Raw genomic sequence first — 1081703 nt, forward strand, 5'->3', positions numbered from 1 at the left:
TATTTTGGAGCTTTTGGAAGAAAAGTAAACCTAACTCCATTTTCTTAATGAATAGAAAAAGATGATATTTCGCAGTAGGCAGGTCAGTGTGAGCCATATAATGGGAATCTGTGGCTGTTTCAGCTCTGGAGTTAAAACTAGGATTATTGAAATAAAGTGATGAATGGTAAGAGATGGCTTACAGTATCTGCTCCAAACCATTTTGCTTGTAAGTAACTTTCATTGCAATGTGCTGGAAGAACAGCAGATCTGAATACTCTCAATTATAATTGTCAGCTTCAAGTAACTCAGGTGGGATCAACAATGCAATACTGGCTTCAAAACAGCCCACTTGAGAAGGAATCAGGCCCAGCAGTTAAAAAACAGCTATATTAGAAAAGAGTTAGCTGTTTCCATAGAAATGGAATGCGAATATAGATTCAATCCCTTCAAATCAGAGCTCTGAATGAAGGAGGAGAAACCAAACTGTTTGTAAATGTGTCATGTCAGACAAATTTCTGGTAAAAGTACAGACTTGCTTATAATGCTAATGTAGCACTTATAAGGTTATGCAAAATGCAGGCCCCAGTGTCCCTGGTCTGCCTTGCTCACTCTCGCTGTAGTGGGAAGGAGGAGGACTGGAAGGCAATTATGGAACATCGATTATCTTGGTAGCTCATTCCCTACCCTTGGGTAGCGCAGTTTAGCCTCTCCTGATAGTTTACGTGTACAGGTGTCAGCAAGGACACCCCCCATACATCTCCTGTCCCAGGGGTATCATTCCTCATGTAAACAGCAGGAGGACAAAGTGCCAGCAGGTGGCACTCCAGAATCCGCAGCATCCCCCTGTTCTTGCTGCTCTGCAGGCAATCAGAGTGCTGATGTCCAGGGGCAGAGGCAGGGATGGCTCAGGAGCCCAGGACCCCAGGAGAAGGTGATATGCATAGAACCAAATTATCAGAAATGCTCCCAAACGTTTTTTAGGATTTGGGCAATGGCATCCCCTTTACAAGCATAACGTGCTGCCAGTGATGCCTGCGGTTCAGAAAGTCCTCCCCGTGCACTGCAGCATTTGGTGCCAGCAGCACTGCTGAGTGCAGCCATGTGCCCTGGGCTGGGTTTCAAGACCGAAGGGAGAGCTCCTGGGTGTGCAAGCTGCCTGACTAGAAATGGAGAAGAGTTAAGAGAATAAGCTGCAAATATGTAAGTGCAGGAAACGGCAGAAGAGAAATTACTGCAAGGAAGAACAGAAACTGTTTCCCTGCATCTGGGGAATGGTAATAACACCCTGACAGCCTCAGCAGCAGCAGTGTTTTGCCTTTCATAGGGATCCACAGCTCTAACCCTTCCTATTCCATGTGCAATGAAAAGAAATAGCAGGCGCTTCTTTTGCATCTAATCCTGATCTCGGGTTTTTCATTAGCTTGGGAGCGGGTTGGTGACTCCCACATCGCCAAGAATTTCCGTTTGTTTTCAGAAACCCTGCTTGCAGCATTCCTCTGAGAGATGCCTCGCCATTTGCACAGAGTAAACAAGCACACGCATGTGCGGCATTTTCTGAAAACCCTTTGCAGCAGTGAAAAGCAGACACTCCTCCACATGCCCTTTTTTCTAAACATGAACTTTGACTTCTCTGCTTCTATCAGTAGATTTTAAAGGGTTTTCTTTTTTTTTCAGTAAAAATAATAAAGAGGATAACAGCAGAACAAGTAAAACATAGCTAAAACAATTCTTGTGAAAGACTGAAAAGAAAATATTCATTTCATTAAGCAATTTTACACTAGGATTTATTCTTAATTTCCAGTATATCATCTTATCCACTGTGGTTTCATACGGCCTTTTAATTATCTTCTTTTTTTTTTTTTCTTTTTTTTTTTTTTTTTCTTTTTCTTTTTCACAATGGCAGGGTCCAGATCTTTATTCCCCTTTTCCAGTATTTGTTCCTCTGTGTCAGCCTACAACAGAGCTGCAGACATTGGTACTCTTGGTCAGGAATTTACAATGTGCCTTTGTTCTTTGTTAGGAATGGCTGATTTGGCAAGTTTGAAACTACTGATGGTAACAACAACAAAAAGGGGAAAAGTCTGATGCATTGCAAATGTTAATTTCATTATTTTAACAATGAAAACCTGGTATTCCACAGGTGTTTTTTTTGTCGTTGTCGTTGTCGTTGTTGTTGTTGTTGTTTGTTTGTTTTTCAGATAAGAATTGTGTACAAGTTCCACGTTGATGTTTAGATCACTCTTAATGTTCATGTGTTTTCTTTTCAGCTCAGCCAGTCACTATAACAATGGCCTAAATTATTGTTAGATTTAGAGATGTAATTTTAATGAATCATAGAATCATTCAGGTTGGAAAAGACCTCTAAGATCATCTAGTCCGACCTTTAACATAGTACTAAAGTCCACCACTATACCCTGCTACTAAGTTCTAAATCTACACGTTTCTTGAAGACCTCCAGGGATGGTGACTCAACCACTTCCCTGGGCAGCCTGTTCCAATGTTTTGCAAGCCTTTCAGTGAAGAAATTTTTCCTAATACTCAACTTAAACCTCCCCTAGTGCAACTTAAGGCCATTTCCTCTTGTTTTATCATTTGGTGCTTTGGAGAAGAGATCAATTCCCACTTAACTACAGCCTCCTTTGAGGTAGTTGTAGAGCACGATAAGGTATCCCCCCAAGCCTCCTTTTCTCCAGACTAAACATCCTCGTCTTCCTCAGCTGCTCTGCATACGACTTGTTCTCTAGCCACATCACCAGCTTTGCTGCCCTTCTCTGGACACGCTCCAGCACCTCGATGTCCTTCTGGTAGTGAGGGGCCCAAAACTGAACACAGTACTCGAGGTACGGCCTCACCAGAGCTGAGTACAGGGGGACAATCACTTCCCTGGTCCTGCTGGCTGCACTATTCCTGATACAAGCCAGGATGCTGTTGGCCTTCTTGGCCACCTGAGCACACTGCTGGCTCATATGCAGCCAGCTATTGACCAATGCTCCCAGATCCCTTTCCTCCGGTCAGCTTCCCAGCCACTCTTCCCCCAGCCTGTAGCACTGCTTGGGGTTGTTGTGCCCCAGGTGCAGGACCCGGCACTTGGCCTTGTTGAACTTCATACAGTTGGCCTCAGCCTATCGGTGCAGCCTACCCAGATCCTCCTGCAGAGCCCTCCTACCCTCGAGCAGATCAACACTCCTGCCCAACTTGGTGTTGCCTGCAAACTTAATGAGGATGCACTCGAGCCCCTCAGCCAGATCCTTGTTAAAGATATTGAAGAGAACCGTCCCCAGTATTGGGCCCTGGCAGACACCACTTGTGAACAGCCTCCAGGTGGATTTAACTCAATTCACCAGAACTCTTTGGTCCTGGCCACGCAGCCAGTTTTTAACCCAGCGAAGTGTACACCTGTCCACTCCTTGAGAAGCCAGCTTCTTCAGGAGAATGCTGTGGGAAATGGTGTCAAAAGCCTTACTGAAGTTTAGGTAGACCATATCCACAGATCCTCATCCTCTGAGTGTGTCACCTCATCATAGAAGGAGATCAGATTCATCAAAGACCTGTCTCTGATAAACCCATGATGACTGGGCCTGATCACCTTGTTGTCCTATAAGTGCTGCATGATGGAACTCACAGTATTCTGCTCCATGAGCTTCATTGGCACCAAAGTCAGGCTGACAGGCCTGTCATTTCCCGTATCTTCCTTCCTGCTCTGATTGTATACGTGTGTAACATTTGCTAGCCACCAGTTGACTGCGACCTCCTCTTATAGCCAGGACTGCTGATAAATGATGGAAAATGGATTGGCCAGAACTTCCACCAGCTCCCCCAGTACCTTCGGGTGGATCCCATCAGGCGCCATAGACTTGCATATATCTAAGTGGAGTAGAAGGTCACAAACCATTTCCTTGTGGATTATGAGGGCTTCATTCTGTTCCCTCTTCCTATCTACCAGCTCAGGGGGCTGAGTACCCACAGAACCGGCATTCCTGCTAAAGATTGAGGGAAAGAAGGCATTAAGTCCTTCAGCCTCTTCCTCATCTCTTATCACTATGTTTCCTTCCACATCCAATAAAGGATGGAGATTCTCCTTAGTCCTTCTTTTCTTGTTTATGTATTTATACAAAATATTTTCTATTGTCTTTAACAGCAATAGCCAGATTGAGCTCAAATATCTTTGGCTCTTCTAATCTCATCCCTGCATAGCCTCATGAGTAGTCCTCCTGAGTGGTCTTCCCCTTCATCCAAAGATCATAAACTGTCTTTTTCCTCCTGAGCTCTAGCTGAAGCTCTCTGTTCAGCCAGGCCAGTCTTCTTCCATGCCAGTTCATCTTTTGGCATGTAGGGATGGTCTTTTTCTGGACCTTTAGGATTTCTTTCTGGAAGAGCGTCCAGCCTTCCTGGACCCCTTTGCCCATCAGGGCTGCTTCCTAAGGGACTCTGCCAACCAGTCTCCTTGACTGGCTGAAGTCTGACCTCTGGAAGTCCAGGGTGGCAGTTCTGCCACTCCCCCCCCTCCTTACTTTTCCAAGAATTGAAAACTATAAATTTGTGATCACTGTGCCTGAGACAGCCTCCAACCTTCACATCACCCCAAGTCCTTCTCTATTTATCAGCAAAAGATCCAGTGGAGCACTGTCCTTAGATGGCTCACTCATCAGCTGTGTCAGGAAGTTATCTCCCACACACTATAGAAACCTCTTAGACTGTTTCCTGTCTGCTGTGTTGTATTTCCAGCAGATATATGGTAAGTTGAAGTCCCCAGTGAGAACAAGGGTAGTGATCACGAGACTTCTTCCAGATGTTTGTAGAATATTTCATCTGCCTCTTTGGCCCGGCAGTCTGTTCACCAGGACATCTGCCTCATTAGCCTTCCTCCTAAATTTTGCCCATAAACATTCAACCCCGTCATTGCCATTATTAATCTCAAGACAATCCAAACACTCCCTAACATACAGGGCTGTCCCACCACCTCTCCTTACTAGCCTATCCCTTCTGAAGAGTTCGTAGCCATCCATTGCAGTGCTCCATTCATGGAAGCTGTCCCAACAAGTTTTGGTGATAGAAACTCTCATAGCCCTCCTGCTGCACAGTGGCTTCCAGCTCCTCCCATTTGTAGACCATCCTGCATGCATTGGTGTGGATGCACTTCAGCTGAGTTAGCAATCCTGCCACCTTTTTGGAAGGAGAAGCCTTAACTCCTGTATAACCATTACTGGGCACTTTGGTGACTTTGATGACTTTTACATGACTTTCATGTAAACATTTCTATATTAAGGTAAATAGGTGAATAGAGGTAGAGCTCTCAAAAAACTACTTGGATGAGCTCCATGCAGAGAGCTGTAGGAGGCCATGAAACAGCTAAACATTTTATGTCTACTTTTTCAACGCAGTGTTTCATAGTGCAAATATGTTGGTTACTGTGTCATAAATACCTTATGATTTCTACTGACTTTGACAGATAAAAAGCAAGGGAGCAAATCCTATTTCTGAATCATGAATTGATAAATATATGGCTATATCAACATTAAAAAAAAATATATTACTTGAAAAGCCCAGAGCATTTTTGAAACTAAGTGATTAATTCCTGAAAATTCTCACACATGTAGATACAGAGATACAAAAAAAATTAACCTGCCTGATTGTGTTTCCTTTAAGCAATTGTTCATAAAAATGATGTGTCCTCCTGCCATGAGCAAAAATGGACTATTAAAAAAAAAAAAAAAAGTATTCTGCTTCATTGCAAAGCAAGGTTGGAAAAAATGAATATAATTTTCCCTCCTCTCTCATATTCATCCATGCAGTTTTTGTTCAGTGAGTATTTTTTTTGAGTCCTATGGTTTTAGCCTTCCTCCAAGCTTCCTTTGAAGAGTGCCTTGATCCCTCTGTAGAAGGGTTAGTTTTGTGTATGTGACGTATAAAACTATCTGGAAAATATTTGAGGCTACCACCAAATTTGTTAGATCTCAACTGCTAGTCTAACTGTGAACAAGTTTAGGCAGGATATATTCATTCCTTCAGTCAGCTCTAATAGCAAAGCACATCTACCATTTGGTCCCCAAAATTAAAATAAATAAATAAAATATAAAAATGTCTGCCTCTTACCTTGCAGCTAATATTGTTTTTGTGATGCAGGAGTAACAAAAGAATCAAATCTTTTTTTGCTGTCCACAGAGCTTTGAAACTTTTTCCATGTTAATGCTTTAAACACAAGGCTATTGGAAGTTCAGTCCTTGAAACTGTTCCACTTTGCATAGCGTACAGAAATAGGCACTTGACAGAAACAAAGAGAGATGATGTATGATATGATACATGACATATAAATTACAAACATAAAGGTGATTAATTCCTGCTGAGAAGTTACATAAATTTTAATCTTTCCTTGCTCCAAGTACTACTTAATATAGGTAGTACAATACTGAATGGGTGCTCTTTATCTCAAGATCGTGCCCTAACGAGGGGGCAAACTGTCATGCCTCCTCGCCTTTGAATACAAAAATGTGTTCACTCTTTGTTAAAAAACAAAACAAAACCTGCATCATGAGAAACTGATAAATTTTTGTACAGTATCATCAGTCTGCAAAACAAATTGATCCCAGTTTTTCACTTATTGAAAACAAGACAAACAATGAGGCGTTGGGGAAAAAAAAAAAAAAAAAGATATAAAATGAGATAAATGTCCTTTCTAACAAATTTAACAGGACATGAGGCATAAGAATGTCATAACAATTTTCATAATCATTTTGAATACATTTGTAGATTTCTTTCATGGCCACCTAATTCTTTCTATACATCACACGGACATCTAATTATCAACATATAATTCATCTAATTTTTACATCTCCAAGCATGTAGCTTGTTTTTTGCAACACTATAATGCTGTAATAAGTGTAACATATATTTGAAAGATGTTTCTCCAGGACTAGTACCAATCATTCAATTCTCTTCTGCTGGAGTTTTTAGAAAACAAGCTGATTACTTACAATCCTAAGTGGGGACTTTGAACCCACCTGTTTAATCCTGTTTGAAAATTTTCACAACAGACATTTCATATGCTATCTGCAGGATCTGGATTCGCTATAATATTTTACAAAGTATCTGGAGTTTAATCTTTTTGTTTGTTTGTTGGTTTAGTTTTGTTTTTTCAATGAAGTTTTCATACTTCCATGAAAACCTGGTGCCCAAAATACTTTAAATGACATGTAGCTGATTTAGTTAGCTGCTCTACAGAAATGTAGCACTTGGAGTCTTGCCCAGAGTACAGCAGAGTGTTATAGGTATTAAAAAAAGCAGAATTTATATTTGTAAAGAAGTACGTATTTGTCTTTTGCAGCTACTAATGTCAATTTCTCTGAACATACCCTGTTAAACATACCATTAATTTTAAGATTCAGAGTTCACACGCAAAGAAGGAGACATACATATCCCTACTTCAACCACATATATATAAATATGCAGGGATATAGCACAATAAGAAAGGAATAGCATCTAGTAAGTGTACTTTTCAAAGCATTAACATCTCTTAAACCTATCCAGACTGCTGCTACTGGTAGGTAGGTTGCCAGTCCTGCATTTGCAAAGTAGGTATAGCATATGATTTTGGAGCTCCATTTTCTCACCAGTTTCCTCCAGGTGGATACAGGGACCCAGGAAGCCTGGGATGCTATGTCATGCTGAGTAGCCAGACCTAGCACTAAATCGTCTTTCCTACCTTAATGCAGCTTCTAAGCTAAAACAATGTCACTCATACACAAACATTAAATAAAAAAAATAATAAAAAAAAATATCCAAGGTACCCAATATGAATATTTTCATATTTATTACACTTTTGTGGCCTGCTTACTTGAAAAATAGTAAATAAAACATAATATGTACTAAAACATAGTACATACAACAAAAAATAGCCTCCTAGTCTTTTGAGCAAAACAACACAGACATCATCTCAAAGGTACCAGTGTTTAAGATCAAAGAACATGAAATACCTGCTGCATTTCATTACAGCAGGCCTGATCCTAAACTGATGCTCCCTGTGGTTGTAAGTATCCTGGAGGGTAAGAAGCAAGTATTTGAAAAAAACAGGGGTGAAAGGAAATACTTGCCCTGCAATAACCAAATTATTTTTTATAAGTCTGTGAGTGTCAAGAAAGGTTCCGTAGACACAATACACCTGTGAGTCTTCTGAAGACTCCCTGATTGAGCCCTGCCTCACCATCACTACTTCTGTATGGCTCCTCGGATAGCTCACAGTGCTGCGATTGTTCCCCAGGCAGACACCTTTTCCTACTGCAGGTGGGAAACCTCCTGGAAACGAGAGGGTTTCTGCCTCTCTGCTGATGCTCCTGAGACAGCTTTGGCTAAGCCATATGATTGAGGCTGCTGGTGGGACCCTCCTGATGAAATCTTCTGAGCAGAGGAACATCTCGCAACTCTGTCCTAACACCAGATCTTGAGAAAGGACTTAAAACCCCACAGCCAGGTTAACTCAAAACCCTCTTGTTTGTTGCCAGCTCTGTTATTAGAAATAACATAAACTTGCCAAATTGCTTGAGAGGAGTCTGAATAGGTTTGACTTTGCTGAGGGGACACATTTGTTTTAGTTGGGTAACCAAGAAAGCTTAAGACACCAAAATGAAATGTAACACCTATCCATTTGAGCAGGAAGAATGAGTGCTCAGACCCTTATAGAAATGCCCCTGAATCTTCTATGATCCAACACTTCGGAGAAGACAGGTGACACAGAAAGAAAAGCAGATCTATTTTCTAATGGTATTCTCAAGTATAAATCTGCATCTCTCTGTGTTCCATTAAAATCATTGCACCGTATGTCACAGTATGTATTTGATCATGTTTGCACGTATGCATTTCTTAACAGATCTAGGAATCATTAGGTATTATACTAACTTGTATTTAGACATAAAATTAACCACTATTTTAAAATAATAACTACATTGCTGTTTTCTCACTTTTGTGTATGTAGGTATTTGAATTGCTCCCCTTAAGAAATAGAATGATTTCTAATTCACTATCAGAAGCTTTTAGTATGACAGGTATATTAATATTTCTAACTTGGAAAAAAGTCAAACAAGACTGTCATTCAAAGACATTTTAAAAATAATTCTCTGCCCGGATCAGGGCCTGGGTAGATTTACATTCATTTCTTCCAAGAGGGGATTGTAAAGTGGCAGGAATCCTATGGCTGATGTATCTGATGAAATACACTATTTATAGGGAGAGAGGAAAAAAAAAAAAGAGAGAGAGAGAGAAATTAACAAATGGAAAAAAATAGGGAAAATTATCTTTTGTTTAACATTTCTCTCAGGTTTCTAACTAAATACTGCATACTGTAGAGAGCAGTGTGTTTTAACTTCTATCAACTGTTCCACAAATTACTTTTTTCTGTCCTTTTATCCTTTTATAAAATTACATCAAACAATCAAACAAGAATAAAATATTGCATTTTAAAGACAATAAATAAACAACATAATAGCGAATGGTATTCTGCAAAGGGCAGTACATGGGGACAGCATTCTGTCTAATTAATTCCTTCCCAAGAGCGTTGCTCACAGATTCAGAAATGTTTAAGTTTAAGCATTTGAGCATCAGACTTGAATTGCTATTCTAATAAAATGGAATAATAGACTTACAAGTCATTGAAGCAGTTGAAACTTCATTCGTATTTGTAAAAATTGTGAGGTTAGGTGAACATAACAATAACACTAGAGAATGTAAATACAGAATTATTTTAGAGCCTATCTGAAGAAAATGAGGGAGAACCTGAGAAGTGTTTGTGGACTCTGTAGATAAAGCATCTTTTAATTCATTTTGCACACCTCAAATAAAATCTCAAATTTTGTCCGATCTTGCTACTTAAAGGCCATAACAATTCCATCTTCTATGTCAAAGTAAGTATTTAGGGCACTGATCTTAGAAACACCTGTAGGAACTCATTTCATGAGTTATCCTTCTAAAAGATAGAAACTACTTATTTGTTGAAGCTTCATTGCCTATTAAAATATGTATGCATTCAGGATCTAAATCCATTTGTATTGTTTTTAAATTGCCCCAAACTACAGTTTTACAACAAGCTACAGCAATTATTAATACTTCTGGGAAAAAAAAATAAAATCCCCAAAACAAATGTTCAACAAGGAAACAGACTTGAAAGAATGCAGGCTATTATTTTCTTAATATTAACTATATTTTGATTTTAACTGAAGATTACCTTATTGATTAAATTAGAAAAGAAATTTAAGTTACAAGTTCATAGTTCATATTTTAACTAAAACGAGTTGATCAGATTAATCTACCAATGCAACAAAGCTGTGATGATAACCGTCTACATTCCTTTATTAATTTAGTCTGGTGTATTAGATAAACTAATCCCAAACCTTTATTTGTTGATCCAAATAAGAACACTTAAGGAGGTGTATTCCTATTACAAGAAAACTGAGCTGCTCACTCAGGGATGGAGCTGTAATGTGTTCCTATAGTTCCCTAAGTTTTAATGGTCAAGACAAGACTGCAGAGTGCAATATTTGCCCTTCAGTCTTACAAGCACAGATAATTGTTGTGCTGTCTGTGTTGTGATGTCTAGAAGCATGCAATATATAAAAAAAATCCAAGTCCTCCAAAGAGGTTTCAAATCTGGATCATAGCCAGACGTAACAGTGAGTGAAGTAAGCAGATGGAAGAATCAGGGCTAGGATAAGGAGCAAGTTTTTTCCTGGTAAGTAGTAGTCACAGTGTAACACCTGCCTACTAGCGTCCTCTGATCACAGCAAAAAACTAAACGTTAGTAGTAACAAACCCTGTCAAGCATCATGGTTTTGCAAAAAGGAGTAAGCTTATAGAAACTAAGCACTGCATGGATCACAATTTCTAGATTTTTTTTTAAGTCCCTGATTCATAATAATAATAAAGTATATTCTTTGTCAGATGAAAGTCAAAAATTTGTAAGTTGTCTTCTAGAACTTCAGCAATTATCCTAGAAAATCACCCACTTTTCAAACTAGTCTTGTAACTACTCAAGGATAAGACATAAATGTCAAAGTAAAGGTAAACTGAGGGGTGTACATCTACTCATAAAACAACAACTAAAAAATGAAGTTCAAAATAAATCATTAAGAATAGAAATTTAAACTTAATTTTTAACTGCTTTTCCTCCCAGATTACTATAAGTCCTTCATTATAAACATTGAATTTGTTTTGATGATTAATTTTAACAGGCAAGCTATACAAATCAGTTCAACAGAGTTAAATACTATCATATTTGCACCAAGAAGAGGCAATGGAAATGACTTTAGTAACTCTTTTGGGGCAGAATAGACTTGCTATTTCAAGTAACAACACTTACTGAATTCATTCTCCTGAAATGTATAAAAACCAAACTAACCCTGAAAAGGTGCAATTTTGACCCATTTCTTATCTGTTTGGTTACTGTTGTCAAAGAGACAAGGTGACTTCTTATTCTTTTGCAGTGACTGAAAATGTGTTCTTCAGAAAATCTTTCTGTAATAAAAACATGTTAAAAAATCTATTCCGATTCTTTGTTTGCTGTGTATTTTATTTTTTTGTTAATAAAGCGGCTAATTTCAGAAGATACTAGTTTTAAAATGAATGAGAATTTGCCAAAAGACAATCTAAAAGCAATGTCTTTCAGTATTATACACAAGAAGGATTAAAAAAAAAAAAAAAGAAAAAAAAGAAAAAAAAAAGACTTCTTTTGAAGACAATGCCAATACTGAGACGGATAAACTTAAGTAGGAGCCAAGCTACAACAGTGTTCAGACCTGCTTTAGAAAAATCAATGCATACAAAAAATGTGTAGGTGGAAACCTGCATATGAAGAGCACCCAGGGGTTACTGAATATCAAAACTGAAGGAGTGATATCAGGAAAACACTGAAGTACTTGAGAAAACAATATCGCTAAATGAGTATGTCAAACTTTTTCTCATACCAGTAGCGCAGGGAAACAGCTGCCAGTGCATTTTTTGAGAGCAAGATGAGAGGGCAGATTTTTTCATTGACATGTAAAAATGCATACATTTAAGTCAGACATTAAATGTGGGGCCCACTGAAAATTTGGTTTTACCTGAGACCTACCTCCTGCAAAGAAGTTTAAAAATAATTCATTATTAGTTTATCTGTGTAGGATGATGAAACAATTTAGCCTATTTCCTTCACTCCTTTCTGAAGTGTATCCCAAAAGAGAAAAAAATCCTGTTAGATGAATAATTTGCAATTTTCTCTCATCACTGGCAGAGATCAGTTCCAATCTGAGACAAGCTGAACTAATACCAGTTGCACCCATTTACTACCCTAGGACTGCCAATATATTAAACCAGTTAATAAATTATTAATTCATTCAAGGCTTCTATGTCTGGAAATTATGAGGAATATTAATCTAAGTTTGAAAGAAATGTCTTAATAGTGGCGATTAATTTTTAAATTGAAGTGTATATTAACAGCCTGATCTTCAGGTCAAGAGGTGCTCACAAGTCAATTTAACATGGAAGTCAATGGGACAATTGGCACGAAGAAGTGTTACTCAATCTAATGATTGCAGAACTGATCTCCATCCATAATAATATTGGCTTTGTACAACTTCATGGCAAAAATGATGTGATTCAATGAGCAGAGTTAGGCTGTAGGACCACAGAGACTTATGCCCTGCTGCCTCTGCTCACAAAGGATCACTGAGCTGGTGAGGCTGGACAAGACCTCTGGAGATTCCCTAGTCCACCCAACCCTGCTCAAATCAGGATGCTCAGGACTGATTTTGTAAAAACTAGCTAGGTTTTGAGCATCTTCAAAGATGAAAACTCTGAAACTTCCATAAACAACCTCTTCCAGTGTTCAATCACCCTCAAATTCTTACATGTGCTCAGAAAGTGATCTTGGAGCGATATGATCTTGTCAGCTTTTACCCATACTACCTGATATCTGTTTGGACTATAAAGTGCTCAGAGCATGAACCAAGTACACCATGCACTTGCACAGCAAGGGTCATGGGAACAAAGAAGTCCTATGAGAAATGCAAGCAACTATCTGTCTAGAAGATCATTCAAGTTGAAGGCTGAAGGGAAAACAAGACACATCCCAAATCAATACATAATATGGTGTTATAGAAAGTCATTTGATTATTTCAAAAGTTTTTTTTTCTAATGACAATAGTTTTTTTTTTTTTTTTTCCTTTTCCTCTCCACCTTATCCAAAAAAAAAAAATCATTTCAAAATCTCAATGCATCTTTATTTAGCATCTTTATTTATCTGGTGGTATGTTCATATTTATTTCATTACCTCTTTAATAACTTTGGGGTGAAAAACAATGGAGTAAGCAACATCAAGTCTCAGCAGGAGAGTTGTGAATCAGAGGCACTGATTTATAAAACACTAGCTGATAAGGACAAAAGAATAGGTGTTACTGTCTTCAGAGACAGCACCGGAGACCCTGGCTATGACAAGAAAGAAGACTTGCAAATAAAGAATATTTATGAGTACAATATATGATCATGGCATGAAGGTTATGAGATTTCAATCATTTAGGTAGAACAAAACCAAAATGCCTGTCCTCGAATGAAGTATCTCAGATTAATTAAATAATCTGCAGGAAATTTCCAGCATAAGTTAATTGCATATGCAATCTGTTTCTTTTTTATGTATGTTTATAGCTACACAATCAGTTAGTAAGAACCATTTTCCCTTTGAATAGTGATAAAAAATTCAACGCCTCTGCCAGTCTAGTGAACAGAGTATTTCTTTCATTTCCAACTATCACATAACAAGGCAATGATAAAATACAATATCTTTCCTCCCAGCACATGCAAATACATTTCCAAAGACAACATCAGACTCATTTGACTTTTGAAACTTTTTTGTCTGTTTTAATTCTCTATATGTTAACACAGATCTCTCAGCTGAGCAGTAGGAGCTAAATGGTGCCTGTCTTGTTTCTGGAGGGTGAGGCAGACTTCTTCAAAGTGAGTGCAACTGCTCATCTGAGTTTTCCCCAGGATAAACCGAGGTGCTGTGGTCTTGTCCCAAATACTCTTCAATACTGTGGACTTGACTTACAATTTACAAGACAAAAATCTCAACTGAATTTTCTATCTTCGAATTTGATTACATTAGATTTAGGTCGTTATATCAGCTGAAGACAGCCCTCTTTTTTCCTTTTTTTTTTTTTTCCTAAAAAGTCATCTGAGAATGGACCTTCAGCATCAGTGACCTGGCAACATAATGTAGTCCCATTCTGTGAGTTATTATTGATGAAAATACCTGTGAAGAAATGTTTTTATAGAGTTAAATGTACAATAGTAGCATGACTGAGCATGAAGCCATATTCTGAGAACAATGCCAAAACTGCACAATAACATAATTCAGCCTCCTTGAATGCACTTCTGTTTAACATATCCCAATTCCATAGCAGAGCCCATCACATGCTTTTAATCACACATGCACCAATTCTAAAACAATGTAGGCAAAACTGAATAAAATCTCAGTGATGGTTCCTTATGAGGATGTTTTGCAAAGGTATGGTGGTTTGAATGCTTTTTTGCCACATCAGCCAGAGAGCACTCTGGGTGTAGGGCAGACAGAAGGGTTATCAGCCTCTACATTAACCCTGGTATTCAATGTTTGGGGTATTTATATAGCACTCCAGAATGAACATCTGAATTTGTCACTCACCTCAGTGCGACAAGACTTCTACCTCAACATATATCCATGATTAGATAATCTTTCAACACAACCAGCTTCTAGAAGCAATCTGAATGGTTTTTGCAGCTGTGAAAAGCATCCAAAGCAGGGGGTATGGACTAGTGGGATCCTGATCCTCAGCACTCTCTAACTGCCCACTTGGCAGGGGACACCCTGTTCTTCCAGCTGGCATGGGGCAGCAAAATTCAGCAACTCTAATGAACTTAAAATCTTGGTAGCATGACAGAAATAAGACATAACCCTCACCCAACTAAGTTCTAAAAAGCATTAGACTTGCTAAGGTAAAAAAGTTGAGAATTTGGCCAGTTCAGTGCTTCGGTACTACTTGCATTGCTAAACTGAACAAAGTGTAAATCTTTTCTTTTCTACAAAGTTTTGTTTATCTCATCTGCTAAGCAGTGACAAGCACTGGGTGAGATTGTGCATGTATTATGTTAGAGTTATTTTCTCTAAAGTGCTTTAATTTTATGAAAATGTATCTACAAAACATGTAACCTTTTATAAATTTCCATAGTGATCTCTGTGTGAAAATATGATACTCCTAACTTCAGAAGTATTTATTAACTTTCATGACAAAAAGTCTTTGCAATCAAATTAAGCACATGAATTTTGACATGGAAAGGTGATTTCTGTAAGAGATGAGAGAGATGTGAAAACAAGGTTCTGAATGGACATGCTGTCACAGTTTTATGGGGAACATGAACAAAACATTCCTAGAATAATAAGCTTTCATTTTATCTTTTATAAGTTCATACAATATTCATCTTCTTTCCCAGCTACATTGTGAGATCAATCTCAGCAGCACTGTTAGTTCATATGAAATGTAAAATGAAACTGATTATAGACATGAAAGAGGAAAGTCTCATTTCAGTCTAATCCAAAGGAAATGAAAGTGCAAATAACAAGGAAAAAGAGAATTCATAGATTAGGTCTTTTGTAGTTTGTTAATCTAAGATATCATCTCAGACAGATCAGTAAATTTTTACAGATATTTTAATTGTAAGATAAATCACTTAATACTAAATATTATAAAGGAAAATGGAGATAGTGGAAATTCAAATTCAGTGCAAGATACAGGCTAATCAACATTATTCAATGCAGTAATGCTTAGTGCTTTCCAGCGAGGCTTACCAGTCGGTATGGGGTAATTTAAGGTAGCCGAGCACACAAACTAGTGCCACAGTGATGGAGAAGTACTCATTCCAAACACATGCAGTTATCAGGCCACTTAATTTGATGTTCTTCAGAATCCCTGCCACCCAGGTGCTGTGTGCTGTGAGGGTTTCAGCAGCAGTAATTCACAGTGTGAGCTGCACATTTCTCACATTCACAGTAACAGATATTTGTACTTTTGCTATCTTTCTAGTGCCAGGCCAAATTTAAGGGATTATTTTCTGATAGGGCATTCTGTGCAGTTTTGTTTCTGTCTTCTTCTGTCTCCTTTTGTGGGTGTTTACTGGTATGCAATTTACATTTGTATTTTTGTGGAAAGAGGCTATTGTTTACTTATTTTAATGGATCTTACCAAATTTATTTTGGTAGCTCCTCTCCCAGAACTTGGTACCTGGGGAATTTTTTGACCTCCAACAAGTTTTCCTTGTCAAAACTTAATCAACTCTCGAGCATCTAGCAAGACCTGCACAGGAAGTATATAGTATAAAGGTTTTTCAAGGAAAGAAAAAAAAAAAAGAAAGAAAAAAAAAAGATCATATTTAAATACCAATGCAAAGAAGATCAGGAGAGAAAAAAATGTCTCCTGCAATCTCCTAAACTCATTGTAAACTATACTATGCAGATGAAACCCTCTCTTTCATCTCTCCTTCCCTTCTGAAGGTTGCACTTATTTTTCAGTAGAATCATGGAGATGAGTTTCTTCACATCCAAAACTGATCAGATTTGACCTCTGCAAGTGCTATTGCCACAACAGAAATCCTCTGCTAGGTTGAGAATGCTGAGTATTTCCCATGACTTTCTATTCTAACCAGCTATGTGTTTTACAAAATTTTGAAGTCTACAATTAAACAAAAGTCTATTTTGAAGCACAAATGGCTAAAACTATGGATGGTTTTGGCCTAATTTGTTTTTAATTCTTCTTTGGTTTTGTAGCAAAACAAAATAGGTGTGTTTTTCACCAAACACTCAGAACTTCAAGGACTTGGGGAAAAAAAAAAACAACTTTCACACTGAGTCTGATGTTTTAGCCTTTCTGAAACAAATGTTCTCAGAATCTGAAGCCAGAATTTGGAAAGAATTGTATTAGTAATGACACTATTGCAAAACCAGGCTCATAAAAGACTTGAGTGGCAGTAGTTAATATCATAACAAACTTTTTGTGACTTTTTGTTGAAATTTGCAACTACAAAGGTTAGGAATTTTCATTTTTTTTATCCAAAGAAAGAAAGGACTGGGATCCTACGAAGAACATTTAAAACTCCCAGAAAAAGGTAGTTAAAGCAGCTAAAAAACTGGAAAAAAGCAGCTAAAGCAGCTGGAGCTCTAACAATGGCAACATTAGCTATTGCAACTTTTTTAGGCAACTAAGGGAATAGGCTTTTTTTTTTTCCTTTGAATTTGGACTTAAATTTCTGAATTCTACCCAGGACCTAGATTAACGTATGTCCTGTGGTGAAGCTTACTTTTAGTGTCTAGAAGCCTCATGTAAGAATAAGGCCGTTGGGCAGTTGACATACTAAACAGAAAACACTGAAAGGAAAGAGGTATTATCCTTATTTTAAAATTGAAAAAATAAGAGATGTTAGCATCCAGTCACACAAGAAGTATGTGCCAAAGAATTAAATTTTATATATTCTGAGTTCAAGTCCAACACTATAAACACAATTACAAGATAAGAGAACTCCACTGCTGCATAATCATAGGTAACGGATATATATATATATATATATTTCCCTTTGGCACATGTAATAAATCATTTTTCACCTGAAGAAATTCACTTATCTGAAAACGGGGCGTACTGAAAACACAGGTAGAATTCAGTTACTTTTTTTACTGACACCCTAGTGTTACTGTAAGAAAGATTGCTTTCCAGGTATGATATACATGTATTTACCAAAGTCCCACACTTCATCTTACTTATGGGTTCAACTTTACTCCCAGAAGTATAGTAACTTACAGGCTACTGTGTTTACAGGCTCAGATTTAAAAGAATAATAAAAGGCATTTGTGTTGTATTTGGTGAATGTGTTTCATTATATGCCATTGTTACTATTACCCATAGGAAATCCCTTGTATTTGACACTATTACATTCACACCTGGGACTGGCTCATGCCCTTCTGGGTTGAAACCCAATGGAAAGGACTAACAAAAAGATCTTGGAGAGTCACACAGCTATTTTCAGGCTCCTCAGGGGCCAACAAGAAAATCTGACAACTTGCCCACTCAGCCATTCGCTGGGACACTTGCTCTGACAGTGCAGCTACTGGTCTATCACTGTAAGACAAAACAAAGTTATTGAGTGTATCTGCTACAAAAGAACCATATGAGTTTTAATTTCATCACAATATATTTTAAAATCAAGACGAAAACAAACCATGCATTTCCATTAGTGTCTTTACTACCCTAAGCCCTGAGAACATGAACCAGTGAAGATATGATGGCAACACTTTATCCGTATATAATATGGTTTTACCAGTAAAAAAAAAAAAGAAAAAAAAAAAAGCATACAGCTATTACAAGTATCTTAGTAGTCCCAAACAGAGTTCATGCAGCTTGATTTGTCTACAACATATTTTAAGGAGATGCTCTGACTTGTAGGTCCTTTAAAACAGAATTTTGTGCCAACCAGTTATTTAGCACGGCATCTACCTAATACCTACTGTTAATGTCATTTGACTTGTACTGGTAATGAGCACTTAAAAAATTCTTACCAATTAATTATTGGAGACCCCTAAGAAATAGGAAAATAAACCCCCACAGGATCCCCTTCCCCCACCTCTCAGAAATACTGCATCTATCAATGACACACTTCCTGACATATTTTTTAAAAGCTGTATTTTTGGCAGATGTCCTAGTGTTGTACATATATTGTGATAAGCATGAAGTTTCTTAGAAATTTAATTTTAATGATCAGAAGCCGACAAGTGCAATACTATGCTAACATAATGGCTAGAAACTCTAAGTTATGAATTGGTGACCTCTTTAGTAGAGTAGGCTTTATTAGGTCAGAGGACTCGGCAAAGAAGAGACTAGGGAAACATTTAGGAAACTGAAAGATAAGATGTTATGTCTTGTTATTCCTATTTTTATCCATTTGCTTTCTTCCCCACTTTTGAACTAAATAGCAAGACAAAATGCAAAGGTAGGCCTACAGAAAGAAACAAGTCTACTTACTCTCTTGCTTTCTTTCCAAGTACCTTAGTCTCAGTCCCATCTCTTTTGACTTTTGTAAAACCAGACAGCCTGCTCCTAGCAGCAGCAGGGCTCTCTTCAGAGAAGAATTCAGAAGAGGATACCATTGCCATAATCTCTTTCCCACTGTGAAAACCTCTCAGTACCTTCCCATTCCAAGTGCCTTCAGTTTCCTTCTCATCTTCAGCTGTCTGTCCTAATGGATCTTATATTTCTATGTGTATGTTCTCCACTTCTTTTTTTTTTTCCCTTTAATCTCAGTTTTGTGAAGCCCCTGTCATATCGAGCTTTATGGCCAGGCCCACACAACAAAGCAGATGAAATGACTTGCAGGGTACAGACGTTTGTAATTTCTCATTTATCTCTCTCCCTCTTCATGTACCCCTTCCACTTGCACCTACCTCTGACTGGAGGACATTAAACAAGTAATTCTGGGAGAACATGAACCCAAGAATTCTGGTTTCCCACAGACTTATACTGAGATCGATAATGAGCTGTAATTGAAACTTTTGTCATTACTGAGACATTTATACAGTCTCTCATCCATGTGAATCACTGTTTAATAAAAGGTAAGTTTGTGTTGCAGCCTTTGGGACATTTACAGGATCTCTCAGCTCTACCCAGCTGACTATTTTCATGAAATAACTTAATTATATTCGAGATAGATTTGGTGGAAACTACCCAACAGTTTCAAAAGTTATTGGAGAAGTAAAGGAGACACAGCCAAGCGTGATCACATAAAGGACTGTTTCCATAGGAACCTAGAGTGAAAACAGACACAATTTGTGAAAAATTTCATTGCAGTCACTTTAATTGAAATTTTAAAAATATCTGATCAGCTTTAAATCACATGCTGCAACACATGACATTTCTCCTACCTTCCCCCATTCTGTACCCAGTCTGCAGACCCTTGCTTTCATACGTTCATCACTCCTATATCCTGCAGAAGCACAAACTACACTTCTCAAAGTCAGGAGGTTGCTCAGCCTGTATTTTGTCAATCTTCCCTTCAGATGGAAATTATTTTTTTTCGGCAGTGCAAACTTCTCAGTAATACATGCCAACTGCTACACTCCACTGCTTGCACACGTGTTAGGCATATGACAGAACAAATTAAACAGAGAGCGCACAGGAGCAGCGGGTTACAGTATCACCTGTCTCTGAGTGCTTAGGCAGAGCGAAGCACTTGGGATTGGAAATATCACTTTGGCAGCACAGGTTATTTAGGGTTTAAGGCCAAGCAGATGGCACCCTGAATGAAGGTGACCAGAATCTGTCAGGTGACAATAAGTAGATTTTATAGAAAACACACCACCGCCACCCCTCTCTTCATTACATCCTCTTCAGTATTCATTGCTCACCTCAGCTGTGATACTAGCTCCCGTCTCTTGTGACCACAGTAACCTGCATTAAAAAACATGCCCATGTACAATACTACTCAATAATCTGAAGTGCGAGACCTCAGAACTGGAAACCACTGAGCGCTCTGTGTACATTCCTACCATTGAGATCTTGGAAGTAAACGGCTGTCTGTTGTTTTTCTCTCCACTACTTGAAGCCTGTTACTGGATCCTTCCTTGTCACAAGCCAAGCTTCTGACCCATCCACCCGTTACACGCCATCCTTCTTCCTCAGGATCCCGGGCAGATATTACCCCATTTCACAAACCCCACCGGCCCATGGCAACTTCACGGTGCCCAGGCAGGCAGGGCTCCGATATCCTTGAACTCGGGCACTGCTGAGAGGAATGGGGGAACCTTAAGGGGTGGGCATCTCTCCACCGCCGTGCTGCCCCTCACGGCCCCTCGCAGGCCGGGGCCCTGCGGTTTAAGCCAAGCCGGGATGGGACCGTGTTTGAGGGCTGGAGGGAGGCGGTGAGGGGGCAACAGGAGACCCGAGCCCGGCTGAGGGGTGCGGCGCAGCTACTGCCGGGCGCGGCCCCCTCATCGCAGCCCCCGCCATTTTGTCCCCGGGCGCCCCCTCTCGGCCGGGGCCGGGCGGCGGGGGAGCGGGGCGGCTGCGGGGCTCTGCGGGCTGCCTGTCGGCTGCCCGCCCGCCCCTCGGCCCCGGCCGCTCTCCGCCTTCTGCCGGCCGTGCCAGGCAGCCTCTCTCTCGGCCTTCACTACCGGGTCAGGCGAGGAGGGAGCGCTGAGGCAGCGCCCGCCTCACTCCGGCACCGACACCCCTGCTCCTCCTCCTCCTCCTCCTCCTCCCCGCGGCCGTCCCCTCCTTCCCTCCCTCCCTCCCCGCTGCCAGTTTCTCTACAACTAGTACATCCACACGCAGGGTCCCGGCCGCCGCGGCTGCCATGGATATCAGCTAAAGCGCCGGCAGCGGGACGGACAGGGCAGAGAGGCGCTCCCCATCCCCGCTCCGTCGCCCCCCGGGGCCGCGGCGCCCTCCCTGCCGCCCTCCTGCCCTTCCTTCCCTGCCGCCCCGAGCCTGCCCCACAGGAGCCTGGCGCCCACGGGGGAGGGAGGGAAGAGAGAAAGAGCAAGCGGAGAGGGAGTCGGGCAGAGCATCCCCACGGCAATGTCCAAGGGCTTGAAGAAGAAAAGCCACTGGACGAGCCGAGTCCACGAGATCGTGATCGTGAGGAACCCGGAGGGGCAGCTGGGCTTCGAGCTGAAAGGGGGCGCCGAGAACGGGCAGTTCCCGTACCTGGGGGAGGTGAAGCCCGGCAAGGTGGCCTATGAGGGCGGCAGCAAGTTAGTGCCGGAGGAGCTGCTGCTGGAGGTGAACGAGACCCCCGTGGCCGGGCTCACCATCAGGGATGTGCTGGCCGTGATCAAGCACTGCAAGGACCCCATCCGGCTCAAGTGCGTCAAGCAAGGTAAAGCAGCGGCTCCCCCAGCCCCCCCTGGGGGGGGGGGGGGGGGGGGGGGGGGGTCTGGGGGGGAGCTTTTTTGCGGGAGGGGAGCTTTGGGAGAGGGGAGCAACTTTGTTGCTGCTGCAGTTTGACTTTCCCCTTCCCCACCGCCGGGAGGGGGAGACGGAGGGGGTGCGAGTGGCGCTCCGCCGTGCCCGCAGCCGGGCGAATTAAATGTGCGTCAGTGACAGCGCTTCGCCATGCCGCCCAGGGGCCGGGGGTGGCCGCTCCTCCGGCGGCTCCTGCAGCTGCCAGGGGCCGAGGGCACGGCTCCCGAGCCGGGTTTTGTCCCCCACACAGGGGGCAGGGGCTGGCTGCGGAGCGGTGGGGGTCCCGGGGGGCTTCAAGGGGGGGTTATGGCACCGTGCGTCCCGTCCCCGGTGGAAATGACCGCCTGTCGGTGGCCCAGCCGCGATGGAAGCGGTCCTGGGGAGCGGGGAGCTGGGGGAAAGTGGGGGGGAGAGGCAGGAGGAAACTTTCGGGGAGAGAGAGCTCTCCCGCCTCTCCGATTTTCTGTTATTTATTTCCGAAGTGCTTGGATAGATCCGTCCGTTTCCAGGAAAGTCCACGGGGAAGAGACGCCGCCGATGCTGTTTAAGTGTTTGTTTCTTGCCTCTTCAAACTAAGCCGAGTTGGGGTAACTGCAAGCCAGTGCTCCGAGTCAGCCTTCTGCTGCCACAGCAGCATCCCTGAGCTCCGCTGGGATCCGAGGCTCTATGTAGGTGCCCCTCAGGCAGGGATGGTGCAGCGGCTGCGAGTACGCCTTTCAGCCCTTCGCTGAGCTCAGCCTTCCAAAACTTGGGGATTTCTGTAGTGGGAAGGTTTTTGATGCCATTCATCAGAGGCGTGCGTGCTCCACAGCGATAGCTAGCAGTCCTTGCTTAGAGGACATGCAGGAGTGTTACCGTGGCATAATTTTGTAACTTAGCTTCCTCGCTTTAATTGACAGTATGTTGTTTAAAGTGACATTTGTGGTATTTCTGAATGCTTGAAAAATATGCCAATTATTAGTTTATCCAAAGAAGGCAGAATTGATAGAAGTCTTTGACTTTCAGGCCTTCAGAATGTACTTTGTGATATATTCAATTATCTGCATAAGGTCAAATCTCTAAAGATATGATCTATGATTTTTCTATCTGTCCTTTTAGGTAAGCAGTGCAATATGTTGTAGATCATAATCATGATAGTCAGAAGATGCAAGGAGACATAGTAGTTCATGTGATAAGTGGAGATTAGAGAGGAGTATAATGAATTCTGCCTTGCAGTACAGTGTCATCTTTGGGCACTCAAACTCCAGGAAACCTTATCTGTAGTTGCCTCCCTGTATCAATTTGAGCGTGAGTGGTCTTACTTTGACTGGATTAAAAGGCGGCAGCACTGAAAGTGTCAAGACAACAGTACATTGTCTGCCAAGTTATTCAAGTTCCTACTTTTTGCTCTGTAGAAATGCTATAGATACTTCTCTATACTAATGCCAATTTCAGGTAACCTTCATATAATAATCAGACAGCCTCTGTCCTACCTCTTCAGTATTTTTCAAGTATTTCATTTCAAGTGAAAGCAATCAGCAGTGATTCATTAATATGTGTATCCTTACTACAGATATCTGTCATACATGAATTAGGGACATTAGGCTTTTAGTCTGTGGATTACTGCGGTTTTCTTGAATGAGATGTGGAGGATGAATTCTAAATTCCACCTAGGTTATATATATTAGGAGTTTCACTTCAGTATGTTACCATACTGCACTTTTGATGTGAGTCCTCAAAGCACAGGCCAGATGACAGCGTGTTTGGAAATGACAATTCTGCATAGATTCTTGGAGTGAGAGAGACTTCCTGGTTTGAATGATCTTTCTTGTGCTCCAGCATCCTTTACTTTGCCAAAGGGAGAGGCCTTCTGGATCCAACTTCCTATGTTTAAAAAAAAAAGTCAATGTTTTGTGCATTTTATCACCTTACTCCTCCTTCAGTATAATTCAGTCGAATCTCTGTACCTCTTTGTTAAAAAACACAGACAGCAGACATCCACGTTACTCACTGTAATAAATTCCCCAACAGTACTTTGCAGCAGTGTGTTGGAGAGAAAAAGCTGGGCAGTAAAATCATTATATGTTTTTGTAGCGTTGTTCTGCTTTTAATTATAAAACACCTTTAGTGTGCCAGAACAAGGTTAATGACTCCATTATCGTTGTTTCCACATAATTTATCAATGATATCTCTGTAAATTAAAATAGTATGACCTTGAATGCACCATGTGACTGTAGATGCTTCTTCAGGGCTGCCTAGGAATGAAGTCACAGATTGAAATGTGGAGGTAGAGCACTACTATTTATACTGGGATGCTTAAGAGACTATGAGTGTGTCTCTTGTTTAAAAGTTTTGATAATTCAGCAGTGAAATTTCATGTGTAGATGAAATCAGGAACTGGCTAAATCAATATACAGGTATTAGGTTAGCTGTTTGGAATTACATAAAAGAAAGGTACTTTCTTGATTTTTCATTGTTTTGTGTTTGATTAAACACCACCATTTTTGAAATAATGAAATACTTTGTCTTATTGAATTATGAGGTGAAATACTTTTAAAACAAGTTCAGTAAGATGTTGCTGTTCTATGTGAGCTGAACGTCTTGAACTAAAATTGTTAGCTTAGAAAAAACAATCTTATAAAGTAAGAGTTGCTCTGTATCGTCAGGACGAGTAAGCATCTTGAAAAACTAATTAGCAGTTCCACAATATGATCTTACATAGGACTCCTGTAAGTATGATACCCAGTAAATAAGGATTTAATTCAGGAAATCATTGCCCGGCTTTGTGCGGGGAGAAAACTTTGTAGAAACCATTATTATTATTATTATTATCATTTAAGCCTAGTTGCAAGAGTTCATAGAGAAGCTTTCTTTGGCGACTATTCTCTGTTTGTTTGTTTATTAATTTATTTATTTGTTGCGAGCTACTGATTGTTCTACTGTTGGCAGAATCACAGAGATTCTCTTAAAACATATTGGGGGAAATCTTGGCTTAGCTGAAGTCAGTGGCAAATAAAGGAGACAGGATTTTCTCCGTAAAGTCCTTTTTTTTTTTTTTTTTTTTTTTTTTTTTTTTTTTTTTTTTTTTTTTTAATATTCCAGGGACAGAATTTTGTACTGCAGTTGATTGGTCAGGTATATTTGCAAGAGCTATGTATAATGAACTTCTACTAACTCTGGTGAAGAACAGATCCTTACAGTTTCTGGAAAAAATACTTCTTCATTTCAAATGTGGTTGTTTGTATATGTGGAACATTTTAGATTAAGTACTATCTTCCCACAGATGCACAGATGCTTAGTTGTAAAACTAGTAATGTGTTAAGGAAAGACATCCTAATTTGGATAAGTAATCACACTAAGTGTCATGTGAGGAGCAATGTTGTCTCCAGTTCCACTCCCTGTTCATCACTGCTGTCTCAGATCCACAGTATCTTTCTCCTGGAATTCCCATCAGTAGGCAGCACGGGTCTATGATGTGCACAGACTCCAGTACAGCTTGCATAAACCAGGTTCATTGTTCTTTGCGTAGAATTATAAATTGCTCAGCAGAATCCCAACGAATGGTCTGGAAACATGGATTTCAGAGCTCAGATTTTGTCCTGTAGCTGTTGCCTGACGCACCTCTTCCTGAAGGCGAACAGTTTGGACATACTGAATAGCCAGGTGTTCTGACTAACTGTAGAGTTTAATTTACTTTTTGAAGTAGCTAACTAGTTGTATAACCATATGGAGCTACATGTTGAATTCAGTAGCGCTTACACTTTATGTTGACACTCTCTACTGTCTCTGATTTGATTCTAAATCTCCAAACTTCAAGCATCAACCCACAATACTTTAGCTTCTTATGCAAAAAAATGATTTAGTGCACATAATACAGGGAATTAAAACCAGTTTTATTTTCTCAGTCTAATCATTTACTTAACGGTAAGCATATGCTAAAGTGTTTTGCCAACTGTAAATGGACTTAGGCATATTTGCAAGTGCTTTCCCAGTCAGGAGAAGATTTGGACCCTCGTTAGGGTTAGAATGGCTGTGCTTAGGCGGACCACAGGTCCACTTTCCCCCACAGCCTATTTCTGGTAGTGGTGGCATTGGTTTCCAGGGAAGAGCGTCCCAGCACCCAGTGGTTTATGGCTAAGGGATTTAGTGATTAGTGAAAAAGGCCTTGTATTCTTTAAAAAAATATATATTTATATTTAATTAGTTCATCCATGAATTTCACAATTAAAACCTAGCTTACAGTTAGCTTTCATTTTCTTTATAAGTCCCTGACATGCTTTACAACAGAGAAGTACAGTAATATTTTGCTGTTACAAAGTTTTGTTCTGCATGTGTAAATAGCATGTCAGCTAGTTAAAACGTTAGTAAGTTCCTACAGACCTTTTCATACATATTTTCATATGTATAGTTATATTTTTAAGAAACTTGTTTATTTAAGTTCACCAATAATTTTCTCCTACATTTATTAGAATACTCTGTGCATACAGATTGTCTTTTTGTGTGTTTTCTCTCCCTGGGTATCAATATATACCATCTTCTAAGATGTGAATGTTGTATAAAATTTTCCTCCCTAATATAAATAATATTTTACAATAGTGAGCTGCATGATTTTCCTGAACAAAAAGAATTCGTAAGTGTCTTGCAGAGAGAACAAACCTAAAGAACTATGAAAAACTGCATGGTTGCATTGCTGGTACAAAATGTGAAGATATTCTTTGAAAAAAAAAAAAAAGAAAAAGAAAATGGACCTACTTCAGACCTATTCTTCTTTTCCTAACTTGTGATCCTTAAGATTTAACTAGCTCTAGAAACTAAATTCAGAGTTCTCTTTTTACCATTACTTTATGTCATTCTTATGCTTGTCCATCTTAATTTAAAGACCATTCAAAGTGACTTCTGACTCATGTAGCTAGTGATTTATTCTTCAGCTCCTCCAGAGAGATGGTGATGTTTCATGTCAGGAACTCTGTGTGTACACTGGCAATAGAATTACATTCATCAGTCTTTTTCCTTCTTTAAGAATTGCAACTGTGCCATTAAAGGATGGGGCCATGACTTTATTAGTGCATCATTTCCTTGAAGAAATGAAATAATTAGAGTACTCTGCTTAGTTTTGTTGAGTCACATATACTTAAGTTCATCTCATACTCACACCTGTCCATCTGCTGATACTGTTGACATCAAACAAACATACTGGTATGAGTGGGTAGAACTGCGTCTGACTGCATGCTGTAACCCCACCTGCGTTAATTCAGCATTTCAAGAAAGGCACAGACTCTGAGCTTGTGCTTTCAGAGCTTATGATTTTCTCCTTGTTTCTAACAGATGAGGAGCTCCTTTCATGACAAGAGTTGATTAATTATTCAACTACATTTTTTGTATAAAAGAAGTGTATACATGGAAAAAGTGCTCCTTCAGAAGGGATTTATATGAGGAGGTGGTCATAACTGATTTAGAAGGGGTGATGGAAATGATAGTGCTTCTGGAAGCAGATGTTTCTTGTTCTTCTCTTCCTCATAGTGGTATAAACAAATAAAAGGGATTATTATTTATTTGTATTTGTATTTTTTTTCTGGAGAGTGCAAAGGCAAGGGTCTGAGGACAGAGTGCTATTCCTTAACTGCTAACATTGTGGAAAGAAGCTTTTTTCTTCCATATATATAATACATTTTTATAAATATATAAGTATTCATATACACCTCTATATTTTTTGGGAGCTGTAGGTAGGACTTTGTATCAGTAGCTTGAAAATGTATGAGGCTTTGTGCAGTATTACTTTTAGGAAGTAATTTTCTAATGATTATTATGGGCTTCAGTACTAACGTAGAGTATCCTTCATACATGTTTTGATGCATCTGTGTAAATACAGTGAACCCACTCACTCTGGTGTACAGTATGATACAATGTTCTGCAATAGTAAATAAAATCATCATAAACTTTGAAATGTGGTTGAATAGATAGCTGCCTACCTAAGCAGGTGCAGTCTATTGTGTGGAATTTGAAGGTATTGATTTTAGTAGCAACGTGGCTATCTCCAGTTTTCATTGCTGAATGTCATTGCAATGCTGTCCTTAACTGAATTTTCTGAAATTACAAGGGCTGTGAGCCCAAGTCATCTTCCCATTTCTGGAATGCACAAAATGGCTCTGTTGTTACAGGATCTCTTCAACACACCTAATTTGTTTCAAATCAGCATTCTTTCAGCCTCATGGAAATCTACCCAGTAAGAAGATGCAAGTCTTTCTTGCAGGCCATTTGCGTTGCTTTCTCAGTCTAAGCTGAAGCTACCACATTGGAAAGTGAAATGGCAGAGAAGCAAAATAAAGGAAGACAGTGAAGGGTTTTTAACAAAAAAGAACTTGATCTATACTTCCTAAACTGGAGAAAAAAATCTAATTAGTAACTGATAATCTCTAAAACAGATTTTTCTTATCGTTTTAATGTGCTTGTAATGTTAGCCTGAAGTCTTATTTATTCACACATCCTATCCACAATTTGGACTCTTTACTAGAAGTTTAGTTGACAGAAGGCTGTAGTTTGTATATATCTGCCATGTATTTAACCTTTTTACAACATGTAAATGAATCACAAATGCATTATTTCTGAACTTTCCATCAGTACATTCAGATTGCTTGGATCCAGACAGCTTCATCAAAAGTATGTTGTGCTCAACATGGCTCTGCCAGGTGTCTTCTCTTTCATATATATTTTATGATTATTAATATATGAGTAGTGCCATTTCATTCTGCTTATCAACTTAGATGTTTCTCCTGGAGATATTTGGTTAGTTCCACAATATGTGAACTCAGGAAGAAGGGAAATAAAACAAGGTACAAAATGGAGAATGTAAAAGGTGGGAGAGAAAATCCCAGGAAAAAAAATAATTCAAAGAGGTTATTAAACTAAAATATTACTGCTTTTGTCATATTTGAGACTATACAGCCCTGGGGAGATTCCAGCACTAAGAAGTGAGCACAGGGTATGTGCATTTCCTAGAGCTGCCTTAGTGCCTCAAAATACATTGAAATCTGAAGCTAGGCTAAAGCTAGCCCTCTAAGATCCCTACAATTGACTCATTCCAATGAATAATTACTGTCCCTTCTTCTTTAGCTGAAATCACGAGTTGTTCTTAATCCATCTATGTTCCTGTCTGAAGTTTTCACCAAAGTAGGGTGAAACAATGGTGCACCCTGAGAAATGGGAAAGAGAAACCCATAGCTGAAAGGAATACCCAAGATGACTTTCATATGTGTGTGTCAGTCAGAATCACAGAACAGTCCAGGTAGGAAGGGACCTCAAAAAATCATCAGATCCAGCCTTTCATGGGAAAAAGGAGTCTAGATGAGATTATCTAGCATCCGGTCCAATTGCATCTTGAAAACAGATCTACAAAATGGAGGTATACCAAGTAGTGTTTAGTGCCCATTATGGCAGAGCTGCATGCTGGGCTCCTTGCTGCTGAGGCAGCACCTTGTCCTCTCTGGCTCACCTTCTGCATCCCCACTTTGATACCAGCAAGCTCATGATGCCATTGGCCTTCAGAAGTAGTGCATGCCACCAGCACTAAGTTACTTCCGTGCCTTCCTTTTGAGACCTCTGACCTAGGGAAGCAAGCAAACAACTGGAAAATAACGGTAGGAAAGTGATGAGCAAAAATTTTGACACTGAATACTAGCAAGTAAATTCTGTAGTTGTATTAATGTAACATGGGTGTTTCAGAGTGGAAATCCTTCCTGGAAACAGACACAAGTCATCTTTTATTACTCACCTATTTAATCTTCACATCTTCGTATATCACATTTTCCTAGTGTTTGTCAAAATAAAATGCAGGCTATCATTTGTTCTATCTCATATTTTATGTTTTCGCTAAAAAACAACAACCTTCCAGCTTTGTTTTGTTCATGTCAATCATGAGTTAATCTACATATTTCCTTGCAACTGATAAAATATATACTTTTTATAAAGCCATACCTAACATGTGCTAAGATGTTGAAAGGGAACAAAATTAGGGCATCAGTTCCATTTCAGGACATGATTTTCACTTGTAAGCTCTTACAGCAAACACATTTTTTGTTGTTGTTATTGTTTTCTTGATTTTAAATTCAGATTGAAAACTAAGGAAAGGACCTATTCCTATCCTATATGAGTTACATCAAGTATTTTCTAATTTGTTACATTCATGTGGATAGTTCTTTAAGTAGTACTAAATGAAATGGCAGTATTAGTTTCTAATGTTTTCTTACTAAGTCCTTCTTTGTACTAAATCAGCATTAATAAATGCCATGTAAGCCTCTCATGCTTCCGAAATGCTACATTAGTATAAACGAGGATTAGACCTGATAGATTTTAATTCTCCGTTCTTCTATTTTTCTAAGAACAGCTTTTATTGTTTCAAAGTACTGCAGAGGCCTGTTGTAAACTTCACCTCCTAGAGCACCTGTACGCTCCCATCCTTTGAGTGCAGTCCTCGTGGAGTGGTAAAGGCAGCAGCTGTTTAACCCTTGTAGCAGCTTGGGGCAGGAGGTGAACACCTTTACAATTTAAACCGCCGCGGGCTTTGGTTAGGTAAAGTGTAATTACTTGCAGAGCCGCTACACTATTTTTCTGCAAAAACTCACCTTAAAACTCAGTTGCGCTAGGATGCCAACCATGCTACTTGACAGTATTAGGTGGTGTGCTGTGACTGCTGTTCGTTATGTTGACAATGTGTGTTTTACTGGTATTTCTGATTTCTCTTTCAGTGTGGGTTTGTTATATCTGACTGTTGTCTCTTGTGTAAAGTCTGAAACCTTTTCGTGAGTGGAACTTCCTTTTTGTTATAGCAACTAGCATGACAATTTCACATTGGGAGTCTCTAGTTTCTATGGCAATGTAAGTAAGTATTCACGTTAAATTCAGAGTTGGCCATAATGACTTTCTTAGCAATAGTTGTTGGACATATTCTGTATCATTATAACATAGGATCTGTACCTCTAATTGACGATATTTTGGTCTTAGTGATATAAGCTGTGAAGCAGATAGAAGTCAAGCAATAGGATTAAGAGAAAACACCCAGTTATAACTAACATGGAGCTTCTGCTACTGGCAGCACTGGTCTGTTGTCTCCTAGTCTTTCTGCTACAGCCATTGGTAGTGAAGGCTGTTCAAAAACCCTTAGCTGTGCTATATGCAGAGAATATATTTCCTGAACAATTTAGTTGTTCTTTTTATCTGCTCCGTTTACTTGTGCAAGAACATTTCCCTCCCCATAAACTTCTAGAAGAATTACTGGAATTTCTGATAAGCCAGTAAAAAGCGCCTTTTCAACACTCATTCTATTTGGTCATTTTCCAGTGAAAATACCATAAAAGACTTCAGGAAAAGCATGCAGTAGAGCATTGGAGGTTTTGTTGGGAAAAATAGAGTAAAATCAAGATACTGGGTTTTCTTAATTAAAATTAAAAGTCAGTAATTAAAATACCAATTAAAAGGTCTTCTGGATTTGTATTTATACTGAGTTTTTATGTTGTGCCTGGGGTACGTATGTACTGAAGTACTCTTCAGAACAGATGAACCCATAAAATTTAAGAATGTCTCCTTTAAATATGTGTGAAATATTGTAGAGTTTTGTGTACAGTTAATCTGACTTGCAGAAGTGTAACAGCTGCTTTGCCTTGATAGGGATTGATGTTTGTGTGTGTGTTTGAAGGGTAATAAAATTAATGTTTCTGAATATAAAAGTTGGAGAATTTCATTTTTATTTATTTATTTATTTTTCTCATGGGACATGTAGCAGAGCCAATTGGGTCCAGTAGGGTTCTGCTGGGTTAATATTAAGTATATTTCTACTAAGCAGTAAGCAACTTCCTCACCAGTTGCTGTAGGACCTGGTTTCAGTGAACGGCAGAATTCCTCCCTTTGTGTCTGCATGTTGTGAGCCAGGTATTGAGGAGAGTGCTACTGGGAAAGTGATTTGCAGCTGAGACATTAAAACAGAAGTCTTCACATATATCTCTCTAGACACTAATATTATCCTTGTTATTAAACTATATGAATAGCTTCCAGATTCTAAAACTCTTTTGCAAAAAGAGCTTATTCACATGTCCGCAACAGGGAGTTAGCCACCTTGTCCCAGCCACCTCAGTGAATTTCAGTGTAGGGAAAAAAGTGCATAACACTTTATGCTGGATAACAGGAAATTGATGATTTTCACAATAGTAGTGACTATATTTTCATCATGTGTGCTACATTTTCATGGGTTTTACCTTATTTAAAGTCTGTCTAGCTTTTCAGAAAGAAAGGATCTATCTGAATATGTGTAGTTTACCAGTAGAATTGTCACTATTTTTCCAGTGCAGTTGGAAATTTAAGGAATTTATCCTTAAACAAAACACAACAAAACAAAACTAATCACTCAGAACATTAATGTTATTATTAGTTTATCAAGAGAAAATAAATCAGATCTCACGGAGACAGGTACTGCAAGTTGGGAATGTGAAACAGTCACTGCCCCTATGAGTTTATAGAAGCTGATTGGACACAGCAGGCAGGTAGGAAGAGACAGAACCATACAGTGGTGAAATGACTTGCCAAAAATCTCAGATCAATCAAGAACAGAATGGAGAGCCCTGCAATGTAAGTAAAAAATCTGTGCAAGCAGTGCTGCATCCAGGTAAGGGCACGCAAGTCCAAACTTTGTGTAAGGCATAGAACTGCAAAAAAAACCCCTCGTATTCACTGAGGATTTCTACTGATTGCTTGAGTAAAAAATATTGTAGGTCTTTATTTTAAATTCCATGACAAATCCTCTGTAAACCAGAAGCTTTGTCAACAGCAAAGAAGCACAACCATGCAAAGGTTTGTACACTAGGGCAGGAATGTTGTCTCCTAACATAAAGTGCAGTTCAGAAATATATTGGAAGTGTTGAAGTTTAGGAGACGAAAATAATATAAATTTATGTATTTTAATGAGATATTTATGTTTGCATTGTTGGTGAGACACACAGGTACGTACAAATACATTCATTCAAATTCTTCTGGCCTGTTAAAGCCACTACCTGATGAGGGACAAATTAAAAATAGATTTGTGGCTGGTTTTTATTTTATTTTATTTTTAAAACCTCCTAATTTGTTTTGGAAATATGAGGAGTCTTAAAAATTGTTACCGCAGGCAAAGTTTGGTTTGCCAATTGACATGAACAAAATAGTCATAAAAAATCCAGTGAATACCTCTCATTTTTAACAATGCTGGGAAACATCAGATAACCCTAGATGGATAGTGGCTTCTTTAAATGCTCCAATGTTGCCATCTTTTAACCCAAATTGTATGGGATAATTGATAGAATCCCCAGTTTAGCCCAGCCTGCAGAAAATTAGGGTTAGGGTTTAGAGATGTCAGGTGACATCCCTGCCAATTACTGAAGAACTGCTGAGAAGTGAGACTGTCTTGATTTTATGAGGACATCTAGTCCTAGGCAGGGCTCCATTAAGGCAATCCCAGTTGCGGTTACACCAAAGGTTGTACCTTTGTGGCTCTGTTCTTCTGTCCCTCTGTGGAGAGCTTCCGGTCCCTCGTCGTGCTTTCACCCCCTTCGCTTTGGCATCGGTTTCTCCTTTCTCACAGGAAACATTTGTTCCTCCTGCTATTTGGGGAGAGAATGGAGTGAAGCAAAGGGTGGAGGGACTCCCCAACACTTCTCTGGTATGCGCTGGTGGAGTGCTTTTCACTGTTAAGTCTTCCCAAGTATGAGGAACCTCTAGAAGATCTCCATATCCTCCTCTTTCGGTGGTAGGGGCCTGTGCAGAGTTAAAGAGATGATCAGGGAGAGGTCTGAAAAGGATTTTACCTTGTACAAGAAACTAGACAGGTCTTGCTGAATCCACCTTACCTTTTCAGGAGAAAGGAGTTGCATAGCATTAACAATTGCATCAGCTGAGGTTCTGCAATCTTTATTTCCCTTTTATGCACCACAGTACTTCTAAGTCCTTGAAACAAAAGTGGCACAATCCAGTGCAGCATATTATGGACACCTGAACTGATGAACAGGCTCCTTTTGGCAACCACATAGTACTGCTCATTGTACAGCACCCTTCAGTGGGGAATACATTATGTAGCCAGTCTATAAAGACTTTGATCGTGGAGTTGGTCATAAGCACGCTATTGCCCTGCATTTGTATTATTAATTCATTGAGCCTCTTTACAGGTGCAGTCATTTGTAGGACTAAGTAACAAAGGAAACCTTGAGAAGCTGATGTCTCTGGCCTGAAAAATGGCAGCTGCTTTGCAGTGCATGGCAATAATACACAGCAATTTGGTACTGAAGATATTTAATGTTCTGTGCAGTCCATATCACTAGGGAATAGGTGAGATGAGATGGACTCTGGCCCAGGTACCAAAGTTAATAATTCATATTCCTACAAAGAAAAAAAGCATGGCATTATCTCAGGTCCAAACTGTACTTGAAAGAATAGCACTGAGATCCTTCTTCTCCAAAGACCATCATCAGCTGTTCACTGTCCTTAACTCACCCAGCACTTGGGCTGTGCATGCAATCCAAGTGTCCTTGTGACAGCAGGTGACAATACCTGTGTTTGAAGGGAGCTGGGGTCATCCTGCCCTGTGCTTTTCTTGTGCGTGTGTATGTGTGTGTCTGTCCACATGCCATCAGAAGGACAGGACAGACAAATGGGAATGCTCTTAATCTGGTTTGGAGACCATCGTGTGGAACAAGTCTGTGTAGTAATTTCCAGTGACCTTTGGTGCAGGACTACACCTGGGCAGGAGTTCCTCAACAAATATTTGAAAAATTTCCCTTTCTCCTCTTTTTTTTTTTTTTTCTTTTTTCCCTAACACAAAATGGAAGAACAAAACTTCAGAGCTCTTATTTTCTGACCAGTCTTTCTTAGTCTAGTTACATCTGTCTAACTTGAGAGCAAGTGCTCTCTGCCACATTGCTGGCCATGGGGAGCAAATACACAGAGGGAAGAGTGCTATCTACTCAATCACCAACTAGTGGCAGCTTTGAAGTTCCTGTTTGGAAGCCTTCCCAGCAAGAACTGACCACATCTCATCATGTTTATCTTCTAAGATCTGATGGATCACAGAACTAGTGTGGCATTGCTCTGAGTCAAAAGTTTATGCACAAGTTTATTCATGTTTTGCTTGAGAACAGTGTTGTGTGTCAATGCTGAGAGGCAATTTCTGATCAAATCCAGGAACAGCCTAGGCTGTTTCTCTATAGCCTTTTTCTTTCTTTCTTTTTTTTTTTTTTTTTTCCCTAGTCTGGCAGCTACAGATACTGCTGTCTCCTGAAAACAGCCTGCAGTTAAGGAGGGTGGACTTGCAAGGAATGATTTATACAAAAGTTTTTCAGAATGGCAACTGGATAGAGAAGGGGAAAAACACACACACACACACACCAAAAACAGTAGAAAACAAACAAACTACAAGATGTTTCACCCAAGTCAAGGATCCTTTTTTATATTTTAGACTGTTATTTTTATATTTATCTGTTATGAAGAGCATATCTGAAATCTGCAGTAATTAGTTTCTAAATCAAGTTGGTAAATTTTATTATAAGGTATAGATGCCTTTACAATTATCATATTTTCTTCTGACCCCTTCTTTTCCTCTGCTGCTCTAACCTGCAAAGGCTGTTTGACTGCCCTGAATGCTTTGCATTTTATGTGAAATATATCTTCAAAAGTAAAAGGGACCTGCAGCAGGGGGGCTCCATCTTTAATTTCAGTAAGGTATTTTACACATTTGGGACTTTGTATAAATCATATAGAGACTTTTACCCCTACATTTGGAAAATTAAATAGTCAATTTGCTTAACAATACTATAGATCATATAATTTCAGAATTTGGCTTTAAGGGGCAAGGAACTCTGCAGCTTTCCCGGAGTATAAATTGCAGGTGTTCTGTGGCTTTCAGGATGAGATGCACATGAAGTAATTCCTTAAAACGTATGAGCCAAATGGAGCTGCCCATGCTGAGCTGCACAGTGCCTGGCCCAGCTGGAAGTGGCTGTCAGCATCAGAAATGCTTCACACTCCTGCTGGAGGCTGCTCCTAGCCCCAGTAAGAGCAGCCTGTTTCCAGTGCCATCCGAACATAATGCAATAGCTTCTGACTGCTCCATCCCAGGGACGGTCATAACTACTTCCACCTGGGTTTTTTGTTAGTCAGCTTGAAGATCTTCCTTTCACTCATTTGCCTTTGAAAAAAAGTTCGTCTGTTAACAATCAGCTAGGTGTCATGTTTGCTTGCAAAGCACCTGCAACAACACATAATTTCTGCTTTGCTTATGTCAAACAAGACAGCCAAGAATTTCACGCCCATGCTGATTTATGCTATTCTGGTTGGAATTACATTGGAAGTGCATTAATTTCATGTGTTCTGCTGAAGTTTGCTTTATTTTCTTGTGCCAATATCAACTACTCGGGACAATTTTATATTAGCATTATCAAGTTCACAATATAGTGCTGAATATTTTGTGTTTCCTTTGTAGGAGAATTGCCAATGACCGTAGATCTTACATTTCCAAGTGTTAGAGCTGTGTTCTAAATGTTTACCGTGGGGTTTGGACTACTGTACACGTGCACTGCCTGTGATTTGTGTCTGTCTTAGAACTGTTTAAGAAACAAGGGAATTTAAGATTGTCTTGTTTTTCAGAAAGGTTGTGAAGTGTTTTTTTTTTTTTTTTTTTTTTTTTTGTAATTGATTATTATAATTATAAAGAAAAAGCTGTCTAGCGAAGGAATGTGAGGAAAGAGGCAAAAGGAGCTAGGAATAGAAGGCAATGCTGTGTATTTCCATCCAGTTGCCTAACAGGCTACAAAGCTTTGTTAGCCTGTAGTACTGGTGCTACTGCATGACAATTTCAGCTACTGTTACAGCTTTTGAGATTACATACCCTAGTATAGGACTCTTCGGTTGTTTTCAAAAAAGATGTGTAGCCTACAATGGGGGAGGTGGGAAGTTTCACTGAGAGCTGGAGATGTCCTGCCTTGGGGGCCCTGATGGATACATGGGGAGAGCTGTTACTGGCCCCAGCTCCAGCCTAGGAAATGGAAGTGGACTGGAGCTGGTCCCTTGCCCTGACTACAGGAGGGGAAGGCATGTTCCTTTCATCTTGCGGGAGAAAGAAGGGACATTGCTCTCCCCACGGAGACGATTCCAGCCTCTTGTGCCTGTGGAAACTGGGGGAGAAGGAGGGGAGTTATGCTCTTAGTCCTGGGACAGCTGCCTCCGCTCTTGCTGCACGGCCTCCAGAGAGGAACTTTACTTTCCTCACATCTCTTCTTTCCACTGACATCCCTTCCAGTCGGATTGGCACCTAAAGAGGGAGACTCTGCCAGGGGCTTCACACAGAGTATTGCAAAGAAGTGCTTCCCTGAGCTGGCTCTGTCACACATACCTCCTGCTGCTGGAGCCCAGTGCTGTCTGTGACTTAGCATTTAGTCAGCAGGCTTGCTGATCCAAAGGGCTTATGCGCTAATTAGTTCTTTGCTGTGCCTCTTCCTTCCCCTGCAAGGCTGCATGTCCCTCAGGCATTGCATGTGGGGCAGAGGCCAGTGCTCTTGGCAAGCTCCTCAGTGGTGCCTTGCAAGCCACAAATGACATGAAGATATTGGTTGAAAAGTCTCATCTTAACAGCTTGTTAAAGCTGTTTGTTATCTTTCCTCATGTAATACAGTTCAGCTCAGCAAAGAAAATAAATGTACTTGGCCTAATAAAATTTTATGTACCTCCCAATTTTTTGTGAATCTGTATAACAAAAAACTTTGGAGAAACTGTGCTTGATACATAATGTTACCTTAAAGTAACATTAAGAATTTCTAAATAAAAAAGAAAATCTCTCTTTTTATTAAATTTTATTAAGCATGTTATGGATATAAAATATCATCTTTTCATGGTTATTTTCTGATTTAGGGCATGCTTTCTTTCTTATATTAGTATAGACAGATAATTTTTTCTGTGCTATGTCAAAACAGACTCAAAGCAACTCCCCATTTCCATGGGTTGGGTCCTTACTGGTATGTTCTCTTTAATATCTTCCCAGTTCCCTTGAATATCTTTATCTCCAGATCTCTTGAATATCTTGGTTAGTGATCTGGACAAGGGGATCAAGTGCACCCTCAGTAAGTTTGCAGATGACACCAAGTTGGGCAGGAGTGTTGATCTGCTCGAGGGTAGGAGGGCTCTGCAGGAGGATCTGGGTAGGCTGCACCAATAGGCTGAGGCCAACTGTATGAAGTTCAACAAGGCCAAGGGCTGGGTCCTGCACTTGGGGCACAACAACCCCAAGCAGTGCTACAGGCTGGGGGAAGAGTGGCTGGGAAGCTGCCCGGAGGAAAGGGATCTGGGGGTATTGGTCAATAGCTGGCTGCATATGAGCCAGCAGTGTGCTCAGGTGGCCAAGAAGGCCAACAGCATCCTGGCTTGTATCAGGAATAGTGCAGCCAGCAGGACCAGGGCGGTGATTGTCACCCTGTACTCAGCTCTGGTGAGGCCGCACCTCAAGTACTGTGTTCAGTTTTGGGCCCCTCACTACCAGAAGGACATCGAGGTGCTGGAGCGTGTCCAGAGAAGGGCAACAAAGCAGGGTAATGAATCTAGAGAACAAGTCTTTGAGGAGCGGCTGAGGGAGCTGGGGTTGTTTAACCTGGAGAAAAGGAGTCCTGGGGGGAGCCCTCATCACACTCTACAACTACCTCAAAGGAGGCTGTAATGAGGTGGGGGTCAGTCTCTTCTCCCAAGCACCAAGTGATAAAACAAGAGGAAATGGCCTCAAGTTGCACCAGGGGAGGATTAGTTTGTATAGTAGGAAAAATTTCTTCACTGAAATGTTTGCAAACCATTGGAATGGGCTGCCCAAGGAAGTGGTTGCATCACTTTCCCTGGAGGTCTTCAAAAGATGTGTAGATGTGGTGCTGAGGGTCATGGTTCAGTGGTAGTCCTGGCAGTAGTAGGTTAAAAGTTGAATTAGATGATCTTAGAGGTCTTTTCCAACCTGAATGATTCTGTGATTCTATATTGCAATACAATCACCATCAATCAGGAAAACTCTCCTGTATCACAGCATTCAATCTTGTGATTTGAAAGAATTTACATGCATAATTTCACTGCATTTCAAAGACATTTCACTGCACTTAGCTGCTTTCAAGCTTCTACCCTGTATTTTAAATATCTGTTTTGTTCTATAGCTCAAATACCAGAACACCGAATATATCAAATATTATGTTGTTCCTGTACCTGACACTTAATGGACATAGAAAGAAAAAAAAACCCTTCCAGTTCTGAGGAGCCCAATATTGATAAAGATGCAGTCTTGTGGTGGGTTTAGTGCTGCAATGCAAAGGGAGAAAGGGTTGGAAGTATGCTGCATAAGCACTCCTTACCCTATTAAGACGGACAAGTACATTGTTTTTTGAAAGCTCATTTGTACAGTTATTTATATGCAGTTGTACATATAAAGGGGTCTGTATTTTAGTCATGACAATAGAACACAGGTTCATGATATGTCTTGTTTGATACAATACTGAGATATGCCAATGGTGATGTCAATGTCTTTAGTTGTCACCTGTTTTTAACAGAAAAGCCTACGGGTAGTTTCAGTATTTTCAGTTAGGTGTTTGAAATGTGCAGTGATGTAGATTTTAAGATATTTGACTAGATAAAGCAATGGGCAAGTATTCAGGAGATCTGGGGCCTATCTGGTTCTCTAGAAACCTTAAATAAATCTCAGTCCTTCTTCTGTAGTTCCCCACTGATAATAAAATTCCCAATGATAATAAAATCATACAGAGTATTAAACTAATAACATGCCTGTTCCTCAGAAACATGATCTGTGGGTAACTCCATTAATAATAGTGGTGCATTTGTCTTCAGTAGTGATAAGGGTCATATACTAATATGACTTAGAGACATATAATTGCTAATTATTCAATATTGGCCTGATCCTTGAAAGCTGAACTCTGACAGCTGGATCAGATCCTGTATAAATAAAAGAAATTTATTTTTTTTTTGACTTGAATAGTGTATTTGTCTTGTTCATTTTCTCTCTATATAACTGACTGGACAAAGGGAAAAAGTGTAGAAAGGAGGACCTGGGGAACTACAGACTGGTGAGCCTCACCTCTGTGCCTGGGAAGATCATGGAACAGATCTCCTGGAAGCAATGTCAAGGCACATGCAGGACAAGGAGGTGATCTGAGGTAGCCAACATGGCTTCACCAAGGGCAAACTGTGCCTGACCAATCTGGTGGCCTTCTGTGCTAGAGTGACTGTGTCCGTTGTCAAGGGAAGACTGACTGATGTCATCTACCTGGACATCTGTAAGGTCTTTGACACAGTCCCACACAATATTCTTGTCTCTAAATTGGAGAGATGATTTGAAAGGTGGGCTATTCAGTGGATAAGGAGCTAGCTGGATGGGCTGAGCCAGACAATTGCAGTCAATGGCTCCATGTCCAGGTGGAGGCTGGTGATGAGTGGTGTCCCTCAGGGGTCTGTCTTGGGACCGGTGCTGTTTAATATCTTTATCAATGACATAGACAGTGGGATCGAGTGCACCCTCAGCAAGTTTGCAGATGACACCCAGCTGAGTGGTGCAGTTTGTTGAAAAGTGTCTTCTCTGCCATTGTTAGCTTTCCAGAGGGGTAGTTTTTTTTGCTGTTTATGAGAGGTAAGGAAGGTTCTCACAGAATGCATCATCCTGGTCCTTTCAGTAGAGTGTTTGCTGAAGGTTTTATTTAAGCATTTATTTAATGCCTATGGTCAAATGTTTGGACTCCGGGGCAGTTCCAGACAATTTAATTCCTTACTTTCCAAGAGAACTGTAGTTGTAGTAGTTAATGTTGTTTGTGATTATCATCTTTGCACTAGATTTTTCTCCTGAGGGTATGTGAACATTTTGGAAGATATCTGGCCAAAAATACACTTCTGTGTTACTTCATTATTATTCTTCTACGTCTCCCATTCCGTGATTTTTTTCTATTTTATTTCTTTAGAAGGGATATGCTTTCTTCATTATAGTGGATAGTCTTGAAAAAAATATTTAGAAGGCCTTGATCTGTATTTTACATCTAGCAATAGAAAAGATCACCTGTCTGAACAAATATAAGACCTAAACAGGCTGAAATAGATTGTTTATGTTGGAGATTTCTGTATACAGTTTGGGGACAAAATCTGCTGTCAGTTAAGATAGTGTAAACTCTGACTGAATCTGTTGTGGATTGCTCTGCATTCATGGACAAAATTGAAAACATAACACACCTCACTTTTTTTTTTCTTTTTTTCTGTTGTTTGTTTCTTTTTGTATTTTAAGGTACTAGAGCATCTTGTTACTCCATTTGCAAAGGTAACATCTGAATTTACCAAAGATAGCTTTTTTTCTAAAATTGTATTTTTGTTTATTTATCTCTCAGAAGCTATGTGGAAAATAAGGTTTCAATACCTGGTTAGCACAGTGTTAGTTTCCTCAACTGATTTTACAATCTGGGGGATCCCGGAGAGAGCTGTGGGACTGCTGGGCATTGTTGATCAGTAGGGATTGAGGCCAAAGCTTGTAATGTATTGACAATAAATGCAACCTGACCTCGGTCATCATCACAACTGTCTTTTGTTCTCTAGGGTTCCAGTGTGTGCACTGAATCTGGTGGGATGATTAGTGATTCTGTTTTCTGCTGTCCTGTGATGCCTGGTTTAGTTCACTTAAAAGAGCCATTTGACTTTCTGACCGGTTCGTTGCATTCGGTACTGCCTAGTTCCACGCAGTTATACATGTACCTTCAAGGGGGAGGAAACATTGCATATTATTTCTTTGCTGTATACGCTTGTAAAATAACAGTATTTACATAAGGGGAAAAGGAGGTGGCTGTATATCTCAGAGATGCTAAAGGGTCATTTCTAATCTTTGCGGAAGAAACAAATAACAAGGATGATGTGGATAGGAAGTGAGGGCCTTATCTTTATATATATTTTTTTCTCTCTCTAGTAGGAGCACCATACATCCCTCATAAATAATTGAGTGTATTCAGGTCTTTTTACTTTTTCTAAACAAGTTGATTATCGCAGGGTTAATACTCCTGAGTAGTGCTGGGCTGGTGGGTACCTGTAATCCTCCATTCCCAGAGCACCAGGGTGAACTTCTTCATAGCACAGAGCAGCTCAGCTCTGGCCAGAAAGGTCACCTGGTGGCTTTTCTGGTGTGTATTTGGAATGAAATAGGAAAATATTGGTCATGGTGGTTGCTGCATAGCGGTAGATACATCAGATGTGAGAGACGTGCAGTGCTCTCTATATGTTATGCTATATAATGTTATTTTATTTTACTGCTCTGATCCAGTCGGTAATAGTCTTTCTTTTGTTTAGCCATAGATGACACCTTATAAGCTCTATTTGCATTAGTATTCACTTGAACAATGTAAAAGCAATGGAGAAGAGAAGTAAAATTACCCTGTTAACTGCAATAAATAAATGGTAAGATTTTAATGCATAAGAGTAAAATAGGGAAATACTGCCAAAGGCCTGTCAGAGTGTAATTTATTATTTCCATTCAGAAATCCAGGGTGGAATTCTGCACGAAATTCAAGTTTCATCTGCAGAACTGTTGCCCAGAAGAATTTTCATTAACTTTTACATTCTTAAGGCAAAAAAAAAAAAGTTAAAAATAAATCCAAATCAGTTTTGAAGGATACTTTCTAGAGATTACATTTCAAATGACTTTTAAGGATGAGAAAACAAAACCAAAGACTTTGTTTTGATGTTTTATGTCTTGGTTTTGATATTTTTTTCCACTGGATGGTAAAAGAATAAATTAATCTCCCTTCCTCTATACTCCTATCTGACCACTGAGGATAAAACTTACATCACTTACATGGTTTAGTGATTTGCATGTTGTGAAGATGTTCTGTACAGACGGACAGCAGATTTGATCTCTTATTTGTGATGTACATGTGACTTAATCACTTTGGGTAGTCACTGGAACAGATAATCCTTGTGGAGCTTAAGGAAGTGCTACAAAATCAGGGTATGATCTTGCAATCCTTGATTACTTGACTGAGGACCATGAGCTCTACTTTTAATGATTGGTGCTGAAAGGTATAAAGACAGCTAATGAGATTTTCAGGTGGACACTTAGGAAAACTTTACTTGGCAACTTCATCTTCATGCACTCACAGACTTTGCTGGATATTGCCCGGAATGTGTATTTTAATATGGGATTATGAATGCAAAGGCTTTATTTTATTCTAACCTAAATATGTTTGTGATTAAATGTAAGAGTGTGGATCAACTGGTTTTATTTCCTAAATGGCTTAAAGAAAAGTGGAGTGCAGCTCCTCCTTTAAAAGCAGACGAGGTGTCTTCTTCAGTGGTTTGAGTGAATGTCCTCTGCTTTTTTCAGCTTGTTTGCTGAGGAGGTATGGATTCAGGAAAGAGGAAAAACTGTTAACCTGCTGGCTTCCAGCAGTTTGGCGAGTGGGTTGGAACAGCACTAGCCCCTAATGATGATTGAAATGTGGTGTTTTTTTTTTTTGTTTGTTTGTTTGTTTTTTCCCTATCTGAGAATCCCTTACTAAAGGACGATGCCTATTTTCTATTTTGCAAAGTTATAGCATAGATTGTAATAGCTGTGCTGTTCGGGGGTTCACCAACCCCAGAAATCTGGCAGCCCTCCACAATTCCTCCTTCCAAAATCCTATGAACAGCAGGAAGGGGGACAGGGATGGACTAGCTGGTTTCTCTGCCTGCACACACGTTGGTCTGACTACCAGTTCCTCTCAGTTCTTTGGCTACCTACATGTTTTTCTGTCCTGTTCTTCCCAGTGCTGTGTCCCACCACCTTAGGAAGGAACGTATATTTTGTGCTGTTTTTGAGACCTATATTTATGTTGTAGATATTCTCTTACATTTGCAGAAATGGGGAAATTGGTGGAAGAGCATTCTGAAGCTCTGGGACAGGTTATAGAAAAGAGTTCTTACTAGGACTTCAGCTGAGACTGAAACATAGGCTACTGGCAAGTGGAGTTTCATGGATGTTGAGCCTCTATGAGGAAGTGACATTTATGGTGGCAGACAGATAGTGGTTTTTTTTTCTTTCTTGCTTTCTTGCCTTTTTTTTTTTTTTTTTTTCCTTTTCTGGCAGCTGCAGGTAAACTACATTTTAATCTTGTTTGTTTTCTTATCTTTTGTGGTAGCAGTATTCAGAACTGTTTGGAGATTCTTCCTAATCTAATTATTGCAGAAATCCAAGTATCTGAACGCAAGTAAAGCAAGCTATACAGAATTTTTCTTGTCTTAGACTACTTAACAGCTTATATTTGAGGAATGATTTCAGCATCTCAGGGCTAGAATGGAATATTAATAATCAGTTCAGACTGAAGAATAATGCTTTCACTGGTTTTCAGTGAATAGCATCAGCCCGAGAAAATCAAAGCATCTGTGCCCTCTTCCCCATAGGAGGAGCATGTGCAGCCACTGTGCAGTAGTTCACATGCTAAAATACATATTGCCCAAACTAGTTGAGCAATTTTTAAAGTTGCCTTCATACATATTTATAGAGTGAATGAATTATTAGAGTGTCTGGCTTCTCTTTACACTTCATTGTTGAAATTTATGCCTATATGATCAGGTATCCATTACACTCTGCCATTTCACTGCTCAGCCACTTTCCCAGAGGATAATTTATTTATTCGTTTTATCTGCTTGTTTATAAAACTAGTATGGAAAGGAATTTTACATAAGAGAAAATGAGGTTTTGGCTGCAGGGAGGAAATATGGAGCATAAGAGAACAGCTAGAAACCCTGCAGGCTAAGAGGATGCTGTGTTTCAATGGTGTTGTTACATCCTTCAGTGGTACATCAATACTATATTATGTCGGAAGCAACCCCTGCAGTTTCCCAGCCAGAGTGTCTTGTGAAGTCTCTGAGACAGCAGATAATGGGACAAATTTGGGATTTTCAAGGGTCCTTAAAAGAGACTTTATTCTTTTTTTTTTCTTTTTTTCTTTTTTTCTTTTTTTTTTCTTCTTTTAAAGTTACATTAAAAACCAGAGCTTCCTAATAACACTTTCTTGGCCTTTATACATTTAATTCCTTTTGTTCTTGTTCAAGTGCTATTTTCATTTGAATCTTGTCTGTTTAGGTTTTTATACCATCCTCATCACTTTTGTTTCTGAGTGCATTTGAGTAATATATAAAACGACATGACGAACATCTGTCACATGTTGCTCTTTCATCCTCTCCGCAGGGAAGAATCATGCCTGCAGCGCTATATATTTGTAAGACTTTTGTTGCTGGTTTTGTTTTTTTTTCGATCTGTATACATGTTGCTCTAAGTTTATGTTAGAGCAGGATGGCTCAAAAGAGAACCCTTTGTACTTGGGGTAGAAGGAGGTGAAGGTTTTGATTTATCATCTGAATGCCTCCCACGTAAATATGGAAATGAGTGGCAATACTCAGCCACTTGCTCTCAGCTTTCTAAACCTGCTGATATTTCTGTGGGTTTTGCAAGACATGCTAAGAGGTTATTGAGGGAAAGCTAAACCAAAGGAATTACTTTTGCCTTTGGCTCGGAATGTGGTGAAGTCGGCAGTCATCCTGCTTTGTGTTTGTGATCTGCTTCCAGCTCCTGCAAAACCTCGTCTCTGGGACAAACCTCGCTCACTGCAGTGCTTCCCCTCACAAGTGACAGGCAGGGGAAGTTTACAGATGTGATCAGACATCCTGAGCTCTGTGTCAAAGTACAAGCCTTCACTACAGCAGTGGCAAGTTTTACAGGAACATCCAGGCAAGGAAATGGAGCTAATCGTGGCCTTCTGTATATTGTACAGAGTGGCGTGTAGTAATATGACAGGCAGGAGATTGAAACAAATATTCTAACAATCAGAGTTGTCTGGACATTGCTGTTATAGTGATCAATTCAGCAGGAGCCTAAGGCTGCAAAGTGACCTTAACTGCCTGAGAGAGAGCACTGAAAGTGACTTCCCAGGCTCGTAAGGAAGCTGGCTGCAAAAACTGCTCATTCAGTTTTGGCCAACTGCTCTTGATTAAGACTTGGAAGGTCTGAAAATGGTTACTTGCATCTCGGGTAAAGAAGCTGCTGGAGTGGACAAATCTTTTTTCTCCCCCTTTAAAAATGTACAGAAAATCAGAAAATGTATAGTCCGCCTTTGTAAGAAGCAACTTTTTTTTTTTCTTTTCTGACCAGTTACATGACTTCAGAGCTGCATTTAATTTACTTTCTCATTTCCTTTGCATGTTACGAAATATATTGTAACAATGTTCATTTTTATGTCCAGAGTTCCAGAAACACTGATTCTGGAGGTTTGAATTTTTCAGTGAAAGTTCAGCTGAATCTGGCCTTTGTTAGATGACGCTTTGGGGTTTGTGGGACTATTATCATCATACAATTGACCCCACGTCATATTTACTGTGTAATTTTAATACATAGGTTTCTTTTTCATAAAGGCCATAAGTTTGTCTTTTTTTTATTTTCAGCTTGAGCTTGTGTTTTAGAAGTATGCTCCAGCTTGATTTTAAGTTGTTAAGGGACAAGAAATTCATGATAGGTGAAGTGTTCCAAAGTTAATTATTGAAACTCTTAAAAAAATAAAAACAAAACACCTTCTTCATTTGTAGTGTGTGTTTCTAGCTTCAGCTTCAGTTCAGCTGCTGTCAAACTTGGTTAGGCATTCAAAATTAAAGAAATCCCTAGTATCAAAAATCTCCTCATGCATATATTCTGAGCAGATGACTAAATTACTTCTTAACCTCTGTGCAAGCTACACACCTGAACTTTGTTCAGTGCTATTTGTTTTCCAGATCTCCAGATGTTTCCGTAGCTCCTTTTGAACACTCCCTAATTTATCAACATCTGCTTAAAGCATAGACTCCAAAACCGAGCTCGGTACTCGAGTAATGATCTTATCAAGTTGGAATGCAATGCTAATAACACTTCTGAGTGTTGCTTGAATATTCATCTTGTTATCCATGCAGCGATCATCTTCACACCAGATCACAGGAGGAAAATACCCTCAGTTTTTTATCCACCACTTAGTATAATAATTGTATAGCGAATTATTCTAAAGCACAGAGAATGATAGGATTTATGCCCAATTAGGCAGTAAATCTGCATGAGAAATGGAGCTGTGAACTCTTAAACTGGGGACCTCATCTCACTACTTAGTGCTCCAGAATGTGCATGTATCATGTAAAGTTACTTTTAAAATCATGTTGTAAGTATTGCATGTAAAAGTAACTATTCTGACAAGTGCTGTGGGAAAAAAGGCAGAGGTCAAATATCTGACATTTCTTTGCAGTGAAAATAAAATTCCGTATTAACAGGAGTCTGTCCTCATCCAAAAACTTTGAAAACAGAATTATGTCATGGTGAACAGTGCCCTTTATTAGTAACCCCATCATTAACAGTGACTTAAAAGTTTAAGGCAAAGGCAATTTTGTGAGCTGCAGTAGGAAAGGAGGACAAAGTGATGTTAGATTAAACAATTAATGAGACGACAATCTAAGGGGGATTCCTAATCAGTTTCCCTGTCACAATTTTGAGACAGTAGCGAAGCAGTTAGTTCCCATAGTCCGCTCAAACTCCACAATTAGTAGAGAAGGAAAAAAAAAGTCAAAGTCCATCCTCTTCCCAAAAGGACAGGGTTGGTCTGGTCACAACCACTCGAGTGAGGGGAATACAGCAGTCAGACCACTTAGGAAGTCTGTATTGTTGTTCTTGCATTCGGCTGGTCATCTCTGAGACTTCAGCCTGGACAGGGTAAGCTCGGCCATAGATGGAAGATAAAGGGTGCTTTGAGCTGCCCTTTTCTCTAGGAGAAGGCAACAGGTTGTGCCTGATTGTCTAGGACAGCTTTGCACAACGTACAAGCAAATGGCAGGGTTTTTAGGCATCAGCACCCGGGAGATGGTGTGTGATTTGATCTGATACCTCTTCTGGATGGCCAACTGAGTGGTCAACTATGCAGAAAGTGGGTCCAGACTACCTTCCAGTGGCCAAACACATCAAGATCAGATAATATAGAAGGGACGTGAGGGAAGACATAAGTTCAGGGGACAAGTAGGTGGGTCTGTCACTCACAGGGAGCAAGAGCGGGCAGCTGGGGGGCATAAAGGTATGACTGGAGGGATGCAGAAGACAAAATGAGGTGAAATGAGAGGACTACTGGGAAGAATATACAGGGGGAGACAGGTGGTAGCAGGGAGAGAGAAGATGTGAGGAACAATGGAGGTTTGCAGGGGCAAAGAGGATACATGGACAGAGAGGTGTCCCAGAAGGGTGGGAGGGGACTGGTCAGACACAGGGTGTGCTGGCAGGCGACAGGAGCGTGAACCTGTGTTGAAATCTCGAATGACCTGCTTGTTCGGCTGGTTTGCATGCCGCTGCCGTTGGCTTCATTTGCATGGTTTACATACCAAAAGGATGTAGTTTGCTGGGAAAAGTTATTTAATCTGCAGAAAGCAATTTTAGAAGAAGACTACCCTAGGTGCTTAGGGCTGAAGAATGATACAGCATACAGGAATAAAGTGACTTATAAATAAGAGGAGTTTAGCAATGTTATTTCCATTTGTAAAGTTTTTTCTAGAGATCACGTCAGTATTACAAGTAACAACAATTTTAATGCTGTCTTATCATGGTGGTACTCTGCACATTTATTCTACCGAGTGAAGAGTAAACACAAGCAATAAATAACAAGGGCTTCAGACAGTGTTCGTTTCCTCTGACTCTTGAGATAAAATGCAAAATTGTCTCAGCAGAGTCCTGCTAGAAAGTGGGCGTTTGTTTTTATTTCCCTACTTTCATCTGAAAGTGCAGTTTGGCACTATTCTGTCTTTTTGTCTTGGGTTTGCTGATCCTTAAAAATGAAGCTTACAGCCCTAAATTTACCTTCTGCATTGTGAGGGCAGAGAGTGAGGAACCTGAGTGCATGTGGTGCGGGGTGGGAGATGCTGCTGGCGTCCTCAGGACACCCTCGAGGTGCTGAAACCTGCCCGGCGACTGCGTGTTTGATGCAAGCGTACGGCCAAGAGGCAGAAGCCACTGCTATACATAGGTGTTTGGGATACAGGTGGTGTGCTGTCTTTTACAAGATACCCAAAGAAGGGTGCCATTTACATATAGAAGTGTGCGTATGCACTAACCTATGTTTGTATGTAGTAGTCCAGTGACTTGTAGTCAGCCAGGAATTGGGATGCGCGGGCTGTAAATTCTCTTCTCGCTGGTGAGATCTAATCAATACGTCATTTATTACCTTCTAGTTGATGCCCTCACCCTAGATGCCAGGGCTAGCTTACGCAGTGATAAAACACCCTGCACAGTACTTCTGAAATTATATCAAGAACTGAATACAGGCTGGTCAGCGTTTGCATGTTTTTTTTTTTTTTTTTTTTTTTTTTTTTTTCTCTTTATTTTTTCCTTTAAAGAGTGAAATCTTTGGAACTGAAATTGTCTTCCCTAGCTATTTATCACATACAGTGGGGATGTCATCCCAGCTGAGAACATTTATTTCTGAACTACTTTTTTGGGGGGGTAGTTTGTTCAACTTATCAAAAACCTAAAGTTAAATACTTGAGACCATCCAACCCACTATTATGTATATATAAATAAGCAGAAGAAGAGTGCTTTACTAAATTGTGCATGGTAGGTGGTTGCACTTCTGAGATTTTGGGATAGGTCAGAATGTGTTGAACCTAATTTGTCACGGATTATGTGGATAGAATTAACACCATTTATGGGAAAGCTAACATGGGGTTCTTGTATTGTTATTTTTCAGTATATCTCCAATGAAGTGTGTTAAAATATGTTTAAGAAAAAGATTTAAAGAAATGTTAGCAAGGGTTGCATGATTTTAATTCTGATTAATGAATATTTTTTTTGCTTTGCACGATTGAAGTTAAAAAAATCAACAAACATTTTTCCTTTGAGAAATGGCAGAACTACAGTTGGCTGCATTTCTCTCGTTTTGTGCCTTCCATGCGAACCGAGGTCATGCCACCATTCACTGTGGTGACTTGCTCCCTCCTTTTAAGATCAGATGGAGAGCTACGCAGAACCTTGCTTACTGGTGACCAAATGCATTCTTCTTATATGAAGAGTCATTACTAAATGAAGATAGGATGAATCATAAGTGGATATTTCATGTGGTCTGGCAGGAATGCTGGGGAGCTGGCTGGAGTGTTGAATTAGTTTTGGTCTGTGACTGATATTTCCTTCTGGATCCAGTAAATAATCAGTCTAGGGCCAGCACCTGACTCCTATTAGCATTCCATACCTGGATTAAGACTTTCAGGGGGCATGTTGAGCATGTTGTACATTTGCTGCTGCTGGGTTTTTATATAAACAAAGCTCTAGAAATGGCACAAAAGCCACTCTCCGTAGGGGACAGCCTCTGGCATGGCTACTTTGTGAGCTTTTGGGGTAGAGAGGTCACTGCCATATTTCAACACAGTTGCACAGTTTACCAGGCATGTCATGCCTGTGTAAATGATAAGCCTATAGCTAGTAATTAACTTCTTACTCCAAAACTGTAAGTACTTTTTAAGCAACACATTATTCCCATGCCACACACACACACACAAAAAAAAAAAAAAAAAAAGTATTTGAGTAAATAAATGAAAGAAATTTTCTTCATTTTCAGCAACTGTGAGTTCTTTTGTGAGTCTGCCCTGTACTGCTTAGTGACAAGGTGATGTCAAACTTTGGAATATAGTATCTTTCACTGCAGAAAATAAGCATAGAAGGAATTTTACACTTATAATTTCAGGAAAATTGTGGCTTACAGGAAAAAAGTAATGTTTTGCACTGCAAACAGAAAACTAGTACATCAGTAATTGACTGGACACCGTGATAAATAGCTTAAATGCTGTGCTACAGTGCAGACCAAATTTACACCATACTGATTACAGTCTGTCTGCTTAGACAGTAAGCTGCTTAAGATACAGACTTTTTCTTCATAGAGCACCTACCAGTATCAGGTCTTGATCTCAGGGGTTTTTGTGCAAGCAATGTGGTATATTCCATAATGATATGTGAATAGCAGGACTACTTAGTAAAACTCATTCCTTCCATGACACCATAAAATACTTTTTGCTGAATATCTTCTATATATAGAACAGTGAAGTGTTTAAAAATGAGCTCAGAAATTGCCCTGTGTGGGTGTGGAGTGCCTCCATTTATTTTCTTTTCAACTGGAATGTACCTGGTTGGGTTAGTTCTGTTTTTTTTTTTTTTTTTTTTTTTTTTTTTTTTGTTTTGTTTTCTACTCCTGTGACTGAATCTTTTTTTGTTTCATAGCACATACTCATTTTAGAAAGTTAATATAACCTTTCAAACTTCCAACTTGTAATTCAGTAGTTTATTCTTAACTATATATCAGAAGTTACATAAATGGTAACAGTGGTAGGATGCTAAAAGGAATGGGTAATTATCTACACTGTTTCTAAAATGCTTTTTTTTCTAAATGGCTAATTTATTAACAGCACTTCAAAGCATTCTTTTTGAAAGAAAAAATACATTTTCTCGTCAAGACTGTCTCTAGTCAAAAATGTCTATCAGATTTAAATCTGGACAGGTATATCACTGAATCCAAAAAGTACACTCCTGATCTGAACACCCAGAATTTTAGTAAAGTCATGGAGCTTAAGGGCATGTATAACAACTGAGAACTGGGCCTTAATTAAAAAAAATATATATATCCAAAATTTCTTTCTTACATAGACTGAATTTCTGTGAAAGTTAGCAGCTGTTGTTTAGTTTTTAACACGACAGTTTACTCAGACATTTATTTAAAATATTTATTTTACTCTAATATATTTAAAATAATTAAAATAATAATGACTGCATGGTTTATTTAAAATCTATTGATGTTGTTTTAGATGTAAAAGCAACGAGGCAGATGAAATTAATTTATTTATATTTAGGTACCCTTTGTGTTTTCTGCTTCAATGAATGAATCTTACATTGCATAATGTGTGTTTAAACAATCACAGCTGCATCATTTAGCAATTACAGGGAGTAAAAACTTCTCTTAATGTTCTGTCCTACAGTAGGTATCTCACCTCTGGATCTCTGGCCAGTGGCATCTAGTGCTGGGGCAACAGATGGGAAATCTGGTAGAGTTAAAACTGTGTTCTCACTCTCGTCATCTGTAGTGATCCTTTCAGCTCCTGTCCAAATGAAGAGCAGTTGCTTGGTTAACCGAGCAAAGCGTGCTTGGCTGTTTCTAGATATAGTTCCTAATAGTATTTTTTATTATTATTTTGGAGAGTTGCAAGCTAACTTTGGAAACAGTAATCACAAGAAAATATATTAAATACTTCTGAGAATTAATTAGGTCTTTCCACCTGATAGATTAAAAAAAAAAAAAAAAAAGAAATACACTTAGAAAAGAACAAAACACATTAAATAAAGAAAGACCTAATGAATAAGTTTGATATGTCAAGGAAGAGTTCAGGTTAAAGAAAAAATCACGGGCAGCCTCCATGCCATTATGCTGGTGCCTCTGAGAGGGAAGAGGCACAAATGGTGAAAGAGTTGGTGTATGCTTTTTGCAGTAGCAGAATTTTGTGATTAGCTGAAGTTACACTAACAGCAGGATTTTTTAGCCATGTTGTGGACAGACTAATTCTTCCTCAGGTTTGTTTTTTTTTGTTGTGTTTTGTTGTTGGTTTGTTTGTTTGTTTTCCTAGCATGGAAAGCCAGAATGTGAAGTCTTCCTGTATATTTCAATTTCTTCTTTTTTCTTCTTGGAAAATGAGAAAAGCCTGGTACTCAGTAAAAGGAAAGTAAGCCCGTTTGGGAAGAAAAATACCCATTGCCTGCCTCTTTCAGATTCACCTCCCAGAGGGTCCCAAGAGTTCTCCATTTCTCAGAGCTTTATAGGGCTTGACAGCTTTTAGTCCCCTATAGTGAAAGTCATTTCAGTATGAAGCCATCCAGCGAGGCATTGTTCTTGGGCTTCAAGAGACGGGGCTTTCAATTCTATGAAGTCTGTAAAATATGAAGAAAATATTTAGCAATTCAAGGTAATGAAGGAGCAGCCAATTAGTTACTGCGTAAGCTGACTACGTGAATGGTGTCTGGAGAGCATTCCCACTGCTCTCCCTGCACCTGCCTTGCAGTAGCACTTAGGCATATATTTCTTGATTGCTGTAAAAATCCTCTTTTGGGCTCTGCTGAAAGTAGGATTCCAGTTGACCCAGGCAGTTGATATAATTTGGTATGATAGGTATTTTACTCTTACATAAATATGAATAGTGGAAAAAAATACGAGAAAATGAATGATACAAACAAACAACAAGAAAAAAATGCTAAAAATACACGAACTAAATGTAGCATGTGACCAATAGAATCCAGTTAAGAAAGAGTCCAGCTGTACAAAACAGAAGTGTCCCTTGTGACGAGTGATGAGCAATGCGTATTGGGTGTGCTACTGATTCGGAGAACAATCATTCTATTTTGGGCCTGTTGTGACCAACTATCGCACATTACCTCTTAGGGAAGGCTATTACAGTACCACCCATTATTTCAGCTACACTTAACATTCTCCCAGCATTTGCGTGATAAATCTATTTCTAAAGGCTACAACGAGGCGGTAAATGTTCATTCAGCAACAAAGACAGCTGCAATTAACAATTTAAAAAATGTTAAAATAGAAGCAGAAGTTCACAAAAACAGTTTTGGATTCTGGCACTTCTGTACAGGAATTCAAAAAGTATATAAGTGCTGCAGGGATGGGACTGCCTCTGGTGTGGGTTCGATGGCTCTGTCTGCTCACTGTAGACAGAAAGCTGTGCAATGTGCCTTTGAGACCCAGAAAGTCAGATTATCCAAATTCTCTGAGCCATTAGAAATCCAAGCTGGGGTGCCATGAGTGATCTCTGAGGACCAGTCAGTACCCTCCAGCATGGCAGGCAGGCAGTTTGAATGACTGAATTTGCCTGGAAGAGTCTGATTTCTATAAGGCTGTACAGAAAGACTGGTGCCATCAGGCCCCCTGCACCCTTACTGGTCTTGCTGGTCTTCAAAACCTCATTTGGCACACGCAACCCAGTGTCAACTGGTTCCAGAGGACACCTGTGTCTCTTCTTCATAAAGGAACAGCACACGTGGTACTATAACTTTGCCAAAGCCTCACTTGTGTGATGAACTCACTGCCTGGTAGTATTCCAGCAGATTGGTCACTAATGCTATGTTAAGGCAGAAAAGCTCAATAAAGTTACAGCTGCCCTTGCTCATGGATGGAACTGCTTCTACTTTGAGTAAAAGGTTATATGGACTCTCATTGTTTTTTCCATTCGGTTCATGCTTATATGTCAGGCTGTCTGTTGGGTGAAGGACAACCCTTAGTTCTCTGGAAGATCTCACCGGAGAGGACAGAAGTGAAACATCTGGTTCAGGCCTTCTCTCACCTCTGGTAAATTTACAGTATGCTGCAAATTTGCTAGTCAAGATCGTGCTACCAGTGTGAGAGAGCAACCTCACTCCAAGACATTGTCAAATATTTCTTAGCATGGTCCTCATCCTGCAACAGGCACTGCTTCTGCCTGAAACACGCCAGCATGTATTCTTTGTGCTGGGACATCCAGTCCTCCTCTTCCTCCTTCTGCCAGCAGGCCCCAGTTCAAGACAGACGGGACTCAGCTACTCGTCTTCAGGCCATCACCATTTGAGATTTGACTATGAGCCCTCTGACTGAATTGTACACATCTGCCAACTGATGTGGAGGAGGGCATGTTCCAGGCACCCCACCCAGATCGCGTAGAAGAAAGCTCTTCCTTCCTCCTACTGGACAGCAAGCAGGATTTGGACATTGGTGAGTCTGTTTTGGGGTCTGTGTTTGGGAGAGGGAGGATATGTTGGGGTACCTCTGGATAATTTTAAAGGGAACACCTTTGAGGCTGTAGTCATGTAAAGGAAGGCAAGGACAAGGACAAGGACAAGCTCAGCTCAGACCACTGGGTCTTTTGCATGACTGGGACCTAGCACCTTTCAAGTTTCTTTGCTAAGATTAAGAGCAGGCTTTTCAGACTGTCTAGAAAAAAAAAATAAAAAAGTGTATGCTCAGCTATTGCTTGTGCAACAGTCTGACCCATCGCTGATCAGGACAGTCGTGGTAGGGTGACAGCCTTATCCTTGTCTTTCTTCACAGAGCCATCAGGCAAAATGGCTTGGAGTGGATGGATTTTCCTGTGTCCTACTGCCTCTCCAGCAGAAGTCCAGACTGCAGAGGGCATGCCAACTGTGTACAGATCTCCTGGCTCCAGCAGGCCTGTAGGAGTGCCACCAGGCCATAGCAAAGCCCACTAAGAAGGAGGATGAGCAGGAAGTGTAGCTGCAGGAGGACCGTGTACAGCAGAGGTTTGGTGCATCCGAGAGCCTCTGAAGTAGAAGAACCTCATGGTGCATGAGGAGTTCCTGGCACTTCTTACTCCAGACATGAAAGCTCCTCTGACATTTTCCTGGGGAACTCCATAACCTCCTATCATGTGGAGACAGCCAGTCATCACACACCACTTCTAAGCAGAGAAAGCGTTGACAGCATCTGATGTGATGGCTGGCTTTGTGAGCTTTTGTGTTTTCAAGCCTAGGAAGTCCACTCAAATGAGTGCATCAATGGGCGATACAGCTTTGGAGGAGGCACCTCCAAACCTATTGATACTGGTAGTGAGATGGTCATGGTCTTAGGTGGGACTGAAGGTCACAGTATTCTCTCTTTTGTTTATGTTTTTATTTTTGTTGTCCTTGACCTTGACATTTGCAGGAGAAGGTACCCTGTCACAGTCTGGTAATTCTAATTAAGCTTGAATACTTTCCAATGTAATGAGGAATTGGGCAGACTCATGGGCCATTATCAGAGGGCAGAGAAGACTAGCAATCTTCATATCTTGCTTACTGCATTTCAACAGATATATACTGATGCAACACATATACTCTTTAGCAGATTGCCCTTGAGAATGTGGAATATTTTTGTTCTCTTTCTCTCTGTAATGAGAAGAATAAAGCCCAAGGAGGGCCCTTTGGTTCATATAATTTGCCTGAACTTAGGGCCTCACTCACTAGGAGTGTCCAGTTTCCCAGTCTTTGTAGCAGAACTGTGCCTGATCTGATCTTGTCCCAGTAAACAAGGGTACCCTGTGTGAAAATTTATATGTGGGGCAATTCTGCTTGTGGATTTGGAGTGTCTGCTGGATTCAACAAGAACAGCTGTCCTGTATTTAAATGTCATCTCTTTTAGCTTGTTAGTGTCCCACTGTGGTAGGTAATCCATGGAGTTAGATGTTGGTTGGCTTTCAGGTCTGTGCCTTGCCAGCAACTTTTCTACATAAGGTTAATACAGTTGCCTTGCACTTGTCAAACCGGAAAACAAATGTGATAACAAATAAAGTATTTTTTGCTCTAGACAGTATGTGCCTGTTCTCTGTACTGCGTGTCCTTTGGGATGACTCTTAGCTTTATATCTGCCTCAGCCATCCTAAGGAGTTTAAATGCCACTTGTCCAAGGGTTGGGAGCCAATTTGGGGATGAACTGTTAGTTTCTTGTAGAAAGGATCTCTGGGAAGAGACAAATGGGGAATTTGGCATAGGCTAGGGGGACCTGACTGCATCAAATCTGCTGTACTGAAGAAAGGCAAATGTTGGCAAATGTGTGACTGCTATTTTCTGGGCAAACATGTGGACTTGGCAGGCATGTGGGACATTTGCTGCTGCTCCTTATGTTAAATGCTGAGCAATTCTGTAGTTCCCCACAACCCTTAGGGTGGAGCTCAAACAAGAATAAGTTATTTTCCTACATTTAAAATAAATAAATAAATAAAAAATCGGTCTCTCTGTGGAGACAGGGAACTTTAGGCATTGGATAACTCTTCTAACAAAGCTATTTGCTGTCCATTTTCATGGCAGTTTGAGTAAAAGCAGTCTGTTGCCTCCAGGTCTTGTTGAGATAGTGATAGTCTGTCTCTGGCTATATCCAGAAGACAAATGTGAAGAAACAGGAAGAAGTGTTTAAAAGAACAAAACCAGTTTGAAAGGATTGGAAAAAGAAGTGAGACTGAAGTTGCAAAACAAAGCTGCTGTGTAATGCTGGTATAGGGAGATCTTGGTAGCAGACAGACGACTTTGCAGATCACCCTTGCTTCCAGGTGCTGTGTTAGTGGGGCTGTGTCTGGGGCTGCTGCTGGGCAAGGAGTGCAGTACCTCTCCGCTCTTGTGTACTGGGAGTTGCTGTTCTGTGGCAGGAACAAGGTACCAGTGCACCTTAGGAACTATGTGCTGGAGCTCTGAACACATGTGAGAAGCACATGCTTTTACTTACAGCATCCATACAATCGGCATTACCATGCCGATTTCTGAAGCCTGAGAGTATGACGGGATTGTAAACCTTATCATCATGATCATAAATTTAATCCAATGAAGCCGAAGGGGAATATATATCACACTTGGACCCTTCCTCACTACCGTGTCTCCTGGCTTCTGCACAACTTCAGTGGGGACTGCAATCAGTACAGCAACAGTCTTGCAAGCCTGCTAGATTTGCTGACATTGCAAGAATTTAGAAATTCCTAAAAAAAACCCAGTACCTGTCTGCAGTTTTCCATTGGTCTGGCCCTCCTTGGAGCCTTTAGTTCCCTCTTGCTTCTTCTGAACCTTGCAAGTATTCCTCTGCATGCTAATGCAGCAAGCTCAGTGTGAAGGCAGGAGGGCACGGACAGACCGAGCCCTTCTTGGTGGATAATGTGACAGGTTGTGAAACAGGTGCTAAAAGAGCTATGTGGAAGATGCTGAATTGTGGAATGTCTGGGCAGAGGTGTCCCACCTTTGATGTGGTCCTGAGATGCAGGACATAAGATAAGTATGGGTCACAAATAGGCAGTTGCAACCTGCAGGGTTGCAACCTAAGGGCCTAGGGAGGTAGTACCTAACAGCACGGAGCAGGCCCAGGCAATTCGTCCCTGATTTCTTCTCGGACTCTTCAATACTTCAAGATTAGTAATGATGGTACAAATTTTAAAGAACTAGGTGGATAGTAGGTTTTGTTACCTTTTCTGTGGCAAATTCCTTAAGGCAAAGTGATTTAGGCAAGATTGCAGAGCACCGCCCCATCTGTGTTTTGAGAGCTGAGCAAAACATTCACCCCTCCTATTGAAGTTGTACATGGTTCATACGTCAAAGGGAAATAAATGAAACCCTGTGCTGCCCTAGGAGTGAGAAGGGAGCTTTAGGGATTCAGTATGTAGCTTATAGTCGTGAGTCTTTATGTTTTGAGAATAATCATGAGGTGCGTAGGGCCAAAATGCGGCCTAGAAGAGCTTCTGCTGGGAGAGGAGGGGAGGGGAATTTAACATTCTTAAAATGATCCGTTAGACCTAGCTCTTCCAGTTTCTGCTTGAATGCCTTAAACATTACTTTATGTTAAATATTTAGTACTTGCCTATATATTAAAGATGGGTAGCAGCCAAGTCTCCTCTTTCTCTGAATTAAAGCAGCTCTTGTCCTTTTAGCTGGACTGAACTTGGTACTTTTGGGGCCCAGCAGGCATCCTTAGAGCAAGCTAACAGACTAGATACCTATAGGGAGTCTACAGACGCCTACAGGGAGGCATATGAGTCTGAATTATTGCCGGCAGAGGCACTAACTAATTATGCTGATGTGGCATGGTGGCAACTTTAGATGTATGCAATCTAGAGACCTTAGAAATTGTTTTGGTTTCTTGGTGTAAACTAAGATGCCTGTGAGATCTCAGGAGGCTGTGCAATCAAATAGAGTTTCCGTGGCATGTTCACTTGGATTAATTAAATTGTCTGTCTGTGAAGAGTGGGATGTAGGACTCCTGTGCTTGACAAAGGGAGTTTTGAGGACAGACCATTAATAGCTGTAGAGATGTTTATGCAGAGCCTTCCTTATTAATATCTTCTTAAATGTAAGTGGCCAAATACTTACTTGCTTTTTTATAGATTATAATAAAAATGTACTTGCATATTGGTAGGGGGCCAACTCTGAGATCTTTGGGTGGTATGGCGGTAGTATCAGACTATTTTTTTTTTTTCAGAAGAGAAGGAAAAAATTCTGGCCAAGTTAATATAAGATAATTACCACAAAAATGGAAAAAAAAATCTTGGGCCTAAATATAGGGACAGTGATATTTTACAGAGCTAATGACTGTTCCTTACATCTAATTTTTCTAATCGAAATCCAGACTCAAAAGAGAAAAAGAAGGCACAAAAACCAGTCCCTGGACACTAGTGCATGAAAAGCAAAAGCTAATCTGTGGGCTAAAATCCCTACAGTCCCATTGTAGTCAGTGATACAATAGTCTGGATCTCCCGTATTTCTGTGGGTTTATAAGTACTTTGTAAGTACCCTTTGGAAGGTACCTAAGCATTTTTTTTTTCAGATAACTTACCTGATAATTTTCTGGATAAATACTCCATGTCTGGAAAATTCCATACATGTTATTGTAGCTGCAACCATGAGGCATTAGGGGCCAAGGAGTTTTTAGTAGTTTGTAAGTTTATAAACTACAATTTAGTTTACAGAATCATAATCAGACTCTATAAATCTGAATACTTAAAAGTGAAAAAGGTTTCCCCTTGTTTTAGATGCCCGAACTAAACTCACCCTAGGCACCCTCAAGGCACAGCATGCGATGGGAGCTGCCTCAGGTATTCAGTTATATTTATTTTTAAAACACATCCATAAAGAGCAGCATAGAAGATCCTTCATTTGTGCTAAAAATTAAAAGCTGTCCAAAGTCGAGGCTCTTAGGAAATTTTACCTAAGGTGCACTCAGAGACAAAACTTCTATTACTTTAACATCTCACTGCGCAATGACCCTGATCCTGTCAGGTGCTGAGTGCATTCACGTTCCTTTGCTGTCAGCATGAGAGGACTTACACATCTCAAGATCAGGCCTTAGTCTTTGGTGTTGGCACACTTGTTCTGTCACTGTGTGTGCAGTGGGATGGATTCTTGTATTAGTGCCAGAAAATGAAAGCTGCTGGTGTCCTGGAAATACTCTTGATAGAGGCAGAAGGAGCTTTTGCTTTGCTTACAGGGTACAAAAAGCTTTAGAGCTTCTCTGGTATTTCCTTTTGAGATATCATACTAAGAATTATGGCTTTCTGTGACTTTCTCCACTTACATTTTCTAGTTTTCAGCTGAGTCACTGGTGCTAGCAATGTTTTGAGAATGGACATTCCTCCTGGTCCTGTGCGCAGGGTCTCTGCAGGTGTCTGCCTGCCAGCATGGCTGGTGCTGGCCAGCAGAGCCTCTCCTCTCCTCCAGCAGGCACAGTTTTTGCAGGTTGCAGGCTATCAGTGCTCAAAAAGGGTTTAAAGGTCTTGGTCACTGTATTGAGTCAATGTTCTTCGTGCTCGCCCATTTCAGATTTTTGTTGTAATATATCTTCCGTTTTGAAAGGCTGCTTAGGAAGTATGGCAATTCCTATTACTAATTCAGTGACTTTAAACAAATACCAGGCAGCTACTGAGGGTTTTCTCCAGGGAGAACATACCAGAACACTGAAGAAGATAAATGGCATTTTTTTTGTCCTCATTGGTGCTTTCTTTTCTGAGTATTCCTGTGCATTTATATAATCACAGAGCTTGCATTAAATGTATTTTTGTAAAATTTTAAGTTTTGTTTTTGAACCCATGACAAATACTGTTACTGGTAACAAGCAGTGCATCTGGACTGTAACTAGTAGTGTTTTCATGTGCCTTGAACAAGAATGTTACTTGCATTAGTACATGTGTTTCGTGGCCTTTCAGAATTAAACAGAGAAAATAGCCTTTTGGAAAACCTTAATGCCATTCCATATGCAGTCCGTGCCTTGTTGTGCACATGAGGTTTGATTTCTTCTCAGCTATGAGACTTCTTAATTCCTGGTATGTGTTCCTTTCATCTTCTTCTTTTTGTAAGGAGTAGCATGAAGTTTATATAAAGGGCACAGTTCATTAACTCATATTTGTATAAAACTCCCTGCACAGAGTTTTTTTTTTTTTTTTTTTTTTTTAATCTGAGCAATGTACGATGTATTTATAAGTCTGGAGCTTCTCTTGTTCAGTGGGAGAAGTTATAAATGTAATTATTTGGTAATAGGAGAACTGATTGGTATATGAAATTGGAAAAATTTGCTGGAAGGCCTGTTTGTGTCCTTAGAATAATAATATAGAACACCTATAGATTGATATAGTCTAAGAATTACAGAATGTAAAACAGAGTAATACTATCAGAAATACTTTTTTTTTTTTTTTTTTTTTCCGTGCTGGGAATGATTATCATACCTTATCTGGTCTATAAATTAAATTACAAAATAATAAACATCACTGTAGTTGTCTGAACTATAAGGTTAAGGTGAAAACCTCACCTCAGGTTTACTTAATCTTAATTTGATTCGTATAACCCATTTTCTGTGTTAAGAGATTAGATTTCCTTAACCTTAAAGAATTGGCTGGAGTTCAGATGCTAGGATCCAAAGTAACATCCAGTGCACTAAAATCCGTGGAGGCTAAATCCCACCAACCCAGACAGCAATCCAGCAAATTTACTTTCCACAACTGCACAACACAGTAAGCATCTCCTTTCCTAGCCTGAAAGCTTCCTGGTTTTCTGTTATGAGGAGATAAGCACTTACATTCTGCCTGGACTGTATTTGCAATTGGATTTAGGCAGGGAATCATTTGTACCTCAGCTGGGTCCCCTGAGAAAGCCCAGGCAGTTAGGAATGTAAATGTCTGTTTCAGGCTGGATGACTGTCCATCCTTCCATGCTCTCTAAACAGCATCCAAACCACCCAGCTCCCGTGATTCATAAGGGTAAGGGCTGTACCAAGGGTGATGCCATGGTAGATAGACATTTCTTCTAGTACTTCCCTAAAGACAGCTCTTGGTGGAGTGATATTGGCCATGAAGGGAATCTCTCTCTCCCCATGCTGGGAGTCCTTCTCTCTCCATGCTGCTATTCACAGAGATTTCACCAGACATGAAATGAGCACAAACAGTGTTGCTAGAGTGAGGATGAACATTAAGGCACATGTATTTATCCTTTGGGTTTGTATTGTCCTGTTGAGAGGGGGGACAATGTGCAACAGAACCATTTATGCCTTTTTCCCCATTTTTCAGCAGTATCCCTAGAATCTGAGCACAAGTCAGAGCATGAGCAAACAGTACTGTAGCTCTCAAACCCTGGTTCACCACACGTCTTGCCTGTAGGAGTCATCGTGTGATAAAGCTTAAGAGGTACTCTATGCCAAGCATCTTTCCTTTTTTGATGTTTCCAGTATTGTTATTAATGATTAATGATTAATCTCTGTGTACAATATACCACAATACCTCATAATTCAGCTGAATTTTGTGTTTTGCTAGTACTTCATCTCCTACAGTATAAGTATTCAAGTATTGCCGTGATTGTAAGCGTTGAATCAGTTCCTAAAGTGAAGGAAATAAGCTACAGAGCCGCAGCACTTTGATACGAGGAGTTGTGCTTCATCCGTATGAATGTAAAAAAAAAATAATCCCATATATTAATTAGGAACGTAAAGCCCTTTAATTTATATTCAACATCAGATGTGTTATCAGATACCTCTCTTTCACAAGTCATAGAGAAGAAGGCCTTGTTTCTATCAGTCTGCTTGCAAATTTTCTTAATAAAAGTCGGTGACTCCAGCTCAGAGTCTGGTGGCACATGTATGTAGTGTTAACTAAAACAGTAGGGGTCTGGACCATTATTGCTGTTTCAGTAGAAAATTTGAACGATTTGATCCAGCTGAGCAATGTTCTTAAGAAGCTGAGCACCCTTAGCTTCCAGGAACTTTAATGAAATTGAAACAGTGAATTAACTAGATTGATCTGGCATATGTTAATCAAGATACCCCATAAGGCACTTAGCAGAGTAAAACAGCAATGTTTGAGTGGTCAGGCAACACTGTATAAGATGCTGCTTTAACTCTCAGCAGGAAAGTTATATATCTGGGGTAGTGCATGATGACTTTTTGCTTGATGGATGAGTAACTTGCAGAATGATGAAATAAGTGGTGAAAAAGGCTTTGATTTAAATCAGTTTTAGAAAACATATTTTTTTGATGAGCAACATGCATTATTTAGTTAATTGCTACTTTCGTCCTTTTTATAGATACTAATTATGGTTGTTTGAAAAGTGTATTGGAGAGAAGTATATATCTTGTTCATCATTGCCATGTGCACTTTCCCATGGGAAGATGGGGACGAATACTCCTTTTTAGGTCAGAAGCTACTGTGAGAATTCTGAAACAAGGTGATTTCTTTCCGAGAAAGCCATGATCTGTACCGAGTCAATGAGAGCTATGTCAGAGTTTTGACTCATGATTATGTAGCAAATAACTGCAGCACTTTAAGGTACTATCAACCCTGTAATAGAGATGTCAAAGGAAATACATATGCACACATCTTCAGTCATGCTAGTAAAAAACTGACATTGTAGCTCAAACCGACCTTTATCAATGCGAGGCAGGTACCTGGACAGAAGTGGTGTTGTAATTGAGTTGAATCAGCCCAGATGAGATACGAAGAGAGCTAGGACATCTGCAGTAGATTTTGGGTTTTGGAACTCCATCCCAGAAGAGGTTACAAAGCCTATCTAAATTTAGGAAAAAGACAAACGTTTTTTAACAGAATAATGCTCCCGTATGTGTTTGACAGTAATATACGTCCTAATGTACAATCCAAGGAATAGAAAAATGGGTTTATTTTCTAGTGGACATCATACTGCTTTATAATTTTGTTCATCATTTATGCACATGCTTCATCACTGAAAATGTGAGTTAGCATTTGGATCATACAAGCTTTTCAATTAGGCATGAACAGACATGGGTAGAAGTCTGTTCAGGCTCTGCGTTCCAGAGTATCTCAGACTTGGGACTGCTCCCCTCATATTTCTGAAACTTTCTGGTGATTTTGGGTTTAGGCAGCAGCTCCGGAAGCAATGTCCATGGCCAGGACTTCTTTCCAGCCGACCAACCTGCCAGGCAGGTACGGAACTTGTAAGCATGTGGCCAGATGTGCTTGGAGCATAACATCGCTAATGGCCCCAAGATGCCCCGGAGTTAACAGGCAGGAGCTGCTCTTCGTGACTGCTTGTTCACACCTGTATAGGCATAGTCAGGGACTTTAAGAGGAAATACTCAGTTTTTGGATTACTTCCCTGAATTTTCTATCGGCTCCTAAGGAGTTAGAGCTGTACGTGCAACTGGCAAAGCAATTTGTCTCATCAGAAGCTTTGCTAAACCAGACAGCAGAATAATCTCTGACATATTTTTGTTGAGTTATGGTTTTTATGGGCAAAGAGATTATAAATTCTTATTAAAAGAAGAATCATGTAAAAATGGAGATTACATTGGAGATAGTATGTCCAAAATTCTGCATGCTCAACAGTGATAAATTATACCATTTAGCATATCAGGAACTCAGTGAAACAGTATTTTCAGAGCATGCCTGGAACTAGAAAGTTCCATAAGTTAACAAAAACCTGTAGACACCGAATCCCTCAAAGCATAAAGAATTTAAAATGAATGTATTTTAAAGAAGAATGAGAGGATATAGAGTGTTCTATGTATTTAGTCCATGTTTTCCCCATGAGGCAAGTATTTCTGTGAGTGAACAAGAAAATTATCTGATTATGGTAACTTCCATAATCCATTTGATTTTATTCATCATATAATATGTCAAGAGGAGATGCATTGCACCCGTTGCTTCTAATGTTGGCAGGACTAGAAAGAGGACTGCATTTCACATGCTGAAGAATGCTACTTCTGAGACTAATATCGAGTTTAATGCCTTTTCACACACTAGAAAAGAGAGCAGAAACTACTAGTGGTGTTTCCCACACACTTTCTGGTTTCGTTGAGAGCCTCTGGTGAAAGTCATGCTAGCTATAAAAAAGTGGTGACGTGGACTTAGCTATTTGTATCACAAGCAGCAGAATTTCTTTACAGTTCTTGTCATCTGTGCTAGATGTGCCTTCACCAGGTATTAAAAAATTAAGCTAATCCTGCAGCTGAGTCTCCTGGGACTTCGTATGCGTCTTTGGGAGTTCCACAATGGCAAAGGAAAGAGAAAAAAAAAACAGTGGAAATCAACAAAACCAAAAAAGTAGCCTTGGCTGAGCAATCAGTTTCTCTTGGTGGAAGACGAGAAAACTTTTCCTTTTCATTACCAAGATTGGAAGCAAAGTCCTCGCAATAGCAGCTGGCAGCGAAGCCCACTGCTCTCAAGACTGCACTTTATCTTCATCAAAATTCTTGCAGGGAACACGAAGCTCCACAATTCTGCCATGCCCTCAAGACTCTGCAAGTTGGGGCTCCTTGCCTTTCACACTTTTCTCCATAACTCCTCAGTCTGGCAGGAACTCTTTGCTCATTTTCTGGTGTCTGGTCAGTATGATGATCATGAAGCTGACTTCTTGCCTCTGAAACTTTGTCTAAAGATAGAATTTTACTTTCGCCCCTATGTCATCATCAGTTCTCAGCATGCCTGATAAGACAAACCCATTATCACAAAACCAGAAGCTCCAAAAATTACAGTAGTTGCATGACTTTTCTTCTGACCAAATGTAGCTATTTTGTCATCCGCTGTTGTCACAGCACTCATTGTAGTAATCACAGTGTCACTGCAGCAGCAGTGCTGAACAAAAGGGTACCACACGGACACAGTTACTGTGGATCTTCTCAATGTAGTCATCTGTCATTGATGGCTTATCCCTAAAACAGCACCTGTGGTTATTTACCCTCATCTGCAGAAGTTGGCTGTCTTCTTATGTGCCTATCATCAGCCTATATCTAATTCTTCATTCATCAGCCCTCCTTCCTAGACTCAGCAGAGAGAGAGAGAAAACTGTACAAAAAAGAGAGGGCTTAATTGGGTTTTTCTTTCCTTAGGGGAAAATAATCTGGAAAATTCAAAAAGGAGACAGTGTAGCCTACAGTGAACAAACATATATAGTACACTCCATGACCTCACTCTTTATGAAATTCAGCTCTGCCTCTTCCCCACTTGTGAGGTCTAAAACTACAACACAAGTCTGAGATGAGAGTAGATGAGATAGACAGATGAGATAAAACTCATTACTAGTATGCAAACAAACGAAGCTGTCCCAGAACTTTGCTCTTTTCCCCATTTTCAACTTTCTTTCTAACATAGTACATACCCAAGGGAATAATGGGTACATACCCCAGGGAACCTGGGGCAGCATGAGCAGGCATAAAGAGTGACATTCTTCTTTGGACCTTAGCTTCAGCAGACCCTTTCTGTAAATGCTACAAGAAACTGAAGAAATAAAGAAAATAGTTAAGATAGAAAAAATGGTTAAATTATAAGTAAAATATGATAAAAAGGAATGGAATTAATTTGCTCACCTTTTTTTCCTCTACAACTACAGTTCTTTAAGCTCTGACACACACAAAAAAAAAGCTCTCCAGGTACCAGGGCATTCACTTCTTCTTATGAGGTGAATTTGAAAAGCAGGTAGCCTGCAGCAATTGTTTCCTGTGTTATATGGTCAAACAGTTCAAGCATAACAGCACTTGAGTTAGTTTACCAGTGCATACACTGCTCCTCTTGTCTTGGGCTTAGGAACTGACAGTGTGGAATTGGCTTTACAGCCTTCACACAACAGGTTTTGTTTCAGGGACTTGTCTTGTCATGTAATTTTATTTTTATTATTATTTTTAAGCCTGAGAAGCTTATTTTTAAACTTGAAGACTTGATGATCTTGAAGGTCTTTTACAACCTAAAAGATTCTATGATTCTATGAACTTTTAAATCTTATTTATTTAATTATTCAACAGAAAACCACCAACAATATCTAGTCACGTTTCAGTGTTGAGTTTTCAGAGTATGAAGGTACTAGGGAAGTTTTTGTTTACATATAAATAAATCACCTCAGTTTTATACACATATTCTAAAACATACTAATTTCAAATTAATTACATTATTTTCATAAAAGCTTATATATACATTTTTGTTTTCCCCATCTGTAGTGCAGTTTCACTCCTATCCTATTTCTTCTATTAGCTATTGCTTGAATCTCATCCACAGTTTATAAGAACAGAATGGTTAAGGGGCAGGTATTAAGCCAGATCTCGACTCAGGATGAAATACAGTCATCTTTTCTCTTGTAGAATCTTTATGCTCCCAGGTACATAGATCCTTGTTCTTCTTACCTTCCTTTAACAGTTGCTGAGTGGGGGAGACTGGCAACCCATTGCTCCCTTCCTTGGTCAGTGGCCATGGATAAGCGTTTTCGGAGGTTGAGCCCATTCAATATATGGAAACTTCTTTTGTCTTTTCACCTTCATTGTTCTTCTAAATACACATTTGATATGAGAGTTCACATTTATCTGAATAAGGGCAAGAAAAGCAAAACATGACAAACAAACAAAAAACCAACAAGAACAGTCTTTAAATGAGTGGGAGAATTCATAAAAACTGCTGTACCATGCAGTTTTCTCTTGTAATTCAATGACAACACATTTATTACTAAATTTTTAAATAAAACTACTTTCTTTTTCGTAGTCCAGATGTTTATAATGGCTTTCATCCATGTATTTTTTCCTTGTTGCCTAATTATGTAGTTGAGCAGACTTAAAAACGTGGCATTACTTTGGATTATGTTTTGTATCTTGTGACCAAACCTTTCAGAAATACAGTATCTCAGAGAAATTCCACCTCCTTTAAATTTCATTCAAATTAATCAATAGGCTGAAAAGTCTTGATGGATAGTTGGACAAGAAACATGCTTGCTTAGGCTTCATCTCATCAGTCAGGTGTATCACAGAAAGAAGAGTTCATTCCTCTAAAGGTCAGCTGAATCTACTCTAAATTAGGAAAACATTCAGTTTTCAGTTTTTAATGAAAATTTTGAACAAGTTGAGGTTTCCAGATCATTGCTGTGCTCCTTGAACACAAACACACCAGAAAGTGGAAGCTGATTAAGCCAGCTTTACAGTGGATTGGTAGAAACCACATCATCCTAATTCACCCCACCACTTAGTGGAACTTGGTAATAGTGAAAGGCTCAGGTCCATAGGCTTGTGCTTCTCCTGCCTTTGAGACTGCAGAAAGGAAGGGGAACTTCTGTGAGCTTCACTGTTTTTAATTAAAAATATATATATATTAAAAATAAATAATAATAAAAAAGCAGGGAAGAGCAGGAAGAAATTCTCTTACTAGAGCCATGGGTATATTCAAAGCCTGCAACTTTCTATGCTGTGTATCCCAAGTTCAGGGGCTTGCTTGGGGTTTTCCAAGGGAAATATTGAAGGAATCTTCCAAAGTGCATGTGGGCTCTAGTGCCAGAGGAAGAGAGTTAGGTTTGTCAATGCCCATGGTAGTTCAGTAATGCACACTGGTAGCAGATGAAATCTAACCAATCCAAGAAGACATGATATCTCTATGGTTGCTGAACTCAACCTGGCTGGCATACTGTATTAATCTAGGTAAAAAGAAGTACTCTGGGAATGTCCATCACAGAATCATTAAATCACAGAATCATAGAATATCCTGAATGGAAAGGGATTCACAGGGATCATCGAGTCCAACTCTTGGCTCCACACAGGACTACCGAAAAATCAGAGTGTCTGAGAGCGTTGTCCAAAAGCTTCTTGAAGCATTTGGTGCTGTGACCACTGCCCTGGGGAGCCTGTTTCCATGCCCGACCACCTCTTGGTGAAGAACCTTTTTCTAACACCCAGCCTGACCCTCCCCTGTCCCAGCTCCATGCCGTTCCCTCAGGTCCTGTCGCTGTCCCAGAGAACAGAGCTCAGCGCCTGCCCCTCCACTCTCCTCGTGAGGGAGCTGCAGGCCACCATGAGGCCTCCCCTCAGCCTGCTCTGCTCTGGGCTGAACAAACCAAGGGACCTCAGCCGCTCCTTATACATCCTCCCCTCTAGACCCTTCACCATCTTTGTAGCCTTCTTCTGGATGTTCTCTCATTATAAGAACTGATGGCTGCATTAACATAACCCATTTCATCCTAGAGCTCTTCACGAGACACAGAGAAGCATAGAAATGTAGGCATCACTAGGATAAAGAAAAGCTTATGGCCACATGACAACACTATGCACAGCAGTAGGAAGGATGCAGAATTCACTGGAAATTCTTACAATTCAAAACAAAATCGTATAGATAGGAGGTATGCTTTAATTTCCTTTTGCCATTTTATCTCCTGCTTTCAATTTGCTCCCATGCAAAACATCAAATTCCAAAAATACCATCTTCTAGATTTGCCCTCATTTACATGATACTGACTTTTTAAATTTAGCTTTAACAGTGACTTTTTTCAACAATCTAGAATTTACTGTTCTTGATTTTAAGTTACATGAGGTTGTGAGTTGCTAAACTGATGGTATGTGTTTACTTTAAATTAAATCTGGTCCTGTGTTCTTAAAATATTTGAAATTATTATAATAGTTGTTTGACCCTTTGATCTTTCAGTTTAAAAGCTCCATGAAAAGCCTGACTGCACTTCTGACACTTTCCTACTGTAACACTGAATAACTGCAAGAGTGTTCTGAATTTTAGGTGTTTTTACTGTTCATACTTTGCTAGTCATTCTTGATGTACTTAAGAAATGAAGTGGTAAACTTCTGCCTTGAGTTTTGGGGATTTGTGTAGAGACATACAAATTTGCTCTTAAATTTTACTGGTAGAGACTATTTGGAATACATAGAAAATAGAACACGGTGCAGAACGTAATTACATACAGCTGTGGGTGACTTCTGATATTTACCTTACATTATTGGATTTAACATGACCCGATGTAGTATGTTGTTATATACATGATATGACATATAAAATTAAAACCAGTTCCATTTTACATCTTGAACAACTGATAACAGTTTATGTAGAAAATAAAATTTAAAAGCAATGTAGCATGGCCTGTTTTGTGAGCATGATGTAAATTGTTTATGAATAAAAAACTTTACATTCTGTTTTCTTTCATCTTTTATTTTATAAAACTGAAGAATGAAGATAACTTTCTGTACTAGCAAGGATTTTTAAAGGTTGTTTCAATATGTGAAACATTTTCTAATTTGATGATAGATATCTTGAATTGTAATCTGAAAGAGCTTCATTGACCTAAAGAAATTTCAGATTGAATACTTTACGAAATCATCTGCATTATAAATTTTACACATCATTTAAATATATGTGAAGAAATACAGCGTCATCAGAATTTAGCAATGGAATCTGGCCAACTAGATTGTGTCTGTCTCATCTTGTGTTGTATTTCTCAACCTCTTCAGCTTAGAGACCTTTATTCAAAGCAAAGAATTTTTACACTCTTCTTTGATTTAGTATTAAAGTAAGAACAAAAAAGCTGAAATACTAATGGTAATAAACCTATATAATTTATTAGTGTGTCTGTGTTTTGAAAAGCTAATGCTTAATATTCAGCCTTGAAGGGTAAAAGCTTTTGGGAATAAGCTTTTCTATTCTTCATATTGGATTGAAATATCTAGCACCTTGCAGCCTCTCTTAATTACCTTCATGAACCCATAGGGACTCCAGAAAACCTCCAAAGTTCATGAATGCTCTAGCAACTGTCCAGTATTTGTACAAAACAATATACCACATAGAAGAAAACTATTAATTGATGAGAGCTACATCTTTGCAACAGAGTCTGCATAAAGGGATGCAGGAACTGCCAGAAAGCTAGGCTGGTATCCAAAAAGAAGTCAATAAATTGTTCGCAAGAATTGCATCTAAATAAGGATAACTCAGTGGAAAGCAAGACTCTCTGTTTTATGAAAACTTTTTTTTAAAAAAAACAAAACAAAACAAAACAGCAACCTATTTTAAAAATTAAAACTCAAAAAAAAAAAAAAAAAAAAAAAAGCAATCCAGCAGTTTACAGAATGACTGGGAGAAATGTGAAACACTAAATTTTACACAAATTTCACCATAATGCAAAAGGCCAGACTTAAGATTGGTTGGATTCTGAAAGCAGAATATGAGCTTCAGATCTGGTTTGGTCCTCCCAGAGTGATCACTACTTTCTGTGCTGAGTAGTATAACATACAGGCAATAAATCTGCAAAGAATAGTGACGTACAAAAGATAAATAATTAGTTGGGACAAAGCACTTTGAGCTGATATTACCAGAAAGTCTGCTGTTGAGAATTCAAATAAAATAATGAAGTTCTAGTGCAATATAGCCTTTGTATGATTAAATGTCAGTGGAGAGACAAGAAAGATGAGAAAGGGAGGAAATGGTGACCAAGCAAGAGAGAGGAAGGAGAGATTCTTGTCAATGAGTATTCTTCAACTTCTTCCTGCAAGACAGAACTGCTGTTTCTTCCGTAGATGGGAAAATTATTCAGGATCCAGAGGTGTTTCACCACATATTGCATACCACACCTGCTTCTGTCTAATGGTCAGCACTGGGCTGCAGTTTAGTTCCCCCGCTCATGCCATTTAAAACACAAGAGCTGGGGCTCCAAAACTGCAAAAGGATTTTCACAAATAACAGTTTGAAACTTGGTTTTGTTTCTAGGGGAATTTTAGGTAAGGAAAAATAATCAAGTCCATTCTTCCATCTTCTCTCACTTTCCTGTGACATTTATGTGGTCCCTCTAGGAAACAGAACTACAAAGACAACTGCCCTTTCTCTGTGCACTGGCACAGTACATGAAGAATGCTTTAAATACAGATGGAGGTTGCTCCTTCTTCCTTTTAAGCATGCTCCCATCATCCGCATAGATAGTGAAATACACAGGTCACTGATAAGCACACTGGTAAATTTCCATCACTAAAGATTCAAACTTTCATTCAACTATGAATAATCAGAACAGATAAATATTTCCTTACCTGGTTGCAGTGCAAGACACGGATAGCTAGCATTACCCAAAATGAGGACAAAGAGAAGGAACTTTGCAATTTTGTGTGTCTGCTCAAATTACTAAGATGCAAAAACTCTAAAGGAAAATTATTTTTTCTAGTTTAGGGTCAATAAATATACCGAAAGAGACACTTTTCAAGTGATAAATCTTTAGAACCCAGCATAAACCTCAAAAAAGGCAATTTATACTGTTGGATTCAACCATAATTTTATTTCTTTATGTGCAAATCAGTCTAAGTTAATACATAATTCATATATGTCAGTAAATTTATTTATTTTGATGGCATGGAAAGATATTGTCTAAACAGGAAAAGATGTGAAAGCACAGCTACTCTGCAAGATTGTAAGATAGGATTCATGATCTTCAAATGTATTCTGGATGTTGTCAATAGATGATTTAATATAATGCAGCTCCATTGCCAGTGTCACACAAACTGTAAAGGGCATTACCTAGCTAAACGGCAGAGATGGCCTTATTTAGATCTCTACTTATTATCTAACCTCTGAAATGAAGGGAGAAAAAGCCCACAGACTTTAAAGCCTTTTTGAAGGACACTGTTTAAAACCATTAATTTAACGGTGAGAAATTCTTCATTGGTCATGGGATTTTGTGATGATATATAAAGAGAACAACTTTGTAATTTAAATTCCTACCAACTGTTATTATGTTCCCAGCAACATTTTCAGCCTTCGTCATATAAATTCTCGTCTTCCTTGGTTCATAGTAGACTAATATCTGGGCCAGAAACATCAGCAAATCAAAGACAGATATCTAGATAGAAAAAGGTGATGTTATACATCCTAACCAAACACTTTAAAAAAACAACACCAAACAAACAAAAACAGCCCAAGTAACTGTTCAGTGGATGTCACAGTAAAACCAGAGGACATAAAAGATCAGTAATTCAGTCCTCATCCATTCCTAGGGCTGCAACCCCAGTAGTTATCCTGCAAACCTTAGACTTCCCAGCACACGCTGGGTGATGTGATAGAGAGAGATGTTCAGCAAAGCACCTTATGTTAGATAGACAGGAAATCCTGATTCTCAAAATGTTCCCAACATCTCCTAATTACCAAAGTAGTATACTGATAGTCCTGTCTACATAAGGGAGAAATTAACTGCTTAAGTTGTTTTGTAAAAGTATATACTGACGGTTCAAGTCAGTTGGCACAAGGCAGCAAACTCTTTGGATGCCAGCTGAGGAAGAGGAAGTTTGCAGAGCGTTGTTATTTACTGAAGCATGAGAAGGGTGTATATATAAAATATATTTATACATTTATATAAATAAATATATATAATATTATTATAAATGATATATATATATATATATATATATGAAGAGTTTCTAGGAAGAATCATAAATGCAGAAAAATGGTCAGGTCAGCCACATCTTATGATAACACTTGGCATTATTACATAAATTTTAATGCTCCCCTAAACTGGTGTTAACTTCTCAGATTTGTTTCATTGTTCTGTATGAAACATCTTGTATGATGTAAGGAACATTCATTTCCAACTAACAGATGATAAGATCATGGGCTTTTCATTTATAAGGTTATGATTTTTTGTTATGGTCTATGTTATAACTATGGTTACAACATAAAAATGGTCATAGTTTTGAGATAATTTAATGCAGAACTTGCAGAAGTTGCTGTGAGGTGCTTTTTTTTTTTTTTTTTTTTTTTTTTTATGGAAGAAATTGTTTGCCCACAAAACATGCAATATCCAGAAACAGGTCAATTTCTTGCAAAGTGACAACTCATTGTATCCAGAAGTTGGTATCTGAGCTGAAAATACAGAAGTCAACATTATTTAAGGCTGTTTTGATCTCCATGACATTGTTGGCTGTAACTTCTTATCCCAGTAGTATTGTCATTGAAGGTACGGGAATGACCTGCTGGAGAATTTCCAAATAGACTTGTACTTGTGATTCATTATTCATTAAAGGAGACAATCTATACAGCGTTTTTAGGGTAGCCTAGTAAGGTATGCTGCTTCATCCCTTGTTCTCTTTTCTGCTGAGTAGAGACAGGGACTGAATTTTCAGGGATAGAAGGGCAGTTTGTCTAAAAATGAGGGCTAGAATATGAATTAAAAAATGAAAGTCCCTGTTTTAGAAAGAAATCTTAGTGGTACACAGAATAAGATTAAGAAAGAGAACACAAACCAAATACCTGGAGTCCTGTCCCCAGCATGCAGATGCTTACTTATTCCTGCTCAGCCCACTTTGACATCCAGGCAATGGCCAGGCAGTAAATCACAGACCCACACTGTACTTAATAACAAAAAGCTCACAGTGTCATCCACCTACAGCAGCACCAAACGAGAACCATTGGAACTTACTGGACCTATTCCCCCATTAGCCCCTTTTTGAGAATGATTAAAATTAGAAACCACAAGCAATGAGGACTGTAGTGAGTTAGGTTGTAACTCTCTTTGGGTTGCAGTAGACAGAGGCCAAAAGGAGATACCAAAATAGCATTTCTCACTGCCCTTGGATGAAGGGCAGAGCCCAAAGGTTGTGTTGGCTTCCCCAGGGGAAGAAAACTAGGTGACTCAATTGGCAAGGACAGAAGGCATGTCTTTAGGACAAATCTGACAAAACAAGCTGGTTTATTCCCAATGATGATGATTATTGTGATGTGAAAGGAAAGGGCAGTGAAAAAAATATTAGTAAACAGGTTATTAAAGGCAACTGAAATAATAAAGTGAAGGAGATTGAGATGTATTTTCTACAGTTGTTCTGGTGTCTGTGTTTTGTGCTTAATTATTCCCATAATAGACATTTTAGAAGGCAGCTAAAGGACATTCCATCTCAAATACTAAGCTTCTCTCAGGCAAACAGATGCAATGGGGGATGGGAGTCAGCACTTTCTTCATTGTCCAAATTTTGAGATATTGAGATACTCAGTTTAATTTTGATGAATCATATACTCTAGTCCAGAGTGAAAAGTGCATAATTTTCATAGAAATATTTAAGTTTTATGTTGTATAAGTAGTGAATGATGGTGCTGAATGTTGAATTTTGAATAATACATATCTCTCTTTCTGAAATACAGGGCATCTGTGACTTTCAGCAATTTAGTTACGCATGTACGTAGTTTTATGTGTGTGGATACTCTTATTCATTTTAGCTTAAACTTTTAAGCTTTAAAGTTTTAATTTGTTTAATTACATTACTGAACTAGGACCAGAGTTTAAAAAAAAAATAATCATGAATTGGGTTCTCAGAGATGCTACAGTATTAAATTAAAATTTGTAAATCACTTATTATGGCATCAGTCAATACACATTGTTAATTTGTATTCTATTTACTGACAAGCCCAGAATAAAAGCCTTTGTGCCAGAAGTAGAACATACTTTGCTTTTGCAAAGTATTTGGTCTTTGATATTCTTGGGTTTTATTATTTATTTATTTATTTAGGCAAAAAAGCTCCCTTGATGTTGTTTTATCTGTAACTTTTAATAAACCACGTATAGGAGGGAAGTAACTCTAGGGTCAGGTCTATAACTAGTCAGAGCTTATTTAAGTCAAGGGAGTTACAAGAGAGATAGCTTTGGCACATAGTGTTTTAGTTATCCAGAAACATCTCTGATGGAAAACAAACAAACAAAGAAAGAAAAAACCAACCAACAAAAACAAACAAACAAACAAACAAACAAACACCAGAACAATCCACACTTGAACGATACTGTGCCCTTTGAGGGTCAGTGTAATCCTGTCAGTATTTAAAATGGATTTCAGTACTGGTAATGTGACTGCAGTTGGTTCTGCACCAGATTCCTGGTTCAGTGAACAAAAACTCAGAGTCTATGTCACTTTGAAGATAAAATAGTCTCTCTCAGGACGTACTGTCAAAAGTCTGATGAGATAAAGTGCTGAAGCTTTGACTGTTTCTTTAGCTATGCTTTGACTTCAGAGTCCTTTGGGTTATTCTTTATTAATCTAAAGAAATCACACCTTCTGGCTATTTCACACTATTTGAATTGCTAAACAAGCCTGACTGCTAGATTTCGAGTTCCAAGGGAGTCCTCTAGATCATATGAATGACCTCAGGCAGTATCTCTAATACCTGGAAGTGTTTACCAGATTTGGGTACAAGATGCGTAGTCAGTATTACACAGCTTTATTATGGGACTTTCTGTGGATGCGGGAAAGTCACAGTAGCACTACTTTACCTTTTCAGGCTCAGTCCTCAGTGCTGGGCTTATTCCTCAGTTCTCCATGCTCTTGATCTTAAATAGCTAGGTACTGAAAGTAATGACTCTTCCAAGTTCGCTATGGTCACTGGGTTTCTTGATTATGCAGACAGCATAGTCTGCTCCACCTTCTCACATGGATACTCGAAAACCTACAGGTATGCCACTTTGAAAAATCCTTCTTACAAAGAGCAAGAGAGTGTGACTTTTTTATTAGTTTCTTACTTTATGCCTAGCACAATGAGGCGTTGATCTCAGTTGCTATTTCAAAATGCCAACTGAATAATAATAGTAAATGCTAATGGTTTATGGAGTCTGGAGAACGTCCTGGAATTCTTAGGGGAGTTTTTTATTTACTTTATATTATTATCTTGACTAAAAGCTGCCAGAGCCAAGCATGAGGATGGTCTTCTTCCTACTGAGTAGCTGTTGGTCTCTTTCACTTGTATTATTCACTGCTTATTGAATGTTGAAGTTACTTAATGCTTTAGGAGGCAATGTATTTTGTCTAAATCTATTCATTCTGGGAGGCAGAAGTTTCAATTTCCTTCTTTTTACACTATTCAGTGCAGAGTAAAAGCAGACTGGGGGAGAATTCAAGAGACTGGCAGTACCTATTCTCTTGAGATTAATTGTTGTCTCAGGTTAGAGAAATTTGGCTCTGATTCCTTTACTTTAAAGTAATTTTCTGTTTTTGTTTTAACATTTAAATTATACTGAGTAATTCTGCTCTGATAATAGCTTCTCTGAAGATAGATGTTATTTGCTCCCCCTTTATTAGCAGTGATTCCTGATGTAAAACACTGTGGAGCATGAGAGATTTGTAACACAGTAGGCTATTCATTAACTGTTCCAGTAGAGGAACTTGGCAGAACCATTCCAATCTACTGATTATTTTATATTTTGAGTAAAATGAGCTTCATACTTCAGATAAATTCCTACCTGATCTGAGTATTTTTATTCTTTTGCAAAATAATTCCTAGGAACGTCTTATTTAAAGGCAATATTTATTTATAAGATGTGCAAAGAGCCTTCAATTCCCTCCATACATGTTCTGTAGCTTTGTTTCCATAAAGCCATTTTCTTAGTCTTAGGTCATCCTGGCCCTTGACTGCGCTATAGTGGATTCTCATCTGCTGCCTTGTCCTTTTGCTTCTTCTTCTGATCTGCAGAATCTCACATCTCAAATGTTTGTTGTTTTACTAGCACTCTTAGTCATCCCGTTGGTCCTTATGGCTCAAGTGCTCCTGATGAAGCATGCTAAGAATGAGAGTAGATTAGTCAGGAGGATGCAGAGAAATGGTACAATTTTTCAAGATGCTAGTATGTGCTCTTACAAATCTGGCGCAAGTCACTCAAGTCAAACTGCAAACCAAAATGTTACAGCATAGAGCCTGACATGTCCTACAGAAGACCTAATTTAGTATGGACAGAATGAGAAGGCATTTGTGGCAATACAGACCTTGATGCATGACATCAGGTTAAATGACAGATGCATGACATTCAGTGCAGACAGCCTGCACTGAATCACATTGCCCCACAGCTGTTCCTGGTGCCTAGGCTGACTTACAGTATACATGTGTACATCTTTGTGAGCAGGATAGTAGTATAGAGGTATCACGAGACTGGCAACAGTGTTGCATAGAAACCATCAGAAAATTGTGGGAAAAAGGCTGTTTAAGAGACAGCTCAGTTTTCTATGACAAGAACTAAACATTTTTCATTGAAAAAAATAAAGGAAATGAAACTTTTTATTTTGGAAAAAAAAAAATCCAATCTGCTGCCTGAATGTCATTAAAGTTACTTATTTGTTTTTCTTACGTCTGTCTCCACTCATTTGTCTCCCATCTCTCCTCATGCCATCTGTACCACTTATGACCCTTACCATTCATATTCTTTCTTTCAGTTTGTTTGCTCCTGTGACTGTACCAAATGCTTATCTCGTGTTTTTTTTTTTTTTTATATGCTATCTCCAGCCACAAAATAAATTCCCCTACCTGTGAAAGATTTACACTATCTCCTTTTTTCTTAGTTGTTTCTGAATAATCACTTTTTGCTTAAGATCTTCAGACTTACATCTGTGGTAATAAACACTGTTTATTCTTTCATTTATTAGATTCTTATTGTCCCCCAGGTAATCCTGCTCTTTACCTTTCTTTTGCATTGTAAATTCCTTTTGTATTGGTTCTCCAAGAATTTATAGTGCATCTGTTACTGTGACTCTGTGCCTGGCTTTCTGTTAATGATATTTGAGCTGATTTGTTTAAATCTATGGCAGTGAACAACCATATGACCTTCAAACGTGCTTTGAAATTGTGGAGCAAACGTTCAGGCTGATCAACAGCTTTCATGGGAATCATCAGAATGTTTTGATATTATGGGTCATGTAAGGGAGGAGGATCCTTGTGGTATTTATCCATGTATTTTGTACGTGAAGTCTTGATCAAAAATAAGTTAATGGGTTTTGTTCTGGAGAAGAAAGACTGCTTATGTAGATCATTTTTATATGAGCATGAAAGGCCACAAATATTTCCATAATACTAATGACATGTAACACTTTATTTATTATGTTGCATCATACACTGTGCTCTCATTTTTTCCCTTCTTCCATTCGCCACATTTTTTCCCAAAGCAATAGAAAATAAGATTAATAAATGTTAAAGCTCGGATGTTTTTCTTGTCGGAGTTGAACCAGAGCCAAGAAGGAAGGAAGCAATCTCCTTTCTGAATGATGTTCTGTAACCGAGGTGTTGGGAGTGATTATTTCAAATCACACTAAAACAAACAGAAACCCTCTAAATTTCTTTTATACTAGCAGTATTTCATGAAGCATAGGTAACGGTATTTCATGAAGCAGGCAAAAAAGGAACTACCACTGAGGAAGACATGTCTGTGGCTTATTTCATTTATGTCATGGCACTTTGGTACCTTTTTGAGAGCTCCATTTCTTTTCCACTATGGAAGATTTACTACTAGTCCACAAAGATGGCTTTTATATTAAAATCATATATTTTCATTTGTTAATACCAGAATTTTCTACCTTCCATTATTATTATATGCTCTTGATTTTTCAGAATTTGGTGTGAAAAAAAATAATCACCACATCTTAAAAAATGGTTATGATAATTTGTAAAGGAATATTGTGGTCCAAATACTCTATTGCCATTATTTTAATGGAATTATACCACAAGCAGAGAACTTTTCCTGTTATTACTCCTGCCATTTTGGATACTGCAGAAATGAATGCAGCAATTAAAGACATCCTACTTAAACAAGTGGTAGCCTTATTAATGCAGACTGGCTCTGTAGAATATATTGTCATGATCAATGACACTAAATTTTTGGACTTACAGACTCTTGCCAGCCCTCCTAATTTCTCCATCTTTACTCAGCATCATGAAATATACAGTTCCACGGCTCAGCCACAATCCAGATATGACAGAATTGGGGGCAACATGGTTTAGAGGGCAGAATGTGCAGTCCTAGGACCCTGCTGTTATTTTGCTTGTCAAAGTTTTCTTTAACTCAGGCAACAGTTTGGATCCAGAAATCCTACATTCACTTTATGGAAAACAGAAACAGGGCCTTGGTCATATAATGGAATGTATTTACTAACATTCCAGTGCAGCAGACAGTCTCTTATAGACAGAATAGTTGTTTCACAGTGAGTGGATGCAATACTGAAATTGCAGAAATATGCTTCTGATGCTAACACGTCTGATAACACCAATAACCATGTTTTATTATTATTCAGATTTTACAATTGGAACTTGAAAATTGAGGTCATTAAATAAAACTTACATCTTCATTTCTCTAGGGTTAGAAACAAGAGAAATGATCCATCTGCCTAACCATAAGGGCCTGATGTTATTAGACACATGCTGGGGTATGCACAACATTTGCTCAGTGCTGGCAGATATTATCTAAGACTTTCACAAGTCCTTTTAAGCTGCAAGCTGGAGATAGGAGGACTGTCCAGAATGATTACATGAGATATTTGTGTTTACGTTGGGGTGGGTTTCAGTCTGGAGGTTAAGACAGCTGACTGGATATCTGCATATGAACTTGTGCATAGCATCCCATTCTAGCACTTGGAGATCTGGTCAGAAAGGCTCAATTCAGATGTCTACATGTAAGTGCACAGTGCAGTTGGAGATGACAGAATATACTGCCTGGTTTCCAGTTGCTATCCAGGAGCATGCAGGTATCCCATGGCTCCACTGTAACACCTGCCAATCCGGCTGGATATACATAGAAAGTCTTTAATAGCAGTCAGATCTAATGCTTAAGCAACCAAGTTCCATCCAGTGAAGCCACCAGACTACTCAGCTATCAGGAAGAGTCCATCTAGATCTCCACTGACTAATTTGATTACATCACTATTGACTGTAAAAGGATTTTAAACACGTAGAACTTGATTCAGTTGACTACACATAGGTAGTTGGAGCTATTGAGTTGCCCTAAAATATCTGAGACATCTGGGGTACCTGTGTGGATTTACAGATACGCCCCATGCCTTCTAGAGTGGTAGCTGAAGGCCAGGTGGACTTACTGTAACACGTGACACCACGAACCTACATGTAAACCTTGGTCTTAGTTCATTTCAGGTGTCTTAATTGGTGAGATGAATTCAATCCTTACTGTGCATCTCACTGAACAGAACTTTTATCTTTTTAATATTTTTTTTCATTTTTCCTTAAAAAATGAATAACCTTGACTAATGCTAGTTGTGCTGATAGAAATATTTTCCCTCACAGTAAGCGCAAAGCTAAGAATATCTATGTCTTCTCTTCTTCATCCAGTATGAGTGTCTTCTGTTCTATGAATGAAAGGACAGAAAAGTACCAGCCTCTGGCTGTTATCATAGATGAGCAAGCCAGCATAAATTGCCTTGATTGCAAACAACAGCAGATTGAGAAGCTGAATGCCCCACAGCTACATAGCTACAACTTATTTTTTCCTCATATGGTGTGAGAAAAAACTTTAACAAGTATTTTCTCTGCATGTTATGCTGAAGACTTTTTTTTTTTTTTCCTAGAAGTGGACAGACTGTCCCTATATATTTTGCTAGTAAATACAAGGTTTTCATTTGACCTTTTGAACTGATCTGATTCAAATAGTATTTGAGATCACAAGAGTGCTATAAACCTTAACAGCTTTAGGATAGGATAGAATAGAATAGAATAGAATAGAATAGAATAGAATAGAACAGAACAGAACAGAACAGAACAGAACAGAATAGAATAGAATAGAATAGAACAGAACAGAATAGAACAGAATAGAACAGAAGAATAGAATAGAATGGTTTGTGTTGGAAGGGATCCTTAAAGATCACCTAGTTCCATACACACCCCTCTACCCCCCCACCCCCCCCGCCATGGGTGGGGACATCTTCCACTAGACCAGGTTGCCCAAAGCCCCATCCAGCCTAGTCTTCAGCACTGCCAGGGGTGGGGAATCTACAGCTTCTTTGGCCAACTGGTCCAGTGCCTCACCACCCTCAGAGTAAAAAATTTCTTCCTTATATCTAATCTAAATCTGCCTTCTTTTAATTTAAAGCCATTCTCCCATTCCTCTATCACTACACCCCTGACAAAGAGTCCCTTCCCAGCTTTCCTGTAGGCCCCCTTTAGGCACTGGAAGGCCACTATAAGGTCTCCCCAGAGCCTTCCCTTCTCTAGGCTGAACAACCCCAACTTCCCTGAGGAAGTTTTGATGTTGTATCAAGTGTTTGTATGAAACTGTAGATGCCAATACGAGAATGGAATCCTTGTCTTACATGTTTAAAATCTCTTTATGTGTAGCTTCATAACCACCACTGTGGTTCTTTAGAGGATAATAATACATTTCAGTGACAGTTTCATTTTGTATTTGTATGTTTGAGCTGCCATTGAAAACTTATGTCTACAAGGATTTCTTGACCTCATTACTGTCTCTAAAATACATATATATATAAAGAATGCTTTGTAATTCTTGTCTAGAAATGCCTGCTCACAAAGTCTTCTTTGGATCATTCTTCACAGTTACTCACTGTCACTTTTATTATATTTCTGTATTCATCTTCAACTGTTGCATAGCTTCCCTTCTTCCTCACACATCCCTTTTCTCCAGCCTTTCTCCCAAATTCTGATACGTAGGTGAATCCCCCTTCTCACTTGTTATCTTCACACCTTTACTTCTTTTGTCTTCCACTAAACTTCCCAAAACCTCAGTGAATTTTCACTATTTAAATAGTTTATTCCTATTTATTTCTTTTCCTATCATCTTCATAAGGGAAGAAAGTGAAGCAAAGCATTCATCTGGAGGTTGTGCTTCACCCCATGATCCTTGGAGAGGCAGCCTCTGGCCATACCACCAAGAGGGCTGGCTAAGCTAGGTGTTTAAATTTAACCTAGTTCTTGCTCTTCCTTTGATTCCCTGTGTGGCTGGAGAAAACCATTAAAACAATCCATATGGCTGAGTTTTCCAGCTCTGAAATGAATGGAGTAACGAGCTCCCTCAGAAAGGTATTGGAAGTATTAATTAGTCAGTGAAGTTCATGAACAGCTATTGCAGCTCTTATTGATTCCTCATAAACAGTAGAACAGGATTGTCCTCAGTGACTTACTAAGGATTTTGGATACACTTCAGCCAGAGGATTTTCTTAACTGTAAAAATTTAATAATTTGGAGTCCATTTAAACACCTTATGTAAAACTCTACCTTCAGCAGAGCCAGTTGGAGTTCTGCTCTGAGCATCCTTGATGCCAGGTTCTCATCAATTCCCCTGTGAGCCAGGTGCAAAGCTAATATCTGTCTGTATCAATCCGTTGAAGAGAACTGCAGAGAGACTGCAGTGGTGTTGATAACTCTGTGTTGGAGAGAGGAATGGTACTGAGCTATAAGAAAGAATCTGAAAAATACTTTAAAGAATCAAGGAGCACAGAAAGGTGTGAGTGAGGAACTCCTCCTTCGTTGACATCTACTGGAGACTTATCCAGCATGAATAAAGATTTGCATTCATTTTGGCAGATGCAACATGTCGTGATGGTACTCTTTTGACTCACAGTCAGCTGAAATAAAAATCTATGGCAGTTTTAATTGCTCAACACTACAATTGATAATTTAAATTCTGAGGTTTGTTGTAACAGTTTTAAAGTATGTGCTACTCTATGAGGACTTTGGATTTTAGCTGTGTACAGTGTAGACTAATTCTCTCATAAAGAAAAAAAAATCAAACTTCTTATGCTTTTAAATATTGGCAACTCTCCAGTAACTGTAATCATGATGTTCATTTATGCAACACCACAACCCTGATATGAGGTTTTAATCATTTTAATTAAAGGTATTATTTCATCCTAAACTCATAAATAAGGGTATAATTGGGAAGTACAGTGTTGTCTTTGACATAGATATTACTATTGGGTTTGCCTTCATATGCACCATTTATCATGCGGAAAATATTTGCTGTTGATGGAGTTCTCTTTGTCTATGTTGCTTTTAAAGCTAAGAAAGTTGCGATTTGACTCTGAAAGCTGTTCCCGGTAAGCGTGCTGGGTGGCAACAGGAGCAGTTTCTGTGTCTGCATGGCCAAACCGTTTTTAGTTAAGAGATGCTGTTTACCTGGACGCTGCAGTTTCTACAAGCATTGTTTTCATTTGCTGAGAGATTAGAACTTCATAGTGCCTTTTCATAGCTCTTCGGGTTTCTTTGCCTGAGTTCTGTCTGCCAGTTTTCACACAGGTACTAATTCTTTCCTGTTAGCCCTCACTTTAGCTATTGTACTATAATAAACTGATTGTGTGTGACCACAGTAAATACCCTACCCTAGGAATGAAATCTTAATCTCCCATTTCAGGTTGGTGGCCTAATAGCCCTTTGTGGTTTCTCCTCTTTTAGGGTGTGCCGCATTTTGCTTCTGCCCCAGTGCATCTTTCATTTGGTTGAGTGGACACCCACTGATCCATCTGTACTGTTATTACACATACTGCTGACTCTGCAGTGTCAGACCTACTGACTGCTTTAGCTTATCTACTTATTCCTCATCCTTTGACATGTTTGGCAGACTGCTAGTCCTCCTTAGGTTATTCACCATTCCCACTCCAGTACCATTCAACACCCAGAACACATTTTATGCCTGCCCCCCCATCAAATTTCAGACTGTTGACTTTGTCATTCACTCTACTTATTTGGTGGTTGGATATGAATGCATACCTCTTGCTGGATAAGGTCTCCTGCTTCACTTGTCACTCCCTGAGTACTGATGTGTTGTCTCGTCTCTGTGTGGACCTACAGCGGTGTCCATCTTAAGAGGCAGTTTTGGTTCTCCAGCTCATCCACCTTGGTGTTTATGGGATGACCAGTGTGGAAAGGATCAGATTATGCTTAAAAACATACAGACAATTTCACTAGAATATTTAAGGGGAGAAACATTGCCAAAATTAAAATGCCTTACATCTTAGGAAAAATGCTTAAGGTAGGTCATGAATGATATTTGTATTAACAGAGATAAGAAGGTTAGACCTGATGTGGACCATTATGTTGTGTGACCTGCTATACGTCACAAGCCAACTGTATTTTATCTATTTTACCTGTCTGAATCTTAGTTTAAAAAGTAGACTTCCAAATATTGTATGATTTCATATCTCTTTTTACTGCAATCTCTAGCTAGATTGATTTCCAGTAATAGACACTGGGAAGGATATAACCCCCCTTAGTATTTATCATAGTTCATCCTTGTACACCTCTCTGTTTTCTGGAGAACTGAGGGTAAACCAAGGTAAATCTTTCCAGTGCTGCTACACATGCTTCAGAATAAGATGCTGTGGAAGATTTTATCCAACTGTTTCATAGCCTGCTGTAGCTGTCTTTCTGTAAATAGATGTTGGTAATAACAAGAAGACTTTAAACTGCCCAACACTATGATTCACTAAATTATTTTAAATTTTCTGTCTTCACAGTGGCGCTGGGTATCTGGTAGCTGCCTAGCACTTGAAACCCAACTTAAAACTATCTTGCTGTTGTGCATGACTGCATCATTTGGTATCCTGAGATTTGGAGGGGTCTTTTAACAGAAATTCTTCCTGCATGTTTCATCAATTCCCAAACTGTATAAAATCTTCTGTTATGTCATATCTGATTTCTCTGATATTCAAGCCTGCAATTTTAATACTTTTATTTTCCTGCCCTGTCAAAACACTTTTATCATGAAATCTCATGATATCCTCAGTACCTGGTGACTACAGCATATTGCAAATAAATTTGCTGTATACCTATTGCTTATTTATGAAACATATGCCCAGTGTTTGTCCAATACTCTGGCACACTTCACAGAAGGCAACGTGCAGCACCTGCTTTAGTTAAAGAAAGTGCTGCTGATTCTATCAGAGACCCATTCAGGATCCCTTTGCTGCACCAAACTCCACTGCTGAAGGGAAGAAAATAAATAAATTGAATAATTTTTATTGACAGCACTGTTTCATTGATGAATGTCTGCCTAGCCACTATATTGTCCTCATTCAAATCCTTCCTCAGGATTTCCCAGCGTGTTACCATGCATTCACAGCAGAGCTGCTAGCAAGTATTAGCAGCTTATGAAGCTAATCAAAAACTTCTCCTGCTGCACTCTTTTCACAATTATTTGTGGTTTCCATTACTTCTTTCCTGTCACATATTTAATAAGATTGCAAAATCTGTGGGTTTAATCTTTTTCCTATGAGTCCACAGCTCTTAATGCATATAGGTACATCCATAATATAAGTAAATATTTTTAAATAATTTTCCATCTTGCTGCAAGAAAGAGATCTATCAGAGATATGCTAATTTCATCAGGAAATATTTACCTATCCATCTCTTTGGGAGAGCAGGCTCTGTGCAAACAGATTTAGAATTTTTCCTCTACCTTGAGATGACGCACAGATCATCATCCGTCTGACAAATTCCCATGGACCTGTGGAACTGGGACTCACTGTCTCCCCAGTTTTATTTAGGATCTTTTGCTAATTTTATGGCCTAATTATCTCTTCTGTATTGGTCAAAAATAAAACAATCTGGCCTTTGATTTTCAGATAGCAGTTTTTCTATTTATTTTTTTTAATGTGTATGATTTTCCTAAAATTTTAAAATGTAAAGTGTCCTTAATATTGGTGTTTTTACCGATGAACTGGTAGAGAAAGAGGGCATTATTTAGAAAGCAGAATATTTGCATGTAAAAAAAAGTGAAAAAACTGACAGTTAACTCCCTGTGGGACACTCATGGTACTACGTATGAGGAGCATACTGCATAGAGCACAATGAGACATAATGTACAAAAATGTTTATTATAAATTGGACTGAAACTTGTGTTCCTTTTTCTACTGGGTTAGCCAACATTTTTGGGAATGTGGTTAGAGATTTTTAGAGTGTCTTTTGCTATTACTGTGCGTTCTTTTTCACATTTTAAGTATTTTTTTAGCTTGTGATTTCTTTCTTACCTAAATCCTTTCCTAGCAGTATTGTCCTTACCACAAGGCTAAATAGCCTGCTGTTAGCCTGATGCCACAACACCCATTGTCTCCACCTGAATTTTCCATAAAGAACAATCCCAAGATAACTGTTAAATATTAAATCCACAATAATATTTTTTCATTATTGCTTTGAAGAGTGATTGAATTAGATGTAATGGCCAAAGCTGGGGAGGTATCAGGGAAAAAGCCATTTGAAAAGTCAAAGATTCTAATGTACAAATATGAAGGACAGAGAGTCTGCATTAATCAAACCTGCCAGGAAGAGATCCTAAGAATTAATGAGTAGCCAATTAGAGCAGTTTGTTCTAACATAAAGACTAAATGCTGTATTATACCATTGATCCACACCTTAAACACTCATTGATTTTTTTTACGAGGTGTTTCATCTTTGAAAGGGTGGTTAAAGATAAAGCTTTTAGTGAAAATTAATTTAAAGAGGATAAATGAAGGTATAACCATGCTATCTCAAAGCATTTAAGTTCTGCTTTTTGGGAACAAGTACATTACATTGGCATATGCCATGTTCAGAGCTGGGCTCCCCAGTACAAGAAGGACACAGATTTACTACAGCAAGTCCAGGGAAAAAAACACTGAATACGAGCTTGGAGCATCTCATTTGAGGAGAGTCTGAGAAAGATGGGGCTGGTCAGTGTGATAAAGAGAAGGCTCAGACTCTTTTCAGTGGTGCCCAGTGACACCACAAGGAGAAGAGGCAATGGACACAATTTGAAAAGCAAGAAATTACTTTTAAACATCATAAAGAACACTTCTACTCTACAGATGGATAGACATCAGGACAGGTTGACCAGACAGGTTGTGGAGTCCCCATCCTTCAAGACACGCAAAGCCCACCTGAACATGGCTTGAGCAACCTGCTCTGGTTAACTCTGCTCTGAGTACAGGGTTGGATTGGTGGTCTCCAGAAGTGCCCGCCAACCTCATCTGTGCTGTGGTCATTCACAGTGGGCAGGTTTCTCTCCAACTTCTTCAAGGAAAGATTAATTTTATTGATATTCAGATTTGCATATTGCTGGTAGCAGAAACACCTTTTCCATGGTTCAGATCCATAGATATTGCGCAAAGAAAAATGTTCTATGTTTTCCCCTAGACTAAGTAGTTCTGAATGACCATACAATATTAGCAAAGAAGAGAATACTGTTTAAAGGGAGGAAAACACCAAGAGTTTATTTAGAAAGGAGAGTTGTTCTTGAAAGGACATGTAACATTAGTTCAGGTTAAACATCTGCAGAGCGATAGCCTTCATTATTCTGTCTGGGATCTCAAAGTTTTGAGCAAATATATCCAAACATTTTGAAGAAAGTATTTTTTGTAATAACATTTTTAATATTTATTTTACAGTTGAGTAAATAGAGCCACAGAAAATGTAAGCAGGCAGTGCAGCAAAGCAGTGCCTTGCACAGAAATAGAAACCTATCTAGCAGGTCAGATTTCTAGACTCTGACATAAGGTTCCACTGCATCAATTGCATATTGCATTGTGTTATATGATAGTTTTTGTAATAAAGAAATTCTATTATAGTTAAAATTAATGCGTTGCAGATTAAGTGACTTTGTAAAGAACAGGTTTGCTGTTGTTCTGTAAAACAACTGTTTTGGAAAGACCTAAGAAGGTGATGCCACATCTACAATTGAAATTCATTAAGAGCCAAGATCCTGACTCTCACTAGTGCTTTTAAAAAGTGCACGTTCTATGTCTAACAACCCACATTTCTGCAGGTTCACAGAAGAGTAACTGGAAAATAGCATGAAGAAAATGTTTGTATAAATATGAAGTTAGGCACAGCTGTTCTAAGAAAGCATGAAGCTAAAATAGTATAGGAAAAGGAAGCAAGGAATTCTTTTATGTTTAAAACATAAGCCTACATGAGAAGAGATTAATGAGAAATAGTTGTGAAAATGAATTCATTTGAATATGAGCTATTTCCTTTTTTGGACCCAGTAGGTTATGGTTTCATGAATATTTGTCAAAGTTAATGTTGTGAAACTGAGCTGTTGCTTTTTCTTGGAGAATAAAACTTGTTGTCTTCCTTTGTATTACACATTCTCTTTTAAAAAATGAAAAGAGTGCAATGATTAATACATATTCTGCTAAATCCTCAAAAACTTGATTCAGCTGTGGAACAAGAACATTTTGCTTCTTGTGAAAAAGTAATGAACTGTATAAATATAGGTATCAAAGCTTAAAGCTGTCTGCAGATGATGAACGGCTCATCGCTTTGGAAACTTAATCTTTCTTCAGTTTCTTGACTTTCTGAGAAGAACCATCAGACTTTTCCTTACTTGCTCGTGCAATGTCACATTCATTATGGTGCTTATGTTGAGGGTGAAAGAAAAATATCTTGTCCAGTTATGAGGTGACATACTTGGAGATAACATAGCTGCTACTGCTGATTTCAAAAATAAATAAATACATAAAAATAACTCATGGTTTCCCACAGTGAAACAATGAAGCAAAGGCACTGTCATGCCTTTATCAAGGGCACTTTGCATATGTATAAAAAACAATTATGATGATAAGTTTCTAAGTTCTAATTACACAGATATATCCTTAATCTTGATTTGTAAGAAGACAGTATAATCATACATTAATTAAACTTGCAATTCTATTTTCATCTGAAATGTGTTTTATTCTCAGACAGATATTATTTTAAATTAACATCCTGCTTTTGGTCAAACTAATAGCAGATTTCCTGGAAAGGATAATTTGCCTTTCCATAAAGAGTTTCCAAACGTGAAAATCTGACCTCATGTACATATTGTTAAGATTGTCAACTTTTCTTGTCATTTATTAAAATCTAACACAAGGCGCTGAAAATACAATTCATAAAAAAAAAAAAAAAGTACAAAACTGAGAACTTGAGAGATGCACATGACTTCAGTCTTTTCATACGATGGTCATAACTTGTGACCATTTTGGCTGTATTTAATTTGTATGTTGTAAATAATTTTGACCAGAAATGAGATTGCAATGGCATTATTCATTAGGCAGAAATAAATGATTTCATAAAAGGATTTATAACCACATGGTTGAATTAACCAGAGCATTTTAGTAAAGAGGTTCTGTGTAAAGCGGTATGAACCTTAATGTGTACATCCTTGTGTTCTAGTTGAAATTGGTATGAATTGAATTGGTACACAATAAGCATAGCTCTGAATACTTGATATATACCCATGCTGTAGTTTGGTTAAATCATGCAAGTTGCAGGAACTGCATATCTTAAAATTGTATGTAGAGGCAAAAAAATGTTAATCTATGCTAGTTTAGTATTTGAAACAATACAATTTGAAACAATACATGGCTTTGTTTGATTTTGTTGATGTGTTAGCTGTTATAAAGACAAGAAAGAAAATGTTTTAGGTATCCATATATGGCAAAAGTGCCCATAACTGTTTCAGGCTAACTTCTGTGGGATTGGTGGAGTTATTTGGCTGTAGTAACTGAAGGTAGCACTGATCTAAAGCACAACAGTTTGCCTGAGCTTACTGCTGAATGTTCAAACACTTAAAATTGCAATTGTACATGCTAATGCCCTGCAACATTCAAACACAAAGAACTGCATTAAATTCAGAGTGTTAGGACTGCATAGTGATGTCTTCTGGGTAGTCTATAGCCATTTTTGTAGGACATATACTTTAGTTTGGCATAAAATCTTATAATGTGCGATTTAAAAAACTGAAAAAAAATCTGTAGCTGTTCAACTCAAAGGAAATTTTTCATTTGGAAATTTTAGTTATTAGATTATTATTATATTGATTAAGTATTTATTTACTTTAAAGAGTTAGGGCTTTTTTTTTCAGAAGGCAGAAAGTTTCCAGCCTATGGAGATGCAGTGAATAGTCTCATGTGGTGTATTGATTGTTCTTGGTATACACAAGTTCTTTTTAAGAGATCCTCTCATATCTTGTGAGATCTCAAAATATCTTTTTAATCCTCCTAGACTATCTTTTGAGGTCTTTTTCGTCCGTCGAGATATTCAAAAGCCATCTGGACATAATCCTGGGCGATGTGTTCTAGGCAGCCCTCCTTCAGCAGAGAATTTGGACCAGATGACCTCCAGAGGTCTCTTCCAACCTAAACCATTCTGTGATTCTGTGAGAGACATTTGTTTTTAAGCAAATAATGAGCTAACAGGGAGAATGCCAATTATTGGTGCTCATGAATTTATAGCTTTGTTCTCACATCATTAATTTTTTTTTTTTTTGGCTATTGAACATTACCAGGCTTCCAGTAAATTGTTTTTATTTATTTATTTTTGTGTGTGTATGTGTATGGATCTTTTAACAGTTGCATAATTAAAGTTCAGCACACATGTAATTATTTGCAGGTAGGAGCCTAATAAATGATGTCTTAAAAGGATGTAGATGAAACTGATAGTACACTAGGCCCTTTGCACAATCCCCTCAGACGCCTTTATGTTAGCATGAATTTTCCAAACCCAAATTATTTCCACTCTATTTGAATTCCCCTCTACAGAATGGCATTGCTCCTTGGCTGTGGAACTAGCCAAAATCAAAGAATTTTGAGCACATCAGGGAATTCTGAACATGAACTGCTGGCCTCAGCGCTTTGTCACTGCTAAATTAGGATAATAATATTTTCTGTTTTCTCAGGCTACAGGAACTGACCTCAGAACTGTATTGGACTTGACTCTGCTGAACAGATGTTGTAATGAGATGATAAAAAATCTAATTTGTTCCATAGAGGAAAGGAACAGAAAACTATTTTATTTACATGATGGGCAAACTACATTAAAGCAATTCAATGAAAACTACGTATCTGAGAAAGTTATTACTGAATAAGGTTAGGGCTAGGGCTTATAAAATACTTACCTACAAGCTGGTACATCCCTGGCTGCTATAGACATAATGACCCACACAAAACGCTGCACTGAGAACTTTGTGCCTGAGCTCCAGGAAACTGAATGGGGAAAACTGGAAGCTTAATGAAGCAACTTGAAAACCTAAGGCTGAGTGAGAAGTCAGCACAAAGGAGCTGCTAGAGAGCAGCACAGGAAGGGTATCAGAACACCTGCCCCATGGCAGGAGCTAATCTTTGTCCTTTGATCCAGCAGTAGGATGCCTCCATCCATGGAGAGAGCAAAGTTTGGAGTTCTCTCCCAGTACCAACCTCTTCCAGACTTTTATTTTGATTTTTCTGGAACAGCTGAACAGAACCTACTGTTGTCATTGCAAAGAAATAAGAGTAATATGATAGTACCTACTGTTTGTAGTGTACCATATACTAGAAAACACCTGCCAGGAGGTAAGAGAGCTGACTTCTGCAGTCATCACTCAGTTCCACGTCTCCCACGTGAGAACTTCAACCACCAAGTGCCAGGCTGGTGTGGGTGGGCAACCCCTCACATGTATCCTCTGCTTCAGACCAACAAACAGCACTGCAAGAATGGGACTGAACCACCTGGTGCCCAGCAGTGAGCTTCAGACATGGGGAAACTGTCCTGAGAATAGCCACTGCAGGTCAGGAACTACCTTTTCTAGGTGATTTCACTAATTACTCAAATAGACTCTGTTCCTTCATCTTTTATCTTCCTGTGTCTTCCTGTGTTTTATTTATTTATTATTTTGTAAGTTCTAGGCAGAAAAATGTACACTATTTTAGTTTAGCATGTGGCAAAAGCTGAATGTTTTATCTTAATAGATTCATGTACTTTTTACATTTTGTTTGTATTATTTTGTTGATCCTTAAATGCAAAAAAAAAAAAAAAAATCATTATAAATATTTTAGATGTTTTCTACTTGTATGTTCTTTTCCCACAGCTGGTGGTCTATTTTGCCAATTTGGGTTAAAAGAACATGATCATTTGGAAATCTAATCCATATTAAAAACAGAGTTAGAAGAATAAATTACTACACCTGCTAATAACCCTCCTGCCAGTTTTCCTATTTCTTTTTAAGATCTTTTTTCCCCTCTTCTCTCTCACTGTGCCAGGGTTTGATTGTTCACTCATTGCTGTGAAAGGCAGCATCGCCATTGACTTTGCTAGATACAGCCTTTAAAGCTGCACAGGGGTGGATGTAAGCATCAGCATCGCATGACAGACTGCCTGGGGCTGCTGTGGGGCCACCCCCTATGCATCTGCATTCATGTACCAGCACTGCAGAGACTGCTCTTGGTAGAGGTTTTGGTGTTATGTTTAAATCAGCTTGCTCAATCCCGCTGTGGCAGAGCAAATCTCAGGGCAGGCTGATTTGACACGCGTCTTGTGACCTTGGAGACCCTGGAAAGCGACTGAAGGAACTGACTGCATAGGGAAACTGAACAACTGTGCCCAAAGGGCCCAAATATGCACAAAGCCATAAATTAAGGGCAGAGGAGGAACAGAACTACATATAAACTGATAGCTTTTTGTATGTGCTTATAATAAATTTATTCTATAGCACACAGAGTGGTATAGAATCCTGGTGCAGACCCTGAGTGCATCATCTTCCACGAGATAACCTAGGACATTTGTGAAGTGAAAGCACAGCCAGCAGATGGAAGGCTGCTACGTTCAGTAGCTCCCTGTCAGTCTGTGACTCACCCACCCACCTGGGCCATGCTGCCTACAAGGTCAGACTTGACTTTGCTTTCTCTGCCTTGGAACGATTCCCTTCCTCATACGAGCCCATGGCATGCCCACTCCACCCAGACCTGCAGGACCACTGCAGCAACCTCTGGTCAGGTCTCTTCTCAGCTGGGTCTCTTCTAGGATGCCCAAAGGAAACGAGGCCATTGATAATAACAAACTAACCAGGCAATTGGGCATAATCTGGGTAGCTAATAAAATCAGCTGGTTGCTTTATCGTCAGTATAATGGTTTTCAGTTGGTTACGTATCAAAGTACCATCTCTTCAACCTCTCTTCTCTTTACTCATAAACTACCAGTACCCAGACCTCCCTCCTGCTGAGCATTTTGGTGGTGGGACAGTGGCTGAAACTGCCTGGTACTTAGTCAGAACCCCAAGATACACAGCCACAGTGCAACCACTCAACTGGTCATCTGGTTCAACATCTTGCAACAACGATTTCCAAGTGCTTCACCAAAATGTGTTCCTGTCCCTCATTATGCAAACTATACAACTACAAGCCTTAGAGGAGAAACTTCTTTTTAACTCCAGACGTCGTAGCATCTCACTTTTCCCTCAGACATCTTTTTCCTAGGCCAGAAGGATATTTTCGTTTGTCACAAGCGTACCTTTTCCTGTTTCATTAATATAAAGGTCTTGACAAAATGACTTTCATTTTTCTTCTGGATTGTCTCAGGCAGGAAATGTTTTGTATCTTCTGACAGTTAATCAGTAAAACCATGTTCTTGTGATGCATTTAAAAAAAAAAAAAGAAAAGTAATGATTAATTTATGCAATGTTTGAATGATTTTCATCAGTTAGTAGATATGATGATTTAATTTTCCTGTATAATGATTTCATCTTAGATATCTTACTTGCCAAAAGAGCTTGACTGATCTGATGTGAATACTGCTTTTTATTACAGTAAATCACTGTACAATTTTGTTACAACATTTTGTTACTTCCTTACTTCAATAGATGATTCAAAATAATTGCACTTTATTTTCATTTTGAAGTTTGGTTGTTTTAAATGAGTCATTGATGAAATTGTTAATTCCCTAAAGTAATTCAGAATCCAGGCTGCTAATTTTAATAGCCATCTGCTTCACTCTGAGCGTAAGTGCCCACTTCCATAGTGAGCAGCTCTGTCTGCCCACTGTAATTTTGTCTTTTCCCCTACGCATTCAACAGATGCACTTCTGAAGATCTACAGGATCCTGCCTGCCTCATTTAAACACCCATTCCTCTCCTTTGATTGCATTGTGTTTTTTTCAGCACCTTGAGAGACTTCTTCAATCAGATTAGGTGCAGGCCACCTTCAGAGAAAATACAGGAAGAGAGTAGCAAACGTTAGAGAAATGCATTTGGCATCCCATCTGCCCAGCCTTCTCAGAGGAGGGTAGAAGTGTGCCAGCAACCACCTTTTCCATGTTAATAAGGGTGCTGTTCAGAACGTAGGGAACTATGGAATTTGAAGGAACCCATGAAAAGGAACAAGGAAAAGAAAGCTAATTGTCAGTAATCTTAAAATCACTATGCAGGGCCCTGCGCTTATGTATGAATTAAAGTTCCAGTTTCTGTTCCCTGGAACTTTTCTGTGTTTTACATCATCGTTGTATAAAAACTCAAACTGATTCAAGAAGCAAAGACTGAAAGTCTAGATTTCCCCTTTTTCACCAATGCTATGTGCCCAAAGCAATAGGGTAAGCCAGACTTCTTCCTGTGTGCTTTCTCTTATGGCTTCATGATTTGTTTATAGCTGCTTGTGGTAGCTGCCGTGCTTCGGGATGTGCTCAGGATATCCCAGGAGTGGCTATTCAGGGAATATCTAGCAGCATAAAATGCTGTCACAAGTGACAAATATAGGAATGCCAGTATCATTAAATCATCATGTTCAGGTATACTCAGGTGACTAAATTTAAGCACACAAGGAATTTTTAGGCTATCTGGTGGAATATCTAATGAATTCAGATTTTTCTGGAAAACAAAGTAGATCATCATCTACACCTTCAAGGTGGCTTTATTGGCTCACCTCCCAACTCAGATAGAGTAGAATTATTCTTGATTTTCCCTTTAACAGAAATAGATTTTTGCAAGCAGCACAGGCTGTTTTAAGCTGACTTTCTGAACTTGGCATATAGGAAGGTCAGGGGATAGCTGAAAAGAAGCCTAGGGGGGTAATAATACATTGATAGAGTTTGCAACCTACCTGCCTTCATTAGCACCTTAATACTGGGGGTAAAGTAGACACCCTACCTGATGATTGGCCTTTCTGGGATCATCAGTCCTGGGCAGGAGGCTGGTTGGTATGCCAGCTGCCGTTCACAGGTAGTTTCCTCTCTCAATCATTATGTACAAAGGTGTAGAAAGCTAATTAATTACTCAAGTCTGAGTTAGTGGAGCTTTAGCACTGTCTGGTCCTTCTGACCTTCTGTCTCTCCAGTGCAGGTTGATGCTAGTAAAGAAGGTAAGGTGCTCTTGAAACTTGCTTGGGATGCTGTGAAGAGTATCAGTTAATGTAGATCGAGAGGAAGTGTCCCATTTTAGATGGAGGAAAATGTGTTTGTGGTTGTCTGTGGAAGAGCAAAGGCGGTTGTAGGGTGTGTTGTTGTGGGGATAGTAGTGCTGGAGTTAATTTCTGCATACTGGGGTTCTAGGAAGAACTTTTAGGGCTGGAGGGTGTGGAAGTTTTTTTGTATTTGGGAGGGGTGGAGGAACAGAGAAGATACAAAACTTGTGCTAGGAGGCACAATGTTATGGAACGGTGTCTAATTTCATGCAAATTGATTTATTATTATTATTTATTTATTTTTTATTATTGTAGTCTGCTGGCAGATGAGATTACTGGCACTTAGTACAGTGCAATTATATATGTGTTGCTCCTGGGGTAGGATCAAATGCTCAAGCAGTTAGCCATATATACTTGGTGAAATATATGCAAGAGTTTGCTAAGAGTTTCTAAGCATTGTTCTGTTTAGGGAAGCATTCATTGGAATGGGTAAGGTAATAAAAGTTGTCTTTGCAGAGTTAAGAATAGTATAACTACTGAAACAAAAAATCAGAAACAGCTTGAAGCTTAGCCAAAAAAAGAATATCCTCTTCTATGTTATTGTCTTCTATGGAAGAGAGAAGTTTTTTCTCTTTTCCATAGTAGTAAGGAGACTACTTGTTTTGGAGATGTATGCAATCTACATCAAGAACAAATTAAGTCTTGAATAGTTTATAGGTCATTTTTTTCCTAATTGGATTATTAACACATGTAAGTTTAACTATTTTAAAGAAATATTTGCAAGTAAGTTTTCAACAGTCTACAAAGTCAATACTGAGGTGTAAATGCTGTAATCATCACTTTTTTTTTCCTCTCCTAATATTGAAAGTTTTGATCTGTAGATGTATTAAGTGAAAGTTGAGCCCTGTGTGGAGAGGCAGTACATCAAATTCTTCACACAATATCTCATTCGGAAAATTATGTTTATAGAGACAATCCACAGAAGTAAGTGAAGGGTCCAATTGTAGTTGAAGGAACATAACTTTGATTTATATGTTACATAGGCTTTAATCCTTTTCAGGAATGGTACACCTTGGTAGGGGGAGTGTGGGTCTGCATTTTTCTACTTCTGTTTCTCTCATTCCTACTTGTTGCAGACTGCTTCTTAATTATTTACCTGAGATCATAATGCACACCCTATCAGCTGGGAAATGTTTAGACTTTCCTTCACCTGATAACTCTCCAAGAATGGCCATAATTCCACGCATGATTCCCCTGATGCTTCACAGCCCAGATATTTTTCTCTCTCTGTTAAGTTGCAGTAGCTGTCATAGGACATTCAAATCCTGCCACCCTTCCAATAAGTAAATTTGATCCTTGATCATTTAGACTGTGCTCATCTTGGAGGTCCTCTTGGTGTTGGAAGAACATTCAAAGAGGACTTTGATGTCTGTTCCGGTCTGTGATGGGAAAGTGGCAGAAGGTATAAATTCCTTTTGACACCTCACGTAGAGCCAGTACCATCAACTTAGGGGGAAACATGATTGTGAATTTCTAATATTTAAACCCTGTGCATAACTCATTGTCTGAGGAAGAGGTTATATAATTGTTAATAGTTTAAGATTTTATTTTTATTTTTTTTGTATGTCCACCATGTACTTCAGGAACTGGAAAGTAATTGAAAGCATTTCAAGGGACAAAGCATAATATCTACTTACACACTTTTTTTTTTTTTTCCTTTGAGATCGCTGGTTTTCATTTTTGGTTTGGTGTAAAGATCTGGTTGGTGAAAAGACTTTTTAAAGCCTGACCTGTGTGTGTGGAAGGATGGGTGAAAAAACTACAGCTAGTTATAACTCAGGTCACATTTGAACCACTAGAAGATTTGAAATATCTGTTTTATATAACTGATCAGGAAAAGCCTATGAATTCCTAAATATGGATTTTGATACTGCCTGTCAGATTGATTTACCCTATACAGACTCCTCTGCATGCATCTCTCTGTGCTAGAGATACAATTGGAAAGGGATTCATCTCACTGAAATCAGTGTCAGGGGGTTGAGCTCTGGGCATGATTTTGGGATGTAGTATTTCCATTTTGCTAAGAGCTAATGTTAGTTTCTATGATTTTTCTTCTTCTTCCTCCAAGGCATTGTATTCTTAACTATATGCATTTTTTGCTTACAGATGGAGAAGACGGTTCTGTTATTGTCTTACGTAGCTGAGATGTGGGGAAACCCATCTCCTTTTCATGTAATGTATGCCAAAACAAAGTTGGTGTGCTCAAAGAAAGGAGACTTCTTCCTTTTCTCTCTGTCTTTAAATGCTCTTTACCATCTTTATCTATTTGAGCTGAAGGTTCTTCAGAGCACTGAACATTTTTTACTTTGTATATCTATAGTAAAAGTCTCCTGATTTTTCTTAGGCCTACTGCCATTACTATGCAACAAATAAAAATAATAATACTACTAATAAAATCTTAATTGCATTGGTCCTCCTGCAAAACCTGTTCAGTAAAGTACCTGCTCACTCTTAAATCTGTTGTTGCATGACATCTCATAAAGAATGGAGTGTGTTCTTGGGTACATCCTATAAATTGTTGCTGTCCTTGTTGAATGTATAATACTCCTTGGCTGAGAAACTTGAAGTATGAAATATTGTTTAACTTCTTCCCAAAATACATCAATATTTGAAGAGTAGCATAAACTCCAACATCCCTAAATAACATTCTCTTGCTTCAGTACAGTTTACAAGGAACACAGTATGATTTAAAATAAATAAATAGAAATCTAATGTTTGCAACTTTATTTTTCCATAGTTGGTGATTGTAGTGTTTCTTAAGCCATAATTGTATCTAGTGCTACTGCTTTGCTGCTTCTATATTCACCAACTTTTGGTATGCAATGCTTGGTAAGGTCTTTGAATTGCAAATAGAGTTGCGAGTCAAAGTTATATACTACTTAAAAATATATACTACTTAAATATATATGTTGATTATGATTTTTCAGTATAAAGCACTACATACTTTTGGTAACTTAAGAATATAAACATGATACAACTCAACTACACTTAGAAAAGCCTGTTGAGAAAAAAAAAAAATTGCTAGGTTTTATTAATTTAATCTAATTAATTTAGTAAGTGTGTATATGAAAAGGTAGAACATGTTAAGTATTAATAAGGCAAGAATATTTCTGACTGAATCATACACAAATATCCTTTAAATGCATATTAAATAAATATTTTTTTTCAAAGCTTATAAGTGAGCTAGTAGCTAATTTGGAGTTTCTTGTGTTGACTTCAATGCTTCCTTCAGAGCCATTTTATGCTCTTTCAGAAACTTACTGGTGTTGCTTGCATATACTTGAGAAGATTGTCTATTGTGGGTAGTTCTTGTGTTGGAGCCCTTGATACAACTTCTGGAATGCCTGTCCAGTAGTGCAATCTTGAAGTTTTAAAGAGAATAATGTGAGTGGGGTTTTCTTTGTTTGTTTGTTTCCAGCACTAGTCGAAGTGAAGAACATGACTGGGGGCTGGAATTAAATTAAATTGCAGGATTCCTCAGTACTCACTAGTTTGAGCACCAACACCAGGCTGCGTCCATGAAGGCAGCCTGCAGTAGATCTTTGAGACTTTGAGTCTCAAAGTTTTGAGTAGGTGTTGAGACTTCGTTTTACATACATATGCATAACTGAAGGTACACATTTATGCTATTATCTGCAAATAGTTATAGATTTACATCATTGCACTTGGAAGGTAGAATATATTCAACTTACCCAGTATCTATCCACCAGAATTGGACTAAGACTCGGCACTTAGACTCCTCCATACATTTTTCTGGCACTGCTACCAGCATCCTGGAATCAATGTCCCAGTTACAAGGAGGCCAGTACTGATTATTTTAGCTATTCAGTCACCTTCTAATAGGTTGCATATACTTACCGTACACAAAGCACTTATAGGAAGCTATCATTTTCAGTAGATGGCAGGAATGTTCTGGAATTGAGCCACTGTGTGCCGTGCATCCCATAATATGGGCTCTGAGGAGACTTCATTTGAAACCTATGTTTATACTCAGACAACAGAAAGGTGAAAGAAGGAGGCAAAGCTCAACTAGTTCCCAGTCTTCTTCCCTTGAACCCATCTCCTTCCCATGCCGTGTCTGCAGTCCTTGAATCAAGTAAATTTGTGACTATAAATCTCCCTTCTAAGCCAAAACAGTGGGTTTAAGTCACTCTGAGGAGTTTCTGTAATATAACGTGAAGTAGAATATGCAGCTGACACAGAAATTGAATGTTTGTTCACTGAGCATTCAGCTGGGATATTTCTGTTTTTAATAGTTTATAAGCCAGAAAGCACCAATTTAAAATTTTCAAGGAAGTGAAAAATTTCCTTATGTCCCAGTGTTTGTGTGTATAACACTAGTCTAGTTGTTGACTCTGAAGTATTGATTTAAAATGAAGTTGTTCTACTCTAGAAACACATTTCCCCAGGAGACCCAAGTATTGTTCATTCTATGAACTGGAATAATCTCATGAACTTCATTGTATTGCAATTTTCAGGGATAACTAGAACATTCCTGTGTTTCTGAGAACTTTGGCAACCAGGTCAAAATGAATTTCTATTTATAATTTATTTTCACTTTTATATGAAACATGCTGTTAAAGGATTACATATTTTAATTAAATTTTTCTTATCTCACCGTCGTTCATCTTGTTGGTTGGTTTGCTTTTCTGTATTCCCTGAATGTATCATATATTATTATGATTATGAAAAGGTAAGTAATTGTGTTCCTTAGAAGCAATATAACATCTTACTATTCTGTTTTAAGTTGTGCCAAAGATGACAAATTAAACAACAGTTGTGCAGTGCTCATAACCATACAGCAAATAAAACTTTAAAGATAAATAAAAGGCTTCAGTGGAATATATCAAACTGAATTTATTCCAGTCCTTTGGGAATAACAAACTTGTTTGTGATCTTTTTAAATAAAGAACTAGAAAAGGGAAATATAAACAATACATTAAATAGGAATGCAATTCATGCTATAGAAGCAATTAGGTTATTTTGCTCTTGAATCAGTTCAAATGAATGCATTAAACTATTTTTCCCACAACAAAAATTTTATAAAAAATATTAAGAAAATATATTTAACATAATGCATGTATGCAACAGAAAATGGCTGCAAGAGACATTGTGATCTTTGTAGCTTTTTGTACTGAAGCAATGATCTAACAACTAGGAAAGATTTACTGAGTCTTCTGCGCAAACATTACTACATATCTAACAAATCATTCAACTTTTAGAAAAGGTCTTCTAAATGTATTTATCTTTTCCAGTACCATTAGCCTGGAACACATCTTATGTTGTTTATAAGGTACCATGTACATTTGCAGTGCTAAGAGACTTTTATTAGTAATTAGGTCAATAAAATTCCCATTTAAAATCCCTTTATGATCTATGTAAGTGACAAATTAACCCTCTGAAGAAACCACATAGACTCATCAGACCAGTAATGCACATTCAAAGGAAATCTCTAAAATTAATCAGTAATATACCCTAATAGATAACATAGAAAGCACGCACAGATTGCATTATCAAATAAATCTCAATAGTGTGTCTTTACTCAAAATAATCTAGACATCCACATTTATACTTGCCATGTGCTGTTCCTAGTTTTAAATTGTCAATTGTCTTGGTTGGACTTATTTTCACACATGGAGTTGCACTGTGCCACGTAAAACAGTTCAGTTGTTTTCCATACATAAGCTTTAATAATATAAATGATGCTTAGATATGTTAGATAATACTTTTTATTCATTATTGCCTAAAAAAAAAATTGTTCTTTTGGAGGGCTTTTTGATTATTTTTTTTTTCTGCAGTGGATTTCTTAAGAACCTGTTGTGAAGTCAGTTTGTTCTCTTGCATCACCTAGAACCGTTCTTTGTATCTAAAGAAACATCGTCTTTGTAGCTTGGCCAAGCATTGCCTTCCTCAGTGTTGTCATTGCAGCTCTCAGTGTTAATTCAGTGCTGTATCCTATGTGAGCATCTCTTCTTAATATTTCTCTTGCATCTTCTTCCAATTCTCATGCAGTCCTCACCATTGTGGAAAACGCTTACCTTGCCCGTGTTCAGGGAGTGAAAAAAGCAAAGAGTATTTTTTCTTATTATTTTCTTCTTTAAGCTAGCCATAGTCTTGCTTGTGATATCATGAGGGTCACAACATCGTGACAGTGCTCAAATAGTTGTTTTCCACAGTAAAAACTTCGGGCTGTGTTCCTTTGTCAGCAGTTTCGTAGTATAAGTTATGATACCACTCTCAGCGTTATTACGCTGTGTCCATTTAGAGGCAATGAGATTGTTGCTAGCTATGCTTCTTGTTTGCTGAGCTTAGTTTGTTTTGCTCGCTTTTATTTTCCTTGCTGTTCTCTGATGTAAAGTTTCTAAAATATGCATGCATAATCATGATTTTCCTCCTGAGGCTTTACTGTTCCTTTTAAAGGTCTTAATGCTTGGGTCTGACAAGTATTCCTTCCTCTGCCTAATTTCTGCTTTATCATCTTTGGCAACTGGTAGAGAGTGTTATCTGTGCTTGCCTTTATTATACCTCCGTACATAGTGGCATCATATCTTGATTTGCTTTCCTTGTTGCCTTTGTGTATATTATAGCAAGATCTGCTTTTATTAGAGGGGCCCCAAGAATGTGTCACCTGAATTTGAGTCACTTGTTTTACCTGGAGGGGGAAAAAAGAATAGTAAAATGGCATTTGTTTATTCTGTGAGAATGCTGACAGTCCCACAACTTTAACTTGGATATAAGTATTTCACAAATCTTTCTTTTTTTTTTTTTTTGTTAAGGTGATAAGCAATGCATACATATCTGTGCATAGGCTGGTGTAATAAACTATATTATTTCCATACACTTTCTGTGTGAATTTCAGGCCTCATGGGAGTTGTTGTTAATGTTGGTTTGTTTATATCTTTGTGGCTTTCTATCCACTGGATTTTTTTTCCCCTTCTCTTTAATTTAGCTTTATTCTCCATGCAGGAAGTCAAAATACTCTGAGACACTAACAAATTTGTATTTCATTTCATTCTGAAAACAATCCTCAGTTAACTGTAAACACACTCACATGCTACGATGAGGTGACTTACACCAGCTTACAATTAATGCGTTTGTTATAAACAGAATAAATGATTAAAAATGTTAATTTTTATCTAAATATGTGACTATTTTAGACTGAAAGGGAGTGGGGAGACACCTCTTCAAGGTGGAGAAGATACCTAGTTGAGGCTGTGCAGCTGGGTAGTTCGGTTGTGATAGAAGTACCTGGTTGAGCAGAGCGAAGACCTGTGCTTGGACAATCTGGGAGCAGACCTATGAGCACTGGCCATGGCTTTACAGTCAGTAAGAGTCTGTGGATCCTGAAGGCATTGTAGTTTGTGCTGTCACAAAGCTTCATTTGGAAGTGTGGGGTGTCCCACTCCTCTGCCCATTCCTTTTACTTGCTTTGGGTGTATTTTAATAAATGAACCCTTAGTGCTTTGAACCATCGCATGCATGCAATTCAAACTGCAGTAACGTGAGGGCCTGCACACAAAAGCACACATTTCTTTCCATCACAGCTGCTTTACATATGTGGCTTTATTCAGTGGACACAATTAATTTTGGAGTTTTTATTTGTTAACATGGTATTTAAATGAGGTTCTAACATGGTAAGAGCATATTATTAAGATGTTGTATGCATGCTATAACAGCTTGATTCCAGCTGCTGTATTTCATTGTCATGATCAGCTAAAATGTTAGGGGATTTTTCTCTTTTTAAGTGTTGCATGCTTTTGGTAATTAAATGGAAAGAGAAAGCGCTGATCATGAAATGGAAAAGGGAGGGTGAAGTGAAGTTCTTTATGACTGACAGTTTCAAATAACTTGTATGTCAGTCTCGCAGAGGAGAAAACAGCCGTGTTCGCTGAGAAGCCCACCTTTCTGTGAGTGTCTGGGGGAAGCATTCTTTATGTCTTCGAAAAGCAAAATAAAATGATTGCTGGAGGATTGAGAGTATAGAGTATATCCCTTGCCTTACTGCCTTACTCAACTGTACCTTGGGACGTGCTAAGTTTTATTTTGAAGTCGCTTATCTTTTATCCTTGCTTGTAATATTTGCAGAGAGACTGTTGTGTCACAGTTGTCATTCTTAGCCTCTGTCAAGTCAAAACACAGAGCCGACAATCTGCTCTACAACCTGTCAGCTGTCCAGGGTTTTCTCTGCTCATGCTGGCTGAACAGATTTTTTGAGCCGCTGTTTTATTTTTTGTTGTTGTTGTTCTTTTCATTTTGGTGTAGTATTCCCCTTGATTTCTGCTGTTGCTTTCACTTGATTTTTTTGTAACCCAGTGGTAATGTACAGATCTGGAGTTTGTGAGTCAGAATTCATGCTAGTCTCAATGTCTGGAAAGTCTGAGAGGATTTGCAGCCACTCTGCATTTCATGGATGATTGGGATGTATGTGGTTTTCATCTTACAAGTATCATGATACAAAGAGAATTTTCATGATCAAAAATGCTATTCTTTGGGGAAAAAAAGGGGAAAAAAACAGTTTCATCCAGGCAAATACTGCTAGTGCAGTTGGGCAGGATTCTCCTCAAAGTTGTCCTCAAAGATCAAGTCCTAAACTAAAATTGTAGTAAAGCTAGGACTGTTGATGAGGCTTTGAAAACCTTTATAATTATTATTAATAATTGCTCTATAGAAAATTAACAGAAAAAGATGGAAACATTAATTGAAATTATCGACCTCTTTTTATACAAGTGTTTGGTTTGCTTTGTTCTTTTGAAATTTATTTTCATAGCTGTTGCATGGACCTGCTGTTTAGTTTCCTGTCCTCTGGCATTAGTCAGTCATGATACAGACTTTCTCAAAGGCTGTGACAGACTGTGCACCCATGACTGTTAATTCCAAAGAAAATTGTGGTGGACAAACTCTTATTTTTGTATTTGTTGACTACTGAAAAGGTACTGAAAGCTGTGTGTTTTTAAAGTATACCATTAAACCTTGAATGCATGAAAACATAGGTTAGATCAGATTATTTCTTCTTCAAAATGGCGTGATATTTACATGTTGAGTTCGTGATGTAAGCTGCTGGTACCCTGACACAGAGAACTGGGTACAGAATGAGGCAGTAGAGTGAAGGGTGGGAAGTCCTCTGCTGAGTGCCAGTTTTCTTTGAGTATAGTTGGAGAACTGCACAACATCCCTGGCAGGCTTTCTTCCTGTGAAAGCTCTCTGCAGATGTAACACCATTAAAATATGTAAACTAAGTAAAAGAAAGAGGAATATATATATATTTTTCCCCTTGGTGTGTGTTGGTGGGGAACTAGGACCAGTAAAATTTCTGACTCTGTACCCAATACTTCTGATGTAAACTTGTAGCCTTGCGCTCACTACGTGTTTGATATCTGAGGTGGTGGGAAGTCCTGAGATACTTGTGATCTCAGTGTCTTCATGACCTCTTCCTAAACTTTATTATTTACCATGAATCTTGCAAGGCTGTACGTTGTCTGTTGGGATCTGATTCAGTGAGGAACAGTCTACTGTTGTCTTCAGTGGAACAGGCCTTTTTCTGAAGAAAATAATAAAGTTTTATAACTTTTTTGTTTTGCAGAAATATTGTGAAACAGTGCTAATTACAGTTTAGATTTAATACCTGGCTGTTTTTTATATAACCTCACTTTGCAATACCTGTTAATCTACAACAATATGCGCTTGGTTTTAAGCAGGAAATATTTTGTTGTTTCACAGTTTTATTTTTAGCAGTAGGAGATTGTATTTATATTGGAATGTAACATTTACAGAAATTAAACTACGAAGATCTCATTCCCTACCCTTTTTCCATTGCTTTTTCCATGTTGTTTCCATGCTATTTACATACAAGTATTTCCACTTTCCATTAGGACTGGTCATGGGAGTCCGGAGCAACTCATTGTCCAAATTCCATCTGTTCTGTATAAATACAGCCTTGTCATTGTCTGAGGCCCTTTATTCAATATAGGCTCTTGGAGATCTTCACTCAATTGGTTTCCAGTGAAGGGGATGTGGAAACTACTGCTTTGTTTTAAAACAGAGCTGAAGGAGTTGGTGATCCTTTTCTCCTTTTCACATAGTGATTCAGGGAGTACTTCTTCAGTACTCATATTGCTGGCAGAAGAGATTCAAATACCTGCTTGACTGTGAAGTAGAGAGTGGGTTAAGAAGGAGGAAAGTTGGAAAGACCCTCCTATATATTTTGTCTGATGGGCTTCATTTGCCATAGACTTGTGCAACAAATCAAAGTAAATTGGAAAGAGAGCAACAAAGATGTTGGTTATGTTGTTCACGTATGACTGGGAAGTTTTAGAGTCTAGTTATAATTCCAGTGACTACTTTCGAATTTAAGTTCAAAAGGAGACTGCAAACTTGACCTCATTTTCACCTGGGTGCTTTGCAGATGGCCACAGATCTGCTGCTTTTCTACCTGGCCCAGCAGTTCCCAAAGTATGCCCACTCTGGAGGAGCACTAGCAACTGAGGGAGCTAGACCAGAAGTCCTGGTCCAGACTTCTCTGTACTGCAGCACTTAAGGAATGCGTGTAAAAGAAGGGATTTGTGTCCTTCCAAGTGAGGAAATAATTACATTTGAAGTTAGCTGTGTTACTTGCATGGGTAACGCTCTGAGAAACTGCTGGCTAAAATTGGGCCAACTATCTATAATTTAAAAGTAAAATCATGGCCCCTGGACTTCCTTGAAAGAAAGCTTGCATGTCTTGTACAGCAGATGCTGATGTATAAAAGCTGAGTATAGAAAAGGTTGCCTAAAATTTGCTGAACAATATTAAAGTTGCGCCTATGTCCTCTTCGTGTTTGTATTAATTAAATTGCTCCCTGTTCAACCTGTTTTGTCTTTCTTTCATCCACTTCAGCCCCTGAACATGCTAATACAAGTAGTTAATATAGATCTCCTAGATTCTCTCTGTTGATGATTAGGTGAACTCAGAGTGACCAACCTTGGTTTAGATACCTGAATTTTAGCTTTCTAGAGTTGAAAAAGATGAGTCATCTTCTGATGCTAAAAGGAATTGTAAGAACGGAGCCAAATGCTTAAATGTGTTGCAGTAACCAAATGGCCATTTCTTTTTTACTTAGCAATATTATTAATGATATTTTTACCCTTCTCAAGGTCATGTGTGAGCCTTATGTTGTGCTAGTTTAAAAACACTTTAACTATTAACTTTTGCTTTTCCAGGGGCCACTTGGCCAGAATTACCAACTGCTATCTAACAGTACTGTTAGATCCCATAATTCTGAGTATACTTTTGTTGTTGTTGTTGTTGTTTTTTCTTAATCTAGCTTTTTACTATTACCTGATCTGACTAGTCATTATATATCTTACCTTAAGCAGCTTAACTAGATAGTAAGTAAGGGATAGCTAAGGATAAGAAATTGGCTGAACAGTTTCTTTCTGATAGATGACCCAATACAATATAGCTAATAGTGACAGGTGGGTTTCTTGAAAGGGTTTGATCAATAAAATTCCCCTGGATTTATGATCTTATCATCTTCATCTCCTTACAGATTAACAGTTGCTGTTCTTGTAGGCTTGACTGGCATTCAATTTATCAGATGAAACTTTCTGCTTTGCCCAATTGAGACTGTCATTATAATGCACTGAAAGTTTTAAGACACCAAATTGTAAGATAAGAGTCCTTTTGTTATTGGCAATGGGTGAGGTAAAGAAGTTTTTACACCGTGAGGTATCTTGTGGGGTAATTATCAAGCGTTCAGAGAAGGTGAGTTGCAGAAAGGAGCAGGATCTGCTTTATAGCATTGGGACAGACTAATTGTATTTAAAAAGAGAAGTTGCTTGCAGCAATGTGTCCATTTTTTTTTTTTTTTATGAGAAAATATAGCTGCTGCTGTAGTCTCCTCCTATGATAGCCCAGAATGTCACTGCAGAGGATGAAGTTGCAAACTGATAAGAGGCAAGCAAAGAATGAGGTGCTTCTATAGAAGAGGGAATTTGTCTGGAGCAGCTGCTTTGGGGGCCCAGTAGCCATCTCTGGTGACATAGGCGGGGTAGGTAGGCAGTCAAGGAAAGCTCCAGGAGAAAACTGTTCTCAGCGGAGGTGTTACAGTGCCTTACATGCTCCTTGAGACCACAAAGTAACCGAGGAAGAACCTCACTGTCAAATGCTTGCCTCACAAAATCACTGAATGGTTGGGGTTGGAGGGAACCTTTCATCTCATACTTTGCCCCTGTTTCCACTGTTGCAACAGAATGTTGGACGTTATTTTATGATTAATTTTACCATTGCCCCTGGGAACAACAAATCAGTAAAACAAATTCTGCAGACTTGATGTGCCTTCCACCTCTTTTGAGCTGTGCCCAGCCTCTGAAGAATCTCACGCTTCACCTTCTTGTTGCAAAACTTTGCTTGAGCACCAGTTGTCCTAAAAGCTGCACTTTTAAACACTAGGCTTAGTTTTGAAGGTATAACCTGTCTTCCTTTGGGAAGCAGTAAGTGACTAGGAAAATACATTCTGTCTTTGCAGTGACCTAGTCACTTGTTTATGCGTGTCTATCAGCTGACCACACGGCTGTCCTGGTTTCAGTTAGGACAGAGTTAATTTTCCTCCTAGTAGCTGGTAGGGTGCTATGTTTTGGATTAGGATGAGAAGAGTGCTGATAACATGCTGATGTTTTAATTGTTGCAGAGCAGTGCTTACGCCAAGCCAAGGACTTTTCAGCTTCTCGCTCTGTCCTGCCAGCGGGCAGGCTAGGGGTGCAGCAGGAGCTGGGAGGGGACAGACCCAGGACAGCTGACCCAAACTGGCCAAAGGGGTATTCCATACCATCTGACATCATGCTAAACGATATATAGGGGTGGCTAGCCGGGGTGGGGGGCCGGCTGCTCGGGGATAGGCTGGGCATCGGTCAGCAGGTGGTGAGCAATTGCATTGTGCATCACTTATTTCGTACACATTATTATTAGTAATACCATTATCATTATTATTATTTTTTTATTATTATTTTCCTGTCTTAATAAACTGTCTTTGTCTCAACTCACAGGCTTCACTTTCCCGTTTCTCTCCCCCATCCCAGAGAGGGTGGGGGGAGGGTGAGCGAACGGCTGTGTGGTGTTTAGCTGCCAGCCGGGTTAAACCACAACAACGGCACTTCATTCTGAATAAGATACACTCATTTTAACTTCAATACTAACTGGCATTTAATATATGCATACATACATATATATATATACATATATATATATATACATATATAACTTATTTCAGGTCATGCAAATGATTTACTTCAAAACTTAACTTGTGTAGGAGTGCTATCAGGGGAAATCTAGCATACCAAAGAAAACTGTTAAAAGGAGGAAAGCTCTCCTTGTGGACAGGTGAAGGTTAAGGTTCGCATATTTTCTTATCTAGCAGGATAGATCTGTAGGCTAAAATAACCACAGTTAACACCAGGAAATATACCTGCTCATCATGGTAATCTTTTAGTTCATGACCAAAAAATAATATGCAGAGTTCACTGTAAATGAAATTAACTGGTTGTTCTGCCAAACAGCTGTTGCTTCATATTTTTTCTAGTCCAATCTTATGCCTTTATAGAATATAGCCTAATTTCTCATAAATGCTAGTCATAAATACATTAACATGCAAACAATCCATGAAGAGTTATTCTATGAGAGTTGGAGAAGTTTAACATGTATTGATACAAGGTAATTGGAATGCAAATATTGTATCATCAAAGCTCAAGTGAACCTTTCCAGTGGTTTACTAACAATTACTCTCACTGGTTTCTTTCCTTAAATGGTATATATTTAACTTAATATTAATCTGCTGAGACCTGCACGCATCCTGATTATCTCCATAAATCTATTGTATCATTTTCCTGGAAATATTTTGAATTTCTATTGCTTTTACCTGGGCAGTACTGAAGATCAGATAAATATATTTCATAAATTTGAAATAAACTCTACTTTTCCTAAGAAAAAAAGAATTTGACCCAGAGGAGCCTTTGGAAATAAAGTAATGACTGAGATAGCATCTATACTATCAATAGCTGGGAATAAAAAAAGGCAGTAAATGGCTTTTGGGCTGGTCTAATAGTCATAGGAACTGCATATATGAGAAATAGTGTGATTTGGATCTTGTTTTTCCCTCCTTATAGGAAGGAGCAGCTTCAGTGAAAGTGTTATGTTCAGGAAGGATGCCTGTTGCTCATGAACTTACAGGCTTGCTTTCCATCTCTGCAAGCACTCTCCTAAGGAAAAAAAAAAAAAAAAAAAAAAAAAAAAAAAGATTGAAAGTAATAGGAAAATGCAATCATTTGGATTAGTTAATGAGGAAACATAAAAACCAGATAATCAGTCAATCTTATTTAATAATGTACCTATTTGACCTTTAGCATATTGTGTCTGCAGTGTTGCAACTTTTTGTGTTAATGTGTTTGATTTTGGTTTTTTGATCCAGGGATTGTGCTACACTGCACGTCTTACACTGGAGAGAGGGGTTTCATACAGGGAGGAGTCCTATATGGCAGACATTTATTTTATTAAGACTTTTCTGATTTGTTACTTGTTGATGTCTTGATTCTTTAAAGTGTCCCACCTCTCTTTTAGAGCCTATTTTTTTTCTAAATGATGACCTCCAGTTGGATTCATGAATACAGGGACAATGTACAGAAACATTAGCATGACAGTTGTACATGGGGTTATCCAGCCAAAGAAGGCACACAGCCTTTGGGGTCACTAATGTTGTCCGAGGGGGAGCTTGGAGGATTTGTGGAAAATCCATTTGTGCTTGCACTGTAGCGCCTGTGGCTGCTTTGAAGTCTGAAAGGCTGAAGTTATAACTCAGTGTGACTACATCAGCTGTTTCATCAAGTGTCTGTGACTCTTATTTCTTCCTGTTTAGCTTGTCTTAGGCACTGTATATTTTTGCAAATTTATTTGATGCCACAGTATCTCTGCCATACTGTGTCTGCACTGTGTCTTAAATTTCCTTTGTGTTCCTCTGAACTAACATTCTCCGTACAATCCACAGCACAGGTAACTTCAAACACATTTCTTCAATGTCTAGAAAGGCACTTTAAAACATTAAACTATTGTACTGTATCCTGAACACCTTGTTTTGATGCGATCACTTTCCCTCTTGAACTTTATTTGCTCTACAATTTTCATCCGGTTTCCAAATTTTAGCATTCACTATTGAGTAAGTGTCTTCTAGATGCATACCTTTTGGCCCACCAGAGCATCCTCATAAAATAGGATGAAGCCAAATGCTTACTTTTTGTTTCAGGTGTCATGAGTATTTGTTACTTAATTAGAGCCCCAGCTCTGTGGAACAACATTTACAAACAAAGCTCCTGGTTGAATGTAAAAGTGGTAAGACATAAGAATGTAAAAGGGGTAAGTCCCCCTGATGTTGGGAAGAAATTCGTAATGTGACAATGAAGTGCACCAAAAGGTGAAAAACAGAAGATAAAATCCCAAACCATTCTTAAAGCCAGGCATGCAATTTTCAGTGTACCAGATGGTGTGGTTGAGCTGATGAGGTTTGTGTTTGTGTTCATACCACAATGTGGTATGAAGCTAATTATCATTATTACACATGAAACGTATTGTAATCTTGAAAACATTCCCTGGTAAGCATCCTACTCCTATAGTTTTTCATAGCACTTGCACAGTAATAATTGGTTACTTTTGACAGGGTTCATGTTATGCCACGTTTAGGGAAAATATTTTACTGACGGAGAACCAAGTATATAATATGATTATTATAATATGATTATTATTATAATATGATTATTATAATATGATTGGCCAAGTATATAATATGATTAAAAAGCTTGATTAAAAAAAATCTGGAGCTTTAGGAGCACAATATCCAAAATGTATTTCTTTTTCTGTATAAACAATGCAACTTTTCAAATAACACCATCAAAATACTATGATATATTTATAAGAAATGATATAAAATTAAGATTTTAATAAAAAAAACACATTGTGTCACACTAAAATAAACCCATATTAATTTAACGTGACTCTCAATTAAAAATATATTGTAGTTTTTGTTTTGTTTTTGTTTTAATTCTAAAATCTTTTTTTTTTTTAAGCAAATAATACTCCCCTGGAGAATTTACAGAACTATACCATTTAGTTGATTAACACAGCTGAAGTCTAGAAAGGTGCAATGTGGCAATGTTTAAAGATACCCTGATCACATACTTTATTTTTTCCCTCCTTTTTTTAACACAGACATGAATTTCAAGGAAGCACTTCAAGGTCTTGCTTAATACTAAGTTTATGCTAAGGTTTTTGTTCTTTTTTTTCAGGTTGATGGCTGAGGATTGCAGAAGTTTCTTAATCGTTTTTATTTTTTATTAGTACTTGAAGTTATGTCAGTTTACTCTTTGGATGGAACTGGCAAACTTTCAGTGAACATCTCTGCAACGTTAGCTTGATTTGCTGACATTAAAAGACAGTACATTTTCTCTCTGAACATCTAGGTTTTCTGTGTAGTGGAGGGATTTGAAGTTTATAGCATGGATATGCTTTTTTACTGCGCCTGTTAAAATCCACCCACATTTGGCAAAGTTGTAAACATTTGAAAAATTGCATTTCACACATTCTTGGTCAAGTCTTATTAGATTTCTTTAGCTGCTACGTTTCCAAAAGATTATGTATGCATTGGATGTATGCCTCCCTCAGGCAGGATAGGACTTTCTTTGAAATTGCTGCTCTGAGTTGGACAGGTCAACCCAGTCCAACTAGGAGAACCAAGATCAATGAATTTACTTATTCTGTCTTCTGGTTAGCATCCTGTTGATCTGTTAGCATGTCAATATGAATTAAACATTAAGGATTAAACTTCAGAAGAGATAGGAAATGGGCAGATGGATGAGAGTGTTTGTTAGGTAAGTTAATATATAGCAAGACTAGGATGTTGGTGCAGTATCTGTTTGAGCTTGTGTGGATGACCAACCAGGAGTGGGAGCAGGACTGAGATAAGATAAGGATCACAGAAGGGAGTTCTAGCTGAAAAAAGACACCCCACCCCCCCCACACACCCCCAATAAATAAATAAATAAATAAATAAAATTGTGGATCTATTTTAGATACAGTTCAGTTTTATTTGAACATTGTTGCTTGGTGCTTTCATGGCCTGTAGTATCCTCTGTAAGACACAAATTACTTTCACATGAATTTAGCACTCCTTCCCTGGGCACCCAGCAAGGACAGGTAGTCATCTGTCTTTCTCCTCTCTCTCTAAATATATGGGTTATTCTTGTGATAGTCCCCCTCACCTCCCAGCACCCCAATAAAATGCTTTGTTCTGTTACCTTTCATCTTTATCTTAATATCTTCTCTCTCCCTGCATGTAAACATTTTGTTTTTCTCTAATTTAGAAGGATGTTCATATACCTTGCTAAGTTTGTAACATTTTCTCTATCTAACCCAGAAAGGAGGAGATAATTTGATGTCCCTTCCTTCCTCCCCTCATTCCAAATATTCTATGGTTTCTTCATAAAGAAGAAACAAATGGGAAAAGTAAATGGTGTGTCAGCAGAACCTGAACCTGCAGAAATAACTCTGCAGGCTGACCCACTGGTTTGAAGCTGATTGACACAGCCCAGCATGATTGTTTGAAGTCAAAACATAAGGAAGCAAAGCAAGCATTTAACAAATAGCTCCTTTGTTAGCTTAGGAAAAAAAAGCCATGTTGTGCCTTTAGGAAGTATGCGTTGTCCATTATGCATCAACATCATTGTACTTTTGGCTCATGCTCAGCTTAGTAGGTCACCAGCCACAGGTAGTTTCTCTAACTCAAGGCAAAAGTTACCTTCCTTTCATTGCTGTTCTGAACATAAGATGGATGGCATCTACCCTTTACACAGAAGTTCAAGGTCTGAAGCAAGAATGCCTAGTTTTTGACTCATTATCTGTCTTCCAAATGTCAGTAACGTTTTGGAAGGCAGAATAACCAAAGCATAGCGATTCCTGATTTCTGCACTAAACAATGACTTAGCTCTTGAAAGAAATATTTCTAAAGAAAAATTTGCAGAACTCCAGCAAAAACTTTGTTGAATTGTGTATTTTTCCCCATTTTCTAATATCATTCCTTTGTTTGTTTCAAAGAAAAGGGGAAAGAAAGAGACATAAATTGCTGAACTTGGGTACAAGTTTTGATTTACTTTTCTTGATTTACTTGTCTTGGCCAGGAAAAAGGTTTCAAACTATATTGCTTTCTATAGTTGCTTGTTATTTTTTCTGATTATGTGTTCTTTACTTTTCTTAAGAAAAGTGGTTTTTTATAACTGTACAGCTGAGTTCTTCTGAGATGAATAGACTGTAAAATCAGTAAATGCCCAACAGAAAAGAGACCCAAGACAAAATGACTAGGCTTTTCCTTGTTCAGTTCTCAGAGCATGGGATGGAAGTCTGACCTCATGTTTAAAAGGAGTAGTTTAGGCCCAATCTGAATTCCACTGAGTGGAAAGTGTCACTATACTTTTAATGCTAAAAGAATTGGGCCCTTTATTAGTAACTTTAATATACTACTGTCTCAAGTGGTTGCATTCTACTGCTTTTTGTGTTTGAATATGACTGCTTTGCTGCAAATGATCCGGTTATTGTGATTGCAGCAGCAGCAGGCAATTTCATAGAATCATAGAATATCTGAGTTGGAAGGGACCCACAAGGATCATCGAATCCAACTCCTATTCTCTCAAATTTCTTGGACAGATTACTATCATAAGGTACAGTGTGCAGGGAGGGAGGAAAGTTTATTGCCCACTTGAATTTCTTCAAGGATGAAGAGCTAGAAGCACAGAAGTTCAAAGAAGAACTGCATTCCTTAGTTCTAATGCATCCTGCTGTGTTCCAGAATAGAACGTTTTTCCATGAATGATGCATCTAAATGCTACAGCACTGAGGTAGTTGCTCCAAAACAGGAGACAACAATGGTGTCAGTGCTGGGCTGTGGCAGGCTGTGGTGATCTGTCTCAGCACTGGACTCGGTTTGTTTTGCAGTACATCTTATGCCACAGCCAGCAAGTTGTCTATAAACATGGTGGGTGGGTTGGTTGGTTGGTTTGTTTGTTTGTTTGTTTTTCTTCTCCTTTTTGTTCTGCCTCTTTCCTCCCATCTCCCTCAATCCCTCATTCCTTCCAGCAGGAAAGAAAGAGAAAATTGTTAGAGTGCGCCATCCTAGCTTTTCTCCTGATGTGTTGTTAGAATAAAGTGGGAACAGTTCCCAGTTCTATATCATAGAATCATTTAGGCTGGAAAAGACCTCTAAGATCATCTGGTCCTACCTTTAACCTAGTACTGCCAAGTCTACTACTAAGCCGTGCCCCATGCAGGGTCTAGCCCTTATCTAAGTTGCTTTTTCCTCTGAACTCTAGAGCTGGCTTGTTGGAGCCAGATTAATCGTATCTGGGCATATTGCACGTTATAGGTAATGCCTTTCAGGCTTACTTCTCTTTCTTTCATTGCCATGTACCTAGCAAGGGAAATACAGTACTGATTAGAAAATCAGAAAAAGACTGGTTGCTTTGTTTTACAAAAAGAAAAAATCTAACTTCTACTTAAAGTTTACTTTTTCTGCCACATATTTCAGAATATACAGATACAATATTGTGAAATACTAAAATGATACAAATTATAATATTGCATTTTTTTTTTCTGATTTCAATGCTGACATAGGAGAAGACATAGGACACCACAGATTTCTTAAAGTGTCACCTTCTAAACATTTAACAATACAGGTAATTTCACAAAGACATTAGCTTTAAATTCTGTCAATACAGTCTCATAAATGTACTTAAAAGTTGCTTTTCAAATGAAAATATAATAAACTGTCATTGTTTACAGAGTGTATCATTAACTAACCGTGAACAATTTCTAAAACATTAGTTTTGCTGCTGAGGTTTAAATCTCCTCCTAAGGCTAACTTGGAATATAAATTCTAAAAAGGTTCAGAATAAGAACTAGTAAGTCAGAATTGATTTTTGTTGCTCGGGATCAGAAAAGCTTTTTTATCTGTTGAAGGAAACAACCGTGGTCTGCCAATGCCCTAGGAAATTGTCCATGTGGTGGCAGTTCTGTGTGCCCAGAAGTGAGTGCTGTGAGGGCTTCAGGTCTGAGGCTTCTGTGCATATTTGGTTTCCTTTCCCTTCTGCAGCCTCTACAGGGTCACATAATAACTTGCTTAGTTGAATGCTATTTTATGTTGACAAATATAGATGTACATATAAAAACAAGGGAAAACTAGAATAAAAGAGTTTGTCACTATGGATGTGCTTTAATCTAGACAAATAAATTAATGAGATACTGATAAAAATGTTTTAACCAATTACTACTGCTACTACTACTAATAGAGAAATCTACTTTTCATCTTACTTGAAGCTTGTGTGTTTTCTTAGGGCATAAGAAATGTCTTCCCTGTTGGGAACCTGTGATAATATCACCATATGACATTACAGCCAGGTTTCTTGAAGAATGCAGTTTGTGCATACTGACTTTTCTTCAAAGGAGTCGACCCATCTTTCTTTACATAAAGCAAATTCCAATTTCTGAGACGAGGGTAGCTTGTAAATAAGGAGATGGTGGTGGGCTGTGTTATAACATGGTAGCTGCTTTCCTCTTGCAATCTTTAGGCAATGCTTGTGACTTAGTAGCTGTTTTTTGTTGTTGTTGCTGCTTTTTTTTTTTTTTTTTTCACTTTGACCATTCCCAACTCTATTGCTACTTTTCTGCTTTTAGCAAGACCTTATTGCTGTAGGAGCTTAGTCGTCTCTGTCTAAAGCCTAAGCTGGTACCACATGAGGTTCTTGTTTGATACCACAAAGAGCCTGGTGGTTAGGAATAGAAGGATAAGACATGCAGACTGCAAAATTGCTAATTTAGCGTCAGTCCAAACCAACAGAGGATCTGCCAGGGTGTTAGGCACAAGAGGAGACAGCTGCTGCCTTTTTTGTGTTGAGCATTTAGTGAGCATCCATTGGCAGGGTGAAAAAGAGCATTTCCTGGCCCCATCACCAAATGCTTTGTTTCTCTCATTTTCTTAGCAGTTTGCATGGGCTTAAATACTTACACATATATATATTTATGAATTAGTCACTTAAGGGTTGTTTAACTCCAAACTCTGTTTACTTCAGAGACGTGTAATTTCTGATTTCATTTGCTTGCTCTAATGGTGTGCATTCATTAAAAATACCCTGCAAGTTCCTTTATAGAGCAATGCCAATGAACCTCCTTATCAACCAACTATTCTAATGCTTCATTTCTGATCAATTTATTATTTCAAGCCAAAATGTATATTATGTTAGCTTCCAGATAATCATAGACCAGAGACTAAACTGAATTTATTCCTTTGTTTCACTTGCATGGGTTTGAATCTAATGTTTCCGGAGAGGAGAGCTAATGTTTGTACGCAGTGACTTTGCTGCAGCATACAGTATAAGAGGGACTATACTAGTTTAGAGTTGGTGTTTCCATTGACAACAAAATATGAAAACTCTCTGTAGGAATCAACATTAAGTTAGTACAATCGCATATCACCCTAATCAAAGTAAACAACATTATTATTATTAGTATATCTTTCATATATATTAGTAGTATATCTTATATACTATATACTATACTATATATATACTGGTATATATACTAGTATATCTAGTAGTATATCTTTCATATATATTATCAGCATATCTTTCATCATTCTATTAGCTTCAACTGTCCAGGCTGGCATTTGTTGTGGTAATGTATGCCAAACGTTTGTGTTTATTTGTCTAGCCCAGTAGCAATGCTGAGTGGCTTTGTAACAGTTTGGTCAGTTACCTTTAGTGCACCTCCTTTGACTGTCTTTTCTGGCCCAGTTCTGTGTTTCGCTCAGTGGTTTTCTTTTCTACTGCATACATGCATACAAAAAAAATCTCATTTTTCTTTCAATTAAAAATAACCCTTTTCCACCACTGAAATATTTCATTTGCAACTCTATTCTATGTAGCAGAAAAAATTGTCACTCTTTTAAATATTTTTTTCCTTGGGGACTAGATTTCAAAACAACACAAGGGAAAAAAAAATCTTTCCATCATATTGTTTCATTTACAGTAGTCTGAACTCAAAAAAAAAAAAAAAAAAAAAGGAAAAAAAAGAGGCATAAACAGAATAAATTCTCCAGCATACTTAATGTTGAGAAAATGTACTTAGTAAAGATAGAAATCTCTTCGGAGATGATATCCAAAAATTCATGTAAAGTGAGCAATTAGAACTCTTGCTTGGAAGAAAACTTTCTTTAAAGTCTTTTGCTATCAGAAGTATGATCAGAAGAAGAACTATCCTTAAGAAAAGTGGTAAATTAAATAGTTTTATACTAAAAAAAAATAATAAATATATTTTCATCCCTAATTGCTCAAAAATAGTAATTATTCTTTTACAGCTCTTTTTTTTTTTTTTTTAATTTTAGATTTGGATGATGGTTTTCATTTAAAAGAAATATTTGTGTAAATGAAAAATATAAATTGGTGAACAAGTGCTCTCTAGTACAGATTTAAGGTCTGGTATCTGTCACAACTCATGGCTATAAAGGCACCTGTATTAAATTTTGTAGACATTCCTGTAATCCTTTCCCATTATTACATTAGTATTAATATTTTTTTTCCAAATCAAGTGCCTTTTTGCCTTTAGGTTTCTACATAAGAGAGTGATCAATAGCATATTCTTAAATCCCATTGAACACTGAGAATAAAGCACGTCCTTCAGTATTTCCAGAATTGGGGCCAATAATAATAGGTTTTCAAATAGATAGGTAGCATACAAAATTCATGAATGACACTTGCATTGTTTATACTATCCATAGTCATCTGTTCAGGTGCTGATGGTGGGGACAAATAAACACTAATTAGGATAAGAGGAAGAAGGAAACAAGGAAAAATCTAAGGTTTGGGGATATATATACGTTTGTAACTGGATTTTCTGTCTATCCTTCCATCAAAAGATAAATTATAACTTTTGCTTAGTGATGTGCACAAGCACCTTGTTGATTTGGGATTTTCTCTTCCTATTTTTCATTTTGCCAATTGAAAAAAAATGTGATGGAGGCAGCCTTTATGGGATATCTGATAAAGGTTTTTGAAGAATCTTACAATATTGATCTTCAGCAAATTCATGTTCTAGAGTTTTTGTTTTAATATAGACCTTTCTCAAGTTTCAAAATAGACATACATAGATATATGCTATGTAAACTACTGGACAGATGCTTTCTTAAACTCTGTTTCAAATAGATTAAATTGAGGAAAGGGGCTCTAGTGATGTATTACTCAATCACTCACCTCTTTCTTGATTATTTTGAACTATGAATCTTAAATATGTACATAGGCATCTTTCCATCATTGCACCAGATGGGAGTAGCTTTGTCACTTAACAGAATCCAAATTGACTTGAGCATATATTTCTCATTTGTTTTAATGTGTTTCATTTCATGTCTCCAAGTGTTTTCATTTTTACCCCACTTTGTGGGTCAGTTCCAAAATTCACATACTATAACCCTTCCTCTCCCCACCTCTACCAGAATGAGCAATTGTGTTTTATTTCTTATTCTCTCAAAGGAGCTGCTTCTGCCAGACTTGTGTTTGTTTTGTTTGCCTGCCAAGCTCCAGCAAATGTCTTATGTGTTAAGGATGATGGGCCAGTCTCCACATGAATTCAGATGGTTCTTGTGTTGTTGTTTTTTTTAAGTTGTAGATTTTTCAGTCTGTATGACATAGAAGTTAAAATGGTCTTCAACTAAAGAGTGAATTTAGTTCTGTACATCCAGAATGGTAAATGTTGAAATTATCTTTAAAGCCGTCAGGAGATCTGAGTACAGCATGGCTAAGTCTTTTGCTAATTCACGAAACAAATATCATCTGTCCAGGAATTTGTTGTTTAAACATGGTATTTACAGCTAGTACACTTCAACAGCTCTTCACTGTGTTTACATAACCCTTTAAGGGCAAAACTGATGTTCACTCATATTCTTCTACGATCAGTTTAATCCTGGAACTTGCCATGAAAGTTTGATTTTGGTAGTTCATAGTTCACTGCTGACATTTTTATGAAACTCCTCTGGGATCTGGATGTTTATTTTACCACTGTGGATAATTGTCTGGAAAAATAAAATTAATTACATGCAAGGATGAAATGTTTTGGTGTCCCCCACCAAATATTTATCAGTTCTGTTCCATTCCACAAAATAATAATGATGTGGATGTTCAGTTTGTGATCTGAATATTACTATGTGTGGGGGATATTTTTCACATGATTGTGACCTCAATCAAAACTGGGTTTGGGAGCACAAGTAGTGTTCTCCTCTGTCCTCCCAGTTGGTGACTGGGATCCAAGAAGGAGATGAAGGGACCAAGTGAGTGATTGGCTGCGAGGATGGTGCCATGCTCAAGGTTTTAGATTCTACAATCTTGGACACACTTTTGAGAGACTGGGCACGATGACACCAGATGGGGCACACCTGACCATATGGGGAGAGAATGTTCTGGACAGCAAACTGGCTGGGCTTCTGTTGTGGTTTAGCCCGGCTGGCAGTCAAACACCACACAGCCGTTCGCTCACCCTCCCCCCTCCCTCTCCGGGATGGGGGAGAGAAACGGGAAAGTGAAGTCTGTGAGTTGAGATAAAGACAGTTTGTTAAGACAGGGAAAAGAATAACAACAACAATAATAATAATAATAATAATAATAATAGTAATAATGTGTACGAAATAAGTGATGCACAATGCAATTGCTCACCACCCGTTGACCGATGCCCAGCCTATCCCCGAGCAGCCGGCTCCGCCCTCCACCCCGGCTAGCCACCCCTATATATTTTTCAGCATGATGTCAGATGGTATGGAATACCCCTTTGGCCAGTTTGGGTCAGCTGTCCTGGGTCTGTCCCCTCCCAGCTCCTGCTGCATCCCTAGCCTGCTCGCTAGCAGGACAGAGAGAGGCTGAAAAGTCCTTGGCTTGGTGTAAGCACTGCTCTACAACAGTTAAAACATCAGCATGTTATCAGCGCTCTTCTCATTCTAATCCAAAACATAGCACCCTGCCAGCTACTAGGAGGAAAATTAACTCTGTCCTAACTGAAACCAGGACAGCTTCTTACCAGAACTTTAAACTGGATTCAGTGGCGGAAGGGGAGGTACTTCTGGGTGATGGAAATGAACCTGGGAACATTGTCACTTTAGGAGGCAACAGGGAAATACTTGTGAATGGCCTCCAGAGGTCCCTTCCAACCTTAAGCATTCTGTGATAACCTCCTAAGCAAGAATAATCAAAGAAGCATAGAGTCATTTAGGTTGGAAAAGACCTGTAAGGTTGTCTAATCCAACCTTTAACCTAGCACTGCCAAGGCTACCATTAAACCATGTCACTGAGCTCTACATCTGCACGTTTTTTGAACACTTCCAGGGAAGGTGACTTAACCACTTCCATGGACTGCCTGTTCCAATGCTTCACAAACCTTTCAGTAAAGAAATTTTTCCTAATATCTAACCTAAATCTCCCCTGGTGCAATTTAAGGCCATTTCCTTTTGTTTTATCACTTGGTGTTTGGGAGAAGAGACCGACACCCACCTCACTATAGCCTCCTTTAATGTAGTTGTAGAGCACAATCAGGTCTCACCTGAACCTACTTTTCTCCAGGCTAAACAACCCCAGCTCCCTCAGCTGCTTCTCATTAGACTTGTTCTCTAGACCCTTCACCAGCTTTGTGGCCCTTCTTTGGACCTCGATGTCTTTCTTGTAGTAATGTGGATGATCAGAAGCTAATATGGAAAACACCTGTGTTTAGACATGATGCAAGACTGAGGTGATGTAAAGATAAGATGAATATAAGATAAGGAGCAATTATAAAGTAATTAATGTGAAAGGATTTTTACTGGCAGTGTGAGGGAAGAGTGGAAGAAAGGAGGAAATAAAATAAATGTGGAAAAGTACAATTCCAGGTACAGAAAGCTGCAGGAGGCATGGGCAGAAATAATAATTGAAGAAAATAAGATAAAATGATGCAGAAGAAACAATTAAAGTGCATTTTTCTCTGGAAGTTCTTAGTAAAACAAAGGACAACAACAGAGAAAAGGTGTTGGGTATGACTATTGGTGGCTTGCATGCTGAGGGATTTGCTAACATGGTCAAAACTGGATGAGGCAAGCCAACAGAATTCTTTAAAAATCAACTCTTCCACGTTGCTGAACCCCTTTTCATGGGCAACCTTTACTGAATTCAGGGTTATCTTTCCAGTCCCAGTCCAAGCCAGTGACGTTATCATTAAAAGAAGTAGTTCGGTTTGTAGGTCTTTTAAATTCATTATTTCTCTTATACCTGGGCCAGTGTTAAGCTCAGTGATGAGAACATTGTTCATCTGAGAGTGGGATGGATAGGTGTGTTATAAGGGGTTTCCCACCTGTCTCCTGTCATAGTCCCAGGTTGGTCATACCCTTAGAGATGCTTGTGGGATCTGTGTGTGCCTGGATCAGTTACAAGGCTTGGGACATGGTGAATGTTGTGACAGACACTCTCTTAAGACTCTGCGTTCACTACTACTGTTTTAGGAATGGACTCTGTGTAGGTGCCGAAGGATAGCAGAACAATTCTAAGAACATGCACTGCTATCTGTATTGGTTTTCCTCATTAAAACTCTTGCTCAGTGGTTGATGGGCCAGCCAACAGGGTCTTAAGGAACTCAAAGCATGGAATATGTTAAAATCTGTGGCAGAAGTTCCTCTGGCAGAAGTGTCTGGGAAGGAACCTGGGGACGTGTCACGTCCACTGTTGAGCCCACTTAACAACTAATATACACTATATTCCATAATTTAGGTATTGCAGGCCAGCCCCTTCTTATACTACTCCCTTTTATCTTACACCTTGCATACTTTTTCAACAGTAAATTCAAGGAGAAAACCCTTGTTGTTAATCCTAGGCAATAAATAAACAAACAAATACATTAGTTTTTCTATTCCTGACCTGTAAAGTCTGATGTTACAATGCAATTTAACTTGCAAAAATGTCAGAGGAAGGGGAAAACATGAAAACACAAAAACATTTCCTACCTATCCAGTTTGCAGCCTCATAATAGTGAAGTGAAAGGAGGGGGTTGGCATTTCTGAATTACCTGTGGATTTAGTGCTTTCGGATCACCTTTATTTTGGAGCATTTGTCCTGATTTGTGTCTGCTCTGGTTCAAGTCAAAACAACTAAGAGAGAAAAACTTTGTGGATGACCTAAAAGGCCTTATAACCTATCCGTTTGTGAATCTTTTGATCCCAAAGTAAAATTGCTGCTTTTCTACCTTGAACATTGTGTGGTCATTTATAGCCATGAAATGAGACCAGGTAGATCATAATGGTATCATTTTACTCATGCTCCATAAATGTATAAATCATCCATTAAACAGTAAGCAGTGGTATATTTCACCCACTCTACTTCTCCAGAGAGTGATGATGATGTGCTAATTTAGGGCAAGGAGTATCTGAAACAGCTAGTTAGTGTATGGTAAGTACATGACTGGAAGTTTGCATGTGGTGCACTTCAAAGAATGAATTAAAAGCCCTCTGTTCTTTCCTGATTTTTTTTTTTTAATAGAATAAGGAACAATATAGTGATATAAAAGGGATGTGTAGCAATAATAAACAAAGAAGGGCAGTTACAATAGAAAGGGACAATGAGATTTTCCTTCTCAACAAAGCTTAGGTATCTTGAATTAGAGTTTTTTTGTCTAAGTATCCTATTTATTGTTTTGATATTGGTATTAGTATTAGATTCCCTGACAGACCTTTTGATCTCTCAGTTTTTGATTTTTGTATTTTTTTATTATTATTTTATTTGAAACAGTGTTTATTAATCATTGCCTCTGAGACTTCCTTTCCAAAGACTTAAGTTTTGGACTACAAGAGTCATTTTTGTTTATATAGGAGTAGAAGTGTGTAGAAACTGCCTTGTGGAGCTGTAATGCTCAATGGTGAGTATTTCTCAAGTACTTGCACCAGGGACAAAGCCAAAAAGCTGCAGATCTCCGACTTCTCTGGCACAAGCTGAGGCCAGCATTTTAAGGCTATCCAGAGTAACACTACAATAAAAATGGTGGCCTTCTCTTACTACTAGTAGACGATTCAAGTTGAAGAGAGGAAAATACAGAAGATAAACAATGAGGGTGAAAGAGAAATCATACATCTGCATGCAGTAACTTGAATTGGAGATGCTGTAAGGTCGTTGAGGAGAGGGCAAGTGATCAAGTTTGAAGCTGCAAGATGTCTTCACTGCCATTTTCTTCATGAGGTAGGTAACTGGGAGCTTGCAGGGGTTTTACTACCCTCCATTACCAAACAATAGATAAAAAAAAAATAAAGCCATGATTCTTCATAGCTCTTCTGGGCTTTGCTGTGTTCTGATTGCCTGTGGCAGTGTTTGCTCAAATCTAATGAGTTATTTGAAGAAATTTTAGAGTAAGGGCAACATCAGACCAAGAGGTTGAATAACATCTATCCTTTCCTAAGGCACGCTGGAGTGTAATGGAAATCTATGGATTTGGAGCACACTTAAAACAGATGAGGAGCAAGATTAATTTGAAGAGTACCTTTGAGTGGGACAAGGATTTCTGTGAACTACCAGAGAAACAGAAATAAGTCATCTGCAATTCCTTTTGGATGCATGATGCACAACAGAGATGCTACAAATAGTGTTATTTAGTAAACATGGTAATTAGGTGCAAAGATGATAACGAAGACTATTTTTAAGTGCATCCTCTGAGCATACTACACAAAATTTATGACTAGATAGTACTCCTTAGTGACCATAGGAGACTGTAAAATATTCTTGCAGAGTTTTGATCTCAAAGAAAAAATATTTTAGTAGTGAGGAAAGGGAAAGTGTGCTTCACATGTCCTCCTTTGGTATTTTATTCTAAGACAGTCTTTGCCAGGATGAAGAGATTACAACTTGGCCATAAAATAAATTTTGATCCAACCAGCAAATAAATCATTACCTGGGGAGAATGCATTTATTTATTTATTTATTTATTTATTCGAGAAAAAAAAAATCCAACTCACTTCCAAACTTGTAAAGAGATGACACCATATTCACACAGACAGGTTTCAGGACACAGGAAGAACTATCAGAAGTCACTGGACTGCATGTTTGAGGTAGACTTTTGCAGATGTGTCATATAGAGAAAGTCTTCATTTGACACGCATATGTGGCCACAAATATATGCACATATACATATAGATACAATTCTTAGTTTAAAGATGTCCCACTTGATGTTGCAATTACGGGGAACATTCAGAGGCATTAAATGCATAGGAGAAGAGAAGAGAAGAAATGGGAAAGCCAACAAACAAAACCAACTCTATAATAATGACTACTTTCTGGAGTAGTCCTGGTGTTGATCGATTTGATTTTCAAACTCTAATTCTTGAAAATGTAGCTTTGTTGGTTAGTATGTGTCTTCCTTTTCCAAAAGGGAAAGCAAATTCTTTTTTTTGTTGTTGTTGTTTTTCTCCCCTCAACTGGCTTACTGCCTTATATGTCATGGTAGAGGACATGAGAATCACCGTGACTTCTCTCCACTGATGGTGGGTGTAAGGTGCTTACCCTAATAACAATGGGGAAACATCATATTTCTAAGAAATTGTCCTTTCATTGCATCCTCATCTGTAAAGGCTGGATTTATTGTTTGGCCTATTTCTCTACTATTCTATAACTGGGTTGGAATTGTTGTCACTGAAGGTTTAATAAACTTGCATGTCAGACAAGCAGAAAGGAGAAGAGAGTGGCAAAAGCTTTTTAATACTTCATCAAAATTTTATTTCTTTGCTTTTAATAAAATCTAGTTAGGGAAATATATTTATAGGACTCCTGGTTGATTTGTGAATTCTGCAGTATAAGGGGGGGGGGAAAAAAACTTCTCCAAAAGTTCACTTTGTGCTTGTGAGCTGAGCTGCTGCTCCTTGTTTGGGGTTCATGTTGGCTTTGCAGGGAGGTTTCCCCTGATCCACACTATTTGAGTACATCGGGGTGATGGGATAGGATACCTGCTGGTCGGTTTGTTCGGGTCTGTCCCAGTTGAGCCACTTTGTCCTTCTGTCATCCTCTCTCTTTGCTGGCAAGGCCCCAGCAGTACGGGCTGTTGACTGAGGTCTCCATCTGATGTTTCCAGGTGACTCTGTTGGGCAAAGAGAGCCTTTGTTCTTCTGCTTTCCCTGCTTGTCTGATTGCTATCGCTGTCCCTAATCTGCTGACAACATGTACAGCTGCTCCCAGTAAAACACATACACAAAATGTATGTGCACACATAAAGGACTGAACACCCTGGTATCGTATTCGAGTTCGTAATTCCGCACAGCCGAGGCACTATCACAGCCCTGTGTGTCAAAGCCCTGCGGAGGGGGGAACGAGTGTGCTGCAGGAGCTGAGGCATTAACGTTCAGCAGGTCTTTTTCCTCCTCCCAGAGGTGTTGCTGATTAACTTGAAGTTGTAACTCTGCTGCTGAGCTGTTCTCTTTTGATGAGTTAAGACCTACCAATATATAACCCTAAGTTATTTTGAAGAACTTGGCATATAAATGTAGAATTAATTTCTTCTAATAACATTTTTTTACAGAAAATTCTAAAACAATATTCTAAGCAAGGGATTACTTTGTACTAGCCATACATAACAAGAAATGATGAAGAAAGAAACAATTTTGAGGAGATAACTGTAAACAGTTGTGATATTAGTTAATATTTTCTATTTGGCTAACTAAGAAAAGTATAAATAAAGAAGTTAAGTGTTCTTTTTTTTTTTCTACTTCCACTTATGTTAATGCTCTCATAAGTTAGCAAAATCATTCATTATTTGACTGCCCAGTGCTTCAGGAAATGGCTTTCTAAGTGTTTACTTTCATTTAAATTTTGATTGTGAATGATGTGCATTTGCTTATAATAAGTTTTAAAAGGTCCAAACTGCTTTCCAAAACCAAAATGTGCACGTGAGCTTTGTAATCGAATGGAAGCGTCAGTCTCAGAGCATTGCTCTGTTCTCCACAGTTCCGATCTTGCGTATTCCAGGGACGTTGGCTTGGCTGATGTTGCCTTTTACTAAGGCAGGCTGGAGGAGCAGGGCTGCTTCCAGAAAGAATGTGTGTGTGTGTTTTTTGTGTTTAAGTGCTTCGTAATGAAATATTCATGCTTAATTTTATTAGAATTGTCATTAGGTCACATGCTTCTGGAGGGGGAGACTGCCAGGCGTGACTGAGCTGTTGGATCTTCCTCAGTGTTGGTCCATTTTTCTTGTAAAGATTTAATTGATTCCAGATTCCCTTTGTGCACTGCATGCAAATGTATTGTTAGGTTGTAATCCTGGAGTCCAAATCAGACATGGCTCCCACTGACTTGATGGGAAATCATTCCCAGCTAAGAGTTTTGGGACCTAACCAGCTGAATTTGTGGTGCTTTAGGGAAGCAGCAGCAGTATTATCTGCTTTCATATCAGAACTACTTATAAAGCATTAACATTTTCAATCTCTCTGTTAAGCAATATCAGCTCTTCAAGTTTTGGCTCCAGTTTTACTTCCTTTATACTTGCACAAAAATCCCTATGGACGGGGGAGGAGTAAGGCTCTGTGCAAACTGACTTTGAGCCTTTTTACGTTTTGCTCCACATTTCCCAAATCGTACACATAGACACCCCTTATTTTCCTTTATCATTTTCTTTTGAATTGTCTCATTCCCAGGAAGCCAGGCTGGAGCCAGGGAAGTGTATCTGGCTTGCAAAACAATTTACACAGAAGTAGGCTGTCGTGAGCACTGGTCCTAAAAGCGCAGTGCATGGGAGTCAGCATGCTATGGGCTGGTTATGCGGAGGAAGATTTGTCTGCTGGAGGTAGTGGACACAAGGTAGTCAAAATTTATAATACTCTTGAATGCAAAGGATAAGCTTAGTCACAGCTGAGATACCTCATGTCTTGATCTGGAAATTAAGAAGTGGCTTAAATGCAAGCAGAAAGTTCATATCCTGGCTTATTATTTTCCAGAAGTCTGCAGAAATGCTAGAGATGAACGAAAAACTATTGAATTCAATGAGAAGTGCTGAGAATGATTGAATCAATTCCTTCATTGATGTCAAATACAAATATGGCTTCTCACTGGGTAGGTTTGCCAGAAATCTGGCAAAAATATGACAATACATTTAGAGTGCTTCAGGACTGCATTAACTATACTGTGAATACAAGAACACTAAAGCCTATTTAAAATGCTTATGTAAATCTTTTTAAGTGCTCATAGCTACTTGCTTAAGTAAGAGCACAAGCTTGTCATTTAGATGATCACTCAAAGAAATTTCATTTAAATGCTGTACACAGCAAGGGCCTGAAATGGATTACTGAGTCTGAGTAGCTTTGACTGAGGTACGCTCTTATCACCTGGCAAGTGAAGGTGTTGCAGTGGATAAAGTAATTTCAGAATATCTTTTTTTTTTTTTTTCTTTAACTATGGTAATAAATGGGATGCATAATGGATTTTGTTATTGTAATTTGTGTGCTTTAAGATTTAGTAATTTCCATGAAGAATTAATTCAATGTCAGGACTAATGCTACGTTTAGTGTGTTAAAAGAGGATGAGAAGAACCACTGCTGCTGTTGGTGCTGTCTCAGTTTCAGACAGTTCCTCTAGGTGATTTGTGTAAAGCAGACAAAGTTATGGCTTGCCTGCATGAATTCAGTAGTGGTTGAGAGCAGGAAAGAGTTAAGTGGTGTCAGAAGGTAACGGCAAAACGTTTGCCTAAAGGGCCAGGTCTAGAAGGAGATCTCAGATCTTAGAGGAGGAAGCTGGAGGCAAAAATGTCTTTTCTAGCTCCAGGGTAACTTGCTGCTGCAAATGTTAAAACCTGATGTTTGCATAAGAGCTGAGCTTACTGCCCAAACTTACTGCCATGTGTCATACTAAACTGATACAAGTATCTAGGTCCCCTGAGGTAAAAGGGAAATTAAAGGATTAACGGCTGATGAGATCCACCCAGCCCAATTGAATAAAATATTTTGACTGTGGAATGGAAGCCTGTCCCTATCTAAGCAATTCTGGTGATTGGCTGTTAATTGCACTTGGCTTAGACTGAAGAATTTAAGCAAATTTCTGTGAAATTAAATTTTAAAAAGTCTTCAAATTCCCCCGTAATTTTGGCACAGCTGTTACCTGCTTTGCCCCTTTTTGGAGGGGGACTGGAAAGGAGAGTAAAGAATAAAGATCTTAATGTTATCAAGTTTTATGGTATGGAAAATAAAGGGTGTAACTTTGTGTTGGGAAAAAAAAAAAAAAAAAAAAAGACTGCTTGAAGTCAGTGAGATGAGAGAGGAACAAACAAGGAATGTTGGGAAGAGACCAAGACCACAAAATCCACAGATATTCCACATCAGCAAATGCGTTTTTTGTTCTTGGGTGACATTCCTGATGATGTCCTAAATTATATATTGGGAGTAGAAAAGAAGGATTTTTCACATAAGTGCAGATGACAGCAGCATGTTAAAAAAAATGAATTTGTAAGTAAAGTGATGGTGTTCACTTCTGCAGAGAGATGGTGATAAGTACCTGGGATAGTACCAGGTGACCAAAGATAAATAGTTGAAATGTGTAAATAATTGCAGGATTTCACTTCTTAGGGTTATATTTTTGATGTACACAGCAGTAAGAAGATACTGATGTGCTCTCAAACATAACTGAGAGAGGTCATGATCCTTTAGGGCTCTTGTGCGTACACCTAACTTTAAACACATATTGTGATTTCTTAACGGGATTTTCACATGCTTAAACTTGTTAACACACTGCAATGTTAGAAATGAGATGCTCTATTTCCACTCATGCTTATGATTAGGTAGAGAGCACCAGGAAGAAACAGCAATGTGTGTACCGTCCCAAAATTCAGTCCAAGGACTAACATTTAGTAAACAGCAGCATCTCAGTTAGGAGACATAGTCTGTGCTATGTAGTTCTGTGAGTGAGTGCATGTGCACGTGTATAGGTTACTTGGCAAAGAATAGGAAAAACTATATTTTGATAAATATTAGATAGACCAGAGCTTTTTAGCTTGAACTCATATGTAAAACTAACTGAAAAAAAAAAAAAAGAGTTAATGAGAACTTTTGCTATTTTTTTTTAAAAAAGATGATTGTTGTTTTAACATCAAAAATAAAATCAATAAAATTCTATTTTACAATTTACTTAATTATAGCTCATGGCATAGTAGTAACCTTCTAAGAATACTAGTCATGACTCAAAATACTTTAACTAACAAAACATATTGTAGAAAATTTAATTTAAAAAGTTGATTGGATTTTGAGCTTTTTTTTTACCTTTCTTGGAGGGGGGAATGGTTAGGGGGCAAAAAGCAAATTTAGTGACTTTTGAATTGTTCAGTGACAGTATGGCGGAAGCTTCTGCCAAAATCATTTAGAAATGAGAAATACAATTCATTACATTTACTTAAGAATAGCATCAAATTGGTATTTTTGTACTTAAAATAATGAGAGGGTTGCCTGGGAACTTAAAAGTTCTTCTAGTTCCTCTCGTATGTCGGTGCAGGGTTAACTATACCTACATGCTTCCTGATAGATGCTTACCTGACTCTTTCTTAAAGATTTTCAGTAATGGACATTCCATAGTCTCTGTAGCCATTCTGGTGCCTCCCTTATAGCAGAAGTGTTTTTTCCTTCTCTCTAGCCTGAATCTGCATTACTGCAGTTCAAGGTCATTTTGTAGATGAGGAGAAGAAATTATTTTACTTGTAGCAGCAATTTCTGTGTATTTTAAAGACTTACTATGATCCACCAATGTCTTCTGTTGATCAAACACTTCATTCTTCCCTTGAACATTTAACCTAGGATTGTACTAAAATTGAGAAATTCTAGTGTAATGAATCTATCTACACTTACAGTGAAATTGGTGTATTGTACCTCTTAATTATAGGTCTTTTCCCAGCAGATACTTGTGATGCCACCAATGCTTGTCATGCTAGCATGGGAAGAATATAAAGTGTGTAGAATATTAAGAGATTTTAATCATATGAAGGTAATGGGTGTATGATACTGATGTGCTCTTATACTGCATAAATACAATACTGCATTGCTGCACTACTAGCAAGCTTCTATCAGAATTTTATTGCAAATTCTGTGTGATTTAATACTGGGATAAAGTAAAGATTCTAAGTTTCATTTTTTTATTAATTTGGGCAATTATGTTATTAAACCAGTGTGAGAGATGGAGATTATGTTTTGTTTACCTGCAGAATTGTAAGGAACATCTTTGTTTGGAGGTTGAAAGGGGGTTCAAATTTAAGATTTCAGCAAGCAGATTATAATTCATTTTACAATGCTTATGTATTAGGCAGACCTTTCCAGCTTTTACTGATTTTATTTTTACTTAATTTTTTTTTAAAATGCTGCAATTCTAAAAGCCTGAAAATTTCATCTTCTCTTTAATTCAGAGGAAGTTGCAGTTTGAAGTCAGATATCCTGAATTATACTGAATGCATGGAATTTGCATTCATGCCTGGCTTATTTATTACTTTGTTTTCTTTTCATTTTTGTCTGGGAGTAAGAGCAGAATGATCACAAAATTTATATTGTTGAAATGAGAGACTACAAATAGAGTATAAGATAGAAGCAGAAAGATTTCCAACGATGCATGAGGGGTTGAAAGAATGGAGACTTGATTAGCTTGAAACTCCAATTATATCAAAAACAAAAACAAGACAACAACAACAAATGAATCCAGCCTGTTCCAAATGGAAAATATAAAAACACCAACATGTTTGTTATCTGCCAAATGCAGGGCTAGGGGTAGCCATGAGCATGCCATGAAGTATGTGTGTGGTCTGTTCCTATTTTCCATCTACTCTGCAGATCACTGGCAACCAAAGCCACCCCCCTGCTCAGTTAACACCTGAAACACCAATCGATTACAGACTTTACATCGATACCTCTGATTATTCTTCAGATTCACTGCAAGTCACTCAGTGTTTAAAACAGTCTTTTTCTGGATGTAAGATAGTTTTCTGTTAATTTAGTTCTAAGAGCAGTACAGCTGCAAGCAACTTGAGTGTATTCTCCTGATTGTAAGGTCAGTGTGTTAGAGTGGGCAGAAACACGAGTTCAGTCATTTGTTACACGTGGTCCCCATGCTGTCTTCATTCTCACTGTTTTAAAATAAAACATTACAAGGTATTTATGCATGAATTTATTTATTTATTGGTACAACTTCTACTTACTTTCCCCAGAAGGCATAGGCCAGTAGTAAACAGAAAACACTTGCAGTGACTTCTGGTCTTTGCAAGCTTTGAAAACCTCTTAAGCTTCACCGCTGGTGCTTCAATTTATCTGTCATACTTAATTTTATGGTATTCTAGTGGCACTGACTATTCACAAATATGTTTTTCTCTTCTCTCTGGGGGTGTCACATTCTTCACATGGAGACCAGGACTTGGTCATTCTTGCACCAATAAAAACTTGGGGTCATCAGTTTGGGATGGGAATGGGGATGGATGTTAACTCTGTGTGTATATCGGAAGTTGTGGCTTGTAGAGAATGGAAAGTCATTGATCTGAGCTCTGTAAGTGCTTGCTGAATGCGTTCCTGAGATGCAGGAAGGCAATTGATCTCTGAACTCAATAGGTCAGCAACCCATGCAGAGTGTAGGTCATGAGTGATGGTCTTTCTTTTTAGATTAGTGATGCTTTAAGCTATGCACAGGATTGTTTTATCATAGTCAGTTATGAAATAATTACTCACAGATCAGGTCCTTTTAATTGTTTATGTTTGTGGACATTATCTTGGAGTCGCTTGCAATTTTTGCTGTAATAATGTATGAATGTAGTAACCCAAATTACAATTTTGACCCCAGTAAAATGAAAGCATTTCTAAAGCAATCATACATTTGCTAAATTAATCATACTTTTCTTGTCAGCAGTATGGAATTAAAGGTGGGATCCATGTGACCGAATGTAGTCAACTAAAATACATCCTAGAGTGTTTGCATATCCCCATAGAATATGAAAGGAACTTGTAGTGGTCAGGTAAATATACAATCATCCACTCACAAAGGAAATTTTAAAGTGATCTAAGGAAAATTTTGTTGTCATTTGAGAAATAAAGCAATTTATCTTATATCTGGCAACCAGAGCTGAATTCTTGGTGTAATTGTTTTCTTGTGTGTGTGATCATATATATTTTAAAAAATCTAATGCAACTATGTTCGTATAATTAAGCTTAGGACTGAATAGCACACACACACACCATACGCAAAATTATGAACCTGTAGGTGAGCATAAGGGGAATATAACGCACAGGCCTAAGCACCAGCAGAGGTGCTGCCATAGATGAGCAGGTTCTGTACTGTAAATATATATTCTGAGCTGAAACGGCTGTAAAACTTTTAAAATTAAGCTATGTGGTAAAAATCTGTTCCTTGAAAATAAGAATATTGCTAGCAGAAATCGTAGCTGTAAACTCATGCAATTTCAGTAAAGTATTAAAAATCCATGTTGCAGCTATTGAATTAATACTATTTCAGTAAAGTAATTAAAGCAGAAAATTACTGTTTTGGCATTATATCAAACTATAGTTTTAGGAAGTATCCCAAATACTTGACAATACTTAAATGAAGAACATCCTGATAATGTAAGTAACTTTCACAAGCACAATTTTGTCATGGTGATTTATTAAAGAAACACATAGAACATAGTCAGGAAAATATAACCCTGGATATGAAAAACAACAACAAAATCCTGTATTATCATGAATATAGAAATTGCTGGTGCCATCTACTGGAGGGAGAATAGAGAGAACAAAGATGCAAGCTTAGCAGTGCCAATGGGTACTAGAAAACAGAAGCTGCATAATTTCCTTCCTTAATATAAAACTGAAGAAAAACGTGATGGGAAGATCAGATTATTTTATCATGCTTCTGAGTGCTTACCAATGAAAAAGTCTTAAAGGATTGAGACAATATCTGGAACCTGTTAGGCTCTTATAATGCCTCAAGCTCTGTTTGTTAGAAAGGAAAGCAGGGCTGGATGTGTGTAATTCTGCTATTTTAAGACTGGAGTTTGTCTCAATAGCTTTATCCTGTTTTTCTTTACCTTTTAAGTCTTAATCCAATCAACTCTTCAGCTTGAATAAATAGGCATTGTTCAATTAATGTTAGGGTTGAAATCCCCAGACTAACACGTGGTTAAAGAATGCTCTTTTTTTCACTTTGCAGGAAGAAATTTTCTTCTTTGGCTTCTAAGAAAGCAGATAAATGTTAGAGTAGCTTGAACCAAGTCAACAACAATAACAAAGATCAAACAGGATGACAGCAATAGAAATCATAATTCAAGTTTTTAAGAAAAAAAATCACAATAAAGAACAAAATCTCTCGCCATAAGAAAGCACTGCTGCAATTTAGGAAATTGAACTACTTGGGTTGTTCAAGTGAGCTTGAAGCAGTGATGGAGGCAAGTACAAAATGTTTCTGTCTGCATGCAGAGAGCTCTCCCACTGAAGATCTCTCTTTCTCATTCATTTCTGGTTCTGGGGCTCTTTTTAAAAAATATTATTATTTTTATTATTTCTTTTTCACTTTTAAGGCTGTACCCTGGTTTCACCATTTCACTGAAATCAATAGCAAAAGTCTTGATTACTTCAGCCAAGGTAGGATTTCACCCACAGTTTACCCTGAAATATGAAACTTGCTCCCAGGCCCATCTCCTAGGCAGAACTGTGCTCCAGAACATAAGCTTTCATTCCCTTAACGACTGTAAGTTTGTAACTTCTTAGGTGATTTTTCTTAATATGACTAGGACTTAGTTTAAAGTTCAGGGTTGAGGAGGTTACCACTCTGTCAGCAGCCAGACTGAAATAAAAATTCAAAGGTCCATTTTGTTTCTTTATCCTTCTGGGAGCTTGCCTATGAAACATAATGGGAATTTAAACATCACTAGTAAAATAAATGTATCGTACAGAAATGCAGTAATGCATCATCAGGTTTATTTTATGAGGACTTTAAAGACTTCTCTTGATTTTGGGAAAAAAAAATCTTGGGCTCTTATCATTCATGCATGTTTTAAATTCAGGACATTTATGAGATGCCAAGTGTCCTTCAGTGTATAGAGCAGTTCTAAGATCTTTGATATAAGACCAAAGCTTCCCATAAAAAAAAAAAAAAGGAGTCAAACCAGCTGCAGGTTATCTTGTTAAGGTAAGGAGCGTCACTCTCCTCTTCCTCTTCCTTTTCCTGCTGCCTGTTGGAATTAGGCTGCTAATTCCAGTGTGCGAAGTCGGGGCATTCAAGTGGGGAAGGGAACGGCTGTCCTAAACTCCCTGGTCAGCTATTACCAACTCCTTGCCCCTGCTTTGGAGAAGGCAGTGAAGCCCCCTGCAGTGCTGCAGTCACCAGGCCACAGGCAGGCTTCCTCACGTTGTCTCCTAGGGGAGTGAATCTGGAATGTCCCAGCAGCACGGTGCTGGCAGCAACGCAGGTGCTGGGCTTGCCTGCCAGCAGAAGCCTAGCATAGACACTGGCACACTTGCAACAAAACCTTCACAATAATCTTCTTCTAAATCCCCTCCTTCTGCCTGATCTGAAATACCAGACAGATGGGCTTGCCCCCTTGTGTATTTGCTGTGACAACACTAGATGTGTCAGTGGACAGGATGGAGGGGATTTAGGCAGAAGGACTCCTGCATATCAGGAGAGAAAAACATTGGGGAAAGGAAAACAGCTACAGACAGAGAAAGATGAAACTGCTTGAAAAACTTTTTCTCTAAAGGAAAAAAAAAAAAAAAAAAGAAACCAACCAAACATGAAATTTAGGGTTCCTGTGTTTTGCTATGGATGATTTTTATTACCATGCTTCATTTATTGCAGAAACTGGAAGGTATTGAGTGAATCAAGCATGAAGGTAGGAAGAGGAAGTAGTGTCTTGTGCTTAAAGCAGTTCAAGTGTTATTCTAAACGACACGACAATAGCGATGTCTGTGCCGCTGAACTGCTGTATTGTGTTAATCAACTTGCTTAAATCTGACTTTTCACAGAAAGGAAAAGCTGAGGTCTCAGTAGCAGGCATGCTGAGCACTCAGAACTGACACACCTTCAGTGCTTTGGACATACAAAGCCCAAACAATGTGAAAATATCAGGTTCTTTTCCTTACTAACTAGGCTCCAAAATCACTAAATATGTGCTATTTTAAGCTCTTTCTGTCTTATATTTTTTCATCTCAAAAGTGAGGATAACGGCATTCCCTTCGTATAAGTTGCATTGTGGAAATAAACTAGTATTTATGGTGTTGTTAGATGCTATATCAAGGAACACTAGAAAATTTCCATAGAAAAATTAATCATATTGTCTACAGAGCATGTCTGAACGGAGTGCACTAAACTGAAGCATATGGTCACACACGCCGAACACTGAGGAGAAAGCCAATTTTTAAGTATCTTTCATTGAATGAGTGTTGCCATCCATCTTTTGCGTTAAAATGGGCAAAGGTCTTGCAGAAGAGTTTGTATATGGCCGTACAGTTAAGAACGACATCATAGTGCATACACACAGAAGGGTATCCACTTAATTATGGCATTCCATGAGTTTTTTTAGTACGTGTATTAAGATAAATAGCTGAAATTGCTGTCAACTACTGCTTTAAACATATTCTGCCTCTCACTTTTATAGCTTTATATACATTTAGCTTGTATATATTCCATGTTGCAGCTCCATTCTGCACACTGTTGTCTGTTATACTGATGATGCAAGAGTGAATAGGCATACATCAACGTATATAGACTGTGAAATTGTGCCTTAAAGACCTGAGGTAAACCTAGAAAAAAAAAAAAATCTTATTCTAAATATGTTTTCCTTATCCAGGTAATTGATGATCAGAGATTGATTGAGTCTGTGCCAGCAGTACAAATCACTGCATAGATGGCTCTCAACTGTGAAATTGGTCAGCCCATCCAAGGTCTATCCTGTTTAAAGTATTATTAAATATATTTTCGCTTGTGTGTAAAATCTGAATAACAGCATTGTGTAATCCTCCTGTTACTTTTCAAGGCTTTTCACAGACTGATTAACTTCCATTTAGGACTTTGATAATGAAGATAAAACTAATGGATTTATCCTTCTATTGTGTATGCTTTATTTTTTAGTATACATTGCAACAAAAGCTTTTCTGTGCTGTACTTTTTTTTGTTGTTGTTAGAATGCTGTTAGCATTAGCTATTGTTCAAGTTTTTTAGTATTTGATTAATTCACCAACACTGTTGTTATGTTGTGGTGGTGTAAAGGCACAGCACAAGTCTGTGTGAATGTGGAAGAAAGCTCCTAGGGAAGGACTTCTGCTTTGATTGCTTTTCTATTGTTTTTTATTTTATATTTTTTTACTTTTTTTTCTAGCTCACGCTTTAGGATTAGTTTATCTATTGTCTGTTGCAGACAGAATTTTGCAAAGTATTTGTATATAACTCTGAACACTAGTGATTTGTGCTAGTATCTTCCCTTCAAAGTGGATGGCTCCCAGCCTTGATAGAAGTGAAAAGCAATTTCTAACATATAACTCAATGATTTTATAGCACCTCTAAACCTGGATGGGGCAGGAGAAGGAGAAGTCTTTATGAAGGTTGAAACTTTGGCACAAATCCAGATCAAGTCTTCAGTGAGATGCTGTTAAATTAGCAGTACAATTGAAGATGCAACTCATCAGCTGCTAATCTAATAGCACTGCTTTGACTCAGTGAAGTTCAAGTTTACTCTTTTTATCTTTTTTTCTTTATATTTTGAAGGTTTTAGTGGTTTAGGATTTAACCACTCTATGTTGGTAAGGAAGAGCCTCAAACAAAGGTCTGTGCTTTGTTTTCATAATGAAGTATAATGTAGAATTGGAAACTTCGTCATTTTTACCCTAATTACATTGACGGTATTTTGCCAACAGGTACACTAACCAAGGATATTGCAGTAATGTAAATGAGTTTGCATTGTTTTTTACATTTAAAATATAACTTAATTATATTGTAACACTGGTAGAAAATCTATTCCAGATTCAGCCCATGCAAATGGCAATATTGTAAATTTACTTCCCTTCTCCTCCTGTTCTCAGAAAGTTTTTTAGCAGTCCCAGTAACTGTTCCTGGCTACAGTATCTCAATAGCAGGCATTTGTGTGAAGTGTGAGAAGTTCCTGGAGAAGGACAATTCTTTTAAATGTACCTCTCTCAGATTATTTCTATTCTAGTCTTATTTGGATGAAATAATTTAAAAATCAAATTGCCTAGGTTTGGTGTTTCATTTTAGAATATACAGTGTTTATTTTTAAGGCTCTGTGAATGAGTTTCATATTCCATCAGGGGATAAAACTCAATAACATTTCTGGATGTCTGATTATTGGAGTCTTTTGTGTAGTATAGTTGTTTGTTTCTTGTTAAGCAATTTTTCTTCCTCAGTCAGTAGAAATTATTTGTGCTTGGTAGGGTGGGGGAAGAGATCAGTCTAAGCTTTAAGGTCTTGTGGTGTTTTTAGTTTAGAGCAAAGTGATTTTAGATCTATATTGTACCCAAAGCCTTCCTGGATGAGCTGCTCACTGTGGTGACCACTTTCCTGTGACTTGGCTCCTAGTGTATTTTCTAACAGGTGACACTGCCACAAGAAGATTTGTCATGTTTGGTGATAATTAGCATCACTGGGAGAGGCTTAGCACAAAGCTTAAGATCAAAACGTTTTCTTGAGCTGATTTCTTTTTTCCTTTCTTAGGGTGGTGATGCCTGCAAATAGGGGCTGTGGCAACCCTGGGGTTGAATGGGGGATAGATTTTTGTGCTTTTCTAGATAATTAGAGGCCTTTAGTCTCCAGAGTTCCCATCCAGCAACTTTCATCAGCATTGATTTTCGTTGGAAGAAAATCTGAAGGGAGTGGGAAAGCAGAAAAGACTGCATTACACTTGAGCTGAAATCCCAAACACATAACAAAACGTGTTCAGTAGACCTGGTGTTTTATGTGTTTGTTTTCCTTCAAAGACCAGTCCACTGCCGGGTGGTTTTAGCAGCTTCCAGTAGCAGAGTTTTAGTGATGAAACAGCAATGGCCTTGCCAGCACAGGGATATTTCTTGGGCAGTGTTTGAGGGCTCCTGCATAGTGCTCAGGTTTGTTTCTCCTCCTTCGGAACTGCCAACCTGCATTTTTAAAAGGGAAGATGTAAATGAAGAAAGTAGATGAAAGATATCTCCTTTGGAGGCCTCATTTTAAATAAATAAATAAATAAATATATATATATATATATATATTACTTCGAATGCAGAAGCTGAAATTGAGTGTGTTAATCTTTTCTTAGACTGAAGGTTTTCTCCCTCTTCTCTGCCTGAATAGCAGGGGAACTGTTCCCACCATCATCATCTGCGCTGCGGGTAAGAGGAGGAGGTGACACTGTGAGTAATTGTGTAGGTCTGGAAAATATTTTATTCAAATTTAATTAAAATACCTTTAGGAGTAAAGAACTGGGTAACACTTGTTATTCTTTGATATTAACTACCTTCTTCATTTTAAAACATTCTTTTTGAGTATCTTTTCCTGGAGTCTTCTTGGTCTGGGCAGCTTCTGCCTTGCTGGTGAGTGATCCTTGTAGTCCATGTTGCAAGATACTTTTTATAAATTTTTTAAAGTATGGAGTGTGGATTAAAACTAATCAGTTACTGGAACTTTTTTTTTTTTTTTTTTGAGGAAGTATATTACTATATTTGAGCTTGTGTCTTGTCTGATATGTAGTCCCAATTAATTACTTGTGAGCTTGTGAGCTGCGAGTGGGTGTCAGGATCATACCCAGTGAGGGAAGTGGGGCTCAGACACAGCCAAGGGTATTGGGCACCTCCCTGGGGATGGGGATGGGACACTGGCGGCAGTGGGACTGCGGATAGCATCCTGTGGCCTTTCTGGGCAGGCGACAATGGCCCCATGGACTGGAGTAGGGTCGTGGGCAGGGTGGGGGAGTCCCGGGGGTGGGCAGGGACATCAGGGCCTGTGAGTGCACTCAGGCGCTGGTATTTCTAAAGGGACATTTTCATTATTGCCGGTGCTAACAGAAATGTAACACGATGGGCAATGGTAATGCTCAATTGTTAGAAAGGAGGCATTAAATATGATTGGAAGTCCATTTATTTAGAAGTAAAGCAGAACGCCTTGTTATTCACTGAGTGGTGGGATGAATGGAAGAGAGTGAATTGGTTTGTTTTTACTTGCAGAAAACATTTAAAATATACAGGGAAAAAAATAAAAATAATAAAAAAAAGCCATTAGCTGTCCTAACACTTAAAAACCATGCATCACCAAAGCTCTAGATAAGTTTTAGAAATGGAGACCTACTCTGTACTGTACTCTGTACAGTATCATTTTACCCATTATGGAAATTATTGACAGTAAACATGCCTGCTGGCTTATGAATAAGCTCAGTGTTGTGGCTGCAGGCTTTTTTATCTGAAGCAATTACAGACTCTCATAACGTAGTACAGTAACGTTTCAGAGAAGAGCAGGCTTTAGAAGATATCTAGATGAGCCATCTCATGTAGATATATGACTGGAGTCTCTTTGGTAGCACTGGCAACAACTGCATTGTATTTAACTGGAGGGGTTTTTGCTGATTGAGTAGCAGAGCGCACAGCTGGATTCCAGCCGTGCTGAATTTAAGGCCTTTCCCAGGCTCCAGCACAGAGGCTCATGGGGCAGAGGTGCGCAGCAAGCTCCAAAGCATCGCAGTCTCACAGATCGGGCCCTTAACTCAGAGAAGGAACCCTTAATGGAAGAATAAGTCTTGAGATCTCATCTCAGTAGGAATTCAGGCGGCAGCTTGGATTTGATAGATGTGCTCTTGCTGTCTCAGAAAAGTTAAGTGTAAGCCTATTTCCCTTCAATTTATCTTACAACTGGAAAAATTTGTTATGGTGCCTTTTCAGGTATGAATGTTTACTTGCAAAAGGTTTAATTGCAACCTTTTAATAATTTCTGCTTGCTCCTTATACTGCATATGTCTTAACAGTGTCATTTGAAGCTGCATGTAAGCCCTAGTTATTTTTTCTTCAATATTGTTTTGCTTAAGTAAAATAAAATATTGTTCAGTGTTTATTACACAGAACATGATATCAGACACACTCTACACTCCCTCCTGAGGATCAGGAAAACAAACTGTAGTAGTGTCTGAAATCCTAGCTTGGCTGCCATCATTGTACTGCAAGGTAAAAATTGGCTGGGGGAATTTGATCTGTGTGATCAAGTTCTGTGCTCTGAGGAGCAAAGGGATCCCAGGGCACTTAATGGAAGTCTGCTCTGTGTCTCTCAGGTTGTCTAACAAAAGAACCCCATTCATAAATTATATTATTGTGCAAAATGTAAAACCATAGTAGTGAAAATGAATTGAATGGATAAAGAATAGAAGTAATTTAATAATTCCAATAGAATAATATCAACTGCAGATTTTAAAAGATGTCAAAGCTGTCCTTGCCAGTTCTAAGTGTATTCCAGATATACTTTGTCACTAACTTGAGTTGCAAAGAGGATAACGTCGTTATTATTACTCTCTTACTGAAATCATTCTTATCACCAGAGGGGTCTTCAAGCTTATCACCTCTGCATCTTCATTCAGTGCTCTCCAGATTATTCTAGGTGTCACTCTATGATGTGTCCTTTTTCATCCACTTAGTCCTTTATCCCAACTCACTCCACTGCACTCTATTGTGGCCCTAACCTGTCTGGGCTATACTAAAAGCTGGCTGTTGATGCATTTCATTCCTTGTTGCCTCTTGCTGGCACACTGCACTGATGGGTATGATTTCCTTTTGAGGCCCACTGGGAGTGGAGTTTAGAAATCACATTGTTTGGCTAAAATATAATTGCAGAATGGTCAGTGATCTAAGACTTTGCTGTGTGCTGTCCTTTTGCATTGTTAGCTCTGATACAGGGCTGTCCTGCTGGCTGTGAATTCCTTTGGTCTTGCATTTCCCAGTATTTCATGAGCTCTAGCCCCATTTCTCCCTCACAGGGAAAATCAGCAGTCAAGGCTGAGTTTGTCTTGTGAAATTGCTTGAGCTCTGTGTTGTTTGCCTCCAAATGAAGACAGTGTCCTCTAGAGGCCTGTGTGCATGAATGGGCAGCCCTACACAGGACCCCAGCCTGCCCCTTGGGCTCATGGGCCCAGGGAGACAACATCAGTGGTGGCTGCCAGCTCACCTGCCCTCCTGGAGCAGCCGTGCTCTTGCTGCTCTCTGACAGCTGGACTCCCAAATAACCTCCTCTTGTTTTGACGCAAATGCCCCAAATGGCGTCAGCTTGCTCCTAAAGCTCTCAGAACTCACTCTGTTTGTCCTAGGAGATTTTATACCTCAACAGGAACCATATCAGATTATAAAACCTCGAAGAGAGTAGATGGCGGGTTGGACAGAAGGTCACTTCCATCTGCCTTCTCTGCCTAGTCCACTCCTTCTTCAAGGCCTTCTGGCCCCAACAGAATCCTTCAAGAGACCACAGGCAGTATTATTGCTTAGAGCAGACCTATCAAAAGCTACATATCATGGCCAGTGTGGGAGCTATAAGCAGTGTTTTTTTTTTTTTTTTTTTTTTCCAGAGGAATGCGTATCATGAGCAGGCTGACTGACTTATACCTCCAGCCTTTGGTACAGATAGTAGGGTGAGCATTTCCAGTGTGGCAGTGGAAGGATCTCGATTTGTGCACATAATTCTTTTCTGTTTGTTCATAACTGTAGCTTGTCAGTCTTCATCGTTGTAACACAAAGCAATTCTTGGGAAAGAGAGAAGTTATTTGTTACAAGTTTGGGTAAATTAATTTGTTATTATCTTGTTATTCTAATGTTCTTTTAATGAGTTGGCACATAATGTTGCATCATTCCCCTTACCTCTTTTTGTTTTGGAACTGGAAATGTGATATTCACAAGATACCTTTAAAAATTTAACATGTAGAAATAATTATGATAGATAGTAATGTGCTGTTCCTGTCTTTCATCTTACAAAGTTTAAACACTGAGGAGCACACTGACAAAGCATTGATTGTGCTCCAGAAAGCACTACTTTAATGCTGTGTGCATTGACTACTGCATCCACATCTTACCTGTCACAGACTTAAGTATACTTTTTTAAAGTATACTTTTTTAAGTATACTTTTTTAAAGGTTAAAAGGGATATGAGCTGTGGGTCAAGAATTCCCTCATCTGCAAACTGTTTTGAAGTCTAGAGTCTGCTAGACAAAAATAGTATTACACTTTTTTCACACCTTATTTCTATATTCTGTCTTGGACCCTGCTGGAGACGGGATCTTGGGCTAGGTGGATCTATGTAAGAGCACCTGTACTGAGCCAAAGCACTTTTATATTATGCTCTTCAGTATTCAGGGTAAGGGTATATGATAGGCAAAATGATGTTCCCAATTCTGAGTAAGTTAAAAGTTTTGTGTAAAATCATCTCACAGTGAAGCAAGCATTCTTTTCTACGATACTTGAATTCATTAAAGGTTAATAGTGTAGGATTTGTGGAAGCTTAGAGAGAGTTCAAATAGTATAAAAGTAGGGCACGTTTTGGCCTCAGAGGCAATTGAGAGGTAACTGTGGCAATTGAACCGCGGATGTTCCTTTAGCTGCAGCTTGATGCATATAGTGTATACTTTGCTTAATATTTGTATAAAATCTGTAATCTTAAGTAATGTGCTGTTCTTTGGTGCACTAAGATTTACAGTTTCTTTAAAAGAAACAATTCAGTGTCCTTCATGGTTAGATTGATGTAGTGTAAGCAGGGCCAGTAGAAAGGAAGATACAGCAGAACCATCAATCGCTGCCATTACAAAAATGTTAATAGACTCTCTTCATGCTTTATAAACACTCAATGGATCAGCTCCAAAAGCTTTTCACTTAACATTTTTGACTAATAATTTAGATTAGTCATCCAAGCCTGGCTCTTGCTTTTTGGTGATTTTTTTCCCCCCAACTTAATGATGATGTTACAGGTTTCAAATGGATTGGGGGAAGGTGGGGGGAACAGAGCAAAAAGCAAAGATGTGTCTACAATAAGTCATTCTTATTTCTGTGTCTGAGTAGCTTTTCATAGCCTGCAGGGTTGCTTTGGCCAGGAGAGGAACTAGACAATACTGGAGCTGTTGGTCCAGGTTTCTCTGCTTCCTTCCCCTAAAGGGATTATTGCCAGGTGGACAGAAAAGAGATGCCTGTGTCCTTACAGCTGCTTTTGTTATCATTTACTTGGTTGAGAAACTCAACTTTCTGCACTGAAGCTTGAGCATGAATTCCCAGAGTTCAGTTCTGCCTTCCTTCTCTACAACAGGCTTCTTGGGAGGTCTGTCTTGATATCCCTGCTTCAAAGGCAGCACTGATCAGAGGGTTTGGGTGTCAATTTTGAACTGTTTCCTGACCTACAGGTGCATCAAAGCAAATACAGAGGAAAAAGAAGTCCCATTTTTTGGAAAGCTGGAACATCTGTAGACATCAGGAAATGTCTGAGTTTGGTTTTGCTCATCTTTCCACAGGAGGATTATAGGGGCAGATTCCCCAAAGTATATAAAAGGGCATATGGTCTCTTGGCACTTAATTTTCTTACTTGTGCAGTTCAGCAGTGATGGATAATCTTTTGGCCTTTACTTCCCCTACTGCCCTCACAGTGAATTATGGGGAATAAAACAGAAGGAACAAGGCACACATCTAAGCTGATTCCTCAAGAAGTGTGTACTCAAAGATATATATTTTTTTCTTACTCAGGGAGAAAAGCCACCTATCCGAATTGGAAGATTAAGTGAGAACATTTGTATATAAATAGTTATTCCTGCAGGTGCAATTTCAAGTACTGTGAATGTATACTTAAGAGGGCTACAGCTATAGCTTCCCCAGACAAGCTAGAGCCACTTCTGTTTTTCATGTTGCTCGGGAAGCTGGAACTGAGGGAAAAAGGATTTCTTGCCACTTATGAAAAACTAAAACAGTATTGGCTACTTCCACAAAGTACCAGCACAACTGTGAGTTTTTGTGCCCTTATATCTGCACCAGTAGCACAGCTGATGCTGCAGAAGGCTACATTTTTTTATTCCTGCTCCTCTCTTTCCATGGCTAGAGGGAGAAGCCCTGATACAAGAAAATCAAGTGGCTTCTTAGCTTACAACATATTTTCTAGCCTAACCCTGTGCTCCATCTCCCACGTGCATACAGTCTTTTCTGTATTTTATGAGGGTACAAAATTTGTCAGTCCTAATTCAGGCTAGTGTCTGTACTCATGATATACATGACTGTCTGAAAAGGTTTCTTTCTTATTTTTTTTAAGTTGGAGGTGTCAGGTTGTTTTTGTTGTTTTTGTTGTTGTTTCTAACCCAAGAGGACTACATTAACCCTTCCCAGACTGTAAATCAAGGATGAAACTTCAGGTTCCATATCTATGAATTAAGGAAAAAAAAAAAAATCAAAACCAAACTGTTGGCATCTGCCTAACACCAATGAATGTGAAAGTCTGGAATGTCTTGCAATGTTGTACCCTTTTGATCTAACAAGTGATCTAACACTGGTGCTTAGTTTATGATTTCCACTCTTTAGAAACAAACAAAACCAAAACAAAAGAAAAACATAAAAAAAAACAAACAAACAAACAAACAAAAAAAAAAACAACAAAAAAAGTTTTTGCAGGAGTGAGATACAGTTGTGTATCTCACGTTATCATAGTTTTCCACCTCCCTTCTTCCATTGCAGAGGCATATCTTAAAAGAAATATTACAAACATTGAAATCAGATGCTCTGTCAAACCCCTGACCCTTATGCCAGAGCAGGAAATTTTGCAGAAATCTCGAGGCTAACCAGAATCAACTGCAGTGTTGGTGTTGTGTGAGCAATTTTTTTATTTTTTTTCTATCAGAATCCGTAGAAAGAGATATATGCTGAATGGCAAATCTGAAGCAGTTCCCAAAGCACGCCAAGAGACAGTATCACTTTGCAAGCGGTTTCTGGAATAGCACCAGACCTCAGAGCAAACCGCATGGCTCCTAACCCACCCTTCCTGGAGCTGGTCCTTGCAATTTGCCAGGAGCTTTCAGTCTGGGAACAGATAGCTAATTACAGCTGCAGACAAAAGGAGGGAAAACGGCATCATCTAAATGGGGAAAACCTGTGGAGATGTGCTAGAATCTTGCTAGCAAAGATGCCAGCAGAGTAGAAGCCATGCAATATCATAACAATATAGGATCATAACATTGTAGGATCTTATACTGCCTTTTGAAGAAAGCCATGAAAAACAAACCTGAATTCCACCTATAAACATCTCTAGAGGAGGTGCTGTTGTTAAATCACCACTCACCTTCCACATCTCCAGCAGCACACAGATGATTTTCTTAATTTAGGGCATCAGCTTTTCCTTGTCCAATATAAATAATTTTCATTTGATATGAAAAGCATTTCCAACTAGGCAAAGGTCTTTTCTTCTCTCATAAAAATATTAAAATTAGTGTTTAAAAAAAGAAGATGGAGATGTGTTCTGCTGATCATCATTCTCTCTACCCAGAGACAGAAAAAATAATTATATGCTCTTTTATGCAATATCATGATTTTTGATAGCGGCAGACCTAAGTATAATAACTGCTAAACTAGGAAGCCTTGGTGGGTGATATAGCCTATTTTAGTAGAAGCGGATCTTGGAAGGATGTTAAGTGAAGATAGTCATTAAAGATGTGTGTGTCAGAAACAAAACTATAGCTCCTAGGGAAAACCATCTGTGAATCATAATTTCATTTACAAATATGTATCAGTGAATTGGTGTTCACATTAATCCTCTCCAGTAGTTCCTCCATTCTGCATTGTATTACCCTACTGGCAGAAGTCAAGATCCTAAATCTCATCCATTTTTAAGGGATTCACCTCTTTAGTTGACAAATGATCCTTAGATAGGCAATATCAGGAATAGTGAAATGAAATAATTCAGGAACTGAGTATCTAACAGACAAGTTGCAATATCCACTGAATCTCAAAAGAAAAAAGCCACTGTTATCTATCACAAATACCTGTTTTGTTCCTGCTGTGGTAGCCATTGTGTCTGTTAGGGTTTGCACAAAGAAATCAGAAGGCATCCGAGAACCTACTGCAGCTGAAAAAAATCATCAAGTTTCTTGGACTAGGTAGCACTTCCAGGGAGAAAACTCACACCAAGGCTTACAGGACCAATAGCATAGAAAGAAACCTGGCCCCAAACATCCTTATTCACTGTAAGTCAACCTGATGTCCTTTTTTTTTTTTTTTTTTTTTTTTCTTAAGAAGGTGCCAGTTATGAAGCACGTTGTGGTCTCTTCAGGTTGCCAGACTCATCTGAACAGGTGATAAATGCCATCTCGCAGATTGGAAAGGTTGCTGCTATATATCTTCACATAGCCCTCCAGAGCCAGATAAAATACGGGAAGGAAGAAGCAGCAGTAATATTCATGTCTTTTTGCTGAGAAGGCTCTGGCTCTCCATGCTGATTAGTATGAGAGCAGGATTTTCAACATACTTGTTTCTTCATTGGGGAGATTTAAGTTATCAAATTTGGCTCTCAGTTCACAGTGACTCAAGATAGATACCTCTATGAAACAGTGGTTGCTTTCATGAACTTTATAGTGAAACTAACAAACCTGGCTTATTCTCCTGTTGGAGTGAAAGCAATAACGTGAATATGTTGTGTAGTATCTTTGTACTTTTATGCCTTGGTTCTGTTGCTTCATATTTTTCTTATGCATGAAATTCTTATGCATTTTTTCTTACATTCCTGAAAATGGTCACTTTAAATAGGCCTCCGTTTAACCTATTTAGAGAAGATAACCTGCTTGAAAGGTGAGTACAACCCATTGGAAACCCATTGGAAGCAGTGTTGCCCCCTTGGGTTTATAGCTGATGCATACTTCCTGTTTGGTGCTAAAGTAAATCATTGATTATTATAATCATTTGTTGAGTTGGAAGCCTTCTTGGATGAGACCCAGAATGATGCTTGTACCTTGGAAAAGTCCTAACAGCCACAGCCATGAATTTCCTTAATAAGTTTAATAAATATTTATTTTTCTTTTCAAGCATAAACATTAAGATCATTAGTGCTCTTGCAAAATAAAAGTGGGGAAATCACATCCTGTAAGGAGATCTGCTTGTTAGAATGCCATGGTGTTCAGAAAACATCAATGTGTGCCTTTGCCAAATTATTTGTAATGGTCACCTAGTGCCAAATCTGAGCAGGGGTCTTCTTCAATGGCCAGAGGTAAATAAGAACACATAATTCTTAATTTTGAGCTGTCCACATTTAAAGAATAACTATGTTTCACATACTGGAGATGATAATGCCATGAAAATCCACTTGTGATGATTGTCCTTATATCATTATAGTAGAGAATAAGAAAACCATACTTTCTTGCAATTAACTTTTTTATTTTTTACCTTTGATCTATTAAGATATATTTGTTTGGTCAAGCTAGAGAATATTTCCTGGTTTATAAATGTAAACTTTTTTTTTCTCAGAAGATGTCACTGTAATAAAGTGGAGACTTGGTTGTGCCTGTAATCTGTGATAAGAGACCCTAAGGAAAAAACACCAAGTAGGGATAACTCCTCTGTAATTTAGGAAAGCAGAATGGAGTTCTGGTTATAAAAATTGTATCAGCAAATTAAATTCCAGAGATGAATACTAGTAGAAGAATGTGATAATTGTGATGGAAAGCTGCCATCCATTTTAAGGGATCTATGCGCATTATTAAAGGGCATTGAAAAAAAAAAAAGTAAAATATCTGTAGTTTACGGTTGTGGTAGGGTAGGAGTCTTAGCCTGTTATTTTGTGAAGCTGCAATTGCTGACAAAGATTTCTAAGCATAAAGTGTGTAGTACTGTGGATTTGCCACTGTTATTTGCATGAGAAAAAACATGTTTTTCCCCCAGGGCTTCAGAGGTTTTCTGAAAATTCAGCACTTTTTGTGCTAAAATGTTAATGAGCATTAGTAGCTCATTTCCATTCATCTTCCCTGGGGAAATGAGAGTTTTGCAGTCACTCACTCTCTGAATGTGGGTAGTGAGATGCAGATGATAACTTCAAAATCAGTTGTCCAACTTCAGCCAGGTTTTGCAGAAAGATGAGTTCCAAATAACTGTGATACTTCAGGGTTTGGGAAAAGGGGGAGACCTATGCAAAGGTTTGGTTTGAGCAATAATATTAGGCACTGGAGAAGGAGCTGATGTAAATATCCCATGCTGGACTGGTTACCTTTACCAATGCTTTTCTTGTTCTGGTAGTGAATTCAGAGCAGAACACAAAACAATCCCCTTCAGCTTCTTCAGTTTTGTTTCTATGTCTCATCTGGTTGCAGAAAAGCTCACACTTGCACAGGGAGCTACTAATTGAGCTGCAAGGGGCATAATGAAAGGTGTTTGCTGTTTCTTTTGGAACAGATCTTTCTTTCCGGAGTTACTCCCACTGTCTGTAGATTTCTCTAGGAGAAATGTAAAATTTTATTTTTAAAAATATTTATTTGATTTATAGCTCAGGTGATAAATGCAAGCCAAAAAGACACTTTTTACCTTTAAACTGTCTTTCAAAGTTATTAAAAAGGCATGTTCACAGCATATTGAGAGTCTTGATACAGAGTGTGGATTCACAGTCTGAATCATAGTTTCATCCTGTAGATTCATTTGTAGGCTCATTCCACCTATGCACATCCATACACACAAGTCCCCACAGACCGGACTGCCTGCCCCATACTCCATGTTACTTTTTTTCCTTTCAACAAGAAAGAAATTCACAGGTACACCCCCCCAGCAAGAACATTTCTGGACTTCCCAGCTCTGACAGCCTATGAATGCTGTCTCATGAGCTGACCTTCATCATAAGAATGAAGATGATCTGTCTGCCAGTATTTGTCTTAGTTGAAATGTCTTTTGTAGTAGTTTATAAATGCATGAGCCATTTATTATTCTTTCAGCTACTACCATATTCACATCCGTACCTCCCTTAATTGCAATGGATGCAGAAATATCTCTAATAGAATGAGCACTGCATTTTTCAGTGTCACTGCATTCTCATCCATCAAGAACTTTATCCATGATCTAATTGTATTAACCTTGAGTGATTTTACTAGTTCAGCAAAACACAAAAGAAAAAAAGCCTTCACCAGTTCTGTCTCTGTTCTTTAAATATAGAAACAGCTCAAATATATAGGCAAATAAGCAGAAGCCAGGCATTCATATATTGCTACCTAGATTTATTTTATTGGATTTTGATACTGATTTCTATTTCATTAGACTGTGGTTTACAGTGGGAAAAAAAAAAAAAAGTATATTCTTCTGGGACTACCGTTGACCTCAACCTGCAATATATTTTCAGAATCCATCATTAAACTCTCGCTAACAATGTTAAAGATGTTAAACAAGGGAACTTTTGAGGCATACATTTCCCTGATAATATACAAGGCTGGAAGTCCATGTAGAATCATAAGATCATAGAATCATGCAATCATTAAGGTTGGAAAAAAAAAAAACAGTACAGTCTCCACCAGCTTCTGTTTCCCACTGAGTGCATTTCTCAGGATAGAATCAATGACACTTCCAGCTCCAGCATTATCTGTCTACTTCAAATCTGCAAGAAATTTAGAAAAAAAGGTCACGAAACCTGCTGGGCATGAGATGAGTCATTGACTCTTCCTTGCATAAAAGATAGAAATGCATTATCTAGGGCACAGATTTGGAGGAAAGGATCAAAATTTCATACATATTTTTGGATGTGGTGGTGGCATCTGTCTTATGATCCCAGAAGTATGTTGGGTCATACTTCTGACATACAGGTCAACTTAGTCTGCTTTTGAAATGAAACAATCATTTGAAAGCATTCAATTCTTTTGCAAAATTATGGTCTATATGCAGCTTTTGCTGAACACTTTGTGTGTATTTTTAAAGAGCTTTTTTATTAAAAAAAAAGTCATTAACAGGACTTTTAGAACTCTATAAGCTATATTTAAAAGTTTTATTTTTTAATTTTACGCATTTGTGATATATTTATGCCTGCAAAAGTGTGAACATATTAAGTCCCTACTTTCACTGAACATAAGCAATAGAGCTTTTCTTCCACTGTTCCCATCAAAACAAACTAATTCAGCCATGGCCTGCAAATCCATCAAGAACAGTACAAGAAGTGATTATCACACAGTATTGTAGTTTACAGAAAATAGTAAATGCTAAAATCTTTACTCATGTGCATACACATAGCAACACTCGTGTCACAACTCAGGACCACTTAACACCTGTGTTTTAACAGGAAAATCTTTTGCTATCTCTGTCATGCTATCAATGCTGCTGCTCATTAGACATAATTTGCAAACAGTAAAAATTCATGTCTGTTGTAAGTGCCCGGATTTTGTACAATACACTTTACATATTATGTAATAGTAGTTTTCTATATTTATAGAGACACTGTAAACACTTCTAGTGTTTTTCTTTGCAATTTTCCCCTTACATATATTCTACCTTTGGTTTGGCTGGAGAAGATAGGTTTTACTCAAAATGTTTTTCATTTATTATTTACAGCTAGTGTGAATAAAGTAATACCTGGTATTTGCCATTTAAATAAGGCATTGAACCAAATAAATAATTGAATTAAAAAAGGAGAGTTATCTAGGCATCCATTTTTTTTCAGTAATTTGTCTTCACAGTGCCACTGTATATGTATTTCTTTTCTGCATGACAGTTGGTTAATCTGTTCCGACAGCTGCTTAATTTTACAAGCTAAGATATAGGGCTGAGAATCTATTAGGAAGTATTTCTTGCGAGGCACTTGCCTGAGGCTAGTTTCTTATTTAAATGAAGAGCCCCCTAAAGCACAGCATCTACATTTGTGTACCTAGGTGTGTTTGAAATATTAGGCCTGTCTCTGCTACTAATCTGAGAATGGCATAGAAATGAGATTGAAAATTAGCATGTGTCAAAGTGCTAATATAAGATTCTTGTTTTCCTTTTTTCTCATATATATATATATATATATATATATTTAAAGAGGAATTTTCTAGTCTTTGTTCTTTCCTGCATTTATTATATCTTTTCTCCTTTTAGGATAATATTACTTTAGTGTATGAATTAAAACTATGTCAAGCGTTTGTAATATGCTATGATTTTGAAAGTTTGCCCTGCTTATGCTATTCTGTCTGAAGATAATCCTGGTTGAGCAATCCCAGCTGAGCATTTGAAAGGAAGAGGAGCCAGCAACCTCCCCTCTCATCATCCTTATCCTGAGTAGGGAAGTGAAATGAAGAGGTTAAAAAAATGTTCAACTGTGTAAATGTCACACGAGCAAAGGGTGCAGCAGCTGACAGATAGCACCGTGACACACTTGGTCCAGCTCCCAGCTGCCTCTTTCATCCAACCAGAGCACCCCCGGCTTTGTAGCTTTGTGCAGGTACAAACTCAAGACATTTGGATAGGAAGAGTTGATGCATGTGCCAGGGAGAGATGAAAATATTTGGTGTTCTGCAGATTTTGTTCTAACCTCCCTCGGTTGCAAGCATTTTTAGTATCTTTTTGGTGTTCAAAAGGAGCTAGAAATGTGTTCATCTCATTCTAAGGGAGAAAAAAGAACAACAACCAAACAAAAAAGCTTCCAAATAAGTGGGCTATGTGTTTGTTTGTTTGTTTGTTTACTTGTCATCTCTATTAAATCATCAGATAGCTGTGAAGTCTGCAAGACAACCAAAGCTCTGGTGGGCTAAGAGACAATGGTTGAGTGGGGTTGAAAAATGTGCGACACCTCCAAATGCTTCCTTTATGACTAATGAACAAAACGTTTAGAGAAAGAACCTACTTGTGAAAGATGATTTTTTCTATCAAAATATTTCCAATCAAGATAAAAATAAAATGTGGGGGAAAGATGGAAATGGGTGAAGGGAAATGTCTTCTGTTCATAACTTACCTACTAGGACTAAAAAGTCCTTTCTTAAAAAATATCCTTGGGAGATCACCTCTAAGCCTATTTTTAGACCCTATTTTTATTCATTTTTATTTTATGACAGATGACAGTTAAAAACCTATCTTATTTCCTAGTGAAACATTTTATTCCCTTCAAATTTGCTTTCTGGAATCTTAAAATGACACAGCTATTCCTAGTGCTGTCCTGGTGACATTTAAACAAAATTGAACAAAATCTGTGTATTATCTGAACAGAAGCTACAAGAAAGGACAGCCATAAGGAGAAGTGTGTTTGTATAAAGTTGTTTGAGCTATGATATTGCTTTGCATTTCATAGCAAAATGCAAATATTGCATTTAAAAGAAGCCGCAAAGACAGGAGAAAAAATGAAAAGAGAGCAGATGGGGAAAAACAGCAAAGAAACTAAAAGATGGATTGTGCTGGGGCAAATGTGACAAAAAGGATGAAAATATACAAAATGGAACAGTATGTGCAAAAGAAGACAAGAAAAGAGAAAAGTGAGTTAGAGATTAAAGGAACAATCAGGAAAAAAAATGGAGTAAATCAGCAACAGGAAGAAGAAGATAACAGCATAAGATCTGAAAGAAAATGAAACTGAGCTTTAAGATGCTAAATAGGGAACTAAAACAATAAGAAAATAAAATCTGGAGTTAGGGTTAACAGGTGTCTGACAGATGACTTTTGAGAAATGTTGAATCTTGTGTGTTTGCTTTCTCCAAGTGTTAATCTGGTGGCACTAACGTCACTTAAGCTTGCAAAAATTGTTGCTTTCAGGGAGTGCACCTCAAAATGTAACTTCCTGGACAACACCATCAGTTTTCAGGTTTAATTAATAAAGGCTAAAAGCAATTAGTGGAAATGCTCTGCTAAGTACTTACTGGTAAAAATTCCTGTTGAAATGCTTTTTCTAGGATTATGTCCACTGGAGTTTTTGAAATAGGCCCAGACTGGTAGTGTTCCCACAGCTTCCCTCAAGCAATTATTTCACAGTTTAAGAAAAGTGTACATCCATATGCTAATATTAAGCAACTCTTTCAGAGCTGCTCTTTGTCCCTTAAACAACCTTTTCCAAGTCTCTTCAGGAACCGTTGTTCAGCTGAATTGTGTATGTTCGTAAAACAATCTTTTCAGCTATTTCTTTCACTTCCCAGGTCACCTTGCAGTGCCCTCTCTTTTTTTCTGACCTGCCTGAAGTTTTTTCTTTCTTTCCGCTACACTGCAAAGTTGGGAGCTTGAATTTTATGTAGATGCTGTGGTGTGTTACTGCAGCACAACCAGTCACCGTTGTGTCGTTATCTGCATGCTCTCTACTGTCTGATCTTCAATGGGAACGCATAATTAAGCATAGTTTACTATGTGTGATCTAAGTCAATTGTTTGTTTATTTGATTGATTTCCTTTTTTTTTTTTTTTTTTTTTTTTGGTCTTTGGCACGATGGAGGCATTCCCCTCCTCAAGAAATGCAAGCTCAGACACTCCATTATGGTAGCGTTGCCAAAATGGAGGAGTTGGCCCACAGATTCCAGTGCTTGCAGCAATATGGCCGAGCTGGCGGGCCTTCATAGCGAGCCCTGTGCTGCTCCGGTGCCTCCTTTGCTAGCTAGATGTGAGTAATGGTCACGTTGCAGCCTGCCAGTGCATGCCCTAAACGCTGGCACACGGTGTATGCAGAGGCAGCGATGTCGGCAAGCCCTGGTGCTGGCGGTGCCTTACGGCCTGGCAGATGAAGGCTGCGGTGGCCTGATCCCCCAGGGGCTGGTAGCTCCTGAGCCCCATGCTTCCAGGCCAGAGCATCTGGTCAAAAAGGCACAGAAGGACAGACCAGGAGCCTAATTAGGTAAATGAGTCAGGTTTTTTATTTGTTTTTAACTGAAGCCCATATTGTTAAAGGGGTGAGGTCCCCTCTATGCCCAAAACTAGATGCAGCTTGCAATGCTGAACTGCCATTACCTAATGACAGTCATGTCCAGTATGTGTATCCTAGTCAGATACTACAATCCTCATCCAAGGAAGAGAAACTGGAAGGTAATTGAAGCAATCCACTGCAAGTAAACAGGGACTGCTGGAAAGCAAACTTCATTTGTTTATCTATCAAATATTCTACAGAGAGCAGTGCATTAACTAAACCTTATTGTAGCTTTGCAATCACTTTTGTTCAGTGGGATCTCTTTATCTTGTCAAGAGTCCTGCCCTGGACAGAAGCCTCTCGTAGTGGTTTTGGGTTTGGCGTGTATTTTCTTGCAAGCCTCCCCTAATTCCAGTTCCAGTTTTTCAAGTACTCCAGTTGCAGAAACACTCCTTTTCAGTTGGAGTTCAGCTTCATTCTTGCTGTAGTCTAAAAAGAGCCTAAATTACCACATCTATTGAATGAGGAATGCAAGTAGGTCATTCGTACCAGAATAACCTAATTCTGGCTGTACTAAGCCCAGACCTAAGATCCGTTCCTGTCCTCGACAGTGGCTACTGCAGGTGTTGAAGAAGATGTCTGAGGATAGGACAGTCAGGTAGTGATAATTCTCCAGAATACTTTGACAGGTTTCAGCACATCACAACTCATAAATTTCATAAATTACAGGAGATGGCATGAAATTCAATATTTGTCAATGGATTTTTCTTCCATAAATTTGTCTAGTCATTTTGCAAACCTAGGTGAAGATTGAGAGAGTCCTGTGGGAAGGAATAACAGAGCTGAACTGCAAGTTGTGTGCAGAAATATCTTCTGGTCAAATCTGTCATGCGATAGCATCTTTTGATACCCCTTGATCCTTGTATAGGAGGGCAGTGAACATGTTCCATACCATTCCAGATTTCTTAAATTTCTTTCCTGTCCGATTCTAGTTTTCTCTTCTCCAGCTTCAGGTGTCCTGCTGTATATAGTCTTATGTCATCTTTGTTCTCTTCTCTAGTATTTCCTATTTTGCTTTATTCCAGTTTGAGTTGCTCTACCCAGTGGACCCTGTATTTATTCCCCCAATACTTTTTAACATTTGTTGTGCTTTGTTGTTGTTTTGTTTTGTTTCCTGTTTTCTAACTTCAGGATTTCATTCCTCAGTGTTAACTATTTCAGAACCAACTATGGCATGCAGTTTTTTATCCTCGTAAGTATCACTTCACATTCATTTCTACTTTTTTTATCTGCTTTACCATGCAGTGTTTTGAAGTTCTACATTTCAAATTGGCCTTTGTTTATGCTCTAAAGGGTAGCTGATATTCTCCACAACCATTGCTACTTCACTGTTCATTCCCTCATCTGGACAGAACTTTTTTTTTTTCTTTTTTTTCTTTTTTCTTTTTTTCTTCTCTGCTGGTAGATATGCAGGAGAAAATAAAATCAAGACCTCTCTTCAGTCTTGAACAAGCTCCCTAAATCCTCATGCAAATTTTGCTCAAGCCTGTGGCTAAAACTTGACAGCTGTAGAGATAGAAGCTTTACCTTTCCCTATCAGTGACAGGCTGTTCCACCTGCTCTCCAATGAGAAATTATCTGGCTAAACAAGGCACAACAAAGACAAGAGGAGATACTGCAAAGGCAATTAGCTGGAGAAGTATTAAGATCAGAAAGTACAAAAGAGGCAGATACTGCAAACATTTGCTCTCTTTTTTTCTGCTTTCAGACTCCAGAAACAGTTCATCGAACACACCTGTGTTGATACAACCCTTAAATATTTTATCATTTGACATACATCTACCGTGTGTGAAATTATTGTTCATACCATACAGCGTTTGTTGTCTCTATTAGTGAAATAGCACAAATGTGCTTTTCAAAGAAATATTACAAGGAACTTTGCTGTTTACAGCACACTCACTAAATAGACATCATGTACTGGGAGGAATGGTTTCAAAAAAAAAGAAACTGTCCATTTCTTTGGAAACAGATTTTTTCACATGGCCATTTCCCATCCACAAAGAGCAACTGAATATTTTTAGCCCAGATCTTAATCACACAAAGGGGCAATACGTAGTAAACACAAATTGCAAAATTTGATATAAAATAAATTTCAGTAGAGAAGTTTTTTACATCTCTGCAAGAATAAATGATAGAATATCTAACAACAAACGTGATAACCTCTAGATGCATTATAAAAAAATCAGGTTACGCAAAAAATACTGTCTATTAGAAAGGTTAGTTAAGATTCTGATATAGCTATATTAAATATGCTAATATTTCTGCTAGTTAGGTAATTGGCAGCAAGCATAATACTTGCCTTCAAGTATTTGATTCGAAATGATATAGGAAGAGCCATGGGAGCCAACTGTAAATTCTGAATTTCATCCAGGCTTTGGCATTGTCCAGGTGCAGTTCTGCAGGAGGTGATGCTTCTGAACAGAACAGTTTCTACTGAGGAGGTCTGTGTATTGTGGGATATGGATGTGGATACAGATTGACATTTAGAGGCTCAACAACCTGTCTGTTTTCCTGGACCCTTGGAACAAGGCACCAGATTTAAGAAGTATGTAGACATTCAGAAATATTAACCAGCTAACAAAAGGGCTTTCAAAACATTTGTTCATCTCTCCCTATTGAAATAAAGAACCAGGCATTTCAGAAAATCTCAAATGGATCTTCAGTTGATTCAGGTAGGGTATGATATTTTTGGTAGAGATGTGTTTTACTAGTCTTGCTGGTTTCAACATCCAGTGTATTTCCTCATAATGTAACTAGCTTTGATATCAAAGCATTTGGAGTGTTGGGGGGAATCATTTGTTTAATTTAAAATATTCAGAAGTAGCAGTGCTCACTTCCCTAAAGGACTGATAGGAAGATTATTTATACTAAAGTAAAATAACCATTTAAAGCAATATTTTCTTTAACAGTTAACATAGAAATTAATTGTTGGAAATTTAACTGTTCACTTGCAGGGTCAGATGAAGTCCTGCTGCCTCCAAAAATATTCAGTAATATATAATCTGCTTTAGTGTATTGTGTAGTTTGTGCGTATTTGTACAGTTTTGATAACCTCCAATATATTTGGCCAAATAACAAAGTGGTTTATAAATCTGTAAAGATACCTATCTCCCTATCCCAAAGGAAGCCAAACAGTATGATAACTTCATATATACAAAGTGTAGTGGGTTGACTTATCTGACAAGTGAAGAACAGCCCATCATCAAGTATAGCAACTGTACTTTATGTATAATTTAAAGTATTGTTATAATGGGAAAACAATATAGAAAATATTACAGCTACACTGACAGTCTATTCTTTTCTGTAAGTTTCATTTTTGTTTGTTTGTTTTTGTTTTCCTTTTATTCCCCTAAGATACTCAGAGACAGTTTAATCTGTAAAAGAATTACTAGCAAGCTTAGGTAAAATAAAACTACCCGGGTCTCATTTTGATGAAGACTTCCCATACATTTATGTCACAAAACCTCAGGATCTAGCAGGTCAGGATCTCCTCTTGCTTAAACTATTCCAATAATCTTTTTCTGTCAAATCCAAGTTTTTCTGTTTAACATTGTTGCTCTCTTCTGTTAGAATCTGGACAGTCCTAATTCCTAAACTGCTCCAGTTACATTTTTACCATTAGCGACAATTTTAGGAATAAGAAACCCCAAAATACTGTGACAAGATGATTACACAGTTTAATAACCTAAGAAAACTTTAGCAATGCTTTTGAAATAAAATTTAACTAATCCTGTGTGCTTGAATAGACGTAACAGTATTTGAACTCCTTAACCAGAGCAGTAGTTTAGCTTCCACAGTGCAGAATTTAATAGCATTTGCTTGATGTTATTGTAGATTTTCCAGTATTTACTTATTCTTCAAAATGGAGAGTATCTATCTTATTCAGAGATGCCTTTTAAAATAATAAGTTCAACTGTATACTTACGATATCTTCAGTTTTTAAGGGCCCAAATCCTGCCCAGGTTACAGCTACACTTTTTAAAACCAGAAGAATACAAATACCAACTTGGCAGTGACCAAGTGTATTAACAGAATGTGCTCTTAAAACATAGGCTTTGCTCTGGGTGATGTGCAGCAAATGTACCCAATTCTACAGGTAGCTTTTAGCTCCCAGTAGCCAATTCCCAACTGCGCTGCTTCATGTGTCGACCATAAAATGAGTGTTGTCTTTCTGAAGCTTGAGTAAGCAGATTTCGATATTACAAAGGCTCCACTGTTTTAATTTGCATAGATTAGTCTTTCTCCTTTTTATTATGTTGACTAATCAGGAGAATTTCTTAACCCAGAGGTTTATAACCTTGTATGATCATATTTAGGTACACAAATAAAACATTCTCTCATTTGCCTGATTGTTGCATGAAAACAGTGCTCTTAGCTAAAACAAGCTAAAACAATTTAACAATCCCTCTTTGCCTATTTTGTCTTCCATTTTCTCTCAAAGAACCCACTTGTCCAAATCCCCACCTCCTTTTGACACTTCATTCTTTCAGTGAAATCTTTTGATGGGGTGGACAGAACAGACAAAGTTAAGGACATTACATCTAAAACAATCTGGCACCTTAGGTTTGTAAGATTTTCATAAAACTTAGTGGATAAACTTCCAACAGTGACTATTAACATCGAGAGATGAAGAAATGCCACTTGAAATTGCATGATTTATTTATCTTGTTTGGCGAATGGCATTTTTGTCCGAATGGGGTTTTGTGGTGATAGAAATCATCTGTGAGTTTAACTTGAGCTCAGCAAATAATTAAGACTTTGCAAAAGCATAAACCAGCATTGGCTGCATGCTCCCAGTGCTATCATACAATATTCACATGGTTTTCTCATAAGTCATCTAACCATCATTCCAAGCAGAGAGAACAGAGTGAGCTGTCTCCATAAATGGATGAATGTGCACTCTGATTTATTCTGTTGATTCTGCAAAACCAGCTGCTTGCATTAAACCAGGGACAATGATCTCCAGGCCAGGTGTCCATCAGAGAGCAAGGGAGAAGGGTTGATAATTTCAGAAAGGGACAGGTAGAGTTGTCCTTGTACTTATGCTGTCACAGAACCGACAGTCAACATGAAACTTTTATTTTTTTTTTTCTCTCACGTATGTTTTGAATATCACTATTATCTCACTACCTTCTATTAAAGAAGTAAACAAAAAGACAGTTTCTGTTTTTCATGTGGGCTTGCTACCGTTGTTTCTCTGCTTTATCAGCTGTCCTTATCTACCTGTTCCTAGCGCATTTGACACATTCATGCCTTCTGAATTAAACTATAGGATTATAGTACCCTGATTTGTTTCAAATCGTTGTGTATTTGGAATAACTAGAGTACACCATGGAAGAGTTTACAGCCAAATGATTACATCCTTTTTTTTTCTTTCTTTTTTTGGGAGGGTGGGGGGTGAGGGATGGGGGCTTGAGGAGTGGGTGGAAGGTTGATTTGGAGCAAAATGCACATTTTACCAGCCTACCATCTTTCACTTTGTACATCTATTACCAATCACACTGGGTTTTCAGTTCTAAGTAGGGCATCATGGAACTGCTGAAGTACAAATGCATCCATACATATTCTAGATGAGTGGTAAAGTGTCTTGCTGCACCATGCGAGGACACTCCTTAATGGCATTGTTAAGAACATTTTCCTGAAAATGTTTCCTAATAGCTATAGAGATCCGTTCTCTACCCTTAACTTCGCTTACATTCAAATTCTTTTTGCTATGGCTTGCATGGTATAGCGTCTGGTATTAATACTTATTCAAAATCTGTCATTATGAAAAGCCAAATGTATAATTTCCTATTCATAGCATATAACAAAAAACAGCCTGTTTTTCTGATCTTTCTTTCTCTTTCTGGTATTGTACAAATCATCTGAGTTTGTCTGGAAGATTAATTCTGTGCTACTTCTTGTCAAAATAGTAAGTTCAAATTTTAGCTTGGTATATATGAGCTGTAGTTTTCATTAATTCATGTTACTTCCTTTTTAGGGAAGTGATGTAGTGGTTTGTGCCTGGATTTGTTCTGCTTTTAATTTTTTAGCTTCCTTAGAGCGTTGTCAATTGTAGAGAACTGTGTAATGGTTAGGACACAATAGGATTTTCCCTTTTTTTAGTTGTATTTAAGTGGTAGAGATGGGTACAGCAGTGCAGGGTGGGCACTTAAAGCTGCATACAAATCAGACCAATATTACTAAGATAGTAATCATTTAGAAGTAAGTTTGTTGAAAATTAGTCACCTGACTTTTTTTTTGTGTGTGTGTGTGTGTATCATCATTTAGGTGGGTAAAGTCATTACCAAGAGAGCTTGCCTAGACTTGGAAGTTTCTTCACATACAGATTCTTGCAAGTCAGCCCATTTAAATCAGATGAACAAGAGCTGCAGAATCAAGCTCTCAGTTTTCTGTTTCCCTTTTTTTTGCTGTAAATTATAAGTTGTATTATTACATCGTGAGAGGCAAATCAGAAAATCTAAGCCAACACCTCTTGGGAATGTCTTATGCTGCTTATTTCAATTGTTTTGCATAAACCTAGTTTACTAATTCTTATTCACCATAAAGTACAGTTTAAATTCCCATAAGAAAATTTAGAGAGGACTATGGGAGGTATTTAACAGTTGTTGAATAGTGAATGTCTTCACCATTTACTGGATTTAAATGGAAGTAGTTTGAAATTTCGTTGTACTCCAGTCATTTAACCACTAGCAAAAACATGATAGCCATGGCTGCCAGAGACATAGCTATGCTCATTTTATAAAATATGCCATCAAGCACTCTCTATGATAGCTTTCTTTACGTTCACATTGAAAATTAATTTACAGTTGTCAAAAGAAATGATACAATCATCCAAACAAATGGCACAACTAGTAAATTAAGAGTTTGACTATGTTTTTTCAGTTAGTGATTTGAAAAAGTCATTTACTTATGATTCACTCATGCAATTACAGGATGGCCTGTCAAACCACCTGCCTTAGAAAATGGCTCATTAAAATGTGGAGTTATGTCAAATGTATCTCAGTGAAATACATTCCCAAATGTTTTCATTTCAGTCCGTCAGTTTCCACAGTGTGCAAGAGAGATGTTTGCTACCTTCTGCTAGAAGCAATGTCTGATGTGTCTGTTTTCGGCAGGAATACCTTTAATACTTTCAGACTGAACTTTCAGACCCTTCCCACTTTTGGCTGGCTTTACACAGAGACTGTTGTGAGTGAAGTCTTACAGATGGTTTTTGGGGTTCACTTTTTTCTTTTTTTTTTAAATCATAAACTTTAATCATTACTGTGAATAATTAAGAGCAGGATGTCAGACTAATTTTCCACTTAAAAGGTATGCCCAGTAATCATGCTGATCTCAGACGATAAAAAAGATTAATTACTGTACTCATCCCAGGCTGCTGTTGGATATTGCTAGAAGGAACTGCAAAAAATATGCAATAATTAATTGCTCTGTACATATTCCGCTGCTAGCTCTCTTCCTCCTTTTAATACTTTGGAGTGCTATTATCTTTTCTGGAGTCTTTATGAACTCTTGTGACTATTTAAGCACTTTTGAAAAATTACTTAACAAATATAATCTGTGTCACTTAAATCCATTATAGTCTTGTCTCCCCCCAGATTGTCTGCAACTAATAAATTACACAGGAAAGAGAAGGAAAAAAAAAAAAAAAAAAAAAAAGAAAAGTAAAGAAAAAAGGCAAAGGCTATCAGTCTCTTTCCTCCACAGAGGATGTGGTATTTTATATGTGGCTGTGGCTGGGTACAATTTTACTTGGAAATTTACATCCATACATAAACATTAATATTGAATACATCCGTAGTGCTTAGTATGCCATTTTATGGATAGTAAAACAGTCGCAAAACATACTCGTAATTTTACACAAGTCTAATTTTATTTGACTAGTTTTTCCTGTTTCACATTAAAAAACAAACAAAAAAAAGAAAAGAAACCACCACCATACAACACTCATTCTATATTCTAACACCTACAAATGATCAGCACATTTGAAAACAATATTTAGTAATTTTAAGTACATCTCTCAAGAAGGAATGTAACAGTTTCAGTTGAAACCACATAGAAATGGTGTAGGAAATGGAGAAAATGCTAAGAAATGGTGCAGGGAGGCAGAAAGTAATGATATTTCAAGGCTGTCTCATGCAGAAGTGCCCAGGTGAACGAAGAATGGCCACTGCTGCTCTGGCGGTGTTCATGGAGCTGTGGGGCTACATGGAGATGTGCTCCTTGTACTGTAGTCTCTCCTTCCTTACATGACAAAAACCCTGACTCTCAGCTGGCAACAATAGTGGCAAGAGATACAGACAGCACACTGACCTGACTGTGGTTCTTGGGATTTGTGTTAGGTAATTCTCCCTTGTCCTTGGGGCATTGCCCATGCTTCTTGCGATTCTTGGTATTGATGCGCCACACTTTTAACTTCATTTTGTTAATAATGCAGTGGACTCCTTTGGTTTTCATCCAAATATTTTTATTCATGAAAATATAGAGTACTATTATTTATTAATTATTATAGTGTGGCAGATAAGCCCTAACCAAAATTATGGCCCCATTATGCTAGGCAGTGATTCAGCACAAAAACAGAATGTTGTTCTGCCAAATAGTTTTATAGTTCTTGCTTTTCTGTTTTATAGAGGGGAGTTAAAGGCACAGTGTGAAAATACATCTTTTCCAATGTCACATAGGAAGACTGCGGCAGATTCTGGAATTTAAGACCTTATTAATCCTAGTCAGCTGCCTTAACCAGACCAGCATTTTCCTTCCTTGCAGTAGTTAATAATCTTTACTTAGTGTAGCTAAGCTTTCTCTCTCAGTTGGTAAGAAACTATTAAACTGTAGATTAATAATGCCATAAATCTAAAACAATTAACATATTCACCGGAGCAAAGACTTTGTGGTTTTAATATTTAGGGGATGGAAGGACTATTTATTTTTGATTTAAACCAAAAATAAGTGTGCATATTATGTGCAAATATTGTATTTGTTTGTGTTTTGCTCTTCCCCTAAAGGAATGAACCAATTCTCTCAAACAGAGCATAACATACTGGAAGAGTTATATATATTAAGGAAAAAAATATCCAAAGTTAAAATTTGTATTTATGGTAAAAACAAAACAAAAGCCCTCTGTGAATTAAAGAAATTTGAAATTAAAGTATGATATGTCAGGAAGAAAATTGCAATAGAAATTTTCTGTGCTATAAATGATGCTGAAGCAGGGGCTATATAGATCTTTTTACTCTGTTAGGTTTCATGCACTTTTGGGATTATGGGATTTCCTAAATCCAGGTGTGGACATACCCTCCTGTAGGTTTCTGAAAAACAATTCTGTGGCAGTGCAGGGTGAGAAGAAGAAATCTAAGCAAAATATTTTTATTTTTATTATTTTTTTAAATTATTATTATTATTATTATTATTATTAGAGGAGCAGGAATCATAGAATCATAGAATGGTTTGTGTTGTGTTCCAGCCCCCCTAGATCAAGTTGCCCAGGGCCTTGTTCAGCCTAGCTTTGAACACCTCCAGGGATGGGGCATCCACAACCTCTCTGGGGAACCTTTTCCAGTGCCTCACCTCCCTTCCTGTTATTCTTTGCAAGCTCAGTTCCAGCTGTGCTTTGGTTTTCCTGATCCCATCCCTTCACATCTGGACAACATCTCTGTACTCTTCCCAGGCCACATGGCCCTGCTTCCACTGTCTGTGCATTTCGTTCTTGTGCCGCAGTTAGACCAACAGGTCCTTGTTCAGCCATCTCATTTTTCTGCCCTCCCTGCCTGCTTTCTTACACAGAGAGATGGAGAGTTGTTGTGCTTTGAGGAAAACATCCTTAAAGAGTTGTCAGCTCTGTTCAGCTCCTTTGTCCCTAAGGACAGTGTTTCAGGGGATCTCATCCACTAGGTCTTTAAACAGCTTGAAGTTCGCTCTTTGGAAGTTCAGGGTCCTGACTTTGCTCTTTGTCAGGCCCGTATTCCTTGAGATCACAAAGTCAACAAGGGTGTGGTCACTGCAGCCCAGACTGCCTCCAATCTTGACCTCCTTAATGAGTTCATCTGCACTGGTGATGCATACAGTTCTCTCAGCCTGTCCTTACAGGAGAGGTGCTCCAACCCCTTGAACATCCTCATGGCCCTCCTCTGGACTTGATCTAATACATCCATGTCCTTCTTGTGCTGGGGGTCCCAGAGCTGAATGCAGGGCTTCAGGTGGGCTCTCACGAGTGCGGAGCAGAGGGGCACAATCATCTCTCTCGCCCTGCTGGCCACACTTCCGTTGATGCAGCCCAGGACGCTTTTGGCTTTCTGGGCTGCAAGTGCACATTGCCAACTCATGTTGAACTCATCAACCAACAACCCCAGGTCCTTCTCCTCAGAGCTGCTCTCAATTCAGTCTCTGTTCAGCCTGTATTTGTGCTTGGGATTGCCCCAGCCCAGGTGCAGGGCATTGCACTTGGCCTTGTTCAACTTCGTAAGGTTCGCACAGGCCCACCTCTCAAGTCTGTCCCGGTCCCTCTGGAAGCCTTTCAAGGTAGCTCTGGTATCCCACTGATGAGTTTTTGAATTAGTTGAGTGTGTCGGGGGGCCTGGTGGGCCAGGGGGGTTGGATGGTCAAGGGAGAATTAAGGGATAACTGTAGGGAAGTGGCTGACCTCCATGCAAGAAGCAAGATTGTTTTATAACTACAGCTAGCACCTTGTGATAGAATGAGGCAGAAGCTGGGCTTAACGAGTCATCCAAATGCTAGTGGAAGTGAAAATTTATCACAGGACAAGACAAATTTGTATAGTCTGAGAAAGTCTGTAATGAAGCTGTTTTACTATGTCTTTGTAAGATTGCTTTCTAGTTTGATCCTTTTATAAAATGCTTTCTGATTGTGTAGTACAGTTTTTCATTCTCTTTTTTGTATAACTCCTGTTTGTAGACTCTGTTGACAGAAAAAATAATATAATTAAGGTAATTAAGTTATATTATTGAAAAATACAACAGAGGAAGACAAGTCTAAATTAATCTTTCTTAATTTTGTTGGAAGGCATGAGTTCTTAGCAATCTGGAAAACTAAGTCACTCTTTGGACAGTCTGGATAACTAACTGTTCATATTAAGAACACCAGCATTTTGTTTCTTTTGGAAAATTCTGTTTTTCAGTGAAAGTGTTGAAATGGAAGGAGACCTGTACAGATTGCAGATTTCTTCCATGAAACTTGCCAAAATAAACATTTAAAGCACTTTTGAAATAGGTCACAACATGCCTAAGAAATATATTTTCTGGCAGAACTAAATCAGTTTACTTCTTGTAATTAGTCAATGAAAATAAGAATTTATTACAACGACTCTTTGGAATGAGACATCAAGACGTGTGGATATATATAGATAAACTTTACATGATTTTTTGACAGTGGTTTCTAGTAAAAATATTATCTTAGTGGAAGACCTCTACCCTCAGATGCACATACTATGATGTTTATGATTTTTTTTTTACTGTGAAACATAAAGGTTTGGTGTTGAATTTAAGAAATGCTTTCAATGCAAGCTTTAAGGACAGTTATAGAAAGGTAATCACAAACAAAACCAAGTTCTCTGTCTAACTTCCCAACAGTTTTTGTCATGTTATAAAGTTTGCCTCTCCCTTAAATTTTACTTCTAAAAATCCTGAAACGAAACTCACCTTTTTTTAGCTCCTCAATACTTATCACTTTCTTTGACTATATTATGAGGGGAAAAATGCAGAGAATGAGAAACAGAGCTTATACAATATAATTTATAACCAAATAATGATTTAGGATGTTCTGATGCTTTTTTTTTTTTTTTTTTTTTTTTTTAAATGAGGACGTTTGTAGTTCACTACAGTTTTTGATAAAATTATGTTAAAAAAAAATGGAGGTCCAAGTCTACCTCATCTATACTAGTATAAGATCAAACTTGAAGCTTGAATATTATTCGAAGACATTTTACAGCCAGTTAGTTACAAACTTGTTTGTTAGTTACTAGCTTGTCTGCAACTAACTGGCTGTAAAATGTCTTCGAAACTATTTCTTTACATTTTTTTTTATTTTATTTTTAATTTTTTTTGAAACTAAGCTTACTAAGGTCTATGCCTGGATGAGCTGCTCACGTGTGGGTTTCACATGGAAAAATGTTCTAATGAAGCAATGCAATGTCACTGAAAGTGCATTTATTTGAGGAAATATAAAACTTGGGTCTGGACTCTTACGAAAACAGAATATCCTGTACTTCAGTTTTTCAAATGAGGTTTGACTTCTGGTTTGGTCAGTAGATATACCTTCATGATGCAAAATAATCTGGGAAGCTTAACACAAATGTTTTAATCAAAATCCAGTAAATATTAGGTCACCTTTTATATAAATACCACTGCAGGTTAGTTTAATGATTATATACTTCTGTCAATTTCATCAGTGTCTGAAACATACACTGAAATTACTTTCATCAATAACCACTTTGTACAAGTAATACAGTTTTTGAGAGGAGACTGTGCCTCATAAATAAGAAGCCAGAACTTCAATATTCTTTTCATATTTAATAAGACAATTGGATAAATAAAACACTATGGGAAAAATAATGATAATAATAAAAAAAAATTGTCACTTCCCTACCAATGATCTGATAAATTCTACAGCAGGCAATGATAGATTTTGATATCTTCTACTCTGCTGGCTACCAGGGAAAGTTATAAGCTCTTTCTCCCCACCACCACCACCAGCAAATGGAGTTATTCTCCAAATCTGAAAAAAAATGAGGTGTAATAAATTTTAAGTGCTGGAGATAGAGAACAGCTAACCAGTTCAAATTGAATGTTGTAATTGAATTTCATTATTTTTAGCACCTATTTGAATTAATATAGCATAGATCAAATGGTTATGGTACTCACTGCTGTAAACACAGAGAAACAGGAGTTCTATTAATCAGCAAAGGATGCTTGTTTATGAAAATGGTGAATGCTTTTATGTACAGCCAAATCCTCTTGCTGATATACAATTTTAAAATGAAAAGTTTTGTTCCATTGTACCCAGACTTGCAGTCTTTGCTTAACTAAAACTACTAGCGAAAACAATCTCTGAAGTCAGCACAAGTTTTCACCTGGGTGTGGGCTGCAGGTTTCAGTTCATAATTATTAATATATTTCAAAATGACTGTCTTTATAGCTCCATTATAGAAAGACTGTACACCATGGCTTTGATTCTAGATTGAAGATAGGGTAAATTAGGCATGAGGTCAATGAAGTTGCAGGTATTTAAAATATCCTACTGTTTCTGAGCTGGGAAGAATCAACCTGGAAATGATCCTTCTCGTTACTCAGTTGTGGCAGTACGTTTTATGTAAAATGGAAGGAAAGCATTAATGATCAAGGCCGAATGTCACTTTGATCTTGATTCATTGTCCACTGTCAGGTCTGTAATTTACCTTTAGGCCACAAGCTGCAGAACTGTATTATTAGTGAATTAAATCCTTGGAGATGAGAGGAATGTGCACACAGCATGAAGATAATCTTTCCAACTATGTCTCTGCACTCTGAAAGTTAAAGAGAGAAATGTTTGAATTTCAAAGCTGCCTAGAGCATGTGGATGGAAAATTAATGGAAGAAATTCCATTAATTCCCTTGGCCACTTTGGAAACATCAGCCATTGTTTCTGCGAAAGCTGTTTTTCATTCAGGAGATCAGTGGGTGTAATGCAAGTAGTAAGTTTGTAAGTAAGTAGTAGTAAGTTTGAAATGAAGTTCATCAGCTGAAAACTGCAGAATTTCATTATTCTAAAGTTACATATAAGCTGATATACAGAGCAAAGAATAAATAAAATTGTTATTTTGAAAAGAAAACGTCCATGTAAAAACCTCTTATAATGCCTCTTGGATCCTGCTTTTTAAATAAACATGCCCTGCTTTGTTTCCTGAACATTAATAAGTACAAGAACCATGTATTTAATAAAATATGAAGCAGTGCTTTCATTTTGCCTCATTCTGTAGTCTTATTCAACCTCAAGTTAAAATATGCTCTGACTTGTACAGTCAAATATCTGACTACTTCATTAATAAGATGATCAAAACTTGTTCTGTGACAGCAGGTGGCAAATTAGTATTAAAAAAAACCTGTTTGCTGAAAAAAAAGTAATTAATTCCATGCCTTTTAAAAAGGTTTTGTTTTAGGCTGTTGATATTCATGCTGCCTTTGTTACTTTTCAAACTTAATACTCCTTTAGTTAGCTGTAATTCATGACTACCAGACTGCATGCTGCCACTTGTTTGGACAACTAGAACATAATATTTCTCCAGTAGATAGTCATTAAAAGGGATTTATCTATCCAAATTTTTTTCTTTATAGGACATAAGTAGACATTACAGTTGAATTAAAGGAGAATGCTTGTTATTTATGATATATGTTTTTAATTCTGTTATTCCTCAAAAGTATTTAATAATAACAACAACAACAACAACAACAATAATAATAATAATAGTAATAAAAATATCTGAACTTGTATAAATCAGAGTTCAAGTATGTATCCAGACCTTATCTGCAGAAGCAATCATGCCTGATGGAAATTCAGATGAAGAATATAGCTGTGCTAAATTTTAATCAAAAATTCTAATTTATCAAAACTATGGATAAATACATATATTTACTGAAAAAAATAATATTTATATTTTTATTTATATAAATTTATATTTCTCTGATCAAAGAACATTGCTTGCTAAAGTGAAGATAAAAGTCTGCAGGGCCAGAGTTACTTCCGATTTATTCCAGTCTAAACCCTCTTGAAATGAAATTCTTGAATACGTTATTAGGAATTTAATCATTGTATGACCAACATTCAAGAAATAACATGTTACAAGAGTTTAGCAGAGTACAATGAGCAAAATTATAAAGCTTTACTATGTGTATTGTAAGTTAGAAAATACTGATTGCTTCTAAGTACAAAAATACTTTTCATTAGGAAGAAATATTCAAATTTTTGCCTGGAAAATTTACACCAAATATCATTTAAGAATTTTTAATGGCTGTAAGTAAGTGTAGTTGACACTCTTGGTGTTAAGAAGAATTTTATGTTATGTTCTGCTGACCTCTATTGGCTTATTTCCACTATATACTGATATTTTGACACTGCTCTTTTCTTCCTCTGGAAATTATGCAAGCATGTTTGTTTTAATTTAGGCAGTTTTGTAGCAGGAAGACAGACTGGAGCATGTATGTAACTTGTCATGCACAAGTACACCCATTAAATGACTTTCCAGTCTTGGGTAGGTCAATGGAAAAACCATTAAGTTGAGGTAATGATTTGGTAGGAGCTTCTCATGTATATGAATTTACAAATAAGTGTAAATGGTTTCGCTGAAGTGGGGCCTTGCATATACTAAACTATAAAAATTAAAATAAATGCTGTATTTGCAGTCTTCCCCTGCCTCTGTTAGTCAGAAGCTATTTTTGTTTTAAAAAGAATAATTTGGCAAATCATCAGACTGTAACACAGCCTAATTGGTTTTGAAACTGCAACATAAAATTTAAATTAGAAAAGATATTTAACTGTGCAAAATATTCTATTGATTCCCTCTTAGAAGTCAATGGCATAAAGTTATGTTCAGAGTATTTGCTCTAATCAATTTTAAGTCCATTCTTAATATTTTACACAATCTTCCTGATGTATGCACAGAGGTGCATAATTTTATTTGCATTTGTAATAACACTGGTGTTGTGGAGCAATTCTTAGCCTAAAGGCACCTGCACTGGCAAATTCAGATATTGAGTCACAGTTCTAGGTCACACTGACCCCAAACGCAAGATTTTTAGTAAGAGCACTCTGCTAATGCCATTTGGTCTTCAGAAGAGAAGAACGTAATGTAGATTTATTTTCCAAGATTGCATTATCAGAGACAGAGCCTATGGTTAGCTCTGAAACTTATTATTAATATACCCTATGATATGGGTAAAGTGATGCTCAGTGTGCACTTTTTACATGAAGCCATTGTTTGGGGTTATTTTTAAGAGGAATAGTTGCTTTAAAAATGATTGTTTAAAAGCATCAGTAGGATTTTGCTGATTAAAGTACTGCACTGGAATTTCATATCTTAATGACTACATTGGCCTGAGAGAACAGTTCAAGGAAATAAATGTCTAAGAAGTAGGCTTTACGTCATGGCAGCCTACATACAGGTTATAGGAGCAGCCTGCAAGGTCGTAATGATTCTCCATGCGAACCTTCTAAAATCACGTGCACCAATATGAGTAGATATAAGAAGCAGGCTTTGATGGCTACCTTAGGCTCAAAATTTCAGAGTCAGGTCCAAAATACTTCATGATTTCCTTTAATTTTCTCCAGAGAAACATGGAATCTAAAATCTGAGAGGCTGAATAGTAAGGTTTAGAGAATGTTTGGGGAACTCTATATCCCCCTGGGTAAGTTATATAACAAACGCACAAAAACGAACACATTTTTCTTCTTCTGTCTTACCGCTTTCAGAGAATGACCAGGGATGTTCTAACCCATTGGGATTCCTTCAGATCTAATTCTGTCCCATTATCATGTAGTCCTAAAGCAAGTGGGGCCTTCTTTTCGAAAAGCAGAGAGGAAACTGCTGTTCTGGCTGTTCCCTACCAAAACTTCTGTTGGGGAAAGAACATTTCAAAGGGCAGTTCCTTCAAAGCCAGCTCTTCTTAGGCAAAGTGTGTTTCTAGAGAAATGTTTCATAGTTCTTTGCTCTCCTAGCAATCATAACTTTGCTAGTGCTTATTTCATTAGGTCGAAAATATCCCATTGCATCAAGCTGGAGTTAGCTGTGCCAAAAGTCTTTCAGACTGTGAGATTACTAGTGCTCTTGCTATACACTGAAGATTTTTCCAGCCTTACTCTTAATGAAACTGTAATGGTCAGGATACTTACAGTCAAACCTAAGTTTTAGGCTTTTGGCACATACCCAGCATAGTGAGGTAGCAGGGATCTTGCTGAAAATGAGGTTGGAAGGTGGTTAGAGGTAGAACTAAGGGCCAGGGGAGAATCACATCCATGCAGCAAGTAGAGCCAGGAAGGAAGAGCAGGGAAAGCTTTAAAGAAACAGAGAGAACAATGCTGAAAGACAGGCAGAACTTAGATCTAGATTGACAGGAGGCTTGGGAGTAAAAATTGAGTAATACTGGCTCTGTGCTGGGCTGGCTGCCTTTGCTTTGGAAAACCAAACCCACAGCGAAGTGAAGTTCCTGAATCTCCAGCAGTCACTGTAGGCACTTTGCAGTGTCTGCCTTTCTGGAGCTGTAATAAAATCAGTTTGGAAAAGGAAACAACAAAAGATCAGGTTAGGCTGTATTGTAACAGACTCACTGAGCACAACCGGGCATGGCTCCATTAGAGTTAATGGAGCAATGCCACTGGAGAGGTGAGTCTGGCCCTTCTTTAATGGACTGCATCCTTGACTAACTGGTATCTGATGGTTGAAATTTCCAGGTATTTCATGTGATCTGTTAAACTTTGCAATAAAGGCTAGTAAATCCCTATTTACCACACCACAATGGATGCAGCTAATCATTTTTTATCACTGCAGTAAGAATTGCCCTGTTTAATCTTACTTTATAATGCATTCCATGGCTGTGTCAAGCATATGCTAAACATCTAAATATCATCTTTTCTGATTTTTTTTTCAGAGGGAGCTGAATATTTTCACAATTATTATTTTCTAAGATAAAATATTTAATAAAAAATTTCAGGAGAAATTGAGTGTTTTCCCTTGGAAATATTATAAAGCAAGAAAAAAACATTCTATTTCCTTTCCTTGTTTGAGTAATCAGCCTAGAAAAGCTTGAAATTAATAGAAAATGAAAGCCTGAAAGATTGTATTTTCAACTCAGACTGGTTTATCTGATTCCCACAAGAATTTAACAAATTAGATTTCTCTGTGTGTCTGTGTGAGTGTACAGTTTCATAATGATGATATAAGTACTCCTATGTTGGTTTCAAAGTAAGATCAAAGTAAGATCAAACCCCATACTGAAGAGCACCTGATAGGCTGGTACAGCTAATGTTGCAAGTGAGGAGAAATCTTGTTTTAAAAGGCTCTAACCACTTTTTTTTTTTTTTTTTCTTTTTGTGGGAAGGCAATGAGCATCAGGCACTGTTGAGAAACAGTATGATGTTGATCATACTGTGATCATAGTTTACAGTTTTAGTAAGTTTTGTAGTTTTTCTTCAAGCTTACTATGTTCCCAAGTTCAGTGGTATCCCAGATGTTTAGAAAAAAAACAATTGTGGATGTTAAGTCTTTGGCAGGAGAGTTTCATATTTTAATATTGTATACAACAGTGAGTGAACTGTGTTAATCAGCATTATCTCTCTCCAGTCTCAGTAGTAGCACCCAGCAAGAACATTCCTTAAGAAAAATGTCTTTTATAATGAATCTTTTATATATCCAATGCGTATATTTATCCTTTAAAAATATTTATAATAGAGGGATTATGTAACTACTCTGAGATAGGCTTGTAAAAAGAGGGACCAGCCCTTTGGCGTGTGCAGCGAGTAACTGGCCCAGCGGTGCGAGGGGGCTGAAAGCTGTTTGTGCTCCCCTGTACAGCTGCCAGGAGCAATGCAGTTCAAAGTAAAGGCAGTTTAAGGAAAAGTCTGCTGAACTCTGCAGGATTCTGTCTTGTGCACAGGATTAAGTCTTAAGGTCACATACGCTAAAGATAGACTCACATGACATTAAGAATTTAGAAATTCTGTCAGTTCAGAAACCAAAGAAAAATCCAAGCGTCAAATAATATAACTCACTCTCCTAAGCAGATTGCCATCTTTCAGTATAGCACTAGACAATTCTGAAACCTGTATGGTAAGATAGATGTAGGTGCATGTTTTCTTCTTCAGATGGAGTTGTAATTGGGACTGTTTGCTGCCAGCATGCCCATTGCACCGAGGGTACACCGTACTGAAAGTGTCAGTGCTCTGTGTTTGTGCTCTGTGGCTGTTTTCCTGGTGCTATGATGAAGGCTACAACAGTCTAAAGTTTCTTGAAGAAGTACTATTGTTCCAGAAATAGATTTAATAGCCATTTGTTCTCACCACCTTCTGAGCTCATATGCCAGATGTTCAAGTGGTTCCTCCTCCTTTCTACTTCATCTGGTCATGGGTTATTAAGTAATGATGGGGGAACAGTGAGTGAAATGTATAGAAAGCAGTTATATGTCATTAAAAACGCTGTTGTCAGAAAAACATCCAGCTGTCTGGGTAAGAGCACGTCTGAATTACTTTGTACCCTGCATATTTGTTCTTTTATTTGTCAGTGCCACCAGACTGAATTTGTGCAAGTAAAATAGTTAATTGATAACACCTAGCCTGGTGGTCTGTTCTATATGAGCTTAACATTTCATGTGACGGAAACTTTTCTACATTAACAATATTGGGAACCTTAAAGGAGAGACCTTGGAGCCACATGCAATTTTCAAGCCATGTGAATCGGATGTCTTGAGAGCATCTGCTTATGTCCATTCGTCTTTCTAATATATATGGAATTAACCCATATGGATAGGATAAATTTCTACGTCCAAGAGATAAAAAAGGACCAAAGTATTTTTACCAGTTGTTGGCAAAATAGTCCCTTGATTGGGGATTCTATTTGGCATGCCAGATCAGGAAATGTAGCCAGCCCTATAGCCAACAATGAAGAAATGTCCATCCTTATATCCCTATTGAATGGGAGCAATACTGAGATGTTCTTCCTGTCTCATCCTATACTAAAAATAGAAAAAGATCTGAAAATGAAAAAAAAAAAAAAAAAAAAAAAAAAAAAGATAATTACCTATTTACTTGTGAATTCCTATTTTACAAACTTAGACTAGGTAGATGAATCTATTTAACTGTAATTTTTAAAATTGTCTGATTCACATTGTACATAAAATAATCCAAACCAATCACTATCTTGACTGTTGGTGATTAGAGTTGACAATTACTTGGAAAAGCGGGAAATCCAGAAAAATTTCTTGTGTGAAATTACATGCAAAATCTGTAACTGAACAAAAAGCCATTGGAAAATAGCATGTTCCCTGTCTAGCTGGAAACTACTGGCTGTGTTGAATTTTCTGCTTAAGTGTTTCTTCTAGTTTTGCTCGTCTTCCACATTGCCTTCTATTAAAAAATCCTTCAGCTTGAAGAGCATATTCTTTTGCAGACCTGGTTAAAAACAGAGTGAGTCTGCAGAAAGCTCTGCTTTGAAAAAAGCAGATAAAGATAACCCATGCTGCTGATCCTATGTAAAAGTGATGAACCTCTTGGATGAATTCTTCTGTAAAAGTCTTTGCTTGTTTTAACACATGCAAAGTTTTAGCTAGTTAATACTGTTTAAGAAGATGTGTTGAGGTGATAATGGTGGACAACTCTTCCAGCGAAAGCTTATAAAATGTTATAAGCAATTCTCTAGTGTTTTTATTATGCCACGATTTCATTTCTACTATTATTGTTATGGCTGGCCAGAAGCTCTGTTGGAGATATTCTGTACTGTAAAATTCTGTCATGAGAAAATGAAATATTTTGTATGAGTATATGTAATCTTTAAAGGGGAAAAGAAGAGATCATCCTTGTTTGTTAAGGTTGAAATATTTTGGGTTGGAGAAAAAAATAGTCTTTGATTAAAGTTGAAGAGTTTTGTCATGATAAAAATAATAATTGTATAATTTGGGCTATTTTATAATAAGGATTTATTTTGCATTGTAGAACTAAAAGAGCCTTTGAACCTTACTGAAAAATACCACTTCAGAAAGACCTTTTTTGTATTTTCAAATCAAATTTTCACTCCTGTGACAGTATTGGAACATTGTGGTAATGGAAAGTTACATTCCTTATCTCTCATATTCTCAGGGTTTTTAGGTCCTCTCTGAATCAGTGTGTGACCAAGTCTATTCCCTGATTTTTCCAAAAAAAGGATGATATTTTGGAGAGTTTTAGGATTTTATTGTGATAGTTGCTGCCTATTAAAACCTCTTAGATAAATAGGAAATTTGCTCTGTCGCAACAGCATGGGGAAGCTCGGTAGACCTTTTGCTGTATAGGCACTTCTCCTTAATTTATTCCTTAAAGATAAAAGAGCTTTGTGAGTCTTGGTGCTGTATTTCATTGTTGTTACATTGTAACTACAGTATAATCACAAAGAAATAAATCTTAAGAATTGCAAAGGCATAGCCAGCTCTTGATTGTTTGTCCCACTAGAGTTCTTCTATAGCAGCAGGCTGCAGTGCCTAGGTTTCAGGTGCTGCCCTGCTTAAGCTTCAAGTAATCAGAAAGGAACAGTAATGAAACTGTTTCTAGAAATATTGAAGATCTTCTTTTGCCTAATAAACATCTAGAAAATACTTATTTGAGAAATTCTTGTGTAGATGGCAGAGAGAAAAGATATTCAGTATATCTGGGGGTTCTGACTTGGAAAACTCTGGTAGTGCTGTAGGATATTTGTATTTGTATTGTGGAAGGGCTCCTATGCATTAAGTCAAAATTTACTGTTGGGAAAAGTGTTATTCTTGCCTACAGTGCAACTAGCTAAGGCTGTTTACACATTCTACAAAACCGAGCAACTATTCAGCTGAGGAAGAAGATAAGCTATGAATTAAATTGAAAAGAATCTACAAATAACAACAGTATTTTGCTTTTGAGAGCAGGGAAGTACTGCTTTTCTGCCTGAAAACTTTTGGGGTTCCTACCCCCAAATGCTGTAAAGAGTTACATGGTGTTGTTCTGTTGAATACACTGTGCATCACTAGAAATATTCTGCTATTGCTGTCTCACTTTAGCTGTGGAACGTGAAATTGCAGATCCAGAGGTAGCGTGGTCAAGGCTGCCAGAGATGATTGCACCCAAACTGGGAACAGAAACCAGATTGTGTGCTGTCCAGCATATAATATCAGTGCTGGCCATACAGAGGATTTAGTCTCACAAACTGTCCCACAGAAAGTTGCCATAGTGCTTCAGTGTCTACTTGGTTGGTATTTCTATATTTTAATAAATTATCGGTGATGTTGTTAAATATTCACTGATGCTTCCTGTGACTTAGTTCTTGCTGTGGTAGGTGTTTCTTATATGTATGGGAGGTTTTATTTTATTTTTTATCCTATCCAGGGACTGTGTGTGATTTAGGGAAAAAATGAAAATATGTTTTTATCACCATTTGATCACTTCAACAGTTATTTGCATACAGTTTGAGTTGTAGAAAAGTGGTTTTCACAAAGACCAGAACAGTTACACTGAAAGGCCGTCTATAAAGTGCTTATTCCTACCGGATTTCAGAATTTTATGTTAAGTTTTAAGATAAGAGTAGTTTTGCATATTTCCTTCAAGAGGCCTTTCATCTGAAATAATAATAATGCTTAGCACTTTCCAGCTTCAAAGTGCCTTACAAATGATAATTCCACTACACCCCAATGATACAGTGAGTATTTTATTTGCCCAAGGCAATGAAGGGAGTTGCTGTCAGCCCTAGGATTAAAGTAAAAAGGAGAAGGGTGTGTGTGGAGAAGAATATTTTCAGGAAAACTTTTCAACTGTCCTTTATTTCTTGCAAGTTCCTTTGCCTGTTCCAAAGTGCACATTTTAATACTTAATGCTGAGAGCATTAGAAAAAAAAAAGACTGAGAGAGAAGATCTCAGGTGTGGATTTGTTCATGGACTTTTGTTTTTACAGCTCATTACACCCAGAGATTTGATGCTCTTCTGCCTGAACTCAGTATTAGATCTTAGACAACCAGACTTAGGTAAATGCCTCTGTTGGGGAGGGGAAGGTGGGATCTAGTTCTTGAGATTATTTAATGTAGTAAAAACAATGTAATATTGCATGCCCTTTAATGAATAAATCAGGGCATAAAAGTCAGAAATTAAATGCAGTTAAATTGTCGGTGTCCTGATTTTTCCATTTTTGTTTGTATCTACAGAGGGCAGCAAAGAGCTTCAGTTTAAAACTTCCGCAGCAGGTAACCTGCAACGTCTACTTCGTCTTTGATAATAGCTTTAAAACAACAACATGAAAACATTTTCAGAGCACTCTTTAGTTTTTTGAGTCCAAGTATAATGACAGTTCTGTTTGGGATAGCTTTCAATTACGAAGTAGGATGGTCAGAATTAACAACCTGACCACAGGCAAAGGATGTTGCCAAATCAAGACAGAGTCTCATAATCACAAACTAAGCTCAGTTTATCAGTCTCAGTGCCTCCAGGTGATTTAGGATATTAGAAAAGGGATTTTTATTAAACTTTTGGAAACCTATTCATCATCAGATCCATTGCCCTGAAAGAGCAGGCTGGATATGTATCCCAGACAGACTTAGCAGACAAACTGAAATTCACTGCTTTCATTATTCTTTGAAAGGAAATCTTGCTCCCCCATACACAGATATTTCAGGAGACTGTAGATACTGGCAAGGGTGAGGAATCTTTTGCAAAGTTAAGGAAGGAAGATAGGCTATAGGATGCTTGGAGTGAATATCCATAAAACATCCTGACATTAAAGAAACAGGGGAAAGAATCACAGAACGGTTTGGGTTGGACAGGACCTTAAAAATCATCCAGTTCCAACCCTGTGCCATAAGATGTCCCTAGACCAGGTTGCCCAAAGCCCCATCCAACCTGTCTTTGAAAACTTTCAGGGGTGGGGCATCCACAGCTTCTCCGGGCAACCTGGTCCAGTGCCTCACCACCCTCAGAGTAAAGAATTTCTTCCTAATATCTGATCTAAGCCTACCCTCTTTCAGTTTAAAGCCATTCCCCCTTGTTCTATCACTGCACCCCTGAAAAAGAGTCCCTCCCCAGCTTTCCTGTAGGCCCCCTTTAGGTACTGGAACGCCTCTGTAAGGTCTCCCTGGAGCCTTCTCTTCTCCAGGCTGAACAACCCCAATTCCCTCAACCTGTCTTCACAGGAGAGGTGCTCCAGCCCTCTGAATTATCCTCGTGGCCCTCCTCTGGACTCATTCCAATACATCCATGGGACACCCAGAACTGAACGCAGGGCTCCAGGTGGGGTCTCACAAGAGCAGTGCAGAGGGGCACAATTGCCTCCCTCGCCCTGCTGGCCACGCTTCTGTTGATGCAGCCCAGAATCCAGTTGGCTTTCTGGGCTGCAAGCACACATTGCTGGCTCATGTTGAGATTCTTGTCAACCAACACCTCCAGGTCCTTCTCCTCAGGGTTGCTGAGGAGATCCATCCAGCCTGTATTTGTGCTTGAGATTGCCCCAGCCCAGATGCAGGACCTAGCACTTGGCCTTGTTGAACTTCATGAGGTTCACACAGGCCCACCTCTCAGGCCAGTCCAGGTCCCTCTGGATGGCGTTCCTCCCCTCCAGCATGTCGACTGCACCACACAGCTTGGTGTCATCAGCAAACTTGACGAGGGTGCACTTGATCCCACTGTCCGTCTGACCAAGATGTAAAATAGTGCAAGTCTCAATACCAGCCCCCAAGGAGCACCACTTGTCACTGATCTCCACCTGGACCATGGAGCCATTGGCCACAAGAAGACAGGTACCAGTCCACTTTCCAGTGGATTCATTGCAGCTGATTCCTTTTGTGAGAAACACTCCATAGCCAATAACTTAGGCTCAGGCGAGAATCTCAGTGAAGTAGTAATTTATTCGCGATTGCAATGGCGGGCGCCCCACAAGCAGGAGAGCGCGCCTACTAGTTCCAAAACACAGTTTATATACTTTTTGATGACAGGACTGTCCCCTGTTTCCTCACTGGAGTGGGTAATCCAGGTTCACAATCTATCTGATGCTTCACAGACAATGCCTGGCCTTCAGTTGCCGGCCTGTTTTTGAGGTGGTAATGTTTTCTCCCCTTATCTGGCTTGACTTAACATAGTGATTTTCACCTGATTGCTCTAAGGAGTCTGGTTGTCTGCATTTACGAGGTCACCTGCTGAGCTTTCTTATCACCGTAAGCATATCTCAATACCACATTCCTTCCTTCTAAACAATGTAACACTGCAAAAACAACATTTCTATTCCCACACTTTGGAGCAGAGATGTAAGAACATGACGATGTTACTGTGAAGTCCAGGCTCTTGGATCTGAACTTTCCCTCTTCACTATTCACAGTTGCCTGGCTTAAGTCCAAATTTTGGTCCCAGTGAAGTTAGTGGGTATTTTACCAGTAATTTCACTAAGAGGAGCATTTGAGATTAGCAGAAGCATCCTTAGTGAACTTCCTATGTTCTTTTGTGTTCATCTACAGTGTTGTTGCTATATAATGTTCATAACCACCGCTGATTACCTGCATATATATTTTGTGATGTGAAACTATACCTGCCAGCCTGAAGTGAACCATAAGGTTAAACCAGTTGTATTTTCCTAATATTCTGGGACCGAAAAAGTGCTTTATTTTTTACTGCAGTATGCCACTTATGTACTTTGATTCTTTGGAATAGATGGAACCGGCTAAGTGCTGGCCCTGACCTCATCCATTGACTAGAATTGATCTCCATAACATACCTCTTGAAAGTAGGAATTTATATGCTCCTCTTAGAGCTAGAAATCCACTGAGGAGGAATCAGGGGAACCATATCTGTGTATAAAAAGAGAAGCCAGATTCTGCTCAGTAACACGTAGTGACAGGACAAGAAGCATCAGGCATGAATTAAGATATAGGAAAATCCATTTATACATAAGAAATACTTGGGGGGGGGGGGGGACTTCAAGTGTTATTTAGAAGTCCTGACCACAAATAAAACGTGAACCATGGTAGAAGTGTGACAAAGATGTAAACAAAATGGGCATGCTTTTTTCTTGATTTCTTTGTTTTATAAATGTTGTGACATTTCCACCAAGAAACAGCTGATACCAAAATGTGAAAAATTAATGGTGGATAATCTTAGCTATACATTTCTGAAAGTCAATACATCAAGTTCTTACTTTGCCTTTCAAGCCTCAGTGGTGTTCTGTAAGAGCTTTTCTGATCACGAAAAAATATCGAAAATAATATTAATAATTTAAAAAGAAAAAAAAAAACACAACAAAAACAACGATGAAAATAAAACTTGCATCTGTGATGAATGTTCAGAGAGAGTCTGGGGGAGAGGACCAAAATGAATTCAAAAACAGCTACACTGTGCTGCTTGGCTCACGTCAGAGAAATTTTTCAAGTCAGTTTTTTGTAATCTCACCTTGTGTTAATCATTCTTAGATGTTTTTTCTATCATTTGTTAACAATCTGTAGAAAGCATTTCTTTCCTACTGTTGGCAGCAGTGTTTTGAGTACTTGAAGGCTGTTTGCTTGTACAATGTCCTTATTACTCATCTTATTTTTAGAGTAAACTATCCTGATTGTGGTTTGTTTGTTTGTGTTTGTTTTCCCCTATCCTTTTCTTTTGTCTTATTGCTGCTGTGTGGACTCCTCCCGTGGCTGACATCTTTCTTGATGGACATCCACTAGTCATGCTTTCTGCAAGCCAGCAGAGAGACTGCTACAAGAATATAGAGTTGCATTTTTGAAGTAGAGAGAAAATTTTAAAAAAAGAACTTTCCTAAGGGCAGCTCCCTATCTAAGCCTTTTTGACTTGGAAGCTTTTCAAGTCTCTGAGATGGAAGTCAGACCCCAACCCTTGAAGTGCATGTATTTATTTGGCAGGGAGGAAAAGCTATTCTTTCGAGTCCCTAAGGAGTTAATGTGCTGTGTCAGAATCTGACTGTAGTTGATCACAGCAGTCCAATTGTGATTATTTACCTGGGCTGAATGGACTGAAAAGAGGTATATCCGATGCTATTCTCCTTGTAGGATGTTTGCCATTTCTACAAAAGCCTGAAACCATTGACTTATATTCAGCTAGTGGATGGTGGATCCATAGCTTCTTTTGTATTATCAAATCAGTTGTTCCTCATCCTTGGGAGAATATCTAAAGTACACTGTTCTTCATTCCTGTTCATTTTCCTGCTTAGAGTCTTCTCTAAGTGATCATATTGTATAGCACATTTTCTCTCTCTCACTTTTCTCTCTTTTTTTTTTTTTAACTATATTTCCGATTTGTCAAGATTTAGTTTTGCTCATCAGGATACTGGTGGCTCCTCACAGCTTGGTGTCTTCTGAAACTTTACTCTTGGTTCAGTTACGCAGGTCCTTGCTGCTTCCAACAGTTGCTGTTTTTAGGTAAGAAGAGTAAAGTTGAATGAAGAGCAAACACCCATCTCTAACTTTCTGTGTATGGAAGTAGTACAGTGATGGAAAACATTTGCTATCCATGTAGTTTTCCTTTCTTCTTCAACCACATTTCTTTCCTAAATACCTATAAAACATCGCCATGGGCCTTTTGTTTACATTTAAATCTATCACTGGATGTGTAGATTTGTACTTTGAAAGGTGGCGAGTGGATTCACAGTCATATATTAATAATTTTTCACCTTTTGTCTTGATCTGTGCAGCCATGGTGTTGCTTGCTGGGAGAAGAGAAGGCAGGAGAGAACTGCCAGTGAAGAACCCTCTGTGGTGCCTGCAGTGGTGTGGCAGGTTTCTGCAGGGGAAGGGCATGAGAGAGGGGGATAATCTGCTGCCTCCCTGGGCAGCCAGGTCAGCTAGGTCTCATTAGCTCCTGTCCTGAGCGTAAAGAAATGAGTAGAGAGGGAGAAGTAGGTGAAGGATAAGGAGTCTTAAAAGGATATATTCTTTAAACACCAACCTGGGAGCAAAATTTAGGCTATGTGTTGTGTTGTTACTTTGAAAAAAAAAAAAAAAGTCAGGAAATGAGTGGGTTAGGTTTGCTAATATCAGTATTTTTGTTTGTGTTGAAAGTGATGTTGATATTTTAGCTGCTTACAGTTCCCCCTGTTTGCTTTAGTTTGTTTGAAAATAGCTTGGATTTAATGAATTAGAACACCTGAAATATGTTTATCATTACAGAGCGAAAATCTGTATTAAGAAAACCAGCCCAAACCTTCCTGTGTGCTCATTCTCACCATGTAGAAGAAAAATGAATTAAAGATACAGCATCCCAGAAGAAAGAGATGCAGAGGCCCTAGAGAAATATAACATCATATGCTCTGTATTTTGAATGTGATATTTTTCATGTGACCTTTAGACTCCCTTCAAAAATTGCTTTGAACCTTCTGATGAGAAGAAGGAAAGAGTACGGCCAAACAATGGCTAAGGAACCACAGGGGAACACACGTTAATGTAATAAACATTGCCTCAGTCTCGGATTCTTTTTTTTTTTCTTTTCAAACTGCCTTGTTTAATGCTGCATAAAGTACCATTAGCTCTCCCTCTAGCTTTTAGGAGTCCTACTTTGTAGGTGATGGAGCTCAGGCATTGGTAGGTCATCAGGGACTGGTGAAAATGTTGTAGGAAAGTTCAGAGGAGAGAATATGCCCTCAGGACACCATCAGAAAAAGCTAGTCCTTGGCTCTAAGTTTAGTACCAACAGATTTGGAAGTAACTGTGTTTCCTTGGTATTCAAACACATCTGTAGTACCACTAGTTTGCCAGCCCAGTGTTCTGGGTGGTTCTGCAGGTGGGTGCTTCCCATGATGTCTTGGCTACATATTTTCTCCCATGACAAGATTCCACAGATGTTGCAAGCCTACATTTTAAAGTGTAGTATTAAAAGGAAAGAAAGCAGTCACCATAGCTTTTTCAGTGACTAATACTGTGTAAATAGTGTCATAGTACTGTTGGATTTATTTTTAATTATTAGACCAGCCTAGGGAAGTGCTGTCAGAGAGCAGTGATGGCCTGTCCATTGCTCATTTAGGCATAACAAAGGGCTTGACTTGGAGTGAGTTGTAATGCAGATAAAGTATTGTCTGAGTTTTTTTCTACTTTACTTCTAGAAGAAATGTAATCTAGAGCTGCAACAGAATTTAATACTAGGGCAGATCCATGTGGAGTAGTAACTTCACTATACATTTCTCAGTTTAGCCGTAATCTTTTGCTTACCTCCTGCTTTTATTGTTTTGGTACGCTCTTGACCAATTAGGAAATTTTAACACTGCTCTGTCAGAGATGTTGCTGTCATTGGTCTATTCCCTCTTTTACTTTTTTTTTTTAATTAAACTTATTTTTCTTCTGAGAAGTGTCTCTCATTATATTCACATCAGCATTGAACCCAAGAAAATTTTAGGATTTTTTCCTGTATGGACTTGTTCACTTTTTGTTATTCTAGGTTTTCAGGAGGGTTACATGTATGGAAATACTCTGAAAACATAATTGGAATAAACCAAGGGGGAACAAGTAACTTACACAAAGCTTATCTTATTGTATTTACTTGCATACAGTATATCATCTTTTCTTACACTCTTTTACAGTAGTTCTGTTGTATTTTATAAGCTCACTGCTCAGTCTTCTTCAGTATTGCTGCTTTTCAGATGTGCAGTAAGATACTGGTTATTTTTGCTGTTGCAGAGTAGAGACAGGTCACTGCAACTATAAAACCAGATTATTCTATTTGTTTGAAGGGAAGGAAATGATGATGCAGGAGTAGTTTATATTGAGCCAGATTTGTATTTGGGGAAAGGTGTTAAAAGACAACATGAATAATTTTGCAAATTAGGAGGTCAGTAAATAGCCAGGACATGACATCTGGAGCAGGACTGCATTGCCTGAATATGGACACGTAGTGCCATTTTAGATGCCCTTGGGTACCTGAGATATCTGCAGAGAATATGTTGATATGGCACAGGAGGTAATGGACTGGAGACCCGTGCTGTTCTGGATGGGCAGCTTGGAGGCCAGGTGTCCAAGAATCATCTAAAGTAGCCCCAATGCTCTTATATATCTCAGATTGTTTCCTGTCTTGTGCCTGTATGTAATATATAATGTCTAGGTGGTAGAACCGTTTTGAGTGGACAGGAAAAGGTTACATAGGAGAGAGATATGCAGAAATCTTTTAACAGTACCTTCTGAATCGATATTAGCATCAATTTAGATGGTCCTGGGAATTCTGGATGGGAATACAACAAATTTTGGCACTCACTCCTTTCAGAGTGCCAGGATTTTCTCAAAGTGCAAAGGAGATCCCCATGCAGCTGTTAAAATATTAGAATTTAAAATGTTAATGTGTTTAATTGCAGGAAGTTCAAAGAAGGTTGGAAATGTCATGTACAACTTCTTTTTCATTATTCATATGCAGAGCCATCTAGCTTGTCACTGCAGCCATTTTAGTGCATGTCAGCTCTAACCCCCATGAGAGAAGGCAGTTCTCATTTTGTACAGGAAAGGAATGGCAGAAAGGCTAAAATATTATTGCTCAGAGATCAGGTGAGAAGAAGGATCTGTTATTGGAGACTCTGTATGCATATAGTAAGGGTACGTTCATAAAATTACAAGTGATCAAGATAGCTTCTGCCTCAACTGAGAACCCTGTGTCTTGGAAACACGTACCACACATACATTTCTTGTTATCTGGAAATAAGTAGCAAGACACATTAGCTAATCTGCTTTCATGGCTAAAGGAAGATAGAGTTTTCATGGCTAAAGGAAGATGTTAGTTTAAACCTTCATGAAACCTTCCATTCACAGCTGTTTATAAACATATGTGCAGTGGTAGGAGCTGACAGACAATAGCTCATTTAATCACAGCCACTAGACTGTGCACCTCCAGCCCTTGGAGAAAAACAAGGATGCTGCTCTGCTTGGGGAGCTGATGAAGCCTGAGCAAGAGTCTGAAGTGCAATCCCAGCTGAATTCCCCAACTACCAAAGATCTCCCATAGTCTTCAAGATCTAAGAAATCGCCAAAAGCTTTAGTAAAGGTTTAATTTTTCAGCATTAGCAATGCAAATGCCATGATGTGTTTTCAAGGTAGTCTAGAACGCAAAGATTTTTCACTAAGCTCAGAAAAATATAATGGAAATCAAAATACATTCTCTAAGAAAATGAATAATATGGTCTTACAGTCCATGTATATTATCCTTTAATTTCTTCCCTTTTAGTCTCAAATTTATTTTCCTAAACTACCTGATTCTGCTTTCTCGAGTACTGAGAACTGGGAAGTATACAAATAAATATTTTCATATCTGTGAGCAAGTAGATGAGGACATATGTACTGGAGTTTGTTCCTGTGATGCAGTTGTCTTTTCTGTGAAGACACTGTCACAGTCTTTCTTCTCAGAAGTTGTATAGGATTATCACAGATTTTTAAATACTTTTTCAAAGGACAATTTTGCAATAACAGGTCAGAAATAGAAAGACAGTCTCATGTGAAAAGCATGTGTGTGCCCTAATGCTGACAACTTTATCTTTTTTTTTCCCACTTAGATTTGCTTCATTCAGTACTTAAGTAAGTCAAACACTTTTTAAAAGTCCATCATTTCATGATTTCTATTTGGATGAGAAAGTACTATTACTCATTGGCAGTAGCTAGCATATTTTTTATTACTGACTGCGGTTGTAGTGGAAGAAACTTGGCATCTATCCACAGGTTTTTATCTACAGCTATCTACAAGTTCCCTTCAATTCATAAAAGTGCTGGGAAAAAATGCAAAGAAAATATTCACAGATATTTGCTCAAATGAAAGTAAAGCATGTACTTCGACCTCAGCCATGCTTTTATTGTGATAATGCCATATCAATATTCTAGCGCAAAAATTAAACACAGAGATGTGCCTTCACTCAAGTTCTGGTCTTTAAACTTATTAATTCTCAGAAAAAAAGGATCAGCCCTGCCTTCCCATTACTCATCCCATTACCTAATCTAATGCAGTAGGTGTGACCCTCTTTAGTTAACCTGCAGTGAGTTACATGCCAGGAGTTGCCTGTAATTCATCAACTTAGGAGCGTTTCCAACATGTAACTTAAACAGGGACCTCTACAGCTCTTCTTGTTTGCATTAAATTTTAGAGAACGTGAAAATCATAGATGTTGCTTGTATAGATGCAAAAAGATTTCAAATGAATAATGAAAATATTGTTTTCTTTAGCTCTTGCTGAAGGTTTTGCTGCTTTCTGAATGCTTAGCAATGTTCTTTAAGAATTTGAAAATATGTTAGTGGAGCTCATCAGACGTTGACATGGATAATGTGATATCTTCAAATATCAAATAAGTGAGCAGATATGTTTTGTAAATTTAAAACAAATCTTTGCTATTCCTCATGGAATAGCCAAATACTGGTGCTTCTAGCTGTGGACAAAGGGCTGCAGAAAAGTGAGCAAAATTCTTGCCTGCTTACCTTGAAATTAATTACAAATGAATTATATGCAAAATTAAGTACACAAAGTCTCGGTTTCTCCCTCCCTTTCTCTTTTCCTGTCATTATTTTTAACATTATATTGCACCTCCCTTTGCTCTGTAATCCCCTGAAACATTTCACAGTCCTGATTTTCACATTCCAGCTCTACAATTTTCCTGTGCCCAGTCAGCTCTGTGTTGTTTATAATCTTTCCTGCTTTCATGCACATCTTTATCTCTCTACATCCCCTTATCTGTTCCCTCCAAAATCTCCTTATCCTAGATCCAGAATATACCCTAACCTTACTCATGCTCCAATCTCCTTCCCCTTGCTTTGATGATGTGCATGTCTTTCAGTTGTCCATTCCAACTTGTAGGTCAGATGTTTATCCCTTCTGATTGCTTTTTCTATGCTGCAGCTGTTTCTGCACCACTTTGGTGCAGTATGGTCAGAAAAGCTCAAACAGTTAGTGAATATCTGTTAGTATAGATTAGGATGTGAAAATACCTTGTTTTGCCACTTTCTACTTATTCATCAAATTAATATGCTGTAAATCATTGCAGGAAGCTGAAGAAAACTTCAAACTTGACTCTATAAAACCTATGAAAAATTCTCATTATCTTTACAGTAGCAGATGGATCACATCCATTATTGTTGTTACCTCCATTAACTAGCTGTAGACTATGAAAGTTCATAAGGACTCTAAAAGAATATTCATCTTCTAAGCCTAATCCCTTTAAGGGGGACTATTTAATAGTCTGAAATCTCTGTGTCAGTACTAGCAGTAATATTCTTTGTTATGTAAAACACACTGTAGTTCCAGGTTTCTGTGAAATGCCCTCAGCAAGAGCTCCAACCCAGGACCTCCTGACTTGCTTCCATAGCTTGGAGATGTGACTTTACCTGGTACTGCAATAGTTGTTGCCTTTTACACTACATTAGTTCACAGGTATAAGTGACTATCTAACATGCATTGATGTGTGTCCTAGTCTTTTGGCTGTTTTCTTGCTTTATTGTACTAAGTATGAAGAATATTTTGGGAGAGAGTGCTAAAACTACATATCTTACCTGAAAGAAAGATGGTGTTGAGCTGAAACAGTCAATTGGTAGGGAGAGCACTCTGCCTTAGGTGAGGAAAGGTGTGCTGAGTTTATCAAATTTGAGTTTATCTTAAAATAAATTAACATAACAGAGTTGCAGATCTTTCATGTGAGACTGGATCCTGGGCCATGTCCTGGCAGTAAAGAGCAGTACAAAGGTGCATATGGAGTTGAAAGGTGCTGAGGCTTTACCTTTCAGCCTCACTCCTCCCACGCAGCCTTCTCAACAGAGAAGTGGCACTGCCTGAGTGATGCTTGGGAAAAATGTTTTTTTCAAGCTGAATAGTGGGAATCTGTTCTCTTGGAGATGAGCAGTTTAATGCATGCACACACACACAGCACTTCCGATAAAAATAATATTGTTTAGATACTGAGTAGGATGTCCAAAAAAATCAGAAACCTTACTGATGTAGACATACAAACATCTCATGTCCTGGAATGCCTTTGTAAGTGAATTTTACTTCTCTTTTCCATCCTGTTCTTAGCTGTTTATTTGTGTTATTCAACATCTATTGCACTTTATCACAGTGAATTTCAGCAACAGGGAGAATGATTGCATTCCATTTACATATCGGTTTTCAGTTCAGTTATGAATGGAGCAGGACTGAAATGTGAAAATACTGGAGGAATACTAAACAAACCAAAAAGCAACAACTGCACTACTCCTGTGTGTAACAATAAGTGAAATATGTTGGATCTGTGTTTCTTATTTTGACTGTTTTGATCAGAGGGGGTGATTACTATGAAAAATATTCTTATCAATCCTAATAAACAAAGAGTCAAAACTGCATTACATTTAGTCAGTTTTAGAAAGAAGAGGAAAATTTTGCATAGAATAGACCAGACATGACATGAAGATGTCACAAGTCAAGCTGATGCTTTAGACTCTTGTCAAAAACTGAAATTGAAGAGATTTTTTTAGATCACTGAGATTCAGTGAGTAATTCAGTGAAAGCTTTGCTCAACAGCTTCTGAAAAGATATCAACCGGAATATGATTGGATTTGGGTAAGCCAAAACTGAGTTTGTACTTTTTTTGCAAGTTAGAGCTTTATGGGACTTCCTTATGATTTCTTTAGAGAGGAAGTTTCCTTTTTTAACATTCAGGAGAACTGAAATTTTACATAAAGTCTTAGAGGTCCCAAAAGGATCAAATAGTCAATGGTCTAGTACAAGTCAGTTTTTTTTTCTTTAGTATAAAAAGGCTTATGACTCACAGCATGCATGAGGAAGAAAGTATACAGGGAAGAAGAGCAAAGGCTAAGCTTGTCTTCTGCAGATGGGACAGTATTTGGAATAGGTGGTGAAAAAGAACTTGCAAAATGTCTAAGGGCTCAGGGAAGGTATGGATGTTCTATTACACAAAATAAAAGAAAAAATCAAGTATGATAAGACAGTGAAGGGAACAAAGTTTTTTTTTTTTGCAGCCTCATTGATTTGGAAGGAGCAGGCTGTTATTCTGGAGCTGTTCTGCACGAAGCAAAGGATCCGCCTCAACTCAAGGTGGCAGTAGACAAGGTTGTAGAAGAATAACATAGGAGAGAACATACTTCCGTTGATAAAAGCAGTCAGAAAAAAGGGAGAGGAATAATGATTTTCGTATGATAGGGTGTTTCATTGACAGAGTTAAAGAAAAATGTTATTCAACCTGATTATGAATCATCTGGAAAATGATGGTAAAACTTGCTGATGATAGTAAATTATTTTGTATAGCAAAGACAAAGGCCAACTGGAAAAGCTGAAGAAGTCATTCACAACAGTGAATAATGGGGAAACCCAATGGCAGGGGACAGGATGTTCAGTATTGAAAAATGCAAAGTGTTGCAGATGAGAGAGAAAAGCATTCCCTACTTTTGGCTCAGCATTTAGCACTGGGATAGTGTCATTCTGGTTTCTATGCTTTATGAAACATCCGGGATGCTTGATGCCTTTTTTTTTTCTTTCTTCTTCTTTTTTTTTCCTTAATAATTTGGGATCTGAAGTTACCAGCTGGTGGTTTTCCCTAAAAATAGTTTTACTATGAGCATAGTATGTGTATTTCCTATCACTGATTTTGTAAAGGTACATTACTACTGGTACAAAATAGGAGTAATTTAGTCTTGGATACTAGAACTACACACACACAAAAAGATGAATGGGGTGTATACATACTATGTAGACAGCTTTCCTTTTGTTGCTTTGGGCAACCATATAGTTAAGTGATAATGTTCCTGGAGATTGAGTCTGTGAAGCAATAAATGGCTTTTATAGTTGATTAAATGCTGAAGTGCAGCTGGAGATACAAAAGCCATCTCAAGCAGTAAGTATGTTATTGCCATTATGGAAAGATAAAAGGAGAACATCATGGAATAGGAATCTTTAAATTTGGAGGCTGGGGGAAGAACAGAAGGATAATATTTTCATGAAAATATTTGCAGGGTAGATGTAAACCAATACTGTTAGTCTATAACCTTTGCATTTGCAAATAAATCAAGATCCATAATATGTAATTAAACACTGTTAACATAATCCATAAAATGTTAAAGACAAGGATGTGATGACACTTAAATCTGAGCTGGTTTGTATCTGAATTAGGCTCTGTATTTCTTGAAATAAGCATTAAGAATGAAGACTCGTAGATTTTGCAGCAAGAGTAGTTTTGCACAATTTTCTTAAATTTGTGCTAGTTCCAAATGACATTGGGTTTGGAAGCTAGCATGTTAATTTGTCTTTATAAGCTCTGGCCTCCTAAGACATCTCCTTCCTCCTGGCCAAATATATTTATATCTACCAGAGGTTTGGAAGAGAAGGAACTGTGTAAAGAAAAGAGTAGGAGTGGGCCAAGACTTGAGTTCTGACTTGAGTTAAGGAGACACAAGTCCTGCAGCAACTGAATGTATTAATTTCTGGTTCAAACCCACAGCAGAAATGAGGTTCCAGCTCTTTTTCCAAGAGGACATATACCAAGCCTGTTCACTGTAATGAACAGAGGCTTCTTGTGTTGGTGCTGTAGCTGGTACCCTAGTGACAGGGTGGTCGTTCCTGCTCTGCAGTCTTAGGCTTCAAGGAAAAAACAATAATGCATTACGCCAGCAGCTGAATGTCATGAAACAGTGTCCTTTACCTCAGATATCTGAAGTGATTCATTTCTCACCCTCTGATTCAGTGAAAGACGTAAGAAAAGTGGTACAACATCGTAAGTAGTGTTGAAAATGATCAAAAGTGCTCAAAGTGTCTGAAATAAATCCTCCTAAGTAATTACGTAAAAACTATCTTCACTTTTGAGCAAGCTCTTCAGGACTGTGCAAGCAAGTACATCAGCATATGAACTGAAGGGTGATCATGCTTCCTTTGTCCCAGACCAGTTCACTCATTGGAATTATTTTATCAAGAAATGGACTTGGGTGAACACTGGAGTACTAGGAATTTGAATTTTGAGCATGGAGTCGTAGCACTTGCAGGACTGATTTTATGTCAGATTTACTCAGCCATGGCCTGATCTCAGACTTCCTTTTGAAGGCCAAGCTTCCAACAATTACAATCCAGTGTATGTGTCCCTAAACTCAAGACCTAAAGGTTAGCCAATGAACGAACATTGTGCCAAGCAGAGCTGCTTGTTCTTGGCTTCTGCATTGCCTGACATGCAGGGAGGTCTCCAGGGCTACAGCTCCTGAATCATACATTTAGATTAACAGATGTGTCTCTTTTCCACTTATTTTAAGAGTCATGAAAAATAGTACAGTCATGAGGGCCCAGTCTGTTCCCATTAAGTCAACAAAAGTTTTTTCAGTGCTTAAATGGAAGCAGACATGAGTCCGATACAAAAACACCCTGACACCAGAAAAGCAAACTGAAAAAGCTCGATGTAACCAGGTTTGCCTTGGGTATTGTCCTTATGTTGGGACATCTATCTACAAGCAAATGTTTCCTGTAGACACCACAGATTTAGCTTTAACTACACAATGAATTTAGAATTTATTTATTTTGAATAACTTTGGAAAACAGTTATTTTAATTAGGCCCTGTATATAATATCTGTGATGCATACAGTGGAGATAGGAACATGGTTGTTCATGATAGCTATCTTTCTGTAATGTGATCCTGATGAATGAAAACTCCCAGGGACCAAAATGTCAGTCTTTACTCTGAACTACAGCTTGCTGTGTCTCTTTTTTTTCAGCCATTTGTCTAATTTCTTGCCTTGTTTCATTAAAGAATTTTGAATGTCACTGGGAGGAAAGAAGTCTTCATACTGCATTACCTTTTTATATATAAATGACAGTATTTATGCCCATGTTGTTTTATTTTCCTTTCCTTAAAGTCACAGAAGAAAAAATGTATCTGCACTTTCCTCATGTAAGTTGCCTTCAGTCAGCCCTTGAACTGGTTGCAGTTCTTAACTGGAACCTTTAACTGCATCAAATTATTATAGCAACACGGATTCAGTCAGGTGGGAAAGGTCTCAGGAGGACATCTGCTTAAAGCAGAAGTGACACTGAATTCCGAGCAGGTTGCTCAGGGATTTGTCCAAATGGGTCTTCGAAACCTCCAAGGACGGTGATTTAGGAGCCTCTCTGGGACACCTGTTCCAGTCCTTAATTATCTTCACAGCAATTTTATTTTTACTTATACTCACTAGGGTCCCCTGTTTGAAGTCATGCCTGTCATTTCTTTCTTCTGCACTTCAGTGGAGAGCCTGGGTCGTCTTGGTGACTCTTTTGTTAGGTATTGACAAGCTGCAGTAGTTACTCCTGCAGTAACTCTTCTAGGGTCTAAAAACCCCTGGTCCCTTAGGCTGACCTCATTGGCATGTGCTTATACGATTAGGTATATTATGTCACACCTACACAATCCTGAGCACATAATTAATTGATTTATTTTTTTTTCCCCTGAGGTCAGATAATTTCTAGTATTATTTATTACAAGTTTGAATTTCTTTTCAAAGTGGTAACTAAGAAATGGCTTGTAGCTATAAAACAGTCATGGAGAACGTCTATCTGAAATTACATGAGCCCATAATTATATTTTCAGTCAATAGAGTCCATTATAATTGTGTGCTTATCTCAAGAAATGCTGACGCATACCTTTATATTCCGTGTGCTTTAATTGTTAAATATCAAATCATATCTCTGTCTAGGGAACTGATATGTTACTTCAGGCTGCTTTCACACAGGTGTATTAATGTAGGGCACATAGAAACATACTTTATGGAACAAGGCAAGAGTGTTGCACATCTACCTTCTGGTACACACACCAAGATCTTCTCTTGCTTCAGTTATGTTATGCCAATCCTATGGCCAGCTTCAGAGGCAGAGCCACATGCAAAGGTAGCCCACACAAGAAATTTTGCTTTTATTACTAGATAATTACCTCTATCACCTAAATGAGGCACAAAAGGTCTTGTGTTTATTACTACATCATTTACAGAAATCTCAGGAGAAAGCCTTGTGGATTTTCATTTTCAATTAAATTGAGTGTGATGTCAAGTCAGTGTTCCAATGTGCATGAGTGAGATAGATCAGAGATTTCTCAACAGGCCTCATTCCTGTACCATTTTTATAAGCTGTTGGGAGCTGATGAAATAATCAAGCTCATTCTGGACCCTCTTTTGAGATTAAATTATATCCTTTTTTTCCTTTTTTTTTTTTTTTTCTAAGTTGCCAATGTGTGTAGGTGTATGACTTTGATAGCTATCCATGATATTTTTGTAATTGGTAAATGAAAGTGTGAACAAAGTCATTTACCTCTTTTCTTTTTTTATGGCTAGTGTCCTGGTTTCAGCTGGGATAGAGTTAATTTTCTTCCTATTAACTGGTATGGTGCTGTGTTTTGGATTTAGGATGAGAACAGTGGTGATAACACACCAAAGTTTTAGTGTTGCAGAGCAGGGCTCACACAGAGCCAAGGACTTTTCAGCTTCTCGTGCTGCCCTGCCAGTGAGGTACCTGGGGGTGCACAAGGAGCTGGGAGGGGACAAAGCAGGACAGGTGACCCAGACTGGCCAAATGGAGGCTCCATACCATGTGGTGGCATGCTGGACAATAAAACTGGTGAGGGGAGTTGTCCGGGGGAGGGCTGCCACTGCTCAGGGTCAGGCTGGGCATCAGTCAGCTGGTGGTGAGCAATTGCATTGTGCATCACTTGCTTTGTATATTCTATTATTATTCTATTATTATTATTATTAATTATCCTTTCATTTTCTGCCCTATTAAACTGTCTTTATCTCAACCCACTAGTTTTACCTTTCTTCTAATTCTCTCCCCCATCCCTCTGGGAGAGGGAGTGAGCGGATGGCTGTGTGGTGCTAAGCTGCCTGCTGGGTTAACCCACAACAGTTAGAATTTGAAGCAAGGTAGTGTTTTCACTTTTCAGCAAACAACATGAAATGTTCCTATCATAACCCATATTTCACTAGAGTTACTGTGGCTTGCAGGACTTCAGAAAACTCAAAGTTACAAAGTTTTTACATTTTATGGGGAGCTAAATTAAAACAAAGAAACAAAAAATAAAGACACACAAAAACAAAACAAAACAAAAACACACCACTGATGATCATGCTTTTTTCCACACAAAGCTGACATCTGATTCCTAGCAAAACAGAATTATCTGGTTTTGTGTTTCTGACATGGAAGCAACTGTTAAGTAGGAGAAGCTGCTAGAGATGAATGGAAAGTAGTGCAAGATAAATGTGATTTTAAAAGCTATCTGAAGGAGTGGGATCTTCCAGGTTCCTATCCATGGAAACTGAAGGTAATTGATGGGCATATGAATGAGATATCCATAGTTGCATGAAATAGATGTAGATGTATTACGTGTAGGACATGGGACTGAAGTGATTCAGGCTCTGTACGGTTCTAATATGAAGGTGCATGTTTCTGGATAGACATAATTTGCATTTATGTAAAGAAGGGAAAAGTCTATGAAGTGCAGATTTGTAGCACTTGGTGACTGTTAGTCATGCAAATAATTTTCCAACTTGATGCAAGCGTGAATCCTTGTTCTCCTCTATTTTTTCCAGTGGTACTATGGTAGGTGTTTTGTCATTAGCTGGCATATTGCTGTTTTGTAAACACAGATGTGTGCAGCAAGGAGTTTAGTGGCAGTGAGAAAGGAGCAATATCTCACCTGCTTTTGTCAATATTATTATTATTTATTATTTTTACAGCCCCCAAAAGTGTGCTAGGTACTTGGAGGAGCTGTTAGAGCAATTTAATGCTTCTTGTAATCCTCCAATAACCAGGGATTTTTTTATACACATATTTAGCTTTATGTAGATAATTTTACAAGATACTTTGTAAGCAATTAGCTAACAGCTCTGTCTCACCACTGTGTGTAGAGCCCTGCTGACTTTTCCTCCTTTCTTGTTCTTTTCATGTCACAAGGGAGTCTGTGACAATATTTTTTATTGTCATGGTGCTTTATACCTAAATGCAATAGTTGGTTTGTACTAATTGCAATGAAATTATAGACCCTGGTCATCTTTAGTCATGACTGTATGTATGAAACCCATAGACATACCTAGAGAGACCAGCAAATGTCCACAGATGTTCCTATGAGTCCATGATTGCCTACTTGAGCTGTACCTTGAGGAGAGTTTTTTTTTTTTTTTTTAAAGAGAACGAGGGTGCTTAGTTCATTTTGCTCAGAGTTGGCTCTTATTCTTTTATAGCCAAGTCTCTACATTTGGAACTATTGCCAGTTAATTGCAATGGTTTGTAACCTGAAAGATCTGTTGCATCATGGCTGAGCACCTCTGCTTCATTTGTATGGCTGCTCAATGCTTTAGCCATGGTCTAGGCAAGTATTTGCACTTGCTGCACGACTGTGTACATCCCTGTTAGCCTGAATGCAGAATATTTCTTGCCTACAACACAATTCAGAACTAGTTCGCACATACGGTACAATTCCATTGCTTTGGCTTTACCACCCAGTTAATTTGGTTTAGAATATGTAATATTATGTTATATGTAGCAAATAATTTTACTATCTTAATATGTTTTTATGCTTGGAACATTCTGTCTTTTTTCCTTATTCATAATTTTTGATAGAGCTCATCATTAAATCAAATGAGAACTTTTACGTATAATTGAATCGTGCATGGTTAAGTCTGAAGCCATCAAGAACATGCAAACAAATGGGCTGTGATCCTCACTTGTCATTCTTAAGCAGACCAGAACGACTTCATAATTATAGTTTAACTTTTTCTTTCATTTGCATTGACTATGAATGAACTGGAATGACAAATGCTACTAGTTTTATTAAGAATAGAAGTTATATTGAATATCCAAGTGGAGTGCTGGAAGGTGAGTTTGTTAGTCAGTTTGGGAGTATTATATCTGACATTGCAATAGCAAAACAGCATTAACTTAAGTGCTGTTTTGAATAGACATGTACTCTTCCATTTGTATAAGAGTTTTTAGAAGCAGTGTGTACTAGAGCAAATAAATTTAAACTCTAAAGAATGTGCTTCTGTATTTAAAGGGTAGACAGAATTCTTAAGCTATTGAAAGCAGCCTATTAATTGGAGACAGTTCCATTATCTAAAAAATAAAAATAAAAAATGGGGGGTGGGTGGCGGTTCAGTGCTGATTCCATTTATGTGCTGAAATAAAGTCACTTCGATAGAGATTTGTTCAGGCAGCAGCTAAAGGCAGATTGAAAGTTGTTCTAGAAAACAAGTGTGTGGTTTTGATTTTGTATTATTATTTTTTTAAATGAAGGTTTTTAATGTCAGGAGTATTATATTAGTATTTTTAATTTCAGTTAGAGAAAGACTGTGTGTGTTTGTGAGTGGATGCATCCTCTTGGCATTCATCAGTATTTCTCTGGAGCAGGAATTACAGCAGTTTGTTTAAAAGATATGTGAGATCTTTTAACACTGTATTTTGTGAATGTCCAGAGAGTACAAAGTTTCAGTATCTGTTTCTAATGATAAAGATATTTAGAGTATCCTTCATCCTGACACATCCCAGAGAGCCCTGCAGGTTGAAGCTCAGATCTGCATACCTACAGGTATTTCTTACAGCCACCTACTGACTTGCAGGTGAAATAGAAACTGCATATTATTACTTTGCAACAGCAGGAAGCTGCATCAGAGAGGAAGAGGGAAATCACTTTTTAAATTATCTGCCTGTCTTAAGGTTTGCTGAAGTATCCCTCTATTTTAATTTCTAAGTTCTCCTCAGGTCTATCAGACTTGCCTAAAAAATCTTGGGGATTGTTTAATACCTCTGTGTTCTACATGGTAGCACCTGTTTTTCCATTTTCCTGTTTATAGGAGATTGTGTTTTGACAAAATACACATAAATAAAAGCTCTTTCAGAGCCCTCAGCAGTGTATACTCCATCGGAGCTCAGTTCAAACAGAGCAGATAAGTGGGGTGATTGAAGTTAGAAAATGACCTGAGCATAACTGAATGAACATAGTAAATTCAGAAACTTATTCTGCCAGCAGATAATTAATTGATTTGTCCATAAAACCTTACTATGGAAATGGCAAGAGCTTTCACAGTGGTGTAAAGCAGCTGTGTAGCAGTGGCAAATGCCCAAGAGCTGCAGGCTGCAGGTGGACACTGAGCCCCAGCCTCACTCCAGCCATCTTCACGCCCCCACTCTGGGCAGGCAGGGTCTTGTTTCCACAAATTAGCAACAGCTGTGGGAATTTACTTCTGCCTTTGGAGGGCAAAGGTCTTGCCATAACACATCAGTAGCCTTCAGAGGAAATGTCTAGATTTTTGCCATTTTGTTTCTGTCAGAAATAGAGAAAATAATACTGTTGAAATCTATTAAATTGAATCCTTGAATTTAAAAGGTCTTGAGATTCATTTAGTTATTGAAGCTTGCAGAATATCCTTTTTTTCTTTTTTTTTTTTTTTTCCTCTATTTAAACTGCGTGGACTTAGGAATTGTTTGCACTTTCAAGTGTAAAGGTTGTCCTGGGTAATTTGAAACTTCAGGCATAAATTGCTACATATTTATTGCTATAATCTTCCAAACATGAATTGATGCAGCTCCGACTTCCTGAGGGTTCAGCACTTCTACTGTAGAAAACTTTCCCAATCAACAAAAGAAGGAAACTGCCAATACTTTGGCGAGATTTGTTATTGCTACCTGGAAGTCTGGAGGACGAAGCTGATGTGATCTGCGAGCATAAGTACATGAATGTTCCAGGGGAAAAAAACAGCATGTGGATAGTTGGTAGCTAGGAAATGCTTCTGAGCCTCAAATAATGCTTTAGTGGGAAAAATGTGCCTGACGTCTTGTTCAGTAACCTGGTCTCTGTATACATTCAGTAGACTGATTAGTTGGAATTCTTCAACTGAGATGTTATCTAGGCTCATACGTTTATTTGTTAACTTCATAACATAAAACAAAACAAACCAGACTGCTTAACTGAGGAAAAAAAAATAATAATAATACTATGAATCTACCATTCTAGTTACAGTTTTCCTTTGCCCTTGTTCCCTTGGTGATTCTTTGTAAACAGAGAGAGCAAAAAGGGTGGGAAGATAATGTAATTCATCTTCATAAACATAATTCCTGCCTTCCTGTTGGTCCAAGTCTCCAGGAGAGCATTCTGGATAAGCCAACTGTTACATGTAGCATATTTTTATATTTTTCTTGAAACAACAATGGCAATGCAGACTTAAAAAATATTAGGAATTTTAGGCACTATGTGTTCTGAATGAGCATAAGACTAAAGGAACAAAATCAGTACTAGTCAATACTGATAGTTCCTTTCACCTCTCCTTTTGGATCTGCAACACAGGGCATGCAAGGGCAAAGGTAGAGATAATGCATATGTTTTGGGGAAAAATTTAGGAAAAGAGGATCAAAGCATTAAGTAGCAATTTTGTGTTAAAAAGCAGACCCATTTTACAAATTTCTTTTCTTTTTTTAGTCAGAAAAATATAGCAGCATTAGTCTAGACTAAAACCCTTTAATGTTTTTTGTGGATGAATACATTATTTTGAATGAGAAAATCGATGCATTGTTGATGTGCTAGATAAGGATTTATGCATATAAAAATTGTTCTTGATGGATTAATTTTCAAGATAAAGGTGCCACTGTTTGCAATAGTATATGACATATTTTGTAATGATTTCAAATGACTGAAATCACTGCTTTTGGAAAAAAAAATATTTCCTGTGAGTACAAATGTACAATATGTTCTTTCCCTTTTTAGGAGTTAACCGTTACCTTCTATTACAGCATATTCATAGAACTGTGAGATGGCAGTCACATTTGTCACATGTGTGACAAACCTAAGTTATATTTCAGAAGGAGTTTCTTGGCTTCTTGAATCTAAATGCTTTGTGAGAAATACAAGGTGTATATCTTCCAAGCCTGTTTATGTGTTTTATGTCTATTCAGTGTCTCTGTTAATCCTGAAAAAAAAATATTTCTATTCTGGTAAGGATGTGATACACTGCTACTGAAGTGAATGGTGAGAGTCCATTAGATTTTAATGGACTTGGGGTCATGTTGGCAGTGAGAAAGTATATTCTGGAATTGATAGCCTTATTGCCTCTTGGTCATTTCAATTTAAACTTTGGAATTGGAAAAGATGAATCATGTAAACACATTTATAATCAGAGATTTTATTTCATTGCAGTTATTGAGCACAACAGAATACACGTCCTAATTTCATCTCTCCCATCAAGGTTTACAAGCTGTTCCAGTACTGAATAACTTACAGAAGTGAAAAAGCAACCAATTTCTTTTCTCTTCTTTTATGAGTTCTGTAATCCACTCTAATCCATTCTAAAAATGTGATTTTGGTGATGTGTGCTCAGCCGAGGTCCATGGGATCAGTCAACCTTCCTGTTGCTAGCAGATATCTCTTTATCTAATAAAATCAGGAAATTAACATTAATTATTTATATTTTTTGTTAGATCAGATAGTGTCATTGCTTCTAAATGACATAGTGTGATGTTGCTTTACCATATCTTTGTGTGTGTTGTGTGCATGTGCTGTGCAGAATCTTGACGAAAAAGCAACTCAGTGCAGTGTCAGAACAGTTTACTGTCAACATGAGGCTGAAGTAAAAGAGAAAGAACCAGATGATTTGATTTTACTGAGATTATATCTTTTTAATACTTGTACAGCTTTATCAAAATCTGTTACTACCCAGCTACAAGGATAAAGAAGCAAAAAGCTAGTATTAAAAAACCAACCAACCAAACAAACAAACAAAAAAAAACAGGACATTGACATACTAACTAACTTAAGAGTAAATTATTGTGTTTGTTTATTGTGATAATATCCTTATAACAAACTATAGGGCTAAAGCTGTAGAAGCCTTTTTGCTGTTAATCAACTTATTCGGTAAAGCTGCCTTCCTAATGACATTGAACCATGTTCTTCCCAATAGAAAAAGAAATAATTCTAATTAATTGATTGATTACAAGTTGAAGAAGTCCCATGAGATATTCACAGAGGAATCACAGAAACTCAAATACTATTTCGATTCTAGGTAATAACATGAAGTTAAGGCTATTCCCAGGCCCTTGGAGCAAGTGCAATAGTATGGCTCACATCTCTATTGCTGTTCTCTTTCCAGCCAGGCAGTGACAGTAGCTATACTGCTAAGAACTTGATTGTCCTATCCCTTACACTATATCCACTTAAAAATCTCTTCAGTTTTGAGACGTTTTTCATAAATTAACTCTGTACTTTTTAGTTTCTGAAGATTGTCAAGTCAGTCATAGAAAGCTTTGGAAGTATTATGTTTGCAGGCAGCTTTAAGAGTGGTTTATACAATTCCCTATGAAACTTTTCAGTTGAATTTCCATTCCAGTTTACTTTGTAATCTACTTTGTTCACAAGATGTTAGCTTGCGTTTAAATATCAGAGCTATGCATGTTTATCTGAATGTCACCATCAGCTGCATCTAATAATTTTTATGAATACTTTAAGTCATCACTGAGTACTTTATGAGTATGAGTCTCTGTACAAGACCCCCAAATAGTTAAACTAAATGAGCTTGATGTGGAAAGTACACTTGGGCATGCTCTGGTTTTTGTATGTATAAATCAATGGCAAAAGAAGGCAACACTTGGAACAAATATGTAAGGACTACAGCGGTCAGTGAGGTCTTCAAGGTGAGAATGACAAGCTTGAATTTCATATTATGCTAGAGAATGTAATGGGTTTTATGACTTTGGCTCCATTCCAGCAAAGTACTTAAAGCCAGAGCATTGTCCCATTATGTAAATCTATTTATGGGGATAGTTATATTCCCCCTTGAATAGATGTGTACTCATTAGCATTAATAGAATTTATGAGTTAGCAGTAAGGAACAAAGACAGATATTAGCTTGAACATCTATTATTTTATTTTTAAATCAAATCTGACCTTTATCCTCTGGGGGGAAAAAAAAAAAAACTATGTCAGACTTATTCTCAGGATATCTCTGAAATTAGATTGTTTTGTCATGCAGAACAGAACATGATATCACGTTCACAATTCAAGCTGGAGGTTTTTACATAGATCTAATATTAAAACCAAACAAAAGAAAACAGAATTATGAATTAAATAATTATCAAATAAAATTAATGAAATTTAGAACAGCAGCCACAAGTATGCCTGTTTTGCAAGAATGGAAACCCAGTGATATTTTCCCTTCCACAGTGTATTTTAAGAAAGTATTCTCAAAAATTGTAAGTCATTCATATGTAATTTATTTGCAATTATTGGTGAAAGTTCAGAAGACTAATGTCTAGAGATCCAAATAAGCTTGAGGAATGGAAATTGTGGAAGAATTTCTGCAAGAAGGGATAAAAGGAAAGGTTCTGCAGAGGTGCAAGAGAAAAGCAGGAGCCAAAACAGAATGAAGTGCTGAAGAAGTGAAATTGGAATAAGGTTGGAAGACTCTCAAACCTGCGGAAAGGATGCGGTGGGGAGGCAAGGAAAGGCCAGGGATGATGTGGCAAAATTGCATGCTGATGATACGACAGGCTTAGTGCCAGCCTTGAAACCTCAGTATGTTATTTCTGGCCACTACTACTTCAAAAAGAAAATATTCATCATCAGCACCAGCTCAATGCTTCTCAGTAGTTTGGGTGAAACTGAGTATTTTTGTCTTAAGGTAGAACAATAATAGTTTGCTCTGGCTGCTGTGGTGTGGGGCAACAGTAGAAGCACCTACTTTCTGCTTTCCTCTGCAGCTGTTGGTGGCAGTAATAGCAGCAAGGCCATCACCTCAAGACCATGCCATTAAGGAAAGTTGGCAGCATGGACACTAGGACATGTCCTTACTAGGACAGTCTGCCTCTGCGGACATCTACTTATTTTATCTCCGCCTGAAATTGGCCCTGTGTTCCTCTCAGGTGATAAATCCATATAGAATGATTGTACTCTCACTGCCAGTCACTACTCTTTGGCATGAGCAAACTATCTTAGTCTGGGTTATCAACCCCAAAAAGGTACCATAAGAATTTTTCTTTCTTTTTTAACTTTTGTTAAATTTAGAAAATTGCTTACAGTTTGCTATCTTGTTCTTTCTTCCTAAGTGCCCCTCAAGCCCTTTTTTTTTTTTTTTTTTTTTTTTGGCACAATATTCCTGTCTCAGAGCACAGGATAAGTGGTGATCACTGAACCAGTAACAACTCAATATTTCTTTTTAACATCAGCCATATGGTAAGTCTGTGATCATTGCCTAACTCGGTCAGGGGCTTAAAGATGTAAAGCTTCTTATGCTTTTCTTAGACCAGCTGTTTCTATTGGGAGGCTGAAGATCAAGCACCCACACTGCTGAATTTATCTGAAAAAACTTACTATGAAAATCTTAAAAAGGGGCATTTAAAAAATCTGGCCTCAAATATGTGTTCAGAATTCTTACCTAAATAAGCTATCCAAGGCCAGACAGAAAATGACATTCCTTCTTTTCCCATCCTTCTTGCTGGTTTTCTCAAGTTCCTTAATCAAAGTATCAACCATCCAATTATTTTAGTGTTTAACCAATTTCAGCAATATGTCAGAAGGGAAAACAAGAATATTTCATTTCCAGTTTTATTTTAAGCACAGTTCAAATGTTTCTGTAACAGCTGGTAGTAATGCAAGAAACATTTTCTGTCATACTTGTTTAAAACAAACTTTCCAGCACTATCACAAAAGCAGTAGCATTACAACTGAAACACTTAACTGTATGTGACACTACAATTACATGACAGATTTTTAGTAGTTCATGACTTTTCTGCAGGATTATAATCAGATATGCTTTAAAAGCACCTTATCAAATAACATTGTCTTGAAAGCTCTTCAGGACTTGAATAAACTTCCTAGTAAAATAGTTTCTGGGGGTGGGGAGGAAAAGGGTTGATACTCAGGAAAATATAATTTAAAAAAAAAAGTGTTTTTCCAATGCACAATGGTTTTGCACTGAGAATAGCACTGGCTTCTGCCACAAGAGCCATCCGTGTGTGCATGTTGTGCGTCCCCACCAGAGCTGACCAGAGCCAAGCCTTGCCTTTGGCTTGCCCCAAAGCCATCCTATTAGCCAAGGCACTGATATTGCTGATCTCATTCCCACAGGTGTGCCTCCTGCTATTGTATGTTGAAGCAATCAGATAGGCAGAAATTATGTTTCTTTCTAAGCCTTACACTTGAAAGGAGGAGAGGAATTGGCTGAGAGGCTCTGAAGACATCTTCTGGAAATAACATATCATCAAATGGGTGAAGCACTTCCCTGTCTGCAGGATGATGGTTGCTTCATCCTCTCCTTTCTGGCTGAGAGGCTGTGGTGGAAATAGAATAGCTTAATTGCAAATCAAAAAGTCCCATTCTCAAGTACAAAACCACAATTAGGAGTTCTCAAATAGGTTCTTCAAGACAAATGTTGCAGAAGCCATTCCTGCTGCAAAACCTGCACAGAAGGAAGGAGAGTTTTGTGCCTCCTGGAAAAAGAGAAGAAGTTGCAACTCAATAAATAGAGCCACGGCATCTGGATGAATGCAGCTACTCCTTATTCTGACTTTCCACAGTGTCTCACAACACATGCTTCGATAACTGCTTGGCAAGTATTGACTTTGGGCACTAATCTCACTGCCGACTTGTTCTGAGTACCAGTGAGTTGCTATTATAGTGTGTCAATGATTGTAGTTACTGCCCTTTTCCATTCTGCCTCTGGGTTAAGAGACAGTTTCCCATGCTTTGTAATTACCGGCCAAACACCAAAGAATTAACACTGTCCGTCTGACAGATTCTGTGATACTGTGTGATTGCTCCTGTGGAAGCAATAACCATTTGCTGACCTACAAGTTCTTGCAGGATGCTTCTATTATAGCTCTGTTCAAACACATTTAAGAAAACAAGAATTTGAGGAGATACTCCATGGGAAGATATAAGTAATGCTAAGATAGCATAGCTTGCACACTGACGTTTTCAGAGCTTTAATTTCACACAACAAGTGGCACAGTCATTGAGGCAATCAATTGAGAATGACAGAGAACATTTAGATAAACATTTAGTCTATTGCGTAAATCTGGGTACAAGGGGAAAAGAAAAGGTGAGTTCACTAATGAAAGGAAAGACTGCCTATAGAAGAAAACTGAAATAAAAACTGAGTAGTAATAAGAATCTTAGCAAATATCTGTTTGTAATGCATAGTCATTTCAGTTTAGCACCATGAAGACTGCAGGAGCTGGGCCTTTTCCATACTGAGGGCTTCAGGCCAGATCTAGTCTGCTGATTGTCAGCAAATGATGAAAATGCTGTCAATTAGCAAAAATCACTCTCTGTCCTCTCACACCAAAATGGTGATAATGTGCCCTTTCATTGCCTGGCAGAGCTAGCAGGGAGGGAGGGCAGTCCTACCAATCGGGAACACTGCTTCATAGGCACTGAGGTAAAATCTGATCTTGATTATATCACTATAGCCACCAACTTCACTAGTAAGCACAGCTGAGAGCAGAAATTGTTCTATAAAAGTCAATCATAACATTCAAAATAGAGGGAGGTATTAGGAGTTTGTTAAAGAGGAAAAAGATACAAACAGATTATGCAAGAAGCAAGTGCTTTATCCATATGTGCCTCTGCTCATCATGAAGCTGTGTCCCTGTAATAACAATAGACTTATGAAATGAAACTGTTTAAGTCCAAAGATAATCCAAAGGCTTGAAAATTCTGGTCACCTTTTGCTTTAAATTGTGGTAAACGGGAAGCAATTTTTCACAATCTTTTTCTCTTAAGTTTTTGGTTTGTTGAGCTCAACAATAAAAACTGACATCAGCAGCATAAAGTTTAAAGTAGTGAATTGATTTTTAAGCTTGGACAGCCAAAGGCGAAGTTCTCAGTGACATAAAACTGTTAAGCCACCAGGTTCTGAGTCTGAACACCACCATAGATCATTTCCACTTGTAGTGCAATATGTATAGGACAAATGCAGATCTTGGTAAATGCTTTGCCTTAAATCCCTGTAGCACAATTACATTAAAATCTTTCATAGGTACTTAGAGAAGCAGTATCTGAGAAAAGGGCCTGAATGGGAATTAATTCTCTGCATCTCTATAGGTCATTGTCAGTGAAAATGTCGTATGACTAGCAGGGAAAGCAATTGCTCTTGGACATTCAGTAGTGACCTATGTTATTGAACAATGTGAGAAAAGACCCAGCTGATTAAGTCATTCTGCTGCCTGCAAATGTCAGAAGCAGTACTGTCCTTTGGTCACATCTCTGGACCGGTGCTGCTTTTAATCCTAAGGTTCTGTGTGGCTCACTTAACCTTCTTTGCTGTCCTTCTTGCCATTTTCTGAAGGTTGTAAGCTTTTCAGAACTGAGTCTTTTTCTGACACAGGCATCTTACACCACATAGGATAATGCTACACTGATCTCACCACAGTTGCTGGTATTGCAGTAGTAGAGAATAATGCAGGTTGCACCTGCCTGTTTAGTGCATTGGAACCTAATAGAAATGTCCAAATATTTGTTATTTGGAAATTGGCAAGACAATACTTGTCCTTAATTTAATTTAACAGCAAAACCTGAAAGCACTGCTGATATTAGGAACTCTCTGAGACCTGTTGGGTGCACTTTGTGTCTGTGATTGCAGTGGTGATTTTAGGTTGCTGAGCAATATTTATTAAATTGTTCTTAATATTCCTGGCTGCCAATGTGTGTGTGTGATTAGAATTGCAATCCTTTGCATGTTTGTGGACATTTATATATATAAAATACTTCAGGGTAATAGACCTGGCCTTGAACAGCTGTTTTGTAGCATGCCTCTTATTGTGCATCTCCTTGCTTTAGCTCCAGGATGTGTTCTTCCTGCTGTCGCCAAAAATCTTGAGATGAGTTAGGGTTTTACTGAGGGTGTTGATGATGTTTGCACTTATTCTGCATTTGTACCAAATGGTGAACAATTTATCAGAGAATCATAAAATGTCTCAAGCTGGAAGGGAGCCACAGTTGGAAGGGATCATCAATCCCAGCTCCTGGCTCCACTCAGGACCACCCAAAACTCAGACCATGTGTCTGAGAGCATTGTCCAAATGCTCCTTGAACTCCAGCAGGCTTGGTGCCTTGAGTTTGGACTGCTCCATTTCAGAATGTGTGAACCCTCCCTGTTACCAATATTTCCAGTATATCAGTCAGTGCACAAGGGCAGCAGACTGTGGGAGTAGCAGTTTAAGAGGTTATTATTAGTTTGGATGTAATGTTTCTGTGAGGGTTGAAAAGTAAAACAGTAAAGGAGGTGGCTACAATTCTCTTGACATTTTGTTGACAAAAGTGGTAGAACGATTTCCTTTCTATAGCTGACATTTTTTGCATTTTCAATGGGTGGTTTGGGTTAGTGTTTCTTTCAGCAAATGGCATTCATGTAGATAGGAATTTTCATAAAATTGAACTTCTGCTTCTCGTTGGGATGAGACAAGTGAATGTACTCCTTGCAACTGTCCTTCAGAGGCTAACCTATTCTGGACTTCCTTTTAACCCTGCAGTTTGTCTCTCTCTGTTGGCAAACCTACAAGGCCTCTCTTGACATAATAAAGTGTGAGAAATCTAGTATAAAAATATAAATATTTCAAGTATAAAACAAGCTAAAGAATATTAAGTAGTTGGGAAAAAAAAAAAAGCACCCAAATTAAACCAGTTCTAGGAGAGGATCAGTGAAATTAATGACTTTCTGATTCATGCATTAATTTCCCATTGAATGTGCATAGAGTACAGGTATATATATAAAAGGAAATTGTTGCCAGATTAACCTTTTCTCCCAATTTCAATTCTTGCAATCTAACCACAGCCTCTGCATAGCAACACAGATAGTTCCATAGAACAGTTGTTCAGCTGGAAGAGACATTAATCTTTAAGTATAAGATTGTTCAGTTTGTATCCTGTTACGGATTATTTAGTGCTTTTCATGTACTATAGCTCAAAGTGTTTTACTAAGCAATGAGTTATAGTAGAGATGTGCCGTGAATGCAGAACTCACCGGAGCTACAGCTACAAATGCATTCAAGAGTTATTTTTTGATTCTGAATGTTGTCACTTGCACCTATACAGATGATGGATAGGGATCAGTCCTTTGCAAAATAGATGTTTGCTTTTATAGACTAACCAGAAAATATGAATCCAAGAGTAATATTTGCCAGCAGGAAAGCTGTCTTAGAGATAAAGGCTTTTTGCTATCCCATAAAACACAGCAGAATATGTATGAAAACTGCAACCAGGAAAAATTAGTAATATGAAGCAGTATTCTACTGGTTTATTAGTTTATTTATTTTTATTTCACCAGCAGTTGGAATCTCAAAAAGTAATCAGACACTGCATTTTCTCAGGAATTGCAGAAATCCGTGACCAAAGACAATTCTTCCCAGAAGAGCTTGCAATCTGGATAGATAAGACAGGAAAAGGTTGTTGGTGGTAACTGAAAGATGAGGATTTATGTTTGAAAGCCAATGAGTAGCAGTTGTATAAAAAATAAATAAATACTCAGCAGCTGAATGATGAATGTATTTTTAGCCTTTTCAGTGATGGGGTTATATTAGTTTGCTTCATCATCCTTCACTGGAAAGGCAGGAGAGTCCTTGCAGCCAGTGATACTTTCTTGGCTGCTCTGAGGTGACTTTATTCACCACTGTGACTTGACCTTGTTTGATCATTTGCCCACATCCTCAGTTTTTTACAGATTGGAGTAGTTTGCACAAGCTCTTTGATATTTGAATCTTGAAGTTTCTCGTTCCCTATGCAGTACCTTAAACCCTCCTACCTTTCATGCAAGTCCCTGTCTATTACTATATTTAATGAGGCTTAGAAGAAGATGAAGAGTCAGAGTGCAATTTGAAAAGATCAGAGAATGTTATATCTACTGTGCTTGGTTTTCAAGCGTGTTTGCTCTAGGTCTCATTCTTCTGTAGCACAACAGTATGAAAGCAGCAGTCTATAAGTGTGGGGAATGAAAAAGAAGGTGTCTTGAAAATGAAGGATGACAATACACTGAATATCTTCAATCACTTGTTATAGTATTATAACATTTGTTAATAGATCCCTTGGACAAAGTATCTTCACTACTTGCTACTTGTACTGGCTATCACAGAAAGAAAATGAATCTGAAAATTGGTTTTAAATAAGAGGAACTGAAGAATCTATTAGCTTTTGTTTCCTGTCTTTCTGTTCTTTTCATGTTATCTTTATTCAGTTGAGTTAGGAGGATCACCAAGATCAAGTTTTAATAATTTCAAGCACCAATATTTTCTTATTGTAGAGAGCAGAACCCACATTTTTTCTTTGTATCTCATGCTGATGTATATGCTATTGTAAAACAAGTACAATTTGATAATATAATAGTTAGTTTGATATGTCTACAGCAGAAAAGTATGAGGTCTTTCCCTTGTCCGAAGAGATGGATTTTGGCCTAGTTCACCTACTTCCCAAGTATCAGTCTTTAAAGTCCCACGACAGGATGGTCCAGTGCCTTGTCTTTTGGACTGCAATGCGCATATTATTGTTTAAAGATAGATCTTGTGTTTGTTTCGTCTAATTTTTACATCTATGCATAAAGGTCAAAGGATACATCTCCTTCACACACTGAGTAAAATTAGATTTTTCTGTCATTATTAGACTGTAGTTCAGTCTCCCTACCCATAACTCTTGAGTTTGAAGCCTCATTTAAACAGACATTAAACTCTTTTATTTAAGTTAGCTTTTGTATTTTAAGAAGTGGATAATCTAAAAGTTGTGCTTTGAAACACAGGAGTAAATACTTCCGATGGATGAAACAGACCAGACATATTTCTTCAAAATCTTTCCAGTGTTATTGTCTGCCACCAAGGGAAGTCAACTACAATGCCCTACATAATCTTCATGTAAAGTCATTTATTTATTTTTTTTTCCACTGTGGTTTTGTTTCTTTTCCTTTCTGGGTTTAGTAGCCTCCCTGTCTTTGTTGTGGATTGGTTTGTTCTTGCTACAAGCATAATGGTGCATTATTATTTAAAAACAACAAAAAAAATCAATGGCCCGTTAACATGATGTCCTTGCTCCAGTGTAGAGGACTATTTTTTTATGTGAGAAGATTGGCTATAAGTTAAAATAACAAGATCTGTGTTCTGCCCCTTGCTCATAACAGCTTCTTCACTGCCCCTGAGCGAGTCACTTAAACTCTTTTCTTCTCTGAAAATTGTGGATATAATTGAATTACTTCAGTATCTCACAGGGTGCTGGAAAACCAACTTCTGTTGGATATCCACAATGAGAAGGCAGTAGGGCAAAGCAAAGATACATTACATTACTATCATATTTTGAAAGCAAATGTTATACAAGTAGCATAAAAATTGCATCTGTTTCAGGAAGTGTAACCTTCCATTAGCTAATAACAAATACATCCATTATATGCTGTCAGGAGGGGAGAAGAAAAATGTAAAATAATATCACAGCTTTGTCATGAACTTTTGAGTTCTTGATACATATGGACAGTGCTCCAGCTCTCAGACTGTTTTGGTGTCCCTCACTGGACCTGCTCCAGTATGTGAATGTCTGGTTGCATACGGTGGAGCCCCAGCCAGGGCGTACACCCACAGTTCCAGCTGCAGCCTCAGAGTGCTGAAAAAGCTACTACCTCCATCCACTGATGCATAGTTTCTCTCTTTAAAACAGTGAAGAAGCCTTAAATAGTTTGGAGTGGAGCTATTTCAGTTTATCATTTTTATTTTTTTTTTTGCCCTAAAGATCCTACACTGTGGGCAGGAATCCTTAGAGTTTTCTGTGTAGAAAACTCAGGGTAGGCTTTGTTGCCATTAACTGTTATAGACCATACTCTCTGTGGAGCAATTTATTCATATTCTTGTGGTTGGTGTTCAGTGTGCTGATGTATTGGTTTGCCACAGTAATGAAAATGTCTGACTGTTCTCTGTTGCATAACTTTTATTATTGTCAAGAAGATTAGAGAACCAGCTAACACAGACAAGTCCATAGTCTGGCATGCAGGGGGGGATGGAGTGCTATCCAGCTCCACCTAGATCTTTATAGGAAAAGTACTTTGAGAGAAGTCACCTATAAAATAATTACATTGCTTGGCACTGATAAATACTATGGCAATTATGTAGAAGTGATAACAAATGGGAAACTGTAAAAGTTCATTTACTGAAATGCGTAAGTATTCTAACCAAAAAAGTGATTAAGACCCCGTGTGTCATTACTGTAACGCGTCTCAGTGGTACAAAGCAGCAGGGTGATATTCCAGCATTAGATGTGCCTACACACACATTGAGTACAGCCTAATAAAATAAAGTCTATTTCTTTGCAACTTGTCAAGCAGCTGCATAAAATGTGAAACTAATCTAACAAGTTATGTTTCTTTTTGATCAGCCAGCACAGATGATTTAAAAATCTTCACATTTGTACAGGTAAGGCTGTATTCACCTCAGCTGTATGGCTAAAATTCTTATTTCTCTGGTTATTTTGTAGTTTAGTATAAAAGCTGTTTTCATGGAAGGGGCAGCAATCTGTTCTTAAAATACGTAAGCAATCTCTTATACTTGACTAACATTTAAAGCTGTCTTATGGAATCTGTTTCTTGCCTTGCTCTTAGCCATTTGAACTTTCCTGTTGTCAGTAAAATCTATAAAAATGACAAGGAGATGCTGGTTTGTACACAAGTGAACTTTGAGCTCTTCTAAGACAGTGGTCACAAGCAAAACCTGAACATCTCTGAATTATTATTATTATTATTATTATTATTATTATTTCAGAAAGCAACAAAGTCTGACCATTAAGTGCACTTGATGTTTAGCTAATACTGTAAGATTCCTAAAATGAATAAGCATTCTTGCAATACTGCAAAATTGCCCTAGTCTGTTGTGGGAGACAGGGAGCTTCTTAAGTTTCATAATTTTTTACCCATCAGTATATTTGGAGAGCAGACTGTTCGAATAGATCAGTTGTAGCTGCTGTGCCTTACATATAAACATGTTCAATGCTTCATCCGTGGTAAGCACCCAAACTGTGGTTTCCAGATATAGAGACTGCTAAAACAGTCCTGAAGGTAAAAGCATGCTGAGTCCTGGCTTCACCTTTGAACCACAACAGAGTGTTTTTTGTTATACAATAGAATGCAGAAGTGTGAGTAAAATATTGTTTGTTTATCTGCATTTGTCTATAATGTGTTAACTGCATTTTATATCATTTACATTTAATGCACTTTTTTGGAGATGACCTAGAATGAATTTTTAAATTCTCACTGTGTTTATTTTATTAGATAGAATAACTAAGGCATCAGTCCAGGGAACAGGTTCTCTTTGAATGACTAAAGAGCATTGCATAGATGTTTTAGGTCAAATTAAAGACTTTATTATATATTTGTAAGAAATTGCTATCAAGCTGCATGACATGTCCTCCAATTCTCAATAGTTTAGGAGGTGATATCCAGTAGTAAATATATTCAGAGACCTCAGGAGCTAGATATATAGAGTCATAGAACGGTTTGTGTTGGAAGGGACCTTAAAGATCCTCTAGTTTCGCCCCCTTGCTGTGGGCAGGGATGTCTCTCACTAGATCAAACTACCTGACCTTGAACACTTTCACAGGGCAGGGCATCCACAACTTCTGTAGGCAATTTGTTCCAGTGACTCACCACCCTCATAGTGAAGAATTTCTTCCTTATGTCTAATCTAAATTTACTCTCTAGTAAAAACCATTACTCCTTGTCCTTACCCATTGTACAAGGGCACTCCATACCCTTGTAAAAATCTCTCTCCATCTTTATCATAAGCCCCCTTTAAGTATTTGAAAGTTGCAGTAAGATTTCCCAGAAACCTTTCAGCCTTCTCTTCTCCAGGCTGAACATCCCCAGCTCTCTCGGCCTTTCTTCATAGGAGAGGTGCTCCAGCTCTCTGATCATTTCTGTGACCAGAATAATACTGCCTTCCTGACTCCGTGGCATGCTTCATAGAAGCAGGTGTCAGGCTTCCTATTCTTTCAAGACTTCTTTTGGTATTTGGAATCCTTTTTATCTAAATGATCACACAACACAGTAGTTAGTAGATGGCTTCCTCTTTAGAAACTACATACTGTTTTTACAAATGCGCAATCATTTTTGTTAGGTAGGCTGTAGATGACTAAGGTAGTGTTTAAACAGATAAAAGTAAAACTAGTTTCTTAGGTATATTAAGTTTTATTTTTAATTTTTCAACATGTCTAAAGCAGCACTGTTATGTTTAGGACAATTTAATTTAAGACTGAAGTAATGCGTTCATATATATTCATCATATATCTTAAATGATTTTTTTCCCTTCAAATATAAATAAAGAAAATCTTGATGTAAAAATCTCATGTCTATTCAGCTGGTGTTAAAATCCCTGTTGAGTCTGGAGTGCCAGGATTTCACAATTAGCCTTACTGAGACTTCCTTTCTGGCAATGTCATCTGAGGATGCGGTTAGCCTGGTGTCACTTCGAGTGTCCCTGAGTGCTGCTAACAGGCACTGGCAGCATGCTTTCAGGATGTGGTGCCTTCTGCCTTTACACCTAGACAAATGCTGCTAGTGTTTTGTGTAAAATGTTGAGCATGTACTATGAAATAAAACCCTACAAATAATGGATCTTTCAAAGTCTTTCCCCTGTGTAATATTGTTTGTCCTTCAAAACATACTTACTTCATGTTAGTGCTTTTCTGAGTCTCGTGTTGCTCTTCTGTGCAGAGGGCTTCACAGGTGTAAAAGCTGATAGATATTTGAAAGTAGGTTGGTATTTTGAAACAGGAGAGATGCCAATAGCAGGAAGGATGCCTCAGTGAAATTTGGAAGATCCAACTGTATTTTATTAGAGGAAAAAAAAAAAAAAAGCAGCAAAAATTTTACTCTTTTATACCCTCGGTTGTCAGTTACCAGGCACTTATTAAAAGGCCAACAAGGACAAAAACAAGAACCTCCCATTCAAACAGATAAAGAAATTTCTCTTTTAATTTGTTTTATATTATTAAATATCCTTTTCATATTTGTGTTCATGATGAAGAAATAAAATGGGTGGAATATTGCCATTCATAGCTCCTATTTTTTTTCAAAATCAGAGATTTTAATTTTTTCATGTGTCACATTACTTGCTATGACACTTGCAGTCCTTGTAACCTTTATGTGTCTTTTTCATCTTCTATCTAAAAGACAGTTTCTTGTTTCAAAGCAAAATTAGGCAGTCAGTTCTGAAAAGCATAAGCAAACACCAAACTGAACAAAACTTTAACTCTTTCAAAGACCTTTGTTGGCACCCATGGAAAGCTGTGCAGCACAGATGACTAAGACAGTAAAGCTAGGAGAGAGATAATACAAAAAATATATCCAGAAGTTAAACCAGAAGTGATGTAGGATAATGAAAAAAAATATTTAAGACTAGTTTTTTTTTCCCTTCCTTTAATTCCTTTAAGGAAATTCCTTTAAGTGTTAATCCAGTGTAGAGCTGTAATCAAACTGCTTGTTTAGGTATTGCTCTACCTTATTAATTGTGTGTATATATATAATATATGTTGTATATATATATATATAAAATCAAGATAATTGATATTATTTCTACTGCATAAGTGTTGTATCTAGTTTAAAATATAATACTTTATCAAGACTGCCTCCCACCCGTAGTTTGGTGTGATGGCTAGGTCAGGCTGTGCAATCTCTTGTTCAGGTGTGAATATGTTATTGTATATGGGAAATTGTTAGTCCTGAGCAAGAAATGCAACAGGTTTGCTGCTTGCATACTAGCATTTTTGAATTTGGAAATGGATATATAATTCTGCCAGTCTTCATTTTAGTGCTGTTTGCCCAGTGCAACAGGAGCCTTTGGACAAAAGCAGCAAGAGCTGGTTAGATTGCTACACAACTGGAAAGCTTGTCAACCTGAATGGGTGGCAGGCTTTAACAGCGGTCAGCAAGGACCTGGCTTATAGATCCACTTTGTTTACAGATGTTATCTGATAACCCTTGTTATCAACAGCAGCTGAAGAGGATGTGCTGGTTGTTACTGACCAAATTGTCAAAGCCCTGAGAAAGGACGAAATACAATTATCCTGACAAAGCAGATTCAGTTCAGAACACCTCAGGCGGAAGCCAGTTTCTGTTATGGACAAATATTTCATCATCTGGTATGCAGGTAGTCTGTTGTACTGCGACCTCTGTATTGATTTTGTGGTATTCTTTAATATCGGGTATGTCAGCTTTGCTTTTGCACAGCTGTGTTTCTACACACAGTCATCACAAGCCCCAGTTTAAATATATGTGGACAGGATAAAATATCAAAATAATGGAACTGAACTGAACTACAAGAACAGACAAATTTCTCTGTTAAAAAACAAACAAACAAACAAACAAACAAAACAACCTATACATTGTGAATTTATTTCTATGTTCACATCATTAATAAAGCAGTTAAAATCCTCCAAACTGAGTTATTAAAAGTTTTTTATGGCCATGCTTAGACAATTTATACAAAACTTAACTGATGAAAAGATTTATTGAGCAAGACAGAACACTGAAACTATGATACACAATATTCATGTCCTTGCTAATTAAGAAATGTGGCTAGAAAATATTTCATTTATTTTTCTGTAGTAATGATAAAAACTTTTTTTTTTTTTTAAACAGAAGATATACATTTCAGGAATGTCAGCAATACAATCCTCTTTTTTTTACATCTCAGAAATAATTTTTATATTAAAAAAAAAACCTGTTTCTTTAAAACAAAACCAAATTGTTAAAATTATAATTATGGTTCCAAAATCACATTAAAAACATCTTTGGTATTTGTACATTTCTAATAAAACATTTATTGTGGCTCTCTAAAGGGGGAGGGGGGGGAAGAAAAGGTGTCAATAATAAATATTCATGAGAAATAATGCATTCATGCATTAGAAAAACTCAACCTAAAAGTAGTAAAAGTAGTACCAATTTCTTCTCTCTCTCACTCTCTCTCTTTTTTTTTTTTTCAAGCAAAGAATGAGTTACAGTATATTCTAGAAACTGATCTTTTACTAGGTCCACTTCTGAAATACTTAAGCTGTAAATTGGCTACATCTACCCCAAAATAACATTTTTCATAGGCAAATGAAGACCTTTGCATGACATGATAGCAAAACAAAAAAAAAAAAAAAAGGAAGACAATGGTAAATACTGCAAAGAAAATTAACTCAGTACTGTTCACCACCTCAATAAGAGTGTAACTGATCAAGAGGGGGTTCACAGAAAAGCAATATAAATGATCAGGGAGTTTCAGGAAAAAAATGTCATATGAATGAAAGATGAAAAATTCTGAGATTTAACTTTTTAGAATGCAATTAGTAATAAATGTATGTTGGGATTGAACATGTGAATAATGTGAATAATGTGAAAAAATATTTATTGATCTTCAGAATATTTAATCTTAATTAATTTCAACATTTTTCAAAGGCTGTGAAGTTGTACACCTCAAGGCTTATACTCATCTCTACTTTTAGAAATAGATATTGATCAAATGTAGAGAGTAGATTACCCCGTGTATGTATGATATGGTATTCTTGCACCTTTTTCTGAAGCATCTGCTACTGTTAGGAATACAACAGATCCAACCAGAAATCTGTGTAGACACAGTGTTGAATTTCCTTCTGTTTTTAATAAGCTCAGATAAATCACTGGCTCAATGCTGTGTCCAAACCAAAACTATCAATCTGTGAACAGCTTTCAGCATCTACACTTTTGCATCCCCTGCTCGTAAAAATAAATTTGTTCAGATAGATAATTTTAATTTCAGTCTTCCTGTTTCATCTCTAAGGAATTCATCTTGCTGTCTTGGAACCTTACAGTTCCAAAGGAACCCATTAGAAACTAGCTGTATATTTATTTATTTATTAACTTACTACCATCCACTAGAAATACAGCAGTGGTCATGAGTGTCTTGAAGACTTTATTACTCTTCATATTAAATTCCTCAGCAGTGAGATCAGTGTGTATTTTGATTTTAACTTGTGTTGTAAAATACCTCGCATGCTTTGTAGGAAATTATATTGATATATAGTTGTTCTTTTAAACAAGAAAAAAAAAAAAAAGGTAAAGAAACTCAAGTTTTCTCATTTTCAAGTTGACATTTTACATGACATGGTCACATGCTGGGGACTAGATTGGCAAAAGCAGGTGAACAGTTAAGGTCCATCTATCCCAGGGAAGGTCATGGAACTGATCATCTTGAGTGCCATCACGCAGCTCACAGAAGACAACCAGGTGATCAGGCCCAGTCTGCAAGGGCTGTTTCCTACAGACTTTTCCTGGAAAAAATGGCTGTTCATGACTTGGATGGGTGTACTGTTCTCTGGGTAAAGAACACCCCAAAAGTTGTGGTGAATGGAGTTATATCCAGTCGACAGCTGGTCACAAGTGGTGCCCCTCAGGGCTCAGTATCAATGCCACTTCTCTTTAGTATCTTTTATAAAGATATCTTAAAAAGAACTAGCCCCGGTACTGAGATCTGGGTGAGATGATTGAGTGCACTCAGTAAGTTTGCGGATGACACCAAGTTGGGCAGGAGTGTTGATCTGCTCAAGGGTAGGAGGGCTCCGCAGAGGGATCTAGATAGGCTACAGTGATGGGCCGAGGCCAACTGTGTGAGGTTCAACAAGGACGAGGGCCAAGTCCTGCACTTGGGGCACAACAACCCCACACAGTGCGACAGGCTGGGGGAAGAGCGGCTGGGAAGCTGCCCAACAGAAAGGGACCTGGGAGTATTTGTTGATAACCAGCTGAACATGAGCCAGCAGTGTGCTCAGCTGGCCAAGAAGGCCAACAGTATCCTGGCTCATATCAGTAGTGTGGCCAGCAGGACTAGGGCAGTGATGTCCCCCTGTACTCAGCTCAGAGGCTGCACCTCGAGTACTGTGTTCAGTTTGGAACCCCTCTCTACAAAAAGGACATTGAGGTGCTGGAGCATGTCCAGAGAACGGCAATGAAAAACCACGTGATGAGTCTAGAGAACAAGTGGCTGTGGAGTGGCTGAGGGATCTGGGGTTGTTTTGCCTGGAGAAAAGGCTCAGGGAAGACCTCGTTGTACTCTACAACTACCTTAAAGGAGGCTATAGTGAGCTGGGTGTCAGTCTCTTCTCTTAAGCAGCAAGCAATAGAACAAGAGGAAATAACCTCAAGTTGCACCAAGGGAGGTTTAGGTTGGATATTAGGAAAAAAAAATATTCACTGAAAGGGTTATGAAGTATTGGAACAGGCTGCCCAGGGAAGTGGTTGAGTCACCATCCCTGGCAGTATTCAAAAGTCATGTATATTTGGTGCTTAGAGACATGGTTTAGTGGTGGGCTTGGCAGTGCTAGGTTAACGGTTGGACTTGAGGATCTTAGAGGTCTTTTCCAACCTAAATGATTCTATGCTTCTACCAGACAGAAAATTGACTTTTCAGGCTTCCTACCCTTAGACACTTATGACTCATATGATCCCACTTACATACAGCATTTCTAAAGTGTTTTAGTTCCCCTCTGTGTCAGTGGAAACAGCGAAGGATAATTCCAGGTTGAAACTCAGATCTTACTGTTTTGCCTGCTGAACTTACCTCTTGCTTCTGTTGACTGTAGAGACAGTTTGCAATAATTAGTGTGATTCAGTTCACCTAATTTTAGATATATACAGGAATTTGTAAAGTGTGGTTCGTGTGACATACACTAAACAGCTGCTTTAGGATGAGATGAATCATGTCTTAAAGTGTTCATTTCTCCCCAGTTACTGTGAGGGAAGTCTGTATAACTACCTCATAAGTAAATGTCTCCATTTTCTACGTGGGAGAATAATTAGGCCATCAGCAATTCTGTGATGAGGGATTTATTCTAAATTCCTTTTGTAAGGGCTGCTCCACTTGGCCTGAACAATTAAGATCCACTAGCTAAAAAGAAAGTACATTAATGAATGTTAACGTCGAAAAGAAGAAGAATGTGGCTGTTGCAGTTAATTAGCTGTACAGCTGAGGAACACAAGTTGCATTTTTTTTTTTTCAGTAAATGCTGAAGAAAAGGTACAACAAGGACTGGAAGCCAGAACTACCATCACAGCTAAATGCCCTAAAACTAAATGTTGTACCGAATCTGTCTTCTACCCAGTAAATATTTATGCAAAATAGAAGATAGGAAGGATAGGAAGTTACATGCTGCTCCTTGTAGAATACCCTTCAGGCTTGTGTTGGTGTAGTTGGGCTGAGTATGCTTGGTGGAAAGACCTTACAATAATATAAAACTTTTCATTTCATATAATACAAATGTGCTCTGTATGGAAAAGATGAGTTCATTTGCCACCTGAGAACAAGCAGCTGATGAGCAGTGATTGATGCTACACAATACAGCAGGGAATAAGTAGGAATCCCCTAACCAAAAATAGAATTTGGCCAGACACTGGAAATAATTCCTTATTTATTACGTCTTGCTGGTTTGTGACCTTTAGTTAATCTGAATGGACTAATGAAGTTGCACATCAGCTTTAAATGTCGTCACTATTTATTTATGTATTTATTTTTCTTTAGCAATTGCCCCGGTTTTGGCTGGAATAGAGTTATTTTTCTTCCTAGTAGCTGGTGTGTTGCCATGTTTTGGATTTAGGATGAGAACAGTGCTGATAACACACCAATGTTTTTTAGCTGTTGCAGAGCAGTGCTTATACAGAGCCAAGGACTTTCAGTTTCTTGTGCTGCCCTGCCAGCGAGGAGGCTGGGGGTACACAAGGAGCTGGGAGGGGACAGAACCAGGACAAGTGACCCAGGTTGGCCAAGGGAGGTTCCACACCATGTGGTGTTAAGGTGGACAATAAAAATGAGGGAACTGGCCAGGGAGGGCTGCTGCTGCTGGAGGTCTGGCTAGGCATCAGTCAGATGGTGGCAAGCAATTACACTGTACATCACTTGTCTTGTGTATTCTTTGTTGTTGTTGTTGTTTTGTTCTTTCTTTGTTTTCCTTTTTTTTTTTTTTTTCTTATTAAACTGTCTTTATCCCAGCCCACATTTTTTTTTTTTTCTTCTCAGTTCTCTCCCCCATCCTACTGTGGGGGGGAGCGAGCAAGCAGCTGTGTGGTGCTGAGCTGTCTGCCAGGTTAAACAAACTACAACCAGTATGCTACATGAATGAGAGGGTATTCATAAGGAGACATTACTGCTGAATTTTAATGGGATTTTTTATTGTAATAAAAATGTTCATGCTATTGCCACACAGGTCTTAAAGTAGACCCTTTCATTCATGGGTGGAACAAACCAAACAACAATAAGGGAACCTAAGTGGGATCAAAGGTAGCACTGACGATGAAGCTAGAATTTTCAGATTCATTCATAACTGAAAATGCAAATTTAAAGAGATATATTTGTATTTTTATTGACAAGTTGGTTTTTGTTGTTGTTGTTGTTAAAAATGCAGAATTACACTAATAATCTAATTTATTTTCAAAAGTAATTTCAATTTATTATGCTTCAGAGTGTGAAGTATGGAATCAGTGTTTGGTAGGCAACCGTGCAATTTAGGCAGATATGCTCAAAGTCAGTTAGTCTTTATTGCACTTTTCTTTGGATCATCTAGATTAGCAACAGCCAAGTGTTCAATAGACTAAATGGACCCCAAGAACAACCCCATTTGATTATTTCTGAAAGGAATTCTTTATTTTTATTTTATTTTTTCTTAAATAAAAGCTGCGGTAGTATAAACACTATATGAAGAATATTGCTGTTTAGAGTGCCTTGGTAGAGCTTCTATTTAGATTCTATCTAGCTTATATAAAAATTATAAAAAAAAATAGATTCCATCTAGACATTTTTGTAATTACGTTCATTTTCTCTTTTTATCAGTAATCATTGTAATTATGTGCATTAAACAATAAACTAAAGCAATGGATGCAGAAGTGAGAGAGATGTTTGTATTTCTTATTTGGGATGCCTGTGTTAGATGTCCTATAACTTCTGAATGTAGAAACTGCTTTAATTCTTGTTAAATCACAGTCTAGAGATTATTATGCTTTGTCCCAAGAGTGCATCTTTGACATTGTCCTGTTCAAAAGCCAAGGCCTAAGTCAGACCCATAGGTAGCTCTCAGCAGATGAGCCAAATGTTGAGTTTTGAAGCTTGAAGCTGCTCACATGGGAATGCTGCATGCCCACGTCTGTGTGCACTGGTGGGACTGCAAGGGCTTTTCTGCCCTTAGCATGAGGCTCTCTGACCTGGACACACAACTGTCAGCACACAGCACATGCAGGTCTTTATTCTCCTGAAGCCCAAACATCTCACTTTGCATGATAGAACACGGAAAAACAGGTCTTCACTTGTTGGCACTAATTGCAGACTTCACAGCTCTTTGTAGCCATAATTTATATAGCTTACATATGATAACCATAGCCATCGCTGAGCCATCATATTGTGCTAGGGAGAGTTATGAAGTTGTAACCAAAAAAAAAAAAAGGTGGGGGGTGGGGACACTTTTCTATTGCTTAGGGACCTATTAGGGCAAACATTTTAGTATTCATAACACAAACCATATAACTTACTAAGCCATACTGAAAGACAACATTGACTGTCCAGTGGGTTTTAACTATGCTCAGTTTTACTGCCTTGTGAAAAAGAAAGTACTTTGTAAGATTCCTTCTTCTGCACTGCATAAAAATGATTCTTTATCACACTAAACATACTTTATTCCAATAAAAATTTAGAAAATATGAAGCCGATTTAACTTAATTCGAGTTAAGTACCTCTGAATAATAAAACTATACGTTATTTGGATTGACCTGAACATTTGATGTGTGCATCTAGTGGAGTAGTTTTGATTTCTTTCTTCTGTCTAAATGCAATGACAAAATGTTGGCCTGTGACTCAGATTAGAGGACACATGAGTCAACAATGTGCCACAAGAATATCCAGTTGTCAAATAAAATTTATCATTTGTGTTAGCAGACTTGTTAAAGTACAAATAATTGGCTCACATTGGACTTCAGAGAATTACATCAAAATTGTATTTACAAAACAGAGCAAAAATAAGCTGCCATTCTATCTTGTTATAACATTAGTTCCTCCAGTAGGGTAGTCTTATGTGAATTTCTATGTTGGTGAGAATCCTTGTACACACTACTGCTTTCTAAATGAGTCTGTGAGTAACAAAGAAAATACTGTACCTGTGTTCAAACATTTCAAAGTATGCTTTTTCCAGGAGAAATATAGCTCTCTAAAATGTCTCTTGGGGCTTCACAGTAGCTCAGATACATTCATTCAAGATTGTGCTGTTGTTCTGGTTCCTGACACCAAGCCAATAAATAACAATAAATAACAATAAATAATAATAATAATTAGAATAATTAGAATAATAACAACAAAAAAACACATTTAGGTAAAGAGATATTAAAATAGACCAAACCCACTATTTTGCACTGGAACACCTGCCATTTGTGGTCTGTGGAATAACTGTTGCTTCACCATTTAAAAGTGGTTGTTCCCAGCATAGATGCAGATATAAATCTAGTCTGCTTCTGGGAAGACAGCAAAGGGCTGTTCCTGTGGGTGAAACCTCTTCTTGGACAAATTTTCTGTCACAGGCACTGCGTCCTTGTGGAATTGCATGGCCCTTGGCGGTGGCTGGTGACGGAGGAAATGGGAGGGTCTTTGCAACATCTGAACTGATTTCAGTTTATTAGCTCTAATATTCAGTCTTCAGAATTGGCTCTTACTGTCACCCTTGAAGTCTTTTGACTCAGAGATGCAGATAAAACTGAAACTATCTCTTGAGAAAAGCTAAAAGACTTTAAAAGCTCCAGAACTGTGAATAAACTGCTTAGCCAATATCAGCTTTTTAAATTTTCTGAGCAGCTGCTTAGATCTACAGTAATTACATACCTCTACAAAAGACTGCTGCTTCAATATGTTGTAAGGGGGAGTCTAAATTCAGTTCATTTACCATCAATGGCTATTCCGCAGCTGAGATACTAAGCCATCCCTTGTCTTTGTGTCTCTGTTTAATGTTTAATTATGGCTTTGTAATTGGATTTTGGTACCACCTGGTTTTTAATTCTACATGCTCCCTCTAGGTACATTTTATTCATGAACAAGATGAATGAGGATTTTTATTCTAACATTTTTGCAAATAGGTCATTTTATTTGCTTTTAAGCTACAAAATTTGTTTTAAAGGATTAAAAATGCCAAGATCAATCATTAAAAATATCTGATTCAGAAGAAAACAATCACAAATTCCAACTTTCAGATGGCAGCCCATCTAGTGATTAAAAATCATGACTACAAATCTCAGCTTGAAAATTATCTCTTTCTACACAATTTACTGCCACCAAAAAAAAAAGAAAAAGAAAAAATTACATAAAGTTTCTTAAGTCTTATAAAAACAGGAGAGTCAATCCTGACTTGATTGCTTCTGAAAATATCAGGGAAGAAGTCCTTTTGAGGGCTTCATTCTGCTTTGCACAGGTACAGACCCGTAGGCAGTACCTGTGTTTGCAGATTCTTATCACCTGCATACGCAGCATCTGTGCAGTTCTGCTGAATTTAGTGGAATTATTTCTGATAAAGAGTGGACAAAATTGTTGTCCTGGATGCAAATGGCCTATTGTGTGAGTTTATGGATCTTTGTGCTAGAATTCAAATGAGCCCTTTCTGGGTCTGCACTAGCTTTTGAAGATAAAAAATTGTCAGCAGATGTCTGCTGACAGTGTCTCTGAGGAGTGAGGAATCCTCTTGAGTGGACCTTTCTTCCAGGATTAGTGATTGGTACAAATTTGAGCAAGCAGCAGGATTAGGAACCTTTCTGCTGTTATCAGTGATAAAATGGTGGTGAGGAAAGTCTGTTGCTTTTTTGTTGTGAAGCATTTAGTTGTGGAAATGGAGCACTGGAGTGCGAATAGCCTATTGTTGATGTGCTGGGGACAGGAGAAGGAAGGGGAGTAATTCATAAGCAGCTGGTTGAAGATGAAGGACTTACAGATGCAACATGGTAAGCAACTGAAAAATCTCAATGAGCCTGTCTTCCTTTTGCAAGAGCAAGCTTGATTAGACTTGTTTAGAATCAGATTCAATATAGGCTTTAAGTACTTGCAGGTTAAGAACAGTCTGACAATTCAGGCCTCTGTTTCCAAGAGGGGAATCTGAAGACCACTGTTGAGCAACCAAATTGTCTCTGTGGAAGGAGAGCTATTTCAAGCAGCCATTGTTTTAATCTCTGAAATGTGACAGATGAAGTAGTTCACTAGGTACACCTAAGCAAGGGATTTTTCATTCTCTACCTAATTTCTAGACCCAGATACCAAATACGGTTTGGTTAGGATCTCAGGCTCCTCCTGCTCAGCCATGGCCACATTGGGCATGAACCCAATGTGTACATCTGAGAAATTTTCTAAGCATAAAGCAAATGCTTCCAAGGTTTAGGGTGTTGCTTTGCTTTGGAAATCTCGGTTTTATTTTTTTTTGTACCTGAAGTGTACCACACTGAACCATATTTCAATGTTTTTTTATTGGACTGGGTTCAAAGCGTATAATATGTAGTTACCAAGGGAATAAGAATCAGTGCATAGTTCACTGAAGTTCTTCTGTAGTGTGAGATACAGTGTGAGTACAGCGTACTACTTACAAAAACGGATGACAGGAGAAAGGTCAAGTGATGTTAGCATGAATCAGTTAGACATGGATATGATGTCCATATATTTAGTTTCCTTCAGGAGTCTGTGTTTTATGCATTAATATGCTGTTTTACATTTTTCTGGCTGGCTGGCCCAGAAATTCCTGTTTTGGCAACTTAAGAAAGATCTTTTATTTGTCACTGTTTTGTTCTTTTGCTTCGGAAACAAAGATTTTTTTTTATAAGGCATTCAGTTTAAGACGTTTCACAAGGCAGGTATGCTGTGAAACAAAGGATTAAAATGTATCTAAACCACTGGACAATGTTATGCTGTGTGGCCATAAATGGTTCAAATCTGAGGATAGGGCTTTTGTAAGAGTTTGACTATTCATAAAGTAGAAAGCAACAAATCAGCCAACCATATTAGTAATCCTTCAACAAGTTATTTTCTTTGTTCTGATACGTACGGTAATCTTAATAGGTCTTCCTGGTGCAACAGACCATGAACTGAAGTTCATAATATTAACTTGTACTGTGTCATCTAAATCACCATACTCCTGCCAGAAGCACACTGCAAAAATAGTTTTGCAGTAAAAGACAAAGAACAATGGTTGAGTCATACATGGGTCACTACAGAAACATTTGAAAAAAAAAAAAAAAAAAGGTGTTTCCAACTAATGGTTGTTGTGCAGAACACCTCGATTTAAAGTCATTCTTTCTGTCAGCAACTTCTGCAGAAAATTAACAGGGTATAAGTTTTGCACAAATGTTAGAAGTTACAGAACTGGAAAGATGACTTACTAGAATTCATGAATATTTTATTTCTTTTTATAGCTCACTTTCTGCCCCTCCAAAACAGCTTCAAATAGATTCTCCAGTGACCCCTGAGTCTTTACTCTAAAGATGATTTTTTACATTGTTTTTGATAGGATAAAGTGCATCTGTGTGTCTGCTTTATTCAGTGTTCTTAATGCTCTCAGGAAAATGGCAATTCTGTTGACAGAATTATTTTTTTTTCCTAAAATTTCTTCGGATAAAACATTTGGAAGACTAATCCAGACAGATTTAGGATCAAATTCTGATTTCGGTCACTCTGCTACGTAATATAGCACAGACAGATTTAACATTTCAGTAGATACCTGAAAAGAATGACTGCAATGATCCCAGTTTCTGTGTCACTTCATCTCTGTTGTGTCCCAAGTTCTGAATCCTGTATGGAGTCAAACTGATATTCTCAGTACAACACAAGAAACAAACAAACAAACAAACAAAAACTTCAGAGCACAACAGCTTATTCATTTTCCATCTCTTATTCTAAAAACAAATTTAAAATGAATTTTTATGGATATTTTGGCAAATTTTGGTTGGTAGGTTGGTTAGGCAACTGTCCCATCATGAAATCTAATTAGGAATTATGCCTTTTTATTATTATTATTATTATTAAGAGTAAAAATCGATGTATTGGAAGGAGTAGTGAGGCTATTGGTAAAAAGTATTGAAGTAAGGAAAAATAAATTCACTGCTGTCAGTCTTTTGAGACACTTTGGTTTCTGAATACTTGTGCCACATTTTCCTTTGTTAGCCTCACAAAAAAAAAAAAAATCTTTATTTCTATTCTTTCTTACTTCTCTTTCAAATCCCACTTCCCTGTCTGGACTTTATCCTGTCCTAAGGCATGTCTACAGCCATGTAGTGCAAACTCACCCTGCAGAGCTGCAGCTGTTCTAGCTCAGGCAGCAGAAGTGATATCACTGTCACACCTTCTGCTGGGCACATCAGGCTGGCTGAAAAGCAGAACTTGCAACATGAACACAGCTTTGTGCTGTTGCAACTGCATCTAGCTCAGGTCTGTTTGTGCTCTACGGTGCACTACAGAGGTTCTGGGTGGACTTCTCTCATTTTAAGCAGGTAAAAATTAGACCTGTTAGTCTCAGCCCCTCTATTGGCATTGGAAAGAAACAGGCTGTCCAAGACAGTCATTCGCCCACCTCTGACATCTATTTTAGTACTGCGTGATTGTACCCATCTCACTGTGTTAATTGCAAAAGGAGACCAAATGAGTAGTTCAGGCTGGATGTCTGACTCTCAGCAGATAGCTGAAGATGAATCAGATTTGCTCTATATTACCATTTAATTTATCCCCAGTAAGTGAAGAATGGAAGACCAGTGGGGCTGCAGAAGTCATGAATCCCTCAGCTTCAGTAGTTTCAATTTTAATTCCCCTTTTTCAGTATCTGTAGCATTTATTCCCTGACAATTCAAAATGATATCAGGGAGTCCTTTAAGATAATAAAAACTAAAAGAAATTGAAAGGAAGTAGTGGTGTATGACAGTGGAAAAAGGAAGGGCAATAAGGACCAGGACCAATGGCACAGGTAGCCCAGAGAGACAGTGGATCTCCCTCCTAGATATTCAGAAGCTTCCTGGACGTGGTCCTGGGCAAGCAGCTCTACGTGGCCATGCATGAGCTGGGGTTGGACCACATGAACTCCAGAGGGCCCTGCCAGCCTCAGCCGTTCTGTGGTTCTGTGTTTTCCGTAAGAATTGTGAATAGACCAGGTGGTGCCCTGCCATACGGAGCACAGCCAAGAGTCAGCTCTCTGCTTCTGTGGCCTGCTTGGTGTTTGTAACTTCAGAAGATTAGGCATGGGTATCTTCTTTTGCGTTAAGAAATACATGCCTCCAGTTTCATAACTGTCCTAAAGGAATTTTGAAGGGAAATTGAAATGTATACTCTCAGAGATAACAGTGCTGGTGTTTTTTCACTGTTAATAGAGAAGTGAAAAATGAGAAGGAGCAGAAGTGGGGACAAAACCAAATGGCTAAGAAGTAGAATAAAAACAAATTGATTTAGTGACATAATGTATCTTCTCTGTAATTCTCATTCCCCTGTATTATATTCAGAATTAGGAAGATTGCGAGCTATAATGCTGTTTTACTTTGGAGAAGAGAGTATGGGGAGAACCAAACCAACTGACGGGAATTATGCTAACAACCTAACACCTCTACTTTTATACAGTTGAATATATGAGATTGTAAAATGATTGGCTTAGAGACAACCAGAGATTGTATGTCTACAGGTATCGTAAAACTCTTATTACAAAGAATACCCAAGACTTTTGTGAGACTCGTCAAAAGATTTTAAAAAGTCTTTCTGTAGCGGCACAACAATTTTCTTTTTGTTAAAGTATAGCATGCTGCGGCTGAAACTCAGTAATGTGAAACACCACAGAGATATTTTGCTGCAGATATTCATGTGCAAATCACAGTTTATGAAGCAGAGTAGCAGATTATCTGTGAAATGTGATTTTACTCATTTTCTGTAGGTATGTATAGAATTAGAATTTCCAAACAGAGTAAATTTAGCATTTGCATGGTCCAGAATGCAACTTCATAAACATGCTGTTTTTACAAATTGCTTTTAAATGGTGGTTTCAAATGCAGAGGCTGGTGAATGATCTACTCGGATAGCACCTCAGCAGGAACTTATTAGACAGCCCAGGAGGTGCATACTAAAACTGATTTCATCCTGTGGAGGGGAGGACAGCATTATTCTAATTGACCTTCAGCACATAAAATACAAATAATTTTTTTGACCATCTAACATAGCTCCAGAAACAAGGGAAAGAAAACAAGATTTTATTTTAAAAATGCAAAAATGTACTTTACTAGATACTTAGCTTTCTGGTGCTTCTAACATTTTCAAGGTAGCCTTAATATCAAAATAAAGAACTATATTGGTCTTTTTATAGGCTTTTATCACTTGTTAGATGTTCATTCTTGCAGAGAAAAGTCATTCATACTACTGAGAGATAAGGGAAGTTCCATTGATTTTCAGCACATCTCTTCAACTTCTAAGGCACTCTCCTGCAGTGGACACAGTGCTTGTAACCAGTTTGGCTCTGTCCCAGGAATCCTGGTTTGGATGACGGTTTTCAAAGACCAACATCAGCTACAGCACTGCAATATGCAGAGTCTTATTTTTAAGAAGCTTACTACACATTCCACTGATGCTGTGTGTCTCCTAAGGAAAGTAAGTTGGAAAGGAATGTTTTGTTTCAAGAAATGGATCTTCCAAATTTTTGTCTGAAGTAATATATGGTATTATAATAAATGGAAGACCATTACTGAATAATGATACCATTTACAATCCAAACTTAGATTCAAAAATGTGTCAATTCAGTTGACCAGCTTAGCAGTGTTTCAGATGTGGGGAGACACATTCTGTAATTTAGAGCATAGGCTAGGAAAAGCAGAGAAACGTTATTGTTAGTGTATGCTGAGAGAAATGGATTGAAAAATAAGTATTGTTATACTGGATAATAAAAGATCTCCTGTGAGCATTGACTGCTGTATCTTCCTTTTTAGAGAGACTTTTCAAAGGATCTGCAGAAAAACAGATATGAAAATTAAATTATGCTCTTATTTAGACAAATCCTATGTTAAGTAGAATGTCTAATATAATCTTGTTAACCAGAGTGGTCGTCTGTCTTCTGCAGTATGACAAAAGGAATTCGGAAATTTCAACAAGCATCTTGTGTTCATTAGAATAATTTTCTCATTGTTTTGTTCTACTAATCAGCAATACATATTTTCCTCTATAAGCATAGTAACTTTTGAGCTACCTACAGTTAGTGCTTTAGGGGAAAAAAAAATACTAACTGCAATAACATTTGCCTTAGCAAAAAGTGTCGTAAAAAGTATATCCCTAGAGTGTAAGAAAAATGTTAATGTTAGACAATTAAGCCTTCAGAACTGGTGAAATGCCAGTTAAGGTTGAATGAATAGCATTAACTCTGTCCCTTGTGCACATATACATTCTGATATTACTTAATGATGTGATTGCTTACAGTTTATCACTTAATATTTTATAAAGCTACATATTTGTCTTGTGCAGCTTTAGCTCTGTCTCTGTTATTAGGTATAGCTAATACTTGCAGAAATTTTAAAAATGAAAGGGAGCTGATTTGCTGTTGGATTTCCCATTATGTATCCAATTTAAGGTGGAAATTTAAGTGGAGTTTGTTTTGCATCAGATTTATAAAAAAACGTCACTATTTGGGGCTTTCAGTACCTATAAACTTTAGTCACATAGGTGAAAATTATAGAAGTATATAAGTAGGTTGAAATGAGATATTTTAGAGATTTTTTTGTGGCAAATCCAGTTTTCATATAGGAAATAATGCACTAGATGTAATTCTTACTTGATTTTTTTGTTGTTGTTAGTTTTATCATACCTTTTTTTTTTTTTTTGTCTTATGATACTGAATTTTCCTAGGCCCAGATCAGCAATAATATTTAGTCATCCACACCCTGTTTTTGTGCCTGACTTTGAAATCACAGTAAATACCACTGTCTTTTCATATATTTCCTTAGAGCATATTTTATAGCGGTCACCTGTGCCAATGAGCAGTGTAAATAATGGTGTTATAAATTATTTCCTACTTTGCTTTGTAATTGTTCAACATTTTCCTTTTGCTAAAGAGTCGTCTTGCATTTTGTCTTTTTCTGTGTTCTGTGACTGCCAGTTGGAAGAACATTACCATTGAAAGCCTTCTTGTTCTGATGCTGAAATGCTCTTAAATATACAGTATTCTATAGGCAGTGTAAAAAAACTAGGGGACTTTTCAGAAGAGTTGAGTGTTGATTTCAAATGGTCCCTGTAAACAGACATTAAACTCCCCCCAGTTTCATTTGTGGTGCAGTCACAGGTGTGCTTTGTTGGTGAGTGAGTGGGGAGACTGTGTGCAGCTTCACTTGGTTCTTTAGGTGTGATGTAGACAAATTAGGAATGAGCTGCAGGGAAAAGCTTCCAGGAGATAAAAACAGAAATTCTGTTCCTTGGGTTGTTCAGATTAACAATAACAGAAAAAAAAATAAAAAAATGGAAAAGAGAGGAGAGGAGAGGAGAGGAGAGGAGAGGAGAGGAGAGGAGAGGAGAGGAGAGGAGAGGAGAGGAGAGGAGAGGAGAGGAGAGGAGAGGAGAGGGCTTTTTTACTCTATCCAAAGGACTGGAAACTGAAGTCAGAGACATTCAAATTAAGATTAAGGTACAATGTTGTAAGAGTAAGGCCAAATGAACTGCCAAAGAAAGAGGGGGTTCTCCCTAGTTTCTCATCATCAAGCCTGTAGATCTTTATAGTAAGTGCTGTAGCAAACATAAATTAATAGGCTTAATGGGGTCACTGGCTGAAATAGTATGTCCTGCAGCATGTAGGAGTCCAGACTAAATGATCTAATATTTTTGTCTGACCTTGAACATCAAGTATTAATATATGTAATTTTAAAATATAACTGCATGCGTTTGGCCAGCTTTGAAGAGGTGTATGGTCTCTCCAAACCTGCAACCATCAAATTAAAAATCTAAGATCTCTGTGTGGTGCTTTTCAATTCCCCACGTTTGTAATCCAGAAATTCAGAAGATGCAATTTGCCTTAAAACATGAAATTAAAAATAAATAAATAAATAAATAAATAAATAAATAAGAGTAATACTAAATTTGTCTCGTGCTTGGTTCCATGTTTACAGACATACAAATTGCTCAGTGACATTTTTCTAACCCAATCATTGTTTAAGTAGCCCTTGGCAGCCTGGCTACTTTGAATCTGAAACTCTGAATAAATTATTTATTATATCTAGTATTTTTCAGTAATGTTTTTCTTTTTCATGGTGTAACAACTCGCTGCTATCCCTAAATACATCATTTTCCCCCCTGTGGTATTCTATTTTGGGCACAAATTAACACATGGATGAATAATAAAAATAAAAAACTGAAAGTAGTAGTAGTATTGATTATCTCTTCAGGTACTTGGTAGGGCAAAAGATAACCTTTATGTGTTGCCTATAGAAGAAAAGTGAAAAACAAGAGGTATAGCATACATTAGTATAGCATGAAAAGAAAGATTTGATAAAACAGGATAAACCTAGTTGCAATGACAAATGCGGTTTATATTATTATCAAAACAACTCTAATTTATTAATGGTAGTGATTTATTCCCAGCACAAATTAATCAAATTTTGTATAATCATTGTAAACTAAATTCCTCTGAACTGTTATTGAAAAAGTTGTAAATAAAATTGGAACTTGATTTAGTCACTGCTTTCATCAAAACACTCAGTGAAATGTCTATGTACATTATACATTGCATATCCACAGCTGTTGATGGGGAAATGATATCTGTAGTCATTGCAAAGTTTGTTCTTCACAGTTCAGAAAGCAAATGTGGGTGCATATGCAGTAGCATTCGTTCTGATCAAGAGTGTTCTTTTGAAGTAAATATCCAAATATCCCACTTGGTCACATTTTAATTCACTCTGTGGATCAGTCTCACAGGATCTGTACTTGGTTCATTCTGGATAAGGCTCGACAAGGAAGTGACCAACTGTGTGTGATCACTCTGTCCATGGGACTAGGCGAGTACAAGTACAAAATAACTCACCTAAAGTTTGGATGTTGGGTCCTCAATTACTTTGTTCTACCACTTTGCAGCCATCACACTGCACTATTTGCTAATGTAGGTAGATCCTTTCTTTAACCATTCACAAATCATGCAGTATTAATTGATACTTTTCAGAGGTACTAAGGCAGTATCCTCAGATGTTAGCTTTCCTCTTGGTTTTCCTTGACTTAGAGCATTCCCTTTATTGTTGAGATATCTGCAACCAAAAAAAAACACCAATAACTCTGACTGATACCTTTCTGAATTAGGGTATCTGCCAGCTCTTCCTCGACAACTGAGGAATTAGTATGTCTTCTATGTGTTCCTTAGGAACAGAGACAGATCCTTTTTTCCTGGTACGTTTGGTCTTTTGCTGATTAGGAAGATGACTGTAGACTGCAGTATAGTAGACACTACTCTACTCAATTTTATTTGAAATTTTCTCTCTTCCATTTGTTTTATTAAAATACTAAATATCAGAGGCCTTTGTGGAATACCTCTGAATTCACCTCATGAATAAGACCATAGCTACAGCTGAAGTCTGTCTTGAAACAACCATCTAGTCTTTCTGATGATTTGTTCTAAGCTTCAACCAGCATTATACATTTAGAAATTTCTTGATTTGCACTTCCCTCTCCTTCTCAGTTAAAACAGGAGAGTTCCTCAGCCCTAGGCACTCTCTGTCAGGAGCTCACTGTTTTGATGTAGACAGCTAGTACTGAGTCTGATTTAAATTACTCAGGCTAGCTTAATGAGATCATAAATACAAGTGTGAATGCATTTTTTTTTTCAGGATTCCTCATGTATCTATACGTCTAACATGTTTCAACTGAAGCTGAACTAACTCTTTACCAGACCTGCTAATATATAAAAGGTCAGTAGGTAGGACATGCCGTCTATAAATGTTGATCCCCAAACCACATCATCCTTTCAGATTCCCACACAGTTTCTGAGGACTTCAAATAGTGTAAGTCCAATACAGTCTTTCAATTCTTTTATCATACAAATTAACATACTTTTCTTGTGGTATCACTTGGCAGCTCAAGGAGCTTTCAGAAAGCAATCTTAACATTCAAATCAAAAGCTTAGCATGTTTTTCTATGCAGTCTGGAGGAATTCCTGAAACAAAAAACTCTTTCTTAAAGTACATCAAATGACATAGTTCATTTACTGCATTCACTATGTGTAGAAAACAATCGTTTCTCCCTGTGCTATGTTGATCCCTCCTTCTCTATACTCCTAAAGCAACAGAGAGATTTGCAGAGTCCTTTAATCTAACCCTCTGGGTTCATCTCCACTATATCTGCTCTGACACCTAATACTCCAAAAACTGAATGCAGACCCACTTTGGTATAAGCTTTATTAGAGCTTAATAGTATAGGATGAGTAAACAATCCAACTTGTACCCTAGAATTGTTCTGCGTACAAGATGCAAGTCCACTGTGTATCCCAGAAGGCCTCACAGTAGCATTTTACAATGTATAAAGATAAAACAATTTAAGCTGACTGCTGAAGTTCTTCTGGTTCCTATCAGTCTTTACATGTGTAGAAGAGAATCATGAGATGAACAGAAGTTTTTCTTCACCATTGCTACATAAGGATCCAAGAGTCTGGCACTTCACTGTTTTACACTCCTTTGTTGATTGCAATCTTATGGAAACAGAAAACGTTTAGTAACTTTTTGATTAAAAACAATAAATCTCTCAATTATCTCTGCATGCTGGTTTAATACTGTTGAGCTTTTTTTTTTTTTAAACAACAACAACAACAAATTGCTGTCATTTCTTATATGGTGTTTTATATGGTGTTGAGCTTATTTTTGGTTTATTGGGTCTGTAGCACTAAAAGAAGGACCTGATATTTTATGAAGTGTGAATCAAAATCTCAACAGAGATAGGTAGGTGAAATTATAGGCACATCCTCTTTGACAATATTCACATTTGAAGCACCTTTATGGCTTTGTACCATATGCACACTGATATTGACCTTAACATCCACAGATAAAGATGAAAATGTGTAGCTATTAATCCACACCTCAGTAGCTTGCCAAATTCTTTATTGTCCCATGATTTTAGCCCACTAGTTTTCTGTTTTAATTAAGTAACAACAACTGTGAAAATGTAATAAATTCTGTATAAACAGCTGAGCATACTTCTGAACTCTAGACTGTATTGATTTCAGTCTAGTAGATCATAGCCATGGGGACGATGTGCCTGAAGGGTAAAAAAAAGTAAACCTAGAACTCTGTCATCTCATTTTTATTCTCTGTTGTGACACCCTCCTGCTTCTGGGGATGCAGAGTGAGCAATTTTAGTCCAGCTGTAATCCTGTGTTCTGTGGCTCAGCATATTGGGGCATCACAGAAGTGCAGCAGCGGTCTCTTTCCCAGAGGTTGAGGGCATCGCTTCTCTGCGGGCAAAGTGCGTGATCTTGCTGCAGTACCCACCATCTGCCTGCCTGGAGCTCCTGGGAACAGGAGCATTTTATTTCTTTGTTGAAACGTATTATGTAAGCCCACATATTTTGCACAATGTAATTTTGCACAATGTGCAGTGTCTCTTTTGGTCATTTGTATTTCCCAGCAGTGCTAATTAGATCAGCACAAGGGGACTCAGCTAACCAACTGAGACTGTCCCAGAATAAGCAGCTCCTTCACACACTATGCAGCTGGTCCAGTGCTCAAAAACCAAGTGCTGTCTTTTATGCTAAAGTACTGTACACAAAAGTACCCTTGATTGCCTAAAGACATTTCTATATTTTCTGAGCTTAGCAACATACGGTAATTTGAAAGTGCTTATTGTCCTTGCAGAGGCTTTTTTCTTTTCTTTTTTTTTTCTTTTACTTATTTTTTATTTGAAAAATCAAACCTAGTTTTATAGCTGTTTGAGAACAAGGTAATTTGAAACTACTTTGTCTTTGTGCACTGGGATTCTGCTATTGTTGACTGATACAGAGACATTAGTTCATGCCGTCCATTGTCCCTGCATAGAAGTGAAGAATGGCATTGCTGTTTCATAGAAAACAGTGAGCAGTAAGTACAAAGAAATAATTTGCTTGGTCATCCATGAATCTCTCTGTTGTATCTTTGGTGTTTATTCTTTCTGTGTGTGTACGTGTGTGTTTTTTCGTTGTATTTAATCCTGCTAGATTTTTCTATATATATGAAAGCAGGAGGGACTGTAGGAATTGCATTCTAAGTGAATGATTCAGAGGCAGTTAGAGAGGATGTCCGCCCTGCCCTATTGCAGGAGCTAGAGCATCCAGGCTCTGATGTCAGGTGTTTTATTTCTTCCTTCATCTTGCCAAAATGTTTGCCAAAGACAGATCGCTAAGCATAAAAGCCCAGAGCTTGATGCAGAACAATATTTCCTCTGATCTGAAATGCCCTGATACTTGTAGCTGAGAGTTTGAGCAAGTCCAGAGGAGGCCACGAGGATGATCAGAGGGCTGGAGCACCTCTCCTGTGACGACAGGCTGAGAGAACTGGGGATGTTCAGCCTGGAGAAGAGAAGGCTCTGGGGAGAGCCTTCTTTTGCAGCCTTTCTGTACTTAAAGGGGCCTTATAAAAAAGATGGAAACAAATTTTTATTTGGGCAGATAGTTATAGGACAAAGGGAAATGGTTTTAAACTAAAAGGGGAAATTTAGATTAGATGTTAGGAGGAAATTCTTCACTGTAAGTGTGATGAGGCACTGGAAGAGGTTGCCCAGAGAAGCTGAGGATGCCCCATCCCTGGAAGTGTTCAAGGCCAGGCTGGATGGGGCTTTGGGCAACTTGGTCTGGTGGGAGGTGTCCATGCCCATGGCAGAGGGCTGGAAGTAGATGAGGTACCTTCCAACCCAAACCACTCTATGACTCTATGAATATTGCAGGATTTAATTAATTCGCAAGTAAGCAAAATATCAAAGAAAGTTGTAGTGGCATTCTGTAGCAAACCCAATGCACGGTGTTATTCAGGACTAGTAAGGGCTCAACAACTTCATTTAAATTTTTCATATTGCAGTGTGACTCAACATTTTACCAAAACTTATACTGCTTTGATTGTACATTTCCTGCACATCTTTGAAGCTTGACTAGGGTAATGGATTATGTCAGAAAATACTTTGAATGGGCTTTACATTAAGGTAACAGTATCTATCAAGATCTTGTGCTACAATAGCTAATAAGTTTGTCACAATAAAAAGATGCTTAACTGACAAATTAGTGCTTTTTGAACCTTCCTTCAAAACCACACAACCCCTTGGCTTATTTGGATCTTTTCTTTCTTTCTCAAACTCAGACTTATTCTTTATGCCATTCTTTTAATTACTAGTATTAATTGTTAATTAATCTTGAAAGATTATTAATTGCATTATAAGATTGCACAATGAATGGTGAGGCTTTAGATGTCTTCCAGAAAGAAAATAGGACTACCTGTGCCTTGTTCTCCAGACATTTTAAAAAGTGGATGCTTATTTTGTAATAGATTTTTATAGCTATATCTAGTGGTTTTTTTTTTTTGTTTGTTTGTTCTTTAACATTAGTTTTGTAGTGAAATTATACACTATTTTCAATTTATATACATATATATATGTGTATATATATATTTTTTTTTTTTTCCTGACAGTCCCCTATGTAATATTTAAGCATCCTGGATGCCTTAGAGGAATGGACATGCCAGTCAGGGAAAGAAAACTGCATTTTGGTTAAAAGCTCTAATTCACAAGCCAGTGTGAAATTAAAATCCTGAATAACATATAGCCTTAGAAATATGTACGCCGTACTTTCAATGGGATTAACAGTGCAGTTCTAAATACTATGTCCACTGTTCCACTGCTTGTCTAGTTATTTCAAGATGGTATCACTATGGATTTCAAGCTGAAAGGTGCATCACACAGAAATTAAACAGAGAGGACCATGTCAGTTAATTGTTCTGAGCACTTCCATGTGTATAAAGCAGGAGGACACCTTCTCAGCCTCATGATTATTGACATGTTTTATGTTGTCTTTATTTCTCATTACTGAAAAAATAGCTATAAAGCACCTCCCATTATAATCTTTTTAGTGTATTACTCTTGATATGAAGGCCATGAAACTTGATTCAGGAAACCAGATTTCAGGGTGAAAGATACACATCTGATAACATATATATATATATATATATACGTGTGCAATTCAGTTTCAGAGATTAGCAATAATTTTTTGAATCCTGCTTTCAAAGCTCAGTTTATCTATTGGAAATTGAGTTTGCACTTCATAAATATCACGAGTATAAAGTCTGCAAAATGGTGTTCTGCTATTTATGCAACAAGCTATTAGAAAACCAGAAAATAATGTATTATGATTGTGATTTTTCTCAGTACATTATGGGTTCAGACTGAGATGCTGTAAAGACTTTAAAAATCTGGGCACCCATGACTCAAATACTAACTTAAATCACACTTTTTAACTATTATTAGAACTCATACAATTGTAACCTCTGTGAGCTTGCTTTCCTCCTAAATTGTGTTACTGGGATTTACCCAGAGTAATCTGTCTCGTTTAAAAAATGTCAGCACACCATTCACAGCCTATTAATATGGCAATATTATTTCCAGAAATAAGGAAAATAAGTCTCTATCTCAAGCAATTAAAATTATATAGCTATGATTTAAGTAGAATATCTTTCATATAATTCAGGTCTGGTAAAACTACGCCACTATTCCAATCCAGTTTTTCATATTTTATTCAAATAATTGTCAAACCTCGAAGTTCTACCAAAGAACACAAAGAAGATAAAACTTAAAGAGTACTAGAGAAAAAGAACATTTGTGTTCCTAGTAGATGAACTGCCATCTTACTGCTGTATTCGTAGAAAAGAGGAGTATTAACCAGAACAGTAACTTTTCCATTAAAAGTGAAGAGCTGTCTACTTGTAGAAGGAGATGGTTTTACCTGTCACAAAGCAAGAACAGGAAAATATTTCTCCGTAGTAAGACAATTCTGGAACACATTCTTGTTCTACTTTCGCCTGAATAATGAAACCGGTAAAATATGATTCTATCTTCTTGATAAAGTAAGACCGATGATGTATCTGCGTAGCTCTCAGCACAGTTTTTTAGGAGGAAGCAGCCCAGAAAGGAGCCCTGAGAGGACTGTAGAGGGTCTGGATTTGTAGAGCAGATGTGGCTTTGGGTAGACATAAGTGTAGGTTGTTGGTTCCTGAGAACTGTCTGAACATGTTCTTCCTGCAGGTATTCTGAGCATTAGAGTTGCTTTTCCACCAGATGACACCAAGAGAGGCATCAGGGTTTCTCTGTTACCTTACTTCCCTTTACAGCACTGAGAATTAAGCTGACACAATAAGGCATAATTTGTACCCAGCCAGAATGAATGAGCACACATATCCCCATTATTATATATCAGAGATTAATGCTGCCTTTGAGCTTTTCTAGAGAAGTCAATTTGTAACTGTATTTTTCTAACAAGCATGTCAGTAAGCAGTACACAGAGAGAAGCATGTTTTTTTGTTGTTTTCCAAATATATGCATGTTTAAGTTAATATTCTGGTATTGTTTGATTAAAAAATAAAATTCTTACATCTTTATGACTTCTTGTTCCTTTGGTTAACTTGTCCATTGGGCATTTGTGGCTAATGTGGATTTTCCTAGAATTCAAAACAGCTTCCTAGCAATATATCCAGCCCAAATAACAATATAAATATTTTTTCTGAAGCTAAAAGAAACCTTATTAGGCCTATTCGAATGTTTTTTGTATGCTGTAGTCAATCTCTGGTTAAGTTTGTTCTGTGAGTTTTCAGCTTTATGTGCCATCAATTTTCAGAGAAGTTTTGTCTTTAGAAGAATATCTGTAAGATGCTTTATTTCCCTATTGCAACTTTTCTTGTTGCAGTCGGTTCAGAGCTTTCTATCACTTTCTTTGGGACCTGTATTTGGGAGTTAGGCTGCTTAACAAACAGTGGCTGTAACAAGATTCAAGCCCCATCGAGGTACCCTTTGTCCAAATAAAAATATATCTATGACTGAGAGCCTCTGACTACTGGGTAGAAAGTAGGGACTATTTGAAGAATTTTGTATATGTGTTCAAATTTCAAGACGAGAAGTGTATCCTGAGCTCTGACAAGCTGACAGTGTCATTTTTGACATTCTCACTTTGTAAGTAAATGCATAATCCCTTACAATGTAGTGTTTGTCAAAAACATCTGTAGAGGTAATTATTTCCTTTGTAGTAAGTCTTGTAGGAACAATTACAGCCTTTTAAATATCTCAGTAGCAATCATTAATGTTTATGTGTAAGTTATCAGTCAAATCAATGATATACTGGAGGCACCTACAAACAGCTCTCTTCCATAATTAGGAAGTGTTGCTTTAGTGAATTTCAAAAACAGAGTAAATAGCAGTTCATTTCTAGACAGCCTTTGTAGAGAAGCAGTAGCAGCGTTCTAATATTTTTTTTCTTTAGCTTTATTTATACACCTACTAACTAGAACATGGAAAAAAAAATCTTCTGAAAGTAAAATACCCAAACTGTCCTCTCAGTAGCATGAATTATAGCTTTTTTTTTTTTTTTTTTTTTTTTTTTTTTTTTTTTTTGCCAGCCAGTTGTATCATGGTATTTCCCAGATACTCCAGTCAAGAACTGCAAAGCACCTCTACATAGCAGAGCTACAAAATGATTTTACTATTTAAATGGCAGTTCTCTGAGGTTAAAGTCAATGTTGCATGTAGACTCTGGTTCCTGAAACTGTTTTTAAAAAACTGTTTGTTTTTAAACAATGGAAGCCTGTTTCTGTAGCCCTGACTGGAGATCTACTATTTTAATAAGAGCTGAAGCTCACTAATCTGAGACAAGGTACAAAATGCAGATGCTTTTGGCTCAGCTGACACAGTCTCCCACTGACAAAGTCTCCCAGTATTGTGCAGGCCATGTTTTTGCTTCTGGCATACTGCAAACTTAGAGTTCAAGTCTTATATTTCAAATATAGGCTTAAGGTTAGCCACAAAACAAAGAAAATAATTCCATACAAGATATACTTTCACATTATTCCAAGGGTCACTCTTTCCCTGGCGTCCACCTTTTGCTGCTGTGGGGTGTCCCATTGTTGCAGTCCTTACTCAGACTGCCCCAGTAGCACCTGCCTGAGGATGGGTGTCAGAGGGCATTGAACCAAACCCAGGTTGTCCTCAGGCAGTGACAATACTTCCATCCTCAGCAAGGCAGAAAGCTGAGTTAGGTCAGAGAGTATTAAAACCTCAGCTTGTCTCAGTCCAGGAAGAGCAGGAGGAGCACATCTCCTACAGACATTAGGGAATTGCTACTTGTATATAGACATACATCCATATCTAAGTGCTAAGGGACCTGTTGTGGAGAAATTTTTTTCATTTTTTGGCTAGATCTTGTTGTTTTATTAACACAGTCTACATTCTGTACCATCCTTATGCAATTTGTCCTACAAGGATATCAAATCCTTAAATTTGAAATGCTAGGAGGGGGCTATAAAAGGTGGAATCTAAGGATGGAAATGCCGGGGGGGGTGGGGGGGCACAAAATATGTGTAAGTGATATATAATACAAAAGATCAATAAGCAAAAAAAAAAAAAAAAAAAAAAAAAAAAAAAAAGAAAATAATATCAATACAATGAAGAGAAAAGGAAAGGCTACAAAATAATAGGCTATTAAAAGAGAAGGCCATTTCCCAATTAATAAACTAAATCTCAATGTCTTTCATCATATTTGATGCTTAGAGAGCCCCATGATCTATTATTTTCCAAAGTCTTTACTCTTGAAATTTATATAAATCTCCAGTAAAGGATCATGAAATTGAATTTATTGGTGTAGTTCCAAGTATGAAAGAAATTAATTTTCTTCCTGAGAAGTCTAATTTTCCTTTAAAATTCCCACTTGTTTCTCTGTCCCACTTTATCTTACTACATATTTCACAGTGATGATAGCTCACCCCTGATGTTTTGAGATTTGCCAGATAAGATGTCTGATGGCAGACTTGGCTGAAGGTAGTAGTGGAAGACAGACAGAAGTTCAAAGAAGACCCACAGAGTTTAATGTAGGGATAGAAAAGCTTTAAAGATTAAAATGTACAATCTTCAGCTAATGACTGGAATGTAATACATGCTTCTTGCAATTTACTAAAGTGTTGTTATACTGTTTTCAGAATACTGTTATAGAGATTATATACTTTACCTGGAAACCTGAAGTAACTAACAGGGTTGAATATACAATGATAAGTGAAGTGCCAAAATTCATATTTATATTCCCCTGAGTACTAAGTAGTTCTGTTGAGAATATTTTCCTTTAAATAACAGACTTAGCTGCAGGCTGCATTTTAATAACCAATCCTTAAAAAATCTAATCCAGAGTTTGTGTTATTACTTTGGAATATTCATAATGATTTTATTTTTTGTTACTGTTAAAAAAATAAAAAATAAAACAAATCATTTCATACTAGTTCTGAAATGTTATATGCATGTCATCTTTATTGATCATGTACTCAGTAGGACATTTGTTTAAGATGTTTGTAGTACAGACACTAGCAATTCATATGAACAGTGTTAATCATCAGGTCTCCTTTAATTGATACTTTTTATGGATTTTTTTTGAGGTTTATTGCAAGAAAATATTATTCAACTAATGAAAAAAATGTCTAGTGAGTATATTTTATCTCTTGTTCACAAACTTAGTTATGGGTTAGGTGGAGCTCTCAGGAGGGGAGAATATTACTCTTCTCCTGAGAGGGCCATCTGGGGAAAAAGCTTTGAGAGAAGAGGAGATGTGACAGTTGATGTTTTTGGTTGTTTGGTTTTTTGTTTTGTTTTGTTTTGTTTTTTTTGTTTTGTTTTAAGTTTAAAATCTTTTCAATTACTTTAGCAGTGAGAAGTCAGTCATGTTTTGGAGTCCTTTCTGACATGGACTTTCTCTCTGCTATGTACTGCCAGTCCCCCAACACTGCTCAAGTTTGCTTTGCTGCATTTAATTGCAAACAAAACAACTAATGTTTTACTGATTTATTTTTTTATTTTATTTTATTTATTTATTTATTTATTTATTTATTGCTTATACAAGCCTCAAGTGGTGGTGGTCAGAAAAGGACTGGAGGAAGAATTATAGGTCACTCCAGTTTAGGCCTTATATGCCAGAATGAAAACGTCATAGAAATTTTTGTAGGTATGTGGGCAAGATGTCACTGAATTGATGGAGATGACTGAAAGAAGTTGTACATGATAATTTCAGGTATTCTGAATTCTCACTGGACCATTTCCAAAAATATTCAGAAATGAGCAATTAAACCATATGCTCAGGTTTTTATTCATGATGGTCTTGATTTTCTTTATAGAGCTGTTACAGGGTCACAAAAAATACTTCTTGCAGCCACTGCCATGGACAAAAGACTTTTTAATCTCATCAGTAGGGAAAAGAACAAATAAACTAGATATTCCTGTTTAAACAAAGTCCTTTAGGCTAATGAATAAAGAAGTCATTTGGGCTAATAATAATTAGTCAGTAATTTGGGCCAATGATTGAAAGGTCAGTTGGATCATCTGTGAATGAAAGAGAAGTTATTCTGGCATGCACCAAACTATGTCTTTTACTGAAGACGTAAAGAAAAAAATTGTCAGATGCCCAGGGAGGCACATCACACTAGTAATCTAAAGTTCCAGATTACACCTGAATTTGGGGGTTATTCGAGTCAGTTAGTCCTGCTCAAACTGGTGAAAGCCTATTAAGCCTATTAAGCCAGAGCTTTTGACCTGGCCAAATACAGGTGTCCCATATTTACAGTCAGAATTGGGAGCTTGTTGAAAACAAGGGGAGACATGGATTCATGCAAGTAGGGCAATAGAAGAAGGGAGGCAGTTTATACTAAAAAAAATGTTTGTTCATTTTTGCAAGGTACATGCCCTAAGTTATTTCCTTTATTTTTCTCAGACACAGGTCATGTACTATCTAATCTAGATATGAGAGGTTTGCTTACTCATAGATTTTTCAAACCAGAACTATTTATAGAATCTAGGGAAGCTGAAATATTTTCAAGGCAAATTATTCTTGGTTGAGATGTAATGACTATACTGTTAAAAAACAAGCAAACAAACAAACAAACAACAATGGAGCACACCAGATTTTGGGAATTCACTTCACTAAAATGTTATGAGAAGAGATGAGAAGATGAGAAAACAGTAATAGGTGAATATTGTTGAGAAGTTATAACCATAAAAATTGTGTTAAGTATAAGAAGTAAAATATTTAGAGGTGACATAGTGGGAACAACAAGACGGATGTTCATGTTTTGCAAGTAGTCCATCACTGAAAAATAAAATACGGGAGTATACTCCATCTGAAACATCTGTGGTATACCGAATGGAAAGTTACAAACAAAACTAAACAAAACAAATTCCCTGCAATATTTAGAGCTAGAGAAAATTATAGCCCTCCTTACATTTATCTCTGTCATTTTCTCAGAAACGGCAATTACCTTCTTCAGTTTTGAATCTTTTAATGAGCTGCAAACTGTTCAATATGCTTTTGTATGCATGTTTTTTATTGTATTTCTTTTTTGATTGGGCTTTGCTGCTAAATTTTGAGAAGGGAAGGAAACTTGACATTAATATATTAAAACCATAAAAAGATATACTTTACTCATTAAATTCATGAGTAAAATATGCAAACAGAGCATTTTTTAGTTCAACCAAGTGGTATCTACTTTTATAATCTATGGAGTCAAATTCATTCTTGGTTATGAGTTTGCCGTCATGATTGGTATCTGCACCTAAAACATACATTATGAAAGAGATCATTACTGGAAGTATTTAATTCACATCCTATATTTCCCAGCTAGCAAAGCAATGGGATTCATTGGAGTGAATGAAACTGAAGCCTCAAGCCAGGAAAAAGAAAAAAAAACCAACACCCCTCATGGCTGCAAGCTGGTGAATGGTTGTTGTGCAGTTATCAGCCTCCTCCTGTGGCAGCAGTCAAAGAACATTTTTAATTATGGTCTCCGGACTGGGTTTTTAAAGCTTGTGCTGTGTAATACCACTTACATACAATGGCTTTTCCTTTCATTGTCACACACAGTGAGCAGGATGTAGCCTTCGTAAACTCCTTGTTTCTGAGCTCTTTCTTGTGAGCTGTTGTAGAGCTGCCTTAGGGCTGGTGGCACGACACTACGGGCACCGGCAGCCTCTGAGCATCTCTCTGAGGTGCTCCACTGTGGACCTCAGGGAATAACAGAAAACCACAGGCTTAGGTTCATGTCTGGATTTTTTCAACATCTCAGTGGTTTTAAATGTACTGTGAAAAGAGAAAATTGAAAAAAGAGAAAGCTGAATTTTCCAGAAATCATGTCAGTCCTGGGTACCTGACACTTGTCTAAATAGATTGCAAATGGCTTGCCCCACTAATTAGTGGCGTGGTGTTACTTTCTGTAAAAACAGTGACTGCTGTTTTCTGACTGCTTCTCTTTCTTCAAACTTATTGATAATGCCACTAAATTTCATTTTTCCCGTGAAAGTGAACTAACTAATATGATTTTCAATCTGTTGTTTCAACCTTTTGAAGGACATAGTCCTATTATTTTTCCTTCTCCTGTCATGTTATTTTTGATTTCTCTATTCTGTAACATGAGATCTAGATCAGTGCTGTTAAATCAAGGCTGTTTTACATTCTTGTGAATCACTATAGTTTCTTAGGGCCCCAAACTACAGGTGTTACATTTTCTTCTGCTTGTACTTTAAAAGGATCAGGCTGCTCAAAAGTTCCTGTCCAGCATTATAAATATCTGGAAAGCACATCTGGAGTCAAATCAGATATGCTTTTGACAAGCATCTGGTAAAGCAACAAAAGTTTTTAGGGAAGAAAAACATAAGAGTGACAACTGGGGGAATGAATTAAAAATATTGCATCTGCTGTTCAGGACTCTGGAGCTATTTTATTTTTCATACTTTCTAAGATTTAAAATTCATTGTTATACCAGATTCAACAAAAGGGTAGCTTATGCCCAAAGAACTGAAAAATGTCAATTAGGTGAGAATACAATGAGTTTTGAAGAAGGAAATTTGTCAATAGTACATGTACTGTCTGTAGTTCATCTGACTGCTCTTTAAAATAGACTTTGCTCCTGTTAGAGTATATACTCAGATAATGAGAATGATTGCATATGTTTCACTTCTGCTAAGAAGCTGGCAAGGTTTTTGTTTGTTTGTTTGTTTTTACCCTCCTGCATGATGTTCAAGTCTTACTTTTGTTACAAACTTTTGCATTTTAATGTGTGTGTAACCGATACAAGGCTGTAGACTCCTCCTCTTGTAAATATATTTTTTTATAATCCAGTGTGGAATAAGCATTTAGGCAAAAATATCAGGTGACTCTTTATGAAGTGCTTAGGAGGTTTTAGTGCATTTGTTAACACACGGTGAAGTAAATGGCTGTGTTTGAAACAAAATAAAAAAATCACTTAGAGGGTCAGAAATCTGTGTAGACTCCTAAACTTACTTATGTCATAAGTGGAATGATTCAGGTTTATGTCAGCGGGCAGGCTACAGCTGTTGTTCTTGAGCTGGCATTTTCTCAGGCTGCCAGAAAGCATCTGCATCACTGGGCATGTTCTGTATATTAGAGCAAGAAGAGCAAGAGCTGCAGGACCTTTATTCTCTGCAGCCGATCAGAAAGGACAGCAAAACCTGATCAGGAGCAGAATGTCTTTCTGCAGCCTCCTCTAGCCTTCACCTCCACTGAAATCTTGTTAAAAAAATAACAGGAGTAAGGATGGTCTGGTCTGCAAAGACAGCTCGTTGCGAGAAAAAGGGTTAGGGGTATCAAAGTAGTGGACTAAGTGGCTCAGCCTGGATCCTGGAACAACAGAGATCTGTATGGGGATTCTCAGCATCTGGGAACTGGACACACAGGTATTTCTTTGTGTCTGTTATGAGTGCGGGATTTTTTTTTGTATTTCTTTTTTTTTCTTCTTTTTTTTATTTTTTATTATGAAAGTCTGCTGGTTTTTGCCTTGAGCTAAGGATGATGGAAATTATTTATAAGCTTTTTATAAACCTGGCACAAAAGGTTTTGAAGTTATTGACAAAGAGCAACAATAATAAGATTATGGACTTGTAATTGAGAGATAAATAAGAATAGCTGCAAGGAGAAATATATTTTAATTTATAACCATTTGTGCTCTTCAGTGACTTTCAAATAATTTGGTGGGAATATTATTTGTTCCTTTTTACAGGAAAATCTTTAGAGAGTCCAAGTCAATAAGACATTTGGCAGGTGTTTCAATAGCAAATGCCATTTTAAAAAGTATTTTAAGGTTGAATTTATGAAGCAACAAGTTAGAGAGCTATCTGATTACAATTTCTCATCTTGGCAATACGTCTCAGAACTCAGTGTTGTAATGATTTCCCATACTTTTCTTATGTCAATATTTCAGAGAAGGAAGAAATGCAGTTATTTATAGAATTTTTCCCGTAATTATAAATATGATCCATACTCCAGGTTAAAAGAAATGGAGAGGAAATATATCAGGAAATATTTATTAATCATGTTAGATTATATAGATATATATATATACCTGTAATAGTGGACTGAGATACACCAGTCATTAGCTAAACAATACTTTTAGTTGTTTTCTTCTGAATTTATGGTTAAAATGGCAAATACTGGGTTTTAAACTCAATTCTTTTTTCCACATTTGTTTGCAGTGCTATCCTAAGATGTTATATTACTAATGACTCTTTTCGGTGGTAGAAATAAAATATGTACCCTTGTTTGTTATGGTGTCTTTTTCATATGTGAGCACTATTAGAAATAAATAACACAAAACATTTTATCATATTTGTATGGTCATTAATTACAGATAATAACTAGTTTAACTGTGTTTTATTCTGGTTAGACTTGTATTGAAAACACTGAACACTGCAGAGACATTTTAAACATTTTTTTGGTTCAATAAATAGGTAGAAAATTGGTCCATGGTCACAGGGAACATAATACCTAATAATGTGTTATACAGATATATATGCATGTCACTATGTAATAATAATGTTACCAGTCGTGCAGGAAAAACAAAAAAAAAAGACACCTCACTGTATTTTCTCAACTGTACAGATTTAGCCAATTATCATTAGCTGTTTTTAACCTTTACAGTAATCAGTACTAAATAATATTATACCAACTACATGCCTTAACTAGAGAACTTTGTGCTTCTGTCATCTGTCTTGACAGAAACATGAAGGAAAATGAGGCACCAAGACTTTACAAGTGATTCATTGGTTCTTTCAAAGCAATATACTTTTAAATCAACTTTTCATTTTTCTTTTCCTTGACAGGAGGCATCGTTGATAAGGACCTTCGTCACTACCTCAATTTACGGTTCCAGAAAGGTTCGGTGGACCATGAGCTCCAGCAGATCATAAGAGACAATCTCTACCTCCGCACGGTGCCATGTGAGTATGGTGGAGATGAACAAGTGTGTTTTCTTAGTGGCAACAGACTGTCCGAATTAATGCTGCTGAGACCATTTGCAAAGTGCTGAGAGGTGGACTGTAGATGAAGCAGTCTCCCTGTAAATAGATTAATGGCTTGGTTCGTGTCTTCCGTGCCATCGCTGTGGAACTGAACAGTCTAATTCTGAATTAATTTCTGAAACTGCATGGTGTTTTCAAAGTTGGAGCTCTCATAAACTGTGGCTGTAGAAGAATAATCTTTTTCTTCTGCAGTTTTAGAAAGCACAAATTTAAAGAAAAAAACACTTTTCTGGGCTGGTTAAGTTGATGTCCAACAGAGAGAGTTTGATCTGTATCGTATTTCACCATAATACTTTACTGAATAGTACTGTGGGGTTTAAAATGCAAAAAGGCAACAGAAGAAACATGCGAAGTAGGAAATGTTGTAGTTTAAGTGCAGCTGGCATGGCAATGAAAGTTCAGAATGTGCATATGTGTTAGTTCTATTGTTGTGAGTGAGTGGTATCTATAAAATGTTCTGAAACTTCTAGTATCATTTTATAGCTATTGAAAGTTTTCACCTATTTCTGCAGTAGACATGAAATTAAGCAGACTAATATAAGCCATGTCAGACCATCAGAGCCATGCCTTTCAGAACAGATCTTCTTGGTGGACAGATGATATATCATTTGTGTTGGAATGAAGTTCTGGTATTCTTCCCTCATAAAACAGTTGCTTGGTAGACAAAAAATAAAATAAAAATGGTGCTTCTGTTGAAAGCAGACCTTTTCTGGCAAAGAAAAGGAGCACCTTTGAATTATGTCACAACATACTTTTGAATGCTACATTCTTTCATTACATTAAAGAATGGAGCTTTAAAGTACCAAAAAAAGAGGCTTACGTCTGTTTTCTTTTGAAATCTGAAGACAGATAAATACAATGTCTTAATTTGAGGGGTTCCATTCATCCCTTATTAGAAAGGAATGTGGACAAAAAAAATAAAGAATGATTACCTGTAGATTACCTGTACACAGAAAATCAGAAACACTGTATCTCTGTGACATTTGTGGTGAATTAGGTTTGTCTGAAGGTGCTGAGAAACATCAGACCTGAAATGCAGAGGCAAGTACAAAGACGTTTTGAGATTAAATCCCTCTTCTTAAGGTGCCTGGGTGTTCATTAGCATAACAGTATACTTACTGTAGTCCCACCACACACTTCTTAATGCTGGAGATCCAGATTTAAACAAAGGAAAAACCAACAATATTACAAGTATTGCACATGTGTAACAGATACTGTGTATGGGCAGTAGGGCATGATAACTCCGTTTATTTGTTTGTTTGTTTATCTTAATCAAGGCAATAATAAAATGTTCTCATTGGTCAAGTGAAATACAGTACCAGCAGGAACAAATTTATCGTTCAAACAGGAGCACTGCAACCACAAAGACCACAATTTGAAACCTATGAACACTCAAGACTACCTCTCCTTTCTGCTGTGATTTATTCATCTTCTGTGTCATCATATGTGGTTAGATTCTTGAGTCATTATCATATTACATTTTGAGCAGTTTTAAGAAAGAACCAGATTTTCAAAAATTTTAGAGTGACATGGATGACAGCTTCTGAATCATGAGGTAAGCAGGTATGTTCTTGGATGGAGTGGAAGAATCTTTTCGATAGGAGTGAAAGAATAAATAGTGTCCAAGAACAAATGACATATTTTCTTTGAAATTTTCTTGAAAATCCTATAAAAATGGCTGTGTTCTGGGAAAAAGAAATTAACAAAAGAAGTCAGGATGATCTGTGGTTTGCTAAAGCAGCTTCCGTAATCAAGTGGGTGAAGAGGACACCCTCGCACAGATTGTAACCCAGATTTCCCTTCAATCATAATTGAGAAGAATCTTTTTTTAATGCAATTTTCTTCTGTCTCCAACATTCCTGTTTCGGAGGGAAAATGATCAAAACTCTGTTCCTTTTTTTTTTTTTTTTCCCATATAAATTAACTAATTTTTGAATTGTGAACTTACTTTCCAAGGGTGCTGATATTCAAAATTTTGTCCTTTAGGAAGTATTTGTTTTTTGGCAGTCCTTTGTTTTGGAAGCTCTCAATGTAGGCTGACAGTAATGGTTCTGAACACTGTACTTAACAACTGGTAGGGAGATTTCTCTAGTATGAAGCGGTAATATTTAAGTGACTATAACATTGCCCACAAGTTCACTGAATAATGAGGAGACTAACCACATGCTCATTACAAATCTTGCATCAAATGTTGACACAGCAAAAGCAGCATTCAGTTGGTCAAATTCTTGTGCAGAAAAATATATAGAGAGCCAACTGCAGATAACATAGCCTTTTTTTCCAATGACAAGGTTGTAACATAAACAGAACAAATCTGAAAAATAGGTGACAACCTTTTCCCTTTAAGAACACACCTACAAACTTTCCTCAGTTATTGAGGTACAGTTGCCAGTGAAACCAGATGAATGTTTGTAAGAGGGTCCTTGACCTTAAGTTTTTACTGTTCTTTGCTTTTTGTTAAGATTGACAGCACTGGCCCTAGCAATGCAGTGGGCATGACCACTGATTGCTCAGCCATAGGCTTTCCAGGTCAGACTAAGACATCTTTCACTTACATAAAATGAATAAGTGTTTTCTGTGAAACTAGGAAGCAGAGAACCAAATCCATACACGTTTTAAATCAAGATAAGCCAAATGTAGTTAGATCAGGTAAAATGGTATTTACTGGATAAGAATTTGAATTTTAAATTATATTTTACCCTGTGTGCATCAAAGGTGGATGGGCAAGGAATGCAAGGTATGAGAATAAGGGATCAGTTCTGCCCTCTGGAACTGGCCCCTATGGATAGGATGAACTGCTTGGTTTTGTGTTCCTTGCATTTCCCTATTTTTAGTACTGTGGTGCTGCTTTCTACAAAACTAGAAATGACCATGTAACCCTAAGAGTCAGATACTGCCTTCCATAAGTGGCTGCAGTTCACAGTGCCATATGAAATTGATTTTCACTGCATTGTCAACAGGAATTACACACATATATCCCAGGGCAGAACATGCGATTGTATTTGCAGCAGTTGAGATGCAGCTGTTAACTAGCTCTGTCCCCAGAGCTGTGTGACAGCAGTAATGAAACTGATACATAAACAAGAAAATGAAGAAAAAGTTCCATTAATTTGAAGCTGAGTTAGAAAAGCAATAAAGCTTTCAAGAGGCAAGGTCAAGAAACTGAAACTTTTTTAAAGATACAGTATGACAAATAATATACAAGGAAATATGTACTCTTTAGAAGACAGACACTGGTCTTCTGTCAAGGTACAGCACTTGTTTTAATTCAGGCAGGAGGACTGGACTTCCGGTGTTGAGAAACCAAAAATACAGATGAGAAGTATGCTGAGGATCTCAGAGGAAAGCAAAAGAAAATAAAAGGCAGTTCTAGGAGAAAGAAGAGTTCACAGCTCTCTATATCCAGAAAACCTGACTGAAGTTTGTCTCATGCATTTTCTTTTCCCCTTTCAGTTGTATGGGTTTTAAGCACAGGTTTCATACCCTAAATTTATTCATAAGTTTTTTAGGAGCACTGACCACTGAGCTGTACTACAATACAGAGAAATATTCATGGTAAGATGTGGTAGTTGTTAAATACAAGCAAGCAATATTTGAATTTCTGTCCACATTTCACTAAGAGAAAGGGCACAAAACACATCTAGTACTGTGAGTGTTACAGGCAGACAACAATTTAGTCATGCTGAACCTTGTGCTTGGTAGTACTGTAATTAAACTGCAGTTGTTATGTCAGCAAGCACCTTTCTAGTCTTACTGAAAGAAGAGGACTCAAATTTCATGTCATAACAAGAATGAAACTTTGAGGATAATATGTGACAGGAAAGCAGTTTTGGTAGTGACCATCATGGTCATTCCTGTCTCCTTTGATATATCCTTGCAAGAAATTGCAAATTTCGCTTTCTTAAGAGCTTGCAAAATAGCGGATCTGTGGTTGAAAATAGTCTGTATGCTTCCCTCCCAGACAGGGAATATGAAATGATAGTGGAAGTCATTCTGATTAAACAGCAGTGTAAAAAGTCAAACAATGACAAGCTGATTCGTAGAATTAAAAAATCGTCTATTAATTTGAAGAGATTACCACTGATATATCCTCTGGGATATAACATCAGAACAACAGTAGTAATTGGAGTTGCTCAAATGAAATACTCTATCCCACTGCACTGATTTACACCAGTGGCAGTTGCAGCCCAGAAGTTGGGCCACGTTTCAGAAGCGATAACGTGAAATAAAAAAAAGGAAAAAAAAAAAGGACGGGAGGGAGGGGGATGGGGATGAAGACATTTCCTTCCTAGTGCTTATGTTTAGAAAAACAATAGTGATGACAATTTGAGAGAACTTGGTGTGCGGTGCTGGCTTGTTGCACTGGATAACAGTATTACTATTAGCACAGCAGTCTTGTAGGGAGGATGGATTATTTTAAAAAATTGTCAGCTATGTAGGAAGAAAGGTTCAGTTTGTGACTCAGCCACGTTCTGTATGTGAGTGACCACGGGCAAGAAGTATAGTCATTATGTGCTGCAGTTCTCCACATATGAAATAGTGATAATAATTCTTTCCTTTGCTTAGTCTGCCTATTGGCATTATGATTGCTCTCTGTTAGGTGAATATGGGCAACTCACTGAACTGCAAATTTGGAATCTATGAACACTTAATAATATCCATCCTTTCTCCTGTGATTTCTTATTTTTATCTATCTTCTGTATATAATTAGATTCTTAGGTCATTATTATATTACATTGTGAATGACTTTAAATAAGAGCCACATTTTCAAACATGATTTTGTTCTATTCTATTCTAATGTAATCTAGTCTATGTATAAATACATTTAACCTACATGCTGAAGTATTGTCTGTGTACTGTTTAAATGTTATACATTACAAAGCTCTTCTGTTTATTGTCTAGTCCACTTCCTAGAAGATAAAGTGTATGCAGTGAAATGGCTGGACTTGCTTTTGTTTGTCATATATGCAAAAGGTAGTGCCATTAGTGTTTTTTGTTTGTTTGTTTGTTTGTTTTGTTTTGTTTTTTTGAGACATTGAAGCCAATAAAATTTGTTTCTACTTGGAACAGAAAGTGCTGCAGGGTGGTAAGGACACAGCCTCAGGGGAATTCACTCCACACTTTCAACCTTTGAGAAAGCTTCTTCTCCACAACAATCAGTGTTTTCCCCTCTGGCAGAGATGTTCATTGTATTAGGAGGCTGTAGTCATTCATAGCCTTTTTCATGGGTAGAAATCAGAAGAAGTAAGGAACCTCTGGGTTTGTATGTACTACAGTATGCTGAAGCTTTCCTCCCCTGCCCCTCTTCCCTGGCACTGGACCTCATAGGTGTTATCATAGAACATTAATTTGAATTACTTCTAATACTTTTTGATTTTATATGAGTTACTATAGAAAGGAGCTAACAATAACAGGTAAATATTGAAGGAAATCCCAATTAAATACCAGGGTTTTCATCTGAATTTTCTGATTTCAGAGCAGACAAAAGAGTGGCATAGGTGAAGTGGGCAACAAACACATATTGGGTGAAAGAACACACAACTCAGGAGCTGTGTTTGTAGTTCTGCTGCTCTAAATAAGGATGTGAGCTATATTTGACTAATCTATATTGATCTTTCAAATTTCATTTTTAAAATACTTTGTCTTCTAAAACGTATATAGCCAAGAACAAAGGGGAATGTTTGAAACAGACTTGCTGGTGTTTTTGTATGTTTCCTTATAAGTTACTTCAGTGTCAAAAGTATCTTTCAAGAGTGGAAATTCAGTGCACAGCTTTGTTCTAAAAATAAATAAATAAATAAAAAATTAGGAAGTCCAGATATCATCTGTTAAAAGATCTGCTACTTTGACGTCATGTGGATCTATTCTTAGGATAAAATAACCTGTGCTTAGCACACCAGACTGACAAGAAATGCCCACATGACTGGAAATAACAGTATCTAACTTTAATGACTGCTTTATTCTTTCAGACAAGTGTTAGCTATTGCTTAGTCTTGACTTTGATGGCTCAGAATAGAGCATTGCAGAGCTCTAGGGAAATGTTCTTATTGTTGTGTATCTACCGGAACACACTGCCAAGGTGTATTTAAAGCAGAATCATCAGCATATTCAGCCTTTTTTGTATCTCAAGCAAAATTAAACCAGATCAGGTAATTACATGAGACGAGGGCCTCACTGTGCTATATGAAGCACAGCCATGGGTACCAGATGATTGTGAAGAGGTCACTGCTTCAAATAACTGACAGCCTAAATAGAGGAGGCAAAGAACAGTAGACAGATACACCCACAGCACAGACAATGCCTGAATTGACTTCCACAAGATGGAGCATTGGTTAAACCCCATGGACCTTCCTTTCTTTTCCACTGCTACATGTAACATCTTTCCCAGTTACCACCTGGAAATGCACAAAGTACACTGACCTGTTTCTCTAAAGACACAGGCAATGTATGGTTATATGTGATTGACTTATGTCATGTTTTGACTTTTCTGTGTGAATTTATTGGTGGTGTTTTTGTCTGTTTCAGAACAGATGTTGTACTATAACAGCACTGCACTTACCTTGCGGCCAGCAGGCTGAAGCATTGCTCTGGTTTAGAGTGTGTTCAGGCTGTGGGCACTGCATTGTCATCAGTGGGAAGGATTGTTAGAAAAGAGCCCCTCCCCCCCCCAATATATATAGTGAATTATGATTTTATCTTAATTAAGATCTAGTGTAAATAGATGCCCAAACTTTATCTACAAATTGCATGGTTGATTGAAAACACTGAACTTTTTGTTAGTCATGAGAGATAAAACACACATCATTTTTGTCACCTTTGCTCAGGAATTTTGCAGTTCTACTTACTGAAGAAATCAACTCTCAGCTATTCAGTGACTCATTCATCTGTTTTAAATACTCGCCTTAAAACAAGAGGTATCCAAATATATATATCTAATATATATATATATGTATGAGGAGGAGATGGAATGTGTCAGATGTAAGTGTAGTATGAAGTGAAATAAGATATAATAAAATAAAGAGCAGTAATTGTGTACTGATTAAGATATACAGTTTGAATGTCCCATCAAAGTTTCTATGAAGACATTAGGATATTTGCATTGGCTGTAGAGTTACAACAGCTTATGTTTCTCGGAGTTATTTGCACCCACATCACATCTGTAGGAAAATGACTGCTAATTCTGCCCTTCACTCTCATTCTTTCCATCCTTTCATACCCTCATTTGTTCTTCCTTAAACAGCATACTTTTCTCTCCCATTTTAAAAATAAAACCATCCGAAATCAGTAACTTTTGTGTACCTCAGTGCCAATACAAATTATTTGTATAACAGGTAACCTGATGCGCTGTCAACTAAGGCATTGATAAAAATACGACAGAAGTCACTAGAAGATTTTGCAGTGATTTCAAAGAAAACAAGAAAACAAGTTCTGAAACTGCAAAACCTGACCATTTTAAAGCAGTTTTCCTACAAAAGAATACCATATATCTTCCTCAAGTGGTGTTAACCAGCATAGGATTTAAATACTAATGTTTCTGGCAAGAAGCTCAGGTTGCTAATCATATCTGCATGCAATTATTTATGTTATATAACAGATATAAAACGTTGAATACCAGATGAGAAGTTTAGTTACAGTATTTGTGCTGATTGCCCCAAAGAATCCATTTTTATTTTTGAAGAGCCTTTCTAGTGTTGCAAAATGAATTCTCCAATTCACATGATACAAAGGGATGAAGGATAGTGACAGTTTTAAAGGAATTTTGATGATGGCACTAATCTTATTGATTATTTGAGAACTAGAGGGAAACTAGAAAGGCTATAGCATAAATCTGATAAAGTACCTTGTCCCTACGGAACAAGAACAATAAATAATAGAAGAGTTCACAATTAACGTATTTTGTGAGTACAACTCATAGCTCTTGAATCGTGTAAAGCAGCTTGAAGTATGGGCAGTCTAGATAGAGACTATACCTACGACAGTAGGCTTTGCCAGCCTGAAGATGGCCTGAAGAACTATTAGTGACCATTTTCCTGAAATAACAAAACTGTTTGAAATTATGAGAATTCCTATTAGGATTTTTAAAAATCGTAGTATTATTGAACATTAGCTACCCCAGCATTTCTAACTTTTTTTTTCTTTTTTTTTTTTATCTACTTGATATTAAAAGATTTTAAAATATATCCTCTAGATACATCTGGTTTACATTTTCATGCCTCCGTCTGCAGTCAAAAAGGTCAAAATATTATTTTTATTTTCCAAGAGAAGTTGAAGTACTTTATATAAAGGCAGAAGCATGTACCAACTTTTACAAGTTTTGTGGTGAAGCAAGGGTAATGCTGCTCATTGGAGAACATTAGAAATTTTTGGATTGAAGTTGCCTTGAAGAGGTTCTTCAGTTTGGAACTCACATCTACATTGCAATAATTAGATTATATAAATGAGACTATTTTAAAGGTTTTTTGAATCTTTGAGATTTTTGTCATGCCTTTATAGAACAATGTATCACTCGTATTTTCTTGGTCTTATGAAAAAAGAAATAATTGCAAGCGTTCTGTGCACAGTAAGCTAAGGTCAATATACTAGTGTCTTTTGAGGAAGAAAGAAATAGTGAAGATTGAAGAGGTGCTTTTTAACATCTGAAGAGTAAATAAAGCTTTGGTTTCAACTGTGGGCATGAGATTAATTTGTAATTTACTAGTGGAAAATGGTTATGAGGAAAACTCTTCCCTGCAAGTGTTTTTCTTTTTATTTCACTTCACGCTGAGGGTACCACTGTCCTGTTTTTGTCCCATGCTGGTTTGAAACAACTTCATCTTTTTCATGTATCTCCATATTTTGATTCCATCCAATGTACTTTTCTTTTTCCAGTCTATTACTGTTATTAACACATCAACCTCTTGACTAGCTATCAATCTAATATGGATTATTCAAAGCATTCTGTCAAGTTTATTTCAGTGATACTGAATAGGGAAATGTTCTTACTGTGGAGATGGCAGAAATACATTTTGGTAAAAAAAAAAAATAATAATAAAAAAATCAGAGATTCCAGACTGTATTTCAAAAGTATCCCTGAAAGCAATGATATGGATTTAAATGAAAAACATTCTTATAATTTCAGCTTTAAAATTCTTGTCTTGAAATTTTAAAATGTTGGTATGAACATTTAAATATAAAAGGTTGTTGAAAGCAATGTGTTTTCCAGTTATAGAGATCTATATTATTAAATTTCATAACAATAAATTATGTGAATTTTTTTATGAATGTATTTCATTTGTATTTTGTGGAAAGTAATCATTAATACCAGCAACATATTTATAAGATATTTCCAAATTGTTCACAAAAATAGTAGATCACTTTATATGTAGGAAAGACTGAAATTTACTCTAGGTGGCTGATGGATTAATTTCTACTCGTGTTCTAGTGGCATTTTGCTAAGGACAAAATGCACTCCACCACTCATTTCAAGTCATCTGTATTTTCTGATTCCTATTTTTGGTTTTGATTGACTGACAGGCTTTCTTCTTCAACTCATCTTAGTACTTACTCGGCTGGATTCTTGACCTGTCTTTTGGCATTTTTTAATCATATAGAAACATAAAACATCATTTCTCTTCAAGCTTTAATTATAAAAAAAAACCTGTCCCTTTTGCAAAAATAGAATTCCTCTTTTTTCTTTTGTTTTTTATTCTATTTTATTTTTATTTTTTTTATCTGCAGAAGAAGTTGTAGAGAACTTTCTGGAAAACATGATCACAGGTGTGTCAGGAATCACACACAGAGCTCTGTCCTGTTATGGTTTACTACTTCATGGGCTACTAGCCCATCGGTTAATGACCTTCAGTTCTTTGAAAATTTTTAACCACAGTGGCATTCAATATGGCAATTTGGCAAAAAATTTTTTCAGAGGCTGTTTTTATGTAAGATCTCCTGTTAGCAGTAGCAGCATCTGTAAAAATCTCGTTACTTTAGAGTTGGCCTATTCTGCATTGGACTCATGACTTTGAGAGGTCCTTCCAACCTCAACCATTCTTTGAGTTGTATAATAGTCATCATTAAAAGCCTCTACATCAAATCCTCACTGATTCTGAGCCTGTGCAAGTTCTATTTGCTTCCATAACTGTGGAAAGTTATCAGCACTGCATCAGTGGATACTGGTGCAGCAGCTGTCTTCCCTTCACTTTTTTGGAAAACACATGCAGTGAAGCGTGAGGGCTCTGTCTTTTCTTTCTGTCCATGAAAATCCTCTGTAATTCTCTGTGTAGCTGTTCTGTTTTGTGTAGTGTTGTATAATAAAAAAAAACTTTTTTTCTTTTGCCCTGACAGAGAGGGAAAAAGAGGCTGTAAGGACACATCCCTATACAGTGTTGTTATAGAGTTCTTGACATTCTCAGTTAACAGTTGCAATATACACAAGTTAGCACAACTTGGTTCAAAGCCCCTCAATCTGCCATCATCATGCAGCTTCTCCTGGTTGTCCTGTGTTTTGCTCATTTCTAGCTAGTAAGACCCATCTGGCTGCATACATTTTTCCTGTCTGAATAGAAACAATCTATTTGCAAAAGATGGTAAAATCATTTCATGTATATGAATAGAAGAAATTGAAATTGTTATCAGCAGACTGGGGCTTCTCCAGTTATTTTGTAGCTTTTGGCAAAGAATTAATACTACACTAAAGCACTTTGTTATCCCAGGTCTGTGGAGTGTACATGTTTTATCATTCGTCATTAAACACATGTACTTATACATTGGCAACATCAGTATCTAATCATGTGTGAGTTAGCACATCAAATTCCTGTAGCAGCCATCACTACCAAACATACCACTGTGAAGAAACTAATATAGTTGTAGCTAAAACAACATCTTCACAGTATTTACAGCTTATGGAGCTATATGAGTTTTCATGGGTCTGAACAGGGTGAAATAGGATGTAGCAACTTAAATGTCTAAAACTGTCATTGGTGCCTAAGCCATTGTTCTTATTCATACTCCAGTTACTTTATATTTCATAGCAATAAAGGACCTCAAGGTTAGATCCACAGAGGGACATAGATAGGTTTAGGTAGATTTTTGGTACTTGTCTAGATTTGTGATCATTAAAATCCATGCTCTTTTGTCATCTAGCTTTATGGAGAGAGAAAATTCATAGCTGCTTACATTTTTGTTGATACAAGTTCTTGTGCACCTGAAACATTAGTCTGGGCAGTCACATCAATATCCTATCTCATGTCAGGATTTATTCTGTGAAGGCAAATGCTCAAGTCCACCAAGGGGTACATTTTATAGGTGTTCATGTAAAATGAACCAGACACTGTACAAAAGCACAGAAGTCATTGCTTTTGTTTGAAAACATACCTGGTGGAGAGAGGAGACAAACACCTCACCTTGTTGACTCTGTGTTACTAAACTCTGGCAGACTCTCTGCTCCCCAGGCTGGTGTTTTGGTGTTTGACTCCAAGCCTCCATCCACTGGGCAGAAAAAAGAAGGAAAAGAAACTTTTAACTTGTCTGTAAGTTTTACACAGGTTGGAGAAGTTGGCTTACACCAAAGCTAATGCTTAGGTGATAGAGCATTGTAGTTTTATTCTATATCATAGACATGGCTCCTCCCCAAATATATCTCAGATTATATGTCTTCTAGATAATCTGGTACAGCTACATTCTCAAGCATAGGATAAAAAAAAAAAAATAATAATAATAAAAAAAATTCTCCCTCTTTCTTTCCAAGTCCTGTGAGAACATGGTGAAATGTACAGCTGAGTGAGTCATTCTACTCTTCAGGTTTTCATTCAAGGAGTATTTGGGATAATATAGGGTTTCCTATTGTTTACCATGGTCTTTGGGACAGGATTTTTCCTCTGCCTTTTGTAGAATGAGGTTGGCTATAATTTTAATCTATAATGGCTATATTATTTTAGTCTTCATTTTTCTGTGTACTTCAAATATAATCATAATTTCCTACAATGCTTCAAAACTTGCCCTGGGATCATAAGTCACTTTTATCTACAAGACAAGTGCATCTGTACTTGTTTTGTGATTTGGGCACAAACTCACCACTATCTAAATACACATTTAAAATTGTACTGACTCAGAAACATCATAATTAGAGCCAGAAACAATTTAGTAATCTGGGTTTTAAAGCTGTCACAAAATAGTTATCATTCTGTTTTTGTACTTTATAATGCCATGTCCTGGAAGAGAGCGATGAATTTCGGAGAAAATTCTTGCTTTCATCATCTTTACAAAAAGAGAGCTTTTAATTACTCCTGTTCTTTCCTGTCATTATCCTCAATTTGCATCTCCCAATTCTGAAATGTCTGGTAGGATTTTGTAGAGATTATTACTTTTCAGACTTTTCAGATTCAGATATAAGTTTATTTCTGGCCTGAAACAGAGCTGCTCTGTCCAAACTGGAGAAAGAAAGGCTAGTATATCTGAGAGATTCAGCAGTGACCATACTTCCACTAGTCTCCATTTGTTCCAGAAGATATTTGAAGTCTACAAGGGACTGTGTTTCTAAGAGCCTTTCTTTCTTTTTTTTTTTTTTTTTGTCTACTATGTTGAGAAAATATCCAAGCTCTATTCTTTAAATAATTTATTTCTGTAAAGTAGTTCCTATTTTATCGAAATTCTTTTAAAAGTTCTGAAAAAGCAGTAAAGCCTAAAAGAAAAGAGAAGGCTTCTGCAAGATGCAATTATACTGTCTCTTTTTGTCCCTCTTTTATTAAGTGTGGAAGACTCAAGCAACAATAATAAACATAAGAAAATGTTAGTTCTTGTATAATCCTCCATTAGCATCATAAAAGAAAATTCTGAATAAAGATTAAAGGTTTGTTTTTTAAAAGACAAGGTTACAGATTTATGTTCTCTCTTCTACAAAAGAAGGAACCTCAAAAGAAGAGGAGTGTAAAGGAAAATAGAAAAGATAAAGTAGAAGGGTTTATTATAAAAACAAATTGTTTTACTTCTTGAGCCTCATGTTTTTTTGTCCATCAAACAATGGAATGACCTGAAAGGCAGACATGTCATGGGGGGAAATGAAGTGCAGCTTTGTCCTTTTTCCTTTAGCACAGTACAGACCTTGGAAGTGACATTGTAATTTTTCGGTAAGGGCTTCATGCAGTGAGCAGTGTGCACATAGACCAACTCTTCATAAACTACGGCAATGATATATCTTCTTTTGGTAACTTTAGGTCAAGTGAATATAATAATGACTTTATTTAAAGATTCTACCTGAAATTCTAGAAATAAGGTTACAATATTGTGTACAGAAGTAACAATCATTACAGTGCTGCCTTTCAAGGTCATGGATAAAGCTCTGTAAAAAAGGTGTTAAACATTCATGTATAGCTATCTCACTTTCATGTTTAAAAAGCAAACCTGCCCTTATAAATTCCTTACATCTCATTAGTCACTGAAACCTTCTAATGGTATTTTTCATTGAGCTTGAAAACATAGACAGGTTGGTGAGGGCATGCATTTAAATGCATTGCAGCCAAAGGCCAGATCCTGTTCTTGTAGAAAGGCAAAGTCTTCATGACTTGGGTGAGAACTACCTGAGGCTCACAGCATTGCTGTTGTCATTTAAGGCATGTTATGACATGGACTGTAATGTAAAGTACCATAACTGGTCTTTTATTCTGCTTTTGAAATGTTTGTGCTCATAAACAGTTACCAGAAACTAGACAAAAGCTGATTTTTAAGAGAGAATTTTTGAAGAGATAGTAGCTTTATACTTTTTTGAAGCTTTATGCAAAAGCTCTCTGTTATTCTCCCATTGAGCAAGCTGGGGTATAGCCATATAGCTGGTCTTTAGGTACACAGCACAGGCAGACCACAAGGCATCTGTCTGTGAAGCCATTTGGATGGTGGAGGGAATGTGTAGGTTTATCAGAAGATAAATTTGTACATGATTGTGTGTTTTATTGAAAATCTTCTACATTTTTTTAATACTCAATCTGAAAAATTGATAATTGTTTTAAACTGAGGATCACCAGGATATACTGTGCATGCATTTAAAAACAATAACAAACAAACAAACAAACAAAAAAAAACACTAAAAGGGCAGAATATTTTGTGGTCCACTTCATGAAGCTTTTGCTGAAACAATTACTGTTTTGTTTCCTTCCTTCCCCCATGAATGATCTTAAAAGGAGGGTGAAATGCTACCACCATAATCTGTTATAGGCATCATAAAAAAAAAAAAAAAAAAAAATTACTTGTGTGGAGATTTTAGCCTATCAGGTAAGAACATAAATGAAGTTACGTAGGAAATGTACAGAGGAACAGTCATAACTTGGAGTGGTTTTTACTGCTCAAGTAAAATGTTGTCATGAACTTTCATTGAGTTGAAGTGGGAATTAATTTAGTTCTCTGTGTCCCTGGTTGAATTTTATTAAATTACTAGAGGCCTTAACTTTCTCCGTCTTGTAAAATAACGCACCACTTCCACAGACAATATAGCAATGTTTATAGCAGCTTAATTTTCTTTCATTAAGAGATTCCATGTAGCACCTCTAAAGATATGATCTGCAGAACGCTAACAATCCTTCAAAGTTAAAGCTTAAACAGATCAATGTGGTGAGGTCCATTAAACTTAAAGCACAAAGCACTCCTTGCAGCTGGCCAGAAGAACTAATAAAGGTTTAACAGTTGTATAGAAATAAGAAAATCATGAGTAGTTATGAAAACCAAATTCTCAACCTGATTTTTCCAGAAATCAAATAAATGGTTTCCAGATTTTCTGAGGTACCTATCACCCCACTGTACACAAGGGCCCTAGCAGGTACCCTTAGCTCATGCAAGGGACCTGAGGAGCTGTACAGGATGATCTGCAGTGCTCTGGTGCTGCTGCATCATTCCACTCCACATTCTTCTGTTTTAGCATCATATCACAAGGTTGAAAATCTCTTTTTTTCTTTTCATTGTAAGTGTTAAATATATGCTTGTAGAAAGTGCTTCTAATTCAGTGCTGTAACAACAGAGAAGGAGGAGAGAAAGAGAATTTGCTAGGGAGAGAAAGGAATATTTAAAATGGGTTGCTTTAGATTTTGTTTCATACTATGTGTGTACAGCATTTTGCAGAGCTGCCCTGCTCCCTGTAAGTTGTGTACTGTCCCCTTTCAGACAGTATTGTGAAGAAATGCAGCTTGTGACAAGCAGAGAAATGTGTGTCTCCATACAATACTCTATGCACTGCTGTAGTCTCTCCCTTAACACCCTGAATGTCCTTTGGTACCCTAAAGGAATGCTGCAGAAGATGCTCATGTGGAGTTCCTGGAACCACTGACAGAACAATTTCCTTGGCCAGTACAGGCTGACCAGAAGCAATAGTGCACAGTCCTACCCCTTTCAAAGCAATGTCTGTGCCAGTGCTAGAAAAGACACCTAGGAATGAATAGACAGTAGTGACCCTGAAGACTGATGGCAAGGGATTTCTTTCCCTTCAACTTCACTTATAAAAACATACGAGATAGTTAAATGTTCCATTAGATTTGTTTCCACTGCTCTATGAATCTCTCAGAGAAGTGTACTTCCAAGCTTACTTTCCAATGACACGTGCTGCCAAGCTTGAGATAAGAAAACTGATTCTGTATGATATAGCCCCATTTTCATTTCTGGGAGCTGAAGAATATTGCATCAACTTGGCAAATATTATTCAACAGCTGTTATATTAAGACAACCATAGTACTTTTAAAATACATCTCTTAGCACATATATAGGTTATTTTATTTTGTTTCGGTCTGTGTAGGATTATTTAAAAGATTGGGAGTCAGTGTTTGGGTTATTTTCTCATTATCCTTGGTTAGATTCATGATTCTGGCCAGCTGCTGTGTTAAATTTGGGCTATATACTGCTCATCTCTCTGTGTCCATAACAAGCTTGAGAAGAGGACAACAGCTACAGTCCTATAACATGGGAGGCTCTAGCAGTGAAGAGTTCAGCCTCACCTTCCCTATCCAGCCCCACATATGAGTTCTGAAATAGAGAAGGGGCAAGAAGTGTAGAGCTTATCAGAGGATACTCTGATGGCCTCACTCATCAGAGCCATAAATAAATGTGCGTTCATTCTCTGCAAGCAGCAGGAGCATAAATATCATTTTGCTAAAAATTTGGTCTTGTTTTCCTTCCACAGAGGCTAGGATTTGCTTTTCTATATTTCATTCTATCCATGAATATAGTAGTGCCGCAGCATTGTTGTTTATTATATATAATGCTGCTATTGTGTATTGTTCATACAAAACGAATATTGGCCTAGGATTCTGCAAGATATTTCAGATGAACAATGCCATAAAACTAAAAATACTTATTGTTAGAGCTGTTTGGTGCTTTGAGGAATAAGCCTGTTTTACATAAATTCATAGAAAAGGAGTTGGCAAGTAAAGAAGCTACTTTTTAACTTAATTTTCTCTTCAGTTTCATCTATTTTTCTTTTTTTTTTCTCCTTTATTGTATTATGCAAATAAGAATTCAGTGCATGACAGTTAAAGCATAATGCACCACGCTATTTCTTTCAAAAAAAAAAAAGGCTAAACTTCTTATTTATCCACTGGTATTTAAATCTACATAAATGTCACATTAGGCATAATATACGTTGTTGCATGTTCATGCTGCCTGCAGTTATTGTATTCATACATGTAGAGAAAACACTATGCCCTCATGGAATGCTCATATGAAGGGATCCATCCTTGGTGATCCACACATACAGCCTGTGAGATGAGGGTCTAAAGTCTGGACTCACAAGGACTTTGGCAAAACAGGAAACCTGAGAGAGATCAAAAGCTGTAACATACTGATTTAGTTGCCAATTTAGATCTGCAGCTAGAACTATTTTCATCCTCTTTTTGAATCTGTACTCTGAATTTTAAGTTTGTACTATTAAATGTTTCCATTATTCTAAATATATACCAGCAACCTATTGTCAGCTGATGTCAATCAATATAATTTTGTTACTGTTGGAGAGCTGTGGAGATTAACACTGTCTCAAGCTTTAACCTTGTTCTTATAGCCAGGAAACATTGAGTTCCATTTCCAAATGAATACAGAATGCTAACAGCTCCCTTGATTTCACTGATATGGATTGGCACAAACAGCTTTAATCATTGCTGAGCTAAATATGTTCCTGAAATATCAAAATAATTAAATTGGTAGTTTTGCAGCATTTTTCTATAGAGAATTGTAAACTGCTTTGTTCTCCAGAACTACAAAAGAAATTAGGTAAAAATATAATTGTAGAGTTGTAAAAGGTTGCAAATGTGAAAAGCAGTAGCTTTATTGTTTTCTTTAAATAATATGCTGTTACCATCAATTCAACAGTGAAAAAAAGTCACAAAAAAAAACCAAACACTCAAGTTTAAATTAAGAGAATTGTATTTGTTTATTTATTTTTATGTTTTTGAAAAAATTACTTTTGCAGTTTAATTTTTCAACAGAAGCTTAGTGAAGTGCTGATTGTCATAATTACTGCCTGGGAACGTACTCATTTTCCAAGGTCATTTCTGTCACTTTCCCTATTTTTTTTTCTTAAATCATACCTGTGAAAATAAATGTCATGTTGTAGTTTAAACACTGTTATAAGCAATAACATGCCTGGTTGAAGCTTTAACAGAAGATCTACCTACTCTTCCCGTTACAAAACTGGCGCAAGAATATACTTCAGAGCTAAGTCCAGATGAACCAATCTCAATTAAAAACAGGGTGAAAAGCTGCAATTTTCTATCTTCTCATTTTCATGAATGTGATTTTGATTGGGACTATTTTATGCTGGATATGCATCTGTGAACAGAGACAGAGTAATAGGACCATGTCTAGGACTGTTCGCATAGGCATAAAGTGTTCATTACCTTGAGGGAAAGAAGAAAACAGTAGAAAAAGGAAAAAGAGAAAAGAAGGAAAGGAGAGAGTACATTTTTATGACAAGAGAAGGAAGATTGTATTGTAGCTTATGATTCTTCTGAAGAAATCAGTGTTAAACCAAGATGTTTTGAGGATCAAACTATTCAGTTCAACTCCTTTCACTGATGATTTTTAGACTAAGAACGACTTTGATGGAGAAGGAATTCAAGCTCTTCCAGAGATTTCACAACAGCACAAGCAGGGCTGAAAGAAACAGTTTTGAGTGAGCCAGGGCAACAGTTTGGTAAGGAAGAGCTAACTAGGGTCAGAGGCATGGTTAGAGTGAATGGAAAAAGATGGAAAAGTTTTCAGTGATGAATGATGAGATGATGGAAAGGATATCCACTACTGGGATTTGATCATCTTCTGAGAGCTGCATAAACATCCTTTTGATCAGTGGAAACACGGAATTATAATTTTAAGTATAAAAGGACAGGAGAGGTAGAAAATATATTACTGCATGGATGTTAGAGTCAGCACAATGAATGTGGCAGATCATGAAGTGCAGGAGAGAAAAGTGGGATGAGCAGTCCAAGGAGGATGGCTAATGGAATTGGCCTGCAGCTTGGCTGTGGATGACAGCAACAAGCAAACAGGGGGAGGAGGGAAGATGACACTGAATCATAGAATCATAGAACCATTAAGGTAGGAAAAGACCTGCAATATCATCTGGTCCAACCATCCTCTTACTACCAATGACACGTACTGAAGGATCGGAATGAGTAGGGCAGAGACAAGGACAAAGACTTCAAAATAGAAAGAGCAGAGAAGGCAGCTGCCCAAACATTTTTGGGTATGTGGCATCAGTTTCCTCTGGAATGTTTGGCTGGATGTAAACTAATGCAGTAGTCTGGGAGGTTGCAGCAGTAGTGTAGGACTCAGCCAGAGAAAGTTACCGTCTTCATGTGGCGTATGAGTATGGTGCCATATGAACTTCGATAAGCAGATTCTTGTTCAGACTACAGACAGGTTAGATTTGTGCACTCATTTATGTAGGTTTTCTGCATGGGAGCTGAGATTTAGAGGAAGGTGAGACCAAGCTGTGGGTGCTTGTGATCATGGATTCAGAGATGGCAGAAGAGTGAATGGAGGAGGTGAACATAAGGATCTGAATGATAAATGAGAAAAAGAGGTTTTAATTTTTACAAGACTGATTGAAGTGGCAATCCTGTGGGGAAAATACAGGACAGGATCATTAAAAATTGCATTGTAATAGAAATACAAGAGAAGATGAATTAAAACAACTGCTAAACTAAGACATTTTCTAATTAATAAAGTTCTTCTGTCATAACTTACAGAGTACTGATAATCATAAAAGATTTTTTTTTTTCTGGAAGAAACAACATTAAATATATATATATATATATCGCTTTCTTCCTGTTTATGGTGCTAGCAACACTAAACAATAACCTGGAAAAAAAATCAAACTCATTTTAATATAAAGTTTCTATGACACACAGGAAATGTGAACACTGAAACAATTTTGTAGTAGAAAACCCACTATCACCTAAAACATTAAAAACAAAATTTTTTAAAAAGTCCTATCAGGGAGGCTTTCTGCACATAGATTTACATTTTTTTTTCAAATACCTCATATTAATTTTTTTTATGCAAAATTCTGATGTTGCTAGAGGAAAGGACAATAATAAAATGTGTGTTGGCAACTACAGCCAATAGGCTGAAATGTTACAGAAAACAAAGGTAAAGAAAGATTCTGAAAAAAACAGAACCTAGTTTAGAGCATGTCTAGCTCAGTGGTCATAAAAGTGAGATTATGTTGTTTATTTATAGTATTTGTGTAAAGCTTATGTGAGTCATGAAATAATTAATAACATGTGAGACAATTAGTTTGTCATCTTTGTGCCAAACAGGCATTCATGTACCAGCTGGGTAAGCCAGTAACATTCTATAGAAAACCCCAGTGAAGATATGGTAAAGAAAAGAACAATCATTATTATTTTCTGCTGCCAATTAATGTGTAGATTGTGCTTGTGTCATCTCAAACATTTTTCTATGGTTTCTGGAAAATGAAGCATTTGAAATGCATTGTGGGTACTGGGAAAGTTCAAAAATACATTGCAATGATGTGCTTTTTAAAATGAGGAACATTTCTGTCTAAATGATAGAGGGAACTGTGCTTTCAAGGAGTTTTCTCCACACGGTAGCATTTCGCAGTGCTCTGTAACCCTAAAATTTCCATGGATCTCTGGAAATTTTGAGGTACAGACTAGACCTCTTTACAGTCTGAAGTGCTTAGACATGGCCTGGTTTAATATGCCTCATATGAGGAAACAGGAATATCTCCAAAATCCAGAGGAAGGAATAGAAAGAGAACTTCGGAGATGTTCCTTGGCAATATCCCAAACATACATGTCAACTGATGCCACTTTATGAGAATTGGCAATGATAAGGACAAATTCAGCAGAAAAGTTTTATAGCAGGATGGTAGAAGGGATTTAGCTGTCATTGATATTTAGATTCTTTATTTAAAAGAAGGTGGGGGGGAGGAACTGGAATTAAAATATTGAGTCTTAGAAGAAATATGAGATAATGTAAATGTCCACATCAATTTTTAGAATTGGGAAACAGATATTCAATACTGTGTCTTTTCAGTCATCAGAATGTTTTCGACGAAACACTTGCAGTAAGGGAGAAACTTATACACTTCTTTATAGAGGAAATAGGAAAAGTCTATATATCCTTACATATATATATACCCTTGTATTTAAATTAGAGAGACTTGGATTTGATGGGTGGACCACTTGGTAGGTAAAGATTTGGCTGGATGGTCGCACTCAAAGAGTTGTGGTCAATGGTCCAGGTGGAAATAAGTAACGAGCGGTGTTCCTCAAGGGACAGTATTGGGACCAGCACTGTTTAACATCTTTGTTGATGACATGGACAGTGGGATTGAGTGCACCCTCAGCAATGACACCAAGCTGTATGATGACACCAAGCTGTATGATGTGGTTGACACAGAGGAGGGAAGGGATGCCATCCAGAGGGACCTGGACAGGCTTGACAGGTGGGCCTGTGTGAACCTCATGAGGTTCAACAAGGCCAAGTGCAAGGTCCTGCATCTCGGTCAGGGCAATCCCAAGCACAAACACAGGCTGGGCAGAGAATGGATTGAAAGCAGCCTTGGTGAGAAGGACCTGGGTTGTTTGTCAAGAAGCTCAACATGAGCCAGCAATGTGTGCTTGCAGCCCAGAAAGACAACCGTATCCTGGGTTGCATCAAAAGCAGCATGGCCAGCAGGGCAAGGGAGGTGATTCTCCCTTTCTCCTCTGCTCTTGTGAGACCCCACCTGGAGTACTGCATTCAGCTCTGGGGTCCCCAGCACAAGAAGGGCATGGACCTATCAGAATGAGTCCAGAGGAAGTTCATGAGGATAATCTAGGGGCTGGAGCACCTCTCCTATGAAGACTGTCTTGAGAGAGTTGGGATTGTTCAGCCTGGAAAAGAGAAGACTCTGGGGAGACCTTAGAGCGACTTTGCAGTACCTAAAGGAGGCCTACAGGGAAGCCGGGGAGGGACTCTGTCATGGAGTGTAGAACAAGGGGTAATGGCTTTAAACTAAGAGAGTGTAGATTTAGATTAGAAGTACGGAAGAAATTCTTTACTTTGAGGGTGGCGAGGCACTGGCACAGGTTGCCCAGGGAAACTGTGGATGCCCCATCCCTGGACGTGTTCAAGGCCAGGTTGGATGGACCTTGGGGCAACATGGTCTGGTGGGAGGTGTCCCCGCCCATGGCAGGGGGGTTGGAACTAGATGATCTTTAAGGTCCCTTCCAGTCCAAAACATTCTATGATATTATTCTATATTTAGTTTCTTTTCCTGAGAGAGTAAAAGCTTTCTAGATTAGCCGAATATTCTCTGCATTCACAGTTGGTCTTATTATGTGACTATTTTTTTCTTTCTTCAATAGGTTAGCATTTGAGCAATATAAAAGAATATGCATTTGAGTAGCTTCTTGCTTAATTCTTGACATTTTCTCTTGCAACAAATTAAGACATTTTAATCACATGTTCACAGTTGATTAGCCATTAGTTGAAACAGTTTCCAGCTAGCAATATGTCAGAAGGCCCAATAGAAGAATACTTTTGAAATAGTATTTTTTATAGAATCATAGGATCATCTACGCTGGAAAAGACCTTCAAAATCATGTAGTCCAACCATCAATCTGACTTGCTGAGTCCCATCACTGAACTGTGTCCCTTAATGCCACATCCACACCTCTAGGAACGGCGATTCCACCTCTTCACTGGGCAGCCTGCTCCAATGCTTGACAACCTTCTACATTAATAAATTCTTCCTAATATCCAGTCTAGACCTCCCCTGAACTGTTCCCTGGCATCCTATCACTTGACACCTGAGAAAAGAGACTGACATCCTCCTTGCTGCAACCTCCTTTCAGGTATTTGTAGAGTGATGAGGTCTCTCTTCATCCTCCTCATCTCCAGACTAAACAATGCCAGTTCACTCATAAGTCTTGCTTTCCAGTCCTTTTACCAGCTTCACTGCTCTTCCCTAGTCCTGTTGGCCACACAATTTCTGATGCAGGCCAAGGTGCCACTGGCCTTCTTGGCCACTTGGGCACACTGCTGGCTCATGTTCAGATGTCTGCCAGCCAGCACACCCAGGACCTTTTCTGCCAGGCAACTTTCCAGCCACTCTTCCCCGGGCTTATACCATTGCATGGAATTGCTACGACCCAAACGCAGGACCTTGTGCCTTTTGGTCACAGAATAGCCCTTCCATACCGAAGATGCGCAAGTAAATGGGAATGAAACAATTCTTGTTTAAATATGCTTAAGTGATCACAAATCTGAAAATATGTGTTATTGACAAGATGCACACCTCAATTTGCTTTCAAGAAAGATAATTAAAACACAAGCAGAGTGAGATTTGCTGCTCTCAAGTGCCAAAAATTAAATATGAACTTGACCAAGCTGCACAGGACTTTGTGCTGGATCTGGCTCCATATGGTATAAGATATTAATGTCAACCTGTGGTTAGAGGTGAAGCTTATTTAGGGTGAAAAACACCTTTACTTTATTTTAGGATGTTTCTTGTTTCCCGTTTGATGTTAATGTCATTTAAATTTTGTTGTAAATTCATTTTATTCATATTTAAAAAATACAAAAACATCCTTTGTAATATTCCTGTGAAGGTGCATTAATAAAGATTCATAACATGTTTTCATGTCACCAAGTGAAATGTGAAATAAAAGAAGCTGTCAAGTCAGATATACTTAGTTAGTAATGTCAAAATCAGACCTTAAAATGTGACTCAGACCAGAAAAAAAAATATTAAAAAAAAAATCCTCAGGTAGATTTCAAATAATGACATAGTATTATATGCAGTCCTTTTACATTTTATTTTCATCCTATCCCTGTAAACATTCCTGTCTATGTGTTTTGGTCATGATACATACACTCTTGAATCCTTCAGTAGGGTGTTTTTGTTAAACCTTAAATGTTATAAGATTTCGTAACATTGTGGGAGGACAAGGATTTTCGTTCTTTTTGGTCTAAGAACATGTTTGTGGCTATGATTAATAAACAAATATTTTCATACTTTTAAGAGGGATAGTATTTCTTAAAACTGCTTAAGCAACCTCTTTAAATTTATAGTACCCTGTTGTGTTTTAACCTAGCATACAGACGTTGGTAGTCCTTAAGTATCCTTAAGTACCCTTACGCCAGGTAGACTTACTCTTGGAGAAGGTATTGCAACTTGTAACTGTACAAGTTAATTGACTTTGATTATTTCTTATGAAAGGATGAAGAAGAAAGATGAAAAAAAAAAATCATTCAAAAATTTTAGACTTTCTCTCTAAGTGTGGGACTTTAAATGCAGATCTAGGTCCATGAATAATTTATAGCTCAATATTAGTTTCAGGTAATAGAAATACAGTTAAATGTAGATTCTGCAGTATGTTTGATTGAGCTTTTGTAACTCAGAAGTCCATTTCTTGTCTTGACTAATCAATTCTCAGTTAAACATTTGCTATTAAATTTGCTAATCATGAATTTATTATAGGCCTTAAACAATTTCTACTACAGCCAAGAGTCTCCCTCTGATTATTATGCATTCGATTTCTTATTTATAACTTTAAGTATATAAGCAAATTGTTAAAAATGTATTATTATAGCCTACTGTGTTCATCAACCTAAAGAACTCCTTTGTTAAGTATCTAGCTATTGTCACTTGCACATTCAAGCACAACTTTAGTGAACAAGAAACAGTTCAGTCTCTTTTCAGTAATCCATGTTGAAAAGTAGTGCTTATTCTGTAGATAAAAGCATCTCCAGCTGGGCTATCGCACAGAAAGCATTATAACATAGTTAATGACTCAGATATAAAGATCCTCATGTTTACACAGTAGACATTTTTATTGGAGAAAGTAACTGCTAAGAAAAATGTGAAGTATTATTTCAATGGTGTGCCACATATATGTGCAGTAAGCTCCAAACATCTGTTGTCAGATGTCTCATAGCTTTTGACTCATTAAACACCAAGTAAGCTCTGAGTAACCACTAACTATTTTTATCAATAGGATAAGAAAAATGTCATTCACATCCACAAAGAAAGTTTGCCTTTCATTTTTTTCCAGTTTATCTTCTCCTTTGATAATAAAACATAAGTAGTATATGACTTAGTTAAACAGGAATAAAGCAAAGCCAGGTTGATGCTAGGATACTTTGAGAAATAAGCATATATAAATGTGCACATTTATATTGTTTACAGATTTTACAAAGATATTCATTCTGGAAAAGTAAGGAGGTATCCTAAGTCAGTTAATTTGGGAAGTTTCATGGCCAGGGGATTGGAGCTTCTGTAAAATGTAAATGTAAAACCATCCAGAATTCCCTTCCAGGTAAAAGGAAAAGAAAATCAGAGAAATATTAAATCTTCAACTATGATAAAAAAAATATTAGGAGTAGGTGAAGAATCTGCAAGATACAGAGAAGATATTTATCATCCAAGAAAGCCAGCTCTGTTCTAGATGTTGGAAGGTAAGGTTGAGAAAAATACAGATGAGGTAGACCTTTCACATTTTGGCCATATAAATATAGGGAATAAGGAAATAAGAAGTGTGTTTCATTAGTCAGGGAGAGGTAAGGGTTAGTTATATTTCAGATTAAAAGAGCTTTCAGTAAGGGTCATTCAAAAAACAGACATGAAGGCAGATTAGCTAATGAGAAAGTGTGCGAATCTGAAAAAGAAAAAAGTGAAAATTATTGTATCTGACGTAGAAGCCAAACTAAGAAGTTGTCTTGGGTTGTAGAGGAGGAGATTATCTCCATATTAATATACCTGAAGAATTGAAATATGAAATTGCCAGTTTGGTATCAAGGATGTTTTGTACTTTTATAACATCACAAGTGATACTTCAAATAGTAAATATAGCTCATCTAAGGAGAAAGACAAACTCTCAGGAAACAACAGATTTATTTGTCCATTCTAGAAAAAGTAAAACTAAAAAGTAATTTTGAAGTGGTGACAAAGCAAAGTTATAGATTTGAGTGGAAAAAGAGCTTAAATACAACTAGACTTTCCCAAGGGGTTAAAAATGTCACATCAATGTTATATTTCTTTGATGGCATAATTGATCTTATCAGCAGAGGAAATGCACTAAATCTAATCAATCTGTAATTCATTGCCATGTTTGGTATAGAGCAATGAAAAAGAGTAAAGCTGCTGTATAAGATACTGGTGGGACCTCATCTGAAATTCTTTATACTATTTTGTATGCTCATGTTCAAGAAAGATGGCGCAAATTGGACAAAGTGCTCAGAAAGTTTACGAAGCTGCTCAGCAGAGCAAAATGCATGTCTTACTGAAATAACTTAATTACGTTAGCAAAGTAAGGATCAATACATAAGATGGGTTATATTCACCCTCTGAAGACAGATTCAGGGAAAGAATACAAAAGTGTGGGAAAAAAAAAAAAAAAAAAAGAGGTTAAAGAAGTGGGTAAAAACTGAGTATGAATACATTAACACTGGAAATGAATGTAACTTTTGAAAATCTGATGTCTGGTAATTTTAACAGAGCAATATATATATATATATTTTAAATTTACAAAAGAGTCTATCTGTATTTTCCCAGTGACTTCAAGCTGCACTTGGTGATACAAGGAATTTCCTTCTAGCTATTTGTTTCTATAACATATGTGATTCAGCAATTCATCTTCAATTTTGTGTTTGCTTGCAACAGCCCCATTAACAGGATGAGGATTGTTCTTGATATGAGGTTTAGTCTTAGACTTATGTTTAGACTTAAGATTTAGCTTGAGTCTCAGTGTGAAGTGCTATTCAAGCAGTTATTTAAAGAAAGTTCTTGACTTAAAAGTACCTCAATTAAAATAAAAATATAACAAAACTAATGAATGTAGTGGAGGGCATGTTGCAGAATGAGGGACATATCATATGCACAAACACCCTTTTTTTGCCCACATCAACTGCTTCTAATGAAGAATGGCCTTTAGAGATTAAGATGAAAATTCACTGATCTAAAACTGAAGGGTCATCTGTTTAGCACAGTTTAGCAACAAGAAAAAAATGAGTGGGAACTCATCACAACTAAACTTTCCCTGGTACAAACTTTCCCTAGTACCAGAGAAGAAATATGGTTTATCCTATTCTCCTCATATTCACTCCAAGGGGAAAAAAAAAAAAAAAAAAAAAAGGTTAATTCAGAACATAACTGTACAAGTTAATTAAATGCTTGCTTTGTTGTTGTTCTTGTTGTTGATGTTTTATAAGAAATGAGCTCTACAAAGAAGATAAAACAGAATGCATCTACTGTTTAATGTAGTCTCATCAGTATAGAAGTGCAGATGGTCACCTACCCAAAGCACCAAGTCTTCTGGAGGAGAGAGGCATTTTGCAAAATAGATATACCTTCAAACAGATTCTGTTAAAACAAATCTTATACAGTAAAAAGTATCTGATTGCAATCATCAAATAAATTGCATAAGTATGCTCAGACCTCCCAAAGCATCATTTGCACAGATTGTCATTGCCAAAAAGGGAAATATCTCGATGCAATGATACAGAAGGAGATATGTGCATGGATAGTTAATAACATGAGGCTTTTGTTTAGAATAGCAACCTTTTTACACAGAACTCAAGAAAAAATAAAAATATTTAATTGGAAATCTGATGTTTCAGATGAAAAAAAAATTAAAAAAAAATAACAGAATTTAAAGTAATGCTTTTCTTCAGGAGTTACTGATAGGGTGATTTTTATTTTGCTTTATTTTATTTTACTTTATTTTATTTTATTTATTTTATTTTTAAGGACCTTTAGGTCATTAAGCAAGAGTCATCCATGCATTGTATACAATCAAACATAATTACTTCTTTTGACTTCAGGGAATGGCCACTAGTAAAACTTGTTCATTTTCATCTCTATAACTCTGTTTCTGGTTATTGAAAATTAAAAGCCTTGTTTATTATATTTGTAAAACAACCATTTCTATATTGGTTACAGTTTCAACCATATTTATTTAAGCTTCTTCTAACAAAAACACTAATTTGTGTCATTAGTACTTTGGGGATGACTATCTTGGCATAAAGTGGTTGCTAATCTCCTCTCTAAATAAATAATAATAATAATAATAAAGCAGACAGTAAGAAAGGGGCTTGATTACAGAATCTATTCACAAGAAATTTTACATTTTCTCTAATGAAGGTGTCAGCATTGCTTGTGATTTTCAACTGTGAATATTAAACTTTTCTTCTAAATTTCTCTATCTTCGAATGGTAAGTTTTCAAAGTATTGTTGCATCATGGATTTTACTAAGAAGACCAGTCTAGAAAATCAGCAATGCCATATCAGTTTATGCTATTGTCCTCATTTGAACTTACATATTGACTGACTTTTTTTGTGTTTGTCTGACTTGAGAATCGTTCAATAATTACAGGACATTCTCAATAATAAACAACGATGTCTTGATTTATGACAATCTTTCAAAGGAAGACATTCAAAAATACTTAAAATGATATCCAGGGAGTATTTTAATTGGCTTTAAACTGTGTGTGTCTTTTATATAGGCTCAGAAAGCTACTCAATGAGTTAGGCAGGGATTTTCAGACTAATTGGCTCAGTTACCACCCAGCAATGGCAGTGACAGCTGGTATCATTACAGATCTCCATTTATGCACAAAGAGAAGTATCATTTCCTTTCCATTTTCCAAGCCAGAACCCACATCCCATTATCTTCTTCCTTCCCTTATGTTCTTTTCCCTCTTCCTCATAGACCTCTCCTTATTCCTCATTCTGAGGTCAGTGTCAAAGGCCTGCCTGAAGTCCAGGTAGATAATATCCACTGCTCTACCCTTGTCAACCAGGCCAGTCATTTCATCATAAAAGTTTTTTTTTTTTTTTTTTTTTTTCAAGCTAATCCAGTGTTACATCCTCTTTGTGAATCCATGCTGACTACTCCTGTTGGTTTTCTTGTCATTCATATACCTGGAAATTTGCTCTTTCAAAGATTTACTGCTTCATCATCTTCCCAGGGGTTGAGATGAGTCTGACTGGCCTCCAGATCCCTGGATTCTCCTTCTTGCCCTTCTTAAAGATAAGACAATTGTTTTCCTCCAGTCTTCAGGCACTTCTCCCAGTCACTGTGATCAATCAAAGATTATTGAGAGTGGCCTTGCAATGACATTTGCCAGCTCCCTCAGCTCTTGTGGGTACATCCCATCAGAGCCTATGGACTTACATATGTTCAGTTTGTTCCAAGTATTCCCTGACCTGATCCTTTTCCACTAAGATTACATCTTTCCCCTTGGTCTCTGGGACCTGGGATTCTTGAAGGCCAGTCTTGCTGGTAAGGACTGAGGCAAAGAAGGTGTTCACTTTCTCAGCTTTCTCACTGTTCTGGGTAACCAGGTCTGCTATCTCACTCAGTAGTGTCTCACTGTCAGATGTCTCAGGCATGATGAGGCATTTTCCCTAGTCTTCCTTTTGTCATCTATGTACTTATAGAATCCCTTCTTGTTGTCTTCAACACCCCTTGCCAAGTTCAATTCCATCTGGGCTTTGACTTTCCTTACCTCATCCCTGCATGCTTGGATGATGTCTCTGTGTCCCTTCCACATCCATCCTTGCTTCCAACTTCTGTGTGCTTCCTTTTGGTTTTGGTTTTTGTTTGGCCAGGATCTCCTTGTTCATCCATACAGACCTCCTCCCATAGAGGTCTGACTTCCTATTTGTTGGGAAGGACTGCTCTTAAGCTTGGACGAGATGATCATTGAATGTAAACTAGCTTTCCTGGCACCCTCTTCCCTTCAGGGCCTTGTCCCACAGGACACTTCCAATCAGATCTTTGAAGATGCCAAAGTCAGCTCCCCTGAAGTGCAGTGTACATTTGCTTTTTGTCCTCCTCTATACTCTGAGGATCCTGAACTTCACCATCTCGTGGTCACTGCAGCCGAGGCTGCCCTTGACCTTCACATTCCCAACAAGTCCCATATTTGTTTTTTCTTCACTGACTACACACAGACTAAATGAGCATTGTAGGCACATGTCCAGGTAGACGGATTTGAAGAATCCCACCAATTGTCACTATTCTATTAATTCATCTCCATGCATTCATGGTACTAATTTCACTTTTGATAGGTAAAATGTTCATCTTTACCTTCAGCAAGTATTTTAAATTACTTGGCTGTCAAAAAGCCCTTTGACAAAGGCAGTTCTGCCAAACATTAAAATCTTTTATCTACCAAATTATCAAGAAAGCTTAATTTGCTTTGAAGTATATACGAGGGGAAAAAAAAAAAAAAAAGCATTACAATTGATTATTTTTCTGGACTTTTCTCTAAGGTGGGTTTTGACAGACAAAAGAATATTTGCAGAAATGGGATCCCAGCAGTGCCTTACTTGTAGTGACATTTGCATCCAACATTGTATAGAAAATCTTTTGTATATGTTATATAAATAATCTTCAACTGATTCTAAATTAAATCTGAAGGGGCTGAAGGAAAACCTTTAGAAAAGGAACAGAACTTATACATATATATTTATTTTTTAAAAAAAAAAGGCACTAAACTGCCTTCAGCTTTACCAAATGCAGCCAAAGAGCAGATGGAGATGGAGATATTTTGTGGCTGACTCCTCAGCAGGTGAAAAACTCACCACCACTCCCCCGCCCAACAAAGAGGTGTGAAAACTGGAATGTGCTGTCATCAGTAGTCCTTTTGCCCATTGACTCTTATTCCATGGAAAGTGAAACTCTACCTACAGTAGGAATTTATGGATTTTGTGAAATTCTGCGCTAACATCCATGAAAACTCAGTGGATCAGACTTATCTCAGCTTATTTTACATTTTTTTCATAGCTCCCAACACATGTAAAAATTACAAAACTATGTAATATGTAAAGTTACAAAACTATAAAACTCAAAGTAAACTTTTTTTGTTTTAAATCTGGCTTTTCTGATGTGTGCCCTTTGCAGACATCCATTCTGGAGTTCAAAACCATCTTATAGCTAAATAGGCATTGACAAAGTCTGTTCATCGCATGTGAGTAAAAAGCAGTTACCATCCTTGTACCATGAGGTAGAAATAAAGAGGGGGAAAAAGCTGGGGTAAATGAAGTGTTCTGTGGTATGAAAATGAAAGCTTGAGATTGCAAATATTTTTGTATCAGTTCTGATACTTTTTTGCCTTTCCTACTGAAGAGCTTAAGGATCTATCAAACTACATCCAGCCAGCTGAATCTTTTTTGTGTTCATGCAGTACGCGTAATAAGACTAGCACTTATTACCAATGTATGAATATTAACACTGTTTGCCCAAATATATAATGACTATAATTTAATTTAGATCATGTGCATTGGCTGACTTACTGCTGCCATTTGCTTTAAGTAAAATGAAAGAAGAACACTTGATATAATTTAAATAATCTAAAGTCATGTACAGCTTTTTTTTTTTTTTTTTTTTTTAAGTGTTTGCCAGCCTGAATAAAAACATGCTTTCTTTGGCATGTCATAATAATGCTGTGGTAGAATATATATGTTATGATTATATGAGTTAGTAACCAAGGAAACAAAATTGATATCATACCAGTGTCCTCCAGGACATGTATAATTAAGGGCCTGCCAGGTTTTCTGAAAAAGATCTCCAGTGTCTTGGGACTTAACAACATCCCTGTAAAATTTTCATGTACAGACTGAAACATAAGAGGTGAGAGAGCAGGTACTGCATCAAATATAATGTACTTGTCTTTGTCTACAACTTTGTCTTTGAGGATGTTCATCAGCAAACTATACATGCAATTTTTGATATTTATTGCTACCTTTTTTGATGTATTCTCAGTTGCTTAAAGGAAGTAAATGCCTCAGAAATAAAGCCTTCATTTCAAATCCAAGCCAACAATTGCACTGAAATCAGTAGCTATTGAAGATATTGGGCAACTTCCAGCTGGATAAAATGATAGGATTAGAGTTCTTTTAAATATTGTTGCTAACATTGATACCTTTGTTCATCTCACCTAATCTTACGTGGAAACCCAGACCAATTTCAGATGTACCTAAGTCATACGGTCACCTAGTCAAGATGTAATACAAAGGTACCTCATGTAGATCATAAAATCATAACATCATAGAAAGGTTTGGGTTGGTAAAGACCTTAAAGATCATCTAATTCACCCCCCCTGCCATGGGCAGGTGTGTCTTCCACTAGATCAGGTTGCCAAAAGCCCTATCCAACTTTCAAGACCTCTAGAGAATGATCCACTTGAGTACATGCGGCTAAACTAGACGGGAAGACCTTTAAAGACACCTACTTCTTTCAACTCACTACACATCTAATTAAGGTATTCAGGAAAACTGTTTCACAAAGTGTTCAAAATGAGGCAAAGCTGAGATGGCTAAAATAGTAAGAGGATCCTATGTATGTCTGCTGCAGGAAAAACCTGGTCAGTTCATGTAGTTCAAGTCAGGATTGAAGCAGTGTATTCATTTGTTAACAGCATGCAATTTTCTGGCAATCAGTGAAATATATACTCACAATCAGCCAATAAGAATCCCTTATGAGGTCCCAGACACACTCTGGTGTGTGTCTCCTTTTTCTTTGTGCCATACTGACACTGCCCTTGCTGGGTGCAGGTTCCCTGCTGTGTCCCACGGGGAGACAGGTTGGGATGCTTCAGGGCTTGGCGGTGACATACCCAATTTTGGCTTCTTCTGTTCACACCCTCAGGTCTGTCCGCAGCGTTACAAATTTCCATGCTTCTTTCAAAGCTGATGCCTCCTTTAATTTGAAAGTCTCTTTGTAACTTCCCATCACTGTTTAATCCAGCTAATGATTGCTTTCATTTCTAACATAGTATTTGACAAACACCTGCTCAGGTGCATTTAAAAGCTATGGTTACCTAGGCCATTTTGCCAAGGGTGGGCCATGCAAGCACCCTACAGATGCCATCTTATTCTCCTATATTAAATGGAGACAGGAGCTGTGGCAGGATGAGTCAGACATTAGATGGTCTGAATAAACTCAGAAACTGAGCCTTGGTGGACAACAGAACCTTTGTCAATTCAATATCTGGACTCTAATTTTGAAGAGGACTAGGGTTGATTTCTACTTAATTTTCTGACCCTCTGGGTTTGATATCTGTGGTTCATCTATTTGATTTGGATGCAAGCCAGGAATATAATATTGTGCAAATATAATTTGCACATTTTTCATAGGAAGTCTTCAAAGTTGTGTATGACACACCGGATGCTTCTATTTCTACAGCACATGCAGTTCTAAAGTTTTGCTGTCACAGTTTTGTGGACTCTTGCAGTCTGATTAATAGTTGTTGGTGGGTTTTGTTGTTGTTGTTGCTTAGTTTTTCTTTTCCCCTATAATAAAAAGAGTTCTATACTGACAGTGCAATTAAAATAATGACTTAACACTCCCCTCAAATCAAGCAGCCAATGATCTCTAGCACTTGACAGTTTCCTAGTATTTGTGATAATTTTAAAGAGAACGTACTGTAACTCAGAATTAGTTTCCTGGGAGCCACAAATAAAATATTGATGAAATATGCTCATAATAAAAAAATCTTAGAACATCATTTTTCCTTGACTGTCAAACATCGTGATATGGTGATGTCCCTTAATGTATGTCACTGGGTAGAGTCAGTTGTAAAATAAATAAACAAATAAATAAATAGATAAAAATAAAAAATCAAGTACAATGCGAAACTTTTCTGGACCAGGGAATAAATTACTTGACATCTCATCCATCCACCAAATATGAAGGTGCAGAATGCAGCTTCAAACCACTGAAAAAGAAAACAAAACAGTATCTAAAGGTGCTTCTTTGCTACAATAGAATCAAACCCTCCTTACTTTTCCTAATTGTTTCAATGATTGATAAGAACTGGAACATACAGATATTAAACATACAAAAGGCCAGAGATTAGGTCACTGAGTTATAGATAACTTTCTGATGTGTACAAAACACCCTTTCCTCTTCTGTGAGCATGAGGCAGGACTTTGTTGCAAATAAGTTTAAGTGAATTCTTCAAGAACATGTTAAAGATACGTTGTCATAGAGGCATGAGACAAATATATGAAACATTTTTCCTTTCATATGCATAAAACAAATACAATGATCAGATTTCTTCCGTGTTGCCACACATGAAAATTTTTGATACATTTCACAAGTAAGAAGTTGTATCATTTGGGGACTTTTTTTTTTTTTTTTTTCAAAATGCAGCTAAATACATCTTTGTATTCTATAAAATAACCCATTTGTTTTTAAGGGCATTTCTACGGGTCTGCTATGGACTTCTTCTTTCTGTTGGCTAAAAGGCTATGATGTGTTACGCATCAGAAATCAAAGACTATAGAGCAGAATCAAGGTCACTTCTAGCATACATCAGAGAACAACACAAAAACAAATGACTGTTATTGCCACACACTATACCATAAAGATGCAGGCACTTTATTATTTTTCCTACAGCACACTCTCCAGTTACATGAAGATAATATGGCACAGCACAAAAATCATTCTGAAAAAAAAAAAAAAAAAATCTTTCCTAAGCTGTTGTCATGGCAAACGAATCTATTGAGAATGCTTTTAATTCAATGATATTTTAGTGGACTTAAAAAAAATGTGAGTTAGAGCCAGCTAAAAAATGTTTGTGAGTGAATTACAACCTGGCTTTGTATTGTCTCTGTCTTATCTCTTGTTCTTACATATTTTAGATTGTTTTTCATAATAACCTAATTCTAGGAGTATGGAAGGGTCTGATCTTTCTGCTTTGTGTATTTGTCAGAGAGAATTGTTCGACAAGTTGTAGTGTAATAACAGTGAGGAAGGAATCACTCTGTTGTTACCCCCAGTCCTCATATAATGTTTGGAAAATGTCACCACACTGGGAAGCCTATTCTTTAGATCTCTGAACCAAAAAAGATGTAAAATTACCCTTGCTTGGAGTCTTTTATAGCGTAAGTAAAATGATCTCAAATTGCATCTGCTTATGAATTCAATTTAGGAGTAATTTTAAAATAATCTCTTTGGAAAAACTTAACAACATTCACTTTTCTCAGTAATTTTCACCGTTTCCAAGGAAGAAAATAAAAAGATGATTGGTCATTCATCTGTTCAATGTGGTGGCTGGCATCTGTGTGCCAGTGAGCACAGTTAAGGAATGCATTTGCTGTATGACTGCTCAGAATCAGTAATAACACTAATTAGTTTTCTCTTTTCCTGAAGAGAAATTTGAGTAACCCATCTTTGTTTTGTGGAAGAAAATAGTTCAAGATACAAAAACTGGAAATAGAAATTTGAAATATTTAGATTGGAAGTAAAATTCAATCTCCTAGCAATGAGGGCAGTTTGCCACTGGAAACTTGCTCTTAGAATAACTGTTCAGAGTTCAAAGTGATAAAAACAATGCTTTGTGATGTATCACAAGTGAAGGCTTGCAGTCAGAGAGTCATAGAATGGTTGAGGTTGGAAGGGACCTCTGGAGGTCATCTGTTCTAACCCTCATTAAGTTCAGAGCAGAACAATAATGATCAAATCATTAGCAATTGCTATGGTTTAAGTGGTGGTTAAGTATTAATTGTTTTATTGCTATAAGCAAAATATTTATAGAAAAAAAGGCATTAAATAATGTAAAGCAGGTAACATTTTTTTTTATTTGCATTAGAATCAGAGACTAAATAAATATTCCTATCATAGTCAACTCTTTTTATATATGTAATATAAATATATAATTTCAGTTTTCATTAATATTTATCCATTGGGAAAAAAATAAAAGATGTGCTGCTACTCTGTCATTTTCTTTTCAGGACACTGAAAGAATGAAAGGCAGAAAGCAACAGCTCTCATTTTAAAAGCAAAAGTTCATGACTTCCACCTAGTTTAGAAGTATTGGGTACTGTTTTCCTGATTTTTAATATTTAAGAACATGTAGCCCACCCCAAAGCAGGTGGATGTCAGATTTCACTGTTTTAATAAAAGCAGAAATGGTCAGAAATGTTTTACTTGTTAATTACTGGTGACCCCGTTATTGACCTCTAAAGTAATTGCAAAAAAAAAAAAAAAAAAAAAAAAGTATTCTACTTTCTGCTCTGAACCTTAGCTAAAGTAGAACAGAACTCTTGGCACAGAAAATTGGCAAAGTTGTGGGGCTTATTTGAATGAGGAGCTGGATTTTGAAAACAGCTATGGTTCTTCTGTGTCAGAGAAAAATGTCTATGATATTTGCAACAAAGATAATCACCACAGAAGTGAAAAATATGTATAAACTGAACAGGCAGCAGAACAGTTTGAAGTTGAGTGCATGTTCAGTAAAAACAGTGAGATGATTGGTAAATGCTAAAGGAAACAAACAAACAAACATGCAAAATTAACTTTATCTGATTGAGAGAAGACAATTTATAAATGTGATTCAGGCTTTATCTGAGATAACTGCATGTCAAACAGTTGTCCCAGTCCTTGTGGTAAAATGGTACATCTTCTCTTGGGTTTCCTTCAGTGTGTCAGCTAGACTTGAAATAAAGCAGTTGAGTTAAAATGGCCGGCAGTGGAAGATCATGATGAAATGAGCATTCCTGCAATGGCTGTAGGAAACAAACTGTGTGTGTGATATAAAATGAACATCAGGGACAGATTACATTGTAAAAGAGCAGTACTAAGCTGAGAGTCTCTTTATTGTAAAAAAAAAATAAAATTTCTTAGTAGAAATGCCTATGCAGCTGTGCCTATGTGTATAAAAATCCCAAGTTAGAAGGGTACATCCTTCCTAGTACCCCATCAGCATACTCACCAAAGGAAAGTTACCACATATGTAGTGTTGCAGACAAGCAAAGAGGTGAATGAGTTGAACCATGAGTAGTTTTGGTTGGCCATGTCAGAGCATTTCCAAGGTAAAAAAGCAATTCTGTCATGCCTTAGGTGACTTAGAAAGTCTGATTTCTAAATTAATATTAACTAAAAATACAGGCCTTGACCCACTACATAACAATAATTGAGTATGAGGAATAATATCATAAAAAAATTAGTTTCTCTTTCTATGAATCACAGGGAGTACTTCCTATCTGTCACCTCATTTTTAGAAATAGGAATGTCAAGGAGACAGGAAGAATTAAAATTTATGCTAAAAGAAGAACTCAACATGGACTTCAGTTAATCATTGTGATAGAATTGTCACAAGTGTAACAACACTTGTGCAAATGTTCAGGAAGGCAAGAACAGAAATGCAACATTGCAGAAAGGAAGACATTGTTTTGGGTAAGAGCACCATTCTCATTCCGTTAATTTCAGAGAACTTTAAAAAGCTTTAAGAATAGCTATACAGAATCATTTATCACTTTGAGTTGCTGCCCTTAGAAAAATGTTGAATAAATCACTTGAAAGTTTTAAGATGTCTCATTGTCTGTTGATACCATTTTTACTATTTCACTTCTGCAAAGTTGTAGCCTACTTGAACAAAAATTTGCAATGAAGCCTTTTGTTCGTACTTTCCCACATTTCCACTTTCAAGGCTTTCTGGTCTTTTTGTTCTCCTCAACTGGTATTACCAAAACATATACTAGTTAGAAAAGTAAATGTTCCTCTTCATCAAAAATAGCATGAAGCTGCAGTTAAGGGTTGCAGAAGCAGTGATTTTATCAGCAGAGAAGACAATCAGGAGCAATGGATATGGGCATTCTGTGGTGCGCTGGGCAAGACAGTATTTTTTCCAAAAATACACAGATCGACCCTTCAATCTGCTCTCAGTGTCACCTTTTAGATGCCTTTTCCACACAGAAAGACATGGTATCCCTCAGAGAATGCTTTGCCTTTTTTCGTTTTTTTTGTGTGCCTGTGACATTTCTAGAGAGCTTTTAACAGCTCAAATTCTCCTTTCAGCTCTCTCTAAGAAATAAAGCCCTATTCAGAAGTTCAATTACTGGTGCAGCACCTCTGTCTTTTCTTTTCCTTTTCCCAGTAATTCTTAAATAGCCCACATAATGAAACCTAAAAGCAATGCATAAAAACAACATTTGCTCCAACACTATTTTTGGGAAAAAATTGTATAAAGCCACTGGTTTTTGGAATTTTTCTGGCACATGGAGTTGTAGACTGTAATGCTTTTTATGTTTTTCTTTAAAAATGTCTCATAAATTAAAGTGTTTGAATTGCAAAAGTGTTCCTTTGATTACCCTGGTCAGACTTAGCTAGAGAGATGTGAGTTGAACAGTTTCTCCATAGTAAAAGTGAATTGCAGTGCCTTGCCCTTTTCTTGATGAAACATGTAAGAACTCTGATGCCAGCAGACAGTTTGCATTTCTCAGGCTTTTTGTATCCATAGAGTAAAGTAAATAAGTTATGCAGGTTGGTGCCTACCATCTTTAAGAAAACACTAGGAAAAAACAACAACAAAAAAAAACCACACTACTATGTGTAAAGTAATACAGGGAAAAAAAAAAAAAAAAAAAAAAAAAAAAAGCTCTGAGCTGAAGAATAAAATTTGTAAGCAATTAAAAAAAAAAAAAGTCTTTTACCAACCATATTTTTATTAAACCCAATTGAGTGACTAAAAGAATAACAGAGCATTTTGAAAAATCTTAGTGGAAAATCTTGATTCCTGAAGTGAACCATTCAATAATGTCACTTTTATTTGTTTTTAAACTGAATGTGTTTTTAATAGACTCCACTAGAAGAAGAAATGAACTGTTGCATTAAAAATGTTCTTCTATTAAATGTTTATTTTGGGGTTATACTACAATCTGTTAAAAAGAGCAACCCTTCCAAAACTGTCAGAGTAGATCATGTAGGAATTTGAAAGATGACGAATATTTACTTAAGAGAAAATGGTCTTAGGAATTATTGCTAATTTTATTTTTTTTTATTATTATTATTTTTCATGCTGAATTGTTCTGCTATATCTGGACAACCTTACAACTACTCATTTCCTGCAGAACACATTGCTTCATGACTACTGCAGTACCTTCTCATAATTCATTCACAAAGACAGCTTATCATTTGATCTTCCTTAATGCAAAAGAGTAAAGAACAATGTTATTTTTAGAACAGTTAAAAAAATCTATTTGGTCAAAAATATTTATGAATGATATTGTGTCTTCAGAGGATTTGTTACAATTATAATTTCTCTCCTTTTTCCTTTCTCTCCGTGTTGAATGAAATATTCTTAAAATTTAAGAATATTTTTTAGCATCATATCAGTGATGTCTATATGTTTTCATTTTCCTGTACAAAGTAATATTTTGGGCATTTGAGAGGCCAGCTGAGACTAATGAATCACAGAAATTTTGGTTGGAAGTGACCTGCATAACCCAAGCTGCAGCCAAAACCAACTTTTGCTACCTAACCCATGAAGTTTATGGAAGCTGTGAACTTGCTTAACTTGTCATCTAATAACCATTAATGGTCTAATCAAGGTAGCTAAGGCTGTCTGCTCTTCTTCATCTCTCCTCTTGAATCTGTTTTTGCACACTGGTGCTTTTTCAAAACTTGCTAAGATCTAAGAAACAGTTTAGTATTCCTGTAAAAAGCAGGGAAGAAAATCACAAAAATAATTAAAGACTGCTGAACTATATTTCAGTCAACTAATGATAACTTTAAACAAACAAACAAACAAACAAAAAACAAACTCAACCTCAGTTTTAGGGAGGCCTGAAAATGGCTGGTTAAAGACTCCAGTTTGTTTTTTGTTCTGAATGTTCTGCTTTCGCTGCTGTCCTAGTCATCTAAACTTTGTATACAGAATTTATTCTGATACTGGTGCTTTGAAAAAATGGGCCTAAAGATTAAAACAAATTGTTAAGAGAAATGAAACTTTATCCTATGTATTTATTTTAATATACGTTCTTCTGGTAATACTGAAGACAGATGACGTGTAATTACAGCTATAAAATAGCTGTATAACAGCTTTATATATGGGATTTGTTAAGTCTCAAGCAAAATGCTATTGTGTCAAGGAGACTATGCATGCATTTCCAGTGGATCTGGAAGACAGTTGTAAGCTGTTCTTTTAACCTGAGCTGATACACATAAATAATGGAGTATAGCACCATCCACAGCTCAATGCAGGGTTGGAAATAGCCCTTAAACTCTTTAATTGTTAGCTTTTAACCATGTATCTGTCTTGTGTCTGGATCTGAGCTAATATTCCTCCACAGCATTGTGATGCTGCCTGGGGACACACCAACACAGGTTAGTCAGTACACATGTACTTTGCCTTCAGGCGAAGATTATGTGGCTGCCCTAAGATTTATCTGAAAATATTAATTTTATTTATGAAGTATCACGAAACAAAAACAAAACCAACTTATATTAAATTAGTAACATGAATCGAAGTTGGGTTTTGTTTGTTCGTTTATTTGCTTCTGTATATAAGCATAGTCTGTACAGTAAAAATCCTAAATCTAAAAAGCTGTGAAACGAAATGTGCAAGATGATGAGAAGTCTCTGGGTAATTACCTGAGGCTTTGTCTTTTATTTATTTATTTATTTATTTTATTTTTCCCATTCCATTTCAATCGTAATAACAAGACTGCTTATTTTACAAGAAGCTTTTTAACAAGTTTCCCAGTCCATCTCACATAGCAGGTACCTAGTTTATCTCAACGGATTTCTAATTACCTTCACTGAATTGAAGGGAACTGACTCACTGAAACTACCACCTTTCTCGGTCCATGGAACCACTTTAACACAATAATGAGAAGGCATTTAGTAATAAAGATCCTTAAAAGAGCCTTAAGACTGAGCAGTTACAAGTGACTCTTCCTGCTGGAGGGGCACTGTTCCTGGAAGCTAGGAAGTCACTAATTATCTTGTTGTTCTTCACTGATGGTAGAGTTTATCGTCTTGGCAATCACCCGTTCTTTATTCCAAGTGAGATGTTATTTTCTTATAGTTTGGTATGAGCAGGCAGTGAAGATCACTTCAGAGAAATGAAGGGGGGCTTCTTATATAGGTCTTCGGATATAACACCTTTGAAATAATGTCTTCACTCAGATCTTTTCTCTTCCCTCATCTTCACAATCTTAAGTAGGAAAACTGAGTTTCTTTCCAAGCAATAATTTTATCTGTGTCTCTGGACTTTTCACTGGGTTATTTTTATTTAGTGAGAATGACTGTTTGATTGATAAGAGTTAGCAGCACACAATGGGAAGACTTTTCATCAAAACAATACCATGATTTTTTTTGATTTTTTTTTTGATAGAAATTGTGATTCCATGGATACATTTGTTGTGCGATGTTAGCTTTCACTGTGTCAGTGACAAAGACTAGCTTCTTCTTTTTCTGTGTTTATAGATATCTGCTTGAAAGACTTTTAAAAAGCTTATCTCCACTTGATTGAATAACTGGAACTGCAAGTGCCAGTCTTCCACAGAAGGTTTTGATTTGGGTAAAACAACTGCGGATTTTGGTAAACACAAACATGAGTCCAATCCAAATAAACAGAATAATCACAGATGTCAGCTACATCAAAGCTGATGTACCAGCATTCCACCTCAGGAAAAATTCATTCCTATGGTAACAATAACTCAAAAAAGTTCCCTTACAGGGAAGGATTTTGGTATTGAGTCTCACAGCCATCCCAAACCCTCCACCAAGGTTGCTATGAGCAAGGTTGTTTGTGATCAAACAGCTCAGCACCAAGAATGAGAGTTTGGATGTTGACGTTCAGAAAGTGCCTTTGTGGTTAGAGCCGCCTTTTCAGCAGCTTCTCTGCCTGTAAGAAAACTAAACACAGCAGGATACCTGGGAGGGGAGGGGGAGGGGGGGAGGCATTTTCATTTGGAGAAACAACAGTTTCAGTAATGAACATTTTTTATCCCGATGCAAATCTAGATGACATAAGTAATAACCAGATAACAGTGAAATACAACCTAATGTTTTAAAGGGGAAATAAATGAAGAACCAATACAAAGAGTAGATGGAGCTGTCCATTGGTAATTTGCTTCCATCCGTCCCATGGGTGATAGATTGCTTAAAAATGTGTTTATATATAGTGCTTGCACATTGCTTATGCCTTTGATGACTCCTTAACCCCTTGAAATATATTTTACAATTTCAATGAGTTGAAATGCCTGGAAGCAAATAGTTTAAAGATCCAGCTCTCTACCCACTTCCTCTCATCCAACTCTTTCCCCACTACTATCCTACCTAACACATGCTGTGCATCCAAGAACAATTTCAATCAGCATAACATGCAAAAATCATTAAAAATTAATAGGGCAATGTTGTCCACAGATCTTGTTTTTACTTAGAGCACTTGTTAGATATTTTCCTTAAGGATGAATCCTGATCCATTTTTGTATGGTAATATGAAATCATACAGTCAGTTATGAGGTTAATCCAAACAAGGCAGGTAAAACCCAGGGAATAACTCTTCCTCTCACTGCAGTGAAATTCCATGAGAAGGACAGTTTGGATAATACCTTTCCTTTGTGCCTTCTGGCTGTTACACACACATACACACAAACACAAGCATACATTGACACACTCATTTCAGGATCCTAGCCACCTCTGCAAAGAAGATGAAGAAGATTATTCCCATGGACCACTGATGATTTTGTCATTCCTAAATTTAGATAGGCACCTAGTCTTGTCAAAATCCTGCAACATGGTAAAGCCCAGGACAAAAACAAAAACACATGTCCCTACCCAAACTTTTTTTTTTTTTTTTTTTTTTTTTTTTTTTTTTTTTTTTTATGGGAAGGAGGCCCAAGAACTAAGAACTATACCAATCTCCAGTCTGGATCAATGAGACATGAGTGGCTCACCATGGTGTGCATCTGACCTTCAGCCTGTGAATAGGCAACTTGTGCTGCTTGGACTGTCCTTTCCTCCATGGAATGTTTTAGATAGAAAGCCTGCCTCCAGCATACCCTCACTTTTGTGAGGGCTTCTTTCATCTTGTCGTTCTTTGTAATGAGGGATTTGAAGTCTTTGAGTAAAACTGAAAGGTCAGCTGAAAAGTCCTTTTTATGACTGTAATTCTAGGTTGTACAGAATCTTAAATCAAGCATCACACTTGGCATAACAGCTCAGTGCCACTAAAATTAACATATGAGAAATGTATTCATGTTTCCAAAACAGTTAAGCATGAAGTTGTAATTTCTTTTCTCCTAGATCTAGGTCAAAAATGTCAGTGCCTATTAAAGAGGTGCAGCCTGTAAAAAACAAAAAAACAAACAAAACAACAAAACAAAACAAAACAAAAAACAAGCAAAAAAAAAACAAAAACAAGCAAACAAAAACAACAATACAGTGTGTTAACACTTTCCAGTGAGTCCATCACTGTCAGTCTTAAGCAGGAGACGCTCCCATCCATCACATACAGGCTATGAGCACATATCAGAGAAGAGTTTAAAAAAAATCAGTAGAAAGAAAATGCATGGTGAATGTTGCTATCCAAACAGACTTTGGATATAATTTAATATTTCACCTTTTTCTTTGTTTCTTTCTGGAGAGAAAATGGTTCAAGTTCTTGATTCCAGACAATAGAATAAAAACCGCTTTTAGCCTAAGGCAATTACTCATTATCATAATCTCCACAAGAACTTCCTCAGACGGACATGAGTGTACCTGGGGATCTTCAATCAGATTGAATGGACATTTTCTTCTTGTTAATTAAAGCTAGGAAGTTTGTTGTGAAACAAATTAGCAAAACCTGGTTGTTCTATGAAATGATAATACAGTTCTTTATTAACATTTCTCTATCTAATTGAAACCTGGTATCTCTCTCATTATAATGGTTCTCTAGAAATGCATACTGAAAAAGATTAGCTTTTTGAGGATTGTAAAGTATTTAATTTAGGAGATGGAAAGTCACACTGCTACTGCAGAAATCTCCACCTGTTTGAATGGATCTATAAAATATTTATGTTTCCTACAACACTAAAAATTTCATTTAAATATTTTTATTCTGTGTTGTTATATTCAACATAGATTTGCCAGGAGGGAGAGGAATTTCAAAGCCAATGTAATCCCTTCTCACATAGCCATTGGCATCAATGGCAAAGTGCATATGGGATGCCAAAATTTCAAGACTTGCTCCACTGCAGTTCAGGAGCAAGTGCAATGAAGTTAGATGTTTGTTGTTTAGAAACCAAAGCATCAAGATGAATTAAGCATAATTTATTTTTTTTAATGTTAAAATGAGTGTTTCCTTAGAGGACTGTGTGCATTTAAAGCCACCTGTAAGGATAATCATATCGAACAAAATTAATTCAACAGATAAGATTAACATTGATTAACATAAAAAGATTTGTATTTTGTCAGTGCAACTGTAAAACCTTTTATGCCCCTCATTCTGAACGCTTTGACATCAGGAACTTCCTGCCATTGTCTTTTATACTGCAAAGCATATAGGACCTTTATGTTTTTATTAATGCAAAACATACAGTTTACTGCTGTGCTGTTGGAGGCCCAGGTCAGCAGTTTTACAGAGAAGACAGTTGTTTGATACTGTCACCTGGCTGCTTTCTTTCCAATTTTTCTGCTTGTTTAGCTAAAAACTTGCATTTCTTACATTTACAATTGACAACAGCAGAAATCCAAGGGTACAGAATTATATTGTGCAAGAGTATATTGACCTCCTAATTAACAAAAATGTTCTGTTATGTTTTAAACCCATTTCAGGGACTTTTTAAAATACAAAGCTTAAGAGGGTTAAAGAAGGTTATTTCTTGCCTTTTATAATTTACAGAAAATCTCAATAACTTCCACTTTCTAGACAGAAAGAAAAGGTTTAGCTAATGTAAATAGGGTATTTACATGCATTTTCTTTACAAATCCACTGGATCATTTGGTGTCATCATCTCAATAGCAAGTGGTTTGTATGCAAAATGAGATGGGTTTGCTAAAGTGGGTCCTGGCCTGGTTTTATCTTTCCAACCTCATATTTTCTTGATACTTTATTCTCTGTTATCTCTATTTCACAATGTGTTTTAAACACACCAGCTACCTCAATGGTCTTTCAGCTCAGCTCGTGAAGGACTACATTCTCAGGCCAGTCAGCTTTATTTTAAGGTATGTAATGACACTGAATAATCTGTTTTAGCACCTATTTAAAAACAAATAATACATGAAACTGACTGATTACTTTTAAGTATAATTTAATTTTGTGCAAGTTTACTGAATTGACACCACCAAAATACATCAATCCTTAACAAACTAACTAGGGGTCTGATGTAGCAGAAGCTGTTGAATGGAGATTTAACAGCTGGGGAAGTTAGCTGACTGATTTAACAGTCCAAGGCAAAATCCAAATTTATGCAACTCTATTAATCTCTCCTTTCTTTATTAGGATAGTAGGAAACAGCCTTTGTGACTGTTTCCTAGCTGATAGGTAGTTTGTATGCAGCTCCTTCTCACCCCAGTTCCTCCTTATAGATTATTCACATCCTGTGAAGGATTTGAACATGAAAGTACCTAAGGACCTAAAATTAAGCAATGATATTCAAGCTTCCAGAGAACATGCAGTAGATCTCAACTAGTATAAAAAATAAAAGTTGAGCCTAGTTTAGACTTTGTTGCAGATTTTGGTGTTATATTATAAGTTATCATCATAATGATAATAAGAAAGGACCTTATGACTGGTTGTCATTTTACAATTTTCTGATGCTTAATATTCAAAGGAGGGTATTTCTTTTATAACTGTCGAATAAATGTATTTTTCCTGCTGGTGTGGCAGTAGCTACCATCTGACTTTGAAAATCGTCCGCTGAACATTAAGGTACCAGGTGAAATTTCAACAATTTTTGTAACTCATCCACCATCTTCAGGCATAATCAACTTTGATTCAGGAACAGCTGAATACTCCAAAGTTTGTGAATGGCATCTGGCTCACTCTTTATTTTGAGTTCCAAAAAAACGTTTGTCACAGTATGTTCTGAACCTGTCAAATTGCTACCAGAGACGAAAGAGATGAGTGATAACAGAGGATCTGAAATTTTAAACAGTAGCTGCAAAGTACCATGGCCAAGAAATTATTCTATTATGAGAATGCAATAAAGGTTTTGACTAAGACTAGTTAAACTTGTAGACTTGTTTTAGGAAGCTAGGTTTTGAAGCCTCTTTTACCTCAATGAATTTTTATGCAATGACTGAAAACAATATAGTTTTCTAAATCAGTGACTAAGCAATCTACTATGCAATCTGTATATCTTCAACTTTAAAGATGCTATTTCAATTTCAAAGCCTCAAATCTCCCTGAGTCTTTCAGGTTATGAAATCTTCCTAAGTTTCTATTGTGGAACAAGTATTTTCCTTATTTGCATATTCTTGTATGGAACACTGTATTGTTAGCAAAAGAAGCAATATGTTCTTTCTAGGGCAATTGACTGGGGAAGTCTGTTGCTTTATATATGTGGGTTGGTCTTCTGGTTCAATATGTCACCAAAAGAAGACTTTCATTTTCCAGTGTAAAAACTTCAAGTCCTTAAACAGAGTGAGTAAAAGTAAAGTAAAAGTTTACTTTGCAATGTGAACTCAGCAACAGCTTCAGTAACTCAGCCAGTAGAGGGAACTCGAATACAATACATTGAAGGTGACCTAGGATGGTAGAATAGAATAGCATCACAAATACAAGGACAATACAGAATGTAAAAATACATTAATGTCACATATCATGTGTAAAACAAAGTACTTACCTCATATGTCCTATTTATCTTTTTGTGAGTTTGTAGCTGTTGGCTTATTTCCTTTTCCTAGCTCCTTTTTATATCATGTGGTAAAAATTCTTATAAAATGTCTGCCTAATATAAGGGATGGTTTGCCAATAACAATATCACAGTTCTAATAGTCTGTGTATATTACTGATCATATACCATTTGGCCAATTATGTAAAATGTGGCCAGAGTAAAAAATTAGAATGTTGAATTTGTTGTGAGTTGTGTAAAATGCCAAAATAACAGATAGTACTCTCTCTTTGAATGACTGGCACACGTTCTTTGGAGGACAGAGGAACAGATTACAACCCTAGGACTTTCTGGTTACTGAAATAAAAGTGGTATAAGGCTACTTTTTTTTTTTTTTTTTTTTTTTTTGACCTTTAGTGACATGAATATACTTTTAGTTGAGGTGTCAGTGTTTCATTGTTTTTAAGGTTAGATGCAGTCACTCAGTCATCCTGTCATATACTTCTTTTTCTTTTTTTCTTTTGTCCTTAATAGACAAAATCTCTCCATGTAGGTTGATCACTAAACAGGTTTCTTAGAGAAAGTGTTTCTTGTCTCCTCTGAACTGATAGAAGTCAGCAAGTAGACGAAATATATGTAACATTTCTCCCTTGCAATTTTAACTCAAAATCCTCCTTGGGCCTCTCTTCGTCAAATAGCCTTAGTTCTATTCCTACATTGCACTGAGACATTTTTTTATGTCTACACATTGATGTGTTCTCTAAAAAAGGTTAAAAAATGCAAAACTTTCTGACATCACTGAAGATTTTTTTAAAACTCTTCCACATATGTGTGCATAGGTTGGAGCATTCAGTATGATCTCACATGAAATTGGATTGAACTATATGATTTAAAAGATTTGGTTTTCCTCATAAAGGACAAACTTCCTTACAGATATTCTGTATTAGTATTTCCATTGGCAGCATTTCAGAGCCCATGCACAGCTGTGAAACTGAACAAAAGTCTAACCCAGCATCTGTTGGAGACTTGGTAATTGCCTCGGCCATGATTACTGAAGCATTGTACAGTTGCCTCTTCTCTGTTTATATGCATTTCTAGAATTAAAATTGCAGAAGGATTGGCATATTAGCTAATCCTCCTTTCTCATGGAGTGCCATAAATTACTTTCTTTTTTAGATTGAACTCAACTCAGCTTTCCAACATAATTAGGTAGTAATTTTTTTTTTTTTTTTTTTTTAAGGAAATTGTTATGGGTCATTCAAAACTGGTTATTAATGAAGTAAGTTTCAGGGAATTAGGTCTATTTTGGTTACATATTTAGGTAAAGCTTGATCTTTAATGACATTAAATCTATGTGAAGCTATTCTTTGCTGTTTGAAGAACTAAGTAATGGAGTACAATTTCTGAAGAACATTTGAACCAAATGAAGTGTAGATGTGAAATGAAGTCTTTCTCTTCATTCATATTTTTAGTGAGTTTGCATGAAGTAGATCCTACTTCTCTAGGAAGTACTTTGAAACTAAGAGTACTTCTGATATCATTCTAAAATGTAACACAAAACCTAGCACAATAAGAAGTCGTGTGTTCCACAGGTCAATTCAGGATTTCCTGAAGATGGTGTAACTAAACCTGCCATCTTCACTACATGGGGACTCAAGCATATGTGTAGATTTCCAGATATAGGTGAGAGCTGCAGTTATGGTTAATAACAACTATGCTATTAATATCCTCTGCTAAGTACTCTGCTATGCTGAAATGCAGTCAGAAGGGCTGCATATCTGAGGCTCTAGGGTGTGTTCTAGTTCTTAAATTCCCTGTGTTTAGTGTTTGCAATTATCTGCCATAGAGTATCCTCATACTCAATGTATAGGAGCATTTAAATCCTTCTTTAAATATGCCTACACTCAAAGGGAAGAAATAGATGGCTGAGCAAGCCTGGAGTCCATCAGAGTTCTGTGGTGGTCTCAAACTCACTTAGGCTCCCAGCTTGATTACACTAATGCCAGATATTTAATTTAATGCATTACATATCAAAATTAGGCATAAAATGTACATGATATGACTCTTCTTCAGCAAGTTTATGCAATGATATATTTCTTTGAGCATGGGTTTTCCATCCTTTGGTCATTTGGGATGGCAAAGCAGCATGGATTGTTTTGTCTAGAAAAAGTGTCAAAAATAGAAACCTGTAACTGCCTATCTATGCACCTAAGTAATTTGAAAGCACCAGTCTTAACAGGTATGAAGATGCTGAAGTACAAATGCTAAATGATAATAGTTGTGTAGCCTTGACACCCTGTGTCTTGTGTGTATTTACTTTGGTTGCTTGTTTCCATATACTTTTTTTTTCTGTTTTCTACTCTGTCTGTGCAGACAATTAACAAGTGCCAAACATTTGCATTGTATCTTTTTGATCAAATAACCTTTATGTTGCAGCAGGCTTGTTTCACATGTAAAGGACTTCGACTAGTATTGAATTCAGTGCTTCCTCCAAGATGCTACGCACTATCTTTCTAATTGGTATTGACAGAGGTAAAAAGTACTATGTAGTGATCAGGAGTACAGGTGAAAAACAGAGCAGAAAAAGCATAAGGGCTTATTTTCATGAGTTTTTCATAAATGGAATATTCTTTGTAGGAAGAGTTCTGTAATGATGCAAGATTACTTGTGTGGCCGTTGAATATTTTGGAGAACATTTCCCTTTTGTTGCCATTTCCACCAACTGCATAGGAGGCTTTTACATTTTTTGTGGTAAACACTTTTCTGTATATACACTGCAAGGTGTGTCTGTGCAGATAGATTGACAGTCTTTGTACTAGTATTAGCTCCTGCTATTGCTGACATCTAAAATAGTTCTCATTTAGCATGTTAGCAATTGATTTGTATTGTTACTGTGTTACTCTAAGTGACAGAATGGATAATAATTTCATAAAGAAAATGCGGGGCACATCATACAATATTAAAGGAAATGTGTAGAGGACTACATGTACAAGACAGGAAGATAATTTGATCTCTGTTAAGTTATTTAGAGCACATTTCCATGTAAGTACGAAATAATGGTAAGCAACCAGGTGATGTTTTCTATATTTGATTTATGGATTTCTATTAATGATTTCACATAGCCCTTACACAAGTTAAGCCAGCAAGATGCACTAAAACTGCATGATAATTTTTTAGTGTTGATGATGCCTTGAGCATACCTGCTAGAGTGGAAAATCTGGAATGCGTATCTGCTTCTTACAAATCCTTAAAGAAACAAAATTGATAGAGCCACTACTGCCTCATAGATCTGTGGTCTAGGACTCTCACAACTATCACTAATGGGAAATGCATTAGCATGATGTCCCAGAAATTCTAGCTAATGTTAAGTGTATGTCTTTAACCTTTAATGTAAGCATTAAATATATACATATACGTTATAATATATATATTATTTTTATCATTATAAATTTATTATATATTATATAATATATTATATGATGTATAAATTTATTACTATTATATATTATAAATTATATAATATATATAATATATAATATATTTGTTTTGTGAAATGGGATTACTCTCTTTAATAACAGATAAGAAAAAAATAAGCAATCCCTAACCTCTGCTAATTGGTTCAACCCAGAAGCATAAAGAGATGTATAAACTTCCTATACATAAAATAGGAAGAAGAAAGTCGGTATTTGATCAATGAACCATAAAGATCAAAGGGATGATTGTAGAAATAACTATTATTCCATTTGCATTATCTCCTTACCAATCTGCTTGTTCCCAAATGTTTGCTTGGTGAAAGAAGATGATAAATATACTGGAAATTTTCTGGAAATGTATATAGGCAGCAGTCGTGTCTTTTCAGAAAACAAAAAAATATGAATATAAAGGATTTAAAATTTCATTTCTGAATTTAAATATTGATTTTATTAAGTTAAATTAACATAATGATATAGTACAGAGGATTTTTTCAATCAATTTTGAGGCCATTAAGCATGAGACCATATCCAGATTATACTGCATCTGACATGTTTCCTGGATATTTATATGATCTCATTTTAATGTTATCTGGCTACTTCACAAATTTTATTTTGCAAATTTACAGCACCTTTGCAAGCAAAAACATGTAGTTGACCCTATTATTCAATTAGGAACTTAGGCACACCATTAGGAAATGGCTAGGAAAATCATGGTTTGTGGGCTTAGCATGTTTCAAATTTTTTTTTTTTTTTTTTTAGTTTTCTAGTATGTTTTGAATCTACTTTTAAATTTTGCTTTCAAATTCAGATAAAATAGAAACTCTTTTATAGGCAGTGTATCTAGTCTAGCCAGATCTCTGACAAAGAACACGATTCCTCTCACATACCATTGTAAATTTATAATGATAATGCTACATTTGAACTAGTTGGTAGACTCCTGTTGTAGTTCTCAGAGAGGTGTGGAGGGCATGAGTCATCTTGTCCTATTAACTATGCAGGGAGTCTGGATAACTGGCTGAGATGTCTATAAAACAGGTTATTAGGGATAGTTAAGCTGAAACTCAAGTAATTGGATAACTTAGCCAAGACCACAAAAAGTAAAAATGGGAAGTTAAAGTAATATCTCCCCATTTCCAGGTCTGTGTCACTAAAGCAGCCTGTCTGTCCATGACTTCAATTACATTCTTATCTCCTGATCTTAATACCTGCCATAGTGAGGCCTTCAAGTAGAGTGAAATTCATCTCACTGAACTTCAAGAACTTATGACGTGGCCACCGACACAAGTGCTAGTAACTTTAAGATCCACTTACTATTTTAGATGTCTACATCCTCTAGAATGTGGGAAAATGAAGAGGTACTTATTCTATTGACTATCAGTGGAGATTAGAGGAGTATTTCAAAAGTGAATGTTGGTATGGTCCCATAATCAAATAGTGTGAGCTTTTGTAACCATGAGTTCATTTAAGACAGATCAAATGAAGGTAACTGGGAAACCAGATATTTGGGAATATATATATATGACTTTATATATCACCGAAATGCAGAAAATAATTAAACAGGAAACTCTTTCCATGAATATCTTTAATATTTATTGGAGAGGCTGCTGTTTATGATTTGATCACATTCTTTATTCCTGAGAACAGTGGTAGCTGTGAGGAAGCATTTATGTATGGATGTTACATTATGATATACTTCCAAACTGCACTTTTTTGTTATACATCTCTTGAATGTCACAGACTCGATTCTTTATCTGTAAATCAAATAAATAAATAAATAAATAAATAAAACCAACTGTGCTGAAGTAATTGACAACAGGACCTACATTCATGATGTAATTTTGAAAGAAGTAGTAGAACATTGTGACCTCTTGGCAAGATTATCTTAATTTATTTAGTAAGAGTGGGATCTGTAGCACACACCGTGTTTTCTACTTGGTGGAGTAGAAGTTTTTGTTTCATTTTGTGTTGTGATGTTTGAAAGCAGGAGCTATGTAACTCTGATTGGCAGGTAGATTTTATATTTTTCATGTTCCTGTCTAGTCAGAGAATCTGCTGAAGGTGATGCCAGCTTTTTTTTCTATATATGATATGTGAACTCTTGAGACAGGAGATTTTGTTGTATTTCATGAGGGCACTTAAGTCACCCAAAGTGATGAATCATGTGACCACGAATATCTGTAAGGAGCCTCTGGTTTGCCAAGATTTACAGCTTAGTCTGGGTAAGTCTTATACAGTGACTCAAAGAATATGTGAATCAACTAAGAGATTTGGATTTGAGTATCCTGTTAGTTCACCTGAGCCCTGTAAAGAGGAGAATTCTTTCTTTATGTCCTGTTTCTATCCCTGACTCTCAGTTCATTCTAAGGTCCGAGGCCTAGAGTTTTTGCAACGTGACCATGTTTTTAAATTTCAGACTATCCCTTTCCCACCCTCACCTCCCACCCCCATGTCCAGAGTCTAATAAAGACAACTTATCAGGATCTTTTATTTAAGAGTGAAAGGGTACAAGGCAGAAAATAATGATAAGTAGAGTGATTTTCTGCACCTGATGTTTGTGCTGAGTACTTATTAATCACAAGTACTCTTTGCCCTCTGAAGTCAGTGAAACCACTCAGCTGAGTAACAGTATAAACTTTCAAAAAAGCAGATCTCAACAGGACAGACAATATAATATATTCAGAATAAATTATAGTACCTATGAATAGAAATTAACAAGTATTGATCACAAGGGAAATATAAAAACTAAAGGGAGAATTATATTAAAAACAACAGAATACTTAGCGTGGAAAGCTTTGTGATCAGGAATTAAGGTACATTAGTGAATTTTGAGAATAAGTTTTGTGATTATTAACAAAATAGCTATTTTATGAAAACGAAATAAAAATGTGGAATTTGCAAACTACCCTTTAGCCTTCCATATTCAAATCCTTAAGGATCTCCCATGTTTCTTATACTTTTTCACAGGTCACTTGCTGATGAAAACACTGAGAATACATGTGTGTCTAATCAATGTAGCTATCAGATTACTGTGCAATTGTAAACTAGCTTTATGTCTATCTTTTGAATCAAGATGCATGCATGTTGAGTGCATGTGGGAAAGGGTAGGGCAAAATCCAGAGCCTTTGGTCACACATAGAAGCCCAGAGTTAAAGAATTGATAATGTAAATATATGAACACACAATAAATAAATAAATAAATATATAAATAAAAATAAAAATGAATAAAAATTGGTAGTTGCTAAATATGATAACTATTATGTACTTGAATTAAGAACTTCAGTCAGTCCTGTTGTCTTAGGAAATCATGTTAAACAAGTGCTGAATATTGAGGATTTGAAGGAGTTAGTTAGAGTACTCAGCTTGCTGTACTGCAACACTAGTGAAGTTGCAGCAAACAAAAATTAATATTTCATATGTAACGCATGGACAAAGGCAAAGAAAAAAAAAGACATCATGATGTAAAAATGATTGCTGTTTGTATTTAGATCACTTTGTATATAGTATGGTAGCCTGGTTGTTTTGATACTTCTTATATTGCATATACACTTTCTTGTGATGAATTTTGTCATTATTGAATAATTTTACCACATGGCCAAAGATGGCTTTTTTAAAAGGGTCTAGTTCTGAATAAAGTGTAATGATATTAAAACACCACTTGGAGTCAAAAGCTGCATTATAGTGATGGAGTAATAACAGTGTAATTATGAAATATGAAATTTTTGGCTTAAATCCTGGCAAACATTGGAACAACAAGATTGGTTTATGATTCAATAAATAAATAAATAAATAAATAAATAAATATTAAGAGAATTAAACTTGATCTGCAAGAGTACTGGTCTTGCGTTCCATCTATGGAGGGCATGGCATGGGATCCTTATGCTTTTACTAAGGGAGAAAAATGGGGCCTCATACTAGTGAAAACAGGAGCAGCTCCAGGTTTTTTGTTGTTTCTATGGAAACAAAATCCCACTTTGTTTATGAGGCAGAGGAAATGCCTTATAATGTGCGAATTAAGGGGACAAAGCCTTGCCTTGTGCAGAACAGGTGAGACAAAAAAAAAAAAAAATCATAGAAATCAAGACCTGCAAACACAGCCACTGCAAGACCAGGGCTCAACAGAAACTCATCTGATCACTTTGCTAGTTAAATGGTGGAGAAAAAGAAAACACCAGCTCCTTCTTTAGGGAGGATGGATTGCTGCTATTACGCGAACAAGTGTTTCAGGATTCCTAAATTGTCTTCTGTCTCACGCTCAAAACTGCCACATGTGAACACTGAAAACTATTGTTTCACTTCCAGCTAAATGTGCTTTAATGGTTTCTAGACAACCATAAAGCAGTGTAGCAGGCATAATTCTTCAAACAGGATATAACATCTAGTGTGTTTCTTGATTATCCAACTCAATCTGATTCTCTACAGATTTCCAGTGCCTCACACTTTTGTGTAAGATATATTTCTGATAGAATACGTTCATTTACCAGCTTGGATATCTTTATGCTACACTGTGAAGATTTATCAGTTCCCATCAGTCTGTATTTTATCAACCTGCCTTCTACATTTCTGTAAAAATAAATGATTTTACTTCACGATGGCCATTAACTTGGAGGTCACATTTTACTTTTTCAATATATATATATATTTTTTTCAAAACAGCAACTTCAGAAAGTTTGGCTGCAAGTCAGTAATTTAGTTAAAAGTGTTAAGCCCAAGTAATAAGGTAGATGATTAAAATTACGGCATGTATACTCTTTTTATAGAAAGTATTTTGTTTCTTAGAATTACTAGGGAAAAAAAAAAAAAGAAAAAAAAAAAAAAAGCATTCTAGCCTATGCATCCATCACAGGCAACACAGTCATGCTGTCTTCACTGATATTCCACTTATAAATGATTTTACCTCCAGTGGTCCCCAAAAATCTGTACTGATAAAGTCATTGTAGGTATTTGGTATTTTATTTTAGTAGCTACACCTTTGCAGTAAATTAATAGTCTCGGGTGATATCGGAATGAATGCTCTTAAATAGCGTCTTCCTCAAACACATTACACAAAAGCATTTGCACACATATGCTTCTATGTACTATTTGAGTTAGTAATTCTGAGACTACTGTGCAAACTACAGTCACTTTGACTGTCTGGTTGCTTGGCTTTCATTTGTATTGTGTATTTCTGCATCATAAGTGACTTGCTAAATCTCAGTGATTTGAGAGGCTTTTATGAATGAGGTCTGATGGGTTTATTTTCTGCAATAACTCAATAACTCCAAACAACACTTGATTGTAATGTTTGGAGAGGCTCGTGCATCTAACAACAAGTAGTAAAGACAGGAGATGGACAAGTAGCCAAAAGAATGAGGTTAGGATTAACACTTTTTTTTTTTTTTTTTTTTTTAATTCATTCAATCAAAGACATTTGTAAGAATCTCTCATGACAGTCCTTTTTCAAAGTTACCCACTAATCCCAGAGGCGATGGCATTTTTGTTAGGTTCATATACAGTTATATTGCTCTTCATTCAGGCTCTCTGACATTTTGGTAGTTAAATAGAAGAAACCTATAATTTTAGTCATCATTTTAGGGTCATGCAATTTTGAGAAAACAAGATTGGATAAAGAATTAGGTAGTACCTCTACACATTTTTGTTTCTCTCAGCCTTCTTCTTCAACTGACAGGTCTCCCTGATGCATAGTGAATACTCATTCAAAACCAAAATGAGGATTCATTTACTGTGGTGACAGAGAAATGTATTAATACTGACTGGGATACAAAAGGCAAAAGGTTTGACAACAAAAGATGAAAAAGGAGAAAATAAAATGGAAAAAGTGTACTATTTTCTGTTTGCTCTGATATTTCATTATACTGTTTGGTTCTGCATATTATTCAGTAGCAATTAAATCTTATGAATTTGTATTTTTTGTTGTTTGTTTTGTTTTTTTTGTTTGTTTTGTTCTGGGTGCTTTTTTGAACACCATGTAATGCTGTGAAAGCTGTTGAACATGGCAAGCTGGAAAATATATTGGCTATATTTTACTCTCATATGTTGCTACAAGACTATTAATTTGAAGGACTATTAGTTTGAAGCTGGGGTTCACAAGTGGAAGTAAAACCAGAATTTATCCCTTTTGTTACTTTGTTAAATTACACGCACAACTACCATTGGAGTTTTCCTTCCTGATGATGCTGTCTTCATTTTGAACTGCTGTTTTGACATTTGTAAAGTTTTAGCAAATGCTTCAGGAAAAGGTCAGTTTATAGTGACATTTTCCATTTTCAAAAACCTGTGGAGAGGACACTGAATACAGGTTTACATGATAAGCCATTGTGGATTTAAAAATGAGGCTTTTCTTACTGTTTTTTTAGAACACTTGTTTTTCACAACCTTGTTTTGTTTTTAAAGTGCTACTCTAACAACTTACTAGAAAGTTCTTTTCATGTCTTTTTTTTTTTTTTTGTATAGTGTTAGCTATAATAATATTTCTTGTTTATTTATTTACTTATTTATTTTTGATACAAGAATAAAGTGATGAGAAAACCATAGGACTGGGGTATAAATACCACTGACTTAAATCCAAATGCACTGAAATAGCTCCTGCAAAGCCTCCTCATGTATTCACCCCAGATTAGCTGTGGCTGTATGTGCAAACATTTTTCCCTATCCTACCACTGAGTCAGTTCCACCTGCCACTGTTCTCTAATGCTTTGAAATACACAAAAGCAATTAGAAATTGTCCAGTAACATGTATGAATACTTTCTAACACAGTCAGAACTTCTGTCATTGATAACATAGAGTAATTTTACTGTGTTGTCAGTAAAGGTGATTTATTAATGAGAATATGTCACCAACCTTTTTTTCATGTTTTTAAAATAAAATTCCAGTACATTCTCTCTGGCATATTTTGTAAGAAAATGATGGTTCTTTGAAGAAGTTCTCTAAATGCTAAAAAAGAAATATTGCCCTTTTTCAAAAGTATAGCTTTATAAAATGAAAAAATATACTGGGATATAAATTTTTGTCTGGATATCATGGCTCTGAGAATTATGTGCCTTCAGCTTTCCAGGACTTATGCTGGTGCCCCACTGAACATAAAACTTATTCTGTCAAAGTGAGGCCTATTGACTTTAAAAAATAAGTCTTTAGAGGAAAATTATAAGAAATTGTTTGATGTTTCCATGGATAAGGTGGTTCTTAGGAAAAAGATACCGTAGAAAAATGTGCCTAAATAGATATATTTTAACTGTGCAATCTGCAACACCACAAATGCTGTATGCTTAATGACTGAAGGAACTGGCCTTTAGTCATTATGTACTATCCACCTCTTCTACGTCAGTGTGACAGAATATGTAAACTGACCTTTTATTTGAATAAATTAAAATAGAAGTTCTGTTGAATTTTCAGGACAGTGTGTACGAAACTCATTAGAGCTGTCAAATTACCTGTATTCTCTGATCTGGTAGGATAATGTGATAGCAACACTTTATGGGGCCAGATGATAAAAGTCCCATGAGCAAAATGGCTCCATTGAATTTAGACAAAAAGACTACTCAGGACATCTCAATGACATATATTTAGGTAAACATTATATAGCCATTCTACCATCAGAAAGCAGAGAGATCTGATTAGACATACTTGGTGAATTTGATGGATGAGGGAGATGAAAATGCTTACAGAGATATTCTTCATTTCTTGAGAGCCAACAGACATTCATGTGAATGTTCAGTTTTTCTCAGCTTTCTAGTTTTGTACTTCTATTATTTTAGAGTGTTGTTGGTTTTTGTTTGTTTGTTCATTTGTTTTTCTTCAGCATCTTCTTAACATGTCCATATTGGTACAGTCATAGCAAATAGCTTTGGTTCCACTAAGAGCAAATATTTTACAAATTGTTTCTCTCTGTTTTGGTTGACCTACTTTCTATCCCAGGAGTGTCACCAAATGAAATCTATGTTCATGTATCGTTATTCAATGTGGTTATTAAACAGATGTGTTATAACTAGGCCGGAGAGAATAGACATACCCAACCTCTTCTGAGCTGCTGTACTATTCCTTTTGAAGACTTCACTTATGAAGAGATCATATTCATGGCAGAACACATCACCCTAAGGAGAAATAGTATAGGTATTTATTTCATTAACTGATGCTTTGACTTAAAGGGACTATATATTTAAAAGTCATTTATAACTTTGTGCCTGTTAGCTTTCAATAGCAAAGATGTGGATGGAAAATTGCAAGAAAAGAGAAATTCAATTGATTTGCAGCATAGTATTCAAGCATGAACAGTATTTCCAAGCTTGGACTTTGCATTTCTTCTTCTAACAAAAAATTTAGTCATCCAACCCACAAGAACTTAAAAGATCTTTTATTGAAATGTTAGCTACATTTACAAAAAACATGATTTATAAGATTTGTGCTATTTTGACCTAGCTTGATTTAATATTTTTTCATGAGTTTCTCTTAGTAACCTCTTCCACTATTATAATTTATTACCTTTCATGTTTTTGTGTTTGAGCCAAATGAACAGATTGCATTAATTATTTCTTTTCCATACTAACTAAATAATTCCATTAGATACATGAGAGTTTTTTTTTAAATTCTTCGGCTCGCGGTAGTGAAACTTCCTAAAATTTTCAGTTTAAGATCTATCAATGAAGATCGATCTTTTTCTTTCTTTCTTTCTTTCTTTCGTTCTTTCATTCTTCTTTCTTTCTTTCTTTCTTTCTTTCTTTCTTCTTTCTTTCTTTCTTTCTTTCTTTCTTTCTTTCTTTCTTTCTCTTCTCTCTTTCTTTTTTCTCTCTTTCTTCCTTTTTTTCTCTCTTTCTTTTTTCTCTCTTTCTCTCTTTCTCTATCTCTCACTTTCTCTTTTTTCTTTTTTCTTTTCTTTTCTTTTCTTTTCTTTTCTTTTCTTTTCTTTTCTTTTCTTTTCTTTTCTTTTCTTTTCTTTTCTTTTCTTTTCTTTTCTTTTCTTTTCTTTTCTTTCCTTTCCTTTCCTTTCCTTTCCTTTCCTTTCCTTTCCTTTCCTTTCCTTTCCTTTCCTTTCCTTTCCTTCCTTTCCTTTCCTTTCCTTTCCTTTCTTTTTTCTTTCTCTTCTCTTCTCTTCTCTTCTCTTCTCTTCTCTTCTCTTCTCTTCTCTTCTCTTCTCTTCTCTTCTCTTCTCTTCTCTTCTCTTCTCTTCTCTTCTCTTCTTTTATTCTGTGTTGTTTCTTTGTGAAAATTCAGTAGCAATGAGAAACCTGCCAGCAGACCAATCACCTGTCTGATCAGTTCACTCAATCTGAGCAACAGTCCATATTGTTTCTAATTGACTGGTGGTTATATGGAGAATTTAAGGCTCCTGTCTTTTATGGAAGAAGCTAACTGGATTTTTTTTTGCCTAAATTTCCAGTGCCAGATGGCTTTAGGGTAGACTCAACACTCCCAAACATATATGTAAGTAATGAAACACTAAATATTGAGAATGCAATTGAGTGTTGATTTAATTTTGCTATAGTGATTTAAAATGGTAACCCTACATAAGTTTGTGTACCTGCTGAGGTTAGTGCATGAGTGCATGAAATCATTTTACTCATGCATCAGACTGCTCTGATATCACTGAAAGTAACTATATGCATAAAGTTATCCATATATGTGTACTTTTGCCATCTCGTTTTGAGCCTTTAATTTGGAAAAACATTTTAATGAACTTTGTAAGATACTGAAACAAGATAGAGAGTTAATTGCACTTGTATTTTTAGGCCACTACTCTTTTTTTGAAACCTAAAGAGAGGTGTCAACTGGAGTTACTTGGAAAACATTTTGAGTTTTCAATAGTCTAAGAGAAAAGAAGTTCCAGGACAGAAGTAACAAATGTGCTTTGTTTAGTAAAACCTACATATTTAGAAGGTATGCAAAAATTAACAGTAAGACTGAATCAAGGTTTAGAAAACCTAACACAAAATCCAAATAATCTGAATGCATTTAGTATAACAAAGAGAATTGTAGAGCTGATATTGCAAGTAAGTATTAAGGGAAGATGTACTTACAAAAGTAGATTCTGATAGTAGAAACTTTTTACTTTAAGAGAAAAAGAAATAACAGAACTATAGCTGGGGACTGGACCTAGACAGACCCAAAGGCTAACTAGTGAGAGCAGATAGCTCACTCTGGCTAGCAGATTTTTCAGTTGGGTGGATTCTCTTTAGAATCTTTTACTGTGTTGAATAAATCTCTGTTTACTGTAATGAAAGTTAAGACACCTAGCACAGGTGTATTTAGGTTTCTTAATCTCAAACAGATTTTTGTTTTTCATGTTTTTCTAAGAAATATTCACTAGGTCAAGGAGACCTAGGATTGATACAGGATTTACTCTGTGAAATCCTGTATGGGCCATTCTATTAATTTATCATACAGCCCTATGAAAGGCATGTATTTTCTTACACTTTAGAGCTTTCGTTAATCAGTAGCTATGCCTAAAACTGTAGGAGAAATAGAAAAGGAGCTTCTAAAGACATTGTCCTATATATCACCTAAACTTTTGGATTCTTTTGTGTATGTCTGAGTGTGGTGTTGTTAATAAACACACATTTTTGAAGTTATGTTAAAGAAAGAAAAATCATACTTTATCATGTGGATAAGTACTGGGCCTTGCACTTCACTCAGAATGAGTGTGGAAACAGGTGCACTCATGCACTACACAGGACTGAGGATGCACAGGGTATCATTCAGGATTAGCTGGAGCTCCTGCATGTTGAATCATCAAGTGAGATGACATAACAGCCATATGCTGGTCAGATATGCCATTTACAGTCCTTAATGAATGGGACACAGTAACAGACTCTCTAAGGCAATTACAATTGTTCGAAGTTGCTTCCCTGTTAGATGTCAACATCTAGAATACTCTTGAATTAAGACAAAGAATTTGTAAGAGCCTTCAATGTAAAACCTGTATCCTTCTTTTAAAAGGTAAAGGAATAAATGAAGATAATAAAAGAAACTACTGTATTTATATATATTTTTGACTACAAAAATAGTAACATTTGGTGTGAGAAACTGCAGTGCATTGCTTGATTTCAATATGCCAAGTAGCCACTGAGTTACTTATCTAAACATTTCATAGTACTTTAGAAATAATGCTGCATGTTCCTGCACGTTAATACAGTGTCATGTCATTTTGGCTGTATCTGGATTAAACAAAATTTTATTTTCATTTAACTGATTTGAAGTAAATCTCAACATTTTTGCTCTTTTCTTCCTGTTTGGTCATCTTGGTGTGCACTTACATTCTTTACTGTATTAAAAAATTAATATGTCCTCCCTTTCTGTCACTGAAATAAAACTTTTAGTGTTCTGTATAAAGTATGGATTATTCTAAAAAGTGAAAATAGGGAAAAAAATGCATTAAATATGCTGTCTCCAAGGCTTTAAAATATCTCAGAGGTAAATGAGTGCCAGATTTTATGGTTTGTTAAGAAGTGAACTTCTCTTCTTAAATTTCCGAATCATCTCTGTCTCTGAGATTTGTGACCACTTCCAATGTGTCACTGAAGGTTGGTAGTCCACTGCAATGGTGGACAGTCCACCACAGGTGGACTGTTTGCTTGGTCATTTTGTCATCTGTCACTATGAAAAGTGCTTTGAGAAAACCTGGATATGAAAGGAACAACAACAAAAACAGAATAAAAGTTAAAAAAAAAAAAAATCAATTCTGATCTGTGTAATTCTGTGCACACATTTTGTAGGATGGAAAAATGTGTTGAAAGGATTATAGAGAAGGTCAGACTAGGTGATCACAATGGTTCCCTTGGGCCATAAAGAAATCTATGTCTAAATAACGAGCAGCAGTTTCTGTGAAGAAGTGAAAATATAAGGACAATTTTAGTACTGCAGAAGTATTACATGGGTTTTTTATTTCTAATAGTTAGAGAAATTGCCACTCTCTTTTCACTTATGGCATGTCATATGTATTAATCTCTTCAAATTTTGTTTATCCTGTTTTAGGAAAATAAGTGAATCATTTCATCAGTTTTGTTTTACTTCAATATTTTCCCTCTCATTTGTAAAGAAAATAGAACCATTGTAATGCACTTTAATCATTTACATAACATGTTTTTACAGCGGGAAGAAAAACATCCTCAAGCAATAACCTCTGTTGTTTACTGTGAAATAACTAGTATTTATTTAGGGTACAAAGTCCAGAAAAATAGTCAAAATTCTTATCACAAGTTATTATGAAGAATATCAGAGAAAGATGGAAATTTGAGTGGATTAAAAATTTAGAAGTGGCAGGCCTATTTCTTGGCTGAAAATATGTTGGGCTCTCAGATGAGCCATACACACTCAACTGCATAGGCCAGGAGTATGGCTTTGCAAGAAAGAAGATGGGTATATATATTTTTAAATGTTACTTCACAGTGTAGGCTTTGTTGAATTATTTTGTTGTCAGGAAGCTTCTAGTAGTGTTGCTTTAAAATAGACAATCTGATTAAAATCAAAGAATTCAACACTTTTTCTTCCCATTACAGCAATACTAAGTATGAGTATATTTTGAAAAGGGTTAAGGTGCATTAACTTTTTAAGCCATCCAAAATGCACAGAAAACCTGTCAATTCCATGTCATTCTTTGTGTTTTCTGCAAGGATAACACATGAAGCTGAACTGAAGCTAAGAGCTTGTAACAGTATTGTCAGTACTACTGTTGTCATTCTGAGGAAAGGTAACATAACCTGGACCTTGTAAATCCTTTGACTGCAATAAAACAACATAGTGGTGAGTCTAGACATTATCCTAATTCGCTGACGTTTCTTTAGTTTTAGTTTTATGAGAGCAAAGCCTCAGCAGTTCATTAATACAGGTTCTTGCAAGCCTAAGACAGGTAAATGTTCCTTCTCACAACTCTCAGTGCAGACATTATTCCTGACCCTCAGACTGAGTTTCTTCCTGATGAACTCACTGGAACTGGAAGTCCAGGGCAACAAGTGATCATCCTTGCTGTTTGCTACCTTTCGGTAGTTATCTGCCCAGTGAGGAAGAGACAGAGTTTTTGTTGTCGTTGTTGTTGTTGTTTTCCCCAAAGCTGACAGAACTACTGGGTAACCAGGAAGAATAACTAATAATATTAAATGCAGTAACTTCTATGACTTGTATGGCAGGAACATGTGGTGACACTCATGATGCCGTATGATTACAATATTGTATCTTTTAACCCACAGCACATCCAGGAGTCATTTCATGCTCTCCCCCAGCATAGCATACGGTGGTTTAATAGGGGATAATAATACTAAAAAGCCATTTTGAGCAGTCATAAAGACTACCACAATCCTGTGAAATTCTAAACATAATTTTGCTGTAGAGCAGAAACTTAGACAAAAGAACCAACACTTCATAATGACAAGAAATAAAAATAAAATAAAATAAAATAAAATAAAATAAAATAAAATAAATAAATAAATAAATAAAAATAAAAGAGGAAAGTCCTGGTCATTACAATAATTATTTAAGAATTTAATATATCAAGCAAAGTCAAACTGTTTTCTATCATTTCAATGTTTATCTGGCCACCTCGTCTGTATTTCCTGTTTGGGAGAGTCTTCCTCATAATGTGATGGGAACTAAAGAAAAAAAGATAACAGAACCATCTTGTCAGCTTTGCCCACAGTTAGAAAACCTGTCTTTTACTGGCAGAAAAAGTGAGATATGCCCCTTTAACTCAATGAAGATATGAATCAAAATTTTGAAGACTCATTTTTGGAGGTTTTGTGCATATGAAAAACTACATAGCCAACAAAAAAAGTTCTTTGTGCATGTAGATGGTCAATTGGTAAAAAATATGTTTGTGGTCTCTCACTCTAAAATGGCAAATGTCTGGAAAGAGGATCAGGCCTCAACATAATTTTTGAAAATATTTTAAACTAATTTTCAATGACCTAATGCCCAACTTTGCCAGTATTAAGGAGTGATGAGAAGACACATTCATATCTAGTGCATGTTTTAAAAGTCTTATTCCAGACATAATTTTGTTCAGGTACTGACAGTGCCTATCTAACAGTAATAAAAACACATCTCCAATGTATGTTTTTTCCTGTACTTCTGGTTGTTCCTCAGGGCAGTTTTGAAGACTCGTAAACCCATCGTCCTTTAGCCAAACAATAAGATAACTTGATTTGAAAACAACTGTCTTTCATGCTATTTACCTTTCTCATGCTCTGCACCCAGAGTAGTCTTGCAGGCTAGATTTTACACGAATAAAACCCAGTGGAAGGCATGATGGGGCACCATTAACCTTTAGAACATGAAAAGCTAAAACTCAAGGAATATATCTGAGCTGCCTTGTAGAGCTTTGAAACCACTGCCTTCATCCTTCACTTAAATTGCCTGAATTCATTTTTCAAGGCTGATAAACTGTCAAGTGAATTATGAGACATAGGCCTAGGATTAACTTATAGAAATGCTCCTTCACCAACACTGAGTAAATCCACTTTTCTTTGTTGAACATACTTACTTCAACTTCCAGAACTATCTTAATTTTCCCCATTTCAAGTTCTGAATTTCAAATTCTTTTTTCTGCATTCATTTAAAAAAAATAAAATAAAGATTTAGTAAACATTAATACGAGGGAAATTTTTCCATCATGTTTGCACTTTTCAAGATGCAGTAGTACCAATACAGTATGTAAAAAGATGGTCAAGTTTGCTTATTTTTTTTTTAATAAGGTTTAAAAGTCCGCCTTGCAATACTGTCAGCACTTCACCTGTCAAAGATGAGTTCAAAAGAATAATTCATCTTTTATCTTCCCTTATTCAATGGCTAGACAGATTGCAATTTATGCTTATCTGGCTAGCTGAGTTCAGAGGGAATTACAAGGAAATTCTGTATGAGTCAGTTACCTTTCACTGTTAAGTTCTGGCTGTTTATTTCCGTACAAATTTGGTATATGAAATACAGAACTGGAAATAACTTGACTTTTTTTTTTAATTAATTATTTTGTACTTTTTATAAACAAGAGGGAGACAATATCTCAAGCTGAGATATTTAGATTGTATTCCATGAAAACTGCTAACATGCATAAAAGCAATCAATCACTGCTACACTATGTTTACCTTTGAATAGATCTCAAATTGACATTACTTTCATATTTAATTATTTTTATGACTGGACATTCAAAGGTATGATGATAACTAGAGTATAAGTTGTCTTGCTGAGCAAAAATGTGTGAACATTACACTTCTTTGGAAAGATAGGAATGAGTAAAAAATATTATTTTTTATTTTGCATATATCACTGTATTCTCTTAGCACTTTAACTTGGGTAAAATCTACTTGCATTTCAATATTTACAGTATATGCATGATTAGTTCTCAAATCCTGTTTCAACAAGATCCTTTTCATGGTAATGTTTGTAAAGACCTTGTATATATAGCAATTATATACTAATGTGCCCCCAGAGTATGCTTCGATTTCTTAGTACTATGTAAGCATTTAAAAATCTAAAAATCCTTGAGGATGAACAGAGTTTACCAGGCCATCATGGACTGTAAAATGGACTGATAGAGAGTACTTCTTGTTCAGAGATGATGTACTATACCTATCACCACATAACTAATTTTTAGAGCCTGCATTTTGGTCACTTTACAAAGAAGTAAAGTTTGTTGTTGTTGTTGTTGTTGTTGTTTTTACTGGCCTGCATAATTAGAATGGTAATATGTTCATACTTCAGAAGTGTATTCTGAAACTTAATTCACTCAGTACCATAGACAATTAACACTGTGCTCAACATGATGTACCTAGGTCCTGATCTTTCAGAGAGAAACATGAGAAAAACTTGGAAAGAGCAAACTCACTGCATGCAGAGGAAGGGTGTGGAAGAAGATGGAGATGGTGAAAAGAGATTGTGGTTGCTTGGCACCACGTATATCCCTATTGTGGAAATGGCAGGACTCTTACACAGTTCCCATTCCCAGCCTTCTTTACACAGTGGTTGTTGGTAGTCCTGCATGTCTTTTCTTCCTAACTGTCAACAAAACCCCATTCTGTCCAAATTCAGATGCCTTCAGACCTTATTATTGGGCATTGATAGAAGTTCTCCACAGTCATAACACAAAGTTCATAGCAACTAAATTATCCAAGTAAGCCACACAGTTGAACAAATGTGCAGCAGATCCCTCCAGCACAAAGCATTCTTGCTTTGCATAGTCATGGTCACAGCTGCAGTGAAAGGACTGTTTCTTCTCTAGGACTTATGTTGCTCTCACTATATTGTACAAGCTTAAACAGAACGTAATAAGAAAAATGACCAAATTTAAGAGAACTAGGGCTAGTCAAACATCCTTGTTGTAACAATGCACTTCTTTTCTCCTAGTTACCAATGGAAGGTATATTGGAGTTACAAGGAATAAATTGATTGTTTTCTAATTAAGAAGAAAATGAGGAAAGAAGCTGGATATTTATTCCAGAATTATAGTTTACAGTATTTAAAATGCATGACAAGCTACAGTCTTGCTTCCTAATTACTTAGTCCCTGTCACTTCTCATTAACATGTAAATCATGTTATAAACATAGTAAGGATGGAGTAAAATATGTCCTGAAGGGAGGGGGCATGCTGGAAAATTGCTTTGGGCACTGTGGTGATGAGAGTGTTTCATTTGCAGCTCATCTGTATTCCACTCCCATGGGAAGCTGCATGTATGAGATTTAAAGCAATCATATTTTCTTTGTCCAAGGCTGGAGTGGTTGTTGCACCTAAACAGATCAAACTGCAGGTTTTAAATTATCTATAAGGAAATTAGCATAGAAAATCTAAGTTTATCAAAAAGAATTAAATACATTTATGGAGTAATTATATTCTTTAAAAAAAAAAAACACAACTCCTTATGATCTTAGGTGATTGTCCTGAAAATAAGAACGTTGTTGTTTAGATGACTTATTGATTCATAGCAATCCATTAGCAAAAGACTTTGACACCAAAACACATAAAAATAGATTATATGAAAATAAGACAACATTCAGAGCATACATTATTAAAAATGTTAATTAGTGAAGTTATTTGAAAACTGGAGGTAGGACTTCCATAAACTCACCTTTCAGTATTTAATTTCTACTATCTTGAAGAATAGTTATTTTAAATCTGATTCATTCAATAACATCAGCACTTTTTACTTCAAGGACTCGTGCTGAAACAGCATCAATGTCTATAATTTTATTGAGAAAATTAACTTACAGATATGACTTTGCTCATAATTTATTTACCTGCCACTGACTGATGAGTAGAGCAGAACTAGAAAATTTTGTTGAACACCACACTCACAGCTGAGGATAAATGTATATTTAAAAAATAATTGTGGTGCATTTTTATCTGTTGGCAACTATTTTTGAGTCATTTCTCTGAACAGTAAAACTGAATTTGAAAATGTCATGGTATTCTTATGGACAAATTTCATGATGCTTCATGAATACAAATATTTTGGACAAAATATTATATAGGAATGACTGACATATAATTCATTTAGCATTTAGCATAGTCAGTTATATTCTTTAGCTTTAAAAAAAAATAAAAGGGAAACAGAAAGAAAGTAGAGGTGAGCACGTGGCCTAATTCTATTATATAGCTATTACAATTAGCTTACAGCAGATAATCATATATATTATGCATATAAGATATTATTCTGTACTTTTTAGCACTTTTCATGAGTGTGACAGTGTATTTAAAAAAAGCTATATTGGCAAGTCATTAGTGGACAGCTGGGACTTTTGGCTTGAAGGATGTGTATTTCACACATCTAGAGGTTACTGAAGCATTTAACATTGAGGAAAGGATGAATTTTCTATCCCATCTTGAGAGAGGGGAAACATTTTTTATTTTTTTTTTATTCTGGGGTGAATGATTATATCATTCCCTAGCTTCTGATGATTTTGACAGCAGCGAGTTTTTCCTAGGTCATGCCCCATTATCTACCATTACATCTACTTACAAGAGAATATATGATCAGTTGTATTGTTCTGCTAAAATGATGAAACTGCTATAGTTACTAATAGTGAAAGTAAAATTATCAGTTTTCAGCTGTTTTCACTGAAATGAGTAGGACAGATTGCTTGCTTCTGAGCCATTTGGTTTCAAGAAATTGGTTCTTTTAGGAAGAAGTTGTGTTTACATGTTGAATGTTACCTTTGCAGTCAAAAAGTCTGGAGATACACATTTTAGCAAATTAAAGTTACAATTTTGGACGCCACTTGTGCAGCATATTTTTTATGTAGATGGCAATTACACTACACTAACCACTCCCTCAGCATGCCACATGGTTTACTGAACATAAGGGTCTAACAAACAAAATGCACCTAATGGTCACAGTGACCATTAAACAAACTTTAAGCTTACTTAGTAAGGACAGACTAAAGAGATTTGAACAGAGGAGAATTAGGAAAACTAGAGTGAGAGAGGACTTTCAGCAAATGGAGACAGGAAATGGATGTATGCAGGGGTGTGTACAGAAATCAAGTTAGTTTTCATCACATTTTTTGGTAGAATTCAGTGTTAAAAAAATAATTATTGCAATAATTAGTTAAGTTGAATGTTAGAAAGGTAATTTATCTTCAGATAAAAGCATTTGCATGCAGACTTGCCTCAGCATACCAGGACGTGTGAATTAATGCAGGGTCAGTCATTCTATTCCCAAAAGGGATTGAAACGTAGTCCACACCTGAATCAAGCTTTTGGCTGAAGGTTTGGAGTCTATAATTTAGCAGCAAACTGCTGATAATTTGGCATGGGCTTGTATTTGAAATGATAGGATTTAAAGACATTGGTAGGTGTGTGTGCTTGAGTCATGCAAGAGGAAAAGTCTTTGCTGGCAGTGATAAGCAGAGGGAGGAGATGGGAAATGACAAGTTCATTTTTCTCAATGGTTTTGTAAGGCAGCATCAAGGCAGGAGAGATAAGACTGCTGAGTGTCAGGATCCTGGCTGGCAGGCAGCTTGGTGGCACTTGCAGACCAGGTAGATCAGCAACCCCTACACACCCCCCAGCCCCCTCTGTGAGGCTGTTAGGGAAGGGTCAATTCCTCTTCCCATCTGCATGGGCAGTTGGGCAGCAAATGCTGAAAGAGCTGCACATCAGCACCTTTCTGAGCCTCGTGGGGGATCTGGGTGATAAGGGGCAATGCCACATATAGAAATATACACTTTTTAGCAAGTGTCTGCCTTAGACTTTTGGGGAAGGGGAGTCCTGGCTTGCTCCTGGCTTGTTGTCTGGTATTGACACCCATGAGTCCTTCAACTGCACTTCAGCCAACAGGTGGTTCCCAGGTAAGTCAAGCTGAGAAAACTAGGTGATCACCTATTTCTTTATCAAAGTATTTATCTACCTACCATCTTAACAGCATTTCTTCCTACCTTCTTTGTCGGGTCTTAAAAGAGCCTGGCTTCAGGAATAAGCACATCCTACTTCTCTCTGACTCTCCCCCACCAGGTTCTGTGAGAGCACTTTTTCTCCACAGAGCATTACTGAGCCCCTTACAGTGCTCATCCCCAAGCTTGTCTGAGCATTCACAATTACCTTGGGAAGCCTAAGTCATCAGGGTATCAAAAAGTATTTTCTCTGAGGACATACAGCCTAACCCCATAAGTCTGGATGCACCAACCTGAATCTGAAGTGTTTGTTCATTGGCATGTTCCTTGCAACTGTGCAGGCATACTCATTAAGAGTTTTGCACAGGGCACCATGCACCAGCAGGAGTCTGGAAGTTGCTGGGAAAATATCAGAAAGGCGTTGAAAAGGTGAAAGTTGCCTTCAAAATAGAAAGGAGGATTTGGAGGAGTTAACAGAGAGGTAAGAAATCTCTGACGTGTGTCATGCACCAAGCAGGAAAATGTAGAGGGGAGAAAAAGATTATCACCAAAAGCAACCTTCAGGAAACTGCAGTAAAGAAAGGGTGGGAAAAGACATGATCACAGGATGCGGGTGGGTGTTACAGTGAATACATCTTCAGTGGTGTTTACAAACACTAATTATTTCTGCCTCTTTGCTTGTCTTCTGTTGTCTGTGGGTTGTTATTTATTTATTTTTAGCGACAAAAAAAAAAAAAAAAAGGACCAAATTGTATAAGAAATGTCAACAAAGGCCCTTAGTTTCAGTTAATGAGAACAAGAAAGGAAGAGTTAAAGAAACAAAAAAAAAAATGGGCAGTCAAGAATATGTTCCTGTTAACTAAAGATTATGTGAAGCACAAAGTAAAAATTAAAATTGAAATAGAAGGTGGGGAAGAGTTAGGTACTTTGTTTAAAATTTGTATTTGAATTCTGACCTGTTAATAAAATTTTCTGAACCAGACAGAAAATTGAAGGCAGCCTGGGAACAGTGCTCAATGACAGTGACATTTCCTGACAGAGCGATTCTTTGCATATCAGTTGTACTAATTGTATTCAAACTGACAGCAACAGTTTAACCCATTCACCAGAGGAATCGTCTTTCTGCAAGACCAGTGATCTGTGTTTTCATTTAGATGTCAGTCTAGCCTTGTACTGTACATTTTAAAGGTACAATTGGGTTTAAATGTTTAATACTGGTATGATAAACATATCTCCACATGAAGTGTTTTACAGCAGAATCTTAAAAAAGAAACAAACAAACAACAACAAAAACCAGCTAGTTTTCTCCTGCAGAAAAACTTAGAAAACTAAGGGGTTTTGCCCTTTTCAAAACCAGGTTGAATGAAATCAGTTCTTGCCTAAGGCAGTATTCTTTATTTGACCATAAATGAAAATAATTCTGAGCATCAGAAAGCGTTTTGCCTCCACAAATACCCAGAGTGTATCGTACAGTTAGAACAACTGAAATCCAACTGCCAGTGCTATTTTCCTCCAGTCTGAGTGGGTTTATATTTTTTATATTAGAGGCAGGAGACCCTATCAGGCTGGAAGACAGGAACATCAGATGAAAATCAGTTAAATACATCCATTCATTGTAGAAATTATTCTGCCCATATAAAGCTTAATCATGGGTGGAAATGGAGAGAGAAGAAAATCCTGTATGACTGGCCAAGCTCAGAGGGTTGGAAGCTGCTTTAGATGCATATTCGGTTGTCCTTTGGAAACTGCCAAGCCTTATAAATGCTTTCCAGGCCTTTTTCTCTGCTTCTACAACACCACTAGCTGCTGCAGAAAATATCACCAGAATAAATCTGTAGAAATGACACCCTGCCATTGGACTGGGTTGTACTGAAGGTGATGGGTGCAGGAATAGACCTTTAATATACAGCTTAAGTAGTCACTTAATACAGCTGTTTTATGGAAAACTCTCAGGTACAGGATAGTTAGTTTACTGTTAAAAGATATGGGCTAAATTGCAAAAGGAGGTGAGAAGAAAAGGAGAGGAGGGGAAGGTGTTGGTAGCCTCCAGGGACCTGAAAGCATGTGGATTTCAACTTATGACTGTCTTCTCTCTGGTGCTATTGACCTGGATTGTGGATAGGACATACATTCTATTAAAAATTACGGGATTGAATTATTCTTAGAAAAGACTGGATAAAGAGAATGAGCAGAAAGGCTAAAGAGAATTCCAGGAAAAAAAAAAAAAAAAAAAAAAAGATTAAGTGATTAAGTGGAAGCCAAAGAAGAAAATTTATCTAGAGAAGTCATAGAAAAAAAGAAAAGATAGATGGAGAAAAATAATAAACAGAGTTTGGGTTTTACAGAAAATCAAAATATAAAAATATAAATGTTAGCTTAAAAAAATTAATTGTTCAGCACAATGCAGAAAACTATAGTACCTGACATTGTCTATGTATTCAGGTTTTATGACCACTCTTGCAAAGCCATGCTATGAAGCCAGTATTCACCTGGTAGTTCAGATACAATTACTATGCCATAGATTTTTCTTTAGAAGGGGTTTGATCTCTCTTCCCATGAGCCCTTGAGAAATAAAAGCTGTAGAGCACTCTCAAAGCTTTTAGTGGAGAGAAGTCAAAATTTTCCTTGCTGAGAGATGAGGGAAAACTTAAGCTAGGTGAATAACCACCATGACAGAATGAAAGTTTAACTGAAAGTAATGGACTTTGATCTAATGAAAATTTCTCTTAATGGACCTTGCTTGCAGGTTCAACACTAACTTAATCGATGTATTTAACTCAAGTAAGGAAACTATGCATTACTATTCAGAGTGCAATGAGGTGTCAACTGCTTAACTTCTGTCTAAAAATCCTCACAGATGTAAAAACAAATATGGTATTAAATGCATGTATTCCCAATCCAATCCTAAAATGAAAAGACAGATCATTTGGACAGGTTTAATTTTAGGTAACTTCAGTCCTCTTAAAGCAAGTTGTCTAATTTCATGCTAGTCACACAGGCTTCTTTTCCAGTAAATGGAATAAATAGGCATATCTGAAAGATAAATAATCTGGCCTACTTTAGGAGCTATTTTAGTATTATCGTTTGGAGGTGCTTGTTTCTCTTTGACAACAATGAAGAGAACCTACAGTGACTGGCTCAGAGTAATAGATTTAACTTTTAGACCCCTTCATTATGGCAAATCAATTCCATCCTTTGTTACATGAAGGAAGGTCAAAATGTAAAACACTGTTCTGCCAAAAAGTAGTTTTTTTTTTTTTGTTTTTGTTTTTGTTTGTTTGTTTGTTTGTTTTTTTCCAGAAAACATAAGTTATTGCCTGTTAGTAATTCAAACATGGAGTATTTAAGGAATCATTTACTTTGTTCTGTCTTCATGTTCTGTTCTTGTGGGTCTGTGCTTCAAAAGCTAATTAGCAGGAGTTTATGAAGGGTCTTAATATGATGTATTATTCTAAAAGTATGGAAATATTTTGTGGAGACTTTATATTTCTGTATTTTATATGCTCCGCTGAACAGCATAGTAAAGTTAAAAATATCTTCCAGTATGAATTTTTTAACTAACAAACAAACAAAAAGAAGTCTTTAGATGTTTTTGAAAATTATATAAAAATAGAACAAATAAATTCAAATGTAGAACAGCACATAGGAGTGTAGCTTACTTTGATAGATAACTACAGATTGCTTGTACTTTTCTTTTACCTGATGATTAGCTTTAAATGAGAATGTTCATCCCTAACTGGCAGTTTCCCATTAACTATCCTGAGGTTTTGTTTTTGTGTCTGAGTTGTGTCCTTCACAGAGTACCAAACTATAGATGATGTTGTGCTCATCTTCTAGACATTTTCCTAGTTTTATGTGGGAGAATTCTAGTATCTGGATAAAAATATGGTATTTTCATAAAAATATACACAATGATCTATTTTCCTTCGAATGCTTGGATCTCGCTGTTGTGAAATGCTTATTGTCATTGGCCCAGTTGTTTTAAGTAAATATTGGGGGTTCCAGATGAGCAGATCTCTTCAGTTGGAAATGACCTTTTTACAGACTGCCAATGCAGTGAACGGCATATACCGTTGTACTTTGAATACAACTGCATGTAATTCAGTGTGGACTTTGAAGACCTGTTTTTATCATTTTAATGATGATAATAATTTTGTATTAGGATATTTATCTCAGTTTGTACCATTTTGAAACTAGACATCCCTGCTAAACAGTCTGTTCAGTCTGTTTACTTTTTTTTTTTTCAGAGTTTTGTTTTACCGTTTACTGTATGGACTTTAAAAATAGGAGCCACTTTTAGCAGAGCTACTGTACAGAACTACTGTAGTGTATCACTGTGATGTTAAAGCTGTCATGGACACGAAATAGCATCATAACATTTTGACTGAGTACAAGTGACTGTGCTGTAGCTTTGAGATTAAGTGCAAGCCAAGTGTCAGTAGAGGCAACTCATTAGCTACATGGCTGTCAGTAAAAGACCATATAGTGAATTGCCAGTCACATAATGTTTAGCTTTATCCTCACAAGTGTTGTTTTCTGAAGAACATAGCTTTTCAGAAGGTTTGGTTTTAGGTAAGCAGCCATGTTTGGTTTGGGTCCCCAGACTCCAGTCTCTTTCTTATTAAGATAACAACAAAATAACACTCTTATCTTTTCCAAAGTAAGTTAAACTTTCTCAAAGTAGGCTACACCATGAGATGAACAACCTTCTTGGAGAAGTCTTCTCACTGTCTAAGTATCTCGGGATTTGGTGTTCTCTTGTACAAGAGCCAGTGTAAGCAGAGTACCAGATTTTAATGAGAAGTCTTCAAGGACCAGAGGGAAGGTAAAAATGTTACGCCATTTACACTGGGATCTCCAAAGGTAAATGGGGAATCATGAGTGGCTGGCATAGTAGTCAAGGATTTCCAGCATATGTACAACCTAAATGGCAGGCTGGTAAGGTGACAGTAATGAATAGGAAAGACCAAGAACCTGTTTTCAAAGGATGGCATATGCTTGTGAATATATCCAAGCCTGATTCCTCATTTCTGTTTTAGATGAGGTTAGGAGATGATGATCAGAGCAGTTCTCTGCTCTGACATTAAAATAAATAAATGAATAAATAAGTAAAATAACTGTTGATGAATTCTCTCTTACTGATCAGAGAACAATACTACAGTAATAATGGACTTTTAACTCTGAAAATGGTCATGATTTGTGTAGAACACCTGAAATTTTAGCTGTTTTGAACTTGTATTTAACTCTTGTTTCAGATGTGCTTTCAGATAGTATTTTCTTCTGAGGCTGAAATATTTAAACTAGATGTGTAAATGGAGCATCTCACATAAGAGATCTGTTAATAAAGAACACATGAAGAACTTCAGTTTTCTGCACTCATTTAGAGCACTGATTAAGCATGTATCTTCTCAGCCTCTAATTGGACTGTATGTCAGTCATCTGAGGAAAAGTCAATAGGGTCCAAAAAGGTGGCAGTCAGGAAGTTTCTTGAGAAATTCTGATGGCTAAAAAGTTAATCTTTTTCTGTAAATCAACATTAGTTTTATATAATATATCTCCTAGTTTTTATACTCAACTCTGAAAGCTACTGTGATTTCCTTCTTGCTACGTCTATATCAGATATTTTGGTGATAGTTCAACGAAGAGAAGCAGAAAGGTGATGCTGTTGCTCATGAAGTGAAAAGATCTTGTTTGAACCACCACACATCTCCTCTAGATTCAATGGGAGTTAGAATAATCTTAAAGACTTTTTTAAGTGATTGAGGAAAGGACTGTGAACCAAAACAATCTCCAATTCAGGGAAGAGTAATCTTGTGTGTATTGCATGATGTAGATGTGCAAATATTTCCAGAGCTATTTGAACAGGGAGAAGCTATCACAAGCTTTTCTCAGTCATACAGGAAGGAGGCTGAGGGGCTGAGGATTCTTTTTCTGAAATAAATCTGTCTTTTTAAGGAGATTCCAATAAGTCCATGAGAGCTTTACCCATATAGATCAGTTTAAATCAAATTAAAATTTGTCACAGCATACTAAATTTTGTGTGTTTTTTTTAAGTATTCTTAAGAAATAAATCATTGCTTAAAAAAACGAGATACCAAAAAAAAGTAATATTTTTCCTTATTTAGTCAGATTTATATTTTTCCTAAAAACATCCAGCAAAATAAAAGCATGTGATTTTAACTTACTTTGTGTAATGAAATGGTATTTTTGTTCTTGAACAGATACTATTTCAAATCAAATGTGGCTATGAAAGTCAGATATTACAGTAAGAAAACTATTACTCTTGAACACCATCAGCTATAGAGTCTTACAAAATCTTGGCATGATGTTACTTGTGATGTATGTCATGTGTCTGAAATCTTAGCACAAAACATGAAATGAGTGAAGGATTAAATATACCAAACATGAAAGGATGTGCGACTGTGAGTCATCCTTCATACTGGTCTGCTAAGGGTGTGAGATTATGGGACGAAGAACTCCTCCAATATTTTTTTTTCTCCATCACCACCACCAATAGCTTCGAACATGCATGTTAAAGAAATACTGCTTATTTGTGTGAGAGAACTTGTCATTCATAGTCAGAAAGATTCTAGTCATCTTCAAAGCACAGATTGTCAGTTCAGTTTAGTTGGTGTGGAGTTTGTGATTGACTGTAGTAAAGACATTTTGTCATTAAATACTATTGTGGTTTTACCCTGGCAGGCAGCTAAGTACTAATACATCCTTGTTAATCACCATCCTTCATGCCATTAATACACCACCTGTGTATATTCCCTTAGTCTGTGGACCATCCCTGTGAAATGTCCATAAAATGCCCACTGCCATGATGTGGATTCTAGCTGTTGTGGTGTTGCTCAGGACAGGAGAGGCGGTGTGTTGCCTGGAGTTACTGGACACCAAAGCCATCTCAGATCAGGTCACAGCTGTACTTGCACTGCTTCCTGTGAGCCTCGTCTTTTATTGGTTGGAGTGGTTCCTGCTATAGGACTTCCTATAACATGCAACTCAGATCATGGGTTACAACAGTTCTAAGGTACATCCATCACAATCACCACCCCTGGTCTCCACCAAGCTACAGGGCTTAACATTGCAATAAACGGCCTGGGTTGTGGCAAGAGGTTCCTGCTATAGTACTTTCTATAACATGCAACTCAAATCATGAGTTAGAATAGTTTAAATGCACATTCATTGCAATCTCCACCTCTTGTTCTTTTGGACCAGGCCCTAGGGTTTAACACTGCTCCTGCCCTGCTCCAACCTGGACTTGTCCATTGGCCACAGTCCCTTACAGGGGTACTTGTTCTGACATGGCCTTATCCATCTATGGCCAGAGACACTTTGGCCATATGAGCTCCCACGTGGACTCATTCATTAGTCAGAGTCCCTCTGACTCAAGTTCACTCTGGAGTTCCAGCCTTGCCAATTCCGTGTTCCAGCATGGGAACAGCAACGATGCCCTGGCCATCAGCCAGCCCTGGTGGATGGCTGTAGCTGTTATCAAAATGTTCCAGGCACAGCAGCCACTAACAAGCACAGGACTCTATTTAGCTGCCAATTAGCAGCTAAAAAGCTATAACATCTATAAATGTGGTCTAGCACCCTCCAGACTCAAATCAAATCTGTCATGATCTTGAACCCTTCTGCCTCATGTTGGGTGCCAGAAAACTGTTGTGTTTTAACCCCAGTGGGCAGCTCAGCACCATACAGCTGCACATTCTCCCCGGGTGGTATGGGGGAGAAAATCTGAAAGGTCAAGGTGCGAGAATTCATGAGTTGAGATAAAGACAGTTTACTAGGTAAGGTAAAAGCCACATGTACAAGCAAAGCAAAACAAGGAATTCATTCTCTGCTTCCCATTGGCAGGCAGGTGTTCAGTCACTTCCACGAAGGCAGGGCTCATCAAACATAATGGTTTCTTGGGAAGACAAATGTCATCACTCTGAACATCCCTCCCTTCCTCCTTCTTTACCCCAGTTTTTATTGCTGAGTATGATGTCATACAGTATGGACTATCTCTTGGGTCCTGGCTGTGTCCCTGCCCAGCATCTTGTGCATGTCCAGCCTCCACGCTGGCAGGGCAGCAGAAGTAAAAAAGTCGTTGGTTCTATGCAAACACTGCTCTGCAATAACTAAAAATATCAGTGTGTTGTTATCACCACTATTTTCATCAAAAATCCAAACCACAACATCACACAAGCCTCTAATAAGAAAATTAACTCTATCCCAACCAAAACCATGACAAATGGCCATAAAAGATTTATCTTGTCTATCAGTCAAAAATGATAAAATGTCTTTGCAGTGTTTTGATTAAGATACTTAATATTGCACCTAGTAATATCTGATATCTGGTTCTCAGATCTACTCTTGTACTGAGAAATTATTTTTGGATGTTTTGATGTATTTGTAGGACTGAATATAAGAAGAAGGATACCATTATAGAAAAAGGTGCAAAGCAGTAGAAAGATTAAGATGTTTGTAGTATATTGCTTTAAGCAGTATTTCTGAATACGAATTGAAAGGTAATGGAAATCGCACTTTCAGGAGACCAAACTGGCAAATATAAGTTTTGTATAGTGTCCTTTAATACTGGAATGTCAATGATAATATATTGTCAATATATTACAATACTTCATATAAGAAAAAAGGTGCAATGGTATGTCAGCAGTATATCAAAAGTAATCACAACTCCAGGAAACTGTGTTTTGACATATGAGGTGTTTTTTTTGAAGTTGTTGTTTGCCTTTTTTTTTTTTTTTTTTTTTTTTGGGTGTGTGCTATAAATATCTGCATTAGCTCTGTGGGAAAGAGAAAAAGAAAAAAAACTGTTTCCAAGGTGCTTTAAAGTACAATGTATCCAAGTCAAATTAAATGTTAATGGTCTAGATATCTACTGGTATAACACATTTGCACAAACATGCATCAAAGTGTTTCCTAAATTATGAAGGACCTATCCTTTGGATTGTAGAAACTGAGATTACATCTGAAAGAAAAGGCATTCTGAACTGATTCACAAAAAGATGAAATTCTCTGAAAATGCACTAATAGGAGAACTTTATGCAAGTAACTGTAAAATCAGCAAGGATGTAAAATAAATTCTGTATTTAAAATAATTCACAAAATTACTGTGTGAGATAATTAAAGAAGACTAGAGGGAATTTAATTGCTTGGGGCATTAAAAATTAGAGTGGATGTGACACTAGGGGGCCTATTCAAAAACCTTTGAAACCTTTTGAAGTCATCAGAAGTCTGTCCACTGAATTTTGGCAGTTTTTGAGTCAGCCATAGATTGTTGTACTAGAGGAATTATTCTACATTGTTTTAATATGCACATATATCTCTTGAAAGTGTTTTCCATCTTCTGATCAAAATATTTCTAAAGATGGGAGAGCATGAGGACAGCTTGCATTTTATATGTCCCGGATTAAAATTAGTTGCAATATGAATAGAAAAGAAAGCAGATTTCCTACTTTTATGGTACAATATTTCCATATTTCTTTATATTTCTTTGTTTTAATAAAAGATATGAACCTTGCTCTTTGCTAAATTTCAAGATCTTTCACTAGCCAATGTACAAAAAAAAAAAAAGTACATTTTCCAAGCTGAAAATTACAGCTAAAGAAAATTTAGTAACTGAATTTGTAGTCAATAAAAATCTAATTTCTCATTACCATTACTAATTAATCATGTTGTGAAGAAGTGATGACTCTAATATGGAACCTAACAGGAAGGAGCCATCCATTTTCCCCTAAGTTTTCCATTAGGTATTTTGACACTTCGGAATAAAATTTTTAAAACACCTTAAAATGGATGAGTACATTCCATCAAACTTGCATATTCATAACTCAGTTTTTCTTTCAGCAAAGATCAGAAAAGTGTATGTAAAGTATAACTTCTGTTCTCGTAATTCTTGCAAAACTGTGCATAGAATGTTTTGGGATAGAAGACAGAAGATAGAAGGGACCTTAAAGATCACCCAGTTCCAACCCCTCTGCCCTGGGCAGGGACACCTCCCACTAGACCAGGTTGCCCAAAGATCCATCCAGCCTGGCCTTGAACACTTCCAGGGATGGACCATCCATGGCTTCTCTGGGCAACTTGCTCCAGTGCCTCACCACCCTCAGAGTAAAAAATTTCTTCCTAATCTAAATCTACCCTCTTTCAGTCTAAACCATTACACCCTGTCCTATCACTACACCCCCTGATAACCCCTGTTGGGGAATAACCCCAACTCCCTCAGCCTGTCTTCACAGGAGAGGTGCTCCAGACATCCAAATTATCCTTGTGGCCCTCCTCTGGACTCTTTCTAATAGGTCCTCTAATGTCTTCTTGTTCTGGGGACCCCAGTGCTGAATGCAGCACTCCAGGTGGGGTCTCACAAGAGCAGAGTAGAGGGGGAGAATCACCTCCCTCAACTTGCTGGCCACGCTGCTTTTGATGCATCCCAGGATACGGTTGGCTTTCTGGGCTGCAAGTGCACTATGCCAGCTCTTCATGAGCTCCTCATCCACCAGTACCCCAGGTCCTTCTCCTTAATCCATTCTCCTTCCAGCCTGTGTTTTTGCTTGGGATTGCCCCAGCCCAGATGCAGGACCATGCACTTGGCCTTGTTGAGCTTCAGGAGGTTTGCACAGGCCCACCTCTCAAGCCTGTCCAGGTCCTTCTGGATGGCATCCCTTCCCTCAACCAACAGCTTGGTATCATCAGCAGGCTTGCTGAGGGTGCACTCAATCCCACTGTCCATGTCACCAACAAAGATGTTAAACAGAGACAGTCCCAATATCGACCCCTGAGGAACACCACTTGTTAATGATCTCTACGTGGACACTGAGCTTTTGACCACAACTCTTCAAGTGTAACCATCCAGCCAATTCCTTACCCACCGAGTGGTCCATCCATGAAATCCATGTCTCTCCAATTTAGAGACAAGGATATAATGGGGAACAGTGTCAAATGCTTTACACAAGTACAGGCAGATGACATCAATTTCTCTTCCCCTATCCACCAATGCTTTAACCCCATCGTAGAAGCCCTCAGATCTGTCAGGCACGATCTGCCCTTAGTGAAGCCATGTTGGCTGTCACCAATCACTCCCTTATTTTCCATGTGCCTTAAGATAGTTTCCAGGAGGGTCTGCTGAGAATCAGGGTGCTTGAAGTCCCGCACGAGAACCAGGGCTTGTGAATGTGACACTGTTTCTATCTTTCTATAGAGGGTCTCATCTGCGTGGTCTTTCTGATCAGGTGGCCTGTCGTAGACCACGCTATAATGTCACCTGTCCCTGCCCTCCCTTTAATCCTAACCCATCAGCTCTCTGTTAGCTTCTCATCCATACCAAGGCAGAGTTCCATGCCCTCCTCCAGCTGTTCATTGACACAGAGTGCAATAGACCCCTCCTCACCTCTCCTACCTGTCCTTCCTAAAGAGCCTGTATCCTTCCATTCCAACACTCCAGTCATGGGAGCCATCCCAACACATCTCCATAATGCCAATGAGGTCATACCCCTGCAGGTGTACATACATCTAGTACAGCTGGAGACTAGTTTATCTATTTTTAAGATAATTAAAGAGTTGACAGTTTGGGATGCCTTATGTGTAACTTAAAGATCAGAGCTAAATTTATAGCTTAGTTTCAGTCATAATTATCATTTTTTTACACTTAAAGCACAATGTAAATAGTTTTTGCCCAGGTTAAAATTCCATTGATTTAACACTATCTGTATCTTCTTTAACTAAAGTAACTATTCATGTTTAAGAGAAACACAGTGAACGAATATATATCAGTCACTTAGAAAATCATGTAAACTCACCAGTACACATAAAGAGACACTTGGTATAGGAGGCTCAACTTTTAAAGACAGCTTTCAGGTTAAAATGGCATTCTGAAAATGTATCTGTGAGAAGAAAAAAATGTACTTTAAAGTTGTCCAAGATCTGTATTATACAATCACACTTCCCCACAACACACACACCCAAAGTTATAAGGAAAAGGATTTTTTGGCTACTGAAGCTTGAGTGCATATTTAAAAATGCCTGCAAATTTTCACTTTTAAAAAAAGTTTAAGTTGGTCCATTGAAATTTACAATTTCTATTCACTCCTAAAGTGGTGCATTTACATTTCTAATACTTGAATGTTTCTAATACTTGAATGATCCATTCAGTGTCTTTCACTGAAGCAAAAACAGATAAACAAAGAAGTGGAGCTGAAAAGACAAGACAATGATGTTTTGAAAATACCTGCATGCATCATTAATTGTAACAGCAGAGTGCCTTCTGTTTGCATTTTATTATATCTGTATTTCTCAATGGGAACTAAACAATAGCTTTTTTTCAAAGATTAATGATGTTTTGCCCGATAGTTTGATCTGTTTAATTAGCATGTTCCACAGACAAGGTATGAAGACAGAAAATACCCCACAAAACCACTATATTGAGCCTCTCTTTCAATTTCATTATTCTATAATGTATTCCTTGACATAAGAGGCTGTTACAAATTAACAGGAAGCAATGTAAAAAGATGTGATATCACTTCAGAACTATAAACTTGAAGATAGACAGAAAAAAAAAAAGGCAACCATTTTCTGGCTTTCTATCATGACTAAATACAGGAAAAAAAAAAAAAAAAAAAAAAAAAGTACTACTACGTGTGTCATTTGAAATCAACTGATTCAAATAATATTTTGGTGATTCCGTATTAAAATATCTACTTATGTTTGTAGTACAGAGAATGAAATTAAAATGCTGATGCTGTTCATATTTCTTGCAAAGACAGCTTAAAAATAAATCTTTCAGAATGTTAACAATGTGAAAAAGTGGTAGTGAACCTAGCATAACTCCGTAAGGGAGGCCAGGCACACAGTCCTGACAAAACTGGTTGAAAGTCATTCTGATCTTTTGGCTATAAACAATCCCTAGTGAATAGAATTTGACATCAAATTTTGTCAGTCTTGGTTTCTGTAAGAAAACCGTTACAGGCTAGACAAAAATGACATTCTTTATTCAGGAAAAGCGTAGGGCTGGATTCATTAGAAAAAGATACTATAGATATTGAATAATTTCTCTGTGGATTGGTTACATGGAGGATGGCGTTCATATAATATGTGAATCTTGCAGAAAACCTTTAGACCAGCAGTCTGTGGATTGGCAGCATCTAGGTAGAGTTTAGACAAATGCATAACTGAGCACTGACATCAAAGAGGGCGTGGGAAATATCATCTTCTCTTTGACCATAATAGAAAAGATGACATGATGAACAAGCTGGGTTTGATAAAAGATTCATATGTCAAAACAAACTAGTCACCAACAATTTTTTCTAGAGTGAAAATCATCACTGCAATATTTTTGAGTATTGGAAAAGCTACGTCACAGAATATTACTTTATGCTTTTCCTGAATACTGTTAAATTAGTTTGTTCTTTTGCTATGTGTTCGTGAGAAGGTTTGAATGAATCTTCAGATAATATTCTGTGCATGTTGATGATAATTTCTGACACAACATTTTCTTCCAGTATGTTGCAGTTCTCTAAAAGCTACTGTTCTACTGGAGAAAAAAAAAAAAACTTTCAAAGAAAACAAAAAAATTGAAAAATAATAACTTGGTAGCTGTTCTCGATATTAGAAAGGGGTTTTTACTTTTACCCAAGAGCTTCTTCAGCTCTATAGATATGGCTTATATAATAATTTCTAAATTTATAGAACATTTTCTTCTCAAAATACTGTGAAGAGATGTAAATCAGGATGCCATTGTGGAGATGAGAACCTGATAAAGTCAAGTATGTTTCCTGAGGTCACACAGAAAGCTAGTGGAAGACTTAGGAATTGATCAGGCATCTTTGCTCATCTTTACCCAACAAAATTGATTTTAAATTAATTAAATGTAGGATTTTCTCCAATCATATTGTCAAAAAAGTGTTATAATCCTGTGAATACAGGAAAAAAAAATCATGCAATTTATGATTCTCATCTTATGAGATCTAAGCCTTTAATGATGTCCCAAAAATCCTCATTTCTCATAAAAAAATCATGGAACTTCTGAATCTCATAAGATCAAGGTTAAAATAGTTTTCATGTGCCTCTAACAGCTATTTAAAAGAACAAAAATATTAGACAAGGCTTTTTTGCTGTTCATGGAATGGCAAATTTAAGTTTTCATTTTTCATAGGGAAGTTAACGTCAGCAGAAGTATTAATGACTGGACATTTGAAGACTGATAGCTATTTCAAAATTATAGTAAGATTTAACAATCTATTTTGCTGTTTGCTGTCCAGGCATAGAAAATTCCTAACCTGAAAAGCTAACTTCTAAGAAGACATATAATAAAAAAAAGAGAAGAGACTTAGAATATGACATACAAGCAAATAAATGTAGAGATGAATTGTATATCAAATTTCCTCCAGGGCCCACGTCATTGAACATGAAAACCTGCTAATGTAATCTGAATGGTTAGGCTATGTAACTCCCTGGGTTATTTCAAAATTTATTTTCTATAAGGAGATACTATTTATATATAAAACAAGTTGGATAGCAAAATGCTTATGAACAGAGGCAGAAGCTTATTGACAATGTGAAATATATTTAATTATGTTTCTATTCATCATTCTAAAATCTCACTAACTGCAAATATAAACATTTGTTTATTGTAACAAAAGTTTAAAATCAATTTTCGCAAACAAGGTAAGCTTAAATTCCAATTTAACTCTACAGAAAAGTCTATATGATGTAGGGTAGCAGAGAAATGGAAAAGAGTGGCATATGCAATACATTTTTCAGTCTTCTAACATTACCTGATGATGCTACAAGTGGTTTTATAATTTGTTTTTCATATGAGATTTATGCATAGGTTAATAATAATTTCAAATTATATTAAGCATTTATTTTTGTAATCTTCATTTATGATGGTCCACTGCCATTCACACTTGAATATATAATTGCTTCAATGAAGGAACTTCTGTATTAACTGGGAGATAACGGAGAATTTTGTGAGGCTGCAAAAATCATTATTAGTTCCAGATGACATTTAAATAAACAGTCTTAATAAATAAGGTGAGTGAAATTTAGACAATTAACTCCATCAGAGAAGACTATCCTGGAGCACATGTAATTGGTCAGATGTTGCTAAAATTCTTTCTCAGCAATGTAATGTTATGTGCACAAAGATATTCCTCTAACATTAAACATTATCTCCCTGAAAATTAGTTGCTGATAAATTAGGTGCTGATGGGGAGCCAACAGAGTGCAGTCAACTGTGAGTGTGAAGATAGCACTATTTGCATTCCTTATTATTCGTAAAGAATTACAGGACGCCCACACATCTGACATGATTAGAACGCATGAACAGTAGATTAAAAATCATAGTGTGTTAAACATACAAAATGAAGTGGAAATGAAAATACATTTTCTCCAATATAAGAAAGTAATGTTTGTTCAGAATTTTCTAAGTGCTCTTTGAATTTCTGTGCCAGCTGTCTTTTCAAGCAAAAGAAAGCTTTACCTTTCTCATAGAATTTCTCTGCCTTTAGATTTCAATTGATGTCATTGCCTAGGAATTATATCAGATAGCATTTTGCAAACCTTAAGTCTCACTGGAGCTGACAACTCAGAGGTGCTATTTTTCCCTGGCTTGTTTTTCCTTATCTGGGATTGTAACTTTAACTAGTCTTAATGTGAATTTCTAATATTGAAAGGTGATGTTAACATATTAATCTTAAAGAGTGGTAGAATGGATATGAATACGTAGATTTTTGTGGATCAAATGTAAATATACTTGCCTTTAAATAACTGCTTTAAATAACTGTTTTTAATATTTGCTCAATGTTACAAAAATATAACAGAAGGAAAGAAATATAAGGTGCCTAGAAAAATACATGTCTGGAAGTTAGTGCAAGACTCACAGGAGTTAAAACGAGGTTGTTCATAACATCAGTGAACTTTGGATCAGACCTGTATTCCCAAAATCATGAAAGAAGTATACTACTGCATTCATTTAATTTTCAAATTTCATGACAGTCCTGAGTTTCTCCTTTCTTTCTTTCTTTCTCTCCTTTCTATCTTGGCTTTTAAGCTGAAAGAAGCTCATTGACGTTTTCTGACAGAAATTTGATCGACATATATTTTGTTTTTTCCTGTAATAATAAACTAACACTGTAGCAAGCTCTGCAACTGTTTGCTTACACTCTAGTGGCCTCTCACACCGATACTTTCATTGATATACCCGAAGTCAGGAATAATTCCACCAAAATCACACTGATTGCATTCTTGCATTTGGTTGTCTGTGCATGAGTAGATGCAATCAATCATCTGTTCACTCTGCCTGTGATCCTGACCACTGGTCAGCCTTGGTCCAGGTGGCAAGGAGTTATGTTAGAGTGCAGAGCCTGAGGCTGTATACCTTTGTCACAACCACACAGTTTCTGGATCACAAGGTTATAGAAACAGTGATTTTGTTTGATTTGACAATTCATTTGTTTGATTTGACAATGTCTGTCATAGTCTTTCAGCAGAATTTTTCGAAAAGTCTCCAGGAAGGGGAAGAGCAGGAGAGTAGAGAGCTTTGCAAATTATATCACAATAGTTAGGTGTTAGCTTCTTAGAGAAGAGAACTTAGCTTCTGAGAGACTTAATGAACCTTTATTACATAGTTAACATGCTAGCAGAAGAAATCTGAAATTGGCAAATCAAAAATAAAGAATATTAAAATATATACTTGGATTATCTATATACCTCACTGGACCTAAAGATATTGGAATTGTGCCTTTGTATACCAAGTGAGTTTTTTTCAGTGAGTTTTTTTAATAACTCTGCTCAATGGACAGCAGCTTTCAAATAGACAATGATGTTAAAGAGACCAAAAAACAAGTAGAAAATAATATGGATAGTATTCAGTATCATCCTATCAGTTTAAATATCATATACTAAATTTTAATCTTGTAATTTAAGGAAAGAAATAGAATTGGAAGAGAAAAATAAGTAGAAATGGAAGAGACATTGAAAGGCATGTAGAGAGCCTAAAAAGTCTGAAACTGCCTTGTATACCAGGCAGCTAAGATGTAATACATTAGAAGTACTGGTAATGTAATCATGACCCCTTCTGTATCCTTTATCTTTACACCAAACAAAGATAATAGTCACTAAAATTGAAAATAAGTCACTAATATTGAATGACAGAGTGTTTATTTTTTTCCTTTCCTTTGCATAATATTTAATTCAGTCATTGACTAAATCAAAACTCAAGAGTTTGAAAGTATTTTAAGAATAAATAAGAGATACATGTGAATATGAAGAACACCCACAGCCATATCAGTTAAAGCATGTTCTTTTAGAAGGGATAAAACCCAACAGATTTCTGAGTTTAGGTCAAACCATTAACTAATGTTTTTTTGCCTATGGGTTGATTGTTTTACAATTGTCAAATGAATTGTTCCTTTCACCTTCATTTGAAGTGTGGGGTGGTGGCCTCTGTCAAAGATGTGATACTGGATTAGACGGGTAATTGGTCTGATTCCTTATGACAACTCAAATAAATCTGTGTAAAATCAAAGTAAAGGGGAAGAAAATCAAGCTCATACAATTGCATACACTGGAGATGAAAGTAGTTGCTTAGCATGCCGTTCTTTTGGGTGTTAGGGGTTAATCTTTGCAAGTACTTCTGCTACACCTAAGTAAACCTGAAGTGAGGATTTCTGGAGATTGTGCCCACAAGCAATTCATTGTAGAAATGGCTGTGTAAATGCAAGTACTGGAAAAGGAATAAAGCTATATGAGCACGGCCTTTTGCCTGTACTAATGCGCTCTTCTGTGCTGCAGGCCTCATTCACCCAGGCAAAATGCACCAGTAGGTATAGTGATGCTCATTCTGATATTCGAGACAGCTTATATTTGACCAGTTAGACATACCATATTCTGCTGTACGTACTTATTCTTCTGGAACAAACATCCAGCACTGAGTTTGTCAGCTGCTTAGACATTTTAGGTTTTTTTGGTCCATTAGATTGGCAAAGGAGATAAAAATAGACATAGCTACCTTTCAACATCGACATGATTACCAGATCTGTATAATGAAGTCATCAGTTCATTAGAGAAATAGCAGGAGCAATTCTTTTTATTCTGAAGGGTGCTTGAAAGAAAGAAGAGTCCTTTCCTTCCTTCTTGGCTTGCTTTTGTCTTTCAAGGAGAGTATGCACAAACAGCCCTGGGTTATATTTAACGAATGCAACAATAAACTTTTCTTCTGTGAATCTCTACTGCTTAACAAGTACATCAGGACACAGAGTACATTCTGTTTTTCATCCATGTTCTGTTGCTTTTTTGTGTCTGTTTTTGCGCTGTTTTGGACAGCTGTGATCACTGGAAGGACAAAATGCTAATCACAAGATGAAGGGAAGCTTAGAGACAGAAAAAGAGACAATGCTTCTGAAATGAAAAGACCATATAGATAAAAAAAGGAAAATGTCAACATTCATTATTCTCAGAACAATGTGTCTCATATCTTTCTGTAATGACCAATATTGTGTGGATCCAGCAACACAGAATTCAGCACTCCTCTAGTGTTAGCTTTTGATAGGAGTAGATTACATACTTTAGCCCATTTCAAAAAGTCCCAGCAGAAATATGAGGCCAAACGGTCTTGACTACCCTCGATCTACAGCAGTAGCATTTAGAGCAGCAGGTAGCTCCTAATCTCCAAAGCCAGACAGGAGATCTTGAGCAAGTCATAAATTTCTGGTGTACTTTTCTTTAGATAGCTGTACACTGGCCCTTGCCAACAATATACTTCTGGGGGCCATGGGGACATATGGGGCATCTTTGCCCTATCTGCCATCTAAGCCATACAAGTCTTCCAGGATGTCAGACAGGGTTCACTGAATCAGGTATTCATCGCTCAGGTGACCAGTAACAGTCCTGGCTGACAAGTGAAAGCAAGAAACACATTAGATGAATTATGTTTTATTGAACAAATAGCTAGCTCTGATACTCAAGAGTAAATTTACCCTGGAGTAAATTTCATGCACTAGGCCTTCCATCATTTTTATATAATGTTTGCTATTTGTTTGTTATCCTAGCACTTTATTTAGCTGTTTGTTATGTTATCTTTAGATAGACAGCATACCTACAGAGTAGAAAATGGTAAAGAATCCTCCAAACAAGAAGACTGTGGTGTTCTGCTTCACCTGGCATAAGATGTAGCTTCCCTGGAATTATTTTCCCATATCCAAAATACCACCTATTCCCAGGAGAAATATATGTACTGATAGATATGGAATACACCAGTAGCTCCCTACACACAGGTATTTTGGAGAGGAAAGGGCCATGCTTTAGCCGGGAATCAAGATGATTTTTAGACGTATCATGGGATTGCTTAATGCATTCATGGGCCAATGCCTTTATTTGTAGTATTATCTGACACCAGAGGCCTAGTGATAGAAAAAAATCCTCCGGCTGACTCACCCATGTTCTTCCATGTGGTGCCTGGATTTTTCTGAGAATCTGTAACCAGGAATTGCAATGGTCCAGGAAGCTGCCAAGCTTGTACAGGTGAAAGTGGCATATTTAAATGTCAAACACTGAGTGAACAACTGATTTCCATAATATAGTCCTGTCTCTTGCATTCAGACATCATTCTTGAATCATCTGAAGCAAAAACAGCCTAAAATGTTTTGTTTGTTTGTTTGTTTGTTGTCTTGTTTCACAGGATTACAAGAGTTTTAACAAAGTTCTAATTTTAGAGCAAGAGAGAAAATTTGAATGGTAAAGATCATAGTTGAGGTTAATGGACTAAGGGTTGTTTTTTTATAGGTGGGCAAAGAAGAAATTGGGGAAAAATTAGGCTGGAAGTGGTAAAGAAGTAATGGGCAATGATAGATTGTGGGCTTACTCTTTACTGAGAAAAAACAAACAAACAAACAACGCACCACATACACAAAAAACAAACAAACAAAAAAAAAAAACGGTGCAGATAGGTGATTCTCAATGAGACAAAATGCATCCAGTGAGACTAAAAAAAATGGTGATGACAAGGTTGAGCAAGTGGTAAATTTATGAGCTTATCCATGACTGAAACTCAAGTCTGGGGGGTGGTGCTAACGAATCAAAGGGAATGCCATGGAAGCTGCACCAGCTACCTGATATGAAAACAAGAGGTTTTGAGTAGAGAAAGAGATCAGTCAGCATTAATTTTCCTTTATTTTCCTCAGCCTATGGAAACTTCGAAATTTTATATTTATCTTATCTGTATTAGAATTCTTTTAGGGCCCTGAACTTTGGCCATGTTCATAATGTAGTCAAGTGGAAGAATTTTTTGATTCATAACTCTTTTCCTTTCTTTGGGTATTCACATACCTTAATTTAGATTTATATATCTATATATGTATTTAAGAAGACTGAAGCCAGTAAGATAATTTGGTAAACTGCCTGCAAGTTTCTTTGCTTATATTAAACGTGGTTAAACTAAAAGCTAAAGCCATAATTAGCACACAACTGAGGTTGAGGCACCATCGTGGAACCCTAAGCTCAGGAGTTAATCTCTTCAAGGGTTTAGAGAAATTATATGAATAGTTCTTACCCTAGAAGACCATACCTTTCATATGTGGATGGATGGGATTTATTCATTGTAGGCAGCCTTCTTCCCGAATCATGAACATAGAGGCAAGTTTGATTTGTCTTCTGATCTCACGGAAAATGTCCCTGTGTGAAACATGGAGGAAGCTATGTTAACAAAGTTTGTCCTACCTTCATGTGTCATCTGGTCACAGAAAAAGAAAAACTGACTTGAAATGGTCTCTCTCGTGGGACTCTGTTTCACAGACCGTATTTGGAGGTGGCAGTAGAGGTGAATTGGCATCTTTTACAGAGTTTCCATAGTTCTTACTACTTTCCCCTAGTATTTTTTCATCTTTTATCTTTTTCTACATCCCTTGATTATAGAAGGAGGATATAATTTGAACAATTTTATTTCCAGTGGGCAATTATTATACCAGTATAATTGGTCCTGTGCTTTTTTCCAAGGCAGAGACAGAAAGGAGCACTTTACTTAATATTTCTTCATGAGCTCCACAGTTAGTATCCTAAAAATAGGCCTGAGGGGAAGAGCTTGGTCTTGCCAAAACCCCCTATTCTGAGACTGCTTCTGTCCCTACTCTCCAATGTTGCGCTGTGACTGACCTACACAAAGTCTCGTCACAAATTCATGCAAGCTTTAACTACTTTTAATTTTATAAGTAGGAAAAAGGAAGAGATTTAATGAAGCAAGTCACTAAAGGCAAAATTTTAAAATGCACAGCGGTTTATCCTGCAATGAATGCCAGTGCCTGACAAATAAAATTACAGCTGCAATAAAAGAGAAGTGTCCCAGTCTACGAAGCTAATGATATCTCTGATAATTAAGATACAAAACTAGTGTAAGTGCTGTCGTTTCTAATGTATAGAAGAGCTGGTGGAGCACTTTTGTCTATTCTATTTTCTTTCTGAGTGAACAGATAATAGGTTCATGGTTTAAGTTGAAAATAAACTGTATTACAACATTAAGTCCTTAATTATTTGACCATGTGAAGTACAATTAAATATCTCTAAAAAGTGGTTGTTAGTTTAGTTAGCATTCCCGAGTTTTAAATGAAAAACTGAATGATATTTTAAATGTAATTTACTTAAAGACTCAAAACAAATCTTGCCGTGAGCACTTACCAAAGTTAATCTCCACTTGTGCTTTTTATAAATCGGGAAAAACAGCTGGTTACAATCTCTCTTTTAAACCTGGATTTCTTCTAGAGGTAGTGAATAGATATCTTGTTGAATAGGTATTATCTTGAACTACAGTAATTTTTATTCAAAAGCATGCTTGCTGTCATATGATTAAAAAAAAAAAAAAAGTGTAAAAACCTTCCTAAAGCTTTGAGATCACAGAAGATATGTCAGTAATCTTATATTTAGATTCTATTTTCTGCAGATAGTTGTGCAGACTTTTCATTTGGAACTTTGAATGATCAACAGTCACTTTTGGTGAATTAACTCTCACATTTAAACAGTGAGGCCATCATTTTTCATCCAGTTTTTATTTATTCTGCATTGTCCATCTGGAGTCATAAAAGAAAGTAATAAAATGTTCTGAAATGTGTTCATGGGTATGTTTTGTGAATTTGTATATTTTTGGCATAATAACCCATTTAGTTGTTACCTGATTATGGAAGAGGTATTCATCAGCATCTATCTGTAATCTGATTTTTTGCTGATTCCATTTTCTAGAGGGTTATATTTCAAACTGTGTATGCAGCAAAGCTGTCTGGCAGCAAAGTCTGTGGAGCCAAGTAGGGATGTACTACCAGATAACTTGAACCTTTTACTTTCTGCAATTTTTAGAACTCTTCTTGTCCTACTCTGCTATCATTTACACCCCACAAGCCAGTATGAAAGTTATTAGTCATTTCATGAGTTAGTAAAAATAAAACTTGTCTGATGATTGCTTTCTTTAAATACTTATGAATGTTCTAATATGAAATGGTATAGAGAAATACATGTGCTTACAAGAACTTCAGCGTTTGAGGGGTTTACTGAAGGTATATAAATAAATAATTTATTTTTGAAGAGCATTGAACTGAATAACTACTGAAAGCTGAGGACTTTTTTTTATGTATAATGCGGACCAGTTTCCTATTTGATGGTTGAGTTTGTTTGAATTCAGAAGCAAGAGGATATGATAAGATTTTTTTTCATTTAGACTGAATTACCCTATCTGTAATATAACTCCACTAAAGATAACAGAAATATGCCAAGAATGAATTTGACCCTACTACGTCCAAAATTTAGCATTTAAATAGCTTCTGAGTTTGCATACAGAGACCTTAGTCAATTTAGTCCCATGGCAAATCTATATAGGATGAAAGAAAAAATATAAAGAATTTGAACCTGAAATTAGAATGCACAGGCAAAATAATTTAATGCAATGTTTATTAAAATCTCTCTTTCAGGCTGAAGAAATTGGTTAAAATTTTACCCCTCCCTCCTTGATAAATAAGATCCAAATAAGTTTGTCCTATCACTGAATCTTGAGTGGACAAGCATGAATAATGGAAAGCTTTCCCGAATTTGTCAAAGAAAACCCACAGCAGAAAGAGCAGAACATATTCTCAGTGTAAATGGCTCTAACAGTCACAAACAGGCACTCTAATGTGGTACCCACAGTTGTAGTCAACATCTACTGCAATCTGTTCCTCACAACCACCTCTCTATTTTCGATTATTTTACGGCTTGAGACACCATCAGGCAAGTTGCTTTCCTTCTCTGCAGGAGCTGCCGCAGTCTGTTTTGCCAGTGCTGTGAAGTGTAGTGTGGCTCAGAATCACTGTGAAATTGAGAGAGTGCTTTGCAAAGGGAAGAAAAATAAAAGCAGATAGTCAGGAGGGCAGAAGGGAAAATGGAAAAAAATCACATGCACGTCAGATAGTATTTTGGTTGTTCGCTGGTAAAAATCTAAAAACCTTGTGGCTGTGCTTGTCTAGATGTCCTAAGAATCAGAGCTCACTAGGAAAGGGCAGAGCTTCTAGACCACAACTGACTCACTGGCCTTTGCCAAAAGATTAGTGGATTGCTCCAGGAATCTTAAGTCCTTTTTATGAAGCCTCAAAACAAAAACAAACAAAAAAAAAAAAAAAAAAAGAGAGAGAGAGAGAGAGAAAATGGGAGATAAAGGGAGAGGGACTGGAATTTATTTTATTCATTCTTTAGCCTCATTTCTGATATCATTCTTTCAGTGCACGGATTTCTAATGTTTATTCTGGTTTGTTAGTGAAGAGCCTAACAGTCCTTGGATTTCATGGTCTGTTCTTAATGCTGACACTTGCCCAGAGGTTTGTTGCCTTCTCATGCCCTTTCTATCAAAATTCCATCTTGCCTATTAGTGTAACACTTTATGAGTTTGCTACAACTGAGATTGCAATTGAGATAGATCTATAGGCCCCAGTTATGACAATAAGATACAGACACAGTGGATACTGAGAAGCTTTCCCATACAGCTCAGTAGCCATCCATCACTTTCATATCAGTTACTCTCACACAATTCTACTTTGGGGATTTTTGTTGCCAGATATTACCTGTTATGTCTATTTGTAAAGGACACAGAATGATACCCCATGGATCACCGGTGATTGGTTTTAGTGCTCAGGCTAAGAAATGCTGAGAAAAGCTTTGTTCATTTAAGACCTGTGGGTGTAAGATTTGCCATTGTCTTAAATGAGCAGAGGAGCAGGCTGTGGGGTTATGATGCTGTGTACCTCAGAGATGGCTTTAATACCTGAAAATGTCCTATGCAGGGAAGCTGAGTGAGGACACTTTTCATGTACTCAGTTACCCATATGTTGCAATGAAGCCCTCTTTAAAGATACTCCCACAAGAGTGGTTCTTGGAAAGGATTTGGACACCCTTGTATCAGACACTTCTAAGGTCATTTGAACTTGACATCTGCTTTCTTTGGTTTATATGGTCAAGAACAGTATTTCTGCAGATGTAAGAGGACAGATAAGAAAGATGTCATTTAAACTGCCTTTACACTTGGAAGAGTCTTTGCTGACTTAGTGTGTGAAAAAAAAATATGTATTTTTCCCCAATGGGATATATATATACCCATGTGTTTACTTTTATTTGCCTTCTGGTGAATTTCGTCTTTTACTATTGGATAGGTTGACATAACTGCTACAGAAAGAGGTAAATAATGTCATTATTTGTAGGAGTCCCAGAAGAGACCACTTCTGCAGGTGGTCACATTTTTGCTTTTACATTTCCACGTGCATGCCCTGAAATATTCCTGGAGCTATATTCTTTTCTGTTATAAACTTTACCTGTAAAGTGCAAAGAGAGGTGAAAAGACCTGTTTAAGATGTGTTTACTGTATGTTCATTGTTTTTAATTGTGGTCGTCAGCATTAGGTTGAATGGCTCAAAGACTGCAGGCTTAGCAGAGCTTTTTCTTTGTAGCATTGTTTTTGTGGGAGGCAAGGATCACAGAACCCCACTTCCTGTGCATGCCTATGTCTTTGTGTTCCCTCTAAAAACTTTTGAACTTATTGGTATATTTGAAGTCAATATGACAGAAGTAGAGGACACTAATTAATTAAATAATTAGATTTCCACAGATTTATAAATGTTTCAGTTGGACATCAAGGTCAATCAGTCACAAGACACTTTTGTAGGAAGTCGTGTTTTATTAGTTCCAGTGATGTCAGAACTTACGGCTGACTTTCATAAATCATTCAATTACTTTGGTGTTAGAGAATACGTAAGCAGACAAAATAGACTTAGGTGTTTATGTAATACATGACTTGAACAGTCCAGATTTTCAAAAATCTTTAAAATAAATTCCAATGGTAGTTTAGCACCCAGTAAAATGTTCATATCTAACAGGTTTTTATGACTGAAACCTTGGGTGGTAAGTGGCTAAACATTTTTAGAAGTTCGTGTGTCTTTTTTGTATCTTTACAAGCACGTGTATGATTTTGAGCTGCCATAAGAACACTATTGTGCTTCTGTAAATGTGAGCATCTAATATGCCTTTTCAGTCTTAGTGACCTGCTCATTTTAAGAATACATGGAAGGTTGAGTACCAAATTCCTCTCTGATTCCCTGAATATACATTTGGACCCATAAAAATAAATTATTAAATAAATAATGCTTCAGGTTTATCCATCAAGTATCTGGAAATATTTTTCTTTCCTAAAGTGCATTAAAAGTGCTTCACAAATACGGTGCAATGATCAACTAAACCTATCAATCCGAGATAGTTGTCTGGCTTTCCTAATGTTCAGCAGAAAGAGATGGGTGCTTCCAGAGGGTAATTCATCTATCCTAAGATAAGTTTTAAAGGTAAGTGGAATACATTGCCCTATGGAGGTTCCTGTCTCTTTTCGTAAGGCAATCTGGATGATTAGCTTAGACTTGACATCTAGCATTTCTGTGGCTAAAATTAGATGAAGTGAATCGCTCATCTACTCCGCAAATTGACATATCAATTTCTCTTGGACTCCATGTGAAGTAAATTGTTTCTCCATGTAAAACAGGAAAGATCTAGCCTTTAATATTCTTTTAAATTGTCTGTTGCGGTTTTGTGTTTTTTCTTCCTTTTTTTTTTTTCTTTTCCAAAGTGAATTTCATCAATACAGTTTTGTCCTCCTATTTTAAACCTAAAAAAAATGAAGGTCACTATTCAAGATGAGTATTTAAGTATAGGTTCTGAATTCTTATCCTTTCAGTGCCTAAAGCAACTTCATATCTTCCTTAATCTGATTTGAAGCCCAAAGATTGATCTTGATCTTGCAAGCATTTTCCCTGCAGATTTCCCACTGCTTACACTAGAACTTTCATTAATTGAGAACTATTTGCCTTGACCAGTCTAATGTCATATTCATCGCAACTCAGAGTCTCTGAAGTATTTATCTTTATTGTTGATAGATAAGTGGTAGCAATTCTGTGTGAAAGTTGAGCTCAAAAGTCTTTGCAATGTGCTAGCTCAGGAATGTTAAAGGTTGAAAATTTTCTATGATGTCCTCTACAAATTTATTCTGAAATTCTGCTTGGCAGAATTTAGTCCTATATCTAATTAATCAGTTATATTTTTCCTGAGGAGTTTGCATTGTTCGCCTCTAACCAGTAATCACAAAGTAATGTGTCCTCTACTGTGTGGTTCATTGTCTCCATTCATCAGGTGCAGTCAGGCTTAAGAATTTGGAAGAAATTTGTTTAAAATAAAAGATATTAACTTTCCTTTTAAGACCTATCACTATAAAAGATCCCAGTACCAATAAGTCTGCAAGCCCCATATATGCTGCTTCTAAATAAAGCTCCTCTTCCAGACTTTTTTTCTCACCTTACACACAAAGGCGCACAAAGGACTAACTCTTGGCAGTTTCTGCTACATCATCTCTAAAATCAGAGAATAACCTGTTGTCTTCATTGTAGGCTTTTGATGTCCTATTACACCAATGACAATTCAGGCAAGGAGAGCTTCCAAGCTTGGCAAAGGCTACATACTTCCCTCTTTCTGCTTCATTCTCCAGAATTCTGTTAGAAGCATGAGGAAGGAGGGATGCAGCTCATCTACAAGTGTGACAAGTATTCACTGCTGCCACCATGCCACATGGCAGGAGACCTGCAGCACCACACTGGCTGGTTTCTAAAGGTCAGAGCTACCCTCTTAGATGTACCCTTTTCTTCCCTGTACCATTTATCTTCTGCTCAGTGTCAGGGAATTTCCAAGAGCTAACACAAACAGTTTCCTCCCAAGGCTGATATTTCTGGAAGGCAGGACAGGAAGGGCCAGCTTCAGATTCTGAAAGACAAGGTTTCTGCTAAACAGGAGATAGGGTTTCTTTGGTCTCAGAGGTATTGGTCTCAGCAGTATTTTGCAAACAATCAAAAGTAGAAATAGTTTCCATATGTGACTGGAAATCTAGCTTTCTGAAGAAATTTAAAGATAAACAGTTTTCACCCAATATTATTATTTCTTTTTTACTGATATGTGTAAGAACTGAAATAAGTATGTTCCATTCTTAAAGTGTAAATCTATTATGAAAGTATGTTTGTAACTATTACTAAATCACATTGGCTGAATTTCGTACAGAAAACAGTGTTCATTTTCAGCATTTTCTTTTCCTTTTCTAAAAACTCTTCCAAAACCTACAGAGACATTGCAGCTTTGAGAAAGTAAGTTGGATCCTGTCTCTTTTTTTTGTGAAACACCTAGATGACCTGATGCTTTGGTCAGTCCAGCAAAGAATTGGACACAAATAGGAAAGAATATGGGTACAGTCGTTGTCAACTGAGGTCAGTGGAAATTCTGAGCACATTTACTCTGAAAATCATGGAAAATCACTGTAGAGATTGATGCCCAAGGCAATACATTGGGCAGAGGGAAATGTACTGTGGTACACTGCTACCTGCAGAGTATAACTGCTACCTGCTGATGTATAACATTACTGCTTATCAATCCCCAACAATTTTCGTTCTAATAGCTTACATCACATTCTAAAATGTGCTTAAAGAGGACTACCAGTCTAGAAATATAACATGCAGCTATTTTATGACCAGTTAAACAAGTTGCATATACCAAAAGAGCTGCAATACTGTCTACCAACTCTGCATTCAGAGTAGCCATTTCATTCCTTTGTATGATGCAGTATTGTTGAGAAATCAGTTACAAATAAACATTACTTTTGAAAAGATGGAGAAGGAGAACATTATCACATTCATTTAAATTAAAAAAAAAAAAAGCACAACTGACAAGGTTATTTTTTTCTTCACTGCTTGATGTGGTGTAATAAATCATCCTTGATGTTTCCCCCATTTTGTTATCAGTATCTGTGAACAAGCTTGAAGTAAGTTGATTCTTTATGAGCTATGACATTCATCTCAAAAACAAAACTAAAAATTCAATCTCCAGATGAAAAAAATAAAATCATTAGGGAAATATGGAACAGAATGTCTAATCATATGATTATATTGGATGAAGGAAAACCATGATTTGGCAATGAGACATTTACTTTGTAGTTAGAGTTAACTTGGTAATTATAGAGAGTAATGAATTTTGCAATTATTATTTTATTTTATTTTAGAAATACATAGCTGTCCAGGGGAGTGGATTTAAAAACAACTGTGTTTTCAACGTAAGGAAAAAAAAGTGTTAGACTCTAAACTACTGGCATAGAATTAAAGTACGCATATATACACATACACATAAAACATAACTGTATCTCTGCAAGTCAGCTTAGTACTGAAAGCATAGCATATACTGGTGAAAGCTGAGACAGATGACCTGGGAGAAATATATAGACACTGTCCAAGCATGCAGAAACAGAGTTATAAAATCAAAGCCCACCTGGAGTTGAATCTCATAATGGACAGTAAGAAGGCTTCTACAGGTATATCAGCAGCAGAAGGGAAATGTGGACTTGCTGGTAAATGGTGCAAAGGACCTGGTGGGAATGGATACGGAAGAGGATGCTTTCTTTGCTTTGGTTTTTACTGGTAAAAGTAACTTTTGGTAAAACTGGCCTTTAGCAATTCCAGGTTCCTGAGACCAGCAGTAAACTCTGGGGAAAGGAAGACACCTTCAGTGGAGGAGGGTGAGGTCAGAGGACATTTAAACAAAACATTAAAAAGTCCATTGGGACTGATGGGATGAACCCACAAGCACTGAGAGAGCTGGCCAGTGTCACTGAGAGGCCACTCATATTGAAAGGTCATGTCTGAAAGGTCACAGCTATCAGCAAATGTTCTGGAGGACTGGAAGAATGCAAATGTCATTCCTGTCTTCCAAAAGGAAAAGGAGGTTCCAAAGAAACGCAGTCTGATCAGCCTCACCTCAGTCCTTGGGAAGGTAATAGAACAAATAATTCTGGAAGCTGTTACTAAACATATTAAGGACACAAGGGTGAAAAGGGAATAGTCACCATGGATTTATAAAGGGAAAATCATGCTTGGTCAACTTGGTAGCCTTTCTACAATGAAATGACTAGCTCAGTGAACTAGAAGAGAGCAGGACATGATGTTTATCTCAACTTTACAAGACTTTCAACACTGCCTCCCAGAATATCCTCATGGACTAACTTAACTGATGAAGTACAGGATAGAAAAATGGACAGTGGGATGGACTGAAAACTGGCTGAACTGCTAGTCTCAAAAGGTTGTGATGAACTGCACATAGTCCAGCCTTAGAGTTAAATCTTCAACGTGCAGGGTAATAATGAAGCAACAAATACATCTTGCTTAGCACACGTTTATAGACATGCTGTTGCAATACAGAATGGACATATTTTTCAGGTAAGTTAAGCACCTAAATTTAAGTTTAGGGTAGTCATATCTTAAGGAGTGTGTGATCCTTTGTTTTGGTGTGAGGAGTTCTGTGACTGAGCAGTGAGCGTGTTTAGAAAGCAGATCTGTCCCAGAATTATTCCTCTAAGTGTACCTTGTTCATCTTTGGGGCAGAGAAGCATCTTGAATTGTCATAATTAATGAAGGAAGAGAGAGAATGAAACCATAGCAAAAAGGCCATACATTGACATAAACTGCTGCATCTCTCTCAATGTGATACTGTAGATGTAAATCAAAGACCAAAATTTCAGGAACAAGCCAGGTATGTAGGCACAAGTATACAGCTGCAAATTAAAAGATTTTTTTTTTTTCCTGCTGCAAATATATCCTCAATTACCTTTCATTTATTTATAGAGTGATTACCTTTCACTGTAAAAATTACTTGACACCATAGAATAATGTTGAAAGGAATAGCAGTTTAGGCAAAGTTATACTTCTCACACGGAAACAGGACTGCTTGGAAATGTTCCCATTAGAATGAATTTATGCATATCTGTTGTCAGTTTTACTGAGATGTGAAATATTCTCTTTGAAGTAGAATAACTAGATCTATATGTTAGATCTAACTAGGTCTATTGGCCTTACCTTTAGCACTGCTTCCATTTTGTATGTGGTGTAAGAAGGACATAAAACTATTAGAGAGTGTCCAAAAGGTGGTGGGGAGGTGGTGGGGTGACGATGTATGTGAAGAATGGGCTGGACTGTGTGGAACTTCAAGTTGGTGATGGCAAAGTTGAGAGCCTCTGGGTAAGGATTAAGGGACGAACAAATAAAGGGGATGTCGTTGTGGGAGTCTGTTACAGACCACCTGGCCAGGACGACAACGCTGATGAATTATTCTTTGTAGAACTAAGAGATGCCTCGAGATCGACTCCCCTCGTCCTAATGGGGGATTTTAACTTGCCAGACGTCAACTGGGATCACCACACGGCTGACACGAGCAAGTCCAGGAGGTTCATAAAGCACCTAGATGATAACTTCTTGGTGCAGGTGCTAGGTGAGCCAACTAGGAAAGGTGCCCTCCTAGATCTGTTGCTGGAGAACAGAGAGGGTCTTGTGGGAGACGTGGCAATTGGCGGCCGTCTCGGTCATAGTGACCATGAAGTGGTTGAGTTTAGAATTTATGGTGACAGAAGGAAAACTGCCACCAAAACTTCAGCCCTGGATGTGGGGAAAGCAGACTTCAGGCTGCTCAGGGAACTAGTCAGCAAGGTCCCCTGGGAAACTGCTTTTGAAGGCATTGGCGTCCATCAGTGCTGGTCCATCTTTAAGCACTGCCTCCTAAAAGCTCAAGATCAGGCGATTCCAAAATATCGGAAGTCAGGCAAGCGGGGCAGAAGGCCCGCCTGGCTGACCAGGGATCTTCTACTGGAGCTAAGGCAAAAAAAGGAAGTGTACGGCTGCTGGAAGGAGGGTCAGGCGACGATGAAGGAATATAGGGATGCTGTTCGTGTTTGTAGGGAGAAAATTCGTGTGGCCAAAGCCCAACTAGAGTTGAAGCTGGCCATGTCTGTGGGAGACAATAAAAAAGGTTTTTTTAGATATGTGAACAGAAAAAGGAGAACCAAAGAAAACATAGGTCTGCTACTAGATGGGGAGGGTCTCCTCACAGACAATGACATACGCAAAGCAGAGATGTTTAATGCCTTCTTCACCTCTGTCTTCAACACTGATGATGGGCTTCGGGACCCAGGGTACCCTGAGCTGGAGGACCATGACGGTGGGAATGACAAACTCCCAACCGACCCTGAACGTGTGCGGGATTTGCTGCTCCACCTGGATCCATACAAGTCCATGGGTCTGGATGGGATTCATCCCCGGGGTGCTTAAAGAGCTGGCAGACGTCATCGCGGGACCTCTCTCAATTATTTTTCAACGATCTTGGGAATCTGGTGAGGTCCCATTGGACTGGAAGCTGGCAAATGTTGTGCCAATTTTCAAGAAGGGTAAGAAAGAAGACCCTAGCAATTACAGGCCTGTCAGTCTCATGTCAGTGCCTGGTAAAATTATGGAGAGGATGATCCTTGAAGTTATTGAAGTGCACCGGGGGGACAATGCAGTCATTGGTCCCAGGCAACATGGGTTCATGATGGGTAGGTCCTGCCTAACAAATTTGATTTCCTTTTATGATAAGATCACCTATCTAGTCGATCAAGGGAAAACAGCTGATGTGAACTTTTTGGACTTCAGCAAAGCTTTTGACACGGTTTCCCATAGGATCCTACTGGACAAAATGTCCAGCATACAGCTGAACAAAAACATAATGCAATGGGTGAGCAATTGGCTGACGGGCAGGGCTCAAAGGGTTGTGGTAAATGAGGCCACATCTGGCTGGCGGATGGTCACTAGTGGGGTCCCTCAAGGCTCCATTTTAGGGCCAGTCCTCTTCAATGTTTTTATAAATGATTTGGATGTAGGACTAGAAGGTGTTCTGAGCAAATTTGCCGACGACACTAAGCTTGGAGGAGTTGTGGACTCAGATGAGGGTGGAAAGGCCTTGCAGAGAGATCTGGACAGATTGGAGGGCTGGGCGATCACCAACCACATGAAGTTTAACAAAAGCAAGTGCCGGGTCCTGCACCTGGGACGGGGCAACCCTGGCTATACGTACAGACTGGGCAATGAGATGCTGGAGAGCAGCCCTGCAGAGAGGGATCTGGGAGTTGTGGTTGACAGCAAGTTGAGTATGAGCCAGCAGTGTGCCCTGGCAGCCAGGAGGGCCAACCGTATCCTGGGGTGCATCAAGCACGGCATTGCTAGTCGGTCGAGGGAAGTGATTGTCCCGCTCTACTCTGCGCTGGTGCAGCCTCAACTCGAGTACTGTGTGCAGTTTTGGGCACCACAGTACAAAAAGGACATTAAACTGTTGGAGAGTGTCCAGAGGAGGGCGACGAAGATGGTGAAGGGCCTAGAGGGTAAGACATATGAGGAGCTGCTGAGGTCACTGGGCCTGTTCAGCCTGGAGAAGAGGAGGCTGAGGGGGGACCTCATTGCAGTCTACAACTTCCTCGTGAGAGGGAGTGGAGAGGCAGATGACCTATTCTCTGTTATCACCAGTGACAGGACCCGTGGGAACATTGTGAAGCTGAGGCAGGGGAAGTTTATGCTGGACATCAGGAAGAGGTTCTTCACCGAGAGGGTGGTTGCACACTGGAACAGACTCCCCAGTGAAGTAGTCACTGCACCAAGCCTGTCTGAATTTAAGAAGAGATTGGACTGTGCACTTAGTCACATGGTCTAAACTTTTGGGCAGACCTGTGCGGTGCCAGGAGTTGGACTTGATGATCCTTATGGGTCCCTTCCAACGCAGGATGTTCTGTGATTCTATGATTCTATGAAAAGAGAGTAACAAAGACGGTGAAACATCTAGAGGAAGATATATAAGGAGGGTCTGAGGTCCCTTGGTTTGTTCAGCCCAGAGCAGAGCAGGCTGAGGGGAGGCCTCATGGCAGACTGCAGCTTCCTCACGAGGGGAGTGGAGGGGCAGGTGCTGAGCTCTGCTCTCTGGGGACAGCGACAGGACCCGAGGGAACGGCATGGAGCTGGGACAGGGGAGGGTCAGGCTGGGTGTTAGGGCAAGGTTCTGCACCCAGAGGGTGGTCAGGCACTGGGACAGGCTCCCCAGGGCAATGGGCATGGTACCAAGCTGCTGGAGTTCAAGAAGCATTTGGACAACACTCTCAGACATAGGGTCTGATTTTTGGGTGGTCCTGTGTGGAGCCAGGAGTTGGACTTGAGAATCCCCACATACATATGAAGGGACCTACAGGAAAGCTAGGGAGGGACTCTTTGTCAGGGAGTGTAGTGACAGGACAAGGGATAATGGCTTTAGGTTTAGATTAGATATAAGGAAGAAATTCTTTGCTCTGAGGGTGGTGAGGCACTGGACCAGGTTGCCCAGTGAAGCTGTGGATGCCCCATCCCTGGAGGTGTTCAAGGTGGGGTTGGATGGGGCTTGGGGCAACCTGGTCTAGTGGGAGGTGTCCCTGCCCAGGGCAGGAGGGTTGGAACTAAGTTATCTTTAAGGCCCCTTCCAACCCAAACCATTCTATGATCCTATGATCCTTGTGCATCCCTTCCCACTCAGGATATTCTATGATTCTATATTGTGTTACAAATGAGGTCAAAATATCTATGATTCTATATTGTGTTACAAATGAGGTCAAAATATATCATTATTGACTGTGTGGTTAATTAGAATGGTAGCTAGAAGGAAAACCTTTATTAATGTTCAGGTGAAGTTGTTTGGTTTTCTTTCATTGACCAAAGTAATAATTATATTAAGGGAAAATGCTTTGGAATGAATATCTGATGTATAAGAGTTAATAGTGCTATTCTGGGAGAACAAATCTATTTATTTCCTTATCTGTCTTGTACCAGAGAAAAGTAAGTCACATGGAATATGTTTTATAACCATAGCTAAGCCGTTCATTAGAACACTTTTCAGGAACAATGAAGTTTGTGAACAAAGTGAAACAAATCTTTGATGGAGGAGAGTGTTTTAGAGCAGTTAGGTATTACTTTTGCCTACAGTTTTTCAAAGTTTGTATTTTAGGATTTTCCATTATCAGATTTTTTAGAGAAATACACAAATCTTGAAGTATTTGAGTAAAACTGTAACAGCACAAAATCCATCTTTTTTTTCATTTAAATGTGTACCTGCTTTGGACAAGGCAGTGGTAAGGCAGTATTAGTGGGCTTAGCTATTGGTGACTTTCTTGTGAGGAATAGCACATTTCATGAAAAATGTGCTTAGGTGTCAAACTCCATGAGAACTTTAATTCAACCTCTTAAGTGAACCACGAAGAGGGAAGGGAAATATTTTCTTTCAACTTTTTTGAAGCTAAATATTGTAACTTTTTAATTTCAAATTGTGACATTTAGAAACTTTGTTATAAAAATGAGATTCTTAAGTCGTTAGGTATTTCAGAGAAAAATATTGTGCTTTAGAGGGGACCTCAGACATGATAGGAATGCTATGTAGATGAAAAGGAAATAGAATTGGCTTAATTATAACCACAAAAAAATAAATTAAAAAAAATCATGGTAATGCAGAAACAGTTTTCTAGCATTTATCTGCCTTTACTATTGTCATAGGGTAAATTCTGTAAGAAAGCTAACAATGGATTGTGGTCATTTGTACCTGAAATATTCCATTTTATGTAGCAGAATGTTATACACTCATTTATATTCTGTAAATTGGTCTCTGAGTCATATGGTTGGAATTAGTTCAATAGAGAATAGGTGCCTTTAAAAATTGAAGCCTACCATGAATAGAGTCATCATATTTTAATGTTTTATTATTACTGTAATGCTCTTTCTGTAGAGAATGTTAATATCTGTAAACATTGTCCAGTTATTTTTCTAGTGAGAAAAGTTGCTTAAAGGGGTAATTTCTACAGTTGTTAACAAAGATATTAGACCAAAAATAAATTTTATTTCCTTAGTCTCAGTTATTACTCTTAAAAAAAAATCGTTCAAAATAATTCACAGTCGTTGTTATCCATACTGATTGCTATTGTGAGGAGAGCATGAATTTCATGGAATTGGAATGGAAGCTGAGGTGCCTTTCTGCTTCATCAAGCAGTCATCTCCTACCAGAGAGGAATTTTGTGAGAAACCATGCAAACCTGTTGTGTTTTTTTCATTTTTGTAGTGGTATCTTACCATACTAATAGGTACATTTGCAAAACAGTTTACCAGTAATGCATGCTTCATTTCTTGGGACTTCAGTTGCAAAACAGTAAGTCTGTATTTTCAAACTGTACCAATCATCTCAAATTCCAGTAAGGTCAGTGAAAAGTATCATGGCTGAACACTTCAAAAAAAACAAAGAAAGAGACATTGATCAGCTAGTAGGTAAGAGAGCCTTATTAGTAGAATTTCTGATTAAAAAACAAACAAACAAACAAACAAACAAACAAAACTAATCCCAAAACCAAAACAGCTTCTTCCCTCCCCCAGCCAACCACAAATCCAAAGAATAAAACTAATAGGCATATACAGACGGAATTAAAATGTAAATTCTAATTATAAGAAAAATACAGAAAGGTTTTAAAACACTCTATAAGAAAATATTGCAAATTATATGCGAATACCTACAAAAATAATTCTTACACAAAAGAGTTGTTTAGTTGTGTAAAAATAAGGGAGCCATTAAAAAAAAATAATAATAGCCCTAATAAGCAGTTAAAAAATCAGTGGCTTAGTTATTTAACTAAGTGGGCACAGTGATGGCAGCTGGTAACAAGGTCAGAGAATATACCATTCTGGAAAATTTAAGAATAATTAGATTTCTGTATTTGAGTATATAATTATTTTAAACTACTTCATACTAGAAAGATAAGAATTCTCAAATGTCCATGTCACAGAACAGGAACTTATTGCAAATCTAAACATAAATAGGGCTTCTGGTTCTGATGGGTTTAACCCGTAATATTCAATATCTGTTACTGGTTGACTGCTTGCCATGAAAACTAGGGGATGCCAAAATATAAAAGAAAAAAAAGTTTTCTATTGTCAACAAGAAATATATTACAAATATTGAGACTAAATTCATACCATATTTTCTGATTACCACATATATGTATCTAATATCTCTCTTCTCTCTTTTGATAGAGTTTAGACAGAGAAATAAACTGCCTCTGGAGATATTTGAAAAGTAAGAAAATTAGGCATTTCTCTTTATTTAGTAATAACACTGTATTGCCTATTACAACAGTTCCAAAGCACCAAAACTTTCAGTGAATTGATGTCATTAAAGAAAAAGTGTTTATCCTTGATACACAGTTTTCACAGTATTATTGATGGCACTTTCAGATCAACAGTAATTAAAATAGATACTGGGTTTTCCTTTTTGTGTCCATCAGTGTGCTCAACAAATTATAACTATAGACTGTGTCAGTCTGAATGGAATTTGCCTTAAACTGAGTTGATCTCAAAATCTGTAAAATCACTTTATATGAGGGAGCTGCCTATGCAACAGCTTTGTGCTGTGTCCTAACCAGTGTTCTTGACCTAAGTGAGAATCAGCTTTTTTTTTTTTTTTTTTTTTTTTTGTTTCTGCCTCTTACTGTCCTGTAGACACAGTAAGACTGTGACTGCTTTTGCAGGAGGTGGAGGCAGGATGCATTTTGCATCCCAGATGGGCAGGTGATTTTGAATATCCTGTTCCAAAAGTTGATGGAATTGTCTTTTCCTTCTTTATGGACACTGTAAACCCTCTAATGGAATGTCTGAAAATGTGATACATTATGTTGCTTTCACAATCTTAATTTCTATCAGATAAACTCTTAAATGGAGGAATTTACTTTATGATAATTTTAATAATTCAGTCACCGAATTCTCATCAGTCAGTAATATTATACTGATATCACAGATGAACTAGTGATTCATCTTATCTCCAAAAGTATGAGCAGTTGGCCATTCTTATCACTACTTCCATTTGTTAACATACTCTGTATAACCTGTCCAGCTCTGTGTTTACAGAATGAAACATAATGATTTCTGCATCTCCTTTAGTCTCCTGTCTTGGAACAAAAATGAAATGCAGTATTCCTGTCCTCTTCCTGTCCTTTCTGACCTTTTCTCAGGTTTGGTGTGTTCACTTTTGCTGAAGTAGTTTTTTATGAATAAGCAAACTTTTTTTTTATTTTCCTAAAAAAGATTCCATCTTCCAATGTAAATGCTTTGTTTTGCTCTCCAGAAAGCTGATGCATTTGCATCAAGTTTTACAAGGTAGTGTGTCAGCACTTGAAATAAGAAATACTGTACAACAAATTGTTCATACCAAAGTAATGCAGTTACAGTGTAATTAATGCTTCTTTCAGGGCTCTCCTGCCTTCATTAGTGCATACGAATATTTTCCATTCATAATTCTCTCCATGACAACTCATAAAATGAACAGTTTGTGCTCATTTTGTGCTAGTACTCGTTTTGCTTCTCAGTCATCCAAGACCATCTGCACATTCTTTTTACTCTAAAGATATATATTTCCATTTCAAATCAGCTTGCAGTTTGCTGAATATAGTAACCCAAATACTGTGCTTGAAGACCTTTTTAGATAAACTCAAATACTTCAATTTCTTCCAAAGTTCCTGTGGACTAGGTACTTCTTCTAACAGTAGGCATATCTCTTGAGTATGAATAGACGTACCTATATTTGTTAAGGAAGCCCACAATGATTTGTAGTTCACTTAAGCTGAATGTGGTTTAAAGCCCTGGTAGTATGTTTCAATTTGCAGGACGTTATTCATTGTAAATAATCTTTCAAAAAAATCCAGCAGAAATCAAGGCAAAAATGAACTCAGAGCTGACTTTCTAAAAAACTAACTCTTGGCAAGTTATTGTGACAAAACCACTTTTCAAAATTGTCTGTCTTTTTCTTCAAAAAACTATCTCCTCCTGAGTTTGCTACATGTCTTTTCATCTGATAGCAGAAAGCAACAATAGCGAGAACGCATCTTTTCCTCTGTTCCCCCCAACATATTTTTCTGTAGTTTTTATCTCTTCTTTCAAGACTACAGTACTTCTGCACTGTCTTTAGGAAAAGCTTATAGGATGGAGCATTTTTAAATAACTTCCATAAAAATAAGAATGGTCTGTTATTTAAGTTCTATACATTTTGTTGATTTCTTTTAAAATTTGACCAGATTTCCTCATCCAACCTTTGTCTTTATTATGTCCAGTGAATTGTCATTACTACTATACACTACAATTAAAAAGGTAACTTCAATAACTTAGGGGTGGATTCAGAGGAAGAAGGTGTGAGTCATGTAAAATCCTCTAAAAATGGAGCAATACATTTCAATCATAAACACCAGGAGAAAAATAAAATAAAATAAAATAAAATAAAATAAAATAAAATAAAATAAAATAAAATAAAATAAAATAAAATAAAATAAAGGAATATGTACTGTGCTTCTCCATAACATCCAGGCCAGATTGCAATCTAACTAGAGTGAGTTCACCTCCTTCATTTTCAGGAAATGAGCACATTCTTTCACAAAGAAACAGCAACTAAGCACATGCCTTTGTCAGTCTGTCTCTCTCCTGATCACTAAGAAACCCCTGCAAAGAGCCTGAGGTTGGGAAACACTAGTGCTGTACTTAGACTTCCACAGGTAAAGATCCCTGAAACATCTGCCTTCTGTTGTTGTACTTAGAAGTAGTGTAACCCACACAGACTAAAGTTATTTAGATTTGAGAAAAACTATCAATAATCCATCTCAGTCTCTTATTAACTGCAGCATCCAATGATGGTAATGATGGTAATTGTCGTTAGCCTTACACCCTTACACTGTTGTAAAGTAGTCAGGAATGGGAAGAAATACTTCCTTTTGGCTAACAATAATTGACATCTCAGCTTTCAACTTTTGCTGTATCATAACCACCTAAATCAGCCTCAAGTCTTGTATAAAAATGTTTTTGCTCTTATATTTTGGCACCCAGAAAATTTATAGAGTCTTTAAAATAGTTGAAATCCATAACTTGGAAATCCACAAAATCCAACAAAAATGAAGTGAAAGTTAATGGAAAGTAGCCCAACAAATGAATTAAAATATATGCAAGTTACCTACAGATCTGTAGATTTCCCTCTATAGCCTATTTCACAAGATAGCCACTGGTGTTTTTACCTCTCAAACTCAAACTTTGGGAAATGAGGTAATACAAAATTAACGTTAGCTCTTCCCTTCCTTATCAGAGGCCTGCCATATATATTTGGCATTCTATTTTTGCAGACAATATAAAAGAATAATGGAAAAGCATTTCACTTACTCCAAAGAAACACAGTATTATTTTTTTGCCCTTTACTCACCATATCTTTTTACCACTCTGTCCTGTCATATGCTGCTTTTGGAGATGGGCTGTCATGGATATTCCCAGTGGCTTTTGCAAGCTTCAGAAGTAGAACTGAAGTGAGTTAGACTGAGTTGTAATACACTGTAATTCTTTATATTATGCCTTAAAGAAAGTTTAATTTTTCTGAATAAGTGCTCTCTAAGAGATGCTAGTCAGAGTCTTAAATGTGCATTAAAAATTTTTCTTGTTTGTCAGAAAATGTAATTTCTTAATGCAGGAAGGTATAAATTTATATCTGATTTCTGCCAGATAGAGATACTGTTTGTAATATAGAAAACCGAACTAAACCACAGAATCCACCAACCCCACCCTCATTAAATAAATAAATAAATACTTTAAAACTGAATTGGGATCGGTGAATCGAATGCACAATGCTTGCATGTGTACAAATGTTTATTATGTGACAAAGTCAAGAAGGGCTCTTTAAAGGATGCTTAGAGGATGCTCCTACCTCTTCAGTGTTAGCAGCTGCAGAGAATATATGTGTGTTTTGAAATATATAAAAAAAAATCATGTTAAATGGCAAAATAATTTGCTAAACTATTTTTTCCTGATGATAGTATAAATGTTATAATTACATCTATTGTTTGAAATAGAAACAAGGGGCCAATCATAGTTTGTGTCTGTGCCATATAGTGATAAGCAGTGTAGCCTGTAACAGTATGAACAGCAGACTTTTAGATTTTGGTACATGACCTTGACTATCTTCCAGAAAAAAATAAATAAATAAATAAATAAATAAATAAATAAATTGTCCTAAAGCTACAGATTATTACATTTGGGGTAGAGTTGGATTCTCAGCAAAATTAGAGTGTTGTCCCATTTTATGTTTCACATTTTCTAATGATGCCTAATTTACTATACAATGAGGGAAAAATGCCTTTTTCTTTACACCTGCAATCCTGCAGATTTCATGTCTTTTCTTATTATTCAAAGAACTGTTGATACAGATGTTATGCTCATAGAAACTCACATGCATATAATGTTTGCATAATTAAGCCCTGCAGCACAGTTAAATTGCACTCTTGTTTTATAAATGGGTAAACTGAGGCATTGGTGTCCTGACTTGCTCAAAGTCACACCAATTTAATGGCAAGTTTAGCAGAGGAAGCCAGAGGCTCTGACTGCCAACTGTTTGATGAGAACAGTAAGAATGTACAGCCTCCATTAACCCAGACTGACTTCAACTGCAGCCATTTCTTTACAACTTTGTATTACAAATGTTTCACTTACATTAAACTATAATGTTTGTTGACATTTATATTTCATCAGCTACCTCAGTTCCAAGCGGCTCTTTCAGAGGGTTCAACTTTCCTAAGCAACCTCATAAATCCCTTTTTATACTCTCACATTTTTCCCTTATTTTTTTCCATTAAGTTTCTAACCTGCTCTACAAAACCTCATCACTATGACCCTGCAGTGCACTAAGCACACTTTAAAATTCTTTCTCCTTTCCTGATGATTTGTTTCATTAGTGACATTCTTCAAATCACATGTACCTAATCCATGGTTCAGTCTACTAACAGGAAATCGGTTCAGTGAACAGGGATTTATATAACAAAAGAAGTGCTCACTTCGGGAGTACTTTTAATACTTTGTTCATTGAAAAAAATGCTAACCTCCAGATTTTTCTGACTTTAATGCTCTGGTGTTTCAGTTTAGACTTAACTGTAAATGAAAGCCTTCGAAAGCCATATAATCCATCGATCTCATACTTGCTGAAGCACAAGTTTCATGGTACATGAACATTTTTCATTTCTTTTTTTTTTTTCTTCTGTAATTATATCAGCTGTGCTACTTCCAGGCATGCTTAATTCTGTTGTCTGTTCTGCTGTGCAATTCTTAACAAAGGCCCTAATGTTTACTGTGTTTTATATTTATTTAATTTTGTGTTAGAGACTGTAATCCTTGCATCTGAATTTATTTTTTGTGGGAGAGTGCTATCAGTATTTCAGCTATTGAGGTGGTGAGGCTTAAGTGTTGTTCTATTGTGGTTACGTAGAGAAACCCTCTCCTTACTAGATAGATCTTGTTTTACTATACACAGATTTTTAACTGTTTCCTGAGACAAGAATTTCCTGTATATCTATGACAGGAATCAGTTTTTATTTCTCGGAGCTTTCCAGAGTGGGTATTGATACAAGAAACTACACTTGACTGCAGATAATTAGATTATCACATCACCTCTCAAATTAGTTTAACTAACTGAACAATTCAGTGTTCCAGGGAAAGACCAAAATCTACTGCCACCACCATGAGTGTTAGCCTGACTGGCTTTCAAAACTGTTAATCCGTTCTGTTAATCCAGAAAGCTGGACTTTAGGGTCAGGGAATGAAAACAAATAATATTATTATTGTTATTGTTTTTCTTCTTCTTCTTCTTCTTATTATTATTATTTAAATATTATTCCAAGAGAACTCTGTCTGGAAATTTTGACTGAGCCTCAGGAATGATTGTGCCAATTTTTCCCTCAGGAAAGAATGATTCCACAGTGTTGTTATAATATATAGATCCTTACTGAATAATGTCATGTTTCTTATATTCTTTCATTTTAAAATCTAGTAAAATAACCTCTGCCCCCAAATGTAAATGGCATTGTGCCATTCAGCTAAGGTTAAATTATTGATGTCAATACATTTTACAACAGAGGTCGTCACCCTTATAAACGGTGATCAGATTTGAATGAAAATAGGGTTCTAAAGAAAGGAAACACAAAGAACTCATCCAAACTGTGAACCAGAATTACATAGCATGATTTTATAATCTTAGCAGAGAGTTGAAAAACGTTTTCCTAATGATTTGTCCCACAGATTTTCCATTACAATTCACTGGGATATGAGTATTCTTTGAAAACTGTATCCACAGCATCATGAGACAGGTGTATGTCTTCTACACACAGATTCATCATTTTCAAAGAAGTGTCGTTACACTGCTTTCAGTCACTTCTCACAGCAATGATCTAGCTCATCACTCATCTCTGATGATTCTCTTCTTTCCCTCTGGGACACCTATCTCATGAAAAGAGCTGCATAGATGACAGTTTTAACCATGTCCTAAGTAAGAAAGAAGTTCCTACCAATGTGTCCTGCTTGACCTTCTGAAACAGAGGACAGAAACAACCCAGCCAATCATTATGAAGTATTAAATTCAAAATACATTTTATCCGTCTGTAGCCTGGTTTGAAAGCAATGAATTCTCCACATTTCAATCATCTGTTTTACCTGTTGTTATGAGAAGACAGTAGTGTCTGATACAAATGCTATCAGTACTCTACTACTGATTCTTGATACTGATGTTTGCATTGGTTGAGCACCTCTTTCCTATCTAAGAATATCTATAAAATAGAATGTTTTGCTAGGACATGAAAAAGTTGACTAGCGGAAAAGGAATTACAAAAATTCAACGTAGTACCTGCGGTATATCCTGGTACTGATTACTAACTACCTTATTACCAGTTTAAAAAAAAAAAGATATATATATATATATATATATATTCTATATATGAAAATTGCTGCCTGCACCATCTCTGGAATCAAATGAGACTCATTTGCAAGACAAGAATCCATCTCTTTTCCTGTAAATCCTTCAGAGAGCACAAGACCAACAGTCAAGATCTATAAAGCAACCAAAGTTTCAGTCCTTATTTAGGCGAAATCATCTAAAAGTTACTCTTGCCTTACTCTCTTGTTACAATGAATCCAGCCCTTCTGGATAATATTTTAGTGGAGTAGAAAGCCTGAATGTTTTGCCATAAAATATCTCATTTGTATTTTGTACTTATTAGGCTATAAGGATTTTCTTTGGCTACAATACTCAAAAGTTAGTGCTTAAAAGCGATTTTGGTCAAATTTCATATCAGAAGGTAAGATAACATTCAATACTGGAAAGGCTGAATGAATATGCACAGGATTTTGGTAGATGTAACCTTTATTCATGAGAATTTTGTCTTCTCAGTGGAGAATGGGTGCAGTGAGGTAAGCTGTGATATTAGAAATCCTGACATATATGTCAAAAGTGGGTTTCTCTTCATATGAGGAGGTGATCTACAGAATAAAGAAAAATGCAATAGAAGAAAAAGTAAGATTAGGCTCTTGGTGTTGAGGCTGACAACTGGATAAAGACCTGATTCTCTGGAAAATCAGCAGCTGCCACTACCTTCATTCTGAGGAGACCATAAACTGTGTGCTTTGGGTGTCAACTTATCACAAATCAGATAAAATTTTGACCAAAGGTATCATTAAAGATTCAGCTATTTGTATTTTTTCTGAGTATTACAAATAGAAACTGCAACTGTTTACCTGTATTTTAACATTTTCTAATGCTCCTATTGCATAGGATATAAAACTTAGAAAATATTAATCTTCTGTAGTTCTAGAGTTCGTATTCTTTATCAATACTAATTACTAATCATAACTTTTAGTTTTGGTAAGCAGAAAAGCAGATAAATAGTTACTTTTTGTAATATGAAAAAAATACATAGCATTTTTTACAGAAGATCTTAGTATCTTGCATTAGGTTCATTTGCAGATAAACATCATGTTTGAATTCACAGATTTCCTTTAAAATCTTTACTGGTCAAGTTCTTTCTGCAAAATGTGGTGTTCCTTCATTGTAGAATCCTTTTGGAAATGGAATCCACCATTTCTGGTGGAATATGGATAAGTTGTGATCCCCAAGACAGTAAAGACATTTGAGATGTTTATAGAGAAAACATTTTTATTTGTGCTTGGGAAAACAAGCAAAAAAATAAAAAAAAAAAAAAGAGAGAGAGACATTAGAGATCATATATTATTTATCGGTAGCATGCTGTAATAGATTTGGCTTTCATGAGATATTCACTCTCAGAGCCTATAGAGTGAGTGGCATTATTTGTTCTGCTTCAGAACTTTGAAGGTATGGAATCTCTGCAATAATAATGACATAATCAAAGCTACTGACCTAGTAATGGATGTGGCTTGCCTTCCTATTTCACTGTATATATAAATAGGACCTGTTGTTTTGAACCATTCTGAAATCTCTCCAAGACAGAGGTTCTTCTGCTGCTCAACTCAACATGCTTTGTAGAGTCTTATATCAACTTCTGTAATAAACTTTGTCAGCAGAGATTAGCTGGATCCAGACTGTTCTTCATCCACAGTTGCCATGCAATTTAGTGGCCTATACTTTAGTCCAAAGTGTGTTCTTCATTATCCAGATTAAGGTTATAATGCATTGCTGATGTTTGAATATGATTACATTTATATGTGACTTTGATGTCCTCCCTCTGGTCTATGGGATATGTATCTCTTTGAGACTTTATTTATTTGTTTATTTATTTAAGACTTACATGTCTTGATTTGAGACTACGTAGGCTTTATGCTTAGACCTCACATTTCATAATGCCTGATTTTCCTACTGTGTAAGTGCTATGACTGGAAGGGGATTTCTGGCAGAAGGTGCCTTGGAGCCAGTATAAGCAGCTCTTCACAACATTTCAACAGTTTGACTGTGTTTTCATTTGAGGCCAACTGGTTTTTTTGTGTCTGAATTTTCTGAAGTACACTACATGGATGTTTTGTTTGTTGTAAAGAAAGAGAGGCTACCTCTGACCCCTAGTCTGATGGGAGGCCATTGCCAAAGATGCGCTTCAAAATCCTTGCATTAGAGTGAATGTACAAAAGCCACAGTGTTAAAAGAGAGATGTGGAATACATTTTCAAAACTCTTCCATCTTTTAAAAAGAAAGAATGCTTCAATACTGCCAAATCCACAAAACTGGTCTCTTATGAATCTGGTGGTTGAGCTCAAGAATGAGCTCTTTATTCATCCTTTCCATATCTCCCTTACACATTTGTATCTTCTGTCAGTTGCATGATAAAAATTGTTTTAAATTGGCCTTTGTGTTCAGGCTTAGTAGAGGAGATCGAAGGGCACGCAGACATATGCATACATATGTGCATATCATACCAATACCCTCCTCTCCTCCCTTCTTCTTTCCCTTTCACAATGTCATCACAAAACCTAATTTTCCATAAGAAACCAGTCTAAAAATTACACTGAGTTACACCAATGAATCTCTACTGACTTTTGGGAATCATTCTTGATTTATATCAGTCTGAGAGTTAATTAAACTCTGAGCCTTAATGAAATAATTTAGGTACAGATCCTGCAAGGGCATAGCATGTGGCGTTGTACAGGTGAGCAGTTCCATTGAACAGACTGGGATTATTCACCTTGTGAGTGCAGAATTAGATATTTTGTTACAATTTTGAACTTAAACTGGTCTTTTGAGCTTTAAAGGGAATCTGTATCATTCAAATGAGTTTAATACGTGAAAGAAGATTAGTAACTGCAACTGTATTGTTATGACTGTACTGAAAATTTTATATGGTTGCAGTCACAATCATTTCAGATTCAGAGTTACTGCAAAGTAATTTTTGTAACAATGGACGGTGTACAAGAATGCAATATATCTGACTCAGGTATATATATTAAAACAACAAAGCTATAATTCATGAAGTAATACTTTTAGTGCATGTTCCATGGTGGTTTCACCCTTATGGGCAGCTGAACTCCACCACAACTGCTCTCTCACTCCCTCTCCTCAGAGGAAGAGGGAGAGAAAATACAATGAAAAAGGGTTCAAAGATTGACATGAGGACAGGGAAATCGCTCACCAGAAAGTGTCATGGGCAAAACAGACTCAGTGTAGGGAGATTAGTAAAATTTATTGCCTTTTACTAACAGACTAAAACTGTGAGAAACCAAAAGTAAACCAAAACACCTTTCCTCCATCCACCCTCTTCTACCTCCTCCACCTGAGTTGTGCAGGGGCATGGGGAATCAAGGTTGTAGTCAGTCTATAACACTTTGTCAGCTGCCACTTCTTCATGGTCACTCTCTTCCCCTGCTCCAGCGTGGGGTCCATCCCAAACTGCAGTCCTTCCCAAATTGGTCATGAGGGGGCTTCCCACAGACTGCAGTTCTTCAGGAATTGCTCCAATATGGGTCCATAGCATGGGGCCCGTCTTTCAGGAACTTTAGCGTGGGTCACCCATGGGTGGCAGCTCCCACCAGATCAGCTGCTTCTTTGTGTGCTGCTCTCCATGGGCTGCAGCTCCAGCCTGGATTCTGCTTCACCTTGGGCTCCTCCATGGGCTGCAGCGTGGAGATCTGCTCCATGTGGGACCCATGGGCTGCAGGGGGACAGCCTGCTCCACCAGGGGCCTCTCCACAGGCCGCACGGGAACTTCAGCTCTGGCACCTGGAGCACCTCCTGCCCTCCTTCTGCACTGACCTGGATGTCTGCAGGGCTGGTTCTCTCAAGTTTTCTCACTTCTCTCTCCCAGATTCTGTGGCACAGCAATTTTTCATTTTTTAAATTTCTCGGAGGCCCAACCAGTGTTTCTCACTGGCTCGGCTCTGGCCAGCAGTGGGTCCCTTTCAGAGACGGCTGGAGTTGGCTCTGATCTGACATGGGGCTCTGCTCACAGAGGCCACCCCTGCAGCCCTCTCTCCTCACTACCAAAACCTTGCCACATAAACCGATGCAATGTTGTCAATGTAAAATACAAGACAGCCTTAAATAAATAAATAAAAGTCTTGCAGTAAGTTTGAAGAAGGAAAGGGAGAACATTTTGTTTCTGACAAGTGGGAATGTTGCTGCAACAGTAAATGTCACTGTAAAAGAAAAAAGAAAAAAAGAAGGGATGAAGAAGGGAAAGATGGAGCAGCAATAAGAGACATACAGAAGAACAGAGGAAGATAATTCATGCAAACTGAAAGCACAAAGTGATTTTGTTCTCTGTAGTCTAAGGGCTGCTCATGGCTGAGGGGAGATGAGCGGCCCCAGGTGCTGTTGCTCTCCGAGGTCCTGAACAGAGATGAGGCGTGAGCCTGAATGGGGAGAGGAGAAAGCTGAGCAGGAGTCGTTTAAATTGGAGACTTGAAGTGAGACCAAAATTCCCAAAGAAATGTAAATATTAGATTAAATTGTTTATAGGAAGTTAAATCATACAATTATTTTATTTTACCTACTTACTTATTGAACTTGGGATTGTGTTTAGTACTTCTTGTGCAATTTCACTAAGGTTCTGTTGCGGTTTAACCCAGCAGGCCTTTAAGCACTGCACAGCTGTTTGCTCACTCCCTGCCAGTCTGATGGGGGAGAGAATAAAAACTAAATAAATAAAATAAAATAAAATAATAATAAAAAAAACTTATGAGTTGAGATAAAAACAGTTTAATAGGAAGAAAAGGAAGGAATAATAATAACAACAACAACAACAATAATAATGATAATAATAATATATACAAAGCAAGTGATGCGCACTGCAGTTGCAGATGATGCCCAGCCTGGATAGTCCCCAAGTAACAGCTACCCGCCCTTCCCCCAGGCCAACTCCCCCCAGTTTTATTATCCAGCCTGACACCACATAGTATGGAACATCTCTTTGGCGAGTCTTGGTCACCTTTCCAGGTTCTGTCCTCTCCCATCTTCTTGTGTACCCCCAGCCTCCTTGCTGGCAGAGCAGTAGAAGCTGAAAAGTCTTTGGCTTTGTGTGAGCACTGCTCTGCAACAACTAAAACATTATTTTACTCCTAAATTCAAAACACAGCAACCTACCAGCCACTATGAAGAAAATTAACGCTATCTCAGCTGAAACCAGGACAGGTTCTTATTGGGAATATGCTTCTGTGTGTTTTTGCATATGCATGCACAATATTTAGAAAAGACTTTGATGTGTTCTGCTAACACAAGCTTCCCATTGTTGCATTCCTTGTGCATTAGATCTAATCGGTGATGTGCTTCCATTCCGCTGTTCATACTGAGTTAATTCCCTCTTCCACTGGGCAAGCACGCTGCAGTGTTTCATTTACTTGTCATGGTGAGATCAAGAGATCTATTGTTAATTATTACAGTTTCAATTCCCAACTCAGCTGCCTGTGTCAGTTGTGCCATTGTATGTGTGTGTTTGACTATTAATGACTAGATGGAATATTACTATGTACTTTATGAATGTGAAGCTTCTTTTAAGCAAACTCTTCCAGAAAGAAACATTAAAACTGGTACCAAAAAAAAGTCTGACAGTTTCTAGCACAACTATCTAATAATTGATTGAAATACAAATTTGAAATTATCTTTTATGTGTTCATATAGGAAATAATGTATATAATTCTTCAGACTTAAAATTTACACAATAAACACATAAGTATTTTTTTAAAAAATATATGAATACAAAGATGGATTGAATAATATCGATAGTAACACTTGCATGTTTCTATTAACTGTAAAGTGTTACTACACAGCTAAAATTCTGAAAACAAATCAAGAAAAGTGAAGTAAAATAATTAAAATATCTCATATTTCAAGTATTTTTATCATACTTCATGCTTACAAATAGATACAATCTTCTTTATGTTTTTGAGTATTTTGAGTTATTGTGGCTTTTTGTTAGTAGGAGTTACTGACTTAAACAAAACAAAACAAATCAAATCAAAACAAAACAAAACAAAAATCGGAAGAATTTCAGCTTAAACTTCTAGCCTGCAGAACTCCAGGTAAGTCCCCATTGAGACTTTTGGTTTGGGGGTTTGTAGGAGCAATAGTAGGGAAAATATTTACATTTTCCTGTCCTATGACATGGAACAACAAAAAAGTAATAACTTCCAATACGAAGGTCTCTCCAGAACAATCCTGTTTTAAATTTAAAATCAGCCATTTCTCAGTAAAATTTTTCTTGGCTCCAGAAGAATAAGTGTTAGAATCCTTGATAATTAACTGTAGAATTTACAGTAGTAAATGTGGTACCATTCTGTATTTATTGTACCATGGAGTTCTTTTTTGTGCAAATACTATAGAACTTCCATTTTCTTTTGCAAATGTACTGTTGCATCCCCATATAAAGTAAATTCATTTTAAACAAGGTACTTTAAAAAGTATATGCAAATGGAATACCCAAACTAGTTTCGAACTCTTTCAAAAGTTATTTTATTTTCTTATGGCATTATTTATTATTATTGTTATTGTTATTGTTATTGTTACTATTATTATTATTTAAAAACACAATGAACAAAAGCTGTTATAAATTAATAGAGTTCATGCTTAGCAATTTTATTTTTTGTTGTTGTTGTTATTAGTATGCTCTAATCTGAATTTTGTAAATAAAAATTTGAGAAGTGTTTTAAATGAATTTTGTATCATTTAGAAACTAGTGAGTGCTGAGGAAATATTCAAACTGACAATGATAAAGTAACGGGGAAATCACAGTGCAGTAATACTGATGTTAGAAGACTCAGAAAAGAAACCTGTGTTTGATATTTTATAATATTACATATAATTACTGCAAATTTAAATTTTCTTCTTCCTTCTGATTCATTTCTATTAGTGGTAGGATCGGTTCTCTGGAAAGTATTAAAAGTGTTTGTTAAATTGTAATTTAGTACTTCTTAAATCAGAGTGAAATAATAATGGAACAAAAACACAGTCACATAATTGTTAATGTTGATACAACTGCAGTGATTTTTTTTTTTTTAAATTTACACCTTAGCTGTCATTTAGAGAGGCAGATCAGTAAATGATTTTTCTCCATAATTTTTTAGAAATCAAACACTAAGGAAAGAACAAATGTATTAAAAATATTATATTTTATTGAAAATGATATTGCATCAAAATATCTTTTATGTAAAATGAGACTTGGAAACTTCTTTGACCACTTTTAATCAATTTAAATAACTTGTTTTGCAATGTACTAAGTACTTTTAGGAAAAACATTTGATGTCTTTATGATGTCTTTATGATCTTAAATCAGATAAAAATGAACTAGAAAGCAGCCAGAAAAATGGGTTAAGTGATTTTATTTTATTTTTTATTGTTTCACGTACCTTAAATGGTGGAAATTGAGGGATATGCTTTCCCAACAATTCTGTCAATTTTCTCATATGAACAAATATATATATATATATCTCCTTGGACATAGAATAGTTTTGCTTAATTCATGAATTGACACCTTTTTTCCATTTATGGGGAAGGAGACAATCAACACATGGGCAAAGTAACAGCTGCAACAGGACATTCCAGGACGAGTTTTGAATAAAGTAGGTCACATGCTGTAAACTCAGAGCAGGTAGAACTTTAATTTTTGAAGACAGTGCCACAAGTGTTGTGTGATTATGCTGTTGTTTAATAAAGAGGCTGGCATCTTTGTACAGTACTTATTATCTGGGAAGGAGGGGAAGAGGTCCTGTAATAAAAGAAGTGTGCAGAATGAGTCAACCAAGGGCCACTGGAAGAAGAGGTCCACACTGTGAATATACCAGTAATTGACATCTTGTGGATACCCCCATTGTAATCCAATTAAACTTTATTAAATTCCAACACGGGAAAGCAGTAGGGGTACAAATCCTCACTACTGTGCTACCATAGGCCATCCTCCTTACAGGCACTGGAAACCAATTAAAAACTTACTTATCCCAAATAACACTTAATGAACTCACTGTCTAGAGAGGACTGTAATTACCTTCTTCTCATCATGGGCCTGTACATGCATTAGTACAGTCTTAAGGAGAGAGAAACAGTTGAACTATCCCAATAAATTTAAATTAATATCCTCCAAAAATAAACCAGACTTTTTAATGGTTTTCCATTACTACCCACCTGTTTCTGCCAAAGTTATTGAGATCACGGTGCTTAGCAGTTAGATGATGGTATTTGGTTAACTCTGAACCACGTTCATCGCAATCAGTTGGTGAAAAAACTGGTAAGAGTTTTTGCTAACTTTAGGCTGAACATAACGTTTTCTGCCTTCTAAGCCCTCTACAAACTGAAGGGGCCTATATGCAAACTTTGTATAATGCAAGTCTTTTGCCATTTCATGGATGGAATTTAATGCATATGTAAAGACTGACAGCAGCACTGCAGACAGCTTAGATGCATTAATTATTTAATGCTATTAAAATATATATATATATATATATGTATATTGTTTCACTCTAAAGGATATGTCCTATTTCCATTTTTAAGATGGAAGGGGTTTATCCAGACAAATGATCTTTGACATACATATATACACATGCATACAAATACATATATATCAAAGTCAGGAATAAAGCATTCTATCTTCAGTCTGCCTTCAACACTTGTATGAGCTCTAGATTCTAACCAGGATATTGGTATTGAATTCCTTCTTCACAAAAAGAGCTATGAAATTTTTCAGTGGTTACATGTAGTCCAAAACCTCATTTTTGTATTCTTAAGAGGTTTCCTGTTGCACTGTCTTCTGAAGCAACAAATAAAGTTCTGCTGTTGACATCAGTGTTGAAAGGTGTTTATCCATTTGATTTCCATTTTGCTCATGCAATTTCTTTAGAAGTGCCCAAGAGCTGGTGTGACTCCTCTATCACTCCCATAAGGAAAAAACGGTATGGACATTCTAGCAGGCTGGGTGGTAGTGTATTTCCTCCTCAACTTAATTATTTATTTATTTATTTTTAAATTTTATTTTATTTTATTTTATTTTAAATCTTTCATCTGGTCTTTGAAGAGCAGAAAGTTCGCATGATCTGTTCCTGTGCCTTCCCATAAATTGACAAGACCATGCTGGGAGATCCAAAGGCTATTTGTATTAACTTTGCTCATCATCTCTCACTTGTTTATGTCTGTTTTAAAGTCAAAGATAATGACTAATTCTACAGAGAGGCCCACATTAAATGTTATCTCTAGCATGGGTCACAGCCCACACATGTCAAATGGCTTATTTATGTCACTGGAATAGGACCACATCTGTACCTCAGCCTTCTTTCTTTCTCTTTCCTCTTGGCAATGTTTCTCCTCTGAGCACAAAGGACTGTAGGTACATCCCAAAACCAAATCTAATCTATTCCAAAATTGTTGACCTGTGTGATTAAAACTTTTAGTCTTTCTGAAGGTGCAAGTTACTTATAATACTGTCAGTGCTAATTTTGTAATGGTTTCCCTCAATTGTGTAAATTTTGTGTGTAACATATGTGCATTTGGATATTTTTACTCATCAGTAATATTGACATTAAGGACCAGAAGCTAATAGAGTTTTATCTGCTTTCACATTACTTTTGAAACATGGACTTGCAAATTCCAAATCTGAAGAGTAATGGAAAAAACAAAACATTCATGCTTGCTTACTGCACAAAATTCAAAAAGACTTCTTAAATATACTTATACAACACATCCTTTTTCCTACTGATTGGATATAGTTTTATTTTTAAGCATGAACCTTTTACTTGCATATAAATGAAATGAAAAACTGCAGCCTGGTTCTATGGCTTCTTTTAGGAATAAATCCAGCCTTAAGGCTGATAAGTATTACAAATAAAATAGAGGTTTTATTGCTTTTTTTTTTTTTTTAATGTTGATATATGCATATTTTTACTGTTTTGAAATTAACATTGCAAATACTGAATTTCTGTAACAAAGTAGACCATTAATTTATTTTTGTCATGCCTCAATAATTTGATTATGTATGTGCTGTTGTTCAAATTAAAGCTCTAATTTTTAAAAGAGTATAATTTAAAAACACTGATTTTGCCACGATATTTTCAAATTCCTCTCAAGGGACTACAGAAGATAGACTTAATGATTAAGAAAATAATGTATTTACTTCTTGAGGAGCAAAATATCAGTTTGTGCACTTATATTTTGATAAGTATTACTGCACACTATTTCCAAAACATAATTGTCTCCATGCTTGAGACAGATTTTCATCCATATTTATTATATGGTTTCAGTTAATTATTGATACATGTATACATATATACACGTATACATGTATACACATACATGTATACATATATCTATAAATCAATGTGTATATACATATACCCTTTAAGTGGAAGATAATCTTCCCACCTCTTCCACCGTATTAGGCCTGTACTTATTACTCCATCAATATAGAAATTCAGAATTTCTTGTTCCTATCAATTTGTACGGCAGCCTAGACTTTACAATAGGCTTTTTGAGAAGTCTAAAATCATTATCTTATTTCTTAGAAATTAAATGACAGTTTTTTGATAGTAATAAACTAAATTGCACATTAGTTGGGTGAACATAACAATTCATTTTTGAAAATCTGTAGTGTACTCCGCTTTGAACATTTTGGGTGCCCATCATATGCATACCTATGATGTGATCCTCTTGCTCATCAGGAAAGTCATCATGTTCAGTGAGGGTTCTGTGCACAGAGTGGCTCCACTGCATGCTAGTTGTTGTTCATTTTAGGCTGGGAATTTTGGCCGGCAGCCCAAATGATTTACGCAGTATTGTAACTACTGGATGGCAGGAAAGCAGTGTCTATTTGCCTTTCCAGCAGTAATGCTTCAAGCTTATTTATCTCCTCGAAATAAGTTTTATGTTGATGTTATAGCAATAAAAGACTGTTGCTAATTTCTAAGTTAGAAAACATCAATATGCGTGCAACTTTGTGTTATGAGTTCCAAAGAAATTTGAGTGAGAACACTTCGTACTAGCCTCTGCAGATGTCAACTGACTCTCTTCTATTTGACCCACTCTAGCCAATATAGAATCATAGAATGGCTTGGGTTGGAAAAGACCTCGTAGATCATCTAGGTCCAACCCCGCTGCCATAGGCAAGGATGCCACCTGCTAGATCAGGTTGCTCAGAGCGATCTAGCCTGGTCTTGAACACCTCCAGGGATGGGGCATCCACAGCCTCTCTAGGCAACCTGTTCCAGTGCCTCACCACCTTCTGAGTGAAGAATTTCCTCCTAAACTCTAATATAAATCTCCCCTCTTTCAGTTTAAAATCATTCCCCCTCATCCTTTCTTTCACTACTGCTACTTCAGGAGAGTGAAATGAAAAATCTATTAATAGAGTAAATTTGGAGGACTCTGTAGATTCCCAAAATACTGCAGAATTCCACTTACATCTAGAAACTTAGATGATAGATGTGGAATTGTCTGGTTCTTCTGGCTTCAAAGGGTTCTTATAGTCTTCATTTTTGGGGTCAGTAAAAAGGTGTTCAAGTGTTAAGTGACAAAGGCATTAAATGTTTTTTCTATAAGGACACGCCTACCTTAGCAGTACAAGAATCCCAGTTCTAAAAATTTTTCAACATACAGTCCAATGAAATCTAGCACAATCTAAATTCCAGAGCATTTTTTACACCCACTAGAAAGGCTGGTTTGGACGAACTTGAATTTTCACTTTTGATAGTGGTGTAGATAATCCATAATATCTTGTATAGCACTTTTTCCCCCCCCCCAAAAAAAAAAAAAAAAAAAAAAAGAGAGAGAGAGAGAGAAAATTACCTTATAAATTACCTTATATCATAAGAGTGATTGTATGGAAAATAAAAGTGGAAAATTGTCTTCTGTGTATAGTGCCATATGGACTGAAGTGTGTTATATACACAGATCAGTTAATATGAGATGGGTAAATGGTCCTTTATGATATTACTGGAAACACTGAACATAGGAAATGTCTGTGCTGGAAGATGGATGGATGGATGGATGGATGGATGGATGGATGGATGGATGGATGAGTAGGGTTTCTGGCTTTAACTTGAGGCTTTAAGAATATGGTCATAGGAGGGTGGGCTTAGATTTGTTCTAGAATAGGTGATATATAATTTCTATATTATTATATATTATATAATATAATAATATATTATATATATTATTATATAATTTCTACATATTTAAATTTTCTCAGAAAGACTGATTAAATATGAATACCTACTTTTACCCTTTGTTTTGCAAGTGTCTCCTGTTTCCTAACATTTTACAATGAATACAAAGGAGATATATTAGGTAAAATTCTAGTCTTATTAAACCTGATAGAAAACTATTAATGGTGACTAGGGTTAAAAAAAATCACTATTCTATCAAGATTTATAATCTTTGTTTCTTATAAGTTTTACTCAAAACATATTGTTTGCAAGTAACTTAAATTTTGCAAAAATCTTTGGGTATTTCTGAAAACTTGGCAGCAACTAGGACTCTCACAAAATCTGGGTCTACAGTTTTAGTTTTTCAAAATTTGGAGTCTAAGCTCAAAAGCCCTGCACAGTATGGTAGCTTTAATCGGGGTAATCCAAGGAATGGGACCATTGGATAAGCTACAATTCATAAAGACAGGTTTACACATAATGGGCCTTATGTCAAAGATATTTGGAATTACAATGCAATAATATGAATGGAGAGCTAATAATTGTTTTCTGTTGGGTATGGTCCATTTGCTGTTGAGATATTAAATATGGCTTCAGCATAAATATTTAAATATTGCATTGTGAGAAAAATACAATTGGGAAGAAGCTGTAAAGGGTCTTACAGAACCAGCATAGCATCTATTTTCCAATATGATAAATAATTATGGCTATTTAGAAATAACCCCTTACTTTTAAATATTTAGGAGTCTCATGGTATACAAATCATGTATGATTATTCCCACCAAAAAGTTTAATTACATATCATTCCACTGTGCCTGCTTTTGCGGGCTGCTGGAGGAGAACTGGAAAGCAAAAGCACGCTAAATGATCTCAGAGATCTGCATTTTTCTCCCTGCTTTGTAATGTAAACGGCTAGTTTGAAAACCACCGCGGCTCCATGCGCTCCATCCCCGAGCATTCCTCCTGGTTTTAGCGGCGAGATCACCTGACTGACCGCCACCTAAAGATGCCCCCTTCGCTGAGGACCATCGGGAAGCGGTGGGGAGGCCCGGGGTAAAGGGTGGCTGCCGGGGCTGGGGTCCTCGGTGGTGCTGAGCGCCCCGGTAGCCGCCGGGGGTGGGGACAGGAGCGGGAGCGCCGGGAGTGCCGCTGCCTCAGCCCTGGAGAGGAGGGAAAACAAAAGAGCTCAGCTGCAGTTTTGTGTTGCCGGCTCTGGCTTAAGCAGAAGATTCTAGACATTCGTGCCGAAAAAATCAAAGCACGGCTGAGACTCCAGCTACTGGGAAGATATTTTCTGCCCCCAGGATGGGCTGGATCGGTACAGGTGGTTTGCAGATCATGCGAAGACAGACGGGCTGAGAGCCATGGAAAGGTGGGATAAGACTCTGCCTCTCTTCCTTGCTTTTTCTTTTTTCCCCTCTCTCTCGGTTTGTAAAGCAGTGTATCTGGGACCTGAGATGGGGTCAGTTAAAGAGATTAGATGGGTTTTAATCCCAGAAAACAAAATCAAAATCAGAGGCACTACCATGTTCAGCCAGATGTTCAATCCAAACTTGGGCTGAGTCGGACTTGCTTTGCACAATTCTTGTGTTGCTTTTAATGTTGTCTTTGTGTGGAATAGTTCCTGTTCGAAACACCATGCTTTAAGACGAATTGTACGTTTCTTTTACAAATCGTCAGATGACTGTTTGGCTGCTGTTAGGTTTTTGCCAGGGAAACTGCAAATGCAGGCTTTGATTATGATGTTTATGGAAATAAAAAGAGCTGTTGACTTTGAATTTCCAGTGATGCTGGCATGGCTAGAAGTTGAGCTGTAACTGTTGTTGTACATTGTCTGAATTGTAACAATGGGTAGTTTAAGTTTGAATGGTGTTTCTTTAGCAATTCCAAATGCAGTTCACTCTCATGCTCATATGCTTTTCACTGAAAGCAGGGAATGTGATTTTTTTGTTTGTTTGTTTGAACAAAAAGCCAATAGAATTTTCAAAAAGGGTGAAAGACAGAAACAAATGAACATTCCCATGTCATTTATGTATTTGCAAGGTTGTTACACCAACATGCCTTAATATCTAAAAGAAATGCCCGCAATTTCTCCTTTCTCTTGCTGGGCAGATACATTTCTTTTGTTCTTGAACATTTTCCCTGCTTTTTTAGAACAAAAGGCATTTCCTTTTTTTCTTTCATCTTTAATATTATTATTAATGGCAGCAAGAGAGTTATATACAAATCGCAATTTGCACAGGTTAATGCTCTGCTTCATTCTGAAGTAAACTGCCTTAAGGTATTAGGAAGAAAAGGGGTGGGCAAGCAGGGGGGAGGCTTGACCGATGTCCAAGAAATATTGAATTCAGATGGATTTAAGTCGTATAGAGAAGCATACATTTATCTGTAGCTGGATTTCAGCTTTATGTCATGCAAAATCTGCAGACCATAGCAGGGAGACTCTTAGCAACCAATAAATCAGATTTGTAATGGGCCTTTAAAATTTGTCTGTGAGGGGTGACTGCCTGGGTCCCCTTTGGCCAAATTAAGATGCAATCTGACAGTACAGTAGCATCTGTGAGCTGACATTTTCTCATGAACCTAGTGAAAAATGGCTCCATATCTCTTCTTCAGTCCCCCAAAGACGGTTTCTGAATAGCCATGCATTTTTCCCCTGTATTGTTGTTTGTTCTAATCACCATTCTCACTGATAATGTCTGACTGGCTTGTTTTGCTTTGCTTGCTTTTAAATCTCTCTTTGAAGAGCTGAGGCACTGTCGCAGGCAGTGATTCTTTTACCTGAAATCAGAGCCTCATGCCAATACTACTGCTCACAAAGAAAAATAAAAATAATAATGATAAAAAATGTTTGTTGGAAATAAGTTGTATAAATACCGCTAATAAAGCAGCTTCTGCCTGTACTGCTGGAATTAGGTAAGTGGGTTGGAAAACGTGTCTTAGATAACGTGCCACCCACGATACAGGTAAAAAAAAAAAAAAAAAAATGTAGTGAAGGCAATTGACAGGTAAAACTGAAAATCCTAAAAAAAGGCATGAGAATAAATTCCTTAAAGGGCAGAAGTATACCTGTCAGTGCTAGTGTTTGTTTATCCAAGGGAGAAGTTCACATTCAGATACTACAAGACAGAGCGGGGGAGGCAGGCACCACTTTAATTGTACTACAAGTGTGCTTATTGGCAAGCACCTCATATCGAATAGCCACTCAGCCTGACAACCCAGCTCTGCCTCGACGTTCCTCAGGAGAAGTTCCAGCTCAGGAAACCAGGAGTGGGAGATGCCTCCATCTGTGCATGTGTGAGGTAAAGGCAGGGGAGCGAGGAAGGGGCCAGTGTTTCTCTACAGTGATCTGTGCCGTGTAGTTCACGGGGTGGCAGTGGAGGTAGTTCCAGAGAAAACCACTTCTTTAACCATTCACTGAGACAAGGTGGCTCCATAGTGCAGAAGCAGGGCAAGTATGAGAGAGAAGGATGGCTGTGAGAAGTTGCAAGTAGTATGGATCCTCTTCAGAAAATGTGGCCGGTGCTATTCTTGTGACTGCTTAATAATGCCTATGGATATTTTTGAAAAATCAGTGAATTTACTAAACTCCATACTTTCTCTCTGATTTAAGGTAATAGTTTCTCTTCTCTTTTCAGCAAGAGAAGAATATTTTTAAAAGCTTCCTTCCTAGAAAGCAAATAGTATAAATGTGCCATTTACCCATTGCAAGAATTATTACATTTTGGTTGGTACTTAGAGAGCATGTTGTGTGGAGTACTCATAAAAACCCCAAGTGTTGCTTGCCAAACTTGTTACAGTCTTTGTAGATTATTTTTCATAGACATAAATGCTTGGAGTTACAGTAGAAAATTCCACTACTGCTGGAGAGGAATGAAAATGGAACTTTAACACCACATGCAGATCCCATTATTGCTTTTGTAAAGGTAGATAATTTGACAGTAGTAAACAGTTTGCTTCGTGGAAAGTGACACAATTGCACTGTGGGAATGTGAAAAAGAAAACAAACATCTTGCCAACCATCAGACAAGAAAGAATGTCAATGAAATATATTCCAGATAAATAGAGTTGAAATAGTTTGAGTGACAGGAAGATTCCAGATGCCTAATTCACGTTGACCGTATTTATAACACAAGAGAATGCAGCTGCAGTTTTAGAAGCTAAAGCAAATCAGGCTGATTTCCAGATGTGTATGTACGTAATCAGAAACCATGGAAGTCTGATACTGAACAGCACCAGATTACATTTCAGAACTTACTGAGCACATTTCAAGAAACTGGTCTGAAGATTCACCAAAGGCAGAAAAGTTTCTAGGAGAAGGAAAATGAGCAAATGTAATCCAAATGAAACACACACATTCAACTAGTAGTATTGTCTATTGATTATATGATAATAACGTACAACATTATCTAAAGTGGGTTTTAACAGTGAAAATCTGATTTAAGAAATGAAGCAAGACTTTTAACATTTATTCTCATTACTAAATGGAAACTACTCAAGGACATTGCTTGCAAATCCTTTTTTTTTTTTTTTTTTTTTCTCTCAGAATGAAGCTCTGGCAATTTGAACCTCTGTAAAAGGGGGATGGGAAAAGAAAGGTAGAAATAAAATGATGGTGCTTTGGAAATTTCTCGCCATCATTTTCTATAAGCTGTGTAAAGATATGCTCTGGTTAAACATCAAGGACAGAGTTTTCTACTCGTGATGTAAATCAAAAATAACAAGAATGAAGTAGATTCATGTATACTAACATGAAAGCAGAATCAGACCCAGAGCACTGAAGTTGGAGAAAATTTTATTTACATTGAAGCAGTCCAAGTAGCGATTGTCAGTGTTCCAGCTGATAGACTCAGCAAACAGCCCACCTATTTTCCATTTCAGCAGCAAATGCCTGAATAGAAACCATCACATTCTCACTGCAAAATAAGCCTAAGAACATTAAAGGCCATATTCCCAGTTGCCTTCTTGCAACCAGTTTAAATCAAGTTTGTTATAAATGATATCACTACAACAGAACTGGTCATAGCCCATAGAGTCAAGAAAAGAGTATGGTAAGCAGAATTTACTATATCTGATTTTTTTTTTCTTTTTATAAGGATTTCTCAGCTACTCCTCTGTCATCGCTTCCACATGTATATAGCACATTCCATACCCATGTGTCTTCACCATTTCTGGCACTAGATAAATATTTCAGAAACAGATCCATCTTGTCACTGTTCTGGACTGATATATTTTTATTTTATTTTATTTTTTTCTCCTGACTATATTATACTGAAGGATAAAGAAGAAACTGATTCTTGTGGTTGCCTTTGGTGTTGATATACAGAACATGTCCAAGTATTAGGAAGTGTCCACTGTTTTGTAGAAAATTAAATACCAACAGTAGGGTTCACTCAAAACTATACTGGTCAGGCTTGTTCTTTGAGCACAGAAGGTTAGGTTGGCTTATTCAGCTGAAGACAGAAATCCACCCTCGCCTGGAAGGATGCAAGATATTTTTAACCCTACTTCTTCTTTTTCCTGTCACCATCCTGATATCTTTTTTTCCTCCTACTGTTTTCCTTACCACTCACAGTTATTTTTTTATGTAAATATTCTTTGATTTAACCCTGCCAACCATCCATAGCTTCCCCCTCCTGCCCTAGCCCCATGCTCTTGAGACACTGAGATACACTTTCTGCCGCTTGCCCTTTCTCTGGTCTGGATGAAGCCAGAGGAATTAGATACTGGGTATGTAGGTTGTCCAAAAAGGCGTATCCAGATGCCTATGAAACAAAATACTCTTGATCTCATCAGTCTCCCCATAACAAAAAGGAATGATTTTTCATCCCAGTACTAATCAAATCTGTGGTAAAGAACTTAGCTAATATTCCCATGGTTAAAAGTGCCAAAGAAAGCAGTGAGAGCTGGCGGCTTTCTCAGGACACTTTGATCATCTGAATATGTATATTGAATACATATATCATTACATGAATAGTTCTAAAGGAGAGTGTGATTGATAAGGTTTAGAGCTTTGTTCCAGTGCCATGTTTCACTCAGGAGTAGAGACCTTTAGTAAAGAAAAGAAAGCTGATCCTGCAGAGGGGCTCAGGTTAAATACATTTTAGAGCCTTCTAAACATAGAAAACAAGCAAACAGGATTGGCAGTGGGTGGTCATTGAACATGACCAAAAAAAATATTAAATAAAAAAGAAGAAAGTGCCTGGGAAATATTCTTTAATCTGAAGGTATTAGGAGTTAAGTCTTTACAGCCATGACAATTCCCATTGACAGAAATGCTCATAAACCAGAGGTGATGGAATACAAATGGGCATGGGTGTGGGAAGCATTACAATAGAGAGCACATCACAATAAAAGCTCTCTTTCTCGGTTATCCTTTCCTTTCCAGTCAAACAAATAAATTGCAGTGATGTACAGCGTGAAAAAATTATTGCAGCTAGAATGCTCCTCTGATAACTGAGATGACATAAGTTATAAAAGTCTGTCCTAGATAATAGAAAGCGAATATTGCTTGAAGTTAGTAAAGATTTAGGAACTGTTGGGGGCTGGATTGATTGGAGCATACTAATTGAATATGTATTGCTTCACTCTGGACTTGGCCATGCAGCTGGCCATCTGCTGAGAAACCTGCACCAACAGGAGCACATAGTTATGGCACTCCTGTGCTGTGCCTGCTCTCTTTCATGACTTTCAAGGTCCTGGTTTAAGTCTTCAGGAACATTTATGAGATCGGCCAAAGTTGTTGGGGTGACTGTACCCACCTATTCAGGTGTTGGCACCTGTGTTGGCAGAAGCCATGATCAATCCCGAAGATGACAATGGTCACAGTGAAGTATGGGCAGCAGACACATGACCTCCAGGACAGAGATCCTTTTCATACAAGGATTTTGACAGAAAATAAAAAGGATAACTTGGTATCACTCCATAAAATTTGGTACCAGCTTTCTGGAGTACTTGGAAAATCTAGAACATCTAAGGAGGTTTGTGGAAGGGTGAATAAAAAACTTTAGTCAGTTCATAATCATTCAGTGTCTGTAACTGGGATAACTGGAAGCATGTGTGCCTCCATCTTCAAAGCTTGCCTGCACCTCCTGAATGTCGAGAACATGTGTCTTGTTTTTTTCTTGTTTAGAAGATACAATAGAAAGAACTTCTAAGGAGCAAAAGTGAGGAGTTTGTGCAGGTCTGGGTGTTCTTGCATCATTTGTTTTCAAGTTCCTGCACCCAGAAACCCAGAAATCTTTATTAGCTGTCTGGTATTTATCCTTGCAGTAGAAAGACTACGATGCATGACAGGAAGCTTTCACACAAAGCTTTCCTAGCTTCCCCCCTGTATTGCAGTATTTTCAAACCTCGAATAACTGAGAGGAGAATAGGCCATTTCCATTGCCTCCCATTCTGTCATCACAGCTGTCAACTGGTGTCAATGCTGGTGTCAAGCCAGCTGCAGTGCCATCATCATCCCAAAACACCTGCATGTGTATTGGAAAGTCCTTCTGTAAAATGCAGGGAGTGCCAATAGGGTTCTCTGTTCTGGTTTTGTTTTTGTTGTTGTTGTTGTTGTTTGTTTGTTTGCTTGTTTTCCCCTTCCTTCTGCAGATTCAGCAGGTGATGGATATTATTCTTCAGCCATTGGGAATCAGGACACTGTAATTATGTTCCGTCTGTGGAAGTTATTGCCTATTACTGTGTGAAATACATGCTCTGATCAGGATTCAAAACTAAACTCAAGAGCACATTTTCTGCTGCTTTCAGACCAACAAAATAATGGTAGTGTTAAATTACAGTAGTAAATGCTCTTTGCCCCTTATATGGGGGAGCCTGAGTAAAACTACATTGTTGTTGGTACATAAAGGAGTCAGATTCTGAGATTCCACAATATATACATATATATACGTGTGTGTGTGTGTGTGTGTGTGTAGTTTCTTTTACTAAAAAGTCATAGAGATTTGCCATGGTTCATGGGTGTTTTACAAATTGTGAGGACGAGACAGAGAAAGTCCATGATCATTTTTTATAAAGAGGTGACTAAGTCCCTTCTATAGAGATAGTCAAGATCTCACAGTCCTTCCTAACAAGTTTTCTTAATTGCTCATTGCTCCTGAATTTATGTGCAGATTGGTCTTTAAGTACCTGGACCCAGTTCCCACAATGACTCAGGAGGAAACAAAAGATGCATTTTTCTACAGCTCCTGCTTTTGTGTCCTCCTCTACTTGAGCATTTCCTTCTGTGAGATTCACCACTTTCTGACTAGGAAAATGTAGTTTGCCTTTATCTCATCCTGTCCTTCCCTGAAGTTACTTGGAGGAAGTAAGATATGGTGGGTACCTTGTGCACTGTTCTGTTAGGATAAAGAATATATGCTGTCTCGTTGTGTTTAGAAGAATGCTCCAAAGAAAATTCTGTATAGCATAGTTGTGATAACACACAGGCAAGAAATAAATAAAAGGAGAGACAGCACCAGAAAATTTGCTGCTTTGGTATAGTCTGCTAGTTCAGCATAATTGATGCTAGTGTTCTTCCTTTGCCAAGACTCTTCACAATAGCTGCAGCAGTCTGCTGTCTCCCAGAGCTTCCCTAAAAGCCATGATAAATTCTTGTTGCTATGTATCTACAGAAGACATGTGCAGACCTCCTTGACAGGGGACTAGTACAAAGTGACCAACTCTTGAACAAGTTCTTCTCCCATTCATTTCATTTTCCCACTTCCATTTAAATGGAAAAGTCCCACATGCCCCCATGCTCTCTCACGGGACTGACCATGACTTTTAGGAAATACTGAGGTTCTTATTTTCTTATTGCCCTCATCAAGGGACTGTGGCTGCAAGGATAGCTAGAAGCATCAGTGCATCAGACCCACCGGCTCAGGCATGGTAGCTCATGAAGTTGGAAGGCAGTTTCTTGCTCTCCTACCACACAATATTTTTTACTGTACTGTGTGTTTGTAAATCAGTTCTGTGTATAAAACATTTGTGTATAAAGCACTACAGTAATATGTGATCACCCAGCCCAGTCTGAAACTGAACAACAGTTACAAGAATTGATGTCAAAATATCTTAAATGCTTGATAGGAAATTTGCTTCCTTAACAGGAGTAACAGAGCTTTTAAAAAACATCCTGCTAGTCACACTGGCCAGTAGAGGATGCTCTGGGGAAAGTAGAAGAGCCGGGACAGTATAGAGTAACATTTCCCTTTTTTATCTTCCAATTTGCAACATAGTTTGCCAAGATACTGTGGTGTTTTCCAAGTGATATGACATTCTTCATTTAAAGCATGATGTTTACATGGCAACATAACGCAGAAGAAATGTCATTTCCAACGTTGGTCCTATGGATACACGCTCATTGATGTGTATGTAACTAGACCTCTGCACCTCAGTACAGGGTGACCCGGTCACGGAGGAAAATTGGTTTGCTGCGCCTTCACCTGAACTTACTGCTGCCTTGGTGATGAGTGTCGCATCTTCGCATCAGGTTTGCCTGCCATTGTTACAAATACTTTAAAACTTTGAAAGTCAAAAGCTTTGAAAGCTTTGAGTTTTCACTACCTTAGCATATAAATCTGCAAATTTGCTTCATTTGTGATGAACACATTTTTCTGCATATGGGTCATGGCCAGTAAAGGCAAAATACTGAAATTCCCCTCCCCGCCTGCCCCACCCCACCCCACCCCCCCGGCCAAAAAAAGGAAAAAAAAAAAGGGGGGGGAAGAAAAAAAATCAAAAGAAACCCTTTAGGGGAAACTATTATATGTGTGTGTGTATATATATATATACATAAGCATACATAAGGTATTAAAATATTTGATGTAGAATACACTTCTACTTATAGTAGTGCTCCTTCAAGTCCTCTCTTCTCTGTTACAGGAACATTTATCCCTCATTTTTGTAGACATGCCTATCAAACACCTGTTCCTCTTACAAGTGTGCATATGAGTTGTCTATTTCTTCATCCTTAGAAGGGTTCTCCCATCTTCCTCCAATAGTGTGAGGAGTCATTGATACGAAATAGATAGATGTTGACAAACAAGTGCTTTTTTGTCTTTAGTATAGTACAGTTGTCTCTAAAAGACAGCTCTTGTTTTTCCTTAGAATAGCTGACCTTCTTTGAAATGGCTATCTTTGAGTCTTGGCTTGAACCCTCCATGATGAAAGAGAGAATTGGCCATTGTCTACACAGGGTTGTAACCAGTGACCACTGAACCAAAGAGGTCAATGTGGGAGTGAACATTAAACAAGCTGTGCAGGAATAGCAGAGAGGAAGAAGTACAGAGAGCCTGAAGTAAAGCTCCAAGAAGGAAAAGAAATCCAAGAGTTTATAGAGAAACAGGGAAGACAACAAAAACAAAATTAAGAGAACGAGAAAGAAAAATTAAAATGAATGAAAGGAGAAACAGGAATACTCTTGTGCATCCTCAGGCTGTCATGGTAAAGAATTACAGGTTTTCCTTCACTTCATCATGGAAATAAAACGATTACCATGAAACTGTTCTATTTTATTCCTCAGAGAAATGACAACAGCAGTTCCCCATCATGGGAAGTCTTGACATGGAGAACAGTCACTGTCTCTTACAAGCCCTTCTTTATGGTTACTGTTTCACTCAAATGCAAGAAAGCTGGCACCCAGGTGCCACCATGCTACCTTAACAGAAATGGATAGTTTTTGCCTTATAGGAGCTGAGGGGTAGGGGGACAAATGTCTTCAAAAGGAAACAAAGAAATAATAATAATTGTGAGCTGGATAGCGTGCTTTGATCAACACATAGAGCATTAAACCAGAGTTAGTCACCTTCCCCAGGCAGAAGAAGCTTTCCAGGCATGGGGTTCCTTCCCTTCAACCACAGGCACTGTTCTTTGCCTATTGTGCTCATGCTGTTCCCATGGCCAACCCCTGTGATTTCCCCTTTCCCACAGAGACCCTGGGTTTAGCAGGTTGTACTAGGTTCCTCTCCAGCAAGGTTGTTTTGGGAAGGTTCTATGCCAGAGCACTTGCTATGGCAGAAGGCTTTGTGCAGGTTTTCAGAATCCTCATGAACCATCAGCTGTTGAGGGAGGAGAGTTTGGGATCCATCTGCTAATTTTTGTGGAAGGTTGAAGGTAGGGAGACCCAACCTTTGTGGTCTCCACCTGGCATCCCTGCTTGTGAAAAGGGGCAGAGAAGAAAAGGTATGAGCAAATGGTGGAATGCTCTGAGCAAATGCTCCATTATCCCTGCTGTTTTGTGCCACATTACTATTTGAAAGTAAGAGGTAACAGTGTGTTTTTTAGTTGGAAGTCACTGTCTAACACTTTGTCATTCGTGTTCTTTGAAATTCAACCTGAATGCAACCTGCTTGAATAAAGCTTTAAAACTTTATCTTAAAGTCCCTGAAGAAGTGTCTGCACTCCTGAAACACAATGAAGCTTTATTACAAACCAGATTCTGATCTTATGCACAATGCTGTAAACCTGTTATTACCACTCGAAATAAGTGTTACTGTCCTCGCAGTGGAAGAGAGCAGGTTCACCCTTGGTTCCAAGTAGAGGGATGAATTTGTTCTACCTAGCTGGCATTATAAACTTCTCTGACATAGTGCTGGCATTTACTTTCATCTGGATGATTAGAATTAAGCACTGTCTTCCTTTTGCAATTATACTTAATTAAGTTAAATCATTTTGTTTTCAGCCTTCTGTTACACTGTAGAAAACTTACTTTAGATAAAACTCACCTTTTTATCTTACTTAAAAATTCTGTCCTTAGGATTGTCTCCCAAAACATTCAAATGCATATTTAAAACACGCAGAGCTAGTCAACTCTGTAATGGAGCTAGCAATTTTTCTTAGCTTTCACGGAATAACCTTCAGGATGGTGCAAGTTTTTCTATGAGTCCAGACTGAAATAACGAGTATATTGTTGGGTTTGCCAGAGGAGAGGTGCAGATGGTGGTCAGTGCAGAGTCACTGTTCGAGTTTATAGTGATGTGACTGTTTACGATAGCAACAAGCAAGACTTTAGGGTGAGAAGAGCCTGTGTGTCAGTAGCGCACAGCGTCAGTAGTCTGGTAGCGCAGCTCTGAGGAACAGTTTCAGCCACCATAAAGCAGAGGTGAAAACGCAGCTACATCTCACAGACACAGGCAGCTTTGCAAAAAGCAGGGTGAAGGTGCATGAGGGAGGTGAATAATTTTATTTGCTTAGACACGATCTGTCTGCATATGTGGTGGTGTCAAACTGAGAAGATATTCCAGGAATATCATAATTCACAGGAATTCACAAAAAGTTTGTTTCTATTAATCCTAATCCTTTTGTCACCCTCCTTTTTATTTATTTATTTATTTTTATAGTAATATCATCCACTATTTATAATGTAAGGTGCTCCCATTTTATTAGTCATTCACATATCATTCATTTTCTTCCTTCACTAATATGAGTATTAACTTATTATTTATTACCTAAAATACAATAGACCCTACAGGTCTTGATCAGTACCATTTGTACATGTATCTAAAGAGAACTTCAGTGTCTGCCTCAAAGGGATATAAACCTGCAGTTCCACATTTGTCTTGTTCTGTAGCTGGTTTCAACTGTTTCAGAAATTCAGGATTCTTAACATACAAGCAGATTTTTCAAGGATTATTTTTTAGAAGTATAAATCATGCAATATTAAAGCATGTAAAAGAACAAATCCACCCATAACAGAAAGAGAGACACTAAGAGGTTCATATACAAAATTATAGTTTCTGGCTTTTTTTTTTTTTTTTTTTTTTTTTTTGTAATAAGAACCAAACCTGAAGACTTGCTGTATACAAGTGACAAAAAATTCGATGATTTGATAAGTTCCCATTAATTAGAAACAAAATAGTTACCACACATTGAAATGATCAGACTCCTAACATTGTACTAAAGATCACATCTCTTCTTTTTAATTAAAATACCTGTACCATTTTACTGAAGTGTAGAAGTGGAGGAGACCTCTGGATCATTAAATTCAGTCCCCCTAAAATCATAGGCAAGTGTATCATATAATCTCTTGCATAAGCACATCAGTTTTGCTACACTAAATACATAGAACAGCAACTACATTCTCGTCTGTTATCAATTATTTCATTGATCTCAGTGCTGTGCTCTATTCACCAATTAACTAAGCATATCACCTTCACTGACCTGAATACAGACACTCTGCAGAATAATCTCTCATCCAGCAGTAAGATTTGCTGCTTTATACTCTTCCACCTGTCTGGCTGCATCGTGATCATTTTTCTCTGTACTGAATTCTTTTCCTTTTTATTTTTTTCTTTAGAGTCATAGTCATGATATATTGAGTAACAGGTAATTTTTTAGATGAGTCTGTCAATACAGGGGAGAATCCTTTCTAATTTAAGTTTAAAAAGTAAATTTAATTTAGTAATTATTTTCACAATACAAATGATTTAACTTTGGTTGTGCAAGTGCACACCCAGTTTGTGTCAAACAAATCTAATTTGGTAATGCAAACAATGTTGTCCTTGGTGCTTGAATGGAGGCATGTACCACAGAAGACAGTAGGTTATTATCCAGGTTATTATCCTGTTAAAAATGCTTGATAGTGAAACTGCTGTTACACCAAGTACTCTTTTGAACTCTTGATCTTGCTTGTGTCTGTGGTGCTGTTGGATCAGTAAAACAACCTTTATGTATAAACATGATTGCTGCATTTACTGCAATCTCTTTTCTGGATATATGACACTTCATTAAGTTTAGCCCCTTTAACTGTGATGTTTGCTGTGTTATTCGTCAAGTCTCACATGATTTTAACTTAAAAAGAGCTATGCCACAACCCTTTGATCACGTTACATTTTTTTCCATTTTTGTGCTTCCACATTTCAAGATTATCTTAGAATAATCTTCCTGTGACCTTTATTGATCCAGACTTTCAAGAAAGGATTTTCTAATAAAATTAATACAGGCCATTCCTTCTATGCTATTTTGTTGTAGGGATCTCAAAAATCAGTAGTCTACAACTGCACTGAATGTTTCATGAGACTATTAAAACAGTCTCTTGAATACTGGAAAGCAGGACTGCAGAAGGAATTTTTGTTTATAGAGCACCCAGTTTGTCTTATTAACAACCATTCTTTGAACTCCTCCTGAAATTTGTAAGATGGAGATCATACAGGTAGTTTTCACCCTCCTTTCCCTTTCTCCTTCTCTCTCTCCCTCCTCTCCTTTCATCCTTCCTTCCTTTCCTTCCTTTCATCCTGTCTTCTTTCCTTCCTTCCTGTTATAAATTAATATTTCCTGTCCTTAGAACTGCTTCTTGTGTCATAAATACCTGTGTAGCGTACATGGTGTAGCTTTTGTTTTTTGAATATTTGTTTCACCTGGTTCTTTAAAACAGAAATTTTGGCCACTAAGAGCTGCTGTGACTCTGGGCTGTTACATCTCTAGACCCGTCTGTCTAGGAGAATTCAAGCCACTTGTCAGTTTACAGACAGCATTGCCTGCAGAGAAATTAGAGACTGAACTCAGTAGTGAAGTGGTAACTTTTCACTATATTCACAAGTGTCTCTCAATTCTGAGATGTCACTTTAGAAAGAGCCACATTCCTAGTGCTTTGAGACGCTGTTTTTGAAGTGACAAGGGGAGAGTAACGGAAGGGAGAGCACACTAAAATCAGGTACAAAAGAAGCAAGAAATGGCCACATATGGAAGAATGGGTGCTCTAGCTTTTCATAAAAGAGGTGAGTGATTTAGAGTTTATATATAAAAGCTGCTGCCAAGCTTTTATGGACACAGCACTGAAGACAAAGTGAAAATCCATTTATTCCACATTTGGTTGGAAAAGATATTTAGTCTCCTGAAACACTTTTTTTTTTTTTTTTCTTACAAGATTCTGTTGTAAGACCTATGAAGTTTTGACTGAGAGATATAAAATGATCACACTGACCAGCAAATTCTTAATTAGAGATATGTTTTCACATAAAAATACTGAAAAGGGTGCAATAGGATAAGCTCTACAAAGATGTCATTTTGGAAAACAGATGGGAGATTTCTGTATCTGACCTTAGAAATGTAAAACAACAAAGTTTTAATACTGTTCACATATGTAATGGGAACAAAGAGGAGTGTATAGCATGCTTTTCATCCCATTTAGTTTAATGTTCATCAGACCAGCATTTTGACTCCTCCAAGAGACCTTTGCCCAAATGATGTAAAATTGGCTGTGCCCAGCCCTGCACAGGAGTTGTTCTCACACTATCAGGTTGTATCCTCCAGGTTCAGCTGAACACTTATACTAGGAAAGATCAATGTTAAGGGGTCTCTCAGTGTGTTAGTGTTCACAGCACTAATGTCCCAGTAATGAATTTGTTATTATTTTTGGTCCATACAAGTCACAGTAAAGGAATTTGATGAAATGACAAGAAACCAAAAGGCAACCATCCAAGGATTGTACAATTAGGTTTATGAGAGCTCATTCAAAATTAAGGGAAATGAAAGATGTAGCAAATCACACTAAGGAAAACATTAGGACCTGGGACACTTTTTATGGCAAATGGAGAAATAATGAAGAAAAATGTTGTGTGTTTATTTAGAAAACAAAGGGATTGACATAGTAGGAAGCTGTGTAATTGCTAAAGGAAGGATATTATTATATTTCCCATTAAACTGATGATGGTGTTAGCACAGAATCCACATCTGAAAAGAAAATGTTATTGTAAGAGCAGAATATGGAAAGGTCAATAAACAACTGGAGTAATGAGTAGAAACTGTTCCTGCTGTTGACAGGCATTTATAAACAAGATGAAATCACACACACACACAAAAAAAAAAATCCCTAAAGATTAACATAGTTATTTAGAAATTACAAGGGAGGAATGCAGTGGCTAGTGCTTTACACTATGCTAACTTTGTGTAATTGCCAAGCCTTTTATGGAGCAGTGTATTTGGGTTGCTCAGCTGTAAGAAGTTGTGAACTGAAACAAGGTTGAATCCAAAAATTAAAAGGGTGGGAAACAACAGAAGTCACTGGGATGGCTCAGCTCATTGCTATTGTTGTGTTACTTGGTAATTCTGCTCTCATTAAGATTCATGTTGCTAATGAAAAAGGCATACTTTGAGAAAGACACTTTTAACTGTAATCTACGTTAATGTAAAGCTTTCTGTGTTTATAATTTGAGAATGCTGACACAAGCTGAGCGCCATTCATAAAGCAAGTTTATTCTCCAAATACATCAAGTACAGAGTGCACAAAAGAGCTTACAGAAGGAGGAATTATTTCTCAGACAGACAAAACAAACAAACAAACAAAAAAAAAAACACATTATATTAGCCTAAAAAGATTTTGGGTTTCATCTAAATCTTTTTTATTTTTTCCTTTTTTTTGTTTTTTCTCTTCTTAAATATTTACCTAAACCTTGTGACAGAAATTGTATAACTCTAGAGATATCTCTTTTTTTAAAGATTCACTGGGAAACTTCCAATATTCCTGCTCAAACCTTTCATATAACCTTAGCTAGAGGTTTTACTTAAGGCTAAAGCCTCTCATGAAGTATTAAGGCTGCCACCGCTTTTCCCATTTCATTTCTTCAACCACACAGTTGAAGAAATGAAAGTACTAATCCTTCTCAGCATGGCTTTTAGTTCCAGGCAGAACAGGAGTTCACGGAGCAGTTGGGCTATCAGATTGTGTCATGCCTGGAAGCCGCATCCTGCGTTGCCATGGCAAAGACATACAACAGTTTTCCAAGCTGTACCACCCAGGTGGAGCAGCAGCTTCCAATAGGTGCTACACACAGGTCTAGCAGGGTATCTGAGTTTTGAGCTTTTATAACTATGTCTGGTAGAGATGGGTTGAGGAGTCTTTGCACAGGTGTCAAATCCATCAGTAGAATCTGAGGTAGTATGTATTTACTTAGGCTCTGTATAACAACAAAGCTCATTCACTTCCTGTGCAAATAAATTATACTATTCTAAGTATATCCACCTAAACCTTAGGGATATCATTCCCTATATATATAAGGGAATTATACTGATCTCAAGTATACCACAGAGATTAATGTTTGTTGTAATGTTAGTGGTTGTTTTGGGGTTGGTTTTTTTTTTTTTTTTTTTGAAGAAGCTCTTTGTACAGTCTCCCTCAGAGATGCCACTTGGCTGCGTGCTACTATGGGCTGAGCAAGCTGTGGCTTGGCTTTTTGGAGGCAAAGACAGCACTGGAGATTGGACTGAGAATGAGCTACATTCTGGGTTCATATGGGTTTCTTTCTGATAATGGTTTAGTGTGTAAGCATACCTAAATCGCTGATGCCTTTTGCCTATAAAATACAGAGGTTGATAACAATGCCAGTCCTCCTATGTAGCATGCTTAAAAATTAGGGGTGAAATACAATATGTGAATATCCTTTAATTTTTTTTTCAAAGTGACTAGTTTTTTATTAACAGTCATAAGAATTATACTTTCTTATAGATAAGATTTGTGGATTGTCTAACATAGATAATAATGATCTAATTTTTAGGGCTTGTTGATGGATATTCTAGTCACATCTTACTTTTGCATACAGTTTTCATGAGAATGCTGCCACTTCTATCAAGTGCCTAGCAAGTTCCATAAATAGCCATCTTTGGGAATACAAGGGCAGGGAGACAAGAGCTCACATATAATGAGATTCCACTCAGTTTTCACATATGTTAGTTCTTTTTTTTTTTTTTTTCTGTATTGGAAGTTATTGGAAAAGATGTATCTGAAACTGATTGCACTTCCCAAATATGCGCATCTTGCGAGATTTGCTCTCCATTCATTTTTACTCAAGGTCTCTTTGCTTCATGCTAATTTGATGACAGAAACCATTCCTCTATAGGGAAGAAAAACCTTAAGTGCTGCAACTCTAAACTTGATCAAAGGTTTCTTTAAACACTGTAAGAATAATCAGTTCAACTTACAATCATCTCTCTTGTTGAGATGATCACGGTGTTTTCAGTTTGGGAGAATAAATGGTGCTGTTGGGTCTACTACTTTATATAACTGCAGATTCCATGTATTTAAAAAGCAACACATCAAAGTGATTTAATGCATTAATTGGATAAAAGAAGAAACAAGTCAGTCTCTAAATTAAGGAAAGTTAATAAAGCTGGTAGATCTTGGAAATACAGAAGTATTCTCTTTGTATTTTACAAGATTCTTCTGAAACAGATTTTTTTTTCTTTGATTTAGCCTTGATTAAGTGTTTCAGGGGTAAAAATCCAATTATGACTAAACTCTATGTGTTGAAAATACCCAGAAGAGAACTTAAATCTAATTGATGTATCTGAATTCATATTCAAAGCAAGGAATTACCTAACATATGTTTGTAAAGCATTGCACCAGTGTTCATTTCCTTGCAGCATTTTGCTTCTTTCAAGATATTGACCTCAAAAATTTGAATCAAAATAACTAAATCCAATACCTCAAATGTACTGAAGGTTTTTCAAACTGTCTAATGTGTTCATACTGTGTGATGGATTAATGGATCAGAATTTTCTAGCACTCTTTCCTTAAGTTCAATTAACTTGTTTTGTGACCTTGGGGAAAGTCATTGCATGTCTTTATGTATACATCAGTAACTTTCTTGAAAATTATACTTGTTTAGAGGTAGTTGGATTTTTTATTTTTTTAATGCATTGATGTTTATACACGATATAGGAATACAGGGTACTAATGTTGTTAGCTGTACAATCTCTTTAAAACCAAAATCTCCAACTTAATGCTATTATTTATGTAGCATACTAATGTGTTGTTTTCTCTGCAATTATTAGGGTGCTGTTAATGCAGATGAGCCTAAAGAAGGACAAAGGTATCATTTTACTTTTCAGTCACCCAGCAGACAGACACCAACAGTAAGAAACCAGTGAGATAGTAACAGGTTTGTGACTTTTCACTTTAAGGGAAGGACACACTTTAGTCCTCTCATATGAAAAAAAGAATTATTTTTCCTTTTATTTTGTGAGTTGGAAGATGAACTTCTCTCGAAGCTGAGGAAGATTTAGGACTACACCAGATAAGCTGGCGTGTTTTATTGGCAGTACTCATTTGGTTTCTTCATGTTGTGCAAGCTGACACGATTAGGTTGTAAAAAGAGATGACAATACAATAAGAGATAGTTACAAAGAAAATTGGAGAAAATGTAGCCAGTTTATTTTCCTCTAAAATGTAATTTAGTTTTTCCAAACAGTGATAAAATACATGTCTTTAAGATGGTAACTGGAGGTATGTGTATGTCCCAGCTAGACATTTAACTGGACTGAGTGTCTACCAACTGCAGTGACATTGTAATTGTATTGATTTCTGTTGAAAAATTTCAGCAAAGATCAATTATGTCATGTGCTAAAATAGTTGGAAAGTGATACTTCCTGCAGTTTTTAAATTTGTACATATGGTCAAAGCTCAGGCAGGGCTGAATATTCTGTCCTATGGATTAACTGTGCAACAGTGAAGGCAACACTGAAATATTCTTTGTAGAGCCAAATTGTGCCTAGCAAGATTTACCTTAGTTACAGTGCAGCATGAACCCAGTTAACCTCTTTCCAGTGCTGAAGAAGTGGAGTTACTTCTGACCAGCGTATGGCTCAGCTGCTAACTTGGTGGATCCCCACCTTCCCCTGCACCACCTTGACACGACCAGGAATTTGGTGATTTCAGGGTGATGATATGCCTATGACTGGGTTCAGCATCACAGTGGGGTTCTGTAGGGCTTACTGCTCCTGGCTATGCACTGAAACCACCACGTGCTGATGCCCAGTTCCCAGCTAGGTCAGGCTCATTGCTGCACTGGGAAACTGCTGGTGCATTCACTTGCTTGAGCTTGTAAATGCAAGCAGTTGTGCAAAGCCAGTGTGGAGGGGTTTATAGCTCCCTACCAGCCTCAGGTACAACATATATTCACCAGACACAAATGTCATGTTACTCTGCAGTCTCGACTGATGCTACCAGTACACTATATATTTACAGGGGTCTTGTAAATATAGGTGGTTCGAAGGCAGTATACAAAGGATAGAGAAAAGGCTCTAGGCACTTTTCCTTTGACATTATGAGTTGTGGATGAAGCCTTCCCTGCTAAAATAATTTTTCTGGGAGGTCTGTTTCTGTTCTCAGTTTAGCACTGAAAAACTGAAAATATGCTATTTTTTGACTCGGTGTTGGTATCAGTTTTTAAACAAAGCTGTAAAGTGGAAAAGCTTAAGAATAACTTGAACAGTTATTTCTAACAAGCTTAATTAGAATTAGGTTAACTGAGGACAAATCCAGACTGTTAGACTTTGGAGTGACTGTTCCACTTAACCTCAGATCACTAGCCCATGATCCTTATTTCTATTAATGCAACTTCTTCTCTTGATCCTGGGGCCATACTGCTAGGATGTCAGATATGAAAGATGTACACTAGTGCTTACTCTGCTTATCTTTGGGTTTATCAATGCCCTAAAAACTGCATAAAAGAGAATACATGTGCATATGCAATGCATTAGCAACTCCTTATTTTTCTCATTGCTTCAAATTCTGAGGACTGCATCCTCAATATCTCAGACAAGGGTCAAATAAACAAGCACAAGCAGACCTAAATATGACATAATTGAGTATATTTTGAGGGATTAGTTTTGTTTGCACCACTATTAGCTTCAGTAATTCAGCTTTTATCCTGGAAATATTTAAGTGAACTTTTCAGATGTTAGAGAGCCTTTCATCAGCTTTACCAGTGACATGCATACATTTCTCAAAGGAAACACATTTTAGTTTGTGGCTTACTCAACACTTGAGAGAATAAAAGGGAAGTGTAGAAACTGTGAAATGTATTATATAGAGTGGCTGTTAATTCCTTATCTGATATAATTGGAATTTAGTCAATAGAAATGCTACATAGCTGAGAAAAGTCTTTGAAGTATGGCTGTGATGAAAAGTAACAAAAAAATGAGCAGTATAAGAATATCCATGAACCCCAATTCAATTATATATATTCTATTGGTTTCAGATGAGGTACTTATCTTCTTAGCACCTGATAACTTTATTGGCATCTTTTATCAATATTACAATGACAACAGATGGTTCATTTATAGAGCAGGTTATGTCTTCTTTTTACATAGTAGTTTGTCTGGATGCAAACATATTTCAGGAACTTTAAAACAGCACCACAGAAGTTAGAGCAACCCCCCTTGTGAAAGTCTTTTCCAACTTATTGTACGAGAGTGGACAGATGAACTGTTGACATACGCTTTCCCTTCAATTGTCTTAGACAAAAGTACTGTTTTGTACTTTAGAAAACAAATCGCAACAGAGAAAATATCTTTCTGTCCTCCTGGAAATCAGTGGTAAAACTCCAGCTGATTTCTGTAGTGTCAGGGCTCACATGCACCTGTGTATACCAAACAAGAAGCAGGACCAACAGAAGCTGGACCATCAGTTAATTTTAGCAATAGCCAGAAGAAATCATGCTTTGCATCTGAGAGATGTCACCCAGATGTCTCTGTAACCCAGAGAATTGCACTGGATTTACCCATCAGGTACCAGGCATGGCTTACCTTCTGTGAGACACTTAAGTAGTAGTATTCAGCTACCTGTGCGAGAATAAACCAAGGTGTACTAGTTCTACATACAGAAAATGACAAGCAAGCAGGTCAGGGACACAGCTGTACTACAGTCCCAGGTTTCTGCCCTCACAAGTAAACATAAACTCTTTTTTAAATTTTTGCACAAGTCAAGAACTACAACACATGCCAGCAAAAATGCTGTTTCCACTGATTTTCAAGCCAGCTGCTAATTGAGACATAACGGTACTGCTGTAATGCTGGTGTATGTGACAGTTCACACCCATTTACTGTCTATTAGTGTTATTCTTCTCCCTTTAGAAACTAAATCTGGCATCACATTTTACAGCTTAGGAAAAGATCCTATGAGGAACAAAACACTAGGATACAGTCAGAAGTGCCTGGTCATTAATACCAGCTACCATCTCAGTTCTCAAAATTGCCAATATTAGTGTTTGACAGAAGCCTATTTGTTAAGGGAAGGAAAAGGTCTGTTTTAACAGAGAATGTCTTGGTAGGATGCCTATTAAAATAACAATTACAGCCCATAGAAACAGCAGTTCTGGAGGAACCCTGGAAATATTTTGTTTGTCTTCTATCCATCCTGTGCAAAATCTTCTGTGGATAATGATGTCTCGAGTTTATTAAGGGGATTCTTTCAAGGCTGACAGACCAGAAATTTGAACTTTCCTAAAAACAAACAAGCCATCCCTACAATTTTTTCCCATATAAAAATATTACAGTGGTAGCCAGCACTTCAAAGACTAGGCATTTTAAGATTGCAGCAAGCAGGGAATAGCTTGAAGCATTGTTCATAAGCCAGAGCGTCCCTTCATATCTAGGGATGCTGCTTCAAGTTGGGTAGTAATTTAGAATACATCCATACTGCAGAGATAAGTCAACATATCACCTCAGAGCTGCCACTAGCTGAACATACACAATAATGCCTAGTCTTAGTGTGCTGACATGTGAAGCCTGGCCTCGCTGCCTCATCAGTAGAGCAATGCCAATATGCTGAGATCGACTTTTGCTGATCACTGTGTTGTGCTACTTGGGGCTGAAGAAGCTTTCCCTTCTCAATGCTCCCCCAAACTCCCAGGCTCACTTTGGGGTCTCTGATTGCTTATCCCTGGTTTCTGGTGGGTAAATTATCTTTAACTTTTATAAATGGCAAGGCCGGGGGAGAAGGCAATGGCCCGACTGAAGTGCATCTACACTAATGCACACAGCATGGGTAACAAACAAGAGGAGCTGGAAGCCATCGTGCAGCAGGAAGGCTATGACTTGGTTGCCATCACGGAAACGTGGTGGGACCACTCTCATGACTGGAGTGCTGCAATGCCTGGCTATAGGCTCTTCAGAAGGGACAGGCAGCACAGAAGGGGTGGTGGTGTGGCTCTCTATATTAGAGAGTGTTTTGATGTTGAGGAACTTGAGGCTGGGAATGATAAGGTTGAGTCTCTTTGGGTTAGGATCAGAGGGAAGGCCAACAAGGCAAGCATCCTGGTGGGGGTCTGTTATAGACCGCCGAACCAGGATGAGGAGACGGATGAGGAGTTCTACAGGCAGCTGGCAGAAGCCGCGAAATCGTCAGCGCTTGTTCTCGCGGGGGACTTCAACTTCCCAGACATATCCTGGAAGCACAACACAGCCCAGAGAAAGCAGTCTAAGAGGTTTCTGGAGAGCGTGGAAGATAGCTTCCTGACGCAGCTGGTTAGTGAGCCTACCAGGGGAGGTGCCCCGCTAGACCTTCTGTTCACAAACAGTGACGGACTGGTGGGAGATGTGGTGGTCGAGAGCTGTCTTGGGCAGAGTGACCACGAAATGGTTCAGTTCTCTATTCTTGGCGAAGTCAGGAAGGGGACCAGTAAAACCGCTGTCTTGGACTTCCGGAGAGCTGACTTTGAGCTGTTCAGGACACTGGTTGGCAGAGTCCCTTGGGAGGAGGTTCTGAAGGGCAGAGGAGTCCAGGAAGGCTGGGCACTCTTCAAGAAGGAAATCTTAATGGCTCAGGAGCGGTCTGTACCCACGTGCCCAAAGACGAGCCGGCGCGGAACTAGACCGGCCTGGCTGAACAGAGAGTTGTGGCTCGAGCTTAGGAGAAAAAGGAGGGTTTATAATCTTTGGAAAAGAGGGCGGGCTACTCAAGAGGACTATAAGGATGTTGCGAGGCTGTGCAGGGATAAAATTAGGAAGGCCAAAGCTCATCTGGAGCTCAATCTGGCTACTGCCGTTAAAGATAACAAGAAAAGTTTTTACAAATACATCAACACAAAAAGGAGGACTAAGGAGAATCTCCATCCTTTACTGGATGCGGGGGGAAACTTAGTTACAAAAGACGAGGAAAAGGCTGAGGTACTCAATGCCTTCTTTGCCTCAGTCTTTAGCGGCAAGACCAGTTGTTCTCTGGATACCTGGTACCCTGAGCTGGTGGAAGGGGATGGGGAGCAGGATGTGGCCCTCACTGTCCACGAGGAAATGGTTGGCGACCTGCTACAGCACTTGGATGTACGCAAGTCGATGGGGCCAGATGGGATCCACCCGAGGGTACTGAGAGAACTGGCGGAGGAGCTGGCCAAGCCGCTTTCCATCATTTATTGGCAGTCCTGGCTATCAGGAGAGGTCCCAGTCGACTGGCGGCTAGCAAATGTGACGCCCATCTACAAGAAGGGCCGGAGGGTAGACCCGGGGAACTATAGGCCTGTTAGTTTGACCTCAGTGCCAGGGAAGCTCATGGAGCAGATTATCTTGAATGTCGTCACGCGGCACTTGAAGGGCAACCAGGCGATCAGGCCCAGTCAGCATGGGTTTATGAAAGGTAGGTCCTGCTTGACGAACCTGATCTCCTTCTATGACCAAGTGACGCGCCTGGTGGATGAGGGGAAGGCTGTGGATGTGATCTACCTTGACTTCAGTAAGGCTTTTGACACTGTTTCCCATAACATTCTCCTCAAGAAACTGGCTGCTCGCGGCTTGGACTGGCGTACGCTTTGTTGGGTTAAAAACTGGCTGGATGGCCGGGCCCAAAGAGTTGTGGTGAATGGAGTCAAATCCAGTTGGAGGCCGGTCACTAGTGGAGTCCCCCAGGGCTCAGTACTGGGGCCGGTCCTCTTTAATATCTTTATCGATGACCTGGACGAGGGGATTGAGTGCACCCTCAGTAAGTTTGCAGATGACACCAAGTTAGGTGTGTGTGTCAATCTGCCCGAGGGAAGGAAGGCTCTGCAGGAGGATCTGGATAGGCTGGAGCGATGGGCTGAGCTCAACTGTATGAAGTTCAACAAGGCCAAGTGCCGGGTCCTGCACCTGGGGCGCAACAACCCCAAGTGGAGATACAGGCTGGGAGATGAGTGGTTGGAAAGCTGCCTGGCCGAGAAGGACCTGGGAGTACTGGTTGATAGTCGGCTGAATATGAGCCAGCAGTGTGCTCAGGTGGCCAAGAAGGCCAACTGCATCCTGGCTTGTATAAGAAGCAGTGTGGCCAGCAGGTCTAGGGAAGTGATTGTCCCCCTGTACTCGGCTCTGGTGAGGCCGCACCTCAAGTACTGTGTTCAGTTTTGGGCCCCTCGCTACAAGAAGGACATGGAGGTGCTCGAGAGAGTCCAGAGAAGGGCGACAAAGCTGGTGTGGGGTCTGGAGAACAAGTCTTATGAGGAGCGGCTGAGGGAACTGGGGTTGTTTAGCCTGGAGAAGAGGAGGCTCAGGGGCAACCTCATCGCTCTCTATAGGTACCTTAAAGGAGGCTGTAGAGAGGTGGGGGTTGGTCTATTCTCCCACGTGCCTGGTGACAGGACGAGGGGGAATGGGCTCAAGTTGCGCCAGGGGAGGTTTAGGTTGGATATTAGGAAGAACTTCTTTATGGAAAGGGTTGTTAGGCATTGGAATGGGCTGCCCGGGGAAGTGGTTGAGTCACCATCCCCGGAGGTCTTTAAGAGACTTTTAGATGTTGAACTTAGTGATATGGTTTAGTGGAGGTTTTGTTAGTGTTAGGACAGAGGTTGGACTAGATGATCTTGGAGGTCTCTTCCAATCTAGACAATTCTGTGATTCTGTGATTCTGTGAAATGGTCAATAGTTTTGGGCCCTGCTCTGTGCTTGTAACATTTATATACTACTTCTGTAAAACATTTCCATCCTGCAGCAGGCTGTCTGCAAGGCAGATCCAGCCCAGAGAACTAGGCTGGTCTCAGTGATTAAGATGCTTTTCTCCCCTCTGTATCCTCTGTGAAGTCAGATAGTCCCATGCGTGGGGAGCCACATGAGGCCCTGCCTCAGTTTGCTGTGATCTGGAATTAACGTTTAAGCCTGAGAGCATATTTGTGGAGCTGTGGTGTAGGATTAGGACTCTTCAGGCTCCAGAGCAAAACCAAAACTTCCTAGGTATTTTGTCTCCAAAACTATCTTGGGGAGGGGGGAGAGAGAAATTCTATATTTAACAATCAACTTTCGAAATTAGAAAATCCACAATCCCTAATGCAGCACTTCCCCTGGAATACATGTTTTCTATAGGAAGCTGAAATTTTGCCTGAAGCTCCTGTTCCCGACTCCGAGAAGACACACCTGGAACAGATGGTGGCACTCACCACCAATCCCACCTGAGGCACAGCTGTTGCTTACTGCATGCCCAGGAAGAGCTGTGCTCAACATTGCAAAAAGCTGCTCAGGGAGTAAGAAACTACAAAGATTAGGGAAAAAAAAAAAAAAGGTTAAAAAAAAAAAGTGAAGAGGAGAGGCACATTTCTTAAAGGCAGGATGGTCTAAGAGCATGGAAAGGTCAGTTCTGATTGTTTAGGGCCATCCTCTTTTTAAGCAGTGAAGGATGCTTCATGCTGGAGGGGAGGCTTTTCATGCAGTGTCGGTTTACATTCAGCCCTGGGAAGAAGGATTACCATCTCCTTTTCAGAAATGTGGAAAGTAGGCCACCATCCCACTCATCTGCAGGCATGTGGAAACAGTGGGGGAAATTAAACTAGCATGCAGTGATTTATTGTGGCTTACACTGCTTCATGTGTGCAAGTCAGAGAAGATAATATCCAAAGCAAGTGTTACCTCCAAAGTATTGGCTGCAGTGGCTCCAGCAGACTGCAGTGAGACTTAAATCAGCACTAAACGGTAGCGTTTTTACAGGTATTCAAACATTCAAAAGGGTCAAATGGCTGAAGAAATAGGTCTGTAGCCCTTGCAAAACCTTCCGGTAAATTTTTGAAAATCTTTGGGAGTTCAGCTGCTGCAGGCTGGCTAGATACTGGCCACGGCACACTTGGCCATCAGCACCCCTTCTTTGTATGCTTTCATTCTAGCCTTCCCTTCTCACACCAGCAGCTCCAAGCTCAGCACTGCCAGCCCTTGCTGCTTACTGGTACAATCTGTTCACGGGACCCATCCTTGGGCTTTGCACCATTTTCAGCCCATGTTCCAGTCTTCACCAGGAGCTTCACAGCCTTACACACAGAGCACTCCCACAGGTGATGTAGATATCTTATGGCTGCACAAAAGGCTTCACACTCCAGGTTGTCTATTGATCATCATTTGTGAGCCCTGCAGTTCCCACTATTGCTCTTCTGTGAATTGTTCCAAGCTACTCTGAGAAATTTGCTGCTTTTTCTACTCTCCCCACAAGTCACCGCCTCCTTCTCAGGAGCTGGCAGATGATTGAAACTGATATGAGGTTTTTAAAGCATTGAAATAATATTTAGCACTCTAGTTATGTTGTTGTAGGTGCTAGTAATAATAATATATTATTGATCCACCAGATTTCAGGCTGGAAAACTCAGCAAGTCAGCAAGATTGGGAAATGCAAAATGATCTTTAAAGGTGCCCTGTTCTCCTAACCTGTAATGAAATACCGATTTAAAAATTGTGATTGTGGAGCAATAGTGAATATTTCCTCACAATCTGCCCTAGAAGAGAACTTTAAATAGCAAAATATGGATTTATAATTTATATATGGCAGAATTATGCTAAAGCAGTGTACAAGTAAAAAAATAAAAATAAAAATGAAAGCAATCTATAGAGATTAAAAGGAGAGCTGAAAGCAGTCCCATCCCTTCTGATCTTATGAAGTGCATGTAGGATAGTGGGATGAACTCAGGGGTGAGCATGCAATATTGGAGAACAAATGTCTGAGGTCTGAATTGCTGCCTCCTTTGCTGTATTTCTTTCTCTGGAGCCTGAGCTAGTGTTTAAATTAATTTATTTTCCTGTGGCTGCTCCTGTGGAATACATTAGCTATTCATAGGCATTGAGATCTACCAGGCAGGAAGGGCACTGGGCAAGAGGAAATTTGCATTAGCCACTGTGGCTGAGGGTTGATGTAAGCTCCACATCTTAGAATATGACTTTAATTAGTGAGGAACAAATTACTGAGGTTGAAAAACAGTATTCTTGCCATCACAGGCACATCTCTTCCCTCTTTGAGAGAGTTCTGGTGCATGGAGATCTCAGGGAAGTCAACACAAGAGGAGTTTTGCAGATATAATGGATAGCTTAGCTTTGGGTTTCAGACATAATCAAGAGGAAGAAAAACTGGGAGACAAGATTCCCAAAAGGTCGCACAGAAGGAAAGGCCACTGCATCCATGTTGTAACAGCAGCATGGACATGAGGAAGAGGCACCAAATGTCTGGGGGTCTGTGAAGAGCAGCATGCAGGGCATGTTACGTGAGTGTTCCTCACCTGGGGCATCTCCGTGATTGCCACTGCTGGTCTCGTGGCCGAGCAGGTCTGGCTGCCTGCAGGTGAGTGCTCCCCAAGCTTGTGGGTTCACTGCTGTAATGCTCTTTAACGGGTAAATGCCAACACAATGCAGTAGATAAACGTGCTATCAGTACTATTGACACAGAAGATCAGGCATTCATACTTGAAGGATTACTTTTCTTGTTTGCTTACTTGCCTGACTACAGAAAGAAAAAAAAAAGAAACAAAAAAAAAAAAAGAAAAAAAAAAAAGAAAAAAGAAAAAAAAAGGAAAAGGTGCAAGAGGCAAAGTGTTCGTTTTGGAGGAATAACAGCAGTAATCAAAAATCAGCGAAGATATTGAACTGTTCAAATCTGTCAGAAACTAATAATTTCCTGTTGTTTTGGACGGCAATTTGGGGAGGCAATCTATTCCCTCTTCTGGTCTCTTGTTCTTGAGAAGACTTACCATTTTAGCAGAGAATTTGAGTGATTAAACTTTTATAGACTTCAAAAAGATCAGATGCAGATGCCAATAGCATCATAGGGGTGACATCCTGAAGCTGGAGTGGGCAGCATGTCTATTTAACAGAAAATCGCACAACCATCTGATGAGCTATAAAGTGTCGCCTCCAATTTCCTTTTCCTAGAACAGGGACCTCAGTACGTAAAATCAAAATGCTGTTTAGTGAGTTCATCAGGGACAAGCAGTCTGCAGAAAGAGCAAAAGGCTTGCAAGGCTGATTTTTAAACAGATTTAGGGTTTATTTGTCTGTTTTTTCAAGGTCTAGTTTCTTCGTGCCAGGGAGTACATACACACAAGCAGATTTCCTCCCTCGCTGCTCTGTGTGTTTTGTTACTGCAGGCAGAGAGCTAAGTGGGATATGCAAAAATTCTACTGTCGTGTTCTGTGAAGTGCTCACAAAGGTAGGATCCTTATACATTTCTCCTCACCACTATAATAGGAAAACAGAGAAGACAATATGGCTGGGAAAAGCATGATGTGTACATAAGCCCCAGTCCAAAACATAACTACTTGGTCAGATCTTTTGAGAGCAATGACTTCACCTTGGTATCTCTGATAACAACATCCATCTCTGCATACAGCTTTCCACCTGTAAAAGAGAATGTGTTTGGGTGAATAAACATTTCCCTCTTTTATACCAGGCACACAAGAACAAGTTTGAATTGAATAACTATAGAGCAAGCTCTGCAGCTCTGTAGGCTAGCATTAAATAGCATCACTTCAAAAATCCTACATCTTGTTGGTAAACATTTCAGAATTTAGCTTATCTTATTAGACAAAATGTTGCAAATGTCAGCCTGTGTGTGAGGCAACACCAACAAAAGTTTGGAGTACTTCATCTCTGAATTTTGTTTTGGGTTCATATTTAACTAAGAAACTTGCTGAAATTGTTGCCTGTTCAAAAGGGGAGGGGGACAGATGGCTTCTGCGAAGTTGGTTGTTCTCCAGAAGTTTTGTTTCTATGCTAACTTTACAAATGTAGATGGGATTTTATAAATAGGTATGGTATGAAATGCAACATGGCCTGTGAAATTTAAGCAGCTCTTGAGTTAACCTCTGAAAGACTGATTTGGTTTAGCTAAACCCTGCCAAGTCAAGAGTTGATTTAAAGTCAATTACCAAGCCATATGTTGTCCTCTTCTTAACAAAAACAGAAAGCTTTTTTTATAGCAGAGCTCCTACACTCTCACACGCTCCTTCCCAGGAACACAGCCCAGTCTCACACCTGTGGCTGCTTCCCCTTTGGCTGTGCCCACCTCTGCTGCAGACCCCAGCATACTGGCCTACCCTGCTGCTCTGCTCCCAAATCCATTTTGAGGCTTGGCAGGCACCACAGCCTCACGTGCCTTTGGCTCTGTGGGCAAGTTGCCACATGGGCCATTGCCCATATCCCAGGGAAAGGGGAGGTGGGAAGGTAGGATCAGCAAAACCAGCAACCACTATGTGTATCCATACGTCACAAGGTTGCAGGGTGCAGTTCAGGTGCTAAGTGTTAAAAAGTCATGGTGATAATTGTGGGGGAAGGCAAACGGGCACATAGTCTGTGAGCCAACAGTTGGCATTGATAATGCTCTGAGCTGAGCTCTAGGAACCACATATTGATAGCATCAGTTAACAAGAGAAATGTCATGATAGTTTTGTTGATACTTTGTGTAGGGAACTAAAACTCCAGTTTAAGTTCCCTACACAGTCTCAGGAACTAACAGGGAGAGTGTCTCATGCAAAGAATTCTTTCTTTTTTATTTTTAACAATAAACTATTTTGACCAGCTACCTGTAACCCAGGAATCTTGGACGGAGAATTACTTTTCAAAATGCTTTTGACAACTGTTTTCTCCGCAGTGCTAAAAAAAAAAAAAAAAAAAAAAAAAAAAAAAAAAAAAAAGGTGGCATATGTCATTTCTGCCTTTAGGGATTCATTACAAGTCTGCTAACTCTTTCTCCCACGGATCCCTTCAGTGGTAAGCCAGTTGCTGAGAAAGACAGTAGTGGGAAAGAACAGGGCTAACAGGAATTTGCAAACCTATAGGAAGCTATGAAGGAAGGAAAGAAGGAAGGAAAGATTGTTTTTCTGCCTGACAAGGAATGAATTTTTATCTCTAGCATTTCAGTTTTTAAATTGGGATGATGATACTGCTGAAACTCCTGCAAGTGCTTTGCAACCACGTTAAAGTGATAGGGAATGGGCCCAAATTTGGAGCATCTCTTATCAATTCCATTCCTATCCTCTCCAGTCCTATACTTTCCTATTCTATCTCATCTATTCCCAATTCACGCTAGTTGCAAGTCCGCCCTTCCATTTTAGATGGCTGAATATGCCAATGCTTAGGTCACTATCAGTAAACATTGCCTGGTCTTTTGCCAGTGCAGAAGGTACTGTTGGTTTAAACATAGAGAATAAGTTCTGTAGGAAGCCTGTGCCATGACTACCAAAATGGGATTTGCAGTGAAGGAGCTGTTCAGCTGTCCCAGCAGAGCCTGGGATGTAGCTTCAAGCTTTCTGAACACCTTCCTTGTAAATGTGCTTCTGGTAGCAAAGGGAGATGAGCTGGAGGCATATAACTCCCTTGAAGTGCCTCTTTTTTGCCCCTGCAAAACTAAATACACATTAAGTGAAATCTCATATTATAGGACATATAAGAATACACATTGTATATATTAACATGTAAATAACTTATAATGCCATCTAAATATTTAATTCTAGTTATTGTTCTACATAGCTATGGTGTATTTTTAAATTTCTTCTCTTCTTTGAGAACTTTAGACAATCTTCAATATCATTTGTCCTAGTAATTTCAAAATCATGTGCTTTCCGATACATTTATATTTTTCAAAAAACATAAATAGTTTCTGTTTAAAAAGGCTTTTCCAATGAATCTTAAGTTAGAAAAATGCATTGTCTAGTCTATATGCTCTAGATGAGAGATAGCTACATAGATATTTAAAGCTAGGAAGGACCATTCTGATCATGTAGTCCAATGTTATGCATATCTCTAAGCACAGAATTTCACCTGATAATCCCTAAAGCAGACGGAATTATTCTTCCTTACTATATTAGCAAACATTATTAGGCCTAAGAACCTCTGGTAGAATTTCTGCATATCTTTATGAAAGACTTTGCATCTCAATTTAAAGAAGATTTAAAGATGAGCCTTGCTTTCCTGGTGCCAGCTCATCACACTGCTTCAGGCAACCGGGCAGCAGTGCAGTGCACATGGTAGCATAATTAGCAGAAAACGCAACGGTCCTTTTTCTTACTCACCACATCTTTAAATGGAGGAACCTTTTCTGGAAACTCAGAACCAGACAGAAATATACCCTCTATTCTTTGTTTCTCTTGGCTGTTTTCCTTCTCTAAAACATTGATATGAAAAATGCAATTTTGCATTGTTGGCTGCATTTGAAACGCCCATTGTGCCATAACCCTCTTGCCACTCCCTGCAATGTCACTGTAAAAGCCCCTCCTCATTTCTTCTTTACTGCTTCCCACTGTCTCTGCACACCTCCACCAAGAGAGGAAATATATTCAGGTAGTGACAGGGTCCTCTGCCACTCTGCAGCCTTGCTGCTGTGCAGAGGACCGGACACAGGAACATTTTTCTGCACCACTGAGCGCTGCGTTCGGCCACAGCTGGAGTGCCAGAGGGACTGCGCAGCCCCCAGGGCCAGGCTGGGGGCACCTCATGTGCAGAGGTTTGCTTAGCGGCAGATGACGAGCCAACCAAGTTTCAGTCATGCTACATTAGACTTTGGGGCATTTAAAGGAGGCAAGGTGATGCATAGTCATTCTTAGGGGAGGGTAGGAAATAATCTTTAAGTGATTCCAGATTCACCAAATGGGTAAATTAGAAGTGGGACTGTAAAATGCCACTTTGTATGCTGCATGCAGGAAGCTGCCTCCTGCACTCCCATCCATTTTATAGTACAGTAATCCCATTGACTTTGCTGTAGTTTTTCCTGATTTACGCACATCTGAGATAAACACAAAGCCCAGTGTCTTTCCAAGCCATCCATCTTTGTTTGTGGGGAACTACTTTTGAAAGAAACAGCTCAGCCATGCGTAAGGGGAAGTCATAATTGAACTGTAAGATCTGCAGTGGCACATTGTGTTATTAGCTCCTGAGTAGTCTGTTTTATAGCACAAATGAAGTGAAACATACCATTTTTTTCCAGCTTTAGAGAAACCAGTTTTTAAAGCAGACCAAACTATGTCAATAATCTACGCTATTTGTTCTATTTTGCTCATATTTTCTCTGTGTATGAAAACTTGTGCTGTCCTGGTATATTTTCTGTAGTGTACTTGAGCTGTGCCTGTTAAAATTGGAAAATACATCCTAAACATGTGAAAGACTGTGTTTCCAGAGGCCTTGGTTTTATTCTCTTCCCAAGTTCCTGAGGTAGGTTATAGCCTTCATTGCAAGGTCTACTATATAAGTAGAGAGTCTTTTATACAGAAATCTGGTGTAAGACAATCACATTTTCTTCCTTGGTGTGTTTCTTTTGTTTTTGTCTGCAAACATAGGAGCAATATAAAATTATATATCCCATGTATATGCTACCCTAAACTCTCATAGGACACACTCAAGAATAATTATTTTCGAGCTTTACACAGCAAGTGTACAAAGCCACACAAAAAGGTTATAATTACAATCACTTAGTGTTCTTCTTTATTGTGCTAGTGTACTTTGGGTTGTGACGAAGTAACAAGCTGAAAAAGATGTTATATATTATTTGATTTTAATTCAAATGATGTTTCATACATTCACCCCTAGAAAAGATGATTCATTTAAAAAAAATATTTCAGCATCATCAAAGTGGTCTGTAAAAAGCTTGAGATTTTCTTTTTCTTTATTTCAAAACTTAATCTTAAAGGGGATGATCTGCATGCTGTACATCAAAATTTTACATTTATTTCAGGTTGCCCAGAGAAGCTGTGGGTGTCCCATCCCTGGAAGTGTTCAAGGCGAGGCTGGACGGGGCTTTGGGCAACCTGTTCTAGTGTGAGGTGTCCCTGCCCATGGCAGGGGGGTTGGAACTAGAGGTTCCTTAAGGCCCCTTCCAATACAAACCATCCTATGATTCTATGAGTCCGAGACTCTGAAAGTAATTATTTCATTCTATTGCATTAGAAATCTGTAGTAATAATAGTGGTATCCACCTTCTGACTAATTGATCTGTGTTATGGATTTAAAGATTGTAATGCTATATTATCAACTCAGTTTTCACAAAGTTATTTATTTCATCAAGAACCTTTAGAAATATCTATCACTTCTGGATTCTGCTTTGTATCTCTATTCTCTTTGAAAATATATACAAAGCTATACCCCAGAGAAACTCAGCAAAATAAAGCTCCAGATTGATACATGTGGCAGTGGGGTACAGCTCATGGTTCTGGATTACTGAAGATGTTCATTTGTATTGTATCCCATTTTTTTCCTTGGAAATTTCCTACCATTAAAAAAAAAAAAAATGGGAAGGGAAGGGAAGGGAAGGGAAGGGAAGGGAAGGGAAGGGAAGGGAAGGGAAGGGAAGGGAAGGGAAGGGAAGGGAAGGGAAGGGAAGGGAAGGGAAGGGAAGGGAAGGGAAGGGAAGGGAAGGGAAGGGAAGAAACAAGTCAAAGTTAGCGTAATATTCTACTTTACAAAGAGACTGAATAGATAAAATATCTATTAAAATTAAAATATCTAAATAATATCTATTATATATATATATCTAAAATATCTATTAAAATATCTATTAAAGTATCCATAAAATAAAAGATATTTCAAACTAAATATCAGTAGCCCTTGCTAAATAACCCCCTAATTTTTTTGAGTACTAAATTTCTTTAGATTCTGGAAAATGATCAGAATTTTTGACAATAAAGCAGCAGACTAAGATGGCTTCCTTTATGTGATTACTTTTCAAAAAATATGGCCATCAAATATAAATATTGGTCATAGATACAGTACAGAAAATATATCACTATCACTCCATTTTCTTTAGATCACTGGCTTTAGATCAGACCCTACATTTCTCTTCTTGTGCAGCCTGACAGTGAGTTGTAATGTAAGACTAATTATAATAATAGATGCAAGAGTGGGTTTTCAATGCTGGATGGATTTTTCAGAAACTTATTGAGGTCACTAATTCCTTTCATGCAGGCTATGAATAGAAGTGCTTTTCCAACACTAACCTAGAAGAAAAATAGTCTGTGATCTGTTATCAATTCATAAATCTTTGTCTCTTGGTTCTTGCAAAGTGAATGATAGTCTATTTAAAAAATAAAGAAGTGATGTACTACAAGCAGAATCAGTCAGAGAGATTATAGGTATACTTCATAACGGTACTTTCTGTACACTAAAAGCAATACTAATGATTTCCTTGTTATAATTTCCAGATACAGGAATTGTAAAGCTATATGTTTTATTTTAAACACATTATGCACACAAGGAGATGCCAATCAGAGAGCCTTTTAAAAATCAAAATCAGTGTGACTAGCAGAATATTGAAATTGATTCCCCTGACAACTTCTCTGATGATACAGTGTCAGTCTGTACTTTATTAGTATTTTGGTGCAGCTAGTGCTGACCATATCTATTTGAGTGAGGTGCTACCACTGCGAATGCTGGAGGACAGAAGTATGAATATGTGATTGTGGTATGTGTATAAAAGTCAGTTTGGGAAGCATTTGATTGCTTGAAGGGACCAGAAGCAGTCTGCCATGAGGATTGTCTGTAAGATCAAATGCCCGTACCTTGTGGCCAGTGGGACTGTTCCTGGAAGCAGAACAGCAAGACTTGGGAGAAGCAACTGGCAGGGTGCCAGTATGACTCCTGCGTCTTACCATGCATTGGCCAGATTTGATGCCGTCTGCAGTCTTCAAGGAGAAGATGCATGACAAGTATTTCGTGTGATTTGGTGGTGATGACTGACTGAGCAGGGCATTCCAAAACAGAGTTTTAGGGCTAAGAAAAATGTAATTCTTGTAAACCCATGCAATATCTTTTCATATCTCCTTGATTTCAGAGATTTCACTGGAAACTAGCTTAGACAGAGCAGAAGAAAGACTAGAAATAAAAACATTAGCAAACATATCTGTAATCTTTCTTCACATGATTCTGTATAGTATGTTAAAGGTATGCTTTCATGCATAGGAGAGGAGATTGTCTCTCCTGTGCTGTCTGGTAGCAAGTTCTTGAAAAGTTCTTGAAAGCCCAAATATTAAAGTCACAATATATATTCACTGTATGCCATTTTAAATTCTATTTTTAAAAGGTAATTCACAAATTTATATTACAAAGAAACCAACTGCAATTTACTCTTAATAGGAAGCAAATCTAAGATTCAGGAGTAACCTCAGAGACGCACATATTATTTTGTTGCTTGTGTTCTGAATGCAGTCAAACTTCTTTTTTAGTGAGACACTAAAAATAGTCACACCTGTAATGTATGTCATGAGTCAGAAATCAATAAGAATGTTCCGCAGGACAGTCTATTGATTTAATGCAATTAAAGTAAGACATCTATTTTGGACTTCTTGAGTGTGTGAGAAAGGTAGCACTTTTGGCAATTGATTGTGTTTTGGATGTAGGGTTTGTTCAGTGCTAGTGCTGGTTATGTTAAAGAAGGGTATTTTTCATTTTGCATGATTGCTTGACAAAAAAAAAAAAAATATCTGGTTAAGCACGAGAAGTTAAGCACAAAATACAAGTGTTTGCTCAATATATTTTATAAAGAGGATAACTATTACATTCTTAGTTTAAAGTGCAATTCTTTAAAGTGCAAGGCATCAGTGACAAAAGTAGTATCTGTGGCAGAGTTTACAGACTCAGCGTAGAACTGAAATCTGGTTTAACATAGATGAGTTTAACTGCATATGTACTAATCTAACTTCTTGTTTTGAAAAAAAAAAAAAAGTGAGAGGAGCCACTGACACCACGTGGAAAACTTGGAAAGTGGCTTGTATAAAAATCATTTCCTTTCCAACTTGATAGTTTGCTATATCTCTTACTTTCTGATTCATCCATTGTTAATGGAACAGGGTGAAGAGGGAATGGTACTCCATGAGAATGCAGTTTTAAAAAGTGGAAATGGGCCTTTACTAAGGCCACAAAAGACCATGGAGTAGGAATGGCTGGGTTGGATTAAAAGAACTCAAGTCAACAAATTCCTACCCTCTGGTCAGTGGACCTTAGAATCACGGGAAGCCATTAATAGCAGAATAGACTATGCTTTGAGGAAAAAAATGGGCAGAGATGTATTAAGTGTATCTGCATATATTATTGGTCTGATCATAGTACCTAACCTGTCTCTTTGTGAGCGTGGTCCCCAACTGTATGGCCAAAAGTCTGTAAATGGAGACAAAATATGTTCCTTATCTTCTGGAGAGTGGGAAAAAACAATGGTGTTATCTTCCTTTTTCTCAATATCTCTTTTTCTGTGTGAGGGATAAAGTTTCTGAGAATAAATCATCCTCCTCACCTAATTTGATGGCAATGTTTAGACCATCACAGTTATTTAGAACAGAATTTAGTTTTACCTCCAGAAAGATAATCTTATCAGATGGCAATTGAACTAAAAGTAAGCTACAGGAGAGAAGGACACTCCTCCAGAATTAAGCCTCTTTTCACTCAATATTCCTGGAGATAAAAATGTCCCCAGTAATATATAAGGTGAGGCAAGATACACAGATGCACAGAGAAAATTACTCAGAGACATTGTTGTCTCTAAATAAAATGGTTTTGAAAGCACAGTAGCACAGACAACTTTCTAATGGTGCAGTGTCTCAAGAAAAATGTTTACTATAGTTGTCATAATTAAACTTTTGTTCTTTCTCTTTCTGAAGGATACGTTTAACAGATTTATGTTATAGTATTCCTTTTCATGACAAAAACATTTCAGTGGATTTTTGAAAGATTTGTTGGGACATTCAAATCAGCCCCAAAAGTAATAATGGCATTAAGTCTGAATTATTTGGTACTTTTTATGCAATTTTTATTATATTCTGATGGTCTCTGATATTTATGTTAGATTAATTATTCTTATTTTCCTTGAACAAACTATGTAATTAATGAAATACTAAACTACTGTGAAGCAGCAAGGATGCCCACATACGTGTTTATTCATTCTCATCATTTCCAATTTAATTTTCAATAACTTTGGTTCTTAAAGGGAAATCTATTTTTTACAATACAGAGTTATTTAAAAGGAAATGCAACTTAATAAAAGAACCTGTTGATTTTTCTGAAGATTAAAAAAAAAAAAAAAAAAGTCATTTTGGTCAGTATTTCACAAGTAGGCCAGCAGAAGCTGGTGATAAGAAGTTGTACATTTAACATACAGAATCACACATTCAGTAGTGCCACGCTGATGATCAGTACCTTATGTGAGACGAGTGAACAGTCTCTGTGAAATCCTAAGGCCTAATCAATTCCAAATGATTTCAGTGCTTATTTCTATGCCACATATCTGCTGCTTATTTAATACAAGTTCTATCAGTCTGTTAGTACTCAGATGCCCATCACATCAAATCAGCTGTAGTAATCTCAATAAGCCTATGAATGAAAGAGCTGTGGTTTAAAATAGTATCTTGGTTTTGAGTGTTTTTTGTTTGTTTGTTTCTTTTGTGTGTGTGTGTGTAACACCAATGAAAGTTCTTATGAACTAATGTTACAGTATTGTGAAGCTCATGCTATTTTCAGTGTTCTTGTTTTGTTCCCATTTGGGCTCCAGCCCTCCAAATGGTGGGCATTTGTAAGGACACTTGCACCTCATCAGATCCCTATTTAAAGACTTGAAAACCCCTCAAAGATCCAGAGGTGTCCCCGTTTGTGGACAACTGCAGAACCAGAACCTTGTTGAACAAACCAATGACTTAAATGAATAAGGTCATTCCACTGAGTTCTTCTTTTATAAATATTTTATTAAGAAAATTCAACAATATTTGAATTTTAAAACTACAGAAATTTGAGAAAGAATTGAAGACACTGAGGAAGAGGTTAACATTGTTTTATTTCTTAAATAGTAGCTGAGGCTGAAATTTCTGATGCACACAATTATTCTTTATAGTTGTTTAGGTATGTCACTTATTCTACATTCTGTATTTTTGGCAAGCTGCTTTTTTTCTAGATTACTATCTTTTATTTATCTGACCTTCAAAATATGATCAACTTTTCATTTTTCCAGTAGGTTTTAATTTACATATTGTATTTAGAGCTCAGTTAAAACAAAGATTCAAGGTGAGCTGGAAAACTACTGCAGAAATTATTGAGTTCTTGTGGTATTAGAAGTATTTCCTCTGCAACCTTTCAGTTATAAACATTCTGAAGATCTATATAAACGTTACAGTAATGTTATCATTAAAGGGCTCAGACTGTTGGTTATTGTCCGGCCAAATTTCCCAGACAAGATCTACTTAGAAACTTAGTACTTGCTGCTCCCTTTTACTCTAACCAGTAAGGAGATACTTATCATTTTCCTTGGGATATTTAGGGAACCTGGAATTTTATTTTAGAAAGCAACTAAACAGGCATACTTAATCCTATGACTACAAAGATAATTCTATTCAGCATTATGAAAAAAATATAGGCTAGATTACTTCAGGTTCCTAATTCCTATATTGTAAACTAATATTTAAGGTACCCAGACTTATATATTCAAGAAAGTAATATAGCCTCACCTATTAAAAAGGAACAAAACAAACAACAACAACAACAAAACACGTCTTTTTCCTTTTACTAATTTAGTTGAAACACTGTGTTGTGACATACTAAGTGACTTAAAAAAGCCTTAGACAAACAGTATGGAGGAGGTTCCATTTAACAACAATATTATTTCTATCTAAAAAAAACTGATTAGATGATAGTTACATAGGGTTGGGAGGACACTGACACTATTTTTGTCAGTTGCATGGGTTAGAATTAAAGGAAGATTCATAAAAGTTTGCATAAAAGACTGTATTATACAAATCAAGACATGACATGAATGGAACGGAATGGAATGGAACAGAACGGAACGGAACGGAATGGAATGGAATGGAATGGAGTGGAATTAGAATGGAATTAGAATGGAATTTAGAATGGAATTTAGAATAGAGTGGAGTAGAGTAGAGTAGAGTAGAGTGGAGAGTAGAAATAGAATTTAGAATAGGATAGGATAGGATAGGATAGAATAGAACAGAATAGAACAGAATAGAATAGAATGGAATGGAATGGAATGGAATGGAATGGAATGGAATGGAATAGAATAAAGAGCTCAGTTGGAAGAACCATTCAAAGATCATCTGGTCCAACTTCAGGGCTAACCAAAAGTTAAAGCATATTACTGAGGGCATTATCCAAATATCCAAATGCCTCTTGAACACTGACATGCAACAGGCATCAACCATCTCTCCAGCAAGCCTGTTCCAGTGTTTGACCACCCTCGCAGTAAAAATTTTTTTCCTAATATCCAGGCTGATCCTGCCCTGGTGCAGTTTTATGCCATTCCCCAACATCCTGTCATTGGTTACCAGGGAGAAGAGACTGGCACCTCTCCCTCCACTTCCCCTCCTCAGGAAGTTGCAGAGAGCAATGAATTCACCTCTCAGCCTCTGTTCTCCAAAGTAGACAACCCAAGTGTCTTCAGCCAGTCCTCACATTATATGTCTCCCAGACTTTATGCTGGCTTTGTTGTCCTCCTCTGGACGCATTCAAGTATCTTTACATCCATTTTATATAGTGGAGCCAAAAACTGCACACAATAGTCAAGGTGAGGCCACTCCAATGGTAAATACAGTGGGAGAACTACCTCTTTTGACTGGCTGGCTATGCTGTGCTTAATGCACCTCAAAACGCAGTTTCCCCCTTGGCTGCCAGGGTGCACTGCTGTTTCATGCTGAACCAGCACCCACAAGATCCCTTTCTGCTGAACTGATCTTCAGTCACTCATTTCCTAGTCTGTACCTGTGTCTGGCATTGCTCCATTCTGGGTACAGAATCTGTCATTTTTCTTTGTTGAAATTCATGCTGTTGATGATTGTCCAATGCTACAATCCGCCTAGATCCCTCTGAAAAGCCTCTCATCATTCCAGACAGTGAATAGCACCTCCCAGTTGAGTACCATCAGCGAACTTGCTGAGGATGCATTCCCCTGCTGCATCCAGATCATTGATAAAAATGTTGAACAGAACTGGCCCTAGCACTGAGTCCTGGGGAACACCACTAATGGTGCCAGCCAAATGTAGCCACATTCACTACAACACTTTGAGCTCTACCATTGAGCTAAATCATCAACCAGCATAGCATGAGCCTGTTTATCTCACAGTTGGACAATTTGACCAAATTGTCATGAGGGACAGAATCAAAGGCCTTGCTAAAGTTCTCTTTCTCTGTGCCCAGTTTCTCTGTTTCTCAATGGCCTTCCACCTTTCCAGAAAAAAAAAAAAAAAAAAAAAAAAAAAAAAACAAACACACACACAAAAAAAAACTTCCCCACATTCTCATTGCGTACTCCAAGATCTGCTGTCCCCTTTTACAGGTGTCAGTAAAGTAACACTTTTGTGTTTTCTTCCTCATGTTAGCCACCTTCATTGGACTGAAAAGGAAGTTTAGCTCCTTTAATTCCTTTTAGCCCACAGTTGCTCTCATCAGGCACAATTTGACTCCATTTAGCTAGTCGTGCCTGTAGGAGATTTTCCCCCTTGATTTCTCTTTGGTTTGGGCACATGAATTTCCCAGACGTCTTCCCTGGCTTTAGATGATTGTGGGTTTTACACATTGTTGTGTATGTCAGCTCTGATAGACCCCTGAAATACCACTTTCAAAAATGAACAGATATTTACTGTAACCCATATAAGTTGTTGGAAACATTTGTGGAAAACATTGAGGAAGGAGATAGGTATTTATCGTGCTATTACAGAAGTTGGACATTGGTAATAAGTTTCTTTTCTTCTTTAAAAAGACATTTGCAAATAAAAGTAGGAAAATTACAGTAGAAAAATATGCTCAGAAGGTTTCTTTGCACATCTGCTTTTACTAGTGACTGATCCTAATAATTAGGAGCAAACATACAGATCTATCTTTGTGCCTTGAGATATCCATGTTTAACCAAGTATTTTTTAATTAAAAATGAATGTGATTATTCATATTGACTTTTGGCAATATGTTCCTTAATGCACTGGTATCAAATGACTAAAATCTGAATGGAATGGAAACTCTTAAGGCTTTTTTATTCTAATGAACTTAATTTTATTATTTTGAAACCACTAGTACTAAATATTGAAACATTGGAAAAACTGAGTTTAAACAACGATAAACCTCTGAAATCACAGCCCAGTTTAGTATTCCTACATACAGGCTGAGGTGTCTGAAATTGTAGGCTTATGTTTAAATACAGCCAAATCTGTTATAACCTGATAAAACTTGCAACTCCATTTTGCCAATCAGGCAGAATTAGTAGCAGCTTTTGAAAATAGTGATTTAAAGTAATAATAATAGGGAAGTACCTTTTCTTCATGGAATTATTTTAAGGCAGGCCATTGTATATGCAGTGAGACCTGAGCCCACTGGCACTTCTTCACATCAGTATCTCAGTGGAGCTCAGTGGGATTACTCAAGGGCATAGTTTAAGCTGATCCAACAGTGGTTGCAAGGAAGGGTTTTTTGCACCCTCCTGCCAGATTAGTGCATTCCCAGGTCATCTCGCAGCTGATGTTTGATCCATAGCAGATACACCACTACATTTCTACTCATCTAACAGCAAACACTGCCAAGACCATGTTGGTTTTAACACAAGTTAGAATTGCAGAAATATACCCGCACAGACAACACTTGGTCTAAGAAAAAACCCTTTCATTAAAATTTAATCCATCAAACACATTTTATCATATTTGAAATTACACTGTGAATTAATACAGGATCAGCACTTTGTGTCTTATGCTCATGGCATTTTTGATTTGGTACGGGGAGTCCTAGAGTCGGACTTTATCGTTGAACCTGTTTGGTAAGTCAGCAGTACCATAACCATGAGACTTTTCTACTTTGAAAGCCCGGCAAAGACACTGATATGTTTTGTTCATTTGTTTGTTTGCTTTTGTTGTTGTTTGATTTTTGTTGTTGTTGTTGGTGGTGGTGGTGGTTGGTTGGTTTGGTGTTTGTTTTCATTTCTTGTAACGTTACCGATGTTTTCTGGTAGCTGATGTAAACAAATTTACACAGTAAGTAAAGAAATCTATAGGCTGTATTTATCTTATATTAAAATGAACTCCTTTTTATCCAATAGACTAGAATCATTGTAAGTCATTCCAGTCCATTGGATAAGTACATAATTATATATTTAAGAAAGAGATAAACATATAGTAGAGGTGTCAGTGAGGAAGAACTTTGGTAGCTGCAAATTGTTACAGATTCCTTCAGAGTACATCTAAAGTAGCTCAAGTTTTAATCAGAATTATGCATGTATCTATGGTGTAGAGTGTTCTAATATTTACATTAAGTGAGCAATAATGCTATTAAGGTAAATACTAAATAGGAAATTATATTTAATTTCATAGTGTAAATATATAGTGTCTCTTTACTTGTACTTAATACTATTAATTTTAGTGAGAGTATATATGAATTCAGTTATTCTTTTCCTTAAATATTTGTCAGAACTGGGTTTGAGATGCAACCTAAGGAGAGTTTGCGTAGGAAGTATGAAAAACAATTTTTTTATCTCAAATTTTGTTGCAATTCTGACAATTTTGAATATCTACACTTGGGAATCAGCTGTCTGTCCTCCCAATGCATGTTTATTACATAAGATAATGAGATTCAACTAGTCATATTCATTCTCAATAAAGTTAATAGGACTTAGTCAAGCTACTAATTCTTGAATATGACACCCATGAAACATGAAATACAACAAAGTTAAAACAGACATTTCTGACCATACACGAGATATACCCATGAGCCATAAACTTGCAAATTCTTGTTCTCCTTCTGGATTCTTTCTCTGAGCTCTTAAAGCAGTTTGTGTTACCTACCATGACATGAAGTTGCTAGAATCTGAAATGAGATGAGTTAATGGAATTGCATTATTTCCTGATGACAAATTCATTAGCATATGTCACTGCTCTCACTTATAATTCAAGTCTCTGCTTGTTTGGAGCTCATTGCAAGGGAAAGTCTGCAAGGTTTTATATTTCCATTTCTTTACAAATGTTTTATATGGCTTTTATGCAGTTGAGCAATGCATTCAAATGAAGGACTAATTTGTGTGTTCTGGTGGCTACACAAAAATATGTTGTCTTAAATTATTTAAAATCTTTGTCAACTGGAATGACCTACAGTATATTATTTGTATTTATTATATTAATTATGAATTGCATGCTTTTTTATTATTCTACTGAAATAAAAAATGTAGATAACCTTTCTATACTCCCTTTTTGAACAATTCACTTTATAGTTCATTTCATTAATTAGGTATATGTAGTTAGGCTTTCACTGTGTTTTACTCTGGGTAAAAGATTTGCAAGTGCAGAAAGGAGTCTTAGTTGTCCCTAGTTTTGCCAGCACTCCCAGGACAGGAGCTGAGGCAAGTTAATAGCATTGTATTCCCCAAGATGAGATGAGTTGGATTCAGTTGGCCCTTCAGGGTGGTGTTATTTACAAAAATGGCTACTTAAACACAAGGTAGCACTGAGATGGGAAGTAACACAGCAGTTGACAGGCACCTTAACCTGTCTAAATGCTGGGTTTTAATTCTGTTCTTTACTCCATTAAGTCAATACAGTAGACATGTAAGACCTGTATTGAAAATTAGGAAAGAGAGATGTGTTTGACTTTGGAGAGGCAAGGCCTCAACAGAGAGGGAGGACAGGAAAGTTGCTCAATGCATAGTAGTTGGAAGAAAGCAAAAGGAAGATAAAGTGGAAGAGATGAAGACAGAAATAGATGGATAATTGTCCTGAATGGAGACAGTAATGTAACTCTGATCTTTTGAAACGAAGATCAGGAATTTGTAAACTATAGGCGGGAAATAAGTTATTACGGACATAGAGTCAGTTAAAGAGACATAACTGTCACAACTTGAGAACAGGGAATAATTGCCTTGTCAGAATATCAGTCAGTGAAAATGACTATATAAACTGAATTTAATTTATAAAATAAACAGGTTGAATAACAGACTTAACAAAAACCGTAAACGCAACAGTCTCTTCATAACAAGATGCATATATTTATCTTTTAACTTAATATGCTCTGGAGTTTGCAAATAAAATAATAGGACCTGCATTTACCCTATCAAGGTTTAAACATTTAGCTGATGCATTAGGTTAGATCCAATACTAAATTTAGGTCATTAATTGGCATTAATTGGCATGGATGTATTAGAACGAGCCCAGAGGATGAGGCCATGAGGATGATTAAAGGGCTGGAGCACTTCTCATATGAAGACAGGCTGAGAGAGTTTGGGTTGTTCATCTTGGAGAAGAAAAGGTTCTGGGAGAACTTACAGTGGCCTTCTAGTGCCTAAAGGGGGCCTACAGGAAAGCTGGGAAGCTTTTTTAAACTCCTTAAAAGTATTCAAAAAAAAAATAAAAGCCTTAGCAGGAAGAATTTGCCCTCCCAGCATGTGTACTTAATTTTTCCAAATGCATTGCATTTTTCATAGAATCATAGAATGGCTTGGGTTGGAAAGGGCCTTAAAGATCATCTAGTTTCAACCCCCCTGCCATAAGCAGGGATGCCACCCACTAGATTGGGTTACCCAGGGCCTCATCCAACCTGGTCTTGAACAGCTCCAGGGCTGGGGCACCCACAACTTCTCAGGGCAACCTGTTCCAGTGCCTCACCACCCTCCGAGCAAAGAATTTCCTCCTAACATCTACCTTATATTATTTCCATTACCTTAGTAAGATACAGCTGTTTTCCTGGAAAGCACATGCTCACTCAGCACCAAAACTTTTGGCACAAATAAGTTTCTAGTCATACAGACTAGAATTTCAGGATTTCACCATTAGTCATGTTAATTTTCCCTCTGTGGTTAATGGAGAAGAACAACAAGAGCCAGGTTTGAGTTATCTCCTGTAAGAGTCCCTCTGACAGCTGCTGTAGACAGAGCTGAAAATGACTAAAGTTAGGTGGGGTGAATTCAGGCCTAAATAGGAAATATACAACTTAAGCAAGTGAATTATTGTCTTCTTATTTCTTCATAAGTATTGTCATTGTATGAACTTGTGGTTTGTTATATGAATTTTTACAGTGTTTCCTATATTGTAAGATGTATTGCTAAAGCTATCTCCCCATCTATGTTAAATATAGTATCATAGAATCATAAAATCATTTATGTTGGAAAAGGCTCTTTAGATCATCAGTGCTAACCATCCACCTAACTACCAAGTCCACCACCAAGCCATGTCCCTAAGCACCATATCCACATCTCTTAAATACCTCCAGGGATGGTGACTTCAACACCTCTCTGGGCAGCCTGTTTCAGTGCCTAACCATGCTTTCCATGAATAAATTCTTCCTGATATCCAATCTAAACCTCCCTTGGTGCAACATGAGGCCATCTCCTTGTGTCATAGTACTTGACACCTAAGAAAAGAGACTTGACACAGTCCTTGCTGAAACCTCCTGTCAGACAGTTGTAGTAATTTATGTAGTCTCCTCTCAGTCTCCATTTCTCCAGACTAAACAGCCCCAGTTCTGTCTGCTGTTCCTCATATGTCTTATTTTCTAGTCCCTTCACTGGCTTCATTGCTCCTCTCTGAACACATTCCAGCAACTCAGTATCTTGTGAGGGGCTCAAAACTGAACACAGTACAAGAGGTGCAGTCTCACCAGTGCTGAACACAGAGAGACAATCACTTCCCCAGTCCCATTGTCCAAATTATTTCTGATTCAGGACAGGATACCATTGACCTTCTTGGCAACATGGGCACACTCCCAGCTCATGTTCAGCTGGCTGTTGACTGACACCCTGAGGGCCTTTTCTGACGGTCAATTTTCTAGCCATGGTTCCCAAACCCTGTAACCCTGCGTGGAGTTGTTATGACCCAAGTGCAGCACCCAGCATTTAACCTTGTTGAATGTCATGTGATTGGTCTCAGCCCATTGTTCCAGCCTACCCAGATCCCTCTGCTGAACCTTCCTACCCTCAAGCAGATCAACACTCCCACCCAAGTTTGTGTCATCTGCAAACTTACTGGGGGTGCATTTAATCCCCTCATCAAGATCATCAATAAAGATATTATACAAAACTGTCTGCACAACTGAGCTCTGGGGAACATCACTTGTGACCAATTCACCGATTAGATTTAACTCCATTCACAAAGGACCTTTTGGCCAGGCCATCCAGCAACTGTTTTCCCAGCAAACAGTACATCTGTCCAAGCCATGAGCAGACAGTTTCTCCAGGAGAGGGCTTTGGGAAACAGCATCAAATGCTTTGCTAAAGATCAAGTAAACAACTTCCACATCTTTTCCCTTGTCCACTAAGTGGGTTGCCTTGTCATAGAAGAAGATAAGTTTAGTCGAAAAGGACCTGCCTTTCATAAACCCATGATGACAGGGTTTGATCACCTGGTTGTCCTGTACGTGCCATGTGATGGTATTCAAGATGATCTGCTCCAGGACCTTCCCTGGCACTGAGGTCAGACTGACAGGCCTGTAGTTCCCCGGATCTTCCTTTCTGCCCATCTTGTAGATGGGAGTCACATTTGCTAACACCCAGCCAACTGGGACCTCCCCAGTTAGTGAGGACTGCTGGTAAATTAGTGAAAGTGGTTTGGTGAGCACCTCCACCAGCTCCTTCAAAACCCTGGGGTGGGTCCCATCCAGCCCCACAGATTTGTGTGTATTCAAGTGGTGTAGTAGGTTGCTAATCATTTCCCCTTGAATTATAAGGGCTTCATTTTGCTCTCTGTCTCTGTCATATCTACATGCATAGAAGATATTCGGCTAATTTGGCCATCATCAGCTGCCAAATTCCAATGTATAGAACTTTGAAATTTAGTACTTGCAATTCAAGTTCTTTCCCTCCCTAGTAATGGCCTTCAGGAGGACAGAATACAGCAGTGGTGACATGTCAGTCATTATTATTCACCCAGTGTTCCTTGCATTATTCTTTTATGCTTTTCTTTTTCCCTCTAGTTCTCTGTCTCTCATTTTACAATAGAAATTGATGAGTACTCTCCATTATAAGGAACTGTGCCAATTTTTTTCAGGGCTGACCATGCAGTTGTTCAAATTAATTGGCAATTGTTAATGATCTGCCTTTTCTCAGTTGGGTTAAAGCAATCTGCACTGTTCAGGGTTATTTTATAGGGCAAACACAGCATCATAATTACAAGAGAAAGTACAAGAAATGCAGAATGGCTTTAGATTGCAGACATAAAGAAGGGCAATTTTCTATGTAACCATTCTGATATCCCAAAGTGTTTAAAGCTCTCACTGTTTTATTTTGACCTTTGGACCATAGCTGTGGGGTGTTTGTTTGTTCTTTAACTTGTTCTTTGTAGGTTAACTTGCCATTAAATTTACTACTGTGATTTTCTTTTCGTAAGTTCAAGGTATAAGCTGTTTAGAAATTAACTTGTTATTTAATACTCCATAGGTAGCAAGTGAGTAGTTAGATCACCACAGAAGTGCATAAGGAAGAAAACCTTTACTGCCACCATTTTGTGTATGGAGAGTCCAAGGCAGAAATATGGGATGATTTCGCTGCTGACCCAGCAGGACTGTGTTTGGCCCAGCAAAAAAAAACACTGTATCTATGTTTTCAAGCTAGGTCCTCATCCAGAGGACCTAGATAACATTTAACTTTCTTATTTTTTTCAAGATTTTCTGAAGAAATCTGGCATTCTTTTAATTCCATGTAAAACAGGTTTATGTACCCTCAGCACTGCATGGTGCTGAGCTTACTCCTCATTCACTAACTTTTGTAGCTGAGTGTTCAGCATTTATTAGATGAAATCCTTTCTAATTGTAAATGGGGAATGAGTCAGCCTGTTCCAGTCATGATAAATGAACCTGATTAAACATTTTGTGTCAAATATAGCACAGTGGAAAGGAAAGTCAAGAGTAAGTGGATTGAGGGGCTGCATAATTACAACAAATGGTGCTCATTCACTTCAGGGAGGTAAAGCTGTGCAGCAACGTCAACGCACTGAGGTCAGGAGAATTACAAAAATGTTATGAGCTCTGTTCTCCACTGGAAATCTGTCAGGCAGTGTGTGTATTTAGCTTCCTAGCCTCCAGATACCCTTGGAGATTTGTGTGTTTTTGTTGTACATGCCTCAAACTTTAAAGGTGAACTGAATGACTCCCTGTGACCTGCCCAGACCTCAACTGGAGTTTTCTGCTGGAACTGTCAATGTGGTGCTAATGCTGACTTCTGAGCAAAAGTCAGCTCAGGCAGATAAATAAAAATGGAAATGTTTAATAACTGAAATAAATAGAATCTGTTCTCTATAACTCCTTATTTACACTAAGTTTTAATTTGATTCTGAAATCTTAAATGTCTGATTTTATCATTGAGAATTGTTATTAAAGCAAACTTTGTTTTGTTTTGTTTTGCTTTTAGCTGATGAAATCCTGCTTACATTTCTGTCTGTGAATGGCTGTTTTGCAACATTTCTCTTGATTAAGAAAACCACATTGTTTGCTTTTCAGCTTTCTGTTGTGTTTTGATATACACTGGCAAATAATGGGAAGAGGAAAAGAAAGAATAGAAGAGTATGTTTTATGGATTCTTAGATATTTAATAAGTATAAGACTTTTCTGTTGCATAGAATAAAATTTATGGGGCTGTTGGAAAATATTTGCTACACAAGACTGGAATTTTGATTCTTTGCTGAAAGACTTTCTGGAATAGCTACAATGCAAGTTTCAATATGCAACATATTTTTAGTATGGCCACCAGGGAAAAACTGCAAAGCTGGCAATTAGCATCTCCCATGTTTCAGATGAAATATCAATAGCCCAAAAATCTGCAGTCCCACAAGAGCTCATCTATGAGCTTGACTTTGCATACACCATTAAAGTATTGAGGCTAGGCAAGGGCTGTAGAATTAAGCATTTGTGTCAGGATTGTGCATGGGAGAATGCAATGAATATTTGACCACCTCAGCCATTTAGCTAACCTCTAAAATTTTCTTGACCTGACTACTTGAGAAACAACTATAAATTCATTTGCATGGTGGAGGAGAAAATGCAGTACATGTTGTGCTCTGTGACAGCATGATTTTCAGCAGGGCTTGTTCTAGAGAGCAGGTCCTGCTGCAGGGCAACCTCCACCAGCAGTGTCATCCTCCGGCCTTTTCTGCCTCTACAGCTTCACATCCCTTGTGCAGCTCATTGGCAGGTTGGTAGGATGCAGCAGGTGGGATCTCTTTGTAGAAGAGGGTCCACATAACTGCATGGCAAGTTTAGGAGGTGCCAAATTATGAGATGTGTCATAAATACTGCCTGTGTTTTGAAAGGACTGGAATATGAGTACAGCAATCATGTTTTTCTTCACTGATCAGTTCTCACCTTCCAGCATCTTGATGGCTCATCTGAATACATTTAACCATAGATGTTATCTATGGCCAGTAAAACATGCAGTCTTATTTCTAAGGTAGCCATGATGCTTGTGTCTTATATTCCATGGTCACTCCAGAAATCAGTGGCAAACTTCTATTCCAAAACACAGATGCATTTCTCAGAACAAATACAAACTTCCTGTCAACATTTTTTTTATGAAAACTAGGAAATGGTAAATCTCACTCTGGTTTGTAACAAAAAATGTCTATTTTATTTTTAGTTCCTTTGTTTTGCATGTGGAGCTCTTGTGTTCTGTAAAAATGTCTCTGGTGATTTATTAAAATCTCACAAACTCAGTAAACTTAGAACAAATAAGACTGAAGATATAAGTTTGTACTTCAGAGCTAATTCAGTCTAAAACTCTGTGAGGAACAATGTGACACAAAGACATGGAAACTGATTACTTTTTGAAGTATTTGATTTCTATCTCCTGGTCACATTTTAAGGACACTTTCTAACTCAAGTATTTCGGTTCCATTTGCTATGTTATCCTTTGCCTAGAACAATAAGAATTATCTTCTGTCTGTTGCAGTCTACTGTAATTCAAGACCCTGATCACTATTCTCATATGTTTCTCCCATGAATGTGGCTAGGCACTTCCGAGCTTTTCATCCCCCACCCCTCTTTGGTTTCATCTCAGGTTAATTCCTTGCTGGATTTAGCTTATACATTCTCCAAAATTCGTGTGCATTACTAACGGGTTTACTGGGCACCATCTTCAGAATTGCTTAGGCCATGCTGTTATATTATGGTGCCATCTGGGAGGGGAGGGGGGGAAGAAGTAAAAAGAAAAAGAGGACATGTTGTTATAAAAGTCAAGTAACTGTCATTCAAAGACAGATAAACCTTCCAGTTTCTTGACAGGGGTTATTAATAGAATCATTATTATAAAATTAACAATCTGTAACTCACTGAGTGAGTTACAGAGGACAGCGTTTATATGTGGCAGAGAATGCACCAAGGATTTAGATGAATAGTATAGAACACTATTCTGTAAACACGTATAAGAAAGATTATCCAAAATTAAAGAGTAAGTCCTTAAAGCAAAGGAAATACTTTAGCTTTGCTCCCATCTAGCCTTTCTTTTTTAGTTAATTGTCTCAGAAGACATCATGCTCCTTGAATTTACTGAACAGGAGTTGCTGCAGACACTTATGAAGAATAAAATTTAGTCCAAGAATTAGAAGGATTAGATAGATCGATGTAACTATCCATAGAATGAGGATCTGAAATTAACCTCCAATAGAAAGGTCGAGAATTCGCTAGTTTCCATCTGAAGGCTTGATCAGTTGATGATCAGGATTATTTGGCATGGTGAACCCCAGCAGAAGGGAACTGGATTCCTTGACCTAAACAATTCCTCCTAGTCTTCCTTCTCTTCTGGTGGGAGCTGGTCTGCCTGAAGGCCCCTTTCTCTTGAATAAACACTTTACTCCTTGCATCAGGGAAGATTCAGTAAAACAACATGTCTTTCTGCCTGTGGCTGCCTAAGAAAGCCTCCCTAGAGGTTATCACATTGGTGACATAAAGCTTCAAGCTATAGTCACATTTTGGTGTAAAAATCCTTCTTCCTTCCCATAATACCTCTATCACTAAATCAAGAAAAGTCCACATTCATGACTGTGGTTTATCGCTCACTCATATACCACAACAGATTTTGGAAACCTCAAAATCATTCCTGGGTCTTCATGATGCTCCTTTGGGATAAAAATTTCTCAGTGTCTTACAGTGGAGGAAATGAAGCAAAGAGATTTTTCTGTGTAATATAACGCACTGCCATTTGTCCTGGAAGCAAAGGATTTTTACACAGGAAAATATGCTCTGTATCTAAGAGCAGCAGACCAGCTCTGTGCTCTATGGTAGCTACTTCCACAGTAGCTCAATTCAGAGCTCAGGTGGCTTTGTAGTTCAATGTATTTTTTTTATTATTTTATTTTATTTTATTTTTTCTGATAGACATACCTGGCAAGTCCACCTGCCCACAAAAGGGAACATAGCTTCCACTAGCTCTTTTGAGTCCTCAAGCCACTGCCTCATTTCAGATTTATACCTATGCTTTGACTATATTGAGGCCATTTGGCAAACATATGCCCTGAAAGCAGTGGTGAAACTGCCAGGAATTACATGTCTTCCTTGATTAGTTAAAAAAAAATGGTGAAAAGTAACTGAGATTTCAATCAACTGTGATTGTCAACACCTCTCTCAGTGTTGGCAATCTACAAGCAGTGCTAAAACAGTCTGTAATCTGGCTCTGACTCAAGAAAATATCACTCTGAACTAGTAATCTTGCCAACAGCTATCCTGTTTCAAATCTTTTCTGCTTAAGTAATTGCCTTACGTTTACCCCCAGAACCTAAGAATCCTTTGAATATGTTTTAATTTCAGAGTGATGCGTGTTCATTGAACAGCTAAGGACAGATATGCACACTTTTAGATTTATCGGCAGAATTCAACCTAATATATCAAGAGGTGTTGTTTTTATGGTCTAAGGATTTAGAAAACAAAACTATTTTGAGCTGGATCTGTTTTCTCTTCTCAGACTGCAAATGTTGAGATGAGTAGTAGTTTCCTCTTACTAGGTATCCCAATTTCAGTGTCTGTTGACTCAATCATATTTTTTTGAAGTTTTCCTGATATTTTTATAAAAATTTTACTTCTCAAAAATTAAAACAAACAAATAAACAAACAAACAAAAAAGTTACTAGAGAAGAGAAAGATTTTATTTATTTATTTTTTTCCTTAAGTAGTTCTCACCTGCCACTTTGGAACTATGCTCGTTTAGCATTTTAGATATAAATATTCACATGAATATGTGTGTATATGTGTTTGTGTGTACTATGTGTGTGTCTAAAGGATATTCTTCTGTACCTCTGTATCCGATGATGCACATACATTCTGATAATTTTCCTCTTTCCTCCTTAGTTTTTACTCCCATCAACCTTCTTATCCTAACTAATCACAATTTATTCCAGCTCCCAACACTGGAATGGGCTTCCTAGCAAGGTGGTTGATGCCCCATGCCAGTCAGTGTTCAAGAGGCATTTGGAAAATGCCCTCAATAATATGCTTTAACTTCTGGTTAGCCCTGAAGTGGTCAGGCAGTTGGACTTGATCTTTGTATATCCCTTCCAACTATTCTGTCCTGTCTTGTCCTCTTCTCTCTTCTCTTCTCTTCTCTTCTCTTCTCTTCTCTTCTCTTCTCTTCTCTTCTCTTCTCTTCTCTTCTCTTCTCTTCTCTTCTCTTCTCTTCTCTTCTCTCTTCTCTTCTCTTCTCTTCTCTTCTCTTCTCTTCTCCTCTCCTCTCCTCTCGTCTCGTCTCTTCTCGTCTCTTCTCTTCTCTTCTCTTCTCTTCTCTTCTCTTCTCTTCTCTTCTCTTCTCTTCTCTTCTCTTCTCTTCTCTTCTCTTCTCTCTTCTCTTCTCTTCTCCTTTGCCTCCTCAAAAAAAAAAAAATAAAATCATAAAATCCAGTTCTGTCATCCTAATTAATACAACTCCTCACTCTCAATACTCCGAAATACTTTTCTCTTCACTGACTGAAATATGATTATTTCTGCCTACTCTATTCAAAAGCTGTAACTTTCCTTCCCTCCTGGAATCTCTCCTGTGGGAAAGCATGGGGAGGGATGGCTTCATCTACTTCCTCTGCTGCCATGCTCTGGTCTGCTGTTCTAATTCGAACATGAAGGCACCGTAAAGATCTCTAAGCATTCATGATCATAGACAATATAGGAACAATGAGATTTAAGCACATAGAAGGTGGATTTTCATCAGGAAACTTGCTATCTGCTAAGAAATGCTGAGGAAGTGAGGAGTCAGAGTTCTGACTTTTTCTTTTTTTTTTCGTTTAGCAAACATAAATAAAGATATTGCTATCTTTGTTTTCTGCCCACACCTTTGTTAAAGGTTATTGTTCCACCAGTAATGGAAGTAACAGCAATGTCAATGTGCTGGTTCCTCAGCCACTGCTATTCACAGTCTTTGTCCTAAAGCACCCTCAGCAGATATTTATGTTAATGCCACTCTGTGGCAGTACCAGAGAAACTGGTATATATTTTATTTCTGACATGCCTATTTTGGGACTGTTAACTTCCCTGAAAGCATGAAGTGGAGTGCAATATTGGTATCACTTTCACCCCATGTCTGCTGTATCCAAGATAGTATCTCACACTGTGCTCGTTAAAAGATAAAAATGGGGATAATGGGAAATTAGGAAGTCTTCAGTTTGGCTTGAATATTTTCATCCAGTTTGATTAGTCCTAGCAGGTGCTGAAAGACTGTATTGTCCTATAAAGGGGCTTTCAGCATGTGTGACCATGCTGCCTCCATATCATCAAAAAGATAGCATTACATCTTCATGATGCACAGTATAAATGTCTCCCAGATTTTTACTGTGACTTTCTTTGTTAGTATGACCACTAAGTGATTTTATATGTAGACTGAGTGATTTATATTTCATAGAGTCCTAGAATCATAGAATGGTTTGGGTTGGAAGGAACCTTAAAGATCACTCAGTTGCAGCTACCCTGCCATGGGCAGGGACACCTCCCACCAGACCAGAATGCTCAAAGCCCCATCCAGGCTGGCCTTGAACACTTACAGGGATGGGGCATCCACAGCTTCTCTGGCCAACCTGTTCCACTGCTTCACTGCCCTCAAAGTAATGAATTTCTTCCTAATGTCTATTTTAAATCTAATTTTTTTAGTTTCAAGCCATTCCCCCTTGTCTTACCTTTGTACTCCCTGACAAAGAGTTACTTTGTTTTGTTTTGTTTCATTCTTTTTCTTTTTCTTTGTTCACATCCAAATTGTACCAATTAATTTTACCAGCCTGGTGTGTCACTGGCAGTGCTCTCCTTCATTACCTTGCCTGGTAAAGTTGAATCACGTGCTGAAGGTCTGGTGCTTCTTTGTTGCATATGTGGGAACAGCTCTAAAGAAACACAAGTGCTGAAAGATTTCATGTAGCTCCTGTTTCCAGAGAAACCAATTTCCTGTTGTCTGGGCATGTTCGAAAAGGGTAGGTCAATTGTAAACTAAGCATAAACCTTACTGTGGCTTTGTGCTGAGTAAACAAATAAGAAAAAAAAACAAGTTATGATGGAAAAGCTAATTGTGATAACAAAGACTTAAAGCAAATTCTTTAACAATGATATTGGTGAATGGGTGAGATGGTTTCTCCAGGGATAAAGGCAGAAGCTTATGGGAACGTTCTCACTTTTCTGAGTTTTTCAGTTTCTCTGATTAATTTTCTCCTTTTTTTTTTTTTTTTTTTTTTTTCCTTCTCTTCTCCTCTACACAGCTATTTGAATCTTTTTGCTTGGTTAGTTGTTTTTTGCTTGGTTAGTTGTTTTTTTCCCTCCGCCTCTCTCTCTTTTGTTAGTAGTGGAGTTTTTGTTTGATTTTGAGATATGCCTTGGGAACTTGAATGTTCATACATTGCTCATTTTTCCTTTCAACTTGGGAAGCAAAACATCTGAAAAGACTTTACTAGTATGTGTATTTTCCTTGGGACTTATATTTATATTTATCAGCTTTATCTTGCTTTTATCTACTTATGAACAAATAATAATCAACTAAAATCATCTCACAAGGTAGATGCCCTTGGAAAGGAAAGACGGTAAAAGACTGCTGAGACTCCTCAGAAGAGAGACAGGCAGCAAAAGTTAAGCCAAATCTGTTAGCATTATTTTAGTTTTTTATTGTAGGCCTGTTGTGCATTCTGCACAACATACGGACTGTAAGTCATGTAACTCACGTCCGTCCTCTTTTGGCCGTGTTTTTCCACTTGCACATTCCCATAAGTATCCTGTTGGTTATCCTTTGTGATTCTCTTTTTTTTTCTTGATGGTTCGTCTTGTATCCTCATTCACTTCTTCAGATTTTGTTGTTTCTAGACATTGCACATTTTCATCTGGAAAAGTGGTTCCTTCATGTTCTGGACGTATTTGAGAACCTAATTTAAGATTCCTATGAATTTCACTGATGGCTTTAACTATGGAAGCTGCACAATTGATTTTGTTTTTTGGCTGGCACAATGGCTCTCTCATCTGCGGCTCCTGATGCTTAGGGAGCATCTGGACCACGCAGCCTTCACTTGTTTGAGCCTTCTGAACTGGCAGACCAGCTCCTTGGTGACGTGGCCTTCTTACAGCATCTTGGTGATTTTTGATGATCGCTTTTATGGCCTTGATTTTGGAAGCAGCACAAGGCATTGTGCTTTTTGGTTGGTGCAATGCTTCTTTCATCTGCACCCCTTGAAATGGCTGGTCTGGATAGCCTTTTTCACACTTGTTTTCTCAAACAGACAGTTTCTGTGCTTCTGGGAAACTGGTGAGAGAAAATACACACGTTCAGAGACCAAAAACAAGGAAAGAAGAGACTACCTTTAGCAGTATAGACAGAGATGCTGGCTGGTTAGGCTTAGTGCTGAATCAGAGTCATTCTGTTGCCAGATTCACACCCTGACTGATGGGAATTTCTCTGGCTTAGTTTACAGTAAGAGAAAGGTGCGTGCTTCCTGTGCCCTGAAGTTCTAGTGCAGAGACCTTTGTCGTTTGAGCACTGTACCAAGCCAGCATAATTCCTGTTTCCTGATAATAAGATGGTTGAGCTCCAACTTCTAGCTAGGATTTTCAGAGATGGTGAAAATATGCTTTGTGTCCTTTAGTATTTCTGTGCCTTCTCCCACTTTCCTTTTGGAAGACATCGAGGGGATGTGAGTTAGAAGCTACCGGTGGGAGACAGATAAGTTTTTAAGGGGGCAGAAAGGATATGAAGAGGCAGCAGATTGGAAGGGGGTGCTGTTCTGGCAGTAGGGTTCTCCAGAATGCTCTAGGGTAAATTTCTGTGGCACTGCAGGTGACGAATTGTGAATTCGTGTGCTGCTTAGCTGGTAGTTCAGCACACCACCGTGCTTGGCAGTATCTTGCACTTTCCATGTGCTGTGGTCTCCTTGCAAAACAAGGTTATTTGGCATAGTTGCACATGCTTTCCTCGTGTTTCCAAAAGTACTAGAACCGCAAGTGGGATATTGTGGGAATCATTTTCAACTGCAGAACCTTCCTGCACTCACCTTCCTGCCACCCAGGGTCTCAAAGTGGCTTCTCAGCTCCTTCACGGTGATGGAGAAGGGCTCAATCTGGCAAGCGCCACCCAGGGGCTCCTCCTTGACCACATCTGTCCTCCTGCCATCTGCTGGGTCTTTCTCCACGGTGCTGCCATGGCTGCTTTTCACCGGTGCTGGGGACCATCTGGCTGGTGGGCGTCGGAGCTCCAGGCTGGGTCTCAGAGCACTTGCAGACTCCCATCTCTCCTTGAAGAGCTTCACAGAGCCCTTTTGCGGGGTCGAGCCAGACATGTCCATCGTGCCCTGCCAATGCAGTAGGTACATGATGACATAGCTTGTAATTCTGCAGACTGAGCTTCCATCTGCATTGTTGGGTTGTTTGAACTTTTTGTTTGTTTGCTTGCTTTTTTGTTCTTTCAAAAGAATGGGGCCAAACTCTTCTTAGTGTTGACCAGTGATAGAACAAAGGGTAATGGGTATAAATTGAACCACGGGAGGTTTCATCGCCATATGAGGAAGAACTTCTTTACCGTTCAGGTGACAGAGCACTAGAACAGGCTGCCCAGAGAGGCTGTGGAGTCTCCTTCTTTGGAGACATTCAAAACCCGTCTGGATGCTATCCTGTGTAACATGCTCTGGGTGACCCTGCTTGAGCAAGGGTGTTGGACTAGATGATCTCCGGAGATCCTTTCCAACCACAACCGTTCTATGTGATTCTGTAAAATGTCTGCATTTATTAGAGAGAACACTGTAACACATTTTCTTCTTTTCAAGACAGGAGGGTTGCAGATCCCTGGTTCCTGTCATTTTACTATGAAATAGGTGGACATTTCATCCTGTATAATGATCCCATGATAGCTTATGTTAACAAAAGGGCAGTAGTGACCAAGACCACATTTGAGTTGTACACTAAAATAGGACTGCTCAACCTCAACCTTTTCCCACCACTTCAAATGTCTCATTTCATCATAATGCTTTAATGGGCCTGGTCTGTAGCAAAGGCCTTCTGGACTGTGTTGAAGGGAGAAGTATCTCTGAAATATAAGGATACAGAAAGGTAAAATTATTTGTTTGCGGATTTTTTCTGTCTTTGGAAGTCAAAACCGCTTTGGCTTGCGGGTCAAAAGCACTGCCTAGAACAGTGACTTAAGAAAGACTTGACAAAGATAATCGACACTGACTTGTGGATAGTAGAGGTACAGGTTTGTTTCCTTTCCCAGCAATGGGAAACCAATATGAGGCATTCCCTTTGCAGTGTTTCTGACATTATTTGGGCTTAGATGTGGAATCTGTCTGTAATTACAGGACAGCACTGACTGAAAGACCATGAGCAGTCATTGCAGAATCAAAGGGTGGATGAGGTTGGAAGGGACCTCTGGAGGTCATCTGGTCCACACCCCCTGCTCAGGCAGGGCCACCCAGTGCATGTCCATGTCCAGGCAGCTTCAGCTTCTCCGGGCAATCTGTGCCAGTGCTCCAACCTATTCTCGGCTTGGAGAAATGCATACATCTGACTGACCAGCCCAGCCCAAACCAGAAGTGTTTTCAGTCTGATTCTAGTCTCAGGTAACTGTAAATCTGCCACGGTCAAAAAAGTAACACATCATTTATATTGGTGTTAGTAAGATCAAAAATCTGCCTTGAAGCCCTTATTCTTACGCAGTTGCCTTGCAGGGAAAGACATTGTGTTCTTTAAACAGCCAAAATGTGGAACTGGGGAATTTTACCAGTGGCAGAGGGGGGAAGCTAGCAGGGGTAGGGGAAGTTATTATTATTCAGAATGCAGTACAACAGTAATGTACCACGGGAATGTTTCTACTGTTTTATATTAAGAGTATCTGAAAAAGCAAATATTTCCTTCCTGATATAAAAAAGTAGCATTAGCAACAGGTTTCAAATGCAGTATGACAGTATCCCTGAAAAAACAAATATTCCACTGAGAAGGACTACTCACTAAAGAAAAGATTTAAGTTACTTTACCTAAACAAGACCTTATAAACTGTTTTCAAGTCACCTTTTATTACTATTGATTTTATGGAGAAAAAAAAAAAAAAAAAAGATACAGACTGACCAAAGTAGCTTTATTATTTGAGCATTTTGTTGTTGTTGTTTTAGTTTTGTTTTAAAGTGAAAAATAGAATAGCTCTATTCAGGGAATTATATTTGCTAATCTGTTTTGATTGCTTGAATAGATGGCCTACCAATTATGAAATTGTTATTCTGGTAATCAGTTACTTACTAGTACAGGCCTTTCTTCTTAGAATAATCTGGTGTCCTTGGTGACATTTACAAAGTACAAGGGAATGCACTGAAGACAAGTGTAGCATTTATTACAAATATGAAGATTATTATATGCCAAATAGTACTGATTGGTTATTTTACTTCTTGCAAGTAGTATCTGAGTCCTTGATGTTTTAAACATTTAGTAAATTCTCATCACTTTTTGAATATGATTGTTCTGTATTCAACAGCTTTATCAACACTAACTTATACAAAGGTATATTGTATTAGGTGCGTGTGTGTGTGTGTTTTTAATAATAGAAATGTAATTTTCAGAGATATTTTAATAGATCATTCTAAGAATCTGTAATCAACTTGTAACACTTTTTAATCTGTGCTCCTAAAGCAGTACTTTCCCGATATTTTTGGCTTTCTGAAGTCTGTTTAAAGTAGATGTTATCCATCTTTTATAGGCATGGATCCTTTCCAGGTCCACACAGTTAATCAGTCCTGTGTCTGATGACAAATAACATTTGCAATTCACATTGCAATGTTGAATGATGCGAACACATAGATCCATTTTTCCCCTTAGTTTACACTGCATGAAACAATGCAAGACAGTGAATGTATTTGCTGCCTGAAAGCCCCCTAAAATAAACCTTAGCTGTCCCTAGAAATGTTCCTGAAAACCTGTCATTGCTTGCACTTCCTTATCATCCTTTATATTTAGATTCTGTACTTTACTTATTTAGATTCAATATTAAACCACTTCATGGCAAACTGGGTAACTGTACCCAAGCCTCTTTCTAGAAGCTGAAATAATAAATACAGTGATAGACACTGGTGCAGTCCACACAGGGTCTTACTGAAAGTGGGAAAAATGTGAACAGGAATCTTAGTCTCTGGTGATCCTTCTTACAGGACTGGGGACTAGAGTGATAAGTCTGTATGGGAGTGTTACCTCTTCCTAGAAAATTTGGAAGTGTTAGACTAAATGTTTTCTGACACATTATTTTTCAGGACTCCTCACTTCCTTGGAAGTTCCTGTTCATTTTTCTACATTGTGAATCAGTAAATTCTTGTAAAGTCTTGTGCTTTCCAAAGATAGGTTTTGGTTTTGAACTTTTTTTTTTCTTTTTTTTTTTTCCCCCCCCATTGTTCTAGAGTTATGGGCAGGAGAACAGGTCCTAGCGAGGTACAGTGTAGAGGGCACTAGGTCTCCTGTCAGATTGCCCTGACCATTTTTATCTTTCTGAAACTGAACTTCTTCCTGAATGGGCTGTTGTGAAGCATTTTGCAAAAAAGACATCCCGATTTCTGGCACACAGGTGCTGCAGTTCACCTCTACCCTTCCTTAGGAAGTTCTTCTTGATGCCCTGAAGACAGAACTGGAGGACATTAGAAACAATGGGACCTTCCTCAAGCTGCTGCTCGTGCTGCCTCACAGAAGACAGTCTTGACAAAGATAATGTTAAGGACTCTTCAAGATATCAGAGTTGAAATAGGATGTCATGATTATTTTGGGGAAGAATAACTGTTGTTGATAGACTGTTTAAACAGCTTGGTTGGGAGGCAAATGGACAGGCACCTTTACCTCCTCCATAAGCTCCTTTCTCTGAACAGAAAGATTCAATATATTTATTATTTTCTATACACTTTCAAGGTACAGAAGCACTACAACCGAGATCTAATGTTTGTTTTTCACTCTACTCAATATTAAGTCCAGTCCAGTTCAGGAAAGTCCTTATTTGTTAAGAAACAACTTCTAAAATATCTTTGAAGGACACCTGCAAAGAGTCAGGATAGATGCTTGTTGAAAACAAGGACGTCTGGAGTCATGTTGTCTGGATGGCTCCCTTTCACACTGACATACTGAGGAATGCATTGTGGGTCAGTGAGATTGCTGAAAATATAGGGTACAGAAGGCTTTCTGAGCATAATAAAAGTGGCTTATTTGCAGTAACTATTTTCTCAAAAATACATTCATTAAAATGAAGTGGCTGAGTAAGACTGTGATTCAAAACAGTAATTTAATATGCATGGTTATCACAGCCCACACTGTAAAACATTTAGTATAAGAATCTAGTGAAATGACACTTGACTATCAATAAAAATAAGATCAAAGTCTGTGTCACATGCTCACTCCTTCAGTCCAAATTAAGTTATCAGCACTTTCCTTAACAAACAGCAACCTTCACTGACTTTAGTGATCAATTAATAAGAAATCACTTATTTTGAGAAAAGAAAGAAAAAAGTCAAATTAAATGTGAAGCCTTTGTAGGCTTCTGATGCATGATACTTTGTAGTTGGAGTCTGTACCATTAATTACATGTTTATTTCTTTATAACATTCTTTTAAAAATATAATCATTTCAAATGTTTTCTGTTTCCTTCTATGTCCTTTTGGTTTTAGATGTCTAAGTATATCAGAATATTATTATATCCATAATAGTCACCCTGAAATGTCCATAAATTTTAAGAGGTAGTTCCTACCTTGTTTATAGTTCTGCAAGAAAATAGTTCTGCAAGAAATTAATAATTTTGAGACAAGAGGGTACAAAACGGTAATAAATTAATGACTGCTAAATAATAAATGAATTGATGACTCTAACAAGTACATACTTAATTTACCTTGCTATGATTTTTGTTAGCTCATTTACCTCTTATAGTGATATAACAATGCTATTTCACTGCAAGAAAATAGCATTTTACCATGGTGGGCTAAGACAAACATCAGTGGAAACTTTTTTTTTTTCTTTTGTTCCATCTGTTACATCTTTCCAATTCCTGGGAAAGAAGGTTGAAAACATTATAAGAACATGGAAATGAATGGAGGCCTCAGAATTTGTTACCTGTCCTGTTTTCGGCTATGATAATTTTTCTCCTATTATTAGCTGGTATGATGTTGTGTTTTGGATTTAGGATGAGAAGAATGTTGATAACACGCTGATGTTTTAAGTGTTGCAGAGCAGTGCTTACACAAAGCCAAGGACTTTTCAGCTTCTCATTTTGGGGGGGAGGGAGGGGTGTTAATGTATGGTGTTCAGCTGACAACCACGTTAAAACACAACATGCATGAAATAAGTTTGAAGAAAAAAAAATGTAATTTTCAAGACTGATTTTAGTATAGTATATGATAAATGGCATTAAGAGACAAAAAAAATATGAGAAGATGAGGGGATGTGTACAGATAGAAAGAAATTAGGAACAGTGAATGAGATCAGTAGGCATAAAAGGCCAAGGGTGTGCAATAGCATGGTATGTCAGAGAAATGTTAGAAAAAAAAGAGCAGAAGAGTAGAGGATATGATTCTGTACAAAACTATTGCTGGAAGTATGAGAAGAGGTCCTGTCTGGATTATATTATAGCTCTTCAGTAGGCTTTTCTGGTCAGACTGAGACATAGAAAAGAAAAACTATGTCAATGAGAAACATGAAAACTACTGAGAATTTGGTCACTATGGAACATTGCAGACTCCCATAATTGTCTGTCCTTGCTAATACCAGTAAGGTCCAGTTACTCCGCTTTTGTCACCCAGTAGTCAACAGAGCAACAAGACCTGATTGTCTTGAGCTTATTTCCAGCAATTTATTACGGAAGTTCATATGGAAAACAGACTGCATGTTCATGAGTTTATTCAGTTTAAATTAAATGGAAGGATAAACAAAAATAGGTCTTTAACTAAAGACTTCAATTTTGAAAAGGGAAGACTTTGAAAGATTAAGAAAACTAATTAGTGAAGTCAACTGAAATAAAGAGCTAGAGGATTTGAATATAGACAAGACTTGGAATGTAGAGGAGGCTGACCTCAAGTGCATACAAGACCTTTGAACAAATTTTGAAAGAAAGAATAATTAGGGACATGGTAGTTAAATGAGAAATGCACCATGGGTTCACTAAGGTTGATCATGCTAAGGTTGTCTCTTTCTTTATGAGATGAATAATTTTTGACAAAAAAAATAAAAAAATAAAAAAATAAAAAAATGAAATAAAGCAAATAGCTTTCTACAAACAAAGAAAATTTAATTTGTCAGGATTTCAGAAAAGCATTTAATATGGCATCACATAAGAAATTATTAAGTAAACCTTAGAAAAGGGGGATTAATAAAAGAAATGTGGGCTAGTGGACCATAAAAGACTCTAGCTAACAATAGCAGGCTTTGCTAAAAGGACACTATTGGCCTGAAAGGGATGTTTTTAATACAGTTAACATGTATCATTATTCAGACAAACTGTGTTCAATATTTTTTTTAATGATGTTAGTGTAAAATACAGAAGATAGATGAATTTTTAGTACAAATAGTGAAGAGAATATCATAAAAGTGTATGAGTGGAATGAGTATGGAACATAATGTTATCTAATAAAAAATATAACATTGCTTTTGACTAAATATTTCTGGTATAATTGAGAAGCTCATCAGCTTGAAACATTAGAGAACAGAAAACAGCATGGACTAATTAAATTGGTGAGACCATGTCTGGAATTTTATGCTCAGTGGTGGTCATGAATATTTAAGAAGGTAAATTTGAACTGTGTTAGGAACAGAGAAGGATATCCTCCTACCGGATGTGTTATGAAACTATTTTATGGGGGGGGGGGGGGGGGGGGGGGGGGGAAGAGAAAGAGAGAGAAACATCTTGAAACAAAGAAAAATTGAAGTGTTGATAAATGATCACTTTGTTTCAAGGTGCAAACTCAAAGGTGGTAAAAGAGATACTTTACTGAAAGAGCAATCTTGGCACAAGAGCAAATGGGAATAAATTGGCCATGAACAGATGTTGGCTGGAAATTGGAAGATGTGCCTTATTGCTCAAAGGTGCTAGACCAGTGTTTCAGAGGATATAGTAAGGTTAAAACCTGAATTTTATACAAAGCTGGTAGCCTTATGAAAGTGAATAGGATCTCAGTATCTACAGGAAGAGTGGATTGTATTCAATAACTCTTTCAGTCATTTCCCACATTACATATGCAAACAGAAATGCAGATAAACATTTTGCATCTTCATTGTATACCTAGCACTTTTTTTTTTTTAAACCTATATTCCTATAAACTTTACAAAGCAGAAACATTAAATTATTCCTACCAATATTTATGCATAGTAGCTATATAATGTTTAAGTGTTCAAAGTAGTCTGTTAGCATATTATATTATAACCTTGTGGCAAAATTAAACAAGAGGTCCACAAATCCTGGATCATAATTTTTCATTGAAAACCCTGAACAACTACTTTTTTTGTTTGTTTGTTTGTTTTTTGTTTTGTTTGAAAAGGGTTTGGGTGGTTAAGAAAAATATTGGCATTAACCGTGTTTTCCTAATTAGAGATTCTTTGAAACCGGATTATTTTACTTCTATTCATTTTGTATGTTCTGTGGCGACATTATCCAAACATTGTTCATTGTTATGCTGAGAAAGTAAGAGTACAGAGTTTATGGATAGGTAAGCAGCTAATGCTAATTCCAAATAGTAATAAAATTATAGGTATGTAAACCCAAGATAATCTCATTAAAGTCATAAACTTAGAAGGATATTGAAGACCAGATGGAAATCCAAATAGGAAAATCTATAATAGGACATAAGGATGCAAATTACCCAGAGCAGAGTTTTTCCACATTTAAATGTAGTTCCTTATGTCATAAAAAGATATATACATAAAATACAATCTGTTAAAGTACTTGTATTGAAATCACAATTTCTAAATAGATGTACTTTGAATGCTTCCAAATTAATGAATATGTATGGAATTGTTACCTTTCATGCAAAGTTTCAATGGAAAATGTCAGACATCGTATAATGTGTAGAATCAGAATTTCACTTTTCATATGCCTTTAGCTTTTCAGAGGCTTTGTACCTATGTCCATGCATGAACATAAAAGTATGTTCACTGAACAGTTCATCCAATACAAAATATTAAAAGAACTTACATGTAATTACAGATCAATAGGAGACTTCTTGTTTATGTCAGTAACCAGTATTGTCTTTCTATTATTCTCTCTTGAGAATAGTAGGTAGTAGAAACAAACTGGAAGGATTTGAATTTGATGTGGGAAGAATTTGGTCAATGAAGTACAGAAAGAACTTTCATCCTGGCTTTAGAGATCCATCTGTTCTCCTCTTAATTGCAGTATTAGTAAAAAAAAAAAAAAAACATCTACCCTAAAGTCCCTTTATCACTGTCATAAGTCTTACTTGAGTAGAGTAGAGTAGAGTAGAGTAGAGTGGGGTGGAGTGGAGTGGAATGGAACGGAATGGAATTTGAATAGAATAGAATAGAATAGAATAGAATAGAATAGAATAGAATAGAATAGAATAGAATAGAATAGAATAGAATAGCCCAGTTGGAAAGGATATTCAAAGATCACCTAGTCCAACTGCCTGAACTCTTCAGAGCTAACCACAAGTTAAATTATTAAGGATATTATCCCAATGCTTCTTGAACACTGATTGGCACTGGGCATCAGCCACCTCTCTAGCAAGCCTGTTCCAGCTTTTGACCACCTTCACAGTAAAGAAATTTTTCCTAATATCGAGTCTGATCCTGCCCTGGTGCAGTTTTGTGCCATTCTCCCCCATTCTGTCATCGATTACCAGGGAGAAGAAACCATCACTTCCATCTCTGCTTCCCCTTCTCAGGCAGTTGTGCAAAACCATGAGGTTGTCTCAGCTTTCTTTTCTCCAAACTAGACAAACGTAAGCCTCTCCTCATAAGAATTATATATCTTAGTATCTTAGTATCTTAGATTAGTATATCAAGATGTAATTAGTATCTTAGATTTCAGACTTGTGCCCTATAGCTTTGTTCACAGCTCCACTCCAACTGGCATAGTGTGTTTTTCATCTTTGCTGTGGAAAACATGCTTGGAGAAGGAACAGTGAAGACTGACAAAGCCTACTAGACTACAGAAGTGAATTAGGATGTCTGCTGTAGGAACAATTGTTTCCTCTGAATCAGTGTCTACGTCTACGTTCCCAATCAGAAAAGCTTGTTTGTATCATTTATAGACCATATGTAACAGTAAGGCACAGCCAGGTGTTTGAATTTAACCCTATGTATCATAAAAGAAACAATAAAAGAGCATATGCATTACCTCTCTTAAAGGCAGAGAACAAGGTGAAAGCAGAAATAAACACTACAATGTGTTATTCACACACTGAATAATATGTACAATGTTATTCTGTGGAGTACTCCAGGGGAGAAAACGAACACTGTTTCTATGTAGTTTTGTTTTATTTTGTTTTGTTTTCAAGAAAATATTGACATCCAGCAGTGCAGAGACAGTCTTTAGCAGCTATATTCAGATATCAGCATTACTGAAAAATTGAACATTTAACAGTGGCCCAAGTTACGGTACTATGGAAACACTTGCTCTGACTTCCTTTCTTAGGCACTCTGGCTAGCTCTGTCCTGGTGAGCAACAGCTCACCCTCAATAGCATTTTGCATATAGCATTGCAGCAAAAAGAATCTATGATTTAGGATAAAAATGTCGTGTAAATCTTTAGCCAGTTTTATGCTTCCTTTCCTTCTGCTGCATCTAAGTTACCTATTTTAAAGAAGACTCCTATGGCGGTCTGGCACAAGGCAAAAAAGAGCAGCTGGCAATCCCTAACCATCAGAACAATCCCCGTGGTCCTTCCAAATTAATTAATCCCAAGACATCCTTTAAACTACCCTGCTTTATGCTAAGGTCAGCTTGGTTTTCAATCAGTCTACAAATCATGATAGCAAATAGCTGTCTTGAAAGAGCTCGCCTTGTTGTCATCTGATCTTGTTCCAGTTTTAGGCAGGTAAAAGTGGAGAGCTGTTTCCAAGTGAAAAATAACTAGATTTCTCATAAAGTGAGTTTTAAAAATGAACAACAACAACAACAACAACAAAGAGTTTTTAAAAGAGAAATTTAAAAATTTCTCATAAAGTGAGTTCCAAAAAAGCTTGGAAACTTAATCAGAAACATATTTCTTAATTGTTTGGGGACTGGAGAGGGGAATGAAGGTTGCAGTGAATATTTGTGATTACTAGGCAAATTTTTAAAAACACTTTTAAGTCTCATTTCATATTTTAAGGTTGAAATTACAAACCACCTCTATCACAAAGCTGATAGACAGTAGACTGTGTATTTTGGACTAAACATGGCTATCCTTCTTACAGTAGGATTGCTTTTAAAAAACAGTCAGCATGGGACATGGAGAGCATTCAAAAATGTGCTGCCAGATTCTGACCTCACTCTGTTTTTTCTCCAGCACAAGCTCCAGTGGAGTTACCAGAAGTCAGCGGGGCTACTTGAAATTTACACCAGAGGATATTACTTTGGAAGCTGGCCAATGCCTGACTAGTATCTTCTGAAGCAATTTTTCTATTCTAGTTGCTTTCTGAAGCTGATTTTCTTGTGGTTGTGGGGATTAGAAGGCTACCCTAACTTTGCTTCAACTGAAGTTTGTTATCAAGCAAAAGTGGAATGCTAGGTAGTAATAATTCTTGGTCTATTTTGGGGTTTCATATCCTAGATTCTTTTGTTAAGTCCAAAGTGATTTTAGATCCTGTTCCAAGACCTAAACATAGAGAGGGCTATTTCCAAATCAAAGAATGATGTATGATCAACGGCAAAGCAGTTAAAAGCAGGTTGCACCCTGGTTCTTCTGAAAAGGTGGTCTGGACTAAACCAGTAATCTTTGCAAGTTGTTCATTCTAAGAGTTTTTTAATATTAACTTCATGAAATACAGTGAATAATTATAGATTTTACCCTGTTATTTCAACTGAATATTTCCATACTAAACCTATGCTCATATATATATTTCCTGCAAGTTTAAAGATAAAGAGAATGCCAAATAATATTTCTTTCACCTAAAATACTAGGTTCTGTGAGTCAAGGAAACATGAAATAATCCTATTGGTCATTAGTATCAATACTTACATACTGTTAGCAAAGGTCACTAATTTCTCTTGCAGAAAAAAATGAAGATTTTTCAAATTCTGAAATTGAACAGTCAAATAAAAGCATTGTGTTGTTTTGCTTTTTGTTTGTTTGTTTGTTACCATTTTCATAATTTGTGAACTCTATTTGTTAGTTATGATTGGTGGAGCCTGAGTATTGTTGTTATAGTGTGAGGTCCCCAGGTAAGCAAAGTTCTTTTCTTCTCTGTGAAAGTGCCTCACTGATTTGGGTGCTGGTTCTCAGGTAAAAGAGGAGTGGGCCTGAGAGTAAGCTGTGAAAGTTAGTCACTCAGCAGGACTCACGAGCACATCTTTAACGTTTATATAGCGGGCAGTTTTGCCTTTATAATTTTCTGAGTCTTTAAGTGTGGATTATATATGAGTGTGAATTCATATTTCCCATGAAGGATTTAAGGATGTAAGTGAATACTTTTGACCAAGTATCATGTATTTACAGAGTTTATCTTCTCTGAGAGCCACTGGTGAACAGTTCAGAATAGACAAGTAACCTCAGTGTGGTTTTAAAATTAGTTCTTAAATTCAGTTTCTTTAATCTTTATTTCTTTCTCTCTTTACCTTAAGATTCCGTTTATAGCACATGTAGACAAAATTATTATTTTTTCTTTTTAAAAAGAAAGAAATCTGGGATAATTTAAATATTTGCTCTAGTTACTTGTAACAGTACTTGTGTAATATTAGATTCATCTGAATATTTTATTAGGATTCATGTTTTTTACTGTGCTTACTTGCTTAGTCACATAGTATTTTTTAATAACTGGCTCCATGGAAAGACACATCTAAACAAAGTTGATATTGAAATACACAACTAATTTTACTCTTCTGTATCCAGTCTCCCAGTTTGATGTGGTTATTCTGACATCCAACATGACCTGCTCATTGAAGTCTATGTATAGAATAGATCTCTTTCCACTCCTCCTGGCAGTTTCTTCCCCAGCTGAAGTGAATAGTAACAAGATGAACTGAGCTTCTCAGACATCTGCCAGGACTTACATTCAAACTTTCTGTATGATGGGATGTAGCAGAGGTATAAGTTCCTCATTTCCCAAAAATTAAATGAAATCATCTTTTTCTGGAAACACATGTACATATTTTTCGGTATACAGGAGCTGCAGTGGTTCAGAATAGCCCCCTCTTCTTTTAATAAAGTTTTTGATATTTCTCCCTATACAAGCTCTCTTTTTACTGAGGTCAAACCAAGGAAGAACATAGGAACGATGATTCTAGAATGCATTCTTTTAGTTTTACTTTCTTAAATGGTACTATATCTGGATCAGTAATTCTGTCTTTCTCACTTCTCCAAATCACAGTGAGGTCTAATAAATGTGCAGATTTTAGACTATTAGAATGGCTGACCTTTAGCAGAGATTGTACTTTCTGTGGTAATTAAGAGAACTGGATATTAAACTTAGTTTAAACCATACTCAAGGAAATAAATGCATTAATATTTGAATTCAATCATGATGCAAGAGTGTAGTTGAGAATTCTGGTTGCATTACTAGGAAGAAATAGACGTTGCTCATCAATATTGAGCACAATGATGGCTTAAGCTAACCCATTTTCTTTGCTTTGCAACAGGCTCAGAACATAGATTTGTTCAGTTAGTGCATGCTTATGCAAGCCCTGCCAGGTTTCAGCTGCGAGCTGTTAATTTCTTAAGATGTGCTAACTCCCTGCTTGAAATCATGAAAGTGTAACCTGTGCTTTAAAATGCACACAGGTGTGTGTTTGTAACCCTGTTACACAAGAATAAGTGATTGTATTTCAGAAATAAGTAACAGAAGTGAGACTGCAACATCAACTCAGTTTTGAAAGTAAGTAGCACAGCCAGTGGATCTATCCTAAGGCTATTCCTTCACCTGGACAGAAATAGCAAAAATTCTTAATTTTGCCATGGAATAAGAAAAAGTCATGGGAAAACATTAAAAAAAAAGTGTTTTGGTTTGGTTTGTGTGTTTCTTGTTTGGTTTTAATGATTATTATTATTATTATTTAATAATCTGAAGTGTTCAACATATCTGATACCTAAGAAAATTAAGACAGGGAGTGGTGAGGCTTGTCAGACCTACTTGTTGGATCAGCTGCTGGATCTTTTTCTGTGATCAAGTTGTTTGCTCCAAATGACCATAGACCCACACATTCATGGATTACAGAATAGAGGTGGTCGTTTTTAAACATCTTCTGGGGCAAACCACATGACACAAACCCCAGACTTTCACTTTCAAATGGTTCTTGCTTGAACCTTATGCTTCTGGAAGAATTACACACTACGTTCAATGTTAAAGGCTTCATATGTGAGGAAACCTGCAATATAAAGTTCTCTCTCTCTACTCCGGATTCTTGATTGTTCCCTCTAAAAGTTCATTTAAACCTGTTGCATTTAAACCTTTTTGCCTGTTCAATTATAATAAATATACTAAGCAAATTCATCACTGAAATGCCATTAGGGAGTCAATGTAAAAGAGCCGTATTCCTTGCAGGAAAAAATGTTGAGAGCAGTGTTGAAAAGACAGAAATTAATTAGGTGAATTAGGTGAGGTCAGCTGACTCACTTCATGTAATACCAGACTATTTAAAGATTTTATTAAAGCATACTGAAATCAATATAAGGTGTTAAATGTTTGAAGGAAGTTGAGTTATTAGACTGAGTTATTAGATGCTGAAGCAAGTCCTCACAAAGTTGCCAATTATGAGGGACATTTACACTTGTTCCACAAAGGTTGGACTGGTCCTGCCTTGCAGCTGCCTTGTATGAGCATTTGGTTGAGCTTTCCCTCTCCCACAATACATCCTTAAGAGCATTGTCCTTGCCAAGAGCTGCCATCCCCAAGGCCACTTGGTAGCCAGGGAAGGGGACTGTTGGAATGACACTGCATCAGGTAGCAGTGGCACTCAAATGCATGAACTCTCAGAGAAAGCTATGGATAGACCCAACACAGAAAATGAAGTGAAACAGGGGACTGTAAGAAGAGAATAGATTCAGCAGAGGTTCTCTGAGTCCTCTGTGATTTTCCTTTTGCAAACAGTACATTGTGAGAGAAAGTTTTCAATCTGTGATTTTCATGGGTTGAAGGTTTTAGTCTATGATTCCTGTTTTATTCAGCTTCGATGAGTCAGGCTAAAATAGTACTATAGCTAAGATAGATAGCTCAGCTAAACCAATTAGTCTCAGTAATACTTGTTGAAGCTTTATGCGTTGGCATGTTGATTATGAATTATTCATACTTATGGCACAGATAAGAGCTGTGTAACTTTCAGTCAACTTGTATTTCTAACTTCTTTCAAATAGGACCCTATAAAACAAAAAAATGCTTTTTCAAGTAGGTGGTTAGAAACAAGTATAGTGAAAGGAAAAATGGATTTATTTATTTATTTTATGCAGACACACAAAGAAAGTGAAATAACCTTGAAAGGAAGAGAATGCTGTCCTTAGACCTTCTGTTAGCATAAACATAGAAACATGGAAAACCACATGAAGCTACAAAAGGTCTTTTTTTTTTTTTTGGGGGGGGGGGGGGGTTGCAGTTCTCACAGGCAAGTGTAGGTCTGTGAATAAAGGTAAAGTGAACTTTGGTAAAAATAGGTGGAAAGTATATTCTTAATTTTTTTTTTTTTTTTTTTCCCTTTCTTCCTTCTTTCCTGCCAACCTGACTTTCTTTCTTTCCTTCTGTCTTGCTCTTTTTTCCCTTTTTCCTTCTTTTCCTTTCATCACTTCTATTTCTTTTTTCTCTTTTTCTTTCTTTTTCACCTGCTTAGTTATGGACAGAAATATAAATTCTAATTCAAAATATAACTTTTTATGAAATCACAAGGAATAAATAAAAGGAAAAAAAGTGCTAAAATATTAACTGAAATATTGAGAGGATACTATTTCAAAGTTATATTTATATTTAGGAAAAAACAAACTATTTTAAGCAGGTATTAAACTAGCTAAGAAACAAACATAAACAGTCACATGCCTGGAAAACAAAAAAACATTTCACTTTGGGTGATATGAAGTGTTTTATCCACACAATGTAAACATTGATTTATACAATATGTGCATTTATATTTTTTTTTCCGCTTCATTCATAAGTCAGTTCTTTATACAGCTCTAATCAAAATTCTAGCTCTGTGCTTCTTGCTCTGTTTCCATCCTTTCTTTCCATCCTCACAGAGAAAATACTAAGAGTTTGCTATAGGTCCATTTATCTTTACATATTTTCATTGCTAGTTCACTGTACTCTGTTATATTTCTAAATGTAAAAAATTATTTTTAATCCAAAATCTGAAGGTCACTAATTAGCTCATTTGTGTTCCATAAGAGATGAAACAATGTTAACTTCCGTAGCAGTTAAACTGAATATAAATGCCTCATTAATCTTAGACATATTGAAGTAAGTACCCAATAATAGCTGACAATATAGAAAAATAGACCTGGAAAGGAAGGCACAGAAAAATTAGACGATGTTTATTATCATAAGGTGATGTTATGTGCTCTATAGACTAAGTGTTATATGAGCACAATGCCATATTTTGCTTAAAAAAAAACCACAAGGTTTTCAAGAGGCAAAGAAAATGTTTTACTGAGCAAATAATTACATGTAAACAGTGAGATTTATTACAGAAGCTATACCAAAAGTTCTCCCAGAACAATGCTCAGCACCTTATTAGTTTTTAAAGAAAGAGGTGGTATTATATTCAAACAGAATATATATTCAAACAGAAAATTTCCTTCTAGGACGTGGTGTTTCTGTGTCGTTGCCTTGTATTTTACTGCTGGCATCCCCAGGTTCTTCAGCAATGCACTGAAAATGCTCCAGGAAGCCTGAGCAGTTCTCGCAGTCAAGCTGGACTCTTAAGTAATGGCCTGACACAAAATTTGTGCAAACATCAAATGTGCAGAAAGCAGTCCCCTGTATGGTGGTAGGAATCTGCAGATGATTTAGTGTCCATTTCAGTGAACTTAACAAATCAATTGATCATGATTTTGCATAATTGCATATAAGTTGGAGATGAAAACTTATTCATTACAGTTGTTAGTGTTATCTAGTGCAAGATAAATGGAAGTTTTCACATGTAAACCTGAGGATTTTGATATTTTCATTTGTTATATTTGGAATGAGAAGTCAAAGTTTAAGTTTGTCTGAGTTTTATTTGGGAATATTTCAATAAATTAGGAAATGTTCAGTATTAAATAAATGAAATATATGAAAGTCAAAATGAATAATAAAGATGAAACAATAAAATCATAATGCTTCATTTCCACACATTTGTTGCAAATTTTAAAATTGACATGTTCTGACAATGCACTTACATTTTAATGAAGCTGTCTTTCCAGTTGAAGGATCTTCCTCTGTAGTAATTAAGATCCTCTTAGTTTTCCAGTTAAAGTACACTAGAGAGTTGCTTATTCTTTCAAAGTGTTTCTTTTGAAAGAAAGGAAACAAAAAAAAAAAAAATGGAAAAAAATCAGGTCTTTCAAAAAGCTTTGTCTTTGTTAAATCTAACTTGGGATAAAGAACTCTTGGATGAAATCATGACCACTTCTTAATGTCTCTTGGTCAAAAAGCCCAAACCCAACAAGCTATTCTTATCTTGAAATTGAGAATATATATAAAAAAAAAAAAATACTTTGGCCTCCTATGTAAACAATAGCCTCTGCCTATTACATCATCACATCGTGATTAGATTTATTACAGCTGCATGCTCTTGGTTTGAGTGAGCGAAATATGTGCTGTGGTTTTAATTGGCTTATGTGTCATGCTGAATTCATTAATGCATTAGAGCCCGCATTGTCCTGCTGCTGAAGGAAATGTTTCCTTTAAAAAGATCAGCCAGTCCAATGCAATCTTTCAGAAAAATTCCACTGCAACGAATGGCAACATTTTCTAAATTAGATTGGAGAGTTAAGCCATCAACAAAGTAACTATTACCTCCTGCTTTTCCCCTCCTTCTCATCATATCTGAGAAATCCCTGTTGAAGTATGTCCTTTCAGTTCTGGTGCAAAACCTGCTCATCAAGAAGCACAAATTCTCTTTTTATTTCTGCCACAGGCTTCAGACTATTTCTGGCTACTCAGATAATGAATAACACCAGGCAGCCCATTTCATCTGTCTGTGTCTTTATATAGCAATTCTGTGAATAGAAGGAATAGTTCTTAACCCATCTTCAAGATTTCTGAGGTATATACACGATGAGCATAATTTGCAATGAATGTTATGGATACTCAGAAATTACATATATAGCAATGTAAAAACATGTTTGTTCATAGTATAGATGTTCCTGCATGTCCCTCACACCCACCATATCAAGGTGGTTAGGGAATTTGAATTCACATCTGAATGACCTGATTTTTTTTGTCTTTTCCATCTACATAAAATGTGAGGTCTTTTCTAAAGTTATTGTGAAAACTGATCAAGTCTAAATAGGAATAAAACTCAAACAGTTAAAAACAGTTAAAAGTGCAAGATTTAATGGAGACTGAAATCAGCTGATAAATTGGATTGTCATTTTTGAGTTATTACAGCCAAGTGAGGGGAAAGACTGGCAGAGATGAGAGGTGTTATTATTAATACCAGATGTACTCTGCATGTCTGTAAAGAGCTTTACAAACTTCTCCTATTTGTATTACATTATCTGTGGAATTTTCCAAGTGGATAGTGAGAAGTAAATCATAAAAATAAAAGTGTACATTCATATATCTCATCTTTTTAAATTGTTAGTGGCAAACACATTTTTAGACAAACTCCTAGGAGAGAGAATTGATGAGAGTTCTCTAGTGGAAGCCCTGATTAATACAATATATGCATTTTATTGTCTTGTTATCTTAGGAGAAGGGGGTGACCATGTATTTCAATCATGTGACAGTAACTAGGAATAAATAAATAAATAATTTAATTAATAATTAATTAATTTATTTATCTCAGATATTTGTCTAAATATAGACTGATCCATGGTCTGACATCCTGTCTGGTCAGATGAGATAATCTGAATTGTCTTTGTCTGTCCTTTTGAGTTTGAGTTTCCCTTTGTTTGAAATCAGTAGACTTGCATGGATAGGAAAGTCCTGTCTGCACCCTCAGGACATCCATTATACGGGGAACTTTAAAACAAAGCAAAAGTTAAGTCTTTCTCTTTTTGTGTTACCTTCTGATTTCAGAACATCTCTGTTTTGTTTTTTTTTAGGAAGAGAGTTCAGTTTTGGTGTTGATATGTTCTAGACATAGCTTTGGCTGTGCTGCTGATTGCAGGATTCATAAAAATATATACTTGTGTGGAGCAGATAGCTTTAAGAATGTTCTTTTATTAAATGTCTTAAATAAACCCATGAAATAACATGGAGCGATATTTATTCTAATGGCTATGTATAATACGTCAGTAAAGTGAGCACTGAAATTAAATACAATAATGGTTATAACCTGTCTAAAACAATATAATACTTTGTGTAGAACTGTTTTTGGTATTTTTTTTTTTTCTGATTATTAGAGTTAAGATTAATTTTGAAATATACTTAAAATAAAAGTCTTGGTTCCTGATGGTTTCTAATTCCACTGTCTGTTTTGCGAGTAGCATAGAATGATATTGTTTTTTTCCAAAAATATAAAAATTATTAATAAAAATGTCCTACTGTTCGCTTTAGACAGAAACTCAATTATCATGTACAAAATTTGAATTGCTGTTACAGGGTTTTGGACAAAAGGTAAATTATGTCTTAAATTAAAGAGAAATTGCATGCATTAACAGGACACATTTGCATTGCTGAGCTCTCTAATGTCAAGGAAGTGTTAGAAATTGTGTATTAGAACCAAGTAGTATGATGCAATCTACAGCAGTAAATTTTGTTTTTGGTTATGTTGCTGAGTATTGCAAATGTCTTGATCCTGAACTGTGGAAGTTTCAGCAGCTTGATCACTGACTTCCATCTATATGATATAAATGAGAAAGAAACTGAAAACCAACTAGATTTAAAAAATAAAAATAAATTAAAAAAAAATGCAGGAACTAACAGGACAAGTTATGGATCTAACCATGTTCACCAGAGAAGCATAGAAACTATCTACTACCGTATAATAAAGACCATAAAGAGGAAAACAAATTATTCTCCTTGATTTATAAACACAAACTGGGAGTAATATGTTTAGTATTCCTTAGACAAGCTTAAATAGTAGAAATAAACTCTAGAGAGTACAATTAAGTAATGACATATTCTGCCAACAAAATGCAGAATTACTGCTACAAAGGTACTTAGAGCTCATAATACATATGCAGGAGAAACTTAATAGTGACCAGATATAGCCAGCTTTGAAAATTATGAGTAAGGGAATGCAAATCCAGCCATAGATAACAGCCATAAAAGAGTCCCACAGACTCTAGCGGCAGCTACACCAATGGTCACAGAGTCTGTAGTCCTGGCCTACAATGCAGTGTCATTGAGCTGCTTAATGATTTTCTCCTTTTGCCCAGGAGGAATAATAGTATTTTCCTCCTGCTTCCATTTAAGATTTTGCACCTAGGCACAGTAAGATGTCCTAAAAAGGTAGAAAAAGGAAGGAAGGAAGAAGGAAGGAAGGAAGGAAGGGAGGGAGGGAGGGAGGGGGGAGGGAGGGAGGAGGAGGAAAAAGAAGAAATGTAGACAAACAGGGAAGAAAAGTGTGCTTGTATGTGGGACGTGTTGAAAATTGCATTCTTTTTCTTAACTGCTGTAGTCTTAACTTTTCCTGCATGTATGCAAACACAAGCATCTCTGGTGTCTGGGACACAACTCTATATACTGTGGTCTGAGAGGTACAATTGTGAAACACTGGAAGGAGTCCTCCTGCCTGCTTTCTGTTTTGAATGCTCCCAAACTCAGCACACAGGAACTGATCCACAGTGAACAAAACAAAAATACATTTCTCATGAACCAAGCAGAGAACAGGAGTGTCTGATTAAGAAAATCACAGTGTTCCCAACATTTACTGTCGTCCTGTATATCAAACTGAAGCACTTTCTCTTTCAACAGCATTTTTAAGGATGTTTTCACTGACCTTCTTATCAACAAATTGCATAGACAAGTGCTTGTGGAAATTAATTTTCCAAACCTTTTGAGACCTCATGACCACTGAGTCCATACTGGGTCACTGAATTGGCTATGGCAAGAGATGTGCATGGAAGACGAGGAGAAGCCAGACCTTCTCTGGAGAATTTCTGCCTTTTTTTAACACCCAGCTTGCATCTTGTACATGGGTATATCTAGAGGTGTCCTCTCACCATTTTGCAATGATTTATACATAGAGTTTTCTGACAAGAACCCTTGAAAACTCCTTGAAACCCCCCTTGAGATAAAGCCTAAAGATGCACATGCACCTGCTTGGGAAGAAGCAGATTTGAAGGTTCCTGTTGTCTTCTTTCCCTGTGTGGTCTAGAAACACAGTCTATAATTAGCATAACCTAATCTTATCAGGTATTTTTGATCGTACATTTCAATCTGAAAAAATCAGGCCTGCCCTTGATCACAGTGAAAAGCAAAAGTTTTTGAAAACATGAGTAGTACCCACAGGAGGACTTGTTGCAATTGTTTGAAATATGAAATATAATTTATATTTTAAAAAAGCAGGATTCATGGACTAGATAGTTTTTATTGTTTTAAGCCCATTGAATTTGCATTAGGACTGGATTTGGACCTTTATATGTTATCATTTAGAAGTTGTCATAGCTCTTGGATTTTACTTAAAAACCAAGAAATCTAAACCAGTGTGAGTGATATTAATACCTTGTGGTGGTTCTGTCAAGGAAGAAGAAGCAATGGCAAAAATGATGTAGCTGAATATGTGCCTACCCATTTAATTTTGATTCAGTAAATTTTCTAAATATTTCTTTTTGTAGTATCATAGTAACCTTTACTAAGTGTGGTTATTCCACAATAATCTGTCAATGTTTTGCAGTTATTCATCCCCTGAAGACTGTGTATGAAATGTTTGTGTACAGCTATAATTACAGAATGGGTGTTTCGAAATGAGTGTGCTTTTCAGTACAAAGAACTGTGCTCATAGAGGTATGAAACAAAACGTTGTTGTTGACAGTCTTTCTTCCATGCTGTTTCCCCAGATGCTTCACAAATTAAAAATATAAAGCCATAAGAATTAAATAATAAAGAAAAGGACTTAGGGGGAATTGAATAGAAATGGGGTAAGTAGTGCTAAGGGTATTTTCAGCAGTGATTTCCAATGAAGTAGAGAGTTGATGAAGCAGAGATCTAACAGGAGCCTAATACAGATAATACAATCTGGAGGAATTTATTTACAGCAGTACTTAGAGAGGCATTTTCTATTTTGCCATTCCTTTAGTGAGTTTTGCATAAGTATATTACAACATAACATGAATATTTACAGGCATTATTGATAGATATCCAGTCTGTGGATATCTGCAGACTTCTCTCTTAAACATTACTTTATGCAAGCAAGTAGGCTGAAAGTAGTATCAGTCAGGCTTTTGCCAAAGTTGCACCTTTGGAGCAGTTTCCTAAGTAGAAGTCAGCCAATGATCTGAGTCATAATAGAGAATAATAACCCTGTAAATAAATGCAGCTAGTCTTGATATTATAATTTTTACTATGCCATCCTCATACTATCTGTAGCTTGAAAAGGCTCTGATTTTGGACTCGTCACATTGTGAGCAGAAGTAGAGAACATCAGTCTTAAATTTCTCATTTCCATGGGATAGAGAAGGTACATGAACATAGATATATGATCCCTTCAGAAGAAGGTTGTGTGTGTGTGTGTGTGTGTGTCACAGAAAAGAGGTGGAGCCTTAAAGGTGTTACATTAAATATTGAAACAATGACAGTAAATGTGACAGAATCGCTCTGCAGGAGAGAGGACTTTTTCCTCCTTACACCGTGCTCAAGAGCTCCATCCTCAGAAGTGTGAGTTATTCATGTCTCTGACCTGGACTACATAAAAAGGACTACATTCAAAACTCCTCTGTAGACAGGGAATCTGAAATCAGTCCTTCTTTTCATGAGTAGGTGGAATTATTTTCAGAAATTATTTTCTGAGCAGTCAAAGTCTTTTAAAGTCTCAGGAAATATTTCTACATGGCCAATGCAGAGCACTTAAATGGAATTACCTTCAGGGGCACTCACGTATGTTCCAGTTGATTCCATATTTAAAATCCAACCTGATGAAAGCAGACAATCATGTACACAGTAACAAAAGTTCAGGAAAGGACAGCAGGATGTGTTTTAAACCAAATTGAGAATAAAGAAAAAGTATTTTATGTTACATACATATTTTATAATAACCATATTTATTATATATTCATGTTTGTGTGCAGCTATATTGCAGACAAATAGTTTTGTCATGTAAAACTTAGCTATAATATGTAATTTACAAAAATAGCTCTTTCACCGGATCATGTGTGGTTCAGCCAGATGATTATGAATGAAAAATCCTGTATAGGTCCTTGGAAAGAGTGGTAAAAGTGGTAGCATTATTCCAATATTCACCTTAAATTATCCATGATGAATTAATATGCAACTGCAGAGATATCTGAGTGATAAAATGTATAATCCAAGTCCTGAGATTTACTAAAAATGGTGTGGTGCTTTGTTCTGGTTGGTCTGCAAAAATCTGCCTGACGAGTATTTTCACCCTTTCACCTCTTGGCATGTTATGTAGGGAATTGTTAGCCTCTCTGGTAGACCTTGCATTATCTTCAATATGCATCTTTTTCTCTGCTGTCAAATCTCATGGTTAAATGAGCTCATTTTCTCTCCATGCAGATATTCTTCATGAAAATAATCTGAAGCAAAATATGTTGAGCATTGTCAGCCCCAACTTATTTCCATAGTTAGACAGGTTCTCTAACTATGGTGTCTTGATCTATAGGTATCTTGATCCGTCACACATAGCATGAGCAGAGGGACTAAGAGTACTTAAAAAGATACATTTCTTAAATGTTGTGTGCAGGCTGGGCATCAAAGTATATGTAATTATATGTAAAATGCTTCTGGGGTTGAATGGTGTTTAAATGGTCTTGCTCATAATGAAGCCACAGCTCCTGTATTCAATCCCATTGTTTCTCTAACACTTCAGGATAACATTCAGACATCAAGAATGGTCTGCACTTTTCTATTATTAATTTTTTGCCTGAATCATTTTCCATCCATCCTAACACTTTCATTCTCAGAAAAAATAAGTGCTGAGTTAATGACTTTGTCATTGTTACTGACATAGTATAAAAATTAATAAAACCAGCATAGCGTAGCATAGCACAGCATAGCAGAGTCTTTCATAGGAGTTTTTAGATATGAGGGTGGTTATGTTTTTAAATTTAACTGAAAGACTAACTCATGTGTGTTTACGGACAATACGATGTTAATCGTGGCAAAATGCCAAGCAAAATACAAAGTATTTGAAGTTATGCTATATTGACAGATTAGCTCCTGAATCAGTGACTGTGGCATAGTGGCATAGAATAGTGACACAGTATAAATTATTTTCAAAATAAAACTTTTTCAATACAAATTTTAGAATTCCTGAGAATTTTATTTCAGACTTTTCTTGTTTCTCAGACACAGCTGAAATCTCCAATGTTGCCTGTAGGTGGCCCTGTCAGTGAAGCATCCTGAGACTGAGTGGAAATAAGGACTGAATTATGCTTTTACCCACTAGAGTGTCTCCAAATCAGGTTTGGCAAGAGAGAAAAAGGATGTCTCTGTTGCCATTTCCCATAATGTGCAAGTGGTATGAATAAACAGAAAACACCATTAGGGTCATCACATTTGTAACTGGTTTACTAATGTACCTTAGGACGTCATACAGGTTAGCAGCTTACGTTAATAAGTGAAATACTGAACATATACTGGACATGCACAGGAGAGCTCATTCTAGTATTTGTTGGATGGACACAGAACACTTTTGTAGAGACAAAGAAAAAAGTCAATGAGAAGAGACAATGAATTCTCTTCTTATGTGAACTGTTGGTCTTCTCAATATCATATGTAAACAGAAAACACAAGACAATTTTCTGCTACAACTTTAACTTCATTTTTCTACTATAGTTAAGAAAACACTGTATTTGAAACTTTCAGAACAGATTTATCCACAGGTATTAAATAAGAAGATAGAATTTTATAAAAACAGAATTAAAATAGACGATGATTTCACATCACTTGTGTTGTGTGTACACACACACTGCTTTCATTCCAGACCAAATTATTTGTGTCAAACTTCACTGTAGGTTGGCTTTTATGGCCACTTTTATGAACTCTTAACTGAAGACATTTGTGCTAACCCAATAGTTTTGTATTATACTAAAGTACTGTAAAAAATAACAAAATAACAAAATTTAATACATTACCTGAAGTGAAATTTGAGTTTTCATTGTTCTGTTAAAAACAAACAAAAAAACTGTATTAACAAGGTGTTTTTATTTTTATCACTTTTGGTACATTACTAACCAGTCTGAAATACTTCTGATGACATGACATATAGTATAATAGTACATTTTATTGCATGAATGTGAAATGATTTCCCTTCATGCTGTGAGCCAAATATAGAAGATCATATTGCAAATGGTATAGAAAATTTATACAACAAATAGCTTTATGTTTTCTGAAGGAATGTTTGTCAGGGGAAAAACTACTCTTAATAAGAAAAAGTCCAGCATATCAAGGAAGGGCAATGGGTAATCAATTGTACTTCTAAACTTCTAAACAGTAGAAGAAATGTTTGTACTTCAGGAATAAAGTGATGTTTTCCTGTTTACCTTCAAAAGCCAAAAAAAAAGCTTGTACTTTAACTAACATTCTATGAGTTCTAGAGTGTAGATGTTTTAGGCAACAAATTCAAAATAGTAACTTAATTCTTCCATCAAATTCTGTGTTGCTGAGAACACAGGTACATCAATTCTCTGTATTTATGTGAACTGCTGTCTGCACTGGGACTTCTGTTGCCAACTTTACATCTTTTTCTACTTTCTGCCTTTTTTTTAGTGTTTTGCTTGTAGTTTTATGCTGTTTAGTTTTCATTGTTTCTCTTATCTCTTTGATTTACACTTTTTTTCTGTTTTTCATTTAAAAAGAAAAATTACAAATGGGGTCGGTATGAATAATTTGGAATCATTTTTATCGTAAGTTTTGATCCTCAGCCTATTAGATAAGTAATTACTGTTTGTTTCTGCTGTTTGTTATGTTCATGTGGCAAAACAGTATGAAGTTAAATCACTGTACAGCACCATGAGGAATGCAGCTGAAAACTGTTCTAAGTGAAATGGAAAGAAGGGTGAAAGGACAAGATTTTTCTTTTTCCAAGGACTTAATTTCAAAGCAAAGGGAAATACTACTTTTTCCAGTAGCCAATATGTAGAAAATATTCCATAAATAAATATGATATGATATTAAGTTTTGCAGGATCAGCCAAGTTATTTTAGTTTACCTGAATATAAAATGTCAGCACAAATGTCTCCTCCCAAAATAGCAGTAGATAAGCATTTCATTAAAAAAAAAAAATAAAATAAAAAGTGAATTTGTGTCATTGAAAAGTATCACTTCATATACTGGAGAGGGTTTGCACCAAAACTGTTGCTCATTAGGAATTTGTTGCAATGGACATAATAGTGTATAGTTCATTCAAAACCTTTTAACAGAAATGCAGAATTTGCAATAACAATCTTTTACGTACCTTCTTAAGTTCATCATCAAAGTATCTTGTTAAATAAGCTGCAGAATCAAGATATCCATGGAGAATAAAAAGTTAATTTCAAACCTGTTAATTAAAGGAAAGTAAAAATTTGTTGCCACTGGGAAAATGTATGTCTCCTTCATATCTGTATCATCATGGCTTTACAACACAGCTTAAAGGAAATGGAGAAATAACATATCCTCTCTAGGGTTTTTCAAGCTTTTCATGTGCTGTAGAGTCATCTGAAGTAAATGTGAATCCAGTCATTAGTGTTCTTTGAGAGTATAATATATATATATACAAGAAAAAATATATAAGAATATATAAGAAAAAGAAATAATAACATTCCAATAAACCCATTTTTGCTAACTCTGTATTCCCCAATCAACAAAACTGAATCATTATATGAGTGAAAGGGAGCTGGTTTTACAGGATGAGACTTTTAGAGATTTGTCTATGTCCTATTCCTAACTATGAGTATTGTGTATCATGCCCCTGCATAGGAAAACATATCTATACTTCTATCTATACTTCTACGTACAACCTATTCCATTGTTTCATTTTCCTATTCCATACTGTTTCCTATTCCATACTGTTAATTCCTATTCCATACTGAATTCCTATTCCATACTGTTAATACCAATTAACAAGGATGAGTTCCTGCAGGGCTCCTTCAGGGCGTTAGAAGAGTGAAATACTAATCTTAGTCTTCTCTGTTAAAATAAATAAATAAATAAAATTACTGTAGTTGCTTCCGTGTAACATATTTCAGTTTTTACTACTGCACTATATTGTCACCAGAGGGCAAATAAACATTGTTTATCATAATATAACAGATAATTCTTTAATGTAGACTCATTTTGCCTCCTATTTTTCACTTTCAGTGATTGGCTTATTGTAAACTAATTATAAGATATTTCTTGGCTCCATTTTTTACATCAGGTAACATGTTGTTGAATGCCTTCATGTTTGCTAACCGTCTGGGGACAGGGAGTATGATAGACATAAATGAGCACTCAGGATGGTCTCAAATGCTCATGGTGTAGATAGTGAAAGGTCTGCTACACATCTTAGAGTTCTGTTAGACAATCTCAAGTGCCTAACTGGAAGGCTATAGGAATTCTCCTTTTAAAAGTTTTCATTCTGAATTCAAAAGCATAAAAAAAAAAAAAAATCTGAAGCAACGCCTGGTGCTGCTAATGCATTTAAACTTCACTTGCAGAAAGGTAGAACCTTACCAGGCACTTGATATTGACTAGCTGCATCTATTTCTTGCACTAATAAACTTTATTATCCCAGGGTCATCAGATAAGTAGTCTGGAAGGGACCTTTAAAGATCATCTGTTGCAACACCCTACTCACAGCAGCACCAACTTCAAAGTTATACCCAAATTCAGAGGTAGATCCTGTTGCTCAAGACTTTGTCAAGTTGACTTTGAGTATATACAAGGATATAATATTTTCTTGGCAACTGGTTCCAGTGTTTGATTACTCCTAATGTGATTTTTTTCCTCTTAATAAGTGTAATGTTTGTATTTGCTATTGTTTCATTCTGTATATTTGACGTTATTAGGAGAGAGCTTAGGCTGAGGAAATTAGTTCTGCAGTCATTCTTGGACAACTCTGGCAAAACCACTGTCTTAGCAGATCTAGTTTCAGAGAACCAGAGAATGCCAGAACCAGAATACCAGAGTACCGGAGAATGCCATTGATAGCAGTCTACTTACTCACAATATTAGGATTGGTCTCCACGTCTTGAGCAGTGGCAAAAGAAAGGTTTTTCTGGGTCCTGGCAAACTAGGATTGTTGCTTATACTCAAGATAGTCTTTCACTGGGCCAAGGAACTTGAAAGCATGAACAATAAGTACTCAAGATAGAGGTCATACATCTTCCATAGACTATAATTTATACCTTGGTGGATGGAGGTATCCATTCATATGGTTGGAAGCTGCTGCCTTTGTGTCAGTGTCATCTTTTTACATGACTGCTGAGAGCCAATTTGAGAATGAGTAAGGATGCACTAAATACAAATGAGAATGCTAATACTTCATAGCTAAATACATCACTAACTACGTGCTGAATTCATAGAGTTGGAAGTTCTACAGCCAGAGGGGATCATTATGTTCACCTTTTCTGACCTTCTGTGTTACATAAAAGATAGATTTCTTTAACCATTTTTAATAATTAAGGCCTATTCCTACAAAAATGACAACAACAACAACAAAATCCTCTAGATACAGAGAATCTACCTCATGGTAGTAATTCAGGTTATTGATTAGCCTCTATAAGAAAAACATACAACTTATTTTAGTCTCTAGTCCATAAAGGTTCAGCTTCTAGCTATTATATAGATCACTGTGCTAGACACTTTGAGGCACATAATCTCATTAAATTCAATGTTTACTTTAAAAATATTTTGAGACATCAGTCACTTTTCCATAATGTAAAATTTGAAATATTAATTAAATCCCTCCACTGTGTGATCCTAGAATATCCATGTCCTGCACCCACATCTGATTTCACTCCTATTTTTTATTTACTCTACTTCTTATCTCCTATCTATTTCTACTCTACTACTTTCTGTAGCAGATTTAACATATGATACGTTCAGTTACTTCATGTATGTTTAATATGTTCCTATAATAGCACAAAATCTTCAGGGACTCTGCTATCTTTTGGAGAAAGAGCATCCATAATTTTTGTATTTTTTCCTTTTTTTTTTTTTTTTCTGATGTCTAGTACATTTATTTCTAGTATATAACACTATGCATCAGGTTTTCTTATACCTAAGTTGTCATTACCTTAATGGAGAGAGCTAGTGGACATAAATAGTATTTGATTGATGTTACAACCTTTGTATATTTTGACTCAACTTTTTCAAGAAAGAGCAGAATAGCAGGACATTTATGGAAATTTTCCAGTTTCTTTGCAGGAAGGAAGTTCTAATTAGAATTTAAATTGCTAATGGCATAATGTGGGTGAGACTGTCATCAAAATCAACAGTCTACAAAATTAGTAACAGATTGGATTGGTCAGAGAACCAAAGAATCATAGAATTGTAGAAACATAGAATCATTAAGGTTGGAAAAGACCTCCAGATCATCTGGTCCAGCCATTGCCCTACTGCCAATGTCACCCACTAACCATGTCCCTAGTACCAGTCCAACCTTCCTTAAAGCCTCAGGGACAGTGACTCCACCACTTCCCTGGGCAACCGTTCCAATGCCTGACTGCTCTTTCTGAGAAGACGTCTCCTCATTTCCAACCTAAACCTCCACTGGCACAAACTTGAAGCTATTACCTCTAGTCTTAGCACTAGTTATCAGTGAGGAGAGACCAAACCCCAGATCCCCATAGCTTCCTTTCAGGTAGTTGTAGATAGCAATAATGTGTCCCTAGAGCCTCCTCTTCTCCAGACTAAATACCCCAGTTCCCTCAGCCACTCCTCATGGGACTTGTGTTTCAGGCCCTCACCAGCTTCTTAGACCTTCTCTGGATATGTTCTATGGCCTTGATGTCCTTCTTGTACTGAGGGGCCCAAACTGAACACAGAACTTAAGGTGCGGCCTCACCAGAGCAGAATACAAGGGGACTAATGAAGACACAAACACACTGCATAAAGCCAGGCCTTGTGGGATGGTGCCATGTGGGGTGATGTTCAATGTTGTTTTGAATATTTGTTCTTTATTTCTTGTTTCTTCCTACTAGGATACTTTTAAAAGAGTTTAGAGATCATTATATTGCACCTTTGATATTTTCTTTTAGCTTTATTCTATCTTTGGAGAAATGTGTTTCATTTCATTTAATAAAATGTATTTATGTTTTTGGTGGCTACAGTATAAAAACAATTCCTTGTGCAATATTAATTCCCGTATCTTCCCAACATTATTTCTGTTAAGCTTGATGCTTCTGCCAAACACTTGGATTTATCTATATTTTTGATAGAGGGCAATTTTATATATCTCATACTGTCCACAGATTTTTTTCTAAAATCAAACACAGCAAAACTTTACAAAGAATCCATGAAGCAGGTGATACAGTGTTGTTCTGTGATATTACTGAACTAATTCATTTACTGTGAATCCCTTGGTTTTATTGGATTATAATCTAGATAAAGTAGCAGTAAGATAGAGAGCACTATTTATTGCATACTTTTAGATTGAAATTAATACTAAAGTCTGAGGAAATTGTACCGTGTGATTTATGAGCTTTATTTCAGTAACCTGAAAAAAAATTAAAGCCCCAAATTAACTTCTTGGCTGGTGTGAATCAATAACATTATTTAGATTTATGCTCACTGTGGATATGATTGCATGTATTTAATTTCTTCATAAGTATATTCTTTCCTCTAGATATTTTAGAACAAAACCCCCCACAGCCACAATCTGGAATGTCAGGAATTATGGAACTGATTCCAGTGGGAGATTGCATCACATGAACCAATTTTACTTAGTCCTTTTTTGACTGGTAGCTGATCAAAAATCCAACAGGCTATATTGTGCCTTTACTTTCTGAAGTAGTGGCAGTCTGGGACACTTTTAAAGAGCTAGGAGATGGGTCTGCTTTAATTTTAAAAACAGAATAAATCACAGAAAAAAATGTGAAAATGATATACAATTCAGATCATTAATAGATCATTTCAAATAGGAATATATGATACTCCCTCTAGTGACGAAACGAAATAATTTCTAAATTTTTCATTTGAAATGCAGCATTAAGTCCATAAGATGACTTATTCAAAATGTTGTTGACTAGTAAAATTTGAAAGCAATCTTTTACATTCTGGTGCTATATGGTATTATTGCTTACATATTTTGAATACTATCTGAACAAGAAACTCAAATGTTTCTTTAGACGTACTTGAATGCAAGATTTCTGGACGTGTATCATTATCATTAGTTCCATTTTCTGTGAAGACTCTGTGAATCACAGAACTTATCAGTGATGAATTAATTTTCCCTACTCAGTTAAAATAAATTCATAAAAAAGAACAACTTTTAGTTCAATAATAAATAGGCCTAATTTGTACTCGTGTTGCTTTCATCCTTACTTTTTTCTAAAATGACATTAAGATTCAATGTTTCTTATAGAAAATAATACATAAGCAATATATATAGTGCAAAAATTAGATTCAGTGGTATGTAAGAGGTAGGCTTATGCAGTAATTATAAGATTACTTCATTTATAATTATTATCTTATTAGATGTAATTCAGTCAACCAGTATAATTTATATACTTGCAAGACTCTTCTGGTTTAATAAAAATAAGTTTGCTCCCCTTGACAGCTTCATTCCTTAGATGAACTCAGTGTATTGAAAGCTGTCCTCTGCAAGCTTTCTTCTTGTGGAGTTCAGCCAACACAAAGCTTTGTTGTTGCTGCTATTGTTTTATTTTACTTTCAGAAAAACATTTACTATAGCTAAGTCAGAAAACGCCTCATCATTTTTATTCTTCATGGTCAACTGATTCTGAGACTAATATTCTTGGCTAGGTTTTCAAGACCTAAAGAATTATTAGATTTAATGTTTCTTTTTTCTGGGATCTTTTTATACTGGAATTCGAATTGCATTATTTGAAGAAAATATATATATATATTAAACCATAAAAATAAGAAACATAGTTAATAAAACAATGGTCTTAGTGCTATATTGTGCAGATTAAAAATTAAAGTCACAGTTTGATATGTGGTCTAGTTATTTAGACACTGAAGTCTAAGCTATTTTCATCAAATGGATTAACAAAGACATTCCACCAGTGCTAGACCCATGTTGTCCATTGGTTGATAATTTTGTCTAGAGGATTTATTGAGCTCCTTGTCTATGGTAAACTAGTATTACAAAATGAGAGTTACAGTTGAAATCTGGTAACCTGGAATACAAGGTAGATTACTTGAATGGTATTCTGTATGAGCTGGTTCAACAGTTGTATAAAAGAAGTCCAGTTATGTGGGAAGTCTGAGGCTTTTGGTAACTGAGGAGAGCAGAGTAGGTCATGTCAGTTGTAAACTGAGTTTGTAATTCTGGTATGCCTGTCTATATATTCAGTGAAGTCCAATCTGCAGCTAACCTTCACCAGGGTTAGAAGGAAGCCAGCCCTCTTGGGCAAGCTTAATCTCCTGAACGCCATGAGGAAGGCGTAATGGTTAGCCACACTGAAACACAGCTTGGTGGACAGAAATCAAGCAGTGGTCAGGCAATGGGAAACAACTTATGAATGACCTCTCAAAATTTGTGTAAGAGTGTTTTTAGTACAGTTCAAAATGCAAACTCATTAACTTAGTCTTCAGAAATGATTTTAAAACACTTCATTTTTAATTTTTCTACTAAGAGAGTAAGTTCTTTTCCCATGGTCAGATGTACCTGATGTTCTCTTGGTCTTTTACACTTCTCAGATGCTAGTGCCAATTTAACAGCCACCCTGTAATATCTGACCATGTATTGATGTATAGTTCTTGAAGTAGCAATGGGCGATAAATAGAAAAAAGAATGCATACCTCCCAAGGGCAAACATGCAGTGTACGACTCTTCATGCGGGTTAACTCAAAACGATATGTCTTCTGAAGACATTTTGGTTTATTACATCAATTCTTATCCTAGTTAGAATTTACATTCAGATTTTAGAAGATAATTTACGTTCTGGTTGCTGGTTATTCTGTCTTTATATGCTCCAATTCAGATTCACATTCTGTTTATAGACAAAACTTTCAGAGAATGGTCTGCTTGTTGGATTGGACACTGGGTGGAAAATTGCCAGGTTTGTCAGTAGTACAGTAGTATGGTTTTCAATTGAGAGTGGGAGGCTTTCTCACCCTTTGCAACTCCAAAGATCATTTGGAACAATGAAAATTGATTGAAGTTGTCATTCCTAAACCAGTGAACTAGTTGCAGCAATGATGTATTTGAACCCATCTCATCCACAGCTAAACTACTCAAAAGTATGAACTGTCCCCTGTTAGTACCTGGGCCATATTTCAGATAATTTCTTTCCAGAAAAGTGATATTTGGATAATTTGAGAAATCTCTTGACAGGTTTATTGATTATCTTTTGGGAGAAAACACCAGCGACCTGTAAGGCCTTGACTGGATTTGTCTAGTTAAAGCACCTTAACAGGGACTTGGTGCAAAAGCACTTCAGCTGAGATTCATCTCATCTAACTTAGCACATATTGAAGGCTAATAGGTTAGGAAGCTAATGGCCCTAAATGCCTTTGGAAGTCAATGGGGAAGATAAAAGTGTCAATCTGACTACAATCACCCTCCACTGAATCCACAGAAAGCCTTGGTTGTTCGGTCCTATAGCCACAGCCCTGAACTGAATTGTGAAATGCTTGTGAAACTATCAGTGTATATTACCCATTCCTTTAACAAGCTTTAAATTAGAATAGAACAGCAGAAGATTATGTGTTGGTAAATAATGGCATAACAAATCTGCTGAAAATAACATTTTCTTTCTTTCTTTTTTTTCTCTCTTTTTTTTTTCCTCCTGAATTGGACAAAAAAAAAAATTAAAAAATATTATTTTTTTTTTTTTTAGGAGCTAGAAGAATAGCTGGAAAATCTGAAGGGCATGTAACAAGGAAAGTTTTCCTAATATTACTGTAAGCATTTTGATAAAAGCACACATAATGAAAGAAGCACACATAATGAAAGAAGCAGAAAAGCTTAAATGGAACTTAAGTGGAACTGCTATGGAAGCAGTTTACAATGATAATGGAATAAGCATTTCTCCCAGATTCTCCACTAGTCTCTTTGTGTTTCTAAATATGGATTTTCACTCTCATATGTGGAATCCATATGCAATTCTAAGATATTACCACTGAAAATTAGTTGAGTTTGCTGTTCTAGACAATTTTGAAAGGAAAATTGGGGTGTTTGGTCTAGAATCATTTGAATCATTCACATGACTTGGACCATACATACATATATATTTTAATTTAACAGAGTTTTTCCCAAACTGTAGATGACAACATTCCCTGAAAGCCCATGACAATATGTTAGAAAGTAACAGCACAGTTTTAATCATATCACCAGAGTTTCAACTATCTTGTGAGCAGGGATAAGCACATATGGTTTTGTTACTGTCAGAAACTTTATTTCACCAAAGGTGAATATAAACACCTACAACTAGTTATTATAACTGCTTCTTATTCCCCCACCCTGGGAAACTGAGTAGCTGTCAACAGTCTCAAGGGATCACAAGACAAGAGATGAGACTATAAGGCTCATACCTCAGAAATAGTGATTTAAGTCTGCTAGGGCTACTAGATATAATGGGAATAAGAATACACAGTAAAAAAACTGAAGATATTTTATTTTCGAGAGATGATTACTGTGAAAAAGCAATAGCTATACAGTACATAGATATACAGAGCTCATGAACAGGGCTTTGAAGTAGCAGAAATGCTAAGATGCTTAAAAGGAATGCCAAGGCATATATAAATTATAATAGAAGGAATATTCACATTCTCTGCTAGCTGGGGAGATGGAATCATTGACCCACCCTCTTCAGGGAATTCAGTTTTCTGATATGAATTATTAGAGCTACAAATTCTTTAATAGTAATTAATTGCATCTGCAAAAATAAAAGTAATATAATTAGAAATGTTTCAAGCCGGTATAAGTACTTTTAATTTCCTCTGTTATCCTCAGTAGCAACAGATGCTAGTTCTTGCTATCCGTTTGGAGTTAAAATAAGTGTAATTAAGTCATCTCTAGTGACTACTCAATTGAATGTTCCAAGGTTGATTGTTACAACTCATCATATCAGAAAATGAAACCTTACTGTACATGAAAGGCAGCAATTTTAATTAGCCAATTAGAGTTATACTCACCAACAACTTTTCTTTCAGAACTACCAAAACCAAGAAGAATATCAAGGTCAAATCTTTCCAGTTGTCCTAAGCCCATCTCTATTCAGACATAACCTTCCACTTAACACTTACATTCCACTGGAAGAGGGAAATTGTCCATTACTTGGAGCAAGTAGTCTTCATGCAATTATGTTCACCAAAGCTATAGTTATACCTCAGAATTAATTCCTGTAGGAGACAATAATAGCAGGGGCTTCTCCGCATTCAGAATTACATGTGGTATTTATTTCCTCGCTTTCACTGCATTTGACTCCTTTGAAGTTAAATCTAAGCTTAGTTTTTCTATCTTCAGAAGAATTTGCAGGGTCTTTAAAATTTATTTAAATACTTAAAGATAGTCGCTATGTCTAAATCTGCAACAGACACTTTTATGTTTGTGAATATGCAATAAAATAATGACTCTTGCATAAATATTTTATTTAACTTGTTGCTGAGGAATGTTTATTTATTTATTTATTTATTTATTAATATAAGTTTACCTGAGAATACTTTATTCCTAAAAACAGATAGGAAGATATCTGCTTCAAATAGTTTTTTATTGTTGCTGTCATCATCGTCTTTTTTTTTTTTTTAATGAGAAGACATTTTTATTTGGGGAGGGTGGATAATTTAATATAAAAACTAAGATGATTTAAAAAAAATACACCTCTTTTCTGAGTAACAGAGTGGAAGTATTCCATGACATTCATTTATCTGACAGAAGGAGAATAGTTTTTCTATACCACTGTTTTAAACTGGATTTTTGAGAACAACAACAAAAAAAATAATCAAACATTGTGTTTCCCTGCATAACTGCATAAATTCATAGTTCAGTCCAAACTTTATTGCCTTTGAGGAATAGTGGATGAAGAAGAACAACAGAAAAGTTTTTTAGCAAGGAATCCACAAATTATTGTGAATATCCTACTTTTGCTGTTTGTAGTGAAATGTAAGAGGAGGAAAGAGGCAACAAGATGCCGTCTATTGTTTTAGAAAGAGGCAAGAAAACATGTGCTTGTTATGTCAAGGTGCAGGAGAGGTACAGCATTTCATAGCCTGTAACTTTCATGTGAGAAACGTGCGTCTGCACGGACAGAGCAACACTGCTGTGGGAAGCAGCCTCACAACATGAATCCTTCTGCTCAAAGCATTCCTGCAGAATGTTGTGGCATTCTGCAATAAGACATCTTGTCTAGCGCTGATGGGATCCCTACTGCGGGAATACAATTGCCTGTGTCTCTGCTCAGCTTCTGCTCTGATGTCTGGATAGCAGTTGGCCACCAGGGATTTCAGCTGTGAGTCTGCCAGTGGTGTTGCGCACAGTATTGCAGAGCCAATCATTCATTTCTTTGAACTTTGTTCATTCAATGTGAGTGCAGCAGTATCTGCTATTACATATGGGGGGCTTTGTCACCAAACCAAGGCCTAGGCCAGCTGCCTGGTGAATGGTGCACAGATTAGGCTGCATATATCAACTCTGGGGCAAAAGCCAAGGACTAAAACTGTCAAAACAATCTATGGACTGGAAGACAGAGAAAACACAGTGAATGCAAGTCTCTTCTAACAGAGATCATCTATTGTAGTTTTCCACAGTACTTTTTTATTCAGCATAAGACACAAACTCTAAGTTGTCTTGTGCCCCCATGCCTTGTTGGATAGATATTGTCCAAAGATACAATAGGACACAGCTATGAAAACTATGAAGGGAGAATTTTAGACTTGTGTTGAAGACAGCTCCATTTTAAGTGCTGATATTTACTTATTTTTTCAGAATAAATTCCTTTCATCTTTCTGTGTCATCTGCCTTAATCCGTAAATAACTCTTAAAATACTGTTATTGTTTCATACTATTGATTCATTAATTAACCATTCTGTATTATTGACATAAACATCCAAAACAACTGAAGTGAGTTTGGGTTAGGAACATCTGTGGGTGGTTTCTAGGGAAGCCTTTTCCTCAGTCCTGATTTTAATGCCTCTAAAAGCAAGACTGTAGATCTCTAAAATCCATTTATAAATATTTTGAGAGATTTAGCTAAACACTTCACAAATCCTTTTATAAATATACTATTAAATAGACATTATACAGTATGACTAGCTCTGTAACGTTTGAATAAAATATTTAGAGTTAATATCAGCTTTTTTTTTTCAGTTCAGAAGTTATTATTGCTGGCTTTGAAGAACCTTTCAAGGGACACTATGGTCTGTGTATGATTTAAACAGGTTCTTCAGTTCTCTGTAGCAACATGTATGAGCTGCCTAAGAAAAGTCATCTACAACAGTTTATTCATAATGTTAATAAAATCAAGTGGTATAAAAGCAGGTTCTGATGCCGATAGTGGAAGTGTTGCCCCTTATTCCAGCTCTGGTACGTTTCCGGGATTTCTGAAAGTACAGCAGTATAATATGTGGTATGAACAGATGTTTTGCTGTCAAAGTTCAACAAACTAACCCAAATCTCACTTAATAATTTTTAAATTGGATGCTCCAGTCACTTGGATCTTTAGTAAGTATAATATAATTGCTAGCCCTGGGCAAAAAGTCATCTATAATAGATGACTGTTTAGCAGGCCCACTCATGTCTATAGTCTACTGTGCAGGTAATTCTTTAACTACATCATCCCTTCTTAAAGGGTTGTGAAGATATGACATTTCCCAGAAAAAAAGTTCTGTTCCTCCAAAGACCTCAAGAAACCATGTTCTAATTAAGCTTTCCTAGTTGTACAAAGTATTTTGCATGTAATTAAATGTATCTTTATTTTATTAGCAAGATCAAAAGTAAGATCTCATTATCCAAAGACTTATAAATCTGAAGGAATATATGGAAACACAGATATACATGCACACATGATTCTCTCATCAAAATGCCCTAATCCATGGCTTGATTTTTCAGATAGTTCTCTTTTGCACATATATTCACTTTCATGTAAAAACCAGTTATTTATAGTGGACTGAAGGTATATGTGGGTGTAAACAACTTTGTGCAACAGGAGTCAAAGCCTAAACTTCCAAAAGCTTGAAGCTTTTTTATCATGTTTTATTGCATAGCATTACCTGAAAGAGTGGAAATTCATGAAAGAGCAACAGTAAGTACGTAAAAAATATACAAAAATAATGTTCAACTTTATTATTTTCATGGTTGATAACTAATTCTTGCTTTAAAACAAACAAACAAGCAAAAGAGAACAACAACGTGCAATCAAATTTGAGGCAATAATGTGTAATTCGGAATATCTCAAACTGATTTTTCTTTTTTTCATCTTTTTCACTTTTTAAGCATCACATTCTTTCAGGAACCTATCTAACTTTTGTATTGTCCGTAATTTGCCTGTTTGATATTTTCAAGGAATTATGCAGAAAATATTTTAAGTGTTTATGAAATCTGCATTAAAACAACAGATTTTCTGATTGTTTTTACAAGCATCTTCTGTAACATTCCATGCTTAATTTTACAAGAATATGTTCTTGATACTGAAAAAGAGATCTTTTATTTGCTCAAAGGTACTTCTATGTAACTTGTATAGTTGGGCTTAATGCTGGGTCAGAGTAGTTCTTAAAAGAAAATACCCTGCAGACTTAATGAGGAATTCACTGACAGAAGGAAAGTGACCCAATTCAAATCATGATTACTAGGCAATGAGTTACGTGCCTTTATAGAGGGAATATACCTGGTATATACACTGTTATATCAGTGTCTGATACAGGTTGATAACATCATGAAAATGTAATGGTCAGATCCTCACACACTGTAATATGCAGCTCTGGATATGTCACTATTTATTTCAAATAAAAGTCTTCCTTTATCCGTCTAAGTCTATAGCTCTTCTGCTAAGGTTTCTCCTTCTCCATGTGTTTTACTGGTTCCAGACCCTCTCATAACTCTTTATTAGCTCTATAGATTCATAATTAACAAAATTAATAATTAACTTCCCTGCCACCAACAGCACTCTTGAGCAAGAACTACTGTCATTCACATGTCCTGTTTTTACTTGCTGGTCAACTCCAATATGACTTAAAAAATGATATTGGGGCTCTTTTTATGTGCATTTTACAGTGTCAGTCATATTGCACACAAAAACAAACAAACAAAAAAAAACCAACAACAAAAAAAAAATCAAAAGAATGTAAAAAACGATGTTAATCCCAAGGTATGCTAGAAGCTGTTAACAATTTGGGTTAGGTTTTTATTTTGTTTAAGAGGGTTTTGTTTTTGTTGTGTTTTTGTTGCTGTTGTTGTTGTTGTTCTTGTTCTTGTTCTTGTTTGTTTGTTTTTTGTTTTTATGATCCAAATCCATTGTCCATGCAGTAGAAATTCTCCAACTAACTTCAGTGGACAAGGGACTGAGGCATCTATTTCTTATATTATTTCCACTACTATCGTTGTGTATTGATGATCTACATGGAAAGGAAAACCTTTTTAAATCACATGAATCAAACACCTAGTAATGAAAGTATTCTGTCCATAAGTGCTTTTTCCCTTAAGCTTGGGTCAGAAAACCCTTGAGATGATAGTAAAAAAAAAAATAAAAAATTTCTTCCAAACAGTGTCTGATTTTTCTCTCCATGTACAGGTAGCATTGCAAATAACGCCGCAATCTCACAACTCAGCAAGAGCTAAATGCCTGGTCTTGCTTCACTGTAGAACATTTAGCCCCTTTACTAACATGTTTGAATTGATAAACCTGAAGATATTCTTCATAATAAAATGTGTCAATATCCTCTTTATTAATGCAATTTGAAACTATTACCCCTCAAAAATATTTTCAGGAATGTGAAATTCAGTTTCTGCAATTATTTTTCTAGAGATGCAAGAAAAATTGCTGGTATACCACACTTAGAAAGATGAAAACCTTTTCTCTTTATGACCTGTAGCAAGAAGGGGCTTACGGCACTGTGTTTTATGTTGTTAAGAGAAGTATCATAAACACTTGGAAACACTTTCTGCCTTCTAGTACCTCTAAAATCACTTTACTTGAAAATTATGTTTGTTATGCTCTTCAGCTGGGAATTCAGTAGATCAAGACAAATGTGGTGTTTTCTTTGCTTAATTCAGTTAGTAATTTGACAAGACAGGTATAATTTCCCATACATTTCAGTTCCTCACAACAATAGTGTCCCTGAGTATTTTGGCAAATGAACAAAAGGGCTAATTAAACATTGTTGAAATTTTCTAAGGCAAAGTGTATACAAGGTCATATCAAGGGCTCAGCTGAAGTTTATTAAAGATTAGCAGTCTGCTTCTGCAGGAGGGATCCCTCCAGCTATTGTAATGTATGACAGCCTGGCATAGTGATTTCTCTGGAAACAACAAGCTGTTGTACACACAACAGAACAGTATTTGTTTTACAGAATAAATTTTCAGTAGAATGTCTTAGAAAGGGCTTGATATATTAAAGATCTTCTTGTCTTTATATTTTGTTATATTTGTAGCAAATACGCACAATAACATTTTATTTTTCACTATACATTCGGAAAATGAATCTAGGAGTAGGTTATGCAAAAAGGGCTAGTTTACTACTCTGTAACTCATTTACACTGTAAAGCCTTGTGGCAAAGACATACCTCTGCTTTTTTACTTACCTCTTTCAATAGGAACTAATCTGCAACTCCTAATGCAAATACAGCAAAATAACAGTGAAGGTGTCTGGATAGGAAAGAAGTGTGCCATGTTTGCCCTTAACTTGCAATGAAAAAGGGTAATAGTATAAATATTTATAATGTACCTAGAAGCCCACAGCATTGAAAACTATGCATAAGGTTTGTGAGTAGGTAGACTAAGACCTTTATTTCTGCTCTCTTGCCCATCATATAGACCATAAATGAACGCTAGTGTGATATCATCCTTGTAATGGTGTCAATGACTATAAGATATGGATTATTTACTGTGCAAGGATGAAGTGTTCTTGAAAATATGTCTCTGGTACTGAGCACAGGACACCTTCTCATCTTTACTGTCATAGTTCTGGTGATTTTAACTAATATTTGTAATCCTATACTGACACATAAATAAATTTGGTTCTTTTCTTATTATACAGAAGTACATGGAGTTAACAATAAAAGAATATTGAGAGAGAACCTTTCCTGCTTTTGAAAGTAGCAGAATTGGACAGACACTGTGAAGACTCAATGATTTTAAAGAGCAGAAATATTTGGGGAAGTCAATCTGAATATCTTGTTCTTACATAAACACTAAGAAATATCATACACTTGTAATCATACATTTGGATACCAAGATTAAAAATAAAGAAAAGAGGCATATTTCTTAGTTGTTTTCCTGTCTGTGGAATCTGGTGTGGAGCTTTCTAACACTGGAGTCCTTCCAGGGTTAGTAATTCTAAAATACTTTTGCTAATAATGGAAATTTGGATTGAACACTACATGAATTGACCATTTTTCCAATCTGCATTAGCAATCAACATTAAAATTCCACGTTAAATGTTATTTATTGTTCCCCAAGCTCATATAAGCAAGATTTCAATTGCTATTAAATTAACACACTCCTTTTCTTATTCATTGTAAAGATTTCTTATCTGTCTAAATTTATACCCTCAGGTGCCTAACATTCAGTTAAAAGAAAAATGCACTTCCAAAAGTTATTCATGTAAATGGTTTCTTATTCCTCTCCAGAAAGACAGCACCATCATATAACACCGATAACATATAACACTGAGCTCAGAATGCCTGCACTGAAGTGTGATCATTCACAATATTTGTCCTGTATCACAGAAGAACAAACAAGATGCAAAGGCAAATGTTCTTTTTCTTTGAAAACATTTGCCACATAGATTAAATATCTCTAAACTGTACAAAGTAGCCATCTTGAAGTTATAATATATCCAGACAAAACAGTAGCTTGATGACTACTAACAGTCACTCATATGACCCCAACTTGTTTTTGAGAGCAAATCAGGGAACTATACAAGTACTGCTGATACATCCTGACTGCAGTCAAGATTAGCCTGTGTTTAAAAGTCATTAAATATTATAGCATAGTCCAGTACTTTTTGATTATGAGAATTAGAATTTGAGGGTGACATTATGAGTAATATTAAAAATTGTTCACCCTTTGCAGTTTTGCCTGCAGATTTCCCCACATTGTATACTATCTGATATCCATAACTCTACATATAACTTTGCTTGCAAAACTTTAGGCATTTGGATTTTCTGTACCATGCTGTGCCAGCTGATGTGGTTTCCTTTAGATCCTGGTTTACGATTCAAGTTAAGTCTTCTGAGCATAGGCAGATCTCTTGCCATTGCATAAAATTTGTCTGTCAAACTGTGAAAGTTTTTAAAAATTAGAAAGCTCAGAACTGATTTTTTTATTTTTTTATTTTTATAATGACTGAATTAATGAAATTATAACCTATCCTGGACTGGTTAGAGGTAGACAGCTTAAAAATTAAAATAAGAAAATTAAAGCTGCTTTTAATTGAACATTTTTATAGCCAAGGTCTCTCCTGGACTGTTCATCCTGATCTGACCCAGTCTTTTCTCACAGACTTTCTCTCAGTCTTAAGCGTGTACAAGTGAAATTTATGTTTGAACAGTTGTAGGAGGAGTCAGTGTCAGAAAGTTTCATAGTCTTTTCAGGCTTGCAGATTGACAAGCTCATAAAAGCTTGTCAAGGACAAGGATGAGTCAAGAACAGTCAGAATCATTACAGACAATGTAGTACAAGCTCCTGCAATTTCTAAGGTACCTCCACACCGTCAGGTAACTCATACCAGTCATGGTTACTTGCAAGTTATTCTTTGTGTGTCTTCTGTTCAACAGCAATGATAGATTGCATTTGTCATAAATATGCACGCTGCAAATATGCCTTGCTGGTTTTGATCCTGCAAGATCTAAAAGTATCATATTCTTTCATTATGGAATTCGAAGATTATTTTTTTTCCTATGTTACCATAGTAACAAAATGGTAACTGGGTTCCTATGTTCATTTTACATTAATAAAAAGCTAAACATTGTAAGCAGTAGGAACTGTGTCCTGTTAAGCCTTGATTCTGTATAGTAAGAGCTGGTGTGATTCTGTAAAAATATGAGGCTAGGAATTAATCTTGTTTTAATTCTTGAATTACTGTAGCTTTTAGGCCTGCTTATCTGTCTATATGACTGTAGTTAATGGCAAAATCTATTAAGAACAGAGACTCTAGTTTAAAAGCAAAGAAAAATAAAAATTGTCTATGATCTACAAGATTCTTATATATAGACTTCAATGTTCGGATCTTGATGGATATTTAAGATTCTCCAGTAACTGCCTCTAAATCTGTTAACGTGTACATTGCAAAACCTATGGGGTTTACAGAAAGGTGTAAAGAAGGCAGAAGTATTAATAGCAGCAACTCAGTTCCTCCAGGGTAAAGGAGTAAAAGAAGTGATAACTATTGATTACTCCATTAGCCAGGGAATTGCTTTAACCATTTGCAAGATCTCAGGTCCTCCAGGCTGAGGGAATGAGAACTGCTGCAGGAGGAAAATGGGACTCAGTAAGATTTTATCAAGAGCAATAAAATTCTGTTGGGAATGGAAAGTGCTGTACCTGGGGTAAGAGTCACCCTGAACACATGCAGCTAGTGATCATGGCTTGCTCTTGCCTCCATTTTTTGGAGGTGATTGATATCTTGTAGGATACAACTCAGTTTACAACACCATACAGAGCTCTCCTGAAGCAGACTCCCCAAGGATTATAAGAAAAGAGGGTGGAACATTCCATGTTACCATTTGAGTGAGAATATTGTCTCCTGGCATTGTAGAATATATATAGAAGGTACATGTAGAAATGGCAAGAATTTTTATAGAAAACCTTATTTTCCTTGAAAATGTCCATTGTGTAATTTGCCCATTTACATTCAACCTTAATGATGAAGGATCCCCATTTCTACGCTGGGATTCCTAGTGAAGCTATGGGGCACAAAAGAAATGTAGAAAGGAGAACATCAGAATCACCGCTAATTATTTAGCCACCTAGCAAAATCAGTGGGAAACTGGGTTTATGGAGACTGAATTAACAAGCTGCTGTCTATAGCACACTAAAATGAAGTTCTGTTTTTTTTTCTGTTTTACAACAAAAATCTATTAGTTTCATCTTGAAGTAGAATAGGAACTTTTTGAAATCTCAGAGTGTTATAGAACTAGATAAAGATTGCATCAGATGCTCTAAATAGAAGGTATCTTATGGCTACCTAACATGTGGGGATCAGTGGTGTGTAATTTGAATGGAGAACAGGGTAGAGTTAAGTTGTGTGTTAAGGATACAGAATTAGCCTGTAATTGGAATATGCATTTCAGCTGAAAGATAGCAGCTTAGACAGAATACTCAATTCATAGTGCAGGGCACATGCAAACATTCTCATATATGTACCATATCTGAAAGAATATGACAAGTCACATGAGGGCAGAAAGGTCCACTCTCTAGATCCTAATTGAAGAGAGAGTTTCAGAATCTAAAAGCTACTCCATTACACTGTTCTGGAATAAATGAGACATATTGATGACAATAAGAAAGTTAAGTCTACATGAGTTGGCCAAAGGTAGAGACCAAAGTAGAGAAATGCAGGGATAACTGCATCTGTTGCTGGACCTGCTATGAGACTTTGCAGTCATCCACGTGGAATAAGGTTGTTGAATATATAGGTATTTAAAAAATAAAAATTAAAAAATGCAGTGTATTAATACTTTCTATCATAGAATCACTGAGAATTTGCATTGACAGGGAGATCAGTAGGTCATAAGGAGGGTTGTGGAGTCTCCTTCTCTGGAGACATTCAAAACCCGCCTGGATGTGTTCCTGTGTGACCTGATTTAGGTGTTCCTGCTCTGGCAGGGGAATTGCACCAGATAATCTTTCAGGATCCCTTCCAATCTCTAACATTCTGTGACTCTGTGACACCTCCATATTTTATGTAATTTGTATTTTTGTCTGATTCTTCAATAATTGTTAAACTTTTGGTAATCCTAAGTAGGCCATAAAACTTATTCAAGAAACAATGAGAGGTATTTGTCTAATATGCCAGCTTCTTTCCAGTGCCACATCTAGGAACAAAACAGACTTCATTTGCTAAAGTTTGTATATCTCTTGTGTTCTATGACGAAGTTGCCATTCCTGTCAATAGACATTGGGAGTGAAATATTTCTCAGGAGACAGCATGCAGATCAAACATCTGATGCCTGGGCTGTTAGCAGAGCTCATGGGAGCTCAGGGGCTTTCCAGGATCCCTGAGCTTCTGCAAAGTTATCAGAAGAGACTGGAGATCTTTGAGGATGCTGCTGCATCCCCAGCGGTAAGATATTCCATATGGAGTAAATTCAGCATATATATGGACACTGTAAGAGTTTCAGTGCTATAATCATGCCCTTCCAGAAATTCTATAGTAATTATCCTATCTAACCCATTTCTACAAATATGAATTTGTAGAGATAACTGACAAATAAGAAGAGTTTTACTTCAAATGTTATAATGAAAAGGAAATCGAAATCAGACTAATGAAGGAATGAGGGAAAATGTCTTACAGATTTATAAAAACATATTCCTGATGTTGGCTACTGTGGTGGTTTTACTCGGGTGGGCGGCTGACCTCCACCACAACCGCTCTCTCACTCCCCCTCCTCAAAGAGGAACGGGGAGAAAATACGATGAAAAGGGCTCAAGGGTTGAGATAAGGACGAGGAGATCACACAGTAATTATCGTGACAGGCAAAACAGACTCAGTGTAGGGAGATAGTAAGATTTATTACCTATTACTAACAAGCTAGAGAAGTGAGAAACAAAGAAAAGAAACCAAGAGCACCTTCCCCCCCATCCACCCTCTTCCACCTCCTCCCCCCGAGCGGCGCAGGGGAACGGGGGAATGGGGGTTATGGTCAGTCTATAGCGCTTCTTCTCCACCACTTCTTCTCAGTCACTCTCGTCCCCTGTGCTGTGGGGTCCCTCCCATGGGATGTAGTCCTTGCTGAACTGATTCGGCATGGGCTGCCCACAGGCAGCAGCTCTTCAAGAACTTCTCCAGATATGGGTCTGTACCACAGGGTCCATCCCTCAGGAGCGAACTGCTCCAACCTGGATCCCCCATGGGCAGCAGCTCCTGCCAGGTCACCTGCTCCTGCGTGGGCTTCTCTCCACAGTCTACAGGTCCGGCCCAGAATCTGCTCCGGCAGGGGTCTTCCACAGGCCGCAGCCTCCGTCGGTGCAAGTCCGCCTGCTCCACCATGGTCTCCTCCACGGGCTGCAGGGTGGAACCCTGCTCTACCGTGGTACTCCATAGACTGCAGGGGGACAGCCTGCTTCACCATGGTCCTCACCACAGGCCACAGGGAACTTCTGCTCTGGCTCCTGGAGCACCTCTCCCCCTCCTTCTTCACTGACCTTGGTGCCTGCAAGGCTGTTCCTCACTCCTCTCACTCTCCCAGCTGCTGTGTGGCGCAGCGTGTTTTTTTTTTTTTTTCCCTGTCTTAAATATGCTCTCACAGAGGCGCAAAACAGCATCACTTATTGGCTCAGCTTTGGTCAGCTATGGGGCCCTTACCAAAAATGGGCCAGCTTCTAGATCCTTCTCACAGAAGCCACTCCTATGGCCCCCTGCTACCAAAACCTTGCCACATAAACCCACTACAGCTACTAAAATATTTTCTTCTCGGGTCTTTGTCATAGCCAGTCAGGCTGCTTTTGAGAAGCAGTGCCTACAATGAACAGTTCAGATAACATAACTAAAACACCATTATGTCTTTATGTCTTCACTGACAACAAGGAGTTTGGACAACTCTGCAGTGCTTCACGAAAGCCGAGCACCAGCCAGTAGGAATCACCAGGAGCACAGGAATCCTGTCATTGTCAGTGAGAAAAAAAGACACATTTAATGCTGTTCATCACACAGAAATATCCATTAGATCTAAATGAAGAGTGGAATTCAGTATGAGATTGAGACCTACGTCTTGGGGCTTAATTCAGTTGCTTAAACACAGGATCCTAGCAGTAAGTGAAGTGCCCTAGAGTATCCTCCTTGGTTCCCTGTTTCCGTTCCAGAAGGATGTGGGTCTGCCATATGTCTTTGTATTTCTACTGCCTTTATGTAGACATTTGAGATATCTCAGACACAAAAAGAGACCTGTGTATAGAAAAATGAATTGAGCTCATAGCAGGTAGGCAGATGAATAGCTCTCTTGCTTCTACCATTAACAAGATCTCTGTTGACTTCAATAGTTCATGCACATGAAACAACTGTAGACAACTACACTTAATTTTCTTACTCTTACAAATAACCCCCCCCCCCCAAAAAAAAAAAAAAAGTGACCCTTTGGGTTTAAATTCAGGTGTCTGAATAATATGCATCAAAAAGTAGATGAAATAGATTCTGACCTGAACAGATTCCTGAGTCACTGATGCATAATATGAGAGTCAGAATACAGTGTTTAATATTAAGTGGATTAATAACTAAGGAAAAGACACTGTCTTTTGCAAAACATTGTGATGTTATACTTTTGGCCAGGAAATGGAAGACTTAGTTCCTATCTGCTTCCTAGTGCCAACAATCTTGAAACCAAACCCTACAAGTATGATGCAATCACTACAGTATAGGAAAGAATTGATTAATATGTGTCAAACACTCTGAAGCTGAGGAGGACCTCAGATGGGAGGAACTCTCCCATCTCCAAATGGAGTTTTGAGTTGTATTTAGTGGTTTCAGTCAAAATAGGGATAGCCTAGTCACAAAATAAATAAATAAATAAATAAATAAATGGGCAGTTAGGAAATTAGATGAAATTCAGATTCTTTCTTGCTAACATCTCAACTTCTCCTAGCTAAGGCTGAGTCACTTCTCACCATGTATGAAATATTTTCTGTCGGCATTTTTAGAACTCTGTCATCCAGAGATGACAATAGAGGCAATAACTAAATTTAAGTACCTCTGTAGGTTGACAGCACAGTTAGCAGGTGATCTGAATCACTCAGTCTCTTAAGCCTATCCATTTATCAAGTCCACTTAAGGAACTGAAACAAGCAGTATGAACATAACCTTTATACATTTACTTCCAGATTTATTACTTTGTGTACTAAATAAATGTTTAAAAGAGCATGGAATGGATTATTTGTAGACAACACTTTGTTTGAAGCTACAGAAAATACACATTAAAAAGTCCTGTTACCTTTGAATTCCTGGTCTTTGTAGCAATGTAAAAGGAATAACAATATGATACATTTTCATTAGTGAGAATAAATGATCTGGGTTCAAAGAGTGTTTATCTCAGCCTTACACATACATCTCATATAACTCTGTAGGCTTCCACAGATGTAACTGTATGGTTTTGAAAGACATTCTGAAGAAAAGGATGTGCTACATATTGTGTTGTTTATAGAGTTTTCTTTATAAATTGTCCAAAACTTTCAAAAAGATCGTTCTACATTTAGGTCATGTATTTGACAGCGTACCTTTCTTATTGTTAATAGGCACCACAAGGCCACATAAGGAAGGGGAAGTCCCTGGTGTGGACTATATTTTCATCACTGTTGAAGATTTTATGGAACTGGAGAAAAGTGGTGCTCTCTTAGAAAGTGGAACATATGAAGGTAAGTACACTTTTACTGCTAAATCTGTCTCATCTTTCCATTATGCTTTTTTCTAATTTGATGGAATTGCATTGGGATATTCCATGTGATCTATGTAGAAATGTGTCATTTCTACTGATACCAGGCATTTGTGAAGAGCCATATGGCAATTATGAAAATATTTTCATATGTGAAATTTAAATGCAGATGGGTGCATTGTAATTTTAGTATATTATACGAGTTAAGAGAAACAAGATAATACATTGATTACAGTTATAGGAAAGAAATACTATTTCTTTATGGCAAATACCCAAGGATATTTCCACAAATTTTAAGTTATCAACTCCATTTCTAACATAGGACAAAGAAATTCTAAAACAGAAATCAGTTGTAAAGCTGACGATTCTTTGCATGTGTGATCTTGCAAATACCAATGTATATCAGAGGTTGAAACAGCACTATTTAAGTAAAACAGGAAGGATTTGCTGTCATCTCTTATGAGCTTTGTAAAGTTATTGGAAAGATAATTTTGATAATTTTGTAATATGACAGAGGGATAGGAGCTGTCCTAATGACTCCACGAAAAATATCTGCACTTGGGGCAAAGAACAAGAAACTTTGTGCAGAGAAGGATTCCCGGAAGAACTGTTGATTCATCTGATTCAAATCTTTCCCAAAACATAGCTATCCTGAAAGTGAAACTACCATGGCAGAGCCTTTTAATAAAACCAGAATTGTTACAGTATTTAGACCTCATGCTTCGTAGAAATGTACTAGTATTTAAGGTAACTGAATAGTGGATGGATCCTTTTAATGTAGTCTTCAATTCTGAAAGCAAAATGGCAGTGAACACCCTTTTTATGAAAAGTATGACCTATACATATGAGAATACCTATGTGAGTAGAAACACTTACAGGAAGCAGCCCCATATTTTTACCTTGCAGCAGAAAATGCAATGAAGACATTTTGTCCTGACTTTGTCCCTGTCAAGGAAAGCATCTGAAGATAAATAAGCTATTCACCCCAAATAAAATCATTAGCTGTGTTATAAATAGCAGGAAAGAAAATAATCCTTTCTCACCTAATCAGCACAAAGTACTCACTGGAAAGTAAATAAATTTTCATAAAGAGTTATATCAATACAGAAATTGTAACAAATATTTCCATTAACGAAGGTCAAATAAAGGAAAATATATCTTCTTTTCCTTTCCTACTTTTTTCCCACTGTCTGACACCAAATGGTAGAAGTTATAAATATTAATAGAAGTACAACACCACAATTTTATGTTTTTCTGACATTGAGTAACAAACCTTTCTGGAAGAACCTTTTTGTTACCTTAGGTGTTTGAAGCTGACTTTAAAGGAGCTTAAGCATAGTCTGTCTTTGCTTGACCATGTAATTTCATTAGTTTGTAGCAAGTCTGTAGAGATTGAACTGCTAGGTTAAATTAATTCACAGTGCTCTTCTGTCCCTTGAGGGATACTGAGAGGTGTCTTTTAATACTAGCTATCAGAGCTGAGTGGACAGCAAGGTGAAATACTGGTTGAGGAAGTCTGTATAGTTCCTTAGGCTGGCTGGGGACCTAGCTGAAGACAGGGCCAAAGTCATGGCTACACAGTCTATCATATCATTCTCTGATCACTGATGACAAGTTCACTGAAGTCAGAAAGTCAGAAACTGAAGGAAAACCAAAATAATCTCAACTGACCAATTTCTGCATAAATTCTTTCTTTGACTCTAATGTTTCACAGTCAGAATATGTGCATTATGCCAAATTATAGGTAATATATTAACTATGCATTACAGTAATATATATATATAATTTATTAGAAAATATTCATAGTTTACAGATGCAGTTTCTCCTGTTCCCATAGAGATGTCTGGCCAGGACCTTATTAAGTTACATCCCCCTATTTGCCTGATTAATTCCTCATGACTGTAGTACATTCCTCAGGGAAGGATTTTGCTGTTCGTTCGGTCACAAGTTTGCTGAGCACATTGTCTTCAGTGATTAAGTTTACTGTTGACAATCATAACAACCAGAGCAAAGAAAATTCCCCCCACCAAGAGAAGATGATTTTTGAGTCCTTCCATATATCAGCAACTTATGTGAATGTGCCTGTTCTTGGAGCCGAGTTTCTTCCCTTATCAACACTGAATATCAGGTTTCTGAAACCAATCAGTCTTCTTTTTAATGATCACCTCTGTTAATAGATTGGTTTGCAGATACTGATTTGCATTATATTTCTGGAAAAGATCATTCTGTATTTAACTAAGTTTTATAGTTTAGCTGAGTCACCTTGTGTTGACTATGCAACCATGACCGTTATGGATTAGTTTATCTCTAACAAGAAGGGATTTCTCATTAAACTGAGATAAAATAAATAAATAAATCAGATTCTGTGTATGTGTGTAGTTTTTCACCAGTTAGCAACTACTAGGGCTGATTCAGTTCATTTACCTTCAACTGTATGAATTCTAAAGAGAATCAGAAATAACCATGTAACCTAGATGAGAAAGCCAAGTGGTTTACCTGACACTGACTTTTTGTATTGTAACCTATGGTATTTAGCATTTTTAGGAGGCAGGATATTTTCTCATACTAATGAAAAGACCAGTTACCAATCGGATTTTTTTTTCTAGTGCATGCAAATAACAGTTGCAATTACGACCTGAACCTGGTATAATTCAAAGGCAAAACCAGTTTATATTCTCAGGGAAGAATATTTCTATACTTCTGTCTTCTCAAACACTTTAAAAAAATCTTCTATTTATTTATTTACTTGTTTGTTTTTATATAGATTTTAATTTATAGAAGTTTCAGATTTTAAAAATAGGATGCTCTATATCCTCTTCACTACATAGACTTTGAATATGCCTTTCTTTGTCTACCACTTTTGTGACAAATGTAAATGACTGCAGGATTCCAAAGTGTTGTAGAAAAGCAGCAGTAAGTTCATGATAAAGACTAAACAAAATTCAGTTTACCCATCTTGTAAATATTTTCATTTAATTTCAGTAGGGACAAATCCATGACTATTTCTGTCTTTTCTATTTATGGCTTTTTGAGCAACTGCTGGAAAGACCAAGCCATGTTTATAGACATGAATTCTTTCAAGCATACTTAAAGCAATAGACAGTTGCTGCATGTTTTGCAGCTTGCCTGTGGTAAAGTTCCATGGCAATCTGAGTGATATTATTCAATGCAGAATGAGATAAAAAATGAATTATACAAGGTTCTCTTCCATTCTCACTCAAATTAGCAGTCCAAGTCTCATTAACTTTAGTGAGATTGTCATTAAGTTCTAATTTTGTATTTAAATTTCAGTGAATTCCACCAATACCTTGCTGTTGGGAGCAGGGAGTGTTTGCCTGAAGTAAACCAAAATAAATTATTTGGAGTGTGTATATTGTGTTTTACCATTGTCTGTTACCACTTCTCCAGTAGAAAGGTTGTCTCAGTATACTGTCATCTCTCTGATGTGTCAAAACTTGTGTAGAGACTTATTTACTTCATGGATCACTGACTTCATAGGCTGTTCCCATTTCCTTATTGGATCAGCAAAATTTCTTAGCCAGTGCAGCATATCAGTAGACAGAAAATGTTCTTGAAATGTATACTGCGTAAGAATGGCAGTGTTCATAAACAGAAATGTAACAGCTTCAATATTACTCTGAAACCTAGATACGCTAAGGCACATGATTGAAGATTATTATGAGACATCATTACAAAGTATTAATAACGTAAGAGTTGAAGGGCAATGTGTACTAAGGGTAGAATCACCTTTTAAAACGAACATATAGAGTAGCAGTACCAGAAATAACAATAATTTTTTAGTGTATACACACTTTGAGAAAAAAGAAATTTGTTTGATAATCTGAATTTGGTGATAATCTGTAAGGACACATATGCGTTGCAAAAACACAAATGTAAGAGGGATTTTAGTCACGTGGAACCCTATAAGAAATGCATACCTAGAAAAGTTTGTTCATATCTGTCAAAGATATGGAAAAATTATGAAAATAAATGAATTTAACCAGCACTTCAATGAATAATGTACCAAGAAGAAGTCTTTTTTTCTAATGAATTTTTATTTACTTCAGAAAACCTCCATAACAGTTGTTTTAGCAAAGACATAATATTTACTCTTAATATAAGAGTAGTCCTTAATTTTATCCAATGAAAAGCAATCATTTTAGTTATTGTACCATTAATTTCATCCCAAATTCACTTTTAATCATTTCTTTGGTTGTTTGGAATTATCTCAAATTCTTTCACTGGTTAAAATTCAAAGCTTGTTGAAGCCATTTAACTACTTACATTATCATGGACTTCCCTTGGACCCATTGAAGTCTATGGTAATATTCCGACTGGCTTACATGAAGACAGAATTTTCCATATTTTTTGACTAATGGAGCATTATTTGGCAGAAGGCTAAACGTTACCTGCATTTTTCGTATTATCCCAGTTATCAGTTTTTAATAAGTTCTTAAACAAACAAATAAACAAAGGCTGATGTCCTGGTTTCAGTTAGGACAGAGTTAATTTTCCTCCTAGTAACTGGTAGAGTGCTATGTTTTGGATTAGGATGAGAAGAGTGCTGATAACATGCTGATGTTTTAATTGTTGCAGAGCAGTGCTTACACCAAGCCAAGGGCTTTTCAGCTTCTCGCTCTGTCCTGCCAGTGGCAGGCTAGGGGTGCAGCAGGAGCTGGGAGGGGACAAACCCAGGACAGCTGACCCAAACTGGCCAAAGGGGTATTCCATACCATCTGATGTCATGCTAGACAATATATAGGGGTGGCTAGCCGGGGTGGGGGGCCAGCTGCTCGGGGATAGGCTGGGCATCGGTCAACAGGTAGTGAGCAATTGCATTGTGCATCACTTGTTTCGTGCACATTATTAGTAGTAGTACTATTATCATTATTATTATTATTATTTTCCTGTCTTAATAAACTGTCTTTATCTCAACTCACAGGCTTCACTTTCCCGTTTCTCTCCTCCATCCCAGAGAGGGTGGGGGGAGGGTGAGCGAACGGCTGTGTGGTGTTTAGCTCCCGGCCGGGTTAAACCACAACAGCTGAGTACATCTTGTTGGTAAAAACTTAATATTCTGTATTTCTTGTTTATTTGAGGTTTAAAAACTTTCAGTTGTTTTAGAAACATTTTCAGAGGGTCAGCTTCCTATTTTTAATTGTGTCACCATTACTGTGCTGAAATGGAAATTGATTGTGGGTTGAAGTTGAGGTCTTCCCAGTGACTCTCTTCCCACAAACTGGCACTTAAGTGACACACCAAAGTGTTCTGATTCCTTCGTCTGACAGGTGGAGAGTCCTCATAAACAAGGAGACATGAAGTTCTGGACAGACTTTCATTCACTGATGTCTTCCAAGCCAAATTTAGCCTGTGCAGAGACAAAAGTCAGGTTTTAAACCTTCTGTTCAACAAATGCTTGTCAATAAACATCTGATTTATGATCTGCAAATTTAAAGTATGACTTAAGGACTGCTTCACATGAACATAGAGTTATTAATTACTGCATTGTGGTGACAATGGCTTTACCATTTGTATTTGGTTCCAGTGGTTTTAATTCCATCTTCCATGTAAGAAATTACAGAAAATTCAAAATCACACACATACACACACCCCGCCCCGCTGCATGCACCTCATGAGCAGCACATCCTGAGCACTCTACAGCAAAGGGATACAAAGGAAATTAATGAAAATTAGGATAATAAATTACTACCCTCCTAAGACCTTAATATGGTGGTTAATGAAATGTTCTGATTTAAAACAGTAAACAAAGGGATTGAGGGTAAAGATGTGTAAAGACAAAAATAGAAGCAGTTTTTCAAAAGACGTGTATTTACCAGCAGAAAGTATTTTCAAGGGCATAGAGGAATACAATGAGATACTTTAGAGTAAAGATCACATTCTTGCAACAGCAAGAGCCTCTTAGAGTGGTAGATCTGTTATCCATATGATGCCCTCTTCTCACTATCATATTCAGAGAACCTGTAAATGTGGTTATATGACCATTCACCATTCAGGTTAAAAGAGAGAGAGAGAAAAAAAATCATAAAATCAGAGAATCATAGAAAGGGACATTAAAGATCACCCAGTTACACACACGCACACACACCATGGGCAGGGTCACCTCCCAGGAGACCAGGTTGCTCAAAGCCCCATCCAGCCTGGCCTTGAACATTTCCAGGGATGGAGCATCCACAGCTGCTATGGACAACCTGCTCCAGTGCCTCACCACCCTCACAGTGAATAATTTCTTCTTTATATCTAAGCTAAATCTAACCTCTTCTAGTTTTAAAAATCTTAAATATAGTATGTAGCTTCATGATCTGATAGAATTCTTATACCTGTTTTATGTTAGTAAGATTTTATGCACCTTGTTGTTTTTCCCCCTTACACTTGAAGCAGCAGAGGGAGCTGAATCTCATTCTTATCATTAAATATAAAATGCAAAGCACTATTGACTCTATTTTCTTTAAAAAAAAAACAAAAAAAAAAAAACAAAAAAAAAAAAGTAGTTGGAAGCATAGCCCTCAAAAATATAAACTCTCAGAAGCCTTAAAATGTAATGCCAGTGAGTATATCAGCATTTATAGAGAATCCTTTCTAATTTTGTTAATGTATTTTAAGGCATCAGATTTACTTCCTTTAATCAAACAAACAAAACACAAGAAAAACACACACAAAAAAGTTTCATGTAAGTATTTTTCCATTTTCCCAAATGAAGTAGCAAAGAAGAAATAGAAATGGAATAAACATTTTTTTTATTAAAAAGAGACATTTTTAAAATTATTCTATTACAATATAAAGGTCAACTTGCATACTTTCTACAGTGGCTTTTTAAACTTTCTGAAATGTAGGATTAGTGTGACAGCATGCATACTTCCATTCTGTTCGAAAATGGAAGCTGAATAAATGCTCATTACTTTAATAATTGGTATTCCCAGTGTGTGGTCACTTCTATTTTAGGAAATAAGGCTTCTGTCTTAGCTAACATCCACAGACAGGAACACCAGTGGCATTAAAATACTAACTGTTAGCAAGCAATACTGCTTGCCTCCTGCTGCCCTGGCTGTCAGGTGAGGGCAGTGGTCCTGACATGGTATTCTCACTCCTGACACTTGGGTTCTTCTTCAGCAAGGCTTACAGTTAGAGGGTTCCTACCCCCATCTCTGTTCCACAGCAAGTCACCATCTCACCATAGCAGACTGGTGCACTGCAACTGAGCTGCTAGCTGGGGAAGACTTACAGATAGTCAAGACTGCAAGCCATATCAATAGGCAAATATTCTTCCAGAAGCGTGTGGTCAGTCTGGGCCTACCACACAAGAACACACGCAATCGGAAAAGATGACATCTAGATGTTCATCAAAATCTAACATGAAAAAGTGGCACCTGGGCAATATGTGTCAGTATAGGTCAAACACTCCCACAGGTATCTAGAAAACTGAAGTTTGACATGACTATTCTTACGCATGAAAATAGAAGAGTATCTTTCTGCTTGCATGCCCTGCCCACTGGATGGTTGTATCAAGGATGACCATGTACAGACTTGATCTGTGCTCATATTAAGTAGGTTGTGATAGGGATGCACATGACTGGGCTATGATGAAGTCAGTCACTAGACTGAATTCCCTGGGTAGCCTTCCAGACAGCTCTGCTACCTGATTCAGGGCTCTAGATTGCCAGAGCAGCATTTCTGACAATCCCAGGAAGCAGGCTGTTGCTCTACCTGAGTCAGTGTTCATCGCTGCTTTCAACGGTTGTATTAGGCACAAGGTCAGAGACTAGCCACTGTCACACACGGTTTGGTAGACCACATATTTCTGCTGGATAATTCTGCATAGCTCAGCAGAAGTGTGTGTGGATGTTCAATTAACCTAATTTATTTTCTGTTAAGATTCTATGTCCACCACAAAGAGCAACTTATTGTCAGCTCAGGGTCACTTTATATCACATCAGCTGGTAATGTCTTTAGGAAATCAGTTGTCTATAGGTTCCCCGGGCACATAACACTTTTCTTTGCTCATGCGTGTTTCCACGATGTAGGGCAGGACCGGGTGCCAAAGAGCAGATTTTGTATGGGTCAGTGAGCTTCAAAAAGCCTTTCTGCACAAACAAGCCCACTGAAACCACTAGCAATGTACTTTATTTTATATCAAAATTATATCAGCACCAAGGGGATCTCAGCATCAGAGAAATCAATAAATGACTTTAGCCTTCATCCTTTTTTTCTAATCTGGGTAGACCATAACTTAGCTCAGCCCAAGACATGCCCTATTTTTTAAAATTCTGTGCAGTCACTACCAGAAATGTGTTAACAAACTGAAGTGTCCAGGCAAAAGTAATACAAATTACCAGGAAGACTATAGGGAATAAATTTAGAGAACTCATCAGATAGAGCTTTGTTGGGTAATGATTGAGAAGCTCAGAGAATTTAAAATGTGTGAGCCCCGTGGATGTATAAATATAATTCAGTTGGTCAAATAAGTAACCAGCGCTAATGTAATGTATCTGGAAAAGATGAGCATTTCAATTTAATATTGGGAACAAATTTTCTCATAATGATGTGATTTAAAAGTTAGAGTAACCTTCAGAGGTGGAGATCCAAATTTCATCTCTTAGAAAAGTTAAAAGTAGCTAGTAGAAATATATTTGCATTAGTTAGAAGGATTAATTAAAGGCTGTACTGTAGTATTTTCTGCTTCGGTACAGTATTTATTAATGCTGTCTGTGTGACACATCAGGTTTCAATTTTTTTTTCTTATGAAACAGAGCACAGCCAGTTACTGTGTGCATTTCCTATACCTTTCTGAATGTATCTGAACACTGAACAACTGAACTTTGCAGTATGTGTTGTGCTGCAATAGTTTAAACATAGATAAGAAGATAAGATTGTAGTAGAAAAAAAAAAGAAAAAAAAGCACTGTCAAACTCTGTACAGTCTGAGCTATGAGACTATAACACATGCTCTCCCTCACTTGATCACCTACCACATTGGTCAGGACACCTACATTATTCCCAGCCTCCCTTTCACTGCTGCTGTACCTGTAGAAGCCTTTCCTGTTATCTTTGATGTCCTTCATCAATTACAGCTCTAGCCATTTATTGGCCTTCTTAATTCTGTCCTGTGTATTCAGGAAATTCTTCTCTATTTCTCCTTGGATGCCTGTCCATGTTTCTGCATTCCTGACACACATGTGGTAAGGAGTTCCCTGGGAACAAAAGTGACCGTTAGACTCCTCCCTTGTTTATACAACATTCTATAAATCCAACATAAGACTTCTGTATGCTAGCAAGGATTGTATTGTATCTTCTGTATTTCTGTACTTTAATGAGAAACTACTTTGCAGCAGAACATAAAAAATCCTGTTTATGACCCTGGGATGGGTAGTGTGTTTTTGAAATCTGTTTTTTATCACTCCATTTCAATAGCAAGATATTCTAGGACTTTGCAGTACTGCATGCAACCCTGTTCATGGTTGCTATGGTGGATTCACAGAATCACGGAATCATCTAGGTTTCCACATAGGTGAACAAAAGTGTGCATCTTGTTGCCTGCTAGGACAAAACAAAGGAATAGGCTGTTTCTTATCAAGATATAAGTGGCTGAGGAAGGCCAGAATTTGTATGGTTAATTGAAAAGGATTCAGCTACACAAAGTACAAACTGATACAACTTTTTCTGCAATACAGTTACATTACTTCCCAAGTGAGCTAATTAAAAAAAGATAAAAGGCCAACAAAAAGCAAGCACTGAAAGCAGTGTTTGTGTTTCAAAGTGAAGCAGTTTCTAATCAAAAACAGAAACATAAAAATAAATATATTAAAAACAAACAAACAAAACATTTCCTGTATAGGGAAATCCATACATTATGTTTACATTGTTTTCAAATATAATTATTCTGTTTTACCTTGTGTAAATAAAAGAATCAAGAGGTCTTTGCATGTATTTATTTATATGTTTATTTATTTATTTATTTTGGCCACTGGAAGACTCCCCTTGTCTCCTTGCATTTCCAGTAAAAGTAGTGGAGATAGGGTCAAAAATCAAGTACAGATATGCTGGTAGAGAATACAACATAGCAGTCCAGTTGATGGTTGACATCTAAAGTTATTTCACATCATGCAGATAGAAAAAGATAGTCTGAGTATAGAATAAGCTTTAAAAGATCCGACTGATGCAGAAAAGTCCTAGAATAACCTAAGGAAAATGCAATATACACTGAAAATAGTGCATAAGAAAAGGTACCTCAGTGTCTGAAAACTGATAGGCTTTTCAGAATTTAGATTTCTCTCTCCAGACTCTTTTAACTGTAAGTCTAATCTCCCTTAGTCATCATCAGGAAGAGATAGGGTGTGACTTAGCCATGACCACAACATGTTGGTGTCTGACGTAGTTTAGACCATTCTCAAGGCTGCTGAAGATCAGAGGAATGCAAAGACAAATATCTTGCTATGATCTCGGTTCACCCCCAAGTTACACTACATACTCTATCACTGAATTCTGGGCTCAAGGGAAAAATCTACAGTAACAAAAAGTCCTTATGAGTTGCATGTGCCTGATGAACTTTTACAATGGTGAAAGGGAATCAAATTCCCTCCCCCCCCCCCTTTTTTTTTTTTGTCCATGGATGAATATATATATGTAGGATTCTACACAAATATTGAGGGTGACTGTAGGCTAATGACACAGTTCTTCTTCTGTGTTCTGTGTAGTTTAATGTTCTCCCCTAAGAAACAGACGTTATAGGAGCTTTAAATGAAAGAATCAAACTGACCTTATTTCTTGTTGCTATTTGTATTTACGTGGTGTCAGGGAGCTCCAGGCATAAACCAGGAGCCATTGGCTAGGTGCTGTAAAAGCAGAGGGAAAAGGACAGCCTTTCCCTCAGGAATTTACGTTTGCAGTGTAAGATGAAGGACAATAGATGAAAGCAGTTGGTAGGGGAAGCACAAAAAGGAAAAACAAACAAACAAACAAACAAAAAACTGTAGCAGAATGTCAAGCAGTGGGTCTCCATGGACCAGCAATGTGATACATGTGATACAAGTATGAAATCATAAGATTGGTGATGTCATAGTGTGGATATAATTAGTTCTTCTTTAGGGCATGTCAGGAGCAGTGGGGAGGTACAAAGGGATTTTGTAACAGCTGGTGCTAGCAAAAACAAGGAAAAAGGAAGTGATAACTTGAGTGAGGAGACATGCAGATGGGATGGCAGAGCCAGTGTAGAAAATTAGTGTGGTAGGAAGGAGGGATGGATTTTGTGCTGAAAAAAAAAGGTGCTGGTAATCTTACCTGGGTTGGCCAATGGAAATGGGTGTTTAAAAGATAGAAAAACACAGAATATGAGTGCAGTGTCCCCTCATTCTAAGGAAGTGGAAAACACGTCACTGGGAAGATCTGGAAATGGTGTAGCTCATAGTTGCCTTCTTGCCCAGATTAACAGTGAATATATTATATTAGGTTACTGGTATACAAATGGAAAACTCAATGATTTTACAACAAGATTTACTAGGACAGTTAGTTCCCACCCAAAAAACTTTAAAACACAGCTTCTGGTATGGAACAATGATTGTCAGCATTTTTAACACACTCTGTTAAAGAGAATTATATTCAGTCTGGTTTATAAAAATCCCAAAAGAGTTATTCTAAAGCAAGCTAGTTGGCTATTTTATATTATAGTAGGCTATGTAGGCTGCTTACTATCACAAAATATCCTATTAATGGTTTTCTATGGTAAGACTGTGAAAGACTTTTATATAGAGGCAAGGTAGAAGGTGCAAGTATTTCCTCCTCCCTTGCCCAGTATGTGCAAGGCATATCAGAAACACCATGGCACAGGACACAGGCTGTGAAGCAGATCCTGCACCACCATCACATCAATAAAGAAAAGTTATCCACTTGTTCCAGATGGACAAGGAGTGTGCCAAGGAGCTGACAACGAACATCTTTCTCACCAAACTGATACTTGGGATATGTCAGAGAGAAGTTTGCTTTTATGATTTAGACCTAACCAAAAGCTGCTGGCTGATCATACCTTTATAACCAAGACTGTTTTGAGAAAAAATCTAACCTCTCCGCAAATTTTGATTGCAACTAGTTCTGTTGGTAGTCCTTAGCACACGTTTCATTGTCATATTTTCCCAGCCATATTGGGAAACTACTCTGTTTAGCACAGAAACTCCACTTCTAAAATAAATAAATAAATAAATAAAACCTCCTGTAGACTGCTGAAGTTGTTATTATGTTTGGAAAACCTCGATCCTGCCTGAGACAGAATGAAAATCTCTTGATCAATGAAAATTCAAATTAAAACTCTGACTGATTCTGCAGTAAAAATATGAAAGGGGACAGATGGTATGAAGACATGAGCATGATTATACACTCAGAGGTGAAATTTAGCTGGAAAGAGAAAAGACACAAATCAAAATTATGGAAATGAAGGAATTCCCCTTACAACGTTATTTAACGAATCCCCTTCATTAACCTCACCTGGCAATATTTGGGCTGAGGCAATCCCACACACAAATACAGGCTGGGCAGAGAATGGATTTTTGAGCAGCCCTGAGGAGAAGGACTTGGGGGTGTTGGTTAATGAGAAGTTCAGTATGAGCTGGCAATTTGTGCTTGTATTCCAGAAAGTCAACCATGTCCTGGGCTGCATCAAAAACAGTGTGGCAAGCAGGGCAAGAGAGGTGATTGTCCCCCACAGCTTGGCTCTCCTACCATGAGACCCCACCTGGAGCACTGCATTCAGCTCTGGGGCCCCCAGCACAAGAAGGACATGGATGATTAGAATGAGTCCAGAGGAGGGCAAAAAAGATGATCAAAGGTCTGGAGCATCTCTCTTATAAAGAATGGCTTGAGAGAGTTGGGGTTGTTCAGCCTGGAGAAGAGAAGGCTTCAGGGAGACCGTATAGCAGCTTTCCAGTACTTAAAGAAGGGCCCACATGAAAGCTGGGGAGGGACTCTTTGTCATGGAGTGCAGTGATAGGATAAGGAGTAATGAGTTTAAACTGAAAGAGGGTAGAATTATATTAGTTATAAGGAAGAGATTCTTTATTTTGAAGGTGGTGAGGCACTGGAAGAGGTTGCCTAGAGAAGCTGTGGATGCCCCATCCCTACAAGTGTTCAAGGCCTGGTTGGATGGGGCTTTGAGCAACCTGGACTAGTGGAATGTGTCCCTGCGCATGACAGAAAATTGGAACTAGATGATCTTTAAGGTCCCTTCCAAACCAGACCATTTTATGATTCTGTGATTAATATCCTTGCAGTAGTAGTGCCCATCCTTTGCTACTTCATGAATCCCTATTTGAGAGACTACTAGCAACATCAAAGAAGGTTTTTCTAGATAACACAAGACCCTAGAGATGAAGACAGTACAGTTGGCTGATTAGGAGAAAGCAAAGATATTGTTTTGCTATCCATAGGAGGGATAAGGTTGTTGACTTTTCCTTACTGGGACTGTTCTTAAGGGTAAGGCATGAACTTCTAATAGGAATAGAGTCAACAGGAGGTGCTTTGTGTCACGAGGAAGCTAAGCTGACTACTAACCTCAGTAACACTCTTTCCTTACTCTCTTGCACAAGCTCAGAGAAGCAAGGAGTGGGATTTTTTAGGGGTTGTGAGAAGAGAAGTTGATATTATCTTCTGAGTTGATGATTATGCTGAATCAGCTGGAGTAGAGCTTGCATCTGCAGTCTTCTGGGTTAGGCAGTCTGCTTAAATTCCATATGCTTTTTAGTTTGATTAATTATGAGTAATTTATTGCATCCTAAACTGATTTTGACTCTTGGCACTAGTGATTTTGCCTGTGAAAATCACATAGGGTAAAAGAGAAATCACTCCAGGCATAATAAAATTAAAGGGCAAAGTCTGAGGCAAATCTTTCAGGTTTTTGAATGTTTCATCAGCTCCTCATCTTATGTTTCTAGAGTGATTGCTTGGAGTATTTACCTTAATGTCACAGGGCTTGTACAAAGCCTGTTTTTAATGTAGTGTCTTCTAACAATGAAAGTGAATATAAGCTCAAGACATCATTTTATTGAAGTGTGGCACTCTGATTAGATGGGCAAGATTCAGAAAGAAACTGACATTACATAGACTACTATTTTTCAGGAAACAGGCTTTTGCACTCAGAAATATAGTGGTCTTACAGTATGATATATAAAAACTGGATTTTTTGTTGTTTTAATTACAAGTTACAGTTTCCACAGCCTTCAGTGCTGCCATAACTTGTCAGATTGTCAGTAAGATCTTTATTTGTAAAAAGAGTTTGGACAAAGTGTAGTGATATATTTTTATAGTGATCTTTGTACAGTTGAACTGCAATTTAAAGAATAATTACTTTCCTTCACAGCTTTATCTCGTTCTTGCCACCCTTCATATTGAGGGTGCTAAGTATTACATTGGTTTTTGAGATAGAGTATTTCAGAGGGATTTTGTAGGTCCCATTCCGCATAAGTCATCAAGGAAAAAGAAGGTAAAACAAACCAGCTACTTTTGATACTTTATTTGTATTCTTTGATTAAGGAATAAAAAACCTTTCTACAGCACATCTGCTCTGTCAACTGCAAAAGTTTGCATGATATGTGGCATGAAGACACAGCATTCAGATAAAAATAAGCATTGAATAGCTATTTATCACTGAATGTTTTCAAAGTGTGCATTTTCATTGTGTGAATGAGTCAGAAATTCACCAGGAAAAACATTGTGTGACTGGGAGGTTATCCACACTATATAACATTAAATGTATAACTTCTTGCTCTTAATCAACCCCTAGAGACATTCAGTTTTCTCTATTCTCTATACTGAGGACTTCAATTCTTAACTTTGGGTTCTGTAAATTACAGGGCATACGCTAAGGTGTTAAGTAGATGGGGTGATCCTCTTTTGCAGGTAAAGACATGTTTATTATCCCATAGGAGTTTTAGCAGAACAGGGAATATATTCCAGGGTTGATGCCTCTTCAAACAGAGGAAAGTGAAATGTAACATTTTAGCCTACAGAGTATGGATACAGAGACAAGCTAACATTTCCATCAGTGGCCCTAATGAGCATACATTTAAAGGAAGTCAGCTGTAAAATTTCCTAGGATTGCAAAAGAAGCCTGACAGGTATGGGTCAGGTTTCAGGTCTACTTATATCAGTAAACCTGATATTATTCAGTGACATCCACCTTGACATTGCTGTGGCTCTCTCTTATCTGACTGACAGACTGTCTTTCTACTCTTGTTCTGTCTGGCACAAACTGTGGAGCAATCATCCTCAGATCACTGACTCACAGAATCACAGAATCATTTAGGTTGGAAGGAGTTTCTTCAGGTCATCTAGTCCAACTACTCTGCTCAAGCAGTCAGCTAATGCAGGTTATTCAGGACCATGACCAGCTGGGTTTTGAATATCTACACAGATGGAGACCACACACCTAAGCAACCTGTTTCAGTGTTTGACCACCCTCGTATTAAAAGCAATTTTTACTGTGTTCATATGAAATTTACCAGTTTTTATTTTTAGTCCATTACCTCTTGTCCTTTCACTGGGCACCACTGAAAAAAGCCTTCCTCTGTCCCATAAGGTATTTCTTATATATATAGATTCCCCTGAGACTTCTCTTCTGCAGGCTGAACTGTCCAAGCTCTCTCATCCTCTCCTCACCAGAAAGATGTTCCTATCCCTTCACCACCTTCATGGCCCTTTGCTGGTCTTTCTCCGCTATGACCGTGTATCTCTTGTACTAGGGAATCTTGAAGTGGCCTTACCAGTGCTGAACACAGAGGAAGGATCACCTCTCTTGACCTGCTGGCAATGCTGTTCCTTACGCCGCCCAGGACACTGTTGATATTTTTGCCATGAAGATGTATTACTTATGGTCAGCTTATGGTCCACCAAATCCTTCTGTGAAGATCTGCTGTCCAGACAGTTAGCCCTGGCACATACTGGTGCCTAGGGTTATTCTTCTCCAGGTGCAGAATTTAGCATTTCCTCTGGTTGAAGTTCCTTAACTTCTTCTCAGTCTAAGTCTTCAGGTGGTCTGGGTCCACCTGAATGGCAGCACAACCATCTGGTATATCAGGCATTCCTCCCAGTTTTTCATCTGCAAACTTTCTGAGGGGGCACTCTGTCCTATTGTCCAGATCATTAAAATGGCCTTTCAAAGTATAAAAGGGGGTTGTAAGAAAGTTGGAGAAAGACCTTTAACCAGGGTCTGTAGTGACAGGACAACAGAAAATGGTTTTAAATGAAAGAGGGTAGATTTAGAGCGGATGTAAGGAAGACATTTATTATATTGAGTGCAGTGAGACACTGAATCAGCTTGTCCTGAAGAGAAGTTGTGGATGCCCCATCACAGGAAGTTTTCAGAGTCAAGTTGGACAGGTCTTTTTGCAACTTTATTTAGTAAGAAATGTCCCTGCCCATGGTACTGAGGTCTTTAAAATAGATGGTCTTTAAAAACCCTTTGAACCCATCCCATTCTATGATTCTAAAATTCTATGTTTGATGAATAGTATTAGCTTAAGTATCTACCCTGGGGTACACCACTGGTGGCCTCCAACTCCACTTTGTACCACTGATAAAAACCCTCTGGGTCTTGCTGTAAAGCCATTTTTCTATCCAACTCCCTATTTACTTATCTAGCCCATACTCAGAGACCTGGGTCTGTTCAGCCTGGAGAAAAGAAGAATGAGAGGGGATCTCATCAATGTGTATAAATACCTGAGGTGTGGGAGACAGAGGGATTTGGCCAACCTCTTTTCAGTGGTTTGTGGGGATAGGACAAGGGGTAATGGCCACAAGACAGAGCACAGGAGGTTCCACAGAAACATGCGAAAGAACTTCTTCACAGTGAGGGTGACGGAGCACTGGAACAGGCTGTCCAGGGAGGTTGTGGAGTCTCCTTCTCTGGAGATATTCAAGGCCCGTCTGGACGCCTATCTGGGCAGCCTGCTCTAAGGAACCTGCTTTGGCAGGGGGGTTGCACCCGATGATCTTTCGAGGTCCCATCCAACCCCTTCAATTCTGTGATTCTGTGATTCTGTTAGCTTGTCTATCCACAAAGCTAGAAACCTCACTGTAGAAGGCTATCAGGTTTGTCAAGCATGATTTCCACTTTGGAAATGGTTTCCAGGACTCATTGCTTGATCACCTTCCCAGGGAATGAGGTGAGGTTGTCAGGCCTGTAGATCCCCAGATGCCCTTCTTGAAAATGAGTGACATTTGTTCTCCAGTCTTCATAAACCTCTCCCAATCACTATGACCTTTCAAAGATAAGCAACAGTGGCCTCACAATTGCATCATCTACCTCCCTCAGCACTTGTGGGTGCAACCGATCAGGACCCATGGATTTATATATGTGCAGTTTGTTTAAATTCTCCCTATGGTGGTCCTCTTCCACCAACGGCAACTCTTTGCTCCAGACTTTCCATCTGGTCTCCTGGACAAGGGACTCCTGAGGGCTGGTATTACCAGTAAAGACTGAGGGGAAAAAAGAAAAAGGAAAAAAAGCATCAAGTACTTTGGCTTTTTTCATGTTCTTCATCGCCAAGTCCCATGCCCAGCAGAAGGACCACACTTTTCCTAGTCTTACTTTTGCTATTTATACACATGTAGATTCTTTTCTTATTGTCTTTCACACTCCTTTCCAGATACAACTCTAGATAGGCCTTGGCTTTCCTAACCTCAGCTGGCCCCTAACTTGTCCCCAGGCAGAGCTCCAGGCATTCCAGCTGCAATCTCACAAAAAGGTCACCAACCCCTCCTTGCCTTCCCAGCGTCCTTCCAAAAGAGCCTATATCTAACCGTAATAGCTCTCTAATTATGTAACTTATCTCACCACGTCTCGATGAGCCCAAAGAGACCATAGCCCTGTAACTGCACACAGACTTATAATTTTTCCTGTTGGTTCCCCGTGCAGAAGCCATTACTGTCAAGGTATTTCAGAGCACCCAGGTGTGCTCATTCATCAGAAAAAGTTCAAGAGGTTTCCCCATAAGGCTTTTCCACAGGCACTTCTTTCTTTCCATATCTATGCTTAAAATGATTCCACTTCAAGATTGCTTTGTTGAAGATGGTGCCTCTTCAGTTCCCATTTTCCCTGTCCTTTGACTTGCCTACTGCATCCACAACTTCCTCACTTGTTTGTTGAGGAATTTCTCCCCTCCCCGTAATTCCTAAAGCTCTCTGCACCAGGCTGCCCAGACTGTTGGCACAGTTCACACGTTTCTGGTTGCATGCTTTGGCTAAAAGGTCCTCCCTCATTCTGCATTTTTAGGGTGTTTCTAAGAAATGGATCACAGTCTTCTGCTCTTGGAAACTTATCAAGATCAACCTCACAACCGTAGTTGTCTTGCCCTTATTTCCTATGGAAATGGTGTTCTGGATCATTGCTCCTGTTCTACCTAGAAAATAGTCTCTGAATTCTGGCCTTTGTTCTTATAAGCCCATGCTATTAATTTTGTTTATTTGTTTGTTTGTTTTGTCAGTACTGTGTTTCCTTTACATGACTGTTTGCTTTAGGAGCAAATCAAGAGACTAAAACTAATGGTCTCTGCATTTTTGAGATATTTTTGGATATAAATGATATCCAACATAGTTCACATGTGGGAGTGGAAAATAGGACACATAGCCTATCAGATTTGCACTTTTCTGGAACAGCTACTGATGGCTACACAGGAGAGCCTATAATGTCTGAAATGGCATTAAACACAATGCTTAGATATCGATTCATTTTTCATTTCAACAATGAAATATTTCATTTCATTTACAACACCCCTTACAAACAAATGTAATGTCTATGTCTTCTATCCTTGTTCTGCTAAGCTAAATGAACTTATTTTAGTCTCTTCCTATACAAGGGTCCAAGTAAAACTTTCAAAATAAACAGAGTTCAGGTTACTGTGTCTCTTCTTCAAAGTGTTTTTTAAAGCCCTGCACAGTTTTGAGATCAGAATAATGGGTCAGTATGTTCTTGGATATTCAGATATTCCTCTCCCCACCCCCACACCCCTTCCTAAATATTGATGTTCTGATTGCTATTCTTCAGACATATAATTTGATAAATGTATTAAGTATCCTCACTACTGGTTGTGGAAGTCATCTGCTAGTTTTCTGCAATGGATATTACCAGTTATCCCTGTTTTGTGAACACTGAACTCTTATTTTATATTCTACTTTTTTGCCTCTACATCTGGTATTATACAATTATAGATATGCTAATTCTTTTTCTGTCATGGAAAACACCTGTAAAGTATAATAAAGAGGAGACTGAACTTCACAAACAGAAGTGGATGACACATTACTTATCAACTTGTTCTCAGTGTTCTCTCTCTCTCTCTCTTTTTTTTTTTTTTTTTAAACTCCCCCAAAATTTCATGTTAACACTTCTCCTTTCTCTGTTAAGCCTGCCATGTCTGGAATTGAAGGAAAACCAAATGATGTGTTCAGACCACTGAAATACATACTGAAAACCTCAGTAGAGCAAATTTATGATGTCTTGCTGTTAAGACATAAATGGTTTCTACCGGTATCTTCCCATCTGTTGCTACCATTTTTGTTTTGGCATTACTCAAGGAGTGACTGCAAAGTTAGATATTTCAAGCAGTAGGAGTCCAAGAATAAATGATCTAACCATAATAATTCCAGATGTAACTAAATCTTGTTTATGTATTTGATTACCACTGGATGTCTCACCTTCTGGCAAGGAAAATTCATCATACAGGTAGGGAAGGAGGCATGATGCTTTAAAACAACTTCCTAAATAACAACATAAAAGAGAGAATAGTTCACTTAATCATTAATTTTACCCATCAGATGTCTGAACATTTATGATAATTTACCTATTTTTCATTTGTAATCAGGCACTTGAGGAAATAAATACAAGTGCTTCACAGAATGCTATTTTTCTCATTTTCCTTAATATGAACAGATTAAAATTAAATGGAATGTTAGAAAGAAAAGCTGGTTAAGACTTGTCAGGTCACTGAGGTCGTCTGCCTGCCAATGAGGCTGTGTTGCCTGCAGTATATGCAGGTGCTTTGTTTCAGTCTAATTTTAAATGACTCATATAGTGAAGCTCCTTGCACCACCTCCCTTGGGAGACAGCTCTGTAATCTAACATCCTACCAGTGAGAAAATGCTTTCTGATACTTGGCTGAAGATTTCCTTTTGTACAGCATCAATCTACAGTTCTTATTTATATCCAATGAGTTCATATGAAATAATTTTTCTTCTATATCTGGGTTTGACCCTCCTAAAAGAGGTAGTAATCATATTCCTCACTGACATCTCCCACCCTGCATTCTCACTTTTAATTTATTCAAACTATTTCTAAAATATTCATAAATATTTTCTAAATATTCATAGAATCCGTGCATGGGTTCTTTCCCGATTTCCAAACTTATTTTATTGTCTTATTTTTGGCACTGAGGTGCTCAGATTTCTGGATCTCAGGTGTAAATTGTCACTTCATTGTAGTTGTTCCAGTCAGTACTCACTGTCTTTTCTTCACCAGTTTCACTGCTTTAACACTCTTGTCCATAGCATTTGGATGGGTTTGTCATACGTAACCTAGGACCTCACCATATAGCATCACAGGAAAGGAGAAGTGAAACCAAGATGAAAAAAAAAATAAATGGAAGGACTGAAAAAAAAAAAAAAAAATTGACAGGTGAAATTAAAGGGAGTAAGGAGGTATTGAAATGAAATATCTTTTGTGAGTGATGCAAAATTGCAGGATGCTTAGAAAGTAAAAATGTGAAGTACTGCAAATTTATGTAGGGTGGGCGGAAATTAAGTAGATAATAAGAGGAGGAAAAAAAATGAATCAGGACTGTTTTTGTTACAGCAGCAAAAGTGATTTTGGGGAGATCTTACTTTCTCAGAAAACAAACACACAGGAAGCTATCCCATCTGTGATTTAGTTTACATTGGAATTGATTTTGAAATGCCCAGTGGCCTGTGGCACACAAGGAAGATCAAGCTGATAGTGCCCAAGTTTCTGTTTCTCCACTTAGGCCAGCTGCTCAAAGAAATGGGTCTCTGCAGCAATAAAAACTGTGCAAACCGCTTGTCTTTCCATGTGAAAGAGCCAGGGAGGAGACTCCATGTCCACAAAGGCAGTCTAAGAGCTTCATGCTTCACACTAGGTCATCCTTGTACCTCCTGCAGGGCTTGAATACCAGCTATCATTGCTTATTAATGACTTTATGCCTGCATTTTTCCCCTGATATTGTATTTGCAAGTCAAATAAAGTAAGGAGCATTTTCTTTCTCTCTCTTGGCTAGAATTACTTCATTTTGTATTTTTCTGACACTATATCCTGCACACCTTCACTGACTTGTGGCTCCTTCTTTGAATGTTCTCGTTCTTGTTTTCATTGCAGCAAACATTCCTGGAGGAGCTCTCTTACCTGCTTCTTTTATTATTTTCTCAGGGGTGATGCTTGTTGGTACAAAGTACTCCTTTGTGACTTTCAAGCTTCACTAGCCTTCTTCCAAGTAATGGGTTTCAATGGTGTCTTATGAAGAACCATAGGGGTAGTCCCCAAAGAACTTTCTTCTCAAAAGTTAATGGTTTTGCTTTCATAGAAAACCTCTTTTAGTAAATGCAATCAATATTGTTTCACCAAACATCTAATTTTTAACAACTCCTTGATTATTTCATAGTCATTAATGAAAAATATATTTTGCTTTTGTTATTATTTGTACTTTCTAGGCTCTGAAATTTTGTCTTTCTGATGGTACTTGTATGATATATTTTGCTATGAAATCTTTTTCTCTAGGTAACTTATAAGCTTTTTTGAAGATCTGTTCAAGATATATTTTTACACAACAGATATATTTCTGAATGGTCCCACATGAACCATGAGTGACTAACCAAAAATAAGTATCTTTCACCTATAATTGGAGAGCAAGGATTACAATTGCAATGAATTTAGATAGCAATAAGTTTAGTAAAATAGACATCAACGAGTCTGCGACAATATTTCTTCTGAGACACTGTAATAAAGAAAGATTTCGAACATATGCTTGAAAAGGGAACTATATCTGAGAACTTTGTCTCCTGCTATCCAAAGCAATTCATTTAGGTTCCAGGCAAACCAAACTTTCCCTAGAAGGAAAACATACTTTTTCTCTTTTTCAAAATAACAACAACAAAACCATGGTTTTAAAATAACTACAGTGATAACAACAGAATGGAAGGGAAAACAAAGTAATAAAGAAAATAAAGACACAGAAGAGAGGATGTATAAACATAACTTGAAAGGTTCCAAAAGGTCTGGAGAGCATTAGCCCTTTAATATTAGAAAAACTCTTAGAAAAGAGGCAAGATCAAAAAAAACTTATCTGGAGGACACAAAACATTTAATTATGAGATACATATAATAGTTTTGAAAATGTAAGGAGTTTGATTCAAACTTCGGTTGAATATGAGACAATATTTTGCTATCATAAATAATTATTACTACATAAGTTTAATTTACAGTAAAGGCATTAAGGCCTGAATTGTATTAATTGTTTATTGATTTAAAGTCTTTTAATACTAAACCATATTTGCTAATCCATTAAAATTACCAAAACCTTCTTGAGGACATGTAGCTTATATTACCAAAATAGCTTTTTAAGGACTGGACTCCCACAAGGTCCTTGAATAAGACAGTGTTCCAACAAGACATCACCTTTGCTGACATAAATACATCCAGTCTGTGGATTTTCCCAGTGTAGCAGTGTTAGTCAAGGGAGCTGTGAGGTGGGCAAGTGCTAGTCAAGAGGGCTTTTTCACACTCCCAATCACAGCTACTCTGACAAAAATTCTGATTATTCCTCAGTAATTTCGCAATTAAGAAAAACACTAGGAAAGCTAGGTGATGTTCATTTGTCTTGTCTGAAGAGGGTATAGGCACATCTACTATGTTTGGGATAATTAGGAAGAATAGAATTGCATATTTTATGATCTAGAGTACAACATCTAAAGGTAAAACTAAAATCATTCAAATTTATTTGACGTTTAAAAAATTAATTGTAAAATCAATACAATTTTCACAGTGCCTTACACTTCAGATGCATATTCCAAGTAGGGATATATGGAATGCTTTGAAATAAGGTCATAAACTATATATTTGGTGAGTACATAATATCATTATAAATGTAAAGTTTGCAGCATATAAGATAAATTAGAGTTTTGAGAAATAAAGCTGAATGGAATCTTCATGAAATAATTTGAAAAATACATGACTAGAAGCTTCTTATTGCCACTAGGAAATAGCAATCATAAAACTAAGAGGGAAGTTAAACCTTAAAATTACTGATGAGATGGATTTAGGTGTTTGGGTTTGGGGTATTAAAGCTTTTATTTTCCCGTCTTATAGTCACTAACAAAATGACCATGCTGTCTAAATGGAAAGTTGTGATGTACTCATCCAGATCAGCTTGGAGAAGCCTGAATTTGAAAGTGCTGATTTCTGTTTTGTTATCGCTTAGAATTATGTTTTCACTGATAGTTATCAAAAATTATCTTAATGCATGCTGTTTAATATATGAGTTTGAAATAAATGCTGCTGAGAAATGAAAACACACTAAATTATATAATAATATATATTTCGGTGGTTATTACTTTGGGAATTGAAATATCCCTTCATTCTAGTATACTATGTGTTTGCACTCTCCTTTTATGGTTTATTCTGTATTCTGTGTATTTGGATCTCCTTAAATACAACAATCAACAAGAATATTTGTTGCAGCATTTCCATAAACACATTGTTTTGTGATTGTCCTCCACTTAGAATTTTGTCTATTACTACGCTTGTTATAATCCAGACTGTGTGACCTCTCTGTTCAAATCAAGTCACTAATCATAGCTTTGAATTTTAATAATCCTTGAAATGAACTCATCCACAAACTAGTTACCCACAAAAAGCGCCAAAGTGATAAGAATGAGCAAATTTAAGAAACTGGAAAATGAAAAGAAGACACATCTTTATAATAATGTATTTTTTTTTTACCTCACATTAGTATGCACTATTAGTATGTAGTATGCTTGGAAGGGAAAAAAAATAAAAATAAAAATAAAAGTTCCACAAGTATTTAAGAGAAAGTCTTCACTGTTTACAGCAGAAATTTTCTCATAGTTTTTCATACCCTCAGATTTATTTATTTTTATTACAGGAGAGTGACAAACTCAGGATCCTGTACTGAGAAGTCATGTATTTGCAGATTATTTCATTACTAAGTAAAGAAACAATATAATTTCTAAAAATGTATCCTAACTTTTGGATCCAGTTACTTTGGGTTAAAAATGACCAGCACTTACGAAAACTGAAAATTCTTGTGACAAAAATCTTAGTAGCGACCAAGATGAGTTGGAAGATTTTCTGTTGATTTCAACTTAAAGTTTGCATTCAAGTTAAGGTTTGCATTATTATTTAAGAAAAAAATCCTAAGAAAGAAATAAGCTGTCAGTACTGTGAATAAAGTAGATTGGGAATTTTACCTGATTACTCAGAATATTTATGTATTTATCCAATTTATTTCTTAATTGACTCTGGAGAGACCAGCATAATTAAAACATTAAATGACCTATATATCTGAAATGAAAAAGTGATAGCAAAACACAATCTCAAATATTCGAAATGTGTAAATTTCAGCAAGGAATAGAGGTTATTTAGTGTTGTGTGAAGTATAAGAAGAATAGCCAGATGAAATTTTAAAAGGAAGGATTTCATCCAGATCTCACTGTTAACTTCTGACAACAAAAGCCTTTGGAGTATAGGTTATTTTTTAAAGAAGCAGAAGAAAAAGTCTTATTTAGGAACATTGAAGGTAAACTAACACAGTGACTAAGAAATTCATTTGGGGAATTATAATCCTAATTCTCTCCAGAACTCAGCTTCAAGAACAAAATAAATATCTTTTATGACAAAAAAAAAAAAAAAAGAAAAAAGTTTATTTTACAAGTCTTATCTTAGTGTCACATGGCAAATAAATATTTCTTACTTTTTATACCATTTTGGAACAGTTTTCATTTATAGTTATGAATTAAAATTGACGTTTTAAACTAAAATAAAAAATCACAGCTCAAACTAACATCTGGCTACAAATTAAAAAAAAATAAATGTTTTTCATAGACACTAACCTACCTGTATGTGTCTTTTTTGTGTGTTAGCTGCAATTTGTTCTCTTTTTATTAAACATTTCAGGTGTACTTGATTTTCTTTAGGTTTTCTTTTGATATTTAACGTAGAGCTTCTGAAAGATTTTGGATATATAGCCAAGAATATCAAAGGGCTCTGTTTACCTACTGGATATACAAGTTTACCTGCAACATTTCAGCCGAAGCCAAAAAAGCAGAAAGAGTATAATTTCTAGTTTTCCTTGCTGAGGATGGTAACAGAAGTATTGTCTCTAAAAGATTTTGTGATGATGACACAAAAGAGAGAAGTCAGTTCAATGTCAAGACACTTGTGTCTAGGAGTTTGACATCCCACTGCTGTCAGTTAATTAGATACAATTAATTAGTCAGAGAAGCCTGTGAAGGGATTCAACTGATCAGCCACTAGATGTCAACTTTAGGCTGAACCAAATAATTCCCTTTGACTCCACTGATAGCGTCAGACCAGGTGATTTCAGATGCTTAATCAAAGAATTTTGTTTAGCATTTAGCAAAATATAAACTATCTTTGCACTAGCAGGTAGTATGGTAATATAGGAGCAGATCTGTAAAGAGAAAAGCATGTGTGCTGTGGTTCCAGAGCCTACAGTGCATACATTCTGTGTGTTATACTATATTCTAGTCCTGCAGATTGAATGCCCTTTGGTAGCTAAAGAATGTCTTCTGAGCTAGCTTCATCAGAAAATAATACAATTTGTGTGCTGTGAGATGGCTTTAAATGTACTATGACATATGGTAAAAGGGAGCAATAGGGTGTGCACCAAACGAGCACCTCTGATCCAAACTCAAATGCTAATGTGTATGCAGGCCTTGTGTATCTCACTAGACTTCCGGTTGCAGTTCCAGAAGGGCACATCTCCTGTTACAAAATCTGTTTCAAAAGCCTGTTTCAAATCTTCCAGTCCCTTGTGAATGTCCCAAGTATCTTAATGAGTCCAAAGCAGCACAAGGAACTTACACTTGGTAAACTGGATTGTAATCTTGATCCCCACTGAATATCTTGGGAGTTTAAACATTAAAGATAGACACCTAAGTTTAGTTTTGGTATTGATTGCCCAGTACCACACAGTGAAATGGACTGAAATTACAAAATACAGTGTCAACCTCTACTATTGCTAACTTTGAATTTTTTGTTGAAATGACTGAATCTTTTTTTTCCCCATTTCTGGCATTCCCAAATGTTTCTAGGTTCACTTTGTGCTCTAGTTTTGCATACTTCGTTTTTCATTCATATTCATGTTTGACTAATGTAATATTTATATGTTTGGTCTTGGCATCCTGTGAATGCTAATGATAGTTAGATGTTCTCTCAGTCCCAGAAGAACCAGCAAAGACTTTTGTTAATTACACATTGCTTATCACATAAAATCTCAGACAAGTATTTGGCTGTGTCTCAAATGCCTCTAACTTGCAATTGTAGAATTCAACTATGAAGGACTTGGGAGTGCTCTGTTTTCTACTTCATTGTAGACTGGTGTTTCCAGTTTCCATGTCTGGTAACCTTGTGGTCTGTGTTTTATCCAGAAACCAGTAGCCAGACTCTGGAGACAAATTTGATAGTTAGTCATGATTGGACTCTGAAATGGTTTCCTTTCTGCAAACCATAGTATTATTTTGTTCTTTAGATAGATATTTCTAAAAGCAATGATAAACAGGTTGGTGTAAAGGTAGCAGTGAAGAACATATCCACCATTAGCACGGTATGGTAGTATGGTAGATGTTCCCACAGTAATTTGAGGAAGAAATTGTCCTCATCACCTATTGTCATATCAAAGATGCATATAACTGTACAGGATGAGCCATTTTATAAAAGGTGACAAAAACCTGTAACAGTAAATGCTGAATAAATGCTGTGAGTGCTAAATGACAAAAAAAAAAAAAAAAAAAAAAAAAAAAAAAAAAAAAAAAAAAAAAAAAAAAAACTGATAACGCCCCATCCAAACTGCATGTTTTTGTCATTTTGTTTCCTTGATATTTTCGAAAACATTCTTAGCCATGGAAAAAATCCATCTGTAGAATGACTATTTTAGGATGAGCTGAAGTGTTGAAAGAAGCCCAAAATAGTCAAAACTGGTGCCTGGGTATCAGGTCTGGGGAGAATTCAACTGGGGGCCAACCAGACATAAACAGCCTTCTGAGCCTTCTTCAGAGCATGAGATCCAAATTGTCAATTCATTCTACAGTTGGTTAATTCACTGCTGCCTTTTTTCCATTTCTCAATGGCACTGAAGTTATAACCCATACTTCTGTTAAACTCCTATACATTATAGTTATGAGATCAAACTGCTGGTAAAAATGAAGCGTAAGAATGTTTTGCACACAGCCTGACACAATAAAGTATCTCCATAAATGACTCACTGAAAATAATATGAATAATTCCAAATGCTGGTGAATCTGAGTCATCTGATCCACTAGTTTATAAATAGCACAGATACCTTTGCTTGCTTTCATGCTGTCTCTAGCCATTACAGTTCATTAAGATCAGATGCATGTTGCCTTTCTCTGCTGTTTGGATTATTCAAGCTATTTAGAAGACACAGGAGTGAGAGAGAAAGTCATGAGAGCTTTTTTGTCGATATTGTTGCTAAGGAAACTGCTTCCTTTTTATTTCAGTGCATGGGACACTACTGTCACTTTGAGTCTGTCTTGCAGACAGACAACTTCAGAGGAAGCTATCAGGGATGAAAAACAGAATTAATGAAATCTTAGGCTTCCATTTTAGATAGAAGAAGGGTTATACAAGGTACTTGAAAAGCAGCTTGAATGACCTGTGAGACTAGAATTTTGAAGAGAATGTTGAAGACAACAAATATGAGGGACTTGTGGATATCTCCAGACATATCTTAAATAATCTCAGATGCTTTTTTGTGTACATGCATCATTGTGGTGCATCACCAGCTAAACTAAGCGTAATGGAGAATATCTGTCTGGAACAACAAAGAATATTTCATTCTTTCCATAACCATCCTCCAGAGTCCTCCTTTGCTCACACCTGTGCAATGTTACTTGTACCCACTCATGCCTAGAAAGGTTTCCTGACTTAGTTTAATCAGTCTTCAACCATTCTATCCTTCAAAGCCTTTTATAAACCACCATTTTTTTTTCTTAAGAAATCCATTTATATGTTTTAGCAAAGAGTAGTAAACTTTAATTTAGGAATTATAAACAGTAAAAATATAAAGCCAGTCTAAAACTATTAAATGTATATAAAACATGAGAGATTTCACCACTTGAGAACATGTGAAAGACAGTTTTTCATGAGCAAGTATCAGAATCAGTTTACAATCTGAGACATATTTACATGCTAGGGTTTTTTCAGACAATTTGTGAAAACTGTAGTTTTTCAGATACATTTATGAATGTGTCATTCACATGGTGAGTTCTCAGCAAAATATATTAAGGTACCTAAGGAGAAATCTCGTAAGGAGATTTCATACATAAGGAGAATCTCAAGGGGCCATAGCTTGTTCAGCCTGGAGAAGACATGGCTTCTAGTAGGCTTGACAGAAGCCCCCTGGTACCTATCAGGAAGGCGTCAAGAAGATACAGTGGTGAATGGTAGGAAGACAAGAGAGAACAAGCATAAATTAAAACAAGAGAGGATCAGACTAGATAGACAGTGAAATTTCCACCATAAGGTCATCAAGAGGTGGAGTAGACTGCCTAGGGGGACTGTGCAGTCTGTCCTTGGAGGTTTTCAAGACCTGAACAATCTAGTGTGACTCAGCAGCTCACCCTGCTTTGAGCAGTGGGTTGGACTTAGCAACTTCCTGAGGTCCATGTCCACCTGAATTACCCTGTGATTCTTTGATTCTAAGTATAGCTTTGTGCTCTACTAATTATGTTTAGGTTAAATAAATCACAGACGATAAATAGCTAATTATTTTGGCAGCCTAACTAGGAGCCAAAATATCTAGGGAGTTTCTGTAATGTGAATGTTGATAAGAATATAGCACTTGCTTGAACATGTGAAAAGAGGCTATTAAAGTGAATGTAAAGAATTATATTTACATCATTTAATGTTATATTAGTTGAAATTTGACTTTGCACTTGGTCAAGGTTATAGGATTTCAGTGGTCTGTGATGCATTCAATATATTATATATCATTTATTCTTCAGAAAAGTTACAAAACTGTAGAGGTAGCTAACACCACTCATGTATCATTTTTGCTCCAGTAGTTTGTCTTGCAGTTGCTGTCAGTAACGGGATGGAAATCATGCTCTTATTTATATTTGTATTTCTTTGTTTTCACAGGTTTTGACATAGGCCTTCCTGTTACATAAACTTTTGTACATCCAACCCTCTGAAGGTTTCCCAGTAGCAATGACATTACAAAACAAAATATGCAAAAATTATTTGTCTGTTTGTGTTAGCTTGTCACTGTTCAAATTAATTTGTTTTATTCTCACAGCTCCTTCTGTGCAACACAGCCCCACAGACATCTTTCTTATGCATCAATAGGTACAAAATAGTATCTAAAAACTGTTTTCCTGTAGAAGCTGATAGACAAAGGCCATAACTTTCACTGTGATTTTAACATGTGTTTAACTGAATCATATGCTACACTGTCTTAGAAACCAAAGTCCAAACATCTACAAACAGATGTTTTATTGAGCATAAGGATGGGTAGTGAGGGACAGATGACTGATTCAGAGACACCTGGGTTAGATTACCTAAGCAAATGATAACAGGCAGTAAACAGAAAGGGTTTTGTTTGTTTGTTTTAATGAAGGAACTTATAAAGGTGATCTTTTTTCTTTTTTCTTTTTTTTTTTTTTTCTCTCTCATAATTGGTGGTAGTTAAAAGATATAAAAGCATAACAAACCACTTTGACTGAAAGCGAGCTCCTGCTCTGGTGTCAGGACAAAGAGATATTGTGACTGTAGAGCAGAGGATTAAGCCAACAGGACCTGAAAAGTTAAATCACTTTTGTGTATGAAACTGCTTTAAGTTCTCCTGGCTGTCTCTGTCCAGTTATGTTGCATGCAGTTCAAGCAAGAAGATGACAAATCAAAGAAAAGTTCATGAGGAATATTAAAGAACTAGGAAACACAATTTATCTGGGATACTCAGACCTGAATCTGTCTAGTTTAGCAAACTGAGGCCAAAGAGGTGACTTTGTCATGCTTCGCAAGTACTTCTATGGTGCCTGCAGAAACAGATATTAGGTAATAGATAGTTCTTCAGTCTCACAGCCCAGGTATATCAAGATCCACTGTCTGTAACTTGAACCTATTCAGGTTAAACATAAATCACATGGTTTTAGCAATAGAGGCAATTAATGAGATACTCAGGGTTACCACGTTTTAATTTTTTATAACTAAGACTGGATTTCTTTTCTAAAAGACAAGCAGTAATTCAAATAGCAATTAATTCAAGGAAGTTCACAGGAGGATGTGCCCACAAAGGTACCATCTTATTCTACAGTCTGAGAACCTGGATATAATCCCCTTTTACCAACTGATATGATTCCTAAAGGGAAAAAGAGAGGCAACTAATTTCAGATGCAGCAACTTCTGCCAAATCCTGTGTTGAGGGTACTTCATTGGCTTGGACGAGGTCAGAGCTGGAGTCGACCCATAGTAGGAGTTATTTTTCTCTCCAAATGCAGGTCATAAGTTGTGACTTGCCTGGCACAGTGCTGTAGCACAGTCTCACGAGCGAAGCTATTTCTGGCATCCTCAGCATTCACAGCAGATGGGGCTATCTAATAGCTTTGGCATTCCCAACATGCTGCTGCCAAAGTGACATTACGGGTCGAGCAGTTTTGCGCATGAAGAGCTCCTCAGTGTTGGGGCACTGTTAATGAGCTACTCCCAGGAGGCAATGTGTGAGGCACTGGCATGTCCCACAGCACCGCAGCCAGCATCTGGGGGCACTGCTGTGTGCCAGGAGCCTGTGCGGGTGTGTTCACACCCAGTGCTGATGCAAGCGCTCTGCTTGGGTATTGTATAGCACGTGGGCCACATGCACATGGGATTTTGGCTGCTTAGCAATTCTATAACAGGGCTCTCCCAGGAGGACACACTGTCTATTTACTCTATAAATGTAAACTATCCATTTAAAATCTTCTTTCTGTGTCACAAAGAACATTGGATCACTGTCTACTTTTATAATGCCGAAAAGCATTATCAGTGCAGTACCTTCCCATCACAACAGCAAGTGCCAGAGGCTTCTGGTGTACTGTAGCTGTGCAGTGCATTGGCCTCCTCATTCATTAAAAATTTCCCTCTGATTTTCTTTTTGTTCTGCCCCAGTCCACTCTGCACAGAGCATCATTGGCCTGGAAATTGCTCCATTTTCAGTTAGCTTAAATAACTGTCAATTTTTTAAAAAATAAGAATTCATGTTGTGTATAGGAAAAAATTGTGAGTTGCTGTTATAGTTTAACCTGGCAGGAGGCAGCTAAGCACCACATAGCCATTCACTCACTCCTGCCACCCTACAGTGGGATGGGAGAGAGAACTGTAGGGGGGGGGGGGGGGGGAATAAAAAAAAATTGTGGGGTTGAGATAAAGACAGTTTAATAGGATGGAAAAGGAAGGGATAATTAGTAACAATAATTATGATAAAAGAATGCACACAGCAAGTGATGCACAATGAAATTGCTCACCACCTGCTGACCGATGCCCAGCCAGTCCCTGAGCAGCACCCCCCCAACTCCAGAGCTGTTTTCAAACTGAGTTGGTAAATGCTTGTGACAGAGTTTGAAAGGACTAGAAAATGCTATAGTAGATAGAAGAATAATGATTAGGTTTATGGGTACTAGTAGACTCAGAAGTTTTCTCCAATTTAATTGGAAATTTTTAATAATAAAACAGCTAAGAAGCTGTAATCTGAGTGAGTTAGAAAAAAAATATTGGGATGAGAACATATGGAATCTCAGGTGTAGTTTTAATAAACCTTAGGATCTCACTGTTTTTCTTTTCCCTGGGGAAAAAAAAATAAAAATAAAGATAAAAAGTTTTCAGCTCAACAAAATTTTAATTAAATTAAAATTTAATCATCTGAATGACAAATATGACAAATATCTGCTGGCTTTCCTCTTCAAAAATAGTTATGCATGTTAACTTTTTAGTTTCATCTAATGTGAGTTATGTCTGGAGAGGTAAGAAAAAAGGGAAGGAAGATAGCAAGTGGCTATTAGTACGTGTAACCTGCTGTTTGACGTTCTCCATTGGTAACTGACAACTACATAAGTAACGGATTAGATTTAGTTCAAAAGCTTCCATGAAGACATCTCTTCACCAAAATAATATAAATAGAATGAAAAATATTTTTTAAAGAAAATAGACATTTTAATTTTTTAAAAGATATACAACCAAATGATTAATCAGCATGGCAAGTTATAAAATATATCTCTTAGGTGAAAGAAGCAAAAGAGATTTAGAGATAAACTATGAAAGATTTAAATGTTAAGGCAATGCTAGAACCAAAATAATAATAATAATATTAATAATAATAATAATAATGGGTTAAAAGGCACTTGCATCTTTTATTTTGCAGTTTGAGTTGAATTAATTATGTCAGTATGATAGCTGGATTTCACTCCTTTGTTGGGCATTGACAACATGTGCATTGTCTGGCACATGTGTGACTGCACTCAGGGATCAGGCCCAGCCAGCATGGGTTCATGAAAAGCAAGTCCTGCCTGACCAATCTCATCTCTCTCTATAACTGGGTGACCTGCCTGGTGAATGAGCGAAAGGCTGTTCACATAGTCTGCCTAGACATAAGCAAAGCCTTTGACACGGTCTCCCACAGCATTCTCTTGGAAAAGCTGGCAGCCCATGGCTTGGACAGGTACACTCTTTGCTGGGTTAAGAACTGGCTGGATGGCCAGGCCCAGAGAGTGGTAGTGAACAGAGTGAAATCTAGCTGGCAACCGGTCACCAGTGGTGCTCCCCTGGGATTGGTGTTGGGGCCCATCCTCTTTAATATCTTTACTGATGACTTGGATGAGGGAATTGACTGCACCCTCAGTAAGTTTGCAGATGACACCAAGTTGGGGGGAAGTGTTGATCTGATGGAGGGTAGGAAGGCCCTTCAGAGAGACCTGGACAGGATGGGTCGATGAGCAGAGGCCAATGGGTTGAGGTTTAACATGGCTAAGTGGTGGGTCCTGCACTTTGGTCACAACAACCCCATGTGGTGCTACAGGCTTGGGGCAGAGTGGTTCAAAAGCTGTACAGAAGAAAAGGATCTGGGGGTGTTGGTCAATGCTCACCTGAACATGAGCTGGCAGAGTGCCCAGGTGGCCAAGAAGGCCAACGGCATCCTGGCTTGTATCAGGAAGAGTGTAGCCAGCAGGACCAGGGAAGTGATTATCCCCCTGTACTCTGCTCTGGTGAGACCGCACCTCAAGTTCTGTGTTCAGAACTAACTACAAGAAGGACATGGAGGCCCTGGAGCATATCAAGAGAAGGGCTACGAAGCTGGTGAAGGGCCTGCAACACAAGTCCTGTGAGGAGCAGCTGAGGGAACTGGGGTTGTTGTGTCTGGAGAAGAGGAGGCTTAGGGGAAACCTTATTGCTCTCTAAAACTCCCTGAAAGGAGGTTGTGGGGAGCTGGGGGTCAGCCTCTTCTTACAGTTAACTAGCAACGGGACAAGAGGGAATGGCCTCAAGTTTCACCAGGGGAGGTTTAGATTGGAAATTAGGAGACATTTCTTCTCAGAAAGATTGCTTAGGCATTGGAACTAGTTGCCCAGGGAGGTGGTGGAGTAACAGTCCTTGAGGTGTTTAAGGAAAGGTTGGATGTGGTACTTAGGGACATGGTTTAGTGGGTAATATTGTTGGTGGGGAGACGGTTGGACCAGATGACCTTGGACGTCTTTTCCAACCTTAGTGATTCTATGACTCTGTGACAGACATCCTCCCTGGCACCAGATGTGACCAGAAGAACCAGTCACCTTGGCAGCTCAGTTGCCTTCTCCCACTCCTCTCTTTCCCATAGTTTCCATTCATCTGCCAGCAGAGCAGTTTATATTTGACTTCCCTAAAGTCTGCTTCAGAGAAAAATCAGCTAGGAGCATCTGCATGAACTATCAATAAGAATGATGCTCCAGTAACGGGGCAATGATGAGGAATGGGAGTCAGGTACAACTTCCACTAGCCTCAGATTTTTTGTTCCAAACTTGCAACACTGCTGCAGTTCAAAAGCTATTTCTGGAACTTTACACAGAAATAGGTCTGGCTGACCCAGGTTAGAGAATGTAGTGTTAATGACATCTGTAAAAGCTGTAAATTTAGCTCTTCTGGACAGAAAATGTGCATAGAAATTCAGCATCTCCAAAGGAAATAAAAAAGCTTTGTAGTAGGGATCTACTACTGAAGTAGCTGCTAATATAGCACTTTAATGGCACATAGCAGAAACTTTTTGGATCATTCTGAATGTCACTTTTAATGTGGGACATGCAGCTTCAAAATCAGGATGGACAGTAGTAGCTCTGTAAGTTTTTCATTGCAGCTTGCTCAGTAACCATTTGATCTTGCTTTTCTTCTGAGGATCTCATTCTTGTGCATTCTCCATGCCCTTGTCACCTTCGATTTTCTGACACTGTGAACCACTTAAAGCAAGGCTTACACCATTGAGTTATTTTATAGTAGTAACTACATATTCCTTACCTTTACTATAAATATTGTCTAGAATGTACATAATGCCCTTGCAGGCATAATGTCTGCATCACCTTGTCATTGTGCTGTCCCTTGTAGTAGCTTCATCATGGCAAATCTGTAATTCAGTAGGCTTTGAAGTTTAGACATACTGGTTCAAGTTAAGCTGTAATAACTGGCCATAATACCATCACAGCTCTTTAGAACTGAGCAGAATTTGTCCCACTTCATACTAATGATTCATTTCTACAAATCAGGGCTACCGTTATTGTGTTTAGTACAAATAAGTCAGACCAAGTGTTAGCTGTCCATAAGTAAAAGCAAAGAATATATTTTGTCATAAATATGTAGCTTTGTTGTCATTTATAGGATTAAAAATATTGACTTCAGTAATTCTGTTCTGCGTCTATGTCAGGGTAACACAGAGTTGCTTTACTTTGCAATGTGTCTGCTAGTTTTTATTTTCTGTACGGGACTATACATCATGCTTTTGCACACGTAAATTGGCCACAAGCTTGTGGACAAGCTCTAGACTACAGAAGGACTTTGTTCCTATCAGCCAGTTGATGACTGACTCCCATGTTTAGTCCCAGTCATGTCTAGTCCTTCTTAGCCTTCACTCATTCTGGGACAGGAGTGTGACTCATAGGTCTCAGAACCTGCAGAAACATGGTGCTTCAAAACCTCTGGGATTATCAAGGTCAGTCTTTGCACCCTCCTGCTCTGGCAGGTGAAGTAACCGTGTAACTGCAGCCTCTTCACTGCCCTCTGTCATGAAACATAGTCTCTTTGCCTTTTACTAGAGAATCACTGGTACCATGTTAAAGATGGTACCTTTATAGACAACTCTTGTTATGCCTTGGTGGGTTCATCCCTTCTTGTCCCATCATTGCTTGTTTGACACCTTTATCATAGTGATGACTCAAGACCATCCTCTGGCACTAATAGCCGTAATTGCATATGCCCATTGCTTACAGATGCTCAGCACCTAAAGGGGCAGAGTCAAGAAATATTGCTAGGAACTGAATTGGTGAGAAGCCAAACTCCTCTGTAATAATGTATCTTGACTTTTGAGAGGGAAAAGTGGCAATGGCCTTTAGGCAATTTATAAGGCTTTTCTGGTCCAGGCAAGAATGCTGAGAAGAAAGGTTTTCTACCTTTTCAGTGCAGAAGTGTCTTCTCATTTTTTCTCATTCTGAAATCATTTTTTTTTTTTGGTTGTATCTCTCTGTTCCTGTGCTGATTTCTCCATGTTCAAATCAGAACCCCCTTGCTTTGAAGCTCAAGTCAGCACTAGGCAAGGCATCAAGGCATTGGGCATCACTGTTGCTAAGAGCAGCCTGTCCTCTCCCACTTGCATGCTTGTGCATAGACAGGGTCAGAGCATGATTGAAGGGTGAGAGATGTACAAAAGCAGAACAGGCTTGAAATTAAATACTCTTTGAAGCTTTTTCTTAACTAGTCTTACTCTGCCACAGACCCCTGCCTTAGGGGGATGATCCAGTAGAATAGCAATGACCTAAAGCTACTGCTCTGCCCATTCAAGCATGCAAGGAGGAAAATGTATCTCAGAAATGACTATATGAGTATATCTGGGCTGCAAATAAATGTTTGTAAAAGATGGACTTTAACATTAAAAGAATGAGGGAGGACTTTTTTTTTTTTTTTTTTTTTTTTTTTTCCTGAGTAAAACTGAGTTGTCTGTAATGGTGAATGCTACACAGAAACAAAAAAATGGAAAAATCCTGGTGGGTTAGACCTTTATCTCTTTCCTTGTTTATTACTAGTGCCAATGGAGTAGCTGTCCTAATTAAAAAGAACTTGCCCTTTCAAACAGAGGAGCCTGATTCTGATCCAAATGGTACTGTAGAAAAGAAATTGCTGAATGAAGTCATTACTCTAATTAACATTTATGCTCCTAATGTTAACAACATACTTTCAAAAGAAACCAGTAGCATAGATATTCCTCCTTAAATCATCTAATGGTCTGGTATGGGAAAGATTTTAATTGCCCTTTGGTTATCAATTTAGACAGATCTACTAGGGGTGATTGCATTGTAAATCAGATATCTCAAGAAAGTCATTAATGAGCTAATGAGTGATAGATGTTTGTGGTGATGAAAGCCACAGCTAATAATGCTTATTTAGCCAAGTGGTGCACTTAAGTGTTCTCTGTTGCATACGGAAAGTGACCATACACCAGTAACTAGATAATAACATATTAGCTATTACTCAGTCTGCTCCATGATTCTATCTTCCTCTGCCTAGCATTAGGCCAGTCCCTTGTGCTCTACATCCCTAAGCTGTTTCTGTGATTTGTAATTCACAGAACTGCAGTTTGGAGCCCTGCATCTGTTTGACTTTGTTTATATATTTCTTGTCTCCCTTAGCATAAATCATAAAGACAGCTTAATTGGTTTATACTTCTGAAGCAGTTTGAAATGTGAAGTGTTGTGTAAGTGTTCAAGGTTGTTATTACTTTGTGACTCTTCCCGAGCCATTTTCTTTCCAGAATGAAAATTAAAGAGAAATTATTTGCCATTTACAAGAGTAAATGTGGTGAATTCTGTCATAAGCAATCACTCAAGTATCACCAAAAACAAACTTTGTTTCATAGAACTGCAGTTCTTAAATGCTTGAACTTTGCATCTCTTTCATAACACTGTAAATCCAATAGCTTCACTGGAAATATTTGATTTTTGGTATTGTGGACAGAGAATCAGATCTTTGATATCTGTAGTTGTAAAGGAGTGGTTATGTGGAATAATAAAGTTCCTGGAAAATACAGGTCTTCTATATAGGTTTTGCTATAATTGAAACAATGATCCGTTTGATACACTTAAAATTTGAAATTATGATTTATTTATTTTTTTCACAGCAGGAATATCTAAAACTGTAGCAGAATTTAAACCATAGTATTGTTACAGAGTGAAAGATTTTTTCACTCGCAGATGCATATTTTAACTAAAGAATTTGCATATACTCAACTAACAGCAGTTTCCTCATAGTGCACTGGAGACTAACCCTTTGGCTTTTCCTCAGGACCTGATTAGGACTTAGCATTACCTGGGAATTTCTGTCAGGTGCAGTGTTCAAAAACTAAAAACACAGAGAGACAGATGTTCTTTGCATTTAATTTGCTTTGTTGCTTCACTGGCTCATAGGGCAGAGTCGAGAGGTATCCATGACAAAGTAGAAAGGTCTTTTACCCCAGAACGGGATTTTAGGATCAGAAATGCAACAAGCAAGCAAAACAAGGACAGCCAACAAAAAGTAGCCTAGGGCATTTCAGTGTGTCAATGAGAAAGAGACAGATAAGAAATACTTGGACAGTTGTGCATGTTGGCTTCAATCTGTAATGACTGTGCAAAACACACATCAAAAACATTTGGCAGTCCTTGACAGAGAACAAAAAAAAAAAAAAACTGACATAGGCCAGATTTTTCAGCCGTTGCTATTTTTTTTTTCTGTTGAAATTATTTAAACAGTCAACTTAGTGAATTCATTCTCTCTAGCTCTGTTTTTAACTATTTGTCTAACTGCCTTCAGGCAACTGTTAGGTGTTGTCTTAGAGAGACAAAGTGATTGATCTGGTACTGTTTTAACATTCATTTCCACTACCGATAATTTGTATCTACTGCTCTCACTGGCGTAAAATCTATTCGGTTGGTATATTTCTAGCATAAAGTAAGAGCAAAATTTGGACCATCAACTCTTACTCTCAAGTGTTACTCTCAGTAACACTTAATTTAGTCTGCCCTTACAGCTTTTGCATTCCCCCAATTATTTGTGGGCAGAGATCTCCTTGGCCTTGGGAGTAAAGTATCTATTTCTCCCTAAAGTCTAACATGGTTGAGAAATGAGCGGGAAGCACCTTTATGCCACACATTTCCACAGCAATCTTATCCATGCTCAGAGAACATGTAACATTAGCTTGTCACATGGCAAAGTGACCAGTCCCTCATTGTGATGGTACTTTCTCCATAGCCTTGTAGCCACTTTTCTGGTGGCCTTGTGACCAAATCAATAAGACAGTAGAAGGCAAGGGGTTATTTAATCTCTCACATTGCACTCCATAAAGAGCTCCCTAAGTACTAGATGAAGGTGACCCTCCATTCCTTCTACGGGAAGAATGACATTATGAGACCAACAGTTTGTGGTGCCTAAAGAAGAACAAGCCAAAAGTGGCCCAGTTATGTAGTTTAGGAGTGAGAAGAATTAAGTGTGGCCAAGTTCAAGACTTAAGTGTGGCCAAGTTTGTTCATTAGAAAATCCTGGACTACTTCCTTACCTGCCTTGCTCTTCTGCAACCATATGATGAACTGACAGCAGGAAATATGTACCATGCCATTCCCTAATATCTATTTGCTTGTTTCTAATCTGTGTGTGCAAGATGTCTATCCAGGACAATCTGCAGATGCCTTTTTAGGCACATAACACAAAGATAGCATTCTCCAGCAGCAGCTTGAATAAAGAAATACAAAAACTGAGGATTTTTTTTCTCCTCAAAATACAACTTTAAAGAAAATATAGGACAAAATCAACAGTCTAGAGTGCTTCCTTGAGATTGTCAAAAGGAAATTGGAGACAACAAAAATGCTACTGTGAAGTTGTAAATGCAGCCTTTTAAGATAAGCCTAAATTCCCATAAAAAGTGAAACATAGGACTAGTCAAACCTGGGGAGGATTAATCTAGCATCTTGTCTCATGCAAAAGACAAATATGGTAGTTTTCAGGACTGTAATACCTCTACAGTACACAGTTTAAAGTAAGTTTTCCTGAGTCCCTGTTCCCCTACACAGAGAATTTTCAGATAGTTTTTTAGGAACTATAGATTAATATAACATGGGGGTAATTTCTTAAAAATGTACAATATAGTAACTGTATGTTCTTGAAACTCATTCCCATTTTTGACTCAAAACTTGATCGGGAAATCTTCAGAAGTTGTACGGTGTAATTATATTTTGAATGAAAGTGTTACTTTCCTCTGAGCTACAGTTTCTTACCTTGACTTTTATGTATTCTTTGTATTATTTACTTTTAGCATATCCCTTCCTGTTTGTCACTTTATTACATAAACAACTGAAATAAATTTTACTTTTATCATAGGGAGTTTATAACTTCCTTTGCTTTTCTCAGAACGTCTTTTATTTCTGTTTTTTTTTTTTTTTTTCTTAAAAGTACCACTACAACACTGTATGCAGTAATGTTCTTAAACATATTATTGAGTGTTTGCATTACACATTGTTCCATTCCTTCCACAAGCTGCTACCAGTTTACAGTTCTGGCTTTGGTTTTTATTTAGCAGGAGAAAACTGCCTCTGTGTAGCAAGCTGTCTGCAGTAATGCCAGTATCTCTCTAGAATGGATAGTCATTTTTCAATCCCATGGTTCCCTGATTTGTATTTACCAAGAATAAATGATGCTTCCCCATACACTTTCAAACTCTTTCTTCCTTTTTAGTCTTTTTGAAGCGACAGAAATGTCCAGTTCTGTGGCACAAAGTTAAGCAAAACTGTCAAAAAATGCTCTTAGTCTCTTCCTCACATTTCTTCTCCAGATCATTTGTAAGGATGTCAAACTATGCAGGCTCTACTGTCAAAGGGGAGGCTCTCTGCTGCAAGCTGTTCCCTAATATGTCAAAGGACTTTTACAAGAACCTTAGAAAGAATGTATGAATTCTACAAAAACAGAATTCAAGGCGAGTAGACAATCTCATAATTTGTTAAACCTAAATTTTTAAATGGTGACAGAAAGCAATAAGATGATTGGGTACATTGGGATCTTGGGTTATTAAAGGTCTTAATTCTGTCATGTATCATTAGCCATGTAAAAGGTGTCTGGACCTTCTTGTAAGGCCAACAATCAAAACTGTGTACACTTCCAGAGGTCAATTCGTCCCCCTTAAGATCACAACCTAGGGCAGGTGGGTTGAGGTAGTTGGTTACTTTAGAATAGATACCTAACTTTTAAGCAGCAAAAGTAAAATGAACCCACCCTCTCTTTTCACTTGGAGATCAGACACAACAGCAAGTGACTACTAGACGGCTGAATCCAGACAACAAATAGCTTACAACAAAAAGATACGTTTTGTATGAAGTATATTGATACTTCTGCTCAACTGCTGCAGTGAATATACTGTTTAGAAATTGAACCATGTATCTTCATGGGAAAATGGAGGTTTCAGGTTAACATTAGCATCAACTTTTAGAAGATGAAGTCAGATGACAAGATTGCTTTAAAAGTACAAAATACAGAGAAAAAAAATATGTTACTAATATATGAATCAAGCTAAACTGTTGCACAGTCTTGTTCCAGTATCCTGCATTCATACCTCTGTGATTCGTGCTTTTAAAATCCAAACATACTTCTGTATTAATTATTAATTCCTTTTCCTTTGTCCATTATTTTCCTTAAATAAATGAGATTAGCCTTTTAAGGAGTTTTGTCTGATCTTTCACTTCTGTTATGCTGTGCTCAGTGTAAAATCAAAACATGGGAGTTAAAGGTCACTTTATGTTTGCTAGTTATTGGGAGATCTGTGATGTGCAGTGCACACAGCACACTGCAGCATCTTATAAACAGTCACCTCTCTTCTAGGCCATTACTTAAAATTGATTTGTTCTGCTTCTCAGAGGAAAATACAAACTTGAAGAATATTTGGGAGAAAGAAGGTCAGGACCTTAATCTTTGAGGAATCTTAAAACAAGCCTGTTCCTCTTCCATAGCCAACTCCACGTGAACTTAACACAAGAGGGTTTATAGTTACTTTATCTGAAATATATTTACACCTTTAACCCATGGGATTACCAGATCTGATGGGAGAAGTATAATTTCCCAACTGTGAGAGATTTTGTGCTCAAGAGAGTTGTTTTTGTTCACATGGTTTGTTCTTGTAAGGAATTAAAGAAATGGTGAAAAAACTCCAAGCAGTATCTTATAAAGCAGTATCTGTAAGGGTGAAATTGTTCTTTCTACTTCCTTCTTGAACTTTTAGACATAACTTTATGTTCCTAAATTTGTAGATGAGCTATTGTTAACACCTAAGAGACTCAGGGACAAATTTGAGGAATGCAGAACGTGTATAGGAAAAAAAAAACATTCTAATAAGTCTAAATAAATAAATAAATACTTTAGTCAAAAGAAAAAGAAGCTACATAAAATGAAAATATGGAAACATAGATGGAGAAAACTTAGGAGTTCAAACTCTCTGAGTAGCATCGAGTGGTTTCCCCGAGGAAAATATTTATTAAAAAAAAAAAAAAAAAAAGTATATTAACTTTGTATGTCCTAATTTTATGTCCCCTATAGAGATCTGATATATTCTATCAGTATCTTAAGGAAACAAGAATTGATTTGATACTAATATTTATTATGAAAAATGCTAATTAAGAAATTCAAACAGATTCACATGTTCTTACTTTTACAGTCTGTCTGGAAAAAATGGGTTCTTACAGGGAGCAGCTAGGGTCCTGTAGCAAGAGAAGATGAGGAGTCAGTCTTGGAAGTTTTGACAGCCCAGCTGTCTCTGCTCCTTTATTTGTGAATTTAGAAACTTCCTCTGCTATTGCATTCACTGGGGGCCAGAACACTCTTGGGCAAAAATCTGCAGCTATAATTAGTGATTTAATTTTAATGTAGATGAATAGACAATCCTGAAGCCAGTTATTAAAATGTCATTAGTTGACACAGAAGTTAGCATATCTGCCTAATGTCTGTTAGCATAAGCTGCAGAGACCAACCTAAATGAGAACTCTGCCTGGGGAAGAGTCACAGCAATACAAGTCATCCAAAATCTCCCTGTCTCGGAAACAGCTGGCCAGCCCTTGCCTGAAAATGTTAATGTGTTCATAGGGAATGAATGGGGTGATACAGACATCCTATTTCCTTAATGCTGACCTGTCTGTTCTGGAAGAACCCTGAGTTCTCTGGAAAATATTCCTTTTGAGTAGCTTTGGTGCTAGCAAAAGCCCAGTACAGGTAGAAAACAGCAAGGATGAAAAACAGATTTTATAAAATGTAGCCCTGGGGGGTTATACATCCAACAAGTACGGAATTAGTTCTGTATATCATGTATAACTCATTCTGACAGTACTCCCAAAGTAAATAAATTTTAATTTGTATTTTTAATTCAGACATTAATGTAAAAGCAAGGCTTAGAGAACTGATCTGAATCTGGATTCAAAGGCTTAGTTGAAAAAAGTAGGGAAAAGACTTCTTAGGACTCTTCAGTCTGGCTGAAAGTAAAGAAACTGAAGGTTAACTGCAAAGTTTAACTTTGCAGTTTAGAAGTTAAGAGACTGTTTTGAAAAATATGATCATAAACCTATATTTAATAATAGTTTTTGTTTTCTTAAAACCTGAGAGATCTGAACTACTACGTTTTCTTGCCTCCTTAACATCTTAATGTCACAAACATCATGAGCAAAAATAATACAAATGAGAATCTAAAATGAAAAGGTTTTAGAAGGTTTTATTTTTGAATTCCACTTTAGCATCAAGACTAAGAGTTATGCAACTCTTTGAGCCATCAACCAGCATTGCAAAACCATCATGAAAATGTATGAGCCCATGAACAAAATCTACTCACCCAACCTTAGAATTGTGATTAAAAAAGCCCTAATTATAGTATAGTCAGCCGTCAAAATAAATTACTCACTCAAGGTGAGTGGGTGAAAAGAAGTTTGCAAGGCTTCCTTAAGGAGGTGGTAATTGTCTTGAATTTTGTTAAAATACATCACTAATTATATTTTAACAATGTCTATGTACAGTTTTCCTCTTTGGGAATCTTATAAGGTGGTTGTAAGAATTTTGAGAGAGAGCTTTTATAGTTTTAAAATATTCTGTATTTGTACTGCAGAGCATATTTTATGACACACCAAAGGATGGTCTAAATGCCATGCACAGATGACCTTAAACATTAGAATAAAATAATTTCATATGAATAATATGCAGATTGATTGGACCTAAAGTAGTTTTCAAAACCAAAATAAACCTGCCTACCTCCATATTAAAGTGATGTGTAGATCTGACAATGCAGTGAAGTGAGAGCATGGTGATGCCACATGGTTGGCCCCTGGAGGTCTGCACACAGAGCTCAGGAGGTCCATAGGGCCTGCATCTAGGGAATCTTTCCTGTCTTCAAGATGTGTTGCACAGAGATACCAAACCCTTCAAGGCAAGCGTCTGCAACTCATTCACATTGGCTGTGAAAATTTACTGCAAAGTCAGAGAGACTACCAACCATGCATAATGTGATAATCTTACCCTGCTGGTTATATTGCCAGTGTGTTGGGCCTACCCTAAGCAGTACCAAAAACATAGGCTTTCATTCCTTCTGTCTTCTATAGATTGCAAGACCCACACACTTAAACTTGCGTCCAAAGAATGCTCAATGCCTGGACTTCAGACTGGAGAAGACTCAAGCTTGACCTCCCGGGGCTTGCAGACTGTGGGCTACTACAGATGGAGAAATTGTTATTAAATCTCTTTTCATTGTTAATGTTGCACATTTGCTTCCACAATCTGATTATTTTGTTAGATTTTTACTACTGCTTAGGTGGTGTTCAGACACCTTCATTATAGATTACAATTAAAAAGATGCTTGTTGATATGTGCGACAGGCCTCTAGTCATTAACATACGCAGCTGTCATCTTTGAATCCAGTAATATTTGCATTTATTATTTTTATAATTAAAAATCAGACTAATTTTGCCTATCCAAACTCTGTGTACCAATGCAATGAGTTGTTTTTCATGTGTATTTGTTTGTGAGCTGTTAAATATCAAATGTATGTCTTATATCCAACCAATAATTAGACTCAGAGTACTTTCCCCTAAGTTTAGTATCACTAGTCAATGACCACAAAAGCAATATGAAGAAATTTAGTATTCATCATCACATTTGCAGTTACTGTTCTAATAACTGAAAAATAAGGTTTGTCTTTCATATTATTGTGGCTGACTCACACCATTTTGACTGATACTCCAGCAACTGAAAGTTGTATAAACAGTACAGAAATATCAATCTAAATGAGGGTGCTGAATAAGCAGAAGTTGGGGTGTATTTGTAGCTGGGTATTGTTTCAGCCCACTCTTAAAATGAGTGTGAAAATAAATGTGTATCTCATTCTGGGCTAGGAATCTGAGTCACACCAGAGTTGGAAATATTCATATTAAAAGCTTTTTGCTCTGCCACAACCCTCATTTTCTGTCTGATCATTCATTCTTGCTATAATATCTTAGCTCCCTGGCAACATCTTTAACTTTTTATCACACTTAGTTTTTATACTAAAATTTTTCATTTATTAAATGAGACTAGTGAAGATTCAGGAGACAAGGGCTGTCCTAGTAATACTGCCATTCCTACAAAGCCTGATGACTCAGGCTGGCCAGTACCTGGACAGAAATGCAGACCTGGCAAAAAGCCCTCCTCCCCCTCCTTTCCCCAGGGACACACCATGCAGGAGGAAGAAAAGTGGAATGTCCCACTCAGTGCTGCAGTATAGCAAACATCACTAGAACTGAGTCTTGGTATTATATCAGCATGATGATTCTTCTGCTTCTGTACTATCACCCCAAAGCATTTCTTCTTTCCAAAGGGACTTACCATTTCTCAGGAAACAAGTTCAGATCTATTGCTCCATTATCAAACACTTTTTCAATAAAACTAAAGTTTTACTACTCCCTGACGTAGGTGTGCTCAGGTTAAGAAAAAATATAGCTGTGTTGACCTGTTAATTTACTCCTTTTTGTGCTGCTCTTGACTTTCTGATCTGATCTCTGTCCTCAGGGCTAACCTCCCCAGTAATTTTACCTGACTTCTTCTTTGCAGAATCAAGGAGACCTTTTCATATAGCTTAGCGGTGGCAAGCAGTACTTGGTAACTGTAACTGTGCTGTGGCTTCCAAGCCATTTCAGCAGCAAAGTCAAACAGGTTAGGTTAGACCATCTTTAGTGTTCAGCTGCACTTGGAAATAGGCTGCGAGCACTGAGACAATCAGGCACAGCAGCAAGATAGATTAAGCAGTGGTGGCTTTTCTGCAATTAAATACTCATTCTGCACTGCCTGTCTGCATGAAGGCTTTTAGTCAGGTCCAGCGTAAAGAGCTTAGCTTAAGCTCTGTTGGCTTCAGCTTGACCTCCTGACTTTCTGCTGCAGTAGCAGGAGAATATGTGCACATATTTAAGTACAGCAAGGAGGCACCTGAGTAAGAGGGCAGCTGTACTGAGTCAAACCAAAGGAAACTGTAGCCCCCATACCTGTCAGCACCTTTAGATGTTAAGGCCTATAATATAAGAACAGGAAAGGCATGCAGAGATACACCCCCACTCCAGTGATCCATATGGTATGGAACTCCTGATTCAGAGTTTCTACCTTTATATTTAATAGACTTTCATATTATTTTTATTTTATTTTATTTTATTTTATTTTATTTTATTTTATTTTATTTTATTTTATTTTATTTTATTTTATTCTTTTCTTCTATGTCTTTGTATAGTTGCTTCTTGGCCATATCTATGATACTGGAAGCATCTGTCAGCGAATGCCAATATTTTATTATGCTGTGTGGAAAAAAAAAAAAAAAAGAAAGAAAAAGAAAGAAAGAAAGAAAGAAAGAAAGAAAGAAAGAAAGAAAGAAAGAAAGAAAGAAAAAGAAACAAAGAAAGAAAGAGAAAGAAAGAGAAGAAAAAACACTTTTTTAATTGTTTTAAATCTGCTGATTTCATTGGGCATCCTCTTGTTCTCATGTAGTAAGAAACCAGGCATCCATTCATGTGTTTTCTAGGCACTTTCCCAGGTTTCTCCTGATTTTATACATATTTGCCATATCCCCCTTCAGTTGTCCCTTTTCCAAACTGAAAACTCCAAATCAATTTAAGCAGTTCCAAGCTTTAATTGCCCTTCTTTAGTTCCCCCCATGTAATTTTTGAAAGGCAAGGACCAGAACAACAGGCAACATTCAGAAATGAGGGTACTAAATGTTTTTGTGTAGTACTGTAAAGGTGTTTTTTGCTTTGTTCTCTGTTCCTTTCCTTAAAGCTCCTAACTGATTTTTTTTTCTGACTAGTAATAAGCACAACGTTTATGTTTTCTTTCAGTAAGCTTTATTTTTTATTAATTCTTTAAAAATAAATAAATAAAATTTAAACACAATTTAAATTATTTATTTGGTGTGCTTTTTATATGTACAGGAAGCTGATTTTCCATGCCTTATTATCAGAAGTTCAACAGTAACATTTTGAACCTTTGCTCAAGCAAGATGAAAAAGAACTGTTTTTATCATAGATTTTCCAAACATCATTGCAACAACAGTTATGGTATTTAAAAATTTAATCTCTGCATTACTCCCAGATTTGCTGAGGCTGTATGAGAGAGTCTCCCATCATTATAACATTCTGTCTTCACTGACTTGCCCAGCGTGTTACCATCAAGGTTGGGATGTCCATAGCAAGCTCCAATGCTAAGCTCTAAGGCTTAGACGCAGAATTTTAAGGCGCAAAGAAACTCTTTTTGATACAAAATACAGTTGACTTTGATTCTAATTTTTCTTTAATGGAGGACTGCTCTTTCATTGAACTGCCTGGGTCTCTCATTCTATGGATATTTTCATTTGGAACTGTACAGATTCTTTTCATCATTTTTTTGATATACTGATTATGTTGATATATGTGGTCCAGTTTCTTATTTTCATTTGCATTGCTTATGAAAACATTTGAATTAAGATAAATAGATAAATCAACTAATAAAGCAAAACTCACTTTTAAATCAATGGTTGCTTGATCACAGAACATACAACATTATGATAGAGTACAGAATTTGGAAATTACATTGCATTTTCTGTTTGAAACTGAAAGAATGAAATGCTTTTTGGCTCCTAATCTTAAATGTGCATTGTTGTATCTTATATTTTGATATATATCATATTCATGGAAATTTTTTGTCATGACTTTTGTCTCTGTCTCCCACTAATGCATACTGTCAGTCAGTTAAAATGAAAAAGTGTTAAATACCCAAAAACAGAATAAGCATGTCCTTCCTTTAAAACGTCTTTTATTGTCAATCCTCTTATCTACTATTCAGAATAACAGCATTTCTGCTAATTACTACTGATCTAGATTTTGTTTCACAATGGAAAACTAAGTGAAAAAAGGCAAGGTACTGCAGTTTTAATTCCACAGTTTGTATTACATCAGACTTTTAACCTTTAGATTTTTGTGCTGATATTTATGAAATCAGTGGACAGGTTTTGTGAAGCTTGTGACAGCTGTGGTACTGATGCAATTTCACTTTCAGACTGGTAAAATAGTTTAGGTCAGGGAGGAATTTTTTAGATTTGACAACCTTCATTTTTTTCAAAATATGTAGCATTACAGATATGCCTCTCACCAATAAAGATAACAATGCTCTTAAGGAAGTATGAAAGTAGACTTTCATTTTAGCAGTGCCCTCAAGACCATCAGTTTTCAGGTACTCTTAAAATACCTCAAATACAAAACTAATTTCACTGTCAGAGCTCAGAATTTTGACTGTAACAAGATCTGATTTTGACATTTTTTAGAGGTACATTTTTACAAGTGGATCAATGTAGATTTCCCTCCCCATTTAAACACCAAACCCTGCTCCCCTGTTTTAGCTCCCTTAACCTGAAGAACCTCTTGAAGACTGTGGGAGGACAGGTCACAGACAGCCATGCAAAGGCACAAAAAATGACCATATGGTCTACAAACACCTTCAACATATTTCCTTTTTTCTTTGGAAAAGTGTCTTAGAGCTAGACAGAACTTCTCATATTAACTGCCGAAAATCTACTTTTAAGTCATCCTATGCACTTCCCTTCAATGTAATTTTCAGATGACAAAATATAACTTTGTATAAACACTATGTATTCATATTTATGTCTTTTATTATTCTTTATGTTTACTTCTTCAAAGGACTCACAAGTATTTTCAATACTCTTTTATTTAATTATGCTAATATTTTATTTTTCAACCATATTTTCAATGAGAAAAAAATGAGGTGTCTGTAAGAAACCAGTTTTGAAACCAGATGTGCTAGAAATGCAAGCATACATATATTGATAGATAAGATCAGACCATAGTCCATCCAAATAATAATCCTTCTGACAGAAAGTAGATGATTCAGAAGTTACCAGAAATTTCATGAGAGAAATAGAGGATAATCTGTCAGCCACCTTAAATCTTCTCAGAATTCCTTAGTTCTCAGAAAGTTTTAAGCCCTAAAAAGTAAGATTTCATCTTTCTTTGAAAATATATTAGCATTAACTATTACAAATCTGGAGGTTTGCTCATGAAGAGCAAAAATTTGACAAAAATGAAAAATACAATAGTGCATGCATTACTGAAAACTGCAAATGTCTGTCATTGAACAATTATTTGCTTTCCAAATGGGTAAGATAATATGGGGGGTATGAAAATGGTATAATATGGTGAACAGTCAATACATTTATGTTTCTTCTGATCCTTCAGAAACTCTTGTATTGTGGCATACATGTTATAAAACTAATTTGTCCTAACTAGCAGTTTGAAATGAGAAAATAGCTCCAATATGCTACCTATTTGGGGGGTATTTGGGTGAGAGGAATGATAATTTACCCTGTTAAACTTTCAGAGAGTGTCAATATGGTATATATTTTAAGCATGATATGTTCACTAGTATTGGCATTAAAAAAAAAATACTTATTTCATGAAAAGTAAATTTTTAACTTCACAGAAAGTTGAACTCATCTTTATATTAGCTGATGAACCGGATCCTATATCACAAAATCCCATTAATCTAAACCAAGAGAAAAAGAAGCATCAGATGAACTTCAGTGAATTTAAGTATTATTCTTTTCTTTTCAGACAACTATTACGGCACTCCGAAACCTCCAGCAGAACCAGCTCCATTACTGTTAAATGTAACAGATCAGATCCTTCCAGGTGCCACTCCTGGGGCTGAAGGTAAACGTAAAAGGAATAAGTCTGTGAGCAATATGGAGAAGACAGGTATTGAACCACCAGAGGAAGAAGAGGAAGAAAGACCTGTGGTCAATGGAAATGATGTGACAGTAACACCAGGTCTGTTCTTCCTTCTTACTTTGCAATGTAGTTCTGTTATTCACAGAGGCCCCGGTTATCTCCTTCAGCAGTGAGAATGAGCATGCTCAGGTAAGGATGCTCTTGCACGACTGGCAGCCAGGAATCCTAAGTGATAAGACTCCTGTCAAACATAAAACAAATCATTTGACCTCCATTTGGTAGGAGTCACCACAGCTACAGTAAAGGTGTCTGCCTTTGAGCTAGTCACCCTGGACCCTCTTTATAGCCTGAAGAGTAAAATATCTACTTTCTGAATGCACTTCCTTCTATCTATTTCAGATTTCTGGGTTAGGAAATCAAACCAAAGTGCCTATTTCTTTTCACTGACCACAGAGAGGAGTCTAGAGAACTGCAGTTTGATCAAATGAATCCTGTCTCTGTATTTCAGGTCTCCTTGTGCTAAAAAGGTGATACAAGAGAGTTAACTAGATTATAAAGTGAACTTTTGTATACCGTTATGAAATCTTACAAATGCTATGTTAGAGTAAAGCTGTCATCACATTACTGAATTTGTGGCAGTGACAATGAAACTTAGTCAGCAATACTCTCAGGAAGGACCCTTTTCACCAATGTTTCAGATCCTGCATGAAGCAGATAATGTTTTCATATGTCTTGTCCTAAAAGACAGCTGCTGTTTTACTGCTTGAATCATAATTCTTCAGGGAAAAAAAAAAAGGTCTGAAGATACTGATGATATTGACTGGTATCAAATGAGAAAAGTCCAAACTTTTCCCAAGCAGTAATCAGCTTCACCCTCAATATTTTAGTGAGAGTCATCATTTTGCAGTACTTTATTTTTTTTACTGTGAAATAACATTTAAGAAATGATTTACTTTTTTCTTCATGTAGGAAATTAAAGAATTCAGACATTTATATCTCTGAGAAATAACTCTGAGTTCTTTTTGGTGAACTTAGAAATTCAGGAACAAATGATTGAAGTAGAAGTCTGTAGTGACAATCACACAGGTAAGAAGATAAGGAGTTCCATAAATGTACAGGCTAATATGAAACAATAAAGGCACTACCTAATCTTCTAAGCCCTATAAAAAGGTTTTTCATACTGCAGTTTCTATAGGTATTTTTTTTTCTCTTGTTGCATTAGAAAGCATATTGAATTGGAAATCTCACCATGGATGTATTTGCCACTTGCTTTTCTGTTGTAGTTGCCTAAAATTATATCTAAAGGCAAATCCCCAGTGCAGAACCCATCCCCATGACCAAGGCAGTGACAGGGCACTGGGGGGGGGTAGGGAGTGGATCTCCTTCCGCCCCCTTGGCTCACTAAAGGGCTGTGGCGTGACTCCCTGGCCATCACTGTCACATGCTGTCTGAGCCTTGCTCATCCCTTCCGCACAAGATTGCATCTGCCGGCAATGCTCTGGCACTTAGTGCCTCTCCTACACAGCTAAGCAGAAAAGGATGAAGCCCAGAAATCCTTACATAAAACATCAGCACTGGCTCTGTTCCCAGGATACTTCCACAGTGAAAGAGGCAAAGGCAGGATTTGGTATCTGATGTGTATTGCAAAAATCATTAGAAGAATCATTCTTTGCAGTTACTCGAAATGTGTCACACAACCGACCATTGCTCAGGAGCAATTTCCAGAGCTGTATATTTCAGTTCAAAATGGATCAAGGAGAAATGTTTATCTGCTTTTCTGCTTGCAATGTCCATCCATGACTTGCATCTCCCAGGCAAATTCTATGTGAACAATGACTAGGCACCACCCAAGAAACAGCCACTGGCATGGGCTGTGTTAAAAAATGAAATACATGAGCATCAGGGTAAGACAGCCCCCTTTCCTCCCCCTCCTCGCCCCCCACAAAGTAATTCCTGTAGGTGTGGCCAGCAGAACAAGCAGTGCCTGTGTTGGCTCTCATGGTTTCATAAGCAGGGTTTTGTTGTTCAGTTACACTGATTGAGGACTTTAGGGATTGTAGCAAAGCAGCTCTGTACGTACATGCTGCGTTGCCTTTGTTGGAGAGGGTAGCTCCCACGGACCCTGTTACTGCAGTCATTTTCTCTGTCAGCTGACAAAGTCTAAAATGTATGTGCATTTATAGTTTGTGTCTTTGAAAAATCGGGAAAATCAGAATGTGTTAATTTTGTGTCATTTATTATTATTATTATTATTATTAATAATAATAATTTTTTTTGTTATTTTATTTTGTTTTGCTTGCTTGTTTTTTATACTCCTGGTGGAGGGAGCAATATGGTTCTTACCAAAGAAGCAACTATGGCATGATATTTGTTACTTCCATTTTTTTTAGAAAGTGTGTTCTATTTGAAATGTCTCACTTCTAAGGAGAGCTTTTATGTTAAATACAGGGCTATTAGGACATTTGAAACATTGATACATTTTTTACAGATGCTCAGCAATTTAACATATTAACTGCCAAAGGTATCAGAGTGCTGTCAAGGCAAAGGACTGCTGTAACACCTAGGACTGCAAGGCTGAAGCGGTAGCAGGTCTATGATAAATCCAAAGACAATAAACCTGATTTTATCAGACCAATAGACAACATCTTTAGTTGCAGAGATCTTTACGCTTTGGGTCTGATTTTTCAGATCACCATTCAGTGTCTGCTGAGATGATCTAGGCCTCTGTTGAGCTTTATTAGTAGCAATCATTTTTTCATTAAAACCTTGCTTCACAGACCATCAGATTTCCCTCAGACAGTTGTATATGGGACTGTACCATATACAGTCCCACCTGTATATGGGACTGTCCCATCTGTATATGGGACTGGGGATCTTCAAGAATGATAAGTAATCGTCTTTTTGTTAACTTGTGCTGTCCAATGTGTTTTTTCTTTCTGATTTTTGTTACTTGTCCTCAGCCCACAACACAACAGAAAGCCTTCTCACTTTAGGATGAGGTTTTTGGCCATTTTAGGATGGAGCACACTCAGTCCTTCATCCTGAATCAAGCGCTCTCATCATACAATAGTATTTACAGGGAGATAGAATGCACAGTCAATTATATTCCTATATGCCTTATACTTTGTTAGAGCTATTTGCCCATGCTTTCTTGATATAATGGTGCAAGAGGCACTTTGGAAGAGTAAGAGAGCATAGCTGTTTCAGATACTCATTTTAAGGTACTACCTCTGCAAACCAGAATGTCTAATTCATCAGACAGCTAGACAGGAGCCTAGATGGTTAAATTTAAATGAGAAATCCTAATATCTGTGAAGCAGACTCAGATAAACACAATTTATAAATTAGCTGTTGAAATGACCGAGTCTAGAGTTAGCGTTAGGTTTCTCACACTTAATGCAATTGCCCACATTACTGTACTTCTGGCTGTTCTAGTTTGGGTATCTGCCATTCACTGGTTTAGATGAGAAGTCTTGCACCTGAGAAACCTTTCCTGATGGACACTGCAATGAAATCAAAGGTTTTTGTAAAACTGATGGCTTGACAAAAGTGGTAAAAAGATACTTTGGTCAAATTGCAACATGCTTGTCAGACATTCAGATTTTGCTGTTTTTGCTACTTCTGTCTGCAGAGAATTAAGTCAGTCTCCTTCACAAGCAGCATCATGAACTGACACTGTGTTGGTCACATCACATTTGCTTCACACTTCTGACTGTTTATCATCCAAACTCCAAAAGAACCACTTTAATGTTGAAAGAATGTTTATGTATGTCTATTATTCTGACATTACTTGAGCAATGATAAATTGCACCCAGAGAATGAAAGTTCTGGCAGGCTCAAATTAATTGAGGTATAAGATATGACACAGAGCTTCAAAATGATCATTCCATGCCTTAGGTTGATAATGAAGCAAAAGGCTAGAGTCCCAGTGCCGTCAATCACCACACAAGGTGCAGCAATCCTGGGGAACAGTCTGAGCTTGCTCTTTTATTATTGCACAACAAAGGCAGCCAGAGGCAAGAACATAAAATACACAGCAACCAAGAGCCGTAAGATTTTTTAAAAATAAGTTGGTATCCATTGATATGTTTGATGAAAGCAAGAGAGGGACTCTTTATCAGGGAGTGTAGTTATAAGAGAGCTGCTCCACCTCTCTGATTATCCTCATGGTCCTCCTCTGGACTCTCTCTAACAGCTCCATGTCCTTCTTTTGTTGGGAGCCCCAGAACTGAATGCAGGGCTTCAGGTGGAGTCTCACAAGTGCAGAGCAGAAAGGGATGATCACTTCCCTCACCCTGCTGGCCACACTTCTGTTGATGGAGACCAGGATATGGTTGGCTTCCTGGGACGCAAATATATGTTGCCTGTTCATGTTGAGCTTCTCATCAACCAACACCCCCAGGCCCTTCTCCTTAGGGCTGCTGTCAATACATTCTCTACCCAGCCTGTGTTTGTGCTCGGAATTGTCCCAGCCCAGATGCAGGACCTTGCACTTGTCCTTGTTGAACCTCATAAGGTTCACACAGGCCCACCTCTCAAGCCTGTCCAGGTCCCTCTGGATGGCATCCCTTCCCTCCTGAGTGTCGGCCGCGCCACACAGCTTGGTGTCATCGGCAGACTTGGTGAGGGTGCACTCAATCCCACTGTCCGTGTTGCTGACAAAGATGTCAAACAGCACCGGTCCCGATACTGACCCCTGAGGAAATCTACTTATCACTGATCTCCACCTGGATATCAAGCTGTTGACCATAATTCTTTGAGTGCAATCATCCAGATAATTTCTTATCCAACAAGTGGTCCATCCATCAAACCTCCGTCTCTCCAGCCTAGAGACAAGGATATCATGGGGGACAGTGTCAAATGCTTTGCACAAATCTAGGTCAATGACATCAGTAGTTCTTCCCCTATCCACCAATGCTGTAATCCTGCCATAGAAGGCCACCAGATTTGTCAGGCATGATCTGCACTTAGTGAAGCCATGTTGGTTGTCCTTATTTTCCATGTGCCTTAGGATAGTTTCCAGGAGGGTCTGCTCCATGATCTTGTCAGGCACAGAGGTGAGACTGACTGGTCTGTAGTTCCCCAGGTTTTCTTTCTTCCCCTTTTTAAAAACGGGGTTAGGTTTTCCCTCTTCCAGTCAGTAGGAACCTCTCCAGACTGCCGTGATTTCTCAAATATGGTGAATAGTAGCTTAGCAACTTCATCTGCCATTTCCCTCAGGACCCTTGGATGCATCTTTTCAGGTCCCACGGACTTATGCACTTTGAGGTTCAATACATGGTCAATATATTGTGTAAGAGCTGTAGAGAGAATATATCATCTCAACCAGTAAAATTTGTAATTGCTGATATTTGGAGTCAGAGTACTACAGTGATGGACTTACAGTATTCAAAGATATGTAGTTATTTTTAACATGCACATTGCCTTTTCCCCAAAGTTTGTTGTATTCCACATATGCAATAACTTGCTGGCGCTTTGCTGGCACCTATTCTGTCACTTCACAGACACTAACCGTTGAGATATTGTACTAAATTCCTTTTGAAAATTAGGCCATGTAATCTGTTTTGTAATGAGACAGTAGGTTATTTCACTTGATGAAAAATCAATTGTTTTTTTCAGTGACAAAAAATATTTCTGGATATATATTATGGTACATTTTTAGGATCTGTTTTTATATCAGATGCTATCTGAAGATAAATATTTGTGCTTATAGCATGTTACCATAGTATTTCAAGTTTTATTTGTACGTTTAAAGCACACCTTTTTTTTTTTTTTTTTTAAACAGATCAAACAGTTTGTATGAATATATATTAACAGGAAAATAAACAAACAAACAACATCAAGGTGAATATGTACCCTTCCTGGAATATATGAAGGATAGACACATAGCAAAAGATTAAATTACACCATAGTGCTGCACTCCAGATAACCAGTAACTAGAATGTCCATTGTGTAAAACTAAATGTTATTAAATGGCATTAGGCAATTCTTCCTTAATTGTTTGTGTTGTGTTCATCAGGATGCTTTCTCCTTTATTACCAAAGCACACTATTAAAAAATATGCTCCAGGAATTAATAAGTAATGAGATTGGCTTTAAAATAATTATATTTTAAGTTGTTAAATAAGCATCTGTTTCCTCTTTTTCACTATGTTTGGATAGCAATATCTATCTAAGGCAGTCTCAAAATATTTCTTTTAATTCTTAAGGTTTAATTTTCTTTTTTTTTTCTGTCATTTTGTTAATATAGATATCAAAAGCCAAGAATATGACCTCATTAGACTTACAGAAAATAAGATCCTGAGAAAGAGCACCTATCACAGTTATCATGCTAAAATCCTAAGACACAGCAATGTCAACTTGCCTTTGCAGTATTAGACCAATGGGCTGATCATTAGCATTGTGTATGATGCAACTATGATCCAAATTTATTTGCTCTACTGTGGTCATATGTGCCATGTAGCCTCCTATCTTGTCCTCAATGTAATCTGTACAGCAGCATTCCTGTAATAGAGATGTGGTCAAGACTGTGGGTAGCCTCAAGAATACAACTCACAAACCTGTCAAAGATGCCTGAAACACAAGAAGATTCACTTTTACTTTGAGGAGATGAAAACCAAACCCAACGAATTTATCAGCAATTCCACCATCCTTTTCTCAGGGGATGTGGAGACCTCAGTATCCTCTCTGTTTTACATATTTGAAAATGCTTTCCCTATCCATCAGTCTTTTCCCCTCAGACTAAACAACAACAACAACAAATCTTTTTTATCTTTCCATATTTCTGATCATTTTTGTTGCTCTGTTGCTGCCCTCTGGACTGGTTCCCACCTTCCTTGCCACAGAATTATTGAAACTGGGCACAGTATTTCTGCTGAAACCCTACTGTAGCTGAAGGTAGAAGGATCTGTATTGCATATACTTACACTTCCTACCCATTATGATGCTTGCTTTCCTTTTGGAATAGTGTTATTATTGACTGAGGATAATGCTTAGACATTCCTCATGCATTCCTACATCTCCATTGTATTTTTGCTAGGAATTTCTGCCTAAACATTTGCTCCTCATCTTGCAATTTTATTGATGATTGTGGCATTTTGCAGCTGACAGATGCAACATACTTTGAAAAGCCGAAGGAAGGAAAACTTGGGAGTAGTAGATAAGAAGGTGACTTCAGCTCCCCGTGGATCCTATTGCTCTGTTGTGGGATACAGCTAAGCAAAACTTGTATTTATGTCTCTTGCAAATTCATTTCCTCCCACAAACAAATTCACATTTCAAAAAAAAAATTTGTTGGTGTTGGTGGTTTGACTGCTGGTTCCAACATCCTTCTAGGAATTAAAAATAGATAGACATGAAGTTACAGTTTCATTGGTCTTCTCCTTTTTTACAAAACAACATAATTAAGGAAATTATTCTGGAAGGACAGTAGGTGCTCAGAAATTAAGAATATAAAACTAAAAACCTAAATCATTGGTACTTTGTTGAAACCAAGACTGTCTGTATTTCCTAACTTTCTTTTCTTCTTAAAGTCTCAAAGGTTTAGTCATTACTAGCCATGAGTCTGCTTCATTGGTTCATGCAGTAGCCTAGGTTTTGTTTCATCAGTCTCTGCCAACTGAAAATGGCTGCTTCATCTAAATTGTACCTGACCTGTTCTCTGCCCACTCTAATCTGAGTTCTTTAGCCCTATTGCTGCCGTTAATTATGTTAGTCATTTAATCATAGGTAATCTTTTTGCAGTAGTGACTGAGGCAAAATAAGCACTAACTGCTTTGTGTTTTCATATGTGTCATATATTATTAGCTTTCCTTCCTTCCCACACAGTGGAATTAATATGCTTTGGATCTTCTTCTTATTAATGCACTTACAGAAAGTTTTCTTGTTACTTTTAATGCCCCTAACTGTATCCCATTTTCTGGATTGGCTGTTCTACTTTGTTGTTATATGCCTGTATTATTTTTCTGTGTTCATGCTTAACAATTTAATCTACTTTTTAACATTTTGTACAATTACTTATCAAGTACCAGACCACTGAAAAATTAGGGCTTAATCAAAATGATCTCCGATTATACTTACTATTTTTCTTTTTTGTTAGGACAATTTGTGCTTGTGATTTTAGTATTGTTTACTTAATCTTTACCAGTTCTCCTGAAGTCCTTTTCCCCTTCCTTATGATTGCCATAATGTCAAACTTGCTAATTCTCTGAGTGTACTAAAATCTCCATTTTTGAAGACCATTGTTGTTAATATTTTGTTGCTTTTTTCTTGCTGTCTTAAGCATTATGAATTAGATCTTTTCACACAAGTTGTCTTCTATGTGCTACATGTTCCACACAAGTCTCTGCATAGTTCTGTGCTCTGGATACATACATTAGTTTATTTTAAAAATTGCCATCTTCAACATTATGGTAGACTACATTGCTGAAATATATTTTAAAAGTTTTTGGCTGCAGGAGCTGCAGCCTGTGGGGGACCAGTTTGGGAAGGACAACATCCCCTGGGAGGGACCCCACACTGGAGCAGGTGCAGAGAGTGACCGTGAAGGAGCAGCAGAGACAAAGTGTTAGGGACTGACTGTAGCCCCCATTCCCTGTTCCCCTGCACCGCTTGTAGGAAGGAGGTAGAAAGACTGGAATTGAATATGAGCATGCTAAGGAGAGAGGGCTTGGGGAAGGTGTTTTTAGTTTTGTTTTTGTTTCTTACTATCCTAATCTGTTGTTAATTTGTAATGAATTAAATTAATTTTCCCAAGTCAGGTCTGTTTTGCCTGTGATAGTAGTTGGTGAGCAATATTCCTTTCCTTCATCATGACCTATGAGTTCTTCCATTGTATTTCATTTTATTTTCTTCCCCCTGCCTTGCTGAGGAGGGGGAATGAGAGAGCAGCATTGGGCACCTGGCAGCCAGACCAGGTAAATCCACCACAATTTCACTGGTGATTTCAACTGGTGTTGAGTAGGATCCCATCATAGTCAGTAGAGATTCAGTCAATGTGTTCAAACTGTGGACTTATTTTAGTTGCATATTGATAAAATATAGGGGTCTCTCTACTTCAGTGAAATCAAAGTGCAGCATAGAACAAGCATCCGAGGACCAAGGATAAGACCTTCCCTTGTCCATGGAGGCAACAGGCTCCCAACCCATTCCTGACCCATTTTTTTCAATAAATAGTACCTAGATAGGCCATATGATAAAATGCAGTTTATAAGCACATGCTTAGTAGACCAGCCAGCCAAATGTATTCACCTCCAAGGATGAAGGATTTAGCAGGACAAGTTCTCTCAAGCGTCCCTCATTTGAACTAGCAGTAGTAAAGACATCGTTCAACAATGTGGATAAGGCATATTCAGACTCTTAATATTGCACATCCTCTCCCCGTTTAGCTGAGATTTTTGAGGTACCTTTGTTGTTTTGTCTTATTTTTACATTAAGCAGACATTTTAACAAATATTGCTATGTTTTACCACACTCACATAGCTAAATGTACATGGAGTGGACTGTGGGAACTGATAATGGTAGTGGATGCCACTTTTTTGGATTTCTGACTTTATGGAAAGTAAACTCTATAAAGAATGAAAGATCAAACCCTGAAAACAGACTTAGGAAAGGAAAGCTCCCTCCTGCATGTGTTCTGGGTCACGATGAGACAGAATCCCATTTGGTATAGGAGGCATTTGGAATTGTGGAATATTAAGCTTCCCACAGATTATATGGGTAATGAAATCACAATATATGTTCATATATGTCTAATAGACTACTATCAGTTAATGAATGTCATATTGATTTCTTTACCTATGGACTTATTTGAAGCAATGAATGCATTTACTGTTTTAATTTAAAATTATATTTTTTCCATAAAAAAACAGGGTATTTGCTTTATGAGTCTCTATTTTGAAAAGTTATGAGACACAAGACAGTAACATTGCTGGATATGAGGCTGCCTTCTGCTTGGTGTTAACTCCTGATCTGAAAGGACTCCTGGGATACAACAAGCTATAACTCTTTGGGTTATTTCTTAACTTTTTATTAATTTCTTGTTTCCATTTGTTTTTATTGCTTTATTTTCTTTTATTGTGTTCCAGATAAAATGCATCATCAGGGTCATTGTATAAACCTAACATAGTTTTTCTCTTTATTTCAAGACTTGCAGTTCATAAAATATTAGTTGAAGACTTGCATCCAGTAAATCATCCACCATTAACTTAGATAGCAAAAACCTGTAATGCTTATTCTCTTGTAGAATCAAGTGAACATGAAGAGAAGAGTACAGGTGTCTCAGGTGAAGTATCTTCCACCCAACCGTGCCCTGCACCAGGATATACTCAGCCTGAAGAAGCAAAGGAGGATATGGATGTAACAAAGCAGACAAAACCGGAGGAGAATGATGACTTGGGCCCATTACCTGATAACTGGGAAATGGCTTATACAGAAAAAGGGGAAGTCTACTTTATTGAGTGAGTGTTATTAATTTTTCTTCTAGTAGATGTATTGTATTTAACTGGGTGGTGAAATGGTTTGTATGGTTGAGTGGAACATTGCATTCCTCATTAAAATACTAGGAATGTTCTGGCTGTCAAGGCTCCTGAGAGCTGGTAGTAATCCCTACATTACCAACTAACATTGAAGCATACTGTTCTTTTTTAAGATAGGAAACTAGACTTTAGTACTTTGATAGCAGCAAGTAAAGCTGTTGTGTCTACTGTCTAAAGCAAAGCTTTTCTGCTGTGTTGATGCCAATGGGAGAGTTGTTCAGTCACTGGATTCTTCCACACTTCTATGGACAGAGGGGAGAGGCTTGAACTTTTGCGAATTTAAGGAAAGAAAAATAGGAAGGCTAAAAACTACCCAACAAACAGTAGAGGGAGGCTGTTTTGTATTTAAAAATGATAAAAGAGATAAGTGGACAATGAGGAGGACTAATTACATATAGAACTTTTCCCCATTGGTAGGCTGTAAGTACCTGTTGTTACTGTTGTTAATTAGACAACTCATTGAATGAATGCATATGAAAGTTCTTTCTTTCCTAAGTGCAGTCATTAATACACGTTACCAGAGTAAGAACAGAGCAAATGAGTGAGTTTATATTAGCCTGTGTTTAAAAATAAATAAATAAATAAATAAATGAGAGAAAGGAAAAGCCAATATATTCATCAGTACAAAACTACTAAAAGAGGAAGCAATAGCATTTATATTTACTTTAAAGAACTGCCTCAAACACTTTGGAGCATTAGCCATTATTCTGATCACTAGTAGGTAAAAATAACATTTGGCTATTTCACTTCTGTTTTAAGTCCCTTATTTCATGTAAAATTTTATTACAATAACATGAAGCACAAACATGATAAGAATAAAGTTTTTGTACATTATTCTTTCATAAACACTGACATGACCAACTATAGCTTCTGGCATATGTAAAGCTGAAAAGAGTGGTAACTGTTAATACATAAGTGTCTGCTGAAAAGGGCAAAAATATGCTTATTATAGAAAACAAATAATTATAGTAACTTTGCCCAAGCAAGCAGAGAAGAAATAGGATGACTTCAGGGTTAGCCCAAACCTTTGTTTCTTTCTTACCTCACTATCATATTTAATTTTTCTGTTGATACTGAATGTTCTGACAGAGAGCAGGCTGAATTATGTGGTACTTTTGTTTTATATGATGTAACAAAAACCTGTGATATGTGTTTGGGGTGGAGGGAGGAGCAAATCACTAACACACCAAGCTGTGAGAGTGGCAAATACTGAGGCAGGCAATTTAATAGGAAATAAATATATATTTTGCAAAAAATACTGTGAAGAAAAATAACCCAGACACTCTACAATAGTACCCATTCCAATTTCTCAAATTCCTTTGATGTTACAGTTTACTTCCTTTCCTGGAAAAGCTCTGGTTTAAACAACCATTCTGACAACGCACATCATTCACTTCCAGTAAATGGATGTTATGTAAAGCAGAGAAATCAGTCAGAGGTACAAACTGGATAGCAAGACTGTTGTAAGGGCTCCTTGCCTTTGGAATTATATTCTTGAATAATGTAATTGCAAATAAGTGTAATCTCACATCTGTAAAAATAACAAATTATTTACTAGAATCCCAGTAAAGTAACAATTCTTTGATCATTTCAGTTTTCACATTGCTCAGTCTTCACAGGGTTAAGTTGGAATGTAATGCCATGGGGATGCTGCTAAATTGCCTCTTTGTTTACAAGTCACTTTGGTTAATGGCATAAAGAGACTCCATTTGCTTTCACAAAAAAAAAAAAAAAAAAAAAAAAAAAAAAAAAAACGAAAAGATAAAAAGACAACAAAAACCTATTTGTCTAACAACATCTCCCTGAACAGTAGTAAAGATTATACTAGATTATTAAATAATACATGAAAAACAAACATTTTTAAAGTGTAGATCACAATGGGTGAAAAAAAAAAAAAAAAGTCATACTAGACAGCATATTTTATTACTTTAAATGAGGCTCTTTTGAATTGTGCCTTTGAACCTTAAGGACTTCAAGCCATAAGCTGTCTCAAGTTCCAGGTTGTCACAGGTATATGTAATGGTCTTAGATTAAATGGGAGCATTTTCATTCATTTCAAACTGATCTCTAAAATTTCTGTGAGTTCATTTATCAACACTGCCATCAGAAGTAATGTGGCAGATTTACAGTGAGAAGGAGTGTCTTCAGAAGAAAGATAACTGTCTGTAGACGGTATTTATTTGTTAATCATTAATGGCCCAGTTAGCATTTTGTAAAGCACACTGTAAGGAATTTCCTCTGCCTCAAGCTCTAACAAGAAAAATCAGTCAACAGATTCACTGGATAATTCAGAGGATGGTTGTATTTCAGAGCATGACTAGGTTTGTTTCTTCATTTCTTTCCGTTTTTTGACATAAGTGCATGACCCTATGTTTACCTATATTAGCATTCAAAGACAGAACAGGAAGAGCATCCCTTCTTACTGCATAATACTTAGCACTGTTTTTCAGGAAGATCTACTTAATTACATTTCTTGGGCTGTGTCCAGCCTCCCTTACATATGGATCTGAATTTTTAAATATAGGCACACACAACACAAATAGGAGTCCATCTACAACATTTGCTTTCATTTAGAACATATGCTAATGAGAACATGCAATAATTAAAACACTGTATATAAATTGGAACACCTCCAAAAAGACTTCAGTTCTGCTCCTTCTTCCCTACTTTAAACGGGGCTGATGAGTGTGATCTGCTTTGGTGTGTTTAAATAAATTGTAGCTGTCACTGATTTTTAGTTTCTCCTTCTCACGGGGTTAAGGAAAGGCTGAAATTCCCCATAGCCTTCAGACTTGACCTTGCCAATTACTCTTAAACCATGTGCTAAACATTGGAGTCTTGTATTGTCCTCGCAAAGTCAGGAGACTTTGGCTCTTTTAGATCTCGGGAAATTCATGCTTGCTGAGTCGTCCCAGTGCAAGGGTGTACAAAAGAATCAAGTCTCAGTGCATCTGCCAACATGTGCAGTCACCCTTAATCCCAGTATTCACCAGCTCTCAAAATCCATCACTTCCATCATTATGTCATAGTCCATCCCATAGAGATGGTCTATTATGATTATTATGATACTCGTTTCCAAAATATAGAATTGATTTTGCCTCCCTCTCCAGCCCTCTATCCACTTAAGGAGCAGAGGTCTCTGGAAGGGGTGCAGGGAGAATAAGACATTAAACTGTGAAGAGCTACAGGTCATCAAGCTGAGCTACAACTAAGTGCTAATGAATATTCTCAAGGACATTACATAACCCATAACAAAATCTATTTACCTTGTCGTTCAAAGCAAATTTTTCATAATTCTACATTAGTGATAGTTTTCTTAGTGGAGGAAAGTCTAAAATAAACTTAAACCTTTGTAATGCATCTATAAGGGATCATCTTCTTTGACTCCTGATGATGATTTTTAGGAGAATTTGGCCATATGAGGTTTACCAAACCACTTTACAGTACATCTCACACATACAAAGTTTCTTCCTCCATTAACACCTACTTCCCTGATCTTACAGTCAGCATTGCTTTTTGGACCTGTTGTAGTATCTCTTTTAGTTGTTAAAGCTGATTTTTTATGAGAGCACCATAAAAGACTACAAAACAGCTATAAAATAGGTCTCTGCCAAGGACTCTCCTCTTCACAGTAAAAAACAGCCATTAAGGTTTTGAATACAGCTGGTACTATTTCAGGTGTTACCTGAAAAGAAGTACAGCTACAAATTGGAGAAGTAAAAAACCTGACCTAGTTTGTTTCTAAGAATATTGCTACTGGCTTCAATAGGATCAGTATTTCTTCTTAATAATTTTTAAGGTAAGAAGGTCTTTTGATTGCAAGAACAGCATGTTTATCCTAACGTCGTGCTTATTTTGATTCCTGTTTGCGCCATCAGTTCACCATCAAATAGGAGGGTATATTAGTTAACACTAACTGGTTACACAATTACATTTGATACCTTTATCTTTCATACTAGAAGACGCTGAAAGTACTGCTAAAAGTGCAGTATACTTCTGCTCAAGATTACTTCCATATCCTGCAACAACCGCCCAATCTTTTATGAGCTAGCTTGGCTCTTTTGCAACTATGTTATGAATCAATGTATCATCACCATGTTTTAATTTCATGATTATTTCTGATAGTTTAATTTACTAGCAATTTAGATAAACCTTCTAAGGACTTTTTTCACTTTCTGTTTAAATATTGACTTCTGACAGGACTCCTCTTCATTGAGAAACAAGCTGTCTTGTATCAGTGTGACTTTATTGTCTGGACAGTTACGAATCATCAGAGCTCATGTGAATTTGATCGTAAAAGTCCATAATTCTCTTTCCATCTTTGTATAGTGTATTGAGTTGGTTAGTTTTGGCATAGCAACTATCACATCTAGTCTTTGATCTTCAGTATGACATGCAGTGGGACAAGCACCAGAAAAGATCACTCTCGGTTTCTTCTACTGCAACGAGTTTTTTGCCTTGTGACAAATTACTTTGGAATGAGGGAATGGTGGAACTGGAAAGAACTTGAAAGAACTTGGGGAATGCTGATTTTTTTTCTTCTTTTGTATTTTTCTGTTCTAAATACATTCTCAACCTGTACTAGTGATATATTTCTTTTGCTCTCAATTGATTTTTTTTAGTCTATGCTGACATCCAGGCCAAACTGCCAGCTCAACTCCTGTTGTCTTTCTTCACTTTCTAATTTCTTGTCTTTCCCCCAAATGTCTCTGCTGCTCTGCAGAACTCCTCTTTCAACACCTTTCCTCTGACAAGTGTAGTGGTATTATAAGTTTTCACCTCATTTGCATTTAATGAACTAGAAGATTCAGTTCACCTGGATTGCCACATAGCATTAGGTATCTAGTATAAACCAGTTGCCAAGACTTTTTCTGCAGTCAATAGAGAGAGATAATTACCTCCAGAAGCTGATTTGTCCTGTTCTAAGATAAGGGCAAAATTTGTCTGCCACAATGTAGGTGCTTTTACCAGTAAAGATACCTTAGGATATTCAAGGATGCATCTGCAGTAGCGTGTAGATTTTTGTCAGGAGTACCCTTCTGAAGAAAATCTGCTTGTCTCCACTCACTGTGGTTTGGTTCACATCTAAGAGTACATGAATTAGATTACTTTCAGACAAAACTAAAAAGAAAGTTGATCTCTAGGAGTGCACTTAATTGACTTTAACCCCTGGCAGGGATTCAGTTCATCACCATGATTTGAGTTAAAACCATTGTGGATTCCTTTGAGTCTAAATCCTGTCCATATCTACATCAGCAATATCAGCAGACTGCAGAGTGTCTGGTGCTGATGGTGTTGAAATGCTTGGTGCTGATGACCCAGCTGATGATCCAGCATCCACATCCACTGGCTCTTTGCAGTGAGCTCTTGAGGTATGTCATCTAGTTTAAACTCAAGTGTAAGAAGATTAACAGTTGGGAGGATGCTCAGTGTGTAAACGAAGATAACTGGGAGACTCACTTGAATCCTGATCTGAGCCAAAGCATTACTGTAGATGTATAGTAATAACTCAAGCCATCTGCATGCACCTGGCAGATTGGACACAAACCCAATGCCCTTACTGCATGGTAGCTGGAAGCCATTTGAGAGACAGCATAGAGACACATATGATACTAAGAGCATATGTTTAGGTCCCTAGTCCCACCCTAAGACAGGTAAGATAAGTTATTCTGTACAGGTGCCTCTCCCTTGAGTAGACAGGAATCCTACACAATTAGTTGCATAATTTCCAGATGGCTGAAGTCACATGAAAAGCCCATTCTTTGTCAGAACCTAGCTAAGTCAAAAAGAGCGCCTTAAACAGCAGAAATCACCACAGAAGACTTTAGGCATTTATATATTCCTTCAGAAATCTTACATATGCATCTTCTGCTCCTACAAATGCCTAGAGGCACCACCACCGGGTTCGAGACAAGTATATAAGTGCTTATCAAGTCCCAAGGCCATCTGGAATTCACAGGATGGGCGTCCTTAGACTTGCATCTCTTAAGAACCTCATACTCCCAGCACACCTAACAAAGACCGACAGTGTGAAGTGCAACACGAATTAGCAGTCATAGCTGCTCTCATTCAAATCATAGCCAGAGGAGGATTCCCTTCTGTATCTGTCCCTACATATGTGCAAGAATTTTGGGAAACAACCCACAAAGGATGAATTGCAAAACTGCCATTTTATTGTTCTGCTCTCCTGCCACTGTCCCCCTACATAAAAATTATTTGAAAATCATTATTGTTCTGTCTGAAAAGCTCTGCAGATGTACAAATCTTAGGCATAAAAATAAATAAATAAATAAAGAGGAAAAGAGTAAGCATTTTAATTTGGAAGTCAGGTGGCCTACAGTGCACTTTGTTTTTCTCTGTCTCATATACTCTCCTTTGCTCAAGCTGTTATATTGAGGACCATCTTGAATGTAATGTATTTACAATAAAAACCCAAACAAACCCATATGTGCCATCCCCAAATACACTGAAGCAGCACATTGGTAAACACCCATTTTGAAATGCCTCTCACAATAACGTGCAAATTACATACCTTGCAAGAGTCACAATCTAGAATAGGTTGCAGTGTTTTCAAAAGACATTAAAGCTGTTACTGTCAGTAAGCCCTTTCTATATTCCCTTCAAAAATGTTTCAAGAGATTTTCTGAGGGCTTTATTAGTACAGGAAACTTTATCTATCAAGATGCTTTAAACTGACAGATTGTTAACACAAATCCATCATATTAAAAATGTTAAGTAAGTTAATATACTGTGTAACAGATAATTATAATAGTGAGATAATATATTGTTAAGTAAGAAGAACCACACTCCCACTGTTGGTTTTCTTGTTTGGTTGGTTAGGTTTTTTTTTGTTTGTTTGTTTGTTTTCCTTTTTTAATTCCTAGTGGCACGGGTGAATATCCAGTGAGATTTCTGGAGAAGCTCTGGTGCTAGTACCTAGGTCTTGTATCTTGGACATAAAGAGTCTGCAAAATTTTAAAAGCAGACTTACAAAGAGAAGCTGTAGAAGAGCAAGAGGTTGAGTCAGTGTTTCTGGAAAGTATTATGAGAGTTCTTTTACTCTGTTTAAATCAGCTGAAAAATCTTTTTTTACATAAGTTTAGAATTGTCTATAATTGATATAAGAGGATACTGATTGCAATAAAAAGAGTACTAGGCAATGAGGATTTAAATTAATTTTATGATAATTATTGTATTTATTTTTGCTACAATGTTAATCATTTCTGGGTTTGATTTGTTAGGTTTTGTTTGGTTTTTTGACATTATTCTTCAGAGTTACAATACACCTCAGGCCTAAAATTGTTTCTATTTTGTACAGCAGGTAATAAATTAAGATGAATTTTAAAATGTTATGCTACTCCCATGCTCCACCTTCATGAAGAAAAAACAATGAGATCCTTCATTCACTGCCTTGAAGGGTTCCAAAACTGGGAATTTGTTGTTGATTTTAAGATAGATTCTAAGGCATACCTGGTTGATTTTCCAGCATCCACCTCTCAGCTCAGTCATTCTAACCATTAATCAAGATCATGGAAATTGTGTGAGCATGGCCTTTCTAAACCTGTCCTTTAATAACGAGGTATGGTTATTATGTAATGGAACAATGGCCAGTGGAAAACGCTGGTGAAGCCACAGCTGTATTTCTCACAGGATGCTTTTGCTGCATCACTTCATTCTCACTCAGCCAGTGACAACTGCTCCAACTGCTTTTTTGTGCATTTATTCCACAACTGCTTCTGTTATTCATCTGCAACTCATTCATAACTAATCTGCAAATCCCCAGTCCCTTTTCCTTCTGGTCTGTCTGTAAGACTCCTCAGAAGGACACACATGATTAGACCTAGTGGTAAGGCAGACAGGAAAAATCCACTGTGCATTTCACAGGATTTTTAGTGCTTAAGAAATATTAAAGTGTGCACATCTTATGCATCAAATATGTGTTAAAGTTACTTTTGCCATTGATATTAATTTGGCCATTTTACTGTTCCTTCTGTCTTCTTGTCCGTTGTTAAAGCTTTCTCATCAAGGCTTCTTTTAATTAGATTAAGAACTCGTTAGAAGCTAAATATTGTCTCCCTTTAGCTTCTACAAATTCTAGTCCATTGCAGAGCTGAAGAGGGAAGAGGCAGAGCCCTAAGACTCAGGGGAGGTGGCATCTTTCCTGAGATGTCCCTGCAGCCTGTGACACTCAGCCAGCCAGCACCATCAAGCTTTTGCTCTTCCTCTTATTCGTAGCCTATCCTATCCATGTGGGGAAGAAGCTGCCTCTTTTGTGTCTGTGTAGCTGGCTAACCCCAATTATAGTCCTTGCTAGAGGACAGATAACAGGAGGTTGCTCTTGCTCTGAACAACACTGGATGTGCTAGCACAGCACAGCCTATGGGAAGAGCGGCATCTCTCCAAAACCTGCAACTTGAAAGCTGGCACAAAGGAGGCTGGAAGAGGACCCTGCCAAATATATCTCCTCTGTAGAACAGAAGTAGAAATGTACACCAAACCACTACACTGTAATGTGGGACTACTTATTGGGCCCTTCACTACAAGAAGGACATTGAGGCCCTGGAGCGTGCCCAGAGCAGGGCTACGAAGCTGGTGAGGAGCCTGGAACACAAGACCGATGGGGAGTGGCTGAGGGAACTGGGGTTGTTGTGTCTGGAGAAGGGGAGGCTCAGGGGAGACCTTACTGCTTTCTACAACTACCTGAAAGGAAGGTGTGGGGAGCTGGGGGTCGGCTTCTTCTCACAGGTAACTAGTGGTAGGACTAGAGGGAATGGCCTCAAGTTTCACCAGGGGAGGTTCAGGTTGGAAATTAGGAGACATTTCTTCTCAGAAAGAGCAGTCAGACATTGGAACGGGTTGCCCAGGGCGGTGGTGGTGTCACCATCCCTGGGGGTGTTCAAGGAAAGGTTGGACGTGGTGCGCAGGGATGTGGTTTAGTGGCTGACATTGGTGGTAGGGGGAGGGTTGGACCAGATGGTCTTGAAGGTCTCTTCCAACCTTAATGATTCTATGATTCTATGATTTCCCTCTTTTACTGAGAGCAGAACAATTGTAATCAAGTCTGTGCTGTTTGTAGGAGTGTTTGTTGTGTACCTGGTTGGTAAACAGACACACACAATTAACTCTAAGGACAACACTGATGGGGTGGTAGAGTTGCTGGAAGACAGGCTGGGTAGATTCTGCATTCTTTCAGATAGGGACAGTCTTCAGAGATTTTTACCCTGCATTGGAACACGTCTTTTAAAGAACACCTGTATTTAAAGTCCTGCTACAAGAGATGCCATACATAGGTGTTCCGTATGAATGATAAAGTGGAGAGGCAGGGCAAGGGAGCAGGCATGGAGATGTGTAAAGAAGATACAGATAATTTTCAAAAGGTACTTTGCTCCTTTGGATGTTACAGATAAAAGTTCCAGTGGACAAATTTTCCTTTTTCTAAGTGGCTGGATGGGTTTGAGAGACAGGAAGGAGAGGAGATTAAGTGCTGTTCAAGCTGATCTGGATGATATGCCATCTTCATTCTCTGAAATGGTGCTGCAGACTGAAGGATCATTCCCCTGTTGGAAAAAAAAATATGTTTTTTTATTTGTTTTTGGTTTTGTTTGGAATGGCCACAGTGCACAAAGCTGGAAGGCATTGGTCCCACTGGCTTTATGAAAGCCACTTTTATGCTGAAAGGAAGCATAACTGTTTGCTTGTTGTTGGTCTTGGTTTCAACAAAAACATTGAAGGATATAATTCAAATAATTCACTTTTAAACAATAATGCTGAATTGGGCTTATTTTCAGCTTGCCACCTGTCTTTACAGAAGCCTGAAAACTCATTTCAGGCCTATTCAAGAAATGTAAAGGAGATTTTCAGGGCTGGTGAGATGGTTTGTTCTGCTGCTGTGTGGTCTTGTAAGGAAAACACCATACAGCTAGCTTGCAGCAGTCAGCTGTTAACACTGCCTCTGCCACTATCTTGTTTAATGGTGGTGGACAGTCCCTTGATGTCTCTGTGACTGTGTTTTCCCACCTTTAAAACAGGGGAGATGGTTTTTATTTCCTTTGTGAAATGCTTTGAGATCCATTTTATATCACAGCAAAAATTACCAAGAGTAGTCATATATTTTGCTCTTTTAAAACCATAGGAAACAATCTGTGAATCGTCTTAGTCTCTGCAGCCAGTGGGGGTCCCTACAATCATTCAGAATTAGTAGCTGGGAGAGAGTGGCTATTGCACAGACATGCCCATACTCCAGAGTTGTGACTGCAGCTTGCACAGGTACACCAAGCCAGCGCTAAGTTATGGCACTGCTAATGGGGCACTCGTGGTAGTACAGAGCTTGGTGTGTGCTGCTGGCTGCACCCAAGTAGCTGAGAACATGCCCGGCTGATCAGCCCACGCTGAGTTCCATACTGCTGCAATGACATTGCTGACAGTATCTCCGTTACTTAATTTAAAGCTAGCTCAAGTATGTCTGCACAAGCTGCAGTTAGGCTGTGACTGCAGTATAAAAATACACCCTCCAGGAGACCACAGGCAGACAAATCTTTAGAGAAAGCATCTTACTTACATTTGCAATCAAGCACAGGCTGATGGCAACATTTCAAATTTGCCTTACCTTTAGTTTATCGTTCTTCTGTAAATGTAGCCATTCTGCCAAAGTAGGTGAGGGTTTCATTTATCCTATTCTCCTATCATGAATGGTGTTTTAGAATAGGACATGCTTAAAACAGGAATTTAAATGCCTCAATTTTCATTTTAGTTGCCACTTTATCCATGCATGGCTCTCATCTACCTTTTTTTTCCATCCAAAATGTGTAGGAAGATTTAATATTGTCGTAATAATGCTGAGAGGTAGGTACTATCACTCTGTTTTCAGAGACAGAGAAATCAAGGCAGAGGAAAAGTTACCTGCCAAGGATTAAATAGCGAGTCTAGGTGAGAGAAAGAACTGGCAATAGACTTTTTTCTTTTTTTTTTTTTTTTTTTTTTTCCTGGGGGAACCAGTGATGCTTCAATCACATGGACTTTATCAGTCAGTTACTTGCCAATTACCAATTGCATCCTAATCCACTTTTTTTTCCAGTTCCCCTGTTTTTATACACCTTATGCTAATGTTTGTAAGAGAGTGTCTTAAGCACACTTTAAAATGACATGGCAAATTAATAATAATCTAAATAATTCAGTACCATATAAATTGTATAGAACAAGCATCCTCCCAGGATGTATCAGATAAATAAAACATGGGTTAGAATGAACTCTGAATGATGGTATTGTAAGAAGGACATCTTAAAAAATAAAAGAGTAATGATCACATCCTTTTCTGTTTTACTGTCTTCCTTTCTTAACATATTTTTTTAAAAATTGCTCCAAATTCAAATGTTTATGGTAAATGTATACATTGAAAAAATACTATTTTTAAGTCTCATTAGCTGTGTTAAGTGTCAATTCATTTGGCAAAATACTCTCCTAGAAAACAGTTTGTACCAGTTCAGTGCTATTTCGTGTCTGATTCCTCAAAGATCTATTCTGAGTGTAGAAAGGAGCCACATGATTCATTCAGCTTGTGCATATCTATTTTATCATGATAGAAGGATTATCTATGGAGACATAAAGGTTTGTTAAACAAAGTATCATTAATCACTCTGTCCAGAAATGTAGACTTTGCATGAGCATGCTGTAATTTGCATTAGTTTTGCTATGCCTTGCCAGTGCTGCTAGCAAGAAATAACAAACCTGTACTTATGAAAAGGACAGGTTAAAGATGAAAATAATTCTATCTGAAAACTGTGAGAATGGTACAGAATCCTGTCGCCTGCACTCGTTCAATGGGAGAACACTGTATTTGTAATAAATTCCTTTTGCTCTGGATGAGTTCTGCATTTTCAATGAGGTTAACTTGGCAACATTCTAGTTGATTTTAATAAAAATAGCTGCTTTGAGGACAGGGAGCTGAGGTTGCCAAATTTACAGCTGCCTTGCACAATTACTCTTACACCTCCTTCAGGGCTACTTAGAACCAGTAAGCAAATTAAGTGTATCGATTGCAATTTTGTTGGACTAACCCTTTTTTCTTAAGGAATAAACTTGATTCCTTTCAGTATGTGTCTGCTCAGAGTGATCTCTTTTCTTTTCAGCCATAACACAAAGACAACATCATGGCTGGATCCACGACTTGCGAAAAAGGCTAAACCTCCAGAAGAGTGCAAAGAAAATGGTAGGTTATTAAGTTTTCCTTCCTGCTCAGAGGGGATTTGCCTTTGTGTGTGTGTGTCTCTCTCAGTTCTTAGAAAAATCAGGCATTTGGGAGAATGATGAAAGGTGTTTAATTGCTGCTTTGGTTAGAAGCCATAAGTGATACCAGTTCTTAGCATGCCATGTGTTTCTGCTTTTTATTATCCTTTCTGATGCTATCCAAAGCTGAGGATCACAAGTGTGTTTTCTGCCTGTTGTGTGTGTGACTCCGGGACTGACCTTCTCCCTCATCTCCTACGGAGAACTTTGGTCTGCAGAACAGAATCCCTTTTCAGATTCTGAGCTTTTAATCTACAAGCAATTCAATGCATAAGGGAAGCTAGCAGCACCGTGGGAATATGAATATTGTTTGATTTGTATTTAAAGGTACAGTGCTATGCTGTTTAGTAGCCAATTTAAACAAAATAGTGTCTGATAAAGCAGGGTGTGGGAGGGAGAAAATAGATCAGTGTCTGTCCGAGTTCATGACTGGATTTTGGGGGTACTGCATCGTTAATGGTTTAACATCTATTAGTGTAAATAATACCGAGAATGCTTAGAGGATCTGTAGCTGTTATACAGGAGTATATCAACAAACTCAAAGAGAGATATGAAATAATACAGATCTCATCAAACTCACATGCACTCAGTATAATTTTCATTTTTTCTCTAGTAAAGTTTCAGGAATCAAAATCATTTAATAAAGCCAAAGTAAAGATGTATTATAATGCATTTTTTTCTGGGGAGTTCTTTTTTCCTTGTTTAATAGTTCACTGTTAGTTAAATCAGCCAGTTAAGAAGCAATGATTTCTAAAGACTGCTACTTGTTTTATTTTTGTGAAATATAGAGAAATAAATGCATACATGTGATATTCATTAATTCAAAGCATTTTAAAATATTTTAAATTAACTAGTTGTATTTCATATACTGCATCTGATTTATTTTAAATTTTCCAAAATACATTGAATTGATTAATGTTAATATTAACAGGGAAAAAAAAAACCCTCAGTGCCATTTTTGGCTGATAAAGGAGTCACCGAGGAGTTGCTGGCTGTGTGAAATGTAGGGTCAGCGCTTTGGTATAGACTGTTCCTGGTTTTTGCAAACGGCTTCATTTTGAAAGCCTGCTATATTCCAAAAATCCTTTCCTTATTTCAGCAGCAATTCTGACGTTCTCTTCTGACATCAGAAATTACATGTCTGAATGATTTTGTGATGCTTATTCCAGCACTTACTGGAGTAAGTATCTCCTGGAGTAAATTTTACAGTGAACTGAAACATAACAAGGGCACAGGAGTTTTGTTATAAATCTCTCACATTATTTATATGAAGCTATATCTTTGCCTGCTCCTTAAGGAATACTAGTGTAAAAAAAAAAAAAAAAAAAAAAAAAAAAAAAAGCAATATCTATGGAGTAACATATCACATAGTTACTTGGAGTCAATGTTTTTGTTTTTGTTTTCTCATAGCTGTTGTATACTGAGATCACAACAAATATTGAAATTTTTTTTAAATGAATCTAAAATAATTTTAAATGAAGATCAGTTCATTAAAGAAACAGAATTATTTTACAGTAATTTGAGTACTAGATTATTGAATGACTATAGTGTGCTGGGTCATGCTGTTCTTTTAAGAGTTGCTTAGCTCATTAATGCAAAGTACTTGAAGTGAACCATAAAAGACTTTAGGGAGAGATCTTAGGTTGTTATAGAGGCTGTTCTTGCAACATCTCTTTTTCTAAGGTTCTTCAGTTGCTCAAAAATTGATGTTGTGTTCTTTTTTTTTTTTTTTTTAATTTCCAATACCTGCAGAAGAAAAAGAAAAGGTTCTTAAAATTGCTAATATCCCTTAAAATGACTGTACCTTGCCACTGAGGTCCAACAACAGGGCGTTTGTTATAGCACACAGGGATTTGAAATTTTTATTTAGTTTTAATGTCAGATCAAGGAGTAATTTCACACGTTTCAGCTATGGCTTGGTGCACGTTTTTTATGCCAAATGTCTTTTCTGTTACACTTCATGATTTATTATGGCACATTTTCACTCATACAAAATTTTAGAAAGACATTGGTGCTTAAATAGGAAATGATACTTACCATGCTTCTGTATTATTATCTACATAAGCTTAAGTTTTTCATTGACATTCATTTTGCCACATTTGAAACTCATATTGATTCACTGAGACATGTTATGATGTACTTATCACCTATCAGATTCTGCCATCAGGTTTTCATCAGAACTACCCAACTTACATGTTCTTATTTCAGTGCACATCCTGCCAAGTCCTCCTTCTTCATTCTGCCACCAGCACACCATTTCGACCTCAGACAACATCCAACCAATATCCAATATTTGAGTCCTGGACTAGCAATATTGAGGGGCCCATCTCCACTCTTCAACTGTCAGCTCTTCGATGTTCTTTTGCTGATACTAATTCTCCATTTCTCCATGTTCCCAAGCTTCTTTATCTGCAACTCCCAGTGCTTGCTCTTTTCTCTTTGCAAAGTCTGAACCAACCTTCCAGCACATCTTGGAATAATTTTTCACATGCTTTTTCCAAAAGATTGACAAGCTCTACCAAGTCAAGCTTTCTTTGCCTTCATGCTGTGGACTCCTTCTGTTTTCCTTTAGTGATACTCACTGCTCTTGCCCCCTTTGCAGGTCAGGAGGTTTTAAGGGCTGATTTTTCTTTCTGTCTCTGTCATGACCTTCTGTGTGAGTTTCAGAAAATTACTTTTACTTCTGCTCTGTCAGTTCTACTTAGATGGTAGTTCTTTGAAGCAAGAACTGCTTCTTGCTCTTTGTTTATATGGTGCTTATTTGAGTTTCATAACTGTTATTCAATAAACAGAATTACCAATATGTATTGCTGGCAATACAAACTACAATATTTTAGACATTTCCAATTTCCTGCAGAAAGTCTTGACTTTTTAAAAAATCTTATTTTTTCTTATGAAAATGTGAATAAAATAAATGGATTTGTTTAGTTTTGAATACTTATTTTAAATGATTCTTTTTCTTTTTTTTTCACATGAAAAATTGTTAACCAATTTTTATTTGTAAATAGACACTATAGTTCTGCCCACTGTGAGCCTGATTCCCTGGTTGCTACATTTTCTGTAAAGTCATATTACATGGCAAACTTGGATTTGCATGATTACAGGTATATTATGCGAGTGGTCTGCTAACAGATTCTGTTCGTTGAGAGAGAACATGGAAAAGAATTACGAGTTCCATAAGGCAATAGAAACTTAGTTTAATATTGAAAGGCAACTCAGCCTAAATGACAGAACTATTTTTTTTAGAAAGTTCAATTTTGACTAAGAATTGCAGTAATTTAATTTTTAAAATTCTTTAGTCCATTTTAGGAAAAAATCCACTCTGGAGAAAAGTGAACACTTACTTCTTTATCTAATTTGGGGGTTAAACAGCTATTAAAATTTCCTGGGATCTGAAAGTAGAATTTAATTTAGTAGATTACTAATCCACCCCAATCAATATTGTCCATTCGTCTTAACCTTTACTTTTTTATGTCAAACTCTTTTCTTCTATTTCTTCATTTTCAAATTCAAGTAAATTCAAAAGTATAAATAAATTTTTGATTTAACCTATCAGTCATCTGTCATCTGCCTATCCATCTCCTCTACACCTACCAACTTGACTGAAAAGTACAGATTTTTATTTAGGGTGAGCGGAGTTTCCTTTGGACTTCATTGACTGTGCATACCAGCTCTATTTTGACAATGAGGGGGCACAGATATGAAGCTCATATGTAAACACCTGTACATAGACAAACTGCTATGTTTTGGTGTCTCTACCTTGAACTGAACCCCGACCTTACTATCTCATTTTATTGGGTTATCCTTTCCCCCATTCCAATTGTTACAGCCAATATCTTTGTGCTAACTAACTGCTATGCACTGCCTCATCTCTCATCATCATGCCAGCAACACACACATCTACCATTGTCCTCTTCATCTTCTCTTCTAGTTGAGTCCATTAGCTCATGCTAGATCTGACATCTCACATTGGACACTTGCTATCTGGAGTCCTCCCACTGATTTCCCCTACTCTCTTTCATTAATAGCAGTACTTTCAGGGCCTATTTCCCTTTTCCTTGTCACCCAACCAGCAAAGTATCCACTCACTGCTCTGTATGGTACATGCAGTACCATGCAGACAGACATGAATTCAGGAATTCAGTTCACCATCCTTCTTTGAGACAATGTCATCACCACAATCAATCATCTCTAAAAATCTCAGATCTCTCTGATTAAATTCCAAGTCATAAGGGTGATCGCTGATTAGGCTATCTGTAATATCAAGACTATAACTAGCTTGTGAAAGCAAGAATCTTTTACATGAGTAAATAGGACCATTTTTCCTTATTTTTTTCTGAAAATTTATGAAGTATATTTTTAGCTGGAAGCGTCTCTGGTGTGACACAGGAGCACCTTTGTTCACTGCATATTCAGTTTGTAAACTTCTTTAAAAGGCACTGTGATTTAGGGGAAAAAATATTTTTAAATCATTCTGTGTTATGAGTGCTTTAACACTGAAGAATGGTTCTTTCTCAAAACCTGACCATTTAACATACAGTCCCTCTTCATGTTGTTGGTCTAAGCTACTGCCTAACCATTTTTCACATACTCCTATACTAATACTAGAAATAGCTGAAGTCCAACAATTAGACTGTAGCTGACTATTTTGCTTGTTTTGAACGAGTGTTCCTTCTCCATAAACCATAAATCTCTGGTAGAGACTCAGACTTTCAGTGATGGAGGAAAATTTATACAGGCAACTCTATTGTTATGTTTCTACAAATGCAAGCAAGAATATAAACCAACTATTTTCTCAAACGTCTCCAGACTGTGTTAAAATTAATAGCCCTTCATATCATTAAGTTCTTTGACTGTTGGCCCAAAAGGAACAAAATCTAAGGCTTTCTCATCTTACTTACATTTAATACATTCTGAATTTCTTATTAAGAGTTCAAACCACATAATGAACTGTTGCATATATCCATTTTAACTTCAGCTTGCAGCAAATATATCTTACACAAGGAGATCATGTAAATTTATGAGGTAACATTACAGTAGCACAACCATAGAATAGAATCATAGAATGGCTCATGTTGGAAGGGACCTTAAAGATCATCTAACTTGACCTCCTGTCCCCTCCTCCACCATAGGCAGGGATGCAAACCACCAGCTCAGGTTTGCCAAAGCCCCATCCAGCCCGGCCTTGAACACCTCTAGGGATGGGACATCCACAGCTTCTTTTGCCAACCTGTTCTCACTACCCTTACAGTGAAGAATTTCCTACTAACTTCTAATCTAAACCTCCCCTCTTTTAGTTTAAAACCATTCCCCCTTGTCCTACCATTATCTACCCAAGTAAAGAGTTCTTCTCCATCTTTTTTATAAGACCCCTTTAAGTATTTGAAGGGCACAATGAGTTGTCCCCAGAGCCTTCTCTTCTCCAGGCTGAACGTCTCCGACTCCCTCAGCCTTTCTTCATAGGAGAGGTGCTCCAACCCTATGATAATCTTTGTAGCCCTCTTCTGGACTCTCTCTAACAGGTCCACATCCTTTTTGTGCTGAGGACCCCACACCTGGAAACAGCATTCCAGGTGGGATCTCACAAGGGCAGAGTAGAGGGGGACAATCCCCTCCCTCGACCTGCTGGTCACGACTATTTTGATGCAACCCAGGATGCAGTTGGCCTTCTGGGCTGCAAGCACACACTGCTGACTCTTGTTGAGCTTTCACCCATCAGAACCCCCAAGTCCTTCTCCACAGGACTGCTCTCAGTAAGTTCTTCCAGACTGTATTTCTGTCTGAGATTGCCACGACCCAAGTGCAGCACCTTGCACTTGGACTTGTTGAACCTCATGAGGTTCACATGGGCCCACTTCTCCAGCCTGTCCAGCTCTCTTTGAATGGCATCTCTTCCTTCTTTGAACTGCACCAATCAACTTGATGTCATCTGCAAACTTGCTGAGGGTGCACTCAATCCCATTGTGTATGTCATTGATGAAGATGTTGAAAAGTACCAGTCCCAAGACAGACCCCTGAGGGACACCGCTCGTCACCAGTCTCCACCTGGACATAGAACAATTGACCACTACTGGGTGTGGCCACCGGGCAAACTCCATATCCACCCTTCAAACGTCCTTTGAAGGACCTTTCCTTTGAAGCCAATTCCTTATCCACCCTTCAAAGGTCCACCCTTCAAATCCATATCTTTCCAATTTAGAGATTAAGATGTCACGTGGGACCATGGCAAAGGCCTTACAGAAGTCCAAGTAGATGACATCAATCAGTTTTCCCTTGTCAACTGATGCAGTTACTCCATTATAGAAGATGACCAGATTGGTCACGCAAGGCCACCAGATTGGTTAGGCTGGCCACCAGATTGGTCAGGCAAAAAAAAAAAATCAAAAATTCACCCTACTCCAGTACTTTAAAAAAACAATTTGTTGTTCTTTTTTGAATTTGCTATCTGATACTTTTCTTCTTCCGAAGAGATTATTTATATGGAATAAAAATAAATAATGAAATGAAAGAATAAATAATTGGCATTATCAGTAATCTGCATAATTCCTGTCTTGTGTTGAGCATTTTGAAAACCTGTCTGCATTTGAAACTGTTTTATTTATAAATAATTTTCCTTTTCACTTCTAAAGAGTTTGCAATGGAATATATAAAACAAAGGTAAGAGATAGTCCCAATGCTGAAGCATTTGGTTTCCTGTTTTGATTCATACTGAATACTTATCAACATATTTTACTTCATCAAAAAATGGATGTGACTCAGACTGCTTTGACACATTTTTTTCAGTCCTTTTAGCCATATTTTTTTCTTATTTACACAGATTTCTTGAGCATTTCAGTCATGATTAAACTCTAGAATGTCTGTGTTCTCATACACCTCCTTCTTTTTAGCAAGTACAAGCGTCTCTATAGTTGAATATATCCATAACTTTATCCAAAATTGCCACTTAAATCACAAACTTAATAAGAAATGATTTGTCATTGTTTAGCTGATTCTTCACTATCATGTTGTAAAACATCATCTCTTTACATTTTCACTTTGTAGATGCACTTGGGTATAGGCATGCTGGTTTAATGGGTAAAACATTACTTGACTCTTATGTATGTTTTCACTAGAAAACAAGTTGTGAGCTTTTGTCTTGTGTAGATACTGTTTATAGGTGCCAATGCCCACTAGTGGCTATTTGTAGTAAATACTCATCTGCAAATAGGTTTTCATTTGTCTGAAGCAGTAGTAGCTTTGCATTTGAAACCAAGTCTTCTGGTTCTTTGTGGTACAAAGGAGTGAGGGCTTGTTTGGTGGATTGGGCTGCATCAATATCAAAGATTTACATGAGACACTTGCAGAACAAGTTAGCTAGCAAACGTTACGCCCATCTACAGGAAGGGCCGGAGGGTAGACCCGGGGAACTATAGGCCTGTTAGTTTGACCCCAGTGCCAGGGAAGCTCATGGAGCAGATTATCTTGAGTGTCATCACACGGCACTTGCAGGGTAACTAGGCGATCAGGCTCAGTCAGCATGGGTTTATGAAAGGCAGGTCCTGCTTGACGAACCTGATCTCCTTCTATGACAAAGTGACACGCTTAGTGGATGAGGGAAAGGCTGTGGATGTGGTCTACCTTGACTTCTCTAAGGCTTTTGACACTGTTTCCCACAACATTCTCCTCAAGAAACTGGCTGCTTGTGGCTTGGACTGACGTACGCTTCGCTGGGTTAAAAACTGGCTGGATAGCCAGGCCCAAAGAGTTGTGGTGAATGGAGTCAAATCTGGTTGGAGGCCGGTCACTAGTGGAGTCCCCCAGGGCTCAGTACTGGGGCCAGTCCTCTTTAATATCTTTATCGATGATCTGGATGAGGGGATTGAGTGCACCCTCAGTAAGTTTGCAGAGGACACCAAGTTAGGTGCATGTGTCGATCTGCTCGAGGGTAGGAAGGCTCTGCAGGAGGATCTGGATAGGCTGGACCGATGGGCTGAGCTCAACTGTATGAAGTTCAACAAGGCCAAGTGCCGGGTCCTGCACCTGGGGCGCAACAACCCCAAGTGGAGCTACAGGCTGGGAGATGAGTGGTTGGAAAGCTGCCTGGCAGAGAAGGACCTGGGAGTACTGGTTGATAGTCAGCTGAATATGAGCCAGCAGTGTGCTCAGGTGGCCAAGAAGGCCAACTGCATCCTGGCTTGTATAAGAAGCAGTGTGGCCAGCAGGTCTAGGGAAGTGATTGTCCCCCTGTACTCGGCTCTGGTGAGGCCGCACCTCGAGTACTGTGTTCAGTTTTGGGCCCCTCGCTACAAGAAGGACATGGAGGTGCTCGAGAGAGTCCAGAGAAGGGCAACGAAGCTGGTGAGGGGTCTGGAGAACAAGTCTTATGAGGAGTGGCTGAGGGAGCTGGGATTGTTCAGCCTGGAGAAGAGGAGGCTCAGGGGCAACCTTATCGCTCTCTATAGGTACCTTAAAGGAGGCTGTAGCGCAGTAGGGGTTGGTTTGTTCTCCCACGTGCCTGGTGACAGGACGAGAAGGAATGGGCTAAAGTTGCACCAGGGGAGGTTTAGGTTGGATATTAGGAGGAACTTCTTTATCGAAAGGGTTGTTAGGCATTGGAATGGGCTGCCCGGGGAAGTGGTTGAGTCGCCGTCCCTGGAGGTCTTTAAGAGACGTTTAGATGTTGAACTTAGTGATATGGTTTAGTGGAGGACTTGTTAGTGTTAGGTCAGAGGTTGGACTAGGTGATCTTGGAGGTCTCTTCCAACCTAGACAATTCTGTGATTCTGTGATTCTGTGAACATTACAGGTAGAGAAAGAAGTGAATGCAGGAGGAAATGTCCTACCTTGTTGAGTGGACAAAGCATCAGCAGGATATCTTGCAACTCCAAATTAAACCCTTGTTTCTGTTGAATAAATGGAGCCCAATATGAACTAGGACAGAAGAAAGCTTCTGGGCTTTCTTTAAAGTGATGTGTGACCCTGAACACTGTGTCTCTCAAGATGATATTCTGCTCATTGCTACTATTTTTTTTTTCTCTGTGAAATGTAGAGTTTTGTTTTGTTATTATTTGTTTTTAATTATCATTTTTGTAAGTTGAATACTTCCCTAAGGACCCTCTGGTACTTTCTATCAGAAAGCCCAGGCAGTAGCCAAGGTAGAGGACAAGGCTGTAATCCCACATATTTAACAGCACATTGTAGTCTCTTCATTTTATTTATAAACTTTCATTTCCAACTGTCTTTTCAGGTTCCTATCTCTTTCTCAGGGTGAACATTATAAAAATTCTACCAGAAAATTTGATCATCATATGGTGTCAAAAAAAACCACAGTCATTTACTAGAAGATGAGTAAGTCAAAACATAGAAAGATCAATAACCAAAATACATTGTTCTGACAAACATTATTTACTATCTGAGAAGAAGTAGCTTCAGTTTTCCTTAGATTACCTTATATTATTATGTCTACCACAAACCTCCAGTTCCTCCCATGCTCCCAGGTTCTCACTGGCCTTTGCAGGTTCCCCAAGTACCAGCAGGGCAGCATGTGAGCTCAGGGCAGGTCAGGCTGGGCTACTCGTGCTGATCAGCTTGTGAAAGCCAGACAGGTACCTGCTGAGCTCATGGTATAACCTTCTCAAATGCAGGGTGCCTAAAGGGCATCTTCCCCTTCACAGTTGCTGATTTTCACAAATCATTTAATAATGTATTTATCTTTGAGGTATCTGTGCCTCAGCTAAATTTAGTTGAAAACCAGCAATAGATTCAGACCTTAACAGAGGGAAATGGTGAACAGACAGATAATATGAACCCATAAAATTCATTTCCCCAGGAAACCAAAGTAGAAAATCAGCTTCAGAAAAGTAGTTTTTGCTTAATCAAAATAAGAATTCCTGAAATTATACAAGTTATGATCGATACCTAATGCTAAGCATTAGTTACATTATGTGTTAAATGGTACCATTTATTCCACTATAGTCAAGGGTCTACCAGCATTACTATTTTAAACCTTGTTTCCAGGGAATTATGTTTGATGTTGGAAATATGTTGAGGAGAGTCTCTTTTTTAGACTTTGTACCAGCATAGCTTAATTGTTTTCTTCAAATGCTGGAATGTTGTTATTTATTAAATAGGTCACTGTATAAAATAATACCTTTATGTTCAATGAGACATCACTACGCACATAAAAAGACCTCCACCTATTTCATTAGTAGTTCATATGTGTATGTTTCCAGGAAAGCTACCTTGCAGAATTTTAGTTTGATGTTAATTTAAAATATGACTAAGCCACAGATATGCATATTACTAAATAAAGGCCGCATTGCCCGTCTCTAGCACAGTTTTCAGTCCATGGTACATGGCAGCCTTGCAATTCACAAAAAGTTAGTTATCGTCTGCTGTCTTTTATTGTTCCTGTTGGCCTCAGTTAATAACCATCTACCACATTGAAAATACTTTCTGTCTATCCATCTGTCCATCTCACAAGAAATTGCAGAAATATTCAAATTCAGTTTAACTCTTCTTTTGAAGCCGTTTGGAGGCTGGAGTCTAAATATTAACTGATACTCCCCATAGAAAAATACAGGACTTATGTCTCAATATGTATACATTAAGTGATTACAAATGGCAGATAAAGTGCAGTACTATCATGATGGATGAGAGATGGCCAAGGAGGTACTTTCTATGAAAGGATAAAGCAAGGGATTCCCCATCATAAGTGATATGGGCAGGTACTGGCTATATCTGATATTTGGTGACCTGGTGCCTGAAAGGGAGTCCAGATCCCTTTATTGGGAATTTATTTTTGGGTAGGGAATTGAATACAAAATGATGAGTCAGAAAGGCTGCACCATGAAGAGGGAGACAATTAAAGACAGAGCAGCAGAGAGGCTGATCACATGCTTGCATCTCAAATCTTGATCCTTTCCAGAGCTTATATTCAAGGCTCTGAAATATCTCCTCTGCCTAAGAGCCAGAGCCTGACCTCCTCTGAGGATGCTGCTTATACTTAAAAATAAAAATAAAATAAAATAAAATAAAATAAAATAAAATAAAATAAAATAAAATAAAAAGGAAAAAAAAAAAGCAGGGACCTATTTATTTTATTTTAAAACACATAAACTTTCTCTGTTACAGTCTAGAAAAGATACTATTCTGTAAGTGTAAAAAAAAAAAAAGCTCCTCTGTCAGATGGTGTGCAGAATATAGTGTCAGATTAATGAATCCAGAGAGAAAATATAAAAGCAACACAGAGCACGACATTGTCCGTAGACCTTGTAAACCTTCTCCTCTGGGATATTTTGAGGTGCTGTGCCAAGGACTGTTGCTTTTTTCCCAAGGGCAAGTAAGCAATGCTTGCAGACTTCAGCTGAGAGTGCCAGGCACAGATGAGTAATTTTGCTGCAAACTTATAAAACTGTTCTGCAAATGCTTTTCAATTCAGTCATCAAAACCCTTCTTACTACAGGCCTGAGTCACTTCTGAGTAGGGACTGCCCATCATGCACTCCCGCCTGGTGACTTTGTGATATGAACAAATGACTAGGAATTAGGAAATGGATTGACAGACTACCAAATTTTCATTTTCAGTTATGACTTAAATCCAGGTGTTTCCAGATGATAAGGATATTGCACCTTTATACTACAGAGTTCTTGCTTAGAACTCTATTTTGCAGTTTACTAACCCCTTTTAAACAGCATTTGATGCCATCAGTTTTGTAATGGAGCTGGCATTACTTGTAATAATGTTGATCACAATGAATTTTTCCTGCCATTTAAGTACATATTGAACATGCTTTTTTTCAGCTTGCACTTACAATTTTGGATTTATTAAACAATAACTGGAAATCCTGTGAACAATTGTGACCATTTGAAGGGTATTTTATGCTGACAATGCCAATTTTATGCCAATTTTATGCTGACAATGACAACTTTGATTCTAAAGTCACAATAATGATAAAAAAATAAGAAGGGGTGGAACTTCATTAGTGGTTTTTGTTTTCCTGGGAGTTCAGAAAATACTTCTCTGGACACTCTGGCACTGGTTGCAGGGACACAGCTAATAAGAGTAAGTCTTCATCTTAGGGTAACACTCCTGGGGGAACCCTGGGGTGCAGAAGCACTCCCCTGGAGCATGCTTGTCAATGTGACAGATAAGTCCTTTAAGTTGTAATGGACTATTAAGTATTAGGTTGCTTTCAGAGCCATTAAAGTTTCTCACTATTGCAGATATACAAATCCCTGTAGAGTACTAACCTTAATCTTAAATAGAGCTGATAATTGCAAGGACAAGAATGAATATAAGAGAGGAAAAAATGCCTGTTTTCCTTGATTGTTTAGCTAGCACTTGGCTGTCATGCACTCCCTGCTCCTACTACTCACCTGGATTGTGTGTTTAAATGGGGAGATCCCTGGGACCCACAGTCAGCCTGACAGTAACTCTGCTAGCAATCTGAGGATTTTAAATGTTGCTAAATTCAGGCTGAGGAAGCTGCTATCTTGTCTTGTGGTTCTTGATGTGGAAAATCACAAGCTTTAATTCAAATTAGTTCATGACATTACTAAGACTGCTTCTATGAACCAGTGTCCTGTAAGCACACCCTTAGTGTGGTTGGAAACTTATTTGCTTGTATGATGCTCTGAGATTATGAGCTGAGATATGAAGTATAATATATAGCCCTTTAAGTGTTACAGTGTTTATAATAAATATCCGGTGTAAGAAGTGCAGCATGCTCATCGGTGATATAAAATATAACCAACAATAATTTTTAAATGGCAATAGATATGGCTTATTTTGTAAAACTTTGGCAAATTATTATTTAATTTTTGAATTAAAATAAAATTAAAAAAATCATCAGAGACTGACTCCAAAACAGCAAACTAAAGCTAGTATGTGAGTATAGTTTAAACTACACAGCAACTGCAATAAGATCCAAGGCTATATGACCACCAAATGGCTATGGTAGCTTGAATTTCTGCTGGCACTGCTAGAGCTCCTCACATCCAGTATCCTTTTTCCACTTTGCTACCAAGTTAACTAGCTAAACTTAAGTAGTTTTCAGCTGGAATACATAACGAAATTTAGAGAAGGAGGGAGAGGGATTTTTAAACTCATCAGGAGAAACGGGGACAGAGGTTTAACAATTCACATTTTTAGTGAGCTATAAATTGGATTCCACTCAGCACTGAAGTGAATAGCAAAATTCTTACTGACTGCATGAGGTTGATTTTTGCCACTGAAATACAAGCATTGTGTGGTGGATGCTCCAATGTGGAAAATTCTGAAAGTCGTTTCACTTAGAAATGAATTCACAACATCATATTTAGCAAAGATCATACCTAAGGCCTTAATGCAAATAAAGAACAAAAGGTTGAAATTCTTTCTGAAATATTATTTAATCATAAGTAGAAATCAGACTACATGATTTTTAATCTTATTCTCTCTATAGCTTTAATCCTTCAGTCCTTGACTTTTGAATGGCAAAGAAGCATGATAGGTTTAACAAAGGGGTCTTGTGGGATTATATTCATTACAATATGGTGAGCTACCCTCATTTTTTATTATTTCTTCTCCCTCTGTTTTTTTTTTGTGTGTTTTGTGGTTTTTTTTTGGTGGTGGTGGTGGTGGTGTTTTTTTTTTGTTGTCTTGTTTTGTTGTTCTGTTTTGTTTTATGAAAGCTCTTGTTTTTAACAGAGATCATTAATGAAAAAAGAATGGCAATCTTCTTCTTTTTAAAAATTAATTTTCATAATGGCCTCATTTTAAATTTCATCTAGAAGGTCAGCAATCTCATTGAATCTAGAAGTTAAAAAATGATTTGATGTTCTTGACTGGAAAGTTTGTCTTGTTGTACAGACCTGTTGGGTATTTCCTGGCAACGAGTTCAAAGCACATTGCTCCCACATGAGAAATGTAATGGCTCACTGATATCTCTAGTATCACTCACTATTTTTCAGATACTTTAAAAGGCAGATTATTTGTCGTTTTTTTTCAACAGTCTTTGATTGTTTTTTCTTATAATACAATATATAGTATTCATTCACTGAGGAAGAATCCAAACTTCTGGATCCAAACTGTCCATTAGTAATTGAATTTCACAAAATAAACAAATACGACATGGTTTCTACTTACTATTAACTGAATTCATTATATTTATGACTCTCATTTTCTTTTCATTTTTGTAATATGCTTTAAAATGGTCTCAGTAGTTCTGCTTTTGTGAGACCTCTGCTTTGATTCTAGCCCAAGCTCCTCAAAGTGAGAGCTGGAGTCTTTGTTAAATGGAACTGGAAAAGACTGTCTGAGTACATATGTCCTGTATCTAAGTTCTGACTCTAAAGCAGCACTTCAGAAAGCCACTGTCTTTCATGCAGAATAGTTTTACAGACACAGTTGCAAATAAGCGCTCTTTGTAGGAGAGAGAAAAATACTACGGTAAAATTTCAAACTTTTTAGAAGGGCACCTGCCCAAGTGGGAGGTATGCATAGGTTTTTAGTATGTGGGTCATGGCTGACACAGAACTGTTGGGAAGGGAAAAACTGCATTTTCAGTATTCATACTGGAAAGCTTCGGAATAGAATGCGTGGCAATAAAAGGTGGAAAGAATAAAAGCAGAGATATGGAGAACGTGATGCAGGCTATGTAAAAAGAGATTTGGATTTGTGATCTCTTAAAACACTAGAATTATTTCAGCATAGAAAGATAAAGAGGAAAAAAAATCCCCCTGGACATGATAAAACCCTGAGCCTAGTAAAGGTGGAAGTAAAGGAATGGTGAAGCAAATGGGCAGCATCCTGGAATCTAGATGGGAAATGTTAGCCCCAATGATGCAATTACATTTTAGGATTCTGATTGAGAAAATTGGTTTCTTTTAAGCATTTTTTTTAAGTCTAATTAAATTCTACAGAATGCAGCCTAATGTTTAACAAAATAATAATTTCTGATTACACATTATGGTGAAGTGTTATGCCTTTGTTGTCTATGTACTGTAAAAATGAAAAGACCATAGAAATGCAGAGGGCTTCCAGATAAATGTAGTTACTCACTATAAGCAAATACTGATGAGCCATATCTACATACCTGTATACATGCATATTTCTGTAGACATTCAGGCTGGATCCTGGTAACTCTTGTGGCAGCAGACTGGGATGCTGTCTGTGGGATTTCCATGTGCAAAGCGGTAAAACACAGTTCTTACATTGGATCATCTTCCTTGTGGTGCATGAAAGAAGGGGGAAAAGGTCATATGTTTTACTATCAAAACTATTAACGATGGTGCAAAGCTACACTAACAATTTTGTCTGAGAAGTGATTTATTCTAGACAACATATCACTGTTGATAACCTGCATATTTCCTGTGTTAGCATTGCAGTGACAGTGTTTGTTCTGCTTGACCATGGAGGTAACTCAGAGATGCTGCACCTTCTTTTATCAATATAATTAAATGTACTGCATATTGGACATTGTTTCAGTGTACTTTTGCTCAAATGGATTTTGAAAAATGTGGGATTTTTTTTTCAATTTTATAAACTGTGATTTCATCTTTCAGCTCTGACATCATCATGAAATACATGAGTTGGCCTGTCCAGACATTGTGCTAGTTTGTCAGAGAGAAAGAACGGGGGAAGGGAGGGCTAGAATTTTTTGTTAAAAGAGCAGATACCTTTTTCTTCTTTCAGTCCCAGATGGATATCTCTCATCTATTTTCTCTTAAGTAGTCCCTGATTTCCCCATTTTACAAAACAATTTTTTGCATGCAATTCATAATTATAGCTTATCTTTTCTATGATAGAGCATCCACTTCTGAGAGGAAGGTTTTCCCATACAAAGGCCCACAATTCTACATTTCTTACTCCTTTAAAAAAATTCAGTGATTCCAGCTATCCTGTTACAGAAATACAGGCCTACAGGAAAGATGGAGAGGGACTCTATCAGGGAGTGTAAAGATAGGACCAGTAACTACTTTAAACTAAAAGAGAGTAGGTTTAGATTAGATACTAGGAAGAGATTCTTTACTCTTAGTGTTGTGAGGCACTGGAACAGATTGTCCAGAGAAGTTGTGGGTGCCCCATCCCTGGAAGTGTTCAAGGCCAGGCTGGATGGGGCTTTGGGCAACCTGAGCTAGTGGGAGGTGTCCCTGCCCATGGCAGGGGGGTTGGAACTAGATGATCTTTAAGGTCCCTTCCAACACAAACCATTCTATGATTATGCTTCTCTATGTGAACTTTTTGGAGTTTCTGTCCAAAAACCACCCAAAGTAATTGTGTATCACTTTCAAAATTAAACAGTTGTAGAGATACTACAGCAATACTTCTAAGACTGCTGTATCATGGCCGTGTGCAGCTACTGAACATGAAAGTGTCTGCCGCTGCTCTCACAAGATGGAGCTTGTGCTTTTCATACTATGCCTTTTGCATGGCCATCAGTTTAGAAATTTTTACCATCATAAACATGGCAAACAAGGTCAGCTTTAGCTATTTCTGGACTGATATATTTTGTATACTTATATATGAGTATACACTCATCTTTTAAATGTTCTAATTTCCTTCATCTGGCTAGAAGAATCACTTCATTTCTTTCTGGTTCAGCTACAGAGCTGGGAAAGCTCTGCCTTCATTAGTTTTTTGAGGCATGGAAAGGCTGTTTTGTAGAATTTTCAGTCTCATTACATTTTCAGTGGGTTTAATGGGGGTCCTTAGGCTATTGCAGGTTGTAGCCTCCATTGGTATTCATTAAAATTGCCATTTTTTCTGGTGGTCCACTTTTTTCAAAGAGATGTTTCAATGTCTTTTCTACTCCTCAGTTGTCTATGGTCAGTTTCTGTGTCATATGTCTACTTGGGCATTCTGTCCCCACCTCTGCTTGACCTATTTTGCCTCTTGACAACTCAAAGAATACGACTGTATTTGGAAGGTATACATTTGTATACAAGACAGTACACTGTTGCTCTGATGAGTACTGAAAAAGATACAGAAAGACCTTAAATTGTATGGCTCCCCAGCTATTAAAAGACATGATATCTAATACCAGTTTACTACAGAGGGGACTTTCAAAATTGTTTGAACTCTCTGTGGTTTATCCCCTTCATGTCTTTGGTTTTCAAATGTGTGAAGAATTTTGTCATCTTAAGTTTCTTCTCTCCATACGTCCGTTCTCATGCTTCCTATGACATCTGGTTAGCGTATAGTGCTCATAGTGCCATATTTGACATCTACAGAGTAGTTCAGATTATTCATTAAATGTGGGTGTAGTTTTTGAGAAGTTAAATTTTATTTTTGGACTTCTGTGGGTCTAATGTTCTCTTTTGTTTTACGGGCTGAAATGAAATCAAATACATACTTATAAAAGAGTAAACTGATCTAGTAAGGAGTAAAAGCAAACAATTTTTCCCCTTAATTTTAATCCTGTCAGGTATAAAGTTGCTAGTTTAAGGAACATTTCCTTTAATAAGAAACTGAAGTATCTATTCAGTCAGTGCTATCACTAGGTAGGTAAATGAAGAATTGCAATGAACTGGTGTGAGTCTAGGAATGTAATAAACATACTTTCATCTCTTTAAGATTATGAGTGGTACTAGTACAAGAGAAAAAGACATCTGGGAAAGTTGGCTGGCAAATCTTGTTGTTGCTAAATTTTTAGGTTAATATTGAAAGAACCATACAGATTATATTTTAAAGAAGCCCAAATAGACTCTCCATCAGTGAAAGGACACAGGGGACTGCTCCAAAACCTACTGAATGGCTTCTGTTGAAATCCACTGAAGAGTTTTGGATTAGGTGGAAAGATAAGTCATCTGTAAGAAGGAGGTTTGCCTTTTTCTCAACATAGTGTCCTATTATTGATTGACTTGAAGGGTTTCCTATTCAGATGAGGAGTGTGTTTTTGCAGATTTTGTTTACGCAACAATAAATATTGCAATTATGTCTTCATTCTTCATGAATATTCATTCCAGAGAGAACAATGTGCAATCCACATTTAAAAACTTGAGTGCAAAAAATGTTTATTCCAGATAGTGTATGCATTTATGAAGTTTTCCATCTTTCACTTCTAATGGATTTTCAAAGACTGTGGCATTAGTCATTGACAATTAATATCTGGTGGCCAAATTGCATGTGTGCTGGCTTTCTTCTGGTGATTACTGGGGCACTAAAAAATAAAAATAAATAAAACCCTCACATACATTTCTCTACCAACCATCATCTCTGGTCATGTTTTCTTTGTTCATGAGATCCATAAACATGTGATAACTTTTTCTCCCCTTGGAATATTGTTTCTAATGACCAGGTTGATAGAAAGGCCAGCTAGGATATTTAGTGTGGTCAGAATATTTTTTATTACTTAGCTCTTCATCTGAGAAAGATAAGTAATGGCAGATTCCTATACCTTTCCTGGGACAGCAAATATGCCCCATTTTGCCACTTTAATTGTTAGGCATCGTTATTACAAATACAGCAGGCTGTGTTTCCATTTGAAAAAGTCAATAAGAAAAATTTTTAAAAGTTTGCTGGGGGAAAAGGTAAAGCAAATATTTAAGTAATACCCAGCTTTGCAAAAGAAATACCTGTGTTCTTGTGGTGGTTTCACACTGATAAGTAGCTAAGCACTACCATGCTACTCCCAAACTTCCCTTCCTCGAAAGGACAGAGAGAGAATACAATGGGGAAAAAAAAAAAAAAAGTCTTGGGCTGAAATAAAGACAGGGAGATCATTCACCAGTTACCGTTACAGGCAAAACAGTCTCAGTGTAAGAGAGATTAATATAATTTATTGCCTATTGATAACAGACTAGAGCAGTGAGAACTAAAAGAAACTAAAAAGCACCTTCACCTCACCCACCCGCTTCTACCTCCTCCCCTTGAGCAGCACAGGGGAATGGGAAGTGGGGGCTGCAGACAGTCCGTAATGCTCCGTCTCTGCCATTCCTTCTTCTTCACTCTCTGCCCCTGCTCCACATGGGGTCCCTTCCACGGGATGCCATCCTTCCTGAACTGATCCTGTGTCGGCTTCTCACAGGCAGCAGCTCTTCAAGAACTGCTCCAACGTGGGTCGATATCACAGGGTCCATGTGTCAGGAGCAAACTGCTCCAGTACGGATCCCCCACAGGCAGCAGCTCCCCCCCCAGATCATCTGCTCCTGCGTAGGCTCCTCTCCACGGGCTGCAGAGGGTTGTTTCTCACTCTTCTCTCCCAGCTGCTGTTGCACAGCAGTTTTTTTTTCCCTTTCTTAAATCTGGTCTCCCAGAGGCACAACCAGCATCGCTTACTGGCTCAGTTCTGGCGAGCAGTGGATCCCTTTGGAGGCCACTGGAACTGGCTCCTATGTGGATGCAGTGGGGCAGTTTCTGTGCTCTTCTTACAGAGGCCACCCCTGCAGCCTTCTACTAAAACCTTGCCACTTAAGCCCCAGTATAGTTCCCCAAAAGAAGACTTGCCTTAAAAAGTTAATTATACTCCATATTCCTATTGCATGTGCAATGTTGTTGAAATAAAGACTTTGCACATATTTCAGAGTGCATTCAAAGTTGCTAGTATGGTCAATGCTTATACTTCAGAAAAATGTGAGGGTAGGCATGCTAATCTCATGTCCTATTGACCTAATCTACCTGTTCTTACCATTCTAATCACCATAATTTCTGAGCCGCTGATTCTCTGTTTTGCTATCCTTCTCTCCTTATGTATGCAGATATCCCACTGATGTTGCTGTAGGGAGCTATATAAGGAGAGCAGAATACTGAAATTCATTATAATCATGTGCAACTGAGAGGAGATGTTTGAAATGGGAATACTGCCCTTTCAGCTTGTGCATTGCCTTTCATATGGCTCAGTGCCCATCAGCTGAAAATTTGTATAGACTTCTGCTTAATTTAAGGTTGAAATAATGCCACAATGGACTTGATCCTTCTGAGAACTGAGTCTCAGCTCATTTTTTAATCATTATGTGTGGCTAAATACTAGTTTATCTTTGCATACATTCGTGCACATAGAATTTTGTAACACCAAGAAAAGCAAGATAGGATTTTAAACTGGTTGAAGGAATGGTGGATTTCTTCTTGCAGTTTCTCCTTCTATGCAATGTATTCCCATCATTGTAAATCACTGAGTTTAATGCCAGAGACATATTTTCTCCACAAACTTAAAGCATTGCCTTTGGGAATTTCTCATCAAAGGAGCTGAACTATAAGGATAACTGTGATCGGTTGTTTTTTAAACTGCATAGCTTGTACAATGTGGACTGTTGTCATGCTGTGATGAGAGTCCCTGATGAGAGATGACAAATTCCTTACTACTGTTAAAATTAAAATAATATATGGCTAACACTGAATTGAAATAAAAGTAGAATACCTAACTTAGCTTGCATTTTACAGAATGGTGCTAGTGTCATGGACTCTATCCTAGTTTTAACTTGTGTTCTTCTTTGTAAAGTGCTTTGACACACAAAAAAAATAAAAATAAAAATCTTGGAAGATAAACAAAGCCTACTCAAACTTTCTGTACAAGAATAATACACTAGGCTTCTATAAAAACAAGTCTCTACACATGCCTTCAGGCATGCTCAGTCTTTATAGTTTTTGTGGACTTCAGTCAAAACTAGGAAAGTATAGTCCTACAAAAGGTGTTATTACATGTCTGGAAGGCTAGCTGTAGCTTTTTGGTCTAAACATATGTGTGGTAGTGACCAGAAAAACTAGAGATATAGAATCATAGAATGATTGGGTTGGAAGAGACCCTTCAAGATTATCTAGTTCCAACCCCTCTGCCATGAGTTGGGACACCTTCCACTAGAACAGGTTGCCCAAAACCCCATCCAACCTGGCCTTAAACACTTCCAGGGATGGGGCATCCACAGCTTCTCTGGAGAACTTGTCCCAGCATCTCACCACCCTCATAGTGAAGTATTTATTCCTTATATCTAATCCAAATCTAACCTCTTTTAGTTTAAAGCCATTACCCCTTGTCCTATCACTGCAGCCCCTGACAAAGTGTCCCTCCCCAGCTTTTCTGTAGGCCCCCTACAGATTTTAGAAGGTTGTTATAAAGTCTCCCTGGAGCCTTCTCTTCTCCAGGCTGAACAACCCCAACTCCCTGAGCCTTTCTTCACAGGAGAGGTGTTCCAGCCTTCTGATCATCCTCATGGCCCTTCTCTGGACTCGCTCCAACAGGTCCATGTCCTTCTTATGTTGGAAGCCCCAGAGCTGAATGTAGTGCTCCAGGTGGGGTCTCACAAGAGCGGAATAGAGGGGGAGAATCACCTCCTTTGACCTGCTGCTCTTGCTTCTTTTGATGCAGCCCAAGATACAGCTTGCTTTCCACATTGAGGAAAACTATATCTGTAGTTTTAAAGCTGCTTTTATTCCTGAACAAATGAAACCTGTTTTTCATTCTATATTACCTACCATTCAAATTGTTTTAAAAAATAATAAATACATTATTAAGTAAATTAAAGTTATTTCTCTATAATAGAATGTTAGAATTAGAATTAGAATTAGAATTAGAATTAGAATTAGAATTAGAATTAGAATTAGAATTAGAATTCTGGAGATTTTTTATTGCAAGTCCAAAGCTGAAAGTAAGTTGGGCATTGTGCTAAACAGAGATAAGTTCATAGTTTACAGATAGTGAAGAAAACAAAGTAAGAACATAAGGTCTTCTCTACTGGCTGGGAATAGCTCTCTGCCTAACCTGTGTCCTGTGTCTAAGTACTGCTTGGAGCAGATGGTTGGGAAAAGACTACAAGAAACCAAGCAGGCATAATCTTCTCCCTCTCACACCTTCCTACTTACTATTTCTCAGCATCTTAAAGTAATCGTGAGCTGGAAGATGCCTAAGGATCAATGTGTTTAACTATCCTGTATGAATGTGTTTAATTCCTTTCTAGGTCCATTTAAGCTCTCCTCTTTCACAGCCTCCTAAGTTTATGAGATCCACAATTCAATTATGTGTTCTGTGGAAAAGAAAAGAAAAAAAAAAGTTTCTTTGTTAGATATGTGCTTGATGATTATTTCACTAAGTATTAGGTGTTATTAATTGTGCTTATTTTATCATGAAAAACACTAATAATTACCTTTACACTTAATCCATACCATTACTAACTATATATACTATTATCAAATCTGTTTATGTGATATCTGTCCAGTAGGAGAATCCCAGTTCATTAAATCTGCCTTTGCAATCACAACCTCTTACAAGCCTCTGATGACAGAGACTGTCCTCCTCTGCACCTCTGCTAGCTCTGCTATGTGCTTTTCAGGTGGGATGGCCAGAACTCCAGGCAATACTCTAGATGGGAATGCACTGTTGATGGCATAATGATGCTGTCTGTTTTAGTCTCAGTTCCTTTCCTGAAATTGCTAATGTTCTGTTTGCTTTTTGTACACTGCTGGGCTTAAGCAGGTGTCTTGAAGATCTTTTCCCTGGGTGGTAATAACTACTTTAGAGCCTTTCATTACATATGTATGTGTATGCACAGTTAGGGTTATTTTTCCCAATGTGCATTTCTTTGCATTTATGGAGATTAAAATTCATCTGCCATTTTATCAGTCAGTATTTTGAGATTGTTCTTCAGCTTCTCACAGGCTGCTTTAATTTGATTATCCTGAATAAGCTTTCAAAGGCTTGAATCAATTTCTCGGAATCAGGAAGGTGACCTCAGAATCATAAGATCTTAAAAAGGAATGTGTGGCAATTTTTATTTACCTTTGATTTACTTGATCCTTTGAGATAACTATTTGCATACTTTTATCCACTAGTGAAATTGACTGAAACTATGCTAAAAAGAAATCCAGAAAGGCAGTTAATATAGTCATCTTATTTCTGAAATGGCAGCTTTAGGAAAGCATGGTAACAGCAGCTCAGTTTAATTAGCTGAATTGAATTACTATGCAGAAATGAAACCAGCTGGCCCAACACAGCAACATCAAAGTGGGATGTTGAAATCCAAGGCTGGACACCATGGGCTCTTCGTAGCTGTAGGCACCTCCAAAGGGTATTTTATCTCACCTTAGCTTTTATGCTTAGTCAGACAGATTTACCTTCTGACACCCTTGTCCTCCCAGGCAGTTGAGAGGGGGTCAGTGGGGATTGACCCTGAGTGGGAATAACACCAGTACCTTTGAAGTATGTCAGAAGCTTCACACTTTGTTTTTGGCAAGCACCAGGGAAGGTCTTCCCATTCATAGATCCTGAGGCATTTAACCAGGGCAGGAGAAATTAGCTTAGTGTGGGGGCAAATTGGCCAGATGCATCAACCATGACAGCCACTGCCTTCCTTTTCTTCATGAGACACAAGCTTTTTACACTTGTCCTTTATCTCTACTCTGCTGCAACCTCCTGTTGATGTCATACTACTAAAGAGCTCTGTAGGAGGTGGACAACAGGCAAATTAGTTAGGGAAAAGCCTGCTGGCTTCCCTTCCATGCCTTGAGATTATTTTCAAGACTCTGTTGGGTGTCTTGTTCCTAAAGGCAATACAGTTATTCTGGGATAGAGCTCTAGATTCAATACTGTGTTTGATGCCTTTAAGCCACTGTAGATAATGGGAAAATTTTGTAAAATATATACATATAATTTTAATATATATATAAATATATATATATAAATATAATTCTTAAAATAATGTTTCAGGAAATATTTTATTCATCTCGGAACTTTTGAAGAACTTTTCATGAAAAGTTAAAACTCTGGGCTAAATTTAAGCTAACTTAAGCTTAAATTTAAGCTAACTAATAAGTTTTTAAATATGAAGAATGAATGATGTATTAACATTGAAAGTGTTAAACTGTTCTTCAAGATTAAAAAAATTAAGAATTACAGGAAAAAAAAAGTTGTAGCTTTAGAAATTTAGCTACTGTGTGATATCTCTAGAGTAAACTTCAGAAAGAAGTGAGAAAAAGAACAAAAGAAAACTTTGTATTAAAGGAACTTTTTAAGCAGAAATGGTAATGTGTAATTGCAACTTGCTGCCCCGGTACATGATTTCTTTTGGCTTATTAGGAGTATAGACACAAATTCATATTTGTTTGTGATAGAAAAGCATCACACTTTAGCAAAACTCTCCTATAGCTTAGTAAACTGCAGGACACTGCATCTGGGAGTTTCTGAATAATTTATCTGAAGTAATGAGTATTATCATGTGATGCTGTATCAAAGCAACTTCTCGAGTGAAAGCCAGCTGGGTACAGCCGTTGTATATCAAATAGTTGCTTGAGTTGTCTCTCTGGAAAAATTAGAGAACATAATGAGCAAAATTAGAAAACCTGGGGAGCAGCCTCCATGGATACCCATTTGCAAGAAGTAATTTGATTAGTGTGAAATCTGTAAAAGTTCATTGTTTACAAAGCTTGCTAGCATTATAAGAGAAGTGCACGTCTACATACATACGCACACCTACTTATACAACATAGACATGAAATACACAAAGTGTGAGATGAGTACTAGGTGTACTTATTTTTCTATATCAGCTTTATGAAACACTAATAGCGTATTTGCACAGAATCTAAAAGGCACTCATTTAATGGCTTTTGGTTTGAGTTTCCCAAAAGGCTGTATTTAGTCTCAATAAAAGTAGATGCTTCAAAACCAAGATCCAGGGGAGGCTGACAAAACACATCTGCTAAGGGAAAAAAGCACAGATCTGTTAAGTATTAGATTGATGCTTTTATGAGGCATGTATATTTAAAGTGCCATTTGTGCCCACTCTGCACAATATTGATGAAGAATAGACAGTCACAAAGTGCAGAACTGAGAGAGAAGTACAGAGCTTCTGAATTTTCAGTAGAGTCTGTGGAGACTGCAGCTCATCTGCATCTCTCAAGATCAAGTCCTGCTCTCAACATTATGACTGGTTTTACTAGCCTGCCTCCTATTAAATCTACTATCTGAATGCTTTAACAATGAAGTCACTTATGACAACTTTTGGATCCATGGTTTAATATCATAGAAATAATTTGATGACATATTTATATCAGTGGCTTTTGTAGCTACGTTTGGTGTTTTTTCTTACAGATATGTGAGAAATACTGCTTCATCTGGCTGTCATTAGGCTGGCAAAAATGAAGCCATTGATTAGAGGCATGAACTGAATAGCTTGTAAGCTAAATTACCAATTGGGGATTCCCGAATGGCCAAGAGCACAGCATGTCTGATCTTAGCAAAACTCTGCATTGCAGTGGGGAACTCCCCAAAGGATGCATTATCTTCTGATGTTGACCTTAAATAAAGACATGGGCATCTTTGTTGTTTGAAAGAAATAAATCAGAAGGCTTTTGTTTTCAATAACAGATTCAAAGTGTACTAATGCGAATAAGATCCCAAATCAAAAAAGTCTATAGCAGTTTAGAGAGACAGACCTATTTCTTTGACATATTCAGGTACATTTCTGTAGTGTATGAAAGAAAGAAAATTATTCTACTAAAGTACATGGAATGTAAATATTGCAGCATTATTCTATAATATAGAAATTTGAAAGTTATAATAACCAAAAAAATTATGATGTATATTCCACTAATGCTTTTGTTTCTTTTTATGCAGTGATGTTTTATAAAAATATGCTTTTCAAACTAGTAGCGTGCTTTGGCAAACATTAAGAATGACAAAGTGGAATCTTTAGTTATCCAAATTCAAAGACCTATTGTTATTCCATTTAAATTCACTCTGCTAAGAATGTAATGTAAACATCAAATGTGTATTGGAATGTTCTTATCATATATTGAATTTCTGTAGCTATGCAATGTTTTTTCTAATGGGATAAATACTAGTCCTGAGCTGAAATGTGAAATGGTCCCTGCACGTATATGTACAGAGATGCACATCATCAGTACATCAGGTTGTTTACCAGTTAGTGGAGAAAGGTAAAATAAAAATAAATAAATAATAATAATAATAAAAACACTACAATTAATAGAAGCAATTTACTATATTTGCAGACTGAAGGAAGTATTTTATTCTGTTCTTTCTCTTTACTTTGTACATTATGAAGGTCAGCTGAGACAAAATGAAAATGACAAAACTGATCTCTATTACAAAATTTAATCTGTGCTACAGATTTTGGATGGCTACAGGAATATATATTTATGTATCAAGGCCCAGAGCACTGTGATTTCATAGAATTTCAGATTATTAATTATTATAATTACATTGCTAAATCTGTGATGAAAAAACAGAGCTTTCATTTAGCATCATGAATCTCATCCATTTTACCCTTTAAAAGAGCTTACACCTACTAGCCATGATTAGCACATTCTGGTACCAAAACTTTCACTGAAACCCTCAAGTTTATTTCTCGAGTTGCTAGTCAGCGTATCTGGATATGGTTCAATGAGGCCATCTGAGAAAATGCTTCAACAAGAGTTTCAGACATATTGCCCCAACAAACACAAAACACTCTTCTAACTTCATATTTATGGAAGGAGAGATTGGTAAATTGTTCTGCAGCACTTCTTTTACCAAATACAACTTAATTTGCAGAGAACCACTGCAGTAGTTGCCTCTCAAGGAGCTTTTGCCTGTTTCATTTTCCTCCCTGTCCAGTTTATCCCACAAGTATTACCTGGTACCACCCTTCTGCCCTTAAAACTGAATTCTGAGTATGACAAGTGCTTCCCACTCTCTCTCTGCTTCCCACTCCCTCATGCGGCAAGGCAAGGCAAAACAAAGATAAAATTTAGTCCCTGCTGACTGCTGGAATTATTAGTGTTAAATACTTTATCACCACTGGGCTGAAAATTGAGTTATTTATTATCAATTGGAATGCCATTCTGGAGTTCCACTACAGTTAGCACTGAGCTACTTTCATTATAAAATCAATTTCCTGGAGATGCCTATCTCTACTGGTTTAATATATACCAGATTGAAAGTTGGCATAGAAGTGCTGGTGCTCTTCCAGGGTAGAAGCACTGACTACTGAAGAGGAGGTGTAGCTAAAATATGAAAAAGCAATAGATTTTTCACGTGTCAGACTGGCTAGCATTCTCCAAGCTTAAAAGACAAGGCTCAGCTATTTCTGTACTTAAAAGTAAGTCCCCATTCCCACTTTATCTGTACAGGACACAGCTCCCATTCCATACTGTCTGTCTTTCAAGAAGTACCTCCTGTACTTTCAAGTAGTTCCAACCACCCTTTCTCTCATCTCTCAGTTGACTTTCAATGGATGTTTTCACAAGGATCTACTCTAGGCACCAGCTCCAGTAACCTTCACTACGCCAATGCTGAGGAGGAGGAAATGAGGCGGATGGAGCTTTCCAATGGAGCTTTTCCAATGGAGGAGGAAAGCTCAAACTTGCCTAGTGGTGGTACAACCAGGATGGTTGATGTGGGTTTCTTGGCTCAAGAGGGACTTGTTTGCCTGGAGAGATCTATGACTTCAGGCACTCACTGTGGCACAGGAGGGAGGTGCTGTGCCCAGCTCCAGACTGCAGGGTTTGTGGGCTGCCAGCACGGCCGTGCAGAGCTCAGCGGGCTCAACCGCTCTGCAGTAATGACAGGGTCACCTGCATCCTTCAGATTTCAGACCAGTCAATCCCCACAGTAACTGAGAACATAAAACTTATTCAACGTGGAGAAGTTTACGGCTGCCCTTGCTTATACTCAGGCAATGTCACTGCTATCATAAGGTTACAGGAACAACGAGGGCACTACATCATGCTATTAATATGTCTGGGTTGGGGTCATTCTAAGAGGATTTCACAGCTTTCACAGTTTTATGTGCCTACAGATACTCTCAGTCATGGATTTATTATGATATTTTTTTCTCTTTAAGTCTTAGATATATCTTCAGAAATGGGGTTTAAACCTGTCTTTCTTGAGGTAATTTAGCATGTATAAAACAAAAGAACAACAACAACAACAAAATCCCTCCTTCTTGACTAGAGGGCTACTTCAAATGATTTTGAATTGTTTATCAGCCTTACAGCCTTCTTTTACCCCTGTTTTATTCATCCTATTTCCCTTTCCTTGTCTCACTTCATCCCTGCCCCTTAAGTGATCTTAACACCTGCTAAAAATGTCAAACCGATAACTCTGCAGATACTGGCTCTCTCTTTATCAGACTTCAAAGATGTTGTTAATTCAGGAGTAAGCAATGTCAGTCCTAGATCACATTATCTGTCACGGACTTCTCCAAGGACCCTGTTTAGAGAAGGAAAATCTATACAACATGTTCTTTATCTTCCTCAATGGTGGCTGCTGAAATATTTGTAGATTGACCACTGATGATGAATTAGCATGTAACAGGTATATGTTAATGTGCATAATGTCATTGTGTCAGAGGCTCTGTGTTTGCTGGCATATGGACTATTAGCCACTTACAATGGTATAAGCATAATGGTATGCTTACTTAGTATTTGGACAGATAAGCCCAACATAAATGCATCACTGAAAATACAAAACTGAAGGCCTCAAACGCAGAACTAATTAGAAAAAAAAATCCAGACAGATTGAGAAAGGAAGGAAACAGTACAAGTTTTGTGTATAATATATTAAATTCCACCCTATCGATCTATTGATCGATATCTATCTATCTATCTATTTATTAAGCTTTCTTTTTCTGACCATATTTATTTTATCTAGGCATTTGCCCACTGTCACTCTTATGAGTTCCAAACTCAAGGCCCCTAGTTCTTCAGTCTACCTTTGGGTCTCTGCAGGCAGGTGCCTGTGCCCGTACAAGCACAAGCCATGTTTTCATTACTCTGTCTGCATGCTTCACTGGCAGGGCTGAAGCTGGTTGTCAATCCCTTTCAATGTGTTTAAAGTGAGGACAAAAGGCAAGGGACTGGGTGTCAAATCAGACCTTCACAGCGTCACTTGGTTTTACGTGGCAAAGCCTCCCTCAACATCTCCCTCTCAAAGTCATCCCTTTGACCTTCTTTCCCCTTTAGGAAAGGATATTATCTAGCACGGATGAAAAGGATGACTCCCAGAGAAATACTTTCTGCATTTTTTAATACCCTGGTCTCCCTTGGTGGCCGTAGGATTTCCTCTGAGTGCTCCACTGGCGGGGTTCCACATCTAACACTCATCATGCATCTCCACATGACAGAAGTGCTACAACGTGAAGAAAAGCCCAATGCCTATACTGCCTTTTGCAAGGACTTTCATACTTTTGTCTGTATATAAATTGTACTGTTCTCTCAGCAGTTACTTTTTCCCGTAGATCCTGTTGTTTTTCTTATCAGGTTCCTCAGAAGCAGTCTGTCTTCACCAGAAAGACAGTTATAAAGCACTTCTGTATAGGAGAAGGCTGCATGTTCACAGTGTTGGGCTTATACAGAGGTCTTCCACTTAATGGAGCAGAGAAAAACCTAGAGGATGAACTTAGCTCTGCTTGCTCCCAGTTCTATAGTTTCAAGAAAATTGTTTGGGTTTAGGTTTTCTAAAAATAACAAAAATGTTATCATTGTTTGTCAGGCTAACCGCTCTAATTTCAATATTTTCCCCTTCCAAGAAAATAAAACCTACTGCTCTACATGAGGATAATCCTTCCCAGCTCCTTTTATTTCTTGAAATGCCTATTCAAAATGATCTCTGTATAAAAGGCAAATATCAGCTTAGAAGTTTTAAACATCAGATCAGGAATCCACCATCTTTTTGAGTCCACTGTTCAGGCACTGAAAGCTAGCAGCTGCAGAGCAGATATAATTACATATTTTTAAACTTATCACTTGGCAATTGACATAAGAGAGTCATCTGTTTGGCTATTACATAATGGCACATTCAAGCTCTTAAACTTTCAGTCATTTAGACATTTTCATTTATATGTTTTCAGTTACAATGTTGATAATGAATACAGAAATCTTTGCAAAAGTTTGCTGGGTGATTTAAGGAAAAAAAAAAATCTATGCCTCTATTTTAACTTTGTTGCTAAATTTTTATTTTGCATCAGTTTAATTCTGCCCATCTTTCATTGGGCAGGTCTGCTCTGCTGTCTACATATAGCTACTCTTAAACATCCAGTCCTACCTTGAGCTCAGTCCTGCCAGCACTTGCAAGTGCTCACAACCCAAGGAATGGCCTGAGCCCACACATTCTTGTATGACCGTAAATGCCAAATGAATCTTGCTGACATTGTCAGATGTCGACTTTGGGGTGATTTAGCTGTAGAATCTCCAAAATGTTTGTGATATCACAAATTCCACTATTCAGCAATTTCCGTTTCAAAATTGTCACTTACACTTGGGTTACTCACTAAATGATCAGCTTTTAGTAACCTCCTCTGAGCTGAAGGAGGACGCTAACTGCAAATTTAGCTGAAGATAAGAACAGGTTAGTTTATATTTTGGCATTGAAAATTTACTTTAAGTAATGCACAGCCATTTTGTAGGTCTCTACTACATTAACTTACTTAGGTGGATGAAACGTAAAGATAAGCAGATTTCTAAACCGTAATTCACCTATTCCAGGTGGCGCAATTAATCTTATCCCCTGCTGAAGATGATCACAGTTAACTTGTTTAACTTTGCACATGTATGGGGGAAATTAGCAACCAGCAGAGTCATGTCTGAAGCGGGTGCACAAGCAAACATCTGACTGTACCTTGTGCATAGATCATCAGAAATACCCAGTGATTTATTCTTTGCAGAGTAAAAATACAACTAAATATAGCTCAGGCTGCCCCACAGTTGGCCAGGATTTCACTTTCCAGAGAGAAAGAAATTCAACAGATAACTGAAAAAGGCATCCTGGCATAAGCAAAGGATTATATTAAGTGGACAGTCAGTGGAGGATTTGACTCCTCTGATCTAGACTTGCAGCATAGACCTGTCCTTAAACACTGTGGTGAGGAAGTATGAAGATTTTTGAAGACCTAGTCTTTTATACTAGCTTTCTTATTGTAATGAACATTAACTCAGTGGCTCAATGTTCATTTGAATGCATATTACAATGCATAGTCGAGCATTTTTTATTAAATAATTTAACGTCATTTTTCCAGTTAGACACTTGCAGCTGGCACTTTTGCAGTACCTTTTATTTTTCAGACATCTTTTAGTGAACCACCAGATAAAGCAGCTGTGACAGTTTTCTATTAATTATATCTCTGCTAAAGTCTAATGAAAATATGACTTTCAAGGGAAAGTCTCCAATACTGCCCAAGTAGTGGCAGTTAAACTACCACTACCTGGTAGTTGAATTGGTAGGTGATTAAATATTTGTATAGATATTCACATAGTTGTAGTAACCTCTAATATTATTTATGAATAATTCGCCACTGGGATTAGAATGAAGAAAAGCAATGAAGTTTTTAATTAGTACCTCTTTGATGCACATTTACACTGTGCCAATCACAGGCAATCCAAAATCATCAACATGTGTGTCATGGCCTTTCACTTGATTTGAGCTATGTAGGACTTTTCAAATACATTTCAATTTAATTTCAAATACAGGAAGTAGAAGCCACACTACGTATTCTATCTACTGCCATTAATAAAAAATGAAGTGAAAATACCCAGTGAGAGTCTAGATGTCTTTTAAGATAACAAAAAGTGAGTGGCATGAAAGTTGAAACCAGCTATTTTATTTAATCTAGAACCAGAAATTGAAATCAGAATGCAATGCATAAATGCATTCATAATTTCATATCACAACTCTTCATAGTCTCATGACTCTCCTAAATCCCTGATTAAAGGAGACTTGCGTAAAGGTCAGATACAAGCAATCTGGGGACACGTTATCAATCTAAACCCCAGACCCTCCCCGTTGACTGAGGCCAGAGAGGCCTTGCAAGCTGCATCCACCAGAAGAGGGCATCAATGAGAGGAGTTTAATTATGCAGATGATTGCCCAAGAGACTGCTGGTTGTCAGGGGGAATTCCCAGGACTGAATGCAGAGTTTGGTAGGTTTCTATTACAAACTCATTCAGGGGTAGATAGACAAAAACTTATGTTAGGGAGGAAGGCCTGTTTCATTGATTAGTAGAACTTTTTCAACATCTGTTTATATTATTTTGACCTTTTTAAAACGAAATGGAAACTTCAATTTTCTCATTGAAAAGAGCAGCAAGTACTGTCTACAGTAAGCATAGACATACCATTTCTGTCAGCTTTGTGATTTTTCTGTCAGTTTCTTCATCTTATTGCTGGTATGCCACAATGCTGACAGCTTTTATTCTTTGAACAAAGCCTAGCAAGGAAGTTTCTGTAGAGATTTGATTATTCCTATCAGTGACACAGATGGGGACTGTTCCCACTTACTTCTGATTCTGTAACAGTGCTCCCAAAACTGTCACCCTTCACCCTGTTGAGTGTTTTTCAGACACCAAATATTTTCTGGGGGCTGGCAGAATTCCGGAGAAAGAGCTATGCTCCTGCTGAAATCCTCAGTAGAAGTCCCATGTAATTCAGCTGTAGTGCATTCGGACATAGATTTCAGATACACAAATACAAATACAAAGTACTCCTGTACTTTATATCCACTCCCCTCCCCCCCCCCCCCAAGAACTACAAAAATGAGCTTCATTATGGTTACATTTAGAACCCATTTCTCTTTAAATGTTATCTTTACGAAGTGCTTCAAAATCCACATCTATGAATTTCTTTGACTTTGCTATTTCTCCTAGAGTGAAAAGAGGGAATTAGTGTTGCAGATTTACAGCCACCAAATTTAATATTTCCCAAGAAAGAATATGTCTGCTACTTCTTTTCTTAGATGAACAGATGCTTAATGATGGCTTTTAGCATGCCGAAATGGTCTAAAACACTCATTGTTCACCTCACCTCACCTAGCCTAGCTGGGTGTACAAGCCCATCTCTGCACTCTTCTGTGAACTTGAATCTGGCATGGACTGACATGTTGCTCTTGCATGTCAAATAGAGTTTTTGGCAATCTAAATAGGTCCTGCCTGCTTTCTGTAATAGGTCCTGCCTGCTTTCTGTAAGTGTACTGCAAAGAAATTTCTACAACCAATAGTAGTGGATTTTTCTCCTTGTCCTTTACCTCAGTAAATATCAAGGGATCCTTATGGCAATACATCTGAAATGATTGGCAACGAATAAAGCTAAGATATATTTCCTCATACACATGACACCTACTGCTGAGTAAGATGGAATGAAGGAAATTGGGATGGTGGAAAATGGGATGGAAGGATAGATAAACAAAGATAGAGGGGACTGTCCAAAGCAAAGAAGGGAATGCAGATAAGCAGAAAACAACAGTAAAAGATTATGACTTGGTTTTGGGAAATAGCCACATCTTGTTCATACACGGAGGCACAAAACTTTCCCTTAAAGAGCTGATGACAAAGAACTTTCGTTGTTGTTGTTGTTGTTATTGTTATGATGACTACTAAAATACTGGATATTTAGTGGCAATGAAGGAAAACCAGGAAGGGAAAGTGTGTTCAAAGCAGGTTGTTTCAAAATTGACTATGCTGTACCTGGAAACAAGGCAAGACCTACCAGTCTTCCTGTGAATGATTACAGTTAGCAAAATCATTAGGTTAACTAAGTAGAGTTTGGGACATAGGTCAAAAACATAAATACTTACTCCACCTCAGCTAATCTTTTTACCACTTACTACAGCTATCACAGTAAATGCAATGAGAGGTTTGTCACACGTCCTGCTAACTCTTGCCATTGCTGGATTGAAAACTCTAATTAAAAAATGGGAGCACCACAAAACATGACCATGCTCCTCCCAGTGAAATAACAAAGAAAAAGGGACAAAAGATTTATACTGATAGTTTGGCTTTGACCCCATCACAGTAGTGTCTCGAGAACAGACCTAGACAATAACTGTTGCCTAAAGAATTGCTGCCTGCTGGCATTAATATTTCTCCTTCTTTTCCAGAATGCTAGGGAATTCAGTGACAACAAATAAGCTTATAAATCAGCTAAGGTACCCCTCACCCCAAATCTCCAGGCAACTAAAAAAAGAAATCATGGCTATATATTTTATCTCCTTCCTTTTTAAGCTGTGCCTCAGTACACAATTTCTGCTCACTTTGTGTATGAAATGTCATGAGACTGTCCTATGAAGAAATAAAAAGAAAATCTGTTAAGTTTACTATACTCTTTTGTCCCCAACCCTTCTGATAGCACCCTATGAGGAATTAACCTCCATCTTCTGTGACTTACCAATATGAGCAATTCAAAATTGACTTTTCCGGGGAAATATGCATATGTACCCTCTTCCTTTGATCCTTGAAAGTTAATTGAAGAGGCTTGATCCAGCAAGATTGCATCAATATATGATAACTTGTTCTAAATAACCTTTTGACCAATTAGTTCCCTGTACTTCATAGTCACCCAATACTTAGCATGGCTATAAGTGACTTCTGTTAGCTATTGTCACTGTATGAAACACAAATTTCACTGAAATATGAGCTCCTTTCAGATAGGATCATGGGCATTGAATTTGTGTTTTTTTTCACCCCTAATATATAAACAGTAATTCATACCAAAATTAGAACTAATAGTAATCAAGACAATCACCATAATGATTGCACATGGTAAATACTGCTCCTTGCTACTAGATTTAGGACAAAATTATGCTCATGCATAATCTATTTCTATTCTTTCCAGTTGATTTCCTAGAACTAAGTAATCCTTAGATGTCTTTAAAGATTTCTAATATTTAAAATCATAACTTCTTATATTTTCCCTTTCAGACTGTATCTTCAACCAGGAAGCTATGATGAGTGTAAGGACCCCTTCATAGTTTCCGCTATATTTTTTCACTTGGGTGAAACAAAATGCAGTCTGTAATAAAAGATGATAGTAAAGAATTACAAAAAGCATTTCTAAACGTTGGTACTGTGATGCTTTTAAAATAAGAAAGGCAGCATTATTGCTAAAGTTAGTTTTCTCTTTTACCACTCTTTGTGTTCTTTTCTATCTGAAATATTAATCCAGTCCTCTGTGTAGCTGCTATTAAATGTAATGTATGGATGCCATTTCCACATTCAGCTCTGTTAACATTATAATACATGTTACATAGGCTGACTGGAGATGATGTATGTCCTTCTCCTCTGAAGTCTCAGAACCCCAAATCTAATCAAGTCACTGGAGTCCTAAGGGAAAGGCCAGGATCCATAATGCTAGGGCAAGGTGATGGCAGGAATTGTAAAAATGACAGTGTATTAGTTAAAAAGGCTTTTTTTTTTTTTATCAACTGTTAATACTTTCTAAAAGAAAATTTAGAGCACAGAAATTGAAGGACTTTCTCCAATTCAAAACATTTAAAGTAGACTTTCCATTATGATTCATTAAGGGTTCATGCCAGATTTTTGAAGTCTGCACAGAGCCTGCGAAGTAGAAGAAATCACCTCACCTTTATAGTTTGTCAGTCACTGAATAGGAACACTCTTGTTTACTTTCCTATAGGTCAATATAGAGATTCCAACTCTTAAAGGACTATGAGCATTGATGTCTGAACAAAGAATACTCAGGATGTTTTAGCAGCTTGAAGTATTCATCTTACCTTTTCTTCTACAGAATTGGCTTGATTTGGAGGGGGAAAAAGATATCTATCTACCAGAAAGAAACTGCTAATAATTCAACAACCAATTTTATTGCATCTTTTCAGTCAATTATTGATTTTTTATTTTTTAATACTTAGCAATGCAAAGAGGAACTTTAAATTGGTAAAAGAAAAAAAAAAAAACTTGAATAACAATGCTAAAACATTAATTTATGTATACCAAACAGAAGATAAACCTAATTCTCCATTTGTGCAGGAAAGATTTTGGTTTTGATAAAACAACAACAACAGAGATTTCTTGTTTTTCTCAGGATGTTTTAAAGATTAAATTACAGATATTTTAGGTTCGCATAACCAAGGTAATACATTGATAAGCTTGACAAAATTTAAGCTTATCCCACTGAAAATGATGATTTCATTCAAAATGTATTATCATTCTTATCTCAACCACCTTTTGCTGAGGTGGTTGGGAACTAATAGCTTGAACATTTTGATAATTAATTGAAAGTGACAGAATATATTCTTTTTTTTTTTTTTTTTTTGGTTCTGTATGGCAGTTCAGATGCTCTTAGAGTTTTACTGTCCTCAGCAGTATAGGGAAAGCAGATAGCTACTGTATTAGCTGCTATAGCCTGTAGTTCTTCCTTGTTGGATTTCCTCTCTGGAGTAGAACACCTTGAAACTCTCACTGAACACCGAGTAAGGAGATACTGATAATGCCAGGTGTCTTAAGTCACGCTGTGTATTCAGCTCTAAGCACTCTGCACACAATATTAGATACTGCAGCCCTGAACTGCCTTTTTTTTGTTTTAATTCTGCTTTTTGCATCTAACTCTCCATGCCTAGACACATGAGACATTTAATAACCAACAATTCTAGGTTATTTAGCCATCACCACAAAGCAAAATTCATTTGGTATTTCTGTCCAGCATTTGTAACAACTCTTTTGCATAAGAACATCAAAACCAGAAAATTTTTCATCTGAACTTTTGACTTGGATAAACCTAAGTTAATAGATCTTAAAGTGTACACAGTGGACTTCTTATAGAAGAATTCACCATAGGAGCAGAATAGGTATTTAAGAAAACTGTGTAAGTATTTGTTAAAAGCATTGGAGGTCTGATCTTCCTTGGGAAATACATAAGTGGAAATAATGCAGCAACAGAAAACATCTTTTCTTGTAATGATCTAAAGTCCAGGTGAACATTTATACCTATGGAACCACCAGCTACCTTTTACCTTTGAAGAAATATTTCTGATTAACCATTCCAAACGGTGAAAATTAAACTATGAAAAAATGGATCTCCCTCTGTGGCAATTTTGGGTAAATCTGAGTTTAAATGGTGGTGTAAATCTATCTGGCTGTGCAGTCATAGGGATTTGTAGTATGTCAGGCTCTGGTCTCCAGTCTTGCCATATAAATAAGGTCAATGGGAAATCTCTAACCTCGCTGCAGAAAGTGATTGTCATGATTTGTTAAAGGACACATATTTTTCAGGCATGTCTGACCCAACTGCTAAGCTCAATGGTGATACTTTGTCCTAAACTGTTCAAGAGGTATGAGGCTGTCCTTCACATGTCCCATAGCACTTATTGTGAGGGTAAGGGCATACCAGAGTGCTCAGATTCTGTCCAGAACACAGGCTGAAGAAATATTTTTTAAAAAACTCTGCATCTTATAATGTTTTCAGTACTCCAGTCCTTCATTGAAAATTGGGGTTTCTTCAGGTCTGGCTCCAAAGAGAGTGGGATAACTGCTCAAGGGATGTCATTGGCTCCTAGTGTATGTTTGCTTCTCATTCCTCCAAACTCCAAGGAGTGAATTTGAAATACCCGAAGAAAGCAACGTTCTGCTGTAAGGATGAACATTTGCCTTTCTGAGCCTCTTCTCACCCTCTCCTATATGCCTTTCCACCCCAAACTGAAATACTGTTAGCTCAATTATAGGCCTATGAGAAAGCTACTTATGCGTCAGGGGAAAAATGAATTCACTCAGCAAAGTATATAAGATTTTTGCTAATGTTGTTTAGTGTTTTAGCAGTCTCTGTGACTTAGCCACAGCAGGAGACTCTGTCAATGTACAGTAAACAGGAGCTGATTGATTTTATAATCTCATGAGAGAGCCCTGCCTTAACATTTGACTAAAGCTTTCATTTCTTTTGCTCTGCTAAATCTACAAGCTATAGAGCAAACAACATTCTAGTACTTCATATGTTTAAAAAAAGAAAATCTATTTCCATCTTCCAAAAGACAGAATCACAGGTGCAGAAGGTCAGTACAAGTTCCCTGGTGCGTGGTAGCACCATGCTCTTGAAAAAGAACTTATTTATTTTTTTAGATGCAGTTGAGACAATTTTAGTGTCAGCTTACCTGTGACATGAACTGCATTTTCATTTGAGCAGGAACTTTCCTTTTACCTAACTGTATTTGTATGAACAGCAATAAATACTTTTTGTAAAACAGAAAGAAAAAAAAAAAAAAAAAAGGAAAACATTCTAGAGGTGTTAGAGGTTAATATAAAATTTATGCCTTTACAATGAAGTTGAGATGTCCATAATGTGTTTTCAGTATGTTTAGAGCCTTCTCATATGCCCCTTGAGGTCAGTGAAATTCTCTCCTATGGCATGTGTCCAGAGCATAGAAAGGGAGTTCAGTTAAAGGCTGAGGCTTATGGACATTCGGTATTTTACAATTCACTCCTTTCATTACTGTGCACCTTTGTAATGCCTTGTACTTAGCAGATAGTTGGGGGCTTTTTGCAGTGCTCCGCTTTCCTATAACCTAGAATGTTTTTTTGTATGTTTATTTTTTTTTCATTATTTACGGTGAGTTTAATGGAAATTAGAAGTCTTCAGAAAACCTACTAAGAATACCTTTCCAAAAACTGTCATTCTAGAAAACTGTTTGGTTTCACGTTTTACATTGAGGAAGCACTTACTTTATTCATCAGGAGCTGAGAGCAGTCCCAGCAGTCTCAGTGCTGGAGCAAGGAGCATCCATCCTGGTCCTGAGTCTTCAGGCATCCAGGCACGCCAGGCAGCCAGGCATGTGCTGCAACCTGCACATTCCTCAGGAAGCACTGCTGTGGTGAAAAGCCAGTTTTCTTCAAATTAAATGGACTTTATGCCTTGGCAAAATTAAAAAATGATCCTAAGTCTCCCTTTTTTTGTTTTTGTTTTTTTTTTTTTCTCCAGATTGCTTTCTGGTCCCCATGCTGTCTTTTGCAGTAAAGTCCCAGTGCGGATTCTGCACACAGCCAATATTAATTTCAGTTCATTTTAGAATTCATGCAGAAGATGTGTCTCTGAAAGCTCTTATTAAATGTATACAACTCTTAAATTCACAGTAGGGTGTTTTTCAAAAGTAAACACCAAAACTTAGGCTTTGTTACCAATCCTAGACCAATCTTTTTGTGTGTGAATTATGTGCTAATTCAATGCTTTTACTAAAAAAAAAAAAAATTTACTGATCTTATTTTGTATGCCAGACACTCAGAACATAAAATTTTAGGTTACATGGTTTAAGATATACCAAATCTTTAATTAACTAAAGATGGTTATAAATGGGATGTATTAGCCATCTTAAGCCATCAATAGCTGTGCTTTTTATTGTGCTCTTATCTATTCATCCCACTTCTTTATCCATGGTCTTCCTTCAAAATTAAGTCCTGTTAGCTCAACCTGATCACTTAAGTTAGTTGTACCATCTTAAATGCCAGTAAAATATGATTATTTTACATTCTTATATATGTCCAAGTTCTTTGAAAGAAAATGAAGCTTCTAACAGTTTTAGCATTTTCTCTTAAGTGCTAGCATGTTTCAGTCATTTTACTGACAACAGAAAATGCTTGTCATTGCAGAAACTTAACATTGCAAGGTACTTTAAAAGAAAGATCATAGACTTTGAGCTAATTGACAGCTAAGTTATGGTCCAAAGATAGTATGTTTTTCTTTAACATTTAACAAAGATTTCACAGCTGCAATTGTGTTGAAAGCTAACATTAAATTCTTTAAAGTTCTAGTCAGCCTGTCAAGGGTTCAAAGCACTCACTAAAATGAAGTTTTAGCAACTGGGGTGCAGCTTCTCAGTTAATGTGTGTCCCATCTCTTTCTGTTGCCATTTGTAAGGCACAATGCTTTTGAAACCACTTTTATGCAGTTTGTCATAGAAGTGAGGTACTTATATTAGTATTTTCTCTTCATATGTCAATTGTTTCCCTTTTCAGTCTTACACATGAAGAAATGGTAATATAAGGAAGAAAATGAAATATCCTAGTTTAGGCTGTATTCTGCAAGTAAAATAAAACCTTATAAATGGGTAATTGCAAGATAAAATCAGTTTTGTTTTACCCCCCTTTTTTCAGTGTCAGCTTCATTACTGTAAGAGAAAAATATATATGTATATACATATATATATATATATATCAGGCAGTTTTATGTCCTTAATCTTCAGGTTTTACTCCTCCAGGCTGTCTCTACTCACAGAGGCTGCTGTGTGCTGGACAAGTTGCATGATGTTCTGAGGTACTGCTTTTGGTAAGGCAAAATTAGTCTCATTTGCTCCATGCTTATCAAATCTCTGGTATATTGGAAAAGCAGCATTTATTTCTTCAGAATTATTTTTCTGAGCCCTAGAATTGGGGATGCAGGATCCCAAGAGAGGATAATTCCCTTCAGAGCTAAGTTCATGTCAGCTTTCCCTTCAGAGAGGTGGATGAATTTTAATTGGGTGCACCTGGGACTGCCCCCAGCCCACCAGTGAGTCTCTTTGCTAACTTCCAACTCAGGCAGGGTCAAGTCTCCACAGCTGTGGAGTTGCACTGGATCCTTTGAGAAAGTGTCAGTTGAGATTTCATAAATATAGCTTGAGAAAGAGTGCCTCCTTCTCCACATTTACAGGTTTATCAAAGCTCCATCTGAAGTACTAATGTAAAACACTGCAGATACTGAAATGTAGAATGGGAAATAGTTATGTAACCTTTTATCTATTGAAGTTAGGCCACACACACAAAAAAAAAAAAAAACTTTAAAAACTTCCAAGATGATCCTTTGTGTGTGTGCGTGTATGTGTTGTTCTATACATATCCAAAAAGAGTTGCCAAAAGAGTTATGAACATCAAATCCACTGTGCCACTCTCCCAGTCCTCTGGGTATCCTCTGCCCCATGGTATCCTGTTGGGTTCATCAATCAAATTATTCCTTCTTAGAGATATCTGGACACATGCCAGTGAACCCAGAGTAACCAGAAGCTGTTTTTCCAATGCCTATTTTGTATTCCAGATTTGCAAACAGGTGGATTAATTATGGTTCTTAATCCTTCCCATGGAACTGTTAGATTTTAAGGGAAAGATACATTATTACTCTAAAATTTTTAGATTTGCCTTAGTTTATAAAAAAAGGAAGGGACTGGTTTTCTTTGAAAGCAATACTATTGAATGTATGGTTCTGGTTATCCTTCAGAATTCCTGTAAAGTCTGTGATCATTTACAGCAATAAAGTTTGATCTCATCTCTTTGTCCTTCAGACTGTCTTGGGACCTCACATCACTCCTCTAATACATTAGTAACCTTTTCCACCCAGATCTCACTCACACATCAATAATTATCTGCCATCTAGAAATCCAGTACCCCGCAGGAGGCTTGTGTCACTTTTGAGAGCATGTCTGAGTGAGAAAGGAAAACAGAATCATGTCTGACTGTTTGCCAAGAAAGCAGAGGAAAGTGATATTGCTGGGTGCTTGGTGGAGTGAGGCTGGAGGGCATGGAACATCAGACGAAGTTAGCTACAGTGCCCTGAACTCAAGGTCAAACAGAAAGCAAGATCACAATTAGTTCTTCTGCCAAGTGGTTTTTTTAACACTTTCAGTTCATAATATTTTAAGAGAAAGATGTCATCAGATGCGAAAAACTGAGTCACAGAGCAATGTCAGGTACTAGAGTAAAATTTATCCACCAACATCCCTCTTATATGATGCCTTCCTCAATGACTAGCTGGAAAGGGCATTTTGGGGAAAATCACCATGCCTTGAAAGGTAGGGATGGCATCAATTAAGTAGGAATGCAATTCTGAGGTTCAGCCTAAAAAAGGCTGCAGAAATGCTCAAGCTTTATCAAGGATGTCTAATTAATATTTGTTGTTCTTGATGTTAATAATATCTATCTTGGCACTGGATGCTTATAATATCTCTCTGTCTAGCTTCATCTGATCTCTGTCTCTCATCAGATCTCTATTGAGACAGCCTTTGACAGAAACCCACTAAAGTTATTCCATAACATGAAAGTCTGCATCTCAGTGATACACATTTTTAATTGGTCAGGGCTTCTCTTTGTTCTGCATCAGACAGTTCCTTTACAGTCTTCTGTTCATCATTTACTAGCCTATCAGGAACTAATTATCATTTTTGTCTCATTTTTTGCCAGACTTTCTGCAATGTACTTTCATTAAGGATTCAAATAAATTTTGAGTGTTGATTGCATATACTGTCCAATTTTCAACTGATAAAAGTACACACAAATATAGCATACAGAAAAGGAGTATCTGTTTACTAAGAGCACCAAGTAGCTTCATTCTTAGGTGATAACTTATTTTCTCTTAATAAATGAACATAACATATACTTGCAGCATGTCATTAATTCTATGCAGAAGCTGTAACCACTATTCCATTCAAAGCTATAATTTAAGTGAGGCTTTGCACTCAGTCTATATGAACACAGGAGACAGAGTACCCTAACAGCTTGCAATAATTGACCTGGTGGAGCCATTTTGGAATCAAATGAGAGTAATGAGAGTAATATACTTGATCCTGCAACCTTCCCTCCCACAGGCAATCTGATTTCAGTCTTAAAATTGCAATAGAGGCTATTAGCATGGCATCACCTGTGATTCATGGCAATATGAAGAATAAAAGCATTATATATTGCAAGTAACATTTTGGACTCCCAGCTATAGTACGTTGTTGGAATGAAGAGGGATCAAAACACACTGTCTGAATTTGGTAGTTGAGATAATGAGGAGTGATCAACACAGTGCATGGGAAGATGGATGCCAACAGGTTTTCCTTTTGCAAGATGGGAAATGTAAATGTCTTGCCAGTAAGTTGGGCTGTCTGAATAGGAATATTTTTAGTACTGCTTGAAAGGAGAAAATTCCTCACTGATTGACAGGTATTAATCCTTTCTTCCTACTTGCTGACTTGAGAGAAGTAGTTTAAAGTAAGGCCCCTGTTCCCAGAGGAGTCCAAGATGGTGATTTTGTTGTTTCATCTGTCTTCTTCAACAAGAATTTTAGGAGTAGCAGGAGAAGCAAAGCTGGCGTCAGAGACAAGAATAAACACAGTATAGATCTGGTGGGGCACCTAAAGAATGTGGTTCATTTGGTGACAGAATTAACTGCTTGGGCAGGGAAAAGGGAAGCTGTGAAGTAATGATTTGTCACACCACTAGTACCCAGCCAGAGCAGGGCTCTCCTGACTCCTCTTGTAGTTCTCAGCTGAACTCAGCTGATGAAGGGGCACAGGGTGTTAGTGTCTGTGCATGCATGGGCATGTGCTGAGATTGAACATGAAAATGAGACAGGAACTTCTATATGAAACTGCATGTTATGGGCAAAAATAACAGAGTTTATGAACAAATGGATGAGTAAAAACATGCTTGTGGGCTGCTCCCTTCCTTGAAGAGCTCCCAAGAAATAAGTCATGTAGGGTAGACCACCCTCTGGCCTTCAGATTCCTCTTACTAGGGGCAAAGTGAATTGGGAAGGCATAGCAACATGTTAATAGCTGCTCAGGCCTTTTCTCTTCAGGGCCACCAGCAGTTGCCAGGAAGGGCAATAGTCTGATGAAGTAGCTGGACGCCGTAAGGAGCTCAAGTTACATAGACTCACAGCCATTCGCTCACTCTCCCCCAGTTCCTCAGTGGAACTGGGGAGAGAATCAGAAAAAAAAAAAAAAAAAAAAGAAAAAAAAAGAAAAGGAAAGAAAGAAAAAAAAAGGTAAAACTCATGTGTTGAGATAAAGACAGTTTACCTGAAAAGGAAGGGGAAATAATGATAATAATTTTTATAAAGGATATACGAAACAAGCGATGCACAATGCAATTGCTCAACACCAACTGACCAATGCCCAAACAGACCCCAAGCAGTGGCACCACCTCCAAGCCCCCAAGCCAACCCCCTAAGTTTATTGTCCAGCATGATGCTATATGTTGTGGAACTTACCTTTGGCCAGTCTGTGTCAGCTGGCCTGGTCCTGTGCCCTCCCAGCTCCTTGTACACCCCAAAGTCCTCGCTGGCAGGGCAGCATGAGAAGCTGCAAAGTCCTTGGCTCTGCGTGAGCACTGCTCTGCAATAACTAAAACATCAGTGTCTTATCCGTGTTATTCTCATCCTAAATCCAACACACAGTGCCATACCAGCTACTAGGAAGAAAATTGACTCTGTCCTAGCTGAAACCATGACAGGTAGGGAAAAACAAGCTAAACATGAGGAGTGATGTTACCATTGAAGCTCCAGACACTGCAGGCCATCGGCACGTGAAAGGGAAGGCCTGCAGTAGGTCCTGTGCCCACAGTACAGCTGACGTGGCATTTCTAAGGCTTTGTAGGTGAAATAAAACTCACTTCCTGTGGAAGCCAAAGGCTGTCTTATTTTGGACTTAGAGACATCATAATTCTGTTCTTTGTCAATGAAATACCCTAAACTGACTCTAGGAAAATAGCCAGAAAAGTGAGGGAGTGAATGGAGATGCTTTTGATCTCTCAGCCTCTGGTTAAGCAATGCTTCCCTTAACAACATGAGGGGGAAGGTGGGGAGCCCTCTCAGGTAGTATCTGAAGCTTCAAATTGTCTCCTTTTTCATGTAAGAGAAATAAATAAATAAATCTCAGCTCCTGCAGAAAGGATATGAGTATCTCCATCCCATGGGGGCACGGCAGGGTAGGTACTTCTGAAAGTACTCTTGTGCTTTTAAGTGGCTCCAATTATTTTTGAACAACTAAGTAGAGTGCTCATTAAGCATTTCCCTTAAATGAAAATGATGACCTACAAAGTCATGTTAATTAAGAAGCACAGTAAGTCAGTGTGAAGAGGTTCTGTTAGCACAAACAGTGAGTTCAATCCTGCATACCACTGTGCTCATATTTAGTCCTTGTTTGTCTTCATACTTGTAGTGTTAAGAATTTGTAGGACAGGATCATTGCACAAATAAAAATTGCTGCAGGTCAGCTCAATCCAAGAGAAGCCACAGGCTCATTACGGGATTGTGAGCTGTATCTGCTTTTAGATAATACTGACCGGAGTGCTCTTCCTTGCTGTGATCAGGAGCAGTGCCATTTTAGCCTGTTGAGAAGACAAGTTGACTTATTCTAGGACTTGTACTGGTTTTCCAGAAGTTGTCATTTGGTCTGTTATGGTGCAAGATTATATACAATGATGTAATTTTACAGTTGAATCATCACATTTCAGCCACAAGTCCCATTACTTGTAGGAGGCTCTCCCTGTCAGACACCCTCTGACTCCAACTAGTACAGCACAGCCTGTGCTGGAGCATGAATTTCTCCTTTGTGAACCAGTTTAGACATGCTGAGTCTCACATGTTCTTCATACAGTGTATTTCCTAGCTCTCACTTCATTGCCCCACAGCTTCCCGCTCAGTCTTTCTTTTCATGGGAAACCTGTCTGGCTGCTGAATCTGTGCTGTGTGAGATCCCAGCACAAGGAGAGGCTGCAGAGATGCACTGGAGCCTGGGGTTCGTAGTCTTACTCAGCCCTGTGCTGCAGTGAGTCTTCCTGGGCAGCATCTTGCTAACCAGCTACAATTGCATCCTGTTCCATTTACATGACATGCCTCTCACACGACCAATACTTGTGCAGCCCTATGCCCTGTTATCTGATATCAGGAGCCTGGACAATTCACAGGATTTAGTACTTGACATCCCAAAACCTTTGGACTTTGAGAAGATGAGAAGTGTTCGTGCTACCTGGGTGACAAAAGCTTAAAATGAATAGTCCACTCTGAGGTTATATAAGATTGTTCTAGCTAACATAATTCTATGAAAATGCAGGAACCCCCTCTGAAATAAGGATTTGGCCCTAAAACTGCAGAAAACGTACTTTTAAATTTAGGTTTTGCTTTTGTAAAGAGGTTGAAAGGATCGTTTTGTAATTGCCTGTACACAGCTGTACATCATACTGAAAAATAGTACAGCCTGGAGCATTATTCCTCATACTTGCTTAGAAAATACCAGTTTTCTTATAATTATTAATAAACCTATATTAATATTGGAGCAGTTATTTTGCTTTTGACAAGTATCTACCCTAGACTCTACTATTTTCAAACAAGAATGGAGAGTTATTAATTAAAAATACACACACATAATAAGTACATGGAATATGACTCAACAATTTTCTTCTTGAAATATTAAGATTTTACAGTGGAATTTTGTGTCTAGTGTTACAACACCGTATCTCTTACCATTGCTTCTAAGTCACATGCATGGCCACTTGCTTTTTTGTATTCAGTATTCAAGGGCATATCTCTGCTGATGTAAGTTGTGACAGCTCTGTTGAAGCCAGCAGAGCTGGGACAATATAAGCCAGCTAAGATCTGCCCCTTAGTATTCACCCCCATCTGCTGTGTGACTCAGTCATACCAAAACTGCTGAGCACCTGCTTGCCTGATGTTTCTTTAATGAGTTGAATTCTTTGTGTTGGGTTTGTGTCTCTGCCAGGTCCCAGTTTAATCACATAATTTTTAGCATCAAGTTTCACCTTAGGCTTTGAACTTGTAGGCACAGAACAAAATATCCTGTTTCTAGAGGAACTTACATAATAACAATAATAACAATAATCATAAAATTAATAGTTATAACACTAGGCAAAAAAATAATAATTCATAGGTTATGACATTCAGCTTTTATGATCAGGAAGAAGCAATTATCCTAGGTAGACAGGAAATAATGAGGATGACCCATATTCCATAACAGTGTATGAAAATTAACTAAAGATTTCTGTAACTAAGACAATTAACGCTTATATTCAAATGTATAGCCTGGCCTAATTGTGTAGAAGTTTGTAGGAAAAGGCGTGTGGGTACACTAAACTGTTTAGTGTCTGTCTCTGGAGTTTCCAGTCAAATAATGCAGAGCAGTTAAGTAGGTAATAAATCAAACTCAGAGTATTTGCTAGTAAAATGTTTGGTTAAAAGTATCTTAAGATGCATGAGACCTGCTTTTCCAATAATTTAATATTTTTATTTAATTTCCAGATTAGAGTCATTATGTGATATATTTTTTCAAATATACTAAAATATATTTGCTTGAGTGATAAAATGTATTTATTAATCAGGAAGTAAAACTGTCAGTAGGAAAAAGCAGCTATAACATCCTGGAACCAGTCACATAAGTGCCTGGTGAGCAAAAACATGAATATCCACTTACATTAATCCCTCTAAGTGGGATTTTTAAAATAATACTTTGTCATTAGGGGAAAAAAAAAATCTGGTTTTGGAGAAGTGTTGTACAGGAGAAATTAAATGGGCACATACAAACTTCTTGCCTTAATGTAAATGGTTTGTGAATATGTTAGTGATAAGTCTCAAGTGGCTTTGGAAGCATCTCATGATGCTAATAATATTACTTCTGTATTTTTATTCCATCATGTGTCCAAGATTCCAAGTGTTTTATGCATTCTTCCAGTCATTAGCAAAACATAATAGGTTGTCAGTCAGGGATAATATTAAGAAATTCCCCTGGAGGTGCATTTGAACATTTAATTGGAGTACATTGTTAATAAAGGAACATTTTAGAATGGGAAGTGAAAATAATATTGTTAATCTACTGAAAAAGCAGGTGAAACTTGGGGTGAAAGTTCATTATTCCTCTACCAAAGTAGGAATTTCACTAAATAACCCCCATCCACAAGAATACAAATAGCCAAGATCAATTTGGCGAAATACTATATATAAATTTTGTTTGAAGAAAAAGATTCTGGATTATCATTTCTGTAACTCACAAAGGACAGCCACAAGGGAGCAACTTCAACACGATTATCTAAAAATTGAATACTCAGATACAGACCCCTTTAACTACGTGTCCTGGTTTGTATATAATTTATTCTAAAAATGAAAGGATGTTTTCCATTGCCTTGTTGTTGTTAAAGACAATCACTTGGGACAACCTGACAGCAGTGCATCTCTGCATCCCACATCCTCCCATACTGCCTTGTCAACGTTTCTTTTCACATTTTGCTGTGACTGGTGGAGTGTTGCTAGTGCATATTCTTTCCACAGCCTGGAGAAGTGAGAGCCCATCAGTGAAAAAGTGACATGGACAATCCACAATGCACTGACAAATCACAGAGTTGACAAACAAATAAATAAACAAACAAATAAAAAAAAGGGATTAGTGTTTTGGTTTGGTTTGGTTTGGTTTTGGTAGCTATTTCTTATGATAGAAGTTACAGTGCTTTTATAGAAATCTGTTTCTTTTTTTGTTAGTGGTCTCATTTTGCAGAATGTTATGCTGTGAATGTACACATTCCTGCTGTTGATCAACACAGGGCAATGTCAGATGCTTCAGAGAAAAACACAGGAAATGCAGGAGTGGCAATTAAAGATTAACGTGAATCGAAGGAAGTTTTCTCTTAACCTTCATTAACTTGTCATATGACCTCAATCTAAAATATGTTTTTCCTTCACTTATTATCACAAATATTCATTATAATTAGAGATAGCTAAAGCTGTTTTAAATCCTGTTAAAACTCACTAATACTGTGTGGTGGTGAGTTCCTTAGGTCTTAAAAAAAGAATTTATTTCTGTCACTTTTAAATGTACTGCCTTTAAATTTTCTATTTAATGGGCAGGAGGAAGATAACCGTGTTCAATTTATTTTCTGCATATCCATTTGTAAAACAACCCCCATTTAAAATGGTTCCAATCTTTTCAACCTCCCTTTGAACAGAGTTAATTTGCCTCTACCTTTTATATTTAATACTAATTAAATTCCCCAGTGTGATGCTGAGGATTGCCTTGTCTACATCTGTCATGCATTACAGATAGCCCTGGGCCACAGGCACTCTTCCAAGCTATTTCTACACCCATTATATTGTGTAGGTAGCACACACACAAGCTGGAAGAGACAACTGTTAAAGCTTTTTGCTCTACTGCCTGCCAGTTGGGATGCAAGGGACCTCATCCTCAATGACAAGCTTGAATTTTTTAGGGGTGGCTGTCCAAAAGTGGCTCCCAGTCCTGACTCTTAGAATATTCCCAGAAATGTTTCCAAAGGAGGGTATAGGAGCTGATTGTGCTGATGGAAGGTAGACTGGAAGATTGCACCTGCAGCAGTGATGTTACCATCCAGGGTATTATGCTTGTAATAGCTGATGAGCCTCAGCCACACAGTGGCCACACAGTGGTCAACTTACAGTGAATGGTTCCAAGGAGAACTTATTCTGAGATGAAATTTCATGGTGGTTGACATATTATTGGGCTCCCAGTGCCAAATATGTGCAGAAGAAGGGCCAGAGTAGTGGAATGAAAGGAGGAAGGCTTAAATGCATGCATCCCTGTGGCAGGTGGTTCCACAGTCTTCCTAAGTAGGGTATGCAGTCTAGCCTAGCCAAATAAGTAAGTATTCCTTCAAAGAGCAATGGCTTAGCTGGAGTCTTCTGAAACAGCCATAGACCTCCTGGACATGTCCTTAAAGACGTGATCATAAGTATGACATCAATAGTCAAAAGCATAAAATATACATTCAAAGCTTCCACTTAGAACAGTAGTACCTGAGCTGCCTGAGAGCAAACATTTAGAGCATTCCTGAAGGCAAAAAAGATGGATGGCTTGTGAAGTTGGTCTCAAATGTTGCCCTGGGCATGACTTCACACTGTGTAGTAAGTACAACTTGGTGTGGGTTTGGAAATATTATATTTTGCATAAGACAGAGAACCTTGTAATTTTTGTTATAGGACATTCTTATGATCCTTTCACTGAAATTCTGACCAACTTCCAAAGCAACTAAATCATAAAATCATAGAATGGTTTGGAGGGACCTTAAAGATCGCCCAGTTCCAACCCCCTTCCAATGGGCACGGACACCTCCCACCAGACCAGGTTGCCCAAAGCCCCATCCAGGCTGGCCTTGAACACTTACAGGGATGGGGCATCCACAGCTTCTCTGGGCAACCTGTTTCAGCACCTCACCACCCTCACAGTGAATTTCTTCCTTATATCTAATCTAAATCTACCCTCTTCCAGTTTAAAACCATTACCCCTGTCCGATGACCACAAATTCTTTTGTACTGGGGGGCAGTACATTTCCATGTGCCTAGATAACATGATGGGAAGAAGCATTCTGTTGTCCAAAACATTCAGTATGGAAAATCATGTATTTTGTAGAGATTTTTTTTCTAATTTTTGTGAAGACATAAACTAAAACTATTGCTACAGAGTTCTAAAACTGAATTAACTGCTAATATCATTGTAGGAGCTCAAGGGAAACTGTCTCATTAGTGCTATTGGAACTACTGTAACAACTGTGTACCTTTGCACCTATTAAACTTGGAAGTAAATATCCAATATTGCAAAGACAATTTCATTAGCTAACTGTAGTGTGAAATCACTATTTCAGTTTATACATATTTCTTAAGTATCAGAAAAGAAGCTAGAATTATATGAAGTGTTAAAATAATTAAGGCCTGGGGATATTTAATGTGCTAACTATATTAATATTGCTGGTAGCTTGGTGCTACTTACCTGCTAAGCATGTTGCCAAAAGAGATTAATTAACGGTATTTCCAATCAGAGGTCACATCACCTTATGTGGATCTCAGGTAATAGAATCAGTAAAACCTTATTATTTAACTGTCAGATTTAATTATCAGATGGAATCTCTAAAGAGTTATAACCCCACTAACTGCTTTTGACTTTTCCTTACCTGTTTCATATACTCCATAGTACTGTGCTGTTTTAAATAGGTTGAAAAGAGTTTAAAACCCAATAGGTAATTTTCATATCTATATACAAGTGATCGAGTTGTCCAGTTTCCTTTTCTGTCACTGTGCATGTAAATGTACAGCTATTTCTTCCCTCTGCTGGCTCAGTGACTGTTCTGGTCTCTTCAGAGGTATGCGCTCTGTCTTCCTTCTGAGCAACCTCATTGGCACTACTGAAGATCTCTGAAGACTTTCATTATTTAAATGTCATTTTTCAGATATTTAAGATACCTGCACACCTGCAGGTTTGACTCTCAGCAGGTTTCACTTCTGGTCTACTATGTGTTCTACTGTGTGGCCAGATTAACTTAATTTAGGTGATTTTTTAATTATTTTTTTTTTAGATTTTGTTATAACACTACAGATTTTTGGACTTGTATCAACCCATAACAACCTGATTTGTCATCTTGCACTGTTCTTTGCTGCAGTAACTAGTAACAGTAACTTTAGACTGTCCTTCTCCTGCTTAAATTTTAGTGTGTTTTTTATTTGACTTGTGACTTTAGAAATTCAGGTATAAAAATACTATTATTCATTAAACAAATAAGCATTTTTAATGTAGCTATAGCAATAAGAATGAAGGCATTCCAGTAGTCATCACCTGTATCTTTACACAGTCTTTAACCAGTTTCCATTTTCTTTTGGGGATTCTTTTCCAGAAATGTCATCCTGGATTTAAGTAAGAATACAAATGTTCCATAGGGTTAAGATAGGGTTTGGTTGGTTGGTTGGTTGGTTGGTTTGTTTTGTTGATGTTGTTTGTGTGTGTGTTTTCTCCTAATATATAATTTTCCTAAATATCTGGCATAACAGGTGTTTTTTTTCCATGATACTGTCATGTACATGATCTCTACCCATGATATCTCAAATTCATTCTAAACAATATTTCAGCAAGATTTAGCAAATACTCTTATTAAGCAGGCTGACCATGCATGGTATGTCATTTTCTTCCCCTTTGACTATCAAAGCAACCAGTTATCCACTGATAACTGGGAAACTCTCAAATCTTTCTTAGGATAAAATAGGAGTGAATTGGAAAAAGAAGAAAAACAGTTTTCACCTGTAGACCCTTTAGCAATTGCCAGATAAATTAGCCATTCGGAGGGAAATTTTAGGTACCTTAAAAAGTTGTGTCCTTGTTCAGAGTAGCATTGTTTCCATGCTGCTGTATGCTAACTCATTTGCTGTACTGCCTTACTGCTTCCAAGTAAGCAAAACCAGAAATAATGATGTTAATCTTGTTCTCTGCATTCCATTTGATCTTTGAGTACAAACGGTATTTTTATAATAGACTGGCTTTTCTGTGAGCATCTTATGTAACTCTGAAACATATATTGGAAGAAATTTCAGGTATGAAAAATTTGTCATCTCATAATTTTCTTCCTGGAGCTTATTATACACATAAAGACAGAAAAATCTTGGTCTAGATAATAAATTTGAACAAAAAAATAATAATAATAATGCCATTAAAATGACAAAAGCAAGTATCTGAAAATCAGGACATGCTAAAATTCAGATTTCTTGTGCAAGCTCAGTTCTAATCTTTTGTTCATGCAGTTTTTGTTATTGTCTTTTTGTTACGTGTGTATGAGTATTTTTCACTTAAGAGTCTTATTTCGTTGAGTACACAGGATGACCTTTATGTACTCGGGCAAGAGTCAAAGCTCTGCAGAAAATGACATTTGTGGCAAGTGGATGTTTTTGCCTCTTCTGCAAAGTGCATGTTGCAAGGAATTGCATGAAGAAAGGGAAGAGTATAGAAGGCCAATCGATCCTTGATTTATCTTACTCTAATTGAATGTAGCCCTAGAGAATCGCATTCCTACCTGGAACACAGTGTCATTCTTTGTTTGGGTGGTGAGCTCAAGGGTATGGAACTCAGCTGAAATCTGTACTTTCAATAGTAAAAATTTAATATAACTCTCCATATGAATTTGAATTTAAGAGAGTGAGAGAGCAAGAAAAAAGAAACCAAAGTATTTCTGTCCACAAGCTTCAGCTTTGCAAACATTAGCTTCAACAACAGACTTTTGTAATGTGAACAAACAGCACAAACTTTTGTAATGTGAACAAACAGCACAACAGATCAGTTGGGACTGTAGGTTGTAGGCTACTCTATAGGGTCTTCTGCCAGTAGGCACAGGATAGTTTATAGCGCACATACTCCCGGTAGCTAATGATGAAAACCAGGTTTCATGGATTCCAGTATCTTGGAATCAACAAGTACTTACAAAGTCTGATTTTGTTACTTGTTCCTCTGTTATCCCATGCTAAGGAAGGAATGTGCTATAGTAATGTTATGTTGTGATAAGAAGATGCATATTACTGTTTCATCATATAGATTTGTGCATGCTCAGAAAGGACGGAATCTGCAGAAATTTTACCTGGCCAGGACCACAGCCATGTGCAAACTGCTGGTTTTGAAAAGTTTGGTGAATTTTTTGAGGCAACGAAGAGCTCTATTTGGCATGAAAATGTTCTCTTCATAGATTCTATTCTAAATTCTGTTCCTAAGTAGATATTTTCTTCGAGCAGTTCAAAGTCAAGATATACTGGTTTTATTTAATTTTTTTTGTCATTGTCCAAAATATTTTTCTCTGACTTTATTCTATGAAATAGCTGGACAATTTTGCCTTCAATTTTCTATCAGGAGTTCTAAGCAAGTGAAAAGAAAGTTATTATGGGAGTTGCCTGGCAGCCAGGTGACAGGCAGTTATTGTGAGCGGCACAGTCTGTGATGTGGTACTGCTCCTAAACCGCTCCATATAAAGCAGTTCCATGGACAACTCATCATCCAAGCTGATGGCTTACCCAGGAAAATGTTCATATTTGCCATGAGAACCACCTAGGTCTAGGCCTGTGTTTTGATCACTGCAATTGTCACAGAATATTGGGCGAGTTACTTTACAATACATTTGCCATCTGCTTGAGGGTGAATATCATCCCAGTGGTATGGGTTTATCTCAAATGATGAGTTTCCACGACAGAGCTTCTTTTTTTCTGTTCTTTGATCTGAGCGTGATGCAATGCGCATTTGTTAGATCTGTTTAGATCTATCTGACCGGGCTGTAAGCAGGAAGAACCATCCCTGCTCTCCTTCGTGTAATGTTTACCAAGCTCCGCTCCAGGATATCATTGTCTGAAATTCCCATTTTATTACTGGTGATTTTCTGCATTGCAGTTTCTCTTTCCTATGCTGATCATTTTCTTTGCAAGAGCAATTATTTCTTCTTTCTCTTTAGATCCTTTAAGTATATTTGAGGAAATCCTACTGAATTTAGTTTAAAGAGACAAGCCAGGTAGATTTCTTTCTTCTAAGAAATCCTATTATGGAGATGTTAACATCAGATACCATGGCAGGATTTTTACTTCTTTTGTTGGCTTATGCTGTACTATTTCATCAAAGTTGAATAGTTTTAACTCAGTAGTTTTTAAGTGAGGTTCTTTTCCAGCATGTCTTTCCATAAAAATAAATGACTGCAAAAATTGAAATGATATTTCTAGCTGAGGTTATTTAGTATTTTAAAGATAATAATGCCATGCTGTAACTTAAAATGTAATATGTTCTACAGTAAGATGATACAGACTCAGGCACTGCCTTACTGAAGTTTATTTTTTCATTTGGATTTGTTTTTTCATTTCTTTATAGCAGTTCTTTGCTAAATTGATATTTGTGCAAGAAACAGGAGAAAATGATGTAATTGCTAAAAAGAAAATATAATGAAAAGATCAATTGAATTATGTAATCAGGCCTCATATGTATAGAGGCTCAAGAGTGAGAGCTGCAAAGCATTGCATGTCTTTAGACCCACAAGATCAGATGCACATATATTTGGGTGCCCGCTGTACTCCAACTCAATCTGGCAGCTCTTCACTCAGCTCTGCTCCCAGAGCTGAGTAACATCATTACTGGGGCAGTGAGCCCAAACTAATACACCATAATTTTGGTTTGAAAATGTTTATAATTTTCTCTGTATTTTGTATTCTACACCACCAAATCAAATGCCCTTACAATTTGTTTCTGAAGCCTTTAAAGATAAGAATTAAGTACAATACTGTTGTCATAGTTTCATCAGTCATCTGCCATTCTTCAGAATCACCCATGTCATTTGGCTGTTGCTTTATTATTTCACTCTGATACTGAAAAAAGGTGAAATACCACTTTTATACTATGCTATGAAAGCATCCACTAGGGATTGCTACTTTTAAGCATTCTGTGACACAGCGTGCTGGCACTTGTGCACCAGGAATAAAACAACATTTTAGAAGTTAAGGATTCCAGATGTATTTAAAAAATTGGCCACAAAGATATTGCTTGCTGTTGCTTCAGTCAGTAATTTCAGATATTAATGTGCAAAAGTTTGTTAAACATGCTGGGTTCCCATGTACAAATTTTAATATCAAGCACACACATTGTTTTTTATTTCCACCAAATGCTCTAGTATAGCTGTAGTAAACATGTAACAATATCAATTAAAAAAAAAAAAATTGCAAGTCAATATTTCATTGTAAGTGATCAAAAGCAAATCACATTATATTTTACAGGGAACTTAGAATGTAATTTAATTGCCAAAATAGTCTTGGGAAAGGATGAAGAGAAAAAGCCAAAGAAACGTGAATAAGTGTAAAGCTTGGTTGGAATATTTCCAAAGTAATGATTTTATCTACAATTTCATGCTTCAAAATGGGAGAATGAAAAGTACAGATCAGAATTTCTGTTTCTGAAGTGTCTGTTCATACACATGGAAAGTTTTCAACTCTTTTGATGGCAAAATCAGCACAGTATATGCCTTGCTGTTTGGAAGGTCTGATTTGAAAAATATCGTTACGGTAACTTCTGTTTTCATTCTCTGCTTTTAATTTTTATTTGGACAAACAGACTCCAGTGTAAGAATCATAGATAATATGTAGCAACTGGGGGTGAGGAAATATTACCTTATAGTCACCAGATGTTTAATGTCACTAAAGTTTGGGAAAAAGTTGAACACCTAATTTAGTGTAGTGGGTCTAGCTGGAAAGGAGTTGACTTTCCCCACATAAGCCCATGTTGTGCTGTGTTTTGCACTTGTAAAAATGCAGAGCATGGGTAGTTATTAGACTAGTGAGAAAGACACTCCCATTTTAGGAAAATAACTAAACTCTAAGTTCTACCTTATTACATAAATAACCATGAAAAGCAAGAGAGCAAAAGCAAATGAAAAATCTTGCCTTTTAACTCACTACACTTCTTACGCTATGCATATGGAAAGCAACAAATCTTGGTTTAAATCTCCTCTGAACATGAAGACCTCACTGTGATGAGGACCACTTTTGCAATTAAATTAAACAAATGTTATCCATTATGAATCTCACCCACAAAAAAAATCAGGAGCCTAATTTTCAATTTCTGAATAGATGTGGAGTGACCAATTTATGATCTTCAGGCAAATTTACTTTTCATCCAGCTCCACTCAAAGCAAATATTGTTAAGTTTAACTCCTGGTCTTTTCCTATTTTGGTCCCTGGTTATGGATTTTGTGTTCTAATAGAATCAAAGAATCACAATCATCTAGGTTGTAAAATACCTTCAAGGTCATCAAGTCCAACCACCAACCTGACCTGAAGAGTCTAATCACTTAACTTTGTCCCTAAGTGCTATGTCCACACCTCTCTTGAATACCTCCAGGGATGGGGATTCCGCCACTTCCCTGGGCGGCCCATCCCAATGCCTAACCATCATTCCATCTTTTGGTGACAATGAACTCCCTGGTAAATTCTCAGTTTACAGTAGTTATTTTCCACATTATTAATTGTAATTAATGTTATCTGACCTATAATCTGTGTTTGGCTGAAACTCAAGGTTCTTAAGAGCTAATCCCAAAGAATGACACTAAATGAAAACCCTGGGAAATAGGGCGAATGGGAGAACTTGGAATTACAACTACTGTATCTGAAACCCTACTGATAATCTTTTGCAAAATGATATTTTACAAAGCTATCTTCTGAGATTGGAGGTGGCTCTTTAAATTAGGCTATTGGAAGATAGCATAGTCCATTGGTTCAGAGAAAGTCAAGAGTCCTGTCCCTTGCATTGTCAATGATTTAATGTGTGACTGTGAGAAATTTAATCTTTTAGTGTTTCAGTACCCCGTCTCCAAAAGTAAGCATAATGATATTTGCTTACTTTGTTTGAGATTTAAAAACATTAGTGTACTCTAAAGAAAAACTAAACAAATCTGCTGTTTTTTGCATTTAATAAAAGGGGAAAAATCCATTTTTTCAGTTGAGCATGGCAGCCCTCTATATGAGCAAAACATGTCTTTAAAGGGAATATATAAAGAGAATTTCAATAGGAGCAATGCACCTGACTGCCATTTGTGCCTTTGAAAGTATCCCCATTTTTGTGTTCCAGCACTTACTATGATAATCATGGCCTCTGTAGGTAAAGCATCTATGCTTTTAGAAAACTAAGTAGCCAATACATACAATTTTGCCAGCTCTAAATGTCATGAGTTCATTTCTGACGAATTTCCAAGCAGGCAAATCTCCTTTCCACTGACTTTAATATGAGTTGGCCCAGGTCCAAGGGATTCGATACAAACTGTAGCTATCAATCTCAAAGCAACTTTAATGATGGCACCAGTAATAACAGCTCCTCATTCAAAACCAGGTGCAGTTATTTTTTTCAGATTTAACCAGTTAATCTGTTGGCTTTAATACCATGAATCAAAAGCACAGTTTAGGCTACCATGTCTAAATACTTCTTAACATAATGTTATGGTATTTTGTAGATATTTTGAAGTAATCTGTAAACACATATCAGTAGCCATGTGGAAAAGGAAAGCTGAGCACAGTAGCCAGATTTAGCACTTCATACAGAAAATATTCTGCAAAGCTGTTGGAGAAATTAGTTATTCAACTACGCATTTGAAAAACAAGCATTGCTTTGAGCAAGCAATTTAAAGAACAAACATAAAATGCCTCAGCAGTAGGGCTGATGCTGTAGAGAACTATGATTTACCTGAAGTCAGCACATAAACTCTTGAATATAAAGATCCTTGCAATTCAATAAATGCTGAGTTGTAACTAGAGGCAAATTCAGCCTTAATTGAATAGAAACATATCTGCATGTCATGGAAATCTCAGGAAAGCAAAAATGTTCAGCAGTATGGCTCAGAAGCTAAAATGCCATCCATCTCGTTTTTTATCATTTTCTCCATCTGCTTCCATCCCAGCCTGCTGCTAAGAATATAGAATTGTTTTCTGGTTTGCTCTTTACTGTAGCTAAAGCTCTTTTCATTATATATCTCAGATAAAAACTTTTATGACATCCTTCCTTAGTTTCTTTGTATCCAGAATATATCTTGCTATCCAGAATAAATCTTTTTTCTATTATTACTGTGGATTTTTTTGTTTTGTTTTTGAAATAGTATGTTTTGCCCCTGCTTGACCTGTTACTACTATAGCTTTATAACTAATAATTTGCACTGTCATAGAACATAAGACAGCTCTTTTTTGTAGTTGCCAAACAAACATAAGTATTAGCTGATCTCTGCCCTGAAGAATTTACAATCTAAGTAAGTTCTAATCTCTTGACAACTTCAGTGCAGAACTGAATAAAATCAGCTTTCAAGACATGTTAAGGGGATGCCTGACTAGCTCTTAAAGATCTTCTGCATCAGAAGTAGCAGGACAGATTCAGCATTTATGCAGGTTTGTGCTGCCAATTCCATTGCTAAATTTCATCTGGGACTTATGTTATGCACACTGATAGTATAGATGTGTCTGCAGTTCTTGGGGGCTACACGCTATACTGTTCAGTGGAGGTTCTGCATGTACACCTTAGTTCCCTGTGTAAAAAAAAAAAAAAAAAAAAAAGGGGGGGGAATGAAAGGAAGAAAGAGAGAAAGAGAACTGAGGGCTTGCATGGACCTGAGAGCAGAATTTAGATGAAAGAGTTTAAATTAGCCATTCTGTTTGGCTTAATTTTGTTTTAATACTATGGGTTTTGTTTTTTCACATTCTGCTCTTTTCTTAATCATTAGAACAGCTGTGTTTAATGAGCTGCAACCGAAATAGGTCAATAAAATGTTACCTGCATGATTAGAGAGAACCTACTGGGTACGTAAGTGTGATTAAAAGTGCTATAGCCCAGATTTGAATGAGATGGCATGTACAATTATGGATTAAGAGAACATTTTTGTGAAACAGAAAAGCAAATTTCTCTCTCATATACAACAAATTGCAATGAAAAAATGTTTAGGGGAAAAAAAAAAGATCTAAACAGTACAAGCAGGCAGGCAGTAACACAAGTGTTTTCAGATGTGTGCACCCTGAACAGACTGTGCCTTGAAATACATCTTGGAACCAGAATCAAAGGCTGAAGCTGAAAAGGGCAAAAGAAAGAATAACTATTGAGGAAAAAATATATTTCACTCGTTAACATTTTTTGTGCATTTCACCTTTTGTACATTTGCAATGTCTTGTGTCAGCGTTACTGTGCAGTTCTCTAAGCATTTTTTGCAAACGTTTGGCAAATCTTAATCCAAGTATCTAGACTACTTAAAACCTCAAGATCAGACCAGATGCTGCCAATATGTTCTGCCCTCTCACAGTCACAGAATCACAGAATGGCTGAGGTTGGAAGGGATCTCTGGAGTTCATCTGATCCAACCTCCATGCTCACAGAGGGCCACCTGCAGCTGGTTGCCCAGGACAGTGTCCAGGTGGCTTTTGAAGATCTCCATGAAGGGAGACTCCACAACCTCTCTGGGCAACCTGTGCCAGTGCTAGGTCATTCTCACAGGAAACAAGTGTTTCCTGATATTCTGAAGGAACCTCTCACATGTCAGTTTATGCCCATTGACTCTTGCCACTGAACACCCCTGAAAAGAGCCTGGCTTCATCCTCATTGAACCCTCTCTTCAAGTATTCATACACATCGATGAGATTCCCTCACCCCCACCCCAAGTCTTCTTTTCTCAAGGCTGACGACTCACAGACCTTTTCTCATAGGAGAGATGCTCCTTCATTATCTTAGTGGCCCTTCCCATTCATTTCATTTTGCAGTGGGCCCACATTTTCCATAGCCTTCCTTTTGTCACCTCTGTACTTACAGAAGCCCTTCTTGCTGTCTTTGACATCCATTGACAAGTTCAATTCCAGTTGGCCTTTGCCTTTTCCAATCTCATCCTTGCATACTTGGATAATGTTTCTGTATCCCTTCCAGGTTACCCATTCTTGTTTCCACCCTCTGTATGCTTTCTTTTATTTTTGGAGTATGACCAGGATCCCCTTGTTAATCCACACTGGCCTCCTGTCATTTATGCCTGATTTCTTATACACCAGCGTGGATCATTCTTGAGATTGAAGTAGGTGGCCCTTGAACATCAAAAAGATTTCTTGGGCCCCTCTTTCCTCTACAGCCTTGTCCCATAGGACTTTTACAGTCATATGTTTGAAGAGGCCAAAGTCTGCTCTCCTGATATCCGGGGTTGTGAGCTTGCTTTTTACCCACCTCCTTCCCCTCAGGATCCTGAGCTCCACCATTTCATAGTCACTGCAACCATGGATAACTTTGACCTTCACATCCCCAGTATGCCTCTCCTTTTTTGATGAGTATGGAGTCTAGCAAGAGGCCTCTACTTGGGTAAAGAAGTTGTCGATGCGCTCCAGGAACCTCATGTACTGCTTATGCCCTGCACTGTTGTCCTTCTAGCATGGCAGAAGTCCTCCATGAGAACCAGCACCTGTGAATGTGAGGCTGCTCCTATCTGTCTGTGGGGGACCTCTGAAATGTGGATCTGTAAAAAGTGTCTCTTAACAGTGACTCACTGGAAACTGCAGAGAGAGAGAGGGAGGGAGAGAGGAAGAGGGGAGAGGGAGGAGCAATAAAAGAAGAAAAGTAACTTGCCTGTAGAAAAACTGCAATTCTTAGAGACAAGTTGATCACATTTCTACATTCCATAATAATTTACATTACCAATTGTCCTTTTTTTTTTTTCTGCTGATGATTGCAGTCCCAGTGCAGTTTTGCATTGAACTTAACGTATAGGCAATTATCCCTTCTTTTTCTGAAGATGAAAGGGACGCTAAGGAATCTAGTACACCTATATATTTTAAAAGTACAACATTGAATACAGGGACTTCTCATCCTTTTCTTATTTCTATATCATTTTTAACATTCTATCACTGAGTATATATAAAGTGTTGAGTGTTCAACTGAAGGTTAACCTGGTAAAAGACACTCTTATTCCAGAATAATACCCACTGATAGCAATAACTATAGAGAAGCAAAGTACAGCCTACCTTAACCAAAGATATCTTTCAAGTAGAAATAAATCCTGATATGAAAAAGGAATGGGTTTGCAATGAGAAAATAAAGATTTTTATTAAAATACTAAATTAGATAAGTTACATGTTTCATATTGACAAAAAGAAAAAAAAATAATTTTGACAAATCCATATATATAACAATATAATTTGAAATTCAGAGCATTTCTAATGTGTGGGCTGGTATTTTTTGATATATCAGACGTAAGATGCTTACATATTATTGAGCTATTCAGATTAAATTCTGGAAGATTTAATTGTATGAAAAATATACTTGAAGCTACTGGTCAAAGACAGCATTAAGTTCTCTAACAATGGTAAAAGGAAGTAATGGGAGAACCTGTAACAATAGTAATAATAAGAAGAAAGAGTGAAGACAGAAAGAAACAAAGGCAAAACGTAGTATTTTGTACCATTCTCTTAATTCTTTAGTAGATATTTTTTTAGGGAACATTTATGTTTGCAGCCTTTTTGTGTGCTAGTGATTGGGTGTTAATGTACTATAATTTGCTTCTGTACTGGAACATATGGTCACACTGTCTGTTTTTCTTATTTTGATCATTTTTGTCTTGCATCAAGTGCATATAAATGGAGATAATAGGTATTTTCTTTGGCAAATATGAAAAATAATCTGTAGATGTCAGCTTAATGTATGCTTTGGAAAGGACAACTGAATGGACACTATCCTGATTCTAAATTTCTAAATTTTGTTGTTTTTGTAGTCTGCTTATTCACATTTATTTTAGTTCTATTGTTTATTAGATTAAATTATAGCTCTTTGAAAGAAGAACCTTCAGTGGAGATTCCCATTTTCTGGCCTCCAGATAACTCAGAGGGAATCATAAATGTCCATTAAGGTATTTAAAAAAAAAAAAAAAAAAAAAAGGATCTGGGGAAAATATTAAGGGCATTTCTGTGCCACCCTTAATAGATCAAGGTCTTATTTGGGGGTAGAAGGGAGCAGGTTACACATTCTATTCTGTTTTCTTTTCATCCTTCCAAATGTTTGCCTCTACTTAATGTGATTTGCATTTGACATGAGTCTAAATCAAAGACTGCAGACCTACACTTTTAGATAGATTGAAAATTGAATTTTATATTCATATTTGGCATCTCAAGACCATTCGTATTGTAGTAATTGAATGAATTTCCCTTCTTTAATGCGATATCTTATTCTTACAAGACCGTTTGCTGATGTCCTTGATTTTGTTCTTTATTAAATTTTTCCCTTTATTGTCACAGTCTTTAATTGCCCTTAACAGCAGAAGTGTTTATCAATTTATCAAAGAATAAAATGGTAGGTGGGCAAGCCTACTTACAAGGCAATAGCAGCAGTTTCTCGTAAGGATTTATCTCCTTCTGACCGTTACATTAGCTAAAATAAGACAGAAAAACATCTTCATCAAATTGTCTTTTTTTCTAAGATAATATAGAGGACAATGGACAATAATTATAGGTTAAATCCTGCTTTTTCCCCTTTGGTAGTGAAGCTGGTGCAGGTTTTTGTGAGAAGCAAACTATGAGGTAGGGCAGAGGCTGCCCTGTTGTCTGTGCAGAGCTGAATCCCACAAGGACGGGGCAGCATGCAGGAGTAGGAGACTGCACAGAGCAAGAAAGCTATTGCAAGTGGGAGATGCTAATTCCTGTGTTCATGCAGAGTCATTTCTACTGTGGGGATTTCCATGTGGTGTGAAATGCTTTGACTTACTAGCATAGCCTTGACTTGCAGAAAACCTAACAATATATTTACCAAAGTCACTAACGTACTCTCTGCATCACAGCTTGAGCCTTTTATTGAGTGTTTCTCCTCATGAGGAACCAGTGTGATTACACAGAACAACGTAGTCATCAATAGAGCCATAGCAAAATTTCCAGTCTTTTAAAGATTTGTTTGATGTTTCCTTTTGGGACAAAAATGAATAATTCTCTCACTATGGACAGTTAAAAGAAAGATGTCAAAAGGAGATGGCATAATTTTCATAGTAATAATAGTTAAAGAGAACAAAACAGAAACATGAACATGGATGAATATAAGTTCCTATCTTTCAAGGATAGTTGGAAGTGTAAAATGGTGTTAACTGTTGCCTGGTTGTAGTGAATTACCTTTGCTACTGCAAAGAATGTACTGTTGTCTGACATTTTTAGGACAAAACCTGCCTCCAGAATCCAGATTTTGTTGAGTGAACAGGCAGGATTGAGAATTGCTTTTCAAGATTACTGGGGCTTGATACTAATATAGTACTTTAATTAAGTATTATTCTTTACTTTCATTAGCTATTTGAATATATTTTTTCCACTCACTGTCCTAACTAACTGTGGGTGAGGTTGCAGGTGATTGCTGCTGTCTTATTTCACTTTATGAAATTATTTCAGAACCTTGGAAACATGTGAGTGGCAGAAGTCTGACCTGTAAAACAAACAGTGGGCAAGGTTTAGCTCAGAGATACTATATTGCACAAAGTCCTTTTAACAGCCCTGTCCTGAAGGGACGTGAGAATGACTTTGATGGTTGTAGGACTGAACTTGTTCAAGAGGTCCCCATATTTTGGAGGTTAAGCTGATATTGTTGTATTTGTTGTAAGAGCACAGGATGCTAGCAATCTGAGCAAATAATAATTACGCATTGTGAACTTCGGCCTCTTCAGGACAATCTGCAACTGACAGCCCTGATACAGACCATACTTTCATGTTTAAAGTTGTGGTCCTAAAACAACTGAGTGACATTAATTGCCTTTATTAACAGGAGACAGGGAAATGCAAATGTTCTTGGAAGAACCATAGACTGACACTTACACAAAACTGAGTTTCAATCTTATAAACTCCTTGTCATACCAAGCACTCACTAGTGAGTTACATGTTCATATCGCAGGTTACAAGTGTTTTAAAGGAATAGCAAAATCATAATCTTAAAACCATATTGTACAATCCCAGTTCTCTTTTAGTCTTGGCACAGATATCCAGGCTCAGCTTCTGCAAACATAGAATTTATAAACACAAAGATTTTCCCTTTTTTAGGTCACTCGTAACAACTTGTGTGAGCGCTTGTTCCCATTTTAACTCACAGGAAGCACCATTGTCTTCTATCACTAGTAGGAAATGAAATCTATTTGTAACTGGCACCCAAAAATTAAAAATAAAAATAAAAAAGAAGGGAAGGGAAATAGAAATGGTGGACAGCATGAGAAACAGAACTGACAAAAAGAACCAATTGGCAGAAAAAGGAGGAGGGAAGTAAGATACAGAGGGTAATGAGCAGTTCAAGGTCAGTTCAAGCAAGGTCTGCCCAGCCATTGTGCCTGCCATTTGTAGCAATGCATCTTTCTCCCCTCACTGTCACATTGATGCTTTCTGTCTCCCATTTCCGCCTGTCTTTTCTACCCTCCTTGTCCCTATGCCCTTTTTCATCATCTACTCTTGAAACGGTAGGAGGAAAAAAAAAAAAGTTTCAAAGCAAAATCATCTTTACTCCTTCCACTTAAATTCCTTTGCTGTTAAACAGCATGGATTTTCCTGCAGCACCAGCTGCATTGTGTAATTAGGACTGCAACTGCAAAGTGGAAAACTAATACATTTTTATCATTTTACTGTGCACTAAAAGGCTGGCAGAGGCCGCCTCTGCCACAGGTGCTGCAATTGCTCAGTGCCAACTGTTTTACAAACATGGCAGTTTCACAACCGACTTTGTCAGTGGAGCAGAGAAAAATATGCACCTAAAATGCATGTAGCATGCAATTCCCTGCATTTGTAGGACTTTTTACAAAAGATTGGAGGCTTATTTTTTCCCATGATACAGAAATAATTTTTTTCTCTGAGAACAGACCAGTGAACCAGATGTGAACCAAGTCTGTGAAATGCAAACACCTAATTACATCTCAAAGAATAAAATAGACTAGTTTAAATCCACAAATCCTGACTGTAGCTCAGCACAAAAAGCAAACCTAGGAACTGAGCATACATATTCTATAGGCATATAACATTTTTCTCAAAATAATTAAAATTCACTGAGGAAAAACGTAACTAATTATTGATTAATGGAAAGAGTGAACATATGATAAATTAAAAACTGAAATTAGCCCATGCTGCTACATATGAAAGTTATGGATCAGGACCCCAACATTACCTTTTACTGAAGTGCATAGCAAGCATTATAGTTTCAATGTCAGAGGATCCTATCCACAGAGACATGAGATCAAGTCTCTCCCAGCTCTTTAAGATAATAACTGTAGTCTCCACACCTGTCCAGCAAAGTCCCAAAAATCTCATCCTCTGAGTTCTGTTTGCAGATGGTCAGTAGAATTTATTAAGTTTTATGAAGACTGCAAATGAATTAATAGAAATATTTTATTATTCACTAAACGTTGTTCTGTTCTGTGCTTATTTGCTCTTCCGTTGTTATATTATAGCCATGCTTAGTTACAGACAATGACAACAAAATAATTTTTAAAAAACATTTTGCATAGTTTCTCTGTTTCTCTGTCATTTATACTTGTGTGCCGTTTCTACAGTTTATTTCTCTGATGTCCTCAGGTTCCTTTCTATCAATATAGGGACAGCTTTGGTTGAACTGCAGCTGATATATTTTCCATTAGGCCCTGATACATGTATTTTTAGAGCTGATTGGGGCTCTAGTCAGTAAGATCATGCAGGTGCCCTTCTTAGTGAGCCTTCCAAACAAGGTGTGCTGGTGTTGAGGTGACCCAGCGTAAGCACTCAGACTGAATTGTTCTCAGGTGCCCAAAAGAGAAATCCTCCAAAAAAAAATCAGTCAAGTACCACTAGGTCAGTCTGTAAAAAGGCAAGATTTTGGATGGCTGCATCTGATTACTTCTGGCTCACAAAGGAATTAGAAAGTATAAAACAGGCAAAGCTGGGCTGAAATGTGACACTGAGACCTGTTCAACCTTCATATTTGGTGGTCCTGTTGGGTCCTCTAGGGTCTATTCTGTTCCAATTTTGTGGTAGACTGTACATCATTTGGGATAAGGTGTAGGTGATGCAGTGCTGAAGGTCTCTTTTTTGAGAACTTGGAGGCACCTTGATATTTAAGGAGCTGAACAGACCAGAGAACAGTAAAGAGTAGAAATTAGAAGACTAAAGAAGTGAAATTGAAGATTTGTTAATTATGCCACTGAGCTGGGACAGATTCAATTTGGAGACGTGTTTTCAACCATTAAGTACAAAATCAATTAAAAATAAATAATAATGTAATTAATTAAAATAACTAATTAAAATAATACCTACATAGAAATCAAAACTACCAGATGGGACAAGCAAGGGCATACACTGAGAAAAAGGTTATTCTCTGTTGGAATAAATCAATTAGATCAGCTGTTGATCCCAAAATTATGTATGGCACACTGGTGAAAGTAAGATATATCATTTCCCTTGCTTGTGCAAATAGGCTACTGCTCCACATGAATGACAAAGTGAGCAGGCAGGCATTTCTTCAATTAACTGTTGTAGAGATGTTTCTCCTGAGATAGGCACAGCAGTCTTTTGGTTGAGTTTATAATTTTATTGCCCTCAGACATCCTCAGAATAAGAAAGATTTGGGTTTCAATGCAATGGAGGTGCTGCTGCACAGCAAAATTCATGGGGGTTGTGTTGCCAGTGTGGGGTAGAGGGAAGGATGCTCAAGAACCAGGCAGAGAGAGGAACAAATTATTTACTAAAAAATCTGCAAGGTTTAGGGAGAATCAGAAACAGACCACAGCTTGTTTTTGAAAGAGTCTTGGGTTTTCTCGAGAAAAATAAGATGTTCTTTTCTTTGGGAAAAGAATCTGAAGAGTTTTGGAGATGCTTAATGATAAACCAGAGACGCTAAGGAACCACAGTCCTCTCTGTGTTTTAATCCATCTCCAGCCAATGGTTGGATTACTACTCTACCCTTATGCAGGTTTTACATGAGAAGTGGAGGGGGAAAGGGTGTGGAGAATATGTTGCCACTTTTCATGACACTGCAGAACATAAAAGTAAAAAATAATGAATTAAACTGTGAACATGGAAGTACTACTTTGCCTGCCTTTTTTTTCTTTCTTACAACATGTTAGCTACATGCCAGCAATACTGAACATTAAAGCATGAAGAAAACTTGAGTAGATTTTAACTGTCTTATTATTATCCCACACACTTAAAATTCTTGAAGGAAAAGTGACTTAAAGATCTGATTATTTTGTCATTGTCACAAATTAGTATATTAATTGGACACTACATTTGCAAAGTGACCTTATGAATGCAAACAAAATGCATCTCTGGTAGATTAACAAAAGAGCACATGCTGGTTTTTCAAGCAAAGTTTCTTTCTGATGCTGTCACAGAAGCATTCTGAGAGAGAGTTTTGGCAGATGGCATTACAATTCAAAGAAAAATAAGCTTCCAAATTCATACATACTTCCTTGTCATTCAAATGCCAAAGGATTTTTTAACATAATGTTTAAAGTACAGAGTGACTCAATATGAGTGTCCTCATAAATATAAGTAATGCATAGTGATGAATAAGTTATGACAAGAACATATGCAACTAAAGCGGATTTTTATCTATTGTGCAACAAAGCAAAAAGTAATAAAAGGTGGGACTTTTAAAGTTCTCATGCTAAACAAGGCAATGAAACCAATGAGGAGACAAAACCAGATTCTAATCTTATTTCACTAGTATAAGTCACAAATTGCTGCATCAGCTTCTCCAGTGTTAACCTGAATTTTCCATGATACCTCTCATCAATTGTATTGATTTATCTATTTCATCAAATACTATTTAAACAACTAAAAAATCTGTATTACATCCATCAGCTACTGTTCAAAACTCTGAAAACATATTATTAAAATGATGGTAGTCATGGAAACAGATCATGTAGGAAGTACCTTGCAGAGGACTATTGATGCTATTTGATTGTATGCAACTTCATTGGCCACTTGGAAATAAAATATAAAAATGTAAGATGTCTTGTACTCAATCAGAGTGCTGATTTATTTAACTTCCATCCAAGGCTGGTATAAGATACTTCCAAGGCTGTTGTGGCTCATCACAAATGATACACCTATGTAATTTTACAGTCTGAGCAGAAGAACTTGCTATCTGTTGACCACTGAGAGATAATCAGTTTATTGTAAACATACAGAGTAGTACTCAGTTGTATTTTTTTTTTCATTATCACTATAGATGTCACATTTTCCCATCTCTTTTTATAGTATGTCTATCCATTTGGTTCTCTTTCGTGTCATATAAAATCAGGTAATAACCATTTGGCATAACAAGCCAAGAAAAAAATGAAAGATAGAAAAATAGGAAGGAAGGAAGGAAGGAAGGAAGGAAGGAAGGAGCATTAAGTTGTGTGCTTTATTTTGAAACATTCACTTGAGAAACCCCCACGTGTGAGGGACCCCTATGTGAGGGAGCAGCTTGGGCGTATGGAGCTCTCTTACAGGACGGCGTGGTGGTTTTACCCTGCTGGGCGACTGAACTCCACCACAACCACTCTCTCACTTCCCCGCCTCAAAGAAAAAAGGGGAGAAAATAAAACGAAAAGGGCTCAAGGGTTGAGATAAGGACAGGTAGATCACCCACCAATTATTGTCATGGGCAAAACAGACTCAGCATAGGGGGATTAATATAATTTATTGCCTATCACTAGCAGACCAGAACAGTGAGAAACTAAAAGCAAACTAAATACACATTCCCCCCCATCCACCCTCTTCTACGTCCTCCCCTGAGTGACACAGAGGAATGGGGAATGAGGGCTGCGGTTAGTCCCTAATGTTTCGTCTCTGCTGCTCCTTCTCGGTAACTCTCTGCCCCTGCTCCACATGGGGTCCCTCCCACGGGATGCCGTCCTTCCCAAACTGACCCTGTGGGGGCTGCCCACAGGCTGCAGCTCTTCAAGAACTGCTCCAACATGGCTCCGTACCACGGGGTCCATCCCGCAGGAGCAAGCTGTTCCAGCACGGGTCCCCCACAGGCAGCAGCTCCCCCCAGGCCCCCTGCTCCTGCGTGGGCTCCTCTCCACGGGCTGCAGCTCCTGCCCGGGGCCTGCTCCTGCAGGGGCTCTTCATGGGCCGCAGCCTCCTCCAGGCCACATCCACCTGCTCCACCGGGGGCTCCTCCACGGGCTGCAGCGTGGAGATCTGCTCCATGTGGGACCCATGGGCTGCAGGGGGACAGCCTGCTCCACCAGGGGCCTCTCCACAGGCCGCAGGGGAACTTCTGCACCGTGCCTGGAGCACCTCCTGCCCTCCTGCTGCACTGACCTTGGGGTCTGCAGGGCTGGTTCTCACTCCTCGCTCCCCTAGCTGCTGTTGTGCAGCAGGTTTTTTTTCCCTTTCTTAAATCTGCTCTCCCAGAGGTGCAAATAACATTGCTCACTGGCTCAGCATTGGCCTTTTGGAGTTACCCCATCTGATGTGGGGCAGCTTCTGGACTTTTCTCATAGAGGCCAACCCTGCAGCCCCCCTGCTACTAAAACCTTGCCATGTAAACCCAATGCAGAGGGACAGCTATCTGGTGAAGAGTCTGTGGGTCAGGCTCAGAGGAGAGGCTGGTATTGGTGACATCATGGTGGGCTGTTGTTACAGTCCCCCTGCAGTTAATGGGTCCCATTATAACCAACTGCTGATGCAAGCAGGGTACTACAGGGATTTATACTGGAGGCTGTCATGTTTTATATCTTTACATACAATCTGAAGGAGGCAGCAAAGTCAGATTTGCAGGTGACTCCAAATTAGGGGGACCAGTTAATATGCTCAAGAGCAGAGCTGTCATTCAGCTAGGCTGGAAGAATGCCCCCGGAAACCTTGCAAAATTCAACAAGGACAAACACAACCTGGGAAGGAAGAAAACCTTGTAACAATAAAGATTGCGAACTGACTCCTTAGACTGCATCCATAGCACTGCATTCCATGTTGGTGATGCTTGTTAAAAGATAAAGCAGATTGATAAATGGGAGCAAGTTCAGCAGAGGGCCACCAAGATAATCAGGGGCAGGTGGATTTGACCTGTGAGGAGGGTCTGAGGGTAATCTTGTTTCCCTTTTTGGTGAAGTTCAGCCCTGAAAATATCATCAAAATGTGTCATTTGGGTTTGTTTAAATATGATAGGCTTCTTTCTCTGTTGTACTGAAGCTTATGAGTTGTACAGCTAGATTCAGTTTGTTGAAGCTTATCTATGAACTGAATATTCTAGTAACAGAATATCTCTCTGCCTTCTGTGAGGTCTAACCTGCACCGTTAGTAGCTTTATACGTTGACAGGGCTTTTTAGGTCAGTAGCCAAACTGAAGGTTTTAGGTTATGTAACAACAGTAAATTCAATAACACCCTAAGTTTGTGGAGTAAGTTGTGAATCATTTAACAGAAAAGGAAAAAAAATATATAAATAAAAGAGGAGGCTGAAAAGCAAATAGAAGAAAAGCCTAACTGCGTAAGATCAGGTAGTTGTTAGGAAGACACTGTTCTGTAATAAGACTGAATTGATACAGTCAGTAATGAAGTACAAGTGCTGAAAGATTTGAACATCCAAGAGATCAAAAAGAATGTTTCTTTTCAGCCTGTTTTCCTCAAAGTCTAAAGAATATAGCATAAAGAAGCTGTGTTAATCAAATCAGTTTCAAAGGTAGAATCTCCCACTTTGGAGTTGTGTATGGAGTAGAGCCAGTACTCTGAACTTCACGAATACAAATTGATAACATGGTGTGAACTTGATTGCACTTGGGGCTCCTTTTCTCTTGGTGAAATGAGTGTGCCTGTGACAGTCTCTTTTATGTGCATGTCTGAACTTTGAACCAGCTGGCGATGCCATTGCAACTCGTCAGCACACATGTGAGTAGCCACTGAGCCATGTGCTGAGCTTCTGTGACAGGTTTGCGTTCTGCACCAAGATTCATGCTGAAGTGACTTTACTCCTAGTAGTGCCTGAATTAGCTAGTTTAGAGCTAGGAGCTGTGAGGCTAAGGGTGGCAATGACTCCATTTAGATCTACCTCCTTTGTTATATTAAAAACGAGATAATGTAACATAACATTGAGAAAATTATTCCCAACTGTTCTTGGAAGCTAAGGAATATACTGTTTAATTATGCTGTGGAAGACTGCATCCAGTTTCTTGGTCAAGGACTTGTAGATAAAACATGAGATTTTTCCATGTTCCTAGTGGTCTTATATTCCCTAGCAAAACACAAGTCACTTCATTGGGAACTTTGAGACCAACAAGGAATTGTTTTAAGCTTTCTCCCTAAAAGGCCTATGATACAAACCAAATATTCAGCACAAATAATGCAGGAGTAAAGACAAAGGAAAAATAAATAAATAAATAAATAAAAGATTTGATTAAAGTTTTAATAATAAATACCTTTCGGTAATCCACCATGGACCTCTCCACCAGCTGCAGGGTACCTTCTGCTCCAGTGCCTGCAGCACCTCCTGCCCTTCTTCTTCTCTGACTTTGGTGTCGCCTTGTTTCTCTCTACATTTTCTCACTCCTCTGCCCCAGCACAGCAGCTTTTTCTTTCTCAGTCTGCTCTCACAGAGGCCCAACCAACATCACTTTTTGCCTCAGCTCTGGCCAGCAGCGGGTCCTTTTTGGAGCTAGCTGGAACTGGCTCTTACCTAGCCTGGGGATGCTTCTGGGCTCTGCTCACAGAGGCCATCCCTGCAGCACACCCACTGCCAAAACCTTGCCATGTAAACCCAACACAGTACTCTGTCCAGCTTCAGCTATTGCCCGATAATTTTTTGAGAATGGAGTTTTTTATTCACACTTTATTAAGGAAGCCATCTCAGTCAAGGACTGCTTACAATAATCATAATAATAACCTAGCTAAATTCTCAACATATAAGGCATTTTTCCCGTAATTATTTTTCAGTTTTTTTTTTTTAATTAATGGCTAACAAACACTTTATGATGTCTTTTTTGATTGTTACAACACAGTAATTCAGTTGTTATTTTTTCAATGTATTAATGCAAATCTTAATCATTGTGCAAGTCTGCATGTTAGAGGGATCAGTTACAGCTAATGTTAAAAATATCCCCACTGTTGGCAATATTTCACGTGGTAACAATGCTGGGAGGAAATATTGTTGAATTGAGAGTAATATTTAGTAGTCTGCATTCTGCATAATTAAGGCTGTAGCATGTCACAATAAGCTGCACAGAAGGGAGAAGATGCGTTTATCAGATATCAATGTTACTTAGACATTTGTTTCCATTGTGCAAGAAGAATTTATGCATAACATCATTTTACTCATGAGAACAAATTGCACATGAATGGTTTGTGATTGCAGACTGAACATAAACAGTGATGACATTGTGAAATTTGCTGGTATGAGAATGGCAGTTGGCGAACGCAAGTTTAATTGCAGTTGAGCTTACATGGCAGGGCTTGGAGTTGGTACATTTCCCTTAGTTTTCCAGGTCTTTCATGATAGAAAGAGTGAATTTGTTTTTGCTATTCAATTGAAGTTATCCATCCTGTCTGTTGTTATTCTTACTGAGATACTGACCTGTTCTGACTTTTTTATCTAATTTATTTTCCTTCATAGCTTTTGTTTTGTGTACTAGCATAGACAAGTCCATCTTAGCAATTACATTATCCAGTGACACTTGAAACATGGCTAAGTGGAGGAACCTGTTGAAGTAGTATGAAAGATTTTACTATAGCATCTAGCATATAAATGGTTTTTGTTGGCGGTTGGCTGGTTTTTGGAGTTCCCATATGTTATGCACCTAGGTGGCCTACCAGAATTCCAATGGGTTTGTGAATAGTAGGTTAAGTACCAACTTTCAGTGAGCAATTTATCTTCTGTTTTCTTATGGCAAACTCAACAGAAGTGTTCAGGGACAACAGTGCAACTACTGTGACTATTTCACGTATCAGCTGGGCAATGTAGACAGGTGCTAATCCAGCCCTCTGCTCATGAGGCAGCAGCACAGCATGTCCTGAGCAGATTCTGTTCCCTGGTAATCTGTGTGCTGTGCCTTAGGGTATTGCAGATAAAATTTTTTTGTGTAATCCAAGCAGTGAGGACCGCTGGTTTAGACTTGCAGATACATATTTGCAAAGACTTTCTCTCTTCAGGAAACTGGAACACTGTGCAACTGCAGTGGGCTGCAGAGCTGCACTGTTTTGTAATTTCTAACCCAACACATTTGATGCTCTCTGCAGGAGGTAACTGACATGAAAAGGCAAAAAAAAAAAAAAATGAATTTGAAATTGGTAGAAAGAACAAAGAAGAAAGAAGCAAAAGGAAGGAAAAAAATGGGCTGTAGAGTGGAAAGATAAGGTATTTTTCTGAAAAGTCTCAAATTAGGTTAGAAAAGGATTCCTGACCTGTGCATGGGTGTTAACAAGGCAAATGACCCAACCTCATGCTGACTGTGACAGCTTCCACATCCTTATTGACAGCATTTTCAATAACAGTAGGTGTTATATTTTCTTTTTTTTTTCTCTCATACTATACTCTTTTTTACTGTACAAATATTTTGATTGTAGCCAATACAAGAAATATGCTCTCATCTTTCTTTCCAGTGTATCAGTAGGGTAGTGACATAATGCTGGTTGTTGTTCTGAAACCTTGAGAGGTTTTTATGACTCTCTAATGTGGTTAGTAATACATAAACTTCAGAAAAATTAATTCTGGTTAATATGGTGGGTTTTTTTTCATCTTGGCACATCGAGATCCAAAATGTATTCCTTCCTCCATCCCCAGAGAAGATTAAGTGGCACCATCAAAAATCATTCTGAAATACAACAGCTTTCAGAAGGCAGAATAAGAGCATCTGGACAATTAGCATAAGCAGGCTGTGATGAGAAGGCACTGCCATTGATTATTAAAATGACCTGCTTGAGTTTACATTAATTTTTCCTATCTTTTTTTCCTTCTTACTTTCCTTCCTTCTTTCATTCTTGCAAGGACCTTTGCTACCACTGTGCATTTAACTTTTAGAAATGCAGCTCACTCTGCATTTAAAAGGCTGCCCAGATGCATACTGAGCAACGTATCTGAGTGTCAGCTGTGCCTTTTTGATCTTTTTTTGGATGACTGCTGCAGTGCTAGCTAGATTCTTCTTCTCTGGTAAAGGATAAACTATGAAATGTGAAATCTGGAGCATACATACATGCCTTTCCATCCACTTGTAGTATCAGCATTGCCAAATGCAGCACAACCTATTACTGATTTTTAAATGGTGATTTTACAAATGTTCCTGAACAGGGCCTCCACCAGATGATATGAGGAGATATTTGTGAATGCAATATCAGATACTGAAGAAAAAAAATTTTTTGCTATACAGAGAAATTCTTCTGGAATCAATAGAGTTGAAAGACATGAATGACACAAGTGTTAACCTCATGAAAATGAAGACTTCATACATAACATAGTAACCATGAAACTGTTGGCTGCAGAAATTATACATGAACACTCTGTGCTAGTGCTATCAAATGAATATCAGAGAAAGCTATAATTTACATCTCCCTTCCCAATTCAAATCATGATGGCCAACAGTAATCTCTTTCAAAAGTGTTTTATAACAATTCTCTTTTATAAATGTTTACTGTTCACTCTCATCCCTAATGATCATCATTGGGCACAGTGAACTGAAAAAGAGAAACTGCAGTGCCCTCACCCCCAATTTGGCAAACACTTAGTTTCCTATTTGATGAAGCATTAAAGTATTCCTGTCCTGTAATCTTTCATTTCAATAGTGAAAAATGGAATAGATGCCACTATTTAATCTAATGAAAAATAATCACACTGCTTCTGAAAGCAAATGTAGCAGAAGATTCTTTCAGCAGAAGCCGTGTAGTAAACGACACTCCACTAACCTTATCTGCAATACTTCAGGAGAAGGCTTGGGGTTTGTGTTCTAGCTATTTTATTTTACTGGTCTACACAGAATTTTAATTAAACATAGCTTACAGGCTACATCTCAAAAGGAAAAAAATAAAATCCGAGCATAGCCTTACGTGGAGTTTATCATGGTACACCAAGGTATTTTTTATTTCCTTTCTTCTGAACCCATGACTGTTTTATGATGTTAGATAATCAGTGGTTCCACCCATGCATTTAAAAGTGGGTTCGCCACAGTATCTCCAATTCATTAAATTTTTACAGACTTTTACACTAGAAAATGGGATTTGCCATTTGCATTCTCAATAGTTCTTTCAGTCCATACTGACTGTTACAATGTTATGCATCATTACTTTTGGGAAAAATAGACCAACAGGTTAATAGTAAATCCTCAAATTATTTCATATTTTCATGAATATTTAAAATAAAATATATCCTCTGCATCTGTGTACTTTATATATTTACAGAAAGGTAATACCTACAAAGATGTTTTTGCAAAACATCTTTATATTTTTAGTTTCATTGTTGAAAAAAGCTCCATCAACTAACTCACTTTGGGAAAGGGGTGTATGCATACCTTTGTATACGTGTGTCAGTGTACATGCTTGTGTATTTTTGAGTATGTATGGAATTTATTGGTGTCTGTTGCACTTTTCTCTAAGGGAAAGTAATTTTAGATTGCCAGACATGAAAACAACATGAAGTTAATTAGATGAAGAAAGCCTTGCAATATTACATTAAAATAAAATGTGCATATAGTATTTAAACTAATACTTTGTATTTATTCCATGTCATAGGATTTGGTAAAAGCATCATCATATTTTTCATATTAAATCGTGAAGAGGAATGCACTAGGAATGAAACTTACTACAGGGGCAGTACAGATTTGCACATCAGCATCTTTCTTTTTGACTATTTATGAATTACATCTTATGGATTAGTCCCAGGATGTACAGGACTCTATGAGAACCAGTGTAGAGGCAGTTTCCTACAGATTTTACTGAAGTTCTGGGCAGGTCTGGAAACAGGAACACCAAGGCTTTCTAATGCTCAGTGACTTGACCATGAGCCAGCAATGTGTCCTTGCAGAAAAGCAGTTCACCAGCCTCCTGGGCAGAAGTCAGCATAACATCACCAGCAGGTCTAGAGAGGTGATCCTTCCTTTCTGCTCAGCACTGGTGAGGCCACAATGGGAGAACCGTGTCCAGTTCTGAGCTCCCCAGTATGAGACATGGACATAATAGAGAGAGTCCAACAAAGGGCCATGAAAATGATGAAGAGACTGGTTTGAGGAAAGGCTGAGGAAGCTCTTACTGTTCACCCTGGAGAAGAGAAGGCGCAGGGGAATCTATGAGTATCTGAAAGGAGGATGCAAAGAGGACAGAGCCAGACTCTTTTCAGTGGTGTCCAGTGACATGATAAAATTTAAAGGGCACAAACTGAAATACATTAAATCATTCTTAAATGTAAGAAAAGACTTACTCTGTGAGTAATCAAACACTTGAAGGTGTTGCCCAGAGAGGTTGGTGAGGCTTCATCCTTGGATGTATTCAAAAGCCAACTGGACACAGACCTGGGCAACCTGCTCTAGGTGACCCATCCTTCAGCAGAGGGGTTGGACCAGATGACCCCCAGAGGTCCTTTCCTACCTCAACCATTCTGTGATTGTTGCCTGTTTAAATAACTTATGCAGCATTTATTCCTATGAAGTGACAATAACAAAGCAACCCCGATGAAAGCAGTTCAGAGTGCAGGTTTGTGAAGATTTCAGTGCTAACAATATTCTGAGCATGATAGAAAAAAATGAGTATCAATGTTAAGGAAGTCCTTGAGCTTTATGTTCCAAATTTGTGGAGTTCCTTACCTTCTTATTTAGCTTTTTACAGCACATCAGTAATTGTCAATTCACATTGTCACTGGAAAAAAAACAAATTATATATATATGTCATCTTCTTTATGGCCAGTTTAATGGCCATGCTCAGTATGAGTTACATCAGGTCTGGTCTGTCTTGTTTCATACTCTGGTCTATCTTGTTTCATACTCTTACTCTTACTCTTTCATACTCTTACGGTCTCAAAAAAGTGACTTTAAAAGTATAACTGAGTTATAATTCAAAGGAAGAAATATTGAGATAAGGAATTCCAGAATCAAATTTATTTGTAGAATCTCAGTACCATTCCGTGTATAGAGTGGAATATATATCCATATATATATATATATAATATATATATCCCTGTGACTAGTGGTGTTCCCCAGGGGTCGGTGCTGGGTCCGGTCTTGTTCAACATCTTCATCAACAACCTTGATGAGGGAATAGTGTCTGCCCTCAGCAAGTACACCGATGACACAAAGCTGGGAGGAGTGGCTGACATGCCAGAAGGCTGTGCTGCCATTCAGCGAGACCTGGACTGGCTGGGGAGATGGGCAGGAAGAAACCAAATGAGGTTTAATAAGAGCAAGTGTAGAGTCCTGCACCTGGGAAGGAACTACCGGACGTATCAGTACAGGCTGGGGGACGACCTGCTGGAGAGGAGCTCTGAGGAGAAGGACCTGGGGGTCCTGGTGGACGACAGGTTGACCTTGAGCCAGCAGTGTGCCCTCAAGGCCAAGAGGGCCAATGGGATCCTGGCATGCATTAAAAGGAGCATGGTCAGCAGGTCAAGGGAGGTGAGCCTCCCCCTCTACTCTGCCCTGGTCAGGCCTCACCTGGAGTACTGTGTCTAGTTCTGGGCTCCCCGGTACAAAAAAGACAGGGATCTCCTGGAAAGAGTCCAGCGGAGGGCCACAAAGATGATACGGGGCCTGGAGCATCTTCCCTATGAAGAAAGGCTGATAGACCTGGGTCTGTTCAGCCTTGAGAAAAGAAGACTGAGGGGGGATCTTATGAATGTGTATGAATACCTGAGGTGTGGGAGACAGAGGGATTTGGCCAACCTCTTTTCAGTGGTTTGTGGGGACAGGACAAGGGGTAATGGCCACAAGATAGAGCACAGGAAGTTCCACACCAACATGCGAAAGAACTTCTTCACAGTGAGGGTAATGGAGCACTGGAGCAGGCTGCCCAGGAAGGTTGTGGAGTCTCCTTCTCTGGAGATATTCAAGGCCCATCTGGATGCCTACCTGGGCAGCCTGCTCTAAGGAACCTGCTTTGGCAGGGGGGTTGGACCCTGTGATCTTTCGAGGTCCCTTCCAACCCCTATGATTCTGTGATTATGTGATTCTGTATTGTGCCAGTCCTTAACTGCATAGAAATCAATACCTGTGCCTGATGGGAATGTCCATCTTTTTGCACGTTTCCTCCATCTGGAACTGAGGTTTTTATTCTCTTCATGTTGAGTGAGATATTTGTCGCAACCTTCTGGTGCTTTTTAAACCCTAGGTGAAATTCTGTTGGTGTTGTAATAATTTTAAGTGTTCAGTGTGAGTGATAATAAAATATGTTTATGGATGTACATTCATTTATGCGTGTTTGCTTGTACATTAATACAGATTTACTTTCAAGCTCATGAAATCAACATATTTAATATTTTAATTGTTAATACCTGAGTGTTTTAGGTGTCTTCTCTATTTCTGTAAAATTCAATTACTTTTAAAGCTGAAAGTTGCTGAAAATATCTTATTTCAGTTTGTGTTTCCGTGTACTTCTATGTACTGTGAAGTCCCAGATACAGAGCTAAGCTTTGCAGCAGCATGCCTTTGGAGGCCATGGAATTGCCATGACAGTAAGATAAATATGACAAATCTCTCAGGAACATTTAGACATGCTTAATATAATTAAGAGACAGGAGGCAAACTCTTTCCATTTGTTCGAGACCAATTTTTTCTAGGATTCATAGCAATGAAAAAAAAAAAAAAGAGCTCAAAAAGCAAAGCACTTGTATTTGTGTGTTTGTGTGTACACCTATTTGAAAAAACGGAATACCCCCTCTTTCTCCAGCAGTGATGTCATACAAGATATGCTACTGTTGTTGGCTGGCACAGCTGTTGGAACCGTGAAGTTGTTCAGTCAAATGTGTTGTTCTCAAGACTGAGATCTTTGTTTGCATGCCAGTTTTCAAGTTACTACTACTTGTGGCCACCATGGAGTGTGTTCAATATTTTGCATTTGCTTTGTTGATTTTGTCTGAATTCACTATCCAGTTATTTCCCTCAACACCTAGCAAAGATCCACTATTTCACTATCAGAAATCTTAGCATTCTGTAATTCATTTACTGAGACAGATAACTCTTTGTTTTTCAGAGCTTCCATATGGCTGGGAGAAAATTGATGATCCCATTTATGGCACTTATTATGTTGAGTAAGTTCCCAAGTTCAATATTAAGTTGCTGTTAATATGTCATAACCTAATACTAGTATCCTCTGCCGTGCTTAGTTGGCAAGACGTGGGTACAATTACTTGACATGTTAAAATGAAAGTATACCAGGAATTCTCAGTCATCACTACAGTTAATGTGGCCAAATGTATCCAGTGTGTCTCAAATCAGTGATTCAGTCATTCAATTGCTCTGTTTCTCAAGGGTGTGATTTCATGGTAACAATCCAGTTGATACTTGTACCAAGATTGTATTCATTTAAGAAATATTGCTGTATAGTCTGTATAAGGTTTGGATATCCAGTGAGGTACAGATCTTGTTAATCAACGAATAAAAGCAAAGCATAATCATTTTAGCTAAGATCCCTTTCTGGGTTGTCCTTCCCTTCTGCAAATCAGATCTTCACTGTTTGTACCAGAAGGCAGGTTATTTATATTCAGCATTGTAAAATTCTTTGTATGTTGTGTTTTATTCTATACTTTAAAGTGCACCTGAAAATAAGAGAATGTATATTTTTTATTTTCATAGCACAATCATTGCTTTCATTTTTCATATTTTATTTTAGTTGTGGAACAGGAAAGAAAGCCATTCTTACTCCTCTTTGCAAAGGGCAGTAGAAAGCTTTTTTTTTTTTTTTGACTGATAGGTAGAACCTGTTCCAGCTAGTTACTACATAAAATAGGTAAATCAGATAGATGATTTTCTAAGCTTTTTAGATTAACACAGTCAATCAGATTTATGTAAAGTGAATGTAGATTCAAATTGTGATACCCTCTCAGAGTGGTCAGTTTTTACTCCCACTCTTCTCTCCTGTCAAAGGCCACTGAAAGTATTTACCAGAGGACTGAAAAAGGCACTCCCCATCTCTATGCAGACAGCACATTTAAAGACTATCTGCATTGAGAAAGATCTGTCTATTACTTCCTTTTATTATAGAAGAGAGATCTTTACAGAGGATGGTACCTGACCTAAAATCTGTTTCAGATCCTAACACAAAGCAGTACATTTACTCTAGAGATTTCACACAAAATAGAAAGTATTAGTTTGTGTGTCATATCGTTCTCTTGGTCTCTTGAATCTATACCAACACTTTGCAGGACCACTCTGGACAGATAATGGAGCTGCAGATTTTCCAGACCTCAGAATATGTAGCAGTTAATAGCACAGGATAGAGCTGGATAGAGAGATCACGAAAGCAACAACAACAAAAAATCTTATTTAAGGAGGGTTAGAAGAGGTAGCTCTAAGATACCCTTTCTTCATTGTTATAACAGTAGCAGCTCGTAAGTGCCCAATCACTTTCCCTAGCCCTCATTCAAAGCAAACAAACAAATGGAAACTGTGTCTGGCCACTGCCCCACTGAGTCCTTCTGTCGCATTCTCCAAATGCAATAGCATCCGCTCTGCTGCTTTTTCCCCCTGTATGGTTCCGTGCCCTCAGGTGAAAAAGCCAGCAGCCCAATCTGTTCTCCTGCTCGGCCCAAGCCAGTTTAGTCAATTCAGATTCCTATTTCTCTCAACCAAAAGGTAAGTTTTTGAACTCCCTAAGTAACAGCATCAAATTACTCTCTTTATGCCTGAGATCTTTTACGATGCCCCAGAGTAGTTAGGGGTTGGAGTTCACGTATCTCTTTGTACTTAATCCCTCCCTGAAGATTTCTGCAAATACAATTATGCAGCTGCTGGGTGTGAGTAAGAGTCTTCTGTCCCGGTGGTTTTCAGTGTATTTTGGTGAGTAACAGGTGTTGTGCAACTTCTGTGTATTAATCTCTTACTGAGCCGCACTTTGTTGTTAGTGCAGCCCAAGGCATTTTGGCTCTGGTGAGGCTCACACTTCCCCTGCATAGTCAAGAAAAGGAGCAAATGTTCATCTCCATTTCATGTCCATCCACAGGTAAACAGACACAAGGCACCTGGCCCAGATGTTATTATGTGATTATATATTTCAAGGCTGTTACTGCCAAGTTTATTCATCCTACCACAGACAAGATTTGTGAAAAAATATATCAAACTTACTGTAGGCTCAGAGGTTTTTAGAAGTGGAATGGATGTTCACAGGATGACATTAAAACTGCAGCAGTTCTAAGTTCATAAGGAGTTTTACAGTCAGTAAAATGTAGTTGTACTTTAATTTGCTGTTTGAGCTCAGTAAGTTTGAAACAAAAATTGCTTCCAATTTTTCATTCTAAAAAGTGGCAGTTACACCGTTTTTATTACCAGTATTCAACAGATGAGTTCATTTTTAGCTAGATAAAATCAGATAACAATAAACTCTCTTAATTATATCATAAAAGTGGGTAAACCATGGAAAGCTAGGTTATGAACTTTCACACATTCAAGTCCAGTCCAACTTTATATGCAGGTTTTTAAAGCTGTCAGCAAAAGAAGGGCTTGTACTCTGCTCACTGAAAAATGTGTATCCCATGGGAAATTTGTAAGGAAGAACAATGCAGTTGAGAGATTAAGTTTCACCTTACAAGGGCCAGACATGTTCAACTCCAGTGTCCTGTGACCAAAGAAGCAGCTAAAATCAAGCAAATAAACAAAACCTCGAAGGCTATCAAAGTTTAAAATGACTTATCACACCATATTTGCAAATTCTGTTATAAAATAAGGTCCCTGGTATAACTTCCTCTCATAAATCAAGCATGAATGTAAGTTCAAGACATTATTAAAATTTTCATTTGCCTTGTTATGCGAATCCAAGCTTGATTTGTAAGGTGTAGACATTTGACACAAATGAGAAGTGTTTGCTATACGTGGGTTAACTTTCATGCAATTTTCTCTTAATTTATAAACTAAGAACTAGCAGCACTTAGTTGTGCAAGGCTACAGAGAGAATGTGGTTATTAGAGTGCATTGAGTCTTTCAGCATTCTAATTGCCAAAAAATTATTTCCCCTTTTAAGGATGATTAACTACAACGCAAAGTTCAATTTCCTGACATGGCCTCCTTAATAGAACAGCTAAATTGTCCATACAGGTATTTATTCTGGAAAAATATACCTCCTTCACTTATGATTTCTGACAACACCTGTTACTGCTCAAATAGAAAAACTTCTTTCAGGAGTTTTTCTTTTTGTTGTTATAAAATGTTCATAACTGAAAAAAATATGAATGTAAAGAGGACTGAGTAACAAATTATGCATCAGAATGTCTGTCTTTTAGGCATTCTGATCCTCAGAATTACTTTGGTGGGTTTTAGGCCACAAACTACTAATAAACAACTGTACATTAAAATAGCTGAGAAAATGAATAGGTTAGAATCCTCCTCCTGGTGCATATGCTTAGATGTGCTACCATTGTGGCAGGGCTGAGAATATCATGGCCATCAACTAAAATCTGCATACTTAAATCTACATTAAAACATGTAAATTTCTACAGAAAGTATATCAATTGTCTTAAGCACATCTAATCGCTCTCTATAGGTACCTTAAAGGAGGCTGTAGAGAGGTGGGGGTTGGTCTATTCTCCCACGTGCCTGGTGACAGGACGAGGGGGAATGGGCTAAAGTTGCGCCAGGGGCAGTTTAGGTTGGATATTAGGAAGAACTTCTTTACTGAAAGGGTTGTTAGGCATTGGAATGGACTTCCCAGGGAAGTGGTTGAGTCACCATCCCTGGAGGCCTTTAAAAGACGTTTAGATGTAGTCCTTAGTGATATGGTTTAGTGGAGGTCTTGTTAGTGTTAGGACAGAGGTTGGACTAGATGATCTTGGAGGTCTCTTCCAACCTAGACGATTCTGTGATTCTGTGATTCTGTAATGTGAAACACCATCATAAAAAAACTTAGCATGGCCACATTCAGTGATGAGCTGGCAGAATGGTTCCTATGTCTTACGTGATATTTTGTGGTGACCATACCTCCTTGTGACACAAATGTCACTATTTCAACCTTGCAGCTAAATGCAGCCCCAAACCAAATCCTACCACCTAGGAGTTGTCCCCAGCTAGCATACTCTGGGCTAACAAGGGTCAGTAGCATTGACTGCCCCTTCTTCTCTGCAGAGAGATATTCAAGTATTTGGGGGCCAGAAAGCAAACAAAAGGCAGCATGATTCTTCTATATGGTCACTACAGCACTAAAAGAAGTGAGTTTTATTTTTATTTTTGGATTAGTCTTTTATTTTTAATATTTATTTTATAAAATAAAGGAAGAAAAGTCGAATCAGGAACACAAAAAAAGAAAAGAAAATGGTAATGGTAGAAAAAACAACATTTAGATAGCAACATCTTTCTCAGTTTTCTCCAGATCTGTCTTATTAAAAAAAAAAAAAAAAAAAAAAAAAAAAGTTTCTGCAATTTCTTGAGAAGTCTTATCTCACTGGTATGTATTAGGTGTACTCCAAGAGTGCCTACCTCTGGGATCACATGCAGCCCTCTGTTTTCATTATTGACTTCAGTTAGGAGAAGAGGGGAGATGGAATGTTTAGGTAAGAAGAGCACTAGACAGCATCAGAAGAGAAACTTTAGGTATTTAGAAAATTTTCAAGTGAAGAAAGAAATGCTCACTGAATTACATACTGTGGGTAATGAGCTATACATCTTTTGGATCACATCTAAAATCTATTTTAAACGCCAAAGCACTTATTTGTAACCATCTCTAAAACTGACATTTAGATTGTCTTATTAAGGCCTAGGTTAGTAATACCTATTTTGTATGCAGTTGAAGGAGCTAGATGAAAGGCTAGAATGTCCTTTCAAGGGAACTACTTAGCTTAATAACTTCGTTCTCAGCTAAACTCATCAGTAGCAATTTTTCTGATTTAGCCGTGGAGCTGTAGAGCGCTTAAAATTGCTTGATAGGGAGGTGCTTCTTGTCTCATCGGTCTAGGAGCATAAATCCAGTGTAACTGACTGACAAAAAGGACCAATTTTCTATGTAATTTTCTTTTCTCTAACTCCTTTTGGACTTAATATTTAATGTAGTTGTATGAGTTTGTTGGAATTTTCACATTGTGCTTTTGAACTGGCACTACTATAAAACAGGCAAAATATAGGAATCAATTGGAGTTAAGAATTATTAAGATTGCATCAACACCCTGAGGTGCCTCATATCTCTGTTAGTCTTCCTGTCTGATATGTTAGGACAAAAAGGCCACTTTCAAGATAGCCATTAGTGAAGACATTTCTGTCTAAATAAACTATACTGCAACTTAAACTGCAACTAGAAACTGCTAAGAGGGAGCTGATAAGAAATTCTAGCTGTCATGTCAGTACCACAGGATGTTCCATGAGCTATGGCCACATCCTATACTGGCTAAAATCCCTCTTTTTTTAATCAAAGAACCGCATGTAATTTGTAATATAGAGCATTGAGATGTGCCCTTCAGTTACAGTAAGGCACTAAGAATATTCCAAGGTCCTAAATGCAGATGTATAGTGTGATCTGAAATAGCCATTATGTCTGCATTATATTGGACAAAAGCTATGGGATAACCATGCTCTTCCGGAAGGGCAGCTGAGAACTGGGGTAAAACACTTTAAAGCCTCTAAAATAGTGCTTGATCCCTTTGTTTTGGAAACTAACTCAACATACTATGTAGCAAACCTGTTTTCAACGTTATCAAATGCCATCATAAAACAAGCTAGACATTTTACCCCATATCTTCTATTGGAAGCTGTTTCATAATTTCACACTTCTGCTTGTAAGAAGACTACAGATTTCAGGACTGAAATCCTGACACCTTTAATATATTCTACTATTTACTTGCAAATATTTTCATAGAATGAAATCATATATCAGCATTCATTCCACTTGAATAAAAAATCAAAATTCCTTTGGTGCTTTATCATAGGATACTCTCTTTCACTGGTCTTCATGTAAAACCTTTGCTGTGGATTCATTTTATTTGACTGGGTGATCAGAACTTTATCTAGTATTTCACATGACATTTCACATGTTCCTCTTTTAATGGCAAAGAAAAATAAATAGTACTTCCTTTATAGTACAGGAATACATCACATGATAGGTAGTAGCACGAATACTACCTTTTTCAGGCCTGTATCAGTAGTTCATAACTACCCTATGATCATTTAATGCATGTAAGTCGTGTCTTCCTCCATTTCTAACTGATGAAGTTTCTCTCCCTTCCAACATACATTTCTAGGTTTGCAATAGACAAAAGTGATGAAGACCTTGACAATTACAGCACGGTTTAAAGACTAGGAAAGCAAAGCCTGCGATCTTAAACAGCCAGTCTGAAGAATGAAAGAAACAAAAGGAATCTTCTCTTTCTGCAGCATATAATAAAATTTATAAAGCTATTAATCAAAATTTTAGAGTACAAGAGAGTGAGTTAGCAACCACTTGAATGAGACATAGCCACGTTAACAAAATAGCAACTCCAGATTTTATCACATATTTTCCCTGTCATTAAATCAAATATACTTTTACATGACTGAAAATCTTTTCAATGCAGGAATCCTTGTTTTCAAAGTGTATTACATTCTCATAGGACTTACTGCTTTCCCTCAACTCCTTCTTAGCGACAATTCTACTTATTTTGTTTGAAGCAGTGTTGGGATCTGAATCCTGAGGGACCTGAAAAGTGCTTAATATTTGGGCATAAAAGGTTGTTTCAATATAAATAGAAGGAATTCAACCCCTTTTAGCATCTCAGTTTCAAAAGTTCCTAGGTCACCTCTCCAAGTGCTTAAAGCCCAGGATCAGGATTGAATTTTCAGAAAAACTCAGTATAGAGTAACTCAGTAAGAACAAGTAAGGAGAGACATGTTTGAGAACTTACCTTTTTTACATATGTATTTATTTCCCTGGGACAACATTTGCAGCATAAAACCCTTTTTCTCAACTGTGATACTGTCGTGATCCTGTCTTGTGGAGTTGTTCAGTGCCACCTACTAAATCGTTTTGCCTTCTTCAAAAAAAGTGTGGAAAATGTCAAGGGATTGTAGGATTACTTGTTGATTGGTAAAATGTATGCTTTAAATTAAAGAATCGAAATCTAAGGTATGATTACGGTAAGTAGTTAAGATAGTATTTCTAAACAAAATGCAGAAAATTAGTGGTGTAATGACAGAGATGTGCTAATTGACCAGCTATAGGAAATGTAATATATCAAGAAAAAAAAAGTCTACAGCATTAAATTCTCTTGTAGTTCATTATTTATATGTATATTTCTAATCTACCATCTGACTTAGTTTCTACAACATCCCATTTTTTCTGTACAGGTTAGCAGATATATGACATAGAATTAAAAATAATTCATTTTCAGTCACTTTCCTGTGCTACATACATTTCCTTTTTAAGCAGTGATCATTAAACACTCATTAAAAGCCGGTGTCAGGCTTTACATTTTCTGTAAGTGATTAAGTAATTTTATTTGCAACTAATCAATAATACTGAAAAAAAAAATTGGTTCAGTCCCTTTGAATCATGCACAGAACAATGTTTGTACTAAAGACATGAAAAACTGTTGTTGTAGCATGCTTCAGCAATACTGCAATTTAATATGCAGTCCCATAGATCAAAACCATTTGCCTGTAGCAGAGTTCAACATATTGAAATGATAGGACACTTTCCAGTGCTGTTCATTATGCGATGCGCATAGATGGTGCATTTCTCATCCCCACCAAAATTATATGGAGTATAAGGGACATGCTCAGGCCCATTGGGGTTTCATGACTGTTTCGCTATCTAACTACATGCACCTAAGTCACATACAACATCCTACTGTGAAAATAATCATTTTCCCCAACTGAACCCAATTTTTAATCAAAACCAAATTTTTTCCAGCCACATAAATAGAAGAACACAATTTGAAAACCCTGTCCTAGAAGCAAAAAGGAAGCTACAGCAGCATAACATGCCCAACGCAGAACTTGGAACAAAGCCTATGCAGGCCCAAGGTTTCCGAGGTACAGTACCATGTCAGCCTATCTTAGTTAAGATGAAAGATCCTGCTCTCCTGCTTACATGACAATGATTTTGTCCTAATCTGATGGACATAATAGTGTTGCCAGTCCTCACAATGTTATCACCTACCTCCTAGCTTTTTTCTCCTCTAAAAGTTCCAACTCCTGGAGTTGTGGGACTCAGGAGCCACCTAAAAAAACTCTAACCTCCAGAGTTGCAGATAAAAGTGACAAGTTGACCCTAGTGTTTCCTAAAGGCTAAGAAACAGAAAGCACAATAAAAGCCCCAAAGTAATTTTCTAAATAAACTCATAAATTCTATTCTTGGGAATGTGTGACTCTCTCTTGAGCACCCAAGGTTGGCAACACTGAAATAATTAATTGTACTTTCTTTAAATTACCGCTAATTGATGTTTGGTATGTTTCTAAGCTAGCTCATCTAGAAAGCATCAATTAAGTTAAAAGCCTCAGGCACTGTGTTATAGGAGTTTACAAGAATACAGCCTCTTGGTAATGTGAAAATTAATGTGCTTACAATGAGCTGTGTAAGCAGCAGACAGTACCGGTAGAGACGAATGAACTTAAACATAAGGCTACAGCCAGAGAATGAGGTTTCTTCTCCTTTGTGACAGTAGACAGCTCCTCATCAACCCTGCCTAGGCCCAAACTCGCCCACGCGCACCCCGCTCTGCAGCGGTCCCGCAGTGTGAACGATCTGTCCCAGTGCCAGCGTGGCCCCACCGGGACATGCGGGCTGTACGGTATGTCCCACCATCCCCACTAGACCACTGCTGACCTAGCGAGATAAGTGGAAGCCACCACCTTTGCACCTTCCTCCTACCCTTCCTCACAAAGCAAAGCATGGGAACGAGGCACCAGGAGCCCCTGGCAACCCGCACTGTACACCGGGGCACTTGGCAAGGGGATGCGAAGGTGGTACCACCATCACAGCGGCCAGATGAGGCATGGAATCCCACATGCTTGGAGAGGAAAGATAGCTAATATTTAGCACCGGCTTTAAACACATGGCATGACATATACAGGGGATATTTCTCTTATTGCGGGTGGGAGGGAAATTGTGCAGAATGTATTACTTTGTAGACAAAGCTGAATTTATAGGTTAGGAAAGAGGTTTTAAGATTACCTCACATATCATTTTTACTGTTGTAATTATTTTAGCTACACAATATCCACTTCTAAATGTATTTCCAATATGAAAGAATATTTAAAACTCCTTACTTGTGGCAGATCTGCCATAGATAAAAACCCTTTTTAAGCTTTGTATTAAAATAAAAACTCACTAATATATATATATTTTTTTTTTTCTGGAATGCCTGCACTCTTTATTTCCTCTGTTTTCATACACTGTCACCTACTGCCAGCTGCTATTGTTATCTGCTGTCCCTGCTGTGTTGGGACTAGATCAGAATTTTTGTCTTTCTTGTTTGTGTTGACTGATATAGAAAAACCACTCTTCACCCGTGATGCATCACAGCTGAAGGGAACTTTCCTCAGCACAACTCTTAAGAAAAGCAACATGGGTTTTGGATTTACCATCATTGGTGGGGATGAGCCAGATGAGTTTCTTCAGGTGAAGAGTGTAATTCCTGATGGGCCTGCAGCACAAGATGGGAAAATGGAAACAGGTAATTAAAATGGTTCCTCTGTTCTTTCATATAAGTAGAATGAGTCATAGATTTCTGAACTCACTCTCTCTATAAATGTATACATTTTTCCATACCAATTTCTACTTAAATGCCTTATCTTTCTAATAAAAAAAAGATAAACCTCTTAGATAGGAATTCCCCATTCCTGTCTAATATTGCCAAGTAGCTGATTTTTCCAATTTTTCAGTATTTTAAGGGAAAAAAAGATGTCTCGGTTTTCCTACATGAAAATAGACTGAGAAGAGGTCTCATTCTACTACATAGAAATTATCTGTGATGTTCATTAGTTGATAGGCTGTTTATTCAAGGGGAAATTGTGAATGGAGAGAAAAAGAGATAGGCAGAGAGAGCACAGACTACTAGGGGAAAATTTCTGAGTTTAGAAAAGATAGTTTAGCAAAGCAAGTCAAGTCTGATCAAACTTTGTTTTCATTAGAACATCAAAACAAGGGTTTTCAGTGTGACATATGGAGACGTAGGCATCTGTGGACTACTAATAAGGAATCTGTGAAAACGAACAAAATAAATGAAACTACTTCAGAAGAGATCTAAAGATACTGGATCACTGCTGAAAGTTTAGAAAATGTTGAAGGATGGAGATCCCACAGCGTATGTGATCTCTTGTCCTGATACTTAACCACTTCTATGGTGAAGATTTTTAATCTTCATATCTGACTTGGATTTCCACTGGTGCAAACAATTACAGGTGACTGCCATCCTGTGTCCATACAGCCCCGTCCCTGTGCACCACCTCTCTCCTAGTTCCCCAGATTGCTCATTGGTCCCAGGGCATATACATAATTTTCCTTCTATTTCTCACCAAGACAATACAGAAGAAATACTGGTTTGGTATTTATGTTACCTCTGCAGAAAACGCAGTTCGTGGTAGCCAGAGTCACTGTGAAGATGCAGAGAATTTCCTAGTCTAAGGCAGATCACTGTGGATGGAGCAAAGCAGCAGAGAAGGATCCTTTTCCCATGTTACAGTACAGGGAGCAAATATGTAAACACAAAAAAACATAAATGATATTGGTGGAATAGTCTCTAGTGATTCTTCTGGAAATTTCCTTTTATTCTTTCTTCTGTTGCTGCAGAGGAATGATCCAGATTGTCGTATGTTGGAATAAACCCTTAACGTTAGCTCATCCTGTAGGAATCTCCAGGACTTTGCAAGTAGGAAGTGTGAAGCTTGTGAAAAGTATTATTTTTAAAACTCTATAATTTGTCCAAAGTCTTATATTACAGTTGGCATGATGTTTCTAATGCCAAAGAGATTAATAAATAATTTATATTTTAAAAAGTCAAAAAGAATTAGAACATAGATTTATTTATTTTTTTAGAAAAAAAATGAAATGAAATGAAATAAAATAAATAAAATAAAAGGCTATCAGCTATTTAATTCTCAATGTTTCTTGCTATTTTAAGTTTAAAATACAACTTGGTTGCCTAGGGCAAAATTAAGGTAGCTGACAAATGAATAAACGATATAACAGACTTCCTGAAGTTCAGGAGATTTTAGTAACATGAACTTCATATTTCCTAATATTTTCATATTACCTAATATGATGCATGAGAGATTTTCCCCGTTTTTCATGGTTTAGCATTCTCAGATCCAGCACTCAAATACAACTATTTGTAAAACCATCTGAAGTGTGGGCTAGTTATGGGGGAACTTGTTCATACGGATTTCTTTACTCCGGAAAAGAGAGTGCCCTTACAACTTATTTAAATTTTGATGTTGAAATTCATCATAGGTGTCACTGATGTTGATTACTGCAACTACAGATTGTGATGGGGACATATAGAAAAAAAAAAAAGTCCTTTAAAATGCATAGATATAAAACTGATTTTTTTTTTCCTGAGGCAATTAATTCAACTAAATTAAGAATCCATGACAGAAATATACATTCAAATATATAACTCTATAATTGAGCCTGATATCTTAGAATAAATTCTGGACTCAAATGTCTTCATTTTTGTGAAGATTGACAGAATTCTGATGTAAAGTAATTGGAGAATTTTGGGCTAATGATTGTGGCATCTAACGTGGTTTCTATGAATATTTGAAGTGATTTCTAAAAATGATAATAGTAAATGGAGAAAAGATATTTGAGGTGAGAATATTTATAAAAGTGCTGTTCAGCAAAGTGATTGCATTTCCTGATACCCAATCTTTTTCACACTTTCTAAAGTATGGTTTCTAATCAGCTGAAGATATCAAAGTGCAGGTGTTTTGTTGATAAAGGTCTTAAAATCATACTTTTCACAACTATTTAAGCTTACATATGTACCTTTTGTTTGTTAGGTAGGCATCATTAGATGATGAACAGAGCTTTTAAAATAGTTTTCATTTATTCTTTTGAGATGAACTGCATGTTGTTGTGCAATTTATGTTCACTCCAGCTATGATCACACTCACAGGAGGCTTTAATAAGCAATCAAAATATCATATTATATCAGTAGGATATCATAGTGGAAAGCTTGAGCACAATGACACTATGATCTGTGAAGCAACATGGGTGTAAGATGGTGTTCCCATCTGAGATATAACTGAAGTTTTTCCCCTGTGAGATTGATGTGTTGTTTTTTTTTTTTTTTTTTTGACCAACTGCTAAACAAAATGCTAGGGTTTGAGATATGCATTGGACATGGGGAAAAAAAAAAGGGAAGGGTGAATCTATGTAAGACTCATTGTCACCCTTTTAAGCAGATCACAACAGAGTGGTTTTACGAGCAGGCAGGTTTCAAAACAAAACACTTTTGGATTTCATTTCTTTGAACATGGAAGTTGCTGCCTGACAGAGACTTGGTATCACTGTGCTGCTATGTTGGTGGGTTTTTATCAGAAATGTCAGGAAACTTGCTATCTGCTAAGAAGTGCTGAGGAAGTGAGGAATCAGAGTTCTGACTCTTTTTTTTTTTTTTTTTTTTTTTTTTTTTTTTTTTTTTTTTTTTACATTTAGCAAACATGAATAAAGATATTGCTATCCTTGCTTTCTGCCCACACCTTTGTTAAAGGTTATTGTTCCACCAGTAATGGAAGTAACAGCAATGTCAATATGCTGGTTCCTCAGCCACTGCTATTCACAGTCTTTGTCCTAAAGCACTCTCAGCAGATATTTATGTTAATGCCACTCTGTGGTTGGCAGTACCAGAGAAACTGATATATATTTTATTCCTGACATGCTTATCTTGAGACTGTTAACTTCCCTGAAAGCATGAAGTGGAGTGCAATATTGGTATCACTTTCACCCCATGTCTGCTGTATCCAAGATAGGCTCTCACACTGTGCTCGTTAAAAGATAAAAATGGGGATAATGGGAAATTAGGAAGTCTTCAGTTTGGCTTGAATATTTTCATCCAGTTTGATTAGTCCTAGCAGGTGCTGAAAGACTGTGTTGTCCTATAAAGGGGCTTTCAGCATGTGTGACCATGCTGCCTCCATATCATCAAAAAGATAGCATTACATCTTCATGATGCACAGTATAAATGTCTCCCAGATTTTTACTGTGACTTTCTTTGTTAGTATGACTAAGAGATTTTATATGTAGACTGAGTGTTTTACATTTCATAGAGTCCTAGAATCATAGAATGGTTTGGGTTGGAAGGAACCTTAAAGATCACTCAGTTGCAGCTACCCTGCCATGGGCAGGGACACCTCCCACCAGACCAGAATGCTCAAAGCCCCATCCAGGCTGGCCTTGAACACTTACAGGGATGGGGCATCCACAGCTTCTCTGGCCAACCTGTTCCACTGCTTCACCGCCCTCAAAGTAATGAATTTCTTCCTAATGTCTATTTTAAATCTAATTTTTTTAGTTTCAAGCCATTCCCCCTTGTCTTACCTTTGTACTCCCTGACAAAGAGTTACTTTGTTTTGTTTTGTTTCATTCTTTTTCTTTTTCTTTGTTCACATCCAAATTGTACCAATTAATTTTACCAGCCTGGTGTGTCACTGGCAGTGCTCTCCTTCATTACCTTGCCTGGTAAAGTTGAATCACGTGCTGAAGGTCTGGTGCTTCTTTGTTGCATATGTGGGAACAGCTCTAAAGAAACACAAGTGCTGAAAGATTTCATGTAGCTCCTGTTTCCAGAGAAACCAATTTCCTGTTGTCTGGGCATGTTCGAAAAGGGTAGGTCAATTGTAAACTAAGCATAAACCTTACTGCGGCTTTGTGCTGAGTAAACAAATAAGAAAAAAAACAAGTTATGATGGAAAAGCTAATTGTGATAACAAAGACTTAAAGCAAATTCTTTAACAATGATATTGGTGAATGGGTGAGATGGTTTCTCCAGGGATAAAGGCAGAAGCTTATGGGAACGTTCTCACTTTTCTGAGTTTTTCAGTTTCTCTGATTAATTTTCTCCTTTTTTTTTTTTTTTTTTTCCTTCTCTTCTCCTCTACACAGCTATTTGAATCTTTTTGCTTGGTTAGTTGTTTTTTGCTTGGTTAGTTGTTTTTTTCCCTCCGTCTCTCTCTCTTTTGTTAGTAGTGGAGTTTTTGTTTGATTTTGAGATATGCCTTGGGAACTTGAATGTTCATACATTGCTCATTTTTCCTTTCAACTTGGGAAGCAAAACATCTGAAAAGACTTTACTAGTATGTGTATTTTCCTTGGGACTTATATTTATATTTATCAGCTTTATCTTGCTTTTATCTACTTATGAACAAATAATAATCAACTAAAATCATCTCACAAGGTAGATGCCCTTGGAAAGGAAAGACGGTAAAAGACTGCTGAGACTCCTCAGAAGAGAGACAGGCAGCAAAAGTTAAGCCAAATCTGTTAGCATTATTTTAGTTTTTTATTGTAGGCCTGTTGTGCATTCTGCACAGCATATGGACTGTAAGTCATGTAACTCACGTCCGTCCTCTTTTGGCCGTGTTTTTCCACTTGCACATTCCCATAAGTATCCTGTTGGTTATCCTTTGTGATTCTCTTTTTTTTTCTTGATGGTTCGTCTTGTATCCTCGTTCACTTCTTCAGATTTTGTTGTTTCTAGACATTGCACATTTTCATCTGGAAAAGTGGTTCCTTCATGTTCTGGACGTATTTGAGAACCTAATTTAAGATTCCTATGAATTTCACTGATGGCTTTAACTATGGAAGCTGCACAATTGATTTTGTTTTTTGGCTGGCACAATGGCTCTCTCATCTGCGGCTCCTGATGCTTAGGGAGCATCTGGACCACGCAGCCTTCACTTGTTTGAGCCTTCTGAACTGGCAGACCAGCTCCTTGGTGACGTGGCCTTCTTACAGCATCTTGGTGATTTTTGATGATCGCGTTTATGGCCTTGATTTTGGAAGTAGCACAAGGCATTGTGCTTTTCGGTTGGTGCAATGCTTCCTTCATCTGGACCCCTTGAAATGGCTGGTCTGGATAGCCTTTTTCACACTTGTTTTCTCAAACAGACAGTTTCTGTGCATCTGGGAAACTGGTGAGAGAAAATACACACGTTCAGAGACCAGAAACAAGGAAAGCCTTCAGCAGTATAGACAGAGATGCTGGCTGGTTAGGCTTAGTGCTGAATCAGAGTCATTCTGTCACCAGATTTGCACCCTGACTGATGGGAATTTCTCTGGCTTAGTTTACAGTAAGAGAAAGGTGCGTGCTTCCTGTGCCCTGAAGTTCTAGTGCAGAGACCTTTGTCGTTTGAGCATTGTACCAAGCCAGCATAACTCCTCTGTTTCCTGATAAGATGGTTGAGCTCCAACTTCTAGCTAGGATTTTCAGAGATGGTGAAAATATGCTTTCTGTCCTTTAGTATTTCTGTGCCTTCTCCCACTTTCCTTTTGGAAGACATCGAGAGGATGTGAGTTAGAAGCTACCGGTGGGAGACAGATAAGTTTTTAAGGGGGCAGAAAGGATATGAAGAGGCAGCAGATTGGAAGGGGGTGCTGTTCTGGCAGTAGGGTTCTCCAGAATGCTCTAGGGTAAATTTCTGTGGCACTGCAGGTGACGAATTGTGAATTCGTGTGCTGCTTAGCTGGTAGTTCAGCACACCATCGTGCTTGGCAGTATCTTGCACTTTCCATGTGCTGTGGTCTCCTTGCAAAACAAGGTTATTTGGCATAGTTGCACATGCTTTCCTCATGTTTCCAAAAGTACTAGAACCGCAAGTGAGATATTGTGGGAATCATTTTCAACTGCAGAACCTTCCTGCACTCACCTTCCTGCCACCCAGGGTCTCAAAGTGGCTTCTCAGCTCCTTCACGGTGATGGAGAAGGGCTCAATCTGGCAAGCGCCACCCAGGGGCTCCTCCTTGACCACATCTGTCCTCCTGCCATCTGCTGGGTCTTTCTCCACGGTGCTGCCATGGCTGCTTTTCACTGGTGCTGGGGACCATCTGGCTGGTGGGCATCGGAGCTCCAGGCTGGGTCTCAGAGCACTTGCAGACTCCCATCTCTCCTTGAGGAGAATTACAGAGCCCTTTTGCGGGGTCAAGTCGGACAGCTCCATCGTGCCCTGCCAATGCAGTAGGTACATGATGACATAGCTTGTACTTCAGACTGAGCTTCTGTCTGCAGTGTTGGGTTGTTTGGACTTTTTCTTTGTGTGCTTGCTTTGTTTTGAGACAAATATTTAACCAGGATTTGAGTTGTCTGCAGTATTTTACTGGGGAGGGAGAAGCACAGAAGAAGAGCTCGGTTTCTGCAATCCAAGGGTACTCATGAAGGAAATTCTGTTGTGACATCTACACTTGTCAGCAGTGAATTTGAATTTAGGCCTAAAGCTGACTTTAAACCACATCCCTACCTGCTCATGGTCGCTTAAATCACTCCAACTTGCTTATAGCAATTCATTCTTAAATAAAATACTTGATGAAGACTGCACGTCTGAAACTGTCAGTAATTTGAATTGTTTCCTGCGCTTTACAAAAAAGAAGGAAGAAAACGAGGGGAATAAGAAAAACCAAAGAGATTTGGAGCTGGGCTTCAATGGCTTTTAGCATTTCACACCGCCTTTGCTGACTGCACTTTTTAACTTTTTTCTGGCCACTTGTAAAGCTATCTTGTTTAAATGAAGGGGAGAGCAGACAAAGTATGTACATTATGAGAGAAGGACCAACATGTTGCCCACGAGGGCTGTGACTCATTCAAGCCAATGTGTTTTCCAAACCACCGCAGCCCAGACCCCAGGACCCAGAGGAAGGGACAGCACGAAGAGCATCCAAGTCCTTAGTTTATGGCCATGCTGGGAAGGGAGGCAGGGGGATGCCAAAGAGAGGACTGGAAACCACTTCAGTTCTTCCATCTATATGGTGACTGATATTCACCAGCTACATTACTTGGGGATCTCTTCTCCACTAAAGGCTCCCTGAATGTGCATGCGAGAGCTAGCTGCATGCTTCTGACACCATCACTTGAAGGGCTTGTAGTTTCTTCTGCAGGTAAGCAGAGTCTCAAGTATCTGCAGCATTTCTTTTTTTTTTTTCTTTTTTTTTTTGCCCCCTCCTGCCCATTTATCACATGAACAGTATCAGGCTTCGAGCTAGACAACCTATGTCCAAAAAAATGCATGAATTTGTGTATTTGTAAGGAGCTAATCTTACCGCTGGGCTCTTCTCAGTTGAGTTTTCCTCTTGTGACACTGCTGCACTCATTACGTGCCTGTTTAAAGGAAGGCAAATTTAAACATTCTCTTATTCACTGGTCTCATTTGACTAAAGAACATGAAGCTTCATCCACAGTTCACAGCATACATCTGAGAAAATCCTCATCCTACCTCATCTGTCACAGTTGCACTTCCAAGAAGTGAAGACCGCAGGAAGAGGCACCGCCTTTTAATCTGCTTGTCTGCATTATGGGCACACAGTCAGTCCACAGTTGCCAGGTTACCATCTCCATCTGTGGGCATATGGAAACCAAGACAACCAAGCCAGCATCCTGGCTTTTCTTACCCAAAAAGATCGGCCAGAGACAGCCGGGGGCAGAATCTGTTGTTGGTGCATAACCTCTCCCAGAAAAAACTTGGTGTGCTTAGGGACAAGTTCTTTGGTGGACCGTTGTGGTAGATAATAAAAGCCCCCAAACAGAGAGAGCATTGTTTTTTTCATTTTCATTCTCCGCTACTTAGCCAACTTCAAGTTCTCTCTTAAAGCTAACTGTTGAAGTGTTTGACCAGCTCTGGCATGCCATGCTTGGTTTTCTTCCATTTACAAAAGTTGATGGTTTTGTGTGTGTTTGGTTGGTTTTGATACTTCAGAGAAGCATCAAAATGTTGGGTAATTTACCCTTGGGGGCATTCTCTCTTCCTGTAGTATGGCAGAGACTTCTGACTTTCAGGCTACAGCTCTTTGGCCAACAAAACTTTTGAAGGACTCTCTAGTAGGCCAACCCATTCTTTCTGAATGGGGAATTAAGGGAGAAATCCAACGCGAACTTCTTTGGATCTTGAGAAAGAGAATCAGCAGGCAAAGTCATAAGTTTGTAGTTGCAATGCTATAACTGGAAATCATAAAGCAATTCAGTGCTCAGAGTCAGTTTGAAAGGTGATCCAGAAGAATGTGCTGCCAGTCTGCATTAGGGTACCGTCTGTTTTGTATTTGCGTTCAGCTGACAGTTAATAAATGTCCTTGGGAATACACTGCAGGGGAAGAGGGCAGAAAGAGATTTCCATTTTGTTTCAACCAAAGCCCTGTTGTTTGAATTTAAATAATTATTTCTGAGTTAGGTGTTGGAGTTCTGTAGATGCTCTGAGTTAGATGTATTACATTAATAATCATTCCCCATTTAGCTGGTGGGTTTCAGAACGGACTTCTGAGCAAGTGAAATAGAGCCGTGAGAATGTTTAGGGGACTGGAGCATCTGTTTTATGAGCAAAGACTCAGGACTGTTTGGCCTAGAGAAGAGGAGATTGAGAGGGGATCTTATCAACCGCTACAAATACCGGAGAGGACAATATAAAGAGGATGGGGCCAAACTCTTCTCAGTGGTGGCCAGTGATAGAACAAGGGGTAATGGGTGTAAATTGAACCACGGGAGGTTTCATCGCCATATGAGGAAGAACTTCTTTACGGTTCGGGTGACAGAGCACTAGAACAGTCTGCCCAGAGAAGCTGTGGAGTCTCCTTCTTTGGAGATATTCAAAACCCGTCTGGATGCTATCCTGTGTAACATGCTCTGGGTGACCCTGCTTGAGCAAGGGTGTTGGACTAGATGATCTCCGGAGATCCTTTCCAACCACAACCGTTCTATGTGATTCTGTAAAATGTCTGCATTTATTAGAGAGAACACTGTAACACATTTTCTTCTTTTCAAGACAGGAGGGTTGCAGATCCCTGGTTCCTGCCATTTTACTGTGAAATAGGTGGATATTTCATCCTGTATAATGATCCCATGAGCTTATGTTAAAAAAAGGGCAGTAGTGACCAAGGCCACATTTGAGTTGTACACTAAAATAGGACGGCTCAAGCTCAACCTTCTCCCACCACTTCAAATGTCTCATTTCATCATAATGCTTTAATGGGCCTGGTCTGTAGCAAAGGCCTTCTGGACTGTGTGTCAGGGCAAAGTATCTCTGAAATATAAGGACACAGAAAGGTAAAATTATTCGCTTGTGGATTTTTTCTGTCTTTGGAAGTAAAAACCACTTTGGCTTGTGTGTCAAAAGCACTGCCTAGAACAGTGACTTAAGAAAGACTTGACAAAGATAATCGACACTGACTTGTGGATAGTAGAGGTACAGGTTTGTTTCCTTTCCCAGCAATGGGAAACCAATATGAGGCATTCCCTTTGCAGTGTTTCTGACATTATTTGGGCTTAGATGTGGAATCTGTCTGTAATTACAGGATAGCACTGACTTCAGTCTGTGAGCAGTCATTGCAGAATCAAAGGGTGGATGAGGTTGGAAGGGACCTCTGGAGGTCATCTGGTCCACACCCCCTGCTCAAGCAGGGCCACCCAGTGCATGTCCATGTCCAGGCAGCTTCAGCTTCTCTGGGCAATCTGTGCCAGTGCTCCAACCCATTCTCGGCTTGGAGAAATGCATACATCTGACTGATCAGCCCAGCCCAAACCAGAAGTGTTTTCAGTCTGATTCTAATCTCAGGTAACTGTAAATCTGCCACGGTCAAAAAAGTAACACTTCATTTATGTTGGTGTTAGTAAGATCAAAAATCTGCCTTGAAGCCCTTATTCTTACGCAGTTGCCTTGCAGGGAAAGACATTGTGTTCTTTAAACAGCCAAAATGTGGAACTGGGGAATTTTGCCAGTGGGAGAGGGGTAGGGGAAGTTATTATTATTTAGAATGCAGTACAACAGTAATGTACCAGGGGGATGTTTCTGCTGTTTTATATTAAGAGTATCTGAAAAAGCAAATATTTCTGATATAAAAAAGTAGCATTAGCAATAGGTTTCAAATGCAGGATGACTGTATCCCTGAAAAAACAAATATTCCACTGAGAAGGACTACTCACTGAAGAAAAGATTTAAGTTACTTTACCTAAACAAGACCTTATAAATTGCTTTCAAGTCACCATGTATTATTATTTTTATTAAAAAAAAAAAAAAAAAAAAGATACAGACTGACCAAAGTAGCTTTAATATTTGAGGGTTTTGTTGTTGTTGTTATTGTTTCATTTTGTTTTGTTTTAAAATAGAATAGCTCTATTCAGAGAATTATATTGTTTGCTAATCTGTTTTGATTGCTTGAATAGATGGCCTACCAATTATGAAACTGTTATTCTGGTAATCAGTTACTTATTAGTACAGGCCTTTCTTGTTAGAATAATCTGGTGTCCTTGGTGACATTTACAAAGTACAAGGGAATGCGCTGAAGACAAGTGTAACATTTATTACCAATATGAAGATTATTATATGACAAATAATACTGATTGTTTATTTTACTTCTTGCAGGTAGTATCTGAGTCTTTGATGTTTTAAACGTTTAGTAAATTCTCATCATTTTTTGAATATGATTGTTCTGTATTCAACAGCTTTATCAACACTAACTTACACTTTCAATAATTAAATATCTTTAAAAGCTAGAGTACTGTGGTAGATACATGAAAGTTGATCTCATCCATCTCATCTGTCATGCTGTACTCTGTACACCTTTGCTGTCTCTGTTACTCTTTTGCGTATTTTTCTCCCATTTTTTCAACATTCAGCTCTTCACCAAGATTTGGCTTTTATTAATGTTCTAAATGATTGCTCCAAGACAAGCTGTTTTCAGAAATAGACATCTTCCAGAGAATCATTTGGGCACTTCCATGTTATATATCCAGATGAAAACAATTTTTTTTCATATTTGTAAGGTATATTGTATTGTGTGCATGTGTGTTTTTAATAATAGAAATGTACTTTTCAGAGATATTTTAATAGATCATTCTAAGAATTTGTTATCAGCTTGTAACAGTTTTTAATCTGTGCTCCTAAAGCAGTACTTTCCCGATATTTTTGGCTTTCTGAAGTCTGTTTAAAGTAGATGTTATCCATCTTTTATAGGCATGGATCCTTTCCAGGTCCACACAGTTAATCAGTCCTGTGTCTGATGACAAATAACATTTGCAATTCACATTGCAATGTTGAATGATGCGAACACATAGATCCATTTTTCCCCTTAGTTTATACTGCATGAAACAATGCACTATTGTGAATGTATTTGCTGCCTGAAAGCCCCCTAAAATAAACCTTAGCTGTCCCTAGAAATGTTCCTGAAAACCTGTCAGTTTATGGAAGTGGTATGACACAATGATCTTTCTTTCTTCAGATGTTGTTATTAATCCCATGGACTGAAGAGAAGGAAAATATGAAAAGTGTTTGGAAAGTAACTAACAGTGACAACAAAAAATATTACAGGGTATCACAGAGTGTGAGAATTTCTCCCACCCAAATTAGGATTTCTTGCTTGTGTTCCCGCACTCTTCAGCACAGGCAGATTAAAAAATGCGAAACACAACAGAAAAAGTATATTTGTATCAGGTACAGTCAAAATCATTGGATTCTCTGTTCAGTCAAGACACCTACAGTTCCTTTCATCAGTAAGAGCTGTATTTTCATTTTTGTGACCTAGGCCTTTCCTTTTATGATTTTTTTTTTTTTTTCAAGGAGAGGAGATAGAGAGGGCATTGAAGTGGAACTGCAACTTTCAGAGGTTGGACTAGATGATCTTGAGGTCTCTTCCAACCTAAACGATTCTGTGATTCTGTGATTCTGTGAATTCTGTCGTCTTTACACCCTAAATGAGGATGGATCCCATGGAGGCCCTGTTAGTCCATAGCTGAGTGTAATGGCCATCTGGAGGGTGCACTTCACTTTTTTTAATTTGAGCAGGACACAGAATTCCACTTTACTCAAGCTGAATTATATTTCTAACCAGGAAAGCTTGCAAATATCATGTGACTAATGCCAAAACCATTCAAAATGTGTATGAGTAAAATTAATTCTGACTTTCAAGAATCTTCCCAAGGTAGACTGATGCAGTGTTGCTAATCCTCAAAATTTTAGCCTGAATCTCAATGTATTCAGATTTTTTTAAAGCACAACTCCTAACTTTAACAACAACAAAATGTGACTAAACGTGAATGTTCACTTAAATTTTATATCATAAAAGTTTCTTCTAGTTGCAGAGGAAAGCTCTGAAGTATAACCCCATTGTACTTAAGAGGTTTCAATGAGAAAGCAAACAAAATGCCAAGTGAACTGTCAGTTTGATTTCACCTGCTGAGTCTATCACTTTATCTGGGGAAAGGGATATGACTTGTGGTTTTGAATTCTTGATGGTGACAATAAAAATAATACCTGCATTTGGGAATATTAATAGCGATGAGGAACTATATAGCAGAAAGGTATTCTTTTGCAACCCATCTCTTATATTTTAAAGTAAGCAATTCATTGAACTCCATGTGCAAATAAAGAGAACTTAAGTTGCTGGAAAAATTTAGTATTTGCACTTTTTTTTTCTAACATTTTTCCATTATATTTTTATGTTACTTCTGATTTCATATAAAATTAACTTTCTACAGTGGTCACAATAATACCCATAAATTTATATTTACATTAACCAAAGACCTTGAATAAAGTGCTCACTTTCATCAAAAAGTACTGAACTCTAATCTTCATGAGGCTCCTATTATAGTGTTTTCTTCACATTTTTATTATTTTCGTACTCAATACTTTTGTTATGTAGTCATTGAACCACAAGCAGGACAGAGGTGATCTTAGACTGAACAATTTCTGTCCATATTTCATATACAACACTCTGTTACTGTCTAGGTCTAAGGGTTTTGTGGAAATCTTGTCAGATTTCTTTGGTTGGCTGGTATGATTTTCAATAGCCTTGTGTTCTCCCTGAGGTGCAGAAAATCCATATCTCACTATCTGTTCTGCCTGATACAGAGTTAGAGCTTGAGCCCATGTTGCCGATCTGTCAAGCTACTGAGCATTCATTAAGCACTGCATACAAATCTTTCCTATTAAAACCATACCACTTTGCATAAATATTCCTCGAGGTACGAAGAGAGCTATTGATTCTTTTTAGCCCTGTCATTTGGCTATTTCCCCTGAAGTTTTCAATTAAAATTATTTATACAAACTGGAATAGCAATTACAGTAAAGCATCTAACTTGGATTTCAAAATGCTTCTCAGAATGGACTGTATATTTTTTAAGTCACAAGAAAAAATAGGAAAAAAAAATCGTAGGATCTTCTTGTCTTCACTTTACATGTTGTCTCATTTCATGGGATGATTCTCTTTTTACACTATTAGTAAAAATGGGACTCAGTGGTATCTGACTTCATATCTTGGTTTTTGGCCCTAGAGTTTGCCATAAATTATAAATTTCAGGAATCTTCTATATTCTATATTGTTCTTCTATGTTCTACAACATTTAAGATTGTACATTATTTCAAGGTGGTTCAAAGCATCACATAAAGGAATATAGACCCCTAAGTAAGGTGTCAATAGGGAGGAACAGGTTGTCTCTGGTGAACTGAGACTACTACTATTCAGTATTCAGTATGCAATTTGGTTGCTTAACATAGGTATGCAGTGCTGTTAAAAGTGCCAGAGAACCCACCTATTGCCATTTGAGAAAGTCAGAAGTCTCTTCTAAGTCCTGTGTCATACCTGCAAGTTTATCTTACCTTGGGCAAGATAAACATGCCCAAGGCTGTTTTAAACGGCATTAGACTTAAACAACCAAATTATTCCTCTAATGTCTTAATCAGAGTGTATTAATAGACTCCTTTGTCTTTCATTGTCATCTACCACAGCAAGCAGTTGTTGATTTGTTACCGTACCATTGACCCTTTTCTGTCTATTTTAAGGAAATTTGTTTCCCTTAGAGTAATTCAAAGCTTATACATGTGGTATTATGAACATGAAAAAAATAAAATAAAACAAGAAAATTTTTTTTTAAAAGCACCTTTAAAACTCAACAGGTTTAATTTTCTCTTATTTAGCTATTCAAACACCAAGTGTGATTTTTGAGTTCAACCATATACTGGTGCTTATAAATTAATTTTCTTCTCCAGCACTTATAGTATTTTGGCTCAGATATTCTTGTTACTCATAAAATGTCCTATTAGGACTGAAGAATATATTCCTTCCTTCCTTTCATTTTCTTTCCTATAGTGACTCTTGTTCAAAAGATTCATTTTTTCAAGTCCAGATAATATGTAGAAATGCATTAGGAATCTGGAAAGAATAGCAATATTTCATTTTTCTTTGAAAAAAATCCATACTTATACACAGAATAGAAGTTACACTATGCATGGTTTATGGCACTTAACTCAATCTAAAAAAAAAAAAAAAAAGTCATGCATGTTGAAATGACATTTTGATTTATATTTACCAATCCTAAGAATAATAATCTATGCATACTATTTAAACCAGTGAAATATTTGACACATAAATAAGTGAAGTTCCAAGTTATGTAAGCGTCTGCAGGACGGAGTATATAAGCTGATCTACTTATAAGTAGGAAGTCAATTCTAGTGCCTAAGCCATTAGACAGCTCTTCCAACTCCAGCTATAGAAAGTTGAACGTTTGATTAGAGATGGCTGAGGTTTAAACATATTCAGCCATGCCAGATTCCACACACACAGCACTTATTATCTTTTTATATGATTGCTTCACATTTGTCTAGATTTTCACTGCAGTTATGTTTTTATTTAACCCAGACAACAAAGCTGAAGCCATTTAGTGGGAAGAGAGAGCACAGTGCAGATATGATTTAGGTTAATATAAACAATTCTGTCTCTTATGTGCAAATGGAACACAAGCTGTATACGCAAGACGTACGTAATCTGTTTAACCTACAATGCCAGTCTAGGTCTTTGTAACACAAATAAATGAAGAGCTGGTGCTCAAAAGTGCTATGTCTTTAGCAGGGAATGAGATTATACAGAAATCAAGAAATATGGTAAAATAAAATAAAAAATAGTAATGGTGAAAGAGCAAAGAGCTTATTTAGAATGTGAACATTTGTGCATTCTGCGCAAATTGTGTCATGCACAAAACCAGTGTGTGTGGCAGGTCTCAGAAGCCCATAAATTCGTTCTGTGATCTGAACCATCATACAAAATCTGCAGATTCTGCAATTAGGATATTTAACATAGGCCGGTAGATGATAAATATATTGTCATAATCCTCATGTTCATTAGAACAGGTTTTGTAAGTTTGGGGACTTTTTTTTTTGGAAGTTGCCAGTTGAGTAAGCAGAGTGCAATGAGCTCAGTTCCTGCCAAAAATGCTGCAGTTGCAAAAATAACTTTTCTCTTATCAAATATAATTAACATCTATCTCACATGATTTGGCTATTTGTATGAACAGACAAAAATATACGTTGAAAATAATAATCATCATCATCTCATGTACCATTTCATTCAATAAATAATGACATCTTATTGCTTTACAAGAAGAACAATCTGGGAGGGGGAAAAGAACTTTCTTTATAAAGAGATGAGAGGGAAAGTGAAAAAATATTCACTAGGTTAATAGCATAGAACTGTACTTCTCAGTATCAACAGCCATTCCACCTTTGTTTTGCTTCTAATTTTGTTGTTTTATTATACAGGATTTTGTTATACCATTCAATTAACAAAACAAAATGTAAATATTTAGCTTAGTTTCATTTTTTTCCATTTTTATTAAAAATTAAATACATTAAGAATACATAATTAGCTCTCTGCATCCACATTTGTGCAACTAAACCCACTCGATCTAAATTAAAGCCTGAGTGTTCACAAATTCAGTTCTTCGTTTGCCTTTAACAGTTCTTGAGTACAAATTTGAAAGCTAAAATTTAAGGCAAATTTTAAACACGTTGAAAACTTGAGAATCAATTAATTAATTACTTTTAAGATAGAGTTTCTGATCTGTATTTAGAATGGGAAATATCTATCTTACCATTTATCAAATGTTTTACTTGAACAAATTAACATCCCTGTACTTTAATTTCCTCATCCAAAAGGAGAAATAGTTGATATAGAATTTTGTAGCAGTTAGCAGCTCCCATTATAACTAGTGCAAATAATAGAGAAGAGAAACCTAATGAAGTTCAATATAGCAACATATTTAAGCTGACTGCTGTATAAATCAAATTGTGTGGGATACTTTAAAACAGAAATCTGTGCTAAATCACATGTGCACCAATTTTTTGTCACTGTTCTGAGTTTCTCATTTGATGCATGGCATAAAGTAAAAACATCCAGAGTTGCATTAGAGAAGAAAAAACATTTTCAGGCATATAAATTATATTCCAGAAGCTTCATGAATCTTTAACTAATGGAAGTTACAGGGACATTTCAGGCAATTCTGTTACAAGTTCACTTCTAAAGCATCTTTCACTATCTATTGCCAGAATCAAGGTATTAGAGTAGATGCACTTCTCATCTGACCGTGTTTCACTTAGCCTTTGTAAGAAGTGCAAAGTTTATTCCAGCACTTATATAGCTACTTTCTTTATAATTGATGATTCTGACATTCAACAAGAAAAAAAGAAAAAAAAAGGTTTGTTTAAAAACCTGTAATGAAAATTTCCCAATAACATAAGCAGCACTTTGCAAACTGGTACGTGCGTGGAAAATCCTGAGGAAGAGAGAGAGGCCCCTGGAAAATTTCATCCAGTCTTTCCCTCTTCTCCCCACAAAAGTTTGTTCCCACCCAGCAGTCAAATGTGTAAGCATTTGAGGGACTGTGTCCAGGAGCTAAACCTGCTTCTGGTGACTGGAGCTTAGAAAGTTTGCCAGGTCTCCCCTACTGGTCTTGTGGGCAGTGTGGCGAGAAGACGGGCCTTCTTGTAGAGTCTGGGAGAAAACTGGATGGACCATGTTGTGCTGGAGCTGAAGTGACAATTTCTATTTATCTGCAGGGAAGCACAGAGAAAAGATTGTCATTTTATGCTTAGAGATGGCTGGAGAGTGGGTGTGTACATGCGTGTCTGTGTGTGTGTGTTTGTAGAAGGAGGCGGGAGAGGGAAGGACAAGATATTAGAGAAAAGAAGAAAAGGAGCTCTATGAGAAAGGTCTGAGACCAGTCATGTGAGCACAGGTCTTTTAAACACTGACACATTCACTCCTTTTGATGTATTGCTTTCTTCTTCAGCTCCTAATGGAAGTAAATTAAATATCTTTGTATTTCACTAATTTTTTCTTCCTTAAAATCAGCATCATTGTATGCAATATTTACTGAGACTTTCTTTGCCATCTGAGCATCACCTGTGGTACTGCTGAGGAAAAGACAGATAATACTGGACACCTTTGTTTTTCTTGATAGCATAGTTCTTTGAAAATTTATTCATAGGCTAAAAGTGAGTCATGAACCATGCTGAGTTGTGCTGTTACTCTGTTATTCGTATTTTTTCTATTCCACCTGTATGGACACAAAATAACTAGTCTCGATGAGGAAAGGCTATCAGCAGTTGATGATGATTAGCCTGAAATCACACCTCTGAAGCCTGCAAATGCATCAGCTCTGCATAGGTTGGCAGGACTGAACTAAAAGGGGGGAGGAAAGGGAGAGTTCCTGTAACATGGTGAATGACAGAAAACAGGCAGCAGAAGGAGGTGGAAAACTGGAAGGGAGAGGAAATTAAGGTAGTGATGTGAACTAGCTCACAATGTGAACCTGACAGTCCATTCACATGTCTCGTAAGGCAAAGGAGGCAAGTTATAATTCAACAGAAACATCATTGTTTGCATATGGCAATGAGATACACACTATATGTCCAGGACAGCATTAGTCATACCACTGCCACCGGCATGTTATAACAATCATGTCCCCCAATATTGTCCAGACCCTCATCCATGGCTCTCAATCCCTGTCTTGTTGGATGGACCCTGACATTCCTCCACTCAAGTCTCTGGACAAAAATCATAGGATCATCATAGAATGGCTTGGGTTGGAAGGGACCTTAAAAATCATCTAGTTCCAACCCATGGGTGTCCCAGGTGATCTCATCCACTAGGTCAAGGTGCTTAAAGTTCGGTGTCCTGACTTTGTTCTTTGCCAGGCCAAATTTCCTCAAGATCACAAACAACCAGGGTGCAGTCACTGCAGCCTAGACAGCCACCAATCTTAACCTCTTTAATTAGTTCATCTGCATTGGTGAGCACCAGGTCCAGCGAGGCTTCTCTGGTAGGTTTGTCCAATACCTGGACCAGGAGGTTATTGTCAATGCACTCCAGGAGTCTCCTGGACTGCTTACAGCCTGCTGTGTAGTTTTTCAAGTAGATATCTGTGAGGCTGAAGTTCCCAAACAGGATGAGAGCGTGCAAGCATGATGCTTCTTGTAGTTGAAGCAAGAAGGCCTCATCGACAGGCTACCCTTGATCAGGCGGCCTGTAGTAGACTCCAGCCACAAGGTGTCCTTTATTGGTCTGGTTCTTAATTTTTACACACATGCTCTCAACCTGTTTGTGACTGTTTCTCAATCTATCCATTTCTTAACATAGAGGGCAACACCCCCACCCCTTCTTCCCTGCCTTTCTCTTCTGAAAAGCTTGTAGCCCTTGATTGTAGTATTCCAGATGGGTGGTTTGTCCTGTCACATTTCCATGATAGCAATTAGGTCATAGTTTTCTAATTGCACCACAAAAACTGATGAGTCCATACCAGGGCCCCAAGGTTGCCCGTGGGCTCAGGTGAGCCAAGTGGAAGGTGGTCAGCCACAGCACAGGCACTGCCTCTTATCAGACCTCATGCAATGCTGCAGTGTTATTCATTGCACCAAAACACTTACCACATTTATTTGTTCATACTTTTTTTCATAATTTTAGAAGGTAGCTTTATTTTGAGTTTGTTTTTGTTGTTGTTGTTCTAACACAGACAAGAGAAGTTAAAAATGCTATCGTTTTACCTCTGGTCATTTTCCAGGCAGGTTAGAGTGGCAGCTATATTTTTCAGAGTTCAAAAAAGCTTTCTGTTCTTTGGTAGATTGTTTTCAGCAATCTGTTTAGTCTGTTTTATTCCAATTATTTTCTGTATATCAGACAGTATATTTTTTAGGCCACACTTGACTGCATCATCGCTTTCATCAGAAGAAAACACAGTTGACTATTATATAAGAGATTCAACTGTATCTAGTGAAGTTCCTGCTTATCGAAAAATTTGTTCTGAATTGTTTTGAGAAATAGGGATAATAATAAAAATCATACCTGAACTATTGTTTTTGTAAAAAGTGCTACTCCATCCAAGGTGAGCTGATGGATTTTTATTTTGAAACGTACAGTGTTATAAATACTGTCTTTTGATAGACTGTTCAGTTCTGAATGCAGGATAGTGATATTTTAAACATTACATTTGCTGTAAGAATAAAGAGTTCTGCTTTGTTAGATTGTAATATTTGTAATTCCAAGTCAACCAGAAATAATACCTTTATAAAAATGTTGGCATGCATTTTTTTTAACAGTTAGAACTGAAAGTAATGCTAACTTAAGAAAAATGTGAGGAAAGCAAAACAAAATATTTCTCATTTTTGTTTTTTTAATTGATCTTATCCAGAGAAATTGCCATAGACTGGCAGTATCTTGGCTAATTCTAACCTAGAAAAAAGTCTCAGAAAATACGTAGTTCTTTGTATAATCTCTTTTGCCAGCTATACCTTAATTTTTTCTTTACCAAAACTCTTAATGCTGACAGTTTTCTTAAAGCTTGGAAAGCAACATTTATGTCTGTAGGTTATGTATAGGTATAATCCTATAGTTATAGGTTAGATATAGATATAGATGATTAGAGAGAGAGAGAGAGAGAGAGAGAGAGAGAGGTAGATATAGATGATATAGGTATAGATAGATATAGATATCTTTAACAAGTCTGTTAGAGATAATCCATTATAAACTAGTAGCATGCATATAATATATAATGCAGGTATCTGGATGTATCTAAAAAAGATTCGGTAGATATTTCTATACCTCTATTGAATGTTGAATGTTTGTGGTGAACTGTTTTTATGTGTGTATGTGCTGAGGGTGTATCTCCCTTTGTATAAACATACGTGTATATGAATACAATAAATATGAATATACATACACAAGCATATATTATATATTATATATAATATAATCAATTTCAGGAAAAAATATTTTTAAGAACTAGTGGAGGTAGAAGAATATTATTTTTTCATCATATGATATATTCTTACAGATGTATCACTGAGAGCCTCCAGTCTAGGGATCAATCACTTTTGCAGAGGGTCAGGCTGGTCACAGATATGGATTTTGCCTCTCCCATGTAAAAATACATTCACATGTAGGTTTAGCCCCATTTTTTCAGGTGTGCGTTAGAATTAGAAATTAATTCTGTCCCACCATGGCTTCAGTGTTGAACACCCTACATCCTAGATTGACTGGAAAAGATGGGCTTTCCCTAAATTGAGCCTTCTACCTTTTAAGTGCAGGGGTGGCATTGGACACAGCATTCAAAATCTAGACCTCCCACTGTCTATCAATCTCTCTCTCACATATACCTGGAATGCAGCTGAGGGGAAGAGTCAGGCCAGGTGCAAGAAAAAGGGACTGCAACAGAGGCCCTAAAGAAAAGGATAAAACATGAAGTGCTAGTGCTATCTTGGTAACTACTATAACAAAATCTCTTTGTACAATGCAAATGCATCAAATGCATGCAGGCAACCTTTAATCTATTATTCTTTGAATGTAAAAGTTTTCTTTTGTGGTATATTATACATATCATTAAAAAAAAAAAAAAAAAGACTTGAAACAATCTCTCTCTGGGTCAAGACTAGAAGGAGAAACTCAATGTTTTAAGCCAGTGCTATTGTGAAAGCAGCCCTATCCAATGCTGCAGTATACTTATACCTTGGTTTACTATACCTTGTACAGCATAGCTGTATCTGCTTCAGCAGATTCAGCAAGAATTTTACTTTTTTCTCACAGCATCAGCAAGTTCTTCTCCCAGATCTTAGATCTGCCATAGGCTACCATGACTTTTTGTGACCTCTGCTTGCATCTTGCAATAGCAGTTCTTAGGCATGGGTTATATATTAAACCTAATCCTTCTGATTAATTTAAATGTCTCCTGTGTTGTAGCCTTACTCTCATATTGCTATCAGTGATGGAATTAGATATTCTTTTAAATCCTAATTTAGGTGGAAAAGAGGGAAATCACAGTAAGCTTGAATAATTTTTGTTCATTTTTCTTTGACTTCTTTACATTTCAATTTGATGCAACAATATTCATTTGCCATTAGATGAATTCACACCTCATTTTTTTTTTTGCTTTTGAATTACGCAGCACGTCTGTTTTTTAATTTGGGAGAGTGAGGGATTTGAGGAAATTGCAGAATGCTCACATAACTAATTTCTCTTTTAATGGTGACAGCTTTTAATCTCTTTCACGTCTTGTTGGTATCTGAGCACATCTGGGTCTTACTTAGGTATTCAAGATCTTTGTTATGCCTCTAGAGCATCCTTCCCAAATGGATTCTATTTGTGCAAGTGGAAAAGAAGAATAAATTATCAGTCATCTTAAACAGTTTTTCTTTTGCACACTCCCTGTAGCTACAAGGAGATAACCATGCAGACAAGTACATTTGTTCTACTTCTTTTCAGAGTTGGTGGAGGGGAAAAGAATCCTTCATCAGAAGATATTTAGAGATTGTGTAAGAACCAGGTTGGGAAAATATTTAATTAGAATTCAGAGTAAAAGCTGACAACATTCCAGTTAAAGGAAAAGCACATCTGCTATGCTCAAACAGTTCTTCCCCATGAGTGTAGAAAACTTGCAATCTGACTTTAGCCTTATATTTGACATTGTTAATTGTAATGATGGTAGCATTTTTTTGATGCAAGGATGCATTAATAAGTTTGGGGTACATGGTCTTTGAAAGATTGTCTAGTGACATGCCAGGACTGTGCAAATACACAAATGCCTTTCAGCTCTCTTGGCCCAGAAGTGGGAGAGTAGTCATTGATACTGGAGAGATTTATCCTAAAGTTCCTCTGCACAGTATTTCTCCCTCCAGTGCTGCCACTCTTTTTTTGTTTTCTGTATTTCTATTTTATGTGACATCATCAGTTCCCCTATTCCCAAACCTCTTCTGCTACAGTAGCTTGGAGGGCTCTCTAGTGCTGAGGAGCTCTTTCTGAGAGCAACGGTCTAAAGCTGGACGTAGAGGCAGATGGTCTCAGCCCCATCAGAGTATAATGTGCTGTGCTGTACCTTCAAGCCCAAGCAAACACGGCTGTAAGAAAATTTGCCACCTATGGTTGTCAGCAGCACTGTATCAGAAACATCTATACTTGCTATTATATAAATTCAAGACTACCTCAGAATCAAAAACACACTCGCCAATTTTTAGCCTAGGCAGATCTTCGATTGTCCTTCTAAATCACGACTTTTTTTGAAGCAGCTGAAGACATTTGAATAAATGTGAAAATCTGCATACCTAAGTTTTCCAAAGGTGCCTTTTAGATTAGTTCTACTAGGAGTGCTTTATGATATTCAGCATTTAATCTGCAGGTCGTTGTAATAAATCCTGGAAGCTGGTAAAGTCTGAGAAGTAAAATGGATAAGGCCACCACAAATATCAGAGTTAGTGTCCTCTCTTTTTATGATCTTCATCATATAACATATAAGGGGGCTGAGAAGTATTTGATGTTAATTATCCCTAGCATAGTAAATCATTCATAGAAATAGTAACTGCATTATAGTGACATTAACAGCATAGTACCAGACTTTTTCATTGCATAAACCACCTCCACTGTCACCAGTTAATCAGAATATGACTTTCCATGAGAATTCTAGAAGTGCTTTTACCATAATTCTCTCATGTAGGATAATAATTTAGAGATTTTTGGTATGGTCGTGAAAAGACAAAATAGTTTCAACCGCAATGGAAATAAAATGTTAGAACTTTTCAGAAACTGTTTCTTCCCAGTGTTTAGCTGTAATTTCAGTTATTTATTAACTCTAGAGATCCAATCTTGACAATGTTTCAGTAGTAGTTTACAGTATTCCAGGATCACTAGACATTAAATACACTGACTGATTTGTTTATCTTTTACGTATGTAAGATTTGTCAAGGCTAAAAAAATTTGTGATTCCTTGCTGAGAAAAGCTAAAGGGCTGCCAGACTGGAAATGTTGTGATTTGTTCTTCTAAATATTAGCTGGGACGTAATATACATTTTTTCACTAGTATGAAATTAGGAAAAATAGTATAATTGTGATATTTTGTAATTACAATGTTTTGTGCATTGTTTTAAATTGTTGTAAAAGCTTGCTATATTTTACAAATTAGTTTATTGTCCTATGACTGGGATATATTCTCCCCACTATATAAATATCCATTGTAAACCCCATGAAATCAAAGCATGCTAAGTTGAACAAACACAGAATTCATTCACTCAGCCATGCTTAACTTTGCTAGTAGGACATTATTATTTATAGAGATGTCTCCCTTGCAATTGTCAGCAGACCTGGATTTGATTTAAGTGATTCATAAAGACAATTTTGGATTTATTTTAATGAACCTGCAACTTCTTGATTATCCTAAATGCAGAAAGAATTAAAATAGATGAGGAACCCTCCTTTCATTTTTGTACCTAGGGGGTTTTGAGTATTTTAGTTTAATCTTGGATGAGTTTCTTGGGATTGTAATCCACATCAGAATTAATGACTGTGTCATTTCACTGTATTTCTAAAAATGACTCATATATACAGTTGTCACCTAACTGTGGATTTTGTCTGGAAATTGCTTTCTGGCAGGGCATGTATGTGATGTATTGTGAGCAAATTAACAATTTCATACTTGAACTGTCATAAGAAGGAAAAAGAACTAAAGCAGCTTTAATACACATTACTATCCATTTTTAAAACATTCATTTTTGGAACAAGGCTCACCAGTATACTCTAGGCATTTTGTGCCTGCCTGCCAGCCTCTTAGACATGCAGCCAATTAAGTGGTTTACCCATATATTTTTAAGGTGGTTGTTGTGGTTTAACCCAGTCGGCAGCTAAGGACCACACAGACATCTGCTCACCCTTCCCCCGCAGTGGGATGGGGGACAGAATTGGAAAAAAGTGGGTTAAGATAAAGATAGCTTATTAGGACAGAAAAGAAATAATAATAATAATAGGATGATAATAGTACTACTACTAATAACGTGTACAAAACAAGTGATGCACAATGCAGTTGCTCACCACCAGCTGACCAATGCCCATCCCATCACCGAGCAGCAGTCCACTCCCACCCTGGCCAGCCACCCCATGTTAATTGCTCAGCATGACACCATGTGGTACCCTTTGGCCAGCCTGGGTCACCTGTCCTGGTTCTGTCCCCTCCCAGCACCTCCTTGTGCACCCCCAGCCTCCTCACTGGCAGGGCAGTGTGAGGAGCTGAAAAGTCCTTGGCTTAGTGTAAGCACTGCTCTGCAACAATTAAATCAGCGTGTTACCAACATTATTTTCATTCTAAACCAAGACACAGCACCATACCAGCTACCAGGAGGAAAATTAACAGTTTACATGGATGACCATGTAAATGTACACATGGTCATCCATCACTTGTCCTTAGTTATCTCCCATCTCTATCGTGCTGCATCCCTGCACTCATATTTCTTTTATCCTTCTTTGTACACTTCAGGGAAATTTATGAAATAGTTGCCCCTTTTCCCACTATTTTCGCAGGTAACCAGACCAGGGTAAGTTGTGCAAAAAATATGCTTGAGGTAAATTTTCCATGAGTTAGCTACTGTCACTATGGCTACTATCTCCGATCAGATGGGAGGCCACATGCAAGCAATATACTGTCAGGAGTGGTGATGCCATCTGCTCTGTCAGGAGCAGGGTAGGAATACAGTATGGAAGGAAATGAAAATAAGTGGTAGCCTTTTGAAGAAAAAATAGATATAATGGCCATTTTGAGAAAGGCTTTTTAACTAAAGCGATGCCCTTTAGTTAAAGGAAATGATTCTTACTCAGAACATTAGGAGATGGCACGCATATTGAGAGACTGTTTTTTCAGTCTGGACAAACAAAGAAGTCAGATATGAGATTCTTAATACCCCATTTCAATTTACTTTTACTCATTAACTAATTAACAAATTCATAAATTTAAACATCCAGAAAATTAATTCTTTTCTAAAGAGGAAAGATATGGTGTGTTGTTATACACAACAGAAGACTAATCCCCCTTTATACATAAAGTCTGAGATTTGACTATTGAGCTGTAATTGATATATCCATAATGCAGCTTTGTTTGCTGCAAGGGCTAGAATCCAAACATTAAGCTAAATCCCTACATTGCAATGGAAAATTGGAGAATATTTGCCCTGCAGTGGTATTATTACTGTTCAAAAGTTTACTGTAGCAGAAAGGAAGACCAAAAAAAAAAAAAAAAATGTGACTCCACAGTGCTATAAACTGTACAGGAGTACTTCGAGTTCTAGTCTGTCTTTCAGAAACCTTATAAGCCAAATCAGAACATAGAGTAGGCAAATGAGAAATACAAGGAGGAAGAATAGCTGGTGGGAGATTGGATATTCCTCATAAAAGGAGAATGTGATTCTTAGGCCTGCAGCTATAGTGATGAAAAGTGACCTTTGCTTAACCAGTATAAGGCTGGAATTTCCTGTGTATTATAAAGTAGGTGAGTTTTAAAGGATGTGGTTAGTGGAACTTTTGCTTCCTCAATCTCACCAACAAATTGTTATTTAAGCTACATTTGTAATTTAGACTCAGTCTAGGATTCAGGAATAGGCTGAAACAGGATAAATTATTCAGAGGGGAAGGTGTTAAATTGTTTTGCAAGGAATAAAAACATATTGTCCTTGAAAATGGGTGCTTGGCAGTGAAAGAAGCTCTAGAGATATTAAGATGACATTTGCTTGGAAGGAAGGTCAGTTTGATGATATATTACCCTCTATTAACCTGGAATAAATACAGTAAAACCTGAGAGAACCAAAAGAAACTCTACTATTTCTGTTTGCTATACAATTTTAAAGCAAATAATATATTTATACAATCCTAAAAAACTATTGAGTATCTCTCCTGGTATAGGAAAGATGTGAGAAGATCTCTTAAGTATAAGTAATTTATGTTTGTGATTTTATTATTTAAAAGAGAGAAAATAGAGATAATACATGAGATAAGCATTATTAAAGTATGAACAGTCTTTATAGAACTCCTAAGTAAAAAATGACTCATATATTAGACATACACTTGCATAAGATATTCATTTATGAATTGGTAATCAAAGAAGACTCCATTTTAAATATACTGAAGTATTTATATGTACTAGACTAGTAGTAAAAATACATATATTTAACTGGGAATTGTTTCACTGGTTTGACACATTAAAATTCTTCCTGGTATAAATATAATGCTTCCTGTCTTTGATTTTGTGTAAATACATTAACCTGTAGTAATCCAGAAATTTTTGAAATTATCTGTTTGGAATTATCAATTATTCATATATTCAGCATTTGTGGCTTGGCAAGACAGCAGATGCTCTAATAGCAAGGATGAGGCAATGAATGAGCATACAGTTTCTTACAACTGGCAGGATTAAGGACACAAGTTGTTTAGACAGAGTGAGGTTCTTCAGCGTAAATTTTGAAAGTAAATTAATAATGTTTATAGCAGTACCTGGGACAACACTAACGGTAAATATTTCTCATAGGAAGCACTTGGACGCATTATTATCATAGATTTACTTTGTTAGAAAGTATGGCAAGGCAACACTTTCAGACTTGGTGCCTAACCTTTGTCTCCACAGCCACAATTTGGCTCTGCTATAAGCACCCTGATTTTCAGAGGTGCTGAGTGCTAGCAGGTCCCACTGAGTGTGGTCAGCAGAATGTGGACCTGAGAGATCAAGACATAAAAATTCCACAAATCAAAGCTTTTAATCTTAGCTTTAAACTAAGTTAGTGACCTGATAGTGAAATCAGAAGATTTGCACTGGCCTGAGTTATCTGCTGAAGTTAGGCAGCTGGATGAGTGGATCAAGCAAAACAGAGTATTGAGCAAACATGGTAGAAAATCACAATCTTAGTAAGAAGATAACAGAATTATAGTTCTGCCAGTTCTGAAAGTAATATCAGCTTCAGGGAGTGTCTTCAGAAACCATAATATCTCTAAAATCAAAATGAACTTTCAGGTTGTACCTCTGTAGATTTAAAATGAAAGCTAATACCACTCATGTCTTTGCACATTTTTTTTCAGTGTCCAACTAACTGTTGTTACTTTCACTAAGTACTAGTTCAGTATGTGACTGGTGATTGCTTTTCCTTATGGTGCTGGCATCACTCAAAGAAAGAAAAAAGGAAAGAAAAAAAGGGGGGGGGGGGGGGGGGGGGGGGGGGTGGGCTCTATTAACCATTTAAGGTCACAAGGAAAACATCACTGCCCATTCCTAAAAAATTCCCAGTTTAATGTATATATTTCATCACATAAAGACATTTGTCTGCGTGCTGCAGCCACTTTGGAAATGCTCCATCTAGTTCCTCACCTCATTCATCTCCCTCTTTCCTTCCCAGCAGTTTATGTCAAGAATTAGCAGCTGCAGTGGTGTGAAGTCAGCAGTGCTGCTGCAAATGCCCTCCACCAGGGACAGGAGGCACACTGCCAGGCTTCCCAGGCAGGGAGAGGAGCTGCTTGGTATTTACACCGTGCTCTGCCATACCCTTATGCCTTTAGGCTGCTGGGAGGCTGGCTGGGCTACTTCCCCCCTCCTGGGAGCCATTACCTAGATAAATGTGGTGCTCTGAGTACAGAAATAAAATGTTGTGCGTACAAAAGCAAACGTGTTGTAAATTTTGACCTCCTTTTTTTAAAGAAAGAACGGATTTCATTTCTCATTGAGCCTCTGTATGCAGTGACACCTCTCAAAGTGATCCCAAATAGCTATGCAAACATAGCATACATTTTTTATTTTGCTCTTCAGATCCACATGATGTTTTGTCATGCAGTTCATTCACGCTAGGCATTTCAGGATGAGAAACTGGTTCCTGCAATCAAAAGCTAGACAGAGTAGGCTTACATAATTTGTAAAGAAAAGGCTCCCTTGAAAATAGGACCTTTTTCTTTTGATGTGGCCTTGCGTCCAAATTACTTATCATTTTTAAATTACTTTTTTGTAAAGTGGCAGTTTTAACATCCATGCTAGGCTTTCAGCTGCCTAAAGAAGTAAAAAACTGTCTAGCTCTGAAGAGAATCTGCCTGCTCTTTGCCACCTTATGAGCAACACTCATTTAAGTATTCGTTTGTTATTGCTTTACTTACATTTTAATCTGCAGTGTTTCATGTTTACTAGATCAGCAAATAATCAAGGTCTTTAGATTTTTTTTTATTTTATTTTTTTTGGAATGTATCTTATTCCTCTAAAAAAAAAAAAAAGTTAAATGCCTCTATTTAAATAGCTTTTACCACTGTATGCAAAGTACAAACAAAATGTAGATAGTTTCTTCTACTAATCCACATCTGCTTGGGTGTAATTACATGATACATGCTGGTTAAGCACAAAAATTTTGAATAGACAGCTTTTTAATTAGGCATGTGCATTGGGTCAGAGTAGAATTAAAATGGGTTCTAAAAAAATTGATTTTATAAAAATGGCACCTGCTTACTCAACAGATCTAGTTCTTGGGTAAGTTCCCATCACATGCCCATGTTAAATCCTCCTCTTTGTAGAGGAAGGAAAGTTCTGAGCCGGGGTAATAAATTTTGTTCTGCCTCATACATCAGTCCTGCCAAAGATAGGGGCAAATTTTATTTTGACTTGACGAGTTGTGTAATGATCCTTTGTAGAATTACTGACTTGAAAATGTGATAAACAGCTGGTTTACCTCTATTTTGCTCAGGTTTAATTAAGAGGAAAATTTGGGCCTATCTAACCCAAGTCTGAGTGCCTGGATGCCCAGAAATACATTTTGATTTCACCTTTGTCAGATATAGTAACCAATCGTTTTTATTGTACTCTGATTTTCCCCACAAAACTCAGTTCCCAGAGTCCAGTGCATGAATGACAGATCTGTAGATAGCAGCATCCTGTCAGCTTTGCAGTTTGTCAGCACATGGGTAAACTTTTCTGTAGGAGGTTAAGACTGGGAAATAGTTCTCCTGTGCTGAATGGACGGTTCAGCATGCTCACATACCTCGCATAGCAAGTGGTCCTGAAATTATTTCTGAGTACAAAGGCAGCTGAGCATTATGTCTCCCAGCAGCTTTTTTCATTTCACTATGGCTACAGCAATACCATCTATGAGATAAAACTGTTATAGAGCTAACAATAAAGTGGTCAATTTTAAATGTATAGCTCTCTTCCAGTCTGTAGCTGTGGCTATTATGTGCATGCACATCTCCCAGGTTACACTCTTGGTAAATTTTAGCAGTTAATTTAATAGCCCTTTTTAAAAGAAATAAGACTTTTTTTCTGGCAGGTATTTTATTATTAATAAGCAATAGACATTTTGTGCTGTAATCTCCTTTAAGAAGTGATAATAATTTAGTAAATTTTATTTTCAATCCAGGCATAATTATTTAATTAATATTAGCAAAATTAGGTCCAACTTTAAAAAAAAAAAAAAAAAAAAAAAAAAGATAAATCAGTCTACCGTGAACTACAGGTTCCTAGGTTTTATCTTCCATTTCTAGAAGTTACACCAAGTATTAGTATGTAGAGCCAAAATGGTGTTTTAAGGTTCTGTGGCAGGTCAGAATACAAGAAAACAGAGAATTTCTGTTTATGCAGAATCTTTTGAAATCTTGTGCATTCAAACAAATGACTGTACCCACTGATTACAAAAAATTATCTATTCACACATTGAATTAATATCTATAGCAAGTGAAAGGAAGTTGAGATTCAAAGTTTCTGAATATAATTCTGTTTCTACTGTTTAACCATATGATCCCTCATGCACTACTTCTGTCTCTGTGCTGCCACTAGTAAATATATTTGCACATATAAAATTTTCTGATTTCTAACAAATCTCCTCCTCTTTTTTGACCATGAGTCACACGTGCCCTTGTTATTGAAATTACCCTTCCACTTCACATCTCAGTACTGGAAACATGTTAACTCCTCAAAATTTATTATTAATAGGCTACAGTGCTGGCAACATTGCAGTACTTTGCAAAAAGAGAAGACAAGGTCACTGCTGGGAAGTGACAGAAACAGTTTAGTAATGACAGTAGATGGTGTGAGTGGGCAGGTGAAGGAAAAGCTTCAACAATAAAGTAATCACATAATTTAGCTTGCATTTTGTTAGTTCTGAAGTTCATGAAATGTATGCATATGCAGAATTTGAAATCTATGGTTGAGAAATGCAGATGGGAATGCGTAATACAAAAGTTAGTAGCTGTTAACTGGACTATAAATGCAGCAAAAAAAATCCAGCCTGAGTCTTGCAGAGCTGGTGCTTCATGTGCTGACATGTCAAACCGTGGGCTGTTTTTAGCTCCATTGCTGTTGGCTTGTGCTGGCTGCATGGCGGGAGCAGAGCTGTCCCTGTCTCCCACCAAATCACAATATTCTTTACAAGTGTTTTAAGCACATGGACAGGAATGCTAAGAGCTTGATCCAAAACCCTACAGAAGCAATGCAGAATTTTCTACTAGATTTTGAATGTGGTCCTAAATTAAAAACAAAAACTTAATGTGCATTTTTTTCTCTGTGTTCAGACTTCGAAGTGGAAAGAAGTCTGAATAATAATGAGAAGGGAAGTCTAGCAGGCAATTCAGTTCACTGAGGTACCATAAAAAAATCCAGTTAGGGAACTGAGTGCATGAGAAACAATAATGGTAAGAAAAATACAGATGGCTAGAACATGGGTAAGAAAATGGAAGAACTTTACCTACTAGTGCAAGATCTGTATACGGACATTTTAGGGGTAATGAAAATACAGATTGACTGGAGTTGCTGGATAATATCAGTTCTTCAGAAAGGAGAGAAAGAGAGCTGGTAGCATTATATGAAACATTAGATTGTAATAGTTTGTAAAGACATTAGGATTTATGTCCAAAAAAAAAAAAAAAAAAAAGATTACATTCGGATCAAGCACTTCAGGTCTGAAAATAGTATTTTTGCAGACTTAATGCTACTAATAGATCCCCAGAGTCAGATTCAACTCTGTAACATTGTAGTAGACATGAACGCAAGTAATAAACTGTCATTAGAGGGTGTTAAAGCTCACAAATTTCTTCACTAGTCACTAGACCAGCATAAGACAATGATAGCTTAGATCTGTTTTTGTTGTTGTTGCTTTTTGCTTTAAAATACATAGATAACAAAACATAGCCTTTAACCAAGCAATTGGGGGTTGATACCATTTATATTACATAAAAAAGGGGAAAAAATAAAAGTAATAATCCAAAAAACTTTTTTTTTTTTTTTAAGCAAAACAAGCTGGTCAAAGTAAACTTTCTAGGGTTTTATGGATATTACTGTGAAGAACACATGGAATTTCTTCAGATCTAATATATTGTGTGGTATCGGAGAGCAGAGGACTAGGTTCAGACCTGTGTTCCTAAGTTTATCAGTCAAATGCAAAAGCCTTAACTAAAGCAGAGGGAATTGTAAAGCATTTTGACAAATTTAGTTGCTGTTAGCATTCTCTAACATTGTTTGACTCAATCCTGAATTGGGGCATTGGCTGCCAGACAGCAGAATCTATTCTTGTGATGGTGCAGGTGTTTGAGATGTAGGATAGGATATGTAATGTCCACTCTACTGGGTAACAAACCTGCCAGTTCATCTAGAGTCACATTCAAATGCCTGCTTTGTAAAGCAGCCTTGTCTCCTTCATTCCTGAAGAATCCCAATTGAGATAGGGTTGGTAGGACATGTGCAGAGTTCTTAAATATTAGTGAAATGTGGGAGAAGACCTGATAGTGGGGTATTGACATGCAGAGAAGTTTAACCTAGAGAAGAGAAGGCACAGGAGACATCAATGTCTACAAATACCTGAAGGGAAGGTGCAAAGAGGACAGAGCCAGGCTCTTTTGGGCACAAAGTGAAACAGGAGGTTCACTCTGAACATCAAAAAGCACTTCTTTACTCTGTGGTTGATGTAGCACTAGCACGGGTTGCCCAGAGAGATTGTGGAGTCTCCCATTTTGGAGGTCTTCTAAAGCCACCTGGACTTTTTTCTGGGCAAACTGCTATAGGTGTCCCTGCGTGAGCAGGGGGAGGTGGACCAGATGACCTGCAGAGGTTCCTTCCAGTTTCAAGCATTCAGTGATTCTGTAAACAAGCTCTGGTCACTTTAGTAGATTTAATTCAAAAAGCCAGACAAAGTTTGGTGCTTAATATAAATATTCTGCGTAAGTTCAAAGAGACCCACTCACTGTGAAACTGTGATTTCTGGAGGCAGACTATGTCTTGCTTAAAAAGTCAGTCAAAAATTATAAAGGGGATAGCTATTATGCTTGTCCATATGCACCCATTATTATTAGAAGCAGCAGAAGGTAACAGGCAGAAAAAATGCTACAGAAACCTTTCAGGAAGCTTTCCAAAAGTAGAGAAGTTTTGAACTTCACAGTAGCATGGCGCTGGCTCTGTAATGCTCTTAACTTATCTCTCTCTTCCTACCAAATTCTGGGTACTTCTCTCTGTGTCGGTAATAAGAAATTCTCAGCCTGAAAACAGAGTTAGACATAGAAAAACTCCTACAGTCCAGAGATATATTTGAACAATTTCTGAATTTAACCCCTTTTATTCCTTCTTCATGTCTCATGATCTGAAACTCAACTTCTTCCCCATTTAACACCATTGCAGCTTCTTCTTTGACTTGAATTTAGCAACTCATGCCTTTCTCTTCATCCCTCTTAACCTTCAGCTATATGTTCTCTATATGACACTGTAGTATTATGGGTCTCACACAGTTCAACTGTGAGTTACAGCTTCGGAGTGTGCCTAGGTATCCTATTCACATTAAACCTCAGCAAGCACAAAAAGTCTTTTAAAATGTTGATATAGAAAATGCTGAAGAATTTTCTGCTGTCTCATGAGGGATAATACTGGTTCATTATTTGAAATAGTTCTTACCCAAGACTTTCTAATGCTTATTTTTGCCTGTTCAGTGATGGGGAAAGAGCTACTTGGCCTATATACTTTCTGAATATGCTGTTTGTGTACTAGCTCATATCTTTTCTCTATTGCAGCTGTTGTAATCATAGAATCATAGAATCATTAAAGTTGGAAGGAACCTTCAAGATCATTATGTCATAATGATCATAACATCAATTAGTTTGTCTGTTTTTCTGATTTATTAAAAACATACTGTTTTAAGTTTTAGAACACAAATAATGCTGTACCAAGGCATAAAGTGAAGGGGTGAAAGCCAACAGTGTTATCCTTGCCCTACACAATAAATGCATTAATCCTTTCACACTCTACTTAACTATTGCAAGAGAGGATGAACAAACAGATTGCTCTCCTCCCACCACATATCTGCATTGCCAGCACTCAGGGAAATAAAGACAGCATGGATTAGAAAGTTGCAAGAGTACTGTTAAGGCATAAGCTACTGAAATAGGAGCATGTATTGAAGAGGTCTCAGTTCAGCTGTATCTGTCCTATTATGAGCAATGTCAGCCCCACTGCTAATGCGGAAGCCAGGGATGAGAATGCAGGTAAGATCTTTCTATAGCAGGGCATGATCAAATCACAATGAATTGCAGCCGTTACCATTATAATTTAGTACAGTGAATTTCTTCTCTCTTTTAAGTCTTGACTTTCAAAAACTGTTTTTATAGCATCAGTTGCTTGAGACAGAAGCATTGGAGCACTACCTATGAAATGAACTTATTGCTTTTGCTTATAGTTTGACATATATTTATGACACATTTAAAACAGTATTTGCAGCTCCTAATGTTTTTGTGAATAATATTCACAAACATTTAAACAAATCCTGTTAGCATTTTTCCCTAGACACCCTCTGAATAAATCTTTCTATGAATCACAATTTGTGCATATGCAATTAATTACTGTCAGGCTGTTAGATCGTCTGATCATGTGGGAATTGACCATTTCATTTTCACATGGAAACAGCCTTTGCCTTTTCCTGCACTAGCATCTTGATGATGCTCTTTTTTAGCTCAGTTTGCTTGATTAGATCTTCTGATTGAAGTACTTGAAAGACATAATTTCATAACTACACTTGAAGCAATTCCACACAAAACCACCTCCTCCTCCCTAAATCATTCCCATTTTATTACTGAATTTTGAAATACCATTAAAAAACATTATGTTATGATAAGTCAATTACCAAACAGTGTACCTTGTAGACACCTCACTGTGTTGTCTCTATAAATGATTTTTTCTTCCTAATTAATGGTAGGATAAAGAGATTATCCTCACTTACAAAAATACTTTAACTTGCAGACTTCTCTAATGAAACTTCCTTCTTTTTTGTTAGAAAGATGTAAATTGTTTTATTAAAGTGAAAACCAACTGTGGGGTCATAAAACTATTTTTAAAATTATTTGTACCGATTACTCATTTTTATTTTAATATGCACCTTAACATTACCATAAAATTATTTATGGCTATGAATAAATAGATCCATCTAATAACAAGAAGGAGCTTGATTTTTTTTTTTCTGATCTTTTCAGTAACCGAATATGGTTAGTGCATGAGTAATATGGAGACCCATAAACAGCCTGATGATTTGCAATATTTTGCTTTTATGCATGCTCTGTCTGGTAGTTCTGTACAATATCAGCAACAAGATTTGGAAGTAGAGGTAACATCTTTATTTTCATTTGACCAACTGGTTTAGTTGGAGACATTAAGCTGTCTTTCAGGCACTTGCACAGATTACTCCAACTATAACAGTTTGTCTAATAAAAAGGTATTATACCTACCTACAAAATTTGTCCTGTCATTGTCCTTAAACCATCATGGCTACAGCAAAATACCACCAAACATCTCTAAAATATGCAAGATGCACTTTAGTTCATGGCTAGAATAGAAAATTAGTATGGTAATCATGGATGTCTGATGGCAAGTGAGAACATTTAATAGGAAACTGTCAATATCATGTTCAGTGCAAAAAGTATTTCCTCAAGCATGTTAGAACAGCCTTTCATCCCTGTTCATTGATACTTAAGTCAATAAGAACGTACTATTTCCTTTCTTTTTTTTCTTTTACTTTTCACCAGTGACATTTTTTGATAACAAGCCCTCCAAACAAACTCCTGTTTTATCTTACAAAAAGATAACATGTACTACACAAAAATGTGGACTGCACTGCAAGAAGCAGAAAAAATAGGGAAGAGATGTTTAGAAAAGGTATATTGCTGGATCCAGCTTAATTCTCCATGTGAGCTTCCACAGAAAAGAAATAGAACTGTCATTGTTTAACTGTATTACATTGTTTGGCAGACAAACTTTAATTTTGTTGTCTCCTCTATTTAAGTCAGCATGGTGGTCTAATTTATTTTATTTTTAGTAGAGTTCTATCTCATTTTTAAAAAATGCTCTGCAGAGAGTGACTGAAGTTGTCTCATGTTGTCACTATGTTTTCTTCTCTTTCTAGGTGATGTCATTGTCTATATTAATGAAGTTTGTGTCCTTGGACATACTCACGCAGATGTAGTCAAACTCTTCCAGTCTGTTCCTATTGGTCAGAGTGTCAACTTGGTGCTATGTCGTGGATACCCTTTGCCCTTTGATCCTGAAGATCCTGCCAACAGCATGGTGCCACCCCTTGCAGTAATGGAGAGGCCTCCGGTAGTGGTAAATGGAAGACATAACTATGAAACTTATTTGGAATACATTTCTAGGACTTCTCAGTCTGTTCCAGATGTAACAGATCGACCACCACACTCCTTGCACTCCATTCCAGCAGATAGTCAGCTTGATAGCACATTCCCACCACCTGCCCATGATGATAATGTATCAATGGCTTCTTCTGGGGCCACCCAAGCTGAACTCATGACCTTAACCATTGTGAAAGGGGCCCAGGGCTTTGGCTTCACTATAGCAGACAGTCCTACAGGACAGAGGGTGAAGCAAATTCTAGACATTCAGGGATGTCCTGGTTTGTGTGAAGGTGACCTCATTGTTGAGATCAACCAGCAGAATGTACAGAACCTGAGCCATGCAGAAGTAGTGGATATACTTAAAGAATGTCCTGTTGGAAGTGAAACTTCTTTGATTATCCATAGAGGAGGTAAGTTTGGAAAGTCTGTACAATTGCAAAAATGTTTGTAAAAGGTTCTAAACCATAAGACATCCATATATTCACTACATCCTTGTGTGCTAGATTGGAAATTAATTTCCATGTTGTTGGAGGTAACACCATTGGTTCTGGAAAAGCATGTCTGCAATTAAGTATCCTAGGCAAAATGTAATGGTTTATTGTACATACCTGTTTGTGTTTTGTGTCAACATTCCCTTCTCTGTATAAGGGTAAAACTAGAGCATTTCAGGGTCTTTCACCCTTTAATATTTTGTATGATGTCTGCAGCAAGCTCTTATAGTCCCAACCCGGTGCTGCAAGCTTTAGATGTAATTTTATATATTGCATAATTAAGGTAGACCAAATCAGAGCAATCTTTTAGCCCTTTACAAGATTACTAGTCTCAATAAGCCATTTTGTGTCTTTTTCCTTCACTGTAAAAGTATTGTACAGCAGTTGTTTTGTTTCTTTCTGGATAACAAAGGTTGTGGTATATTTTTCTCGGCTTTAAAAACAAAATATCTTCTAGCAACTTTTTTTTTTGTTGTTGTTTTGACTAACCTGATGCAGTAAGCATGAATACACATATCTGGAGGGGCAAAGTCAAGACTTATCTGTAAGAAATAGTGTCTGAAGTCTTCACACCTTGACAGTGATAAGTAATTTCATAGCTTTAAACATTCAAGGCAAACAAATTTTCTTTGTGATGAGCATCTATCACAATTTGCAATTATATGAAGTGATAAGATGAAATTTCTTTGATTAAAGAACTTTATTCTTTTAAAGGCATTCATGTCACTGAATGTATGTTACTTCGTGCTTCAAAAGGAAAAAAAAAAAAAAGAATGTTTCTGTACAGAAATACTTATTGCTTTCCTTCTGGAGTACCTTTTGGAAAGTGAACCTTTAGTGTCTGCATATGCCAAATGTTTGTCATTAAAAAAACATATAATCTGGTAATATTTTATCAAATTGCAGAAACAATAAACATAAAGTGACAAATATCTGTAGCTTCACATAGTTAATAAAGTATTTTTCATAACTATATGTAAAAGAATGCTTTATAGGAGACAGAATCTGATATTTCTTTGTAATTAAACCAATTGGTGTCATATTAGTATATAAACTAAGAGAAAGTTAATTTTTGTAGAGGTGTTATAATAGGTGGTATTAAATCTGGTTTTATTTAACATATATTAAGAATCTAGAAAAATGGAGTAAGCTGCATTTTTTTTTCTGATGATGTTGACAAATTAGGGAGAATTGTTTAGCAATAAAGTGAATAAAAGGATCAGAAGGGTTAATGTTACCTCAAAAGATGGGGTTTTATTTTGAAAAATACAAAGAGGAAAACAATTCAGAACACCAATCTTCAGAGAGAAGTGGAGTGTGAAATCGAGTATGCTGAACAAGCCTGGGTGATAATAGACAACAAAATAGATATTTCAGCAAACAGTGCTGGACAGTAGCAAAAACAAAACAAAACGAAAAAAAAAAAAACAAAAAAAAAAAAAACCCTGAAGCAGCAACATACTCAAGCCCATGATTGTAATTCCTTTTTTTCAAGAGAATTTCTTAATTTCTTCTTAAAGCACAGACTTGCGATCAAAATAAGTGGATGAACATGATAGTTTAACAAGTTCTGGTACATTAACTAAGCTGTGGTGATTTTCTACACATCACTTGCAGATGAGAGATACTGCACTGAGCTCAACTCTCATAAATAAATAAATGAGTAAATTTACACTATCTTGCCTTTCATCGTCAGGCCAAAAACAGAGGTACAGATAGTTACAGTATCTCAGCTGACACAAAATACATGGTCCAAATGAAGTAACGCGTTCCTGAGTCCTTACCCTCTGTTGCTGGACTGGACATTGTTTAGTTTGTTGTTGTTTTTTAAAGAATGTGGTGAAAAGAAACATCACGTGTTTTGTTCACTAAGACTAGAGGAACTGATTGAAAGCATTACAGAATAATGAAAATTAGTGGGATGATACAGAACAAATTAAAGTTTAAATTTACCATAATAAATTTCTGTACATCAGAAATAAGGAATATTTCTTACTGCAAGATTGTTAGACTCAGAAATAGTCTCCTTAAAGAAAAAGCAGAGGCCTGTTAGTTTGAGTGATTCCAAAGAAAACTCTGAAAATGTGCAGAGTTATCTACTGTACTTCAGAGATCACTGAGTCATAGGAGAACTGTTTTAGGATAACAACTTGTCACAAATACTTAAGAAAAGGGGATGAATTAATGTGACCAAATATACATCTATAGTGTAGGTAATTGTGTCTATGCTAGTCATCACATCTCCTTTTATAGTCACTGGATAGAAATAGGCCTTTCGAGGGTAATTCATGTTGTTTCAATGTAGAAATTTCACATAAGTCAGCTGTATCCTCAAAGCAGATATTCTGTTTGACTGACTATAAGGGAAACTGAGGATGACTAGTTCACATGTAAATGTCTACCCCACATAAAATGAATAAGAAACAGATTATATGATTTGGTCATGTGAGATAATCTGAATACAAAAAAAAAAAAAATCTAGTACTTGGAGAAACCTGCTATGATTCTAAAATATTTAATATGTGACACTGGTGAAGCAAGGCATACCTCCTCATTACTCATGTGTCCATATTTTTTTCCCTTTAATGTGTAATGACAATTGAATAATACCATCCCTTTCTATCAGTACCCTATGCATCCTGTCTTTAGCATCTCATTTTTAAAATTAATACCAAAGAAGTGTTCCTGCTTGTGGAAGAGGGAGGCTGTGTTTTGCATAACATTGTGCATTGCCTTGTAATGTGTTCTGTCTCTGATATGAATACAGCCTGACTGTATAGTTTACTGTGGCAAATCCATTTTTGTAAATGACTTAATTTCTCTGTCATCCAGCCATCTTATCTACATTGCAGACACAAAACAAATCAACATTGGCTGAGTTATATTCTTGCTACTGGAAAAAATAAGTCTTATACAGCAAAGAATGTTGTCCCATATGCATAATACAAAATTTAAAAAGCCTTTTTCCCTCAGGCTTAGGAGGTCAACAATCTGCATATACGAGAAAAGAAAGGTCTGCATGTTTAAAAAAGATGGAGGGATGTCTGTACTCAAACATGAAGTGGTCACAAAGGTGACTATCTGAACTATCAGTAAGCAGAGAGCTGTCATGTGATACAGTCTAGTGTTTGACCCACTGCAGAAAGTCCCACCGAATTGTTATTGTATTCATTTTAAAATTTCTAAGGCAGCACTAGTAATATAACTGTTCATTAAAAATAAATAAATAAATAAATAAATAAGGGAAATAATACATGTCTAAGAAAATATGGAGCAACATTTGTTTAAGTGAAGGCTATGATACTCTATGGCTAGAGAGCTTACATACTTTCTGTTTATTAGTCAGATTATATGTTAAATACATGTGCTGTTTGCTTCAGTTTCTTTGCACCTGTTTTTGCTGACCAGCCATATCGTTTTCATTGATTACTATAAGCTGAAATAAGTGTTCATACTAGGAGAAAGAAATAAGGAAGGAATGGAAAAGATGTTGGGAAAAAATGTCTAATAAAAAATGAAAAGTAGAGAAGAAGGGAAGAAAAAGAGAAAAAGATATGAAAGCATTTTGTTACCCAAACAGATTTTCCACTTTCCAGCTTTGTTTCAGCCTTCACAGTTAATACACAGTTTCCACAGCAGTCTGCATTAAGAATAGGCTGCTGAAATAGTGTGGAAGAGCTTTCAAATGAATAGAATAGAATAGAATAGAATAGAATAGAATAGAATAGAATAGAATAGAATAGAATAGAATAGAATAGTTCAGTTGGAAGGGACCTGCAAAGATCATCAAATCCAACCATCTGACCACTTCAGAGCTAACCACAAGTTAAAGCATATTACTGAGGGCATTATCGCAATGCCTCTTGAATACTGACAGGCATGGGGCCTCTACCTCTCTAGGAAGCCTGTTCCATTGCTTGACCACTGAAGTACTTAAAGACTGAAATATTAATCTTTCTAGATAGAGCAGAAACTCTGCATTACTTCAGAACTACTCAAGAAAAAAAAAAAAAAAAAAAAACTAGGCAGTATGATTGTTGAAGCAGTATGTAACAGATTTATATAGTGCAAAATATTCGCTAGTTAGGATATAAAAAATTGTTTTTGGCATGTTGAACTAAATGAGCTATCCAAATATCTGACATATACTATCTCTTTTGAAGATAGCTTTGAAATATATGAATCTATCGATAGCAGACCAGTCCAAAAATTGTTTCTATCTAAAAACAAACTGACACAATCGAAAGGAGAACTATCAAGACTGTGTCTGAGATGCTGTTGTTAAGGAAATTTGAAGACAACCCAGGACTAATGCATGAAGCTATGGCAACTCCTGAACAAGCACCGGGAGTGAAATATTAGAACAAAATGCACCAAGTACAAGCCTGGCAAAGTTCCTACATCAGACAGCTACTTTTTAATGGGCGAATCCATATAGGCTCTGAGAAATTGAAGCTATTAATATGAAATGCAGCCAGAGTACTGAGGTACTGTCCATACTGCTTCATAGTTAGTCCAATCCTGGCACAGGACTGGAATAAACCAGTAGCCAGTTTCACCTTGACAGGATAAGGGAGATAGCATAGGTCACACATGATGTACAAACAATCAAAATGAGGAGGCAAGGTTTTATTATGCAGATGCAAACTGTGAGAATGAAAGAATGACCAGGTATCTTTCTCAGATTTTGTACAAATCCTTGTAGAAGCTTATAATTCCTCCAGACTGATAGCAGATACCAGTACATCACATGCAGCATCAGCAATTCTCATAACTTCTCAAAATTCTCAAAAAAAAAAAAAAAAACAAACAACACTGCATATTCTAATGAATAAGCCTAGTTCCTCAAAATTAGGAGACTTCAATGGAAGGAATATTAAACCCCGAGTGCCCTTTCTCTGGATCAATCCTCAAATTTACCTCTATCGTAAAGATTAAAGTTGTTTATTTTTGGTTTTGGTTTTGGTTTTGTTGTTGTTGTTGTTGTTGTTGTTCTTTATTTGTTTTTTGTTCATGCTTTCTGTAAGATGCCTTTCAGTTCCTCTGGTCAAGAAAGCTCATGATCCTTCTCTCTCTTGGAAGTGCTGTGCTTCACAAGATAAAGCTGCACAGACATCACTATCTCTCTGATAACACTAGTCTGTCCCAGATATTTCTGATCTCCTCATTCCAAGATCTCAATCTGCCACTGAGATCTGTAGAGCTTTGACTCTGTTCCTGCAATTCTTCATTCAGAATGTTAGGAGAGTGCCTGGTGCAAACGTGAGACCTGTATCTCATGGCTCGGTCATCCCCAAATACAGACATTCTATTGAACAGTACTGAGGGCTTGAAGAGATTAAATTATTAGGGTAATAGTGAAGATCTTTGTTTGGGGACTTACAGATATTTTCTATTATCCTATTAGTTCTTCTCTTTTAGATTCCTGAGTCATTGGTGTCATTTTTCCCTTCAGTTTCTCCCTAAAGCAACCCAGTCTTGGTTTTGTTGCTTTGCACAAATACTATATGTGCATTAATAGCAGTCTGTTCATACTTAGTTTGTTCATGAAGGTATGGTTCTTTCCATTGCCTCTGACCAGAGATATCGTGAGATACAATGTCTTATAGCTCTTCTGCTTCTTACCTGCTTGTCTCCTCTCCAGACTGTTACTCCAACTGTACATTTGCTCCTGATCCCTATCCTCCTGTTTTTAAAGAGAGTTTTGATGTTTAGAGAGACTGAGATCCATTTGATAATATCTGCATTTTTAGTCATGCTGTGTTCTAAAATGGCACATGTATCTCTTGTTTGTGAGTTTAAGGGAAGTTTGATCCTACAGAGGGAATGTGCATGTGAACCCAGAAGTGAACATCTTAACCATTCAAACTGACCCATGTGAATCTAGAAGTTAACCGCGTGCATCACTGACAACTAGAAGCCAGTGATGTAACTTTCTATACAACATGTTGCTAAAATATCCTATTTTAATTTTCTGCTTCTAATTTATTACCCCATTTTGCCTTGCAATCCCTCTACAAGATGCTCTGCTGTTCCTGGATACTTCGTCTTTAAAACTGATGGAAAACAAAGGTTCATGGCTGACCTTTTTTCTTTTCATCTCACAATTATATTCTTTCATATAACATCACAAATTCAACAGTTTCCTCAGCATGAGCTCTCTGTAAAGGTATCCTTCTCATGTCGGGTTTGGAGTTGATTCATTTCTTTGCTCATTTTTATTGCTGTTCTTAGCTAGTAATGTCAAATACTTTATGATCAAAACCATGATGAGTCATGTTACATTGTCCACTTCATTGACTTTGTTATTAGATGTCATATTGCTCTTCTTTCCCCCCAGCTTGGCCACTTGTCCCTTCTGACCTTCCCTACATAGAAATTGAAATTTTGTGCAGAGTAATTTCATAACGGTCTTGTGAGAGGGGCATTTTTCTTTCCTATGTTAATTCCAGAAATAAAATTTTTGAAAGACCTTTAGAAAATACTGTTACCATTCAAGAAATACTGCTGTTATATTAACATAACATGACATGGAAACATTGCTTTCACTTCCAGCTTTGTTTTTACAAGGCATGTCTCATCTTACAGAGTATCATATTTTTAGCTGTAAGAACATGTACTCTCCTAATAACCAACAGATTATTTACATACTTTTTGTCCTACACATCAAGATTGTTTTATACTTTGGAATAACTTGAAATATTTTTAAGCATCTTGTTGCAATTATCTGGTATTCAATCTGGTTTAATAAATATTTTACGTTATAGCAGGTAAACTAAAAAATAGTTACATATAGCCTAGGTCATGAAGGAAATCAAACTAAATCTTGTTAGTGAGAGAAATGGTAACATCTCAGTAGCACAGAGAAAGATAAATCTGAACAGAGGGAGTCATGGATAGAGAACAGCTACTGTAAAATTTGCTCTAATGAGACTTTCACATTTTCTTGTATAGTTTTGATTAGCAGTGAAACAGTGTGCATTTGCTTACATATTTCTGAAAAAAAAAAAGATATCAATAACAGTTAGTAGCTATTACACTGTATTAATGGAAATAGTATTAATTGCACTGCATTTCAAAGTCGTAGTGTTATAGTTTTGCTGCTTCTTTCTTATTAATGTTTGTGCACTGTGTGGCACATTTGTGGATAATTTCGCAAACCATTAGATAAATCTTTTTGACATATATTGCACGAGGTTTTTAATGACTATTAGTAGGCATTTTGTTTCAAAAGTACTTTTATTATCAGTTGTACTGTTTTCTAATGTAGGCTTATATGGTCTGTACTAAATTTGAACAGTGCTTCCATTAAAACTTATGGGGACACTTATCCTAGGGATGTGTGTGCCTAACTCTTGTTGACATTAACAGAGGTTAGTTTGCACACTGAGAGGAGTTTCCTTTTAGAAAATCTCATAGCAAAAAGAATACAAGTTTATAGACATAGATTCTCATCATGGCATTTCATAAAGAGCTAACCACCATTGCTCCAATGGCTATTTTGCCATGAAGTCCTTATGCACAAGATGTCCACAGCTACAATACACATCACCATCATTAGGTCACACTTCATCATTAGGTCTACACAGAGACTTGCCGTGCATCTTGGCTTTGAGCAGAGCTTCAGGAACTGTGCCTTCAGAACAGGCAACTACTCTCTACTGGGGAGCACAGAGCACATTTGTGTCTGGTAGCTGCAGCCTACTTTACTGCTAGAACACAACAGCTCTATTGGCAGCATCGCAAACTGATTTCAGTCTTATTGATATTAGTGAATAAATAAATATTAATTGAAAAACAATTTGTTTGAGAAAAGAAAGAGGTTTTGGCTTGACTACACTGGAATCTGGCCATGCCAGAGAAGATTTTCTTCTGTTCTTGCAAGCAGTATTATAAGAAAACTAATGAGTTTGTATGGGTCTTGGTGAAAAATGGCATATTTTGTAGTCAAATACCTCCTAAGCATGGTACATGGGAGAATCAACTGAAATACTGGTGCATGAAGAAACTCATTTTTCCTAATTGCCCATAGTCTAGGCTCTGAGTGATCCTAGACTTCTTCAGAGGAGATCTGGGAGATCTCAGTCTAAGGAGGAAAAACTACAGAGCTTGACTCTAAATACTACCATACAACATATGCTTGTGTACTGAGGCATGTCTAAAATCTAGTCTAAATGTGTTGAGCAATGTTTCTGTTGGTTCAGTATAATGTAATGTCCTATTAAATGACATTTGTTGGGTTTCCAAATCTGTTGTCAAAGTACATTGTGTAGACATTGTATTTTATAGTAATAAAGTAAGCTAATACACTAAGAAACAAGTGAGTACATTATCTATTGTGCTACAGACATGAGACACAGCACTGGGAAGATGGGAAGGCGTGATTTTCAGGCACTACCTAAACAATTTACATGAGTCACAAAACTCTCTTGGCTTCTACAATTTGCCTGTCATCAAGTGAAACTGCAGAAACAAATTAGTCTTCTAGATGAGATGTTTTTTTCCCTGTGCAATTCTTTAAGCTATTTTATGTTATTGAAAATCTTTAATATGGCTACACTTGCCCTCATGAGTACTGCTCAACTTCTTTATTTTTTACAAGCCAAGAGCATACGTTTATTAAATACAACACTGCCCTTCTCAGAAAGCCTTTGGGTGACTCATAATTCAAGCACAATCAAAAACAACACCAGGATACATACTCCTTTGCTGTGTCACCTTCAGATTACAATATAAGAATGACATGGAAGCCAAAGCTGTCAGGCACAAACTCTCAAAGTTGACTCCCAGGTGTGTCAAAACATATTTCTAAAGGAAACAAATTACTTTCCAAAGCCAGATTTGTCATAACTTGGAACAGTATTTCAGTGTATAAGAAACATACTGTGCAATTTTCCCATTTGGTAAATGAGAAAAATCTTGACTTTTATTTATTTTGTACCTTTTATTACCATGAGCTAAAAGAAGATAAGCTTTCTTTGTGCACATTCATAAGATCACCTTATTTTTAGTTAATGTTTCAGTTAGATGTAAACTATATTTAATAGGCATTTTAGGATTTTTTTATCTAATTTAAGCAATTTTTATTGCATTTCATATGTTCTAGGCAGTGAAGAACTTCTAAAGATCCAGCCATAATTAGAAAAAAGATTCTATATGGAAGAAAAAAGCATAAATTCAAAACGTTTTTATGAGAAAATATTTTAATGGCCTTTAAATTAATTTTATCAATTAATTTCCATTTCCACAATGAGTTGTTTTGTTCCGCAAGAGAAAGTTTGCTAATATATCAAAAACAGAAATTACGAATACAATAGTAAGAATAATAGCAATAATAATAATATTTTTTTTCTGAAAGAGTAAAAATAATATAATATAATATAATAATGTATTAACCCCTTCATGGTTTTGTAAACATCATAGGGAAGGTTTGCTGAGTATGAGAAATTTCATAGTAGTATATGCATATAATTTAATACCTTATATAAATATATTTGTCAATACCAAGTCAACATTTTTTTCTTTCTATCCATATGAAATTATTTCTGTATTTTAAACTATTTGTTCTCAGTAAATTTAATTATTTTAGGCATCAAGGGCCAAGTAGTACCTCTCTACCCCAGTAAAATACTACTGTATCTCTGAAGTAGCTTAGAAGATATCTTAATGTTCTCTAATGAAAAAAAAAAAAGAATGACCAGTGGAAAAAAAAGTAGAAAAAAAAAATTTGTAAATGTGATCCTGGTTGCATAGTGTGCAGTCAGCTGCTCTTTTGCATAGCTCTTAAGCCTGTAATGTTAGCATGTAATATGTTCTCAACAATAAATATCAGGAATCACTAAAAGAAGATGCGAAGATACTGACAGATAAATTCTACTGTGTATCCAAGATGAAGGACAGTTACAACAATGGCAGGCCCTAGAACGATCCAGACAGAGTCTGGAGAAAAGTCCATGGGGCTTTGATCTGTGGCCAGTGAGAACCAACAGATCTGGCAGAGTAGAAAACGGTCATCTCCATCCAATTTCAGCCCTTCTTTCCATGTTTTACCTTATTCTTCTGCCTCTACATTTATTTGAACGTCTGCTTGTCATTCTGGTTACATTTTCCTTCATTTCAGTAATTTTGAGAAGCTGTCATTCTTGAATGTCAGCCCACTGTTTGAACTTAGCTTTGCTTTGAGCATGAAGTTGGACTTGATGAACTCCGTCTTGTCTTGTCCCTTGTCATCTATACATTTCTATTATTTTATGATTGGCCATGTTTCTCAAGATTGGGGGCCCAAGCTGCTGAAGGAGAGGGTCTCTGATTAAACATAGTAAGTCACTATCTTGATAATTTTTAACTTCTTCCACAGTACTTCTCAGAGAGAAAGAGAGATAATCTTGTCTTATTGTTATACCGCATTAAATGTTTACACCATACCAATACGTGTGTGTGTGTGCGTGTGTACGTACATATATGTGGAAGTTCCAAAAAGATCTATGCAAGCAGAAATAATAAGGACATAAGGCCAGATGTCAAGCTTCACTGAGATTATAGACATGGCAAATTATTCTCACACTGTCATTATCCATCCTTCCCAAGAAATCACAGTGGTTTGTGGGGATGGCTGTAAAATGGGAACAGCTAGGTAATCTGATCCAGCTAACATTCTCTTCTTGACCATCAGTTATAAAAATTATTTCCACTAAAGTCAAACTTAATTAAGCAAGAGGTTGATCTTGTAACTTGTTCACTGTACACCACAGTCTCACATTTATCAAGCTCTTTACTGTTTAAAAAAAAAAAAAAAAAAAAAAAAAAAAAAAAAAAAAAAACAATAATATGCAGTTCCAGTCAGAATGGTCCTTTTTAAACAGTCATAATAAGTTGTTGTGAAATGTACGTTTTCACAGGTTCTTAAAGCCAAAGGAGCTGAGATTGTTTTACATTCTACGTTTCAGACTTTCTTCCCAGACTTGTCTTACAACATATACGGCCACAGCCATTGTTATCAGGGACCCTGTGTAGATGGCTACAGAGCATTCTTCTGCATCTGAGCCAGGCAGCCAGCAGGACACCCTATATGAGGAAGAGAACAGACACCTCTATGGGGCCGTTTAGCTAGTATAAGCATCTGAAAATAGCTGAAATGAATACCCTATCCATTCCTGTTGAGTATTAAAGTTTTTAAAAACTCACATACCAAAGTTTTGTATTTATATTTCTACTTACATTTGATCAGATGAATCCCACCTTAACTGCAAAAAGGTTAGTTCTAGGCTACATTTGTCAAAATAATTCCCCCTGTAGTAAGTGGTGGAAAATAAGCACCTGAAGAGGATCACTTATATAATTTTATTTAGTCATTGCTTAAGATGCTGGTTCTCTGAAGATGCCCATCATGATCCACTAATTACAGAGGAATCTGGCTGACGAGCTCAGGTTAGCTGACCAGTCATCCAGCCAAAGATACATGATTTGTGTCTGCCTATTCACAAGAGGTATGCAGAGAAAACCTGAGGGTATTTCAAATATATATATATATATAATCACAAAATTGGAACTTGTCTCATACACTATAGTTGAACCTGGAATCCATTTTATGCTGCCATAGATAGTAATCTGAGTTTCTTTATAAAGGGATAGTTATTAACGTGATCTTGCAGAAAATAGATTATTTCAAATTAAATATATGTTCACTTCTTTAATGACATTACAAGTTTGATTACAATATGTAATTGTTTTTATATAAATGAAGTTTTGTAAGGCTTTACATGTAACACACCATTCCTTATTTAAAAATTGAAAGAAGTAAAATTATTATGGCTTACGCTGAATTGAAAAATTGGTTAACTGTTTCATATTTTAATGTAATTCTAAATAGGAAATCAGTAAGGGAATATATTTTTAATGAGATTCCTCCAGGAGAAGTTCTTAGCTTTTGCCCATGTAACATTTTTTATGATGATCCTGTAGAAAACATAAAATCAGTACTAGTAAAGTTTGCAGATAGCAGAGAGATTGGTCATTGTCATTAGACAGATGACATTACTGATATAAAAAACAGTGCGGAATACTTAATTAATAAAACATAAGCAAACAGAAAGTATTTTTATGCAGCTAATGTAAATTCCTGAAACAGAGCAAAGAATGCAGTCAAAATTTGCCAGTGTTTTTGAATTATTACAGATAATCAGCGGAGCACAACATTACAGTGAAAAAGTCAAATGCAGTGCAATTTCTTAAAATCTAACTTGCTTATTTGTTTTTCTCAGTAAGATGCCATTGGTAAACTATTTTGTTGGATTTATTATGAATTGTAAAAAAATCAATGAGACTCTATTCCAGGTCATTTTTTCCTGCTTTTTAAATCCATATTTATTTCTCTATCTTCCGTCTTCCACATTTACTTCAAAGTTACGTGATACTTCCACATGCCATGTAAAGGTCAAGCTTCTTGCAGGAGCCATGTACTTAACTAGAGTTTCTAATATTGTTAGTAATGACCTGAACTTCAGGATTTCTTTAGGATTTTCTATACAATTATTTACTAGCAAAAGTACTGGCTAATTCAATTGTCCATGTGCAAGGTAGATGGGAAGGTGTTTCCTTCCCAGGTCCTATATACCAAGTCCTATAATATGGTCCTATACCCAGGTCCTATAACATGTTTCATTTCCTGTACCAACAACTAAGCATGTCATTTCAGAATGTATTTTCCTTGAGCTCTCCTGAAAACATTTGTTCGTTTGCAGAAATGGGAGAAGAAAAAAAAAAAAAAAAAAGTTCCAAAATAGAGCTGAAAGTGTAGAAACCAGACAATGAAGAATTAGGAATTCAGAAAAGATTTTTTAGGTCATGTAAATTGTTCTCTAAGGAGTCATGTTCGAAGATGATCTTTTTTTTTAACCTGATGTGAAGCACAACCCTGACCTAAACACTTTGGGTACCAGAGCATGTGAGCTATGAAAGGGCTTAAAAGACATTTACAGTTAACATCATCTATTTGGACTAGATGATCTTTAAAGGTCCCTTCCAACTGAACTCTTCTCAACTCTTCTCTTCTCTTCTCTTCTCTTCTCTTCTCTTCTCTTCTCTTCTCTTCTCTTCTGTTCTCTTGTCTTCTCTTCTCTTCTCTTTTCTATTCTACTCTACTCTACTCTGCTCTGCTCTGCTCTGCTCTGCTCTGCTCTATTTATTAAATCAGCTACATCTGTATTTTCCAGGTAGTACAGTAGCAGTGTGATGGACAGTAACTATTAGATTTCTTCCAAATGTGTACATTACCTTCCTTCTTCTGAGGAATACCTGGGTAATGCCCAGTATCTAGTTCTCCTGCAGTGAAGGAAGATCACTCCTCCCCAAGGTCCTCCTCATGGAGAGACATTTCCAGTTACTGTGAGATCTAACCAAATGGAAGAGGGCTCTTGTCAAAGAGATGGAGATCTGCAGCCTAATCCAGGAACCTGCTGAAAGGGGCAGGGAGCAGACACATAGGCCTAAGATGAAAATGTGGGGGGGGAGCAGAAGGGAATGTACAGAGCTTGTTGTAACTCAGGAAATCATTGATTCGACTGGAAACAAGGATCTGTAACTTAAGGACACATGTAATATGCCCTAGCCACAAAGAAGTTTAACAGTGTCCTGGGCTGCAATGTACTGAGTGTAGCCAACAGGTCAAGGGAGTTGATCCTTCCCTTCTTCTCAGCACTGGGGAGGAGCACTGTGTCCAGTTCTGGGCTCCCCAGTATAAGAGAAACATGGACATACTAGAAAGAGTCCAACAAATGGCCATGAAGGTGATGAAGGGACTGGAGTACCTCCCCTATGAGGAAAGGCTGAGAGAGTTTGGACTGTTCAGCCTGGAGAAGAAGAGACTCGGTGGGGGGGGATCTCATCTATTTGTAGAAATAACTGATGGGAGGGGACAAAAAGGATGGCTCCAGGGCCTTTCAGTGGTGACCAGTGGCAGGAGGCAACGGGCCCAAACAGAAACACAAACTGTGCTACCTGAACATCAGGAAACACTGTTTTCCTCTGATGGTGACCAAGCTCTTGCGCAGGTTGTCCAGAGAGCCTTTGGACTCTCCCTCCCTGGAGATCTTCAAAAGCCACCAGGACATGATCCTTGGTAACCCACTCTAGGTGTTCATGCTGGAGCAGGGGGCTTGCGCTGGATGACATGCAGAGGTCCCTTCCAACCTCAGCCAGTCTCTGATTCTGTAATAATTTTACATTTTCTCTATTTGAAAAGTTAAATATTTAAATTATATTATAATAAAGACTGGTGTTTCTTTGGTTTAGGGGAGTTGGTTTGTTTTGCTGTGGTTTGTTTTGGTTTGTTTTGGTTTTAGTATAGTATACCATATACCGTATACCATATACTATATACTAGTATTAGTGTGTATATATATGTGAAAGCCTTTGGAGCTGCCTGTAAGAGGAAGTCTAGGCAGATGATCTAGCTTAACTCTTTGGCTAGCCTGGTATTCCATGTTGGATGGGAAGTAAGAACCAAATCAAAACGAGCTACATTGCCACAAAATAAAAAGTAATTTATTCAACAACATCCCAAGGTGGCACATTCTGTGTGTTGCAAACCAAAGGCTTTGCATACTGGACGTAAGTGCTGATGATGCTTCTCACCCTGAGCATTAACTCCAACATCATTTCTGTGGCTGTTTAAGTTTGAGTTAGTAATGAAGAAACAGAATTATACAAAATTCTAGGGAGTCGGAGATTTTTTACAAAAACTGAAAGTCAGTTTTACAGTTTAGGGTTATGAAATACATAGAAAATATTCATCATTTTAATTATGAAGTCATAAAAAGAACCCCAAATGGAAATATCCTGCTACCCATTCTCCAAAACTTTCCTTTTGTTATTTTAATCTGCAAAGATTATATATGGAAATATATACTGATGTCAAAGAATAGTAAAAATAAAAAACAGATAATGGTGTTTTAGATGGTGTTTTAGAATGCAATATAATACCTAAGAAAACATTCAATTATGGAATTTTGTATTGAAAATAATCTTTTCATCTAAATCTGATAAATTTAGGAGAGAAAAATAATGCCTCTGGAACTGTGCAAGTGGAGGATTAAATCTAGCCTCTAGATAGCATTCACCAATTCTGAAGTATTCACAGGCTTTTTTTCTGAGCTCCTATATTGTCAGTAGGGAAACAAAGAAGTTTGGTGTAACAAGATATATACTTTTGTGACTAGATCAAAATACATGTATTCAGAGTGCTGGTGTAGAACTTGCAGTTCAGTTCCCTTTCTAACTCACTCATATTAGCAAAAGGATGAATATACATTCAGTAACTATGTTTGTAAACAGAGGTACACACTTCTATTCATTAATATGCGATAGCTACTTGCACACTGTTTTTTTGTTTTGTTGTTGTTTTGTTTTGTGTTTTTTTTGTTTGTTTTTGTTTTAAGTTCTCCTCAACAGTAAATAATCTTTACTGGTCTAAAGGGAGTTACTGATGTTCCTCATATCTTATATCTCCCATGTAGGGTCTTTCTTCATACAGCAGATTACTTACACAACTTTCAAAATAATCTTCATGGGAAAAAACATTCAATGGAGAATCTGATTTTGATTCTGTGTGTATTTTGTATTTTTTAATATTTTGACATTGCAGCAAATTTAATTTTATTAAATTCAAATATATAAGTATAAATATAGTTGCATATATACTTCTGTTGAAAGTGGAATGGGATTAGAATAGGTTTCCCCTAGCCTATGAAATATAATTAACACATCTCCTACCATGACTGGTTCTGAAACCTTCTAAAAATTTTCACCAAAATGAGCACCCAGTGAGAAAGAGATTAAGTCTGCAATTGCCAATTGCCTGACAGATCAAAAATCTACTCAGGTTACGAGATAAAATACAAATTGTCTTACTGCTTATAGTAAGTCAAATTAATTTAGACTTCAGATTATCAGGACTATCTAATATTAAGTTCAAACTCATTACATTTTCTCCATAATCCTTTGCACTCCTTGTCCAAAGGTGACTCCAGTAGAAATCAGAGTTTAAGCCACATTGGCCTTTTTGTGGTAGTCTCTTAAATCATCTTGTTGGAGCCATTTTGTCTATCATAAACAATATTAAGCAGGTCAGGTATACAATCTCTTCTGCAATACAGAGATCCGTTATGTAGAGCAGCTATGAACCTCCATGTCCTTCATCCCAGAGAAGTGACGCAATCACTCTTCTTGGATGCATCTACGTATTTAATGTAGAATTTAACTAGAAATTTAACCTCAGATCTGTGGTGTTTTTTGTTTGTTTGTTTTTGTTTTTTTAATTCCAATCAAATGTTTAATATATTCTACAAATGCAGGTGCTTTTCACAAAAATGGCTTTAGTAAATTCACCAATTAAAACTCCCTTTGTCAGAGGAGCACTAACAAGCTCTGATTTAAAACAACCTTTTCCTTGAAGAAAAGAGTCTTCCTCTTCCCCTGAAGTAGACCATTTGCTATTGATGCCCATGACATGAATTATTCTTTTGAAATTAGCTTATAAGAGTTTTTTAAAAAGAGTTAAAAAAAAAAAAAAAAAAAGCCAGGGACGTAATCACCCACAAACTATGCCTGTTCTGGCTGATTGGACTCATACACCAGCAGAATGGTAACGTGACTCGGTGAAGTGCATACAGATTAGCTTTAGTGTCTTTTTAATTACCTGTTATTTGGAAAACCTCAGAGAAAAAATAGATATCCTATCTGATGACCAACATTGATTAATTGTGCTATTCATCCAGATTCCTTCAGCTAATTATGGTCTTCAAGCATAAGCTCATAGTTTCTGCTAAGTGATCATATAGGCAAAATGTGAGTATACTGGGAAAGAGTGGGATGTAGTACAGATCCAAAGAATCCGAGTTTGCTTTCTTATACAATAAGTTATGATGCTAAGAAAGGAAGGACATACATGCAGGGTACCATAACAAGTCTTTCTAAAAATTGTAGTTTTTAAGACTAGGCCAGCTGCAAGGTCCACAAGGTGCTTCACGGTTGTCAGCACCATAATCTTCTCTATTTAACTTGTCATGTTTATGCACTGTTCCAATTTTCTTAGTATTGAGGGGTTATTTCCATTATGTTAGACATGTTGTCTAAATCCCAACTGTCTGAAATCAATTTACCGTCCTCTGAGGGACAGAGCGCTGTCACACTGAAAAAAAAAATTACCTGCTCACAATTTTTCTTGCTTTTCCTTGTGATGCATTCATTACTTAGCACTTCCCAACTATCTCATCAGGATCCTTTATCAGCATCATTTTTTAATGTTCTGTTCATTAACTTTTTTAAGTACTGCACAGGACTAAATGTGACCAGCACACGATCTAAATATCATAAAATTCACATCAGTACAGGTCCACTCATTAGATTTAAGGACACAGCCCTTCTTTATATTAATTGCTTGTCTCTGAACCTTCAGGAATTCAGAAAAATGTGACATTTTTCATCCTTTTTTTTTTTTTTTTTTTGCAAGCTATGTTATCTTGATCGATTTATCATGCTTTATACTGTTTAGTGTTCTGTACTGCAGTAGTATCATGGCCATCAATCATAATTTCTGTCTCTTCAATTTTTCTTTCAGGCTCCTATGGTCTTATACTAAAGCTTCTGAACTTCATGCCATTTCACCATTATAATTTCAATCACTGCAAAACTTTTACAAAATTCGGCTTTGTTCCTCTTAATAAGTAAATCAAATACTGAGAATTACCTCCTGACTGTGTGGACATGAAAGGAAAGGTTGTTTATCTCTAGTAGGGACATATCGAAGTGGACAATACCAAATCTTCAGCAGCTCTAAACCAAGTGAATTACCTAGAGGTTCAATCAGGGAAGCGAGAGTTTAGAAATTAAGTTTTCTCTTTACAGTTTTCTTACTCATTTAGACAAATACTTGCACACTGTGCTTCTACTAACAACCCTAGCTAAATATTCCACCTTCCTACACTAAATAATATTCCTTCATAACTAAGACTCAACCGTGTAAAAGCTTATTTTGTGATTAGTTTTCTTTCTGCTGTCTTTCACAGTCTCCCACAGTCTGCCAACCTTTCTGTTGTACCTGAATCCTTGTAACCATGAATGAACTGGTCTATCAAGCTGGTGTGAAGGAGCAGGAAAGTGTAAAGGAATTATTACTTTGAATCAAGTCTGGATATGAAGAATCAAATAAGCATGCTATTGCTTATTCCAGTTTCCACCACTGTGGCCGAGCAGCATGATTACCTTTTCATTATGTTGCCATCAAGTGTTTATCATTCTGCCATGTGGTCTGAAAATGAGTCAATTACAGTCAACACACCTGAGCTCCTGACACTTCCTTTTGTCACACAAAAGATTTCAAAGGCAAGCCAATAAAATTCAGAATCGGGCTGACAGCTTAATCCATATTAAACACAAAATTCTGAAGTTACTACAGTGTAATTTAATAATGATAGAAAGGCAGTCAGGTGAAAGTAACAGGCTCTCTCAGAGGCTGTAATTTAACTTATCTGTTCCTTTGTGATGAACTCTTATCCAGCGCTTCCAAACCTCAAAGAATTCAGGACTGAAACTGGGCTCAGTTCTGAGCTCACTAGCAGACATCCAGGACCAGCTGGGATGCACTGTGCTATCAAAAGATCTCCACTGGAATGGCAGAGTGGGTGAGAGACTCAAGATTGTCAAGGATGACAACCAAAGTTCTGATGTCTCTCATAGACTCTGTCATATCAGCAGTTCCAGCACAGATCTCTGAGTAACAAAAGGTATGGTACCCTTGGTACTAGGGTGCAGTAACACCTATGCTACTAAACCCGTAGCTGTGTATCTAAGTTCCTGTTCCTAGACTTTGTATTCACAGACAACATCAAAAATTAGGTGTCTTCATGTCAGTGTCTAAACACAAGAGAATACCACAAAGCTGCATCATTAGTTCAGACTGATATCCAGACATCAGGAAAAAAAATTTTACTGCAAGGGTAGTCAAACACTCAAACAGACTTTTTAGAGAAGTGGTTGATGCCCCATGCCTGTCAGTGCTCAGGAGGCGTTCGGATAATGCCCTCAGTAATATACTTTAACGTTTGGTTAGCCCTGAAGAGGTCAGGCAGTTGGACTACATGATCTTTGAAGATCCCTTTCAACGGAACTATTCTATTCTATTCTATTCTGTTCTGTTCTGTTCTGTTCCGTTTTGTTCCGCTCCGTTCCATTCCGTTCTATTTTATTCTATTCTATTCTATTCTACTCTATTCTAAATTTGGTGCAGGCACGTGTCTGTGTCCACTGACAGTTAACGGGGGCTTAAGTAGACTGCTAAAATATGGACATCCAATGAAATTTGAGATGCCCTAGGGTATTCCATCTAACCTCCCACCTATAGGTCCTCTGTCACAGCTGGCAGTGCCACAAGGTTACATACTGCAACCCAAAACACACTAGGTTGTGATGTAACTGAGATGGCGTCTGGATAACTCTTCAGTACAATTACCAGAGTCTAGACAGTTTTACAGTTCTATGTGAGATTGCCACCTCTGTTTGGTTACCTGAAACCTTTCTAGGCTGGGTTCTTTGCTATCCAACCTCAGCTGCACGGTTCATCACTAATTCCTTTGTGCTTGCTCTCTGTCTTCCATTAGACTGGAGTATCACATTGCAAGGTCTCTCATTTAGAAATAGTCATGGAGACCAAGGACATTTCCCTATATTTAGTTTTACTTTCTTATTATAAGGAATTTTTTCTGATCATTATTTCAGAATCAGTTGGTTTTTTTAAAATCAGGATCAGGACATGAGACGGAAGTCCTAGGAGCAAAGAACAAAGTGTGGAAGTTTGGGAACAGACTTCCAAGGATCAGGGTAGTTGGGAGAAAACATGGATTCAATGAAGGAATTGAGAAGAGGAGGAACTGGTAGTATAGATGTCAACACTAAATAACTTGTGACTCCTTTTCATCCAAGTCTTAATGTGAAGCTCACATACAAGAAAATGAATGGCTTTAATATTTAATTGCTGTACTTTTGTCTCCCACAATTGCCAAAGACTGTTTGTGCATGCCTTTTCATGAAAAGAACTTTAGAACAATGTGTACAAACACCTCATGCTCCATCTGCATTTTAATAGAAAATATTGGGAACATGCCTTGATACTCATCAAAGTGACGTACCATAATGTAAACTGAGGTTTCTCTAATGTGCTTAGAAAATGTAAAAGCCTAAATTGGTGAAGATTTTAAACACACAAAAGAGCAGAAGTGCTGGCATAGTTAGGCAGAGTTTCTGACTGTCAAGAGAGCTCTGTGAAAATGCAGTGCAGTATTCCTGAAAAGTTAGTTTTGCAGCTTAAATTAGCTTTCAGTAAAGTCAGGCTGAGATGTCAGTCATGTTCTTAGCAAGTATAGGGTCTTTAGTGGAATGGCAAAACTCACAGGCCAATCTAGAAGCAACAGTCATGAGCTGTCAGGACTCAGAGATGCAATTTATGTCCTAAATTATCTTGCTGATTGAGTGTGTGTGACATATACCAATCATTTCACCTTCCAGTGTCTGATCTGCTCAGGGATAGTTGCTTGCCACAATGTGTTTGCCCAAGAAGGGGCACTACTTGCATCGTTAGCTCGTGCAGTGCTAGAACAGTACAGAAGAGACCATAATTCCTAGCCTGGCTGGAAAAGTGAACTAGCAACAAAGATTTTGGCAGCAGTCATTGGAGTACACACCTTAGCAAAACTAGAGATTCTTCAGGGAAAATTTCCTTCTGCCAAGCAAAAGGTTCTTTTTCTTGTATGTACAGAAGAATGCCCTTGACCTTTTCAAGATGTCAGCACAGTTTACAACCTGTGAGCAAACTGCTAAGATCTTTCTCCAGTCTTCAGGTGATAGTACCAAGGAATGCAGACTTCAGCTAATTGGGTTAGTATTTACATAAAACATGTTATTATACACTTCAGTCAGGAAATTAACAGTTCATCCAGTTCTATTTGCAGTTGCAAACCACAAACCAGCATATGGACTGAACGATTTGAACTTTTAGTAGGATCTTCTCTATAAAAGGCAAGAGACAGGTTTTCCTCTGTTCTTAAGTTATCTTTTTCCATTCCAGGTCAAGTTGTCCCAGCAAAATTTGTTTCGAATTTTACTGTAGCTGCATTTTATCTATTTTGAGACATGGCTGTCCTTGGATAATATTGTATGCTATCAGCAAGGAAATAAAATTGTAACTGTGTAACACTGTTCTGATAAAAGCTGACAAAAAAAATACTTAAAAGTATTTAATACTTAAAAGTAATACTTAAAAGATGTTCTGTAAGTGCTTAGTACCAAACTTTGTCTGTGGAAAGTAATTAGTTCTTGTTAACCACATAAAAAAGTGTTTGTTCCAAAAATATACTTCTTATTTCAAGAAATTGCTATAAATTTTTATTTTTCCCCTAGTACACTTAAGCATCAAAAGCTGTCACTGACAGTGCTGCATTTGTTTCTGCACTATTTTAACTATGATCCAGAAATTCTCTGCTTCACATCCAGATTAATCTGAAGGAGACGATATGTAGTCTGTTGGGTTTTTTTTTTTAGTTTCAGAAATTATTTTAAATCTCTGACTGATAAGCAATTCACAGAGGAGCAGAAGCCAAGCAAAATAAATAGCTGTATGTCCATTAGAATGTAAATTAACTCATTACTATGCCAGCTTCTGACCTTTTCTGATGGCTGTATTCTAGCTAACAAAAACACTTTGCTATTCATGAAAGCAAAAATGTAAAGGTAGCTTGAGATTCTCTAGTGTATTTTAGAGGAAATTCTCATAGATGCAGGTGACCACTGAGGGCCAGAGCTTGAACAGCAAGTACTTCTACTATTCATGACTTTGAATAGCTCTCCTGTTTCTAATTATTTATGAAGAACTGAATAATATTGAAAAATTGTTGCTTGAGAAGTGTAGGTCAGTGAAACTTCATGAACTGCATAAAAAGTGTTCCATATGTATAAAAAGATTAATATTGATTTAGTATCTGATCTCACACTCAATTAAGTTTTCATATCAGTTCTATAGACTTCAGTGAGATGAGATCAGGTTTAATTTCCCAAAGGTGGAATTTTGAAAGGATGAAATACAGAAGTGGACTCACGATGCCTACAAGTTATGTGGAGAAGAGATGAGCCACTGAAGGTGCTACCCTGATGAGGTCAAAAGACCCAGCTGACCTTCTTCATAGCTAACTATGCTTGCTCTTTTCCTACACCCTTGTTAGATTTTCTTTGGGTAGAAAATGTATTCATTCTTCTGAGTTATTTTCACAGGTGTAATAGGTTGAAGAGAATGAAAAACAATGCTGATTTGGACTGGAGCACTATTTCTGTTAGTGCTGTCTCACTTGGGTTGAGATCAGGAGCAATGGATTGGTAGAGCACAAAGCACAATGCAACCAAATGCAAATGTTGAGGATCAGTTTCTATCATTGTGAATCTCTTTCAGGCAAAGCTAATTAATAACTTCTGAGCATCTGTAAATAGGTCTAAAGAATACAAGCATACTTCTCATACTTTTATTAATCTAAACCTGCATTCAGTATAACTAATGGCTGTGACCAGCCTTTGTCTCAGTGCAGCACAGTGCTACATCAGTTTCTTGCCATGCTGCCACTGTGTAGCTTACTGCAGAGGAAGATAGCTGCAGTCAAAAGACACTGGGTTTAATCGTATACAGTGCTGTGGGTCCAATGAAGCCTCACTCATATCACCCCGATGTGGGTTGTATTGGTTTTTGACCCTTTGCATCGGGGGTCATCCCAACCAAAGACCAAATGGATCCTCCACAGCATGGCACCGTCAAGCTGAAGTACGGCTGACAACAGGACTAGCTAACTGTGCTTGAAGCTCCCAGTCTTCTAACACCTACTCTTTATTTCAAGGTAAATCATTTTTCTGTTGTTGCCCAAGTAAGAGGTAGATACTTAAACCTGTTTGAAAAAGACAAGCCTTTGAAAAAATATGATGTGGTAATGATTTATTTTATCAGAAACTGAATTACCAATTGCCATTCCCTACACACCATATGATATTTTAAATATGACATGACCATTTCAAACTTTTTATTACCTGCTTGTATTCATAAGTATTATTTTCATTTATTTCAAAACATTGTTTCCTTTTAGGTTTTGATTACTATAGTGTATAAATTAATTGAATATAGTTGTTCTCCTTGATCATGTTTGTTTTCCTGAAAAGTGGAAAAGATTTGAGAATAATTGCGTTAATGTTATGTCTTTGTTTTATGTTCACAAGAAACCCATTTTCTCTCCCATGGAGAGAATATTTTGTGTCTAAATGAGTTAGCCCAACTGTAGCCTGAGTTCTGTGCACCTAATCCACACATATCTAGCACAGATCAACAAAATGTAAATATACAGAAGGAAGATTCAAATGTCACATGAATGGTAAGAAGTGGTTCCTTGTATCCTACTAACAGTGTATACCATGAGTCTGAACTCTCAGAAAAATTGTACACTCCCACAGCCATTTGAAATAAATGAGTACTTGACACCTCTGGAATTAAGGCCCAGGGTAGCCAACTGATAGACCTCTCATAGGTCCCAGTAAAAGAAAGGAAAAGCATGGAAAAAATCTACCGTGATAATAAATTTATACATTAACTTTTCTAGAATGGAAATTTTTTGCTGAAGTGTTGTCACATGGACTTTGATAAGATGCCTATGGAGTCAGTTAATGCTCTGGGAGTGCTTATCAGCCATCTGTTCATTGACTTCAAAACATCTACGTGAGAAAGGTCTGTGCAGTGCTTGGGACAGCTTGGCTCAGGAAGCCATATGCAGCAAGGTTTTTATAACACACAAAAGAAAAAAGAAAAAAGAAAGAAGAAATAAAACGACAAGAAGCCCAATGAAATCTAATGGGCAAAACTCTTGTATCATCAGTGAGACTAGTGATGTGGAGGGAAGATGACATGCTCTGAATATTGTTTTGGATGAAAAGGTCTTATTTTTGACTTTGTTGAGTTCTCTCAGCAGCACTGCCACACTCTGTCACTGCAGAAATCAAGGTGTTCCCAGGTTTTAGTTTAATTGTGCATACATGTCTTGCCATAGGTACGAACACTGTTAAAGGTCCTGTGGTTAGGTGACATACACGTTGTTTACCTGTGACTTTACAAGAGCTTAAGTCTTCCAGGAATCAATACAAAATAGTGAGGAAACTGAGGCTGGAAAAGAATGGAGATGAATATTTAGGGGGGAAAAAATCTAATAACTAATAGACTAATAACCATAGGCTGGTTTAGTATTGTTGACATTAAGGAATATGCCAAATCTAGTATTTTTACTATGGGGGGAGAGAGAGAGAGGGAGAGAGATAGAGTTATGATTCTATCTTGAAATGTTTGATAAGCTGCTTTTAGCAAACCAAACTTTGTGATAAAAAATACTGGCTGAAATGTAAGGCATGTGAAATCTGTAATCATCTTTAATGTCAAAAGCATACCTAAATTTGTATATAAGAAATAGAAACGAGTGTGAAATGATTTGTTATTTGTTATAGAACAGCTTGCTTCATCAAAAAGAAATACAAAATACAATAGATTGAAGTCAGAGTTTGTCTTGATCTGGGAAAAACAGGTTTTTTTTCAAAATGCATTATAATCCAACTTGTGTTTTCTGTTAGTGGTGTTTCTTAGTAAAGTTAAAACATAGACAATGTCACAGCTCTGATTCCCAGGAAAGCTCATTTTGAAAGGTGGTAAATATAATAAAAAACAATGTCAAAAATATTTTTACACACTGCTTTACAAGTGGTTCTGATTTTTAAAAATTGCATGATTGTTACTGTACCTTAACTTATTTATTTAAAATTAAACCATTACTATTTCTATTAAGATGCTGGCCACCAGCTGCTGTACCTTAGTTTAGTTTAAGTGGCCAACATTTAAAAATAAATCATTACTTTCAGAAAATTACTTTCTAACTTTGGAGAAGTATCTGAGGTTACATATTTTATCCTCACATGGTTACACATTACATTACATTATACTGAGTGGTGACCATAGTATTTTCCTACTAGCATCTGCCTGAGTGAGTGGTGGTGGTTGCTCTTTGACAGAAACCAGTAACGCTGCTTTTCATTCTGAAACTAATTCAGACCTGTGCTGCTGCCTTTAGCTGGGGTGTAAATAAAGATTTATTTCAAAAGAATAGATAGAAATTGGGACTTTTCAGAAAGTGAGCCACTGTTTATACAGGGAAGATTTTATGAGAAGGGATGGCTGTCAGGCACATGAGTGAGCAGAAAACTACTAATGGAAAGAATCAACTGCATAAAGTATTTTCCAGTGGATCTAAGTTGGCTTTTATTATTGAAATTTTAAAGTACATATGAGTATGTATATGTGTGTTTATGTGTGTGTGTATATATATATACATAATATTCTCAGCTATTCAGGCTTTTATAGAAGGCATCACAAGAAGCTGGACAGTAGAGAGTTGGGACTTTGGGAGAGTAGAAGTTTAGTAATGGAGTAAGGAGGTTGTAAGAGCTTATCCAGTATGCATGTGTATTTAGACACAAGTTGATGAGAATGTCAAGCAGTATGAGTACTGTATTAATACTCAACAGAAATTGAAAGCTGTACTCTCTGGAGAACAAATTTCAGTCCTGCCTTTAAATCAATAATGAATTGCTGCCCGTCTGCCAGGTGTTGTCCCACTGCCTTTTGCAGACAGGCAGGGTTCCACTGTCTTTTGTGGACATATCTCACAGCAAGAAATGAACCAAGGGAAAAAGCAATATTGAGGTCAAACTAAGTGAAAGCCCACTGCCTCTCACTGCCAGCTGTAGATGTAGCTGCAGAAGGCTGAGTATAGATTAAATACATATAATTAAGATATGTTCTTCAGATAAGCTTCTGAGCCTTAGGTTTCTACATGTATAGGACTCAGTCCAGTAGTTCTGTAGAATAATATTAAAATGTGAAAGGTTGAAGGTAGCATGCAGACCCCAAATAAAAGTGCATTTTTGTTTTTATTCTTTTCCACATGAAGTTTCTGTTACAATGTACTACACATGCATTATACTCTTGAATTGTTGAATTTGCAGCAATGCCTACATATATTTAAACAATTATAATTCTGGACATGTATGATTCACATGAATGATCCATAATCAGTCTCATGTTGAATAACTGATAAAGTCATACTTTGTTTATATTAGGAAAAAAATATACAGTTCATCTGAGGAGACATGTAAATGAGGCAAAACTGAAAATATCATGAAATACATGTAAGACAACAATAGCATTCACTTTATGGAACTAAATCTTGGTCCATTTAGTTTAGTACCTAGTCTTTGGCATAAGTGAAGAGACTGTCTCATCTTACATGGGGCCTTGGTCTAATATCTGATTTTATATCTGAAGAATGAGTTTTAATATCATTTCCAAGGTATGTTATCTTTAGAGATTTTAGCCTTCCAATGTGCATTTATACCTAAATGGATATCCAATGCGTTTTTAAAATTTTGCTTTGAATCTTCTGCCTCTGTGGCATCCTATACCCATTTGTTTTGTTAATACAATTTCATGCTGTGTGAATAAATACTGCTTTTTATTTGTTTTGAGTGTAGATGTTGTAAATTGTATGTTGCAGTCTGTGCCCCTAGTCTTCAGGCTAATATGTTGGAGTTGTCCTTGTTTGAGTGAATACTGGATTTCTTTTAATTGATTTAAAAAAAAAAAAAAACACTTTGCATGATGCGTATGTCATTATCTATTTGATTCATAAATAATTATTATATTTTTATTTCATAGTAAATGTTTCTGATAAGTCCAGCAAAACATATTTTTAGGTAGAGACAGTAAATAAACAGGAAAAAGAAAATGTATTTCAATTTGACCTGGGGTAATATTCGCTGACAGTAAGTTATGGGAGGTGCACCAATACCAATGGGAAGGGAGTGTTGCCTCTACCAATATTTCCCCAAAACCAAATCAGTGTAGTAAACTGATTTGAGATACCTTTTGGGAAACATCCTTGCAAGTTTCAAGTCCTATTTTTAGTTTTCAGAGGAAAAATATTTTATAACTTTCAGTGTTATTAGCCGTACAGAACAATAACAAGAAAAGGTAAGAAAAAGGTAGTTGATTTTCTACCATCCAAGAAGATATTAAGCAAGTTTCTACTACAGAATCTGGATGTGATACACAAGCTAGATCTACATCAGGTACCTGTTATCTCAGCTTGAATTTGCAGATGGAAAGAAATCTGTTTAGTCTTTAATAGAGCAGTTTTTATCCAGACATGGCAGTCAGTAAACATAAATTTTTCCGGAATTACTTTTCACAATATACTTTTTGCTTAAAAGCACTATCAGTTGTTATAAAACAGCCACTGGTTGTCTGCAAAATACTCAAGTGCTTTTTTGCTCTAAGATTTTTTACAGCCTCAATGAACTGGACATCACAGCAGAAAAAAAATTACCTCATTATCCCAGAATTCTAGGAACCTTAAATAGTATGTACAAATAAAATTCCCATTGTGATTTATCTGTGGAAAGATACTTTCCCTAGTGTCCTTGTGCTTTTAATTATTTTCCTAGACTCACCTTGGAAAAAGAAATAATGAAATCAACTTCATTACTTTTATATTAATCTTAGAGCTTAATTCCTTTTTCGAATGAAAGAGCAGCTTTCCTCTTAGAAGCATCTATTTAAGTTCCATTTCTGTTTTCGACAAAACAAAAGAAATCTTTGTCATTAGCTTTTAATCTTAGGAAGGTTCACAAGATTTTATCTACTAGTAAAGAAAGAATGAGAAAGATTTATTATTTTTTTTTAAGAAAGTTATGCTGAAAACATGATTTTTTGAACATGAGCCAACATCCTTTTTATGTTTGCTTTTATTTAATAATTTGTATGTTTAACTTTTTGAACTTTGTACTGCATAAGGTATGAATAGTGTTTATAATGAGTGCTTCATATTATCTCTTTTTTAAAAAACGACATATCTAAAGCTTGAAATATCTGAAAGTTGCAACAGTTGAAAGTCATGAAAGTCACCAAGGCAGTGATTAAAGTTATCAGTCAGTCCTATTTCCCAGTGGAGTAAACTAAACTAGTTGTTTAGAATAGATAGACGTCTGACCACTTGCTAACTATAACAAAAGAGAATGGTATCAAAAACAAGCAACCCTCCCAAGATTTTGCTACCTTGTCTAGACTGATGAAACAATTCTTTTTCTCCAGGCATTTCTTATAATAATAATAATAATAATAATAATAATAATAATAATAAATCTCTTTTTATTATTAGGTTTTGTTAAGAGGATGTTCTGAATTGCTTCTCCTTAAAGGTGTGATTGCATTTGACACATCAGAATCAGGTCATTTGGTGTCTTACCCAATGTTCACCAAGGCAATTGGAAGTCCTTCTGTTTCATTCTTTTAATTTCAGCCTAATTCCATGCTGTTTGTAAATTATGGCAACGATCTCAATGGTTCCACATGCATACATACATATATATATGCATATATATATGTTTGCATATATTTTTCTTAGAACTTATCCCCTGTGGACTGTGATTTCATCCCTTGTGTGTACAGAATTTTCTAATATGTCAATATTATTGGCACACCTGAATGAGAGTGGGAGCATAGATGCCACTGAGCCTCCGCTATTTATGCACCAGAAAAATCTGCTAACATTATTTTTTGTTTATTTCAGGTTTCTTTTCTCCATGGAAAACTCCAAAGCCTGTAAGTTCCGTTTCAAAATTATACACTTTGCATTCATAAGATGACTATCATTCAAAGCAAATTTCTGTAGACTTTCATCTAACCCACCTGTTCCCAGCTCATGAGACACCTCTCAGCAATAAACCAGCTCTAGGTGAGAAACGGCATTAGGGATGGCCTTGTTAATAAGCTCTGAAGATCTATTCACTTGGAGACTGACAACAGCTGTTTGGAGAAAGGAACTTAAAGATGGGTGGCAAGAAGTTAAAAAGGCAGTGACTCAAAAATGAGGGGCCTGGAGAAGAAGGCAGCAAAAGGCCCCAGCAGTGAGACCAGTTTAGTTGGCAATCTCTTTGCAAGAGATAACAAGCAATTTTTCTGTTTTACAAATGCATTGATCAAAATATCTTGAGAGTAATTGTTTTTTGTTTTGTTTTGTTTTTTTTACATTAGTAGATCTAGAAACAATAGACCCATTTCAAGTAAGAGGTTGGATTAGACCTATGATTTTGACATTTAACACCAAAGTATTAAGATTTACTACATTCTATGACTATAAAAAGTTACTGTATTTATTTTGTTGACACCAAATTATATCCTATTTTGAAGTTGTGACATCATTCTCAACCTGAAAAGAAATCATAGGCTACTATTTTTGGTTTTCTATTTTCTAGCTTTTGGGTTTTTTTGTTTATTTTATTTTATTTTGTGCTTTTTTTTTTCTTTTTTTCTCTTTCTTTCTTAGCTCGAAAAGACCTTACAGTATTCCTTATCTCTCATCAGGGGCGTTTTGCTGGAAAAGAGAGCCCTGACTTTGCCTGTAGGTATCTAAGAGCAGTAGGAATAACAATACCACTATTTCTTAACTTTTTCTTTTTTTTATAAATATATATAAGCTAATTTTTAAAGGTTTCTCCTTTTTGTGTTAGGGTGTTTTAATGCTGAATCTGGACAATTTCACACCCTCTCATACTGGATAATGGCATGCTTATTGCAACCCAAATTGATTTTTGTATCCTGTCAAACACATAAGGCAATTAATTAATCAGTTGATGCAATTTCATCAAACTGCTTTCAGCTTGTGGTGTTTTTGAGTAAAATGCCAGAGGATGGACACAATATATTGGCAGTACAGCAGCATAAGTTTGTTTATTTTTAAAAATAGCAGGATGTTTGTAGACCCCATGAAAATAAATTTGTCTATTAAGGGTTAGCCTATTCTCACCAGATTAAGGTTCCTACCTGGCTGGGACATTCCACTTCTCATCTCAGGCAAATAGTGATCAAATAAGGGACTTGGAACTTACTTGTTATAGATTGAAAGCCAAAGATCTCCACAGGCGGTGCTCCCCCTCTTTAAATATATATCAAGTATATAAAGTTCAGCATACTGTTGATGATTTTCTACACTGTTTTGATATATAAACAGTCGTATAGCGGTTCATATTCAGGTAGCGCTTGCCAATAATCAGAATCTAGAGAAACAACCAGAGTGATGCAATTCTTCATGCAACAGTCTGAGCAGAGCAGGGACCACAAAATAAGGTATCATCAATTTGTGGAGATACTGTATTTGCATGTGGGTTAACTGTACACAACTAGCCTAATTTGGTGTAGTCTCAGCATAAGAGCTCACAGTGATGAACCAGTTTAAAGTAGTATGCGTTCCTCTGTCTTCACCCCTTTAACTAGAGAAATAATCAGACATGAATTTCTAACACTCACGGTGTGAAGATCAGATTGAAGCCAAGTGTCACTGAAGCACTGTCTGCAGGCAGTCTGAAGCAGTAAAGCCAGCACCAGGAGGTCTACAAAGCCTTCCTGACACCACATCACAGCCCTGTAGCAGGAAAGAAAAACTAGATGACCCCAAACTGAGCTGCTTCTCTGCCTGAATGACTACTGCTGACCCCTCATATCTCTGGCTGAAGAGGTGAGAAGTACCCACCACTCTCCTTTAGAGCAAAAAGGGGACCATGGGCCATTGGCTGGAAGAGAAGAGATGAGCTCCTCTCCCCAGGGCAGAGGCTCACAGGTGGCACACCCTGTGTCTGTGTGCTCAGCATCCCAGACTAATCTGGGTTGACAGAAATCCTATGATTTCTATATATACCGTGTTCTATTATATGTAACATTGGTAATATAATATTAACACAAATTGAATTTGAGCAATTACCAAACTATTACCTAATTTAGATTTTATACACTGCACACAATACCATGCTTATTCATTTCCAAGAGTGCCTTATACCTGAGTTAGCATTGTGATAACTCACATTGCAAAACACTTCTTGACTATTTAACTAACCAATATGGGTTTGGGAGGGATAATCCCCTTGTCTTTATCTGCTTATGTAACTCCTTGTGTTAGCAGTACTACCCACAGGTAAGAACACTTTGCTCAGTTTTTAATTTCACACATAGAGATTTAGGGGTGACCAGCAAACGAGAATTAGATGTATGGGACCCAGTAGAGCTTTGCTATTGATCTCCATATTCTCATCCTTCCTCTAGGGAGGAAGTTTGTTCATCAAAAATAATTACTTTTTCCTTTTCCTTTTTAAAATCTTCTTTAAATATTTCATTTTTACTCAGTTTCACATTTTGAAAGAGGTAAGTATTCTATTTCTCTGCTACAGTCCAAGAAATTAGGAAATATTCAGTTCTAGATAGACAGGACCCTAGATGTCTTTCTGCTTCATAGAGACAAGATAAATAGTTTGGTTCATCAACTTGTATTCTTTTTTAGATTCCTTACTGAAGGCAAAACCTAAATACTATTCTCCATTATTTTTCCTGGATATAAGGAGCTTGTATTGATCCCAGTTCTCCTTTCCCACTTAGACATAGGGGTCATAATCAGGTTTGTTTCTGGACACCTTTGAATTTATGCTTCCATAATGCAATTATATACTGTATATATGTTTATATGTACTTGAGTTAATTCCTTCAGAGCTAGAAGCACTATTGGAAGTATTATTGTGATTTTCATGTGGCTTGCCGCATAAGCTAATAGAGAATAAACCCATTAAAAATAAGCTAATAGAGAATAACCCACTGCAAAGGGTACCTGAATGCACATGAGGTATCTTACTGTACATAAGCTATTTCAATGACAACTCAGGTATCTCCATATGGCACTTCACTGCACAGGATATACACACCCTTAATGTCTTTTTATATCACATCCTAGTCACTGTCTTCTATATCTGACCCACTATAAATGTGTCTTTCTTGAATAACATTAGTGAGGATTGAATACAATATTCCATATCTTCATCAGAATATTAATACTTCCCTTTGTTAACTTCAATATCATACCCAATACATACTAGCACATGAGAGTCATCCTGTGATTGACTGAGACACCCAGATCTCTCTTTTCTTCAGTTTCCAATGAACCAGCCCTACTTACTGCAAAAAAATCTGACAAAAGCGTAGCTTGAGGTATAAAGAATGAGGTCCTTAACAACAGAAGATGGATAAAATCTATTTTGAAGTATGATATGCAGTGCACCTGGGATGTGCAGTGAAGTTGCTCAACATATTTTCCATAAGGACTCTAAAGCATCTGCAGTCCACACAATACTTGGCGAAAAAGCCTGATGCTGTTAATCATCAGAACAGAGAGCAAAGCTCCCCTGATGAGCCATGTACCTTCTGAAGCCAAGGAGCTGAATGTGAAGGATAATCACAATTTGTAGAGCAGATTTTCTGTAGACTTCAAACATCTTTGGTAAGACACTGCTGATACAACACTAGAAGCCAGTGATACTGAATTGCAGTGCAGTTTGGTTCTGAGAGTAATTTTTTGTGGAATTAACTGATTGATGGGCTATGTGAGAGAGTACACTTCTGGAGGCTTTACTAGCTTTTGCTTCAGCAGGGGTCACAGGCAAAGTGAAATATTCATTTCCTGGGATAAACATTTGTGTTTTGTTTAACTTAACTTAATCAACTCTCTCAAAAAGAAAAATCCCCAATATCTCCACATCTTCTTTTTCACAATCCATATTCCCTTCTAGATTGATGTGCTTCAGAGACCACTAAAGGGAGTCTTGGAGAAAATTTGGATTGAGGTAGCTTTCATGAATAGTCAATACACTGCTGTGTATTTCTCTCTAAATTGTCAGGAAGAGTAGAAAAACTTATCCTGTGCTTGGGAGCTTGACTGGATGACAGCAATATAATTTTTGATATGGGAAAGAAACTGCAAGAAATGAAAAAGTCTGCATCAGATTAATGCTAACCTTCTTCTGTCAACTATTACTAGTTGCTCAAATAGGTGCTTTAATAATTTTGCTTTCATTGGCTCTTTTTCTTCAAGTAAATTCTGTTTGCAGTTACAGTAATCTACCTGTTTCTCCCTTTGCAGCCAGGTATTTACATGCATTCTGAAAAGATACAGCATTAAGATCATTCAGTTGCAACTCTGTCTGGGCACTTCTTTGTTAAACACTATGTTCAGTTATATATTTTGATGAATCTGATAACTGTAACTTCACAGTCACACAGATTTTGCCTTTAGCAGAATGCTTTCCAATAGCTCAGGGTATTCTGTAAGAGACACTCAACATGCTGCAGGGTAATGTTGGGTCCTAATCTACACAGGGTCATATTATCTGAGAAAGATCACACCTTCCCACGAGCAACAAATTAACAAGTAAATTTCAACAAATAATTTTATAAACAGCACAACATACATCATTTATCTCAAAAGACAGCAAAGGGATTTGCTAATTTTACAAAATACTTTACCTTTTACTGAAATCACTGTCTTTAGCCTGATTGTAGCAGTCACCGTTTTTGCAAAACACCTTTCTTGTCTGTATGTTTTTATTCCAGATGATGGAACGATGGGAGAATCAAGGCAGCCCTCAAACAAGCCTATCTGCTCCAGCTCTACCACAGAATATTCCCTATCCACCCACTCTTCACAGGAGTTCATTTCCCGATTCAACAGAGGCCTTTGATCCACGGAAACCTGACCCATATGAGCTGTATGAGAAATCAAGAGCTATTTATGAAAGTAGGCGTAAGTGAAAATCCTGTTCGTCCTGTTGGCCTTTTAATATTGTAAGCTTTTGCCTATGAATGTGCTGTTGTTAATATAGTTTTCCTTAATTATCACTTGTAATTTAAAGAAAGCAACTATAATCCCTGTTAACATAAGCCATTAAAAATTATTCAAAAAATCTACACTTACATATTTTCCTAGATCTTCCTAGATTTTAAAGTTTGACTTTCACAGGTTTGTTTCCTGATATTTCTGCTCTCCTCATTTTGACCCAAATCCTTAGTGAAGAACAGTATATATGCTACTATATTTTGATGTGTTACTTCTCTTCATAGTTAACCAATAAGAGGATGTGAAATTATCAATACAAAATTTTTCCACTTACTTTTACTTTGAAGTGAAGTTTATAAAAGAAATTTCCATATCACTTGTTTTTATAAAGACAATTTTGACAAGTTATGATGTTGTCCTTGGTAGTTAGAAAGAAACCTGTAATCCTAACAGGCACTATTTGAAGATCTATTCAAAACAGTACTGAGCTAACAAGATGTCCATCTTGATTTTATGTGTTTTTAATCATAGAACCATAGAATGGTTTGGGTTAGAAGGGACCATAAAGATCACTTAATTACAACCACCAAGGACTATACCGCATACTTCCACAATAAGAATAAAAGTTTAACTAATCTATTTCTTACTGTAAAGAACATTTTAGCTAAAAACTGTTATTCTAAAATGTCCAGAGCTTTAATACTTGTTAAGATCAAAGCTTCAAAGTAATGTGTTTTTTTTAACTGAGAGGTTTTTTTATAGCTGTTTTTACTTGTACGTATCAGTTTCAACTCATTTTAGAAATTACTTATTCTCTAATCCAAATTATTTTATAAATTACACATAAAACATTGCACTGCAATATAACTAGTCCAGATAAACCAATTTTTATTAATTGAGCCCTGTGACATAGAGATAAACCTAAACTATCCCAATCCATGATATGGGAGGTACAAATTTCTCCAGCATGCAAAGAGATATTCAGAAGGAAATATGCTATTGTCACAAACACTGGGTTGGTGCAAGGGTTCCTCAGTGCCTTGGCCTTAATTCTTCGGTTACAGTTTTTTTCAACAAAGTAATAAGGCACCCATTATTATTTATAGGTGCCTTCTACGAGTTTTCTGCTTACTTCCTTGACCAACATGAACTCTAGTCTTTGGCTGGCATATGCTTCCATGTTCAGGCGCACAAATTATGCCGGGGTTACACGTTATGCTCTTACTGTGTTCAGGCACACACGTTAGTCTATGATAAATCATAGAATCATGGAATTATGCTAAAACCTGTGTTTAAAAGACCTAATTGCATTTGAGTTCTGTCCAAGAGGCAACTGAAAGTTGTACACAAGCCTTCTTCAGACATATACCTAGCAAAAATCAGAATTAACAGTATGAAGCTCTAATGCCCAAAACAAGAAAGTGAGGGATGTAAAGCAAGACTGCAGTAATCACTCCTCAGATTTCCAAGTATCCTGATTTCACAGTTAATCCTGAAAGCTTTAATCTGTTCTCTTCTGACTCTTACATCCTACAGACATTTCTTCTAAGTCTTGATTCAATATTTCCCAACCAGATCTCTTCTGCATTCATTCATGTCCCTTGGTCATAAATAACTGCTTCCAAATGTCTTTGATGTCACTCATTTTTTTCATACATGCCATCGGCACACATTTTAACAAATTCAATTCATCATGCCTTTGATTGCTTTTTGTTTGTTTGTTTGTTTGTTTTTCCTCCACATAGTACTAGCATTTCCTGAAGTGAGAGAAACAACAGGCAGGAAATCCATTATTGAGTCAAGAAATTGTCATCTAAATTGAGTGCATGGGAGAAAGTTTCAAGATAATGCACACTTAGTTTCCTGCCATATGGCTGTGTCAGGCTGGTTGTCTTTGGTGTAGACATACTCTGTAAGGGTACAGGAAAAGTTCAGCTACTTTCGGGTTTAAGTAGTTCTTATCTCAAAGCAAGTTTGCCTTATATTCTGGCAAGACCTGAAAAGAAAGAGGTTCATCTTCTAAAAATAGTGCAAAGAAGTGAACAATCATGACCTGGAAAACTCTAAAAGAAAGAGGTAGTGTTAGCTTTTTGTTTCTCTCACAGTGAAACTGTTATTAAACAGTTCTTTTTCATACTGCCATAGTTCTGAATTTCTACAGAACCTTTTATCAGAAGATCTCACTGCAGTCGGCACTCACCAGGACCTTATCAAAGCCTCCTGCTTCCCCATCAAGGAAACGAGTATGTTACGCATCACAGCGTAGTTGTGTGAGAAGCACAATTGACATGACTTGAGGCTGAGAGCAAGAACTAGATCCAAGGAGCCTGATTCACAGGCTTTTTTTGCTCTAGCCACTAGATATGCTCATCCCTACCTAATGAGAGCAAGAGAGGGTTTCCAAGTATGAAAGCACCACAAAAGAGGATTATTTTCATTCTACAGAAATGTTTTTCTGCCCTAGGCATGTGAAGGACCTACATGACGTTGTGCAATAGGGAGATTTCAATTTTTAATAATCACATATGAATTGCAAAAGACTACTGCTACTGCACTGAAAGTGGTTTTGTAGAGGCAGTTCTACCAATACAGGTTTGAGATGAATCAAATGATGCATTAGTACAAAAGTGGAGTACCACTGCATTTTGTAAGTCATAGCTCCTCGGAAAATTGTTTGTCACCCATTACCTGTTCTCTGTCAGCTCTCACCTCTTAGTTGTCACCTGCATCTCCTGTCACCTGCCATCAGCTGCACACAGTAGCTCAAAGTAGCCAAACAGGAGTATAAAGTGTTTCCCAAGATTGATGATGTCACATCCTCCAAAATTGCTGCCTAAAAGAATGGAAATTATTTTCTTCTTTCTTATTCCTTTCTGCAGCTAAATCTCTTCTTATTTGTTTGTATCTCTTCTTTTTTTTTGTTTGTTTTAATTTATTTCTTCTCCCCATTAAAAAGAACCTACGCAGCTTTCTGCTGTAAACATTTTTTTTGCCAAACTCAGAAATTGAGAAGACCTGCTCAAATAACTGGATTATTTTGCGTTTTTCCATCCAATTGCACATGTTAGATGTCTTAAAGGCAAATCCTTTGACTTCTTTCTCCTTATGAGAGAAATACGTCCTTGTAGTGTGACAGCATTGTGACTCTGCTGATAACCATGAAAGTCAGGCACAGAAGCTCTAACATGAAACATCAGAGCAGGAATTTCCTGTTAATGAAAATATTATGAGTCCTTACGCACCAGTTGTTACAGCTGTAACTGGAGCTCTCCACAGAACTCGTTCTCCTGAATTTGACATTTTTGCCTTTATACATTCTCCTTATCCTCTCTTACTTATATTTTATTTTGAACAGTATTTGTTGTAAACACATAGTTTAAAACCAACTTTGTTCAGAGGCCTGCATAGGCAGACATCACTCAAACAGGGGACACAGAGCTGTTGAGAATCATAATGCTATAGTATTTCACCTTTTATAAAATGTGTAATAGAATTTTGGTTTTATGGTCCTCTAAAGAAAACAGCAAAATGAAACCTTTCTTTACAGCAGTAAGGTTATGTTTCTCCTTCAATCAGTGTTGTAGTCCAGGACTGGTGCTGTGACACAGAAATGCCAGTAGGAAGAATGAGATAAGCTAGTGATAAGCTCTCATTGAAAGTGAAAGCTGAACAATTACAGATCCACCTTTTACTGGAAGGACAGAGGTTCCTTCTTAAAAAATCTCACATGTTAATTTCTCTCCTGACCACAGTGAATTCCCCAAGATCATTTCAAATCCATCATCTATCTGTCTTATGCAATGTAATTTTTTTCTTCTGCCAGTCAGACAAACTGGAAAAGAACCAAAAAGCAAAGTCCACCAATGGCTGTGAAACGTAAATAGTAAATGTATTAGCATCATGCATTAGTAGCCTTCATGAAATAAAGGTTGTATTCTCACGCAGAATAAGGGTACCAGACAGGCATTTTAATACATATTCACAGGCTGCCTTTGCTCTAAAATATCACTGCAGGTATTCAGAACATATACAATAGAAAGTATCAGCAACAAGCAAGATTTGTTAAACATTATTCTGATCAATAATGTGTAACTTTGAAAATGCCATTTTTGCAGGAAAACACTAAGACCATCAGGGCTTCCTAAATGTGATATTCACAGGACATTAAAGAAAAAAAAAAAAAAACAATCAGGTGTATAGAACTGAATGTGTTATCACAGAACGGGTCTTTGGCACAGCCTACAGCAAACCAGAATTTTCTAGTCATTGTTTGTTGGCTGAAGGCCTACATAACTGAACTCAAAAATTTAGGGAGCCTCTAATTTTTCTCCATTTTGGCTTACCTTCAGTCTAAGAAGGTTCACATTTTTTTAAGGTGTATGAAAATATATATATGTGTGTGTGCGCATATATAATTGCAAACTAGTAAGTGTAATACTTGGTACTATGGTAGTGTTAAATACATAGCAATCTGAAATATTATACAAATATGAAGTAGGTTTTTTTCTATGGGTAAAGGGTTTGGGACAGAGTCCAGAAAACAAGATTCTAGTTTCAAACCTTCCTTATGCTCAGTTTTGCGTATATTTCAAACTTTCTGTTCACCTGTTCCTGTCTTTTATATCAGTGAGACATGCCTGCCTTCACTTAGTAAATAAGAGGGTATTAGGAAACTACTAATTATTATGTTTTATCATCAAACTAGTCCTTGACCTAGAGTATGAGCAAGGCAATTTCTCCAAGTAATTTCTAAACAGTACAGGTTGTTGTTTTCCCTGCATCTTTTTCTACCTCAAGCGACAGCATAGAGAAAAAGGCTAAGAACTTATACGCAATGACAAAATGGATTTTCTGCTTATAAGAACTGACAGTGAAACCTAAAACATTTTCAAATGGAATTATAAGAATATCATCATCGCAGTACTGTGGATGTAAACTGATTTTGATTGTTGGATTGTAAAGTAGGTCCCAAATGACCTATGCTAATATGAAATGTCAGTTTTACAACCAATTGTAGTATTAAAGATGCAGTATTCCTTTCTCTCAAGCAATTTAATTTTACTAAGAGGTATACAAGTAGATTTTCATCTGCAAAGTGACAGGGTGTACTTAAGAAGTCAAAGTAATAATCTAAGTAAGAAAACTGACTTGCAAGCATTGGAGAATTGGTCACAGGTTATCATCTCCTGCTGAGCATGGCATGAGAATAATGGGAAGAGCATTGCCTGTGGACACTTTCAAACAGCTCTTTGCCATGTTTGGTGAGGACATTGTTACATGATCATATTCATCCTGTTAATTTGTAAAATTCTCTCATGGGTAGGACTGAGATGCTGAAACATCATTTTAATTTCAGTTCAGACAGGATTGTGTCCCAGCTCTTGTTTATTGTTTATTTACTTTCATAAATATTTTGCAGATTTCATTTTCAAAACTATGACTTCTTAAAATGTATTTACAGAGTGTAATTTATTTTAAACTAAGCATAAAGCCAGATCTGCAGGTTTTTTACTATCCTATCTTCTGATAGCAAACCTACCTTTGGCTTTTGATTTACCTGATATGGAAATTTTGGTGTATAGTAAGAGCCTTTGAGCTCCCATAGTAGTCCCCATAGTTCAAATTTATTTCTGTTATTTGTCAGTCTATGATGCCCAAGCCAGAATCATACACCTTCAGCAGACTGAGGTAAAGAAGTTCTTCCTGGGAGGAGGAGTACAAAGATGATGAACATAGCAAATGTGGTTTCATATTCTGATATAGCTCCACTATCAAGCTTGAGGAGGAAATGATCCAACAGAAGAGACAGGCAGTCTGTGCCCATGCATCAGCTCTGTTCATAGGTGAGAGGAGCATGACAGGTGACAGTCAAATCAACACGAAAGCCTTCTGCCTTCTTTCTCCCAGCTGTTAAAGATCAGAGCTTCACATTCCTCAGCTCTTGAAGATATCATGAAATCCAGTTTAGATTTAGGTCTACACAGTTGCATTCACAATGCAGTAATCACCAAACTATTTAGTCCCTATTCATCAGAATTTTCCCATTCACCTTTTCTTCCCAAACTTTTTTCTCCAGCAAACACAGTAACAGGAGTCAGCTAGGTTATTTAAAGAAGCATAGTGTAGGTATTTTTCCTTTCTTTTCAAACACTAGGATGTCACCTACACCCCCATGGATTTTTCAGGGTGCTCTCCCCATAAGGAACAATTCCTCTTCTATTTCATATTTCACTTGTTTAATACAGTTACTATCAAAAGAGGGTTTTTTTATTATTATTTGTTTTATATTTTTGACACATTGAACTGATTACTGGTTAGAAAGACGAGAAGAGACTCTTCCCTAAACTGTACTCTCAAATGTTCTTATTTAGATGCCTATCTTTACTGAAACAGACTTGTTTAAACTCTGCCCTTATTTTCATAGTTTGCAACTTCAGGAGCCTTTCAGCTGTGTCTAGTAAACAAAAGAGCCATTCCCCAGTTCTTGTTCTTTCATTTTGCTAATGATCAGAATACAGGTAATGATCTGACTGACATGCGTGATCAGATTACAGCCAGCAAACGCTAACACACATCATATGTTGCATCTGACTGCATTCTTTAAAAATAAATACTTTAAAAAAATAAGTCTTTTAACTGGTTGCCAGACGGTAGGCTGGTAAATGTGAGTTTCCTCTGAGATCAGATAGAAATATGGATAACTACACATTTTATGTGTGTGAAAATATTTGCAAAGAAGCAGTGTATAATCTGTGTTCCCCCAAAGAAATGCAAGAATTCATGATATAACTGTATTCATGACTTGGAGTTAGTTGTAAGGAAAGCTCATATTATGGTTGCTTTGTTCCTTGCTTCTGAGTGTCTAGAAATTCCTAGAAATTTCTCTTTATATTACAATGTTTAGAAATAAGATCCAAGAAGCCCTGAAATGACTTCTGACAGAGGGAACCCTGAGTGTAATACCATGTTGGTTTTTTTTCCAGTATAACAGCTGGTCCAATAAAAGACACTACAAATCTTCCTTCCTAACCAAGACCTTATCAAATTAGCAACCTTGTTTTCTCATCCTGCAAACAGATGGATAACAGGAATATGGGATATTTGGTTCAGGAGAGGTAACCAACAATAAAGAGGATGGAAACAGCTATTAAGCACTTTACGTAAAGAAAGGAAACTAGAATTGAACAAACCAATAAGCCAACCTCTCATCCTATTTATTGTGAATTCTCTCCTTATTTAGCAGTTATAGAGAGGGTATCTCACGGGTGATTGGCATATTAGCCACTGTTTGAGCTCAAATAAGATCTTTATTTTATTTTATCCAATTTATTGAGAGAACTGGATTTGCACCCCACCACCACCACCACCAAAAAAAAAAAAAAAATCTGCTTGTCTACACAGTCAAGAAGTAATGGGATAAAACTGCAGGAAGGTAGATTTGATAAAGATTAGAAGAAGATCTCTAGATGTAAGGATATTTTATAAATACTGACTGAGATTTCCTAGAGAGCCACAGTAAACAGAAATTTTCAAGAATAGGTTAAAGCATGTGGATCCAACAGGGAGCAGATGGACTGGATCTGGTCTTTGACCAGATAGAGCAGGAGATAACTGTATGAGCAGCAAATAGCTTCACAATCCAGAGCTTTCTCTTGCACTGCCATCTAACCCAACATGGGAAGTATCACCAGTGAAATAGCATTTGGAGGAATTGCTGCTGGTGCTGGTGCTGCTGCTGCTGAAACAGTTGCTCCCAAATGAACCATCTCCACTTTTGCCCTTCCAAATGCAACCTCTTCCATGCAACAGCAGGAAGGTCTCTGCAGCCCACACTTATTCAGCTGCCATTGTGAAAGACGGAAGAAAGGAAAAGACCTACCTGTATTGGGAAAGATGCCATCTGTGTGTAGGATGCTACCAGAGGTTTCTGCTAGCCACAGGAGTAACTGAAGTTACCAAAACTGGATCACCTAGAGATAGGCAGACTCCTTGCAGCAATGTTTTGATTTCTGTTTCAGCCTGCACAGATGCTGTGTAAACGGATGATTATCTAGAGTTTTGTGATTTTTTTATTCTATTGAGATAACATCTATGAGAACCACAAAAAAACAAAAGAGAGGAAAAAAAATCAGGCAGTACAGATGCCTTGATAGTGATTTCTTGAGACTTATTATCAAAAAATAATTCATTCTTCTCTTTACTGCTTTACTTTTAGAGAAGTCAAAGATATAGGATACAGAGAGGGAGGACACTTGGGATGCTCTTTTCATACTAGTGAATCCTCTACCCTCTTCCTCTGTCTGCACTTTGAAGGTCTGTTCATGGCGGAAGTAGTAGTGGGCAGTCTGATCTCTTCAGCCTGGCCTCTCCAAATATGCCTTCTGCTGCCACATTCCCTGAGAGGTGGATACAGGCAGATAAATGCAGTCAAACTTTAGAAAATGCCAAAATGAATTTAATAGTAGGGAAATGGAAAGTTTCAAATTGCCATACATAAAGGTTAGCTTCCTATAAAAAGTATTTCAGAGCTTTTTATAAAAACAATCTTGCTAGAGTCTGTCAGTGTTTAGTAAAATTACCAGTTCAGTTTGTTCTAGGCAGATACAAGGTGCCAGAACATGCACAGATGATGTGCATTCTGCCTAGCTGAGGACTAGACGCAGTGGTCCTTCATCTTCCCTTGGAAGCCACTGCTCTGCAGAGTCTTTGAGCCTGGAGCTATGAGAGCTTTGGAAAGAGCTACCTATATCCCTGCATTTGCCATAGGCAGATGTTGCTACTAAAACTCTTTCTTATATGTTAAATGTTATTCAAATATCATCCCTCTTTAAAGTTTTTTACTGGTTGCTAACAGTTTGCCTATCTCACAAGCCCAGTCAGTTAGATGATACTCTATTTTTCAAAGTGCCAGTGAAATAATTACAAATATCCTGCACTGCACACAGACACAGACTGCTGGTGGCAAATTCCTCCCAAATGGAACATAGTTTTGGTCTATTTACAAAAAAATTAAGGTCTACGTTTAGGTTTATCTTTCTGTCAATCGTATGTTTAAGAACTTTTAGGCTTGATTCAACATCTTCAGCATAGCAAAATACCAAGTTTCAGAGGTGTGAATTTCTAAACTACAAAAAAAACAAATGCTAGATGTTGAATGGTAGATTATGAGTAAAGCTTATAAATAAAGCCATGAGACTTTATATGAGGTTCTCCAGAGGCAGAGCAAAGACACCCATATGGGAGTGTATATTCCCAGTACAAGCTCTGAAAGAAATTAGATCACTGATGGTCACTTTTGTTTGGCCACAACAAAAATTTACCAAACTGTACTGCTAACATAAAAAAAAAAAAATCTTAACATAGCAAGTTGTTCCCTGATTTGTCACTGAGCACAGTTGTGCTTCTTTTACTTTACTCACTTTGCTGCTTGAGGCCAAATCTAAGGGATATTAGGGTGACTGGAAGCAGAACTGGAAAAAGAATTAACCAATCTCACAGCAGCTCAAAGGAATAATTCTAGCTGGATGACCACCAGAAAGGGCTTGGGTCCTTTCAAACATAAAAGCTTATCGAGACTATCAAGATGAAATTGCTTTCTGTACATTAAAATCATTCTGCCTCTTTTAAGAATTCCATTAAAATCCTGAAAAGCTGTGGGTAAAAAGAACCATTTCTCCAAGTTTGCAATGGAGCAGCATCAGTTTCAAAGGTGCTGGTTTTTGGGAGTTGTGCTGATGGAATAATTTACATTTAGATAACACCTCTCATCTCAAAGGATCCCAAATCACGTTAAAAAGTCTAAAGCATGTAAAGGAACTCCTATAACCACCAAAGTAAAGGCATGCAGCCACCTAGAAACTAGAACACTATAGCCCATATGACACAACTTCCAACACAACAGGTGAACATGGATACAATCAAAACACCATATTCAAAGGGCTTTTCCCATCCACTCAAGTCCCTAGACCGTATTTTAGGTAAGCTGGATATCAGTCTTGTGAATTTGAGCAGGTCATGGCATGGTAGATACTCTAACCAAAAAAAAAAAAAAAAAAAAAAAAAAAAAAAAGGTCATAAGACATTCAGTAGCCTCCATCTTTATTTTGGGGGAAATGTCTTTATCCTAGAGCATTTATTCAGTATTGACTCAAGTGAACTATGAATTACTCAGCTGCTATCACTGCTACCTTTATGAAGCAGTCCACCAGAAGGCCAGGCAGGTATCTTTAGTCCAAAATCTTCCAACGTGATAAAAAGCTTTTCATAAATGAAATAGTGTCTTCTCATTTCCCTCTCTACAACCAAATAAGGCTCAGCTAAAAGCGCTGCCCTCCACTGCATGCTCTGGTCTCTTTCTGCCTGCAATGATGTACTTATTCCTATCTTCTGTCTCAGGAAGATAAAATTCACTCATCTGTTGAATCCTTGTCCTACAGATGCTGATGTTACAGACCTTACCTTATTCATACCATCAAATATGACTGGCAATTATATTTTGGTTTAGATTCACGTGAACACACTAGTGCTTTATTTACCTATTTACTGTCAGTAGGCCAATGCCTACTTCTTGTTTGGGATGTTTTGCAACTCACTCTGGATGCTGTAGGGGTCATAAAACAAGCTCTTAGTTACAGCATTTAAAAATCAGCAAAAGAAGTGTAAGAGAATTCAGCTATAGATTTGTTCCTGACACCTCTAATACCAGCAAAGTATCTGTATATGTTTGCAGCTGAATTGAATAAAAGCAGTGGTCAAGTCAACTAAACATAGTCATTAAACTTTTCCTTTTATTGCTGTGCTCGAATAAGCACAAATATTGTCACTATTTTCCATAATTTTGAATGCATTAATAATTTTGTCTTCATCATAAGCAATGTTCTGTTAAAGGAACATTACCATCTTTCTATCCCTTTCACTCTGCATAGAAATGGATAGGGAGGTCTACATCTAGCAGGAATATGGGCATATACTGCCTAGAAAGTCAGGAAGGGGGGGAAGAGAAAAAAATATGGGCAACAGAAAGTGGAAACTGCCCTTTGGTAATTCAAAAAACAGCAGAGAAAGTGATGCTGCATCTTTAAATAAATTGAGAAATTTATTTCAACTTTGATTCCCCATTTTCCTATTCAGAACAAGTGCTGCCCAGGACTGGTTTTCGAGTGGATTCCTCTGGCAAGTATTCTTCAGCCTTCATTGTCCTGTAAACTAATTGTCCTTCATTTTATGTTTTAGTAATTATTCTTTCTTTAATCACTTCTCTAGAATATGGGCAGTCATGGCTGCCAAGTCACCATTTTATTTTTGTATGAGCTTTGCAGGGTTATAGAAGGCTCACTCTAAATCTTTTTTTTTTCTTTTTTTTTCTCTTTTTTTTTTTACACAATAGGTTTATATTTTGAACAAGGAAAAGTATTCTTCTTTTTCTTCAGACAGTCTTTGTGTATGTTTTACAATGTATTACATCTGCTTTCATATGTTAGTGTACACTTTTTAACATAAGAATATTTCTCCATAGCTCATGCCCAAAACTTAGCTTAAGTATTATTTTGCACCAAAAAAAAAATAAATAAATAAATTAGATTCATCTTCATTTGCAAAAGAACAAAACTGCATTATGCAGACCCAACCATTCCTTGTTCCCATACATATCTTGCTCTGAAATAAAAACTAAAAGAAAGTGCTTTCAAAAATAAAAGCTTTTAGTGGTGTGTGAATCAACATCTGTCCTGTAAAGTGGCAATGGATCTGTTTAAAAAAATACCGATCTGATCTTAAGTGAGCAGTTAAAACAAGGCATCCCATACAAAGGCTGTTTTGACGATCCCATTAAAATCTTTTCTAGTCTTACACAGCTTGAACAAGGCTCCTAAATTAAATATGATTTTGTGCTGGTTTTGCATACCACTTCAGAGTTTATACGTTGAGTAGGTTAGAATACCTTTTTATTTTTCACTTGAATTATTTTTATAGTGGAGTCTTTATTTACTAGCTTTTCCTCTCTATAAATATGAAGATGAAATATATGGCTTTTAAAATGAAAGTTGAGTACACCCAGAAAGACTGCAAAATTATTACAATAAAGCTCTTCATGTTTCTTTTAATTGTAATATGAATGAGATTTAATAAAAAATAAATTAATTTAAAAAAAAAGTCATTCTCAACACTAAAAGCATCACTCAAAATACCAGCTTTATCACTATAAAAATCACTTGGAACTTGTGTGACTTGACTCATACAGAAAATGAATTAATCATCTTCAAGAATATATTTTCTCTACATAACTTTAAGAAACACTTGCATGTACATTTATCAATGTGTAACTCACCTTGGAATTCAGATGAATACAGTATAGAAATGTAGCTGAGGGTTGATAATCACATCTGCACCTTTGAGAACTCACTATTGTTCAGTAGCAATCTATTCTGGTGGCTTTACATTTTAAGCAAATTCCCTGTCTTCCAGGAACCAAAAAGCAGAATTTCCCAATGCTCTTTACCATCCTCACTGTGCAGCAATGATCATATCACAGCTTGCCCAATGTCACTCTTGAATTCATGGGAGCCAGCTGGTTTTATAACCTAGCAAAGTGATTTGGTTTTGTCTTTTGTAGACTAAATGACTCTAAGAAAATTTTCTTTTACACACAGACACACAAAATAAACAAAATGCTATAACTATAAAAAAGCAATGAAGTTACTAACAAGGAAACAAAAAGTTCTTTTTCCAATATACACATGCAGAAAAGTAAGGGATGACAGGGAACATTGTCATTCTTGCACAAGATACCTGTATTATGAAATCAGAAATATTGACTTTAAGCTGAAACTCTGTTTTCAGTGAAACTGGTAGGAGATGGGACATTCAGGTGAATCACATTGGCTAGAAGGAAAGCTGTGTAAAAGACTATACTAATTCAGCCTTGGCTTGACTCCTGTGCCTGCAGACCTGCTCATTGCTTCTTATTTGGCAGGATCCACAGGTTCCAATCTAGCTTACCAAGGGGAAAAAAAAAGACCTATTTTCCATAATGAATTCATATTAACCAACAGTTTGCTGTATATTGCAAGGCACAGGAGTGTCATTTTACTGTAAGTATAGGTCATTTCCTTTGTGAGTATGACCAATTGAAAATCTGCTCCAGCAAGAACAGACAAAATTTAGTTTATCTAACAATCCTTTGCGACAAGAAAAAGAACCAGAATCATAGAGAAGTAAGCACTGAAGAAATATCAGAGGAAATGCAATCACTTAGCTGGGTAAGAGTATTTGATCAATGTACACTTAGGAATATTGAAACTGCTGGCACATTATAGTAGGGATTTTTAGTAAATCTACCAAGCATGGGCTCCTGTAATAAGAATGTGTAGTAGCAAATGACTTACCTAGCTTTAGAAAAAAGGAAAAAAGGGGATTTCATCATCAAGTCTTTAGAGTATATTTTCAATTAAACAATACCTAGCTACCAGTATGGAGATAAATTGGGACCTAATGAAAAGGATTCGGCGAAAGGCTGGTTGTGTCAGAATAAGCTGGTAAATGATTTTTTGCCCAAACAAGTGATGCATGTTTAATAAATCTAGAATTCAACAAATGTTTATTTTCCTAGATATCAGTTATAATTGATTTACTCCATGTTAGCCTGGAGAAGACATTACTTAAGACGTAGAATATAAAAAGGAATGGCTAGAAAGTGGATAAGTAATTATACTAGAATAGTTTCTGGATTGAAGGGATAATATTAGTGATGAGCCTTGAAATAAGTCTTCTGTGTTTCATTAATGACCTAAGCACAAAAACTAAGGGTGGGAATAAGGTCCCTGTTCAGCCAGATAACCTCAGATATCTGTGATGTATCTGTCTCCAGAGCAGTGGAGAGCTGGTCTGTGCAGCCAAGGGGGTCATGTCATCACACCAAGCATGAGAGTTCAAACAACCAGCAATAGCAGTAGAGGAAATGTTCTCGAGTACATTAGTCAGTTTATGAAGATAATAATATATTACAGTGAAAAAGCAAGTAAAATCCGTCAGTAAAAACTCTGGATGAGGCAGGTGACCTAGCAACAAAGGCCACAAACTGGCACAGATGTGCATTGTCTTCTTTGCTTATGTCCTCCCTGGTAAGGTCTGTGTGTTGTTTGCTTCAGAAGTTTGCATAACAGGGAGTCTAGCTGGACTAGATGGCCTAGGGATCCTTTCTAGTCCCATGTTTCGATTGCGTGGTGGTACAGAAAACATCATTTTTAAAGGCAGCTATCAGTGGACTGGGAGCTGTTGGCAGAGAATGTGTTCTATAGACTTTCCACCTATTGGGGGGCAAAGGCTCTTCTGAGCAAGGGTGATGGCCATAGTCAGTCACAAACGGTTAGAGCTCATAGAAAAGAAAAGTATGCCCACATTACTTTTTAGGGTCAACCTAGCTTACTTAGTCCATTCTAAACAGGTAGAAAAACAGCGTCATTTAAAAAACTTTATACCTCTTATTTTGGAATCTGGTGCTAGCATTGGTTTGGATCAGCTTTGTAAATGTATGTGTTTGAGCGGATTCTTCATCTCAGCGTGGCAAAGTGTGTATTCTTCATAATCAGACATTCTTACACTTTCTTAATGTATTCCAAACTCTGCACATCCACTCAGGTGTGTGGGGAAAAAAAAAAAAAAAAAAAAAAAAGTAGTGCTTGATTGCTTGATTTGTGTCAAACCGCTGGTGTTTCCTTTGACTGGTGCCTTTGACTGGTGCCTTTGACTGTCAGACTTGGCTATAAAAGTTGATCCTACTGTGTCTATCTGCAAGGTCCTCTCCCTAGTACTAAACCCCAACCTTGTAACACTTAGGTACAGCAAATCAAGTAAGGGCAGAGTGTTGCTTTAATCTTAAAATTCCTTTGCCTCTCATGACTTTTAAACAAAATTTGCATTAGTTTAACACACTGTACTTGCACAAACTTCATGTGTTCTTTTATTCAATGTTGAGAAACATCAAATAAATTGGGAAAAAAAATCAGAATAATAAACTTTTAGAATCTTTTTGGGATTCTCTTCTAAGTATACAAAAAGCAAGTTTGTAGGGAAAGGTAATACTTTCATTTTACCAACCAAAACATTTGGGACAGATTGTCTCACTCATACCAATACCTTGCTGCAACAATGCACCATGCTGCTGTCTAGAGAGGCTTTTTATGGCATGATCATAGTATAGAGCCACTGCATGTAGTTCTGCATCTCTGCTTTTGCATGACTTGATGAGACTAAAACAGTTCTAATTCCAGACTGGATCTGGGATCTGCCCAACTCAGCAGTTTGGTAGGTGTCCGCTGATGCTGTCGGGGGATCTATAAATGAGAGTGGCCGAAGCATGGTATTTCAGCCATCTGTAGTCTCTCCCCTCCTGGGGAAACAAGACATGACTGGAGACATTAGAAACAGTTTGCTGAAATACACCTACCCATCCCTTTCTGTCTTTTGGGGTTGGCAACAATGTCTAAATGTGCACCTAAGTGTGCAACAACTTATAGACTGGAGTGCAATTTGTACAAAAGACCACTCTTGTTCATAACTGTCCTACTTTAGCTGAAGAGCCCAAAGTATTTCAGACAAAGCAATACTCAAAACAATTTCCCACTACTTTAACTGCTTACTATTCCACTTTATACTATTCAAAATTTTATTTAAAATTTCTCTTTTGCTCTTCGAGTGCATCAAAACCCAAAACAAGAAGCTCTTTCAAATGAAGATAAAGGTTCTTTTATAAGAAACTGAGTTTTAAAAAGTGCTACTTTCCTGAACTCAGATATTCCAGGACAGAATATATGTTTACAGGCACATTATGCAAGCATATGGAAGCACAATTTTAATGATTCATAAAGCTGCTGAGACCTTAATTGAGTAGCATTAAGGAGTTCAAGTTAATGATGTTAGCTTTCAGTTTAAACCTTAAGACTCAGAGGCTTATAATGACAGCTTTTGTGAAAACTCTGTATTGACGGTATTACCTGAAAGTGGAATACTTAAAAGCTACATTACATAAAAACGACATACTGTTTTATACGTGTGTGGAAGTAAAATGGCCTATAATGATTATTCATCTTTTGTAAGTTGGATTGATAATTTTTCTATGTATCTTTATCTCCCATTTCAGTTTATTTTCTTTAGGTTTTAACAAACTGCAAGGAAAACGCAGATTAAATGCCAGAGGTGGCTGAACAGAAAAATATTATGCAGTCAGTCTTAGGAAGAAGGCACCTTTATAACCTCTATTTTGGAAAGACTTTTCCTGTACTGTTCACCTGTGAATGTGTTGTAGCTTGGGTTTAGTTTATTTTACTGAACATAATCATCCTCCAAGACACCTGCATTTTCAAGTGTCTCCTCCTTGTCTGTGTACAACACATTGTGTCCCATTTGTTTCCACCAGCTCTAACCAAGCTGCCATTAGTCATGTGCAATGAACACAAGGTGGGGAGGGCAGGGAGGTGGAGAGGGGAAGATGGTGCAAATTCTCAAGGCAAAACCAAAATGCTTTGCTCAGTGGGATTTCCCTTTAAACCAGGTCCCGATTACAAGGAGCTGGATGTTCACCTTCGGAGAATGGAGTCTGGCTTTGGCTTCAGGATCCTTGGAGGAGATGAGCCTGGACAGCCTGTGAGTAATTTTTTCATGACTTTCCATGTTAGAACTGTAAAATCCATGTAAAGTTCAGAAATATATTACTATATAGCTGAACTCAAATGAACATCATGTTAAGGTTATAAGTAAAAAGGCTTTTTTGTTTATCCATGGAAAGACAGGGTTCTCAGGCTGTCGACACCTGAAAGATGTCACAGCCAATGAAGCTAGAATCACCAGGAATTCACCAGTTTGAAACAGCGCATCACTCAACCCTTCACAGTGGTGTGGCCCAGCATCTTTTCATCCTGACTTTCCAAGACTGTTTTAACTTTAAGCAGTAGATTTTAAAAATCAAATTATATAAAGCTATGCATAACTGTGTACAGTGTAGGCAAGCTATATATACGCATAAGTTTCAAAGGTACCATTCACAATGCAGTGTATTTCAAGAAACACGGGAGGCTCCACGAGGGAGCAATAGTGCATGTTCCAGGTTAGATGACAACATCATGTGGTGCATCCAACATAACAATGGTAGCTGTATACCTAACAGAAAGGAGACATCCCAATGCTAAAATTGATATTTACTGCAAAGCCAATACAGATTCATTACAGATGAAAAATTAAAATAAAATAAAATAAAATAAAATAAAATAAAATATTTTTTTAAAAGAAATGTGTATTTTGGTAAAAAAGTGAAATATATGTATATAAATACAAAAATTAGGGGAGGGAAGGGAGAGTTAATACTCCTTCAGAATAACTTTGATTATGTTACTGTGTTTTTTTAGGGAGAAGTAATGCCAAATTGATACTGATAACATTTTATTCTCTCAAACTTACTGATAACATTTTATTCTCTCAAACTTATATGTTCTGAGTCCTGTGTTGCTGCAGTGAACTACTTCCAAGGAAATATATAACTAGTTGATAGATGTATATATTCTGTATTCAGATTCATACAGAATAATACAGTTGTCATTCAAGCATTAACATTAACCAATACATGGTTCTGAGAAACAAAGAAGTTTCTCTATGTTAAAATTGTCAACATCTGTCGAAGTACTGATAAATTTTAATAGCTTGCTGATGCCTCCTGTAATAAGTAACAAACACACTGTGTTCTAAAAAAAAAGATATTTCACAAGTGCAGATTGAAACACAGAGACCTTATGTGAGACTAAATATTTTGGAATGGATTTGCAAAGCTAAGTAAGGTGCAGCAGTACAGAAGGACTTCAGTATCAAAACACTTTCATCATCTACACTTGCGGCGTCTGAATTCCCTCTGGCATCTTGCTTCTGCCATGGATCTTGTCCCACTGCAAGGCCACTGAGCTGCCATCCTCACACTCTCCAACTAAGCATTTTTCCTGTCTTCTCTGGATGACCCAGTCAACATGCATTCCCAAAGCTTGCCTACTCAATGAAGCCAAAAAGGAAATCTATTAGGAGTTAGAGGAAATGGTCCGTTTTATCCTGCAAAGAACTGACGCCAATGGAAGATTTGGAAATCTCTCTCTACCTGTTTTAGACTGTAGCATCTAGTGGCACTTCCCACCTCCCAGGAAAGTGCCCCTGGCTACAAGGATGCTCAGTAGTCTGTGAAAGAGTCTCTCTTGGTCTCTCCTTCAGTGCTTTTTTCATTACAAATGGATAATTAGGTAGCATCTGGGAGTGAGGGTTTGATTGGCTCTGCAGTTCGGAGGTTTATAACATTCTCAAGGGGAAAAGTGCAGCTCAGATGCCTCATCTAGAGGATGATTATTTATATAGAATGGAATTATTTCAGCCTAAAGGAGGGAGAGAAAACTGCATTAGAATATCTAATACTCTGATGGTTAGGAATATTTGCTTGAGTTGCAAGAGACCTGAATCTATGTCTCTGCTCAAAAACACAGTAGAGTAGGAATTCGGAAACAAGTACTTTGCCTCCCAGTCATATGCATTATGCACTGAACTTTTATAGAGGAAGCAGCTCTTTCTAGTGTTTTTTTTTCAGCAAAGGACTGACCTGGCTTTACTGTCTAGAGTCAAAAAAAGACTCATAGCTGGATACCATGTGGAGAGATAAGCACCTTGCTGCTTTTGAAGAGCAGGACTGAATGCTGCCTTCTGTGAACCACCTCCTAAGATGCTTCACTGTCCTACTGAACAATTGCTCTCAGCCTGCACTTAGCCTTAAGGTCCTTAAGGACCCTTATTTCAGGTCTTGCAAATACAAAAGTATTTCTCCCCTAGATGTATCAGTCTAACAGTATTTAGGTCTCCCCACAGACCATGTCTCAAAGCCCCCGGGAATGAAGGAGAACCTAGCTTAAGGCTGAGGAGCCTACAAGGCAAAAAGGTGCCTTAGCATTAGATAGTGCAGTGCTGACCTTCTCAGCTCTCACTCCCTCTTTGTTGCCCATCTGCTTGATTCTCTGCTCACTTTCATCCCTAGTAAAGAAGACAGACGTACTCTACTTTAAAAAATAAATCAATAAATAAAAATAAAAATGAAAAAAAATATATATATAAAAAACTAGTTTGTATTCAAAATACAAGAGCTTTTACCTCTGTTTTCTCTCCTCTACTGCTTCCCAGCTCCCCCATGGACAGCCCACCCACAGAGTCCTATTCCTTTCACCTCCAGAAAAGGAGAGGCAGTTTCTGCCTGTCCTCCAAACCCCTGAATTTCCTATGAAACAAGAACTGAGACACTGAAATGTTTGTTTCAGCTCTCCTGCTGTTCAGTCAGGTAACACAGAACAAAAAGAAGCTTTCGCTGGCTTTTGTCTTTGTGGTTTGGTTCCTAAAAAGGAGTATAGATTCTTCAGTGTAAGGCAATAAGTTTCTCAAAGAAGCAGAATCCACATAAAGTTTTTCAAAACAATTATACTGACACTATAGAGGGACTGTAACATAGTTCCTTCTAGTTATATCAGCTACCTGGACCTTACAAGGAGAAAGTGATGTTGGAGTAATCTATTTTCCATATTTCTAGGCATAAAGCTGCTTTTCCAAAGGAGCAACTCACATTTATCAAGGTATTTCAAATTGCTGTCCCAAGATGGGGAAGTATTATCTCGATTCTTTTTATGTTCAATGCCAAGAAGCAGACATTTCTAAGACATAACAGAGATCCATTGAGCAAAGAGTTAGGATAATGCAGACCATACAGTAGGAGCTCCTATTTTTAGCAGTGATCAAAGAAAGAGTTCGGATATTAGCTTGGATTTAGACAACGCAGACATTTAAAATTAGGTGAGATGAATTACACCTCTTACATCTATTTCTTAAATTTTACTGTCCCTGTGAAGCTACTGTGTTATAATGAAACCAAAACACAAATTCAAATACTTAGCAAGAGTCACAAATAAATTAAATATCAAAACAGAGATTAACAAGGATGAGTTAATAAAATCCAGACTTTGGTTTCAGATTATGCTCTGTCACAGTCTTCCTAGATTGTGCCGGTTTTGTTCAAGAGTCAATTCCGTCAGTGAGATGAGTAACACAATCACATTCCACTGTGGACATTGGAAAGATCAGCAATAATTACTTAATTTGTCAGAACTAGAAGCAGTTTTTGCACTTTGCAGTAGATACTGATGATCTACCTTGCCGTGAGCAGCCTTTGTGTTTCTTTAAAGTTTAAAGATGCACAAATTGTTCAATACTTTGGCAGCCTAGAATCAATTATAAAGAAACTGCAAATGCCCAAAGGAGAAAGTTAGCCCCTACAATCGCACAAGCTAAAGAAGGCTACCACACATCTCTTTCCAAGACAACTAGAAAAAATCTTACTCATATGAGATGCAAAAATATAAAGGTTTTGAGGATACTTTCTGGAGATCTAGCTAAACTTGGCTTTGGATAGCTCTTACTCTCCAGTGAAGGAGCATAAATACGTATTTCATAGCTGAATTTTGTACAAAGAATTTTCCAAAGCTCTGAGGCATATTCTTTCAATGTTTGAAGAGCAGAATGGAGAATCTGAAAAACATCTCTGGGAACTCAGTCTGGTACTGCTTAACAGGAACCCAGAAACACCAGGAAGCAGGAAAATGCTGCATCTTGCTCTCTCTTTGCTACATTTTCTAAGCAAAAGTGAGCCAAAGGGAGGAGAGAAAATGGGGAAAATTCTACAGGCTCCTTGTGGGGAGTTTCATTTAAACACTCTGCTGGGGGGCTTCCAACTCTGCAGCTGAGACCACAAAAAAACAAGACCACCTGCATGGCTACAACATCTAGCCTTTCAGTTCTTCATGAAAAGCAGTATGTGATGGCTTTTATCTTTTATTATTTAAAACGGATTGTCACACGGCGTGTCATATCCATCATTCTGTGCTCATGCTAACACTGAACGGGAGAAAAGAAAATTTGGAACACGCTCTGTGAATGCTTTAATATTCTTTCAAAGAAAGCAGGTTTTGTTTGAATCAATCTTGACTGTTCTACCAGTTATTCCACGGGGAAAATATATATGTCTTCTTCTAATAAATTATGTGAATTTATGTGCATAGAAAGTGAAGAAAGTCATTAAAAGGTTCTGAACAGATTTTTTACTAGTTTATATATCCCATACAAATTACATTTAAATGTCGATTTGGGAAAACAACATCTGCACAGAGTAAGCTGACATTTTTTCCACTTTTTCCATTTTGCTAATCAGTTACTACCTGTACAATTATTCATTATGAGTAATAACATTTGATATAGCACCCTTTTTTCCCCACTAAAGAGTCACAAAGCAAACTTTATGTACAGGGGTCATTTCCACCACTGACCTCAAGTGTATCATTCCAGGTGCTTACATTGTGCACCAATGAGTAGTCTATGACTAATTAATTTTAAGTCAAGAGGACCTTTACATGGAATTAGTCTGTATAGATTTTCTGCAAAATGTAGGGTATCTAAAGTCATTGCCCCTTACAGATAAATTGTCTTGATTTGAATATAACAGGTAGATAATCCTTAGATTGGGATTTTACCTTCTCACCAAAGATAAGAGAATATCTTCAATCACACCCACAGAGCAGGAACACGGCTTTCAGACGCACACAGATCTCTTCACTTGCTCTGAGTCATGAACTAAATTTCAACAGAAAGGGAAAATCATCATGGGGAAAAATGGGAGGCTACATATGTCTGTGCATTCAGTATATGTATGTCAGGGTTTTGTTCCTTTGCCACCCTAGATCCTCATAGGAGCAGTAATTGCGATGGGCTCAGCAGACAGAGACGGCCGTCTCCATCCTGGTGATGAACTGGTGTATGTAGATGGGATTCCAGTAGCCGGCAAAACCCACCGATACGTGATTGACCTTATGCATAACGCTGCCCGAAATGGGCAGGTGAACCTTACTGTGAGGAGAAAGGTGCTACCCACAGGTGAGTGAAGAAGACTGGGAAGAACAGAGCTCAGTGCTGTCAGCACAAACAGGTGCTGACAAATTGAATGTGTTTTTTTTTGTAATTTGAAGAAAAATAATTGTAAATATGTTTACCTCATCTATGTGATAAAAGTGCTACAGCTGAGTGTTGCTTCCCTCAGAAGTGGGTATCACATTGGCAGCCCTGGTGTGGTGACCATGAATGCTCTGGGTTTGTTCCATGCTGTCCTGCTCTGTGCTGTCTCCTCTTGTCTCCTTCTGGGACAAAATGTTTGCATTTGGTTAAAACTGTTAAAGCTGACTGTGTGAATAAGCATTTGGAGAAATTCTCAAAGCCTGTTAACTGTTTAGGGCAAGGATTCATTTCACTCTTGTATGTGTTAAAAGCCCATTTCTGGTCTCACTGATGTCATTTGGAGATTCACACACACACACACTGCAAGGCCAGCTGGATGAAAACTTTCTGTACGGCAGAAAAGGCTGCTAGGAACAGGGCCAGTTCCTCCTTTCATGCAGATATGTTCAGAATATAAACCTAAAATAATATGAAGGATCTAAAGTAAATAACACCTTTAGACTAGCCTGGTGCAATTACTGGAAAACACACATACTTGGAAAAATGCGTGGCAGCATCTATTAAAGTTCTAATGGGAGAAGCTGCTGCTGTTCCCTTGAAACTTTTTCATACACAAGGAAAGGGGCGTTATTAATAAGTTTTTTAGATTGGTGTGGTTACTGCACTTCGCTGAGACACCAGAAATGAGCAAATCCCTGTTTCCAGCCTGTCCTCTCGTCAGCCTCCCTGTGCCTTAGATCCACTGTCGCTGCCTGAGCTGCTCCCCTTCGCTCTCCTGCCAAAAAGCCGCCCCACAGCCATCCCCGTGTCCTCAGTGCTCCCCTCCCCATTGCAGCCCCCCCCATTCTGCTCCCGCGGGACTGACTTTCTTCTGTTACTGACTCCAGAGCCCTCCAGCCAGAAAGGGCCCCCTCCACCCGGCGCGACGCCCCCTCGCAGCTCCCCCAGCACTAGGAAAATGGCCAATAACCAAGGTAATATGCCGAGCGTTTCGAGTTAGGGCCTTGCTTGGCTCTGCCGGCAGTAGGCACAATTAGTAACAGCGAGGGGCAGCACCGAAGGGATGTCAGCCCTCACTGCTGCTTGTTACATGTTAAGTATGAGGGTCTATGAGACACGCGGGTCCCCTGGCACACAAAATCGAGCAAGCTGGTAAAACACCTGGAGTTATTCTTAGGCCCTGAGAGTGCCACGCTGGGGAGTATCGCGTGTAACTCATTAATGTTTAAGCATTTCTGGAGCTGAACAGGATTTTAATTTTGTGTCTTACAACACGAGCTTTGTGGGAGAATTTTAAAATGAGTGATGTGGGGCATAACTGCAAAATGCTGTACTAGCACATCAAGCCCGATCAATTCAGCATGAATGTGAGCAGCAGAGGGAAACAAGGCTGCCCTTATCCTCCTGGCAGCTGGTATCCGTGTTTTACCCAACCCTGGCCTGGGACCACTGCTCCGCAGACACTCACCCCAGCCTGGGACTGATAGCCACCACTAGCAAGCTCTGAAAAACAATTTGGTTAGGAAAATGTGGTATTCAGCACAATGAGGATTAAAATGCCATTTCTCCACAGGCAGAAGCAAAATGTGATTTTTCTGATGAATATCTATCGCAAAACTGACAATAAAATAGCTGTTTAAACTTTTTCTCCTTTATCTTTCTTCTACTATACTTAACGGCATTCAGTTGCATTCATTTATGGTTAAGCCAGCTCTTGGTCATTCTGCAGGGTAAGATAATTTCCTTTCTATTGCAGCCATACTGGCACAAAGGGTATCCAGCTTTCTGAAACATGACAGCCAGAAAATGAGATCTCTCTTGTCACTGACTATGGCATTTAGTTGCAGATTTGGTTCAATAACTCGTGGAGATTTTCAATTCTAACACAGGAGTATAATAATTGTTTGTTTTTCTTCCTCTTTATTCTCTCTAATCACTTTATTTCATAGTTGCACAAGGACTCCTAAAGGACACACCTGACTGAGAAAACAACAGCCTGGACTTGGATGTTGTTTATTTTATTAACATATACACACTGAAGGTCTAATTTGCAAGCTCCCTTCCTAGGATGCATGTGTGCATGCGTAAGCTCTTCACATGTTCAGCAAAGCCACTCTCATCATTGTGAAGAGAAAAATTGCTTACATTTATCTTAGAGTTCTGTATTAAAAATGTCAATAATGATTTGTGTAAACTTAGATCTGCAAGGAATATTATTTTTTTTTCCATCTGGAAGTGTAACTTTACTGTTTCCAATTGCCCAAATGCTTGTACTAAAAAAGTGCTTATTCCCACAAGATTTAAGTTGCTCCCTATTTTTGCTACTATAAGGCAGCAGTAAACTGTGGATGACCCCCATTGTCACTTCTGCCCTTTCCAACTTGTCACATAAGAGCATCTTCAAAACCTTTAAATGAGTACTGCTACTGTGATGGAACCCATAGAAAAACTCTTTGTGATTACTTTTCCTTGTATAACTGCTCTGTTCCATAAATGTCTTTTGAGCATGCTAATAAATTTGTAAGAAAGACATTATGCAGCTAATGCTAATTACTCTATGTTAGCTGCCTGCTTAAATTCTTTTAATCCAAACACAAATAATTTTATATTGGATTAGGCGGTCACATTTTCCTCTTGATGACAGATCAACCAGCAGACAAGGGAATAGTGCTTGATAACATTTTTGCAATCCAGATAGTCACTGTTTCTTAGTTTCCTTTCCGTTAGACAGCTTAGCACTGAGTGTTCATGCTCGCTTTATCTGATTGCCCTTGAAAGCTTTGCGTAATTGTGTAGATTCCTGTCTCTCTGCATCTATTACAGCTCCTAGCTTAATACTTGCGGTAGTCTGGGCCATAGACAGTCAAGTGTATTCATGTTGCGTTAGCAAATGTACTGTAAGTCAGAGATCCACTGAGGAAGCCAGTCTGTAATATTGGTATGACTTATATTTTAGGAGAACCATGCCCAGAGAATGGCAGAAGTCCAGGCTCAGTGTCCACGCACCACAGTTCTCCAAGAAGTGACTACGCAACTTATGCTAACAGCAATCACGCTGTCTCTAGCAGCAATGCTACACCCCCCGAGGGCTTTACTTCTCACAGCTTGCAAACCAGCGACGTCGTGATCCACCGCAAGGAGAATGAAGGTTTTGGCTTTGTAATCATCAGCTCCCTGAACAGGCCTGAGTCTGGGTCCACAATAAGTAAGTAAATCATGTTTTTCAGCTTTTATTTTTCCAAGTTTGCCCCAAGTAAAAAAAAAAAAAAAAGTAATTTAAACCTGACAACTGCTAATTAATCGCTGCACTGATTAAAGCTGAAGGGGCTCTCAAGGTTTCTTCCAGGGGCACTGTTTGTCTGCTGTGTCAGTACAAACCCAAAGGCTATCCAGCCTCTAAGGCACTGTTTCACCCATGCACAACAGAATTCACCTACAAAGTAGGTTTTCTCTGTTCCTGTATACCAGTATACCAAAGAGACACTGGAGAGGTAACCACCAGAGATATGTGAATAAATCATTCACTCACGTGGAATTGAATTACCTTTTTTTTTTTTTTTGTCAAGGTGAAGTTCAAGAAATTGAAATAAAAGCTGAGATCACAGCAAACCCCACGACTGCACCTGTCCAGTTAGGGACACTGCAGAATCAACTGGACAACAGGGAAGCTGGTCAGACGGAGGTGCAGGAAGGCTGATTTCTTTAACTGGCTGGATGGTAGATAGTATTGAAGTTACCACTGAGTACAGGGCATGATGAATACAGAGGTAGAATCAGATATCAAGGATTATAGCTCACTTTTATGTTTGCTGGGGCTCTACTTCTTTGCTTTGATATCTGCATCTGGCACCATTTGAGATGCCCAGGTACATCCAGGGAGAGGGCAGGCAGATGTGACAGAGGACCTGCAGTCCTATCTAGTGCCACCTACAGGTACAGGGGCACCCTTGAGTGTTTTAAATGGCACTGGAAAACCTATAATTTAACCGAGTGGAGCCCCTTGGGAGTGGGAGGCATAAAAAGCTTTGAAAAGATACACATCTCCTACCAAATCCATCTGAAACTGTGAGTACTAGCCACTTCTGAAAAATCAAGACAAGTGAGAACATTTGTCATTTTGCATATTACAGCCTAATGCAATCCTTTCTTGCATTTAAAATATGTTTTGAAGAAACTGTTCTTTAGCCCAAAACAGTTTCCTGAGGAAATAAAATAACAATTTCTACTTTCAGGGCCACATTTTGCTCTTATGCATTCATAAGAGAAAAGCAAAAAAGAGAATACTGGAAAGCCATATCTCACAAGAGCAAATGATCTCAGAAAACTTTTCAATACTTCATGACCAAGCAGATATTTAGAGTTCTTTTCGTATTACCTCAGCTGAATTTCAAAATTCTGATTGCCAGAATTAATATTGCAACAAAGCCATGGATAATTTGCCACTTGAAACTCTAAGTTTTCACTTTCTTGAATATAATAGCCAATTGGAAGTTCTCTGCAAAAGATGACATGGAAAAAATAAATCATAGAGAACATTGAAATACAAACATTAATCAGTTAAGCTAGCCATGATTTTTTTGAGAAAATTATATCACAGGATTTGAGGCTGGGGAAGATGAAGAGGGAAAGAGCAGAGGAAGACAATATGCCCAAACAACCGAAAGTTCTGTGACCGGAGTGCTCTGCAGGATGTAACAGACACAGGTTCAAGATCCTGCTTTCCTCCCACCCACCAAAATATTCTTTTCTTTCCCACTACTACATAGGTAGTCACTGTTGAACCTTAGCTGAAAACCTCCAATAGTAACTGAAAATGGCAGTCTGCTGTGGAAGTGACAAGCAGATTTATTCAAATAATAACTGCACTGAATTTCAGTGATCCCAAGAACCACCCAAATCCTAAGTTTAAAACAACAGCAATGAACTAAAAAAGGACATTTGCTGTAAGCAATGACAGAATAGAGAAGAAAATACCATTTCTGTGTGAATTCTGTTCCAAAAATATAAGAGAAAAAATAAGCTGAAAATGACATAATCTGTCAGCAGGAATAAAAATAGGCTAAAAGTCATGGGCCTTTTGAATGTTAAGGGAGGTTCATTTTTCTTCCCTAATATTTATTTGGGTTAAGTAATTTGGGATGTAATAACAAAAGCACAGCCAGTAGATTGAGGGGAAATGATTATCCCCCTTTACACAACACTCATTAGATTCCATCTAGATCATGGCATCCAAGTTTCAAGCCCTTTGGTACTAGATAACATAAACGAGCAAGTTCAGCAGCAGCTACTGAGACTTCCTGAGGTCCTTCCAGCTGGAATTAATGTAAAATCCTTTGATTAAAATGCACAGTCAGCTGTAGAAAGCATACTAACAGCAGGTAAGTATCAACTGGGCATAGGATGTATAATATCAAAAACATAACTTACATCAATATTAGAATATGGATCTGCATGGCACCATGTCAAGTATCTTGGTAGTCACTTGCTTCTTGTAACGTTAGTGTATTAATCTGGTGAAATGTTGTGCCGTAGTTCCAGTGTTTCTGGTTTCAGAGGCACTTGTTGACAGCTTACGTATCCCCATGTGTGCTGTGTAGATATACCCTAAACATACACAGTTAACATGACATTAACATAACATAAACATTAATATAGAAATTGCAAAGCAACTCTGAAAGAATCAAAATGGACAAAAAAGGTCAGAAAAGGGAATATCTTGTAGTGCAAGATACTGATAGGCACAGCATAGCCTGAAGAGTCATCTCACTGGGAACATCTTCAGGGCAAAGAGAAGAAGCATTCATTTGATTTAAGAATGTTTATTTTGATATCTTTATTCCTTTCTCTATTTTTCTTGTCAAAGTAAAAGACTTGAGGTCTTGGAAGCGCTAAGTATCAGCTTTGCTTTTACTCAAGAAGGTAATTAATCATACACTGAAAATATTTTCCTCATTCTCACACACTTTTATAATCAACTAATTGCAACAGCTCTTGCTCAGTACAGAAGTGTGAACCTTGTGTCACTACGAGCTTGAGCTGCAAGCACTGGTGCAGTCAGTCCGAGCTCCTACCAGCATCAGACCCATAGGCTTGCAGGTTTGCTGCCTTGCAGTTGGCCCAGAGCTCAAGAGGATACACGCCTCTGGGTGTCTGCCTGGTGTGTTATAATCAGGATGTCATTCTTCCTCCGAGACCTACAGTCTTGGTCATCTTTACTCTTGACAAACTTTGCAAGGGGTTCGAGTTGTCACTGTTGATTTACAGGCTTGCCTTTGCTTTGCAGAAATTTTCAAAATACTAAAAGCATATTTTTACCCTTGATGCAGATAACTAATAAGGACGTTATTAGGTAATGGATTATTTTCTCATATTTTGTGATAGGCAGCACTGTAGCTGTCATTTTAATAAATTATAATTACATAGCTGGGAGCCAGCCTTTACATCTGGACACAATTTTGACTCACTGGTACTTGCTTCAGCATCCAATTCTTGTGGCTCTTTTCTCTTCCTTTGTTCTATAGTGACAGAAATTTCATATCCCCTTTGTCAGAGCATTACTTGGCATGTTCTTTAGTTCGGCACAGGGGATTATCTTGCACCAAACTAGAATTCTGATGTGGGGCAGATCAGGAGTGGAGAACGAGTGACAAGGATTGAATGAAGAGATTTCACAGGGCAAAGCAAGGGCATAGACAAGGTCATCCATGCTTTAAAATTATATCAGCAAAAGAAGATGAAGTGTATAAATAAAGAACTGTGTTTGAGTGGTACATCTAGGAGCAAGTCACCTTGCCTAGTGCAGAGCCCCAAGGATCTTAGAGCCGTAAGAGATTAAAAACCAGAAATTTACCTGGCCAGGCTCCTGACCTGTTCCTAATGAAAGGATTAACTTCCACTGCCCCTAAAACAGTTTATCACACTTTCCCCTAGACCCTGTCCCAAGATTAAAGGGTGCCTTGTCTCCCATTCCTTCACCAGATGGGCCACCTAAATTTGACCTTACTCCTTGCTTTCTATTGCTAGGCAGGCTACACATAGTTTATCAAAATTTTGTCAGCTCCAGTGGTATTCCTGTAAAGAATTCAGTGTCACATGCCCAGCTGAATGCCTAGAAGCTATAAACTCCAGTTTTTCACTTTCAGTTTGGCATGGATCCCAATGGCTGTAGCCTCAGGGCTCTGTGGAAGTCTTCACAGGCTCTGTGGCTGGGCTGGCGGCCTCAGTGGCTACACTGAACAAACTGGCCTATCACTGAAGTCCCACTCCAAGGAATACTTTTATGCTTCTCCCAGTAAAAATATCCCCAACTCGTGTGGTCCTGAAAGGCAGGGGTCCCCAATATCCTGCCACAAGCATCGTGGGAGACTATGGAGGTGCAGCTACGTCTAAGGTGGCATTGTCTAACATGACAGTATTGTCGTATTGCAGCTAAAATTATGGAAACTCAATTAGTTAATATATATGTTGAATTACATTTAGAATAATACTTAATAGTGTGTGTCCTCTGTGGTAAAACTACATGTTTGTGGAGCTTTCTAGGGTATCACGGTAAGTTCACTATCTGCATCCCATAAAAAGCACTTGGAGCTGGAAATTGCCAAAAGATCTCCCATTGAATTTGTCCTTGAGCTTTATGGAATACACTTGTCCCTACCAATTTCATATCATCCTACTGCTTTTACTTTGTTTGGGATGCAGGTCCTTGTAGAGAGAGAACTTGTGATCCACTGTAAATCTCGGAACACCCTAATTTCTGTAGAAAAGAAGCATGTGCTCTAAACTAATGTTGTTAACTGAAAACTGCCAGTGAAATGGGAAAATCGGCAATATCGCTATGGATCTTACCATAACAGGTGTTGGCATTTAGCACAATTATAAATTGAATATATATATATATATACACATATATTATATATATACACATATATATTATATATATTATATAAAAATTAAATTAAATTAAAATTAATCAATAATAAATAATCAAAAATAAAATAAAAATAATAAATAAACATTAAAAAAGGCAGATGGCTGTGCATACTTTTTGGATGGATGGATACATGGATTTAAAAAAAAAAAAAAAGCCTAATGAAATAAGTTTCTCTCATTTCTCAAAACATTCAGTTTTAACTAAAAACCTTAAATCCAAGATAAGCTCCTGTTGACTGCAGAAAACAGGGTTCTGAAATAAGTCCCATTCAGCTCCAGAGCTTCTCTGAACTCCTTGCAGTTTAGTGATAAAAAACAGCTTACTGATCAGTGATAACTGTGTGATCTGAGACAGTTATTTGTGCTGCAATTTAACCCATGCTTCTTCCTGAGTAAGAAAGTGCCTGGGGACACAATTTTCAGTGATCAACCTGCACATTCTAAAGAAAACAGCTTTGGAAATTAGGATATCCATCTACTCCGGCTTGGAGCTCTTTGGAACAGAGCAGTGAAAAAACAACTGCAACATGAGTCTTCTGTGGAACATGGTTGTGACTTAGGGGCAAAGGATCTGGTTTCTCATTTCTACTTGGCTTTGATATTCAGGCTTGAGCTGTCCTTCTGTCTCTTCAGCTTCAAAAAGACACATTCTAATGTTGGTTTGGTCTTTGGTTGGTTTTTGCTTTGGTTTTGTGGTGTGTTTTTTGTTTGTTTGTTTGTTTGTTTGTTTGTTTTGTTTTAACTGATATTATAATTTGGAGCTGAAAGACATTGTTTCATGAGTCAGTTTTTCAAATCAGTATATACAATTTAGGACATGAAAGCATGGCACAAAACTGTACCAGGGGAGGTCCAGTCTGGATATTAGGAAAAAAATGTTTACTGTGAGGGTGGTCAAACACTGGAACAGACTTCCTAGTGAGGTGGTTGATGCCCCATGCCTGTCATTGTTCAAGAGGCATTTGGATAATGCCCTCAATGACATGCTTTAACTTGTGGCTAGCTCTGAAGTGGTCAGGCAGTGGGACTTTGGAGGTCCCTTCCAACTGAACTATTCTAATTCATAATAATAAAATAACCTTAAGAGATAAAAGAGGTCTTTTTTATATCACTGAAAGCACATTGCTGCAGACTGGAGGCATGAATTACTCAATTGGCTATCTGATAGTTTTGGAGAATAAAGTATGGAGGATCTTAGCCACACCAGTTCTCTCTCTAGGTGAATCTTGTCCTCCAGTTTACTCATAAATAGGTTATTCGGACCTAGTGGGGCTGCTCATGTGTTTTCAAAGATGAAACAGTGCAAGCTTTATTAGCAGAAACCTAGGGAATCAAGGTAATCAAGGTTTTGCTAATGATTTTACGGAGCCAGGGCTCCATTGATGACAAGCCTGAATTATGTATCTAATTTCCATCAATTTTTTTGCTGCCTAATTTTTATTAGGTCTTCAGATTTCTAAGTTATGTGCACTCTTTCACACCTAGCTTCTTTTGCCTGTAACAAAACCATGCTATGTAAGTAAATACGTTCCGTATCAGCACACAATGGGATGTTTCAGTTCATAGGTTCATTCAAGTTATAAACAAAAGGGAGTATAGTCATTTGCCAGTAGGCAGCATGCCACAGGTGTTTTGTTTTTGTTTTTCTCCAAATGAGTATGACATACCAAAAATCATAAATTTCAGGAACATGTTTTATCTTGATTCTAAGATTAGCTTTGACAGAAACTCTACTGTATACAAGTTTCCCACATTTCAGATTCTTCAGGAGCAATGAAACTACTAGTGTTTACATTTAATATATTCTTCCAATTAAAACTTGATATGCTGGAGCCTGCTGGTTGAATGAAAACTCTTGCACCTTTTGAGAGTTGAGGACATAATAAATATTCATGTGATCAGCTGTATAACATTGAAAAGGACAGCTGGCTCAGGAAGGTTCACTTGCTTGGTTTACTATCTATATCTGCTAACATTAAAAAAGATCACAAGAATTTATCTGCCAGAGGGTTTAATAGATAAAGTACAGGTTTGATTTTTTCCCCCCTTAACTGATCATTTTTGATGTTTTGTTACTACATAGTGCAAAAACAGGAAAGTTACTCTTTTCTAAATACAGTCTCAACAGTTGTAACTAAAATAACAGAATAAAGAAAATTCTAGATGCCAAACAGAAAAGCATTATTTCATGTTAACGTCTTGTTAGAACCAACTATTTCTAGGTTATATGTCTCACAAGTGAGGAGAAATCATTTTTATTTCAAAAAAATAAAAAAATAAAAAGCAACTGGCTGACAGAAATACACAGTGTTAGAAGCAGTATTTGTATTCAGCAGCTGCTCTGGCTTCGTGTAGAGGTGACCCAAGCATATGGACCCTCAGGTGTAAAGCCACAGAATTCACTATTTCTTTTCTAAGATGTAAAGGTGTGGAAAGGACGTTAATTTGGATCAGTGAAAGTGGGCAATTTTATAAAATAAAAATATTAATGTACATACAAATCAGCTAGTTAATGAAAGCAGACCTTACCCACTTCCTAAATGCAAAGATTTTTTTAAAAATCATTTTGTATCTTCATTATTTAATTTAATCTCTCTTTTGATTATGAGCTTAGAGCTGATCATTGCACAATTAACCACCTTCTGGGAAAGCATCAGCTGCTAGGTGCAAACGTTGGGTCAGACTACATTCCTGACAAAAGTTTTTTAAACATCTGAGGGAGATTCAGGGAGTGAGCTTGATGGCTTCAAAAATCTTAGAAGTTTAGGTGCTGTCAAGATTCCAGCCTCCCTGAAGTGACAATTTTTTATAAAACCCACTGCAGAAAAAATTAGATCCCATCACGAGATCCATTGTTAGGAACTACTCCTGCAGTACTGCTGTTCTCTACTAGGTTCTTTGCGTCTAGGATTATGACTATGGCCTTGGAAGAATTATTTTTTCTTAAGTTAGATATTCATATGCATCATTCAAAAGTATCACATTTTGGATCACTTGATGGTATTAGGAAAAAAAAATCTATATAGCTAGTTTGAAGATCTGAATGTTTTATATACATATAAATAGTAGCTGATTAATTTCGCATATTTTCAACAATAAAAGTCTGTATAAATCACTGTTTACCACAATATTTTCCCTTGGAGTCTCATTCACTGTGTAGTCTGAGAGAACTAAGAAATTAATTGTCCTACAAAGGGCCATCTTATCTTCTGTGCTCTCTCTTAGCTTGAATAATAGGATTCTTGAAAAAAAAAACACAAATCTAAATGTATATGTATATATAATAATCCAAATGTATCCAGTATAGCCTGCCCATCCTAAATGCTGCTCAGGTACACCTGTTTTGAAATAAATGGATCAAATTCTCTGCAGAGTCTAATCCAGGTACATGCTGCCATTGTTCAAATTGTATACGCTTGGAGAACAGCTTGTGGTGAAATCTGAAAAAAGGTCTGAATAAATTTGTGAGATATTTTAAAGCCCACTGGAATCATTCATCACCAGTCAAGTGATGGGGGACTTCCGTTAAAAGGTTACATTATTTATTGCTCTGCTCAGATAAAAATAAACCACTGGAGATGCAATATAAGAGAAGATCTGATGTGTTAATAAAGCCCTAATGAAATGCCAAACTTGGGAAGAGGCTTCCCAGGAACCAATGTGCAATGCTGCAAGGGACCAAAGGGCCGCGCAGCTCCACGCTGTCCTCAGCTTTCCCAACCACAGGTTTTGGATTTAATCGGCAGTGGAGCTAGCTCCTATGCATTTGTCTAATCCCCTTTAATCTATCCATGCTCCTGGCCATCTAGGAGATTTTTCCAAGTTCTCTTGTCCAAGTTCATTGACGATACAGTCCAAGTTCATTGAACAGAGTCTTATTTCTGCTTCTGACTGCCACGCTGTCTTTCTCTCAATTTTTGCCTCTTCCGTGCTATGTTTTTGAGATGAGGATACTGGATCTATCAGCAATAGGTGTTGATATCTACTTTAGGTGCGCAATACAGGTGCAATATCTACTTTAGGTGCTCAATAATAAACAAGCAATACTTTGTTTCATTTGCTATTCTTTTCCTAACTCTTAAAATTCTATTTACTGTTCTATTGAGTTTATGTTTTTAGAGAAGTAGACACACTTCTTACAAGATCTCCTAGGTAGTAATAATTAATTTAGGACTCATCCCTGCTTAAGTTTAGCCAGGGTTATTTTTTCTCCATGTACATCATTTTACATCTCTAACCATGAGATCCTGTCTGTCACTTCACTCAGCCCACTCGGTACTGCCACTTTTACAGCATTTCCATGCCAGTTTTAGATGTAACCATTCTGAATGATAAAAAATCTCCACTGTGGAAATTCACAGTTCTTTTCTACCTTTGTTCCTTAGCTTTTACCTTATTAATCCCCTGTGAGTAGATCTATCTCATCCCTTCACAGTAAGTATTCCATCTCCAAAGACTCTTAAATATTAAGCTTTCTAACATAATAATATTCATATTTTCATAAACAACCAGCACATCAGATAACCTTTGAATCCCATTAGAAGCACACATGCCTGTAAATAAATCCTTAAATAAGGGCTCCCCTTCCAAGGCAGCAGGGAGCGTGCTGGCCAGGGTAACGTAGCTTCAGAGGAGACCCAGGCAGAGCTCTGCCAGAGAGAGCAATCAGCGATGAGATGATCCCTGGGATGTTAATGTGAGGGAAGGAGTCAGAAAGCAAACTTTTCATATTATCTAGAAACACACAGAAACCAGCTTCTGCTGAATTTCTGTGGGTTTCAATAGTAATTCACCACATTTGTCCATGAAACCATGATATAACTTTCCAGTGGACTCCTTGCCAAACTCTTACAGAGTTGTTGGCTCCTTCAGCAAAAGCTTTCTACACCCTACAGCAGCAAAACCATGTGGCAACACATTGAACCCATATAGCCTCAAATGAGGAGCATTAAATCCTCAAAAAACAAAGTGCGGTAGAAAAGGTGCTTGACAGCTTTATTCTGAAAGCCACCCACTGTTGATCCTTTCATAGCGCTGCAGGACAAAATGCACTGACACTAAAACATTTATTTACCTTCATCAGTCAGGCTAAGGCTGTTAGACTTAGGAGGAAGACAAAGGGGAAAAAAATCCTCCTCTTTCCTCCATTTCAATTTCTCAGGATTTGGAGCTGAATCGGAGTCTCATGGCTCTTCCACCTCTAGCTCTGATTTTAGCAGACATCACAAACATGGACATCTGCTCTGTTCACTCATCAGGTGCAAGACGACCAACAAAAAATGTGCTGGGGGATTAACAGGATTTCCTGCCCTCCCTTCCCTCACTACTGAAGTTGTGTCCCTTAAAGAACTTAAGTTACTTAGGCTAACAGAAACGTCTTCTTTAGGGTTTGCAATGGCAAGCATGGGAATTTTAGCTATAGCATCTCAGCCACAATGCTTCCCCTTCTTTCTTCATACTAAATTACTTGCTCTTTCATATAAGGCAGCCTCATTTTCTGATCTCTACTGATGTGTTGTACAGACACAGAAATTTCAGACAGATCTTATTTTACATACCAGCTACAGCCACGGTTTAGTCTTAGCTGACATGATTTGATGTCGTGCTTTAAGAACTGATTTTGTGAAGGGCTCTGTGCAAATGTGAACTGTTTCACTGTCAAGTTACTCTTTTACTTATTTGGGGAATCTAATCTGATATGTGTGTGTGGCAGTTATAGGTCTGCATCAAAAGCAAAATAAAATCAAATTTTGTACAAAGTTGGTCTAGTCATATTTAGTATATTTTAATGTATGGAATGGCTTCAGGCACTGCGACATAAACTGGGTGCTTATTCCTAAGCAACAAGACATTTCTGAAGTAAACTAGCTATGTATATATTACTAAAGGCATAATTAAATTTATAGTCTTACCTGAACTACAAGATTAAAGAAGCATGCAATTTATGGTTTGCATTTCAGAGCACTAATATTTTTAGTTCTCAGAAAATTTATTTTTAACACTGTAAACAACGCTTTCATCCATATTAGAAGCAAAAGTCACTTTGAGGTGTGCATACTGTGACTTTGCATGAGATGTGCAATCTGTGTTTGTCACCATCACCTTCAGGAAACATTTATCAGGGAACTTGAGAAATTTGTTTTGTGGTGATTCTTCAGTGAGTATTCTGAACACATCCCTTGTTAGTGTTTTGCTTGATAATAGCATAGATAGCCTAGATATTTCCGGGAAATGTATGATTTATCTTTTGTTTTACTTTTTTTAAGTTCTCCTTAGATGTTAGAATTTTTAAGGATATATTATTTTAAAGGGAAAAAAAATGCACTGCTCTAACATCAGTTAGAGGTGGACAGTGAGGCTGAGCTTCTTTGAGCTAAATTTGCCAAGACTGAAGTGTGGAATTATTACACTCTATGACACTATTATGATATTAATAGAATAAATGGTCAAACTGAATTGTGATAAGCATATTTATGACTAGTAGAAGGAAAGAAAATAACATTTTCTTTGGGGAGTCTTGATGGAGAGATAAGAATTGTCAGCTATAGCATATCTACTAAGTTAAAAATGATTGGATAATAGGGGAAAAAAACTAGAAGAAATATTTAGAGTAAAATTTAGAAAATTCAGTGGGAAATATGGGAAAAGATGGGATATGAGAACAGATGGAGCACACTGGAAAATGGAGAACCACAAAGAGCAAAGAAGTAAACTAGATCTGTAAAGTTTTGAGAATGTGTGTGTGTGTTTATTTGATGTAGTAAATGTGTCTATACACTCATAATTAACTGCAAATTCATGCTGGTATGTATCTAATTAGAAAACTGCACATCTCAATAAATCTTCTGTATGATTTCTATTTATCAATTAACATATTTGTGCGGAGGAGGAGAACAATTTAGTGAACCCTGGGCACTTTCAGTAATAAAATCTGTTTGTATATACAATAAATCATGTCTATAGTGTCTCTACTGCAATATACAAATAAAGGGATTCTGTAAATTCAGAGGTGTGAGACAACTTATGACTATTACTTATTTTGCAAGTTTATCCCCTTCACTGTTCTAATGCCTTATTTTTCTCCTGAACTGTTTATTATCTTGTCACATACCAGGTTTGTAAACTAGCTGAACCATAAAACTGGTTTTGGGCTTTGTATGTATATGCCATGTATATATGCACATCTAAATTCTGATTTTTTAGCAAAATCTGTTCTGCGTTAATGCAAATGACATTGCATAAGAACAACTGTTTTATGCACAAAGTGTCTTTTAGATAGAATTTTCTTCTAAATGAACCCATTTTCTTCTGTTTATGAACATATCATCACTCACTGCTGCGTAAGCTAACTGAATGTTATTCCTTGTCTAGCTGTACCCCATAAAATAGGGAGGATAATTGATGGAAGTCCTGCAGATCGCTGCGCAAAACTTAAAGTTGGAGACCGGATCTTAGCTGTGAATGGCCAGTCTATTATTAACATGCCTCATGCAGATATTGTGAAGCTAATTAAAGACGCAGGTCTCAGTGTAACACTTCGCATCATTCCTCAGGAGGGTAAGTCAATAGCCCTTAAAAACAGGAAGAAAATTTTAAGTAGTCTCCAATTAACTTGAGTTATGTCACTGCTTGAAAGAACATCTTTTGTTTCACATTTTCAGCTGTAACATACAGTACACCAAAATTACAGCCTTAGAACCAGCTGGAATACTATCTGAATTCTTGAAAGGGTTTCTTGCTATGAAAAAGGTATTTAAAGCAAACTTTGAGAAACAGAAAGAGCAGAGTGCTGGAGAGTCAATTTTCATGTCCTTTGGAAGAATTGCCTTCTACATGGAAAAACACCCTAACAGAGAGCCAGGTTTTGAGTTCATCCCCATGTACCCTGTTATAAACCCAACTTTTATGTAAGCAACGTGACTGACAAAGAACCACAATGGCTGTCACCAGGCATACTCACGTACCAGCTACCTGTGACAAAACGATGTGAAGGAAGAGTTCAGATTTGGTAGTTTCCTCTATATGTGCTAGGATAAGTGCACAAGGCAGGAAAGAGGTGAACCCTAAATTATTTCATCAGTAAGGTGAGGATAAGGGGACAGACTCGTTAGTCTGGTCATTACTGCAGAGCTTATCAGTGGAGATCCTTTGATGTCAGCTTCATGGGTTTTGAGGTTGGTTTCAGGGCTTTTTTTAGCTCAGTGACCTACTGTACCATTATATGAATTGTGCTGTATTAATAAGACCATGGCTTTACATCTCAGCAACAAATACCATCAGAGCTACGAATGTCACATACAGCAAGTAATGTAATTACTTAATGATCCATGCTGGAGTTACGTCACCCTCACTTTTTACTGTTGCATCCAGCAATGGGACAAGGAAATAGCCTGACACTGGCCACGGATTGACACTGAGGGCACGTATCTACTTTTTTAATGAATTAAGTAAAGGGATGAACATATAAACACACACAGGCTCAGAATTCATCCCGAAGAGCTGCAAAGACAGTGGCATATGATCACTGGAGTTCAGTTTTGCAAGCAGCTACAAACAAGAGTTTTGCTGCATGTTGTCCATGCAGTTTATTTAGGCCTCCCTTGTACACAGAACTATGCATATTAACAAATTGCTAATATTTCTATGTTAGAAATGGGGGGCTGAAACTATAAGGGAAGCAGAGGTACGTCTGGCATGCCATGCTACAAGATACTCTCGGGTGCTGGTGGTGAGGAACAGTTTGTGTCCGAGGCATGGCTTCCCCATGTGTCTGTATGACACTGGACACCTCATTTGCCTTCCGCTATTAGCTTCCCAGTTTATAAAATTAGGAAAAAAATCTATTACCTCTGTAACGTACTTTCAGGTGAAAAATACCATATAAATGCAAAGCAGCTTTAGAAGCAGTTTATGATCTGACTTGTTCATCCATACTTATGAGAGTAATGTAGAAATGAGGGACAATATTCCCAATCTCTGCCTCTGAAACTCTGCAATACAGAAGAGACTCACAGATGCAAAATGGGCAATTAAAGCCTTAAGCATTGTAATTACACAGACAAGTATTGCTTATGCCTGCATGAGGCGTATTTTAAGTGCGAGTGTACAAGCTTTTTTGACAATTAAGCCTAAATTGAAAAGATTTTTAATAAAGTAACCAAAATTTTTAGAACAATTATGAGCATAAATTAAAGAAGCAGAGAGCCATTAGAAACACACAGTCACAGGGGACAAACTCACTCACTAAAAATAAAAAAATAAAATAATTCAAAATTTCAAACTGGATTCAAATGCCAAACTAGGCAAGAGCAGGATCGTGCATACCTGTTGCTTTTTGGGGTACTAAGCCATGCACATGTCCTTTCTAGCCACGTTGTACCATGCCATGCTGGCCTCACTCATTCTGTTGCAAGCAGAAACAAAAAAGTACAACGTGTACCTTTACTGTTGATAATCCATATATGATTACTTGTGCAGTACTCTGTCCTCTTACAATGGGAATCTCTCTCATTTATGCTTATTAACAGGCAGATGCTGAGCAATGCTGTGTCAGTGTGTTGGGAGAAATACATTTGATATAAGCTCAGTGCCAAATGTGTTTTCCCTGGTGCAGGGGAAAACCTGAAGGCAGCGTGGCATCCCCTGTTTGTAAAGGCCATGAGGCCACATTTCCTAGCCCAGCCTCTCTGTTGTTTTGCTTTTTATATTGTCTGGAAAAAATGTTGCTGGTTTTCTGCAGTGGCCCTATGTGAAGCCATGGTTGTTTGGCACCAATGCAGTGAATACGTCAGCTTAGCTGGTTAGTCAGAATTTATTGAGACTGGTTTTACTGCTCACAGTCCCCGAAGATGTTAAATTATAGGGAACTCTTGTTGAGCTCAAACAGCAGGAGCTAACACAAGTGCACCAGTGGTTCAGCTTTTGTGTCAAGTCTGTCATCCCATAATAGCGCTGAAAGCACTAAAATTATTCATTCTCTCAAAACAAAAAGTTTTCAAATATCAGTATTTCTAGGCTTTCACAGAAACCATGTCACATGGAAGCTGTTTGCCCTCTTCAATTGGGTTTTAAATAATGAAGATGTCAACCGCAGTGGCAGAGTTGGCCAAGATTTCAGATCCCAAAGAATATCAAGAGAAGCCCATTAGCCTCAGATGTCTTAAAATCTAATTATAACCCAAGAGAGCAAAAGCGACAAAACATACATTTCCAAGGGTGGAGGGTGACCGACGACGATCATTGTCTACCTTTGCCCATTATTAAATGCCTCCCCGTGACAGCTCTTTAATCTCCAGTTTCCCATTACGCAGAGCTGAACAGCCCGGCCTCGGCCCCCAGCTCGGAGAAGCAGAGCCCCCTGGCGCAGCAGCACAGCCCCCTGGCCCAGCAGCAGCAGCAGCAGCAGCAGAGCCCCCTGGCCCAGCAGCAGCAGCAGCAGCAGAGCCCCCTGGCCCAGCAGCAGAGCCCCGTCACCCAGCACAGCCCCGTGGCGCAGCCCGCGCCCCCGCAGCCCCTGCAGCTGCAGGGACACGAGAACAGGTAAGAATATGGCTCCGCCGAGAGCCTGCTGCTCCGCAGAGCCCACACGGCCTGGTGGGCCCTGACACCCAGCGCTGCCGGGGTTGCGCTTGCTGGCGGTGAATTGTGAGTGTCGCGCATCAAATGCAGTATGGGTAGCAGGGCGAGGGAGATGATTCTGCCCCTCTACTCTGCTCTTGTGAGACCCCACTTGGAGATCCCACTCTGGGGCTCCCAGCACACGAAGGACATGGACGTATTGGAACGAGTCCAGAGGGCCATGACGATGATCAGAGGGCTGGAGCACCTCTCCTGTGAAGACAGGCTGGGGGAGTTGGGGTTGTTCAGCCTGGAGAAGAGAAGGTTCTGGGGAGACCTTACAGCAGCCTTCCAGTACCTAAAGAGGGCCTGCAGGAAAGCTGGGGAGGGACTCATTGTTGGGGGTGTAGTGACAGGACAAAGGAAGAATGGCTTTAAACTAAAAAAGGGCAGACTTAGATTAGGTATTTGGAAGAAATTCTTCACTCAGAGGGTGGTGAGGCACTGGCTCTAGTTGCCCAGAGAAGCTGTGGCTGCCCCACCCCTGGAGGCGTTCAAGGCCAGGCTGGATGGGGCTTTGGGAAACCTGGTCTGGTGGGAGGTGTCCCTGCCCGTGGCAGGGGGTTGGAACTGGGTGGTCTTTAAGGTCCCTTCCAACACAAACCATCCTATGATGATTCTATGATTCTATGATTCTTATGACTGACATTATTCTGAACAAGGACCTGTCCAGACTTCAAGGGTCCACTGGGATTGTATTTTTGCCAGGTAACTAAATACAGAAGTATTCTTTGCTAATAATATCATCAGCACTTACAAAACATAGGTCTATCAACATGTGATCGTGAGGTGGCCTTTTTTTCATTATCTTACATGTCATTTTCTTTTGCTGGTCACAGTTTTCCAGTCCTGAAGATATTTTTATAACAGGTTTTATCTAGGGTGTATCATTTTCCAGCCAATTTCTTGTGTAATTTATGTATATTCATTGACAAAGTTTATCTGTGATGGAAATGAAGTAGCAGGGGGATGGAAACTTGGTGACCAGCTGTATTAACAGCTGTATATATAAAAAGCACACTCAGGCTGTGAAGTGATACAACTTTCTGTGATCTCCAATCAACACTTCTTAGTCTTTAAATTAATTTTTGGCATGTGAAATGAGGCTGATTACACAGACTGTCTATATGCTAATCTCGAGCAACTAACATACCTCATCAAGACCCTTGTCCCCAAACAGTAGGTGCTGGTAACAATTTTAACTTTTTGCTTCTTGAGGTACTTGAGTTCAGTTTTGAGTTAGGCATTGTGCCCTCTGGTTCTCCTTGTTTAACAGATGTAGCACTTTCACTTGCCCAGAAGGACTTTCTCTCAATTAGTCACACTTGGCAAATTTCTTTCCCTTATATTTCATTGAATGCTTCTCTAAAAATGATCACCCCCTAGAAGACATATGCTTCTAACAAAATGCAGGGTAAAGCTCTCGCAAAAGTCTCCCTGTGCGATTGTAAGTCAATATTAAATGTCCGTTGAATTGGGAATTTTCAGAGGGGACCTGTAAACCTTAGTAATTAAAGTTCCAAGAAGAACTTTTGCAATATTTCAGTTGAAAAGTGTAAGTTATAACTGATCATGTCTCTGTTTACTTATTCCGAAACAATTACAATGCCTACAACTGTAAATAAAACATCATCTTCTGAGAAACAGCTGTGGTAGTATATTGGGAACCTGCCTAATGACAGCTCTTATTCCAGATGAAGGTCCATTATTGCTAGTTCATATACTGTCACTTTACACCAGATTTTATAAACCAGACTACAGCTGGTTTATATAGCCCCATACAATGCTTCTGTATCAAAATTAAAATACTAAAAGATGGACTCTTAGGAATAGCAATCAGTATTTTTCTTTCACTTTTAATAAGGCTGAGTTATCACAGGAAGACTGCTTGTCCACCTTCTTTTTACTCATGATCATGAAATAGATCATGAAACTGAGTAGAGAAAATAAGAGGAATCTATGTATATTTGCAGGTCTTATTATAGTTGCCACATACAGGCAAAGACCATGTGGCAGCAGTCTATTTCCACCTTCTCAGAAAAGTCAAAGGGAAATAGTTGTGGTATTCTCATGTGTGGTTGGACACTGAGCTAGTTCAAGCTGGTGTGTAGGAGGACCTGTCAGAATGGTCCTGTAACTGCACTAAATAATGAAGTTTTGAAACGTATCTAAAAGCATTTTGAAATGTTTAGATTATTTAGATTATCTTTTCAGAGATAAATTAACATGAGCAAAAACAATGCACTCATTCATTCAAACTGCCATTTATTTTAATGAATAAGTGCTTTTCAAAATCCCTTTCACAGTTGATGTGTCCGCGTATTGCATGTGTACATATACATATATAGTCATTTGGTTAACTGCTGTGCTATAAAAGCCCCATTTACTTTGAAATGTCATTTTCCTTTATTCAGTTAACAATGAAAGCAATGGTTTATTTGTTATTAATTCCTCATTAAGCAGATTTGCTTTCCTTTCACCCTGTGTTACTTCCGTGCATGAATACTGATATGGCCTGCAGGCTTGTAGCCAGGCACTATTATAGGGAGCATGTAGTAAGAATACACACTATATTAACTTGTCTTATATCAAAGAATACCCTCCATTAAAAAGATAACAGCTAGTAGAAAGAATGCATCCATTTTTAACCTTTAGAAGCTCACAATAATAATCATTTACATCAATGAAACAGAGGGGCTATGAATGTCTGCACTGATGTTTTATTTACTCTACAGAAATCTTAATTCTGTAGAAAGCACTTGATAAACTCAGTGGACTGTTTTGGAGTGAGTATTGTGGGGTGTTTTAAGTGCAGTTTCATTTTCCAGGTAGGCAGGATAAGTGGGAATCAGGATGCTTTTCTTGTTCTTTTCCCTCTGAGCCTAATCCTGATCTCACTGATAGCAGTTCGAAAATTGCACGGTGTGACCTGAGGGAAAACTGCTTACAATTGTGTTTCAGAAGTGCTCACTGATTTTGGATGCCTCAACTATTTACACTCAAAAGTTTTGCTTATCTGCGAAAATTTGCTTTATGAAATTTTGCAGTCAGGCAATTTGCTTTCACTCCTGGATATACCTTATAATACATATTTTTTAACTTTTTTTGCTGCTTTCTGAAACTAAGCCTTTTTGTCTTTCTCAGTTACAGGTCAGAAGTAAAAGCCAGGCAGGATGTGAAACCTGATATCCGGCAACCTCCATTTACAGACTACAGGCAGTCTTCAACTGACTACCGCCAGCCTCCCCTGGACTACAGGCATCCTCCTGTGATGGATTACCAGCAGCCACCACCTCTCGACTACAGGCAGCCACCCTTGATGGATTACAGGCAACACTCACCCGACACCCGGCAGTACCCCCTGTCAGACTACAGACAGCCCCAGGTACAAACTGACATGCTGACAGCACTCCTCAACAGAAAGCATTACAGTTTGCAGGGAGAGATCATATATATTATTAAAGCAGCTGAAGTTACAGAAGGAAAGGCACCTTTATTGCTTTTACACTGAGTTACTGCTTCTCTGTAGAGGACATGAATCCAGAACCATTAACATTCACTAAGTACTTTGCGAGCTGTCAAATAACACTGCATTTATAATTGTGTGACTACAATCTTAAATAAATGCTATTTTTGAGGTACTGGAGAGTTAAAATCAAAGTTCTAAAATAAGCTTCCCTTGCATCAGCAGAAGTACTTAGGTGAGATGGGATTTCTACAGCATTGTTGAAAATAAAGGTTTTATCAAATGTAGATAAATAAGAAAATACAAGCGAATCCTGCCTGATAAAATTTAGTTTTGTGTAGGTAATAGTTTGGATGAGGATAAACTACCTTGTATAATGAATTTTTTTGACATCAGGCATGATCTCACAAATTCAGAGAAATAAACCTTGGATGAACAGTTATGTTACCTTGGAAAAGATTTTGCTGATGACAAATATTTACTGACAGTTGAGAATGTTTGAAGATCAAGCTTAAAGTTCAGACTTTGAAAAGAAAAATTCCAATTTTTTCTTACATAACTGCAAAGCAAAAAGTCAAGAAATATATTAAATAACACAGCATAAATGTCTGGACACTGTATGCTGAAATCATATAGAGATGCTATTTTTGTGTCCATATTTTCAAGGCAGATACATAAACTCTTTTAATGAAAATATCCAAATTCTTAAACGTGATACAGAGAAACTTCTGACAAGTTTATTCATTTCAGTGTCTAAAAAGCAAGCGTCTGTCCCCATATCTTATAGGATTATAAGACACTTCTTAGTATCTAGAGGTGCCTTAGCTTCCCATTTCTCACAATCCCATTTAATTTTTTAACCACTGGTGTATACAACTCAAGCTTGCTCCTGTTTTCATCCTTCTCACCATGGCTTTTGTACTTCTGGCTGCCAATGGATCAGAAGCAACAAAGCAAGTTCCTTCCTGGACCCCTCTGTTGTGCTGGTAGTTAGGGTCCACCAAGGAAAACCTGGAAAGATGAATCTCAGTCCCTGTAGGATGTGGAAAGGGTGGAATTCAAACCTCCCACTTCCCACCTCCTCCTCAAAGCACATGTTTTAGCTGAAATGAGGAGAGTTGCTGCACTTTGGGCCTCCATGCAGTCCAACTTGCTGACCAGGTTGCGTTCTGCTGGGAATTTAGGAGGTGTGTCTCCTGCTAATTTTTAGGTTATGATGGTGTTGTACAGGAACTGTCTGCTGCCCCACTTGCTAAATCAGCACTCTGCATAGATTTAAAGCCTTGCACTTGGGTACCATGAATGTGTTGAAGGGGAATATGGAAGCCATCCAGAGAACTTTTGGTACCAGACAACTGCTGGATGATGTCTTTCAGGATAGTTTAGACTTAGGCATTTACATATTGATTGTTAAAGTTTGCTTTTAATGGCCAAAATAGATGCTCTTATTCTCATCTATTCTGACAGTGCAGAAACATAATTTGAAAGTGAATTTTCTTATATTAATTGGATAGGTGCATATTTGAAAACATGAATTTTAAAGTTTTCTTGAATGCATATTATGCTATTTATAGTTAATTGACTTTCATTTTGTATTTTTCTATATAGGACTTTGATTATTTCACTGTTGATTTGGAGAAGGGAGCCAAAGGTTTTGGGTTTAGTATTCGAGGAGGAAGGGAGTACAAAATGGATTTGTTTGTGCTGAGATTAGCAGAAGATGGACCAGCAATAAGAAATGGAAGGATGAGGGTAAGTAAAATACATTGTAACAATTTTTGTCAACTTTAACTGATATATTTGGTGATGAGATCAAAGAGAAAACAGGTGTGTTTTTTTTGTTGTTTGTTTTTTTCTGATTGTGTTTTAAAGAACCAATACCAATTGATATAATTCAACCTCAAATTGATATCATTCAATTGATATAATTCAATTGATATAATTGATATAATTCAACCTTGCTTGTAGGAATCAATTTTCACTATTTGGCTGCATAGGTCATAATGCATTTGAGTCCTGTAGTGGTAGAAGTAATAATAATACCATGTCTAAATATGAAATTTGATAAAAACACAAAAGGAAGAAATTCAGTTATTAATATATATATACACATATACGTTCTACATAGGAAAAATGTCCTAAAAATAACTCATTAAGGGTTGTTGATACCCTGCAGAGTAGCAAGTACATGAAAACAAGACAAGGAAACCACAGGTGAAAAAGACTACCAAAAATCAAGACAAAAATATTTCTTTGTATATCTAACTAGTGTGACATTCTTAAACCAATATTTAGGTATAAAGACAGGCAAAGAAAATTGTGTTCTTTACAGTAATAATAACAGGTTTTGCAAATGCTGTCATTATTAAATGGATTCTGTTTCTCAGTTCTAAAAATCTCTTCAAGTTTTACTTCATACTGAAAGAGCATTGACATCAATCTAAATACACAGTTAGTCTTTCTGTTTATAACTCAGTGGGTTTTTTTTGTTGATTTTTTTATTAATCATTCTTAAATTGCCCACTTTGTAGAATTTTAGAATTCAGTTAGTGCTCAGTCATACCACGGAGTTCAAATCCGTGAGCGTCCAACTTGAAGCTTGCGTGGGGGATCAATGGCATAAGTACTCCCTGTGAGGAGGAAACCAGGCAGGCAACTGGAAGCTGAGAACTACTCCCACAGTATTTGTTGTGTGAAATATAGGTAAATGCTGCAGCTAGAACTTTAGCTCAAGATTATCTTCTCTGGTGGGTGTTATTATTCTTTCCTTTACTGTAGTACCATCACAATCGATTGCTCCTAATAAAAAGCTTTAACCGAGATGTATATTATCAGCCACAATGTGATTAAAGATGAGGAAAAAGTTGAGGATTTAATAAGCTCTGGAATCATGTATTTGGAAACATATGGCTAAGAAAATAGACCTTAAAGAACAATGCTTTTAGAGGGGTTCATGTCAAGTAATAACCTCTATCAGGAAAAAAAAAGAAAAAAAAAAAAAAGAAATCTAACATTAAAATTTCTGCATCATTTGCATAAACAAGTATCACAGAACAAAGTTAGACTATCCACCCAGTGAGTAGCCTAAATATGCAAATTTATATGCATATGTATATATGTGGTATATATTTTTATATTATATACGTAGGGAAAGTACAATTTCATTAGGAAATGTCCTGTAACTTTTCATGAAAAAAATGTTAATTTATTTTCTAAAATAATGTTTAAAGCTTGTTGGTATAGCCACAGAGCATGGCCAATTATAATTTTGCCTAAGTAGCTGTAACTTGGAGTTTTATCTCCCCTTTAAAAGTACCATTCTTTGAAACCAGTTTTACCCTCCAGCTCTGTCATTGAATCTTGGGTTTTATTCTCCTGTTTAATAGCCATTTTAACCTGACAGTCACAAATGGGTTTGGAACTTGCAAGACTTTTATCTCCAGCGACCTGTAACTGATGGATGGCCAGAACTATCTCAAAAACAGCTTCTTTAGAACAAAAATAGAAAAATAAAAAGAATCATTTAATTGCTGAAAGGAACAGAGGACATAGGAAGAAGAGTAAATGAAGCAGATTTCAGTACTTGTATCTCCTTTCGTTTACATCTTCTGTCAATAATGCAGGTTTATTCCCATTTCTTGGCTGGGACAACCAGCCTGCTTGCTGCAGTTCTATTCCATTCTGTTTCACAGATGCATCTCTATAGGAAAATATGCAAAAATCTGTTCAGTCCTTCTCACTTCATATACCATCATCTTTAAAGATCACATTCTCTGATCCCAGACTTTCAGCACTGGAATAGTAAATGGTGCTTATGTGGTCAGATCTTATCAGGAATGTTTCCCGGTTAATAGTTCTTCTTATGGTCTACTTATCTCCATTAGTGTTTTGCTTCCTGTTACCAGCTCCTTGAAAAGCCTTTCTTGATTTAGCTGAAGCCTTCCAGAAAAACATTAAGCAGATAACACAAGGTGCAGATCATACTTACAGAAAAAAAAAATAATAATAATAATTCAAATAACTCCACGATTATTTCTATTCACCAATAAAAGAAAATAAAAATTAAACCAGTTAACTTGTTGGGGAAAAAAAATAAAAGAGGATATAATGAAAGATGTTAAATGAAAATATGTGTAATTAGTAAATGTATTTGATGAATAACATTTTGTTGTCTGTCTAGTTATAAGCCAGCAAAAACCCCAATAAAGGCACATTCATATTGACATAAATCTCCTTCCTTACAGAAATAAATAAAAGAATATAAAGTACTTCATATTAATAAATCAACGTCTGTAGTCATGGGTCTATAATTTTGTATTATTGAAGCAATGCAATGTCTAACTGAAGACAGCTCCAGATAGCCAAGTCAGAGTCTGTAGTTTGTACTCAGTGGGCACTGCAAAACCTTGGTGATGGGATGAGCCCCACAGCTGTATTCTGCTTGGACACATGCTAAAAAATGTGAAAGTCTCTCAGGACACATTTAAAAGATTCTGAGGTCTAAATACATCTCACAGTGTTATGCATTACAGATACAGAGAATAAATTTAAACTAAAATCTGAGATTATAGGAAGTCAGATGTAAATAAAGAATTGGTATGGAACTACCTCCTGTAAAAGGAAATAGAATAGGCACATTACTGAGGAAGGTAAGCATGAAAGGAATACAATATACCTACACTAGGAGCGAACAGAAATTGAACCAAATGGCAATGATGAAGATAGGAAGGAAAATAGACGATAGGAATAAAGTGAAACCAAAATTGAAGCATAGATGTTAGAACAGACATAGAATGAGTAGAGCAAGCATTGTAAGTGATGGGCTTCCACTGGCCCTGCCAGAACTGTCTGGCTCTGAAAAGATTAATGGAAGGGGGAAAAGGTTTCATAAAGTTTGTTATCCCTTCACTTTTTCCTTTCAGAAGTCCTGATCTTCCTTCCCCCTGAGAATGGCATGCCAGGCAGTTTGTGCTTTTATTGGAAACAAATCCACTGAGGAACTCTCCATTTTAGTAATGCAAGATCTAAAGTAGTGTTTAATTGCCCTTCGTGACTGATGTAGCTTTCTATTTCAATTTTCTGCTGATTTGTTCTGGGAAGCTGAAAGGACTACTGAGTTGGTGTCATACAAAGTTCATCAGTCTTGCCTGCATACTGCTTTTCTACCCAAGGACCCCTTTCTGCCAGCCTAAATAGACACTGCAGTATGTCTTAAAGTTTAATAAATTATTCCCCTAAAAAGAATTTTTAAACTTTCACAGTCTTACTACCCTATTCTTAGTCCTGGTACTTTTGCATGCACTGAGTCTTTTATTTGAACTCATAGACTCTGGTTCTGCAGAAAGCCTAGGCATACATCCTCACTTAACTTGGATTCATCTGTCACAAGACATGGGAAGGAAATGTCCATCAAAGGATCTAGAAGTCTATTGTAAGAGTATCTTCACATGTCCTCTGTCTGCATAGTGGGTAAACTGTTCTCAGCCAGTGCTGGCGAGTCACAGCTATAACTGTGTAGCTGCATATAAACCCATATGTCAGGTCAAATACCATGCTTAACTTTGGCAGGATTTCACTGCAATTCATGGGTAAGATTAATGAAGGTTCCTTACAAATGACCTCTTTAGGGGGAAACCTGATCACTAAGCTGGAAGCTAATACAGATCGCTCTTAATTCTGTCAGCTGAGCAGACATCAAGTTACAATGGTTAATTCTGAAGCTTGCTGCAGCAACAGTTTACAGAACTTAAAAAATGCATGTTCACAAACAGCAAGATATCTTACAGCTTATAAGCACTGAAGAAAAGTTTCATTAGATATAAGGAAAAGAATGTACATGGAAAAGTGATTATCCAGAACTTTAAGTGGCAGATAGACTCTCTGGGACCTCTGAGTTCTACAGATTTATTTCCATCCACTTGTCTTCTTCAGGATGAGGGAACAGCAGAAATACAATACTCTGTCCATACAATGGCTAAAAGGAGAGAACAGGATGATATCTGCGCTCCATAATACAAGAATGTATTAAAAGAACCAGGAGAAAAGTTTGGAGAATTATTAGTATCTTTGATGTCTTATATCCAGAAGTGGCAGAGGTCTGTTGGGAAAAAAAATCTGAAACTAGTTCGTGATGAGATCAATGATGGCAATGTTGGAAAACCAAACTGCAAATCTAGTCTCAGAGCAGGACAAGAATATGGCACACACACTCAGTAATTGTAATATCAAGTTGAATCTGTCACCAGAGATGAGAGACATAACACAGACGATGTGGAGCACAGTCCCTGCAGCCTTTGAAGATTCAGACTCTACTGGCAACAGTTTTATAGGTCTATTTAGATAAAGCTCATGATAACTCATATTTTTCTTCTTATCTCACATTGAGGACAACGATCAGCTGAGCCCTGCCTGCAGATCTCTATCCCTTCCTGCCTTAGAGGTGGGGGACTACTAACATCTCTCAGGAGAATTGTTAAGGATGGTCGTAGTGTTTCTGAGACATGTGAGATATGATCAACAGATCTCTTATTGCCTTGAATGGTATCTCTTGCAGCCAGCACGCTTATTGAAACCAGCTTCAAACAAAGAACATGTGGCTGAGGGCTGGAAAGATACAGAGTGTCTTGCACAATTGGGCTTATTGAATGTGAAATTCATGAAGACTGGGGACACAATGTGCTTTTTTATACACAATGTACATCTGTGTCATTTTGTCACTTTGTGAGTTACATCTTCTTTTTCACTTCTTCCATGAAAGTCATACTTTTCATCTCTGACATTTCTGGTATCATTTTCTTGTCAACTCATTTTTCTCAGTCCACGTACACCAGTTAGCCCTATCGCTAGCTTTCTCATATCTCCTACTGCATTATTTTTCTCATTCTTTTGTAGATTTTTTTGAATATATTTGCAGAGCTGACTTCTGAAACACAGACACTGCAGAATTTTATATTTGTCGTGCTTTGCATTCCTTCTCTGAGTCTTCATTCCTTTTTCCTGTTTGTTGCTTGTCTGCTGCCTATGCTTCTCTCTTTGTTTCATTTATACAGACTTGGAGCTAAAAATAGGCACAAGGAAAAGGCTATTCCCAAAGTATCAATTATGAGCTTCTGTGTTATTGTTGCATAGGAATTTGTGTGGCTTTGGTCTGTTCTAGCTTGCCAAGAGAGCACTGCAGTGACAGCCACCCCATAATAGTAACCAACCCGTGCTGTGGACAGGTTCATGGCATTCTGCAGATTAGCACAGTCCGTGTATTTCATCCTTTCCCATGATAACAGAATTCACACCAACCTTATTCAAGAAACTTCATCCACCTACATTAAGAAATATTTCTAGCAAAAAGGAGAATTCAATATGCAAGAGCCAAGGACCCAAGCAAGCAAGTAGCTAAGAAGAAGCCTGTCTCTTATTTGTAAGGAAACAGAATTGAGGTTTCACATCACGGAAGGCATAAGCATTTCGTTTGAAACTGCTGTCAAAATCCATGTACAAACATTCAACAGTATTCAAAACTCTCATTTCCCTCTCTGTAAGCATCCCAAATACAAGGTCAGGCAATTGCTTTTATTTTTTTTCTTCTGATGACATAGCTTTTGCATCCTTGTTTGCAACAAGAAGGACAGGGCACCTGTGAGACTCGTAGCCTGACATTAAAGCCCTTTCTTAAACCATGGGAGATGTTAGCTTAAGTCCCCTTTGAAAAGCCTCAATACCACACTTCTAAACAGTAGAGTGTCAAATAAAAGTTAGCTATTGCTAACCACATTCCCCAGAAGACATTAATTAGGATTGAGACCAACTCTTCAGACTTCTCAAGGCAGTATGAAATACGCAAGCAGCTATCTATCCGGACTTTGGAAACTCTGTACGACAGTGGAGTTTAACAAGGGAGTACAAACCCATCTACTCAGAACAGGACACTCCTGAATGTCTCAAGTCAGGCATTCAGAAATTACTTGAGCTATTCTGGGTTCGCTGGGTAGACAGGCGGAGCTGAAATGCAGGCAAAGTTTAGAGCAGCTCCAGGTAATTATGTCCTAACAGTGTCTGGGAAGGCTTTTATACTGTGCAATGCAGAAGTTTTTTTTCTTACATGCTCATCATAGGATTTTTCCATTTTGGCTTTCTTGTCTGCTTGTTGTTACACACATTTAGCTTGGTGTTTGTCTAGTCACTTTATCACTATATCCATTTTTAGTAGACCTTGATTTATAGGTTTTTAACAATAAAAGTAATCTGTTTCCAACAATTAAGCTAGCATTCCCTATGAATGTAACACAGCTTCCACAGACACTTTTCAGCCTGTGTCATAATGTAATGCATCATCATTCTGTTTAAAAACTATCTTTACTAGCTGCTGTCTTGCATCTTAGAGAAGACAAAATCCAAGCTGAAATGGAAGGACTACTACATGTACTGTTTTGTGAGATTCCCATTCCACAGACAAACTTTTTACTAGCAATCACATGTGGTACCTGCAGCTTCACACACAGGTACTGCCTCCTAACCTTTGTGATTCCACACTCCACATATTACTGCTTTGTTTCTTCAGACCCTCCAGAAAAAAAAAAAAAAAAAGGTTTGTGTAGAGGATAGGGTTGTCTCAGCTTTTTCTTTTCCCATTGACAAAGGGAAGCACAGAGCATCTACAGGACTGTTTGTTTCCTGTCAGAAATGGAGCATTAAAAGCTCAAATGGAAAAATGAATGACTTCTTACTCTACAATAAATGGAAATCTTTAAGAGGATGTTGCTGTGCAGACCCCACAGCTTGCACTGGCTCTTCGCTGGTGGGAGCCTCACCTGGATTTCTCATTAATGAAGAGCTCAGTGTCTGTTTTAGATGTTCTGTCTTTGATTAGCCCCACATTGGAGGGTTATTCGATACAATCTCCAGTGGAATGCACCGGCAGTTGCAGCTTGTAAGTATGGTGAGCAAGAAGTAGCTCAGCTCAGCTTGATAATGATTAGAACAAAAAGTATTAAAAATAGGAGCCAAGTAATTGTTGCACAGTAGATGTGACAACCAAGAAAGCTGCAGGAAGGAAATGGGAAGAAGGCAAAAATGGCTTGTTCAGTCATTGCTTTCTTACAAGCATGTAGGGCAATCACAGTAACCAAAAATTAAACCAATGATTGGCTGATGTGATGCTTAATTTTTGCCATAACAAAGTTTGGAGTCTTATTTGGGATCAGAAAGAAAACTGAAGCCTTGGAGATAGAGTGCTGAGTGACTTCTGTGAATCTCCAGTTCTTACAAGGCAATGAGGTCCTATGTTCAGAATATTGGAGAAAAGTAGATATTGCTATTGGAAGACCTCTTGCAGGTTTATAGTAGTTACAGCAAGCATAAAGGTGAAAGGAGCCTAATAAACAGAAAGGTCTTCTCCAGGTGGTGCACTGAGAGCAGCACGGAGTCAGCTGCTGAGCACGTAGCATGAGTGAGGGCTTGAGAAGACTGTCAGAAACCATGCTGAAAAGTCACTAATATTTAGATGTTAAAAAATGGATGTTAGGCACACACATAAGGGACACAAGAATGCTCCTGGAGGATACAGTGCTCCACCAGCCTCTATTTTATTATAGTTTTATGCACATATCTGAAAGACAAATGCCTACAATGTGATTCATGTCAGTTAAGTAGCCAATCTTTCCTACGTAAGTAGCACTTACCCTTAAATCCGGCGGCATACCTGGCTTACTTTAAGCTGTAATATAAATCTTACCTTCATAGTAAGCGTTCAGTGAATGTCAACACTGTCATTACAGCGGAACATAAAGACAAAGATATTCTTTGTCCCATCCATTTATTCTGTGATTTGTGATCCATCTGAACAGTACGGTAAGATGTTTAGCTATGCTTTACTACCGAATTGCATGTCCCTTTGGGGTAATCTCATTCATGTGCCAATTCCCTACTACATACCTCACTGTCCAACCTCACTTGTAGAGAGAGTGGGTGTGATTGATCTGATCTCTGGGAATTCAACTGGAATACTCGAGCATATGAGCTCTATGTCAGCCTGTGGTAAGAGGAGCTGCATGCCAGGTTAGTATAGTTGGCAGAACTCAAGGAAGAATATATCGACACATAGACATAAAGCAGATCAACATTCTTGTGTCTACAACAAAGAAATGCAAAATGAGGTCCTGAGAGATGCTGAATATATTTTGATAGCATAAAAGCATAATGAATCAGGGCTGGATTAACTGTAGGTGAGCTATTATTCAGCATTCTCTAAAAAGCTGTGTTGTTGGTTTTTTTTAGAATTTGTTTGCAGAAAGATAAGGAGAAAGAATACACCTCTCATACATGTAATTAACATCATACTGTCAAAAATGTTCTCAATCTGACGAATTCAAAGCATCTTTGTAAATCCATGCCTAATAGAAAAGTCCTTCAAGCCACCTATGAAAAAGAACAAGTTAATAATCTTGCTTAAAATGGTTTAGTATGAAGTTTTATGAATAAAATACTTAGTTGGCAGACAGGCACCATATTTAAATCTATATTTTATGGAATATTTATAAGGGTTTCCAGGTCAAAAAAAAATTAATTAGCTGTAAATTCAAAAATTAAGAGTCCAGAGTGTTAGGGAAAAAACGGAGAAACCAAATTATGTGCTCTGACACCTGAAACATTTTGTCCAGCCACAGGCATAACAGAGGCAGCCTCTCTTCTGTGTTTTCCCAAGCTGCCACAAATCAGAACTGGAAGAGGTCACCTGTGAAGGTAAAAGGATACAAATATTAGATCCATTGCTACAGCCAACCATCCAACCCAGAATCCTCACTCCAAGGTCAAGCACATGAGGCTTAGGAAGGGAAATATAGAACACGTATGAAATGGTTCTTCACCTGCTATAACAACATCCAAACCTCCAGCAGTCACCATTTTACAGATTTTTTTCATGCTGGAATTTTCATGTTTAGGATCCAGAATTACTTTTAATGATTTATTTGAATGTGCTTATGCTTTTGAAATTCCTGATATACTATATCAATGAGTTTCAAAAATGAATGTTTACATTATTATTAAAAAATATTAATAATCATAGCTACAGCATAGTAATATTATAATTGCTTCCTCATTCTCCATATTATCCCTTATTCTGTTGACCAACATCATATCCACCTTTTTCCGGCCAATGTTTAGCAATCTATTTCATCTTGCCCCATAAGGGAGCTCTTCTTCACCGTTGACCATCCTCATTGGCCTCCTCTGAACCATTTATCAGTCTATCACATTCTTCTGGAGGTGAAAGCACTAGAAAAACCTGCAGTTTTTAAAGATATTGGTGCTCCTCAATGACTTAGTGATGGTTTCTCCTTTATTCCGTATTCTTTCTCTAATGGTTAACATTCTGTTTGCTTTCTTGACTAGGCTAACATTTCAGAGAACTAACCATAAAGAATGCAAGATCTTTCTCTTCAGGGGTAATGGTTGATTTAGAGTGATTGTGTGTGTAATTTTCCACATGTACTTCACTTAGCACTTAGCACTACTGAATTTCACCCGCTGCTTTAACACACAGTATTGTGCTATTTTTCCACAGCTTTTAACATTACATTTAGATTTGACAATCCTGCATGGTATTATGTTGCCTGCAAATCTTATCACACAATCTTCAGCCTCTTCACCATGCCACTTACAAATATGCTGAGCAGAATAATTACTATGGTAAGGTCTTTTGATTGTGAAAATTGACCACTTATTTCCAGCTTTTTTTTTTTCCCTTGAATTTAATCTCTTACCTAGAAGACCCTATTCTTTCTCCCATCACAGCAGAGCCTTTACTGAAGAGTTTGCTGTTAGAAGCTTTCTGAAAATGTCAGTGTACTAACCAGATCTCATTTATCTACATAGTCATTGACACCTTCAGTGGCCAGCAATAGGCCTGTGAGGAATGGCTTCCCTCTACAAAAGCCACACTGATCCTTCCCCCGTATATCATAATTATCCATGTGCCAGCTAACCTTCACCTTCCGTATTGCTTCCATCCGTCTGCTGGAATGAATGTGAGACACAGTTGGTCACTTTCCAGGACTGTCTTTTAGGACTGGTGTCACACTTGCCACTTCCCATTCCTCTGCTACCAAGCCATTTACCGAAGTAGGCAGCAGATTACATCCTGTAGCTACTAGTTCAGCAGCTTCATATCCAAATTCCTTCAGTCATGGATGAGTGCCATCTACTTCTGGTGGTTTCTTCCTATTCACTTCATCAATTTGTTCTACAGTCTTCCCACTGGCACTGCTGTTGGAGCCAGTTCCTCATTCTCACCCCTCTGCTGAGCAGGCCCTTTGCAGGGTTTTGGCTGCCCTCCTCTTCAGTCAACATCAATGCAAAGAATTCACCTAATCTTTTTCCTGTGGTCTTTTCTATCTTGCTGTCTTTTGAGATCTTGGTTCTCTGACAGGCTCCACACTTCTGGTATGTATGAAAGTACATTCTTAGCTCTTATGTTTTATCAATCTCCTCCTCAAAATCTTTCTGTGGCTTATGTTCAACTTGTCAGAGTTTATGTTCCTTTCTGTTTTCCTGTTTGGATACAACTTTGGATGGAGCATTCTCCATGAACACTTATGCCTAGGCTTCTGTATAGGATCTTTAAAATCTGCTTGTCAAATCTTGGGTTCACTTTGCATTTGCTTAATGGGACGGGCTGAGTCCGTCAAGAATATATCAGAAACTTTTATTTTTCCTTTTTTACAGTCTCTACTGATTCCCATCCATGATTGCAGTGGTGAAATAGCTATTAACATTACATTATTCTACACTGAGTCATCCTAGCTCTATTTAAAAATGTACTGGTATATGCTTTTCTCTAGTAAGTTAATGAATTTTCCTTTTATCTTTGACATCTTTAATTCACATATACATGGATTATTTTGCAGCAATGCTGCCAAAGGCTTCAGGTGTTCTAGAGTACCATAAGTCCCCTTAGTTGCCCACCACTGCAAACGCTATTTTCGTTCATGGACTCCCCATTGTGCACAGACATGGGGTTATGCATTTTCCAGTTTCCAAGTTCTCTTTCAGTAATAAAATTCTAAATTTCTCCCTCTCTCAGAAAAAGGTGAAGAGGAGGCTTCCCTGCTCAAACAGCTGGATGGCCATCAAAGAGAAGAGTTTGTGACTCGATACCTTCATAGGTGGTTGCTTCAAATAGTGCAAGGCACACAGCCTTGTAATTCCTCAAAAGAGAAATGTTGTTTCTCTTACCAAGACATCCAAGCCACACACACCTATAATACACTTGAGGAAGTCCAAGACTAGAAATACACCAGGCTATACATTACATGTGGCAGTACAAATTCTCTGCCGTGAGGAAATTTGCACAGCAGATACCCAGCCTGTGCCTAACTCCAGGCAATGATATCAGGGCTTGACATCACTTGGAAATTCACCAAAATAGATGTTCTGGAGTTGCTATGTTGTTCAGTTTCCAAGTACAGACAATCTCTTAGCTTTTTGGACTCATTAACAATAACAACAGCAACAAATAATATGAAAAAAAAAGTTCAGTTATAAAAATAGAATGCCTATATAAGAAGGAATTAAGTGTAATTAGTCTCTTTTCCTGAGGTTTAATTAGAAAATGCATTAATAAAATGACAGATAGCAATGCCCTCTGCACAAATCATTTGAGGCTGCTTTTATCATTAGATTTCCTCGTTTAACATAGAATGAAAATGTGCATATGCAATTAATTTCATTTTGTGCAACAGGGAACTATACACCTGCTTAGAGACAGTTTCTTACAAGCTGGCAGAAGCAAATGTACACAAGGCTATCGCAAGTGGTTTAGGAGTATGTTTGAACAAGGAAAGGCTTTTATTACAGTAAAGCTATATATGTTTCCTTCTGATTTTGTCTACTTCTCAAATTTTGTTTGTATGTGCTGATTGGCTTTTTTTTAAACAAGACAGGTAATAATTACTATGAAATATGGCCAGAACAAAGACTCTGCAGCAAAACTCACATGTAATAGCAGCTCTTTATTCTAATGATTCAGAGAAGCTTTACAATTTTCTTTCTAATTAACCTATCAATAGTGATGTCACTTAAACACTCCTTAGGAATATTATCTTCTCATTATTGCCAGAAAACATGCTGCCCAATTTTGTAGCTCAGTTGTTCTTATGCATGGATGGAGAGTCTGAATTAACTTGAACTGAAACAAATTTTGTTAAGAGATATTTCCCATACACACAAACTACTTTCATAAATACATTTAAATTGTTAATATTCAACTTTAAAAGCATTAAGCAGAGGGAAGCATTCAGTGTTTACTTTGTGCTTGGACACTGTAAGAGTGTAAGGGAAGCATTCTTCTTATCGAATGCCATCGGGTCAGGAGAAGCACTGGTAGATGTGGGTAGGCATTTATATCAAAGGGAACGAAAATTCAGCCAGGGCCATGTTTGGTAGGAAGAAAGAAGCACAATGAGAAATTAATGTGTGCAAAAGTTGCCAGATTCATAGCTGGAAAGAGCGTGTTTCTTCATAATAAACACATCTCAAGCAACAGACATGCATGCTTCCCCAGCCAACTTGCCAGCCTTCAGCTGGTGGGAACATCTGATCGCTCAGGCTTTGTCATCTCTGCTGAAGACTGCCAGGAAGGTCACAAATCAGAACTGATACCATTTTTCAGGGGGTGCCACAGGGCCTGCCGGTTGGGAGCAGAAAGGGATCCGTTGGCTGGTTTGCATGCCTGGCCACCAAACCGCCATCAGCCTGCATTATTACAGCTCCACACACAGACCCCATGCAACAACACCTTCAAGTTAACGTTTATTCTAGACAGCCAAAGGCAGTCTGTGGCTTTGTGAGATTAAAATATTGGGTTTCAAGTGCTGCACTCTCAAACCTTTCCTGTGCTGTTTGTGCATATAAAACTTGGTGATTAGGATGCACGCATCCTCTCAGGCTGTCGTGAAAAAATTGCACCTGAATGGTGTGGGAGTTGAAGGTGTAATTTTAGGGATGGCTAACTCCACAGACTTTTGGAACTATTTTTTATGCTAATTTCTTGACAAAAAAAAAATGAAATCTGTAAGTGCAAAGTGACAGAGAAACCAAATACCATGCAAAATGATGATGTTGCGACATTGAAGCTTATCTTTTGGAATATTCTGGTGTCTCATGTGAAAAGCTTTATATCTCCACAAAAGGCAGCTTGCTGAAATGAGTCTTATAAATAAGGAACTGATATTCAAATGTGTCACTTTCCATGAAAGGAGCTAATGCCACAGGGTCATACCCAATAAAGGATTCAGACAGTCAAAGCTTGATGCTACAACACCTGTTAGGTGGCTGGTGTCCCATTAGATGTGGAAGGAAGATAAAATGTGTCAGAATGATATACAAGCAATCTGCAAGAAAAGTGTAAAAGGTAACAAGGTAACATAAATATATTAAAATAAATATGAAGAGAAGGAAAGTACAGGTCCATCACTCACTGAGAATGTGGAGGAGGCTGAAATATTCAGTGCTTTCTTTGTATCAATCTTCGTTGAGATATTCAGAAGGACCATTTTCTGAACAGTACACCAATTTCAACAAAAAGAAATGGGTAGAGATAAGATTAAGGAGAAAACTGCTTAAAGAATTTTAAGATTCAAGTCAGCTGAACTTGTTGATGTTCACATATGCTCAATGATTTAGAGAAAGTAATTTCTAGACTATTAGTAACAATCTCCAAGAACTCGTGGAGGACAAGAAAGTTGGTAGCAGACTAGAGAAAAGCAAACACATCCCTTGCTTTTAAAATACATTAACAGACTAAAATTCCTTTAACTTTCATTCTCAGAAATAATCTGTGGCAAGTTATCAAAAAGTTGAAAAAAATAACCTATAAGTTGTGTAAAGCAAACCTTGTCATATCAGTCTAGTTTTCTTTTTTATTTTCATTTTTATTTCTTTGTGCAAAAATGGGATAGAGAAGGTATGAGGCATCTTCCTTTCACCTTTCAAAAGTACCTTGTAGGAAATTCACAGTCAGGATGGGGAAATAATGACTCTCAAAGGATGTTCTGAATGCTTTGTTCCTGAAGTAGGATTACAAGTGTGAAATTACAAGTGTGGTTCTGAAGAGTCTGTGATGAAACCAGCTCAATTCAATAATTTCATCAATAACTGGAGACTTATTGGTAAATAGTAACATTTCTTAATGCCAAGAGGTTATTAGTCTTAGAAGGCTTTGAGGAACTGACTTAGATTTCAAAATGAACTTTTCATACTGAAGCACTCAATGTGATAAAATTCACTGAAGTGCACTGTGTTTCTTTAAGGGTAGCAAAATTAGATGTGCAATTTAAAATAGGGGATAACTGTCTAGATAAGACTGCAGGGTATAGACTTGGAATCATAGAATCACAGAATCACAGAATGGTTTGGGTTGGAAGGGACCTTAAAGACCACCCAGTTCCAACCCCCTGCCATGGGCAGGGACACCTCCCACCAGACCAGGTTTCCCCAAAGCCCCATCCAGCCTGGCCTTGAACACCTCCAGGGATGGGGCATCCACAGCTTCTCTGGGCAGCCTGTGCCAGGGCCTCACCACCCTCAGAGTAAAGAGTCCAGGCTAATCGTGAGTCACAAATTTGATGTGCTACAAACTTGCAAAAATCTTATTCTGGGAGCATTATTAACAAGAGTGTTTCTCCCATAGGGAAGAATTTTATCATTTTGATCAGTTTTGCCTACCCCCTAGTTTAATATTATCTCCAGTTTGGAGACTGTACAGACTTGGAAGTACCCAGAAGAGAATTACCAAGAAAAGGTCATGTGTGGCATAAAACAACAGGAACCAACCTCTGATCCTGAAAAGAGAGTAATGAGGATATGCTGTAAGAGGAACTGGGTTCTTTCTGGCCTGCTTATCCTCACTTAGCCTTACCTCTGGCCTCACCTTGGTACAACTTCAATATGTGGGTATACCTGAGCTCCTCTTCAACAATCACTGGGTTTTAAAAAGGCAGAAATAGCCCCAGCACAAAATTCCAGGTCTTTCCCTCTCTCAGTGAATGATCTACACTAGCAGCATCTGTCAATGTTTGTTAAAGCAAACATTTGCTTTAAGACAAGGTTTTGCTTTCTGAAAATAGCTGCCTGAGCAGAGGGAGAGAGACAGCCTCCTGTATCAAACATCACAGGGCTGGGGGAAGGCAGGGAGGTTTTAAATGTTAACTGGGAAAAAAAAAAAAAATAGAAAAAAAAAAGCGAATAAGAACCCACACCTTATTAGACACATGGGAAACCAATTCTCAGTCAAGGTTTTCTCTTTTGTATGAATTCCCTAGATAGGGGGAAGTCTAATTGAAGCTTTTCTCAGGGCAAGAGTGTTCATAACATTTCTCTTCTGTGTTGTTTTTCTTATCTAATCAGAACTGGGTTTGTGCTGCACAGGCAGTATAATTCAGTTACACATCAGTCAGGCACAAGACACAAATGCATGGAAAACAATTAACCCACTGCTCCTGCCACTATTTATTCTCACTCTGGTCTCAAATCTTGTAATGGAAATTTCAGAGTACCTAATTTTTACATACTTGTTTCTCTCCCCTCCTTCAGTCACATAACCGGAATGCTAGGCTTTAATATATTTTTTTAAGCTTTCCAAGGTTATTTGCACATATGATTTTATATTAAAAAGGGGGAACTATCAAATCAGCTACTTGCTGACTATAAAGAAAAAAAAATCTACTGAAATACAGAAAAGGTTACACTAATACAGGATAGTTCCTGTATATTGACCAATGAGAACAGAATAAAGGCAAACAGCAAGGGAAAATGTGGCATTAACTTAACCTTTTTACATATTAAACTGTATTAAAATCTCCTCCTGTCTTTCTGCTCAGGAGTGTAGAAGATTTTATTTGAAGGACTGTGCGTGCACTGAACAGCTTTCATCATTACTCATTTTAAAGGCTATATATCAAGGAGTGTTAAAAACACCTCCTTCATTTGATCTAATCTGGCACTTCTTCTCTCAAAACATGCTAACAAGATCATTTTAAATACCTTCTGCAAAACATGGTATATCCAGGCAACATGGCACAAAAAGGAGCTATCTTTAAGCCTTTGCAAAATCTGACTTGACTTTTATAGGATTTCTATGAGGATTTAATTGTTTCATGACATTTAGAAGCAGGTTTTCCCAAACTGGTGGAATTTTGGCCGTGTTTGGCCTTACTAACATCATTGCGGGAAGAGTACAATAAATCCATCTTTCGTGTTTGTGCTGCAGAAGTGGCAAGAGGGATTTTCTGGTTTTGTTTTGAGTGTGTGCAGCAGCTACATCCTACCAGTGCGGCAGAAGTCAGGGTGACACAAACAGACCTGCATGGCCAAACCCAGTGGAGATTACTGCATGATCCAAAGAGCACCTCTGCTGCATGTCACATTGGCCTGGATGTCATGAGAAGTGTCTACAAACCTGTACTTCATGCTACATCCATGTCCATTCCTCCTAAAGGAGACAATCCTCTAAGAAAGAAATTTGCGCTGCAGAAATAAGGCCTTTTGACACTAAATAATCCTGATTTTTTTTCCTCCACTGCTCAGCCTACAGAAAATAAAGAGCACGATAGCAAGGCTCAGAGGTTTTATTCGGATCAATGACTTTTTAGTTAAATAAAGTACTGAAAGAGATTGTGTACAGTATCCTGGGAGAGTTCTTAAAATAGGCTGCAACTCCTATTGACAAGGTACGAATTCTTATAGAGAAACACTGCCATAGTGCTTTTAGTAACATCCTTTCTGTCTCTGAACAAAAGTAGGGAATAGATGACTTCTTGACATCCCTTCCAGTTTTCTTTGATGCTAGGAGTCTTGTTGACATTTCATATTATGCACATTTATTTGGTAAATACTATATTTCAGACTCAGGAAGGAAGGCAAGCCTCTGGAGGATTACGCTTTCAGTTGACAGAAATACAATAGTAGCAAAGAAAGCATATAAAACAGAAAACATTTCAATGTCCAAGGCCAGCAAAGAGCTGGTTTTGTCAGGAGAGGCTTGTAAGAGGAAAGGGAAGTACCCATCATCTTGAAAACTGTATAGCCTCTTTAAAACCCTCTCTCAGATGCGTGCAGCATCGCTTTTTTAGTGAGTTGGATCTGCACAGCTCCCCACGGTGAGGAGGCTGTAGATGCAGACCAAGGCAGGTGCGATCCCGCCGAGCAGATGTGCTCTCGTGACACTGATAAATGAGTTTGCTGAGCCCACCCAGCTGAGACCCTCGAGCAGCTCTTGGATGCACGTCACCTGGACCCACACTTCTGCCACCACCAGGGTCTTCATGCGAGTCAACAGGGCTTGGAGGCATCTGCAGTGCAGCTGCAAAACCTTCATTCCAAAGGCTGTGGTGCATCGAATGCTGGGCTGGAGTGTCACCTCGCCGTGCTGCTCACTGAACCGTCTCACAAAACAAGTGTGTGGCCGTGGTGCTGCACTACCAAGCAAGCTGTACAGCTGCTGCTTGCTCCACGTGCTGCCTGCTGTGCTGACCACGCAGAGTGGAAAGCAAGCACTCCCCTATTCAATGAGGGATTTCTGGCAACCAAAGCCAGTTCTTCTCACTGAGCAGAGCAGAGGCAAAACATCCCAGCTGGATGCAAGGTGGGGAAGGAGATCAGGGTGGAAGGTAGACGCATACATCAGTGCCCTGCTTCACAGCCAGAGAAATAGAGGCAGAGAAGTACTAATGAGGCTAACTGACTGCAAAGCCAGCAGGGAAGTCAGTGGCAGAAATCTGTAATCAGAGCTGTGGGGACTGCTGCTCTGAATGAACATCCCAGCAAAAACCACCTGTGGGTAAATAGTTCAAAACGTGCTCCTGAGAATCCAGAAAATGTGCAGTGGCAGCCACAGCAGCTTACCTTTCCTTCTTTCGTAGCTTGCTTCATAATAACTCGAAATCTGGTGTGAAACTTTGCTACCAAGATTTGGATAGTCTAATGGCAGATCTCAGTATTTGCACGCTGACCCTCTCTTTTCTCTATGAAAACAGCCAGTTACATGCAGCAAGTCTTCTCAGGCCAGCACAACACTGAAAGCTGAAGTGTAGCATGGGTAGCATGTTTCCAGTGATTCCAACATATCAAGTGGTTCAAAAAACGTCTTACCTATACAAGACACAATACAGGTTATAAGCACGTTACACTGATTTCAGCAGAAGATGAGCAGCATTTGATACACCCCATTCAGAATCCATCTCAGAGGTTATTTAATCTGCCAGTGATATCCCTCAGACAGACAGGAACAAATTTGCCTTGATGTGTCTGTCTGTCATTCAAGTAATCTGTGATCCATTGAATATGTCTCTTTCTGAAATGCTCATTTTCCTGCAATTCTGTCTGACTCAATGTTCTTCTTACCTGACAGGTAGGAGATCAAATAATTGAAATCAATGGAGAAAGCACAAGGGACATGACACATGCCAGAGCAATAGAGCTAATCAAGTCTGGTGGCAGGAGAGTGCGACTGTTGTTGAAACGTGGAACAGGCCAGGTCCCTGAATATGGTGGGTTTTCATCTTTACATATTTCTATGTGCATGCACCTATATAAATTTGCTTTGGTGTTAAGTAGCAGTTGCAGACTGATATATTGTCATGTGCTGGGGCACATTAAGTATGGACTTAAGTACTTACCCAAGTACAGGTGGAGTTATTCACATTTAAGTGCTTTCTTGGCGCAAGGCCCTATATGCGTACATCACTGTCCTCTGCTGCCCTCCTGACACAGGCAATGGCTTAGAAGATGTGCATTGGAGGAAGCACTTCGAACTCTTTAGGGGACATCTCTGAGTGTGCTGGGAGTTGCTGATTTGCCTTTAAGCTGTCCTTTCCTTCCTCTATTGGTACTTCTCTGAACATTTTGAATCACAGCAGCTCAGATTTAAACTCAAAGCATTAAAAAGAATATGCTTCCTTGATAACCTCACCCACAGTATTATCTCTGACAATATACAGAGATGATCAAGTAGAAGTTAACTCTCAATAGAAAAGGAGACTGCTCAACATGGTCAGAAAGCAAGATCCATTCTTCTCACATTTTGTTTCTGGGACTTTTTCAAATATCTCAGACTGTGAGTCATTTAGATAGTATAAGATCTTATTTCACTACTGAAATGACAAGAAATAAAAATAAATTATCCAAAGATCATTCAAAGACAAAAAAAAAAAAATCACTTTTTGAATGGAAATCAAGTCTTACAGGTCTTTAAAATACAGCGTGACAGTGTCATATATTTACATAAGTTCTATGATGTCCAAAACTGAGCCTTAAATATCTCAGCAAAAGGTTTGGTTTTTGTTTTTGTAAATGATCGTTCCTTAACTTCCTTATGCTAGAACATCCAAATTCCGTTAAATTTTTCTAATGTTCTGTTTGAAGTTCCGACATATTAAATAGCCTATTAAAATCAGTAATTGCAGTACATATGAAAATGCAAAGTAATACTTAGGCTTAAATGTAGGTTCAAGTCAGCCTTTGCTATCAACACAAATTCAGTACCTCTATTGGAGACATTAAAGTCAGTTCCAGTGAAAGCCAGTGCTTTGCCAGCTGTCAGTCTATGTAGTAATTGTACCATTTTCCCCTCTGAACTAGAGACAATCCTGTAGCTGAGGCAATACTTGGCAAAGTGTTGGTTGCATTTTTACCAGCTTTCAAGAGTTTCTGGGCTCATCTGATGATAAAGTCAGTCAGTCATAATTTTTGTGAGTGGGAACAAAGCCAAAATAGCTAACAGTGATTATGATAAATTGGCACAAAGATATTTAATATCAATTTTAGCCAATATATAACCCCTCCAGGGAGACCTCCAGCAGAGGTTCAGATCACCTCCAAACCTTATTTGTAGAGAGAGGTGCAACATTTTTAATGAAAGAACAAACAAAAGTCCATGACTGACTTAGCAATAGTAATCCTTCTCAAATAGCAAAGGCATGTACCAGCCCTTCTCTCATCCCTCGGAAAATGATTTAATATAATGGGGGTCACAGGAGACTGCTAAGAGCAAAGAATCCATACCAGACCTGATTACAGTTCAGAGCCTTTCCAAATCTGACTTTCTTAAGATCCCAGTTCTGGATGGCTCTTAAACCTAGGCTTATGGGAGACCTTAAAATAAATGTATATGTTTATGCAATCTTATAGATCTGTACCTTATTCCAGAGTCATAAGACATTGTAAATAGATGGAAAAAATGTTCTGTGTATATAGCATTGTTCTGGGAAAACAAATCCCCCAACAGGTGTAAAAGAGCACAAGCTTTCCCTCTCCCAAAAATACCCAAGTAGGAAATACAAACAAACCACTACAAATATGGGCACGGCGTGGAGTGATAACCAAAAAAAATGATGTGACTTCACAGGACTGTTTAAAGCTTTGCTCACCATTTGAAAAGTCATTTGAAAGGCTTAGAGGAAAGGCTGTGTCAAAATGCAGATGACTGCAATATAAGCACTAAGGCACTCTTGGCACTAAGGCGCTTACTTGATTTGGTGTTGGGAGTCAGTAGGTCAAGCTGATGGTTGGACTTGATGATCTTGAAGGTTTTTTCCAACCTAGATTGTCTTATTCTATGAGTGTGGTTCTATGATTCTGGTTCTGTGAATCTATAATATTTGCCAAGGGGAAAGAGTTAAACGTTTTCCTAGCTGCACATCCAGCTTACTGCTCCTTATGAGAGAAGAACTAAGCAACAGTGCTTGAAATCCATGTTTACCTGCTGCACTGAAAAGCAGTGGAGGTATCCAGAAATTCCTTTGTAGTGTACACGCAACCTACAGAAAGCATAATAGCAGAGGGTAACATCTGCATGTCTGCAGTTCTTAATGTGAGCATGACACAGGCAGATAAATGTTAGGACTCTGTCCAGTCTAGTTAGAATGGAAACAAAATAAGAAGATGAAATTATCTGAGATCTAGGTCATTTCCAAAACAACGAGAAGTGTTATGAGAACAAAAAGAAGGTGCACATAAAAATCAACAGCACCCTCTTAGGAAGTTGAAAATGGAAAATAACAAATAGAAATTATTAAAACCAAAGGGCATTCCGCAAGAAAGCCAGAACTTCGAAGATAAGTCAGTGCACTGCAAAGAGCATCTGTCAGCATACTGATGGCAGATTTTTTTTTTTCCAAATAGTGGGAAACTGAACAAAAAGAAGATTGTGACAATAACTCAAGGACAAAGTGGTCCTGAGGACATCAGACAAATTAGTCCAAACTTAGTAGTTCCCTTTTCATCCTACCAGAACCGTACAATTGAGCTGTAACAAGACTAATTGCAGATTTTACTGAAAGAATCAGCCTTTTTTATTTTTAGCAAGCACATGTCAGAAATATTCTTATCATCATCAATGTCCAGTTCTACAGCCCCTCAGTGGGAAATAAGACTTGGTTGAGTATCAAAATGCAAGGCTGTAGGACTGAGCTGGCATTGCAATGGTGGTATGGTGCAGAAGAGTAGGGAGGAATACAAACACAGAGGAGGGGTATCAGGATCATTTCCTGGCTATTCTCTCTCATTCTCTGACAAGTGAAAAATCAGGGTGTCCCAAGTCAGCTGTAGTAATGCTGCATTTTGAGATCTTTCCAACAGCAGTGACATTCAGACTCATGGCATTAAGAAGAAAGCTTACCTAGAACAGCTGAAACCAAATGGCCAAAAAATGCCACATTATTGTCTTTCAGTCTTCAACTTTTTATTTGTGCAATATAATTAATTCTTCTTAAATTCCAGAACCATTGTTCTGTTAGTGCAAAATATGACAGTATGCATTTAAGTACAAGAAATACCAGTGTAGGAATGATGATGTGATTGGCATCAGTAAAAGCAGTATAAAGGAAAAGACATCAATGATAAGAAAGTGATCAGTGAAACAGAAGAATGTGTACTGAAAAGTAGAAAGCATTCAGCAAAGAAACTGAAAGCACCCCTGTGAGGGTGTAAATCTCCTGAATGAGTTATGTTTGTTTATACCACCTGGAAATCTGTCCCTATAAGTACATCCCAGGAAAACCTGGACGAGCTGAGGCATTGCTTAAACCTGGGGGAAGGAATAGAGTGTTGCAAATGCACCATTTACCTCAAGTCTGGCTGCTGATTGTGATTGGAAACAAATTCCAGAGATCCCAGAGCCCTTCAGAGAGAAAAGTCCCCACGTAACCAGAAATCCTATGCTAGCGTGCCCTCCTCTATCAGAATTTATGTGAAGGAGCAGGGATATGATTAATGTTCTGAAACGGAATCTGATTTCACAGCAGAGTGCAGCAAAAGAAGCTTAGAAAACAGATGTTTTATCAGCCAGAATCTCAGAACACATTTACTGAGGATAAGGATAGCCAGAGAAACTGGGCTTCCACAGAAGGTGAATTACCACAGCTCATCCAACCCCAAAGAACAGCAGCATCATGTTTCATAGGAAATAGCCTGCCAGATATGTTCTGCAAAGAAGCAAGACCACTGTGAGAAATTGGATTACTGTGCAAGAAATAGTAGAGGTGCTGCTGGGGATCCCAACCACATAGCATGCTTAGTGCCCAGGGAGCCCTGCTGCATGGAACATGAGGTCCCACACACACCACGAGACAACATTCACAGCCAAAGCTGTACCTCTAAACACTTCTCAGCCCAGCATTAAATACGACTTGATTAAAACAGCAGACCAAGATTTTTTTCTCAAATGGCTGCTTAATTCCCTATTTATGCATCTGTCTGAGAGGTTATTGACTTCAGCAGGAGATACTGGGTGCTCACACTGTGGGAGCCTAATTACAGGCACTGTATTTTACAGGCCTTAGCCATTGCTGTACAAACACCATCAGAAACACATCTATATTGCGCAGCCAAGCATTAGGATGAAGAGGCATCCCTAAAGGCAAAATGTGGGAAAAAACCATTCACAAAATCCAAAGATAGTAACATTCAAGTTTAAATAAAACTAACAAATCGCAGCCTCCCCATCCAGCAATGAGCTCTGCAAGAGGCAAGTTAACTCTAATGACAGATCAGCCCCAGGAAGCTACAGTTTTCTCTGAGAACAACCACTATTTTTCTCTAAATATCAATGGAAGAAGGTCCCTAGAAAAACATGTGATAATTCAGTCCTAGTCTCAGCAGTCCTGGCAACTTGCTTTTTCTGGCTTGCTGCTCCTAGCATTTCCTTTTGTTACACAAAACCACGTTAAAATACATAAGTAGTTAGAAAGGATCTCAAAGTAATAAATTTTACAGCCAAATAACTGCAAACAAGGCAAAAAGGTGAAGGACTCTGAGGCATGGTTAGACCTTGAATGGTGACTTGTGGGTGGACTCCATCCCTCCAGCAAGGCACAACCTCCATCCCCGGCCTGCTTCCCTTCTGGTGCTGAAGGGGGAGGAGAAACACTGAACCTGTGAGGAACATCTAGACGAAAGCTGGTTTGGTTCCCTTCCCGCTTTCACAGCAGGACTTTAAAACCATACTTTCTATCAAGTTTGGTAGTTTCCCATTTAGTGTTAAGTTGCCTAACACCTCCTGCAGAAAGCTAGAAGTTTTAGAGACTCCAGCCCATTCACAGCAAGGTTTTTGAAAACCTTTCCATTGCCCTGTCCTGGAAATCTGGGTCTGGCCTTGCACCCACTGTGCCTGGAGGACCAGAGTCAGCAAGGTCTGGTGAACAAGAGGTCTGTGTCTCATGGCTGGTTGGCACTTCATGGCTCTGCACAACGGTTGTTCTTCACCTCTCTCTTTCCCCTTGTTTGGCATTGTTAAAAGACATGTCCTGTTAAAAAGACACGTATCATTGTGTGTTTTCAAGATGCGTTGAGGCTAAATCATGTACAAAACTCACCCTGTTGGTTTAAGACATGATTTTGCAGAGCTAGTTTAGATTCATTTTTGATTATTTAAGGGAGGACAAGTTGTGTACATAACAAGTAAAGTTTCAGTATACACAAAGTCATTGCTGGTTAACAAACAAAATGTACAAGTTATTTAGCAGCAAGCCATTTTTGAAGGGTCTTGAAGAAACTCAGTTCATGTTTGAGCACTGCCCCACTGACTAAAACAAAAAAATGTCAGAGTCGTTACCAATGCAAGGATTTTTCATAGGTTTTTTGGCACAGTTCTGAATTTTTTAAACCCTTTGCTTTTCATTTGTTATAACTCCTTCAAAAAGCACCTCAAGATGTACTCCATATCCACAGTCCAAGTGACTCTACCTCCTGAATATATATGCATAGTAGTTGAAATTATTCACTAATATTTAGACTTACAGCATGCTTATTTGTCTTGGCTTTACAGAAATACTTCTTTCCTGTTACATAAAAGCTTTTTACTTGGTTGTTCTAAGCATACTAAGAATTCTCTGCTCTAACAATAGTGAAATATCTTTATGTCACTGGTTCTGTTAATTCTAATGATTGGTCCTAGGCTGTTCCTCCCCTTCCTTTAGGAATGGTACCTTCCAGTCTCTCCATGTGCATGAAAAGTGACAAGCATGGGTCCCCATATTTCTACTTATTGGGCCACCCTAAAGACACGGTTTGTAAACTCTGCATGTATATTATCTTTCTCTAATATGCTTTTGTTTCTTGCAATTGTTAATTGAGCCTTTTCCAGCTTTTTCTGACACACTAGCTCTCTAAGTAGTTTCTAAGCATTCAGCTCTCCTCTCATAACAGATTATCTTAGATATCGAAGCACCCATGCATTTTACAAATGTCTTTTAATATACTACATCATTTATAGATGGTTCTTTAAGTTCCACTGCTGCTAGTGCAAGAAACACATCCATAAGTCTGCCATATATCTGCTTGTTCTCATTACAAAAATTAATGGTATGAATATGACATTTCAGGTAGCAAACCTTGAACTATGGAGAGTCAAAGCCATAATTATCCTCTTCCTTATGGTACTTGGCTTGCAAAAATATTAGTAATTTGAATGTGGAAGTTAGATAATGATCTCAAACCATATTTATATGCAGCCTCTTGAAGAAATAACTAATGTAAAATTGAAGACTATTTGGAACAGTCTGTAATGCAATATGCATTTTTTAAACCTGGTGGCTATGCTGAATTTACACATAGCACTTTGCACTTGATTTCGAGTTATTTTCTTCATAAATCAGATCCTACTGCACAGGTTGTTCAGATACATCAAATTTGTAATACATGGTCATGGACCAGAAATGATACCTGGAAAGGAAAGGAAAAGAAAAATGTATTTTTCATATTTTTTATTGATTGCTGTCATCACAGAAAACTCAGAAGTGTTCAGATGAATTCAGTCTCCCTGCTGTTATTGACTTTGCACACTGTAGTGTATTTGCTATAATTATAAGGCAAGTCTCATGCTATTGAAGCAGACAGATTGGAAATAGAAAGGAAGCTATTCCCAAAGGTATTCTCCAGCCTCTGTGCTTTGAGCTGCTCCTCCAGTATAACCCCCATCAGCAAGCTGTGTTTAAGTGACCAGTTTGGGGCATGCAAATCAGGATAATCTAATCAATTGCTTGCAGGTGTTTCCAGTTACAGGTTATTTCCAGCTTGTGTCTACAAGGAAGAATTTTTGGAAAGCAGACATGCCCCTGTATTTTGCTAGTGCAGAACTGGACACATCTAGAGGCCATCTGAAAAATTGCACCAATGTAGTTCAAGAGTTTGTACTGTACACCAGTGTCTTTCCCCACCAGAGACTAGTCTGAGGAACTTCTTCATTGCTGTGAGGCCTGTGTAGTGTAAAAATCTGAATTGCACCAGTCCTTGCAGTCATCCCTACCTTACTTCTTCTTTGCTGTCTTTGGCACAAAAAAGAGTAGGTCAAAGAGATCATGAGGATAGAAGTCCAGCCTGGTGGTAGGGCCAGTTTGCAAGTCTCAGTTGTCATACATAGGATGCTCAGTGAGTTGCAGTTCCACCCCAAGTGTTAGACATTAATAACCATTACTTTCTATGCATTACCTTTATTATTTTTTTCCTCCTGTAGCATAACAGACACAGGAAATAAGTCTTCCTGAAATAAGTAGAAACGTAAATCCTCTATAAATATATCTTAAGTCAGTTGTGCACAGTCACTCAGATGATTATTTATTGGGCAGGAAGTGTTGGGACAGAACTTTTTCCCAGCAAAATATGTCCATAAATCAGAAGTAATTCATTCTGGGTCAACACCAAAACCAAACCACACGACTGATTTAAATAATATAAAAAAAAAAAAAAAAGTAATGTCAAGCCAAATAAAAACATCTGTGTTATAAATTGTATTGCTTTCAGGTGTTTTTAATGAAACAATTTGGTGAGTCAAGGAGGGATTTTCCTAAAGAGACAGTTTTGCAGGGAGGCTGTGACTAAAATGGTGGCTGTGCCACCTTCATAATCAAAGGCACATCTATTAGAGCACTGACCAAGGATGTGAATCAGATTTCCTGTTGCAGAACAGGTATAACCTTTCTGGCATGTCTTAGTAGAGGCCCCTACCATAAGATTATAGGGCAGCCTGTTATGAGTCTGCATTTCTCTCGTGGAAGATGTTCCATTTTGTATAAATCATTATTTATTGAAGAAGATCAGTGGGCTTTCCTGAAGTTAGATATACCACAGGAGAGATGCAGGTGCTGGAAGGTAGTTTAGAAAGTACACCCAGATCAAGTGACATCTGGCTAAATTCTGTGCTTTCTTGCACCATGGGTTTGGTAGCCCTAACTAATGACAATTGCATTTATATTTGCAAAAATACCTGAACAATTCGGGAGTTTGTGTTTTTATTGTTTGGATATAGAAAATTTCCAGCCTTCAGAAATCTACAGTTAGCTGCAAACCAAAATCTTCAAGTTCTTTAGCCCTGATAGTATGTCAGAAGCTTTTATCTTTGTATAATACAAGGCTAAAGCATCTTGGTCTGTACATTTAAGACAGATAGCCCTACCTGTTCAGAGTACTGATTAGATAATCCAATTCATCCTACTTTTAATACTCACTTTACAAATCTCCAGAGCTGAGGTTGGCTGTTAGTCGAAACTTGAACTAGCCCATGTATCATTCATCTGATGTGAGTGCAAAAATCAATAGTCATTTTGGAAAAGTGCCCTTTCCTTCTGCGACCACCTTGATGGAACTGCAAACATTCATTCATATTCATGTTGCATTTCCAATACCACCTTGTTATTTCTAGCAACACCAACTTAATTTCAGGAACCTGTGGTGTGTAAAAAAAAAAAAAAAAGTATCAAAATACTGGTTAATAAAATTGGCCTAAAACCATCAGGCAATTTGAATATGAGCTCCCAAAGGTTCTAGCTGTTTTATTGCTATGGGTAAAAACTATTCAAGGACAAAATTGAATATTAAAATTTGTTTTGCAAACATGTCCTTAGTTTTTAATAAATATGTAGCAGCTGGCAGGAAAGTAGAACATCCTTCTGCTAAATAACAGTATATGTGTATACATATGTACAGCAACTTTCTATTTTAAAAGATATATAGACCTTTTTCATAGGTATCCCTTGATACAGAAATAGAAAACGGTTTTGAAAGGAAGAGAGACAGATGGGAAGACTTTCAGAGTTTTATGGCTATGTTTTTTGAGCTTCTAGTGAAACGATCCCATTTCCTGACATTTAAATGCAGAAATACCAAGTCCGTTCTATAGTCCTAAATGTTGCTTTTGCAATTAAACCTCCAGTGATTTTTGGCCAGTCCAGCTGAATTCTCTAACTCACACTTCCCCCATCTGTATAACGGGAATAGTAATATTTACTTACCTATCTCATGAGAGTGATACGGGGATTATTAATTTAATGCTTGAAAACCACTTTAAAGATTAAAATTCCTAGTTGACTACTCAGTATTATTATTAAAGCAAAACCTCACTAATCCACATGCATTATAATCCACACCAAAATTGGCAGTGTTCCCCCACATCTGAGCAAAGATTTAATAATAAGGGTGTTGAGCAAGTTCTCTTATTACTAAGGCTTAATTATTATAACACAATATACTGGAGTAGCTTTACTAATGTGGTGTAAAGTGTAGCTAATTACAGCTAAACTACAGTAGCTAAAACAGATGAACAAACATTATTCTTGGCTTTGTTCAGGTAAACTGGCAGTCAGACTTACCAGCCAAAGAAGGGAAAAGTCCCACTCACAAATCTTTTTCTAAGAATTATTTTTGCTCTCTTCTATATTTCTGTTCAGTTGATAATATTGGATATAAGCACACAAAATAAAAAGACTAAAAGAATGCAACCATCTCACCCAGTCTCCACTGCATCAGTTTTTCCTTTCTTCTTGTAACCAGAGAAATAGGAAAAACTGGAATTCAGTGATACTTACTGTGTCTTTGTAATTTGCCATAGGACTAAGTCCAGTCTTCTGCTGTTGCAGCATATCAAGAGATAAAATCCCTTTCCTGTTGTGAATGTCTCAGTCCCTCTCATTTCCAAGTTTACACTGGGAATAGCACTCCATGGTGCTGTTCATCAGTTAGCTTCCCTATGTCTCTGTGATGGTATCCTTACAATATAGAGCTCCATATGGACAGGGAAAGTATGCAGACACAAGTAGTTATTCCTGTTGCATGGCCCAATAGTTCTTATAGCAAAGGTCATGCAGTAAAACCCATTCCACGTTTCTTCCACGCAGCCAGTTTTCTGTAATGGCATGTATTTCCCCATAAGAGCAGAGCTGCTCATCTGTATTTTGACATGAAGAGTGATTTGGAGGGGTCAAACTTCACACTCAACTGGAAGGATGCCAAAAATGTTGCGTGCCCAACTCTGGCTTGAAATACACAAGAACGTTTTATCTTTGTGCATCCCAATAGTCTCTATCTCTAAAAATATCAACTGTACTTAGGATACAATGACTTTGAACTCATTTAAGTGACATGTTAAGTGATCTGTGGTTATCCAGGTGTAAAAGGTCTTGCTTTTTAGCTCACTTAAAAGAAGCTATAAACAGCAGTCAGCTCTTTTAGAGACAGCAGCACACCTATGAAAGTACAAGGAGTTATGTAAAATACAACAACAAACAGACAAGGTGTTTTGCTTAATCCTTGCCAGGGGCCTGATGCCTGATACTTAAGTCTAAATGAAACTAGTAGATCTTCTTTTGGCTCTAGTCATTAGTATCTAAAATTTGATGAGTCTAAATAGTCATATAGAGCGTGACATAAAAAATATCATTCCAACCGTTAGAGAGTAGAAGGCAAGCTTCTTCTGTAGAAGGCATTGGTTGCACTTGGCTCTGCCTCTGCCTTCTGGGACGTGTCTCACTCCACCATTCCGTGGTGCAGTTCCCAGCTGGTGGTTTGTGGCCCCACACCAGGCAGAGGCTCGGGGATCTCATGGAGCCTGCCAGATTTCTTATAGCTTGTTACTCTTTGCTTGGAAACAATCCGTTGGAAACTGAAGTGCATTTTTTTTACTGTGACGGTATGTGGTAACTCACTCTCCAACACGTTTAACTAACGTGACCATAGAGCATGTTATATTTTGTTTAGCTACAGCAACGTGTATGCAACCCAGAATTTTAAACGTCTGGGTTCATTCTAACAACGTGTACTTTGTGTTTGCTCATTAGGAGCTGAACATTACAATATTGCATTCACTTACTCATGCACTTCCATCTCATTAGACAGTTTTTAGAGCAAATTGTCTCAGTGTCCAAAAGATGTCAGATACAACGACAGCCCCAACAGCAAGCCTGGTCCCAAGGGCTGCCCTTTCAATGCCCAGTGGCCTCAAGTCTGAAAAGGGATGGCTAAAGATAGACTAAACTAATTCAACTGCTTCTAACCTTAGCAGCCATATTTATTCATGAACCTTGTAAATAAGGATGCAGTTGAACCAAGTTATGTGTTTTGCTTAAGATCCTGCTGAGATCTTAAGTGAGAACTGCCAACACAGCACCTGCCAGGAACAGCTTTCTAGGGGGCATTTGATAAACAGTAAAAATGCTCTGAATTCCTTACTTGTGAACTAAATTTTATGTATTATGTAGATACCTTTAATAATGACAGCTATTTATTGACCACACAAGATGTGATGCCAACTGGTAACTCCCATTTTAGCTCTGATAATTAATAATTTTAATATTTAAGTTTAATTAAGAGTGTAATATCGAGCTCTTAAATTATTCAGACTTTACGGAGTGTTTTTCATTAATACCACACATTCTATTAACATATTTATGAACACCTTTTATGACTTAATGTGGCTTAATTCTATTAATAAAAACTAATTTAAAAGTCATTATCTTTTTTAATTATACAGTAACTTGTAATGCAGATTCTTCCAGCTCCACTGTGGCTCTGGAAGAAAACTGCCGAGGTTTCTGCAGCTTCTGTACTGCTGCCTGACTATGCAGAAAATGTAAAACCTTCTTTACGGAAGGGATGAGGGCCTATTGCCTGAGTAGCTTTGTTCTGATAGATATGTGAGATGCTCAGCACTTCAAAAAGTGTACCAAACAGCTTGAAGGACCTAGTGAATGATAATGTGTGTTTAGTGTAACATCACTCAAGACTAGTGTTTAGGTTGTCCATAGACTTAACACCAACACAGCAGTGAGAATCTTGCTGCATAGGATAAAAGCACAGACTGCAGCTTTTCATTTCAGCTGTTGACAATATTAGTGAGTAATCCTGCAACACTTACACAGATACATTAACTTAATTCAAGGAAAAAGTCAAATTTACCAAGTTCGCTCAGATTAGTGATCATGCTCATTTGTTTAAATATTTAATGGATAGGATTATCTACTAGATTCGTATCTATTGAACAGGCTAAAAAGGGTCTTGGAATGAGTGATAAACTGTGTACTCATAATCATCTGGCCTTAAGATTCACAGCCAGAAGACTTTTACAGTAAATTAGTAAACTGATTTACTAAATTAATTTACCTGTTCCGGGTCTGAAATATAAACAGATTGTATACAGTGTCTTTTCTTTTTTTCCCTCTCCCATTCCATCGTAGGTTTAGGTAGCTGTTTTCTGCATAGAAAAATTACTTTTCTTATCCTCGCTATTGTAAGAGCAGTGTTAAAGTCATCTTTGTCCTATTTTAAGTTCTGACTGATGTTGTTGTAGACAGCCAAATGAGGCAGAGCTTAGGCACATCACAGTGAATTGCTTATGGATGTGATGTATATTTAAGAGGTGAACAATAGCAGGGAAATCAAGTAGGGGCCAAAGTTAGATGCAACACCCTGGGCTCATCCAAGTCCAAGATACAACACAGTCCACTTGCTCTCCAGGACTCTCATACCCTGACTGTTTCTGAATTATTTGGTTATCTCCTGTATTAGCCTGAAAATTCTCAGGCCACTTACCTGTAGTCTCTCACACTTGCTTAAATGGGCCTGATATGGAGAGATGGGTCTAAATCTCTGAGGCACTCCACTCAGCGTTGATCGGCAGCCTCCAAAAAAGTTTCCCAGAAGGAGCTCCCCAGCACTGGTTATGTACATGTTCAACAGAAGAGCAGACATCTACTTCCAGCAGTCTTCAGAGACACCTCTCTTTCTCTCTGACTCTGTAAGGCAATTAAATGATTATCTCAAGTGATTAGGCCGGTAAAATACTACTGAAGCAGTGTCATAATTAAACAGCTAACTCAGGGAAAGGTATTTACTCAGGATGCACTGGTTATAGAGTAGGGTCTGAAGAGTAAGAATAGGAACTCTTCAAGCCAGATAAATCACTTTCCATGTTTCTTTGTTACCATCTTTAAAGTAAACATGTTACATAAAAAATTGAAAACCGCTTTCATCCATAGTACTTTATAGGGTTAATGAAATACAAATCAATGCATATGCTGACTTTCATGTTTCAAGAAAACATTCAGTATTTTTCTAAAGGATTTGTTCAAACTCTCCCTTGCAATGTGCGGTTTTGCACTCCCTGCACTGTCTAAGTTTTCCTTTTCTCTCTGTTCCCTTAGTTCCAAAACAAGCAATATCATCTCCTGAACTTCTGTAGGTTTGGTCTTCCAAGTGTAACTAACAATCTGTTCTTTCTGAAGTGTGTTTCGATAATTCTCAAATTAGATTTCTGAACATGAAAGCACTTTATCTAAAAATACTCAATGCACAGTACAAAAATGGTGATTAAAGTGAATTTTACCTGAGCTATCGTTCAAGGTCTCATCAGATGGCCCTTACAAGGACTCTATGAACACTCTGCTGTAAAAATATTTGGGGCATCTTCCATTTAATATCTAGATAAAGAATAAAATGAAAAATGGATACAATGAACCCAAAGGAACTGAATTATTGCTCAGTAATAATTAGTAACATGAAAAGAAGTAGGGCAACAGAGGAGGATTGCACTGGGAGGGAATAAAGCAGGAAGCAGAGCTGTACTTCCTGGTGTTAGAATAGGTCAATGGCTGGTTTTTCTGAATTTTCTGCATGTAAAATTAAATGTTTGAAGTTTATAGAGGAGATAAAAGTATCCCTCACTTACCTCACATTTACAGTCACAGCTCCTCAGTTTCTGGGGACATCTGCAGAAGCCATGCTATCAGTAACTCCCAAGAGTAGTAGTGCCCTATCTTCCAGTATTAGATCAGTGATGAAGAGAAAAATGCACATCTTTGATAACAGACTAGATTTGGCACTGTTTCTTGTTCCAACATTAGCCTTTTCCTGATGAATCATCCTACTTTTGAGAAAAGCTGAAGCACAGAATTCAGAAATAAAACATGCAGGGACTCAGATGCATGTTCATTTTCGTGTGATCTTTCATGCCTTTATATAATTCACTCTAGTTACCCTGTCCATCCATCCTCAACCTTTGCAAAATACAATGTGCAAAGTCAAAATAACAAATTACTAGAAAGCAGGAAAAGTCCACTCACATTTACAAGCTACTACAAATAGTCACCAGGATATTACTGAGCACAAACAAGAGAGCAGTATAATGAGTATGGTTAGACCAAGATTTCAAGAAATGAGATTAGGTTTTCATTGCTTCAGAAACAAGACCCCACGATATCAAACAGATCAATTAACTGCATTTGTAGGAAAGGAAAAGTAGTTTGTATGCCCAAATAACTAAGTACAACCTAGATTTATTTTTGTGAAGGTAAATGGTATGTATGTCATTTTCAGACAGAAACAAAACATGGCACCCACAGCAAGCTGCTAAAAAAAAGACATAATGGGAATGCTAAGGATGAAAGGGCTAGCCCACCTGGACATGATGACTAGACAGTGAACAGCAGAAGGTGCCTAAATCATGCTGGTGTTTGTTTCCAGACCTATTGGTTTGGGTGTGGATAACAGCAGTGGAAGAAAAGTGGATTTCTCTCTTTTAAGCCAAGCAAAGGGTAATTTGTGATAAAACATTTGCATAACACTAGTGAATAATTAACAAGAAGTGAGAGTTTATAGCAGGAAGTAAGGAGGATGCAGTGCCCATTGCAACGCGCTCTCCAGGAGAGTTTGGGGCATAGGGAGGGGAATGCATGATGTACTGTACCATGGCAGCTGGACAGAAGGTACCAAGAGCATTTCTGACAATCCAAACTTCAGCAAATCATTCATTTCTGGTGCCAAAGGGTGCACTATGTCTGGGCTGAGGAAGCTCTGGGATGAAAGTTTAAAGAATCTTTAAATATTCTGAAATATCCCTCCTTAGAGAGTGTTGAGGGAAAGCTGCAGGAGGCCAATGCAATCAGGAACATCACAAGCATGTTAAGCTATAATGAGAAAGAGCCAAATTCATTCCTGGTGTAACGCTGCCAGCATTAGTGGATGCTCACCAGGGGACAATTTGTCCCATTTTTGTTATTAGCAGCATCTGTAAGAACTGTTTGCCACCTTCTGGCGGTACATAATTTCAGACAAAAAGTAGGGAAAAAAATGCACCATATTTTTTATGTAATCAAAAACTCTTTGATTCCCTAGGAACATAATTCTGCAACGAGGTGAAAACAGCTGCTTAGACATTTCAGGAAACATTCATAATAACGAAAGTGTTCAAAGCTTTAAAATATTGTTCATTATTCACATACTTCAGAAATAAAAATGGCATTGAAATTTTATTGTACGTACTTAAGTAACAATGTGATGTCATTTCCGTTCTTAACATTACTATTAAGTATTGAAGAAATTAATACTTCTGTCTTATACTTAATTTTATGTGATGAAAAATCCCACATTCTTGATAAACTCCCAAGCAATTATTTAAAGTATTTTGATACAAAAGGAGAACCCAGCAGCAAATCTGAAGTCTAATCTCTCTTGACCTGAGATTTAAGCAGAGCAGTTAAGCAGAGCATGAACAGACGACACAATCTTAGAAGGGCAACCTGTAATGAAAACGCAGGTATTACAAAAAATTAAATAAACATATTAGTAGGCTGAGCTCTTTCCTCTGACTAGGTACCTAGGCAATGCTCAGAAAGCAAGACAGGCAGAAATCTCTTCTCAATTAGCAATAAGGCTAGGCTTTTGTTGGTGGTTCAGATGCATCCATCAGCAAGCACTGGATCCAGAAAAAGAACTAGGCTTTAGTTAAGAGAGGAGCATGTAGACATGTGAGTAATATCCTCATTTCCAGACCTCTGAAAGCACATAAGCTGACGCAGCAAACAATTCGTGTGTGTGTCAGGTCTACCCCAAACAAACAAACAAAAAAATCTTTAGACAGAAAACTTCTGGTCGTGATGCTTTCCCCTTGTCACTGTTCATCCAAAATGGCTGTGATCATCTCTCATCCTCCTACACACTGAAGGGTGTCTGTGTGTCTGTGCTGTCTCTTACTCAGTTAGCAATTTGCTCCTTGCCTGGGAGTTATGTGAAAGAGGTCGTAGGTGAGTCATTCTAGCACATTCCATAGAAGTGCTGCCAACCTGCATGCCAGTCGCTCATGGAAACTAAAAGCCACCCAGAAAGCACCTACTAAATTACTCCAAATCAAATGCCGTCACAATGACAGATGATAGTGCTGCCCCCAGGTCATTTATCTTGTCTAAACTGGTAGGCCAAGGGAGATTTTCTCCCTTCAGAGAAGGGAGGAAGGCATCTATCAGCCTTCAGTGAGATGTGTAACTTCAGAAAATCATTTCTCCCACAATAAGTATGATATCCATAGTGACAAAGTAAAAAACAAATTTAAAACTACATCAACCCTAAATCTCTCCTGTAGGTTCAGATGAATGCGATATCCTTCACTTGTGCTTATAAGCTGTTTGGGCATTAGTAGTTCGAGCTCTATTAAACAAATGCAGTCTTCAATTCCTCCCAGGACTGAAGAGGAAAAAAAAAAAGTCAAATCATTGCTTTGTCTCTGGTTGAGTATGTTTGCAAAATGTTTTGAGATACTTTGGGATAACAGAAACTGAAAGTAGGTTATGTTTGCACTTAACACCACAGATTTTATGTAAAGCTTAAAAATTAGGACAAAACATTATTTTTTCAGATGTATTAAGAAGTTTTTCCAAAATGTAGTTATGCCCTCAGAATAAGCCTAAAAAGAAATCATTAGTTCAGTTGCTCAAAGGATAAAATTTGGTGTTTTTCTCATGTTTATGCTTGTTATGGAAAAGCAATCGCTTCAGTGCAGGTTGAACAAGTCCAAATGAACATTTATGGCTCAAACAAAGCTCTTAAAATGTTTTTTTCTTTTGAGCAACAAATTACTTGTATTACTGTGCTTTGCTGTACCATAATAGTTTTGCTATTTTCCTATAATTTTCAAATATTAGAGAAAAGTCAGTTACAATACCCTACCATCAGTATTGTGCTCACTAGCCAGGGACATCCTGCAACCATAACTTGTTGACATGAACATCTACCAAAGCTGAGGATGACTTTTAGCCTAATTTCCTTTAATTTAAAACAAAAAGCAGATTAGGTTGTTTTTGCTGTCTTGGGTTGGCAGCGCTTGAAGCTTAGAGAAAGTTACTTCTTCAAGTTCTTGCTTGCGAGTACTATATTGCTGGAGAATAGGACTGGAAGTTTTATTTCATGGCAGATGTTCCCTCAGCCACTGGAAATAGAGCTTACATAGGTGCCTGCCCAAGGAGAATGCCAAACTCAGTATATCAAACAAACTGCAGCCAATGTCACACTTGGGGCTGGGACAGCCGAATTTCCCTTTAAGCTATGGCTGCAGGACTTCTTGCTTAGTTGGTTGTGATTTTGATTTTGTTAGGGTTTTCTAGGAGAGAGCCAAAAATCTGATAATGCCTATAATATGGCAAGTTCTAGCTAATAGATAACTACATACAGTTATTATTACATGTAACAAGTATGTACCTGCTGACTCACTGTTGCTGAAGTAGGTTCTAACTTGCTATAGTTTCTCACTGCAACATTTGGTGGTTCTTCCCTCCCATCCAAAAATGAATACTGAAAACAATAAATAAATGCAATTGTCTTGAAGTACAGTCCATTAATGAATCAGGATGGGATTTCCCACAGCTATCACATCTCCAGGGAATAAAACAGCAGGCTGCTTACCCCCAACTCCCTTTCCTCTGAGCGTCCATAAGTAACAGGTACAACATTGTCCTTTGTGCCCCAAAGGAGCAGCAAGTGGTGTTTGCAGCCCTGTTTTTGCAGTGTCCTCCTCCTGCCTGGATGAGAACCAGCTGATTTCCACACAGTGGCACGTTTTGTGCAGAAGTACACTCCTTACCCAAGAGCATCTTGCTGCCATTTGATGTCTCTACTTATGTGCAGCTGATGTTTCCCAAAGTAACAAGGTATTTCTGTAACTTCAGATGCTCTCAGGGCCTTACACGAGATCTGATAATGGCCCTCTGCTCTTCACTACCCCTCAGTGAAAAATACCATTTTAGCAACCAGCAGGAAACAAAGACTGTACATAAGTCAAAAACATTGGCCAGACCAATGCTCATCCCCACCTGTACCCTTGGGAGGTGTGCGATGGAGTGTGGCACTGCCACAAAAAGCACAGACTGAGCTGAGTTTGTTTCCTTTTTCTTCATTCATGCTGCACACATACCGATGACTTAACGGGAGAAAAATCACCCTGGGCAGTTTGCAGTACTGCGGGGTGTGGGGTCTCTGCGCGCCCGTCTCTCTCTGAAGTAGAGGTTAACACAGGCTAACGTAATCTGCAGGGAAGCAGTGTAAATTAGCTTGTCCCGAGCTCCACGCTGCTGCAGATGGATTAATTTGCTAAGAGCCAAGGTGGTTTGTTCAGCGCCGGCGCAAGCACCTCGCTGGTGGACAGTGGCAGGTTCCCACTGCTTTGCCGAGTCCCACGCTACCTGTAAAGAAATTGGGCAAAGGGACTTGGGCCCCATGAAGGATCACTGTTTTGAGGGATATCCAAAGCAGAATCTCCTGGATTTTGGATCTAAGAAAAGCCCAGGTGGGTCTGCTCCTCTCTCACCACCACAGCCTGCAGAATTACAGAATTAAAGAACCAGCCTGGAGAAGCAAATGCTTTTTGTAGGCAAGCTCGTAAGAGCTGATAACTCTACATGCATGAGCCTCCCTTTTATTTTTTCTTGCTCAAGTGCCAAGCAGGGAGCAGATGGTACATTACTCAGCCTTAACTGGAGGGTAAGAAAGTGTGATTTTAAAAAAAAAAAAAAATCATTTGAGACCCTCAGCCCATTTAGATTCCAAGCTCAAAGTTTATTTGTCTTACACAGAACTTATACTTTTTCCCTTCTCAAATGCTAATCCTCTCCACACATATGCTCATTATGCAAAAGCATATGACAAACACCATCTGGGAAAATAAATAGCTCCTCAGCTAACTGCACTGCTCCCTCCCCTTACGTCACCCACCTCACTATTGTCTCTCCTATTTTTATCCGCAAAACAGCAATCACTCAATCAAGCTATTACCTTAAATGTGCTGTCTCAGTCAAACAAGCTGCAGAGCCCAGATTGGGCAGTAAATCCCATTCCATTTTTCAAGATGATGTGCATCTTTATGATAATTTGAAAGTAGCCGTAGCACTGAGAAAAGTAAACATGGCATTTAAAGGACAGTTGGCATCACTGAGAGATGCTAGTCCTGACCCACAGAAGCCCAGGCTTGTTTTCCAGCTAGAAGGTTACATTTTCTCCCCCAAGAAATATGCAGCTCTTGCCACGGGTTCCACCTCGTTTCCATGGATCCCTGAGACAGTCCTTCATCTCTGACAGATTATTGCTCATACTGTTCAGAGCCAGGCAATGGTGCTAAATAGGGAATGACATTAGCCAAGTTCAGTGATTTCTCTAACCTCAGTGTAGACGGGTAAGAATAGGAGCTGTGCTGTCATTAGTCATGATGGATTTGTAGTCTGCCTGAATGTTAATCAAAAGCAATGAGGACCAGATATGCAAAAGAAAGACATTTGGGGACGCCATCTCAGAATATTGTGTTTTGTACCAGTGGATTAGGAAAATCATCATGATTCAGCAAAGGAGATGTCTCTTTGGCTAAATTAAACAGAATGTGCACAACCCGACCATATTGTGTTGAGGCTAAGTAACCAGGAGAAATTCAAAATGCACAGCCAAGAGACTTAGTGGCTGACGCTGTGATATAAAGGCAGAGCTCTGTAAGTACCCTGTAAGAATTGTGGGGCCATAAACACTGCAATATTATATCTGTTTAGAAAAAAATATGAGACAGAATTCAATGATGACCTTATCTGGGCTACAAATTCTTGTCAATTATTATATGCTTGTAGGGACATGTTTAATAGATGGCAGAAAGTCCTTCTCATTTGTCCTCAGAGACAGCGCTGATATTGCCCAGCTAAGAAATCCATTATACAGCTACAAAAGAGGCAATTTGATTTCATGAGCACGTGTCTTTATTATTTTAAGAATAATTTAACATAGGAGGAGAAAAGCAGAACCTGTATGAAAAAAGACCGAGGTTTCCAGCATGTGCAGTTACCAGCCCTGCGGTTCTTTCTTCTCCCGACTCTTTTATTTTTATTTATTTGACTGGGGGTGGATTGTGTTTTGTTGTTTTTTTTTTTCCTCCCCACTGACCACTGGGAGTTTCACTTCTCCTAAAAGACCAAGGAGTTTAATTCGCATGCGTGGTTCAGGTGTTGATGTTGCTAAAAATGCGTATGTGTATGAAATACGTGCTCTGCCTTGCTGCACACACCCTTAACTCCCTTCTCTTTGCTGTCACAACAGACGAACCAAACTCCTGGAGTGCTCCCTCTGCCACCTCCCCAGGTCTGCCGGAAGTAGCTCTTTCCCTCGACGACATAATCTCACCATTATCTTCATCACACATAGCCCCACCCTCTGACCCTTCTCACCAGATAAGCCCAGAACCAACATGGGATATCAAGAGGGAACACGACGTAAGGAAACCAAAGGAGTTTTCGGTGAACGGTCATAAAAAGAAAAGGTTAGGAGAACAAAGAGAAAGGTCAGCAAGTCCTAAAAAGGTAGACAGGTCAAAGCACGAAGAGGCTTCTTGGAAAGGATATTCAGAAGGTAAAAATAAGACCACTGATGGTGGCAGGCACACCTCAGAAAGCAAAGTGGTGGGACACAGTGTTATGATCGAGGCTGGCGTGAGAGAGCACGTGTGTGCTGGAACCAGCGATGAACAGTTTGGGAGGCTGAAGAAACCAGAAAGCAAGAGAGGAGGATCTCTTAGCAAAAAAGAAGATCACAAATCCACAAATACCAGTGAGAAGAAGTCAGCTGCAGCACCCGACCATGTCAGGCTTGATACAGGTGCTACCAAGACGTACAGTAGCAATCGCTGCAGCTCGCCTGGAAGTGATATGGACCACAGCCAGAGGGACCCTGACGGGAAACCCAGCGAGTTCCCCAGGAAGGGACATCTCCACTCCATTAGCACTCGCAGCACCAACACCACAGTTCGAAAGGCAACAGTCTCCCCAGGGCCGTGGAAAATCCCTGGCTCGGATAAGCTACCTAGTGTCCTGAAGTCTGGTACTTCTGCCATGAGCAGATAAGCACGGGACTGTTGCCCTCTAACTGTCTCAAATCGACGCAGAACATTCTTCTTAGTTTTTGTCTCACATTGATTTATTTTAATTTATTTTAACTATCACGCATTATACACAAAGCATTGAGGAATGAAAACATTAGTGTGTAATTCCATGACAATGTGCACAGTATCTAATAAGTTCAAAAGCATATAGTCAACATGGAGATTAAAAACCGACCCTAAAGTCCCAGTTCCATTTTAGGGACTTTGGCAGCTATGGAAGAAACCAAAACAATATGAAGGACAGTACATCAGAGAAAGGGTAGTGCAGTGTAGCTTTAGCATTTTTTTCCACTGCATGAAGGACTTGGATTTCATTCAAACTTTATATCAAGAAACTGGAACAAGTTAGAGCAATCGCAAACTGGAACATCGCCTTAAATAAAACTGCACGGAGCAAGCTGAAACTGAGAGAGGATCTTTTCATGGAGCTAAAATGTTGTAAATAAATCATTCTCGACATATCTAGACAGGGGTTAAAGGGTTTCTTTGAAGCATTCAGAACTGTATGCCCATGACACGTCTCCACTGTTACCACTTTGGGATAGTCCACGTGATACCCTGTAGCATAGTTCACTGGGCGCTACGGGAGGAGTTGGAAATCTAGTGGATTAGTTTCTGTGATACCATTTCTACTGCCATTTTTGTGAACAAACCATATTTCTGTACATTGGAAAGGAGTTAGGGTGGAGTTGTATTTGCAAATTATTCTCCAAAGCAATTTACTACAGGTTCCCCAAATCCTGCAAGGTAACGTTCAAGCCAATTGGCCAGGCTCAAAACTTAAGACATCCACAAGGCCCTTGCAATGAAAGGAAGATTGCTACAGAGAAAAAGCTGCAGTTTCCTTAAGGAAAGGCCTTTCCCTCCTTCAGAAAATGATAGCTTCTCTTATCAACAGTGCTATGTTTCATACCCACTTGCCTTTAGTTAGGATGCTCTCACCTTCCATCCCCTAAGTTTGGCAGAGCAGGTGCCTTTAAGGCACACGTTAACAATAGTTAGACTGAAATTCTGTCTTCAGTGTCTTCGTTCAGTAAATTCAATATATTTCCATTTTTTAAAATGGTTTCCATATTATCATTTCTTCCCTACCTCCATTATTTTTTTTTTTAGCATTTTTTGCTTATCTGTTTTGAATTTCAAGCCTTAAGTGCCAGGTAAACATTCCAGTCTGCCTTCACAGGAAATAAGTCCAAGTTCAGTCAATCGGTCACTATCTTGTTTAAAAAAAGATATTGTGTGTATGTATAAATGTGCATATGCTTATTTGTCTGACAAAATTAAAACAAAATCCTGGGCAATAATACATTGGTAATTCTAAAATAAAAAAAAAATACTGTCAAAAAATCATATTTTAAAACTACTGTTCTCTAGCAATGTTAGTTCCTCACATGCTCTGCTGAAAAATTAGATTGAGATTGGCTTTGTTCCAAGAAATTAGCACATTACTGTACATTCCAAACATTGCACTGGACTGAGAAATTTACAGGCATGTTTCTTCCTGTCCAATTATTTGAAAAGCCTCAAGTAAAGGATTTTGCAGCTTTCAAACTTTTTTTTTTTTAGAAAAAAAAAAAGTCCATCTATAATTTCTAAAAAAGCACAAGTCCATGTAGCTGTTTATAAAACTCTTATTTAATGGAAAAAAAGAAGTAAAAAAATCTTTATCCCCTGAACTAGAATCCAATATAATTTGCCATTAATTTATTGAATCTGATTTTGGACAATGCTTCTGTAGTGTAGATGCACGCCCCAGTATCTTATTTTTATGTATAAAGAAAGCAAACAATGAAATCTGAAAAACAGTTGAGATTATGCTTGCATAAATTCTAATTTGCACAGTTCACAGCTACTCCTTGTGCAGTAATTGCTTTATGCGGCTGTAATCGATAACCTGTGAAGACAGCACATCATCTAAACCCCATTCCAAATAATATTTCTGTGTAGTGTTAGCTGTGAATTTACCCTGTACAGCTCTATCTCTATAAATATAATTCCATGTATTAATAGTCACAGAAAGGCTGTAAGTGAGCAACTATTTTTATGAAACGCACCACTATGGATAAATTAACTTTTACAGAAATCTTGTTTACTGTATGATATTCTAAACCACTGTCAAATAAAATATATATCCAAAAATCTTTTTTTTTTCAATTGTACATAGTCTGTGTGAATTTTGAGTGACATGCTTCAGTGTTACACCGAGAAACAATCATTTGCATGCATATGAGTAGAATTAATGAACTACTGCATTACAGATATGGGAAAGCTCTGTTTTTATTTCCTACTCCAGAGAGGGGAGTAATTAATGAATTTGCATGTAAGCAATCAAACAAGTTCTGTATAGACACTTTAAGGTGTAGGAGGGTACACAGGTGCAGGAAAATGTCTCCTTTGGTTGAGAACTGAACTCTTATTTTCCTTCCAGCCCCGGGAAGCACAGGAACAGGGTGGTCAGGCTCCCAGCATCCTCAGACACACATCGTGGGCATATACAATACATGCAAAAGGAATTTGGCAGCTCTAACTAGCCTTAGAAACGTTTGTTTGCAAGCTGGGTGAAGGGGGCATAATTTGATTTCCAGTTTACTTCACAGAAACAATGTCTCAGAAAGCATCATAAGGATGTCAAAAGAATGGTAACAAGACAGCCTGTTCTAAGGCCTAATCCATCTCTCACTGAGCAGAACAGAAAAATGCTCCTTACCTTCAGTTAGGCAAAATAAATCATCAGCTTATAGACTATAGGCACAGTAAGCTGTGCTGTCTGGAAAAATACCGATATTTTTCACACAAATACAGCATTTTTTAAAAAAGTATTTCCATTTTCCTTAAACTAAATTTTTGTTTAAAAAATAATAATTTGCCTTCATCCACAGAGTCCTTTTCCGAAGAGCCTCATTTTTCAGATTAATGTTTCACATAAAGAAATTCAACCAGCTGAACTAATAACGTCATTTTTCATTACAATAAACACGTAACAAATTTGAAGCACCTTTAATACTCCAAATATTGATGCTGCTCCTTAGATAGCATGGCTAGAACTGAGTATGGGCCTGAATCAGACCCAGCGGTGTCACGGGGAAGTGTGCTGAAGCCGTGTAGGCTCATCAATGTGTTCCTCTGCCCACTCTAGGGGCAGTTAATTTTCCTGTTTGTTTCACCTCCTTTAAACAATACTGGCATTGTAGCACAGTATTCGCATGGTATTACTATTCTTGTGACCCCTTTTTATTTAATTTTTCATATCTATGCAGTAACACAGGAAAGTGGATATTTATTTTGATGCCGCTTTGCTGTCCCAGGCCCCGCTGCATCCTCGCTGGCTGGCATGGGATCAGCAGCACACAGCTGGGGAGGAGTTTGAGTGAAACCTTACAGGCAGGCATTGGTACAGCCCTTCTCTCAAACAGCAGCAAAGGTTGTCCATGGAACTAATCAGGCCATCACCGGACACATTTTTTTCCTGAGTGTTGAATTCCTCTCCAGCCAAATACCGTATGTGTCTACCGTATGTTTCTAATTTTGCCTGTCCTTTCACTCATTCCAGGTCTAGGGAAGAAGGGAGGAAAGTAGAACCTGGTTTCTCATTATTCAGAGTTTAACTTTTTCATCCATATCAACCACCTCTGGCAAGCTGATAGTGTTTTATCCCTCTTTATTGAAGAATCAAAGTATATATGAGTTTTGGGCCAGGTCCATGCTTGGTGCTGAGCAGCAGAGCACACAGAAATGCCCCTTACTCCAGAAAGATCTTCACTGACTGCTACAAGAAACAAATAAAGGTGACATGGGAGAGTGCAGTGAGATAAAAGTGGTCATTGTGATGGTAACATGGTCTGCCAGGAGCCAGCTCCCCAGACTTGGGATATGCTGCACCCTTCCCTGTCAACACAAGCCCGCCAGGAAGAATGGGTTCTGAGGCTCTGTCCTTCTCAGGGTATTTCTCTGCTTAGTACCTTTAAAATGTTCACGTAAAGCATGGGGTCTGGAAGAGTGAGTTTTCAAACAAGTTTCATTAAAGAAAAAAAATACAGAAAAATGTAAAGCTCCCATAAGTTCTTGCCAAATACGCCATTTTTTTCTAGAAAGCTGATGGACTCATCAGTTAGTTACAACAGAGCTCAGGCTGCTCTTGTTTCTCTGACACCATCGTCCCCTAAACAGGAGGGACATTTGTAGTCCATGGTCCATCTATATACCTACTCCATGGTCTCAGTGGCAAGGCTGCCAACAATTCAGCACCAGTGCAGCTAGTTGCCTGCCAGGAATTGATGCAGAAGTTCAAGCACAGCCCCATTTATCCCCAGATATATTTCATCTCCCCTCTGAAGTGCATTCAACCACCATTGCCAGGAATGTCTCATCTCCACCAAAGACCAGCTGCAGCCTGATTTGCACCATCTCTTCTGAATATTAATATTTCATGCTTAGCCTCCTATACCAGGTGCCCTCAGTACCACCAGATATATCCTCTTCCTTCACAGTTCCCCACCATTTTTGTTCTTAATCCTACCTCTGAGATCAGATCTGCTGCATTCCAATGGATTGATTCTTCCATTTTGTTTTCTATTTGCAACCATCAGAATTTTGTTTTTCTCCTTCTCCTTTTTCTGTCCAGCCCTTTCTCACCATCTGACATCATTTACCACTCACCCAATCCCTACTTTACATATCTCTGCAGCTCCACGTTAAGCACCTCTGCAAAGTCACTCACACTGGCCAATTAATTAACATACTGCTGAGTGTCATATGAACATATGGGTGTCGTATAAATGCACCCAACACCTTGTATTGAAGCCCAACCCAAATCATCTGCAGTGGTTATTAAGACATGCTACATGCAGCCAGTAATTCTCTTTGCGAGTACAGACAATGTTTTATTTTCAATGCTATTACAGCTAAATGTCTACACTGATAATGATCCAAGCATTCAGGCTGGGTTTTGTGGCTGCAGCATGCTATGATCTCTACTGGAAGTTTCCAAACTCATTTTCAAAGGCAAGGACAGGCAGAGCCACAGGCACATTTTTGTCTTGGCTGCTCTGCTCTTTTTGTACACCACAGTTGCAGCAGAAACCTGGGGCCAGAACTGCAGAGGCGTGAGCAGAAAAGCACACCTCAGCTAATAACGATGTCACCTTCCACATTTCTCCTTGCTTGGAGGGAAGCTTTGGTGTGAAGGGGAAAAGTTTCTTGGTTCACTGCCGTGGAGCTCAAAGTTATCGAAAGCTTTGGACTTGCCCAGGGATGATTGATCTCATTAGGGATTTACTTCACAGTTCACTTCTGTAAGTTTCCAGAAGGCTCCTTTCCCTCTTTTGTGCCCTTGACTCCTAGGATACTTTCTGTAATTGTTGCTAGAAAGGCCACAGAGGCAAGGCAGGCTGCCTGCTCTTATGACTAACAGAGGGCTTGGAGAGAGCTTCCATAGCTATGTGGTGCCGAGCTCCCACCTCCTTGTCTGTTGTACTCAAGGACTCCCAAAGCTGTTTCTTTATCTGTCACGTCAGAGACAAACATCACCTTTACCTTCACAGCTGCCATAGAAACAGAGAGCCTTTTTAATTAGCTTTTCCTCCCAAAGGAGAACCCAGTGCACCATCTGGGCAGAAACAGCTGTGCTTTGGAAAAGGCCAGGCTCAAATATCAGCCATACCCCAAGTCATTTGTTGGACAGCCTGCAGGGCACCTGCTCAGCACCCCGGATTTGCCTGGCCTTTGGTGTAACAGCAGCATCCCACTGTCCAAGTGTCCATAGGCTCTACATGGAGCTTCACCCTCCCGGAGCCAGCACAGGTGCTCTCAGTCTGTCCTTCAGGGTCCCAGAATATTTGTCTTGGTATTTCTAACAGCAATGACATGATCCCACATTATCTCCATAGTTGGTACCTCAGCTTCAGGCAATTTTTCTTAAATATATCAAGACACTAACATCGGACATAAGCGATTCATCTGAATTATAGGCAATCTAAAAATGGTGCTGTCCTTTCCTGCCTTTAGTGCCTCTATGACAGTAAGTCACTCTGCCAGTTCAGTTAATCGATAAGGAAATCTTTGTTTACACAGGACAAATATATTTCTTTTAAAGAGTCGGGGGAACATCGATGCACATATACCCACTCACGCTCACTCACGCAGAGGCCTGGAGCTCCATCTTTTCCTCCTACTCAAGAACTTCCCAAATGTCATGTCTGAGGTGAGTGGTTTTCACTCTCAGAAAATAAAAGCATGTAAGGATGTAGACTAATACAGGAAGCTATCATTTTTCCACAGATGAATGGCTGTAAATGTTTTAAATTTGGGATATATTTAAAATGAAAAAAAAAAAAAAAGTATAGAAGAAAGAGAGGGGGTGACAGAGCTTTCTGCGATGTGAGCCTTGCTGACCTGCTCAATTGTAATCCTCTTAAAGCTTTTAAGTTTGAATGAAAATGAAATGAAAACAAAAACAAAGATGACCTTTCAAACACAACAAATTCTGCAACAAAGCTTTGCAAGATTTGCAAGAGAAGCTATTCAGTGCTTATGCATCTAAAAACTGTAATTTGGGAATGGGTGACTGCAGGATGCTGATGGGCCCTCCCAACACAGAGCAGCTCCCCTCCTCCTCCAGAGGCTGTCGCCATGCCGAGCTGCCCCAGCAACCTGCTAGCACTGCAGTGACAGCCCAGCAGCAGCGATTGCATCCATCCATGCAGCAATGTCTTGGACCCAACCAAAGGCCACCCCCGTAATACTGCACCCTACCTCTGTGCCCCAGGATTGCTGCTTACTGCCAAGGGACAGTCCTGCTGCTCATCCAAGCGTGCTGCAGATACGGAAGCAGTGGAAGGAGCAGGGAAAGCATGAAAGTTAGAAGTACTGTGAGAGCCCTGCTGCAGCTGAAATTGGGAGAAAGGAGCTGAGCACCCCCAGAGCCACAGCTGCACCAGGAGACTCTGCAGGATCAAGGCCAGGGCACTGGCATTCATCAGTCCCTCCCTTCCTGGTAAATTTGGGCCAATGCTATCACTGAAACCACCTGATTTTTTATATACTGTTTTGTAACACACTACAAAAAATTAGTTTTTGTTTTCTGGATTTGCTAAAAAGTAGTGAAAAACAACATGCAACCCAACCAATCTAAACACTCCCCTGCCATCAGCAGGCAGCAGGTCCACACACGGCTCTGAAGTCACTGTTCATACATATGTATGAAATTAATGAATTTTGGTGTTTGTACTTTCACAAAGTGATTAAAAACTATGCCGAGAGCTTTAACTAAAGTGTTTAAAAAATTGCGGTCCATAAACCAGAAAATTGTTCACCCTGTCTCTAAATCACCAAGTACAAAGAGCTACATTTAGGTGGCTCTTTGGGTATTTAATTCAGCAAGAAAATCAAACTTTTCCCAGCACAGTCCACAAAGCTCTGTATGTATGAAATACATATTCCAATTAGCACTTCACTCACACCAGAAGTTTTTGAAAAATAAGCCCAGCAGGCAATGTGGAGCACTGTAGTGTGTTAGTACAAAATATTTCAGAGTGCCTCCCAAACCTCAATACACCATGAACAATACCGACTGATTACTCTGTTAAATCACCCCATGCAAGATGAATGCAAGCATATGTCTCTTTCTGAATGGCTCCTGCGTTCTGTATTCCTGGCATTGCAGTTTTTTGGTAGACACATGCCCTGAGTGCCACCATGCTGTGCCAGCTGCAGCAGGTCACAAAGTATCCTGGGGACACTGCCACACCAGCACGCAGCATCCCCCCTGCACTGAGGAGCATGGAGAGTCATTCTGTGTGGCATCCAGCTGAGGGGGGGTCACTCCCCATCTCCTTTAACAAACCCAAAAGAGCCCTGACACAGGCTCTGTTGATAAAGCCTCTCTTGAGCATCAGTATCCTCATTCCTGATGGGCAGACTTCTCCATCAACCTCTGTCTAATTCCCCACTCTCTTCTCTCATCCTGCTCTCTTCATATCAAGCTTTTTTTTTATTCTGGCATACAAAAGCAAATGCAGCCTGAATTGATCTCCTCCACACCTTCAGTACCATGAGGTTAACAAGTAGGTCTCCACAATTTTATAGGTCCATTATGTTCCTTGATTAGCAGCTCCTTCCCAGACTAAATGGTTTTGAAATAAATTCTGAAGATTTGATAACATTTTTAAGACTGATTGTTAAAGTGTTTTACATGTTACAGAGACATTATACATATTTCATCCCCACTTATAAACTCTAGCATCCAAGAGCTTCATTAGGTACAGCAAAACGCCAGCAAGCACCCCAGCGGTGGGCCTGGAGGAGACAAGGTGCCAAGTGCTCTGGTCCTGGATGCCACCAGAGCTCTCGTTAGCCAGAGCTTCCCACTCAGATGTCCCTGCTCTGCTCTGCAGATCCATATCCATCTCCCTTGGTTATGTAGCTGCCGAAATCCAAAGGGAGCTAATGATGGGCCAGCACAGTGGTAAATCCCCCAGGTCTCCCCATGTTATCCAGGCATTTTCATGACACCAGCAGGACCTGTAAAGAACATTCACACCAACACAGAGGCCCACCACCATCAGCCCCGCAGCAGGATGGCCTGTGACAAACTTCTTACGCCCCTGGAGAAGGAGATGCTGATTGTCACCATCCAGGTCCAGATTGCCTCCCGGTGACACAACACAGAAGTGTTCGGGGCCCTCTCAGCCAGGACTGGCCATGTAACATTGCAGGCTCAGATGGAATAACTGTGGCCTACAAGCTGCAGGGGGTGGCACACGCTGTCGCTGTATAGCAGCAGCAGTTCTGCTCACCTCAAGATACTGAGTACAGGAACCCGGCCTGCATGGCCTGAGGGACAAAAAGGCACTATCACACCTTTTTTTTTTTGTAAAAGTTTGCATTGAAGTTTTTTATAGGACAGAGGAATGGTGGGAGCTCCTTTATGGAAAAGGGGGGAAAAGTTACGGGGAGCAAACTGCCACTGATGATGCCATGTGCCCTTGAACAGAGAGAGCACAAACACACACACACACACACTCAAAGCAGAGAGCACAACAGCTCTGCGCCTGGTGCTGGCTCTTCCCTCAGCCGCACTGCTGGTGAGGGACACGTCTGATGGGTGGCCATAGTGGCAGCTGCAGAGCATGGCAGGCGTGCTGCTGGGCCGCTTGGGACCGTGCCCATGGGGCCTCCCCAGCAGCAGCCTGAATAATACAATAAGAAAGAAAGAGGGACAGACAAGGTGACAGCAGAAATACAAATCTCACAGCACAGGGATTGAGGGCTTCAGAGGGGAGCTGGAATTGCATCCTGGGCAGCTGAGAAGTCTTAAACTTCTAAAAGTTTTTTCTGCATGGTATCACAGCAGCAGCACCTCCTGCCCCTTCTGTGGCTCCTCGTACAGGTCTCACAGGGTCACCCTCGCTTGGGACCCATCATGGAGCCTGGACAAGGAGCACCACCACGGGTCAGAGCCCCTTTCCCCATGGCCCCAGGTCCCTAACACCAAGGCCTCAGATGCAGATGGGTGTTGTATCCCCTCCCCACCACAGATACAACAGCTCACAGGGCATGACTCAACATTCATGACCTCAAAGAAGAAACTCAAAGGGCAGAGGAGCACGAAGGAGGTTGGTAGAGATTAGGCAAGGAAGAGGCTGATTGACATCCCTCTGAGCCACGCTAGCACCTTCCTCTGGTGCTGATATTCAGCTGTGAATAATCCTGCAATCAGGGACCTAACCTTGGCTTTCTTACCCAAGGAAAGTATTTAGACTGAGGTCTTTGGCTGCCCAGTATTTTGAGGCACGTATCCAAAGTGTATGAAATCAGACATGAGATCTGAATTCAGATCATCCCTGAATAAAAGAATAAACTTGAACTCTCAGTTTCCATCCCAGGCTACTGGATATACATTGGTATGGCTCTGCTAAAGCTCTTCTACTCTGTATGCAGAAGTATTTATAGGCAAAAAAAACCTGACTCTATAACCCCGTGTTGATCTTCTGAGCTTGAGCAGTTAGCATTATAGAAAATGCAAACACCATATTATCTACTAAGGTCTTTCAGTAGAAAAGTGATTCACCATCATAATAAATGCCATAATGCTTTAAGAGGAAACATTTTTGTCCTTTAAGTCATAAATACTGTGTGTAGTCAAAGAATTCTTATAATTAGCTAATATCATACCATTTTAAGAAATTATTGCAAATTACTTTGTAAGTATGTAACCTTGGGGAACTAACAGATATTTTATGATTTCTAATGGAATCAAGGCTTGAAAATGCAGAATAGAACTGACAAAGAAAAAGCACCAAGTCATAAGAACTCCCATCACAGCAACATAGTTGCATAGACTGACCTACAGCCTAAGTAACCCAATGGATATAATCCATAAGCAGTAAAGAAAACTAATACCACATACATTTATAAAGCTATGATGAAAAAAATAAAATTAAAATAATAAATTTATATTAAAAAAAAAACAACCTCTGTGTCTTTGGCAGAGAAGAACTATCCTCCCCCAGGCTTATATCCATGTGGTATCTGGTCAGCCCAACACCAGCTGAGGTCAGCTTCACAAGGATAAGGCGTTTCAACCAAGGTCTGTAATCCCTACTCTGTATGTACATTATGTAATGTCTGGTTTAGTTTTCCACTGTGAAACTTTTTTTGAGTTTTCCTATGTCTGACCCCATGGAAGTTAACTATTTCATCGTGGGTCACTGTCAAGAACTCAAAGGACACATAGCCTTAATCAATACTGGGAATCAGTAATGGATCAGTCTATACTACATAGCAGGGCCCCCTGATGAGAGCACAAATGTAGGATGGTGGCAGAGGAACTCCCTAAAGGATGCATTACAGGGACAGGATGACACTAGGGTCCCAAGGTCACAAACACAAAGCACAGCATACCAATTAACGGTCCCAAAAGCAATGCAACCTCAGAAGCTAGCAAGAACATATTTTAGGGCACAGTGAAAAATACAATATGAAATATTCCACAGAGGACGGCAGCACAAAGAAGGAAGCAAGAGGGTACAAAAAACAGCCATAGACCCTACAAGAACAAGATCAAAGGAAGAAAAGAGAGAAAGGAATTGCTCCAGCAATGTCTCCTTTGGCTAAGGACTCTGCTGCTTATCTGCAATAGTTCCTCTATCACCTCTGGCAGAGGAAGTGTGCTGCTATTTGATTTGCCACGTTCTGCCTTTGCAACTCAGTGGTCATGTCTAAAGGGTTATCTTCCACTGTCACTGGATGTTAAGAGCAATGTGTATGTGCATGCATGCATCTGTACATGTTTTCTGCTCCAGCTTTCCTCCCTGACCTAGTGATACTGCAGCACTCAGATGCAACAACTAGCTATTAGGGATTCAGAGCAAGTCCTCACTCCCTGTAAACATTTACACAGTGTAGAGCAAGTGAGACTGAGAATACTCAGCAGCCCAGTGGTTAGGAAGATGAATGTTACTGTCCCAAGTTCAGTCCCTCCTCCAGATTCTAGCAGGATACAAATACAGAGCAAGATTCATCTCATCCAAGTTTAGATGGCTACATTGGCACCAACAGGCTTTTTACACTCAAAGGAGAGTGAAACTCTGGAAGGAGTTTCATCTTATTCTTTTAAGATGACATTAATTGTCCTCCAGAAGCATCAGTTTCTTTCCGTTGCCTGGAGAGAGTGCGCAGAATCACTAGCTGCGAGTCATGTCTAACTTCTTAGCTCCTGAAGTCAGAATAGATATATCCCTACTAAAATGTTCCCAGATGTCTCCCGTTTCAGACATGCCTTGAGTGTATCTATAGGATCAGGCTACACAAAGGAGATAAGCAGGGAAGCCCCAAGGGTCCAGGTGGAACTATTAAATATATTATGCATGCAACATCTCCACCCAGAAGCCCACAGCTGATGCAGGGACTCAGCCCTACAGCAGCTATGAGGCAGCTGAGCTGCAGATCTGAGACCTCCCAGAGAGCTGCCACTGGCACTGAAGAGGCAGGAAGGGGACCAGGTTCTCCTGAGGGTCAGGACCTTCCTACCTGGAGAGTCCTGCTGAAACCAAAACTGCTTGCACAGCTGCAGCCTGCTCCTGACCCCGAATCCTTTGAAGCAGAGCACACATGCAATGCTAAGAAAGTTTAAAAAAAAAAAAAAAAAAGTGAGTAAGTGTGGGTGTTACAGGTTCATAAGAACAAATATTTCACAGTGCATCTAAGTAGCAGGTAATCGCTAATGTGTTTGCAAAAGTGGCATGCTGATAGCTCTCTCTTTCTGAAGTTCACATCCATTTTGCAGAATCTCTGTCCTCTCCCCAGTGACACAATGCTGCTTTTCAGCAGGATGTGTGTTCAGGTGCATAGTGACAGCAATTCAGAGTTTGGCATAAACTGTCAGAGAAAAATGTTTGACCATGAGACAAACACTGTTTGCCTCAGAGTGCAATCCCCTTACGGATAATCACAGCTCCTTTCTTCCAGGTGCTTGTGCCTACAACACATCAACACATTTCCCCCGGTACATGGTTCATGATCCCAAATTTGACTATATTTAACTATTTTCCTTTGCTTTTTGCAAACCCTTGAATGATTCCATTTGTTTGGTCCAGTTTTTTTTCTTTTTTCTCCCTAGATTACTTTTATGGATTTTTTTTGCTTGTTTGTTTTAAAAGGATTTGGGGTACTTTAAAAATCTAAGCCTGGGTCTCCCAAGGAAATAGGAGTAAGTCCTTATGGACCATAGAGGAAATCCATGCCTGGGTACTCCCTTCTCCCTTTGATGACACAGGCAGAAGCAGAAAGTTTTTCTGCATCATTATGTGTGTGTTATGATTGATGAGGAAGAGAAAATGAAACAGAACTTTGCTGCCAAACAGGGCATGCATGTGCACACACACACACACATGGCCAGCCACACAAGCAGCCCTGCTCAGCCAGAATTTTGCCAGTAACACGTGTAGGGGCCTGAAACTCTCTGATACTGGGATCATCTTGGCTTTCTATCATGAAAACTGACATTTGACATTATGCTTCTTAGGTTAACCCTATATTTTCAGTTATATATCAAATGATTGTCCTCAAGGAATTAAAAGGCAGCCTGCATGAAAACAGTGAAGTGAGGGTGCTTAGCCAGCACAATCTACATCATGCCTGAATGCCAAAATACCCTGTACATTCCTGAGTTTTCTGAAGGATGGGTAAGAAACAAAGCAATTAAAACCAATCCCACTACACTGCACAGTGGCACTGGCAGAAGAATATGGTCATGATACTTTGAGCATCTTAGCTGAACTGTTTGCCCATTCTAGAATTAATCCATCCATGATTTTTGTCACACAAGAACGAGGAAGATTACAGCACTACCAAGTGAAGTCTGCAGTTACAACATATTTGTACCATTCACAGGTTGACATTCAGTTGCTGTTGAATAGGTGGCATAAGGGATAATGAGCAAGTCAGGACACATCAGTGGCAATTTTCAATTTCTTACCTAGGTGATACCTTAACTAGCTGTGTTTGTAGCATAGGGGTTTTGAGAATTGGAATTCATAAGTGATTTTTTTTCATAATCCCTTTTACCAAGAACACACATTTTATTTCCTTTTAATTTCCCCCACGGAAGGAAAAAAAAAAAAAAAAAAAGAAAAGAAAAAACTTTTGTGTTAAACTAAAGCCAGTTGTCTATTACCGGATGGCACAGAGACAGAAATTAAGGGGTAACAATATTCTGAAACTAGCATGACCTTAAATTACAGGAGGTTAATAAATCACTTCAAATGTAAATCTCTGTCTGCTCTCACCTTGAGTTCTGAATACCTTTAATCAAGTAGCATAATAGAAATTGTGACGATCAAAGGCTCTAACTGCTGGAGGAGTGAGCCTACAAGTTGGAGAGACAGCTGGGACTAAAAGTTTGGGCTGTTCAACAAAAAAAGGCTTTGGAAATTCAGTCCCTCAGGAAGCTGTAAAACCTAACAAACTGATGGAACAGGTTTCAGTATTTAACAAAAGACAAAACGTCTTGTAAGAGCCCAGCATGGGCGGCAGCCTTGGTGTTTCTGGGCAGGAACTCAGAGACACCAAGGAGATGGAAAAGGAAGGGGGAGACTTTGGGGCACATCCCAAATCACTGCCCAGGAGCACCACGTTGTGGGGTGGCTGTGGCAGGCTGTGTCCCAGCAGGGCTGTTCTGCAATGCCGTTACCCCGGGAGGAGAGCGGCTGACACCACCAGAGCTCAGAGACCTGCGTCCTGCAACACAAGCACATATGGTGTGAAGCACAGCCACAAAACTTACAGAACCAATGGTAAATGTTTGGGGTTTTAAGTCTTGTCAAAGACACTGTGGGAAACTGCAGCACCAGCATCCTAATGTGTTGGTCTGTACCAGCCAGCAGCATCCTGGCTTGTATCAGGAATAGGGTGGTCAGCAGGACCAGGGAGGTGATTGTCCTCCTGTACTCGGCTCTGGTGAGGCCGTACCTCGAGTACTGTGTTTGGTTTTGGGCTCCTCACTACAGGGAGGACATTGAGGTGCTGAAGTGTCCAGAGGAGGGCTACTAAGCTGGTGAAGGGTCTGCAGAACAAGTCTTTGAGGAGAGGCTGAGGGACCTGGATTTGTTTAGTCTGGAGAAGAGGAAGCTCAGGAGGTACAACCTCATCGTGCTGTACCTTAAAGGAGGCTCTAGAGAGGTGGGGGTTGCTCTGTTCTCCCAAACAACGAGAGACAGGACGAGAGGAAATGGCCTTTTCCAGCCTAAATGATACTGTGCTTCTTGAAAGCTGAGGCAAAGCTACGAAGTCACTGATTGTGTAGTCTTCTTTAGCATGAATGCAAAAAAGACTTTATATATATATGTATGTATGCAGAGCTCTGGCAGTATAAACAAGCAGTGTTTATAAGCTTGAGATCTGAATATCTGGGAGGAGGAAGATGTAAGGGCCTATTACAAGAGCAGCAGTGCCTGCTGTGCACACCTCCTGTCCCACGTGGAAGCTGCGCTGTGCTGCTAAACTTGTGCTCGTGTTCTCCCAAGCATGTCCTCATTCAGGCAGCTGCTCTCCAGGCTCTTCCTACTGGGGTGCAAGGCAGCAGAAGTGGTCGTGGTTTTCTCCCTGTTTAGCAATATGGTTGCTTACAAAACACCCTCATTTTGGACACATATTTTGGAGGTATCCTTGTCCCTCCATTCTCAGGAAGCTTCTAAAAGGACAAAAATACTTTGTTTGAATGTACCCTTACAAGAATAATAAGTTTTATACAGCTCTAAATTGTATAAAGCAGAGCAAATTCCCTATGAAATAAAGAAATAAAGCTTGGCACCACTGAAATCAAACATAGACTTCTGAGTTGGGACACTCTGCCTGAGTTCTTGGGGATGACACCTGGCAGCCATCCCTGTCCCTACGCGCAGTGCAGCCGGGCCAGTCTGCAGCCCAAACACCCCGTGCGCACAGAGCCAGGAGCAGGGCTGCCGATCTGGTTCCCTGAGACTTGTTGCCCCAGCTTGGGCAACTTGAAAAAACACAGTTTTTTATTTTATGTATAAAACAGAACATCCTAAATGCATATAGGTATGTACGTATAGCTGTATGTGTACAATTCAGCCAGTTTCTTGCAGAGGTACTCATCCACTGCAACACTTTGGCAGAGCTGTGCCTTCAAAACGCAGCTTTCAGTCCCCATCTGCAGGCAGGATGGAGCAGAGCACCCAGCACTCAGCACCCAGCACCCAGCGGGGGCATGGTGCTGAGCCAGGGTGCGGATGGAAGCTCATCCCAGTCCTCGCTTAATGACTCACCAGTCAGTGCTTTCAGGGCCTGGACCCCTGCTGCTGCAATTTGCCTGTTATTCTGCGAGACAGTCAGGCTGGGGTTAAAAGCCCAGGTTGGTTATATGTATACACACATACTTGGGTAAAATGACAAAAAGCAATCATTTTTAAATTGAGGAAAAGTGACACGCAAAGCACCCTGCAAACTACAGCGCCTGCTGCAGTTTCATGGGTCTCATACCAGGCGGTGGAATTTCATGACAGCTGAAAGAAGAAAGCAAACTACCCAGACAGCAGCAGATTTATCCATCGCATGAGCAAAACCAGACTGATTCCCATATTTCTAGTGCAAGAAAGGGATATACGCACAATGGATTTGGGGAGGCTGCGCACACAATTTGTCTGTGAGCTCTGTGCCACCCTCTGTTCCCTCAAACACAAGCACTCACCAAGCTCCTGCCTATGCCAAAGGTTTTGGCTGCTTGACAAATTGGTGCACAAACCCTCGGGTGGTGAAATCATAAAGGCAAATTTTCCTTGTTCCCTTCTTCCACAAGCGGTGACTGAGAGCAGCGTTTTTAGCTTCCTCCAAAGCAGAAGGAAAGTACAGCTCTATCACCCCTCTCAGGTAAGAGGATATTTCCATTAGCAGAAGAAGCTCAAGGAAATTGAGGGTTTGATTCAAGTCCACCTCTCAGCCCTCCCTCATGTGAGGAGGTTTCAACAATATCCAAGCATCCTCCCTTGCCCGTTGACAGACAGCTTGCTAATAGATGCATTATTACTCAAACTTGTCAAAAGTCATTTGAAATCCCATCAGCAGACTGGAAAGGAGAGCATTAACCCCCAGTTCCAGCTAGTTGGGAACTGAAGTTCCACTAGTTTTTAATGAAAATTACTCTGTAATAAGTTTGTCTTTGTTTTTTGTTGTGACACAGACCCTTTATTAATACATTTTCACAGCCAAAGTAATGAGTTTTCCCTATCATATCTGCCTGATGATATATCTTCCAAGAAAAATGAGATTAATCATTATTTTAAAACATTGGCTTCATGATTTTTTTTTCATTTCATTTACGATATCTGCATCGATAAATCAAAAAAACAAAAAATAAAAGTTTTCATCACCCCAGCAGAATGGGATTAATTTACTACAATGAAAATGGATGGGAGCATCAGAAGTACTCAAAATATGCTCGCGGTGACTAATGTCATGAATATGAAAAGCTATCTTAGCTGATTCCAAGTTGCAGATGGATCTTGGCAGAAAGGAAGCCGAAGGAAATGAATGTAATAGCTGCAAAATATGTAAAAATGACACGGAGAGGGAAGTCTAGACAATGGAAGATGATTGCCATGTTTTCTAGTTGGGGATGCAAAACTCGTCGTTTGATTGTTCAGAGTCGGCTCTGCCTAACACACATCGCTCTTCCAACCCATATGGGCAAGTGCTTTGCCATATGTTTCAGGACACAAGTACCCGGAGACATATTACTGCTGAAAATAGAAAAGAAAAAAAAAAAAAAAAAGAAGGAAGAAGAAGAAGAAATGCTGCCTATATATCGGAGGTGCACTAACTAGAGGGTGGAGCTTCCTGGTGTCCAACAGCATGCCTTTACAATGCACCTTTTCCTTCTATGTGTTCAGAGCCTGTGGGTGTGAGGAGCTTCTCCTGCCTTCCAGGTCCAGGTGTGCACCACCGCCATGTCACCACCTTGCATGGAGAAGACAGACATCCCACAGACAGACATCCCCCTCTCTTCCTACCTCTTGGGAAACATGGGAGGAAAACCTAGGCATGAGGACACATGATCCAACTCTTTCCTCTCCCGCTGTGCAACCACCACACACCACTCTCCCTCACCATGTCTCCTTGACCCATCCTCTGCTTCTCAGAGCCACTTCCTAATTCCCTTCTCACAGCGACGTCCCATTTCCCTTCTCCCAACCATGTTCCAATTCCCTTCCCCCAACCATGTTCCAATTCCCTTCCGTCCCCTGTTCATTCCCGCAGGAATGGGAACACAGCTCTGTCACACAATTAACATCTACTGCAAATCATGAACGGAGCTGTCAGATGATAATGGCTAACTAAGGAGGGTGAGGGCTCTCAAAACTTCTAAATGCATTGAAAAAATCCTCATATTATGGAGCAGAGCATCTAAATAACTCGTGCAACCTCATGAACTTACTGCTGCTATTTTTGTCCAATGCACCATTCACTTGAATGGTCATCAAACCTCAGGGCATCCTGGTTAAATCAGGCAGTGGACACCTGAATGCAGCTTATCTCTGGTCTTTTGAGCTTGATTATACTGATGCTGGTTATTACTAGCTGCAGAACCATTGCCACTAAAGTTTTAGGACACTAAGAGCGTTTGCCTGTAGACAAATGTTCAGCAGTTTACTGCTGCTTAAATCTAACGGATGTCTTAAGCCAAAAAAGCAGAACTTCAATGCACATTCAAGTAACAGTTGTGTATAAACACTCCAGCCTGACTGTAACATGACGATTTTCCCCTTGTCAACTGAAAATAGCAGCATCACAGGCACATTACCCAGATAATCCTGCCAGTTTTATCAAACAAAGTGTATGTAGTACAGCACAGGACAATACCTAAATATCACGCACGGTCTTTTATATCGCCACTTCCTTTTTGCAACAAAGAAAAAAAAATAACATTTAACTAGGTCAAAATTGGTTGTAAAGACTAAATGGTGCCCCAGGATCATAATTCTGTGTGTGCTGCACATAACTGCATCCAGCTGCAGCCGCGAGGGAGCATGTTGCCTGTGCTTACACTGCCACTAAATCCTAAAGTGTCTGGAAATGATTTCTCCAGGAATAATTGAATTCGATAAGGAGCATTGCAGGGAATTAGCAGTCCTGCTTGTTGATCTTTGTTGTTTTCTATCTCTTGGTTTACTTTGCATTCTGAGATGATGAAATTCTTAGCGTTTTTAAAACATAGGGCTGTGTATGCAAGGACACCTGTGGCTGAAACAGGTAGGCATGAGGTACCAAATTTTGGATACCCCTCAGACTAAAGAAACTGGTTTTCAAACTGGGGAACGTTCAGTTATTACTTACACAAAACATTTGTGTTACTGCAAAATAAAAACCCATGAAGAAGATCATTATCTTCGTTAAAGTATCTTACAGTATAGATATTCTGCATTTATAGAAACTCAGCTTTGCCACTGACTACTTGAGGCTTCCAGGATGGGGCTCACAAACCCAACATCCCCATCAGAGCACAGATTTCCTTTCTTATCTTTGCAAGCCAGTGTCCAAGAGAGTTATTGCTACCAGGTTTTGGCTGTAGAAACTTTCAAACACCTTTAATGTAGAACATCAAACACCTTCCCACTGCCTCTTCCATGCAACCTATTTTCCATAAACACCACAGAATTCAGAATTCCCGTCCTGTGAACTCTTCCGTGATCTAGGCTTCAGCCTAAAAAAAAAAAAAAAACATCAAAATTTTCTGGGAGAAATTGCACATAAAAACAATCCCCACACAGCCACAGCTGTGCAGAGCCTTTACCTGTACTGGTTAACACCACTGCAATGCTGCCCAGCTGCTTCACCTTGCCAGGCATGGAAGCTTTTGAGGTGACACTACAGAAATCCCAGAAGGGACTTCTTCCTCACTAAGGTCAGAGGCATTTTTTTTTTAATGTTCCCAGTGATACCACAATCACGTCTGAGCTGTCAAATCTACATCATTTTCTTGTGCTGCTGTGACAGCTGTTGGGTTTGCGGAGCTGGGCTGGGATCTTGATGAGCTGAAGCCACAGCTGCTGCTAGGAGGAGCTGGTTCAAACGATCAGATGTGGGGAAGAGAGGTTGGCAGCTCTCAGTGTTCCCCATCTGTGAGCCCCAGGTGTTAAATCTTTATTAGCAGTAGTCACTTCAACAAGGCATCAACCTTAGCTTTAGTGAAACTATATATATATATACATATATATATATATATTTACAACTGCATCTGGGGGAGTTTAATGCTATTTTCAAGCATCAATAACCTATTTTGCATTTTGTTTCAAGAGAGATCACTGGTCCAGTTAAGGGAATTGAAAAGAAACAATATAAAGGTGGTGGCAAAATCTGTTTCGCCGGTCCCAACAGAGCATCCTCCGGCTTTGTGTTATCAGGCGAGGACAAAGAAGGTTCTGAGAGATTCCATCACGCTGCTGCACAGAGAAACGTTACTAATTAGCACGTACTCGATATGCTTGGGAAATTATGACTCCTTCAAAGAGTCACAGCAACAAGTGAAGCATCTGTTGCTTCCTCCGAGTTATAATGATTATTTCGCAATTATCCTTTCGCATGCCTCGAATTTCTGATTTTTTTATTTTTATTTAGGAAGGCAGGATTTGCGGCACCACCGAAATGCACAACAAGCAGATGTGCGTGGGAAAGAATAGGAAATAGCAGTGCTCTCCAACTGCTGTGTTATGTCACCTCAAGGCCAAAATTGTTGCCTGTCTACATTTTTTGCATTCACTATATGAATTCCACTCTATCCAGAGCGAGAATTGGTCCCATTTCAATAGCTTGGCTCCTGTTTATTCCAGGGGGGATGCCAGTGACCACTGTTGCGTGCAGCTACACAACACACCGCCGGCAGCCAAAAACCAGCTCCAAGCTACAGCCCCTGCCCGCAGCGTGCTGCTCGTGCAGCTGGATCAGCACAGATGCTCGTGGTATAAACACCACCGAAAGGAGCCGTGCTGAAAGAAAAACCACACCTGGGTTGGAGTAGCGGGCTGAGCATGGCAGCAACCGTGCAGCTGTACTTGGGGAAGGAAGAAGGTGCTGAAGTCAGCTCCATGAGCAGCCAGAACAAGGCACAGCCAGGGCCACAGCCTGCTCCCAACACAGGACTCCAGTGCCAGCCCCTGGTTGCCTCCGTGGGGTTATTTCTCCCAGCCATATAGGTCAGCTGAATAAACACAGCTCCCCAGATACACTCAGGAGTGAGGAGGAAGTTACACGGTACGGGTTTACAAAAGGCTGAAATGACGAAGCCAGGCTGGATGGGGCTTTGGGCAGCCTGGTCTGGTGGGAGGTGTCCCTGCCCATGGCAGGGGGGCGGAACTGGGTGATTTTGGGGTCCCTTCCAACCCAAACCATTCCATGATCCTGTGATTCAATGACAATGCTTTGCTGGAGGACTGGGGTAAAACATCACTGGTTCTCCCTCTGCAAGTTGGATTTTTTTGCATTTTTCCTACCTGCCCTGCAAATGTCACTTGGCCAGCCGGCGCAAGGCCTGCTAAGAGCATTTGTGACCCAGCTGCAAAACTGCAGCCCGAAGATAGCATGGGAACAAAACGTACAGGTAGGATTGACCTGCCCTCATTTAGGCGTCTGAAAGTTTCACAACTGCATCTAAATTATCCACACTATTTCCCTTTCACATTCAAGAGAGAAACACCCCAGAAGATGACTAGAATTGGTGCCAGATCAGCTGGGTGAATCCTCCTCTGAAAGGAAATGGTTTTCTACGGAGTGTAAAGGCAGCGTTGGGTCAGTTCAACATCCAGGTTTCAGACACCTGAGACTGAGGTCAGTGACTCCTACACGTCTTAGGACCATGGCCCTGGGTACGCAGAGCTGTTGGAGAGTGGCCTTTCTTTACGGGCAAGCTCTTATCCCCATGACCTTTCTTCATGGGCAAGCTCTTGCCCCGAGACTGCCTGACTTGGCTTCACTCCCCTCGAGGGTCGAGCAGTGCTTGGCCCTGCTGCTGAGGGTTTAAAGGAAGACCAGCTCGCCCCTTGCTATGCTCGAGGACAGCAGCTCACGCCCCACAAACCCACACCCTCCCCATTTCAGTGCCAAGCTGCCGCTCAGGCTCCATTTGGCCCAGCGAATACCGCAGTTAAACAAAGCAATTCACCTCCCATCCGTTCCCGGGTATGGAACAGAGCAAAAGCAAAAGATTTCATTTCATGTATACCCGTGCGTCTGGAGACCTGGGTTTGGATTGCGATACTGTCAGGAGACAGCCACCTAATCCCTGGTAAATTTCATTACCAAGAAGATTACACTCGGCTGGCAGGAGCTGCTTGTAAATAACTGCTGCGGGTTAGAGGCACAAAGAGAAGTGGGGGGCGGTGTTTAGGTGTTTAAGAGTGCAAGCGCGTGCACAGGCATAAAGCGCTGTCATTTTTGCACATAAAGACTGACACAAACGAAATGAGTTGCATCATTTTGGTAGTTCGTCCCTAAACTGAAGGTGCTTTCTTTCGCTTGAATTGATTAAACAAACGTAAGAAACAAAGAGAGCCAAGTGGACAAATCTTTCTGCGGCACGACCTTATTTCTCACGCCAGATAATACACTCACACAAACTCACACTGGGAAAATTGAATCTGAGCAGCACTGGGTGCTGTTCATTTCAGCACAGGTGCCTGCATGCATGCTAAGGGTTGTGCTGCTTCCTCTCTCAAGGGCTGGAAAGGAAAAGAGAATCTCTCTTGATTTCCCTCTGAGCAATCCTCAGTCTCTGATAGCAGGAGACGCGGCATTATTTGCAGCCCAGACAATTCACTTTTTATCAAGAAACCCAATCTGCGGCAATTTCTGACTTGTGAAGTTTGGTTTAAAGAAGGCAAGTTGTCAGCTCAAGTGTAAAATGATCAGAGACAATAATAGGGAAGGAAAAGGTTAAAAAAAAAAAAAAGTATTATTATTTCCTCGTAGCAATTTGGAGGAATAATTTTTAATGTGTTGAGGTTACATGTTAACTCTGCAACACAATCTAAGCTAAGTCTTTACACCTGTGTAATTAAGGCATTAAATGAGGAAGTGTACTGGAGGTACCTGGGGTAAGTTCTCAAAGGACTAACCCCTTGCAGCAACCTGACTGCTAACGCAAGTCACAAAATCAGAATGTTTTACTTGCCTTTTCCTACTTATTTCTATTGTCACGCTGTGAATTTTCCCTGGTGCAACCGAGATCACACTTGGATTCTGGCCTGAGCTTTTACGTTAATATATGACAATGAAAACCCATGGCCCTCCATGTGCTAAAATGCTGTTGTGTGGTTGGAGTACCAGCACCAAAGCAAGACCTCTCAACACGTGTGGTTGGAGTACCAGCAAGACCTCCTGACACCCTGGTGCCAGAAAGCCCTGCCCGCTGGCGTAACACCAGCTCACGTGCAGAACTGTGCATTCACAGGCATGAATTAAATCCGACTCAGAAATACGCTGAAGATCACTAAAAGATATAGCTCACTGCAGTTTTTTTTCTTCTTTTTCACCATCAACCATAGAAAGCTTTATTCCACGCCGGATCACGCTTTCAGTTACAAAACATGTGGTGAAAATAACAGTTAACACGCAAGATCTGCCATATTTCTACTTGCCTCTAGTTTCATACTGGATTTTCCAGACCGAGGGATACAATAAACCTCTCCCATTTTTAAGATAATGAATATATCTAATGGTAGCAAATAAAAGGTTTTTATTTTATTTTTTAATTTCATTTCACACGTATTTTACTCCTCCCAAGTCACCATTGTTAGTGCAACAATCCAGCACAGTGCTAGTTGCTGAGGTATATGTGGTTAAACTAATTTCCCATTCAACCAAAACCGCAATGTTTTCCCACCCTTTTTTTTATTATCATTATTTTAAAGGTACTGAAACAGTATATTCACCATTACAGATTGTGTTTTTTTTAAAGAATTCCATTCTAAAGAGTGGTTTTGTACTAGTAACAGGCTGTAGAAAGCAACAGCCTTATCTTTTATCCCCCATAGAACTCCTGCTGTACTTTTTTTTTCTTAAAATATATTTTGTGCAAAATTAAGTTCTATGTAGGTCTGTACCATAATTTGGAAAAAACTGTGTATAAAATGTACGTAATTTTTAAAAACAATCCCAACATCGGACAACAGAGAAAGAAGAAACAGATCAGATGCAAGTTTTCACATGAGAAACTAAAGAGAGTATGTTCTTAAAGCTCCAGGAATACATTCTTTCAAAAACCAGAATGCACTTTGGTCATTATTAAACATTAGTACAGAGGCAAATAAAATACAAAATGCTTGTTTGTGTTGCTTTATATATAAAAATATTTTTATACCACAGAAGTTTAAGATACATTACTTCAAATCTTTAAAGGTAACGAAGATCAAATCTAGTATAATGTCCAGACTCTTGTAACATTACTATTGTCATTTTTCACTGTGAAGCCATTACTTTAGAAACATAAAATGTGAGAATACTTGAGCCAATATTATTTCTCCTAATATAAGTGGAAATTCTGTTGAACGCAACTTAATTGTACAGGGGTGACCATTTCTTTTTGTCACGATGAAGAACCGCGAGTCAGTAAGACTGGTCCACATGTGAGGCATGGACAGAAGGCAGGGGGAGAGGTGGGAAACCAAAGGCTCAACCTCGCTGGAAAAGCACTAGGGAGGAATGGGGGGAAAAGGAGGTTATCTGAAGACACAAATATGAGAGTACATGGCTTCATCAGTTCTGCTGCCCACCAGAAGAACTCGTTTTCCATGTTTAACTGTTCTTAAACTTCAGTGTGGTATGAATGGCATATACTATAGTGGACAAGAGGAGAGCATGTATCTTACGCTCAGTTACTCGTAGCATTCCGTTCACCAGTATGTCTTTTGCCTGTTTAAATATTCAGTTTCACCATATAATATATACTGCTCCATAGTTCACCATAATATATTCCAATTAATATACACTTATATGTATACATATAAAGTTTCTCATTAAAAGTAACAATAAAAAGTGCAGATATTGAGCATGCACAGTCAGAGCTGCGCAGAACAGCCCAGTATTTCAAATAAATACAATATTTAATTTTTATCAAAATATCATACAGCATGGTAACCATTTACAATTATTGCTCTAATAAAAGTGTTAACAAAGAGCACTTGTTGACCTGTTATATAATACCTTATTAATATCCCAGGGTACTTAAACTGAAGTCTTCATCAGTTTAGATCCTGGAATTACTCAAAATATTAAAAATTCCCACTTGCTTCTAATACTAATATAAAATATTTCTGCTACCTGTCATACTGTATTGTCAGTACCTTGTTTTTTTGTGTCTTCTCTATTGCAACCAAACATCTAGTGATGTTCTGTTGTCCTTGTAAATGATTGGTGCAAATGAAATATTCTAAGCTTTTACCACACTTAATCAAATATCAAATGACTTTCATATGCAACTAAAAATGTTCAACATTGGCCTCAACTGTAGCAGCAAATACAGTAATTTAGGGTGTTCAATTGCTAGGATTTCAAGTTGTCAGATGCTTGGTTTTTGACCCTTCCGAAATCTGATCTTTTCCAAAACTAAACAAATATGTTTGAAAATAAAATGTCAACTAAAATGAAAATAGAACAGTGAGAAGATGAAATAAATACAAAGATTGCACAAGACAGTCAGATGTAAACACTTCAGTTTTTCAAACAACATCCTTGAAGAGGTTGTAGCTTCTGAAATACAGATTCAGTGGCTGCTTTGAGGCAGTTTTGTCAATCAGCGAGCTTTTCTATAACACTGTTATCTCATCTTCTTTACATATTGTCAAGATTTGATCTTCCACAGCTGAAAAAGTTAAAGCAGTAAAACATTATTTCCCATCTCAGTTTTACCAAAGCAGCAATACCACACCTTTTTTCTTTTTGCATTTGCTGCATGTTCAGTAATACAAAAGTTATATTTTATATTCATTTACTTGTAATAGAAAAAAATGGGCAGATGTAAGCAAACTCGACGGCTAATTAATGGCTTTATCCTACAAACTTGCACTAAGGTGTTCCATAACCTGAATCTTGGAACAGTTTCCAGAGTTCAGAGAGGTTCAGAAAGTAGGACCTAATAAGACGGTCCTTAAGCCATGATAAAAACTACACTGTGTAACGTTAGTCGTGGTAATACTGTATCTACTGTAATACTTTACTGCAGTGCAAGACAAAAGAATAGCTTGCATCTCTTTGCATCCAAAGATGCAAAGTCAACAGTGAGGAACTCAAGAGAGAAATCAGATCTGGAATACATGGATAAGTTAAATAAGGTCTTGTACTTGTGTGTGTGTTTCTGTATTTATGTCTATGAATTCTTCACGATCGTGCCCTAAATAAAGTTAGAGCACCACAAAAATGTGTAAAATGTTAAAAGGGCTGCTGTGACAAATACATCACTGTTTTTCTGATATAGCTTAAATTTCACAACCATTTTCAAACAATGAATTTGCTAGTTAACACAGTTAAGAATTCACTAATTTACAATATACGATTCAGCTACCATAAGTCTGAACACCATGGTTAAAAAAAAAAAAAAAAAAAAAGAAAAGATGCTTAGGAAGTACTTACCTTTAGATTAAATCCAAGCAAGTCGCTGATGACACCAGAAACAGCAGACAGGATGACAACTTGGGTGATATTATAAAGCAGTGGATTCATTGTAAGCCCATATAGCCTAAAGGGACTGTCCAGTTCCTAACAATGTGAAACAATGACATTGTTAAAAAGCAGAAATGACACAACGGTTTGTTCATTTAAGTATCAGAAGGAGCATTTATCCATTAAAAACTACTTATTTTCTTGCCTTAAGTTGCTTTAAAACATTAAAACAAACTGGACTATAAGAAAACAGAAATAATGTTTCAGGTGTCTAAATAATCCTTCAAAAAATTGGAGACTACCCATCTGGAGCATCTATCAATTTGCTCGTGGAGACAGGAAAGCAGAGAGCTAGTTCTGCTGGTACCAAGGTGCCAACCTTTTAGAATTCCTTATAATTTTCCCAAAATCATCATCAGCATTAAAAAAAGCTAACAGAGGAATACCTCGCTACTAGGAAAAACTAACAAAAATGTCTTTCCTAATCCCTTCCTTTTCCATTAATTTTGAGAATAACTAACAATGAATATAGACAGAAAAGGAAGATAAAGGATTAAAAAGAACACTAATAAGCATTTAACTGCAAATATTTTACATCTTTATTAGAAAAATCAAAATATTAGCCAAAATTAATCTGCAACAAATTTGAACAAAGCAGCTTTTTCTTGTTCTTGGTGAGTTAATAAAGACACCAAAACACTTCTGGCCTAGAAATATATCAAAAGAAGAAAAAGAGTTTTTAAATACAACAATTAATTATATGAAGTATATGAATTATATGTATTACATATGAAGTATATGAATTATATGAAGTATATGAATTATATGAAGTAAATGAATTATATGAAGTAAATGAATTATATGAAGTAAATGAATTATATGAAGTATAACAACTATCACCACTTTGGTCGTCTATATTTTCTAGCTTTAAATTCATCTTCATTCTCCTCCTGCCTTACATCCTGAGTCTTGAACAAGATTTTATAAAACAAATTTTAATAAAGAAGAATTTCAGAGCTCTGACTCTTCCTTTAAGAAGAGATGAAATCAGAGTAAACTACGTTTCAGTTTAGACGTAACATGGTATTAAACTCTGCTGCAAATACAAAAGATACAAAAGACATGATTCTGAAGAGAACAGAAGAGAATTTATTTAAGGGAAAAGCTTTCAGCTTGTGGATTCATCTTATCAATTTGGGGAGTAAGAAAATAGTAAGCATATTCATTGTAGCAATCTTCAATAAAAGCTTGAGGATCAAAATGATCCAAAGACAAAATTAGAAAACAAGTTCATTTAGCTGCTGGGCATGAAATAAGTAATTTTGTTGACCACTAACTACCAAGAATTCATTTAAAGCTCATATTAGGTGGTTTGGAAGTCCCACCTCACATTTGGGCATGTTCTAATAGTAACTAGGTGCTGGTGTGGGATTTCTGTCACGGATCCCACCCCTCTATGGGAAAGACCCTGTCGATACATTTCTGGAAAGAGTAAAACATGAAAGAAAAAAAAAAAAAAAAACATGAAAAATGGTTTGAAAACACTGAGAAATACATTGAAAACACTGAAGTGGATCACTGTAAAAGTTCATCAGCATCCTGGCACCAACTGCAGCTACTTCTCACCCCACCTACATTATCACATCTATATCATTTTGTCTAGTCTACTTGTCCAGTCTCTTTTTGAATCTAGATAACCTTCCTGCATCCACAGGATCTGCTGACAAACACTTCCACTAGTCTGCTTCCTTCTGTCTGTTCCAAATCTGGCTCCTGAAAGCTTTGTGGTCCCTCTTTGCTGTATCAAGAGATACTGCCAGTAACTGTCAGGCTCTCCATGTCTCTGTACCAACAGCTCTCAACTTAAGACTCTTGCTTTGTCAGTCTTCATCTCTCACATGGGAAGAGCTGCATACTCTTCTGAGATGATGGGAGCAGACACACTGCTGAAGTTGTGGTGGGGAATTACTCAGCTGTCTAGAGGGAACACTCCATCATCTCAGCTACTAGCTAACCACATTAAACACAGTTTAGGCTTCACCAAGAACAGCACCTTGCTGTACAGGAATCAAAGGTATAAGCGACCAGAATTCGATGTGTGGTAGAATGAGGCAGCAATGCCTTTAAGTACCCTTATATGCCCCCATTCTCCCCCCAGAAAATAAAACTGTTTTTCTTAATATGTTTGAATTTTCTTGACTGCAGAGGAAAGCTACATGGGCATTTAAAGAATTGCTATAGGTTTACAGCATGATAATCCAGTCATTCTCTCTACTCAGGGGCATCTCCACATGTGGAATAAGCAGCTATTGGGCTATACTCAAACAAAATGTTCATGTGGTACAGCTTTTTTTTTTTTTTTTTTTTAAAAAAAAAAGGGAAGGGAAGGAAAATACTTTTATAGGTGCCTAATAATCCCTAGAGAAGTGTTCCATGTGAGCACTCTATCTTGGACTAACTGAAAAAGTTGATTCCCTGAAGGAAAAATCAAAATGCTGTTATTAAATTCCCTCTTAACCCCAGAATAACAAGTCAGCAGCAGCTTTTAAGAACTTTACCATAAATGCAGAATGTATAACAAGATCTGAGTAATGAAAGTTGAAGCTAGACAAATTTAATTTTAAAATAAAGTTTACACTTAACAGTAGAAGTGTGACTGAACACTGGGACACCTTGCCATGAGAGGTAGGGAGGCAAGTCATGAATTTTTCTGTAGTATCAAAACTTGCTTCCTTTCTGGGGAAGTACACTTCAGGGAACTGTAAGTTATTTACTGTTAAATTTAGTGCAATAGCACACAACTAGATTTAATTGATCTTGTTTGTTCAAAAAAAAAAAAAAGAAAAATAATTTTTAGAAGTTTTTCAAGTGTTAAATTGTTCACTCTTATTTTGCATTCAGGTAACCTTCTGGTAAGTTTTGGACTAGGGAAATGTTTACTCTGAAGGAGAATGAGATAGTTACAGAGCAAGAACTAAGCTCCAAGACAAATGGAAGAACAAAACGGCTTGCTTCCCTGATCTATGACAAATCGGTGAGTTTGAAACAACAGAAGAACTTAGAAAAGGCAATTTAGGATCAAATGTGTCTTCCCAAGAACCTCAACCACTGGGTTGTTCCTAAGAATAACAACAATAAAGCAAGCCCAAAGCATGTCCATGTTCTACATCCAGATAAGTACAGTAATTTTTCTTCAGCACAATTCCAGAAATTGGAAGTGTTAAAAAAAAAAATACATTTCCTCTCACCATGATGAAATACCTCCTACCCTCCAAAGACAGTTAGTTGGCAAACAGGCTAATATTCTATTAGCAAAATCTTTTCTACTGATCACTGAAATTCTATGCAAACATGCAAAAAAGTTGGCCCTATAGTTCAAAAACACAGCTGACATGGAATACATTAAATGAAACCCATACCTTTAATTCACATATAAATGGACCTATGTAACAATTCCTGTAAGTAAAGAAGACATCAAGCATAATCAAGTTTTAGTTTGAAATGCTGACCACTAAGAATTTTTAAGAGGAATTATTTTTGTGGAAGAATACAAGTCATCTAGTAGCTTATTATCAGAAACAGATATCAAGACTCAGAACAAAACTGCATCATTTCCTGAGGGTTCATCATCCTGTCCACCCTACAGTTCCTCCTCTCACTCTACTCATATAAAGAATAAAACTTATTGTATATAAAAATTATTTGTAACACACACTGACAGCAAATTAACAGGCTGAAGTGGTATGAACAAGTAGACTCACTGTGACAGAGTTACAGAGATGACTTAAACCCAAGTATACTGTATCACCTGAAGAAGTAACACAAATGATTCAAGTAGCCTATTCTCCATCTCACATATAATAGAGTAATACTGCTTTAATTCTTACCTTCAGTAACTTAGTAGCAAGTTTTAAAACGTTGTTCACTAGTGTCAGTTCCTCCTTCTTATTAGGCTTTTTCTCCATTTTCAAGTACAAGTTTATCTGATTTGAACAAAATATGAATATCACCACTTATTCAGAATTTAAAGGAACTCATTTGGAAACATTTTATAATAAAATGAAGTAATTATTCAGCATGTATATGATAGAACAGCAATGACATTTCTGCAAGCGAGAAACTTCCTTTGCTTTCTTTTTAATTTTTAAGAACAAATACTGGGCTCAGTACTTTAGGAAAATAAAATGTTTTATGATACAACATTTGACACTACTACAGGAACAATTTTAAAGACTAATTTCATCTAAAATTGGACAAAGCAATTTTAGACAGAGTGTCTGCACATTTTTCCTTCTTTGATTGAGGTTTGTTGATTCATTTCCAGAAATTATTATACTACTATGCAGACCTTATAGGCATAAAATCTCCAAGTCATTGAATTGACTAAAAGGATAAAGCATAATTCTGCTACAATATCATTCCTTTTAAACTATTTTAGTATCCTTGAATAGTTCATGAACACCTTGATTGCAGAAAGTCTTCCCAGTGCCTTGAAAAATATGAAAAGTTATTGAATTAAACTCATTATTGCTGTAGAAGAACAGTATATCAATCATTTTAATATTTCTGCGATGCAGACTTCTTTAGATCGTTTCCAAGAAAGTTTAGCTAAGAGTACAAATGAGCTGTCTTCTGGCAACTCTGAAACATCAGCTTTCATTCCCGATTGGCCTATCTGATATACTAGACCAGGCAAAGTTACCTTGGTGGGTTTTGTTGGTTTTTTCTGTTTGTTTTGTTTTTTAATTTTATTGCATAGGAAAAGTATCTTGATAAACACTGAACTATTTATTTTAGGGTGATAACAATCAAAAATATACTAAAAAATTAGCAATACATTCAAGTAGTCCTTCAGATGAGAGACTCTAATCAGCTATAGCAGCAAAGTTACCGAAAAGAAGTGTCGCTATAGAGTTCTGTTGTAAAGCGGTTACTGAAATAAGGACACAGTCGTGTGAACAAGAGTAATTGAATTTTATCATCTCTCTCTGAAAAGGCCACTGGAAGTTGCTTTTATAATTAAGTTAAAATCAAAAAGGATTCCTAATATATTCCAAGGCAAAATAAGCTCCCCAACCACCAATTTCATTTCAAAGTAAATTACGCTTTTAGAGGCAAAGTGATTAGAGACCTTAAATAAAAAATTCCTGATTTCACCAATTCAATTTTTTTAGAAACAGGAGTAAACCAAGAATGAAGTCTAAATTTGGCAAATCTGGGGAAAAAATGTTAAGTAACAAGTCCTGGGAAGGTTCAAATCTGTTTTAACAAATTTGAACAGATTTCTTTAATTTACCCAAAAAATTACCATTCAGTAATATCCTTTGAAACCCGAGGGGAGTTTGAATATGCATATCCCCCAGCCATCCACCATACCCATTTCTGAAGCTTGAAATTGGCAAGACGACAACTTGGATCAGAACATACCTTGTATTTTTCTCAACAGGGAATGCCACAGACATACTTACTTTACAAGAGCAAATAAAAATACTTTCAGGACTTGGAAAAATTAGAGACAAACAGCATACATTTAAAAATGCCTTGACGATCTTTTAGTTTCCCATCATGAATCCTAATCATTAAATTCATAGGTTGAATATAAAGCAAACAGAAGATCTTGGAACTTTGCTGATGCAAAGTACAATTTGCAACTTCATCTTATCTATTTGAATCTGGGGATTAAGGGATTAAGGCTTTTTTGCTCATTTGTGTTTTTAATGTTGTTGTTTTAAAGCTTCATTCTCTTTTTACAGCAAGCCTAATGCCATTAGTGTCTGATTTTCAAGGATATGAGTTCAGAAATACTTTTTTCAGATAATCAAGTGAGTGTAAGCCAATAGTTTGGGTTTGGTCTCTCACAACAGGCCAAAACATCAGACTTTTATGCGTATAACTCAAGAACAAATGTGGCATGGTATCCAACTAATACATGTAACCACTCCAAAAGGAGTTCTATCTAGGGTGACATGCATCCTTTTTATTTTCTCAGAAACAATTGTGAATTATATTTTGTTTTTAATAAAGCACTCTCTCAGGGCCTTTACAAAGGAAATGAATTATAATAGGATAAACTGGATTCAATACAAGTCTGATGACATAACACTTCCTGAGTTTTTGTTTATTTATTTACATATAGTTCTGGAGACCTAACAGAGAGACTGCATCTTTTGACTTAAACTTTTCAACTTAACTGGCTTAAAATGTTTAAGGGCTGATTCTCATGAAGAGTATAGTTTAGAAACCTAAGAAAGTAAAATAAAGCTGGACATTCTCAATCTCTCTCTTGCCTTGATCTTCACATTCTTTTACTTTCCAGTACCTGTCTCCAACACTTCTTTCCGTTTTCACTCCAAAAACAGGACACTAACTTCACTGGGACATTAGGCTACTCATAGTCTGTGGACCATCAGACCAATGCAAAGATCTCTCGGGACCTGTGCCTATTGTACTAGAGGGTCCCACCAAACTGCATGTCACGCTTAGTGTGACTGATTTGACTCCAGTCTTCTCTTTGCAGGTCTGTTCACATGCTTGTACATTTACTCCTAGATTAAGAATCTACTCTTTTTGAGTGTAACTGAACTGAGGTACTTTTCAAGAATAATTTAAATTAACTTTTTAAAATGAAATCCAAAAAGTACTAAGTAGTGCTAACATACTTCCATTAGAAAAAATGAACAATTGTGACAGTCATCAGCTTGGAGTTCATTCAGAAACAAAAATATTCTTTTTTGCTATTAAGTGCAAAGCATCAAGTGATTTAAATAAATGGTTTGTGTATTTATTAAAGGTAATGTCTAAAATTCTAATGAAGGATGAGGCTGCAACCATAGGAAAATCACTTTACCTTTCAAGTGTTAAAGCCCATATATAAGACATCTATGCTGAGCACCACTTAAAACCAACTTCCTGTAATTGTCAATACAAGAAAGAACATTTCTTGTTCCTACCCTACCATATCTTGGATGTCTTCCTCTGGCATTCCAACCCCAAACTCAGGAGATTAAGAGAAATGGAAAATCTTGCTGAGCAAAATGTTATATTGTGTGTGTTTAGAAGCTTCATATAAATGAGACTTATTTTTTAAAGACTTATTTTTAAAATGGTTTTTTATAAACATTGAAAATTATTTCAAGTCGGGAAATAAAATCTTCCACACGCTCCCAAAGTCAGGCTTATGAAGTGAAGCTTATGACAGATGACATAAATGACTGCTTATGTATTTTGCTCAATGATAATTCATTTTTTCTTATCAAAGGTAAATAGGCAGTCTGTCTTCTCACTGCCCAGCCTCATCATGTCCTGAATGATGTTTTGAACTGGTGTGAAACCTCTCGGACCAAAAAGAGAAGCTTCTTACTTGACAGTAACTGAACACGTTTAGCCTAGAAAACTATCAGCAGTACCAGACAGAGCATAGAGGGAGTTTGCAGTACAAATGCTGAATAGAACATTCCTGAGGGTAAAAGTAAGTAGATCCAAAGCCAAGCTTAAGAGATGACTGAAAGAAGAAATTTCCATGGAGCCTAGAGGACACTATATGTAATCCTTGTAACCTAGAAGTCAAAATTACTGGACTGCAGAGTGACTCACTGCAGAAAGTAAATTTGTTTTCAAATCTTTTACTCGCAATACAATACTTTGAGAGGTCAGGCTTTTCCTTATTTAAGGACCTTTTATTTGTGTTCTGTTAAATCTTTAGTCATATCAAATGACACATATTCGTATGTCTAACCATGCTTGCTTAAAGAGATGGCTTTTGGCCATCTCAATGTTCCATACAACTTTTAAACAAAGACACACACTGCCTAGAGAAACTTAACTTCAGGTTGTAAGGATCTTGAATAACTTGTCTCACTATACCACAATTAACTCTCCAATTCAGCCTATGTTAATGCATCTACAATGCATGCTCAAGACCTACTAGAAGAATGTCTGTTTAGATAGAAAAATGTACAATTACACAAATTCTCACCTGCTCAGTAAGTAATATTGAGGTATTGCTGTATTTTTTACTGGTTTCAGATCCAAGAGTAACAAATCGTAACAGAAAAAGTGTTAGTGAAATGCACCAAATTACTAGTTCCCAATTGTAGTGACAATCAAGGAAGATCTCATGCATGTGAAGCAGCTGAAAGCAAAAAAGAAAAATTAAAATTGAGTTCAGATTAATATTTATGTTGCAACATAAGGAAAGAATTACATACCTCCCCAACTCCAAGAAAAAATTCCCAGTAATAGGTACACGGACTGTTTTCAGGCATAAAAGATTTTTGAATCATAATTTAAAAATCAAAATTTTGTTAAAGATATCAGATCTGAGAAAAGGCTGAATCAGAAAGTGAAATAAAAGACTCAGAATTTAAACGTCTTTTTTTCATATTCTAAAACAATAGAAACACGTATTACATTCTAAGAAGTTAAACACAAGTTTGAACTTGCAAAGACACCACCTGTGATGAAAAACAAAACATAGCTTCAAATATACTGAATTACATCGAAAATTTAATTCAAATAGTGTTATTGCTAAATTATAATCATTTTAAATATTTTATAGTTTGCTGCCAGGAAAACACGTTAGCATTAACTAGGGAAGGAAGTGGAAAAAATGCAACTAGAAGTAATTCAGAAGCTTCCCTGTATGCTGAAAGAGAAGTTCAAGCACAAAGCTTCGTTACTAGTAAAACTCTTATTTAAATTTAGATTTGCTTACTAAAAAATATTCCACTAGAGGGCAGGCTATTACAGCCAACAAATTCATCAACTAAGGGCAATCTCAAATTATATTTTTTTATATGTCTTTGCAAAGTATGTTTTGATGTAATATGCTAGAAGAAACAGTCTTCCAAAACGCACAATGCAATGAAAGAGGGCACATTAATAGTAATAATAATACCACCATGCCAGTAATTACACTAAGTTTCTTTAGCTATTAGAGGATGGCTAGGGGATAATATTCTAAAGTAAATAAAATGAACAATATAAATGGAGCTCAATCTTCTGAAAAGCTGTAACAGCTGTTACTGATTTTTCACTGTGGTCTTTTACCTTAATAGGAATAATCACACAAAAGGCAGTCTATTATTTTAAAAACTATTTAAGTCATGTGGGATTTCCTCACCTGTGCACAACAGATAAATACAACTGAAATAGTCAGTAGGAAGGCAGATGAAACTATGACATCAACTGAGCGCTGAGGACCTCGACGCTGAAAATAAGGGAGATGTATATATGAGTGAGAAGGTACCTAACCAGCAGTCATATTTAGTGCATCGAGTTAGATTCACACCTAGAACAGAGTTTCCTCATAGCCTGCAGTTTGGTAATTGAAGTTCAACACAGTATTAGAACCTATAAATATAACTACATGTGGATACCTCCAAAGGCATATAAGATTTAATTCAGATGCATACATGTAAAGATAACTATGAAAAAAGAACATTCACCACTTTCTCAGTCTTTCATAATGTGAAGTAGCAAATTCAATACAGCACCTACGTGGAAAACATAGGTGCAGTTGTGAGGAAAAAAGGCAAGACACTCTCCACAACGATGCCAGCACATGCAGTTTTTAAAGCACAAGAATGACATTTTCTTGTTTATATACTGCTATCCTTCTTTCCTCCCACCCAGCAACTCAGTACAGACTATAAAGAAAAAGTGTAAAGTTTAAAGGGTACATCTTTTCCACAGTCTACCCATACTTCCATAACACAAGGGGTGTTGTAAACAAACCACTTCAATTCCCCTTTAAATAACGTATCTTTCAAAATCAAGATCACATTTTACATTAAAAACTTTGCCTGCTTGTATTTCCTGCTTTCCACACTCCCCGGTCTCCACACCACAGCTTCTTTGTGTTTTCATAATCCTTTACATAGTTCTAGAAAGGACTGATAGCAGATTTTATCTAACCTTTCTTAACTACTGTTGGAAAGGAGCAAAGATGTAAGCAAAGTTATTGCCACCACTAAAAAAAAGATTATCAGTTGCTGTTCACCAAAAAAGTGTTTCTAGAGAAACCAAACAGCTTCATCCGTGTTTAGAAAACTTATTCTTCCTCTTCAAGATAAGCATTTTGAAAAATACCTAACTTGGAAGTCAAGCCTACCAGTAATGGTAAAAAACCAAAGGAGTGTTCTAGAAATTAGAGGAGCTTAGACAAAAAGAAACTGAATCAAATTCACGTTGAAAAGAATCAAGAAATTTGCCGTTAACAGGTGAGATAATCTATCATAGAGTAACTACAGCCTATGAGAACACACCAGCTTTACCATATTGTCTATTTGTAAAAGAGGTATCTGCCCTACAACCCTACCGTTCATTTTTCTTAAAGATTGACACTGATGGCATAGCACTTGACAAAAGACATGAACAGAACTACAGGACACCACTCTACAAATAACTGAAATTGAGACATTTTACATCTACCAATGTAACTTAAGTTCTGCAGGGTTGGTCATTTTTATGGTTTTATAATAGTCCTCAACAGGGCTAGTTAGAAACTCTTTATAAAAATGATTATGCCTTTGGTCACTTTTATTAGTGATGGTGTTTTAAGACTGAATGAATTGATCCATGCAAGTAGGTAATGAAAAGCCATTTAACATCTAAGATGAAGAAACAGCCCACACCGAGAGAAATGTTTGTGCAAAATACAGGAGAGAGTATTCAGTTGAGGCAATTCTTGGACACAACTTTGGGTAAAACTCTGTAATGGAACCTGAGAGAGATTAGACAACTAAACAATGCTAATCCCTGAGCCTCTACTAGTAATGAAACATGAGTGATATTCATTATACAGGACTCCTCCAGAAAACTTAAAACATGAGATGGCTGCAGAGCTTCAATTAGTTATCCCATCAATGTCATGAGCAGATGGTTCAGATCCCCCTGAAGGGCAGCTGCTTCAGTAGGATGAAGTTTCAAAAAAAAACTTCTAACGATGTGGAGAGTTTATAGATACCCAAGGCAGAAAAGGCAGCAAGTGCCATCAGTAGTTGTCATGACATACCAGTTACAATGTACAACAAGCCTGATAAGAAGGAAAAATATTTATTAAAAAAAAGATGACAGTGAAATCAAGGGCTTAATGACTAAATGCCATGCTGTAGGCACCTAACGCAGAGAGAAAAATGGAAAAAACCTTGCAAACAAAAAGCTGAGATAGTACGATCCTTTTCACAAAGGATCATCAGAATGCTCTGGCTTGAAAAGAGCATTAGAGGGATATGAGGAGATGCTCAAATGTTATGAGTTGTCTTGCAGATTCTACTTGGGCATAACTTCTAGCTTCACGTGGTGCATATGCACTCACAGTACAGAATATGCATGCAAACTGTCTTGCTTCATAAACTCCTTGTGTGTTAACAACACTAACTAGTGGAGCTCTTCAAGTTACTGTCAGTATTATTCCACAAGTGGTGATTTACCCAATATATTCACCTGAGACACTTTTCTGCTAGCATTAGTTAACACAAGACTTCTACTCTGAACATACTCATATTCTATACCAAGTTAAAAGACTAGACATTTACTTCCTCACAATCTGGTTGCTTGCAGATGCTGCTGGCCACAAGTCACCAAAATGAAGTGTATAGAATACATGTACACCAACAGGAATAAATTCATATAGGGGGAAATTCAGACCAGAATACCAACTTTTCATCAAGAGCATATGGGATATTTGACATTAAAGCAGTAGGAAAAATGTACATTATTTCACCTTTAGATAGGACCTGAGAGAAAGCCACATTTTTATATTCTGTACTTTCTTCAAACGGAAATGAGGAACCTCTGATTTTCTTGCTCTTCTGGCAGACGTTAGATGACCAAAAAGTTTGGCAAAAAGTAGCCTCTGCAGAGAAGAAAAATATTAATTTAACTATCAATTCATTTTTGAGGGCACTAAAAATAAAATGGAGAAAAAGCTTCACTTAATATGTCAAAGTAATGTACAACATATCAATGTAAAGTAAATTATGTCAATTATAGTGCAGAAATAAGAGAAGCATATTACTAATAAGAGAGGATACACTAAAAAGTTGTAAAAGTCCGCTTATTCTAATGAAAAACAAAATTTAGCCACACTTCCTTTCTTCAAATTTCAGATGACAGACATGCAATGCTATTGAAATCTGGGAGAGAATCAAGCCAGCCAATCACTTGCATTAAAGAGTGCTCATCCCAGATCTTTCTTCCAACAGAAATGATAAGTAAAGCAGGTTAATGCTGTTCTACTGCATTAAGTCCCATGTTTTAACCATAATTTGAGAAAAGAAAGTATAATTTTTTTCTTTTGTGGACTAATTAAGTACCCACACTCTGAAACTATTAAGCTAAAAGCGACATTCTTTTTAAAAAGTTTAATTGCAAAAAGCAAGCAATAAATTAACAGGTGTATTTCTTCAGATAGCAATGCTCTCAGTCTCTGGCCCTGGGACAGATCTGCCAGCAAAGCAGACAAGACTCTCCACTAGGGTCTGGACTGAACTGTTTTGAATTGTACTGAAATGTTTTGAATGAAACACACTGGTGGAACAAACTAGAAATTTAGGGAGCTTTTACTGAAGTTTCCTTCTCCTTGAGGAAAACTGAGACAAACTGGGACATGTCTAAGGACTGGCCAATGAGTTGAGCCAGAAATCTGAAATAAAAGATAAAAAGTTTGCCCTCAGAAATGCTTTTCTGGATAAAAGACTTAGCTACAGAGCTCAAAGGAAACTTCAGTCATTTGCATCTGGGTCATCTCCTAAACTGTAATGCCACCGAAGCGTTTGTCATCATTGATCTATGAATCTCCATGCAATGAAGAACAGAAGTTTCAAATATCCACAAAATCAAAGAGAAAAAAAAATTAACACTATTTTGTTTCAGGTGAATCCTCTTGGTTTATTTTATGTACCTGTTTGTATGTTCTCTCTGCTACACACAGCAGGAAAAAGAAAATCCACACTAGAGACACACGGACCATGAAACTTATGACAACCATTGAGAGAACCAGTATGTCTCCATTTGATCCGAATGCAGTAATACAAAGTTCAGTGGCAGAATGTGTAGCTAGCTGTTCCAAGTCTTTAGCTTGGGAAAGTCGAAATACAAATGGCATTAAGCCCAAGATTAAAGATATGACGTTTCCAAAAATCTGATAACCGATTCCTGGTATATAACTGTTCACCTAAAAACAAAAGAAAACAAGTTTTATTTTTAATTTTGGAATTAATCTTGTCCTTATTAATGTTACTGTCTTACTGTCACAAAGAATACTTTATAATCTGATACATTACATGAAACCTTCAACCAAGCATCTTCATAACTTACTATTAAGAAAAAGGAAGTCCTCAAGGAGCATTTAATACATAGCAATCAAATATGACAATTAAAAAACACCGGCAACATAACATGGCAGTGCAAACAGTTCAGTGTATATTCTTATATTAAAAATTAATTCAGCGCTGAATTAGCAAAGTACACCAGTCCGACTGTGTTGCTTACATCCTGCATATTACTCCTGTTTGTGTTTTGTTTTCAGGTTGTAAGTTTTAACGGAATCCATGCGTTTACAGTGCATGTAGAATTAGAATTCTGTTGTGCTGGCTATGGCTTTATTAAGGTTTACCTCTATGATGACTGCATACAAAACTGTATTGGTTCTGAGTCATGTACAGAGATCTGAACCAAGTTTGTGAATACAGTGCTTTTAACAGGTTGCAGATGGTAAGTATCAACTTGTCAGAATAACTGATTGTTGTCTTAAACTATGCTAAGATTTTATGTTCAACCCTACAAAATATCTAAATTGTCTATTCTGAAACAGAGTACAACATCAATTAAATGTTTATCCACCTGCTTCCTGAAGAGTACTAGGAAAGGCAGAAGTGAGGACTCATGAGACATTCCACTTCATTTTCTAATCTTAACTTCAGCATTCAAATACTCAGACCTGCATAGTCCTAACCCAACATACTAGTTGTTCATAAGAATCAAGAAGATAAATAATATTCATGGCATATACCACCTTGGAAGACTAAAACAGAGGTTGGCTATGTCACTAAGCACTTAACAGAGCAAAAGTATTTTACTGTCCCAATACTTAAGATTCCGTATGTCTTATAACTGTTAGTAATGAGTAATCTGTGCTATAAGCCATGCAGCCATAATGCCAATAGCAGATACTTTTATAAAGACATGTAATGAACTTCTTTTTGGTTGTGCTTAGAGTACTAAATTTAGTATTTGTGTAAAGTAAAAAGAATACTCACTCTGTTCATTATCATACCACTGATTTCAAGCACAGACATATCTGCTTTCTTGCACTCATTACCCTCCCATACGATTGCACTTATTTTTTCTAGTCCTGGATTCAAACTATGGATCCAAGGCAAGTGACTCTGGGAAAGACAAGGGTAATATTTCGTGAGTGATATCAAGCTATTGTTATGTCAACTTGTATTTGTCAGCAATATGCTGATGAAAAAAAGCCTTTAGACTGACACAAAGATTGTTATACAGCACTCACTTCTACTACATCCCTATATGTTACACACATTCCTCAAAATCACCCACTTCTTTTTCAAGAAATATGTGAGTACAGAGATTTGTCCTTCCTCATATTTTATTTTCTAATAACTTGGATTCAGTGTGGTTGAGGATTAATTGGCTACCTTTTTTTTTTTTCTCAAGCATGTCAGAGAAGAGTGAGGAGTGAAAACAAAGATCTACCTATAAAAGTCATCTTTAATTTTGCCACCCATTTAATGGAATGTTGTTATTTTTCTGATTTTTATTTTCCCAACAGTTTAAAAAGTAATAATCTTTGGTTCAGCCTAGGGTCAACATTTTTTTTTAATGATATTTGCATACTTCATAATTCTTACTATGAATAAAGTCCTCCTGTGCTAACCATAGTCTGTGGAAGACTCAGACGGGTAGGACTTTGATCAATATATCCTGCCCCAACAGCCAACTAAACCTGGCCTAACGTAAGGAATGCACTTAAGGCTGCATATTTATTTACTCTAAATGGAGAGGAAACAAGTGAGAACTGAAAGATCTGGAAAATGTTGAGGCAACAAGTGCTGCTGCAGCCATTTCTTGATTTCCCTCAGCCCCGTCTCACTCTTCCTTGTTACAGGTGATTAAAACTGCTCTCAGCCCTGCTTGGTCAGCTAGCCATGTGCATCAAAGTGGTAGAAGGGTTGGTGTTGGGGGCATATTTTTAACAGTTTAATTTGCCACCGATTAAAAGTGAAGTTTCGTTTTTTATTTTTATAACTTACTTTATCAGTATTTGAAATCGTCCTGTACTGCTGAGTACTCAGTAGTCTCTCTCTCTCTCTTTTTTTTTTTTTTTTTTTTTTTTTTTTTTACCATTAGAGGGGGGAAAAAATGTAACTATGTTGTTAAAATAAGACAAATATTAGTTACAGAAGGACCTTTTTAATCACATATTTCCAATACCTCCCTCCAGAGGGAGTATCAACACCAGGAGCTGAAACTCAAAAATTCACACAATCTACAATAAAAGGAAAAAAAAAAAAACATTGCAGAAAAACAAAGTCAATTCATATACTGCAATTCAATTCTTTATGGTAAGGGCTTCCACTTTAGTGTTTATATGGAATATAAGCAAAAAGATATAAAATAAATTTAAAAAGCAAAGAGTGCATGAAATCCAAATTGCTATCTCTGTTGGGTTTGGGGTGTTTTGTTTTATTTGTTTGTGTTTTGTTTTGTTTGGAAGGGGGAAAGGGGATTATGAATACATCATTTTCAGTTCTAGTTATGAGTGAAAAGCCTGTCTTTTGAGATTTTTTCTTAGCATTAATACCATCTCTTGCATAACATTCCTTAGCACTGATGTATACAATACCAACACACATTACACGCTTAACCAGAAAAATATTTCACATTCTCCACAACTCTTTACTTAAATGGCTCCAATTAACAAGCAGCATGCAATTTAGAGATAAACCTAGTACTACAAACATAACTGGCACTGTCTGACATCCAATTTTTTTTTTTAAATCAAACTAAAACTAATACTTGATTGTAAATTATTAACTATTGACCGTGGATTCTGTCCAACATTAGCCGAAGGCAGACTGCTACTGAGCTGTTACCCAACAAATCCTAGAATTTTCAGAAATGACTGCCAATATGTTGCTGCAGAATAGCATTAAAAAAGTGAAATAAAATGATTTAGTTTTAAAGTAAAAATAAATATCTTATCTAAAAAATTTATAATTATATATATATATATGTAATATCATATGTCTATACATATAGATAACGTTAGATTTTACATATGTTATCTGTTCAGTTATATGCATGTATTATATATATATTTCCTTCTGTTTCTTGATTTCCCTCATATACATAATGCCTGATACTTGCTCACAAAAAGTAATTCCATTAGAGACAAAAAAAGGACAGAACCATCTACCACAGGAAGCTTAAACCACTGAGTACTTGTCCTAATATCCCAATACTCAAATATTCTGCAGGCTCTTTCAATATATTGTCATATCCTCTTCATTTGACAAATTAATGACTGTGTAGTATAGAAATCCAATTTTCCTTGTTTTAATTCTACCAAATCACTTTGGCTTTGTTACTTTCATTTAATATGGAGTTCATTCTCCCAGGCCTCCTGAACATACGGTAAAGCTGATAAGACTGAAGATGTGTATGCTGTAAAGGTCAAAAATAGTGGATACCAACCTGATGAAATGGGTCATCTCTATATTCTTTCTTCACACATGGATTCACTTGAGGGCTTTCTACATCTGTTTCACTGGAACACGAAGAGTGGCACTCTGCACAGTGTAGGAGGTCCTCCCACAGCACATCTTCAGTTTCTGATTCTGGCCTTGCACTCTCAGAATCTTGTCTGGAGCTTGAACACCGGGAACTGCAGCTAGTACCTGATTTAGGTGTATCCTGAAATTAAAATATTCGTTGGCATTAATGCAGCTTTTGTATTCAACTTTGTCTCCACATAGTAGAACAACTATAAAGCTCAAACGCAGTGAGTTCATGTTTATCTGTTGATGTTCCAATCCATTACCTTTCTAATCAGAAAAAATTATATGTTTATTGAAGGAGCGTTTATTGAAGAGGCTGCACATTGTTAGACACCATACAAACAAATAACAGTGGTCCCTGATTTGTTGTGGGAAGGGTCACGTAACGAAGGATCAAATCACACGCACTATTAAAAGGAAATAACAATTTTACAGCTTTTTAAAACTCATTAATTTAGACATCAGGAGCAATTATCAAGCCACAGACTCCAACTCTATCTCAAGCTTCTGATTTATTAAGTCTCTTTCAAAACACATTACAGCTTCATTATTTTAGTGAAAATGTAAAAGACACTAATGAGGCTTAGGGATATGGAGACTAACCTGCAATTAGTATAGAAACGTGACAGTGAGTAAAACCTCATTGACAAAGTATTTTTAAATTATTTTGCCATTTTGACTTTCTCTCTCTTATTGTTTGAGCTGAGCTACTTTAGCTACTTAAAAACATACTTTTTTTTTCCCCTTAGTGTAGCTTTTAAAAATATTCACAGAGAACCTAGATGAAAGCAAGATTAAGGGATTTAGGGGACAGTTTCCCTCTTCAACTCCACACAGAAATTGGGAATAGATGGAACAAAACACCAAGCCTTAGGTATAGTGACACTGCACACAGGCATTTGCAGACTGCCTACTTTAGTTGTAGATTGGCAGATTCAGAACCGTATTGCCACACTCACTACTCACCATACTGTAAGGGACTCTTTCTCTAGAAAGGGCAAAAAGGAAGAAGGTCCTGGAGGAAGAAGGGACAGATATTTCCAGCCATCCAAGACCTGAGGCACTCAAATAGACTTCCAAACAAGCAGTGTGGACACAATTTTAAAAGAAAGATTGCTATGTTCCAGAAATACATTCCTAAATGTAACAGCCTATAATAACAAGGGAGTTGACTCTCAATGTCCAAATTACATACCACTGTTCTTACTGCTAACATACCTTCTCAAAGACAAAGAATGTGAACTTGTTTGAAGATAGGTATGCATCAGGTGTAGAGAGAAAGAGTACACATACCCCAAATTAAGAATGTGTGTGTTCTGCAGTCATACATAAAATTTTAATTATTTTAAACGAAGTGTACTTGAGGAACAAGCGTGCATGATTATTTTCAAATTTTACCCACACCTTAGATAATCCTGTAGAAAAACAGTAAGTTTGGGAGATTTAAACACCCCAATGCATATATATAAAACAACCTAATGTTTTCTTCAGAAAAAAAATGCAGACCTTTAAACTGCTCTCAAGAGTTAGCAGAATCGGTTTCCTGCAAGACAGGTCGGAAGTCTTAAAAGCAGTACCATCCTACTCATCACCATCATCTGGCATTTTCAATTCCCTTTTAGAGCAAAATTTATTTCTTTCAGTTTATCTCAAGAATATACCCGATTTTCTTCACTGAAAAAATAATCAAATAACATTACAGCAGGCCTACTAATTTAATATGACTTGTAATGCTTTACCATTAAAAGAGTTACTTGTTCTTCCTGAAAATTTTGCTTGATATATTTTATGTAGCCATTTTGTAAAGAAATACATAGAAAAAAATACTGTTAACTCTTTTCCATTCTTTTATAAAGTGAGAGATAACACCAATACAAAAGATAGTATCTGAAATTTTTTTTCTTTAAAAAAAATCTTTATAGAACACAGTCACTATAGGGTATCATTGAGTGAATAAAGTAAGAACATTAAAATCTGACAAGTAAATATCAAAATAAAGGAAATGTAGGACAGAAGTTGAGAGCATATACACTGACTTCATTATTTTATTTTTATTTTTTAAATACAAAGAAAGCTTTCACAGATTTGAAAACTATTGTTTCATTTCCTTTGTAATCATGTGGGGGGAAGAGAGCTGGTAACAAAAAATAAAAGCTTCCTCTTTCATGGCATCAGTCAGAGAAGTAAATGGGGAACAAGTGTAAAGCACTACTGCCAAAGCTACACAGAGCAAACGTGGTCTCTTCAGCTTCTGAGGATATCGACACAGTCTTTCCTAGCCAACATTTTAAAGCTTTAAAGCTCTGAAGCACCCTATGGAAAAAATACATTTAAGATAAATTTGACTGTAATCATGTCTTTCCGGCTGCAGTAGTACTTAGTCAAGAGACATCTTCTGTAATATAAAACTGAAATATTTCCAAGTATTGACCTGTTCAGTTAGCCTGAACCAAATATGCGTAAGACATTTAACAGTTAAATGAATTAGTGTTCTGTGTTTTTCTAACTGAAGTTTGTGAGAAATAAATGAAAGAAGAGAAAATTATATAGTTTGCTAATGTGCAAAGCTTAAACTTCATGGCAATTATTATCAGAGAAAGTAATTATTTGAACCCTTCTAAGAAGACATTGGTTATATCAAGTAGAAGGCTTTCTTATGATGCTCTGCCTATTAAACCCACCTATAAGTGGACTCTTGCTAGAGCCAAAATTACTCTTTACACTCTTTTCTCATAATCTTAGGGGAAAAAATAGCCTTAAAAAAAAAAAACACACCTGAAAGTTTCATAAATCCGTTAAGTTGCATACCATCAGCAAAAAGGGCGTAAACTCTTTAAAACTGAATGTGAACAAGCGAGCACAAGAGCATGCACGGGAGAGAGAAAGAAAGTCTCTCCCCTACACACACCTTTGTCTTTCAGTGTCTGAATCCTTACCACTAAGGATTCCACTAACACAGAATCAGTGGATTCCTCCTCTTAGCTCTGATGTCATCAAGTCTCTTAAAATTTCAGTATTTTGTGTGTTCTTGTTGCAATACAATAATCACAATTTTGTTGAGATTTCAAGACAGTATTTTAATGACTTTCAATAAACATGAAAGAATGAAAATTCAGAGGTAGCCTGTTAGGTTTCTTCACAAGAAGGCTAGTGAATCTCAAATATAAAGTAAATGGAGAGATGAAGCAGCCCTAGCATGATGAAAATTTGAATATTGCCAATTACAACTGTTTCCGTAACAAATCAAGTTTCTAAAGTAGTTAATTACAAAGGAGTTAGCAAAAATCTGATGCAAGATCTACAGGATATATTTTAGGACTTTAAAAAAAATGAAAAATAGGATGAAGCTCAAATCAACTGAATAAAAAACTCAAATACAAAACTCTGCCATTTGAAAACGTCCCTCTCCCCCGCTAGCATGGCTTCCAATTATTATAATCCTAAAATTCAGTATAAGAGAAAAGAAGGTTGAGAAAAAAATATACTCAACAAGAACCCAAGAAGTTTTAACAGTGTACAGAAGAGAGGCAACAAAAAAGACTATACCTCCAGAGGATAGTGTTTCTTATAATGATGAGATTTCCTGTTTCGAAGTGTGCAGTCACTAGATGTGCGCTCTACATTGCGACGTAACGAATATCCAGTTTCAGGCCCTTCCTCACTAGAAACTTCATCTGATAAATTTGTCACAGTTCTGTGAGCATCCTAGTGCAAGAAATATAGCATTACCAAGACATACACTCATACTTACCTAGTCTTGTTCTAAACTATTGAAATCAATTTATTTCTACAACAGTATATATATACTTGGTTAAATTAGAAATTAACGTATTTCTAATTCTAAAAAATAAGTGGCACGGCAGCCATTATAAAATAAAATCATAGTATTAAATAAACCTTTCCCAGATAATGAATGGCTAGTTCATATTATCCTAAAGAACATTTCTGGCATTCACATTTTAAAGGCTTAAATTCAAAATATCCAAAAGATGTGAAAATACAAAATTGTGATAGCAGACACCATCACACTTAATTATCTATATACATGGTACAAAGAAAGAAGAGACAAATGCTAACAACCATAAAATGCACCAAGATTTGTTTTAGAACACTGGGATTACAAATTTATCCCACTTTCTATTTCCCTGATTTTAAACTGAAGCAAAAGCAGACCTTTCAGAAACAGGAAGATTCAGAAACAGGAAGAGAGGTCAATAAAAATTGTTCAGGTACCCAAAACTGTATGTATATTTTCATTTATTATGAGATCACTGGATAGGACCCTGTAAAGTTTTTTTTGTAAAGACTTTATTAAAAAAATCTTGATTTGTTGAATTTAATCAAGAATACAAAATGCTTGGAATTGACAAAGACAACTGAATCACAGTTTCTGTTGCTGCTGAGGAAACACTTCTTGCAGACCAACAGACTGAAATTACTGCCCTGAGATGAACCTTCTTCACATTCATCCTGACTTAATTATATTAAGTGTTGTTAAATAGTTTGACTATGAATTTCCCCACAGAATGCCTTTCCTTTAATAAAAAAATAATAATGAACTTCCAGTAACTTTTCCATTTGATATTACCATGAAAAAGAACCCTGCTCTGATCGATCAATGACAGTAAATACTAGTGAGACAAAGTCAAGTAAAAGTGCTGTAATGGCAGTCAATATATGCTCAAAAGACAATAATAATGGAGCCAGGAAAAAATATTTTGGAAAATCTTTTTTGTAGAACAGTAGGATGAAAACAGTATATCCAGGAGATAATTAGATCCAGACTTAAAAGTTCCCCTTTCTTTCACGACCATTTCTTAAGCTTCTATTTCATCCCTATCTATCCCTTCTTCAGGGGAGCCATGCCTATTTCACTGAGAGGGAAATTGGCCTTTCCTCATCTTCTACAGAAATGAACCAAAAGAAAAGAATGACAAGTCACAGGTAAACATTCAGAACGACCTCAAAATTACCAATTGCCAGTAATGTGAAATTTGTTCCATTTTAGCATAAAGACAGACCTATTTATGCCAATAGTATCAAAGAGACAGGAAAAGGTACAGTGTGTTGTTCAGCTAGTCTGAAAAAAAATCATATATAAGTGACAGCACACAAAGTTGTGTATTGAAACACAGAACAGCAAAAAATGTTTATATGACAGTCAATAAGAATCCTCTGAGAAAAGGAAAGGCTAGGAATATAGGGAACGAAATAAGAAGATGTAACATCATTTTGGCCCCAGCACCTGGTGTCGGGGCCAATACTTTTAAGGATGAAGTAAATGAGAGTACATCAAAAGCATCACAAAAATACAGCTTATATATCATCTGACAATTTAGTAACCCAGCTTTGAAGGCCATGAGGCATACTTACTTTGTGATGACTGGGATTGTTGAAGGCATCTCTCCCCGTTGCAGTGCTCCACCCTAATTCTTCTGGCTTAACCACTTCACAGAGACGTTCATGGGCCTGGATACATTCTTCACTGCTTTTACCTGTCTTTTTCCCATCAAGGGACACGTAGCCGTTATCAGTCTCAGTGGATTTATCTATTGAGTTTTTTGCTTTCTTAGATCTAGATTTGAAACAAATGCAAGCGTTAAATTAATGATTCTCTGACTTTCTTTCCAGACTAATCCTGTTCACCCTTCTCAACCCATGTTTTAGTTCTACAGTTAAAATACACACAAACTAATACATAATAAAAATTAGCATTTGATGCAATATTTGTAAGGTGTTTTTTTTTTTTTTATAATCTTCTCATTAACACTCATTGCTCTTAGCCATTACAAAGGAAACAGTGTCTGAAAGAATATTCTACAAGCTATGGAGAGAAGAGAAAAGGAAACCCATGTTTTACAGCTAGAACTTCACAGCAATTTTAGCAACAGAAGAACCACAAGCCCCAAATGTAAATGAGCTTTTTACTATTGTGTCAAAAAAAAAGTTGAAAGTTTCTTTGTGTTACTAATTCAAAGCAAATGTGCCATTTCTTGAAGCTGCAAACAGACATGCTGCATTTAGTACTTTCTATACAGATTTTTTGTTTTAAATACACTTGGCTTATTAATAAGTCTGCTAAACACAACGGGATTTACTCTTTCCTATATTATCCAGTAACCCCTCAGTGGCATATTTCAATATATATTACAATATATATTTCAATATATATTACAATAATTAAGCTTGTTTCAAATCACAAGTGTATGAATTATGCTTAAGTATAACTATTCTTAAGAGAAGACTACTAATATCCATAAATAGCCTTCCATAACATTTTCTAAAAGTCAAGGCCATTATCTAGTCAATAAATGTAGAAGCAGTATCATCTAATGCCAGGAAAAGTCCTTCTTAAAGCAAAAGTTTGTAGGATCACTTTTCCAAATCAGAAAACATAGTAAATGAAGGAATGAAAAAGGAATAGCAGCTTGCTGCCTTATCAACAGAGATTACTTCAAAGCTGAGTTTCACTTAAGATTCTCCATCTCAAAGTAAATAACATGAGAAGTCTTTACCCAGAAAGCAATGAAATTCATCTATTTGTTTGATTTCCAGAACACTTGTAAAACAGTTATAAATCAAATTTCCAGATTTTATTATTTATTAGAAGAACATTAAACACACTTGATAAAACTATAAAGAACCTGCTTGATTATTATTATGCTCCTATAGGGGAATGTACATTGCCCTTCTCTTTAAGGAGGGAAGCATTCAGTGAGAGCTTGGATTACAGGGCAGGAGATTAAATTCCTCTTTAATATGGACGTCATACAAATTGGGATAGTTGCCTCTAATTCCTCCCAAGATAAGGTATTCTTATACAGTGGCGACCTGAACACACACATGGCTAGGGAGACCTACGCTAGGGGAAAAATCCAAAAAGGAACAATTCTTTTTTTTTTTTTTTTAAGAACATGGACAAAATAATGAATAGAAAAGGCAATGTTACTGAGGCTTTTCATCATCCTTTACATTCTTTAGTCTTGTTCTACTTTCCCTTACACTTTCCTAGAAAAAAAAACTATCAGCTTTTTTTTTTTTATTATTATTGCTACTTAAAAAGAAACAAAACCTGCTACTCTACTTCCCTAATAGGAAGCTCTTGTAGGAAGTTACGGAACTTACCTACTATTCCCTTACCTATTCCCAACATTCTTTGTTGATGTTATTTCTAAATAAGTGAGCACAAAATCTGCAGAAAAAACTTCTTATAGTTTTTATATATTTGCATGGGTTGAGTTTTATTATAAGCTTACAAAGATGAAGAGACAGCAAGATGCTTGATCATATGTTTTGTGCTGGAGGAGCAGTTAGTAAGCCTCTTCCTATTTGCAGATTACCACTGTGCTAGTTTGCATAGAAACGCTTCTCATTTTCTAAAGCCACTAGGAAGACAATTTAAGACACTACTGAGGCTTTGGACAAACATGTCAAACCATCAACAGTAAGCATGCTAGAACTTGATGTCTGTGCTATTCCATAATGTCATTGTTTAGCTAAGTTAATGAAAATAAGACAGACACAAAGCATAGCTTATTACTTAATGGGAAAAAAAATGCTGTTCAACTTCTCAAATAAAGCAAGTATCAGTCTTTCAGTAACAACTTATTGTGAAATTATAAGCTTCAGGAAGTTCAGCTGTGAGCATTAAGGAAAGATATGAAGTATCACTAAGATTAAATCCTTTGCAGGAACCAAGAATCCGAAGAGGCCAATTTTTAATGCTTTTTTTTTTTTTTTTTTTTTTTAAACAGTGTGAAAGGGAGTGTGACTTTGTGAGAATATCATGCCTTCATTTCACATTGTCTGGAAAAAAAAGCCAGTTTTTCACATTTGAAAAGTACCAGGAAGAAGCAGCCTCAAGCAGCTGAGTAACAATGCATAAAAAATAATAATATATATATTTATGCATATTTTTTTTCAGATAGGACTTTAAAAAGCAAGATATGTAATGCTGTAACAGTCAGAGAAATACTAGTTTGATATCAGCTAAGGCTCATTTTGAAAAACAGGTACTCAAGTAAAATTTCATTTGTTTCTAATGCAGAAATCAATGCTATTTTTGGTAAGAATCCCTAAATTTAAGTCTAAGTCCCACACAAGAAATGCATAAATGTGGGCTTCAACTTAAACTACCAAATTAAACTAAACACACTATAGTGAGTTTAAAAAAAAAAAAAAAAAAACAAATATGAACGACATACTTCCCTAACTAATAAAAATGCATACTTTCCTACCATTAATCAACTTTTAAAATTTCATGCTAGATTTAAAGGTATTTAAGAGCAACACCTTGAATAAATCCAAGAAGGTCTTACAAAGGTTGAATATCTGCAAATGCTAAGTGAAGAAGAACTTTCAGTCTTATCTATGCATTAGCTAGAGGAAGTGTTAGGCAAGTATTCTATTCCCATCTATTTCATTGGAATTGATCAAAAAACGCTCTTCCCCATTCAAGCTGCAGAACTTTTTAGAAGTTAAAGATTTCCATAATTCAAATAAGGACAGCTTCCTTGCACTGGGATTTCACAACAACTTCCTCAGCAATATTAGTCTCCACACTGTGCTCCTGTCTCCTCATTCCCAGTCCCACTCTGCAATCCCACCGTGCTGACAAAACTGTTTGTATGACCATGGAAAAAAAATTACATGAAGAAACTGATTTGCATGATCTCCTGGGAAAAAAACGGTTATTTTTCAGATAGACAAGTTTCTGATATGGTTCATTCTCAGACATACAAACCGTGCCTCTACAGTGAAGAGGCAACAAGTGACTAAAGGCTACTTACAGCATCCTCAGTCATTCTCGCTCTTTATGCTTTGGAGATGCTGTATACACTACGTAGTCATCATTGAGGCTTAACATCTACAAATAGTACCTCTCGTTAAATGGTTTGAGCAAGTACCACATATCTCTTCTCAACTGAAAACACTCTTTGTGAACCCAAGACACAGAAGGCAAGGAAGAAAATGAGTCTACCAACAATCTTTTTCCTATTGAAAATCAGTGTCTTCATAGAATTGAAAACATTCAAAGAGTTTACAAGATTACAATCCAAACATACCAGAAATTAATGTGTTTAGATCGATCCATTTAGATGGGGAGTTACAAAAAAAAACAGCAGTGGTATCTATTACTATTACTCATAGTTTGTTAAAGATAGCTTAATCTACACAGAGAAAAGTCAAATGCATTCTTGCAATATTTTTAAACATTTTTAAAACTTCTCCAGAGTTTCAACAAGATATTCCCAGAATGTAAAATAATACAAAATAAACTTTACCAGAGGTTAAGAGCACATATCACAAGTATGACAGACATGTTAGTGCTGCAATATTTAAGATGCACCATGCACAACAAAACATCAATTAAATCACTTGCAGTATCCCTTTTCTTAACTTTATGCCATTTTGAGTACATTTTCTCTTGTTAATAAATGCTGACATACAGCACTCACAATGCTGTATGTATAGTGCATCTTGAACACTGGCTGCTACTGAATTTTTTTTTTTTTTTAAAGCCCAGAGCACTACATTAGCAGATCAATCATTTGCAAAACATCTCTGAAAAGTAACAAGGTTAGATGTTTCTTCCAGTCATTAGAAAATGCATCTTTTATATTTATTTATAAACTAAATAATTGTGCTTATTTGAATCCTGAAGGTTTTTCCTTCAGGAAAAAGTATGTGATTTCATGACAGTTATGGAGCTCCACACACATTCTCTCAGAGTAATAAGCAGCTGATGTAACAAAGCAGAATTAAAAAGTCTGATTTTCTCATTGGATTAAATTTGAGAAACCGAGTTGTCTACACAGAGTAGTCCTACAAATATCAGGGGACTAACAAAAGTTACCCTGTATCTCTTCAAAGTTATTGCATCAGCATTTGCAGAAGTGAAATAGATCAACACATGACATGTTCAAACACTGAGCTGAGTACTATTAACAAAAACTGGATCAACAAAAGCTTATCTAATCATTAGATCAATGTTTACCTCTTTAGAAAAGGGATAGTGCATATCTAACACATATGTAGCCTTGAATAAATACAAACCCTGATAAAAAGAAAGCGGCATGCCAGATATCTCTGAAGACAGCGCCAATACTGTAAGAGGTGCTTGTACCGTAGCTCTGCACTGTTCCCTCCTGTGTGTTATCTGTGGTACTAGAGCCATCTCCTTCCCTATGTACTTCCAAATGTGCTGCTTTCCTTAATTTCCTTCATCAGAAGAGATTAAAATTGGAAGGTAGCTTTATAAGTGCAATCTAGTAGGTCTATAATGCATTCAGCAGTTTTAAGCATGCAAAAACAAGCAAGACTTCAAAATATTTTGCTAAAGGCTTATCATGTTGATTTAACAAACTCCATTTAATAAAACCAGGCAAAACAGTTATTCATTATCATAATACTTAAAACCCAAGATATATTTCATCTCAGAGGCTAACATCTGCATAATTCACTGTTGCAGGTTTCCCCATTGTAATGGGACGATTCACTGCAGCAAACCATAATGAAGTGCTGGAAGACTTAAGGTCTATGCTTCAAATATCTCTTTTACTGTACATTTCTGTCAGGTCACTGGTCAGTATCACACAGAGTTCTAAAACCCAATTTGCAGTAACATAGATACTGGCACTCCACCAGTTGCAAGCTGCTTTGAGGCAAAATATCAGATTCAGTGCATTAAAAATCAAATAAAGCAATGCACAAATTAGTAAATGCATAAAAGTTAGAGCACCGATTAAGCACCCACTTTAAAGTTTCTGGTAAAAATAGAGCCTCGATTTCTCATCTCCTGCAAAGCAGAGACTGCAAACCCTTACAATTTTTCATGTACGTTCTTTAGAATAGTTTAACAATCCTAAATAAGTACTTTAACATAGACTATACCTTCTTCTTTTAACCCCTGTGCTGGGAGGTGGCTTAGGAGTTCGTGTTGAAACAATCTGACAATGCACAGTTCCAAGTAGCAACATGAGCCATATTGGCCCAATTACTTCAGTCAGAGGTATATTATGTGGGCTCTGGGCTGTATAAAATAACACTACAGCAGCAACTGGAAAAGAAGGAAGATGAAGTTGAGTTTAGTATTTGAAATGTCTGAAACAGCCAACCTGCTATATGGCTTTTCTCAAAATCAGAACAGTCACACGTAGTCTGTTATCTGCGTTTTAAACCAACCCATGCAATTCAGCGAATGGACTGACAACTACAATGAAATAGATGGTAATCGGGATTTAAACAAGTTACCTACTTATCTTAATACTCATCTGTTCTTTTTACACTTATGATATTACACATATTGCTCAAAAATGTAGCAGAATGAAGTAAGGAGGGGGAGGCATTCACAAAGCTAGATCTGACAGGAATTTAAACCTTTACGGTGAAACTTCAGTAGGAGGTTAAAAAAAAAATAAAGCAAATGCTACCCTTAAATCAGCCCAGATACATGTAATTCTTTATCGCTAAAAATGACCCAGCACCATCCAACGAGTTAGGTGAGTGCAGGAGTCACCACACCAAGAGCAGGTTGCCCTGACCGGTTGTGGCCCCTCCATTTTGGAGGCACTCAATACCCGGCTGGCCACGGCCCTCAGAAGCTCATTCTGGTTGATGTTGCTTTGAGGGGGATGGACTGGATGATCTCTGGAGGTGCCTGCCAAGCTCAGCTAACCCACAGCTCTGTGAAACCACACGTCTATTTTGAGACGGGAAGGATCAACAGATTAGTGACTAGAAGTTCTTCACAGTCTCTAGCAGAAACCACTTCAAACTCCGTACTCCAGGCAAAGGAGAAAATCTCCCATGTGAATGGACAGATGTGTAAGCGCAATTACGGATACATTTCATATATGCTTGTGTGTATCTTTTCTAGTAATGAGGAAGGATCAAAGACAAACCATGCAAATTACGAGGTAGTCCAGCTGAAATGATCTGGACTCCAACTAGCTTTTGTGGTTGGAAAAGAGGCACTTCCAGTTCCATAGCTGTTAGTTTTGTAACCCTATAACCGGCTCCTCATATGCAGCCAACACCCACAGAGCTTTTTTTGCTCCTGTACATACAGACCAACCACTGCTATGACTTAGAAATCCTTTTTACAGGCTTCAGGCCAGTCATCCCATTCAACAGCATGTGTCAGGCAGAGGAATCAACCCTTTCTTTTTCTCTGCTTATTGTACATTTTTGTCACCCTCTGCCCGTAGGGTCTGAAGTGCTGTGTTCTGAAACAAGAGCATGTGTAACTTTCATACACCCCAACTGTATCACCCAAAGCCACACCTAACACAACCTGGATGTGATGTTTTCCTCTAAAAAGAGCTTAGACTTGTTTTTCACAAAATTATCTTTTGTAAGCTAACCAATATTAGAAACAAGATGAAAGTACAAAACAACGGAATTATTTTTTATCGTGGTAATCCCAATTTTCCAGTCTTCTTCCTAAATTAAAGTATTTATGTCTCCATCATTTTATCTTGTTTTTGTTGCTGTTTTTAAGGTTTCTCTTCCTTTAGTTATGTTTTATGTATTAGGTAAAACACTTAGGGTATTTTTTATTATTCTACGTGTACTAAGTTTTTGGTGTATGAGGTTTCTAAAAGACAGTATGCAACAATCAGAAATCCAACTTCCTAAAAAATAACCCAAAATCAGAAAATTAAGAAAAGGTACAGATAATATTACCTCTTTCTAAATGAGTTTATCGGAGTTTCTCACACTAACAAATAGATTCGTATGGTACAGAGGATAAACAAATAGCCAATTCTGATTCCTACCATACAATTTCAGTAAGTATACATTTCCAAGCACACCAAGGTCCATAGATCCATTTGAAATGATTTACAGGAGTAGGCCTCTACAAAACAGTTTCAAACTTCGCTATGGGGTCTCTTCTGCTACCTAAAAAAACATTTATCAAAGCAGAGTGATCTAGAAGAAATCAGATTCTTCCAGAAGATACAAATCTATAGATCACAGACTCCCACCGTGAAGTTTCATACCAATTTAAAAAAATGTTACCAACCTCCCAGCCTTTTTCAGTAGGATGGGAAGGAAATGCAAGAACTTCCACACAGTGTGCCAATACACTGTGGTTCCAATTACCCTAGGATATCCAAGGTATCCAAACACAGTTTATTCTACCACTTTTAATTATTTCTTCACTTATTTATAGTGGATTGGTATTTTTCTAAATGACACCGCTTTATTTTGTGAAACAGAAAAAAAAATATTTCAGGTAGAGCAAAAAGCTGTATTGAAGCAAACAACTGTACATTTCACAGACCAAAAAGCATTTATTTCTTAGTATTGGAAGCTTTGAAATATTTGTACTATCAAGAAGCTTAAAAATGTATACGTTCATATATATCTTACCACAATTAATATTACAGTTGTTATAAATATTCAAGTTTTTTGTTTCATATTTAAGAAATACACAGAAGAGATACACACTAAAATTCCACACAATGTTGGTCTTCCTATTAGGATACAGAAACATTTTAAAATTAAAAACGAGGTAGTCGTATGACCTAAATAGATAAGGAGTCAGAAAGAAAAGATTTTACTTCTACCTTAATTCACTGGCCTGTTCCATGACCTTGAACAAAACCATTTCTCTGTAATTCTCTTATCACACATTCTGCTAATCATACTTTATACTAACGTAAACAAATGCAAATGCAATCTGCAGTTTAAATCTACAGTCCAGGAAAGAATTCTTTTCTATAGACTTACATAAACACCAGCAAGTATTCTGCTAAAGCTAATCAGTTTCAAAGCAGTAATTCCAGTTAATGGCAGTTCATAAATCTATAGAAAATACTTCATAATTAAATAATTCAACTAAATACATATATTTAATATATGACCATAATGAAGTCATTCCATTTTACAACAGTGTCAATGAGAATCTCATGACAACAGAAATTCTGTGCTACAATATAAAATTCAGATTCAGGGCAGAAGTATGGCCACTGGAATTTGAAGTATTTTGTTGTTAAGTTTTTGTAATAGATTATGGCTATTTCAGCACTGCCTTAGTGATTTTATATGAAATAAATAACTGAGCATACCTTCCAAGTAAACTATACCTTTATTAAAACATAGATCCCCAAGAAATTTGAGGGACAAAACATTAATTGCAACATAGCTCTGTAATGAATGTCCTAAAGAATTTGCTTGCACTCAGAATTTGCATTTAGTCTTATTTTGCTGCTTTTAGAGTCTTAAAAAGGCTCCACAATTTGAGTGTGGGTACATTTTTAAAAGTAAGTGTGAGGTTGGGAACATAAAAAATGACTATACTAGTGCTTCCCAGAATAAGCAACCTATGAACATGGTGATGAACCAATTACAACTTGTGTGTCTCACTACCTATATTACCATGAATAAAGTAAAAAATAACACTATGTAATACTTACCATAGTATACACAAAGGTTAATGTATGCAATAATCGTTCTTAAGGACCTATCTCAGAAATTGGGATAGAGAGAAGTTTTGATAGATCACATGACTGTGTGTCAATACATTTCAAGTTTCAGGGCACCAGCACTGTGAAATTAATTTTATAGCCACTCACCTCTTCACACAAGAGGTGCTTTTTTCTTCTTTTTTTTTTTTTTCCATTCCTAATTTTAGATACAATTTTCAGAAGACACGGTGATTCATAACTACAAGGACTGATGGCAAAATTGGAAAGTAATATCATATTTTAATTGGATTTCAGTGGAAAACTTATCACTTTCCACTTGTCAGTGGAAAACTTATCAGCTTTTCAGAGTACTTAAATTGCTCCCAACTTTCATTAAGCTTCTGTTCCATTTTTGTTGTACACATTTCTGATACATTTATTCTCTCGCTGGTTTTCATGCTGTTAGATACTGACTCTCTGTATTACATTCTTCCTTTTCTCATTTTCCTCTTATATATCACATATAATTAAGAGAAGCACAAAGTCTAATTACTAGAACTTGAGATTCATCATCCTATTTAAAAGCTGAGATTTTCCTTCTGTTTGCTATAAAATGACTTTTGGGCAACTGCTAATCTAGGAAGCATAAAAAATAAGATACATACTCTCCCCTTGTGAAATGGAAAAATTAGCAGAAGCATAGAGGACAAGAAGTTCTCCATTTGCTAGTCATCAGAAGGAAGCACAGCTGAGGTCTGACTGAAGTATAAACTAGAAGTTCATTGCCTCTGATGTGACAAGATAACCCAAAGAAGGACTGGAAACTGATCACACAAATCATCCTACTAGGTTGCATGAGCAACCTAGGCAGATTCAGCATTCCCTCTTTCTTCAGAAGAACTCTTGATCTGCATGGTACCAAAATGACTACATGCCTCCAAAACACACACTGTCCAAGCCAAATGTTTCTTTGGTATCTCTCAGCCCTGAACTAAATTGGATAGTCCTGGAAACCTAAATTATATATGGAGATGACAAACATACATGTGTGCTAAATGCTCAAGAAAGCCTTTGAGGAAATACTCAAATTTTCAAGACAAGTAGGAAAAAGACATATGCTCGCAATCTATTCTAGCATATATTGGAAGGAACCTTAACAGGATAAAGTGAACAAAGTAACATACAGTAATTTCTATATGGTTAAACTAAGGCATTCAGTCGAAGTCGATCCTGTAATCCAACTCTACCTTGAAGAAGGTAAAGAACAAGCAGCCAGAAAAAGATGACTCTCGATGTCACTTGTAGCCACCACCTGTAGAAGAATGGAAAGAAAACAACTCTCACGATTCCTTTGCGGGTCAGAGAGGTCCAAGGACTTTCAGGTTTTGCTTTAGCAAAAGCAGATCCTTTAAAAAATAGGAAAAAAAAAGAAAGAAATTTGTATATATTTCAATGTTATGGCTAATAACTTTAGATGCTAAGTAGCGCAGTAGTTAAGAGCTATTTAGTGGAGCAGTAGTTAAACAATTATTTGGATAAATCTCATACTTCCATCCTTTCACTATCTCCTCAATCCAGAGCTTGTATAAATTGTTGGTAGCCTCTTGATTGTTATTATCAGGAGCTTGTACCAATACTTAGACTTTGGAATGCGTGAATAACAAAATACTGCCACTTGCTACTATATCTAAACTATTTTAAAATAAATTATTAAAAATTATTCTGTTTCATCAAAGTATCAGAAACCTGACAGGAGGCAACAGGAAGTCCCAGGAAAACTCCACACACCTATGCAGGCACAGCAGAGTCCCTTTCTGCCACAGCAAATAGATCTACACCATTAACATCTGTACACTGCCCTAGCCATATCATTCAGGAAAGTGGAATAAGGTTGAGAAGTACAGAGCAGTATTTGTCAAACTGAAGACTAGCTCTAGGAGAAGGGAAGTTACCCAAAGAGTAATTCATCTTTGACTCTTCTACAGCATTTATCATCTCACTCATTCAAATGTTCTCTCTCTTCCTCATATCCTTCCATTTCTTTGGAAGTTCCATTTCTTCCTGAAAATTCCCACTTCTCTGACAGCCAGAAAACTGTGTAATATTTGTTCAGAGCTAACAGGTGTGTGACAAACTATGCTGAAGGCTAGTGCTTAAAAAGGGCAACTACTGCATGCTGCTATGCATCCCCGCCTTCTTCACAAGTTGAATTGGCATTAGTAAGCTTTGTGCTAGCACATGTAAAATAGTGCCAACACTGGAGCTACTGTAATGCCAACTTAGACATCTATGCACAGCAGTCATTTACTTAAATGTTATTCAAGTATATCCCTGTACTGAGGCGGTCTACTGCTACTCCTTAAATCTTACGAATATTTATTTTTCAGTTCTGCTTCTTTAAAGTTCAAATTTTATTTGATTTTGCTTCTTTATCTTACATCCCCACGTTAAAAAATAAAGTTATATTGTTAGGTTATGTGATAAAAGTTCATCTGCAACCCCACACAAATCAGCTCACAGAGAGAACGGCAGGAAGGGAAGCCCAAATAATACCCCGCCAGGCTAGCCCTACAATCACAGAATCACAGAATATCCTGAGTTGGAAGGAACAAGTATGGGAAAATTGAGGGGTAATTGAGGGGTAAAGGGTTAAAAAAGCTGGTCATGTGTAAATAGCTTCTAGTCAGTACACTTTTTGTCTGGCCATGGCATATGATCAACAAAGCTTATTCTATGTTCTTATCAACCCCCCCTTCCTAACTCTTTCCTGGGTGAGGGGCTCCATTCTGTGTGCATACATGGGGATGGGGGTTGAGCACCAGCAACTGGAGTGTGTGCAGGTGTGAGAGTGGCTGTGTGATTGCTAGCGAAGATCAAGCCAGACAAGCTGCTGAACAGGTGAAGTGGCCTGGGAGCAGTGAGCCAGCTCTGGGGCTGAGGGTGCCTGTGTGGCTCTAGCAGCAGCAAGAGGGCAAGGGTTCAGCTGTGGGACCAGGGGGGTCCCAGCCAGCTCCGCGTGCAAGCACAGCAGTTTGCTTCTGTTAATTCTAGAGTTGAATTCAAAGAGTACTACCAGAATGGATTCAAGAGAGCGTGTTGGCTGCTGGGCTCATGGAAGAAGGGAAAAAAAAAAAATCTAAGCGACACTTTCCACTGCCTTTGTGAGGCATGAGGAAAATTAAATAAAGATAAAAAGAAAGATTAAATAAAGACTTTTCAAAGTCATATCATCTGACCTTCGGTTGCAGTTTTGTTGTTGAAAACAAGAAAGAAATACTCAAGAGCTATTTTAACAATTTTAACTCTCCTGAAATTTCAACATAACCTTTCCTCTAGGTGTCAGAAGATGTGACAGAAGTCTGAATGTATGGAAATAGTAGATTTCTGAGCTAATAACTCCAAAACTATGATCCACGGTAATCCACGTGCTTCTTTTAGTCAAAAAATTTTACTTGACAATATTTAAATAAAGTTTTTAAGCCTTTGATTTAATTCTAGAGCTCATCTTTTAACTGTATTTCCTATTTGTCTTCTTTTAGAGAGGAGTTATGTAGGGCTGTTAGGTTTTTTGTTTGATTGATTTTGTATTGGGGACAGGTAAATACTTAGCAATTCATTCTTGTTACAAGACACAGGATAGCAGTTATTTATTTTGAGAGATTCTTATTCGGCTTTTTCTAGCTCAAGACCTACCTCTTACAAGATCAACATCTATCAGGTCTGGTTTCACATGTCCTGTTTTCTTTGGTTTGTTTCTCAAACCCTGCAATATGCAAATATTAAATTTCAGAATACATTCATGCAGAAGACATTACGAAAGAACAATATTGATGTGGTCAGTAATTGTGTTTAACCTATACTGTTCTTAAATTTAGACAAATATGTCAAACTTCATAAATTTAAAGTATTTTAAATCATTCTGAGGAACAAGGCACAATAAATGCCTTTTTCACATTTTAACATCTAAACAAAACCTAAACAATTACTGACCCACTAGGTAAATTTAAAATGCGGTTAAGCACTGAGCACACACCTCCCATGTCTTGGGGTTATGCAGACAAAATATGCACACACTTGCAATAATTAGTAATACACTTAATATTAGGTTTTCAGAGCTTTTGCCACAAATTACTTTCCTGAATCTCTTTTTTCCTTAAATATCTCATTAAACTTCAAAAACCGCTTATATTACAACATCCTCATTCCAAAACTAGACAGTAAATCATGTTGTAATGCAAGAGCCACTAATCAACAGCAAGCTCCACTGTCAGAAGTCCAGATTGTAGAGAAGTATTGATTTTTTTCTTAATTGTGAATATAGGTCAACCTATTAAAAAGAAGAGAAAAACACACAAAACAGGAAAGCCGCAGGTAAAAAAAAAAAAGCAAATTTCTGCTTGTTTTTTCATTTAGAAACAGTATTTTCCCTCATGGAAGAGCCAAATACAAAACTGTCTTTCAAAACTTTCAAGTTCGTTCTTAATGTTAAAATGTGATGCTGTGTTGTCAAGCTTTGTGAGTTTATTTTGATGCTTTTAGATCAGGCTCTTGGTCACATTAGCCAATAATGATTCCATGTACGATTCATACAGAGTAAAATATAATATTTCAAAGAAAATATTTAGGATACAAATACAATTATAATGGAAGTGATTTAACTGTGTTCATTCAAAAAGCCATTAAATTTGCTGGGCAACTATGGATTTCCAACAGAGTCATATTTCACCCACATGTAAAAGCATTTATTACTTAAATATAAGCATTCAATTCAGATGAAATCATAAAAATTAAATGAATATAAACGAGAGAAATATCAATGAAATCTAGTTGTGTTAATCTTCATGGCAACTATATCAAGCAAGCTATTCAAATACATAGTGCACCTCAAAATACTTCTTGCACCTAAATTCAACTGGATTTATTTTTCACATTGAAATTAAAAAAAAATGTTCACAATGAACCAGATATACAGTCATGACCTGGTATGTCCATTAGAAAAAAAGACTTTGTAACAAAACAAAATTAATACATAGAATTGAAACAGGGTTGGAACAAAATGTGCTCTTAGGACGAAAAGTACAGAAAATCAGTTGTAGCATAGACTTAAGTACTGCACAGAGCTTAATGTACAAGATTTTTATAGATCAGCAGTCTTAAAACTGCAGTAATTTTATGCAGAAGGAGAAAACAAGCCCATGGTTAGAAATAGGCATTATTATAATTCCAGAACTAACTATAGATTCTTGTGAAATCTTGCATAATCAAGCCACTCGATTTCAAGAAGGGATCCTCCAGCTCAAAAACTTAGAAGAAATAATGCCCTGGAAACGTACGCAGTCTTATGAACAATTGGCTGCTGTAGCTAAAATCATTTTCATTTTAAAGAAAAACTGCAAAAAAATAAGTGTAACTCAATGCATCTTCTTTAGGGAAAGCAATGGTGACACATTCTTTAAAAATTCCATTGGCCAAATATCAAATGTTTTCAGTGTCCAAGAACTACACTGAATTGGTGGTTCTACATTTTGCCACACACAGTGAAAGAAGTCCATTTATTAAGATGTAATTTCTCCACTCTATTGACATGCCACAAAATTTCTGTCATGTATGTGGAAAACAGAAGTGTTTCAAAGTAAGGTTAATTAAAAGTATATATACACACACATTTCATACTATTCAGGCCCATCCAATTAACTTACATAATTTTTATGCAGCACTGAACACCTTTCTGCTACCTGATATAATAAAAAATGCTTTAAAATAGTTATAATTGTAAAAATTCTTCTGCACAGAGATTGAATTTAATCTTAATATGGTAGTTCTAACTAAACTATAAATTTATACTATTAGAAACAAATTTTCTGCTCAAAAATAATATATTAAGATTTTATTGAAGTTGATTTATAAACGGTACTGTGGTAGTTTTGAAATTAAAGCACTAATGTACACTACCTGAACTTCGCAGTCTGTTTCACTGTTACCTTTATTACACTAATTTCATTGACACTAACTCATATTGACGGCATCATTTCTCCCACTGTGTTTAATTTGTTAATTACTGGACAATGACCCAACGCTTTCTAATAGGCACAAGACATTATTTGCAATAAGTTATTTGAATTTATTACACAGTAGTTACAGGAATTGTCGTTATGGCAATTGGTTTTCATGGTCATCGCAAGGACACTGAAAAAAGGCAATATGCTAACGCCTTAGTTTGAAATTGGTTGTACCAACGTCAAGAACATTTCTGCAACATCTCTCTACGTGTGCTTCAGACACTGGGTACCACAAGATGCAATTTTCGTGCAACAGCCTTCTGAGTACATTAACACACACCAGTGCTCATCAAAGCTGCACCTCATGCTCACTCTGCGGTACGGTCCCGGTAAGAGATGCTCGGCAGCTCCCCGTATCCCGAGCCACCCGGCACAAGCCCAGCCAGCTTGGGCTTCTCCAAGGTGCTAAATCCAGCGGGGGCTGCTCTGTGCCCACGGGGCACGCTGCAGAGCCAGGGAGGTGCAGATGTACGGCGTCACAAAGACTCAAACATCAGGGTTAGAAGCACTTCTTCCAGAAATATCATCACCTCCCATTTAATAGTTAATTTGTAGAATTTGTACAGAAATCAGGAAACTTCAGGTCGGTGGCAGCTTCCATATAATAAAAACAAATCCCTGCTTATCTACTTCAGTAATGGGAAGAAATAAAAAGCACAGGAAAACTGGAGTGATGCATATTGTTAAGAATCAACAATGCCTTTAAACTCATGCAGTAATTGCATATTTCTTGTGTGCGGTATTTGAAGAAATAAGGTTAATTGCAAGAATACGTTAACGAAACTAACTTCAACATCACGGAATATGGCATAATACACAATCCATAAAACTATTACACATACGACTGATTTTTTTCCCAAAAACAATTTAGCAATGCAGCGGGCATTGATGGCGCTGTTAGTTAAACCAAAATGCAAAAAAAAAAAAAAAAAAAAAAAAAGCTATTCAGGGAAACAAAGCCTGAAGTACTTACCAGTCTAATAAACTGTACAAAACAATGACAGCATCATAAAGGAGGAAAAGTAAACTGGAGGGATAAGGTAACTAACTGAAAGTAAGGAGAGCTCAGATAACTGACATTAGAATTCATCATAAAGAAGAATGAAATAGAGGTACTAAAAAAATAAGCCATGATTTAACATAATTGAACCTCTGTACTGAGGTACAGAAGGTTGTAGAACTTTAAGTGCTTCAGATTTATTTGTTATATTAAATAAATAGGGCACACTCTGCCAGTTTGATTTGATTACACTCCAGAAGTCTATTTTGACTTCCATAGCATTTAAGAATATCACATACATCATAAATTACATCAGCATACACAATTACAGCACTGCTGATAACAAGCAAAAAAAAGTTGAAATACTATAAGAGTATTACCTTTATTTCTCTTTGCTCTACTGACTTTTCCCATATTTGTTGATCATATGCTCCAATCTAGAAAGAACACACACAAAAAAAGAATCTAAATTAGGTTTTAAAAGACATCGATCAAACAAAATCAAGCTACCTTCTGTAAGGCAAGCATGAAGACAACAGGTTATTTCATCAGGGAGACTTTCTTAGGGAGAATTCTCTATCTTCTCCACCCTATCCTCAGGGGAGGGGATCTAGGTGGTCTGTAACTCCTTTGGGGCAGAGGCCTCGTGCGAGGTGGCAGGAGGCGGCCACGCTGCCTCCCACCTCCGCGCCACCACACAACTGACCCACGGCACCGGCGGTGCGACAGCTCTCAGATAACTTGAAGCGAAACACAGCACATGTATTGTTGAAGCCAAACCTTCAACTCATTTTTTATTTTATTTTTTTAAGCTTCCTCCCTCTGTGTTTCCTGTTCCACTCCACCCACTTTTACAGCTACGTTATCTTTAGCTTCATCTCTTCAGACCAAACAGCAACAAAAAATATGGCCAGGCTGGTAGGCAACCAGATTACAGGCCAGGGAAAACTCAAAGTGTGCAAAGAATATCAGGAAACAGCATTTTCCCCACTGAATCACTGATGAAATAAATAATGCTCCTAGTAGACCTTTTCCAGAATTCAACTAACCTTTCCCTTAGATCCTGTGCTATTTTTTTTTCTGAGGACAGGCATTACTTAAAAGTCGTCTACGGTTTAAAGACTCAACAGGCTGCCAGTCTATTTATTTGTGAAACTTTTCTGAAGAACTTAGTTTTGTCTAAATGTGAACAAGTTTTTAGTCAAAAATCGGTAGTACAAAGGAATTGGTTTTCTCCTAGGCTCTAACCTCCTCACATCAGCATAGAAAACTTTGGGTATTTGTAAGACTGAAGGTAAGATAAAGTGACAACCACAAGTCAGTGTTTGAGACAATATATCCAAGTTTTGTAAGAACTTACCAAATATAATCAGCTTGTTATGACGCCGACTGCTTCTAGATAATGCTCAGCAATGATCTGTTTTACTATGTAGATTTAAACCTTTCCATCCCAACAGTTCTCCATATGTATATATACACACGCATACGAACTGCTAGATACCTCAAGTTTGGTCCCTATCGCCAACCTCTGATCAGGTACGTGCAACGTCATTTTTGGGTTGCATGAGCAAGGCAGATGCACATTCAAAGGGGAACTCATTCGAAGTTTCTTTACTGACTGTAAAGAGAGTTGATACAACCAGTATGGTCCATGGTCCAAGCACCTGACAGGGAGGCAAGAACCACCCACATTATTTGGGTGAACCTGTCTAAATCCAATCCCACCTCGAGAAGACAACTCTTTTCAATTCCCAAACTACAACAGGCACAAAAGACCTCAGCATAAGTGCATACACCTTAAGCCAGAAAACGTTGTTCTGATTTGTCTTCTCCTATTTTTGTCTTCAGCAATGAAGATTAAAATCTTGTGTCCAGCAATAAATACAAAATGATATCCAGGGAAGTCAGAGCAGGCCAAGACAGTCATTAAGACAGTCTGGAGGCATGTTCTGTGCCTCCAAATCTGACCCATTAAAAAAAATAATTTTTAGATTCTTTTAAATGTTTTTTTTTTTTAACTCTAATTTTTAGATTTATAAATTCTAATTTATATAAAGTCCAAAGCATGTCTAAAACTGAAAGTGAGAACAGAAAACCGAATTCCTCGTTTTCATATTTGCTCAGTATTTCCCATTCACCAGATCTAAGCAGGCAAACAATTTCTAGCTCACTACCTTAAAATGTTAAAAAAAAAAAAATCTACTGACGTTTTGGTAATATTAAGAAATACTTAGCACGTGGCATTTAGAAAAAAACAGACTGTGGAAAATAAGGGGGAAGTCAGGCACCGTACTGGACAGATTAAGCACTTGCTATAATTAAACTAATTAAAATAAAGGAAGTTTAAGAGCTGACTCCATCTGGAGAACTGCCAGCAATTAAAAAGTCAATATCTTGAATAACCACTCCACCCAGGCGTTTATATCAGATTGCTCTGGCTTCTTCCCTAAATACATTTTAAAGGAAATTTCTGATCTTCCTGTTTTTCATGAGCTTTACTGAGAAGAGCAACTCCTGAGTGAGTTTTTTGTACTGGATAATATTGTGTCTTTCCCCCCTCGCTTCCAAAGAAGCTTTCTTTCTACAAAGACAGAAAAGTCTGTCTCCCACTTGATTACACAAGAAACAAATGGGGATGCCTTTGTGCCAATAGAATTGAAAAGCAAACTCTGTATTTCTCATTCCATTCATAGCCGATACTGGTTTTTAGAGTTGAAAGGGTCTTTAAAAGAGCGTTCTTCTTGCAAACAAACAATAGACCATTTGTTAAAGGAATTCAGGGAGACAGATCTCAGAAGATATCTGAGGCAAGTAAGTCGACCAGTTTGAAATTTGGCTTACTTATATTTTCCTGCAAACATTTCTTCTCCCTCAAGACGAGGCAGTAGCTTCTGTCTCCAAAAAAAGACAAGAAGTAGGGATTTTTCCATTCATGTTTTTCTTTTAACATTACTCCATAAAGTAATTCTTTCAGCAGAAGTCAAAATCAGAGAAAAAAATAATAAAGATGGTCTTTCTCAGCTTTTAGTGGATCTGGCCAATCCCCTCTGATCTACTTTAATTATTAAAATCTGAGCATGGGGCTGTTAAGTAAGAGCATACTGCTGCAAACTGGAAAGAGTTAAAGGGATAATTATAGAGAGCAAGTGTCATTACCATCTCTCACAAATTATTTTATCTACATAGTTTCACCTTTTTGTGCTGTAAGAAAGTATTAGAGCCACTTTAGGGAGTGCGCACGTGTGCTCAGCACATCACGTTTGTAGCCGATACTCAATTTCCCTTCTCTCCACCTGCATAAGTATCCATCTATACTTCTCCTGCAAACGTATCAGAAAGAATACATGCCAACAAAGGTGCTCTTATAAAGTATCATACTGACACGCTTCATTTCCCACATTAAACAAAAATCAGTAGAACCAGTGTTACTGGCAGAAAAGGCAAGAAAAAAACATAAGCATTCATTTTCTGCTAGCTTACATCAGGAAAACGTGTCTAATTTTGGTAGAACACATCTTGCAGAATTCATTGGAAAGAGCTTTTCAGTGACAAGCCAAGTTATAACAGATAATAGTTACCAGACATGAGAAAAAAAAACATTAAATGACTGTATAAATTAAATGGAACGAATGAATTCAAGTATGTAAGCTAATACTAGCAAACCTTCCCAGTTTAAAATTATCAAGAACACCAGTCAATTCCATCTTCAAAGAGTTTTGATTTACAAGTATTTCCATCTAAATTATGTTTCCTGTTAAATCTAAATATAAAGTTGTCAGATGCTTACACGCAGGCTTTGGCTCTTTGTTATTCAAGCAGTTGTTTGAAACCGTGCATATCTGCAGGACACCTAGAAGACAAACATCTAGCAATGCCAAAGAAGTTAACTTCTAAAGGCAAATGAAATGAAGGAAGAAGCTTCTAGAGATAAGACTGGTCACACTTCCAGCATGAAGAAATTAAATATACAGAAAACTTGATCAAAGCAAGCTTTCTGTCTATATGCAGCTGGCCCCAGGGTTTCGTAGGTGTTGAAGCTTCCTGTGCCTGGACCCGTTAAGCCGATGGGAAGGCCCAAATTCACTCAAATACTTGCGTATGCCTGAAGCTACCAACCCTACCCAGACTCTCTTGCCCATTATTGCTGCAGGTTCTGCAGTATCCTTCACAAAGTACAAGAGTCTAAAAACTGTCCTATTTTTAACTGTACAACAACTAATGCTTTTATAATCTGATCAAGATTTTGTGCAAGACTATTTGTATAACAGTCTGTCACTGGTATTTTCAGTCCATTGGTTCAGTCTACAACTGTGCTTCTCTTTTTCTTAAGCAAAATATACAACACTATCCTAATTTTAATCTGATTTATCACAGAAACTTACTCTAATTTACAAAATATCTAATCAAAGGGGATCACAAAGTGAAGTTTGTATTCTACAGCTTTTTGCTTGGTTGTTAAGGATTTGGCAGAAAATAAATTAACCTAAAAAAAAAAAAAAAAGAAAGGTCTTCCTTGATTTCTTTTTTAATAACCTGTTAATTCAAGTTATCTTTCATCACGAAGGATCAGCAGCAATACACCCCTGTTGCAGGAACCTGTTGATAATACGCTATGGGCAGAATAAACTATGGTATAACCTACCTATGGCAGAAGTGGATCAACTAGCAGATATTCTTTTATACAAATTTCATTTTAATCATGCATCACAGGCTTCCTCAGTGCCAAGATTCTATCCAGATCAGTTACTTCTAAAATGTTCAGTCATCGAGACACCTTGCCTCACTAAAGGCCTAGCTGAGAAGATTAAAGGAATTCTGTTCCTTTGTGTACTCGCAGAATTAACAGCAATTCTCCACGCAGCTGCTGCAAGTTGCAGCACATAAGGGATTACATGCAAAGACTGAAAATCCTGCCAGTGTTCTTTCACAATGGAAAAGTGTTGCTTCAGGTGTAGTCAGAGAGATATTAAGGAAAAAAAAGAAGTGTGGGTGGCTTGTTAGAAGTTCCATCTAGAAGGGACTGTCGCATTTTTAATGCTTTTAGATTTTTTAGAAATACTTTACCTCATTTTTAAAATTATTTAAATGGGAAAATGCTCCATAACCCACTATTCCAGTTTCCAAAAAAACGTTTTCTTATGGTGAAAACTTATTGAAAACATCAAAATCCATTGGACTCACTAAACCACATATATATGTATGTGTTCATATATTTCAAACCTTTCTCAACAACAGGAGAGATGCCAAAATGAGCTAAACTTTGAACTACTATAGGTGATTACTGCTTCTAAACTGCACTACTTCATGTGAGCACAGCTAGGTTGTGTAATTTGAAAAGCAACAATAAACTTGGGGGGTAGCATCCTTAATTAACAGAGTAATAAATTTTAAATTAGATTTGCTTGAAAAAAATATTTTTTCCTCACAATTGTCAAGAAATATATATATATATATATATATATATATATACATACACACTGGTATGTGACTTGACAGGGGATATTAAACTATGTAAACAAGTTCCTTCCCGCTTTTTGAGGCAAATAAACTAAACTCACCTGACAAAGCTAGCTCTTTCTGGAAAGTATAAATAATTTTGAGATCCTTTAAGTGCAGTCCCCTCATAACATTTGCTGGGGATGTGTGCACCTTGAAATTATCTAAAACAATTGCACTTATTCTTTCCCAAATACCTCAGAAAGCATTTGAACACTTATCCTTACACATCTAAAATTTTTTGACACCTTTACAGTGTTTTTTTTTTTTTTTAACAAATAACAGCAGTTAGCTTAAATAAAAAGTTATGCTACCGAAAACAGCTAATTCTGATTTCGGATAAAGCCCACTATGAAGAATGTCTGCACTGCGTATTATTTCTTCCCAGTGTCCGTCTCATAACAAGCTGATCGATAGGCCATGTTTGCATCGAGGCTGAATTTGAGCTTTGTGAATGACACTGATATTCACTGTAAGCTAATGTAGTGATGGTATCAACATGTAGCCCAATACTCACAAAGCCTTCTGATTCTAAGGGAATTGATCAATATTTCAGGAGACATTTATAATTTATGACAAAGAAGGCTAGCAAAGATTATAACCCTAAGAATACATAGCATTCCCTGCTGGATCTTAAAACTTTAATATTTACCCACAATGAAACCTGCATGCTAAGCTTTGTCCTTTAAAACCTCTAAACATTTTGATAAACAACGTTATAATACTATTACAAATCCAAGTGATACAAGATACAAAAATTGGAGAATAAAGAACAAAGTTGCTTCTTTGGTCTGTCTACCAAGGAAATTAAGTCTTTAACACCTTAGTAAAATATTTAGTATTAACTTATTGGCTAACACACTTTTATTGCTTTTTACAGTCATCATTCTTCAAAAATTGTATTAACTTCTGTATCAGAATGTTTTTAATATTTGCTGATGTATACATTTCTATGCACATAATATTCATTTTAAAAAACTAAAATGCCTCATATTTAGTTCCTGTTGAAGTATGTACTTCTGAATATCATACAAATATTTTTTTGTTTTCTCAAAACACAGAACAAATTTATTAAAAGTTATTTTAAACCCCATTTTATTTCTTACATGAACTGATCCACATTGCAGTAAAGGCAATAATCCTGTAGTTCAGCAGTATAATTATTTCTCTTGGAGAGAACATTGATCAACTATGTACCAATGCTTTTTCTGTATCTGTCAATACGTATTAATTCTTGTTAACATCAGCCAGCCTTACTTATTGCCCTGAGTAGAGGTTTACAAATTTTGGCGTTATCTACTTAAAAAAAAAAAATACTTCTTTCATCTCATGATTAAACAAAATTATACGCATAAGAATATTTGGAAACAGCTGGCAGCTTGAACTGCAGTGAAGGGATGACCAACAGCTATCCTAAGCCATCTCCTCGTGACGTACACTGGACACCAGAGGTAGCTTTAGATACCACTTCTGTGGCTTAAGTGGCCTACTGAGCATAAACAAAACAGCAGCACAAACAGAACGAGATTCCATCTGTCACTAAAATACAGCGCAACCCCTCATCATGACGTTTACTCATCTTCAACTGTCAGACTAAAGGCATCGCAGAACTGCAGAGGCTGGAACCTCTGGAGGACGTCACGCAAAGCGGCTCCAGTTACGTCAGGTTGCTCAAGAGCTTACCCAAGGAAGATGTGAAGATCTCCAAAGTTCCAGCCTCCCTGCGATCCTATCTTGGCAACCCTTGTGGTAAACATTTTTCTTTCCTTACACCTAATGAGAACTTCCCCCATTTCAACTTGTGTTTATTGCCCCTCATACAGTCCCGGCACACCTCTGAGAAGAGCCTGGCTCCATCCTCTCCACAGCCACCCAAGGTGGCAGTTGTGATAGCACTAAGCTCTCCCCTTTGCCCTCTCTTCTGAGGACAAGAAGCTCCATGACAATCTTGGTGGCCCACCAGTGAGCTTCCCAAAGCTTATCGATGCCTTTCCTGTACTGGGCAGCCCAAAACTGGACGTAGTACCCTACATGCTGTGTCTCACTTGAGCTGAACAGAGAGCAGTATTTTTCTTACAATTATGTACTTGCACAAAACGAAACAGCCTTGAGAAATAACTGGGAAAAGAAAACCACTCTGACAGCCTCGTTGCTCAGTATCATTCCCTGAAGACCACTGAAAATCCAGCAACTTCACCAGCATCGCCACTCTGATTTTGAAACAGCACTGCCCTTACACCCCTGATTATTTCCACTTCCCACAGTGCCCTTGCCTTGTGCCAGCACATTCTTGTGTGTGGTTGAAAGATAATTCAGTTCTCTTAGGAAGAGAAAAGAAAATGCTAGATAATAGCTTCACAAAGCATAACGAAACGATTCGAGAATTGCTGTTACAAACAGAGGGATTTGCAGCTCGCTCTCCCTCACAGACAGGTTCAGCTCCTTCAGTCTGAGTTTTAACTGGATTAGGTCCCTGGCCAAACTCACCGGAGAAGTGCACAGACGTCTGTGGCAAAGCAAAGCAGGCACGGGAGCCAGCAGCAGCCAGGCAAAATGCGAGACCGCTTTGTACAGCCACATTGTAGTTCTGAGTGATTCTGAATCCCCTGCACAAGATTCAGTAACGAGATTTGCCTCGCTAAAACAGGGTGCTGAAGAAACCCCCACTGTTTGGTCAGCTGATAACTTCGGTACCCAATTTCAGTGCTGCATAGAAGACAACTTTGCTAAATATACATTTTTCCTCTCAGTGATTTCAAAGAGTCATATAATCCTTTAGGTTGGAAAAGACCCTTAAGACCATCAAGTCTAATCATCACCTAACAGCACTAAGTCCACCACTAAACCATGTCCCTTCGTGCCATGTCCACACGTCTCAAATACCGCCAGGGAAGGTGACTACGCTTCCCTGGGCAGCCTGCTCCGATGCCTGACCTCCCACTCTGTGAAGAAATTCTTCCTCAGCCCCAGCCTAAACCTCCCCTGGTACAACTTCAGGCTGTTGCCTCACGTCCTATCACTCGTCACCTGAGAAAAGAGACCGACACCCTCGCTGCAGCCTCCTTTCAGGTGGTTGTAGAGAGCAATGAGGTCTCCCTTCAGCCTCCTTCTCTGCAGACTCAACGGCGCCAGCTCCCCCAGCCACTCCCCAGATGTCTGGTTTTCTTGACCCTTCACCAGCTTCATTGCTCATCTCTGCACACACTTGAGCAACTCAATATCCGTGTAGTGAGGGGCCCAAAACTGAGCATGGTACGTGAGGTGCGATCTCAACACTGCCACATACAAGGGGACAATCATGGCCCCGGTCCTGCTGGCCACACTATTCCTGACACAAGCCAGGATGCTGTTGGCCTTCTTGGCCACCTGGGCACACTGCTGGCTCATGTTCAGCCGGCCGTCAACTGACACCCCCAGGTCCTTTTCTGACAGGCAACTTCCCAGGCACTCTTCCACAACCCTATAACCCTACACGGGGTTGTTGTGCCCCAAGGGCAGCACCCAGTATTTAGCTGTCCTGTGTTTGTATTTAGCTGTCTTGTTTAGCCCATCAGCCCAGCCTACCCAGATCCCTCTGCAGAGCCCTCCCACCCTCAAGCAGATCAACACTCCTGCCCAACTTGGTGTCATCCACAAACTCACTGAGGGTGTGCTCAATCCCCTCCTCAAGGTCCTTGATAAAGATATTAAACAAAACGGGCCCCAATACTGAGCCTGGGGAATATCGGTTTCAAAAACAGCCAGCTCCAGTACTTGTCAAGTTTTGGCACTCGAAAGCTGACCTTTTTGAGCTGATGTAATTTCAACATCCAAAGTCCTCAGAAATACAGGCATATACCTACACCATCTGGTGAAAACTGTTTTCGGTGCTAGGGTCACTAATGCCTCACATGGATTCAGTGCCAAGAAGGAAATCAGGTGGTTTCAGGGTATGATATAATTTGTTTGTTTCTTTATTAAGCTGTCAAACATAATCTTAAACTAATGACCTGTAAAACACTAAGTATTACAGGTCCTAATGCAATTAGAACTCTAATTTTGCCCTTTAAAACCATGGCAGAGAAAACATCTAATTTGTTTTATTGTGCCCTTTAACAGCAGTACCCAAAGGACACCTAGAGCAGCACAAAGCTACATTGGCAAAGTTAAGCGAGATGCAATCAGATGCAGGATTCAGGCTCATTAAGTTCTGTTCTGCCTTCACCAACAAACATCCCCAAGAGAAGAACATCTTAATTTTCTCCAGCAGCATTATTAACAAATTTGTGTACAGCTCCCCGTTTTAGTGGCAAGTCTTCTGTGAGCACTGAGAATCAAAAAGCTGTTAAGGTAAATTCCTAGTTTTACCCTACATATGCTCACCAAATTGGAAACCAGACCAGAAATTGCACATCTACTATTATCTGTAAGCCTAATAAATCAATGTAAAGAGTTTAAGTTTCAAGCAGTATTTTAGATTATTGATTTTATTACTTTTAACATGAGGTACTGTTACTGAGGCAGTACTTCAAATAAGCACAAAGTATTTAATTAAAGGAACTGAATGACCAGAGAGGTACATCATTAGATACTGAAAATCTTTTAAAATACTTGGGGGCCAGACGTTTTTCTGAGGAAACATCATGACCATTTTCTCCTTAATATTCAATCACTCACAAACCTGAAGCAAGGTCAGTATTCTGGTAGGCGCATATTACCCTCAGGATATTTATTACCGAAGTACACGTATGTGAATCCTAGCTCGGCACTGCCAGGGATCAAAGCAGGGACCCATTCCAGACACCCTCGCCACACCCGTTTGCTGCAAGAACCCGTGCAGCAGATACGTACTCAAAAGGAGCTGGCAAACCCTGCCTGACCTCACCAAGACGCACAAACATCTCAGCAGTGCACTCCTCGGTACGTCCAGGAACACAGCAGAGGTTTAATCTATATTGCTTTCTACACAGTCGGCCTGCATCCAGCTGGATTTATCTGTCCAGATTTCAAAGTACGTGTACCAGCTGGGAAACGTGAGCTGTCGCTGGAAGCAGTAAAGCTACGTCCATGTGGTCCTACATCTCAAATAACAAACTGGTGTCATACACGATCTCAAATCCTACAGCCCGATTAAAAATAACTAAGTATTTTTACAAGGCAGTAATCAAGAGCTCCTACGCACTGTAAAACTGCAGACTACAGTCTGCAAGACTGCTGTAAGGCTATTGCAGACTACATCTATTGCAACAGCAATAAAAAGTTTACATAATAAAAAGTCTGACCTTTCAAACAATTAGACAACTAAATCATCCTCGTGTGAGAAGCTCAGTTTCAGACAATAGAATGACTCACATGAGTAAAGTTACTTCTGTGCTCGCTGTCTGGAAAACTTGCGTGCAAGTAGGGTTGGAAGAGTTCAACTGCTTAATTTTTTCCTCTAAAGAAATATAAAACGCCTTACTTTTGAGAAGACAACAGACCTTTGTAATTTAGTATGGGAAAAATAAAAAGTGTGAAATAAAAAAAAAAAGTGTAAAATACCATGTAAAGTAGTATCAAAGTTGAAAACAAAACAAAGAGTAAATGATCTGTTCAGTATTTCTTCTTTCTCTCATTAAGTCTCTACCTACTCAAATACATTTTTACTTCTTTATGTTTGACCACAAATATTCTAAATTCTTCATATTCTTTGTTAGGATTTTCACATAACTCATCATCTAAAAAAAACTTCCCCAAAATAATACTTTATTTTCCTCATTTTATCATATAGGCAAGACATATTAATTTGATCAATACTACTGCAACCCTGGCTCTCTCTTGGCCCAGAAATGATGTTTTACTGCTAGCATGAGCTAAGTATTGATCCCTCCCTACTTTCAATTTCAGTTACGGTAGTGAGGAATCAGCAAATTTAAAAAGCAAGCTAAGTGGAACAACTTTGACAAATATGAAGTAAAATTTTAAAACTGAAAGCGCTCAGCAGTTCACCAAGTTCAGCGTTTTGTCATCATAAGCAACCAGATGACAGGAACATATCAGGAGGGACAAAAACATGCCTGGTACCCACTTGCACAGCTCTTCCTATTCCCCAATTTGAAATCTTAACTACAAACCACAGATCCACGGGGAAAAAAATCAAAGATATGGGTGAAAATTCCTTGGTTCTCCCAGGAAAGGATCACACACAGCAAAGTTAAGAAGTCCTGGGAGTTATCAGCCTGATCCAGGGGAGCTTTCACTAAACCAGGCCCAGAACTAACACTCTAATTAGTACAAACATTTGCATGAGATGCAACATTTCTGAAGGGAGGACATTTGTCCCAAAATAAGACCCCACACCCTCATTCTAAAAGCAGCAAAGCAAGGACCTGCTCATTTGGCAGACTCCTGACCACATGCAGGTTGCAATTAAATTTTGATCACACCTTGGAAAACACTGACATCTGGTCTATGCAAGGTCTTCTCTCACCCGGAGACAGCCCAGTCTTTCACGAAGTAACACTAGTCACCTCATCACAATTCCTTGCCGTAAAGGCAGTTTGCAATTTCTGGCTGAGCAGACCTCTGAAAAAACCTGCAGAGACTTGTAGAGGAAATATTGACATCGGTATGAATGCAGTAAGTGGAACCACGTGTGTGAAATCAATGGGAAAAAAACCAACAGAACAAGGGTTAAAAGAATGACCTGTGCTGATAATGAGGTATCCTGTCAGAGGCAGTCTCCTGGGAACAGCGAGAATGAGGACTGGGTTGTTTATATCAAGACCAGAAGGCCTGCTCTCTGTAAGCTCGCAGCACAGTGACTCATCAGCAGAAGACCCTGCGTTCCTAACATCAGGAGGATGGAAAGTTGCAGCATATCACATATGGCATTCCTTCTCCTGCGTGTCCAACAGGATCACAGGCGTGTATTTCAAACAAACCAGAAAAAACAGACAACACGCAGGAACTTCCCCGAAGATTTACGGAGACTTCAGACTCTTGCTTGCGTCAAATGACCACTTTATATATCAAGCTGAATCACATAAAAGATCTGTCCGAAGACTAGTTCATCACCACCAACCAAAAAACCTCAGAGACATGATGAGGATCTGATAGCCAGCATCTCTAGCACTGCACACAAGATCCTGGCCACTCAGGCACACGACTTGGTGCTTTTGCATGCAATGGTTTGACTGAATGAAATTTATGACAGAATGTAGAAGCAGGTAAAGTCAGCTTACTTAGATTTTTGTAAGAAGCATCACCTTTCCCTTTCATGAGAACCTGCACTGAATTTTGCTACGCTAAATCTTCCTGCAAGTCATGCTACAAATCTTCATAAAAACTGAACAGACCCGCAAACAATAAATGATTCTGGGTTTTTACACAGTGCAATTCCACCGAACACAATTGCATTTACGTACCGAATCAGTGCTACCAGGGGGAAAAAAAAACACAGTATATTATCAAGGATTTACAACGACCTCTGTACATACTGAAAAGGGTAAATGAGTCTCAGAAGTAAAGCCATACAACAGCACTTCCTAAACTTTATTACTGAAGAAATTCAGCTTTACACTTTTTGACTTCTTCAATGTAAGAATTAAAAAGATCATACCTACAAGCCTACATCAGACCATTAAAGAGATGCTACCTACTGGTGAGAAGCCCGAGGGGCTGGCTGTACTTTAACCTTCCTACATAATCTTCATTATATAGGCAAAATATTTTTTCTAAAGTTTGAATGAGTGAAAGGAGAGAGTACAGAGTATCAAAACAAACAAACAAAAATCATTAAATTCTGAGTGATTATCAAATTTTTAATACGTAGTTGAATATTCAGTATAAATTAAGTAATCAGAATTCATTTTTCTTCTTTTCCAATTGCACCTTTAATTCTCAGTTGAAAAGACCTCAGGAAAGCACATGTGTACTGTTAGATTTATAGAAGTTACAGTTGCTTGAAATAGAAGTCAGCCAAAATTCCTGTTTCAAAGACCAGTGACGTTATTCTCCTAAGAACACGATGCATACTCTCAAAAAGAGAGCCAGAGGTCCAAGGAAAACAATAACTTAATAAATCATAGAGAGCCAAGGAAAAATGCAATAAAATCATCACACCTTAAATTTCTATCTTAATACAGAAGCGTATCTCAAAACTTAGAAAAATTTTCAGCTTTTTAAAAAAGAATTTAACTGAATAAGTTAACTGGCATACTAATGTCAAGAGAATATAGTAACTTGAAATCATCAAAATAATAAAACCAGAAGAGACATCAACATTTTTATGTACAAACATGAGTCAAAAAAAATACATCATGAGAAACCGTAACTGTGTATCTCCAAATGAGACCTCTGTTTTTCCCCTCTTCCCTGCTCCCTCACCTGTTTTTTTTCTTAATTGACTTCTAAAGAGCTCTAACCCACCTCATTTGGCTTTGGATTACACAGATCCTTGATACTAGCAGAAAATATGTTTTAATTCTTTCTCTGTACTTTAATACAATGATTCTTTTACACGCTACAGAGACAGCATTCTCCTCACAAGTACATTAACTAACATCATACTGAGAAAGAAAATTTTCTTTCCTTTTTTTCCACAGTTTAAGTAGCCAAGGAGGTGAGGGGGTTTCAAAACAAACCTAAAGCTCTTCTATCCCATAAGATATGGTCACTAGGTATTTATTAACTTCTGGAAGAAAAGCTTCCAGCTACTCACTGTGACACATACAATGCCAACCAACAAGGCAGGTGTATTTTATATTTATTATACTTCACACACAAAATGCAGTACGCCAACTTTTAGGGGTTTATTAAGCCACCATAAAAACAAATAGAAAGCTTACCTTTTTCTGGTACCAAACTATAGCATCAGTTACTTTGGACGCCATTTATTCCACTGACTTCACACAGTCATTTTAGGCTGTTAACAGAAAAAGACAAAACTTTACTTCCACCTTCCAGAATCAGGCCAACATATACAACGTAAAGATGCTGCCATTACACGGAGAACATGCTGAACAGCTACAATTACTTTACACCTTGCCTCATTACTATTTTAGTAAGAGTTAGGGTTTTTTTTTTCCTCTAAGAAAACAGGAAACTGTGAATCTGCTGCTACAGGACAAGAGAAGCCTCAGTTTTGTCCTTCATCTCCAGTACAGCACAAGTGGCACACAGACTGAGCTTCCTTATCGCAGCAGAATCTCAGAGTTTTATTAAAAGCAGCACTTCCCCTCTTCTTTTTTGATCAGTTAAGCAATCCATAGTTATTACCACAAAAAATTCTGAAGTCAAGAAATAAACGTGTCAGAAAATGCAAGAAAATTTCATGCACGCTATTAGGTATTTTTGGGGGAAAAAGGCAGGGCTGATTACAAAAATAACCCTGCTGATTGCAAAATACACACGCTCATGAAAACAGTAGCCTAAAGCTAAGTCAAAAGAAGAAAACGAGTGGTATTTTTGTTTAATAGTAACAAGGAGGAGTTTTTTTTTTAATCATCGAAACTAATGACAGTGATATCAAACAGCAATTCTGTTTGATACAGAACAGCAGGAGGAGGAGGAGGAGGAGGAGTGGTAGTTTACCCCCCAAACTACGCAACAAGAATTCTTCTAAGATCTCACAGTCTCAATAAAAAGTGTGAATAAAGAGTATGTTTCTGATAGCATCATACAATTTCAACAGTAGTATTGCACCTTACATTTCTTCGGGAAAAGGAAACAGGAATTGTTAAATTTGTAGGCAATTTTTATAGGGAGAGATTAAAATTGATCTCTCTCTTTAAAAGCAAGAGAAAATAGATTTGTTTACATTATTTGCACATATAAGAAAGGCAAAGAAAAATATAATGTCCAACACATGAAACTATGCAACTGATTAAAGCAAAAAAGTCTTTATGAAATGCCTAAGTAGTAAGATAACATATGACATGGCATTACATCTTCATCACCACCAAAAATTTGGCAGTTCTGGGGAAAGAAAGAAAAAGGAGCGATGAGGCTACCTGCTCATACAGCTGTCTGTATGAACACCACCAATAATGCTCCATCTACAAAAGCCCCATCAATGTTCCCAGCCTTCCAAGCATGTCTTGAGACCCTTGGGAAGACTCGGTTCTGCACTGATGCCTGTTTATTCAGTCTTCCCTGGCTCATACGTGGATGTACTCTTATTTTACACAGTGTGTTACTTTAAAAGAGGCTGTATTTTAAGTTGGAATACGTACTATAAACACTGCAGTACAGACCTGCAACAAATAGATTGATTTTATACCAGCTCCTGGTAATCTCTAAGAAACATAACGCAATACGTTTCCATCTTTCACAAAGCTTTTTTTAAAGAAAACAAATACCCCAAAGGTACTATAGTTAAGATTTTTACCAGCAGAACTCCAATATCCTTCATAAAATGTTAAAGAAGATTACACCCCAATAAAAAGAAACATCCCTGACCGAGCTTAGAGAGCCTCTTATATATTTCAGAATTATCAGCACACTGACTTGTGGCGCAGATGAGCAAGGAGAACCACCATGAGATTTTCCCACTGAGGTAATATCATCACGCAAGCCACAGCAAGTCAGCTGAAGCTGGACGCCATGACGTGTGTCAAGACCTGTAACTGGGTTTCTGACCCACCTGCTTCCGATAATAGTTGCAGGTTAACTAAGAGCAACTATCAGGGATTAAGAATTTATTGGCACTATAAAGATAAAAATACTTCTGTCACTCAAAACAGAGCCTTTGCTATAACTTGGCATATTACGGACCTTACCCTTCTTCCTCACCCATACAAAGGTTAAAATAGGATTTCTTTTCTTGTTTGCAAGCATTCGGGTAAACTTAAATATAAAATAATTGGCTACACTGGACTACAGACTCAAAGCAAAAGCCCTCAGACATGTGTAACTGCTGCACATAACGTGACCTACGTGTGCACGGCTCCCACGAAGGCAGCCCCACTGCTTGTGGAAGAACCTACACACGAAGAATCCCATCCAGATTTTGATCTCACCTGCAGCCCTCACCTTCTCCTCCCTTGCGAATTCATCATCTTGGAGGATCTTGAATTCCTCCTCATTTCTCCTGCAGCAACCTGCTCCCCCACATCCAACATAACCTGCTTCTTACCACCGTAACTACAGGCGAAGAAAACGGTTGTAGAAACTCATCATCGGCAGCAATTGAAAGAACCGTTTAGCTTACACAGGAAGCTTTACCTCAAGAGATACATTAACTTCATCTTCCCCTCTACAAGTCAGTGATTGCTCAGGAAACCAGCACTACCTTGTGAATCCCACACTTCCAGCTGCAGCAAACACGGCTGGGAGCAGACAAGGCATTTTCAAGGCAGCAACCCTTTTCTTGCAGCAGCTCTCCAGCTCACCCAAAACCCCTTTGCCTCAAGAACCGATTACATCACAAAACTATAATAAAACTACTTTATTATACTTGTTTTATTTGATTCCTTTCAACAATCCTGTTACTTAGATTACACAGATTTCATATTTTTAAAAAACTCCATTAAGCCCCTCACGCAGTCCAGTGTGGCGTTATTTAACGCACTGTTGAACTCCACAGCACGCAGTTGCCAAGAAGATATCACAAGATCATAGGACTGATGTTGTCTCACGAGCTTCACAGAGGCTGGTGTGCTAAGTAAAAAAGCCTCTACCAGGAAATATCACATCCTTCCTCAGGAGATATACGACACTTTCTGATGCAGCACTGAAACAAAAGATGACAAAACGCGTTCAATTATTTCCAGACACTGTTTCTGCTTGAAAAGGCTGGGATTTGTCTCCTTTTTTCAAGACAACATAACGAGTTTGATACGTTTGGCCTGAAGGTAACTTCTCTGGATGAGAAACTGATGGCAACAATTGAAGACGTTTAAGCTGCTGCCCTGGCTCTGACTCCGCGCATCTGCCCACAGCTCACCGAACACCCCGACAGGAGACTGAGACCATTTCAGGACTCCGCACATTTCTTGCGAATTACTATTTTATTCAGCTGACACTTTGTATGACATTGATCCTGAAGTCAGACCGTAGAGGCTGGGCTCTGAGGCACATCCATGCCAAACGGGCAGAATGAGCAAAGCGAAGCAGCTGATACACATCTGCAGCCCCACCAGAGCACTGCTATTCTTCTGCCTCGCTCTCCACCCATCCTCCCTGAGCCTACCCGTTTGTTTCACGTTATATGGCAAATGCACGCCCTGGGGCAAGGAGCAGCTTTTGCACTCAGCTGCACATCTTGCGCAGGGCCACTGCAGCAAGATGAGCTTCATCTTAACTGGTTGGAGACTTAAGAGCAGCATTAAGGATACTGCCAACTTCAGAGGTAAGATGAAACACATAACAGCTTGAGCCCAACATCCCAACCATTAACATTACGAATAACAAGCAATAGCCTTCGATGAAATTCATTACTTGCTTAAAACTAAAACCAGATGACTACCTTGTTTTGTTGATCCTTGTTCAGATGTTTCTTAGCTGTTTCTTTTCCATTTCACAGCATAATTATACTTCACTTTAAATAAGCGCACGCTACACCTTGCAATCAAGTGAGCAATTTCTTCAAAAGCTACCAAAACGTGTATTTAGATATCTTCAGCTACTTAAATGCTCAGTCAAGCAGTGCACTATATTTAAGACAGGATTAGATACTACACTATACACTTAAATAAATTCAAAATAAGTATATTTTAAAACTTTACTTGTATCCAAAGTGTTTTGGAGTCCAAGGCCAGACATAAATGCAAACCTTTCTAAATGACAGCCTACAGCAAACAAAATCTATTTGAAGTCTGAGGGAAGTTCAGAATAAAGCTGTGGTCCTCAGACTAACAAAGGCCAAAACAATGACTTACAAATTCTGGAAGACTATACAGGATTAACCAGTGTCAACGAGATAAAGAACGTCATTAAAAATACAACACAGGCAAGGAATGAGTGGCAAATAGTTGTTTCTCCGGCCTGACACACTGTGAACCACTAAGTGTTCCAAGGAGCCTCTTTCCTTGACAGCAATGCTAACCTGAACGGTCAGGACACCATCCAACACTGAGTCAAAACGTGAAGGTCCAAGTTAACGTTATCAACAGGTTGTTGTCGTTTTGTGATATTTGAAGTTAAGAAGCCCAGTGAACAGCTTAGTCACATTGTGCATCCCCTACTGACTGAAAACTTATGTCACGAGAGAAGAAACCAGCAGGCACCAGCGTACAGCAGACACAGCGCTGCCACTCACCAGGAGTCGTCCTTCCTGCACTCAGATCCTCGGGGGCTGTGCCACTATCAAGAGGATTAGACCCTTGAAGCAGTGTTTCAAATGACACATTCTTTTCATGTGCATTACAAATAAATCATTAAACCCACACTTCCCTTTCTAAAAGGAACATCGAAGGCCATATAATGCTCTCAGTGTCCTCTTTGAGCACTTTATCTATGCGGTGCTCTCCTCAAAACAGCCTTTCAGAATTGCAAACGGTACAGAAACAAATGAGAAACGTGTCACACCTTTCGGTGGAAATGTTATCGCATTGCTTTCGGCTAGCCTTAACAAAATCTGGACCAGACAAAGGGATGAGGAAGAAAAAAAAATCAGACGCTGCTAACCTAACGACTGGATCTAGCGGCCAGCAGGAAAATACTCTTGCTGCCGTGCCAGCCGAGGCCCCCCAAGTCGCTGCCTTGCAAGATAGTTTGCAAACAGAAAGGAATTAACATACTTGCTTTCCCAAAGGAACAGCGTGGTAGCTTGTAAATAAAAAGGAATTAACATACTTGCTTTCCCGAAAGAACACCAAGTCTGCTAAATTTGGATACAGGCATTCTTAAGAGATTGTTCATGGGCTGGATTCTCAAGCCTTGTTCTTCACTCTGTCTCTAAATTTAAAAGGAAAAAAAAAAAAAAAAAGCATCGAACACCCTGAGATATTTGTTTGGGAAGTTTGGCCGGTGGAGGATTTTATCAGGCCAACAGCAACATCAATATGGTGGCTGTATATCAAGCCCTGTTCTTGACCGACACAGACTTACCACACGTGATAAATCACGCCATGAGGTACGTGGCAGCACAGCCATACCTGCCCTTGCCTCAGGTAAGGTGTCAGTTTTTAAAAACCAACTACTCTCTCAGGCCTCTCAACTTTGCCCACAACCACAGCATTTGACCCACTTCTGCTCCTATTTGTCTGTTCACACACGCTCATACCCATTAGCACTTACCGCCATCCCGAAGCAGAAAGTTGTCACACCTACAGCATTGGCACAGAGCACGCAGAGAGAATCACTTCTCAAATCTGGATGGAAAGGAGGCTGGACTTAGCCATCTGCGCTTCCACAACTGGCAGCTCCGAAATCTGAAGGGCAGACTAGCAAGAGAGGAGCACAGGGAATGACCGTCTCCCAGGGAAAATTTGTTTTGCCAGTGAATTACACAACTGTCTGGGAAATAGCAGCAAAACGTCGAGCATCAGGGTTTCTGACATTTACTTCAGGTTGTGGGAAAAGAACATCACATGCAGTTGCTGCAGCTCCTGCAGCCATTTCTGGGATCTCTGCCTCAGCCTTAAGGTCTGTGCAAGTTTCCTAATTTTGTTACATAACTGCTTTCTTCTCAGGGCTCCCTTTGAAACGCCGTGGCACGATTTCATAGCTACCTCACTCACAAAAGTGCTGGAGAAGGGCTCTGCGCCGAGCAGTCCCGGACCCACACCTCCCAGAACTTGCTTCTGAGCCTGGCGCAGTGCGTATTAAATAGCAAAATGTTCCTGATATTTAATCACGCTCTGCTGTTTAATAAGGTGAGAAAATTCAAGCCTGTAAAAGGGATTAAAAGGAAGGTAATTTTGCCTCTTATAAGAGATGTTAGTTACAAAATTGCTGTCAATCCAAACGCAGTAATTGCCGTCAGCACCCTAGATCTACAAGGCATTTCTAAAAATGTCACATCCTTTAAAAAGTAATTAAACAGCATACAGCTGATGCCAAGTTCTGCTCTTTTTAATTCCTGGGTTTTGTAGTGAATACTGCATGCAGACATAGGATATATATACCCTGTTACACCCTACATTTGCAGTCTTACAATGAGAAACCCCTCAAAGAAAAGCTGAAAAAAATCCAATATACAGTGGCCACCTTGAAATAAAACGCAGCGCTCCCGCTCTCCTTCTCGTAGTTCCCAATACCTCGGCGATTTCCTGCGAGAAACCTTGCTCACTGGAAATACCTGCTGCTGTTCAGCCAGCCGTGTTTATCTGTCACCAGGCAATGCAAAGCAGAGCTGTGGCTTCTCGAGGAGCACAGTCAGGAAGTCAGAAACCGCTCCTGAATGGGCGACTTTACATCATGCTCTCCAAATAGCAACCTGGCAAGTTTCTGAAGCAGCTCAGGCACCGAGTGGCTGAGCTGTCAGACGCAGCAGTCCCTCAGAACAGCCACCCTTCCAGAGCAATTCAAAAGCCGAGACTATTTTTGTTTTTAAGTCTCCGAGTGCTCCAAGCAAGGGACTCCCGAGCAACAAGCCCTACACGTGTATCTGGCACGCTCCTCAGAACCGTCATTAAAAATGGAACACCAGTCTGCCCGCAAGCCTATCTGATAGGGGGTAATCAGGGCCCCTTCTGCAACGGAAGCTCACGTCTTCGTCTATCAGCACTTTTGAACATGTCAAACTCGCTGATAAACCAGAGCAAGCGATAAAGCAGACGCAGGCTTTCAAAGAGCCTTTGGAAGGGCGGCCGGGACTTGTGAATAGAGTGCTGTGTGTGAAAAGCGAACGCTGCCACAGACTGAAAAGCAGCCAGGAAACTGAACCCGATTTTGAGGTCGACGTTCTTCGCTGCCATGGGCTGCTTGGATAATGAGGATTAACCCAGCCCGAATAAAAACCACACTCACACCGAGTCCTCCTAGTCTTGATGCTCCCCCCTAGCTCGCTCGTGTCAGGCCACGCAGTGGTGAGAGAGGCAGGCAGGCAGCGCCCTGTTCTGCATGCACCAGCAGCTCGCTCCTCCTGGAGGTTTACAGGTAAAGCAGCAGGACGAGAGCACCGCAGGACCTCCAGCTTCGCACAAAATCCAACCGCGAGACCTCTGCGGGACCGGCACGCCGAGACATCCATCACGCTGCTGCAGCAGGTGCCGATGGCTGACGTTAGCTGGGGATGCCCCACGTTCCTCTGGCTGCCCGAGCTCTGGCAGGAGAACCTGGGGCGGCTGAGTGAGCTGGGATTGTTCAGCCTGGAGAAGAGGAGGCTCAGGGGCGACCTTATCGCTCTCTATAGGTACCTTAAAGGAGGCTGTAGCGAGGTAGGGGTTGCTCTATTCTCCCACGTGCCTGGTGACAGGACGAGGGGGAATGGGCTAAAGTTGCGCCAGGGGAGGTTTAGGTTGGATATTAGGAAGTACTTCTTTACTGAAAGGGTTGTTAGGCATTGGAATGGGCTGCCCAGGGAAGTGGTTGAGTCACCATCCCTGGAGGTCTTTAAGAGACGTTTAGATGTTGAGCTTAGTGATATGGTTTAGTGGAGGACTTGTTAGTGTTAGGTCAGAGGTTGGACTCGGTGATCTTGGAGGTCTCTTCCAACCTAGACGATTCTGTGAAGACGCTCAAGGTGCTCCCGGAGCCAACAGAGGAGGTCAGCGGGGCTCAGGGGGTGTTGAAGTCGTTCAAAACACCGCGAGACAGGTCTCCACCTGCACCCTTCCCGTGTAGCAGAGTTAACCCTTCTCTGAGCAAAGTTAACCGGGACCAACTCAGGCTGTTGCCCTTCCCTCCTGCCCCTACCCAGACCAGCAGCCTAGCATTTTAACACAGCACCAAGTCCTTAAATTGAGGGAGCTTGCCCTATAATTGCAGACCTCAAGCTGCTGTAAAAAGGCCCAGCAATGCTCACTGTATTCATCTGTCATGCATCGGGGAAGAAAAGAACTGAAGCAGTAACATTTCCAAACGGCAATTCATCTTACATGAGCAAAGCTTAAGATGGATCAACTTTACCAATGAATAGGCAGTATAAAAACGGAATTTAATATCGACAGTGCACATTTGGTCGGTAGGACAGGTGAGAAGTGGACTACCTGCACCACACGACCTTAAAAGCAGGTATCTGGGAAGGAGACGAGGTGGCTCTGCGAGCTCTTCCATTCAACGCACTACAGTCAGGAGAGCAGAGACACCTGAAGAGACGAGGAGAGGCAAGGAAAATACTGGGGTACTGCGCCCTGTTCAGACAGGGGCATATGGACAGAAAAATAAGGACTTAAAAATTAAGTAAGACCTTAATAAATACACAGGAAAATAGAGTAAAGAAAATAACAGCTTCTAATAATTCAGGGAACTTGAGGCTGAGCTTGAAGTAAAGCAAAGCCAAACTTTTAACAGAGAAATATTATGTTGCAACACAATCATGCTGTCAAATCCGCTGCCACAGGAAGTCACTGAAGCCAAGGGTTTTACTCAGATTCAAGCAGAAAACAGTTATTTAAGCACGTAACAACGCTGAGGAAAAAATAACACACACGGCTGAAGGAACCTCAAGTTTCACAGCCCAGGACACAACACAACATCCCGAGAGATCACCAAGGTGTATTTGGCCAGATAAATGCTGGTCCCAACCCAACCCCACAGCGGCCAGCTGCGAATGCCAAGGGAAGAGCACAAGCAACAACCAAACCAAACCAAACCGTGCCTTGAGTGAGCCGAATGCTCCATACTGTTCAGCTGTCTTAGGGCTGGCATCTGCCAAGCACCTAACCCCAAAAAGCACCCAGCGCTGGCCAGCTCCCAAAGTATGCCTGACGTCGTCTCTGATGCTGTACGGTTTTCGTTTCTTCTCCTACCTTGCAATTTTATCTTTGAGAACAACAAATTTATTTGCAAAAACAGAAGCTCAGCCCAATGCTTGGGGTCAGTCCAGGCAGCGTGTCGTCCCGACCCACGGGAACGTGTCTACCACGACCACGTCAAGTGACAGGAGAATAAAGCCGGAACACTGCATCTCTCTTTTAAACAGCAGTTCCAGTAACAGTGAATTTCAGAAAATCCCCTTGGCACACTTAAATTAAGAAATGAGAGAACAGTTCTACGAATTCTCTGATACCGTCCCCTCAATTTAAAATAAATGAATCTACATTTCCAGATTTCTTGATAACATCGTGGATATCTGCATATATGCACACCTGGTTGCTCCAACTTTGAAGCTGGCCCTGCTTCCAAGTTTGGACACAGTACGTGACTTCCAGAGACCCCTTTCAACCTAAATTATTCTGTTTATACATAAAACATTCCCAAACATGACATAGCAATGCATTATAACCCTCATTATAACTAGGGATTGCAATTTGGATTCCCTTATAGGCAATTTATTACGCTCTTTGTATTCCCTTCACAAATCCGAGTTTAATTTCTTCACGTAGTTAACTGTTTCCTCTGCACCCACTCCCACAGACCTTTACAAGCAGCAGCACAATAAACTCAAACGAGGACACATGACATTGAACGCTTCCAAAGCCTTTGCTTTTTGACCACCGTTGTAGAGTTAGCGGTGGCCAGCTGTCCTTGGACAGGCAGGACGAGCAGCACTCCGACACAGGTATCCCTGGAGTTTTGCTTCCTTCATAAAACAGAAAATAGTGTTTAAAAAACCCACGCAGGCCTGCACTGTTCCGTGGGCAGAAGCAGTTACTGACCTGTGGCTGTTGCTGCTAAGAAGCATCCCAGCAGTCGCACCCCACCCGCACCACCAGCTGCCCAGATCGGCGTGCAACCAGGAGCCACTCCGGTCCTGAAGCACCACGTAACCTCTTTCTCCTGGTGGGAACGTTACTTTGGGTCAACGCTTGCCAAGAGCTTCATAAAAACTTGTCGCTCTGCAGGTACTTAATGTCTTTCAGTTGCCCTTAAATTCGGTGGTGCCATCTGACGGACTAAAGGAGTTATTCAAACAGCAGAAGACCAACAAAGGAAGTAATTGTACGGGTCTTGTGCCCTTCGTAAGCCCAGCTAAAAATGCACGTAAACTCTTAGGTCATGAATCTGCAGAGCATGCCATCCGTTACAAACACAACTCCCTCAAAGACCCCGAACCACCTGTGAACGTCATCACACTCACTCACGAGAGACATGAGAAAAGGAAAATAAACGATACTGCTAGTTCTCTCACAACACTTCTACTACAAGGAGTAAGACACGATCCTAGAAAAGGCGTGGGAAGAGAGCATACACACCTTGGGAGACCTGGGACAGAACTAATGTCCACTGCTTTCCAGTGACCCCTGCCAGCTACAACGGGAACAGCACTGCTCAGCTCCAGGAGCCACCGCGGCCACCAACCTGCTCCCACACGGCCACCGAAGCCTCTTCACCTCATCCGCACGCTCCTCAAAGCACAGCAAGATCCTGTGTCCCACTCCGAAGCTCTCCCAAAACCCACACCGCTATTTGGGCAGCCGTGGGTGCAGCTGGGCCGACCGCCGGGGCGAGATGAGCAAACTGCTCTGGGAGAACTGACTGACCGGTGGCTTATTCGCCCGTCCCACTGCACGTAATGCGAGAGGAAAAACATCCTACTGCAAACACTGAATTCAACCAAGCAGGTTTCCAAATTCTTTTTCGGATGACTCAGAGTCTATTTTGCCCTTTATAATATTTATACCCAGAACACAAACATACGTTGGCACCAAAACATAGCAACAGAAAATCCAACTGCATAAACGTTCCTCTTTAAAAGGGGATCAGGACCTTAAACGCACCACTTCCAAGCACCGCTCTCAACCTTCGCTTGCAAAAATGAAAATTGTTTGCGAATACCGTACAGGAGAGCTCTGGGGGGAAAAAAAACTTCGGAAGTGACAGAAGTATGATGTGCGTACGGACATCAGCTCGTAAACACCTTACCAGAACAAAAAGAAGGCTTCTCGGAAAAGGATTATCCTTCCCAGGGAGTCTCAAAGAAAGAGGTAAATCAAAGGAGATCGCTGAAACCTTCTGAGCTACAGAAATAGCCAAATCCACAGAGCTATTTATAACCCAGAGATTTACTCGCTGACCACTTTTAGCCTCCAAGCCCAGCAAAACAAAATCATCTCATGCCAAGCGGCACCGCACACAACAGAAACGTGTCCTCCTGCCACCAAGCGACTGTCCTAACCACGGCCCAAGACACCGGGACTGCCTCGCGAGGATTAACGGGTTATTTCAAGCAATGCACTTCTCCCCCATAAAACAGACACCACCAGCTGTTTATCAGCATCAACAGGAAGATGTAAGTGGGCAAATTACCGATGACACACATCATTCCTATTAGAGACGTGGTGCGCCCAAACCCTGGCACGAGCTGCGTTTTCTGCGGGGATGTTTCATCGGGAAGAATTTCAGAACTTTAATTAAAGCGCTTGCAACAAGTCGGGTTTTCCAATTAATTACTTTCTTCGGTTAATTATATCGCAGATGGGTAAGATGCTGGCAGATTTGGAACGAAATGAGGCGGTGGCGTGGCTTTTCAAGTGACCAGTGATATGTAAAGGCTGTAAAAGACGGAGTGCCAAGCGTGGGGCTTAGGAATAAGGGCTCAGAGCGTCACTACACCTGATGCACCTGAGCTATGCACGCTCGGGGTGTGCGCAGAACAAAAGCAGCCAACACCTGGACGGCTCTGCTACCGGTAACCATTTCCCCCAGTGCTCTCGCCTTTGTTTCTCACAGGAAAAAAAAAAAAAAAAGAAATAGCAAGTGAAGAACTTAGCAGGAAACAATACGATGGAAGAAAATGTAAGGCACGGGAAGCGCAGCCCGGCGTTTGGCTTGGGAAAGGCGGGCACGGCGTGAGGTGCGGGCGGGCTGGCGCAGGGAGGGGAGTATAAAACGGTAATAAAGTGGGGGGGGGGGGGGGGGGAGGGAAGGGGGCTGAGGGAAGGGACCGAAAGGCAGCCAAGGGGGGGGGCTGGGATGGAGAGGCCGGAACTGAGGAGATGGGGGGCGAGGGGCTGGGGCGGGGGGCGAGGGGCCGGGGGGGGGGCGAGGGGCCGAGGGGGGGGGCGAGGGGCCGAGGGGGGGAGAGCCCCAGCTCCGGCCCCAGCCCCCGATCACCGCCCTCCCCTCACGGCCGGGCCGGGCCGGGCCGGGCCGGGGGAGGCCGCGGGCCTCAACCCACCGCCGCCGTAAGGGCCCCCGCTGAGGGGCCGCGGGGCCGGGCCCTTCCCCAGCCCCTTCCCCCGGTCCCGTCACGGTCCCGTCACGGCCCCCCCCCGGGCGAAGCAGGCGCCCGCGGCTCCCCCCAGAGGCTGAGGAGAAGGGGGGGGGGGGGGGGGGTCCCGACCTTACCGCCTGCCCGGCGCCGCGCCTCGGCACCGCTCGGTGCCGTTCGGCTCCACTCGGCTCCGTTCGGGTCCACTCGGCACCGCTCGGGTCCGTTCGGTTCCGCTCGGCTCCGCCAACGGCAGCGCGGGGAGCGCGAGACTGAGAGGAGGCAACAGCTGTGGGAGGGGAGGGGGGGAGCGAGGCGCGCGCCGCGGGGGCGGGGCCGCGGCACCTCAGTCGTGCAGTCCCCGCCCACCTCGGTGGGAGGGGTCGAGGGGTGAGTGGCGGCTGTGCTGTCCAATGAGAGAGGGAGGGGGGTGGGGGTTGTGGTTGATGGGTGGTTCTTTATGGTGTGGGGCGGGCGGAGTGATAGGCAGCCGCAAGCACGAATGGGCGGTGAGGAGGAGGGAGGGAGGCGGGATGAAAGCCGAGCCGTAGCCAATCGGGAGGGGGCAGCCCCGCCGTGACGGGCCAGCCTGCAAACAGAGCGGCGGGAGGCGGGCTTTATCTCGAGCGCCGTCTGAGCGGACCAATGACAGAGCGGGGCAGGGTGATGAGCGTCCGCGCTGCCCAATGGCGAGGCGGGACGCTGCGCGGAGCTGCGTGCGGCCTACGGGGCCCGGCCGGGACGGGACGGGTCGGGCTGCGACGGGCCCTGCCCCTGCGGTAGGTGGCGGGGGGACCCCGGGGGGGGCTCCTGGAGCCCTGTGAGGGGCCTGAGGGCAGGGGCGGGAAATGGGGGGAAATAGGGGGGAAATGGGGGTAAAATGGGAAAAATAGGGGGGAAAATAGGGAAAAATAGGGGGGAAATGGCAGAAAATAGCGGGGAAACGGGGAAAATAGGAGGGAAGTAGGGGGGGAATGGGGAAAATAGAGGGAACATGGGGAAAATAGAGGAAAATAGGGGAAAATGGGGGGAAAATAGACGGAAAAAGGGGGGAAGTGGGGGGAAAAGGAGGGGAATTGGGGAAAATAGAGGGGAAAAGGTGAAAGGTAGGGGGAAAATAGGGAAAGTAGGGGGAAAAGGGGGAGATGGGAGAAAATAAGGAGGAAAAAAGGAGGTAAATTGGGAAATAAGGGGGAAAATGGGGGCCAGCCGAGCAGCAGAAGGCCTGTGAGGGACCCCGGGGCTGTTCCCAGGTTCAGTTTCCCCCGCCAGACCACTTGGTGTGTCCCTTAATTAACCTACAGTGCTGTTTAATTGGGCTTCCCTCTCCTGAAGTTAGTTAAACACCAGTCAAGGCTTACGTTTAAGCTCGTAGATCAGTTGTCGTTACTGTAGGGCTGAGCGTTAGGTTAACTCCTCTGCTTTGTTTTTTCCTTCTGAAGGGGCTATAATTAGCTTATGGGACGTTCTGGTTATTTAGAGCATCCCACCAAGGTCAGTAACGGTACTTAGGCAGTGTTTCTCATTACTGATAAACTCCACTTGCTGCTAATTACAGGAGTCCTGTAAGGAGCTGACAGCTTTTTTAGTTCTGCACCCCGCCTTTGACATTGCTTCTTCGCAGAAGAACTGGTTCAGGCTTGTACCAAATTTGCATCCCTCTTCCAACCCGAACGTCTTCTTGGGATGGCTGCCTCCAGCTGGGCGTCTGCAGATCCCCTTCTGCTTTGCTAACAAAACATGGTCAAGTGCTCTGTGTGATCAGACCTTCATCACTACGCCAGCTGCATCCCCAGCTGTCAGTCCGTAGACTTTCCTAGCTTCCTGTACTTGGGGTACAGGGCTATAAGATCTCAAAAGTACCCCTGGATTCTTTGAGTTTGCATCCTCAAAATGTAAAATTGAATGGAGCCTTGCAGTTCCTGTCCCATTGCGCAGGTACGTCTCCTGATTAGATCAGTGAAAGGCAATATAATGTCCCCTGCTGAGGTTTTTTGTCTGTGCTTTTTAAAGTTGTGTTACTAAGTGTTCTGAACAATTAAGAAAATTGAAAATCTTCTCATGAAGTTAGCAACCTTCATATTGGGTAGCCCTATCTAATACCTCATTGGTAACTTTCTGTTTTCTCCAGACACTTGATAGCCCCTTCTTTGAGTGTCGATCACCTGATACTAAGAGTGTTGAATTCCTTCCAGGCCCAAGTTTCCAGCCTGTTTCTGTGGTTTCTCCTTTCTCCAGTTTGCTAATGAGAGATTCTCCTTCTTGTACTATCTGTAGCAATATTTCTAGAACTGTTTTTCTGGAATGTTTTGATGAAAGGATTGCTGAAACAGGTTCAGGTCACCACTGTCTTCACTGTAGCCACAAACTTGTACTTGAGGATACTGGAAATGTTGTCCAAATGCTGGAAATACTTAAAGCAGGTCATAATAATTGTTCTGTAATCCTCTCTATCTGCCAGCTGGTTTAGGTGTGTTCCTACAGCAAGAAAAGAGCAATGCTATCTAAGCTTCCTTCTAATTTCTCAGCTTAATAGCAATTAACTCCTGTGCAGAGGTCACCGCTCAGCTCCACCCCTCCTGTAAGGATGGGGTCTCGGTTCCACCTCTCCAGTAACTGCCTTTCTTCAGACCTTCTGGCAATCCAAGCAGAACAGAGACACTGAAAAGTCAAGTACAAAAATACCAAACTTCTTTTTTTTTTTTTTTTTTTCTAGTTCAGCTCAAGGAAGTGGCCCGGGTTGGGGTCACCCAAGTGCCAGCGGGAGGAGATGCGCTTACAGCAACCCCAGCTTTGCTTAGTTTAGGCTTGGCTGGATCTATTCAGTAAGAGAAAACCCGCTGGTTTGCTCGAAATCTAATCTGTTCAAACTTCAGACCCAGCCTGAAGAAAACAGTAGGTCTGTTGAACTGTGTATCAAGAGGCAGGTCGCAGTTGCGGGGCGGTGTTAGGGGTGCACAGAGCCGTTATCCCCCAGCGGCTTATCCTAACCAGCTGAGCCAGCAGTGGCTGCTTCCTGCATCTGGTTCCGATGTTTGAGTACAAGCCCGGTTCAGTGTGCTAATTTGGGGGAAAAAATCCGAACTCGGTTAAAAAGAAAACGCTGCTAAGAGTTTTCTGCATGTTCAGAGAGCTGAATAGGCGTCATGGTGTGACGTGAGGCATCAACAGCCCTGTGGAGGAGGCAGGAGGCAGGGCTGGTCCGGCCCCTCTGGCAGCCCGTGACGGTCGGGTGCTGCAAGCGAGCTGCTCTTCTGAAGTAGCCTAAATGCTTTGTCCTCTGGAACCAGTCGAAGTCCAGGTTCTTATTCAAGCGGAACTAGAGCAGTGGTGTTCTAGAATTAATTTCTATCAAGCTTGCAAAAAAAAAATCTCAGATGTTTAAAATAGTTAAGACCCCTGTTTTAGCGCTGTGTCACTGCCATGCAATTGCCCATCTTTGTAGCATCCATTATTAAGGTCATAATTCTTCCTGCTTTAAAGCTGGTGCTTTAGACCTGCAGCAGAATCCTTCTGGCAGACACGATGGTCGATGTCTTTCATTTAGGCATATAAAAGCTTTTATGACTGTAATGGCAGCTAGATACTTGTGTCTGTCTTTCTTCTGTCATGACTACACTGAAACTTAAATATGCTACCAAGCCACTAAGTTGATTTGGCTGAAGCAGAGTCAGTCGATGTCTGCATACTTTAGATACTTGCCAAAAAACCAAATGTTATCCTTAACTTTTAGTATTTTAGGGCTGCTGTTGAACAGTAAGTAGTAGTTAGCAGAGCTTTCTGGCTCAATTTCAGACCGGGTCACTTCAGCTGTAGACATTAGGATCTTTCAGATACTGTTACTTGTCCTTGTTAACTGGCTTGTATTTTAGTGTGGTTATTTATTATGGACAGGGAAGTGTTAGCTTTATTTTCAAGGATTAACTACGAGTGCCTTGGTACTGGAGGAAAATAGATCTGAACGTATTCTCAGAACACAAAAGCCCCTAAATGACTTGGACAGCTAGTTTGGGTTCAGAGCGTCGCTTGTTTCAAACGGAGAGGTGAGTTGTACAGCTGCTGCCTGAGGGCACTCCGTGTTGAGGGTGGGTGGAACCAGCACAGGGTGCATCGCTGGGAATGGGAGCTAGAAAAGAAATGCCAGGACACAGAGCGTGTAGCGAACGTGGAAGGGGTGGGAAAGCAAGAAATGAGTCTACTTTACAGATTATGCCTCATTGTTGATACCGTGATATCTTTTGATGCCTGTCCCTCTGCTTTTTGTGTTCTTAGGGTGTTGCTGACCACGGGAAGACTTCCTCTCAAAGCTGTTTAAATGAGAATGTCCCTGGCGCAAAGAGTACTACTGACATGGCTTTTTACGTTGCTCTTCCTGATCATGCTGGTGCTGAAGTTGGATGAGAAGGCTCCGTGGAACTGGTTCCTCATTTTCATTCCAGTCTGGATATTTGATACTATTCTCCTCGTTATGTTAATTGTAAAAATGGCTGGACGGTGCAAGTCTGGCTTTGACCCACGCAACGGCTCGCAGAACATCAAGAAAAAAGCCTGGTACCTCATCGCGATGCTGCTCAAGTTAGCCTTCTGCCTCGCCCTCTGCGCTAAACTGCAGCAATTCACCACGATGAAACTAGCCTACGTATTTATCCCCTTGTGGGCCTTGCTTATCGGGGGTATGGTTGAACTTGGATATAATATCTTCTATGTACGAAGAGACTAAGCTGTGTGGGGTATTCAAGTCTGAGACTGGTACCGAACTGCTGGATTATTAGTTTTGCCACAAATGTGATCTCTAGAACACCACATAAGAAAATGTTCTGGAGACTTCATCTAAACGAGGCTGGAGACCAAAAGTAGACTCGTTCCATTTTTTATTTTAAGATGGTCATACATGCTCTTGTAAATAAAAGTATTTGTTCAACGTTAGGTGTCCTAATAGGGTTGTTTTGTCACACAGAATAAAACTTAAGCTTTTCACACGCAGGTGGATCTCAAAAGGAGCCACAGCTGTTCCATCCCAGAGCAGTCAGCACCTAGCTCTTCCTTACAAGGGTTACCCTCAGTTTTCTTATTTATGCTGCCATCAAGAAATAACCGGGTAAGGGTACTTTCTGTGATACGATAATTTGCTTTAAGAGTCAGTAACAAATGAAAGCCACTAACAAGAGCAAAAAAGGAATAAAGTGACACAGCATTTCCTTTCTGATGGTGAAAATCCTCTTCCAGTGTGGAAAAAGGTTTGGTTTTTTTAACTGCTGGTACACAAACAGTACGTTTACTGGACCATGCCAGCAGGTTTATGTTCAGAGAAAAAAGGGACCGCAGTGATTATGATTATCTTTCCAAGTAAAATGTCACCACTTCTCTAAGAGACTGAAGCTGCTGGGTGGGTCCTGTAACGTTTGTGCCAGCAGGAAGGGCTACTTTAACAAGAAAGACGGTTCTTAATGCTGTAGGGTATTAAAGCCCTGGAGGTAAAGCCTCGGCTTTTTGGAGCAAATGTGCTTGATCAAGTAACAAATGCAATGAAGGGAATTTTTGGGGAAGAGCTGGAACGAGAAGCCTGTTCGGGGACTGGAAGTGCTCTTCTGGGAGCCAGGGTAACGTCAAGTTCTAACATCTAGGGCATAATGAACGCGCTTGCTGAAAATAGGGATTCATTTACATTTCCTGCGTGTAATGCAAACAGCCAGGGAAAAACTGCCGATGGTAACAGGAACTGACTAGATCAAAGTGTCTCATTCATAAAATTTTAATTAGCTGCACTCAGCTGGAGCTGTCCTTTAAAAAGGAAAGGTCCTCGACTATGGATTTTTTGCTTACTCTTCAATCACGCACAGCCAGACATAAAAACATAGGAACCAGCTGTCAGAGCCCCCTGAGGCGACTTTAAGGAAACAGCCTGTTCCAGACTAAGGTAATGGGTCTTGATTTAGAACTTCGGGTACCAAATGGTTTTTAGAAAGGATCTAACTCGAGGCTGCTTCAGTGTGGTTGTCTGTCCTGCCTTGCTAACAGGGAAGCCAAGGAATGACAAAAAACCAACTCTTTCTAATCCTTAGCTGTTAAAAGAGCTGTAAAAAGTTGCAAAGTACCTACAATAAAATTAACACAGCAACTTCTGCTAAGCACATCTGTGTGCTCAGTCCCAGTTTACAAGCCTCACAATTTACAGGGAGCTGAAATGATGAATTCTTCCCTTCAAAGGGGGAAGGAAAAAAAAAAACAGCACTTTCATTCGTTTAGTAGCAACATTTCTTTTTGTGGGAGGCGTATCTGGGCGCTGCTTAGCTCTGAGAAACCTTCAGCAGTTGCTGTGTGTCCAGGATAGGCACTCGCCCACTGAAGAACAGGCTTCCTGTGTCATCTGTGTTAACTTCAAACAGCACCTGGGATTAGGATCAGCTGGGGGCACTGGGGAGGAGGAAGGGCATTGCCCCCAGCGCAAGGTCCCGAGGTCTCAGGCCTGCCAACGATAGGAAATGAGAGAAGAGCGTATATAAACACGCATAGATACGCTTACGTTGTGTGTGTGGCATAGAGACTATCTTTGATCTGTACACCAAATCCAGCCCTCCTCCACAGTACGTCCCGTGGCTGGCAAGCTGGACTTCCTGTGAAATGTTCACTGGGTGCCTGAACAAATGATGGAGAAGTGAAAGGGGTGCAAAGACACCCTCCCCTCAAGGCTAACTCCTCCAAACCACCTTAGAAGCACTGCTGCAAACGCCTAACAAGCATTTTGGATAACATGAGGTGGGCTCAGGCCTGAGTAAGGCTTCATCAGAGAAGGGGCCAGAACGACAAGGGCCCTGCTTACGGTGCTTTGGCATGGTACAGCACCAAGAATCACAGAATAAGCAAAAATGGCATGGTACAGCACCAAGCATGAACCTGAGCAGCCACGGTCTTCCCATAACTGAGGAATATCACAGAATAAGCAAAAAAAAAAAAAAAAGCCTTGACGTGATGCCAAAAAACCCCACGCTGCTCAGAAGAGCAGGGCAGCCTTCCTCACTCAAACTGAGCATATTAACAAATTGTGGTAACTTTGCTGATGGGGGAATAAGAACCAGCCTCATCAGGACTTCACTGTATATTTGCAAGGTGAGCAGCAAATAGCAACTGTGCCCCTTTTAACAGCTCACCTATTTCACAGATGCAGCTATTATCCGGAAGTTTAGCAGCTCCAGTTCACTAGAACTGAACGTGGTTGTTCTAAATTGTTAGTTGTTCCTTATCATTGCTGCCCCTCATTCAACAGAAAAGGATTAACAATTTCAGTGTTGGTTTGTTGGATGTTTGTGGGTTGTTTTTTTGGCGGGGGGGGGGACTTTAGGGTTTGTTTTTTTTTTTTTTTTTTGAAAAAAAGTTTTACTTAAAGACCTTGAAATCAACTACTGTGATTCTGAAGGCTGAAGCAACAGTTTCTTTCTGGTGTCCTACACAAAATAATTTAGCAGATGTTCTTATGATGCAGCCACTCGGAAGCACTGAACTGGCCAAGTTCTTACAGAGATACTTGGGTAAGAGGAACATCCCTTTTGATTTGGTGTGGCCCATCAGTTTTAACCCTGACGTAAAAGTGTTGCTGTGAGACCTTTGTACAAACCCCTTTGTACAATCACTCATCATTTTTTGTGATATCAGAACCCCACTCAGAAAGATTTGACAGACTTCGCTGTAGTCCACTGTGACCTTTTCAGAAGCTGTTGCAGAAGTTACAGCTACTCACAATTACCACGTTGTCCAAGGCACTGTTCACAGCTGTGAAGCACAATGAGTACTTCTCACGCTTTTTCTTAAATTTACAGACTCACCTAGCCATCATTAAATGAAACAAACGAAAAAAAAGCAGGTTTGGTAAAGTGCGAAAAGCAGATTTGATAGTGTCAGGAAAAGGGAAAGCTGATGCTGAGATGGCTCGTACTGATTTACCAGAAGCGGTCGCCAGGAGGAAGTCACCGCTGACCTCGCGCACGTGAGAACACCTTTTTTCTCAGTTGTCCATGTCACACTTGACATGGGGTGTGGAGGAGAGAGCTTTGCCATCCACCAATTTGTTTTAAGACAAGTGAAAAGCTTGTTCTTCTGAAATGAAACAAAATATTTATCGTATGCTGATGATAAATATATATTATCTGTATAATATATATATAGATGGCATATATATGGTGATACATAATCTACATCATTTATTTCTATTCAAATCATTCATACAAGCTTGAACACTTTGGCATGCACTGTAGATGAGCATCTACTTGTGTCTGATCCAAGAAAATAAATACTCGATGCACATGTATAAGAGGTCATGAAACTAAGTTTTTCCATCATTTATATTGCTTTTCTTGACTCGTCACCATCTCAGAGGAGTATAAAGTCTTCTGTTCTTGTACTTGGAAGATACAGCTGTGTGACGTACGTCCCAAACTAACTAAAAATGCTGTAAGAATCTGCATACATGCATTCAGTGTGCTGCTAGGCATGAACAGTATTCAAAAATAAGATAGCACAGGACTAAGTTACAGAATCACTTAAGAGATGAGAACAGTACTATTTCTGACAAATATGCAGAGTAACACAGAAGCAAAAGTGTAGAGTAACCTCATGGAAATTTTCACATTTGCCCGATATAAAAGTTGGGGTAAAGATTTTGGTTAAAAACCAGGGGTACAGATGGATTTATCAAAGTGAGATTTTGACACTCCCACCAACCCGGGATTCTAACCACATTAGGTGGTGGTATCTATTTTAACACCACTACGGTTTGAGAACAAGTAACATTGCTTTTCAGTAGTAAAGCTCCCGAATAACTTGATCCTCAGAACTACATCCTTTGCATTTATTGACATGGAAAGCTGAGTCAGTCTTTGCTTTGTTTTAAACTAAGGTAGAGATCGAAATAACCAGACAATTTCTGCACCGAGTTAGAAAAAACAAGTCTGTACCTTTTTATTGTACCTATATTGTCTGAAGGTTTGGATGAAGTCAGTCTCATGTATGAGCCCTTTACACCTAAAAAGGGCCAGGCTATCACCCAGTGATGAAAAGCATCAATCTTGGTGGATTAAGGCAATTTAAGGAACCACTGCAAATGGACACTACAGTACTATTCAATATCAATATAAAATATTATCCTTGTACTGAATTTGGCTAAAGGGCAGAAAAACCCAGCACTGAGTAATGCTGTTTCCTTCAGTCCGCCTTTCCTAACAAACCAACATCACAACCGAATGGCAAACGTAAGAAAACCCTTTTCATTTAGAGTGGAATGACAACATAAGAGCCAGAAACAATCATAAACGAAATGTTCTAGTCCTTTGGTACATGGAAGCTTCTATCTGATGTCTGACTGAAGGTGACTATGTCAAAATAGGCCATAGCTTTAGCAATGTTGCTTTGTGGCATTAGTTTTCCACACCTGTGTCTAATTCACAAGGTTTTCTTCTTCTCGAGACACTTACTATGGGATACCTTTCTCAGCTAACTGCCCCATTTTGTCCAAATGCAACCAGATTCAAACAAACTGCCATAAGACGCAGTCTTTATAACACCAGTCTAAACTCTACTAAACATCACATTTTCATTTAGGTGGACTGGAAATTAATTGGTAAAAGTAAACATATCAAAATAGTTTTTGAAAAATAAAACTTGATAAAAATAGAAGTTTAATCTGCTGTTTTAATCGATGTTTGTATCAGAATATCATAACTGTACACCAAATATTAAAGGACTATTTAGGACTAATGACCTCAGCAGCAGGCTAATCTATCAGCATGACCGGAACACAAGACAACCAATGTTTACCTGGCACTTCAATACAGCACAGCGCTAAAGCAGAAGAAATATTAGCATCATATTACAGAGCAAAAACAGTGGCCACAAACTAATACACTACCTTTGCAGAGTCCACATCCCTGATGATTCTAATAGGAACAGCAACCTAGATACTGTGAAGTCAATCACTGCTTCTGGGTGAGAAGCTGCACACACGACAGAGTTGTTTGTATTTCTAAGGAAAATGAAATCAGCAAGTCAACGTTGCCCCAGTTTTCTCATGTATGCTGCAAAATCAGTGGGATCTGCACAAAATATCAGTATCACCTATTACACAGCTTTTAAAGTGCTTTTTGTCCACCTAAAGTAATATTAGTTTAACAAACAAGAAGTAAGAGGGACTCACAATCAATTTCAACAGTGCCATTCACAGCAAACTACAGATAAATGAAAATCCATCCTTTCCATTTCCAGCTTGGACACATTCACAGTTAGGAAAAAGGTGCTCGTTTGCCCAAAGACGAGGTTCTCTAAGGATGTGACCACAAGAAAATGAATGAAATTACACCAGAGAGCCTGCAAAGTTCTTTTATCATTTGATCCGAATGAATACAGCTTTCATCCTGCTAGGGTCCGATGGTAATCTACCGCCCCCCCCCCCCCCCCCAACAGTTTATTTTGCCAATGAGCGTAAAGAAAACACGGATCTTTCAGTCAATTCAGCATCCTTATTCACACGCAGATCTTAGAAAATTGTCACTTTTCAACAAGAATGTTTTTCCTATATTTCTTGGAAGACTCAATCAATTTTCCAAGTTTGTACTGTTCTGCTGATCCGTTTCACAGCATTCTTCTATTTTTTTCCCCACTTCCTACATTATTTGCAACGCCAACTTATTTACTGTGCACGTGTATTTGCTTAAAAATCAATTTTATTTATCACCAAGAAACTCTTTCACAGATGAATACTTAAATCACCCTCTGAAATAATACTTTATTTCTAATACTAGATAGAATTAATATTTCCATTAAAGATGTATTGAAATATTCACTATAGTAACAAGGAAGGGCAAAATCTGCATGCCAGCAGTACCTGTAATGAAAATGCTGTTTCAGAGTCAATTCGCAGGCATTTGGAGGGCTGGAGGATGACAACACCGAGTAACACTTGTATGTAACACATGAAGTCAGTTGCCAGAGAAATGCAAAAGCTCCGGTAATTAAAAGAGAAAAATAAAGTAGCTACCACCCTGAAAGCTATTGGTAGTGACAGTAACAATGCAGTTCTCTGCTACCCACAGGTATGGTACCAGCATCTAGGAAAGCATTTCTCAAGTTGTGCACATCGTGTCATGAGCTGGGACACCACTGCAGCACAGGCAAGAAGCCTTAAGCAGATTTCTCCAACCTGCAGAAGAACAAGGGCCAAAAGAGGTAAGCGAACCACTGGAGATTTCAGCCGAAGTACCAGCTAACGGGAAGATTTATACACAGCTGAAATCCAGGGAGGGGAAAAAAAGCAACAAGCAAAGACTAGTTTCAGTACATCAGAAGGCATGAAAGATTTATTGCTGAAGCAGAAGTCTGAATATAAAGCTGTGTGCGGCAGGGAGAGAGGTTATCGCACGGGAGCACTTGAGAGCAAAGGCTTTTGGCAGACTAACAAACAACCTGGGAGCTGAACGTCTCCAAAGAGGTGCTCCCTCCTAAAGAGGGACCGCATCAAAACGAATACACCACGGGCAGAGGACAAAAAGCTGTGTTGTTTTTTTGAAAGCAAACCAAGAAGTATATGCTCGTATTGCCAGTCAGCCCAGACTATCTGCAGCTTGGAATACAAAGGGAGTTTTGACAGCCATTGGTAATGTCGGAATTATTCCTAGTCCATCTACAAGGATGTGTGTCTAAAAATCAGGATCTAGTTTGTCTCAAAAACAAAGCATAAAAATTGTAAGAGTTGCTCCTTTTCTCTCTTAAAATTCTGAAAGTGATAAAAAAGAAAAAAGGGGCTGAAGATACAGGCAGCTGAAGCAAATTTTCAGAACCAAGACATACCTGGGCAGAAGTGCGAGGCCATATCAGCCAAGACCACCGAGCAGGTTGCCAAATGGAAATTAAGTTTTACCCTTAGGTGTGAAGTCATATTTGCTAAACCATTTTCAAAGGCATTTCTTTAGTCTAGACAGGACCTATGATGCAGAAAACTGTCTGCCATCAAGCGGGATGTATACATTTTACTAAAATCTGACAAAAAAATACTTTGACCAGAATGAATAATGAGCAGATGGCTCACCAGCATACTTCTTTTTCCCCCTTCCAATCTCATTTGTATGTGAAAGTTTAAAAAAATCAGGATCTATCAGGACCGGTTTTCAAAAAGCTGAAGCTTTCTACTAACAGACTGCAAAAGCCGCATGCTTGCTGAGAATGACAGCCTGCAGCTCCTCCCTGCCCTCACCAGCAGGCACAACAAAAGGGAACGGAAGGCTACATAACTGTGTACGTAACTGTGTACGTGTGCTCACAAAGCCAAGGGGATTGTGGTGGCAATTCCCAGGTAGTGCAGGGAACACGGTGGGAGCTGAGACCACGTTTCTATCAGGAAGGCTCAAACCCTTACATGAACCAATTAGTTTTTCAAATCCGCACAAGTTGGAGCAGTAACTTACCATGTCACACATGAACCATTTTGCTTGCTCATGGAGTGAGGGGAAAGCAAGATCCCTGAGGCTGCAAAACTGGCAGTAACCTCTTAACCAGCATTACTGACAATAGCAGTAGGATTTAGCCACATCCAGGAGATTTGTGTTTCTATTGCTTCTCTAATACATAATTATGGCTATGTAGGAGTAACGTTTAGCAATTCAAAGGTTGATTTAATTAATAATTCCTCAACAGACCTATCTTCCATTTAAACACAACAGGGCACACATCAGTTAAATGGCTGATTTTAGTGCCAGACGTAAGTACAAAGTAACAATCTGAATTTTAACAACCTATGAGCAAGAAACATTTGCAACAAAAGGGCCTTGGGGAGTTAAACTAGACATCACCTGGAAAAAAAAAATCACATTGTTCTATTGCTACAATGGAAGCCAGAGCGATCACGAAGTGTATCAAATATCATCAATTAAGTATGTAAGGATGTACAACTATGAGAAAGGTGTGGGGAAAAAAATCCCCCAAAAATGGGGGCAGAGGGCTTTAGAAACAACAGGCTTATGCTCTGAAGTTTTAAATGCTTAGTTGAAGGACAGGCTGCAGGGCAGTTTGCTGCTGTTTATAGCTACCTGAAAAAGAAATATCGTTCAGATGTGTTTGAACTATACAATAATATGTTACACACAATTAAATAAGTTAAATTACAGAGTGTTTGCCATTACCACATCAGATGCTAGCTAGCCTTGAAATCCTCTTCCCTCAGAATACGGCCTAGGAGAACTGTGGAGTTCCACAGGAGCGGAGAGAGGTGAACAGTTAACTCCGCCACCGCTATCATTCCCTTGATGAAACAACTCTTACTTCCTAACTGGGACTCACGAGGGATCTTCCTACCAGACCCACCGGCCGGTATCCTTACTGCCTTGCACTACCAGCATACGGAGCAGTTCGAATCCAAATTTGCCTCGGTGAATTTCAGGTCACCGCTCGAGTTGAGGCTGTTGTAACCATCTAAAAACATTCTTTGATCTAATTTAGTCAGGTAACTCACCAGCAGGTGGAAAGTGCTAGACTTGTGTTTTTTTAAAATGTGAAATGGAACTTTCTTAATCATGGCTTGTGCAGGGGGAGGAGGTAAGCACGAAAAGGAGTTTGCCACCTCGCCCCAGCTCAGAGAGATGCCAGCAGTTGCTGGCAGTGCTCCTGGAACCCCCCGGTACCCAACCGTACTCCCCAACGTGGGAAGGCTGCGGGCAGCACTTGCCTCTGTTCCACATTAACATCTGATGACAGTAGTTTGGGGAGTGCCTTCAATGGTCAGCTGTAAGAAACCCTGTGAAGGGAGGACTGATTTTGCATCCTGACTGATCTTGGTTTACAAAGAATGCCTCAACTCTACCTCTGTCTGCTACAGCTCCTCACGCCACAACGGGGTAAGAGCATCCTATGCTTTAGTGCAGGTAGAAGCAAAACCATTTAGAGAGGCAGTTTAACTGAATTATTTTTTGCAGATCCAAAAATAAAACCAATCTGTTATTATGAACCTTTATTAAGCGGCTCACATTTCAGTATAAATCACACTAAAAAGATCTTTAAAAAAGATATTTACACTACAGTGCTGACACATTTAAAATGAAAAAATTGGTATAAATAAGCTCTATGGAAAAGCCCGGAATTGTCAAAAACAACTCTGGCTCATCTTACAAAAAATATATATGTTAAATGTCAGCTCTACTCTAAAACCTACAACTCAAAATTATTTAAAGACTTCTTTATGTTAAACCTGCAGTGTTTACAGTGCATCTGGCCCTAAGTGCTTTGATACTTCACAGTTATGGACAGGCACTGAGGAATGTTACAAAGCTACATAACTATTTTCTGTAACAGATGCGGAGGCAAGTCACAAACTTGCCCCACAGAATTTATGAATCTTTACATTATTACATCATTAAATTTAAAAAGGAATTTAAAACAATATATACAAATTCAGCACAAAAAATCATCTTCTCTTTGTCCATGCAGTTTTGGATATGATGAACTATGTTGTCTGGTATCATCCGGGTGTATGTGGCTTCCGGGGCATAACTTGCCTTGTAAGTCCTTGTTGGCAGGCTCAAATTTGGAATCCATTTCAAACTTAAACGTCGCCAATTCAATCCGATCCAATCCAGTCTGCACAGCCTGGCCCCTGATGTCATTAGGCACCACTGTCTTCTCAGCAAGATCAACATTCATGGATTCTTCTTTTATTCGGTGAGATGCAACAGGTTCATGTTTTATCGGCATAAATTCCTGCTGCAGACACTTTGTCTGCAGAGCATCTGAGAGTTTGGTGTCTTCGGAGGTATTTTTGCTTATCATACAAATTCTGCTGTCAGTCTGAAGTCCGATAACCGAAGACTTGGGGTCTGCAGAGGTCCCTGCTTCAAGAGTACTTGAATTTTGAGAGAGTTCTTCCTCTGAATGATACAGCTTGAGCCGGATGTGCCAAGCCAAACTGCACACAGCTGAAACTGTTTTGAACTGGTGCACAACATTCCTTGGGATAAAATAAATGTCATTGTCAAATAACTGAATTCTGGCATATCGAATGCCTTCCCTTCGCAGCTGATTAAGTTTTGCGTCATCAACCCACTGGACACACTGGAGGAAAAAGGAAAAAAGGATGAAAACTTCGTTTTATAACTTACGAAGGACACCTACTTCACAGTTCACAGCATGCTTACCTGTGAGAGCGGAGGCTCATGCAAGTCTAATTGCATTCGCTGAACTACCTCTAAGAAGTCCTCAGCATGAAAACAAATTACATCTTTGGTTATACGAGGCTGCTCAGACCTACATAAAAGTAAGAATTGCACAGTCAGAGGCTGAAACTAACATGCTTGCAGATTTTCTTTATTCCCTGTAGCAAGGATAAAGCAAACGATCTAAAAATAAACACAATTTTACCATAACATATACTTTGGAGAAGAAACGTTGCCTAGAATAGCTAATTCGCAGTCACAAGCTCGTTATACTGATTAAATAAGTTAACAACAATTCCATGTTTATTTTTCATTTTTTAGACAAGTGGCAGTAAACGAAGCCATGAACAGTCAGAGCTCAATACTTTTAACTGACCTCAGCCTGCCTCGTTCGTTGCTGACAGATGCTGGACTTACTGTCAGCACTCATCAATGGGGTACGCGCATCTGCTACCTCCAAGTACACCACACTACTAGTCAGAATGCCGCAAACATTGCTTAGTATCTTAGTCTCAGACATGATAACAATGCTGATTCTACATTAATCTGCCATGATGCAGCAAATGCTGGCATCCTCTACAACATCCCTTAAAAAGTAGAACACACTGGTACTTGTGTTCACTAGGCAGCTATAGAAGAGCAAAATCTAAACTATCGATCATCACAGTATTCAAGCTGAGATAGGAATTCACCTCTTGTCCCACAATGTCTCCCTGAAAAATACACCGTTCATATAAGAATGTCTCTAGAGGAATTATCTTGAAGCAGTCAGTTAACTAAACGCAAAGATAGCCACAATCCCTACCACCTTCTGATCTAAAAGGCCATACTCCCTTCTTCCACAGGAACACATAAAATTAAGCTTTGCGTGTGTTTGGGGGATGGGGGTTTATTTTGTTGGTTTGTTTCCATTTAAAAATCCACAGATAAGACTTGATTTACGTGGGACAAAGCTCGTGTTGGAGTTTATAGGTGCTTGCTGAAAAGCCAAGTGTTTTTGCAAGGACGGTTTATCAGCCGCTAAGAGCCTGGGTTATGACTTTCTCCATTTCTCCTCCCCAGGGCCCTCCCAGGGCCAACAGGCACACCATGACCTATGTGGCTGCTGTGCAAGGACATGCAGGGGCTGTGCACCCAGCCACCAGCAACACCACCCCGGAGAGCCGGGCACCCTCCTACCTCCCCACGTACACCCAGGACAAGCCCCGAGCATGGATTCACCCGGTAAAGCAAAACCCTTTGATACATTACAGAATATTTTACAGATATTGGAGCAGTTGTCTTAAAACGCACGATGATCACCACCACTTTCTGTGCATGCACGGTGCTATTTATGCACTAGGAAGCAGGCACTGATGTACAGTTTATGGGGCTTTTTAAACTGAGGAGACATGTTTGTTTAATTTAGGTCTTGACCTCAAACCAAAAAATAGCCAGTTTGAGGCTATTTTCAAGGGAAAAAAAAGCCTGGAAGTATGTTAGGGAAAACTTTCAGATCACATATTTTACTTTCAATTTTGCAAAGACCAAAGTTTCTCTCCATTTTGTTCTATGTACTCCTGAGGAGGTTTTAAGTATTGAAGGCAAAAACCTTAAAGAACCATCTCTCAATGACATCAAAATATTAGCTGCATTAATCTACTTTTTACGATGCAGTTATATATAGTTATGTTTTTGTAGTAAATGTTTCTAAAAGACGATTTACATTAGGCAAGAATATGTACCTGCATCTGGAGTCAGCATCACTTGAAAATGAAGAACCAACACTAATATACGTACGAAGAGCGTTCACACACTAAGAGACTTCAACCCAAAGCAAAGCTTTCACTGCATCATTTACTCAGTGTTCTGTGCATTATACAGGGTACAGTAAAGTCAACAATTTTGTTTAAACATTACTTCTCTCAGTCTCTGTATACGTGTGCAATTTAATGCATTACTAGCTACTGAAATCCTGCCACAAAACATGGCAATTTCCTCTGTTTACAGAAGGAATGCCAGGAAATTTTTAATTCTAAAATTGGAAATTTGTTACTTAGCACAGCAACTTGGAGGTTATATTTTGTACAATATAAATCAAGTGCAATCATAGCAAAATAATTCATTTAGATGCCCAAAAAGACATTTAATCCAAACTATAAAGTGACCTAGGAAAAAAGTGACCTAGGAAAACCCCATTTAACTCCCTACTAGGGCACTGATAGAACTATTTATGGCAAGAATCTTTTTTCTTTAACCTCATTCTTCAAAACTGCTACACTTTGCGCTCTAACTTTTCAAAACAGACTCAAGATTACTGACCTCCAGTGTTACATCAGAAATACTCATGGTAAGGTCTGGCAACATTAAACAAGTCCCTATGACCATAGACAGAAGCACTAACAGCTCCCTGGTCTGGAACACAAGCTCAGAAGCTGCCTGCTGAAGCACTGGACAGAGGGGTTGAGTTTTTACCAACAGCAATGACATTAAGTGGCCTTTGCTGTCCCTGTAAAAGCACACCTCAATTTCATAGAATCATGGAATGGTTTCAGTTAAGAGACCCTTAAAGATTATCTAGTTCCAACCCCTGCCATGGGCAGGGACACCTCCCACCAAACCAGGCTGCCCAAAGCCCCATCCAGCCTGGCCTTGAACACCTCCAGGGATGGGGCATCCACAGCTTCTCTGGGCAGCCTGTGCCAGGGCCTCACCACCCTCACAGTAAATAATTTCTTCCTGATATCTAATCTAAATCTTCCCTCTTTTAGTTTAAAAGCATTGCCCCTTGTCCTATCACTACACCCCCTGACAGAGTCCCTGCCCAGCTTTCCTGCAGGCCCCCTTTAGGTACTTCACGGCCCCTCCCTGGAGCCTTCTCTTCTCCAGGCTCAACAACCCCAACTCCCTCAGCCTGTCTCCATAGGAGAGGTGCTCCAGCGCTATGGTCATCCTTGTGGCCTTCCTCTGGACTCAATACCCCCATGTCCTTCTTGTGCTGGGGGCCCCAGAGCTGGACGCAGGGCTCCAGGTGGGGCCTCACAAGAGCAGAGCAGAGGGGCACAATCACCTCCCTCCCCTGCTGGCCACGCTTCTGGTGATGCAGCCCAGGACACGGTTGGCTTTCTGGGCTGCAAGCGGACATTGATGGCTCATGTTGAGCTTCTCATCCACCACAACCCCCAGGTCCTTCTCGCCAGGGCTGCTCTGTCTACTCATCACTCGGACTTTCAGTTCCCACAACTGAAAACTTGACCGGCATTTTCTAAGTTCTAAAGCATGCCTGGTATCACACATGGGAACACCACTAAGTAATCAGCACAATGACAACACGAGCATTTGTCAGACTTGAAGGACTAGTAGAGTCCTTAAAATGTCTGCTAGTAAGAGCCAGAGCTCTTCTACAATTTATAATCATGTAAATTAAAGCCATAATCCAATAATTTTAGAAATTCTCAAGTAAAGAGCTTGTCATATTTGGAAGAACAATTTTTTTCTTTTCCCAAGTACTAATGCTTTTGTTTGCAGTTATGTTCTCCATCCCCAAAAGCTTTTCCTTTGACAATTCTGTTCCTGTGTTCCTAAGAAGACACATCATACTACCTAATATTCACACCTAAATAAATCCTACTTCTAGTCATCTGCAGCTTCTGGATTACACCATTTACCTCTTTATGCTAATCAGCTCAGTTCACCCAAACATTTGGTGTTGAACATCTAAATTGCCCTGTGCTCAAAGAGCAACCGTGCTGCCACTTCCACAGTTACACCAAGAGCACAAGGGACAGCACAGCTTTCTAATTCAGTCCTTTAAAAACATCACGTAGGCCAGAGATTTAATTGCCTCACCTTTCTCTTACTCCATGAGCAGTAATCATAGTTCCACAATCCTAATGAAATTTGTTTTTCTGAAAATCAACATCTTCCCTGTGGTCCACCAACTGTCTCACAACACAGCAGTCTTTTCATAAAGCTGATAAAGATATACTGTGGGGTTTTTCCTTCCAGAAAGGAATGAGACGCACTGACAACTGCAATAAAATTCTTCAACATAAATTGTCCACAGAAGTATTCCATTGCAGCTGCAGAAGCATCCCTTAAAAACTATTGTGGAGACTTTTTGCCCAAGCACTATCTACCCAAATTATGCATATGCATTACCCTTAATAGTACTGTGCACCCAGATCATAAAGCAAGGCATATTTCCTCTTCTTCAGTTTCCTCTGACCACAAAACCCCAAGAGTAAACTCATTTGCAAAAGTAAACTATGAGAACAATGATTCACATCAAAAACACGGCCAGCACTTCTCGAAGGATTCAGCAGCTGTGGGAAGCAGTTCCCTGGCCTTCAAGTACTTTTCTACACCTATATTCCCTTATAAGCACCACCAAGCTATTTTTCTCAAGCTCAATTCACTCTTACACGAACTAAATACGAACTACTCACTCAGTTCAATGACATTTATTTTCTCCTCATAGAATATATGATTTTTATATATGGTGTCTCATTATTAAAATGTGTATTTTTTTCCATAGAGCTCTAATCATCCCTAGAATATATTAAGGTTTAACTTCTGTCGAACTACTCAAATAGATTAAAAATTTATTTTTTAAGAACAGTTTAAGATTCCCATGCATGTTGCTTCCTGTAGTACATAACTCACAGCTTAAGAATTATGGTAAAGATGATGTAACACATTAAAATAATTGCAGATATTAAGTAATGGTATTTCACTCTCTTAAGCCTTGCTTAGTTCCCTTTAAGAACAGGGAAGTGCCTTTTCAAAACTGTACAAATAGAGGGACAGTGGAAGAAGTTATCACTGAGGTCAAATCAAGCTCGAAATACCATTTTCATTTTATGCTGCATTTGACATTTTCCTCCCATACATTTGTCAGTTCCGCATTTTTCCTGCATTAAAAGATGCCTTTTCAGTCCTTATACTGAAGTGAAATGCTGATTGTTACTTCCCCTCCCCGAAGTGAAGTATTTTCGGGTTTGTTGGATAATTTTGCCTAGTTTTAGCCATCTTCAGATCACATTTTAATTTATAGTGAATTTTTATTCTAATTCAATTATTTTTTTCGAGTTTAAACGGAAGCTGGATAGAGCCTCTTTTCCACAAGTTCCAACCTATGAGAGAAGATGGTTTTAATCTGAAAAGCATAAAATGCAGGGAAATGTATTTTTAGAATATAAATGAACGTGTAATCATGTGATGGTTTCCAGGGGAGAAGAATCTTGTTATGGAGGGATAGGGCAAGGATGGGAAGATCCCGCATACATTTATTTACTGCTGAATTCTTACTAACACCCATGTGCACTCAAGTTAGTTTCTTAAACTTTTCTTGAAAAAGCTTTGAGCATCTCCTTCTCTTCCCCCCATCCAATTTACACGGTATCCCAACTATAGCTCTCCTACCACTCCTCAGTCTTAATTCACTCCAGTTTCTCACAATCAGAGCAAGCAGAAGTTTAAGGCTCCAGCTATCATCAACCTGATGAGGAAGTAAACAGCAAGATCTCAGAGCCCAAAATAAGACCACAGACTTCAGAGCAATCCAGTTCTTCTCCAGTGGCAATTGCTCTATTTCCCATCGCAATGAACCCAGTCACTGTAACACAAATTTGCATCATCTCATCCAGAGGGAATTCAGTCCTTTAAATTCTAGACAGGAAGGTAAGAGGAGCAAAAGGTGTTCTTCGTGTTTAAATATGTAAAAGTAACCTCCAAAACTAAGGTCATTCTCCCAGAAAAAGGTCAGAATTTCCTGAAAAACGACTCAGTTCTGAGCCAGGGAGGCCATGTGACTAGTTTTTTTTTTTTATTTGACCAAAATGTAAACAACTTCTAACGAGAAGTTTCATTTCCTGAGTCACATATGGGAATTTCAGAAAGACACCAAGGAATATCACAGCCTCCGAGAGGATTCTTCTTATGGGACCTACCACATATGAATCAGGGCTGTAACAGCCATGACTTTGAAGCAGAAGCATAAAGATTCACAAAGACAACAGACAACACAAATTGCCAAAAGGTCTTTGACTGGAATTTTTGCATCAGAGGTGCAGACAATCTACATGTGCTGTTTAAAGCAAAACAAAGTGTAAAATGTTTTTACATCCAATGGCAATTTAGTTACAGCTACTCAGTTATAGCTATTAAAATGTCATTGCAAGGCACCTTTCGAGTTTCTTTCTAGTTTCAACCACACAGCAAAGCTGTAGCCCACCTAGCAGAGTGCAGACAAGCACATAGAGTGGGAAAAAAAAAATCCAGTATCTATTAAGTCTTATCTAAATTTCTCTAACACTAGATCAGATTATTCAGTGCTCTGTCTACTGATAATAAAGAGAAATTCAGGTAAATGTTTCTCTGACACCCAGCTGAGAAAGTTAATCAGCACATACCACTCTCCACAGTGCACAGCCTTCAATACTCCCACAGCAGCGGTAGTCTGGCGTTCAAAACCTTGTCCTATGTGATCTGCATGGGCTCGCGTCCGGTCTTCAAATAGCATTTCACGGGGTTCACTGGTTCGAGGTAGGTACTGCAAGTTTTTTATTTCATTGGTAGTTCTGTATAAGAAAAAAATAATACTAGTGATACGGAAATTTCCTTTAATTACTTCATTTCTACCCACAGCCAAGGCTGTGAGAATGTATAGTCAAATGAGAAAGACAGTTACACTTACGACAAATAAAATATGCAATGAGCTAAGCAAAAACTCCAAACACTGATGCACTATTAAAAATAGTCAAGCTCCTAAGCATACTGAAAGACCCTAATGACTGTCTCACTCAGTTGCATGCCCTAACAAAGGGTCCTGGAGCTTCATTTGAGCTCAAGCCTGGGACTTCATCTTTGCCTGAGCCACGCTGTAAGAGCACTGGTCTTCAGCTGAGCTAACAATACATGTACCAGTGATAAACACCTCAGCTGTCCCTCAAGTAGTTTTTGATTGTTCAGTTTTCACCAGACAGCTGGAAAATGCGCGTGCATGTTTAGTTTCAGAGTGGGGAACGAGAAGCAGAAATAGATTATTTCTCCAGGGCTTAACGAACGTGGAACACACGATGCAGAGGGGAGCAGAGCCACAAGGCCACTTCCTGTCCAGCTACAGCGTACACTGCGTGCTGCAACACATTTCCCAAGAAATGCTCTGCTTAGAGCTGCAGGACAGCCAAGGTTAGAAGGGACTTCTGGAGGGTGTGCAGTCTGCCTTCCCCTGCTCAGCCACAGTGGGTTGCTCATGACTGTGTCCAGCCAGGTTCTGAGCATCTCCAAGATCAGAAACCACACAGGCTCCGTCCAGCCTGCTCTAAGGTTCAAGTGCCCATACTGTAAAGGTGGTTCTGCTTCTTATTTTAAATAGAAAGTCTTTTATTTCAGCTTGTGCCTGTTGCCTCTTGTCACGTCGCAGGGCACTGCTGAAAATAGCTTAACTTATAGCCTTCCATCAGTTGCTCATACTCATTGATGTGATCCCAACTGAGCCTTCCTTTCCCAAGGCTGCACCCCAGTTCTCCCAGCCACCCCCTTGCATGTCACCAGACCTGCTCCAGTACGGCCACGTCTTCAGCTAGCGAGCCCCAAATTGGGCACGACATCCCAGATGGGGTTCACCAGCGCGCTCAGCAGAGGGCAAGAATTGCCTCCATCACTGCCGGCAGTGCTCTTCCCAACCCTGTCCAAAAAGGCTGTTGCTCTGCTTCGTCAAAGGCACGCTGACAGCTCACGGCCAACTTGGCATTGACGAGGACCCTCAACTCTTTTCCTGTCAGGCTGCTTTCCAGTTGGGCTCCAGCCTGCGGAGCACAGGGTTATTCCTCACAGCTGCAGGACTCTGCACTTCCCCCCGTTGACCTCCTGAGACTTCTGCTGCCCTCATTTTCTCCAGCCTGTCAAGGGCCCTCTGGCTTGGCAGCACAATCCTCTTGTGCATCAACCACTCCTTCCAGCTTTTGTTGTCCACAAACTTGCTGAGGGTGTTCTCTGTCCCGTCATTAATTAATGAAGATGTCGACACCTTTGGCCAATGCTCTTCAACACCTGCAGTGCTGCCCTCCTGCTGCACCCTGTGCTGCTGATCGCAATCCTTTGAGCACAGCAGTTAAGCTAGTTCTCAGTTCACTGTCTATCCATCTACTTTGTCCCTCATTAACTTGAATTTGAGAAAGTTACGGAAATAGGCATGCTGTGTGGAAAGCCCGTCTGAAGACAAGATCAACACCACCCCTAGCACTCCCCTCATCCACTGAGCCAGTCATTTAGTTGTGGAATAGAACTGAATCACAGAATATCCTGACTTGGTAGGGAGCCCCAAGGATCATCGAGTCCAACTCCTGGCTCCACACAGGACCACCAAAAAACCAGACCATGTGTCTGAGAGCACTGTCCAAATGCTCCTTGAACTCCAGCAGCTCGGTGCTGTGCCCACGGCCCTGGGGAGCCTGTCCCGGTGCCCGACCACCCTCTGGGTGCAGAACCTTTCCCTAACATCCAGCCTGACCCTCCCCTGTCCCAGCTCCATGCCGTTCCCTCGGGTCCTGTCGCTGTCCCCAGAGAGCAGAGCTCAGCGCCTGCCCCTCCGCTCCCCTCGTGAGGAAGGCCATCATGCTGATAAGGCATGATTTATAAGGAATGATTTCCCCTATATAAACCAAGGCTAGCTACTCCCAATACCTGTGTTGTCCCTTAGTATTTCAAAGCAGCATCCTTCCGAGGGTCAAGTTGAGGTTGACCAGCCTGCACTTGCCCAGATCCTGCTTCTCACCCCCCTCTAAAAGATCAGCGATATTTGCTTTCTCCCAGTGCTCGGGAACCCTTGCCAACTGCCATGACCTTTCAAAGGTCATTGAGAATGTTGAGAATGGCCTTGCAATGATACTGGCCAGCTCCCACAGCACTTCTGGGTGCATCCTGTCAAGCCCCATGGGCTTGTGAATGTCTAATCTATGTAGGTGGTCCTTAATCCAGCTCTCCTCCCCTGAAGGCAGGCAGTCCTTGCTCCAGACCTTCCCACTATCTCTGGGACCTGGGAGCCCTGAAGGCCAATCTGACCAGAAACGAGCAGGGCAAAGAAAACTCCCAGTACCTTGGTCTTTTCTACGTCTTTTGTCTCTAGAATCTTTGCCCCATTCAGCAGACAGCCTAAGTTTTCCCTACAATTTCTTTTCCTGCCCATATACCTGTAGAAGTCCTTATTGCCCTTCGCATCTTGCCAAATTCAACCCCAGATGGACTTTGGCTTTAAACTGCATCCCCTCCATGGTCACTGTCTGTATACTCCTAAGGCATTTGACCTTGCTTCCAGTTCTTGTCCCCTTCCTTTCTGTACTAGAATTTTGAGCAAGAGAGCTCCAAAGACATCACGTAGCTTTCAAGTTCTGCAGAGGACATCCTCACTCTTAAGCTGGTACTTACACCCAGTGACACAGCAAAGTGTGAAGATAGCATTTAATGTTGCACGTGCCACCTTCCAGATGAGAGAGAAGCTCTTGTCCCTTGAGATCTTTAAAGATTCTGATCATGTTTAAGAACACGGGTGTTAATACTCGTCTTCTAGCATATATCAGCAGTTTGCCTACTCGTATTTCTCTGCACTTTTCACCTCGCTACATCAGAAGTTCATTGCACAGGGGAAGCAAGGAACATTTAGGCTGCTCTGTAACCTTACGTTCTTACTAAAGTTCTAGAGAGAACCAGCACCTTACTTGGCCAGACAGGAAACAAACAAACAAAAAAAACAAACATCACCACCAATAACAACTCTTACAAAACAAAGCAACTTAAAAGTATGTATTTTAAGAAGATTTACAGAAGTTTACAGTAAGATAAAATATCAACCAACAAAAGGTTTGAGATAAAGTGAATTTTCAAACTAACCAAACACTCATCAAGGAAAATATTTCAACGTACCTCTTCCTTTTGAAAGGTGACTTTGGCATGTCAGCCACAGGGATCATCTGTTCTCCCGGACGTACCCACATAATGGGACCATCATCACTGTCTTTACGACTCTCTAACTTTAAGCTAGAAAGCGTTCCCCATGGCAGTGTACACTAATGGGAAATACAAGGCACAATTTTAATTTAAATTTAAGTGAGTTCCCTTTTTTTTAAGCAGCCTTTATCTGTTACAATGAAAACATTTATTAAGCAACTCAAATATCTAAGTGAGTATCACGGTACTCTCACTTTATTACAAGAGTACTAGAGAGCGTTGTCCCCCTTCTCCCACCCTACTCCCTTCTGTCCTTACTTTTAAGAAGGGTGATTCTTCCAACATATCAAGGAATTCAGGAAAGTAATCCCCCACTTCCTCATCAACTGCTCCAACCAGGCTGATCTGTCTCATTGGGCCAGCTCTATACGTACCATGAGAGTATGTTCTTTTTACCTACAAGTAGAATATGACAGTAAAAATTACACCGAGGTCTCTACCACTCAGTCTGCATTCAATCTTTAATCTGCATTCAAATTCTGCATTCAAACCTTTAATCTCCGCGCTTACATTCTCTGATTGATATCAAGTCCTACACAGTCCTCATCGTACTCAAGATTATTGAGCTCAGTTACTATGGAGTCACCACCGAAGACAGAAGCTCTCATTAAAGATGTATGAGAACTATCAGCTATATTTTAAAGTCTGAAAGTAAGATGGAGTAAATATTGCCTTTCAAGAAAATAATATTCCAAAGGTAGCAACTGTGGAAGGCTATTTAAGTATGTTCTACTCAGTGATAAATCAGCATTCTTACCTGGATTACCTGATCTGCAAATTTAACTCAAGTCTGAGTTTTTACTTTCTCCTCTAAGAGTCATGCGGCGCCCTGAGTTGCAACTAATTAAACTCTAAGCAATTCTGCTGATCACCCTCTCCAGTACAGCCACCACGTGAGCCCATTAACTGCAACCAATTATCACGGTGAAGACAAGGCCCAAGTAGAGTTGGTGCAGGAAGAGAAAGAAAGACAACTATTCCTTCATTTTTCCTGTCTTCTGCTCTCCTCCCACTTGAAGGGCCATAACATTCAACACCTTTTTAACAAAAATCTTATTTCAACCTTGAATACGAAAAGTACTATATTTAAAATAAACAAAGCAACAGAACTTAAACTGATCTGCCTTAAGTGAACAAACTACTTCAGCGTAAGTGATCAGGACCACTTTCTCTTAAGCGTCTGATTCCTCATTTAACAGGCTGAACACAGCAGTATCACCAGATGAAATACGATCAGAACAGAGGGGAGAGCAGATGGATTACGGCACAAACCAGCAAGGCATTTCCCTTGCACTGCATCTCTAGACATTCTGCATGCAAAGCAAGAACACAAAAAAGATGCAGGGAAAACAGTTCAGGAAGTACAACCGAACTATGGTCCTCAGCCAAAAGACTACTCACATTTCCAGAGCTCTGTTAACTACGACAACGAGGAGGGTAATTCGCAGCAGTTCCAGAAAAGACGAAGTCATACAATATGGATCAACACTGTGCCCTTCTTAGAAGCTAGAAGGATGTACCAAGATGCCTTCCAGAAACTAAGAACCAAACCCTCTCCTTCACATCCCCTCTGTCACACCCCCTCAGGCCACGGAGGACTAACTAAAAGGAGGCCTTCACAAGATGTCTGAGCTGATGTAACAGCAAGCCAGAGCCACTCTGAAAAGAGCAGTACTGCCAGAAAGCAGCATTCCCCTATTCCCCAAAATCCGTAGTCATACGTTCCTGCAGCTCTTTCGCACTGACACCTGCTGATTTGGTTGTAAGTCCTCAGCAAATACCCAGTTCTGCTGAATTTCCATCAGCTCGGCTCGTGGGGGTGTCTGCCCCGGCACCAAGTGACAGCAGGATAAGGAAGGGACAGCCTTTTTCCTTAGTGGCTTACTGCACATCAATTCCACAGTACCCAGAAAAAAAACACTTTCTAAAGCTACAGCTAGCCACAAATTTGTCAGTTTATTGACAAACCTAATGTATAAATGGATGGTTCTTCTCCTAGCATAAGTAGTTTAGCGTGCGTAGCATTCTACCAGTCCTGACCAGGACATGAAGCTGCCATGTACATCTACACTCCTGATTTTTTTTTTATTATTATTAGTTTTTCCTTAGGAAAGGAATATAAGTTAGAGATAGACCATGAAAATGAATGCCTGGCCAGAAAGAACAAGAGGCAGCCTGACAGAGGAGGCAGCTGGTGGCAGTGAGCATCATCTTCTGTAGCAGCCATCTCTAACTGCTCATCCTTTTCCACTGCGTTTTCCTGCAGCAGCAGACGTGGTCGGTCTCTGCTTCAAAAGCTGCCAGCAAGCAGAAGACGACTTCCAGCTGCCCTTGAGAAACTGCTCTCTCCTCTCTCCCATGGACTGGGCACAAACAGAATAGCTCAGCCGGAAGGGACCATTCTAAGACTCTCCAGTCCAAAAGTAAAACAAAGCCTCTTAAAACAGCAAAATAAGGATAACCTACATATAAGCACAGCAGCGTAAGATATAAGATAGCGATGTTTTCTCACTTCCCCCCATCACCATCTTTTTGCTGGTTTGTTCATTAGAAGAGAAAGATTACCCTATATAATTCTAAACTCTCAAAAACAATGTTGATATACTAAAAATGGAATAATACATCAAGTTCTATACATGAAGTTGTCATTAAGTTGTGCACCGACCCCAGACCGTGATTATACCAATTCCATGCACCCTTCACGTAGTAATCCTCCTGAAGGGGATTTTACTAAACCACAGTGAACACTGAACTCTACATTACAGATTTGCTCAAACAGCTGGAACAATCTAAATCCAGAATAAAAGAAGGGATCACTGACATGTAGTTTTGCTATCTTATGGTCAACAGGAATGAAATCACACACAGAAGAATCCACTAAAAAGCAGTATAATAGAAAACACAGGAGAAACAGGTAGATAGATGTAACTGAATCAATACAACAGCCTAACTTCTTTCTTCTCATTTAGCATAAGTTTGAAGTATGTCACCTAAAAATACACAAAAGGATCCTGTGTCACTCTCTCACATTAAGAAAATAGAAAGTTATGACAGTAAAACCACCACTCAAATCAGAATTAGTAAAACTTGAGAATTAGCTCCTTCTGTGACTAGCACGGCAAAGACTGATTGTTTTTAGTATAACTTAATTTGCTCAGTTTTAAGTAAGAATTTATTAAAAGTATTTTAGCAAAAAAGCAAATATTTTTAGCGTAAAAGCCTTGCTGTCTCAAAGAGCCTGAAGAATAATACTGAAATTCTACTGAAAAAATACCAATGATATATTTGAGCATTATTATTCAATAAATTGGAAGCACCTTAGACACTATCTTAAAGGCTTCCCATTTTCCATGTGGAAGATACACAAACTGGAAGCAGAAGTCCAGAGAAACCAAATGTTTTAAGACTTCTTTTTTTAAATGTAAACTAGAACACATCACAACTGAATCCTTATGTTGAATAAAGTACTTTTTTCCATCCAAAAATCTGATTTTTATGATTTTAATGGTTTAAAGGTCTTTCAGTTTTTCAGCTTTAAAAGCAGGAAGTCTGGAAAGAAGTCATCATACAACGGTGCATCGTAAGAAAGAGCACCAAAAAGAAAAAACAACCACTGAACCCCAAATAATTTCAAGGAACCCACAAAGAAAGCTCCACCAAACAACAGAAACATTAAGTAACCATAAAAATAAGCTGGGACATCTAGGAGAATAGCGGGCTTTCATTTCAACACAAGTGCACAAGCAATGCACTTACAAATTTGCACCTTAGAACGAAAAACAATCCAGCCTCACGTTCACTGTTATTGCACTCATTCTGCTAACTCAGCAGCAATAGCCAGGAATGCCTAGGAGTCAGTGTCGTGTTCCTTCTTACTCGGTACGCTTGGAAAAGGTGCCCAAAAGGCTTTCTGTTTCTTGCCACCTCTTTTCAAATCCTTGAAAGCTTACATGTGTTTCAGTTCCAACTTGCACTGAAAATAATACCCTAGAATTACTCTGAGCTTAAAAATACTTGCAAATCTGCTTGCTTTTAAAGCCTATGTACTCCTTAAGGGTTTTTTTAGCCAGTTTTTGCAATCAGGTTAAGACACCTTGACAGTTTTATGATTTTTAGAAGGTTATGCATTATCACCAAAGCTTTAAGTTTTAGGAGATGCACCCCAGGGCTTTTTACTGCAATACAGTTCTACCAGCGTCCTTTTACCACTGCAGTTAGTGTTGTCACTTCACATTGCAGCTGAATTCCTCAAACACAGGATGGATAAGCCAACAATTTAAAAGCAAGGTGACCTATTATTCTGTACTCCACCGACACAGAAACAGTGAAGCAGTTGATAAAGAATCCCAAAAATGAATTAAAGAATAACATCAATTAGCTACCTTTGTGGAAAACAATCTTGCCAAAGCAAAGTAGCAATTACACACTTATAACTTGAAAGGACCTGCAGCAAGGTTCAGTCTCAGATTCTCTCCAAGCTGCCAGTACAAAGCTCTGGGGCTTTGTTTAATTTGTTTGTTGTTTTTTTTTCCCCCGTCAGTACAGAATATCCCAATCAGAAAGAGCAACATGTGACTGTCATTGATACCTGTTGGCTAAAACCGTCAAAAAGCAATCCTCTAAGGTAACTCTTTTCTAAGCGTAAAACAAACAAGCATGTGTGCAGATTAAGTCATTCCGTATGAACTGATGCTGTTCAATGCCATTAAATAAGTGAAACAATTTTCTGCTTTGAAGACAAGCTGCCATCGTCCATCAAAGAAATCTTAAGAGTTTTACAGATTACTTGATAAAAAACAACGGTGCAACATATACGCTTTAACAAGCTAAAATTCAATATTTTCATCGTCCACAAGAGGGAAAAAAGATGTACTTTGGGAACTCGTGTAGCAGCAAACAGGTACTAGTAACCTTTAAAACTTCAATAACTAACCAAAGAGCTTTCAACTGAAAGCAAAATTTTACTGAAAGCTACTGAACCACTAAGACATGCTCCAAAGAATTCCTATGACCACAGAACACATGAAAATAACACAATATATGAAAACAGAAGTCTTTAAGAAAATGAAATAGTACCCTATTACTTCAGATTTCTGTTAGAGAAAAACGTTTTCAGAAAGTCCCCTCAAATATTAGGAGAGCCAGAGTATTTTCAAGGAATAGGATTCCACAAATCAGAGAGCGAACAGCAAAAACATCTCCCCAAAAATAAACTTGCAAGAGCTAAACAAGGAGGACAGCAAAGGGAAGATAATACTAGAATTGCTTGAAGGAGACCTGGAATGGGGAAAGGAAAAAACAAAAGTTCAAGATGTCCAGAACTGTAAGGAAAAAAGCAGAGCCACTGATCTGAGGAGACTACACAACCATGAACCATCAGAATCATGCCCCTTGCATTATTTCCTTTAAAATACTTCTGCTGTTCTCTGCACTATCTGAATATCCATTGTCTAATCACAGTTAACGCAGGCAACGTGGAATAAAGGACTTCAGAAAGGGGTGGGCAAGGAGAAGTCAAGTTATTTCCCTGAAGCAGCAAACTGCCTGCTGTCATGGAACAGGCTGACGGCATAGTCCTGCCCCTCGCCCTTGAGCTACCTCTGGTGCTGTATAGTAATATAATTTGCTGACTTAGCAAAAAATCCAATCACTCAGGAGTTGGCTAAATTTTCTGCTGAGTTAACAAGACAAGTTGGCTCACTGTGAAGTCCGAGAAGCACCCCAGCTTGGCACAAGAACACACAAGTGGAAGCAGAAAGCAAGGACATTCTCCTTTAGCAGCAGCAGGTGCTAGACGGACTCTGACAATTTGTAACCGCACACTGGGTAGTGTAAAACATGGGCTACTTCCCCCAAATCGAATAGGCTTCATGATGAGGACCCTCACTTATCCTGGAGTACCAAGGCAGTTCACTGAAAGAGAAGCAATGCTGTAATAAATCAGTGAGAACCTGAAACACATTCTTCAAATCTGTAAGAGGATAAACATGCCACCTTAAAGAAACAGGTGGTACGGACAGCAAAATAAAAACTAAAGACCACTTAGTCCAGATTTAGTTTCCAAAGGAAGAAGAAAAACATCAGCACATTAGCTAAATGTCCAGAAAATAAGATGCTAAAAGATGAGCATGTAATAAATACGGACATGTCAAAGAACAACCAAGCCACACAAACCTTTCTTTCCACACCAGGATAGGCTTTTTCCAAAGACAGAAACATGGCGTAGTAACAGCAAACAGTGAACAGTTTTCCCTCTTCTGTATTCAAATCAATATCAACACGAAAGGCCCTATGCTGTGGTATTCAGGAAGGATCCCTCCTCTGAACACGACTGTTTGTGGTTTCACCCAGCAGGCAGCTCAGCACCACACAGCTCTTCACTCACCCCCTAACTGGGGTGGGTGGACAGGGGAGAGAATCAAAAAAGATAAAACCCGGGGGATGAGATGAAGACAGTTTAATAGGGCAGAAACAAGGCACAATGACAGTAATAAAGAAATGTACAAGACAAGTGACACACAATGCAAGTGCTCACCACCCACTGATCGATGCCCAGCCAGACCCCAAGCCCCAGGCAGCAGCACCACCACCCCAGCCAACCCCCCCAATTTATTGTCTAGCATGACACCATGTGGTATGGGACATCCTTCTGGTCAGCCTGGGTCACCTGTCCTGCTTCTGTCCCCTCCCAGCTCCTTGTGCACCCCCAGCCTCCTTGCTGGCAGGGCAGCACGAGCAGCAAAGTCCTTGGCTCTGCGTGAGCCCTGCTCTGCCACAGCTAAAACATCGGCGTGTTATCAGAGTTATTCTCATCCTAAATCCAAAACACAGCAAGGTAACAGCTACCAGAACAAAGCTACAGTACAGCCAGTACAGTTATCCCTGACAAAACCAGGAGAGTATCCACCCCTTATTCCGTATCATCCATGTCATGCTTAGGTCCCGTGCTTTCCAACGCATCCCACAGTCACCACCACCTTTTTTGCCTGTTGATAGATACGCACAGATATCACGCTCCCTTGGTCTATGGGCCATCCCCCTAAAGGGTCTGTTGGCTTCATTTAGTTCATAAATTCAGGCTCCATCTGTCATAACAGTCCTTCAGGGCAGGAGAAATGGCGTGTGGTATAGGATTGTCACATGCTGAAGCCACGGCTGGTTCCATCAAAATCCATTTTTCGTTAATCTGCGTGATTCCTACTGTAATCCCAGTGAGGTGGCATGTAGCCAACTCGGGATGACATACATAACTGCACAGCAATTAACATCGTACAAATCAAATCATTTGCTGCTCTTGCCCAACATCAAATCCCCCTGAGGTACACACCAGAATTCCCCATTCTTCCACATTACCCACCACGTGCACCCAGGTCCCTGAGCAAAAGCAACCCCACGGATGGGTCTGCCTTAGCCCAAGGCACGAGTAGCCCAGACTGCCTTCCCCAGCACATCCTTTATGTGCACTGCGGGGACTTGATCCCCTTCTACAGTACGTAACAGGCTTGACTGGGCAGGGTCAGATCCCCTAGTGCTGACTAGTGTGTATCCCAATGTTTGAGTGTCCCAGCACCCATCACCTTCAGTGTAGTCTTCAACAGTCCGTTGTATCGCTCGATTTTCCTGGAGGCTGGTGCGTGACAGGGGATGTGATACACCCATCCGATGCCGTGCTTTTTGGCCCTGGTATCTATGAGATTGTTTTGGACATGAGTCCCACTGTCTGACTCAATTGTTTCTGGGGCGCCACGTTGCTCAAAGACTTGTTTTTCAAGGCCCAGGATGGTGGTCTGGGTGGTGGCAAGGGGCATGGATGTGTTTCATTTCCAGCCGCCCAGTGGTTGCTTCCACCATGTTAAATACACGGTGCTAGCCAGGGCGGGTTTGTGGGACTGTGATATAATCCACCTGCCAGGCCTCCCATGCTGATATTCCAGCCACCACCCTCCATACCAGAGGCTTTAACTGCTCGCCTCACTTAATTGCGGCACGTTTCACAACCATGGATAACCTGTGCAATAGCGCCCATGGTCAGGCCCACCCCTCGATCACGAGCCCATCTGTATGTTCCATCTCTGCCTTGATGGCCCGAGGTGTCACGGGCCCACTGAGCTGTAAATAACTCACCTGTATGTTGCCAGTCCGCATCCACCTGAGCCACTTCAATCTTAGCAGCCTGATCCACCTGCTGGCTGTTTTTTGACAGCAGCCCAACTCTCGGGTACATGAGCATCTACATGGCGTATGTTTACAGACAGGTTCTCTGCATCTTGCCACAACGCAGCAGCCCAGATAGGTTTGCCCCTGCGCTGCCAGTTGCCCTGCTGCCGTTGCTGCAACCACCCCCCCAGGGCATTTGCTACCATCCATGTGTCAGTACGGAGATAGAGAACTGGCCCCTTGTGCCTTTCAGCAATACCCAAAGCCAGCTGGATGGCTCTCACTTCTGTAAATTGGCTCCATTCACCTTCTCCTTCAGCAGTCTGTGACACGTCCTGTAGGACTCCATACAGCAGCCTTCCGCCTCCGACGCTTCCCCACAATACGACAGCAGGGAACAGGGCACATTGCTTCTCATCTTCTGGTAGCTTGCTGTACAGTGGGGCTTCTTCAGCACGGGCCGCCACCTCCTCTGACGATATTCTGCAATCTTTGCCTTCTGGCCAGTCCACGATCACTCCCAAGATCCCTGAGCAACTGGGGTTTCCTATTCGAACCCATTGTGTGATCAGAGCGAAAGCAGAGAGCTGTATCAGATATCTGTACATGGAATTGCATATGAAAATAAAAAGCTTAGCAGGAGCTAAGGAGCTCACAAACTGCCCTGAAAAAGGCAGGAGTAGACAACCAAGAGCAGTCACTTGAAGCAATCCTCTCATGCTCCTTGACAATAACATGCCAGAGGGACACTGCCCTCTTTCAGTACCCTATTTTACAAAAAAAAAAAAGGCTGACTGAATAGTGTAAAGGGAGAGGATTAAGACTGATAAGTGTACGACACATCGCGGTAGGCTAAAATAGCCAACATGACTTGACCTAGAGAGGAGGTAAGGGAGCTGGTAAGTGATCTTCAGACACAGAACACTAGGAAAAAAGCATATGCTGTTTGCCGTGTCCACTGCTGATCAGAATAAAAAGCCTAGCAGGAGGATTGAGATAAGAACAAGAAAAGACTGTTCAACAGATTCCCCTGGGAAACATGAAATCACCCAGAGACCTCCAGCAAGCACATCAGACACGCATTAATCAGATAAGGTTTAAAATACTCAAGTCTTGGCTTGAAACACTGGAATTGTTTTGTATAGCTCAGTTTCTTCTACTCCACATGTACCAGTAAGTTGTCTCTGATTTTTCCTGCGTTTCAGCCTTGTCCCACTCTGCTAAGCATTGTTACTGTCAAATCTTGAAGAGTGTGAGCTGTGGGGTTTTAGCAAGACACTAAAAATGTACACTTAGCCAGCATGAAGACACAGTAATAGTTTCAAAATGTGCCTCAAGAGCACATAAAATGCTTATCTGAAGTGATGTAAGCTGCAAGCAGGTGGCAAAAGCTGATTCTTTGTTCTCTGAAATGCTCGTAAGAACTTGACAAGTAAGATTCACAGCTGTGAGGTAACTGATGCAGCTCTGCAACCTACAAAGATGAATGAACCTAGGGATGTACCTACAGCACAGCCTGAAAGAGCGACTTACAGGATACAAGGACACCCATAATAATTCTATTTTGCCTAGCTGTAGGAACAGTCTGAGACTGTTCACAGCAACTGTTCACTCTTGGAGACTGTTCACAGCAACAGAACTGTTACATCAACTAAAAAAAATAAGAATTTATTCATGAGCACTTAAACATAGGTGCAAGACCCGTGACACGCAACTCCCCAGTTCCCCTCTCCCCAAATTTAAAAGCTAACTCTGATGAGATGATCAATTCCAGCTGAAGCTCCCCTCTCCTGTACCCACTGCAACTTCTCTCACATGTTTTTCCCCATTTCTAATCTCCCACCAAGTGGAAACATGTTACACTTATAAGCAGAAAAGAAGAAAAGCTGAGAGGGCTTTTTCAAGTCTGTAACTGTGAGGCCAGTATTTCCATTACAGTTAGCAGGACCCCAGCTATTTTAATCCCATTATCAGAACTCACCGTGGAATCTGCCTGATAAACAACCACCAAAACTCATCTGCCACAAAGCACGAAGTGGAAGCTTACCGAATAGCATTGAAATAATCAAGTAGAAAAAAAACACACACCTCTGATACAATACGATACCTTCTGCTTCAGGCTTAGCTCACTCCTTTCCATTGACTTTTTGGAAACGTACATTTTTAGATCTTTTTAAATAGATTTTAGGTTTGTCAGACTGATTGCACACACTACAAAGATCTCAAAAATGCTCAAGAACTTCATCTCCTAAAGTGAGCCTCGTTTCAGTGTTTTAGCTGAAATTAGCAAAGCAAGAGCTGTGTTTAAGGCTAAAGAAGATTGAGATAGTCAAAGCAAACCAGATAAACTGAAGTGTGTGCATCCAACAGATCAACTCACCTCTCAACTGAGAGCATACAACTCCTAGACACTGGACACGCAGCTCAGAACAACGTGGAGCACAGCGGTACAGAGCTTTTCCAGTGCAAGAACAGAAAACTACATTTAAAGTGTCATGGAAACACACTGCAACAATGAGTAAGAATCCCTTCAAGATCCACAGAGAACTCAGCAAAAACAGAAAGTATTATCAATCTGCATAATTAAGTAACAAATTACATAACCATTTACTACTATTTTTTTAATAAAGTTAAAGGCAGAAAACAGGTAATTGATAACCAATGAATCAAATACACAAGATGAAAAAATGCAGCTGAAGGTTAAACGCGCAAAACTCTCAATCCTCAGATTTCAAGAGGTCCTGCTATACCTGTGGAAGAGGACCTCCCTGACACAGCATCACTAAGAGCACTAGATTCTTACACTCCTTGCTAAACATCTTTCCTACCAGCTCCGGTCAAAAAAGAGAACACTAAGCTAAGCAAACCTTTCAGCTGCAGCAGCCCACCTGGTCACACAGACAGAATAAGATTGAAAATAATAAGGAAAAATAAAAGCAAGAGCTAGCAAATCAAGACAGTGACTGAAACACTCCAGGACACTGATGCTGTACAGAGGATGATGTGAAGTCTAGTGTATGTCTATATAAGTTATACACACTACGCCCCTTATGTTACCGAAAATGTGTAAGGAGCCAAGCATTTTCTGTCAGGCAAATTCAGACAAGTGATAAAATACTACAAAAATGTGCTGAAAAACTGAAAGAGAGAAAAAGGAAAAATATTTGTCCGAAGGCTTTGTTCTGGTAAAATACACATTCAAAGACAAAGTTGATTTGAATACCGTAATACAAAGTTCGGCTTCTTTCACCTGCTACATTTTCTCTTTCTGCTCCTCCTTCACACAATAGGAAATGATCATCTCAAAAACCAATGACCACAGGATTGATTTAACTATGGATACCGATGTCAAGTTAACCCATCCTTTCAGTAAGTAGTTCCGGTTTAAATCACAAAATCAAGTTTGGGCTTTTCTTAAGTATGTCTTTAAGCCAGATGACAGCACAGTTCTGCCCCCATTAATGCTGCCCAAGACACCAGGTTAGACTTACAGAGCACACACGGACAGATCCAGCTTCCTTATGTGCAATGACCTAAGATGGAACTGCTCTGGATAGCTCCCCGTAACACATTCTGTGAGTTTCACCATTAAGTAACAATTCAGCTTGCCAACTGAAAAACTTTAGTAGACATATTTTATAGAACATTCTTATTCCATGGCAGTAGACTTCTTTAAACCAGGCTTTAAAACAGGGCTGCAAATGTCCTCTTGTAGCAACAATTCAGTTCTGCATATGCTTGCAAGGTAACACATGAAATTTATCAATAAATGCAGTAGTTGTCTATGCAAATATTTACGTAAAGAAAACAAAAGCATACTTTTCATCAAAAAGATGACAGTATAACTTGAACTCTTGGTTATTGTCTAAGAAAATGAAGACTAAAATAGTTCATAAGCATTCCAAATTGCATTTAATGCTCACAAATAGGGATCTATTTCTACTCAAGTTAAACAGGTGATTGTGATCTAAAGGTGATATAGACAGAAAAACAGGATTGAGTTTCTTCATAACGCTATCAGATTATCTGTAAAGGCTTTCCATAATACCCTCCTCACCAAGGCTGCAGCCTAGGAAAGTTAGAATTTTTCCCCTAAACTTACAGGACCTGAAATACATTACTGTTGTAAATATTTATATCTTTTACAGCACATTAGTAATTACCAGAGGTGACATTTAACCAGTAGTTACCATCACAGGATTATACAATCATTTCTCCATAGAAAATAAAATAAGAAATAGATTCAAAAAGATGCCTGCCATTTTGCCACATAACTGCTCTAAAGAGAATACAACTAACCAAGGGCAAATGCAAATAAAGAAGGATTAAATTAGTATTTGTTAACCACTGTAAAGTTCTCCTTTAAGATTGGATTTCAAAGCCTCAAGCTACAAATTACATTACTCAACTGTGCCCTACACAGGTTTTTATGTATATCATTGCTCTAATGTATTAAAGTACTCCAGTTTTACGAAGATTCTAATACAGATAAGCTACGGTTTAGACACCCAGATAGCCACAGCTAAAATCATTTTAACCCTAAAACATAGTTAGGCTTTAGCTTCAGAAACAAATCCAAAGAGAACTACGTACACATGCATGCAAACATTTTCCCTCCCCCAGAAAAAGCAACTTCTTGGGTAATATGCTCCTTGTCTTTAATAATGCAGAACCAACTTATTAAACAACCGTGCTTCTAGTCTTCTGCTTCATCTACACAGCACTGCTAATAGCAAATGTATTCTAAAAAAACCATTCACAGTTGTTTGAAACCATAATATGACTTTAGAAAGTAAAATGTATAACCTCTTACCTGAGCATGAAAATTTGACATAGTCGTTGTCTCTATATCTTTCTTTCCCAAAATCTCCATTTTCACTGGCGAATTGGGAAAATTAAATGAAAAGTAGTCTAAAAAGTCAGGTAAATAAGTAGCTGCCCCATGAACAATACCCATTACATAGTAAGCTGCACAGTTTTCATTTTCACTAAAAACCAGACCCACAAACTCTTCTGCAAATCTCTCCATCTCCACAGGAGATAAGTGGGAGAGTTCATTACTGTAGGCATGGATAACTGATGCACCTCCGTTAGGCTGGTGCTCAATATGAATCAGCTGTTTGAACTCCAATGTGTCCAACCTTTTGAGTTTATTTTGAACCCGTGGCTCCTTTAACGAGACAAATGGAAACTCACTGTTCTCTGGTATCATGGACTCACAGTCCTTCTTGGGATCCATATTTTTCCCATTGAAATCCTTAAGATGATCATCTATGATGCCTTTGGCTTCCTGATCCTCAACATCAGAAACCAGTCCTGAGCAGATGGTCTGAATGGATTTGCTGTACATTTTTGGACGCTTCCTCTTCTCATTCTCTTTATGTTTCTTTTTCTTTTTCTTCTTAACCTTTTTAATCTGCAGCTCTTCCGCATTGGTTTTTGGTTTTTCCTTCCCAGCTGTTGAGAGGAAAAAAAAGATCTCTTAAGCACCTTGACATACAAAACACTTGTTTAGAGATCAGGATTAAGGATACCAAAGCACTCATCAAAAGGCACACATGGAGAACACCACCAAGTTTCAGTGAACACATCTTACTGAAAAGAGTAGACACCTGCCATAATCACACTACAACTGAAAAGTAATCTACGGGGGGAAAAAAATAAAAAACACAAAACAAGTTTGCTAAGGCTGCTTTTATAATCAGTCACAGTCCATAACCACGCTGTCTAACTGGTCATCAGCAACTACTAAACCGGAAAGTTCAGGCATTACGTGACAGCTGTCAACAAACACTGCCAAACAAGGGGTTTATAAACAGTCAGTGAATGTAAACCATCAGCAAGCTGTTGACAAATGTTGCTGCCAGGACCTACCTCATCACAGGGCTTTACGCAGTCATTCTTCCAGAAACAAAAACAAGTTTTGTTGAAATGCATGTGGAAACACCTAAAAACTGACCACTGAGTTTGTTTTCTTTAAAAAAAGACTCACAACCCAGTAACTAGCTCAAAGCTGACTTTCAGTTTAGCTTGCATATTAATGTAAGATGTAAGGGGCTAAAGCTAAGAGTACTCACTTGCAGATGCTGTGTTCAAGTGATTCCCAAGATAAACATCCTCCTTTCTTTTCAAGTGTTTTTCTTCTAGTGCTTAGGAGGAGATGGGTGGAAGAGTGGATGGCAAGTAATAAGCGGGGTAACTGACGTGTCAGTGTCACAACACTGCCCTGAGGTCTAGCGGTTGATATCATCTCATTTCATGATTTGATAAAACCAGATTACTTACCACAATAAAGCACAAAATTACATTCACAACCAGCAATTCAAGATTAGCAGGTTTAGACACCAAAGTTTAGCGAAGCATTGCAATTACATACACAACTTGTAAGTAATCTCAAATCACAAGAGTTAGATAGCACGCTCATTTTCAAGCCAGTCTCTACTACTACGCTGCAGTAGACTGATTTCAGCTTGCAATCCTCAGACCAAGTAATTCATAAAAATAGTCTTTAAAAAGAAAAAAGGAAAAAAACATGAAAGATCACAACTGCTGGTGTAAGGAATCACACAGTCTTGGTAATTAAGAGGCTTGGATCTGGAATATGCACAGATGCTGGAAAGGACAACAAGCAAGAGGCTTGCCTCCGAGCCTCCCGAGGTTCACAACAGCAGCCACACACCTCTGGGGTTTCTCAAGCACAGGCAGGCGAGCCAGTTCTCACTGGCTTCTATTTGCTCATCTTGTGGGGGAAGAAGTGCCCTGAGGTCATTCGTTCCTTATTTAGCCTGAACAAGGAAGTGGGCACTGGGATTTCCTAACCTAATCCACTCAGTTAAGAGCTACAAAGACTCCCCTCTAAATCAGATTTAACGTAGCACTCTGTGAGCACATCAGTTTTAGGTAACCAAGTTCAACCGCCAAAAGGCAGTGGGCTCAAGAAAATCTGTCTTTTGAGCAGACTCAATTTAACGTAAAAACAGCAGGGCCCTTTGCAGCAATACTACTTCACCTGGTAGATGCAACAGTCACCACTTCACGGCTGTCTTCTTTCTGCCGCAGTTTAAATCTGCTGGGCATGGAAAGACCAGAAAGAGCAGCAAGACACATACAGCCAGCTAATCTTTACAGGAATCCCCAAAAATAAGTCATCAAGGATGCCAACGTACCTGGGGAAAGCGTCATTACCTGACATATCAACTACCATTCACGTTTGGTGGTATTGCAATGGTGCCATGATGGTACCACTTTCAGGTGGGGAAAACAAAGCCAGAAAAGGCTTAGGACAGTTCCACACCACGTACTACCAACCTGGCAGCCTTTTTCCACTCCTCCCCTCTGCAACCACACACGACTATAGAGGATCCAAAAGCCAACAGGTATTGCTAACTCTTAAAAGCGGTTTAACGTACTATTTTAAAATTATTTTTACTCTACACATGAGAATTCGTTGCTATACTGAAGGATACAGAAAGAATCCCAACATTACACGAGTTTGGAAGTAGCAAATAAGGAGTCCCAGCGCTGAATGCCAAGTGGGGCTGGAGGAAGCAGGTATCGTCTGCCCACCTACTTCACTTGTTCTCATCCGGAGCCCCGATCTTTCACACCAGTAACTCAGATCCCAGACTTAATGCATGACAGGGAAGGGATGGAAACGTGCATTATCAGGGTTACTATCAGCAGTGATATCACTTGCAACCCAATACATCAACTTCTGAAGTTAAAGCAAGAAGCCATTTGCTATGTGCTCTGTCATACTTGAGCATTTCCATTATCACCAAAAACACCTTAAAACCAAAGAGATTATCACCTATATGTCCTTGCTGAACACCCAGCTTCTAAGTTACATTTCAATTAGTAATAATGGAAAGCAAAGTATTTGCATAAAAGATGTGTATGAATCTGTATCTCTGCAAAGCTACCTCAAAAATTGCAGACTTCTATTTTTACAGTACAAGGACAAGGAAAAAATCTTATTTCCTCTTTCAACCTGTCCCATTCCCTGCCTTTGATTATAGCTTCTGAGAAGTCTTCCAATGTAACAATCAATTTCATTCAACTCCCCCTGTCATGCGCCATGTTTCTTTAATCCATCACTTAACATATTTCAGAAGCAGCTATGCAAACAAGGACTTGTCAGGTTACAAAAATTCAGGAAACCGCAGTGCGATGAGCAAAGCTGAGTCTCAGAAGCAGAGATTCCTATAAAACATACAAAACCAGAAATCGCTGTAATATACACAATCACGGTCAAACACACTGGATGTAAATCAGCACATTAGATCAAGCTCTTATAATTTGGTACCTTACTCAACGTATCCAAAAAGGTTCACACTCACTCCAGCTGTAAGAACAAGCTTTCATTACCCCGGTATACACCTATATAAGTACTCAAAACCTTCTTAAAAGGGATTACGCTAAAGCGTTTTTGAAGTGAAGAACATTTATCATTCTGTGTTTGTTTTCACACCACCTCCATGAAGCTTTCAGAAGCAAAGAAAACGCTCTTAGCCCCAGGATAAAAATAATTCTTCTCCTAGTATCCAACACAGTTGCCCTTCCAGCTTTTAGGGAGATTTTCTGTTCAGCTCTAAGTACAAATACACACACACACACCACGCACCAAAAGAAGTTGAATTTTTAGGTGGAAAAAAATCCACACACAAGATAAGACCAAATTCCCTGCACACCAAACCCAAAGCTTGAACTCTTTAATATAACATTTAAGTTAGGTAATTTCTCAGACTGCCTTTTTTTTTTTTAAAGTAACATTTTTGTGCACTTAATTGTAATATCGTGGATCAAATCACAATTTCTTCCATCTGTCCTTTACAAAAGCACCCACACACTCACTGCAGTGCCTGTTCCTACTATTGTCTTGACATCAAGATACGCCCAACTTTTCAGTATTTGTGTTCAATTATTTTAGCATGTAGTTAAAATTTTGCTGAGGAATACAAACACCAAATGGAAAACAATGATTTCTTGAACAGAACTTCGAAGAAGAATGCGAAGAAGAATGTGGCATTTTTTTTAGCCTCAGGCTTCTCCTCTGCTGAATTTCAAAGATCCAAAAGTAGGTGTTTAAAGTAGATGGTTAAAGCTGCTCAGAAGTTGCAAAGACCTCTACAGCAAGGGGAATTAGTTTCCTGAAATACTGTGGTTGCTATCAGCAATGCCCAGTGAAGTACTTTCATCTTATCTTTTTTTGCATTAGCTGTGGAGAGGAGCAGGAACACGCTCAGTCACTCCTGTGCTGTATATATAAAAACGCTTTAAAGCAAAGTGTGTTGCTTCTTCCAAAAGCAATGGTGCCTCTCTGACACCTGACTAAAGGAGAGCTGAAAAAGAACAGTTGCATGCAATGTCTCCCTAGCATATTAATCAAGATGTCTCACAGCAGACGATATCAAATTTGGTAAAAACACAGCAATCCAAAAGGCATAAGAGAGATCCAAACACTAAGATATCCAAACTACCTTTGGTTTAAGCAAGACCTGGCAGCAGCAGTACAGCACTGGATGTAAGCTAACTTATTTCACCTCTCAAAAAGTTACTATCAAGGCAATCTCTCACAACCCAAAGCCTTCAGGACAGGCATTTGAGTCTTCACCAGCAATCAAAACAAACGTGTGTACATACAGACACACAGAACTGCACGGTCTAATGTCAGCCAAGACACTAGATATTTTGAAGTTCATGGCATCTTCTGTGTCTGCATATTCTGAGATGCATCTGAACAAGCACAGCTACTGAAACACCTATACACAAAACAAAAAACTTTTTCCACTGCATGAATCAAAAACACGATTCAGAAGTAAGTTTCACTAGTGCTTCAGAGAAGTCTTTTACTTAAAGTACTTAAGAATGAGCAATAAGGGAGGATATGGAGGAATGGGATGGGGGAAGACAATTCAGCACTTTTTTCCACAACCTCTCCCCTTATCCGGTGTTAAAAACCACAATGAGCTCATGCTTTATACTGGGGTGCAAAAGACTGAAGAACAGCAAAAATTTGAATTTCACTTCTGCTTGTATTTGGCTAGCAATATCTGCATGAGGATGGAGCTTGAACTGTATTTGTAACAAAAATGAGAAGAGTGGAAATCCATCCACGTATTCATTCTGTCCATGCACTCACTCCACAATAACAGAACTCCCTCTGGGCACGTTTTTAGCCACCTTCTATGCAAATCAAGCCTTACATTACACAAACACAGGACAACCAAAATAACCCACAAAACTAACCCACTGCAAGCATCTGCATGGGAGGTAGATCTTGTAAAGCAGCTCCGTGAACTTACTGAGAACAGTGCCGCAGTATCCCTGACCCACAGCGCAGGACCTATGGACTGGACTGAAATTCAGAACTGTTGGAATTGTCCACAAAAAATCCCATGCACCACTATTATTACATGATACTCGTTTGTAATTTAAAACCACACTAGACAGCCTGAATTTTGGTAACTGCAAGTTGACTCCTTCCATGTGTGAGCTTCTATAAGAGAACTCAAAGTTACCTAGAGCATCCTGCTTTGTCCATGAGCTCATTCATCTGCAATTTCACATTAGCAGCAGCCACTGAGCTCTCACTTCATTTGACTGTCTCAGCTAGAGCAGCATTTCAACTTTGAGGTCACAGCCCCCATAGGTAGCAGCCAGGGGCAAGAGGTACTGCAGAAACTTCAGAAAACATTCCCAACGAGGTTCAGTTGCTCCCCCCGCAGTTTTCTGGCTGACTGCTAGTAGCAGCAAGGAACAGCCATTTATAACTGCAGGCAGTCATTCAAGTCAGCTTTCACTTCCCCGCTTTGGGAGAAGTCGGTCACCAGAATTGAACAGAGCTGCACAGCACTTGGTGGGGGGCAGGACACATAGGAAGGGCCATCAGTGCAGAGGAACCTGAGCAGGGACCACATTTTCTGGATTTATTTCAATTACACTGAAGGACTGAAGCACAGCATCTCACTGCTCGTTCTATGGCACACGAGAAGTCACAGAAGTATCAAGCAGCCACTGGCATGCTGCTTGTTCTGCAGCGAAACATCCGCCTGGCTACTGCTGCCAGCAGCTGCGAAACGTTATTTAAAGTCTTTGGCTCCATCCTGTACCAACTATCTCCTACGGCAGTGCTCCTGAGACGCAGTCCCACCTTGCCAACCAAATCCAGGGCTCAAGTGCCTTCTGCCATCCTCACTGCAACTCAGACTAAAGCTACTGGCGTTAGGAATTTATTACAATTCAGCTCTGCTCGATCTCTTCAGGGTGGGTCTTCAAAGAGTAAACACAGAAATCTCACTTCAAACCACAGAAACAGAGATGAAGTATCCCCCTCTGTCTTTCAATGAACTCAAAGTTCATAGCCACAAGCAACTAAGAAGTAGCTTAGAACTGGAGCAGCCAAGAGCCCATTCGCTGACCAGTAAATAAATAAAACATGCAGTCAGAGAGCACTAGGACAAGCATTATTAGAGGCACGGCCACTTACAGTAGCAAAAAAAGAGAAAGAAAACCCCACAGCACCCAGCACAAGAATATGAGAAACCTTTCAGCTCTTAGAAAGACTCGCTCATTCCAGCCAAATAGTTTAACAGATGACAGAACTTCATATTTCTATTTTAACATTACGTATTACCATTTTCTTTCATATTATATAATGAATATGGTTTAATACAGTAATGCAGCGAGTTAATGAAAACCATTACTAAATAATTCGGAAGGCTTAAAACAACGGAAGGAATTTGAACAGACAGAGCGCACACAGGCGCTCCACGGCTGAGGAGAATGACCACCATCACCTGCTGACAGGTGGAAAGCGAAGAGGCCGTGTGCTCAACACACACACGGCTTCCAGGTGTCTCAGTACACAGCCCAGGCACCAAAGCAAGCAGCAGGAGTAAACGGAGAACTGACAGCTACCGTGTTCTAGTCATAGGCTTGAAAGCTTGAATATTAAGCATCAGAAAAGTCTATGAGGATAAAATAATTCTGTTTCAAGTTGTCTCAGCCCTCCTGGGAACAGTCGCAACCACCTTGAAAACAACTGCTCAAGATTTTCAGAAAACGAAGCTTGCAAGCACGCAAACACAGGATGCAAAGTAAGTGTGTACGCTGATGCACACCGAGTTGTACCATGCCCAGCTCAGTAAGGAAACCCTTACCCAGCAGTGCCTCCCAGGAAGATCCTAACACGCCTCCTCCTATACCCTTTCCAACAACTGCATTTTATCATGGAAGCTTCACTGGGATGTTGTAAGATGAGGAGAAATTTACAAAGTGATAAAATATAAACCTTTATTTAAGTTCTTCTAGAACATCCTGAAGAGACAGTCTGCAAACAGGCTCTGGACTCTGGTCACATGAGTTACTGCATTAAAAACACACGGGTAACTGTTAAGTTACTATTCTACGTATTTTACAGAAGTATAAAGAACCCAGCAAGCTATTCTTCTTCCCACTGCTGGAGTCCAATCCCCTGCTCAAGCAGGGACACCCAGAGCCACTCAACCAGGACCACATCCAGGTGGCCATGGGAAGACCTACAAGATGGGAAACTCCACAACTCCTAGGAGCAACCTGTGCCAGTGCTCCATCAACCGCAGAGTAAAGAATCACTTCCTGACGTTCAGAGGAAACCTGTTTCAGTTGGTGCCCACCACCTCTTGTCCTGGCATTGGGCACCACTGTAGAGCCTGGCTCCGTTCTCTTTATCCCCTCCCTTCAGGTATTTATAGACTTTGCTGAGATCCCCCGAGCCCCCTCTGCTGCAGGCTGAGCAGCCCCAGCTCCCTCAGCCTCTCCTCACAGACCTGCTCCATCCAGTCCCTTCATCATCCTCACAGTCCTGTGTTGGATCCTCTCCAGTCTCCAGAACAGAAACCCACTTCACATATACAACAATCACAGGGTGAAAGAAATATTGTGTGTGTACCCAGCCTGCTCGAACTCAACTAGCAACGTAGCCAAAAACAGGGACTAGCAAGAACCTAGGGGCAGAAACACCGTTCCCAAAGGAACGGCTCCTATAGATGTGACAGCATGGCAATTCTCACTGAAGTCTTACATATTTGTATTTGAAATGTAAGCACTAAAACCCAGTAACTATTTTACAGTGATACATGTGCACATGCTAACCACATACTATCCTTATTTTGCTTAATTTGTACCCACAGCCTTCACGCCAGTCCTCTGACCTTTTCCAGCCCAAGAAGCCGTATGAAAACCTCTCCGACCCGCAGAGAACTGACAGGCAGGAGCGTGGGCTGGTCCCACCCCACATCCCCTGAAATGTTGGAGCACAGCTCTGCTCTTCCTTGAGCTCCCATCCCAAGGCAACGCACCCTGACAGCCCCTCACCCTGCCTGCACAGCAGCAGGGACCGCTCACCTCCGGCTTCAGTTCCTCTCAGGTTCTCATCGATCCGCCCGGCCAACAGAAGGCATTAGCTAGACAGGGGGAGCAATGCAGACAGCCGTAACTGCAGTGGCAGATATGAGGCAGTTGGGGAAGGGAAGGAAGCAAGGTCACGCAGCAAAGATGTCTCCGCTGAACTCGGAAAGCAGTGACCCACTAGCAGCATGAGGTAAACGGATGACTGACCGCATTCTTTCTGAAAAATGTTTGAGGCCCACTGGAACTTAAGAGCTCTGCTCTCAGATCATCTCATCGCACATACCTTACCTGTATTTTACGTCTGTGGTTTACCTTATACTGATCTATTTTACAGGTAGAAGTTGGTAACTTGGTGCATAAGGATGGTGAAGTCAAGTCATTAGTACATGCAAACCAGTACGGTGGGAATATAAGCAGTTTAAACAACATGCTTGTGTAAGGAAGTTTTGTTTCCAAAAAACACAGTCTTCACTTCCAAATAAAGATTACAGAGAAAGAGGAAAGAGAATAAATATGGATTTATTCTGCATAAATTATCTGCTAGTGAAAAAGGATGACAAAAAAACGTTGAGCTGTAAATGCTTAAGAAAAGCCACCAGGCCCACTGAAAGAGTTAAATATCTCTTTTAGAAGGTCCGGACATGATAAAATACCCCTTTCCAAAGCTGCCCTTCTCCATCTAGGGCACGTTTATTGCTGCTTTCAACAGGAAGGCAACACCAATTTAGGCAGATGAACTGCTTGCATCCCTAAGCTTCTCTAATTGAGGTGAACTCTTCCAGCATTAAGCTCAAAGCACCAAAATCAGGCTTATACAGCAACTCTCCCCAAAAAGGCCTCAAGCTCTCAATGCTGACCTCCTCTCATATAACCTCGGACACCTGGTTTTACTGTCTGGAGTTACACAGGATATTGCCACCACTCCCTCAAAGAAAGTCACAAATGAAGGACAAAGAAGGAAAAAAATAATAATATTCTCAACATAATGAAAGCATTCAGCAGATGGCCAGTGACATTTTTAAAACAAGATCTGGCTCTAATGCCTAGGAGGAGACATAATCGGTCCCCACAGACTGGCACTGAATTCTTAGAGGTTCCAAGCCTTTGCTCCTAAGTCCATGCACTGAATTGTGAATTCAGTGCTCAGAATGTGCTCAGAATAAGAGGGCTTAGAGCTTAATTTTTGTTTCAGGAAGAAGATATCCTCAGCTGAAGGGTTACTAGCATTTCAGAAGGTCACAGAGGCACTGACTACTTAGACACGCAAGTTACATCTTGTAGGGCCTTTGCCCTCTAGCCCTCAGCTGTTAGGACATGGAGCTACACCAGCAAAGCAGTCAGAAATGCTGTACCACCACCACAGAACATATAAGCACATCCAGATAGACTTGGGGAGGCCCACAGGAGACATCCCGAACTGCTGTTGTGAACAGGACATAAACCCCGTGGAGGTTTACGTCCTGCCTGCTTTCTGCTCTCCTGACACTCCTTTCTTTCCCTGAAACAGGAGTAGTTTTTGCAGGACACTGGCAAAACCAGGCACAGCCTCTACAGGCCACTGCTGCCCCACAGAAGGGTTAACAACTTGCTGTCTTTGCAACTTCCTACCCCGTGCCCTCTTTCTGCTGCCATTCATCACACGAGGTAGGAAGTGCTGGTACAGAAACAAGACCTGATGTCACTGCCAAGGCAGTTAAGCGTTGCTCAGTATCTCAGCCACCAACTTCCTTCCACGTTGGAGGAGACAAGTCACATCTTTCACAGGAAGTCACCAGCTCAAACATCCTGTGTGCTGTAGGCTGATACCTAGAGATCTGCTCGGAACAGGTTTTAAGCTGTCATGATTTCTACTGCAATCACTTGGATCCATATTTGTACTCTAAACTGTGATGCAGTAATTACAGAGTTGCACGCCTGCTACCTCATGTGAATGTGCTGTAGATAAAGTTTTGTTTTGGGAGATTCAGTTTTTTTTGTTGTAAATTAAACCCCACAGCAGTCATAACAGAAAAATTTATCAGGAGTTTATGCCTAACTTCAAAAGCAGAGCCTGAAAATAACAGATAAAAAATACTGGGTCTACTTAAACAAGTTGACATCCTCAGAGGAAAAACTGGCAAAGCATGACGCAGATAAATAGAGAGTGGAGGTTGACCAAGGACTGGTTTAACTGCAGTGGTCAAAGGGTTGTGATCAGCAGCATGACGTCCAGCTAGAGGACAGCAATACTGGAGTACTCCGGTGCTGATACCGTGGGCCAACACTGCTCGATATTCTTCAGTAATGGCAGGGATGACAGAACAGTGTCCCTTCAGCAAGTTTGCAGGAGACAGAACTGGAAGGAGTGGTTGATGCACAAGAGGACTGTGCTGCCAAACCAGAGGGCCCTTGTCAGGCTGGAGAAAATGAGGCCAACAGAAGTCTCACAAGTTTAGCTCGGGGAAGTGCAGAGTCCTGCAGCTGTGAAGAATAACCCTGTGCTCTGCAGGCTGGAGACCAACTGCCTGGAAAGCAGCCTGACAGGAAAGGACTTGAGAGTCCTCATGAATGCCAAGCTGACCATAAGCCATCAGCTAAGTCTCCTGGACAGAATTAGGAAGAGCATTAACTGCTCCACCAGCAGGCTGATGGAGTGATTCTTCCCCTCTGCTCAGCACCGGTGACACATCTGGAAGTATCGTGCCCTGTTCTGGGCTCACCAGCCCAAGGCAGACATGTGCATACTGGAGGAAGTCCAGCAAAGGGCCAGGAAGATGACTAAGGGAACAGAGCACTACTCACAAAAGGAAGTGCTGAGAAAAGGAGGATTTTTCAGCCTGAAAAGGCTTTATGAGGTTATTTTTTTTTTCAGCACATATAAACATTTAACAGGAAGGAATAAAGATGTAGATATCTCACAAAAATCAATGAGGCTGGTAAAGACCTCTTGAAATCATCTAGTCCAATCCAACATAAGACAACCAGGGTGGTCATACGCTGGTACTGGTTGTGCAGATTCTGGAGTCTGCATCCTTGCAGTGACACAGAGTCTGATGGGACGCAGCCCTGGGCAACCAGCTCTACTTTGAGCAGTGGCATTGGACTAGACTATCTGCAGAGGCCCCTTCCATCCTCAACTTCTGTACGATTCTACGAGTCAGTGCGTGTACAAGCAAGCGCAGGAACATTTTCATTACATTCCACTGCAGTAATGGAGTTGGATAAATTAGCCAAAATTACAACTGCCTGTTGCACACACTTATTTTCTCATTATGTAGCAGAGTTCCTGAACTAGTACTCCTCGGTTCTTTAGTTTTGTGCATTTAGTGTTAGATATTTAACGACATGGATTCATTTTTCCTCTATATGATATACAAAACGACAATCTTCTTCAGGAACTGTTGAGACGGCATAGATATCGGCAATGTCATTCCTTAAAGCACTAGTCTTTAGAGCTACTGCATAAGAATACTGGCATTGTGCCAATAGTTATTTTTTAAACTGCAGTATCTGCAGTTGAAGAAAGTTAACATTTATAATTAAGTTTTAAATTCCACGCCTTATACCAGCTATTCCTGGAAAAGGGCATTTAAGTTAAATGAAAGACATAATATTAAAATTCAGCAGTCAATCCAATTATAAAGGTTTTAAAGCACTACAATGAAAAAACAGTAAGCAGCTTGAACATACCTTTCTGCAATAATTTGATCTCTCCATTCTCTTTCTTGATTTCATTCATTATTTTGTGCTTCTTCTTCTCTTTCTGTTTCTTTTCCCTTTCTTTCATTTTCTCTTTGATTTGAGCTGTAATGCAAATATTTTACAATTAAACGAGAGCAGCAAACTTTGCCACATGCACGTTTCATATTGCTATTATGCAAGCCCTATTAAGGAAATAAAAAGAGTTACAAGGAAATTCCAGGACTTATGATATGAAAAGCTAATATTTATCTGTTGCATAATTCAACATAAACTTACTGAACCTAGACCAGTTTCGTTTCTATTATACTAGAACTGTATCAACAACTCAGCACGTTAACTGCACTCAGTTAACAACTTTTACTTATAGTACCCTCTGCTCGTATTTTCCACCCATATACAGCTCTTCTTGAGATTCAAATTACATGAATATTACATGTTACATATTACAAATAGATTAGAAATGAAGGAAGAAGTACAGTGTATTTTCCTGGATGCTCACATACGCTAGAAATTTCACATAACTCGCTCCACATAGTCTAAACTTAAAGGCTTTCACAAGTAGCTCGGAATGAAAATTTAATTTGTCAGCTGCAAAATCTTTTACATTAAGCTAATTAACACTAATGTGTTAACAGCAGCAATATGTAATTAACAGACAATACAAAAAGGTATGCTAGTTCATTATTTGTTGAAAAACCTGTATTTGTAAAGAAGCTATAATGCATTGGTGTTTCCCTTGCTTTCCTGCCATCAGCAACGGCTTATTTGAGCAGTCATTATTCATTTACTTTGACAGATCACTCCAGGTTTTTAAGTCTGTCAGTAAAAAGCAGGCCCTTTTAGCACGCTTTCTACATGGAAAATACTAGACCCACAGAACTCAAGAGTTCTAGGACTTCTCTTTTCAAGCTGAGCTTAGAATTACCTTTGAGGCCAAGCACTGAGGCCTAGTCAAATCCAGCTTCTCTACAGTCACTGCAACCAACACCACACGCCTGGTTTCCTGGCCTGAAGCCTAGTACCTGCTCTAAGTGTTTATTGGGCTTTTGAACCTTCACAGGGGAGGAGTAAACCTCATTTCAAGCTTCTACATAACTGTATGCTTCAGAATGGCTTCTCAGTAATAAAGCTGAGAGACTGTCCTGATGCGTCATTTATGGTGGCTGCAATATAGACCCCACATGGATGTAAGGAGAAGTTATTTACTTTTCCTCGAGCATTCACAGAAAACAGAAGCAGGTATCTTCACTACCAAATGTTCAAAGCCAAACAAAAGGAAGCCTTCAATTTTGGAATGGAACAGAGAGCATCGATAACTATTAACATGCTTTGTAAATAGTTTGGTTAAATAAAAAGTACGAGGGCTTGACATAAGAGTAAAGAAAGCGCAAGGGTTAATCCACCTAAATGGATAGTGTAGTAACTCCACAGCTCTCCTATCTTTCCTTTTAGGAGTTTTCTAATAAGGCTATGGAATTTGAATCTTCATCAGTTACGATGAAGAATGCATTTTGGAAAGAGGATGGACAAGCGTAAAGAATGAAAATAAACAACAGATGACAGCTGAGTTACGTCTGTTGCCTGTACACAGATCAGGCCAGACAGAGAGAAAAAAACTATGCTGGCACAAAAAAAAAACAAAAGGTAGTAAGTCAGTCATGGTTAAAACTGCCTGAAAATGTTAGTTCTCAGCCACTGCAACAGCCATGACCAGGAAGAGCCCTCTAACGACTCGAGCAGCAGGGATGACAAAGCAGATTTATCCGCAGGGCAGAGCACAGAGCCCAGCCAAGCTGCTCTCAGCAGCACGAGCCCAGACTTCCTAGGGATAGGCTGAACAGACAGGATCCTTCCTCTGCAGCCGGCTCCCCCCCGGACAAAACCCCCAAAACTGCAAATCCCCTGCACCTCGGAAGCCCGAGGTGGGAAGTAAATTTTACAACAGGATTAGAAGCAGCGCCATGAAAGCAGACACTCACTCACTCAGCACGGAGGCAGCAGCACCGGGCTTGATTTGTAACCTGGGCTGGATGCTCAGCCCAGCCAGGATTACACAATCATCGCGGACAGGTTTTTATCTCGACATTTGCATGGTGTTAAGAGGTACACTTGACTTCTGCTATCACTTCGGAATCAAAGCGAGACTGAAGAGCATACACAAACGGTGAGCCTGGCTGAACAAGGATGGATGAAGGACTGAAAGAACCTTTTATTACCGGCTCGTGAATAGCATCACAGGCCGGTGAATCCTGCAGCTCTGACAGCAGCAACCCCTAAGGAGGGACAGAGAACAAGCTGAAGCCTTTTAAAGGGCCTCTAGTTTACTTTCACTTCTGGAAAGCTGAGACAATGGTGAGAGATTCCAGACAAAAGAAACAATGGAAGTGTCCTATGACCCCCTCCAGCAGCATCCACAGGCAGCTTATACCTGAAGTGACTGTAAATGTAACGTACAGGCAGCTGAGGAAGGTTTGAAATAAATTACACTCAACTATTTCCCTTGTAGAAATCACGGTGCTACAACAGGACCCGTGTACAGCCTGGGGCATGTAAAAGAACAGCTGAGGATCCCAGTTTAAGTATACAAATTCTCAGGTCTCCTCCCTCTTAAGTTTTCAGTTCAAATGGCTTCAGTTTATGACGAAAAAAATTTTTTTTGGTAGTCTGGCTGGCAGAACTGACACACAGCTCCCAAACAGTTCTGCAGAAGGCTCTCCTCAGTGATCGATGTCCCATTTCACAGCTTGCAGTGGGATGCAGAGACAAAACTCAACCAAATTCTTTTAAGATGGAGTCTACCACAAAATCTATCACAACTTAGCCACACTGGCTCTACAACAGTACGTTTAGGAGTATCCAAGAGTCGTTACAGCCCATACGCAGAATTAAAACACCTTTCCTTGTTAAATGCCATATGCTAAGTGCAGTTCCTCAAACACAGTCTCCATGCTAACTGCCGACGTGGCAGTAACACTAAAGCTGGTGTAGGTTGACACAGGCTCTAGAGCGCCTTGCGAGTTTCCCAAACACCACAGAACATCTTTGAGTGGCTTCTCCAAGATAAAGTTTCACTGCCCTCTAGCCACGCACCATTTCAGTCCAAATCTCACTTTCTCAAACAAGAAAATCCTGTTTGAAAACAAACGCACCCAACCACCCAACGTTGGGCAATTTACAACCTAGGTGTTGTACAATAAGTGACCAATAAAAGACAAAGCCTGTCCTGTTGAACAAGTTAACAAAACCTGCAAACTCCAGCATGGCTTTTTGGAGATTTACTGGTAGCAACCAGCACTGACACCAAACCTTCGGTTCCCCACTTCATTTGCAGGGCAGCTGCGTCTCAAAGCAGTAAGGATGCAGAGATGCTTACAGCAATCTTTCCATGTCCACGGGATATTCTGCAGCTACCTCCCAATAACACTACTTACAACAAACAGAACTGGGGAAGAGGAAGAAAAAAAAAGAGCTTGAGCTGCAATAGGTAAGGGATGAAACGAATCTCTAGGGCACTGCAACACACACGGAGATGACTCTGGACAAGAGAGCATCAAGTACCAGCAAGCAGCACCTCCCTGTATGTCACAGCCCTGCACAAGGAGCTGGAACAGACTGCGTGCACCACGAACTACTGAGCACTTAGAAAAGCAATTAACGAATTCAAGTTGCACATGCTAATGAGGACATCATTTGATTTCAAAGTAAGGTTAGGGGGTAATTTGACTCAAAGCAGGGTGTCAAGTTGTACACAGAAAGGCCTTGTGTTCAGTATGTTCAAATAAAGGCACGAGTTAGAGCTGTGATCCATTACTGGAACTTTTTCCACAAGGGTGTGTTTTGGGGGTGGGAGTACATTTTTAAAAAGTAGGCTTAAAAAATAACAAAAAGATGTTCTAGTCCAAATAAAAGATTAATTCAAATTAAGTACTAGGTACAGCATATGTTCTGCAGCAAATCACATAAAGGTTTTTAATAAACCTTTCAAAATTCATCAAAATTCTCTGTTACTTTCATGTGAAGCCACCTGCGCCTACCTACATGTTAATAACTACTTTCCCATTTCATATCCCAGCATATCCCAGCAATATAAACTTCAGTTTTACTTCAGCCGATTTAGGTGCTCCCGCTTTTACCAAGGTTGTTCTGGTAAGGGATAATCGAAAGATTAGTCATGAATATCAGGATTTGTTTAACTTTTTGATCCATTTATTAAGAAAAAAGTAACACCTGCTCTGTCTATTTTGAAGAGGGAGAAAATAGCAAATCTTAAAAGCTGTTATTCCAATGCCTTGAGGGGAAAAGTCAATCATGTCGCCATCTATCACCTCGGAAGTGACAGCAAAGAATACTTATACGGGTATTAAGATGCCAACAAAAATGCAGTGAAGCAAGCCTCTCTGGGAAAATACCAGCTCCTCTACTGGAGACTTCAACTAACACTTGCTGGTTTATCAGCATGTCAGTCACACCAAAATCCTTGATGTGAAGCCATCCAGAAGCCTACGCAATGCTCTAGATCTCTACTTGCCCACACTTACGCTGCTGCAGGAAGGTTCTTGTGACACCCACCGCTCGGTGCTCCACGACACGCTGACTTCCCTATCTTACCGCTCGTCTGAAGACTTCCAGGAACCGACTCCAAAGAGCTGATGAAATATTCAGGTCCTGCTTCACATTAAGCCATACTGGCATCTTTTTCACTTTTGTCTTTTAACAGCTACAGCGGGGGAAAACAGCTTAACCAAGCAATTACATACCAACTTGTCTTCTCATTACTGCAGCACACAAACCCGTACCAGTCTTCTCACGTGGCTACTAATTTTACTACATGCTCTTCCTGCGTGCACACACGCACACTTCCTATTCCTGTACGTAGCCCTAAACACACATTACATCAAACTTTCAGCTTTTAGTGTATCACAGGGTACAGAGGGACAGACCCTGCACCATTTCGCAAAGATTCTCCCCTATCAAAATGTACTTTTGCTTTGTGTGTCTTTGACAAAGAAATACACTGCTCAGGAAATAACTGCTCACAGACTAAACAGATTGAAAATATCTTCTGCAGTTCAAAAAATAAATGCCGAGCACAGCAGGACGCGGCTATGGAAGGTCCAAGCAACAGTGAAGACTGCTCCTTCATTTTCAAGCTCTACTGTCCGAAGAAATAAAGCCTCTAGTACAGTTATTTTTAACTCTACTAAATACGCCAAAGGCATGAGTAAACTTTTCAAAATACAGAGTTCTGGGGGAGTACGTATCCTTATTTACAGTAATCACAGCACCCAGGGAATTAAGAGATTTCTGGGTGTCTCACGTTCCCAATACAAGTGTCACTGCAAGTGCCATTTTCTTTGGATTTAAGGTCCTACAGGAGCAGCATACCCACAAAAAAAACAAGCAGCCCCAGCAGTATATCTCAGGAAGTGCTTTATACTGATGGAAGACTCCATTAAAAGACATCTCCCACCTCACCTTCCTAAATGGCATCTAAAGAATGTTCTCAGTCAATTAACTCCCCCCGATTAATTGAATTAATTCAGCACAACACGCGTACTTCCTCCTCGAGCCCAAAAGCTCCAACGTTTTCTGGGTGTTGGGCCAAGTGGAAAAATAGAAGAAATGGAGGATGAACTTATTTATAAGGTACACAGCCACGTGCACCTAAGGCTATAGAAAGCTATTTCCTAACTAGGTACCTTCTCATAACGGTTGCAACGATTTAGGAATCGTAAACAGAATCAGATTTCAGAAATGTAGCCAGACCTTCTTCACCTCTGCTGCAAGCGTCCTGGAAGAAAAAGGTAAATCAAGTGCATATAGAATAGGTCGAGCAGGAAACACTTTGTGTTGGCTTACGTGCAAAGCAGCTGCCGCTCTGTGCAACCCGCACCTTGAAGCCGGAGCTCGAGCGAGGCGGCTTTCGCCGAGCCGAGCTTCAGAGCCTCGTCAGAGAGATGCCAGAAGCTGCAGCTGCTTTGCATCGGTTTTCCAGATGGTAACCCACATCAGTAGTCAGCCGTAGATTATGTTCAAAGTGCTCTGCCCCTCTCCCCTCCCTTTGATTTAAGGGCTGTCACTGCACATCAGGCAAAATATTTACAAGCCACTGCTAACGGCCGCCGTCAATACTGCCAGCGCCCGCAGCGCTGTGCCCAAGGGAAGGGCGAGGAGGAGGGGAGCACATCGGGCACCAGCCCTTCCATCGCCCTTTCCTCCCTTTAATACAAACACCCATAAAGTAAAGCCTCAAGAAGGAGTGTTTATCTGGCCGTGCAGACACGTTCAGTACGTTTCACACCACTACGGTAACGGTCCTGACACCTGCACATCCATCCATCCAAACAGCCAGCCCTCCTGAGTTCACACGCACGAGGAAACCCAGACAGTATTTCTAAGAAAAAAAAGACACAATAGTCTTCTCATTCCAATAAATACAAAGAAATACTTGGCAGACATCCCTTTCAGCAATTAAAGCTTAAAATCCAAGGTATGATTAAAGACGACCCCTCGACAGCTGCAAACTTTTCCCCAAGCCCTCCAGTGAACGGGAAGGAAGGAAAACCCCTTTTCAGAATTAAGATACTTAGGAGAAATGTACGCCTTATCTCTGATTCCTCTGATCTCTGCAGTTTCTTTTCCTACGTGCAGAGCTGTACAAGCCAAGTGTAAGCCCAAGCACTGGGGAGTTGCATCAGAAAGCAGCAGTGGAGAACGTGGCAGCTGCAAACAAGGCCTCCAGAAGAGGTTTCAGATCTGACGTTTCCAACTGCTGTGCTGATCTCATTTCAGCTCAGAAAAGCTATTTGTGATTCGCTGTTTGCGATTCTACAACCGGAGTAAATTTCTGTGTATAACTGGCATGCAGAGCTGGATTCTGGGGTACAGGAGAGGCTTCGTTTGCTCCCCGACTTAAAAAACAAAAGATTTTGTTCTCTCCAGCAAGGCTTCATGGTAACTTCACAGAAACAAAAGGGGACAGAATCCCTCTGGACAAAGATACACTGCCTCAAACTCACCTCAGCATCAGATGCTTCGTTTGGAGACCTTGAAGTGGCATTCATGTAAGCTGCAAATAAATCTTGATCATCTCAAGAAATTTGTGAAGTCCTTCTTCCTCTTGTGTCTCGCACCTAACGCCCTCAACACTTTCTGAGCACTGCTGACTACAATGGGGTATCTGATTAGAAATATATTGCAGAATGCAGAGGAGTGAGCACAAAAATGGCCTCTGGATTTAAAGGAGTCGGGAGCAGGGAGAGGGGTGGTCGGGTTAAGCAGGACAGTAAAGAAAGGGAAAATAAATAGAAATGAACAGAAGGAAACGTTTAGCAGAAGGAAAAAGGTAACCTACCCAACAAGATGGCGGTCCCAGATCTAAAGAAGGGAAACAGAAGAAAACCCAAAGCTAATTCGCTAAGTTAGACTATGAAACGAGCTTCCCAGTGATGCAAACTGAACTTCAGCAGCAGCCTGATGTGAAATTTCGTAAAAGTTCAAAAACCTTAAGTGGCATGCAAGTCAAAGCGACAACGTTACCAGAGGAATCAAAGGTAAATGTCGGTCTGAAATACCACCTAACCTATCTTTCAGTGACATCAGGACGGGGGAGGGAGAAAAAAAGACTGGAAGTAAAAGCAAAAGGCTACAGTACCACGCTCAGCTTTGCTTTCTTGCTCATAGGGGAAACCCCCAACAGCAAATTAAAAATACCAATCTCGTTCTGTAATGGCTTGCACACTGAGGCAGTGTTATCAGCAAAGCCATCACTGAAGACGGAATACGAAGGAGGAAGGGAGGGAGAGAGGAAAATTGTACACAGAGATGGCAAAAAAACAGAGGAGACATCTGAGGAGCCTGGCTCCCGCCCTGCAGCACGCCTGTGGAACAAACCAAACCAAACGAGCTGATGAGGCGGGGAGCGGCTGACCTGAGCTTTGCACTGCTAGGAAAACAATTTCAACTGGGAACTGCTAAAGCGGAGTATCAGTTAAATAACTAACTGGGTCGGTATAGTCATAACCCGGAACGGCAGGCGCTTCCCTCAGACCCGCACCGCGCGTGAAAACACGGCCAGTTACACAGCTCGTAGTGCTGCTGGCCAGAGCGAACCGGCCAAGTAAATGGCAAGTTTGTTTTGAACGGTCCAAGCCTCACGTCTCCAGGATAAACCATGCAGGCGGCAACACGGCCTTCCAGATTCTCTGCCCTCATCTCAGGGCTCACTCAACTCATTTAGGTGAGCCTGGAGCTGCAAGGCCTGGCTCCAGTCCTCCAAGCTCGAGGTCCTGCCCACGCAACGGCCACAAACATCTCCCAGTGAGCAATTGTTCAAGGAAGGAAACACGAAAAATTTTAATGGGTCTAAAGACATCATGCTTTACGTTAACCACCTTTAACATCTTCCTGTCACTCAGGACAGAAAGGTGCCTCAAAACCGGGTGCTCTGGCCCTGCAGTCGTCACAGGCAGAGGACAATCGGCAGCCCTCACGCTCAGCTCTTCTGACTGGGTCAAGATGGCAGGCGGAAAAACTTCTCAGTTTCCTGCTCTGTGTCAACACCCCATGCTATCGGCACTAGAATTAGGAAAACGCCATTGGTACTCCCCAATTTGCAAGCCCTACGATGCCAGTTTTCCAAGCCCAGACCTCACGTTCATCCACCCCCCACCACCACGTGCCCATGTTGCCTCGGCGCACCACAGCCCCTCATGGCACAGGTCCTGTCCTTCCTCCCCAGCTGCACTCCTCACCTTCTCCTGTACATGCAGGCCCTCCCTCTCTCACCAGAGCAATGTTTTTTCCCCCGGCACCATAACTGCTATATGCAGAAGAGCATGCACGCAGCTCACCGACTGGAACACACGTCCTCCTAACCCACCAGCACCCTCCTCAAGCTCATTTGGAAACCCCTTCCACCTCTCGTGCCTACATGCAATCCATCTCCACTTGGACTGTGAAGGGGGCAGTGGAGTTTTTCCACCTTCAGATTTTTATAAATAAGCAAGTCCCACCTGTTCCACCCGCTTATCTTTCGGTAATTTTATTTTCCTGTACAGGGCTCCGCACCTGTAGCCTTCTAACCCGCCCCATCTCCCTTCTGAGGTGAGGCACTGACACGCGCACCAGCGCTGAACGCGAAGCACCAATCGATACTGTCAGTTCTGCGCTGCTGCTCGCTCTCCAACGCGTGAAAGCAAGAAAGGCTGGTAAACGCAGGCTGCAGAGGAGGCACGCTGCGCTTGCCTGCATTAGGTTGATTTTTAGCAAGCATTACCAGCTGCACATATGACAGCTTCTGCAAACTTCCCTCGTCACAGAGGGCCACGTGTTACTCCTGCATTCCCCCTACATATTCTGTTCATGCAAGCAGCTTCGACTTTTTTTTATTATACGAAATCCTTTAAGTTTGCCCCGATGTCGTATCTGCAGGCTGCCTACATTTTTCACTGTCCTTCTAGGTACCCTACCTCTATCCTTCCTTGCTTTTCCGCAGCACTTACCTGTGTCGTCTGCCCCATACCAAAATCAGCATCACCTCCCTCTCTCACCATTTTGCATGCTGTTTCCTCCCTCTTTTCCCAAATCCACTCATTCCAAAAACACTGCTGCACCCTGCATCCCTTTGGTATCTTCTGATCCATGCCCCCACCCTCCTGCCTTAACCCATCGGTCTTTGTTTGCCTCCATCGCGAGGATTCGGGATGCCCTCCCTTCCTCCCCAGGGTCATTCTTTTCTCCCTCCGTAACTGCATTTCTCCTTCCCTCTCTGGAAAGTAAATTATCCACAGGATTAACAGCACAAACCTGTTCTTTAATCTACAGACAGACACAGAACCACTTTTCAAAGGCCGGCTGCTCCCAGCAGAGGACTCGGTGCATCCCTCACTTTCTTGTAGCCTTCTCTGCTGAAACACACAGCTCAGTGAATCGGAAGCTCTTCGATTCTGCACAGAACTACGTCAGCAGCTACGGCGATAGAAATCACTTCCTCTAAACAAATCTAAAGACCTTGACGCCATAAAGGGATCATTTGCCTCGGAAAACGTTCCAGCCTGTTCTCAGGCTTTCAAAGCTAAATTAAACGTAAAAACACCTGTTCTGAGCAAACAGCAGCTCAAATCTCAAGTACTTGTACCTGCCAGTACACAGGTTGTATTTGAGAAAATGCCCTTCCCTGATAAGAGTGGAAGGACGTAAGGCCTCTACAAGGCCAATCCCTACTTCCAGGAGGGTTCAATTCACAGTTACTCAGCTGACACCATCACTGTCATCATTTCTTTTACCAGCACGCAAAAACATTTCATCTTGTTATTACGATATTGTTCCCGGAGATTTATTGCCACAGTTGGGTAACACTGGTAGGACGCCATGGCAATGGGAGCGAATATGGTTATTATTTTCATAACTTCGCAATGAAGATACTGTGAGCTTCTTGGTAGCTATCATAGACAGCAAAAACACTTCATCATCATTAAATGTTTACTGAAAGCAACTTCCGAAGATTTTTCCCAAATCATCTTTTGGACAGAAGAATAAAAATAAACATACCTAAACTGAAATGCTTGAAAGTGTTGAAATGACGTACTTAGGACACATTGAATCAAGAGAATGCAAATAATTAAAAAAATAAAAAATAAACACTCGAAGGTAAGCAAACCTGAACACCTAATGCTACAGCACAGATTAAGATACCAGTGGGAACTAGCAGAAAATGCAGTAAGGCAGCTGGACGATGTAATCGATAGACAGAAAATGGTGTATTGATATTAATAATTGGTCTTCGCATGCTTGGCTCATCCTGTAAGCACGAGGAATAGGCCATAATCAAAGCAACCTAAGCCTACATAAACGCTGCAATTTATCTTTCCTTTGAAAGAAAGAAAGGAAACTTGCTTCAACTAGGTAATGGAGCAAATGTTTGAAGTTCTTTGTATTTTAATATAAATGCAAAGGTATCAACATCTGGTTTAAGGTCACTGGAGACTTGGCAAGCATATGCTGGTAAAAAAAAAACAAACATACTACTGTATTGTCCTATATTTCCTAAGCATCTATTGTCAGTGCCTGTCAGCAACAAGCTAGCCTAATATCTTATCTCACCTGGAGTGGCCATTTTCAGCCAAATCCATTAATAAACTAACCCAGCACTCCTGACCTTCCTCCCGAAGGCCTGATGCATTTCTTGGAAGCTTATAGCCCAGTGATTTTCAGAAAATAAAGGAAAGCTGAAAAAGCACCTAAATAAGACACTGACAGTCTGCTTATCTAGATTTCAAGTGCATGGTCTGTGACACTCCATGACTTAGCCTGTACAAACAAACAGCCCAATAAATGAGCTCACCGAGGGTTCCTTTCAATTTTTAACAAACACGTATTTTCGTAACACGCGGTCTCTGTCACAGCAGCGACAGAAACTCGATTTCTTCGGCAGACCCCCAGAAAACCCCCGGACACCCTTATTTCCCTAATAGGTAAGAAAACCTAAGGCCTCTGGCAGCTTCTGGCTGACGCCATAGCTAATTCCACACCCCCTTTTTTTTGACAGGATTGACGGCAGAGCGAGCTGCCGCTGCCTTCCCTGGGAACTTGCAGAGAGGCAGGGGTCCCCCGGAGCATGGGGGGTCCCCCCCACACGAACAGTGGGGCTCCCCCACACACAAAAAAGAGGGGATCCCACACACAAAGAGGAGGTCTCCCCAAAAGCAGGGGTCTCCCACACACGTACCGGGGGTCTCCCCAAAAGCAGGGGGCTGCCCCACACAAACAGGGGGTCTCCCACACACAAACAGGGGGGCTCCCCCCAAGCAGGAGGCTCCCCAAAAGCCGGGGGCTGTCCCCCACGACCAGCGGGACTCCCCCCCCCCGATAACAAGGGGTCTCCCCCGAAGCACGGGGCTCCCCCCCACGACCAGGGGGTCTCCCCTGAAGCAGGGGGGGGCTCAGCGGCCACCCCACCCCCCATCCGGCGCCCTCCCCGCTCACCTTTCTGCAGCAGCAGCTTCACCTCCCCGTTCTCCTCGCGGGCCGCCGCGCTCAGCGCCCCGCCGCCATCTCCCCCCACGGCGGCGGCGACGGCGGCGGCCCCGACCCCGGGCAGGGCACCGTGCTTCCTCCTCTCCTTGTCCCGCTTCTCCTTCGGCCTCTTCGCCTTGGCGCTGCCCACGACGGCCACCCCTCCGCCACCACCACCACCACAGCCGCCACCACCACTCTCAGCGGGCAGAGCCAGGCGGTGCCGGTGGTGGCGGTGCTGGTGCTGCCGGTAGGAAGAGGAGGGCGAGGCGGGCGGCAGCAGCACGGCGGGCGGCGGCGGCAGCAGCTTCCTGGGCAGCGGCGAGGGGAAGGCGAAGCCCCCCGAGCTCCCCGAGGGCAGCGCGGCGAAGCCCCACGCCGCGGGGCCGCTGAAGCTCGGCACCACCGGCGGCTGCTTGTTGCCGCCTCCTCCTCCTCCTCCTCCACCGCCGCCCCCTTCGCCGTTGACACGCTTGGAGCCCTTCAGGCTCCGCTCGTCGGTCCCCTTCATTTTCTTGGCGGCCGGCTGCGACCCGCGGGGAGCCTTCGCGTCCGGGCCCGGCCTGGAGCCCAACGGCTCCGGCGACGCGGCGCCACGGCCAGGACTCGGCGGCGCCGCCATTTTGCGCTCCTGCCTCTATTTACTCGCCGCTCGCCTCGACCGACGGCGGCGGGAGGGGCGGGAGGGGCGGGCGGGAGGGAGGGGGGCAGCCTCCGCCTCGTCCAATGATCGCCAAGAGAAGCCGGAGTGACGGCGCGATAGGCCAATCGGATGGCGGGGAGGGGGCGGGTTCTCGGGGGATTGGGGGCGGCGGGCTCGGCTGAGTGCGCAGTTGGCGAGGAGGAGGGGGCTGGTGGGGAGGACGCGCGGCTCGGGTCGCTTCGTTGGAGGGCGGGCGGGGGGGGGGGGGGGCGGGGAAGGTACCCTGAGGGGGCGGCTGGTGCCGTTTTGTGTTAATTTCTCGGGGTTTTGGCTTCCCCAGCAGCCTGAGGGGGTGGAGGTCTCGGGAGGGCTGGCGCGGGGTGGTGAGGGTGGGATCTCGCGCGCTGGGCGTCGAAGGGTGAGATGGCGGCGGCGTTGTGGGCTGAACCTGAGCGCCATGCATGCTCCCGAATCATCGTCAGAGGTTAGGCTGGAGGCCTGGTGGGAGGACGGCCAGTACTGCTGTGGCTGTGAGAGATGGCAACCCACCTGAATTACCAGCCGTCAGGAGCAGCAAGACCATACAGTCCTCCGCTGCTGGTTCAGCAAAGGGATGGCCTTACTGTATGAGGCAGCACAACATACAACATGGGCTTGTTGTCCCGAGTGGGAGCTCTCCCGGCCCTGCCTACAGCAGCTTGAAATGATCCTGAGATCTGTTGTAAGCAAGCAGAGGTCACAGGAATAAACAGAAGATGAGTCCTTGGTGACTGGAGTTGCTACACTGCCGGTGTCCCACTCGCATTAATCTCACTAGTACTCGGAAACTTTCGTTCTTTCCTCAATGGAGAGAAAGGGTTAGCTACTGAATCGGGCTGTATCTGTCAGGCTGCTACAAATCAAATTGCTTTATGAAGTTTTGTATATGCTGTCTTAGTGGACAAATAAGGTCTGGAGATTACCTTTGCTTTTTTTTTTTTGCTTCACACACTATTTTCATGTGAGCTACAAATGATCAGCCTCAGAATAAGCTTGCTTCTAGTAGTCCTGCTGTCTTCTCCTTTATTTCATTTTTTTGCAAGTTATAATCCAAGGTGAATAGGATTCAACGTTCATCTCAAAACAGTGAAGAGCAAGTTCTCTATCCAGCTAGCTCTATTAAAAGGACTTTTCCTCACGTGATTTCCTGCTGTAAGGGGGTATCTTCAAGCTGGATTTCTGGGCATGATGGGGAAAAATGGCATCTATATCAAAGAACAGGAAAAAAAAATGCAGCATGTACTTTAGCCATAGTCAACTACCATCCAATCCCAGATCAAAATCCAGGTATAAATGTACCTATGAGAGGCTGGCATAACTAGAACCAGCCTGTGATTACAAAGGTCGTCTTCAGCTTCCTGAGAAAGAAGTTTATTACCTACATAAGTCAGTGAGAACAACCTGTGCATTTTAATACCGCTACAATGAGAAAAATGTAGGCACCTTGTGGCATTGTAGCAACTTTGCAGACTTTAAAACCCAGTTCATCTTTCTCCTGCACTGGTATTGACACCAAATCAATGGTTTGTCAAGTTCATTGAATGAACTTTCACTATGCGTGAGATACAACTATATTTTCACACCCAGCTTTGGAAACTTCAAAAAACGGAACAGCGCTTCCCCAGGGCTTTGATCTTTAGCAAGAGGAAATGCTAAGTTGTGCTGTTGGCCAAAGAAAGTTGGCAGGGTACCCAGAGTCTTTTCACAGAGTGTACCTGGGCCTGCAGCAGCGATGCAGTCGCCACGTACAGCTGTCACATTCCCCCACGGCCCAGAGCAAGCCCGAGCTGTCAGCACAGCGCTGCGGCTGCCAGAGGCCGTCGCCAGCCTGCAGAGCTCTGCGGGGCCTTTACGACTGCATTGACCACAGCCCCTGTGAAACGCTTAAGTCACCTAGCAGTACAACGTCACTTTTCTCTGTGCTGCAAACTTATCAAGATTTATAGGACTAATTAGTCTAGGTAGCTATGCCAGTAGCAGAATACCTTTTAATGTGCACTTCCATTAATGATGCTGATAATTAAGACAAATCTTTATGCTTCTGAAGTTAATACACATGGTGGATATCTAAAAAACATTGCACTGAATCATAATGCAATGTATTAATGTGAAAACGTATATGAAGATAAAATTGTTGTGTGGGGGGAGTCATAGCCCAAAATTGTATTTAAAAAGCGACACCTAAACTAGTAAATGTACAGCAGACTTTGACAGTTGATAATATGCTACTAAACTTAAGTCAAGCTATTGTTTTCTTTGCTTTTCCAGGTAGTTTACTGTACTTATAAATGTCAGCCAAGTTTTTATTAGTTCATTCTTTAGGAAATTCAAGAGTAGAGCAAGGTGACATAGTACCCAATTATGTGTAATTGTTGCGTGCTGGAGAGAAGCGTGACTAATGTTTGGAGGTTTGCTGCTGCTATCTCAGAGCCATTTGTCAGCAAGGAAAATTACATGACGCTGGAAATTCCGACGCCGGTTCTGTGTTTAAGTTCCCACAGTCCTACCTCCGTGTGGCTGCTAGCCTGGTGCTCACACGAGAAATAGGTGTTGGCCCCGTCACTTGTGCTGTCAGTGATCACAAGGATGCATCAAATTGCTAGGCCGTACTTAAGGCAATCCTAAAATACTTAAACCAAATGTCAGTGCGTCTTTCTTTGTAAATACAAGCCATCTTCTATGGGGAAAAGACCACATAAAGGTGTTGTCTTCAACATGACATTAAAAAGACAGGTCTGAATTCAGGTCTGAATTCAATATTACACATAATGTTTTACTACACCCTGAAAATACTGGGAATGCAGAAGCTGTACAAAGCAATGAAAGAGCCCTACTTAAAGCACACACTGCATAAATGCCAGGTTAGAGCCACAAATTCATTTCAACGTTAAGAGGAAACAGCAGAATATAAATGCTTATAGTAAAATGATAAACATTGTCAAAAATGCTGCCCCTAAAACCAAACTATTATAGGGTGATGGAACAGTGCCTAGTGCCATAGCTCCAGCCCTCCGCCGTGGCTGCAGAGGGATTTATGAACTCCGAGAGCCTTTGTGGAAATCAGTTGTTTGCGGAACGACTGCAGCAGGACACAGAACCCATAAGCACAGAGACAATAGAAGCTTGTTAGTTTTAGCAGAAGACTTTCAATGGATTGTGGAAACTGTATCAATGTGCTTTTCTCTATACTTTCATATGCACTTAGGGACATCTTTGAACATTTTCTGGAGCATAAAAATCCCAGAGTCAAAAAACAGTAAAAATGTCAGTTTGTGTTGTCATTTTAATTAGAATTATGAAGTATTAAGAGCTGATATAATTGATTATTAATCAAAACATTTGTTTAAATATGTGTCTTGTTACAACAACTACGTTAGTATATACGCAAATTATAAGTTTTGTTAAATTTCAAGACATACCCCGTAAAAGAAAAAGTTATGTATAAGTGCTGTAGACAGATCAAGTTAAAATTGTTGTGGCTTTGTGCTCTTAGCTGCCCACCAAAGTGATGCACCAGAACCTTGCTAAGGTCTCCAAATGAAAATACCATTTTGAGAAACATTATTTAATCTCTTTACAGTTTCAACAGTTTGCTTTCCATGTGCTTATTTCCTTGGTTTGGCATCTGTTCAGTTTCTAATTCAAGCATGGAAATAATTGTGCCAAGAGTAAATTGAAAACATTTGATAACACTTAGACATCTTTATGCTGGTTTTTGTCTGCAAAATAAGCTAAATGTAATTATTACTGCTATTAATTTTCCTTACAATTCATTAAAAGTAAACATATTCACCTTGGGGAATGGAGGGGAAAATTAGCCTTCTTATGGGTCCAAAATTTGTTTACAAAGGCAGTTTCATCATGTAGAAGTGTGATGTATTTACAAAAAAGAAAGACTAGAAAAGCGTAATTTTCCATAGTCAAAGTTTTAAGGACAACCAGTGGCAAATCCAAATTCTTTTGTAATTACCACCCGAACAATTGAACTCAATGAGACAATCGGGACTGACTTGGGTTTTGACTGGGAGCTGTTGACAGCGTAACAAGTCTTGCTGCAGTGGTTTAAGAATTTCCATCCACTGTTGTGCTCTCAAATCCTTCACGACAGACTGGAAAAAATGGCAGTTTCTCCCCGCTGAAGCAGTGTGCACATACAGCCTAGCATCTTCGGTGAAACAGGTGACAAAGCTGGGTTTATGCTAAAAAGCGTTTTTTCACAGGATCAGCTGAGGAACGTGTCTCCTTTCTGGCTGCTCAGGGGACAGAGGGTTATGCGCTGGGAAGAGGGGCAGACAAGACAGCTGGGGCCGGTAATGCTTTTTATTGCAGTGTTCATCTGCCAACACTTTTTAGAATCCATAAAAACCACAGAAGGGATTTTACACTTCAGAGAGGACCTACAATAATAATATCATTTATTTTTTTTTTCAAATACCTACGTCTTACTGCCTAACACCTCTTAAATCTTTATGATGGCTTTTTTTTTCCTTCTCACTCGTATTTAACATATGAAATGCCTTAGCTCCTGTATTTCTTTTCTGAAATATAATAACAGTCACAGCAATGGAGCAGACTTGGAAGGTATCGATATACACAATTTCCAATTACATTTTCTCACATTTGAAAAGATTATTTGCTTTGCTGTTGTCTTCATAGCATCCAAAAATGTGGACTATTTGAAACATCCTTAGGATTTTTCATAAGGAAAAAGAAAATGAGTGACTAAAACATCAGTGTGGAAGCAATAGGATGCAAGTCAAGTAAACTTCTATTTCCTTACATTTAGGGAAAAAACAGTGGAACAGAAGTCTTACTCAATTTATTGTTTCAGTAAATACTCATTTAGAAGTCGCTGGCTTGTGACTCTGGAGTTTTTGCAGGTTACCACCCTCCTCACTGACATTCGGGTACCCTGCCGTCTCTCCTGGTCCGGACAGCCCTGTACAGGTAGTTCCACTACCAGTCATGTTCTCATCTCCCTTAGGGACCGCTACCTATAGCTACCTTCACTTCAATTCCTTCAGGGTCTGGCCACAGTAAGATTTATTCACCATACCCTATCGCCATTTTTAAAGAACATGCCTCAGAGTCTAAACCTCCCTGTGTTACATGTACTGCGGCTGCTAGGGAAAGACTGTACGTGGCCCTGTCCTTAGTCAAAAGGAGGTGGCAGGAAAGTGCCCATCCTGCAGGCCGTGCTACCAGGGCTTTGCCTCGCGTGCCTGGAAGTCGCCAGCCTTCCCTCTGCTGCAGGCCGCTCCGAAAGCAGCACAGAGAAGGAGCTGCGGGTCATCTCCTCGGCTCCCGCAGGCATGGGAGTCAGCACCTATTCCCTGGGACTGGAGCTGTGGTGGCCACATTTCCAGGAACAAGGAACAAATAAGCTGAACCGTGTCTGCCTGGGCTTAAAATAGCCTCATACCTCATCCTTTCTTTAATATCAGCTTGTAAATTCTACAGGATACTTGCAGCAGGAGAGGCTGTGGGCTTTGCAACTGATTTTGGCTATAGTTTGGTTTTGGCTATCTTGTTTTATCAACCTCTGTTATAAAAATGAGGAATGGTTTTGTAAATCCTAGTTTTTCCAAACATCCTCATATCATCGTGTCCTTCAATCTAATCATTTGCTGGTTTACTGACAGTGAAAATACCAAAATATTTTCAAAAATAAGATGTGTTCCCAAGATCTTTCTAAAAAGTTGAGCATTACTTAGATTTTAGTCAAGTTCTCCCATCAGTCCACAGTCAATTACAGCCCCTATTACCAACAGTCAGCCGTGTGTGCCTGCATAACCTACAACCTCTTTATAGCCTCTTCCTTATTATTTTTTTTTTAATCTCTGAGTGTAGATTTCCAAGCCTTCCCCTGTAAGGGGTAAAATTCTTGCATGGTATAGGCCACAAATCCCAGCTCTGCAGTCAGCACTTTCTCGTGTCATATGTTCCAACCAGCACTTTCTTCTTTTGTTCCTAAAGTGCAGTCCCTTCACAAAGAGTGGAGTGATAGAGTTATTAGTGATTAGAGTGTTAGAGATGAAGTTCAGCATTTTCCTGCCCCTTCTTGCTATTTCTAACTGTGCCTCAGCTACAGCTCAGCTGAATTTAATCTGTAGTGGTAAAAGCAACAAGGAGAATACCTACCCCTGAGGAAAATGGATGCTTCAGCTGAGTTTATCTGCAAGAAATTAATGCAATGGAGAAATGAGAAGAAAAATGATCAACAAGGCTGAAGGCAGATGGGTAGTCCTCTTAGAGGTAACCAGCTGGGTTAGGACTGACACTGAAGGGTGAAGGAATGTTGTCTTATGGGTCTGTGTTTTCAAAGGCTGTTGGAGCTGCAATAAAGATATAAAAATTTCTTAGCAGACACCACCTTTTTTGTATGTAAATGAAGTTCTTTGTAGCTATAATACTGACATTACGAAACATGCATATGCATATGTACATATACATGTACATATATACATACACATATACATATCATCAGGAGTAGTCAGCAGGAATTCAACCAAGCTGATAAGGTTGTGGAGATATTTGGACCTCTTTGGAGACCTTCAAAAGCCGCCTGGACGTGGTCCTGGGCAGCCTGCTCTGGGTGTCCCTGCTTGGCCAGGGGTTGGAGCAGCCGGCCTCCAGAGGGCCCTGCCAGCATCAGCCTTGCTGTGTTTCTGTGACATACACACAGGCAGAGCTTGGTAAGCAAAAGAGCAATTTGCCCTCTGTACCATGAGAGGTACGGTGATGTGAGGTCTTCCAAAATGCATTGTCCATTCTCAGTAAGTACTTGGATTATACCCCACATCAAAACCAAAATCAGAATCTTTGCAGGTTTCATTGGGGCTGCACATAACCTCCAGCCCTGCCATGCACTGTGTCACGAACAGAAGAGTGCCCAGCTACTGCCCAGTTATAAACGATTCCCAACAAACCTGCTTAAATGACAATGTGATCAAGGCAAACTGTATCTTCATCCAAAGAGGTTGCTTATTCGGCCTCTGATGGTGTTCAGGAAAAGCAGCTGACGTCTGAAAGGTTTTATCATGAAGCTAGAGAACATCTTTTCTTTTCATACGTTCCATGTGTCCCAAAGGGAATAAAGCACAAGCCAGTAGCTGTCAGCAAGTAAAAGGAAACTGAAGCTTTTATACTAAAGATGTCTAGACCATAAGAAATTTTGTCTTTTGGTTGTGTTTTTTTTTTTTCAAGTTACAAAGCTCTTGCAGAGAACCCCAGAATTCTGGCATTCGGATGCCAGATTCTTTTTCTTCCACACCCAGAACTCCCTGGAGAGCTCTTACTGTCAGTATCCACTCTCTTAAAACCTTTGAACTCTTTTCTATGGCTGAGTTGAAATTACCAGGCTTTCCTAGTTCAGAATGTCAGTATTTTATCTCAGGCTTTTGCTGCCATCCTGGAGAAAAGAGCTACAGGTAGTTTTATCTAAATAAATCAAGACACTTGGTCTTTTTTTTTTTAACTATTGTAATAACTTTTTTCCTATATGCAGAAGCAATACTCAGTAGGTTCAGCACCAGATGTGATGTGATAGAATATGGTAAAAGACATGTTGAATGTTTTGTCTTATAGAGGCTGTAGCACACACTTGCTCACATCTATCTTTAAAAGTGACCAAAGTAGGGTGTTATAGAGTTGAAAAGCAGGGGGGAAAATAATAATGTTAAATCTAGACAATGACTTGTGGACTTTCCTGAGCAAAATCCTGGAAAATCCATTGCTGTCCACTGCAGATTTTAGAAAAGTTAAAGTCCCTTGAACAAAGTGCTGCTTCACACGATGACAACAGCTGATTCATCTTCACGTTGTGTTTGACTCAGAATGAAGCAACTGAAGAACCAGGAAAGGGCGACTGCAGCCTAGACCAGGTAACGCCGAGGGACATGACCCCAGTAAGGCAGCAGGTTCACAGCTGCAATCTGAAGGCCACAGAGAGAGCTACCAGAGTATTAATATCCTGAGTGTTAATATCCTACCTTTGTCCAAATTGAATCTGGTTCCTTTCACCCATGCCACCCAGAGGAAGAGCCCTTTGGTGAGTGTCCAGTACACGTTGCTGTGGCTCTGGGAACAAGAAAAGCCAAAATGCTAACGGACGTGCTGTCCAAGCTGGAATGTCCCCTCCAAAGACAGACTGAGCTTGGCTGATTCGGAGCCAGACGTTCTCAAGCTCAGATGGCTCCTCCAGGGACGAAGTGCGTGAGGGTATTTTCCCGAGAGAAAAGTCAGCAGCTAGTTGTGCAAGAATTGTGCCTAAATACACTTCACAAACAAAACTCTGGGTTTTAGTATTCTTACAGGAAAAAAAAAAAAACCTGCTCAGCTTCAGCAACAAGGAGCTGGCAGTGGTTGTTTGGAGTCCTTGTGGCTGTACAAGGGGCATGAAGTTGGGGAGGAGGTAGCCTCAGCTAGTCTGGCCACCATGTGCACGTGTGTCTGGGATGGAATAAAGGCAGCCCTCCAAAACCACACGTTTAAAAGCACTCCTTTCTTCCCTTCATTACGAGCACTTTCTGTGATGGAAGTGGTGATTTATTTCTCAGTAGGTTGCCATTGTTTCTTTTAAAAACTGCGGTCCAAAAGGATTTGCTCATCTTTTTTGTCCTTCTATCCCTAGAGGCTAAATACCTCTGCTGTTTCAGAGACAATTTTTGCAGTACCTTTAGTTCTATGAAATGCAGGTCTTGTGTCTTCGAAACCAACACGTAATTGTAGAGTAGCAGTTTGTATTTCTAAGTTTATCTATATAAGTGGCTACTTATGAGTAGCAGTTAACCTTTCACTGCTCACCTCAGCTTCTCACTCATATAAGCAACAAATATCTACAAGGAAAATCCTCCCATAAAGAGCTTTACTCTTTACTCACAAATTTTATTCCACGTTAGAAGCAGCAGCTCTTTGGGCCCGTAGCCTTGGTGGTTCTGGGAAATGGTTAATTCAAGACAAACACAAGTAGAAACACATTTACCATAACATCAACGTAGCTGGATAATTGTGCGCCAAGTTTCCAGACCGTAGCATTAGCAAAGCACCTCACAAGGACTGCAGGCTGGGTTTAAGTAGAAGATACCAAGCTTACATCTCATTGGGACATATTTACATTGAGTAAGGTCACCCAAAATGTTTCAATGTATGTACTGGATGGCATTTGAAGGCTCAGGAATCCAATCATGGTGGAACAAGTAACGTTAATGCAAGTCTCACACAGCACCATCGGACTCGGGTCGCTGTCTCGAAGGCGATCTGGCTCCTCCCAGCCAGCTGAGGTAAAAGAGCAGTTGCAGGGTACGTCGGTGCTTGCACGGTCTTGCCCTGGCTTCGAGGCAGGAATGCCAGCAGCTCTGTGACAGAGCGCCCCAGATTGCAGCCATGCTTCGGGCAGGATCCGTCACCTCCCACAGACAGGCCTGGAGGCTGCTCCTGGCGGGCTCCGGGCTGCTGCGGGCCTCTGTCTGTGGAGGCTGAGCAGGGAGAGAGGGAAATGGACAGGAACGGCTTCACACAGACACAGACCTGCGTCACCCAACGAAGAGGTGCTGTACGTGCTTGCTTGGCACATCTGCATAAACCCCACAGAGACAGGAACTGCCCCCGGCTCGCCCGCTGAGTAACGCACCCGAAGTGTGTGTGTGTATGGGAAGTTGTGTACGCTGGTGTGCTCTCTCTGGGGCTTACTGCTACATGTATCTGGGGCTCTGGCAGAGAAAATGAAAGGGGGAAATGAGGGAGAGGTAAATTCAGGAGAAGCTTGGGCACCACGTAGCATCCACAACATGAAAAACTAATTTACCTGTAGAGAGTAGTTTTGTAGGGTCTGAAAAATTGTTTCAAAAAAACTAACTAACAAACAAACAAAACCACAATCCAGTGTTCTTTCCAGCATCACTAACCTTGTATTTATTTGCTTTCTGAAGACAGAAGGGGAAAGAGCTGGTCAGCAACACTTTTGGGAACTGCCAGTTGTTCCACTAGTCAAAGTACAGTAAGGGTTGATTTACATCACAGGAATTACCTGTATTGCTTCTTTCTTATCAGTGAAGATAAATGCATGTTAGCAGGCATTTAGAAAAACATATATTCATTGCAGAGTAATGATATCAAATTGCCACTGTTCAGGTGTCACACTAAGGTCCCAAAACCTACACGTGACAACATACTACTCCTGAAATCGTCATTCTTCCTTTCTCCACCTCCCCCAGGACGTTTCATGAATCAGCTTATCCATACTAACTCCACCATATTTTTTTCTCCCACCTTGGGGAGTAACCTTTCCCAGAGCCTGTTCAGGCAAAAAAAAAAAAAAAAAAAAAAGCAAGTATACAAGTGCACATTTTGTAGAAACTCAACCCCCAGCCATTCGTTTAATAGCAGCGTCTTCCTTGTGCTGCATTCCTGTTACCTAACCACACCTCTCCTGCACCTCGAGGATCTTACAAAACTGGGAACCTGCTGAACGGGTTCACTTCAGCCTTTCATTACCCACAGGCACTGACACTTCCCTCCTGTACTTGCCACGATTCAGTTTTACCACTTCTCTCCAGACTCCTCATTCTTCCTGACTCTGACATTTATTTCTCACCATGCACCAAGCAGAGACCACGACAATTTATGAACGTGTTTTGGACGAGGTTCTCCTTCCAGGCAACTTGCTTTGCTTCTGAAACTCTCACAACTCACCCTCCAGCAGCCCTGTGACCCCAGTTAGGAGTCACTTGCTAATGAACTTGTTATACAGACCACTGCACACGTGCTGCTTCAAGAGCACCCTCGTGGCACGGACTGTTCACAACCACTGGAAATGCAACACTGGGTTCCTTACTGAAGTTCGCAGTGATGGTTACGTCAGTTTTTAAACTGTATCTTATGAAACATAGAACAGAAGCTTTTTATTTTTATTTTCAAATTGCTAGCCTTCAACTGATGGCTTCAGTTGTGTTCGGCTATCACAGGAACGGGTGGAATTAGGCTCCAGCAGACCCAGCCTTCCCTCACTTACAACAAAACGATTGAATTCAGTGCATGGAAGGTAGGCTTTTAATAGGAATGAAATTCTGAAAAAAGAGAAGTGTCCTGGGCAGTGCTGAGAACACAATGTACAAGTATTATTGCAAGGTTATGTTCAGCATAAAGTATACACAGCGAATCATGAGACTACTTCAGAGATGCAGCAAGTAGATGTTCAGCAAATGCCATGGGACAGCAGAGAGCTGGCAGGCTTCCTCCTAAGATTTGTCCTCCTCCTGCCAGCTTCTCCAGGCTCACTCCAACAATAAACACATCACTTGAGAAAAACCCAAAACCAACAAACAAACCACCACCACCACCACCACCAACAACAACAAAAAAACAGTAAGATAGAAAAAGAACTAATAAAAACTGAAGCAAGTATAGCAAAAGATTTAAAAATACTCATTCATGAACCTAATTTTGTTCCTTTTGACATTAGGCCAGAGATGTAGCAGGTAAAACATGCACCGGGAGGGAACCACACGCCAGCCACCTTCTGCTGATGGGTGAGCACAGCCAGCAAGCAGAGCAGCTCAGTGCAGACTTTGGTGCTCCGTGTTCTAGCAATGGGATGCTCTTGGAACAAAGGCTTCATTTGACTTTACAGTCAAGTCCTCCATGGGATTTTGGCCCTACCTTCTTGAAAGACTGTGCTCTATCTGCACTGAGGACTGTAACTCTGTTGATCAAAGCGGGAAGCGTGGATATGAAGGAATTTCCACTTCACCGGCTGAAACTCACGGCACTCCGTCGCGCTGCCCACAGCGCTAACCGCTTGCCCTGTTAGAGCCCCAACCTGCAAACATGGACACGCATGCCTAGCTGCAGATGAATAGCCTCATTGAGCTCCCCACGGCTGCCTACATGCAGAAGTCACTCACAAAACTGTTTGCAGGATTTAAGCCAAAATGCAAAACTCGTTTCTTGGCTTGGCATCACCACAGTAAGTTCTTCATGCAGACACATCACATTTCCAGGGATCTACAGAGGAGAGAGTCAAGTGGGTAAAGCAAACTGTTACAGTAACGACAACTTGGAGCAAAACAGAAGATGTTTTCAGCTATTCAAGAGAAGCCAGCTCACCCCAGAAGTTCGGGCTGTGAGCTGTGAGCACATGGGCAAACAAGATTTCCTTCGCTCGTTGACTGCACCGGGAGCGAGAACGCTGCGCTTGTGCCACGCGCGGTGTGGGAAGGGATGGATCCAGATCTGGTACGGATCTGGAGGGTGATTGGGGATAGCACAGGATTGCAGAAGGGAACTGAAATGGTCAGAAAGTCACACCAGAGAGAGCCTGGCTTCCACCAAGTGTTGCTGAGGGCGGCTACTAACTGCTGCGCACGCTGTAACCAACTGCACAGGCTCAGAGCATGCTGAGGAGCCGGGCAGGGCATTGCTCTGGCTTGCCCCAGCCGTACGTGTCCTCATTTCATGCATTCCTTGCATTTAGCCCTGCTTTTTAGCCCACACAGCAAAACCTTGCAGGAAGCCACTTCAGCTCCTCAGGTAACATTGGGAAGAGCATTTCAGGACCACGTGAAAGGCCCTCCTTTGGCAGAGGGCTGCAGCAATTGCAGCTTGTTTACACTGCTGGAATGGCACTTCTCTCTCAAGCATATTTATTAAGGCCAAAAAATCCCCGAATGACAGTTGTGTACGGTGGCATATGCTTGCATACTCGGTTACATGAATACTGCATTGTGCACAGCCCTTAGCCCCCAGCTCCTCCTCCTCCAGCTCCCCTTTCTTCAGAGCTGCTTGTCATGCCTGGGGGCAGAGAGTTACTCAGAAAGCAAGCAAAGCCTCTCTGATCAAACCAAACACCGTGCCCTAGAACCTGCAACTGAGCTCAGCTAATTTTGCAGCTTTGCACACATCAGGCAGGAAAGAAGCAGGCTCCTAAAAAGCTGGGCAAGCACCCGTCCATTTTCAAATGGAGCTGCATCAGCAGCAGGAGTGGCAGTGATTTTATTGTGTATTATTGTACAGCTGTGTTTTATTGTATTAATATTTTATTGTATAGCCGTGCACCAATCTCACATTCATGTCAGGTGTAGCTTTTAAGACTTGCAGACCGAATTACAGCTCCGCTAACAAAGTGGAGCCCTGATAATGCACAACGCCCGACTTTCAGAAGTTCTGCAGAAGTTCTTTCAGAGGTTTTATGTGCATCAGGAGAGCTAATGGCTGCAATGAATGTGTACACAAATTTACACATTGGTAGCATGTTGTGGACACCAAAGATTATGATAAACCTTTGAGAGAGCCAGAGCTTCTACGTGCATATCTCGATGGCTACATCCCCAACAAAGCACAGATGTCAACACGGGCTGTGCATTGTAGTTCACTTGGGGTCAGGTTGGAAGAGGTTTGGACCTAGAGCATTTTCTTTTATTTAGGTTTTCCACAGCTTTTCACTCTGGGTCTCCATACATGCCACAAAGTTCATCCTTACAGAAAGAAAGGTAAAACTTTTCATAATTGTCTTAAACCTTCACATGCATATCTTTAGGGGAAAATGCAGCAGGGACAAAGATTTACACAAAAGCAATGATGACAGGTAAGGGTGGGGACCTGTAGAAGCTGAAATAACTCCAATTCAGCTCCTCAAATTTTCTGCTTCTGCCCTCAGATGATTATAAGGAACCTCTAAGTGCACCATTTCCTCCCACTCATTTACCTCTTCCAAATGTCATCCATCTCTCAGCAGATGCGTGTATTTTTTCTTTCCTCCTCCATTTTTCTGTTTGCCCTCAATTCCATCCTAACTTCCATCTCGATGTCTTTTTTTCCCTTAAAGCTCTTCTTTCCCCTCACAGCACACTCTTTATGTCTGTGTGGGTGTGTGCACGTGTACGTAATGCTTGAGCTTTTTGCTTCTCTAAACGTTTAGCATTTTTCTGCGCTCACTTCTTCAGTCCGTCTCCTGACACCTCCTTTAGGACCTGGTCCAAACCGGCTTCTTTCTCGGACTCTTTGGAACCATTTCTAAAGTCTGATTTCAGATGCACCAAACACTAGGTCCTTTTCCTCCTCGCTGTCCTGAAAATCCTTATTCCTAGGGCTCACCCTTTTCCTGAATTCTCTCTTTTTAACCCTTTCGGTGCCCTTCAGGAGACTTCTCCCCCCAGCCCCTCTAGGTGTGGGTACTCTGAGCGGTCTCTAACAAACTCCAGTGTCACGAAGGTGTGCTCTCATCATCCAGATCCGTCTCCTCCTGCACAAAGGTGTTACACAGTTTCTTTTCTCTCTCCTTACCGATACCTAGCCATCAGTTGAATCTCCATTTGGCTTAATTGGACCTTCCCTCCTCCATTTTCCTTATTCCGCTCATTTTTCCCCCCTTTGTGCTTGCTGCCACCACCCCAACCATCACTGATGCCCGTTCCCTTCCACCTGGACTTCTCTCCAGGCTCTGATTTAGGCTAGTCAGATCTTGCAAGTCTTTTCTGCTGAACATACAAGATCTAATCTTCTCAGAGCTCTTGCCCATCTTCCATCTCATTGCACCTGCACAAATAAAATTGTCTTGTTGACACCCATGAGAACAGCTGCCCTCCGGACTTGCCAAATGTATCACGTCCTCATTCTTCTGACTCTCATCTTACCCCTTGTTCTGCTGTTGTCCATCACACTTAACAAAAGTGTTGTTTTCAGCTCCAATGTACTCCACAACCTTAATTTTACCATTTGTGCGTTTCTAAGAGATCAGCTTTGGCATAACTGACCTGCCAGGCCTTCACGATCCTCTCCAAGTCTTAACACCAGCTTTATGTCTTCCTTACTGCCCCTCAAGTTTGCAAGTTTCCTACACAGTCCTCCCAAAGCCATTTCACTGTTTAAGAACTTTCCTTTACTGAGATACTTACAACACAATCTCATGCAGATTGCACGCATTGTGTTTATTTCTTACCACAGAGTACTGTTATGGGCACCCTGCACTCCTGTCTGCGACTCTAGGTAGGGGAACCCACGTCCTGTTGGCTTTCTTCAGCCTCCAACACAATGAGTCCTTGTCCAAAGCCTGGTAGTAGCATCTAATCACTGCATGATCCGAGGTGAAATCAACTTCTGTGAGTATCTTAGAAGCTTTCTAGGTCCTACATGACAAGGACAAAGAAGAGGTGTTCAATTGAAAGACAAATATTTTTTTAGAGAGAAGATTTAACAAGCAATAATTAGCATAAAAGCTACTGCAGCTTGAAAAAAAATCATATGTTATGGTTAGGGACATGTTAAAGCAAACCTGACCACAACTGCAGCAAATAGCTGTTCCCCTTGAAGCAATGGGTCCAGAAGCCATCCACCGGCCAAAGGCATGGTGCCTTGAATGGGTGGGGGGGAGGGTGTGTGTGGAGGGAAGAAGAGCCAAGTTCTCAATTTAGAAGCATCAAGTTTGGACTGAAGGTGTATTTTTCATTCAGATGTCAAATAGTCACAGAATCACAGCAAGGCTGAGGCGGGCAGGGCCCTCTGGAGGCCGGCTGCTCCAACCCCTGCCCAAGGAGGGACACTCAGAGCAGGCTGCCCAGGACCACGTCCAGGCAGCTTCTGAAGATGCCCAAGGAGGAGACCCCACAGCCTCTGTGGGCAGCCGGTGCCAGTGCTCAGTCACCCGCACAGCACAGAAGTGCTCCTGGCGTTCAGGCAGCAACTCCTGTGTGTTGTGCCCATTGCCTCTTGCTGGCACCAGGCACCACTGAAAAGAGCCCGGCTCCATCCTCTTTGTCCCCTTCCTTCGGCTATTTATAGACAGCGATGACATCCTTGGTGTTATATGGAAGCTGAGGAAGAGCACACTAACGCCAAACTGAAGTTAAATCAGCCCACAGTTACAGCCTAGCCAAAACAGGAACGAATTCAAACCAAAGGGAATTGCTTTGGGAAAAGTATGCAGCTTTTGATCAGCTGCCTTCCTACCTAGGATTCACGTGCAACTTCTCAGCCCACGAGCTCCTATAAGGCTAAAGAAATTCATTTTTAGGTAATTTGATGTCCTGGGGAAAAAAAAAATCAAAGCACTAGGACACTTGTGTCAAGTATTTACACTTTGCATTTAAACTCTGTTGAGGACTAGGTTATCTCTGCCCTCTCCAGTTCAGACCTGCGTGGGTGAGAAATAACATTTGGAAATAATAATATAAAAATAAATGCTGTTAGGACAGACTGTCAGTTTTCTATTTGGCTTCTTTCATTTGTCTGTTGATTTGATGTTATATTGTGCACAAAATGCACTATATTCGCACCATGACCCAAACATAAAACCCCCCAAAATCCGAGTCCTGCTCCCTAAACAGCTCTGTCCCAGTGACCCCATGGCAGAACTGATCCCATGTGGGATTGTTTCCTTATTGCAAAGTCAGCAAAATAAGATCGGAGCAGAAGAAAGCTCTCGCACTTTAGATTTTGCTCCGTTATCACCCTTCACATCAGGTATCACACCTGCCCAAACGAGTTACTAACCTGGCCAGCAAGTACCAGGAGCCACAAGCAACCCACCAGGTGGCTAAAAGGAAAACACAGATGCAGGTGCAAGATTCAGGCAAAATGAAAACCGGCACAGCAAACTCTCAAATAACTAAAATTCAGACAACAGAGCTACTAGGAAAAAAGGCACTCCCCTCAAGGTGGTTGGCGAACAAGAGGATGAGAAGAAAAAGCTGAGTCGGGAGCAGGCGGGAGGAGGAGCAGTGCTGGGAGCATCCCTGCAACCAGCAGCACCGGGGCAGGGGCACCTCCTGGTGGAGGCGGTGTGGAGGCCTGAAATCCACGGGTTGCCTCTGCATATCATTCTCAAGGGAAATATTCTGTGGTACAACGATTTCATCAATTTTAAATGATTTGCTGCATGTAACGCCAGTTCGCATTCATAACTGTTTGAAGTTACTTGTTCAAACTATTTTGAGAGGCTAACAGTGGAAAAAACCCTTCAGCTAACATTAAAAATTACCTCTAAGATTTTTCTCTGGCCAATTCACCCACTTCCCCGACAGCTACCGCCCAACGCAGGCACACTTCTGTGCAACCTGTGCTTGCTCACTGTTAGCCGTGCCAGAAAATTTTCAAAAGGCCAAGTGTAAAATTGGGATACCAAGTAGTGGCAACACAGATTTTAATTTTAAAGCAAATTATTTTAAGAGCTACTCATACATATGACCATATTTTGATTCAACTACTTATGTACCAAAATCCAAAGTTCTTTATTCTAGTCCCCCTCCAAGTACAAATCAACACACAAATAACAAAAAAGCCCTTCTATCTGGGTTGTTTTACCTTGGGATAACTTTGCCAGGTTTGTAAGCTTTTCGCAACCCAGCTGAGCTGCCAAACCAGGCTGGGAGGAACACGGCCGTGTCCGCAGCACGCTATGCGGGTCAGGACTCACCTCCTGCTAAACGCTGGTGGTCACCCCTGTCCGCCTCCCAGCTGGGAAGTCTCGGGCTTAGCTCTCATTTCTCCTGAGAGTTAGCAGTGGAAATATCTGCAGACTGCAAACACTAAAAGTCAGCTTTTATATTGCTTTGTCCCAGATACCAGTGTCACAGCTGTCTTTTTACCAGGCTATTTCCTTGCTGCAACGATCAGAACTGCTCTAAGTGTGACTGGACTGCCTCACCCGCTTCGCATGAAGCGGACACACACACGAGCCAGGAGCTGAATAACTTACGAGTGGCTACAGCTGGCTTGGGGGTGGCCTGCCCAGCACTGGGCCAAAGAGTCCCAAGGGTGCCCACAGAGCTTCCCTAACCTTAACGCTGCCATCTCCCCTTCCTTACCACCATCTTCTCAGTCCTCAGGTTCACTGAAGAGTGGATGCTCTGAGATACTGTCATTGCCCAGCTCTTCCTTCACAACCCCAAGCCCTGCTAGACTTTAATCAAAGTAGCTTTACTTGCTTCACAGCTCTCCAAATAACACACGGGGAGCCATTTGTCACCAGCACCACAATATTACCAGGAACGTGAACAGCGCAGTGAAATAGATAAAATACATTGCTGTGTTAAGTGACCTGGAAGTAAACCAGCAATGGTAACGTTACTCCATTAAAAACAGGGAATTTGCACTTAATATATATTTAAGCACAAGTCACCACTTCATACCAAGCGCTATGTGGCGCAGTAGGGATTACAGCCTTAAACAGATGTTTTAATGTTCAGATCCAAATATCCAAGTGTTCAGGCATCAGAATACCGTTTGAAGGCAGTATGACCTCCAGCTAAAAGCAACTACTCCAGGAGCATGCAGTTACCATTGCCTGGTCGTTATGTCCCACTTCATCTGCATTGGTTCTTTTAGAACCAAAGAAACCCAATCCAAGATTTCAATACACTAAAACCCGGAGTTAAACCTTTCAGATTTTTCACTGTTCTGCACAGTTGCCAAGTCAGAAACTTCTTTAAGAAAAACTGCATGTGAATGCAGACTCCCCTAACAAACAAAAAGAAATAAAAATGGTTTTAACACTTCGGCTGAAGAGTGCTTTTGGGGTGGGTGGGGTGTGGGGAAGCAAAGACTGGAGCTAAACTGTGGGAAAGAATATTCTATGACTGATTTCAATACTTATGGAGAAATTATTTGGTCCAGAACTGGATTTCAGTGATAATTTGCAAACTCCTGTGTAACATTCTAAGCCTCTCTGGTTCAATTTCAATTAAACCACAGCAAAGAAAGTTTTTTTTTTTTTCTTTTGAAGAAGTAGTTGTTAGACTGGATAACATTTCAAAGTTACATTGTGGAACTATCCAGCATGCAGCACCCAACCCTAAGCCTATCTCTACCGCCCGCAAATGTTATGACACTGGGCTGGCCCTGCCTTACACTTAGAACTGTCCGTTTAAGTGAAATAAAATAGGTAAAAATATAAAATTCAGATGAATGTAAGCACACAACAGTGAGTTGCAAAATAGACCTGTCAAAGGACGGAAAAAACACAGGACAATTTCCATTTTGTATTGCTAAAGCAAAGAAAAGCTGAGGAGTTTCTACGATGGACTCAGTCTGGAATACAATACAAAACCATAGAATCATTTATGTTGGAAAAGACATTTAAGATCATCAAGTCCAACTTCATGTTAACTTAGTACTAAACCATGTCCCTAAGCACCACATCTACACATCTTTTAAATGCCTCCAGGGATGGTGACTCAACCAATTCCCTGGGCAGCCTGCTCCAATACCTCACAGCCCTCTCAGTGAAGAAATTTTCCCTAATATCCACCCTATACCTCCCCTGGTGCAACTGGAGGCCATTTCCTCTTGTCCTACAGCTTGTTGCTCAGGAGAACACACCGATCCCCACCTCACTACAGCCTCCTCTGAAGTAACTGTAGAGCACAATAATGTCTCCCGCCATCCTCCTTATCTCCAGCCCAAACAACCCCAGTTCCCTCAGCTGCTCCTCATTAAGACTTCTGTTCCAGGCCCTTCACCAGCTTTGTTGCCCTTCTCTGGACACGCTCCAGCACCTCGATGTCCTTCTGGTAGTGAGGGGCCCAAAGCTGAACACAGTACTTGAGGTGCAGCCTCACCAGGGGGACAAGGGGACTATCACTGCCCTGGTCCTGCCGGCTGCATTACTTCTGATACAAGCCAGGATGCTGTTGGCCTTCTTGGCCACCTGAGCATGCTGCTGGCTTGTGTTCAGCCGGTTATTGACCAATACCCCCAGGTTCCTTTCACCCCAGGTTCCTTTCTGCCAAGCAGCTTCCCAGCCACGCTTCCCAATAATACAAATCTCTTCCTCCTAATATAAATCCATGCAAATTTACAGAAAAATATGAACCTAGATACACAAATATGAACCTAGATTACCGTAATTAAACATTACCAAGATGGCCTGGACATACTACGCACGGATTTTTGTCAGCCATTGCTCTAAGTGAAATTCTAATATGAAAAGTAGATTATCTACGATCTCCAGTTTTATATTTTCCTGAGATAGAAAAAAGTGTAAATATTCCTTTAAAAGTATACATCTAAAATTTGGAAGTCTTACTTAACAGCTGTTTCAAAAAAGTTAGTGATTTGGAGCATCCAGTGGTAAGGACAGCCTGTCATGCAAAACTGTAAGAGATCTGAGACAGCCAAAACTCATCTTCACTGCACATGAAGGGGAACAAAGTTCAGGCCAACTTTACTCTGCCAGCTGCAAGACACTCCATCTTTCTCAACTGTTTATACAGGAGGCAGTCAGTTGACACAAGTTAGCTCAAATGGCATATAGGATTGATTTTTTTTAATAAACAATTGTAAAACTATATCCAGGGGAAGTTAAATATTTACAGCACGCTCGGTTCTTCAAAAGAGCTCCTGAGCTAGGCAGGCAGTCATATGTACCAAATGTATGGTGATTATTCCATAATCAAAAACAGTATCTGCAAGATACACACTTTTAGGAAAGTGGTAATGGGCTAGCTATCTAGGGCCTCTCTGCCAAAGGAGAGTTAATGCCCAAAGGTACAAGTAGCAAATTAGACCTAGCGTTTCCATGGCTAAAGTTTCGATCAATAGATAGTTCCACTAGCTAAAATAACCATTTTTCCTCTGAAGATGCTTCTTCACTTATCTGGCGTTACTGCTAGCCAGAGCTTTGAGTAGTTACTTAAAGTCCTGAGGGTCACTGTATGTGCTCAAGTACAAAAGCTACAAGCTAAGCCAGACTGCCATCCTTCAATCCATTTTGGCTTGCTTCTGAATACAGTCTTTTCTCCTAAGAGTAAAAACACCCATACTGAGATTTTGACTTTCTTTAATTTAAAGATTCTATTACAGAAAAGTTTAAGTAAGGAATCCTTATAAGGATTAACTCTTGACATAATATATTGCCAAGATACAGTGTAGCTGCAAGGGCTCTACGTGAACCTTCATATAAGTTGCTTTTTACATACACAGTCGCTGAACAACAAAAATGGTATTTACCATTGTGAGAGAAGACAGTGGTATCTAAACAGTCCTTTTACCAGTGTGTTCTGGTTTTCCCCAAATTAGAAATACGCTGTATTAAAGTTGTAAAACTACTATACAGAAAGTTGACAGAGATGAATTTTCCATCGATTGCAACAGATCAAACATTAAAATGAAAACTAAGGAGTGTTGAATATGTAGAATGGTTTCTCTTTTACTGGCAGGTCAAATATACTAGAAACTTACAAATATTTTTGATAATCTAATTCCAGATGAACTCAAAACACTGAAGTAACATACACAGGCTAAGAGAATTCAATATTGTTCCAAGGCACTTACTGAATCTCCATGACTAGATGAAAACCAGAACAAATTAGGTCTGACAATTAAACAGTATATAATATAAAAATAACCTTTTGCTTACAATTTACAAAATGTATTACAATCTTTATCTCTGCTAACCTGCAACTCTGGATGTGTGTGTCCAGCAATTTTTGTAAAAAACAAACAAAACAAAAAAACTATTTTCTAAAACTTCAGGGCAAATAATTTACAAATAAGGTACACAAAAATTTAGATCATGCAGAGATTTCTTACATCTTCTGTTAATATTTTATGATTGCAACTTTATCAAATTATATACTTACTTGCCCTGTACATATACAAAATAATGCATACACGGTAATCAAACGTTAGCAAAAAGTAGTCCATAAACACAATCTGTCAAAAGTATTACTATATTAACATATGTCTACAAGCAGCGTGTAACAGGGTTAAAAGACATTAAGGCAATAATACTTGAAGTTACAAAATAAATCATATGTAATACTTTCTCCTAAGTGTAATAAGGCAGGTAGATGGCCCCAGCAAAAAGTTAAGTTGTAATACTGGAATCCACTGTTGTGAATGATGTTTAAGGTTTTGCATGGGATGTACTGTAAAAGTGTACCATTTGGTAGTTAGATCTACACTGCTGTGTTAGTTGCCCCTCAAAGAAGTGGAATACTATTTTTCTAGTTCTCAGTGGCACTTGAGTTTTCCAGTATAATTTATTGATAGTATGTCCATTGGTTCTTGGATCATGTCCATTCTGAAGGTGGCTCTCTTGGTCCTCTAGGCTTTCCACAACGGTTTCCAAAACCTAAAGAAACACATGTATTTAATATTTCTGTCTGCACAGACAACAAAACCTCACAAATACTGACAGAAGGATCACTATAAGACATGTTCCACCTCCTACATAACAGGTTTACCCTCAAGGCTAAAAATCTACTTTGTAGGTATTAAGAGCTCTAAAGGCACTATGGCCATAAGAAATAGAAACATGAAAAAATGTATATATTTATATTTCACTAGTTAAACCTCACTTGAGAGGTACATTACGGAAGACACAGTATTACAGCCTTTATTATTTTTTCCCCTCCTGTGTAACAAAGTAGTTTTTCCCAGATATTATTTCTGAAAGTTTTGAATGCTCCACAGAAGTTATATCCTATTTGACTTATTCTGTATGTCCTAAAAATCTAAAAGTGAAAAATGCCTGAATTCCTCATTCTGAGTAAAACAGTCATTGATGCTGACGAAACAAGGCAGGCTTATTTGTCTGGGTTCTGCAGGTCAGTAAGTTGAAGGAAGGTACTGGTAGCAGCTATCCAAACTAATATTGTTAATAAATCTTCTGTTTAAAATATCAGGCAATTAGTTTTGAATAAATTGTAATTACCTATATCTGTTATTTCTGTAGGAAATTCTGAAATTTGACCTCTTGTATCAGTGGAACCAGAAAAAGAAATCTGAGGTAAAGTATCAGTTGGTGTTTTGTTGCTTATTTCAGGACGACCTGGAAGACACACACACAAATATATACACCTCTTAATGTAACATTCTTCTCTTTGGCACTTCATGAATGCTATTTTTAATAACAGCTTAGTCTAAAATACAACTTGCATCAAATACTGTTTGCAAAAATAAACATTAAGCAGCACATTTTTCTCATTTCTTAAAAATGCACTTCAAAATTGATTATGATGCAGATGTTCAGCGATTCCAGTGACACATTGCCGTTTACCAAATATAAATTTTATTTTTAAACAAGTTTGAAAGGATATTTTAAATTCCAAGACTTCACAGTACCATTTTACACATCAATATAAATGCATTTGTCCATGTTCTTTCTAAACTAAAGATGCTTAAGAGTACATGTTAAGTAACTATGTGTTACATTACTTGTATAACCTCCTATTAGCAAATCTGTAATACTTTTGAAAGCTATTTCATTAAAAAATATCTATCTAACAAGCATTTAACATGTCGGTCCAAACGGACCATACCAGCCCATTCAAGTATATACATAAGATACATGGCAGATAAAGTAAGATTACAGCTGAAGCAGTTCGTTTGATCAGGTTGTGGCAAAAGTAAACATGAGTTGATAGACTGCCCCCTTATTGAAGCCTTTTCAAAAGATAAATTAAACGTTTTGGTAAATATGCACAACACACACATACCCCCCCACAAATCCTTACCGCTGAACTTTGTTTTGTAAAGACGAGAATAAGCACAAAATAAATTAATGAACATAACACAGGAAGGATTTAATTAGGGTGAAAAATATTTTTATTGTAGATGAAAATTCAGTAATTTTGGTCTTAATTGACACAATTTTGGTATGCTAGAATAAGTTTTACATTCGACTTATAACTTGCTTCCTCAGAAAACATTAGAAGCTTTAGAAATAGATAGCCCTTTCAGAAATGCCAGTGTTCTGAAAATATGCCTAAAATATTTTGGGAGCCAAAGCCAAGTTCAGAAAAAAACCTGTTCAGTAGAAAATAGGTATTTTGAAGTAAGATCTTGGTTTATTGAAAGACTACTATCGTTTTTAGAAATTTTAATATTAAATTAAAGCATCCTGGTTTGGAAATAGTTTTTTCAAGTAATTTAATTTTTTTCCCCAAAGTTAGATCATGAAATACTTGAATTTCCAGAAGAAAAATGTCCTCTTATTTTCCAGTCTTCTAATAAAAATACTCCCAACACACTATCAGTTCAAGTGCCTAGGTTACTCAAACTTTCTACTCTTATGGGATTACTTGACAAATTGATAAGTGGAAAAAACTTTTTCATATTAAAAAAAAACAACAAAAAAAACCTTGTCCATCACTTACCAGGTAGTACAGGTGAAGTAGTTTTCAAACCCTGTTAATGAGAAATATTTAAAATAGTAAAATGTTTTCAAACTACTGAAAGAACAACAGAAATTTAAGATGATGGAATAAGTCTTCAAGAAATACAAAATGTGGGAATATCTACTTAATCCTACATTTATGACTTACTATAACACTGAAAATGCTATGCTAGGTTATATATACTTCACTATCAGAGTTTTACATAATTTCATAAGAAGTTAAAATTGTCACATTATGGACTATTTGCAGAATCAGGTAGTTTACTTCTTGTACTAAATGTACAGTTCTTGAAAATTCACATCTACCCTTTTTGACAACATTTAAAATAATGTGTAAAGGTGGCTGTGAAGTGTTTGGGGCGTGCAAGAAAAAAACGCATGAATGTAAAGAGAATTTACGTGTTTTTGAAATTTTACCAGGTGTTTAAGTTGGATGACTTGGAGCAACCAGTAGACTTGAGGTGAAAAGTGACATTTAATGGGCAGGAAAGGCATTATTTAAAAATAAATATGAATATAGTGAAAAACATTTTTCAGGCAGTGGAACGTGTTGCCCACAGAGGATACAAGATCTCAATCTTTGGATGTTTTCAAGGCCCAACTGCATAAAGCCCTGGGCAGCCTGGTCTGACACCTTGCTTTGTGCAGGAAGTTGAACAAGAGACTGCAATTCCCTTGCAGCTTGAATTATCCTATGATCCTCTACGGGCAGGAGCAAGGTCTGCATAAATAGCAATATTTACATTCTTAAACTTGTAATCTAAGGTATATTAAGGATGACTTCTTAAAATATTGTTGGACTTCAAAAAAAAAAAAAGAGATAGTGTTCTTGGAAAGAGAACATGCTCTTAACACTTTGTTTCACCAGCTAAAGCAGGGCAACAATTAGGTAGGTAGCTGCAGATACTCAACAGCTCTAATTTTTCACTACTATATATTTTGTTCTCTGTTGTGGCTCCCAACCCAACTAGAAATGAATGATTATTACAGACTTGTCTCCTTTACTTACCGTAGAGATTGTTTGTTCAGGGAGATGCTGATCACGCAATATGCTCCACTCAGACTGTGCAATCATAACTGGTTTCGGCAAGGGTGTGCCTAGGAAAAATTAAATCAAATTCATCATACTTGAATTCTCTGCATGATGGGACACATGCCATCAGAACACAGCCATTAGAAGTGTCATTTAAAAGCAACTTGTTCTAATCAGAAGTTTGGACAAGCATGAAAGAGTTTAAGATAAGGGAAGGCTCCACAATGTAAGTGCAAACATTGCAGTCCTGCGTTTTCACTGTGGACTTCTATTTTCTACATTTGGGGGTTCCTAACCAATAGAAGAATTAGCTACTTTTTCAATAACGTTTTTAGAATTTTGCTCTGTAATAATAGTAGGTCTAAAAAAAAGTAAAGCATGCAAAGAAAATACACAAAACAGAACAGTCATACTCTGCTTTTGCTGAGTCAGCCTTTGCTGACATCAGGAAAAAACACAACCATAACTGAAGATATTCCAGACCCGGAGATTTTTTTAATTTCTTGTGTTCTTACTGAAAAGAAGCAAATCAAAGAATTATGTATTTCTCTACCACAATATAATATCCAAAGAAAGAGTCACTGACTCAGAACTATCTATGCTTGACAACACTAATACTTGTATGCTGAAAATACCTGTATTACCTTCTTCAGCTAAAACTTTTTGAAAGTTTCACATAGTGACACTAAACAAAAACCTCAGTAAATAACTACTTCGCACCAGGGCTTTGTCGTTGTTGTTTTGGTTTTCGAAGATACCAAACATCATCCTAATTTTTGACTTTATTACCAGTAAAGTATGTAAAACTTAAATTAACTGGACTCATTCACCAGATGCAGTAGAGCACGACCTGTCATCTTTCCTTCCTCCCTCCCCACCTTCTTCCTCTGCACAGAAAAGGAGAATTAGATGAGCCCTGTGTTTTGTAGTTCCCTACCTGGGAGCAGTAGGAATGTTGCCTAGCATAAGCTAGGGAATCCTCTAAATGGGAATACTACCTTATTCAGTATTTCAGATTGAAAACCAGCTGCAGTAAAATCAGTATCGAAGTCTCCAATATACTTAACTACCACGTAACAGCATGCTTAGTCAGAAATGGAGAAATTATTTGATTGTGTTCAAGCACTTGCGAAAGTTATCAATCAAGCTCAAATATGCCACTAAATATGCCAGGTTTCATTCGATTTTATGTTAAAAATCAATTTTAACACCTCAAAATTAACCAAAAACCGGGGGCATCCAAATACTGAAATGCATTTCACATTTTATCCGTAACTATCACATAACACAACAAAAACTCACTTGGTTCACTTGCCAATATAAACGATTCTGGTGTTCTTTCTGGGAGCGGGGGAGAGGATTCTTCACTAGTATCAGCATCTAAATCAAATGCAACATTTAGATAAGTTAAAAAACACATTTTGAAGCTGATGTTTTGATATGAGAGATCACCCTAAACTAAAATGAGAAGCGTTCAATAATACAGATCAATGTAGTGCAAAAAGAAACAGGTTGACCCTGAACACAAAAAGAAACTATAATAATTTAACATAAGAAAAGTTAAGCTGTTCCTGTGAAATCAACCACATACCAGCAGCACAAAGGCTGTCCTGTTATTTCAGAATGTTTCTGATGTGCATTTACATGAAAAATTATTGAGTGACACTTTTCCCATTCTTTATCATATTTATGAAATATCACTTTTTAAAAAGTCCATATTTGCACGTTCTGGCAGCACCTACATAAAGAGATGTATAGGACTGTATATGTATATAGATGTATAGATGTATAAAAAGTAGCAATTTTCAAACAGTGATAAATAACAATTGCCTTGGAAAAGAAGGAAAACAATCAGTACGAGAAAGATACCGTATCACGTAGATCTTCCAAAACTATCTGAGGAAGACTGCTTGGTATAAATGTTAAAGTAACTATGACAGCAAAGGCAAAGCCCTTTACATGTAGAACATTTTTAATGTGTCTCAGCATTAAAAACTGCAACTGCATGTGCTTGTATTGTTTTGTGTGTATAAATAACATCACAATCTGTAGAAACAGATTGTTTTTAAAGTTGGAAATAGTTCACATTTCTGAATACGTGACCTTTGACAAAAACTTAGTTCACAAAGTATTTTCAGATCAGCCCACTGCATCTTGCATCATAGACTAAATCCAATTCCACCACAGAAAAAGTCACGTAGTTCTACACTGGTTCCTAAAGCAAGGCCATCATGTAAGGAGTTTCTAGTGCAAGAGTCTGATCTAGTTAGAGGAGCACATGTGAACCTTTTAGAGCTTCACAGCCTTATCACGTGCTTTAATGGACTCTGCATAATCAGCTGATGAGGCCTAATTTGTCTTCCCAGTTACGTCCTCCATCTGATTTAAGCATGCCAGCCTGACTGAAAACTGAAGCTGCACATTTTCAGACCCTTTCACCTTCAATACAAAATATTGACACTCTGCAGAAAGAGTCGTGCCTTATTTTGAGCAAACCTTCCTTGCTCAAAAATTCCCCCAAAGCAGTAAAATTTTCAAAGCATCGCACAAGTTAGCGGTTTAAACAGTCACTAAGACAGAACTTGGATTTTTACATGAATAGCAATATTACTGTGTGTCCTCCTGGCCACGTACAGGAAAAGAGGAAAGCAGAGCTAAATATGTACAACGGTATGAAAATGCATGTCCCAAATCACAAGCAACTTCAAAGACTGACGCAATGAAACAAGTTACATCTACGTTGCTAGGATCAGTGCATCAACTAGTCAGCAGGAATTTCACATACACCATACTTCAGCTACCCAAAACTGCCATTACTATAGACACTTCCATGAAATCATAGCAGTGAAGGATGAAAAAATAAAATCCTAGCGTGAGGGAAAAAAACATGGTCACCAATAACGCAGAAACCAGCGATTAATGATACAATCATACCACAAAATAGTGCTTTTGAAGCAGGTTATCAAGGTCCCTAGTTTCAATAACATAACAGATACAGCTCACGTGCAAAATAAAAACTGAAGAAGAGTTATGCCCTTTCCAAAGCTGCCCAACTATACTGTTTAAATTTACATTTACAACATCGCACTCTAAAGAAACTTACATTGTCCAGTTCTACAGATGTAAGCAGGTTAAAGAATAGCACTTCTGAAACACAGTAAAACCTACCTTTGCCGTCTTCAGAACATGTTAGAGCTGTTAAGTCTTGCCTAGCAATAGACATTGGCAACACTTTTCTGGCAGAAATGTTTTCAGTATGAGTGGCAGCAGAAACTGTGGCACTTGCGGTTGAAACATTAGATGCGCTTCTGCTCATGGCTCCTTCAAAGTTCATTTCATCTGTGTCAGAATCATCTGAATGAAGAGGATTAGTAAAACAGAGGGGTGCTCGAACAGAAAGAGCACTGTGATCAACTTTATCACTGGAAGGAAGTTCAACTACGGTGTTTGATACTAGAGAGAGAGTTTTAGCTCCATGACACAAGACGTCCGAAGACGTGTCTTCAGACACTGAAGTACGCAGTGCATTTTCAGGCCCGTGCAGTGACCACCTGGCGTGTCCCTTTTCTGTTAGAGGCAGGCGATCTGGTCGTGGTGGAGTATCAGAAACCTGCTGACTCCGCAGACTTTCCAGTGAAGGTATTAAGGCTGTGTTAGACTGTGGCACGCTGCATTCCACGCATGAGTTTTTAGAAGCATCCACAAATGTATCCCCTGAAAACTGCTCCTGTGACTTAAAGCTCTTGTCAATTACAGAGGACGACACAGGCTTCACTTTAATCGCATGTCCCCTGTTCAACAGGGAGTTCCCATCAAAGCTCCGGGGCCCCTCCTGAAGAGGCACCTTCTTGATTTCAAAACTTAAGTTGCGCTCCAGCCTTTTCTCCGCACGTTCACTGGGATCGTTCTTCCCTGAATGCTCCGTTGCCTTGTTGTAATTCTCATTGAGGTCTGTTGAATGCTCAGACGAAACCATGTGCAAAACTGGCTTTGGATGGTATCTGTCATTGTCCTGCCACACGGTAGTGACTGTTGGATACGCTGATGGAGGAGATGGCGTTAAGATCGGTGGGACTGGCTGAGGCTCTGGAGGCTGCAAGATTTCTTCTTTAGCGTCTCCTTCTACAAGGCAACTGCAAAAAACAATGGTGTGAGTTTTCTTTATTTTGACAACATTTTAGGTATCTAAGTCTGCAGCAGTAATGCTTTGATACCAATACCAAACACCAAGACGCACTTGCACTACACAAAGACAACGGTTATACAATATGACTAATGTGGCAGGCAAGAATTAAGCCAAGACACTCTAAAAAGTCTTTCAGAGTAACAGAGGCATGCATTCAGGACACAGATAATCCTCACTGATACTTTAAAGATTGCTCACATCCTTTCCCAGAAGCATTCTTTCAGAGAATGTCAGACAGGCCCTCTTGTGGCAGGATTCCAGTGTTCTTTGCTTTATTCTGAAGCAGCAGCTCAAAGGAATTCAACATACGGAATCCCATTTTCAAAAAAGCCGTGAAAAAATTCTTTGAAAGACCTTATGTGAACTAGAATATAGCCTGATACCAAATATCTTCTTGATTTTTCTCCACATGTCTAGGAAGATTTTGTTTTGATATTTGTGTATTCAGTAGTTTCTCCACAGCTGTTAGGCTAATGATCCAGACCAAACTTAGTTGACATGAGGTACACACTGTATAAAATTGTTCACAGTATGATCCAAATTATAGTGCATATTAGCAAGATTATTAGCACTTATTGCAGCTCATCTTCAGCTTCTTAAAAGGAAAAGCTCTGCAGGCATACAGACAATTTACTTTCAGCTTAGATACAGAATATTTGACTACAAACATCTTGCACAACTAAGGTCTTGTCCACAAACCAGAGTTAAGCATTTTCATTCAGAACCTTTCAAGTGTTTCCTTTCATAATGTGAGACTAGTAACTGCAGTGCAGAACAAATGTCTGAGAAAAACAGAAATTCAGTGAAGTACTTTAACTAAATGACAGTTTCAACCCAGGCAGATAAATCAAAGCAGGATGGACTACAGTTTGCAGAGGGCTTCGATGTGGCCTGAGAAACCAGCCCAGTGTTGGCAGAGACACCCTTCAGGAGGAAGTAATAAACCCCTGCATGGGCCAGCACATAATGTCCAAGGTGGTGGCATTTAGAAGACAGATGTTTCCAGCCCCCCATGTGGTTCCCAGGGCTGTAGGGTCTTTACTGACAGGTTCAAGTTGTCCTGGCACTAGAATAACCTTGAATAAGCAAGAGTCAGCCATATCCTGTATACGTTCAGTTTTGGGGGGTAATCTATGTCAGAGACACTACAAATCACCCAGATCCAGCTCTCCAGCAGGAAACTTGGAACCTCCTCTTGGAGATACAGTTATAGCAGAATATTCTTTTCCCTTGAAAATCAGGTCAATGGTAAACCTTGGGCTGTACCTTCCTTTTGTAATCCAACATCTTGAAGAACTGAATCAATTCAGAAGAGTATTCACAGTACTCCCGTGAAATACAGTTTTATCTACAAGGCTACAAACCAAAAGCCATAAAGCAGAGGCTTTCAAAAATTAAAAAACTCTTACTACCTGCTAGTATTGTCCCACTGCATTTGTGCCAAACCCAGGAGATCATATCTAGCAGACCTGGAAGGTGTGCCAATAATAAATCTCACATTGTAAGGACCAGCAGAATGATAGGCAGATTACATTCCCCAGACCCTATGCATTTAGGCTATTTAAATCAAACTGCTATTCCATCAGTAGCAGTCAATCATACATTGCTAACTCAGATGAAGAGTTAGACATGAAAGATTTTGTGGAAGAGAAAAATTCACAATGTACCATCAACTAACATAATGAAACAAAGCCTTTGGAGTTTGTAGGTGTAGTCTGGTATCCAAACACAGGTTGCTATTCAACTGTCCGAGAGTGTCCAGCTCTACCAGTAGCTCTCTTGCTCCTAAAAATCTTGTATGGAGGGAGCTCTGACCAAAATCAGAAGCCTAATGTAAATACTTTTCAGCAACTGCAGTAAAGGTTCCAAGAAATTTTGGCTGGATCATCACAGTCAGTCACTCATGTACGATGATCAGAAATAAGATGAATGTCTTTCAAGTCCTTCTTAATCAGACAACTACCTGTACAGAGAGACTGTCATTGCTACCAAAACATTTCAAGGCTTATTAGGTCCACGGACAGACAAGACCAAAAAAAGGCTTGCTATTTATATCACATCTTGGCTGTCAACAAAAAATATTTTGAAGTAGGCATTCTGAAATTTCATAAATCAATCACTTCAAAGACTGATGAAGTCTAGTATCAGTCTCCTGCACTTGTTGATTAAGGTATTCAGGTTTCCAAGACAAGTCTTCGTTTTCCTTTTGTTGTGATCAGAAGGCTGAAAAAGCCTTTTTGAGAGAACACGGACTAGTAACACATGCTCCAAAGGCCAAAGAACAATCTACCTCCCAAGCCAAGATTAAGAAAGTATTAATTTAAATAAATGAAAACAAAACCAAAACAAGTAAAAAGTCTTATAAGGCAAATGCAAAGTACCAAATTGTGTTCAGTATCCTTCCAGTGTTGTATTACCCAGCAATCTATAGTGAGGTTTCTTCTGATACTGCTCGTGTGTCACATATTGGGCACATATGCCTATCTTTGTCGGACAGCAAAAGAGGAAGCAAAAAGACTCAGAAATCTTGATCATGGTTTCAGAAAGGTTACTGGAGAACACAGAGGACAAAATAGAAAACCCCAACAGCTACAAAATTGAATTGCTACCTCTTCCTTAAAGACGTGCTTTTTCATGTTTCACTTCATAAGCAAACATGCTACTACACTGGAATATGAAATACACTGGGCTTGGTTTTAAGTACCTCACGCAAGGGATTCCAAACTGAAGAGAACTGTTGATAAGTTTCCAATTTACCAACCTCCCCACCCACTGAAAGCACCGCAAGCTCTCCAGTTTCCAATTATGTCCCAAAAGTTACTACCTTTTAAGATAGGAGGAATACAAAGAACATCAAAACATTTTAATCAAATAAGCATTTAGGAACTGCTTTGCCTCTAGATGTTCTTGAAAAATGGACAAGTTTGGGAATAAAGTTATTTGCTTGAATAAAGTAAAAAAACAAACAAAAAAGTCTTGCTCCAACTTAACACACACTAAGACAAAAGGAGAATTTCCCTTCAATTTCTCTCTATGCCAGAAGAGAGGGAGTTCACTTGCTTAAATGGTTACATGCTCTCTTTTACCAGCAGTGATGCTTATAAGGAATCGCCACTAATTCCTCCTACTGAAAATGAGGTTTTCCCTTATTGACCTCATTTTTCTGACCCCTCATTATATTCACAATCAACAAAACTAATTTGTTATCTGGTACAGACATACTGTTAATTGTTACAACTAGCTATAAAAAACCAAACAAACTAGTATTAAACTAAATGTGACAAGATCACAGGCCCATAATACAGGTCAAAACTCATTACGTTCTTCACTGATAGTTTAATGAAATCTTTCCCATTTGATTCCCTAATAAAAAGGATCACACGTATAAAAACTGCCCTCTCAAAGTCATGCACAGAACAGATGATAGAGACAATACTACACAGTCAGTAGCACAAAATTCACACCTTTGTTTAATCATCTTCCTTATATACAGCTTAACAGAGCTGTTACATGCATTTTCCACTTCCAAATTCTTTCACTCCTAATTTAAATTTCCTTCACTCCTAAATGAGAGTGTAGAGTGATCAAATGAGAAATGCTCTGTATAAAAATAATTCTTTGCCTTATTAATATGAAGAATACCCATTCTCAGAAAAACGAGATGACCAAATAGCGTTTGATTTTTTTCTTCTTCTTAAAGGAAATAGATGCCACCCAGGATTTCCTGGTTTTCTCTGGGCACGTAACAGATTGTTTCTGTTTTAACAATATCATAGTATTATTACCACACATATTCTGCACTACAAATAATGGTTTTGCTTCTTTTTAGAAAGCAGAAACATTGGGATATGTATACCTTTAAAAGGTCTTTGCTTGGCAGTAGCTATTTCTGGAAGTCTTGCCAGAAAATGTTGGGCATTATGGTCTGATACATAATGCTTTCTTTGGGCCCTTCCTTCAACAGCTGTGCACTATAGACACTTTTAACCCCAAAGGCAGAAAATTATCTGAAGATGAACTACTAATATTATTCCAAACAACGGGAAACATGAGACAGTAGAGTAAAAATAGCTTGACTGAAAGCACCGGGAAACTAATGGAAAGCTCATGAAAGAGGATATTGAGACAGAAAAGATTCAGTGAACTGAAGAATGTCAGACCATTTGAAAAAGAAAATAAGCTTTCCTCTTATTAGATTCTTCAAATTAACCCTGCACTGCTTTTACATACTGCAAAAGCAAGCATTTCTCAAGTACATTTGTACAATCACACTGTGTGACAAAAAACAGAAAGCCTTCTCATAACTCGACCTCAACAATGTCTCTGCACATGCAACTGTTACTGATTATCTTGTAATTCCACTACCTCTTCCACATATACAACTGTCTACGGGTTCTTCTTAGGTGATCAAGACAGCTTTTAAAGTGTTTTTATTGCACAGTGCCTTACTATCAAGCCCTGCTATCTCAAAATTAATGGATTCTCAGCTTTCACGTAAACCATGCAGCCATCGGGTGCCATCTCTGAGCTATGGTTAGGCCTAAAAAATGAATGGTGGGAAGCTGTGTGTGGAAATTGTGAACATATTTCTGGAAAACCATTTAAAGACTTATTTAAGAAACAGAATTTGAACAGCTGTGATAAAAGCTTAGGAGCATAGGACATTTAGCTATTTGCTAAATGACAGCACAGAACGGGGGTAGGAAGAACGGTTGAATATTTTTCCTGTTTCAGGAAAAGTTTGGCACTCAGACAGTTTGGCACCCGCCCCCAAAATCTTGAAAAAACATCTTAAAGCAAACTGTTAAAAGAATGCAAGACATTTGAAGGCACATATTTATTCCTTTTAGAAGTCACAAAAATGGATATATTGGTAACAAAATAAGAGCTTGTAGCAAAACAACAACAAAAAGACTTCTTACGGGGAAAATACTTTCCGATATTAGCCACTGTGATTTTAAACAACCCAACAGAAAGATTTAGGACCTTTCCAATTAATTAAATATACTTCATTATAAAATATAGTCTTGAGATGAGTGCTGTTTATTTACATAATAGCTAAAAATACATCATTTGTGAACCCTGACTTATTCACAGGCTACTTTCACAGTAGCCTGTGAAAGTGAGATACTGTCTCCAGGCTTGACGTGGTCAGGAGGAGGACAGAAAGCCAGTGGAAAAAAAAATGGAATATGCAAACCAAATAAGGTTGCAATTCGCTGAAAAATTCCCAAAAGCTTGTGTCTCGGAGCATGCTGAATGCTTCAAAGAATAGTTTGACAAACAAACAAAAGAAATAAGAGACCCCACAACTCTACACCAAAAATGTACATGGAAAAAACAAAACCAAATGAAATAATGGAGACAGTCTTGATTTCTGCTTTTTCTGCAATATATTCTAAATCTTTAGAACATTTTAAAGACCCTTCTAGCCTTAATGTAAAAGGGCTATAAAGTAGGTGCCCTAAAGTAGCGCACCACAGGGTTCATATTTAAATGAAGGTTGGCCTGTGCTCAAAAGAAAAAAAAAAAACAACTTAGTAATCCACCATTATTTAGCGCAGCATACTGTAGGGTTTTAATATCAAATAAAAGAGCAATGCCAAGGTCATTGACTGTGGCTGCTATGATCAACCAAAAATAGATACCAAGTTCTACATCCTTCCTCATAACTGAAATAGGAAAATTAAACTCTGCGTAAGCAGGTTGAAGCTAGACAAACACATTATTCTACTTAAGCAGTGCATTTCTGTCATCCACGTGGGAGAAAAGCTGCAGTTTGGTGAAGCTGTCAAACTATACTACAGATAATATATATATAGAATGTAAAAGGAATGAATAAAAACTGGTGAATTTTTCTTGAAAAAATTAGTTATGGGGCTCTTTTTGTTTGTGTATTTTTTTGTGACATAAAAATCAAAAACTGCTAACTAATAAGGAATATCAATCAATGGTTTTTATCTTGGATTTTAGGAAATGCGAGGAGGGTTCCGCAGGGCTTGAGATGAAATGGAATTACACATTGCTTGTACTGTATTTTAATGCCTTTAGACAGAAGTGCAAGCATAATTGAAAGCAAAGTCAAGCTGCTAAAGCATTTCATCTTTTATCCTTCAGAGAGTACCACATCAGTCTTCACTGCACTGCAGTACTGCAAGAAATTTACCTTTTTTTTAATGAGTTTATGCCTCAGTTTCTCCAGTTCTTTCAAGTTGTCTTATCTTTTGTGTGCATTTGAGAATTTTCCATAGCCAACCTGATTAAAATTAATCCCTTTTCCAAATACATTAGAATGAACTAATGATCACACAAATGTTTCAAGGACTGTTCACTAAATGCATTAAGATACTCCCTCCAAATTCTGAAGTACCCATTGTCTCTTGTGGACTTGAAATAAAAAGCTCCAACTGTCCATGTACAGTCCTAAATAGCAAATTCAAAAAAACTTGGGTTATTTATGGACTTCTATCTAACAATAAAGACAAAAATTACTTATACGCTCTTCCTGCCTTAACCTGAAAATAGTCAAACATGTCTAACAAAGAACAAAAGAATGTTTTTCCATCCGCCCAGTCTTCCAAAGAAATTTAACATAGATTTAAGTTTCAAGGTGATTTTCACAAGTAATCAAGCTGCAAAACCAGTCTCCAGAATAAGGTACTGATGCATGCGCTCAAAGCATGAGTTGTTCTTGTTTACCTCAGTAATAATCAAGAAATAATATATATTAAATATATGTATATATTATAAAATATGTAATGTTGACATCAAATGCAAATATATGTCAACCTAAATGACTATGTTCACAAGTCGTACAGCAAACATGAATTACACTAAAGCATTACAAGGTGATAAAATTAAAGGGGAGGCAATACAATTCCAGAAGTGATGCTAGATACTTCATGCTGACGTGATAAAACTAAAAAATCTCCAATTAAATATTGATTTAGTATCAATAGCCCAAAACTACTTGTAACCTCCAAAAATAGGACTTGAGGCATAAAAGAAGCCTAAAAAATACAGTTAGAAGTTATATTGTATAGTACTCCTTCCTCCAGACATCTCCAAGTCAAGGTAAATACTAGAAGAATAAGTTATCCGTCCCTGAGCAAGTTGTCTATCTTACAGGAAAAAAGCCTTTAGTACTTTGTAGATATCCTCAGTAAATGGGCATTAGAATTGCATGCAGTATTCTAGATCTGGTCCAAAGTGGAACACTTAGATACCAAGTTTTAAGCTATGTTTATTCCTTAAACAAGGATGTTGCAATATTGGACATGCACATCGCTATCCATTTTGAGTCACCAATTTTCAAATGTTTACGTCCAATTATATTTTTTAAATACACAGACACATATGTAGGCCTCTACCAAACCTTAAAAACTTTAAAATTTAAAATTTATTTTATTACATAATCACTGCTCTTGTCAGCCCCTCAAAAAGAGTCTTCTTCTGACATCACTTGTGCCCTATCTAACGCAGAACTGGAAAGAAAGAATTCCCACTACTGAGATGACCTTGCACTGCTGCAGTTAGATTATATTTTTAAACTGTTAAACTGCTTTCCTTATATGACTAAATGCTATGCAAGAGTATTAACTGGCTGGTTGTTTCTTGTGCCATTCTACAACTTCAGGAAACCCCAGTGCTTAGCTAACATGGTAAGCACTGAAGGAACGCCAAAGGAAAATCCCATATATTTGACTATAGACAATTTAGCACAGGCAAGATCAGGATGTGGGCATCCTTCCAGATACAAGCAAGGCAACTCAGGATAGTTGCTTCTTCACCTGCCTAATGCTCAGATCGGGTACTCATTTCAGGTAGATGAAGTCTGTCTGTTCACTTTTGCTTTTAACTTTTTTAAAGGCAAGTCTATGTATTTCAAGAACTAGAGAGAATTTTCTTTTTTTCCTCTTTTGAATGAGAGGACTGCTGAGACTATTTTTTCCTCTTAAAAGAAAAAATGTTTTGATGGCATATCCTACTCACTAACAGTCCTTTTGTGAGGTAATATTTTCTTGAATAGATATTTTTTTATTGTGTTTATTACTCCAGAAATTAACGTTGAGTCATTATTTGAGCTTATTTTCAAGTGCGTAGTAGATCTAACAGAACTGTCTAATAAAAGGGTATGTTTGTCTACTTGTCTTTCTTTATTGCAAGATTAGTAAATTCAGACTTTGATCTGCAAAGATATTAAAGCTTTATATTTACAGAGCCAATTACAAGACTTATATTTGTATTACATATATTTCTGTTTATAAATAAAAAAATCCATCTTAAAAGTCTTCACACTATCAGTAGTTTAATTCTACTTTTTCTTTACAAAGCAGGTCAATCTGCCAGCTTGAAACAGTGTGTCGTCATGATTAAGTACCTGCGGGTCCGTGGAGGCTTTGGTGGCGGAGAATCCTGTTTCTGAGCATCTGAAGAACTGACAGCATTCTCGGTGTTATTTTCATCCTGATTAAAAGAAAAAGTGTTCATTCATAGTTGTAAAGCTGATATGCACAACACTTGACTCTAGGGTCTGAAGATCCATAACAATACACGAAAATAGTGTATGGCAATACTTACTTTTTTTGACTACCATATAGAAAAGACTTCAAATTACATATAGATTAATTTCAACTCTAATTTTGCAGTATTATTATGTGTTTTCAAATGTTTATGACCAAATATCACATTTCACATTTAATAGTGTAATCCACTACAGAAAATTCTCAAAAGTTAATCTTTCAGGTTAGTAGTGAGCAAGGTTCTTTATGCCCTTCAAATTATTCCTATTGAGAACATTTATTTTCTAGTCAGTCTAATAATTTTCACTTGTACAATCAGTTAATTTAACATAAAATTAATCTACAATGCAGTAACAAAATGAAATTTTTGACTAACCGTAAATTTACAAGTCAGGTTTAATGTATAGTTCTAAAACACTCTCAAATCATCTCCCATTTGTCTACAATAAGTTTAACTTATTTGGCAAAGCACATTTCAGGAGTATGATAAGTAAATAAGATATATATACGTACATATCTGTACATATTTATACATCTACAGTTATGTATGTATATATAAACAAACAGAGCATGCAAGAGTCTAAGGCTGATAAACCATTTCCATACACATGCCATGGCAAAAGATCAAACAAAACCAAGGAGGACCTTAGTGTTATCTTGAGTTTAATATACATTTCACTTTCTTTCCCCTGAAGGAGCTTTTTTTGAGAAGTGCTTTTAAAAAAAAGCAAAACGTGTATTTGTGTAATATTTTTCAAAGCACAATATCAAGTTCATACACACAACATCAAGTTCATACAATGGGGCTTCTGCCTTCTTTCAGACTACCTGCTTATATTGGGTGACAGACAGACCTTCTCCAGTCATATAAAACAATCAAAAAGAACCCTGAGTTAATTTCTGCTTCAAATCCAATAGTTGCTGTTGCATTTGATAAATATTTTCAACTTTGAAAGATAAATCATAACTAAGTTATCTCAGCTGCTAACTACCTTCACATAAATTTAGATTCAACATGTCACATATTTTTCCTTCCTATTATTAGCCTTTTAAAATGACTGCCATATCACTGGCTGCTAGTGTGAAGTCCATCATCAAATTCTATTTTGCAGTACAATAACCCAAGTGAAACTTTTCCTGTAAAGAAAAAAGTCTCCTAATCATCCTTATTGTTCTTCACTGAAATCTACCCCCTGCCCACTCCTATTAATTAGTTGCCAAATACAATATTCCAGAAGTACTCCAGAAGAGATACCCCATTGTTTGTGCATCGGTGGATTGTGCTAGTCCTTTCAGGCAAATTACACAGGGAGTTCATTGTCCTGGTGACCACTGCTGTAACTATCAAGTTCTTTTGGAGTGAGTAGCTAAAAGCCATTTATATTTAGATGGCCAGAACTGAAACTCCCATTATAGCCAACCAAGCTTGACTGGTGCTGAGCCAGGAGACCTCATGGAACTATTGTAGCAACCAGCCAGTAACGCTGGGATGAAGGGAACAGATCAGTTGGCTCTACTGACTACGGCTGGAGTTTAGACACCTACATTACAAGCAAACCCTGAGTTCCAAACCAAGTTCTGCTCCTTTTGGTTTCCAGATATATATATATATTTTTTGCAATGTTAAAGTATACTCTTAGAATCACAGAGTGTCTCGAGTTGGAAGGAACCCACAAGGATCATCGAGTCCAACTCCTGGCTCCTCAAAGGTTTACCCAAAAATTCAGACCGTATGACTAAGAGCACAGTCCAAACGCTTCTTAAACTCCGACAGGCTCGGTGCCGTGACTACGTCCCTGGGGAGCCTGTTCCAGTGCGCGACCAACTTGCTCAACTCTTGCTCAATTTGCCCAATAGTCCAGATCTTTTTGAGTGTGTATCACAATGAATTGTTCCTCTTTAAACCTCCACTTGAATACTATAAGTAACAATTTTTGGCAATGCATAAAAAAAATAAGAACTGTAACTGATCAACTAATCATGTTGTACCTTAGTACACAAGGATTATTATCCATTGAATGGCTCTCAAAGTGAAATGCACTATGAATCAAGTTTAAATAGATTTAATGCACTGCTTTTTGTATCATTCTAGCTTCTCAATGTATTACATCAGTATCAAGTCAAACATCTTCAAAGACTTATCACATCAGCACTACCTTACCAATCATTATTCTTAGCTAAAAATGCTGACAATACAACATACTGCCCAAAAAGTCATTGTTCAAGAAAATACAGCAACTGAAATGGCTGATGAGATAGTAAGAAAGAAGTACTATCAATGCCATGTTTGATCTGTAAATTTAAAGCAGGACCTCGTTTATTTTAAAAGAGTATCTTTGTGCCTGCATGTCTTTTGTCAGCATTCCACGACATTAAAAAACATTAAGCGCCCAGAGGACTTCTGAAATTTAGCCACAAACTACTCCAGACGTGCTAATTAATATATATGTGTGTGTGTGTGTGTGTGTGTGTGTATATATATATATAAAAAAAAATCTATTACCACTTTCTAGTCATTGATGGAATGAAATACTGCCATGTGACAGGGACATCTGATCCCTCTACTACTCTCCTGTCACATATGAAAAAAAGCCAATTCCATGTTTTTGGCTTCGAGAAGCGAGCAATTATACGGACTGATTTTGTCCTTAACCTACATAAAAACAAACTTGATTGCCCACATTCAGGCGCAGCACCACTCAGAAGGGTGGTGCCAAAGATGAAGAGGCTCGCAGTACCCCCAAAAGAAAAATTCGGTTTCCAGTTCACCGGTTGTGTCCCCTTCAGCTCAAGATGTGCAAATTTATCTCTGATCCTCTCCCAGATGTAGTCATTACTACCGATAGCCCTAAATGCATCAAAATTGCAATAAAAAGACCCTGTACTAGCAACCAGAGTTATAACCAACTACTGTAACTGCATCCTGGAGAAGGGCATGATGTTCTGCTTAGCTTCACCCCAGCACTTTAAAGCTTCATCAGGCACAGAGAATTTAGAAAGAGCAAGACACCACAGAAAAGGTTTCCCACCCTTGCCACTAACTTCTCCACCCTACAACAAATCAGAAAAGTATTCTGGTCCAGTTCCACCAGCAAAAAAGTTCTAAGGAACGCAAATAGCATGTTTAAGCACTAGTTTAAGTTACTGACAAGGGAGAGGGTGTGCCTGTTGCAATGTAGACCAACTTGTCCAGAATTCAAACCAGCAGCTGCATCCCTGTTCTTTCTGTTTGCAAAGTTAAACACTTGTCAAACAGAATTTTGCCTGAGATACACTTTTCTCCCAGGCAGAAGGAATAGCCTATTAAAGAAGCTAACATATGTCAGTTGTTTTTTTTTTAGGCTCTGTATCTATACAGTGAGAAGCTCAGTTTCTGCTTGAAACAGGCAAAAGTAACCCAAGAGACAAAGCAGTGCTCCGCCATTTTTGCTACTAGCTGTAAAACACAGTTAGATATTCTTTGCAAAAACGTGTCCGACCTCAAATGTCAGGAGCAAGAATGTTACAGGAATTGTCACCAAAAAAAGAGGAACCTCACTGCTTTTCTTCATTAGCTCAACTGACTGATGACTCTGTGAAGGCTTCATTTACTTTCATACAACTTGTACCCTAGTAGGTAAAGGATTTTTACTCAAAAGGGTGAAGATGACAAAAAGTAAGGTAGGAGCCAAATGCACTAACCCATGTAGGAATAAAAACAGTCTTTACAACAACTTCATGCTGCTGCAGCATTTAGGTAATTGTGCTCAGTTACTACCGGACCTCTTCTCCTTGTTTTTATCTTAAGAAATACTGTTTACTGAACTCCGAGCCACTCTGCTACTTCTTCTCAGTTCCATGTCACGAGCGACAGCGAACAACCAGCATTTTAAGCATACTTCAGCAATACCAACTCTCAGATTTCTCCTTCAGTCATATGTCTAAATAAGGGTATCGGTAAGCATGTCAAACAACTAGCACAGAGAGAAGTACAACTCGAAAAGCAAATGTAGGGTATCTCAGGGATGACCTCAGCCACTAAGAGCAGATGGCAGTATTAAGAAAAAGCCTTCCAGCCTCCCTAATCACAGCTTATTGGCATCAGTCAGCACTCTGTTGGTTCTCTAAGCAGATGTTATATTTTAGGGCAGAATACAATTTTGAAAAGCATCAGCTTAGGAAAAAAATAAAGCGTACATATTTTTACAAGGGTCATTGTGCAGAACTATTAGTGTTTTTAATTAGATTAGCAAATATGCAATTTATTCAATTTGGCAAAACGTCCTGCTTTCTTAGAGACAGCTTTCTTACCTATCATATTGTGGCAGGCTTCTCACTTAAAGAAAATGGAAGCATAAACAATACGTGGGTAAACAAAAGAATAGGAGCTTTATGCATGTTTACCTCTACAGGGATCAGATGCTGAACAGTTCAGGAGGTCCCACGATATGAGTATCTACTGAAAAGTGCTCACAGTAGCTAGGAATTTCTAGGCATACTGTTAAGTCATATATATGCATATGCATGATCTTCTGATTTGTCACTGTAGTATTTCATAACGTCAAATACTTGGACAGGAAGCATAGGTTATTTTGTCTGCAAGAATACATTCAGAATAACTCATGTTCCTATGTTCACGCAAACGAATAAGGAATTCTCATGGCAAACGCAGTTTCTGAATTCAGCTCGCTCAGATTACCTAAATTTTGCTATCATCTCCTCCCAAGGGTGGGTCCCTTTCTCCATCTGCCTCCTCCAGTGGCTGAATTACAAAACTGAGCTGTCACTAACTTTGAGTAAATAGAAGATCAGTTTTGAACTGAGATTTCACAGGCATTGCCTACAATTCAAGAACTCTTTGTCCAGGAAATGCAATACATAATTTTCTTTTGAAACTCACCATAGAAACCTTTACTGTCACTCAGAAGCTTTTTGTGCTGGTGAAATACTACAAAATTTAATATGAAGACTCTTCCAGAAGTCATCTCATGGTTTCCCTTAAAAGGAATCTAGATTTTCCTTTTGCACTTATCATATAGCAGCATGGGAACCACAGAGCATCACCAGATAAAAAAGAAATACTTCAGACTGAAATAATACACTCAAATAACTCAGATTAAATACAACTTTCTGAGCATAGGCAGCAAGATAGAGGTTTCTGAAGACACACAAGATTTTTTACAATGCTATAATAACTAAAAATCTCTTACCAAGATGCAAAGCAGCAAAGAGAATTTCAACAGTGAAGACTTATCACTTAGATTCCAAACCACTATTATTTTGAACATCCATTCTTCTTATAGCAGCTGATTTTTCCACAGCTTCTAAAAGCACAAACCACTATAGTAATGTAATTGTGTCACTTTTACAGGAAGAAGTGCAAGAGATAGAGTACTAGCAATACCGTATTTGGGGGAAAATGTTTATTAAAGTTTCTTTTAGTGGATGAGGGTACAATACAAAGACGAAGTACTGTAACATTTCTTACTGTCAAGTGACAAAATGCAACAAGAAGCATTTCTCAATGGACAGAATTTTTGTTGTTTGCTTCTCCTTTAATCAATTTTCCTTTTCCTACACACAGGACATCCAGCTCTATGGAATTCCATCTGATTCACGTTTTGCAAGACAACCAGGGTTCACTTCAGGTCATGGAGATGCCCCTCGAGAAGCATATATGATATTTTATTGATTCAATTCTGATTGAGATCTTATCAGATGATCAACGCTAATCAGCTCTAATCCGTTTCAGCTTCCAAACACAAAACCAAGTGTAATATTTTTACAGCAGTACTAGAAAAAACAGATGGAGCGACTTCCAAATACATGGCAATATGATAAAAGAGTTTCAGTGGAGAGAGGGCCAAGTTCCAGACTCTGCTCCAATTTAATCAGTTGGGAAATTAAGAGTCCTACTATTTGGGGGAGGGAGTGGGGGAGGGATGGAATAGTTATGAATAGAATAGAATGATATGAATATGAAGACTTGAGTCTTTTCTTATTTGGTTGGGAATTCCCTGCTTCTGAGAAGCAAAGGAATCTTTGCCCTGAAATTTGTTTGTTGCTGTGACAGTCCAAAGTGCTTTCTGGTATCTGAAGAAGGCTTTTCCTCATATAATTTGTGTTTTACATACTCTTATTTTAAGCACACTTACATCGTGCTAGCAATTCGCAATAAGTGCTACTGTACTGTAATAGCATACAATTATTATATTACACTATTTCACAAGTACATTTTCTACACGGTTTTGAGTCCAATCAAATTGTATTTATAAAATAGAATTCTAGCGGAATTCTAACCACCAAGTGTGGTTTTTGTTTTGCTCGTTTGTTTTTGTTCGACTTCTTATGATATTGTTTCCAGCAGGGCAGAGTTGGCAAGTTCACCGGAACACACGTTCAGCATTGTGTCTAAGCTACTTCCCTATGAATGCTACTACCTGTTGCCAATCAGATTAACTTTTTACTGTGATGTTACTGGCAAACTCTGCTTACTAAGCTTAGGTAACTCAATTTGTTTCAAGCACTGCTAGAAGCAGGAAGGGCGATTGGACTATAAAACCATGGAACAAACCTTACAGAGTAGTCCAGCTCTTCAGAGTACTGTCAGAAATCTATCGAATGAACAAAAGAGGAAATCATCTTTCACATTTCAGTAGTGCCTCCAATAACAGCACTATATCCAAAGTAGGCACGTTTATTTGAATTCATTTTCATGGAATGTAATTAAAACCCTTCACATGTACAGGATTCCACGGCTACTGTAGCATCTTTGAAAAAGTATGAATTTTGATTCATACCAAAAAAGTTTCTTAATTACAGAAATATTTTTTGTCCCTCTTTAAGAGATACCTAAGGACCTCACCCTCAACATGATCCTATTAATGACTCTTAATAGGATCGTCTTAATCACCATTTAAATGGTTACTTGTTTTCCTGACTGACTTTTGAGAAGCAGAACAATCCAGACAATCCATCGCTTCTATTGGCAGCGTAGCACAGACTGCTACACTATTTTGAAGTAACAAATAAAGGAGCTTAGATAAAAATGATCAAGAATTGCAATGTATTAGTCTTAGCTACTATTTCTATTACATGCACGCTGCACAGGGACTACGGCAACTACAGTGGGGGGAAAAAAGCAACTGGAGCTTCCCTACACACTAAAACTGTACTTTGTAGACAAGAAAACTACCAGAACATTGCAGCCAGCATGTTGTCATGACGATTTCCACTAAAACAGCTTAATTTATATAGTTAGGCTATGCGACCACTATAAACTGTGATTCAGATTTTTAACTGTTACTGATATAAACCACCACTTAGATACTGTTATATACTCCACTCCAAAACTGAGTAGTTCCAAAGCCAGAAGAGAAGATAAAACCAAACCATCCACAAACTCATTGCTGGGTTATTGATTTCCTACCACCAAAACCTGCTCAGGATGAATTGTCCTAAGATAACGCGATTATTCCTATATATTAACTCTAATGTTTCTCACCCAACCCACTAACAGGAAAATGGCTTCCTGTACATTTGGTGATAAAGAGTAAAGGCTCACTTCTGCTAGGCAGAGTAAGATCTGGGAAGGAACCTTCTGTACAAAGCTAATAAACCTGCACTTTCCAAACTTTATCATGCTCATTCATCAGAAATAAAACGAAAATTCACAATCCAGCTAGGCTGAATATCGAACTCCGCTCATTTAAATTAAAACAACCTATCCTATTGTATTTAGCCCACGAAGTTTCTTATCATGACTACAGACCTCAGAACTATTGCATGAATTGATAGATCCTAAAGAGAGTTAATAGAATGATGTATGCCCTTCTTTCCAGGAATGAGAAAAGCTTCAAACTTTCTAGAAAGAACAATATAGAAAAGCTAAACCCCCTAAACTAAAACTTTTTTTTTTGCAGTATGATGAAATAATAAAGGCAGTATGTCCAGCCTTTGAGAAAGCTGTATGTTGACATCAGAATACTGTATTTGAGTGTTAAAGGCAGTCTCTTCTTTCGTGATCCACTGTAAGGGTCAAAAAAAGTCTTCACCACTTCAGATTTAAAATTGCTTTCATGCTTCCAGATATTTCAAAGGGTCTTCAAGATACTAGTAATAGTCCCTTTAAAGAGCTACAGAAGCTACAACAATAATACATTGCAAGGACAGTTAAAATTCCTAAATAAAAACAAAGATAAAAGGCAGTATGCATTTTTGGACTGTAGGAAGAAAGAAAACACAGACTCGACAAGCCATTTTTCCCATAGTGCCAAGCAGTAAACTGGAAAACATATCAAACATTAATAAAAAAGGAATAAAACAGGGGCCATGAACTTTAAAGAGGAAATATGGAAAGAAAAATCCTCAAATGCCATGATCATTAATTAATATTTATTTTTGAGTTTTTCTGCTTTTGTTAAATGGGTAGAGTATGAAACTTCCTGACAAAGGCGTTTAAGTTATTTTTCCTTTCCCCAACGTGTTCCAGTGCAAACACTACTTCAACACAATGTGACATCATCTTAGTATGATCACTCATTAACAGTCCTGCTCAACTACACCAAGGCTGTGTTGGGACAAGACCAACGTAGCACAGAATACCATGCAATACCCAGCTCTCAGCTGAAGAATCAGATTAATGCTCGACTACTAGTTTAAAATTGGGTGCAGCACTACTATGGAAAGGGAGCAGGAGAAGAAAACCTGGATGAAGATTTTGCCACTCCAGAGTTTAAGATAAACATTGATCAAGTAGAGTTCATACACACACATAGATTGTTTAATTTCAATTTGCTCTTCATTATACTATTTAACAAATAAATTCCAAAAGGTCACGCTTAGACAAAAGTTCATGTGTTATCAAAATATCAGTTTTGGGGTAACTACTGCTAGTCAAAGCAAAAGAACAAAGATCAGCTGTCAATTAGCATCACCTCCCCAAGGCAGGAGCACATTTCTCAATTTAGATATTGCACTGAAGTCCTGTGTTTCATTCAAACTAAAATTCTTTCTATTGCTTTCCCCAATGCAATTGCATTTGGTATATACAGTAACTATTCTTTCAATTATCTGACATAACTTTTACAATCAAGTCTTCAGCATAAGCTAAGCACAGCGTAACTCATACTCAGGTAAAAAAACACTTGTAGTCCAAACAAGTTCTGCATCTTCCCTAACACAATTGAACACAATCTTAAAAATTTGCCTTTAGAACAAAAACTCTACTAACTGAAACTCATATAGGAAAGACACATACCACTCCATCTGCAATCTTCCAGTCTGCACAACTTTCATATTTTTGCAGCTGCTTTTCAAACAGTTGTGCTATGGCTCGATGGACAAGTTCATACTGCTCCTATAGTAGGTCACCAGATAAAAATTAGTGCACGAGATCCTTGAAAGGATGATGGTATATTATCTTATTGAAAGAATCATTTCAAACTGTACCTTTGTCTGCACTGCAGAATGCCTTTGCGTCCTCATTTCCTGTATTAAATTAAATACATTGAATTCTTCAGGTATTTTCTGAAATATAGAAGGAAGTTAATGATATTGACATAATTATTTGTAAGAATAGCAACACTTTTGGCTGTCTAACAGCTTTTGTATGTCTAAGTTATGTAGGTATGGACAATCTGTTCTCTTGACTTTGGAGCTACTCAGAACTATTTTGAAAAGAAGTTCTTATCCAGAATTGGTTTTAAACATTTGATTTAGATGAGATAAGATCATTTAAAGAATTTTGAAAGTGTGACATCCAATTTATATTGATGGCAAGTGGCATTAATATGGCACTTGAACAATAATGATGTTGCATAACCTAGAAATCCTAGAATTTGTTTATCTCTGTACATTTGAAATCTTGAGACTTCAGAAGCTACAAGATTAAGCAGAGCCGTTGAAAAGGTTCAATTCAGAGTCACTTTATATTGAAATATATTCAAACAGTATGATCTAAAACTACTTTTTTGTAAGATAAAAACTTGCTGTCAAAACAAAGTAAGTTCACACAAAAGCATAAACGATGAAAGATGAAACTAAACATCCAATCTGTTGTAAGATTTTTGGAATGTTTTGAAACATTTCACAATTTTAGTACATTTGGGAGCTCAATCGCTGTTATGAAATGATGGAATGTCACAAAATTTCTTCTAAGATTCCTTACCCCAGCTTTAAGCAAATTCCATGTATAATCTATGGCACAGATGGCTCCTGTTCTTCCACACCCTGCACTACGAGCACAAACAGTTAGATATGTTAGAAGTTGTTCTAAATGGTTGAGAAGACACTATAAATTTCATATTTCTAGAGTCCACATGGAAAAGAAAATTAAATCCCTCGACTATTACTGTAAATTCCCTCAATCTAACACTATAACACTGTAAAATCAAAAATCTAGCAGTGCAAAACAGAACATGAGTTTTAAATGCAAGTTTTTCACAGCCAGTCAGAACTATAAGCGTGGAAGATGTTTCCATGTTGACATTTTTATTGCTTCTTTGTTCACGTTATTCGTAGTTACCACTACTTCAACAGTAGGGATTCTGTCAAGGGAAAAGTACAACACATTCACAGAGTTCCCACATTTTTCTGATTCAGTATCCTATCTATAATTTTAGGTAAAAAGCAGAAAATAAGAAGTAGGGTACAAAAAATGACAGTTAACTATCACATTTATTCTTCAGAATGGCATGAATGCATCTATATTACAGATAAAGTTATAGTGATGTATATTTGTTGTACTAGAATTATATGGTTGACATTTAAGAAAAACAGGACAAAGTGAAATGGATCTCAGTATTAAAGAAATTCCTTTTGGGTTTAGACTGCAATTACTTATAATGACAATTTAAAACAGCATGCAGGTAAAAAACAGTGGATTTCTACATTTGTAGAGAACAACCAAGCTATAAAGAGTCAGTAAGCCTCCAACAATTCATTATTTCCTGGCTTATTAATTTGAATTCAGTTTTTCCCACATATAGTACATCAACTTTTGTTGTTTAAAAAAAGAAAAGGATCAAATATCACAATCAAAAACTTCCCAGAGAATTTATTAGTTGTCATCACCTTGCCAAAACATTTTTATGGCAGGTTAGTTTCAGCAGTATTTCTGCTAGCCAAATTTCAAGTCAAGGATGAAATTGCTGCTTGGAAGCAAAGGCTTGCCATTCAGAAGCTACAGCGTAGTGATTAGTCTGCACCTGCCCCATAGCCTACCATATTGCTAAATAACCTGCAATGATCCTTATAAAGTTTGTCCTAATGATGATTTCAATGTCTTAAAAACCACTAAACTACTTCCTTTTCCAAGAGTAATTCTCTCATGATAAGTATTCTGTCTTCAGCTGAAACAGAATCCAATTTTATCATGGCGTTTTTCAGACAATGAGGACTAGAATCATAGAATATCCCAACTTGGAAGGGACCCATAAGGATCATCGAGTCCAACTCCCATAGAGTCCTAGGAGTATCCTAGGACTATATTGTTTTGAGCTAAGTTTTGACATGAGGAAATATTCCTTCTTAGAAAACTACAACAACAATTTCAATTTATAATCAAACTAGCGCATCTCAAACCAGAAGTCTAAATTTAAAAAAGTATATAAGCTTTAAAAATAAATGTACTTGATACCTGCAGTGTATACAAATTGGTACGTCTTCATGTTCCTGATATTCTCTCATCAAGCTGATCATATCCAGAATAGAATCAAAAGATGATGGGACATCATGATCAGGCCAGTTAACATAATGAAACTGATAGACACTACGAGTCTCCTAAGGGAGATAGAGGAAGAAATGCATAAATAATACCTATTTGAGAATCTTTTATGAAATAAGCACTTCTGTGAGGCTCCTTACTTTGTTTGATTAACTTGGACAATCAAAGCTGTTTATTGTATGAAAATATTGTACGCAGTTGGCCTTCTGGGCTGCAAGCACACACTGCTGGCTCATGTCAAGCCTTTTGTCCACCAGAACCCTCAAGTCCTTCTCTGCAGGGCTACTCTCAGTGAGTTCTTCTCCCAGTCTGTACTCATGTCTGGGACTGCTCCAACCCAGGTGCAGCACCCTGCACTTGGCCTTGTTGAACATCATTAGGTTCATACTAGCCCACTTCAAGCTTATCCAAGTCCCTTTGAGTAGCATCCCTCCATTCTGTTGTATCAACTGCACTACTCAGCTTGTTGTCACCTGCAAACTTGCCGAGGGTGCACTCAATCCCACTGTCTGTCATTGATAGGTATTAAACAACACTGGTCTCAAGATGGACCCCTGAGAGACAGCACACATCACCAGCCTTCACCTGGATATGGAGCCATTGACTGCAACTCTCTGGATGCGGCCATCTGGCCAGTTCGTTATCCACCGAATAACCACCCTTCAAATCCATCTCTCCCTGATTTAGAGACAATGGTGTCACATGGGACTGTGTCAAAGGCCTTGCAGAAGCCCAGGTAGATGACAGTGGTTTGACTTCCCTTGACAACTGATGCAACCACTCCATCACAGAAGGCCACCAGACTGGTCAGGCACAGTTTGCCCTTGGTGAAGTCATGCTGGCTGTCTCCAATCACCTCCTTGTCTTGCATGTGTCTTAACACTGCTTCCAGGCAGATCTGTTCCATGATCTTCCCAGGCGCAGAGGTGAGGCTCACCAGTCCGTAGTTTCCCAGGTCCTCCTTTCTACCCTTTTTAAAAATGGGAGTGATGTTTCCCTTTTTCCAGTCACCAGGGACTTTGCCTGACTGCCAGGACTTTCCAAATATGATGGAGAGAGGCTTAGCAACTCCATCAGCCAGTTCCTTCAGGACCCTGGATGCATGGCACCAGGCCCCATAGACTTGTACCTGTTCAGTTCCTTCAGGTGGTCTTGAACCTGCTTTTCACTTACAGTGGGAGGGACTTTGCTTGCCCAGCCACTGCCCTGAAGTTCAGGGGCTCGAAAGGCACAGGAAGCCCAACTGGCAGTGAAGACTGAGACAAAGAGCTTGTTGAGTACTTCAGCCTTCTCCACGTCTGCTGCTACCGGTTGTCCCCTTTCGTTTATCAGAGGGGGTATGCTCCATGGCATTTCTTTTCTGTCACTCAGAAGTAAATCCCCTTCCTCCACTGAACTTATTTTAAAGCAAACTTGTGGGTCTTTGCGCACAGAAACTTAGCTTCCAACTGAAACAGCTACTTTGGACATTATCAGACCAGTGAAAACACTGTAGCTAGTAAAATCAAAAGAAAACCCAGTCTAAAAAAAATAAATTTAAAAAGAAATGCAACTGATTATGCAAAGCCAATGTCATCAGCAGGGAAGAAGAAAAATTATAGCTTCCTATTAAGGTCCACCAAGAACTTCCAGTTAACTACATTTAAAGAGACTGATTTTTCATATCTGCAGAACTGTCAGAAACAACTCTGAATTTATGCTTTTTTTATGAAAATTAATAATGAAGAGGAATCTTCATAGTCCTTTTTTATTGTAACTTTAAGAAAGAACCTGGTGTTTTAGTTTAAAATAATCTTTAGGTTTCAAGCTGCTTTTTCTCACAGAAATTAGAATAATTTTATATAGTCATAACTTTTTTCCCCCCACAGTATTTTGAATGCTACTCCATTGAAAAGCTTACAGAAGGGACAAATCTTGTCTCTTATTCTAGAAAACTGGAAAGTGATCTTAAAAGGATATTTATACCACAAACACATATTTTCCTCCCTAGTTCAAGACTATATTTAGAATTCAAGATAAGATGAAAAGTCTACGATTCGCTGCCCATCTATGCAGCATAGATCTGTTCCTAACAAGGTAAAACCTCACAGAAATACTGAAACGAATTTGCTAGGTAAGTTTGAAGAAAGATCATTTTATCAGCTGCATAGGTTGAACATCAATGTATCTTGTTAAGCCTTACCCTACTCCTTAAGAGAAAGTAAACTCTGGACTCTGTGCTAAGACCAAAAGCATATAAAAACTAAGTAACAAAAAGCTGCAGTTTGCATGTAACACAGGCATCCTACGAAATTGTAGGAGTCAAACAGCTGAATATGTTTTGCATTTATAGTATATGCAAGCAAAACATAAGAAAAGCTACAGTTTCTGAAGTAACCAGTTCTCATAAAGTTCAAGTATTAAAAATAACATAGGTTCTGCTTTGGGGTTTTTAATTTCTTTTCAGTTCTGTTTTTAAGTGCACCATTTCAGTAAATGTTGCAAAAACCACAGTTGTTACGCAGAGAATTGCTGCTATAAAAAGTTTCATAGCATGGTCAGTTATGAGCATTCAGGAAACACTAAGAGATGAACTGCTTAAATTCATGTGTCTTACTGCAAACACCTAGGAAGCTGCAGTTAACACAAATTACTCCTAAACACCACTTCATTATTAAGTGGTTTTCACAACCGTTGTGATCTCAGTCATTGACATGGAACAAAGTACTCCTAAAGAAAATAAGCCCAACTGAAACTAACTTGTAATAATAAGCAATTGCTTATTACAGGATGCCAATCAAGATGACAGGTATTCTTTAAAGCAGACTGTCAACCTTTGTGGTTTTGCAAGAGAGCTCTTCATTTATTTTTTACTGGCTTACTTTTCAGAAAAATAAGCTGCCGCCCAGAATTTGGCATTTAAGTTCATTCACTCTTAACCCTTATAGGAGAATGCAAGTGCTTTTATTTCACTGAACAGATAAATCCTATATACAATCAACACACATGATACTTAGTTTTATCAAGTCGGTTTCATGATTTACAGTAGTTCTTTGGGACATAAGATTTTAACCAAGATGAATAAACTATTTTTTTCCATAAAGAGACTAATTATAACCATGCTCAACTGCCAACAAATATTGTACGTGAATTGGCTTACCAAACATGCATTCTTGAAAATAAAAACTCTTCAGAAGTCTTGAGCTCTCTTTTAAAAGTACATTTCTATCTTAACCCTTGCATATAGCTACACACGATTCTCCTGTTTCCCTTGCAGAAGTTTACCAAGAAGAAAGATAATGTAACTTAACTTGCAGGAACATATTGTATTTTCATAAATATTTGAACTCCATACAGCAGAGTACTTTTTTTTTTTTTTTTTTTTAAGAGAAAGAAACCTTGAAAAAATCATGACATTGTCCTTCTTGCTTGATTTTTATTTGGCAGTACAAACGTATTAATAAGCATCAGAAATACCTTTTAACATTGTAAAACCCTCTGGACAATAAAGGAAAGCTTATGGGATGAATTCTAACAAATACTTACACTTTACCCAAAAAGAAGTTGACTAAAGGGAAACGGTTTCTTTTGACAAGTTCGATTTAGTTTGTAGTCATATTTTCAGCTAGTTTAAAGAGTAAAATTCTGCAAGGTTCACAGCAGCTTTCTAGTTGTTAATGCATGCTATTAAAGATGATATTGCTTTGACTAACCAAGAACACACATACGGGGGTAAAAAAAGCAGTTTCACTATGCTTTTCTCATGTACTAAGCTTTCAACATCACCTCTACACTGATGATTTACATACATAACCGGCACCTAAAAAAATGGAGATTTCATCAGTTCTCTCCATCGTACAATTTTAAAGAACTTTTGACCAATCACTAAATCAAAGTTGAGATGAAAATTTTTTCACATACTTACATTTTGAAATTCAAGTAATAATGTCCTAATGAAGTAATCTGTTCTTGCTTGCTCAGCTTCCTAAATAAGAGAAAACAATAACGAATGGATAAAGAGATGGATATGAAGTATGCAGTAAATAACTAAAATTTTTTTTTTTTTAATTTACTGTTTGCATATCTATGATTTTCCCAGAAAGGGGCAATCAATGTTAACTCTAAAACAGCAACAGCATAGCTTGCTGTACACAAGACACTTGTGAAAGATTGTGAAAGATTTTGCTTTTATTTAAAATAAAAAGGGGTGTTTTCAAAGTGAACAGGCTGCACCTGAAACTGTAAGTCCTTGTAATCGTATTTCAAAGCACTACTTTTGCTTTATTTCTCCAGGCGTTTTTTCATTTAGTTTTCCTCCAACAACCATCCTTTTCCAACACTTCTGTTGTATCAGCTTCAGCCTTTTATCACTCTGTCCTTGCATATCCACTTTCATTCCACCCCCCCCCCCCCCCAATTATTTTCAACTACGGGTGCATCTGAATGGATCATTATAATTATCTCGATTGTGACCAAAAAGCATAGCTTCTACGCTCCTAGGATTTTCAAATCCACCTTTGGGACACCAAAGAAGGTTTATACTGCACATCAAGCAGTATTATTGTACTTAAAACATCAGTAACAGCACTGGTTGAAGATGCCTTAAAAAGCTGAAGTGCTCCAGCTTTCCACAGTGAATTTAAGAGACTGCATGTATGTTTTAATGCATTCCTTTCTCATACTGGGAATTTACCATTTTCCATCAAGAAAATAGTTGCGCTATCTTGCAGGTTTAAAGGAGATACTGCACAGCTAGCAGCAACGGAGCCCTTGTACACCACCACTGCACCTAATGGTGATGCGTTCTCAGCTACACCTCAGAAGTCAATTACGATGTACACTTGTTCCTTTTCACAAATACTTGTCAGGTATGTGGCCATCACCCACTAGGCCCAGGAAAGGAACTCCCTCTAATGGTTTTCAAATCAACGTGAGGTAGGAAAATGCTACTCAGAAACTTTATGAACTAAAATTTTTACATAAATGCTTTCCCAAGAAGATTGACTTGAAGTGTCCTTAGTTCTTGGTACATTACTTCAAGGCAGAATTAAGAACAACTTGATAAGGTGGCATGTTAGCTCTAACTGAGCTTCTTAAAGTACATCAACTAGAAAATAGCAGCAACTCTGCCTCAAATGGACATAACTTGAAGCTATGGAGAATTAAAAACAGTCTGGCAATCCATTTAGGGGTTTTCAGTTCCACTGTTTCAGAAGCTCCAGAGAATACTGAATCACTAGCTCCTGAGTAGATCCTCCAGCTTTAAAGATAGCTTTTATAACAGTTCTTTTATAACAGTTAAGGTCATTTTAAAGGTGCAGTTGCACGACTGTTCAGAGATCCAGATCACCAACAGTTGCGCTCTCCTTCTTTCCTCTGCTCACAATGGTACATATCTGATCCCATGATTTTTCCTGTACTGGGAACTACCTTAGTAGAAAGGTGATCCAGAAACTTTTGACCTGCTTATTTTTACTGCTGTAACCTGGTGTAGCTAAAAAAGCTAATCAGAGTGTCAGAGAAATACCAATTTAATGGAAGGGACACCAATGTCATACAGAAGAAACAAAGAATAATGTGCAGTGCTGCCTAACTGTGGAGATTAATGAAAGCAAACAAGCTGATTTAACAACTTTAAAATATACTACTGAAACTCAATGGAGTGCCACAAAGTATTTAAATAGCTAAGAAGAGTATTATGTTACTCTAGGAACATTAGACTAGTCTAATGTTCAGGCTGTTCTACTGACCTGTAAGGCCAGCAATAACGAGAAGATGTCAAAGACTTGTTGTCTAAATCAGCCTCAGGTTAAGAAGATAACTATAAACTGATGAACTATCAGTACCCAGCTTTTCCTTTAAGTTGTGATCAAACATCTCCAGAGCTGTTAGAAAACTAAACCTTTATGGTATAAAATGGGAAACTCACCTTCTAGACTAGATAAGTATAGGGATAGGTAAATGCTGGAATGTGAGAGAATCTACACATTCGAAATTAGTAATCAGAAAACCGGGAAATGTGATATAAAGAAGCTAAATAGGTGTCATTCGCTATTTGTCATAACTTCAACTATGAAGAACCTGATTAAACTACCAGACGGGAAGATTAAAAATAAGGACACAAGGAAGTGTTTCCTTCCAACACCACAACGATGTGAATATCAAAAAGATGAGGTGACAAAAAAAATCCCAAATGAAAAAGGTTGTCAAATTCACGGTCCACTACATTATAAAAATATTGATAATCCAGAGGCAACACCCAATTAAAAAGTCCTTGCTTAGAAAGCTGGCAACAAGTACAAGGAGAAGGATCACCCTACACACAATTTATTTTCTCCTCTTTTGTTAAAGACTTTGTCCATCACTGAATACAATGTGATAGACTGGATGGACCCTGGTATGACCTGGAAGCAAAATCTGGATGTGATCACAACTCCAAGAGCCAGAAGTGGGACAAAACTGTCCACAAACATATTTAAAGCAGGAAAGAACAAGTATACATAAACGGGTGTGTATGAAGTCAACCAGATATTATTTCACATCCAAGGAACACTGATCTTAAACTCCCGAATTTATTTTTCGTGGCTACGCTTCCATATACCTTATTTACACCCATGCTCTAAAATATCTCACAAGCAACAAAGCGAACGTCTGCTATGTAAGTGGTCCCCTTTTGTGAAGTGATAATTACATCATGACTTCTTTTACTACACAACTTCCTCTAGATATGATAGGTAATTGCAAAAATGCACTGGGATTTCAGAGATTGTACTCTTGTGCAATACTGAGATGACAATGTGCCAAAAGAATGATTGCTTTCAATTCCCTGTTGTGCTTAGTGTAAGAGTTATCCACAGTCCCTCTTTCTGCATATTTAATCTCTCAGAAATCCTTAAGTTATCATTTATAAGCTAGTATCAAAGCTAGATGTTCTAGCAGTTATGCTTAGAGATCAGAACTGCTGAAAACACTGATGCAACATGCAATGGAAACATTCATGCTTCTTTCATCTTTCTGAATTTATAGCTTACTTAAGCAGTTCACCTTGGGAATTCTCCAGGAAAAGCTTCAGACCTCCTTAACGCTACTCATTTTTGTTTTGCTTTGAAGAGCAACAATGGTAGCAAAGGAAATATTTTCAGATATATCCATCACCAACAGAAGTAAAAAAAAAAAAAAAATTCCATTTTCTCTATTCACGCTACTTAACTTCACGTACCTTAAAGAAAATAAACTATTCCAGTGTTACTTTCATTTCTCATGCACATCCAGAATGCACAAGTGCTAACAGAGAGAAACAACTGCATGACTATTATCTAAACTTTTGAGCATGGTACAGACATTCAAAACTACCTGATTTAAATCTAAAGAAATGACACAAGAAACAAAACCAGTGCACGTACGTTACCCACTTTTTTATTTTAAATCATGGAGCATTCAAAAAAAAAAAACCACGAAGCTTACAGGCACACATCGCTTTCCACGGATTTCTTTTGAGATTCTTGGTTTAAAGTTTGGTACTGAACAACTAAAGACGTATTTGTTTGTAATACAAGGTCTGATACAAGTTGAATAGCTATTTTAAGCTACAGAAGCATTAAATCCTTCAAAACTAATTTACAAAGCTTTATACTTACACATGAAACTCGAAATGGTCCAAAAGTTACTGCTGCTTCTCCATACAATGGCCAGTAACGTTCACATTTTTTCTGTAAAAACAAAGAATTCTAATTTAGTTAATGTGTAATATTGAAAGATGACTAACAGGAGAAAAACCAGACAAGATGATAATCTCTACTGCCTTATTTTCTTGCCTATTTGGTGCTTCCTAATATCTGGCTACTGGTGCCTGGTGATTAAGTGGTAGCTGAACTTCTTTTAAGATATTAAAATGTCCTTTCTTTAGGTATCCAAAACAAACAAAACCACAAAAAAAAAAACAGGACATGAACTTCACGACTACCTACATATGTGCAAGCACGCATCATACAGTGGGAAGCTACAAAAGCAAATCTAGTGTTTGTGTAAGTTCAGAGTTAACAATTCTGGACCACATTTTTTTCCTTCTCAGTCTTAAGAATACAACAGAGATTTAAGAAGATAGATTGTTTTTGCAGCTGTATCAATTGACAGGAAATTCTGAAGGACTCAGGATTTTGATAGTTGGCCTACATTCCAATAAGAGCAGGACTTTTATCCAAAGTAACACGTCCAGAAACAGACAATTAGTTCAGTTCTTTATACAAAGATATAACGTATATTGCATTGATAGAACTCCTAGATAATAATGTAACACTATGAACAGAACAAGGAAGAGCAGTCACATCATTATTTGCTGTGCACAGAAATATAAGGGTATATATATTCTAATTCAGCCTGGCAGATTGCTTTTATAGCTATGGATTTTGCACAGTTTCACAGATATTGGCATATTGCCTTACAAGGACAATGCTCACTTATGTTCATATTAACCTACTTACCCTTCCCATTTCAAATTCCCGACAGGCCATTACAATTATCTGAAAAGAAAAAAAAAACACTTGACATTAGCTAGCTTTAGATTAAGTAAATTCATGAATGCTTTCCTGCTTGCTTCTAACTGAGAAACACAGATACGCTTTAAACTATTGAAGAGACTAATTAATAGTATCTTCTTACCTGCGGATGCATGTTCTTTTAATTCTAAAATAATATCCAAGTTTTATCCCATATAAAATAATCCACAACACTAATACAACAAAATACAATAAACAATAATAAAATAAAAAGCACCAAAACATATGCTACTTGTTACAGTAATAAGTAACTACATTTTATGTGTCAGGTAAAACAAAACAAAACAACAAAATTAATTGCAGAAATACTAATTTGTTATGCAAGTCCATATTGAATAATACTTATAAGTTAACACCTGACACTAACTGTTTGAACAGATGTAGAAAATATAAACCAGCAAGTAACCCAAAATTAACATAACTAGAAAGGTAGGCTTTTATTTTGTTTCAAATGCTTCTACCTCTGACATTGCCAGACCACACTAAGTCAGAGCTGTAAGGTCTTGTAAAGGAGAAATGTAATCAAGTACTGGGAGAAACATAATCAAGTACTGACCTATTGATAAAAATGCACGATTTCAGACAGACTTAAATTAATACATTTCATTCACGTTATTAAATTCAATAATGACATACAGAATGCTATTTAAGCTACAAAATTCAAATTTGTGATGAACTACTGCTAAAAAATTGACTAAATCACCATCAATATTCTTGATAATTGCTAGCACAGACAACAAAATACACAATCCCTGTACCATGAAATAGAGTAATACACAATTTTTGTTTTTAAGTAGGTACTTACGGCAACATTGTATTCCCATATCATCCTCCAGAAGTCTATTACTGTATTTGCTAATGGTCCCTGGGTAGCAACGTATGCTTTCGGCCCATGTACTCCCTAAAATTGCACAAAGGAACCATAAATGTTTACAAAGAAAACTTATCCACACTGAATAAAAAGTTTTCATTTGTAATTATGTAAAATTAGATCTTTCTGGATCCAACAGGAAGGGTGAAGATGAAATATGAACCCCATTTACATTAGCAGGAATTTTGCTACTGATTTCAAGTGGGTCTAAGATAACATACTGTGCTGGGAAAGATTGCAGCAGAAACCATTAAGCTAATAATTTCTCTATATTCCAATTCTGAACATTCTCTTTAAGTCCTCATTGTTTATTACATATTTAATGATCAAAATTTGATTATTTCTGTTAAAGCACCCTCCCTGAAAAAAAATAATTAAGGAATACCATATTTCAAAAAACCTAAATTTTAAAGATTGTTACATATAGAACTTGAAGACATTTACATTTAGCTTCTGAAGCTAAATATTCAAGAAACGAGATTTACATGAACACCCGTTTCTGAATAAGCATTACTGTTAGAAGCAGCATCAGAATAAGACTACAGAGAAAGGCCAGGAAATTCACCATTTGAAACTGAAGTCTAAAAGGTTTTTAGCCAAACTCTGGCTTGGTTTTAAGAATGTTAGGTACAACTCCACTGCCATACTTCTGCAATGAACAAGAAGTGCATTCTAGCAAGCAATTTGTCAAATGCCTCATTTAGGATCTCTAAAAACAGCTTCTCAAAATCTGGTATTTTTAAAGATATGAACTGTTAAAACAATCATATTTAACTTGCTGTGATATAAAGTCCCAATTTGGTTGGCTGTGACTTTAAAGTATTTCATATTATATTTAAACTTAGACCGATATTAGAACCTAAATTGTTTTATAAAATGACATTAGGATTGTAAATTTATTTAAGCCATAGTGAAAGAAATTTTTTCCTCATGGCTTTGAATTCTAATCTCAGACTATAACATTAAAACTGCACTGATCTGAAATAAAAGCTTAGAACAAATTTTAAAACTGTTAAGATAATAATACATACCTTAATAAAGTTTGCATTAATGTAGTCTGAATCTTGGGGGGGAGTTTTTAAGGTCAGTTTAACCCGGCTATGATCAACTAAAAGAAGAATATATATATTTATTTAAAAATGTGAACATTTAAAGCAGTATGTAACAGCAAATGTACAGTATGTATGAAGTGGATACGACAAGTTAAGCATTAAAAATGTTTCCCTAAGTCAAGTCATAGAAGCAAGTAATGTTCTTCAAAAAGTAAGTCAGTCAGTTACTGAAATCAACTTATGGATAACCCAGCTCAGGTAGAGATAAGCAGAATAGTTCCTACTGCTACATGCTTCTAATGCTCAAGTTTACAGAGTACCAATTACTGGAATCCAAGTGTGATTCTTTACAAAGAGGTAAAATTCAATTTATCAGAAGCAGGCAAAATGGCAGTTACACAATATTACCACAGACCACGATAGCCAGAATTAAAGGAAAGCTTACTGTATTCAGAAAGCACAAAGAGTCAAACACCATTGCATAGTTAAAGCAGTGGGCAGGTCTCAATGTCTCTGCCAAGGAGGAGTCCATCAACTATTACAACCCGAAACGTGCACTGTGGCTATTGCTTTGGCACAGACTGACCAAACACTAGGCTGGGCACTTGGCTGGGGCACAGAACATGCCCTTGCTAAACAAGAAGCAGCCGATTGCTTCATTTAGAGGGCTTGGACTTAAATTTCCACCTTGATCATCAGTGACTGTCTCAAAAAAAAAAAGTTTCCTATAAGAACAACAGATCTTTCAAGATCAAAAATCCTCAGCAATCTTTAAAAAATATTTACTACTTGTTGACAGAACAAGCTAAGCATCTTGGCATTCTTTTCAGCAATGGAAGAATCGGTGCATATTCATACAGAAGCAACTTGATGTTTCTTACTAAGGAGGACAGTAGGCAGACATCATGTTTGCCAGTCCTTCCAGCTCTTCTTGATACCAATACAAAAATATCACTCAAACTGTTTCTACAATAAAAGGCTTCTTATTTAATTTAGTATTACATTAAACTGGAAATCAAGACTGACAAAAATTACCCTATAGATTTGAACTGGGGACCACGAGGGTCTGCAGAAGCAGCATCTGCTCAAGCAATTTGTTACTTTCTGTTCCCATGATCAATTCCCTCAACCACAGAGCAGCTGCTGAAACTTTTGTTTCTTCTTTACTTGAAGCTCTGATAAAGAACAAGTCTATCCATTCCTAAAGAGGAAATATGGTTCGTGGGTTTGGTTTTCATTGTTGTTTTTTTTTTTTCAAAAACATCACTGGTAACAAATGCCCAAAAGTATATGCTAAGAGTTACTGCTATACAGGAAGCTCTTACAAAAAGCTTTCAAGATTTTTTTTTTTTTGCTAGCGTCCTGATAATATGCAAAAAACAGTTGATTACCATGTAATGCTTTCTAAAAAACAAGCCTAGATTAACACAAAGACAACACTCAAATAACAGCCCAGAGAAACCCCTAAAGCATATTACCCTGTAATACATTATCACACTCAGTGTAAAAGTGTGAACTCTATGAACATGCACTGATGTTACAAACTTAATACTAACAAGTATTTTCACATGGCAGATCAGAATAATTAAAGCAGTGGGGCTAAAGAGAGCTATCCTCTCAGCACAGTAAATCCAAAATTCTAGAGCAGTTTCCAAATGTCAACATTTATAGCCTTCCTTTGCCTGCCACAGCTCAAGCTCTTCTACGGTTTTAGCTCCAAAATAGAATTCTCCAAGAAAAACTCCATTGCAAGTTCCAAGAAGATTAAGTGCTTGCTATTTATTTTTTGTCTTTGTATGTAGATATAAATTGGTGTCTTCAGCTAGTCAGTGAATGCCATGGTTGATTGAATTATTGCTTAGAAGGGCTTCATAAATTGTAACACGACCATGCACACGTTTACTCTGAAGCCTGTGCTGACTTAGTATTAAGGTACCGATCTCTCTGATAGTAGCAAGAATTTCTGATAAGTAGTGTTAATCTCTGATTAAGTTACATTTGTAATCTTCTAGATTTACAGAAAATAAGCAAAAAAAATCATTCCCCTTCCTCCTCCAAAACATCTCCTAGCTTTCATTTCTCTGTCAAGCTGGTCTCCCATCACTTTATGGCTGGAACTTTTCAGTATTTTAAGATATTCTTGCTTTAACTGAAGGTGTACCTTCAGTTTTCCTCGTTGTCAGCTTTGAGTTTTGTTCACTGTGCATGCTTTTAGATCCCAATGCCTCCATTTTTATTTTTATATAAATGAAAGCAAAGCTCATCCCCCACTGCGGTTGCGGTCATTTACTGCCACAGTGGCTACTGTCTTCCACAGAATCAGCCTAGGTGCTACTGATACTTTCCTGTATTTTTAATGATCTACCCAAACACCGGCACGGAAGATGGAAGAAAGAGGATAAATGCGTGGTAATAACTTTCCCTTTCTTTCACAGAATTAAAGATGTTTCCTCACAATTAAAAACAAAAAACCCAGTGGCATTCAACTATTTTTCTGCATTTGAGCTTAATACCATGTGTCTCTGCTTCTCAGTGCAGCAGTGGACACCATGCCCACCTTGTTAAACAGTCTAGGGCCTGTGGCTCTAGGGCAAAATTTGAAAGTGTGGCTCCAAGCTCTGATAAATGTTAAAAGAATTCCATCAGTAGAGAAATAGAACCAACAAGTACACAACAGTCTGAAACACAATCGTTCTCTGAAGTTTATTACCAGAATACATCTTGAAAATGAAAGCTAATGATGCTTGAGACCATTTTCAACTTCAAATAGCCTGTAAGCCTCTAAACACTTCTGAGAAAGCTAAGCAGAGTAAAAAGTATCTGTTGTTAATCTTCTGGGATATGAAAAATGGCATTTGTCAAAAGATTAGCCTTTAATCTTGTTGTCAGTTGTCCATTTTAAGAAGCACAGTAAAAGCCACTGAGATATATGGTCTCATGTGATAAACAAAGTGAACCTGCAACAGGCAATCTTATCATTATAAGATCTGTTATACCCATACATTGGTGGTTTTAAAATTTAAATTCTGCTCTGACTCACATTTTATGTTTGTACATGAAACAATTTCATTTGGGCTCTAACAAAATACAAACAGAAGATAATCCAGCACTGAATGCTCTCAGACATGGTTTGCGGGATATGAACCCGCAAAAGATAGATCTATTTTACTTCAAACCACAAACCCAGGCTCCTTCAGGCTTCTTAAAAATTTCATCTAGATCTTATGCTGACACGTGTATATTTTCTACCATTAACAACATGCTCTGAAGAAAAAAAATACAGCTAAGCGCATAGCAAAGTTCTAGACTATTCCAAGTTAAAATGAAAGCATCAGCTCTATGCGTCTTGGCACCTAGCTAATATTTTCTTTAGGTGATAGATCTCCTAACAAAATATATTAGCCTTTACTTACTTTGCCTTCTCAGTTGAAAACAAAAACTTTATCTAAGTTATCTTTCAAAGTACCTCCAATTTTGCCTTTCAGTAATAACTAAATAGTAAAACTTAAAATACCTTAAGAGTAACAAACACTTTCCTTTATCCCCTATTAACACACAAATCAGACTTACATGGCAATATATCCTTGTATCTATTCTTTTTAACATTTTCTTCCTTTTCACCGGTGGCTGTTGGGTAGATCTTCTCTGTTCTGTATTTTGTGGATAATCTTCTTAACCTCTGAAATAAGACATTTACATTATGTTTTCAAGTCTGAAGGTAACAGAAACATCACTAGGCATCTGCTTCAATTATGAAGAATAAGTAGATCACTTAAGAAAACGTCTATCCTTTTACAATATTCAATATGATAAATATACTTATATTTTAAAAACTAATTATCTGGTACTTTTAGGTCATCAGCAGTTTACAATCAAGTCGAAACCAGCTCGTGATACCTGGAACTTTTGATAAGCCACTACAATGTGGTCCTACAGCTACTTCAATTAGAACATAGGCTGCCTTGTTAGGGAGTAATGACTGCATTATTAAGAATACCTGTGAGGAACAGAAAAATCTGTTATCGCTCACAATATCCATAGGAACACCAATAAGCAGGCTGGCTTAAGAACAGCTGTTATTTTGCTTTGAAGCTCATGGCTTCCCACACACAATTGAACAGGAAGCAGAACCTAGGTTTTAGCAGGTATTGATTCCTAACACTCAACTCCTGTTGAGTTTCAAGCTCATCCAGGAAAAGAGGGTTCCTGCCACTCAGGTATAAGCTATTCCCAATTAAGATGAGTGACAGGAGGTCTGCTGAGTTCACAGCAGTATGGTTTTTCTTTTTAAAATCCCCTTTATCTATTTCAAATCCTGGAAATTTGAAACAGGCATAACCTCTAATAATAAAAGCCCGCCCATCCCTTCTGGCAATGTGGGAAACAACAAAAGCAACACAGCTTTATTTCATCCCACTCAAGTTACACATTTACAGCCTTCAACTGAGGAGGAAGAGTACTTCTGTTAGATTGCGTAGACCTTCAGATTTAAAAAGGAGCTTGAAAGACGTCATAAAGTAAATGCTCTCTTCCAACTAGAACTGATTGTAAAAACAGCCACCTCATTGACACACTGACATAATGGTGACATACAAAATGATCAAGAGGAAGACAGAAGTCATTTTAAAGTATTTCTATTGAGAGGTGTCCTGCACAGGTAGATGGACAGAGGTTGCTCATGCTCCCCATCCCACCAACTTTGACGCCTGATGATCACCCCTGAAGATCCAAAATGTTCATGGCTTTCTTTTCTTTTTTCTTTTTTTTTTTCATGTGTGTGTGTGGGGGCTGCAATTGGGAGAGGTTGGTTGTTAATTAAAAATATGCATCTTGTTTATTACAGTATGCACAACAGCATACAGGCAGGACATCATAAGTAAAATTTGAGCTGGCTGGAAAGCCACTTCTCTTCCTGAATTCTTCTAAAATTACCAACACACCTGGGAGACTCACTATACTCAATTTAACAAAGAAGTAAAACTGAGTTGGTAATTCAAGCTCTCCAATAATTCTTACAGGAAAGAAAAAAACAGAATTAAAAAAATAAATAAGTTTAACATTTCTGCTACTACTTAGAGAAAAACGCTTTCATGAAATTTGTCTGTATGTAGAGAGAAAACAGTAAAGTGGACAAAACTCTGCATGGATTTTGTTGACTACTAAACATCTAAATCCATAATAGCAGTATTCACAGAGCAACAACAATGGCAATGTAAACTACAGCAAATCAAGAAGTACACATTTTCAAGGTAATTCCCAGAGGATTTTTATTGCCAATGGAACCACTGAATGCTAAAAAGAGCAACAAAATTAGCACACAGGGTTTTTTCTTAAAAAGCACTGCTCTTGAAAAACTGGCAGCATTACTCAACGCAGAAAAAAAAACAGTAAACATTTGGAGGTGGGATAGCAAGTCTGACCAAATGCTGATCCAAGTGCTAGATATATTATCTGAAAAACATTACCACAATGAGCAGAAAGATTCAGTTTTTGAAAAGACATCTTAACAGCCCCAGGCAAGAAGCTTCCATGCAGACTACACTGATCTTTGCAACACTAAAACCAAATCTGCAACCTATCTTCCTGTGGTGGTTTTACCCAGCTGGGCAGCCAGACTCCACCACAACCACTCTCTCACTCCCCCCTCCTCAAAAGGAAAGGAAGCAAAGGCCACATGGAAGCACAGAGGGAAGAAAATTACTCTCTACTTCCTATCAATGAGCGATGTTCAGCCACATCCCAGGAAGCAGGGCCTCAATATGCATAGCAGTTGTTCGGGTGGGCAGACATCTTCATAAAGAGAGCCTCCCCCTCCTTCCCCTTTCCCAGCTTTTATTGCTGAGCGTGGCACCACATGGTATGGAATATCCCTTTGGTTTGGGTCAGCTGCCCTGGGGATGTTCCTTCCCCACCTCCTGCCCACCCCCAGCCTGCCGGCTCTGGGGTTTGGAGGAGCCCTGACGTGGTGCCAGCACTGCTCAGCAGCAGACACAACACGGGCTGGATATCAGGGCTGCTCTAGCTGCCAGTGCACAGCACAGCGCTACGTGGGCCGCTGCGGGGAAAGTTAACTCCATCCCAGCCAGAGCTAGCACACCTCCATACACAGCAGGCAGCTGGAGAAAGCTCCCCTGTAATGTGTGACAGACAAAATACCACTGAGTGGTGAACTGCACGTGGGAGACATGGTCCTACATAGAATCATAAAGGTTGGAAGAGACCTCCAAGACCATCTAGTCCAACCACCCCTACCACCAATGTCACCCATTAAACCATGTCCCTAAGCACCACGTCCAACCTCTCCTTGAACACCCCCAGGGGCGGTGACTCCACCACCTCCCTGGGCAACCCGTCCCAGTGCCTGACTGCTCCTTCTGAGAAGAAATGTCTCCTCATTTCCAACCTGAACCTCCCATGGCACAACTTGAGGCCATTCCCTCTAGTTCTGTCACTAGTTACCTGTGAGAAGAGGCCGACCCCCAGCTCCCCACACCTTCCTTTCAGGCAGTTGCAGAGCGCAATAAGGCCTCCCCCTGAGCCTCCTCTGCTCCAGACTAAACAACCCCAGTGCCAACAGCTGCTCCACACAGGACTTGTGCTCCAGGCCCCTCACCAGTTTCGTAGCCCTTCTCTGGACATGCTCCAGAACCTCCATGTCCTTCTTGCACTGAGGGGCCCAAAACCGAGCACAGTACTCGAGGTGTGGCCTCACCAGAGCAGAGTACAGGGAGACAATCACCTCCCTGGTCCTGCTGGCTACACTAACGCTACATAACGCTGCCCTCACCTGCGTCAAAGGAAGACAAATGCTGGCAGTGCTACTAAGACTGGACACTGAACCCGGAGTCTAGAAATAGCAAAATAAGTACGCATAATTCAGAAATATCAGCTAACAACAGCAAGACTGAAGTAGTTTGAAATAGGCTCTAAACCTCCAATCCAACAAAAAGAAAACAAGAACAAAAACCACCAAGCCCCACAAAGAGAAACCAGTGATACTTCCCAAGCATAGCCACAAATATGAGTTTGTATATTGTTCCCCATCTCAACCTGGTTGTGGGTTTTTGTTTTTCATATTATTCATCTTATTTTTATTGGGCCAAGTGCGCTGACTGTGCTTAGAAAAAAGTAACAAAAGTTTAGAGAAAAAACAGCCTCTGAAAACCATGAGCAGAAGCAGAAGTTTTTTTTGCATGAGAAGAGATACTTGAGGAAGTGATACAGGAAAAACAGTAGGTAACAAAAAGCACCCTAGGAAGATGATCTTTTTTGCTTTGCCTATTTTAAAGGCACACAAAAAAACCACCGGTGTCAAGGGTACAACACAGTTCTACTGTAAACCCAGAACACCAAAAGTACCTAATACCAGCTTCCATTTTCTAGCAACTGATGCTATTAGAATTCAGCATATCCTCTCCTCTGCATGGCCCACTTGTTGTAAGTCTGCAAAACAGAGTGGAAAGCAGGATTAGCACAGGCCAGCTCCAAGGCAAAGACTAGAAATGAAATACAGTATGATTCTAACAGACATCTCTGTTCCTAAAATACTTTAAGACCCATGCTTTTAATGCTTATTTGTCAGCTGTTCTCTGACATGGGTAACAGAAGATAGGGACAAGCATGAAAGCAACCAAAAAAGAATAAGCATGTTTATGCTTTGTAGCAGTGTCTGCTACATAGAATAGTAGCTACTGGATGTTTTGGAAGGGAAGGATTTGATTAGATTAAGGAAAGAAACCTGAGAACCAAGCCTTGAATGAAGTACCCCTGGAAAAGTGCCGGACTACAGGAGCAGAATTCACACTCCATGCAGCAGAAGATTTCTGCAGAAAGCAAAGCACACACGCTGCTGGTGTAAGATGCAAGAGAGATTTGGTGCTTCCCAGGCTACAGCCTGGAGTGACCAGAAAAAGGCGAATGTGAGCAGGAACAGAGCGGGGTAATGACAGGGCAGAGGAAGAAAGAGTTTTGTTCAGACTACATTAAGCCGATGACAAGATATCCAGCAAGATCCGTCACAGTCCACTTCCATGCTAATTCATAATAAACAACTGTGGGCAACAGAAAGCAGCCCTCACATTTGGGCTGAATCAGTAAAACCGCCAGGCTGCTCCCCAGCAGCTCCCCAGGCAGAGAGAGCTGGGACAGAAGTGAGCCCAGTGCCTCCACAGGCAGCGGCAGGCCCTGCCCTCATGCTTCCACATCCACACAGCAGCTGTGCAGCACCTCAAATCTTCTCCTGGGTGCCTTTTAAGACTGAAACGGTCAAAAAGGAACTGAATATTCACGGTATACTTTAAGAACTATGTTCACAAGGCCTTAACTTCCAGTCTCATTTCATTAGAAGTGCTGAGTTTAGTTTCACCGTGCTACGAAGCGAGCTGTGGGACAGTGACAGACACCACGGGATGTCAGGGCGAGCCTTGGAAGCAGCCTGAGTTTCATAAACACGCTTCCAGCCTCCACAGCAGCTTATTACGACAAATTAGTACAGTGCTTTTGAAAAAAACAAACCGACTTTTGACATCAAGCAAGTGGAACCACACTATATCAAAGAGAACATAGTCCAGGCAGCTCAGGAAACTCATCTGAGTTCCAGTCAAGCCTTTTTGTCTATTTTACCCTTTAGAAAGCCTGTCAAGACGCACGGCTTAATGCCAGAGAAATGCTGTTTGTGGATTAAAGAAAATATTTATACTGCTTATTGAGATTTGAAGAACTCGCTTTAAAAGCCTGAGCATTATTTAAGACATAAAAGCTCTTCTGCCTCCTCTCCGGGCTTCTTTGCAAGGGAAGCGTGACAAATAATGTCACTTATTTAAAGCCCTCAAATAATCTCCTAAGACTTATCTGACATTTCCAACCGTCAGAACCTGAGTTAACAAAAGGCAGAGCTGAGCAAACACCGCTGTTTCGCCTGCCCTGGAGGAGCAGCGTACACCAGCGTTACCCACAGCTGCTGGAGCACTCCAAGGCTCCCACGACGCGGTCGCTGCGTGACAGCGGGCACCAACCAGCCCTCGGAAGTCCTCCATGGACAGCTATGGCACCGGAGGCGTGAGATAACACCAATCACACAAAAACATATTTTGCTTTGCAAAATTCACTTCAATGTATTAAACATGGAAAAAAAACAAAACCTTCCATAAAAATTCACTTAGTAGTCAAAGCATAAAAAGATACTGGAAAACACTTTAAAAAATGTTGCATTAATGCACCCATTTCTTAAGACATTTATTTCTAGCATAGATTGAACCTTTCATTGTGCTTACTAGAAGCAGGAGAAGAAAAACATGCACTATGTTCAGCTGTGCTCTCATCCTAATAATTTAAATAAACGTTCCTAGGGCAGAATAAAATTCCTAGCCCTTCCATACAGTGAGAAAAATACACCTGTAGGGAGAAATGTCAACCAAACTACCATAAACATTTCAAAATGACTATCCTCTGGTAATCAATGGTCAGACAACAGCTTTCACATCCTGTATCAACGTTATCAACACAGAGATGTCAGAGATCCAAAGGCAACTTGAGGGCAGACCAACACAGCACCGCTCCAACGGGACTCTGACTTGGTAAAACCAAGGTGTTTCAGAAGTATTTTAGTTTGGAGTCCCTCCAAGCCCATCCAGTGCTTCCTTTGCTGGGCCACCTTCTTTCCACTCCGAGCTCCGGGAAGCACTGGGACAAGCTGATGTTAATAAACGCAGCTGGAGGGCCCACACGGCACATCACTGCTTACCCAATATTGCTAAATAGCACAAACAACGCAGAGTTTCATAGAATTTCAGGTATCATGCTTTCATCTACATCTCTCAGCTATCTGTGGTTTACATTCGTATTTTAAATGCTTTGCTTACAGAAAAAAGAATAAATAGTTATGATACCAATACTTAACACACACATGAAATTACAGATAAACTTAATTTTTGAGAGTATCCCTTTTACCACTCTGCCTTAGGAGTATTTGAAAAACAGCTTATACTTGTCTGACTGTAAATGTCAGTCTTTCCCCAGATATTCCTGTCAGCTTTCAAGTAACAGCTATTTCTGAGTATTCCTAGCCCTCGTGCTGTAAGGCGAAAGCCTTCCCAAACACTAACCAAGCATAAACAATGAAAGGAAAATGATTCAGGTCCATAAAAGAAAAGCTTCACTGTATCTCAACATTTATGGATGGCTTTGGCTACCAGGAATAGCCCAGATCTAACTAATTTCTCTGAAATGAAGCCATGACAGGACATTGCAAGCTGAAGTGATAGAAAGAACAAAAGTGAAGATAGAGAAGTGTGTTACCCTAGCACTCCCTTCTAGCAACGCCTACCAGCTCCTGAGCTCTAGGCGCTCCTACAAGGGAATCTCCTGCAGTGATTAACATGTGAGGCTGATAACTAGGGTCTCTTGGGCACTCCATCTTCTGTGTTTCACAGCAGGTCAACGACTAGTCTACAATACACCACTGTGCTTAAGAAAGCTGGTGTGAAAGCTGGTGTGAACTCCGTAAAAGTCCCCCACAAAATTACCTAGGGAACTGGGAACACCAGTATTTCAGCATTAGATGGCATACTGTGTTCTACATCATCTTAACTCAGGTTGGTATTTTCCCAAGAAAGAGGGGAAATTGTGTTATTTCGTTAGAGATTTAGATTCAATAAAGAGCATTAGTCACAGCAGGCAGCACTGGCAGGTCCATGCAAAGAATCCAAATGCCAGTACTGAGAGGAACCAGCTAAGGTGTACATCCTACCTTCTTCAGTAGCACAGTGAAACTGGAAACAGGTATAAAAAACAACACAAGAACAGCGTGCTCTCAAGAATTAGGTAATGCCAGAGCGAGACCAATGTTTTCCATCTTTACAAACCCATAAAACATTTTGCTTAACAGAAATATTAGAGCCAGACATGTCTCCCACACCACTAACAACTACGGATAGCTTTATGCAGACGTATCGTCAAAACTTGGGCTGTTTGCTTCAAAAGCCTCCCTTTTCCTCTCTTATTTCTGAAACTATTTCTATACTACCTGCATATTAATCCCTGCTTAAATTAGCAGTACTATCGATTACATTTGACATGTTCAGCCTCATAGCTAAACACCCTACCTACTGTCAGTGATGGGCTAGTTTCACAAGGATGGAGAAGACTGAAGAGGTCCGTGGCCTGTTGATGAGCAAGTAACCAAGCAGAAAAAGCAAAACATGAAATTACTACAGCATAATCAAGTTTTAGTTAATAAGTTATTAACATATGCTTTACGATATTTTAGAAAGCTCTGCTGCATATTCCTTCACACGCTCCTGTTTTCTATTCCTAAACCACACTGATCCCTTAGCACAACCAGTTTATTGCAAGGACTGCTATAAACGCATCACACCAAGTGAAAATGTGCAGGACGACACAGCTGACAGAACACCAGCAGCGAAGGTTACAGGCTATGAACGAAGAATGTGAAGGTTTCTATTAACCTGAAAACATCTGATTAGGAAATAGTCTGACTGCTTTGCTTTGAAGTCTGGGAAACACATCTCAATGTGAAACCAGAAAACGCATTTCAAGTTCGTGCACACCATAACATGCTTCTTCATAGTGCTGAAGGAATTCAGGAGTAATTCTTAACAGAAATAAGCCTCAGATTTTTGCAACAGACCACAATGATTTTTCAGATGATAACAGCAGCATAAGGAAACAAAACACTTGAACAAACAAGGAAACAAAGCTCACATGCAGAGAATAAACTCTCCTGCCTAAGAGCATAATTTCCAAGTTACTGGATTTGCTACTTTCCTCTTATTCCTGGAGTCCTAGGTTCCAGTATTTTTTACGTGCTGACAGCACTAGTATGTTAGAAACTTCACATTTAATCTTGAATTCCCCTTCAAGTCTCTTTGAACACACAGAGCTTTGATTCATCTTACCTTGCTATAGGATTACAAAGGTAAGATGCTCCTACAGAAAGCTGTGGTGAATAATTTTTAAGGGAATGGTTTAACCACACTCCAGTCAATGAAGTGTTTCAATGGAATCAATAAACATGCTCCCAAAAAGATCCACGAGCTTGTTAGTAAACAAACTGCTATGAAATACACTACAAAACTAGGTTAATTGTAGCATATAGATTAAGGTATCTTCATGTGTAAGCCTTCTATACCAGATCTCCTCACCGATTCACTTTTTACAAGCAGTTGAACTTACAAATTAAGACAGTAAGTAAAGGCTTGAGCTGTCCTTCATAGAGCTTTCTGCAAGTCTCCAAAAGAACTAATACCATTCATTTCTGGATGAACGAATGACGAATGTGAACTCTTAAAGCTTGCTGAATAATTATGCATGCCAACCTACTAAATACAACATATATCTTGAAATAAGGAAGCGAAAGATTGTTTTCCCACCTCTACACCTTTTCTTCACAGCGCTGTAGATGTCAGCTCTATTAGTACTCTACAACTTCACTGCCAGCATTTCAACAGGTTAGCTGACTTGTTCAAGAAACTGACAGATGCATATAAGTCTCGTTTAGGTTGAATCCACATTCAGTTCAGAGCCAGGAATGTAAGGTCTTATCACACAATGCCTATAAATAACTTGCAAAAAGAATTGGCAAACTCAGTCCAGTTTCATTACGTGCGTATTTCCTCTGCAGCAGGAAAACCCTGTACCACTGCACAAGGGTACAGAGATGAATAACCCATCCACCTCCCGTGGCTTCCTACGGAATCGGGTTTAGGCACGCTAGGGGGACAACAGGAAAGGTTATTTCTTGTGGCTGTTACGCAAGATGCCATCTATACGTGCACTCAATGGAGGGTTACAGCGCCTTCTGAATCTCTGGGGGATTCAGCAACAACACAACAACAGGTCAGCTCGGGGCGTACACAAATACCTCGAATCAAGATACAAACGTCTTGCTACCAGACATCCAAAACCAGAAGGAAGATTGCTTGATCTTGTTGTAGTCCCAGTGATTTGAGCTGCTCAGTAAGGAATGGTTTCACTAATATTAAGCAGAGTTTTACCAAAAATGCGAAGATGTAGACAGCAGTTTGACAGATCCCCTCATCTCAGTCTGCAAAAGCAAGGAGAAGTAAACCTGCAGCACCAACACCGGCACAGCAGAGGGCTGCTGAAAAACCTTGCCAGGAGCACGTCGCAGAGCAAGTGTGAGAAAGACGGGATGAACTTCCCACTCTGATGCCAGAGGGGGCCTTTTGTTTGCTTGAAAGACAGAAATTGATTACAAGTCCAAGCAAACATTCCACAGGCACCTCTTCTTCATTGATCCAGGAGAGGTGACCACATTACAGCCTACTATCGGGACAGAGCTAGCTCTCAAGTCCAACTTAAATTTTGATGGTCCTAGACGTCATGCTGACACTGTCAGCATAACATCTGAGTTGAGTGAAGACTCCTAAGGAGTGTGCCCTTCACCAGACATAAAGATCAAAGCAGAGACTTGTCCTACCTCCCTTATGACAGATTTCAGCTTTGGTGGGAAAGTCAAAACCCGATAGCTATGATGTGACAGAAGCGTACGCCGGAGTAACAGCATTAGCAGGAACAAGTCACGGAAGTGTAGAAGAAAGTGCCTAATGACAGCTTGAGGCTTTCTCCACTGAGAACGCCCCAAAGGCGAGAGGTTTCATTCCAGCTCAATCAGGCAGCCAGAAGGAACTCAAGCAAGGCTTTTTTTTGAGAGGGGCAGGGCCACTCAGCACTGGCAGTGACTCCCCAGCTCCTTCATTTCAGCACTTCTACCTTAACCCACACTACATCCTTAACGAACAAAAAGCACTCTGTGACAGACATTCAACAGAGAAGCTGTGCAGCCAATACAGATCATGTACAACTCAAACAAGGAGCATTAGGAACTAAACAGGTATCATCTAAACCTCTTCCGCTGAAGAATATTTAGCTTAACCATGTTATTTCTCCCTGAGAAATTTCACAATTACCATCAAAGTTTTCTTCCTGACAGTCTTTACCATTCCCTGGTTACTGACATCACAGTATGTGGAAGGAGGCATCAGATGCCACAGATGATACATCTTGCTTTTGGTTTTGCTCAGTTATCTGTTCTGCTTCAGGAGTTAACACTTCAAAAGTTTTTCTCCCTCTTCCTTCATATGGCCGAAGACTCTTCCTCTTTTCCCACGCCTTGGAACACATTGCCATGAGTTCAGTGATTGTTTTCAGTTCAATTCATATTAGGTAAAAGAAAAGCATCACAACTGGAACAGGAAACACAGCGCTTTCACTCCAACAAAAGTAAACCAGGATTTCCTACCTGCCGGCCCCCAATACCAAAGCTGCCATAAATAAAGGCACATGAGAACAGCCGTAATGCTTTTATTAAACCTATACCCCTAGCAATACAAGTAACAACACTTAATAAATACTTAGTCCAGCTTCATGATGTTCAGTCTCAAGCTGCATTATTGCCTTTACCATGCTGTTGAGCTGTATTACATCCTGTCCATGCTCGCCCCCACAAAAAGTCTGCTATAGCCGCACGTCCTGCCATGCGCCTTCCAAAACAGCAGTCAGGCTTTTTATCAGCTGTACTTTATTTGTTTTTTCTGAAACAGAGGTACTGCCCCATGAGCCTTCCACTGAGAATGACTTTATGCTGAAAAGCTGGAGCCTCGCACATGCTCTGGCAAAAAGCACAGCTGTTTGTGCTATTAAGAAGCACTGCAACCAACATCTGGTTTGGGGTTAATTACCTTACTGAAATTACCTTTCTGAAACACCTGGGGAACTCAGAGGTGCTATTCCTTTCTGTTAGGTGACAGCCTTTAGCATACAGCTGAATTGCTACGCGATGACATGAGCTCAGGGTGAAATACACTCATGTCAGACAGGCAAGCAATTCCAATAAAAACGCGCTGGTTTCATCTTTTGCCAGAAGTCTTTTTTTTTTTTCCCCCCAGAGGCAGGCTGGACCCTTACATAGAAATACAGTATCTATCTCAGTAATTTAGAACGCATAGAACAGCAAGCAAGATGAGGATGCTGTTAATACAGTTTTGTTAGTTTATAATTGGCAAGTAGAACACCCACGAGGTTTCAAGGATTGCTCCCCCCTCAAAAACAAAACAAAAACAAGAAAAATAACGTTTCCAGACAAACACAAACAAGAAAGCTTTTGACAGGCACCAAATCAGTACATCTGTGCAACAACACGTACAATTACAGTTGAGTTGATGTAAATATGCAGTTGATACGAAAAAATTAAAAAAAAAAGGAGGGGGGAGAAGGTATCAAAGAGAAAATACGTTTGCTATCTGGAGAAAACATGCTTAAAACTATTTTCACCCCTTCTTTGAGGCTGTGTCTGGAAGCCAAGGAATGTGCTAGTTATAAAGAGGTCATTTACGATGGAGCTCAATAGAATTTTAAGAGCCAGGAAGTAGCCTTATTAAAGATACAAACTTGTACTAAGACTTCTATTGTAGGGACTTAGCTAATAACCATCACAATATTTATGGATAGGCAAGAAATTTTGTATCCTAGCTCATATTTGTAGCATCTCTCAAATTTTGGCTAACTACTGTATCTCTGTGAGTTCAAAAGAATACACCTTTCAACCAGATGATGCCAATTCTGGTTTCAAGACGAGATAGAACAGAGTATGCAACGGCCAACAAAATTCTCATACTTACAACACAAAGCTATAAAGCAACTACCCAGATGAAACCAAAGCAGCAATGGCTAGTACAGAAACAACAAACATAGACAAGAAGTTACTCACTAGAATAATTTTTGCTATTTCTCTCCATTAAAGTTTTTGTTTTAATGGCTGAACATTCAAGAGCTGGAAGTATCACAGTTAAATGCTTCAATAATACAAATTCTGATTTAGATTGTTTTGCCAAATTAAAAAAAAAACAAACCCCTTAAACTGCACACACACATCTTATTATATGCAATTCTCTTCTGTAAAAGCAATGTAAGTGTATACGAAGCATCTTCTACCAGCTTAGAGTACTACTGCTCATTCAGGAAATACTCGCCTCATTTTGTTTGACGAGCTGCTTCTAAAAGAGGAAGAGGCTACAGTTTTTTCCTTGAATATAAGGATTTCAAATATATTTTTGGCATGCCATCTATGTTTAAAGTTCCAGTGGTAACCTTAATCACAGGTATTCTCAGGTTTTATATTTACCCATGTAAACCCAGAAGTGACTAGCAAAAGAAACACTTGACTGTTCTGCAGCCTTCTATCAGGAACACTCAGAGGCTAGAACCTTACAGTGAAGTTACCAAAAGCAATTGAAAATACTGTTTTAGTCTGATAGTTTAACTGTTACAAACCACGAATGTTCTAGAGGAAATTTTAAATTCTGAAGATGTATAAAAGCTTGCATCAAACTAAAGGGTCAAGCAATAAACATTTTCTATATGTCCTCTTAAAAAATCTCACAACCTATATCCCTGACACTTCTAAAGTCAAGTCTTACATTTATATTTCTTGCCTTCTGTACATCAAAGCTGCAAGCCAAACTTGAAATTAATTTCGAAACCTTTTGTAGGTTGCCTTTATTGCATTTATAATTATCTCTGAAATCCTTCTATTCTGAAGACCAGAGAAATGTCTCCTTCACATCAAGTATACACTCAATCACCGCAAGAATTCTCAAGTAGCCTCTCAGTGTTTGTACCCTGCAGGATACGTCTGTCACACAGACAATTTGCCAAATAGAGCCCTTCTACAGTGCCAAGTTTCAACAAATTAAAAGGTACTAAAGTCATCAAGTAAAGTGAATCTGGTTCAGGCAAGTGCCTTGTCAATCAAGGCGCTGAGATTTTTTTTTTTTTTTTTTTCAAATAAACCTCAATTGTTGCCACTTTTAAAAGCTGCGTATTTACAATTCAGGATGTAGAAGTAGACTGTTTGTTTGGTAAACAATAGCCAAACCCTCATTAGTTCTTATGTATTCTATTTGAAATACAAACAACTTTATTCACCACCCCCAGGTTCTGGATGATAGATTTACTTCCAGGTATTTCAGAAATGTACAGGAATACCTTCAGATCTAACCTCAAGATTCTTATCTACAATCCTCATCTATGGAGTAAGTGACAAAGCAATAAGACTCCATTTCCTTTCTTGGGAAAGGAAGCTGTTCTAATCTGAGCCTCAAGTAAGGATTTGATACGGTGCCAATTCAAAAGAAGAGTATGTGAATTTTTACAAGAACTCAGGCAAGACCCGAGTCTCTTCAGTCTGCTTTTACAAAGAAAAACATTAAAAGAAAAATCATTTGAGTGGAAGGATTTCTCCAGTGAGGCTTCTCAAAAACAGAAAAAAAAAACACAATACCTTCTTGGGCATTTTCTTGGAATTTTCATTCATGACTTCTCACTAAAAGCAGATCATACTAACGGACTTTTGGATGACGAAGCCAGAAAGCCATCAATAAAGAGTAAGATGACAATGTTACAAAAAGAGAGGAAGTAGACTTTTGGGACAATAGAAAGACTGAGCTTAAAAAAAAATGCTGAAAAAGTGGCATACCAGAAGCTAACAATGAAGGTGACACATGTATACGATTAAATTAACTAAGTGACAATTCCTAAGTGTTTACAGCAGTCACCCAAAGAAATAAGACAGGATATTTAGTGACAAACAAGCTACATTCACTAGTACATCCAGCATGCTGGAATGTTTCTAGAGACAAGACAATGTAAGTTTTAATAGCCAAAAGGAGGCAGAAGCTATTTTCTTCTTCCATCTCAATTTCAATAACTGACTAGCTGAGGCTGTGATTCTTCTTTTTTGATGGACAGTATGCTATTTTTCTTCAGAGTCCAAAATAAATAAATTTGGTTCGACTTTAAACTACTGAAGTCTTCCTGTTAGGACAGAAATGTGCAAATTTTAACTTATCTATTGCTTGCATTGCCTAATGCCCTTTAGCACGTAAGTATTAGTAGTGTTTAAGTTTCATTTTCCTGGTATTTCATATAAAACATGACTTTTTTTTCCACATAGATACTTTTGGTTGTCAGTGCCTGGTTTTACTTAAAGATATTTTTACTGTAACCAATGAATGCCAGTCTAGCAATTCATAAATAATCTTAGCATCCTTCAGCATAAAAATCAATGCTTTCTCTTGACGAGGAAGCGATATTTTCATTTTTAAATCCTGACACCAAACATTTAAGTCTAACACCCTCATTCTAAGCACTGTCAGCCAACACTTTCTCTGACAACTCTTCCACCCATTGAACACAGATGGCCCAGGAGGTTTCATTTTTGATTTTAAGTGGCTTGAAACTAGTTTTTAAGCTCATTTAGAAAGTCCCTATATGGTCAGCAAACCCCCAAAAGGTATGTTACTGTACAGAATGCCTTAAATCCTCACAGATCAAACAGGGACCCACAGCAGGAGCATTACCTGCTCCCAAGCACAATGATTTCACTCAGCCCACATCAACAGAAGGTACCACACCGAACTACTAAACTATTAGGTTTAACAAAGAAAATGAGCACCGCATAAAGGTTTGGATTTTATTAATTCCCCTGAAATTTCTGTTTTTATCTTTACGCAGAATTAACATTTTGATGAATATCTTCTAAACGCTGTCCTCCGCTTAGGAACATTTTAGAAAAAAAAATGCATTTCTGTTAAAGCTCGTCCTGCTGCTTGGTTCCCAGTTAAACCAAGAGATGCCTCAGACAAGCTGCAGAGCACCAGCACCACGTGTTATCAGGCCTCACGCTTCGGTACGGGGATAGGCCCAGACCTGAAGGCAGCCTAGAGGTGAGGAACTGGTACCTCTGCCTCTTCTGGCTGCGCAGGTAACTTATCTTCTCCGTGGCCTGGGAGGACAACCAAGGAATGCAATACGTCGGATCAGTTTATTACAAACATCTGAGGCTCATATGCAAGCAACTTGACTGAGCGAAATATCCCCAACAAGCAACAGCAACGAGTCTGACAACGTAACCCTTAAACCTTAGAAGAAGTTACACAAAAACTGCTATTTTTTTTCTGTATTTTATTTTTCCTTACCAAAAAACCCTAAGAACCTAAACAAAAGCACATTTTAGGCAAGAGTACCCAAGAAAGATGGGCTTAAGCAGCAGTTGGCTCGCACGGTGCCTGTGGAGCCCATCCACTAGGTGTCAGTGTCCTCTCGGCAGGGGAAAGCCTCAGGCGCCACCAAGAAGGCGGCAGCCCAAACTTCTTGGTTTTGGGGTCAACTGCAAAGGAGGAAATCCTTCTAAAGCATCCCTATGGCCACCTAGGCCATGGCAGAAGCAGCAGTAAGAGTACACAGGACATAAATATAGCCCTAGTCCTCAGGTTTAGCCAGTAAGGTGAGAGGGTGAAGCTCAAGAGCTGTTTCTCAGACAATTACTGAGGAACGGAACAGCACAGCAGTCAATAGATATTAAGGCACTCAAAATTGGCAATAAAGAGTCTGCAAGATAAAGAAACTTCTGCTTCCCAGTTCCTAAATTACCCACTCCTGCCCCCCCCCCAAAAAAAAAACACAAAAACAAACAAAATGCTTTTGTACAAAAAAATATAATAATTATACAAGAATAGGATCTACCTCTACCAAACTGAAACAAGGCCTGAAGAGGTCAGAAGCAATAGGTTATGTGATCATAGCACAGTGTGAAATCCTCTGTGACAGACATAAAACCACCACACCCTAAGAGGCAGTGAGCAGAAGTCAAAGTTCAGGCCCACATGTGCCTGCTGGAGGAAGAAATGGGTGTTTCTATTCACATGCACTAAATCTAGATGTTCAGACCAACTCTTAGTTTGGGTCTGAAAGGAGAACAGCGATATAAAAGAAACATTAAACTTCATGGTCAGACCGCTCACCGGGAAGCTAATGCCAACCTACAAGCTACATGAGACTGCCAGGCCAGCAGGGAAGCAGCAACACACTTTACAAAGGCAGAGATACAGACAAGGTGCGGAGGCAAGGCAGGCTGAGCTGCTGTTAATACAGACATTTACATACCCGGCACTGGGCAAGACCTATGCTATCAAGGAAGCAGGCACAACAGCAGGCACAAGAAACCCTGCAGGTCTTGTGAAGGTGACTGGGAAGGCTACGAAGCTGAGAAAACAAATTTAAGAACCACAGAACACCCGAAGTTGGAAGGGACCCAGTGGGTTACAAGGTACAGGCTTCTCCTTGTGAAGGTATCACATTGGTTTCCCAGAGACATCTCTCACTCCATCCCACAGCAAAAAATACCCTTTGGTATATACATTTGAGCAGGCACAGGACCCGGCTAAAGACACAGCTCCAGCAGAACCACTCTAGTGCTATTTGGTATCCTTGCCAGACAGGAAAAAAGCAAAAAAAAAAATTTACCACAACTTTTCCCTTTAGAAATGGGAACTTAAAAAAAAAAAAAAAAAAAGAGGAAGTTGAACGAAAGGAAATTATACAGAGCTAAAAAAGTAAAGCATTTGCAAGCAGCACAGGGCCTGTCAGATGCCCTGGGCAGTGCTACCTCCCGCTGCCCCAGGACCCCTCTCAGTGGCAGACTCTGACTAAACTGAGGATGACTTCTTTTCTTTCTTTCTCTCAGTATTCACTAGTCAGAATAAAGCGTTAGGCTAGGAGCACATTTGACATATTTAGTATTCTGAAAGAAACCATATAATACCTTATGATCCTAAAATTCATCTATTCCTCTTCCTCCTCAGTGCAATACATATATTGCTAACTATATGCAACAGATTTCTTTTTTAAAATCCTTTCCAGGCAGCATAATACAGTCTCCTTCATGATGCTGCTTTGTCCTGAACACCACAGGTGTACTTATGATAGTTTTCATACCACTTCAACTGTTCATTGTTCCATAAGGCAGTTACTTTTAAGGAAGCCTTCCTTCTACCCAGCTCCTATTTGTCTGAGCAATCTTGTACCGTTTTGCCTCTTTGTTCGTATGCTGTCAATCCAAAGAAATCCCCAAACTGCCCTCAGTATGGAAGTATTTCAGGGTTTGGGTTTTCTTCCCTGGTGCATACACACACCACAGGAACGCTGTGCTTGCTGTTCTCTCTCTTTCAGAGCTAATTATTTTGACAATTTCAATGAACAAGCGGCCCTTTAAAACAAAGGCAATACTGGAAGCATTCTGACTAAATACCAACTCCAATAACACTTCCTAGAAGTCTTATTTACACCCTCTCTTCATCCGCCATGCTGCCACAAGTGGTTGGTCAAAGGCAGCAGAGGCACGGCTGAACAGTAGTCACCCACTCGCCTTTCTCCCCAGTTAAGCACATATGTATTGCAATGCACGACAGATTCTTATTTAAACACCACTAAACAAGCCAGAACTAAAAATATTTATAACATCTTAAGATCCTTTCCAGGCAGCGTAAGTTAATTTCATTCATATTATTCCTTTGTCCCAAACACCATAATTAGAGTTATTAATATTCAACTCATTTACTTTGTTCAAATAATAGGCCTATCACCTCAGCCTTCACAAAGCAAAAAGTAGTTTTCACAAAGCAATACTTCCTTCATAGCTTATTATTATACAATTATCTTACTAATTATTCTGTATTTAAATATTTAGATGTCATCAAAACCCTGTAAGTTACAAACGCGAATGGATTAATGACATTTGGTGGAACTCTTCAGTTTCCTATTTTAAGGTATTGCAAAATAAGATAAAACAGCAAAAGTAGATTCCAGGCCTTAACATTTCAAAAGGCACATCACAGAAGTAATCTAAAAGAAAGTAACCACTTCAGATACAACTCTTATGACTGACTTCAGATTTTAACAAAGTTTCCCAGTGGCTATAGCAGTAAGTGCACAAACTGCACTCACCCACTTCTCTCCTCCCTATGTTAAGGGAGCTGAAAAATGGAATACAGGGAAGAACAGTTTTTGATGATCTACATGATTGTAAGATATGCACAGAGGTATGTCCTACTTCTGTAGTTTGTTTTTTTTTAAGTTTGGTATAAGCCATGCCGCTGCTTCAATTCAAGACGGTTCAGCTCCTGGCACAACAAACCACTGGTAGGACACAGTTTCATACCCACAAGCAGGCAAAGGTTTTCGCTGGACTCTTTTTATTATGTTTTTTTACAGCTGCTATTTATACGATAATTTTAAGATTTTACATATCAATCTAGTTGCTCCAGACAATTTTAACATTTTCCTCCTCAGCCTTTTATTTCACTTCTCTTTAATCTTTTTTTTTTTTTTCCTAAAACACTAGTCTCCTTTATTGCAATTCCTTCCCCATATCAGCCCAAATACTGTCTTTATTCTAACTTGCTACTGACATTGGCTTCAGCCCACGCTGGCCCATCTAGGAACAGGGAAGTTGCTCAATACTAAATGCCTCCTTTCTCTGTTTATAGATATATTTCAAAAAATTCTCAGAAAATACTACAGCTGTGGTCAAATTCACATTCTAACTCTGGAAAAACGGAAGCCAAAGATACAGAATTAACAAGGTGACAGGGTGAGAAACTACGGCCGCCAACAAATCAGAAGAGAGACATTGGGCAGATTAGCATCACAAAGCTCACTGTCTGCAGAAACTGGAGTTATGCCTTGTTTGATTGTAAATACTTGTGACAATTCCTGGCGCAAACAGAACTGCTACCCTTTTGCTGCTTCTTTCAACTCGGTATATTGCTCAACACACGTTGCAGAACGAGCAGCAGGCTGCTAACCTGCTAACGCAAAGAAGCTGCAAATACCTTGTGGAGTTGACACTGCATTTTAGCGAGCTAAAATAGGAAGGCATCTCCTGCCTTTGAGTGTCTTCCTCCTAAAGCTTTTGCTCTTCACTGCTTTTTTCCTCCATCAACAGAGTTTTGATCTCCTGCAAGAACAACTATAGTTTACAGCATCTTACAGAGCACTGAACTTACAGCCGTCAAAATTAGAGAATCACCACTTAATTACACTTTTAGTCAACGGAAAAGTTTGTGAAACCACTAGTCATGGCTCTTCAGAATGACAAAATAAGTAGATGAAATAGAGCAAATGAGGAAAGTTGCATTACAAAGTTACTTCCTCAGAACAGGTCTATCACAGCTGCACTTGGGAAAGGCTAGACAAGAATGGAATCTCAAATTTTAGACTAAGATGGGAAATAGTAAAAGCAAGCAAAGCATGGGTTTCTTTTTTATGTTAAAAACAACTGGGAAAGTGAAGCTATGTAGTACTGAGTAACTTAAATGGAAGAGATTGCATTGCTACTTACATCCATGAAAACTATTTGACTTGCTTTCTAGTGTGAAAACAGGTAAATATTCAGTCAGCAAAAAATAAAACTTCTAAAATCCTAACGAGGTTACTGCCTACCACAATATTTCTGGCAAGGAAATGAGCTAGATATTGTGTGCAGTTTGGATTGGGGTGAAAAAATTGTTTCCAAATACCAGAACACCCCACACTTACTAAAACATTTTAAGTAAGTAGGACACAAGTTTCTCAATCTTACTTTCCCTTGATGCAAGAGGCAGCATTCCAAACAAAAATCAATAGTTTTAAAATGCCTCGATTTAATTTCAACAGTCAGTTAAGCATCTGCTGCAGCCTGACTTTAAAGAACAGCAGCATTTTTTCTAATGGCCTGGCCTCCTTAATCCTTGTGTGGTGCCTTCCCTTAAAGGCTACCTTCTTCTCATTCCCAGTTTCTAGCATCACGCATCAGTATTCCACGGGGTAAGCAGAATGGCGATTAATGCTAATGAGCCCAGACAGGAATACACATTTGTCCTTAAGAGACAGTAAGTGCATGACAAGTAATAGGATGAGACATGCAGCATTACTACCTCCTGGCTTTAAAATGCAAAATACAGAAAGGCATACAGGGTGGCCAAAATGAATCCAGTCACAGCAGCACTGACTTATCAGCGTCTCACCAGGACACAAGGGCTCCGTACAGAATGCCTTACGGCGAGCAGCACCTCGTGTCTGAACGCTGATGCACACGCTGCTTGCGAGAAGATTGCATCACCACCCCAGTGCAAACTGCGCTGCTGTTCTCTGAGCGTCGACTGCACCCTTATAGCTGCCAGGACTTTACGTTTATTTCAAGATACTCAAATGAGTTCTTTGGTCTCTGGGAACCTTGGTGAAAACCAAGCTTGGACAATTTGGTTCAATATTACAGCTCCTCTTTGTGAGGAGACAGATCCATAAGCAACTGGTCCAATGCTAACCCTGGAAGGTTAATCCTGGTGAAATGAACAGGCCATAACATGAAAAGTGATAGGGAACAGTGTGCATGATGATTCTTACCAAGGCCCTTTCCGATGCAAATAAAGAAAGCCCAACTTCGAGACAGAAAAAACAGACTTACATTCACAATAACTCTGGAGAAACTATTTCAGTCCCTAGAGCTGCTTTTAACCAGTCTGGTTAAGCTTCACTGTCCTGCTTCCCAGGCTTCTTGCCTCACTGTCCAGAGTTCATACACTAAGATTTTTACTTATTAAACACGTTGATCAGAGGTAACAGCATTTGCAAACTACCATTCTGTTGAAGAGGATAATAAAAGCAACAAAACACATGGCTAAGCTGTTCTGTACCGAACTTGAAACCAGACTCAAACAGACCAGCCAGCTGTACATGGGCCATTTAGTTAAGTAAAACAAACAGGACAAAAAAAAAAAGACTCATTACCTTCCCTCTTGTTATAACCCAACAACTGATCAAGCAATTAATGCTTGCACCGCCTAAAAGGGTACCAAACTACACTACAATTACTTGCCTTCAGTTCATTAAATCCATAACCTGTATAAGCTAACGCTTGTTCTGAAGAATTTCCCGGTTAAAGGAAGACAAAGATGAGGATGGACAAAGACATTTAACTCATTCACATGGTTTTCCACTCTCTTCTTCCGCTCACCCTGCAATGGCATCAGTATTCCCAAAACAGTAACAACAGATGGCTTAAATATGAGGAAACCATCCCAGCACTACAGTGGTAAGGAGAACAGGAGTAAAGTGGAAAGGAAAAGAGAAGCCTTCAGAAGCAGAATGAAAACAAAATATCCAAGACAGATCTGAGTTGAGATGTGCTGAATCAAATACACACGTTGGAAATTTGCATAAGATCTGACACACATACTAAGCCCAGTGGAAAATGACGCACTTTGCAGGGGTGATCCAACTGCTGGCTGACAGAAATGTACAATTCCTAGAGGGTATCTATCTTGTTTATACAGTGTTCAGAAGCTAGATCCAACAACCTCAAGACAAATCAAGAGACAGCCGCAGATGAATGCAAAAGGAAGCCCACAAGCACCAGCATTTCCACCATGCCACGGAAGAAAATTTTTTGCTGGAGATGCCCTTTAAAGTACACACTTCGCATAAGCTAAGTTCCCCCACAAACTGTTTCTTCTGGAGGCATTCTCAAGCCCAGTTTATAAATTACATTATTTTTATATACTTTCCACTCCCTGTGACATTCACATACCCACTAAGCTGACCTAACACAGGAAGTACAGAAAATCGCAAGCAAAAATCCAAACGAATCTTCACTTCAAGCATGTAGAACTGGTGAGCTACATTCCTATCAACAGAGCATTTCATGTTTTCAGTTGTTGCCAGTCAACAATAAATTCCACCAGCACACTAGCAGGAATCTGTTATGTTAACAGAAAAAGGAAAAAATAATCATACAAATCTTGTAAGTAAATATTGACTATTCTGTGACTCTCACTTCTCTTGGAAGAGTTTGCAAGGAACGGCAGCTGGAAAATCTACACGAGTACAATTCAAGGAACTCATGACTTCAGGTTTTGAAGTGCTATTACTACAGCCCCATCACACCTAAAGGACAAGGCACTGAAATGCAAGAACAGAAGAAACTCACTGTTGCATTTATTTACTGGAACTAATTCCAGTGACCCCCTGACGAGCCCTACAAGACCCTTTCACCTGACCAAAACCATGGTTGCATTTAATTCAAAGGTACTGTCTCCCTCTAAGTCAGTCAGTTCACTACTTATTATATCCCTGACCAAATTCTCTTTTTACTTTGCTACTGCTTTTCTCAACCTAAACGCATCCTGGCCTGCTGCACACTTCACACGTTTGGAAGTTATCTTCATCCGTAAGAGCCAGAAGTACAACAACGTAATAATCACCGAGGTTTTAGACATGCACGCAGTTTTTTCACGGGATGATCACACTGCCTTGCTTTACCAGCCATGGAGCATTTTTTTCTAAGAATACAGGAAGGGAAGCCTATTATGTATGCTATACGGCTGTACAAACAGGATGCTGCCTTCGTTTTCACACAATCACCAACTTAAACAGCGCGATGCTTTTTTAAATGCTCGAAGGATGCGTTGCTATAGCTTTGCACCCAAAATGCTGTCATGTGTAATAATGTATAAACGGCCAAATCTGAGCTCTCGTTCAGGATATTTTGTATTAGAAGTAGACACAGAATTAGCTAGCATTTTAACAGTAAATATTTCCCCTTAGGAAATGGCAGTTTGTAAATGGATTTATGGCAACAGCCTGCTGACATTATGATGCACACATTTTTGCAGTTTTAGCGGTCTCTCAGTTTAAATAATTTATTTACAAGCTACAGATTCATGTAATTTGTAAAAACACAGCTAGGCTTCTTCCCTCTGCCACAGTTTCACGTATTCAGGTTTCTACTTGTTTTTTTCAGAGCAACAGAAATAGTAAGTTAAAGTCCTAAATAACTTGCAGGCAGCATTTTCACTATAATTAAAAAAAGAATTGAAAGGTCAAATTTCATCATCTTAATAAAAATATTAAGAAAATATCTGGCACCAGTTTAAAGAGCATCCGGTGCAATGTTTCTACAGAATATTACAACAATTTCATGGTAATTCCCACAGCAGTTCTATGGAATAGCCTTTGAAAAACTTCTTCCACTTACAAAGAAAAATATAAAAAGGCTGTGATTATTGATTTGCGACCGTAAGGCGTAACGTCCAGCTTAACAACTTACACCAGAACATTCAGCTTGAAAAACTGACTTGTGCCCAGAGCTTCGGTGTAGCAGTTTTATAGCAAAAAGCTGTTAAAGAAAGCAAAATACGTCACACATCCCCCTTCTGGGCCTACTCTGCTAAGAGTGGAAGTAAGAAAAATAAAGCTTTTTATAAAAATAAGGCACTTCTTCACTAAAAATCAATTGCAGTGAGTGGCTCAAGTGCTTTACCCGCCTAAAATCATAGCCATTTTTCTCCATTCACATTCGCACGCAGCTATATTTATACTACCTCACAGGAAACAAGTTAGAAGTGGTTTTACATTTTAGTCTGGTCATAATAAAAATCAACGCATCTTTGGGTAGCCACCTATGCTGCCAAAAATGGAAGTCTCAGAAAAAAAAACCTGTGAAAGAAAAGATACTTACAGTGATCTGGGGAGACTCGCAATATCTACGAGATTATTTCCTTCCTTTAACAGTTTGTGCAATAGGGCTGCTGCCCGAGAGGCAATTTAGAATAAATTCATTTCTGCAGGAATTCCCAGGTTCTTGAAGCAGTTAAACTAACCTACATATACCCTTCCCTCTAGAACAGGGCTTCGTTTTCCAGTTTTATTTTGAGCTAAATTGTTCCCTTGAGTGCTCCTACAGGACAACTGTATTCATTTCAATTAACAATTACCTACTTGCTAAAATTATCAGAATATGTAAGAGGCAGTAACTAATAATCAAAGCAGAGCTTTGACTTGCAATCCCGTTTTTTATATAAGAGGGCAAAGACTGAAGTACAAAATAAACAAAGATTTAAGACTGCCTTTCCACATGTAGAAAATCAGTAAAAAAAAAAAAGCTGTACACTGCAAAAAACGCAAAACCTAATGCATTTACCACCAAGGCAGCCAGTCACCACCTCATGAATCCAAGGTGGCCATGATCTAAGTGCAGTGCCCTATTCGTATCACTTGTGTTGTTTGTTGAGCTTTTTATGGCAATTGTTCAGTTCTGTGCAAAGACTGAACAAATACTGGGCAACAAACCTAATAAAATCTGCGCGAGGAGGAAGCTATACGCAGGCACCATACATGTTACCAGGACACCGAGTGCCTTGGGGAAAAAAAGGCACTGCTCCACCACAGGGTTACACGTTAGAGAGTCAAATGCAGTCAAATAAGAAGTGAAACACTTAGGAACGGAGTGGAACAAAGTGCTTTCAGAAGCGGTGGGGAACACCACTTGTGCTTCTCAAGAACTGTGCAGCTCCCACGGCAGTCAGGCATTTCTACATGATGCATTATGTACGTGGCAAGTCCCTTGAACACTTTAAGGACAGGACACCCACGTAACATCATCTGAACTGGGAATCAGTCGTTCACAGACAGCTGTGTCCTCCAAGTACCAGCAGAGGAAGTATCAGTTAAGAATAATGCCGTACTAACAGCAGGGAAAGACAACATCTATCCAGGAAATCAACCACTGGAACAGAAGTTAAAAATTCTGGACCAACTGCCCCGTGAAACTCTCGAAGGTGGTGAGTAGCTTGGAGTCATGCCTACTGGTCTCTGAAGCCTAGCCCAACTTTCATGGACTAGAATCTTGTCTACACAGCTGCAGACATCGAGCTCAGCACAAGAAATGGAGTTCTCACTCCCAGTATTGACCTGACAGCAGATATACACAGTACCTCTCTGCTACCACTGCTAACAGCCCATTCCCAACAAAAGCAAGAAGATCAGACCATGCCATTCACGGGCCACAATCTTTTCAGCCTCCCATTGATTTTCCTTTGTTAGCTTTGTCTCGAATAAGGAGTCTTGGCCCCTCGTTTCCATTGTAGCCCTGCTGCACAGCTGAGAGATGGTCATCTGCCTCTCCAGAACCAAAATAAGAACTGCTCTTAATCTCACTGATCCATGCAGAAGCTGCGTTTCCTGCAATCACAAAGGGTACAAGACATCTGTGTGTTTTCAGATAAAAAGAAAAAGCAGATGTCATCCACATGTGCCAGTAAGAATGACAAGACAAGACAGATCCACTAGACAAATGCAACAAGACGCAAAATTGTTCAAGAGGACGCCACTGAAACACTGACCTTAGAAAAATAAACACCACCAGCTAGAACTTAAAAGACTACTTAAGAAGGAAGTTAATTTAAGACGAGTTTGTTTAAAATTTGCAAGTTCAGTATTTTAACTAAGAGATTAAAGTCGTGCATATGTTCTTTAAAGCAATATGGCTTTAACTAAGTTAATTACCCCTTAGGAGACTGACGCTTTCCAGCCCATTAGTTTAGACACCAAAACTAGTAGCACTACACACTTAAATGTTACTGAGATATATTAGTTTTAAGAATCAAGGCTTGCTCTCCAACATATGCAAAACTAAGGCTATAACTCTTCCTCCAAAGAGAAAGGAACCCAAATTACATGGATAAGCTTATGACCACTTAACTGTGTCGGATGTCTCTGTTAGTGAACTAAAAACTGAACACGACAACCAATTCATACAGCACTTACTAATTTCAGTCTCCTAATTTAGTTGCCCATGGCACATTAATAAAGCTGGCCAATTCAATTGTTTTACTGTATTAAGGGGGCTCAGAAGTAAAATAAATAAAACAATTAACTGTCAGAAGTATCACGGCAGAACTTCCTTCAAAACTGCTGATGCTTCCTTCTAGCAATCCGAATGAATGAAACTTATCTTTAGTTGCTTTTGTTCCTTTGTTCTCATGGACCTCTCAGTTCATGAGACAACATCATTCATAGCTTCAGTCCTCTTATAATAGCTAGTTATTTTTCCTTCTTGAAGTTACTGGCTACATCAGCTTGCTACTTTTTACAGCTGATATTTCTAAGCTTTTCTTTCACAAGGTACTCCCATTAAAGCCACGATGGCTGTAAGCCTTCCCACAAAGTGGTTACCACCAACAAAATTACCTTTTAAAGGAATTAAAATCTCAGTCTGTAGCAAGATAGCAGGAAAAATTAGGTCAACCAAACTAGGTCATCCACTTATACCTCTATTTATCCGGTACCTTTGGGGAATTTTTTCTACCTTATCTTTTTAGAATGAACGAAATTCTTACACGGCTAAAGTGGATGGCAAAAGAGTAGCTAGCAGAGGCCCTCTGAGATACAAGCTGTAACTTTCCAACTCAAATCTCACAGTGACTCAATCATCCTGACATTGCTATTGAAAGATACTATGAAACAATGATTCGCAGCCCAGAAGATGGTCCTAAACTCCGATGGGCTTCTCATGCTCTTCTCCTCCTAATCTTTTGCTTAACTCGCTGTTGTGCTCTCAGCTTTCCTCGTCAGGCTTCTAGCTTAATTCTCGTACTGTCCTGGTGGCACTGGGTCAGAACACGGCATCGCTCCTGGGAGGTGCAGAAGGATTTGAGACAGCGATCCACCAATGCAGCACTCCCCGTGACTCCTGATTCTGGATCAAGAACTCGGCAGCGGGATCAGAGCGCTCTCCTTCCACGGATGCATTCTGACCAAACCTCTCTGAAATAAATTAATGAGTTAAGTTTCTACTGGTAAGTTTTTTTGTCTGACGAAGCAGGAAAACAAGGAGATCAGTCCCTTTCCAACTTTCACGTACTAGTTAATAGAAAAGGAAACGCATATCCATGCCTCACTTACGGCAAATACGCAGAGCTGAGCTATCCCAGACTGCACGGACATGACCATAGCAATGGTGGAGTGACACCAGCCCAGGGAAAACACCAGGATACAAGTGCTGTACTTCCTAGCAGCACAAACAGCTTCTCCTCTATCCGTTAACTTATGCTCTACTCAGTTCCACATCTGACCTTTAACGCTGATGCCTCTCCCTAAGTAAAGGGGATTTTTATGAAACCAAGAAAATCGTCATCTAGGCTCTGACTTCAGTTCTAAGATTGTGTACTCAAGGCACTACTACAGTTTTTGTCTTCCCCCAGCACTAACAAACGCATTACTATTCTCCCTGCGCTGAAGTGCCCTACATACTAAACGTATTACAGCACTACTGGAGCAGTGCAAGTCCCTTCAGCACAAAATCCATCAATCTCATACTGATGGTGAAGAAAATCAAACACTGTTTTCTGTTTGTGACAAATTAATGCCTTTAAGATGAATTTGAAAAGCTTTGGACTAACTATTAAAAACTTCCTATTAGCAAATGTATGCACATTAGATAAGCAGATATTCAGATTAACCTCTCCTGGGCTGCAGAGCTGGTAAATTACATTTAGCAGTAACACTACAGGGCAAAAACACCCCGAATGTATCAGAGCTTTAAGGTTAGTTATGTATACCTCAGAACAAGAAATTGTTTCTGTGTAATATAAATTGTTTCTGCAGAAATTATATAGATATAAGTGCAATAATGTGTATATATATATATATACACACAGGTATCTGCACATATGTAGAGCTACAGACCTATAGATTAGAGCCTAGCATAGATGAACTATGGTCACCTGAGACATGTACCTATGGATTTCTCTTTCTGCATCTATCTACATATAGCCATGTATATATGTGTACACATATATATATATGTATATTTATACACACCAAAATTATTGCAGGACTGAGATCATAATAAAAGCTAAGTAAGTAGTTGACACCATTTAAAATTAATTAGGATGCGTGCAGTATGCCACAAGGTGCAAGGTCAAGATTATCACTTGCTTCTCCTGAAGAATTTAATAATACCCAAAATGAGCACACAAACCTTTAGAACATAAGAACAGGAGACTTGCATACTGCTGTCTTCAGAGGCTGAGCAAACAGAGCTTATTACCACGCAAGTTATTTGACAAAACCCAGAGCGTTGCCCAACCGCGTTGTTTTAGTTTCATCTGCCTGAAAGAACAACGGCAACTTTAGGCCAAGTTCGCAAGTTCTTATACCCCAGGGTGACTACAGGAGCTTCGTGGTTGTATTCAGCCACCCCTAGGAAAATTCAGAGTGGCATCTTTGAAACAACAGCAGCAGCACTCGTTTCCTCAGGAGACGACAAAAAAAAAAAGTGTAATGGTGTTCATAGAAAGTTGCATTTTGTGTAACACTTAAAGAACAGCGTTTCACGAAATTCCAGAAGCTTCTGAAGTTAAGGGGTTACCGAAAATATTATTCGGTCATATTGCTCCAGCCAGAAGTAGCCTACATAAATGGAGCTTTATGGCCGGCCTGTATGACTTAGCATTGCTCACAATGAAGTAATCTGTTCCCCCCACACCCCCGACCAAACCAACGGCAGTCAATGAAACGCAGCTAGCAGGAATACGCTTCAAAAACACATTAACACTCAAAGTAATGCCTAATATGGAAGACCGACAAGACCAGAGACAATTTCGACTCTGAAATTTTAAGGCTGAAAGCCCTTCAAAGCGGTGCCCCAGCTGCCTGTGACCCATTGCACAGCTGTAAAAGCAGAGCTCCTCGCAACGTGCCGCTGCACCGCACGCTCACGGTCCTTCTCCCAACGGCCACCAACCCTGGGAGCACGCTCACGGGAAGACAAGTGCTCAGAACTGGTGACGGCTGGTCAAAATCCCCCCAGGTTACGTGAATTTCCCCCAAAACCCGTTTTTATACCAATCGCTTTTAAAAATTTTATATATATATATATATATATATATATATATGTATGTACGTGTGTGTGTGTGTGTGTGTGTATATATATATATATATATATATATATATATATATATCAGTTAACCTGTTTTTGAAAGTCTAGCTGACTCTATGCAAGTGTTTTTCCTACTTGAGCCTTAGCAGATAGAAATTATTTCTCTTCAAAAGGCACCGTGTGTTTTACAATGCAGAGGAAGAAGCCTAAGCAGAGAGTTCATGTTTCAGATTATGTTACAAGCATGGAACTCATTCAGTAAGTAAATACTAGAAAACAACAAAAAATAAGCATATAGACATTGATTTTTTATTTTTTAAGAGAACTTCAAAGTAATTGATGATGTAATTTTGGAGGCATAGTACTCCTATCCTTCTCCACTAATTTTCCTGATTGTGTACTTGCTCTATAAATTTGAAAAATACATTCACAGATACACCGAAGGTACATTAGTGGTATTTGAATTGAGAAAGTTCACACAAATGCACATTAATATACAGACAAGCTTTTAAGACGGGTCTTTCATAAGTGCTGTGGTTGCAACTGAATGTATTATTTGTGATCTCTTTAACACTATATTACACCGTACAGGAATTAGAACAAAATCCATGGTGTGTTTATCATTATTACATGGACTTTTACTACGTATCTCAGTCATCTTGATTGGTATTTTAGAGTAGCCTAGATTGTTATTTCATTTTTAATAGTCTCAGGTATTTTAGAAGTCAAGCATATCCCACCTCCCCTTTTTTCACAAAAAAAAAAAAGTGAGGCAGCAGTATTTAAAAATCAAAAATCAAAAAAATAAAAACCAAGAGATTAAGAGGGACACCTATCATAAAGGCAACCTTTTATCCACTTCAAATGAATGACCCATTCAAAATCCCTTTCATACTTTAGAATACAGCACATCAAGCTCTTCAGTATCTCAAAACCTACGAGTTAGAGCTTAGATGGATTGAACAGAAGACAGACAGGGGTCTCCTACAGAATACCCAAAACAGAAGCCAGAAACACCTTCAGCCATTCTCTGTGCTCCATTAAAACAGATTCCCCAAGGGTATAACTCAAAATAGTAGGTCAAATTGTTATACTCTGAAAAACATTTGAAAAAAAAATTGATTTTTTAACAAAATGCTTCACACTGTTCATATTTCAGTTGTCCTGTAACAATGTCAATCTACATCAGAGAACTGATAGCAATGCAAGTAGCAGAATGCTTTTGTTGGATGACTACACAAGAAAAAAAGATGCGTTAGCTGTGAACATATTAAACGTAAACCAGTGAAAGTATTTACAGAAGTCTTCCTAAAATCTGGAAGCTAGGAAAACTGTTTGCTCCACGTGGACCTTTGATTTCCAATCCTTGTTTGAGACGAGACACGTTCATTACAGGAATCCGGAATCTAGACCAGGCTGCTTGCGAATACACAACGATACAATGCACGACAAAACACAGAACACCACGAGGAAGCAATCTGTACTCCAGTTTGCCCTAAGAATGGTGTCAGCTTTGATGCACTTTAACCATGCGTTAACCATACCTAACGTGCATTACTTTAGGAAATGCCCACTTGCCCCTAGAGCCACAGACGTGCGCTCCCTGGCAAGACCCACTGGCAAACGAGCGATACATTGCTGCCAAACGACACACTTCATTTCCACCTTATTGTGTGCACCCATAATACTCAAGTGATCTACTAATAAAGTCCTACTTACTTTTCAGTGCAAACTAATTAAAATTAAATACATTTGACTGCCAGTAAAAGACTCGTTACTGATGCCTACGCTATATAATTTACCTTGCAGGCGGGAAAATAAATAATTAAGCCACTTCTCCACCTTCCGAGTGGAGCATGTTTTCAGGGATGTCAACGGCATTATTAAGTAGCAGTCACATTTATCTAAGCTATGGCCTTTCAATAATATTCAGCCAGGCTAATCAGAAGCCTTCAGTCAACCAGAGCCTACCTGCACACAGCTGTAGCTCTCTTACCACCTCTTCAGAACTCCATGGCACCTGTCTATCAAGCACCTTTAGTTCATTCACTCGGTCCTAAATATAATTCTGTAAGTCAGCTACTCAACGCAGTCAAAGGCAATAAAGACATGAAAATAAAGAACTGTTTCCAATTGCATTCACTCAGTATTCCTCTCCTATTTTTAGATTCCATTTTGACTTGAAAATGAAGCGATGAGTAACAGCAATTCCTTTTCTACACACTTGCCGTTGCGTTGCAGCAACAATACATCCTGCACTTAAATGAGAACATCATTCCTCCCCAGAAAATCACTACTGGAACCTACAGAAAAGATAATACAGAAGCTTTTTACCCCCTTCATCTCTCCTCCTCTCTCCGATCATTTTAATGAGTATCTAAGCATTGGTCTGGAAAAAAACAACAAACAACAGCAAAAATGACATGCCCTTAGTGAAAAATAATTGGTAATTACGATTCTCATTGCTACACTAATCTGTATCTGCTTTGGTACGTGCAGGTGAACATTGAGACTGACGGGAACATTCCTGTCAAAGAGCAGCATCCCGGTTTCCTGGTTTTCCTATGACTTCCTATGCAGAAGGAGCATGTGGGTTGGAAACAGAAAGCGTTAAGAGCACAAAAGAAATTTTGAACACAGTTCTTTCCGAAGCATTCAACACTTTTGCAGGTAACACACCTTTTTCCTGAAACGCCTCGCTAGTTGGTTTCTGTGACCCTATTTTCCCATTTTTAGCAGCGTTCTTTCCTTACTGCTCGACTGGAGCAAAGGGAAAGCTTACGACTATACAGCCAAAAGCTACAGAAACAATGCGCTGTCAGGAACAGAACAGAAACCAAACCTACTTTTCCTTACAGAGCGGGGACTATTTAGGAGAAAGGATGACAAAACTATTGTTAAAGCTTTGTTACAGTCCAACTGCATACGTTACGCTACTTATCAGACCCGAAATGGTAGCAGCTGATTACCAGATCTAATACATACAGCGTTTAACAGAAGAGATATTAGAAGCCCTGCATTTCCTAGGCCACCCTTTCTAGTCCACGTGAACCAGACTCCCCAGTGCTAGATGTCAGCGTGCGTTTAATAGCAATTATATCACTAAACCCATCCCTTAATGAGGGTTCTGCCCCATCCCTTAACCTCCCCGTTACCCCAGGATGCTGCCGCCCTAGAGCTGTGCCCCCCCCCTCGGGTGCAGCCCCCCGGCTCCCCCATTCCCCCTGCCTTTCCCACAGGCCAGGCTGGGCCGGCTGCTTGCCCTGAGCTTGCCCTGGGCTTGCCCAAGCCCCTGCCGGCTCGGTGGCCCGGGGCTGCCCTTCCCCGGCCCCGCTTCCTCCCGCAGCCCTCTCCCAGCCCTTGCGCAACATCCGCAGCCCCGATGCGACATTTCCATCCCGGTTTTTTTTTTTTTTTTTTTTTTTTGTTCTTCCCGGACCATTAGGGAAGGCTGACAGCTCCGAAGGCTGGCAGAGGGGTTTGATCCCAAACAGCGCCGGAGGATAATAATAAGGCGAGCCCGGGGGGGATGCGCGGTGCTCGCCTTCCCCTCTCCTGCGGGTCCAGCCGGGTTTTCTGTGCTGTTTAGGGACTTAACAGGGGCTGCTCGATCCCAAGCATTGTGCGATTCAAAAGGCAGATCACCTCGAGCGGGTTCACAGCCCGATCAAACTGGGGAAACGGACTCGGCAAAGGGGGAAATCCGCCGATAAACGCCCCCCCTTTTCCCCAGGGCACGGCCGCGCTGGGCAGGGGCTGGCGGGGAGCTGGGCTGGGCTGGGCTGGGAGGAAGAAAGGCCGAGGGATGCAGCCAGGGCTGCCATGGGGGATGGGGAGCGAGGGGAGACGGTGGGAAGGGAAGGGGAATATTCCTCCCAGGGACGTTCAGGGCATTTAACCCGTCTCCTGGGAGGGAGCAGGGGTGTTAAAGGGGCAGACAAGGGGGGCCCGCTGGCCCCACACAGCCCCGCAAGGAGAGGGGCTCCCCCTCACCATCTGCTGGGGGAAGGACGGGGCTGTGGGGCTCCTGTTTAACTGGGGGGGGCTCCCGTTTAATTGTCTCTCACCGTGAGCAGCCCCCTCGGGAGGGGCTGGGGAGGGGAGCTGGGGCTCATCTCCCCCAGGGGGGCGGTTATAGGGGCCCGTTATGGCCAGTTACTCCCCCAGTTATGGGGCCAACCCCAATTATAGGGATACCCCCCGGTTACAGAGTCAACCCCTGTTATAAGGATACTCCCCGGTTATGGGACCAGCCCCAGGTATAGGGATAACCCCGCTATGGGCCCAGCCCCCTGTTACTGGGGTACCTTCACGGTTATGGGGCCAGCCCCCCGGTTACGGGGGTGCCCCCCCCGACTATGGGGTACCCCCAGCCGACCCCTATGAGTGTGGGGGGCCACGGCCCAGCTCGGGGGCCACACGACGGCATCTCACGGTGCTCGCCCCCCTTGGTCGCTGGGGACCCCCGGGACCCTCCCCCCTGCCCCTCGGCCGCCCCTCACCATGAAGTCGGAAGCGAAGTTGTCCTCCCCATTGTGGTCCGTGTCCTTCATGGACTGCACCCGCCGGATGAACCTCCTCAGGATCTCCTCCTGGCTCATCCTGCCCCGCCGGGCGGGAGCCCCCCAGCCCCGGCCGCTCGCTCCTTCGCTCGCTCGTTCTCCGCCTCGAGCCCCCTTCCGCCGCCCTCCCTCGCCTCTCCTCACGCTGCCGGCCCGGCTCCCGGCCCGGCTCCCGGCTCCCCACCCCGCTCAGAGCCGCCCGGCCGCCCCCTCCATCTCCCCTCCCTCCAGCCCGACCCTCCCCGGGCGCCACCGCCACAGGGACACGACGTAGTCCCCTCCTCCTCCTGCCCTCCCCCCGCCCTCCCTACGCAGGCGCGGCACCCGCCGCCCCGGCCTCGGGAAGAGGCCCGCCCCCGCGTCCCTCCTATTGGCTTTCCCCCCACGGTTCCCTCATCCTATTGGTCGCCCGTCACGCTAATCAGCGCCTAGCCCGGCCTCGGGGGAGAGCTCCGTTCCGCTCTCCGCCTCGCCCAGCCGCGCCGGCCCCTCCCGTTTCCCACGGATGGGACCTTCCGCCGGGCGCCGAGCGGAGCTGTGGACGGGACCACTTGGAAGGCGGACGGGGGGGGAGGGAGCCCGAGCGGAGCGCGGCGACGTTCGCTCCGGCTGGAGCACAATGGGGGCGGCGGTGGGTGCCGGCGGCCCCGGGGCCGGGAGGCGGCGGCATGCCGGGACCTGTAGGCGCAGCCGGCGCTTACCCCCGGTGAAGGGACGGCTCCCGGCGGTGCCCGCCGTCCCCCCTGTCCCGTAGCGGCCCGCCGGGGAAGGGCCGTGCCGGGTGGGAAGCCCGGAGCCGGGGAAAAGTGACCGAGGCGGGGCGAAGGGCGCCCCGCGGGGCCGGGCAGGGCGGCGGGCGAGCTGTGGAGAGCGGCGGGAAGATGGCGGCTGGGGGCTGAGGGGAGCGCTCCCCGCCTCTGTTTTTGCACTATTTTTAACAAAAATCGCCTCGTGAAACGCCGAAACGCCGCCCGGGGGTATGTGGGGTCGTGTGTCAGCGGCAACTCGTACCGCGGGGCTCCGCTGCGGAGCTGGGCACACAACTGAGCGGCACGGGCTGTGCCCCCTTGCTGGGGGGTGCCCGCAGGGTCGTCAGTCCTTACCAGAAAATATCTTAAATTTCCTCCTTCCACGTTATCGGATGTTATGGCAGGGTCGAAGCATTAAGAGCCAACACCATGAAAGGGTGCTATTTCTGCCTTTTTCTCCACGTTAAGAAGTTAATTTATTGTCACCTGTTATTAGTATTAGTTATATTTAAAATGTTTGTTCTGCTTTTGTATTGGGCTTCAATAAAATCAAAAAGGAAAAATTAAACTTCAAAGTCTATTTTTTTTTTAAAAAAAAAAAAAGTGCTTCCCAACAGAGAGATTTTAAAGTAAATTCTTTTGAAATTGTGTCTTACCATGTTCAAAAAAAAAAGAAAATCCATTGGATATCTTCAGTACGCCTTCTGTACGCAGAAATATGTGTCTATCCTTTATAAGGAAAAAATAATTAGCCTCATTGAGCATTGTCTTCGTGTTTGGTGCCTTGATTACATGTGTAACTTCTGCTTCATCACAACTGCTTCAGCAGAGGCAAATAATTTGAGGTATGTTGTATAAAGCCTCACAGCATAATAAATATACAGAATAAAGTCTCTAAGTATAATTTTATCGGTGAAGAGGTGCATGGCCTTTATGGATGTAGCTGGTCCAATAAAACCTTATAACAGACTCATGATGAAGTTAAAGGTAAAGCACTCTGCCAAATCACCCCTTCCCTACCCCTTCAAAGCATCATTCCTACCTGCTGCAGCATGGTGCTGTTGTGGGACCCTGCAATAAACCAGGCCATGGAACTGAGCTGTGATACAATTCCACAGGAAAGCTACTTTTTCTTCTTAGGTGATTCAATTAAGCTGGCTTTGCTACAGAAGCAAGCCTACCGATTAGCTTGGTCTTCCTGCGGTGGTCGAAGGTGTTACTGGTTTAGAACAATTGCCAGAGATCACCGCCTTTACAACAGAATTGGTAAAATCGCATGTTACCAACTTCAGCCCAATTCAGTGCCTGTTAACATCAGCTTCACAGTGAAGGAAGGTATTGAGCTACATAAGATGTCGGACTCTGAACGGCAGCTGCTGGTGCACGGACGCGTTTCCTTCTGCTGCATCTGCTACAGAAGCAGTCATCTCTGGCAGAGGGGCAGGCTGGAAAATTCAGAGGGTTAGCGTTCTTGAGCGGTTTGCCAGAGACTGCAGCCTCCTGTAAGAGGGTTGGTTTTTAGCAGTGGATGTTCATGGAGACTAACGTGTGGCAGACTTAAGGACACGTCAAGGAACTGCTGAAGGGGAGACAGTTCTGTGCCGAGGCAGTGAGGCTTGAAGAGCTCCCAGCTGCACTGGAACCTCCTTTCCACTGCACGTGGATGTTGAGGTCTGAGCATCCCACGCAAACACATCAGCTGTCAGTGCCCAGGCTCCTCTTCATGTCCTTTGCACCCTCTCCATAAGTATCAGCCCCAAAGAGCCCCAAAGATGTCTGCTTTTCTTGCTTTAATCCCTCTCTTTGTTCTCCTTTTCCTCCAAGCCTCCTCTTTCCTCTCCATCAACAAGCAACGTTAAAGGCACGTACAGAAGAAAAGAAAAGGGCATAGCTGTGACTGGTATCATCAGATAACCTTTTCGTGACACCTTGCTTGATTTCCTTCTGCTTCAGGGAAGGTTGCTTCATTTGCTCAGCAGTCACCCTGGCAAACCTGATCACAGTGCCAGATGGCATGTAATTTTAGAAAAGTGATAGCTGGGACTAAGCAACCAGATGAAGAAAAGTCTTGAATGTGGTATGGTCTTCTTTACTCATGTATCCACACAACAGAATTACAGAGGACTTGATAGGAGGGAAGGAAAGGTCACAATTTATTGCGTTTGGATCTCAGATCATTATTGCCTTCCATTAAAGGACCCAAGTTATCAATCTGGCTGGCCTGGTTCATAATCGATCGTCGCGTCGTAATAAACTGTTTTACATTAGCAAGTGTAACAGTGACCTTTCCTCTGGGTTAACTGATAAGAAGAGTATATACAGTCTTGGGGGAAGAAAAGAAAAGAAAAGCCCCCCAACCCAGGCATGTGTTACTAGCCAAAACAGAGGTATATACAAAACAAAGCAATTAGAAATACCTGGGTGGAGACCTTTGCTTAGCACTGTTTGCATATGCATGTGTACTTGTTAGGGTTGCCAGATATTCCTGAGCACAAACCCAACAGCACCAGTTTTATCTCCCTCAGCCCTGCAAATGTTGCACTTGGCTGTCTCATCTCTTTGCTCTGAACACAGAAACCTGAACTTTCAACAGCAGAAAGAGTGCTTTAACCGAGACTTTTGATCTGAAACTCTTACTGCCTGGGTTAAACCCAGACATCTGACCAATGCAGCATGTGTGCATGAGTGTGTATTTGTGTAACTGTAGGAGAGGGGCGGAAAAAGAGCGTGATGCAGGCCAAATTACTCACACTATAGATAGAACAGGAAGCTGAAATCAAAATCTGTAGAAGTAAATTGTGGTCGTCTTAACAATCTACACAAGTACGGTCCTTGGAGAAAGTCAAGTAGATCACCTACAGCTTGTCTGCCATCAATCCCATTTTGCCATGTCACGTACTACTTCAGCTGCCACAAGGGAGGAGGATGTCCAGTTTTTCTGTTCAAAGGTAGCTCCGGTTCCCACGGGGTAAGCATGTGTTGACTGGAAAATGCATTTCCTGGCATGCAGGCTGTGCTTGTGCCCAGGCAATGGCTGTGAGCAGCAATCTTCCCAGCTCATCCAGATGCGGAGGTTTCCCAAGGACAGCGGTGGACCATGGGCTCTCCTCAAAGCTGTTTCCTCAAACATGAGCATGGAGCCATGTGCAAAAACCATTTCTACCTAAAACTGAGCTCCAGAAAGACATCAAAGAACTGCTGGGGGGAGAGCTGAGAGAACCCTACAACTCCAAGCAACATCATCTCCTATGGTTTCATTCCTCTGCACAGCAAAACAAGACATCATGTTTTCCTTGTAAATTGGCATGACTGCATTACAGTCACAGCTAACTTCATCACCATTTTCTCCTCCCCCTTGCAATAGATTTTTTGCTACAGACTCTCAGATTTTGGCTACAAGCTTGGAGTTACATCAGTAATAATGGTGTGTAATTACTAATGCATTGCTGTACTTGCAACTAAATTCTGGTCAATATATCTTGTGCATGGAATCCCAATGGATCTTGTCTATACAGAGAGCCTGAATAGTATTTTTGTAGTCAAGATTATTTACAATAAAAATTAGAGGCTAACAGTCATAAGTGTTAAAGTGACACTCCTGGAATATAAGTACAGTTGGTAGGAAGTTTTCTAAAAAAGTGGTGTTTTCAGGGGAAAATATCATTTCTGTAAAAGTTAAATTTTCCATGGGAAACAATTTTGCCAAAGTTTCTCTGCTTTCTGACAAAAACAAAGCATTATTATATTTACTGATGCAGAAATGTCTTTACCACTGAAGACAGTACAATTTGGGATAGGGACCCAGGACATGAAACAACTGGAACATGGAGTATAAATGCCAGGAAGCTGTTCAACAGCTCAAGGGTACACATAAAATGTTAAACTAAGTCCAAATGAAACATTTGTCTTTGATCTGACGAACTGAAAAGCAATGTGTCTCTCCACAAATGTCCAAATGTTTCATGCTCCTTGAAAATACTTAGCTGAAACATTCGGGAAAATCAGCATCAAGTACTTTTTGTATACACTGACCCTCAGAACATTTTTGTATTTAGTCATTTATGTGTCTGAGGAGGTTAAAAATAATCCTGTCGGGTTTCTGTTTGATCCCAAGTTACATTTTGACCACTTAGATTACAAGCAACAAACTAACAAATAGGAATCCCTATGGATTCTCAAAACACCCGTTTTGAACACAAAGGACATTAGGAACATTAAATCTGAGGAAGATGCATTGTAACCTTTGTCTACAACAAATAAATTGAATTTCAGATTTAAAGCCGAAACTAATCTCATTTTAAATGAGTCATAAAGACCTGATCAGTGTCTTTATAATATGTTCCATTCATACTAATTAAGTGCCATGTGACCCTTGAATTTCTTGACATTTGCCTCTATTACTCTCAGTTAGGCAATGACAGACTCCTCTTCTATAATTACCGCTGAAAATATTTCTACTGCAATTGAATGTTATGTGGCTTGCTCAGCTTTTAATTATTTGCTTACCATCTTTACGTTGAGTCTTCTGGGATTCATTGCACAATGCTACTAAACCACTTGAAATGTGACATTTCTTATGTAGGTGAGAAATGCTTTAGATCATAATTACTGACATTCATAATCAGTGCATAATTTGGATTCCCCTCTCACTGTAACATACCCCTTTCCCCCATTTGCATGCAGTTTGCATAATTTGGATTCCCCTCTAACTGTAATGTACCTCTTCCCCCCACGTGCATGCAGTTTCCATACACAAAAGAAACTTTGCTCTTGTGATGGGACTTACTGTAACAGCATTCAGGTCTAAAGTGGTTTTTAACATGCAACTGAAACTAAAATAAGCATGTGCATTGTGATCATCAGCCCAATCCTCTACCAAGACCAGTTATAAAAAGAAAGCAGCTGTGAGATACTGACCAGACATATAATTTTTCTGTTTATCATTTAAAAGTTCTCATTTAATTAAAAAAATATAATTGGTTGGCTGAGGTATTTTGTATGATTCTTGTGATTAAAAAATAAATAAATAAAATTTTTGTGTCATATTGTTTCATAATACAATTAATATTTTCTGCAAGATTTTAACTGTATTAGAATAAATACGATATGGGCCCCGGATAAATTGCTGTGTGCCCTTTTGATAGCTACTTTCTGATGGTTTCATTGTATATCAGATAGGTGTGATGGTTATTTATATGTTCTACTCTAATGTAGGAATACTAATATCAGGAAGAGACCTGATTCTCTCTATTGAACATAAAAGAAGAAAAATCAGGAGCTATTTTCCGTCCATATCTTTTGACCTTATTCAGATTGGACATAAAATTTCTAAAAGAGGAATATTGCTGGCTCTTGACAACACCGTACATTTGACGCAGGTCAGTTCTGCTCCAGCAGCCAGCTGTAGCCCTGTTGTGGGCTGCTCTGGGGGAACCTCATTTGCCTGCTTTTGACAAAGCTTTCATAAAGGGTATTCCCCAGGCACGGCAGCAGCAAATCTGAAATGGAAATAACCAGCAGCAGAAGGTAAGCCTGTGCACAGGGCGTGTGAGGTGTTTGTGCTCTCAAAGCTTTGCCTACAAGTATCAGAAAAAAGAAAAGAAAAAGAAAAAGAAAAAGAAAAAGAAAAAGAAAAAGAAAAAGAAAAAGAAAAGAAAAGAAAAGAAAAGAAAAGAAAAGAAAAGAAAAGAAAAGAAAAGAAAAGAAAAGAAAAGAAAAGAAAAGAGCATTAAAAAAATGGCATATTTAAAAAGCACAAAGAAAGAATCTGGATGTACCAATGGGAGGCACTTATTCAGAAACAAATTTTGAAAACAGTTACTTAAACAAAGATTTTCAAGTACCTCTTTAAAAATAACCCAAAAATCTTAGCACTAAAATCTTGCATCAATGAATCTGAAAGATGTATAAAAACTGAACGTGCTTTGCATCATTTATTGTGCTTAGTTTTTGTGTACCAGGCTCAGCAACAAAAGAATTAACCTGTTCATTACCAGTTCTACTCAAGGTTCTTATCCATTGATGTAGCAATATCTGTATTAGCCTTAAATGAAGCTCAGGGTAATGTTTGTCTCTATTTTTATATTAATTTATACAAGTTAAAGTATTTCTACTTCTTTAAAACTTGACTTTACTAAAAATAAAAGTAAAAAATGATTGGACAAAATCTGAGCCATAATGAGTAAACACTGTTCTTTTACCTGTCACTGACATTCTCTGAACAGACATACTATGACATTTTATTCTGAAAATCTTATTAAAATAATAATAACAAGGATTGAGACTGCTTCTACTAATGCATTAGATATGCTGTTGAACTCAGGTTCCCTAAGAGCTCCTCGTGCAAATTGTCTCTTGTTATAACCATTAGCAGTCATGATGGCCAGTTCAGATTCTTGACTGTTTTGTAGATTTTTTAAAATTTGTTATAATAGTCTCTTAAGGGAAACAGTGAGCTCTATAGTTTGGGAAACAAACCAGATGGAAAGAAGGGAAGGGAAGGGAAGGGAAGGGAAGGGAAGGGAAGGGAAGGGAAGGGAAGGGAAGGGAAGGGAAGGGAAGGGAAGGGAAGGGAAGGGAAGGGAAGGGAAGGGAAGGGAAGGGAAGGGAAGGGAAGGGAAGGGAAGGGAAGGGAAGGGAAGGGAAGGGAAGGAAGAGAAGAGAAGAGAAGAGAAGAGAAGAGAAGAGAAGAGAAGAGAAGAGAAGAGAAGAGAAGAGAAGAGAAGAGAAGAGAAGAGAAGAGAAGAGAAGAGAAGAGAAGAGAAGAGAAGAGAAGAGAAGAGAAGAGAAGAGAAGAGAAGGAAAAGACACACCTCCCCCTGCCATTACCAATAAAATTGTGCTATAGGGAGCCACCCTACATGCAATCAGATCTATTTTTACACTAACTTCAAACAAATACGGGTACAGTTCTGTCTTTGTAATGGGAGTTTTCTCATAGATTTCTGTGAGAAGTTTATAGTTATATTTTCTAAACCTAGATGAGACAAACCCAACACAAACCATGTTCAATGATATTCATATTTCTTTATCTGAGAGCACAACAATAGTTCTATTGTGTAACGCAGCACTGCTCAGACATGGAAGGAAGGCTGCACACAGGTTTCCAGAGTGGTCCAGAAATACGGTGGTGACACCAGGCTGGCTCATGTAAACAGGAAATAGGGCCAGGATGTAAACTGGACTGCTTCTATATTCAGTAATACTCGGCTAAAAATAAACAGGTTGAATAGAGGTAAGGAAGCCAATTCGCTCTGTAAACTTATTTTCAAACTTAAAATTTTCAAGACCTGATAGAAAATTAAAAAAAAAAAAAGTTTCATAGTTGACTTATCAATATTTCTGTAATGAGATTGCAGTTACATCCAGAGGGGCTAATAGCATGAAAAGGAGGATGGAAAGTCTCTCTTTCCAGAGAATAATAAGGACCTGGAGAAGATGGTGGAAAGGGAACATGACTACTCTATAAATATATCAAGGTTTAAAAAAAATAAATAAAGGAGAAAGAAGTTCTACTTAAGCTGGAAGAAAACGTCATCACAAGAATAAATAAATCCATGGACAGTGAAATCCAGAAATGATTAGGCATCTTATTCCCAGAGGGATGAGGAGTCCAAAAGCAGTCTTTGCAGACTGGCAAGGAGGAGCTGTTTCTTCAATACCATTGTGTGGAGTTCAGCTGGAGCATCCCTCAAAGTCCCCAGTTCTTTATAAACTCTCTGATTTCTAACCACACCTATCTAAGAAGAAAAGCCAGGAAAGGAGTAATTCTGAAGAATGTGCTTAGTTAACAAGAGAAAAACACTTTACACACAAGCCATTAATGAATTTTCCCTTCTGCAGAAATCTATTTGCAGTACTGTTCTAAATATCCTGGTTTGATGCATGTAATGCTGTTAATGAAAACACTGAAAAGACATGGCAATTCATTTAGCTTTTGTTACTTCCCTGTCTCCATCAGATATGCCAGATGCCATAGTACAGGCTTGGAGCACAGCAAGCTAATAATGACAGAGCAGAAAAGGCAAAATAGCCTCAAGTATAGCTGTAATCTGTGGGATTTAAATTTTGAGGCACAACTATCCCTCAGATTTAGGAATAGATGAACATAGGATATGAACTGGAAATGAGTAGCAAAAGTCATCAAGTCCAAACTCCTGCCATCACATTAAAGCTGGACATAATCCAATTAATAACACTGTCAAGTTTCATCTCAAAATAAATCATATTGTTGCCTCTGCTGGCCACACTGGAAGACCAATCCAAAAACCTCACTGCCATAATGTCAGCAGGATTTTCTTCCTTCTGACCTCAAGCTTTCAAGCACACTTTTTCCTGTGCCAAATGTCTCTTCATCACAATCATCTTTGTCGTATTATATGGGGAAGCTATACTTGTACTCTCCACTTATGCTATAAACCTCTAATCACTTCCAAAAGGCCTTCTTGGCCTTCTTGAAGTAATCCTTTAAGTTGAATCAATCTTTCTTGAACAAGGATAATTAAATATGTGCCAAGTTCCAGATTACATTTTACTGAAAAATTTCCCTGACATCTGGGTCTGCTTGCCAGGGATGAAGGTTAAAAGCCACAATGAATAGGTGCAATTCTGAAGGAAAAGAAGAAAACACAGGAGGAAGGTTAGGGCCTGTCTGCTTAGCAGTAGAAAAAGGAGACCAGCGTGGCACCTATTGATGCAGGCATCAATTAATCATACACATTCATGGCTCCTTCCGTTAATAGCTAATCAAGGCAGTGGCACTACACAGTTTTTGTGACATTGGTAAGGACCTACCAGCCAAGAAAGCCAACTGACCCAGCATTCAAGGAACATTCATTTCTTTCTTCAGAAACCGGTCCGTGTGATTCAGTCCTGGCACCCCAGGCCCACTGGGATTGCTGGACAAGTAAATAAAAAGGTTGCTCTGTATTTTCTCCCCCCTCCAAGAGCAGGAGAACTTTGACGGAAAGCCAGAGCCTGAGGACTGAGGACCACTAAGACAGACTTGGCCATGAGCTGAAAATATGGAGCCATGAGTCACAGACCTGAAGGTGCCTTGGGGGATCAGCTGTGGGCCTGCCTTACTCAGGAATCACTACCAACGTCCTAGATGGCATGGGCATAATTTAGGTAGCTGCCTTGAGAAAGTGGAATCACAGCCTAACTGACATGGTGCATGTGCTTATTTGTGTTCAGGCTTGGAAGGAGAAAGGTTTTTACACCATTCAAATGATGGCAAGATGATTGCAAGATGTAAGTGAAGACTGTGACAATGGAGTTCAGCTGAACTTCCACCTTGTTCCTATTCCTCATGTCCTCAAGGACGGTCTTTCTTCCTTCTTGACACACCAGCTATTGATTTGAGCATGCCTTTAATTTCTGCCATCAAAAACGTCATTAGTGTATTCTTACTTTTGTTCATTAATGAATAGAACCATTGAATGGTGCTGTGCCCGAGACTGCATTTTGAGAAATTCCACTTGTAAGCAGCAGCCCAGGAGACCATCTTGTAAGGCCAGCCCGCTGTTTTCTTTGCTTTAGACAGTTTCATATTTACCTTATAATCCTTGAACTAATCTCCTGTTTATTAAGGTTGTCTTTTTTTTTAGAAAAAAAAAAAAAATACCATTGAAGTGTGTAATAACATATGTGACCAATAAAAAAATTGACACAAAATTTGGGATTCTCTAATTGAACTATTGTGATGAAAACTTCTTTCAAAAAAGGAGTTTGTTTTTTTTTTTTTTTCTGCTTGTGTTTATATTGGCACTTGTATTAAATTTAATAGAACAAAAGAATTCAGAGGATCAAAAATATTAGCATGACCTACACAATGTTCAACAGTTAAATATCATTCTGTTTTCTGAATACAGAGACTTTGGGCTTCTTTGTTTCATAGCAAAACAAATGGATGTTAAAATCTATGAATTTAGGAACTAAAGGAGAGAGAGGAAGAAAAATGTTTCAGCTGTGATAAAAGGATATTTGCACAAAGAATGAGGGTAGAATACAATGCAGCTGTTACATTTCAGCATCACTCATTGAAGGAAATTATCATGAGGGTCTTTTAAAATGATCTCCTTTCTTCCTTTTATTTAGCTATTCTGTATGAAAATGCAGTAATTGCTCAAGCAAGTCAGTCACAAAATTGCTTTAGCACATGCATTTGGCTATAATTTTTGAGCACACACTTTTGAAAGTGTTAAGACTTCAGTATTAGCATAACCTGGTGCAGTATTGATTATATTCACATTTTCTGCTTAAATTATTTAATTTTAAATCAACTCACTGCTTTTTCCTGACTGGTCGTTTCACCAATTTCCACAAGTAGGGAACACCTCTATTTCTATTCATCACCAAGGAAAATCTACTTGGTTGGAGTCAGAAACCATTATACTTGGCTGTGTTTTCTAAGTGCAACATGTTCTCTGTGCTTGTGGAATAAATGACGTACCTGCCACATTGCCAGACGCATAGGCAGTAGCGATTTTCTGCCAACGTGTTTTTGGTGGTTGTTGTTGTTTTCACATCAATATTAACCGTCTCAATCAAAATGCAAAATTCACACTCGCTGCCATCTGGATGGTGATACTGTCCTGGGACTTTGTGTTTACAAATTGAGAACGGCTTCCCCTCCTCTCTCGATATAATTTCACGAACTAAATAAGCAAGATATAAATCGTCACGGAGTATTACAGCATATACTAAGCTCTTTCAAAGCACTGCTTGCAAATGAACGTAACTGTATGGAAACTATTAGTATCAAGAAAAAGCATAAGCATGTGGGCAGAGCAGCAAACATGAAGTTATGCCTTTCATTACAGTCAGCATCTTGTCATATGTCAAAGAAACAACAAAGACAGTTCGAAAGTGTGCATGATGGAGAACACACTTGAGCACTTCTTAATGACAGCAATAGTCACAAGCAACATACAAAAAATAAGAGGCAAATCTGTTCAATTCTTTTTTTTTTTTTTTTTTTTTTTTAAGTTACAGCACACTGCCTGGACTATTGATATTTTTTGCAAACAACCATGATGTCTGTGTGTTAGGGGGATGTATGTACAGAAGAAGTGGCCAGGAAGTCCCCTGGAATAAGCTACATAATTGACAAACATTTCACTGATCAGATCTGTTACATATGCATATAGAATGTCCTATTGGAAATACCTGCAGGATCTATTAACGTCTCTTTGGAGAACGTTATTTTCCTCCCAAACAACTAAGAACCCAGGAGCCCGTAGCATAATAAACCAATTACTTTTTTTCCTCTACCTGGCAGAGGCAATGAATAGGTAATATCATGGCTGAACGCTCTGAATACTAAATACAAAACTACAGAAAACCAAACTACTCCCAAGTCCACAAACAACTTCTAAAACAGTGCTAAAGAAGTTAGCTGTACTGCCTCATGGCTTAAACCGGATTTTAATTGTATCCTTTACTTCCATTTTAGAAACACAGTGAAGTCAACAGAATCACAGTATTGTAAAACTAGTAGAACCACATATACCATCTTTTAATATGCCCTGTGAAATTCACAGATCCTGTAAAGCCTGATCATACCTAGATGGAAGGCAGAGCCTGAACCTTATTTTTATTTTTATTTTTATTTTTATTTTTTATTTTTATTTTATTTTTATTTTTACTTTTACTTTTATTTTTATTTTTTATTTTTTTATTTTTATTTATTTTTATTTTATTTTTTATTTTTATTTATTTTTTATTTTTATTTTTTTATTTTTATTTTTATTTTTTATTTTTATTCCTTTATTTCATTCTAAACAAAATGTGAATGGCCTTCATCTAGAACGCTGACAGCAGTGGATATCCACACAGGAGGCCGTGCATGCAGCAGGATTTTGTTGAGATGCTTCTCAACCACAGTGCTCTGGCAGCGCTGCTCGACCATGCGATGGCATGAACACGGCACATTTCCTGCACACGCTGCAACGGGGCAGAGCACCACCTGCCTGCCCGTGCATCAATTTAATGCAGCTCCCATAAAGGACAGCTGGGAGAAGCCATTGACAAGCTTGTTATCCTGAGGCCAGTTTTTAAGGAGGACTCCAAGGCGGATATTCAATACCCCAGAGTAATAACCTGTACTGGTTAAGCCAGAGGAAACTATGATAAAGGATAGCATTAGCAGACATCAGGATAAGTACGGTACAACGAAGAAGTCGCCATGGTGTTTGTAAAGCGAAGTCATGCTTCACAAATCTACCCGAGGCCTCTGACAGAGTCAGTAAAACATGTTGGCAACAGAGATCTGCTTGATACCATCTGCCTGGATTTTTCAGAAGGCATCCAAGCAGTTGCCTCCCTAATGGCTGTTGAGGGAGGTAATCAGACATGAAGAAATGTTCAGAGGGTAGGGAGAAGGGACAGGAACAAATAATTGCCTTTCACAGTAGAGAGAGGTCACATGTGGTGTCCCACACGGCTCTGTGCTGAAGTCTGCATTGCTCAACACAGGTCACAAGTGATCAGAAAACAGGGTAGAAAAGGGATGAAAATGTTTGCTGATAACACTGAATTAGTCAGACTGATACAGGCTAGAGATGACGGCAGACTTACAGAAGAACTTCTGACCACTTAATGACGAGGCAACAAAAACTCCCTGTCAAGAAACATAAAGGGAATGCAAACAGAATGCCAGCAATCACTGGAAAAGGAATCAACGTAGGAGAAAACATCAGTTTGCTTTTGTACAAATACATGACACACCCACATCTTCAATAGCGTTTATAGTTATGCTTTCATCTGATGACAGTTACAGTAGAAAGAATAATTGAATAAATGAAGGCTTTTGTAATGAAAAGCACTAAAAAGACATATGCTAGCAATCAATAAAATCAGGACTGGCCTGGACAAGGTGAGTAGGAAATAACTGTTTCTTTGTTTGTTTTAATACAAAATCTGGAAAACACCAAATGAACCAAGAAGATGCCAGCCTCTAAGCAAACAAAAGGAGCCATGTCTTCATTCATATAATCAGCCTGTAGAACTTGTGACATGACATTGTGGATGCTGAAAATGTATCTCAATTAAAAATAATAATAATAATAAAACATTGATAAGTTTACAGAGGAAACAGACACCAACTGCTATTTAGTACAAAAACACAAATCTGGTTTAGGAAAACCTAGAATGACTGATCACTAGGTGCTCAGAAAATATTTTGGGAAGGTTCTGTAGATTATCCTTATAACATTTTTGGGACGCTAACTTGATGATCACTATTGGTAACAAGGTGCAGGGCTAGGCAAACCTCTGATCTTGTATATATTGCTATTGTTCAGGCCTGAATTAGGATTATATGGCGTATTGAGCTTCCCACCTGCCCACTGTTAAAGTGCTTAGCGTTGGACCTGCAGAATGAGCCTGGGATTTCTGGGCAGTGCTATTACTCCTGTACACGTGTGCTGTAACCAAACCGTGCAGGCACAGCTGCGCTTTTTGGAGAAACATCAAACCTACTGTTCACATGGGCCCACAGTTTCCGACGTCCTGTGAATGTTCAGGGTTCAGAAACCACATAAAGCCTACAAGCACAGCTGGGCATGCTCATTGTCATTGCAAAGCCATCAGATGTACCAGGAAAAGGGTTGCTGTGCTCCCCAAAATCCTAGATAAACACAGAATTCCTCTATATCATGCCAGACAAGATTTCTAAGTGAGAAAGAGACATATTCATGAGGAAACAGAAGGATGGTAGTCCTACTCGGAATATCCTCTTTTATCTGGAGTGAATCTGGCTTCTCTGACTTGAAAGACAGGTTTAATATCGTTTAGTGGTTGTTTCCATTGTCTGCAAATGAGTTGCTTCTTTTCTTGACTTGGTGGTAGGTCCTCAAGGTTTGTTAGACACCTTCTTTTCTTTTACCCTTGCCATTTTTAAGGTAATCCTGTTCATGAGAACACCCTCAGACATCTACGTTTTTGCCAAACTGATCTTTCTGGTCTGTATTATGCATGTGAATGAGGCTCTTGAAACGTAGAGGCGTGGCTTTCTAGTGAAGTAAACCAAGATAGATAGGGTCTTAATCATCTTCATTTGCCTTAGTTAGTGTTTGCTTTGCTATTTCACCATAGTTTTCAAAGTCCACTGACCTCTGAATAATACAGACTATGAAACCTCCATACCTTTCAAATATTTGAAATTCCTGAGGTATTTAATGCGTTCTGTTATCTGAAATAAGTTTATCGTGGATGTCATTAACTAATGCTGTCCTGTTGTGATTCATTTCCTTACTGACTAACAAATTACTTGGCTGAATTTCTTCAATAAAACTAGTGCAATAGTCCACTCTGAGCAGTTCCTGGTCACATGTGTTCAAATAACTACATTTCCAAATGCTCCCAGGCTCTGCTAGCTGCCTCACAAGTCAGCACAGGCTTATTGTAATTTTCTCCTTACTATTGTCTATAAAGTGAGGAAATAATTTATTTTTATTTCTGCCCCGTATTGTACATTTTTTAAATTCTTGTAAGTTCTTTGATCAGCACAATACCAATGTGAGTTCTGTGGGATTTTTCCCAAATCTGTGCAATTTCCTCAGAAATATTTTCTAACCATCCTCCAGAATACCTTCTAGATATTTATTTCACATTTCACCTATCCAGAGCTTGTCCTGACTGTCATCTTTGCTGTCCTTATCACTATGTCTGACTCCAAAGTTCTTGTAGATGCATTATGATTTTTGTGCATCTCGCAACAAAACATGGAAACTTTCCTTGCTGTTACTAGTATGACTTCCTACTTTTGTCGGGAGGTTGATGTTTTTGACTGCTGCTGAATGACCACAGATAAACTTTCTGACATCTGGGGACAATGTGAGCTAATTATTTTTGTGCCTGAAAGTAATTCTGCTGCATCAGCACCAGCGTTCTCCATTTGCTCCATTCCTGCCACAAGGCTGCTCCAAGTGCTGCTTATGAAGCAGCTAAGAAACCAGTAGCATTTCCCCTTGTTCCACGTGTGCTCAGGAACTGTCAGGCTTTCCAGCACACCCTCTGCTTTCAGCAGTCAGCTCGGCATAAGCAGTCAAACACCAAAAAGCTGGAGCCTGCACTGATTTCAACTGCGTGGCTTCTCTAAAAGGAAGCATTACACCTGGGTATACACTTTTATTACAGGTTCTTCTCATTTCATTCCTAAAGGTTGAAGCAAATGCAATTATCAACAAATAAGAGCCTAGTTCGTATCTATAAGGAGTCATATTTTAAGCTTACAAATGCCCCGAATGCCACCACGTGTCATTAACAGGCACCCCCAGCAGCAGCTGCAGCCCAGTTTCTGCCAGTGGCTCCTGCACAACAAAAAAGCCTACCAGGGCAATGTGGGCACAGATGTTGGTGGCCTTTTGTACTTTACAGTAGTTCTGCCAGGGGAGATAAGTCCCCTTTAGACATCTCGTTCCATACACTCTGCGAAGAGGAAGGTAGGTAACCAGTTTCATGCTCGTTCAGGTCAGCCACAGGAAAGGGGGCATGGGGAATCATTGACAGCGTGCTGGAATCCAGGCATCATCCGCTCTGGTAGTTGTTTCCTTTGAGTATATCAGTGGCTGCTGAATTCTGCATCTCTTCTTTTTGGTGTAGCCACAAAAAAAAAATGAAGTCCAAATAGGCTTATGCACATAAACGCTAGGGGAATCTGATGTGCACTCCTGTTCTATCCTTAGCAATTATTTGCAAAGGCAGAAACAAAATCTCATAAATATCGTAGTCCCTCTTTGCAAAAAAAAAATAAGCATAGAATTTTTAGCACCTTAAAATACTCTCTGCTTCTGTGTGAAGAACTGCAAAGCACCTTTCTCAAAAACCTGGGGTTTTGAAAATGATTTCTGAAGGAAAGGTAGGATTTTTTGAATACTGTTATTATGTCCTCTTTTAATTGGGTATAGATTATGGCCTATGGATGCTAGGTATTTCATCCTCTCACTCCTTTTATTATCGTTTTTGTGCGCATTGCTCACCACATACTTGTCTAATGCACACTTCTTCATTTTGACCTACCAGTGATGTCAGATGTTTTTCCCAGAAAGAAATCTACCTTTCAGCAATGTTTATGGTAATGCACTTTCAGTTATTATCTTCTTGCCACCCTTTGAGTTTGTCATTTGCAATGGATTGTGGTAGACAGTTACTAAATGTAGACTTCCACTCATTAAGAGATTTCACGTATACAAGTTGAATAGGAAAGATTCATGACCCAGGCTTTAAAAAGCTTCTACATCTTACTTTATACATTTTTAAACAACTGTTTGTGAGACAAGTAGAGAGGATATCTTCAGGTTATTTTTTCTACCAGGAGAAATCGTTGAACGTAAAGAAGTTTTTCCAATGATGTCAGTTGCAATAGGGTAAAACTCTAAGGGTTAGGAATCCAGTTTAAGTGCAGAAAGTATAGGTCTGCTGAATGCACCTGATATATATGTGTGTGTGCATGCAACTACTAGCAATGTACACTAAAATCCTTCTCCATTTTCTTCTCCCCTCAAATTCAACAGGTGGGCAGTGCTATAGTTAATGGTCTCCCAGCACAATGATCAGTTAGTGAGACTCACTAAAATCCCTAACATTAACAATTTGCCTATTTTTATGCCTTTTTATTTTTTGCACTGGTATTTTGTGTACAAAGAGATCAAAGATTGAATTTCAGCAAATATATTTAATTTAATTGTATTTATTCCTAGAATTTCAATGAATAAAATATTACATTTTTTTGTAGGAACAGCCACAGTTGGTCAGATCACAGTCTGTTTGTGCCCATGTCCCTTATAATCTCTCTGTAGAAGTGGCCAAAAGTGGATGCTACAGGAATGAATGCAGGAGGTGACACATCCATTGTGTGGTCCTCCACAGGCACTGGCACTTAGCAGCTGAAGGAGATCCTGCATTAGTCTATATATTGACCCTCCTGTGCTACAGTTATGAAACAATATCTGTGAACTTGCCAGCTTCTGTTCTTGACACTATATATTTCATGTCCAAAACATCCTGTGCTATTGAGTTTCACAATGTAATTATGTCATGTGGAAAAGTACATCCTTTTGTTCATTTTAAATCTGTAGCCTGATTGGATTTCATTTGATTTCATTCCCTGAATCACAGAAAATGATGACGAGCCTCCACTGCATTCACAAGCTTAGAGCTCTTTCTCAAATCCCTTAAACTTTTTTTTTTTTTGTAAGCTGGTGAGTCCAAACCTTTTTTGTCTTTCTTCATATAGAAGCTATCCTAGCTGCTCCATATTTGCAGTTTCAGCTGTCATCTTTAGCTTTAACTATCTTGAATAATTCTTCACTATTTTCAGTCTTTAGCATCATGATCTGTGTGAGAGTGTTTATGACTAGTTTATCGAGCAGTATCCATTTATGTAGAGATACTTTCAAAGACTGCTCATAACATCCTTCATCAGGAAGTCAAGAACCCTGACGAGAACTTTCTCTTTTATTGTATGGTACCTCTGTTTCTTTCAAAGGCTTGGTGAGGAGTCTTAGCTTTAAAATTTGGAAAACATAAATATACTATGACAACACTGGACAACTATTGCTTGTCTGACAAGCAACGTCTCTAATAGCCTTGTGAAACACCCTATCATCTACAGAGCTTTTGTTGATTTTTCTCCAACATATCTTAACTATGTGTTGATTTTTTTTTTTGTATTATATTGTATAGTTTCTACCAATCTATTCATATGGGCTTTCTACTCAATGGCCTTTCTGTGACCACACCTGCAAAGCTTCATTTCTCTATCTTCTATTGATTACAAATGTAGGCAAGATTATTAATATTTGATTATCATCCAGACATCTGCTTATTAAACATCTTTTCATCTTTTGTATTGTATGCACAATGACTCAAGAGAATTTTAATAAAAAATTAATACAATGCATTTGCAGAGCTCCAAAGAAAAGTTTAACTGTAGAGATAGGCTTGGAGGCTGCTTGGAACTAATTCAAAGCCGATATTTGAGGTTTTTTTTTTGAACTTCAAAGAGCTCTAATTCATTTAGATTGTTAGGTGACTGTGTGTTTGATGGAAAGAAATATTTGCAATCAAGATTGTGCTGCAGAAAATGCTTATTACTGGCTATAATACTCACTACACAGTTGATTCTGGTCTGTTAATGTCAGATTTCCTACTTACTGCAGTAGGCACAGAATAAAACTATACCATCCCATAGTTTGTTTGTTTTGAGAAGCAAAGCTCATTCCAAGCAGTAAGAATTTTTTCCATGAATCCTATGTCATGTTTTGGGAGAAACAAATCTCAAAGTCTTTACTCCGGAAAGCTTTTATTGAAAGTTACAGTTTAAAGGTAGGACTACAGATGACCAATTTTTCCCTACATAGTAAATGTCTAAGCTTAACTATTACAAACGTTGTTTAAGTATTAAAAATGCTGCTTCAGAGTAAAGAAAAGAAAAGCTGACCTGGCATTTTATTGAACCTCATTTCATGTTTGAAAAATCTAAATGAGCAGTGACAAAAATGTCAAGGCTGACATTTTATCTACCCTTACATATTTTGCCTATTCCACATAACTCCCTATTAGTTCATTCAAAAAATGCTTCTTATGTGCCTATTTTCCCAATGTTTAGACTTCAAACTTTCATGTATGCACTATAATTTGTGCATTAAAAGCCAATTTACAATACAAAATTTCATCCTAATTTTTGTATGTAATTCAAATTGCAAGAACAATGGCACATAAAGCAAAAAAAAAGTTTCCATTTTGGAAATGTAATCTTATGTATGGAATAGTTTGCTATCGCACCTACAAAAGAACATTGTAAAACAGTAGAACATGTCTCACAGGTCGTAGCAAAAGACACATTAGTACTCTAAGCAGTAATTTGTTTGCAGGAAAATTAGCACTGAGAAATTTTACTGGGAAACAGAGTGCCTGGGTTTTCCATTAGAGTACTGACTGCAAGATGTGGAGTTATTTACATTTTTGTTTTGTTTCTGTTCTTCCAACCCACATGGAAATATGCACTTACTTTGAATTTTCTGGAAAAATCCCATTGAATTTTAAACAGAATACTTCGATTTGTGTGAAACTGTATGAAAGCGATGAATAAGATCGTCTAGGTCCCTTTAGGAAGGTACCATCATCAGTTCATGTTCAGGAATACAATGTTACATCTCATCAGGGAGGTCTGGAGCTGCAGAAAGGCTAAGGGAACAAAGAATTTGCAAGTCTGCCCTTTGTGCCTGCTCTAGTCACGTCTCAGGTAATACCGGGGAAGGATGTATACGGTGGTCAAGGCCACCATTTAAACACGTATAAGGTACTGCTACTGAAGTGGTGTAAAGGTGTTACTGTCAGAGGATGTAAAGGAAGGCAGAAATATACAAACTTTACTTCTGCTGAGCTGCTCTTGAGCTCTTCCTCTCCTGAACACCTGTACCAGGTCCCCACAACAAAGGGCATCATGGCTATGGCCACTGGGCAGAGCCACTGTTTGTAGCTTGCGTTGAGACAAGATCTTGGGTGCTGGGGTAAATACTTTTTGCCACCACCACAAAATATCCACATCATGTAGAGGAATCAATAGAACATTAATATCTACCATTTACACAGCATTTCATATTTCTTGTCAAACTCGTTTTTGCAGGCAGTGGTGTTACTTAGGGTTAACTCAGCAGAGCTCAGTGTCTCCAGCTTGACATGATAACACAGCTTTTAGCCCTCACAAATATTTTAAAGAGGTTAAAACCTTGAATCAAATTCTGTCCTGATCTGCAAAGCCATTGCTGTGGTCTTACAGGATCCCATAGTTTTAAGCAATGGCAGGCTCTCATTTTGAGGTTAGTCTTGTGTAAGCGGCTACTGTGTGGGATAAAACTGACACCTGAGACAAACTCACTGAACACAGATATTTGCCTACACCCTAGGTCTTTGCTACTAGTGTGAAACTTCAGAGCAGGGCACAATGTCACTGAAGTTGCTCATTGCTACACCAGCACACGAAGATACAGGATATGTTCATCCTACAGGAGGGAGGGCTTCTCTTACCCCAAAGCAATGCTTGTACAGACGACTAGCTGGGTCCAATACAGAAAATCCTCATCCTACCACTATTATTGCATTTTATCATATAAAATATGTATTTAAATAACTGCAAATATATGTATATTTTTAATGAAACAACCTCTCCTTAAATGAAGAACAGATGGTTAATTCTTATTCATGGCCACAGAAGAAAAAACATGAAATAACTGGCTTAATTTATAGGATGGGAGATTTAGTATAGACATTAGCAAACTAATTCTAGCCTAAAGGGTTGTTAAGCGCCAAAACAGGCTAGCTCAGACAGCTATAGATGAGAAAGTGTTTAAGAACCTGCAAATTTTAACCACAGTTGGGTATACTTTTATCGAAGATGGTCTAGGACAGCTCAGCATGCGGGGGCGGGGGGGGCGGGTTGGGGACCACTGACCCTTGAAATCCCACCCAGCTTTTCTGTGCTGTGATTCCTCAGGAGTAGAACAGTCTGTAGATTGGTGCAGTGCAAATGATCCTGGAAATAAATGACTAACTTGAAACAATTATACAAGTGAATAAACTTAAGAGAAAGGAAATGCCCTTACAGTTTTCTTCCCAACCTTTATCTCCAAGTTGCATATTATATTGGGTCAGCCAAGAAAACAAATACCAAATTCTGATGCAATCCACTCCTGTCTGTTTTACCCACATCACTGTTTCTTTTTCCCCCTATCTTGATTACAGATCTGAGCAGCGGAGGCTTAAAATTGCAGTTGTCAGAACAAGAGGTCATTTGAGTCATTGCAATTTTCATAAATGTGGCTTATGCCCTCAGAATTTTCTCTGGGAACATTTTATTATAAATTCAACATATTTCACACCACCCTGTCTTTGCAGAACTTGAGGGCAGTTTTACAAAGTGGGACAGAACAGCTGAAGGGTTTCTGCTTGTTTTGTTTGATTGTATAAACATTTGAACAATACATTCCTGTTTTGTCCACCCTTATGGCTAACTGCCTACGGTTCCGGTAAATAAATGGTCTAAATGAACAAAACTGAAAACAGCTGCCTTTTTGCAGCCATTTTGTCTTATCATCCCTTTAGACAGGTCAAAGCCTTTTGACTAGCCACAGCTCAGCCCCAGTGGTGCTACTCCTTCGATGTGTATAAACCTAACTTTTGATTTCTTCAGCTTTTGCAAATTTGCAGCTTTAGCTTTCACATGTATTTTTCATGGTACAAATTATGGCCACCTGTAAAACTCCAAACTCTTGAGTTGAATACAGTCTTGACCACTTTATGTTGTAAAATTAGAAACTGAGAGCTGGAATGACACATTTGAAAATGCTCAGCTATTCTAATTTAGAGGAAATGACAACAACAAAAAGCAGCAGATAAACTTCACGAATGTTCCCCTTAAATCCTGATTTTATTCCCACCCATAAAATTGCCTGTCTAGCTAGACTCTGGAGAGCTAACAGCTGATTTTTAAACGTGCACCCATACTTTCCACGTAAGTATAGTCTGAAAATATGCAAATGGAATGCAAAAAATTACAAACATTACGTAAAATTCTGGTTCACGCCAAAACCAAATTACGTTCCAGTTTCACACCAGTAAATCCCCAGCACATGTCAAAGGCACAAACAGTAGCCAAGAGCATGAAAGACTCTAGCTGAGCTCTCAGCAAAAGTTAGCTGCACCAACCACACTGAAGCAGGAATAAAAAAAACTAACATAAAAAAAAAAGCAGAAAGTAAGCTACATTTATTCTCTAAATAGCAGACAAAATAAGTGCATAGTATTTGTGGTTCTCAAATGCTTCAGAGGATTGCAGACTATTTAGTGGAAATCTTTCAAAATTGCCAACTAAATTGATGGACATCTTGTTTATACATGTTACACTACCGAAATTGGACATTACTATATTTAAATGAGGTTTTGTTGAAGTTTTTCACGTCTTACCAGTTTTAGACTAAACCAAACAGTGGTTTATTGAAGTTGAAACATTTTCCAGTCAGCATGGCCTGAAGACAAGCCTTAAGTGACTTTAATTCTTGCATTGTTTCAATTAAAAATGTTTAAAGATGCTACACTAATCATGTTAATTTATTTTTGTTGCACATCATTTTTTTTCCCAGCTTTTATATTCATTAGTTCTATTTCAAAGAATCACAGAATGGTTGAGGTTGGAAGGGACCTCTGGAGATCATCTAGTCCAACCCCCCTGCCAAGCAGGGTCACCAAGACACAGGATAGCATCCAGGCAGGTTTTGAACATCTCCAGAGAAGGAGACTCTGCAACCTCTCTGGGCAGCCTGTGCCAGTGCTCTGTCACCCTCACAGTAAAGTGCTTTCTCATACTCAGCTGGAACTTCCTGTGTTTCTGTTTGTGCCCATTACCTCTTGTCTTGTCGCTGGGCACCACTGAAAAGTCTGTCACCGTCCTCTCAACACCCTCCCTTCAGTTATTTATACACATTAATTAGATCTCCCCTCAGCCTTCTCTTCTCTGAGCTAAACAGGCCCACCTCTCTCAGGCTCTCCTCATCTGACATCCTTACAGGTGCTCCAGTCCCCTGATCATTTCGTAGCCCTCCTCTGGACTCACTCCAACAGCTCCATGTCCTTCTTGTACTGGGGAGCCCAGAACTGGACACAGTACTCCAGGTGAGGCCTCACCAGGGCTGAGCAGAGCGGGAGGATCACCTCCCTTGGCCTGCTGGCAGTGCTCTTCCAAATGCGCCCCAGGACACTGTTGGCCTTCATGGCCACAAGGGCACATTGCTGACTCGTTCATTGACTACTTCCAAGACTTTAATACTTGCCTCTAATTCACTTTGCATTTATCTCGTATTCTAGATGGGTTGGGAAAGGTGAAAATCTACCCAAAGATCTGATTATGGTATTTAAAATGCATGCTGTAAAATGTAACTCCTTGTAGGTTCGACTATACATACTTGTGGGTTAATAGCATCTGAGACAGCCTGAGACCAATAAGATACGTTGCTATGACTTTGTCTTCACTGTTAGACAAATAAAAATAGAAGATACTGTGGTATTTGCAGATCCTAATATATCTACCTCTTACTGTTCGAAAATACCCTGTTTTAAGCAAAAATGATACATGTCTTACACATGCACATTTGTGCTAAAATTCGCAGTTTTATCTCTCAGGCCCAGTAGTAGTTCCTATGTTTTTCTGCTTCAGCACCATTTATACCCCCATCTAGTCCAATCCCAATGAACCAGGAAGAGTGAGATTTCCCCCACCTTTGCAACACCATTCCCCCAGCAGACTACTGAGCCCAATTCAGTTCAGCAGCAGGCCCCACACATGGTTGTAATTGTTTTGCTAGTTCATTATTCACACACACTGCTTGCATGGCCTTGTGTTATAGGACAAGTGGTTAAAAAGCCCCTGTGAGGGAACAACTCTTTCCTTTCCTCCTCCATTGACTAAACGGTTTCAGAAGTTTAGTTTCTTAGGTAATTCTCAACTTGGATGTTTTCATCAAAGTTGGCTACATTTTTAAAATTTCCTTTGTAGTCTCCACCGGAGAAGATAAAGCCTTCCTCCTCACACTCATCCCCTTAAATCTCAGGGATGCTTCTGGAGAAGCGCTGGTGTTCCAGACCTCCCATCTAGAACAAAGCACTGGAAGGATCTCTGTGGCCTGGGGAACGTGATGCCCTGGGGATCCCTTCTCTAGATAAAATGACACAGAATAAAAGTCTGAAATGCAATACCCATGATTATTAGCTTCTTACTCATTTGAGAGCTACAAACTCTGCTCTTTAGATCATCTCTTGGTTGCGTGAGCCCAGCCTGATCCGTGGGCTGGCGGCGTGGCTCTGCAGGATGCAGCCCGCCCTCTGTAGTGACTTCATCAGGTTGTTCTGTGCAGAAAACAACAAATTTTCTAGCTCCAGCTTGATTTTAAGAACGGTTACTCCTTTGCAAACTTTCCATACATCAAACAACTTCAAACCTTTCCAGAAATGACAAACAGCAGACCAGCAGCAGGCTGTATTACTTTCCACTGACTTCATTGGTTTTAGTTCAGGCAAACTGAGAGGTACTGATATTTAAAATGACCTGTGAAGCTGACCTTAACATTGAGAGCCAAAAATATAAAAGATTTTTAGAAAAGGAGACTAATATTGGTAGGTGGTTTTTGAAAAAATATAATTTTTCTTTTTTAAACTATCATTGCTTGATTTTTTGGAAGAAGGAATGCCAGTGATGCCACTGACATATAAACTGAAAATATGTAGTTAATGTTGAGAGCAAGTACCAGTACTTAAAGTATAGAATAAAGTAAAATATCAGGTAATTACAAAAAAAAAAAAAAAAAGAAAGTTTTTTGAAGCCCAGAACATTCAGATTTCAGGTTAGATACAGGAGAAATGCTGCTGCTACTACTACTACTACTACTACTACTACTACTACTACTACTACTACTATTACTACTACTACTACTGAATTAAAATAGCAATATGTCTTTATGGTACCCTAACAACTGCAACCTTACTTCAGAGTGAAGTCACCCAACAATCAGCTAATTAGAATTAAGGCACTCTTTGGTGCTTTTAGCTCCTAAATAATTCAAACTGCTTTTTTAAAAGGTGTATTTACTTTTTCTGTCGTAATTTTTTTTCCAGCCTGGGAACATCCCTTGAGGCTATTATTCATGGAGTCCTTCAAATAAAATAGTGCAGAAGCATTCGCTCTGCACAATATGGGAGAGAAAACTCTGTAGCTAATCTCTTTAGGCTCAGTGCAGGAAGCAGACCAGAGCATCTCAGCTGAGGTCCTTGAAAAGCTGAGAGCAAAAAAGCTAAGCAAGCTTCTTGCTCCCCACACCAAGAACCTACTGGTTGTGTGCCAGCACCAGGCACGGCAGGTTTGTGTTACCACTCTTCCTCCTGTGCAACAAACAGGTAGGAAAATGGGCTTGGCAAGTACTGAAGCTATGGACCTTCCTACTGGGGCCGAGTAAAACAGTTCTCTTGATATTCTGAAGCCTTTAGTGTGGAGGGCACCAAGTGCAGTCTGCTTCTCTAGAGATTTTGCTGTCCCCACCAGTCTGCTGCCCTAGACAAGTGCTACCTTTCAGTTCCTGTCAGTTCCTGACAAACACAGGAACTGCAGCACAAAAGCAACATGTGATCTGCAATTGATAATTAACCTTAGATGGGTTTTGTGCCTGTGAAAAGCAAGCCACTCGTTTACATGCCTTCATAGGAGATACTTATGGAAAGTAAAGGAGAAAATGAAAATTAGAAAAGTGAAGAAAGAATTTGACAAGCAAATAAGTAGTGCCATAAGACAAATTACAGGGAATCTTATTATAATATTAAAGATACAAATTATGGATCCATGAGCCTCCCAGCAAAATAAAAAACAATTACAAAGAATAAAGACTCTATATAATATGCAGTCATAGAAAAGCATAGAGAGGCATAATAAGGATGATATGAAGTAGAGGATAGGTTTTCTATGGAGACATTAAACAGACTCCTTGCTTTAAAAGAAAGATGATAGGGAAGGTAAACATGATAAATACATATAAAATCCTGATTAGAGTGCGACTATGCTCTATTTTTCTTAAAGTAAAAACTAGAGTACAGCAAGCAGAATCATGAGGCAGGAGAATTGAAAACACAGATGTACTTTTTCCCATTTACCCCACCATGAAACTAACTGTCACAGGATTTTCTGGATGCTAAAATAATCAATAACTTCCAGATTGTTTTGATCCACATTTTTTCTAATCTGAAAGAGTTACAACAGAAGAAAACATAACCTTTTATGTTTTTGTATATGTTTTCTCTTAGCATCTCAGACTGGTCAATGTCAAGAGGCAAGATGCTGGATAGATGGACCTTTGATCTAACCTAACACAGTTAATCTGAGGTTTTATGCAACACAAATAATCACCCTCGTTTAGCCTTTTTTCCAGAAGAGAACATTGGCTGAAATCACTTCTATTTGAAATAAAATTAAGGCAACACCAGGAGGAATACAGAGTAAATAACATAGATGTTAATATAAACTGATAAATTTTAAATCGGAAACCAGCAGGATACGTCCAAATGCACTTTAAGAATGAAAACGTTCAGGACAACATACAATCTTTCTCATTTAAATTGCCTAATTGTCTAATAGTATCACCAGTCTGTAGTGCAGCACGTGTATGTATCTACAAAATTAACACTAAAAAGGGTTTCTAGGATACAATGAAAGTCTTTATGACAAGGTCAGGTGGTTGACACTGTCTAATGACAGACTTATAAAAGGCCTACCCATGGCACGATAGGACAAACAGCTCTGCCTATCTGAAGGAAAACCATGCTCCTTATCATCTGAGAGTGATGATGAAATGGAAAAACACATGCCTATACCTTATTTCTGTTTTTTTAAAGAAAGTTTTTCAAAGTCTTTCTTCAGAAGTTGTCCAGGAAAGGCTATAAGAATGATCCAGAGCATGAAAGCATCTTGTCAGAAGACAAATTGAAAAGATTAATTGTGTTTAACTTAGAAAATAAAAGAACACGGAAGACTAAAAAGTACCATAGGAAAGATAGGGCAGGAGTTTGAATTTAATTCAAAGAAATTAAATGATGGTAGTTTCTTAAATAATTCTCTTTCTTACTTCTTTCTTACTTCACATGTACTCACTAATTAGACTGTGGATAAAAAAGATCACTGAGGCCAAAATTTAAAAAGGAATTAAACATTTTTATGGATTACACGAAGATACAGAGTGCTAATTAGTCTGAATACCTTGCAACATTAAATGTTCAACTTTGAGCCATAAATCTGTCTCTGACTATTTAGAGATCAGGATGAAACCTAACTTCTACAGCACGTGCAGAATATCTTTAGTTGACAACTGCAGGGCTTCTTGCAGCTTTCCCTGACACTGTTGGGATTGACTGCTTCTGAAAGAACAAGGAATGGAGTACAGGAGAAAAGATGAGAGAGGAGGCTGGCCAGTCTGTGCTTGCAGGGAACTTGGCACAGACATCTATAGCAGCAGCATCCTGAAGTGAAGGGAAAGAAGCTAAAAAAATAAAAAAAGAAAAAAAGAAAAGAAAAAAAAAGAAAGGAAATGACAAGGCATGAAAACTGCTTCTTCTAGGACACTGGACTCAATGGTGTTTGCTATTATACTTGAGGACTACATAAGTGAGCTGGAACGAGTGGAAGAGCTAATCCAGTTCTAAAATTAGTGTTTATTTCCATGGAGCCTTCATACAACTGATAAGTAAGCAAGCACCCTTGTAGATACTGCTTGAGAGTATCAAACTTGCTAAATATTGGCTGACAAGAACTGTCTTGGGGTACAGTAAGGGAGCCTTCTCCTCTGATCCCAGTAATGGGGGCAGACATGGGCTGCTTTCCACCTTGGCTGTGGCCTGCTCTTGGAAGAGAAAAAAGCTGAAGTTCAGCTTCCAAAATAGCTGACGTGGTCCTTTCTGACCATGTCCTTATTGTTAGTGGACCTTCAAAAAAAAGGAAACATGTATGTGCCTGCAAGACTTTTTTGTAAAATTGAGTTTGACAATTACACTCCGTGTGTGAAGAAGCTAGAAAAAGAAACAAGAGGGGGAAGGATGCTAAGCTATATATGTTCTGTAAGCACCTTCTACTTGATCTCCAAGATAACCTCAAAGAAGGTGCATTGCTATTATAGTGATCAAGTACATAGAGGAAGGCAACTACAGTATAATGAAATGCTACTACCTAGTTTAGGGGAGGTAGTTAGTTTAGTTAGTTAGTAAGTCCCCTAAACTTAGTTAGTACTTAGGGGACTTACTTTAAGTAAAGGGGAGTCCCCCCTTAGGGACTTACTTTAGGTACTTAGGGGAGGAGAAAATAAGGAAATGAAAGAGGTATGTAACATAATATTAATATATTTTGGAAGGAGGACACATCAACTTTATCTATTTAGCATCTTTATAAATTGAAGAGTCATTCAAACAAACTGAAAGATAGTAGACTGATGAAAGTATTTTTGATACAGATTCACCTTGCTACCCAGCTCCACTAATGACAAAAAATTTGCTTCAAAAAAGGTATCGACCTGCATCAGAAAAACAACAAAAAAAAAAAGTTGTTAGGGACAACAACAGTAGTTATAGATCAAGAGGTTTTATTTCTGTATATTAAGGATTTTTTGCATCTTCTCCTTTAACACCTAATAGTATCCATGTCTATGATACCAATGTAGCAAGATCACTGAGCTAACCCAGTATGACAGAAATGTCCAACAATGTTATTTGTGATTGACTGGCTAATTCATGACTGCACAGCATTTTAAAACAGTTATAATCATAGGCTGTTATGAATGTTCATAATTTAAATTAGTTTTCTAATTCTCCAGAAGATTTGTCTCTTCCCAATGGGTGGAAATATTGACATAACTATGACATCAAATAACACAGTTCGTTATTGTCATATTGAGCTAGTGTAATCACCTAACACTGCAACAACATTCAACTTAAAAACAATTATGTCTTGTTGAGAAAAAAAAACAACTACTTTCTTTAGTAATAATTCTTATGATTCAGAAACTTGGTGATGGCTTTCTTCTGAAAATAAATGAACTCTCTCCCAAAATAAGGAGAATTAAATGATTTCACTTATAGGTGTAAAAACCTAATATAAGTGCACTCAGTTTATTGTGGCACTGGAAGCACAATCAAGCTGCATATTTTTCCCTTGCCTTTGTGTTTGTAATATTGTAAAAACAAAATATGCATCCTTAGGACTCGATTCTGTGACATTTATACCAAGTCCAACTGAGCTGGCATAAAGCCTGCAACATCATACTGATGAGAATACACTCCCCAAGTCAGGTCAGTGAATAAAAGCTCCTCACATGAGCAAGGCTATAAGAATAGACTGCAGGAGGTCAAGGTCAGTGGTGAGTTTTGGCTGAGTCAGGGCTGGAGGATAAGGCCCTTATAGATCCTATAAATAGGTCATTGTCAAAAGGAGTCAGATTGAATTCTGAAAGTATTTTGGAAAAAAAACAAACTACTGGGTGACTAACGAAGTACACCTCCCAAACTCTCTCTGTTTATTAATGTGACATTTGTTTGGAACTAATGTGTACAATAAATAAGAGATATTTTTAGGACGTGCCAGGGAAATATATTCAGATTTTGAGAGAATAATTTGAATGTATTTAGAGTGTTGTACTTTATCAAAGGAAAGGTTGTTACAACATACAAATAAGGTATTAAAAACTAGTGGCTTCTGTGGATTCCAGCGGAAACAGGAAATCAGGCAAATGACTCTAAGAATGGGATTTTCACACCTGACTTATATCAGCTCAGAGCTGATATAAGACTCCTCTTACTGTAAGTGGAGAGAAGCAGGTGCCCCCACAGACAAGTAACCCCACACTCAGGCCAGCAGAAGCTGAAGCAGGCCTAACTGCCCCCCAAAACCGGGAAGAGCAGGGTCCCCAAGGGCCTTTGCCCACCATGAGTGGTTTGTTCCCACCTCTGTACAGTATCCTCATTATTGTGGGTGTAAGGGTTCAGTAAACTTGGTGGGTAGGTGATTTTACTGAAACCAGTCCCTCCTAACACCTGCTTTCTCTCCTCAGGGTTGTTTTTCAGTGGGATCACTTCTCTGGTCTGGAAATTATGCCTGTGGTGGATGGGCAATGGAGAAAAGCAATGCTGGGGAAAAATGACTGTTTTGTTCAACCTGAGAGCTAGAGGAAAATGTTTGTCAGACTACAGCAAAGGCTCTGAATGAGCCATGCAGGTCTAACACCTCACTGCTGCCAATACAGGGAGGTCTTCAGTTCTGTTTCCCTTCCTGCTGCCTGCACCACGTTACCACTACTTCCTTTTGCAATGGCTCTGGCACGTGTAAAAACCTTCTGTGACCTGAGACACCTTAATCACCTGGCAGAAAATAAAATCATTTTTAAAAAAGTCAATAGATTTTATGTGGGTTCATGAGTAGAGCTGGATCACAGGTGTCATATGTACAGCAGAGCTGGCAAACATGGAGATGGGATGACCTGGGGATGAGGGTAGGAGAAAAAAATCAAGCTAGGGGAAGTCTGACACCATCCTCTCAACGGTCTGGAGTTGTTAGATCAGCTGCTCATCAAACCACACCCTCAGGGCCTCTTCTCATAGCATGCTACATGAGATCTAATTGCAGGCAGACACTGGAAGGGACAGTCCCGCTTTCCTCCAGGCCTCCAGCTGCACATTGCTGGTAGGCATGACTGCAGATGGGAGGGGAGACGGGGCCCAGCAACCACAATTGGGTTGGATTTGTAAAATGAGCCTTAAAATAAGTGCCAAACCTAGGCTGTATCATAGAATCATTAAGGTTGGAAAAGACCTTCAAGATCATCTGGTCCAATCATCACCCTACTACCAATGTCACCTGCTAAACCATGTCCCTAAGCACCACGTCCAACCTTTCCATTGCCCTCTGGGGTTCTTATATTTTTTCATTAACTAGCAGGAGCCTAGACAAAGAAGTCATACTAGAACCCTGTTTTCGAGACAGTTGAAGCTCAATAAGATGAAATTCAACTGATGCATTCATCCTGTGCTGTCTCTGGCTGTAATCTCCACTGTACCACGCTGTAGCCTTGCATTTTGAAAGAATGCATTTGTATTAGATATATCTTTTTTTTTTTTTTTTTTTAAAATAACACTGAAAATGAAAGCACATCTAAAAATGAATTGGAATTGATCTGCTGATAAATGCATTATTATATCTGTTCCTTAAACAGTAGTGAATCTGTTGCAGAGTATTGACAGTGTTCTCTTACAATACAAAATGAAGTCAAAACTGAAAGATCACAAAGGAAAAAAGAGCAAGTTTCAAAACACTACTGACTAGTCCTAATGAGGCTGTAGCTGGAAGAATAAACACAGAGCAAAGAGTTCCTTCAACAGCTGTTGAGACCATGTGTGTTCATAGAGCTTTCATCAGAGCTAGTAGGGGTTATTCTGTGAAAAGAACAAAGGAGCCTTAGAGCCTGGGCCACGAAGAGAGAACTGGCGGAAACAAAAAGGCCACTTGGGATACAGCCACAGATTGCGTTTGGCCCTGGTCTGTTTCCCTCCCTCACTTTGAGGAATACCTTAATTGTCTTTGAAGTCTCCTCAACTTGAAAGATGCTATTGGCTTGAGAGTGTTATTGACTTCAATAAAACTATTTAAAGAATAAGGTACTGCTCAATATGAGCATGAACAGCAAGACAGATCTTTTTTTCATTAGTAGTTAAAAGACTATATCCTATGATTAATTATTAAACAAAGCATAGAAAAGACATGTCCATGAAGCATTGGGTCTGTATTGGATGCTGACTGACTTCAGAGAAACTACTCCGATTTATGTTGATATTCTGTGATTAAAGATACTGAATAAGATGTGATTCTCACACTGAAATAAAGATATTTTACTATACCACCATTGAATTATGGCCTTTATTTTTACTATAAAAATTCTGATTTCTAATTGCATCTTATTTGTGTTTAATAAACATATTGACCACCTCCATCAGGAAAGCAACTTATTTATATTTTCTGTGTTCAACTGGTTGAAAACATTCTTCAAGGAAACAACTGTCTAGACAAGATCACAATAAATCCTCTGTTGCTAGAGTGGTGGGAAAAGAGGTTGTTCTTGGTAAGCAGCGCTTTCAAAAGCAGTTATGAGCTGTTTGCCAGGCTGTCACAAGTTTAAATAATTATTTGAGATATACATTCTGGTGGTTCCCACTAAGATAAGAAGTCTTAAGTATAATTTTCTGATGTGGAACACATCAGTGATTTATGACTTTATATATGTTTTTTTTCTTCTCTTCTCACCATGATAGGCATGAACGAATCTTTATTCTGTCGAGAGCCAAAAACTATGTTGCATGGGTTAATGCCAAGTTGGCAGTCAATGCCACAGCAACCTCACGCTTGCTTACAGTTATCATTTTGTAATTCCTGCCACATTAACTTTTTGTAGAATAAAGATAGGCACATATGCAATTAGCACAACAACATTTGTCAGTGGCAGAATATCCTGATGTTGGTTACAATGTGATCAGTAGGGCCGCCATCCCTTGCTGGTGGTAGACTTATTAATCCTGATTCTGTTCAAGATCCACTTCAGCTAAAAATTCCAGGGAGATCCTCCCATTAATAAGATAGGAACAGATTCCTGATTTAAAATAAAAAAGGTAGAAAAATTTAATCAATTTTTTCTAAGAGCTTTATTTTCACATCCCTATACTGCAAGTTGCTGCATCAGGGTTGGCTCCTGTGCCTACACACAGCTTTAGTCTCAAACCTAAACTATGATCATCAGAAAGGGAAACAAAATATAAATAGAAAGTGAAATTCATGATTTGATTTCATGATGTAAGCAAAAAGGAAGCAAAAATCAGAAATGGCTTATAACACTAATTTCACTTGGCACAGATGAGTATGCTGGTTTTTCTTTTTTTTTTTTTTTTCAAGACTACATCAGGACCTCTGTCTTAATTCAAAACCTGCTGAAGTAAATGTAAGGTGTTTTTTTGTTTTGTGTTTTTTTTTTTTTAGATGTTTAAGACTTTTTCATCAAGCTTTTAATTTTCTGTTTGTAGATTGAGGTGGTATTTTAAACTGCACTATTACTTGAAGTACGCCGAATGAGTCAGTTTTGTGGTTTCTGAGGAATGTGTTGTGCTTCTAGGAATTCAGCCTGGATATTTGGTTCTGCAGACACGGCCTATAGCATGTAGAGCCAGACTGCCAGTTCAGGGAATCATGAGTTTTATAGAATGAGATCTAAATCTGTGAACTATTTTTTTGCAGTTGTGAAGGAAATGGGTATTTGCATTGAACATTAAAGGTGGAAGTGAGAAAATAAAAACAGCAGATAACAATAGGAACACAGGAAGAGAAAGAAGAAACACCATCCCAGTTAGAAGTATTTGGCACTATTCAGGTGACAGCTGCTGTAGCAAACACTTAGTGAATATCTTGAGGAGAAAGAGCAGGAGCAGATTAAGTTTCCTTTGTGTCATTGCAAATTCTCAAGCAGGACAGTTTGTTTGCTCTGCCGCACCTTAAGTGTCAGACTGTGAAACCCCAAATCTGCTATTGTCTGTTGTTTCTTGAAAGATGGGGTAACTTGTACATGTTAATAAAATAGGCACTCTGAGTTTCACTTTAAGGTTAATGCTGACACCAGTTGTCAACATTTTATAATCTTTCTTACGATAGTTAAAAAAAATCTGACTGTAAAAGTTAATTCAGAAATTGCATCACTTTCTGCATTTACTGTAAAGCTCATTTATTTGATTGGAAATATTTCTAGTATTATCTGTATTAGACAAACACACAGGCAGGCAAAAAAATTGTTATTTATTAAATATATTTTCAGGAACTAAATGCAGATATAGGTATTCCTAATGTACGTCATGACTGTAAATTACAATGACAAAGTTAAGCTCTCAGAAGTAAGAAATTGCCAAATACACTGTTCATACTAGATAGCTGTCTTTGAAATATCATTCATCTTGTAGTATGCAATTCTTGTTCCTTAATATTTCACTTTTATTTTGTTCATAGGGTGGATCAGATTTTAGAACTGAAAGAAGATATAACAAATGAGACTGTTATATGAACCAAAAATGGTTTTATTATCAATTTTTTTCATATAAGTTTCTGTATTTTTTTTTTGAGGAAGAACAAAAAGCACAGCTAATTACTTAATGGAATCAAAATGAAATTCCCAAGCACTTTCCAAGAGTCATCAGCAGTGTTGGACATTTAAGAGTCACATACCTCTACCACTGGAAACAAAACAACTGGCAGAGGTAATATCTTTTTATATGGATAAGCCACTGGAGAACAGTGGATTTTAAATAATTTGCTGGACAACAGAAGAGCTCAGGAATCCCAACTTCAGTTCTGTGAAGACTGTCTGACTTCATTTCTACACAGGTTATAAACCTCTGTCTTGTCTTTCCAGATTTCCTGTCCCTCCTGTTCTGGCTCTGTGCTCCTATCAATTCCTTCAGCTCCTGTTGGTAATGTCTTCCCCAGCTCTACTTGGTTGCTTTTCTTATGTTTCTGTGTCTCTGAACCCTGACAGTCATGTATCACCTCATCCTTTCCTGTTTCTCAAATCTTTTCATCCGTCAAGCTACCACTTCCTCCTCCTTCTCACTGAAAAGACAGGGAAACTTCTGAGAGAGCTTCTCTTGCCTTGGTTTCAGGGACAAATATCAGAGATGCTATGCACATGCCAAAACTGAACAGATCTCCTCCACACCCACTAGTCTGTATAGCTACTCACCAGCTTACATCATATGAGAACATTTTCATTTTCCTTTAATTGCGTTGACCAGCTTAAGTTCCATGGCAGAGCCAGCAGTTACTCTGGTTAACTCTTACTGAAAGGCCTTTCACATATTGCACAAGATATTCTTCTTAGAAGAACAGCATCATCATATGATTCTGTCTGTAAACATTAGAGAACAATTCATCCATCAGCTATGTGGGCTGTCTTTCAAAAACTGTACTAAGTGACACAGTTGATTTTGAAACAAGAGAACTGTGACAGTTTTTTTTTTTTTTCTTCTTTCAACGAAGGACCATCAGACCGGGCAGGTGTATTTGATTTTCTTTCTTTTTCCTTTGCATTTGGAGAGCCTACTGTTATAGGCACACACCTCCATATTTTTTGCTTTATGGTAGGACAATGTAAAATTCTGCCAGTTGGCCTCATCCTAGCCTTAACTGAACTCTGTAGCTCTGGGCACAGGAGATTTTCTCCATGTGAGAATTTCCCTTTTTGCACATAGTTAGAAAATCAGGCATTTCTTTGGCTTGGCTTCCCTCCTTTGCTTGTTTCTCTTTTTGAATCAACTCCAAATCTTTTTGAGTCAACTCCAAATACTCATAATCATGAATTATCCCTACCTCACCTCTTAGAAAATGCATCCATTTGGGATCTTATCTCTGTTTTCTGCCTCTGTCTCTGAAATAAATATTCCAGATTTTTGCACAATCACTTGATCCAATGAGCTCTAAGAAAAATGATGATTATGAAAGTTACGATAAACTTGTAAAAGTAGCCAAGAGAATTTGAGAGAAAGCACTTTTGCTTTGCAGCTGATTGTCAACTTGCCTCTCAACTGGACTTTGCAGTTGTACCAGATTCTGATCTGGCCTTTATATAGCTCCAAAGCTTAGCAAGGAAGGAAAAAACTTGGTACTGGATTACCTCTTAGAACTGGTTCAAGCTGTTCTGTACTTGCAGTACGGTAGTTTGGTATGCGCTATTACAGCCCATCCACTCTTCTGCCACTTTTAGCTGCTGACATCAGACGGCATCAGAAGGGAAATGGTAATTACAGGCATGCTATAGATAGCCACGAAGCAGCATCTTATCAGCACTGCAAGTATTTTCAAACGCTTAAAAAAAAAAAAAAAGTCCTTAAGTTCACGGTAAGCTTTACCTCCTTTGCTATTTCACGATTTCAAGGTGGATGAACAGCTGGATCAGGCCAGGCCTGGGCTGAGAGGACATCCTGAGGTCCGAGCTGGGCTGCAAATGCTGTTTGTAGAAACTCAGCCTGACTGACGAACAACTGCAATGTGCAACCTGGGAAAACAGGGACTGTTAATGGAAGACGTCTAACACTTCTAAGCCGAATGTGAGACTGGCAACCGATGACCAAGGCCTTTTAACCAGCGGCCACCAGCTGACTTCGCTTTGACACTTTGACTACACAGGCAATTCCTC

General features: G+C 38.3%; 6 protein-coding genes and 5 long non-coding RNA genes across 37 annotated transcripts; 4 read left to right on the plus strand and 7 right to left on the minus strand.

Moving 5' to 3' along the window:
- Positions 1 to 17303: 17303 nt before the first annotated feature.
- Positions 17304 to 21013, minus strand: LOC121065719. The gene is made up of 3 exons (XR_005817278.1): positions 20417 to 21013; positions 19038 to 19816; positions 17304 to 18137 (listed from the first exon to the last, which is right to left on the minus strand). It is a non-coding gene; the product is annotated as an uncharacterized LOC121065719 (long non-coding RNA).
- A 147-nt stretch (positions 21014 to 21160) lies between these two features.
- MAGI2 (membrane associated guanylate kinase, WW and PDZ domain containing 2) lies at positions 21161 to 795950 on the plus strand. Of its 14 annotated transcripts, none has more exons than XM_040548715.1 (24): positions 21161 to 21888; positions 177411 to 177449; positions 246470 to 246586; positions 476201 to 476320; positions 525978 to 526193; positions 536337 to 536550; positions 548754 to 548833; positions 627664 to 627721; positions 635491 to 635612; positions 637073 to 637255; positions 673227 to 673862; positions 702683 to 702714; positions 707539 to 707728; positions 718892 to 718933; positions 724308 to 724399; positions 729550 to 729742; positions 730708 to 730794; positions 732777 to 733025; positions 745121 to 745306; positions 748060 to 748288; positions 751511 to 751751; positions 753441 to 753584; positions 772231 to 772369; positions 792978 to 795950. In XM_040548715.1, exons 1-24 carry the CDS (start codon positions 21588 to 21590, stop codon positions 793775 to 793777), a joined length of 4710 nt encoding a protein of 1569 aa, XP_040404649.1. In that variant the 5' UTR covers positions 21161 to 21587; the 3' UTR covers positions 793778 to 795950. The 14 variants fall into 14 exon arrangements, 13 of the variants coding, with proteins under 13 accessions (XP_040404649.1, XP_040404659.1, XP_040404665.1 ...); XM_040548773.1 differs by lacking the exons at positions 21161 to 21888; positions 177411 to 177449 and adding exons at positions 244871 to 245047; positions 342481 to 342602 and having other exon boundaries at positions 748045 to 748288; XM_040548725.1 differs by lacking the exon at positions 177411 to 177449 and having other exon boundaries at positions 21162 to 21888; positions 748045 to 748288.
- On the minus strand, positions 481464 to 487363 carry LOC121065770. Its single transcript, XR_005817304.1, has 3 exons — positions 487108 to 487363; positions 485376 to 485542; positions 481464 to 481705 (listed from the first exon to the last, which is right to left on the minus strand). It is a non-coding gene; the product is annotated as an uncharacterized LOC121065770 (long non-coding RNA).
- Positions 703004 to 703798, plus strand: LOC121065775. The gene is made up of 3 exons (XR_005817307.1): positions 703004 to 703107; positions 703477 to 703513; positions 703623 to 703798. It is a non-coding gene; the product is annotated as an uncharacterized LOC121065775 (long non-coding RNA).
- Positions 795951 to 817065: 21115 nt separating the features above from the next.
- Positions 817066 to 885200, minus strand: PHTF2 (putative homeodomain transcription factor 2). 8 transcript variants are annotated; one of them, XM_040548867.1, is made up of 18 exons: positions 885050 to 885200; positions 872560 to 872636; positions 858637 to 858693; positions 854891 to 854960; positions 852445 to 852603; positions 847677 to 847842; positions 846840 to 847004; positions 842157 to 842358; positions 840330 to 840488; positions 836701 to 836919; positions 834240 to 834368; positions 832883 to 833155; positions 831704 to 831835; positions 829100 to 829186; positions 827954 to 828109; positions 823866 to 823961; positions 819949 to 820074; positions 817066 to 819181 (listed from the first exon to the last, which is right to left on the minus strand). In XM_040548867.1, exons 2-18 carry the CDS (start codon positions 872602 to 872604, stop codon positions 819161 to 819163), a joined length of 2262 nt encoding a protein of 753 aa, XP_040404801.1. In that variant the 5' UTR covers positions 872605 to 872636; positions 885050 to 885200; the 3' UTR covers positions 817066 to 819160. The 8 variants fall into 8 exon arrangements, with proteins under 8 accessions (XP_040404801.1, XP_040404817.1, XP_040404791.1 ...); XM_040548883.1 differs by lacking the exon at positions 885050 to 885200 and adding an exon at positions 883625 to 884426; XM_040548857.1 differs by lacking the exon at positions 885050 to 885200 and adding an exon at positions 882955 to 883551.
- A 258-nt stretch (positions 885201 to 885458) lies between these two features.
- Positions 885459 to 889834, plus strand: TMEM60 (transmembrane protein 60). 5 transcript variants are annotated; one of them, XM_040548949.1, is made up of 4 exons: positions 885572 to 885691; positions 886471 to 886850; positions 887629 to 887811; positions 889185 to 889834. In XM_040548949.1, exon 4 carries the CDS (start codon positions 889228 to 889230, stop codon positions 889630 to 889632), a length of 405 nt encoding a protein of 134 aa, XP_040404883.1. In that variant the 5' UTR covers positions 885572 to 885691; positions 886471 to 886850; positions 887629 to 887811; positions 889185 to 889227; the 3' UTR covers positions 889633 to 889834. The 5 variants fall into 5 exon arrangements, 4 of the variants coding, with proteins under 4 accessions (XP_040404874.1, XP_040404883.1, XP_040404864.1 ...); XR_005817357.1 differs by having other exon boundaries at positions 885459 to 885691; positions 886471 to 888955; XM_040548930.1 differs by lacking the exon at positions 887629 to 887811.
- Positions 889835 to 898436: 8602 nt separating this feature from the next.
- RSBN1L (round spermatid basic protein 1 like) lies at positions 898437 to 947993 on the minus strand. Of its 2 annotated transcripts, XM_040548918.1 has the most exons (9): positions 947297 to 947993; positions 935300 to 935413; positions 923435 to 923695; positions 923052 to 923116; positions 910340 to 910477; positions 909998 to 910140; positions 906487 to 906654; positions 900077 to 900185; positions 898437 to 899993 (listed from the first exon to the last, which is right to left on the minus strand). In XM_040548918.1, the coding sequence occupies exons 1-9, from the start codon at positions 947946 to 947948 to the stop codon at positions 899337 to 899339; spliced, it is 2307 nt and encodes a 768-aa protein (XP_040404852.1). In that variant the 5' UTR covers positions 947949 to 947993; the 3' UTR covers positions 898437 to 899336. The 2 variants fall into 2 exon arrangements, with proteins under 2 accessions (XP_040404852.1, XP_040404845.1); XM_040548911.1 differs by having other exon boundaries at positions 923052 to 923695.
- Positions 910473 to 920885, plus strand: LOC121065848. Its single transcript, XR_005817358.1, has 2 exons — positions 910473 to 920595; positions 920631 to 920885. It is a non-coding gene; the product is annotated as an uncharacterized LOC121065848 (long non-coding RNA).
- Positions 947994 to 968761: 20768 nt separating the features above from the next.
- On the minus strand, positions 968762 to 1045333 carry PTPN12 (protein tyrosine phosphatase non-receptor type 12). Its single transcript, XM_040544554.1, has 18 exons — positions 1045100 to 1045333; positions 1011593 to 1011701; positions 1008002 to 1008078; positions 1006905 to 1007000; positions 1006025 to 1006063; positions 1005182 to 1005253; positions 1001470 to 1001529; positions 997479 to 997621; positions 996009 to 996075; positions 995291 to 995368; positions 995100 to 995198; positions 985720 to 985805; positions 976322 to 977286; positions 974456 to 974533; positions 973130 to 973218; positions 972101 to 972131; positions 970657 to 970773; positions 968762 to 970074 (listed from the first exon to the last, which is right to left on the minus strand). The coding sequence occupies exons 1-18, from the start codon at positions 1045196 to 1045198 to the stop codon at positions 970013 to 970015; spliced, it is 2367 nt and encodes a 788-aa protein (XP_040400488.1). The 5' UTR covers positions 1045199 to 1045333; the 3' UTR covers positions 968762 to 970012.
- Positions 1045290 to 1046468, minus strand: LOC121061658 (translation initiation factor IF-2-like; the record flags this gene model as incomplete). The annotated part of the gene is given in 4 exon segments (XM_040540824.1): positions 1045290 to 1045388; positions 1045390 to 1045542; positions 1045544 to 1045783; positions 1045785 to 1046468. Coding segments are annotated over 4 exon segments (537 nt in total), but the record flags the coding sequence as incomplete, so codon positions are not given.
- A 32763-nt stretch (positions 1046469 to 1079231) lies between these two features.
- LOC121063757 lies at positions 1079232 to 1081318 on the minus strand. 2 transcript variants are annotated; one of them, XR_005816189.1, is made up of 3 exons: positions 1081182 to 1081318; positions 1080252 to 1080416; positions 1079232 to 1079540 (listed from the first exon to the last, which is right to left on the minus strand). It is a non-coding gene; the product is annotated as an uncharacterized LOC121063757 (long non-coding RNA). The 2 variants fall into 2 exon arrangements; XR_005816190.1 differs by lacking the exon at positions 1079232 to 1079540 and adding an exon at positions 1079622 to 1080121.
- Positions 1081319 to 1081703: the final 385 nt, after the last annotated feature.

This window comes from Cygnus olor, chromosome 1 (assembly GCF_009769625.2).
Source record: "Cygnus olor isolate bCygOlo1 chromosome 1, bCygOlo1.pri.v2, whole genome shotgun sequence".
NCBI classification, from domain to species: domain Eukaryota; kingdom Metazoa; phylum Chordata; class Aves; order Anseriformes; family Anatidae; genus Cygnus; species Cygnus olor.

Bases quoted from the DNA above. Each gene is read 5' to 3' on its own strand.
- MAGI2 (XM_040548715.1), top strand. From the start codon at position 21,588: ATGTCCAAGGGCTTGAAGAAGAAAAGCCACTGGACGAGCCGAGTCCAC. The intron at 548,834-627,663 runs GTAGGTTATTAA...TTTGTTTTTCAG, and splicing joins AGAAGAGTGCAAAGAAAATG to AGCTTCCATATGGCTGGGAG. The intron at 772,370-792,977 runs GTGGGTTTTCAT...CTGTCACAACAG, and splicing joins AGGCCAGGTCCCTGAATATG to ACGAACCAAACTCCTGGAGT.
- PHTF2 (XM_040548867.1), bottom strand. From the start codon at position 872,604: ATGGCGTCCAAAGTAACTGATGCTATAGTTTGGTACCAGAAAAAG. The intron at 833,156-834,239 runs GTGAGTATTCTT...TTTTGTTTTTAG, and splicing joins GTGGTATGATAATGAACAGA to GTGAACAGTTATATACCAGG. The intron at 829,187-831,703 runs GTGAAATAATGT...CCTTATTTTCAG, and splicing joins CTCTCAGGTCCTATCTAAAG to CGTCGAGGTCCTCAGCGCTC.
- TMEM60 (XM_040548940.1), top strand. From the start codon at position 889,228: ATGAGAATGTCCCTGGCGCAAAGAGTACTACTGACATGGCTTTTTACG.
- RSBN1L (XM_040548911.1), bottom strand. From the start codon at position 947,948: ATGGCGGCGCCGCCGAGTCCTGGCCGTGGCGCCGCGTCGCCGGAGCCG. The intron at 935,414-947,296 runs GTGAGCGGGGAG...TTTGCATTACAG, and splicing joins GAAGCTGCTGCTGCAGAAAG to CTCAAATCAAAGAGAAAATG. The intron at 906,655-909,997 runs GTACGTTGAAAT...TTTCTTATACAG, and splicing joins TCACCTTTCAAAAGGAAGAG to AACTACCAATGAAATAAAAA.
- PTPN12 (XM_040544554.1), bottom strand. From the start codon at position 1,045,198: ATGAGCCAGGAGGAGATCCTGAGGAGGTTCATCCGGCGGGTGCAGTCC. The intron at 997,622-1,001,469 runs GTAAGTATGTGA...TATCTCCCTTAG, and splicing joins TATTACTTGAATTTCAAAAT to GAGACTCGTAGTGTCTATCA. The intron at 995,369-996,008 runs GTAAGGAATCTT...TCTATATTTCAG, and splicing joins GGAATTTGCTTAAAGCTGGG to AAAATACCTGAAGAATTCAA.